The sequence below is a fragment of the Cydia strobilella genome, chromosome 2 (assembly GCF_947568885.1).
Source record: "Cydia strobilella chromosome 2, ilCydStro3.1, whole genome shotgun sequence".
NCBI lineage: Eukaryota > Metazoa > Arthropoda > Insecta > Lepidoptera > Tortricidae > Cydia > Cydia strobilella.
The window spans coordinates 23,241,972-24,395,404 of NC_086042.1; the positions used below are offsets into that span (position 1 = coordinate 23,241,972).

Below are 1,153,433 nucleotides of genomic sequence, written 5' to 3' on the forward strand. Positions count from 1 at the left end.
TTAAGTTTATTTTTCCCCTTTGACTTATGTACACTACTCTCTACAGATGCCCTACTTAGCGTAATATCATTGGTTTACGCAGAACCTTTACAGATCTCGTTTTTGACGCAAAGAGCATTATCGTAAATATGCAGATAATAGGCCAGCATAGGGGTTCGGTATTTTATGACTGCGCCTTTATTCAGTTAAGATATATCTTATCTTATCCTGTATTTATTCCCGTTATAAAGACGAGTGATTGATTTTGGATGTCTCGTTTATAGGATAATTTCGCTGTAGCTATAGCCAATAATATGATTATTGATGCTTTGATTTGCATTTCAGTTTCCCATTTAGCTTGCAAGTATAATTTTTGTATAAACAGAGCGTCGAAGATATACCTAAGATTTGTAGGTACCTAGTCCATGGGTTCTATGTTACTTACATGTTGGAGATTCGAACTCGGGAACTTTCAGGTAAATATTAATATATACCAATTAATTTATCGAAATTTATAACAACATGTACATTGGTTTAAGTATTTTTTTTAATATGCATACGTCTCAATTAAACTGCCAACCAATTTTTAAATCATGCTGACCAAATAATAATTTTGCAGCTCAAATATTTATGAAACAGATGGATATTGGTTATAATGTTGACCATTTGTGAATTATTTGCTGAACAGGAGTTGCAGGTCGATCTGTATTATTGCCGGCAACATATTTGTATGCTGCTCAAATGATTTAATGGCTAATTATTTTTTACAGATCAGTTTTAAAAATGGCTGATCATTTAATTACTTCCCTTAAGTATTTAGCTATTTATCTTTTACATGGACTGTTACTGAAACAGACATGTTAGACAGTTAAAATAGGCACTGTACAAACAACTTAAACTAGTATACATATATGATATTTTTTAAACGTACTTATTGCGCGAGTTAGGTATTAGGTACATATTGATTGAACAAAACAACTTTATAGTTATGGGTACTTATGTTACATAAAACCAAAATTAGTCCTTTATACCTACATAAAATTGCAGTGCTAAACTAATCTTATAACTACGGAAATAGTAAATGATGTTAATTATAATCCATGTTCAAAGTAACCTAATGAACATGAAATCCGTCGAACAGATTCAACGAAATATTAAACTGAGCTTGAAACTACGAGTTCTGTAATTAATAAAGTTTTGCCATTAATCAAATAGTCGCTGTATTGTAGAAAGAGATCTAATGTTATCTGTTTACCTTAATTGGGGCAAGATCAAGCAATAAGCAAACAGGGGGCCTAGTCAAGGTGACAATCGTACATCGGCAAACGCCAAACGAAAAGTCAAATATATCGGGATGACAGATGCTACGAAAAGTCATGTGACTATTTCCATACGTTATATAAGTTTCGATATTCAACGTTTTCATCTTAGCTAAGGCCCCAGTAGTGTAGTTACATAACACTCAGGAGGGTTCTCAAGTGGCAATCACTTATAATAAATAATTAATATTTATTATACTAACATTACCCTTAAGAAACTGTCACTAACATAAATTTTATAGTGAGCATTGCGAAGGCCTCCAATGAGACGGACCGACGATCTGGTCCACCATCCGATCTTTCTGTACCAGGTACATCGAAGTGTTACATGTTAAAGACCACATACACAGCGCAATCAATGTATTTTTAGTCCAAACTACGTCACGCTTCAAAGCTAAAACACACTTGAAACCCAACGCAGTATAGTAGGGAGTAAAGTGTGTGCCGTTATGTGCCTAACATTACGACACACCGGCAATTTCATCCACTCCACATCGCATCGCATCGCGTTTCATTAGTGTGTTTACACCATTTAGACGCCTCCCCCTTAAAGCTCCTTGAATTGTCCACTATATAAGTGCTATATATGTGCGTGTATTTGTAAGCGAAGTGAAAGCTAAACTAACATATTCAAGCTAGCATATTTATCTCGCATCTTCCATGAAAATAAAGCTAGTACATCGAAACCGTGTTACATTGTAGTGAAAAACTAAACACAGCTATAAAAATATACTTCCTTTATTCACTCCAATTAGATCTATTGAGTACATTTTGTTTTAATTAGAACACCCTATTCCGGCTCGATCCGATTGACATCGTGAGATCTAATTAAAATCGAACCACATTTGACATATTTGTTTGTCTTATCTTCGACCCTATGTCTTTGTGTAACATCATCCTCATCTCCTGGAAACTAACTTAGACTTTATCTAACTTACAACGACATATATACCTCGCGTTAATATCTCGGTATAGATTATTGAATTCTTCACCAGATACAGAAGTAAAAATAAACGAAACCTGCATTAAAATTATTCATGTCATAAAACAAACTTTCATACAAACAAAGTTAGGATAGATCGTTTATATTCGAATTTTGCAAATTACCGAAATCGTTAGAGCCGTTTTCGAGAACCGAGTTATAACATACAAATGTAGCAGTATAGGATGTTACTTAGTTCTAAAATATTATTAATATTCTACTATGTTGCAAGCAAAAATTAATGTTTATTACACGATATACCCTAAGTAGCAAAGTGACGTCAGCGACGTCATAATGACACAACAATGTCGTCATTATGACACTATAAAGATGTCCCTGACGTCATAATGACGTATAAATGCTACCTGGGCGTAAAATTTTACGGCCAATTGTAGCTCATAAGGGACTGTAACAATAACATGTATTACAGCGCCAATTTACAAAACTAAACCATACATTAAAAAAAAATATTCTCACATGTTAAGGACCAAAAACATCGCACATCAAAAACTCGACTTCTGGAACGTGTGTTTTTCAATTGGCCTATCTGCTGCATATACTTAGATAATATATTTAATCTGTTAGTCTTAGCCTGTCCGCTATCATAGTTTATGGCTCAGTGACGTCACTGTAACGACTGTACTGTAACTTAATGCCTCGTGGCCTTGGCAGAATTGAGACACCTACGTTTATTACTATACTGCCCGTGTTCTGTTTAATTATTATAATCAAATTGTACGTAGGTATAAAATTCATATTTTATACCTACGTACGCATTTTATGAGTCGTAAAAAGGAGTTATGATGTTCGCGTAGTCGAACTAATCAAAATTACATTTCCGGTATAATTTGACGTTTCTGTAGGTATAAAAGAAAACATGAAATTCCTAAATTATTACAGTTATAGTAAGTATTAATAATAACATTGTTCTAAGAACAAATTAAATTATTTTCTATGAAAATATTTTAATTTGTGTTTTTTCAAGTAGACACACTACTATTTTAGTGTTTTGTATTTCAGTTAATAACATTGTTGGTAACTGGTACTGGTAACTGTTTTTTGTTTCCACGATTAGTACCTATTTAAATTAACAATAATAATATACCTACTTACTCCTATTATTGGTCGGCTAGGTTACTAATGAGATGAGTGACCCAATTTTATTGCTCTAGAGTCTGTGATCAATCTTTTCTTTTTTTAGGAGACTATTACATTATATTGATTTAAACTATACATTATATTAGTAACGACATTAAGAAAATAACATTTTTTCTCAGTAGTTGAATTATTGATACAATACAACCAACATTTTACAATTATTGATGACTAGTTTTTCTCGTACGTTCATCAAACTTTTTATTTACAAGCAGACAACGGCACCAGTAAAATAAAATCCCCCGCCATGCTAGTATTAATGTCATCCCGGGCTCTTGTTAGTGCCAAAGTACCAGCAGTCCTCGAGTCCAGCGGTCTGGCCAGGGATGACGGCAAGAGTCCCGACGGAATGACACTGGTGCCTTGGAGCATGGGTCGGCTGCTAGTTTGGGACTTGATACCCTGGCACCGTCCCACGTTCCAAGCACCAAAGATGCTGCTGGCGGCAGCGCCAGCCGCAGCCGCAGGGCTTCCTCGGCCGAAAGCCTCAAGCACCGCAAATATGCCGCTCTGGGAAGCAGCTACATATTTGCGGCGTTTGGTGTTGAAAATTTGGGGCCATAGGGGCCAAGTGCGCGTCGACTGTAAAAGACTTGTCGGCGCGTCTAATAGAGGCTTCTGGTGACTGGCCACTATTTCGCACAGCGTATTCGTATCACCATACAGCGAGGAAATACGGCCAGCCTTCTGGGCAAGTGGGCACCTTGCCCGTTGACGGCGATCTGGGCCAAAAATTTTATCTGTAGGTTTTTTTTTGCACTTAAATAGTAAGTTTTATTATGTTTGTTTATTTTATTTTTCCTCCAATATGTTTGATTCAGTAACATCAAAATCTTTTAAATTTGGTAGTGTTCCAATCTAGCGCTGTGATTTTTGTTTGTAAAAATATTTCACATTACAACCGTAAAAACTTAAAACATCAGAAATGGTACCTTACGACTCAGATCATAAGGTGTTTATTCGAAGTAGGTTGAATAGTAGGGCTACCGAGATTGTGATTACTTTTCATTTCTTTGTTATTTGTACAGTGATTGAGTTTGAAGTCACGGAACAAATTACACGTAGATATCGTGCTCCGAGTTATATTTTCTGTAACGAAATTACCTGCAGTATAAGCGAAATCCTTACATAAGAAATATGAACCTACTACGCAATAAGCAATGTTAATATCAAAATTCGCTTAAAAAACTTCAGTGTCCATTAAGTCTTTAGTTTAACCCCTTTTTTGAATTGTTTTCATTGTGAAAAGGCTCGAGACTTGATAAGTTCACTCCTTTATCCTCTTTTATCAATTTTAAGATTCTTCTAGTAAGGGTACCTAATGAAAATTGACGTAATAAAAATTCATTTACAAACAGTTCATGGAAAACCAAATTCAAATGAGATGTATTATTATGAATATTAATGAATGTTCATGGATGAGAAATTTATTGGAAATTTGTTATATTATGTCGAAAGAACTGAAGTTTCTAAAGAAGCCCTAAGTCACAGATGTTTAATGCCCAGAATGTAATAAAAAAATATATTATAGGAACATTCTTACACAAATTGACTAAGTCCTACGGTAAGCTCAAGAAGGCTTGTGTTGTGGATACTCAGACAACGATATATATATTATACATAAATACTTAATTAAATATAGTTTGTCAAAGGACTGTCTCATTTCAAACATAGACAGAGAGAATCATATTATCTTTGTCTTACACTAGTACTAGCACCCAAAAGAAAGGGATGAGTATAATTTTCCTGGTTGTTACTGACTGACAAATTGGTTTAACCAACTATACATAGAAAACATCCATGTATCCATCAGGTACAAATATCTTATCAGTGCTCATCACACAAATAAGAAAAATAAACATAAAGTTAAACAAAATAATAAAAATAAACAGAGTCGATTCCTAAAGATGAGGACTCTAAAAGCTCGAGTCTTTGCCAACACTAGCAACAAATCCTCCGAAGGTCTATTCGAAGTTTAAAAATCAAATCAGGTTGGATATGATACTGATTTGACTTTTCTTGTTGTGTACCTCGTTATAGTCGTAATGTATTACTGTAGAAAACGTCAAACTTAATATGTCTTGATAAAATAAAATCACCTTTTTGACGTTTCATACAGCAATGCAGTCGACAGCATTACTGCCGCAGTATTGTGGCTCGAAATTACTGCCGACTGCATTGCTGCGGCAATGTCGAAATCAATGTTTGCGGCAGCAATGAAGCCAGACGGTAGTTTTATAGATTGAATGCAGTCGCAGCATTGCCACAGCAACTGTAGTTTTTTAAGGATTTTCCCGCTGCTTCCTGCGCCAGCCGTCAGAGATAATATTAAAATTCGTCAATATCCAACTAGGGAACAAATCAAATTATTTTTATGAAATATTTTGATTTGTGTAAAGAAAAAGTGACCAAGTCCACCGGTGGCCGAGGCGGGAATCGAACCCGCGTCTTCAGCTTACGCGACTAACATCCTGACCACTAGACCACCCGGCCACGGCGGTACCCGTCCCAAATTCTCTGGTGTATGCTATCTTTGAAAGGCTAGCGCCTTCGACCAACTCTAAGTGCGGAAAGTAGGAAGGTACGTGCTTGCACCTATAATATGAATCCTTTACTGTATACCATAGTATAGCGAGAGAGATAGTTTATTGGTCTATGTCTAGTGGTCAGGACGTTAGCCGCGTAAGCTGAAGACGCGAGTTCGATTCCCGCCTCGGTGGACTTGGTCACTTTTTCTTTAGTGTATGATATCTATTTCAGTTTATAATCCGTCAATATATAAGATTATATATTCTAATGGTGCGCGTGAGATGCAATTTGAGTACCGCCAAATCAAGTTTAACGTTTAAATTTCGAATAGTTCTCTAATTCTGTTTAACTGAGAGCCCACTCGCAACGGGCCATAAACACTAACGCGCGTTAACGTTTTCACGGGACACAAAACCGGCTATTTGCTACGTACCCCGCGGAAATACGGAATAGAAACATGGCGTTTTTCTAGTGAATTATGTTAGTGGTTTAATAAATATTTGTAGTGCAATTAAGGTAAAAGGAGATATCGTGAAATTGCTTAACATTAAGGTCAATTCAAACTTAAATAAATACTTTGATCAAAATGATGTCAGTCGCCCGTGCCAATGCCAATACATGTACGGACAAGTAAAGTTCAAAGTTCAAATATACTTTATTCATGTAGGCCTAGCAACAAGCACTTATGAATGGTAAATAGTATTTACATATATATTTTCTTAAGCTAATTATCAGAGCAATTTATTGATGTTAATATTATTCCGAATTTAATACTAAGAATATTGTCTTCGGTTACCGCGATAGTTACTCATGAAATAAAACTATGAAAACGGATTATATCGCGTATATTGAATTTATAATACATCCCGACGTTTCGAACTCTTTACAGCGTTCGTGGTCAACGGGTGACTGAGGAAAAATTACAAAATGCAAAAATACCCACATACTAAAATAATGAACAATCATAGACTACAAACTTTAAGGCTGGTTGTACATGCAAAATCGGTTCATAAGGCTAGTTTTACACTATAATTATTTTTCAAGTAAAGATATATATATACGCGATAAAAAAAAAAAAAAAAAAAAAAAAAAAAAAAAAAAAACTATGCCGGCTCCAACCCTACACCACGGACCCGAGAAGATTTAATTCCCTCCTAAATTGTAGGAGGGTATCCCAATATGGGACCGGCAACAAACTCGGCGGGACACATCTTTTCAAAACATCAGAATGTCCAGCATCATCCGACACTACGGTCTCACAGTCTATGTCTCGCTTGCTCCTTTATCAGGTGGACTACAGGATCCCAAGCTGGTGGTAGAGAAAAGCCATCTTCCCTATTAAAGTTTGGATATTTCTTAATCTCAATGGCCTCGCGCAGCATTCTGGGTATGTAACGCTTCTCCTTGGCAAGAACCAGAGATTAATACTAAGAATTTCACAAAAGAAAAAAAAAGGAAAAAGTATGAACAAAATGCACGCGTGACTGACATCATTTAGATATCATTTTGATGTCACAATGTAAGTTTTAATTGACCTCATTGTCTACCTTGTCAGATATGTCCGGAAAAAACCGTGATTCTTTGTGTAAAATACCTCTAAACCATTAAATTAACATGAATTATGCGAACTAAAAAGTGAACAGCAGTATTTGTAAATACATTAATTATTTTTTATTTATTTTTAATACGTTGGCGGCAAATAAGCATACCGTCCGCCCGATTTTAAGACCCCGTGAGTTCGTGTTCTTCTGTCACTCACTGAGCGTTAGCGTGAACGAGATGGAAGCGCGTGACGTTTTTGAATTAATTTTTTTGTACATTTTAATAAATAAAAAAGTAATGGATACCTTCCTTCAAACATGCTATATTTTGTTACAAATATTGTGCATAATTTGTTACAAATTTTTAGTGCATTTTAGACCTATGTTCATAATTTTTTTCATCGAGCGAAAGTCAATAATTCAGGATTCGAATCGATACAGTCCGTCGAGAAAGTCAAGATTGGTAATGAGATAGGGGTTTTTACTGCAATGTTCTGCCACCAGAGTGCAGCACTAGCCGCTTTAGTAAACCATAGAGTAACTTATACATACTGTACCTTTTTGTACAGGTTTTTGAGAAGTTTTCAGAGATAATAAAATACCGAGAAACGCGAATCCGAAATTTTGCTATCTGCCTCCTTATCGCTCGAATATGCAAGTGACAGAGATGTTAGATAACGAACTTTCGATTTTCTTGTTTCGCGATAGACCCTCAGATTGTGGTAGTGGCGCCCCCTACGCAGAGTTTCGCGTAATATTCCCTATTTATGGCAGCCGTATTGATCCAAAAAAGCGCTACGACTACGACTTTTTAAAAACCCCGTTTTCTGAACCTACGGTAATTGGTTACCGTGGCTTGTGGACGCCTGCAACTATGGGTATAAAGCATAAAAGACGAAAATTAAATTTTCCTACATTTTATTCCTTGGAAAATAGTTTTCTTTTGGATTTACATGGACAAAGAAAAATACTACTACATTTTTCTTACGAGCACTTTGGTCCTACTAACCTAGGTGGGTTGCCAATATATTTCTGTAATAAAGGGATAAAAGTAATATTAGGCATAGCATTTATTAGTTTAGCTGTATAAATAAAGCCAAAAAGACTAACATCCATTTTTTCTTATAATTATGTAAATAATGTCAGCCTCAGGCTTCGACTTCCTCACGTTACAATCGTCCGTCATGTTGCTCCATACTTCATCATCGGCGAACATGACAAGGACATGCCGTCATCAACTTATCACTTCCATAGCTTACGCTAAAACGGCTAGTGCTTTTTGGTAGAGAACTGCTTGATAGTAAGGTGAGCGATACAAATAGTGATAGTGATTTGTTTATATTATATGTGAAGGGTACACGGAAATAACATGTCTAGTCACTTTAGTAACATTTTGAGTAATCGCGGTTTTAAAATTTGGAACCATGTCAAAATGTATAGTAATTCCGTGACCAGGTCTTTTCTAATTAAAAAAAAAGTTGTGTTACATATATTCATAGAGTAACTTATACTAGAGCGGTACTCTCATAGTAAATTTTGTAACCCCAGTAAATTCACTGCCATCTGTCGACACACTTTAAAACTAAAAATGAAGATTTATAAAAATACGATAAAATGTATTTAAATATAGATAAATGATTTTTTTTATTTGCATTAATTATTTTATGATTTTGACCCATGTTCTTTCACTGATATGCGTTAAAATTGTTAAATAACAAACGAAACCGTCAACGCCATCTATACGACTGTAGACCAAAACTAGTAGCGCCCTCTGATCGAGAATCAAATTTTCTTGATTTTCGAGGCACGTTTTTTCCTTAGACTGTATCCATCTATTACGGAGTTATATCTATCTTTGATATATTATACAGTGGTAGCAAAAGATATACCTAATAGTTCATTAAGAACTGTACATTTTGAGATGAAAATATCATTTTCCAAAAAAAAGTGACTAGACATGTTCTTTCCGTGTACACTTCATGTAGTCTTCGTGATGTGACTATAATACTCTGATATTTTTCCACTTCTTTTTATAACGGACTATATGCCCTGAACCTACTTAGTTTTAAATACATAATATATGTATATCCAATTAATGATTTTATGTTAACTGATTAGTTCAAAATTATAACTGTATATTTATATATTTTTTTCGTGTACCTATAGCTTAAGTAGGTTATGGAATAAATGGGCTTTTTATTTTATTTATTTTATATGACCTAAAGCTAAATAAAAGCGCGTTTATTTTTTCAGAAAAAGCCATACCTAAACATTTTAAGCTGTCCAATCCTGTCAGCTTGTCAACACGTGATAAATTAATTTACGTCCAGTAATTTTTATTGCTATTGTTGTGTGGTTGCCTTTGTTAATTTGTAAACATCATGTTTTATTAATAGCCACTGATAATCACAAGTCCTCTTCTATAGTTACTAAGGGCCACTTGCACCGTTCCATTAACCCGGGGTTAACCGGTTAAACCTGGAGTTACCATGGTTACCAGTACAATTTGACACTGGGTTAACGGTTTAAATTTAAATTTTTCTCGGTATTTCTTGGGACCTGAAATAAATTGCCCTTGTTAAAACCTAGTCCTAGAGCTAGTTTTATCAATGAATTCGACGATTATGTTTATTTTCAAGGTTCCTTAGGTACCCTAGGGATGTCAAAATGAATCTTTTTACTTAGGCGCATTGCACACTGCATCCGATTCGCACGTCGAGGGGGATGTCGCTATACGCGCATAGCGTTGTCTCGCTCAAACATCGGAGCGACTTGCGAATCGGATGCAGTGTGCCATGCGCCTAAAACTCCGCGGTTTGTCTTTCTCAAGAACCCTACCTTAATAATAGCTTAATATCGTGTCTTTTTATGGCCGCTATATGAATTGCGATTTATTCAATCAATCAATCAATCAATCTTTAATGTCAAAAACACATGTTAAAAATTGCAATACAAATCAAATTAAAAATACACAACACACAATATAGTTATATTATATACAAATGTCAAAAATAAAAAACCATTAAAAATCAAAAATACAAATGTCAATAAAATAAAATACACTGGGAATCATTTCATGTTAAACTTAGTATAAAATTCTTTCACTGTGAAATATGCCTTGTCAATTAAAAACGCTTTCAACTTTTTAACAAATAGCTCGTAAGATGCCGCCTCTTTTATTTCACGGCTCAGGCTGTTGTAAATTTTTATGCCAACAACCCCCAACGAGTTGGACGATTTTGCGAGCCTGACCAAGACGGATTTAATATTTGTTTTTATTTTATATTAAAAAAAAAATATAATAGTTAAAAGTTTAACCTCAAATTTATGTGATTATAAAATATAATGTACTGTTTAACGACAAACACGGTATTTCCGGACCGATATAACCTTCAAACCTTCAAGAAAAGAGCGTATTCCCATCTTAAAGGCCGGCAACGCACTTACAACCCCTCTGGTGTTGCGGGTGTCCATAGGCGGCGGTAATCGCTTACCATCAGGTGAACCGTCTGCTCGTTTGCCTCCTATTTCATAAAAAAAAAAACTAAAAACTGGGCACTCGAAATAAAAATAACTACACGAAAATGTGTCGGTAGCTGGTGGTACTGAACCCTCCTAAAAGCGAAAAGTCGAACTCGCACTTAGCCGATGTGTTTAAAACTCTCAATATTGTTTGTAAGTTTAAGACGTACATTTCCAACATATTAAATATATTAATGACGGGTCACTCACGTGTTTTAAGTCGAAAACGCTCGACATCTGCACCGCAGCTCGGCAGTCTGCGCCGGTCCGTCACCGTCGACGCAAGCTCCTGATGACGCTCCTCGGTACGGAGTGAAACATGTCGAGCGTTTTCGACTTAAAACACGTGAGTGACCCGTCATTAATATATTTAATATGTCTATGTCTCACGGAAGTTTTGTTATTAAAATTACATTTCCAACCTTCCTGACCGTACACATCGCCATAAACACGCGTCGTTTGCGTACAATCAAATTGAAATCGTGTTATAAACTACATTAAATGTGGCGGCGCGACGTTACGCTGATGGTTATTGCATATTAAGCTCATGCCTCACCTTTTATTTCACCCCCAAACTGCTGAAATTGGTTCCGTGGTGAGCCAAATAATCGCTTTAGGTCTATATCAGAGTCACAGTGTATTATAAATATTATAATACGAGCACTTGAGTCCGCAGCAAGCTCGGTTTTCCATAACAACGTAGTTACGCTCTCATTTTAAAACGACTAGCTAGATTGCTCTGAAACTTTGTACTTACAATAGGCTAAACTTGAAAAATGTCATATGTAGTTAAAAAATACAGCGAAAACCAAGAAAAAACATTCTTCGCTGCCAAATAGAAAAAAAATATATACGAGTAGTAGTGGAAGAACAAAATTAATGAGTATAATTATACTTCTGTATTTTTTATGCAATTAAGTACAGCGTTCTTCGTTGTCTAAAATGTTGTTCCTCTAACATTTTGGGTTGGCACCGCCTTTAAATACTAAGTAATTACCCAGGTGGTTATTAATTTGCTTATTATTAGGTATTATTTACTTTTTGGCAGAAATTAGCTTTACGACGGGATAGGGACTGGACAAGGATAGGGGTGGGGTAGGGGTTATATAAAAATGTTTTGTGGTTTTCAGCAGATTGGGTTTTTGAAGGCGGTTCCCTTTTTTTTAAGAAATGAAATTAAGTTATTTTGGTTTTGCTTTTTTTTTAAACTAGAAATTTAATAGAACCCAGATCTATTCTGATAAATTGATAAATAATACTGTGTAACCTTGAAATGACTTTTTTTGTATTAAGTAGGCATATCTACATATTATCTACATGTGATCTACCTACAATGCAATTGTTGCGATAGAAAAAATTTGACCGTGATTTTATTAATGTATATAAACATATGTATTCGTGCGTAATTCATTAATTTATTTTAATTTTATTGCACGAACAAAAAAAAACATACAAATGGCGGACTTAATGCCAAAAGGCATTCTCTACCAGTCAACCATTGGGTCAAACGGAGACATATGATTATCTTGGTGCCGGAAAATTCATAACTAACAGGGAATTTTTTTGCTGTGAAGTCAATTATCATAATATGTAAATATAATAAAATATGTACAAAAAAAATATGTTGCTATTTTTGTTTGTTTATTTTATTGTGACTATCAAAATAAGCGAAGAAATATGCGATCGAAGTAAAATCGGCCGTAGTGCCCGTAGTTCATGAAAGCGAACCATTGTCCAACCGCTAAAATATCCTTATTCAACCCCTCTTTCCATATTTCCACTGACCGCCATTTGTTAACCATGCATTATCTTTGCCAATTGAACCCAAACCCGAATATGACTAACCCAAGAACAATCGAAACGAAAAATTAAGTAGGGCCAATTCGGCGAATTTATTTCAGCAGCTATATTTCACTGGGAACGAGCACGCGTCGGGCTTATCGGCATGGCGCTTCCTAACCTCTTATAACTTATGAGGGGACTGGCAAAATCTTTTTTTAAGTGCCAAACTCCTTTCCGGCGTAAGCCGGGGACGATAGCGTTTTCTCTGTTTTAGGCAAAAGTTAGTTGTTAGTTGCTCAAGTAAATAGTTCAAACACTTCATAGAGATATAATTTTTTTACCTATTGACATTTAAAGCGGATTAATTCAAAGATTTATTAACAACTCAAATGAGGTAAAATTTTAATTCCAATTACATTACGGGGCCGTGGGGTCCAAGTCTAATTCTGCTTATAAATGCTTTTTTAGTGTATTTTTTTTAATAGTTTTACAATACCCTAACAGGGTCTCCAGTTGTTGTGCCTTAATTTTGTAAGTTTCGCCTGTATTTGTTTGTACCAACATGAACGCAATAAAGATAATTATGATTATGATGCCGCCCTGGTCCAGTGTGGTTTCAGAATTATTTATTTTAAATGTTTACTTAAAATGTTTCATTAAAATAACTAAACAGTATGCTTTTAACTTGACACGCCACTGTTATCCGCTGCGTCTAACTACGTAGAACAACCAAAGGAACTTTCTTAAGTCTCAGTACAAAAAAATCTCGAAAAGTTTTCGACTTTCCTCGAATTTTAGAAAGGGTTTTATGTTTACTACGAAGTGGTGTGGTTGGAATAATGACAAAGCTGAAATATGAATAAAGTTGGGTACCTTTTTTGTTATTCAAGAATAAGTATGATATAATTTCTTAAGAAATTGTTAAGACTAATTGAGACGAGACGAAAATTGTGCAGTTAATTAAATTACACAGTGAACGAAGTTTTAAGCGCATCCCATGCAGTCTTTGTTTTTTAGGGTTCCGTACCGAAAGGGTAAAAACGGGACCCTATTACTAAGACTCCGCTGTCCGGCTGTCCGTCTGTCTGTCTGTCACCAGGCTGTATCTCATAAACCGTGATAGCTAGAGAGTTGAAATTTTCATAGATGCTGTATTTCTGTTGCCGCTATAAAAACAAATACTAAAAAGTACGGAACCATCGGTGCGCGAGTCCGACTCGCACTTGGCCGGTTTTTTTTGTTCTGCCCTACTAGACTAGCCAAACAGCAAATGGTAATAAGCAGCCATATTGCCTTTCCAACCATTATTGGCATGGTGCGTTGTCAGTGGAGGCAGAAGTGGCGCTGATTGTCACAAACAAACGTACTCGTAATCTTGTTGAATGTTTTATTTAATGCCACCGGCAGCCGTTTCAACTAATTTTACTCCATAAGATTTAACGTAAAAAGGCCCACAAAAGGAGGGCAGCACCAGTCGTGCACCTGGCGAATAGGTAGATTCACGAAAGCTGGCGCGGGTTTTGAACGAGTATTTGACAATTTAGAACAAATTTTCAGCTCCTTTGAATTTACTGCCATTGGTGGCAAGGTGTTCACGGCGTCAGACTCACCCTAAAAGCTAGTGGTAATTCATTTAAGCGGGGCCAAGGTGGTCATATAATAAGATCCTTCAGTCTTCAAGCTCATTTAATCATAAAGCTATTATACCCGGAACCGTATTCACTAATTATTCCGCAGTAATTTTGGTGCTACAGTTGCATAAGGAGTGCATTTATTAAGGTCAGCTTCTAGGATGGAGTTTCTGATAGCTAAAAGGATTTAATCGGATTAGTTTGCTACATTTTGGGCCCAGTTCATAAACTCATGTATATTGTAAACCACTAACACTTAGTTTCATAAGAATATTGTATTACTAACATAATATGGGCTTCATACCTGAATTGAATTGAATAGATTAGGGACGTCAACACATGTTGAGCTTTAAAAGTTCAATAATTGCAGAGGCCGGGCAATGACAATTACAGAGATGAGATTCAATTTTGATGATGCGAAGCCCGACAAAGAAATAGAATTCACGAATTGGTATTTGTTTTATTTTATATTCAACTATAGGTATATATCAAGCGAACAAGTATTTAGTAATGTACCATGCTTTATTACGTTAGGTTTTTGGAGTTAATTTCAATTTGTTGTAATGATAGCTCCTGCACCCGTGAGCAAAAGCGTGAGTAAAAGTGTACGGGATTCTCATAGCACCGTCGAACGAAAACCAGCTTTGAAGTCGCATTTCTAATTAAAGCAAAATAACTGTTTAGAATACCACTTTTTAGGCCCTTCGCCATTTTGCGCAGGTGCACAAAGCGGGTGCAGTGCACGCCCGCGGGTACCATCGTGGGTAAAATCCGTCCCGCGCGTTCGCGCCAGCTACCATTGATCAATGCTCATAATTATACTATTGTTCCTCTACAAACACACATTATGGAAAATAGATTTTTTAGGGTTCCGTACCCAAAGGGCAAAACGGGACCCTATTACTAAGACTCCACTGTCCGTCTGTCTCCGTCTGTCACCAGGCTGTATCTAGACAGTTGAAATTGATCACTAGTCGTGATAGCTAGACTGTTGAAATTTTCACAGAATGATGTATTTCTGTTGCCGCTATAACAACAAATACTAAAAAGTACGGAACCCTCGATGGGCGAGTCCGACTCGCACTTATCCGGTTTTTTAATTATTATTATAAGAGTTAAGAGCGAAAATCAAATCCATACAATTTTTAAAAAACTCCTAACTCTTATAACATTATAAGAAAATCGAAAAAAATTAAACGAGCGGTCATAGAGCTGTGATTAATATACAGTGCTGGACAAAAATAATCATTTACACGAAAAGTATACTTCTTAAACAACTTCTTTTATGATTTTCGCCTCTTGTTGGTATATTAAATAGAAAACAATTATATAGTACATGTAATGAGCTATATTAGTCGAATTTAAACTGTTGTGAGACATACTAACATTAAATAATTTTTACGGTTTAGACTCACTTGTTTTAGTTACTCGCGCGACATGTTTCGGAGAGCCTAGGTCTCCTTTCTCAAGCACTAATAGTGTATAGCTATATTAGTATTAAAACATATTTCACTAATTAGCATAATGTTGTCTTCTAGAGGGTGATTACTTTGATTTTGTCATTTTACCTTGGACAAAATAAATAATACGAATGCTTTACGAGAAATAATAAAATATACAATACAATAACCTGGGTGGAAATAATAACAAATGACTCATTGTATTAGTCTTAACAATTCTCAGTAATTTTCATGTATTTCTTAAACGTGCAAGATGTCAGGAAAACTTTCCATTGATGTTTGCAATCTGGTTAACGTCATAGGCAAAAGAAAATGTCGTCTTAAAAAATTGCTGTAAAATATTCAATGTCGGTTGGAGCTGTACAGTACATTCGAAAAAAAAAACATTAAAAACATTTACTGGGAACTGGCGAACTTGCCTGGAGCCAGTCGCTGGTGATCAACAAATCAATGGGGTAATGCTAGTATTGTTCGATGCGTGCGTGAAATCCAAAAATATCGTCGAGTTGATTTGGAAAATGATAGATCTTAAGGTCAGTTCTTGAACTAGCCCTCGCAGGCTGAGAAAATGGTTTGAAAAATTGTCTAGCATCTAAGCAACCATTTAATAGCAGTACAAACAAAAGAAGCGTCTTACATTTGCGAAGAAACATAGTTGAATTGAACCTTGGAGTACTGGAAAGTCAGTATTACGGATTGATTGAAGTAAAATTTGGACTAAAAAGCCGGTTTAGTGTGTAGCGTAAAGCGTAAGCCTTGCGAAGCGTTGACAGAAAGTAATATATAAACAAAAAACCGGCCAATTGCGAGTCGGACTCGCGCACGAAGGGTTTCGTACCATTACGGAAAAAAAACAGCAAAAAAATCACGTTTGTTATATGGTAGCCCCATTTAAATATTTATATTATTCTGTTTTTAGTATTTGTTGTTATAGGGGCAACAGAAATACATCATCTGTGAAAATTTCAACTGTCTAGCTATCACGGTTCATGAGATACAGCCTGGTGACAGACAGACAGACAAACAGACAGACGGACAGACGGACAGCGGATTCTTAGTAACAGGGTCCCGTTTTTACCCTTTGGATACGGAACCCTAAAAACTGTTAAGGCATGTTATGGTGTGGGGCTCATTTTGCTTGGTCTGGAGTTGGCAGCTTTCCTCGAATTGATGGAATAATGACTTCTGAAGTTTATATTAAGATTTTACAAGAAGAGATTTCACTGCTTAATTTTGGCTTGGAGGATCTGTATTTATTTCGGCAAGATAATGCCCCGTAGCACACAGCTTAAATATCTGCTGCAATATTTAAGGCAAATGGGTTAAAACAGCTTGAATGGCCTCCACAATCACCTGATATTAACCCGATTGAGAACTTGTAGAGATATTTGGGTGGCAAAATTAACAAAACAAATGTCATATTAAACATATTAATGACGGGTCACTCACGTATTTTAAGTCGAAAACGCTCGACATGTTGTTGTTTGATTGTTTTTGACTTAAAATACGTGAGAGACCCGTTATTAATATGTTTAATATGTTTGTGTCTCACGAAAGTTTTGTTATAAAAACAAATGTCACTCACAAGAATTCCTACTTCAGAGAACCTGCCTACCTGGAACACCTAAAATAATTGGTCGAAAGCGTGCCTCGCAGATTAGCAGCAGCGTTGATCGCGAAAGGAGGCCACACAAAATAATAGACTGAGTTTAATCTGCGATTGTGCTTACTGTATGATTTAATTTGTCCAGAGCAAAATGAAGTGCTATATAATTGCATAAGGTATTATAGCGGAATTCATAAAGTAGTACACAATAGAAACTTTCATTTACGTGCAAGTGTATGATTATTTTTGTCCAGCACTGTACATCAAATTGTGTCAAAATATTTTCAATAATGTTAAATCCAGAGAGGAAAATGGGGACTACGTTTTTATGAAAAGGCGGTTTCGGGGCGGCGATTCACAAGGATGTTATTTAAAATGCCGATTAGCACATCAGCAATGTGCCCATCAAATAAATTTTGATGACCAATGAAGTTTCATCGAATAAGCAGCCAGAATTTAACAGCATAATAAAGAATCAAATATTCAGAGAAACATCGCTGGATAGTGTCGACAGATGGCGGGCTAGTGATGGCAGCGATAAAATGCCGATATCGAATTATTTAAAATTAGTGTTTTTACAAAAAATATTGTCTATCTATTTCAGTTTATAATTTGTATAGAGTAGCACATTTTCAAATATATTTTTTTACATTTGTGGTCTTAATTGGGCATTAGTCTAAGTGTTTATTGGGCTTTATTCATTATAAACCTACCTAATTAAAATAACTAAGTATTTGCCAATCCAAGAGGATTGGCAAATACTTAAGATCATTGGTAAGAACCAATGATCTTAGTAAATTGTAAATGAACAGCTTTTAAAGCATTTATTACTTCAAATTTGTTAACAAACAGTTGGCATATTCTGTTATTTATCAATAAACAACAAAGGCTGATCGAAGCAATCTCACAAGATATATCTCTAGTGCCAATTATTAGATTGGAATCGAACTGCTTCACAATGGCAATTTTCTGTTTAACTGCTTGAAAATAAACAAGCTTTTTTGTTGTGCAATACATTTTGTGCGATATACGGCAGTGAAAGGCAATTTAGTCCCTCTCCTTTCGAGTTAATAATGTTAGTTTTTGTGGAACGAAGTCGTTAAAATGGACGGCAGATGGTGGCGTTTTCATTGTCATCGCGATTTATTGAGATAGATTCATTTACTACAACAATGGATATTGATTGTTTGAAATTTAATTTAATGTATAAGAATTCATTCTTTCTCCATTTATTTTCCTATTTATTTTTCATTTATAAATAATTATTGAATCTAGGTACTCAGTATATTTTATTGTTTGTGTTTTCATTTTATTTCTAGATTTAACTTTAGCTTTAATTTTGTAATATTATAATTTAGTTTAATTAGTTTACATTATGTCTAGTCTTTGTACATTATTGCATGTTGTGAAATAAAAGTAATTTTAAAAATGTAAAAACAAAGACGCATTTCACAAAATTAATTGACTGCGCTTCCTTATAATATATCTACGGTCAGAGTGTGAAATTGCATTATTTTCTGTATGTTCGAAATTCGACACCTTGATTAAAATAGTTTGTATGTTTACGCACTTACTTATAGAAGTTTAAGTATTACGACTTTGATTAGGGTTCCGTACCCAAAGGGTAAAAACTATTACTAAGACTCCGCTGTCTGTCTGTCCGTTTGTCACCAGGCTGTATCTCATGAACCGTGATAGCTAGACAGTTGAAATTTTCACAGATGATGTATTTCTGTTGCCGCTATAACAACAAATACTAAAAACAGAATTAAATAAAGATTCGTTTTTTTTTGTATGGGAGGGGCTCCCATCCAACGTGATTTTTTTTTCGTTTTTTGCGTAATGGTACGGAACCCTTCGTTGGCCGTTGTTTTTTAAATGTGTACGAGAATTTAACCGACGCCTGGGAATAATTTACAGCAACGATTACCATCCTCAAGTTTAAACTCTGACACTTTGACGAACTCTTTTTCAAATATTGAATATTTGGAGACAATTTGATATTGCCTAAAACCTACATATTTAAGAAAAAACGTAAATTTTGTGACAGTAGAAAAATAAAAAGTTAACCTATCGATAGATGAAGTATGAAATCTTAATTATTTGATTTAAGTCCAATTGACACTTTATCGATGGTTTTCGACAAAATATGAAATTTGTTCGTTCTGCACTGTTTCGCACCACCCTGAACGTGGGTTTTATTCAAATTTAGAATATTACGTTTGTCCCACTCTGCTACTACCTATCCGTCCAAGTTGAACTTGCAGGAAAATTCTAACGGAAATCCGAAAATTGCAACATGGGAAACCTTCCAATTAAATGGAAATTCATGCGGATAGTTTCTGAATAATCAATAAAAACCTTTGAGATGAAAGTTTGAAATGAATACGCGTCTTTGGATTGAAGGTTTTTAATGGATGATTTATAATGGTCGCACTTAAACTATCGTGAGACATATTTCAAAATATTTATCAGTACGGTTTTTACTCACTGTTATTTTTAATCGCACGACGTACAACCGCCGCGGACACTCGTGCCTGAGGATGGATTCCCAAAGAATCCGAATCATGTCGCCAAAAGCGACTAAAAATAACAGTGAGTAAAAATCCGTACTGATAAATATTTTGATTTATAATGGATGGTATTTAATGGAAACAGTGGCAGGACGGGAAGATGGTCCCTTCCATTACTACTGGAACCAGATGCACATGTTGTCCACCTAGTTTTTTAAGTGTAGGTTTTTTCTTTATGTGTAGATTAGATTTAAGATAGATTTTAAGTTTTAAGTGTACATATATGGAATGTAATTCTGAAATAAAATTTATATTATTATTATTTGGATATTTTTGTTTTCTGCCATAATGATAAAAACAATATGCATGGACTACCTTATGAGCAAGCGGAGATAGGCGCTCACAAAATCAGTTGTTACTCGCGCGTTGTCGATCCTTTTGGTTACTAAGTAACCAAATAAGTCTTATATCATGCATGCATGATGGCATGTAAATGGTTGCAACGCGACGCTGCGCAAGCGCTGCGCCGCGACTCTCCGAAGGGTGCGCGACAGCCGCCACAGTGTCCTGGCCGTCGTGGCAGGGAAATGGAACAGTGCATTAATTAGTCACTGGACCTCCCAACATCTTAGTTTAGGTACTAACATAGTAATTTTAGTATATTTGTAACTAACAAAATAGGGATTGTATCGTCTGAAATAAATGTTTTTTTATTTATATGCACGGATAATTGCTATAGTGGTTAAAGTAGTAACTACTGAACCACCTATATTTTCATGCCAATATGTATTTGACAGTTTGAGCTGCAAGTAGAATCCGCCTAAGCTAAGCCGATTTAAACAGAACAAAGTGAGAGATTGTCATTATACAATTATGACAATGTCATTGCCGCACTTTGTCATTACAGATGCCATGCAGAGTTAGAAATATCAATTAGTGAAACTAATCAATGTAAGCAAAGAAGTTTAATAAATTAAGTGCATCAATTAGCCATCATTCACGCAAAAATAAAAAACATTTTAACATGATGTAAGTATAGAAAAAGCTCCGAGTGCTTAAGAACTGTTAAACAACAAGGAACTCTCGAAGTTTGTAACATTTTTCCGGCATTTTCTTCCTTAATTAACAGAACTTAGATAAGTACCTAAGCGTCCCTTGCGTTGGCTTGCGTTGAGTGATAAAGTTTTAACCACTAGATAAAGATCGTTAGTTTAACCTTACTGCTCTGTTATGAGTGTAACTGCGGACAGAATTTCTAGTATTATCTTTGTTTACATAAGCATCCTATAATACCTAACCCTTTTAACCTAAAGCCCCATTTAGACGGTTCAAGAACTTACATGCAATATTTGATACATACATTTCTAAGAATGTAGTTGATCGACCAAATACAATTTTAATTTACAATTACAATGTAATGAAAAACGCATCCGAGTTCCGTTTAAATTTTTCTTAAAATTAAAGAAGTAATATGTTTAGTTCATTAATTGCCTGGTCCATTACCATGTTTTGAAATAGGTACCTATCATAAGACCAAAAGTAAATTTTGTTAGCATTTTTAACAGTCTTATTCAAACAATAGCAGCGGGTAAGGAATCTATAAGGGTAGGTGCCAAGTTGACTACGGAACCTTAAAAACTAGAAGATACAAAAACACACAGCTCCTTGTAAATAAAACTTTACAAGCCTCATTAAAGTCGCCATCAGATAGATCGGAGCGGCCGAGGTGCTCAAAAATACCTGAACAAGCACTCTAACACCTTGACAATAGAGGCTTGTTCAGATATTTGTGAGCACTCTGGACGCTCCGATATATCTAGTGTACAAGGACAGGTTACGACAAACGATTAATAGATATTGCTAATTGAGGCTTGCAGCGTGTTTATGAATCACGTCATGTTAGTCTATTGCAAAATTTGCGAATGTAACATTACATCTGAGTCAGGTCTCGCTGTTTACCGCTCTAGTTTTCTGTGTCGATTAAGTAATTTGTGTTGAGTCCAACTCATAGCGGAATTCTACTTCCGCCTACTTACCTCTACTACTAACGATTGTTCAGTTGAAGGGGACACGGAAAGAACACGTCTAGTCACTTTAGTAACATTTTGAGTAATGACGTTTTTAAAATTTGAAACCATGTCAAAATATACGGTAATTCCGTGTCTTTTTTAACTAAAAAAAAGTTGTGTAACATATATTATACAGTGGTAGCAAAAGATATGTTTTCCTTCCCCAAAAGTGTTATTGTTTTTATATTCAGAAAAACGTAACACTCGTCATAATAGTGAATCTATGACCTTCAGAGGCTTCAGATTATATTATGTCGCATTTGAAACTCTCAGCTACTAACATTACATTTTATGAGTTTGTATAATTAAGCTAATAACAGAGAAGAATCATAAAATGGATTAGTCGAAATGAGTGCGCCAGCGAAGTTAGCTGTAATGGCCAACCACGAAATCACATTTGCGCGGAACACTGCAGTGGTAAACATAATTTTACTGTTTGACCCCAATGTGTTACAATATCAATTTATTAGAGATCATTAGGGACGGATTATTCGTAACTGCCCCATTGTTTCCGAAAATTAAGAATATTGGATTACCAGAGCTTTTGGCTTTGGATTAAATCTGTACACAAGGTTTAATTTTGAAACTTCACCGTTTCTGGCATAGCTATAGGCGTTTAAAACTTTCACTTTTTGGACACAGGGACTAAATTAAATTTTATCACGGTTCGGTCACTAATAAATTTGTTTAACTTTGATATCGATACGGGATCCATGGACCCGGATAACAGGTAACTGAAACTTAACAAAATGGTTTCATCCGGCGTATATATATAGTGTACTATCATATTAACCAAACTATGGACCCAGAGAGTCTGCAATAAAATGTTTTTTATTGATTTATTAGGCAACAAAAAACTGACAGATTATAAACTGAAATAGATGATATACAAATACTAAATAAAAAGTGACTAAAAGCCCTCCAGTGGCGGAGGCCGGATTCTAACCGGCATCTAAGATGCCGCATCTTTAGCTTATTACGCGGTTAACCTCTGGGCTACCCGGCCACGGTGGTACCAGTTCCAATTTCTCGACGAGTTTATGAAATCTTTGAATTAGTAGCCGCCGCCGTCGTTTAATTTATGCATTACTTCTACTGGTCACAATTACTTAGCACAAATAACTACTATACCTTTTGATTGAACTCACTCTTTAACTCACTGATGATTTAACTCGCTCAGTTACTCGTCTATCTCGATTTCAGAGGTTCGGAAGAATTCGGAGGGTGTCGGGAAAACATGGCGGGATCGTATAGCGTGATTCGCCATCTCGGTCGCACTTATGGCTGTGTACCTATATTTAATTGAAACTCTGAAACTGAAATGAACTGAAATGAGCGAAATGAGTGATAGGTATATATCACCGCGAGCGAAATATATGAATCAATCTCTTCAACTTAGTGAAGCGTTTTGCGCATCTAACATGGTGTTGAGACACTTTATTAGCTGCCATTGCGGGCTTGTTTTTTGTCAACAAGGAGGACATATACGAAGGAACTTGCTTAAACTTCCTTAGCGCGAGAGTCGCGAGACACGTAATAAATGTCACTTTTTTACTGCTATGCTATTAATTTTTCTATGGTTGACTGGTAGAGAATGCCATTTGGCATTAAGTCCGCCATTTGTACATTGTTGTATATATTTTGTGCAATAAAGTTTAAATAAATAAATAATTTTGTTCCTTAGTGCTCAAACTGTCTCTTGTTTTGCTTGCAGTTGAATATTCTAACTCTGTTAACTACATTGAAGCCATAAACTTATAAATAACTGATTTCGCTAATGCGCCATACATAAAATATGTTTGTAGAAGGGTGAAAGATTAATCTAGAGCGCTCTCCACACCTAGACGACCGGTGGCAAATGGAAGGTGGAATACAGTCGAAAAATGTCTAAGCACGTCTCCGAAATTAATGTTCCTTCTAGAACATAATGCTTCGTAAAGAGAAATAATACAAACTTACATTTTGATATCAAATTAAATTTATAATTTTATTATTATTTGCCCGTGCATATCGCTCGCGCTATTGCATATATACGGACAAGTACCTACGTACGAGCGAAATGCACGCATGAATCAACTAAATGACATTCGTTTGATATCAAAATGTACGATCGAATCGGCCTCTAAGTGAAATACCGCTACGCCATAAACCACATTTCATAATTATTTTATAATGGTAAACGGTAATCAAAGTAGGTATGTAAATAATTAAAAGTCAACATAAAACAACAACAAATGTATTATCAACAGCATATAGTCCTCCACATCGATTTCGATGACGGAGATCTCAGCAATCAATTGTTTTTCCTCTTATGAGCTCATGTGGCTGGCCAGGCCAAATAGCACCAGGCCAGCTAGGTCAACAACATACACAATAAATAAATCAACTACAACAATCAAGTTGAAAATGACTTAAAATTAGTTAACAACATTATTATTTACATGGCTTGGTAAACAACACACGCAACATACCATAGTCTTAAAATTCAAGTCAACATCCATTATTATTACACAATATTATTATTTACATGGCTTGGTTAACAACACACGCAACATACTATAACTCTTAAAATTCAAGTCAAGAACCATTCACATTCAATGATAAATTTTTAATAGCTAAATAGATTTAATGGTCTTTATGATGATGAATCGTTTTATAAATGGGAACTTTCACGGGGTAAGGTTGGGGGACATGGACATGTACGGTTTTTTCTACTTTAAATGGAACATGTTTTTCAACCGGGTAGGGAACATGCTTTACAACAGGATAAGGTACCACCTTTTCAATCGGGATGGAAATTTCGGTTTCAACAGGAACGGCCACAGGCTTGTTGACAGGTACCTTCACAGGATACGGTTGGGGGACGCCAACCAAAATTGGCTTTGGTACATTTACGTGAATGAGTTTTTGCACAGGTACAGTTACATGTTTATACAACGGTACTTCAACTGGCTTTTGCTCATCAGTATGCTCACCAACAGTAAACGGTTCAGCATGGTCTAATCCTCCTGCAAATTCTTGAGTATACTGTCCTCCGAAATCGTGTCCTGACAATCCATGAACACCTAAATCATGGACGATCGCACCTTGTCCTCCGTGTCCATATTCGTTGCCACCGTCGTGGAGAATAAACGATTGCGCGGCACCATGTGCTGGAGCGGATACCGGAGAATAACCAGCACTACCGGTTTGACCATAAGATTCATCACTATGTCCATTTGATTCCTCGCCGTCACTGTGACTATTGGAATCACCGTGATCATTACCACCCTGACTGTTCAAATCTCCAGCATATGCATTATAGACACCTTGGTCATGATTTCCAAAATCATGAGCAGCTTGAAGATAAGTATCGCCGGTGAAGTCATGCCCAGATGCTGCGAAAGATGGAAAAGCATTTTGGCTTCCTACATCAAAACTCTTTGATTGTCCCTGATTGCCCGAATCATATCCATGACCAGTATTTTGTCCGAATGCGTGCGCAGGCTGAGACACATCATGTTCAAATGTTTGTCCACCTTCTTGTCCGTGGCTTAAAGCTTGATAGTTTTGACTAAGTCCTGCTAGGAAATGACCATTACCCGCAAGATTTGAATAGTCAAGCGCTGGGGCGTGCCATCCACTGCTGTCCCCATGATCATGCGATCCACTGGATTCTACACCACTAGCTGCGCATGCTGCTACCAAGCCTAATATCTGCACCTGCAAAAGAAATTGAGGTTTGTATATGCTACCTTTTATCTCTTGATTTAATTTTTTATGTATTTAACTAAAAAGCCATAAACTAGATAAGAACATAAAACCTGACGACCTGTCTGGCCTACTAGGTAGTGACCCTGCCTATGAAGCCGATAGTCCCCGGTTCAAATCCTGGTAAGGGCATTCATTCGTGGGATGAACACGGATATCTGTTCCTGAGTCATAGATGTTTTCTATGTATTTAATTATTTATAAATATTTATATATTATATACGAGTATATCGTTGTCTAAGTAACACATAACATAAGCCTTATTGAGCTTAATGTGGGACTTCATCATTCTGTGTAATATGTCCTATAATATTTTTTCCCGCCCCGGCTTCGCACGGGTTACATAAAACCTTCATAAATTATACGCGTAAATGTTCCTCAAGAATCACTCTATTGATAGGTGAAAACTATATGAAAATCTGTTTAGTAGTTTTTGAGTTTATCTCTAACATACTGACAGACAGACAGACGCGGCGGGGACTTTACCCACTCAAAAAAATCCTGCAATTTTATCTCCAATATCGATAAATAGTCGACTAAGAATTTCCAAAACCACTTTCACTTAGCTCAAATAAAATAATTGCAGCACTCATGTCTTTAGTTTTGATTAATATAATTATGTCTCTTTAGAACTACTTTTACTCAACGTTAAAAATAGTCTTTTAAATCAAATACGGTCCGTAGGAAGCTGTCAAGCTTAAAAAATCTTCTAGCTAGTTAGTCAGAGCTCCGTAAACTTCTGTGGGTCAGTTTACAATCTTGCGGTTAACTTTGTCAAACGTGGTAATGTGTTTAATCCCATATAACTCATTAATGGGGTTGACTCGGTCAATACAGAGCGAAATTAGCTACGGAACTTTCATTTAGAAGCAAGTTTTGATACCTAAATATATACAAGTAAATACCTAAAACAACATTCAAAATGTATTTTTAATGTAACTTAATGAGTAAAGGCATTATGCTCGCCTTTTGTATTCGTATTCGTGTATAGTTAAGGGATAGGCCTGATACAACCATGAATCCACATTGATCGAATCGGCAGTCCACCTCGTTGAGAGCCTATTGCACGCTGCAGCTTTGTAGTCGCTCCGAATAATTTATATTTAATCAGTTAACCACACACATTAATTAATATAAACGGAACCTTTAAAAGAAATGTCTAACTTCTAAAATCCCTGCCTCAAATGTTTGACAAAACGATACCCATCGGATTAATTCATAAGGTATTAATATTATACTTCCCTACTTCTTGCCGGGCAATGTGATAAATTCGGTCGCGCCGTGGTGAAAGCAGTTTATTTTTGTGGGGCGTTGCAATTCTAACCTAACCTAACCCTTTTTTCTGTAAGCAGTTCCTTTCTGTGTGGGATTGCAGTTCAAACCTAATCTAAACCTACATTTCTAAAAACAGTTGTTTTCTGTGGGGAGATTAAATTCTAACTTAACTTAAACCTACTTTTCTATAAACAATTGTTTTATGTGGGGGGTTGCAGTTCTTACCTAACCTAAACCTACTTTTCTGTAAGCAGTTCCTTCTATGTGGGATTGCAGTTCTAACCTAACCTAAACCTACTTTTCTAAACAACAGTTCTTTTCTCTGGAGGGTTCCAGTTCTAACCTAACCTAACCTAAACCATCTTTTCTATAAACGATTCATTTCTGTGGGGGTTTGCAGTTCTATCCTAACCTAAACCTACTTTCCTGTATGTAGTTCCTTTCTGTGCGGGGTTGCAGTTCTTACCTAAACTAAACCTACACTACAGTTCATTTGTTTTATTAGATTGCCCAAGGTAGGGTGGTCATTATTCATACTAATCGGTCAAAGTGATTAATCATGCAGTTTTAATTACATTGCCCACTTGATGCGGGCATTATGCATGCAGACCGGTCATAATTCATAGTGACCAGACTTATCAAGTTGCCCGTAACATATATATTTTAAACCTGAGTCAATTACTACTAATTAGGCTCAATTTATAACGGTTCCGCTTGTGCCCAACATGACAAGTAGGTAATAATAATTTTAAAATATAAGCACGGCAATTCATTCTATAAAAATAAGATGTTGGGCCGAAATAATAAGCTTACTGTCCAAATACGTAGGCCTTGCTTCTCAGTAGGATAATACATACAAAACGGAAATTCAAAACGAGAAGCTATACATATTTATTAAGTACATGGACACAAACTTGACGTATTTGAACGTAGTATTGTGACAACCTCATTCAACCGTATCATTCAAATAAAACGAAACATTGACTATTAGTAGTTACAAAAACTTGCCTGGCGCAATGAACTCACTTTTTTTTCTTCAAATATGAACTCTAGTTATCTATTTACAAAGCCGGTTTTACGCTGAAGATAAATGTAAGCCAAATAACATTAGATGAGTTGCATCAATTTTATAAGAAATCACGTAATATAAGTAATCAATTTTTGAGTTAGCTCCAGTGTAACAATACAAAAAGATTCCTAGGAATTAGAGCGTGTCGATGCGAAACAAAACGAGTTATGTTAAACTCTGACATTAATACAAAAAACCGGTCAAGTGCGAGTCGGACTCGCGCAAAGGGTTCAGTAACCATTACGCAAAAAACGGCAAAAAAATCACGTTTGTTGTATGGGAGCCCCACTTAAATTACCTATACTTAAATATTTATTTTATTCTGTTTTTAGTACTTGTTGTTATAGCGGCAACAGAAATACATCATCTGTGAAGATTTAAAATGTTACACATGTGTGTATGTGTTAATGTTATGTGTGTGCTATTACGGTTCATGAGATAAAGCTTGGTGACAAACGGACGGACAGACAGACAGACATACGGACGGACGGACAGCGGAGTCTTAGTAATAGGGTCCCGTTTTTACCCTTAGGGTATGGAACCCTAAAAATCACCGACAACATTAGTTAGATTGATTTAATATTAATGGACTCACATAGGGAAGCATCTTGTTGACCCTGAAAGACAAACTATGGAAGCTACAAAGGAGACTGAGATTAAGATGACCTTTTATGAAACCGAAAGAGATACACCAAAAATTAAATAACCTTAATGAAGAATATAAACCATGACGAAGGGTGTTTAATGAATGTGTGGCTTGGAATTTAAGGTTTTTAAGAAGCAAAGAAAGAAAAACCCAATTTTTATAGTTTCAATGACAATTGACACTACTTATTCCGTGTTTTCTTGGCCAGTGGTCTTGTATATACCTGTGGTTGCCCAACGTAGTTTTATATAACATAACCGTTGAGAAATATTCGGTTTTTTTGTTGTCTGTCTGTCGCCACATTTCGTGAACCAGAAAATAATAATACTGTAACAAACAGTAACATCACTTTTTAGATTACTAAGTAAGTATCTAAATGTTTATAGGTTGTTGTAAATTATAAAATAATTATTGACATTGATTTGCACTTAATTAGGATCTCAGGTAGGTTATTCAGCGTAAAACTTTGAACTTCCCAACTAAATTTTTATTCTCAAGTACCTATACTTAAATATTCGTTTATTTGCATGTACGTACCTAATATTATACGATTTGTAAATTTATCAAATATATAAGACATAATAATTTTATACATTTTGAAATTATAAAGTAATCATCAAACGAAAAAATATCATACAATATTAAATGCTTTCGGACCATACACTTGTGTTTAGGAATATAGGTTTTTTTGTCTTACAGTCCTAGATAAATAATGTAACGACTGATAATAATTATCAATCGTATTTGATAAAAATAATTGCCTTCCTAGTTTGGTTGAACAAATAGATATTTCAACTATCACATTTAACTGCTTGCCAAGTCTCCTCCAACTACCTCCACAGATCGTGTGGTACACTTCTTCATTTGGCTTCTACCCCGTCCTTTGTACTTTCCCGCCAATTCGGATGAAATGCGTTCAAGTCGTCCCACTATCTCTTTTGCGGTTTGGCTGCACCCCAGCCTGCACCACGTGTTCCGGGGTCCCACTTTTTCTATTGTTTTTGAATTTTAGTACTGTACTGCATTTTAATTATTGCCTATAAGTATTACGATCCAGTTGTACGTGTAAGTAGTTGAAGAAGGGTATATTACTCGAATAAATCATTAATATTTAAAAAAAGTAGCTCAGTGCTTTTGCGACAACAATTACAATTATTTAATAAGTACTTCTTAAAATAGTAGGTACACTTTTACTTTCTTCAACGTAGGGAATTAAAAGTATAAGTCTTTCTCTATCTCGGTGGCACCTCTAATTTTCGCATTAATCACTAAAATGGTTGTAATTTTAATAACAAAACTTCCTTGAGACACAGACATATTAAACATATTAAACATATATTAGACATATTAAATACGTGAATGACCCGTTATTAATATGTTTAATATGGTTGTAATTTCACCAGAAGTCATTAAAAAAAGTCAAACTTTCCATCTTATAGTTTTGCTCTTCATATGTTTTTCTTTTCGAATGCTGTGTCGGCGTCAAAGCGTGTGCTTATATTCAATTATAATTAAAATATATTATTATAAAAACTTCAAGTAATTAATACTCACAAAAATGTTCATGTCCGTCGTTTACTCCGGTTTTCGTGCAATGATGCTGTGAACAGATGCCCTAACATTTTATAGAGGACGGAAGTGATGGGAGACAGTCTCGCGCGAGAAAGGCTTTAGGAACATTACGGAGCGGCTACAACGTCGTACTGTTCTATTAACTTGTTGTTTTGTATGTCATGAACTGGTTGGAATATAAATTTAGGATATCTATTGGTTACGATAAAATGTAAGAGTAAAAAAATATAATTTGGTTTCAAAAACTTCTTTATAAGTTCTCACATCCCACGTTGTATCGACTCGTTGTTGTTCTTGTACCAATTTAGCGTAGGTACAAATTAAAAGTTCAATTAAATAATAAAGTAACATACTTAAATTAAATTGTTGCAATTTGTATTGTGTTGTCAATTCGTTGAATGCAATTTGGAATGTTTAATATTAATTTGCTGTTTTTTTATACTACGTCGGTGGCAATGGCAAACAAGCATACGGCCCACCTGATGTTAAGCAGTCTCCTACGTACGCCTGCAACTCCAGAGCAGTTACATGCGCGTTGCCGACCCTAACACTTCGCACTCTCGTTGAGCTCTGGCAACCTTACTCACCGGCAGGAACACTACGAGTAGGGTCTAGTTGGCTACGGTTGTCTGTAAGGTGGAGGTACTTTCCCAGTTGGGCTCTGCTCTAGATCTGGAATGACCTCCGCTGTCCTGTGCCCTACCACACAAAGCGAGATGACATTCACAGTGCCCATACCTCTCTTTTGGACGTAGTTTAAAGATATACCCGGGTCCAAACACAGGATTAAACAATTAAAAGGACACGAATTTCTTAGTGTCTTGCTATCGATATCGCTACATTCGCTACATGAGTGACAACTTTTGTTTTAAAATCTGTGTATGATACATTGTTATCCTATTTACTAACATATATAACAACAATCACCCACTTTCAGTGCATGAGAAATGAAAACATAATATGACTTTACGATTTCCCTCCAACCCGAACATAAAATACAAGCACTCAAGCTTGCTAGTCTACGTGGGACTTACACTAACTTTTCAACTGGTCTTCATTGCTCCTTAATATTTATTAAACAATAATTTTGGTGTGCTTGAATGTGTACTTACCTATAACAGTAAATGAGTACATTGATGTCTTCATTCGTTGACTACAGCAAATAGTGAACACGTAACAATTATTATTAACCTTACTATAGCTTCGATTTGTGATCAGTTAGATCAACAAATTCTTTTAAATAGATTTTCATTTAATTAAATTTAATTTCATAAATTGTTATAAATAACAAAATGCATTGTATGTATATTCTGTGCATCAGAAATAAACGAACGACAAGAAAATAATGACATGAAAAGCGCTAATGATATAACCAGCCAGTCTGCGACATTTTAATTTATACCACGCCCGGGCCAACAAGCATACATCCTACTAAATGATTTGAGGGTACTACCGTGCGTAACCTATGGACCCTTTCAATTCCAGGGATATCAACCATTTGAAAACACGTAGAGTGTACGTGTTTTGAAGAACCCCACATGCACATGATTTTTACAATTGAAGATTCACAATTAATAGCAAACCCTAAATGGCGAAGGAAATTGAATTCGTATTGAACAAAATACTTCGTCAGAGACAACCGGTTCTCGAACAAAATGTAATTTTAAAATTCTAAAATGTTTTGTGACAAGTCATCACGTAGGTATACTAGGTACTAATACCTACAACCCGGTCACAATATCTGTGCACCTCGCTGGAATGTGGCGCCTCTCCCGCTTCCCCTGTCACCTCTCCGCGCACTCCCCGGTGCGACAGTACGGTTAGCATCTTCGTTGCCGCTACACCTCCACATTTCTCGAAAAAACTTTTTTTCACACCGTACCCAGACCGCCGATATGACGTCACGAGGTCAGGTGCACAGATATTGTGACCGGGTTGTAAATGCCGCAAGAATTGTGGAAACGACCGGGAGCGGTTTCATTCTAGTAATAATTTTTAATAACTACTTACCTAGTAATTTTTATCATTTATTATTTCTATTTTTTCTTCAAAATTAAATGCTGTATAGGTAACTATAATATTGTAATTTCCAGACATGTTTTTAGCTAACCTACGCTCAAAGTCAGGTGGAAGGCCAACCGAAGTTCGAAACCAAAGTTACGATAACATTATTACCTAACTTTATAAGTACGAACATAATATTTCTCCTTTTCATAAACGTCTTACTCGTATGTCACATTTATTTTAGTTAAACAAGTTGAATAAAAAAACCGTGCGTGTCGGACTCGCCCACCGAGGGTTCCGTACGTTTTAGTATTTGTTTATAGCGGCAACAGAAATACATACATATGTAAGCTGTGAAAATTTCAACTGTCTAGCTATCACGGTTCATGAGATACAGCCTGGTGACAGACAGACGGACAAACGGACTGACAATGACAGACGGACAGCGAAGTCTTAGTAATAGGGTCCCGTTTTTACTTTTTGGCTACGGAACCCTAAAAAGACTGCGTTAAGGGTCCACAAGGCTTCATTCCGCTATTCTTTACTAGTTATATTAAAATATATTTAAAAAAGAAACAACATTTTATAAATTTTTGCAATCACCATATATCATAAACCTAAAACACCCCGTCCCGTTAAGTTATGAAGTTTTGAAAATGCAACATTTAAAACTTTCGCGGTTTAAACACATATTAAATCACATTTAGAAACGGGTCTATCGCGAATTTATTTTGTTACCTTTATTTGGGGACCAGTGATCCAGAAGTTAAAGCCAAGGGATCTATCTTCGGATGTGTGCGCGGATGTTGTGAGTGTTGTGTGTCGGACTATTGACAATAATTAACTTTTATGTGTAGTGGGTGGTTTGAAAATGTGATGTCTACCTCAAACTTTAAATGCACTTTGCGTGGGGTAGTCACACAAATCTCTGTTTTGACATTTTGCTGGGACGTCAGTTAGCCGCGACCACGACCAGTGAAACCTGTGTCGAAACGTCGGTAAATAAAGGTAACAAAACCTGTGTCGAAACGTCGGTAAATAAAGGTAACAAAATAAATTCGCGATAGACCCGTTTTGAAAATACGTTATGATTTATCAGCCATTTTTTATTAGGTACCTTATTACTTTCACAACTACGTACTTTAGTAGGTGCCTGGTCTATTTAATAATACAAATGTTGAAATCATACGTAGAATGTCGACTAACGTACACAGGGTAATTAGAAACAGTCAGGCAAAAATTGTTATCTTTATCATTTTTTCTGTAAGTAGTACGTTACTGTCATTACTAATTACTTATTTGTGATCATCATTCATTTAGATAGCAATCAATCATACTCGTAACTTAATGCAAAGATAGATATAACTCCGTAATAGATAGATATAGTCTAAGGAAAAAACGTGCCTCGAAAATCACGAAAATTTGATTCTCGATCAGAGGGCGCCACTAGTTTTGGCCTACACTCGTATAGAGGGCGTTCACGGTTTCGTTTGTTATTTGTAATTTTAACGCATATCAGTGAAAGAACATGGGTCAAAATCATAAAAATAATTAATGCAAATAAAAAAAATCATTTATCCATATTTAAATACATTTTAACGTATTTTTATAAATATTCATTTTTAGTTTTAAAGTGTGTCGACAGATGGCAGTGAATTTACTGGGGTTACAAAATTTACTATGACAGTACCGCTCTAGTATAAGTTACTCTATGCTTAATGTTAACCTCGTAAGGCTCTATATACCTACATATTCGTTGCAATCTAATTAGAGCCTTTCATGAACCAAAATAAAGTAGCATTTCTTTTGTTTCATTGCTTTTTTAAACAAACTCAATTCATCTCAATTTACTTACACGACAAGGTTCAAATTAAAAATAGGTTGTTTTTTAATGTGAGCCCTACGAGGTTAATTCAAATTAACATTATAATTATGGTATTCCTAACTGTAAGAAAAGTGCCCTCTAGGTAAATGTTTCGGTACGTCTACCTAACCACAACAAAGACAGCTCGCTCCAAGAACTCTCTACGTAAAACTTTTCATAAGTCTTCATAGATGGCGCTGTCACTTGTTCTTATTTCATTGCAGTTTTGAGTTTGTCAGTAAGTAGGTATGTATGTAGTAAAATATTATCGCTCAAAATAAAGAATCGCTCTAATTACTCATAACTAAAATTAATTTACCTAAACATAGTAAATTAAAGGCTCTAATCTTCTTCTAACAGTGACATCTTAAGAAGGTGTTTAAAACTAACAGAGAAAGACGAGCTAAAGGAGTGTTAGTTCTATATAATCTAAAAAGATGTCCTTAAAGTTGATAACACTAACAGTCCAATACCATTACAACAACCCTTTAGACCTTAAATAAATGTAAATAGCTCCTCATTCATACCTATTAAAAAACCGTGTTTTAAATTCGACGGCGGCTGTTAATCTGGGGGGCACGATTTTTTAGGGTTCCGTAGCAAAAAGGGCAAAATCGAAATCAGTATAATATTTTTATCATGTCCGTCTGTCCGTCACTCCGTTTACACAACCATTTCACTCAGAAACTATTATTTATTCCTAAAAATATAATTTATGTATATCCGAATCATGTAAGTACCTAAATATGTAACACGTAATACATTTTTTTAGGTTCTTAACTAAGTATATGCCATGATCATTTTTATTAACTAATAACAAATGAAGACTAAACTAGCTAAATGAAATATTTATTTAGGTACAAGTTAGGTACAGTCAGAAATACTATTTGCTTACCACCATTGCAAACAAACTTCTATGCATGAGGGGTAACTTTTCTCTGCAGCTGACTGTACATGAGTAGGTACCTCTTTTTAAATTTGTATAAGTAACAATTTTAAGTAAGTGTCACACGCCATTATTTTGTACAATAATATTGAAGTGAATTTGCTATAGGTAGGTATTACGGCCCGGCCACGACATCGCGCGGCGGCGGCAGCGGCGAGCGGCGGCCATAGGTATACGAAAGGTCCGATCGCTGTGTCTCGCTCCAACCTATGGCCGCCGCTCGCCGCTGCCGTCGTGGCCGGGCGGTTAGGTATACGAGTTAGTTCTATCGTATCTTATCAAACGCAGGAATCAGGTAATTTGATCACATACATCTCGAAGTAATATATCCATTTACCTACCTTTATAAACTATGTACCTGATATTCATTATTGATTTGTCATAGCTGTAAGTAGGATTACAAACTCGTACTTGTTGAGCATGATAGTTTATAGTTTCTAGTATTAAGTTCAATGTTTTTGTACGCCGTTTGGTAAAATATAGTGAAACTGTACATAATTATATAAACTGACCACCACTGTAATTGTACCTATATTTACAAGTAAAACACTTACTTACCTACCGATGTACTGAGCCCCAATTAAGGTGATCCCGATAGAAGTAGGTGAACCATGCTTTAGGAATTCGGGACAATACATATTAGAAGTTTTTCTCGAGATCAGATTTGTTAATACCTATTTATTGTGTACACATTTTCTTCTTATAATATGTGTTTTGCATTTGTAACAACAAAAGACAAGCTTGCTCTCTGTTGTAAAAACACACGCTTTGGCAAAGTAAATATTTGGTGACTGTAAATCTGAATCAGCTAGGTACCAATTATTGTTTATTTTACGTTGTGTGATTGTAAGTATTTCATCTTCTTTGTAATGTTCACTAGAACGTACTAACGTATTATATGAATTAAATAAGAAATAAAATTTATCTAATAACACTAAATTGTGCGGCATGGCCTTATAAGTTAAATAAAAAAAAAATAAAAAAAAATAAGTCATCATGATATTTTAGCGCTGGCGCAGGTTAGATCGCGCTGACGCCACCGCAAGGTGGATGCGTTCGGTGATAGATAAGGCCGTGTTGTACGGTTGCGTTCGTGGCCCACAAATATGGTCTCGGTCTCGCTGGAAGACCAGCGCTGACTTTAGGGTTAGCATTATGCTGAGGCGGGACCATTTCGTGGTAAACTATATACTTTTTGTTTTAAATATACTTTTTTTTATATACTTTGGTGGTTTGGTGGTCCTCCAATTGAGGTAGGATTTAAATCTTCTCGAGGCAGAGGTGTAGTAGAGTTAGAGCCGGCGTAGCTTCATATTTTGACGTTCATAAGCACATTGTAATATGTCTACTTGAATAATAAACTTTCCGTATTTTTATAGTATCTTAATATCTCTATTGGTGCTGATCTAAGTACACCTTACATTCACGAGCCGAGCGGATGCTTTTCCGCCAGGGTGAAAGGACTATTGAGACTTTATGCAATCTAAAATGTAAAAGGCTTATTGGGTGAAAGCGATGGAATAAATATTTATTGGGCTATGCGATGAAAAACTAGACGCCTGGCTAACAAAATTGTAGTTATTTTTGTTTTTATTTCCGGCAGACGGTACCTAATTCGCCACCACAAGATGAGACCCAACAAAAAGTGACAACTAGGATGGCCCATGGGCAGCATCGGTGTATAGGGCAGAGGGTACGGTCCCTTTGTTTGACAATAAGTTTTAAGTCATAATGTATTGTTTGACATATTATAATTAGTCCTAAAACTGAAACCGTTATTTTTTCAGAATTTTCGTAAGGTTATCCTATTGATAGGTTAGGTTAGGTTTGTTTTATGGCAATCCTGAAAAGTTACGCGTCTCTGAACCAAACAAATTATGACTGACGAAAATGCAGACAAACAATAACATTATGACTTAAAACTTTATGGGAAACAATAGAGACCGGCTGGGGGTAGATATGAGTCACTGGTAAAGATCAGATTAACGGTGGCTAAAAAAATAAGTGCATTCCCGTTGCCACGGAGGTTTTGGTTTTGGGATTACACTGAGCAACTTTTACTATGGGACCAACCCGGAAATCGCGAAAAATTATTTGGCTGTTTCATACATTTTGGCTGGTCCATTTCCTATGGGAGGGGAAATTTTTTTTTCGCGATTTCATGGTTGGTCCCATAGTAAAAGTTGGTCAGTATAATCCCAAAACCTCCCTGGCAACAGGAATGCACTTATTTTATAGTCACGTGTATATTATAGACTAAATATGATTAAAGATTCATATAGTCAGAGAAAATTCTCCAGGATGGTACACATTTTCCAAGATGGCTGCGATTCCTCGAGGTCCCCAAATGTCAAATAGTGTGAACATGAAAACATGACCTTTAATTAACTTATAATGTAAATGTAAATTTCATAACTATCCAAGAGATTTCGAGGTTAGTCCTAATCCGATTGTGCTATTAAGTAATTTTCAAAATGTCCGTATTTGTTTCTAAAGCTGGTCACAGCCGCTTTTTGCCGCGACGGAATACCCGTGCGACCGCGACAGGCAAGTTAACGTTCGCCCAATTAGTTATTCCCCGTGTCAATGTGTACCGAATTCGCTGCCGGCTAGGTACGGCATTTATTGGACTCGTAGGTGCGTCTCTTTAACATGGTTTAGTGGTTAAGTTATTTGCTTATGTAAAAGAGCTTAATAGCAGTAGGAGAACGAGCATGCTGATTTTATTTAAGGATGCTCTAGCATTGGTTAGTACAAATATTTTTGCACGCGGGTCAATTACATTTCAGAAAAAGATCTCTTCTGGTAGACAATACAATAAAAGATAACGACCCATATTTATGATGTTTTTTTACTTAAATCTCAAATACGAATAAAGTGTATCCCGCCCGTAAAGGTGTAGCGTCAAATTTAGCTTTTGATTTTCTTAAATTTACGGTGTGTACAGGATAGGCGTGAACAAGTTAAGCATGCAATAAAATGTGTATGACCCACACCTTTTTTTAGCTACTCAGGCATTATTGTATCTGTTTAACCTCGAAAAATTCTAGGGAAGCGCCGCTTACTGCACATCAGTCTACACGCTTGACGCTCGAGAGAAACTGTATAAGTTGGTTGTGATTAATTTTTAATTGTTTGTGCTTAATTACATGAATCCCGATTGTCTTCAATCTGTTGCAAATAATACTGCACGTAACCTTTCACTTTAAGTAAATCGATTAGGCGCCCACATACCTAGCTATTTGTTTTAGATTGTATTATTAACATAATATGAGCTTCATGCCGGAAATAAAATAATTGAATTGAATCGAATTGTATTGCGAATATTCCAGTGCGATGACGTAACAATTTTGATTGGAAACCAAATTAAACAACATTTCCGAAATTATTAAGGGCTATTACTAAACTTCGCAGCAAAGTTGTCTTTCACAAGTGATGCTTGGCAGACTGGCAGTAGCTCCAGCTTTTAGCTAGCGAGAGCGAATGACTGAATAATTTAAGCTCAATATCCTGTGAAACTATTACATAATATCGTTACTAGTAGCGGAAACACAGTAAACAATAAACGAATAATGTCAATAGGCTATTAAAAAAATATGGTTGTCTGTAAAGTCGGTTTACGGACGATAATTTTGCGTGATAACGTCATAAGAAAACATTGATGAAAAATTGCGTACTTTTATTTATGAATTTAATTGAGTTATTATCACTAAATGCGGCAGCAGCTGAAGCTCTAAAGGGCGGCAGCAGCTGAAGCTCTAAAGCGCCGCAAATATGCTGGACTATCGAGCAATCACTTATTTGCGGCGTTTGCGGTGGAGACTGGGACCTTGGGGTCAGGAGGCACTAAGTTTATTTAAAGATTTGAAGAAGATGCTCCTGGACACCACCAGAGATCCTAGAGCTGGCTCATTCCTTGGCCAAAGGATCGGAATTGCCATTCAGCGGGGGAATGTAGCCAGCATTATGGGCACCCTTCCGCAGGGATCAGATCTGGGGGACTTTTGTTAGTTCTAATTTAGTTGTAATTTATTTTATAAGGTTTTAGTTTTATTTTAATTTAAGATTAGTTATTGTATTTTAAATGTAATTTGTATGTGATGTAATTGTTTATATAATATATTTCAAAATAAAGATTCTTATCACTAAATTATTATTATTTTGTATAATACAAAGAAGAAGTTAATTGAAACATACAATTTTTTTTTGATAAATTAACATTTATTTGCTTTTGGCCGTAACGTTACCATGGAGATCTGTCCACAACGTTACCATGAAGATCTGTCCACAACGTGACACTTTTTCGTGCATGCTACCGGTGTTCATCGATTTATAAGACGTTATCACGTCAAAAATCGTAGTTGGTATTTTGTAGTTTTTAGGGTTCTGTACCCAAAGGGTAAAAATGGGACCCTATTACTAAGACTCCACTGTCCGTCTGTCCGTCTGTCCGTCTGTCTGTCACCAGGCTGTATCTCACGAACCGTATGATGTATTTCTGTTGCCGCTATAACAACAAATACTAAAAACAGATTAAAATAAATATTTAAGTGGGGCTCCCATACAACAAACGTGATTTTTTTGCCGTTTTTTGCGTAATGGTAAGGAACCCTTCGTGCGCGAGTCCGACTCGCACTTGGCCGGTTTTGTGTTATTTTTATACTTAACTAAAACATAACAAATAACGTGTAAAGGTACAAGGTACCGGCCCAATTTTATCAATGCTTAACGATGTCACATCCATTCGATGCCGATCTGTCAGTGTCAAAAGTGACGTATTTACTAGTTGAAGAAATGTCACAAATATCTAGAGTATATTTAATTCGAAGCAAACGCATTAAAACCCCGTGAAGTTAACACGTTGATGAAAACCGGAATGTTCATTTCGTCAGAATAATAATGTAATTCGAAAAAACGGAGCAAAATGTTATCAGCGCGTGACGATAACTTGGAAGAGGTTAGCGCACACGCTGATCCAGTTGAGATAATGTTTTTTTTATAGCGTAGACACAGAATAAGTAATAGTATTGCGTAGATTAAGAATTTAGCATAACGATAGCAGCACTGTATGTAAGCACTTAGTTCATGCGGAACAAATTAGTCTAAATTTACCCTACAGCAGTACCTGTTACACACCAGCCGCTGTCTACTAAAGTACAGTCGCCAGATATATCGGAGCGGCCGAGGTGCTCAAAAATATCTGAACACGCACTCTAACGCCCTGACAATAGATGCGTGTTCAGATATTTGTGAGCACCTCGGCCGCTCGCCGCATCATTATGTGATCAAACTATAAGCTGATTTTCATAAGCAAAATACTACCAGTATTGCATCAATTTTGCGTAGTTTACCGTCCTACTGTCATTTATATGTTTAATGTGCCGTTTGAGACTGGTACGGTATTGACTTTCGCCTGAGCAAGCATTATGAGAGTAATCAATATTGAAGTTATAGTTCGTAACAGAATCCGCAGGGACTGTAGTTAAAGGATGCGCGTTAAAGTAAATGAACATAGTTTGATGCATTATTTCCTTTACTACTTAATTTTAGTCCTTATGTGGCACAATTAAAATAATAAAAAATATGTTTTCCGAGCCCCGATGCATTGGAGTTCGTCTAGTGAAAAACAAAAACCTATTTTAATGTTTTTACATACCTATATTATGTAGATCAAACAACTTGGAACGAATGGAACCCATAATCCTGTTTTTTAATGTTAAAAAAATATTATTTCGATGGCGTTTCAAAACTGCATGCGACTTTTATTGTAAAAAAAAAATAACTTTTAAGAAACGTTGTCCAAATCATATTAACTTCTCATTAGAGCTCGAAACAATTCGAGTTCGAAGCAAAATTGTCTCCTTATTAAACTATTGGTATATAATATTATAGTCTACTACTCGACAAACAACCTACTCAACAAACTGATGAAAACGATACTACTCCTAAAAATACGTGTGATACCTCACTGGATCCGGAATGATGTATGGAAAAATGTTTTCGAAGCGTTTGTTAGCACACAAAAAAAAAATTAAAAGTTACAGACAAAAAAGGCGGAAAAAAGAAGACATTTATTTTTCGGTAATATCTCAAAAAGTAATAATATGTAAGAAATCTAAATAAAATATTGTTAAAGAAGAGGAAAATTCTAGTAAAAAAGTTCTACTTGCAGAACTATAAGCTGCAGAACTATATCCATTATTTATAATTTTTATCCGACGCTAAACACAGCCCTCCGCGCCTCAATTTCGGGATACGCGCGCTGCGTAAAAAAACATGTACGTAACATTAAATACAATTTTAAGATATTAAATATTAATTTAAAAATATAAAAAAAATATCGTGTATTTTAATCATGTCATAAAATATTTATTTAGAGTATAATTATTTATTTAGACACGACGATACAGTTGAGATGAAGCGCTCGCAACCAAGAGCCATTAGCAGTAATTCGTCCTGGAACTGCGCCGTGCTGCCATCTTAATACTGTGTGCTACTCGTAATTCAATGGGTGACCATGCTATTGGGAAATATTTATTAAATTGCTAAATTTCAGTGGAAAATTTTCAGAAGTATCTTATTGTTTTGTATGGGTAACGAAATTTACAATTTTGAAAATGGAAGTTTGCTTACTTTTTTGTTAAATTGACTTCATCTTTTCCAAATTTTGAAAACTCTGCACTTGGGTGGGGAAAGACAAACTTAATTTCGCACGCGAAGCTATAAGCGGTGAGTTACGTTAAAACGGAAATTCAATTTACGTACGTAAATGACGTGACGAAAATAGATTCTAATTGGCAAAGTAGGCAAGGCTTCCCTTGGCAAGTAAACACCACGGTTATGAAGGTAGGCAATGTAGGCATACATGTTTTTGATAAAGTGATATTTCATGAAACTTGAAGCAATATGTCGTGTCATGGACAGAGCACCAACGATTGGTTCTAATACGAGTAGAAGAATAAGAAAATAATTGATATCAAATCGAAATTTATGAAGAATATTATACTTAATTTGAATTCACCTTCACATTTGTTATAAAGAAAACCCAGGGAATAGGTAACATAATTTTGTGTGCTTGTAACACAAAATTAGGTTACCTATTCCCTATAATTGGCGGTCAAAAATGATAATATGTATACCTTCTAATTACATAGATTTGATGTTTTCAATTATTGATTTATTATTATAATTTGTAATAAATAATAATTACCTACGTACTTATGAAATAAAACTATGAAAACGGATTATATCGCGTATATTGAATTTATAATACGTCCCGACGTTTCGAACTCTTTACAGCACACAAGCTCTTTACAGTATTCAATATACGCGATATAATCCGTTTTCATAGTTTTATTTCATGAGTAACTATCGCGGTAACCGAAAACAATATTACCTACGTACTTGTTAAATTTGGATAGTTGTTGAATTGTATAATTTTAGACTCTTGACGCAATACAGCAAATTAACATAGGGAGTATTAATGCAATATTCTGCCACCAGAGTGCAGCACTAGTTTACGTATGTACCTACACTAGTGCTGTACGTATGTATACCATAGTCACTTATACATACAAGGCCTTAAAGAGTTTTTTGACAAGTTTTCACTATGACATTAATGCATGCATGCGGTTTGTTTACAGGTGGCCTACCGCGAAACGCCAAAATCCAAATTTCGTTATCGGCCTCTATCGATCGAATAAGCAAGTGATAGAGAGACAGAAACTGAACTTTCAATTTTCGTGTTTCGCGGTAGGCCCTGTGATTGTGCTAGTGATGCCCTCTATGTAGAGTTTTGCGTAATATTCCCTATTAGACAAACAGTCTTTTTTTAGTAAAAAATCTACGTCACCCTACTGTCAAAGCACTAGGACTATATGTATATGCACAACTAAGCGGTTTCGTATTAGACAGTAACTAGAACACATCTCGCTGCGGTCTGTGCAAGTTCTCGCATTTAGGCTGCTATTAGCTCACGGGGGACTGAATGAGACTACAACGAAATTCAGCATTTTATTAACTTTAAAATAAAGCACAACCCGAACAACAACAACAACAAACGCTGTACCGTGACGTGTATTTGAATTTGTCGCCTTTACTACATATCTTCAACAGGGCTTCCTAGCAGGTGTTTCAGATTAGCTAAATTAATTTTGCACTAAGCACAGAGACTGCAAGCGATATTACAAATTTTAAAATTAAAGGAGTTGAAAAATCAAACGCTTTGGGCAAGATTCAAACTCACGACCATTTCAAACTCTGGTCCGATCGCTGGACTATAACCGCGAAAATCGAAGTTCGCAAATTGCGGGCATCTTTCTCTGTCACTCTAATTACGCCCTCATTGGAGTAAAAGAGAAAGATCCCCACAAATTGAATTTCGGTTTTCGCGGTAGGCCCTCTGTAACTAACTGAGACATTATCTCGCCCGTGAGATAGACTAGAGTTAGACCAAGACAAGTCTGCAATCAAACGATTTCGATAGCATACGAGGTGCAAGTGTTATTTATATGTCATAATTTTATAAAAGTTCGCCGTTTATAATAACACTTCGGCGGTCGTAACAAACGTTTCCTGAACACATCGTAGAGAATATATTACATAACATTATGTAGCAGTCACATAGACTACTATTCATTTATTCCCAGCATGTATTCCGAAGCCGGTAACTATAAGTAATTAAATTTTATATTCTCTGACATTTAATTCTAAACTTTGTTACAGACCTCGGTTTTCCTGTGTATCTTCTTTTTTAGGGTTCCGTACCCAAAGGGTAAAAAGGGCACCCTATTACTAAGGCTCCGCTGTCTGTCTGTCTGTCGGTCTGTCTGTCTGTCTGTCCGTCTGTCATCAGACTGTATCTCATCAACCGTGATAGCTAGACAGTTGAAATTTTCACAGATGATGTATTTATGTTGCCGGTATAACAACAAATACTAAAAACATCATAAAATAAATATTTAAGTGGGGCTTCCATACAACAAACGTGTTTTTTTTTGCCGTTTGGTACGGAACCCTTCGTGCGCGAGTCAAACTCGCATTTGGCCGGTTTTTAATCAAACTTGTAAGGACATTCCGAGTAGGTAGGTAGCTCATTCTATGCTACACGCACACCATTCGTCATCATCATCATTTTAGCCTTCAGTCGCCCACTGCTGTGCATAGGCCTCTCTTCGTCTTCTTCTTCTCGTGTCGATGGTTTCGTATACATTTCATATTAAGCGGGACCAGAAGGTAGCGACGCTTAACGCCCTGTCTGTTGCGTCCCGTAGATCTTGCTCGGAACATGTGTGCGGGTTCGCTGGGCAGGACAGCATGTGTCTCATCGTTTGGGGAGCCGTGCCACATACGCATAGGGTATCTGCGCCGTTTAGGCCGCCCCACCTTACCAAATTCTCTTTGCTGCGGCCAACTTGGGAACGCAGTCTATTTAAGGCTTTCCAGATCGGCCATGGTTGTTTGTGTCCGGCCGGGAGCGTTTCGGCGGGACGGACGTAGTCATCGGGAGGGGCGCGAGTACTTTGCCAGTGTGCCAGCCGGTTCTCGGGTGGCGGGACACTGATAGCGGTAGTGCACCGCATAAAGCTCTTTCGGCTCTTTAGACGCGACGGTGGTAGCTTGTGGCCGTGGAGAGGGTGTCTTGGGTCTTGCTCCTGCTTGAATTTTTCTATAGCGCAGGCCACCTCCCTGCGGGTCTCCGGGGGCGCTATACCCGCCAGGGGGTAGAGCTTACCGAGCGGCGTGGGTTTCAGACAACCGGTGATCGTGCGGCAGGTGTCGTTGAGTGCTGAAGAAACTTGTCCTGCATGGGGGGAGCGGTGCCACACCGGGCATGCGTATTCACCCGCCGAATAGCAGAGTGCTAGGCCGGTTGTGCGGAGTGTGTGTGCAGAGGCACCCCAGTGCGTAGAAGTAAGTTTCCTCAGCAGGTTATTTCGTGTTGTGACCTTTTGGCGTGTTTTTAGGCAGTGACTCTTAAAAGACAAAGTTCTATCGAGGGAAATTCCCAGGTACCTCGGGTTCGGGCAATGCTCAATGTTAACGCCGTCCCAGATTATGTTGAGCGGTCGATTTGCGTCCCGATTTCGCAGGTGAAATGCGCACGACTGTGTTTTTGTAGGGTTTTGTTTTAGGCAGTTGGCTTTGTAGTACCTCGATTGACCGTCCAAGGCCGTTGACAAAGTTAATTCAGTATCCTGGAAGTTGTTGCTTTGAACCGCTATTGCCAGGTCATCCGCGTACGCGAACCGCCGAGTTCCGGGCGTGTCTGGCTGATCGTTAGTGTATATATTGAACAGGATCGGGGCCAGCACACTTCCCTGAGGGAGTCCGTTTTTTTGTGGACGCCAGCGACTTTTTTCCGATTGCAGGTGAACTTGGAATCGACGATTGTGGAGCAGTTCGCGAAGAATGTTTATGAAGCCCACGTCCTCAGTCATGCCGCCAACCTTCGAAAGCAGTCGTTGTATGTTCACCGTATCATAGGCAGCCGTTAGGTCCACAAAGACTACGCCCGTTATCAAACCGAGCTCGAAACCATCTTCTATGTACTGTGTGAGTTTCAGGGTTTGGCTGGTACAGGACTTTCCCGGCCGGAAGCCTGCCTGCTGTGGAATCAGGAGCGGGTCAATGACGGGAGCAAAGCGATTTAGGAGCAGGCGTTCGAACAACTTATAGGTGTGACACAACAGGGAAATGGGACGGTAACTTTTTGCATCTGATGGATCCTTTCCAGGCTTGAGAAGAGCGATGACTTTGGACTTGCGCCATGCCTTTGGTATTTTGACCGACGACAGGCAGTTGTTATATAAGTCCAGGAGCCAGTTCATGGCTTTCGGCCCAATGTGTTTAATTTGTTCTACAGTCAGGTCGTCGACGCCTGCAGCTTTTCCATTTTTCAAGGTTTTGATTGCGGTCTCGAGCTCGTGGAGAGTAAAAGGCTTACTAAGATCGGTGCAATTCTGTTTCTCAGCGGCTATTGGAGTCAGTTTTGGCATCCGATCAGTAGCTTTTCCGTTGAGCAAGAGTTGGGTTGCTACTTGATTAGCTGTGACTTGGCCTGGGCTCGTTGGTGGCGGTGGTTCACCTGTGAGCTTTCGCAAATTGGACCACGCTTTCTTGCTGTTGTGAGTCATGTCTGTGTTGGTCATTGCTTCGCACCATCTTGCCCTTCGGTCCGTAGCTATTTCCCGCATCAGGTGCTCCCCAGCCAGTACAGTGTCCTCCGAGAACGGGTCGCTGCAGTACAGGGATTCGTATGTCTTGAGGAGTTCAACGGAGGTCGGATTGAGTCCTGGAATGTGACGGGTTCGACATCCTCTTGGTATAAACCGGCATGACACGTTCCTGACGATCTTGATAAAATTGTCGTATTCCGACGCTACTGGTGGTAGACCATCCAGGTTCTTATCCAAGCAGCTAGAGGACTCATTCCAGTCAGCCTTTAGGAAGTTAAAGCGACGGCGGAACGGGACCACAACGGGTTGCACAACCGCTTGGATTCGGCACATTAAGGGTCTGTGTTGCGTTCTCGGGATCGGTTTACAAACTGTTTTAATGCACTGTGAACTTATCCCTTCACTCGTGAAAATTAAATCAGGGTTGTAGCCCCGCTTCCAGCGCCCGCTGTTGAAGGAGGAAGGTAGTTTGGGGTTATGCAGGAGTATCAGCCCATTCGTTTCTGCCCATGCCTCCACTTTTTCACCATCTGGGTTTGAGTCTCGGTAGCCCCACGTAGTACTGTGACTGTTAAAGTCGCCCATGATAATTGTCGGCCGTTTGTCGCCTAATGGGGATACGTCCCAAGGCTGGAAAGTCTGTGAGGGCGGCTTATACACTGAAGTAATCGTACATTGACCAATGTCTAGGGTTATAAGCTCCATAGTTTCCCTCAGGACACAAGAAGAAGAAGTAATCCGGATGTCCGGTCTTGTAAAGATCGCGCTGCCGTGTTTTGCATGCGGAATTTCAGCTGTGAGTATCAGTCCGGGTATATACGGCCGTTGATGGCCTGTGTCACGGTGGGTTTCTTGAATGCATAAAATGTGGCACTGTGTCTCGCGGCACATTTCGGACAGAATTTGTGCTTTGTCATCCGAGAAGCCCTCTATATTTATAGAGACGACAGTCAGGGCAGGCGCTGAAAAGTGCCTATTTTGATTGCATGTATATTTCGCATTAGAACTTGTTGAAACCATCGTGGAGGAAGGATTTGCCGGTCAGCACAAGTGTTGACCGTTGCCCAGGGTGCGCCAGACGCTTAGGTGTATCTTAAATTGCTCGTGTTGCGTCTTGCGGGGAGGCTCCTTCCATGCACCCCTCTTCGTGTACGCCACTTATCCCGGTCCTGGGCTAGTCTCATCCAAAAGTGCCCCGCGATTTTTCGAACGTCATCCACCCAACGATCCAACGGACGTTTTTTTCATCCGAAAGCGGCCACCAATCCGTCAACATTTTGGTCCACCTGCCATCACTCTGCCTGGCAATATGTCCCGCCCAACTCCATTTAAGCTTGGTAATGACCTCCCACATCTCGCACCTTGGTGCGGCATCTCGACACGTAGGTACGCCAACGCCATAAGCTCACGAACCTTCTTTGTTTTGTTACACTACACTGAACTTTAAGAAAAACTACCACTATTGCTTATTAAAGTCCTCAAACTATCATCGTCTGTGCAAGCAGAACTTCAACTATTAAAGTAAATAACTCCTTGCATAGAGAAACACACGGTACTTTTTTCGTTTGTACATACCTCTTAGCGATAGGTAATCTCTTCTTCACTTTTATCAATATTACTTTTTATAAGGTAGCGTATTACAAAATTAGGTACATTTTTTTATATAACTAACACCATAAAAATACAGGATATAATTTGTAATCCATAGCAGAGAAGTTGTAGTGTGTTCGCTACAGCAAAGACATTAAGGGTGAATTGCAAAAAAACATGTGCATAGGAAAAGCACAACCTAATAGTAGGTACAACATGATCAAGCGGTTTCAGAAAGTCAGCAATAGGTACTTACTTCTAGACACTTGAATTGATGTAAACTGTTAAGTTTCAAGCAAAGTATAATTTTAATTTTTTCTGTACCTGCGGTTTTAGAACCCGTGGGGATGGCAAGGGACGACGGCAAGCGTCCTGACGGAGCCACGTTGGTGCCGTGGAAATTAGGAAGGGCCAGGGCCCACACCAGGGTGTGGGACGCAATTTGTGTCGACACCTTTGCACAGTCCCACATTCAGGGGACCCGCATTCGGGCCGGCGCTGCGGCAGACCAGGCCCAAGTACTCAAGCGCCGCAAATACTCAGCGTTGCTTAACGACTATGAGTTTGCGGCGCTCGCGGTTGAGACTTTGGGTCCCTGGTCAGCCGACATGAAAATATTCATGGGAGCACTGTCGGCGCGGCTGGTCGACACCTCAGGGGACCCCAGGGCTGGCGCGTACCTCTTTCAACGTATTTCCCTTGCAATACAGAGAGGTAACGCCGCCAGTGTCATGGGGTCCATGCCGCAGTCCGACTTGTTAGAAGGGGTATTTTCTTTATAATTGCGTTCGTTTTTTTTTTTTTTTTGTAGGTAAGTATATTTTATAGTTTAAAAAATTGTATTTTTTTTATTATGATAATTAACTATATTATGTATTGTGACAATGATGTGTATGCTGTTTCTTATAGAAATTAAATATTTTTGAATACGCGTGCCCCACACTTAGGTCACATAATGTACCTGAGTTTGTCATTGAAACTTTTAAGGACTGAAACTCATACATATAATATTAAAAATATTTTGAAACGGGTGTAATGTTGTTGCTCCGTGAAGAGGATCCTCGTAAATTGGATCGAAACATCCCGAGCTATTCGACTTAATAATACGTGAGTGACCCGTTTTAAAATCATTTTAATATGTTTGAGTCTCACGGGAGTTTTATAGTATGCATATTATAATGTAACTTTTATTACCATTGTCAGAAAGTATATAAAATGAGTTTGTTTTTGTGCCTTTTATTTGTTTCTCTTTATTGACAAATACAGGACTGGACTACTCCTGTATTGTTTGTATACACGTAGGTACTAAATGTGTTTTTTTTTTCTAAAACAAACAAGGTTTTTTTACATGGCGAACGATATTTACAGAATATTTATGCCACAAACCAAGACAAGATCTGTTGGCAGTCGGTTTTCAAAATGCGAGTGTGAATAACTAATAAAATAATAAAACCTTCATCCAGTCTTATTTATATATACGAGTATACTTGATAAGTTACAAATCGATAAGGCTACTTAATTAGGTTAAAATTAATTGGCAAGATTTCATCACATTGTTAGTTTATAAGTAGTTATGTATGTTAAAATACTTCTAAGTAAGTAGATGGTTTAGCAAGTTTCTTCTTGCTTTGGAGTAAAATTAACTAGTTAATAATTCCAGCGCGATTACTTAAAAAAGGCTACTCTAAAAGGAGTACTGACCGGTCAGAGGTAGACGGACATAATTACTTTTGAATTTTTATGAAAGTTTTAACAACTCGCAGCGGCCACTGGCGTGAAGTTAACCCGTAGCATCCCGTAGGTTTTACAGGAAAATACTATAACAAGATTAAAGAGTAAAGCGTAAAATATAAACTGTACATATTAATCTTAAATATAGTAAACAAAAAATGGATTAAGAAAACCACTCTAAACAATGCTAATAATTAAATGATCTCAACGCATAAAAAAAAACTATTACGTATGAATATCTATATTATCTTTTCAATTCTTTTCTATATCACGCTATTTACGCTGTCTCAGTTTTAAACTAAAACTAGTCGCTCTGTGAGCTGTAGATCTCGGGAGCATAACTTAATTCGGAATAAAAGTACCGCTCCGCCATTTTGAAAAATTTCCAAAAACTGAATCGACAAAAAAGTTCTATTGAAATAATCATCGAACCTGCTCACAACATTTTAAGAAAATCGGTTAAGGATTGCGACTTGTAGGTACGAATAGAGGAGAACATCCGGACATACGAAAGCATTTTTGCACAAGCTGAAAGGGAGACCTTCGCTAACGCTCGGTCAATAATAGTGACAATTTTTTTAATACTTTTAATACAGTTAAGGAGTCAATATTTGGTCATGGTCATATCATATCATATCGTTTCGTCAAAAATCTATCAAAGACCAACAATTTTTCTTGCTTCTTCTCCAAGATTTTACCAGCAGAAATGTGGATTTTCCTTCAACTCTGAAAATTGTATAGTATATATAGTATTGTTACAAATGTTATATATTTATTTAAAATACTAGTTTTTGCCCGCGACTTCGTCTGCTTGGAGTTAGTAATTTGGGTAGCTTATTTTTTATACATATTTTTATCGATTTCCCATACAAACTTCCACCCCCCTTTTCACCCCCCTAAAGGGCCCTAAAGGGGTTTCTGGAATAAAAACTACCCTATCCCCGGGACCCCAACGTTCAGCGGTTTAAGCGTGAAGAGGTAACAGACAGACAGACAGACAGAAACACTTTTGCATTTATAATAATGGACTAGCGACCCGCCCCGGCTTTGCACGGGTTACACAAAACCTTAACAAATTATACATCTAAACCTTCCTCAAGAATCACTATTGATAGGTGAAAACCGCATGAAAATCCGTTCAGTAGTTTTTGAGTTTATCGCGAATATACACACAGACAGACACGGCGGGGGACTGTTTTATAAGGTGAAGTGATTTCCTACTAATAAGTTAATAACTCTTATGTTATTTAGCTACATAAATTTGTTTAAAAATGTCTATGTGGGTAAAGATATCTCTGGAAGCAAAGTTCGCTAGTTTGATATATTATATTTGGACGTCACGAATCAGTGGCGATATTGTAACAACATTTCTGTGCGATTAATGACAAGAGGTAAAACTTAGTAAGTACAAAGTAAATTCTTTTACAGTACATATGGTGCTACTTTCTCGCACTAGTGTTATTATAGTAATTCGATTATTATAGTAAATAGGTAATTCGCAACTCTTGTCGATTTAAAACACTCCCAGCGGTCGTGTTTTAATTTATCGCCACTCGTTTCGAATTTCCTCTTTTCCGCACATGTATCGTAAATAACTATTAAACATTAGGAAGAGTCTCGACTTAAATCGTCTAACAGTTGCTATATTGTACCAGCTCCTAAAATAGCGGAGCAGAAGTTGGGCCGTTTTTTCCCGGTGAAGACAGACTGTGCTAACAACTTGCTCGTCCCATTTCCCGCTTCAGCGGACTCGGGCCCATTCACATCCCAAACAGATGCACCCACAAAATGTGTCGACATATTTCATGCATCGGGTGAATCACATTTCCATTCCTGTTAGGTTAATTTTTGATCCGCGTTGATAAAACAAAATTTTATTGCCTCCTTTCTATGTTATTATCCGAATAACGAAAAAGAAAGGTAATGGTTTCTAGAGTGTTGAACGCAAAGTGAAATTGAATAATGATTACGTACTTGTACTTATTTGTTTTCTTAATACGTCCTGGCTTCTAATTAAGTATCGATCATTTTGGGTAGGTAGGTACCAGCTAACTGTTACCTAAGTTTTCTTTATTTAGAGTTTATTCAGACGTGTCAGTCCGTAGGCATGGAGTTAATGTCAAAGCCATATAAAGCACAAAGTGGGTTTTCAATCCGTTTATCTATACTTAAGCGATAATGAACGAATGGGTACTAAACGAGAATTTAATTTTGGCCGTCAGCGTAAAGGTTATATCCTAATAAAATAAAATTCCCCCCGTTCATTGCGAAGAATGTGCTCGTTTCGATGTGTGTGACTAAATAAAGTTTATCATCAAATAGTAAAGTGAAATTTAGAAACAAGTATAGTGGCGGAAAATAATCTATCATATTTTTCAGGTACCTTCATGCGCGCGCTGTCACTGTCAATTTCCTTGATAAAATGAGACGTTCGTAGCCGCATTACTATCTCGATTTGACCATTCAAGCCGTCACTCATTTAATTAAGGAAATTGACAGTGACAGCGCCCGCGTCAAGGTTGCAGCAAATATGCAACAGTAGTGCAGCTGCAGTTGCCTATCCGAACGTCACCTTTAGGTATATATATTTTACTCCCGTAATATTTGAGTTATTGTGTCCTCTCTACCAAGTCACTACTGTATTATGAGAAAAAATAGATACGAAAAAGCATCAAAAACTTTATTCTGTTACGCGTCGGTGTAGCTGCGTACGGTCCAGAAAAATCAGTACACTTCTAATCCTCAGGGAAAACTCTTCATAACTAAACTTATAAATGAATAAGTTTTGATATTGCCGTTGATTGGAGTTCGATTAACTTACCTCGCTGCTTCTGAGTTGGCAAAACAAATAATCAAGTTTGCGCCTCTATCGCCCGCCTTTCAAACTTTGCCGACTTACTCAAGGAACTATTTGATTTGATTTTTAGGTTAGCGTCTTGGGATTACAAAAGGGGTAAAACTTAATGGAATGGCCTAAAAATGTCCCGCAGTGGGGCACTAGCAGACGCCCCGATATTCCTTCGTGGCAGCAGCGGGAGAACAGCATATGTCCAGATATGTACAAAATGGCGTCTGACACACGAAGGGTTAATTCATCAGGTAATCCACTACATGACATTAAGTCTAGGTGTACCAACCACAAACGATGGATAATTTATTTATTCTGCTCTCGGAATCATCAACCTTGTCATATAAAAGTTTTCTGAAAGTTACTATTAGGTTACAATTATATTAAAATAGGGCTTTAGTGACTTCAATTACTTTGGACTTATTGCGCGCTGGGCAAAATAGTGGGCAAAAGCCACGCGGGCAGTTGTCTCGTCGTTACGTTGGTGGGGCCAAATAAAAAAAATGGGCACCGATTTTTAATATTATTATTATTACGAGCCTATTGTGTCCCACTGCTGGGCAAAGGCCTCCCTCCTCTTCTTCCACTCCTCCCGGTTTTGAGCTACATCTGGCCAGTCGCTCAAAAAGGAGTCCAAGTTATCCCGCCATCGCCGACGAGGTCTGCCGGATCCCCGGTTTGACTCATGATTCGTTTCATGATTTTTAATAACCATTCAGAAAAAAAGCTGAAAACCGAATTGAAAGCAGCTTATTAGGAAATGAATAAAGAACTTTAAATAGTTTAAATCACGGCTTTCAGTAATGAAGAAGATGAAGTGTTTAGACAGTAGACGCTATTAAGTTAAGGGTGCCCGGCAAGCTCGGTTCTCCATACAAACGTAGTTACGCTCTCATTTTAAAACGAGTAGCTAGTTTGCTCTGAAACTTTGTACTTACATTAGGATAGGGTATATCTATGTTCGTAATTAGTTTATGTAGCTTCAGATACCATAGTAAAAAAATATACAGCGAATTTAAGTTTTTCATACAAAACTTGTTTTTGTTTTATTTCGTTTGTTTTATAATCTGAAGCTAAAGTATGTCCACGAAAAAAAGTGGTCGTGGATGATCTGGTATATATTTTTACCGAGTGTACATTTACAAGAAGTTTTTTATTTTAATAATTTGTAAGTATATATAATACTATATAACAAAAATAAATTCGTATTTTAATGTATGCGTTTGTGTGAGTTTTCGCCAAATAAATTCCATCATACCATTTATACCTTTCATTGCTTGTACAGCGTTTTTTGACATTCTTCACTCGCTTCCTGCTACAATGTCACAACAGTTTTTATATTTTTACAAGTTGTTTTAGGAACATTAGAATGTCATCTTACCAAAAAATACTTCTCGAAACTCATTTCTATTTTTCTACTGTAAGCACTGAAAGTAGTTTTTATATGGGAGGCATTTTTTCGTCAAAAAGTCAAATTCACCAAAGTTAAAAAAGCCTCAGAACTATCTCAAATTGAATACAATAAAAAAAATGTTTGCTATCATAAAAAGAGGACGTAATAAGGTATAATTTAGGTTATCTAATTTAAAAAAAATTAACAGGAAAACTTGGTACAGACTGCCAGAAGACGATGTTCAAAGGAATATAGGCACGGTGGAGTATATGATGCTGAAAGTCACAGACAACCTAACGTTATATTATGGTTGTATTTTTATGGTGTGGTTTGATATCCACAAATTATTCAAAAAGAGGTGCTGCTTGAAAATCCACATTCATTTAAAAGATTCACCATGTCACGCATGATCGGACTTTTTCGTGTCCACACTTTATATAAACTAATTACAGACCTAGATATACCTCATGTCATTGTATGTGCAAAGTTTCATTACAATCCAACACGTAGTTTTAAAATGAGAGCGAAAGTCCGTTTGTATGGGAAGTTTTAATTCGGCCGAGCTTACCGGGGACTCTTAATAAAAGTTGTGAACAATATGATTCTAAAATTTAATATTAATGGCAATTTCCCATACCCTTCAGTACCAAACTAAACATATTAGATACCTACTAGTAGAATATTTTTTATGCTATGTAATCATAGACTTCCATTAAGTAATGTAAAACGTTATTTTAGGTTTTTTTTATAATATTGAATATGGTAACTAAGCCTAGCTTAAGGGAAAAGCACTTAAGTGGTTAAAATAAACCGTTACTTAACTTGAAAGCATTTAGGCATTTGCGCTCTCTTAATTAATTGGCTACGGTTTTAAATTTATTTTTTCTCCAAACTGGATATTAATGATTCAGTTTTCGTGAAAGTACCATTAAAGCCATTAACTGAGTCCTCCTTTAAACATTCGGTTTTTATTGGAAGGGATGTTGTTCATTTATTGGGTTTATGTATGTATGTATATATGTAAACACTTTATTGTACAGTCAACCTTTACTAATGTAATAAGTTAGATTTAGTTAAGGTAATATGTCCAGCAAAAGCAAAGTAGGTACCCTTCTACTATATCTCCATTATGGGGCTATACAGAATGATTTTGTTATCTCTGACCAAATTCTGAGGGGTAGGTTTTTTCTATGGGGCCAACCCCGAAATCGCTAACAAAAAAAAATTTGGTTTAGTCAGAGATAACATAATCAGAATCAATCTGTAAGTGTTGATAGAAGCCCTGCATAAGAAACTAGTAGTTGTCTAGCCTAGTGCTAAAAAAAGCTTTGAATAGTTTGAAATTAGTTTATCATCATCATTATCTTCCTAGCATTGTCCCGGCATTTTGCTACGGCTCACTTGGTCCACTCAACAACCTAATTCCAAAAGAATTGCTACACCACTAGTTTTTTACAAAAGCGACTGATATTTGAACAAAAAACGGAAAAAAGCGCTAGCGCACATCTAGATGTAATATAATATCGCTTTATATACACGATTGTCTGTACCCCTAGAAAAGTGTGTTAAGTGTCATTTTGTATGGCATTTTTTGTTTCCGAAACGTCCTGCTTGGCGCGCTGTTCAAAATCTCATACAAAAATAGATAACGCAAAAGCGAACGCTCGCTCGTCACGCTATCGAATGAAATTTACACTACTCGTACTTCTGATTAATTTTTTAATCAAAGTCTAATACTTACTAAGAAATAAATACTACTTAGTTACTGTTACTGTAATAAAATGCGTAATACTTATTTAATTGTTTTTCCTAAGCGATTTAATTCCATCATTATAACAGGCTTTATAAAAAAAAGACTCCCTACTGGGGTTATTTAAACATAACCTTAAATTCGGGTTCATTTTCAATTGGAATCCATTACGAATTGAAATCGAGTAAACCCGGCTTCGTTTAAAAGGCTTAAAAGGGTAGATACCTATTGGATAGAATAGATGAATTTCAAATCAGAAAAATTAAAACATTCGATATTTTTTTAAATATATAGGTATTCCTTGTTCAAAAGAGCTGGTTTTTTTAATCACTGTATAATTATCATTTTCCCGGCATTTGTGAAATAAATTAAGTTTATGGCAAAATTTTCATTTTTGGTGCAAGCTTTTATCGCAGACTGCACTTTTCTTTCCACAGGCAACTAATACTCATCGAGACAATTTTAAAAACCTAAACACGATTAGGTTGCTTTGCTTTATCACAGAGTTCCTATGACCACTTCCTGTCTCCATCATCAGGTCAGCTCGATGGTAGCATAATATTGCATTGTTCCTCGACTTACATATGTATCAGCTTAATCGGAAACCGGGAAGTGGGTTAAATTTAATTTGACCCGTACAAACATAGTTACATTGTTCATACATAGGTACTTATTTACATAGGTACAGCATTGCAAGTTAAATAAAAGCTTGTAAAAAGTATTAAAGTGACAGGTATGACATAACAACCATATGCCTAGTTTAATGGAAATAAAAGAAAAATGAACCAATTCCTTCATCACATTTTACTCCATTACTTACCTACTTAAATATGCTACTTACGAGTAAACGTTGTTTCATCGATTTTTCAGAATCAGTAACTAAACATTGAACCGAACATTTACAAATCAAATATTTAAACAAAAATTATAAGAAAATGTTAATTTTTAGAAGTCGATTAATAAGACAAAGAAACAGGTAAAAGGAAATACCATAATGATTTAAAGGAATATCTTAAGCGGCTGTCGCGAGTTAACCTTAACACCCTCGTTTCCAATATTTCACTTACCCCCCCTCGTTGCATAAAGTATGTACTATAGTTGTTTGGAATAGCACACAAGCAAATGCGGTCGGTGTGGCAAACTAAATACAAACCAACCAGAACCATAAATCTAAATCCGTTTTGCCTTTAGACATCGGGCACGGTTGCGGTGAATAAATAGAAAGGAAAGGTTTTGGCAATCCTTTTAAATTTATAGGTACCAGCGGCGGTAGCACGGTCGCATTTGAAGCAGTGAATCAAAGAGAAAGGAAAGGTTTTGGCAATCCTTTTAAATTTATAGGTACCAGCGGCGGTAGCACGGTCGCATTTTTATCGCTTGTCACCATGCCTGTCACGTTCTAACAAGTATGTAAGTGCGAAAGTGACGGGCATAGTGACAGGCGATAAAAATGAAACCATGCTGTGCCCACAGGCCAAAAGTATGGAAACAAGCATATGACAATAAAAAAAAATGTGATTTTGTTGCGAAGGGTTTTTATACTTCATCGACAATTAGAAATCAAAATAGTAAAAACCGGCCAAGTGTGAGTCGGACTCGCGCACGAAGGGTTTTTTCCGTACCATTAGGCAAAAAAACGGCATAACGTTTCACGTTTGTTGTATGGGAGCCCCACTTAAATATTGATTTTATTCTGTTTTTAGTCTTTTTTTTTTTATGTGATATTCAGCAAACGAGCAGACGAGCCGCCTGATGGGAAGCAGTCATCGTCGCCCATGGACGTAAGCAACATCACAGGAGCCACTTAAGCATTGCCGACCCTTAAGAGCCCTAAATACCCGCTTCTTGAAGAATCCCATGTCGTAGCACAAAGGAAATACCTCAGGAGGCAACTCATTCCACATTCTGCACGTTCTGGGAAGAAACGAGCGGGATGCCCGCTTATTCATGGTGTGCCATGTGTCTAAGAAGTGAGGATGAGCTTTGCTCCTTTGGCGGGAGGTGCGGTGATAGAAACGAGACGATGGCACCAGATCAAAAAGTTCTTCGGAACATTCCCCATTGTACAGACGGTAGAACATGCAAAGAGAGCCAACGTCTCTCCGAAGACTAAGAGGTTCTAAGCCGTCAGTAAGTTCGGAATTGCCGACAATACGAACTGCCCGACGTTGGATGGAGTCAAGGGGAAGGAGCTGGTATTGTGGAGCGCCAGACCAGAGATGAGAACAGTACTCCATATGGGGTCGAACCTGCGCTTTATATAACAAAAGTCGGTGACCCGGTGTGAAGTACTGTTTGGCTCTGTTAAGCACCCCAAGCTTTTTGGAGGCCAGTTTCTTCTTTCTCGCGTTATCACGGCATTTTTGCCACGGCTCATGAGAGCCTGGGGTCCGCTTGACAACTAATCCCAAGAATTGGCGTAGGCACTAGTTTTTACGAAAGTCTACATCTGACCTTCCAACCCAGAGGGTAAGTAAACTAGGCCTTTTTGGGATTAGTCCGGTTTCCTCACGATGTTTTCCTTCACCGAAAAGCGAATGGTAAATATCAAACGATATTTCGTACATAAGTTCCGAAAAACTCATTGGTACAAACAAATTGTTGCACAATGTTTAGATAAATACTTAGGTACCTAATACTTGCTCTTTATACCTAAGATGGGCTAATTACCTACCTAACCCTTATAATTAAGAACAGCTGTAAAAAGTAATGAAATAAATTTATTTGTATTCGTACGAGCCGGGGACTCCGCCGGGGTTCCGCGGGGCCGTTCGGTTGGACTCTTGGACTGGAGTGTATCTTAAGTGAGGTGAGGTACAAGATATTTTTTAAATCATTCATAGGAGGAGCTACTCCTTGACCCAGAACCCTGGGTTCAAGTCGGTCGGGTGGCCTTAATAAATTACGAGACAATTTATAAATTATGCCGTTGAGACCGAGGTAGGTATTTGATTCTTGAATAAAACAGTACTATTAGTTATCACTTGTTTTATTCACTCGCGCGACATGTTTCGGAGATCCTAGGTCTCCTTTCTCAAGCACTAATAGTGCGAGGCGTTCAGCGTTTGTGAATGTTAGTATGTCTCACAACAGTTTAAATTCGACTATTAGTTATTCTGTGATAAAACCTAAACGAAACTTTTCATACTACTTCGAAAGACACGGGATTTTGTGCACTGTAATTTTTTTTTTACGTATTTATTTTAGTTACATATTAGAAAAAAACCCTAACAAAAAAATAAAAAAATTCAGATTACGAAATGTTAACTCGCGTTTAGTTTCAAATCCGTTAAAATACAAACCACGTTTGCTTTTTTTCATATATTTTTAGGGTTCCGTACCCAAAGGGTAAAAACGGGACCCTATTACTAAGACTCCGCTGTCTGTCTGTCTGTCTGTCCGTCTGTCACCAGGCCGTATCTCATGAACCATGATAGCTAGACAGTTGAAATTTTCACAGATGATGTATTTCTATTGTATAAAATAAATATTTAAGTGGGGCTCCCATACAACAAACGTGATATTTTCGCTGTTTTTCGCGTATTGGTACGGAACCCTTCGTGCGCGAATCCGATTCGCACTTCGCCGGTTTTTACGTCCCACGTCTGATTTCAGAAACGTCACTTGAGATCAAAATAAATAGTACCCTCGCGAGACGTGAACCTTTCGGGCCTTTTTGCCGATTTCAATAGAGCCTCTTTTATCTTGCTGCAGGGTTGCCACATACAGTTGCAGTTAACCTGTTACAAAGACCAAGACCCTTCCACGAGATTGAACTGTTAAGTATTGTGTCAATCTGTGGTGTCAATAATATTGGTGTTTTATAAGTACCAAAAATATTGTTATAACAAGTTTGTGTCCAAAGTACGTACGTAAATATTAAATATCCGTAAGTAGTCTGGGTGCGACTATACATGAAAATTAACAAAATCTTCAACTAATTATATTTGTTTAATGTTAATGCAGTCATATATTACAATATAGGACGCACAATTATATTTTCTATTAATTTTAGTTTTCATTCGGTTTAGTTTGTTAGATGGATGCCTCGAGCGCATTTCTTATCGGTAGACTTTTTTCCCTAATCGAATTTTGCCACGGTCGTGGCAAACCGTCACCCTTAGGTCTGACTAGGCAATCATCATCATGAGTGCATGAGCTCAAGGATTTGACAACGACATAAATGCTTACCTACGTTGAAATCATCCCCAATCATTTCCCCTGACCTATCGGATTAATGATGAAGACATGAACCGAAACGTTACTCGGAACACGACCAAAGCTAGCTTATCCCACCCGCGATAGACAACCCTATTCTGTCGCACTTACGTAACTCTTATCCGTCCTTATAGCCTTTAAAATAAGGTTTAAAATCATTTACCCTGATGAAATGTTCCGAAAACTATCTCACGCTTTCTTGAGGATTTTATCGCACGCAAAAGGTATTTTATTTAGTGCGATATAGTTCACTACTGCCCAGTATAACTTTGACCGTTCCATTTCGTACTTAGGTCTATTTTACTAATATATTTTATGGCATGGTTATGTAAGGGAGATCTTGCATAACTGGTGGAAATTTGGGAGTATATTTTTATGCGGTCCCTTTTATGATTGAAGTTTCCAATGTTTCTCTCGTGTCGGAATGTGGGCACATAATCTTATCAGTGACGCTTTGTTTCTTATGCTTATGTTGGTATTTTTGTATTCATTTTTCTTATAATCAAATTTTATGGTCCCGCGTGTCTTCACTAATTTGCCATATTTTACGCAATTTGAAGCCTTTATCAACTTTGACAGTTTCGAACAGGAGCAAATTCAAATAACATTGTGACATCAATAATAATATCATATCGAAAACTGATATCAGTGGCCCGTGCGTCACGCTCGCGCCAATTATAGGAACATGTACGGACCCACGGACAGATACGAGAGAAATGCACCCGCGACTGACTTAATTTAGATATCATTGATATATATCTTCATTCAGATAGCTGCCGATGCCGTCACCAAACATGTTATTACTAAGACTCCGCTGTCCGTCTGTCTGTCCGTCTGTCCGTCTGTTTGTCCGTCTGTCATTAGGCTGTATCTCAAGAACCGTGATAGCTAATTCGCCTTAGTACCTAAATACAATAAAAATTACTGGGACCAGCAACAATTCAGTTAATTACAATCGAATCTATAAGCTGCGTCGCAGTCATCTGGCCTAATTGCGCCTTAATTGGAGTAAAAGTAAAAGGTGCCCGCAATTTGCGAAGTTGGGTGTTTGCAGTAGGCCCTCTGGTCCTACCGCAAGCGAGAGTGCACTAAGCCATTGGTTTTGATATATTTCCGCTAGTATCTATACTTACGAGTGATTAAAAAATTCATTCCGCAAATAAAATCATGAATCATGAGTAAGATCACAGTGGATGTGTCAGGAAGGATGGAAGGAAGGAAGGATGTTATCCGCCCATAGATTTATAAGACCATTCTTTTTTTTAAAGAAGCAAGATAATTTGTCTAGTTTGACAGTACATTACTGGCTCATTTTAGAATAGGTAGATGTTGTACTTTCATCTGCCTAAAATATATCTATTGTCGAAAAATTCTATGGTTCCTAAACATAAAAGGCATTGTATTGTAAACCGGAAATGATTATATAGCTTCTAGATGTGGCAATCTAGCTCTTTATTTGATAATTTCTTATAAAAATACTAAATACGTTTCAATTCTAGAATAACGACTACATTGATTTCATTCAATATATTATGTCATTATTAAATTATTAAGTAAGACTTTATGGCACGAAATGTTCTCTCAATAGCGTTTTTACCATTTATCATAATAAGTGTAAAATATTTTAGCCATAGTCAAAATATGATCCTACCTACCACACCACCACCACACCCACACCACCACACACCACCATACCACACCACACCACGTGGTATACCACATATACCGACGTACATACATACTTACTTAAAAATACAATATTTAATCAAAAACTGCACTGCAACAAAATTGCGCAACGCAACGCAAGAATTATAAAATCGCCGCTGAAGAAACTATTATTTCAAAAAACTAAAACTGTACTTATTTAGCAAAATGCACTATTTGCACAGTTCCAGTAAAATTAAAATTATATACATCTACGGAATTTTCAAGATGTTATCTCAAATGCTAGACGGAAATTGTCCGACATTCTCCAATCTGAGACAATAGGTTTTCGTGCGATAGGTACCTACTATCAAAGCAGCTTACGGCATCGCACAATAGCTATTAATGAGATTGCGTTGTATACATTTTGAAGGATTTCCTATAAAAATTATGGTGGAAAGTAATTAAGTATAGCTTGGTTCGTAGCAAATTAAGTTCATGTCAAGCTATTAATGAGATTGCGTTGTATACATTTTGAAAGATTTCCTATAAAAATTATGGTGGAAAGTAATTAAGTATAGCTTGGTTCGTAGCAAATTAAGTTCATGTCATGTAATATTGACAAAGTTAGACCATTACAGCATTAGAGCTTCAATAGTACAAAATCACTGACTATATAGACATAGTAATTGCCAAAGTTGGAATAGGTACCTAAACATAGAAAGGCACTTATTTCTTCTCATTGTCTTCTTTAACCCGTTGCCAACCAATGCTGAGTGTAGCTCTCTTTTAATGCACGCCATCTTTTAATATATTCATGTTAATTTTCGTTCCGCTATTTTGACCAGATTGTTAATCCACCTCACTGGCCTACCCTCGTTTCGGCGACTAGAATATCGAGGCCTCCTCTCGAACATTGCTCTGCCACATCTTTCATCATGTCTACGGTAAGTATATGTAGCATGCCTTCCTCCACTTTCTCCGAGCTATGGTCTTTGTGGTCTATATCCAACATTAAGGTAAGTCAAAGTGCGTTGTGTCTATGAGAGTAGATAGGAGTTGTCATATTATCATTAGTCCTAATTCTGAAACCGTTAACTTTTCTGGATTTTCGTTTCGATTTTCCTGAAAGACCTATGTGAAATCCATATCAGAGGCCAAGATCCACTTCGGGTCGCTGAGCCAGCGAAGGAAGGAGGAGGGGGACAATAAAATTGACCGAGCGAGCGCGAAGCTCCTCCGTAACGTTGTTTCAGCTTAGGCAAAAATGCTTTCGTATTTCCGGCTGTTCTCCTCTACTGGTCCCATTTTTTAACCGATTCTATTGAAATGTTGTAAAGAAGTCAGAAAATCATTTGTTTTTTTGTCGATAAATTTTTTGGATTATTTCAGCGGAGCCATAAGCGTTAACTAGGTTTACAGTTACCAAAATAATATTTATTCAAAACGTTAATATACCTATACCCAACAGAACTTTACTGAAGTTTTGCGGGTGAAGGTTGTAAAAAAAAACACCCAGGATGCAAGCACCCGTAGCCGCGATGCGAAGCTTTTTGTGCCTTCAAAACGTTTCCCTCCGTAAATATTATTTCAACCGATACATTAACGCTAGCAGAATTTAGTGCCGTCAAATGGAAAAAACGGGGGGGTTATTATTGAAAACATTAATATTATGTTGCCTACTCCAATTCTTGGAGGGTGCGCCTAAATAAGGCGCTTAAATGAGAAAAAATAGCATTGGCTATGTTCACTTAGGGCCACTTGCACCATTCACTAACCCGGGGTTAACTGGTTAAACCACACCATGTTTACTAGTACAATTTGACACTGGGTTAATAGTTTAACGGGTTAACCCCGGATTTGTGGGATGGTGCAAGTGGCCCTTTTAGATACTTTGAATAATGATAAAATTAAATAGGTGGTAACAATTTTATTACTACCTAATTTTATAAATGCTGAATTTAGAAATGAAATATCTGGCGAATTATTTGAACGACGACTGAGGAACTTTTTATTGAATAACCCTTTATATTCAGTAGACGAATACATGGAATTAAAACTGAAATAACTGTTTGACATTATAGTTTATGTAAAATGGATTTTATTTGACATTCGCTCTGAACTGTTATTAGTATGACGATCATTACGAGATACCTTTTTTGTTTGACATGTATTCCATTATTTATTTAGTTTTACTTTGACGATAATTTTCAAATACCTTTTTAACTTATAAATTGTTAGTTTTCATAATTTGTATTGTTTTTAATTATCATTGTTGATATTTTATAATTATATGTTTGCATGCCAAATTATTGACGATCATAATATAAATTCATATAGATTAGTGTAAGAATAATTTATAGGTATTGTAATTTATCATTATGAAATAAATAAACTAAACTAAACTATTTATACTCTCTAGTCATTTGTTTCAAATGTCTGTGTCTGTCATATAAATAATTGAGCACGGGCACCAGTTGGGTACCTAGTGCTACCTACCCACGCATTCACGTTATTATGAGAGATTAGGTAACCTTGCAGTTCAATACACAATTTATAAAATCGTAAGTATATTGCGACTTTGCTCTCCGTTTCGTGATAATCGTTTTTTTTTATAGAGGCACCCTTAATCGTATTCCGTTTGGTACGCAGCCCCACGCTCTTATTCTGCTCGATGAGTTTCCAAACAGTCCAGAAAGCTGACGTGTTTGCTGATGCTCGGGGTTCATTATCCAAAAACCGATACGTTCTCACGTATCTACTTAAATTTTCTAGTAATACGTATATACCTAATGATCTGTTTAAATGAAATACCTATAATACCACCGATATTTCTACTTTCGTTTGGCAGTCGAAAACAAGTTGACTTTTTTGACAGTTTGCTTAAACAACAGTTACCTATCTGCAACCCCGACAACCCCAATTAGTAATAAATTTGTACCTAAGGAATACAGCTGTAAAAAGCATACCTACTCGCACTTGATTATGAATGTGACACAATTTCAAGTTATCAACTGAACATAATAAGTAAATTAATTTTCAACACAGTTGGACTTTACTTTTAAGTGATGATTTCGAATGATAAATATTTAATAACGATACATTGAATTTTATTTGTAATGCATTATTGCTTTACCTACTCGCGTTGGCGTGGTGAAAAATTGTTTCAATCGGAAGCGAAGCTTCTTTAAGCACTTTGCCCCCTTGTAAAACAAGTAACTATTTCCCAGACACAGGGATAGGGCCGATTTTAAAACAGTTTAGATTCATAAATAATAATTGCGTGTTTACAATTTACATATTGCAAGGAAAAATGCGATTTATGTGAAGGAAATTGGCCAACATAAATAACTCCTTGTTTTTACGCCACACGGTTCTCGCTTAAGTATATCGTACACACAAATCACTCGACAATTTTATCTCTCACAATTTGTCGCTTGACTTGGAAGATAGCGCCCCGGGCCCGCATTTCATTTCCACTGCCATTAAACAGATTGAGAGTGGAAAAACAAGGAGTAGGACTTCGTTTAATGCACGTCCTGCGGAAATCTGCTTTTAGGATTAATTTGAAGTATGAACAAGTTTTGAATAAAATGTAACTTATATAAGTATTCGTTAGTTAGGAAAACTATCTTTACCTTAGCGCTTTCCTGGTTGATATAGGTCAATGCTGAAGCTTCTCTTCAAAATAATAGGAGACTAATGCGCAATGTGCACTTGATTTGATTAATGTCAGTATTCTTATAATTTACTTATTAGGTAAAATGGCTTTTATGTACCTATGTAATTCCGGATCAAATTATTTTCATATAATTTTTGTATTTGAGCTTAGTGAATAAGAAAGAGAGAGGTAGGTGCAACGAATTCCCAAAGCGTGCAATGAAATCCCGCTTACTAAGTTAAAATAGGAATATTTCCTCCACAAATTCTGAACGTTCCCACAAACAGCATAAGCATTAACGTGTTAGATATTTTCTAAGACTGTTCCTATTAGTAATATAGACTGGTTCAGTTGTAGGCTTGACAGCCTACACTGAGCCTAAAGTAGTAAGGTGAGATAGACATATATAGCTCTCTAACGTTGAGTGTATCTAAAGAGTTTATGGTATTATTGTAATTGAATCTTTTATAAAACATTATCAGCATTGATATAAATATTGTTAATATTTAATAGTTGAATAATACCAGTAAATGTCTAGTATTGTATATTAGCATACCTAAAACTGTTGATTAAAACAAAACGCCATTTATATGAGGAAGAACGAAACGCAAGTGTCAAAAAAGGGATATATAATATAAATGAGAACATTTAGAACGTTTTGTAAAAATAACATTAAACTACATATCATTCAGCAGATAAATGTAGTTTTAATTGGTGAATCCGCCAGTTGTTATTATCAGAAGCGGCATAAAAAATTTACGTCCACAAGATATTCTGATTCGCGAAAAAGCCGTAGTTTACCCGCTCATCCAAATGGACGCCAGCAGTAAGGAATCTATTCTTGGCACTCAACTTTTCGTCAAGAGAGAGAACCTAAGAACTGTTCCGCAGCGGGACAGTGGCAGACGAGCCGATATTCCTTCCTAGCAGCAGCCGGAGAATGGCATATGTCCAGATATGTGCAAAATGGAGTTTGGCACACGAAGGGTTATGAAGGTGTACATAACCTTGGTTAATGGCGTCACTCTTGCTAAATACGAAAAATTATTTGGTATACGACGTATGGTAAGCTAGGTATGATGAAATGATGTTCAAGCCATGTAAGTTATAATTTAATATTTTCTGTAAGCAGTTCAAGAACCAAGTGCCATAGTGTCAAATCTTGAATATTATTGCACAATCAAGGAAAACCTGTTAAGGTTGTGTTGTAGGTTAATATTTCACATATGCAAACACTTTACAGCCTAAAATCTTAGTTTTAATGGCATATACAAGAATATTCATGTCGATAACAATGGACATATATTAATCTTAAAACATGCAAAGAAAGGCAATTGCAAATAACTAATAAATAAAAAAAAACATAATGATTATGACTGCCATCTAAACTAGATATAATATTTATCCTGGAATCTAATTTTATAAAAATCACACATCGGTGACAAGTATAGAAATACTGTGTCGAGATGTTATATCGCTGCTTATCTAAAATAACGTAGTATTTCAAAAATCGTATTTTTTCAGGAGAGCTGTTTGAAAAATAAACAAAATGTATCAAGCCATAACTTTTATTGTAATAAACTAAAATCAATAATTCTTTCTGTTTCCTTCTTGTTTTTTAATAAAGTACAAGGTAAATCAATAATAATGTTATGAATAACAAAAACTATAGTTCAAAATCAAAAATATATGAACATACTTAGCATTGTGACGTGCAATTTTTAAGATATGGTCGAGTTTTTTTGAGCAATATGGACTCAACACAAAATAGTTCACCAAAATGGTTTATTTTTATGTCAAATATGGGCACATTCGTCTTTACCAATAAAAGTAACTATAAGTTTATCAGTAATACCGTAGTATTACGCTTTATATAAAAAAAATGTTTTCTACTTATCAACTATAATGACTTTTCAATGCTTGCGTCGTAAGAATGAATCTACTTTATCACGAATCTTAATAGTATTTAAAGCAATATTTTGTTTCCTAAACATTATTACAAACATAACTGTAATATTGTTTGTGTTAACTCTCTCGATCTCTCTTCATAGCTCTATCCGACATGGTGGTGGGGTCAGCTTTCCTACTGAACCTTCTCCACTTCGCCCTGTCCACGACATCGTCCTCGCATAACCTGCACTCACTCATGTCCTTTAGCACTACATCCTTCCATCTTGTTCTGGTTGTATGTTGGTGTTATATATCTATAAATTAATGCAAAAAAAAATATTCTCTAACAGTAAACAAAATTGAAAAACAATCTTTATTAAACTTGTGAAATGAAAAAAAAAAAACAGTATTATTTACTTAAACATAATTCTATTGTATTGTGTTGTCTTAATTGTATTGTATAGTAATTCGGGCGATTTCCCGCAATAGACGACTGGAGCCTATTTTGCGTGACAGGGGTGGTGGGCTAGTCCTGCCAGCCCAGCTCGTCGAGGAATCTTATTAAACCCTTGATGTTAAGTAGGGTACCTCGGGGTGGTCTCTCGGAGATACGAGATGTTTTGCCCTGTATGGGCCACTACGCTGCATTCAAACACCACGTGAGAGGCTCTCTTCTGTCTCCATGCATTCTCGGCATAGGGGACTGTCTGTAACAGCTGTTATAAAAAGATGTTTGTTAAATAGTCCATGACCTGTTATGACACTGGTTAGTGGTTACCATATACTCAGTCTGACCTTACCTAGTTGAAGGAGCGTCCTTGTGAGTTTTTCGTTGATGCCAGGCATGGCTTATTGTTTGGCCTGTCTGCATCCAGTCTGGTTTAGCCAGTGCTCCGTGTGTAGTTTTCCTGTACTTGCTAGCAGCATTGAGCGTACCTTGCTAAACGGTATCAGGAGAATCGGTGCCGGGCCAGTCGCCCCCGCACTCGTGACTCGACCCTTGCCTGGCAAGCTCGTGCGCAGCATCGTTACCCTGAGATCTACTGTGTTCCTTGATACATTGTAGGGTGATCTTGTTATTATGACATACCTCCGTTAGTCGTTCGGGGCATTCGTGTATAAGTTTGGATGTAACTATATGGCTTTTTAGAGCCTTTAAGACTGCTCTGCTGTCGGAGAGTATGCGGATCGAGGATCCTACTACCTTTCTCACAGTGATGGCACTTGGCAGCCGCCGAATTTATGTTGCCCATTGCACTCAGCTTGGAATACCGAGTTATGGGCTAGCGGAGTACTAACATGTTCAGGTCTACCGAGAACATGAACATAATTATTATAGTACCACTGTGTTCTTATGAGCCCTACTAATTAGTTACTTCTACTAAGTGCCCATATAAAACGAGACATAGTGTAAACTCGCATTATTTGGTGACAAGCCTAATTCGGTGATACAAGTTTTGAAGCATGACACCGAGGAAAGCTAGTACATGGCGGGCATCTACGGCGTTTGTTGTAGACGTTTCTTTACAGCGTCTTTTATAACAAATATTCAGGTTGATGTGAAGATTCTGAAACATCTTGCCTGTTTGCGTGTTCATGTCTGAAAAACAAACGACTTTAATGTTTTGTACACTGAAATAACGTATTGTACCTACACGTAATGCTCCAAACGTGTACCTACAATACGTTCAGAGCTGATCCCGCCCGCCATACATTTAGGCCGCTGACGGACGCAAGCGTAGCGCGGTCTTACACATTTTATAGCCAATAGGTAGGTAAGTATGTGGCGATCGGCGTCAGCGTTTTTAAGCGCGCATGCTCAGAGAATACATCTTGTGGTCGAGTGACATCATTGGAACACAAACACTCCCGGTTACAGGGGTTACACCCACAAATAGGCACAAACAAGAAAAAAATAGAAGTTACAAACGGGCGAGACTAGATAAAAATACTGACATGCAACGTACAAAGAAGAATACACAGGCATGAACACAAAATTATGTTATCAAAGCTTCCATTTAATGCAAAAATACATAAACTATAGAGATATTTATGTTTTCGTCAACCTTCAGCTATGTGTAGATAATAAACAAACCCCACAGCTAAGTTAAAAGTAGTATTATTCATGCAAATGCTAGTTATCACTTTCTTGAATATGTCTTACATCAGGCAACTGAATGTGATTTTGTGAATAACAGTGAACTATCTTATATTAAATAACAATACTTAATTATTTTTATCAAGTAAAGGTGATTATTTTGCTATAGCGACCGTGTCTATATCTATGATTTTAGTAAATACAAGTACATTTGTTTTTACTACAAAATATTTGTACTTACTTTTTCTTGAATAGTGTCCTATCCACTAATGATACACTGTTTCACAAATTTTCTTTACTATTCCGCCAAACGATTTTTGAATACTACACTGTTGCACAAAAAACTCATTAACCACTCGTGTATTATTTCGTGTTGAGCCGTTATTCACCAAACAAACGCAGTAACGACGCGGACAGTCGTGGCACAACTGGTCAAAGGCCGGTCTCGCTCATAAGATGGCGTCACAATCAGACCAATGTCATAACGGCACAAAGCTGCCATCTGGTCATTTTTTAACGTAACTCCACGGGAGTTTTATTCACGATAAACTTTGGCGTATTGCGCGTCTAGCTGTATGCTTAGTTGCAAAATGAACTATTTCACGATAGAGCGTTCTTTTAGATAAGCAGCGATATGGTATATCTATATGTTAGATGTTATATGTTTATTATATGGTAGTTTGTCTTCTGATTTATTGTTGAGTTTATGTTAAACACTAAAGGCTATGGTTGTTATTGGTAAGTTCTAGTATTAACAATAAAAATAATTTGATTAAGTATTTTACATGTTATCAATATAAAAGTTTGGTTATTAATAACTTTTAAAAGTGAGAGAATTTTTCTTGTTAATAATATTTTAAGCATTCTAAGATGAAAAGTAATATAGTTTGAGAGTATGTGGTGTGTGATTATGATTACACTTTGAATATTATTGTCGTGAATGTGATAGAGCACCTGTGCTAATTATGTATGTTTATGCAATTGATGTCATGGTAATAATTGTCATTTCAGATAAAGTTGTTGCTTCATTTATATTTTCACAGAATAAATGTGTTTTCTGCTGGAGGTACCATATTGTTTAACAGATCATGCTTTATGTCTGCATACCCACACAGGCCATGCATAATGATTATACACAAATGAGTAAGTAATACTGCCCTGTGTGAAAGGTTTTGATTGATTGACAAATACAATATTGAACAAGGTAAGACCAAATTACACAAGTTTTTACTGTTATGTGAGCGACGTTCACATAATTTGTAAGTAATAATATAGCATGGTAAAAATTGGACAATTGACAAGTGAGTATTAGGTATTGATCAGATAAAATTGAATTATACAAATGCTTAGCCATTTGTGACGTATGTTCCCGAGGGATTGAAATTGTACACATGATATGATTAAAATTTGTTATATTTGTTAACATGTTGCAAATAAAATAGCCAGCATGGACACTAAAGGCATGTGATGGTTGAAGTGATATGTGCCATGAACAAGGACATACTCTTGACGTTAACCATATGATAACAGACAGTTTGTTCAGAAGTGAATTAATAAAATAAGGACAATAGATATGGTTTTAAATTATGGTACTTGTATATGTGCTAATTTTAATTATTTACTATTCATGATCATATTTTGTTGTCGAATGAAAATTGTGTCCATCTAAATAGGACTATCAATGAAGTCTTGGTTAGTCATGGACATGGAAAACTTAGTCAATATTACTTTTATAATACAAGAATGATTAGAATAATAACTGAATGCCTTGTTAAAGGATAATAATATTTCTGAATGAGTTTGTTCCTAAGTTAAGCTTCATATTACAAAAGTTAATTCTTACAGTGCAATAATTTTATGAGGCATATTGAAAAAAAAAAAAAGTGAGAAGATCACATGTTGCTGTTTGTTAAATGTTGCATGTTGTGTGTTGTTAGAAATGCTCAAATGTCTTCACAAATGGCTACTGCAGCTGGGATGGGAGTCCTCACCGAGCTGGATGGTGCAGGAAGTTCCTTGCAGTGAAGGAAATCTGCGGTGAGAGATGACTGCAGGTAGTATGTCAAGTGTTACTGAGTTGAATGCTGTATGTACCACTAGGAGAGAAGTTAAGTATTCTCAACACAAGATCTTTGTTTTAACAAATTGAAGTATTTGGTTTTTTTTATGCAAGCAAATCTTATACTGTTACATTCCATTTTTGGCATATCATGGAATGATGGCGGTAATTTATAATGGCACTACATATGTGTTATGAAAGATAAAATATAATAGATTATTGATGTATTGACATGAAGGTAATAAACTTGTGCTTATTGGAAGAATTAACATAGAAAGGTGGCTTACTATAAATGGAACAGAATAGAATAAAAACACTGACAAACTGTGTACAGAAGATGACACAGGACAGCCGTAGAATTTCCCCAGTAGATAATTCCATAGGTAAGCAACCGATAGATGTTCCCATGCATTTCTAGTGATTTCTTCTGAGCATGATTCAGATAGTATAGATAAAGTGTAACATTGACTAGATATGCTTTTATTAATTTTATCTATATGGGATTTCCAGTTACATGTGGGATAAATTTTGCTCCCAAAAATTTAATGCTGTCTGTAGTTCAATAGCAACCCTTGCTTCACTAATATTTAATGTCATCGGGATTGAATTGAAACTTCTGAAATGTATAACATATGTTTTGGTTAAATTTAGGGTTAGTTTTCCTAGCCATTCGATTTATTTATTTTTATTAATGTACAATTTATGTTGTTCTCCAAATTGAGACATTTGACTTTGCATTGAAAAGAAAAATCGTTACGTCATCGGCGAATAGTACACAGAGTTTGTAGACAACCTTCGGGAGTTCATTCACGTAAACCGAGAACAAAAGAAGTCTTAGAACGCTACCCTGGGGCACGCCTGTAGTTGCTGTCTCATGTTCCGATTGATATTTTTCAATTGTTTTGGAATTATTACAATATTTTTAAACAACTGTACATTGTTGTCTATTAGAAAGATAGTTTTCAATCAGATTTAAAGCATGACCTCTTACGCCTGTGTTTTGTAATTGCCTGAGTAAAACTTTGTGAATGAGACAGTTGAAAGCCTTGGACATATCGATAATTAAGGCTACACACAATAATTAATTGACATTTATTCTATCCCATATGTCTTTGAAAATAATAGCTCATACAGCAGTATTGACATTATTTAATTCTCATAAAACCAATTTTGAATATGAGAATCTCGATAGATATATACATATGTGACTTGTTATATAAGTGTGTATTGTATTTTGATATATGTTGATGTTGTCGGTGTATTTGATCATCATCATCAGTTTTATCAGATGACGTCCCACTGCTCGGCACAAGCCACCCCCGTTAGATCATGTTCAATTCATTGTGATCAAACATTTTAATAAATTATAAAAAAAAAAAAATAGTAAGCAAGGATAGTTCAACCGTAATTTGAAATGTCGAATCGAAAAATGCTATGTTATGACGAACACAATTATTGCCCTGACTTATGTTTACAGAATGTACTGGCAAAAATTTGCGCGAGTCTGCACATCTGAGCAGCGCGCGCAGCGGTGCGAGTCTCTGCCACTGCGTGGTGGTGCAGTCCTGCACACCTAAGCGTTCTTGTGAGTCTGGTAGGACTAAGCGGCGCACAGTCATCGGATCGGAGACATTGTAGTTGCTGAGCACCAATCAGCTACGTCACAACACAAGTCCCCTGATGTGACTTGGGAAGACGTATGAGGCGCAGAAGTTATGTGTTATGCAAGCAAGAAAACGTGCCAACTTTCAGAGCTAACCTAACTGATAACCGATTATGAATGGCTTGTTCGAATGAAGCCCGATGTTCGATGTCACCTATGTGGTGATAAAACAAGGGAAATGCAAAAGTGTCTAGGTTATTGATTGTATACAGTCATGCATACCTAAAGTATAAGGTTATGATAAATGATATGTGAATGATTCAGGTTCAACAGATTAATTTAAATATTTTTGATTTCTAGATTTCTTCTTCTTATTATATGTTGAATTATCTCAAACAAAGTAACAGATAGCGAGAACAGTGGCAGCCTGTTGTTATCTAGTCTTCGCCTTATATTTCACTTCTTTTCAACTTTATGGTGCATAATATAGTAAGTAAAATATAACTATTTGTTTGAACGAGATATTATTCCACCGAAGTAATTCATGTAATTAGTACAAAAAAAAATGGGGGTCAATGAAAATGATTGTTGTTTATCAAAGTGTCATGTTTATTTGTTAAAAGAAAGTAATGCCAATTTTGCTGTTATTTGTTGATAAATATGTTTGACTTGGTTCTGAGTGATGAGGTTCGCATGGCTGTACTGGTGACTGGTGTGGTACGGAGTGAAATGTCACATTAGGTGAATATTTGCAACAGTAGAGGCTAATGTAGCGAAGGTTGAAATGTCACATAATGTAACTGAGGTTAATGAAACAAAATTCTTGATGATACACTAGAGACTAATGTTTGTTAAGTAAAATGTTACAAAATGCTAGTTCGGAAACAGACAGTGAGAATGATAAGAAGTAATTGTGATTAAATTAATTAACATATTGTCTGAGATCGGCTTTAGTTGCTAGAGTTAATTCAATTGAAACATTGCAAATTATTAGCATTTATTATCAAATGTTATACTTAGATATATCTTTTAATTGTAAAAGGTAATATTATTAGTATAAAAAGTGTTATGACTGTGACAACTGTGTGCTACTTATAACATTCTGGTGAAGACCACGGTGCAGTTAAGGCTGTAAGCGTTGGGTGGCCAGATCAATTGTGAACTGGTGAAGTCCACGGTGCAGCTGGAGCTGGAAGTCGTTGGGTGATCAGATGTAATTGCAAAGTTCTGTTAATGCTTAAAGTTAATAGATGGCTAATGGTTTCTGGTGAAGTCCACGGAGCAGTTAAGGCTGTAAGCGTTGGGTGACCGGATCAATTGTGAACTGGTGAAGTCCACGGTGCAGCTGGGGCTGGAAGTCGTGGGTGGCTAGAACCAGTTGAGAAGCTCATAGTGCGGTATTAGTATTATTAACTTTACGCATAGGATGGGAAATATGACTGACTGCAATGGGTTGGCATATTTCACATCTTAATGAATTCATAGTATGGGAAATATGACTGACTGCAATGGGTTGGCATATTTCACATCTTAATGAATTAGTATTATTAAATTTACGCATAGGATGGGAAATATGACTGACTGCAATGGGTTGGCATATTTCACATCTTAATGAATTCATAGTATGGGAAATATGACTGACTGCAATGGGTTGGCATATTTCACATCTTAATGAATTAGTATTGTTAAATTTACGCATAGGATGGGAAATATGACTGACTGCAATGGGTTGGCATATTTCACATCTTAATGAATTCATAGTATGGGAAATATGACTGACTGCAATGGGTTGGCATATTTCACATCTTAATGAATTAGTATTGTTAAATTTACGCATAGGATGGGAAATATGACTGACTGCAATGGGTTGGCATATTTCACATCTTAATGAATTAAAATTAAAATTAAAAAATCTTTATTGCCACACCTTAGGAAAAAAATATCTAAAATTTATGAAAGGATAGCTTAAAAATACAATATAAACTAAACTTAAACTTAAATATCAACTTAACATAACATAATAACTATTAACTTAAATCTATGGTGAGGCAAAGGGTCCCAATCTCAGCATGTGCGGTGCCAGAGGGCTCCGCGCTGATTTTCAGACTGGTCCCGGGACGGTTGGGGTCGGTCGCTACTATCATAATGTACCCTTCTTAGGTACAGCTCTATATTTATAACTATGTGTATTTGTGTTATTAGTGTGCGTATATGGATATGTGGGGCTGATATGTGGATGTAGTGTAGGTAAGAATGTATTTTGTACTGTGTTTTGTAATTAGTATTATTAACTTTACGCATGGGATGGGAAATATGACTGACTGCAGTGGGTTGGCATATTTCACATCTTAATGAATTCATAGTATGGGAAATATGACTGACTGCAATGGGTTGGCATATTTCACATGTTAATGAATATGAAAATTGTTTCACATTTGTGTAACTAAAATTATTAAGTTTTTTTTTAGTTCATTGTTAGTATTTTGTTTAGGGACAAACAAATGTTTATCAGGAAGGCCGACTGTTAGATATTTTCTAAGACTGTTCCTATTAGTAATATAGACTGGTTCAGTTGTAGGCTTGACAGCCTACACTGAGCCTAAAGTAGTAAAGTGAGATAGACATATATAGCTCTCTGACGTTGAGTGTATCTAAAGAGTTTATGGTATTATTGTAATTGAATCTTTTATAAAACATTATCAACATTGATATAAATATTGTTAATATTTAATAGTTGAATAATACCAGTAAATGTCTAGTATTGTATATTAGCATACCTAAAACTGTTGATTAAAACAAAACGCCATTTATATGAGGAAGAACGAAACGCAAGTGTCAAAAAAGGGATATATAATATAAATGAGAACATTTAGAACGTTTTGTAAAAATAACATTAAACTACATATCATTCAGCAGATAAATGTAGTTTTAATTGGTGAATCCGCCAGTTGTTATTAAACGGTACACGGCATACCACAGTTAACCACATAGATTCTATATGATCTGAGGTTGACAAAACTACTGAATATTACGTACCTAGCGGAATTTTTGAAGTAATGCAAGCACGAAACTTACAACAAAGAGCTTTCAAATTTGAAACTATTTCTCAATTTCGTAATACTCAACAACCACCGACAAGTTTAAACTTGACGGTGGAATGCCTACAGCAAATAATATGAAACAGTAACAGTATTTGACTCATTTGGTTCAATTTCTCGTTATAATTTATGAATCTCTCCTGCACCAACATTATATTATAACATAAATTTTATGTCTCTGTTTGACCTAATGGTTGACTGGTAGAGAATGCCTTTTGGCATTAAGTCCGCCCTTTGTACATTTCTCTTTGTTTGTGCAATAAAGTTTTAATAAATAAATAAATATCAGAGTTGAATTTTATTAATAACTGCACTTAACTAGCAAGCCCTCTTGTGTGGTACCTAGTATAGGTACAGAACTCAGAACTAGTATGGAAATCACAACGTTAAATCAACGAGCTTAAACTTTCATAAAAAAAATGTTGTTGTAATTTCAATATTGTAATTTAATACATTCAGAAACTGCTCACTACATATTGTGTATCTAAGTATTTAGCTTTTTAGCGATAAGACCGCCTTTTGTTGCTTAGTTTTTTTATATTAATTTGTTATATTAAATCATGTTTTCATTGTGCACAATAAATAATATTATTAATGTATCTCCATTTTGGAATTCACGGGCCTACAAAATGATAGGCGTGCGTGGGGCCAAAGCCATTATTATTATCTAGCTCGAATTAGACAATCCAACCGTCGAAGTTATGAACATGATTGTCTACAGTTTCTGTGCACTGTGACACAGTAATGCAGCGTTGGAAACTTAATTGAAGTTCCAAGTTTTCGCTGCAGTCCGTAGTTTTTTCGAGAGCTCCATTTTACGGCCACAGATTGAGGAATAACTAGACGTTTGGGTGTAAAAACAATTTTTGCATCTCGATCGGGCGAATAGATTAGGTTCTTTAGGAGAAATATTACTCTTGATAAGTCACTACCCACCAAAGCTAATATACATTATACCAGTATTCTGACTGGTATGTCTAATGTAATGAAGGGCTAACGAGGCGAGGGAGGGAGCCAATACATTAGATCAGCGGTTCCATATTTAGGTACTTAAAAAATTTATATGATAAAATATTAAACATATTTAGCTTTAGGTTTGTCTTATGACTTGAGTTTTATAAAAACCACCCTATTTTTTATTTTATTTTTTTATAAGTTTAGGATAGTTTTTGCTCGTTATTATTCTTTCTTGCTGTGCATGCTTGCTTTGGATGGCATTCTTATGACTGTAATACCTACCACTTAAGTACTATTTGTAACAATGTTGAATGTTGTCTGTTTAGTGTGCCTTTTAAATAAAAATAAAAAAAATGACACCTAAGCGGTTAACCTCCAATTGACTACACGAGTTCAGAGAAGACAGAATGTCCGTTAAGAGCCCGGTGTCGATTTTAGTCGCAAAAATGTAAAATTGATAGATTTCGTCGATGAAATTGTACACCTTTTGTTACCAAATTGAAATAACAAGTACTGGTTTCTATTAGCACGTCTTCTTATCTTGCCTTTTATCAGATCAATTTTTTTTTAAACAGACTCATTAAATTAGTAATGATTTTTTTTTCTGAAGGACGTTTAGGTAAACGCGCGTAAAGCACTGATTTTGTCGCTCTTATTTATAAATTACGTAAAGTTTGGACTGCTAAAAATGGTAAATTTCTATTATACATATTCTGTACTGGATTTTTATCAGATTACATTTTTGTTATATGACTTAGAGTTCGAGGAAATGAAAGTTAAACGAATTCAATTTTCTCCAGAAATTACTTCAAAACAAGTTACAATTTCTCTGAAAATCGACTTAATTTCAACGTAATTTGGATACTTGAACAATCTACAACATTTGCTGAAACTATTCGTATACATCAATTTGTATAATTTACCACCATAATTTTTTGATGAATTTTTAAAAACTGCCCCTTCTCTTCATATATTACCGGTGATGCACGCTCGCGACCTCATTATTAAAAGGCAAGATGAGAAAACGTGCTAATAGAAACCAATACTTGTTATTTAGATATTACGTAACAAAACGTGTATAATTTCAACGACTAAATCTATCAATTTAAAATTTTTGCTCCAAAATCGACTACGGCCTCTTAAATAAAAGTTGGTGGAATTCATTGCAGGTAATTAAAATTCATTACAAGCTGTCTGTCCGTCTTACTGTCTGTGAACAGACGGCAATTTTTTTAACTTAATGAAGAAAACTCTTCTCAGACTGCTGAGACAGGTGCCCTCGAAATGTAACGTTAACTTTTTCATTTATTTTGTCTTTTAAGGAAATTGCAAAATTAATAATAGGAAAGTACTATTTAATGTAATTAGTTTATGGACTGTTTTTGGTATCGCCGAAGTTTGGTTGTAGATTTATTTTAAAGTAAAAAAAGTAAAAAAACAATGCAATTTCACGAAGCAAAAACTTTAAACGACAAGTGAACACACAGCGTTTTTCCCTAATTAGTTTCTTTTAAAGAATTTCTTTTGTGGATACCTAGATGAGTAATCAAATTCAATTAATTTGACTTATTATTTTTAAAAACCTTTGCTCAAACGCTTTTTTTGTATGATAATTAAAGTGAACCTGTATTTGACTTACGTCAAACATAAGTAATTTCAAGTCCAGTCAATCTTTAAAATAATCCTGAACTTAGTTAAATCACTAATCGTAGCTTCTTCCGAAGTATAAAGCGGGAATAGAAAATAAATCCCAGCACTCAGCCGTTCGCTTATCCAGCCATATCGTTTAAGTATAGACCCCTGACAATCACACGGTAATATGATACTCGTAGACGACGAAGATTTGGGAAGAGATAAAGTTATTAGGTTTTTATAACAGGTTAAAATTGAATGCTTAATCTCCAACTAATGTGACTTCAAAACATAAAGTCGGACATTGAAAATAAATCTCCAGCACTCAGCTTTACGCCCATACCGCCATTTTGTGAAGATCCCTTGATTGTTGCTTGGGATAATATGACATATGACGAGGATGTGGCCTGGGATTACACTATAGTGTTTTATTGTTCGTGGATGACTTGAAAGGTTTCGTTGTTGTAATTTTCCTTATTGGCGGATTAAAATATGTATAAGCGTGTTCAAGATATCTTGTATTCTTTCCATATTAAGTTAGTGTAATATGTTCATCTCTTACATATAACTTATCAGACGTTTGGTGATGAGTTGTGATGACTTGGCTTTATTGATTTAAGATTTTTAGGGTTCCGTACCTCAAAATAAAAAAACGGAACCCTTATAGGATCACTCGTGCGTCTGTCTGTCTGTTTGTCTGTCACAGCCTATTCTCTCCAAAACTACTGAACCAGTTGAAATTTGGTACACATATGTAAGTTTGTAACCCAAAGACATGTAACGTAAACAAAACGGGTTCGGAACCCTAAAAATGCATTTTGTCTAGTGGCATATCGCACTCTTAATTTCAAGGAACTGTCACTTTTGTACTTATGAAATATCAGTTATTGTTTGAACAAAATAGAGTGTAATGTTTTTAAATGCTAAATATGTACGGCAAAAGGGCAGCAATATAAAAATGTTTAAAACTTTATAAAGCTCATTTTCCTACCAATTTCCGATTCAATACTGCCTGTACTAAGTTAGTGCTCATCTGCATCCAAGCCTTTTACATCGCATATTGTACTAACTTAAATTGCCTTTATGCATAGTTCAACATAGACTGGTCCGTCATAAAATAAGTTTCAAACTTATCATCCGGCAGTTCTCCACGACTTTATGAGCCGTTAATCGGTTTTCAAAGAGATAAGGGCATAGCTAAAATGTCTAGCATAGAGTAACTTATACTAGAGCGGTACTGTCATAGTAAATTTTGTAACCCCAGTAAATTCACTGCCATCTGTCGACACACTTTAAACCTAAAAATGAAGATTTATAAAATTACGATAGAATGTATTTAAATATAGATAAATGATTTTTTTTATTTGCATTAATTATTTTTATGATTTTGACCCATGTTCTTTCACTGATATGCGTTAAAATTGTTAAATAACAAACGAAACGGTCCACGCCATCTATACGACTGTAGGCCAAAACTAGTAGCGCCCTCTGAACGAGAATCAAATTTTCTTGATTTTCGAGGCACGTTTTTTCCTTAGACTGTATCCATCTATTACGGAGTTGTATCTATCTTTGTGTCTAGTAAGGTTACAGCGCATTAACCCTTTAAGTGACAGGAACCGCCTCGCGGACAATTAACGTCATTTAAATTTGGAATTTGTTTAATTAAAATAAAATCAAAATTCCTTCAACTCGAAAATGACGTATGCCACTTGAATAAATATAAACTAAATGGTTCTAAAGAGGTGAAATTGTGTAGCGGCCATCTGAAGTGTATCTTTTATTACGAACGAACAGTTTGAATTTTATATTTGTACGGAAGAAATAAGAAATAAATTAACAAAGTTTGAGCTTACGTATGGCCGCATTTCTTCATATTATATTCATATATGTGTTGCACCTATTGCATTTTTTATTGCAGCCATTGTATTTTTTTTTTACTTGCATAACATCACCTAAGAACCTGCACTCGGTTCATGAAGAACTTTAGTTTATTTGTAATATGATATTCCCTCGAGAAAATATCGGCAGGAAAGCCAAGAAGTTAATTGCAAAGCCGGAGAGGTTGCCGTAGTATTGTGGAACCACTGCAGCCCCATTACTGCTTGCGATTTTGTTTCGGAAAAATTTTGCAGTATTTCCTGAAAAGTAGCGTTTAACAGATTCTGTTTTTGATCCTGCGGACGATTGTTATTATGTCTCCATAAAGTAAAAATCACAAAGAAGAAAACAGTATTTTTGCTTAATTGTACCTTCTCAAGCCTTAAAACAGAATAAAACATGTTATAAATTAAACCCAACGTGCAAAGTTAGAGAATGCCTACATACTGCTGTTGAAATCGTCCCCAACACTTCCTCTTTATGGTGAATAAACCCGCGTCGGAACATTTTATACCCTCTAAAAACTATCTTGTTCGCGCACACTCAGCTTTCTGTTAGGGTGCCGTTTTTTAGCGTAAAAATGTATGAAATCCCGTAGTTACAGTAGATATAAATAAATATTATGGAATAAATAAAAATACATATTTTACACAAATCTATATATCTAGTTCCACAGTAAGCTCAATAAAGGTACCGTTCGGATTTAGATTGCATTATCGTTCTTCTTCTTCAGTCGGTCCCTCAATGCTGAGGATCGTGACATCATGTCGTTCTGTTGAAGACCAGGTTCCTCCATAGGCTTCTATTCTTCGCCAAGCGCATGTCCTCGTGCAGTTTTAATTTCATAGGTGCAGTGATTTGAGCTCACCATCTAGTAGGAGGAGGGCCCTGAGGTCTGGTGCCTTTAACTTTACCCGTCATAATAACTCTCTCCAGGCTATCCGAGGAGCGACGTGTCCGAAGTATATGAGTATATTAGGTCCTGGCATATCGTTGATAACCGGCGTTAAATGCGTGGTTCTTCCAATGTGGACTGATTAGTACGCATAGCAGCTGTCCAAGGGTATCCGTAAAAGCCGGCGCTAACATCACATCTCAAACGATCAACGCGTCTCATCATAAAGTTTGCTCGATTAGTCCATGTCTCACAATCATAAAGAAATATTGGGAACACCAGAGAGCGCACAAGGCTAACCTTCGTATGTTTCTGTTATACCGTGATCTTTCCAGATCTTATCTAAACGAGCCATAGGCTCCCTTCGCTATTTGAATCCTCCGGATAATTTCCCCGTCACAGCTACATATCGCGTTATCGTTACTGATGCACTATTGCGTTGCGACATTGCTACCGGCTGCATTGCTACCGAAAATGTCAAAAGTCGGGGCAATAACATTCATTTTGCAGTCTGTATCCCAACGATACCTACCTTACAAGCCTTATTTTACGTTTACTGTCAATAATAGATACTAAGTATATTCTACAATAAAAGGGTTCCGATGAATTTTAATTTACCATTTACTAACTGCAATGCAACGTCAAAGGTCTTTTAAATGCGTTATCGTCGTACCGATAAACGGATTACATCCATTTTTCGTAGTATTGCCATGCTTTCATATTATTATATTCTCGTTGTACCTTTCTTCAACACAATCTGATCTCTTCAATGATGCGTCATGGCTAGATCATCAATTCATCATGATTGTAGAATGAAAATGAAATATATTTATAAGTTGCAGTTTTACAAAAATGCTTGAAATGAAATGAAATATATTTATTTGCATTAAGTGTGGTAACATTCATGGTCATAATATGTAAAATTAGATCACACACTTAGCTAATAATAAGCATGCAAAAACTTTTTTTTTTTTATGCCTTAACTATACAGACTAACAACTATAGGTATTTAAAATATTTACAAACATGCCATGATTTAAAAATTAAGTTAATACAACATTATATTACAAATTTCAAACATATTGTTCATGATAAATGCTAAATAAATAAATAAGGACAACACATTTTATTCATCGTTATAAGATTCTATAAATTCATTCATTGTATAAAAACATTTTTCTTGCAACCATTTAAATAGATGCCGCCTAAAATGGGTTATCGATGGTTGTTGTCTTATTTCGAGAGGTAAATTGTTAAATATTTTTATTGACATAGAGTGACAATTTTTCCTCTGTAGCGCGCTTCTACATCTCGGCATAACTAATTTTGTAGGATCTCTGGGTCTGAGCCTAGGGTGTGTACTAACCGTTGTATATAAATGAGGTTAAATTTTTTAAACAAAGGTCTACATGGTTCCAGACGTCCTTTCCCACTTATGGCTCTTACACATTTCTTTTGGACTAAGAACACTTGCCCTATATAGCTCGCATTACCCCAAATTATTAGACCATACCGTAATTGAGATGCAACATAACCATGGTATGCTGTTAGGGCAACTTTTTCACCAGCTACCCGGTTTAATTGTCTTAAGGCATATGTGAATTTTTCTAATTTGGTGCAAATGTTGTCTATATGGTATCTCCACTTACAATGATTGTCCACCAAAATACCTAAAAATTTGGTGACATAAACCTCATCAATAATTTCATCTTTACAATGAATATCTAACTTTGGAGTTTGTGTTCGTATATTGCAGAACTGAATGTATTTCGTTTTATTTATGTTTACTAACAAATCATTGTCTTCCAGCCAATTACATATAGAGTCAATAGCAAGATTTATATTATTCATAAAAGCATTATCATTAATGTCATTAGAAATTACGATTGAAATGTCATCTGCAAATAAAACTGTCTTATGATTACATACTTTTGGAAGGTCATTTATATATAGTAAAAATAGCAGCGGGCCTAATACACTGCCTTGTTGCACACCTGACTCATTAATTTTATGTGATGACCTGTATTGAATTACTTCATTATTTTCGTCTATTCTGCTTAACTCTACACACTGTTCTCGTCGTGAAAGGTAGCTTTGGAGCCATTCTAAAGCATTTCCTCTTAGTCCATATTTTTCACACTTAGTCAACAAAATATGATGATTCACAAAATCAAACGCTTTGCTCATGTCGAAAAAAACACCTGTTAAATGTTTACCCTTATCTATCTCTTCAGTTATATTTCTTATTAATGAATAGCAAGCTAAAGCAGTTGATTTTCCTTTTTGAAAGCCGTTTTGCTCCTCAGATATAAGTTTATGCCTATTACAAAATTCCGTAATTCTGTGATGCATTGCTTTTTCATAAATTTTGGAAAAGATCGAAATAAGTGTTATAGGCCGATAATTATTCATATTTTCCTTGTTATCTTTTTTATATAACGGTTTTACTATTGACTGTTTTAATTTTGTGGGAAATTTCCCCTGACTAAATGACTCATTTATCATATGTGCTAGTATAGGAGCTATAAGATTTGCACTTAATTTTATGATTTGAGTTGATATGCCATCAAAACCTACGGCTTTTGTATTATTAAGTGATTTTATGTGTTTAATTACTTCATCCGCGGTACAAGGAGCGATGAAAATACTACCGCTTACAGGTGTTATGTTACCTGTATTCGGCTTTTTAGATGATTTACCCGAAGTCACATTCAGAAAATGGTTGTTGAATGCTTCTGCTATTTCTTCTGGGTTATTTATTAATCTATTATTCACGTCAACTGACTCAATACTTTCAAAGGTTGTACAGTCTCTTTTATCCTTGATCATATTCCATGTTGTTTTGCTCTTGTTTTTGGAGTTAAACATAGCTTTATAATTAATGTTTCGTTGTGATTGTGTAATACAAGCTTTAAGTAATGTGCTGTACTTTTTATAATTTAATTTGTGTTCGGAAGTTTTATGTTTATAGTATAAGAATCTGAGATATCTCTTATTTATACATGATTTCTTAATACCCTTTGTGATCCAATTAGGTTTTTTATATTTTGAATTCAATTTTATTCTTCGTACAGGGAAACATAGATCATAAAAAAGACTGAATAATATATAATAATTCGTGAAAGCTTACGGGTAGGTACTAGAGATTCGAACGACCAGAGGTTTAACTTTAATACGACATGGTAAAGTTGCCTATTAAAGCACTAAGATGAAGCACAATTAAAATGTTGGAGTGGAGCAGTCTTAATTGTTGCAAGATTGCCAAAAACGCTCTGAGCGTGACGTAATCGTTATCGCTCCGCGCAGCTCGGCGGAATATTCTCGCATCGTGCGGGAGATTTATCGCAATCGCTGCATAGAGAAGCAAAAGCTAGAAGGAATCTTGTGTTACGCTACTGATTGGCCTTTTAAATTTAGAACCGTTAAGTTCTAGGGCCGATTTTTGAGTTTCGAGCGCTTGAATTTGTCACTCGAAAATCTGTGGAAAACGATGCAATGCTAGTTTTTAAATTCGAGCGATGAAAATTGAAAATCAAGTGGTGTTGACCACTCGTATTTAATTCTATTAGTAGAATGTAAATGACTAGTAGTAGGAATAGTATCGACCCTCCTCTAGTGCTCGAATCTCGAAAATTGGCCCCCTGAACCGATGGGTACTGACATGATGCTATTTTCAGACTCTCGTACCGAATAAAAACCGGAGTACCGAGTAATACAGAGATTTTTGTAGGTCTGGCAATACCTACGATGACAAATAAATAAACGATCACGAAATAACGCCGCACACGCCGCCTCGGTCGTATACTTTCTAGCCGTCATGAATTTAGAACTCGGGGGTCTTTTAAAAGGCAAATGTGGTTAATCTGGAAATGTTAGCCACTTCCAGTAAACATACGGGGAGCGTATCTCCATGGAGATTTAGTAGGGTCGCGGTTACCTTATAAATTCACCCGCACGAAGCGCGTGTTTAGTGGTTTAGTGCTGCGAATGTTTTTATACGCGTCGTGCGAGCGTGCGAGATATATTGAGTGGTTTTAAGATGGGAGCTTTGTAAGAATTTCGGTTTGTAATTTGAAATACGCACTTAGATATAAAGACTCCTTAACCAAGAGCCTAAAAAACAGTGGGCGATGGGTTTCCCGATGACAGCAATTCTGATGCTCATATTACATAAGTATGTGTCTCAATAACACGATATTATAACCATAAAAAGTGGTATGTAGCCAATATAAAATCTAAGCACATGAATACGGATATTAGGTACATGATGTGCCCGCATCCAGTCGTCCTTCTCTACTGACCTTAAACACACGATACTATCTATTCTATACTATACCGCAAACCACACTGACGAACCGGGTCGTGAAATTTCTCATTCTCACTTGCATGGTTGCTGTAAGTTTTTAACTAGTAAATATAATTAATGTTAATGTTATTAGTATAGGTTGTATGTATGTTAGTATGTAGGGTCTTTGTTATATGGGTTTTTGCTTGATTTAAATTATAAATAAAAAATAATATATATTGTATGTTCAGCCTTCCGAATTTGTCAGAGCGATCAAATCCAGTTCTCAAAATACTAGAAGCAATTTGTCGTAAAATTTTACAGGCAAGTATAATTCAGCTTTAACATTTAATTTTATTCGCTCATTTTAGACATAATTACTTAGGAATTTCCTAAATTTCAACCAGGTATATCAAAGGGCTTTGCACTCGTTAAAATTTAACAAAACCCCCTCCAACTGAGGCATGAGGATCGGGTGCCCTTATCAGCCGGTACTTATGTGTTAACTGCTAAATTATAACGTCGGCATGTTGATAGGGATGAATAAATTTCGCGCTCAAATCTATTGAGGCCTAATAATAATGATAAAATACATGTAAGTACTACGTTGATCATAATTTAATTATGTCTTATGAAAAGTACGTAAAATGATGGCGATAAAAAGTGGAGGACGAATTTGTTTACAACAATTTATTTGCGTCATCGTCAGTTATAGCGTTATCGCATATATTGTTTAATAAAAAACTCACATACAATACAAACATGAACTCTGAAAACAATACACTCCTTTTTTGGACAGTCGTGTAAAAAGTAGCTATTCTATTTAACAGGAGTACAGTTGTGCTGAAATTTGAAACTCAAGAAGATATAAATAAAATAAACAACTATATAATAATATCTAATATTTTAATTGTGTTAAAATATTTTCCATATTGTAAATGTCCAGAGAGGAAAATGAGGACTACGTTTGTATACAGAAGCAGTGGAAGCAGTCGTCCACTATCCTGTTAAAATAGTTTTATTCCATGAGCATGAGTAAGGAATGGTGCTCCTAACACACTAGCAGTTAAATAACATCGTGTGACATATAACTGACATATAAGGGGTCGTCCATTAAATACGTCACACAAATTTCTTGGTTTTTTGACCCCTCCTTGTGAAACTTGGTCACATTTGGCAAATCCCTCCCCCCTCTGGTGTGACGTCACATTTTTTCAACGAAATCGGCAAATCGAATTAAGTAGGTATTATTATTATTTTATCAAAATATTTTTGACACAGGAAATTTTAGTAATTTTATAACCCAAAACTGATTAGGAGAGAAAATAAAACAAAAAACCGGCCAAGTGCGAGTCGGACTCGCGCACGAAGGGTTCCGTACCATTACCCATTTACTGTGGTCCCACAGTTCGAAGGCACAGCCCTTACCATGTCAGGGAGTATTGGGATCCTCGGTGTCGACATCTCCAGTGACGTCCAATTCCGTAGCCACCTGGAAGGGAAGGCTGATCTGGCATCCAAAAAGCTCGGTGTGCTCAATAAAGCACGGCGATACTTTACTCCGGGGCAAAGACTGCTGCTATATAAATCGCAAGTCAGACCCCATATGGAGTACTGCTGTCACTTTTGGGCAGGAGCACCTGGATGCCAGCTTGGACCCTTCGACTCAGTCCAAAGGCGCGCTGTACGAATCGTCGACGATCCCAAACTCACAAGCGGTATTGTACCTTTAAGTCTAAGGAGAGACTTCGCCTCCTTATGCGTGTTCTACCGCTTGTACAATAGGCTGTGCTCTGAAGAACTGTTTGACATGATGCCAACGGCCGCTTTCTATCACCGCACCGCTCGCCATCGGCAGGGTGTTCATCCTCACACCCTAGCACCTAAATGGTCGCGTACTGTGCGGTTTAAGAGGAATTTCCTCCCGCGTACGCTTCGGCTGTGGAATGAGCTCCCTGCCGAGGGGCTACAGTATGGGGTTCTTCAAAAAAGGAGTGTACAGGTTTTTAAAGGGTCGGCAACGCGCGTGTAATATCTCCGGTGTTGCAGGCGTCCATAGGCTACGGTAACTGCTTACCATCAGGCGGGCCGTATGCTTGATTGCCACCGACGTGGTATAAAAAAAAAATTACGCAAAAAACGGCAAAAAAACACATTTGTTGTATGGGCCCCACTTAAATATTTATTTTATTCTGTTTTTAGTATTATTTGTTGTAGCGGCAACAGAAATACACCATCTGTGTAAATTTCAACTGTCTAGCTATCACGGTCCAAGAAATACAGCCTGGTGACAGACTGACAGGCAGACAGACAGACAGACAGACAGCGGAGTCTTAGTAATAGGGTCCCGTTTTTACCCTTTGGGTACGGAACCCTAATAAAAACGATTATCGTACTAGAAACTTGTTATTTAACGCGAATAAAATAATTTAAATAAATTTTCGGTTACTGTAGGCCGAGCACATGATTGGCGCGACAGTATCTCGCCGCGAGATAGACTACCCGTCTTTTGCTAACTGTACGAATTAAAGGGGGACGGGTAGTCGCGGCGAGATACTCTCGCGCCAATCATGTGCTAGCCCGGCTGATGAAGTTAAAGTGACGTCACAATGTTTGTGACGTCACCCCCCAACCCCATGTCACAACATGTCACATTTTCTTGACCCCTCACTCCCCCTAAATGTGTGATGTAGTTAAAGGGCCCACTGACTATCAGTCCGCCGGACGATAGTGGCCTGTAAGTTAGAACAAAAATTCGACAGTTCCGAACAATTAACAGGCCGATATTGAATAAATATAGCAATATATATATACAATTTTTAGAACTCCATAGGACTTTGACCCATGTTCTTTTACCGGTTTTTTTTTAAATTGTTAAATATTAAACGGCGTCCATCGCCATCTACACGAGTATAGGCCAAAGGTATGTCGCCATATATTTGAGCACAATTTTTTCTTGATTTTCCGAGGTACGTTTTGTTCATAGACTTTACTTATCTTATACGGAGTTACATATATCTTTGGTCACGGTAATCGAAGACAATATTACGTATAAACAAGTTTCTTTATCAGTTAGTTAGAAATCTTAAATTAGGCGCTAATATTGGGCTGGAAAAGATATTCTACTTTTATTATTATTTATATTCTAGTTTTTCACAGATATCTTAATAAAATAAGTAAATATGGTAACTTGCGCTCAGCATAATTAAATATATAATATGATGCTTTGAAATCATTAGTAAAAAAGAGCCACAATTTTAAATCGCTGCTCGCTGCGAGCAAAATATGCCTCTAATTTTATCGTAAACATTTTTTACAAACAATTTCAGGGGTACCGCATATATCTAACTCAAAGGGAATACCATTTATCATGTAGTGTCCGGCCAGCCTTATTCGGATAAAGGACGCATGAATATGTGTCCACCCAAGATTTAAAGCGTCGCTGCGCTGAGCCTAGTCGCAAAACACGCTAAACGTTTAAGAATTTTGAATGATTCACTAGACTTATATTGACCGGGATATAGACCGTGATTACCTTAACATAAACAATTCAAAAGGTAATCACGGTCTATATCCCGGTCAATATAAGTACGCTAAACGTTTGTTTTATTATCCATGCACTATATTTATACAAGAAATAAAAGACTAATCCAAGCTAAATTGGATTGTAAAGGATATTAAATTATTTGGAACATATTGAATAAATAATATTTTGTTTACAGATGTAATGCATTATATATTTTCCATCGTATTTTCACGGAAACGTACGTGTTTTTTTCTATTTCAGTCAGTCTCGGTACAAGAAGTACTTGAGGTGGACTAAATAAGCATGACAAATACGAACGTTTCCGGGAAAATACGATGGTAAACAATTGTGTCGTTTTCAAAGGTACCACATTGTCGCATGCACTGCATCTGTACAACAATCAACTATGTATTTACATAAATGAGGTTATCGGCTTATGGTGCTACTACATTGGCTGTTACATGACGTAATATACATTGAGTGACAGGGACATCATAATAAAACACTATCAATACTATCAAGTTGTCCCTGTCACACGATGTTACGCTTACGAGTATTAATGCGTTATATAACGGTCAGTGTGGTGGTAGCACCATTACATTACATATAGTAGTTCTCGCATAAAAGTTATGACGTTATTTTTTTATGCTTCGGTGAAAAATAATCCGCCCGATGTCAGTTACCATAGTTTTGAAAGCTAACAAGTTCAGGGTTGCCACATGCGCGTTGTCAATCTTTTGAAACCTCAATAAACTACTTTCTCGAAAAATATACTGTAGCCCCTTTAGGAAACCTCAGTAGTTCATTTACACCCGAACGTTCACGGAAGAGTACAGGGCTTACTTTCTATGGCCGACAACTTAAATAGTTTTATCTTACTGCTGATTGGTAGCCCAGCGGTAAGAGCGTGCCGCTTTCAATCCGGAGGTCGGATTCAAACCCCGGCTCGTACCAATAAGTTTTTCGGAACTTATGTACGAAATGTCACGCGTTTCGGTGAAAGAAACCATCGTGAGGAAACCGGACTAATTCCAACAAGGCCTAGTTTTCCCTCTGGGTTGGAAGGTCAGATGGCAGTCGCTTTCGTAAAAACTAGTGCCTACGCCAATTCTCGGGATTAGTTGCCAAGTAGACCCCAGACTCCCACGAGCCGTGGCAAAATGGCGGGATATATTTCTTTGGTTCCTACTAATACCTACCTAACGAAAAATACAACCAAGCTAGTACTCGTTACTTTGCGGCTTTGTATCGAGCAATTGAATCAATTGCACCTAGTACTTAGGCGGCAATTATCGAAAATCGTATGTGATTTGTTGCAATACCATTGTTGTGCCGTACACTTACTTTTACTACATGCCTTTTCAATAATATTTTTACATAAATATGCCTGAATCAAAAAAATATTCTTCCAAACTTTTGTCAAACATCCTAATATCTCGATAGCAGTACCTACTTATATTTACGTACTTAAATTATGCGTTGTTGCATGTTTAGCGATCAAATAACTAAACGTGAACTGATCTCAAATAGACTGATTTGAGCAAGTGCTATGCAGGACAGCGTGTCCATCTGATGCGAGTGCTCATGAATATGCGAGAACGGAGATATATCGTTGGTTTCCGTGCACCCGATTTATGTGTGCTGAAGGTAGCACACAGAATATAAATTTACGAGCGTAACCTACAATGTATTTAGGTATTGCATTATTTTTAAGAATTTTGCGCTCTTCTGCAAAGTGGGGACATATTTATTTGTATATAGGTACCATACTTACTTGTGTTAAATGTGTCTAATTTGAAATAAGTAAAACCTTGTTTGGCTATAATATTTTCGGCAAATATCTACAATATACGTGTTACTGTGGGTAAAATCATAATGGGAAGAATATTAAGAATATTCTATTTACTATAGACTCACGTTCGAAAGTATTGACAAAATTAGTCCCTGAGAGACAAGTACGGTCGTTCATATTGTTACGTGCTTTCTCACTAATATATATAATCTGTATACTTCGGACTCACGCACGGACGGATGGACAGAATTACGCCGTGACGTCTGCGAGCACGGCCTTAATCGCCGGCGGAATAGCGTGATGTACGGTTATGTATTGCCGGCCCTTTTATATAACGGGGAAAAACATTAAATTTGGAAAAGCAGGTTTTAAAAATGCGGGTACCTAGAGGAGGAAAGCTGGGCTTGCTGGCACCAACCCTCTATACCAACACGGACGTGAGATACGAAAATATTGAAGAGGACTCGTTTCACTTACATACAAAACACATTTATATTCTTTACAATTTGGACCTACTTTTATAAAGTTTAAGCTTTGAAGACAATAATTAATAGAAGAACGTACTTCGTCTCACACAGAAATATTGAATAGTTTCATACCGCTAATCAGTGAAAAAATATACATTTTTCACATACTGCTGATCACTATTTATATATTCTAAGCTTTTTATCGAGATAAATAATAAATAGGTAAATACAAATCTGCCATTGAAATTAAACCGAATTCTTGACTACATTTGCGACTGCCTGAATTCATGGGTACTTACATTAAAACTGCCTGAGAAGCAAGGTTGCTAAAATTACAGACATTACAGCTGACTCTAAATTAAAGGAGGTAAATACTCGTAAACTTAATCCCATATTTTACGAGAACAAATTACGGTCTATTGCGTAGGTACCTACTACTCGTAAACACCACTCCGGAGTATTTCTGTCTGTACAATCGGGGTATTATTATACTGTACAGTAGGTTTATATAGTAGGATTCTTTATGTTAGGTTTAAGATTCTTTATTCTCACTAAGAATTTAACAATTCACTTACATGAAAACTTAAAACTACACAAATACATTTATTTTGCATGAAATTAGCGAAAGAACTAATAACATAGAGGGTATTTAAAAAACATACAGTAAAATAAAATCGGCCGATACACTTTTAACAAAACAAGGTGATTAGTGGTGCATATGGTTAACATTTCGTCTACTTGAGATGTACACAAAACGTTTTGTAGTTGACAGTAAGCTACGGCCCAGTTTAACTTATTTCCGAGATTCATAATAACTGTGCGTCAGCGGGGATCATCCCTGTACTGGTCAGTAGAATAGGTAAGTAGACCGTAGGTGTCGCGAATGTCGGGACTGGTTTTTAGTTGCTATGAGCTTATGTTAATATTTAGTTAATAATGAAAACGTTAAAACAAATAATGAGACAAACGATAGGTTGTAAGAACAGTTTATTAGTTGTTGCTGTTTACGCTAAGCTTCGCCTCCCCATAAAGATAACCAATTTCGATGCATTTTGGATTCCTTATCTTATTTTGCAAATGCCGGCCGTCACAATGAACGGCAATAAACTTTACCTTACTTTTACAGCCAACACCGTCCAGTTCTGATGAAGACAGGAAACCAAATCCCTTTAATGCAATCAATTGCCGAAAATTATACGAGAAATTATTCCATTTGTTTATATTTAAAATAAAAATATGTTTCTCATTCGTATACTTACAAAGCACATACCCAAAATACAATATTATATACATCAGAGGAGTGCCATAGTTGACGTAACACTTGGCATGAAAATTGAAAACTTACGTATCGTACTACGTAGGCAAACAAGACGCGAACGCGAAGCGAAGCGATGCGGCGCGGGGTGAATTAATCCTTTGATAGGTAATAGAAGTGTCCTACGTGGGCGATCTCGTTGCGAACACGAACGCCGTGGACCCGCCTCGCCGCGCCGCGCCGCTTCGCTTACGTACGAGTAAGCCGCAGCGTTTCCGAGTCCATGTAATTTCAATTTTTTAACAGCGCTTATAAAATACAGTTAAACATATAGCTTCCTAGAAATGATTAAAGGTGTTATAAAAAAATTAAAATAATCGGTCGGGATTTAAAAAAACAAACCTACTTAAATTTTGAAATTTCTGTTCCGTTTTATAAATATTACAGATCATCGATGTAAATACCTGAAATCCCGGGACCCAGGTGAATTGGAACAACCCGTGCCCCTCTTTAATTATACCGCCCCGATACCGGACGGATTAATATTGACTTATATTCAACCCGTTTGCAAACTAAGGGTAAGGATTTACTATTTGAATGGGTAAAGGCAAGACTGAAATATGTCAAAGCGCTTAAGAGTCCCTGGCAAGCTCGGTTCTCCATACAAACGTAGTTACGCTCTCATTTTAAAACGCGACTAGCTAGATTGCTCTGAAACTTTGTACTCACAATAGGAAAGGATCTATGCCTGTAATTAGTTTATGTAGCTTTAGATTAGTTAAAAAATACAGCGAATTTAAGTTTTTCCTACAAAACTTGTTTTTGCTCTTTTTCGTTTGTGAGCTATATAAACTAATTACAGCTATAGATATATATATATATATATATATATATATATATATTTTATTTATTTGGAGCATCAACAGCAATACAAAAATTAATACAAATCATAGTGAACAGAAAACATAGCCAATAACAGATGTCCACAAAAGTACAATTAACATGCAATAACTAAGTGGAAACACAAAAAAAGAAGGGAGTAAAAAAGCATTATACAAACTAGATATGGCTTGCATAACATGTGTAGTGTGTGTTTTGAGTGATTGTATGTGCGTGTTCGTGTGTGTGTGTATGTGACTGTGACTGAGTGTGTAATGGAACACGGAAAGATTAACGTGTGTAATCATTTGCCTAGTTAGATTTACCTCAGGTAATTGTATATGTAAAGTTTCATTACAATCCAACACGTAGTTTTAAAATGAGAACGAAACTGCGTTTGAATGGCAAGGTGAATTTCGGCCCAGTTTGCCGGGGACTTAAATTTACATAGCTTAAACTCATATTTTTTACCTACATTTAGTAATTTTTTTTCTGACGGCACTTGAATAACATTCTAATTCCTGGATATTCATTTAAAATATACTTTACAAACTAAGTAACTTTTTTGTTTTTGACCTTGCAAAAATAGCGGAGAAATTATTTAAATAAAAACAAGCTGAGTGAATATTATAATGTAAAAATCTTTAAGCAAACAAATACAAATGTTTAGCGAAGGACGGTCCCTTCCTTTAATAAAAAAGACCTTAAAATAACCAGAGATCGCCATTTTCTGCCGTTAAAAGGGTCGCCGACGTACGATCGTATCAATAACCGCGCATAAAGTGGTTAAATATGACGACGCATTCAAAAGACTATTTTTATAGACGATTTTCGTTTTTTGAACGTAAAAAATAAACGAAAAATAGTAATTGCTTTTAATTTGTCCTCCAAATTTCGTACAAGGGATGTGGGATGTACATAGGTAGGTATACATAATTATAAAAACGGTACCTATTAGTTCTTTTTGTATTATATAGTCGTATTTTCACCAAAAATCCAACCTTCAAATTTCTTTTTCAGTCCCATAAGCATACCAGCTTTAAAAAAATATCATAATTCCGGGGATTCCTCATTTATTTAACTTTCAATATGCAGAATAAAATTATACAGACAGAACGCATACATTATTTTTATCATGGAATTTTTTGAAATTGGAATTGCGAAATCTCGAATTCAAACGATTCGATACATCTGTTCCAGATCGGTTATTTATGACTCAAATTTCGGGTTTCCACTGGCCAGTTACACAGAAAAATTAAATGAAATCGTATTACATTGATTTAAGGTCTGACTTTGAGAAAACTTATTAAGAGTTATGATGGTTTTGGCAATGCCTTTTGATATTGGTGTTCTTATTTACTTTTAATGGTTTACGATTATAGTAGTCAAAAAAAGGAATCATTACAAACTCGATGAGTATCGAGTAGTAATAATTAATATCAAGTGTGGGTGGTTCGAATTTATTTTAGTATCTCTGTCCCAGAGATCGGGACTTTTCGTCGGGTTATGTCCATATATCTGTTTGATATTCCACGACCGTGCTCAGTAAAACCCGTAGATACATACCTCTAGTAGGATTTATAATATGGCTGAAAATTGTACCTAAGATCTTTCGGATCGGAATCCAGATCCAGACCCTTATTTCATACTGAAGTTTGATCCGCAATGCAAATGCTGACACTAATCAAAATATTTGGTAGATATCAGGTTAAAAATATTAGGTATCGTAAAATGGTCCTACTTTGCTCCTTGGTGGTCCTATGCTCCATTAAAATAAAAAGGCCTTAACGTCTAGTATATTCAAACATAATATTTCTATACTATTATTTATATACTCAGATAAACGAAATTGTATATATATTTTGAATTGCTACGTTAGTCATAAAATAAATCTATCTTTTTTGGCGGGGACTATTAATTTGGCGCACAATGGGGTAACTTTGCACCCAACTACACTAACTTTAAACTATAGGTAGATTAGATAGGAGCAAAATACCTTAAACAATGGGTATCTTGTGCTCCTTATTCATAACTTCGTTTTATATAAGACAACATTTCATAAAGTTGATTTACCGATAAAATAGGTTACATAAGATGTTCTTCTTAATACTCAATTCGTCTGTTTAAAAAATATTCAAAATTTCCTTAAAGTGGAGCAGATATTGGAGCAAAGTAGGCCCATTTTACGGTATGTACAAACTGAGGACAGGTCCCTCATTTTACGATTCAGCGAACTGTACTTAACTGATGTGTAGGTTGTAAGTGGTATAAAAAGTTTCATAAACTCATTTCTTTCTTCAAAGTGATAGTACATGTATATTAAACAAGTGTGCTATTCACTACAACTATTATGTCAGCTTCGTGGAGCGTAGACTGTGTATTGCTTGTTGTATTATTCAGTTACATATTGCACTGCTACAATCCAATTCCGTCAAAGGCCAATGAATTCAATGGTACAACACATATATTTGAAGACGCTTCTTGGGAAACATAATAAAATTTGGGATAATAACTTGGTATTATTGTAATGTGCCGTCAAATGGGGTAGGGTAGACTGGGGACAATTCGAACTGTTTTTATGTTTAACCGCCTGTAACTATTTTATTTTTACAGTTAGAAGTGTATGTGCCTGTATTATTAATTGTTATTTATTTAGTTTAAAAATAAATGTGTTTGAAAAGCCTATCGCTAATGACAGGGAATTAAAGAAAATGTCGAAGAGTGGTTCAATTGATCCCATAGGTGTGTTAATTGAAACACTATGTGGGGACGTTTGAAACACCTTAATATATTCCGCGAAATGAAAGATAATTTGTTATTTCTAATCTTTTTTGTATGTTTACTTATGTTTTACTTTAAGGACCAATATTCTTTACAAACAACATCACTTCATCGCTGTTTAATGGCAGTTAAAAGATTCCATAATTCCCATCCAAAACACCAAACGAGTTCAAGTAATAAAAATACTATCGAGTCGCCTTATTAATAGTCATAGTCAATACCTCCAGAGCTGTTGGTCACAACCTCACAACACAGCTTATACGTCACCAATAAGTGCACCAGTATAAGGCTGACATCCGCGTAGCGTAGCATTTTACGCTCGTCCGTATAGTAACTTAATCTCTAGTTTCAAAGCACAAAGTATTTTATGAATACCGGGGCAGAATTTTGATCCTCGTATAGACATTGACTAAGTCGCTTGTTATCCCCTGGGCTTTGAGATAATATTCATAATTAATTTCATTAACGGGTCTAACGCGATTAAATTTTATTATTTTACCTTTTTTCCGACGTTTCAGCTAGGTTGCACTAGTTCTGGTCACGGAAGACTGACGTGACGTCCCGTTACGTTACGTGACGTGACGTTAATGACATTAATTATGTGTACAAAACGCGAGAGCTTAAAGTGTTTTTTTGAGATAATATTCAGTTTTAGTAGCTCGTGACTAAGTTTTGAAAAAATCAGCCTGTATGTTACTTATCAAGTTATTTAAAAGAAAAGAAGTATATAGATTTAGATTTAGATTCATTTATTTCATAATACAGATTACATTATAAATTGCAGGCATGTCAATCTACAAGAAACAACAACATACATACATACGAGCAACAATAATATATTTCATGTCTACAACTCTTCCTAGTAAAGAATGACAGGGAGCCTCCACTTCGTCCCGCCCATATCCCGCTTAGCTAGGAGTATCGAATATTTTAGGCCAAACTTCCCATTTGTTATAAGGCTTATAACTGGCATAGTTTTGCTTATAATATAAGCAAAACTATGCCAGGCGTTCCAAATCACGCCCGCGTACTCAAATTTTAATTACAAGAATTCCTGATTAAGATTCCTGTGGAACCCAACGCTCATAGATGTGTCGATTTCAATTAAAAGGAAGCCAAAGATAACGAGGGTTGGTTACATTGGAGTTGCGATTGCATCAGCGTTGTCACGGGCGATGTCACTGTCAATTATGTATCTATGATAGATTCCTGTAAAATTCAAATTGCTGATTGCGTTCCTGTAAAGTTGTTGTTGCCACGTTATAAAACGTTAACTCTGATTTTGGTAACCCTAATCAACGCTGCAACAGTAACGCTACCTACAACAAAAATGCTGCTGCATTAGCAATCCGAATGTAACTTTAAAGCTGAACTTAAGTTTTATTAGTGACACCTAATCGTTAAGATTTGTAACAAAAACAACCAATATGTTTGCGGCTATGAGGAGTAATTTTACAAATTTATAGTTTTCAGATTTTACTCTGTACTTGTTGTAGTATAAGACGATACTACTTGCCAAAATTTTATAGTTCTAGGTCAACGGAAAGTACCATAAAAATTTTGATACCCTTGAGAGTGTCGAACTATACGTTTTTGGCGGCATAAACGGCCGTATTTTTTTCGTTAACTTAGAAATTTTATTTTTTAGTTTTTATTTCAACTCGATACGGGCGCGACTGACAGACAGACGGACAACGGACAACAAAGTGATTCTATAAGGGTTCCAATGTTTCCTTTTGAGGTATGGAACCCTAAAAACACTCAACTCTCAAACAAACTTACTACACGTAATAAAGTTAAAAGAAAACCATTTACTCGTATTGCAGTTTTACATACAGAAACAAGGTATTTCGTTATGTAGTAAAAAAAAGTTTAAAGTACGTGACGTTTAGTTCATTATGTTTAATTCAAACAAGTTAACACTAATGGCTCCACTGTATAGCTTATGCAAATATGCATACAGCGGTCTACCGACAACGTAGGGAGTATCTTTTCATTGAAAACGTCACAGTCACGTGTAAGGGATAGGTACACGTGCGATTTTAAAGCGTGGGTGTGCCCCCGTTTAATACAGAATTAATTTACTTTGAGATCAAAAATATTAATATTTTTTATTTCCATTTACGGTAATTAATTGCCTGGGCAATCTTTAACGGTTTAAATATTTTTAGAAATACCGTGAGTTCATTTGTTTGTTAAGTTAGTGCACCATGTTTCTAGTTTTCAGTTTAGTTACACCGGTACATAAGAGTGGAGAGACGGATGATGTTAATAATTACAGGCCCATATCGGTCTTACCAGCTATTTCTAAAGTTATTGAGAAATTAATTAACAACCGCCTTATGTCATACCTAAACAAATACAACGTTTTATCGAATCAACAATTTGGTTTTCGCAAATCAAAATCTACGGAAGATGCAATATTAGAACTCACTACACTAATAGCTGATAAGACCGATAAGGGAAACAAGTGTCTTGCTGTTTTCTTAGACCTGCAGAAGGCATTTGACACCGTCTCTCTCCCCACTCTTATTCACAAGATGGAGAGGGCTGGCATAAGAGGTACTCCACTAAATTTGCTAAGTGACTATTTACAGGGGCGAACCCAGAGAGTTAAGATAGGTGACTTTATAAGCCAGGAGGCAGACATAACATTCGGCGTCCCCCAGGGTTCTGTCCTTGGGCCTACATTATTTCTACTCTATTAATATAGATGACCTGACAAACCTCGGAATACAATGTGGGCACATCTTGTCTTACGCCGATGACACTGCCATAGTATTTGAAGGTCCATACTGGGAGTCAGTGTTTGAAAGGGCTGAGATAGGACTTAGTAAAGTGGCTTCTTGGCTAAAAACGAACCTTCTAACTCTTAATGTTAATAAAACAAATTACATATGTTTTACTAAATATATCAGCTCACAACCTAATAATAATCTTAACTTAAAAATTCATACTTGTAATAATTCTAATCTACCTTCATGTAACTATATGGGAATCGATAAAGTAAACTCCACGAAATATCTAGGTGTAATGCTGGACCAGCGCATGTCGTGGTATACTCATACTGAATATGTAAATATGAGAATACGAAAACTGATATGGCTATTCAAAAAGTTAAGACACATTACAACAAAAAATCTATTAAATCAGTTATATATAACTTTAGCTCAATCAGTAATGTCTTACTGCATATCAGTGTGGGGTGGCTCAGCAAAAACCAAGTTTCTGGAAGTTGAAAGGGGGCAACGTTGTTTACTAAAGGTTATGTACTCTAAGCCATACAGATTCCCAACGAAAGACCTCTACCACCTAAGTGACTTACTAACAATGAGGAAGCTGTATGTACTGAGTCTAACAACGAGACTACATAAAACATTACCATTTAACTCACAGCTGCTAAATCGTAGAAGAAAACATAATGTTGCCCCCATATCAACTACAAAATCTGTATTTGCTAAGAGACAATTTGGAGCGCAATCTGCATATGTGTACAATAAAATAAACAAAATACTAAATATATACAATTTACAACTATATAAATGTAAAAAAATATTAACCGAGTGGCTTAAAATACTTAACTACGAGGAGACAGAGTTGATATTAACTTAAACTCTAAAGTACCTACTTATCAGTTTTAATATAATAAGTAAGAAAATATGACATTTTACATTTTACAGTACCTATTGTATAAGAAAATACCTATTGTGTAAGAAAAGTACGATACATAGTTCTATGCTTTACAGTACCTATATATAAGAAGTGCCGATTAGTACATCACCTCACCACCTGCACTCACACGATCTCATACACCTACACACACACATACACACACACACACACGCACGCACGCACGCACGCACGCACGCACGCACGCACGCACGCACGCACGCACGCACGCACGCACGCACGCACGCACGCACGCACTCACGCACGCACGCACGCACGCACGCACGCACGCACGCACGCACGCACGCACGCACGCACGCACGCACGCACGCACGCACGCACGCACGCACGCACGCACGCACGCACGCACGCACGCACGCACGCACGCACGCACGCACGCACGCACGCACGCACGCACGCACACACACACACACACACACACACACACACACACACACATTTAATGTAGATAAAATTGTATTAGCTTAAGTTTTCTTTCTGCTTTTGTTAAACTAAATATACTACCTTGTAATGTAACATTTTATTAATGAAATAAAATATTTTCATTTTTTCATTTTTCATTTTCACCAATGATTTTAGGAAAACTAGTTTAAGCTAGTATAATCGCGTTTTAACCTACGGCGCGATTCGGGAATTGAATAAGAGATTCACTAGATATGAAATAGTAAAGATATGTGACGTCCTACGGGTAAAGGTACCTTATGGCGGCTGGCGCTTACGCTATTATTAACGCCGCTCCATTTAATATTGGATGGTACTTACGTCGCATAGTGCCGCAATAATTTGCGCCAGCTGCCATAAGGTACCTATTGCAGTGGAACGTCACATATCTTTACTATTAAGTAAATTTTGTAACCACAGTAAATTCACTGCCATCTATCGACACACTTTAAAACAAAAATGTAGATTTATAAAAATACGATAAAATGTATTTAAATATGGATAAATGTTTTTATTTTTTATTTGCATTGGGTAATTATTTTTATGATTTTGACCCATGTTCTTTCACTGATATGTGTTAAAATTGTTAAATAACAAACAAAACCGTCAACGCCCTCTATACGAGAGTAGGCCAAAGGTACTGGCGCCATCTGATCGAGAGTCAAATTTTCGTGATTTTCGAGGCACGTTTTTTCCTTAGACTGTATCCATCTATTACGGAGTTATATCTATCTTTGTATCTAGTGAATCTCTAATTCATTTCCCTAATCGCGCCGCTAGTCATTACATAAATGAGTGTTTACAAAATATTGTCTTAGCCGGTAGGTTTAAAATACCTCCTAGGTATAAAATGTCTGACAAATATTACGTACCAAAGCAAACTGGTGACAATCAAATCATTTGAAAGGCGAGTGCCTAATACCCTAATTTATTGATATAAACAAATGTAGCTTCTTCCGAAACGATTTGAATCAATCACCCTGAGGAAGCCATTTAAAGAAAATGATCTTTAGGATGAAATACATGTTATCCATTAATCCTGCCATTATTTCCTTAATCGAATGAATTTAGCAACGATTCATTAGGTATACAAAGACTGATGAGCGAGGGGGTTCTGACTTCTGAGCAGGGGGAGGGTTTGACAATTGTAAATTCTAATTCTAATTTGACTTGAATATTGTGCGTACGGCTCGCAGCTACATGTACGGATCGCAGCTAATGTGATATCTGCGATCGATCAAAAGTTAATATGAAAATTTAACGATATATAGGTACTAAAATATAAAAGAATAGGCATGAAAGTTGGTATAATGTAATGTATACCTATGATATACAATTTATTAATAAACAAAAAAAGGTCTAATGCGTTGTGTATTAAAAAATACTAAAATTTGGCATTAGATTTTTAAAACTTTACAGAATAATACAAACAACGAGTTTGGTTCTTATGAAATTCTGTTAATTGTGTGACAAAAGGTCAGGGCAAAGTTTGTTTTCGTTGATCAAAATTTTGAATCAAAAGTACTCGTTTGTCCGAGCGGGCGATACGTCTCATTTGGCACTTTATAAAGTGATGGATGTCTAAAAGAGATACTAACGCTGAATGATCCTTTTCCCTCTTTCTTACGCTAATGCCCTCTGGCGAGCCTTCGCGCAATCACTCACACTTCACGTCACTTCCAGTGGACGTTTTTTGGCGGAAGTGGACCTTTATCAAGCAGGATTAGAAAAAATGCAAAATAAATGTATCATCATCCTAGCCCGATTTCTCGGGGGCAAAATTTACTGCTAGTGATTAATTAAATATCGACTTAAGTGTTATCGATAACGACAGAAAGAAATTTCCAATATTAAAAGCGTTAGTCCTTTCATTAATCTAGCTTTCATATCCAATTTGCAAACCTCTTTCTTTTATTCTTATTGCAACTGTAAATATCGGACATCTGAGGGTCTGCCGAGATTGCCGTGAACCACGTTCGACGTGTTGCCTCCCTGTCACACTTACGTACGTATTTACAAGTGCGACAGAGAGGCAACCGTCGAATGTGGTTCGCGGTAGGCCCCCTGATTACTCACGTCATTCTGACAATAATTAAAATTAGGTACATCCAACAATAATTCAGTGCATTACATGTAAAAAAAATTATAACATTAGAAAATTACATAACAGTCATAATTTGATCAAACATATAAGTTTCACTTCAGCTGGTAAAAGCTCTCTTGATTGTTCAAAAACTGATAGGAAAGTTGCATTTTACCCACATGTGTAGCAAAGTAATCAAATGCAAATGTTGTTGTTTCCTTATTTTGGCTGGTAGAATTAACTTAAATGATGATTTTGAATAATAAATATTTAATAACATTCATTTTGAATTGATTTGGTTTGATTTTACAGTTAGTAATTGCTTGCGTTGGTGTGGTGAACAAGTTTGTGTTTCACTCGGTGGAAAAATTTGTTTAACCCTCGTGCCTTGAAACTAGGGAATGCAAATATTCCAAACTTTCAGGTATTCGAATATTCGATTTTTTCTGACGATATTCGAATATTCGAACATCATAAAAAATTGGAATCTTTCGCTTGCTCGGGTAAACAAATAACTAAAAACGTATGATGAAAACCCTCGTAGGCCTCGTATTAGCACTCGGGCTCGGTCGAAACTATAAACAGCTATTGAAATAGGTAATTACCTGCTTACTTTTTGCGCGTATAAACTGGTGCCACTGCTTTGTACCATAGTGGGTCCACGGGTATTTTTTTACCCGTTGTTCCACCGTTCTAAACAGGGATCTACTGGTATTTTATTTTAACCATGGTTATGGTTATATTAAGTACCTACATTTCAGGCCAAGTAGAATTCATTGAACTCAGGATTATTGATCTTAACTTTTGAATAACGGCTTAGTACAATTATTTTTTAATGGAAAAACCGACTTAAAAAAAATAGACTATTATTATTAATACTTAACAACCTTACGCAGCTATTTACTATTGCTTTTTTGGGATTTCCTTTTAGTCAAGTAGGTATATTATGTAATTTAGGTATTTTTTAGACCAACGAATATCTATTTGCTACAATCAAATGAAGCGAATATATATTTTTAGATGCAGCTCCCTGTCCACTCCCAGTCTAACTGTCGAAAGCTCGCCAAAGAAAAATGCATACTATTACTCCCAAACTGTTTTACGTTTGCAGGTTATTATTCCTTACGGCTTCTAAAATCCGTCTGCAGATCTGCCCTAATGGAAATACAAACGCCGTACAAATGGCGCGCACCAAATCTCCCGCATTACAGACGTCAGACCAACACCCGGTGACGAATAGACAGCGAACATTCGTAATCACAGCACACTCGCAGAAAGAAAGTTTACATTATACACTGGGTTAATTTTGTACCTACTAAGCAGAGACGCCTGCTAACGTTACCACAATGCTTAGATATAAAGAAAAAAAGCTATCTAGGAGTCGGTATCCCGAAGTCGCGATTTCGAGTCTCTCCCAGGAGAGTGATTTTTTCCATTCGTTTCTTTATTTCTGAGCATAAATAACTGGTTACAATAAAGTTAAAATGGTAAGGTTTCCCGCCTGAGCAACTTATATTACCTGTCCTACCTTAAATCTTAAAATTTGGTTGACGGAGTGACCTTTCACATCAGAGGCAGCCTTATTGCGATTAATTAAGTAGGCAACATAGTATCTAAAGTTGCTTAGGGAGTAATAATGTTTTATTAATAGTCCTCGTGGTTCTAAGTCCCATTTTTCGAGTAACCGTTACCCTTTTTTCTAAAACCCCTCTATACAGCTTATAATTATTGATTGTATAGTCGACGGTTAATTCTACTTTAACCATACCAATGTGATGTCTGAGTGCCGTAGAACTTCGGACTGATGACACCTTTTCCACACATATTTTGTATAGATTGTCACAAAAATGACATACATTTTTGAATGGAAAAATGAACACTTTTTAAAATTAAAAACTGTAATAGATGTCATATATTAAAGAAAAAGTGACAAAGTCCTCCAGTGGTGAACTTTTTAAAATTTATTAGTACTCATAAAATTACAAATTTTTCAACAAAAAGTAAACGGCGCGCTTCTGTAAACCCATACTACTATTTGTATACTTACCTAATACAAAGTCAACGCTGAATTTTACTCTATAACTATGTAGCATTGTGATTTCTATGTGATATTTCTGCGTGATGTTCCTTCGGGCTAATGCAAAACTAACAGTACATAACCTAACCTACCTAATAAGTGTAGCCAAAAGTACTGCAGCAGGCATGAAAACAACCCAAACCGGAGCCACTGCAGACCTTAGTGGCCTAACCCACGATTTAAGACAACTGAGGAGGGCAATACTTGACAGCGCGCCGGTTACGGTGGAAAGGCTCACCAGGGAAGTAACTACCTTTAGAGAAACTGGAAAGTCGGTCCACCGCCTGGCCGGACATCTCAAAATTAACTACGGAGATGGAAGAGCTGAAAAACATATACCAGGAAAGTCTTCTACCTGAAATGAGAAACCAGTCGGAATAGATAAAGGCACTGAAGGCGGAAATTGAGAACCGGAACCGTGGAGGAAATGAAAATGAGCCTCCAACCGCATATCAGGTACCCAATCTTGAGCACGACTTTCGAAGGGAGGTCCGTGAACCACTAAAAGAACTAAGGGGGTGGGCTCCCTCCGTAGTGCAGAACCTTTTGCGGAAATCCGAGAGGAAATTTGCAAATTAAAAGAGATAACGGAGGAAGCCCATGTTCTGGAGAGGGCCCCTGGCCACCGTATAGGAGAGCCAGCAGAGATCAGGGAGGAAATGGTCAAAGTTATTAAAGAAGAGCTGGGAACGATGGGTAAGGATGAGGAGCTGCGGAGGGAAGTGAGGGAAATGCGACAAGAACTAATAACTTACGCCGAAGTTGCGAAGGCCTCCGCACTACCTAGAGCCAAGACGGACCAAAAACCGCAGACAGAGGAGGAAGATGACGAAAGTAACCCCTGGATGAAGGTAGGGTCGAGGAAGAGGGTCAGAAAGGGAAAGAGAAGGACAATGGATGCGGAAAGCTCACAGAGCCCCCCGCCCAAGCCAAAGTTCCCCCTAACCATAGAATCAAAGGACCCCAAAGACACTAGCACCGCTGTCATAGACCGAGTAAAAGACAATGTAGACGTCTCGGCGCTGGGAATAGGGGTAGAACACTTCAGAGGTATAAAGAAACAGAAGGCGGCCATTGGGTTAGCGAGCGAGGAGGACCGCGAGACGCTGAGGGCAGCCATCACCGAAAAGTGCCCAGATCTCAAGACTACTGCACTCAGGCAACCCCTCCTGAGGCTAGTAGGAGTAGTCAAGGGTCTCACGGATGCCCAGATACCAGGGGCCATCACGAGACAAAACTCGGCGCTCTTGGGCGGCATGGAGGGGGCAGAAGCGAGAATGCGGGTACTGAGGAGGATCAGATCTAGGAAACCTGAAGGTGAGGCTGGGATACCAGGTCGTGCCGGCATACGACCAGTCCCCAGTCATACAATGCTATGCCTGTCTCCGCTTTGGGCACTACGCGAGGGACTGCACCCACCCGCAGGCCTGTGGCCATTGTGCGGAACAGTACGACACAAAGGAGTTCCAAAAAGGAAGGAGGCCCCGAGGTGCATGAACTGCGAAAGGCAGGGCAGGAAACCGGAGAAACAGGATCACCCGGCTTATAGCGCTGATTGCCCCGAATGGATGAAATGGGACCGCTTGGTGAGATCCCAAGTTAGATATTGCTGAGGGCGATATGGCAGGACCCAACACGGCGCAGCAGGCTCCACGAAGTAACCTGGGCAGGGGATACGCGGCCACGAAGGAGTGCCTGAGGGAAGCAGAGGCTACGGGAGTAAGCGTGCTGCTGCTGCAGGAGCCATACGTGGGGTCAAAAGGCTCCATGACGACTACACACAGGGTAGTGCAACGGACCCAGGGGGAAGGACCGGTAGCCACAGTGGCGATCAGATATGGCTCCCTATCTGTAGCAGTACTGAGTGTATATTTTGAATGGAATCGCCCGATACAGCCGTACCTAGACCAGTTGAAGGCCATCATAGATGCCTCGGAAGGAACCGGAGTGATAGTCGGTGGTGATGGATGTCAATGCTTCAAGTCACTGATGGGGATGCGGAACCTAGGATGGCAGAGGAGCAGACATCGTTGACTTGTGCTCGGAGTGCAGCTTGAGCATACTAAACAAAGGATCAACACCCACCTTCTACACCCACAGAGGAGGCAGGGAATACTCAAGCATCCTGACGTCACGATGTGCTCAGATCATTGGCTGGACAAGGTAAAAGAGTGGAGAGTGATAGTAGAAGGCACGGGCCTCTCCGATTATAGACGAATAAGGTTTAACTTGTCAATGGAAGAGGGCAGAACGCAAAGATCTGGAAAGACAACAAGGATATACGAAACGACCAAAGCAGAATGGCACGAGTTCTCGGAATCTCTGAAGCGGTAGTTGAAACAAAGAGACATAACTGTGGCAAGAATAGAAACAGTAGAAACACCTGACAACCTTGAAGCCGTAACAGTGGAAATGGTGGAGGCCATCCAGGACGCCTGCATAAACACGATACCCTTGAAGGGTGAGAATAAAAAGGCGAAGAGCACGCCGTGGTGGACCGAAGAGCTGGGAAGCACGAAAACCAGGGTAGAGACACTGAGGAGAAGAGTAGCGAAAGCAAACCCGGCACGGAGGGGGGCTGTTTACGCGGAGTACGCCGAGGCCAGAGAGGAATATAGAAAGAAGATTGAAGAGAGCATAACCTCAAGCTGGAAAAACTTCTGCTCCCAACAAAAGAGCGAAGACCATTGGAAAACATACTACAGGGTTATTAAAAAGTGCATGACAGAAGACACCAGCATTGGAGTGCCTTGAAAACGGAAGCATCCTTGGCGAGCTCCAGTCAGCGCAGCTACTCACGAACACTTTTTTCCCCCCGGACGACCCCACCGTGGACCAGGAATGGCACAAGAAAATCAGAGAGGAAGCAAACGAAATTCAGAGGGCTGCAAGAACCCCCCCGCAGGGTGTTCAACTAGTGCCATTCACTGGAGATGAGGCGGACCAGGTTCTGAAGGGCATGAACCCCAGCAAGGCGCCGGGAACTGATGGACTGACGTTGGACATATGTCATAGGGCATTCCTGACCAGCCCCACGATCCTGGCTCTGTTTAACCAGTGCCTTCGGCTGCTATATTTTCCGAAGTGCTGGAAGGAGACATACATTAGAGTCATCCCAAAACCTTCAAAGGAAGACTACGGGGTACCAAAATCCTAGCGGCCTGCTCGGGAAAAGTCCTCAAAAAAATGATCTTTAATAGACTGACGTGGGAGCTAGCGCAGGGGCAGGCCTAAATCCCAGTCAATACGGCTTCACGGCGCAAAAAAGCACAGAGGACGCGCTGTACGATGTCATAACCTACGCGAAGGAGGAGTTGAATAATAAAATGATGACCGTCATAGTCTCCCTGGATATTAGTGGATATAGAGGGTGCGTTCGACGAAGCTTGGTGTCCCATAATCCTGAGGGAACTAAACACACACTGCGGAGACCAGTGGCTGATGGGCATCGTCTCCAGCTACTTGGAGGACAGCAACGTGACCCTGAGCTATCTCGGGGAGACGGTCAGGCGGAGAACCGAAGGAGGCTGCATCCAAGTTTCGATAGGAGGGCCATTGCTGTGGAACTTGCAGCTGGACCCCCTGCTGCGAGAGGCCGAAGGGGGAAATGCCCAGCTGCAGGCTTTCGCAGACGATATCGTCATTATGGCTAGGGCAAACACCACCGAGGAACTCAACAGAAAGGTCAATGACGCGTTAGAAATGGTTGCAAGATGAGGCATGAAGCATAAGTTCCGGTTTGCCCCACACAAGACACAAGCGATCTTAATAACGCGCAAACTCAAGTACAACACGCCAACATTCCAAATGATGTCGACACAAATCGCCCTGGACAAGAAACTAAAACTTCTAGGCCTCACAATAGACGAAAACCTGGGGTTCGGACTCCACATGGAGAATGTCTCTACAAAGGCATTGAACCTATTTAAAGTGGTAAGTAAAATGGCAAAGACTCGATGGGGACTAAACGCGTACATACTGAAAACCATATACTATACTGTAGTTGAGCCTACAATGCTGTATGCTGCTGGGGCCTGGGGGACCGTAGCTACTAGAGTCTATGCCAGGAAAAAATTAGACAGGATAACCAGAGCGTTCGGTATACAAAATTGCCACAGTCCACCGCACAGTATCCACTGTCTCGGCGGCAATCCTATCACAGATAATACCGCTGGACCTTATTCTGCAGGAGCAAAAGGAGGTCTATGAGGTTAAGAGAGGCAAAACCCTCCCGGAGCTGCCGGAAGGAAAACTGCAGCCTAGGGCACACCCGTCGATACTCCCGCATCCGGCAGTTAGGAAGCGGCTCACCTTCAGCCTCACAAAAACCGAGGAGGACTTGACGGAGGGGCCCTCCTTGGTCCTTCCACCTTACCCAGGTCCTCTCGGGACACGGTTGTTTCGGGAGATACCTGTGTAGGAGGGCGGGACGGGAACCAACGACGCAGTGCCACCACTGCGGCGACGCTGAAGACACAGCGCTACACACGCTGGCTGGATGCCCAGCGTGGGCGGAGCAGCGGGCCGCACTCGTGGCCGCAGTGGGAATAGACCTCTCCTTGCCAGCGGTGGTGAAAGCCATGCTTGGTGGGGAGAGTCTATGGAAGGCGGTGGCCTCTTTCTGTGAGGACGTGATGGTGCAGAAGGAGGCAGCGGAACGCGGCAGGGAGGAAGATCCGACCTCTCAGCCAATGCGCCGCAAGCGCGTGGGGCGGCGGCGGTTGGCATACGACCGCCGGTTACCCCCATAAGGGTCCCTGTGGGCGGCAGGCTCGGGGACGTCTGTCGCCTACACAAAGGTCCCTGCGTGGGCGGGCGCAAACAAGGCGCCCATTGAGGTGAAGGGGTAATTTCCCCAAGAGCCGGGTCCGAGTCCGGACGGCCGCTGGCGAGGTTGCGGAAGAGTACTTCGGCGTTCCTGGGACCTCGCCGTATAGCAGTTAGGCGGCAACAGAGGGGGTTTAGTGGGTAAACCATGGGTCCCATTAGCCTGTATGGGAGTCCCACATAACCATCCCAGGCCCGTCCCTGCGCCTGGGAGGTATGCGTAACGCATTCCCCCTCTATAAAAAAAAAAAAAAAAAAGGGGCCCTCCTTGGTGGACACCTGGAGGTTCTACACAGATGGCAGCAAAATCCAAGGAAAGATAGGCGGCGCGATTACATGGTGGTCGGGAGGGGGGGGGGGAGCAAGACAGTACGAGCTTCAGGCTAGCGGATCACTGTTCGGTGCACCAAGCCGAAATGATGGCGCTCTACTACCCCCCAACCCTACGCTCTACCAAGCCACGAGCATAGCGAAAGACAAGGAGCACCGGACAGTGATCTACAGTGATTCTAGGTCCTCACTCCAGGCAGTTGCCGACCCAAACTCCCTGAACCCTATAGCAGTAAAAATCAGGGAAAACCTGGAGGAGCAACATGGGGCAACCCGATAGAGCTATCTTGGATAAAGGCGCACGCGGGCCTGGAAGGAAATGAGAGGGCGGACCAACTGGCCAAGGCGGCGGCCCTAGACCCGGAATAGACCCCGCTGTATAGCAGATTCCCTCTCTCGTTCGCAAAAAGAACCATAAGAGCCAAAGGTGGAAAAGGAGATACGAGAAGACGGAAAGAGCCTCAGGCACGAAGCTATTCTTCCGGGATGTGCGGGATGCTAAAAGGATCATGGAGGCTGGATAACAAGAACACCATCGCGCAACTACTAACAGGGCATGGGGGATTCAAACAATACCTCCACAGGGTCAAGCTGGGTAACGACCCCCATTGCTTCTGCGACGGACAAACCGTGGAGAAAGTTACTCACATCCTCACAGAATGCCCAAGGTACGGCCCCGAGCGGTACGCCTGTGAGTGCGCAATAGATATGAGGATTACGGAGGGCAACTTCGTGAGGATGCTGGAGGACGACGGAATCAGAAAACACTTCGTGGACTTTGCGGAGGGCGTCATAAGAGCGGCGAGACAAAACGGAGCCACGGCAGTATAGGAGACGTAGAACTCCAGGGCAGGCTAAGGGGCCTACTCGACCCATGGCTGCATCCGCGCCGGTGGCAGGTCAAAAAAAAGCGCAATACCTCACTCACCACTGGCCAGCCATCGACACGGAAAGGGCGGCCATGGGGGAGTGGGCAATCAAGAAGGCTACTTGGGGTACACCACCAAGAAACATGCTCCCAAAATGGCACCACATCTAAGCGTTCCGACGGTGGAGCGGAAAAGGAAAATGCTCCCAAAATGGCACCCCATAAAAGCGCTCCGACGGCGGAGTAAAACCACAACAATGGACAATGCTCCCAAAATGGAGCAGCCAGTCGCCCCGCCAGCGGAGTGTCTTCTAAAAATAGGAAACGTGCGCCCAAATACGCTCCACTCCATTGTGCTCCGTTTTGCTCCCGGGCGCGCCAAATTGCGCCAAATTGCTCCAAGGTGCTCCGGGGTTCGTCAAAACGCTCCAAGGCGCTCCACGTAGCTCTCCTGCGCTCGTTTCTGCTCCTCTTTGCTCCGGGGCGCGGGACTGAGTACCTGCGCGCTCTAAGTACCGCGCGGGTGCTCCATGTTGCGTATCGGCGGGCTAAACTAAAGGCTAAATAAAATCCTTACAGCAAAATGTAAGTACACTCCCGGGCGTAGCGCCTAAAAATGTTCCTATGTATTGTGCACTAATGGTTGGAAAATGGCAATATTATGTAGAATAAATTTGACAAATAAACATGATAACAGTTTTGATAACTGTATTAATTGTATGAATGTGACAATGTAAAATGTAAAAATAAACTGTACAATAAATAAATTTGACAAACAGATATGATAATAATAATAGTGATAATCGAATTAATATGACAATGTAAAAATAAACTGTGTATATTTAGACGCAACGGCTGTAATGTCTGTGTATTAGAATATAGTAGAAGAAATTGACAAAGAAAGGTGACAATAATTATTATAATTGTGTTTAACAATAATGTGACAATGTAAGAATAGACCATGTATATATGATCGCAATGGCTGTAATGTCTGTTGATTAGAATATATTAGAGTAAATTAACAAAGAAATGAGACAATAATTTCTAAAATTGTATTAACTATAATAAGGTGACAAATTGACAATGTAAGAATAAACTGTGTTATATGATTCTAAGAGCTGTAATGTGGGTGTACTATAATATAGTAGAAGAAATAGACAAATAAATGTAATAATATTAGTTACAATTGTATTAACTGTATTAATGTGGCAATGCAAGAGTAAACTGTGTAAATATGATGGAAATGGCTGTAATGTGAGGGCATCAAACTATAAAGTAAAACCCACATCGGGCGTTAATATAAACGATGTAAATACTAAAGGAAGGAACGAAAATTATAATAAGTTAGTTATTTATTAGTGTAAATGTAAGTAGGTACGTAGTCTAAGAAATCATTAGTAAAAGAATGCAATGAAAAGAAAGAAAGAAAAGAAAAGAAACATATAAAAGAATGCAATGAAAAGAAAAGAAACAAATATTGAAAAATAAGCATCAATAATAATATAGAGGAGGGAGGTGGGACACAAAAAAAAAACCTAACCTACCTACTTCGGTCCTTGCTTACTCTACATAATTTCGTACCGTAAAATGGGGTAACATTTATTAATTTTAAAGGATTATAACTTTATAACTTCGACAATTTTAACGCAAAAAATATGACAAAATTGATAGATTCGCGACTTTTTTTTTAATCTTTAAAGATGCACGAGTGAAAAAGCGACAACGGAGAAAACGATGGTTAAAGTTTGGGACGGCAAAAATACGCACTTGTACTTTGAAGTTATGGAGTGGCTTTAGATTTATAGAATTAGCAAAATAGTATCTTAAATATTAACAAAATGTCGCAGTGGCCTAAGCATAAAAATAGAAACCGGCCAAGTGCGAGTCGGACTCGCGCACCGAGGGTTCCGTACATTACACAATTTAAACAATGTATTTTTTATGTGAAACGTGAGTGAAAGGTAAATTGCGGTTTATGATTTATGACGTATTAAAAAAAACTACTTACTAGATCTCGTTCAAACCAATTTTCGGTGGAAGTTAGCATGGTAATGTACATCATAATTTTTTTTTAGTCTTATCACTCTTATTTTAGAAGTTACGGGGGGGGACACATTTTACCACTCTGGAAGTGTCTCTCGCGCAAACTATTCAGTTCAGAAAAAAATAATATTAGAAACCTCAATATCATTTTCTGGACGTAATCGATGACATACTAACAGCGCAGGATAAAGGAGAGGCATCAATCCTTGTCCTCCTGGACTTTTCCAGAGCCTTCGACACTATAAATATTTCGCTATTGTTGTCTAAACTTGCTTACTATGGTTTCGACGTCGGAACCATAAAATGGTTTGATAGCTATCTCTCTGGTCGTTCCCAGAAAGTTGGGCTTCGTAATTATTCTGGACTAACAGATTACTCTTTAAATACATCTATAAATTGCGGAGTCCCTCAGGGATCGATTCTGGGTCCCGTTTTGTTTATTTTGTACGTGGCAGACATTACGAGTTGTATAAAGAACTGTCACTATCACATGTATGCAGATGATCTGCAAATTTATAAAACGTTCCATCCACGGGAGACACAAACTGCTTTGGAGCTGTTGAATCAGGATCTTGATCGTATCGACGTATGGTCTGGACAGTGTGACTTAGTCCTTAACCCCGACAAGTCAAAGTTTCTAGTGCTTGGCACTAAAGGCCAAGTTGACAAAGTAACCAGCTTTGATATTAATGTTATGCTCGGAAGTGATCGCCTCGAGCGAGTCTCTGCAGCCCGGAACCTTGGCCTACACATAGACGAGCGCTTGCGTTTTGAACAACATGTGATCGATGTCGCTAAAAATTGCTACTATAGATTGAAAGTACTATACCAGGTTCGTCAATATCTCAGTGTCGACCTTAGAATAAAATTATGCGACACCTTAATATTATCTAAACTCAACTATGTCGATACTGTGATCAACGGTTGCTTACTGGCTCGTTCAAAGGCACTCCTTCAACGCATCCAGAATGCCTGTGCCCGTTTCTGTTTCCCCATACCTCCACGTACTCATGTCACCCCTTATCTTAACACTGGTAAGATGTTGAAAATGGAAGCACGTCGATCGTTGCATTTTGCGACCTTACTTTTCGGTGTAGTAAATTTTCAACAGCCCCAATACCTTTTTAACAAGTTATCGTACTCCACCCGCCCTATGAGAGATGCTATTCGACTAATCTGTCCGAGACACGGCAGTTCAGCAGCGTTTCGTGGCAGTTTTCGCTACTCTGCTACGAAATGCTGGAACAACATACCCCCTCCAATACGTAACTAAAACTTTATTCACTTTTAAACTTAAATTTAAACGATATATTTTCAGCTTGCAACTGCCGTGTTCCTCGCGTTCCATGCATCTTAGCTAGATTATTCCATAGGTGTCTTACTTATTTGCGTGAGTGATATTGAATATAACGGATATTTTTCTGTTAGTTTAAATCGTCGATCGATGCCTTCTCTAAAAACCTATTTACAACTAACTACCAAGTACTAACTCACAAATATTTATTAGTTATTGTATTTTATAAATTTAATCATTATTTATTTATTCGATTATATATATATGTTTATTTAATATTTTTTGCTCAATACATGATGGTACAATGGCAGATCTAATGCCTTAAGGCATATATGCTCCACTATATATTAAACTAAATACATGCTTGACTTACACCTCTTTATATATATTTTTACATATTCCCAAACCACTCACTTCCACATCCACTTTCAATTTTTTCCTTGTATATTGTTTCTAATTTGTCCTTATTATTAGTTACTGCCTTTACTGTTCTGAGCTATCTTCTTGCCCTGGGCTCCACGGAAGACCAGCGCTGTAGCATATACCTATATGTTAGAGCATATGCTGAGTGGTGTCCATTTGTAGCCTCTATAGCAGCATCAATATTGTAATTATTGCATGTTAGTATAAGCTACTTGTAATTTTACGTGTTAGTGTATAAGATCTTCTTCTTTTTAAATTTGTATGGTGCTGTATGTAGATTTTTACAATAAACGTTTTCTATTCTATTCTATTCTATTCTATTTTTGAAGACCTATCCATAGATAGTTGTGTTTTTGTTTTGTTTTGATGTGTTCCCAAGAAAGTAGTATGTTCTTAGTTGTATACTAAAAGTGAGCCCTTTATTATATTTATTCTGTGCCAAGGACACAAGTAATCTTTGAGAGTGTCCGCTAATGACGGTGTTTTGTCTCTAACTGGCATCTGAAAGGGCGGCGTGATCTTTCGTGTTAATCAGGATTGTTAGAATAATCGAGCCTTAAGATTGTTCCTTTTATTTTTCATTGTTGAGTTGACAGCAATCCTAAGTAAGCTGCCACTTTCAACTGGGAATATTCTAGTAGAATAATTACTTGTAATATTTTTTAATGTATGTGTAGGTAGTTGGTTGGTGGAAGGTAAAGGTTAATTTATTGCAGGGACGTGATAAGTCTCGATAAATGCTTTTAGTGTTTTCTGAGGTTGTTAATCTGGCCGGCCGTTGTTTACGACAACGCACAGGCATGTGTATTCAGCACTGCTGCCGTAGCGTAGCGCATTCAAACGCAGAAACATTTGCTTACGAATATTAAGTAATTTTACATGTTCCTTGTTTCATATGGGTTTTCACATTTAAGCAGCTTCATAACCAAATAATTAGGAGACTAATGAGATCACATCTACGAATACAATCTAACTGTACGAAAATTCAAGTGTTTCCGTGATTAACCCATTGGAGCCTAACAAATAGGGCTGTTACGAGCAGTCAGTGCGAATAGATCCCGGGGGAATTAACGATCGCACATCTATCGACCTTTTTCGTCAACGTCGGGGAACGGCTGTCCTTAAGGCAATATCACAGTAAGAGTTCGAATAGCGAGAGATATATATATTTTTAAATGGAACTTAGATTGTTGTGCGATTCAAGTTCTATTTACAAACATGGAATGAATGACTGTGCGAAAGATTACTATTGCGATAAACTGTTGGTCTCCAGGACGGTTTCGCGACAAACGTAGGCGACAGATTGAAATCGCGGTAATCTCTTGCTCGACAAAACGGTTTTGCATCTAACGCTTAATGTGAAAGATTGATATCGCAATAAACTAGTCGACAAAACGCTTGTGCCAAAAAAACCTTTTTGCGATACACTTCACTTCTGATCATCGATTTTCCGATGAATGCTTGTACAAAACAACTCCCATGTCACTAACTACATTATTATTGGTCGACTTAAAAAATCATGCTACTAACTATCCGTTAGCATCAGCAACATTATTGTTACGATAGCACGGAATGTAAGTACTAAAATATAACGTGTGAGTTTCTGTAAAACAAAATCTGTAAAATAGGACCATGAACAAAATCGCTTCCGTTTGCCACCAGTGGATCGGAAGCACTCCCTGTGATGGATCGGCCACTTTACGTTTTAACGGAAGAACCCGGAAATCGGTTTAAGGTTTCTCCGTATTAAAACTTCTCCGAAGTTGGATTGAGTTCCCGCTATAAATGATGTGTATTCTATCAAATATGTTTGCTCATGTGGTAGAGAGTACATTGAGATAGTGATCCTATCACATAAGTCAATTCGACCAATTCAGAATTCAATTTGTTCTTATAGATTAGTTCATACAACTTTGATGTGTAGTAACATATTAAGTCCCTATTCTATCAAATCAAGCCTAGGTAAACGTACTGTACTTATAGATCCCCTCGAGAATATATCGTAAGTAAAAGTTTAGGCAGGTACATATACGTGATTACTTTTTAGGGTATTATATATCACATGGGTAGTAAGTGTAATAACTTACTTATCGATATAATTTTTCTTTGCTGTTCCTGGTATCATTTTATCTGTCAATCTCATTTCAATTTAGCTCGCCCAATTCTGGAGGCAAGTGTAGTATTTTAACCCTTCATCCTCATTATATGTCAAATTGTAATTGCTACCTTTGTCTTGTATCTATTGTATTTTTGTCATATATTTGAGTTTATTTTCGGAATTAACCGACATCCTGAAGTTAAATTAACCCGAATACAATCATCATATTTATAAAACCTATAGACAGGTTAACAGTTGTTGGATCTCCGAATAATAATAAATAAATAAATACACATGAACACAAAAAAAAAAACGGCAAGCAACCAGTGCGCATTGTACGCTTTCATCTTCAGTTTTGATGGCGTAGATCGCGCAATTAAGTTTGCGCGCAGATGCTGCAACTGCTGCAGTGAAACGGTTACAGTTTCAAGAGCTATTTCTTGACTTTAAATACCCGGTTTCGTCTAAAGAACAATAATTTACGGATTTAAAATTTTCAAGCTATGGTAAAGAGAAATACCTATAGACTGCATACACAACCGTGCAACTTGCCCTCATCTGACAACCCACCCTTCAGCACCTGACTCCCGCTGTGCCGTGTAACAAGACCCTCGGTCCAATTCGAACAATGCTTATTATATATCACAGCGATGCGATACAGATTTGTTTTAAGCGAAGTTTTTGGTTGAAGAAATGTCACTTTTGACACTGACATATCAGTATCGTATCGCTGTGACATTTTATAAGCATGGTTCGAATTGGCCCTCCTGTCATATGCTGTCTTTGTTCGCGCTGTGTATACAGTTTCAAATTGCCATTATACATAAGATAATCCCAGTCCGTAGCGTCACTCAAGAGAAAATTGCATACGTCGTGGCTCTCTAACGCTGTGTCTTACGTCTTACGTAAGCGAAAACTCGCGAACGCGAAGCAAAGCGGCGCGGCGCGGCGCGGCGCGGCGCGGCGGGCCCACGGCGTTCGCGTTCGCAACGAGATCGCCCACGTAGGACACTTCTGTAGGTATCAAAGGATTGAATCACCTCGCGCCGCATCGCTTCGCTTCGCATTTGCGTGTTGTTCGCCTACGTAGTACGCGGCGTCATAAGCACACTGTGCGATCCCTTCTTAACTAAGGACCCTTTTAAACTATACTGAAACCAATTTTATCATAGAAATACTTAACCTCTACGAGTAAAACTAACCTAGAAAGACACGTCTATTCCTATATTTTATTATTACGCAGAAAAGAAAAAAGTGATAATTTTGAAATTTTTCCAAAAACGTTCATATCTCCGTAATGAGCATAAGGATCGTTCTCTCAAAGGCACAATTATCATTACTAAAATCTGCAACATATGGTTGTATTAATTACTAATTGGTAATTTGGCATTCTATTCCATCGGGAATATCGTGATGCACCAAAATTGATAATCGCTCTTATCGATTAATGAAGCTAACAATCCAGTAAATACGCTGTCGAACATTATCCCGAAGGACTTCTGCCCATGTACAATGCTACACATGACGGATCAAACGAAGGTTTATTCCACGTTATATCAAACCGTCAAACGTCATAGTATTTATTTTCATGGTTTCCTTTGATACGAATCAGCCGAAAGACATCCAATGCTACAACCTCTTTTGAGGATTCCTACAATGATTAGTCGTGCGCTGCCCTATTCTTTTAGCTCTTGACCAGATCGGATCGCCTCGATGAGGAATTTCTAAGCCGCATGTTTAAATGCAGGATCACCATTTAAAAAAATACTGTCCTAGCAGCAACTCTATCCATTAGCATTTGTCTTAAACACCTGGCAATTCTGAGCTAAGTCGACTTTTCAATTTATGTTGCCACTGTTTAACCAATTTATATTTGCGTAATAAGGCTACTATTCCATTATTAGAGAAGTTATTGCAGTAACTACAATCCATTCGCGAGCCCCATGGGGACTTGATGTTGACTTTGAGCTGTAACTAGAGAGCACAGTTCACATTGCACAGTGGACGGTGTTGCATTTAATTTGCCTTCACTGTTTATTTGTATAGTGTAAAACTCATTTTTACTCGTAATGTAGTACAGGTAAAATAAGACTTTATATGGCAATTTGGCGGCAAAATATGTACATCAATAAACATTTGTTTACGACGTTTATAGCTCTACTTTAAACTTGAAATATTTTAGTAGAAAGTATAGTTCAAATTAGTTTTCTAAAATGTCTTTGGTTAAAACTAGGTTTTAATGTTATTATTTAAACTAGGTTTTACAAAGCGTTTTAATGAAAACTGAAAGTAACTGTTCAAAAATTAGTTTTAGTTGTCTTAATTTTAGTTAAGAGCTGGAGTTATACTTTAGTAGTCATGAACTATGAATCATTCACACGAAAAGGTGCGATTTTACGGTAACATATATTACAGTAACTATTGAGTTTAAGCTCTTAGTAACAAAACATTTCAGTAGTCATTTATTAATTTCCTGATAACGTCGAATAAATCATCACGCCCGCTTTCTATAAGCTAAATAAACTATTATATCTTTCACTTTCTTATTAGTCTATCCGTGGAGTGTACAAACTTTATATCAAATAAGCTTTTAGCAAACTCTCGGCGGCGGTGTCTTGGGTAAATCAATAGAACGGAACCTTCTCTCGCGGAAGTTGGTAAACTCTTCCGTTCGACTAGTTCGATCACGGTAACTTCCAACTTAACTCATTCTTGTTTAAAATAAGAAAAGTTGACATTCATTCGGTATCTTCTGTAATAGTTTTAAACGGATACGGATATTTACCCGCATGTAATAAACAGTAGTATACATAATATTGTCTTCGGTTACGGATTACATCCCGACGTTTCGAACCCTTTACAGCGTTCGTTGTCAACGGGTGACTGAGAAAAAACTACAAACAAGTAGTTGAAGTAGTATACAATTAAATTAAATTATTTTAAAGTTCTTTGATTTTAGAATTCTGGTAGCTAAGTTTGAAAAGCCCTCTGTAGATCACAGGTTCAAATACTACTGCCCAGGCCTTATAGAAGTTTGTTTATTTTCATAAAAAAAGTAGAAAACTAAGGTAACTGTAGGTATTAACGACCCCCTTAAGGCAATTTTGGAATCGACCATAGTTTTTAAGCATACAGGATGCCCTCAAATATACTTTTCCATTTTTATATGCTAATATTATGTTTATAAAACGTAATTACTAAGTTGCCTATATAGGTACTTAAATAAAGGATTATGATATAAAAAATAATTTTAAAGTTAATGGGTCGATTGTTACTATTACCGACCCATAATAATGGCTGTGAGGGTATTAACGATTTTTAAGCAGCTATTACCGATCCATCGATTATAAGAGAAGGTATGAGCCCAGCCAGTGAGACGTATAATACCTAGGCTGGTGTGGTAAAACAAAATAAAAATGCAAATATTTGCTTACATGTTTATATTCTGTTTTTATTAAAACAAAAAAAAAGTACTTATTTGCTAAATGTTTTACTTTTAAGAAATAATCAACAAATATAACTAAATATTGCACGCACGTTTTTTCCTTAGACTGTATCCATCTATTACGGAGTTATAATTTTGATATGACGAATATTTTATTGTGAGTTATATAAATAAATACATAGGTAACTACTTATATACATAGATGTATTTATCTATATAAGATACATACTTATATATTATCGTTGCCTACTTTCCATAGTACACGCGTGTATTTATAATAATAGTGGGTACCTAACACAAAAGTAACTATGAACAATTAACATTATATTATCTACGATCGGTAATACCTTCTTATGGTTGCTATGACCGATTCCTATGAGTCGGTGTTAAAATATGTAAGTACGAGCATAAAATGTATTACCGACTCATAAAAAAATTAATATTTTTTATTTAATTGACCTTGTGACTAAAAAACACGTTGTAATTATGTGATTTAAAAAAATATAAGCACATACACGCAATTTTAAGTAATAAAAAGTTAATAATGAATCTTGTTGCTACACGACATCAGTCCTCCAAAAATAACATAACTGTGTAATTTTACAACGTTGATAGAAGAAAACTAGATAACAACGTGTATGTCGTTAATAGATTTTTAAAACGAACAATTATTTGGATTTAAAAGGGTCCATTAAAATAATTGTGTTGTTATGATATAATAATATAAAACGAAGAAAATCTAAACCTTACGTTATGGTCATTACCGACCTACGGGTCGTTGATAGCTGCGACCACTAGAAATAATGAAGCTATTACCGTCCAATTTAAATTTAATATTTTATGGTTGTAAATAGCAGCGTTTTACCTGAAATAAAACGCATATTAAAATACTTACCTCACTGGAAGCTTTATAATTAAATGAAAGCTTCCAGTGAGGTAAGTATTTTAATATGCGTTTTATTTCAGGTAAAACGCTGCTATTAAATTACTTTACCGTCACTGGAAGCTTTATAATTGAGAGAGCATATCTGTTTCCGTCGAATTATCACCAGTCTAGTGCTTTATTTGACTCTTGTTTCCGGCAACAGTGGCGACACCTGGCGGACCGCGCCATTTTTACACCAGGTAAAAGATGTCCGGTGAACTGTTTGTCATTGGCTCAATTTCACCAGGCAGAAATTAAATGAAAGCTTCCAGTGAGGTAAGTATTTTAATATGCGTTTTATTTCAGGTAAAACGCTGCTATTAAATTACTTTACCGTCACTGGAAGCTTTATAATTGAGACCTGTTTGTTATCGCCTGGTGTCGCCCCTTATTAGATTAATTTTAATGTATTATAGCGCCAATGTGATTGATTAGTATCTGAATTTATGATGACTGAAATATATGATACTGAAATATCGATTTCAATTATTTTATTCTTCGAACAGATAATTTTACACTTAGTAGTTCAAATGTAATGATTTATAGTTATTCCTTATTATAATTTATTTATGTACTTATTTTAATTGTATAATCTTGCCTGAACGATCAGGTACAATGATTGCAACCAGGCACAGTGCCTGAGAAATCAAATTTACTTTACTATTACTATATTATATAAATCAATGATCGTAATACCTATACAGAATTAAACAATTGTGTGAAATTTGTAGAAGAAATACTTGTTCTTGCTACCTGTCTCCTGTAAAATCGCTGGAAATGTGTTAGCTGATTGCCAGTTTCCACGAGCCATAATGTCATCAAGGGAATGATTTTCCCACCAACTTTTTTGAAGCTGCAGCTGATCTAATACTACCTTGGGCAGCTGCTATGTTCGCTTCTTTAAACAAAGTTTTTATCTAATTAGCAATGATCGTCCGTGAGGCTGGCTGCGGCCGATTCTTGACACTTGTCATGAACAAATTAAATGATTTATTTAGCAGCATTACGTCTGTCATTTACAAGTGATATGGTTCTTTCTATCCAAAAAAAGGAGATTTAGCATACTGTTACTCGTATTTGCTAATAGTTTCCAACCTGACTGCCTGTAATTACTAGTCTATTTTTGAGCCAAACTGTGGCCAAAAAATGATACATTTATCTGATCTTATGCAGTTGTCATGGTCAATCGTAAGCAAGGTTAAATTATGTATGCGCCTACCAGAGCAAAGAAGTAGTAAAGTGGCAGTATGACGCATTATTTGGAAAGCATTGTTAAAGAATTATCAGTTAATCAACATCCCAAAATGGGGGTTTAGTCGTTTTAGGGCACGTTAAGGAAATCGACTTAAGAATATGTTTTATCAGAACATGTGAACTCTAACAACTTGATGTTTCAGTGTTACAAAATGTAGAAACGACTGACTTGTGTAAAAGTATGGTATTATACTGATAATTTATTTATTTGATGTAAATCCGATAAAAATTGTGCTAGTTTATATATATATTTGTACATGCCAAAGAAATCCAACGTTGCCAAGCTCAAGCTTTTTTGTAAGTTCTTAAAGTCATTTTTCTGCAAGAATTGTTAAGCAATGATAATTGATCTGAGCTCCATGACTAGCGCCTCAGAGTATACTTATACAGAGTATACTTCCAAACCTCGAGAATCATTTCCTCGACTTAGGGAGGTGGTAACCCTGTCGACGTGTCGATGAGATTGAGATTCTTCCGCAGGTGTCTCAGAGTAAGCGGCCTTGCTAGCGCTCGAGCTTTGAGATCTGCCCGCCAGAAAATTTTTTCCCTAGCAAGGCATCATTACCAGAAATATCCCAGTCGATTGGTTCAAGTGACTATGGGCATCAGAAAAGGTGGTGGGAATACCCACGCGAGTGGATAGTTCCAAGGAATACTGAATGCGTGGTACATCGCTTGAGGGTCTTTCAGGTCTCGGGATACATAATATTGTGTACCATGTGGGCTGTTGCCGAGGCGAATAGATCCACCACCGGTATTTCCCACTTCGCAAAAACTGTATCCACGCAAGCCGGTAGTAAGTGCCATTCCGGCGGTAGGTGACGACGCGATAATTGATCGGCTTGACAATTGTACTTCCCCGGTAGATAATGTATGCTAAAGTGTATTTGATTTTGATCTAGAAGATCTAAAGTCCGATGGGTTATGTTTACCAGGGCTAACGATTTCGATCCCCCTTCTTTCATTAGACGGGTTACGGCCGTCCTGTTGTCGCATTGTATAGGCATCAAACTGTGATGCAATAGGTGAGCGTAACCTTGAAGAACATGAAGGATAGCTAACATTTCTTTCTGATTGCAATGAAGGTTCCGAAGCTCCCGAAAGAGCTAGGTCGTTCAACTGCGACCCGGACATCGGTTTTAGAAAATTGGTGGGGAGGGTGATGTAGAGTTGTTGACGCCTGACACACTTTGCGGTATTATTTAGGAACGATGTGTTCGATGGGTCTGGCAGGGTGAAATTTACTTACCATCGAGACTTATGAGGGTTCGAATAAAGATTTTGACATGATCTAGTAGTATGGAATTTTGATGGACAATCAGAAAATCGTCTAGATAAACTACAATTCTGACATTCCATTGTTGCCGCAAGGTCTGAGCTACCCAATTTGTCAGTATTGACAACGTTTTTGTCAATTTTGTCAGTATAGAAAATACACTTGGCGTACGTGCGTGAAACGTGAGACTTGTACGTGAAAGTATATTATGATTATTATGGCATATACCTGCACACCCCGTCATTTGGTTGAGGAAGTCGGGTATCCGATGCATGTTTATGTGGTGAAACGGTTCGACCAGTATATAAACCGTTTAGCACTTTCAAGTTGAAAATTGGTCGAGCTGATCCGTCCGATAAAAGGAAAAGAGGAGAAATGAAGCTTGGTGACGGTTAGTGCTACACTTAGAATGCCTTGAGCCTTCATTTTGGGCACGGAGCATCATTGACATCATTAACTATATATTGACGATCGGTCTGCAGTGGGTAGTGACCCTGCCTATGAAGCCGATGGTCCCGGGTTCGAATCCCGGCAAGGGTATTTATTTGTATGATGAACACAGATATTTGTTCCTGAGAATCCTGAATCATGGGTGTTTTCTATGTATATAAGTATGTATATTTCTATATATGTATATATATCGTGGCCTAGTACTTATAGTACAAGCTTTGCTTAGTTTGGTGCTAGGTCAATCTGTGCAAGATTGTCCCCAAATATTTATTTATTTATATAATTCACCACTAACCTCTGACAGGATTGACTCGTTATCAGGGAAAGCAAGTTTTGAGGCAACGTTTGTTTTTAAAACAATTATTATCTTGGCAAAGAGTGTTGACATTGCCAACTGCAATATGCTTGCGAAGCTCACCCATTCACTGATCACTATCCATTTCTTAAAATAGCAATGCAAATAAATAAATATTAATTCTAGTGCACAATTGAAGAAATTTTCTTTTGACACAGGAGTGTGATGAAAGGGGCCTGATTTTAAATTGGGATACACCAGAAGTGGTTATGCAAGGAATGGTATGCGATACCCTCGTATTAACTTTAATGCAATAGCAAATGAGACAATGGGAGCACCAGAAATACTGGTGCTCCCATTTTCTTCCACTGTATGAGGAAGTGCGCTACCGGCCTACTTGAAACGGTTCCGAGTCATGGTTTCTGCCGTTTCTGGTTGCCTTTGTAACCTCTACTGGAATTTCCTCATCCTCTAGTACTTACCTCCACGACCGGGCCGCGAGCCTCAATTTTGAAACTACGCTCTTCCACTTGTGTGGTAAGCAAGGTGGTTTTTTGAAGGTTGACCCAAGGGTAATTTGGTTGTTGACAATTTTGCCAATGACATACACCCCGCGAGGGTGCGTCGGTACAGGTTTGCATATGCGTATTTTGCGAGGAAAAGTACCCTGAGCTCGCATTGCACTGAATTCCACGCGATGGAATTGTAGGTTTTTGTATGCCTTGCCCCCGCGAGGGGCGGCTGTTAGGCTGATTTGCCTTGGTAATATCATTATGTTTAAGAGGCCAAACATGTTTCAAACTCCTCCTGCCTTTTCAAGAGGTGATGTAAAAGAATCAGCATCAAAAATGTTAGTTGCAAGGGGGGATTTTGTTTACTAATGCCTTGACAAGTGGCTTTTTAATTTGGCTTGTAATGGCCTCTCTGCGTATTTCAATAGCTTCGGCGCGGTAACCACAAACTAATTGCAGAAGATCAGAGGAAATCTTTTGTAAATCGAGCTCATCAACTAGTATTTAATTCATAAGAAAAATTTCATACTTTTAGCCCACGATAAAAGACTACGAAATCTATCTTGAATCGCCTGTTTTTGTTTCAAAATGGAGTAGGTAATAGCTGCATATGATTCTATCAGCATAAGCTAGATGGCGTAAAGTATCATACATGTTTACCTCTTCGTTTGTTTCCAGGTCTATGAAACCTGGAGTATGATTGTAAAATTTTTGTATATCAGAGTATCTACCCTCATACCATGCTGCGCTTCCCAAGCGTTGAACGTCAAGAAGCATTTTAAATAAAATACTGGAGTCTTAGGGGCCGAAGGTTCCTTTAATTTCGTTTCAATATCAAAGACAAACAGTTCACCGGACATCTTTTACCTGGTGTAAAAATGGCGCGGTCCGCCAGGTGTCGCCACTGTTGCCGGAAACAAGAGTCAAATAAAGCACTAGACTGGTGATAATTCGACGGAAACAGATATGCTTTCTCAATTATAAAGCTTCCAGTGACGGTAAAGTAATTTAATAGCAGCGTTTTACCTGAAATAAAACGCATATTAAAATACTTACCTCACTGGAAGCTTTCATTTAATTATAAAGCTTCCAGTGACGGTAAAGTAATTTAATGAGTTTTTATTCAATAAATTGTGATACAAAATCAAGAATTTACAGTAAAAAGAATACATTTAGTAATAAAAGGTGAAGTACAGGAGTCAATTATTAAAATAAATGTCTTAAGCAGAAAAGTCACGTACTTACTTGAAGGTACAAGCTCCAGTATGACAAGACCAGCATCCACGCCACCCGCGGATTAATTGTCGTATTTTGTCTTTTTTTCGGACTACCACTCAAACTAACGTAAAAGTACCCGATACTCAAGGAACAAACGCTTGTGGAAGTTTACCTACCTACCTCTGAATTAGTTCAGACAACGAAAAAATATCTAATTACTTCAATAGGTCGGCAATACCTGCACATTTTCGGTGGGTCGTTGATAGCTGCGTTTACCTTATTTATAAACTGGAAATAAGTAATGCATTTTGCCCAGCTATAAACTGACCGCGATTTCGTTGTATTGGGACAAAAATTACGAGTAAGGTTTGTCCTTCAACCCAGTTTATTTTTTGCGTTTAGAGCATTGTTTGGTGCATTCATAATTTAACAGTTGCTACATTTACGAGTCCCCTCAAGCCGAATCGAGCTGGCCAAGTGCGAGTCGAATCAAGCGTTCGTGAGTTCAGTTTGCACTGGGCCGGTTTTTTATTCATGTTATTTATTAGCATTGCTATTCACAAATTAATCGTGAACTTGATAACGGAAATTGATCCATACGAGTTAAATCTTCCTGGATATTAAGGCGAAAGTGGAGGACCCGTACGAAATAGTCTATTTCATACAAACGTAGTCCTCATCTTCCTCTCAGGATATTAAAATGAAAATATTTTGACAGAATTTGTTGTCACGGCCGTCCCCTTTTCTCTTACCTGGTAGCAAACGTATATTAGAAATTAATTATGTTTGACGGCAAATACTAACAATAAACAAATACCACGAAACGATCTAATTTTTGGTTGCATAGAACACAGTGCTCAATTAACTCATTTAATTATTAAGCAATATAATATTTTGTGGATAAAACTTCATAATTGTTTTACTTTATCTAAATTAGGACATACTTCTATTTTGAGGCGGCCCGTTTGTTAGTAGCTACAAATTGATGTCAACGGCCGAACGTAAAATCCGCCAGTTCATGAAATTCTTACGCATATATCATGAAACGCCGCCATTTCATGCCTAAGATTTGTCCTGGAATATCTGCCTTATAAATAACACGACACGATGAGAGTAATGTGTTCGCATGGATGTAAGTCCTACATCTATGTGTGTTTGTCGATATTCCTAGTTATGTTTCTGCGTAAAAAATGTCGGAATCACAAAAAATAATTTAGTACTTACGCAATATGATAAAATTACTGAAGTTTGGATTTCTAATAGATTATAAGTTTCGTTTGTTAATCTTGTTGCAAGGTTTATAAGGTTCAGTAAGGTAAGGTTCTGGACCTAAGTAAGGTTTTACCTGAGAATTTTTTTATTTGCTGAAGCTTTTGACACCCTACTTATACGATATGCCTAAACGTCGCTAGGCAAATCGCCAAACCATGAGATTTTAACGATATGGATGGCGGTCGCTAGTCAGGTCATGAAATAGCGGCGATCGGCGGCCGATATTTACATAGTATATATATATTTGATACCAACCATAGCAAGATCAACATCTTCCTTGCGTTATCCCGGCATTTTGCCACGGCTAATGGGAGCCTGTGTGGGGTCCGCTTGACAACTAGCAAGCATAGCAAGATAACTACAAGAAAAGTTTAAACTTATCTGTATGTGACTGTTTGTTTCCTAAAAAAAAAAAAAAAAGATTTACTGGCGTACCTATCAGAAAAAAACTAAAATAATAAAGCTGTAAACTACGTTTGTTTTAGAAGAAATAGTAAGCAAAAGTCCCCAAATCAAAACAGTATGTTGAGGTGCTTCATTTGATTAACTTGCTTGCCTCACGTATTTAGGTACTAATCAGTCGCTGCGCGTTTAACGCCTCCAATCACGACCAGCTCGCCGCTTACCAGAGGTTTATTCGAGGGCTGGCAATCTCTACTTGATTTGCCTATTGATTCGATACGACACTTAGGGCCACTTGCACCTTTCACTAACCCGAGGTTAACCGGTTCAACCTGGAGTTAGCATGGTTACTAGTCCATTTTGACACTGGATTATAGGTTTAACCGGTTAACCCCGGGTTAGTGGGATGGTGCAAAGTGGCGTAAGACATCTATATGTCCTACCTTCAGGTACCTATGTACCTACAGGTTTTTTTTTGTAACAACGGCAAATAATGCTGGCTTCGTTTAAAACGTCCGAAAAGTTAACCTAAGTTTTTGCATAGTGAATAGGTAGGATAGAGGGGTACAGTAATTTTGTAGTCACAGTAAATTTACTGCCATCTATCAACACACGATTAAAACTAAAAATTAAAATATCAAAAAATGTATAAGTGCTAATAAATAAGTGCATTCCTGTTGCCAGGGAGCTTTTGGAATTATACTGAGCAACTTTTACTATAGGACCTTACCTTTAGCCACCCTGTATATATAATTATGTATGTATGTATGTATGTAAAAACTCTTTATTGTACAAAACACAGAACACAAATATGACATAGAATAGGCAGTACAAAGGCGAATAATATCCCTTTAAGGGATTTCTTTCAGTTAACCTTTGAGTAGATGAAGAACGGTAGACAAATATACTAGAGTGGTCCGAAACAAGACAACGAAAAAAATTTTGACCCATGCGTTATCGTCTGCGTACAATATAGACTAGAGAAAAGTCAATAAATTTATAAAAGAGGTCAAAAATAAATAAAATCTGTTAATTATATATGGATAAATGTTTTTTTTGTATTTATTATTTTTATATGCTTTTGACCAATGTTCTTTCACTGATATGTGTTAAAATTGTTAAATAACAAACGAAACCGTCAACGCCATCTAGCCGAAAATAGGCCAAAGGTTGGTATTGGTGGTAGCGCCATCTGTGCTAGAATCAAATTTTCTTGATTTTTGAGGCACGTTTTTTCCTTACACTGTATTCATCTTATACGGAGTTACATAGGTCTTTGGTTTTTGTAATCAGGCTGAAAACCCGCCCTTGCTAGTTTAAGTACAAAAACTTATAAATTGTCAAAAAATCTAAATCCCGGAGTGACACAGTACATAACTTTAAAGGTGAAGCCGATTTCGATTTACCGGGAACCCAATTGTGCGAGATAACAGACCCGGGGAATAAAACATGAGACACCCTTACATGTTCCCCGATGAATAATTTGGCCCACACGTGGGTCGCGGATGACAACGGATAGGGGAAAAATTGATGGTCTAAGAAATTGCCAATTGTTCACCTGGTTATGGTAACGCTTTGTAGGATTCCGTGGATAAAAAGGAAAATCTGAATCATTATAAGTACTTTGATTACACCCGTCTGTCCGTTCGTATTTCACAGCAATTTTACTTGGACTACAGAATGAGCATTAAATTAACGAATTTCGGAACATAGGTGTATTTTGCAAGCCGCTTATACATAGTTTAGTTATAAAATTTCCGGATTTTTTTAAGGGAGATTATCCATATCCTTTTTCTCGGCAAAGATCAACGTGTGGCATAACATACTCGTAAGATATGTCTTGAAAAATATACACTCTTTTGCTCGTAGGGTATTTTGAGTCCGTACCTTCATACCTACGCACGACGGTACAGTACCCTCCATCATGAGTACACGCACTTAGAATTTTTTTTCCAATTTCTTTTAAACCCTTTTGAAAAGAAGAACTAATTATTTACAAGACAAAGCAAAACTGAAAGTCGATTTCAAATTTAACTTGTTTAATTTAATACTTACAATTTATCAAATTCAAATTATCTTGATCACTTCAATGGGGCTTAGAATGAATTTTTCATACATTCGCTTAAACCAAGAAATATTGACTTGGGTATTATTTTACTAAAAGATCAAGCTCATATGTAATTTAATCATTGATTGTTAACTTTCATAGACTTCCTGAGATACTTCTATTTTTTAGCTACGCAATCATAATATCAAAGTAACAGGCCCGACAAACGATCCGACGCCCCTATGTGGCTTCAGCTGATCCGTAGTTTCTAGGGAATTATTTGAGATGAAAACGATACGAGAAGCCTTACCCGTATTAAATCCACGAGCTGACGTGGTTTACCGGGGCGTCATCTTGGGATAAGTCTTGGTGACGATGCACTAAACCGGGTCGACAAGTTTAAGTATTTGGGTAGCACATTGTCAAACAAGGATGATCTTGACGCGGAGATTCGCAATAAGCTTTGTGCAGCTTCCGCAGCATTTGCCAAATTAGTGCCCAAAATTTTTCGTACTCATGACATCCCTGGTAACGAAGGTTTCGATGTACATGGCCATAGTACTTCCCAATTTATTGTATTCTTTAGAGACGTGAGTATTTTATCGCAGACATATACCTACGCCTACTAGAACGCTCCCACTTAAAGTGTCTCCGCAACATTATGGGCATCCATTGGTCAGATCGTGTGAGGAATACTGAAGAGCTTCGGCGTACTGCCAGTGCTGCTGGAGTTGAAGTTTATCTTATGCGACGGCAGCTGCGGTGGTGTGGCCATGTTTCGAGGATGTCTGAGAGTCGGGTAGCGAAGCGCATTTTCTACCTAGAATTGCAGGACGCCAAGCGGAAACCAGGCGGCCAAATCCTCCGTTAGCAGGATGTTCAGAAATTACACATGTGGCGATGTAATATTGACCCCTTTGACTGGGAAGCGCAAGCGGCGAAGCGTCCAGAGTGGAGACGGTTGGTGCAATCAAAAGTTGATGATTTTGAAGAGCGAAGGAGGGTAGACCTTGACAGTAACCGAGAGCATCTAAAGGCCCGACCACCTACCTTAACCTATCACTACGTTGACGGAGTTCTGACATGCCCTCGGTGTGGACGAGCACTGCAGATGAAGATTGTATACTGCAGTCACATGAGGGCGCACGAGCGGGCGGACCAGCTCAGTTCCCGCTCCCAGGCATATAATGCAGTCGCTGTCGCTGATCAGGAGGAGAGAGAGAGAGAAATGAAACTGAGCGTAGTAGCATTATCTAGTTACATGGGAATTATTTATTTATTATTTTCTTTTCTTTATTAGAGATGCAACAGAAGTAAGTACTTATTTATATATATTATAGTATTACAAATTTTAACGTATGCCGTACATTCGATGTACACCTACATAAGATAGGTAAGGTAGTGCTACAGTAAACTAAACGTAAGGCCTTTGACTTTAAGGCAAATTACAAAAATACGAGTATATCAAGCTATCTAGAATTTCAATCATTTGTTTCTGGAAACGTACTCTGCGTGTGTTGAAAATGTCTGCGGCTGTGAATATTTTGTTGTATGAATTGTAAAGGCGGCGCAAAGGTGCGTGTTTCCCAGTGTTAGTTGAGAAGGACGGTGAACAAGTCAGTAAAGCGGGCGGTACCACATTAATGGACCCTAAAACGAATGCTCTCGAACAGTCGTACTTATCTCGGAGGATATTGTGGAGAATCATCATATTAAAACATCTCCGACTTAAGTCAAGGGAGGGTAGGTAGCTTAAGTATTATAGGTAATGCTTAATTATTATAAGTTGTAGGGCATACGTTAGCCAATTAAGCGTCTCAATATAGACTTATTTAAAGCAAATCCCAATGCGATTAGTACACAAAATGAATTCTTTCCTATTTACCTTTAGGATAGGATTAAAAAATCAAAAATTTTACCGTCGTTAGTGAACCCGATTTATTCCTTTTTGTTTATTCTCAAAAGAGGATTAGTGGTCGAAAGGGCAAGTGGGATGTGGGTTTACATTATATAGGTATGGGTCATAATTATGCTGTTCATTGTATTACATAATAATGTCACATGTAATATACATAATTACCTCAACTACATGTTATGATACTTTTAGAATTATAGAAATTGGTGGCATCTGTAAGTACTCTCACAATATTAAAATATAGTATTTCAGATGTTTACTTTCCGCCACATAATTATGTCAATCTGTTTTAAGACTTATGTTTATGGTATTGAGTCTATTTCAGATTGTAGTGGTAAAACACTAAGGTTATAGGAAAACCTCTAAGCCGCTTTCGTTTTGATACGGACTGGGGCGCAATTCCAGATTGTTTATTGACAGTACGTGACGTTTTATATTACAAAAATTGCCATATGGCAACTTGTTGTGGTATATGTTACCGTTAAACCCCGTTATAAGTGAAAACGAGTTTTCCTCAGTTAAAACTAGTATTCCGTATCGCCTTGGTGAAAAAACCCATTTTTACTAGTTAATGAAAGTAGTTTTCACGAAGTGCCTTTATTACATCTAGTTTTAACTAGGACTTTTATTCAAAAATAGTTCTTGCAAAGTGCCTTGGTGAAACCTAGTTTTCACTAATTATTCAAAATGAGTTTTAGTTAAAACTAGTTTTGACTAGGAATAACGCGTTTTCACTATTCAAAACTAGTTTTCACGATATTCCGCCAGAGTTAAAAAATAGGTGCGATGATGAGCGAAGCGAGGAGGAGCGTGTTAAGTTAACCGTGACCAAACAGCGCACGAAGCCTAGTTTTCACAGAAATAAATTAAATTAAATTATCGAATTTAAACTATCGTGACACATATTAACTTAACTAACTTAGCGGTTTCACTCACGTATTTTTAGTCACTCGCGCGACGTGTTTCGGAGAGTCTAGGTCTCCATTTTCAAGCACTAACAGTGCCTGAGTGAGTAGCGGTCACGACGGGTGGGCGTCACGTACTGCGGCGCGCCTATTACGCCGGAGGTTAAGCATTACGGAGATACCATGCGACTGCGGGAAGTCCTACATAGGGGAAACCGGACGCAACGTGGCCACGAGGCTGTTAGAGCACATACGGAGCGTGAAAAAGATGGACTGCAGTAACTCGGCCGTGGCAGAGCACGCTCTCGAGACAGGCACGTCGCACTATCTCCGATTCGACAAGGCGAGGTTACTGGTACGTGAAAAATGTTACGTACCGCGTAAAATACGTGAAGCGATCGAGATTGGGCGGCGCCCTAATTTCAACCGAGATAGCGGCTGGGCTGTGGCGCCAGTATGGAATCCTGTAATCCAGGGACGAAACTCCGGTGCGTGTTGTGACAGTGCAGTGGACATAGTGAGTTCGTGTTGTCCCGCCCACAACAACATTACAGCGCAAGACCTCCCTCAACCGGTTATATCATACTGCGCCGCAGAACGTGACGCCCACCCGTCGAGACCGCTACTCACTCAGGCACTGTTTGTGCTTGAAAATGGGAGACCTAGGCTCTCCGAAACATGTCGCGCGAGTGACTAAAAATACGTGAGTGAAACCGCTAAGTTAGATAAGTAAATTAAATTAATTTATCAATCGGCAGCAACAGCGTGGATCAATTGCTTAAATGTTGACCTATTACTTTTTTCGATTTGTATTCTTTTGGACCCGTTTTATCATTTCACGATAAAACTATAAAATTTTATCTATGTAATTGCCTATTTTGTAAAATATGCCATACGACTAAATAATAACAGAAATAAATTTTTGAATATTTTTATTTTATTTTATCAATAAATATCAGAATTTGTATCTGAATCTGAACAATTAGTCAAAACTACCAAGGCACTTCGCCAAAAACTAGTTTTAACGAAAAACCCCAGCTAAAACTAGTTTTCACCGAGGCCTTACGTAAAACTAGTTTTAACTTGTGAAAACGCGTTTTCAATGAGGCAATGCGGAAAACTTGTTTTAACAAGGGAAAACGCGTTTTTACTAAAAACGGGTTTTTATGGTTAAATATAATTATACAGTGTTTAGAAATAGGAGATTTAGTCAGTTTGCTTACTCTTCACAAAAGAAGCCATTTGAGCTGCATCAAGAATTTTTGTCATCAAGAATTATCAGATTCATGCGGCTTTATGTTGCCTAGGCGTAGGTATTATGAAGCAGTGCGTTTGCTTGGCATTATATGCATAATTTAATGAATAATTAATGTTGTACTTGAGAGTAGGTAATTTACACAGGTCATTTTGTATGAAAACATCCGTACAAAATGTGTTCTTTCTTCTTTCACATGCGAGCCAAACAAACATTATAAGTACCTATATAGTTTAATAACTAAGCGAGTTTATTGCATTTTTAGAAGTATACAAAAATAAAAAATAAAATTACAGAATTCCTCACAAGCTTATTATATTCTTAGATTAATAGAGACAGAATGTGCATGTGTAAATCCCGGCGGCGGATGCATTCTAAAATGCAAGCAAATGTTTGCATAGTAGAAATGTTTGCGCACAGTTGCGAGCGAGGGATGTTGGTTTGCTTGTTTCACTGGATTCCTCTTTCTAAATGCAGCTGTATGGCAACTTCTATTTAACAGGTAAAAAATACTCGTTGATTCCGAATATGTTTAAGTTATTGAGGGTTATTACCTAGTTGAAAACTTAGAGTAATTAAACATATTTTATGTCGGAGAAAAGTAACTCTTTAAGCGCCACTTGCACCATCCCACTAACCCGGGGCTAATCGGTTAAACCTGGAGTTACCATGGTTTACAGTACAATTTGACACTGGGTTAACGATTTAACCGCTTAACCCCGGGTTAGTGGGATGGTGCAAGTGGCGCTAGGCATATTAAATATATTATCGAGCATGGCATTACTTCATTTAATTTAGTTGCGAACGTGGTTAAGCTTTCATCAGTCAGGCCAATTAGAGCGTACACTGGTATCAGACTGACATCTAACTGATGCCATTCAAATATCGTGCAGTTAGCTCGTACTTGTCCGTGCATGTATTGGCGCGGGTGAGACGCATGATAGCTAAATAAAATAATTCAAATATCATTTTAATGTCAATGTATGTTCGAATTGGCCTGACTGTCAAATGTCATCGAAGTCTTACTAGTCTCTTTACTTGATTTGATACTGGTTATCCATATTATTATTGGTGGTGTCTATTTTGATCTATTTTTTATATTATTTGTAATATCTCGTCTATTATTTCTCCATTTATTTTTATTAACTTTTCTTTGATTTTAGGGACCTTTTATATAGCAAACTTAATATTTGGCCCGTTCTACTTTGTTCTCTTTAGATTCCTGACATATTTTGTATGTTGTTGTTTTAATTTTACATCGGAGCCTTACAGCATTACAACATTGTACCTATCTATATGCTTACCTAGAATATTTACATCTCTTAGTGAGTTTGTATTTTGCAGTTTTGTTAATGCTCTCTCTAAATACTCAAATAATCTCTATATCCTAGGACAAATAAGAGTAGGTACCTATATAATAACGTGTCACTAGTATTTTTACTCGACAATGATTCTTTCCCGTGCTTACTTCCAGTTCGAATTGACGCGCATTTATTTGACTTTCAGTACAATGTTCGTATAGCAAGTTCTACATGATTGGAAATGTTAATCCAGAATTTTTAACGCGATGTTCTATTGATCGACGTTGATTGGTTGTTGGTATAATGATTATAAATTTAATTGTTCGGTGAAACGTTAACTCAATTCAAAAGCGAATTGTGTCTATTTAACACGCGGGAAAGACATTTCGCTTTAAGTATCAATGTAGGTAGGTATATGCCTACTTTGGATCAGTAATACTTTTTTTTAATAATGCCGTAATATAATGGTGATGACAGTGTGATAACAATTGTCCAGAAAAAATATTTTTATACTATTTAGTATCATAAAATTTACAAATTATCCATATGCGATGGATTAACCTAAAACCCTCAAGTTATACCTATCATAGTTAGAATCGTAGCTCTGAATTGTGTCCATTACTAAATCACGTTTGACAGGTTGCAACCTGGCAAACGACTCGTACCATCCTTTTAACAAACACTAAGCTTCCACGAGAGACCTGGCTGAACATGTGTTCCCATTGCGCCTTCGCCATTCACTATTGGTTCTAGGCCGAACCAAAGTAATGTGATCCGCTTCCTTTAAGATGATGAAATCCCGTTAACAACGTTGCAGTACATTGAAAATAAGGGTTGACAAAACTACGTACCCTAAATTCGCCTTTAGTACTTAACTTCGCCTTAGCTGGCATTAAATCATAATTCCAATACAGATTGTACCATAGGCATTTAGTAATTAAACATTTAGGATTTTGAATAAGCTTCAATGTAATTTTCATAATTAAAAGAACTATAAGGTTTTATCAAGGAAATTGACAGTGACAACGCCTGCGGCAATTGCATTTGCAGTTACCATCCGAATGTCACAGTCAGTCGTACAAGTCCTACAAGTATAAAATTTTATATTGGTTCGCCGTAGCTTTTGAGTTGCCCGTGCTCAGTGAGCAATTGTAAAGACACTCCTGAAATCCTTTGCTGTGACGCAATCCATTATCACTTTGGCATCTCCCTTCTTTTCACTATTTACAATTTACAAATAGACATTCGGTAATACGTTTACGGTACCGCCTTAAAGTCGATTTTTATCTAAATGGACTTATTGCTAAGTTTGTAAAGTTATTGATGTGTCATCAATCTTGATGCTTTTATCGTCTTTTGTTATGACACATACGTAGCTGTATTCATAAACGAAAATTCAGTTCGAATGCTCAATTTGCTTTAAATATAGGCAGGTACGACCTTAGCAAGGACCTAGTACCTATCTAAATTTGTATTCAGAACTTGATGAATATTGCTTATGACTTCGTTCCAGATTAAAGAGCTTATTACACTATCCTAATTTAGTGACTAACAAGAGGGACGCCGCTATACGTGAGAAACGATAGGATGTATCTCTTATCGCGTCTGACGTATAGCGGCGTCCCTCTTGTTAGTCACTTTTAGCAAAGTGTAAAATGTCCTTAAATCCTAAAATGCTTACCTACAGTACCAATTTAACTATCTATTTCTGTATCAAATTTCATCCGAATTCGTTCAACTATTTTCACGGTAACGAATCCATATACACTACTTTGAAAAAAACTCGTATCTTGTTCTGTTAATCAAAAGAAAAATGTAGTATCTATGTATATGATGCATAGAGAGTTACTGCCTTTCAACTTTGAGTAGCAGTGTGAGATACGAGATTTTTTCAAAGTACCTATAGTTCCGATATCTTAATATCCAAACATTGTTTGACTTTTATTATGCAGCATTCTGAAATTGATTGCAGGCAGATTCGACTGTCCAATTCAAAAATACTGGGTTGGGCAAGTCAAATCGGTTTGGTAATATGTCAAGTGAAGTGATTTGTTTTTCTTTTTCAATTTATAATTTTAATGTAATTTAATTTAATAAATTAATAATTTTAATGTAATTTAATTCATTTATATTTTTATGTAACTTAATTGATTTATAATTTTAATCTAATTTAATTGAATTGAATTTCATTTATTCATATTTTTAATTTTAATTTAATTTATTTATTTTACAATTTATGTACAAATATATTTTTAAGATCAGTGTAAACTAACAGATCTTAGGTCCACCACCTTGCATTTTCGAGACAAAGCAAAACGTTTGGAACAGTTGTTTCTGGGGAACCGTTTGAAAACTCACAAAACTTCGTAACTTACCATAAAAAGTTAGGTAATAGTAGTTTATGCAACTGATAATAATGAGAGGCCTTAAAACACGTGTGGTTTTAAACGAGCGTTAGCTAGTTTCATTATAAAATCACACGAGTGTTTTAAGGCCTAATTATGTACAGTTGCATACACTACTTTATCTACACACATATCATAAGTACTCTAAGATGGGTTCAGAAGCCGTAGGGAAATGACCTGCATTGCTACTAGTGCTACCTGTAAAATATCTATAGGTAATTAGACAATAGATATTAAAATAATGCAATAAAATAAAGGGTCTAGCAGGCTAAGCGAACAAGAAGTGCCCCCTACGACGGATTTGGTCATTCTTTCAGGTGGTGTACTTGCAGGACCTAAGAACACTACGCTTAATATCAGTCCTCGATCTTTGTAGCCGACGATTGCAGCCACAGGTGGAGAGGAGCTAAATAAGAACACTAGGGATACTTTTTGAGGTAAGTGTTAGAGCGCATGGACATGCGTGTATCGCTCGGCGGCGTATAGGGAACTGACTCATGATTGGTCGATAGCCGAGGCTCGTTGCGCACATATGCATGCTCTCGCGCACACTTTATTCACACATACATAGAATAGAAAACAACAGGGGTAAGTAAGGTGTACCTATATTATTTTTATAATATTAAACTAGAATCTAGAATGTATATTAATTACTAAGTTTTATGTTTCAGGTTATTCATTTTAGGTCCAGTTTATTGCGTCGTCTACAATCTTCTTTTGTTTTCGAGTTATTCAGGATAATGTAAAATAATCATGATTATTTTACATTATCCTGAATAACTCGAAAACAAAAGAAGACCGAGGACTGATATTAAGCGTATAGTGTTCTTAGGTCCTGCCAGTACACCACCTGAAAGAATGACCAAATCCGTCGTTGGGGGCACTTCTTGTTCGCTTAGCCTGCTAGACCCTTTGAACAAAATACAGAAACAAACTACTCATATTTTCAACTTAAATGTAAATTACAAACATATACTGTATACTACATATTTTTTTAACAATTTTATTAACTACCGAGAGAATCGCTATAGGTCTATAATTAGAGTATTCAAACTGAGATCCTTGTTTATATATTGGACGTATTAAAGCTGCTTTTAGAGCAAATCTGTTTTCTTAAGTCCGTCATTACTTTCATTTCCGTTTAAATCAGCAGACATGAAAAATCACTTAGTAAGCAGCAAAAGTATATGGGTCAGAAGTTAATAAATTAACGGGGCAGAAACCGACTAATTAACGCAGGGCCATTTGCGATGGGAAAACATGGATACTCGAACTGAATTCACTTTAATAACCGACGAGTTGTGAGTGAACTGGATATGTTAAGCAGATCATGATTTCGTAAAATTACTTATAAAATGTCAAGCAGTCGCAACTATAGCAAAGCGAAAACTTTACCTGTGAGTTTTTTCATTGATTAAATATAATAATATGAAAAAAGCTTTATATTGCCGAACAATTGAACATTTTCACATCTTTTATTTATCAATATTTGTTAATTCATATTTTTTATTGTAATTCATATTTCAAAATCAATATTATAAAATAATATTTATTTCAAAAGGTATAGTTAGACCCAAGATAAGTCTGATGTAACTATTTTAATAGCACACGCAGTGAAATTGTTATTTATACGTCATAATTTCATAGAAGTTTGACGTTTAAAATAACACTAGCACTGCGGGTGTTACCAAAATCGTTGCAGACTTATCTAGGTCTAACTATATTACGATATTAAATAGTTCGCCTATATTTATTTATTTATTTATTTAAAACAGATAACAGATAAATAAATAAAATATGTTTAATGACAGAAGCAAGTACAAAATAGCTGTTGAAGTCCCTGACTTCTGAGATGTAACTCGGATATCGAACAAAAAGGTTTGAAAGTGTTATTTATTTATTTAATTAATTTCTAAATTATATTCATTGTCGCCACCCACAAATGTCCAAAAGTTTGTGGCTCTTTCTATCATTGTATTTGTTATTGCGATAATCTGTCTGAGCTTTCATAACCAATAGTAACGTTCCAAACCTTTTCTAATTTATTAAGAAAAAGGTCAGCGAAGGCGTTTGGGAATTCCAGGTCTGACTGGAAATTAATTACCCTCCGAAAGTTCTTGCACAACGAGAGATGTCGATTCGTTCGCATGAAAATTCAACCACAAGGTGCATAAGAACACATTGAATAATATTTTATGGAATTTTTGCATTGCTTTAAGTTATAAATTTCAATAATCCTAAATTTATGATTCGTTGTAGCGACAAACATCAAAATTGTAAGTAAGAGTTAGACCGAACGAAGTAGCGATTTTGATAGCCCAGGCTGTGCAATTGTTATTTTAAACGTCAAACTTCTATAAAATTATGACGTTTAAATAACCCTTGCACAGTCTTAGCTTGGTCTAACTCTACAAGTATCATAATATTCATGATCAACAGCTTAGGTGGTAAAAATTCAAACACAGCATAAGTTTATTTATAAATACGTAAAAAAGACAGTGGTGAGTTTTGAAAATATTCGATCCTCCAATCTTCTCTCGCTATTTCCCTGGCTGGACTAAGCAAATTATCCTCATTCAGGCATAACGGGCACAATACTTTCATTGTTGTCCGCTACAGTAATAATTGCGCGTTGCCAGGGGCCTGAATGAGGCACTACGAAATGAAGAATTTTAGCAAAGTCGTAAAAATTTCAAATATGAAAATTGAAAACAGTCATAAGCTGTAGATATAAAGGTGAAATTACAAAATTTTTCAGAATCTTAGGAGAGCATCCGATAGTTGTTTGTCGATTGGCTTCCTTCGACTCAAGAACAAAGGGTACCTACTGGCCTGTGCACTCATTTCGGTTTTACTAGAATAATGAAAGTTAAAGTCTTTAGAAAACGGGGTTTTGTTATGGTTAATTAGCTAGACTGGATTATTATTATTTCAACCATATTAGTTCACTCATAGTAAAGAGCGTAAAACAGGTTTCATACAAATTCTTAAAATCCCCTAACTCAAATAATAAGTAATTAAAAAATGGTAAAAATCAAACGGCCCGACCCTTTGCATAGCTATAAATATTAAAATTTAGTATCCAAGAATATTACTAGACAAGCAAAAGTGAAAAAGAAATGGAAAATCTTTGAATGCAGTTTTGTTTATTTTACAGATATTTGTGTTTGTGGGTTTTTCTATGTATTTAAGTATTTATATATATGTATATTATATATATCGTTGTCTGAGTACCCATAACACAAGGATTTCCCTGGGCTTACCGTGGGACTTAGTCAATCTGTGTAAGAATGTCTTATAATATTTATTTATTTAAAAAGAAATTTTCGAAAAATAAAGAGCCCAGAATATCGGCTTTGTCTTTTGCGTCGTGGCCAATGAATAATTTCCTATGTGCAGGGACGAAAAAATGGCCTGCAGTAATTCCCCTGGATAGATTTAGCTCAGAGGCTATTTGGAATAACGAAATAGTAGAATATTATAAAACATATATATATCATTCTATGTAACCTATTCAGAGTTCCGTAGCTGATCAACGGAATTCTGTTACTTAGGTTACACCGTTCTTGTAAAATAAAATATTATTGTAATGATTTTCATAAAATTTATTTATTTGTACTTGATAATTTTCTAAAACGTACAGGAATATTGTGGATCGTACCACCAATCGTGAAATAAATATGTATTTACGATGCAAGACAAACATTTTATAATCAAAGGTATTTAGGATATATTGTTTCCATTTTCGCACACATTAAACCCTTGTAAGAGGAGAGCCGTATAAAATGAGGCCCCGGAGTTATATATACCCTTGTACTTTTACAGATATGTTCCTACTAGTTGCGCGTAAAAGTAATACAGCGGTTAGATAACCGAGAACTGTATGAATGCTCGTTTTATACAGCTCCCTTCAAACTTAACACAAGCCAGCTGCCTGCTACACGAAAGGGTTATACGAGGTTAAACTGCAATATAACGGCGGTGAACCCGGTGATCACTCCGATGGTCTGCAGCACTAGCTTGAACTGCAGTGGTATGCCACAGATTCGCACGCGGTCGAAACGCGCCCGTTTCAGCCGCAGTGCATTCTTGCACAATCGCCGAAAGTCTTCTGCGAAAATTGTTCAAGTTTAGTTAGTTCTGTTCTGATGCAGATTTAGGTTGCAAAAACAATGTCCAACGATGGTAATTACTCGGCCACCAATGCGACTCATACATTTAGGGTAGTTCATGCGTACAGATGGGTAGGTATGTTATAATTTTATAATTTTTACAAAAATATAAAATTATAACAGACCTACCCATCAAGGAACAGTGGTGTTCCGGGCATTTGGGAGGCGTGCGCAGAGCCGAACGCAACACGAAGAAGCCCTATTGACACTTATTAGACTATTGAGAGTTGATAGAATATACAATAACCTAATCGGTCAATTCGAACAACGTGATAATTACTAGACACGAGAACAATTCGAGATCTAATAGATACGTTATAGTTTAGTTCTCAACTAGTTATCTTTTGCAGTTCGATGAGAATGTCCTATAATATTTATTATTTATTATTGTGACGTTTTGGGATATCCATTACATACCCATTGAATGTCTAATATCTTAAGCAAATCTTAAAGAGAACGTACAAGAGGACATTCGGAATCGCAGAAATGTCAAATTTGACATGACTTTCTTAAATATCTCGTTATCGTTTCTGTTTCATATCTAGTGGATATCTAGATCATTGTTCGAATTGGCCCGTTCGGCTATTGTGTGAAAGCGTTGGTCTAAATACTGGGCTATTTGATAAAAAATAAATAAAAAGTATTATTACCTGGGATTTCAATATTAAGTAACTTATTACAAATTTCATCGGCTTTTTGCATGAGTATGTAGAAACGTTCACAGGCGTAACAAGCGAAAGACAAGAGTAGAACATTTTTAACTAACCATATATAGAGCGATATTTTCTTACGTTGCAGAAGAAACTAAAAAGGAAAAAAAGATTAGAAGAACTTAAAACCTATTCAGACTATATTAGATGGACAGCGTGTATTTATAATACAACCGCAAATTGGATTGAGACGTAGGTTTCGGGGCAATGAAACGATTGTAAGATTTTTTAAATATAGCGTTAACTAACAGAATGCAATAAATTTTTGAAAAAAAATCAATCGGCAATGTATTGCGTACATAATCATCATTTTTGTACAGTCGTGACGTTGCGTCAGTAAGTGCGACGTTTGGGAAACAAAGAAATACATGAAACATTGCGTGCTGCATTATTTAATAAGGAACTTTTAGTAAAACATATGAAAGTTAATTCATTTGGGCCTATACTAACTACTCTAAGAATATGAGGCCGTATCAAATATACACGCTGCATAGCTTTTTATGATACAAAAAAGCATAAACAAAACTTCATACAAGCAAAAGGGGAAACATCCGTGACACTAACATCTTTTAGCTAAGAAGGGATGATTTCCCGAGGAACACAAAAACGGATCAACCCATAATATTTTATAGATATTGATATACTTATTAGGCCTAACTTTCTCAATTTTTCAAATGTAGGTATTATTTTTTTACTTATGTAATTAAAAAGTATGTATGTTGTAAATTATATGTTTGTTAGTCTATATTAGGTATATGTAATATGGCCGTTGTTACCTGAAATAAATCTTAAAATTAAATTTAAAAAAGTTTTTAAAGACCACACTTAGCTTTTAGCTTTCGGCTTTAAGCTTTCGGTCAAATGACAATCGGATTTTAAGTTTTCGAAAATAGCATATTCGTGATTTTCTTCCATCGTGTTTTTAAAAATCGTGATTTTGATATTTCGGACGTATAAAAAATCGGGATTATGAAAATCCGAGAAACATATTTCGGAATATTTGAGTGTTCCCTTACAGACATAGGTATACCTCATGTAATTGTATGTGCAAAGTTTCATTACAATCCAACGTGTAGTTTTAAAATGAGAACTCCGTTTGTATGGGAAGGTGAAATTCGGCCGAGATTGCCGGGGACTCTTAAGTACATTTTTTAAATAAGACAAATTAAAACGACCATCACTCCAAAAGAGATCCAATCTTATTTAACGCCATCAGTCTCCTTTTAATTTTAAATTCGACCAAAAAAAAAAGAATTTTTATGATTTTACAAATTTTAAAATATCGATTAATGTCTATAGATGCTTACCGACAAAACACTTTGATCAGGGTTCTGTTTTTTTATATCTATATTAACTTGTAGGTATAAAAAACCGTTGATAACTAAACTTGATACTTGGGAATAAATCTGTAAATTAATAAGCATAATTAAATCGTTGAAGATGATGTAGGAAAGAGTTGCCTATATCGTACCGCCGGTTAAATCGTATAACCTCTAGTTTTCCCACTAAACAACCTAGATTATATTTACACGTAAGGCACCAAACAGTGCTCTAATAAAATTAAGCTCAATAATCTAATAATACTTGGCACATGACTACAAACGGACGAGTGAAAGAAAACAATATGATTTATCTGACTTTTAATGTGTGTTTATTATACCATAACTTGTGATTTATATCAGTTAAATATAAACTATTTTATTGCGTATGTGCTAAAAATTGGCAAATTTCTATACTTTTGGTTGTATACTAATTATTTAAATAAAAGCCGGCCAAGTGAGAGCCAGACTCGCGCACGAATGGTTCCGTAACATTACGTAAAAAAAACACGTTTGTTGTATCGGAGCCCCACTTAAATATTTATTTTATTCTGTTTTTATTATTAGTTGTTATAGCGGCAACAGAAATACATCATCTGTGAAAATTTCAACTGTCTAGGAATCACGGTTCATGAGCTACAGCCTGGTGACAGACATACAAACAGACGGACACACAGACAGACGGTCACACAGACAGACGGACAGTGGAGTCTTAGTATAGGGTCCCGTATTGGTCATCAATTTAATCATATCGCTTAACCGTATGCAAGACGTTTAAACGACGGACGTTAAAGACATTGCCCCGCTTCTGTAGTGCATCTAAAATGTTTGCGGAGGCACGCACAGACGGGTTTCACGCCATCGTGCGCAAAAGAACTGCCTCGCTAGTCAGTAGGATGCGGAGCAGCTCTAACGGCATCCTAAAAGTGTTAATAACTTAATGATCATGGGTAGTTAATTGTGTAAATTTTAATTTAATTGATTTTATTTATTTATTTGTGAGTTCTAGTTTAATTGATTTTAATAATTTATTGTGAATTTTGATTTTATTAATTTAATTTATTGTAAATTTTTATTTCATTAATTTAATGTATTGTAAATTTTTAAATTAATTTAATTTAATTAGTATTTTAAATATTAACAATAGATTTTAAGTCACCATGTACCTAACCCCAATGGATCCTAGTTATCTAAATAAAGAAATTATATTATTATTATTATTTGTATCTCCTTGTGGATTTCACTGGCCTATAAATCCCGGTCTTTTGATAGGCTTGCGTGGGGGTATAGATCCAACACGTAGAGGCCCCTTGGAGAGTTTTAATGTCATGTAGAACGCCTGCTGGAACCCGTTCACAGGCGCAACAATAAACACCCATGAACCGGTCGCAGCAGGCATTGGCACTATTGTAGAAAAAGTAAACAGTATACCGGTCTATGGATTGAAGTTTGGGTGGACAATGAGACTGGGCTATTGTAAAGACGTCCGGACACCTGCCATAACAATATTTTCACAAGTTATCGAGGCAGGTGGTGACTTGCCCCTGACTAGATGGGCCCCTGAAACTGCCGTCGTAAAGACGACCAGAAGCAACACCGGTGTGAGCGGCTCAGGGGTGTCGAGAGGTGTGCGTCGCTTTCTACCCAGTGACTGATGTTAACAGCCGCTGTGCCAACTCGCGTTTTATGCATCTTTCACTTCCACCCCTGGAGCATATAGCTCTAGCGACTCCTCTCTGGACAGCCAATGAAGGCAAGCCAGAGCTGAGAGTCCTGCGGGTCCCCTTAGGGTCCAGTCCGACCGACGAAGACACGCCGGAGACGGAGACCCTGACCGACTCTCAGGAGCACTCGGGTCCGTGGGGTTGTTACTCCCCAACAGCTCGCCACAAGCTGCCCTGCGGGCTTATTATTATTATTATTTTCCGTCCTTCCATATCACGGGACCATGGGGTCCCGGACCTTTGGGAGGCATGCGTGGGGCCGAAGCCAACAGCGCAGAGGCCCTTTAAGACAATTTATTCTAAAAGCAAGGGATACACGTGGCGGATATCATCCCCGAACGCACAATGTGATATATCCGGAGATGGTCCCCGCCAGGTGCAAAGGCTATTGCAGTGCAGCACTTTTGTGCTGCGATGGGAACTAAGGTCATGGGCTATTGATTTGAATGTTGGATAGACTGGATAATGGGCTATGGGGGGAGACTAGCGGACACCTGCCGTAACAATCAGTCTTAAAATTGTATAAGACAGGTGGTGACTCGCCAACTCATTTAGTGGGCCCTACAACGGCCGCACGCACAGTGCGACAATAGAGCAACACTTCAGAGCGGCTGTGAGGTTGTGGAGAGGTGAGTCTGCGGTAGCCAGTTCCCGGTAAACCGTTCAGCAGGCCGCCGGCGTTATGACATTTTACACTTCCATCCTGGAGCATAGGTCCCGCTCTTGCGACTCCACTCTGGCCGGCCAGTCAAGGCAAGCACAGAGGCGAGGGCCAGATGACTGGGCCCTCTGGACTATTCCAGACTCCTATGGGTCCGCGGTGTCGCCACTCACCGTCAGCTCGCCACAAGCTGCCCCCGCGGGGTTATTATTATTATTAAACGATTTTTGCCCTTAATTGAATGTCCCCGATTGTACGATTTAAACGACCAAGTATTTTTGAATCGTATATAAATATGCTTTTAGATTCAGGTAGTAAATACCTATGTGGTATTTAAACTAAGCTATATACTTGCAAACCGATTCATAGATTTAATTTTGATATGAGTGGTACGATTTAACTCGTCGGGTAAATCGTACCGGTGGCAGTGCTTCCGAAAACATGCACTTTGACTATGTTAATTTAAACCCAGAATGCTCATCTTCATAGTGAATGTAGCCAAAAAACTCAACTTTTATATGCACAGTTATCCTTCCAAAAACAAAACACCCACGTTTAAGTAAAAACTGGTACGATATATCCGACTCTCTCCTATATATATCTATAAACTGAATAGTTAATTATGTACTAAAGAATACGTAAACAATATCAGTAAGTATTAACTTACCGGGACTTTACAGACTTTTTTGTATATGTCATAAGCATTGAAAATAAATCGGTATGTTTCTAATTTTCTATTTCCGCATGGCATGTTCTTATACTCGGCCGATTTAAGGACTATTTCCCGATATTGCTGCATTTCATTTATCCACATTTTTAATTCTTGCTTAATAATCCACATCATACGATATGTGTATATTAAGTGAATATCGAAATACATCAGAGGAAAAAGGTTTAATATCGATGCCATAGTATATGTCTCATAGAAGGTAATAAAGTAATCAATAAAAAAATATAACACAATTAATAGCATTGAAATAGCGTTCCAAATAGTTAACTTTTTTAAGTGAATAGATACGTAACGCAAATTTCTGAAAGCTTTTTGAAGGTTTATAATAAGTGCGGTATTGTCCGTGGTATTTCTGACGTTAGCTAGGAATATAGCGATATACACACAGGAAAAATAAAGATTGTCAATATATACTGTCTTAACGATGAATGGTGTTATTTCAGAATTTCCTGGATTTATTTCTTCAAAGACCACAGAAAACTTGAGGCGATAATATGCAATAATAAGAAAACCAATTGTCGTCAGGAAAAATTTAACTTTGCGCAAACAGCTGATTGGACTCACAAATCCGTCAGAAATTTCGTAATTTGGACACATTAACAAAGTCATAGGCAAATTCAATGGCTTTAGCATGTTTTCAAAGTTTTTATTTAAATAATTGCCTAAAGGTGAATCTTTCCTAAGGAATCCAACCATTTTGTATATCTAGTTACTGTTTCGAATAAAAATACGTCTTGTAAATTTGAAAACAACTCACAGACTAGAAGTTTTATGAGCCTTTGAAGTAGTAATTTGTAGGTAATACTATTAGTAAGTACTTAATGAAGTTGAAAAAAGCTTCGTTGATGATGTAAGCCGTTAAGGTAATAAATTGCTTTGTAAGTGTTGGAAAAGGCTAAATATCAAAACGCTAACCAAATTCGGACATGTAACACAAATGAATTTTAAACATGGGGGCCACTTTTGGGGGTAAATAAGAAAATTAAAAAACGAAGTTTTTCAAACTATATCGTGTTACATATCAAATGAAAAAGCTCATTATGAGAATCTCAAATAAGTATATTTTTTTAATAATTTTAGGATAAACAGTTTAGACGTTATTCAAGAACATAGGCAATAAATCTCTACCCCCCCCCCCTTATCTCCGAAACTACTGGGCCGAAAATTAAAAAAAAACTACACAAAATATATCTTTACCTATAGATCACAGGAAAACCTATTAGAAATGTGCAGTCAAGCGTGAGTCGGACTTAATTACTTAGTTTTGGATCCGACCCCTACGGGTTTTTTAAGACATTTCACATAAAAAATACATTGTTTAAATTGTGTAATGTACGAAACCCGTTAATTATTTATTTCATAGGAAAAGGTTTTCCGGACAATAACAAACACAACAAAAAAGAATTAGCTACATTGGTCGACCCGTTCACGCGTAATACCGTGAAATAGGGATTGATTCGACGCGCAAGTGATCTAATCAGTAAATTCAAATAATGGTCATTTATATGGCATACTTACGATTTATGATAAACACTTGTAAGCGACGTGGTAATAAAGATGTCTCTTCAAGTGGCTGGGAATGTACGTTAATGTATGTACGTAATGGGAATGGACGTTATTAGAGGCGTTAGGCGTTTTTGTAAACTTCTGAACGCGTTCTCCGAATTTGACTGCAATGGTAATAAATTACACGATGGTTTTTGTAAACTCAGTCAGATTGAAGGAGCCAAGAAGGGCACTTTGGGACTGAACGCTATCCAGTGAGCACTAAGCAGTCGGAATAAGGAGATCAATGCATTTATGAGAATAATTATTCTGTATTTACATAAAAATATTGTCAATTTTAGAAAAATTGTGACATTCATAATATAAATACTAGAAATAAACATAAGCTCGCAGTGCTCTTCACTTGGCTCCATAAAATTGAAACATCATCCATGGGTAATTGTGTAAGATTTTATAATAAACTTCCAAACGATATTACTGACTTATCAATTAATAAATTTAAGAATTATGTAAAGCATAAACTTATTTCTAAAGCTTATTATACCACACAAGAACAAGACTACATGAATGATAAAACAACGTGGGATTAATTTAGATTCGAAACGATTAATTATTTATTAGGTTATATTTGATTAATGATGAGGAAATGGACTTTTCGACATTTTGATTTTGACTGTGTTTTAATGAACAAAATATGTGTTCTTGCTCTTTATTGCACTACAACCAAATTTTTATAACAGTTAACACAAAAACCGGCCAAGTGCGAGTCGGATTCGTGCACCGAGGGTTCCGTACATGACATAATTTTAACAATGTACTTTTTATGTGAAACGAGAGTGAAAGGTAAATTGCGGTATACGATTTATGACGTATTAAAAAAAACTACTTACTAGATCTCGTTCAAACCAATTTTCGGTGGAAGTTTGCATGGTAATGTACATCATATATTTTTTTCAGTTTTATCATTCTTTTATTTTAGAAGTTACAGGGGGGGGATACACATTTTACCACTTTGGAAGTGTCTCTCGCGCAAACTATTCAGATTAGAAAAAAATGATATTAGAAACCTCAATATCATTTTTGAAGACCTATCTATAGATACCCCACACGTATGGGTTTGATGAAAAAAATTTTTTTTGAGTTTCAGTTCCAAGTATGGGGAGCTCCAAAATTTATTGTTTTTTTTTTCTATTTTTGTGAGAAAATCTTAATGCGGTTCACAGAATACATCTACTTACTAAGTTTCAACATTATAGTACTTATAGTTTCAGAGAAAAGTGGCTGTGACATACGGACGGACAGACAGACAGACAGACATGACGAATCTATAAGGGTTCCGTTTTTTGCCATTTGGCTACGGAACCCTAAAAAGTGAGGCATGAATGTGTATAAATACCTATTATTCAAGTAATTACGTCAGTAGTCATAGTTTTGGTGATATTATCCTGTTAGCGCTCAATGACCACCTCTCACAAGGTAAGCCCCTTATGACAAGCATTGTGGCATACTTTTGTGTATATTTCACGTCTTGTGTTTGGTGCAGATGCATCCGAAAAAGAATATATAAATTTGGGTAAATCATCATCATCAACCAGCCTGGCAGGAAAAGCGGTAGCGGGGTGAATCAATGCCATAACATGCAATGTCATATAGAATTACATCTTGACTACGTCATGTGCAGCTTATGCATCCAAATTGTAGAGCATTTGTTGTCACATAGCGTATAAAAAATATACTTCATATTGACGCGGATTGCATAGCATTCGACTTTAATTATAATGAGATAGGTGTGATAGGACACGGATACGATTGCTTGCACAACCGAAAGGCTAACAAATGTAAGTAACTGTTAACCGCTGGAATACGTAAACCCTTATAGGTATCTAGGTATGCATATTGATCACAATTTCAATTGGAAAACACACATCAATGTGGTTTGTTCCAAACTACGCTCAGTAATGAGCAAAATGTACTACTTACATACATTAATTAGCAAAAAAACTATGCTTGTAGTGTATTACGCACTCAGTGATAGGTTATGGACTTAATGTATATGGCAGAACCTTCCAAACGTATATCGATGAAATTAAAAAGCTCCAGATAAGGTCACTGAAATACTTATTGGACAGGATAACTAAAAATAAGTTGAAAGGCGACTAAAAAAATAATTTCATGCACTGCGAGTGAGTAACTGTTTAAAGCATTTAATTCAATTATTTTTGTTCACATTACCCCTATTCCTCATAAGAATAAGCAGATTATTGAAGCGCCTGATGAAATGCTACAAGCAAAGTTTCATGAGTGGTATTACTATTATAAAAAGGTAAAGCGGTTATTTTTTACATGTTCAGGCCACTAGCTGACGTTCTTTCCACCGCGATACAACCGGCTGACGATTTTTTTTCTTCACAATAGCATCTAAACTATAATCTGACAAAGCATCAAACGGGAGACGATGACTAAATTTATTTTTTTATTTTACGTATTTAGATGGCTGCCATTCCTTAACCCACCAACGGAGCGGCAGCTGACGTCCACGAGGTTCATCATACATAGCCGTTAACCACTATACGAGTTATCGCCGAGGAGGCGATTGGTCACGGAAATCTGTTCCTGGCTCGCGTAATTAGAGTGTACGGTGTAAAAGGCGTAAATATCAAGGTAGGTACTTTTTTACTAAAGACATTAGTACGTTAAGTGCACACGTGCACAGGATTGATCATTTGTCATGATTGTCACACAAGTAATTTAAGTTGAAAGAAGCTTTCAGGACAATTAAACGCATGTTAGTTGTAAATTACTTTTTTAATGGCTGTAAATGTGAATCCATCCATCTAACCTATTGTTATTTAAGTGCTTTTTCTCAAAAATGGACGGCAAAGTCGACGTTGCCGGTTAAAAAGTAGGTCGCGAAGTGCGTAGTTTATGGTCAGTAAAAAAATTAAAAAGTTAAAAACATTGCAGTCTCGATTTCGGGACTGCAATGTTGCATACAAATTCCATTATTTGTCGAGTTCCAAACTTTTTATAAGTTGAAGTGGCCATATCAAATGAAGGCATAGGTCCATTAAACAGCCAAACAGATGATCAGTACTTATTATTATAATGTTGGTACCGCGACTATTTAGGTGTCTCAAATAGGTTGGCGTATTTTCAGCAGAAAAATACACTTCCATTTTTAATTTAAAAAATAAAACGGCGGCAAAGCAAATCTTGTTAGTTTTTTCTGTGAAAATATATACATAAGAACGTTGCTTCTGTAAAATATTTCTATTATATTTGCATTTATTGCGCCATTTTTGAGAAAAGCACTATATATGACTAGGCTGGAAGGCTACTTGCTGGCTTCGGATTCAATTAAACGGACTCCTAAGGTCGTCCGTTTAAAACGAATCCTCAGCCAGCAAGTAGCTACTTCCGAGCCTCGACAATAATGTACTATTACTTTTTAAGGTTTAGTTAATCATCATATTAACAAATTGGATGTAACATCGACAAAAATATTAACATGGTGAGAAAAGCAATATACTTATTGTTTAAATTTGAATATAAAGAAATAACATACATTTTATTTAGAGTAGGTAGGTACCTGCCTATGAAACTTGCGATTGAAAGCAAAACAACAATTACACAAAAACTATATGCAAAAAAAACGGAGCTGTGGTGGCTAAAAATAAAAATAAAATAAAATTCATTTATTTCGGACAATTCGGAATCCATATATCACATATCAAATATAAAATATTAAAATTAAAATTTAAATTCAATCAACTTTAGAAATTCAAATTAAAATTACAACATTGTTTAAATTACTATTAAAATAGAATTAAAATAAATAATTAAATTAAAACTTTAAACTTAGGACCCCATAGTAAAATACCATATGTGTCATCGTCAATTAAATGGGTAATTATTGTCGGTATTGAGTTATTGCTACCAGCATATAGTCCAAAACATGTTCTTTTAAATGCAAAAAGAATCAGAACTCTGTTTCGTACTTATTTTTCTATGATTTTTTGAATATTCATCATGTAAATGTACAGTTTTGAGATATTCGATGTTCAAGTTTGAAAGTTTAAAAGACCAAGTTCTAGTGCGATCTTATGTTCCTTAATCATTATACTCCTAAACAAATGACATTTTATCTCTAATTTTATACATATAATTGAGATATTGTAAAAAAAGCAAGTAGGGTATAGAGACGTGACATAAAAATAAAACAAAAATTTATGGCTTAAAATCAATAGGCTGTCTTATATTGTTTTTGTACGACTATAACGTAGGGATAATAGTAAAAATCATGAAACAGCTATAATGTCAAAAGTTTTTTTTTACTAAATTAAGACTGTGCCTCTGCTGGCTGTTCAGTAATTTCGCCTATCAATTACCTAAATGCACATGACGCGGCCGCGCCGCGCTGCGCTGTGAATTCAGCCATTACGTTGCAAAGTGCTGCAGCTTTTGCATTGAAGACGATGCATTATACTTACCTAATATCATTGGTCTTGAAATCAAGTAAGTAAACAAATAGAAGTCATGAGATTTAGACTTAATTTTTTGTACAAATGGAAACCATTAAATCTGCCGCCTGAAAATGTAATGAGCACAAATTTAATAATATACGCTAGATGACGTAAATATCACGACTGACGCGCGTGGACTGTTAAGAGCGACAGTCAACCCCGAGGATTTCTCGGGGTTCGTACACGCGAAGTAGATGCATTTGCGTCATCTACGGTATATTTATATCTGTGGTAATGAGTTATTTTATTGCGACCGTAGCGGGCGGTATTATATTCAAAATCAAACATTACATAATAAGTAATAATATATGGTTTACAATTTAACTGTAGAAGCGGCCGCCTAGGAGGAAAACCACTTGAATTAAATAAATGTGTGTTTATTCCGTGAATGCCATATTTATTTGGAGTGTTAGGAACAGTCAGGGATTCAAAATTACGTTGCTATACAAACAACCAGTCAATGCGTAATCTATAATATAGAACATGTAGTTTACATAGGTTACAACAGGCCGTGCCGTCGCAGGTAGAAACTATCGGCCTGATTCGAACTTTAAGATAAGTTCCAATCAGGCCGAATGTATTTTCAGATCCATTTGGTTTCATATTTAATAAAAATATAAATTTTGAATACAAATACAAATGGAGTTCACCGCAAAGTGCCCATGTTAAATTACGTTTTATGTTAAATAAAGATATTTTAATTTAATTTAAATACAACAGTGATAAAATGGGTCGACAGCAACGGAAGTGACCTCTAAGTGCTTACTCAGCGCTAAAGCAAGCTGTTTTTATTTTCAGTCAGTATTTCAGTCGCGTCTACGAAAGAAACAGGGATAACAAATGCTTAGTCATTTTCAACTATGCATATATAATGAATAGTTAAAAGAAAGAAAATATTCCTTTTTTGATAAATTTGTCGTCAAATAGTAACTTATTTATCGATATATATAAATGTAAAGTGAAAGTACAGAAATAATTGTATGGAAAACATGTAATTCTTTGAATAAGAGGTATATAAATGACGTTCCGGATAGGTACACATTTCTCATGAAAAATTTAAAAAAAACCATCTGCCTTTGTGGATATTCAACCTCAAAGGGGGTTAAAAGAGGATAAAACTTTGTACATATGTGGAATAAATCTTATTTTAAGAAAGGAAGTTAACAAAGTTAACACAATCAAGTCATTTTATTTCAAGTTATTAAATTCGGTACATGAAAGGTAATTTCAGCCCTTTTTTAATTCTTCCCTTGTAACATTAAAATAAAAAATAAAAATTTTTGGGTATGAGACTTGAAACTTCGTACAAAGACACAATATTAGATAAGAAAAGTGATATCAGGGTTTTTGAAAACTCATTCTCTAAAGGAGTTAGATAGGGGTTGACATTTTCATGTAGAATCCCAACAACCAAAATGTCAAAATTCATGAGAAGTCGCGAGCGACAGTTAATTTGCTCCATACATCACATATTCGACTATGCAATTCCTAAAATCAATTTTATAGGACGTGACGGAATAGTTATTATGTAGGTGTATTCATACTAATTTCTCCCTTGATGCTCTTTAGGAATTTGACCGTAGTAGGTAATCCATGTCACAGCCACGACATTTATATGATATTAGGATATAATTAACTTTCTCTAACTTAAGGCACGCGTAATACACACTTAAAAAGCGAACATCCTAATCCAAACGGTACAGCCATGACGTTTTTATTTTATTTTTCATTTGTGCAGAATGATGCCCATTAGGTAAATCTGCCGTCTGAAAAATTAATGAGCGTCATTCATTTTTACTGAAATAAATCGGTAGCAGCCAAACAAACTTAATAATGAGTGAAATGTAATATTAATCTTCATTTTGTAATTAAACCATATTGGATATATAGTTACAGTTTCGACTAAATATAGAAGGTATTACGACTAGGTATAAGAATGTTTTACCTTCATTTTGAACTAAGTAGTCTATGTAGCAGACATTCGTACATTAAGAACAAAGGAATGATCATTTGTCTAGTTTGTCACACAAGTAATTTAGGTTAAAAGAAGCATTGATGAACATAAAAAGAATGTTTGTTGTAAATTGCTTTCTTAGTGGCTATTCTAATATTCCATTTCAACCTATTGTTACTTAAGTGCTTATACTTATAAGTAAAGTAAGTACTAATATAAAGAAACGAATGCTATACGAAATAATAGTAGGTGTATCGTATGGAATAGGATACGATATAGTTTATATTATATTCGTTTATGGCCTTGTTTTGGACAATTATAAAAGAAAAAATAATTATTGAAACCAATATGTCGAAATCGCTCCTTTTTGCGAGGGTAAATAACAAAATAACTCATAGTATTTTGATACCGTAATTTATAATCTTTTAGTGGTTTCATTTGGAATCCTCCGCTATTACTTTTTTTTATTAGAAATAAATAAAGACGGTACAGGTAATTTTATATCAGGTAAGGCCCCCACTCCGAGTCGTTCTTTGTGCAAAGGCTGTACACTATAATGACTAGATGTGGTCATCGTAGGCCAATTGCCTGGCTTAATACATTCAAAATACATCAGACTATGCGTACAAAAGCTGTGATATTGATGTTTAAACTAATCCGGAGAACATCCGGATATACGAAAACATCTTTCCAATTCTCAATCCGGTCAATTAGTACATTATTTATCTACTAGTACCTTAAGGAACAGATAAAATTGAAATAGTTCACGGTTAAATTGTGGGGCACTGTGTCGATTTTACAGGTCTCAAGTCAGTAGCCTTTAAAATATTTATTATTAAAATATTGGTTACGTATATAAATCTACGTAACTGGTTTAAGCAGCTTACTAAAATGAAAACACTTATTATAATAAAATTTTACTTGTTACATTAATCGAAATATTGAACCATATAATGTAATCTCCATAAATCCCTGGACCATTACAAACACAAAATACGGCGCAAACACCTATAATCCTCCAAAACGCCTACTCATGTGATCCAGGATGGATCCAGGGGATACTTTATAATTCATGGCAACATTTTAGACAGCTTACGTCATGTGATCTCGCAGAGCGCAGTTAATTATTTAAAGTGCCCCATCTCATTTAGTTCCTATCCTTGTAGGTAGGTAAATGTTAAACGATGAAAATAACATCGAGTCCCATTAGACTAACACGTGTATTACATCATTAGGTATTTTCTGCTAAACTTATACTTGAAAGACAGTGAAGGTTTTTATTTTATAACAAGCATCTGCCCGCGACTTGATCTACGTATTGGTCGTTAGACGCGACCCCGTACAAAAGTTAACTCTCTTCACTTTCTTACGGGTATGCTGTATGCTTGCCTGGTAATCCTGGTTATCCGGGGTCAAGGGTTCCGGAGCTATTTTGCGTGGTTGTGTAGCAAACATGCAAATATTTAGAATAGTAGCAGTAGACCCTTTTTCTCAATTTCTTCTTAGATAAAGTTCGCATCATAACCAGTAATAAAGTATCCACTGGGTAATCATCATCATCTTTCGATTTAAGAGCTGCCGGCCTAGCCAAGGTGACAATCGCTATCGCTTCGACAACGAAACGCTTTGTGTCTCTCTATCACTCTTCCATATTAGTGCGACAGTGACAGTTGCGTTTCGATCGCTACGGAGCGTTAGCGATTGGCGTGTTGGCTACGCGGCCAGGGCTCTTGTCGGTGCAGCGTGATGAAGTTGTCTGTCCTGGTACGACACGGCCCCTTCATGCTCCTTTACTTGGCTACTTTAACTTTTTCTTGATCTTTCCCTTCCTCTCCTCACATTCACTTTCCCTTCTATGATGTTTCTGATGAAGTGGTCGTGTATAGCAGGTGGCCGACCATTTTTCCTCTTCTATTTTTAATAATGCTCATTAAGCTTCTCTTTTCCTTCATTCTATTTAGGACGGCTCCATTGGCATTTTTATTTACTGGGTAATAATTTATTTATTATGAAAACCTATTCGGTACCCACCTAATTAAATTCAGTTAATTAATGAAAAGAATTTAGTACGAAAACTAAGTTTTAAAATTATATCTCTTTACGAAGAGCGCTTTTCATTAAATCTACCACTTTATAGCATAAAAGGTTTGCCGTATAAAATTAAATTAAAATGAAACGATTTTTTTCTTTTCTATTTACTCCAGAGGAGATTTAATAACGAGAAGGACGTTTTCTCGTTTTGCTTCAAGCGCTATGTTGAACAAATTAATGCAGCTTTGTCTTTCTGTCCGACTATATTAAAGTCACATTATTCTTTATTTTAATTGTCTTTAATAGAATTAAAGATAGGTACAAAAGTCGAGCCACTAGCTACAAGCGTAACGAGCGTAGCCGATAACATGGTTTTCCCGTTTGTAGCCAAAATCGCCTACGAACAGCGACACACGAAATGAGATTAAACAAAGTATTGCAAAATATTTAAACATAAATATGCAATCTCACACACACTCTAGCTGTTGCCCACGACTTCGTCCGCGTGGATTTATTTCCCAAAACACACTTTCAACCCCTTTTAACCCTTTTAATCGTAGGGTCTGCATTTTCTATAGCACAAAAATTATTGTTTCCTAGTTTCTAATATTTTCTGTTCCTACTAATTTCAAGTCCCTGCTCAAATCGTTCTCGTTACAAACTTTCAATCCCCTTTTAAACCTATTAGGGGATGAATTTTCAAAAACGCTGAAATTACTTTTTTGTCTTTTTTGAAAATGTCTTATTACGAAGTTTCAAGTCCCTAACTTAATATACAACTTGATCCCCTTACAAATTTTCATCCCCTATTTAACCCCTTTAAAGAATAAACTTCCAAAAACGCTGAAATTACTTATCTTTTATTTTCAAAATCGCTGCTTATTGCTTGTACACTTTATAAATGCAACCTAGTGTGCAAATTTTAACTTTATAGCTTTTGTAGTTTCGGTTCTGCGTTGATGAATCAGTCAGTCAGTCAGTCATTCAGGACACACGCATTTATACAGTGAATCCTAAGTCGTGAACAGAAATATGTGTTTCTTACTGTTTAACTATAGTTTAAACATGTGGACGTGACAACATTAAAGATTACTTTTCTTTTATTTTAATATAATACATTTTTAACCAAGTTTCAAGTTCCTAACTTAAAATAAAACTCAATCCCTAGATACAAATTTTCATCCCCTTTTTAACCCCCTTAGGGGATGGATTTCTAAAAACGCTGAAATTACTTTTCTTTTATTTTCGTCTATTAACTAAGTACCTAATTGCGCCTGAAGCGGCCGCGTTCTAAATTCAGCCATTTATGTTGCAAAGTGCAGGTGCTTGTGCATTGAAGACGATGCATTATATACCACACATATGTACAATATGGCTAGATTACAAAAACTATTCATGGCTGATTATTACATAGCGAATTTCACAAACGGAGGCGAATTATCTCGCTATCAAAAGTGCCATTTCTGATTGAAGGAATGTCACTGTTGGCAGCTAACATATCACATTCTTAACAAATGCAAATCAATCAAAATAAGCGTCTTGCTGTTTAATGACTTATTATATACGTCACCTTCAGTAACAGTGGTGTTACCTTTAACAGTGTACTAATACTGTAAGTCATAATATAGGTATATGATTCTATGTAACTTATTCAGGGTTCCGTAACTGATCAACGGAATTCTGTCACTTAGTTTACACCGTTTTTGTAAAATAAAATATTATTGTAATGAATTTCATACAATTTATTTGTATTTGATAATTTTCTAAAACGTACAGGAATATTGTGCATCGTACCACCATATAAAATCGTGAAATAAATATGTATTTACGATGCAATACAAACATTTTCTAATCAAAGGTATTTCGGATATATTATTTCCATTTTCGCACACATTAAACTTTTGTGAGAGGTGAGCCGTATAAAAGCCCTAATTAAATATACCCCTTGTGCTTTTACAGATGTTCCTAAGTAAGTACTAGTTACGCGTAAAAGTAATACAGCGGTTAGATAACGGAGAACTAACTGTATGAATACTCATTTTATACAGCTTCCCTCTAAACTTAACACAAGCCAGCTGCCTGTAATGCTGTACGAAGAGGTTATACGAGGTTAAACTGCAATATAACGGCGGTGTACACGGTGACCACTCCGATGGTCTGCAGCACCAGCCTGAACTGCAGTGGTATGCCACATACTCGGACGGGGTCGAAACGCGCCCGTTTCAGCCGCGGCACATTCTTGCATAATCGCCGAAAGTCATCTGTGAAAATTTTTCAAGATTGATTTGTTCCGATGCCGATTCACGATGTTAAACAAATCGGCTACCAATGCCACACATAAGCTTAGGGAAGTAGTACATGCGTAGAGAAAGGAATTTTTTGTGGACTTGAAATTGTGTAATTTTTTCAAAAATATATAATTATAATATAATAAAAAAAATATAAATATATAGATTATCTTTACCCATCACAGAACAATGCTGCCGTGTCAGACGTATCTCTGCTATCTCAAAAAACAGTTTTGAGTAAATCGACTTTAAAATTTTAGATGAGCGTCACTCATCTCATCTCATAAACTTATATTTTCGTCAGTAGTGAATCAAGTTATTTTTAATAGGTGCTTTATATTTCAATAAACGTGAGGTGCATTCTGGGATATTCCGTTACTTTTTCTTTTTTAGAAATACATAGCTTTTAAAAAAAAAACGCATAAACATTGGCGTATAACCACTGTTTCATACATTTGGTGGTTACATACACATGAATTTTCTAAAATGATTTTTACGCCTCAGTCAGACCCTAATCTGTTAAACAGAAGCCTTTGTTTATTTTATGGAGAGGCGCCTTTGGCGCGTGCTAGAGCAACCAAGTCGGTACTATAACACTGACGACCGGTCTAGCCTATAGTCTGTATCTTTAGGTAGTTAAATAAATGTAAACATTTACCAACCAAATAGAAAACTATCTGGATCTGTTCCTTCATCGTTCTGGCTTTAACCTATTTCATTTAATCGTGTAATGTTTTCATCTACCCTCAAATGGCTAATATTCGATATAGTTAATCAAATCATCCCGATATTTTCCTATTAACAAAATAGCACAATTATAGCAGCTTCGTTGTTACGTTGAGTAAGTAATATATCGTAGTAGTAGAACTTCTGTAGGTTTTGGCACATCTAGTTAAATTAATTTACTCGAAGAATTTTCTTGCCCAATAAAATACCAAATTGTGGTTTGTTTACATTCTTTTAAATACCTAAATATACAAACTATAGTGGGTAGTGACACTGCCTGTGAAGCCGTTGGTCATGGGTTCGAATCCCGGTAAGGGCATTTATTTGAGTGATGAGCACAGATATTTGTTCCTTAGACATGGATATTTTCTATTGGCGTTATTTATAAACGCGTTACTGGCCTGAATTAGCTATGAATCGTTTGTCTTTATCTGTCATTTTGACTCACGTATTTGTAAGAAAGGGATAAAACATAATTTAACTAAATGAGGCCCGTAAAGTTTTATTAATAAGGCGGTATGTATTTAAGTATTTGTACAGGTATTATATATATTATCGTTGTCTGACACTGACTGGGACGTGGGACTTAGTCAATTTGTGTAAGAATGTCCCTATAATTTTTACTATAAATATTTATAATAATAATAACTCCCACGGCCGATTCGGCCACGGCGACTGCTGTCAACTCCGTTATTGTTGTCTCTGGTGTGCTCGCAAGTGGCTGACGTAGCCGATTTTGTTTCCAAAAGTTCGCGAGCATTGCGGGCATGTGAGCACACCATTTGAGTAATTATAATGTATTGCCGCAGGTGGTCTGGCCTTTATTTCGTCGCGCTTGGAATCCAGCTCTAAGCGCCGTCGCGATTCGAATTCAGCCAACATTTCATCCCGCAGGGCATTTATTGTATCCCGCCATTCTGTTCGAATGTCTGCCCGCTGCCCCCATCGCGAGGGCTCTATACGACACTTTTTCATGTGCCGCTTAAGCACATCTTTGTACCTGAGGAATTGGCCGCCCTGTTTCCGCTTGCCCTCCTCAATACTTACTTATACTTATACTATAAATATGGTAACTTAGTTCGTTGTATGAACGCTCATAATAATACGCGTGGCCAAGACTCGCGGGCTTATTGAGGATTTCGTTTATCTAAAGTTAGAAGACTACGTTGTATCAACTTCTAGTAAAACGTGTAACCAGAGCATGGAGAATATTGCGGCAGTCACGCATAGTACATATATTTATCGCAAGTGGTAAGAGTTCGTTGTATTAGTGTTCCTAGTAAAACGCGTAGCCAGATTACCGCAAGATAATCCATTGTGTAATATTTTAACTTACATTACAAGGAGACCGATTTCCATCAGTCCTAACGTAGGATTCGGATCCAGACCTGGACGTGGACCTGGATCTGAACCTGGACCTGGACCTGGACCTGGACCTGGGCCTGGATCTGGACCTGGGCCTGGGCCTGGACCTGGGAGGCCTGCTGCGAGGAGTTACGCATAATTTTATCTTAACTTGAGTTGAAAGAGATACGCATAACTCAATCTCAAAAAAAAACGAAAACGTTTAAATATCTTAAAATATGGAATATTTCAGTAACTAGACATTTTTTTTAATTTTGTTTAAGTATTATGTTAAGCTTAGTGCCTAAATTCTTTTTGCACTGGTTAGGCGTATCTCTGTTATCTCAAGATAACAGATATACGTTTGACACGGCCGATTGGCGTTCCAGGCATTTGAAAGGCGTGCGCGGAGCGGAACGCAGCCTTAGACACTTTAATTGTTGTTATTGATTTTCAGTTGGTAATAGAAATTGTTAAAAGATCTTATTAATTAATAAAACATTTTGAATAGGCATGATGACAGATTTTGAAAAACTGTCCTATAATGTTAAATATCATAAATTATTTACTATGAATAACATATTTCTGCATTTAATAAAGGTTTAGTAGGAAAAAACTACATTTTAGTTTTTAGATTTTAAATTCGCTCCAAAACGCTTGTAAGTGTCATAGCGTCCCTAGTGACGTCAAGTTCATATAAACAAAAGGCACGTTCTAGGCGTTCCTTAGAAGCTTATTAAATAATTTGTTTATTTCGTATTATTAAATATGAATACCAAAGTGTTTAAATGTTGTGCAGTTTCTCAGTGTAATAATACATCCATTACAACTCCTAATAAGTTATTTATGCATGTTCCACACAATAAAACGACACGAAACAAGTAGCTACACTTGCAAGGCGAGACAACGGCAGTATTGCCAAAGACTCATCTTTATTTTTGCGAAGATCATAATTTCGATGTGAGTATTTAATTTATTTTTCAGTTACTACTTATACCTAACAGTATCTATCTTGTTTGAGGCGTAACTTTAATATAAAAGTTACATGAGAGTAGGTTTTTAAGGTTAGGTTTCAAATTGCACCAGTTTTGTCTTTAATAGATAATGCCAAATTCTAATATTAACCTGCTATGGAATACACATAAAAAGCGATTTTACAGAATTTGGATTTAGTTCATAACTTAAATTAGTATGATTTTTATATAATTATAAATATTGTTTATTATTTACAAGGAACTTTTGAAATTTCTAAATTCTGCTGAACAAAAGTCTTCGTTTGATTGTAAAAACTCGCCAAGCATCATCACATCGATTTTAGGCAAATTAGCACTGTTTGCCTTAGTAAATCTTTGTTCCATGATTCAAGTTATTATTATTAGTTAATATTCGGTTTAAACTACTAAAATTGAATCCATGAATCGTAAATATAATAGCAGGAGAACCATAGGAGAACCAGTACTTTCAGTACTTTGGATATTTGTTGACATGAACTTGACGTCATTCGCTTTGATTGGTGTTCGCCGAATCATGGCGGACTTGGGTATTTTGTAATTTTATTTTAACAAAACATTTACCAATCTCGCTAAATATAAAAAAAAATGCGTTTTTCGTATTCTACGACTAAAGTTTCATTAAATAAATATAATATTTTAGTGACTTTTAATTACTGTCATCATGCCTATTGAACAATTATTACTTACTTTACTTTTTACAATTTAACTGCTTTAATTTAATGATATAGGAAAAAATACCAAAAAATATCTTATACCAAAAAAATCACTCGTTACTTACTTAAAAAAAATTGTTTATTCGGTAAATATTCGGCAATTCGAACCGAACTATTCGGCCAAATAAGAACACTAAAAAATATGCCGATTATGCCGAATATCGAAAAATTACCGAATATTCGGCCCATTTCTAGTTTATATACATAGATTGTTTAAGAGCTTATTTGGTTACTTACGTAATAAAATGACTATTTGGTGAAAGCGATGGACTAAATACTGGGCTATATGATAAAATATTTATTATTGTTACCTGGGATTTCAATATTAAGTAAATTATTACATATTTCATCGGCTTTTTGCATGAGTATGTAGAAACGTTCGCAGGCATAACAAACGAAAGACAAGAGCAGAACATTTTTAAGTAACCATATAATAACCATAAATATTGTTCGTTGCTGAAGAAACTGAAAAGAAAAAAAAGATTAATAACTTCTTCTTCTTCTTTTAAAATTATGGCTTCAGCCCAGTGGGACTATTTCGCCAGTATCAAGGTATTGAGAGGTTTACAAACGACAAAAATTGTACGGTTGTACAAGACAGTGTACGGTGATTTGTTAGCTCTTGTAAATCGATAGCTAGACTTTACAAGAAGCACGTGGACTACCGGCCGTTGACTCCAAGATGATGGTTAAACGCGCTTCAAAATTAATTCTCCATTCACTGCACACTACCACATTAGTTTACTGTATAATAAGCTATCGATATTACACTTTAAACAATATTAATAAGCAAAAAACAAAGTAATTAATCACGATGCTAACTATCAAGATGGCGCTCGAACCGGAAGTCCCGATTAATAACTTAAAGCCTACAGCCTAAGCTACAAAGGTAAAGGCCTACTACGAAACTTTGCGTAGAGTATGAACATAACAAGGGCCTGACACTCTTTGATAGAAAAAGAAAATAGTGCCATGCTTTGTCTTTATCACCTACCGGGCATTGTTTCAGTCGGGTTATGGCATCATAGCAAGGAGGCGATGGCGAAATACCGAAATTTATAAAAGTGAAAGAGAAAAAGGCTTATGCTGCCATACATGAAACTGTCAATACATGAATATGTCTTTCTCTTACCCCAGCCGGGCTAGCACATAATTGGCGCGAGAGTCTCTCGACGCGACATAGACTACCCGTCCCCCTTTAATTCATACAGTTAGTAAAAGATGGGTAGTCTATCTCGCGGCGAGATACTGTCGCGCCAATCATGTGCTCGGCCTACTGGTCGCTCGGTTTCATGTCTATAACTATTTGTATATACTATGTCTATGGAATATAATTATAGAAGCTTTCAAAATGACAAGCAAAAATTTTTTTAAATAATGCGCTATAAAAAGATTACACTTTTTTTAAAAGTTATAAACTAAATCGAAATATGAGGTAATAAAGGCAATTTAATGGTTAGTTAAATGTAGCAGTTAGTTTGGTTCACTATACTTCCTTTAACTGAGTCGTGGCATTTAAAGAACTATAAATCTCGCCTTTAGTCAAATCTTCTAAGACCCATAATTTGTAAAATAGGTTTCCAATTGTAAAAATATTTTGTAGTTGTGTCGAGAACTGAAGCTGGGTCCACACTTGTATCATTTTGCCGATCACGATCATGCGTATCGTGTCGAGCTCGCGTATCCTAAATATGGACGCTCACTTTGGGCATGCCGTATCACTAGCATCGTGGCATGAAAAAATGCGTCCATACTAACCGTAGCGTATCTGCAGCGTATCGTATTATAACGATGGACGCTCACTTTGATATACCGTATCACTAGCATAGTATCGTTACGTAGCACTGTATCATTTTGCATTTATTTTCTGTGATCGTTCGTCTGTACAGTGCTGCGTGCTATTCAAATATGTCGACAGAATATGACAACATAGTATAATTTACCTTTGATGGTCGGGGAAAAACCGACTCGAGATGGATCGCGGCGTATCACGTATCAGATCATATCCGCGTATCATGATACAGTGTCAAAACACGTCCATACTTACAGATCTTAATACGCGTATCCGATCGCGAGTGTGCGGTGCGGCATTTAATCACCGCGTAGCAACATGGATTGCGCGCGATCAGAATCTAATCTGATAATCAGATACGGCGCGTGACATGATCGCGATCCTTTGGCGTCCGACGGAGATACGATACGGTAAAATGATACAAGTGTGGACTCAGCTTTTTTGTAACATACACGAATATAACCGAAATCGGAAACCTCAACCATTTTACCCTGTCCGCTTCACGTGAAATACCCCCAAAAACAAATGAAAACGACCATTGCATCGCTCCAAAAGAGATCCAATCTTATATAACACCACCAGACTCCTTTTAATTTTAAATTCGAACCAAAATAAAATAATTTTCAAGATTTTATTATTTTATAAAATTAATCTTAAAAAAAAAGTAAAACCGACTTCAAAAGGGATAAAATAAAATATTACCTATTTCGTTTTATATGCGCTAGCAAACTGATACGTTTGAAGTCGGTGCCAAGCCAAATCTTAAAAGCGTCAAGTTGCCGTCAAACCAAATGCCAACCCTGGTATAGTTTGATAGGAACAAAAGAACCAGTATTGTAACTATTTAGCTTGGCACCGACTTTAAACGTATCAGTTTGCTATGGCATATAAAACGAGATAATATTCGTCGTTTTAACTTTTTTTTTAAGCTTAATTTTATTTTTCCATTGTTAGTTTTTTTTCATCTGTCTGGCCAAACTCACTAAACATTTTTGCACTTCAGGTAAGTTTCAAGGTCTGGATCTAAGCCATCAAGATTTGAAGAGTTGGACCTAATGGAACCCATCATCAGAACTAGACCTTAACCCTTAACACAAATGTTCCTTCAGAACTTACTTGGGCTTAACAAACATAACGAAGAGGACAAATCGCCAAAATTAAAATATGCGTTGTTAAAGTCCCGTTCTGGTCATCATCCGTAGTTCCACATCATCAAATGGTATTGCTTTGGATGAAAGTGCTTGGTTTGTTGATGAAAATACTAAAATCGATATATGTATGCCTATAAGATTTGAGGCGTTCCCTGGATCCCTAATGGATCCCTTCATCAAAACTGGATTTTTACAAAAACGGGACCAACTAGAGCCTATATACATTCTAACAAAAAAAAAATCCAAATCAGCTCAGAAATTACGGAGTTCTGAGGAATCTGAGGTAACATACATACAAAAAAATAAAAATACGGTCGAATTGATCTCCGTTTGTCCGTCTGTCTGTCCATCTGTCTGTCCATCTGTCTGTCACCAGGCTGTATCTCATTAACCGTTATAGCTAGACAGTTGAAATTTTCACAGGTGACGCATTTCTGTTGCCGCTATAACAACAAATACTAAAAAGTACGGAACCCTCAGTGGGCGAGTCCGACTCGCACTTGTCCGGTTTTTTTGAAGTCGGGTAAAAATATCAATGAATGTCAATAGATGCTTACCGACAAAACACTTTGTTCTGGGAGCTGTTTTTTTATATCTATATTAACTTGTAGATATAAAAGGGAGTGGATAACTAAACTCAATATTTGGCAGTAAATCTGTAAATAAATAAGCATAATTAAATCGTTTGGTGATGATGTCATATCTTTATAAATTGAATCGTTAATTCTGTACTAAAGAATACGTAAACAATATTTATTTATTAATAGTTGCCTGAAAATAAAGATTTTCATTTCAGTATAAGTAAGTATCAACTTACCGGGACTTTAGAGACTTTTTTGTATATTTCAAAAGCATTGAAAATAAATTGGTATGTTTCAAATGTTCTTTTTCCGCATGGCATGTTTCTATACACCGCCAATTTAAGGAAGGTTTCCCGATATTGATGCATTTCATTTATCCACATGTTTAATTCTTCCGTAATAATCCACATCATACGAATTGCGTACATTACGTGAAGATCGAAATACATCATAGGAAAAAGGTTTAATATCGATCCCACAGTATACGCATCATAAAACGCAATAAAGTAAACGATAAAAAAATACAACAAAACTATAAGCATTGAAATAATATTCCAAATAGTTAACTTTTTTAAGTGAATATTTATGTATCGCAAATTTCTTAAAGCTTTTTGAACGTTTATAATAAGTGAGGCATTGTCCATGCTATTTCTGACTTTATCTAGGACTATAGCGATATATGCACAGGAAAAATAAAGATTGTCAATATATAATGACGCAACGATGAATGATATTACTCCTGGATTCACTTCGTTAAGGACCAAAGCAGAGCTGAAACGATAATACATAATAATAAGAAAACCAATTGTCGCTAGGAACAATTTCACTTTCTGCAAACAGCGGGTTGGAGTCACAAATCCGTCACAAATTTCATAATTTGGACACATCAACAAATACATAGTAATATTCAATGGCTTAAGCATTTTTACAAAGTTCTTATTTAAATAATTGCCAAAATGTCTATCTTTCCTAAGGAATCCAACCATTTTGTGTATATATCTAGTTACTGTTTCGAATTAAAATAGGTACGTCTTGTACATTTAAAAGCAACTCATAGACTATATAAGTTTTATGAGCCTTTGAAGTGGTAATTTGTCATAGTTGTAGTTAAGTATAATTAATGAGGTTGAAAAAAGCTTGGCTGACGCTATTGTTATTTAAGTTGTATTGTGATTTAAAAAACTGGCCAAGTGCGAGTCAGACTCGCCCTCCGAGGGTTCCGTACAAACTTTGTTTTTACTTTAAAGTTTTCAGATTTGTCCTTTTACTTGACGAAATTACTTGCCAAATTTCATAGTTGAGTTGTGACAGAGAAGAGTTGTGACATCGTCGATTTTTGGAATCTATTAACTTACTAGCTAACAAACCTGCACTGTTGCGAGCTTGCTAACAAAGCTGTAGACATGAGTTTATGGTTTTAATTTCAACTCGATACCTCCACGCGTTCCCAACATACTCGTAAAGGGTATTGACAGACGGACGGACGGACGGACAACAAAGCGATCCTATAAGGATTCCGTTTTTTTGCTTTTGGGGTACGGAACCCTAAACAGAAATCCGAGCAAAACTCGGTCTCCCAGGTATTACTTATACGTCATATAATGGTATTCAGAAGCATTGATGAACATTAAAAGCATGTTCGCTGTAAATTGCTTTCTTAATGGCTTCAAATATTATTACATAAAACCTATTTGTTATTTAGTGCTTACTTTTTACCGTTCTGTACATATAATAAAGTAACGAATGCTACACGAAATAATCGTAGGTTGTCTTTAGAACTATCTCCTTAACAAATCCAAATTTTCATCTCCAGAAATATTAATTCTACCACGAAAACCGCCTGCTGCTGACAGCCGAGGCTATCCCCTCCTTGGATCCGAAGGCCCTGGCTGGAGCCGAGGCTCCCTCTCTCGAAAGTAGTATGTAGGGCGACACCATATATACACTGGTCCCTCATGACACCCTCCACGCCGGGGGGGAGATTGAAAAACCCCGGGTTCCACCCCCTCAGGCTGCTTTAGCGATTTTTATAGAGGTGGTCATCCTTGTGGCCACCACGCCGGCGTCGGCCAGCAGTGGTGACCCCCCTGGTCATCATCATAGGCCCTTTGCCTAGACAGTTACGGGGACCGCAGTTTTATACAGGTCAGCGCCTTTCCTGTGCCCTAACTAAACTACCTGCATACCATTTAACCTACACCGTGCCTGTGATGGCTAGTAATTCAGCATAACAGTTAAATCAGGCGGGCCGTATGCTTGATTGCCACCGACGTGGTATAAAAAAAAACTGATGTCTCCATTGAATCAAAATATTCCAAATAGTGAAATTCAGGAGTTTTTTTTTATAAATTTTGTGTAACAGCGAGCGTTATAAATATTATATCTAAGTACCTTCTTAATAAATAAATGGCAATTTTTTTAAATTACCGGCACGGCAGATATTCAAATACTGCTCGCGAAACCAACACAAAGTATTAACGAGATGATTTGAGGAATTTAATCTAAAGATACAAACGGCTAGTTCACAACTTTTAACGAACGTCTGCGCTGCACATAGATATTTAATACATTTACGTATCTGCATCGAAGAAAAGCCGACTTTATTCTCTAGGGCTTAAATGCTCAAATACTTTTTACGGCGTTACGGCAAACAAATCGGCAGCAGGCAAAAAGGACTCAATAATGATACAAATAATTGCGCGCTTCTCTCAAACAGTCGTTTGCGAGTGTGTTTTTTTTGACATTCTCTAGATTCACGAGTACCTACATATTTTAATTAACCCTTAACTACCGTCCGATTTCTATAGCATAACCACCTACGAAAGGTCATGTAGACCCACTATTTGAAATGGGTCTAAAATATTTATAAGAATTATGTTAGAGGAACAATTAAATAATATTTACCTATCTAATGGTTTAAGGCATTTATTAACAAATATCGATACAACATTAATCAATAACATATAGCTTGAACTTAACATAAATAACATTTTTTCCCACTTTTAACATAAAAATAATTATAAATCTATTGGAACAAGGGATCACTAAATATTATTTCATGATATATTTTTTTATTAATACATCTTAAAGAACAATAATCAGTCTAGCTTATCAGCTATAGTTTTTATATAAAAACGTATTATTATTATAAAATTGCAAGCTATTCAAATAACCATTTTTCGCCGCAGCCAATACTACACATTTTATTCAATACCTCATGATGTCTGTCCTAGAAAGCTGAAATTACCCATGCAGTATAGGTTTTAGATACCTACGTAGAACAGTAAAACTAATAAATCTGTAACTTTCACCCCCCAACCCCTAAAAAAGGGGGTGCAGTTCTGAATACACAACAAGTAAAACTAGGACACTTCTCGATGTCCTGATGAGCCTAGGCTATGCTATGCTTGCCGTCCTAAAACTGAACCCCGTTATAAAGGGGGTGCAGTTCTAAATACTTATATAGAACTGGTGTACCCAGCACCGGTATCATGGTCGCGTTTTTGTCACTTGTCATATCGTGCGTCACTTTCGCGCTTACGTACTTGTTAGAGTGTGACAGGTATGGTGACAAATGATAGACAGCCGTCCATCTTAGCCCCGCTGGACACTTCCCGATGTCCTAGACAGCTAATAATTATTTGGTATGAAGCCTATATGATTTATATACAAAGATCATAAAAATTATGAAATGTGGAACTTTCACCCTCCATTCCCTATTAGTGGAGTGCAGGCATCACAAAGGCCACCTTAAAATAAGAAACGAGATCCCACTAAAAACAGTTCATATACCTAAAATTTGCGGCCAAGACTCACTAGCTTGATTGCTAAATCAATCCGATTCTCGTGGTGCTAAGTCTGGTTTTAAATCGCTGCCTTCATTTTCCGGCAAGGCATCTTCGTCGGACGACCCTTCTCGTAACCAACTTTCAATGGTTATTTCCCCTGGAAGTTTTTTAACGAAGAAAAAACGAAAAATGCGTGAAATTATTTGAAATTACAAGCTCATAAAAATTTACGTAACCTCCTAGGCAAGGTCGCTGAGACCACCGATGACAGTTTTATGCTCACCAAATTCACAGAGACACACGTCCGAAGGCGTCGATCACATGGCCGGCACTGAGACGGCTGCAGGGAAAGGTATAAGGTCACAGAGGTCCGTGCAATGACCACGTGTTGAGTTATTCACTATTTTGTATTTGCAAAGGTCTGAGAGACCTTTCGTAGGTGGTTAAGAGTTGATAAAAATCTTATAACAGATTTGTCACTACACACAAAACTATAATTATTTTTAGGTCGGTAGTGTATTACAACAACTAGGCCACCTAGCGATAAGAGCGTGCGACTTGCAATCCGGAGGTCGCGGGTTCAAACCCCGGCTCGTACCAATGAGTTTTTCGGAACTTATGTACGAAATATCATTTGATATTTACCAGTCGCTTTTCGGTGAAGGAAAACATCGTGAGGAAACCGGACTAATCCCGACAAGGCCTAGTTTCCCCTCTGGGTTGGACGGTCAGATGGCAGTCGCTTTCGTAAAAACTAGTGCCTACGCCAATTCTTGGGATTAGTTGCCAAGCGGACCCCAGGCTCCCATGGAGCCGTGATGGCAAAATGCCGGGACAACGCGAGGAAGATGAGTGTATTACAACAAAAAACACGGCGCTAACTCCTGTAATCCTCCAAAACGCCTACTCCTGTCATCCAGGGGATACTTTATAATTCATGGCAACATTTTAGACAGCTTACGTCATGTGATCTCGCAGAGCGCAGTTAATTATTTATAGTGCCCCTTCTCATTTAGTTCCTATCCATGTGGGTGGTGGTGGTAGGTACATGTCAAATATTAAACGATAAGAATTACCTCGAGTCCCAAAGACTAACACGTGTATCATTAGGAATGTTTTGTTAAACTTATACGTGAAGGACAGAGAAAGTTTTTATTTTTATCCAAATCCGAAGGGTTCTGGAACTGTTTTTGTGTGGTTGAGTAGAAAACATGCAAATACATAATATATATACTATATATAATAATAACAATACCCCCCCCCCTTTTTTCAAATTCTTCTTAGATAAAGTTCGGATCATAACCGGTAATAAAGTATCGGGTAATATTTAATTATATTTTCCATGAGTACATTTATTTGGGCCAATTAGTCTCCTTCCAGGCGCGTTAGAAAAAAGAGGTCGAAAGACGGATTGAAAACGCCTGGAGGAGCTATGGTCCATGAAACACCCGATGAAAATTAATCTTTCGATGTCACTCAAACAGAAGCTCATGGACATGTGCATACTCCCAGTTCTAACCTACGGTGCACAGACTTGGTCTTAGAACAAAGCTCAGAAGTCCAAACTCGGGGTTTGCCAACGAGCCATGGAGCGTAGCATATTAGGTTTCAAATTGGTGGATCGAGTCCGGAACACCACGCTGCGCTCCAAAACCGAAATCGTCGATGTAGCTCGGAAGGCGGCCAAGCTAACATGGGACTGGGCTGGTCACGTCTGCCGAATGCCAAATGAGTTGTGGGGCAAAATCGCCACAGAGTGGGAGCCCGAAAACTCAAATCGGGGACATGGCAGACCCCGCCGGCGATGGCGGGATGAACTAGACTCCTTCTTGAAGGAGTGGCCAGACACATCACTGGACAGAGATCTGTGGAGAAATTGGGGGGAGGCCTTTGCCCAGCAGTGGGACACGTAAGGCTCCAAATAATAATAATAATGGTTTCGATGCTCGCACGAACGGTTGGCAACACAGTTCCAACAAGCCCTAGAGCTCGGTTCCCTCCCACCTTCCCTAACAACTGGTGTAACCTTCCTGCTCCACAAGTCTGGTAGTACCACGGAAGCGAAGAACTACAGACCCATAACGTGCTTGCCTACACTCTACAAGCTCCTTACATCCATTTTGAGAGCAAAAATTAACGCGCACATTGTCGCTAACAACGTTTTGGCCTCCGCTCAAAATGGATGTAGGGTTGGGTCCCGTGGTACTAAAGAGCTCCGCCTCATAGACATGACCATATGCCAGCAAGTTCGGCGGAACAGGGGGGCCCTCTCGGCCGCCTGGATTGACTATAAGAAGGCCTATGATTCGGTGCCTCACTCATGGCTGAGAAGGGTATTAGAGCTGTATAAACTTGATGCAGCTTTAATATCCTTCCTAAGTGCGTGTATGAGGCAGTGGATCACAGTCCTTCGTCAACCAGGAGGTGGAGATGACCGCCCTGGCCCGCAGGAGTCTATAAGGATCGAGCGAGGTATATTTCAGGGTGACAGTCTGAGTCCCCTGTGGTTCTGCCTAGCTCTGAATCCTCTCAGCACCCTGCTGAAGGATTCAGGGTTGAGTTGCCGGCTTCGGAGAGAGGGTGAAGTCATTTCTCACCTTCTGTACATGGATGACCTCAAGCTATTTGCGCCAAATAACCAAGACTTGATGGTGCTATTGAAAACAACAGAAGTTTTCAGTACCGCCATCAGAATGGAGTTTGGTGTCGATAAGTGTGCGTTTATGCATGTACAGCTGGGGGAGGTTGTAAATTCAACAAATTTACAACTTTCTGAGACAATGTCTTTCAGATCTATCTCTGAATCAGAAACCTATAAATACCTTGGTATGTCACAGTCGTTGGGTATTGAGGGCGAGGGTATTAGACGGTCGGTGAAGGAGCGCTTTTTCAGTCGGCTCACAAAAGTCCTTAACAGTCTTTTGTCAGGAGGCAACAAAGTGCGCGCCTTCAACGCCTGGGTAATGCTCTTACTCATATACTCCTTTGACATACTAAGGTGGACTCAGACCGAGCTGGACGCCCTGGATCGGAGGGTCCGTCTAATGCTCACCACACACCGTATGCTACACCCACGCTCGTCAGTTATGAGATTGTACATCCCACGGAAGTGTGGAGGTCGAGGCTTCCTTAACGCCAAAGATCTCCACAACCGCGAGGTGTGCAATCTCAGGAATTATTAACAACGAGTGTGGGATGCATCGTGATGTGGTGGCAGTGGACAGGAACTTCACGCCGCTCTCCTTGGCAAACGAGAACTGGCACAAACCTGTGGTACAAAGTACTGCGGGCCGCAGGGCGGTATGGGAGAGTAAGGTGCTACATGGGCGGTTCTACAAGGCCCTCATGGGACCCGATGTAAACCTGCTCGCGTCGGTAAACTGGTTACGATTCGGGGACCTCTTCGGAGAAACCGAGGGTTTTGCCTGTGCAATTGCGGACGAAGTTATGATGACGAACAACTATCGGAGATATATCCTGAAGGACGGTACGGTCGACATTTGTCGGGCATGCCGCCGTCCCGGAGAGTCACTCAGGCATATCATTTCCGGTTGGTCTCATCTTGCTAACGGCGAGTACTTGCACAGACATAATCTCGTAGCCAGGATTATTCACCAGCAGCTTGCTCTTCTATACGGCCTTGTAGACCGCGAAGTACCGTACTACAAGTATTTACCTGTGCCAGTTCTGGAGAATGGTCGTGCCACGCTCTATTGGGATCGATCTATCATTACTGACAGGACTATTGTAGCCAATAAGCCTGACATTGTGATAATAGATCGATTGCAGCGCCGGGCCGCGCTCGTCGATATCACCATCCCCCATGATGAGAATCTCGTGAAAGCCGAGAAGGACAAGTCCAGTAAGTACCTAGACTTGACTCACGAGATAACCGCCATGTGGGATGTTGATTCGATGATCACTGTCCCGACGGTCTCATAGCGAAGAGTCTCGACCAACACCTTGAGAGACTCTCGCTAGGTGGTTGGATCAAGCGTCAGATGCAGAAGGCGGTGATCTTGGACACGGCGCCGATAGTCCGCCGGTTCCTCTCTCTGCGGCCCTGACCACCGGCAGCTTGGGCCCTACCCCGCTGCCGGCGGCACCCTAGGTTAGGTTTTTTATAATGTGTTTATATATTTTTTGTAATGTTTTGTAAGTGTTTTTGTATTTTACTTTTATATGCATGTTATAAAACCCTAACCTAAGACCAATGAGGATATAATAAGATAGAGCGGTACTGTCATAGTAAATTTTGTAACCACTGTAAATTCACTGCCATCTATCGACATACTTTAAAACTAAAAATGAAGATTTAAAAAAATACGTTAAAATGTATTTAAATATGGATAAATTATTTTTTTATTTGCATTTATTATTTTTATATGATTTTGACCCATGTTCTTTCACTGGTATGCGTTAAAATTATAAATAACAAACGAAACAGTCAACGCCCTCTATACGAGTGTAGGCCAAAACTAGTGGCGCCATCTGATCGAGAGTCAAATTTTCGTGATTTTCGAGGCACGTTTTTTCCTTAGACTGTATCCATCTATTACGGAGTTATATCTATCTTTGCTAAGACTCAAAATAAATAAAGGAAATAATAATAATAATTTTCCAGCGCTAAAATCGGATATGAAAGCCTATTCGGTACCTAATGAAATATTCCAGTTATTTAATTAAAAGTATTTAGTACTAAAACTAAGTTTTAAAATTATATCTCTACGAAGGACGCTTTTGATTGAATCTTCCATTTTATTGAGCATTAACAAGATGATTTAATAACAAGAAGGACGTTTTCTCGTTTTGCTTCAAGCGCTATGTTGAACAAATTAATGTAGCTTTGTCTTTCTATCTTCGACTATATTAAAGTCACATTATTCTTTATTTTAATTTTCTTTAATAGTATTAAAAATAGGTACGAAAGTACTGACATAATTTAACACATTTACTGAAAGCGCGAGCTACTCGCTACGAACAGCGACACACGAGAAGAGACTAAATTGCAAAACATTTGAAAATAATTATGGAATCCAGCATACATGAATTCCAAAAACTAGTATCAACTGATTTGCCTCTTGAGAGTATAACAAGACATGCATACTTACTTACGCCTCTATTGTCAAGGCGTTAGAGTGCGTGTTCAGATATTTTTGAGCACTTCGGCCGCTCCGATATATCTGATGGCGACTGTACCTAATATTACTTATTGTTTTCACTGATCTGATGGGACGGGACGTCCAGTCATCACATAAATTACCATTATTGCCCTTATTTTACATACAACGCAACGTTTAATTTAAATTTCGATCATCAAACGCAAAAGAAACTTACGGAGCTGCATTGAAAAAAGTAAAAACGGAAGAAAAGAAAAATACGAGAATAAAGGTTCGTTCGATTTATTGTTGAAGTAGCCTGGGAGTAATGAAACTGAATAATGCATGCCGTGAAAATTGCCGTAGACTTAGGGTTGCAGCGTTTTGAAAGTTCAACGTGTATGTAAATATTTAAGAGGACTTGGTGACCTTTTGAAGAACTAATAGGGAATAAAGGCGGGTAATAGGAGAATGAGATATCTACATATGTAACGACTCCTAGTTAGCGGTTGCAGTATATAAATGAATGAATATGATTATGTAAGTATTATTTATTATTTATTTTTATTCATTAACAATATTACAATAAAAATTAATAATAAATAATACTGACATAATTATATTCATTCATTTATATACCGTTCAATCCATGACTCATTTTATCTAGGCAATTGGCGCCCACGACAACACCGCAGTAGTAATATCGCAATAGTAATGCAACTGGAGTTGCCATTCGAAGGTCACATTTACTCTGCAGTAGAAATTTATTTTAGTCCCAGTAGTTTCGGAGATAAAGGGGGGGGGGATGGTCATTTTTTGCCTACATTCTTGAATAACAACTTCTAAACTGTTTATCCTAAAATGATTTTAAAAAAATTTGAGATTCTCACAATGAGCTCTTTCAATTGATACAAGATATAGTTAGAAAAACTTAATTTTTTAATTTTGTCATTTACCCGATTAAAGTGGACCCGATGTTTAAAATTTATTTGTTTACGTTACATGTCCGTCTTTGGGTCACAAACTTACCAAATTTCAACTTAATTGGTCCAGTAGTTTCGAGTAAAATAGGCTGTGACCGACGGACAGACAGACAGATGCACGAGTGATCCTATAAGGGTTCCGTTTTTTCCTTTTGAGTACGGAATCCTAAAAAGTGAACAGTGTACCGGTTTATGGATAGAAGTTTGGCTGGTCAAAAGATTGACTATTGCTGATAGGTCCGGACACCTGCCATAACAATGTCTGTACACGTTATCGAGGCAGGCGGTGACTCTTGCTGACTAGATGGGTCCCTTAAACTGCTGTCGTGAGACCAGGAGCATCATCGGTGATGTGAGGCGCTCAGGGGTGTCAAGAGGTGTGCGCCGCTTTCTACCCAGTGGCTGTTACCAGAGCCTCTGTGCCAAGTGCCAACTCGCGTCTTATGCAAAACGCCGTGATCTATAATGGGTTTCTTTTCTCTATTAAATTAATTTTTTCGGGGTATTTCTCCGTAATAACGCAACATCTAGGACGTAAGAATGGTAAGAACATCAGAAAAAAAAAAAACATTGTATGATATCCATGTATGCCACCCCTGCAAAAGGTGCCTGCGCCGTAAGAGATTCGCGTGTGAACACACAGCGATTAGGTTTTCATGAAGCTTTGACGGCGATGCGCTTTCTGCCCAGAACCGACGAATAACATTACCGAGTGCCCCGATAATGCTTCTGAAACCTTCCACATTTTAAATAAGAACCAAGAAAGATGAATCAAATTACAAAATAATCAGATCTTATTTTGTAATTTGATTACACATGTCCAGGTCTTCCCAAGGTCAACAAGACATAATAGAACACGGCTGCACAAACCTCTTGCTAAGACCCAAATATATAGGCATAATGAGTACCTACTATATGTGTATTCAAGTTTATAATAAGTTACCGAGCAATTTAAGAAACTGTACGCCTTGTAACATAAATAAATGTTTTTACTCCATAAGTGACTTCCTGAACAATGACGAATACGAGTTTGATGAATTGTAATTTTGAAAGGTCTCAGAATAATTTAGCCAGCTTGATTGACTTAATGAATTGTAATTTATTTTATTGTGATATTAATTATTGTTATTTTCATTATTTAATTTTATTGCATGACATGATATATTTGCATGCTCAATTGTGAGTAGAGTACAGTCAAGGGCATAAATATATATACATTCCCAAAGTTTTAAAAATATGTGTACGCTCTTACACCTTAGACAATAAAGCCGTGTTCACATATTTTTGAGCCATTTGTCTGGATCGATATTTTTGCCTTCGACCGTACACTGTACCTTTAATTTTGTCACCATCTACATACCCACTGTATTCTAGCAAAAAAATAATTTTTATTTGTATTTTATTTTATATTTTTGAATTTTAAAACAGAAACCAAAATTTATTATTAGTCATCGATTTGTTACGGAAAGTTTAGTAAGTTGATTCCTCTTAGAATTGGAAATCATTTGTATTCAAATTCAATTGGTGTTATTGTTTTTACCTTTTATAATATGCCTCCTTTCGTTTGTGTGCTAAGTTTGGTTAGTGGTTTCGTGCTTTATTAAATGCTTGGTCAGTATTTATATGTAACATTTGTGTATATTTTCGTTTTTGTTATATCAAAAAAAACATTTAGTCGTATAATTATCATACCCGTTGCGGATTTTTAACTAGACATAGATAGAGTGTGCCTATAAAAATATAAATCCATCGTTCAATAGAAATGGCCAGCAAGAACCATTAAGGTAATCCTCTTACCTCTCAGCCACACCTACTACCTATAAGATAACTAAACTCAAGCTCTTTAAAAAGCGAAACATCCATTGAAGTTACAACTTTATAAAACTTTCTAGCGCTCCAAGAAAGCAAGCAATGTGTATTCTACAATTCGGAAATACGTAAGATTGTAGAATTTTAAAATGATATTATAATACGTTTTAAGTAGATGGAGTTCAGGCAAAAGGTTGATGCTGCATTAAATAATTGGGCCATAATTTTAAGAATTAACATCGTCTATAAGGAGCTTAGGTGCGTCGGCACTCTCCGCTAGCCTTAATGTTTAAAGTAACTTTGTAGTCTAATCACGGACCCAACATAAAGAGCAGGGGAGGATTACTTAATTAAGAGTGTTACTGTTGGCATTTTGTTCCGTTCGGGGCGCCATCGTATAAAATGTTAATAACCTTTTTTTAGGATCCACTATCGCTATTCGCATATGTAACAGCTACATTGCGTTATGGTATCATGTTCTGGGGTAACTCAACTGATCGAAAATTGGTGTTTATGGCTCAAAAGAAGTATCTGCGTTCTGCTTATGGACTAAAGATACCTGACTCATGCAAGCCATATTTTATTAATTTGAAATTTTTAACTGTGCCATGTTTATATATTTATGTATGAAATTGCTATGCATGTCAAATTATTCATTCATATTCATAATAATCTGATTACATGTCACATTATTATTTAAAATAAGTTGTGAAGTCCCACGGGAAAAGGTACCTTATGAGGGTTTCTAGTTTCGGATGTATTAAATGTTTCGTACATCGACAAGATAGTGTAACCACTATATGGTTCAATCGTTCAGACCCTCTCTCCCGGCCCGGCCACGACCTGGCGCGGCGTCAGCAGCGGCGAGCGGCAGCCATAGGTGGAGTGGAAAAGTAAGGTCGGATCGCCGTGTCTAGCTCCAACCTATGGCCACGGGCCGAAAACGCTATACATCAAAAATCACTTGCGTTTTTATGTGTGAACGGCACGTCTGTACACGCGTCATGCGTCATAGTGTGAGTAAGTTGCTTAAAAACCGGCCAAGTGCGAGTCGGACTCGCGCACCGAGGGTTCCGTACTTTTTAGTATTTGTTGTTATAGCGGCAATAGAAATACATCATCTGTGAAAATTTCAACTGTCTAGCTATCACGGTTCATGAAATACGGCCTGGTGACAGACAGACGAACAGACGGACAGCGGAGTCTTAATAATAGGGTCGGGTTTTTACCCTTTGGAAAAGTAAGTAGACATTTTCAATAAAGGTACTTACATCTACTGTTATTATTTTTAGCATAGTTACAAGCTACGTAGGTACTACTAAATTGTTTTAAAGATGTAGGTAATGTTTTTACGACACATTTATACTTAGATATCTACCTAAGACACCTAAGTGCTTGAAAGAAGCGTCGGCAACCCTAGCGTTGTGTCGGCGCGCGCGGTGCGGGGAGCGGCGCGTTGAAGGTCCCTCCATTGTATTTTTGTATAGGTATCAAAACGGTAGGTATTTGAGTTTTCTTTGAGAGATAAGTATCTGTTCGTAAGAACTATTATATAATCTGAGGTAATACTTGATTCATGAGCACATATCGCTTGAAATACAGAGGAGCAACGGTAGCAGCATATTTGGCACATTTTATGTCGAGTACCTACCTCTCGGCCCAGTTTATAGTCATTTTAATTTTAAATATTTTAATTTCTATAAACCCATTCTCTAAACACAATCAATAAAATATTTAAACCATTAAAGCGTCGCCGTCGATACCTGTTATATATACACACATAATAATATAACATTTCAATATTAATTAGGTACTCTGCTAAGTAGTAGCCAATGAGGCATACCGGCAATCTCGACGGGTTGTAAATTAGTAATTGCCATTGAGTGTACCTATCGAAGTCAATAATATATTTACACTTCTGCGCCTTAATCCATTGTAATATGGCGATTACTGTATACATAGTTTTGATGCGGATCGTAGGTACCCGTGGAAGCTATTAGATTTTGACCGAGGTTGATCCCATTGCGGGATTCGGATGATTACTGATACTTAACTGAAATGGGATGGGGCCCCTTGGGGATGATTTAAACAGACGTACCTAAGAAAAATTATATAGTTTACGTGTTTTAAGCCGTGGAACCAATGATAACGTGCGGTTTTTTTATTATAAACTGCACGTACGTGTAGTATTTTTGCAGCTATGTATGTAGAAATGTTGCAAATATACACATGTTATTTATATAGTAAATACATGTGCCAGCATCTCTGATTATGTCATGGTTGAAAAGGTAACTTGAAGAAATAGCTTAAAAGGATAATTTTAACGAAATTGATATTTGATGTATTTCATTTCTCATGCTCTGAAAGAGGGTCATTGTTGTTCTAAAAAGTGTGCAGAAAGTGATACGTTTTTGCACCAGAGCATTTTACTTTCCAAGTACGATTTTATTCATTTTTTACAATAAGCAATTGAAATTTGGTTTTAAATGGATTTGTTATACAATTTCCATTGTGATATTTAACTCCCCATTCCATAACTTAAACGGTACGACATACTTTTACTTAAATGGTTAATTGAAAATACCCTCAAGAAATGTTATAAAATTATACTTTTCTCAGTGTATTCGAGCACCGGACTACCTCGGTAGACATGAGTGCCTTTCATCCCTTGGTTAAAAATCTACCATTGTTGCGCTCTTTTTGCTCAGTAAAGTTTTTTACTATGGTACTTTCGATAGTTAAGTACCTAATCAATAACGTGTTTCTCTCTAATTAACAACTTCCGACAGTTGAGTAAATAATAACGTTTTCACCACACCAGCTGGTAAAGACCCTCTTGATTGTTCAAAAACTAATGTGAAAGTTGCGTTTTATCCACAAGAGTGGCAAGCAAGTAAATCAATGTAAATTTAGAGTTGTTTTCTTATGTTGGCTGGTAGAATTGACTTTTAAAGATGATTTTGAATGATATATATTTAAAAAAAACTTCATTTGTATTTCATTTGGTTTGTTTTTTGTTTTACGATTACATTAAAACACAATACAGAAATACAATGTCAAAAATTATACAAATATTAATAAATACCTAAAATCTTAAAAAAACTACATACAATTTCATCAACAATACCTAATATATCTTAATATCTTATTTTTGTTTGGTATTTTATAGTAAGTATTTTACTCGGGTTGGTGTGGTGAAAAACTTTATGTTTCACTCGGTGGCAAAATTTGTCTAACCCTCGTGCCTTGAAACCCTCGCAACGCTCAAGATTCCATTTTCAATTTTTCGCTTGCTCGCGTATAAATAAATATTAGCACGAGCGGCTAAACAACAACTTGTAAAACAAATAACTATTAATCTACCTATTTCAGATATTTGTTTATTGTATATTTTAATATTTTACTGTAATTTATTATTTTACGTTCTTCGAAAAACCAAAGTTTACATCCGAAAATTGGTTTGAAATTATTTCAATTGAACGAGGGTTTTACTACCGCACAGGATAAAAGAAAGCTATTTATTTAATTAAACAATGTATGCTCGTATTTACTGTTGGCTTCGCAAGTTTCGCAACGTTCGGTTCTTGTGTACACCGCTGTGCACACAGTGCACATAAATCTTGTCAGTGTTTGTGTTACCGCCTAACGAACCTGCTGCGTCTAACTTGCATCTCTAGTGTTGTGAAAGGGGTTTTTTTTTCGTTGAGTAATTATCACAGCGAACTGAACAAACTCACAATGGCCCCAAGTTCCATAGACGCTACCGGGACCAAAATCCCTCATGCCACTCTGTACATGTTCCAAAAAACGAAACGACAGAAAAATTACATCCAACTACGGAACCTGTTCGTAAAATTTCACGGCCATGAAACGCAACCTGTAGAGGAAAACATCCGGACAACCGTTTCGCTTGGGCAAAAATGCTTTCACATATCTGGATGTTTTCCTCTACAAGACGCACCTCTTAACCGATTCTCGCGAAACTTTGCGAGCAGGTTCGGTAGCTAGATTGAACCCTTCCGTCGTTTCATTTTTTGGAACATGCTCAAAGCGGCAGAAACTGGTACAAACGTCCCCTTATATTATATCTAACGGAGGGGCATAGTTGTGGTTAACATATAAATTAAAGTGCGTAAAAATATTTTCTATAGTGTTATAGTATTTTTCAAACAGCTCGGGTACGGTGCCAGATGTCAACTTCATATATTTTATTTTATAACCTTAAAACCACAGCTTAAAACACAAAATCTCTCAAAATTGTATTTAGAACACCTTACTGTCCTTACCTCTTTGAAAAATACTTTCATATCCAAATAGGGAAATGGGATCTAAAATACGTTTGTAAGAAGCGATAACGTGACGTTATCCCCTTTCCTCTCAAGGAAAATAAGCTAACATACGGTACTAAATAATGCAAGGTTTATTGGTTTTAATAGAGCTATTACGGTACAAAAAAAATTCAAATCAAGCGATACCAATTCAGTGACAGCATTATAATATTCTAGAGACACCTATGATTATGACTTCCCACTGCCGTTCACTCCTATAATCCCCTAGATACCTTAGATTGGTATCCCGTGTTGCTTTGGGCTTTGTAGACTGGTTGCCAACTTGCCTGATTCTTCACCCTCATTCACACCACCAACTCACATTGATAAAATTCGTTATTAACGATCCATTTGGTTTATACAAGCATAAAGATACTTATACGAGACTATTTACATCTTTATTTATTTGTTGCCAAATACCGCAGTGTCTTAAGTCAAAAGTCTTTGACCAGTGTGTGTTGCCAGTGATGACATACGGATCTGAGACGTGGATATAACTTTCATTCCTTAGGTTTGAGTAATATCAGGCACAATAATACATTTGAATGAAAATATGACGACACTCTTAGTTCATTTTCAACGACATCAATTCGTGTTAGATCTAACAGGTGACGTAAACTTTTATGCTTCCACTTCCATAACTTATAACGAATATGAAAATTGAGCATCCTTCACTAAAAGCGGACCAGTTAAATATACTCGTAACCACAGTCGGGCTAAATGGATTCTATCGGGAATTTGAAGAGCTCAGTGCAATGTAGCCGAGTGAAATTTTAATGTGATTAAAGGCAAACTTCACAGAATACGTGAGTGGCGCAAGGCGTGAGAAATCGCAGTCAAATAACACTACCGCGTACGAGTACTATTATATAGGTATAATAACTATAGTTCGTTTTTTTTTATAACAATTTTAATAACAAAACTTCCGTGAGACACAGACATATTAAATATATTAATAACGGGTCACGTGTTTTAAGTCGAAAAAAGTTCGGTCTATGTATCTTTAGGTAATAATCTTTTCATAATTATTACTCAATCATATGGGAAGCATATTCTGAGAGTAGGTTCTCTGTGGCAATCGCTCCACGCTTTCACGAAAAATCAACAAAGAAAAATAACAAGTTAGTCCTAATAACACGTCTGTGACTAACAAGCACACAGTCCGCCTGACGGTAAGCGGTCACCGTAGCCTATGGACGCCTGCAATTTCGGCGGTGTTAAATGCGCTTTACCGACGCTTTAAAAACGTATACTCCTTTTTGAAAGCCCAATGTCGTAGTTATCCCCGCTGCCCCATCTAGGGGACATAGGACAACCGTCTACCGACGGCAAACAGTGCGGCTTAGGGGGCCTAGCCAAGATAACAATCGTTCGCAGAGAAACGAAAGAAACGCAATCTGTCTCTATTGCACTAATTTGGAAGAGTGATAGAGAGACAATAGCGTTTCGATTTATTTTCTGCAAACGATTGTCACCTTGGCTAGACCCCAGCCCGTCACATTAGCGGTAGAACACACATAAGGAGGCAAAGTCTCAATTTCGGTAGTTTTTTAGGTCAAAGCCGAACCTTTGCCCGAAACATGGTTTTTATGCAAAACCTGTCGAAACGGAAACCGAAACTTCAGTCGGACACTATACATATGTGATAAATTAACCTCAGTTCGTCGGCCATTTTTTCCATGTCTGTGCTACATAATATTTAATAATGTTTTTCACAATCACTAAAGGTTAAAGATCTAAAAGAGCGTTCTAAAACTATACAAGCTTTGAAACTACATTTTGACCAATGAATTTCAACGAAAAAATAAACACAAACCCAACCTGTAAGTAATTCCCTATTTTATAAAATTATTTTTGTTTATTAGGTGTAGGCCTACATGTAATTCGTATTGTAGTCCGAAAATACAATTGTTATATGTCCCTCGCGTGCTTTATGTCTGGTTTACGAATAAGCTATCAGTCAATAAACTTCAGTCAGTAAACTTTAAGTTTTATATACCTACCCATTATAATTTTAATCCCGACTGAACACCTAATGTGAATTCGAACTGACATAAAATAGCCTGCATATTAAGGTCATGCAAATGTAAAACATTTTATTTTTACTTGGACCAACCGTCGAACAGGAATAGGTAAAATTGAAAACGAGTCGGATGGAAATTTTATTCAATGGGGAATAAATTGTTAGTTTTTTAACTGAAATTTACGATAGGTTTGTTTATTTATGTAGTTTAAGGGATGATGTAGGGCGATGCGGTCGGGCTTACCTTACAGTTCAGATCTAGACTATAACTCTAAACATGTGTGCACAGAAGGCTAAGAAGATTTAATTACAATTTATAGCTGGGGAGGTGAGATGTCATTTCTATACAAGATTATGGCCAAAAAAGTAAAATAGACAGTAGCAAGATTTAGTTTACAAAGTTGCGTTCGCTAGTAATTAAACTACATAAGTCTAAAACTAAATTATACTAAATACTTTTTTTTATGTAAAAAATATTCTATAAATGAAACCGGCCAAGTGCGAGTCGGACTCGCGCACCGACTCACCGAGGGTTCCGCACTTTTTAGTATTTGTTGTTATAGCGGCAACTGAAATACATCACCTGTGCAAATTTCAACTGTTAGCTATCACGGTTCATGAGATATAGCCTGGTGACAGACAGACGGATAGACGGACAGCGGAGTCTTAGTAATAGGGTCCCATTTTTACCCTTTGGGTACGGAACCCTAAAAATGTTACTTTTGTCGAGTCACCGTAGTTATCGTCAACGCTGCAGCATCTGCAGTGCCTGCAGTCGCCGTAGTACAAGGTACAGTAATGGTTAGACATCATTGGCTTAATTCGGGTTTTTCCATCTGCTCTAATGAATCGATCTGAAGCTGTTTTAGTGTACTTAATTATAAAAAATTAAAGGTGTTCCAATAATGAAAATCGAATAACCTACTTCCAAATATCAATAATCTTTTAAACCTTAATTTCATGGTTTATATTTATTCTAAGAGGAGTGAATAAACTAAAAAAAAACATATGGCAGAATTCGAAAATTATGACATTCATTGACTGGGGCGGTACGAAATTCGCAGGGCCGCTACTTCTTATTCCGGGAACTTGGCTTTAGATATCAAGACTTCTAAAATAACCTTTATAAAAATAGGTTGGACTTACCGCTGCCGCCAAACCCCCGTCGTCCGTGGCCTACCACCACCAACCACTACCATGGAATTTGTTACAAGCTTATTTGAGTGTCCCACTGCTGAGCAAAGGGGCATTGATCTCCAGGACGCGTATTTACAAAGGCTATACTGATATGGTTCAGATGCGAACTGAACTAGATTAGCTTTTGTTTGGACAAAACTTAACAAAACCCTAATCTATTATAGTATAGAAATTTACTGAAATCGTATAGACTCTATTAACTAAATTCATACGGATATTGTTACTACAAATGCTAGTCTGTTGCGATCTAAAATTTGAATCATATTTTAGTAACGACTCCGATTGTATTAAATAAATTACCGTTCATGCAAATTACTTAACAATGCCTAAGATTTTTTTTTAGTTTTAGAATTATTTCAGTTCATAGGTACGAGTACTCCCTTTAGTACCGTTTGGTAACCAAAATTTCGTAACCAGCTACAGAATGGGAATCAAGATTCCTAGTTAATTTGAAGCCGGTTACGTATTGGGCCAGCGTGTTACCGCTTGATAACTAAATTTGGTAACTAGCTACAAAACAGGAATTTAAAATTCCTTGTATGTAGCCAGTTACGAATTGGGCCAGAGTGGAATTGTTTGGTAAATAAGTTTTGTAACTGGCTACAAAATGGGAATCCAAAATTACATTAAATCAATAGGTAGGTAGGTTAGGTTCGTTAGGTAGCTTCAAATGCCCGAAGGGCAAACCGCCCAGAAATAGGAGCCCCGCGAAGCGGGGCTCCGTCTAGTTACGTTGTGAAGTAATTTTTTTTTTAAAGAAACAGTCCGACGAACTCCAGCTAACTAGACGGAGCCCCACTTCGCGGGGCTCCTATTTCTGGGCGGTTTGCCCTTCGGGCATTTAAAGCTACCTAACGAACCTAACCTACCTACTGATTTAGTGTAATTTTGGATTCCCATTTTGTAGACAGTTAGGTACAAAAAATTTGCCAACCGTGGCTAGGAATAATCCATTTGAGTAAATAGGTATTATTAAAATTTAGATATCATATAATAACTGACGTTACTAAACTCGACTAGATTTTGTCGTAAATAATATTTGAAAATATGTAAGCAAAAAGCTAATCCATTTAAGTGACTACTATTTACCGAAATGGTATAGATATTGTTAACTAATATGCATAAACAAAAGCTCCCCGATTATAATCTGAGGCGTGACTGAAATAGTTTAGCTTTTGTAAATACGCCTCCAGGACTCCCGATTTAGTGCTTTTATTTGCCAATCATTAAGAAAAGTCGTTTCATTCTCCGCTTAGATCTATCCTTCCCACGCCTATCTTCGTCACCGGCATCCACTTGGTAGCTATTCTAGCTCCATCTATCCACTCAAAAGTACTTTATTGATTAAATGACGTTTAAAAAAAAGGGGATATTAAGTAAGGCAGATTTACGCTTTTGGTTTAGTAGTGGCATTGATATAATTATAATTTTATTATAAATGGAATGGACGGCATTCCACACGTTAATTTCAACTGAATATAGTTTCAATAAGGTATATAAAGTCTTGTCTGTCCTAATGATAAGTCACTTCCACGTAACTAGTGAAGTTTGGATTTACCTTAGATCCATATAAGCGTGATATTTGTTAAATTAGGTACTGATTAAGTTAAACTTTTTTGTAGAATAGCGTTTACAGCTGTTTAATTTCCTTTACTGTAGACAGAATATGTTTAATGTTTATGCAGGCTAAATTACCCAGAGATGGATTATAGACATGCCTTAAAAGAGTACCAAACAGGTACAGCTTCTACACGAACGAATATAGGTAGTACAGTCGCCATCAGATATATCGGAGCGGCCGAGGTGCTCACAAATATCTGAACACACCTCTATTGTCAAGGCGTTAAGTGCGTGTTCAGATATTTTTGAGCACCTCGGCCGCTCCGATATATCTGATGGCGACTGTACCTATCACCTACCATTCTAAAATAAAAATACCTAAAAATAAATAAAGGCGTAGTAACGAGATAGTTTCAATTCGTAGCGTAGATTCAACTAGCATATTGGGATGTATCGGATTGACCCCTTTGGCTCACTTCCAAAATTAAACTATCAAAGAATTTACTTCGTTAGCCGAGTATGCGATTCGTATTTAACTGAAACAAAGCAAAAACTTTTGTAAAGCTTTTTAAATCTCAGCCAAGTTATGCGTTCGAGGTATGTTTGCCCTGTCTATCGCACAAAGGGTCCCCCAATGCCTGGATATGTTTGACATTCAAATCGAATTCTGTTCCGGACCGATGCGACCGCATCAATGAAGCTGCGTTTATGAGGCTACCGGATTAATATGATTTCGGCTCCAATGATTTCTGACTCCAACATGCAGAGGGCTCGCATACTAGGACGAATTATTCAATCTGATTATAGTCTGATTGTGGTCTGGATGGAATAAATGGCGCGAACTAACAGGGGTCTTGTGTGACCCAAAAATGCCAATAAAAACAAAAGGCAAAGTATATATAAAACCGCCCGGACATGTGATGCGTAGACCCGAAAATCACGTTGTGAAGAAGTGCCTATTCATGGCTGCAGCAAAGGGAGGAAGGGGCAGGCCAGTAACTACCTGGTTGACGAATGTCCGGAGAGACATGAAGTAGTTGGGCCTGTCGAGTGACGACGCTTATCAGCGAACAAAGTGGCCCCTCAAAATTAGGAAAGCCGACCCCGCGTAACGGGATAAGGCGAGGACAAAGAAGAAGATTATAGTTCGATTGTTTTGGTTGTGCATAAGTACCATTATAGATCAAGAGAATCACGAGTATTCCAAACCAACCGAGGCCGAACATGAGTGGTTTTATAAAATTTCATTAAACCTACACGTGGGCAACAAAAAGGTAGGCTAAATAAATAAAATACTTATAATTGATACTTGGAACATTTTAATATTATTTCACGTACTTACATTACAAGTCAGTAACAAAACTGCTATTAAAATTACCCGTTCAGAAATACGTAATCAGAAATACACAAAATCATTTTTCTAAAGACAGCTATTATTAATATAATCCACATTTATCGCTGTTGAACTTTATGTTAAAATCATACAATACGGCTGATTTCATGAAATTTTATAATTGGCAGTTTTAATCATAGTTATGTAGGTAAATGGACAATTTCGCGGAAAAATTTGGGTACTTTTTCATACTTGAAACACAGGAAATAGGAATAGGTACAGATTCTGGTAAAGAAATAAACTGTCCTCAATCTTCTTTACAATATCGTAAACGCACAGCATTCGTGTACACGGTTTTAATATCGATCGTATTCCGCCTCCTTTTGAACTTTCTCCCAGTCTTTTTATATCGCAAAAGTATTTTTAGAGGTATTTTATACCCATTGTGTACCCCATTACCGGAGTGTTATCGATTGAATTATTTGCTAGTGCTAGTGTAGAATTTTTCAGCACAAACTTGTATTTTGTTTTACGGTGGTTCCTATGCAACACTAACTGCTCATCTCATCAAAAAACCATTCCATCTTACCCCAACGTTACCTTAAATCAACAAAAAAAATACAGAGACAGACGGCCTGATTCGAATCTATACTTACGTCAAAAATTTGCTAAAGATGTCATACGGTATCTTTAGCAAATTTGTGACGTATCTTGAAGTTCAAATCAGGTCGAGAGCCACAGATTATTTGCTGGAAATCAGGAACGAAACTTAACATTTCGTTCGCATTTTGAACCGTAAACTCGTCTAGAATAAACACAGAAAGAATACCTGGGACTCAATCCGCGACAGGTACAAGTCTAGTCTTACAATAGCTTTTACTGTCCTTAAGTGTAAGTTGCCACAGCTGCACACTTGATCAAAAGCTTGCAACGATCCTGAAATGGGTCCCAGGACTTTGATTATGTAAGTATTTACAGTACAACAATTTGACACAAACGCCTTGGTTTTACCTATCTTATGCTAATTGAAACATCAGTCTTTCAATAAAGATAATTTAAGTAAATATAAACGTCTATATTTTTATAATGGTTGAGATCAACACTATAAATTACTTCTAAACATTAAGTGTTACATTGTCGTGACTGTCGTTTCATTTTTCATTAAAGTATTGGCACATCGTGATCTAGGTACAGTCAGCATTGATTTTGAAGTGGTTTTTCAATTTGTCTAAATGTCTTGGATATCACACAGATACAAAACACTGTCTGTCTGTCTGACAGAGGTACCTATCATGCAAAATTTTGCTATTTAAAGACGTGTATTAGGTATTATTTAGGTCATATAGGGACAGCAAACAAGGGAATTAAGGTTGCGCCCATGATTTCTATGTAAAAGCATCATGTTGATATGTCAGTTTGATTGTTCTAATATTACGTATTTATGTAATACTTAGTACATTTACATTTTTATTGACAGAGCGTTCCTTTGGAAAAGTAGATGATTTTTTGCATATAATTTAATGCTTCAGTTGTTATCTGTGATGCGGTGTGCGGCAGTGTCCTGAAAATAAGGCAAAAAAAGTATTATGAGAAACCATAATGTTATAATATCTCTGTGTATGTCATATTGTTATATATGTGTTTGATTTAAGTATCAGACCGATAATTATAATAGTGAAAATTTAAAAAACAGCAATTTCTGTTCTTACGTCACGTCAAAAAAAATTTGCTGTCTTAATGCCAATATTTCGTGTTAGCAAGGTAGCTCATTAAATTTTACGAGGCAGTCTGGCAGCGCCAACGCCAGCTTCTAGCACTAATGACCGCTAATTGACCTGTTACCCAATTTGGCTCCAACGAGACAGTTGCACAACGTGAGTATACCGAGCGTAATTAATGATAAGGTGAGGTAATAGGCAACACCTATAGGGACTCATTTGACTCGATGAAGGGCAAAAGGCGACTTGGATTAGAGGCGAAGTTTGTCAGATTGCGCAATTACATATGGTGCCTTTGCGTGTCATAAGTAAGTAAGTAAGTAAGTATAGTTATTTGTTATACAAGGGTGCAAAGTTGTATTTTACCCGCGAGTGTGGAATTGAAACACGGGCAAGCGAAAGGATTCTATAGTTGAACCACGAGCGAAATTTATTTATTGTAAACTGTGTAGGTACATAAAGATGTTTATTATATCAAATGGTATCAACAGTTGCTCTTTAGTAGTAAAACTTAGTTAAATATAATTCAATATTCTTATTATTGTATAAATTAAAGTTGCAGCTTTATAATTGGAAGGTAAAATACATGGCGCCAAGTTCTAATCCACATGAAACATTTGCATAATTTGAAGTAGTTTAATGTAATTTTTAATGTAAGGTGCAAATTGATCATGAATTTGGTGGTTAATTAGACGGGTTAAAGTGAATCTTACTTCGCGGAATCGCTGACATAGTAGCTTTCGAAGTGCTGTCACTGTCGTCCGACTCAGAGCGAGCCTGGAAGCTGGTCTCTGTTGACAAAAATAGGATTTGTTACGTCATCTAACATTTTTCAGTTAAGTCATCTAATGTGGATTTTTAAGGTGATAACGCTTCCGATCACGATAGGCTTTGAACAAAATAGGGATTTAACAAAAAATATGTGAATTTTAAAAGATACTTAATAGTCTCAATACTCGTAACGACAGATTTTAGCGACAAATTATTGTTCTAGAGCCTACTTACATGGACAGACAACCTACAGTCCAAACCATTCAAGGTAGGGCTTTTAAATTTGAAACATACCTATCTCGTATTTTTTAAAATGTTGTTGAGCTAAGAAAAAACCCTAAAAAGGTTATAATGGGGTTCATCTATACAGGCAAAAGGCTTTCATTCTATTTTGCAATTAATTATTTAAATTCGGTCGCGGAAATTAAAGTGACCCGTTGACCGATTTGATTTTGAAGCCAAATAAAGTTTTTAGCCACTTATCCCTAATAAACGACATTGGTGACCTAAAGTGGGCAGCCAAAGCTATCTAACAAAAAGGTTAATGGTGCCAACAAAACGATCAATCAATTAACGAGCCCTAGGGATCCCAGGGATCTACGAGACAGATTCATTAAGCCAACCTCCTCTACGAAAAACTTACTTAAATGGAAGAAACAGTCATTAATTTTATCTTTTAATTAATCAAGATTAATAGACAATGAAATTTAAGAGGCTTTGGGAAAATTTATATTAATGTTTAACATTTGTAATTGGCTTTTTGAAGTAATAAAATCATGTAGTTTTTAATGTAATGAATATGGTTTTTAAATATATTTAAGTTCATGAAATATTTTCATACAGAGCGTTATAACCAAAGTTTAAAGGTAAGTCAATAATTTTGTTTTAATTTTACAAAATGTTTTCAATTTCTACCCAGAGCCTTTCTAAGAGTTGAGAGTAAATTTGTGTAAGTAATACTAAAGTGATCATGGAATATACTCCGAAATAGGAAAAAAATGGCTGTCCAAAATAAAATATGGACATCTAACTAATCAGCCAAAATACATGAAAGAGCAACAGTGTTTGCTTTGACATTGTTTACAAATTATTTTATTCACTTTTACACAATTCAGGTAACAATATAAGTCAGTTATTATAATATCAAAGCATGCATTCAATATTTCTCATAATTAAGCATCCTATTGTGCAGTGTTGGCCGAACGTTAATTGCAATTAACCATTAACAAGTACAAATTGAACCGTAAACCGTAACGGACGGTTACAGTGTACGGTTCAATTTGTACTGGTTAATTGCATTAACGTTTCGGCCAACACTGCTATTTAATTGTGTATATAGTGTACACAAGAGAAAAAAAAAACAGTGATCGCCCTCAACTTCTTCAAAGCACATCAATCACATCACATCATATATTATCTAACAATAGCTGCATTAGTATGGATAGGACAGAACGCAAATCAAAGTGATTGGCAGCCTCCGTCTGGCAGTTGCCACCCGCATCCCGATTGGTCGAGCCAGCAACTATAACAATGGACTCCCAAATGCAGCGTTGTGTTGTAACAAATTTTGTGCAGATTGTATGAAAATTGAAGGGACAGTTGGAACTAAGAAAAGCATTCGAATAATAGCAATTTGACTCGCATTCGCATTGGAGACACATTATTTAGTAAGTAAATAAATAATAATAAATAAATAAATATCAGGGGATATCTTACACAGATCAACCTAGTCCCAAACTAATCAAAGCTACGGCTGCTAGGCGACGATATACATACTTACATAGATAAATACATACTTATATACATAGAAAATATCCATGACTCAGGAAGAAATATGTGTTCATCACACTAATAAATGCCCTTACCGGGATTCGAACCCAGTCTCAAAAGTGACATTTATTCCACCAAAACACGTCACTTTTGACACTGACAGGTCGGTATCGTATCGCTGTTACTTCTTAGAAGCATTGTTCGAATCGGGCCGTCAGCCTCGACTACTGTTACTAGCTCTTCTTGAAATATTAGACCAACCGAATTTATCCCCGACATCCAAAATGAAGATGTCTTAATTGAATTTCAGACTTCGCGCCTGGTAATTAAATTCTGAGCTCCTGTGTAAGTAGATTATTATAATATTTCGGGTTGATGAATAAAAGTTTGACGTTGTTGTCCCTGAATCTGTTGACAATGCAAAAGTTTCGGGGGTACCAGAATTAGAGTTTTTGATGACGGTAAATTAATGTAATTGCCGACATTCAAGAATTAAGTAATCACAATCCACAGGCACAATATTTCATAATGATAATTAGTTTTTTTTATAAATATGAATTTTACTACGATCATGCAAGACATCATCTATCTATCTATATATCCTATAAAACAAAGTCCCGCGCCATGTCTGTCTGTATGTATGTATGTTCGAGATAAACCAAAACTACTGAACGGATTTTCATGGGGGTTTCACCTATCAATAGAGTGATTCTTACGGAAGCTTTAGGTGTATAATTTGTTAAGGGTAATCCGTGCGAAGCCGGGCCGGGTCACTAGTTTTAATAAATAATATCACTGAATGTAAAAACAAAGACTCAAGTCAACTTGAAATAATAAAGAGAACCTAATATTCAATGTGCCGCGTACAGCGAGTTGATTAGCGAAGACCTTTAATTTCCTGTTACAGTAAATTGTTTCGTATACCTAAGCGACATTAATATCCTCTTCTAACTATATATATAAATATAAAATATTTGCCAATGCCAGTAAAGCTGAAAATTAAAGTTATGAACACATGTATAATTCCATGTTTAATATATGCAAGTCAAACGTGGAAATTCACCAAAAAAACCCAGAATTTAATAATTACATGCCAAAGAGGTATGGAACGTAGCATGTTAAACTTGAAAAAAATTCAAAAGATACGACCCACGAAGATAAGAACCGCGCTTAAAACTATAGATGCTCTCAACCAAGCTCAAAAGTTGAAATGGCGATGGGCCGGACATGTGGCACGACTTAAAGACCGCAGATGGACGAAAATCGTCACCCTATGGAAAGGCCCTCAAGGCAAGCGACGCAGTGGAAGGCCACACTCACGCTGGGACGAGGACATCATTAAAATAGCTGGACCAAACTGGCATCAAACCGCACTTGACCGATCAAAATGATTCACCTGAGAGGGGTTCCTGTTATATACAAATTATTTAGTAAATATTGGTAAATATTTATAAGCAACTAACAACCAAAAACTAGTATTTAAGCAAAAAAAAAAAAAAAAAAATTTTTTACTAACCATCATAAAGCAAGAAATCGTTAATAATGTATCTGTAATAATTTAGCGGGAAATAAAAGGCTTTTTATTTTATTTATAAGCGACATTAATATCCTCTTCTAACTATATAAATATAATATATTTTATAAATAGACCATATTGTTCTTTCGTCGAATACTTAGCTAATGTATTAAACTAACTTGACATTTTTCTATCCTTGTTTAAATTGTATACTGTAATTTTTGTTCTGTTTGTTTGTTTTATTTGTGTTATTTTATTCAGTTTTATTCTTTGTCTATCTATTGTTGTGATTTATTTATTATAAGTGAATTGAACTGTATTTGCATACATGCAACTGTGCTTACTTATAGCAAATAAATATTTGATTGATTGATTGAACTCTTACCCTACCACGTAGAAATAATAGCCGTAAGGGCCTGTTTACACATTGATTAGGTAGTATTAAGTGCGAAATCATTCAGTTCATACATTTTTAACTTGCGTTTAGTGGCACATGTTCCTACTCGCACTTAACACTAATCAGTATGTAAACAGACCTTAACAGACAATAATAAATTTGGAATTTATTGCGCGAAAATACGGCAATTCAATGAGTTTTCCAATGGCTCTTACGGCTGTTATGCGTAGTGGGAATTTAGACCAAGTTTAGCATACTTTTAAAACAATCTGCACGTTACAATTATATTTAAATTATTTTTTAATTTATTCGCACTCGTATAAGTAATATTCGTGTGAATAATTAATGCAAATAAATTCGTATTTACTAAAAAAATGCTGCTCCTTTTTATACAGTTGGCAGCAACATGCTCAAATGAGGCCATTTCGTGGTACTTTATTTTTTCTACGTTTTTTTATATGTAAATTGTCTCGTTTGTGTTTACGAATAAAAATATTTTCTATTATATTTCTTTTTATCTATTAGTTAAAACTGAGCAGTGTTGCGAAATCTAAATAAGATTCGAATGAACATTTCGACATCTGAAGTTACAGCCACGATCAATTCCGTCCCAGTTACTGCGAGCATTGCTCACTCTGCCGACAGGACAGTCCTGACTGGGCTCTGTGGGATTATTCTAGCAAAAATTGTTTAAAACAGGTAAAGGTCCTTGGTATTATACGCGCCACTAATGAGCGCACGTAGGCTGTTATTCTACTATTTGTTTCAATATTTGTAATGAACCTTGTGTGCTATTTCCACTTTTCGTCAGGAGGCGGCCACTGTCGTCAGTTAGGTACTATGATCATTGCTCACTGCCAGCGAGATAGTACTGACATAGGTATCCCTGCGGAAATATTTTAACTTCAACTGTAACCGAACATTGTTCAGATTTTTTTGTATTTGCTGTACAGTTAAATAATAGGTGTATGCAATGATAAATCGTTTTTATTCGTGAAATTTTATTCTTTATCGGTTTCGTGTCATAGGGTATACCGGTTAATAAGTTCTTTACTTACCAATTTAAATCACTAGCAGAATAAGCATGTTTAAAAGCAACAGAGACATTCAGTGAGATTTATCTCGGCCTGTTTCCTCTCCGAGTTGGCACAGATCTGAACCGGACTTTATGTTAATTAAATGAATTTTTTAAGCAAAATTAAATCTTCTTTCTGCAATTAGAGTTGGACTTCTGAACAGTTTTAATTACTTAAGAATATTTGCCAGTCGGTTTATTTTAGGGAATTTATCTTTACAGAAAATATTATACATTTGAACCTAATAAGCTTTCGCTTGTTTACGAGTAACTATGTTTTTCTACTCCAGCACTTTTAGATTAAATGACTGCCAGTGAGATCGAAATCAACTTCACAAGAAGTGCGGCGCGGCGGGCCCCGGCGCAATGTTCACAATCCTAACAGCAGTGTTCTTAGGAATTTTAATACAATATTATGCAACTGTTTTATATTTTAATCTGACATCTGGGCGAAGATCTACATACAATTATTACTTTGATTTTATTTATAATTTTAGGTGTTTGCCGCTGTTTAAAAGAAAATATTGTGTGCAACGGTACATAATTTGGTCTTAAAATTTTCGGGCCTGTCTCAACAAACCTCAACTTCGTTTCGTTATGTAACATCGGCCCTTGAATTTTAAGAACCCTTATTATGTACCGGTTGCACAAAATACTATTAAGTGATTCCGAGAAGTAGTAGTAGTAAATCATTTTATTGTAAGTACAAAAAAAATTATTGTCTATTCAGATATTTTTGAACACCTTGGCCGCTCCGATATAGTGATGGCGACTGTACCTGTACCTAATAAGTAATAACTAATAGGGATGTTGACATGAATCGCGAATATATAAAATGTTATGTTTTTACCATAGCAGGGAATATAGAATGCTGAAAATCATATTTTATAAGTGTAAATATGCGTAATAAATTACGAGTAATAAAAGAAAATTAAAAGTATTCAAAATAATGCCCAGCATCACGTGACTGCAAACGCAAATCGGAGCGCGACGTCACGGTGTGAGAAACACGCACAGACAAGTTGTCAAACCTGGTGGTCCTCTGGCACTGACAGCAGTTTGTTTATGACATCGTTACGTCATCAAGATCACGTGATAGCTTGGAGCATTTTTGCGCGAAATTTAAACACTAAACTAATTAAAGTCGATTTTTTATTAAAAATTTATGTATAAAATAAAATTTAAAATTTAAAAAATTAAAAATTGTTTATTTCAGACATAGTATATACACCCTCAGCATACTGTTCCTGCTGCCGCGCACCCGCCTTAGCGTCGAGACAATTATTTTCCGCCTAATAGCAAAAAAGTCATCCGCCCGCCAAAAAAATTTTTTTTACATTAATTACGTCTCTATCTTAAAATGAAAACAGTTCTAAAAAATTGTCAACATCCCTTTTGACATTTCAAGGCATTTTAAAATTACACATTTTACCTGTGTCAAATCGTGGTCGCCCAGGCAGCCGGCTTGGCAAGTCTTGATTTTCCACATGATCAAAGGTGCGGAAACCCAGGGCAAATTCGGCGTAGGGACTTATTTCGAACATTTCTGCTTGAAAAGAGAAGAAATCTTTATTACTTATTAAGAACAGTGTTTTTAAAGTTTTGCTCTTATAACCTGCCTAAAGCAGCGAGGTTTATGTTTTGCCACGACATAGCGCGACTGGCTTCGGCTAAGGCGAAAACCATAAGTGGGAACGAAAGGTCCGATCGCTGTTTCTCGCTTTGGTTGTCGCCTTAGCCGAAGCCAGTGGCGCAAATGTCGTGGCCAAGACGTTAGACTAGCAAGAACTTGCATGCAATATTCGTTACATTGCGGTATCTGACCAAACTGGAATGCAGTTTACCTTAAGTAGTCGGCAATGTAGCGTAAATTGCATGCATGTTTTGCTAGTCTAAGCCTCGCTGATATTTATCAGTATAGAATCTGAAATTTTATGGAGGTTAGTTGAAATAAGAATACGAAAATTCATTCATACAAACATAAGCACACAGACTGCATAAATCATAACCCTCTCTTATAATTCGTTTCTAAGAAAATAGTATAATTACAATCAAAAACAAGTTTCTAAATTTCTGTAAATAATTTAATTCGCCATTGTTATGTAAATATTGTACTAATTTAACAAATTCTTACCATTCTTACTGGTTTTCCTGTTATGAACGGGCGACGTGTATATCCGCGGCGTGTGCGCATACCGCTCCTTGTGCTCCGACTGTGACGTCATACTCTCGTTGCGGGACTTCACGTCCTCAGCTATAGAGTGACGGTATTGGGACGAGAAGTTTTGTCTATAAAGAAAACAAGTTTGAGAAATAATATCTTAGAAACAATATGAATGCGAAAGCTGCAGGTGGAATCTTGATAAAATAATAGATGGGCCCAAGTGTCCCATAAATACAGGATTGTAACAAAAATAGTGAGGATCCGTTTTTGTTACACCTTGTATACTGGTTATCACTTATCAGCCAGAACGTTCCTTCTTAGATTTTCGCACTTGGGTAGATCCCAAGAGAATACTTATTTTATAACTTAGGAAATAATACAAGTGTTATTTACGGTTTATATTTAATCGAATAATTTTACATTAATCGACATACCAATCCTCAAAACCGGACAAGTGCGAGTCGGACTCGCCCACCGAGGGTTCCGTACTTTTTAGTATTTGTTGTTGTAGCGGCAACAGAAATACATCATCTGTGAAAATTTCAACTGCCTAGCTATCACGGTTCATGATATACCGCCTGGTGACAGTCAGACGGACAGACAGACAGACAGACGGACAAACGGACAGTGGAGTTGTAGTAATAGGGTCCCGTTTTTACCCTTTGGGTACGGAACCCTAAATGTAGACTGATAGATATGCAGTTGAATAACGTAAATGAACAAATGAGAATTAAAACTCTTAAAATAAACAATTTGAAATTCCTTGCCTTCTCTTGAAGAGGATGCAAATAAAGGCAAAAACGCAGACGATAAGGAGAATGGAGCTGCATATGATGACAAGCATGTTTAGATCAAACATGTCTGACGGGGGCCCAATTTCTTCTGCAAAAAGAATAAAAGATTACCAACGTGATCTCAACGTTTATCTTTGCGATTAAATTGTACCCACACCTACAGAAAATGAACCAGTTTTTTACAACTGATCAAATATGTTCCAGCTTAGTAAAATGTAGGTACTTAGGTATTACTCCTTATGATATTCTAACCATTAGGGCCATGAAACGCACGCTCCTAGCTTACGTCACGTGGCTGATTATTATTTCTAAAATGACCATAGATAAATATAAGGAGATTTAGCCTTAATTTTATTTTAGTGATATTACTGGTCAATCTACGAGATGTCTACAGTTAATTTACATGTACCTATGTATAGTCAGCAGCAACATCATTAGTTGTTAAGAGGTGAGATGACTTTAAGTCCCACAATGCTCGCTTGCCTCGAGTTTAGTTATAAATGAGAATTATTTCAAACCCTTAAGTTAGCAACCGCCGACCCGCATTTTTAATTAGACATCTAGAACGGTTACGTGGTTGTTATGACATTTGTTGTTGAAGTGGCTTGTTGAACAAAACTTTTAATTTAGGTTTGGAATGTCTATTGTTAATGTTAACATAAATATATTTAGAAAAAATTGGCGTATCAAACTACCTTAGCGTTTGATTTATAGACATTCCATATCACTATGTAAGTACACTCATAATATATGTCAGCAGCCAAGGCGTTCACAAATATCTGAATACGCACTCTAATGCCTTGACAATAGAGGCGTTATCATCTCCAATATATCTGATGGCGACTTATTGAGTACAATGGAATACACGACACAAACATACCCAAGTATGTTTTACCTATGTAACATTATAGCTATACTGAGACTGCTAAAATAATAATGCTTCCCGTAATCGGGGAAAAATAGCTCTATTTATTTAAAAATGTAGCAAGCATCGTTATACAGGCGCGCAAGGTCTTAGCTTAGTTAAAGCCCTTAACTAAGTTTTGAACAGAGTAAATAGGATATCGGGGCGCAGGGGATGACGCACCTCGGGACATTAAAGATAATATCTTCACAGAAACCGTCAGGCATCTGAGATTATACTCATTTCATTTTGGATAGCTTATGAGTTTCAAGCAACTTTGAAACTTCAATTTATATGTTACCGTGTGTTTACGGTAGCATATATGTATGTACCATCAGCCGTAAAAGTGCATGGTGACTATTAATGAACTCATATATATACGAGACTGCTAGATGATATTTGTGAAAAGTCTGCGCTTGTCAGATTTCTAATTAAAGTTAAAGCGAAATTATTGGCAAATTCAACTTTGCGAGATAGAATAGGTACTTACCTACCTCGAATGTTTGTGTTCAAAGATTTTGGGGTTGATTTAGGATTCGCAAATATTCAGTAGTTAGGGGCTGTTTGTAGTGTTTGTACGAACTTTAGGGCATATTTAAGAGTTTACATAATCGAGATCCTTCTTCCATAGTTTAGGTAAACGTTGTATTTATTTGTTAGTATATTTGTACACGTGTCAAGAAAGTAAAATATATTGTTAAGTGTATATTGTATACTAATGCTTCAAAAATGTTATCCATCACAACCTACTAACCTCCATCGACATTCTTCGTGGCAAATGTGTAAACGGTGGATGCAACTCCAGCATCATTTGTAGCAGTCACTTTCAGTTGATACCAATTTGCAGAAGAGAGAGGGCCAATTGCAAAAGACGTCGGCATTGCGCGAAGGGGAGGAGCTTGGTACAGGCCTTCGTAGAAACTCCAGCCCATGTTCATATCGACAGGCTGTGAAACATATACTGGATTTTTACTACCCATACAGGTCATAGGCATAGGCATTTTAAAAGTTGTAATATATTTTGCTAAAAGAGAACATAAAAGACTATCTGAGAACAACAACATATAATAATTTAAGATATTGGGTGATATGATAAACTTACAGCTTTATTCTCCGCTCTGTGCCATAGGTTGGAGCCCAGAGGCCGATATTCAACGTCCCATTTTGTGACGTCACAGCCGCCATCATCCCAGCCGCTGAGTTGGATGTAGATGTGAGACGCGTTGCTCCATAACCAGTCGGTGGAAGGAGGGGGGACTGGCGCTATTGAAACACATTTTTGATTAAAGCTTATTATTTACAAGCCAAGTGCAATATACATAGGTACACCTAATTTACATAACTGCAACTTACCTCCTCCTAAGGTCATAACATCGGCTAGAGCAGGAATAGACGTTCCGACGGAATCGGTGGCGGTGACCCTGACTGAATACTTAGTCCCACACTTAAGACCAATCAGAGTATGCTGTTGAACTCCTGGTAGTCGGGACTCTCTAGCCACCGGCCAAGCCTCTTGCCATGGGCCGTCACTTTCCCTCCATGTAAGGTTGTAAGCTGTAAGATGTATTTATTTATAATACTTATGATATTAATTGCATTAATAATTTAAATATTTATTAATGAAACATTCTAAAAACTTGTCGAACGTTTTCGACTTAAAACACGTGAGTGACCCGTTATTAATGTATTTAATATGTTCTAAAAACTTAATTAAGCAAAAAACATTATTTTTGAATTTGAAGAGTTGAAGTTAAATAATATTATGGCAAAGATAAAAAATCTATTCAGGAGAACCAACAATGCAACCAAACATTCAGTTTGTTTCATTAATTTAATAGTAATACTTACTGATACCATAAGCCAGTGACTCGTTGTTATAGACTCTTATTTCGTCCCACTGCACTACAACAGAATCCTTGTAAGGCGTGGCTCTTAAACTTGGGGGGTCAGGCAAGGGCAAAACTTTGACTTGATACACCACGGAGTCAGATCCGTAGAGGTTTTTGGCTAGGCATGTGTAGTTGCCGCTGAGAGCTTGGTCAATACCTAGTAAAAAAGATGTTACTTACAAAAATATTTCAAAACTGTCCTAATTCTATTATACCACATATTAGGATAAAAATTACCATTATAGGCGATTACTGATTAATGTAGATGCACTTACTTTTAATCAGCAAACTATCATCTCTATTTCTGGTGAACCTAGGATGATGTGTGATGATGTTTTGATTGTGGTACCAGACCGTCCTCGGCGGAGGAGCGCCAACACTCTTGCATTCCAAGAGGAGGGAGTTCCTGACTGCAACAGATACCTCTCCACCTAACGATGCCACGCCTGCGACTACTGTTAGGAGAAGAGAGGATTAGAGAACATTATTGGTTGTATTTTTCAAGCTTAACGTTAGTGGAAAATGTTGGTTTATTGCGCTATAAAAAAGACTTGTCAAACCAATTTAGTTGAATTACCTCTTTGAGAAGGGGTGTTGGTAACCCGCCTGCTCTCTGGACCTTCTCCGATAGAAGTACTGGCGGTAACCCAAACATCGTACTGTCTTCCTTCCGTTAGTCCTTTTAGCTCCATGGTCTGAGTTCTTTCGTAAGCATCAGTATTAGGCTGGGTGTCCACGCGGTATGATTGCGGGCCATCATTGCTGTAAATATCTCGACATTAGTATAGTTATTAGTACAACTATATTCAAGCCGTAAAATGTATGTTTTTACCTTGATGCAGGCTTGCAGTAAACGGTATAGTGAAGTAATCTCCCATTGGGTTGGTTTGGTTTTTTCCAACTGACTAGCAATGCGTTGGACGATTGTGATAAAAGTTTGATTTCAGCTGGTGCTTCGGGTACTGAAAATATGAGTTTTAGGTACTTAAAATTTTAGCCATTTATTTTATATAATATTTAATTTTGCTAACAAGTGAGCTCGGTTGGTTTTCTGAATAACCGAGATTTAGATAAAAAGCTTCTACGAAACAAAATATGAAATGAAATTCAAACTACCAAGTTGTACCTGGTTAGTTATTTATGTTAATATCGAATTAATTCATTAATATTATTTAGTGTAGTTTTAATTAAGTACATAGATATGTGTTGATGTTACTCTTCACATTCCCTTTCACTGGGATAAGGTTCTGTCGGAACTTACAGTTACAGAATTTGTGCTTTTTATTCAAGTTATGTTACATAATATTTTAATGTTGATAACATCAATCAAAGTTTTATAAATAGTTAAGAAGTTATTTAAGAAAATAGCCAAAAAAAAGACAATTTTGAAATGATTTGAATCACTTCCCTTTTAGTTACTTTTTAAATATGTATTCAAATGAAGTTTAAAGAAACAATGAGATACACTTATTGTAACTATATTAAATTACACAGTAGTCTCCAAGAATTACCCAGTCAATACTTTGAACAAAGCAAAACTTTGTCAAAGCAATCCCTAAGTTGCTCCCTAAGTCCAGTGTAACTTACCGTCCTGTAGTGTGGCACAAACAATAGGGAATGAGAACGGACCGAGGCCGTAGTTCGAGAAACCCGCTACTTTGATTGTGTAGTTGGTGAACTTGGAGAGGCCTTGGAGTCTAAGCTCCGTGACTAGAGTTGTTGCATTGTGCCACTGGCGACCTGCGAAATAAGAAAATAAGTATTCTAATATCACAATGTTCCGTGAATAAAATGAAAAACTTTCCTTTTCGGCCTTGGAGGATACAACCAACGGAGACGCCTTGTCTGTAACAATTACAGTGTTATTTGCTGTACAAAAAAGTCTGCCAATTTTCAACGTCAAATGTATACGTGACGTCAAAATAGCCATGTCAGATAAACGTCAATCCATTGTGTATGACCATTGGCCGACTATTTTCGACAGAGGGGAACGCCTGTTAATGGCTACTCCGTTTGGTTATATACTCTAAGTTTTCGACCATGGGAATAAATTTACTAAGCATCTCTAATTCTGTACCTAATCACTCTTTCGCATTATAATCAAGCAGGTATTCGGATGTAAAACTAGTACGTTTCAACGAGTACAATACATACCTATGTGTATCAAGTGTAATAGTAAATAATTCAAGGTATTTTTTCTACGTCCAACCATGTTCCGAGCGCTGAATTAAAATATAAAGGTAGAAAACTGTGATCTATTTAGCTAAAACCTGTATTTTATTCTTATCCCTTTTTGCAAATTCAAGGATGATCCCATAGGTGAAAGCTTTGAGTACGACCTACATAAAATAGACTGTAATATATGCGAGAAATATATCTGCAATAACATCTGATATGGAGCAACCGCTATCAAAAGCATCACACGAAGCCGAAAGCAAAGCTTTCAGCAAATGGTCATGCCGTATATTTTCAGCAATTTATCCAACGCATAGGTACTACGCATAGGTACTATTTAGGTAAAATAACTACTATTTCAAACCGGGGATCCGGCAGACCTCGTCGGCGATGGCGGGATAACTTGGACTCCTTTTTGAGTGACTGGCCAGATATAGCTCAAAACTGGGAGGACTGGAAGAAGAGGGGGGAGGCCTTTGCCCAGCAGTGGGACACAGCGGGCTCGTAATAATAACTACTATTTAGGTATACCAACTTATATAAATATATAATATAATTTAGGGTTAAAAATAGACCATTATTTTCTTTAGCCGTGCGGTTAGAAATCGATAGAAAGCTACTTAATTACATTAAAATGTGGTTTAGTTTTCGTGGGTATTTTACACAAACTCTTTATAAATGCCATTATTCAATGATACCTAAACATTCCCGGAAAATAATGCTACCAGTCCAGCGAAATACTCTTGACAAATCCTGCTTAATAATGTTTTCGGAGAAATGTTGTTTGACAGGATTACGTACTTCCACAAAGACTTTTTTTCTCGTAACTAACATTATTGGTAGGTACAATCAGCAGGAGAAGTTGCTAAGCGGGCGAGGTGTTCAAAATTACCTTGACACGCTCTTGTTCTCTTTACAATAAAGTCGCGTCAAGATAATTTTGAACACCTCGTCCGCTTAGCAACTTCTGCTGCTGACTGTACTACATTTTAATGCTATCCAGGCACGTGCCTATTGTTTCGAAAATCGGATCAAAGCCCAATACTGGCACCTTTTTTTTCATATTTCCGGATAGCGAGTAGATTTAATAGTATGTAACTGACAGGCCGATATCGTCCGGCGCGACGGACTGATAGTCAGTGGGCCCCTTTATACCTTGCGTATCAAGTCGACCTCATATCATGTCAACTATTAAGTAAATTTTTGTGTGTCACAAAGATGTTAAATAAACTCTCTCTCTCTCTCTCTCTCTCTCTCTCTCTCTCTCTCTCTCTCTCTCTCTCTCTCATCGCTTTATTACAACATTGTCTTAGGTTTTTGAAAAAAAAAACGAATTCGGAGTTACACTAGAGTCTTCTGTATATAACAGAAAACTAATGTATGGGTTAATTTCACAGAACTAGTAAGAATACATTTTAGGTCTGTGGTTAATTTAAACACATATTTTATAAAAAAAATATAGTAGAGTTTAATAGCACAAGAAACAAGAATCAAAAGTCAACAACAACGTCAATCATATCTGAATGTCATATGCCGTCGGCCAGGATTACAGTAAGAAGGTTTATACTACCAGACAGATATTAAACCTCTTAATCTTGGACGACTTCCATCAAGTCCCGAACAAAAGACTCATGTTTACAATATGGCAATGCCTTGTACAGGTCTATTAAGAATGAAATTGAATCATAACAAACCTTGCGCTGCATATAACACTGTATATCCGATGAGTGCTCCTGCCTGTTTGTGCGGTGGAATGGGCTGCCAGCTCACTCGCAGAGCCGATGATGTCATACCACTACATTCCACTGACGACGGCCCTTCTTCTGGAGCTGTAGGCAACCGAAATATGTGCTATTCTCAATCAAAGGGGTACTTATTGTCGGTTGTCAATCAGACGCTATTTCCATATGGCTTCAATTTGAAATCAACCTTATCGACAACCGAGAATGTGGTACTTTTTGATTGAAAACGTCACATATGTGGAAATAAGGATGGTATTTAATTATGAATAACTAAACACTAGTAAAACATAATAAAAACATTATACCTACGCATAAAAAAAAAATGTTCTAGGTTTTTGTCGCTAGGTGCCCAGAAAGCTGTTCGCATTGCCGCGCTGAATCACAATGCTAATCCGCTGGGCGAGATAGTGGCCAGCGGCTTCTGGTTATCTGAAGCCTCTATAAGGTGGGCTGTTTTATTATGTTAGTGTTTCGGAGCATAAATTGTAAAATCGTGTACAGTCAAGTGTAAAATTATGGGTGTAGACAACTTACTCAAAAATATGTCCCATATAGTTTTTAATTCGCTGACATAATAAGGACATATTTTTGAGTATGATTTGTGCACCCATATTTTTACACTTGACTGTACTTATAATATTAGCCACAGGCATTTTTTTGAAGAACACAAAAATGAAGAAAGAGGTATGTCTGACGGCAGGAGTATCTATCCGCTTAAGATAGGTATGTTCCTAGCAAGGAAGAGTAAATTAAATATCTGAAAAGTATTTTAACTTATGTTTTTCACTATGCATAATTTTTATATTTAAATAAATTCAGTCCGGTTAGTACTTCGGTGTGTGGTAAAACCGCAGCTTTAGAAAAGTTAAACCACATTTGGAACACGTAATCCTCTTTACAATATTCTATAATTACTATTGCTTTTTGCATATATTGATTGATAATCAAGTTTCCAAAACCTACTAACTTGTAATAATCGATTGTCTTCGTTATATGTATAAGATCATATTCTGAGGGCACAAGTAATTAATATGTACGCACTCAATATGTTACGAACCATGGCGATTTTAGTCGACTCTTTTATCCAGTAGGTTTAAAAAGCGATACGTTACTGAATTTCAGGTGATTGAAGAAAATCAACTTAAATAATAGTCCAATAGAACAGGTAAAATCGTTTAAATATTTAGGCAGCATAATTACTAGTGATTCCAGATGTACACAAGATATTACTACTAGAATAGCATGGCTAAAAAAGCTTTTAACACAAAGAAGTGCCTATTTAAAGCCCGGATATCAGACAATATACGCAAAAGGCTCATAGAAGTGTACATCTGGAGCATTGCACTGTACGGAAGCGAAACGTGGACAATGAGGCAACGTGATAGGAAGAGACTGGAGGCTTTTGAGATGTGGTGCTTGCGTCGAATGGCAAAGATCAGTTGGACTGAAAAAAAACCAACGAAGAGGTTTTACGTATAGTAGGAGAAAAGAGGACTTTGTTAAGAACTATAGATAATAGAAGAGGAAAGATGCTTGGGCACCTGATACGACACGACGAATTTATCAAAAACATCATAGAAGGGAAAGTTGAAGCAAAGAGGAAGGAGGGAAGACCAAGGAGAGCGTACATGCATCAAATAAAGGAAAAACTCAACGTCGTGTCGTATCAGGCTGTCAAAGAGAAGGCAGAGGACCGCGAAACATGGAAATTGTTCCACCGACAAGAGACTTACTCTTAAGTATATGATGATGATGAAGAAAATTAATTGATTAGGTATCTACACCGTTACAACTGTTACAAGAAATACAATTCCTGTTTCAAATTGTAAAACAGTAAAAATAAATCTGTCACCAATTTTTATTTACCAAAAAGCTGAATTATCAATATTAACAAACGAGGGGCAAACTGAAAGGTTTTTAGAATGGAGAAACTGTAGTAATTAGGCCGCCATTCTTTATTTGAATAAGTGCTTTTTAACTCTACTGCTGACGTGTCAAATTTTTAGCATATTTAGTATCACCCTGAAACGCACACGGATCATTCTCTTAAAGCCCTCTTTGTACGGCGATTTTGGATCCGCAGAGGCTTTGTAGGAAATTCATGAGATATTTATTGAGATTAACTTTTTTTTGCTCATAAATATTTATGAATTTTTTTACGTGTGTTATAGGAATACTGAGAAATATCAGAATCTGCTGATATGAAACTTTTTTATGTGTTTTTTTATCGCACAAATAATTATTCGTTAAATAATTACGAAATCGATAAAATTTTAAATTCAGTGTAATCAGCTGTAGAAGAACTAAGCTTCGTTACAAAAATAAAACTGAAGCCTAATATTGTAAGATGCAACTCTATCGTTGGCTCTCCCCACAATTAATGCCCATAATATGTGAGAGAAAATCAAATGTCCTAAATTTTTGTAAAAGTACCCTACAATTATAAAACTTGTGTTGCAAATTTAGCTAAGTGTAGAATTAACCGACTCCATAAAACCGAACTTCAGAAGAACGAAGAAATTAACATAGAGATTGGAAAGTTTGCAAGAAATAATAAAACAAAAGTCATTTCATTACACGAGTACAAAGTTCCTGACTAGGCCGTTAACTTAAATGATTTAAATGTCTAAACCAACAGCCTCGGAGGCATGTTTACTTTTTGTTTACAACAATAGCCTAGATTTATCGTACTTGAAACTTCTCAGAAATTTTCAACAAACTTAACGTGCTCACAACAAAAATAAAAGAGAATTTTAAATGATATCTCCAGCTTTTTCAACATTAATTATTCCCAGTTGCAGATTCTGGTAATTAAAACTTGAACAAAACTTTCCCTATAAAGAATGACTCACGTTAGACCGGGCCGTGTCCGGGCCGGAGCTTCCGGCGCTTCGTTTTCTATGGAAAGCATCACGTGATCACCTGTCATGTCATAGAAAAGTAAGCGCCGGAAGCTCCGGCCCGGACATGGCCCGGTCTAACGTGAGTCATCCCTAAGGGATGGTAAAAAATGTAAGATAATGAAGCCAATTTGATTTTAATATCAGTGTGTCACTGATATGATTTTGTAATATGTGTCCGCGGCCGGCAAAACGTCCCACTTTGTCGCTTGCCATAAAGACGCTTTGACATGATGTTCGTAAAAAGATACAAGCTAATCTCGTCCTTAAGCTCGCCGTCGTTCGTCGTCTCGATAAGCGATAAAGTGGGACCTTTGACTAGACTTCGACACATACTCGTATTGTGCATCGTTCATTCTTTAAGTCGTGTTATATGAAAGGTGAACACGTTTTATTAGAAAAAATATATGTGTATTTTTTAAATAAATAAGTTGTATTAAAAAAAACAATCTATTTTACCCTTATATTGGCATTGTAATACCCGTGATACACGTAACACTAAAAAATCTAGCCGGTCCACTTTATTACCTAACAAAATAGTTCCGCTATAAAGATGTCGAGTTACCATCCTATGTTATAGTGAAAAATAATGAACATAGGTTTTATTGTAAGTTAATTAGTAATAATCAACATGGCGCCGCGGAAACAATAGATATCGTTTCGTACTGTAAGTTTTGCATTCATTTCTTAGATTAGTATATATTTTTGCATTATTTTGCATTTTGATGTCTCTTAGTGCAAATATTTTCATAGTGGTCGTATTTAAAAACATTTAATACACAGAATCTTTACATGAAACTGTTATGTATCATATTTGATACATTGTCAAGAACTTCAGAAAAGTACATGTCAAAGGAGTTGTATTACATTTAATACTTTGCCAAGTTGTCGTCAAAATATGTTAACATTTTTTTTGTGGTGTGTGGGGTGGATCTTAACATATTTCAAGTATGTCGTATTAATTATCGATATAATTATGATATTTAATTGTATATTCGCAAACGCTGTAGCCTTATTGCTACGCCGTAGACCGTAGAGCGGAACATTATATTTATGGCAAAAAATGCCATCTGTTTAAAAAAAAAATTACTCTTAATTTGTTATTTGCTTTTCCTATTTTACACAACTATTTATTGACGTGTTTTTTTGAATCTGTACGGAATAAAAAAATCTACCATGTAGTCAGGTATTCGTAGATATAATTTATTTTTACGGGTGTAATAGTCATCTGGATTTTTTTCTCTCTAGTATGCTCAATAGGTGACGAAAAACTAATTTTTAGGGTTCCGTACCCAAAGGGTAAAAACGGGACCCTATTACTAAGACTCCGCTGTCCGTCTGTCCGACCGTCTCCGTCTGTCCGTCTGTCTGTCTGTCACCAGGCTGTATCTCATGAACCGTGATAGCTAGACAGTTGAAATTTTCACAGATGATGTATTTCTGTTGCCGCTATAACAATAAATACTAAAAAGTACGGAACCCTCGGTGCGTGAGTCCGACTCGCACTTGGCCGGTTTTTTATTTTATTTTAAGGTATTTTCAGTCTTGCCCTTGTTAGGACAATTCATCTGTCGCCTCTCTGATTCGATCTGATGATTCTTAAGCTTATTTAAAAAAAGGTTCCGTTAGGTAAATAGACAAATATAACTTGCGGGTACAGAATAATTTTTTTAATGCCTGTATGACTTACAACACAGGTAAAACAATACATTGTATTGGCTGTCTAAAGATAGATAAAACATAATATTTATTTTACCGAATCCGGCTCCAAAAAACGGGCAAGGTGAGAAGCAATTACTTATAAAAACAATAAGAAACTTTTGGGCGGTAATTTTAATGGCGACAATAAAGCTTTACCTACGAGGGGAGTTCACGGCTCTTTGTTAATTCACCCATAACAATTGTTGCGTATTCCAATTGTTACATATTACGACTGTTACAAAGTTTCATGAATACCTTCGAATTTCAGATTAAAGCGGGTCTGCCATAAAACATAACCTCAATGTTATGGGTGACCGTTCAAATGCTTTTGGTAACGTGATATTGTTTCACTAACGCTACAGGAAAGGTCGATTGTGAACCTGTAGTTTTTCAACGACCTTAAATCATAAATGACAAAAAAATTGCTGGTATCGGCTAGTGTGAAATAATCATTAACTGTGCAATAAAATAAATAAATAAAATTACCATTTCATGAGGATAGAAGTCAAGTCTCTGAAACGGATATGCTACTGAAGTGCACACCTATCACTGAATATCGTAAAACAGCTATGAATTGAAATTTCAAAACATCGATAGGTTGCCTTCTATCAGCTTCTCTGGCTTCTCTTTACCAACGTTTTAAAAAAATAATATAATTATCACGTCATGTCTATTTCTGACCAACGGCCCAATTCGAACAATGCTTCTCTTCTAAGAGATCACTGCAGTACGATATCGATCTGTCAGTGTCCAGTGACATTTTTGGTTCAAGAAATGTCACTTTTGCCACTGACAGATCGGTATCGTACCGCAGTGATCTCTTAGAAGCATTGTTCGAATTGGGCCGCAAATTTAGTCTCTAGTTTTAGTCTTTCAAAGTAATAATAAAAATAGCTGAAGTTAAAAGTAGTTTACAATTCCAGATTTCTACATTCCAGACAAAATTTAATGCTTAAATAGGTTATACAAGTTCAAACTACATAAGATAAAGTTTGCATAAACTCACCACCTTCCCTGGTATCTTGAAATAAAGGAATTGAAAACGGCCCAGTACCAGCACTATTAAAGGCCGCAACTGACACAGCATACCTAAACAAGCAAAATATAAACAATAAAGAAAACCCGACAGCGAAGGTAATCAATCATTTAAATTTATTTAAGTGAAAACGGTTAACCAAATTTCAATCAATATTCTAGTAGATAAAAAATGGTCAGTCAATTTGCTAAATTATCAAAAAAACCTACTTAAAGATTTAAAATTATCTTTAAGTAGGTAATCTTTATAAAATGATACTTGACACGCCGATTTTTTATTTTTATTGTATATATATATATTTTATTTTAATTTTTATTGTTATGTCTTCAGTAACAATAGGACAAGTAGGACAAATCGATCGACGTGAGAATCATCAAAATGGTGTTTGGAGCTGATATCGAAATTAGATTATTTTGATATTTTTGTTGTTTTTGTTTACCTGACTCCTTTCAACAGTCCTGTTACTGTGTTTTCTTGTTTTGAGTACAATGAAGCTGTTTTGATGATCTTATCACTTGTCTCTTGGTTTTCTGTTAAATAAATATCATATTTTAACACAATACTGTTCTATTCATTATTATTCAAAAGGAATAATAAATTTTCCAAACATTTACTATAGAGAAAATTTTCTTCATTTTGATATCAAGTTTCAGGCATTTTTGCTTTGTAAAATAATATTCAACTTATTAAGTACCTTTAATTACACCCAATTGTGGCACCGCCCTAAGTCTATAACCAAGTATAAGTCCATTGTGTGCGTCGGCTGGAGGCGGAAGCCACCGCACCCTGATCTCCCCTGGAGACTCGGTCTGTTCCAGCTGAACCGCCAAAGGAGGAGAAGTTGGAGCTACAAAGAAAAAAATATGATTTTTTTATACTACGTCTGTGGCAAACAAGTATACGGCCCGCATGATGGTAAGCAGTCTCCGTAGACTATTAGACCGCAGGCCAGGAGCATATATCGTCAGTCATCGCCTCCCGGCTGATACTTTGTCAGATGATAGTTTAGATGCTATCATGAATTAAAAAATAGTCAGCCAGTTGTATCGCGGTGGAAACACCATCAGTTGATGACAGAACATGTAAAAAAATTTTTTTCAGTCATCGCCTCCTGATTGATATTGTATCAGATGAGTTTAGATGCTATTTTAAATAAATAAAACCCGTCGTTTATTGAAACGCCTGATGAAATGCTACAAGCCTGAGTTTGGCATTACTATTATAAAAAGTTAAAGCGATTCTGTTTTACATGTTCAGGCCACCAGCTGACGTTCTTTCCACCGCGATACAACCGGCTGACGATATTTATTATTCACAATAGCATCTAAATTATCATCTGACAAAGTATCAAACGGGAGGCGATGGCTAAGTTTTTTTTTACGTGTTTCAGTGGCTGCCATTCCTCAACCCACCAACGGAGCGGCAGCTGACGTCCACGACGGTTCATCATACATAGCCACTAACCACTATACGAGTTATCGCCCGGGAAGCGATTGGTCATGGAAATCTGTTCCTGGCTCGCGGCCTATGGACGCTTGCAACTCCAGAGTTGTTACATGCGCGTTGCCGGCCCTAAAACTCCACACGCTCGTTGAGCTCTGGGAACCTTACTCATCGGCAGGAACACAACACTATTAGTAGGGTAGGGTGCTGCCTGCATTGGTAGAAGTTACAGGAATAGTTACCAGCACTCATTTAATTGTATTAAGTATTACCTTCTTCAGTAGTTGTGAGGCGTACTGGCGTTGAAAAGAGGCTTAAATCAGCCTGGTTGCCCCCAGCTACTCTAGCAGTGTATCCTGTTGACGGCTGGAGGTCTTCAATTTCCACAACATGGCGAATTTCATCTGTTCTATTAAACAAAAACAAATATTGGTTAATTTCTACATGGCGGCACAGAATAAGTAATAGTACTAGAGTTTGTGCGGAAAGAGAAGATTCGTGGAATGTATGGGGCCCAATGCATTCCACAACTGTTCTCTTTTCGCACAGACTCTATTTTTTACTAAGGTGTGACAATAAAGAGTATTCTATCTATCTTTACAAACCGCGCTGAGTGGAGGAGCAGCCTTTCAAGGGGTCCCGAAACCCATGATAGGTCCTAGTTTCAAGAATTGGCCCGAAAACGGACAATAAGACACATGCGCGATGAGGATCGCCTTGGTGTGGACCCTCAATGTACTTTTATTTGTCATAAATGTGAACGATTGTGCCGTTCAAGGATCGGGTTATATAGCCACGAGCGACGCTATGGCTAGATAACACAATTCATAGATGCTGCTTAAATCATCTGTAAGGATGCACAAGGCCTAATGATGATGATCTATCCTTATACAGCTAGTAGATTACAATTTTATCTTGAATTATTATTAGTGATCGGTAACAACGTTTTAATTTCATGGCAGCGTTGATGAGTTAAGGGAATCCGTAAAGTAAAATTCAGCTCAAATTATTACTTAAATTTAATAACCTAGTAATGAACCTTAATCGATCGTTTGCTTCAAAATTGTTACTTTACTTTAACTCGACCACGCTGCCAGGGCTGGCAGTTTGTATGGCAGATTTTGGACTTTATTGCTAAGTCAATAAGATTTGTAATAGATGATTTTACTTTATGCTCTACAACAGAATAAGCAACTTTATGTCGTCTACACACGACTTAAAGTCGAACTTTACGAGCATGCGAAGTGAAAAATATATTAAAGAAAAATACCTGGTGACGTTGATTTCCCTTGCAGTACTCCATGACAGTCTTTGACTATTAGTGATCTGTACTGTGTAATATTGTGCCAGAGACCGGGCCATGTCGCGCCACGATAGTTTCACTGACCGACTTTTAATCGAATCTACTGATAAGTCCGTAGGAGGAGATGGCGGTTCTAAAAAAGAATACAAACGACTATAAAAACTGAAAACTGTATAAATTTATAAGTATATAACTATAATAATATATTATCTATATCACCATTTTTTTTATTTGTCGTCTAGTATCCACAACACAAGCCCTACTGATCTTAGTGTGGCTGTGGCTTACCTGAAATGTGGGACTAGGTTGATCTGTGTAACATGGCCCTATAATATTTTCTATTTATTTATGTTAAAAAAAGTTTAACAATGTTGAAACAGAGGGGTTAATGAATATCGATATTTGAAAAGAGTGACTAACACGTTTTGAGTTAACGTTTACCTTAAGTCTGAAACTCATAAGTGTCTAAGTTGTTTACCCAAAATATTGAGATAGACGGTGTAAACGTCAGCGCCGAAGGGGTTGCCCGCCCTGCACTGATACAGAGCGGCATCGCTTGTTTCCGTTTGCAAAAGCTCCAGCACACTCGTTATACCTTCGTCTGTTTTTGCTTCTGATATTTTAACCCTGAAATATTGCCATGTATGAAATATACTTTATTATTTACTCATATCTTCAATCAACTATACAAATATTATGAGAATAGATACCAGTTCTGATGTTTTTTCGCTTCCAATAATCTCAAACGTTGGTGTAAACACTAATATTTACGCACGCAAACGATCAATACATAGGTAGGTATTCATTAGGTTTCCTAACGTACCTTTAATATTCTAACGTAATTCGTAAAAACGTAACGTAAAAAATACCTTACCTTTGTGTCAATGGGTTAATTGGCTTCTCATTCCTAGTCCACATGATCCTTATAGGATCGTCACCTTTTGCTTGGCATTCTAAAGTAACTTGCTGACCGAGTTTTGCTGTCATATTCCTTAGTACGGTATCGAAAGTAACGGGTTCTGTAGAAAAAATGAATTGTATCAAGTATGGGATGTTAATTTATTTTAGTCGTAATACATACGATTACCGACTTAAGATACCATGTAATATCGTGTTTGACTAATAATAATAGAAAATGTTCCATAAAAGTTCATTTGCGTTATTGACGCCGCAAATATTTATATTTTTTCATAGGAAGTTAACTTAACCAGAACAGTGGAAAATAATACATATTTAACTACTTACTGTTAACAGATATCCATATAGTCTTGCTAAGCGCTTCCCCAACTCCATTTTCAACATGGCAAGTGTAAAGTCCAGCGTCTGATAGCGCCACGGTGTCAAACATCAAGGAACCATTCGACAAACTCAAGACCCCACCTCCGGCCACCTCAAGAACTGGACGCCATGTCTCCGATACAACTAAATAATTATAAATAAATAAATACTTACATTAACATGTTTTAATCTAAATATGTAATAAATACGAACTGAGTGAGTCGGTCACAAGTTAATGATAAACACTGTAAGTATACAAATATTATGTTATTATGTAAGTAAGTAAGTATTCTTATATACATTAGTAATAAACCTAATGTTAAAAGTTAATGTTGTTTTAATTAATCCGTTATACTAAGAAAAGTAATGACGCGACAGTGGCGCCCAACGTGGGGCCGTGGGGATTAATTTAGTTTTAGTTTTATTAGTAGTACCTAAATTTCTTAGTTCTTGGGATTTGTAGAGATTGTTTTTTTATGTCCATATAATACATAAGTTATAGTTTTTTTAATGGATTATTATGTTAATTTTAATTTGTAACTTGCTTTAACAAGTAAGTAATTTATTTATTGTAAACTGTGTAGGTACATAAAGATGTTCATTATATCAAATGGTATCAACAGTTGCTCTTTTCGAGCGTACAATTTATAGCCTTAAAAATAATTAAAAACTATATACATGTAACAACTGGTCTTAGCATCTAATACATATCACTTGCCGTTTCCATCGCTTCGAAAAATTCCTTTAAACTATAATATACATTGTCTGTAAGAAACCTTTTTAACTGTACTTAAATTTATTATCATTTATAATTTTAATATAGTTAGGTAGGGCATTAAATACACGTATGGAAGTATAGAAGGCGCTTTGGCAGAACAACGTGTTATTTGCCTTTGGACATATTAGGTTATACTTGTACTTTTCTCTTAGATTGTCTCTTAATGAAGACTTTTTAGGGAAATTAAAAATTATTCTTAACGAAAAGACAGAGTTCAAGTACATAAATACCCGTAAGAGTGAGTATCCGTTTGTCTTTAAATACATTCCGAAGTGATTCCTCGGTATTCATACGGTATATAGTACGTACGCATCTCTTGTAAAAGAAAAGTACTTTACACATCTACAGAATTTCCCCAAAAAATAATTCCGTAGGTCAGCAGGGGAAAAACATTGCCATAGTAAGAGTTTCTAACTATGATTTCGGAGCAAGTGCCCGATAAAATTGACAAAGCATAACATTGGCTAGAAATTAAATTATTAATTCGTGCAATATGCTCTTTCCAGTTAAGGAAAGTATCAATAATAACACCCAGGAAACGTATATTACTAACTTCTTCTATTGTCGTTCCCCCTTCTGTAATATTTAATTGTATGGGAGTTGTTTTATAATTCCTAAACTGGATATATTTAGTTTTATCTAAGTTGACTTTAAGATTTAGTGAGTGAAGCCAATCTATTACTTTTTTAAGGGTTGAGTTAATATTTTGTTCCATATGAGGTATGTTGTATATATCCCCTGAAAATAGTATAGTGGCATCATCCGCGAACAACACGCACAACTCGTCAACAATTTTAGGAAACTCGTTAACATACACTAAGAATAAAAGTAACATATGTAATATATGTAACATTTTATTGTAAGGTTTTATTTATTGCCAACTAAGAGGCGCCTAACTTCGAAATAGGTCCTGTGATGTTACCCTAAGGGACTTATATTAGAATAGAATATCATTTAATTCAGTACTATGAAGTTGTTATCGCATTTGTTAGTACTGCTATATTTTTTACTGTTAGTATTACGTACATCGAAATAAACCTCAGGTATCCACTCTTTAATAAGTATGTTCTTTTGACAACATCAGCGACATTTTCACGCATTCGTGGTTCTAAATGTAACCACATTTTCCGCTCCATAAATAAATTACCACATTCGTTGATCACACGTCAGACTCGTCATACCTAATAACGAACTAAAATTGCGTTGAATCCTGTTCCAGTTCAATGAATTTTATTTTCTCGCTGATGGATTCACAAAGAATTTTATTTACTTTTACAGATTGCTCCCACCAAAGCGATTTATACATGTTTTCTGAAAACCTATTTTGAAGCTTTAAGCAAATACGGAGCGTTCGATGTTTACGCCTCAACCCGTAGAGTAAAAGTTTATCTACGCTAGTTTAGGTTTCATCAAATAGCTAACGCTCTGAAATGTTAACAACACGTTGCTATTTAGCCACGTAATTTAATTAAGATAACAAACATACTTTCAATCATGGTTCTGACAAAAAAAATCAACATCAACATTATGCAAAGTGGAGTGATTTTGTTGTGTCTAATAAAATTTCAATCTTTAAGTTTAAATTTTATGTTCAACATACAATGCGCATGACCAGAGGCCGGAATTCTCGTGGCAATTTGAATTGTCATTAGGGACTTCTCATTTATCGACTTTCGATATACCTATATCTATACAATGTACAACATATTAAAAAGATTAAAAGTAGAGGTAAACAACAAGCGGTCTTATCGCTAAAGAGCGATTACGTCCAGATAACTTTTGAGTAGCTGAAAATGCGAAATAGAGATGTGCAATAAAAACAATGAAAACTTAATAGTTTCACATTTTAAGTTATTACTCAGTTCCGTATTTTTTCAATTTCACGTTCAAAGTCTGTTTTAGTCCTAAGAAATATTCCTCATGTTTTTTTCATATTATCTGCACTTACTCCAGTTACTCCTTTGACAGTCAAATATATATTAACATATTATAACTTAATATTGTCTTCGGTTACCACGATAGTTACTCATAAAAATAAAACTAAGTTACCCGTTGACCACGAACGCTGTAAAGGGTTCGAAACGTCGGGATGTATTATATATACAATATATGCGATATAATCCGTTTTCATAGTTTTATTTCATATTATAACTTTTTTTTTTTGTGTCCTACATTGTATCGATATTTGTGTATACAGGATGTTTCTGACCATGGGGCTTTAAATTCAGGGCTCGATTCTACTCACTAAACTGAGCTACTTTTATTATGGGACTAACCCCGAAATCGCGGAAAAAACTTGGCATTTTCAGACATTTTGGCTGATGTCGACGTTTTCTATGGAAAAGCAAAAAAAAAATCGCGATATTAGTGTTGGTCCCATAATAAAAGTAGCTCAGTTTAGCGAGTAGAATCGAGCCCTGAGTTTAAAGCCCCATGGGCAGAAACATACTGTATAAATAAGAACTCCCTATGACGGTTCAAAAATGCCACAATAATTCCGGTCTCTGCACATGACGGTGACGTAACACTTCATCATCCGTGACACTTCTTAAACATTCGTATTTGTCATGCTACTTCAGTCAACCTCAGTACTTTTTGTACCGAGACTGACTGAAATAGCAAGACACGTTGGTACGTTTCCGTGAAAATACGATGGAAAATAATTATGCACTACATCTGTAGATATAATCACTATGCAACGTCAGTCGAAGGCATTAATAATGAAATCAGCCCAAACACATCACTAATACTGAGGAATTACGAGAACCCAATAATAGTTAAGCCGATTTGGAGTTCTGCGTATGCAAAAGCAGATCTCTAGCGAGCAGGAAAGCGTCCACAATTGTTTTTAAATTTCGGAAGGTTGGTGAGGGCTTAAAATAATGTTAAGTAGTCTATGGATTTGGTCGTTTTGATCCAAACTATATTTTTCTATAACATAATATGACGCTTATTTGTACGCATTTCCTTAATCTGACGACCACAAGTTCGACGCCCGATTTTCGCACTGTAACCGTCAGATTAAGGAAATGCGTACAAATAATCATCAGATTTAGTAATAGCACAATTATAGCATTTATTTGGACTTAACGATTTGTTGAGCCCCCCACCAACCAACTGCTCAACATAGACGGCTAAAAGTGGATGGTAAGAGTAGACTCCACGGGGTAGCAAAATATCACTCATATCTTAATCTGACGCGCTCAAGTAACGACAAAAATCCCCTCTTGAGCTCCCCGACCATGCCCCTATGAACGACACACATATTGATGTCAATATTTAATATTGCATGTTAACTTACCATCTTTCTTAAGCCAGTGAGTCTGAGGCTGAGGATAGCCGTTAGCACTGCAGGAAATGTGACCGCTCCGTCCCAACAGCAATGATGTATTCTGAGGCTCCTCGCTCCACTTAGGGGCAACTGTTACGAACAAAACGAATGACTTTTTATATTAATTACTGTCATTACAATAGTATATGTATGTAAACATATTATGTTTCTTCGCTATTCCAGCAAAGCGACTGGACTGGACTATTTGGATTAAATATGGTTTACAGATTATTTTAGCTTATAATCTAGATCGACATGAAGGATAGTTTTGATCTTAGAAACTGTAGCCGCCGTGCAGGTCAGAATCATGACGACTCAAATAATAAGCTTCGATTTGAAGTAAACTGATATAATCTTCCAAAAGGTACTGGTTTACAAGGGTTCTTGCCAAAGCGGTTAAGTGGAGAAGTGGTGGTTATTGTATGGAGGGTGATGAAAGAGGGATAGCAAAATTTTACAGTAATAAAGGTGGTTTAAATTTCGGGGCCGCGATACAAAATATGTGGAACGCTCCTATTGGTACTTTAAAAAAGCCTCCGAATACTAGCCGAGCCCGACGGCTGCGTTCAGCTAAAGCATAAGGAATATTGTTATACAATAATAAGTTGCATCAGCAACAGAAACCATTACTTAAATGGTTGAAATAGAGAATAAAAGTTAGTCAGGGGTTACTTTTCAACTGGAGAGAGTGTGTGTATCCGTGTGGGAAGAGACAGTAGGTATAAGTAAAATGTATCGCAAAACACACTATACTGCAACGCTACTGAACCAATCCAAATGCGCCTCGACTTTGGATAATTGCAACACTGTATAGTTTTTTTTTTTTTATAATAATAAATAACATTTTCATTATATTACGTTATGTATATAGGATGACTCACGCTACGACGGTCCGGGCCCGGGCCGGGGCGTCTGACACTTCAGTTTTCTATAGAAAGCGTCACGTGATCACCGTTACATGTCATAGAAAAATAAGTGTCGGGCGCCACGGCCCGGGCCCGGACCGTTGAGGCATAAGTCATCCTTATAACTGCTGTATGGAACCGCTATATTGGCTTGATACTCAAAATAACATTTCTAAACCGTTGCTTAAATATTTGGCATGCATTTTGGAAAGTATCTTGGTAAGTTTTAGGTTAAATCAGATATAACGGCCTACGACCTAAAGAGTCAACTCCGTCAAGCCAAGTTTCATCCAATTATGTAATCTCAAATCAAATTATACTTAATTAACAAAAGTTAGAGCGGAATCCAAGATACTTTAAACGATCTGAATCTTATTAGGATAATAAGGATCCATTTAAATAAATTGATCTTGGTTCTGTATTGCTTTTCGCGGTATTAGCATGTTTCAAGATTATTTTTAATATTAATTCTATTCAAAATTGACAACAGTGGCTTTTTTGTGTAAGATTTTCTGGTTAATAATTATGTAAAAATAGCCAGTTTGATTGCGAAACCGTTGTTATTATTTAGGTTTGCCTGAATAATTAATTATTGTCAGAATGTAAAAGAAGCCAAGAGCTGTCATGAAATCCACACTTACTGAAAGGAACTTTAGCAATTTGTCTGGATAAATTTCTAGAAGTAAAAACAAACTACTTTTTTATTTAGGTAAATGTACCTTTTATGTAAAGGTTGACTGTCCGGTTGACTTTGGCCACGTGGTTTGCGGCCACGCAAGTGTACGTGCCGCAGTGGTCCAACGAGACGTTCTTTATTATCAGCACGCTGAACACTTCCAGACTCCTCTCCACTATCTGAAAATGACACATAATTTGTACCAGGTTTCCAAGTAACCACGTACCTCAAGACACAAGCCCCCCAACAGGGTTGACCGACAGTAATTGTGATGATTCTCAGCGATAGGATGACAATGATGATAAACCTATAGAGGCATTGTTAAAATTTATGTACTTAAGTAAAATATTATGTCTCAGATTGTGTTACCTACTGTAATTTGTAATGTCAAAATCCGGTTATATTTGAAAAAAAATGGGTTGGGCACATAAAGACGGATACTTTATAGAACTATGTCTGTTTCTGGATATTACATTTATTTATGTTTATAATTTTGCATATCCACTGATATTGAACTTGGCTCTCATTTACACATTTATTTTTTAACGGGATAATGTTTACAGAAACCACCTAAAAGAGTTAATCATGTATCTGACTGAGTAAATACTGAAATGTAAATCGCATCACTACAAAACATATAAAAATACCCAATATATTATATAATATGGCTACGAGAAGTACATGCAGCATCAAAAACAGTGGATCAGTCTACGCATCAAATGTATCTACGTTATCTAATAGTTCAACAAGAATAGCTATGCCTCTGTTACTATATAGAACAATAAGACTATGGCAGATACTTTTATATGTAAACTGAAGAGATAGGTATATATCTGTCTGGCTGATTCAGCAATTCAGCCCGAATAACTAATTATTGAAATGAGAAATTAACACGTAATACTGCTAAATAAAAGCAGTTTTCAACTCCAATTATCAATAATAACTGTTTGTTTGACTGGGTCATGTTATTTTAACGTTATGCAAATATAGGTCATTATTATCAAGTTTATCAACAAATATTTGTAACAAAATGTGATTTTATCACATAATCAAATCGAACAAAGCGACGAGTGAATCATGATCATTGACATTTAAGTTATATAATGATTTAATATAAATACTAATCCAGCCGAGTAAAATCTCGAGGTACCTATATATATTTATTTATATTATTATTTAAACAATAATACGAGTAATACATAGGTAAAATACAAATTGAAAATTTTAGAGTAGAAAAGGGGCTTCAATCTGTATCTCGAGATTTGCATGAAATGGGCTAGATATTTTTTTCCGAAACTGTACGTACTTAGATCATGTAGATAAAGCGCACTGCGAACGAAATGAACAAATCTGAGTAGGTAATACTATATCATATCAAAATTATATTTTAAAAGTTCGCATACTGGTAGTGATATATACTTGATACTTTATTTGTTGGGTGATTGTGACTTTTGTTACCAAAGAAGCATGAACCCCTGTTACGAGTATTTGACTTTTATCTCTTGGCACCAGAAGTGCGGAATAATGAATAAGTATAAAATTTGTCTGAATCTTTTATTTATATAAAGTTACTCTGGGTGCTACAAAATCTTGGCAAACCTTTCTCTAGTTGTCATAGCTGCACACACACACAATTTGTGTTAAACATAAAAAAGAAAAAACAAGAGGAAATACAGAGAGGTGGTAATCAATTCGATTAACCTATGTTTAAGGAGAGGTTTCTAAATTCGTTTGTATTTATTTGTTCCATTAACATTTGTATCAGTCGAAAAGACAAAATAATTGGTAACCACAATGCGGGTAGCACTACTAATAGGTAATATCTACAGTTTAAATTTGTTATAAAATAATATCACCTTTAGATGATTCGGTATTTTCTTCCCATCCTTCAACCACGAATAATACACAGGAGAATCCCCGCTCTTCAAATTACAATGTATCTGCACTATTTGTCCTTCTTGCAAGTCAGATGCCAGCAAAATCTCTTCCAGCTGAGGTGCTTCCACGACTTGTAATTCAAAAGATCTCTTAGCCATCTCCCCTGAAGGGCTCCTCACGACGCAAGCATAGCTACCACCATTATCATTCTTGTTTACTTTAGCTATGTTTAATACACCATCGCTTGTTACTGTGGCGTCTCTTTTGATTCTTAACTTGGGTTTTCTGCCAAATATTTCTATGCTGGAGGGCACGGAGCGTCGGTAGCGACTGGACTGTGATATGTCGGGCTTGATTTCTTTTCCCTTGTACTCCCACGTGATTTCTCTGGAATTGAAAAGAGCTTTTTCCATTAGAACACAATATTCATAGAACATGATGTTCTTAGTAACATGATTACATTGACTTTGTCATTGAAATATTAACCTTGTGATTTTAAAAATAAATTAATCACATCGTTAAGGTGTAATTTAGAAACGGCCATGAGGCCCAATAAAAAAGGATCTAAGTATGCATATAACAAATTAAAACATTTTTATACTTTTGAACGTTCGACCTTTTTCTCGTTATACATTCTCAAAACCTTTTTCACAAATGAAATACATGATAAAAGGTACCTCACGGGGTAGCCGTAGTAAGGGCACCTGAGAGTGACACTCTGGCCGCTTAGAACCTTGAATGGGGGCAACGTACGGATATACGGGGGACCTGTAACAAATGTGTTTTACAAGTTTTTTTTTAGCGTTCCGTACCCAGAGGGTAAAAACGGGACCCTATTACTAAGACTCCGCTGTCCGTCTGTCCTTCTGTCTGTCTGTCACCAGGCTATATCTCATGAACCGTGATAGCTAGACAGTTGAAATTTTCACAGATGATGTAATTCTGTTGCCGCTATAACAACAAATAATAAAAATTGAATAATATAAATATTTAAATGAGGCTCCCATACAACAAACGTGATTTTTTTGCTGTTTTTTTCGTAATGGTACGGAACCCTTCGTGCGCGAGTCCGACTCGCACTTGGCCGGTTTTTTTTGTGTTCCGTAGCTAACGCACACAACAGGATTCAACAGGTAACAGAGTTTTTCCTTATATATACTATCCGTTGTAGGTCTGTCTGCGGTTTAGTTCCGGTGACCCTGAGCATTAAAAAGGTAATATACATATAATTTGACATGGCTTATATTAATCACGCAACTAACCTACGAATTAATAAATAAGATACATAAATCAGAGGTTCGTTAAAAGACGATACCTAGGTACTTAAACTAGTTGACTCAGAGTGCAGATACGAAATCACACGTAACAGAAGCACAAATTTCTGTGAATGCTATTATTTCAATAATATAGTGTGACTGCGTCATTATCTCTTTATAATAATAGACCATCTACGATAAAACGATTTTGAATATTTTGAACATATCGTAATAGATAATGAATACTATAAGATACCTTTTCGTAAACTAGCGTACTGGCATATTATTCCAAACAAAATATACATAAAAGTATGCGTGCTAAATTTTATCCTCAACAAACAAAGGCATATTTCGCATTCCGCGTCTAAAATATTTAATCTTCAGCGTCACCAGTTGCAATAAAGTAGTATAAAACTGAAGTTTGTACGCTTTAATTTAGACTTTATATCATGATTACAAAGATGATTTTGTGTTGCTTTCCCTATGTTATCGAGAATGATCGATCGTGGCTTGTAGTGCAGTATTTTGATTTATTTATCTTGTGAAGTAAGTTTGCCTGAAAAGAGAAACTCCGTACAATAGTTTATCTACAACTATCTATACATTGTGATAGTTGTGGCTACTGGCTACCAATAGATTTTGAAGTCTGTGAGTCATATTGACGCAAAAATACTTTTCTTGATAGAAAACAACTGCTCTCAGCGACAACATGTCTCACACCAGCTCTGATGGACTTGGGTAGCCATATGAGCCAATCTATGGAAAGCAACATACGTACACAAGCTTTCGTCATACACACATACTTATAAATATGTGACATGTTCAGTTCCAAGAGCAGGCTCATGGTCATGATACCGTCATAGTTGATCAACCGTCTGTAGCTATAGCTCTTCATAATGAGCAGCGCAATGTCGTGGATACTAATATTGATATTCAGTTTCGACGTCACTATGCCGTCGAGGGCCATCGTTCAGAGATAAATACTTTGTTTTAGGTGGAATAGTTTAAGATAAATAAATATACTGACCATATACATTCATCCGGTCATGGTGCGCCAACTGAGTCTCTCCATGGTGAGCAACGCACGCGTACAGGCCTCCATCGTCCACCCGAATATGTGATATGTTAAGTTGCGACGTCACCCCGCCATTGGGAGACAACGTTTGGCTGATGCCGTACCTGTGGATAAAAAAACTTTAAAAAAAGAAAATCGACTTGCTTGCATTTACAAAACAGATCATTTTACTCTCTTTGTACTTTAAAATGCAACAAAAGATCCTATTACCGCTTTTATACATGCATTAAACCTCTTTGCGTGGCACGGCGTATTCTGATTCATGGGCGGTTGCATCTCCGTGGAAATATAATAGGACGCTTTGACATAGGGGACGCAACAAAATTTACCATTACTCACAAGGAAAATGTGATACTGTAGGGCTTTGAGATAAGTGGGTTTATTTATATGTTTTTCGTGTGTAAGAAAGGAAGGAGTCTCGTTATAATACATTGTATACTTTTTGTTTTATTGTACCTTAACCTGATTATGTTAACATTAAAGTTTTACATACATACAATTCGTGTATACTTAAATACAAAGAAAACATCCATGAATCAGGAACAAATATGTGTGTGCTCATCACATAAATAATGCACTTATATACGATATACGATATATATACGAACCCAGAACTATCGGCTTCATAGGCTCGGTCACTACCTATACTAGGCCAAACCATTTCGAGTTGTAATATCATTCATTTATGCTTCCAATGCGTTACAATATTTCGACTTTAATTGAGTTACTGTCAACATCGCATCACATGGCCGTCGCTGTCGGTAGTGTTCATTCTCACACTCTGAGATCTAAATGGTCGCAGTCTGGTCTCAGAGGAATTTCCTTCTAAGAACGTTCCATGAATGACCACCCTGGAGCCGGGGTTTACGAGAGACAACAGTATAGGGTACTTCACAAAAGGAGTATAAAAGATCTTAAAGACACTTTTGGAGAAAAGGAACGCGGGAAATTGGGAACATTTTAACAAATAGAAATGGAAAATACCTCACGGTGAACCGTAGTTACCTATAATCTTCATTATCATGTTAGCTTAAAATCGTATAATATTGTCCTCATAAATTAGGTACCTTTTCTTGTAAGTAAAGTTCTCGATATGTTGTTTTGATGCTACTTAAAATTGGATTCTTTGTAGTCTATAAAGTATCCCAATACCCAGTATGTCTGCTGGGTAAAGCCTTTCCCCAGAGTTCCAATCCTTAAAAGCAACCTAAATCATTACCAGTCGCCAGAATTGCCAGAATTGCCAGAAATAGTTGCTAACGGTAAACATGGATATCAGTGGGTAATTTTACAAGCTAAAAAGTTATGGAGACTATCCCGTTTTTTATCAATTTATCTTTGTCCTTAAATTTGAAAAAATAAAATAAAAAATAAGGTTTTTCATTTTATATTATTTGACATTGTTAATAATTTAGTTAATTAATAATGGTTACTGGTTTTTAAATTGTGTATTGCTTGACATTTGTGTAATTATAATCAATTGTTATTTTCCTACTTGACAATCATAATATAAATTCGTATAGATGTGTAAAATAATTTATATTGTAATTTAATATTATGAAATAAATAAATCTAATTCCAAATCTAAATCTAAACAAACACAAATGTCTCCCATAAATTGTGCCACAACTGGCAGCATTTCGCAGCGCGTCTGAGAGAAAGTACCGAGACTTGCTCGACGCAAGACAAGACTAAATTGCCACTAGAAACAAATGAACATTGGACCGACGGCGGATTAAATAAGAAAAATGAAAAAGTTTCAAATTAACTTCCAGTGCAATTTTCTTTTATTAAATGAACGTCCGGTTGATGTGATTGAGAATTTACGTAATAAAGTTAGTCCTTGCCTTTGGAGCTTCAAAGTTCAAACTTCAAAGTAATGACGCCAAATCATTTAGGCATTCTAGTTCAGCTAGTTAGTGATTATATAGGTTACATATAATGCATCAGGTAAATATTTTTGCCTACCCAGATAGCATAAATAAACTACACTAGGTATACGTATTTTAAAAGATTCATTTGCATGCATTTGCATATAATTGTGCTTAATTCACTGAGCGAAAATTACTTAAGAGGCCGGTGTCGATTTTAGTCGCAAAAATGTAAAATTAATAGATTTTGTCCGTGAAATTTTACACCTTTTGTTACCTAATTGAAATAACAACGACTGGTTTCTATTAGCACGTCTTCTTATCTTACCTTTTATCAGATCAGTTTTTTGAAAACAGACTCACTAAGTTAGTAATGTTTGCTTTTCTGATGGACGTTTAGGTAAACGCGCGTAAAGCACTGATTTTGTCGCTCTTATTTGTAAATTTCGTAAAGTTTGGACGGCTAAACATGGTAATTTTGTATTACACATATCCTGTACTTGACGTTTATCAGACTACATTTTTATTATTATGACTTTGAAGTAGTGTAAATGAAAGTTAGACGAAATCAATTTTCTCCAGAAATTACTTCAAAACAAGTGACAATTTCTCTGAAATTCGACTTAATTTTAACGTAATTTTGATACTTAAACAATCTACAACATTTGCTGAAACTATTCTTATACATCAATTTGTATAATTTACCACCATGATTTTTTGATGATTTTTTAAAAACTGCCCCTTCTCTTCATGCATTACCGGTGACGCACGCTCGCGACCTCATTATTAATAGGCAAGATGAGAAATCGTGCTAATATAAACCAATACTTGTTATTTAGATATTACGTAACAAAACGTGTATAATTTCAACGACTAAATATATCAATTTTACATTTTTGCTCCAAAATCGACTACGGCCTCTTAAATTCTATCTTCTTTTTGTATTCTACGAGTTAAAACCGTTTTAAAGATAACAATTTAAACATATTAGGGAATTAGGGTGATAATATCTTAAATTTCTCAAGGACGCAAAAGTCCAATTTAATTTTTAGGCATCGAAATAGGGTTTTTTTTTAATGTAGTCCTGTACACTTTACATTGAGTTCATTTATAAAGGTTTTAATGCTCATGCAAATTTTACCTCGAATCGGTATTTGACGAGATGAGTATGCCGTCCCTCTCCCAGATGAATTTCCCCGGATGCTGTCCGTTCACGGTGCACTGGAGATGTATCTGCACATAAACATGTTACTATTATTCCCTTTTCATTTGTGTTTATAAATTAATAACAGGTAGTTAACATTCAATATAACATTTATAATTTATACATGAAAGTTTTGTTATTTCGAAATTCATTGAGTAATTTACTATTTTTAGAAGAAATTGTATTATTTATACAATTTTATTATGAATTTAAGTAACCACTGTAATTTTCAAAAAAGAAAAATAAAATTCGTGTTTTTTTTAACATGACAGTATAATTTTTTATAGAATTTCTTGAGGATACTTTCAATTAATCATTTAGGTAAAAGTATGGTTATTTATGGAATGGGAAGTTAAATATCAGAATGGAAATTGTATGACAAATTCATTTAAAACCAAATTTTAATTGCTTATCGTAAAATAAAAAATAAAAAATCGTACTTGGATAGTAAAATGCTCTAGTGCAGAAAAGTATCACGTTCTGCACACTTTTTAGAACAACGATTCTTTCAGAGCATGAGAAATGAAAAAAATATTCCAGGGCCCAAAAAGAAAGGTGATAAATTGGTAATGCCAGCAAATTCTTTTCCCAAATTAAACCCTTCGGGACTTTCACCGTAAATAATTCATGTTGCTTTGAGCCAACAGGCCACTCCTGTTTATATTGTGTCACTTATTTTTTTCTCTGTTCAAGGGCTGTTCTTTATTAGCTAGATCTGGTTTGGGGTTTAACTGTGACCAGAGATGCGCGAGGATGCGTTACGTTACGTTACGTTACGTTACGTTAGAGATGTGTTTGTGAAGAACGAATAGAATGCAGTGATTCTATTGGTTGCTAGCTGTTAGCTGGTCGAAACGCAGAATTAAAGAAAAGAAAGATTAAACCAAAATTGGTCAGACAAAACAGCTAAGACCTCCCCCTAACCCTAGCCACCGCACGATGTAGATAAAAAAACTCATAACAAAGTCCACTTACGTCAGCTCCTGGCATCACGGTTGTTTCACCGAAGTGCTGCGACATCGCCATAGAAATGCTCCTACGGATTCTCATTGTTCTTAACTCTGCGGAAAATTTAGTGAGAAAATACTGCTATAGGTACCGAATAAGTTGATGCAAATTATTGGCGCCCAGAGAGCCTATCGCGAAAATCGATAATCATAATTGCATTAGAGTCAGACCAAGCTAAGGTGGCAGCGATTGTGCAAGTGTTAAGTTAATGTCATAATTTCATAGAAGTCTGTGCTATGCAAAATCGCTGTCAATATAGCTTGGTCTGACTCTCTGCCTCTCTATCGTAGCAAATAACGAAATTTTGATCTCCGGTTTTCGCGGTAGGCACGCAGACACTAATCAGTGACAATGACATGAGTAAGGAATATTGTCGTATATTCATTTTATTCCAAAGCCCTTAAAATATTACTAGACTTGGACCACGTTCACAGTTTGCACTGACTTGGCAGGGACAATACATTCATATCCCATGAGCACCATAACTACTTGACGTATCACTTGGCATGAAAACTTAGCGTGGCTATTTAACACTGTCAACAGTAATTTCATCACTTAAAACTACAAAGTAAGTAAAGAAAGAACCCTTTCAAAGCTTTTTATTATATGACTTACCGACTGTAGATGGGTCAAATAATGATCTGTAACAAAAATATTACATAAAAATGTGATCATGACTTACTCATAAAATAGCATTACACATTCGATTATAGGTAAATTACTTTTCGTCATATCAACTAATTTTACAGTGGTCGAGTGGCTATACTGTTTCCTGTTTATTTAAAAGATCCTTCTAAGCCATATGACACTAGTTATTCTCACAGTAGTTAATCAGATTTAATTATCGTATACAAAAGCATAATCGATTAAATCGCAATGAAACGGGTCAAAGAATTTGTAATTAAACAATACTCGGCTGTAAACGAACAACAAGCGAGTATAACTGCCAAGACTTAATTTATTTTACAGGATCAATTTCATAGAAATTGCGCTTCTCTGAAACATATCCTTCTCTGAACAATTAACGAGGCGTCGTTTGTTACCTTACAAGTAAAATATACCCGACAACACTAATGGGCATTATTCAAATATTTTGAGTAATATATGAATAATAAACCTGCGCATGGTAGTAGGGCGGCGGAACAGGTTTTAGGTTACTTTTCGTTCATGTCATCTTGGATATGGGTGAATGAATGAATATAAATCAATGCATTCAGTTTGATGTCCTGAATACAAATATATGAGATGACAAGCGCGAAAATGCTGGGGGTAGTTACTGTGACGTCATAAAGTCGGCAGTACAAAGTTTTTAACCTTTTTCTTTCAAACATCCCATGTATAACATACTCTAACATTTTCACTACTTGGTCTAACAAATTATTAGAAAACGTTAAAAAAATTCACAATCCAGAGTTCACTTTGAATTACTCTAGATTGAAAATGGCTGAATAGATTATTCCATTTTTTTTACGGAATAACTGTAAATATGCTCTTTATTATGTCTAAAAATAATTAACCAGATATCTCTTCTTTCTCCGTGCCTCTTCCCATTTACTTGGGGTCGGCCCTCTGAATATGTTTTCGCCATTTGGCTCTGTCAAAGTAGGTTGCTGGTATTTTTTGCGATTGCTTCTCTAGGTTTCTCCACCAGGTGGCTTTTGGGCGTCCTGGTGGTTGTTTGCCTGTATCAATTTCGAGAGCAATTTTTACCGGGTGATCTTTTTCTCGACGCATTACATGCCCGTACCATCGGAGTTGGCTTTCATGGAGTTTGTCTGGAATTGGGGTGACTTTGAAACTGCCTCTAACATATTCATTTCTAATTTTATCTAGCCTCGTGACGCCGCCTGCCCATCTGAGCATTTTCATCTCAGCGGCATGAATATTGCCCTCGTGCGCACAAGTTGTTGTCCAACACTGCGCCGTAGAGATAGTACGGGTCTGACACAAGTTTTGTATACTTTTCCCTTGGTTCTAATGGGCATTCTACGATCGCAGAGGACACCTGACAACGATCGCCATTTCATTCAGCCGGCATTTACTCATTTACTCAATAATTAACCAGATATATCCCAAAAAAAGACAAGTACTATCAAGTTGAATAACAGTATAATTTTCTGTTACAGTAGACTACTAAAATACAATTTTTTTAAATGAAAACATACCATGTGGGGTATGAAAAGCAAGAGCTTTGTCAGTAGATCACAAATATATAACACACTATAACATTTTCAATACTTGGTCCAATAAATTTTTAGAAAACGCATTTTTTTTAAACACCCAAGTAGTGGAAATGTTATAGTATGTTATACAGTGTGGAAAGATAAGTCGGGCCCTGGAGGGAAACTACCGTAAAATCCTTAAGCTGGCTCATTTTACTTAAAGGAGACATTCCTTTATTTTTAAAAAGAAATAAAACTGCATTCAAAGATTTTTTAAACTCGCTTGCCTCGCCCGGGACTCGAAACAACTAAAATTAAAGAAACAAACACTCCCTATTTTATTATACTAATCGATAGTATTATTATTCAGGATAAAATTTATCTAATAAACATTTGGTTACTATTCACATTCAACAAGTAAAAGACACGTAATAGTTCTCTTATCTCTCCAACATTCAAAGACTTCGTATGAAGTACACGCTTGCTAATTTATCGGTAAGTACCTTGTTGAAATCTTCGATAAGAAAATCGTTTAATGGTAGTAATACCTCTAAACTTGCTATGAAACCGTTCAAGAGCTAAGGGTTGAGGTAAAAATGTTATTAGGGGCATACACCACAACACTTTGCTGAAGGCTACAAGAAATGAATTTCAACGGCGACTAATTTTGTGTAGCCGGAACGAGGGGGCTCATTTCGAACAATTTATCAGTTAAATAATTTAAGTGTAACAAATTGATAGTAAAATAAAGTTAATGTTAGATTTAACGATCATTTTTATTTTTTAGACCAAATGTTTGTTAGAGAAATTTGTGCCATTTTCAACCAAAAGGGTACTTATTGTCGCTTGTCAGTAAGGCGCTATTTCCATATAGCTTCAATTAGAAATCAACCTTATCGACAAGCGGCAATGTGGTACCTTTTGATTGAAAACGTCACATTTTATCCTGAATAATAATACTATCGATTAGTATAATAAAATAGGGAGTGTTTGTTTTTTTAATTTTAGTTGGTTCGAGTCCCGAGCAAGGCAAGCTAGTTTCAGAAAATCTTTGAATGCAGTTTTGTTTCTTTTTAAAAATAAAGGAATGTCTCCTTTAAGTAAAATGAGCCAGCTTAAGGATTTAAGGTAGTTTCCCTCCAGGGCCCGACTTATCTTTCCACACTGTATATTTGTAATCTAATTATAAGGCGCTTTCATTTAATACCGCACATGGTATGTTTTCAGTGAAAAAAAAAAGTATTTTAGTAGTTTCCTATAACAGAAAATTATACTGTTATTCAAATTGATGTACCTACATAATAGGGTATTTGACTGTATTTAAAATAAATTATTTTACACCATGCATAAAATAAAGCACCAGAAGATTAATAGAGAAACGTAGACAGCAGTTATTTTTAGATACACTTTCTAATTTAAAACCCGTATGAAACTATAAAGAGTAGGTAATTTGATTGTGACATCACATCTTATTGTTTCATATAAATTCCATGGTAGTAAAATCGTTTTGACAGTTCTAAAAAAGAAAATGTTTTGACTGGTAGTCAAATACCCTGTTATGTAACGGTCGTATTTGTCTAATACGTGACAGCTGATTAATGACAGTGTCTGTCTCTTTCAATTTCGTGGTGTTAGAAAGTGACACTTATGTTATAACAGGTTTTTGCCTTTGAAAAAGACTATGAAAAACAACAATATATTTCAAAATATATTTCATCTGTCTTGCAACTTAAATAACCTATTCGCAATATTAAACTAGAACCAAAATAATCTTCAATTGGTATTAAATGCCCTTTCCTAAATAACTTATCGGATATTCAGTGACTCGGCAACTTACTTCGCAGCCTTTGAAGTAAATTCCAAGGATAAAGACAAACGGTAGAAGTATGGAAATAGTCATCAAAGGACCGAGTGAAGCGACAAAATGGAGATTATGAAAGGACTTAGCTGAGGTTTAAAGAACGTTTTTTCAAAGGAATAAGATTTTGGCAAAAATTTGCCCTGAACGGACTGCTAGAACGGAACAGAACTGTCTTTTATACATCCAGCCTTGACTAGGTTTTACTAGTGAAATAACGATAGTGAAGCTAAAACAGTCTTTTCTTTTCATTTTTATACGATTAATTTTAAGTAAAGGTTTCAAAATACAAAAGCAATTTACTTGGATTTTATAAAATTTATATTTGGAAAAAATAACAGAAAATTGACAAAGCAGCATAGATTGCCAATACAAGTAACGCCTGACCAGGAATATATGATCACGCGCCATGTTGCGGAATTTCACTGAAACAATTTTTTTCATACTATACTGAACTGTCACCCTATACATGAGAATAACAGCGCCCTCTTGACAATGATCATATATTTCTGGTTAGTTTAGTAAATGGAACTGATGAATGCGTCAAAAATAAATAATGTTTCTCATCATCTTATCCGGTTAAAAAAAATATATTTTTACTTAATCAATAACGTTTCCGTCATGATTATGATGTTGTCAGTGTACGTTGGCCTTTTAGTTTGTAAAACACAAAACAATCAAATTTTTGCGACAAATGAAAACTTTTTTCACGTGTCACGCAACCTTTTAAATTGAGGGACAAAGAAGAGTCGGCTCCAACTGCCATATCGCTCGATATCCGATATCTATATATGAAGTAACAAAACATGCGAGATTTGTCAAAATTATTTGCAACTGACATTTCATTTCAAATAAAATCTCATCTCGACTGATATACGAATAGAGGTCAAATCAAATTCCTTTGTTTTCAGAGATGTTCGAAATTTGTATGTCATTATTAAATCGATTTCAATATTCAGTGGCGTAAGTAGGGGGGGGGGGGGCTGAGAGGGCAAGTGCCCCGGGCGCCATCCAAGGGGGGGCGCCAAAATGGGCAAAAGGCAGCAGCAGGGAAACTTTTGTCAGTCGTCAGGGGGCGCATACTTGGTGACTGCCCTGGGCGCCATATCCTCTAGCTAGCTAGTTGTCGATGTTATTAATAACATTTTCATAGATAATATTTTTTATCTAACAAAACAATTTATTTTTATAACGCATCATAGAGGGTTTACGATCATATGTGTGTAGATATAGACTTTTATCCTAGGATATTTACTTAGATGCAAAGGTTTGTTCTCAGGTACAAGTAATTCAATTTAAATCTAATTTAACTCGCATCATTATCATTACGCGCCAGTTCCGGCGAGCACATGCAATCCATTAGTTTTCATCTATAGTTGGTCAAGCAGATCTTGTCAGTAGAAAAAGACGGCAAATTTAAAAAAAATTAGGCGCGAAGGGATATCGTCCCATAGAAAATTTTTATTTCGCGCATTTTGCTACAGACAAGATTTGCTTGACCAACTATACTTAATATATATGCATGGTCAATACATACGAGAATCTTGAATTACGACACTAATCTAGCTCAACCTGAAGAACAATGAGCCGTCGTGTAAGAAACAGAGCTTTTGTTCCTAAGTACTCTCGTATAAGCAGATATAGAAGTTACTTCGCAATATTTATGTTGGGAAGAGGTTCACGTGACTTGTTTTATTGTTGTGATAAAACTCCTGTACGTCTGTCGTTATTTTCCAGATACCCTTACCACGAGAAAGGATTGTGAATTAACTGATTTAATCTGAATTACTTTCCACCTAAATTATCCTTGTATTTTTATTACCCGATTGTGGAAGAGCCATAAAAGATGGTTGACTGTTTACACTAACTACATGTAGGTGTCCTATGTTTTTCTCTCAGTAACTAATAGTCTGGCAAGCCAACTATGTTTAATAATTGTATAGCAGATGGATCCTTCGTCGTTAGATTTTTTAGCATCATCACCAAGTACGAACATTTAAAAAATGTAAATAGCTATATTAAAAAATCTTTCTTTTAGGTGTCAAAATGGAGTTTAGCAAGTTCTTTCTTGTAAACGTAGGATATCTATAGAATAGTGTGTCAAAAAGGAGGCTATTTTCCGCCAAAATAAAATAAAATCTTGTTATTCTGATTTTTTTTATTGGGTTCAAAAGTTTAATTTCTTCAAACCCCGTCAAAAATTTCCTTTTAAGTCCCGAACTGTTCCCTACCTGGCCCAAATGTTCCAAATATGCCAGCTGCGTTGCCACGCTGAATGGCTAAGGATATTTGTTGGACCAGGTAAGATCCAGCACGGGGGTCACAGCCTCTGTCCCTCAACCGACGCCCGATCTCCCTGACCAGCTTTTTGGCCTCGGCGCACCATGGCCCAGCCGTTTCGACAGCAACCGGAATGAAGTCATACACTGGTCCAAGGTTGGCGTATTTGCTGTGTTTGACCTTAGCAGCGGCCTCAGCCGCTGCACCTGCCTTTTTAAATGTGTGGCCGACATGAGAGGGAGCAAACGTGCACACACATGTGGCATCCCACAGCAGGCTCCGGCCTTTTGCCCACGGGACCAGTGTAAGACCGTCCGGCCTTTTGCCATCTGTACGGCTTAAGCCAGGAGGCTCTAAAATGCATGGTATGTTCGCCGAGACTAAAGCGCGTCGAAGCAGCTCGTTAATGGCTTGGTGCCTAGGTATTCGCCCTACACATCGGACGCAACTAAGCCCGTGGTGCCCATTAACCTCGACCATTACCCCGCAAGGGCATCTGTGGGGCTCACATACCCTGCTCCCAAGACGTAATGCGACACTCACCCTCACAGTGTCATTGTCCAGCAACGTTCCTAAGTGAGGCGATGGCAACGCGTGCAGCCAAGCTCCTGATTCGGGCTCCGCAACGGCCTTCAAACGGGCTGCATCTGCCCCAAATGCGCCATCCAACAAACTCGCATGTACTTGTTTACAAAGAATGTCGTCCCAAAGCCTCTGTGAAGCAGGATTCTCGGGTTTTAAGCCTTCTGGCGAGCGAGAAGACCACTCAACCAGCGCCTCACGAACAAACGGAACGTAGGTACTGTCACCGTCCAAACACAATATCTTAGCGACAAGTACCGACGACGCGTGAGCCGAGGCAAGAAAAGCGACAACCCCGACATCTTGCATGGCACGGACTCCTACACCCCCATAACGAATAGGAAGCGTTGCCTGCCGCCACTGAACCTCATCAATCTTTTTTTTATTTGTATTATCCAAACATACCTACCCAATAATGTTAAGTTTTTTTTTATATTATTTTATTAAGACGATTCTCGCTGATTTGGCCTTGAGCGTCTCAGCGTCTCTGTACCCGCACCCCGCTCACTGCGATCGTACGTGAATTTCGTCTCGGTGCGGCGACTGCGGCGGAACGAGGTTCAAAGAATAACCTACAGCTATACTAGCCCAGAGGCGCGCGGCATTTGGCGTTTGTGTATCTTTTGCAGATATTTTGTTGTTTGAGTATGAGTAGATCATGCGTGTAAATTATAATAAAAATATATTCCCTTATGCATTATACTTTACAAGCCTCAATTAGTTAATTTGTGTTTTATCTGTTTCTTACAAATAAATACCTAAGTCAAATCGACGGATTAAGATTTATAGCTAAAGCTTGGTATGTACTAAATTGAGGCGTACAGTGCGTTTATTTTATACAGTTTTTTTTATCCGTAATAAATAAATATAAATAATGCCATTAATAGTTAACTTATAAAATTAAAGTACCTACTAGCTTCATATACTACTACAAATGTGTTATTTTTCGAAGTTCGAAGTTTTCTCAATCATTACGTGGGAATATCATCATTATTAGGGTTCCGTACCTCAAAAGGAAAAAACGAAACCCTTATAGGATCACTCGTGCGTCTGTCTGTCTGTCCGTCTGTCACAGCCTATTTTCTCGGAAACGACTGAACCAATTAAGTTGAAATTTGGTGTATATATGTAAGTTTGTGACCCAAAGACGGACATGTAACGTAAACAAATTAATTTTAAACACGGGGGCCACTTTTGGGGGGTAAAAGAGAAAATTAAAAAAAAAGTTTTTCAAACTATATCGTGTTACATATCAAATGAAAGAGCTCATTGTGAGAATCTAAAATGTATATTTTTTTATAATTTTAGGATAAACAGTCAATTCAATTCAATTCGATTCAATTCAATTCAATGTATTCTTTATTCAAATAGGCCTAGCAACAAGCACTTTTAAATTGTTTAGAAGTTATTCACGAAAATAGGCAGAAAATTAGCATTCCCCCCTTTATCTCCGAAACTACTGGGTATAAAATTTTGAAAAAAATACACAAAATAGATCTTTACCTATTATAGATCACAGGAAATCTTATTAGAAATGAGCAGTCAAGCGTGAGTCGGACTTAATTATTTAGTTTTTGATCCAACCCCTACGGGTTTATTAAAGACATTTCACGCACGTTTCACATAAAAAATAAATTGTTTAATTCGAGTAATGTACGGAACCCTTGGAACGCGACTCCGACTCACACTTGGCCGGTTTTTATTACAAGCGCGCCACAACCAAATCAGCGCTTTGCAGTCATTTATTTTTTTAGTGGTTAACGGCTATGTATGATGAACCCCTGTGGACGTCAGCTGCCGCGTCGTTGATGGGTTGAGAAATGGCAGCCACCGAAACACGCAAAAAAAATGTTATCGCCTCCCGCTTGGTACTGTGTCAGATGATAGTTTAGATGCTATTGTGAATTAAAAAAATGGTCAACCGGTTGTATCTCGGTGGACCGTCAGCTGGTCACATGAACATATAAAAAAATCTTTTCAGTCATCGCATCCCATTTCATACTTTGTCAGATGGTAGTTTAGATGATATTGTTAATAAAACAAATCGTCGGCCGGTTGTATCGCGGTGGAAAGACCGTCAGCTATTAAAACATTATTGTTAGTTTAAAAATAATTTTAATTGATTTAGCCGTTTAATAAAAATAACCAAAGTTAGCCGCAAAATGGCCTGTGTTATTATTTTTATTACGGTAAAACTATAAATATCAGGAAATAAGTTTAATTTTATAATTGTTGAACAATAAATGAAGATTCATATATATTTTTTTCATAATTTTTTGTTTACCCATTTAGAAGACATAATACACCAAGTTGACCCCAATGAAATAATTACTGAAATCCAGAAGGAGATACAAATAATAATAAAATAATTAAACGTTTATTAACAGGCAAGAATCACCCATGAAAAATTTACAGACATAACTACAATTACACTATTTAACACTAATTACTACTTAACTAAACCTACAATAAACTTAATAGTAAGTTTTTCCGTAAATAAAAATACGATAGGCCGTTTTGCTAGTTCTTAATCGATTAAAATTATTTTTAAACTACAAAAACAATGTGTTTTAACAGGTACTATTCATACATATAGGTACAACGTAATAGGTAGCTTATGTTAAATCAATTATTTATTGTTTCGAGATGGAATGGAACATTATTCAAAACGTAAAACTTTAATGACATTATAATATGTCGGTTAGAAAACATTTATTTATTTATTTCAAATGAAGTTTTCTCACACATACGTATATTATAGTATAATATATACGGATATTATCATTACATTCATTGTAATAGACCGCAAAATACCATGTTGCGCTCGCTAATGCGCGTCGCAACCAAATCAGCGCTCTGCAGTTATTTATTCTTTGGCCACAATAACTCCGATATTATAGCACTTTGCTTGTGCATAAGCGAACATAGTGCAAGGAAGGCACGGAGCGACGAGCGACACAGCCTCCTCGTCTCAAAGCTGGCACACGACTGCCGGCCACGCCATTTTCAGGCTGCATACGCATGAAATGTGGAAAAACGTTCGATTTCTTAAGAAAATATTTTTTGATTAAGAAAAGCTATGTTGTATTTGTAGAACCTGTTAAAACATTTTTGTTAGTTTAAAAATAATTTTAATCGATTAAGCCGTTTAGAAGTTATAAGCAAAGTTAGCCGCAAAACGGCCTGTCGTGTTATTTTTTTTTCGGTGAAACTACAAATTTCAGGAAAAAAGTCAAATGTTGCGATTGTTGTCCATAGAGTGAAGATGCATATATATTTTTTTCATAATTTTTGGTTGACTCATTTAGAAGTTATAAGCTCTAAAATGTAACAGTTTTTGGCCAAAAACTGCGCGAAGCGCCTTAAAGGCGCAGTCGGCGCAGACAACATTTTTTGAAGAGTAGGTACGTTGTTGAATTTTAGATACCTGCAGAGTTACAATACCTATGTAAATGTTTATAAATAGATTCCACGGTCATAAAGTTTTACCGACGGCCCGTGGTAGGGGTGGAAGTTATTACCCCGGGTAGGTTTGTACTTCCCTTTACGACCGCTTTATTGACTTTCAAGCATGAAGTGTTAGGATTAATCGTGAAACGTCATAATTATAAGCTTATTCACTACATATAATGTGAAACCAGTACCTTACTTTGAAATTGTATGGGAGACATGCGTTTCCAATAATACATAATAATAAGGCATGGCACAATCAATATGGTAAACTGGTCTCCCGCGGTACAGGCCTGGCCTAGTGCGGGGACCTCTGCAATTTCTGTATACGCACTGCTATGAATACCTACTGTTACTTGTATCTCTGTGTAACTTTTCTTTTTGTATGTGCAATAAAAAAACTTTTTTTATCTTTTTGTATTTATATTACCATAATAGAAACCAGCGGAGAGCTGAAGATGCGACGAGCTGAATTTGAAGTATTTTATAGCACTTTATGCCAATAAAGTGATGTACTCTGTAGGCTTTCGTAGCAGGAGCAGAAATTTTACTCGTAACAGTCCTAATCCAGTGGGGGCCTTGTAGGTACTTTTGCTTCATGACCACTTATACCATTGTGAAATACTGATTCAAACTTTCACGATTTTTACTCATTATTATTCACAACGACGGGACGTATTCGCGTAAAATTAAGTTTTATACCATTGTGAGACTAATAATACGGCCTTTATTACTTTTCAAGCATAATAATATCAAAGATAGATATAACTCCGTAATAGATAGATCTGTATATATATTATGTAAATTGGTAAATAACAAACGAAACCGTCAACTCCCTCTATACGAGAGTAGGCCAAAGGTACTGGCGCCATCTGTGCGAGAATAAAATGATCTTGAATTATGAGGCACGTTTTTTCCTTAGACTTTATTCATCTTATACGAGGTCTTTGGTAAGACGCAGCGTTAGCGTCGGGCGTGCGTTCCGTGGTTCTCGCGGGTACCGTTGCAACGTTGACGCGCATTACGTGAATTTCCTTGGTATATTGCATTGATGTCATCGCCGAATTACTGTCGTGATTAAAGATTAAGAGTACTCATTGATTCAATCCGTCACTCATTTTATTAAGGAGTTTGACAGTGACACCGCCCGCGGTCAGTGTCAATACTCCAGCAGTATTATTGCAATAGTACTGCTTTTGCAGTCATCATCCAAATGTCACCTTCAAAGATCATCGTTTTGCTTTCAATGCATATATTTAAATGCTATCCCACTTACAAGCTCATTAGTAGTTCCCAGCCAGGAGGAAGTTTGCAAACTGTCAGCGCCAACGAAATTAGTTTCTACTCAGTCACCAATTTTGCTCTAACTACACCATACTTCAGAAACTATGCTAAATAGTTTACAAGGCTCCCTGCATTGCAACTCAAGTCGTAAATGATCAAAGCCCTGTGATGTAATAACACTCAGTAGAGTATTTGAGGGTTAAGCTAAGTTGATCATTTGATCGCTGCTAAGGATAAAATTAAATGTAATTAAAACTAGTAAATGTACCTAAAGGTAAATACATGATACAAACATGGCATGTTGATTAGAACCTATATACTATACCTCTAAACCAAATAAATAGTCCCTCGCTGCCTCTGTCTGTCTGTATGTTTAAACTCTAAAACTACTGAACGAATTTTCATGCGGTTCTTACCTATCAATAGAGTGCTTCTTGAGGAAGGTTTAAGTAGTTATATAATTTGTTCAGGTTTTGTGTAACCCGCGTTAAGCCGGGGCGGGTTGCTAGTGAATAATAATTTGAAGTATCCAAGTCGTGCTATCTCTTAAGAGGACACGCTAACAATCCATACCGAACCAGAGCGGTTACAATTAAGTAAGTATAACCTGAGTAAAATTATTTCTTAGTGGACTTGAACACGTTGATTTTGAATGAAAAATATTTAAAGGAATTAATTTGGTTTCAATTTATAATGTGAGGTAAAAATGATTTGTTACACTCACTCGGCAGCAAAGCGTGTTTGTATTTCATTCCTTGAAACCCTCGCCATGCTCAATATTTCGCCTACTCAGATCTGAATATAAGCTCGAGAGATAAAAAAAAACACCATGCTCCGTTGTATAATATGTACAAATAACTATAGTTTGTTCATCATACTTACCTCTGAAAAGTAAAGGTTTCCGGATATTCGCTTAGATATGAGTACTTCTTCGTCGAAGAGGTGACATCTGTAACAGAAGGCAATAGGTTGTTTTTATGCAGTTTGATCAAAGTGGAAGAAGGATTTTTAAATAAATAAATGTAGTCCTCGATTATTGGCAATGCCGCTAACGCAGCGTACTACGTAGGCGAACAACACGCGAACGCGAAGCGAAAAGATGCGGCGCGGGGTGAATCAATCCTTTGATACCTATAGAAGTGTTCTACGTGGGCGATCTAGTTGCCAACGCGAACGCCGTGTTCGCTTACGTAAGACGCGTTCGTAGTTATTATTTTCCTCACGGGACAGGCTATGTCTATTACCACGAGGAATATCGTATAGTATGAATTTTCTCAATGATTTTTAGGCCTAAGACCCTAATCTGTTAAACAGAAGCCATTATTTCTTTTCTGTGAGCGGTCGGCCATTGTGTCTGAGCGCAGACACAATGGCCGACCGCTCGCACGAAAGAAACAATGGTTTTTGTTTAGCAGATCAGGGTCTTAGGCGTAAAAATCATTTTCTGGAGAAGATTCATACTATACATTGACCCACCTGTTCTTATCTCTATCGCACACGCGTGATTAAAATGCTGTCCCGCCCATGATGCCGGCGATTAATGACACTGAGCGAGTGGGACATCAATATCATATTGCGCGTGCGATAGAGATAGGAACAGGCGCGTCAGTGACGTCAGTGTACGAAAATTCCTCGTGCTAAGCGTTATTTCTTTAGTGTGGGGGCCAGTATAATAGTATTTTATACAATCGTCATCGAAATCGTAATCGTAATGTTGTATTGTATACAATACTTTTTCTACGAGTCATCTAAAATAATACTTTTTTTTACTATAAAACCTAAATACTTAATTAATGAAAATTGGTAAATATCTCAGTAGACAAAATAGTCGCGCGTTTATGTCTTTTCTATGGGAGCGCGGCGGCACGTGATTGGTCAAATTATTTTATAGTTGACTACAGCGTATCGAAATGAATATTATTGTTGAGTTGGGGGTCCATATATGAAACGTACGCAATTATAATTTGATATACGAAATCTTAATCAATCCTTTTATTGATTAAGATTTCGTACACTGTTTTATTTCATAATTAGCAATTTTATTTTATTTTTGTAAATAGTAATGCACCAAATGGTATGTAGGACTCGTAAACAAGATATATCTTCAACAGACACGGACTCAGAACATCGTTATTTTCACGCTGTATTCACATGACTGCAGGATTGCTCAACGACTCTGTTTTCGATAATACTCGCCTTTTTAATATCGTATACACCTAGAACCAGTTTCTTTAATATTGCGTATTTATTGCGACGAGAATATGTAGGTACCTACTCGTAACACTGAATAACATTTAGTTTAGGACCAATCTCGAAATCGCAAAAAAAACAATTATTAGCTGTTCTATGAAAACCTCGACATCTGATCAGACAAAATTTTGTGTATCCCAAGCTAAGTTGTTCGAGTTAATCTATAGGTACCTGGCATGTATTGTAATACTTTCTCTTGATAACAAAATTATAAAATTAAATAAGGCAGTCTAATCCACATTTTACATAGTATATACATATATTTGTGGACAACTAATTAAAGACATATGTGATGGCAAGATGTGTGAACGTCTAGTTATAACATTTATATAGGTATTCCGAAATCCGATAGTTTTTTGCCTTGATTTATAAAGAATATTGCCAGGATATTAGAAGTGAACAAAAGATGGCGCGCCGCGCGAAACTTTTTTTTATCTCAATTACTCTGAAAATACACAAATTTTTTTTTTGCTCCTCACGTCCCTAGGCTATATCACTAGTGCTGTGCTGTGTTATACATGCAGGGTAGCGATATACATTTTAAATAAAATTAAACTTATAGTATTTTTTTTCTATCGAGCCAACTTTAACCTAGATTTTGGTTGGAGTTTTCCCTTGCAAACATAATTTAGTTTCCCCGTATGATTTTTTTCATGGCGTTTGCCTTTGTATAAATGTGTATCAATTCAAATATAATTTTGCTTTAGCCTGTTCTTAAATGTGTCAAATGAAAATAAAATTACAAAACACATTAAGCACAAGTACTGAGACTGTTTACCATCAGGCGGGCCATATGCTTGTTTGCCACCGACGTAGTATAAAAAGTTTACATAAGAAAATTTATAATATTACTCAACGTAATTGTTATAGATTTAGATTTAGATATTTCTTCTCACAATATAAAATTACAATATAAATAATCATAGACAAATTTATACGAATTACCTACTTCATACCTAATTAAAATAAATTTACGTCCCATCTCTATGTGAATAAGTTTATAAACTCAGCTTACGGAATCAAACATAATAATAAAACTTAGCCTCTTTGCAATGGCGGCCCTAATATGTTACAAGCATATTCAACTCGAGTGGTTTAAGGGGCGAGGGCGCCGCGACGAGTTTCGATTCTACTTATATTTTCAAACTTGGGACCAGAAGCGGTATAATATTGTCAACAATATTATATTAGCGCTATGGACAAATGTTTAACTACTAAATTTTAACAAAAAATTATTTAATCCTAAAAGAAATTCGAAATTATAAAAATTGGTTAGGTGCATGTTATATAGGTATCAGACTTAATGTACCAAAATAATGTACTCAATAAAATAAAACACATTATTTGCAACGGCTTACAATCGAATATGTTCAGTAATATTCAAGCCTTTTATACAGGTGGTATTGTTGTTTATTAAATCAGTATTAATTTTCCGTCATTTCCGTATTTCGGTTCGGTTTAAAATTATTTATTCCCATAAGAATATAATACATATTCATTTAAATGAGAACATACAGGTTTTCTTATTATTGTATATACATTGGTAGCAGCAAATGTCAGCAAGGTTCATTCACATTTCTGATTAAATTTGGGAATAAAATATAAAATTTTGAGACCTAATATTATAAAGCCTAATTCCTGCTAACGCTCTATATTTACCCAAGTCAACAGTTTCCACATCACTAACATCCATGACATGTGACGTTCTTGCCAAGTTGGTAATTGGCCAAGTTTTAATGACGTCACCAAGTTGGCTCAATCGCTTAAACTCGCCTCATTATGGTTCGAGTGCGGCCCTGTTTTATGGCGTATTACGCTTAGTGGCGGTTTTTATATGTCTTCACCCAAGTGCTTGAGTTTATATTACTCGTTTCAGGAAACTTTCAGGGACCTATTATTGAAGATGTTTTATTAGTGAATCATGATCATGATCTGCTGATTTTAGGGAATGACGCAAGCAAATAGGAATATCAGGCGAACTTTGTCACTCCACCAGCCTTTACCCGAAAAGTTCATCTTATATTAGGTTATTGCTTAAACGCTTCGAGCAAAACCGGCTTCCGACACGTGTGTTGCTCGAAGCTTAAACGTCATGTCGTTTTTGTTTGTGACAGATTACCCATGGGTAATATTAGGCACAATAAATGAAATTCCTAGACTTCTACTAGAAATCACAGCATTCACAGCGCATCTTCTTTACCGATACCAGATAAGTGGTAGACCAACTGCATCTGCATTGTGTCATTGCGGTGTACATAAACCTATCCATTCTTTTACATAATATCAGCAGTAACCTATAAAATAGAATACCAAAACACCGTAAATTTCAAAGAAACATCGTCTGAGAAGATTAAAAAAGCTATCTAGGCTACATCTGTCCCGCGGCTATTCAACGCGAATTCAATGGCAGGCGAACTTGTGTGCATGTCTTGGCAGCAGTTTAAGAAACACTGTGCATGCGGCTAGAAATGTTGGACACATTTTGGGATAGAATGTTTAGCAAGTTGTTTGGATTTAAAGTATTGTCGCGAATATAAAACACAGATGTTGTGAATTACAGCCCGATGTATTGAGCGGAAAAAGGACGAAGTCACGTGACCGCTTATTATTATGTTTATTAACTTGAACGTTTTTCGTACTAGGGATATCACCGGATCGACACACAACACTCACGATATTCCATTTTTCAACTTTCGATATTTGTTTCCGCTTACATTTACTAATGACTGGATATAATAACAAGACCAAGTGCGGGTAGTTCGCAATAGTCGAGCGCCTAGATGTTGATGTCAATTTTAGGCGGTCTTCTCCGAGACCACGGGGACAACGCCGTCCTCGAAACGTCAGAGGTAAATTAAAACTTATTTTACGCGATTAAGTCCCGTCGTTGTGAATAATAATGGATAAAAATCGTGAAAGTTTAAACACGTGGCCGCTTCTTCTGGATATTAACATAATAGAAAATATTTTATTACAAAATTTGATGTACTTACATTAATTGTCAGCGACAAAATATTTTCCATATAGTCAATATCCAGGAAGGAAAATAGGGACTACGTTTGTACGGAGAAGTGATCGTCCACTATTGTCTTAAAGAAACAAACGTAACTGAGTATAAAATGATCGATTACGCGCCAGCTCGTGGTTGCACTATCAGACAAAATTGATGGCAAGTCAGATCATCTACCAAGCTACAGTAGCTACCATCGGCCCAGTGTTCCAAAACCTATGAATTTTTTAATAAATAAAATAAATTAACTAGTACGGTGACCTGCTAAGTATATAAATTAAAATATGTTCAAGTAAAAGCAGGATTAATTAAAATGGGTTACTTTGCATATAAATTGTAATACAGTGTGACAAATTTTCATGGCTCTTAGATATGCATTTTCATCCCTCGAACATCCCTCGAATCAATAAGTCGTTGCAAACTAGTTTGCTCCATGAGTGTAAACTTTGCGTCGTGAAAGTTTGTTGCCATGTAGGTAGAATATTAATCTGTTTTTTATGTTTCGACCTACATGTTGCCCAGTTAATAATAATTAGGCGCACATATTGCATTAATTAAATTGCTTTTTGATTAAAAAGCTCAAACAGATTTAATCAAAAATGTGTGCAATAACGCGATGAAGTCACTATTATGTAGGTATATTCTTTTTCTTTTTGGTTGTTCGCCACTTATTCTGTATGGAGATGAAGGAGGATCAAAGGATTAGTAAGGATCAAACTATAGCTCATAGAGCCACTAGTTTATTATGAATGTAAAATATTTACTATATTTTGTACATACTTTAATAAAAATCGAAATTCGGTAAAGCGAAAATTCTTTAAAATCGACAAAGCGGAATTCCTCTTTCAAAAACAATTTTTTTTAACATTTCATTTCAATTTTAATTTTATTTTACAAAGATATACTTATGTCCGTCAATTATTGCACATTATTTCCTTCAAATTATGACATTGTTAATTACTTGACTAATACAATTATCCCATACATCCTTTTCTTCCAAATAATCTGACACTTTATAGTACGATTTTTTCATTAATGTTGACAATTTTCTTAAATTTATAATCTGGAAAATTTATTATATGACTAGGAATTTTGTTGTAGAAATATACTGCAAGTCCAATAAATGATTTTCGAGCTTTAGCAATATTTCGTACAACAAGACGCATAAATTGTAAGAAATGTTATTTTATTTCATCCAGATATATTTTGACGTTCATACGTTGGAAGAGTGCCAGTTCTTTTCGCCCCAGAGACCGTAACGAGGCGTAAACAACCCCATTAGGATATTTACCCCCACTTTGTATATTACGAGCTCATAAAAGAATCAACAAGTTATAAAATATAAAAGAATCGAAAAGTGACACAATATTTAACAAAAAGCTAAAATCGTTACTTGTAGAAAAGGCTTACTACTCGATCGACGAATTCATGCTGTCTATGCGAAATGATCATTGATTCCATATCGTAACTTCCTCTAAACATTTATATCAACTTATTATTGTGAATAATAATTGTATTTTTATTTTATTTTAAGAATTGAGTGACTTGTAAAATGTATTTTATTTTACCAATAAAGATCTGTATATCTGTATAGGTCAAAAACTATAGCCCCTTCAGCAATAATTATTTGGATCACCGATTTGGAGCATTGGTAATAATTGTATAGATTTATCGCATGTTTTACGGACAAAAATAATACGGTAGGAAGAAAATTTGTGCGGTGTTTTTACAAAAATAAAATATCGTAATGTTGGTAATAAAGATACATTAATAAGTATTTATTAAAATTACTTATTACTTGAAAATTCATGAAATTAGACTATGTATGTATATATAAATAAATAAATAATAACCCACTGCACGTGGCAACGTGGGCAACCACTTTAGCACAATGCTGATTGGGGGCTTCAACATCCCAATTAATGTATGTTTTAAAACATATAAAATATTGTATTTCTTATTTAAAAAAAAAACGCTCAAAATGGATGGATTGTTCAGCCGTTAGCCTCTGGTTTAAAAATTAAATTGCATCATTACTTTACAATTTAGTACCCACCGGGCTATCGCGAAAACTCAGGCAAAGTAATTATTTTCAAAATAAACCGTAGCTTAATCGAATTGTCGTTTTCATACGCCCCTATATTGTAAATTTCATCGAAAATCCTTTTTTGATAAATTATTAAAAAATATATGCAAATTTATCTGAAAAAATATGATAGATTATTTGCCGCTACTGTAAATATGGTATTTCGAACCAGCCATCGTTTTTATAAATGGATTGTGTAGCAGGTTTTACGTTTTGATTCGTTACTATCTACATAATGAAAATAAATTAAACTATTTATTAGCTATACCTACCAAATTTGATATGGAACATAAATCAATTTATATGAAACATCTGGATTCCCTCGGTGTCTGTCTATCCGATTAGCTTTTGTTATTTGTGAAACTAAGATTAAGGCATTTGTAAAAACCTTTTTTTTATTTTCCGACAGGGAACCCCCTTCCCTTTATTATGTTACACTTATTATGCTGATAAAATACAGCAAGTTTTGTAACTTTATCTCAACTGTATGAAATCCAAAAAAAAAAAAAAACTTATCAAACACTATTTGAACATGTGATTTATAAGCTTTGAAGTAGAAAAACAGTTTTATTTCTTTTATTTATAATTTTTCATGTTAGATTTTTTAAATTGCACCTAAAAAAATCATACAAAATAAAAATAAAATTACTTAATAATTATATAGTTTGTCAAAGGATTTTCTAATTTCAAACATAGACGAGAGAACCAAATTTGATACTATCTTTGTCTTACACTAGTACTAGCAGACAAAAGAAAAGGATGAGTATAGTTTTTTTTTTGTTCTTATTTACTGACAATTTGGTTTGACCAACTATAAATCACATCCATACTATCCATACTTAATATTATAAATGCGAAAGTGTGTCTGTCTGTCGGTCTGTCTGTTACCACTTTACGTTTAAACCGCTGAACCGATTTAGTTGAAAGGTATACAGATAGTTTGAGTCCCGGGGAAGGACACAGGATACTTTATATCCCAGAATACCCCTCAATGAGGTGAAAAGGGTGGTGGAAATTTGTATGGGGAATCAATAACCGCTGAACCGATTTAGATGAAACTTGGTATGGGGATAGTTTTAGCCGTGGAAAAGGATATAGAATAACTTTTATCCCTGAAATCATCCCTGAAGGGTGTAAAAAATGGGGTTGAAATTTATAGGGTGGACCAATTTGGGGGTGAAAATAGGATGGATTTAAAAGCAGCTTTGTTTAAAAATTAAGGTACCCAAATTACTAATTCCACGAAGACGAAGTCGCGGGCAAAAGCTAGTTTTCAAATAATGTAAATACAGATATATCCGGTCAAATAACTTTGTCAGTAAACCCGGGCGAAATTCAAATCTTTGGGACGATTGCCCTTCGCCCCTACATTTTTTAAATTTGCCGCTTTTTTCTACTAACGCAAATAGCTTGAAAGCCTTTACTTGAATAAAAATCTAAAAAATATATATTTTTTTTTGGATTTCATACAACGTTGAAACATTTCAAACGTGGTTGAGCACCCCCTTGTAGTTGAGATAAGGTACAAAACTTGGCGTGTTTACCAACATAATAAGTGTAATAAAATAAGGGGATGCCGCTTCTTCTAGTTAGAGTTTGAATTTTTCCCATAAAACGTTAACCACCTTACAAAACAAATGTCTGAACCCTAAAAAACAAACGTCTCTTATCTTACGACAAATATCAAAGAACGTGTCAAGACGACGTTGCTTGTATCTTAACACAAAAAGTTAAATTTTCTTTAACTCACCAGTAAACAAAACAAACGAAAACAGAATCCAGAAGCGTACATCCATTTTGTTCAAATTACACCCACGCCCGAACTGTCATAATCATAATATCAAATGACACATAATATTGAGAAAGTTTAAGTTTCACGTCAAGAGAGTTCCCGCGTTTTTGATGAGAGCGCGCGCGCGGTCCCCTTAGCGGTTGGGAGCAAACTGAGGGCACTGAAACCTCTGAAGCTTTCCCACGAGCTTGTTTTTTTAATGTTTGAAAATGGAATTCCGCTTGGTGGCGTGATTTAATTTGGTGGTAACTGCCTTTGCCGCTAATGGTAATTGCTTGTTTCGGTTATGAGATTATTTATTATTACTTCGTTTAACACATTCATTGCCATTCTCTTGCTCGAAAAAAAACGCACCTAACTAGCTTAGCAGTTTTATTTTCATTTGGTGATAGCAATGGCAGTAAGTAGCTTAAATGTTTACCTGAAAGGTGATTGTTATGTGTTTAGGTAAGTAGGTACTTAATAACTAATTAACGGCTTAAAAAGCGTGATAATTTACGTGAGTAAAGTAGGTATACACTTAAGAGCATAGAAAATGGTCACTTTATATTGATTTTTTAGTTGTCTGGGCTTTTGAGCGTAGTACATACACACTACACATATAGGTATACTTATGTGTTGATGATTAAATATTATAGTAAAGTTATTAGTATATTTTTGACTGGTTCTGCGCTTGTAAATCCCTACTAATATTATTAATGCGGAAGTAACCTTATCTGTCTATTACCTCTTCACGCTTAATTAAACCGCTTAATCGATTTATAATTAAATTTGGTATTGAGATAGTTTAAGGCCCGGAGATGGACTGTCGAAGTGTCCATTTTATATAAAACTGTCCTAGATAGTTTTTATCAATCATCAAGCTCCCTATACTACCCTCCCTACTATATCAGAAGCTGATATACTATAGGTACTTACCCTTCCCACGCTCTTAAACTTAATGCAAAGTACCCGCCCGTCATTCAGAGCGCGCTTGGTGAGGTTCCGTTATAAAAATCCATTAATGCAGTTTTTTATCCAAACATGAAGGAACAAATTTTAACTACTCCCTCCTTTTTTCAATCGGATTAAACATGTACACTGTCGGTCGGTCCACTGGTTTAATCAATTCAGCACTAATCACAAACGGTCATGAAGGAATTTCATTAATTGCATATACCTATAATTAGTAATAGCCAACCACGCATAGGTATCAACCGTCAGTTGACATCGGAAAATCAGTTTAGACTTAGAACAGAATGTGGTGAACAATTTGAATGAGTTATATAATGTTACAGTTATTAATGGGTGGTAGAGGTAGGACAGAACAGAAAACAAATGTGGATTTTATTCTTACAAGCAATTTAGCACTAGCGTCGCTGTAGTGAGTTTATTTTTTTAATTTTGCTAGAATTTATGCAAAGGAAAAACGTAGATTACAGCACTTAAGTGAAGAGATCACGTTACGGCTCAAGATGCCATGTTTCTACGGCGACGTCTCAACTGGAGTAGCGCTTTGATGATTAAAAAAATATATTTAGATCCTTAATTGAAAATTGCTCGGACCTTCTTTAATTCAGTTAAGTACGCTTAAATTTAATATTATGTGTATATTTTTGTTTGAATGACGTTCCATTTCACAATTAACAACACACAAGTGACAATTAGGTATTGTACGAGTAAAAAGGCCTATTTGAGTTTCTATTGTTTGTCGGACCTTTATTTTACAACTCGTCGGTGCCAAACAAGCGTACAACCAGCTTGAATCCAAGCGGTTACCGTATCCTATGGACGCTTTCAACTTCAGGGCCCAGAGGTAACACATATTATTTAAAGTTGTCCCCTACACTTTTTTTTAGATGTGAATTTTTATGTTATTTCTACTCAGAATTACGAGCTCTTTATATTTTATATCCTTATAGGAGAAGAAAAGTGTCCCAAGGTTTTTATTTCCATTCCGATACCATTTTTCATATACTTTGTATGGCAGTCACGGAATGGAAAAGAACGAAAAATGTATGAAAATTTTGGGACACTTTTTTTTCTCCCATTAGGATCAAAAGAGCTCGTGATTCTGAGTAGAAATAACATAAAAAAAGGGGACAACTTTACCTAAATAAAATGGCCCACATGCACCATAACCGTTAGCTGTCACTTTAAAGAAGGGATTCCACGAGTGTGCGGCACTGTGCGGCACGGTTGATATTTAGTACACAAATGCTTGTGCCGCACAGTGCCACACACTATTCGAATCCCGCCTTAAGAAGTATCAAATCGCTAAAATCGCACAAGTATTGGTAAAATAGGTAAATAAATTACTTTAGAAATCACTTCCATTCATACTTTCAGAATAGGAAGACAAACAATGGAAATTCAACAGAATGAGAACACAAAAAAAAGAAAACGTGTCTTGCTTATAAGAAAAAATAAGAGATGTCAATCACAAACACTTTTCTCGATAAAAATAGGACCACATTTCTTAGAATTTTCTTAATAAGAGAGATGCCTTGGTTGAAGCGCGTGTGTATTTCTAGAGACACAGTTTGTTACATAAATACCTACTATACAGAGTTTTCTAGAGGAGTCTTCAGAACTACGTCCACGCATTGATACTATAGAGACTAGATAAATACTACTGAAATGTATATTTCAGTCTCAATATCAGAAATACCTACACCGTAAAAATCCTTTGGGGTCAGTCATCAAAGCTACCTGTAGATATAATGTTTTTGAACAGTAATACCGATTGCCATTGTTTTTTTTTTGTTCAATAGTAGGTAGTATAGCGTGTTTCTGCTGTTAGTACTAATATGCTGCTGTTATACATACATAATCTGTAGGAATGGTTTTAAGGTTCTTTCCTAGGGTAATATTTACATCAATTCTCACGCTCTCTACACAAATTCTGCAGGAAATTAATATAAAATTTAATTTCGCTTTCGGTACTTCCACAGCATTACGGAGCTCAATTCAAGTTGATTCAAAACCAGCACGCGATATGGCGACTATAACTTTATAACATCTCATACCTGGTCTCAGGCTCAGTCCTTGCTTCCACGGCCCCCACGGGTTGTTTCTCTTTGTATGTTATCTTTCCATATTTTTGTGTTCATAACACAAATAAATGCCCAGGATCATCGGCTTCACAGGCAGGGTCACTACCCACTAGGCCAGACCGGTCGTTAAATGAAAATTAAAATGAAAAAGCGTTTATTAGTTACAATATTGTTTACAGCAAATTATGGTTGGGATCTCCAACTAAGTAAAATTATACTTGTGGCAGGAGATTCCAATGATTCTTAGGTTCTAATTACTCTGTAATGTGGATAATAAAAGACTGTTTGTTTCTTAAATAAGTATAGGTAAATAAAAAATCACTTACTTTCCGACAACCAAATCTAAATTTTCCACTTCGGACTTTAACAAAATTAATCACTGATCAGAATATTAATACCAACTTTATTAATATTCTTAATTTATATAAAAGGGCAAATAGGGTCATACTTAATAAACATGCGATGTCATACACTTCTATAAATACAAAGCAATATGGAATTTTGCGTCTGCTACAAGTAGTAGGGTATAGGGAGTTTAGCGAGACGCCACGCGTTAGCTAATTCTCGTGTGTTGCAGCAGCTGGTACACCATTACTGTACATCATCTTTGTAATCGCATAGGCGTGGGATAGTATTTTTATCGATACATTTGTAAGATAAATATATCGATAAAACGATAACGTGCGTGATAAAAATTGGGTGATATGTAACTAATTACATATCACACAATTTTTAGATGCCATTTTATCGACATTTACAATATTGTATTTCAAATACTATTGGTCTGTATACATACAAAAACACCTTATTCGATCCGAATGCGATTATTTTACAAGCTGTTATTTAATTTTACTTGTTATTTTATCTGCTTGTATGTTGGTGACAGCAGTGTTATCTTGACAGTTGAATTTGTAACTGGGGTTATTTTGACGACAAGTGTAATTACTTACCTAAGTTATTTTACTGTAACAGATATGGATGTGCATACAAAAAATATATATAAATATTGGTATTAAACCGCTGTGGGTCAAAATTCTTTTCGTTGTCTTGTTTCTGACCACTCTGTCACGCTTTTATTTTTGTTGTTTATCAAATAAATAAATAAATAAAGTTGAGTGCTATTACGTCTTTCTAGCAGTTAATTACTAATTATCTTGAGAAAAATTAAAAACTAAATTTCACCCCATACAAAAAGCTCCACTCCGTCACAATTATTGGGGACAAAAACAAGACGACGAAAAGAATTTTGAGCTGTTTAATAAATAACGCTTGTTTAACTTACAACATAAAAAATGGTTTTGTCTAAAAATCCAACAAAAATCTCTTATAATGATGCTCCTTAATAAAAATAATGATAATAATAAAGCTTTATTACTTTCACACATACTTCAAACATTATGAATATAAAAACAGTAGAGTATAATAATAACTTAACTTAAAATTTAACTTAAAAAATATGTGGGCCCCTTTCGGGTAAAAGCCTCCCCCAAGGAATTCCACTTCTCTCTATCATGGGCTGTCTCTAGCCATTTTGGACCCGTCGTTGCTTCCAGTTCGTCTGACCATCTGCCACGTGGTCGGCCTTGGCCTCTAGAGCCCTGCGGCCCCGACCACTTTACTGTTCGTATGGTCCATCTGTCGTCTCTATATCTGGCAACGTCCTGCCCATTTCCACTTTCTCTCGAGTATGTTAAGGCGTCTGTAATTTTTGTTTTTCTTCTTATATGGTCATTCCTCACTCTATCCTTTAATTTTATGCCTAGTAGGCTTCTCTCCATTCGCCTCATGATGCTCCTTACATGTGTTATAATATATAAAGTTATGAAACATTTGTTGTATAAATAACATTTTATTACAAATTGTAACAAAAGTTACGCATTGTTATCATGTTATGTAATGTTGTTAATTTTTATTACTAGACAAACAAATTGCAACACTGTAACAAATTATAAATTTTGTTGTAAAATGTTTTATTACGTTATGAAACATGTTTTACATGTTAGATGTTATAAGCGCTCCCACTCCCACACTGGCGAAAATTTCTTGCAAATTATTGTTTAACATGGTAACAATTTATAACGGTTGTTACAATTTGTGATAAAGTTATAAAACAATTGTTATTCAACATCTATTTTGTTGTACAGCATAAGCTGTAACAAATGTTATAAAGTGTTAGTTAATGTCATCGTGTGCTATAACGTTTTATTATACTTCATAACATCTATGTGGGAGGACCATAAACGATAAAAGGTCCTTTTGTCTATCGAGCAAAAGCATTTTTCATATTTGTTGGTATGTATTAAAATTATAAGTTAAGTACAAAGTATCGATAAAAAGGCGTGACATCACTATCAAAAGGCTCGCTGTCTAAAAGCTATTAGCAGCTGCGACGGGAGCACCTGCGACTGTCATTTCCCCGCCAAAGTACCGCGGAGTAATGACAGACCTGCCGTGTGACTCAGCTTTACTTTGACAGCCAGTACACTGTCACTCAATGAATCTGCATAAACGAGTATTTTAACGAGACAATATATCGGGTGGAACAGAATGAGAGACTTTTATGCAAACGGAGAATTGTTTAGGCTACCATAGAGTAACTTATACTAGAGCGGTACTGTCATAGTAAGTTTTGTAACCCCAGTAAATTCACTGCCATCTGTCGACACACTTTAAAACTAAAAATGAAGATTTATAAAAATACGATAAAATGTATTTAAATATAGATAAATGATTTTTTTTATTTGCATTAATTATTTTTATGATTTTGACCCATGTTCTTTTACTGATATGCGTTAAAATTGTTAAATAACAAACGAAACCGTCAACGCCATCTATACGACAGTTGGCCAAAGCTAGTAGCGCCCTCTGAACGAGAATCAAATTTTCTTGATTTTCGAGGCACGTTTTTTCCTTAGACTGTATCTATCTATTACGGAGTTATATCTATCTTTGAGGGTACGTACTTTTTTTTTCACTTATTAATCACGTTAATATTTCTAACTGACAGTTACATACATTAGTGCAAAAATCTCTGTATGTTTCAACCATAGCAAGTAGATCCGATGAATGACGTGACATGACATGACATTTTAGTCAATTAAAAATGTTAATAACTTTGTAGGGTTGTCACTGATATAAAAATATTTCATTTTTATGATTTTGTTTTACTTTTAAATCCAGATTTACGATTGTAATAACTCGATTGTAGATCACTTATATAACACTATCCTTACAGCTCAGTCTCTAGAAATGTTCTAGCCTGTATATAAGGGCAATGAAAATGGGTCAACTTATATGAAAACAAAACGTTTTCGTTCTTTTCGAGGTTAGATGTAATTAAATACATATTATTGAATTTTGACACTGAATTGTGCTAGGTAAATTTTTAATTGTGTTTACTTATTTTTATATCGAATAACCACCACCCATGATGTTTTACAGCCAACAAGGGATTTAAGGAGTAGATAGCCGAGATGAAAACACGAATAAATGAAAAATATTACGCACTCATTTCGTTTATTTACTTACTTGAATACCTACAATGCAAAAACAATAGTTATTTGTTAAGGAGGCAATGCTAATATTGATACCCGAGCAAGCGAAAGATTCCAAAATTGAACCACGAGCGTAGTGAGTGGTTTGAAAAATAGAATCTCGAGCGTTGCGAGGGTTTCAAGGCACGAGGGTTAAACAAATTTTGCCACCGAGCTAAACAAAAATTTTCACGACACCAACACTAGGAAAGTACTAACTGTAAAATATCAAACAAAATCAAAGCAAATCGATTCAAAATAAATGTTATTAAATATTTTATCATTCAAAATCATCATTTAAAAGTCAATTCTACCAGCAAACATAAGAAAACAATCCACAATTTGCATTTAATTACTTTGCCTCACATGTGAAATAAAATGCAACTTTCTTATCAGTTTTTGAACAATCAATAGAGCCTTTACCAGCTGGTGTGGTGAAAAATATTTTTCCCCTCACTAACTCGGAAAGTTGTCTTTTATCCTTCAAAACAAGCGGGGAAAAACGCATTTTATCCACTAGTGGGGAAAGTAATTTGACCTTGGATGGAGCGTGTTTAAGTAGCTTGACAGATAACAAACGTAAAACGCTCATGATAATGGTTCGTTCGATATTAATTATCATTAAATAAATGGTTTGAGAATCTAATAAAAAATACCAAATTTGATGATTTTAAGTCATACACCTTAAAATTCCATAAGAAACGTGTTTTTTTAATAATGATGTTAAATATAATTCTGAACGCACAAGTTGAGTCGATGCAATACATTTCATACGTCAGAAATGTCAACATTGTCAACAAATTTTTTACTTAAAAACTTTTTTCACCGACTCGCGTAAAAATACACAACTTCAGAGTTTTCTGTTATAATATCGTAAAAAAATTAGTGATTCCAGTGATGAAGATGATCTAACGCCTGTGGATGTTGCACTTTCCTCGCTATAGTGAGGTGAAAAGTTTTGTGTTACACACGGGTGCAAATGTATTTTACTTCTCGTGTGATGAAACACTCGCGGGTAAAATACAACTTTGCACCCTTGTATAACAAATAACTATTTTTGGGTAGCATGTAGCATAGTGATGAGGGTATTGCTTTTACATTGTCATATTTAGTATTATTAATCATTCGAAGAACCATCAACTATCAAATGCACAATAATTTATGTATAGTTCCTTCCTCCAGTGGGTACAGTCAGCAGCAGAAGTTGCTAAGCGGGCGAGGTGTTCAAAATGATCTTGACGCGACTTTATTGTTCAGAGAATAAGAGCGTGTCAAGGTAATTTTGAACACCTCGCACGCTTAGCACCTTCTGCTGCAACATGGTCGCTCGCCGAAGGTTTGCCAACCAATGTAGTGCAGAATTCTATCATATGAGTCACGAGGACGGATCACATTTGGGACACTACGTTGCGCTCCAAAACAGGCATAGTTGAATTGGGCGCGAAAAGTCTAACTGGGCCGGTTCACGTAATCGCTAAAATTCGGATAGGCTGGTGTAGTGTGTAGTGGCCAAGTGGACTTTGGTGACTCCCGAATCTCCCAATGTTGTGTTTTTTCCGGTACAAAATCGGGAATCAGGAGTCGTGAAGATCATACCCCAGCTAATAAAATTTCAATCTGAAAATTTGTTCGCAATATATTTTAAACCATTTCACTTTTATTTAGTACGTAGATACAGTCGCCAAAATATCTAATGCGTTACAGTACGTGCTCAGATATTTTTGAGCACCGTTTCGATATATCTGATATTTTTGGTGACTGTACTTTACAATCATAAAAATAACCAGAAACTACCGAGATACCGATTTTATCTCAAAATAAAATACTATTTTTTCAATCAGTTCCTCGTTTCAGAATAAAACGAAGTAGTAGGCACAAAGTACAGGTATAGAGACGGAATTGAAAATTGTTTTTAATTCATTTCTTTTACCCACAAGCGTTCTGGGAAATGTTATTTTAGTCTCAACGACGTGCAGGGATGCTATTCAACTTTATCTTTTATCGCTCGCGACATCACAATCTTGTAATATTTTTTTCATGGTATAGGAGGCAAACGAGCAGACGAATCGCCTGATGGTAAGCAATTACGGTTGCACATGGACACCCGCAACATCAGAGGGATTGTAAGTGCGTTGCCGGCCTTCAAGATGGGGATACGTTCTTTTCTTAAAAGTTTAAAGGTCGTAACTCGTAACGGTCCGGAAATACCGCAGGCGAGGCAGGAATTTTCTGAAGAAACGTATGCGCACATTCTCGTGGAACTGAGCTTGGCTATTCAAAAACTTATTTTTATAGGTATTACGACATACATCTTTTCGATACAGACAGATCTATTAGACATACATAAAGTAGATCGTAAGTAGCTGACACACCATCAGACCGAATACACCGCCGCCCTGTTGGACAGAATGTAACACACGAACTAAGGAAATAAACATCTTTCTATTCTATTATACCTATCTACTACATACTATAGACAGATATCTCAGTACGGCTACCATCAGTTTGGCACTGACATAAACGCTAGCGTGAACGTAACTTACTTTCTATGCATCTCGCTCGTACTGACATATTAGTGTGAGCGAGATATATAGAAAGTAAATTACGTAGACTTTAGAGTATATGTCAGTTTTGACACTGTCAGTAACTCATGGTACGGGTACAGGTCTAATAAATAGTTATGCTCTTGTCCGACCCCTATAGGTACATAACTACTATGAATACTAATTATATACACTAAGTATTTTATTCTGTAAACAGGGAAATGTATTAAATTCACCGTGTTTACAGCTGATTTACATACTTATGTCATTATTAGGAAATACTCTTCAAACCTACACTTAGTTAGCAGCAGAAAAATTTAATACTCGTATGGTAGAAATATAAATAAAATATGATTGTTTCTTGAATCATGACAGTCGGATGTTTTTGATCGTACCACCACAGCGTTTAAAATTTAAGAATCGGCCCAAGCTAATTTTGCACCGATTTTGCAGTGACAAATTGTGGGAGTGCCATAAAAATTACATTTTCATATACATTTGACGTTTAAAGTGTAACATCCCAACTTTATCATTGCAAATTCTGTGCAAAATCTTGGGCCTATTCTTAATGTAAAGCCGCGAACTTGTTTTTACAAACGCGAACATTTGCTGAAAGGACGGAAATCTATCAACACAGATTTTCTAGTAACAACATCGTATAACATGGTCTTTTAGATCGTCTGTTTACTTTACCTTTCCAGTCAAATTATAAGCTTAGTGTATTTTAAGAGTTGATTACTTACTTGAGGATATTTTACTGATAATTTAAAAACTAAAATAATGAAACGTGAAAAACTTCGAATCTTTAGTCCATATTCACCGACTGAAACTTTTATTGTGGATAGAATATTGATTAAATGACTATTGTTATTTGCTATCCAATAAAGACTATCTCAAGGCTACTAATGGAGCCCGTATATTTATTAAACTACCTAGCAATGTTCATGTTGTTGGGTTTCGCTTAGTCAATTAAAACTCTGGAGGCACTTAGTCCTCCCCTCCCTTTTACTCATCCCACAAACCTCCCTCTGTGCCTAATGCGGAGACTGGGTATTTGTAATTATTAGGTAGCTATACTACCTTAAATACCGTAGTTTTCTTACGTACTCTAACGTATTATAATTATAAAAAGTTTTTGAAAAAAAAACAAGCTAAAGCTTCAATGAAACCAAATTTGTTTATCTATACTGGTTAGGGTTTGCTCCCGGGACTGAGTTTGTATGGCGAAAACCGGGAATTCCCGGGAATTCCCGGTGCGGAATACTGGTGTAACCATCTTTACCATAAATAAAAACAACCGTCATAATTAGAACTACTTTAACTTAATTATTATTTACAACGACGGGACTTAATCGCGTAAAATAAGTATTAAACCCACCTCCGACGTTTCGAGGACGGCGTTGTCCCCGTGGTCTCGGAGAAGACTGGCTAAAGTTGACATCAACATCTTCTAGGCGCGCGAGTTTTTCGAACTACCCGCACTTGGTCTTGTTTATTAACTTGAACGTTTCCCCGAGTCCCGTCGTTGTAAATAATAATGAGTAAAAATCGTGAAAGTTTAAATCAGTACTTTAACTTAAAACCTATATGTATGCGCTCTTTAAATTTCTGTTTTTGCCTCTCCATTAAAATGTTTAGTTCGCAGATAATCCATGAGTAACTAGACAAATTATGAAACTCGTAATAACTACAGAGAGTACAACGGAGCTAACGAGCCAAATTAATCCGTAGGGACAAATTAGAAACTATAGGATGGAATGTTCGAGCCCCGATGCATATGTTTTCGTCTAACAAGAGTACAAAAATAATGTTGTTAGTAGATCAATAATCAACACTGTTTAAGACGAATAATAATTTAGTTTATTTTGGTTTGGGAATATTTTATTCTACAATAACGAAAAGTTTATACAAGAAATAGCAATTGTACGACAAGAAAAAATAAACCGGCCAAGAGCGAGTCGGACTCGCGTTCCAAGGGTTCCGTACATTACACAACATTTTGTAACAATGTATTTTTAACCGACTTCAAGATTTCAAAGGAGGAGGTTCTCAATTCGGTTGTATGTTTTTTTTTTTAATGTTTGTTACTCCATAACTCCATCATTTCTGGACCGATTTTGAAAATTCTTTTTTTGATTGTAAGTATATACATACACATTGGTCCCGCTTTTGTCAAAAAGCAGTTCTGATGATGGGATCCATGAGGAATCGAGGGAACTCCTCAAATGTTAAAGGCATACATATACTGATTTTAGTATTTTCATCAACAAATCAAGCGCTTACATTTAAAAAAGTGACATTTGATGAAGTGGAACTGCTGATGATGATCAGAACGGAACTCTTCAATGACGCACAGTTCACGTTTGGCGATTTGTCCTCTTCGTTATGTTTGTTAAGCAAGTTAGGTTTTCAAGAAACATTTTTGTCAAGCTCGAGTTCTGATGATGGGATCCATGAGGAATCGAGGGAACTCCTCAAATGTGAAAGGCATACATATAGTGATTTTTGTATTTGTATAAACAAATCCAGCACTTCCATTTTAAAAAGTGACATTTGATGAAGTGGAACTGCTGATGATGATCAGAACGGAACTCTTCAATGACGCATAGTTCACGTTTGGCGATTTGTCCTCTTTGTTATGTTTGTTAAGCAAGTTAGGTTTTCAAGAAACATTTTTGTCAAGCTCGAGTTCTGATGATGGGATCCATGAGGAATCGACGGAACTCCTCAAATGTGAAAGGCATACATATAGTGATTTTTGTATTTTTATAAACAAATCCAGCACTTCCATTTTAAAAAGTGACATTTGATGAAGTGGAACTGCTGATGATGATCAGAACGGAACTCTTCAATGACGCATAGTTCACGTTTGGCGATTTGTCCTCTTCGTTATGTTTGTTAAGCAAGTTAGGTTTTCAAGAAACATTTTTGTCAACATCCATGAGGAATCGAGGGAACTCCTCAAATGTGAAAGGCATACATATAGTGATTTTTGTATTTTTATAAACAAATCCAGCACTTCCATTTTAAAAAGTGACATTTAATGAAGTGGAACTGCTGATGATGATCAGAATGGAACTCTTCAATGACACATAGTTCAAGTTTTGGGCGATTTGTTCTCTTCCTTATGGACCCAGACCTAAACTTGGACCCGGACCCGGGTCTGAACATGGACCCCAACTCGGACCCTGACCCGGACCGAACTCTGACCCAAACATGGACCCGGGCAGCCGGACACGGACCCGAATTCTGATCCTGACCCAGACCCTGACGAGTCCGGGTCCAAGTTTGGGTTTGGGTCCATAAGGAAGAGAACAAATCGCCAAACGTGAACTATGTGTCATTGAATAGTTCCATTCTGATCATCATCAGCAGTTCCACTTCATCAAATGTCACTTTTTTAAATGTAAATGCTGGATTTGTTGATGAAAATACAAAAATCACTATATGTATGCCTTTCACATTTGAGGAGTTCCCTCGGTTCCTCGTGGGTCTCATCATCAGAACTCGAGCTTGACAAAAATATGTCTTAAAAACTTAAGTTGCTTAACAAACATAAAGAAGTGGACAAATCGCCAAACGTAAACTATGCGTCATTAAAGAGTTCCATTCTGATCATCATCAGCAGTTCCACTTCATCAAATGTCACTTTTTAAAATGGAAATGCTGGATTTGTTGATATAAATACAAAAATCGCTATATGTATGCCTTTCACATTTGAGGAGTTCCCTCGATTCCTCATGGATCCCATCATCAGAACTCGAGTTTGACAAAAATGTTTCTTGAAAACCTAACTTGCTTAACAAACATAACGAAGAGGACAAATCGCCAAACGTGAACTATGCGTCATTGAAGAGTTCCGTTCTGATCATCATCAGCAGTTCCACTTCATCAAATGTCACTTTTTAAAATGGAAGTGCTGGATTTGTTTATAAAAATACAAAAATCACTATATGTATGCCTTTCATATTTGAGGAGTTCCCTCGATTCCTCATGGATCCCATCATCAGAACTCGAGCTTGACAAAAATGTTTCTTGAAACCTAACTTGCTTAACAAACATAACGAAGAGGACAAATCGCCAAACGTAAACTATGCGTCATTAAAGAGTTCCATTCTGATCATCATCAGCAGTTCCACTTCATCAAATGTCACTTTTTAAAATGGAAATGCTGGATTTGTTGATATAAATACAAAAATCGCTATATGTATGCCTTTCACATTTGAGGAGTTCCCTCGATTCCTCATGGATCCCATCATCAGAACTCGAGCTTGACAAAAATGTTTCTTGAAAACCTAACTTGCTTAACAAACATAACGAAGAGGGCAAATCGCCAAACGTGAACTATGCGTCATTGAAGAGTTCCGTTCTGATCATCATCAGCAGTTCCACTTCATCAAATGTCACTTTTTAAAATGGAAGTGCTGGATTTGTTTATAAAAATACAAAAATCACTATATGTATGCCTTTCATATTTGAGGAGTTCCCTCGATTCCTCATGGATCCCATCATCAGAACTCGAGCTTGACAAAAATGTTTCTTGAAAACCTAACTTGCTTAAAAAAAAAACATACAACCGAATTGAGAACCTCCTCCTTTGAAATCTTGAAGTCGGTTAAAAAGTGGGTTAGGTGGGTGGTTGGGTTTTGAACTGCGATTCTCACAGAACAGAAATGCTATCAGAAAAGTAGGTTAGGTTAGAGCTGTGACCCTTACAGAAACGAAATGCTATCAGAAAAGTAGGTTAGGTTAGGTTAGAACTGCGACCCTTACAGAAACGAAATGCTACTAGAAAAGTGGGTGGTTTTACCTCCTTTTCTACATTATTAGGCAAAAGATGCTGTCTTTTTCATTTCATTGTCTGGAATCTAAGAGTGTACCATCAACAATAAGTGAACTTTCAGCGGCATCCCCCATTGAAGTCGGTTTTTTTTTCTTAAAAATTATTTTATGTGAAAAAACCCGTAGGGGTCGGATCAAAACTAAGTAATTAAGTCCGACTCACGCTTGACTGCACATTTCTAATAGGTTTTCCTGTCATGTATAGGTAAAGAACTATTTTGTGTATTTTTTCAAAATTTTAGGCGCAGTAGTTTCGGAGATAAAGGGGGAATGGTCATTTTTTGGCTATTTTCTTAAATAACTTCTAAACTATTTATTTTAAAATTACAAAAAAAATATATTTAAGATTCTCGTCATGAGCTCTTTCATTTGATATATAACACGATATAGTTTGAAAAACTTTATTTTTTAATTTTCTCACTTACCCCCCAAAAGTGGGCCCCATGTTTAAAATTCATTTGTTTACGTTATGTCCGTCTTTGGGTCACAAACTTACATATGTGTTCCAAATTTCAATGTAATTGGTCCAGTAGTTTCGGAGAAAATAGGCTGTGACAGACGGGCAGACAGACAGACGCACGAGTGATCCTATAAGGGTTCCGTTGTTTCCTTTTTGAGGTACGGAACCCTAAAAACGCTTTACTTTTTTACATTATTTCGGGTAGGAATTGAACAGATGAAGAAATAGCTATTACTAGGGAAAGCACCATGAATCTGCCAATTACTGACAACCCATCACTGATATGTTCGCTTCGAGCCCATGAATGCAGAAGTGCAATTTACGCCTTAAAATACATGCGTGACTGTAGTAGTTTATATATAATATATACATATATATACACACATATATATATATATATATATATATATATACACATATATAATATATATTATATTGAGTGAGTAAAGGTACTTAAAAAAATCGGTTCAAGTATAAGTATACGAGTTTATTTCTTTCTGTTGAATTACCCAATGAGTTGGACTAATTATTTTTTTCAGCGTACACGAGTAAAAAATATCCAAATTATTATGATTTTTGTTCTCCACTACACCAGGGGTAGGCAAACTTTTGAGAAGGAGAGCCAACTGCAGTAGAAACCATTTAAGGAAGCTTAAAGAGCCGCAAATGTTGTTTTCAGTGGTGTAACTCGTGTAAGAACTCTTTAAGGGTTAATTTTATGGGTCACGTAAAAAACCACAATTGGACCTCCAAAGAGCCGGACTTAATTACTTACTTTTTGATCCGACCCCTACGGGTTTTTAAAGACATTTCACTCACGTTTCACATAAAAAAAATATTGTGTTAAAAATTGTATAATGTACGGAACCCTTGGAACGCGAGTCCGACTCGCACTTGGCCGGTTTTTTAGTATTTGTTGTTATAGCGGCAACAGAAATACATTATCTGTGAAAATTTCAACTGTCTAGCTATCACGGTTCATGAGATAGCCTGGTGGTGGTGGACGGACAGACAGACGGACAGCGGAGTCTTAGTAATAGGGTCCAGTTTTACCCTTTGGGTACGGAACCCTAAAAATTAAGATTCCAAGGAGCTGATATTTCTCTTTATGCAAATATTTTCCCTTATGCGAAACAATAAACCTACTTGATACTACAACAACGCTTAGATATTTTTTATTCATAAATCTGAGTTTGCGATCTCGGCAGATCTCGGATTCTCGGCATCTCCGTTCCTTGAATTTCTTAGACTTAGACGTAAAAGGTCTCAGACGTACTGGAATTTATATGTAATAACGGTACTTTTGCTTTGTTGAAGTTGTTCATGTTTTATTCATTCAGGCTCCTACGTATGACAGTAAGTTTGTAATAACTTTTGCAATTAGATCCATCAGCTGTGCGATTTACATTTTACGAACTTAGGTGTGAAGCACTTGTTGAATTCTCAGTGAAAAGTTCTGCGACATGTATTTGTGTCACTGTCAGTAAAGAGGAACAATACTATAGAGATGACAAGGGGGTAGGGACATGACCGAACGAGATAGTCTTATGGAACTTTCAGTAGGAGTAGCAAAGACAGCGCTATATTGTTTCTCCTTGTCATAGTCTTATAGGTACCTCTACTTTTCATTTCTGCCTACTTCTAAAGTCCTGTGCCACGTGAAAATGGTACACGTATTGTTATTCCCCACGAAAGCTTGGTGGGCAACAATGAACCCGACTAAATCACTTAGGTCGTTTTTGGTATGTAGTCAGGAAAGTTAAAACGTTTTTTGATTTCGTCGCATTGCGTATGTTTTGTCCCTCACGGGCGCATGCTTGTGGCAACTGACAATCTAAAATGAAAATCGAAAGCGCAACATACTGATTACGACAATATCAACAAGAGCTGTCACTGTCACTTAATCTTTACCCGCGCCATGCACTCGGTGCTCAACTAGGACCCACGGGAACGGGTCGTTCTCAGAATCAGATGTCGCGCGAAATTGCTACAACGCTGCACAACATCTCATCTTAAGCGAAGCTACACATATAAATATATATAATAGAATATAAATGATTTATTCATGGCAAACTAATATGGGTAATTAATTTTGTGTAGAAAAAAATGTTCATATTTTAATACAGAATTACGATTATAATTAGAATGTAGACTTAGCACAGAGCACCTAGCCTTTGAATATGGATTAAAATTTCTTCTGCACATTGAAGAGCATATTGGGCTTGAACCCCCCGCTGCTATGAGGGTTCATGGACCTGGTCGCCCCAAGATTCAGACTCATGGCGGAGGTAGGAGTCTGGTGCAGGTTAAACTTGGCGCCGATGTTTTGTTCCGTGTGCTTAAACATCGGCGTATGCGCCATCGAGGCGCTGGCACCGACCGTGTTTCTGTCAAAATAAAATTACTGATTTATAAATTTATTTACTTAAATATATTTTTCATTTATTTTACACTTTTAATTCATTATAAATTTCTTCGGGAAATTTTAAGGCGATTAATATTATTTTCATATTAAATAATATATGTATAACGAATTGACGCCAATTTTGTGATCAATGTGGATCACGTAAATGCAAAACATACTTGTACATATAGTCGACGCCTCCGCCATGGGTGACGAAGCTGGGGTGGTTGTTGGGCATGGTCTTTGTCGCGAAGGCGTGGACATCCATTTTATGGTTATCAGCATGGATCACGTTCATCCGGGCGGCAGCGGAGATCTGATCGGCTTTGGCAGAATGCACCGCGCCGAGTTGACCTCCGAAACCCGACCTACAAGCAGCAAGAATGATATTTTTCTGTACTTTTAAACCTGAGAACTTAAGAGGAAAGTCCGTCCGTCCGTCCAACCCACCGACCGTCGGGCACTATGGTCTTAATGTTTTATTTATAAAAAATACAAAATGATATGTCGGTAATTAAGTGTCAAATAATAACCTCAAGCATGCAAGCAGTTATTTAAAGTCGCTTATACACCACCGTTTGAGCCTGCGGTATGTTTTATTTCATTCAGATACAAAGTATAGGGGTACCGATTTAAAAGTCCTGTTTTCTATAATATATTTAAAAAACCGGCCAAGTGCGAGTCGGACTCGCGCACGAAGGGTTCCGTACCATTACGCAAAAAACGGCAAAATAATAACGTTAGTTTTATGGGAGCCCCACTTAAATATTTATTTTATTCTGTTTTTAGTATTTGTTGTTATAGCGGCAACAGAAATAATAAATAGTAATACGTATGTCCCGTTTTTACCCTTTAGGTACGGAACCCTAAAAAAGGAAACACAAAAACATAGACATAGGTACATCATTACAGCATTTTAAAATAAAAGAAACTCACTTTTCCATAGCCACGTTCCCACCAACGCTCTTGTGAGCACCGGCGTCCGTCAAGGAGTTGACAAACGCGGTACCCTTCAGACAATTACCAGGTTCGCCGTGGGTCGCACTAAGTTCGTAGTTCTTGCTCCTCTGCCTATCGTGGTTTTCGGACATATTACCCTCGACCGACATTGCTATATAACGATTCGAATCTCAAAAACTGCTTTAACGACAAATGAACAACTGACAATCAATTTATGTAAATCAAGTTAATAATTTTCTGATATTTTAAAGTGCGATATTTGTTCTTTTTAGTCTGACTGAAAACGAGTGAGTGAAGGCTAGAAGCATGCAGCTTTATATTATACCCTCCCCTCTTTTGGTCGGGAGTTCCCCTGGATCAGTTGCTGTTAGAATGCGTAGGTAGAAAGACTATATTATAATGAAGTACTAGCCTATATCTACAGAATGTAACAAAAATAGTGGGGATACGTCAACACCCAATGTCCATGAAATTAATGTTACCTACTTAAGAGTTTTTTAAGAAACACTATTTGTTTTAGTAAAGTAAAAAATATATAAGTATATACATTAAACGAAATCGGCTCGTTGGAAAATTGCAAAGATTGATCTTAAAATCACCATCAAACGGCTCTTTATTTTTTTTACTTATGGGTCTGCTATTTAAATCACAATTTCAATCACTTATACCTAAACCGCTAACGAGTGATATTACACAAATAATCCATATTTTTTTTATTTATTTTTTTCAATATATACGGACTTTATACGGCTATCTTTGCCCCGGAATCTTACTTTTTTTTCTGTATATGAGTTCTAGCCAAGTTCTAGCGTGCGCTGTCTCAAAGTATTCAATCAATCAAATCAATCAATGAAATCGATCAATCAAATCATTTATTTATTAATTGACATTCATTAAATAAATAATAATTACAATAATTTGACAAGTTAATTCAATCAGAAATTATTGTATCGGTGCATTGTTGACGTTGCTATTGTTGAAGTTACTAAATTAATTTATGAGACTAACTAATAGGTTACTAAACCACTGATACGCTAATATGTTAATTTTATTATGTTACCTTAATTGCAATGTGTAAATTAGAATTAATAGAATAGAAAAACTGTACTATTGTGTGCCCTTACAGGGTGTCATGAACTGGCTATATAAAATGTAACACCTTATTATGTACATGACAATGCAATATTGAATAAATGACTAAATGACTTTATTTTCAGGCAACTAAGGCCCTTACAAACTACAACTAACAAGATACATATTTTCCTTACAAACGAACATATACCTACCTATACAATAATAAAAAAGGTAAATATAAAACATATTTTACACGTTCATATATTTAAATGGTTTTAAAAATCAAATCACATTTAATTTCATAATATTTAAAACTATCAAAAAAACCATAGCTCTTTATCTAATCATATGATATTGTAATCAAACGTTTCCTGAATATTTCGAGATTCGAAGAAACCAAGCTACTCCTGCGCATGATTCACGACGACACGACACACTTCACTCATGGAAATACGAGTATCCAATTATAAAGTGCACTATGTTACGCAATTGTTTATTGTATTTTCAACCTTAACTAATAAATTTAAGCCTTAAATTTCAATGGTACAACATCCTTGTCATACTAAATTATTAAAGGTTGTTTTATCCAATTTGTTAAATTTAGAATGCCTCGGGGACTCCCTGGCGACGCGACGCTAACTCGCTACGACATGGTTCTATCTGATAAGTAGGGACTTTTTTTATCTGGTTTGAATAAATTATAAATATGTATGTACAAGTGTACATGTATATGTAGATTTTTTTGATTTTTTTATTATTTTTGTTCGTATAGGATGAGACAGGGAAAGTGGGACCATTGTAACATACAACATCTAGGTATACTAGTACCATAGAGTAACTTATACTAGAGTGGTACTGTCATAGTAAATTTTGTAACCCCAGTAAATTCACTGCCATCTGTCGTCACACTTTAAAACTAAAAATGAAGATTTATAAAAATACGATAAAATGTATTTAAATATGGATAAATGATTTTTTTTATTTGCATTAATTATTTTTATGATTTTGACCCATGTTCTTTCACTGATATGCGTTAAAATTGTTAAATAACAAACGAAACCGTCAACGCCATCTATACGACAGTAGGCCAAAGCTAGTAGCGCCCTCTGAACGAGAATCAAATTTTCTTGATTTTCGAGGCACGTTTTTTCCTTAGACTGTATCCATCTATTACGGAGTTATATCTATCTTTGCTAGTACCTATATAAATATGTTTTTATACAGACTTATACGATTCAATTTAGAGATAGGTACCTAAAATGGTCGGGAATTTCATTTAGTGAGTTTGCAAGAGAGACATAAGTTATTATGATATCAGAGAGTTTTTTCATTTATTAAAATTGGTCTGTAGGTAGATAATGTGATATAAATAAAACATAACGCAGAAAAATCCGGGCCCTGATTCTCTTGAGATATTTTTGGAAATTATCTCATTACTTAGTGCAAAATACGAAGTTGCAAAGTTGTTCCAGCTTTTTATTTGCTAAGTCGTTCTTGGCACAAAGTAAACATTTCCTGGACGTAAGACGGAAACAATAGGGATTGTACCTACAAGTATAATAAATTCACCGCTCCCTTACATTTTGGGTCGCCTTTTGTTCCCCGCAAAGTTATGTTGTTGAACTTGTTGATGAAGACTTTAACCTTTAGAATTACTGATTCTAAGAAGTCAAATAATTCCTGTTGGATGAGAGTTTTGTATAGAAAATTTCCAAGGAATAATTAAGAAACTTTTTCTTGTAGGCATAGTAGCATCGTTAAATATAGATAAAATAATACGCGTAATAGTACATGATAAAGCTAAATATATTATGTAGGCTAGAATGCGACGTGAACGCCATCAGGCCCAGCGGTAGGAGATTATGGGGTTCATAAAAAATAAAAAAATTATGTAGGTAACAACTGCAATAACGATAATTTATGCCATTATGCCACAATGATGAATGAGTGCAAAATGAGCAAAACATGAAAAAAGATTTTTTTTACAATGTGAAGGTGCCAAAATTATATGTTCCAAGAGTTTTCTATTGATACTAGTGAGATTTGTGACAAACCTGAAAAGTCGGCGACTTTAAAGCTAAAACCCCTAAATATTATATTGAACTATTACTACGTATAGAACCAGCACAGAGACCCAATATTCTACGCCATGAGTTGATGACGACGACGTTGACGTTCTTTTTTTACATTTAGTTGTGAATGAAACTACGGTGTAGGTAGGTACTTACTTATACTAGCTTCCGATGATTGATAAAAACTATCCTGTGTCCTTCCACGGACCTTAAACTCTCCATACCAAATTTCATCAAAGTCGGTTCAGCGGGTTAAGCGTAGAGGTAACAGACAGAGTAAATTTCTCATTTATACTTGTAATATTAGAAGGGATATTCTCATAGATCACTTAGGTACAATTCGGTCATAGCCACTCAGACATTCGAAAACTAGATTGAACTTGAAATTTATTGAGTGAGAATACGGTAAACGGGTGCAAAAAAATTGTACATAGTTAAGGAGCTGTAATTAGTCTAAAGTTAATTGATTTGATTGTGTTACAACAGTTAAACCATTTCTATTTAAATCATATATATGAAAGTGTGTCAGCGTATGCTATACAGTTATGTGTATGAATTAAGTACAATAAATACGATACAATACAATTTACATGGTTGAATATAGTAACACAATTGAATCAATTAACTTAAAGTTTTGAATGATTCACGGTTAGTTTCACTAGACTCACGGTCACGGTCTATATCCCGGTCAATATAAGTCTAGTGCAATTAACTTAAGACTAATCACAGCTTCTTAACTACGCTTAATTATGTAAAAAAAATTCAATTCACCCAAACAATTAAATTACCATTAAAATTTCAATGTGACACTGTTGTGAGTGTTGTGACGCGTGCTGGGGGCAGAAACTTTATCATTCGTTAGTCAGGTGCAAATCGATTGTTTCTAAACTGAATTTAAATCTACTTGGTCAGGTAAACTGGAATAATTGATAAGTATGAAAGGAAAAGACTGTTAGAGTAGGTCGCTCTAATAATAATCTAGTTTCATGCCAAGCCGTCCTCATGAATATGTAGGATATGTCCGCTCGAACATATTAATTATGCACGGTTTTCGTCCTCCGCTGTTAAGGAGAATGCTGTAGAAAAACGCTGAGCATGCCAATTTTGAACTATTAAAGTAAATGGTAGCGACTAGCGACGCGAGGAAGGTGTTCAAAATTATGCCATTTTGCATCGATATGCCATTGCAAAGTAATACTTAGTAAGTAAAGTAGGAAAAAATGGGAGATAAGAAAACAAGAAGATTACGCTAACTTTATAATCTTCTAAGTCTTCTAACATGTATATCGCTATTATTTAATAAATGTTTAATCTGTAGATAGGGCGAGAGACAGACTTACCTAAGTGAAGGTACATTAAATATTGTAAAAAAGACAAAAGACAAGAAGACGAAGTAAAAATACGGTTTTTAGGGTTACGTACCCAAGGGGTAAAACGGGACTCTATTACTAAGACTCCGCTGTCTGTCTGTCCGTCAGTCACCAGGCTGTATCTCATGAACCGTGATAGTTAGACAATTGAAATTTTCACAGATGATGTATTTCTGTTGCCGCTATAACAACAAATGCTAAAAAATAGAATAAAATAAATATTTAAGGGGGCTCCCATACAACAGACGTGATTTTTTTGCCGCTTTTATAGATAATGGTACGGAACCCTTCGTTCTGGAGTCCGACTCGCACTTGGCCGGTTTTTTAACCACGGACGCAAAAGGAGGGGTTTTACTACATATTTTGTTATTTACGTCACATGTAAATCGTGAATAAAACGACGTGTAACTTAATGAACAATAAATAATGTCATCAATGTTCATACTGGCGTATTCTAATGTTTTATATTTGTAAAAGAAATTAAAGATATCGTTTATATTTTTTAATTGTGGTCATACTTTTCTAAGACTTGTCAGTGTCATGTCATACGTCAAGATTGTGAAGTGAGGTTATGTAGATTGCAATGCCGCTTTAAATAATCGCCGTTATTATTGCTAATTGTTATTGAGAAAGGAGTGACTGAAGCAGGAATTAACTTTAAATGTCGTGTATTTGTTTACAGGTCGGTATTGTTACTAATAGTACATACAATGTAGGTTAAAATTAAACCTTGTAGTATTAAAAATAAATCTTTGTTTACAGAGCAACACATGAAATTATTCTTTGTTCCAATCCATATCAACAAAAGTGAAATCACCTTCAGATTTTAAAATTAGATGGCTTCAGTCCATTGGGACAATTTAGCCAGTGTCAATGTATAAGGAGCTATAATATAGATGAATATTGTACGGTTAGTACAAGACATTGTACGGTAACTAGCTCTTGTAAAGCGATAGCAGGACTATACAAGAGTCGATCCCAGTGCGCCCTCACGAACGGCATAGAGGGTGAAACGCCGGAGTGGGTTTAGTGGGTAGGGCCAATTCTCCCCGGAAAAGAAGCGGCGAGTCCCACACACCGTGCGTAAGTGCATTCTCACTCCGACAAAAAAAACAAAAAAAGGACTATACAAGGGCCACGTGGAGCTATTTGGCGTTGACGCCAGAACGGTGGATAAACTCGTGTCTAGATTAATTCTTCATTATCCGCACAATTCCACATTAGTTTACTGCATAATAAGATATCAGTATTACATACAGTTTACGTTAATGAGCAAAAACAAAAAAAATAATCACGACTCGATATCACCAAGATGGCGGTCGACAAGCAACTCCGAAATAATCTTATAAATTTTTCTTCAACCAAAAACGTCACTTTTGACACTGACAGGATCCGATCCATATCAAATCCAGATCGAATTCATATCCTATGATCAAAATTAGAATACGCCTCTTTATTCAATGTAACTTCAAAAAATCACAGAAATAACGTAAAGCAACTTCTTCTTAACTGCATACGGTTTTATAGTCTGGATTTTAAGCGCTGAAACTTGAGAGCGCTGAGTGGGCAAAAACGAGCAACGTCACAACGAAATATTTTACGGGTTTCATTTTATGTCGTTTTAATATTTAATGCTCTCTCGGTTTGGAAAAAGAAGGAAGAAAACATTTAACTTTCAAAACATGTTTTTCATAAAATTCTGTCTTCCTGTTCGTTTCAACAATGACTTTTGACAGCACATTTACGAGATAACATCAGCTCTCAAAACGGATATCGTAAAACCACCCAACTATAATCCAATACTGCAACCATTTAATGGGCCACAAGTTCAATACGTATCAATACGAATTGTATAAACTGTTCTGGGGTTTCTATTATATTTAAGAGAATATTTTGCCTCAGAACTAAGTAATTCAAATAATACTTACACATAAACTTTTGACGACCTGTCTGGCAAGTCTGGCCTAGTGGGTAGTGACCCTGCCTATGAAGCCGACGGTCCCGGGTTCGAATCCCGGTAAGGCATTTATTTGTGTGCTGAGCATGGATATTTGTTCCTGAGTCACGGGTGTTTTCTATGTATCTAAGTATTCTGAGTATGTATTTATCTATTTAAGTATGTATATCGTCGCCTAGTACCCATAGTACAAGCTTTGCATAATTTGGGGCTAGATCGATCTGTGTAATATTGTCCCCAAGTATTTATTTTATTTAAAATATTTATATTAAATTAGTTAGTTTAGGACCATGTAGTTGGGAGATTACATTTATTTCATACAAATGCACGTTACGCAAAGACGTTTAATCTCACTTTAGGTAGGTTAAAACGGTGTCCTCTCACAGAAGCGTTTTGATGTCAAAGTGGTTAGAAAGCTAGCCAGAATATCTAGCATCCCTTTGACATGAAATAGACGACCGGTGCGCTTGGTATCTGCCTCACACACCGGATTGCGCAATGACTCTAAAACATTGGATCCAAATCAATCCAAGCATATAACTTTATCTTCCATGTCGGGTTTACTAAGAACAAGCTTCCCAGTTGCTCTCAAAAAACCCCGTGTTCTACCTTAACTTGCTCTTAATACCATCAGAACAAAAACTAAAATTGCTTGATAGAATGAAGATGAGCTATAATCGACGGAAAACATAAGTTGGTCTATTACCGATAGCTGTGACAGTATGCCGGGTTATGCTTTTGGAGTCACTGGCCTCGATCATATAAAGCTTTCATGTGGAAATGTACAGGGTACTGGGCAAATTACGTATCCTAACGAAACGCATATTACATTGACTTACTAATACGACGGGAATGACTGTCATGTGTTACATTAAACCCAAGAGGAAAAAATGCGGGTGGTTTTCTGTGGAAGCTTCCATACAAAGTGGCCCGTTTTAATTGAGTCTATTTTTCCGTTGCTTAAATGTACTTAGTTATTATTCAACTGTAGTATAAATACAATATTAGGTTTGCTTCAGCTATTTGGAGCCCGTGGGCTTATAAGAAACTATGGGAAATACAATTACACAGAAAGTTCCACGACGTCCCAATTGATCGTCAAAATATTTTCGATCTACTGAACGGAATTAAATTATTCTTAAATTATAGTAAATATCTTAGAACAGGGCTTTATCTGAAAAAAAAATGAAAATGAAAAAATATTTATTTAAGATAAGTAAGTACTATAAACTTATTGAGTAACCTATATATACAGACTTATTCACTAATTTATTATGTAAGAAACTTATCTTAACGTGCGATGCAAACGCACTAGGCAAGCCTGTATCGCGGAGGCCAGTACTCGGTGTGGTACAGCCGGGCTAGCACATGATTGGCGCGAGAGTATCTCGCCGCAACATAGACTACCCGTCCCTCTTTAATTCATACAGTCAGTAAAAGACGGGTAGTCTATCTCGCGGCGAGATACTGTCGCGCCAATCATGTGCTCGGCCTACAGATAAGGTATGGTCGGTTGACACAACAGTCAAGTGAAAAAAAAAACTAGTATTTTGGAAAACATGTAGGAGAAAAACAAAAATTATAAAACAAATGGAAATAATTAAATGTGGGCTACGAAATAGTTTCTACAAAATACTAAACATGTTACTATTAACTTTTAATTAACTACAAACAAAAGGTTAAAGAAGCATAGGGGAATTAAAATTAAAGTAGATAATTATAACCAAGTTTAGTGAACGCGTGCTAACTCCAATTTAGTGAATTTACTTTAGTAACTCCTCCGTTTCGTCGTACGACAATCCGGTCAGCCAGTTTTTCAAAAGCTGTTTCACCTCATAAACTGAGCTGTCCTTAATTTGACACTTCTTCACGACTCTGTTGTAAATAAAACTTGAGATATATGATCGAATTTAAACTTTTAACTATAAAACTCCCGTGAGACTCAAACATATTAGATTATTTTAAACCGGGTCACTCACGTATTATTAAGTCGAATATCTCGACATACACACGCCGCGCCCTCGACCAGTGAAGACGTGTCGTGTCTCCGTGAAGACGGTCCTCGTAAATTGGACCGAAACATGTCGAGATATTCGACTTAATAATACGTGAGTGACCCGGTTTAAAATAATCTAATACGAATTTAAACTGTTGTGAGACATACTAACATTAAATAATTTCACGGTTTAGACTCACTTAAATTGTTTAGAGAAAGGAGACCTAGGCTCTCCAAAACATGCCGCGCGAGTGACAAGTGAGTCTAAACCGTAAAATTATTTAATGTTGAGATATATGGTTATGGTTCAAAACGACTAGCAAAAACGCTCTCTACAAAAACACACTCTTTTTGGGAGCATAGTATTTAGAAGTCGGTAAAAAATTGTGTTTTCGTATTAATATTTTAAAAATAAAAAGTTGTCGCACTGTGAGTACCTCAGCATCATTTTAAAGGCGTACTGTTGGGTATCTGAATGGTCTCCTTAGCATTGTTTTCAGCACTGCGCGTTGTGCTCTTTCGACATCGATAAGCACAGTCTTTGCAGCACTACCCCAACAAGAGTTGCAGTATGTTAAGATGGACTGACACAACGCGTAATAAACAGTTTTAAGTGTTAGAATATTAGCTGCATTTCGGAGGAGTCGCATAATTTAAATTAACCGTTGCTATAAAAACGGTATAGGAACGAAATTTTCCAAAGAAGTATTAACATTTCCATTACAAAGTGGCAGCCATTTTAAAGTGGATCGCAAATTAAATTACGTACTTTAAAAGGGTCAAAAAGAAACATTTTCCGTGATAATGTCGCAAGGAAATAACTTGCAAATTGGATAAAAATAAAATTGCTACAACGACATTGCAAAGACGACGCGACGGCTTGTTAGTAGCAAAAAACTTGATTTGACTAAGTCAATGTTTTTAACTGAACAGAATTTACTTCGGGACATATCCAAAAAAAATTTAGGGTTCCGTACCTCAAAGGAAAAAAACCGGCCAAGTGCGAGTCGGACTCGCGCACGAAGTGTTCCGTACCAATACGCAAAAGAAGGCAAAATAATCACGTTTGTTGTATGGGAGGCCCACTTAAATATTTATTTTATTCTGTTTTTAGTATTTGTTGTTATAGCGGCAACAGAAATACATACATCATCTGTGAAAATTTCAAGTGAGAGAAACGGTCGGTGGTCTATCACGGTGAGAAACAACCTGGTGACAGACAGATGGACAGACAGACAGACAGATAGACAGGCAGACAGACAGACGGTGACGACGGACGAGTATCGTAAATAAATAAATTTTTAATTTGGCGGCCAAGTTAGTTAGGTAAATGAAAAGATTCAAAGAAAAGATTAGAAAACTAATTGTGTGATAGATCAAATGCCCTTTCATTTGATCTATTATTACACTTGTTTTAGGGAATTTTAGTTTTGAAGTTTTGAGATAATAGGCGAAAATTGAGCTCCACGTAACTGTATCAATTTGAGTTAATTACTAGCAATGTATTTTCATAAGATCCATTTCGAAGGCGATCTAATTCAATTACATCAGTCACAGAATGTAATCATCCCGCAGAGTCCCAACAAAACAGAGCTCCGACGAAACTGGAATATTTCTCTTTTACAATGACAATTCTCGTCCCAAGGGAATTCGTACAATATTTTGTACAAAGCCTAGCATTACTCGAGAGCTGTCCGAGAAATTTTATATGCCCCGAGCGGGACGTGACGCGATAAAAAGGCATTTGGAGTTGGGAGGACTATTGCGGAAGGTCTCCCGAACCTATTCTTTAACAAGCTATAAGGTTAATCTGCATGACGAGTGATGATGTTACTACAGAGATATGGCTCACCTAGGGTTTACAATCATTCGGATCAGCAGTCGTATTATTTACCTACGACTAAATTATATTATCAACTCAATCGAACAACAATATGTGATATTCGGATGGCAGCAGCAGCAGCTTTACTGTTGCGACGTTACAGCTGCGGCGTTGATATTGACGCTGTCATTGTCAATTTTCTTGATAAAATGAGTGACGTTCGTTACCTTATTACTGTCGCGAAGGAAGGTCCATCCATCACTCATTTTGTCGAGGAAAATGACAGTGACAGCGCGCGCGTCAATGCCGCAACAGTATTAGGTAATACAACTCCAGTTGCCTTACGAATGTCACCTTAAGGCGGTTCCCTGAGCCAGACGGCGAAAAATCTCCTTATATGATCATGTTTTTCTAAGACGCGTTGATATTCCTAGACGTGGAAAAAATATATGTAGTTCTTGACTATATTATCATTAATAACATAGCTTCCGATACACGAATTATGACACTTCGCTCGATACAATTAATTCCCAAAGTAACCTCTAACTCGGACTTTTATTCAAACTTTACTCGGTTATTTATTATGTGATACTATAAACAAAAAAAGAAGAAAAAACAATCTTAACTTAAATAGTAATTTCATAGCTTTCGAATTTCGATATTGTAAGCTAACGTTTTTAAAATAAATAAAAATCGACAAAATTCGATCAAAATTGGCTTGGCGCGCATGATCTTTCCCGTTCTTTCTTGCGAAATGTGACAGTGACAGCGGCAAACCGATGGAACGGTCTTAAGAGTAAAGGGGACGGCTGTTTCTCCATACAAACTAAGTCCCCATTTTCCTCTCTGGATATTGACTTATGGAAATACTTATACGTTTGACTTTTTAACATTTTTTGATTATTGTAAAAATTAGCAGCGAAAACCAGATTTTCATACAAATTATTAAATGCTCCTAACTCTTATACTTAGTAATTAAAAAAAAAATTAAACGCGGGCATATGGTTGATATATAAAAAAAAGTGTCAAAATATTTTTAATAATGAGGAAAACGAGGACTACGTTTGTATGAAAAGGCGATTTCGCGCTGGTCCTCCACTTTCGTCTTAAGAAAACTAATGACGACCGTAAGAAAACGGTTACGATTTGAGATTTGTAAGCTTTAATTTTTTATACGAATAATTATCACTATTAGGGATTTTGACGTTCATAATTGTAAAATATTAACTAGGTATTAGTTTTTTGCTATCTACACTTACATACCTAAGTAATACTCGGTATACAAAGTTAACTAAGTTTACTATTTATGCTGATTAAGTGTGTTTCAGACGCCCTTCCGAATAAGGCTTCTCAACTTTTTGTACATTTAAATATCGGGGTACTGTTTTGTAAAGCAGTGCATTTATTGCTTTGCCAGCAGGACTTTAAAGGCTTTGTGACTATGGCTCCATATAAAACAGCACCCCAAATTACAAACAACTGTAAACAATTGTGGGTAGTCACTACCCACAATTGTTTACATATAAAACAGCACCCCAAATTACAAACAACTGTAAACAATTGTGGGTAGTCACTACCCACAATTGTTTACAGTTGTTTGTAATTTGGGGTGCTGTTTTATATGGAGCCATAGTCACAAAGCCTTTAAAGTCCTGCTGGCAAAGCAATAAATGCACTGCTTTACAAAACAGTACCCCGATATTTAAATGTACAAAAAGTTGAGAGTGCGCCAGAAGACAGCAGAGAAGAGTTGTTGTGGATTATAGTGTAAGTACGCGAGGCAGAGGCTGATATACTTAATACAAAATTACATTGTGATTTTATGAAGACGAGTAATAACTACGAGTGGTATTTTTTTAATACATTCACAGATATAATAGATACACTAGATAACGCAAATGCATCTACTTCGCGTGTCCGAACCCCAACCAAGCGTCGAGGTTGGCCGTCGCTACTGACAGTCCACGTGAGTCAGTTGTTGCAGCCGGACGTCCGCGAAAACTTAAAAAATGCCTCGTTGCGTGATAATTAACTTCAACAGCCCAAAAATTACGAGCACCCAAATGCAAGGACATATTTCCTATCACAACTAATTATTATTATTATTCAGAGCCCACTGTGTCCCACTGCTGGGCAAAGGCCTCCCCCCTCTTTTTCCACTCGTCTCTGTTTAGTGCTATATCTGGCCAGCCTCTTAAAAAAGGAGTCCAAGCTATCCCGCCATCGGCGACGAGGTCTGCCGGACCCCGGTTAGACTCGTAGGGTTCCCACTCAGTGTTTAACTTGGCCTACAGGTCGTCCGGCATTCGGCAGACACGACCAGCCCAATCCCATTTCAACTTAGCCGCTTTCCGAAACTCAACTAAGTAATTTTAAAATTATATTATGCGTAAATACATTTATATAGTGTACTCTATCTATATCTGTGCCTACAAAAATAAAGAAATAATAAAAATCTTAAGATTTTCCGTATACCAATGTGTGTTTTTGACCTAAATAATAAGCGGTTTTAGTGTTGGTCCAGACTCGAGTCCTTTGAGCCCTCTGCTTCATGACTCCACTCAGCTTTTCAGACTTTTATAATTCTGTTGAAACTCGAAGTCTTTTCAACTTATTAGAGGCCCGAGTCTTTCAAGTCCTTTTCAGAAAACATTCATATTTTTTGCAAAAAAAATCAAAATGCATTGTCTACATGTAAAATTCATATTAGGTACACAAATCATACGATAGCGCCTAGTTTATTGACCGAAGCGTAGCGAAGGTCTACGGTTTGACTCGCGCATTTTGCTTTTGTATGTCCGGATGTTCTCCTCTACAGGTCGCAATTCTCAACCGATTCTCGTGAAATTTTGTGACCAAATTCTATGACTAAATAGAATTTTTTTGTCGATCCGGTTTTTGGAAATTTTTCAAAATGGCGGAGTCGTGATAGCTCGCGCCTAAACAAATAGTCGTATCGATATCATAACAGTATTTTCTATTTAAGATATGTTTAAAGATTAAATATCGAAAAATGCAGACATTTTGTATTGCTGGCTTTGGCGGTATTTAGATATTTAGTTTTTACTCGAGAATGAGTAGCTGAATTTCATCAGCTTAGGTAAGCACTATCATGGCGTGTTTTGCAAACATTCGCTTTTTTCGTTTGCACCGGGTGGTCCCTGGTTCGATCCCCAGTAATTGTTATGCTGCTACGTAACTTTTTGTATTTTGTTTTTTACACTTAAAGTTAAATTTCGTAATGTTTTTTTATTTGTTTTTTATTTTTCTATATCCAAATTAATTGATCAAGCGCGGGCTTAGCGTATTCGTTTCACTTTTACAAGCTTTTATTTAACTAGAAAAAAGAAGTTTTATTTTTGTTATTTTAATTTTCTAGTGTTTTGAACGGCGGTTCTCTCCTTTTTCCGAATTTCATACAATTTTATTTACAGTTTTTCTTTTAAAATACGTAGGTTTCTTACACCACAAACTTTGAGGTTTATGTAGTATAGATTCGTTTGTCTGAGCGGGTTTATGGAGCCAATTATTCAATAATATTATTGAAAAATTCAATAAAAAATTGAGAAAATATTACTCAACGCCTGTTTGTGTGAGTGACCTTTACACTATACAAGTCAAACAAGTTGTTTAATAATAACTAACAAAGATGTCACTTTAACACAGGTGACCTAACTAAGTAGTACCTAATTTGTTCGACAGGTGGTGACATCGTTAGGTCGAAACGGGCCGATTTTTAGGGTTCCGTACCCAAAGGGTAAAAACGAGACCCTATTACTAAGACTCCTCTGTCCGTCTGTCTGTCACCAGGCTGTATCTAATGAACCGAAATTTTCACAAATGACGTATTTCTGTTGCCGATGCCGCTATAACAACAAATACTAAAACGTAAGGAACCCTCGGTGGGCGAGTCCGACCCGCACTGGTGCGGTTTTTAAAGTTTCGTGCGCTTGATTTCGTGTGGCTCCCTTTGACATATCTCCACTACTAAGCATTTCAATACTTTTAGAAATTCAAAAATCAGCCAGGTATACAGGTTGGTTTAAAAACGGGACCCTATTACTAAGACTCCACTGTCCGTCAGTCTGTCACCGGGCTGTATCTCATGAACCGTGATAGTTGAAATCTTCATAGATTACATACAGGGCGCCTGTGGCGCCCTTTACACTGTAAGGTCGGGCGAAGCCCGACATTCAAGCGCGCGAAGCGCGCTTTTACACACAGGCTTTACACTGTAGGGTCGAGAGAAGCCCGACAATCAAAAGCGCGCCTTACGTAAAGGGGGCCTGCGGCGCCTTTTACACTGTAAAGATTACGTACAGGGCGCCTGCGGCGCCTTTTTCCCTTACCTACAACCTTTTCACTGTAGGTTAGGGTAAAGCCCAACGTTTAAGTCTTATATAAACAGGGCGCCTGCTTTAGGCTATGAGGTCCCTAAGCGGCCCTATGCGGTCTTCGCAATGACTGTTTAGATTAGCTACCCAAAATTTTTGGTTACCAATAGCTTTTGTTCCATTCGCGTTTTTCTCCATTCTGCTTATTAACCAGGCGTTAATTTTTTCAGTAGTTAATTTAATCACACGCGTATGTCCCAGTCACTTTTTTCCCCAAAGATGAATGTTTTCACGATAGTCACACTAAGTCGATAGAGAGGTAGGTTAGGTTCGTTAGGTAGCTTCAGATGCCCGAAGGGCAAACCGCCCAGAAAAAGGAGCCCCGCGTAGCGGGGCTCCGTCGCCGTCGGCTCAGGGTAAGAAGGGCTTGTTCTCGGAAATATTACTCTTTGGGGAAAAAAGCGACTGGGACGTACGCGTGTGATTTTAAATTAACTACTGAAAATATATACGCCTGGTTAAAAAGCAGAATGGGGAAAAACGCGAATGGAACAAAAGCTATTGGGGAACAAAAATTTTGGCTAATTAATCTATACAGTCTTCGCAATAACTTCCACGCCACGTTTCACATCAACCACTGCGGCTGTATCCCTGATACAGCCTATCGAGGAAAACTTTTCCCATACAGTTTGTATGAAAATGAAAACTTTTATTTTTCACATGCTATTTTTATGACAATTATTTTTAAAGCGAAATTTACAAACCTACAATACATTATGCTGAAGCGATCAACATCAAAATCAAAGTGATCTGTTAAGATTTAGTTAGTGGAAACCGTTTTCTGCCGAAATGGAAATTGTATGAAAAAAGTACCTATTGTATGTAGCTATTCTACCCTCTTAAACGTAACAGGACTGATTGGCGAGATAGAAAAATGTGAATAAAATTTCACGTTTTCTGCATAGTAAATGTAAAATTTTGTTACCTACTCAAAAATGTGACTCGCACGCCAACTGCACTAAGCTCTCAATAGAAGCGTTATCGGTAGAAGAATTCGCGACAATTAATTGATAATAAGAATAACATACACTTAACTTGAAAAAGAACGTTAAAATTATTTTAAAAAAATTAGCACCGTCGGGGTTTGAACCATGTAGGTATCTCAGCTATTATCTGATTTTTTTTCAAACAAGAGATTACGGATGCTACGAGCACATGACAATTAATGTCTGAAAATATCAGTGCCTTGTCAAAGTCTCAAACAAGAATTTTAATTTATTTTCTAATCTTTTTTAACAATAAACATTGCATCCGCTATCTAGGTTACTTTACATTACGAATCTACTGATCTTTTGGTGGTTAGTCGGCAGGACAGCTGCTCTACACATCCATCTTATCTTAAGCTATGCTCGCGAGGTCTACAGCTCACAGAGCCACTAGTTTACTGTTATTTAGATAAAACCAATAAAATTGTTGATGGAGTCTTTATTCGGAGACACGGTCGTATCCTTTTGAGTCGACTCGCGTCATCAGGACTCAGAATTTTTTAAGCGCTGAGTCTCGTAAAAGCGAGTCGAGTTATTCACATTTAGACTCAAAAGACTCTAGTTCCTACCGACACCCAGCGGTTTCAACTACATAGGTACCTACCCACTATAATACATAACATAAATATAATTTTGTGTATGCAATTTAAGGATCAGAACGATATCCATCAATGCGTAATTGATAGGCATATAAAAGGCATATTAAATAGTTGCGATAACGAAATCCATGTTCCGACAATAAATATAAACAATAACTAATAACAGTAAATTACCGAGCCCTGAGGACTGCACAGCAGCCCCAACCACGAACTTATTAAGGCCGGAAACTGTAATGCCCTGTGAAGACCTTAGGCGGTGGCCCTATGTGTAAGACTGGGAGCTAACATGACAAAATTATTGCGTGATATTTTTATAAAACTTAATTACAAATGTGTTAATAAAATACAATAGTATAAACACTGCAAGAAATAACAACACTAACAATGCAGTTAAAAAAGTTAGAAACAATTTCAAAGACGGATCACAGAGAATAGGGACCCAAAACGCACGTCACAGAAAAAGATGACATGACGTGGCGTCATGTTGCTGCTCCAGTGACTGAATGTATGGAAAAAAATAATTACTTAATTGCTATTTTGTGTGCATTTAAAAGCAATTATGTACAGTATTATAATCCAATATTTTGCATTATCATACTATACAGATTGCATATTTTGTATTCATTAAACTATAGTTTAATGAATAAAAAATGCGACATAAAATAATAGAAATTAAATTAAATTGAACTAAAAGAAATCCATGTTAAATTGTTGCCAAAGAATTTTAAGTCAAAAATGTGACAGTTACATAGGAAGTGGCGACCTCGATAATTTTCTACAATTTCTTGTCGGACTATACGAACGGACTATTTTACATTATTATAATGAAATGAATAATTTATAATCAAAATTGCATTTGTTTTTCTTATTAATACGATTTCCTCCTTAAACATAAATTGTATGCAAACCAAATATTTCAAATTGGCCAAGTCCTGGGCCCCTTAACATTTTGCCTACTCACAGATAACTTACTTAACTTAAAAGACCCGAGACTGTTGTAGTTAGGAAATTCAAACCTGTGGACCGGATAGTTTGTATCCAGGGAAATCATCTTAGAACATGAAATCATAATGTTGCCACTTAAATTGGTGCTTAGGGTCGGAAAGGGTACGTTTAGAAGCCGGTCGTATAAATGATAAGATTATATGGGGCAATTCAAATAAATACATTACAAAATTTACAAATCATAACATGGTATACAGAGAATCCTTCAGAAATCCAAAAAAATTGTGCCCTCACTATTAGATTAAATACCTACATATATATTATTATTTACTTATAGACAAAACATCGACAATAATAACTTTTTTTGACTAATTTGAGAAAAACATGTTTATTTAATATGGCATAAATTTACTTGAATTCTTAGATCAATTATATTTTTAATTAAGCAACAAATTGAAATACCTACCGTTTTGAAATATGTTCTTAACCTCATTGAATAAAGTTTTAGTTTTCATTATCATCATCCTTTAAAATCTAAATGCTGAATAAACACTTTCAGTGAAAAAGCAGGGAAAGTACCAAGAATTCTCATTTAGATCGTCCGCAAATTATTATACAATAAAGAGCCAAGCTTCGTCCGAAGTAGTAGTGAGTAAAGTTTTAAAAGATCCTAAAAGTTTTCATGAAGATATTGGGTACTTTTAGTTATGGTATTTTCAAGTAAAACGTGGTTCCATAGTTTAATTTTCTTTTAAGATACTCGTAATACTGGTGCTTTGGCAAGCTGGAACTAGTAACTACAGTAAAAATGGCTATGTATAGAAAGTTTTTAACGGATCGTAGCCAAGAAACGGATAATTTACTAGCAGTTACTTCAGTAGCTTACACGGGCGTTTTTATTCAAAAGTGTACCATTTACTTTTCTTCGAAAATCCATCGACTTTTGGGTTATTTCTATTCAGAATCAGGAGGACTATCGATTTAAAAAGAAAAAAAAAATGTGTCCAAATAAATGTCGGTTTTGTAACGCATTTTCACATACATTTTGTATGGACCGTTACAAAACTGACACCCAAAATTTGTATGAAAAACTGGGGACACTTTTTTCTTTGTCTCAATCTTCTTCTTCTCTTCAATAACCCAAAATTGATGGTTTTTCGAAAAAAAGTAAATGGACCAATTTTTCTGAAAACCCCCATATTATGAAGAAGATTTTTAGGCACTTAACAGGTAGATTTTCTTTATTCCATTTACAAATAATCAATAACCTTATAGTGAAAAATATATCAAAGAGCTCACCACACAAGCATTCATTTCGTTCTCAAGTGCGAACACAAAAACTCTTGAAACAATCTTTAAATACGACCCCAATCTATAAGGAATTTGCTTGCGATTCCAAAATAAACCTTACTGCTTCTACATTTAAATCTATTTTCAAATTAAGCTTCATATATTTGAGGTCTCTGAATTGTAAACCCTAAACCCTACAGCTACAGAGTTGGAGTTTCAAAGCTTAAAATGTTGTACGGAGTGACAATCGATTGTTTGGAAATGGATTGAGGACAATGGATGCGTGAGCCCACTTGTGGGCCAGGAGTGGACTTGAATGTGAAACCAGGATTTACATACACGCGGAGAGTGCTAGAATGGGTTGATTCGTAAGTGTTTGGGGATCGAATGTCGCGGGGTGCGTGGCATAATTGAATGCTTGAGGATTTCAGATGCGTTCTGATTCATTTTTAAGACACCTAATATATTTCACCGAAATATTAATGACATACTTGCAATATTTTTATGAATAATCTATTCTATCTATAATAAAGGCAATTATGGCAATAAACTTGTTATTTTATGTATCTAAAAGCAACTGACGACAAGCACTGAACGGTAAAGCACGGACAGACTTATAATTTTTTTGATTTTCATATCACTAAATCTTAAATTAATATGTTAAATATGTAAAACTCGATGTTTACCTACATAAATCGGCCTGCGCTCACCTCGCTTTTCAGATTTCATTACGCGTCTCAATGTCGTTAACTCGTTGCATTTTGCCAATAACCCTTCAGTTTAAATTCAACTCTACTTTAACGGTATGAAAATACTGCCTAAGTTCTGGCTTCGAAGTTACCTTCATCAAAAATCCAGACATGTGTCTTTTCGTGATAGTTCAGCGGGATTACCTTGTCGTAAAATTGAATGTCCAATACAACTTTTATGAAGGAAAGAACTGACACCGTGCTCCGTGACTGACAGTTTGACAGTAATTCAATTTACTCATGAAATTGAAAAGGAAAATACAGACTTTCTCAAAGAAAGAACCCGGGCTAATGAGATAAGCGTATATTCCTGGGACTAATGTTGTTTGCTTGGGTGAGCTTAATTCGATAAGATATTTAAACGTAGGCACAAAATAGGACTGAAGCAATGAGAAAATTTGACGCAAACTGTTTAAAAGTAATAATTTAAAATGCGGTATTTAAATATGATCGCTATTTATAAGCAGAAATTACAGTTTTTAGAATATTCGTCAAAATATTTTGTGGAATGTATGTTTGTTATTTTATGATAATTGTTACTTAAGTATCTACCTATTCGGATTCAGACTACTGCTCCAGCGCTGCGTCTTACGTAAGCGAACAACTCGCGAACGCGAAGCGAAAAGAGATCGCCCACGTAGGACACTTCCATAGGTATCAAAGGATTGATTCATCCCGCGCTGCATCGCTTCGCTTCACGTTCGCGTGTTTTTCGCCTACGTAGTACCTTTTTGTTGATTTTCGAGGCACGTTTTTTCCTTAGACTGTAGGTATCCATCTATTACGGAGTTATATATCTATCTTTGGTAGTATGCTGCGTTACAGCAGTATTGCGCCGCGACATCGCTGCCGACTGTATAGCTGTTTCTGTGAGCGAGCACTTAATTAAAATCCTGCCAAATCATTTTTAGACATAAAGGCACTTCATACTTGAAGCTAAATATAAATTTGATTACCTAATTGAAAAAAAAAGTAATTTTATTTTTTTAAATTACAGGGGCCTTCTCGGGATTTTGAGAAAAATCTGTCTTAGTAAAAGGACAGTCGCAAATATACATCATATGATCCTTTTTTTGTATCGTTAGAGAGTATTCAACCCTGTATTATGCGTGGGCCGACACAAAGTTTGACAATTATAGATTCGATTGTGCCAATAGATATATAATTAGTTTTTAATGTAACTCCACATTTATATAGCATAACGAAAAATTATAAATTTAGTAGACGATACAAACGACATGATATGAAATAAGCAGCTTGATAAGATAAAGACGTAATAATCCGTAAATATGTACAACACAGAAAAAAACGCTATTTATATTTTGATAAACAATTTTCCTTATTACCTACCTCAACAGGGAATATAGCAACTTGCCCTTTTAAGGATCTTCATTTCAAATTACAACATAGTTATGAGTTTATGAGACATTAAATCAAATTAGTTTCCGCCGTCCTCCGTATAACTTTCGAAAGCAATAAGGTAAACGTATACAAGACTAACGTTCCCCCCGTTTTATTTGTATTTTAGAGCAGCAGCCATCAAGTATTTTTATTTATGTTATTATACATTAAAACGGCAATAGCAGCAGAGTTACTGCTGCAGCGCTGCAGCAACGGAAAACGGTCATTTGCGTTGCGGTGGTTGCCGTATTGCTGTGGCGATCAACGAGATATAAGGTAAGGTAGGGTAACGCAGCGTACTACGTAGGCGAATAACACGCGAACGCGAAGCGATGCGGCGCGGGGTGAATTAATCCTTTGATACCTATAGAAGTGTCCTACGTGGGCGATCTCGTTGCGAACGCGAACGTCGTGGGCCCGCCGCGTCGCTCGCTTTGCGTTCGCGAATTGTTCGCTTACGTAAGACGCAGCGTAAGACTAACATAGTTTATTTTGCTCGGGTCAACGGTATGAGGATTCCATACAAGTTACCCCACTTTACCTTACAGTGATATTGCCTGACCGTTTACCCAACTGCGAAAAAGCCAGAAAAGAAGTTATTATTAATTGTATACACCAGAAAACAGATAGATTCGTACTTAACCTCTAGCCGCCCAGAGGCCTATAAAAAGATCTCCTATTTAATTCTAATTTGAATCTTTATCTCAATTATCTTGGCAAGTTTTAATGTGTGGGCGGCTAGAGGTAAAATTTTATTTTCATTGCCCTCACCATTACCTATTTCACTCGTTGTATAACCCTTACTCCAAGATTAAAATATAGATTGGGTCCAGTACAGAAATACAGTGAAACTTCCAGTGACTGTATCAGGAGAATAAAGATAGCCACCGAGCGGGGCATGTTCCGTCCCGACTGCTTTTGTTCGGCTGACTTTATGATATCTTCACTCGTTTCATCTTGCAGCCACGGAGATGGTAAACGGGTGGCGAGGAATCTAGTGAAATAAAGGCAGTAATGAAGCGAAGCAGGTTCTTTATTACATCACTTACTTCAACTCAAAACTCACAAATTTCTGAGGAAAAATTGAGTATTTAGTATAGATATTCTAAGGAAATATCGAGGATTAAATCTTTTCATCAGAATGTTTACCTGTAACGTGTAACCTTTATAGATATCGAAAAATTATAAATCGATAAAATGTGTTTACACCTATGGTGTAGTCAATTTAGCCACTCGAATTCGTTCGGCATTAATCGACCGAGATTAAGTAGGTAACTTACAAAGAAAAATCACCTGTAAATGATTAGTCGAACCGGTAATCGAGCCGTATTACCAAAGTATCGAATATTGAATCCAAATTTAATTTCACGTACTCCAAGATTTTGCTGATAATACTTTATTTTTCTCCTGTATCTTTCCATCGCCGTGGTCGAACGCTCCTTTGTTCGATACATTATTGTTTACTTTTAGATAGAGCCTGGTTCAGATAAAAACCACTTCTGTTTTTTAATCTCGAGGTTTGCATGTTTCAATAAGGTCAAATTATTTACACATTTAATAATAAATAATCTATAATGATTCAATACCTAACACATAAGATCTCAGTTCTTGAAGTAACATTAGAAAAAAAAGTATGTCTGACAGGAGACCAGTCACGCTCTACTTTAAAGTTTGAACTGGTTTATATTTGATCATTAAGAGTGTACTTAACTGCAATTGAGGCATTTCGGTACAGTATTTTAAGTGGTTGAAACAGTAAAACATCGCAACCTGTATAGGTAAGCTATAAAGTTAGTATCGTAAGTAGCCATACAACTTTGTAAATTTTAAGTATGAGAAATTCTTTATACGTTGTAGATTAAGGTAATTTTATAATTTAAAAAAACGTTTTGATTGGTTTGTATGATCTGGTACATGGGGTATTAAACATTGTGATACAAATGTGCTACGTTGGTCATTACGACACACGAGGCGATATTGTGCGCGCGAGCTGCCGATGTGTGTAATGATCAATGCACACGCGTTTCATACGATGTTTTTCAGCACACTTGAAGGAAAAAGAAAGAAACTTTCATATTAATTAAATTGTCCCTTAAATGAGTCCGATAACGTTAAGTGTAAGTACCTATACCAAAATCTGAAAGATACGAGAAAAAAGAACGGTGTGGGCATACATGCTACCATGTACGTAGCTCCTACAGGTTTGTTGGCTCAATTAAGCCCTAGAATGGCACGGCTCGGGTCTGGCGATAGCTAGATTCGCTGACAGATAGACGTCATGGTTTAACTAGGATTTACTCTATCTTGGTTGGAATTTGTTCTACATTTATTTGGCACTTTTATTTCACAGAATAAGTAATAATATTTCATACAGAACAAACACCCTCCACCGCGCCCCGAATGGAATCACCTCATACCGGAATTTCAGATCGATTGGCAACGCGATGACTGAAAGTTTAAAATGTTGGTGCATTGTGCCAACTACGGTGCTTGTTAATTTCAATATAAATACTTTTTCTTGCACCACGTTGCCATGGTCCGCGTGTAAAAGTGTTCAAAATACAAGACTAAGGTACCAAACAACATTACCTATTCTAACCCACTAAAAACATGTGTAGATATCAAGGTTTTACGGGCATACGTATACTAACGGAATGTGTGGTTCCGACTGCGACAGATCAGTTGGCTAGATGAAGCCAATGCTTAGTTGATCATGGCTGACACGCCTGGCACGCGACAGGCTGACTATATATACACGGATCTACAGCGAGGATTTTTTAAACTAGAACTTGTATTTAGGGACTATAGATATGTATGAAGTATTTAAATTCTTGTAGGATTCGTATTTTTAACCACATCTCTACTTATCTTTACTACAGGGTGTCAAACCTTTCCGTGTTTTAATCAACTTTTACCTTTAACCGATTGGAGGTAGCTAAGCTTTGCCGACCGAAAAGCTATATATTTATAACCCGCGCGTATTTCAGTGGTATTATTTTTGACACAACCGTCGTGTTCAGAGGCATCAAAGTAATGTTTTGGAAGCATTCAGTCGGCGTCATGGAGTACGAAGCTTTTTTTTTAAACAATTACTCGCAGTGAACGACTGCTTGCAATTCCGCTAATAGTAGGTTTTTCATATGAACTTTGAATATATTTAAATTGTCTAGATCTTTGTCTAGTAGTACATACCTATTACGTTTTCTTGCTGATATACGATGATGTCTACTTTAGCTACACAGGTATACTTACTATCTATCTTATATTTTATAACTAATATTATATAAGCAGATTAAACAGTTTAAATTAATTAGCTATGGCGGTAGTTTGAGTCATAGGTTAGTTATTATCGCGGAAGTCGTCCCTTTCACTCACAGGGATAAAAAGATTTGGAATTAACTATGAAAGCAATTTTACGCAGACGAAGTCGTGAGCAAAGCTAGTCCCTTAATAAATTTTATAAGCATGCGAAATATAAATCGATCTAGTAAATGTGTGAGACACGTACGAAAGCACATTTTGAGAAAACCAGTGTACTAAATAAAACCGGCAAAGTGCGAGTCGGACTCGCGTTCCAAGGGTTCCGTACATTACACAATTTAAACAATGTATTTTTTTGTGAAATGTAAGTGAAATGTCTATAAAAACCCGTAGGGGTCGGATAAAAAACTAGGTAATTAAGTCCGACTCACGCTTGACTACACATTTCTAATAGGTTTTCCTGTGATCTATAGGTAAAGAACTATTTTGTGTATTTTTTTCAAAATTTTAGACCTAGTAGTTTCGGAGATAAAGGGGGGGAATGGTAATTTTTTTGTATATTTTCTTGAATAACTTCTAAACTGTTTATCCTAAAATTATAAAAAATATATATTTGAGTTTCTTGCAATGAGCTCTTTCATTTGATATGTAACACGATATAGTTTAAAAAACTTTATTTTTTAATTTTCTCATTTACCCCCCAAAAGTGGTCCCCATGTTTAAATTTTATTTGTTTACGTTACATGTCTATCTTTGGGTCACAAACGTACATATGTATACCAAATTTCAACTTAATTGGTTCAGTAGTTTCGGAGAAAATTGGCTGTGACAGACGGACAGACAGACAGACAGATAGACAGACAGACAGACAGACGCACGAGTGATCCTATAAGGGTTCCGTTTTTTTCCTTTTGAGGTACGGAACCCTAAGACAGACAGACAGACGCACGAGTGATCCTATAAGGGTTCCGTTTTTTCCTTTTGAGGTACGGAACCCTAAAAGCAATTTAAGTAAATGTTGTTAAAGATTTTTTCAAACTAAAGGCACATTTTAAACGCATTTAATAAAGTGGACAGCCATTTAAATTCCATTAGACACTGCTATTGCTTTTGCCTTTTTTCGAGGCGCTTCCTTTCCCATAACAGCGAATTTTAGACATTGCGACGCGTTGTGATATGCTAGTCTAACGTGGATAAGCTAATATAAGAAAAATATAGCGTAAATCAACGAAGCGTATGGAATCTAAAAATGAATAAAATGTTGATGGAGTATAATTAAATTACTGAAAACTAATAACTATATTGAGCCAAAATATGCCTCCACTACACGTCCGCAGAGATGCATCCAGAGATGACGTCCGCGGACGCATCTGCGGACGTGTAGTGAAGGCATTAGGTACAGTTTTTTTGCCTTTTGGGTGACTTGAAAAGGCCCCTACTTTTCATACATTCATGAGCAAGTAACAACTCAATTTCCTGTTGACTTTTATTTCCTGTCGCTTAGACTTCTATTTTGATACCTGTCTTTTCAAAATAGTTTGTGTTGAAAACGTTACTTTCTAACTGTTTTTTTAAGCAATTTCCAATCGATACCTGATATAAATAGAACTGGAATCAATGCTGCAAATCTCACAAGCGGCTATATTCATACCTGAATTTATAAGTACATAAGTACATACATAAATGATGTTTCAGCGGCAACAACCAAGTTTTAAGGTTTAAATAGTACATAGTCATATCCATGTTTTGCAAATGTTACCCTTATTTCCGCACTTGTTTTGCGGCCCCGAGCGCGAGACAGTTTGAAATTGAAAAGAAAACTCAGGGAAAATTCGCTTCGAAGAGAAATCGCTGTGTAAGATTGTTATGAGTTGAAGCTATGAATATTTTGATGGGTTCCATACTGATTGAGGCTTACTTGCTACTAAGTCTACCGAAAGTTTTTGTCGTGTTATGGTTGTTTATTTTTCTTACCCTACCGATTTAGGTCGGGTAATATTTTTCAATGTATGTTTTTTTTTTTCGGCGGCCACTACAACCCAAAATGTTTAATGGAATGGAATTGTGTTTTTGTAAATTTAATACAAAATGGTTAAAAACTTGTAATAGTATTATATAGTCATTCCTTTTTTATCAATTATTCCAAACTATAGCCTTCGCTCGCGACGTCATCGCCGTGAAAATCTTATTTTTATGCATTATGAACCTGAATACTTACATTAACTGCAGGGATTATAAATACAGTGATATTATAAATGAAGACTGTGACAAAAACTTATCTATAACCTTTTTTAGGGTTCCGTGCCCAAAGGGTAAAAACGAGACCCTATTACTAAGACTCCTATGTCCGTCTGTCCGTCTGTCTGTCTGTCACCAGGCTGTATCTCATGAACCGTGATAGCTAGACAGTTGAAATTTACACAGATGATGTATTTCTGTTGCCGCTATAACAACAAATACTAAACAGCACGGAATCCTCGGTGGGCGAGTCCGACTTGTCCGATTTTTTTACAAAATGTAAAAAAGCCATCGTCACCGCCTATTGTTTTACAGGAACTGGCTATGAAATCCTTCCAAACAATTTGCTCGAAACTAAACATTTAAACTGAAATAGAGCTGCTGCTACCGTATTTACAACAGGATAGGTAGGTTTAAGCAAATTTTGCGGTTTCACTCACATATGCAAGTAGTCACTATTTTTAGTTAGTATGTCTCACGATAGTTTAAATTCGAGGATAGGTAGACTTACCAATTAGAAACTTGAATCCACAAGAGGGCAAATGTATCGAGGTGTTACACGTTTGGATGGTTGAACCATGTGCGATTTTGACAGTTAGGCCCAAGGATTATTTTATAAAAATTAGTTTCGGTTGGGTTAGGTATCCAATATCTGGCTACAGTACAATCTCACTAATCCGGCACTAATGCTGACACAAGTGAGCCGGATTACTGGAAAATTCGCATTACTGGAAGTTAGAGCAAATCTGCATATTATTGATGCGTTTTTTAGTAATGTCGTAGAAATACATTTTACTAAAATACTAAATTTAAAGAAAATTCTACTCATCTGGAACTTCGCCATTAATAAATAGATTGAAGGGCGCTAGGGCACACATAGTAAATTAGAACATAAAATGATCATTTGTATCCCAATTTTAGTGCCAGATTACTGGGTATACCGGACCATCGAAGTGTCGGATTATCGAGATTTCACTGTATTAGATCATGAAGAAAAACTACATATTAAGTAGTAGATAATGCTACCAATGTAGTACCTCTGTGGTCGATTTCTATGACATCATATTTAACATGCCACTACGCGTCGAAATTAGTTGCGGCGGCGGTGCGACTACGACTTTCCAATTTCTTAAGGTTTATAAAAAAATGTTGCTACCTCAATGCACCTGTTCTTACATCAAATAGAGCACGAACAGGACAATTGCCGCTCAACACCGTTTCCGAATTTCTTCATCTTCTCCAACTTTTTCTATTTCTCTACTTCTCCATCATCATTCGCTTGCCCTTGTCCCATTCACTTGGGGTCGGCGCAGCATGTCTTTTTCTTCCATACATCTCTGTCACCCGTCATCTCATCATTCACTTGCGTTAGTTTCATATCATCTTTCACACAGTCCATCCACCTTTTCCTCGGTTTTCCTCTCCTCGTACTTCCCTCCACATTCATTCTTAATACCTTTCTCGTCACATGACTTTCATCCCTCCGCATCACATGCCCGTACCATGCTAGGCGATTTGCCCTTACTCTACTTCTCCATCTACTACTAATTTCACCCAGACGAGGTCGCGGCAAAAGCTAGTAAATATATATACAAGAATTGCTCGTTTAAATTGAAAATATGTAACAAGTACATGAAATTGTGGAATACCAATTAAATGACGTACCAATATTTTTTCATAATAACACAGTAATGAGAATGGTAAATATGTTTGTATAAATCAACGGCCGTCCACTACCTTTTTACGAAACCCAACATCAACAGTGACAGATGGGTTGTCGCGTATCGCTTTAAATAGGACAAAGCCGTGAATTACGAATACCTGAGCAACTAAGCTGACTATCCTCTAGCACACATCAATGGCAGAACATTACAGGCCAGCGAGGTCACGGGCAATTAGAGACCAAAACGAGGAGGTCGCGTTTTAATGGGGTCTCTATCCGAACACCACGCAGCTACTAACATCACTAGAACTTACAACAGTTCAAATTAATACAAAGTTTGTTCTAGGTTCAATCAATTTTGGGTAACAGTAGGTAAACGAGTCCCAGAAGTAAATTTTACAAATTATATTCTCTCAAGGGAATCAAAATTGATAGGTTACTTTCCGTTGACCTAGAACTGTGAAATTTGGCAAATAATATCGTCTTACACTACAAATACAGGGAAAAATCTAAAAACTGTAAATTTGTAAAAAAAAAATAGTTAAATTTGTATGGATTTGTGGGCGAGTCCGACTCACACCTGGCCGGTTTTTTAAAAATAACAGGTATAGCGTAACAAAACTACAACCTTAGTATTTTTAAAATACACTGACTCACTGAGACTGTTATACCTGGAGTTACCATGGTTACCATGGTTTAACCGCTTAACCCCGGGTTAGTGGGATGGTACAAGTGGGCCTGAGTGTTATAACTACTCAAAATGTGTAATTTTGAAGCAAAGGGTAACTAACTGTCGGCAATCAATAAATAAGGTAGCCATTGTTGAAAATATACAATTAAAAATCTTTCTTATCGAAAACCGACAATACAGATACCCTTTTCTGAAAGCATCACGAATTATCCGTATGTTGCTAGTTCTGTAATTCATAAGCACCATCCAATATTAATTGGAGCGGCATTAATAATAGCGTAAGCGCCAACCGCCATAAGGTACCTTTTGCCGTAGAACGTCACATATCTTTACTATTTCATATCTAGTGAATCTCAAATTCATTTCCCGAATCGCGCCCGGAGTGTGTTTTCGACTGGAGGAGACCACAATCAGTTCCCAACTTTGACTCAAAGAAAACAATCAAATCTGTGGCCTTAGTGAAAAAGGGTACAAGTCGCGGGCAGCGCAGTTGTAAAAGGGTGTAAGTCCCACGTAACACTTATGCCCTTTTACACCTAAGCTGCTCGAGTCTTGTACCCTTTTTCACTAGGGCCACATAAATATACCGCACCGTTCCCATAATGGGGTCAATCTCAGAGGACCCGAGATCTATAGACAAGGTCAAACAATATAATGGAAATAAATTCCTCCAGGAGGCATGAAAAATGAAAAAGTTCGAGAAGGGTCGATCGGCCATTGATGTGGGTTTGCTTGGATGGAATATAGAAATGGTCGGGTTAGCAACAAAAGCTCTTTGGGGAAAGATCAACGTGCCAACGTTGATCGAAATTCTTGTATTTAAGTTGCCGAACCAAAGGCCTGCTTGCAGTAAGCAGACTTAAAAAATATGATACTCTTTTGATAGACCTAACAATGCGGAACAAAGCGGCATGACGAGTATAGGATAAAATGGGGATTTTAGGCCTAATTTTAGTTAAATCTACTAAAGAAACAACGCTTTGCACAAGGAATATCGTGCGCTGACCCGCTTGCGTCTATCTCTATCGCACGCGCATAATTATGTTGCTGCCCCGCCCATGATGCCGGCGGGCTATGGCACTGTGCGAGTTTCTCACCCTCTCATGATAGCATTGCATTTTCAGCTACAATTTCCGGATCTACAATTTACGAAAGTAGTCTACGGTAATATAACTAATATAGGAAACTATGAAAAAATGGAAAATTCTTGATTTGGTTATAATATTTCATGGTGATAATACAGTTTATGGTGCCTCCTAGTACCTAAGCATGTTTATACCTGTGAATCATAAATATCATTTTGAACCAAGTTTCAGATTCAGTTACATATTTTTTTTATTTACATACAAGATATATACAGTGGTACTACGTAAACGAAATTAATAACTAGCTTAAATCTAAAATAGGCCCTTCAGTTTCATTTCAGGGAAATAAATAGGATAAATTGTAAATAGTTTGTATAGGGACAAGTACCTATCTAAAAGTTATAGTTATAAGTTAAAGTTAAGTTTTGAGGTTGTCAGAATAAATGTTAACAAACAATAATAGTATTAAGTAACTATAAAGTACAAAACTCGTCAGTTCGTAGCTCGGAAACGCTCCGTAATTTAAACACCGGCTTGTCTAGTAACGACGAAGTTCTCGGCGAACAGTCGAACACTACACTATTTGTCCTCTAAGCCTGCTTTAAACTACAAACATTTCTCACCTATACGAGTTCTCCCCACTATGCCCAATCTTACGGAAAGAGCCGTTCAAAATTTAAAAAAGATTTTAACAATCAATAAATACTGGTACGGATTACAAGATGACTGATGATGATTGATTTGTCAATTAGATAGGTAATAAAATATCAAATTCTCTTCAAACGGAGAGATCAGGTTTTTAACGCATTTACAGCGTGTACCTGTGTGTCTCCCATGCTTATAATCAGGCGGGTCGAATTATACACAAATTGCCTACGACTCGTTAGGAAATGGTTACTTTCCATCCACATTTGTTTCACAAATAGATGTTTTTACAGCGCTCGACTTTAGCGTTCCCTCTTTAAACGCTCAGTGGCTTGTTATACTGCGTTAGACGCTATTAGCCAATAATCGATATAGAGTAAAACGATTGGCTAATAAAAGCAAATAAGCGGAACCCAACGCTGAAAGGAGGATGTCTGTTGGTGACATCTATTGTACACTGGTGCACAGCGGGCCAAAGAAACATGTAAGTACCTACACTTAAAAGTACTCACGATGCTATATAATACCGTAGTGATATTTAAAAATCATTTAATAGATACGACATGGAGATTAAGTGCTGCGAATAGAAAAATCGATTATACCTTTCTATTCACCTACTTCGTTCTGGAAATATTTCCTGAAAATTTTAGAGAAATATGTTTGTGAAACGACAGCAAAAAAAAATCTAAGTAAGGGTGATTTTTCTAATCCATATATGTACCTACGTAGCACCAATGACTGTGTAATTGTGTTAACAAAAAAAACCGGCCAAGTGCGAGTCGGACTCGCGCACGAAGGGTTCCACTACGCAAGAAAACGGCAAAACGGCGGCCATTTCTCACAAACAATAAAGATTATGATTATGAAAACATCACGTTTGTTGTATGGGAGCCCCACATAAATATTTATTTTATTCTGTTTTTAGTATTTGATGTTATAGCGGCAACAGAAATACAGCATCTGTGAAAATTGTAACTGCCTAGCTATCACGGTTCATGAGAACAGCCTGGTGACAGACAGCCAGACAGACAGACAAACGGACAGAGGAGTCTTAATAATAGGGTCCCGTTTTTACCCTGTGGGTACGGAACCCTAAAAATGAACATCCAAAAAACTTTACAAAATGAAGATTATTTAAAACGCTCCCGGTCGTTCCTGATGCCAACTGTAGTCCAAAAGGTCCCAACTATGGTCCAAAATTAACTCCGTAATTTTCGTTTAGGTATGACTATTATTTAAGTTTTGTAGTAAAGTAAAATATTTTTATAAATAAAAGAAAAAACTCAGACAAACCAGAAAGCACAATGGTATTTTCATACTTAATTACGTATTGAACTTGTCGACGATAATTGTAGTACTGGACTATAGTTCTTTTAGCTTATGTATGAGTGTTTATTTTAATTTGTAAATCTATTTAACCTTACAACTTTAAAAATCAAATAAAAGTTACACCTGAACGAAGATATATGTGGTATTTTCTATAAAAAGGGACCTTATTGTCGATGGCGCTTACGCCATTATACGATGCTCCGATATAAATACAATGCCGCGCGATGCTGTGCAGCGTAAGCGTCATTGACAATAAGGTCCCTTTTCATAGAAAATGCCCCATATGTATAGTTGAATTTGGACCACAGTTGGGAGCTTTTGGACTATAGTTGGGAGGTTTTACGGTACCTTTATTTACACAATAAAATATCTTTTTTAAGAATTTTCTCTATTTATTATAATTTTTATTTACCTTACATTGTCCGCCAGCGCACGTCCTGTTCTTAGTCAATGACAATAAAACGACATTTTAATAAATGTCGTACGCTTTTCTTACAGCTTTATTAGCTTATGGATTATATAAAAAGGGATTTTCATTCTATTTTATGGTTGACTAAATAAATTACAGATGTTAAAGCCAGTGGCTCTTCAAACAAGCTTGTTTTTTTGTCACTTGTACGTTTTTCAATGTGGGAAATTAATAATAGATTTTATTGATTTCATTGTGGTTTTAAAAGAAGTTTCTATGTCTATGGCCCCCTTTGCCTTTATCAGACTAATATCGTAATGTCGCATTCTAACCAAGTTTACATAGGAAGGTACTTTTCTGCGGAATAAGTCAACCAGCGGTGCGGTGCGGTGCGGTGGTCAGTCAGCGGTGCGGGTGATGCCAGCAAGTGATTGAACATTTTTAATTTAGAGAATAAGAGATAGAAAATACATTGTTGCCAACAAAGATTATCAACAAAGTCGCTAGACTCTTATGGATTTCCTCGTTTCTCACAATTGTACATACACAAATATTGACGTGGGACTGACGGTATGCACTAAGGCAGCCATCCTCTGGTCCTGTATAATTTACGATTTTTGTTGTTTTATTCAAAGGGCAGTATTTTAGTTTCAAAAAAATTACATTTGTACAGACGAAATGGCGGAAAATTAGGAAAAGTTGATGATTAGGCGGTTTTTTTGGGGTTTGCAATTATTTTATATTTAAAATCTTTATTATAACTATATTACAAACAGTGTAAATTTCTAATGGTAGTTTGATTTTTTCATATTTTTTACCAATAATTGTAGATTTACATACATAAATTATGATTTTCCCTAAGTATATAGATTCTAACACTGAATTAAGTGTGAAAATAGATGTTTTTTATTTATTTACTATTTCCCAGAATCAGTAAACAATTGTGTAACACATATTAATTTCATTTCAGGCAAAAATAAAAAAAATCATGCATTTAAGGGCTAACGGGCCAATTCGAAGAATGATCTAGATATCCACTAGATATGAAACAGAAACGTTAACGAGATATATGAAAATGAAATGAAAAAAAAATGAAAAAAAAATTAAAAAATGTTTATTGGTTCCTTACAAGTAGTTTACAGCATGGGATGGGATCTTCTTTTAAGCATTAGATATGCTTGTGACAGAAAACCCCGCTCTTCCGAAATCGCTAGTGTATAAACCATTATGTTTGTGTCTTTAAATCTAGTATTTAACACTTAAATCTAAAACTAAATACTTCTTTTATACTAAAAAGTAGTACTAGCATGATGGTTACAATTTTTTTTTTTTTTTTACTATTAATTACTTATTAATTACTTCAGTAACAATTCCTAATTATGTATTTAGAGCCAGAATGGCGCGCGCGTGTGTGTGTGTGTGTGTGTGTGTGTGTGTGTTCGAATTGACCGGTAAGTGTTTATGTTTGTAACATTGCCTCATTATAATCTATAGATTCAGAATCGCTGGTACTAACTCTGTTATTTCTTCGATATAATAAACGAGATAGTAAAATGTCCGATCGGGAGATAATGTTGTCAATGAAGACCGCCCTGTGGGGGTTCGGTGGTGGGACAAGGGGGACGCCAAAGTGCAGAAAAAAGATGAGGAGCTCGTAAGTTGGTGTAGAGTATACAGTATTTATTTAATGAATAGAATAAAATATGATATTTACACAAATTGTCCATAAGGTTCCAGTTTACACTGCACTTAGATTTTGGTCTACAGTTGACGCTGTGCGTTGCATAGAGTGTCACATTGTATAGGAAGATATACACACGTTGACGATGTACGCAGCGATCGGCGTGAATTCTTTATATGCCAATAAATTTTCTAGGTAAATTTATAAAAAAAAACGTAACAAGCCTATCTTTTGAGACAGGAAAATTAAGCTTAGGGCTTTTTACAACTTTCGGCAATGTTAGTAATATCATTGTTTTTGTTATGATTTTCGAAAACGCTTTTCCTCGTACTGAAACCAAACCGCAAGCCGTTCAGCGACCGGTAAAACAAGAGGCCCTATTGTCAAGTCTCCTATCTAGATACGTCCATACAAATTTGCACTAGTTATTCTCAAAGAAAAAACAACCTAAAGACACCTATTTTAAAACTCAAAGCGGGTGAACCGTTAAAATTGTCATCATGCGCAACGAGTAATTGTAAAAGCAGAGATGTAAGTAACAAGTTTGAACCTTAATGCTTTCAGTTAAAGGCGTACTCGGTTGTTTTAACAATTTTGTGCAAGCTCTTAGACGCGATGGTTAAACACTCAATGTACCCTTTATCTAAGATTAAAAAGGGGGGTTTTCCACTAGATAGTCAGGGAAGAGACAGGTGTTGAAAGATGAAATGTGTTTAGCAAAGCATAATTTATTAAAGGAGATATTTTACTTTGAAGCTCGTAAATTATGATGTATATTAAGTCCTAGATATAGCTCAAAGGAAAATGTGAAACGGATAAAGTAATACTATTTACTCAAAGAGTTTATAATAATTTATGAACTGTTTGAGTAAATAGTATGTTATACGTATGTACAGAGGTCTTATTTATGTACTTATAAGCGTTATGTCGGTAGGTACCGTAAAACCTCCCATAACTATAGTCCAATCCCACAAGTCAAGTCCCACAAGTTCAAAAAGATATTAAATGTCAATGTTCCTTATGGTTTACTCCGAGTTTTTTCTACCATATAAACATACTTTGCCTTAGAACTACAAAAAATACAGTAAAAGACGCACCTGAACGAAAAAAATTTACAGTTAATTTTGGACCATAGTTGGGAGTTTTGGAGTCCAAACTAGGAGGTCTTACGGTACTTAATAATTATGTGATCAATTAATTAATTTGTTTAAAAGTGATTCATTTAAATTAAGAATTATTTGTTTAATGCCATTTTTGTATTGACAGACAGTGCTTTCAAGTATTTAGCTTGTCTGATTGCGCTACTTCATAAACTGTATCAAAAAAAGAAAACTATCGCTACTTGAGAAAAGACCTGATTTAAATACTTAACTGCCAGAACTTCTAGCTGGAACTCCGATGTGAATACCAAATGCAGTTTGTAAGGACTTTCAAAAAGAACTCAAATTTAATTTGTGTACAGCATATAAACTTCCGTTTGGCTCACAGTTTGCTGGGTTCAGATACATCATAGTACCAAAAAGGAAAGGAGATATAAAGAGGGGCAGAATTACAGTCTAGTTACTAGTCAAGTGGTCATGTGGGGTATCGTTTGAAAGAGCTCAAATTGTAGAGTTCAAAACTAAAAAATATATATGAAGAAAAATTTAAAAAAAATTTAAGTCCCCCGCCTTATCTCCAAAGTTTACGAATGAAAAATCATGAAATGTTTACATAACATTAACATTATCATAAATATTACCAGAAAAATTTGGAAACTTGTTTTTTATTATCAAAAAACTTTCCGAATTGAATTTAAAATTTTGCCACCTTTGCGAGTGTTTATAATTCAAAGCAAATCGATTCAAAATGAATGTTCTTAAATTTGTATCGTTCAAAATCATCATTTAAAAGTCAATTTTACCAGCAAACAAGAAAACAACTCAAAATCTGCATTTGGTTACTTTGGCTCGCATGTGAACAAAATGTAACTTTCTTATTAGTTTTTTTGAACAATCAAGAGATAATGAATAGAATCAGGAGTTACTTTGCGGAAATCCATATTAATTAATACAAAAATATAACTAATCCCCGAAAAGATAACGTGCTAGTCAGTCAGTGCTAACCCGTTATAAATACTTAAGTACTTTCGTATTTTTAACATGCAATTACCCAACCCCCCGCCGCACAAATAAATACGCAAATAAATATAACAAACCACCTCCAAAAGAACAAAAAAAAACGCAAAAATGTTAGAAATACGCAAGTAAGTATAACGGGTTTAGCAGGGCATATAAATGAGAATAATGCAGCGCCCTCTTTAAAATGATCATATATTCCTGGTCAGGCTTTAATTACTGTGGCTTGGTATCTAGATATGTTTACCGTATCTACTCCATAATATTTACCTAAGTCAACCAAGTGAGTGATTCAACCGTTCCGTAAACATACCGAGGCGAAAAAGTTCTACTGCAAGTCTGCAATAGGAACGAACAGTCAAAAACCAGTTTACTGCTGTGAGTTCTCGACTCCGAGTACATTGAAGTTATTCTAAACTGTAGCAAAGGAAGTTTTTTACGATTAAGGACCAATCTCGAATCTGTCTCTTCTAATATTTAACTAGGCGGCCACGCCATAACATAATATTTACTTTCCGTTACATCTGGTTTTTGATGTGACCCCTACGGGTTTTTAAAGACGTTTCACTCACGTTTCAAGTATTTTTTTTTAATTCAGTTATGTACGGGACCCTTGGAACGCGAGTCCGACTCGCACTTGGCTTTATGACACAAAAATCCTGCCCTTTTTATTTACCTACAACTGATAAGTTTTTATTACATTACATAAAACACTAGTTTAATGTGAACTTCATGTAGGTGAAAAATTGTTTTGTTTTTGTATACTCTTTTAGTACTTAATAAGACTTCAGCATGAATTGTTGTAAATTATTTCTAGTCCTAGTATTCAGTTTACTTTACAATGGACAAGCTGCACGTATACTATCGTTTTTACCAGTGTCTGCAAGAAGTCATGGCATGGTATTTAAACCAATTCATGAAGAACTGCTAAGACGTGGGCATGAAATAGTGGTTGTAACTGCAAGCCCATTGTATAAAAATACACAGACCCCTGAAAATTTGACAGAAATAGATATTCATGACGTTACGTATTCACATGAAAGACAACATGTATTCACTAGTGTTACTAAGAAAGAAATAACAGACCCAATTCAAAACTTAAGACGTTATTTTGAATTAACTGCAGATACATTTGCTAAGCAAATCCAGACGCCAGAAGTACAACAGCTTCTTAAACACGAAAGCCGATACTTTGACCTTTTATTTTTAGATGCAACATCTAGAACATCTATTGTCCTCTCGTACGTGTTCAATGCTCCAGTTATTGCAGTATGTGCAGTAGGTGCAATCGAGAGGCATAACCATATCTTAGGAGTGTCTACGCATCCAATACTGTATCCTCAAATGCATAGACAGAGATTATATGACCTAAATATGTGGGAAAAAATTAAAGAGCTGATTACTGAAATTGTCATCCACAAAGTAACTAAGGATACAGAAGAACATGACAATCGGGTATTAAAACATTTATTTGGACCTAAAACACCAACTATTGCAGAATTGGAAAAAAATATTGATATGCTCTTTTATGGAGATGTACCAATTTGGGAAGACAATCGACCTATACCGCCTAGTGTAATTTATATTGGAGGTATTAATAAGGTCCCTGAAAAACCACTTCCAAAGGTAATTCATATTCAATTCTTTATTGCAGATAGCAAATGATCCATATAACATTAAAAATATTAAAATTATAGAAATTAAATTAAAATAACGTACACAGTTAAAATTACAATAAACAGAGAGACTTAAAAATTATTGAAATATTAAAATTTTAATTTCAGTCTTATACAAATAAAAAGGCAGGTTAAAATTACAAACAATCACAAAAAAAATTAATAATAGTTAAAATTTAGTCAATAAAATTCATTACATGGCAACTATTCCAGTGTCTATGGGGGAGTCTAAACTGTTAGCCGATCACAACCAGAATGCCGTTGTTACTCTCACCCACACGACACATGATGGCGGAGGCGACCGCTTCCGAATAATGGCATGGAAGCCGTATACTCGCGCTTTCGCAAACATGCCTGATGCGCTGCAGTACTGAACATCCTAAGCGTATTATTGTTTTGCACCCTTAAGGCACCGACTGCCCGCTGAGTTCACCCGACTGCACCCACAGGCAGGCTCACCAGTAACAGACAATGACATCATATTATTCGTTTCTGAAATGAACTTTGCATAAAAAAAACGTCGATATGGATATCACAATATTCACAATGCCCTTTTTTGATAAACTAAAATGTGCGTAATGTTGATTCTATAGACTAGAACTAAACAGGAACTAATAATATTGCTTCGTTATTACAGGACATCAAAACATATTTAGATGAATCTCCAGTAGAAGTTATATACGTTAGTTTTGGCAGTAATGTCGACCCACTCGATTTGCCGGCGAAAACATTACAAATAATAACTAAAGTTTTTTCAAATATTCCATACAATATATTCTGGAAATGGGACTCGGACGAATTTCCTGTCAGTTCGTCAAATATCAGGACTTTTAAGTGGCTGCCTCAAGCTGATGTCTTACGTAAGTCAAATAAACTCTTAACTGTTATCTGTTATTAAGTTAACGATTGTTACAACGTGAATTTTATCATACATGGAACGTTTTCTGAAGAACGCGGATAACGATTCTGCAAAGGATTTGTGATACGGTCGAGTTCATAAACATCTTTACAAGCCAACGTTCTGAGAACACGACGTTATTGTCAATTTCTTAGAGGCGTGTAAAACTATTTTTGGAAAGTTGTTTTTTAAAGATAATCATAATCATAATAAGATGTTTGTGAACTCGACTGTACAGTCAGCAAAACTGTTAGTACAGCACCCAGCATAAATTTTTATATGCAAGGGTGCTAAGCTAATAATAGTCTTGCTGACTGTACATGACCAACGCTTCTTAGATAGCTGTTATAACGGGGTGTCGGGGTAAACTGGTAAATTCTTACAAGATTATATTACTAAATTTCCAGGCCACCCAAAAGTAAAACTCTTTATTACTCAGGCTGGTCTCCGGTCCACAGAAGATGCAATTGAAGCCGGGGTACCCTTGATCGGCATACCTTTATTCATTGACCAGTTTTCTAACTCCGAGAAATATGTGCGTCACGGTATTGGCGTCAAATTGTGTAAGGACACACTCACTGAGCATCAGTTGACCGCAGCCATCAACATGATAATGACGAACAAGAGGTAAAATGAGTCCTCGACTCGTGGTTTTACGAAGACATACTGTTTTTTACTGATGTACATTCTACTATTAACCTTAATGTTAATAAAGACACTTTTTTTCCAGTTACGAGCAGAACGTGATCAAGCTCAGAAACATCATCAACGACCAGCCGATGTCTGCGCTGGAGCGCGCGGTGTGGTGGACGGAGCACGTGCTGCGGCACGGCGGCGCGCGCCATCTGCGAGCGCCCGCGGCCGGTATGGGCTGGGTCGAGTACTACGAACTGAATTTACTGCTTACCGTCCTGTTTTGTATTCTCGGTGCTATTGTGCTGGTAATTCTTTGTATTCATGTGTCAATCAAGCTCATATTTAAGAGAAATAAGCCAAAAGAGAAAGTATTTTAAGGTTTGTTATGATGATAAATTATGTTTTCTGTTTTCCAATCTTGAGCATATTTTTTTTTCAAAACCTTATGTTAATAAATAGGTATACAATGTTAATTCATGATATGAAATCTAGGTACATTAAACGTGCTGATGTTAGATACGTAGTATAGTAATGTTGCCTTACTGTGCTCCCCGCTGGGTAATAAAATTAAGCCCTGACATCAACTTTTTGCAACCTAACTTGACTTACGTGACTTGTATGTAGTATAGGTATATATAAGTAATATAATAAAATAACTATGGCCTTTTCGTCCCGGAAACCAATTTAAAAAATGACAGTTGTCATTAACTCTCATTTGAATAACAAAACCAAGGTAGGCATGTCGTAGGAACGTAACTTTGAAAGGGCCTCTGTGTAGTGAAGCTCAAGCGACGCAACTCAAGTGCGTCTGAGCCAAAAGCCTGAACAAAGCAAGACTTATAATAGAATCAAGCACTTTCTAGTTTGAGTACACCTACCCGTACCTACCTACTTGTGTAGGGTATATTTTCATAGCAAAACAAAAAAAAATTTTAGATTTTTTTATATTATGGACTAGGTTCCTAAAGACAATAATTATTAATCCCATCACCAACCGAGCGTATATTTTATCAAACTAAAAGTAGATTGTATACTATTATTACATTCAATTTTAGAGTTTAACCACAAATTATGATAGCGGGCTTGTATGACGAGTTTGGTTTTGTTGCTATGGGAATAGACTACAAATTAAATTTATAAATTTAAAAAATAAAAATTTAAATAAACCCTTAAATTTTTATTTGTTAAAAGTGAACCAATAAATAGAACCATTACAGTACTAGTTAGTTCACTTAATTTTGTCATGATCCTTATTTTCAATTGCCATTGAGGAAACGAAAATTATTGGAATAAATAAAAATGTCAAATTAACCAATTTTTGATCGTAAATTACTAAAAACGGGTAAATGCCAAGTATATAATTTAATCTTCGAAATTTGTAGCAAATTTCAAGGAGTACCTTTATATATTAAACCCATGTATTACTATACTTTTGATTAATATCAAACTTATCCACATGCTATTATTTTGTCAACTTTGCATCTAACTGTATAAGTAAGTGACGAAACCTAAGGTGGTTGAGCTTTCTGTATTTCTGTATTATGATGAAGCCTGCCCTGTGGATCTGCCCTGCACTTTTTTGCTCAATAAATTATGTGACTGTATAAGTAGCTTTGACTAATAAGACTACGAGTATTGTGACGCTGATGCTTGCCTAGACGTAGGTACGTTATGAGTGACGGAGCTTCGGAGTTTTGACTATAATAGGTATACAGACAAGGTAAATGGTTTTTTATAATACATGATAAATCTATTCAGGTAGCTCGCCTTTGGAACAGCATCCCTGTGAAAATTAGACAGTGTCCGAATAGATTTACTTAAAAAAAAAACCTTAAGTGAGTACCTACTTTGCTGGCAGAATGGCAAATTCTTAGCATCTATATTCTGTTAGTTTCATCTTATTTCTTAAGTGTGTGTATGCATATGTATTTTTATATGTTATTTACTTACATATGTATGTATTATACCTATGTATTATTTATTTGTTGTATGAGTTGTGTAAACGTATCCACTTTGTTTTGTAAAATACAACATGATGTTGCACCGTCTACCAGTTATCTGCTTTTCCCGAAGGTTGACTGGTAGAGAATGCCTCGTAGCATTAAGTCCGCCTTTCGTACGTTTGTATTTTTTTTTGTGCAACAATGATTAAATAAATACATAAATAAATCTAGATGAAACGTTAGTATTTTAACTTCGTCTTCTCTTTCCTTAAACAAGTAATGAGATTCATTCATCAACCGCAATATCACTATAAATCCTGTCTATAAGAGAAAATCCCCCGATACATTCGGTATAAAGTGGGTTCCAAGAGACATCAATTACTCCGTGACATCAAGGCTTTGCCCTTAACACTGGCTCCAATCACTTATTATCAAAACTAGCAACGGATGATCGGGTTTGACACGCAACGGATAATCGGGTTTGACACTCGTTACAGTTTAACAGGGTGATCAATCCAAGTAGATAAAGACGAAACGAGTGTCTATACTAAGTTAAAAAGTTGCGTTAATTTTACATACCTACTCGAACAATTAGTAGTACCAGAGAGTAACTAGTATATAAATAAAGATGACCGGCAACTGATGACAAGAATAAAAGTATTTTCTATTCCATATCTATAATAATAGCCTTTTAGTAAGTATGTATAGCTATCGATTAAGTAGGTGTAGGTATGTCTACGCACAAGCCAGTCATTCTCATAAAATCATATATATGTATATTCTTCCCTACTCGCAAAAAGATCTCATATTGTCATAGTAAGGGCTCAGCATGAGTACGGTTTTTATAACTCGGTTGCGTCCCAGCTTCCAAGAATTTAATCTGAAAATTGCTTGCTTAGCAGATTTCCGGCGCGGCATCAAAGCGATATTGCTTTTGCTCTGTTGCCGTTTAATGTCCCGATTGTTCTTCAATTTAAGAACAATGTAAGTGAAGATCGAGGCAACGTTGTTGGTGCACTACGGTAGTTGGAATTGAAAACGTGCGGACGGGTGGGGTATTCGGAGTACTTTGCAGCCTTAACTATTTTCTATATCGTATTTTAAAATTTTGCTACGGATTTTTACGTCACAAATTAACGTCCCCGTCCTTAAAGAGTTGGTTAAAATTGTAGCCTGTCACGTTGGTAATATAGACGAAACGATTAATTGACTGTAGCTTCCGACGCTACGGTAGCACGCGGCATATACACCCAGACTGTTTATAAGTGTCACCAGAAATATTATATAGGTACCTAATTACTAATTAGGTATCATAAGTATCGTAACCGCCTGCTCGTGACCAGATAAAAACAAAATAAAATGCTAATTAGCCCGTTGTATATACAATACAATACAAATACATACTCCTTATTGCACACCTCATTTAAAGTTTGAGGTAGAAATCACATTTTCAAACCACCCACTACACATAAATGTTAATTATTGTCGGACTACTGACAAAATTTTATAACAGGCGTCTTATCACTAAAAAGCGATCTCTTCCAGACAACCTTTAGGTAGCGGAAATTAATAAATTTATGTCATGTCAGTAGGTGTTTCAGATGCAATAAAAGAAATCTAGCACAGAAAAGGCACAAAACAACCATACATGAGCTATTAAGTGGTGGTAAATGCCCTGGTTTATGAATTATGTATAAGACACAAGTTATAAGAAACATGCACCGTTTGTGCCCAAATAAACCTTAAACCATACATATAAAAATAAAATATATTTTTTTATATATAAAGGTAATATATAAACGTAAAAATGTCAGCTATAAGGAAAAGGAAGCAGATAAAAAGTGAAGTTTAACGAGTCCCTTAAAAGAATATGGAGATTGTGCACACCTTAAGTCTACAGGCAGAGAATTCCATAGTCGAGCAGCTTGAAAAGTGAAAGAATTGTTATAGAATTTAGACGAGCATGACGGGACAGAAAGAAGCCAACTCTGGGTGGACCTATAAAACGGAGATAGCTGAAACGATTCTTGAGATAGCGGGGAGTTGCGGAGCCACTTGAGCTGCGACCGGAAGTAAGAGACATGGCCATATTTGCGTAACCCAAATATAAACCGTATACAGATATTTTGGATACCCTCAAGCTCATTAAGTTGCTCCTCAGTGAGATCGAGATAAGCAATTCAGAAAAGGGAGGAAAAGTGTTTGTGCGAGAGCAATTTTGGTAGGAATGGGAAGGAAGTTTCGTAATCTCCTGAGGGATCTGCCGCGAACATCTTCCTGCTGACTTCGCCCAACTGAGGTCCACACGATAAGGTCCTATCCATAATTATGCCAAGGTTTTTTACCTTCTGCGAGTAGGGTAGGGTAGGGTAAATAGGTAAGATGTTGTTAAAGTATATATGTATGTAACTGTACCAAAGTAGGTAAGTAAATTGGATTGGTCTTGTCACTTTGCCGCTTAGCGCGCAAAGCCGCGGTTCGGCCTGGCGTCTGGGAACTTAATTTATTCCCTAACAAAGTTTCGCCGCCAATCAAATTACTTGCTTGTAATTTCCTCGCAAACATAACATTAATCTCTAAATTGTTACGTTCATCGTCTAAAATATGAGCATTTTATAAACGAGCTACAAAGCTGTAAGATAGCCCATTTTAGTGCCTCCGTGCGTTCTAAATTGCCAATTATAGGTAATAAAGTATATGTTTTCTGATCAGATCTAAAGTATGTTTAGGGTTAAATATATCCCGCTTTTAGGGTTCTGTAGCCAAAATGACAAAAATAGAACCATTATAGTTTCGGCCGTCCGTCTGTCCGTATGTCACAGCAATTTTAATCGAAAACTACATATTAGCTATATTTTAATGAAATTTCTAACATAGGTGTATTTTGTGTGCGACTACTTATTTCGGAAAAAAAAGTATTTTTAGAATTGGCACTCCATTTATAAACGTGTGACTAAAAGTGAACAAAATCAGTTTTAAGCAATTAGCAATCAACTTTAGGGTTTCTAAAAATTTTTTTTTTTATTACCTAACTATTAGTACTTTTGAAAATAATCGCTTCGGACGTCCAAAGCAATGTTAATTGCATAAAGGTCGTGGTTCACAGGTGGGTTCATGATATCTAATTTTAACTTTCCTTTCCGTTAGACTAATCTATTTTGTTTCAATTGTCCATTCGTCAAACTTCTGTTAATGTACCTGTTGATGAATGTACCTATAAAATTTTGTAATTAATACATATTAGGGTGTAGAATTGTACTCGTTTTTTTTTTTTGCTGACTACGCTATCTGGGATCTAGATCTATGTTATCTATTGGTTATCTGTGTACCTATTCGTACTCTGAGCTTACTGTTATTGGGTAACTCGACTCGGGAATTTGCGCGAATTTTCTACTTCAGAGAATAGGTATAATGCAAATCCCCACATGCTCCAGCCTTTTATAACACCGTGATGTAAAAGTGATAAGCACAGCCCCATGCGGCCCAAGGCCAAGGTGGTCCAAGGCGGGTTATAGATTTCAAATATTTGATAATTCGATAGAAAAAAATCATATGTTGATATTGTTGATAATTATTAGATAAATTAAGACTTATAGACCAAAAACCTTACCCACTTCTAGATGACCTAGAAACTTGCTATTTGACATGAAGAGACTATTAGGCGTATACCTATATAAAGGAAAGAATGTGAAACTGAACTGCGAGGGTCTCCTTCTCAGTTTGGGCAAAACTGCTTTCATGATGAATACTAGTAATTTCTGTACAAAAAGTAATGATATCTCAACAAAAACATAAATGTGAAATGACAGCCAAGTTCAATATTAAGAATATATGTTGTTGTTGACTCGCCGACAAACAAATTGATATCTATGTGGTCGTCAAGTTCTGTGCTGTGTAGAAAGTCCTGAAATTATAAAGGATTTTACTTGACGACCATATAGATATCAATTTGTTTGTCGGCGAGTCAGCAAAAACATATATTCTTAATATTGAACTTGGCTGCCATTTCACAATTATGTTTTTGTTGGGATATTTGTTAACTGGAATACTGATCGTAAAAACAAAACAGTATTCCGTACATCATCCGAAAACTTATTGGCAACAAATCAATTCAAACCTATTATTAGGTTTTATATTTTGTAGCTGAGCTGGTGTTATGGTAATTAATATTTTTGGGCTTTTATTTCCAAGCAATCCAGTAATTCGAATACCAGAGACGAAAATTGAAATAGTAAAACCATTCGGATTTTTATATTTTTTATGAATATCAACTGTATTGGCATTGCGTTGACGCAAATGGATTTTAATATGCTATAAATAAATGTCTGCGTCTGAGTGCTCTATGAATAAATAAAATACAAATTTAACTTGTCAACAGTTTTAAAATGGCGAACATAAAATTGACGACGCGGAGGAATTTTTTACGACAAATTTACAACTTTTGCCTTCGTGATGGACGATAATACGATAAAGCAACTGTGTCGTTACAAGTTTGGAATAAAATAGATCGACCAAAGATAGAAGAAGAGTCTTCTTCTTTGTCCTACCCTTATCCCAGTTTATCTGGGGTCGCGTGTTCCCGTACATTTGCGCCAAAGATAGAAGATGATTCTTCTTCTTTGTCCTACCCTTATCCCAGTTTATCTGGGGTCGGGTATTCCCGTACATTGCGCCAAAGATAGAAGATGAGTCTTCTTCTTTGTCCTACCCTTATCCCAGTTTATCTGGGGTCGGGTGTTCCCGTACATTTGCGCCAAAGATAGAAGATGAGTCTTCTTCTTTGTCCTACCCTTATCCCAGTTTATCTGGGGTCGGGTGTTCCCGTACATTTGCGCCAAAGATAGAAGATGAGTCTTCTTCTTTGTCCTACCCTTATCCCAGTTTATCTGGGGTCGGGTGTTCCCGTACATTTGCGCCAAAGATAGAAGATGAGTCTTCTTATTTGTCCTACCCTTATCCTAGTTTATCTGGGATCGGGTGTTCCCGTACATTTGCGCCAAAGATAGAAGATGAGTCAAACATTTTTAGAGTCTGTAGAATTTATCACAAAAATCTTTCTAATAGGATTACACTGTGGTTGTTCATTAAGGAACCTGCTGTAGGTATCACAGAAGAAGGTAGGTAATCTAAGTATAGCGATACTTTTAGCAGACATCTAGCTGCCATTTCGTGTTGGTACCAAATTTGTTTTCTTTATTTGCGTCTTTCTGACGTCCACGTGTATAATTCATATTTACTTTTTTTTTTAAACTACATTAAAAATCATGAAATGCTGAAACGAATGCATTTAAAAACACTAAATGAACACGGGTTTAGCATAGAGTAGTCAAGAACAAACTGTAGCATATAAGTACTAATTTATAATATTCTACGATTCTGTCTAAAAAATAATTTTATTTTCACGGGTGAAGCTACCATTTTAGTCACACGTCATAATAATATACACGAGTCTACCCATCACGAAACAATGGCATTCCGGACATTTGGGAGGCGTGCGCGGAGCCGAAGCCAACACGTAGAGGCCACTTTGGCACTTTAATGAGGTACACCGAGTGGATGCTACCCTTGCCTGTGTCATGGGATGCAAGCAGAGGCAGCACCGGCCAGTTATTATTAAACCATACACGAGTTATTATTAAAGAAGCTGATGTTTGCTAATTTTTCCTCCTACCTACTTTAAAGAGCACAATAAGTGATATTTTTGCAAGTTTGTGATCGTAACAAGTACAATAAATTATGTATTGAAATTGCGTACTTTCCTCATTATGAAACTTAGGTCATTACCTAAGTTTCCTATTTTCGTAAACATGTTAAAAATGTTCAAAGGTGACCTTAATAAGCGAGTATTTTAAAAACTCGCAATAAAAATATAAGTTCTAGTGCGCACTTTCAAAGCAGTTGAATTGCTCCAAAAACACTAGAAAATAATTATATCTGCAAACATTTCGCATTGAATTTAGTTATGAGCGAGCGAGGAACAGGCAGTGATAGTTAAGTGCTTAATGTATCCTCGCGGCCGCCAGCCTGGAAATTGAAATTGCTTAAGCAGGAGTTCCTTTCTTGCGATTTAGGGGCAACAACGTTAATCTGGTCGCTTGTGTGGTGGTTCTCCTCGGGGCTGAAGGTCGTGACCTCGTCCGGATGGCAGATTTCCAGTCCTTTCGATCCCTTGTACACCGTATAGTGCAATGCACTAATATATATATATATATAATGCAGCCTTTCATAAAAAGTTAAGTTTCCTTTACATGAGACTAAAACCAATACGTTTTTCTGTCCAAACAAAATCCGTTTTTAGGGTTCCGTACCCACAGGGTAAAAACGGGACCCTATTACTAAGACTCCGCTATCTGTCTGTCTGTCCGTTTGTCACCAGGCTGTATCTCACGAACCATGATAGCTAGACAGTTGAAATTTTCACAGATGATGTATTTATGTTGCCGCTATAACAACAAATACTATAAACAGAATAAAATAGATATTTAAGTGGGGCTCCCATACAACAAACGTGATTTTATTGCCGTTTTTTTGCGTAATGGTATGGAACCCTTCGTGCGCGAGCCCGACTCGCACTTGGCCGGTTTTTATAGATGCTAGGTGGTACAATTAAATATCAACCCTAATATAATATGGATATGTATCCTGAGGTGTATTTGAGTCAAAATTAATATCCAGGTACTTACAAAAACAAGTGTGAAAAGAATGAAATTGTTTCATTTAAAAAAAAATCTTATCCATCCCTATTTAATGTATTGGATTATTAAAAGTAGAATTTGCGTTTTCAGGACGCGATAAAGAAACCAACACTTAAGAAAAGTCCACTTTATGAGAGTTATACAGTTTTAATATTTCGCGAGCGAAATAAGCTCTAATAGTGAACGTTTATGATAAAATCCTTCATTAAAGTTTTATATTATGTGCGTTTTTGAGTAATTACATAGTACGAGTATACCATAAATTTTATTATTAAGTAGTACCTAGTAGTAAAACACTTTATTGTACAAAAATCAAAACAAAACAGAAAAAATAACATTCGCATTAGTACAAAGGCGAACTTATCCCTTTAAGGGATCTCTTCCAGATTATTACCTACTAATATTACAGTACTTTTCGAGAAGTAGTTTAACGCCTTGTAGTAAAATATCTTAACACAAAAAGCCAATGCTGCGCTTTAAAGATTGCGCGAAACGTGACATGGTTGCCACATGGTTGCTCCTCTAAACGATGGGCCATCATACTGGCCCACTGAGATGGGCCAGGATGTAGAGAGGGTAGGTGAGGAGGAGGGGTGGTGTCGGATGGCTTATGGCGCGACAGGATGGCGATGGGATGGCCACGGTGTCGGTTTTTCTTCTTTTTTTTATGAAATAGGAGGCAAACGAGCAGACGGCTCACCTGATGGTAAGGGATTACCGCTGCCCATGGACACCCGCAACACCAGAGGGGTTGTAAGTGCGTTGCCGGCCTTTAAGATGGGAATACGCTCTTTTCTTGAAGGTTTGAAGGTCATATCGGTTATCCGCACATCAAAGGTAGTGGGACAACGATGGCGTGTACGCATCTACACGTGTTCCATTGAATAGTGCGTACACTCGACCATCGCATGGCCATCTCGCTGGCCCAGCACTGTACCATTGTGTAAAAGAGCCATAACATCTCATGCAACCAATGGCAGAAATTGGCCGAATACCGAGACATGTGGCGTCATTCACGATTATCAATCTAAGCACGACGAGCACCTGGGGGAGCATACACCTGCCGCGTGTGTGGACGCGGGATCCTCTCTCGCATAGGACTACACAGCCACGAACGCAAGTGTCGTAACCGGGATGCTGCTTAAAACATCTGAGACAGATAATAACACAGAGATTATAATGAATATATACATTATTTAAATTTATTGGATCGTGGTTTCATTGTTGAAAGTTTTGTTTTTAATGTATTTACTAACACATAGCTATAACGATGGTACTAACAATATTGTATGGAATTTTGAACGTTCCGAAATAAAGATATTTTTTTTAAAATAAAGGTTTATTATTAATAAAATATATCATACAAATTATTGGACCAGGATTGCGTCGCAGTAAATAGTTACCAATTAAGTTACACGAACTTGTTTAACCACTATATACTTAACAAAAGTCTATTAAAAGTACTGCTGTCCTTTATTCGGCAATTGTTCAACAATTATAACATTTGACACTTTATACATTAACATTTAACATGTACAATTTAAACTTATGCTAACAAAACCTAAAACTAAACCTTAAATATAAAAGACTTTACCCAAATCACCCCCTTCCAGCATGGTCGCAAGGACGCTAGCGGCGTTACCCCTCTGCACCGCCAGACTTAGCCTCTGGGCAAAGAAAGCGCCCGCCCTATGATCGCCTGAGACGCCTATCAACCGGACCGACACTTCCTTTACAAAATTCTTAGTGTCGGTCGACCACGGGCCCAATGTCTCTATTGCAAGCGCCGCAAACTCGTACTCATTCGACAAGAACGCGTATTTGCGGCGCTTGATAGTTTGGGCCTGGTCCGCGGCAGTCCCAGGCTTCCGAGCCGACCCTCCAACGTGGGACGGAGCCAGCGTGTCCACGCAGGTGGAGCCAGCGTGTCCACGCACCTAAGTACTTCATATAAATAAATCTGATCTAACTATACATATTACAGTAGCTTTCAAGTGTAGGTTTGAAAGGGAAAGTTTTAACAAGTATGCGCCCTATGTACCTATATTACTGTGGCTGATAAACAGCTAGATAAGTCAAGTACCTAATGATTAGAAATTCGCCGCAGTACCTACGTAAACAATATCTTTTATCGATCTAAAAGCTGGAGCGGTATTTGACATGCGTTAAGTGACGTTTCGTGTTGAACTTCAGTTGAATGGAAGAAATCGTGTGTTGTCGAATAGGTAAATTTGACATTAGCAATACACAGTTAGGTGACAACGAAACCAAACCGAACCACGCCGAGTTCAGAGCTATTTTAAACCGTATAGTAGTAAGAAAACAAAGTTGATTTTTGCTGCATAATTTTTTCAATGAATGAGTTTTGGTTGTACCAAATGATACTTTCCACAGTTGATGAACAAATGATTCATTCCACTGTTGAACTGATGTTGAAGCCGAAACTGACAGTTGTGCATCTCGAATAGGGCCCCTGGTAATCGTCTAAAATTTAATGGACCGGAACGGCTAGGTTGCGTAATTTATTTACAGTCATTGCGATTTTTATCACGTCTGCTGTTGAGAAACTCTCCTTTACAATTTAGTGCCTCTGGATCACCAACGGTTCTGTAGCTCTGTATGGTATAAAAAATCGTTTTCACTTTATAAGTTGATGCTGGCATAGCCACGTGACAATCATTAATAGTTATCGCCAATCGAAAAGTGAAAAATGTATCGAAATGTCAGTTATGTTAGACGAATGTCGTGTCAGTTTTCATACATTATTTACTATTGCATTATTATTAACTATTGCAGATATATCCACAGATTACTTATTTTACAATGTAAAAAGTAAATGGCGCGATGTGTACATTGACATGCTGTCAAATTTGGAATGTTTTACCGCTTGCTGTTGCCAGTAAGGTCATAACTGGAGCTATCAAGTAACAAAATGAAATTACAACCTATTATGAAGCATAATATAATATTTAGCTGTCCCAAAAACGGAAGTATTTAAAATAATGACTGCTTATTAACTCTCTCTACAAACTTCTCTAACAATGAATAATCCAGGACCATTAAGAGAGAAATTGAATTGAAATAATATCAACTCGGGACTTTTAAAATGATTTATTCATTTACGACCTGCCAAAGGATCCCTGAAAAAGGAAGTTACTTAGGTGATTGCGTTATGCTGGAAGATTTATGAATGCCGTCCATTATCATTGATTTCGTGACTTGAGCATCTTCAGGCTTTTACGGTTTAATATTTATGGTTATATGACGGTGTTATTTTTATTGACGTATAAAAGATTATATGTTTTGTGAACCAATTGGTTGGTGTGGTGTACACCATTAAACTTTTATACGTATTTGTTCTCGTTGGGGGGCATGTACAATATTTACATAGGTAATTTTTGACATGATATACTCGTACATAGCTTGCTTGATCGCATTATAAGTTAATGAATACGGGGAATTTGCCAGTGCGAAATCTGACTGATTTTCTAATCAATATTCGCGAATTGTAACCAGACGTGTAATATTTTGAGTATAAGCCATTTCATTAGCTAGTACCGTTTGAATCATATAATTTAGTAAAAACAGCTTTTTCACAGAAATGAGCGAGTCAGCTTAACTGTGGGAAAGGTCAAAAATAAACAAAATCCATTTCCACAAGCTAAGCTAAAAAATAAATACCTAATTGGATTGTGCTGAGTACACTGTTGGTGGAAATAAGATTCTGGGAATTTTATTCGCTACACATCAATATTTCTATAATATTCACCCAGTATGCGCTCCATTTTCAACTGCCCGTTTTCAATTATACATATTTTATTATCTGTATGTATTGCAAAATATGAAAAACCTGAACCTCCATAAAATTAAAATAAAACTATGAAAACGGATTATATCGCGTATATTGAATTTATAATACATCCCGACGTTTCGAACTTTTACAGCGAACGTCGGGATGTATTATAAATTCAATATACGCGATATAATCCGTTTTCATAGTTTTATTTCATGAGTAACTATCGCGGTAACCGAAGACAATATTTCTCCTAATAAATTGTTTTGTGTAGTCTATATATTTTTTTGGTGGCAACACGAATGGGAGAGTAGACTCCCGCTCCTATAAAATGCAAGCAGGTAGGCACTTAAGCTCTGGATGGGAGTACGTACAAAACCTGTCTCATTTCTACATCGATTCGAAACGTTTGTGACAAATAACTACCGTTACGTTACGTAGCCTGTCAGCGCATATTATAAATAAAAGAGTCTAAAGGGCCTTGCCTACACTTAATAAACTAGATATAAATATTTCCATACTCTATTGACTAGTCCCTTGAGAAAACCTTGGCAGGGTGTTAATTCCACAGCCGGAGAAAATTAGCGGAAGGAAATTCTGAAACTAGACTTATTTATACAAATATTATACTATTCATCATCATCTTCCTCGCGTTGTCCCGGATTTTTTGCCACGGCTCATGGGAGCAGGGGGTCCGCTTGACAATTAATCCCAAAAATTGACGTAGGCACTGATTTTTACGATAGTGACTGCCATCTGACCTTCCAACCCAGAGGGTAAACTGGAATTAGTCCGGTTTCTTCACGATGTTTTCCTTCACCGAAAAGCGACTGGTCACATATTTTGATGATTACCAGGAGGATTAACTTGCTATCACAAATCTACTTATACCTATAGCACTATCTAGCTATGCCTAAGTTTAGTCAGAACGAGGCAATCCTAGTGCAATTTGTCTTTAGGAGAACATTGTTTCGTATATAAACCCAATTGCACCTGGATACGGAATATATGTAGATGCTCGAACTAAAGTGCAGTGTGTAATCTGTTAAATTCTCGCGGGCGCAAGACACGTGAACACGGGTAACCCGGATCCGTGCATTTCGGGGCGCGCCGGACGTGTAACACGCTTCAATCACGGCCGCTCAGAGAGCGGTATTTACTCTGTATATAGAGGACGCGTTCCCATTGCACTGTGGTGCGGTTAGTTATCTAGGTTGCGCTTACAGTATTTTCACTACAGCATTTTACGTTTAATAGCTGCAATTTCAGTAGGAAGACAATGTCCCAAACCCGTGTTTGTACCGCGAGCTACAAAATTGCATCGACACAAATACACATGAATGGAATTATTTCATAAACTGTGCATGTACTTTTGCAGCTGGGTGTACAGTATGTATTCATATAGTAATGCAGCCTACTGCAAATATCAAATTCAATTACTGCCTGGGTTTTTGATACTGCAGCAGTAACGCAGGTGTTGTCTGAATCCGAACGGTATCTATAATAATAGGGATGCACGGGGAGTGACACCGCACCAGTGCCGGTACGCATTTACCTACTACCTACTAGGTACCGAATAATTATTTTATAATCATTTTTCTCGATGGTCATCTCTTCCACCCTTTTCCTCACCCTTTCCCTATAAAATACGTCAACTCGCGTTTCGTCAGACAACGAAAACGCGTCACTTCCCGTACAGTGCCTAGTCAACATAATGGATGAGCATTGCATTTGGCCAGCGCCCAAATTTACTGCTACACATAGATATATGTACTGCATGTTACTACCATACAATAAAAGAGGCTTATGCGCAAGGCTTGGATACGTATATGCCACCTTTTAGCAGCGACTGAATTGTGCCGGTGTTCATATTTCGGAGTATTAAGAGCTCAAAGTTATAGTAATAGATTATGTATAGCTTTGGAATTGGAAATGGTTCGAAATATTTAAATAAATAAATATTATAGATTATTCTTACACAAATTGACAGTCCCACAGTAAACTCAAGAAGGCTTCTGTTGTGGGTACTCAGACAACGATACATATAATAAATACAACGTGAAATTCGAAATCAAAACCTTTAATTTCAAATCTCTTTTCATCAGTACATATGAATCTACCGGCTGTACATTTTCCATCGATCAGAAGTCCTAAATAACTGATATGCTAGATTGCCTAGTTACTTGCTTACACTTACACTTTTAATGACCGTGAATGTGGATGTGGATGTGTAACATTTGTTTTTCTTTTAGTTTCCAGTTCTGGTTTTAAAATTTGGCTGCCTATGTACGGAGAACTATGAATTTACGCATAAGCTATTAGATCATCAGACAAATCCTCTGGTAACTAATTGGATTACAAAACTAAAAGTTAACACAAATGGCAAAGTTGTCGAGTTTTCCTAACGACTCTAATGAGGTTTACGTAAGCGATATCTATAACGATATTTCGTGAGGAAACCGGACTAATCCCAACAAGGCCTAGTTTCCCCTCTGGTATGGAAGGTCAGATGGCAGTCGCTTTCGTAAAAACTGGTGCCTACGCCAATTCTTGGGATTAGTTGCCAAGCGGACCCCAGTCTCCCATGAACCATGGCAAAATGCCGGGACAACGCGAGGAAGATGATGAATATCTATTGAAGAATAAAACTATTATTCTTGATTAATCTTGCTTTTTATTATAATAAATGTTTGTTCATCAGAAGAAAACTAACAATCCTCGTTTTACAGTCTTGCCTCCGAAAAGCTATCTGACAGTTCTCTTAAAAAAAGTCATTTGTACCATAGACTACAACCAGAGAGTATAGGCTAGATGCACAAGACATGGTATTACATAAAGCTATGAACAGACTATTACGATATGATGCTTATAGCTCGGCCGTCCTTTATATATATAAGTGAGTCCTCTCACTTTTAGTTATATCTATAAATAATTAAACAATCAAAGGTAACAAATCTAACTTTAACAATAGTACTCTACCACAGGCACATTCAGCCGTGTCCTTATAGGATACAGTTTTAAACAACAATAATCTGTTTTAAACTTCTAAACATAATTGTCTATTAAAGCCTCTCACTCTCTATGCAATTTTAATAACATATCACAAGTTTAGTTTACCTTAGCTAGAGATCAATCTTACTCTCTATGCAATTGTAATAACATATCACAAGTTTAGTTTACCTTAGCTAGAGATCAATCTTACTCTCTAAGCAATTGTAATAACATATCACAAGTTTAGTTTACCTTAGCTAGAGATCAATCTTACTCTCTATGCAATTGTAATAACATATCACAAGTTTAATTTACCTTACTATTAACAAGAGATCAATCTAACATTAACAATATTATATAATTATTTTACAATATTGTACCATTTACATACATCATCATCATCATCATCATCATCATTTATATTACTATCATATTACTTAGGTAGGTCTAATGTTATGGTTTAGTCTGATTACCTGTAATCACCTGAATATTTAGGGCCCCCTCTAGGCAGTCTGCCAAAATGTTTACCTAATCATCTACATTGTTATGGCCTGCTCTAGACATGCTGCCATGATTCATACCTTATCATTATAATAATTTAATTTGTTATGGCCTGCTCTAGACTAGACTAGTCTAGACAGTCTGCCATCACGGCCTGCTCTAGATGACAAGCTGCTATCAAAACTGGTTCTAGACAGTCTGCCTATTCATACCTAATCGATCAAATAATTTAGTTTGTTATGGCCTGCTCTAGACTAGATTAGTCTAGACAGTCTGCCATCATGGCCTGCTCTAGAAGACGGGCTGTTATCAAAGCCTGTTCCAGACAGTCTGCCAATATTCATACCTAATCAATTTAATAATTTAATTTGTTATGGCTTGCTCTAGACTAGACTAGTCTAGACAGTCTGCCATCACGGCCTGCTCTAGAAGGCAGGCTGTCATCAAAGCCTGTTCTAAACAGTCTGCCAAGACTCATACCTAAACATCTAATTTGTAATAGCCTGTTCTGAACAGGCTGCCATCTTGGACCTATATTATCGGTAATCGACTAATCGTATATAACCTACTACCATAACATTGACTATAATCTCAGTTAGCTCAATCTTACAATTAACTGTGACGACATTATTGTCACAACTCTTAGCAAAATCACAACCTTTGTTTGGTACTATCTTAAAATACCATAATTTTTATTTATTTATTTTTATCTCAGTAATTATTATATAATCGAACAAGACCGTGTTATACATTTACATGCAATGATTACTCATCATCACCGCTAGACTTATCGCCGCCACTTATGTCGTTTTCACTGGCCTCACTATCTAAATCTTTAAAATGTAACCAAGGATGAATCTTGTCCACGGCTACGATGTTCTCGTATCGTTTGCTACCCTTTTTTTTAAGTGGGGTATCTTCCACAACAAATCTATCATTAGGCAATATTTTCACTATACGATACGGTCCATGAAATTTTGGTGTTAACTTTTTGGATTTTCCTACAAGATCTTTATCGAACACATTCCTCTCGACCCTAACTAAGTCACCTTCTTTATATTCTGTACTAGTCTTTCTGTTCTTATCGAAAACCTTTTTTGTGGATTCTTGTTGCCTTTGTATAGAATCACCAGCTTCTGATCTCATGGATTGTAGTCGCTCGTCTGTCAGTGGTTCGATTGTATCATTAATTACGTTTCCTAGAATATTTTCCGAAGACGTGACCAATTTAAACCCGAACAAGAGTTCCGAAGGGCTTCTACCCGTTGCCTTGTTCCAAGTAGTATTCATTCCTAATTGTATACTACCTACGTGTTCATCCCAGGAACTATCGCTCTGGTCATGACATTTCGTGCTCAATGCTTCCGTGATTACCCGGTTATACCGTTCCACCTGTCCGTTCGCTCTAGGTGTTGCAACTGCATTTAGTACATGTTTTATGCCTAAACTTTCTGTAAAAGATCTAAATTTAGTACTCGTGAAGCACGACCCTCTATCAGTTATCAGACGGGTGGGCGTACCGAAATAACTGAAATGCTCTTTGAAGACTCGAATGGCAGTTGTCGTCTTTGTATCACGGACAGCTTTGATGTTAATATATTTTGTGAATGCGTCTATTATCACTAAAATATACATGTTGCCTCTCCTTGAACGAACGAACGGCCCTAAATGGTCTGCGTGTAAGGTGTGGAATGGTATTTCCAATTTTGGTATCGGGTGAAGCATACCTTCCTTACATCCTCCAGGTCTCTTATGATGAGCACATTGAAGACAGGCGTCTACGTACTTTTTGACGAAGCGACGCATCTTTGGGAACCAGAATATACCACGGATTCTACTTAGAGTTTTCTCGCACCCAAAGTGCCCCACGTCATCATGGTTCATGCGTAGGACCTGCCACCTCACAGACTTTGGGACTACCCAACGTATTCCGTCTTCAAGAACCTTGTATACATAATTCCCTTTGAGCTGATAGTTCTTATGTATATCAGCAGCACTTTTAGAATTTTTGTCTTGTTATACCTTTCTAATTCTACTTATCTCGTCATCGTTACTTTGAACTGTCGATATCCAGTCTTTTACGTCAACATGTAGAATGTCAATGACATGTGTGTCATCCTCGGGGGCAGGGTCAGTCACAGGACCACGACTGAGAGCATCTACGTGCGCCATTTGGGTACCCGCTCTGTACTCAATCTCGCAGTCGTACTCCTGAAACTGCACCCACCACCGAGAGATTCGAGGAATAAGGTCTCTCTTCGTCAGTGTAGTTCGTAGCGCTCCACAGTCAGTGACTACTTTAAATCGTATGCCTAAGAGATATACACGGAATCTACTCAATGAACTTATAACAGCTAAAGTCTCTAGTTCAAAAGAATGCATTTTCTGTTCGTCTGCTGTCGTCTTACGACTATAGTATGCTACAGGTCTAAGTAATCCATCAGTTCCTCGTTGCATCAAAATTCCAGCTACGCCATATTTGGATGCATCTGTATGTAGTTCTGTCTCTAATGTGGCATCATACAAATCAAGTATAGGTCGCTCTACTAGTTTTTGTTTCAAGGTCTCAAACGCCCTCGCGTGCCCTTCGTCCCATTTCCACTCAAATTTCGCCTTTAGGAGGTCAGTGAGCGGGCACGCAATAAGCGCGAAACCCTCAACAAATCGTCTAAAGAAACTCGTCAAACCAAGGAAACGTCTCAAATCGTGCACATTCTTTGGTGTTGGGAACTTGGATATTGCGTCAGTTTTCTTTGTACCAGGGCGTATACCCTCGCTGTTAACTCGAAATCCTAGAAAGTCAATTTCAGTGTAAAAGAAGTGACATTTTTTTAACTTAAGAGTCAAACCAGCTCTTTGTAGAAGGTCAAGCACTTCTTCTAAACGACTTATACCCTCTTCAAAAGAGTTTGCTGGGATCAAGATATCGTCCATGTATATTAACGCATACTTAAGTTGTGATTTGGTAAGTATTCTGTTCATTGTTCTCTGGAACACGGACGGCGCGTTGGCTAACCCGAAGGGCATGCGCTTAAAATTATATTGTCCGTCAGGTGTCACAAACGAACTTTTATCCTGCGATGTCTCTGCGATAGGTATCTGATAATAACCGGACGCCAAATCCAGCGTTATAAACAACGAGTGCCCTGACAGCATATCTAGCTGATCGTCGATCAATGGTAGTGGATAATGCTCTTTTTTTGTTATTCTGTTTAATGCACGGTAATCCACACATAGTCTATGTTCGCCTGTTTTCTTCTTCACAAGAAGAATAGGACTCGCGTAGGAAGAGTTAGATTCACAAATAATACCTGCATCGAGCATTTCCTGTACCATTGATCGTACGCGTTCCCTTTCCACATACGAAAGTCTGTAAGGACGATACACGACCGGTTTATCGTCTGTCAATTCTATCTCCATCTGCGTTACGTTCGTGAGCCCAAGATCCTTTAAATTATCTGAAAAACAGGATTCATATTTTTTTAATAAATGTTTAAGCTGAGTCAGTTCATCCTTAGTTAATTGTTCACCGTGATTAAAATTATTTTTGAAATCAGTTCCGTCTATATTTATTAAGTTAACATACAAGGCATTATTCACACATAAGGCACGTGTAATCAAGGACCCTGCCTTAAGGACAATATTATTATCTGAAACGTTTAATAGCAATAATCCACCCCGACCCTCCTTAATACTGTATTCACCAGCCATCAAACAGAATTTATAGCTAGGCGACCCCCGTAGCGAACCATGTACATAAACCTTACCAGAATACTTCTGGTCACATGCAACTGGTGCAACAATTGTCTCATTTGGTTGTATCACTATGTCATCAAGTAAAGTTAAATTTTGTTTTGTTTGATAATCGCGTGTGAAAACCAATGAATCAGATGTTTTAATAATTGTAATACCTGGCTTTTCTGTAAAAGTATGTCCGACCAACATAGGATACTTGATAACACTATCTTCAACTATAATTACCTCAGTGCACTCTGAAATTCCCTGTATTTCTAAAGTTAAATTCACTTTCCCGATCGGAAATATAATGTGATCTTCTACACCTTTTAAAATGGGCAGATTATCAATTTCCCATGTTATGCCTAATTTTACTGCATCACTGTAACGCAAAAGTGTACCCTGGCTTCCTAAATCCACATAGGCATTTGTAGCATTTCCATTAATTTTTAACTGTATTTTATATTTATCATCATTCATATTACCTAAATTTATTTGTAAAACAGTCTTTTCAATAATTTTGTTATTATCTTTAGTATTAGACTCATTATTTACTTTGAGACAATTGGTACTAACATGTCCTAGTAAATTACATAGTGAACACTTCAGTAATTTCTTAGTACAGTTATAGCTGAAATGCCCCGGTTCCCTGCAGTTATAGCACGTCTTAACTGTAGTTCCACTGGCTTGTGGTCTAGTCATTTTGTTATTAGATGTCTGATTGGTGCCCGGGACATTAGACCGTCTTTCATGCATACTTTTACCTTGCTCACGTGATTGCTGTCTTATCGATTGGAAATATTCTAGAAGCTTCTCAGGCTCTTCGCATTTAAGCGCTTTTGCCCCGAGTCTAAGAGAACGGTCTTCTATCCCGTGCAACAAACAGGCAACAGCGCGCTTACCAGTAATCTCACAACGGTGCAATAAGTTAATTTTTTCATAGTAATATAATTCGACTGAGTCATTAAACTTAACCTTTTTTGCCAACATTTCGGATAGAAGTTCCGCATAATCATCACTACTGGGAAATGACTGAATTAGCTTTTTTTTCCACTCAGACCATGAAAACGACATTGTAGGGAGAGCCTGATACCAGGTGCGGGCTACCCCTGTCAATTTTGGCAAAGCATAATGAACTATTTGGTCATCCCCCCATTGGTACAACTTAGCACATTCTTCAACTTTGTTTAACCAAATGTGTATTGTTTGCCCTTTTGCCATTGGGTCAAACTCAGGGATAACATTGCCTAAAATTGGAAATTTGTTACCTTCTGGCCGTTTCCTAGCTAATGTTTTAACTAAGTTCGTTAAAATTTTTACCATGTTAGCTTCATCACCATCAGTTAAATGGACCTGCTGGGACATCTCTCTGTTCTCCACTTCTAGGCTCCTCCTCGCCTTACCCGAATGCTGCCTTCGACTGCGTTTCGACTTCTTGCGGTAATTTCGGCGTTCGACGAGGTCTTGCCGTGGATGCTCTTCCGAATCACCACTCCGTGTACTTTCATTAGAACAGTGTCGTCGATAACTACGGCTCCTTTTACGGCTACGTCGTGAATGGTGCCGCCGACGTTCACAGGATCTGCTGCTCCGCCCACCATCACTCGAAGAGACACGTCGACGATGGCTCCTGCTCCTTATACGCCTGCGACGAGAATGATGCCGTTGACGGTCACGGGATCTGCTCTGCCTTCCTTCAACGCCACTCTCACCATCACATTGGGGTAAACTCGGCGTACGTACACTGAAATCGTGGCGACTTCTTCTCTCGGATTTTCTACTTCGCCTTGAATGTCTTCCCTCGCCTCGGTCATTCCGTTGTCTTTTCCGCGATCGTGACTTCCTAGCCGAGGCAATGTTATCGTATTTCGAGTTATTATCCATATTATCTCACCAGTTGGATGTTTTGCGTATTGGCGTCACACGTATCACAATAGCAAATTGTCCTTCGTCCGAGCAATTTGTGGAGTGAATCTCTTGAATCCCTCTTCTGAGTTGAAGAATAAAACTATTATTCTTGATTAATCTTGCTTTTTATTATAATAAATGTTTGTTCATCAGAAGAAAACTAACAATCCTCGTTTTACAGTCTTGCCTCCGAAAAGCTATCTGACAGTTCTCTTAAAAAAAGTCATTTGTACCATAGACTACAACCAGAGAGTATAGGCTAGATGCACAAGACATGGTATTACATAAAGCTATGAACAGACTATTACGATATGATGCTTATACTATAGTCAATCTTAAAGTCACAACTAAATTTGGAGTATATTCATAAATAGAATATTTAAACGCATTAAAACTGTTATTTAGTAAACAAGCGGTTTAATACTTTAGCATGAAACTTGTGAGCAAGTCTAGATCAAAAGATGAGTACGATCACATTTGGTCATTATGACACATTGATTCTATGTACAATTGGGTACCTGGGTGCATCAATAATTTTCTGGGTATTATTCAGTTAGAAAAAATGTTGTAATGTGACAACGCATTTTACTTTTAATGTAATTAACGGTGGTCCCACACTGGCTGTAATATGACAGGGACAACATAATAAAACACTATCAATACTATCATGTTGTCCCTTTCACACAATGTTATACACCATTTTATAACAGCCAGTGTAGGACCACCATAAGACTGCACTGCACGATATGGCCCTTTACTTTAAGGAAAAGACAGTATGTTTCCAACATTGTATAAAACCATGGCTTAAAAGAGTGACGATGTAATTTACTAGGAAAGCAAGCTATAAGGGAAGGAGTTACAGAGTTAATCTGGATGAACCTAAATTAAAAGAGCCGAGAGTGAGCTGTCGTTGCGTATGAGATTTCAACGTAACGTGAGTTACTAAATGTTCGGAAATAGATTTTCATTCCTTATATCTACCGCAGCAGACCTTTGCATACGCTTTTGTCGTCTTGTCATTGTGGCTATCACTTTTTAATAAGAGGTATGTGAGTGAGGAAGAGTAAGTAAGAGCACTCTCTGCGTGATAGACGATAAAAGTGCATCTATGAGATAATATATGTACATGTACAGAAGCCATGGCTTTTAGTAAGTACCGTAAAATGGGCTGAGTAGGGTCCGCGGGGAGAGTTGGGTTATGAATGGGGAGAGAAGGATTCAAAGGGGGGTGAGATGGGTTTTTAAGGCTACTTCTACAAAAATAATTTAAAATTGAGCTATAGTAATACTCATAATAAAAACAAATCGATCCAACAATCTTCCAAAATCACCTTTGTATATAAATCCATCTCACCCCAATTACGAGGGACTACGGGGTGAGGTGGTATTTCCTGTTTATCGTCAAACTCGGCAAATGGTAAAGTCCCTCGCGGTAAAGAACCATTCTTCCTAAGAACTCTGTGAATCACGTCAATGTGCTCGGTCGTTATGTAGTCGGGGTCATTCCCTCTTGTACGATGACGTCATAAGCAAATAATAATGAAACAAAAAAATTATTAATCTTTTTAGACCCATTACATTATACATATTAAATAAAATTGCACAAATTTAATAATTGTGGTCATCGATTTGTCCCCTATCGCTATTTTTGTGATGTCACGGTTGAAATTTGAAATGTCAAATTTTGCAAGACTATTACCGATCTTTTAGTGTGACTTAAAATAGTAGAAATTACATAAAATGGAACTAAAACAGTTCCATACTAAATTGTTGCCATGTTTAAGCATTTTATGACAAAAATATAACAGTTAGATACGTATTAGGAAGTGGCGCCTCAATAATTTTTCGACATTTTTTCGACAATTTCTTGTCGGACTATATATAGCGGGAGTTTTCCGGTTGAATTTCAAAATGCCAAGTCGTCTCGAGGTTCTTTTTTTGGGTATTTGCTCACTAATGGAGAATAATTGTGCCATTCTCAATCAAAAGGGTACTTATTGTCGGTTGTCAATAAGGTGCTATTTCCATATAGAAGTTATATGGAAATCAACCTTATCGACAACCGACAATAAGTACCCATTGATTTGCTATACAGTTTGGCTGTGACATTGCAATGTAGTGATATAGTAACCACATTATAGAGACGTCACCTTAATCTGTAACTTTCTTAAGGCCTATCAGTTGTTCGGAACTGTCAAATTTTTGTTCCAACGTGGGACGTAACAGGCCGAGATCCTCCGGCGGACTGATAGTCAGTGGGCCCCTTTAACTTAAATAGGACCCATATTTTTGTAGTTATCTTACTCTGCAGTGAAGTGCAGTGTTAAAAGTGGCGGGAGACGTAACTAGAGATAACAGTTGACTTATTGTGAAGTTGACATTATTTAACCTTGTTATAAATTGACCGTGAAATAAGTTAATAACAGATGATAGCTGTTTTATCCCTATTCGTTATATTATAAGTATGTACAAAGATAGATATAACTCCGTAATCGATGGATACAGTCTAAGGAAAAAACGTGCCTCGAAAATCAAGAAAATTTGATTCTCGTTCAGAGGGCGCTACTAGTTTTGGCCTACAGTCGTATAGATGGCGTTGACGGTTTCGTTTGTTATTTAACAATTTTAACGCATATCAGTGAAAGAACAAGGGTCAAAATCATAAAAATAATTAATGCAAATAAAAAAAAAACATTTATCTATATTTAAATACATTCTATCGTATTTTTATAAATCTTAAAATTTACTATGACAGTACCGCTCTAGTATAAGTTACTCTATGGTATGTATGTAGTATGTTATATAATTATATAGTACCTATGTCATTAGTTAACGTAACAATATTTTTGGAATGCCGTTACTTTAGATGATCGAGGTCAAAAATCACACAAAAAAATATCCAAAAAAAATCAAGTACCAACCATATATCTTCTTTTTATATTTGGAATGACTATATGTAAAATATCATATGTTACTATACCTATAATATTATTTATTAGGCCGACAACACACTTGTAACCTCTGGTTTTGCAGGTGTCCATGGGCGACGGTAACTGTTTACCACCAGGTGATTTGTCTGCTTGTTTGCCTCCTATTAACTCCTATCTACTTGCCAAGATAAATTTCACTGCGGCTCTAACGAAACTGTAATTCCCCTCGGAGCGAAGGCAGGGAATTTACCATCCCGTATACTTTAGCATATAAACGCCAGAAACTGTCATTTGAACACAGTTGAAAGGAACTTCTCTTACGTTGCGAAGCCTACTATTAGCTAGTAAGTACCTACTATGTTTTAACTGACTGAGAGGTTTTACCACTTGTACCTAACTCGAATGTTATGTAGATACTTCCATAACATGGCGATTTGTGTCAAGAACGATATCGCTAAGCAAATATTTAAAATGACCTACGTTCAGTTTTACAATATCTCGTTTGTGTATAAATTTAAAAATTCAACCTCAGCTCATAAAATCCGTTCTTAAAGTCTATAAAGTTTTTTACGTCTTATAAATAGTGATGTGTATACAACCGGTACTAACCGAAAATAAACTATTGGGAGGTACTTATATTTGTTGATGAAGTGTCTGTAACACAATGAATGGATAATCCTTCCTAACGTGCTAAAAGGGGACAATAGGAGAGGAATTAAAAAGTGTTAAATGGTGTAGGTAAAAATGCCATCATTTTGAGGCATTAAGAAATTTTGTATACACAATATTTATAATGTTTAAAAGCGATTTCATTGTAAGATTAACAGTCACCTCGAAGCAACATATCATATTATAGTTCATAATGCACCAAGTTACTCATCATATTTCTCTACGTTCACTAAGTTTCATTTAAATGACCTAACTTTGTAGAGAAAAGAAGAGAATAGAAGAGAAGAGAAGAGTATGACTTCGGGAATAATAACTATTCTACACCCTTCCCAACAATTACGACTATCTCCATATCCAATTTCATCTAAATCGGTTTTATTGGGTCCCATACAAATTTCCACCCCCCTCTTCACCCCCTTTAGGGGTGAGTTCTGGGAAAAAAAGTATCCTATGTCCTTCTCCGGGACTCAAACTACCCCTATACCAAATTTCAACTAAATCGGTTCAGCTGTTTAAACGTGAAGAGGTAACGGACAGGAAGACACCGAACTGTTTTATAAATTTTCTCTTTAAGTAATAAAATATTTACTCGTAGGTAATTCATATTTTTTTTTTCAGAAATGCAGTATTCCATTCTTGTCGTTATAGCAGCTTTGGTGAGCATGGCTTTAGCTCAAGTGTGGCTCCTACCTGACGGAAGAGATAAGTAAGTACAAATAATAACAACTAATTAGAGGGAAGTCCCCCAGTGACGGACACCTAAGCCGTTTTGGAAAAAAAGTATTTGTAAAAGTATCTTTATTTATGAATTACTTTAGTCAACAAACTTATTTCGAAATCCTAGCACCGGACGGTTTGAAAACATTTGACACTGATCACAAATATAATCTTCTGAACATTCTGGAATGTCAAACACAGGCTTCCTGCGCCCACCTATGGTAACTGGAGCACTTTATCCAGTCTTCGTCATAGTCTAAACATACTACGGGTTGCTCTCACCAATGGCTGCAGTTTTCCCTCCTTTTTTAACTTTGCTCTTCACTTGTTTATTTAATTTCCCCTCAGTTTCACCTTTTTCTTATAATTTTATTGTAAGCTTGCTTTTCGTTATATATCAAATGTTCACTTCTTTCACACCTTCGTTTCCGAATATTATTTTTTCTTCTCTTCCTTTTTTACTTACCCGTTCTTCTATCTGAAACATCGTAGGTACAAAATACCACCGAAAAAAACATATTCACTGTCCGCCATTGCGGGACTACTACTGTGTTCAGTATTGAGGGATAGGAAATCATTATAATTATTTATTGTATACTTTTTTTTATTTTATTATTTCAATTATGTAACAAAACTTTTATAGTACGTAATTTAAGTGATTAGTGAGTTTATTAAAAATAAACACGTCCAGCTTAACACAAAACTAGGCCGAAACATTCACCCGAAACGTATGCGACGCAGCGCCTTCCGTTGCGCGTCCAATGCCATCCCGTTTCTCAACATTGGTACGTCCCCAACGCCACTTTTACTTATCCTTGAATTGCTCGCGTTGTTAGTTGCTGAGATATTACGTTTGTCCGGCACTATATGTCGTCCGTGGTTACGGGACTTCCCCCTACCTTGATTTGAAAATTTTCCCTAAATGCAGTAAGAAGGAATATGAACGGTAAAAATAGTGGCAACGTCGCTATTTACGCCAAACTAAAAAACCATGTAGTGTTAGCCTCAAATCGATTACAAAATTGTTCACTAGTTTACTTTTATAAACAATTTCTACATCATTTGTGTGCTTTATTTGTAATTTCATTTACAGGGACCTATATAGCAATGTCTGGGGAAGGGCACTTCGAAACAGCAATGGCGTTACATGGAACAAACCAATGGGTAACGGCAATGTCTTCGGCACTTTAGGCAGCAACGACCAAGGGCTATTTGTAAGTTCATCATATTTCACTGAGCCCTACTTCTTGTTTAGAGAGTATTCACTATTTTAAATAAGGAAATATCACATAGACTAGCTTTGCTTTGCCGGAAAGCTGAGGGCCTACCGCGAACACCGAAGTTCGCAAATTTGCGAACTTCGGTGTTAGCGGTTATAGCCCTGCTCTGAGCATGTTATAGCACGTAGCAGAGAATCTAAGCGTGACTAACGTTAAGTCGAGAAGAAGATTAGCTACAATTAGTGCAATTCAGCATAGCATCTAATGACGTTTTTTTCGTTTACTGTAATTTGCTCCTTTATAACAATAATTGTCATAATTTGAAGTATAAGAGAAAAATGTTTAAAGATAAGTGCTAATTGTAATCAGTTAGGTTTACCCTGACTGACATGGGACCTCACGGGTTCACGGCTTCGGCGGCTTTGCCGTGAGGCCCATTTAAAAGGCCCTAATTAACTAGCTTTCCTCGGTGTCATGCTTCAAAACTTGTTTAGGCGTGTCACCAAATAATGCGAGTTTACCCTACTCCATGTTGTAACCGGTAGTAATAGTATTAATAAGCTGTATGGCCATCTTTCTAGGGCAAGGCAGGTTACCAAGGCACCATCTTCAATGACGCCCGAGGCAAGATGGACGGGCAGGCCTACGGTACCCGAGTACTGAGCCCAGCTGGGGACACCAGCCACTTCGGGGGCAAGCTGAACTGGGCCAATGACAACGCCAAAGCCTCCGTGGACATCAGCAAGCAGATTCATGGAAAAACCACTGTGAGTCTTCGAAAAGTTTTTATAGTTTGATGCTTAAGACAATTCCTATATAGTGCCAACCCCTATGCATAGAACACTGTTGCTGAAAATAACTGTTGCACTGTTGTTGTATTTCGCTTTGTGCTGAAAAAACTTTACTTATAAACTGAAATAGAAAACACAAATCAAAAATATTTATTTAAATAATTTGATTTGTTACCGAAGTTGTGTAAAAATTTAACTTATTTAATTATTTGAGACCCACATTCTGACTTTTTGTAATACTTTCTAAGCAGTTCAATAGACTAGTTATTAGCACCTAAATGCAGGGATACTATAAACTGGCAATTTTGTCAGTAACAGTTCCTTGGGTTATCTTACTAACATAAGATAGCAGTAACTATGATTCCCTCTGCTTACATTCAACTGACAATCGACTTATCAAACTATATAGTTTTGTTTTATCGTACTTTCATTAGTAAGAAGTTCTTTTCTCGGTGCTAGTTTTATAAAAGAAATAATAACTAGTATTTATTATTTATCATTTGCCATACTGATTGATTGTTATGTTTCACAGGTGGAAGCGAGCGGCGCGGGAGTATGGAAAGTAGATAAGAACACGCAGGTGTCAGCTGGAGGCTCCTTGATCGGCGGCAACGGCAAGCCTGACGTTACTGTCAACGCGCAGATAGAAAGCAAATTTTAAAGCCATGCCAAGTATTGGCCGACGGACACACACCGGCGGCAAGTCAAACATCACCGTCAACGCGCAAATTATAGAACAGTGTCGACGTCATAGTCAATGAGCAGCAAAACGAAAGTTTCAGCTGACGGCGCCGTGTCGTATGTAGGTACAGTCAACCAATGTGATCCATAATGAATCAATTAGTTTATCTTCTACGACAGTATTTATTGAGTGATGTATGGATGGATCTAGTAGTTACAGCTACAAGGTTCTATAGTGGCCCAGGAATCGATTTGGTTGACTGTCAGCTTTCGGCTGACGTGTCGCACGCAAGCCGGCGGCACCGCACAAACAGAGCACAAATTGTAATATGCAGCTTCAGTGTGCTAAGATTTAAAATGTGCAACTTAATTTTGTATCAAGCAGAAACGTCTGCGATCGATGCTATTAAGCTTATAAATAAATTATAAGTGGAAACATTCACTGTCTTGGGTGGGACTTGAACCCACGACCATTGGATCACTAGTACAGTGCTCTACCATCTCAAGTTCAAGTAGGTGGGTTTAAGTCCCGTGTGGGTTTAAGTACAGTGAATTTTTCGACTTTTAATTTATTTCTAGGCTTAATGTGCAACTTGTCTTGCATATACGAATTGTCACCAGACTAGTCCCTGTAGCCATTTAAATATAACTATCCGAAGTTGTAATTTTTTTATGGCCGCAGTGACTAACACTTGTATGTATAGTTTTAGCTTTCCTCCTTGTTTTCTCTGTTTAAGATAAGTTACCAGAAATGACTGAGACTTAATAAATATAAATCGAGTTAGAAAATTCAATATTTCATAATATAAATTTAGATACGTTTTAGAGTATCGTTTACATTAACAATGACCAATTGATCCTAAGCCCTACCTAATGGATTGAAAATAAACTTTATTTCATTAAACTATGTCGTTATTTTGATGTCCGAATTCAGAACAGTGAAGTTTAGGAATATAAATCGTGGCTCGATGTTTAAGCTGGCCCTCACTGCTCTGGTTACTGGAGCTACGTGTTTGCAGCCAGTGAGCTTTTTCCTATTCCCGTCGCCTCCCATCCCAACTAATGTGCGCATCCGGCCTTAGAAATCTTTGAACACTAAAATAAGAGACCTATAGAAGAATACTAGAAAATAGCCTAAGAATATAAGAAATACTAATATAAGGGATCCTAGAGAAACGTTGTGGCTAACAAAAACCTGGTCCTTCTACCTTCAGATTTATCGCAGGACGACTACCCCCTTGCTTTATGAAATACGATACTTACCTGCCTGCTTGATGATTTTAATTTCTTGTTCTGAAACCGATGGATTGGATATGGATTTGATCTGTGCTGTCAACAGTGACATTTCTGGTAAAGAAATCTGGTTATAAAATCAGAGTCAGACTCCTGGAGTCCTGCCTATGATAAATGAGGCCTCCTTAGGTTATGTCCAGTTTTCACACGATGCACGATGGCTGTCTTCACCGAACAGCGCTCGCAAACATCAACTGATATTTCATATTGCTTCAACGATTATTTAACTATATAATGTGTAATTCTTCTGCAAAAAAATACCGCATTTCGAATTTCCATACCAAGTTTTTTGAAGCCTTTTGGAGTAAAATACGTTATTATTCTTCAATATCGGGTCTTTTGTAGGGAAACTGTCCCGAGAGCGGTCCTCAGTAAAATCCCACTAGTACAAAACCGTACTGCCTATGTGATTCCGGAGATTGCATTTAAACTGGTTTATCTAAAACGCATCCTCGCCTATTGCAAGAACAGCCCCGAAACTGGGGCTTACAGTTGGAATGTGGGTCGCTCCTATTTGTTTCCACATAGTTTTTTCAAGCATTAGCGTACAGATCGGGGAACGTGCATTAACAAGTTTCTCCTTAGCTCAGAAATGGTTTCAACAACTCAACTCAACTCTACTTATATAGGTATAATTGCGTTTCTGAACTCTAGCAAATATGCTACCAAATGCAGCAATAAGCGCGAGTGAGATGCACGGCGAGTTGTGTCAAGTTCGTATCTTATCAAAAACCAAAGATAGATATAACTCCGTAATAGATGGATACAGTCTAAGGAAAAAACGTGCCTCGAAAATCAAGAAAATTTGAAAAATTTGATTCTCGTTCAGAGGGCGCTACTAGTTTTGGCCTACAGTCGTATAGATGGCGTTTACGGTTTCGTTTGTTATTTAACAATTTTAACGCATATCAGTGAAAGAACATGGGTCAAAATCATAAAAATAATTAATGCAAATAAAAAAAAATCATTTATCTATATTTAAATACATTCTATCGTATTTTTATAAATCTTCATTTTTAGTTTTAAAGTGTGTCGACAGATGGCAGTGAATTTACTGGGGTTACAAAATTTACTATGACAGTACCGCTCTAGTATAAGTTACTCTATGTCAAAAACAAGGCAAGTTTGAATAAACTTGAGTTCAAGCCGATGGTAATCGAGTTCCGTGGATGCTTCGCCGCATACTTTAGTTACCTGCCAAGTGCGAGTCGGTCTCGCGCACGAAGGGTTCCGTACCATTACGCAAAAAATGACGTTTGTTGTATGGGAGCCCCATTTAAATATTTATATTTTTCTGTTTTTAGTATTTGTTGTTATAGCGGTAAAGACAGACAGACGGACATACGGACAGACGGACGGACAGACGGACAGCGGAGTCTTAGTAATAGGGTCCCGTTTTTACCCTTTGGGTACGGAACCCTAAAAATACCTATTTACAAATTGAATTCGCCATTTGATTTATATAGGTAATCACGCGCCATGTTGCGGAATTTCACTGGAACTAATTTTTTCATACTTTACAGAACTGTCACCCTATGAGAATGAACAGCGCCCTCTTGACAATGATCATATATTACTGGTCAGGCTTTTACCTGTCTAAAGTGTCTAAGTGCAGTTACTGGCAGCATATTGGAAGACTTTTAAAATCACTTTCAGTAACGAGAGTAAAATCTGTATTTTTCAGACCATAACGAATGAACGTAACGATTTTTACTCTATCTTTACGTTGCCTATAACGAACAACATTTTCTGCCAACATTTTGTAACAGAAAAATGCCAGAGAAAAAAACTGTGCATTGAATCTCTTCGCAATATTCGCAAACATCACTTTCGGCACAAACTTTTTAGAACCAAAACCTAGGTGTACGCAACAAAACAACTACGGTGCAATTACTTCTAGTTTGTGCTTGGTTTTTCTCGAATATTGCCGGATCAAGACGGAAAATGGCATTTAGTATTCATTTTCCACTTTACAGATCCGAAAAGCAATGTATTAGCATTTGCCATGATGTCATTTGGTAAGAATAGAGAGAGTCTAATAGGTATATAGCCGTTACGAGAAAAAGTGCACTTTGAGATGGAAGTAAGCGGCTTTGCGAGGTGGTAATAGACTTTGCTAGAGGCTCAAATAAGAGATTTTTTGAGCACTGCAATCCAGTATATTTTTTAATAGAACTCATTTTACCTTGGCTCCTTAGTTTGGAGAGCATCGAAAATAATCATTTATTTGGGTTTCTACCATGCAAAGTAGCTTTTTTCATCACAAATTAAAGATTTTTGACAAAAAAAAACGTCCATAATTAATATGACTAGATGTCGACAAACATTCATCCAGCACAGATATGATTCGTCGTTCTTGTCTACATGTCAGCGTCATAAAACGGCGTCCGTCACTTTTAATCGCCCGGTATTAAAAAGTGACGGTTGTTTTATCATGATAAATCCATCCATAATACGCCTGCTGAAGTATATACGAGTCTTACGTTTGATTGTATTTAAAGCCGCAGCTAAATATCCAAAGGTAACATGTGTATCCAATATCCTACCGGCCTAAATGAACAGCCGCCTAGATCTGATTTAATCCCGGTTCATGCTAATAGGTTTGAACTAGAAGGCAATTCCAGTAAGATGTCTGGCCATTTCGGGGACATTAATTCGAGCATTTCGAGCCGCTAGTCTTAACTAGCTACTTAACTAGCTATTCATCGATTATTACAAACAGTTAATTTTCGAATTTAGAGTAGTGTAACATGTAGATTTTTGAAATTAAGTAGGTATGCAATGAAAAATAATAAGTAGGTACGATATACCCTATTTCCCAATACAAAATGTTCGGCTATTAAAAAAAAGTTGTGATTGGTAATTTAAAGTTTTGATTGGCTAAAATAAAATTCTATATGTCAAACTTCTTGCGCGGTATTATATTAATCTTGATACGTGTTTAACCACCGTTCTGGCTCCAACGCCAAGTAGCCCCACGTGGCCCTTGTAAAGTCCAGCTATCGCCTTACAAGAGCTAATAAAATCACCGTACACTGTCTTGTACTAACCGTACAATTTTAGTCGTTTTTAAAGCTCCTAAGACCTGGCAAAATAGTCCCACTGGACTGAAGCCATAATTTTAAAAGAATGAATGAGTTGCACAGTGGCACAATACGCATGGGGTTATTTATGAACCCTATAGTTAAATTTCTAAAGTTAGTTCGTTGGTTGGTTGATTTCTAAAGTCATCGACAAAAAGACCGTAACCGTGATAGTGGCCTTACAAAAAGATAGCTGTTAATGTCATCTATTGGGCATTAGAATGCCGAGCACTAGGACGTTTATCTTACCTACCGTTGTGTAAATCAGTACAGATATGATGGTTGCACTTTTATCGTCTATCGTGGCATGTTTCACTCTCGCACTTATATAGGCACCAACTTGTTAGAACGCGAATTGCCGACTTATAGCCTACTTATTGGTAAGTGCAAATATGGTATTTGTCTCGCTATCAAATAAAAAATTACCTTTGTACATACATACATATTCTTTATAATAAATTATTCTATACTCGTCCTAATTAAGGTTCCAGAATTTCCAGACTATTGTCGTGTGTAGTTTAAAGTTTCCACCTTGCCTACAGGGGCCATGTTACCTTTGCTTAGTTAAAAATTATATATTTAGGTAAAGTACCTACTCTGTATTTAATTTGCTCTGAAAAACTTTAAATATATCTGTGTATTCAACTTCAATAGTTAGGTAATCATTCACGTACACACCATTCAATCTGTTTCACCAAAAACCACGTTAAAACCGATTATATAGGTACAGAGAGAAATTATTCATTCCAATAGCAAATATGAAAACGCTATTACAAACTAAGAATAGAAGTTACGAAACCGTATCAATCCCATCCCAGCAGCTGGAACATGCAAAGCTAGGCTTAAAATGTTTGGCGTTTCTGCATTTCCGCTTTCCCCCCACACTGGAGCCGAACTCTCAATCCTTGGAAACTCATTTAAACAAACAAAATTCAACCTAGAATGTAACGCAATACGGTTGTTGATTGATTGCCTTGTTATATATCGGAGTCAGGGGTTGTAAATTCGGGCTACATCGGCCATAGTAATTAAGATTGCATGTCAGCCCTAAATTTAGATTTGGACCAACTCTAATTTATTGGTGCGCTTGTGTTCGGAGTTCGCTTAAGGTATTGGTTTGGGAATATACCTTTGATCATGAACGCTCTGAGAATTTGGAACAGATTTCTTACTAACACTACCAGCAGACATAGGTTATACTAAATGAAATATCCTATAACTTGGTACATACCTATACCGGTTATATGCATAATATGAGCCGTTTTCAAGGAAACTTTACTGTCTTATTGATGGTCAATAAACGGCCGTAAAGATAGCCAGACCCGAGTACGAACCTCCTCTTTCTTGGAATTGAAGTCAGTTAAAAAAGAAGGTAAAATCACAATTAGCAAGAAGAGTTTTATACAAGAGAAGCTTATTTTTTTTTTAATGTAGCCTCTTAACACAGGTAATGATTACTATATTGTAAACTGTAAACTACTGTTGATTGAATTATCTAGTTATCTATCACATAGCGATACCACGAAACACAGTTGGGTGCGAGTAACACTAGGAAATGGCAATAAAACCCTTGATCCGGGCCATGATTTATTTTGACAGTTATTATAGACTGCTCTTTGCGCTATAATGCATAATGTTACTATACTAGCCTCTACCCGCGACATCGTCCGCGTAGAACGCGTCACGCTGTATTAGTACTACCTCGTACAAACTTTATCCCTAAATTTATGCTGCCACACAAAAGCAGTAGAATAGATTGGTATATAGATGTAAAAGCTATGGGGGTCTTGTAGGAAGTATATATACATACTTACATACACATCGTAGGCGAGTAACGAAACAGCAGGCATAAGGCAAAAGAGCAATGTGGAATTTAAGATCACCTCAAGCTGATTTTGCGTGTGGAGACTACTTATATGAAATTACTTCCTAAATAATAAATTAAACAATTTGTCACTGGTTACACTTTTACAGGTGTCGAAGTAATTTCCGTTACATCGCATACTTGCATTAACTGACCAAATTTTCCTATAATAAAGAGCATAAAATAAACTGGCCCTCGCTTACGTTTATACATGCAGCGTCCATTCGGACTTAGCGGATTATCCGGATATAAGCCCAGTTTAACATCTGCGCGGTGAAACTACGCAAAACGGGTGACGCAGTAGGTATGCCACTGCAGCGGTTTACAGAATAGGAACACAGGTCCCAGCGATACAATAGTAAGCGACTCCTCATGATCACGAAAATTACGTTAAGAAGTATGTAATATGATAACGAGTAGGTACACTGGACCTTTTGTTTTGCTGCATTCGACAGTCGATTACCTCGTGCTAAAATTATTTCGTGTTTACACATTTCTGGAGCCGAAAGATGAATATCGACAAACGCCTATCGAAAAACAATGTATAGCGATGTCAGAAGCTACGAAAAGTCAGGTGACTAGTTCCATACATTATTTAAGTTATTGTATCTTGACCAGGTACCCTTAGGTGCACCGCATTGGGTTTTCGGTTGGAAGAAATACAAACATATTAAAAACGGGTCACTATATAATATGTTTAATATGTCTGTGTCTCACAGAAGTTTTGTTATTAAAAAGGAAGAAATACAAAGTGATTTAAAGTAGAAATACTGTAAGGCGCTTCGACCTGTGGCTTTCCGGCGTCTGCTAATAGCACTACAGCCATAAATCGGACTCTGCGAAGTTTGTTCGCAAAACATACACAATTTTCATTAAATTTATTACCTTAATTGCTAAGGAAGTTTTTCAATTCCAGCCAGCTTACTTTTTTAACACAAACCACAGTTTTAGGTACTGTGCACAGATAAAGTTAAAAATCTTACTCGAATTAACCACCTGCATTATCACACCCTGTCTTACAGCTTTATTAGGCCTTACGATGATGGTATGGTAATTATCATCATGATTACCATCAATCGATCATCATCATCATATTGTTTACGCGAACAATGTAATGGTGCAAGTGATTAGTTAAATATGTAATAACCGATAACTTTATAAATACATTAGCGTGACAGATTGTGATGATCTCGCGGGCGCAGATGAGGACATAGAGGGCATACGTTTACGTAGACACGAGTAATGTATCACTAGAGAGGATTTACACTGAACCGATTGCCAATTAGCGTTTAAGTTACCTATTGATATATTTTAAAGCTTCCTAATTTGTTTTTATTTTATGTTATCAAATATGATGAAACAAAATATTGTCTTCGGTTACCGCGATAGTTACTCATGAAATAAAACTATGAAAACGGATTATATCGCGTTGACCACGAACGCTGTAAAGAGTTCGAAACGTCGGGATGTATTATAAATTCAATATACGCGATATAATCCGTTTTCATAGTTTTATTTCATGATGAAACAAGTAAAAAAATCTTATTTTATAAAGAAAAAGATGTACATATATGTAGAATCATAATTTACAGACTTTTTGTGATAGTACAGTGAATAAGCTGATATAACATTGGATGGTAAACGTATAATATACTCAGTATTAGGATGTCATTTTGTTTTACCAATGCAGCAATTTTTTATGCAATTTTGTTGAAAGTTTTCTAGCAGCAAAGTTTGATTGTATGACCTACCAAAAGTAATAGGTAATGTTATTATGTAATTACTAATTATATATTCTATATTGAATTAGTAATTACATACAACAAACACTATATTATGATAAGAAGTAATACTGATAAGTAAATATGTATAGGTACATATATGTATAAATAGCACATAACAAACGTATGTATACACAAAATAAAACGTCCGATAACATGCCACGCCAGTCACGGGGATTACTTCTTATCACTAAAGTTCATTCAAACGGGGGAAGTACTTTTAACAGGTCATTTAGGTGCCTATATTATATTTTGCACGCATATTAAGATGAATGCTAAATAAAGGATTCCCCTTTGCGTCTGGACGTTGTATAAATAGGTACGCTTTCGAGACTCTGGTATCATAAATCTACTTGTGTTCTTCGAAGTATCACTGAAGTCATATCAAAATTGGTGAGTTTTAATAATTAAAATATATTTATTTTTTGTTGACTAATGTAGTTGAGTAGTATAAACAAACAAAGTTTCCTTGTAATAATAGGGCAACCACCAAAGGACTAGTTTTTGTAAAATTTAATATGGTATTCTAATCCAGCAGGAAAACTAGACCTTCTTAGATTGGACGGTCTCTGCCGTTGTAAGAGTAGTATTAAAAGCAATGACCTTTTATTAATAATAGACGCGTGACGTTCATAGTTGACAAAACTCAAATGCAGGCAATATTTAGTAGATGATTGTGACAGTCTTGACATATTGGTTTCAGCCGTACGTCTTACTCAATATAGGTTCCGGAACCTATATTTGATGGCTCACGATCGAGCGCCTGGTGCCATATCTACCTCCCTCCCTTTACTTACATCCATGATTAAAAGTAGTTTTTCTTAAGCCGCACAAAGACCTCAAACTAACATTTGCAACAGCTTTAGTTTACTTACTGTTCTTATTCTCAGTCTCACCCTAACGATCCATATGATCCTTCGTACCGAGATACGTTTCTATCGGTTTAACTAACCAGTTTAAACCTGGTAGAAACGTATCTCGACATATACCCTTAAATTACCTTTGTATGAATTTCTGTAATTGCAGTAAACATGAAGCTGCTGTGTATGTTCGCTGCTCTACTGGTGTGCGTATGCGCACAGGAGTGGTACTACGGCGACGAGCAAGCGTTCGTCGACAACAGGTGAGTTCAACGAATAAACACACAGTTTTCTGTGTCTTCCTACAATGACAGCGATAATTATTTTATCAATTTATCACTTAGGGACTAGTGATACTGAACAAACTTTAATATCACCATTTCAATCTGTAGACCAAAAGACCTTATCCGCCACATATCGTGGTTTTTTTTGTTGAGAATTTACCTATATGTGCTGTAATCTTTTACTTCTATCACGTTTAACCCCAGTTTATAATAAGCTCTACAAATCTCTGCCGACTGTTGCAAAAAAAAACAATAGGGGTAACTACAACACTTACCTACGGCAAAAGCATGTTTATTAATTCAGTTCGTAACTATTTTACTTATACACGACTTTGGGAACATATTTTACTATATAGTTTGATTTGTGTTTTTTACGTAGTCACACTACTATATATAAATTATAAACTGATATAGATGTCATATATTAAAGAAAAAATTAGCCCGTTAGCCCGGATTGCTTATAAAGACGCCAGTTCGAATCCGGCCTTCACCACTGGAGGGCTTCGTCACTTTTTCTTCTTTATTGCATTGTATTTATTTATTCATGAACAATATGGCAATTGTATTTGAATATGCTAAGTTCCTTAAATCTAGATCCTTAAATCTAAGAATTATACAATATAACATGCAGAACAATATCAGACGTATTTACCTAAATTAATCTAAATAGGGATGATGACACATGTTGAATTTTATAACTAAATCTAGTAACATAGATAGCAAATGAGTAATTTATCACAATAATGTAGATATTAAAATAATATACAAAATGGAAATAATACAAAAATACAGGACTTGAAAGTTTCAAATTTTAAGTAATTTTTCAACTTGCAAAAAGGAAAAAAGTAAGGGTACCATTCGATTCCTTACATTTTATCCAAAAAAATATTCTACAGCAACTATAAACAAATACGCAATATTTCACCGACAAAAACGCAATTTTCTTATTTTGTCCATACATTCAAAATGGGCTCTTAGTGAACTTGACGTCACGTTCACATATCGTTTTGTTAGAAGCGTTTCGCGAATGAAGTACGACTGTCTGGCTTTGACTATCATTTCTGACTTTTGTATTTCTTTAATGCAATGGGTCGCATATAGACATTTGATCCTAAAAATAAACCTGATCGATTGACACCATTAATGAAAATTTGTCATCTAGCCTAACCAACATTACGTAGACAAATCACTAAATTAGGTCGTGAACTCTATAGAATAGAAGCACTCTTTCAGCAGCAGTGTTTTTAATTTATTTTTAAAGAAAACAAGGCTATCGATGGTCCTCCACTCACTGGTAAGCTTGTTGTAGAGCTGCACACTCTGAAATTCTGCGCAACGAGTGACTATATTAAGTTTAGGTTGCAGTTTACAGTGTAGGTATTTCCTTCTAGTACTTACACGTATCTCCCTCTCTTCATTGGTCTCGTACTCCTTTAGACTTTTGACCAGGTCAGTGAGGAGCAGAAGGATGTACAGACACGGGACAGTTAGTATTTTAAGGTTTATGAAATATTCCTTGCAGGACTCAGTTTGTGGAATACGCACTACAGTCCTCATGGCTCGCTTTTGGATAACAAAGGCTTTATTCATATTATACTCGTAGCTGTTCCCCCAGCACTTGACACTATAACGAAGTTTTGATTCCACCAGTGCATGATATATCATCTTGAGGTATCTTTGCTCCACTATGTTCCGTAAACTTCGCAAGATATAACAAGCCGAGCTAATGGAGTTAACTATGCTTACCAGTTCGTTTTTCCACGTGAGTAAATCGTCTATGTGAGTACCGAGAAACTTTACACTGCTTAAACGTTTTCTATCTTATCGCCACAGAACGACAAATTTAAATGGTCCCTTTGCCTGACTGTAGACCTCAATAGCATAGCGCAAGTTTTACTTGGGTTCACCTTTAGGTAGTTACAGCTGAACAAATTATATGACATCTATTTCAGTTTATATCTTATTTATACTTAACAAAATTAATTAGCAATTTAACAACCACCCGGAGGCTTCGAATATTGGGTTACTCTGATAGCCGATGGACGTAGCTTCACCTCAATTCTGCCTTTTATTCCAATTGTGCACCTACGCAGCATTATTAATATAAAATTCGATAAATCGTGGCAATACGGAACTGAGCTTCGAACAAGGTTCAACTATTTCCCTTCGAGAATTTACGGTTTTTTAAACAAATCGTTGAAGTTCCCAGGGCTATTTAAAGTTAGTCATATAACTAAGCGTTAGAAAATATTGAACAGGTAATTTTATTGTTTCAGCCAGTATCAATACAGATTGGATCAACTGAGGAAGCAACGCGACAGGAGACCCAAACGTGAGGTCACAGGTTCTATCCCGGTCGGAGACAATGGAAAACTTATCGGGTCCCTTGGAGACACAGCCAAGGGAGGACTATACGTTAGTACAATATGATATCACACATGACTCACTATACGTATCTGCCTACCCATACTACCTTTAGTATAATATTTAAGAAGACGGGACGTAGATAATACTTATAAACTAAATAAATAAATATTATAGGACATTCTTACACAGATTGACTAAGTCCTATATCACGGTAAGCCCAAGGAGACTTGTGTTATGGGTACTCAGACAACACTTCACAGGCAGGGTCACTACCCACTAGGCCAGACCGGTCGTCAACGTACTTAAGTAGCTCGATAAGGAAAGTTTTTCCGTAAAAGAAATTGGCAACTTTAGTCGCCTGAAAATTCAAGTGACAATAACATTTTCATCTACGTGAACGCTGTTAACCAACATTAGAGGATTTTCTCTGTCTTTCCTTATTACTAGTCAGCAATTTAAAAACTACTATGCGACTCCCATACGTTTTAACAATTGTGTCGGCTCCTTGATTGATTAGTAACGTGTTGCTGTATCAGGGCACCGGTGCCTACGAGCATACTCTCATCAACAACGATGGCGGGCGGCTGGCGGCGCAGGCGTACGGCACACGGGTGCTGAACCCCAACAAAGACTCCACCTACTACGGCGGCAAGCTCGACTGGAGCGACTCCAACATGCATGCATCCGCGGACGCGCGGCAGCGGATCGGCGGGCGCGCTAGAGTGAGTATTGTCTAATTCCCTGCAATAATTTACACATATTACTGCGAAAAGCTCGGCTTGGGCAAACCAAACATGCAGCTAGCTCTCAAGCGAACTTATTGCTCAACACCCACCGTAACACAAAATATACAATTATGCAGACAAACAACCTATACCTAAAAGGATGGCTAGACTAATTTACCGTTATACCATTAATTGTTATTCGATTCGAATTAGATATTCGGAGTAAAATTTCAAAAACATGTTGACGAGAAAGTGTCGGATCTCCATCTCAGATTTACTTCTTCTGTATCTTACTAGATGTTATTGACTCCAGGTGGATTTGGATGCCGGTGGTAGATGGGAGCCTTTCAAGAACTCCGAAGTGACAGCCGGAGGCTACTACAGCCACCGCGAGGGCAGGCCGTCAGACTATGGTGGCCGCGCCAACTTTAACTATCGTTTCTAAATTGCCAGTTCAATTGAACTTATCATTTAAGAACAATTCATACAGTTATTAGTAAAGGAAAGTGGGTTACAAATGCCTGAACTAGGAGTTCCTGTGTTTCAGGCAGCGAAGGACAAAAAAAATTAAAACGTGATAAATTTTGTCCTTCGCTGCCTGAAACACAGGAACTCCTAGTTCAGTTCATGCATTTGTAACACACTTTCCTCTGCTAATAACTCTTAGCCTTTAAGATGAACCTCTGTAAAATACGTTTTTCAATAAATTATTTGTATTTGTATCTGTGATCGGTGCGGCAAGAAATGCCGATCAGCCATTGGTCTTTACAGTCACCGCAGTCGATGTAGACTGTAGACATCTCCTCAAATACCTCTAGTCGCTGCAACTATCATCTGTAAAGATGCTGTGGCCAATGATGATAGATGATGATTTCAGACATAACTATGTAATATTATTAAATCATTTTACGGTTTAGACACTTGTTTTAGTCACTCGCGCGACATGTTTCGGAGAGCCTAGGTCTCCTTTCTCAAGCACTAATAGTGCGAGCAGCGTTCACGACGACCGTGTATTGCGTACTGCTGCACTATTAGTGCTTGAGAAAGGAGACCTAGGCTCTCCAAAACATGTCGCGCGAGTGACTAAAACAAGTACGTCTAAACCGTAAAATAATTTAATGTTAGTATGTCTCACAACAGTTTAAATTCGATTATCTAATATTAAATAAATATCTGTGATGTGGTATTTCAATGTGCATTTAAATAGTTGGAATTATTAAGTACTTTAACGTTACTGTTAAATAAATATGACAAGAACTACTTTATTATGTTTTGTTTATTTATCATACACATCCCCACCTTTAGTGCTAAAAAAAAAACATTTTTTTATACGCTTAACGTTCACTACAGACAAAAAATATACTACTACTACTAGGCTAAGTCAGATATTTAAATTTGAGTGAAACCGGTACGCGTGCTGTAGGAAAGTATGGATGGTATAGAAAGGATCGCAATCTCTTATGGCAGAATTGTTGTAAAAGTGACCGCGTTAAGCTTTAAATAATAGTTCCTAATCTCTCCAGTGGCGCTAGTTAGGCTCTGGGACATGAGTATAACAGGTTGTTTTTGGTAGTATTTCGGTGTATGGTGGCGCCGCCTAATTACTGTTTTTTAATGGACATAGAGATTTGGCTCCTTTATACAGTCTCCATGTAGGAAAGCACAAAAAATCGTAATTATGTATGTTACTGATTAAAAACCAGTTACTTAACTTACACAAAACAAATACACGCGTGAAAGTATAGCATTTATTTTGAAAATAACATTTATTTTTTTGTGACAATTTTGGCATTTACAAAGACAGTGTGGCGATATTCACTATATAAAAAATTTGACAATTTAGCTCATTTATTATTTATTCTGGAAATAATAGGCATTCATATTTTTTTTTGTCAAAAAAGTAATATTTGTAGCGCGTGGCGGTGACGATTTCCATAATAACTAATACATAATATTAAATATAGGTAGAGTTAGACCAGGATAAGTTTGAAGACGATATTTATACGTCATAATTTCATAGAAGTTAATACAGTTGTTCAAAAAGTGCTACTTTCCTATACGTGCTACTTTCATATACTTTACGTAATAGCTGTTTAGCGTTCGCAACATTCGTTTTTGCGAACTAATGCTTTTATCTTTTCCAGCTTTATAAATTTCATTCTGACCGTAACTCATATATTTTTATTTTACCATTACACATTTGTCACGTACAAAAAGTTATGTTACACGATATATAATACGATATTTCACTAAAAAACTTTTTATATTTGGCTGAATGGAACTATCCACAACTATCATTCCAAGTATAGTGTCGAGTATAGTGTTTAGATTTCAAACAGTCCCCTTACGGCTTATCCTTTATCAATTGTTTAGTGAAACCGCAAGTGCTACTTACTAACATAAAAAAATGGTAGGGCCGTTTTAACCGGTTATTCAATTACCACTCTATTGAGATTGCAGTAAGGTTTAAAATGAACTAATGGGAAAACATATTCCATAGCTGTGTGGTCTTTGCGGTTACTGAGTGCCGGCAAGTCGAACACTACAGAACCAGTCTAAAATGTGTCATCGATATGCGTAACAAAGGCGCGTTATCGGAGAGCGCACTTACACTGGTTTTTTTAGCGTTGGACTAGCCCTCGCTCGGGTGCCATTTAAAATTATGCACGAACCAGGTAAGGGACAAGGACGGATTGCGATTAAAACATTATTAAAATTATTACTAAATTAGCAGTACTGATAATTCCGCTACTTGACGCTAGATGTCGACTACGAAAATAATAGTCATTTTGGTAACAAAACTTATGTATGGAGTGAGCACTCTGTCTACTTAATTCTCTTTGGTAATAATACAAACGACTATCGCGTTCGAGAAAAGAATAAGAGGTTCACTAGATATGAAATAGGAAAAATATGTGACGTCCCACGGTAAAGGTACCTTATGGCGGTTGGCGCTTACGCTATTATTAAAAGCGCCGCAATAATTTGCGGCTTCTTTCTTTGACATCCAAAATGCACATGGTTATGAAACGCTATAATAAGTATAGGTAGCTAGGTACATAATAACAGTAAGATATTGAAAATAAAGAAATTAACCTACAGCAATAAAATAAACGTTATATCAATCTTAAAATAGAACATTGGAGCACCGGGTTCTTCCCCTTCTGTTGTTCTTATGCCAACGAATTTTCGTGATAAGGAATAATTCCTATTTTAATTGCAGAAGTTATCGTTTTCCTTCCCCTTTGTCTTTCTCATTTTCAAAAGAATTCCTTAATTAAGGCTTTTTGTTTAATAATAATGGAAAACGGATTAAATACAATGACCAAATTTCAATAAAATAAAATCTTCATTATCTTCCTAGAGTTGTTTCGGCTTTTTGCCATGAGGCTGGGTTTTGCTCGGTAACCCAGATGGGAAATTAGGCCTTACTGGGATTTTTCCGGTTTCTATGGTAAATATCTCATTAAAATACAACAAGTATTTACCGGAATATCGATTCGGTCGTTTTAAGAGCAGCTGAACTGGCAACGTAAAAACTATAAGAAACCAGCTCACTACTACTTGCTCCATGTACAAAGTGTCATAAGGTTGCCACCAACAGTTTAATTTTGAAACGGTGCTGCAGTCAATAATATCCAGAATGAAACTGATAATTTACGAAGCACCATAATTTTTTAGGGTTCCGTACCTCAAAAGGAAAAACGGAACCCTTATAGGATCACTCGTGCGTCTGTCTGTCTGTCTGTCTGACCGTCTGTCACAGCAGCCTATTTTCTCCGAAACCACTGGACCAATTAAGTTGAAATTCGGTATACATATGTAAGTTTGTGACCCAAAGACGGATATGTAACGTAAACAAATGAATTTTAAAAAGTGCCCCCATACTTTTGGGGGGGTAAATGAGAAAATTAAAAAATAAAGTTTTTCAAACTATATCGTGTTATATATCAAATGAAAGAACTCATTGTGAGAATCTCAAGTATATTTTTTTATAATTTTAGGATAAACAATTTAACCATTCCCCTCCCCCCCCCTTTATCTCCGAAACTAATGGGTCTAAAATTTTGAAAAAATACACAAAATAGATCTTTACCTATAGATTACAGGAAAACTTATTAGAAATTGCAGTCAAGCGTGAGTCGGACTTAATTACTTAGTTTTTGATCCGAGTACGGGTTTTTTAAAGACATTTCACTCACGTTTCACATAAAAAATAGGTACATTGTTTAAATTGTGTTATGTAATGTACGGAAACGGAACCCTTGGAACGCGAGTCCGACTCGGACTTGGCCGGTTTTTTTTTAAATTACCTACCGTGACAAAGTACTCGTTTGTACTTATTACCGCTAAGCAACTTAATTAAAACATGAAAATAACATGAAATCCATTACGAAGTCAGTTCAATTAGGATTAACCTATATACGTACTACAGTTATATACAAACAATTCTGATCGGTGGTGTTTATTCGATCCACCACTAGGTACATCAACATTTGTGTTTAATTTCCGGCGAAGGGTAGGTATGTGTGCCGGATGTGAACGTCGAACGGGGTCAGGCCCTTGCGTACCCACGTAGGTAAGTTATTGAAGCCTACAGTTCGTACAGGCACAGGATTTACACATAATTATATTTCATTACATGCTAGCTTGTGGCGGTTCTCGAACATATGTATATTTATAATTTTATAGGTACCTACTACCTAACATGCTTTACCTCTTGTGTACTTCGATCCCTTAAAGAAATTAATATCGCCTTTATTGTACCATTTAATTTTGTATTTTTCGGTATATTATGTGAGTTTACTTGCTTTGTGCAAAAAATATTTTAAGGCTATAATGGTGGCATTAGAAACTTAAGTCTTCCCTTTGTACATGATAGCAAGTATATCATAGTTTTCTTTTACAAAACCGAAATGATACCTAGACTATATAAGATAGGGAGTAGAGATTTTCAATGGTATGCTCGGCTTACATTACATTTGTGAAGTATGTCAACGTGAGTGAAGGCGAAAAAAATAACACAGGCTCTTAGAGTTTTGAATGATTCACTAGACTTATATTGACCGGGATATAGACCGTGATTACCTTTTGTATTATTTATGAGCTCCCGATATTTCGGCGCAGTTACATATATGCATCATGTTCACGGGTGACTGAAGATAGCGGGTGGGTGTCAAAGTTGTGTAGACAGCGCTCGGTCTACCCTCATTCTCACAGGCTCTAAGTTCAGTTCAAATACTTAAGTAATAGTAAGTAGGTATTACACTTAATTGATCTAAATATAAGTCATAATAATGTAACACAAATACTAACATCTTCAACTCAGCACTTGTGTCATCATGACATGACACCAGTGGGGCGACATCGTCACTCCTCCTTTCGGGCATTCTCGGCTCCGTTCGGCTCAGCATTGCTCCGAGCCATTATTAGGGTTGACGCAACTTGACGTCCCTTTGCGTGCACGATCGTAGATAAAATAAGACTTGAATTTTGACAACCCTAAATAGCCAAAAGGGATAGTGCCATACATAAGAAAGGGAAAACATGATTCGTCCTTGAATCGCTGTCAAACTTTGGTTTTGTAGGTTGCTGCTGAAAGCTGAAATTTATTATGACGGCGAGCTAATCTGATGATGATGATGATGGAGACAGGAGGTGCCCATAGGAACTCTGTGATAAAACAACGAAACCTAATTGTGTTTGGGGTTTTTAGAATTGCCTCGATGAGTATTAGTTACCTGTGGAAAGAAAAGTACAGTCAGCGATAAAAACTTTTACCAAAAACAAAATTTTTGCTAAAAAAAAAGTAGTAGACACAATCCTGCAGGAAAAAGATGTAGACACTATAATAGGCAATAAAAGATTTCTGATTCTGATTGTAAACTAAACCGAATTTCTACGTGCCTAGGGTTGTTGTGATGTTGTCCCAAGATAATTATATTAATGTATGTAAGTACTAAATGTGATTTGGAGTTAGTACGTAATTATATTTGGCCAAAAAAACAATGACTTCTTTTCTTGAACCCTTTATTTCTTACAAACCTTTCTAAACTATATTATGTACAATAGAAACCTTCACACGTGGAGTGTCAAAGAATACAACATAATTAAATTATAAAATAAAGTCATCCAAATAAAACACCGGCACGCGGCGTTTTGGTGAATCATGAGTAGAGGAATGATTTTTGAAAACTGCCGTTTCTTAAAACCATGGACTGTACTAAAAACGCTTTAGAAATAAGTTTTACGTTCACAGATGTGCAAAAATTAAATAGACAGTTTTAAAAAGCCACTCCTGCCTTGTGCCTTTACCAAACACTGGCCACCTAAGCTTAGCGTTAATATTATGTAGGTATATTGAAATTTTAACCCTTAAATGCATGATTTTTTCTCTTTGCCCGAAATTAATATGTGTCACGTAATAAATAAAATTAAAACATCGATTTTCACTGCTAATTCAGTGTTAGAAGTTACATAGGGTAAATCATAATTTTGTAAATATAATATTATTGGTAAAAGATAAGTATATGAAAAATCTTACTACCATCGGAAATTTACACTATTTGTGATATACCTATAATAAAGATTTGAAATATAGAATTATTGCAAACCCCAAACGAAACCGCCTAAATCACATACCTAAGAATCATCAAGTTTTGGCTTTTTCCAAATTTTCCGCCATTTCGTCTTAAAACAAATGTAAATCTTTAATACTAAAATACTGAACTTTGAATAAAAAATCGGAAAACGTATTAATTTACTGTCAAAACAAATGTACAGGAACAAATCGATGTTTTTGTTGTGTAGGCTGCATCCATCGCTATGCATTTAAGGGTTCATTTGTAGAACAGTTTCATACTATGCTTGCGGTGGTCAGAATAAGCTGGTGGATTAGGTATAAGTCAAAGGTAAAACGATTTTAGAGACCATCCATGTTGATATTAACGACTTTAATGAGATAATGAGGTAAAGCTGGCTGCATAGAATAATTATTTAAACAAAATGCATAAATTGGCCTAAAACGTTTTAAGTTGAAATCGTATGTTTGGTGTTGGACATGTTTGGTATGGATATAGCCTAGAAGACATTAAAAAACCTCACAAATAATAGATTAGAAAAAACTATGAACAGTGTTGTTTCCTAGGGGCCTAGCCCCTGGTGCTCTTTGATATTTAATAGTATTTTCACATGACGGTTTATTTATTATTTACATCAGCACTTTTAACTCTATAGTACTCATGAAATAAAACTATGAAAACGGATTATATCGCGTATATTGAACTTATAATACATCCCGACGTTTCGAACCCTTTACAGCGTTCGTGGTCAACGGGTGACTGAGGAAAAATTACAAAGTGCAAAAATACCCACATACTAAAAATAATGAACAAGAACTTTAAGGCTGGTTGTACATGCAAAATCGGTTCATAAGGCTAGTTATACACTACAATTATTTTCGAGTAAATACGTCGGCGTACGTACGTCGGGATGTATTATAAATTCAATATACGCGATATAATCCGTTTTCATAGTTTTATTTCATGAGTAACTATCGCGGTAACCAAAGACAATATTTTCTATAGTACTCGTACAATTCAAATGTACAATAACTTAATGTATGACCTGTACGACTACCACCAGTTTGACACTTGACATATTCGCTAGCGTGTGCGTAACTTTCCTTCTGTGCATCTCACTCGTAGGTACTCGCATATTAGTGCGAGCGAGATGTATAAAACCGGACAAGTGCGAGTCGAACTCGCCCACCGAGGATTCCGTACTTTTAGTATTTGTCGTTATAGCGGCAACAAAAATACATCTGTGAAAATTTCAACTGTCTAGCTATCACGGTTCATGAGATACAGCCTGTGACAGACAGACAGACGAACAGTGGAGTCTTAGTAATAGAGTCCCATTTTTACCCTTTGGGTACGGAACCCTAAAAACCGGCCAAGTGCGAGTCGGACTCGCACCGAGGGTTCCGTACTTTTTAGTATTTGTTGTTATAGCGGCAACAGAAATACATCATCTGTGAAAATTTCAACTGTCTAGCTATCACGGTTCATGAGATACAGCCTGGTGGTGACAGACAGACAGACGGACAGCGGAGTCTTAGTAATAGGATCCCGTTTTTACCCTTTGGGTACGGAACCCTAAAAAGTAAGTTAAGCAGACGTTAGGTAATATGTCAGTTTGACACTGCTAATGCAGTCGTAATAAGGCTACTGGAGTATTTATTTAAGAATATGTATGTATCTTTCATAATTTTCCGAATGCATGTTTTTAATCAATCATAACTTTATTATCTGTTTACTACTTCATACTAGGTATAGAAGTATTTCATTGTGTGATTTCACGCTTACGCATTTTGATAACAGTGGTGTAGCTATATTTTATAATAGAATTAACCCCTCGTATGCTGCCTGTCAAATTTGATCATTGACAAAGTGACCTTGACATTTAAAACAATAGATTAATTCCCACGCACGGATCCGTGTCTAAACATACATACGAGAGATTAATTACCAACAATTATACATGTAGTTACTAAAATCGTTAAATACGCAAGGATTTACATAACGGAATTTATTTTTAAATAACTTAGTAACATCAAATTATATATCTGCTGTAAACTATTCTCGTTTCGTACAATAAAAGTGTTCTTTACTTACTTATTTAATTATGTAAGTATATCATTTAAAAAAAAAAGTTTTCGGTTCAACAATATCTTCAGTTGTCAATGAATAAAAAATAAAATAGCTTTCCTTCGCTGTAAATTTTAAATTCCAAAATAAGCAAAATAACATAATGTTCTTTGAAGAATTAAACTTATATTCTACTACTAAACAAAATCGAAACTAAAATATTACAAAGAAAAACATAAAATAAAGTTACTTTTTATAATTAACGTAATAAAATCGACCATAAATATTGCTTCACTTAAATCACGGTACATTTAGCTTAAGTTAGATACACAAGATTACTTAAATTAAAGATGACACCACAAAAACTTAGACCGAAATTTTAACATAGGTAGGTACTTATACGAACACTAAATAGGAAGATTTAAAAATTGTACAAAACTATTTTTTAAGCACGGAATACAAGCATGTGCACTTTGGTGTCAATAACACCTAAATATATACGGAAAAGGTACAAGTGATATTTATTTTAGTAAAACAATCTATCGCTTGAACCGTCGTTCACAAACACGCAAGTTAAACATTAAATTTCTGAATGATTGTAAAGAATTCCAATATAAATCCAAGTGAATAGTGATATTGTTAAATATCATAATAGTATGTAATAGAAATACTTATCTAACACGATAATCTAAAAGCGTAATGACGTGTTCACACACAAATATTAAAAAAAAGGAACCTTAAAATTATATAAATACTAGAAAATAACTATAGTCAAATGTATTCACATGATAGGAGCTATTAAAGAAGATGTAAGCCTGAATATAAGTTTTATGGAAATGGAAGAACTCTTGACAATTAATCAAAAATAAATAACTACAAAATGGTATCAATAACTTTGATTTAACCTTTGACATAATAAGTGCAGAATCATACAAAAATTATTGACAACTTATCACAAGCACTGTGTTCAATTGAATGTATATTGTATCGTAGTAGTATTAGCATGGTGGATGAAAGTAGAACTTGTAGTTTACATGCACATGCATTCCATTCACCATTTATAAAACGATATCACACGGAAAAAACTCGATGTAAAAAAAATATTTGTGACGATTCTGTTCTCATAAATTGTTATCAAAAGTTGAGGGATCGTGGCTTGAGGGCAGTTTTCTTGAGGTACTGGTGGGCTAGCATGGTCAGTTCCAGTTGGTCATGCGTTTTTCCGCAAGCGTATGTCTTCCACCCGTCGTTCTGAAAAATAACACTATCATAGACGCAATACGTTTGATAAATCATGAAAATTCGTGAAATAACCATTTTTTCACCTCCCAACTACTCCGAGATAGACAGTGCCCGTTCGGTTTTTAGGTTTGGTCTAATCTAACAATCTAAAGTGAATCTTGTAAGAAAAAGCCAGCCTTCCTAAGACAGAGAGAATCATACTATCTTTGTCTGCACTAGTACTAGCAACCAAAAGAAAAGGATGAGTATAGTTTTTTTTGTTCTTATTTACTTTGGTTTGACCAACTATAGGTGAGTTGACCGTTTCATACTCGTATAAATTCCATTTTCCATTCCGTTTATTATTTATTTATTATTATTTATTTGTGTGTATCAGAATTTCTCATATCTAGACTTGTGACTAACTTATATATTTCCTTGGAGTTTTTACTTGATAGATATTTCTATTAGTACCTATCGAGCTATCTAATCATTGGGTGTACGCAATAGGGCTTGTATACTACGCCCATAGTGGTCTATGGGCGTATACGCTTAGGCTGTCCTGCGCGTCCATGATTAACAAGTATGAAATCATTTGGTTATTTATACGCCATAGGTACCTATATACTTGATGGATATTGGTAAAATTGGTAACATATCCATCAAGTAGGTACCTATATGTTGACATTGAAATCAACGGATTCTTTAGCCCTTAATATAACTATTTATCTTTCGAGTAAATTGTTGGAATCATAAAGCGTGTAGCAAGGGTCAGCAAACCGCGGCTCTTTGGAGGTACAATTGCGGCTCTTTACGTCACCCATAAAATTAACTCTTGAGTTCTTACACCACTGAAAACAACATTTGAGGTTCTGTAAACTTCCTTAAACTGGTGATTTCTACTGCAGTTGGCTCTTCTTCTCATAAGTTTGTCGACCCCTGGTGTAGCACACACGATAGAGCTAGCGGTAGTAGGTAGACTTTTCGAGATTGTATTTTCCTTGATCAATCTATACACGTACTTGATCGATACTAACCAGTATGAACTCAACGGGCTCCTCCTTGACATCGGGTTCCTTCTCGAACTTGATGGAGCGCACGGCGGACTTCTTCACCACCACCGGCTCTTCGGACATGCGGCGGACCTACAATACGACCTCTATGCAATCTCTGCCTTCTTATCGACCAATTTGTGTTAAATACTCTAATGCCCCTCGAATATCTTGCGTATAATTATGGTACAGATGCAAGGTCTAACAGTTTGGGATATACCCAGTTTTTGATTTAGGTACCTATTTCATAATTGCCGATGAAATGTGTGGTACAGTCTGCATCTATAGTAGCGGATGTAACAACGCGCCAAAAGTATCTGCCACCCTGGAATAGTCTTCCAAATAGCGATATACAACTACAGTTCGCGTTCAGAAGTATCTGTCTTCTTGTTGTTTTTTTTTTTAAATATATTATAGATAAAGACATCGATTTTTGTTAAGTTATTAGAGAATGATTGATATCTTTGAGGCCTGGTCTGATCCGTTACTTTTGATGCTGACATTTGAGGCCACAATATTCATTACATCTCGCATCTTAGTTTTTCTTTATTTATGCCAAATAATATAAAAAATGCCTCAAAACTTAGTCTCGCAAGAAGTAAATAGGCATTTTCTTTAGTGTGTATAGTGTGCCTATTAGGTATTCGCAATACTGATGAAACTACGAAACAGCCATTAAAATTTTGCTCTGCATACTCGAACATTTTGTAGCAAATTAAATGTCAAATGTCCATCACAATATGCGAAATACTCCTGAATGTAATAAATGGAGTAATATCAGATTGAAACGGAACTACAATCGTCAGTTTCTTTACTTGTTTACTTTAGTTCTTCAATTTAGGGGATATTTATTTTGTGACGAGCACTTGCGTTCCTACCAACCTGATATTAACCCTGCTCAATTGCTCATGTACAGAGAATGGAAGTCATTCATAAAGTGGCCAAGCACTTTTGCAGCTGGGTGTAAAAGCACGGTGTTGCCTCGAAATAAAAGGTTCCATTTAATAAATCAAATTACTCGAATAATTAGAATTTATCACTTCTGAGATAATTTTATTTCATTTAAGAACCTTTTGTTTGCCAGGTCATGAGAGGTATTTTAAAAATAAATCAACAGATTAATGTTCCAAAATACATTTATTGAAATAAAAAATGACATTGGATCTCTTTGGACAATGGAGTGGAAATACAATATACAATATTGACAGTGACATTAAACTACCAAGAAAAAATACGCAAATTAATACAAAATGTTGCCACAATACAGAGGCGCTACGACTATAAAATAAATTAAAACATTTTAGAGAATATAAATAGTAACAAAAAAAAAAACAATTTAACAAGATAAATAAGTTTTTTATAAATAAATAAAAAAACAACACTGGTCTGTCAATATTGTGATGAGGTTGGGTGTGGGCGAGGAGCGGGTATACGGGGTAATGTCATTTGTTTATTTCAAATAAAGTACTCGTTAAGTATAGCTGCCGATTCATATTTAAAATTGTTAGTTTTAACAAAAGATGACAGAAATAAATAGTTTACACAATTCCACAACCAACGCGTCAGTGAGACGATTTTAGTCAAAATATTAGATAAATTAATTGAAAAACGTTAATCAATATTTGTACGCAAAATTACAAAGCAAAATGCTATTAACAAATTCTAAATAAATAAATAAAGGACAGGATAGGGACGCCTAAAGGGATATGTTAGTATTTATACAGTTTTTAACTCGCGAATTATTGAACTTTTTTATTTTATGTTTTTTAGGTTGATTTTTATATCTAATGATTTTTATTAAGTATTTTGAATACTGTGATAACAGCTAATTTGTATGTAGTCCCGAAATTCCACTTTCTACAAAAACAAAGCATTTTAAACCTACTCTTAATACTTAAGATTCTTAACCGAAATAACACTAAAATAATTTGGTGCATGGTAAACTTGAGGTATATTTTTCGTTAATATTACATTATTTTATAATTAATTTTTACAACTAAAGTTTTACCAATATATTAATTTACAACGATTCATCTGATGAAGTTTTCATCTTTGGTTCCTACGTTCTAATCTCGTTAAACGTTGTTTTGGTGCTCTTACAACTAATAAAACCCTAAAACGTACTTAAAATCGACATAATTTAAACTTTTGAATTACGTTAGCTACGCAGTCCATAAAAATAATTAATACGTGAATGTAACTTAAATATAAATTCATTTAAAAGTAAATCCATTTATTGGAGTTAATAAAAATCTTAACGCGAATTTACATGTCGGAGAACACATAATAATCACTAGAAAACATTTCATCAGTTTGACCCGAATCTTTGTTTTCCATTTGCCACCATTGATTTTCTTTTTGCGTATAATCGGCGCCCCTACTCATTATTTTATTGGTTAAAATTTCATCTATCCTCGACGTCGACGGTTTCTGATTGGTCACTTTATAAATATGGTCCGCTAGAGCATTAGCTAGTACCTCTTTGGGAGCTATCAGATTCGAATTATTTTCACATGATAAATCATTTCCCGAAGTGATGGTTCTTAACCTATCTGCGTTTAACCTCGCGAAGGTTCTAGGGGATTCTATATTAGTTACGTTTCTAAAAACGGTAGGGTTGCTTTGTTCAGTAGTTACGTAGTAGTACATGTTAGGGTGTAGGTCGTCAGGTAAAGGATTAGTAGGGACATAGGACCTGTGTTGTACCTTCGTTTTTTCGACCGTTTCAATATCAAGCTCCTCGTATTTGAGGGTTTCGGGGGTGTTTTCGGCGCTCATCAGGCTGTGCAGGCTGGTGGACTCCTCGGCGAGCGAGTTCTTCACGATGGAGGGCGGCGAGAACATCACTGAACTGTCACCGGCAAGTGTTTTACTCTGAAACAATATAACAATGTTCAAATAAAGTTTTTTAGGGCTGGACAATAGGAGGGTTTATAGTAATCCGGGAGCAAATTATTTAAGCCCGAAACAAGTCTATATGCTCCTAGATAAATGTTATACAAAGTAAGATGCGGCATTTCTAATAAAATCGGTGAACAGGTGTTGCTTGTGTGCGCATACAGCATAAATACTTGTTACAGTAAATAAGGTTTTACTAACAACTTACGAATGTAAGTGATGTAGCCGGGGATCAAGTGACAAACGGAAACAGAAATGCCCGTCGTGCATCAGATTTAGTATGAGGTAAACCAGGGTCGACGAGTCAACTTTTTGATCGGATATCACGTCGAGCTTGGGTTTTACCTTTCTACCACTTAATTAAGGCGATCGGTAAAGAAGTCGGGTGTCTGAATTTTGGGACAAACTAGTTTAGTTCAGGAGGACATTGTTACTTATTTATCTGAATCTTAACAATTTATTATCATGCATCCAAGCTTTATAGTCCAGAACTGTCCATAATGACTTCTTAGCAACCACCTCAGTTAAATGGTAGACAGCGACATCGTTATACCGTTTCTTCGAACGAAGTGTCCGACCGAAACCGAGGGTTCGATTTAGCTCTAGTTTCAGTACATCGGTTGGACACGTCGGTGGCAGCAAAGGGGATATAATAAGATAGAGCGATACTGTCATAGTAAATTTTGTAACCACTGTAAATTCACTGCCATCTATCGACATACTTTAAAACTAAAAATGAAGATTTATAAAAATACGTTAAAATGTATTTAAATATGGATAAATGATTTTTTTATTTGCAATAATTATTTTTATATGATTTTGACCCATGCTCTTTCACTGATATGCTTTAAAATTATAAATAACAAACGAAATCGTCAGCGCCCTCTATACGAGAGTAGGCCAAAACTAGTGGCGCCGTCTGAACGAGAATCAAATTTTCGTGATGTTCGAGGCACGTTTTTTCCTTAGACTGTATCCATCTATTACGGAGTTATATCTTTGGTGGCAGGGTGAGACAGGGTGAGGACACTGACCGGCGTCTCGACGATGAAGGCGACGTCGGGCACCCTAGCGGCGCTGGGCGTGGAGGTGGCGGTGCCCCAGGAGTGCGCGTGCGCCAGCGCCTTGCGCGCCTTCTTGTGCGGCGCCGCGCCCGCGCCCGCGCCCGCGCTCGCGCTCGAGCTCGTCGAGCCCGCGCCCGCGCCCGCGCCGCTCCCCACGCTCGGCTGGTTCTCCTTGCCCTGGTCGGACGCGCGCCGCTTCAAGGTGCCGATGCCGGAGTCGTGAGCCTGGAACACGCCAGGGATGTTTAGATTGTGCCTCCGCTCCCCGCCCGCCATACATTTGTGGCGACGACGTTCGCAGCGTGCGTTTCTGACCCTCGGGTTAGGGCCAGTTGCACCGACCACGATTAACAGACTGATTAACGTCAAGCAGCATCTCTGCTGCTCACTATAAAACTTTCCATACGATAAAATTTAGCGAGCAGTTGTCGGTGCTATATACGCGATGCGCATCTATCGTGATCGTAAAATTTAAGATCACTTTTTTCTACAGCCCCTCCACCTGTAGGATTTTGGAACCAAAATAGACCATCCGAGTACTAAAACGTTCCATAACTTTGTTAATAGTGCCCTATTAGAACGCAGATATCACGTCATATGTGTTTCACAGGCTGGACACCGACGTCCTCTAATTGCCTTAAATTATAACAGTCCCCATACCCGTATATACAGATCCCGCGGTCGAGCTGTTATAATTAACTAATCGATTCCTTAGATACCACAGAAATCGGCAAACTTTTGAAACAGAAGAACAAATCCACAACAAAAATCACTAGTTCTAGTTAGGTATCTTTTAATGCTCTAAGTAAGAACATTTACAATATATTTTTTGGGTGGCTTAAAGAGCCGCAAGGCTACCTCCAAAGACCCGCATGCGACTCGCGAGCTGTAGTTTGCCCATATATTAGAAAAAAAAAAACAGTTTAATCATATAGACAATATAGATATACCTGAACAGCCGTCCCGTCTTGATCAGCCGTGGACGACAGCATGGAGTCGTTGAGCTGCACCGTGCTGTCGGACTCCTCCCGTTCGATGATCTCAGTGATGTCCTTCACGAGAACACCCGGACTCGACGGCTCGTAGTTAATACCAGATTTTCTGCTAATCTCCGCCATTGCAATTTTGAAGGGAGTTGGAGTTCTGTAAATTAATAAAATAGTGTTTTAGATATTAATTTAAATTATAGTTGTATTAATCTATCAATAGGCTCCTTTATATTAAGGGGCTCCCCGCGGTTTTCATTGATTATAATTGACAAGTTTTGAGCCGTATCTCCTATATTTCGTTTGGAAGGAGCGGTACCTCCTAACACAAGTCTTGCTGTACTTACCAGGAGGTATCCACTACAATAAAATCCAGCTAGATACCAAATAAATAATTTCGATTTTTTGACATTTGCACTACAGATAGAATTATAAGACAAACGCCTATCGGTTCTTCAATCTTTTATATCCATTCTTGTCAGCCGGATTTTGAAATAAATTAATACTTATTTTTTATGTTTTTTTTTTAAACATTGTCAAAAAAAACTCGTAACTCGATTGCTGTGAAGGACCTTACATATACGAAGTCTACATATTTGGGTTCGTTTTTGACGTCTCTAATAACTGGTCGAGAGATATTAATTTTAAACTAATTAACACAAAAGTTAATTAGTTTAAAATTAATATCTCCGAAAACCAGTTTTTTGGCCTACTTCCCGGTGTCCGACTGAGCAAATTTCGCATACCTAAAAAGTTTCACTGACAAAGTAATTGTATAGTATCATTAAGCGGATCTGATAATAAAAGGTGGCAACTACATCGAGGTCGGGCTAAATTACTGTCTAAAAAATTAATAAAATGTAGAGTTAACTTAAAGTACATCCACGATTGAACTCACTTGGGTGTGTTACTCCTGTGCTTGGTGTGGCTGTTGACGGGCGTGAGGTTGGGGCTGCAGGCCAGCGCGGGCGTGGGCGTGTGCAGCAAGGGACTCGCCAGTGGACCCCAATCCTGAAACACAATACTACCCATTACGACTAATTCTTTCTAGAGAAAGGGTCCCAAGGACAAGAGAAAGGAAAGAAAATGGTGAAGGTTTTTTTATACCACGGCGATGGCAAATAAGCATACGGCCCGCCTGATGGTAAACGATCACCGTAGCCTATGAAACCGGAGGTAATGGAAGTAGTTGGAAACATTGCAAAATAATCGAATGGTAATGGTAAACGCCTGGAAGGAGTTTTGGAACTGATACAATAGTATTTAGTGAACGCATTGTATTGCTAAATACTTTCGACCTAGACATTTGCAAATTAAGCGTTGCAAAAGTAAAATTCTCGAGTGGAGACCGCGTATCGGCAAACGTGGCGACGACGCCCTCAAACTATATGGAGCGATGACCTTCGCAAGGAGGCTGGCAAGATCTGGATCAGAGTAGCCGCAAATCGTGCTCAATGGCGTGCAATAGGAGAGGCCTATGTCCAGCAGTGGGTGAGAGTAGGCTGATGATGATGAAAGTAAAATTATATGACCGGGAGCATGACTGCAAATAGAAACTTTACAGCAACTGCTGTGTAGCGCATTTCATCATGCCTACGTACTGAATTACTTCTTTTGGTCGTTCATCGAAATTGAAAAGCGTATTAAATAGTTACGCTTAGAACGCACTGCGATTAATTTCTTGCGGTTTCAGTCTAGTTTCTTGCGGTTTTAGTCTTGCAAGTGCGTGCGCCTATGAAGCATGCCATAAGCAGTACGTTACACTTTTTGCGCAAATTAATCGCAGTGCGTTCTAAGCCTTAATACGCGCAAGCGACAAACCTTTTGCAATAAAAGAGATAGTATCTCACCTTAGTATGCAGCTGCTGCGAGAGCGAGGAGGGCGTGGCTTCAAACGGAGGGAAAGAGAGAGCGGCGGGCGAGTTGAGGAACTGAGAAGGACTGAACGGCAGCGCCTTGATGGGCGTCGCCCCGGTCGTCTCCATCGCTTTGTTTATGGTCTCTGACCAAGTCTGGAAGGTAAATAAAAACATAGATAAGAACTTATTATTATTGTTATTCAAAGCACACTGTGTCCCACTGCTGGGCAAAGGCCTACCACCTCTTTTTCAACTCGTCTGTTTAGTGCTATATCTGGATAAAAACTGCAAGAAATAAATGGTTTATACAAAGATTTAGGTTCTAATTTCTCTTCGGTTCTCTATATCCTAAACCTTTGGGAAAAGATGAGATAGGGAATGTTTCTGCGTGTGACACACAAATAAACATTAAGACAATTTGACGTAGTTCTATACAATCAGTTGGCCCGAGTATGACGTTACAGATGTAATGCATATTATATCTTTTCCGTCGCATTTTCACGGAAACGTACGAACGTGTCATGCTATTTCAGTAAGTCTCAGTACAAAAAGTACTAAGATTGACTGAAGTAGCATGACAAATACGAACGTTTCCGAAAAAATACGATGGTAGAGGATTATACACTACATCTTGTATATCAGCTTTATTCAATTATTAGACTAGACAGAGCATGATTCTAATACTGAATTTTTTCCAATCTTGCAAAAACGTTATTATATAACACACTACTGCGGTTGAATCTTCCCGAAAGTATACGTCTGTATTATTATAATACATATTTCTTGTTACGAACTTGGATACAAACTTAACAATCTCGTTACAATTTTGGCAGCATTTAAAAATCTTTTTTTTACAACATGGTTATTAGACCGGACGAAACCCAGCCCTATTTTTCTTTACCCTAGAAGCAAACGAGCCACGATTAAAATGAATGATACGATACAATACATGAACTCACGTTACGGTTAGGCGTGTTCATGTTGGGTTTCTTGTTCCTCCGGCGGAGGATGGGCGGCGGGCTGCTGGTGACGGAGGACTTCTTGGGGCTCATGTACACGGACGACGGCACCACGATCTCGCGCGTCGAGTCGGCTTGCACGGCGTATGTTACTGGAATTCATACACTTATTAACATGATATAGACACAAAATCTTGTATTTTCTTGAATGGAAGGCTTAACGCATACACTGCCAGCGCGTTTTTTTTCGCTTTATAGCAGACAGCGGCATGCGGATATTAATCGAGATCTCGAACAAAATTACAAAAATCGAGATTTCCTGCCGACGAGATTGAATCTCGAAAATTCGCTCGAAATCTGCCGAGATGGAGATTGCACTCCCAAGACAGCGTTTACTTACGTACAGAGAATCCGCTTAGCTGGCCGAGTACAGTGAATGTGTTAAATCTCAATGCGAAATAGAGTAAAAATCCAAACAAATAAAAAATTGTGTAAGTAAATATTTTATGATAAATAAATATTAAAGGACATTCTTACACAGATTGACTAAGTCCCACGGTAAAAGCCCAAGGAGGCTTGTGTTATGGGTACTCAGACAACGATATATATAATATATAAATACTTATAAATACATAGAAAACACCCATGACTCAGGAACAAATATCTGTGCTTATCACACAAATAAATGCCCTTACCGGGATTCGAACCCAGGACCATCGGCTTCACACGCAGGGTCAATACCCACCGCCAGACCGGTCGTCTAATACTAATACTTCAGGTAAACCACTCACCGACATTATCTTTGTTAGAAGTACCAGATGCGTTGGAAAGGTAGTTTTTGAGAGGAGAATCCGTGGGTAACGTTTCCAGGTTGATGAATCTGAAAGTAAATTGCTTAGTTAGCGAGATTTGTTTCGTGAGACAATTTATTAGGCAAAAGATCATATTCATTTAACAGTCTAACCTTATGGTACTTTGCATAATCCAATGATTGTCTATCAAGCAAACAATGTTATCGTATAACAATTTCACTTTAAATCTTAAATTCAGACCATACCTGTAAAACTTTTTTACATCTCATTCCATAACTTTTGCATTAATTATTAAATACACTATATAGGTATTTTTAATATATAAGGGCGTCCACTAGCTGGCGCGGTTGCACGGAGCGGGGGAGCGGGTTAACGGAAAATAGTATGAGCGTTGGTAACAGGGATGTTGCGAATATTCGCATCCGCATCGGCAACGGAGTAACTTGGGCATTATTTTCAACACCCGCATCCGCATCCTTATAAAATCGATGCGGAGTTTAATGGGGATGCGGATGTGGAACAGGTAGGTACAGGAACGTCTTAGCGGCGGCGTAAGTGCTAGGTAATTTCGTCATTAGCCAATAGAAATCTCGTTTCGTTTTTGTGATTCGTCGATCGAGCACTTTAGCCTATGACAGACAGCGACAAGAAGTGAAAAGTTTGTATTATTTGGACTTTAGTATAGTAATGCCATAGAGTAACTTATACTAGAGCGGTACTGTCATAGTAAATTTTGTAACCCCAGTAAATTCACTGCCATCTGTCGACACACTTTAAAACTAAAAATGAAGATTTATAAAAATACGATAGAATGTATTTAAATATAGATAAATGATTTTTTTTATTTGCATTAATTATTTTTATGATTTTGACCCATGTTCTTTCACTGATATGCGTTAAAATTGTTAAATAACAAACGAAACCGTCAACGCCATCTATTCGACTGTAGGCCAAAACTAGTAGCGCCCTCTGAACGAGAATCAAATTTTCTTGATTTTCGAGGCACGTTTTTTCCTTATACTGTATCTATCTATTACGGAGTTATATCTATCTTTGGTAATGCGATAGTGGGGCATCTATATTCTTGTTCAAATACTGTTTCTTTTTTTTAAATAAAAATTACTAAAGTGTAATATTTGACGTTTTTTATGTGCCTAATCTCGACATCCGCATCCGCGGATGTGAGCCTTTAAAAGTCCGCATTCGCATCCGCCTCCGCGGATGTCAAAAAATCGGCATCCGCAACATCCCTTGGTAACTGGCGCGGCCGCGTGTGACGGATGTTACCTACAATGGCGCCCGCTCCGTGCAACCGAAATTACGACTGTGCCCGACGACAGCGTTGTAACTAATAGGCCCGTGTTTTGTCAAAACTATTAAGCGAAAAGTAAGTAAATAATTTAAGTAAAAACTACTGAACTGATTTTTATGCGGTTTTCACCTATGTATACATGTATGTAGAGTGATTCTTGATAATAACAATAAACTTACTTGAACGGCGATTCACAGATCTCCACGTCGGCCGCGACCAGGTTCCCGCGGTCGGGCGACTTGACCCGCACCAACGTCTGTTGCTGGATGTTGCTGAGCTGATCCTTCAACAGTTGGCGGAACCGCATCACTTGCTTGGAGGCCGGCTGACTTGAGCCACTTTGGCTCGAGTCGTTGAATGAGTCCCAGTCCTTCAAATATGCAATATTATTAATACAACTACATTGACTACGCAACTCTCAGGAATCTAAATTTACCGGCCAAGAATTATCGACTTAATTTTGTATTTCTTTGCTGACGCCATATCAAGTCCGGGGGAAAACTACTGGGACAACTCCTATAGTACTCATAGGTACAATGTTATTTGCCGGATGTCACTAAAGACGATTTCTAATATTTGCAGCGTCTTAGCATTTATAGTGGTCAAGTAACATTTTTTAAATGGAAATAATAACATTATTAACTGGTAGTAACTGCATTGTCTAGATTCTAGAACTTAACAATCTAGTTACTGCGTTATGTATCGGTCCATACAACTCCGAGTATCTTTTGTCGATGGTATTTTTACAAAGTAATATATAATAAGCGTTTCTGTTCTTGTTATTAGTGCCTACGCCAATTCTTGGGATTAGTTGCCAAGGGGACCCCAGGCTCCCATGAGCCGTGGCAAAATATCGGGATGACGCGAGGAAGATGATGCGTTTCTGTTGCCATACCGCGAGAAATTAAGTTGAAATTGTAACATGGATACGCCAAGTAAGCCCGCGATAATGATCAGACTGTTCGATAAAAATGCTTTTCAAGTATAGGTAATATATTTATAAAATCAATCCATATTAATGATGACATAACTAGATATTCCTAATTAAACGTTAAAAATATGTGACCAAGGTAATACACTTTTATTTCACCCAATAGCGTATTATAAAAAAATGATGATGAAGTAAGTTTAAATTCGAAAGTTATTTATGGATAGAAAAGAAAAACAATCAAGCGAACACATAAATTAAAAAAAAACAAGCACCATGACACAAACCAATGAAATCAGATGAATACATATTCATCCTAATGTGTTTTTTTGTTCTAAAAAAACTACCCATTATTAAAAGGAGACAGCTGAAATTGTTTATCTAGAAGCAATTAGTGTGTCTTCTGTCTTGCTGTCATCTTAGACCATTACAAGAATACAAATAATGTGAAAAAAGTTTGTTACTGTTTAATTCAGAAATGCAACAGTCTTTGATAATATTAGTAATATAAGTTTGTAATACAACTGTTACAACTTAAGCTTTAACCCCCTGTTTTAAATAAATATCAATGCTACGAATATAGTTTCATAAAAAGCCCTGTTAGAAAAAGTTAGTAACAACATAAAGAATGACGTAGGCATTCTGGCATTATCCAGACAGGGCAGTAAAAAGCAAAGTTATGGATCAGAGCACTAATAATGAGAACACCACAACAAAAGTGGAAATGAAAATTAAGATATGGAAGCAAAGAAAAAGAAATAAAAGGTAAATATTGATTGTGTATTTTATTTTACTATTTGGTTCAAAGAAATAAAATACAGAAACAATATTAACCTTCTAAGCTCTGTTTACACCCCTGATACTAAAGTGACAGTCGTCCTACTTTTGTACCAATTTTGTAAAAATTGACAAATTGGGGCGATTGAACTGCTACTTTAGTATTTCTAGGGTATAAAAACAGATTAATGTTATGACATTTTGGAAAAAACTCAATAACAATGGAATGCAAATAGACAAAACTAAAATCTTAATTGGCTCTAGTTCAATTTTGACACGTCTATTTGAGTACTTACTTTTAAAAAAAAAATTTTTTTCCTTATTCACAACTTTTATTTATGAAATAAAACTATGAAAACGGATTATATGGCGTATATTGAATTTATAATACATCCCGACGTTAATCGAACCGCGCGATCGCGGTAACCGAAGACAATTATTAACTTTTATTTAATTTAATTTTACATTTTTTCCTCAACGAGGAAACTGTATTTATTTTTTAAACCAACAACATCCGGAAATTTACCACTGGCGCGTGTTTCGCGAACCATTTGCGAAGGGTACCTACGTAAGGGTCAGATCTGGACGCACCTTAAGAATATGTATGAACTTCACCAAAATGTCATAACCAAGAAACGAAAAACATAAAAAGCGACTAACATCGTTATATACGACTTGCACCGTCACTTGTGTATCACTTTGGTCAGTGTATGGGTTAGGATCGCGCTTTACCCGCCCCCGCCGGCGCAGGCTCTCGAAGCTGTCCAGCAGCTCCGGCTCGAACTTCCTTCGCATCGTCGAGTTCCAGTGGTTCTTTATTGCATTGTCCGTTCTGGAACGTTAACATTGTTGTTATTCATCAACATATGTGTAGTAACGTATACGTCCATTCACAAGAGCTGGCACGAATGAGTGAATGAAAATATCTGTGTGTATCACATTAACCAATAAAATGGTGGCTCTGTCTGTATACCGATACCGGTGTCACTCATACAATGAAAGTTTCGTTCATTCCATTCGTCCCAGCTTTCGTGAATCAACCATTAAGATACGTAAACTAGGAAAAACCGAAATAATAATAAGTGCTAATAATAATATAATAATATGTGCTTAGTACGCGCATGTCGTGAAAATACCATGGCGGTTTTGCGATGGAAATGCTTTGCACGACGAAACTAGTGATGTAGATTTATTTTTTCAAATGGTTGTAGAAAAGTGTAGACGTGTAGATATTGTGTACTATGTATTTAAATTGGATGAGACTAACCCAGGACCGGGATAAATGGCGTACACGAAGAGAGGCTATGCTCAGTGGGCGACTGAAGGCTAAAATGATGATGATGATGATGATGTATTTAAATTAATTTATCTGAGGTTGTTCTGTTTGAGAGTATGCCACCATAAAATCCACTTGACTTACATGAGCCCTTGGCTGGCAGGTCGGATCGATAAATTGCATCGGACAATATTGTTTGTTTTATGTTCTCGTAGGACGATGGACTGGATCAATGTTGTGTTCTCACCTGCCCGGCAATAGTTTGGCAATCTTAGCCCATTGGTTCCCTAGCTGCTTGTGCGCCTGGTATATGACGCGATCTTCGTGCTCCGTCCACGCGGTCTTCTTTATGGAAGGGTTCAAGTGGTTGTGCCATCGCTCTCTGTAATATGACACCATTATTCGGTTACTAAATGTAAAACATTAAATGTGATCTGGAAGGGGGTTTGGAGTGGATTATCGTTAAGGAGTCCAGTGAACTAAGTAATTTTTGTACTCCAGCACTCTTTATACGTAGATTAAATGACTGCCAGTGAGATTGAAATCAACTTCATAAGAAGCGCTACGGGCAGGGCCCCGTCGCAGTGTTCTTAGGAATATTCATACAAAATTCTCGCGGGCCTGTCTTTACAAAACTCAACTTCGTTTCGTTTTGTAACATCGGCCCTTGAATTTTAAGAACCCTTATTATGTACCTGTTGCACAAAATACTATTATAAGCAGAAAATACTATTCAGATTATTTAATTTGACAATGGTATAAGAATTTTAAATGTATTGACGCCAGATTATGCTGCACAGTGTTTTAAATATGCGTAGGTAATTGGTCCTTAATTTATTGAAATGAACAATGTTACTCGTAATGTCAATTTAAGGTATACCAAATTACCAATTTATTATAATTATGAATTTGTGATGCTCTTCTAGTCTTTTGTAGTTAATATATTAAGGTAAATGTATTTATATGTATTTACCTGCATTGTTTACCTATTCTGCCCTTGAGGTGTCGTGCGATGACTGTCCACTTCTTGGGACCATATTTTTGGACTAACTCTACGACCTTTTCATCTTCCTGTAAAAACAAAAAATATTGGATCAGACCATATGTGAAATATATTTTCTAGTTTCAATTATTTGTAAGAACGTTAGAGCGTATTCACATTGTCCGATCCGATATCGGATGTCGGAAGGAAGTAAAATGTAAGATATATGTTTTTCTCTGTATTTGCATTTAATAAATCATTATTACTAAAAAAATATAAATGACGCAAAAAAGGCGGACTTAATACCAATAGCACTCTCCTGCAGCTATTTTTGTCATAGGCGCCTTCCGACATCCGATATCGGAAAGGCACTTCCGATAAATAAATAAGGCATGTCGGGGCCCCCCGTCAACTGCCGGACCGATGATATTTATTTGTGTGCGTATGTGTAGGCATAATGCTTGTTGTTGTGTGCGTGACCGCTAAAGCCGGCGCCCGGGCGCGCCACCGCGGCCCGACTACGCGGATGTAGGATGCTACATCCGATATCTGATCTGACAATGTGAAAACGCTCTTAATGCGGGATTCCACCAGTGTGCGGCACATGTAAATTCAGTATAAAAACCGGCCAAGTGCGAGCCGGACTCGCCCACCGAGGGTTCCGTACTTTTTAGTATTTGTTGTTATAGCGGCAACAGAAATACATCATCTGTGAAAATTTCAACTGTCTAGCTATCACGGTTCATGAGACTGGTGACAGACAGACGGACACACAGACAGCGGAGTGTTAGTAATAGGGTCCAGTTTTTACCCTTTGGGTACGGAACCCTAAAAATGCTTGTGCCGCACACTGGCATGATTTCGCCTTTAAGCTTTAAGTACCTATGCACTTTTGACGCTAAGAGTGGAGAGGAATATTTAACATAAGAGGGTCGGCAACGCGCATGTAACATATCTAGAGTTGCAGGCGTCCATAGGCTACGGTGACTGCTTACCAACAGGCGTGCCATATGCTTGTTTACCACCGACGTGATATTAAAAAAAACTCCTAACTTAGTTTACCACAAATCAGCACACGGAACGGAAGATCCAACACTAATATTCAAAAGGACTACCCTTCTCTTAATCGTATCTTTGCAACGTTACTTAAGATAACAGATAACTACTTAAACCTCATCAATTAAAACTAATACATACTTTGCCCTCCCATCCTTTAAGGATCCTCAATCCAATACAATGGGTGGCAAAAAAGAATGACCAATCTGATTGGAAGCGTGCGAAAATTCGTTACTACACAAGGTGAGCTGGTTGCGTGGGTGGCGTAAAAAATACGAATTTGTATACGTTTAGAGAGCGCGCTATTAGTTTCGAGAGTTCAGTTCCAGATTTTATGATTGCTAAGAAAGGTAATTCCTAGCCTAAAATACTTCGTGGAAGGAATGACTGATAAGTTACAATTAAACTAGTGGCGAGTACGTTCTACGTGCTTGCTATAACAGCAAACTGAAAACAGGAATTATTGTTTTAATCAGTTTAAATAGTTTAAATATGAGATGAGTAAGAAGACCAAGACCCAAATTCATAAAAACTGACAAAATAATTAGACAAATCTGTAATCAGAAAATACCTACGACCAGCCTAAGACCCTTCTGATCATTCCATAACTAGAAAAACAGGAGATCCATTTACTAATGATTTTAAATGCCATAATTCAGCTGATACGGGAAATCCGATATAAACTTGTGGTTTTAGGTACATTAACTGGAAACTACCTAATAAGATAAAGTTAACTAAACCAACGCAAATAAAAAGGTGCGTCATACAAGCGTTATTTAGTTATGAAAATTACATTGTCATATAAAAAATTGCACGAGTTTTTGAAGGTGTAGTCTAAGTTTATGGATACGGAACTATAATACCAGTAAAGCGCGTAATTCAAAACCTAACATTAAAATGTAAAAATATATATATATATATATATATATATATATATATATATATATATATATATATATATATATATATATATAAGAATAGGAATCTTATATCACAATATTGACGAGATTGGACAAACCATGTTTGACAATTTTAATTCGTTTCGTTTTAAAAATTAGTTTTACTTTTACGATAAATTATTTTATGGGAATTACCACATCGCGTGATAGAAATAAACTTAAAATAGACGTTACTTACAAAAACAAGTATAGTCGGCAGCACAAGTAGCTCAGCGGGACAGGTGTACAAAATGATCTCAACACGCTTTGCTCTCATTACAATAAAGTCGAGCTGAGATTGTAAAATCTCGCTGACGTATGATTTTAATTGAAATAAATCGTTTTGAACGGGCCTTTAATTAGAGCAATTATTCAAGTATCGATAAAAAGGACAAAAAAAGCAGTAATTACTTTAATAGCCTTTGAATCCCTTCTCTCCATTTTTTTAGCTACGCGTATTGAATGAAATACCTAAAGTAATAATGAACGGAGTACCTAAGTATACATAACAAATTTAGGCGATGATTACACATGAAGTGGTTAAAAAACAGGAAATAGTTTCCAAGTTTTTTTCTACATTTAAGTAGATCGTTTAATTCAGATTATTTAAGGCACCATTTCCTCAGGCATACTTTAGTCTTTAAGTAGTCACACTACTATATATTATTATAAATTATATTATATTAAATTATAAACGAGAAATTTGACAGTAAAGTACAAATCTCTTATCAGTTCTTATGAATTAATATTCATTAAGTACTACGAGACTACACAAATTAAATAAACATAAAACATTTTTATTTTTTTAGGTAGGTTTAGTTTTAATCGTTTTATTTTATAAGTAGTCTTAATTTTGTTTTATACAATTAATGTAAATTTTATTTATCATCTTTTCAATAAAGCTTATGTTTATAAAACAATAAACTATAAATAATAAGCTTAAAATAATAATACAAACTATAAATAAACTTAAAATAAAGGCCCTATAACCAAGTCACTACCGATGGGCAGTGTGCCCGTACTCAGAAGGCTGGCCGCATCGCAACGTTGAATGGCAATGATAATGCGTTGAGCAAAATACCTGGCCAGCCTTCTGGTCCCTTGTGGCGTCTATAAGGCGCGCCGCTAAGTCCTTGGACACCCGGCTCGCGCTTCGACCCCAAACGCATCAAAAATATAACTACTTGCCAAGGGTAGCATATTTGCGGCGTTTGAGGTCTTCTGCCATGGACGCGGCATGACCAGCATGACTGCTGGTGCCCGGAAGGTGGGACGGCGCGAGGGTGTCAATACTGCAGTCAATGTGGCATCCGGCATCCCAGACTGACCGTCCCATCTTCCAAGGCACCAACGTCATACCGTCGGGCCTTTAGTCTTTTAAACCAAAGTTCACAACGACAAAATCCCGTCATGTAAAAAGCATGTTCCAGAATAATGCATGACCCATAAAGCAACATCTATAACAACAATGAGTGCTCTTAATGTAGAATGTAGATCAAAAAAGTGAATCATTTCATTTCCGATGACATCAAACGTCTCTCACGCCGTCACGCCACTTAAAAATAAAGTCCTTAAAAAAACAGAAACCTTTTAACCAAACAAACACGTGTGGTCACAGACAAACATACAAAAAGCGTTTGACCGAGTCGAGGTCAGAGTCATGGTCTAAATACGCGAGTTAATAATTCATTAAGATAGACTGGTTTGGGCCTAGCTATTCGATAAGCTGCGCCTGTAGTGACGTCATTTTAGATTTATAAATACTTAATACTTAGGCAGAATATCAGCGGTGTCTAAGTTTTAGATGGCTATAAGTATAAACTATGCGAGTACTTTACACAGAAATAATAATTGGGCGAGAATAAAAAAAACTATTTTTGCTCATTTTGTTTACATCCCTACGTATCCTATACTTATTCTTTTGTGATATATTTACATTTTGAGAATTACAAGTAAATATGTTCATATATTTACTAGGATGTTTTAACCGCTCTAGGATTATTTTATATCAATGATATTTTCTCAGGTTAATATTATGTAAATATTAATGCAATTTCTGACAGGTTTGCCTACCTCCACGTTCGTCTAATAAATTTAGATCTCACTTTATGACGTCATTCTAAACACTATTCCTAATGTCAAAAGTCCATAAGAATAATTTATATTCATAAGGTGTTAGGGATCACAATGGTATTATGTCGACCATAATTTATATTCAGCCGTTCCTCGAATTAATGGTTCTTTAGGTCAAGAATGTATGTTACAGCACTCGCGTTTATAGTCTTATAGTGTTGTTATTTTTATATGGAGACATGATTAAAAAGTAAGTAAGTAAGTAAGTAAGTAAGTAAATATTCTTTATTGCACCAAAATTATACATTTTACATACATGTAAAACTACAAAGAAATATTTAAAGAAAAAATAGAACCAGGTAACAACAGGCGGTCTTATCGCTAAAAAGCGATCTCTTCCAGACAACCTTTGGGTAGCAGGAAATGTAGAACTCATACAAAAGTCAACAGGTAGTGCAAAGAGCTTAAATATGGAGACTATTAAACACAAACACACATACTACAATTACTACTTATACATATAGGTATTAAAACGAAACCTAACACACAAATAAATATACAATACAATATATATATATATATATATATATATATATATATATATATATATATATAATATATATTTATACAAGCATATATACAATATATAAAATGGCAACTTAAGGCAGAGATAGAAAGTATAGTTTTAGCTGATTTTTGAATATGGGGAGAGATTTAGCTAATCTTAATTCTACTGGTAAAGCATTCCACAGCCGAACAGCCCGGAAGGTAAAAGAGCTATTATAAAATTTAGAAGTAGATGAGGGAGAAGCAAGAATATGAGTCTGAGAACATCTGATAGAAGAGAGATACTTGAAACGCTCTTTGAGATAAGGTGGTGTAGCGGGGTTAAAGAGAATGCCATAGAGAAGGGCGAGAACATGAGAGTCACGGCGAAGACGAATAGGAAGCCACTTGAGCTGAGAACGGAACTGTGACACATGGTCAAATTTGCGCAGACCAAATATAAACCTTATACCGAGATTCTGGAGGCGCTCGAGCTTATTCAGCTGGTCCTCCGTAAGGTCCAGATAGCAAATGTCGGCATAATCTAATATGGGCAATAAGAGGGATTGAGCTAGCGCAATCTTAGTGGCGTAAGGCAAGAAATTACGGAGTCTGCGGAGTGATGCAGTTGCAGCAAACATTTTCCTGCTAACCTCATTCACCTGAGGTACCCAAGAGAGACTCTGGTCCATCATGACACCGAGATTCTTTACCTGGAGAGAGTAGGGAATCTGAATACCGTCAAACACAATGGCAGGTAGAGAACCTAAATCAATCCGGGCAGTGAGCTAATAATAAAAAGATAATTTAGTTAAGGTAGAATTAAAACTAGGTCTATTTACGTACTATACGTTAATGCCTAATTGCAAGGTATTCAAATTTAAACTACACAAAAAGACAACACAAGAAAATCATTAATTCAAAACAAAATAGAATTCTCTGATCGAAGGAATGAGGAAGGCTGAACCTATTTGCATGCGAAATAGTTGGAGTGAATTCTACAAAACAATCAATGGAAACTAGTAAAATTCTATAAATCAAATGTAGGTATAGATAGCCTTATGAGTCCTTACGTAAGGTTCAAAGTGGAATGAAAACAACTCATAAATGGCTTAAACCGATGGCGTTCACTGCTTAATTATGCAGATATTCAATGCATGTAGGTAACCCGTGAGTCACTCGTAATACGTCCTGTTGCATATCGAATAACTTTCGCAATTACTCTTTCAATTGAACTTAAAAATGAATCACTAATGCATGGTGACATGGTTGCTTTTTAAACAGCAAAAGTGAGAAATATAGGTACGTGTCACAAATGTTACTCTGCTTTAAGACAGATTGGCGATCGATGCCTGGACGTCCATTCATAAAATGTGAATGTGTTTTATTTGTTTATTTATTTGTTTATTAGGATCACCAACAGCAGATACAATTTACATACTAGTATTAACTTACAAAAAGGGCACATTTTTTATTGATCCCCCACTTATAGGCAATCACAGCATGCATTATTATATTAATTTAAACATTTAGTCAAGTCAACAGTAACACCTAGTAACAACTAGTACTTTTACTATGCATAACTCGTTACGAGAATACACGTATTATAAAATAGCAATATTCTAGCGATGGCAGGTATTTGTGGCAAAATAATGTGGCAATAACAAGTAGGTGTGTTGGTAATAAATTCAACTTACATCTTAATCAGTAAGTGCTGCAAGCTGAAGCAAGCGCCAGGAAATGCTAAAAACTGCCATTTTAAAAACTTGGTGAGCGGAGCAGTCCATGGTCGGCAGTGAGGAAGCATCTTAGGCCTTTTCATACCTTGGCGGTATGTAATCAGTACCTGACTGACGTAGATGCGAGGGTGCGTCCGTGCCGACAAGTCACGCAAGGATCTTAAGAAAACAAGAGAGCTCACCTCCTTGGTCCACGGTCCCTTGACTAGCTCGGGGTTGACGACCTTCGTCCAGCGCTGCTGGCACTGAACATCGGACCTGTCTGAAAACTGCGACGCGATCAGCTCCCAGTTCTCGTTATACATCTTCACGTACATCTTGAGCCTTTTGTCCTGTAAATAGGGTTTATGTTTAAGTGATAACGTCGTGTTCTCAGTTTTGATTTTCAAGTACATGACGTTAATATCTGAGTAATGAAATTGTCGAGGTGAAATTGTAAACATTGGGAAAGTGTCAATGCTTGGTGTGAAATTTGGAACGAGTTTCTGTACGTAACCGAGTAAATCCAATTCTGTAGGTAACACAAGACTATTGCACCTACTACCTATGCATATCAGTGGCATATCATAAGGAAGCGTCGTAACGTAACTGCGCTAAAATGATATACCTACCCACTTGAAACATTACAAATTTCAGCCGCCGACATTTTACACTACCATTCATCTACTTTAGTAACATTCCACCTCATATTAATTTTGGGGAGTCGGCCAAATGGGTGCCCAGCGCATGTAAAGACTGTACGACTAAATCTATTGTCAACGCGACAATTTTTCAAAAATAAACAAAAGATGCTTCAACGGGACTGTATATCAATATATAATTATTGATAATATAACGATTGGATCGCACCAAGGTAAATGATGGTTATTAAGTGAACATATCTTACATACATGTTAAGCTACTCCTTACCTCGTCCTTCGTCCATCTCCCCCTGTTGATATTCTTCCTCGACCCAGAGCTTTTGGTTGTAGTCGTGACATCCTCGTAGGCCGCCGCCGAGTCCTCTGAATACTCGCTACTCTCCGACTCATAGCCGCTACGTCTGTTGGCAATGGAAATTTGACGTTAATTCAAGTAAAAAAAAATCTGAAGAAGTTTTGAGCAACCTTAATACAAAATAAGTAACCCTTGTTAAAGGCGGAAAATAGTAAATAACTACTAAAGAGGCTTGGCAGTAGCGCGTGGTAAGAGTTCTGTATTATCAATGTGGGCAGAAAAAGTAGTAAAACTGGATATACTGGATACCTATATCGATCGACTTAATGACCAAAGTAACAAGAAAATAATGGTGTAGTAAAGCACTAAATCTGCATTATTCGTTAACATAGGAGAGTAGGTATGTCAAGATTTATTAAAGACAAATATAGGTACCTACTAGCGTTTACCTGGCCATTAAACACATTTAAGGAATATAAGTTAATATTATTTGGAAAAAGCGCATTTTTTAGGTCATAAAATCGTAACTGAAGAGAGCGCAGAACGGGTTCAAAATCAGTATGGCTATGCCAATGACTAATTTACTATTTAGACATTGACATATAACTAAATATATAATTCGGCTTCCTGATTAAAAACATATGAAGTTGTTAGGGTTCCGTACCCAAAGGGTACCCTTTTACTATGACTCCGCTGTCCGTCTGTCTGTCTGTCTGTCACCAGGCTGTATCTCATGAACCGTGATAGCTAGACAGTTGAAATTTTCACAGATGATGTATTTCTGTTGCCGCTATAACAACAAATACTAAAAAGTACGGAACCCTCGGTGCGCGAGTCCGACTCGCACTTGGCCGGTTTTTTTTTTTAATTTAGCCTAAAATTTGATTTGGTCAGTCAGAACTAGTCAGAAGGTAATACATAACACCATAAAAACAGCCAGGATAGGATGTTAAGATACCTAGGACAAGTACGAGCGAAATGCACGATAACTGAATGACATAAGTTAGATCGAATCGAGTACATTCGAATTGACCTGTTAAGAAAATAATTGAAATGAAAGAGGAAAACAGGTTATAATATAACCCCGACTTTCTCATTAGACTATCCTAAATAATTCATGTAGAAAACAATAAATAGAATCTTAATCAGTTGCTTGCTGCCACGGATGACACGATATCATATATTATGACATGTTCGTTCCCAGCGACATTTAAATTAATATCACCCAGAGATAAATGATAGGTACACGGTACACGTGTATCTTTGATATCAACCGGAATCCTGTTTGTGTCCTGAACGCCATCACGTTCGTTGACGTAATCCTTTATTTTTGATCATATATATACCTATAAAACTAAACTACCAATGCGATTTATAATGCTGGCACCACACTTCGCCTTATTTGGCAAATATTCGTGTTGCATCTCTTTCCTTTGACATACAAAACAAAAGGGATGCAACACGAATATTTGCCAAATACAGCGAAGTGTAGTTAGTGCTGGCATGAGTTGGCTCAGATGTCAAACATCGGAAATCGGTAACAGTCGTACGATTCGCGCTTAACTCTAGGCTGGATAAATAAAACTACATGTCATTGTACACATAGAACGAGTATAGTTACTATAGCCCTGACAATCTTGTTATTTTGGTATATATGTAATATATTTATAAAACCAAGTACGAAAACGTGATACCATTTTAAGTATAAACGAAACCAAGGTCGAAAACAATCGTCAATATGGTTTTTCGTTAAGAAACTGGCGCCAGCTCATTCTTCGATTCGCAGACATGGAGGTACCTAACTACCTCCGGCAAAAAAGAAATCGCTCTTTATCTTTGTACTGCAAAAGATATTAAACCTTATTGCTTGGACTGAAAGTTTAAAACTCAATGAGAGGAGTATTGTGGTATTTATGTGAAATAAATCTGGAAAAAACTGTTTAAATCTTTTGAGACACTTGTTTTTTTTTGCTCTTAACTATAGTAGTTACCAGGAACGACAGGTCTTTATGGCATGTGATAATTGCACTAAAGTGACCCAAGATGAGGTGAAGTAGAAATCATACGGTTTGACTTAGTCTTGATACTCTTGATTCAAAACCATAAAAGATAGAAGTACCCCTTATTTGGTTTTAAAATCACAAATTGAGGTATATTTAGGACGTAAAAGACGGTACCTAAAATGAGTTTTATATAGATACCTTATGAAATGGTTTTTATCCCTCACTGTGGGTGACTGAAAGTATAACTTGATAAACTAAAAATAAACCAGATGGAGTAATACAAAAAAATATTGGAACGATTAATTTATGCATACCAAGAGTCGGCCATCAGCTGATAGCGAAACGTGTTTTTGTTCTCATTCAGTACCTATTGTGAATACTTTATGGTCTCAAACGGGTTTGCTAAGATTATACGCACGAAGACGAATTTTTCCTACTAGTTTCGGTCTACCCACCTCATATACACTTACCTAGGCATAATTTTAACTTTTAAAACCCTAGCACTTTTTCTCCACTATCATACAAAAGAAAATTCACAAAATGTAGGTACTTAGTATAAACTTAAAAGTAAAAATCAAACCTTACTCATATAACATGACGTTAAAAGGATCCATGAAGAAACACGACGACTTAGCACAAATCCAAAATAGGTCTCCATTATTCACTCAACTTCAAATAAACACACATTTTCATCAAACTGCAGTGTTCCATAAACAAATATTTCTATGAACGCACATTTTTATCAAACAGAAAATACATGTTCTATCAACTAATATTTCCCGCCAAAACAACTGAACACCGTCATCCCACGGCCGAAGACTCACTACGTTTAAAAAAAGGAACAAATTAAAGTCCCTGTTCCCACACTCCCATAATGGTTCTGTAATATTCACTAACACACCTACACCATGCGCGTACGCAAGACGTAATAAGGGTGAAGGGAATGCAGGAATAAAGGTGCCTGGAAGGGATGCCACGAAAAGGACAAGGATAGAATTAAAGACATGCAAGAAAGAGACGGGAGGCAAATCATACACTGTGAGAATGTGTGACGCAACACAGGCAAATTTAGGCAGGTGTAAGCTGGTATAGAAAAATGAACAAAGAGAAATCGATTTCATTGTGGTATTGGATAGGTCAGCGTCTAAGCCCTATCAAAATTAATGTAGCGATTAACGATACACATAAACTAGTAAATATGTACCTGATGCTATACGTTTTAAAAATATATATTTAGTACTGACGATTTACATGAACTTAAAATTTTCATATTCCTTGGATTCCAAAACAACCACAAAAAGTCAGTCCCAAAAGGTACCGGTAGAAAATTTTGCAAGCCCACCGAAAAAAAACCGAGGGTTCGGGACCGCATGCGCTACGGATGCCAATCTAATTTCATAACGGGGACTTTTTGCAACTTTCGATCGACGGTCGATATAACGGGATTGAATGCGCTGGAAATGTTTACAAAATCAGCTGATATTGAATCAAAGCATGGATGGAAAGTACCTATGCGAATTTTCAATGTAGATTTAAAAAGATACTTATATATTTCGAATAGAGAAAGAAAACATGCTAAGTATAATAATAATACCCAAACAAGATATATACAATATTTTTTTTTTGTAATTAAAACATTTATTATTATTAAATCAAAATAATTACACGTTACAGGTCAAAAACACAGAAATACAATGTCAAAATATAAAAAAATATACGACTAATAACAAATACCCAAAAACAAAGAAATAAATAAGCAATTAATTCTAAAACATAAACATAATCTATATACAATTTCATTTATATCCACGATCTGTTACAGGTTTGTCAAATAAAATTAAATACACTAATTCCATTACTGTATTTATTTAGGTAATAAGGTATAAGAAATTTAGTGTTACATAATGCTAATTCAAATTTCTTGTATAAACATATTAGAATTATTACATTACCTAAATGTATATGACATCAAGAACATCGTATTTTTCATTTCCTGTAATGTATGATAAGATATTAATTCTATGAATCAAGTAATTTCAGGGCAATGTCAGATACCGACGGATCTCTTGATAAGCTCAACTTTTTCACATCGATATCTAAGTCCCTGTTTTATTATTATTATTTAGCATTCTAAATTCAATCCATAAAATAAGGATAACAGCGAAAAAAATATTCCGTAAAAATCGATTTATTAAACAAGATAAATATTTACTTGAATTTATATTTATCTATCATTTTAGTAGGTAGCAAACAGTCCATTGATACGATAATCATCAACATCGTCATAATCATAACGCAAAATTGACGTTTAATTAATTTAATTTAATCACTTAATGAAAACGTGAGCTCTTGCTAATTCCCAATAAGGAGACATATTTGGCATATAAGGCATAAATATGTTCTGCTTTTTATTTTTAATGGAAGTACATAAATGGCATCTAATTAAAAGGAGGAAGTCGGTCGTTTACCTGTCGTCATTTCCACCTGTCTTCTAGCAATCTCCCATCTTTGAAGGGCTTTTGATTGAAGCCCGATTACAAATGAAATAGGTTTAATAATGGACCGGCTACCGCAACGGACATCTTTTTTTTAATACTGTGCAAGTCAGCTTAAGAGGCACCATATTTATAATTTTATAGTATTATGTGCAAACCTGCGTGCAAGGCCGATCCGTTATACATTTAATGCTAAAATAATAAAATAAACTTCGATAGTACGATTAGTACGTCGCCGTCCACATTTACATGTCACACATTTCAGGGCATACAATGTTGATATTTACTACTAAACAACCCTTTGATTATTTAAATCACAAGCCTGTCCCTAATTATAGGCCAACGTTATAAAGCTGGGCAAATGACAATTTCCTTAGACAAAGCACTGACATTTAAAAAAATGTCCACAAGGGGTTCCTCGAGGAAGCGGCGTGTTAACTCACGCATCGGCCGTACTTCCTGTCTTGTGCCCCTTTATTTTCTTTATTAGCAACTCCAAAGTTCACAAACATAGTCGAATACTATTCAACGAGCCGAATTTTTCAGCATTATCGACTCGCGCATGTATTGAACAATTGATAAGCTGGACGCTAACGAGAAAGAATGGGGTCACGGAATCATATGTGTCGGTGTTTGTTTAGCAACTATGTAATTAAAGTGATGTCATTAGTCGTCTGGATGAGGACCACTGTCATGTAGGTACATAAAAGAATTCTAAAATTAGATCAAAACTATCGATTTATAGATGACTTCACTATTTACATACTATAGTTTTGGTAGACATCATTTTACCCTTGAACGAGAGTAATACATACATATATTAAAAATCATCATTATTTGGTGTATCCGTGCTACAATGCGAATTCCTAGAAGTATCTCAAGTTACACGCGACAGAATTCTAAGCGCGACGCCATTGAGTCGCCACGGCCACGGCTTCAGACGGAGTCAAATGAACAGTGGAGTGGAACTAACGAGACAAATAGCTGGGCTCTAATTTCATTTAACGGGATGCCTTGTTGCCGAAACATAAATGAATAAGTCCTTACTAGATTGAGATGAGGTTAAAGCCAATATTTATTATTTAAGACCATCGTCATCGATCATGATTGATAGAAAATATCTTCGTCCTAACGTATAATATGACACCGGATGGAATGAGCCCGTGTCATGAGAAAAGCCTTAAAAAACACGTCGTGGTTTACTTGGTGGTCTTTCGCGTAATTGTATCCGAATCGATCAGGCGGAATTAATTATTCTCATCCTTGGGTCAGAAAAAAAGGGATTTCTTATATAATGTTTGAATGGAGTACTAATTAGGTATTATTTTTGTTAGCTGCAAGTAATAGAAGCATATTTAATCTTAACAAATACAGGTCTAAAAACCGAACGAATTATTGTCTGCCTTTCAATGCGGTTGGTGACTATAAAGTATTTAGGGCCAACGAGGACAGAGGTTCATCCCTTTATAATGTAAATTTATCGTCCCTTAGCTTTTTAGAATCACCGCCAGGCTGAAATAGTACAAAGTCGATACAGATTATATATAGAAATTTTAAGGGACAATGCGAAGATGTGCCTGCTAACAAAGTTGACGTTGACATATTATAAATAATAATAAAAATTAATAACCACTAGCAAAAGCATACAGCAGCTAGACATTCCAAAGCCCTTCTATCTAAGCTTAGAATAAATAGAGGGTTATCTACGAAACAGGTTTCAACCACGACGTGAGATAAAAGGGCTAAAAAGAATAGAGTAATAGACATCCACTGAAGGGGATAGAAAAGCAAATCTAGTGAATTAAGCCCAGCTATTATTTGAAAGAATATTTCTCACGCGAACAAAAGAAGCTCTGAAATTGAGTCATGTGCAAAACTTTTCACCAGATTAGTTTTTAATATTATTATAGAAGACCAGGGTAATTATTGCATAATAATAGGTATAGGTAGGTAGTCAAAATTAAGCTTAGCTTTGAGGATCAGCGACCATGATGTCTCAGTGCCCGGTTTGCCGCTATCACTGTCACATTTTGCAAGAAAAATCGGGAAAGACCATTCGCGCCAAGTGTCATTTTTGATCGATTTTTGTCGATTTTTATTTATTTTAATAACGTTGCCTTACAATATTGAAATTCGAAAGCTGACAAATTACTATTAAAATTTAAGTTAAGATTGTTTTTTTTTTTGTTTTTTTTGTTTATAGTGTCACATAATAAATAACCGAGTTAAGTTTGATTAAAAGTCTGAGTTAGAGGTTACTTTGGAAATTAATTGTATCGAACGAAGTGTCATAATTCGTGAATCGGAAGCTGTGTTATCAAAGATAATATAATCAAGGACTACATATATTTTATGGCCACGTCTACGAATATCAACGAATTTACCCTAAGGCCCAGTAGGGTGACAAAAAATTTGCTGATGATAACAAGAAATAACTCAAAATGTAGTCAATATGATGGGCGCTGAGAAAGGGGCGGCTACAGGGCCTGCGGCCTAGGACGGCAAAGACTGCAAATCCGCCACTGGGAATTCTTTGAATGAATTAAAACTAAAGTGACCAGCCGATTTATTTGTAGCGACACCTAATTGAATGTCCTTTTTCGAGGTCGTTAGTTATATAAAATTCGCTTGATATAATAAAATCGAAATAAATAAAATTTAATTTGCCTGCGCGTAGATAGCCGCCTTAACTAGGGGCCCCGAACACCATATGGCGTTATTCCGAAAAGATGACACATTTACAAGACATGTGTGAACTTTTTGCTTGTTAGTAAACTCGGACCGTACACTTAGCGGCTCTTTGCCAAATCGTTTCAGTTATCATCAATTTGATAAAAAATAAAAGCTTACTTTTACGCGACATTTGGTAGGTACGCGAAGCATTTAATTAAGAGTTATTAGTCGCTACTGAAACAAAGGCGCATTTTATTAGCAGGTTTTTACATGGATGGCATTATTGAGGGAGCAATGTGTGGGGTGCATAGCGTTAGGCACGAGGAGCAGCTGTTCCCTACAGAAGTGATTAACATTGCGACAGACTTGTCTGGACATGTTTTAAGTTACACTTTGTTATTACACGCAAAGAATACGATTTGCTTTCTTAAATTTTTGATATTGATACCTATTTTTTATTAAAAAAGGTCTTAGGGTATTCACCTGGCCTCCCATCAAGATTAATGTCTTGCGACCTAGCACAAAAGCACCCCCGAGCGCCTGGTCTGACATTTCATAACCCCGTATATATTTTTTCTACTTCCTCCCCTTATTATAGTCTTACAATAATAAGGCAGCACGCGCCCGAAAGGTGTTTAGAGAAAGCGCTAATGAACAAAGACTGTTTACCTTTATTTGTACACGAGAGCTATTATGATTTTTTTAAATTCACTTTTCAGATGTAAGCAGCAAAACAAAGTAGATACATACAACAAGTTTCACAAAATATCTTCGAGATTTAAGCGACTGGATTCTACATTAGGTTATCATCATTCGATTGCCCTTATCCCATTCATTGGGGGTCGGCGCAGCATGTATTTTTCTTATATACCTCTCTCTCGCCCGTCATCCCATCATTCACTCGCGTTCGTTTCATATCATCTCTCACACAAATCCATCCAGCTTTTCCCCGATTTTCCTCTCCCGTTATTACTTCTCCTCCACATTCATTCGTAATACTTTTCTCGTCACATGACATTCGGTTATAAATATAGATAATAAATCGTAGAAAACATTGCTAATAGCTTTTGTTGTGTACTCTACCGTTGTTCTCGAAATAAGCCTCAAACATTCTGCTTCAAACGAGTAGGAACAGTTTGAAACTCAAGACATTTTTGTTGGCAAAAGAATTCACATTCACAGTACAAACGAAGCTTATGTAAAACACACTTGGGTCCGAGGGGCCTCTTGGAAGGAAGACTGTGTTTATAATATGAGGTCATTGTTCCAAACGTCTAGTCTAAATTGCCTCAGCCTCAGTTATGAAGTCGAATTCCTGTTCACAAATCTTAGTAGTTTCTTAATACTTCGGAACTATTTAAACCAACGCATATTTCGTAACTATGTATGTGTAGCTGTCTTCGGAATAAATTAGCAAATAAAATTTAATGTTCTGATTAGTGTTGACATGCTACAATATTAAATAGGTATCTATCCATTCAATCTGTTGCGATAAGACTCCGTGGGGTAGGTATAGTCCGCGCATCATTTCTGTGCATTCGGGGATCGAGGAAGTGGGAGGGTGTGCATCACACCCCCCCCACATTCGCCCGGAACGGAACCAGTGTTGGTGACGATACGAATGAAATTTTTCGAGTCTTGTTGCTTGTCACTTGCCCCAAATCTAGATAGATAGATAGATAAATAATTTATTTGGCAGCTGCAAATGCTGCAATTACACACAATATTAATTTACAAACGAAAATACCATTATAAAAATGAAACAGAAATGGTGTAAAATTATGTACAAACTGTGTGCGTTGCAGCAGGACAAAAGGGTCACGGCTCAGTGATACGCTTCGCTCTTTGGAGCAAAGCACTGATTTTCTGCCGGACGGAACCCAGGTCACAACAGATAATATTATAAATACTATGTACTTACGTAAGCGGAATGAAATGTACTGTGTAAAGTGTGATTATACGAGGGAGTTCAATAAAAAATGAGAATGAGTATGTTATAAACAACTTTCATTAAATGTCATTTTATTTTTCGACATAGTCACCTTTTAGCATAATACACTTAGTGTATCTTTTTTCTAAACTTAAAATTCCATTTTTAAAAAAGGTGTCATCTTGAGTACTTAAAAAATCTTGTACTGCAGCGACTACCGCGTCGTCGTCTTCTAATTTCTGGCCTCTCAGGTATTATTTCAATCTCGGAAATAGATAGAAATCACTGGGGGCGAGATCTGGTGAATACGGAGGATGCTTAAGGATATCGAACTTAGCATCACGAATTGCGGCCATTGCAACGGCAGACTTTTGTGCCGGGGCATTGTCCTGGTGGAACAGCACAACTTTCGAGAGTTTACCTCTCCGTTTTTCGCGGATCTCATTGCGCAATGTTGCTATTTGTTTGGCATATGAAGTGCCCGTAATAGTAGCTCCGAGCTCGAGATACCCAATCATTACTACCCCTTTACCATCCCAAAAAACAGAGCCCATGACCTTACCGGCAGATGGGCCCACCTTGAATTTCTTCGGAGTTGGAGATGATGGCCTTTTCCATGTCATAGACTGCAGTTTCGTTTCAGGGTCATAATAATGGAGCCATGTTTCGTCCATTGTTATAAATCGCGCCTAAAAAAGTTTCCGGTCTTGCTGTATTAGGTCCAAAGCTTCTTGACACATCAAGACTCTATAAGTTTATTTTTACGTACGTTTCTTATAGTTTGTTTTTACGTGTCAGTAAGCATTCTTGGTACCCAACGCGCAGATACCTTTTTCATACTTAAGCGTTCATGTAAGATATTATGCACGCTCCCCGTTGAAATCTACATTTTCAGCAATAAAACGAACCGTGACACGACGATCCGCTTTTACTAAGTTTTCGACTTTTTTCACAATTTCTTCAGTTACTGCTGTAGTAGGGCGTCGTCTTGTCAAATGTTACGATGCGTTACAGGGGTGGGAGGGAGGTATTGGAACAAAGTGTTACGTAACAATGTTTTTTTTTTATAAAATAAAATACAAGGATTTTAAATCTCCTAAAGTTGGCAACTCTTTTCGTTGATGTTTTCCGGGGAATCCTTAAAGAGTTTATTGGTAGAAAAAATCTAAAATAAGAGAATGCATGAGTAGAACAATGAAAAATGATGCTAAAAATGTATGAACGGACAGGGCCAAGTTAGGAAAACGGCGTAATATAAAATTAATAGCAAAAGTTTATTAGGACTGCGCCCATTTTACATATTTAAAACTTATTTAATGAATAGAATCAGGCGTTACTTTGCGGAAATCCATATTAATTAATACCAAAATATTACTTTGCTAATCCGCGAAAAGATAACGTGTTAGTCAATCAGTGCTAACCCGTTATACTTACTTGCGTATTTTTTACATGCAATTAATGTTCCCACCCACAATACAATACGCAAGTAAGTGAAGTAAGTATATACTTACTTAAGCAAATGTTTATTAAACTGTAGTGACGATGTTTTTTTAATAACAATATGTGCCATTTTCAACCAGAAGGGTACTTATTGTTAATAAGGCGCTATTTCCATATAGTTTCAATTCGAAATCAACTTTATCGACAAGCGACAATGTGGTACCTTTTGGTTGAAAACGTCACATATGAATAAATAAACTAAACACTTACCTACACAAGGTATTATTACGAGTTAGAAATCTCTTGCTTTGTTTATTATTTATTATCGAATCGCGATTAACTTGTTTTTTTTTTTAATACTTGTCGATTTTTCATAATTATTTATATCCAAGCCACATTACCTAAAATGCAGTGTGACAACAACTTGAAAATCGAGCATAAAAGTCAATGACCGTGCTTGTGTCGGGAATTTGTTTTTGAAAAAGAATGCGGTCCCGAACGGAGTTCCGCAAAGTCTGGCACTGCAGTCCAGGCAGGTGATGCGCCATCTGGCCTTAAACGCGTGTCAATGGACGATATTATGTACTGCTCCGATCGCGCCGATATCTCAAATTTGATTAAGCAAAAGCATTTCTTATGGGAATTTCGATTTGTTAGTTAAGGGCTTTATCAGTTTTTAATTGGGCTTTCGATTTAGTTAAACAAGGGAAGATTAGCAGTAGTATGTCATGCTGTAGTGATTTAGGAGTTTTAATATTTTGGGCAAATCTCGCGCCCATTGTTGGGAGTGATTGTTGTATGTATGTATGACAGCTTTCCATGATAAACTCGTGAGACACCGTGTTGTTATAAACATAAGAGTTGAAGTCGGTTCTTACAGTAGTACCTAAGTAAACACTTGTCTGAAAAAGATGACGTCACCGGCCCCAGCAGGAGACATCAGGCAATCCTTCGAAGCAATCACTATGTAAACTGATGGACTCATTGGGTTTTTACTTGATATTTTTATAAGAAATAATTTTAATAAACGCAGAATTGCACTTACCAAAACCTGAAATGACCTAACACTATCGATCTACAACAACAAAGTCGGCGGGAGCGCCATCTGCCCCCCACGCACAACGCCGCGTTGATTGCCAGCAGCTGCGCGGGCGCAATGCCATCAGGGGATGCGCGCCCATAACTATGTAAGTGCAAAAGCTTATGAACTAAAAATCTAGTTAATTAAATTGTGCTTTAAACTTTCAATGAGCAAAGAGAGATGTGTTTTTAATATAAGCTCAAAAGAAAAAGCTTCGGGTGTTTAGCAACATTTGGAAGTTAAGATCAAAAATATTTGTGGGAGAGCCGGATCTAGTTAGGGTTTTCGTTTTATTTATGAGCCGTATTAAAAGTTCTAGCTGGCTTAAAATTAGGTAAGCCGGCGGGAATTGAGTTCTATGGGCGCTCCGTCATTGAATAGTTTGACATTAGTAAGTCGACATTTAATTTAATCTAATAATCGTCATTGAATCGATATGGAACATCTCTTGTTCTCAAGCATCCATATCTTAGCTAAACTTTGGTTGGTGCTTACAGCGTGTTTCTTGAATCAAATTATCTGTAGGTATACCTACAAGTTCTGTTTACTACACTTTGACTTAAATATTAAATGACGTAGGCATAAAATACCGGTGGGTAGCTCTTAAATTAATATTCACACATAACAAGAAATTAAAAGAACAAACACTACAAAAGGTATTACACAAAGACCAAGTGTAAATGACCCATTTTAAGGGCATTGCACTAACTGAAATATGTGAATCTTTAACAATACAACCCCTTCATATAAAGTAGGGGTTTGCAGTCAAAATCAGGTTTGAGCACAATTAATTAAAGTTTAATACGTTTATATTGTAATGAGAAAGTGTGCAAACTTATTAGGTAATACCTTTGCATTTATATTAGGGAAATATTCAGAGTAAACAAAGATATCGTGAGACACACTTCAGTCTGGTAAAATAAATTGAAAAGTATTGCATAGAACGAAGATAACCTTCGAGATAGTGTCTTAAAACCTTTTTTAAGATTAAGAATTTGGGAATGTGTGTGATAAGAAATGTCCTTACACAAGTTACACATTATTCAGAGTACGCCGAGTACGTAGGTATATTTTGTTTCTGTAGGAATGGACTGGCTTTTTTTCCATGTAGGGTTCCAAATCCGTTTCGAAAATAAAGAAAAAGGCATTCTAGGATAGATGGCGCCACACCTTTGGCCTATGCTCGGCTAGATGGCTTTGACGACATTTGATATTTAACAATTTTAACACATCAGTAAAAGAACATGGGTCAAAATTATATAAAAATAAAAAATAAAAAACATTTATCCATATATATATATGCATATACATTTATTTTTATTTTTATACATTTTCATTTTTAGTTTTAATCGTGTGTCGATAGATGGCTGTGACCACAAAATTAACTATGACAGTAACCCTCTACACTATCTATGCTATGACCAAGCTATCCGTCTGAAACGTTATTAAATTTTAATTAGAAAGTTTACAGGCATGAAAGTACGGAATTCAACAAGTGTCGCGATACGCATTTTGGCTGTTTGCCTTTTTGATAGCCTGTAAAACCTTAAATAAACAATTTTCAATAATGTAATCATTACATTGTACTAGACGTTACAATAATTGTAATGGAACGTCATTTACTACAACTTAGCAAGTACCCGCTAAATAGTTGAGGAGTGTCTTTTCAAAAGGGTTTATGTCTATGAAAACCATACAAAAAAAGCCGGTTTTTTTTGTATGGTTTTCATCAAGTGCGAGTCGGACTCGCGTTCCAAGGGTTCCGTACATTACACAATTTAAACAATGTATTTTTTATGTGACATGTCTTTAAAAAACCCATAGGGGTCGGATCAAAAACTAAGTAATTAAGTCAGACTCACGCTTGACTGCACATTTCTAATAGGTTTTCCGGTGATCTATATGTAGAGATCTATTTTGTGAATATTTTTCAAAATGTTTGACCTAGTAGTTTCGGAGATAAAGGGGAGAAATGGTCATTTTTTGCCTATTTTCTTGAATAACTTCTAAACTGTTTATCGTAAAATTATAAAAAAAAAATTATTTGAGATTCTCGCAATGAGCTCTTTCATTTAATATGTAACACGATATAGTTTGACAAAGTTTATTTTTTAATTTTCTCATTTACCCCCCAATGTTTAAAAATCATTTGTTTACGTTACATGTCCGTCTTTGGGTCACAAACTTACATATGTATACCAAATTTCAACTTAATTGGTCCAGTAGTTTCGGAGAAAATAGGCTGTGACAGACGCACGAGTGATCCTATAAGGGTTCCGTTTTTTCCTTTTGAGGTACGGAACCCTAATAAGCCTTGTGAAAGACACACAAGGCTTATTTTTGTATGGTTGACTGATGTCAGCCATGTGGCTATCATGAAGAATAAACCTAACAGAGTCCTAGCTAGTGTCCTAGACCTAACCATATGGATCATTATACCCTGGGCACCCTGAAATGCTATGTGTCTAAATCTAAAGCCCCAAGTTTTGCATAAATGATCTACCGATTCACGTCTCTACAAACAGTTAGAATTAAACCACTCTAATCAGCTTATTGTCAATCTTATCTCGGAGACATCTAGATCACAATGCATTGTTATGAGGGGTCAAAGTCGCATGGGAACTGCATTTTCTAAAAAAACACGGACTCATCTCATCTGTACAAATTTGGAATAAAAGATCAGGAGGACATGCACCAATGACTTGCCCCTCTTTCGAGCCCCTTCAAACAACGTGGGAATGTTCTATGGTTACCTGTCCGAGGGTACATACCCTTACATTAATTATAAGTGCAATAAATTACAATCAGTATTTTGATTACGTTCGCGCGTGATTAGGTAATTCGATGCAGGCATTACCATTATAATCAATATATCAAATTTCTTTGTGATTAAACTAGTAAGAAATTATAAAAAATTACTAGTTTTTTCAGTCTAATTTTAGTCTCGCATCGTACCTTACTACATATTTGCTTTCTTACGGAAAATCCTATACCTAGGCCAGGAAATAAATGCTCAAAAAAAGTTGAACACAATTTTTGACTCCGTAACTTTGTTTGGACTAGTTAGGAGGTTCGGTTAGTCACATAACTGTGCTGCGCCTAGTGACCATAAGGTCACTACACTATGTAGTTGTATAAAAATGTAAGCATATATATATATATATGTCTTTTATAATACTGAATAAAGATAATTTTGATTTTGTTTTTTTTTTTTTTTAACATTTCAAAAGTCCCCAGGCCGTAGCCCTTGAGCCAGGGGCCGGGGGAGCCGGGAGCTTGCGGGGGTTTGAAGGTCCCATTTTACGGTTTTTCGATTATATCTCTAAAACTATGCATCTTAGCGACATGGCCACTTAAACAAAATGAAAGTTAATTTAATTTGTTACAAGTTTCATTTAGTCAAGTTTTTCAATATCTTGTATAGTTTTTGAGATATACGCTCTTGAAAGTTTATTTAGGGCTCCCAATTTTATCTTGATATCTTCATTAGTGAAGCTGCTAGGCCGTGTTTGGTATCGTTGTCGTATAAATCGGGGGTGCTGAATCCATTTATGGTATCACATTGACACCATTCCGAAGTAAAAACAAAACTTATAAAAATACTTTTTTAAACTCCTCTTGCCGCTTAAGCCGCTGAACCGATTTCGTTGAAATTTGGTATAGAAATAGTTTGAGTCCCGGGACAAGATGGGGAATCAATAACCGCTGAACCGATTTAGACGAATTTTGGGATAGTTTGAAAATGATACCAAACATGACTTCAAACCTAAACTGAAACAGTATTAACTTCAGGAATTCAGTTTCGCCGAAGACGCTGAATTCCCCTAACACCCCATTTCACACCTTTAAAGGATGATTTATGAAATAAAAACTATCTTGTCCTGTCTCGGGACTCAAAATATATGTATATCAAATTTCAATTAAATCGGTTCAGCGGTTTAAGCCTGAAGAGGAGTTAAAAAAAAAAGGTATTTGTTTAAAGTTTATATGTTTTTACTTCAGAATGGTGTCAATCTCAATGTGATACCATAAATACATTTGGCACTCCCGATTAATACAAAAACGATACCAAACATGGCTTCACTAATGTAGAAGTTGAGATAAAATTGAGTCCCTAATAAACTTCAAGAGAAATATCCTAAAAACTATTCAAGATATCGAAAAACTTGACTATCGAAAAAGTTAAACTTGTAGCAAATTTAATCAGCTTTCGGTAATCATGTCGCTAAGATGCAAAGTTTCCAAGACGTTGTGAAAAACCGAAAAATGGGACCGTCTTACCCCCTCTCTCTCCCCCCAATGACTGAAGTTTAAAGTTGACATGTACTGAGATAGAGACGAGCACTCGGATATCTAGATACCTTAAGCATGAATCCGATGGTTTTGTTCAGCCGAGAGAAAAATTTACAGTATTTGACCGACAATTTTTCTAAACAGATAAAAAAACAAGTTTGGAAACAAATCAAATTATTTTATTAAATATTTTGATTTGTGTTTTTTAAGTAGTCACACTACTATACATATATAAATTATAAACTGTAATAGATGTCATATAGTAATAGTAATAGCCTTTATTTCATGCTTCTTTTTTACAATTACATAAAATTTCATATTGGTTTATTATTTGCATGTCGCTTGTGCGGAAAAGGCCTCCCGGCCTCCCCCAGTTTTTCCCATTCCTTCCTATCCTGTGCTGTTCTCCACCAGTATCTGTCGAAGTTCATTAGCTCGTCTCTCCATCTTTTATTTGGTCTTTTTCGCTTTCTCGCTATTCCTATTGGTGACCATTCTGTGACACGTTTAGTCCACCGGTTATCCGTTGTTCGACATATATTATGGACAGCCCAGGCCCATTTGCTCTTATTTATTGCATATATTATATCTTTTACTCCAGTTTTCTCTCTTATGACTTCGTTTCTGATTCTGTCCTTAATTTTAATTTTTAACATTGACCGTTCCATAGCTCTTTGACAGATTTTCAGTTTATGAATATGTTTCTCAATGGGGCTCCAGGTTTGGGCACCGTAAGTTAAGGTAGGTAGGACAGCAGTATCAAATACCTTTTTCTTTATGGCCATTGACATATCATTTTCAGAATTGATTTTAGAGACCAATATTTTCGCCACGCTCTACTAATCCTGTAGTCTACTTCCTTGTCGAGTCTGTTTTTGAAGGAAACTAGTTGTCCCAGGTATGTGAAGTCTTCAACATATTCCATATTGTTTCTTTCGTGCTTTATTGGTATTTATTTTATCTCCATTAGTAATGATTTTGCATTTTTTTCATGTTCATTGCTAGACCTGCTTCCTTGCATGCTGTGTCGAATTCTGAAATCATTTCTTCTAGTATTTTTGGTTTTTCGGCAACGATTATGACGTCATCCGCAAACCTTAGGTTATTTATGTACTTCCCATTAATATTTATTCCCTTGTTTTCCCATTCTAGTACTCTAAATATGGCCTCCAGGCATGCATTGAACAGTATCGGAGAGATAGGGTCTCCTTGCTTTACGCCTTTTTGCAACCAGAATGATTCGCCGTATTTATCTGTTTTTATTCTCGCCTTGCTATGTTGGTATATCTGTTTTAGTATGTTAACATATTTTACCTCTAGGCCTTGATCATCTAGTGTTTTGAATAAAAATTTATGGTCTATCGAGTCAAAGGCCTTTGTAAAATCTATAAATGCAATGTATATTTCTTTATTTTTGTATTCTGTGCTTTTTTCTATAAGTTGGTTAAGCGTATGTAGATGGTCCATTGTACTGTATTTTGACCGGAATCCAGCTTGTTCCACTGGCTGGTGTTCTTCTAGTGTGTTTTGTATTCTTTTGGTCATCACTGTCATGAACAGTTTATAGACGCAGGATATGATACTAATAGGTCTGATGTCGATGTCATATATTAAAGAAAAAGTGACGAAGCCCCAGTGGTGAAGGCCGGATTCGAACCGAAAAACTTTTTTTTTTCATATTTCCTTTTGCTTTTTTATTTATAAATTCGCAACACTGAATGTAAACAGACACAGTTCTCACCCTCGCCTGATGTCTTATCCATCCGGGTGTGAAATGACTCACGTGCAATATGGTCGTCACGGTAGCTGATACTTAAACGATGGTTAACGGGAAATTAACATTCGTTTAATTAGCTACATTCACATCATTCATCCGATTACATGCTCTAGTGACCTCATGATTTACTACAGACAAAACTACTACGATTTCATTTAATGTATGCGCTTAAGCAATAGGTACATATTAATTTAATTTCGGCTGCATATATATAATTATCATTGTTAATACTTACTTCCTATCCAAAATTGTCTTAAGTACTACCTACCATTCAACAAAATTGGACATCTGTACACCAAATAAGTACATAACTACCAAATAAGTACCTACATCAAAAATAACATGTGATTCTCCCATCACAATCAAATTTTAAATTTTAATAATCCAAAACTTAACAAAATAGGGAACAAAGGCCATAAAATCGATTTCAAATACGATCGCCATATGTCAGTGGAAACATGGTGTAAACCCTCATGCATGGTAATGGTGCCTATATACGTTGTAACGTAGGTACCTTTACTTAAAACAGTATAATCTATGTTTCATAGGGGTCGACCCCCTTGAGAACTTGTTTTTAACATTTTACCCGCATGCGATGCAGGCAAAGGTGCTTAGCTATTTTAATTTTATAGGTACTTTCCTTGTGGTTTTGAAAGGCAGTGTGAATCTTTTAGAGGACTTTGAAACAAAGGCATTCTTCCTGTAATAGTGTATGAAAAATCGGACACAAGAAATATTTACAAAAAATCTGACAAGTGGGAGTCGGACTCGCCCACCGAGGGTTCCTTATTTAGTATTTGTTATTAGAGCGGCAACAGAAAAACATCATCTTTAAAGATTTCAACTGTCTAGCTATAACGGTTCATGAGATACAGCCTGGTGACAGACAGACGGACAGTGGAGTCTTAGTAATAGGGTCCCGTTTTTACCCTTTGGGTACGGAACCCTAAAAACACACGAGGTAACCAACCTATATCAATACCATATAGGCATACAAATATGTTGTGCCTTATATCATATACATATGTGTAACATGTGCCATTATGCCATACGGTGAATATGTCGGGTTTTCCTGTTTAAATAAGGATAACATAAATACTTCATTTAATTCCAATTAGAATCTACCTCCTACTCTACCTACCTTTTAAGTATTCATAAACAAAAACAAATAAGCGCGACGATGACAAGACTTATGATTAAAATAAGTAAAAGGAATGTATTTAAACGCTGCATTTCCGACGAAGAAACTCATTTGAATATAGGAGTACGGGTGCATAAGTAATTTCTTAGAGCATTGTGCGGTGCGCACGCGCCGCGCAGCTGTTGCGGAGATATGAACTCCCACACGACGAATCGATTCATTCATAGTAACAATCGATTTTTTGCAAGATTGTCTACCTCGAGTTGTGAAAGCCGAATCAATAAAGATGTTTGCACAGGTAGAGCTATATTTGTGTTGTGAAACGATTAGATACTTTTTGATCTCGACTTTCTTAAGAATTGATAAAACCTATTTTCGTTTTACTAAGTCTACAACATTCATATTTTATAGACATAGACTTATTAATTATGTATTTAGTAGGTCCCTACCGTAGAGTTTAGGTGATAAATATGTATTCCAGTTAATGTTTTTCAACAATAACATAAAATATTAATAATAAATACATATAGGTACTTATAGTCATGCCGTTAAAAATCTGAACCAAAATCTCTAATGCACTAGTTAACAAATACATATAAGGGTCGTAAAATGTATTTTACCTCAAAACATCTCAAAAAGGTCGTGATGAACTTTGACACCAGAACAAGGCCGAATAGTGTTACAATAATTTACAAAATTCAGGAGCGTAAAAAACATCTGACGCGGGCCATCAACCATTGCGAATAAATGCGAATCTGTCGCGTCTCTAACAAAAGCTAGGCGCGTACCTAAAGCATTTTTATTCGACAGACGGTAAGAAATAATGTTCTCCCCCAATATCTTGAGCTCCCCTCGTAAATGTATACAATATTTCTTCTACCGGGTGTCAAACCAGCTGGTCTATTGAATGTTTTTTTGAAAACATCTTTAAGCTAACTGGGGTTGTTTGCGACCACGTGGTCGGAAATTCGTCCAAAAGTTCAAAGTCCAAACCAGTTCATGTTCAATAGGCGAGACGAAGACTTAATATCGATCTCGAAGTTTTATACCTAGGTCATACACAATACCCTGATTTTGAAAGACCACTATAGCAAAGGTTAATCCCGAAATTAGTCGTTCCATAAATTCATGTCCTGACCAAAATTAGACCTTAGCTACATTTTAACTACAATTCGAGCCATTTTTTTATTTTGCCAAAAAGAGGCACCTAATGTACCTATATACTTATCCGCTTACCGCTAAATTTTATTAGAAATATCTCCACTTCCCCATGCACACGTAAACCTAATCACGAATAGAATACGATTTAGGGGGGTCGAACATATCTTATTTTTTCTTATAAGGGTTTTCATAGTTTTTACGTAAAATCACAGATGCGATTTTTTTTAATTTCTATGAAATTATGACGTTTGAAATCCACAGTAATCCTATCAAACACTATGCTATCAAATACGGTGCAGAGTTAGCTTAAACGGGCTCCAGTACCTTTGTAGGTACAAACAAACATTCCAAAAATGATGTTTTTGCAAAATAAACAGTAAAACAAACACAAACGTGTACTTATTTCTTCTTTAGACTCTTACGTAATATATGTTAATATGGGGGGATGGGGGTCAGCCTATTCTTTCTTATTCTTATTCTTACATATTCTTTTTCTTACATAGGGGAGGGAGGAGGTCAAAAACTGGCAAATCGTCTTACGTAATAAATGAATGGCGCCATAGATATCTTATTTTTTTCTGAGGTAGGTACATATTTATGATAACTTGTACTATTAACTGAAGGTAGGGTAATGAAGTGTTACTAGGCGTAAGAAATGTAAAATAGGGAAAACTCATTTTCAATGAGCAAATGTAATGGTAGCTTCTTCTGAAGAGCTATAATCACTTGACTGTCCTGTAAAAAACTAGGAGTTCCGATTTTTCAAAATGAACCTAGCCCTGAAATAGAAGATTGATGGACGACATAAAAATAACTTATTTCATACTATATTAATTACACTAACGGATTAAAAGCCCTACCATAAACTGTAATTTTAAGGTACCAAATTAACTATGCGGCTTAGTTAAATAATACCTATTAATAAACAATTCATAGTTCGCAACAAAGCCTTAAAAAAAGGTTTCCTGAAATGTCAACTTAGCACGAAGCAAAAAGTTTATTAAAGACATAAAACATTCTTTATTAGAGCCTAGTGCAGTTGCAAGTTGCAATCGTGTGAAAGTTACGTCCTGCACTCACCCCAATTACATCGGCATTCATAGCAAAGCCAAGTTAGATACAGTAGTGATGGGCCTTGGTCATTAGAATCGATATTATCGATTAAGAAATTAGAGATAATGTTTTATTTTATGTATTTAGTCTGCGCAAATATTTATTGCATAACCGAACCGACATAGCAATGGCACCGCAAATTATTTTTGATGAGTAAGTTTCACAAAATATTGTCTTCGGTTACCGCGATAGTTACTCATGAAATAAAACTGTGCGTCCACTGATCCGTTGCGGCCCTGTGGACGTTTACCTAAAGCCAACCCTGCACCGGGCATGGCAGTGCCGCTTTAACCTTTTCGACGTCGTGTCAAACACAAAAGCTGTCACTCGGACGCCGTCACCGAAAACAAAACTAAAATGGAACTTTCTGCACATGCACGTAGGTCTATGTGGTCTGTGACGGATTAATCGGTCTTTGGCGCGTATACGAGTGTGAAGATATCGCTCCGCTCGCGTATCTTAGCTGTAAACGAGTACCTACTTTTGGTTTGTTTACCTATATGCTTCTACTAGTTGAAAGTATTTATTGTCTTGTAGAAAAAGTATTGTATACAATAGTGATATAATCAAGCTTTTCAATCTCGTACCTTACTTAAGCAACTCAGCAAGCTACGTTGCTTAAACACGGTACTCGACTGCTCTCTATTATATCACGATTGTATAAAATACTATTAATTCAATATAATATGATGTCCTTTACCATGTTAATGTCTACTACTTAGGTCATAGTTACTTCCTTATTTTTATCAACCCATCGATAAGGATGCGTTTATGTGTTCATCGACACGAGGCCAGCACTGTCTTGCACCTTGCTTACCATCTGCCGGTAAGCACGTGAAGCAATTAAGCCTCGGGGGTGCCACCCTCCTGGTCGTTTACCTCAGAGGGTGAGTGGTCAGAGCTTGTCATTGCTCATTTTTTAATTCTCACGGTGAGGTAAAGGTTGAGCTAATAGGACTTAGACATGAACTCTGGAGAATGTATAAGGGTAGTAAAAATGGGACACAAATACAGAATACAATTAGATGTTTAGTTTTAAATGGAAATAAGGTCAGTCTAATCTAAGGTACGAGTATGTTACATGCTGGAATTCTGGGATTGTAAGTTAAAATACTTAACCACTAATTAGTAGGATCCAATTGGGTCCTATAAAATCGAATCCAGAGTTTCTGGGGTCGTAGGGGATTATGAGAATAACTTGGTTCACGTCTTCGAGGTAGCAGACCACCAAACCTCGAAAAAAAATCGGAACACATGAAAGAAAATAGTGGTGACCCTCACCTGCAGTAGGTAAATTAAATTAAAACTAAATTAAATAGGCTAAATGAATAAGACCGACCAGCGAAACTTTTACAGAATGTCAAACACTAGCTAAACGTCCATTATGGCTGGACAAAAAACTTCCTACCTTCTCTGGCTACGTTATTTACAAAATTCTTCAAATAGTAGGTGCTAGGTGCCTACTGTGAGCCTGAGCGACCCGATATTTTAATTACATACGCGTTTCGAGGTCATCACCAGGAGAAAAAAAAAACCATGTCGAATTCGGGAATTTACACCAGTCAAATCTTACAAAAAAATCTCCTAAAAAAACAATGCGTAATGTAGTTCTGTATTCTTTGTATGTTGTTTAGAGTCCTTGGAGGAATGTGCAAGCAAAAAAAGTTGTGCCCCTGCGTAATTTGGGTTTTTGGTCAAACCTTGCTTCAAAAAAGGGATTTTTTCTTTGGAATGAAATTTTTAGAATTGGAATGAAACCCAGTTTTATAATGAAACTGCAAAAACTGAAAAAAGTCCGAAATTTTTGCAACTTTTATTTGCTTGCAAAACATAAGTTTCATATTCCTCTAAGGACTACAAACAACATACTAAAAATACATCACGCATTGTTTTTTATTGTAAGATTTGACTGAAGACTAGACAAGTTATATTTTTTAAGAAACGGTGTTTTTTATTTTTGCCAGTCAAGTGGCAAAGTTTACAATCTTTATGTAGGTATGGTAACTTTCTTAAATCTACACCGAATTCAGGCTATTAATACATTTTGGTCTTGCAATTAGAACAAGATTACGCTGTTTAAATTTTAAATGCCTGGTTTGTACGTAGCTTGCTTGCTCTCCTTGGCTTTCGAACATAACAATGTAAGTACGTAAGTAGGTAGATAAATTTACTACAATACCTAATGCGGACTTTTCGCCCATTTAACTGGGAGTTGTAATCGCAAATCTCAATAGTGACTATTCCAGTCTTTGAATGACACCGACGCGCTTCATTCAGCGTAGAGTACAATCACGAAGAAAAATGATTACTTACACACTTTGCGAGTACATATACGATTTTGTACACTGCCTAATGTGGCTTTCATTCATGCGGTCGAATTACCGGTGTGTTACTTAATAAGACGCAACAGCAGACACTGAGACGGCGAATCAAAACATAGTAGAATCTCTTAGAAAGTTTAATAAATGTATTCATTCATTGCACGTCTATATTTTGTACAAGGCACAAACAATAGATAAAAGACCCAACATTTCTTTTGGATATTATTGCCGAGTTCCGGGAATTCCAACTAAGAAGTCATTACAAAGTTTGCTAATTACGACTTACGGAGTAGTAGTAGTTTCTTACCTCAAAAGGAGAAAACGGAATCCTTATAGGATCACTCGTGCGTCTGTCTGTCCGTCCGTCTGTCCGTCTGCCTCAGCCTCTTGGCTCCGAAACTACTGGACCAATTAAGTTGAAATTTGGCACACATATATGTAAGTCTAGCTGTGACCCAAAGACGGACATGTAACGTCTACAAATAAATTTTAAAGCACCACGTGATCACCGATCAGTCGTTATAAAAAATGACGTGTCGGACGCCTCGGTCCGGGCTCGGGCCGCTCTAGCGTAAATTGCATTTTTTTTCGACTTACTGAGGATTACGACTTAACGGGGTTCGAGTTATCGAGATTCCACTGTGCCACGTTAGTAAAAGTCGATTTGGCTCTTTAGCTAAAAGAAATTCAGAAACTCGAAGATTAATGAAAACGGACCTCACAACTCTTTTTATATGGACTTTCCATACAAAAATACCATGTATTTATTGCTATTGAGTGTATTAGAACACGTGGTGGTTGACCTTTCTGTTTTTGCCCTTATAGGACCATTTGTATGTCTCATCAACAGCTTGTGGGTCTCTCCTTGTGTCTACTTTGTACTCTTTGTAGTCGTAGGAAATAATCTAAATAGTTGAAAGAAGAACATTTATGGCCTCGCTAATAATTATCATGAAGATTGCAACGAAAACATTACTAGTATGTCAAAATGTGCGTTTCTCCACTTTCTCCAGACACTTCCTGCCCCGCACAGCTAGACTGTGGAATGAACTGTCGCCTACGGTATTTACGGACCGATACCACAGTGTAAAAAGTAACAGTGGGCCGACGCCTTTGATGTGTACCGAGCTACTAACAATGGCGATGTATGCAGCTCGGGTGCGCGCGGTACACCCCTCGTCCCTCGCACCCCGCACGATGGCCCTGTCTAGACGGCTTAGTCGAATGACTGTATTGTTTTATAGACTGTTCCGATACGATACGACCTTCAAATCTCGAAGAAAAAGGCGTCTATGTAAGTCTCCCATCTAAAAGGCCAGCAACGCACTTCCAACCCCTTTGGTGATGCGGGTGTCCATGGGCGACGGTATATTAAAAAAACCGGCCAAGTGCGAGTCGGACTCGCGCACGGAGGGTTTCGTACTATTACGCAAAAAAAAACGGCAAAAAAATCACGTTTGTTGTATGAGAGCCCCACTACACAATATTTATTTTATTCTGTTTTTAGTATTTGTTGTTATAGCGGCAACAGAAATACATTTGTGAAAATTTCAACTGTCTAGCTATCACGGTTCATGAGATACAACCTGGTGACAGACAGCGGAGTCTTAGTAATACAGTAATAGGGTCCCGTTTTTACCCTTTGGGTACGGAACCCTAAAATAGTACATTTCGATGCTAGTGCGGAAAGTATGTCATTACTTGAGAATGATGACAAGAGAAGAATGACATTTCCGCACGTGTATCGAACGACGTTTTTTAATACAGTTGCGAAAAAATAAGAAAACAACCAGTAAAGAATTCGAAACTTATATTATTAATTCTGTGACACCATTGACATTATGAAGAGGTGTTTTTTTAGCTGGGTGTTATTATTATTGAACCCACTTCAATGAAAGTTTTTTTTTTAAATGCATGTTCTATAAGACAGAAACAATTGTAAATATAAAACATTGTACTATTATTACCCAAATATCGTTAATTACGATTATTTGTGTATCGTACATTTATAAAAACAATATCGAATGTTGCCTTTGGAAACTTAAAGCAGAAAGAAAAAACGCCTCTTCTTTGACAGGCGTTCCGTTCCATTCAGACAACTTATTAAGAACGGTTTTTCAATATTGAATATTTAAAAAAAATTACGTGTTATAATGATGAAGAGGTAAGTAATAAAATATGAAATATGTATATTTTTCGTATTCTTACATTAACAGTAGGTTTTAAAATGTTGATTACGACGTTTAAAGGAAACTAATATTAAAACTCATCGATAAGTAGTCATGAATTGGAACAAGCATAAATTAAAAAAAATTGGAAAATTAAAAAGCACAAGTTCGCGAAAACCAAATTTCCGCACGCTAAACAGCTACGTAAAGTAGCACTTTTTGAGCAACTGTATTAAAAAAAAGATTTAAGACATTTAAGCCTGACTGTACTCGTCCGCCTACATATTTGAAGGCTTTAGGTACCTACGATCTACATACCTCTTGTATGGTCGGGTATAAATTTTTCTCCTTATTCCAAGGCAACAAGATTCATATCTTAGCGGTGGTCTGTGCGTGAGACCTTGTACATGGGCACGTTCCAAGGTCTCTTAAAGCACGCAGGATAATCCAGAAGTTGAAGGTCGAGGGTGTACGCATTCAAATCGGGCATTAGATTATGGTAATACAAAGAATAGGAATGAAGTGTTAGCGGATGTGTTACTAATTGTTAGGGGGGGTAAAATCTGCTGTAGTCTATGTCATCTATAATATTATTTATGTGCAATAATTTATGGAAAAAAACCGGCCAAGTGCGAGTCGGACTCGCGTTCCAAGGGTTCCGTACATTACACAATGAAACGTAGGGTTCTGATCAAAAATTCAGTAATTAAGTCCGACTCACGCTTGACTGCACATTTCTAATAGGTTTTCCTGTCATCTATAGGTAAAGAACTATTCTCTGTTTTTTTTTTTTACTTTAGACCCAGTAGTTTCGGAGATAAAGGGGTGGAATGGTCATTTTTGTCTATTTTCTTTAATAACTTCTAAACTACTTATTTTAAAATGTATTTGAGATTTTCAAAATAAGGTCTTTCATTTGATATATAACGCGATATAGTTTGAAAAACTTTATTTTTTAATTTTCTCATTTACCAAAAGTGGCCACCATGTTTAAAATTTATTTGTTAAACATGATGTCCGTCTTTGGGTCACAAATTTACATATGTGTACCAAATTTTAACTTAATTGGTCCAGTAGTTTTGGAGAAAATGGGCTGTGACAGACGGACAGACAGACAGGCAGACGCACGAGTGATCCTATAAGGGTTACGTTTTTTCCTTTTGAGGTACGGAACCCTAAAAAGTAAATTGTTTGGGTCTAATGGCGTTATTCATTAACATTTGTCAAATCTTACAAACCGTTGATAATTATTTGTCCCTAATTCACAATTAATCCTAATCTTTAGAAAAAGACAAAATTTAACAGAGGCTTGTTTTGTAAGAGGTCGCCAAGTTTTATGAATAAGGGGATTGTAATATCTGTAAAGAAACAAAAGAAAAAGAAGATAGAGCGTTTTAAATGTGGCTTTCCATCAGAGGAGGGTCCTTATGCACATGAAGCATAATGTCCATACCTTCTCTGATGGTAAGCCACAAATGTTTACTGATTGGCAGATTATTTTTTATACTTGATATCCTATAAAATATGCATCTTAATTTACCCCTTATGGGACAAAGCTGGTACCAATATGGATTTAGGCTATAATAGGGAATAATAGCCCCTCTATTTGAATGTTTACACATACAAATAAGTGTTTCCATTTGTCTCCAAAAAGGCATGGCGAATTTGGTTGCTATTTCCTGTAATGGTTCCTAGATAGGTTAACTTAATTCAAATTTACTACTATAACTATGTTATCCAGCTGAATAAATAAACATACTTACATTATCAACACCAAGGGTTCATCCATTAATTACGTCACACGAATTTAGTGGTTTTCTGACCCCTCCCCCCTGGTGTGACGTCACATTTTTTCAATGAAATCAGCAAATCGAATCAAGTATTATTCATATTAAAAGAAATATTAATAATTTCATAACCCAAAACAGGTTAGGAAACAAAATAAAACGATTCAAACCGAATTTCATTCCAAAAACTTGTTATTTAACTGTACAGTGAATAAAATAATTTAAATAAGTTAAAGTGACGTCACAAAGTTTATGACTCCCCCTCCCCCTTGTCACAACATGTCACATTTTCTTGACCCCCTCCCCCCCTAAACGTGTGATGTAATTAAATTAATGGATGACCCCCAAGTGGTTTGTTGAAATTCAGGCATCATACCTACCTATATAAAAGTTGTGTGAATCCATTCTTATGATTCTACAAGTTGATCACCAGAAGATTTGAGTTCATTCGAAACTAAAGTTTAAGCATTTTAAGTTATATGAAGAGGTATAAAAATTCGTAAGTTTCATATACATAGGTATCTACTCTAATATCGTGTAATAACCTTGAAAATGCTGAGGCCACGTACTGAGGTACATGATAATAGATTTCAATGGATAGGTATACTAATCATACCTACAATTTATTGTAAATAAACGAAAGTAATAAACTCACTTTCTTCGGCGACCGCTGCCGGTGTTCGAACTGTTGCTCTCAGCTGGAAAGTTGAAGGATTCACCAAAAATACGATATTGCAGATCGTCATCCTCGTTGCTTTGATATTGCATCGCTTTTCACTAATTACAAAACCGAACCGAACTGAATTAACCACCTTTTTCATTACTTAAGTTTAGTATCATTGTTACGAAACATTAAAAAAATAAATAACTACATTCACTTCTTGTCAGCAAATGATGACATATCGCAAAATTCCCGCCTAAAGGCCCTAAAGGGTCAAAGACAGTGTTTACTTTTTAATTCTGATTTTTTAATTTAATTGAACCCCGACGCGATGAATCTCGGCCGTAACGCGCGCGAAGCCGGACTGACTGAACGACGAACGTGAACGCAGCGGGGTGCGCGGTGGTCGTCACGAGCGCGGGAACCGGCGCTGAGGCCCTCCCTGTCTTGCCCCGGGTTGTTTTTATAATGGCCAAGGCATTTCACATTTCATTGTGGGATGAGACGTGAGATCCTTTTTGAGATGTGTACAGGTAGGTTATTCAGATCAGATAGGATAGGTACTACAAACTACAAACAATTTGAAGAAGTAAGATGCTTTAAGGTACCGTACTAATTTACATAGTGCCTACCCACACAGCTTGAAACTGCTGTTTGAAAGTGCTCTTAGGTATGTACCTACTACTTAAGAAAAAAAATATGATGGTCTATGGGCCATTAAATAAAAGAAATCATGCGGGAATTAAAAATTTAAGACATTTAAGTCAGGAATTCCCGAAATAAATGCAATTATTTTGTCAGTTTTATAAAAATAAACCTCAGATTATGGAATAAGGATGAATGTTAAAGTCCATCTACCTATACATCTTAGATAGTTAATAGATCTTTTTAAAAATCATTTCGCGTTCCTGATGTTGTAGATTACATAAGTCTTTAAAACATAATACTTATGCGGATGCTGTGAAAAATAAAAATATACCACGGCCGACCGGTTCGGCGGTTTACATTCTTTAAAAACGAAGCCAGAGGTCACCGGTTCGATTCTTGTGATGCAAATATACCTGCATCCTGCATTTGCCATAATCTCTTCTCTAGGTACATATTTTAGTCAAATATAATTTTTTCCTGTCACTAAAAACACAACTATTACACGAGACAAGAAACCCAATTAAGCGCATTATTAAGGCATACTTAATTATGTTCGTTTTATAATTTCGAAAATAAAATAACTGCACATCTATTCAGAAAAGAGATTAGTTTCCCCGTTACAATTTTATTATTTTTCTTTTTTGCAGTTCGAAAAATAGTTAAATTTCTAAAATCTTATGGACGGGAATTTTATGGTCTGGATGCTAGCCTAGCTTTCAGGCTACATCTCAAAGAACAAAACTAGACACTGGTAAAACGTATGCATCGTCATCATCTATTTGAATATATTTGTTATTTTGTGTCTTTGAAAGGTTTGTACCTTTGACAGTTGCCAGCCCCATTGAATTTGACGTTTCAAATAATTTTCAAACCCATTGAGGTACTTCAAACCTTTGACCTCCTATTAAATTTACATCTTTGCCTTGACGGCCGGTCTGGCCTAGCGCCTAGCGGGTAGTGAGTGACCCTGCCTATGCAGCCGATGGTCCTGGGTTCGAATCCCGGTAAGGGCTTTTATTTGTGCGATGAGCATAGACATTTTTTCCTAAGTCATGGATGTTTTCTATGTATTTAAGTATTTGTATATTATATATATCGTTGCCTGAGTACCCACAACACAAGCCTTTTTGAGCTTACCGTGGGACAGTCGATGTGTGTAAGAATGTCCTTATAATATTTATTATTATTTATTATGCATAGATTAGCATTTGGTTACAAATTTTCTCAACATCGTAGAAAATGAACCTTTGTAATCACAAAAAACAACTACTTACTGTACTTCTTCTTTAACGATGACATAATCCTCTTCTGCTACAGTGTTAAGCTTCGCCCGCAATACTTGAAGGCGCTCTATCTGCATTTGCAGAGACGCCTTCGACTGGTCATCCTGCATGCTGGAGCTGCTGTAACAACATTGATAAAATATTATTCATATTATAGGTGACGAATGAAAAAATATTGCATGCAGCGGACATGAGAATGTTAAGATGGATGTGTGGCGTGATGATATTGGATAGGATATAGTACATTGTGCAACATGGGGCGTAAGTTAAATATTGCAAACGAGAGTATAGTTAAATCGCGACGGCTTGCCGGAGCAATTTATAGACTCGAGTTTGCAATACTATTACGCCCCTAGTTACACACAATGTTTTTCATCACACTTATACAAAAATGAGGTATAAAGACAAAAAACTGTTAATTATAATACTAGAAACTTCATAACTCCCTAGGGAAAACGCTTTTTCTATAGTTCCGCTAAGCCTGCGTGCAATTCCACATTTACTGAGCGAGTGTGATGAAAAGTAATGAGTATAAGTAAGAGGAAAGCAAAAATTGTATACTAATTGTAGCCTGAAAGTTGCACCCATGACCCTTAGTAGAAAAGGTAAGAACGAATCGCCTATCGTGGTACGGGCATGTATTGCGGAGGGATAAAAGTCATGTAACAAGAAAGTAAAAGTCACAGAAAACCTAACGTTATTTTATTATGATTGTGTTTTTATAATGTAGTTTGATATCCACAAAATATTAAAGAAAGTGCTGCTTAAAAATCCACGTTCATTTAAAAAAATTAGCATATCATGCAGTGTTGGCCGAACGCTAATGCCATTAACCATTAAAAATTAACAATTAAAAAGGTTAATGGCCATTAACCATTAGCCATTGACGGAAAATGAATTAGTAATGGCCATTAACATCAATGGCCATTAATGTTAATTTATTTCAAAAAATTAACAATTAAAACCAACTAATGGTTAATGGTTTACAAACCATTAAAAATTGATTTAATTTTAAAATTAAAAATGTGATTAAAAATTAACAATTAACAAGAAGAAATATCATAATTTTATAAAGGCGTCCAAGGGATCAAAGGTCTGCAAGACTGAACTTGTAAAAGTTTTGAGTATGTATTACTCATCCTCCTTATGAACCCTGGCAGTACCTAGTGGAACATAGGTTTGGTGCAACATAGGCGCACGCTGTTTTGGTCATCCGACTCGTCTTGATGAACACTTGGGAGAGCAGTACTCATGATAGAGCTGATGCTGAACCCTGGCAGTACATAGTGGTGCTCAGGTTTGGTGCAACATAGGCGTACGCTGTTTTGGTAATCCGACTCGTCTTGATGAGCACTTGGGAGAGCAGTACTCATGATAGAGCTGATGCTGAACCCTGGCAGTACATAGTGGAAGTAAGGTTTGGTGCAACATAGGCACGCGCTGTTTTGGTCATCCGACTCGTCTTGATGAGCACTTAGGAGAGCAGTACCCATAATGGAGCTGATGCTGAACCCTGGCAGTACCTAGCGGAACTAAGGATTGGTGCAACATAGGCACACGCTGTTTTAGTCATCCGACTCGTCTTGATGAGAACTTAGGAGAGCAGTACCCATGATAGAGCTGATGCTGAACCCTGGCAGTACCTAGCGGAACTAAGGTTTGGTGCAACATAGGCACACGCTGTTTTAGTCATCCGACTCGTCTTGATGAGCACTTAGGAGAGCGGTACCCATGGTAGAGCTGATGCTGAACCCTTTTTTTTTTTTTTTTTTTTTTTTATAGAGGGGAAAATGCTTTTCGCATACCACCCAGGCGCGGGGACGGGCCTGGGATGGTTATGTGGGACTCCCGTATAGGCTCATGGAACCCACGGTTTACCCACTAAAAACCCCTCTTGACCGCCTCAGGGCTATAAGGCGAGGCCACAGGAACACTGGAGCACTCTTCCGCAGCCTCGCCAGCGGCTGTCCGGACTCCGGACCCAACTCTGGAGGGATTTTTTTATTTTTTATTCCCCCTACCTCCCTAGTAGCGCGCCTTTTTATCAGCGTGCTCGCCATCCCAGGGACCCTTGTGTAGGCGACAGACGTCCCCGAGCCTGTCGCCCACAGGGACCCTTAAGGGGGAAGTCGGCGGTCATATGCCAGCCGCCGCCGCCCCACGCGCTTTCGGCGCATTGGCTGGGAAGCTGGATCGTTTTCCCTGCCGCGCTCTGCCATCTCCTTCTGCACCATGACCGCCTCGCAGAAGTCCAGCACAGCCTGCCACGACCTCTCATATTCCACCATGTTTCGGACCACGGTGGGCAGCGAGAGGTCATGGCCCACCACAGCTGTTAAAGTGCGGCGCTCCTCCTCCCAGGCTTTAAATCGTCTTGATGAGCACTTCGGAGAGCCGTACCCATGATAGAGCTGATGCTGAACCCTGGCAGTACCTAATGGATCTAAGGTTTGGTGCAACATAGGCACACTCTGTTTTAGTCATCCGACTCGTCTTGATGAGCACTTCGGAGAGCCATACCCATGATAGAGCTGATGCTGAACCCTGGCAGTACATAGTGGAACTAAGGTTTGGTGCAACATAGGCACGCGCTGTTTTGGTCATCCGACTCGTCTTGATGAGCACTTAGGAGAGCAGTACCCATGATAGAGCTGATGCTGAACCCTGGCAATACCTAGTGGATCTAAGGTTTGGTGCAATATAGGCACGCGCTGTTTTGGGCATCCGACTCGTCTTGATCAGGTTCAGCATCAGCTCTATCATGGGTACCGCTCTCCTCAGTGCTCATCAAGACGAGTCGGGTGACTAAAACAGCGTGTGCCTATGTTGCACCAAACCTTAGATCCACTAGGTAGTGCCAGGGTTCAGCATCAGCTCTATCATGGGTACTGCTCTCCTAAGTGCTCATCAAGACGAGTCGGATGACTAAAACAGCGTGTGCCTATGTTGCACCAAACCTTAGATCCATTAGGTACTGCCAGGGTTCAGCATCAGGTCTATCATGGGTATGGCTCTCCGAAGTGCTCATCACGACGAGTCGGATGACTAAAACAGCGTGTGCCTATGTTGCACCAAACCTTAGATCCATTAGGTACTGCCAGGGTTCAGCATCAGCTCTATCATGGGTACTGCTCTCCTAAGTGCTCATCAAGACGAGTCGGATGACTAAAACAGCGTGTGCCTATGTTGCACCAAACCTTAGATCCATTAGGTACTGCCAGGGTTCAGCATCAGCTCTATCATGGGTATGGCTCTCCGAAGTGCTCATCAAGACGAGTCGGATGACTAAAACAGCGTGTGCCTACGTTGCACCAAACCTTAGATCCACTAGGTACTGCCAGGGTTCAGCATCAGCTCTATCATGGGTACCGCTCTCCTAAGTGCTTATCAAGACGAGTCGGGTGACTAAAACAGCGTGTCCCTATGATGCACCAAACCTTAGATCCACTAGGTACTGCCAGGGTTCAGCATCAGCTCTATCATGGGTACTGCTCTCCTAAGTGATCATCAAGACGAGTCGGATGACTAAAACAGCGTGTGCCTACGTTGCACCAAACCTTAGATCCACTAGGTACTGCCAGGGTTCAGCATCAGCTCTATCATGGGTACTGCTCTCCTAAGTGCTCATCAAGACGAGTCGGATGACTAAAACAGCGTGTGCCTATGTTGCACCAAACCTTAGATCCATTAGGTACTGCCAGGGTTCAGCATCAGCTCTATCATGGGTACTGCTCTCCTAAGTGCTCATCAAGACGAGTCGGATGACTAAAACAGCGTGTGCCTATGTTGCACCAAACCTTAGATCCATTAGGTACTGCCAGGGTTCAGCATCAGCTCTATCATGGGTATGGCTCTCCGAAGTGCTCATCAAGACGAGTCGGATGACTAAAACAGAGTGTGCCTATGTTGCACCAAACCTTAGATCCATTAGGTACTGCCAGGGTTCAGCATCAGCTCTATCATGGGTACGGCTCTCCGAAGTGCTCATCAAGACGATTTAAATGACCAAAACCGCGTATGTCTGTGTTGCACCAAACCAGAATTCTACTAGGTAGTAGGTAGGTACTGCTACTACTGCCAGGGTTCAGTCAGGGTCATTTTGCTGTCTCATTTTAATATATCACGAATGTAATTTTATTAGACGTTAATGCAATTGAGAGTAATTCTAATTAATTTTTTGAAACTTTAATGGCCATTGAAGTTAATCCGAATTAAAATTAATCCGAATTAACTTCAATGGCCATTAACGTCTCAAAAATTTAATCCGAATTAACTTTAATCCGAATTAACTTTCATGCAATTGGTTAATGGCGGAACTAATGGTTAATAAAATTGATCAATGGTTAATTAAAATTAACAATTACGGCCAACACTATTATCATGCATGACCAGATTTTTTCGTGTCCACTCTTTGTATGAGGTCTCCAAATTCATCTTGCCGTAGCATAAGTTTTTAGAAAGTAAAATTTTTTAAATTGTAGAAAGCAAAAGATCCACAATTTCATGGTTTTTCAAATAATTCGACAACGACCCAGAGACCCTGAGGGCTTTCGAGGTACAAAACTCGGACGTGAGCATTTCGTCACACATGGTCACACACATAGGAGGACTGGAGGGACTGTGAGGTGCAAGCAAAGACGTTGAAGTGTAATAGTACATTTCGATGCTAGTGCGGAAAGTATGTCATTATCCATATCCGTAGGCGAGTGGCAAGACTCGGGACGAGTGGAGAATGACATATCCGCACGTGTATCGAACGACGTTTTTTAATACAGTTGCGAAAAAATAAGAAAAGCAACAAGTCAGGAATGGAATTCGAAACTTTTATATTATTAATTCTGTGACACTGACATCATTGACATTGACATTACGAAGAGGTGTTTTTCTAGCTTTTATTCGACTAGAATAGATTTTGTTATTATTATTGAACCCACTTCAATGAAAGTTTTTTTTTTCAAATGCATGTTCTATAAGACAGAAACAATTGTAAATATTAAAACATTGTACTATTATTACCTAAATATCGTTATTTTCGATTATTTGTGTATCGTATATTTATAAAAACAATATCGAATGTTGCCTTTGGAAACTTAAAACGCAGTAAGAAAATACGCCTCTTCTTTGACAGGCGTTCCGTTAGATTCAGACAACTTATTAAGAACGGTTTTTCAACATTAAAAAATAAAAGTGTTATAATACTTATAATGATGAAGAGGTAAGTAATAAAATATGAAATATGCATATTTTTCGTATTCTTACATTAACAGTAGGTTTTTATGTTGATTACGACGTTTAAAGGAAACTAATATTAACACTCATCAATAAGTAGTCATGAATTGGAACAAAGTAAAAATATAAAAAAATTGGAAAAGTAAAAAGCACTAATTCGCGAAAACCAACTTTCCGCACGCTAAACAGCCACGAAAAGTAGCACTTTTTGAGCAACTGTATTAAAAAAGTTTTTTGCTTCACGTTTGCTTGTATAGGGTGGTCAAATATAGTGAATGCGGGGCTCGAGTATGATCGCGTATGGATTCGCCGATGCAATTAGACACGTATGGTTCACGTCCACGTGATGGTTCGAGGTTAATTCACGTTCTTTGATCGGCACACCTACGTCTTAGAAATAGGACAACCGTGAATGTCATACATATTCGCGTAGCCATTTGTGTGTGTAGACCTAGAATCAAATGAGATCGTGCCTAGCCTTGTAGCGCTTCTGGGTTCTAGGGGCCGTTTTACAAATGCCAGAAATCATCTTCTTAGTGCGTATTTATCTATGTTAGGTATACTCTCTCGATACTCGAGGGCATGTTAGGACTCCGTCAAAACGTAGTAATAAGTTAGGTTAGGTTCACACAGCGTTAATTTTTCCCGTATACCGAATACGGGATTTTATCAAATACCTTAGTGACGGCTAAATTTGTATGGACGGCTTTCCCGCATAGACGCCGTGTAAACGATTTTGAACGTTGCCTACAAATTTTGGTATCACTACGGTATTCGATTAAATCCCGTATAAAAATTAACGCCGTGTGAACCTAGCCTAGGCTGTAGGTTGTCGAGCCTTTAGAGCATCTCGTTTATGTTACCTCTAATGTCTCTTATGGCAGAATTGTTGTAAAAGTGACCGCGTTAAGCTTTAAATAATAGTTCCTAATCTCTCCGGTGGCGCTAGTTAGACTCTGGGACATGAATATAACATGAACCATATAAGGCAACAAATAACCCGACCAAATTACGTAGGTTGTTTATGGTAGTATTTCGGTGTATGGTGGCGCCGCCTAATTACTGTTTTTTGATGGACACTTTTCATACATAGAGATTTGGCTCCTTTATACAGTCTCCATGCTCTAATGGCTCTATTTATGACGTTTCTTTTATTGAGGTGTGCAATAAAGAGTATTGTATTGTATGGGGATTTATCGATCTGAGCCAAAATACCAACACCATGGACTGTGGGTGGAGGTGGAAACTGGTACAGTCTATTAGATATCGGTCTGAACTGAACGTATAGGCGTAGAAACTAGAACTAGGTTCTAAAAGCCTTTAGACGCATAATGCCAAAAACGCAAAACGCCATTAATACGCGAAACGCCAAAGACGTGTATTACCAAATTCTGTTAATGCCAAACACGTGGAATGCCAAAGCTGTATAAAAACCAAACACGCGTAATGCCAAAAGCTAATGACACCCAGCAAATTATTTGATATCATCCAAACCTTGTTTTTGTTTTTGCACGAAACCCCTCGACCCGTTCTAGACGGAGCCCCGCTTCGCGGGGCTCCTATTTCTGGGCGGTTTGCCCTTCGGGTATCTGAAGCTACCTAACGAACCTAACCTACCTACCTATTGATTTAGTGTGACATCCGTGAAAACATTACACCGTGTGGAAAAAAGCGTTAAGTTGCGAAGGCTATGTACTCATACAAAAATTGAAAAATCTTGGAAACAGATTGATCTGAACTCTAACAGTGATCTGGCGTTTTGCGTTTTTGGCATTATGCGTTTTTTGGCATTCTGCGGTTATGGCATAAAGCTTATTTGGCGTTATGCGTATTTTTTTTTTAATTACGCGAAACGACAAAATGGCGTTTTGCGTTTTTGGCATTATGCGTCTTAAGGTCTAAAAGGGCGAGTTAGGCCAGTTAGTGTCGTATCAGAGAACAGAAGTTAGGTACTATGTTTTTTTTATACAACGACGGTGGCAAACAAGCCACTGGCGCTTTTTTAGGCTACCTTTTATACATTTTTTTTTTACCCTTTGGGTAATAGTAGGGTATCGTTGCATAGGTCTTTCAAAACGAATAAGGGTCTTCAACAACCATTTTTGATAGAGAATCGCTCCTAAAGAAAAAATATATCTGCCCCCATTCTAACTTTTGAACCATGGGTCCAAAAAATATGAAAAAAGTCAGTGCAAACTATAGCGAACATGTTCGATCCAGCCGTTTTTGAGTTACTTATTGCAAATTTAAAGTCTTCTCTTCTTAGTAAAAATACGTACAAAGCGCTGCGAAGGTAAGTACTCCCTTATGCTTGTCAAGTTGTAATGTTAACTAAATGTACTTCCTAACATGATAGGTAAGTACTTACTAATAGCCCCCCCCCCCCCCCCCCCCCGTTATAGCCTATTCTAACAGAATGGTAACTACGGAACCCTACACTAAGCATAGCCCAACATGCTCTTGGCCGATTTTTTTAATGAACTACCTACGATGCCTTAGTAGCTTAGTACTGTCCTGGTAATATATATGTATTCTACTTGGTTACCTACCTACTTCCTCATGTGTCGTAACTTATTGACGTTTATTAGATAGGCTAATTAGCATTTTCACTCGCTAGTCGTACTCATGGTTATTTCGTATTGTTGTCCAAGCAGAGTAAGCAGACTGAATACGCCAATTGAGCACTACCCTACACTAAGCATAGCCCAACATGCTCTTGGCCGATTTTTTTAATGAACTACCTACGATGCCTTAGTAGCTTAGTACTGTCCTGGTAATATATATGTATTCTACTTGGTTACCTACCTACTTCCTCATGTGTCGTAACTTATTGACGTTTATTAGATAGGCTAATTAGCATTTTCACTCGCTAGTCGTACTCATGGTTATTTCGTATTGTTGTCCAAGCAGAGTAAGCAGACTGAATACGCCAATTGAGCACTACATTTCGATTTTCAATAATGGCAGGATTGAATTGACAGGTAAGTAGTTGTAGAAAGGTACCTATCTACATAGTACATAGTACCTTAAAATCCTTAAATAGTTAAGTCTGTGTAAGTATCTGAGTAAACGCTCTCGATGCGCTATCTAGACCTCGGAAGAAATCCCATCACCTAGGTAGGTACCTAATACCTAAATCGATTCACTTGACGGCTTTGAAACGAAAATAATAAAGAGACCATTACCATTCTCATAACACATCGCAGTGTCAAGTGACGTCATCTTCGTCATACAGCTAATGATAACAAATACGCGAACGCGACTACACTTCAACGTATTCATGCGAAAATAACCTGCAGCGAAAACGTACTACTTACATTGCATTATTTACAGCAACCGCAGCCAATCTTATCTTATTGGAAGTAACCAATTCGTTTCCTTTATAAATGTTATCGTATAAACCCTTTTGACTAAAATGGCATCGCTTTTCATTGCATAATCATGGACGACATTGAACCAAATACGCGAATAAATGCACGTTTGATAGGAGTGACGCGACATAAACAGCATGATAAGAAAGAAAACAGTTGCTGTAGTATTTATTCAACGTCCTGTGCAATTGCAAAAACACGAAAAACATTCAAAAACAAGAATCCGTTAAATATTTAAAGATCGAATTCGAAGGAAAAACGTTGGAGTTAACGGTATTCCATATTTGAGGCTTAAATTGAAGTAATTAAGCGGATCTGGCATTGTTGTCATTAAATTCGTCGTTAAACCTCGTAAAAGTTACTTTAAAGTCAAAATTTGATGTCCTTCAGTCATAATTTAAGTCAGACAAGTGAAATTTGTGGTTATAACAACTACGGAATGACGACATTATCGATTGTACACATACCTGGAATTTTCATTATACGCCATGTAATCTTCTCGAGACCAATTTAATCATTTAAAAAAGGGTATACATAAAACAGGAAAAAGGGTCACATTATTAATATCCGTTAACACTACAAGTTATTAAAATAAATAAATCTACTTGATGTATAAAATAACCACGATTCGTTAGCATTCGTTACAATCAAAAGTGAACATCATCTATCTCTTACACACTATTCAGAATTGTGTTGCGTCTGAAAGAGATAGCTGATAATGCAACGTAAATAGAATAGAACTACTTCGAGCGCCATCTTAGATAGGAAATGGGTTACGCTTATTGTCTATGATAAATATGTTGCCAGCGTAAAAAATGTTAGCCGAAATCGGAGGGTTTCCTGATATCATCACCGTACAATAACTTAAAAAAAAAAAGATTTGAAATGGTTGCGGGTGATTTATCAAAGCGAAATCCTGATCAGCCGTAACAGACTTGATTTTGATGTTTCGATTCACGACGTTTGGAAATAAAGTATTATTTTTATTTGCAAATCTTGTTCTAGAAAGCAAGGGATTCGCAAACAAACATATTTTTTAAATTACTAAAAAAAACAATGTCATCGGCAGAAGACATCGTGAAACGCAATATTCAAATCAGTGAGCGTGGCCAAGCCGAATTCGACCTCGAAATAACGCAACGAGAAATGGAAGCCAAATTGTTACATGGATTTCTTTATTGATTTACTGACGACTTTCACTCATAATTTATAAAACTGAATCGGGACTTAATTGCGTACACTTACGTATTTTACTTAGCCTGACATTTCGAAAGTGACATTACGTGGTCACAGGCAGTAGAGCTTTTAAATGGCTCGCGGAGTTTTTCTACCTCATCATCATATATTTATGTTAGATTTGTCGGTGGAGCGATTTCTATGCATGTCGGTTCTCTGCCTTCTCCTCGACAGCCTGATACGACGCGACGACGACGTTAAGTTTTTCCTTATTTGTTCTATGTACGTTCTCCTTGTTGTTGTTTTTTTTTTACCTATACATATAGTTATAATTACTAAGGCAGTTTTTAATAAGAGATACATCTTTAAAAAAAATGATATGATTTAAGGGCTTCTGTAAATAATTAATACGCCAAATGATTTTTTAAGTTTTTTTATTATATTTTATCAATACATTAAATCCTTCATACGAATATCATTGTTTCCTACATTTCAACACGGTAAACCGAGTGTTTAATATTACGTAATCTATAAAACTCCCGTGAGACTCAAACATATTAGATTATTTTAAACCGGGTCATTCACGTATTATTACACATTTGACAAACGCAATACGGAGAGTAGAGCCATCCTCGCAATGGTGACGTCGCCGGCACCGCCGACGCCGTCTGTCGTGAGCGGCCGGGCGAGTCGGGCTTTGGCCCGCAGTACACGCCGCGCCCTCGACCAGTGAAGACGTGTCGTGTCTCCGTGAAGACGGTCCTCGTAAATTGGACCGAAACATGTCGACTTAATAATACGTGAGTGACCCGGTTTAAAATAATCTATCATAAGGAAACCATCTATATCTCGATGTATCCAAAACATCTCATTAAAATGTCAAAAGGGCCTCACGTGTTGGCTTAAACTCCGCGCACACCTTACAAATGTCCGGAGCACCTATAGGTTCATGACGGGTAGGCATGTATATGGGCGCAGCGATGTGACGACCCCATCGCCTGCTAATGGCCCAGTAGGCAGTACAATCAGCCAACGCAGGGCAGCTTGTGGAGAGCTGTTGGGGAGAACCATTCCCACGAACTTGACTGCTCCAGGGAAGTTCTGCCACCCGATAGATGAAAAGGGCCCTCTACCTCTATCGTGCTTTAGCCGGCCGTCCGTCCCGTTAAAGTCCACTGACACCTCTGTACTCTCAGCCCCAACACCGGTGTTGCTTTTGAGCCATCATAGATGTTGTTTTTTGTGAGGACCCATTTTGTGAGGGCGAGGTCATCGTCTGCTCATGCTGGCAATAAAATTTTATTTAGGCTCTCAATAGGCCTTACGCCGCGCCGTTCCGGTTGCTGCCTCTGCGTGCGTCCCATGACACGGGCAAAAGCAGCAACCTCTCGTTGTAAGTGTCAAAAAGGCCTCTACGTGTTGGCTTCGGCTCCGCGCAAGCCTCCTAAGTGGCCAGAACCATTGTACGGCGATGGGTGAAAGCATTAATATAATTTAATTTTTTCATGTTTTTTTACCAAGTTCTGCTGTATAATTCACGTTTAGACTGCAGTTTTCTATGCTTCTGTTAAAGGTATCGAGGATCTCATGATGACTGACGCTCCAATAGAATAGTTTTGCTATTTCACGCTCAACAATTATAACGCCTTTAACTTCACATTTATATATCCAACGATTTTGTTTATTATTGTAACCAGGGTGCGTACTTGCGTAGCCCACATAGCCTATCGTTTACGATCCGTAGCGAACGAAACGCAGCTTCACTGTCGCACTAATGAGGGCTAACGCGTATGAATTCGCCGCTAGGGGCGCTAGTGTAGATGGTGGTCTTTTCCATAGTTCGAAATGTCAAATGTCACTTGTCACTTCAATGAATGACAGCTGTTCTTTAGGCTTTTGGACCACCATCAACAGAGGCGCCAACTGGTGAGCAAAAAAACGATAGCCCTCATTAGAGTAATCTATAACTTGTCGTTTTAAAATGAGAGCGAGAGCGTAACAACGTTTGCAATGTATGGAAAACCGAGCTTGCTGCGGACTTTTAAGGTCGCAGCTATAAGTGAGAGCTAAGGAAGAAATATAGTGACCGGACCACGGTCGCTGTCCGGTACGACTGTCTGTTATAGCTTTTACTTTGTGTTTGCCTTTTTCAGGGTGCCGTACCCAAAAGGTGAAAACAGGACCCTATTACTAAGACTCCTCTGTCCGTCTGTCTGTCTGACACCAGGCTGTGTCTCATGAATCGTGATAGCTAATAGCCAGTTGAAATTTTCACAGATGATGTATTTCTGTTCCCGCTATAACATAACAACAAATACTAAAAAGTACGGAACCCTTGGTGGGCGAGTCCGACTCGCACTTGTCCGGTTTTTTACTACTAACGCCATCTGTTAGAAAAATTAAGAATTAACATACGGTACGAAGAACCCGTTAAATAAATAAATAATCTTTATTTACTTGAAACCTAATACATTATGTAAGCCTTAGACTAAATTACAAAATAAAACTTATATTAGGTTTGTAACAGTTTCATTTGGATTCTCTGTTTCCTGAACTAGGACAAAGCCTGTGACTCAGGATTCAGTGATTCATCCGTGAATGCGAGTGTGGAGTGGGAGTCGCAGATCTGCGAAATAGACTCCACACTCGCGTTCACGGCTTCGCGCCGCGGATTCATGCACGAGTGTGGAGGGACCTTTTTATTGTTCATCACAAGTGTGATGAAAAACATTTTTATTGTTTATGGTATTATTGGGGGGATTTACTCTTTTTAATATGGCAGCTGCCAACAAATGTCATTGAAAATGCATTGCTTTCGTGCTTTCGTGTTTACCGTGCAGTCTTTTGGCGCCAAAGTAAATAAAAACAACAGTAGAGCTGTCTGCATTTATTTAACTTTAAATATTGGATTTTACTTATAGTTGACGTGTAAGAAAAATGAAGTTTCGAGCAGTGATGGTAGATGCTGGTCCAATGCGAGAATTTACAAGTAAACATGTGTCCATGTTTGAATTTACCGATGTTTGATTAGTGTAATCAGTGTTTTGATATCCACTAAGGTTTACTCATTTTTCAGATATAGTTAGCACAATATCAAAGCTTTCTAAGGAATGTGTTGCGAGAATAGCCGATGATCAACTTTATTTCATCGTCAGCGATGAAAATAGTGGCCCCGCGCCACCGATATTATGGTGTGAAATTCCACAAGCTATGTTTTTTTCTGAATACCAAATGGTGGGTTTAGATGAAGATCACAAGGATATATACTTAGAATTTACTTCTGGTAAATATTCAAAGCTAAATAGCTAAGTAGTTATTCTGACTTAATCTATCAGTGTAGATAATCAAGAGAAAAAATATTTTGTGCTTTGGTAGCTTGTTTTTATGTAACAGATGATTTGTTTCCAGCGAATTTAGCAAGGTCTCTGCTAACCTTAAAAAGTGCAAAGAGTTTAAAAATGAAACTGACAAAGAAGCAATGCCCATGCCTTACATTAGAAATTGAAGTGGTATGTATAAGGTTAGCACCAATAAATATTTCTGGTTGGTTTAGGCAAAATATTATTACCGCTTACAAGTTAGTGTGATTTACTACATAGTATAAAACAAAGTCGCTTTCCGCTGTCTGTCCGTCCCGTCTGTCCCTATGTATGCTTAGGTCTTTAAAACTACGGTTACGGTTTTTTTAATAGAGTGATTCAAGAGAAAGGTTTATATGTATAATTTGTAAAGGTTTTGTGTAAATTAATTGAACTATCCATGCGGAGCCGTGGCGGGTCGTATAATTTTATAAATGTGAAAGTAACTGTCTACGCATTAGCTTTTCACGCTTAAACAGCTGAACAGATTTAGACAACATTTTGTATGGAGAGACAAGAAGAGCCGGTTTCCGAAATACGGCCCATGAGCCTGCCAATTCTGCCCACGAAAAAGTATCTTAATTTCATAAAATCCATCCCTTGAAAAGAAAGTGGGAGCTGGCTGTGGCTCTTAGGTCAAAAAACTTGGGAGACCCCTGTATTACACTATCATAGTATACCATTCTAAATTTATTTAAAACTACTCTTAATTAAAAAACATCTAAATAAGGCTCCCGCGGCATTGTGCCAAAGATGCTGGCAGCATTCCCTCGCTGAATGGCAATACTTATGCGCTGTGAGAGAAAGCTCTCTGGTCACCGGTTGCGTCGACGAGCTTTTTGCTTAGTTCTTTAAAAAGAACTTGTGCGCTTGGACCCCACAACCCCAATGTCTCGACACTAAATGCCACAAAGTGGTATTGTGGGCCCGAGGTCTCGGTACTTTGCGAACGTTAATTCTGAATTTATATTTTAGTCATCATCAACATCACAGCAGACGCGCCAAGTCACACACGACATACCTGTCAAGGTTATCCCAAGGAACTCGTGGTCAGATTTCCAAGAACCAAAGATACCCAAACCAGATGTAAGTTGGCATTGGCACTTTACCTACTCTTAGTAAACTTGATTGTATCTATCAGGAGCGAAGTCCATTCCTTAGCAGTTTGTACAGTCGCTATCAGATATATCGGAGGCTAAGATGCTTACAGATATCTGAACATGCCTCTAAGGTGTTAGCTCCGATATAGGTGTATGTACTAGGAATGGATGTTTCACTCATTCATTTCATTTCCTTTTCATTTTAGAATTTGATAATATGCTACTTATTTGTATGATTTGATGTACATATATATTTTTAAAACAAATTTCTATAAAGCAAAGTACCACCTGTATGTAATTACATAAATTATATAGTAATTAAAATTGTATTTTTTCTTATTTAAGCGTAATGCATGTTAATTATAAGATGTAATGTTTTGAAAAGATGTTTCCCGCCGAGTTTGTTGCGGTACCATATTGGGATACCCTCCTCCGATTGAGGGGGGATTTAAATCTTCTCGAGGCAGAGGTGTAGGGTTAGAGCCGGCGTAGCTTTATTTGACGTTCATAAGCGCATTGTAATACGCCTACATGAATAATAAACTATCTTTATCTTAAACTTATCTGTTGCCAAACTTCAGTTCACGAATTCTTTCAGATATCAATAGAACTGCCAGCACTCAAGCAGCTACGAACCACGATAGACCGCATGAGGACTATGGCTGCTGAAGTGATGATCCGAGCCTCCGCTGAGGGACAACTAACATTGCAGATTAAGACAGATACTAGCAAAGTGTCCACTAGATTCAAGGACTTGAGGGTGGAGGTGTTTGAGGGTTTGTATTACAGTAGCCAAAGTGGCAATAGTTATTTGTTTTACAAGGGGGCCAAGTTTTTGTTTAACCTCTCGTGCTAAGATTGATACCCGAAAGATTCTAAAAGTGGAATCTTGAGCATTGCAAGGACTGGACAAACTGCTCCAAAGTGAAACACCATACCAACACGAAGAAAATACTTTTTTTTTTTTTTATGAAATAGGAGGCAAACGAGCAGACGGATCACCTGATGGTAAGCGATTACCGCCGCCCATGGACACCCGCAACACCAGAGGGGTTGTAAGTGCGTTGCCGGCCTTTAAGATGGGAATACGCTCTTTTCTTGAAGGTTTGAAGGTCATATTGGTCCGGAAATACTTTAATTCATTCATTACAAATGAAATCCTTGAATGAATGTTATAAAATATTTATCATTCAAAATTATCATTTATTTAAAAAATTATTTTACCAGCCAACATGAGGAAACAACTTAAAATTTGCATCAGGTTACTTTGCTACAATTTTGGATGAAATTAAAATGTATGTCAGTGCAAGTCAGTGTAAGGAAATGAATGAAAATAGTATGTAGGTATTTTTTTCTATTTTAGGTCCCATAGAGCACTCCGACTCTGAAACAGAAACGCAGGCAAACGAAGACATGTCCCACATCTGCTTTTGCCGTGTAGATGCTAAGAAATTATCCATGTTCCTGAGTGCCGATCAAATCTCACATAACAGGACCGTGTGCAGTATAGTCCATAAGAGATTAGTAATTTTATGTTTGCAGACAGAAGAAAATGTCAAGTTGCAGTGCTTTATTACTGGTATTGTATTCTAATAGGTTAAACTTTTGACCTGACTGAAAAAAGGTAATGTTTTAAACAACGCGACTGGCCGTGGGACCCTTACTAAATGTTTGTTATTATTCTAAAATAAAACATCAAGACATTGCAAATTCTTTTATTTTTGTATAACAATGATGGACAATTTTCTTGCATTTTCAGTAATACAATTATGAATCTCCCGTTCTCCAATATGCAGAAAAGATTTTAATTTGAAATGCACTGGTTGTCGTTTCCAGAAAAAAAAAGGATAATGGCAGATGTTGTACTGATAGTTACAACAAACTGCAGGAATCGGTTCTGACTGATTGCAAAATAACGTTTTGTTGCAGTCAACTGCATCACATCTGTATTTGCAGTTTGCATCGATTATATTTGCTAGGTACGCTCCATACTACATTTAAAATACGCTCGTTATTTTTGTCTTTTTTTTGTCAGTACTAAACTTAAGTTTTTATTTTAATAGAAAGCCTAACAACAAAGCATTAATTAATTTAGTTATAAGCTAGATGAAACGATCTTTCGTTGTCCCGCCTCAGTGTGTCGTGAGTGGCTTTCAGCTGGTCCAGTTTTGTCGATATCTGAGCGATAGAGTTGTCTATCCATTGCATTGACGACATGTGTGCGTTTAGAATGCGCCCTATTTGACCGATCTGAAATCAAACAATTGATGGTTAATTATCTCTTCAGCAGACCAATGTTACATATTTTAGTTGCTTGATAGGTAATGTCTTGCCTTGTTGGTGTGAAATGCCTCGTGGCTGAAGGTAAATTAATCGATCATACAGGCGCGGATCCACCGTTGTGGGCAAGATGGGCATGCCCACAACCTTTTTTACACTTTCACGGTATATTGAGATCGATAGGCCTTCATAAAATAAAAAATAAAAACAATGAATCGTGCGTGATTCGGAACGCAGCAAAGAGCCATAGACAAAAATGGTGATACTTTTTGTCACATTTTTACAACATATTATCTGTTTCTTTTTGGCGCATGAATATGTATTAGAAAAAAAGAGATGACTACTGGTTGGAAGCGCGCACTCGCGCAGACCATAGACAATAGACAGATCTACTAATTTAAAAGCAAGAGTGTATTGAGTTGTATGCATGCACATGTAGATTCCCGCCAAAATGCCAAAAGTTCCGAGGCAAGCCGCCATTCTTGAAAAGTTTTTTGTTAATGTCAGTCAGGGTAAAATAGCTGTGATAGTGTGATTGTTGTTTCGACACAATGGTAAGTTATTTTAATGAAATTATTGCTATTTTACCGCTCTAATGCAATGCCCTACTCTATATATCATTTGTAACTTTATTTTAACTTTGTTTTTTGGTCATTTCGGCCAGGGTTTACCTAAACAATCAGAGCAATTTATCGCTCTGATTGAAATATGTATATTACTTTTATAATAAAACAAAGTTACAAATTATCCAATAAAATATTCATTACCTACATTGTTTATCGATTTATTATTTGTACCTATGATATTTCGTGTTGTGTGTGATTTGTTTTCTTGAGGGGGTTTTTTGGCGTCTTCTAGTCAATGACTAAGTAAATATCTTGAAAATTAAATCCTACAACTACTCACGCAGCTGTGCAATAGGTATATATTTATGGGGCATATCATGCTATCTCGACTGAACATTTAGATTTAAAAATTTTAATTGGGTAGATTCTTTATGTACCTAGTCAAATATAAAATAATTTACCTACATATTTAGTGGTCGATTGAGTAGTAATGGAATACCTCATACTATAGGGAAATAAGTCAGCTAAGCGTAACTACGTTTACTAAGTATTAGGTTCAAGGGAGTTTAAAAATGATTCATAATACATATGTATTATTAGTAATTTTCAAACTTTACCATACTATATATTAAGTAAGGAAACTGGTATATGTAGTACTCTATGCTTACTTATTTCTCTAAGATTTGTACCCTAACATCAAAATGTTTTTACAAATATTAGCAACTCTCCCGGTTAGCGTTGCTACCGCAGAGAGATCTTTTTCTACTCTTCGCAGAGTAAAATCTTGGTTGCGGGCCTCAATGGCAGAGGAAAGGTTATCCGGGCTAGCTCTCCTGAATATACATAAAGATACGAACCTAGATATAGATCAAATAATCAACGTTTTCGCAAAAAAGAAACGTAAGCTTGAATTTGTAATTTAAGTATATACTTAAATAGCAAAATCAAACTTACGTTTGGGTGCTCCCACAGTTATACCTCGTTACCTCGCGCGTCCAATGATGATGCCTATGACAGTTCATTTTTGTATGGAACAGCTGTCAAGTAAAATGTTCGTACACTTTTTTGGAAGTATAGCACATTCGTTTATTTAGAAATGTACTAATTAACTAATAAAAATACGGTATAAACATAAAATATTTCTTATCTTAAGTTCTTAAGCCTATTCAAATTTGACTTTGGAAAGTAGGTCTTTACCTAAAACTGAGTCAAAGTGTAAGAATGTCCTATAATATTTAGTCATTTATTTACTTACGCAAAAGGCTAAAATGTAAAATTCTTACTTTTTCATAACCTCGATACGAATGACTCCCTGTACTACATAAGTATATAACAGATTGGCTCAAATAATTTTTTGCAAAAAATTATTGTAAACAAAGAGAGTGGTGCAAAACTGAATCATTGCAAATAAATATGTATGAAGCAGACCACTGATTAATTTTTGCACGTAGTATTTATTTCTGCAATAATTACTAGATTTAAGATTTGAGAGAATTGCTGTTTATTATAAGACGCGTTACAATAACAAAACAAATTAATAATAAAATTTTATAGGAATGTAAATAGGTATAGTGTTGTAGCACTATACCTATTTACATAAAAAAATCCTATATTTTTTTTTAAAGTTCCTACTTAAACCAACTTGTCTGAATTATATTGGTTAAAAAGGAGTAGTTATATTACTAATCATCAGTCATGATCATTATCTTTAATTTCTATTTAAGTAAAAAAATAAATAAACTAATTATCTATTTTTAGTTCATGTACGTATAATAACTTGATGGATGTCAAAGGATATTTATGAAGATCTTAGAAGGTTTGTTATGAAAAAAAAATTGACTAACCGACTACCCGCCAATCATACCTCTATGATTGGTGCAAAACATGGTAATAACTTTTTAAAGATAAAATTCAACATCCTATTTTCAAATTACTCAAAATGAGAAATAATTTACAGCAAACATAATTGCTTACCAAATTCGTATACCTACATTTAAGATTCATTTCAAAGTAGAGTAGAATGCGGTTCGGTTTAGCATCTAACTGTAAATAAAGTTATTTAATGTAAAATGTATACTAGCGTTTAATTTAATTTGATATCATTTGAAGTAGCCGAAATTTCATCAAATCGGTTCAGTAGTTGTAAATTAAGTCTCGCCTGGTGCATGTCACTTGCTGGTCACACTACAATTTCCGAGACACCGTCAAGACACCGCCCAGTTTAGTGTCCCTATTGGCTTACTAGCTGTGGCTAGTATAGGAAACAAAAAAAAAGATTGATTGAAATTGATTTGGAATTTAATCAAAACTGACTATTTAATTGGACGAAATCAGCTCAGAATTAATTCAAAGCCAAAGTCCTGATGCGCAGGAAAAAGGAAATAGGTAATCAAATTCAAAAGTCATTCATGACTCATAATTGCTTTATGAGCGAACTTAGAGTCGCACTTGGCCGATTTTCGGTTTTCGGGTGGCTGTGACCACAACCTTTTTTGAGGGCTGGATCCGCGCCTGCGATCATAGCGCATTTTAAAATTTTTGTACATTTACATTTTGCACAGTACTATTTTTTCCACATTTTCCTTCCTAAATCAATTTAAAAAAAAAAAAAAAAATTGTTTTGGGATGTTTAATTTGAGCTCTTTCAAACGATCCCACTTCACCTCGTAAATAGACTTTGAAATTTGCCCCCTTTTTATATTGGTCATTATTCTTTAATTAATAAAAAAAAAATACTTGAAGTGTTTGGGTTAGCGTTGTTCATGACTATTTCAAGTTGATAGCTTAAGTAGTTCTTGAGATATTTAGCGATGTGACAGACGTGCGGGCAGAGTCGCACCATAAGGGGTCCCTTTTTCCTTTTGTACCTTTTTGGTACGGAACCCTAAAAATGGAAAATTCAGGTCACTTTCCGTGAAAATGTGCTCAAATATGAACATTACACGGGGCATGTCATGACTTTGCATCGGTCTTAAGTATCTTAAGAGCTCGAGGGAGAGGAGTGTTAGGGTCGGCAATGCGCATGTAACTCCTCTGGAGTTGCAGGCGTACATAGGCTATTGAGACTACTTAACATCAGGCGGGCCGTATGCTTGTTTGCCACCGACGTAGTATAAAAAAAAATATTTTTGGCCTCAATGGCGCTAGGCTCCACAGTAGTGCTCATAGCCAAAAGACATTAAAGGCCTTTAAAATGGCCTGTGAGATGACTGAACTGAACTTATGTTACTTACTGGATCATTACTATCTTGGCTTCTATTGGTCTCGTTGAGGTGTTCAATAACTTCCTTCAAGTCTTGCGACATTGTCTTCAGCTGCGAGTCTAGGTTTTCGGCTAAGTTGTACCTGTAAAAATGATTTATAATAAGTTTGGTCTTGCAGGTAATATCCAAATCGATTTAACTATCAAGGGTAGGCAAGCTCGTATAAAATTTTACGTAATAGACATAAGTACATATCGTATCCCTACTAATATTATAAATGCGGAAGTCTGCTTGTTGCCACTTCACGCTTAAACCGTTGAACCGATGATTTTGAGGCCCGGGAAGGACATAGGATAGCCTTCATCAATTACTATCATTATTCCACTTAGACCAAGTCGCGGGCAGAAGCTAGTATAATTTATAAAGCCATTCTTGAGCTGTCTAAGATTGCTAGTGGAGTCTACAGCAAACTGCCGAACTGCCTTTTTTTTCTTAGTCTAATAGTGGTACACTGCTGTGCAAAGGCCTCTCCCCTTAATCTCCACAACTCCCGTTGTTGTGATTTTTCCAGTCAGTTATCGAGGAAGGAAGTTAGCGTTAAAGATGATTCCTGATTCCTCAAATGGAATTGTAGTTAGTAATTCGGCTGTTAGATTACAAAGTAATTTGGGAATCGGTAATTCGATTCCAAAAGTAATTTAGAGTAATCATGGAATCAATTACGAAATGCCCATCTCTGCCGTCTAAGCCGTCCCACCATTCCGTGTATTGTGAAAAAACTGGGCAAATGCGAGTCGTACTCGCGCACGAAGGGTTCCCGTACCAGTATCTATAAAAACGGCAAAAAAATCAAGTTTGTTGTATGGGAGCCCCCCTGAAATATTTATTTTATTCTGTTTTTAGTATTTGTTGTTATAGCGGCAACAGAAATACATCATCTGTGAAAATTTCAACTCTAGCTATCACGGTTCATGAGATACAGCCTGGTGACCAACGGACAGACAGACAGCAGAGTCTTAGTTATAGGGTCCCGTTTTTACCCTTTGGGTACGGAACCCTAAAAAGGCAGTATTTTCTCATACGCTTAGAATTAAAAAGATGCTAAGAAGATGACACTCTCAAAACGTTGGAAACAATGGAAACCTTCTGCATTTAAATGTTTACTCACATCTGCTCCCTCTCAGGATCTCGCGCCCTGTCTCCGGACTCGAGCAGCTGTTTCTCGAGCGGCGCGAGCAAGTCCTCGAGCTCCTTCTGTTGCGCCAGCACGAAGTCGAGCTCCAACTCGAGACTTTGCTGCTCGTTCTTCACGGCTTGCACTGTGTCGTTTACTTCTACTATCTGTTACGTAACGTAAAAAAATAATAAAGCTCTGGTTTCATAGGAATGCGGTGTCATATAGCGGACGCAAAAAGACGGCCGTCTGTACGGTGACGACATGTGAAAAGTTCCACGGCGTCATAACACACCGTCAGCCACCAACGTCAAACGAAACGCACCCAGGAGAGAAAATGGACGACCTTGATTTAGTTTTAATAATTTACTTGGAGGATGAACGAGGAAAATAATCGTAGTGCGGAAGATCATTTATTCAAATCTCGTGGTACAGAAGGTCTCGTGGTGCATTTGAGATTTTAGTACAAATGGCTTCACCGCTATCAAATAAAATGTTCACGAAACTATCGACACCGTCAAGACGGCCGGCCGTCATGCAAATGGCGGCACCACTTTTTGACGTTACGGTGTCAACAACGGCCTCTAGGACACCGCGCCATTTGGTTTATATAGACAAGACAACGTTCTAGTTCAACGTACTTGTTGTTGATCAGCCGTGGCAATAAGCCTGGACAAAGCTAAAGGGACACATAAAACGTACCTTTTCTCCATTAGCAATAAGTAGCCGGTCCCACGCGTTGATCTGCGTGGCCTGGTTGATGAACGTCTTCTCCTGTTCCTCAAGTTCTAACGTCCACTTGTTGATGTTCTCTTCGAGCTGCGCGAAGGTGATCGAGGTGATTGGCTGAGGCGGCGCGGCTGCTGTGGTCCTGGGAAGTAAATAATAATGTAATATATTTTGGCAGATTAGTCCCACTGTTGGGTAAAGGTTTCCCCTCCTTTTAAAACGACCCTACAAATTTTCGTTCTCTGCCAAGTGCCAGTCGCTTTCGCAAAGGGCATATGACTAGAGGCTCTGTGAGCTGTAGACCTCGCGAACCCCCATGGCTCCGCCATTTTGAAAAAAATCCAATAACTGAATCGACAAATAAATTCTATATAATTATCGAATCTGCTCAACAAATTTCACCAGAATCGGTTGACAAATGCGACATGTAGAGAACATCCGGACATACGAAATAATTTTTTACGCTCTCGCTCGGTCAATACTCATTCAGTTGATTTCTGTTTCCCTTTTGTAAAATATATTACACGAAAGCCATGAGAAATCACATTATTGTCAGCTGTGAAATGATCCACAAGTCATTGGTTCATTTTACCTACACAAAAGCAATCTTTAAAGCCCATACAGCGGAATTTGGTATAAGAATAGCTGTTAGGTATACGGAACTTTCCTAGTATGTTTCTTTTCAAATATGTTACTTATAACCAAAGAGGATATAATACTCGTAAGATAGACCGGTACTGTCATAGTAAATTTTGTAACCACTGTAAATTCACTGCCATCTATCGAAATACTTTAAAACTAAAACTGAAGATTTATAAAAATATGTTAAAATGTATTTAAATATGGATGATTTTTTTATTTGCATTAATTATTTTTATATGATTTTGACCCATATTCTTTAACGAATATGCGTTAAAATTATAAATAACAAACGAAACCGTCAACGCCCTCTATACGAGAGTAGGCCAAAGCTAGTGGCGCCATCTGATCGAGAATCAAATTTTCGTGATTTTCGAGGCACGTTTTTTCCTTAGACTGTATCTATCTATTACGGAGTTATATCTATCTTTGCTTATAACTTACGTTACAGGGAGTAGAGACGGCATGGTGGTGGCCGCGGTGGTTTTTCCTAAAGCTGTTATGCCGGACGGTGCTGTCGTGGATGCTAAAAATAAACAGAAAATACATATAAATATGGCTAATAAAATTAAAGTATAGTTACCTTGGCGTAGCAAATGTGCTGTATCTACTTAAGTGTCTATGTTTTTAGGGTTCCGTACCTTAAAAGGAAAAAACGGAACCCTTATAGGATCACTCGTGCGCCTGTCTCTCCGTCTGTCACAGCCTATTTTCTCCGAAACTACTGGACCAATTAAGTTGAAGTTTGGTATACATATGTATTTTAGTAACCCAAAGACGGACATGTAACGTAAACAAATGAATTTTAAACATGGGGGCCACTTTTGGGGGGTAAATGAGAAAATTAAAAAATAAAGTTTTTCAAACTATATCTCGTTATATATCAAATGAAAGAGCTCATTGTGAGAATCTCAAAAATATTTTTTTTATAATTTTAGGATAAACAATTTAGAAGTTATTCAAGAAAATAGGCAAAAAATGACATTCCCCCTTTATCTCCGAAACTACTGGGACTAAAATTTAAAATAAAATACACAAAATAGATCTTTACCTATAGATTACAGGAAAACTTATTAGAAATTGCAGTCAAGCGTGAGTCGGACTTAATTACTTAGTTTTTGATACGACCCGTACGGGTTTTTTAAAGACATATCCTCACGTTTCACATAAAAAATACATTGTGTAAATTGTGTAATGTACGGAACCCTTGGAACGCGAGTCCGACTCGCACTTGGCCGGTTTTTTTAGGGTTCCGTACCCAAAGGGTAAAAACGGGACCCTATTATTGTCCGTCTGTCTGTCACCAGGCTGTATCTCATGAACCGTGATAGCTAGACAGTTGAAATTTTCACAGATGAAGTATTTCTGTTGCCGCTATAACAAATACTAAAATGTACGGAATCCTCGGTGGGCGAGTCCGACTCGCACTTGTCCGGTTTTACTTGTTAATAATTAGTGTAGGAATAGAAATTTTATATAGGTAAAAAAATACTTGTAGACAAGGGATCAATCACAAAATTAGGCTTTATCGCCCGTTACTTTGGGTATGTCCAGAGATGTGAACCTAATTGTTGTGTATGATGCTAGTAAGCATTGTGTAATTTACATTATAAATTAATAACAATTTTATACAGACCCGAACTTTGAATGTCAGACGTGCGAAAAGATTTATTCGGTGTTATATTCAACTAGAATTTTGTAACATTTTTTACGATTTATCTATAAATTTTCATACGAAATTTCAAGTATTTGTCATCCCTGACAAGGTTTTTTTCTTAATTTTATTAGGACACTTGCCAGTTTGTTAGTACATACCCGCGGACGAAGGTTGTGTGCTGACTGCCGAGGTGAGACTGAATCCGCCAGCACTGGTTGTGGCTGGTTTGCCGAGCTGGAAGCTTGCTGGAAGCATTATGTTCATGTTACCCTTTGACCGCCAAAGACGTCAATTGACGCGCGCAGCTTACAGCCCAATAACAACTTCGTTCATGAATTAAAAACAAGACGATTTTTGATAAATATCACTAAACTCTTAACATCAAATTTGGAAAAAATAATGATATGTGAATAAATAAAATTTAAAGCCCAAATTTCTCATTTTGTTGACATATGCCTACAATTTATTCAAACAGAGTACATAGGTAAACGAAACGGAGCGTACGATAATGAGATTATGTTTAGTCAAAAATATTTTAATGGAACAAAATGTGGCTTTCCATTACAGAAGGGTCCTTATGCTTCAAGTGCAATAAGGAACTTTTTATCTGAAATTCTGATAGAATGGTCGTTATTGCACATGAAGCATAAGGACCCTTCTCTGATGGAAAGCCACAAATACTCACAAGCGGCAGTAGTCGCAGCAGTACTAGCAGGAGTTTTCCCAAAACCGAGTGCACTACTTGTAGCAGTCCCAAAACTGAGCCCAGTCGCTGCTGAAGTGGCCGCGGTCGACGTCGTCCCAAAACTGAGCCCGGCCGTCGTCGCGGCAGTCGGAGTCGCTCCAAAACCGAGGCTTGCCGTCGTTTGTGCTGTAGATGTCGCTCCAAAACTAAGCCCTGTTCCACTTGAGGCAGGCGTTGTTCCAAAACTTAGCCCCGTACCGGTCGAAGCCGGCGCTCCAAAACTAAGCCCAGTCGCTGGTGTAGAAGCTGGAGTTGCACCAAAACTGAGTCCAGTTCCTTGTGTCGATGCTGGTGTTGTTCCAAAACTGAGCCCAGTTCCTTGGGTAGAGGCAGTAGTCGTTCCAAAACTAAGCCCAGTGCCTGTTGACGCGGGTGTTGTTCCAAAACCAAGCCCAGTTGCTTGAGTAGGTGCTGGTGCGGCTCCAAAACTCAGTCCAGTTCCTTGAGTTGAAGGTGCTGCTCCGAAACTAAGGCCCGTTGCAGGAGTTGTAGCTGGGGTTGTACCGAAACCGAGGCTCGAAGCTTGGGTGGCTTGTGGCGCAGAGAAACCTGTTGATAAAGTGAAGAAGTGCAAGGTGCGGATTTGGATACTTGACAATTTAGTTCCAGAAGTTTGAAATTTGTACTAATGGTACTTACTATAAAATTACATACTTACTTTTGGTTATGACTTGTAGGTACAGGTCGGTTTACCGAGCTGGGTTGCGTTTTATAAAGCTAAAAGTTCGCTTTTGTTTCTGTTTCTAAGTTGTACACCCTATTCTTAGAGCCCCCGGCCAGCTCGGCCGAATTTCACTTTCGCATACAAACGGTATTTCGTTCTCATTTTAAAACTACGCGTTGGATTGTAATGAAACATTGCACATACAATGACATTAGGTATATCTAGGTCTGTAATTAGTTTATATAGCTCTAGTATATGTATAAAACAAACTAAATAGAGCAAAAACTAATTTTGTATGCAAAACCAAAAATTGCTGCATTTTTTTAACTATTGTATCTGAAGCTACATAAACTAATTACAGACCTAGATATACCTTATCCTATTGTAAGTACAAAGTTTCAGAGCAATCAAGCTAGTCGTTTTAAAATGAGAGCGTAACTACGTTTGTATGGAGAACTGAGCATGCCGGGTTGGCCACCAACCAAGCTATGGTGGGGAACAACAAGACATCTACTTTTTTGACGTGAATTTTTAGAAGTCGGCAGAAATAAAGTACGTTTAAAACAAGGGAACAAACTATAATAGCACTTTCTCTACTACTCCTACCGAAAGTTCCGACATTAAAACCATTATCATTTCTATAGTGTACTTGCTTTTAGAACGAGTAGGCTGGTAACAATTATTACACGACTCACCTAAACCGGTTCCAGGTTGTGTCGCAGCGGGTTTCCCGAAGCTGGACCCGAAGCTCAACCCCGTGGCCGCCCCCGATGCAGGCTGGGTCAGGTTGAGACCCTGCGCCGGAGTCGAGGTTTGGCCAAAGCCGAACCCAGGGGCAGTGGCTGGCTGTGGTGCTGTGAAAATATAATTTATGTAAATCATGTTTACAGATTGATGGTGTCATGAAAATATACACAAACATAGGAAGGTCAGTATCAAACATATTTTTGCGCTCAAATCGCAGCATTTCGTAATGTCAGATTTAATTATATTACATAATGAAATTTGACAAGTTAGCCTATCGAAGACGCTCTATCTAAGGTGTGTGGTTTCCAAATAGTGATGAAACAATAGTTAGAATTTTAATAAGAACCTACCAGTGTAATTAGACTTTTTTAGGATGTCCGAAAGTTAGGTATGAACTACTCTTGGGTAACATTCTGGCACTAAAAAAACTGACCATACCCGTTTAGGGTTTAGTTAGCTATTAGCATTAGGTATAGTACGAAAATATGATAGTATTACCGGCAGTAGTGGCAGCGAAGCCGCCGAAGCCACCGGCCGTCGTCGCGGCGCCGAAACTCGAAACCTGCGCAGTTGTCGCCTTTAACAAACAGAACATAAGTTTAAGATGGATTACAGTTTAAACATTACGTACAATGTATGCTTTTTCTCCCCTCTGGCCCTGTTTCATCGTCTGGCGACTGTCTTGGATCTTCTTAATTGTCGCTTCTAGTTATAGCTGAGGATTAAATAAATAAATATTATAGCACATTCTTACACAGATTGACTAAGTCCCACGGTAAGCCTAAGGAGGCTTGTGTTATGGGTACTCAGGCAACGATATATATAATATATAAATACTTAAATACATAGAAAACACCCATGACTCAGGAACAAATATCTGTGCTCATCACACAAATAAATGCCCTTACCGGGATTCGAACCCAGGACCATCGGCTTCACAGGCAGGGTCACTACCCACTAGGCCAAACCGGTCGTCAGGATTGGAATCATATATCTGAAAATCGCCGACCTGCTGGGCCGATGATACATATGCCTGTCATGGATCAATACATTCACCTTTCCAAAAGACGAAAAATCGTCCGGATCGGAGAGACGGCGTACAAAGATCATCTTCATAAAACGGACCGAGCTCGGTATTTGATCGATAGTTTGAGTTCATTGTACTATCGGGGACATTCGCGGTGAACCAGTTCAGATTTTTTTTACCTAGATCCTTACGAGCGAGCTAAACTCCGCCTCCCATAGAGATTACGATCCTCCCAATTACGACGCATTTAGGATTCTTTATCATAATAATGAAAAGGGTAAAATAAGGTAATGAGACAAACAATAGGTAGTAAGGACAGTTTATTAGTTGTTATTGTTTAGGCTAAGCTTCGCCTCCCCATAAAGATAATCAATTAGAATGCATTTTTGATTCCTTATTTTAGTTTGCAAATGCCGGCCGTCACACAGACAATGGACGGCAATAAATTTTACCTGAGCTAACCTTTTTTCAACACCCACATTTTAAGTGCCATGCTATTGGTCATCACTTTTATTTAATCGCATTCACCGCGAATGTCCCCGATTGTACGCCGGTGGTCAGTATGGTAATGAAACGCACCGTTTTACCATAGAGTAACTTATACTAGAGCGGTACTGTCATAGTAAATTTTGTAACCCCAGTAAATTCACTGCCATCTGTCGACACACTTTAAAACTAAAAATAAATATTTATAAAAATACGATAAAATGTATTTAAATATGGATAAATGTTTTTTTTTATTTGCATTAATTATTTTTATGATTTTGACCCATGTTCTTTCACTGATATGCGTTAAAATTGTTAAATAACAAACGAAACCGTCAACGCCATCTATACGGCAGTAAGCCAAAGCTAGTAACGCCCTCTGAACGAGAATCAAATTTTCTTGATTTACGAGGCACGTTTTTTCCTTAGACTGTATACATCTATTACGGAGTTATATCTATCTTTGGTTTTACTTTACAAGCAATGAATACTTACGGCGGGCTGAGGCGCGGAGAAGCCTGACGGGGGCGTAGCGAAGGCGAAGGCACTAGCAGGCTTGTTTGCGCTCGCCGGCGAGCCGAATGTTAACCCTGAATTCACAAACATACACGTCACCGTATTTTTCATTGAAATTGTAAACAAAAACGAAGGGCGGAGTTAAGTGGTTCAATTTTTTTTAGATTTATAATTGAGTCCAAACCACACTACTGAAACGATTTTGATGACATTTGGTATGTAGAAAGCTTAAGCTTCATAAATAGACTTAGGTACTTACAAATCCCCTTCAAAGTTAATATGTCTAGTATTCAGATTTAGGTCACGGAACAAATCTTAATCTAAACACCCATCTAAACTTTCACGATTTCTACACATTATTAAATTGTAAAACGGGACTTAATCGCGTATCTTTTCCGAGACCACGGGGACAACGCCGTCCTCGAAACGTCGGAGGTAAATGTTAAAACTTAAATAAGCGATTAAGTCCTGTTTTACAATTTAATAAAATCTAAATCTAAATAAATAAAAAACACAATGTCATATTTGGATAATCAACGACTATCATAGTATTCTTAGAGTAGGCTAAAAAAACCCACAAAAGACACGTATCTGGACCTTTCAGAATAGGCAGGAAATGGTTATTATTACCTTGGGGTTGCGCAGCTTGTCCTAAAGCGGGTGTCTGCGTGGCACCGCCGAACGGTGAACTTTGTGCTCCAGTCTGAATTATAAGAAAAAATACATGAACACCAATTGATCCTATCAGATGACCCCAAAGGGAATATTTCATGAATTTTAATCTTAAATAACATATTTTAAAATATTTAAATAACAACGGTTACACTCACGTGAATTATTTGTCGCTATTGGTGACATGTTTCAGTTCGGACCCATCGGGGGTCCTTCTTCAGGCTTGAGTGCTCGCGACGGCTGCACTCCTTGCACTGCGCCTAGAGCCTGACGAAGGACCCCCGATGGGTCCGAAACATGTCGCCAATAGCGACAAATAATTTACGTGAGTGTAACCGTCGTTATTTAAATATTTTTATATAACATGACATTAAAAAGCGATTTTGGAGAAACATATAAGTGAAATGGCAATTTCACTTATGGCAAAAAGTGAAAGAAAACAATCATAAATAAAATAAAAATATTTACACAAGAGACCGCTGCTATATGCAAATCCATGTTAACAATCTGAATGACAGGCATGGATGCTTAATTTCAGCAAAATACTCATCTGTTTTTGCATCTGTTAGACTAATTTTCCTCTTTGTTAAATTCGGTTAAAATTAAGATACGTGCCTGTGCAGGTTGGCCAAAGCCAGGGCTCCCAACAGTTTGGTTCGGCGGGGAAGAGAACCCACCAAAGCCTCCAAGAGGCTTGCTTGCTCCGAAGGCGGGTGCTGCGGTTGTTGTACTAGGAGAACCAACTGTAAACAAGAAATATTGTCACTTACAGCCTACACAAACGGTTTACTTGTTCCTTTTTCCTAAGAATATTAAAGTGTAAAACTCCTCATAGCCACAGAATCAATAATAGTACTACCGTACAGAAAGGAAACTTCCTACAAAACCGGACAGCACATATGGCACTATCCCTTTCGGCTATTTAGGGTTGTCAAAATTCAAGTCATTACCTTATCTGTGGTCATGCACGCAAAGGGACGTCAAATTGTGCTAATACTAGTTGTGCTAATGGTGTAATTACTCGGAGCAAAGAGGATATAATAATTACGGAGTTATATCTATCTTTGCTCGGAGCAATGCTGACCCGAAAGGAGCCGAGTATGGCCGAAGCGAGGAGTTTCGCACCCCTGTCGTAGCTCAATAAAAGTTAAGCTAAAATAAGTGACACATACAACAATATTGAGTCGGAATAAAAAAATTAAAGTTTATCTGCTGATGGCTAAAATATCCTAAAATGATATTTAAAATGATTAAAATGTGGTATGTGGAATGAGCTTACATAATGATGAAGTGGGAGCGGTAGTTTTAGCTGCTGATCCAAATGAAAATGAAGAGCTGGCCCCAAATGCTGGTGCATTGCTGGTCGGACTGTTGAAGCTGAATGCTGGTTTATTCTCTGAAATACAATTTACACAATACAACAATGATACAATAAGGATACAGGAGGACGGAATTAGCTGGCTAAATCCTCAGCCCGGCATACACACCAAAAGTATGGAAACAAAGCTTTGTTTACTACTCAATTAAGTTAATACAATATGACTGTAATGTAAATAAAAATTATATTTTTACTTCTCATGCTTGTAAAGTTCGCATTTGTCATGCGTAGACGACATAAAGTTGCTTATTATGTTCTAGAGCATAAAGTAAAATCATCTATTTCGACCCTTATTTGACTTAGCAATAAAGACCAAAATTTGCCAGACCTTCTGCCAGCCGGGGGCATGCAGCCCAGTGCCCCCGACCCGCCCGATTACAATTTTCTTTAGTCTTGAATAAATACGGTAAAATAACCTACAATATTGCATAGGTATTTTTGTATATTTTACTTACAATCGAAGTGAAAAGTAGAGTGTATAACTTAGGCATAATATCCGTTTTTATCCTCGAGTATCCTGGGATAAAAATGGATCCCTTTATGCCCTTGTACAATCTACTATTTTCATCTTTTTAGGGTTCCATACCCAAGGGGTAAAAACGGGACCCTATTACTAAGACTCCGTTGTCCGTCTGTCTGTCTGTCACCAGGCTGTATCTCATGAACCGTGATAGCTAGACAGTTGAAATTTTTACAGATGATGTATTTCTGTTGCCGCTATAACAACAAATACTAAAAAGTACGGAACCCTCGGTGAGCGAGTCCGACTCGCACTTGGCCGGTTTTTTTAAACTTATGGTGTACTTTTAATCTTTCGAGGTTGCATAATGTAAGTTTTTGGTTATCAATATAAAATATTAATAATAGAAAGTAGAAGCCTGAGATTTTAAGGCATGCAAACATGGTTTCCATACTTTTGGGTGTACATACATGCCATGCACAAAGGCTAATACTAATATAATAATACAGATATCTGTAACAAATGTGTGGTTCTTGGCAAAAAAGAAAGTTTGTCAAATGCCCTTATCATTTAAGGATAAGGAATCACTGAATTAGACCACAAAGTTTTGGTGTAACTTAATGTTAATGAGACTAGACTAGGACAAACATGTTGTACAGACTGCTCCATATAATAATATCCATTATATCCATTATAAGGACAATCTTACACAAATCAACCTAGTCACACAGTAAGCTCAGTGAGGCTTGTGTTGTGTTGACGATATATAAAACATGGGTGTATATAAATACTTATATACATAGAAACATCCATGCTTTCTAGCCAGGGGTGCTACCAACAAAAATGGGAGCCATAAAAAAATGTATATTGATTACAATGGATGATCCAACTAAAATATTGAATATGGTACTACACACACGCACTAAAAATAAAATGCACTAGTAGAAACTTGAATAATAACATGGTGGCGTTACCAGTAGTTGCTGCCACTCCAAAAGTGGGCTTTGCTGCATCACCACTACCAAAAGAAAAGCCTGCAACATTTCAATGTATAAACTGAAATAGATATCATACACTAAAAAAAAGCAAGTCCACTGGTGACCGAGGCGGGAATCGAACCCATGTCTTCAGCTTACGCGGCTAACATCCTGAACACTACACCACCCGGCCACGGCGGTACCCATCCCAAATTCTCTGGTGTATGCTAACTTTTAAGGGTATTTCATAAAAATAATTGTATTTGTTCCCTAATTTTAATGTATGTTTGAAATTACTGTGCTAATATTAATTTTACTTTCTAGACCTAAAAAATTAAAAGCATATTTGTCTTGGCAGGTTTTGGTTTGTGAGCAGCTTAAGGAAAAGATCTTCTATGTTTGCAAAAAATATCTGTGTCAAATTGGCAATTTTGTCTCTGGACGCTAAAAGTAAATTAATTGTAATATTGATACTTATGATTTATGAACATCTTATGATGTTCTGGTCTGTTGGCACAGAATAAATAATAGTACTGTGCAGAAAGGAAACCTACAAAACCGAAGTTTGACAGGGCTTCAGGGTCAAATCATGCTGTCCCTTTCGACTATTTAGGGTTGTCAAACTTTGAGTCATTATTTTATCTGTGGTCATGCATGCAAAGGGATGTCAAGTTGTGCCAACCCTAATAATTGCTCGGAACAATGCTGAACCAAACGGAGCCGAGTTTGCAAGAAGCGAGGAGTTTCGCACCCCTGCTATAATGGCTTATAATGGGAGAGCCTGACCTTTTTGTGTAAAATGTTTAATATAGGTGGCCAAGGAAATTGTAAAAGTATAACAAACCTGTGTTTGCTGATCCAAATACTGATTTGTTATCACTTGTTCCGCCAAACGAAAAACCTGAAAGCAACTTTGCATTAGATGATATTTGTTTTTTTATCACTTAAATACATAGAAAACATTAATAACTAAGGAATAAATCATTGTCATAAAGACACAAATCAATGCTGTTACTAGGATTCAAGCCCAGGGCCTCCTCATCCTGCTTCATAGGCCGGGGCCCAGTTCACTACCAACTAGATTAGTGAGTTGCTATTAGATGAATTTCATTAGCTCCAAGCATTAGGTATCTTGTAATCCCATTATACAAATTACCATTTCTTGAATTCTTTTTTGGACTTATTTTAATAGTAATAATTAAGAACAAACATTTAAGAACTGTACACTTTTATATTTTGATCTCGATCTAAGGCCGGATTATCAGGCTTAACTGTTTTAGGAAATAAAATGGTTTATTAGGTGTTTGGTGACAACACATTTAAGGTTATGTTCAAATGTTTGTGTATGGATTATTTCTGACAAAACACATTATTTACTAATGAAATGATAAATTGTATAATTTTGATCATTTGTTTTCACCTGTAGAAGGCGTAGCAGTGCCGAAGGTTCCTGCGGAAGTCGTGGTTGGTGATCCAAACAATGACATGATTTCGAACCGAGTTTAAATTTTAACACGAATATTTGATACGCGTTGTAATTAACAGTATATTTTCAATTAAGCTGTAGTGATTTTTGAGTATTACTTTAAAATATGCAAAAAACAGTCAAATTATTTTATTTCACAACTCTGTTTCTGTTAAAATAGTCAACGAATTCAGCGATACAGCGATTCTGGCGGTTGGTCAATTTGACAGTTGAGACAGTTGACTTGACGCATTCCTTTTTTTCGCTAAACCTTTTTTGAATAATGATTGATTGATTCTAGGTTATTGGCCAATTATAAATTGATGTAGATATTTGGTAGATATATAGTTGGCGAAACCAAATTGGCAGTAAATAAGAACAAAAAAAAAAACTATACTCATCCTTTTCTTTTGGGTTCTAGTACTAGTGTAAGACAAACATAGTATGATTCTCTCTGTCTATGCTTGAAATGAGACAGTACTTTGACAAACTATAGTAAAGCCTATAATACACAGTACTGATTTCGGTTTTGCAAGAGTCGCATTAGCAAATAATTGCATGTTTACATAGATTAGTATATGTTATTACTGTAATAGATAAGAAACTCTCGGACATTTCACGTTCACGTCTCTACTAGTGCTGCCTCTAGCGGTCCTGCTCTCAACTAATGAGACTATAGTAGAAAACACGCACACATGTACACACTACACACACACCCACACACACATGCGCATACTCGTGGGCTCTTTACCTGCAGGTAAGGTGAAGGGGGCGGAGTGCGCCTGCCGTGTAAGTGCGCCTACCCCTATATATCTATATAGACTATATAGATAGGCACACTTACACGGCAGGCGCACTTCGCCCCCTTCACCTTAACAATTTTATTATTGGAAACTGATTTATGTAGTAATCTTTGTCGTCCGTTGCACAGAAAATTACACAAATCAGTTTTAATTTTCAACAAATGAAAGAAAACTGACATTAGTTCAAGTATAATATATTATACAATATAAGTGATTATTTACACACGTTCCCAGTCACTAAGGCAGCGCATACTGTGTATACTATATTACTTTGCTAATCCTCGAAAAGTTAACGTGCTAGTCAATCAGTGGTCACCCGTTATACTTGCGCATTTTTACATGCAATTAATGTTCCCACCGCAAAAATAAGTACGCAAATAAATATTTTTGTATTAATTAATATGGATTTTCACAAAGTAACGCCTGATTCTATTCATTAAGGGGCTACTCGAGGTTTTCATCGATATTTGACAACTTTTGAATCATATCTCCTTCTACTTTTGGTTCTTCAATCTTTTATCTCCATTTTTGCCTACCGGACTTTGAAAGAAATGAATACTTATTTATTTATGATTTTTTTAAACATTGTCTAAAAAAACACTATTCTTCTAGTCTTTGACGTCCCTAAAAATTTGTCTAAGGATTTTAAAATAATTAACACTAAAATTGTTCTTTGATGCCAAATAGCTCGAAAACAACGAATTTTGAAGTAATTATATTGCTTAAAGCCGTTACTGTTAATATGATAAGCTACAAAAGACATTAGAAAACTAAGGGATTTCGATCAAAGGTCATTGGGGCATGGGATCCCCTTTATCTATCTCCTGACTTTGTGTTTTAAATAATATTCATAGGCGGTCTTTTTCATCTCGTCCTCCTGGTCCCAAAATGTGGTTTTGCCCATTAAAATCTCATTTATTTCTCTGCACCAATTATTGATAAAAAATATGATGCTTCGTTTTAACATAAACTTCGTCAACTCCTCGCCATGTTTTTCACATGTCAAAAAGGAAAAATCTAAATGTATTGCTGCGATTAATTCTATGTATTCGGTGAGCCTTCTTATGTGGCAAGAGACCTTTAAAACTTTAAGAGTAATATTCTCCATTTGGCAAAAAATATCGAAAATCGGTCTCGTTGGATATAAAAGCCAAGTTTTGTCATGCCTGTATTCTCTTATTTTGATGTATTCGTGAAATACTTGTAAGTTGTCGCTTTCTAAGTCGCACTTGCATTTGGGGCAATTTTTGTATATTTTCTTTTTTGATAATTTTATTAGCCATCCGCTACAATATGCCACTGCTGCAGATTTCTCTTTTTGAGTTTTAATTAAATTTTCTGTGTCTATAATCTCAATCATTAAATGAGCATTGTCTACAGTCAATTCATCTAAGTCAGGAACTGCTATTTTCTCAGTTAAGAAAAATCTTAAAGACTGAAGACAATAATTATCGTCTTCCTCACAATTGGACCCGATGGAATGAGGTGAGGTCAAATTATTAATCATTAGGGCTTTATATGAGTTTATAAACGTGTACACACTTGGTTTAGTGTTTCTTAAACCATGAGCCCTAATTGCACCAAAAAAGTTTTCTATGGGATCCTGATTAAAGTTTCGCAGCAGCAATGAATTCAAGCCAAGTGAGTGCAAGTATTTTGTGATGGCTTGAAAAGCTTCGATAGTTTTGATCCAACTTGATATTGATGGAACTACTGATTTCGACCCATTTTTGGTGACATATTTCATGGTTTTAAGGACTTTCAGGCTCTTTATCCACAATTTTCGGTGCGGTGACCTGGGTTTCACAGCGCATCGGTATATCTTTCCTTTTTTAGGCTCACTAAAATTACCATTGACAGAGTCAAACAGCTTGTCGAAGAAGAGCAGGATATCTGCCGTGTCGCAGCTTTCTTTCGGCAGTTGTTTAACACCTGAAAATGTTATCTACAATTAAGATCTTGTCGAATTACAAAAAGTTTTTTTTTTATATAGAGGAAAAGGAAGAAAATATGCCAATTTGTCTAATTTTATGTTTACCTAAAAATCTGTACCTATATAAATATATATGTTTTTAATATATATTTATATCGGGTTAAAGATATTTATTTGTCTCAAAAGAAAAATTACATTTTACTTATTGAGATAGGTCGGTACATTTGAGGACACTATAACTAAAATCATTTTTTAATTAGCGCCATTTCAATATACTTAAGCATATAAATATTTTACAATTTATTCAATACATTAAACGGGTCACTGTCAACTTTGTCTGACCGAGATTTAGTCAACGCGTGTGGAAGCGTCATCGTTGAAGAAAATGAACGAAAGTACGTGAGTGACCCGTATTAACATTTTAAGAGTCCCCGGCAAGCTCGGCCGAATTTCACCTTCCCATACAAACGGAGTTTCGTTCTCATTTTAAAACTACGTGTTGGATTGTAATGAAACCTTGCACATACAATGACATGAGGTATATCTAGGTCTGTAATTAGTTTATATAGCTCCAGCCGGGCTAGCACATGATTGGCGCGAGAGTATCTCGCCGCGACATAGACTACCCGTCCCCCTTTAATTCATACAGTTAGTAAAAGAGGGGTAGTCTATCTCGCGGCGAGATACTGTCGCGCCAATCATGTGCTCAGTCTACAGTTTATGAAACAATCGAAAAAGAGCAAAAACAAGTTTTGTGTGAAAAACTTAAATTCGCTCTATTTTTTTAACTATTGTATCTGAAATTACATAAACTAATTAAAGACCTAGATATACCTTATCCTATTGTTAGTACAAAGTTTCAGAGCAATCTAGCTAGTCGTTTTAAAATGAGAGCGTAACTACGTTTGTACAATGGAGAACCGAGCTTACCGGGGACTTAAGTTTCGTTATTAACATTTTACAAACCTGCCATGTATCCCATGGTGGCCCCTACGTTTTCACTGAATACTTGCGTACAGAATTTAACCTTCATCTTTGGTATACGATTTGATGTAACGTGTTCTGCAGTCAATTTACTAGCCAGTCGTACTCCTTTATAACTTGGGCCTCGTCTATACAGTGCCTCCAAGTGTGCCCATTTGGCTCTTTTAATTTTTTTGTCCTGAACATACTCTAAGTCTTTAGTCAGCAAATTATTGCGTATTCCTTTCATTAAATGAGGTGGGTCATAAATCGGGTAAATTTTCCTGCCACTTATCTCGAAAAATCCTCCTTTATATTCTTCATTACGCGCCAAATATGTCTCTTGCGTTTCCTTTATCAGTAGATTTATCGCAGCCATGTTGGTCGCACCTTGATCGCATATGGTGCCTATGACGTTAAGACCAGATTCTAGAACCTTTTTTGTTACTTCTTCAATTTGTCTTTTAAGGTCATTCGTCTTGGTTGTGTTTGAACAGAAAGTAAATGCAACCGGCTGCTTATATTTTTTGATAACACCTCGTACCATGAACACCAACACATGGTTGGAAAATATTTTTTCCCTTTTTACTCCGTTATCTAAAAATCCATAAATTTGGTCTTTGGTTTTGTCAAAACATATATGAGGTGTTAATGCCATCTCGTCAAAAACTAATGTGCAAAATCTATGATGATGAGGCATTTTTCGTACTCTTTTTTTTAAATTTTCAAAAATGATTTCATTTACTCCCGGGAATAACTGCACTTTTTGTAAAATTTTCTCTAAAGTTCTTCGTTTCGGTAAGATGCAAATTTTTTCAAGCAATCTGTAAGCTTTTGGACAAGGCTTGAATACCGAGAGGGCAAATATTTTTTCTTCCAAAGTAAATCTTCGACCTCTTGCTTTTTTTCCAAACTGGCTGATCTGCATTTTAAAAAATGTTTTTGCAGCAGGGGACATTTGGCTCTCCACCACCTGGAAAGCCTCGGTCTTCATTACTTTGTTTGCCAACATTAATCGAGTCTTAAACGTGTTCTTTGATTTATTGCATCTCCTTAAAGTGGCTTTAGTTGTTGCCAAGGTATCTCTTAATTCACGTTCCATTGTTGACATTGTGGAAGGACATTTTGATCTTATAGGTGTTGATCCTGAAACATAATTTAGTTACGTTTAATGAACATCACCGCACAATAATTATAAAAGACTCAGACTAACGAGTATTATAAATTATAGATCTAATATGCCATATCAAACGTGCACCTGACACCAACACGATATCTGAATAATGTACCTACTGCCATCATTATAAAGTTTAGTTATCATTCGCGCGTGCATCTCGATCGCGCTAATACATGTATAGACAAGTCCGAGCGAAATGAACGCGCAAATGATAACTAACTGAGATAATTTTGTTATCGTTTTATACATACATATGTCAGGTGCACGTCTGTAGATATATTTACCCTAACTAATTAACAGAGGGCCTACCGCTAACCACGTTGATGTGTTGCCTCCCTGTCACACTTATGTTACGTACGTTACGAATTTACAAGTGCGACAGAGAGGCAACACGTCGAACGTCGATCGCGGTAGGCCCTCAGTAACGAGAATTACACAATTAGTTATAGAAAATATGTTTAAAACGGCGATACAATTTAACGCTTAATATTGTTTGTGGCGTTTGTAGGAATAACTTAATGTTCCTTATTTTAGCAGGTTGCAGGTCGATTTATTAAAGGAAAGAGACTTTGTCTATATGTATAGGGCAGAGACAATATTCAATAAATAAACCTACCATGTGTAGCAGCTTTAGAGTTAGACTGTGGTGTTGCAGCTTCAACAGTTGTAGGTGAAGTATGCCCTTGTACGTCTGGAATACTTGGACGCGAAGCAGCAGCATGCACGCCTAAAGTAATGGTACAGTCAAAGAAATGCAATACACCATCAAACATTTGTAGCGAGAGGCGTACTGAAATCTGCCTCGGCTATTACCTACATGTTGATTTTGGAGTTCAGAGAAGAACATACCTACAATTTAAGATACAACCTGTTAAAGATGGAGAGAAGAAACGGTAGTGGAGATTTCAACAGGGTTCTATTTGAGTTTTATAATAAACATGTACAGTCGACGTCAAAGATATGTTTACACTTTTGCATCTTACTCCTTTGTAATACGGCGAAAAATGTAAACATATTTTTGACGTCGACTGTACCTACTTAAGATTGTTCAGTACAGGCCATAAAGCTTTAAATAGGGTCGAAGTAAGCAACTTAAACGAGCTTAAAATGGATAACATAATGACCACTACTTACTTAAGACTCAGAAAAAATTTGCCGCTAACTTAAAACCTAAGTTACGTTCATATTTTAAAGTAGCGAGTAGAAGTAATACCTGCAAAACTTCTACTCGCTCAATTTTTTTTGTATGACAATTTATATTTTATAACAACGAAAATGTAATGTAACATACCTAGGTGTTAGACCAACATAAGTCTGCAGGGATTTGATAGACTGTGCAAGTGTTATGTAAAACTTCTATGAAATTATGACGTTTGAAATAACACTTGCACAGTCTGAGCTATCAAAATCGCACCAGACTTATGTTGGTCTAATTCTACTTTAATGTCCATGTCAACTTTTATGTTATTTCAACATGTTATTGTTTTAAAATGAGATCGTAATAACTTTTTTTTGTATGACGGCGTCTTATTGTTTACTACGATGTATTAGTTAGACGTATAATTACCAGGTATATTCAGAGATGGAATTGCCAATTTTGTAAGTCTCTGATTGGGAAAGGTATGTCTTTCTTCAAAATGCCGATGGCATACGCGACGATTGTTGAAGATATCTTCATTTTTTTCGCCAACGATGGTGCCACCGATTTTCATAACCCACGTGCGAAACCTTTCGATTTCATCGGGCTTACCAGGGTTCGGAAACCCATGCAAAGGTAATCCTAGAAGCATAAAACAGGTATGTATACATTTCAATAAGTTTCAGTAACGTCTGTCATATTACAAGCGTCTGTCAAACCTAAGTCTAGTCTTATTTTCAAATGGTATTTTCATAATGTATTGAGCAATATATCCAACTAGCTTCTACCCGCGACTTCGTCTGCGTGGAACGACGACGATACTGGTCGATAAAAACTGTTTTGTCCTTCCTTGGGCCCTAAACTATCTGCATTCATTTCATCTAATTCGGTTTAGCAGTTTAAGCTTGAAGAGGTACGTAACAGACAGACAGAGTTGCTTTCCCATTTATAAAATTATATTATATGACATGAAAATTACATGAAATGTAATGAAAAAGCAAAGCAATTTGTATTACTATCCATTGAGCCATAAAAGTAGCAGAAAAAGTTTAATATTAAGAGAATGGCATTTAGTATTAAGTCCGCCAGTTGTATAATTTTTCTTTGTTTTTAGTATTTTAAATCTATTATTATTATCCCAATCTACCTTACACAAAGGGAAATAAGCACTAGTCCTAGCTGCTCATAATTTTGAAGTATTACAATTACAACTTACAATATAAATACCTACCACCGCCAACAATGTATAAATACATATTGTGCTTTGCCCGAAGCTACTGGTACCTAGAGAATGCTCCTATCAAAGCTGCCTTTTGCAGCCTGTATTTTTTATGCGACAAATATTAAATAATAAATAGATGTTCAGGAGCACCACGATAAAGTAATTACTTGAAACTTTACTTACCTTGTCCTTGTACCGATGTACAAGAAGGCACACAGCATCGGCGCGGTGCCATTTCTTTTCTTTCGGCTTGCCGGCGTTTTTTTATTCGTATGAGTAAAAGCTTGGCTTTATCACATATAAAGAAATATTGGGAATAATATTAATTTTGAAAATTCCCGTCAAACCAAACGTCAATTGGTTTTTTTATTCGTCAAAATACGTCAATCTGTCATTTTACGGTATTTGCACTATATATTAAAAAACCTACTTACGTTTCAAATTTAATTTGTTTCCTAGTTCATTTGCAACGTAAGGTTAGTAACACTATCAAAACATTTCTTATTAAAATATATTCATCTAGATTTAATTACATACGATTAAGTTAACTGCTTAAATATTTGTTTGGTATATTTTGTTTTCTACCATCTACATACAAGAATTATACCTAGCCACACTCAGCCCTCCTTATGCTAAAAGGCATTATCTCAAAAACGAATGAACTGGAAATGGAACTTTATGCTTAAAATTTAAGGTACTTATTTGCATTCAATTTTCAATTGAGATACCGCATTTTAGCAAAGCAGGGCACCACGGTTGAGGAATATATGTCAAGCATAACCCAAAGATGGCATTATTATCAGCATTACATTACTCTTCTTCAGAGATACTATACCAATGTTTATGGCGTTTGCACAATAGAGTATTTGACTGTATTTAAAATATAGCTGGTCAAGCAAATCTTGTCAGTAGAAAAAGGCGGCAAATTTGAAAAATGTAGGCGCGAAGGGATATCGCCCCATAGAAAATTTGAATTTCGCGCCTTTTTCTACTGACAAGATTTGCTTGACTAACTATAAATTATTTTATACCATGCAAGAAATAGAGCATCTGAAGATTTTCAAACGTCAAACTTCAAATATCTTTATTGCCAAAATATTACATTTACATGGAATATAGACCCTGTAAGGGCACAGGGATTTATAGAGAAACGTAGACAGTAGTTATTTTTAGACACAATTTCTATTTTAAAACCCGTATAAAACTATAAAAAATAGGTAATTTGACTACTAGTCAAATCAGTTTCTTTTTTCGAATTGTCAAAACGATTTTGCTACTAAGCATGGAGACTATATAAAGGGAGCCAAATATCTATGTATGAAAAGTGTCTATCAAAAAACAGTAATTAGGCGGCGCCACCATACACCGAAATACTACCAAAAACAACCTACGTAATTTGGTCGGGTTATTTGTTGCCGTATATGGTTCAATGGGTTCATGTTATACTTATGTCCCAGAGCCTAACTAGCGCCACCGGAGATATTAGGAACTATTATTTACAGCTGAAAGCTGGTCACTTTTGCAATAGTTCTGCCATAAGAGATTGTCCTTTCTATACCGTCCATACTACTAAGGAATTTAGATGAAACACTAGCATGTGACGTCACAATCAAATTACCTACTCTTTATAGTTTTGTACGGGTTTTAAAATAGAAACTGTGTCTAAATATAACTGCTGTCTACGTTACTCCATTAATCATCTGGTGCTTTATTTCATGCATGTTGTAAAATAATTTATTTTAAATACAGTCAAATACCCTATTGTGTCAAAAATGCCTAGAAAGCTATAGTATGGATGGTATAGAAAGGATGCCCATCTCTTATGGCAGAATTGTTGCAAAAGTGACCGCTTTCAGCTTTAAATAATAGTTCCTAATCTCTCCGGTGGCGCTAGTTAGGCTCTGGGACATGAGTATAACATGAACCATATAAGGCAACAAATATCCCGACCAAATTACGTAGGTTGTTTTTGGTAGTATTTCAGTGTATGGTGGCGCCGCCTAATTACTGTTTTTTGATCGACACTTTTCATACATAGAGATTTGGCTCCTTTATATAGTCTCCATGAGCTAGTTTACTTTTATTGTTATAGATGCATGTAAAATATTTTTAATTATTAAAAAAATAGGTATAGTTTGTCAAAGGACTGTCTCATTTCAAACATAGACAGAGAGAATCATACTATCTTTGTCTTACACTAGTACTAGCACCCAAAAGAAAAGGGTGAGTATAATTTTTTTAGTTCTTATTTACTGCCAATTTGGTTTGACCAACTATAGTAAGTACAGTCAACAACCTTTATTGTACGTAAACCTTATAGTGCGTTATTTTTTAGGGTTCGGTACCCAAAGGGTAAAAACCGGACCCTATTAAGTACTAAGACTCCACTGTCCGTCCGTCCGTCTGTCACCATCTTCAACGTTTCGACTTGGGTCACGTGATGTGTGTCAAAAGATATTTTAAATTCAATTTGTATAAAAATATCTCAGAATAATGACTAAAGCAAAGAAGCCGGGCAAAAATAAAAGCTTGGTAAAAGATATCGTATTCACAACACGTTATTACTTTTTGTCTATGAGTGAGTGAGACAACAATCCGCAAGTTCTTTCGTTTTTTTCAGTATTGTCATAAGATAAACTGAGGGAAATGTCAAATGGTCCTATGTGGTTCTATAATATAATCCAGCCAAATAAAATATAAGTTCGTTATTTCACAGGTAGGTGTCAACTGTAACAACTTGACATAGTCGTATTATTTTAGTTGAAATATTTCGGGATGTTTCAGCGGTCATCTTGGTTTATTTTAATTATATTTTTGCTATTCCTGAAAGATTGTTGGAAAACGTGCTGAGTTTTTATTTGTAATGGTTTGAAGTTCCCTTTGTGATAATGTCTTGTGTGATCGAGGGCTGTAAATCGCATACAGGAAGAAAAGAAAATACGCATGAACCGATAACCTTTAATCGGTGAGTTTTGTTCAATTTTGAAGAAATTTATTTATAGGACCTGACCCTAAACATAGAAATCGATATGTTGTTTATGTAATTATTACTTGCATTCAAGTCTATATAGATTTTTGCATATATTTTCGAACTTTTCTGCTAAGTATGAAAGGTTATATTTTTGGCATAGTGATGTATCGACCTCAGATCAATAACCTATCGACATTTACAGCTTTCTTATAGTTTGGCCCAGGACTGTCTCATTTTAATTGATGAGTACAGTCAAGGGCATAAATATATATACATTCCCAAAGTCTCAAAAATATGTGTACGCTTAGACAATAAAATCGTGTTCACATATTTTTAAGCCATTTGTCTGGATCGATATTTTTGCCTTCGACTGTACCTATAGTTTTCTTTGTTCTTACTTACTGACAGATTGTGTTTGCCAGACTATAGTTTAATACTAAAAACCGGTCAAGTGCGGGTCGGACGTGCGCACCAAGGGGACCGTACTTTTTAGTATTTGTTGTTATAGCGGCAGCAGAAATACATCATCTGTGAAAATTTCAACTGTCTAGCTATCACGGTTCATGAGATACAGCCTGGTGACAGACAGACGGACAGCGAAGTATTAGTAATAGGGTCCCGTTTTTACCCTTTGGGTACGGAACCCTAATAAAAAAGACATTAATGATCATTGATGAATGTTCCTTTAATTAATATTGTTGGTTTACCTATCTCACAAAACTCAACTTTTTATTTCAGATTTCCAAAGGACGAGGAATAGGGGATATTACTGCAATGTTCTGCCACCAGAGTGCAGTACTAGCTTTTTTAGTGCACCGTAGAGTAACTTATTTATACTGTACCTTTAACAGGTTTTTGACAAGTTTTCAGGGGACCTACCGGAAAACTCGAATCCGAAATTTCGTTATCTAGCTGCCTCTTTATCGCTCGAATACGCAAGAGTGACAGAGATGTTAGATAACGAAAGTTCGATTTTCTTGTTTCGCGATAGACCCTCAGATTGTGATAGTGGCGCCACCTACGCCGAGTTTCGCGTAATATTCCCTATTATTAAATAAAAAAAATATATTACACGAACGTTTTTTTTTTCATTTCCTATTTGGTACAGTCAGCTGCAGAGAAAAGGTACCCCACGTCCATACTAATTTACAGAACTTTGTATGCAGGGGGGGGGTGCCTTTTCTCTGCAGCTGACTGTACATGACTAGAAACTATACTTAGTCTTTTAGCATTAGAAAAAACGGTAAACCATTTCCATGTGTCTTTTTATTGACAAGTTTTTTTATAAATATAGCAATATTTTACTTATGAAAGCAAAAGTATGTAAATTATCGTATATTATATTTGTTGTGACTTATTTTTAAAGTGTTTTTCGATAAAACGACACGTTAAGATCGCTCGCCTTCTTTCTAATGATAAAAAAACGAGAGGTATAGTTAGACGGTTCTGAGTGGTAGACTGCAGATGAGATAAAAGCTATATTAGGTACATGCATTAATCCTCATATCAGGCGGCTCTTTGATTCCAAGGATTGCATAATTTTTATACTTTTTAATGATTTTTAGAATATGAAAATTATAAAAAGTATAAAAGTTATGCAATCCTTGTATTCAACGAGCCGCCTGCTACAGATTTCTTGAAATTGCCGCGTTTTTTCAGGTTCAACTTTCATTAGCCAGACTATTATCAATTTGCCAACTTCGTGATTATTCTTTTACACGGCACATAAACTTATGCAAAATTTATCGATATAAAAAGTCGACTCAGTTACATCCCTAACAAATTATCAAACTTATGACACCGTACGTAAATGAGAAATAACAAGCATATATGCATCTCTTTTCGACACATTATCTAATTCGTAAGGAAGTAAAGTACGGGTATACATATTTGCGAAGCATTTTTGCCCTACTTCTATGCTTTAGTCATTATTCTGAGAAAAATATGGTCATTAGAGGTCCACTAAAGGTAGTTTAACATGTTCTTATAATCCACAAGAATTGGGATACAATTCTGCCGTAAGATGTGTAGATGGAAACAACCCTATTACCGTAAAATACCTTACTACTTTAGATATTCACATTGGGTACTCATTCAAGTTACTGCATGTAAATTCAGTTAAATCTCTAATATATTATCCTTCCACAAAATTCAATAGGATCCGGGCTGAATGAATGACAAAAGCTTCCACTAAAATTTTACCTAGCCAGTTGGACGCAGGAGTAGTAAGAATAAAACTAGCAGACGCGTAACGTATGTGTTGATTACCCCCCTCATGTCGCATTTACATATGAGACGAGTCATCACAAGTCCCTAGGTGAATTGGTACAGTCTGGCAAAAAAGAGTAGAAATTAAAAAGTGGCAACACTGTAGTGTCGTCCCTTTCAAATCAATCTAAGAAAAACGGGACGACACTACAGTGTGGCCACTTTTTAATTTCTACTCTTTTTTGCCAGACTAGCGAACGCGAATATGTGGACGCAGGAAAAATGATGTTTGTATCGTTATTCGCTTCGCCACATGCATTATCACGGTTATGATGCGAAATCGCACGTCGCGTCGCGCATGTTTGTATCTCAGCGGGCGCAGCAATTTCATTTTTTATCGCCTGTCACTATGCCCGTCACTTTCGCACTTACATACTTGTTAGAACGTGACAGGCATAAAAATGCGACCGTGCTACCGCCGCTGAATTCTAGGGGGCAAGCGGAAAGGTGTGCGCTGCGATTGGCTATTTGGCGTGGTGGCGTTGGGACATAATTCGCTTCCTCGGTTCTCGTGTTTAACTGCAGAGCTCTTTTAATCTATTGCAGCCTGGGTCCACCCAGGTCCCAGAAATCGGATCCTAAGAATTAAAGACCCATTTAGGAAAACCACTGCCATATGTTAACTGACCTTCCCATCTCGCATGTTGCCTATTAGTCCTTATTGAGATTAGCCAAGATTCCTCAAGATGTTTTCCCTTGCCGTGGAGTTACTGGTAAATGCTTGTGTGCTGCCATCACTTGAAGGAATTCAATTTTATCTACGCTTAGTCTTTTACCGTCGCGGTTAAAAAAAGTAATAAAAAAAATTGATGCAAAATCAAAGATCCAGTTCTGCATTTTTATTCTTTACCCAGAATGTAGGTCTGGCGGGTTGCCAGCGGCGGAAGCGATGGCAGCAAATTATCCCCAATGCCTATCCTATGTTAACGACGTGTAAACAAGCCAAGCAGTCATACTTTGGATTTTTATACCTATAACATTTTGCCCATTTTGCTTGTACATCCACTAAATTCACTTTTTTGGAGATTGTAAAACTATACTTACATCTGGACTTGTCTCGATAATGCTCGTTTCAGGGTTAGCCAACTAACTCGGAGTTAACCGTTTAAAATATAGGTACTTTTAAGGCTGAGCACGCACTGCGATTATTTTTTTGCTGTTTCAGAACCGCAAAAAGTGTAACGCACGCACTTAAAAGACTGAAACCGTAAGAATTAATCGCAGTGCGTTCTAAGCCTAACTCCGAGTTTAAACGGTTAACTCCTAATTGGCTAACCCTGGAACGTGCAAGTTGCCTTAAGAAAGGTATTTTCTTGACACGTTTAAAGTCCACTTATGAAGTAATATAAAAAGCTTTAGGTACACCGGGTTTTGTCTAAATACTTACATACATATATGCAAGTTGCGGAAAGTTTAATAAAGTTGCAAACAACCTCGGAAAATTCTGGATGTTTTTACACAACATGAAGGAATCTTCCATTTAGAAACGGGAATGCATAACAACCAAGTATATGAGAAGTTTCCAAATGTTTTTCACTTGGAAAGTTTCGCTTGTTGGAAACTCCGCTTTAGCGTCTTATTTATTTATGACATCGAACCGTAGTATCATAGTCCGGCAAGAGCTGGATTAGGTTGTCCTGACGGTTAGCATCTGTTTTTATCCGGGGGTTTACTGCGAAATCAGATATCTTACTTTCATCTATTTCCATCTCTTTCTTTCTTACTAAATTTGAGTACCTACTAAATCGATATACGTGAATCTTCCACTAGGAATAAATAGGGCTTTACTCTGCACTTCGGCGGGTAGACGTTGGTCTTTTTAGGGTTCCGTACCCAAAGGGTAAAAACGGGACCCTATTACTAAGACTCCGCTGTCCGTCTGTCCGTCTGTCTGTCTGTCTCATGAACCGTGATAGCTAGACAGTTGAAATTTTCACAGATGATGTATTTCTGTTGCCGCTATAACAACCAATACTAAAAACAGAATAATATAAATATTTAAATGGGGCTCCCATACAACAAACGTGATTTTTTTGCTGTTTTTTTCCGTAATGGCACGGAACCCTTCGTGCGCGAGTCCGACTCGCACTTGGCCGGTTTTTAAGTTACATGAAATCGGAAACAGGGGTTAAAACGCCCTTTATGATACGAAAAAGCTTCCATGTTTCCGGCTTACGCTTTTAACATATTAATTCACATTTTAAATCGGGTCTATCGCGAATTTATTTTGTTACCTTTATTTACCGACGTTTCGACACACGTGACACCGGTCAAACTAAACTTGCCAAGTTTGCCATGTTCCTTTTTCGGATAAGTACGAACTAAATTATTGTTCTTAAAATTCTGCATAAAAAATAGCATTTTTAGGGTTCCGTAGCCAAAGGGTAAAAACGGTACCCTATTACTAACTCCGCTGTCCGTCCGCCTGTCACCAGGCTGTATCTCATGAACCGTGATAGCTAGACAGTTGAAATTTTCACAGATGTATTTCTGTTGCCGCTATAACAACAAATACTAAAAACAGAATAAAATATTATATTTAAGTGGGGCTTCCATACAACAAACGTGATATTTTTGCCCTTTGCGTAATGGTACGGGAACCCTTCGTGCGCGAGTCCGACTCGCACTTGGCCGGTTTTTTAAACAAAGAAAAAGCAAGGGAAAGTTATCGCCGCAAGCGAGATTCGAACTCGCAACTCTGGCAACTTGAGGATTAGTGCCTCAATGAGCACAGAGGGGTACTTACGTACGAAGTTACAAGTGCGACAGAGAGCCAACACGTCGAACGTGGTTCGGGGTAGACCCTCAGAACGCACTTAATGTGGTAGAATGAGATAAATGTATTGTGCCCTGATGGATGTTTGTTGTTTGTCACTGTCTTGGAGGCCGATTTTGATTTTACCAATTTGTTATGATTTTAATCTTGATTTTGATCTTGTCGAGTCGGGCCAAGCTTACTCTTCATGGATTTGTAATGACAAATGTCGAATTTCTATGAACAATGACGTATGAGTCATACATCGTGGTTTTCGGTGCGGAAATGATTTGAGTGAGAGTAGATATAATCTAACAGGTTAGTCTGAGAAAACATCATAGGTATTAATATTATGCCTAATGAATAACGACCTCTCTGCGGATTGTATACACACAATGATACAATTTTATTTTCACCTCAGCAGCTCGAACAAGCCTACTTTCGTCACTCCCTGGAGTGAGCAAAGTGCGACTTTCCTCACTCCAGGGAGTGAAACAATGTAGCTTTTTAATTTAGTGAAGGCCATGAACTTCATACTTTTATTACATTTTTTTAATGGTATGATACGGTACGGTACGGTACGGTACGGTCCGGTACGGTCCGGTACGGTACGGTCCGGTCCGGTCCGGTCCCGACCCGTATCGTATCGTACATATTATAATACTTTTTTTTTCTGTTTATTCTGTGTAATTTGAAATACCTTTAACCTTTAATACCTTAATTTTAACCTTTAATATGTTCTCACTACTGAGGTGAAAAATTATGTGTGCAACACGAGAGCAAAGTTATTTTACATCTCGTGTTTTTGAGTCCCTCGCTACGCTCAAGATTCTACCTTAGAATCACTCGCTTCGCTCGTGATTCAATTATAGAATCTTTCGCTTTCTCGGGACTCAAAATAAACACTCGCAAGGAAAAACCAACTTTCCTCTCTTGTTGCACAAATAACTATTTCACCACACTAGCGGTTGACTGGTAGAGAATGCCTTAAGGCATTAAGTCCGCCTTTTGTACAATTTTTATATCGTGCAATAAAGTTTAAATAAATAAATAAAAACGGAAGAGAAAATTGCATATTATCCACAAGAGTGACGAAGTAATTTGATGCAAATTTTGAGTTAATTTCTGATGTCGGTGAGTAGAATTGATTTTAAAATGATGATTTTGAATGATATGTAATTAAAAAAACTTGATTTGATTTGTAATATTTTACAGTAAGTATTTTCCTAGGGTTGGTGTGGTGAAGAAAATTGTGTTTCGCTTGTTAGCAAAGTTTGTTAATATAAAATCTTTTGTTAAATCATTATTAATTAGGTACAAACCTGCTAGAGTACATTCTGTTTTCAAGTCAATACCTACTCTTTGGCTAATGTCAAGCTCATGTATGACACACCCTCACTTTTCTCCTCCTCACTCACTTCACTTCCACTCCTGACACTCACTTCACTTTGTCCTGTTCAAGTCGGTGCGAAGTTTTACACGGACTCTAATGAAACGACGAACAGTGCATCTCACACGCACCAATAAGCGTGAGCGAGATGACAAATGACACGATGTTGCTCGCACTAATCAGCGTGAGCTATCGTCGAGGTCGTGTCAAAACACGATAGAAACCGTAACTAATTGTTAAATTAGAATCGGCCTCGCGTTAATGCAGCATTAACCCCGACTTGTTTCCTGCTGACTTACAAAGAAGTTATTGTATAATACGTTATCACTGAAAACCATTAAATAATTGAAGCCCGGAGTGGAAATAGTCGCAGTTCAGTTAAATTGTTTCAAGTTGAAACATAAAGACCGAAATTCCGAGTTTCGTGATGTGTGTAGAAACTTTTTCAAGGATAAGAACTTCGGCATACTTGCAAAGAGGGTCAGGATACACGAGTTCGCAATACAGTTATTATATCCAGAGCATTAACTTGTTGAATTTGGTTTAAGAGTCCCCGGCAAGCTCGGTTCTCCATACAAACGTAGTTACGCTCTTATTTTAAAACGACTATCTAGATTGCTCTGAAACTGTACTTACAATAGGATAAGGTATATCTAGTCCTGTAATTAGTTTATGTAGCTTCAGATATCATAGTTAAAAATATACAGCGAATTTAAGTTTTTCATACAGACATACATACTTACATTGTTTTTGCTCTATTTAGTTTTTTTTTATAAACTGGAGCTATATATTTATAAACTAATTATAGGACTAGATATACCTCATGTATGTACAAAGTTTCATTACAATCCAACACGTAGTTGTAAAATGAGAACGAAACATCGTTTGTATGGGAAGGTGAAATTCGGCCGAGCTTGCTGGGGACTCTTAACACTGAATAAATAGATGTGAAGCTTTTTGGAGCGCACCCGTACTGGGAATTCTTGAATACTAAACCAACTAAAACCGCACCTCACCGATCTAAACCTCACCATCCTCTGTAACTCGCCAATTGTCTGGAAACTTGTCCGCAACCCCATTAAATGCTACCTAATTGGATGTGCAAGCTGTGTACCTATATTGCCTTCAGTAGTGGAAGCCGTACGAGCCCAATTTCAAAGAAAAACCGCAAATCGATTCGATGTACAAGTTTAGCCATTTGGCACACGCAACAAGAGGTCAAAACAAAATTTTTGTCCGCAGTTCCAAAAAAAATAAATAGGTTTGCTGTCATGTTTTTTGTATGGGAATGAAATTATTTTAATAATTGCTTTCTTATGGTTAGATATAAGGGTATCACGTATCATTTGTGGTAGGAAACATAGGTATTGTACAAAAAAAATCAGCCATATCGTATCGGAGGAGCCCAAACTTGGTATGTTTTGAAATTTATTTTTGTTTTAATTAAAAACAAAAATGACTGAAATGTAATAATGTGGTATATTTTTAGAATCGCCTTAAAAAAAACCATATTATGATCCATCAGGATAGGTTTCTTAAAAAAATTTTTTTGGCCATACAAAAAAATTTGACTCAGCAACTACTTTTACTGCTAAGGGATTTTTTTTTAGGAACTGCGGATCAAAAATTTCATTTCGACTTCTAGTATGCGTGTGCCAAACGGTTAAACTGTACATCGATTTGAGTTTTTTTGGCATACACCTTACACTACAGTTGTTGGAGTTTCCATGCTAACCACATGTACTTAACGCACTGCGAACGTTACGTATGTAACCTGCACACAGCGTTATGCACGTATATAGCGCTGTCCCTCTCGCACGCCGATACGCGTTCAATGTGAAGACCACTTCGAGATCCATAATATGTACCTATGCGTAATAATCGGAGAGCGTATTAATTCTAAAGAAAAATATATTAGGCTGTGTTATGTGTAGGTAGTTGGTAATAGAAAAACTTACGTAAAAAATATTAGTTTTTTTTGTATTAACTAATTTGCGCCCGTTGTACTCGTTTGGGGACAATTTACGGTAACTTAGCGTTAAGTAAGTGCACTAATCCGGAGGATGGCAGACCCATGGGGCATGGCGTTAAAATATAAAATAAAAAAATAAGGAAAAAATGGGCTTACCGCGAAACCAGAAAAACGAAATTTTGTTATCTGCCTCTTTATCACTTAAGAGAAGTAGATAACGTAATTTCGATTTTCTTGTTTCGCGGTAGGTCCTCAGATTGTGCTTAGTGGCGCCTCCTACGCAAAGTTTTGCGTTATATTCCTTTTCCCTATTATAAATTTTCACTGACGCAGGTCGTTGAGGGTACCAATCGCTTTAACTGCAAACTCGCACTCGCTAACCGATTAAACCTATAACATTTTTATAAGCTTCAAAATATACTGATAAAAGTACCAGGGTAATTGTTAAATTTAATATTACGAAGTTAAATTACTGTTGCGATAACATCTGCGATTCTTCAGAATATATCACTTGTAAAGTACACGGATAAGTTTAAAGGATTGCGAGCAAAAGTAAAATAAACACACAACCAACATTCTATCCTCCCGATTTGTACATACTGCCATGGTTGTAAATGTAGCTAAGAATTGACTGCCTACGCTCGGAGGAATTAATAACTACCTACGAGTACTGAGTAGGTCAGTTTAGTGTTGTTATTGTTACTGCAGCGAAAAATTCGACTTCTTAACACTTTCAGTGCCACACACAATTTCCAATTCCAATACAAAATGAACCGTCGTTGAATGTGTTAAATATTACCTACCTATTTTTTTCTTATCTAGAAACCAGAAATAATGCCAAGGAGGAAAATCTATCGATTTTCTTTCTCACCATTCAGATGCGGTGGTGTGGAATAATTTTAAATGAAATTGTTAAAAAATAAAGGCTCATATAAAACTCGTTGCGAAACTACCAAAATAATGCAAGTGGCTCTTTCAAGATCTCCTTCATGCCACCTCCTCTTATATCTAGGGACCCAATGCATATATTATTATTAAAACTATAAAGTATCAATTGAAATAATGAATATTTCAAGTATTGATATTGATAATATGACACATCGTAAACTGCAATCAACATTGCATTGAGTAAACACGAACAACAAACAGCTATACCGTTTAATCAAATTAAACATTACAATGACAGCTGTAACAAGCATTATAACAAGCCCTAGATATTAATAATGAGCCGAATAAAATAAAATTAAACGGACATGCTTACACTATAATGTTGTATTGCGGTATATGCGCCATTTTGGACATTTAAGTGAAAATAATTGGACCGAATAATGTATCTTATACCTAAAAATATATACTCGCGCACGAAGGGTTCCTTACCATTACGCAAAAAACGGCAAAAAAATTACGTTTTTTGTATGGGAGTATCAAATATTTATTTTATTCTGTTTTTAGTATTTGTTGTTATAGCGGCAACAGAAATAAATTATCTGTGAAAACTTCAACTGTCTATATTACGGTTCATGAGCCTGGTGACAGACGGAAAGACGGACAGACAGACAGACAGACAGACGGACGGACGGGCATCGGAGTAAATTAGGATGCCGTTTTTACCCTTTGGGTACGGCACCCTAATAAGGCCTGAGGTTAAAGCAGCATTAGAGCTCTAATGATTTAAGATTCATTGCCAGCGAGCAGCGACCCGCTAGGCGGGTAGGTGCTATTCGTAGGCGCTTTTCGCTACAGACGGGAAAAACTTGTAAAATAAAACATTATATCAAATGTAACATTACGTCTAATAAAGCATTCAAAAGTTCCACACAACTAACGGCGGCTTCACACTATATTGTTGTACGGCCTCGGCACGAAGGGCACCGGGTCGGCGTCGGCGGCCAGCAGCAGGCGCACGTGCACGTTAGCACGCCGCCAGCGACTCCACAACACGTAGTGGTCCTTGCACAGCAGGTACACCGTCACAGAGTACCCGCACAACACTATCGCCATGAAGAAGTCCATTGCGGTCTCGGTTATGCGGTGCGATATGCCTGGGGATATAACGGTTAAATAGACTTGTGAAAGAGATTTCATTTGTGGTTGCAACGTTGCAATCATCTATGCACATTTAGGTAGTGACGTCACTGGGACGATTTCGTACAATACCGGCCGCAGACCGCACTACTGATGTGGTGGTGATCCGTGTACGGTCCGAGTTTTACACGAAACGAAAGTAACTGGTTATTTTATTGGAAGAAAGTTGCAAAATTAACTCGCTTTCTTCTTAAGAGACGCGTCTCGCAGAATTCGCCCGGTAGATAAAACTGTTTTTAAAGTTTTTCCGTTTTATTTGCAAAGTTACCAACGCAATTTACTATACGAAACTAGTTAAGCTGAATGCGGCCAAATCCATGTGCGGGAAATTCCGTACATGAGGGTGTTTCTTCTTTTTTTTAAACGTAATAGGCAATAACACAACACACCTGCTTTTGACTGCTGAAACTAAAAGCACTCGCTGTTTTGTCGATCAAGATGAAATATAAATCGCTAGGTAGGTACTATTGTTAAAAAAAAGCGTTCATGTACGGGGGACTATTGTTAAAAAAAGCGTTCATATACGGAATTCCCCACAGACGGATTTGGCCTCATTGAAGTAATTTAAAAAAAGCTTACAAAATAATTCCTAACTGTAAAAAATAATCCGTTACTCTTATTTTCAATTTGAGAGCTTAGCGTTATGTCGAATAGCATAAATATTTATATAATGTAATAAAGGAATATCGCAAATACTTTAATTAAAACATTCTAGATTGTTCGGTGCACTGCAGAAAGTTCGCACTAAAAGCGTTGATGAATGTGCCCATTGCAGCCACAAACTTATACGAAGAGCATTGAAACAATTTCAAAAGTAGCACAATATAGTACAGAAAATTTACGAAACTTGTTTATAGAACAGTATTTTAAGGAACTTTTATTTGTAGGGCTTGATCACCTTTTATTTTATAGAGGCGGAATGCATTACGTATAAAACCCAGGCTCGGGGATAGGCCTGGGATGGATATGTGGGACTCCCATATACGCTAATGAGACCCATGGTTTACCCACTAAACTCCCTCTTTGCCGCCTCAGGGCTTTATGGCGAGGCCACAGGAACGCCGAAGTACTCTTCCGCAATCTTGCCAGCGGCTGTCCGAACTCCGGACCCGACTGGCCCCCGGGGGCCTAGTCAGGATGGAAATCGTACATTGACAAACGCCAAACGAAAAGAAAAAAAAAATGTATCGGGATGACAGGTCCTACGACGAAATCACGTGATTATTTCCATACATTATTTGTTTAGTTTGGATTAGGTACTGTGCAGAGCATAAAATTTTGTTGAGTATGCAAGACTAAACAGTGTAGCAGGGAATTTATTTGCCCCTGGGACACGCCGCGATTTTATGAGAGTAAAATGTAGCGTTTATAACTGTTCCTGTTTTACTAATTGCTGCTCCAGCTACAATCAGTTTATGAAGACCGCGAAATCTCCACACATTAAGCGCTCTTTGACTGTGTAATATTTAACACATCGCTATTAGCCATACCGCTTAGTTGCATTTTACAATCATTACATACAAGTCAAGAAGATACGATACGGGTGGATTGTTAAAAAAAATTACATTAGTTGAGGACCTGTAAGTTATATGCATGAAAGTGTGTTAGCGTGGTGTTAGCGTATGCTATATGCACTATGTGTGTATATTAGTGATCGTTAAATTTAGGTACCTTACTAGGGCCACTTGCACCATACACTAACCCAGGATTAACCGGTTAAACCTAAAGGTTAAAATTGGATACTGGGTTAACGGTTTAACCAGTTCACTCCGGGTTAGTGGCCCTAAGAGGTTAGCACAACTGACAGGCTTTCGTTCACGCTTTTCGTTTTTTTCTATCACACAGTAATGATTAGAAAGAGGTTGGTAGTTCATGCGCGCAATTCGACTCTCCCGGTCAGTAGTGCTAAACCTTTGCTATTAATACAGAAAAAAGAAATAAAAAACAAAAACACACCTTCCTCTTTCCGGGCAATTCCGTGTATCTTACCAAATTTGTTGCCCTCAATGACGAAGTACTGCGTGCCAACGATGCAGACGGCGAGCAGGCCCGCGGTCACGGTGGACAGCAGCCAGAATATTAAGCAGTCGGACTGGAACAAAAAGATTATATGAATCCCGTTTTTATTCCATGGTCTGGTTTTAAAAAACTACAACAGTTTCAACAATGATATATGTTCTCGTTTCGTGTTTTTTAAAGTGAAGTACCTATCTTTAAAAAAAGTATACTACATAAAACATAGATCTAAATGTTTGACATTTTCTACCTATTATCGTTTCAGTTTCAGTCTTGCATACAATTGTGTTATATTTATTCACAAGTAACAACTATTACGTGCTACATATTTTAAATTATTGAAACATTTTAGAAAAGCTCATTACATATGTTTAATTTTCTCTAGAATGCCTCTAGAATCTGTAGATTAAATCTGTGTCGAAAAATCCTAAATACCTATGCATTACGTATTTTATTGAATTTTTACAAAATCACACATCTTGTTACAACGCGGAAGTATGTTGGGACTACTTGGGACAAAAAGATAAAATGAGGTACCTATGTCTACAATTAATTTTGATAATTAATGATTAAATCCTAAAGCTAACCTATAGGTGTTAATCGTGCCCGCTCCAATTCATTAAATAAACCTAATCGTGCCCCGCTCCAATTAATTCAATAAAGCAACGAGTGAAAATAACGTCACAAAATGAACAGGAAGTAATATTCCCGGTAAAGGGAATTACATTTTATTAATTTTGTTACTTCCATAATAACGGGGCCATGTTTCACCGTGCCTCAATAAGTGACAGAAATCCAATATGCTCGTGTCTTGTCAACGCAAGACGCTAACGGTGACGCTTGCGGTTAGGGCATCGGCAAGGGATTGACTGGATTGCCGATCTCTTAACTTGCCTCCAGAATCAGGCGAACTAAATTGACATGAGATTGACAGATAAAATGATACGACCGTGTTGCATAATAAACTACAACTAATAAATTACAAGCGGAACTCCTACTCTAATAAGTGAAATTAGAAAAGGAGTTCCGCTTGTAATATTATAATATAACTATAATATAATATAATATAACTATAGTTGCAGTTTATTATGCAACACGGTCCTAATGTTAAATTATGTTTGTAATTTTATTATGTAGTTTGATAACTACAAAAATTATTAAAAAACCGGTCAAGTGCGAGTCGGACTCGCGCACGAAGGGTTCCGTACCATTACGCAAAAAAAACCGGACAAGTGCGAATCGGACTCGCCCAGCGAGTTACGTACTTTTTAGTATTTGTATAGGGGCAGCAGAAATACATTATTTGTGAAAATTTCAACTGTCTAGCTATCATGGTTCATGAGATACAGCCTGGTGACAGACAGACGGTCAGAGGAGTCTTAGTAATAGGGTCCCGTTTTTACCCTTTGGGTACGGAACCCTAAAAACTGGCCAAGAGCATGTCGGGCCATGCTCAGTGTAGAGTTCCGTAGTTAATCTTCCGTTACGTCACAATTCACAATAGGCTAAACGGGAGCTAATAGTATTAATAATAGTAGACTGTTAACCAAGGGATGAATTTCAAATTTCCCCCGAGTTAAACACTATTTTTCATATGAAAAGCGAGGAATACAAATAACGCATGCGGAGTGAAATCTAAACAAAGTTTTGAACATGTAAAAAGTAAACAAAAAATTAAACTATAATTATATCTAACTGCCAATTTAAAGTCTATATATCTGTCAATGAATCCGGTAAGTTTCATGGGCACTGGATTCTTTCTCTTGAAATTGTGGTCAATCTAGAAGAACACCATTGCGAAACTGTATGTAATTTCTCCAGTACTATTTTCCTATGGCCGAAAGCGAAGATAGTGGAACATTTTGTGGGAGCGGGTTAGGGGTGAAGGTATGTTTATAATGTTTTTACATCCTTTTTCTTAAAAAAAGTCTGATTCAGGTAATCATTCCAGCATTAGCCACTTTCCTGGGAGGAATCGATTGAAGAAAATGACGGCCCGCTGAGTCACAAAATCTTATAGAGAGGTCATGAGATTGTCAAATGTGGCAGTAAAACTGTTTAAAAATATCTTGAAGATATGGGCATCAGCAAACATTCAAGAAAAGTCAAGGTCTCCGAAAATAAACTGTCTGCAAAAATAAAAAAATAACTGAAAATTTGGGTACGTCATACCGAGAAAAATGTACAAAAACTGTGCGTAATGGGTCTTATGGGGGACTAATCATATGTCAATTAAAATGGAAATTTATGGCAAGGTAACTATTATTTTAAGAACACCAATGGTCTAACGGACGAGAATGAAAAGTATGTCGAGCATACGAAGTTTCCTAAAAAAAGTTTTCCTAAGGAAGATAAAATTTTAACTTTAAAAAATGCCAACATGTGTGTTTTCGACACCGATGGCTTTAAAGTATTTCAACTTCCGTTAAAAAATCTCGCATTTGAGTAAACTTTATCTTCCATTTAACGTTGTTAAATACATTATTAAAATACATGAAAATTTATGAAAAATAACCATGTTGTTTTTATTTAATACGACAAGTTGTTTATTTCGAGAGTTCGGTTGTCGCCATAAATCTAAAATTGGTGATTTAATTTTGTAGATGTGGCCGGTAGATGAGATTGATGCATATTTAAATCCAGTTTAGGGACTGGCGTTTACAATCGAAGCAATGTACATCAGAAATTAATCAGGCTGGCCTTATTTGTATTTTGAGCCAAAACCTTTATTTAATTAGTTATATTTATCCAATCCAAGACTAACAATACAATATTCAGAACGTGTTGTGTTGTAGGGTCATATGCTAGGGTCAAAGCTGTATGAGGATGACTATTATTGGGTTTACTAATGTATTGCCAAAAATCGTTTCCCAAAGTATTACTTCCCGAACTATTTTACGCAAATTATCATTTGGCAAAATTTCATTTCGCAAATTTTCATAATCCAACCTAACCTAACCCAACCTAGTACCGCTAGTATGTCATTTTCATTTCGCAAGTATGGGGTTGGGAAATGAAATGGTTGCGAAGTAAAAAACTTGCTAAAATTTCATTTGGGAAATGAAACTGATGCTATAAGTTTGTTGGGAAGTGAAATTTGGCGAAAAATATTTTGGTTAAACGGCGGTATTCCCTATTATTGCTTTCAACAAGTCAGTGCCCCGTCTCACAAAGCTAAATGTATACAAAACTGGTGTCGAACAAATTTGACAGATGTATACCGTGGCAAGAATGGCCTGCATCTTCACCAGACTTGAATCCGTTGCTTTTCTATATGGGGATCCATGCTCAGCAGGATTGGGAGCACACAGGGAATGAATTTAAATTCATTCAAGCACATCCGTTGGTCAATATATGGGACGATATAACAGATGAGGAAGTACGTGCCGCGTGCAACTCATTCTATGGTAAGAATGCGTAAAGTTATACAGGTTAAAGGAGATCGATTTGAGCTAATGAATTAATTTTGTAAATATAGAGTATCCTTAAAATAAAAACAAGCTTAATATTTTGAAGTTGAGTTAAGTTTATGGCTATTTTAAACTAGGACACTTAATCTGCCCAACCCTGATGTAGTTTTACACTCTCATTTTAAAACGACTAGCTAGATTGCTCTAAAACTTTGTACTTACAATAGGATAAGGCATATCTAGTCCTGTAATTAGTTTATGTAGTTTCAGATACCATATAGTTAAAAAAATACAGCGAATTATTCATACAGTCATTCAAAGTTCTTAATCAAAAAATTTCATTAACTTCATCGTCATGCAACATCAGTCATCATTGCAACATATATGCAAAAAGATATCTAACGAGACATAAATTAAATTAAATTAAATAATTATTTATTTCAGAAATACAATTTCCATAATATATTAGTAACATTATTATAACTCTTAACCTATGTTAGCGACAATGTCTATGTATGTAATCTATGTATATAATTTAACTACTTATCATAAACATGTAGGCTACTCCAGTACTTCCAGAAAGCGCCATCTATCCTGTCTGCGACTGTGGCTAGGATGCTCGACACCACCCGCTTGCGCATGATGGCGTGGAAGCCTCGATGCGCGCATAAAAGAGACTGAAAACTCTCGAAATATCAATTATCTCTTTCCTAACGAGCAACTTTTAGTACAGAACCTTGACTATCCTACAAAAGTGCCAAAGGCAGCAGCATCTTGCGGTCAGTGCCGCCGCTGAAATATCGTCGCGTCGCAGCTCGAACAACTGAGGAGTGTCTCTTCAAAAGGGCTTATTTCTCTATGAAAACCATACAAAAATAAGCCCTTTTGAAAAGACACTTCTCAACTGATTGAATTTTGGCCACATTCCGTGTTTCAAGCAATATTTGTCATTGACAAAGACCTATGTAACTACGTACACGTAACTACCTACCTAATACCTACCTACGTATAAGATGAATAAGTCTAAGGAGAAAACGTGCCTCGGAAATCAAGAAAAAAATATTCTCGCTTGGATGGCGCTACCACCTTTGGCCTATTCTCGGCTAAATGGCGTTGACGGTTTCGCTTGTTATTTAACAATTTTAACACATATCAGTGAAAGAACATGGGTCAAAATCATATAAATTTAAAAGCAAATAAAAAAAACATCCATCAGGTGATCCGTCTGCTCGTTTGCCTCCTATTTCATAAAAAAAAAATATTTATGCATATAATATATGTATAATTTTTTTGGTATTTTATACATTTACATTTTTAGTTTTAATCGTGTGGCACTAAATTTACTGTGACTACAAAATTTACTATGACAGTAACCCTCTATCCTATATATTCTCTTTGTCATTGACAAACCTTGCAGATGTTGAACTATTGATATTAGATCGAAAATGTACCTATTGGTAGCATGCACTCGCTCACTTTACGATATAATTAATAGCATATAACTTCTGCGCGCAACTTCGTCTAGCGGAGAGTACTTTCATGACCCACTTCCATATATTTCACATCCTTTTTCGCCACCTTAACATATGATTTCCGTGATGAAATCTATCCTATGTCCTTTCCCGGGAAGCCAATCCTATCTAAATCAGTTCATTGGTTTAAGCGTGAAGAGTTAACATACAGACAGACAGACAGAGTTACTTTCTTAATTACAAAAGATGGTTGTGATTTGTTTTTTTATTTTTTTATTAGTCAATTATTACACTAAACGTGTATCGACGAACGACGGCCTAGCGGCGCCGGAAGTTTCAAAATACGGAAATAGCTTTACAATGCATGTGCTCGAAAAGTGCGTTTCCTACGGAGCCATATCATGCGGAAAGTACTTCTTTTCCGCACTAGTGCTTTTTGTTTTCAATTTTTTTTAACAGTACATTTGGTGCTACTTTCTCGCACTAGTGAAGAAAAGAGCACTTTTCCGCACTAGTGCTTTTTGTTTTCAATTTTTTAATAATTAAACTTATTTGCCATTATATGTTTTTTTTTATTTACTCGCACAATGCATAGTAAAACATTGTATGATACACGTGCGTAAAGATGATTTCCGCACTTGTTGCATATAGCTATAGGTACTTTGGGTGTAAGAAAGATCTACGAAGTACTCTACCAAGCACCTAAAACAATCAAGGAACCGCAACCGTATCGTTATAAAGTCTGTAGAATTTTTATTACACTGAATTAGTCATCATTTTAAACTGCTACATATGCACCTACAGGAATGCAAAAGTGGCAGTTTCACCCATTAGCATTACTCAAGAGCCTGGACAGTGGCATTACTGGCACCTAGTGACACATGTTAAGATTAATTCTCGACTAATGGTCGGGTCGTATCTGGAGACACGGCAGTGCCCCCGCCAAGTCGAGCAAAACAAACAAAGAAGGCAGAGCCGTGCCAGTTTCTCGAAGCTACTTACGGCATTTTCGACCACGACTAGGTAAATTAGCCTAAGCCTCCTTACAGTGGTGACCCTGTGTGAGGTCCCCACGGGGATCGACGTGCACGGTTGGTCGGTTGCCACTCTTCGCTATAGTAGTACCTATATAATCCCTCGAATGGAACACGCATCATTTGTAAGATTTTGTCAAAAGCGACAACCCTAACACTTTTGAAAATGCTGCATGCTACTTGTATGAGAAAGGGCAAAAACGGCTAGGAAACATTGCCCACCTATATTGTACCTACAGAAGTTTACATATTTTCCCCTTGAAGTGACCCTTGTTTCATCGTCTTACGAGCTGTTTATTCATACGAAATCGACATGGGTAACGTTCCAAAAACTTAACATAACTTTACCCGCCATTAAATTTTTTTTCGGTTCCGGTACCAGAGTAGGAGTTAGAAGACTGTTGAGGGCAAGTTTGAGATAAGAGCAAACGTTATGACAAATCGCAAATAATCAGGCAATTGACAATTCACCGTATATTGCTGGTTCAACAATTAAACTTTGACGCTAAAGTGCCGTCATTATCTACAGTCCTAAATATGTACAGGAAATTGACATTGATGAAAAAAGATTCGACGAAAGAAGACGTCACGCTGCATACCGTGGCATAATATAGAATCTTTGAATTCTAATAACTTCTGGCATAAGGTTCGAATGTCAAAACTAGCATTTTGGCTCAGAACGGCGTCTGCCAACGACGCGGTAGGTGTACGCATCGTTAGCTCCGCCAACACGATACCGCGGGTCGGGAAATTGGATAAAACTTTTTACACTTTGAGCCACGGAACGGTTAACATTAACATGATAACAACATTTAACCCATTAATTGTTAATATTACTCAAAATGTTATAGAAGTAGGTGACCTACTTACAATTGACTGAAATTAAATTAACGACATAAATTTACCTAAGCTACTTTAAAAGTATGTAAAACAAATGCCGTTGTTACCGGTAAATATTACATGATTTTGGAGTAACTCCAATGAGTTGCTACAAGCCAGAGTGGCTGACCTCTAGTTTGGAAGTTACACTCCTTAAATAGCTGCGCTTATTACTCTTATTAGCGTACTTAGAAAGTTAGGAATCAACTGACAATCGAAAATATGTACCTACATCTAGACCTGTTTCAACATAAAATACATGTAATGTCATGGGTAATTAGGTATGACCTTCTAAGGTACTGTGGCAGATCGAAAAACGAAGTCGTGCAAACTTTACACGGGTCTTTTCATCTTACGCCAACGTTAAAAACACAAAAAGACCCAGTAATTTATTACATTTTATACAAAACACGCATAACGGAAAGGGCTGCATTTACTCGTAGACTTCAGGCAAAAGGTCCTTCAAAAGGAAAGGCGACAAATTTGTAAGAAAGAAATCAAAATGAAGGAAAATTCACATATTCGACACTCAATTTCACGTGGCTCATTCGAATTTTGTTTGAGTGTTTTTCCGTTTCCCTCATTATTTTATGTTATAACATTTATAACGTTTTTCAGGGAAAATACATATGTTTTAGCTTCTAACGCTATGTAACGTAGATACATATTATCCTTTCTAACCGATATCACCTATCCCACCAGTTTCGCCCTTGTCGTCTCATATATTAGTCTTCAAGACATCATACTGAATGCATTGATTGAATATACCCATATCCGAGATGACATGAGCGAAAATCGATTTCTAGAAAACTTCTAGACAAAATACCGAAGACAGAATAGAAAACATGCTCAACTTCAAAATTAATTTATTGACTAAAAAACAAGAATTCTACCTCTACCTGTAGTAAATAGGTACCTAATTAACACTTGAGCAATACAGATATTGCTAGAAAATGTTAACTTCTTTGAACAATACAGCGGAAAAGTTTTGCAAAAGTTAACAATAAACTGAGACCAGTACGAGAGTAATAAACAAGCAGTTACGACCCAAATGGCCCTTTAAAAGCGTGCACCGATTTTGAATCGTCGAAAAACGCGCAAAAAAGTTTGAAAATCGCGGCAAAAATGTGAAGACGAATCGCCTGACGGTCCGCTGGACCTAAATGGCCGCGCCAAATGGATAGCGATGTAGGGAAGGGGATGATATTATGACGAGAGGAAGTTACAATTAGTCAAGTTTTCCATGTGTGTTACCTATCATGCCTTGGCTCACCTGCAATAGTACCTGCACTGTGTACTGTGTAGCGTGGCGTACCGTTGCGTTGGTCGGGTAAAAATGTTGCCTTGTATTTTACTACAATATGTTTTAATCCGGAAGAGAACTAAGGTTGTTGATATAGATCAGAGTTGCTAGACTAAAATGATAGTGGGATAGAACCTTTCCGCCCCATCAGTAGGACCGAAGGCTGATGGGGCGGAAAGGTTCTTGAGTGGCGAGTGTGGCGACCGCGAACCGGAAAACGCAGCAGTAAAACCTACAAATGGCTCCTGTTTCGAAGGTCGCCGAACCACATTCGCAGGACCTGTAGCACTATGTAGCGTAGCGTACCGTTGGTCGGGTAAAAATATTACCTAGTATTGTACCAAGTATTTTTACCTAATTTTTTTATAAGTGGCTCCTTAATGGCTTCTGTTCTGCGAGTTGCCGAACCACAGTAGTAGGGCTTGCAGCAGCCGTGTAGCGCGGCGTGCGGATGGTCGAATAAAAATATTAACTAGTATTTTACCAAGTATTTTTACTTAATATTTTAAGTAAAAATAGCCCATGCCTTATGCCTCTCACCTGCAAATGGCTCCTGTTTCGCGGGTTGCCGAACCACAGGCGTAGGGCTTGCAGCACAGTGTAGCGAGGCGTGCGGATGGCCGGGTAGCTACGGAACATTTAAGTGTCACATACATGTACAGACTAGACTACAGATATACCTACGAGCAGCTGTCGCCAGTGCAGGTTACAGTTGCAAGTAACAATAGAATATGAATATTTTATTTTGAAATCACATTACCTATCGCTGCCTTAACATGCCTTTAATTATGATTGTATAGGTATATTGTATATGTATGATGTATATGTGTATACTTATTGTATTATTTTAGTCTATGAATGTTTGTGTCTTCAGTTTGTTGAATTATATGTATACCTGCACTGTCCGTTTAATATTGTAAGTTCTTAATATCTCCTCAATCTCCTGCTAGGTACCCAAAGGATGTCTGGAAGATTGGTTTTTAGACCGCCTGTTGTTACCTAGTTTTTAAATATATATTTCATTTCCTGCGTATTTTTAACAGTATGTGCACAATACAGAATTTATTTACCTATAGATAGGAATAAATACTGTGTACGATACACTAAAAAGAATTTAAATTGAATTCTATACCCGGTACGTTACGCAATTCGAGAATATGAAACGCGAAATTGTTAAATGAATTCATAAATCGCAATGAATGGGTGTTTCATATTTTTATTGTGAAAGATTTTGTGTCAGTAATTTCTTTATTTGATTACATGAAAATTCAAATTTGAATTTTTTGGATTTTTATTCAGGTGTGAACGGGGGATATCCGAGTGTGGATTATGTTGAAATTAACGAATTTACGATTTTTGCACTTCGTTTCACTGTTTTACTCTATGGTTTTTCATTGTTAAATGAATGAATGAATGAACAGTTAGTACCTATGTAGGCTTACTTACGCCTACATACTAACTGTTTTTTAACTACATAAACAAAAAATATATAAGATAAATGAAAGGCAAATGAGCAGATCTTAGCCAGTTCAGTCTTAGTCTATTTCTTTATCAACTCGCTCACAAGGCAATTTGTTTCATATAGAAGTCTATACGACACAAGTTTAATAAAAACATAACGGCTCATAGCCCACAGGTGTCGCCGCTGTCTTCATTTCGGCGATTTGCATACTTGCATATATTAAGGTTGTATGTGGCGTGATTCGAAAACACCGCATACGCCACCGAGCCTACATTGAGCTAACGAGCTATCGCCTTATTTATAACCAATGTAATAGGGATCTCTATTTAAGAACAGTTGGTAACGGTCTTGAAATCACACTCAAAATGGTTCGAGTTGAGGCTATCGCTCGCCTGCGCTCGGTTACGGATGGTACAATATGCGAGATGCGAGTCTATTTCTCAAACCAACCAGTAGAAGTGTACTCTCTAATTTCGCATCGCTGTTAAGATTGTTAAGTTCTCACTACACTGGTAAACCCGGCCGTTCGGCTTGATTTTGGTACAGGACCAGGCTACGTGAATAAGTCCTTTTAGTTTGGCGAGAGAAAGGATCGTAACAACTTTACCAAAACGTGCATTGCTACGCGAAATTGCATATTGGTGATTTAGCATTTTAGTTTGAGACGTGGTTCTGTTAATTTATTTAAGGGTATTGGAACATGTGAAAATAATTGTATACTTAGTATGTATGTATATACAATAATACAACCATTCTGTAAAATAATTGTATAGTGTTTTATGTATGAAAAACAATCTATGAAAATGACTGAAATAGATAAAACGCTTTGAAATCAAAAATTCTTCGTATTTTATCTTTGACGAATTTCAGCAAATAACTAGTCGAAAAAAAGTCTTTTCCCCTCACTAGCTCGGAAAGCCGTCTTTTATCCTTTAAAACAAGCGGGGAAAAACGCATTTTATCCACTAGTGGGGAAAGTAATTTGACCTTGGATGGAGCGTGTTTAAGTAGCTTGACAGATAACAAAACGTAAAACGCTCATAATAATGGTTTCGTTCGATATTAATTATCATTAAATAAATGGTTTGAGAATCTAATAAAAAATATCAAATTTAGCTTTATTTAATAATTTTCATAAACCTTAAAATTCCATAAGAAACGTTAGATTTTTATGATTTTAAATATAATTCTGAACGCACAAGTTGAGTCGATGCAATTTCAAAACGCATGGTTGACATTTCATACGTCAGAACAGAAATGTCAACATTGTCAACAAAATTTTTACTTAAAAACACTTCTCATCGACTCACGTAAAAATCAGAATTTCCAGTGTTTGCTGTTATAATATCGTTAAAAAAAAGTGATTCCAGTGATGAAGATGATCTAACGTCTGTGGATGTTGCACTTTCCTCGCTATAGTGAGGGGAAAAGTTTTGTGTTTCACACGGGTGCAAATGTATTTTACTTCTCGTGTGTTTAAGCACTCGCTCCGCTCAGGATTCTATTTTAGAACCACTCGCTTTGGTTCAACTATAGAATCCTTTCGCTTGCTCGTGTTTCAATTCCACACTCGCGGGTAAAATACAACTTTGCACCCTTGTATAACAAATAACTATTAATTTTGCGTCAGTCACGAGCAAATCTAGTTCAGTTTTATTATACCTGCCGGGCTAGCACATGATTGGCGCGAGAGTATCTCGCCGCGACATAGACTACCCGTCCCTCTTTAATTCATATAGTTAGTAAAAGGCGTAGTCTATCTCGCGGCGAGATACTGTCGCGCCAATCATGTGCTCGGCCTACTGAAAGTACCTAATTTGTAAAGCTTTGAGACGAAATGTATAAAATACTATTTTCTACTCCAAGCACTCTTATTTGTAGATGAATGACTACCAGTGAGATTGAAATCAACTTCATAAGAAGCGCGACGCGCGGGGCCCCAGCGCAGTGTTCTTAGGATCCTAACAGCCACTGTTCTTAGGAATATGCATTAGTAGTTTATACAATCGTGATATAATGGAGAGCTTTTCAGTCGAGTACCGTGTTAAGGCCACAAAGCTTGCTGAGTGGCATTATTGGGTACCAGATTGAGAAGCTTGATTATATCACTATAATTGTATTATACAATACTTTTTCTACGAGTAAACAATAGTTATTTGTGCAACAAGAGAGGAAAGTTGGTTTTTCTTGCGAGTGTTGATTTTGAGTTCCGAGAAAGCGAAAGATTCTAAGTTAGAATCTTGAGCGTAGCGAGGGACTTAAAAACACGAGATGTAAAATAACTTTGCTCTCGTGTGACACATATAATTTTTCACCTCAGTAGTGAGAACATATTAAAGGTTAAAATGTATTTCGAATTTGTAATAGACCCCGAAGTATGAAGTGGCAGTTCATGACCTTCACTAAATTAAGCTAAGTACTTTGTTTCACTCCCTGGAGTGAGGAAAGTCGCAATTCTCGATTTTGGCCACCGTAGCCTATGGAGACTAACAAGCAACGCTAAGCGGTTTTCGTAGTCTATGGATGTTGCTATATTGTGGGTGTCACATGCGCGTTTCTGACTTATGAAGCGATTGTTTCAACTATGATACAACCTAAAATAAATCGTTCGTTTCTATCTATCGTTTTGTTTCTACCCCTTGGCCGTGGCGAGCTGGGATAAATTGACCAATCACAGCAATTCTGACTTCTAAGCAAAGATCTATAAACTTTGATTTTCAAACTCAATTTCGTTTCGTTTTGTAACATCGGCCCTTGAATTTTAAGAACCCTTATTATGTACCTGTTGCACAAAATACTATAAGGGCAATATAAAAGTGGCATGTTTTGTATTGTAAGTTGTACTTATTACTCCGAACTTCTTTTGATTTTGATTTAATTTTCAATATGCATGAAAATTGAGTGCTGGAGTGCTCGCGTATCTGTAGCTGTATACTTTAGGTTTGTTTACCTATATGATTATATTAGTTTAAATTATTATTTTTTCACCTCAGCAGCTCGAACAAGCCTACTTGCTTAGTTGAGGTTTTCCCGAGGGGCTACAGTATGGGGTTCTTCAAAAAAGGAGTGTACAGGTTTTTAAAGGGTCGGCAACGCGCGTGTAATATCTCCGGTGTTGTAGGCGTCCATAGGCCACGGTAACTGCTTACCATCAGGCGGGCCGTATGCTTGATTGCCACCGACGTGGTATAAAAAAAAATTGGGTGAGGTGCAAGAAGGTACCCATATTATTATATATACGCTTACACATCGAATGCCTAAATAAATTTTGACTTTTCTTAAGGGATTTTTTAGTAACTTAAGGATACAGGACAGGTACGGATATTAAGCGGAAAGTCAGACGAGGCATTATAAACCTTTGACACCTATGGAAGTGTCCTGCGTGGGCGATCTCGTTGCGAAAGCGAACGCTGTGGGCCCGCCGCGCCGCGCCGCTTCGCTTCGCGCTCGCGAGTTGTTCGCTTATGTAAGACGCTGCGACTCTGCAAAGACTTTTCCGTGACAGTGGCAGTTTCTAGTATGACACTTCAAAATCGTTGCAGAGTTAGATTAGACGGAGTCAAGCATAAGATGTCATACCTAAATCCACAAAGTTCACAATGGTTCCTCCCGACTTGGTTCAGCCATCGCTCCAGGCAAGTCAAATGCACGTTTGCCAAGGACCCTTTGCAGTTGCACGGTGATATCAATCTGGAATCAAATATCACAATAATTTACATTTTGGCTTGGCCAATGCCGCAGATGTACTTTGAAGTTCAAGCAGCGAGGAGAAGTAAAATGCTTTTCATCACACTTGCTTAGTAAGCTAGTATAAGTTCAAGGCATAGGTAATGAAGGACTTTGGGCATAATTCTTATTTAATGGCGCCATCTAGTGTTAGCATTTTATTAACCTTCAATAAAATATCACTAGATGGCGTCCTTATATAAAAATGTACCTAAATTGCTTTCGTTATGCTTTAATTGTACAGCGAGCTGCAAATATGCATAGACACATTATGAATGGAATTCAGTGCGCAGCGGCCAGGCAAGTCGGATTTTAAGTTAGGACTCATAAATAGGAGTAGGTGACATATTTAATACGCATAAGGCTTAGTGAAAAAACATTAAAAAGGGCCACCTACAACATTTGCACATGGGGAACGCTGTGTTATATATATATATGTATATATATATGTTTTTTTTTTTTTTTCAAAAAAGTATAACACATTTTAAACTTATACAAGTTTCGCCAAACTTGCGTTTAACGGCGAAAATATGGAAGTTGTCCGTCTTGATTATTTACTAGTCTTTGGTAAACATACGATTACATAGGAGAAACTTTCATTTTATTTTATTTTCTTTATTGGGGAAAAAAACAGATACAGACCAATAAGATTTACAGACAAAGTTAAAACAGTACAAATAGCCTACATCCTAAGACAATTCCCACTAGGAGGTCCGACAGTAGTTTTAGGATAGCATTGTGATCGGAACTAAATACACAGACATACACTATATACTTAAACTAAAGTACATAAGCACAAGCATAGGTCATAGGCATGTCGTCAAAACATTTTACTTACTATTGTATTTGCGCTTATTGGCAGTGAGACTTTCGTTTCCGGTATTAATTAAGGTAGATAGATAGATTTTGTAGTAGGTATCAGTTTATTGACGTCTTTTCCGAATCTGGCGGTTGGTACTAGTCAGAGTAAGTTTTTTGCTTTAATCGTGAATGGTTTTAATTCATTCCACTAGCTAGTTTAACCACAAGCGCTGAAGGAAGCGCTGGTGGCTTAGCGGTAAGAGCGTGCGACTTTCAATCCGGAGGTCGCGGGTTCAAACCCCGGCTCGTACCATTGAGTTTTTCGGAACTTATGTACGAAATATCATTTGATATTATTTTACCAGTCGCTTTTCGGTGAAGGAAAACATCGTGAGGAAACCGGACTAATCCTAACAAGCCATAGTTCCCTCTCTGGGTTGGAAGGTCATATGGCAGTCGCTTTCGTAAAAACTAGTGCTTACGTCAATTCTTAGGATTAGTTGTCAAGCGGACCCCAGGCTCCCATGAGCCGTGGCAAAATGCCGGGATAAAGCGAGGAAGAAGAAGAAGAAGCTAGTTTATCCAAGCAACTAACCTTTCCCTGCCTCGAGTCATACAAATTCTGCAAACGTTTGATCCAATACTTGACAACGAGTCCCTTTGCACAACTGCAAAGCCAGACCTCTCAGACAGAGTTCCCGAAGTTTTTTTCTTGTTCTCCGAACCAGACTTCGATAAGTTTGGATCTGGTGCTGGCTGGTTGGTCACTATCACATTCGCAGGTGCAGACGATTTGTCTTCCGTCTGAGCGGCCGTGACACAATTGGTATCATCTTGCATACCCGATACAGTACTCAATGCTGTGTTCTGGACTTCACTTATAGCAACCTGATTCTCTCTATCGACTCTAAAATACGATGCCATGAATTTTTTTATGTCAACTAACATGGAATCGTTTTTATTTGTTTCATCCCCGTTTAAATCTTTAGTATTGGCTATGTTTACATCGCGTACTTGTGGCCCGAAGCTTATAGAGGTTAGGTCAAGTGGTGCTCCATCTTTATGTGTGTATATTTGTCTAAAGCTTTGCTCGGACTTAGACAGCTTCAGCGGGTGGTTTGCTTTAAAAGGTATTGCTCCAGGTAGATCGTTTGTTTGTGAAGGTCCAGCGTCGTCTTCGAGCACTAGTTTGATTTTCCTTTCTGCTTCATCTTGTTGTTGTTTGACAGTATCTTCTTTTTCTGGAGAATGTGACACGTCCTGATTTTCCATTAAAACATGTGAAACATTTGTGTTTTTACTTAAAGTACAATTTTTGTTAGTATAGAAATAATTACGATTTGTGTTGGAAAATAAGCTTGATTTGTATTTATTGTTATGACAATTTCAAAATGACATTTCATGTTTCATTTACCCAGTGAATAAAATAATCAGATCAATGCAATAGTTAGGTTGTATAGCACATCACGCATTTTGTACGGTAGGGCACCTAGTGTATTAGTAATTTATGGACATAGAGCATAATTAAATGGGATTGCGGGTAAATCTCTTTCACGAATCAACTTTATTGCATTTCAATAACGTCCATACAAGCGTCCATATTGCACTGGTGAAATAAATGTGTATTAAAGGCTGGCTATATTAGAGTAAATATAGAGGTAAAACATTTCCATTTACAACTTGTTAACTGAACTGCTACAATTAGAATAGTTGTTTGAGAGCTACAAATAAATAACGCGAGTTCTACGTTAATTCGAGCCGCGGTCTGCGGGATTGCCATTCCAATTGCACGAGTTTGGGTGAGTCAATAATCCGACATACTAAACGTCCACCGCGAATATATAAATCTGTCTCCATCACTATCGTTCCAGCATTATTGGAGTGTTGGGGACACAAATCAGGGGCATAGTGCGACTATCATGCGATGCGGCTGAAGTGGGACACATTGCTTTTAAAGTGGACGGTTGCTGGAGCAATAAGGTTCTTGAGTGGTGGTCTTCATCAAGTTTAGTGTCTATTATCTACCCACAACCTTGTAAAGATCGCAGGATTCGCAGGTAACCGGCGGACATGGGTAACCTGAGAACGGACGTAGAGATCCTTGGGGGTGGGCTTTTTGTCTATTAGAGGAAGACTTGCGGTTAATATGACGATGCCTCGAGGCCTCTTTACATTGGTTCCTCGAATAACTATGCCTGCATTCGCCAACCATGTGAACTTATACACAGCCAGTTCTAAGTAATCCCACTGCACTAGAATCTTGGTCTATCCTATCCGTAGTGCGGTCAACCGTAGAGTGGTCTAATCGTAGTCCTTGCGGACCGGATTCCCGCGATTTTGAGATCGCATTGCATTCGTAGAAACTTCGAACCTGCAGCGTAATTGTGTAGTTTGCGAGAATTTGCGTCAGTCGGTTTGAGGATTTAAAGATGATTTAAAGTATTATAATAGTACCTAAATCGAACAATGATAACATACTCATATCTCATTTTACAGACTAAAACGAGAGATGATTTAAGTCGAAAGCAAAATGCATTCCAGTATAACATTTTTAAACTGGAGTTATACATAGGTAAACTGCTTTTTAGCATTTTTGAGAAATTTTACAGGAATATTGTATTACTTGTATTGTAATTTTAGGTCCAGTTTTAGCTAGGCAGCCTATATGCAATTTCTCATAGTATTCTATAGGTATTTATTATCTAATATATTATGGTCCCGGTTTTATTTCATTTAAACAAATGTAGTGCAATGGGATTAGATAAGAAACGGGCATCCTCGTCACTCGAACTATCGCTAAATTAAAGGACTTAAAATCCCATACACTATTAAATGTAACTATAATTTCGCTCGTAGTTACGAGTATCTAAGATGCCTCTGAATGTAAGCTAAGTTACAAGTCTAATTGTTTGGTAACAAAGTTACCTCAAGTAATTAGTGTTCCAATTGTTGTTACAACAATGTTAAATACGGTCCTACTATTCGTGTACAATGTAAAGTAATAAGTTAAGCTCGGAGTACAATAAATATGTTTCTGTTTGACTAAATAGGTAGGTAATGGTTGACTGGTAGAGAATGTCAATGTCAATACGTAGGTACCAAGGGCCTGACACTTTGATAGGGAAAGATAGTATTATTGCGATTCCTATAAGAGGAAAGAGAAAATAGTGCCATGCTTTGTCCTTATCACCGACCGAGTTTTTTTTTCATGGTCGGGTTTTCCAAAAAGGATTTCTGAAAATTCATCTCTAAGCGGGTCGAAACTTGGGTTGAATAAATTTTAACGACTTCTGCTCATACAAAAACGCGAAAACATAAATTTTATCTGGCGAATACATCAACCAAATAAATACCAACTTTTTCGAAAGTTGGTTCAAAATGAGAAAAACTAAGTCTTTAGTTATTCTGTGGTCTTATTTTAATTTTACTCGTTTCCCTACTTATACTTTACTCGTTTACTTCTCTGAAAATTAGTATAATTTCATGGCGGAATTTTCGCAAACTGTCGTATTCAAAATACCTACAGGCCAATTAATAGCATCAACTATTCAACGCCGTGTGTAAACAGTGTTGCTTTCATAAAATTCCACCCAACATCCATTTGCGTCCAATATCCACCTAAAAACTGTAGTCATAAAGCCTTAAACAGCTAACAATAAAGACTATATTTCTTTGTTATAGCAATAGGAAACCGTTTTAGAATTGTAAAAAGTTTCTCGATTTCCCGTTGCGCTAGAGTTGTCCCGTTAAAAACGAATCATTAATGAAATTAACGTTAAAAGTTACGCTTTATGACCTAAATAGTTGGATACAATGTTTCTTTATAGCTAGCGTAAACGTTTGCTAGACTCGTGATGTTTTTTGTATTCTTACGACGTAGCCTTTTTATTATTTTGTTGACAGCTCTTAGCATGTTTTATTTGCCGGTTTATTACCTACGTATTTTATGCGTGGGATTAAAAGGGCTTTTAGGTAAATGAATTCACATCTCTCGTAGTCAAGAAGGGCGCAGACATTAATGTAGGTACACCGTACACCTATAGGGCTATTCTCGAATGAATATTTAATTCTAGAGTATGCGCGGAAAGAGAAGAAGAGTTATGGATTGTATGAGAACCTGGAACCACAACAAACTAAATATGACTTCTCTTTCCGCACAGATTAACTTATCGTTATTGCATTGAAATCGTATTAGACGGAGAGATAGCCCCGGACAATGGCATTTATGTACATGATAATGAGGGCAACGAAACTTGACTGTTAGTTTGCTATACTATATCCTTATTACTGGATCAATCACACGTCTTCTGGCAGCTGTTCATCGGTGGAGGTCAGAGAATGCCGGCTACTTGAAGAATGTGAGTTTAAGAATTCTGGGTTTAGTGTAGTACATAATATTATTAAGGAGAATTAGGTATTTAATTTCAATATAATATTGTCTAACGACTGTTAGACTAACGCTTTTCATTGTCATCGTCTGCGGTTTTTGTTTCCGCAATAATGCTTTATGTCATTTATTCTTATGATAAAATATTGACCTAGCGGCGGCGGTAGGATAGGGGGCGTATTCTGAATGTAATAACAAATCCGGATTGGAGTACCTAGTTTATTGGGCTCGGGTCAAGACAAGAAAAACCGTATGAGGAAAGTCCTTCTACGTATGTATTTTGAAGTGATAACGTCTTATAAATCGATGAACACCGGTAGATATAGATAACCGGTAGCATGTGCACGAAAAAGTGTCACGTTGTGGACAGATCTCCATTGTAACGTTGTGGACATATCTCCATGGTAACGTTACGCATACAAAATAATGATAATTCAGTGATAATAATTCAAATCAATTCATAAATAAAAGTATGCAATTTTTCATCAATGTCATAAGAAATTATGACGTTATCACGCAAAATTATTGTCTGTAAACCGACTTTACAGACAACCATAATTTTATATATGCATTCGTTTTATTTATAGTATTATCTTTTACCTAATTTCGTTTTTAATATCTTTAAGTACCTCTAACTGTTGATTTTTGCTACAAGTGTTTGTCTTGCCCCATAGTTTCTATTACCCCACCTAACCTTATTACAACCAGAATACGCCGCTAGGTTGGGGGTGCCTATCGAATATCCGAGCAAAATAATTCGCACCCCGAAGTAGGCCACAGGAAGCAATAATATCCATAACATCATGTTATCGGTACTTTAATTAAGTAGACGAAGCAGCAAATTAATATTCATAGGTTTCTAAATTATTCTATGTTGTTGTAATATAATATAGCCAATTTGAAAACCTCGCCGCTCGCTTTTGATCTTGCAGTTTGTTGCATATAGGGAATATTACGCAAAACTTTGCGTAGAGGGCGTCACTAGCACAATCACAGGGCCTACCTCGAAACACGATAATCTAAATGTTTTTTTTTTTTTTGTACATTTTCCTTCAAAAATCTATTTTTTTGTTTCAGTACCTAAGTATGACTAAAAAAACCTAAAGCTGTTTTGAAAAGCACAATTTGAGCTCTTTCAAATTATACCCCACTAGACCTAATAAGTGACTAGACTTTGAAATTTTGCCCTCTCTTCATATGGGGCATTTTTCACATTTAAGTAAAAAAAATAACACAATGTGTCTGGGTTAGCGTTGTTTCTGACTTTTCCAAATTTTAAATCGATAGCTTTAGTAGTTCTCGAGATATTTAGCGATGTGTGATGTGACAGACAGACGAACGGGTAGTTGCACCATAAGGGTTCCTTTTGAACCTTTTTGGTACGGAACCCTAAAATGGTTAAAGCTCGACAAATAATGGAATTTGCGTAAAGTAAACCAAGCCTTTTATATTTTAATCGAACCCCTTGTGTAATGAGTAAAATGAAACTTAACCCTTAAATGCATGTTTTTTTATTTTTGGCGTTTGGTTTAAAGGTGCGTTCAAAAACTTAAGCTTTTTTCTGTTGAATCTATGAGCTGTCCAAGGTTTTGTATACATGTGGCTTTGGCAACAATATGCATTTTAAGGGTTAACGCAAACGCGTATGACGGCACGCTGTCGAATGAAATTTACACTAGGGGTCGTGGTAGTGACCATTTAAACTGTTCGTTCGTTTAGCTCCATTTTTAACTTTCAGAGCGATAGTCGAACATGTTTGAAGAAAATAGAAACCCTACCTACCAACGGAACTGTGCAGGTACTTATATTTCCTTTGTTTTATTGGCAAGTGCTGGCCAATTATCGGTAAGACAATGGTGGACAGAATGCGATAAGAAATGTTGAGCGTCCTCTTGTTAGCTTGGCTGCGTTCCAAACTTACCTCTAAGTTTACCTCAATTTCTGTCTGTTCTAAAAAGACGTGTTTTTAACAAATTTAATATTACAATGAGATCTTCAAATGAAGAATATAAACAAGTACTTAAATACAATTCAAGCAATAGATCCAGGGAATCGTACAGGGGCTCCATATGCCCCTTATGCGCCCAAGCGCGATGGACGCACCTCAGACCTGCTGCTCGAATTGTTTGTATATTTGATTATATCATTACATACTATCGCTCACGGAACTCGTCCAAAATCTTGTAATGACTGTAATGAGCCGATTTGTGTTCGGACGACTATCTGACGACCTCCACTTCTGCCCATATCGGACGTTGCCGGTCCTGCTGTGCAGGCTTGACTGTGCAGCGTAAGAGAACACGCGTTAAAATATCGGAAATTTCTATGGAGATCTGGCGAGTACTGGCGCAAGATTTTGGCAATAGAGGGTGTTCAGTAATTTGTGAGCACCTTGGCCACTCCTGTATATCTGATAACAACTACACGAGTAGGCGACTAAGCGTACCTACCTAATATTTGGCCGCGAGCCATTTTCTCGGAAAATCTTATCTCCAGGTAATTACTAAGAATACCTATAGTAGTATTTCTTCGTTGGAATTGATAACTTAGAATGATCTATAACAATGGCTATTGTAACTATAGGAGTATTTAGTGTTCATTTATTTTATAATAAAATTCAACTGCGGGAAGATCCGTACATGAGCGCGTTTTTCTAATAATCTACATTATTTTTAACTTCATCGATAGAATAGGTTCAAGTGAGGTAATTATAAGACACGGAAATAAGGCTACGTTTTTAACATTCAAAAACTTATTATATTTCATTCCTATTCCATTTGAAAAGGAACCTTGTGTGTAGACTTCTGTTTAAATGGAATAGGAATGAAATATAATAAGTTTTTGAGTATTAAAAACTTTGGCTTATTTTTACCCGTGTCTTATCTTATATTTACCCTACCTGACCCTACATTTTTAAATTCATTATATAATGAAGGAAATAAATTCATTTAATACCTAGTTTACTCAGAATCTGATTAGATCTTGGAGTTACTGCACTATTTTATGTCATGTGATACATGCCCGTGCTTTTATATCCGGATCACGCTAAGTTTTCATGCCCAGCGCTACGTCAAGTACCTATGGAGCATATAGGTACTTATGCACTCTTAATGCCAAGATTGTGCAAAGTTAGCGTAGTCAGTCAGTCTAATAGCTATGGTTTGGCTAACATGCTCGTAGTTTCAAAGGCTAGTGCGATTTTTACATTCCACTTTCACTTTACAAATACAAGAGGAAGAATGTAGGCAGGTAGGTATCCAATAGTAACAAAATGTACCTTTAAACAACACATATTGAAATATACTATTATCAGAGCTAACATATTTTAATATTCTTATCTACTCACTTGTATTACCTGTGTGTTTAATCCATTGATATTACTATGAAATCTAAGAATTCTGCTTGACATCACGAAATACATATGGAACAAGGTAGGGTTCGAAATTAATTTCGAGTCCCCATGGCACACATGTAGCTTTACCGTAAATTATCCGAAGCGTAATTCCTTTGAAAAATATTTCCCATATTTCTTAATCTCCTTCTAATTGGTGTCCGCCATTTTATTTTAATCCCCCCCGATTGGCGGGACTTATCGCTGCGCTGGCACTTCGCAATCCTGCGTTCGCGATCCGACAGCTCTTTTCTCGAATGCTCGTTAATGAAGTCCAGCTAGCTGCAACCATTGGTACATTCTGGAACATTCTGGTTTCAGTTGGCTGATACCGTAACACGCCTTTACTAGGCTAGGATTTTGATTTTTGTAGTAATTTTTAGCCAGCTTCAAAAGAAATATAAACGGCCGAAGTAGTCAAAGTAGTAGGGGCTTACGCGGCGTACTACGTAGGCGAACAACACGCGAACGCGAAGCGAAGCGATGCGGCGTGGGGTGAATAAATCCTTTGATACCTAGAAGTGTCCTACGTGGGCACTTCTAGGTATAATTACACACGTTAGTAGAATAACATACCTACACATAAGCAAAGGAGTAATGACTTTCACTATATGATAAAATTGATAAATGAATTATTACAAGGTACCTATACCATTTTATTATTCCGTAATAAACCTTTATTTATACTATAACGCAGTGAACAAACCACGAACAAACAATAAGCTTTTAAAGCTGTTTTAATACAAGGACCTTACGGACTAATACGAAGACCACTTAATATCGAAGATTATGACTGGAACACATTTCATCCTAATAACTCCGAAGTAACTACATTTTCTTTATGGCCCAATTACCAGGGCCTATTTTAACGAAAATAAAATGGCAACGTGTACGTCTAAGGGTTGCCAGAAGCACCTAGTTGGCACCCGAGAGCCCACTGCTGTAATTACAAAATATACAAATTAGTGAGCCCCTGCCCGCCAGTCAAAAATGCAGCGGCGTGAAAAGTGGATGACGGTATGCATTAAGTAAAATAGCAATTTAAAAAATAAGGCACCCAAAATTGATTTTCCAAAATTAACTGAAATAACCACAACACATACTAGATATATTCGTAGGTACATACACAGAAAAAAAGGTTGACATACCAAGAAAATTTGACGGAAGACCGAAATAATCTTGAACCAAGAAAAAAGTTCTTAGCTCGCGATTTTTTTTCTTAGACCAAGAACTTTTTTTTTGGTTCAAGATAATTTCGGTCTTCCTTTAAATTTTCTTGATTTAAGAATTTATTTCAACTTTTACTTCAAGTCAACATTTTTTTCTGTGTATGGTTTTATATTAACGAAATTAATGCCTTTTGGCATTAAGTCCGCCATTTGTACATAATTGTATATGTTTTCGTGCAATAAAGTTTAAATAAAGAAATAAATTTAAAGTCTCACGATACATTGCCATAAACAAATATAGCATGCTAAATTTATACAATATTACACATCTACATACAATATATACAACTTACACGTATGTAGGTATATGGAAATATCCATGGAGGTATCTATGTAAATGGAAATGATACAAGTTTTTCGCTGTTAAAAATGAAATTAATAATTAAATCAAATCGTGAAATTTCTGAAATGTGGAACTAAATTTAATTCCAGTTTCAATATTCAACTCAAATCGATGGACAAAAGCTCTACAAGTTTCTTCATAGTAAATCCTCTCTGAAAACTAACTGCAGAATTCTGCTGCTTACACAAAGAGGCAGATTCGACATTTTACAAGCGGTTTATCGTGATTATCAAGCGACATTTTGGCGTATAAACGTTCTTAGAATTTTATCATTCTCATTGATCTCAGTCCATCAAAACAGAACCTTTTGTTTTGAACGTTTTGAATAACTAATCGTTTTATTTGATACGTTGCGATTTCAACGGTTTCAGCTCGGTAAAGAAATCTTTTCTACTCTGATTCTAGTAATCGAATATAAAAATTATATATTATTATTATAGGATTTTAATACAAAAAGTGACTAAGTCCCGCAGTAACCTCAATAAGGCCTGTTTTGTGGATACTTATACAACGATATATATAATACTAGCTGTTGCGCGACTTCGTACGCGTGGATTTGTATGTTGATGGTTACATAAAACTTGGCGAAGAAATCTTTTCTACTTTGATTCTAGTAATCGAACATAAAAATTATATATTATTATTATAGGATTTTAATATACACAAAGTGACTAAGTCCCGCAGTAACCTCAATAAGGCTTGTTTTGTGGATACTTAGACAACGATGTATAACTTCGTACGCGTGGATTTGTATGTTAGTGGTTATGTATTCTACATGTGAGCATAGAACATTATGCAGTAAAGGATAGCAGTAGGGACGGTTAATCATTTGTTAATAATTATACAAAGTATGAGATCTGTCTGTCACACACAATCTACGAAGTTTCAAGCCCCTTAGAAGATTTTCTCCTTTTTAACCCTTTTAAGGGATGAATTTTTAAAAACATTACCATTCGTTTTCTTTTATTCTTATATTGCCTTTATACAAAGATTCAAATTCCGCGCTCAAAAAAAATGTTTGATCTTCGTACAAACTCTCAACCCCCTTTTTCACCACCTAAGGGGATGACATTTTAAAAACGCTGAAATTCGTTTTCTTGTTTTTTATTAAAATATACATTTTTACAGTTTCAAATTCCTAGCCTAAAATAAAACTTGAACCCCATACAAACTGTCAACCCCTTTTTAACCTACTAATACATAGGGGTTAAATTTTCAATCACGTTGAATTAACTTTTTTGTAATCTTAGGTATATTATGCCTTTCTAAGAACAGGGGGTGTTTGGGGAGTCTGAGGTTGGGGGTTGAGGGGTTAGGGTTTGATGAGTCAGGGTTTCCGAGGTAAGAGGGTTGAGGAGGCGGTGAGTCTGAGACTGAGGGGTTGGGAGTTGAGGGATCGGGGGTTAGATTAGGTTAAAACTAAAAATGGAAGAAGAAAACTTGTTACAAAAAAAAAAGAAAACCGACTTCAAAAAGGATAAAATAAAATATTATCCTTTATTAAGTATATTGCGTTACCAACTGATATGTTTGAAGTCGGTGCCAAGCCAAATAGAAACAATACCGGTTAAAAATAATCAGCTTTATATCTATAAATCACATTTACTAATATTATAAACGTGAAAGTAATTCTGTCTGTCTCTTTACTTGTCACCTTTTCACGGCTAAACAACTGAACCGATTTAGGAGAAATTTGGCATGAAGGTAAAAAGTTTAAGCCCTGTAGATGGCCCTTGAATTGTTTTATATTTAAATATGAAGTTATACGGATAAGGAACCTACTGGAAATAACTCAGTCCCAATTCCACACTTGCATGATATGGACAGTTCAAAAATTAGTAAAAATAGCTCTTTAAAAAATACGACGGCAAATAAACGCATTGGGTTTATACTAATGTACACCGTTAAACGTGGTACACAACAGACTGTGCTAAGAAGGTTTGACCGTGTGTTCTTAGGTACCTACAGAAAGTATGTTTATTGCCGCCGTGTAAGGCAATCCAACGTACATACGTATATAGCCCCATTCCATCCTTATCGAACCGCACCAAAATCATGGTATGCTTCAAAATTTGGCTTAGCACTGACTTCAAATGTATCAGTTGGTAACGCATGTACTTAACAAAGGATAATATTATATTTTATCCTTTTTGAAGTCGGTTTTCTTTTTTCGTAAAAAGTTTTTATGTTCTTTATATTCTTTTTCGGGTGTCCACATATAGTTTTTTTCCTTTTTTGGTTGATCTGCCGGTGCTTGGATTTATCCAGATAAAACTGATTTAGCTCATAGTTGATTGTCAATGTTTTAAGGCCTGAGTTCATTAAAAAAAACTTCTGATCAATTGATAGTTATATACTTATTACCAGCATCGAATATGGATGCATTTTATGACAAACGTAATATTATTCAATATAAAATTATGGAATATAAAAATAATGACATATATTATGAGATTAATGCAAATAAATTAAAATAAAATAAAATTATGGATTCCATTCATTAGTTATCCACACAAGTCAGTCGTAGTAAAGATAATAAGAACTAATAAGTAAATTCAGTGAAATCATTCCATCATTAAAACATTTTGCATCTTGAATAGGGTCTCCGATCGCCTCTTAGTAGTACAATGCCACAGTAAAGTCATTTACAGCGAAGCGAAGACAGAACTAACGGCGTTAAATTGCACAAGGATGCATCCGGATAAATGCAAATTGAGCTTCAATCATTAGGATTCAAATCTTAAAAGTTGGGTTTTATGTTATGGCTGGGGGGGCGGCGATGCTAGTTGTATAGAGTTACTCGAGCGTCTTAGAGACCTAGAGACCTTATATTGAAATCGAAAGATGAGATAGGAAGAAAAAAAGGTGATATAATATTTTCTTTTTTAGCGAGCAGGAAAGCGTCTACATATTTGAAAAATGTAAAAAACCACCATGTGGAGTTACTCGAGCGCGTCAGATAATTGGTAATGTCAGTAGCGCAACATGTCTCTGATAACAAGGGTATGTTAATCTGCCGGTTTACATGGGCAAGGGTGGTTCATGGTCATACGGAAGGGTAGAAAATTTAGAAAAAAATTATTTACTCGAGCGCGTCAGATATGCAAAGGGTTCCCTACAAAAGTGTCTATTTCAATAATCTGACGATTTCAGCGATCCGTAAATAAATGGTAGTCACAAAGTTGCAAAAAAAAAACCCGCCATCTTGAAATGCTCGAGCGTGTCAGATTATTATACAGACAGGTTCAGATTGATGTCCTAGTTATGTGAAATCTTAATCTGTCGATAATGTGGAGCAGTATCCTTGTTCTGACGATTTAAAAAAAAATGATTTTTTTTTTTCAAGATAATTTTAAAAATTTCCGTCGTTTATATATATATATATTTATGTATTTTTTATTTGTAAACTTTTTTGTGCATAAAAAACTATTTAGAATGCCGCGAAGTAGACCAAAATTGACCAACGAGTTCAAGAGATATCACAGTTTGAAGATTTCTCAATAAATGTTGGTTAACATCGAATTTCTTAAAGGTCAAGTTACTTCAAATTTATCATCTTGGGCTTTCCTGTTATTAACAAATTTAACAATTGTTTAATTATTTCGTTAATAGCGTATTATTAAAATAATGTCAACGATAGGAGTCAGAGATAGCGAAAAAGTTAAAAGGAAAAAGAGCTGAGCGCACTAAAGTTCATAAACGATTTTTACACTCCGGCTTGCACAAATCGGCAGATTTTTTTATTTAGTTATTCTTGCATCATTCCTTTTAAAATAAAATAAAAATTGAACGCGCTCGAGTAAGTCAAGGTCGCGATTTTTTTTGCCACTTTGTCACCCTGCCACTCGCCTACGTATCGCTAAATCGTCAGATTATTGAAATAGGCACTATTTACAAGTAATTAATGCACCATATCTTAATCAGACGCGCTCGAGTAACTCCAAACATCAACACACACACTTGGGCCTCCCCAACCATTAATAAAACTCATCAAGTAGAGAAAGTATTAACGTTCTGAACAGCACAATCTGCGCATAATTTCTTCCTTTGCGAAAATCTCAGTTAAAGAATAGTATTTATCACTTAAAAAACCGGACAAGTGCGAGTCGGACTCGCCCACCGAGGGTTCCGTACTGTTTAGTTTTTGTTGTTATAGCGGCAACAGAAATACATCATCTGTAATAGTACATTTCGATGCTAGTGCGGAAAGTATGTCATTACTTAATGAGTACCGAGATATCGTACTCGGGACGAGTGAAGAATGACATTTCCGCACGTGTATAGAACGACGTTTTTTAATACAGTTGAGAAAAAATAAGAAAAGCAACGAGTAAGGAATGGAATTCGGAACTTTTATATTATTAATTCTGTGACATCATTGCCATTGACATTATGAAGAGGTGCTTTTCTTCTAGCTTTTATTCGACTAGAATAGATTTTGTTATTATTATTGAACCCACTTCAATGAGTTTTTTTTCAAATGCATGTTCTATAAGACAGAAACATTAAAACATTAAATATTAAAACATTGTACTATTATTACCTAAATATCGTTATTTACGATTATTTGTGTATCGTATATTTATAAAAACAATATCTAATGTTGCCTTTGGAAACTTAAAACATTCTTGCAGTAAGAAAATACGCCTCTTCTTTGACAGGCGTTCCGTTCTATTCAGACAACTTATTAAGAACGGTTTTTCAATATTAAAAAATAAACGTGTTATAATACTTATAATGATGAAGAGGTAAGTAATAAAATATGAAATATGCATATTTTTCGTATTCTTACATTAACAGTAACTTTTTATGTTGATTACGACGTTTAAAGGAAACTAATATTAACACTCATCAATAAGTAGTCATGAATTGGAACAAGTAAAAATTTAAAAAAATTGGAAAAGTAAAAAGCACTAGTTCGCGAAAACCAACTTTCCGCCCGCTAAACAGCCACGGAAAGTAGCACTTTTTGAGCAACTGTATTAAAAAAACGGTCTAGCTATCACGGTTCATGAGATACAGCCTGGTGACAGACAGACGGACAGACGGACAGTGGAGTCTTAGTAATAGGGTCCCGTTTTTACCCTTTGGGTACGGACGGAACCCTAAAAACGAAGCCCCCGCCGACGCCGTGGCTGTTTTTTTGTGTGTATATATGTTCGCGATGAACTCAAAAACTACTGAACGGTTTTTTATGCGGTTTTCACCTATCAATAGAGACAATAGAGTGATTCTTGAGGAAGGTTTAGGTGTATTATTTGTTAAGGTTTTGTGAAATCCGTGTGAAGCTGGGGCGGGTCGCTAGTAATATTAATAGTATATAGGTAGGACAATCTCAGTCCTACTTGATTATTGATTTGCACTAACGGTTTAACTCACGTATTATACGAGTGTTAGAAATGTTAGAATGACTCACGACGGTCATGCAATTATTAATTTGGTTCGCTAAAACGATTTTGTATTAAATTATTTTCGTCTATGTCTAATCTACTCTTTATTTAAATTATTTTCATTCATATTATAAATCTTTACAATCATCTGTCTCTTCACGTTATAAAAATTAAATAAGTTAGGTATATATACATGTTTAACACTTCACCAAACACCAATCTCGACTTAAAGTGTTTAATCAATCTCAAATAAATCGTTTAAAAAAAATAAGTAAATTAGTTCGAATATTTATTCGCATGTTTTTGAATTTATGTAAGCAAAATGAGTCCTGGGAATATCGAATATACCTGTAATCACAGATCGCTATTTACTTACTACTAGATGCAGCATTATAGGCTCCGTCAGCGTCACACACGCGCGTTTTGCGGGCGGAGCGAGAGCGGACGCTGGCGCGACGGGAGCGCTCTCATCGCGCTCCGCTCACGCTCCGCCCGCAAAACGCGCGTGTGTGACGGAGCCTTATAAGTCAACTCGGTCGGTTTATTTTGGTAGAGTAGTCAGTCATGTTCATGGACTTCATGGTGGACTTTGATAATTTTATACCAGTGAGAACTGGTATGACTGACTGTTGTAATCTCGCGATTAACCATATGATAATCGAGGGATTTCATTACAATGGACCTCTATCTTATCGGCTTATAGTATTTTTCAAACTCGATGTCAGGACGGTGTCATCTTCATATAATTTATAACCTAAAAACGCCAAATCTCTAAAAATTGTATTGAGATGACATCTGGCAGCGTACCCATCAAGTTTGAAAAATACTATAGCTACCCTTCTATTTTTTACTTTGAACTATTACTTGCTTAGCATCCCATAAAGATATTTCATTTCATTTTATTTCAAAGACGCTGCAAAACAGCGAGACAGACGCCGATATACGTTAGAAACGATAGGATGTTTCTTTTATTGCGTCTTACGTGTAGCGGCGTCCCTCTTGTTAGTCACTAAATTTAGCAAAGTGTAATAAGCCCTTAAGTTAAGATACCTATGACTATCGGGGCGCTAGTTAGGTATCATGATTCATGCGTGATGTTGTGAGATGAATCTGTGTCTGCGCCTTTTTTACCTCTTTTAATATAGGTATGTTTTATAAAAATGTTAGGCAATCTGACGCACTTTCATACACCTTTCTCGCCTTCTTTGTCCTTGGATGCGCATCATACTCGTAATCTGTAAGATTTTGTATTTCATAGTGAAGCCTTTCGACAGACTATTAGGCGATTGTTTTATTAATAATATGATAAACAGTTTTTTACAAGCATTTGATAAGTAGATTAGCCCCGAAATAAAATCACGGAAGGAAAAACATAAGTATATTAAAATAACAAGGTCTTTTTATAACGTTTTATCAGATTCTGAGCAGAAAAGTTTTCTAATTTTGTAGGATTCTTTCAAGATACTCTCTTAATAAATTGGAAGCTGATTAAAATTAAAACAGGTTATTTTTGTATTTTAGGCGCTTTTAGCCCTTGATAACTTTATGAAAAATGGTCATCTTCGACTCAACCGTTTCTAGACCTTGATAAATAATTTGTGTCTCTACGTAAAATCTTCGTATTGGAATTGAAATAGTTGAAATAATATTTGGCTTTCCAATCTGTTACTATTATTAAGTATGTTTCATTTAAATGTTAAAGAAAGTAAATTGAATAGGTCAAATTGATTAACAAAAAGGCCATACCCCTTTGGTATTGAGACTTGAACTTGAGACGTGTGTCACGTGTGCGTTGCCGGTCGATTGTCGTGGTCCGTAGTGCATGCAATGGACGTCAGCTGACAGCACGAATAGGTATATAGTATATACATATATACCAAGATTACCAAGCGAACACAACAGACGGTAGAAACAGTAGAAACAACTGTACGTTGGCTTGGCGCTATAGGTATCTGTAAACCGACCGAAAACTGGCAGTAGGCCGAGCACATGATTGGCGCGACAGTATCTCGCCGCGAGATAGACTACCCGTCTTTAACTAACTGTATGAATTAAAGAGGGACGGCTAGTCTATGTCGCGGCGAGATACTCTCGCGCCAATCACGTGCTAGCCCGGCTGATACTGGTGTCGGATTTGCAACGGTATACCGTAAATCATCCTCGAAATAACGCTTCCTCATCGGCTTTTCGGTTCAGACCCTTAAACCCGGCACCTTAGAACTGATTTAATTAACCGTATGAAGGGTCACTCGGTCAAGTATAACGCCACCCTTAAGATTTTCGCTCCAAGGCATCTGTAATCGACTGAACTAAATCTAATATAAGGTCTAAATTGTAACTCGTGCCTATATTAGAGAATTTTGTTCATTACCGCTGAACGCCGTCCACACACGACCGGACTAACTAATTAAAACATTACGCCTAAAGAAAACCCTAACGAGGCACAACTTTATTATTATATATGAAATACTTACACAACGTTGTATAAATCTACATATTGGAAGGCAAATTGAGCTCTATTTCCTAAAAGCCCAAGATAGTTTTTCATAAAACGTATGTATACGAGATATCTCCATACTGAACTACTGAAATTTTGGGAGCCGATATTTCTTTACAATAATTATAGTACTGGAAACCTTTCCGATGATCAAGGTGGAATAAAATAATTAACGTTAATTTATGGTGTTGTTTGAAAATGCGGAATATTATTGCAAGGGAGCAAGTATGGGGTTAAGCGTGTTAAGGGTTTTTTTGGCAAAAATTAAATGGTGCCGTTTGCGGTTTTAGGGATAAACTCGGGATAAATAAGTAGTAGGTAAAATATATTATTTTGGGTTTTTGTGAAGCAACTTTACTTTACATTTGTATTTACCGTATACAACAAATTTTCGTTTCTCTAGCAAAACATTTTGAGCATACCGAGAAAGCGTGCCTAAAGGATGACTCACGTTAGACCGGGCCGTGTCCGGGCCGGAGCTTCCGGCGCTTCGTTTTCTATGCAAAGCATCACGTGATCACCTGTCATGTCATAGAAAAGTAAGCGCCGGAAGCTCCGGCCCGGACACGGCCCGGTCTAACGTGAGTCATCCTTAATACGAAACTTTTCCAAATGGCCCAAGCGGTGAGTAGGTATCAATAATGTCTTTCGGTCCAAAATTTCTTTGAAGGGGCAGTTAGGAAATTTATAAAACATCAAACAATCCAAGTATACATACGTACACAACTATTAATATACTTTGTAGATGTTACATAAATATTTATTAGGGTCCTTCTCCTCCGGAAGACCCGTCATTGATAGGGTGACTGCGTTTTCTGAGACGGCGGGACTTTCCGGGCCGGAATGGGACCGTCCTATCTGTGACAGTCCATTTATATGCCATATATGATGTGACTTCCCCTAGTTCCTTGTAGGAACGTTATTTGTTATAGGAATATCTAAATTTTTTTCTCGGTTAGGCCTATCCTATATTTAAATATAATTCTTGAGCTGATAAACCAATAAGAAATATCGATATTGGATTTGTCCTCCCGTCCCTATACTTGATCTTGCATCTACTATCTTCGGACCAGCTTATCGTCAAGGTTTCAAGGAGGTTATTTCACTAGCCAAAGGGGTGGCATAAGGGGTTGACGACCGGTCTGACCTAGTGGGCCTAGTGTGTAGTTATAGTGACCCTGCCTGCGAAGCCGATGGTCCTGGGTTCGAGTCCCGGTAAGGGCATTTATTTGTGTGAGGAGCACATATACTTGTTACTGAGTCATGGGTGTTTTCTATGTATTTAAGTATTTATATATTATATATATCGTTGTCAGAGTACTTACTATACCTACAAGCCTCCTTGGGGTTACCGTGGGACTTAGTCAATCTGTGTAAGAATGTCCTATAATATTTATTTATTTAAATAGGCTTGCTGGATAACCTCAGATAGCTTAACTGTGTCCCAGGTGTGTGTTATATGTGTCCCAGGAACAAGATTAATTTAGGGATAGTAATTGAATACCACTCAAACTATCATACCTTTGGATTCAGTTGAACGCTGGCTAGCAGATTCATTTTAATATGTAACATAAAATATTCAATATCAATACATTATTTGACGCGGCTACCTCCTATAACTTGCAGAAAGCGTCAAAATTCAAAAATGTCGTAATATTAGCAAAAATCATAAAAATACATAATTCTAAAACTACTTAAATGAAGACGTGTAACTTGTGCATGATACATTCAGCATCTGTCGGAGCACGCAGTCACTGATTTACAGTGAGTTTCAACTTACGAAATAAAATAAAAATTAATCATTCTATCTTCAACAGTAAAATATTAACGTCGATTACATTTTGACGATGTATTTAACAAAGACTGCTGATTTTGCAAATCTGGACGAAGCTAAAGTGATCATTTCTTGCCACCAAAATGAAAACTCATGGTCTCTCGTAGGTCCATATCCAGAGGGGCGCATAAAACGGAATCGCCTGAATTGGCTGCGCAACGCGTGTAGTTTTCTGATCGGCCCAACTTCCATGCACAACGCATGTTTCAACTACTTACTTTCAACCCTCTACGAGTTTTGGGAGTTTGTTGCCGATTAGGTATGTCCGTTCGATCGCCATGGCCTCGAAGAAAATACCTACTTGTATTGACTTAGTTTAGAATTATGTTTAGATATGAAAAGTACCTATGATACATTTTAATGTCAGCAGAGGGATTATAGTAATATATACATAAATTAAGAATTAACATATATAGCTGAAAAACTGATTAAATGTATGGCTCCGCCGTTTAGGAGAATTTAGAAAGACTAAATAGACAAAAAAAACGAACCTGTACTCACAAAATTTCACGGAAATACGATCCGTAGAGTATGGACCGCGAGTCAGGCGCAAATTTCGTCAGTCATCGCCTCCCGGGCGAAAACTCGTATAGCGGTTAACGGTTATGTATGATGAACCCTCATGAACGTCAGCTGCCGCTCCGTTGGTGGGTTGAGGAATGGCAGCCACCGAAACGCGTAACACGGTCTTTCCACCGCGATACAACCGGCTGACGATTTGTTTTATTAACAATAGCATCTAAACTATCATCTGACAAAGAATCAAACGGGAGGCGATGACGTCGATGACTGAAAATAATCTCTTTTTTACATGTTCAGGTGACCAGCTGACGGTCTTTCCACAGCAATACAATTGACTGACGATTTTGTTTATTCACAATAGCATCTAAACTATCATCTGACAAAGTATCAAGCGGGAGGCGATGTCAAAAAAAATTTATAGACTTTATTTGCTGCCATTCCTCAACCCACCAACGGAGCGGCAGCTGACGTTCACGAGGGTTCATAATACATAGCCGTTAACCACTATACGAGTTTTCGCCCGGGAGGCGATTGGTCATGGAAATCTGTTCCTGGCCTGCGGTCTAGTAGAAAAGATGGACATAAGAAACAATGTTTGCCTAACAGGCCAATTCGAACGTATTCTGATGTCATTGACATCTAAATGATGTCATTCAGTTATCGTCCATTTCGCTCGTACTCCGTACTTACATGTAGTGGCGCAACCGAGACGCACGTTAACTAAATAACAGGATTCATATAGGTATCATTTGTGCATTTTGATGTAAGTGTACGTTCGAAAATCGGAGTTTCGAAATAAGGAGTTTCATAGTCTTAATTTTAGCGGGGTGATCCAAATTAAAAGAATAGGGCGCGACGTATAAGCAACCTACAGCAAGTTACCCAAGGGCGACCACTACCCTACTCGTAAGCAATGTAAAGATAACGTTCGGATTCGGAAAAAAAATAACTGAAACACATCTTCGCACTCGCTTGAACAATCAACGGTACGAAATTTAAATGCAAAATGAATTCACTGTTCGGGGTTTGAACCCGGAACCTCGCCATTACAAAGCGAGTGTATTCCAACTGAGCCACGAAAGGATATATGTAATATGGTGAAATTAGGCTACTTATTCTCTAGTAAAAACCCAAATATCATAATACCCCCTAAACCAGCGTTCTAAAATATCTGAAATCTTTGCAAAGCACTGTAAATATGTCTCACAAGGAAGAAACTCTTATGATATCGATACGGCTGTTTGTTTAGTTGCGACGTACCACGACTGCGCCAGTTTGAAAAAATCCAAAAACTGGATCGACAAAAGAATTCTATTCCTTCACAGAATATAGTCACAAAATTTCACGCGAATTGGTTGAGAATTGCGACCTGTAGAGGAGAACATTCGGCCGGACATACGAAAGCAGATTGCCCAAGTCAAAACGTAGACCTTTGCTACGCTTCGGTCAAAAAAGTAGCAGTCATATAATGCTTACATGACATTACAGTTGAACCAATGCATCACGAAACTTAAGACTAAAAGCAATAAAAATACATATAACAGCAACAATTATAACAACAATAATAGCACATTAAATTAAATTAAATAACACATGGTCCATAACCGTAACCATGATTGAATAGTGATACTAAATAAAGCTTACTCGTACCTAACTTACTTACAAGGAAAGCTTTAATTTAGTTAGGTAACGTACCTACATACCTAGCGCGCAATCGTTTGTGTACTTTAGATTGCCTTAAGGTTCCTTCCTTGAATTCCCACAAACGAAGAGGACAAAAGTCAGTTTTAAATCTAAACTAGCGACTATTTTCTCTCTCATTGCTTTTCAATTTGTACCTCAATGCAGTTGCTAAGTCAAAGGTTATTTCGTTCACTGTATTTGTCCGTATTGAAACATACTAAGCTTTATTCCTTTGTGTAGGGATGTACTTATTCGGGATATTCATATCGATTGCTATAAATTCCGATTACCTTTTTATTTATCAAGGTTTTAGCTTTTAACTAACTACTATTAAATCATTTTACGGTTTAGACTCACTTGTTTTAGTCACTCGCGCGACATGTTTCGGAGAGCCTAATATTAGTATGTCTCACAACAGTTTAAATTCGATTAACTAACTACGTTACATATTTATATATTTGACTCAATGTGACCTTAATACTTAGGAAATCGATTTCTAGATCGAAAAATCGTAGTATTTAAAAAAAAAATACGGTCAGAAATACGTATCATTATAATTATTTCTGTTATTCTACTACAACTTATACAATTAATGGGTTCTACAAGGAAGGTTTCTTTTTATTAGTAGGAACATTTGCTGTCTAAAAAAAATCTGTTCGGTAGGAATACAATTAATAAAAGTATTTAAAAATATCGCAATTGGTTGATGACTATTAGTTATTTCAAACCAAACATGAATACAATGAATCAATAATGCTGTGTTTCTGACCACAAACTATAGCATCCTCATTTTTGTCATTTGAAATAAATACGTAAGCTCATAAATACGTTGATAAAGATTTTTTTTTAAATATTTTTCTTATTTGTACGTCTTTTACGAAATGTCATTAAAAATAAATACTTAAATCATTTAACTAATCCAGAACGTATTAGCTTCAAAATATTCGTCTTTAGCTTTGATACACAGACTCAATGTATCGACACTGCATTCGTGGAATCCACGACGTGGATACATTCTACATTTAAACAATGTTGTGGTACATAGGATAAACACAAATTATATACTTACAAATGAGATTACTTAATTAAAGGAAATAAAATTATCGGCGGGTAAAACTAAATAGCTCCTAGTTTGTAAAATTTATTAACAATGCCACAGTAAAAAAATAATTGTTGATATATTTTTGAGCCACCCTGTACTGTATATTGTATTAGACGTTAAGGATTTCTCGAACGATCTTTTAGTTTTTTTTATGTTTGTCAAGTGACAGATAGTTTTACCGCGGTTTTATGAAAAGTGACATTGACATTAAGATTACGACAGAGGAAAAAAATCAAGTCGTTGATTAAGAGATTTGTTTTGTTTTATTTATAGAAAACTCAAATTAAATAAACTTGTAAACTAATTCAGTATTTTAGTATGTCTTTTTATAATAATACTTATCAAATAGTTTCACTTTATTCACGCTTATTATAAAAATTAAATATCGATAAATTCATCCCGTCCCTATTCAATAATATAGTAGAAAAACAGAGAAAGAAGCAGCAAGCTGCCGTGTCGCAGACTGAATTGTTTACTTTTCATGTTCCCGATATATTGACTTCGTCTTCAGGACCGATTCTGATTAAACAATTTGTTAAGGTTTTAATCTTATGGTATGACCTTGACAAGACTGACAGTGCATCTCACGCGCAACAATAAGTACAAGTCTGCCCGCGTCTGAACGCCCGCGATTTCGTCTGCGTGGGCGTTGTTAAAAATTGTCATCCCCATTTTCACCCTCTTAGAGGTTGAATTTGTAATAAAATATTTTAGGGCTCTACAATAGATAGATATTCGAAGAATATTAGGTTCAAATTGCAAGCTCCTACCTTCGTCAACAGCTTAGGCTGTTTATCTGTCAGTCTAAATATCGGAGCTGTTTTATATTATTTATTCAGAAGATATCTTTTTTTGTCTATTGGATATCATAATTTTATTGGCAAGTTGGATATCATAATTTTATTGGCAAGTGTACTAACGGTCCAAATTATAGCATACATATTTAAGTATTATCTGGATGAATATTGCGTCACAATGTTACCTACATATTCCACCCTTCCTACAAAAAATTAAGTCAACTAATGTATATTCAAAAACTTAGTATAATTTGGCCGTCCGTACATGTTTTACGGCATAAATATTAATGGCGGAGCCGTCTCAACTCTCAAATAACATATTCGCGACGTGTCGCGGTCACGTGACAACTGTCACAGAAGTCTCCATGTCGAAAAAATTACAAGCTGCCGCCTTTTCTCGGAAAGTGAAAATCGAGGCTGATGAGTGAAGCTTACATCATTTTTCGTTATTAGGGTTGATTTGATTGAGGTTTTGTCCGGGCTTCGTAATGCTAGTATAGTTCCAGATAAATCCATCTACGCTATTAAAGCCTGACCAGTAATATATGATCATTGTCAAGAGGGCGCTGTTATTCTCATGTATAGGGTGACAGTTCAGTATAGTATGAAAAAATTAGTTCCAGGGAAATTCCACAACATGGTGCGTGATCATATATTCCTGGTCAGGCTTTAACATTACTAATATTTCATACTACATGTCATAATTGGATTTACATAATATTATTATATTCAATTCATTCATATAATCATTAGTTAAAGTAAAATAAAACAATATAAAAATAATCAACATTTCAATATCATTTCAATATACCTATAATAAGGACTTATATGTTTAAGGGCGGTTTCAGACTAGCTGCCTAATGTAGCGAAATATAGCGCGCGCGTAAGCGCGCGCAGAAACCGCCCCTAAGTTCTTAGTTTTACGTGGTTCTAGTCTAACGTACATACATACGTATACATAAACTGCTAAAATTCCCTTCCCCTAACTGTTTAATTTTCTATGTTAGTTTGCTGTAGCCTAGGGTTCGATTTTAATTGAATGCCTTTATCTGGTCACCGTAATCAAAGGAGACAGAATTATGATTAGAGATGATTCATTAATTAGTTGGTCTTAGAACATATCCATTGCAAATCGCTAACAGCCTTCGCGATTAATATGGACTGTGATAGCGACCGCGTACACTGCTCACTGAGCTTAAGTAGGTACCAGTTGTCCTAAAACGTAGTACTTACGCGACTAAGTTCCGTCGTTGTGAATAAAAATAATAAGTAAGTTTATATATACCGTGGCCTCGAACTTAAATGATCGCGTTTTTACAGGAATGTTCCACCGTGTTCCACCCTCGAACAGCTAGGTAAATCTCTGCCGAGGTTTTGTTTGTTTAAAGCAACTGGACCTAACTTCTGGTGTTCTAAAGTTGTTTTTTACATCTTCAATCATGTTATCAAAAAAATGTTGTTAATTCTATTCCGCAAAGGTATGCAGTGTACACCGAATCACGGCAGTAGATTAGTAGGGGTATAAATTTAACTCACTACTCGGCTGGCGGCGGCAACATTAATAACCCGGCCATCTTGGATCGAGATTGCCAGCAAAATAATTTGTTTGCGTTTAATTGACTCATAGATTTTCACGATCGGATTTACGCTTGAAATAAGATTTCCTCGCGGCTAATTTGCGCGGTTTATTGAATTTGAGATATTTTATTTTTCTCTTTGTGATCGGGATTCTTTCATCTATAAAGGAAGGACTATTAAGGTTCACGTAATGTATTTATACGCTTTAGTAATTGAGTAGGTAGAACAGATAGAAATTTTCAGATCAAAGAATATTCAGTAAATAATCCATTGAAGAAGATAAGTTGAAACAAAATGATTGTATTATTAAAGAAGCGCACAGTTAACATTAAAGAGTATTTACTTTTTGGTTTTGAACGGAAGAAGGATGGTTTTTATTGACAGGGAACAATGTAGTGCCTAATTGAATTAGAATCCCAAGAAAACTAGTCTTGATTTTGAGTGGAATGAAACCTAGAAATACTTAAGTCTTACATATTATTAGAATTTTAACTATTATACAAAGTATTTACGAAGTAGGTCAAGTAAACCAAAAATGAATCTAATGGAAAAAGTTGTTGTTAAAACGATTTCAGCACTTCATTTGCTTTAATTCCCAGTTGCTAGTACGTTGCTGTTTTTACTTCAGACATCAACATATCTGTGGCTTGGCATGAATAACCTGTTTTCGCCTAAGTTATGTTAATGTTTGCTCTATGCACGGCTTAGTTGCACTTAGTTGAATACGAATGGGATAATTCTGCAGTGATACTTTGTCGGCATTTGGAACGTATATACCTGTGTTTGTTGTATACATTTCGCGATTTCGTGGTTGGTCCCATAGTAAAAGTTGCTCAGTATACCTAATCCCAAAACCTCCCTGCCAACGGGAATGCACTTATTTTTTAGCCACCGTGTATATCGCAGATTAGTAATATAAAGGCAGATAGGTCAATGAAAAGTACCTATCACGCCAATTCGAACGTCCACCTGACATTAAAACGATAATCGATATTTGAATCCCCATATCCCTTAGCCCATATAATCTTAAAAATATAAGATTGGAGCTAGGAATGTTGTAATTCTTGTTCTTTATAAAAATAAACAGTTAAATTTTTTTTTTTTTTTTTTAATCATATTGGAATCATATCAGTTAGCTGTCATGCGCGCATTCATTACGCTCGGACTTGTCCGTACAAGCATAGAGTAACATATACTAGAGCGGTACTGTCATAGTAAATTTTGTAACCCCAGTAAATTCACTGCCATCTGTCGACACACTTTAAAACTAAAAATTAAGATTTATAAAAATACGATAAAATGTATTTAAATATAGATAAATGATTTTTTTTAAATGCATTAATTATTTTTATGATTTTGACCCATGTTCTTTCACTGATATGCGTTAAAATTGTTAAATAACAAACGAAACAGTCAACGCCATCTATACGACAGTGGGCCAAAACCAGTGGCGCCCTCTGAACGAGAATCAAATTTTCTTTATTTTCGAGGCACGTTTTTTCCTTAGACTGTAAACATCTATTACGGAGTTATATCTATCTTTGGTACAAGTATTAAAAATGCCCACTTGCATAAAGAACAGCAAGTCCAGTGTCTACAAAGTTTAATCAGTAAAGTGTGTAGGTATATGTACAATATGTGCGCGAATACATGCTGTGTATAATGCTAAGATGTATGTAGTCATGCAGTCTTTTATATTCGAATTAACCATTAACCAGAACAAATTGAACCGTAAACCGTAACGGGCGGTTACAGTTTACGGTTCAATAGGCTAGATGACAAATTTTCATTAAAGATATCAATCGATCAGGTTTATTTTTAGGATGAAATGTCTATTTGGGACCCATTGCATTAAAGCAATACAAAAGTCAGAAATTATAGTCAAAGTCCGACAGTCTTACTTCACTCGCGAAACGCGCCTAACAACACGATAAGTGAAGGTGACGTCAAGTTCACTGAGAGCCCATCTTGAATGTACGAGTATGGACAAAACAACAATATTGCGTTTTTGTGGGTGAAATATTGCGTTTATGTATATAGTTGCCATACAATCTTGTTTTGGATGAAATGTAAGGAATCGAATGGTACCCTTATTTTTTCCTTTTTCTAACTTAAAAAAAAACAAACTTCTGTATTTTTGTATTATTTCCATATATTATAATAATATCTACATTATTGTGATAAATTGCTCATTGGCTATCCATGTTACTAGATTTTGTTATAAAATTCAACATGTGTCATCATCCTTATTTGTACTGGTTAATGGTTAACTGCATTAACGTTTTGACCAACAATGTTTGTGAGCACCTTGGCCGAGGAATGATAATGATGATGATTGTCGTAAAGGGCAACGTTATGGAATAAAGATTAAAGATAGATAGATAGATAGATCATTTATTGATAAAAATATAAAAAGATTTACATGTCAATTTTGCTTATTCCTATTCTATATTATACATTATTATTAGGTACATTAGGTAATTAATATCACAGATTCAATAATTTTGTGGGTGGGTCAGTGACTTGTAGCAGGGAACGAATTCGTCGACACTATAGCACGCCATGTCCAACAATATTTGTTTAAGATTTTTCTCGAACATCGAGTCTGAAGTAGCTTTTAACTGCTCGTCTAGAGCATTGTAAAGTTTAATGCCTACTATGTGTAAGGATTTCCGAGACTTAGCTAGACGTCGCGGGGGCACGTATAGGAGGTTGCGTCTACGCGTTACGGTCTGTAGTTTTTGGAAATTAGAGGGGATCCGTTCGAGATTGCGTCGTATGTACTTGCATGCTTCGAGTACATAGACAGAAGGTAACGTCAAAATTTTTAGCTGCTTAAACAACTCCTTAGCATGATAGTCAGAGGGTTTTTTAGCCATGATACGGATTGCACGCTTTTGTAGTTTAAACACTTTTTCGCGTTCCGCACATGTTGCCCATAGGTCCACACCATAGACTAAGATTGAATGAAAGTACCCAAAGTATGCTGTTTTAAGGTTGTCCTGGGAGACGCTGTGGGCAAGTCTGGACAAGGCGAAACATGCTGAAGAGAGTTTTTTGCAGATTGCTTCTATGTGGGGAGACTATGTTAGACCATCATCAATTTTGAACCCTAGGTATTTAACCTCACTTACTTGAGGTACTGGTGTGTCATTTATTGTGATATCGAATCGCTCTTATGAGTTCTTTTTGAGTTGAAAGTACATTATGTTTGTTTTTTCGACATTAAGGAGCATGCCATTTGCTGTAAACCAGTCCGAGATATTCTGCATGGTTTGCGAGAGTTTTGATTCTAAATTACTAGAATTTTCTGCAGTGACTATTATGCAAGTGTCGTCAGCAAACATAATGTACTCCGCATCGTCCGAGGCGGAGGTTATGTCGTTGACAAGAATTAGGAATAAAGAATAATTTATGCGGCGTATCTGCTAAAATATTATGCATTCTGTGTTTTACTCCCGTTTATTGCAACTAATATTCATTTAGATTACATTGTTGCAGTGCATTAATACTAAATCATGATTTATTAGTATTGACATAAATAATGGTAATCCCTAGTGATCCTGTATCCTGCATGATTTAACCGATTAGAACTAAATCTACTAAATCATAATTAAAATACATTTAATATGTATAAAACTAATTCATAATATTGCATTTAGGTATTTCCGGAAGTTAATTAAGTTATTTTTTTGTAGGGAACTACAGGTAACCTAATTTCATGATTTGAATATAATGTATATTAAATGTATATCGAACTTAACTACATACATAATGTGAACGAGTACCTAGTGTCTTAAAGTACCTGGTAAGTAAAGGTATATGAAGGTAACTTCTTTTTTGGCAAACTTGTAAATTCAGATACAGCCTTTAACAGAAAAAAAACAATATCTACGACTACGACACGCCTGTGCCAACTTCTTGAATTGAATTTATGATGATAGTTTTTTTTTACCACACTAGCTTATAAAGGCTCTTTTTATTCTACAAAAACTGATGGGAAAGTTGCATTTTATCCACAAGAGTGGCAAAGTAATTAGATCAAAACTAACCCAGTGTCAAATTGTACTGGTAACCATGGTAACTCCAGGTTTAACCGGTTGACCTCGGGTTAGTGGGACGGTGCAAGTGGCCCGAGTATTATATTAATGTGCATCGCCATTGAGTAGGAATTTGGACAACAAGCTGTATATAGACCGCAACGTATGAAAAGGTGGGATAATTTGCTCAAAATGCGGACTCGTTAAGCCATCTAGCTATAAATACAATTTAAGCCAAAACAAATGGTCATCATTTATCAATTTCGTTACCAAAGGGCAAAGAAGGCACCTAATAGTGTTGAGTATTTTTACTGATACGATCAATTTAAGATTTTATGGAACACAAATTTCATTTTATTTAGGATCATTATTTCGGAGGCTTAAAAAGTTTCCTACATAATGAAACGTGCATGAAATTAATAATTTAACGAAACGTTTGTCTACAAAACGACAAGGCCCATTGTGTAATATTTAACGGCCTTACTTACAAGTTGCTTATCTACAACTTTACTAGTAAACAACTGTTTATATAAAATATCTAAAGTCCTAAGCTGGAGCTAATCTCGCTTTATTGCGTACTTTAGAATGTTGTGTTTTACAGAATTATAATTTAAACATTGCAAACCTATGTTGCATTATAGTTTTGTACTTACTCTACATTTATTTTTTATTTCTAGCTGTAGGTAGGGTAGAACGGGGACAATTGAAACACGTTATGATTGATACAAGCCAAATTTCTTGAAAACTACAACACCTATGTATGAGACGCAGTAGTCAGTCTATGCGGTCGGTCATTCTTAAATCCTTGACCAATAGCGCCCGAGCGCGCGAGCAACTCGGTATTAGTGTTCAGGGCCCGTTCAAAATTTTGCTGTATTTTGATTACTTGAATTCGTTTAGTGTTTTGGACGGGAATAATGGAATCTTTTAACTGCCATTAAACAAAGATGAAGTGTTGTTTGTAAATAATATTATTTGACCTTGAAACAAAAACTTACAACTTAAAACTTGCGATACAGGGACGCTAGAAACAACGCACTTGGGGACGATTCAATCGTCCCCACGACATATAACAGACTGAATGTATGGTAGCATTTGTATCCTGTAGTATTTGTTGTGGTTATGATTGAAACACTGTTATAATTGAAACACACTTTAGTATGAAACACAAGTATGCGTTTCTGTTAAAATTCTTTATCGTAATATCGTAGTGTTGCATTAAAACTAGTTTGATTAAGCTCTATGTATAAGGTAATCGCAACAAAGAAGTTTAGAAGTCTCACAATTTTGTTTTCGTATACATTCATTAATCATGATTTTCAGATGCTGATAAATTGTATCTTTTAATTAATAACGTTTACAAACTTTATTTGATCTCGTGGTATACAGTGAGCGTTATTAAAAATATATTAGAGAAAAAAAAAAAAATCAATTTGCCGAAAATATGATGGTGTTTCAAACGTCTTCACACAGTGTATCAATAAACACTCCCCACATTCTCTTGGATTCACTATCATTATATAACCATGGGCGGTAGGGCTTTCAAACAAATTTTATTTAAGATCTAAATAAATAGGGTTTAGAATAAATAAATAGGTGCATACTTTTTTAACTGTAAAAATGAAATAGTGTAGCTATTTAACATAAATTATTTCAATTGTCCCCATCTTAACCCATACATAAATAATATACATGTATTTACCAATATAGTCGATTTTTATCCGGTTCGCACAAATATCAACGATTGATATAACTGGTTAGAATTGTATGTTTGTTTTAGAGAAACGAGAAGAAGAATGACAATAACAAAAAAACCGGCCAAGTGCGAGTCGGACTCACGCACCGAGGGTTCCGTACTTTTTAGTATTTGTTATTATAGCGGCAACAGAAATACATCATCTGTGAAAATTTCAACTGTCTAGCTGTCACGGCTGATGAGATACAGCCTGGTGACAGACAGAAAGACGGACAGCGGAGTCTTAGTAATAGGGTCCCGTTTTTACCCTTTGGGTACGGAACCCTGAAAATTACTAAAAATAAAAATAAAACTAACTATATAAAGTAAAAATAGTTCAAAAACGGTGCGTCGCCCACATATTATGTTTCCACAACAAGCAAGCTACTTATTCTAAGAAGCTAAGTAGCCTGTCTATAAAAAGGACTAGACTAGATGTTTATAATTTATCTTATACCAAATTTGCCATCGTCTTGAACATGCTGGCAGCATTTCTTCGCTGAAACGCAATATGGATTGAGCAAGCAAGCTTCCAGCTCTTTAATGCCCAGTAGCGTGTACTAGCCCTTTAAAAGATACCTAGAGACGATGTGCTAATGGCGACTTTGAGGCGCCGGCGAGACGACAAAAGACAACAAAGTAGTGTTGAGATTATTACCTTTTTCTAAAATAATATAGTGAATTACGTCCCTTATGAAGTATGAAGAGCGCAAGAAATCCCATTTTTATGGATCAAGTGGTGTGCTCTAGTGCTATGATGGATATATACCTATAACGGAGTAGCCACAGATGAAGAAGTTTTAAATAAGTCACTTCTTCAATATTCTTAAATAGGTAGTTAATTTCTGTAAATTGTATGAATCAAATTGGTACATTTTTTTTATACCACGTCGGTGGCAATCAAGCATACGGCCCGCCTGATGGTAAGCAGTTACCGTAGCCTATGGACGCCTGCAACACCGGAGATATTACACGCGCGTTGCCGACCCTTTAAAAACCTGTACACTCCTTTTTTGAAGAACCCCATACTGTAACCCCTCGGGAAAACCTCGGCAGGGAGCATTTTATTGCAAGTGTGCAAAGTATGTCGTCATTATGTACGTCCCGTAATGTGATAATGATATTGTTAGTTCATCACTGTATAATAAATATATGATAAATACATTGTAAAAATAAATAACTTATTTTATACAAAAACATTCACAAAGTTGAAATTTCAGATGAATTATTTCTTCTTGTAAGGCACGTACATAATCAAAACAGGATGTCCTTTAATCTGAGTATTCTTTACATTTTTACTCTAGCACACCCTTTAAGTGAGGTAAGGGTTTGTTTTATGTAAATTTCTCACAACTCCGTAAGGGCCTCTGAGATGACTTCCTAGAAAGGATCCTATTTGATGTCAGTTACGTCTTGAAATAATCTAGTTGAAATGAGACACATTTAAATGTTCTGAAGGCTCGTTTGTGGTAAAAAGGTTTGTTTTGTTTTACGCTAGCTCGAAGAATATAATACTCACGCTAGCTAGTCCAAGTTATATGTATAGGCTTCTGAGGATCAGAAAGTCCAATGACTCAGAGCCTTTATACATATATCAGAGATAGCAAACGTTTCTCACAGTGACCGTGAGCCCGTTCTGATTTTAACATGAATCTAGTATTAACTCTGGATCGGTCATGAGGGGTGGGGCGAAATGACCGAACGGGATAGTCTTATGTATCTTTCAGTAGTAGTGACAGAGAGCAATATATTACTTTTTGTCTTTGTCATAGTTTCACTTTTCCACCGCTGCCACAACCGAAATTGTGGCAAACAAATAAGTACGTGACATGTCATGCTTGTTCGTTGCTTGTTTAATTATTGTTGTTTTCTATGAAATTGTGCTTTCTCTTATAAAACATAGTGATGGTTAGCGTTTTGAATTGATAAAATAATGGTAAATTATTCTGTAATCGGCTGTAATAGCCGCTCTGAGCAAAAATATGAGAACATAACCTTTCACACGTAAGTACGGTATTTTACACCTTCCTCTTAACGCAATATGTGAGAATAACATCGTAAAATTACGTTACACTCAAAGCAATGTAGAATCAAACGATTTCAATAAAAATATCACAATTATTTACGCAAATTAACAAAACATTATTTGTAAAATTATCCGCCCAAATTACGTAGGTTGTTTGTAGTAATCTGTCAGCTACTCAGACGAGTCTGAGGTCAGCCGTTTTTAATCTTCTTCTTAATTTAGCTGCATAACAATCATGCTAGGGATACCAGATGAAAATATCATAATTTTATGGGTAATTTTGACCTCTAAGCTTTTTCGTATTTATAATTCCAAAAAAAAAACAAATGTTGTGAAGATTAAATGTGGTGTACAATTAATTGGTGTGAATAATGTGATTGTGATTTGTGATTTCATAAAATTAAAACTCATAATACATTTTATTTTACGTTTTATTTACTAAACATGTTTAAGTAGGTATACTTAAGTAGGTAGTTCTTTTTTAGTTTCTAAATACGGCAATTAGCGCCACTTGCACCATCCCACTAACCCGGGGTTCACGGGTTCCCCCTGCCCCTGGGTTAGTGGGATGGGGCAAGTAACGTTTGGTCAAAAGTGTAACTGGGGTACATAAGTGTTTAATATTGTACATATCTTATGTACTCTGTTGGTGTCCCGTGTAACAAATAAAATAAAATAATAACGTCATTACAGAAATTGTTACGTTATAGCAAAATAGCAAGATTTGAAGCCCTTTTGTGTCTGAAGTTCGATATAATATCGAGTGGGCTGGATTGCCGGAGTCAATTAGCCGGTACAATTAATCTCTTGGGCGATACATCACATTGTTGACTCGCGATCAGTCTCCTTAATCGAAGGATTATCGATTTGATTTTAGTTGTGCGTGATGTTGTTGGATAAATCGTGGTTTCTAGGCTGTAAGGCGGATCTAGTAACGTAAAATATTGACATATTTATGTTAAGTACCTACTTTTATGACATTCGGTAATTTTAAGAAGGAAACAATTTGACATTGCTCAGGCTCCCATGAGCCGTGGCAAAAAGTTGGGACAACACTAGGAAAACAATACATAGTACTCATAGAAATAAGGATAATTATGTTCCAATATATTCGCCACTTTAGCCGTCACTATCTTTTTGATGCTGACTGTACCTGCTGTTATCTTGTTATCTGTGACCTATTATAGCGTGTCTGTATCGGACAGCGAAAAAAATGTATTCTAGTTATACGATTGCAAACGTTTAGAATTAAATAGTTGGAATGTATACGTGCGGTAAGGAAGTTGTCGTCAAGCTCACTATATTTATTAACCTATTGAATGAGCTGATGCCTTTACTGATACTGAAAAGTGATATGTAAACTTACTAATGTCATGATTTTGTAGTAATTATATCAAAAAGTGCAAGGAAATATGAATTTTACTTGGCAACATTCTTAAAATATCTGAATTTAATATTAGGGTGATGGGTAATGTTTAATGACTTACCTGGCAACACTAAGCGGGAGTTAAAGAGACGGTGGTTCAGACCCGTCCACTTGGATTGGGGAAGTCAAGGAGACAACATCTTGATGGTAACGGGTGGGCAAAGTTAAAGTAACGAGGTACCTCAACACGAGCAATCATAGAGATATGTGTTACATACCTATACGAGGCCTGGACGTTAGTGAGATGACGATAACTCATTGCTGGTATCCTACTTTATTATAAAAAAAATATAATAAATGGTATTTATACCTACATATAACATGAGTTTCATATGATTATCCATCTGGTTTCTTGAGCTTAAATAGTCGCCTCCATCCTCCCCTTATAGCGACCCCATTCCGCACACTAAGTTTACCTTAAGTTCATACCTATGATGAGTGGTTACACTTTCTCGTAACTACAATGTGTTCTATAATTCTATATTACTAATATCTTCGGACGAAACCCTTCGTATAATTATGATTGAACTTCACTTACAGTAGCCATCAACAATTCTCTCGGATCACTGTTCACACTGAATACTGATATCACAATAAATGTTAGTCACAATCTACAAGACACCTCATTATTCTAATAACACCATAAGAAAGTCCTTGAATAGATCCAAAAGCAAATATAATTCTTCCCGTAGCTTTGTTCGCACACAACCTCCTTTTCTTACTATCGTTCAGGCGTATACCCTTATTTCTTGTCTTACCCTCAAAAATCACCACAACCTAGAAGCGGTTATTTAACTTAAACGTGATTACGAGCGCCATCTACTCCATGACGTTGGCAGCTATTAGCCGATTCGCGATATTCGCGACAGAAGTTGCATATTTTGTCTTGCACCAGCATTTTTAAAAGGTTTCGAAAGTTTTGAATTTATATATATGTTTGTTATGTTTATAGGTGTGAGTTTTTTTTACCGGTGTGCAGTGAATGTCTCTTATAATAATAATAAAAGCCTTTATTAACAATCTAACTTACATACATATTTCTAGTACCTAAACTTATGTTTACTTACATATTTATTTATTTATTTTATAATATTTCTTCTTTTTATTCTATTTTTTCTTTTGGCACCGGTTATGTCGTTTCTGTAGATTGTCTTGCTTTGCAGCATAGGCCTCTCCAAGATTTCTCCATGCTAATCGGTCTCTTGCTATTCTCATCCATGTTGTTCATGGTGTTTTCTTTATGTCGTCCTCCCATCTACAGTATTGACCTCCTTCTTCTCTTATACTTAGATTTAAATATGCAAATTCAGGCAACCTTTAACATTCCAAAGGTTCTCTCACAAGGTTCAAAAGTACGTAAGTAAGTACGTCCCAGAGTTTTGAATGGGTAAAGTTGACATAAGACGTCCAAGTGCGTACACCTGCAGCCTTTTTTCGGAGTTATCTGTAACTACGATAGTAGTTTGACGACCAAAAACCTCATTTAAAGTAGGTACCCGAACACGCCCCGGCGAAGTTCGGAACAAATTACACCACGTAATCCTTCGTGCCATTGCAGCCATTGTATCGACTTCGCCCGAATATCGATTCGGAGCTTTTAGCTGTTGGGGTTCAGTATAAATTACTTAAGAATTGGGTAAGTAGACGGATTACAGGGCAGTGTTGTATAGGAACAGAACAGATAAAACCACAGAATAAATAAATACTTACTTGAATATTATAGGACATTTTTTTTTATCGCGTTTATATATATCTTTACTTAAAACATAATTGTAGTGTATAACTAGCCTTATGAACCGATTTTGCATGTACAACCAGCCTTAAAGTTTATAGTCTATGATGGTTCATTATTTTTAGTATGTGGGTATTTTTGCATTTTGTGCATGGAGATTATATAAAGGAGCCAAATCTCTATGCATGAAAAGTGTCCATCAAAAAACAGTAATTAGGCGGCGCCACCATACACCGAAATACTACCAAAAACAACCTACGTAATTTGGTCGGGTTATTTGTTGCCTTGTATGGTTCATGTTATACTCATGTCCCAGAGCCTAACTAGCGCCACCGGAGAGATTAGGAACTATTATTTAAAGCTGAAAGCGGTCACTTTTGCAACAATTCTGCCATAAGAGATTGGCATCCTTTCTATACCATCCATAATTTTGTGGTTTTTCCTCAGTCACCCGTTGACCACGAACGCTGTAAAAAGTTCGAAACGTCGGGATGTATTATAAATTCAATATACGCGATATAATCCGTTTTCATAGTTTTATTTCAGGACATTATCACACAAATTGACAGTTCTCAATAAGGCTCAATAAGGCTTGTGTTGTGTTGTGGGTATTCAGACAATGCTATATATATGTACCTAATATATAAATATGACTCAGGAACAAATATATGTGCTCATGACACAAATACAGGGTGGCCCAAAAATACGTTGCCAAAGTTTCTAATTATTTTATTGTGCTTACGTAACTGTACAAAAGTTAAAAATTCAAACTACAGTCTTTTTTATGCAACAAAAATTAATTGTCTTCAAAATAGCATCCTTTCGCTTTGATACACAAACGCAAACGTTTGTTAAAATTTTCAACGATATGCCGCAGCTCCTCCAAGGATATTTTTTCCTATTCTTTGGTAAGTGTTGCTTTCAGAGCGTTTACACTTTTTTGTTTAGTAATATAGTCCAGGCAGGCAGGTCTCTAAGATTGACCAGAAACTATAATCCATTGCATTTAGATCAGGCGAGTAGGGTGGCCACTCTTTTGGACTTATGAATTCGGGAAAATTATCTTTGCACCACTGCTGCACACTACTGCAAAAATACCACCCAAACCACAACTAAATGCGGCTTTTGGCGGCTTCTCCAAGGCGACTAGAAGAGTATATTCTGTTATTTTGGTAATTACGGGCCTGTTCAATATAAAAAAGTTTTTCATTAGTAAAAAGTAAATTTAGCCGACTAGAAAGTGTCTACGCTACGAAAAGCAGCATTCAGAAGATAATATATGGAGTGTGGTTATATCTCGAAATACGCCGTTACGTATGAAGGTACATACTTCCAATTATACTTGACATTATTCTGATCCGATTCGAGCTTCTGATCTTTGACAAGCAATCTTGTAGGTACCTACGTACCTACGTTCTAGATATGTGGATTAGCAAGGATTTCTTTGATGGATTGTCTGAGAGACTATATTTCACTGAAAATTATTATTATTAGATTTAGGGTATTAAAATCCCGTTTTTAGTCTTAACTTTATCAATAATTATCCTCTTTAAAATTATCTTACAAAAGCTCGCCCAACGCCAGTGTAATTCAGCTACTTAACACGGAATGGCGCTGTAATTACAAGTCGAGGCGAGTCAAGGACTAAAGAAACCGGTATTAGTAAGCTCTCCGATTACGCCTAGGTTGTTAAGGATCTCACGGTCACGTTACACTGGGGTTTCCGAGATGTCTACACGCTTGTGAGTAGCCAACCATTGGGAATTGTTTGACGGAATCGTGACGTCCGTGACGTTCGAAAACAAAAAATCGTATGTGACTGTAAACTTCCTATTATGATATGACTATTTGCTGACTAATTGCCATTTACCGTAGAATTTGACAGATGACGTATAACATTCATCGTTGGTATAAGGTTAATAAGGTCTACTGTTACTGTTTTGTATAAAATTACAAGCAAATATTATGCTTACTTCAAAGACTATGAACTCTTAAGTACTAGAAATAAAGTAGATTTTTTACTAAATGCTGTAATTCTGTAATGCGATATGCTAAAGACGGACCAAAAAATTCGAGGCGATAGAATAAAAGTATCACTTTAAAAAAACAAATCTACTAGGTAGTAAAACTAACGGAACCCAGGCGTCACGATAATGTCTTCCCAACCCGCCTGCCGTGCAAACTTTACTTTTATACCCGTAAAAACGCTATCGATCTATTCTTTCTTTTTATTATTGAGCATCGGCAAGTCAGTGTGCCGTGCCAGCTAGTATTTGCCGGTGTTTTGGCGGTTTGATAGTTCTTTGTTCGATTTTTAAATCACAGGATACATTAATGTAAGTAGAGTTTTACATTTTCAGGAACCTTTTAATATTTTTTTTTATTTTTAACATTGCATATTTTTCAAGTGTTATTAAAATTAGATTAGTGGTTGCCAAATATAATAATTTAGATTCTTAAACAAGTTCTTCACCTAGTAGACTAGAATCTCTAGTGTTTTAACTTGTTCAACAACTTAACTTACCTCTTAAGTTGTTATTTCTCTGTAAAATTATATTTGTCTTTTTACTTGAAATGACCAACGGTAGAATAATTTAATCAAGAATTGGCCCGACAGTCAGTTTGCATAGCAATCAACGCATTTCGTCTCCAATTCTCGGATGTCCACACATTATGTATTGGTGGTAAGGAACTTTAAATGAACTTTATAAGAAAATATCACCCCCATGCCACAGCTAAGAAAATATTAATATCACGAAAAATATTAACTTATTAACGATAAAAATATTAACGATTGTTGTAGATACATCTAAAATAAACGAGGAAAATGGGTCACTGTAAATGATTTGTTCCGAAATGCTAACTAAATATTAATACAAGTATTGTTTTGAATTAACTTGATACATAGATTTTGCATTAATATCGGTGAAAGAAACAACGAAAGTTAATAAGAATAAAAGAAAGTGGTGTATTGAGCTTAGAAACATATTAAAAGTTCCACCCAATACAGTGGATTTTTCCACTTTAAATTTGTTTCTAAGCTTAATACCATCGTCCGCAGACGTTTCTACTTGATACAAAATTAATGTGGTGTATTGAGTTAATATAGAGTCCAATTAACGGTTAAAACTTAACCATTTAAAATGTTTTACTTTCTCTCAGTCTTTAGAAGTTAGAGCGAATCGAAAACGGAAATCGGACTTTTTCTCCTGTGTTTCGCAAATGGCGTGACGGAAGTGAGTGCTTCCGCCGGCGAATTAAAACTTTTGCGGTTAGTAAAGACTTAATAAAAAGATTGCGTTAAATTACCTCGTTCAGTTAGTTCATGAAAATGGCTTCTTAACTTGAAGAACAGAATCAATTTTCGTTTTTACCTGCAAATTTATATTTACTGCTTCTCAAAATAATATACTTTATCAAACTTGTTGGTTGAAATTAGTGTTTATTGTGGCGATGAAAATAATAATTTACAATATGGGTTTTTAGAAGTTAAGCATTGGCAAGTTGACATATCTCCATCACTGTCCGTTTTTATACTCTTGCGAAGGAAATGAGGATAGCCGAGCTTCGGAAAATTCATTTCACGGTTATTGACCTCACTATCAAACCGCCTACGCATTTTAGGCCCTTGAAACATGAAATATGTAACTATAAGTACCTATTTAAAAAAGTATGAAATTTGAAAAAAAAAAAAATTATTCCTTTCGCCTCGAAGTAAAAAAAATATTTTACTCCTTTAGACTTCGAGCAACACGGAAGGGAGACAGCGGCATTCGTACTATTTCCCCTCTGCCGAAGCATAGGCACAACCGTGCCTATGGCGGTGCGTCTGGTGACTCGTCCGGACACAAAAAGAGATCTAGGTGTGCAAGATTTATCTTTGACGTGTGTCATTTTCTATGTATTTGTGTCGACATTACAGATTGGATTTTGTATATAGTGAGTGACAAGTGCGCCTGTGTGCACGTCTCTTCCCGCTAAAAATGGCAGAATAATTTGTACGGTAATATATCGCTTGGGCTCCTACCTTCCGACTTCCGACGTGTCAGAAGTCGGTGTTGCTCCAAGCCTATTAACCTTTGTCATGGTGTTAACCCTGTCTTATCATTGCTTCCACCTATGCATTTATCTGGTTCATAAACGTTGTCAAATCTAACACATCGTTGATAATCGTGTGTCCCTATCCGTTATTTTGACATTTCTTTTGCTAGAAAGAGACAAAATTTAACAGGGCTGAACTTTACTTAACACTGTGAGTTGTTAATATAGTCCGCTAATATCTCGAAGCATGGCCACCGAGCCGGAAGTAGCGCCGGAACCGGCAGGTGTTTTCTGATTAAACTCCGAACTAGGTAGCCATTGTTCACGTTTACATAAGCGATCTTAGGCGATGTGACACATTAATTTAAACGCATTGAATGTTCTGGTTACGCTGGAGGATATCAATGTTAAAACAGCTTAATAAAAATAATTTTATTATAGTCCAGATAGCTGAGTTCTGTAGTAGTTTTATAGTTATTTACGATACAAGCGCGAATTACCTATTCGCACGTGTATCGTACAACGTTTTACAGTATATTATGGCCCTTTAAATTTTCGACGTAGTGAAGAAATGTGCTTATTATATGCACATGATGTCTTAACGGAGCACCAGATGTATTGTAAAATATTTTCGTTCTTAGCTAAATACTTAAAAAAAACATGCTTTGTCTAGGAAAGAACAATCCATATAACATTACCGCTGTGTATCTATAGATGCGACTGGCTTTACTGGGACAAAACGTTACATACCGACACAACGGTTCCTAACTTTTATTATGGCTAAAGGGGCCCACTGACTATCAGTCCGCCGGACGATATCGGCCTGTCAGTTGTTCGAAATTAACTGTCAAATTTTTGTTCTAACTGACAGGCCGATATCGTCCGGCGGACTGATAGTCAGTGGGCCCCTTAAGACCACTTGTAAGGTTAAACTAATATTCCTGAAAACATACCAAAAACAACCTACGTAATTTAGTCAGAATTTAGTCGGCTTCATCATTGCCCATCAAGCTGTGGTGGGGATCAACAATATGTCAAACACAAAACCTTTAGTAATTTTTTTATTTCCGATGGCTTAAGATCACTAAATCTGGTTCAGATGAAACCGGTTCGCTACACTCGATAATTAGCACCGTGCTTGATTATGCTTGTTAGTCCAGTCCAAATTCCGATCATTACCTGCTCCTATCTTGATTTGGACGTACTTCATTTAATATCGACATATCGGCCAAAAGACGTGCAGGTACTCCGCAATCAACATCAAGTACTTGACAATATAGACCCGGGGGCCTAACCAAGATGATACTCGTAGGTACATCGATAAACGCTTAAAAACAGTAAAAAAATATAATCTGTCATAGATGCTACAAAAAGTCACATGACCATTTCCATACATAATTTAAGTATTTCAGGCTAGGCCCCCAGGTTGATGAGAGCCTTTTTATCTGACTTCAAGATTTCCTGAAGATTTTGAAGAAGATTCTCAATTCGTCAGCAGTATATTTCACAGATGGCACTGTTGTCAGGAACACAGGGTCTGATAAGTGATGATCGCCCTGGAGATATTAAGGAAATTCTTCAAATATTATAGGTATGCTTATAGTTATTTCAGTAAGCGCTAAAGGTCTTTTCCATGAGTTGAACACATTAACTTGTAAAATATGTTAGTACCTACGACATTTAAAACCTTTATGTACGGTTTACGTTCCAAACTCGTAATGACATTGATTTGTCAATTGGCATAGACTAACGTTATGTCACCGTTAAATGCCACGTCGACTCATCCAAGTTTTGTGATTAAATATAATTTTGTTATTTTATTTACAGTAATTTGCTAGTAATATATTGTAATTAAATTCTTAATTATTTGTATAGTATCTGTGAGTGTATACGGAGCGATTTCAGTTCAATTTTAGATTGATCGTGTTATTGACAAAGGTAGGTGACTAGCAAATATATTTTTTTAGGGTTCAGTACCCAAAGGAAACAAACGGGACCCTATTACTAAGGCTCATCTGTCCGTCTGTCACCAGACTGCATCTCATGAACCGTGATAGCGGTTGGACTAAAGCAAAGGGGGTGCCGACACTTAGCAAATTTTTCATTGGAGTGATGTTATTATGACACCAATTTTTTATTATGTTATCGTAGAGAATACGGTAAAAGAAGCATGTTTTGTAAGAAAAACTTTTCTCTAAAAATCAAAAATGGCCGAGATATTTGACCCGCAAGTTCAAACCACTACTTGACAAATTAAAATCAATCATTTGGAACAGTAAATTTAAGTAACAGAGACAAGATAGGTGCGACGACGAGCGAACCGAGGAGCAGTGTGTTAGGTTGACCGCGATGATCGCGATCACAGACATGTTATTGTACCTACTAAAAAAGGTTCTGTCTTTTTTTTGCACCCCCTTTGCTTTAGGCTAACCGTGATAGCTAGAGAGTTGAAATTTTCACAGATGATGTATTTCTGTTGCCGCTATAACAACAAATACTAAAAAGTACGGAACCCTCGGTGGGCGAGTCCGACTCGCACTTGTGCGGTTTTATTTCTATTTGGCACCAAATAATGTTTTTGTTGGTTTGGCACCGCCTTCAAATATTAAGTAATTACCCGGATGGATTTTAATTTGCTTATTAGAAGGTATTTACTTTTTGGCAGAAATTTTCTTTACGACGGGACCTAGGGACTGGATGAGGATAGGGGTGGGGTATATAAAAATTATTTTGTGCTTTTCCGTGGGTTGGTTTTTTGAAGGCGGTTTCCTTTTTTACAAAATATATGAAATTTTCAAGTTACTTTGTTTTTCTTTTTATTTTTTTTGTTACTAGTTAATAATTTGAAATTATGGGCCTATCCTAATGAGGCCCATGGTTAGCAGTGAGCGATAAAAGATTGATATGATGAATTTGACTTCAACACCACATTTCTTGCTGCACATGACACTGATGGGCTTAGTGTAGGTACTGTGCTGTGAGAGATGTATTGTCAGTTTGTATTCAGGTATAAGACCTGACTCAGGACTCTGAGGAGACAAACCTGGGAAATCGCCTTTGTAAGTACTTCCAGCCTAGATTCGCATTAACTGGCGGTGATAGTTATTACATCAACTATTGATAATTCTTCGTACTGCATGATTACGGTTATAGTGCTAAATGCCCGACGTTAGAGTTCCTCTGCCATATTCAATTTATTGCTTTAAGTAGGTACAAACGGTTTAACCTATTGCCAACGGCAACGTCAATGTAACCGTACTAGCACCGGTTAACCGTATCGCAGTCACTGATCCCGAATATGTGCGGTTGCCCGGACCGGTATGCCCGTATAGTTCTCCGGAGCCAACTGCACCGATCAGCCGTAAAGCAATGCTATTGACAAATTAATCGCCTGGCTTTTGTGGGAAAATATTTGAACAGTGCTGTATGGCAAAATATACATGAACGTGATTATGCAGATGTGATTCTAATTTAGAATACTATTTAGAGCACACGTGGTTAATATCAGAATAGCCTTACACATACACTCTCCATTGTGTACTTTCTTAATTTCAGGCTTTTATTTGACAGAGGTATAGGTATCTTACGTCATGCTCTCCAGTAACCCCACATTACATTCTGGAATTTTTATTATATGATGATTTAGTACACAATTGGTACTGCATTTGTACTTACTTGAAAAAAATTGTATCTCTATAGTTTAGGAGTACAAGCCAAATTAAGTTGGGGCTGCTGTAGATTATCTCTTCAGCAACCCCTACTGAATTCCTTATGCTATTTATATCTGTTTTAATATCCGTCTAAGAAAAACGCGATCCTGTACGATTTCAAATTAAGTCATCATCTTCCTAGCATTGTCTCGGCATTTTGCCACATCTTAAATTATGATTAAGAATACAGATACAGATAGTTTATTCATAACGCCAAGTTACATGTCATCAGGTACATAGTCAATAGTTACATATTCAATTTAACTGTTACACATTTAACACATTTTAATTGGTAATAACCTTGGATTAAGTTTCAATTTGACATCGGTGGGATGAGCTTAGGTGTACTTTTCTTTCGCGTGTTCCTGTTGTGTTACATTACGGTTTGTGGTTGGTTACGAAAAAATCCATAGGTAGTCAGTTATTATTTTTAAAATTTTGTTACCTACGCACATATCACAAACCTTCTATGACGCGTTCAAAAACAGCAATTTACGACTAGCTTAAAGATAAAATGTTTTATTAGAACAAATTTCTTATCTGTAAAAATGTTATTTTTGCATAATTATAACATCATTATCGATATTATAATTCCATTAAATTTCAAACCACTCTACAAAACAAAGCAATTTGATTTGATGCCTATTCTAATATCAGTCGAGATGTTTTCATTTAGTTACCTCCATTTTGACGTTCAATTTATCTGTTTTGCGTTTTGAGTTACTTTTGAGAGATTTACGGGCCAATTCTAACAATGATCTAGATATCCACTAGATATGAAACAGAAACGATAACGAGATATTTAAGAAAGTCATGTCAAATTTGACATTTCCGCGATTCCGAATGTCCATCCAATGGATATCTAATGTATATCCCAAAACGTCACAATAATTGTAGCGTGAAATGACAATATTGGTTTCTCGAATCGAACTGCAAAAGATAACTAGTTGAGAACGAAACTATAACGTATCTATTAGATCTCGTATTGTTCTCGTATCTAGTTATTATCACGTTGTTCGAATTGACCGGCTACTCACTCTCATTTATTTTAAATTTTTAATGCTTTTCATTATGTAGCAGTCACATAATAGTATTTTTCTCAAAAATGGACGGCAAAGTCGACGTTGCCGGTTAAAAAGTAAGTCGCGAAGTGCGTAGTTTATGGTCAGTCAAAAAATTAAAAAGTTTAAAACATTGCAGTCTCGATTTCGGGACTGCAATGTTGCATACAAATTCTTGTCGAGTTCCAAACTTTTTAAAAGTTGAAGTGGCCATATCAAATGAAGGCAGAGGTCCATTAAACAGCCAAACAGATGATCAGTACTTATTATTATAATGTTGGTACCGCGACTGTTTAGGTGTCTCAAATAGGTTGGCGTATTTTCAGCAGAAAAATACACTTCTATTTTTAATTAAAAAAATAAAAAGGCGTCAAAGCAAATCTTTTTACTTTTTCCTGTGAAAATGTATACATAAGAACGTTGCTTCTGTAAAATATTTCTACTATATTTGTATTTATTGCGCCATTTTTGAGAAAAGGGGGATTTTTGAAACTCGGTTGGAAGGCTACTTGCTGGCTTCGGATTCAATTAAACGGACTCCCAAGGTCGTCCGTTTAAAACGAAACCTCAGCCAGCAAGTAGCTACTTCCGAGCCTCGACAATAATGTACTATTGTGCAACAGGTACATAATAAGGGTTCATAAAATTCAAAAGCCGATGACAAAACGAAACGAAGTTGAGTTTTGTAGAGACAGGCCAGAGAATTTTAAGACCAATGCCAATGCAATATGTACCTACCGTTGCCGTTGCACACAATATTTTTTCCAAGACATCGGCAAACACCTAAAATTATAAATAAAATCAAAGTAAATAATTGTTTGTAGATCTTTGTTATTTTTTTACCAATTTACAGTTTTCTGATTTTTCCTAGTAGGTATGTGTACTGTAAGACGATATTACTTGCCAGATTTCATAGTCCTAGGTCAACGGGAAGTATTTACCTTATAAATTTTAATTCCTTTGAAACTCTTGAAAGTGTCGATATATGTATACGTTTTTTGAGGCATAAATGGCCGTATCTTTTTTTTACGCTAACTTAGAAATTTGGTTTTTTCACAGCTTTAAGGGACCGTAGACCTGAGTACATGGTTTAAATTTCAACTCAATACCACGCGTTCCCGAGATGAAGAGTCTTGACAGACAGACGGACGGACAACAAATGTGATCTTATAAGGGTTCAATTTTTTTTCCTTTTGAGGTACGGAACCCTGAAAACAACCGTTGCATAATATTGTATGAATACTCCTAAGAACACTGCTGTTAGGATTCCAAGAACACTGCGCCGGCGCCGGGGCCCACCGGGCCGCACTTCTTATGAAGTTGATTTCAGTCTCACTGGCAGTCATTTAATCTACAAATAAGAGATCTGCTGGAGTAGAGAAAGTACTTACCTAATACAACTTGGATTTGTTTTTTATTCATGTATTACAAAAAAAATCTAATTGAATCTAATCTCAATATTATCCCTAGCTTAACCATGGCGAAGATGACAGAAGCCGAGATCCTGGCCAAGATGAAGGTGCTGGAGGATCGAATCAAAGCACCCTCCATATGGGGCCGCGTGCCGTGCGGCGTCCGCTTCGAAGACCTCCAGGACAAATACTACGAGGACGCTGTGAGGCTGTTGAAGAAACATTACTTGTCCGAGGAAGTAAGTTATCCTAATTATTAAAATAATAATTCAGCCTATATACGTCCCACTTCTAGGCACAGGTCTCTTCTCACGCTCAAGGGCTATAGTCCCCATGCTGGCCTAATGCGAGTTGGGGACTTCACATACACCTTTGAATTTCTTCGCGGATATACACAAGTTACATCATGGTGTTTGCCATTCTCCGAACAACTAGTGGTAAATATCAAATTATATTCCATATATAAGACCTCTGGATTGAAAGTCGGACGCCAGATCCACTCATACCACGTCTCATACACTTGACGGCGGTGGTAGTCTTTTCTGCACTTAAGCGCTGCATCTTGTGTGCACTAACAACGGCCATGGCTGCTACTAAAGTATCTCTCTGAGGTGCATCGTCGACTTTCTTTATTGCTAGATTGCTACTGCGGTGCTGATTTTCTTTTCATATTTTATATTCCACGGAAAGTCATTGACTTTCCGTGAAAACTGCCTTTTTACAAAAGATAAATAATATGACTACAGGGGTTTGCACAACTTAAGATATTTTTTATTCATGCGATGCTGATTTGATATAAAGGATAAGATGGAATTGGTTTTTGATGAGGTGTTGCATTGGATCCATCGTAAAACAAAATACAAAAGTGTTGAAAATTTTGAGAAATTGTACATTGGGTGAGCGCGGTGAGCAAATAAATAGACTTTCCTTCTACCTTTTAAAAATACTTTCTGAAAAATAAAACCGAGGGATGTCATTGATGATCGGCAATAGAGAGTTTTTAGAATATTAAAAAGTCAACATTGACTCTCGTGTGAACCTCTGTTAAGGTAAAGGAGAAAAAAAAGATTTAGCTAAATACAAATTTGCTACGAGCACTTCAAGTGGGGATTGCCCACTGAGCGACGGGGCACAAGTAAATAGCAGTTGGAACAATGTTGCCAGCATGTTTTCAACTTACCCCAATGCACCTTATTTCAATGTATTCGTTGTTCAATTTGCTCCATTCACGACTATCTGATCAAGTTATGGATACACTTTATGGATCACTGGTCCAATTTGTAATCCTTTACAAAAACAGTATTTATTGCTGATAGCTAACGGTGGACTGTATAATGAGAATGAGATGATAGAAACACGTGTTATAAGTAAATTGTTTTAATAAAATACTAAGAAGTAAATACAGCACAATATTTTAACAGTGTCAAAGGCAGACTGACAATTAGTACTTGACATAGAACAAGAATGAAGAGTAATAAGATTTTACAAAATAACATCTACGAAAGAGGTCGAATGCCAGCCAGTCGCCAACAATTGCAGTAATCAAACCCTTATTGATCTAATTTTCTTTGAGTTTTTTCCATAAGCATCTCATGCCAGCTCAACACAAGCTTCAAAGGAACAAAGAATTTTCATTTCCCTCCCGTTTCACGAGCACAAAAACTCTTGCATCTGCTTTAGACATTGAGCACTTAATTAGTAAACTGACAGAGAGGGAAGATGAATTTTTAAATTCTAATTTAGTTAATTAAGATATTTTGCGCGGAGGGAAACTGACCGGAAAGCAATCGCGTTGAGCTGCAGTTCACGGGTCTACTGTAAGCGATTTTTTAGTTTTTTTGAGTAATTTGAATTTATTTAGGTATATTTCTACCTTGAAAAATCGAATACTATACAAAAAAAAATACAGTCGTCCCAGAACTCCAGTCCACATCGTTCCTGCCTGCCTAGGATATGTCGATATCACTTGAAAATCTTTGGTGTTTAATTATTGGAACCTGAATTTGAATTGAGTACACCTACGAAATTTTATTTCTTATTAAAAACACGTTTATTTTAAATTATACGCCAGTTAATTTACATTAGGGATATTAATGTTCGTGCTACCTTTATCAGTAAGTAAATTGTGATATTATTATTGACTAAGTGCGCGACGGTTGTGCTATGGTAGCTAAAAATGAGCTATACACCGTGTCCAATAAGTCCGAAGACTCATCGTTTTACCTTGGCTCCAAAGACATACGGATTACAGGCCATCAAATTCTTATTTTAATAATTATAAAACCGAGGTTTTGGAGGAGATTGTTGCCCTAAATTTAAAATGTATGTTTGGGAATGAATAAGTATTATGTGTTCCAACAAGACGGAGCTCCTTCACACACGGCAAATGCTCTTCAAGCTTGGTGTCAGGATAATTTTGACAGTTTGCCGAAACATAAATGGCCACTAGTTCTCCAGACTTGAACTTATTAGTTTATTTTGTATGGTCGTATATGCTTTCAAAACTACATGATTATAAAATCATAAACCCGGATCATTTCAAAAAGGTTATCAAGCGTATTTGGGGCGAAATGCCAATGGAAATGGTGCATGCTGCGTGTGATTCATTCGAGAAGCGTTTGAGGCTGGTAAAAAAAGTTGAAGGTGGAGTTATTCCGAAACATTTGTTGTAAATAAAATATAATTTTAATTGTAGTAACTATTCGTACATTTATTTTATTCAATATTTGTACTGTATTCGGACTTATTGGTCATCGTGTAAGTTAGTTGCTATAGTGTAAGTCAACGGTAAAATAGCTATTTGACCGTTGACAATAGCATTGGTCAACAAAATAATGCTATTTATTTTATGGGCTTAGTTCAAAGGTTAACTGGCAGAGAAAGTTCTTTAGCAGTAAGTCCATCTTCTGTAGATCAGATTTTTTTGTGCAATATGAATGAAATATAATAATATAATAATTTTATACCCTCGACACATGTCCACCTAACATAAGCAAGAACCGCCTTTAAAATCGTTTCATTTGGAAGAAAAATAGGACCTGTGATAGTTGTCATTTTTTGTCACAGCGCAAAGCAATCAGTGCGTTTAGTTTACCACCACACGCTTCGAATATAACCATTAGATGTTCTCAAGATCCGCTGCAAGACGCCCGCACCCCACTCTAGAGCACTCAAGAATTCTTTGGGATTCTTTTTTTAATAAACCTCTTTTGGAGTTTATCCAAGAGACATAGCTTTTCAATTCGCCTCCAATTCCCCAAGTTTCGTTTCACTCGGGTAATTAGATTAATTTATCAAAATTGCGTTTTCGTACAATGAAGAAATTTGAGGTGCGGTCATCGTTTCTGTGGATACAGTAATATAATAATCAGTATCTTGACTTCTTACAAAACTGTAATGTAATAAAATATGACTGGTATCATCATCATCATTTGACTTTTTGATACGACAAGATCCCTACTTTTTCTTTCACTTGTTCTTAAAAGCTGCGGCTGCCATACCTACAGCTATGTTGTGCAAGTTGCGGAAAGTTTCCAACAACGGAAAAGTTATCGGATATTTTGGAAAATTTCAGAAGATATAAAGGAAGTTTTCAAAATATCCGAGAACTTTTCTCTGCACATCTGTCGCTTTCTCCTGCTACTTTGCATCGAGGGAGGCTAATTTTTTCAGTTTATAATCCGCTTGTTATTCTGGGTTTCTTGTCAATTATGTTGAAATGACACATAATATGACCACACAAAACCATACCATTTGATGTGACTAGTATGTAAGCGCTTTGGTATAACACTGTAATGCTTATATATGCTAAATAAATGAAATGAAATATTATGAAAACAACAAGTACATTCTGTCATATTCTTAACAATCTGTCGGTGACATTGATAATAACACAACCTATTAAATATATTAATAACGGGTCACTCACGTATTGTAAGTCGAAAAAGGCTCGACGTTTCACTCCGTACCGAGGAGTGTCATCAGTGACCCGTTATTAATATATTTAATATGTCTGTGTCTCACGGAAGTTTTGTTATTAAAATAACACAACCTATGTTTAAAATGATTAAATAAATGGCTGTTTTACACAGTTACTTAACTTTTTGCAACAAGAATTGTTGTTTAAGTCAAATTGTTGGCAGTTCTATTACTGTTATTGATGGATATTTGTAAGATATCTGAGAGTTAAATAAAGCGGGAACAAAAAACAAAAACGTATTTCATATATTGTTGTAAGGCCAGGATTACACTCGTAAGTTTTACTTACGTAAGTAGGGACAAAGCTATTTGCTAGAATGAGATAACGATATTCATATCTTATACTGTAGTATAGCTGTGTCCCTACTTACGTAAGTAAAACTTACGAGTGTAATCCTGGCCTAAGTCAAGAAGTGCATGACAACACATGTCAGTAAGAACAGAAAAATAAAACCTATCTAATGAGGTTGCGTTCTTAATCTCCAACAGTTATTATAGTTACCAGAAAAATTAGCTATGACTATGAGTGCGGGGTTTTCCATTAAAACGATGTTCGCGCACTCTCGTTCTATTAAAAATAAAATCGTATCAAACAAAACATAGGTAATTCGGAGTATGATTCCAGATAATAGTCAGCAAAACATCATCAGCGTATGACGAGAACTAAATATAAGTTAGAGACTTAGCGCATACGCTGATCTAGTTATCATAATGCCTGTATCGCCGTAGGTTAACAATGTAGTAGGTATTAAATCTACTCACCAAAGGTAGCTTTTACTCACCAAGCCATTGCCAATAAACATCATTTTGATCACCATATTCGTTTCTACTTCTTCTGCTGACTGAATACAAAAACCCGCCCGAGTACCTATAAGTATAGCCTATCGAATTTACCTATAATTTCTGAATATTTGCCATTTATTTTCAATCTAAGAATTTCCAAATAAAATCGTTTTCACTCAAAATACCTACAACGAGACGTCGCTTGTCGTGGCTTGAGTAACTATTTAACAAATACGATCCAACTGAACTAAAATATCAGTTTTTCACCTAGCAGTGAACACAAAATTAAATTGCCTTATATTGTTATTTAACTTTAGATTTTATTAGACTAGTCAGACAAAGCACTATTCGTTTTCAAAACGTCATCTGCTCGCACAAATTATGTCTATTGTCTAATATGTTATCGTTTTGAAGGACCCTGACACTCACAACACGGGTTAACTTTACACTCTTAACTATTTCGCAATTATCAAGTTTAGTAATATTTAGCTTATTTTTAAAGGAAAAAATTACTTTATTATCGTGTAACCTTCTTTTTTAGCTGACGTATAGATCGGTAAAGATAAGCGAGGACAAAGAGGGCGTGGACGAGTTCACGCACAACTTGCGGATATGGATGAAGGACAAGATGTCCATCGCGGCGGTGAAGGAGGGCACGGAGAAACTCGTTGGCTGTCTCATCATGCGGATACAAGAAAAAAGTGAGTTAGGTACATAAAGTCATTCTGGGCGTTTATTTACTTACTTCCCGCTTAATAGTTGTGACAAAATACGTGCCTATAGTTGCAACCGCTGTGTGGCGCTGTCGTCGTGCACGGTCCCAAGTAACGTCAGGCGTGGCTCACTCCGCGATTTCGTCGCGTCGCTACAAGTACATGCGGCCCACACCAATTTTAGTGTCTAGCCACAGAAGTTGCCGTGCACCGCTATGGAATGGACGCCCGCTCGCGCTTGTGCTGCCGCCTTGCGGTCATATCTGTCGTAATAGACGTGTTTTGTTAGAGAGTGAACTTTCTGTACCTAGTACTATTATTTTTATTCTGTGGTAATGTAATGGAAAATCGATAGTGGTAGGAATACTTAGGACACTCTTTCTCCTAGTAGAATCAATAGTACTTGTGATTCTGAGTAGGAATGACCTAAAAGTTTTGTAAATCCTAGAATGTGTGAACTTACAATTTTATTACAACAATAAAATAATGCCCTTGCTCAACACTCGTGGCCGGGAGAAAGACTGGTAAAGCAGATACGCTTTCCACATATATTTTCGTACATTGACCCGCCTGTTGGTATCTCTATTGCTCGCAAATAATGGTATTGCTGTCCCACCCATGTTGTCGGTTGTCAATATCACTGTGTGAGCTTGACATCAATAAAATTATACGCGTGCAAGGAGATAGCAATAGGTGGGTCAATGTACGAAAATATATGTGGAAAGCGTCTCTTCTTTAGACGTCAACATCTTCTAAATAGTTACCCGCGCTTAGTCTTATTTATCATCTAGAACTTCTCGCACAGTAGGGGCAGGCCTATGGAACTCTCCGCGCGAGCTCGGATTTATACCTACGAATCGCCTCCCGTTCACGGTAGACAAGCAAGCTAGTTGGTTGTCACACGCGCTCACGAACGCACGTCACCGTGCGCCGCACTGGCAATTTTTACGATAGTTATAAGCTACGTAAGTACTATTTCTTTAATTAAACATGTAGTATTTATTTCGAACAATTTATAGTTAGATATCTATTTGAAATAGATAGCAAACTTAAGTTATTTTGGTAAATGTTTATTTTAACGACAGTAAGTTCTTAACTTTACATCGGAAAGTACCTACTCATTTATACTCTGGTTATAATTAATTACCTGTATTCATGGGTTCTCTATTTATTTTATTTTATTGTGTAACATTAATCTCTATCTGGTTTAAAAATAATTCTTGCTGGGTTCATTGCGCGGTTTATAAAACGCCGTAAACACTGCGGTTACTGCAGGGACATTATACCTATTAAAATGACTATTTCGCAAACACTGACGTATAAACGAAATATTATAATTATTGGAACTTAACTTGCTTATTATGTAGGTATTATAATCACTCAGAGAATTAAAAAAATCATACATTACATAAAGGAATAACAGTTTTAAATAAATGATTAAAATACATAATTTAAGATCAGATTTTATTTTATTTCACTCCGCTGTAAGTAGGTGTATCATTTCTAAGCGTCGGCAACCCTAGCGTTGTGCCGGTGCGCGCGGTGCGGGGAGCGGCGCGTTGAAGGTCACTCCATTGTATTTTTGTGTAGGTATCAAAACGGTCGGGGAGCGCCATGGTAGAGTGTACTCGATCCCATGGCGCCCCCACAAACGGCAGAGGGGATACGAAACGCCTAAGTGGGTTTAGTGGGTAGGGCCAGGTTCTCCCTCCCTTCTCGCCAGTTAAGAGGGGGACAGGAGCGGCGAGTCCCACACACCCCCCCATCAATGGCCTTCTCGCGGCCTGGGGGACGGTGCGTAACAGCATTCGCCCACTCCGTTAACAAAAAAAAAGGTATCAAAACGGTAGGTATTTGCGTTTTCTTTGAGAGATAAGTATCTGTTCGTAAGAACTGTTATATAATCTGTGGTAGGGGTGTCACTCGGTTGATACGTAACTGGCATAACACTCATAATGTCCAGTTTTACAACCTGTATTAAAGTCCATGTGGATGAGATCCTAAAACCATCGGGCATCATACCGATTTGCTCGTCGTCTCGAATAATGTTTTTGAATAAATAGCTTTTTTACAATAGGTATAACCGACGATCCGGGTTTCAGGATTATGAAACTTTTTCAGTGGTTTGTTTCTGATTCTGTAAAGTTAAAAAAATAACAAAAGCAAAATCAAAAATGATCAGTAAAGGCGGATTTGCGTCTCGTTATTGCTAGTAAGTATTTGTAAACAAACGTCATTATGTACAATTTCAATTATGTACATACATAGTAAATGTTTTAAAATTCTACCGTTTTTAACGGTGCCTAATCCTTTCCTCGTTCCCAAAGTCTATCTTAACCTAAATCCTATTCAAGCAAATTCCTCTTCTACCATATTTCTTTAGGTACAATTTTTTTAGATAATTGCCATGGGCAATAAATGTAATTAATTTGAGCAAATACAAAATTAATCATTCTAGTTTTTTGGCAACCAATCATAACCACGGTTAGTGAAAAAGATAAACCGTGCATTTTATTTTAAATTTTATAGTTTATAGGAATTGCTGTATCTGAGAATAAGCGGACTAGTCGGCCTTTTTATCCATATATGCGTCAAAGCCCCGGAGCGAGCGTTAGCAAACATGAAACTGCAGGATTGACGTGAACCAGTTCTCGGGTATAACTAACACCGCTATTCACTTCAGTTAGTTTGAAATCCGTATCCAGCTTAATTGAAATTATTTTGATGAGTTTTTCTAACATTTTTCATCCAGATTGCAAACCGATCGAATGCTGACCTGGGGTCAGCAAGCAATGAGAATATCGCCCAAGCTGTTATTACAACCGCTTGCGATTGCCGGCAAATTGATTACTCGGCAAACCAGTGTCAGGGCACTCGCGCTTTTCGCATAAGGTACATATGTTTCTTACGAATCTGGAGGTCAAGGTACTCTGGAACTCTATTCATGCTCGTGCAACCACTAAGGATACAAGGTCTGGCCTCGGAACAGATAAATCAATCGCGATTCGTGCCAGCTGTTTGTTCGCACAATGCGCTGGACTTTGTGCGATGTAGGTCAACCCTTAATCGCTTATTTTCTCGCTACTCTCCCTTTTTAAGGTTCCGTAGTGCAACTAGGAATTAACCTTTTGATTTATTGGTCGGTCCATCGGAGAAAGTCGAATATAATGAGCTTAATATTTAACCCTTAAATGCATGATTTTTTGTATAACTTTTTAATAAATTGAAATAGATGTGTCATGCTGTATAAAAGTAATAAATGTGATTTTGGATAGCTGCATATTGAGCCACGGACCATCAAATATACGATGCATATATACATCATTATGCATTTAAGGGTTAAGAAAGTTTGAAATCAAGGGTAGAAAATATGGATTTAAGTCAATGGCTTGCCGTAACTTGCTTATATGCTGGTCATTTTTCAGTTCACAATAATATTTGCTAACCGTTTAAATCACCGACCACATGGTTTAAATGATACATAGTTTATGAAGATGATGATGATGACTCATTGGACATTTCCAGCATCTAGGACAGAACTAGAATGCTGCCCTATGACTTGAATTAGAAGATATATATTCCGTTTGATTTTCCGTTGTGGACGAAGCCACATTGGTTCTAAAGCCCGATTATGATGAAAGAATTCGTTATGGGTTTGATCTTGTTTTGATACGACCTTGAAGATTTGAGAAATGATACAACCTGATCGAATTCAAATATATACAAATGTAAATGTTAATAAAATGCAAATCATATTTTTTTATAAAATATACTCAATCGATGAACAATGAATAAATTAAGATTTTAAATAACATATTATAATGAAATTATTAATTATTATATATAAATTGAATTATTTTATTGTCGACGTTAAATTTAACCAACTACTTTGTAACCTAGTTACAATGAAAAATATGTACTTTTAATAATTTTTAAATTTCTTTATAGTTTTCACTACCAAGACGTATTAAAAAAAAAGTTTAAATTTAAATGTTGAAATATTATTTTAATAATTGCTTTAGTATTAAGTTTTAGTTAATAAGTACATTGATATACCCTAACAGGGTTCATGTGAACTAGCTGTAAAATGCTCATTGTAAGACCTTATGTAACACATGAATTATAAATGCAATAAATGAATCATGAATTACGAATTATGATAAGACTTTCACTGCATTTCGTTTCGAACGCTTCAATAGGTGTGTGATCTTAAAGGTCGTATCAAAACGATATCAAAACCGTAACAAATTGGTAAATCAGGGATGACAAATCGCATCTAACTCCTCGAAGAGACGGATACTGTCTAGAATCTTTCCCTAACTGCAACTACCCGAACTGAGAATGCTTTTCCAAAGTTTGGTGTTCAACCCCGTAACTCTCCACTAACAATAACACAGTTCTAAGGGGATCTGTAGCTTCACATTTCGCTTTTATTGCATAGACGTCGTCAGATATATTTATATGTCGGATCCGATAGTTCTACGAAGGCATCAGGGGACCAGGCATCTGCTCCATAGTGGGCGGAAACAGTGGGTATATCACGCACACAAGACCAATACAATGTTAATGCAATAAACCCACTGACACTAGGACACGCATGTCACTAGTACATAAAACAAGGTCACAAGGTCGGTATGTCACTAAATAACAATGACAATTAAGTTCCAAATCACACCAAGTCCATCAAGCTTTTACACCACACAGTTATCAAAACGGATACGAATCCGTGGGTCAAGTGGTACAAGTAGGTACTTAAAGCACACACGAAATCTCACGGCACGGTTACGGGACTGCTCGCGTCCTTTTTTTTTTACATCAGGAATGCTTTTATGCATACCGCCGGGCCTGGACGGTTATGTGGGACTCAGGGCTGCACTACCCACTATACCCCATGGTGTCCTCTCGCCGCTGTGGTTGCGGGGTTACGGGGAAGCTCACGCAATGCGTCCGCGACCCCACTGCGGCTATCCTGACTAGGATCCATACCCTTTTTTATTCCCCTGACCTACCCAGTGGAAGCGCTTCCGGAACACTAGGTCGCGCTTACCATCTCGGGAGCCAGCGTCGTGGGCGGGGACGCCCCCGTGTCCACCGCCCGCTGGCTCTCATCAGGGCGGCAGGTTCCGCTTATGAGCGGCACGTCCGCGGCCTATGCGGCGGCGGCGCATCGGGTCAGCCTCGGCCTGGACTTCCCCTTCGCGCTCGGCCGCCTCCTTATCTCTCATGACGTGCTCGCAGAACGTGAGCACAGTCTCCCACGCACTTTCGCTGCCCAGCATGGCCTGAACTACGGCTGGCAGCGAAAGGTCTAGCCCTACTTGGGCGACCAACTCCTCCCGTTCCTCGCCAAAAACTGGGCACTCAGCCAATGTGTGTTGGGCCGAGTCTACGCCGGCTCCGCATTGGTGACACTCCGGTGTCGGTTCCCGCTGGGCAACCTTGTGCAGGTATCTGCCGAAACAGCCATGCCCGACAGTACCTGCGTTAGTCTGAAGGTAAGGATACCGGAGCGTCTTTCAACCCAGTCACGGAGGACTGGTCGTACCGCCTCTATAGTATGGGAGCCAGCCCTCGGCCGCTCTAGCCGTTGCACCCACATCTCCGTCACGTCTTCTAGCAGCTCAGTGTGCCGCTTCGCCACTTCCTGAGGTGCTTTCGGGTCACCTCGGGCTCGCGCCTCCCCGCGCCACTGGTACAGCGCCGCGAGGACCCTCGCGTCCAGGTCCCAGGGCAGAGAACCGGCGAGCACGCACGCGGCCGCCGCGCTCACTGTGCGGTATCCTCTGATTACCCTCAGCGCCATTGCCCTCTGCGGTCGTCCCAGTTGGGCAATGTTGTGGCTGCTCGCGTCCTAACTCAACCATGGCCTCTAATGGCATTCAAAGCTAAGCTCAGAACAAAGAACTAATATCAAATTTTATTCAAGTACTAGACTTACGGCTACGTTCAGCAGTGTTTACAATTAAATAACTGCCCCGCTTCAAGGAACAACGAGCTCTGTGACAATCACGCCTAATACAGTTAATGAATATATTTGACCAGGAATGCGGACCACCTTCGCGGGCCTCAGCCATTATAAGAATATACAGGTGCCTTGCGCCGACATATTCTACTTAAAGGAAAAAATCGTTTGTTTTTAAAAAGAAACAGAACTGCTTTCAAAGTTTTTTTTTCAATTTTGCTTGTCTAAAAATATTCTTGAGTACTAAATATTCGATTTTATGGATATTTTGTAAGACAGACGAGTGTAAGACCTTATGTTATCAATTATCATTAACATTAACTGTATCGACTAGTAGAACAAGTGTTTATTTTTTGGAATTTTTAGTCGGTTCGATTCCCGGGCGAAACAAGCGAATTTAAAAAAATCTTTGATTGCAGTTTTGTTTCTTTTAAAAAATAAAAAATGTTTCCTTTAAGTAAAATGAGCTAACTTAAGGTTTTAAGGTTTCCTTTCAGGGCCCATAAAAAAAATTCACACTGTATATTATTATACGTAGACGCGATAATTTACAGATTGTAATAATGTGGTACGACCCACAATAATAAAGGAAAACTATATTAACATTTAAGTTAACTACGCCACAATAATTACGGTTGTGATCACAGATTTGCAGTTGAATGAAATAACAATAACCAAGTGAAATATGGAAACTTTATATACGGATCCCGTCCGAAGTCAGGTTCGTATTTCAAAAGAGGTTGATTCAATTGGAAATCAGATATACAGGAAGGCGAGGAATGAAACGTGGCACAGGCCCCGACCTCCATTCTGCGACAAAAAATACCTGCTTATAAGGTGCTGCTGCATCACTTTTATTTTTTATTTTTACGAGCCTATTATGGTATCCCACTGCTGGGCAAAGGCCTCTCCCCTTGTCTTCCACGACTCCCGATATAGTGCCTCCTCCGGCCAGTTGTTGAGAAAGGTGTCTAGGTCGTCCCGCCATCTCCGCCTGGGCCTGCCGCGTTCGCGCCCCTCTTCTGGCATCCACTTCGTAGCTACGCTAGCCCATCTGTCTGGATGCATGCGGCTAACGTGGTCCGGCCCAGTCCCATTTGAGCCTAGCAGTCTTCTCGCCGACGTCAGCAATGCGGGTTTTTGCGCGCAGCGTGGTGTTCCGGATACGATCGGTCCTCTTCACACCTAAAATGCACGATTTTTTTACGTACTTTATCAGTTTTTCCTTTTTTTTTTACCCAGCGAATATACGCGAAATCCAGATGGATCGTGACCGGCCTCTTGGGGCTAATTTGTGAGCAACGAGCATTGTTTCTTTGACAATTGCCTCTCTGTGACGTAATATTGTATGCTGCGTTTTACGTAATATGTGCCTCCTGTACCGTTAATTTTGCCCTGCACGAGACAGCGCAGATGGTAGGTATATAGCGTCACAAACAATGTCTCCACCAATATTGAGAAAATGAGGCAGAAACAGCGAGACGAGGCGGTGTTACGAGGCTAATATCCCTTTTTCACGCATCTTTAGTGTAGTAAGTAATTTATATTTCAAGACGAATTGCTTCGCTCCGCAGATGTGCCCGACTTAATTCACTTTTCGATTGAAAGAAATTTCATTTCGTACAAATTGTTGGGAAATTATTTTAAATTTATGTAAATTATTCAGCAACTTGGTTTATATTACGAAGGGCGATATTTATGAATAGCTTGGAATTACCCTCATTATCACCAAACCCCCACATTAAAGCCCCTTATTCTGTTGTATGTGAAATAAAATGGGTGTATGCTTTTTCATGCTCCTATACTCGAGCTTTATGCACAAATGATCCATTGGGATGTTATCGATAGCTCGAAATAGTGACCCACTGCTCATTAGGTTTTCATTGGTTTTTGTAAGTAGGTTATTTTTAAATTGATATAGGTATTAATTTTTGGTATGAAATAAAAATACGTCGATAACCAAAATACCCCCTGATTAATTGTTAGGATTTTTTTTAATGAAATAAATTTCTCAGCAAGTACTCGTGACATGTTATTTTTAACCTTATCTTTAAACAAGTTTTGTTCCCATTGCAGTAAGAAATTTACAATGTTTTGTACTTTTTACATTTTTGTTACACTTAAATAAAAAGTTCTCGGAAAAATTCATGTGTCGTATTAACGCAAAATTAATAATACTCATTATATATTTACTTTGAATTACGCAATAAATACGTAAGCGGCCACACCCTCGCAAAAACTTCTAAATTTGCGAAGACTCGTGAATGCTCGATGAATCTAAGTCTAAATTATCTCGAATAACGCTAAAGAAGAAGTACAAGGTCCCTAAGTGGGTTCCCTCACCTCTCGGCTCCTTACTCGTATTGACGAAGCATCACGGCGCTCTACCGGCGTTATCCGAAGCGCACTACTTGGAATCCAATTTACGTACGGGATCGGCTGTTCTAAGTATTGAAATCTTGGCGAGTTAAGAAACTTGTGAGATTTCGGACAATAGAACCGACGTGCTAAAGACTTCGTTTGTTTTCGGCCTATGCACGATGTCGGGTCGTGGGGTCCGAGTCGATTGAATGGACCTCGAGCCAGGCGCAAATTTCGTCAGTCATCGCCTCCCGGGCGAAAATTCGTATAGCGGTTAACGGCTATGTATGATCAACCCTCGTGAACGTCAGCTGCCGATGCCGCTCTATTGGTGGGTTGAGGATGGCAGCCACCGAAACGCGTAACACGGTCTTTCCACCGCGATACAACCGGGTGACGATTTGTTTTATTAACAATAGCATCTAAACTATCATCTGACAAAGTATCAAACGGGAGGCGATGACGGCGATGACTGAAAAGAATTTTCTTTTTTACATGTTCATGTGACCAGCTGACGATCTTTCCACAGCGATACAATCGGCTGACGATTTTATTTATTCACAATAGCATCTAAACTATCATCTGACAAAGGATCAAGCGGGAGGCGATGACAATTTTTTATAGACTTTATTTGCTGCCATTCCTCAATCCACCAACGGAGCGGCAGCTGACGTTCACGAGGGTTCATCATACATAGCCGTTAACCACTATACGAGTTTTTGATTGGTCATGGAAATCTGTTCCTGGCCCGGGGTCTAGAAGGATCCATAAGTCGATTATTCGTCGGGAAATGTAAACATCCTAATACTAAACAGTTTATGTCTAATCTCTCGTACCGAATCTAGTTTGCGGCTGTTTTATTTTTAGAACTGGTTGCACCATACAATAATTAATTTAAATAAAAATTCAAATGCAATAGATAATGTCAAACATTCCGTACAAGAAATTTTAGCTAATTTTAACTTCCTGTAATCCTATATAATAGCAACCGGTTCGGGCCGCAGTGCGCTGGATGGATACCATGTATATGGGATGCCAGTTACTCGTAAAAGTGTGTCAAAATACTCTGAATTAGGATTGTTCATTTTTTTTAAATGTTCTATTTCGAAAACCATTTCGAGATATTAGGTTTTTAAACAGTTTCCGACATTTGCTGCGATATAATAATCGAGGATTGAAGATATTTCAACAAATATACTGATGACCTTAGTTTGACCTTCTCGCGAGGCTGAATATAATAATGTCATCGTATAGTAAAAGTTATCGAACCATAGTAAATAAATCCGTCACTCACGTAATTGTCAAAGATGTCATTGTCATCAATTGTCATAATAAAAAAATTCAGTTAAACCGCTAGTTTCTTACGATTTGATTTATAATTTTTAATACCTAAACAGTAGATTTTGATTGCTTAATATATCAAAAACCTTGTTTCCACTTGTGGGAATGATTTACAAAAATTATAGTCCGCGAAGACCTACGTGAAAGACGGTGTTGTCGTGAAGTAAATGTGGAATGGAATACTTCAAGTGTTACACACAATATTGCTGTGAGGATCACGTCGATGTAAGTATAAAATTAATATTATTTTACTACGAATATTTAAAAGTCCATTTTGGTGGTCGGGTCACTATTACCTATTTATTTTCTGTGATGATGTGGCCAGAATATCTAAAGACAAACCGTTTAACACAGCTTGTCCGCTACTAGCTCCGTTTTACTGATTTGAAGTTAAATTCAACAAACAGACATACATATATGTAACTTATAACCATCTTGCAAGCAATAAATCATATACATACAAAAATACATAGTTATACTCAAAATACAACATGAAACTGAAAAGATAATTTCTAATTTCCAGGTACCTACAAGTTGCAGTTCAAGGCTCAAGCTGCTGATATCACGATCATGGCGGACAAAACTAAAGTTAATAAAGAGTTGTGAAAAATAAAACATGTCTTTTTTTTTACTTTTTTATTAATTTAGGAAAAACCTGTTTCCCAAAAAAGTGTATACATTATATGTTCAACATGTTCTGCACGTGAGGTTGACATTGAGGGCTTTTATTTAGTAGCATTCAGTTGAAGTTGATTTAGGTTCTACTCTTGTTGATCCAGAAAATAATTGTATAGTTTATTATTAAATCTATGCCCACGCCCAGGCACTATTCTTGCTATAACTTTACATTCTCCGCCTTCTCTAGAGATTTGTACATTATATACATCCAATAAAACTAAGGTATATAACTTAAGGCAGATTTGTGGAGTCAGCTTTCACAAATTTAGCGTATTTTGAGATTATTGATTTAGGGATTCAAATAATACGACGATATTATTTATAGAAAAGCGTTATACTAACATTAATGACATTAATGACAGATGACAATTGCAATCAATTGACAACATAGAAGGTAGGATCCTGTAGAAGTGACAATAATAACGCTTTCTCTGCTACTCCTTCTGAAAGATACATAAGACTATCCCGTTCTGACAGTTCCCCCCACCACTCATGCCTATTCCAGATCTATACTAGATTCATGATTGACAATGACAACTACATATTTTTTAATGCTTGTTGTTGCTTGTGCTTTATCAACAGCCACGACATGTAATTTACGAGAAGTCGTATCTCATATTTTCAATAAATTATAAATATTCAACCGAGCCATGAATTACTAAATCATTCAAATTGGTATCTTAAATGAACCTATATTTTCAGAAAATAAAATAAAAATGGGGGGTTAAAAAAAATGAACAATGCTAATTAGCCGACTTACTTCTGTCTTTACACTCTTTACTGCTTAATACTGTCCAAGCCAGTAGCTAATCATGCCCTACTTTTTATAGTTCTTTCCCTTTTATTAAATAGAAATTCTGTAAAAAAATACCTAACTGCGGTTTACGTTTTTCTAATAAAGTTTTTTATAGAAAATTCTAGTGCTTCATTTTGTGCATGGTGTGAAATAATTTATTTTAAATACAATCAATATCCGAATCGTTGATGGTCTTTGAATTGAATTTTGTCAATGAATCCCTTATCACTCTGAAGAGTTAAAAATCACTGGCAATCACTACAAGGGGAAAATTAAACAGTATTTGATTATTCCGAGGTTAACAACTAAAAAGAAGTAAGTAGATACAAAGTACTGTGTAAAGTATCTGTTAAAAATATCTGCCCACGCCTTTTTCTTTTTTTTTAATCGCTCCGATATTGGACCATCAACCAAATCCTAAAGCTGAATCGGAATTCTTTTTACGGTGTGCACTAAAAATTTAGGCTCGAAGCATTCACGGGATCCCCCCCTAATGTTACTACCATCGATACAGCCCAAATCGAGTTTTACTCGGATCCGTACTGTACGCAAATAGATTCCGAATAGTGAGATTTGCTGATCGATTGTCGAAACGAGCGAAATATTTACACGGGCCTTTGGCAGTTTAGGAGATTGTTTTAAATTTCGTTTGGCGTCATTTCTACGTTAACTACGTTTACGGCTCTGGTAAGGTGTACGACGTGCTCAAGTTTTTGAGGTCATTATTTTTAATTTTCCTAGTGGTTCTAAAATACTCTTTAGTTTACACCAACTGTTACAGTTGTAGAAGTTTAATTGGGGGTAGAGAATTATAAACTGAAATCTACTACTCTACTGGAAAAATCACAAATTAAAATATTTTCATAGAAAATAATTTAATTTGTTCTTAGGGTAGAGAATTAGTCTCCAAATTAGCGTAGGGAGCTTACTCCCTTTTAGGTATATATATATTTATTTAATTATTTTTTATTTTATTTATTTGGGGCATCAACAGCAATACAAAAATTAATACAAATCATAGTGAACAGAAAACATAGCCAATAACAGATGTCCACAAAAGTACAATTAACATGCAATAACTAAGTGGAAACACAAAAAAAAAGAAGGGAGTAAAAAAGCATTCTATACAAACTAGATATGGCTTGCATAATATGTGTACGTGTGTGTTTTGAGTGATTGTGTGTGCGTGTTCGTGTGTGTGTGTATGTGACTGTGACTGAGTGTGTAATGGAAGACGGAAAGATTAAGGTGTGTAATTATTTACCTAGTTAGATTTCGTCAATTGTCGTTATTTTTAGATTTCAGTAGCAGTGACTGAACTCGTTTTTTTAAAGTTGATTTTGTGCAGTCGAACAAGTCGATACTACTAAATTGTTTATTATAAAGTTTTAGAATACGATTTATGGGCGAATTTTGAGCATAGTTGGTAGACTCTGGGTAGACTAAACAAGCAGCGCTCGGAATTACGCGTTCTAATAGATGCCACTGAGAAATTGATCTCCGACAGCAAAGAAGGACTGTCAATGCGACCTGAGAGTATATCATATAGTGCAGTGATGTCTAATAATACTCTTCTATTCTGGAGACTCAAAAAGCGGTGACGAATACATCTGGACTCGTAGTCGGTATCCCATTGCCTAATACGGAAGCCTAGGTGGCGCAAGAAGGAGCGCTGAATTTTTTCTATTTTTTCTTTATGAATTATATACTGGGGAGACCAAACGCAGCTAGCGTATTCAAGGACGCGGATTTATAGCCTTTTTCTTCCATATTCTTTCTTTTTGTTTAGGTTATGCATTTTTGAACAAGTTATTTTATTTGTCTATATGGATCCCTCTCTAGGTGAAGGCCTCCTCCAGTTTTTACCAACTTTCTCTATCCTCTGTCTCCGTCCAGTGTTTTCCGGCTATTTGGGTAATGTCTTCAGACCAGCGTTTCTTCGTCCTGCCTGGGTCCGTGCGGTCCCTTCCATTTTGTGGTTTGTATGGTCCATCTTTTGTCTGTCATGCGGGCTACGTGGCCAGCCCAGTTCCACTTAAGTTTGAGAGCATGGGTAAGAGCGTCGGTTACCTTGGTTTTTTTCTCTGATTCTTGCGTGTCTTATTTTGTATATTTTCCGCAGCCCCATCATACTTCTCTCCATAGCTCTCTGCGTAGTTCTCCTTCACTTTGTTGGTGTATATGTTTGTGAGCCATAGACTAGATATGGCAGGAGACAGGTGTCACTCACCACTTTTTTTAATGTCATGCTGTAGTCTCCCTTCAGAACTTCTTTCAGGGACCAGTACTGCTTCCAGGTTATAGTTGATCTTCTGTTGACCTCTTCTTCGTTGCTGGTTTTCGAGAATGACACCTGTTTACCTAAATTTATAGTTATTTACATACTCTATTGTCTTGTTACCAATGATTATAGGCTTTTCATAACTGTTAGTCATCAGTCAGGTATTCACTTGGGGCCTAATATCACAAAATAACCCTTTCTTTCATGCGCAGCCATATTTTGCCGAAATACAACGGCCATGTGTGTAGCAGGGGTTCGCGCGGAGTTAACCGACGCGACTTTGTTTTGCTGTTCTAAAGCTATTCAAGCGGTAATTGGCTGTTTGATATATTAAAAAGATTATCATGTTAATGGGCCGGTAGTTCGCGTACGAATATATAAAGAAAACGAATTGAAACCTCGCTTGCCCCCCCACCCCGTGTCCGGCAGCAGCACACATTACCTATTGCTTCCTCAGTCCCTGTGTCCACAGCCGTGCATTTTCGAACTGTCAGTCCCAAGTCCAAACCCTGATAAATTACACACACAGTACACGTACAGTTCGGACTGCAAGCAGAAAGAAAACACATGATTTATTTAAAACCTATTTCCACAGTTTTTACATTTATTTGTATTGTTCCTTTCAGATGCATATTCCCGGACATTCAGCCGCGTGAAGCTAACATATAACCCGCTTTACAGCACCGTTATGAAGTTTTACAACGATGTTGAGAAGCCTGTAAATTTATTTGAGAAGCTTGGCGTGAGAAAATATCTGAAGGTGTACATCATGGCTTTGAAGCACAGATACCGACATAGAGGTAGGTTTGCATTTTAACTGTCAATTTTGTCGACGCATCCTTGTTATTCGAAACGACGTCACGACGCATATAATATGTTGCTTTATAGATTAATAACCTCATTTATCTTGACCACATTGAGTATATCGCCTGGGCACATGAAATCTAGGATGAAAATAGTTTCCGTCGGTTTAAGACACAGAACACACGACAAAAAATAGTTGTGTGGCATCTTACAAATTTTCTCCGCGCCTCCTCGCGACCGACCGTTCCTCAGGTAGAAAGCTGGAAGGTTTGCCTATTTACTTATACGGTAGTGGTTCGACGCGTTTTACCGCGTATATATAAGGTCTTAAGACATTAAGGTGTGGGTACCCACTCGTAACACACGGTAACGCCATTCTGATATAATTTAAATCTTGGTATATGTTATGTATGACGATATGTAGGTACAGTTGGCATCACTATTAGTGGCGGATGAAACAACGCGCTAAAAGTATCTACCACATGAATACTATTCCGAGTAGGTAGATATACGTATATATATATCAAAAGTCAACAGACATCAACAGTTTAATGTGGTAAAAAAAATACAATTTATTATATAAATAAATGGTCAGCGAACTCGGCGCCGTCGACTGGACAGAAACGGTTTTGGACAGAGTAGCATGGCGGTCTTTGGTGTCGGAGGCCAAGATCCACTTCGGGTCGTCGCGCCACAGCAGTAAGTCAGTAAGTATTTAATGGCCAAAACAAAAGCTAAAAACCGGCCAAGTGCGAGTCGGACTCGCGCACGTAGGGTTCCGTACCATTACGGAAAAAAACAGCAAAAAAATCACGTTTGTTGTATGGGAGCCCCATTTAAATATTTCGTAGTAGTAGCGTAGTCTGATCCGCTACTTTTATGCTTTACTGTCCACTTAAAAATTAAACCCCATCTGGTAAAACAAAACATAGACAGGAATTTTATAATCAAGGGAATCAAAAATCTTAAGTATATTGTTTCTGATAAAAGGTAAATTATAAGAATTTAATTTACAAGAACACACAGGCCTTTTCATATACCTATCTATCAAAAACCAATTTAATTTGTCTAAATCAGCTTCAAAAATCCTTTTCTTTTGTTAAATACTGCCTCTTTCTTTCAGGCGTGACCTAACTCCTGTTCGCTCGACAGACTTCGATAAGATTTAGAGTATAATAATTTAAGGTATTTTCACAGACAATTTTTCGGTTTGATTTTCTTTTTACCCGCATCACTTGTTCCAAATTTACGCCTCTGGTGAAATATTTTATTTACACCATTGAACACATATAATTTATAATATCATGTGCGATATGGTGTTCGTTTTTACTCTAAAAAAAACCGGCCAAGTGCGAGTCGGACTCGCGCACCGAGGGTTCCGTACATTACATAATTTTAACAATGTATTTTTTATGTGAAACGTGAGTGAATGAAAGGTAAATTGCGGTTTACGATATATGACGTATTAAAAAAAATCTACTTACTAAATCTCGTTCAAACCAATTTTCGGTGGATGTTTGCATGGTAATGTACATCATATATTTTTTTCAGTTTTATCATTCTCTTATTTTAGAAGTTACGGGGGGGGGGAACACATTTTATCACTTTGGAAGTGTCTCTCGCGCAAACTGTTTAGAAAAAAATTATATTAGAAACCTCAATATCATTTTTGAAGACCTATCCATAGATACCCCACACGTGTGGGTTTGATGAAAATTTTTTTTGAGTTTCAGTTCCAAGTATGGAGAACCCCCAAAATTTATAGTTTTTTTTTTCTATTTTTGTGTGAAAATCTTAATGCGGTTCACAGAATACGTCTACTTACCAAGTTTCAACAGCTTATAGTTTCAGAGAAAAGTGGCTGTGACATACGGACGGACGGACAGACAGATAGACATGATGAATCTATAAGGGTTCCGTTTTTTGCCATTAAATTGGCTACGGAACCCTTTTGCGATACAAAAATGAAGTATAAAGACAAAAAACTGTTAATTATAATACTAGAAACTTCATAGCTCCCTAGGGAAAAAGCTTTTTTTTATACCACGTCAGTGGCAATCAAGCATACGGCCCGCCTGATGGTGAGCAGTTACCGTAGCCTATGGACGCCTGCAACACCGGAGATATTACACGCGCGATATTTTCTATAGTTCCCGCTAAGCCTGCGTGCAATTATTTATTAGATTGGTTAGGTAGATATTTTCCGGTCATAATTATCATATTGACATTGGTGCCTAAGCCTGCCTGAAAGTATTCGCAGACGATACTAACAAACAATATCGGCCCAATTCGAACAATGCTTATAAGATATCACAGCGATTCGTCAGTTGACAAGTGATAATCTTGGTTGCAGAAATGTCACTTTTGACACTGATAGATCGGTATCGTATCGCTGTGACATTTTATAAGCATTGTTCGAATTGGGCCGAATGTTTATGTAAAGCAATGAAATTTATTTCTATGAAGTTTATTGGGGAACATTTACTGATTATAAAAATCTGAATTAGGTATACTTTATATTTCTACATAGACACTATTTGACTTATTTAATAACATATTCTACAGTGACATTGATATTACTAAATTGATACCTACACTAATAAAATTAGATAAGGTAGATTGCATACATTACCAATAAATTAATATGGCCGATCAGCATTATTGTTATCATTAGGTAAGTAATTAATATAATTGAGCAATCAACAGAAATTAACATGAACGAAAATGGATCTACATTCGACCCAATTTCTGAATAAACTATTATTTGAATATTAAATTAATACGTCAATATGGCGATAGATTATTAATCACTCACAGTTCTAAATACCTCTATATCACTTAACTTAGGCCGTTGATAAAGTAGTTCAGCTAATATTTTCTACTCAAAGGGGGCTTAGTTTCGGATTAAGCCGCCGTGAGTTCAGAGGGCCTACCGCGAACCACGTTCGACGTGTTGCCTGCCTGTCACACTTACGTACGAATTAACAAGTGCGACAGAGAGGCAACACGTCAAACGTGGTTCGCGGTAGGCCCTCAGGTTCTACTTTTACTCTTAGTGAGCGTAAGCGTTATGCGTAGTGTGCGTGCCAGAGATCGCGAATAATACTCGTAATACTCGTAGTCTCACTCGTCAGACTCGTCATTGTGTTGAATTGATTTTGTTAGTTTTAACAAAACAAAAATCGACAAGTACGATCAAAAATAATTGCAAATATTGTTACAAATTTTTAATGATGCGTTTTAGACCTGTACATATTTATTCGTGATTTTTTTCTATTATATCGAGCGAAAGTTGTTTAATCAGGTTTCGAATAAATGAAGCTATTAGAGAAAGGCTTAGAGATTGCTATTCATATTTTTTGGCAATATTATGATCTAAAAAGCGCTACAATTTTTGAAAAACTCTGCTTATTACTTAAACTTAATAAAAATAAGTCGCACGTATCCCAGACTTCTACCAGTATGTAGAATCACAATAATAACTTATTTCCAACTATCTCAAATAAGTGATATATGTTTCATACTAATTTAAGTAGGTACTTATGAATGTATATACACGGTGTATCCTGTAACAGGAGCAATAAATTAAACTGGAGGCTGTACGTCTCAAACTGACCAACATTTTTTCAGCAACTTTCTAAAATTATGAAATTTTTAGATTATACCTTTTTCATACTAATTATATATTATATTCAATGTACGCTGCCATGTGTGTTTGACGTTGCTTGTCACCCTTTAAACAACAAATTTTGCAATACATTGCGTCTTAATTAAACTTTAAAGTGTAATGAAAATCAAAACACAAGTTATTTTTAAAAGTTGCTGAACAAATTTTGGTCAGTTTGAGGAGTACAGCCTTCAGCTTAATTTAATGCTCCTGTTACAGAAAACACCCGGTACATTTGATAATTATATGAGGATGAAAATAAAAATTATGTAAAATTAAAAAGAAATTGCGAAGAAAGCGTTAAAGTATAAAAAAGGTAATATGAACGAGGTCAGTTGTGTGTGTTGGCTTAAATACATTGGTATCTAAAGAGAAGTCGATCAAATACTGCGGCGATGTCTTTCTTTCTGTTAGTTATAAGCGTATACGTTTAGTGTGAAACACACTCATGCTGTGGAGGCTAGGGACTTTGTGAGGGATTTGGGTCGGCGGCTGAGGGACAGGGGGTGCGACCCTCGGTCCGGATCGTACCTGGTCCAACAGATCTCGTTGGCCATTCAGCGCGGTAACGCTGCCAGCGTAATGGGGACATTTGAACCAGGTGCGATTCGTGACGGTTATTTTATTTAAAAAAAAAAGTGACGAAGCCTGTTGCGGATATCATCATTGGTATTTTTGGGACGAAGCATGTTGCTGATTTGCATTTGTAGCCACCTGACGAAGCCTGCGTTGCGGATTTTTTACATGTAACTAAATATTATTATTTTTTAAGATTTTCTTTATAAATAAAATTTCTAACTATATTAAAAAAAAAAAATAATAATAATAAAGTATAAAGTATTAAAACACACTCATTCTCTTTGTCAAAATCCCAACATACCGCAGAGTAATTCTTAGCTTATAGTCCAATCCTCTCTGTATTCGGCGATCATAATATTCAGGCTATACTCGTAAGCGTTGTCGGACGCTTCTTTATGTTTGACCATTCATTTCTATTGCCTCTCTTTGCATACATCGATTCCCTTTCTGCCATAAAACTAGCATAATATTATGCCTTTGTTTTATTTATCGTGGGTTTCGTTGATTCTTCAGTTTTCTATAAACATAAGTGTAAAGATATCTAGTTTATTTGCTGCGCGTAGTGACTTTAAGTTGATGGCTGATGAAATATTTCAGGGACAGAATTGTCAGTATTCAGTGTTTTCATTGTCACTACACATAGTTTTTGTTTGCCTCTAACTTCAGTTAGGTACATCGATTAACGACTATCATGATTGTCGCACCAATAAACTGGACTTAATCCCGTACCTTTAATTTTTTTATAGAGACATTCTTACACAAATTGACTAAGTCCCACCGTAAGCTCAAGAAGGCTTGTTGTGGATACTCAGACAAATGTAAATGTAAATACATAGAAAACATCCATGACTCAGGAACAAAAGTCTGTCCTCATCACACATATAAATGCCCCTACCGGGATTCGAACCCAGGACCATCGGCTTCATACTCAGGGTCACTGTCACTACCCACTAGGCCAGACCGATCGTAATTACATATGTTGAGCTGTTGTAAAATTCTGCCGACTTGTTTTCTCATTTATCCTTTTCCAACCTTCCTATTCCTCTAAGCTCCTAAACCTTTTCAGGTATAGGAGCCGAGCTGCTCAAAGCTGCGTTCCCTTTAGCGGCCAGTGGCTTCATACCAGCTGTAACCGGTATTATTTCAACCGGACACATGCAGAAGGAGGCAGAAAAGCTGGGCTTTCAAAAATTTAATGAGATATATTATGTTAGGTATCTTATTGATGATGAGGTAAGCCTGAATTTATTATTTTATTCATACGTAGATATACACGGTGTTACTTGAGCCACTGAAAACCTGAGACACCCCAACAGATTTTTTTTAATTTTAAACTCATCTTGAGTATTTATTTTTTAATCCGATAAATATTTAAAAATATCGTTGTTTAGTTTTCTTAGGTAATTCTACACAAGATACTTCGTCGTTTTAGTTACATCCAACAATAATTGCTAGTTACCATCGTAAACACTGTTAACTGACCATTTGTATACCTTACTGCAACGAGATAAGGTTTACCAATGGCAAGTTAAGGGTGTTGCTCATTGACAATTTAAAACTACCTCTAGTCAATAATAAAACTTACGATAAAAGCACATATATTACTGCCATTCGCGTTTTTAATCAGCTTCCAGATGAATTGAAAATGTTAGATGGCATAGAATTTATGCGTAGTTTAAAAAAATGGCTTATTAAGAATGAATTCTATTCACTAAAGGATTTCTTTGAATTATATTCTTTATGATACTGTGTCCCCTGTATTGATAGCTATGCTATGTACGTGTATAATAGTTAAGTGTTTCTTAGTTTTAATTTAGTTTTAAGTGTCCATTGTATACCCGAATTGGGTTACCGTTGAAACTCACATGTATCACACCACATAACACCTCTGTAACACGGTTGTACAATAAAGAAATATCTTATCTTATCTTATAGACTCTAGTATACTGGTGGTATTAGAATACGGTGTACTAGGTAACACTGTGCTAGTAACATATGAAATCCATTAGTAACTATTTACAATTTTGATTAAAATTACTTGAATGGTTTCATTTTTTATCCAATCTTAAATTAGGGATACTAACGAAATAAAACGAAGTTTAAAATAGGCTATAGACATATAGATATTAAAATCTTCAACAATAGAATAAACCTAAAAAAAAAGGTTTTTAGTCGTATTAAACCTCTGTAATAATGCGAACTGCAATAAATCTGGATTAGCTCTAGCCCTCTGTATTCGCTGATAAATACGATCGCTTTGATACAAGAGTAAAAGCTTAGTTAATTAAGCAATTAATGGCTCAGTTAATTACACATTTGTCCCTCACGTTTAGGGGTTAATCGTTGGTCAGTGTATAAAAATACTGTACAGTTTCCTTTCGTTTCTCATAGATTGTGTTCTGGGACACGGGCCTTGGTAACTACGGCGCTGCCCTGATGGGTTATCGTCTGCCGGACGTCGAGGAGATACCCGAGCTGCAGCCGGCGCGCTCTTCCAGATTCCAAGTTATCAAACCAGAAGACGACGACGATTCATGACCCAAGATGGGTTGCTAACCATGCTTAGAAAAATATTGGGACTATTTGTACACTATTTACTCAAAACCTTGTAAAAAAATAACTGGTAAATAAAATTTACAAATGGTTAACATTCATCTTATTTGGTACAAATAACCTTTGTTTTGGCTAAGCTATGACGATTTTACCTAAGGGCCGGTACAGACGGAGTGTAACCCGACTGCAACTTGTATGGGAACTGCGCGCCGACGTTGCAGTTGGCGTGCAGTCGGTGTGCAGTTCCCATACAAATTGCAGTCCGTTTGCAGTCGGTTTGCAGTCCGTCTGTATCGGCTCTAAAGTGCAGTGATTTTACCTATTCACTGCAGTAGTAGGTCGGCTGGTTTTCAAGTTCTTCGATGCTGTGTCTACTGATCAATATAATATGTGAAATAATCTCAACAATAACCATTATTTACAGCCAGTTTCATTGGTTGGTCAAACAAAGAATAGGTACATTCGTTACACATCTTATGTAATGAATTTTGTACGATTATAATATAATTATTACATAATAGCTACCAACTAAAGAGCTCTTCAACAACACAGGAGTATTTTTGGTCGTGACTGTAATAATACCTAGGTAAATAAGTGCTAGTATATCAGTAATCTCTATCGCAATACTCTGCAAAGTGAGCTCAAACTAACCAAGTTTGAGCTCAGAACTCTGCCCGCTGCGGATACCGACTGGTAGGTATAATAAATCTGTGTAAAAGTTCAGCGGACCACCTACGAACGTACACGTATATGAAAAATGGTATTTAGAAAGGTTAAGTACTTAAATATTATCAAAAATGACAAAAACCACACACCCCACACCTTGTCCACATATTCTCATGTTTGTTTCGTCGTAAGTAAAGAAGACTGGCTTTGAGGTTTCGTTTTTGTTGTAAGTCTTGTTAAAGTAACTGAAATTAAACGATTTGGTGCCTATAGTAATTAGGTTGTTTTTTGCTGTAACAGTGGACTTTATTGTTCGAAGAAACGGCAATGTATTCTCAGAAAGTGCCATAGTGTATACCGTGGACTTACGAGTAGGTACCTACATCCTGGGAATTGTAGTACATATTAGAACAATTACCTGAAAGTTCCAGGTTTTTAAAATTAGGTTACTGATAGGAACTTGTTTAACAAATTAAAATCAAAACTGAACTGTGCAAAACGCGTTATTTTCACTTTAAGCTAGGACTTGGATTCTGTAAAATGAGCTTGGATGGTGTAGTAACTAATTGATTGTTTGTGGCTTAAGATCCTGCATCTTATTTACCCTCAGGGTTAATGAAAGAGATGCTGACAGCGGCTGTAGCTTTATGCGTGAACGCCCACATTCCCGCCATCACCGGCATCTTCACCACTAGCCGTTTGCACCAGGTCGCTGAGGAAATGGGTTTTCACAAGTACCAAGAGATATACTACAAGGACTATAAAGTAGATGATAAGGTGAGTGCGTCAATAAAGTAAATACAGTGAAACTTGGTTAAGTGGGACCTGGATAAGTGGGAAACCTCTATAGCTGGGACTCATGGTGCGGTTCCGACACTTTAGCATTATATAAATTTACCCCTTTTACTGAGACTATATTTGAAAGAATACTTTTGCCCAATTGTTTTTTTAGAATGTTATGGAACTGACCTCTGTATCTAAGATAACGTCAATCTATGACAAGTTGGACTTTATTGCAGATCAATTTTAATTTTTTTACTAATTCTTAGTCTGCCCTCAGATTCCGCATTTGGTTGGCTAACTGAAACCCTGGGTAAATGGAATACCTCTTTAAGTGAGACATATTTACTCGCCCCTTGATGTCCCACTTGTCCAGGTTTCACGTATTTGTTTATTGATTAGTCACACCCGTTGTTCTTTGACAGGAAACGACGCGTGACGTATGATGATTGATGACACGCTTAACTCTGCATAACTTTCTTGTTTTAGACAATGCTCGTAGAGGTTGTAAATATTCTTACCTCTTAATGTAGGAAGATCCTTTTCTTATATCTCGGCTACGAAAAAAATGCCAGTGACTATCTCATATTCGAGCTTTATTTCAAGCAAGTAAAAATAATCTATGAATTGTATATACAGATGTCAATCACAATGAAAAAATCAACGATGATCAACTCTGGTCAACGTGGGACTCGAACCCACATCCTTGGATTGCCGGTCCAATGCGTTACCAATTGCCAGCTGACCATCCGTCAATCAACGCGAATTTAATCATTGCAACTATGACGACGTCACTAGCGTCATCTATATATTAAGGTTCACAACCTAACGCATACGCAACGCATTGGTAACGCATTGGACCAGCAATCCAAGGATGTGGGTTCGAGTCCCACGTTGACCAGAGTTGATCATCGTTGATTTTTTCATTGTGATTGACATCTGTATATACAATTTATAGATTGTAATAATGTGATACGTCCCACAATAATTTATCCTTAAATAATTTGTCCTTAGTTTAAGTTCAAATAAATTGTAATGTACATATGTACTTATATAATTATGAATATTATGATGTTTGACAATAATTATTTCAAATACGTATAAGTTTGTGATACAAATTTGTATTGTGTTTTTATAATGAATTCTATTCTATTCTATTCAATAAAAAAGGAAAAAAATTATTAACATTTAAGTAAAAATAAGTTTATATTTACCTTGTTAAAAAAAACTGGCCAAATGCGAGTCGTACTCGCGCACGAAGGGTTCCGTATCATTACGAAAAAAAAGGCAAAAAAAACACGTTTGTTGTATGGCAGCCCAACATATTTAAATATTTATTTTATTCTGTTTTTAGTATTTGTTGTTATAGCGGCAACAGAAATACATCATCTGTGAAAATTTCAACTGTCTAGCTATCACGGTTCATAAGATACAGCTTGGCGACAGACGGACGGACCGCGGAGTCTTAGTAATAGGGTCCCGTTTTTACCCTTTGGGTACGGAACCCTAAAAATTAAGATTGTTTCTTCTTTCGGCATTATTAGGTAAAGTAGGCCTTTAAAAACCAGTGATTTTGCTGTTTTCCTTTGTCAATTTAATGTATGATGTAGATATTTTATTTCATTGTATTTTTTTAATATATTAATATACTTAGATACAATTTATCGTTCTATTAGGTAGCATTCGAAGACGTTGGCATTGGCAACCATGGGTCAGCATTAATGGCATATCGCATCCCTGAGGTGGAGGAACTACAAGAGGTGGAGGTGCAGCACTCGTCGCGCTTCAATATCCAGTCCCTCGACGAGGGGTCCGAACCCACGCCAACGCTTCAAATGGTTGTCTGAAATTAGATCAATAGTCTATTCTGCCTACTCTATCTAGTCCATCATGCCTTAATTGACCGCTGCGGACTTAGGTATGGGCGGTCAAACCCGATAAGTCGTGCAAATGGGTTTTTGAAATAAAAACTATATGTGACGTGCGTAGAGTTCTTATTTAAGTAACAAAATATCTCCACTTATCGGGTTTGACCGCCCATCCCTCGATAACATAAAATTGTGCAGTAATGTAATACTTCTAGTAGAAGTGTTAAAAAAAGGTATTATAATTTGTCGTAACATCATTTTTGTAACGGTGTTGACGACGTGATGAAATGACCACTGTCTTGCAACTTAGAATACACAGGCAACGTTAGAAGCCATCGAAAGTCGAAACCATGGGAAAGTATTAGGGCGGCTTTCAAGGTATATCACATCTCAAAGGGCGAAAAATACGTACAAGATCTAGAATAATATGGATAATATGCAAGTTGTGCAAATCTCGTTTCCCATAGGAAATTGAGTGTCCTAGATTTGGCATTGTGTAAACGTTTCGCATTTTTAGAAATGATAATAAATAGACTTTTGACCTAACTTTATACAATAAATCTATATACTTCTAGATTGTTCAAAGTTTGGTTACAGGTTTTGCCTTGTGCTTTAGATTCTAATGGTTTTGAAATAATATCTTACTGAAATATGCAGGTATATTGTTTTACAGTACATATGGTGCTACTTTACCGCACTAGTGCGATAATAAGCTCATCACGCAACTATGTCGAAAACTTAAAGGGCCATATGTACTGTAAAACTTTGTACGATACATGTGCTAATAGGTAATTCGCAACTCTTGTCGACTTAAAACACTCTCTTCGGTCGTGTTTTAATTTATCGCCACTCGTTGCGAGTTTCAAATTTTTCGCACTTGTATCGTAATGTACTATTATGGTGTTATGATAAAAATTGTTATGCGAGACGCGTTGTTTGGCTTTGATTGTTTGTTTAATTGGAATAACAAACGCTTTTCTGGCACTCGTCGCGCGTACACAAAATACGGAATATTCTCGTTTCATGTTAAATTATATCCGGTATTTATTTTGGTAAGTTTTTGAATAAACATGAATGAAAGTGGCGTGGCATTTTGTCGTTTTACTGATCGACCTATAAACCAGTTTTGTTCATATTTTCAGTAGCTATACCTATTGAGGAGAAAGGTCTTCATATCCTACTACTCTTTTCGTATCGATATAGAGAAAAACCTCTTCACAGCAAGTATGAAAACTTTTCATGGAGACGAATTATGAATTTATAAGATAATCCCACTTTACGATCTTTGCTTAAAATATCGCGAGGAAACCTTACTCGCAATAAGGCCTGGTTTCCCTTTTGTGTTAGAAGGACGGATGGCAGCCATTTTCGTCAAGTGCCTGTGCCAATTCTTGGGGATTAGGTTTTCGAGCGGATCTCTTGGACTATGTGAGCTGTGGAAAAAATGTTAGGACAGTGCTAGAACGATGGAGTATTATAGCTTACGATCGATCCTCGGAGAATGTACCTATTGTATTGGTAGATTGGAAAAACCTCCCGAAGCTGGCAGGCGGTGGAAGGCTCCAATCTCTCAGGTGTACCACTGCCCCTGTTTGTCCTAAACTTTCGCTCCGTAACTTTGTTTAACATCGAATTAGACCTTTTTTATTGCTAAAAATGTTACGACCCAACTGGACAACTCGCGTATCCTTAAAAAGTATTTTACGATATGACAGTAAAACTGTAATCGTAGGACGTCGAATGGTAGCAATTTGGATCGTTCTATCTTCGGTAGTTAAACGCTACAGGTGTTGCGAGTTGGCAGGGAATTAAATTTTAAATTGCTAATTTGGGTGGCTATCGCTTTGCTCTGTAATTTGGTTCGTGCATTGAGTTAGTGAAAAGGTGTTTCGTATCGCGAGGTTTCTAACGTTTGACGGGTTTAGTATTAGATTGGTAGAAAAGCAACTGGCCCCAGTTCAGGCGTATTCTGATACCTAATATAAGGTTACGAATCGGATCTGGATTTGTTTTGCGAATCGGGTATGATATGTCAATATCAAAAGTGATGTTTCAGGTTGACGAAATGTCATTTTTGATACTGACAGATGATATCTATAAAGGGGCCCACTGACTATCAGTCCGCCGGACGATATCGGCCTGTCAGTTGTTCGGAACTGTCAATTTTTTGTTCTAACCGACAGGCCGATATCGTACGGCGGACTGATAGTCAGTGGGCCCCTTTACAAATCTAGGTCAAATTCATAACCTGTTACACTTATATTATCTTTAATTTATAAGCTTCCGATACACGAATCGCCCATCATACTTCGCTCGCTCGCTCGATACAATTAATTCCCAAAATAACTAACTATCAGTTTAAATCCAACTTTACTCGGTTATTTATTATGTGACACTATAAACAAAACAAAAGAAGAAAAAACAATCTTAACTTAAATAGTAATTTTTCCGCTTTCGAATTTCGATATTGTAAGGTTAAGGCAACGTTCTTAAAATAAATAAAAATCGTCAAAATTCGATCAAAATTGACACTTGGCGCGCATGGTCTTTCCCGTTCTTTCTTGCGAAATGTGACAGTGATAGCGGCAAACCGATGGAACGGCCTTAACAGTTTTTTGACAAGTTTTCAGATAATAAAATATGAAATTGATGCATCAAGGCGGTTTGTTTACAGAGGACCTACGGGAAACGCGAATCCGAAATATCGCTATCTGCCTCTTTATCGCTCGAATATGCAAGAGTGGCAGAGATGTTAGATAACGAAATTTAGATGCGTCCCCTGCGCAGTTTCGCGTAATATTTCCTATTAGGTACAAAGTTGAGGTATTACATTAAAACTCCTAAAGATAGTAGCGTCTTAAATTGAAAAGCCTATCGTTGCACCGGCAACTTACTATTAAGTACCCTTTTGCGATAGGCGCAGCGCGTTGTAACAAAGTTTTTTAATGAAGCCTCAAAGTTCCTTTCATAAAAATAACTTATTAAGTTTAACTTTGGCGTTGATTCGTATCTGGACGTTACTACAATTACTGCTAAGGCAATAAAATTGGCACTTTGAACAGCATCTCATTATCACCATCGACATCAATGGGAATTGTGTGAAATTTGATAAAGTTAGACCAAGATAAGTCTGCAACGATTTTGATAGGACACGCAGTGCAAGTGTTATTTTAAACGTCAAACTTCTATGGAATTATGACGTATAAATAACGCACTGCGTGTGCTATCAATATCGTTGTAATCTTATTGTTTGCGCAAGTACCAGCGAAGACCAGTTGATGACACATGACGTCACACACATACGTCACGGCTCCCCGTTCCGCGTACAGTCGCCATCAGATATATCGGAGAGGCCAAGGTGCTCACAAATATCTCTACACGCCTCTATTGTCAAGGCGCTAGGTGCGTGTTCAGATATGTTTGAGCACCTCGGCCGCTCCGATATATCTGATGGCGACTGTACCTACATTTAGAGTGCACCGTACAGCCCAAGCGGCTACACATATGATTTATTTTATATAGATATATTGATTACCTAAACATTACTTGTACCTATTAGTTATTAAGTAATTTATTTATTTTATTTTATTTAATTTATTTGGGGCACCAACAGCAATACAATAGAATAATTAAAAGAAGATTAGTACTATCCTGGAGTTCCTTCATTCTTCATCAGAAGAGCTTAATTGAGGACATCGAACACTTCTTCTTGGTCTTCTAACTCTAGTCACTATGTGTAAATTTTTGTTATTTCAACTGATGCAGCTTCGCTCATGATAATTTTGTTAATGTACTAGTATAAGGGTTTACTTATTGCCATTTGAAAAGAAAAAGATTCATTTGGATATGTAGTTCAGCTTATTATCCTTTCATATGTGTGTGGTAGTCAAACATCGTGGGATCTGAAAAAATCGACCTCGGAAAAAATGCAAAAATATGACTAAATATTCGGTCAGGATCCTTAATATCCTTATTATACACAGACAAGAGGTTAAACTGCCTTATCCAGCATTGGAATCCGTAAGTGATATTCAAAAAATTCCTGCCCTTACGTTTGTTATAGTGTGGTATATACATTTACATTCCAATAAACCACAACATAATAACTTTAATCACAATGTTTAACCAACATTTGACGAACGTGTATTTAAGTAACATGGTAAAATATTAAAGTTAAACCTAAAACTTTTAATGTTGGTATTCGTGACGAAGGTCGGACAGGGTTGAACAAAGCGAATAAACAATTAACTCAGCCCTAACAAATGGAGTGACACTTAACAAAGTAAATAAGTACTCAATCGAAGAGTCGTCAAAGTGGTTGCGGCTGCTTCGAAAAGTAGCAACTTGAAGTTAGGGTTGGCAAATTATTAATTATGATATGTGATTGATGATGATTTACGTTGAAATCATGAGTAAGTAAATGTAGTAAATTTTAAGTCATTCATGTCAGGGTCGAATCCATAAATCTATATGAAACCGCGTCCCAATCATGATTACCTAATTAATTTCGATGAAATCAAAATGTATATAAAACTGTAAAATCGAAAAAGCCGGTTTTATCAAAGTTAAAACCCGGTTTTTGCAATTGGCTGTAAACTCGGGTTTTCCGGTTTTTTCGATCTCGGTAAAACCGGCTTTGTGACCCCTATATACGAGGGAGGGGCGTTCAATAAATTCTCGATATTGATATCTTACAACCTTTTTGAGTATTTCTTTTGTTACTGGCCACTAAGAGTCATTCATAGACTAAAAATAAAAAGATACATAGAAGTAAAATTCAAACCGATATGTTCTTGTTTTTCTGCAATTGCCGAACAAACGTGAGCACCATGAGCGATTTAACAATGTTAATTAAATTAGAGCATCGAGCCGTAATAAAATTCTTGACCAAACAGGGTAAAAATCAAAAAACTATAAAAGAGGAAATGGATTGTGTTTACCGTGAGTCTGCTCCTTCTTTATCTACCATTCAAAAGTGGTCAAGTGAATTTAAACGTGGGAGAGAGAGTATTGAAGATGATCCTAGACCTGGCCGGCCTGTAGTAGTTACTTCACAAGAAAATATTATCAAAGTGGAAAAACTTATATTGGAAGATGGCCGAGTGAAGGTAAAATCAATAGCTCAAATAACCGGTCTTTCTGTTGGTACCATACATGATATTATACATTACCATCTTAATATGTCAAAAGTAAGTGCGAGATGGGTTCCGCGAATGCTGACACCGGTTCAAAAAGATATGCGAGTAGCTTGTTGTTCCGATTTTGTTGACCTGTGCGGTGAAAATCCTGATGAGGTGCTGCAAAAGGTAGTTACTGGAGATGAAACCTGGGTTCATTATTATGACCCAGAAAGTAAAGTGGAGCTGTAGCTCATCCCAAGAAGTTCAAGGTCATCCCTTCAGCTGGCAAGGTCATGGCCACAATATTTTGTGATTGTGAAGGAATATTACTGATCGATTACAAACAAAAGGGTGTAAATATCACAGGACAGTACTACGCTAACATTCTACGTCAATTAAGGGGTGCAATCAAAGACAAGAGGCGAGGAAAATTAACCAAAAGTGTTCTGCTTCTGCATGACAACCCCCCTGTGCATACTGCTCATATTGGCAAGGCGGCTATTCTTGAATCTGGGTTTGAAACTATTACTCACCCACCGTATAGTCCGGACTTAGTGACTTCTTTTTGTTCCCCAATCTTAAAAAGGATCTGCGTGGAAATCGATTTTCTGACGATGAAGCGTTGAAGGCAGCAGCGGAGGAGCATTTTGACACCAAAGATAAAAATTATTTTTATGAGAGATTAAAAAAATAATAGATCGATCTTTTAAGTGTATCAACATAGGGGGGAGTATATTGAAAAATAAAAATATTAAACTTATCGTATTTGTTTGTTTTCATTCACATACCGAGAATTTATTGAACGCCCCTCGTATGTATAGCTTACGTATTACTTTGGATCTCTTTTTGGGATGACTGATTTTCTTCATAAAATATTTACTGAAATTTTTGATGAATAATATAAGTACAAAATTATTATATGGGCGAATCAACTATTTATTGTATCCAATCAACTTTTTTTTACAAAAAAATTGGATATTGATTTTTGCTAACAATTTCATTGAATATGGATAAATAGCATTACATACATTGTATACATTATAAAACTGCAACATTCATAAAGCTTTTCGGATCATGTTGCCAGTATACTTCAGTGTAGTAAGCGTACCTACTCCTACCTATTCAATAAAATAATCCTGATATGGCGCCGAACGCAACGCAACGCATAATCCAAATGTATAATAAACCTGAAATTCGACCTATTCAAATAGACTTAAGCAAATTTGATTAAGGTTGATACGATTATATGTATATAGAGTTGCGCTCATTTCGATGCATTTCGCTTATCGTGGCATACACGAGCGCGACAAGTGCTAACGCCATCATGCGAAGTGAGGATGTGAGATAGGTTACGTTGGCAGGGTAAGTAAGTAAATACACTTTATTGCACCACAAAGAAAAGTCAATAACATAATCATTGAAAACATAACAACACAATTAACATCATTGAAAAGGGCTTTTAAATATTAATTTTGAATTTTTGGATACCATCATAATTTTAGTTTAAAACACACACACACAATTACAATACACAACACAACACACACACACACACACACACACACACAATTACACAGTTACACAATTTTCCTATGATAGAGATAAAGTGATTAGATATACTTATGCAGTGACAAAAATTGACAGAGGCTCGAACCGAATCGAATCGGCAGTGGCAATGGAATAAGGCCAAACGAAATTATTAACACTAGCAAAAACCAACAAACACACAAAGCTTCAAGCGTGTTATTTCTAGCTAGGGCCAGGCCGTACATGAGCATTCATCGCCGTTGAAAACGGCGATAGCTACATTGACTAACCACTATCTCTCCACACCAGTGAGCACGAGGTAATTGGTTCGGAATTATAACGTCATCCGATACTGCCTGCATCGCTGTCACAGCAGGGGCCTATTTCGCGAACGGTATTAGGCTAAATTATACGATTCGACAGTTCGTGAACTAATAATATTAGTCTAATGCCGCCGGAGAAATGGGCCTCAGGTCATGAGTAGCGGCTCTATTTTGACATTCAAATAGCGACATCACGGTTGTAATATTGCTATAAATATTGCCATAATTATATAAATTCTCAACAATACCCAGCAATATTTAGGATGGAGTTGAGTCCTACACCGATTCGTACTTACAAATTGATGTATATTTGGTCTCATATTGATATCATTCGCTCGTATATTTCGCTGGTTCGTGTAAATCTGCTGCGACGGTAGCTGGATATTATATGATCAAACTTTCGAATTCCAAAAAAAAACCGGCCAAGTGCGAGTCGGACTCGCGTACCGAGGGTTCCGTACTTTTTAGTATTTATTGTTATAGCGGCAACAGAAATACATCATCTGTGAAAATTTCAACTGTCTAGCTATCACGGTTAATGAAATACAGCCTGGTGACAGACAGACAGACGGACAGACGGACAGGCGGACAGACGGACAGCGGAGCCTTAGTAATAGGGTCCCGTTTTTACCCTTTGGGTACGGAACCCTAAAAATGAACCGTATTCCATTGTTTACTAGTCGATCGAGTTTATTGAGAATTTTGATCCATGTTCGTTGTACACACATCAGCATAATCAATGAAAAGGGAGGATGATTGCTTGAACGAGCAATTTCTTTGTTCATACCGGAAGGAAGTTTTTGAAACGGTAGACTGTATGTACCAGGCACTTAAAAATATATGTCATTTAGCTAAGTTTAGTCTGTCTTCTTTGCATGCTTTGTTAAGCAGAATGTATTGGACATCTTTATATTGTAAGAACTTGTTTTGTGTACTACATTCTTGCAAATGAATAAATGATTTAATTTAATGTAAATAAGGTACAGGCCACTTAGCCAACATGCTAATCGCTTACGCTCCGCGCTCCGTAGCGATCGAAATTTTCTGTCGCACTAATATGGAAGAAAAAGACACAAAGCGTTTGGTTGTCGAGGCGATAGCGATTGTCACCTTGGCTAGGCCGGCATGTGACCCGTCCCATGAGAGATGCCTGTCAATGATTAAACCTCGGTCCTTCACTTGACTCGAAATTGGGATGACAGAGCCGTCAAAAATTATCGGTGCAACAGAAACCGCATCTAACTTCAAGAGTTGCCTTCGACTACCCAGAATGATGGCCTGGTACATGGAGACTGTATAAAGGAGCCAAATCTCTATGTATGAAAAGTGTCCATCAAAGAACAGTAATTAGGCGGCGCCACCATACACCGAAATACTACCAAAAACAACCTACGTAATTTGGTTGGTTTATTTGTTGCCTTATATGGTTCATGTTATACTCATGTCAGTCATGTCCCAGAGCCTAACTAGCGCCACCGGAGAGATTAGGAACTATTATTTAAAGCTTAACGCGGTCACTTTTGCAACAATTCTGCCATAAGAGATTGCGATCCTTTCTATAGCATCCATAGCCTGGTACTTAGAGAGGTTGACAAAAATGCCAAAAGAACTATACCAGCCACTTATGTGATCCAGGTCATCATTGAGTAATAATGATAATAAAACAAATCTATTCGAGAGCCACTCACGGTTTAATTAATTAAATGGAATTTCACGTTAATTCTAGATTGGCTCTTAAAATATTAAATTAATACGACTAAGTGTGCTTTTTGTGATGTGTTGGTTAAATTTACCAAATTTCTATTTCAGATGTAGGTATTGTAAAGGTGTATACTACATGTTTTGTACAATTATATTTTACAGTGGTATCCAGGCTAAGCCGAATTGAACAATACAGATCAATACAACACAATACAATATTAATCGGAGAATAAAATCTCATTATAATGAAGAAACTCTTTAGACAAGTAAGCGTTTTACGGCCGGCGTAAGAAACAAATAAAACCTCCAAGTTGTTTCGACTCGATCCGGAAAACTTGGATACTACTTATTGCCTTTAGTTTATATGGAAAGTTCCTTTGTTTATCGTCGGAGAGTTATATGGCGAGTACGACCAGTGTTAGGTGAGCTTTTGGGTCATTTTACGCTAAGGCGTGAAATTGCTGTTTTAGGGCTTAGTAACGTAATTCTTTTGAGTAAATAATACAAACCTCCTTTCGGAAGCCCAATTAAACAGGTGTAAAATTTTTACATTTAACTATACAATATGACCTTTCACTTGTTCTATGTTGAGTTAAACTAAACTTAACTATGTGTTTGTACGTTTAACGTTGGTCTACATGCCAAAAAGAGGGGAGAAAAAACAACTCCCACCCTTAATTTATAGTCTGTAGGCCAAGGTTTTCTTATTTTCGTATAATTTAAGGACAATGAATATTTTTGTTTGGCTTAAATCCGTCTTAATCCGAAACTGGCCTATGTAGGTATATTGTTACATAGGGATACCTAGCATAATATTTTAAATAACCGTAGGTAAAGATAGATGTGTCATACGTGTAGTGTGTTTTTAGTCTGGTTTATAAAAATACCTCCGATTGGATTAAACATTATAAGCTAATCGTAGATCTTAGAAGTGATTACCAATGCCATTGCAACGGATTATCCTAAGTAAATAAAAAGTTTTTTATTTAGTCCTGGATTAGTGAAAAGCCTACTTTCACTGCGTCTGAGATATGATAATGATAAGTTAAAAGAACATTAGGATAAACAAATCCACTTGCGCAAAAAGACGGCCATTATTTTGATCAATATCTAAAAACAGATAGATCTAAAGATACTCTAAAGAGTATTACGGTATCGGAGCGAGACATTCTTGGAATTATTTTGTAAAAAAAATACAAGTAAGAGTTATTTCTGTGATTGGATTTAAAAGCTTACTTAAGAAATCAGAATATTCAGTCGATTGGCTTGAATTCTGAAAATTCATTTTAACGAACAGTTTTTAAGTTAAATCGTGTCATTATTGGCATAATACATGTATGTACACACCTTGAGTTCTAAAAATGATAATCGGGCTTTACTTTTGGCGATTTGTCCTCTTCGTTATGTTTGTTAAGCAAGTAAGTTCTTAAGGAACTTTGTATTAAGATCTAATTCTGATGATGGGTTTAATGAGGTCCGACTCTTCAAATCTTGATACCTTCAGATCCAGAACTTGAACATCGATACGTACCCGAAGCGCGAAAATGTTTAGTGACATGACAGTTTTGCCAGACAGAAACGAGTTCAGTCCAGTTTTAAAATATTTAGGTATAAAATCATAGTACAAGTTTGTCCTTAAGACCCCTTCCATAACAAATTCAAAGCCATATTAATCGCTGTCTCAGAAGCGACAGCAGAAAAGTGTCAAGACGCCGTCAAATTAATGTTACTGCTCCCTTTATTGGTCGAGTTAGACGCGTGACGATGGGGAAAATAGGCTTTGTTACGTTACTACATTAATACCAATATGGAACGCTTGAACTTAATAACATTTTTCTTACATGCTTTTAATGTAACCTATTTATGGAAGCTGTTCGAAACGCAGCATGTAGAAGCCGAGATCTATTTATTTCAATCGTATTATTTCCGAGGAAGAAATAAAATAAATCATAATCAGTAGGTATTTTTCAAAACGCTTCAAAAGCCCTTGTTCTTGCCGGGATTCGAACCCAGGTCCGCCTGTTTCTTAGGTAGGGTCGCTGCCATCTAGGCTCTTGCCATTCATTAGGCCTGTCCCGTTAAGTCTTTTTACAATAACTGATGCTGACTTTGGTAGGTATTTCTGGTTTATTTACTTTCATATTTTAATATTTTATGTGGTATACTCTTAAGCCTTTATTTACAACATTTATCAATTATTTTATTGTGTAATGTGAGCAGGAGCAATATTTTTCCTTTAAGTCCCATATAAAATCTTGCGAGAACTATGTTCGGATATATTTGCACCTGACGCACATATATTATTTTTATTTCACTAGTTAATTATTCCGTAAATTCAAGAATGTCATTAAATTTCGCTTCTGATAATGCTAAACTTTGTAAAAGTTTCGCAAAATTATATGCGTTTGAATACTTTCATACCTATCATGCTATTTCGATTTTGTATGAAAACAGGAGCCATTTTATTTCTCTTTTTATCTATATATTTTGATGATATTCTGTCGCCAATTTGAGGTCTTAGCAATGATTTTAGCCTTCTTCTTTGGAATCTTGGACCTTGTTATGACTTTGTGATATATTTTTACTAATAATTATCTCGCGAATACAAAATATTAGTGGCAAATCGATCGAAAGTTTCGCAAATAACAATTTCTTAATTTATGCACTAGGGTGCAGTATGTGTATTATATGTGTGTATCAAAATGGTTTATTTTGAAATTAATCACTAGTCTAGCGCTATAGTATAATTATAGTTATTTAAATAACATAGTAACAGATAAAATATTTTAGTTCATCAGAAAGTTTTATCTTAATGTGTTCATGTAAAAAAACTTGCTTAAAGGTCCCTTTTTATTTTTTCGTAAATAACTCGAAAACGGTAGCCCATAGTAAAACATAATCTGTATAAAATTTCCTACAAAATAGATATACAGGCTGTCCCAAAAATAGCACGTCTTCGTTAATTTTGCCCTTTTTTAGGGTTCCGTACCCAAAGGGTAAACACGGGAACCTATTACTAAGACTCCGCTGTCCGTCTAACTGTCCGTTTGTCACCAGGCTGTATCTCATGAACCGTGATAGATAGACAGTTAAAATTTTCACAGATGATGTATTTCTGTTGCCGGTATAACAACAAAATTAAATACTAAAAAGTACGGAACCCTCGGTGGGCGGTTTTTGTCACTGACGATTGAGTGACGGTGCCGGTATTCACTCAGTTAATTTGAGTTAACATTCACGAGGCATGCAGGCTGTTTTTTCATTTAATTTTTACTACTAGGGTGTCCTACCTCCAGTGTCAGTTTAACGTGGTATTTTTGGGACACTGTATATCTATTTTATACAAATTATTTAAATATGTACGTAAATGACAATTTTTTGATATGGGCTACCGTTTACGAGTTATTTACAAAAAAACTAAAAATAACGATCTTAGGATTGATTATAAGTAAGTAACTTTCCCGCTTTATCTAAGCTAAATCTTTTTAAATATGGGTCAGCAGAAAGTGTACATAATCTTTTATGAAGATAACTTTATGTAGATTATGTATGTATGTAAAATAACATTTTTGCTACGGGCCACCGTTTATGAGTTATTAACGAAAAAGTATAAAAAGGGACCTATAAACCTGAGAAATGCTAATGTCTCTGTCTCATGCACTTATATGAAAGAGTGATAGAGACATTACAGTTTCGTCCACTACAGTGCAAAAGATTGGCATATTGGCTAGGCCCTCTGAGCACGTCACGAGTGCGTAGTCAGCCAAACGCGTAACGAGCTTTGAACGCGGAATAGCGATCGCATATTCACTGTTGGAAATGTACGTTTGAACTCGTTGCGATCTCAAAGATGTGACTCGACTGGTTCTTGAGAACCATCATATACACTCGGCCCAATTCGAATTATGCTTATAAGATATCACAGCCATATTATACCGATTTGTAATAAAGTGTCAAAAGTGACGTTTTTGGTTAAAGAAATGTCACTGACAGATCAGTATCATATTGGAAACAGATCTAATAACTAAAACTCGAATTGGCCTGTTATATTTTGTAAGTAACAATAATAAGTATTAAATATGTAATTTAAGCTCGATGTTGGTAATGGGACTGGAATAAAATATATTTTCTGTAGGTCGTATATCTATCCGCCAGAATTATAGAGAATTAAGTATTGATATTGATGATTCTTATGTAATATGTATGATTTAGTTTAAGTAGGTACATAATCTATTTTTTTAAAGATATAATTTTATCTTGAAGTAGGGTAAACTCGCATAATTTGGTGACACGCCTAATTCGGTGATACAAGTTTTGAAGCATGACACCCAGGAAAGCTAGTGAATTAGGGCCTTTTAAATGGGCCTCAAGGCAAAGCCGCCGAAGCCGTGAAGCCGTGAGGTCCCATTTAAAAGGCCCTAATTCACTAGCTTTCCTGGGTGTCATGCTTCAAAACTTGTATCACCGAATTAGGCGTGTCACCAAATAATGCGAGTTTACCCTAGTTACTAATATTTTAATAATTATAGTAAAGTAAGGAAAACTTGGCAAATATATTTTGGGAAAAAGACATGCTAGCTACCCTTTTCTTAATATCTAAGAAGATAGCAATGTTTGAATTATATCAGAAAAATTTCATTTACATAAACTCATTTTTAGAAATACATAACAGTATCTAAAAATGTAGTAGCGAATGCAAAAGAGCAACTTAAATATTGAAAACATTACACACTCTTTTTTGGGCAGTCGTGTAACAAAGTTTTATTTAGAATTCCAAGGAAAAGAAATTGCTTATTTCCCTTTATAAAATACAGTTCTCATTTAGACATCGTTAGCGTAATTTATATTTTAATTGTATACGGTATAAGGAGGTCAATTGGAGCATACATTTAGACATCAAAATGATATGTTGTTTATGCAGATTTTTTTTATGTACCATTCGTGCGTGTATTTTGTCCGTACATGTATTATCGCGTTTTGTACACATGATGTATGTCATTACCGGGTCTAACGCGATTAATTTTCATTATTTTACCCGTTTTCCGACGTTTTAACTAGGTTGCACTAGCTGATGCTAGCTGTGGTCACGGAAGACTGACGTCCCAGCAAATGTCAATTGAGATATTGGTAAACAACACTAAACTACCCGACATTAGTTTATATAAATATTCGGGGTAGACAAATAAATTTTATCTACCCGTTTCTGTTTAATGTTTATTGTCCACGGCACGACACACACAACACACACGGGACGTACATGTATTGCCACGAGCGAGACGCACGGGCAAATAATACCAAAATAACATCATTTAGATTTCAAAATATAAGTTTTAATTGGCCTTTACGATAGCTGGCTCTTATTTACCTTCTATTAAAACAGAAAAGGGAACCAGATTTTTTTAGACAAAGACAGTATCATAATTATCACTGTCAGTATGTACGTTAAGATTGATCGGAATGATAATGTAAGGTGTAAGTATTCCAACAATTGCGCGTTTTACAATTTAGGTTATTTCTAGTTACTCAGAATCGCAAGCACTATTAATTCGGTTAGAAGTAAAAAGTGTCTTAATTTATACCAACTAATTTCCCAAGAGTGGAAGAGACCCATGCACCTGAGTGTACGCCACCAGTGTGCCTATTTCGAGTAAGTCTAGTATCGTTAGCTATCGTCCGGGAAAACTACACCAACGACAATGCATATGGAAAACATGGAAAATGAAATACACGTTGGTATAAAAACGCACGACTTTTTGCCTTTTATTGGAAAGATTATGTCTACGCCTTGCTAGTATGCCTTGAATTTAAGCCAGATTCGTTTTTAATGTAAAATAAATCAACTGAAAAATTTGGTACAAGAACGAAATATTACGAATAGAAGAATTCATCGTGATTATAATGAATGAATATTAAAAATACAGGAATTCTAGGACTGCGTTGAGTGCAACGTTTCCTCATTTCGTTTTGTCGAGAGACCGTTCTACAAAGACGAGTCTATTTGATATTTCCTTTCATAACATTGGCTGAATTTCATACTGCGCTTCTCACATAATTTGTTTAATTTTTGTTTGAATTGTGCACGCTTATTAGAAATAAAATACACTAAGAAAATAACAGCTGTTTCATAAATCATACAGACATAGATTTTTTTTATTCCCAAAAGTTACAGATACTTAGCCTTTATTTCTGGTTGACGTGGCCTGTACAAAAATGGTGAGTTAATTTATCAAACGTAATTATTACACCCGAACCGAGATTTCTTTATGTCTCTTATACTTAGGGAATGAGTGTATCAAAAAACCTAAATGCTCTCCTGAATATCATGTCAACAACTTACCCTCGATAAAGTTCATTACTCAAACTCAACTCTAAGACAGACTGAATAAATATTTGGCAAACACGTAGGCCAATAAACAGGGCACAATACAAACTCTTCTAGTTAGATCCCCTATTGTCAGAGCTTTGTTCGGTTAAGTTGGTTAACAAATATTTGTCAAAGAACGGAATCACCTCACCTGTTCCGTTTCTTTGATTCATTATCAACCTTAGATGTATTATTATTTAAGTACATTTCTGCGTGTATCTGTCTTGATCACTCTGACGATGCTCATTATTGTTGAGCTGGTGCTTACCCTCGCATTTTGTTTATCGAGGATGGGTTCAATGTATCCCTATCGGTATAAGATGACATTTAATGTTTTTTCGATTGCTAGAGAAGATTTTGTCGTGTGTCGCACGTGCGATGGTTTAATTTAGTGTCACTGCCCTGAAACAGGGCAATAGTCGACAGAGAAAGAGGGCAACTAATAAAATATTATTTTATGTTATTTTGCGAATGAGCAATCCAGATAAGGGTCAGTACCGCCGCAGACGAGCACCTACGTACTCGGTACTAAGTCTGACCTTGAACAAATAAGAAACTGCGTAGTGCCCCATCTGTAATGGAAAATAACCAATTTTTATTATTGGTTAACGATATTACTACTGCGTGTGGGGACTCTTGAGCGTGTAAATCGTGTAATGTTCGCGGATGACACCTGCCTTATAGTAAACGCTGATGACATAGACGGATTAAGATTTAAGTTAGGGCATGTATGTGCCAAATGACTAAATGGTTTTCGGCAAACGCGACGCTACACTAATATCATACATTTTAGGTTAAGGAAAATTAATATTCTACTGAATATAGTGACCAACAATACTCCCGTTCCGCAAGTTGACGTCACCAGGTACCTGGGCTTCGTGATCGACTTCGGGCTGACGTGGTCTTCGCACATCAACTATGCGCGTGACAGGCTGTTCTCGGCGTGCTATGCCCTCTCGAGACTGGCACCAACGTTAACAAGTGAAAACTTAAAGAAAGCCTACTAAAGCTTACTAGTTATGGCTATTTTCACTTTGACATAAAGGTGTCGATCTCTGGGCGGCGTCAGCTGGCCGAGACAGACTGTTCAAATTGCAAAAAAGAGCGCTGCGCATCATTGACCGAAAGCCAACCAATCACCCGGCTCAGGACCTGTTTAGGAAACATCGAGTCCTGACTTTGCCCTGTGTCTTTATCTTAACTGCCTGTAAACATGTTCGGTCTAACCTACACAATTATAAAACTTACGGCAACAAGACAACACCTTCTAGTACCACCTCGCCGAAGACTGGCAAAGGCCCGCGCGATGCTCGACGTTGTCGGACCTAACCTATACAAACGTGTCCCTATGGACCTGTGGATCTAAAACCTGTGGACGCCTTCAATTCAAGGTACTTATTTCTTGAGATGTTCATGTGTACATTTAAGTGTGGTGCTTTATGCGCATTTCTTTTAATATTCTGGTTTAAGGCATGCAAGTTTCTAAAAAAAAAACAGAAGAAAACGTATATTTTTCAAATACAAAATTCTAATAGCAAGACGGCCAGTACGTTTTTATGTCTAGTCTTACTTAGACAAAGATAATACGTATAGAAAATGTGAAATATAAGTATCTCATATATACTTTCACCCAATTTGGACTGCTCTCTTCTTTAACATTGTATGTAACGAAGAAACTTTATTTGCTGACTGTACCTCGGAATAAAAACTTCCTATTACCGCAACCCGTTCGTGCGTTAACAGTAGCCGTCTGTTGCAGGCTCCTTGTTAACTTGCTGACCCTACGCGGTTGCGATGTATTATATGTAGGTGTATATCTATTAGCAGGGTTTCTTAAACTTTTTGCAGTCACGGACCATTCTCACAATTTAAACAATTCCACGGACCCCGGTCAAAAACTATTTAAGGAAAATAATAAACAATCTATTTATATTTTAAAATTTACTTAATAGTTTCAATAGATTCCTACAAGTTACTATAAGTATGTTTACAGTAGGTAACTGACCTACTCCGGACCCCTGATAAACATGCTACAGACCCCTAAGGGATCCTTGGACCCCACTTTAAGAAACCCTGGTCTATAGACTATTGGATGTTATTTGATGTTATGTAGACTCAATTCACGACTTATATCGTGTATTTATTAATTAAGGAAAAAAACGTGAAGAAAATCACAGTTCACGGAAATAGGGGGCGATTTAAATGTTACTTATTGAATATATTTTTACTAGGTATAAATATAATAAATATTATAGGACAATTTGACACAAATCGACCTAGTCCCACAAGTGACAGTAAGATGAGTAAGGCTTGTGTTGTGGGTTCTAGACGACGATATATTATGGTAGGTATATAGTTATATCAAAGAGAATAATTTACTGTGACTACAAAATTTACTTTACTGTCATAGTAAATTTCGTAGTCACAGTAAATTTACGGCCATCTATCGATACACAATTAAAACTTAAAAAACAAGGTATAAAATTAAAAAAAAAATGTGCGTGTCCGTTATGTATGGATAAATGGTTTTTTATTTCTATTTATTATTTTTATATGATTTTGACCCAGGCATGTTCTTTCACTGATATGTGTTAAAATTGTTAAATATCAAACGGTGTCGTCAACGCCATCTAGCCGAGCATAGGCCAAAGGTGTGGCGCCATCTAACCGAGAATGATTTTTGCTGGATTTCCGATGCACGTTTTTTCCCATGACTTTATTCATCTTATACGGAGTTACATATATGTCTTAGGTTATATATAAGTATTTGAGCTGTTTCATAAATCCAAATGCATAGAAACAACTTATATATATAGAAAAAATGCACAACTCAGGAACAAATATTTGTGATAAACACACAAATAAATGCCCTTACAAGATGGGCAGGACGGACTCGGGACCTCCTTCTTGGTAGGCAGGGCTCTATTACCGACTATAGGCTGGGAGGCCGTCAACACGTTTTTAAAAGGTACTTTGACAAAATTTCATTTGGCAGATACAGTTATTTGTGCAATAAAGTCGGATATTTTTTCGAGTGCTTATTTTCAGTCCCGTGCAAGCGAAAGCTTCAATAATATTATTTATTCTATAAATTTTAAGGCAGTCAAAAGCACGCGATGTAAATATCTTTGAGCTCGTGTTGAACTTATAACTTTTCATCTCAGTGGTGAGAACTGTTTAGAGGAAAAAAAAACAGACAAGCGTGAGTCGGACTCGCCCACCGAGGGTTCCGTACTTTTTAGTATTTGTGGTTATAGCGGCAACAGAAAAACATCATCTGTGAAAATTTCAACTGTCTAGCTATCACGGTTCATGAGATACAGCCTGGTGACAGCAGACGGACGGACGGACAGACGGACAGTGGAGTCTTAGTAATAGGGTCCCGTTTTTACTCTCACGGTCTCACTGCGTTCGAGCGCCAAAGTAACTCAACAGGAATGGGTGGCTATCAACCCTATACTAAGGTTCCGTCGCAATAATTCACTGCTTGGTCGACGTGGCAGTCAGTCCCACAACACCCCAATAATAAATAAGGTAATAGGAAACAGCTTATTGAAATATCTACAGTACCTACATACCTACATGAACACTTCCTCAATAGGTGCCTTATTCTTACCGCGCTGGCAGTGGATGTAGAAACTTCTTTATCGAAAGCCACGGCAATGCTGAAAAATCAGACGGCTTCTGCAAGTAAGGCTTATGTGACACACAGACCGATGTCGTAACAAATAAATTAATATTAGTTCAATTCAAAGCCATTGCCTTGTTTCAAATGTAGTTAAGTTGCAAAAATACAAAACGTAAATATTTTAATAGGCAGGAGACGTTTTATTCTAATTTCAGTCCGTGAAAGAATGATAATCGGGTTTCGGTTAGAATTTGACGTAATTATGTAATAGAAAATGACAATTACAAAATTAATTTTTGATTTATTTGAATTATTTGTCAGAAACTGACAGAAACAATAAATGAAGGTGTGACATTCTCTATTTAAATTATAGCCAGAGGAATTGAATAGTTATGAAAATAAAGCCAAATTGCGTTAAATAAATTATTAAACATAATAGCAGAAAGTTAGTCTTCGGTTACCGCGATAGTTACTCATGAAATAAAACTTCGAACTCTTTACAGCGTTCGTGGTCACCCGTTGACCACGAACGCTGTAAAGAGTTCGAAACGTCGGGATGTATTATAAATTCAATATACGCGATATAATCCGTTTTCATAGTTTTATTTCAGCAGAAAGTTAGGTTTAAGGTAAAAGAAATATATTTTATGGTAAGTTAAAAAAACGTGTTTTAAGAAAACCGATACCGACCTACCCGAAGTATCTTTTTACAGCCTGAATGTCCTAAGGCTCACGGACTTTACCAGGTTTGATTTCGATGTATACCTATAAATATATATAATAGTTTAGTGTATGTACTTCGAAACGTATTTTTCAAGAATGTATATCCAAAATTGATAAAATAAGAGTAGGTGCTGCATAATAGTTTAATCAAAAATATTAGTGAAACAAAAGCAAGCAGTGTTGCTGCTAACATGTTAATACTGCAGACTGCATTGCTAGCATTGCTGCTGAGAACTTAAAATTTTATATAAATGTCTGACTAAAACAATTTTTTAGTCGTTGCAGCACTGCATTTCTGTATAGCATTGTTATTTCTGTATAGCAACGAAGTCGGCATCAATGCTGCACAGCAACGCATCAGCAGTATTGCTGGTCCAGTCTCAATACCAACGCAATCTTAAAACAGAAGTACTTCACTACTCAAACTTCAGAGCTAAACCGATCCGAAGTGCTCCCTAAAAACAAGTCGAAGTTACTTCACAAACTCAGTGACCATGATTCGATCGGTAGGATTTCCTCCGGGATACCTAACTCCCGGCGCCGGCTGCGGATCGAACCGAAATGTTGTAGAACGGTTACATTGTATAGTAATTTATTGGCTTCCTTTTTAAGGGAATGCGCGATAAGTGGGTAAAAGTGGGATAACTAGACGCATTCCAGAGTTTTATGTGACTAGATACTTTTTTCTACGAATTAGTTAACATTTAATGGTTGTTATATAATAATTAAATATTTATACCCTATCTACGACATGTAAACATAATGTGGTCATAGTGACGTATCATATCAGTTGGAAAACAATATTAGGATATTAGGTATCGCAATATTGTTATTATGTGTTTAACTGTGTACTATAAGTATAATATTAAAATTTGTATCTCCTTGGATATCACGGGCCTATAAATCCCGGTCTTTTGATAGGCTTGCGTGGGGGTATAGATCCAACACGTAGAGGCCCCTTGGAGAGCTTTAATGTCATGTAGAACGCCTGCTGGAACCCGTTCACAGGCGCAACAATAGACACCCATGAACCGGTCGCAGCAGGAATTGGGACTATTGTAGAAAAAGTGAACAGTATACCGGTCTATGGATTGAAGTTTGGGTGGACAATGAGACTGGGCTATTGTAAAGAAGACCGGACACCTACCATAACAATGTTAAAACACGTTATCGAGGCAGGTGGTAACTTACCGCTGACTAGATGGGCCCCTGAAACTGCCGTCGTGAAGACGACCAGGAGCAACACCGGTGTGAGCGGCTCAGGGGTGTCGAGAGGTGTGCGCCGCTTTTTACCCAGTGACTGTTAACAGCCACTGTGCCACTCGCGTCTTATGCATCTTTCACTTCCATCCCTGGAGCTTATATCTCGTACGACTCCCCTCTGGACGGCCAATCAAGGCAACCCAGAGCTGAGAGTCCTATAATTAGTAATTTATTGTTTTGGAATTAATTGTTTATTTATTTTTTAGTGTTTAGGTATTTATTTTAAACTTTATTGCACATAAAAATGAGTACAACAGGCGCACTTAATGCCATTATAGGCATTCTTTACCAGTCAACCATAGGGCTAAACAGAAAAGCGTCAAGGTGGGTGCGGTGAGAAAAAAACAAAAAAAAACCGGCCAAGTGCGAGTCGGACTCGCGTTCCAAGGGTTCCGTACATTACACAAATTTTAACAATGTATTTTTTATGTGAAACTGTGACACGTAAGTGAAATGTCTTAAAAAAATCCGTACCCGTCGGATCAAAAACTAAGTAATTAAGACCAACTCACGCTTGACTGCACATTTCTAATAGATTTTCCTGTAATCTATAGGTAAAGAACTATTTTGTGTAAATTTTTCAAAATTTTAAATCCAGTAGTTTCGGAGGTTAAGGGGGGGGGGGTGTCAAATGGTCATTTTTGTTTATTTCTTTAATAACTTCTAAACTGTTAAATTCCAAAAAATTGTCATCGTTCTCTTCTATGAAAACCAATCGAAGTAGATAGGTAGGCAAATTATGTCTATGACATATTTTTTAAGACATAACTTACCTTAACAACTGATATGGTACAGTGGATTTCGGATATGACGACGATAAAGGGACCACCGAAATTTCGTCGTTATATCCGGAAGTCGTTATAGGCAAAGGTAAAGAGATAAGTACATTTATGTATAAATTTAAACCGAAAGGTTTCGAACGAGTCTTCACGCTATACCATACTACCTATAATATAAGTCGCTATATCCACATGAATCTTGTACTAAAATATGCTTTAAATTCATGGGACTTGGATTTTACGTAGCTATATAGCCGAATGGTCGCTACAACCAAGGTAATAAATGAAATCCACTGTATTTTCATATAATTAACAATTTCTATTTTTCTTACTCAATTACTTAAGGATGGCTGAACGGATTTAATTTAAGACAGTATCATGAATTTAATATAATATTCGTTATTTTTTATTCTGGAAAGTATGTCTACACCACTCTATATAAAAAGGAGGTTAATATTAGTAAAATGGAATGTACCTTATTCGCGAATTTAACGAGGATGAAATCATGGGCAATTCCGAGGGATAAATAAATATTTATGTACCATCAGCCGCAAAAGTGCATGGCGGCTTTATCAATGAATTCATTCATAATTTCTCCATGCAATTTCGCAGTTCACTGTACAGTCACTATGCTGTTCAAATGTATAATACTTGTAGAAGCTCTCATTATTTTCTGCCTCCGAATCAATAGAGAGGTAAAGTCTAAGAAAAAACCTGCCCCTTAGTTTGACATCCAAAACAGATGGCGCTGTACTACGCCATATGTTTTACGGTCAATGATTTGTCAAACGTCAACTTCTGATATTCAGTTACCGCAAAATGTATGGAGCTGTACAGCGCCATCTCGTTTACCTGTCGAATTCAAAGCACGAAATTGTCTTAGATTTCACGCATCTTACTCAATCAATGTATCTTTGCGCCGAATTCTTTCTCAATCTGCTCCACAGTCTTCCCTTTTGTCTCTGGCATTGTTATATACACCAAACCAGCTCCTATAAAATTAACGCAGGCAAAACCGAAGAATAAAGTATGCCTCCCGAAGTATTCGGATATCGGCGTGAACAGGATAGCCTGTAACGCGCAGAACAACCAACCGGATGTCACGATAACACCAAGCACTTTTGTTCTCAGCTGAAACAAGAATACATTATCAACTCGGAGCACTACTTATTAGAGCGGTACAAATTGTAAAATCTGAATACCGACAGAAGCTTATCTCATGAACCGCATCTGAGGGGGCATAAAGTCAGGAAAGTAGAAAGCAAACTAAAGGTATGGTGCGCCGAGCGAAACTTGCGACGGAAGATTTGGCAATGGCACGGGTTTTAATTTTAATGTTTTACCTCAATAACTACGATGTACCCCTTGCGTTTGAGACTACTGGGTGCTGGGGGTCTGAGGCTATTGCCTTTATTAGGGACGTAGAATTAGGGAGAGGGGGTCTGACGCCCGCGCGGGTTCGTACCTGGTGCAAAGGTTGTCCATCGCCATTCAACGTGGTAATGCGGCTAGTGTGATGGGTACCTTTGCGCCAGGGACGGCTCGAGGGGGACTGTTTGACTAGGCTTAAGCTATGTAGTCTTAAGCTATAATTTTGTTGTTATTTATATTGTATTGACATGATTTTATTTGATATAAACAAAAAAAACTACGAGTTTAATTCTGTTTTTTAATTTTGCTACTGAAATCCCTCGGCTATATCACTAGCTATTTAATACTAAAATTTTGTAGTTATGGTATGTAGGGTTACGATGTACTCGTACAATTGAAAAAAAATAAAAAATAAATTTGTTTCGTGTTTTTCATTTTCCATCGATTCAACTTTAACCTTAAGTTTTGGTTGGTCTGGCCCTGCAATAAAATTATAGTCTAGTTTCTGTGTAATTTTTTTCATGGCATTTACCTTTATATAAAGGCGTGTAATAAAATAATCCAATATAAAAACTACAATTTTGCATTAGCCCCCCTCTTAAGTTATGTGCATGTTTTATATTCATACGAGATCTAATCAGTTATGTGCCTTATGGTACCTAATGATATCTTTAATGTCAAAAGATTACCTGTGTAGTAAAATAATATTAACATAATTACCTCTATGCTGAATATTTCCGACATGACCACGTATGGTATCGGATATAGCAGTCCGCTCGCATACAAGCATGCGCTTATACAAACTACTGATAACCACGATGGAAATGAACCTCCATTCTGTTGTATGAGAAGCAGTGCTCCTAATATCGCCAAAGGTACTCCAATTAGAATTGCACTTGTTATCATTAAAGGCTGAAAAAAAAAACTTCGATCATGCACAAAAAGGTTTTGTTAAGCCAAATAAGATTAATTAAGGTGATGAGATAACTTAAGGTGATATTCGGGTGTCAACTGCAACAGCTGTCAGCATTACTGCTCGTTAGCTTATTAGTGACGTTCGTATAGTCGCATTAATGCCGCCATTAGAACGTTCAATCCGTCATTCATTTTATCAAGGAAATTGTCAGTGTCAGCGCTTACGGCAAAATCGTAGCAGTAACACCACAACAATAATGCAGCTGCATTTGACATACGAATATCGCCAATAGATGATGCGTAAATCAAAATAATACCTTTCTTCCAAATTTTTCCACGGTGAAAACAGATAACAAACACCCTAGTGCCAAAAGGGCAGGAAAAGACAATGCTTGCAATTCTGGAGAAATTGTCACTCCGGAGTCTTTAAGTATTACTGAAGCATAAACGAGGATCGCGTAATTTCCTCCCAAGTCCAGCAATGTGAGTGCAAGAAAAGATAAACATAGAGCTCTTCTGGATATCTTGTTTGATACTGCAACATACAAAAATTAAACTTAGATCGATAACAAAATATTTATTTATATATGATTAAATAAAGTGAAAACATAGTTTTACAACATTCAATACTTAAAAATAACCACAAATATACTTAACTAATACTAAACCTAAACTAACCCTTAAAAACTAGTCGAACAACCCACCCCGCATCGCTCCCGACGCAAAGATTGATTAAATAGGTTTATGTACAGAGACCAAACATTTATTATTGAATAAACCAAGGAACTTATATTAGTTATTTACATAGTTATGATGTAATTACGTTTTAACTATGTAGGAAAGTACTTATTGTAAAAACTATGTTGATAAAATTTAAGAAAGTGTTAACCAGATATATCACAGTTTATTTGAAACATTCCTTTTGGATTTCATAACGTTTTAATTAAGGATCATTCGAAAATTTGACATGTAATTAACACTTTATTTAAAGAAAAAACTTTAATGTAAGAACCTAATTGTCATATTAGCACATCCCATCACAAAATGTTTGTTATGACTATACTTAATAAAGTTCAACTAGGGAACGAATCAAACAATTTTTATGAAATATTTTGATTTGTGTTTTTAAGTAGTCACACTACTATATATAAATTATAAACTAAAATAGATATCATACACTAAAGAAAAAGTTGGTTTAATTGTTAGAACCGGTCTGGCCTAGTCGGTAGTGACCCTGCCTGTGAAGCCGATGGTCCTGGATTCGAATCCCGGTAAGGGCATTTATTTGTTTGATGTACACACATATTTGTTCCCGAGTCATGGGTGTTGTCTATGTATATAAGTATGTATTAATCTATATAATGAAAAAGCTTTGCTTAGTTTAGGGCTAGGGTGATTTGTGTAAGATGTCCCCTAATAATTATTTATTTATTCAGTGCTTTTATTTTTCTTAACAATTTAGGAACTGATTACATCAATAATTCTCCAAGGATAACATTGCAATTTTTCTTCGCGTCTTGTTGTTTCTGATCACGTCTGATTATCACAAATCAACCTTTTGGATATATCCGTTAGATTAAATAATGAATATTTACTAATAGTCTTCCATGATACTGCTGGTAAGTTTTCGTATGTTGCTATTTCATTTTTGGCAATTAAAATGTCCCTCTCCACTTCTTTGTCATTTTCTTCCACTCCTCTCAGCCACGCCATCACTTTAGTGGCTTCCTTTGAAAAAAAAAAAGTTATGAACAGCTGTGTAATGAGCTCCCTGCCAAGGTTCTCCCGAGGGTCTACAGCATGGGGTTCTTGAAAAAAGGAGTGTACCTACTGGTTTTAAAGGGTCGGCAACGCGCATGTAACACCTCTAGAGTTGCAGGCGTCCATAGGCTACGGTGACTATTTAACATCAGGCGGGTCATATGCTTGTTTTCCACCAATGTGGTATAGAAAAATATCATTATGGCCGGACATGTAAGTATTTATATTGGGGTATACACATAAGTTTATGTCAAAAATGTTATTATGATGGGGGTTTTACGAGTATAAGCGACCGTACTTTTCTTCAGACGGTCATCTACTAAACAAGCTCAAGTTCACTTAAATTGTGTTGTTTTATGTACTTTCTTGCTCGCATGTGCAAGGAGAAATCACATTTTAATAAATTTATTTATTAATTTATTATATCTATTAATTAATTAATTATTTATTTAAAAGTAATTTATAATACTGAAATTCCTCAGCATCTATTGGAGCATTACCTCTACTTTTCCTTTTTTTATTAGGAAAGCTGGTGATTCGGGTATTTTAAATAGCGAGACTAAATTTAGAATAGGTAGCCACACTACTATCCAGAGTACTGTGTAATAGCTCATGTATCCTCCCATTGCATACATTATCAGTTGACCGAGAATCTGAAAAAATCAAGAAAGTAAAGGATTCGTCCAGCGCTTCGTTTTCTATGGAAAGTATTACGTGGTCACTGGTTACCCGTCATGTGTCATAGAAAAGCGCCGGAAGCTCCGGCCGGACCCGGCCCGGTCTAACGTGAGTCATCTTTTAACGTGTTTTACCATAAAACGGAATAAAATTACTTACCTACTTCAAAGAGAATTAAGTAGACATAGAGTGTTCACTCCATACCTACATCAGTTTTGTTACCGAAAAGTCGATGTCGCGACGAACGGAAAGTCTAATGCTCAACGATTTTCAGCTAATTAATACTATAACCGGAACTTTATTTTAAACTTTTTCTGCTTATAATATTAGTTGTACTTAAATTGTTGAGCAATACACTTCTCGTCAGTCGCGACACAAGTGACATCTAGTGTCGAGTAGTAGTACTGATAATCCCGCTATTTAGCGCTAGATGTCGACTACGAAAATAATAGTCTTTTTGTTAACAAAACTCTATGTCTACTTAATTCTCTTTGCCTACTATTTAGAGCAAAGTAGCAATGAATTTTAACATTAAATATTATCATTAGCTGGCGAAACTGATATCATAGAGTAACTTATACTAGAGCGGTACTGTCATAGTAAATTTTGTAACCACAGTAAATTCACTGCCATCTATCGACACATGATTAAAACTAAAAATGAAGATTTATAAAAATACGATAAAATGTATTTAAACATGGATAAATGATTTTTTTATTTGCATTAATTATTTTTATATGATTTTGACCCATGTTCTTTCACTGATATGCGTTAAAATTATAAATAACAAACGAAAATGTCAACGCCCTCTATACGAGAGTAGGCCAAAACTAGTGGCGCCATCTGATCAAAAATCAAATTTTCGTGATTTTCGAGGCACGTTTTTTCCTTAGACTGTATCCATCTATTACGGAGTTATATCTATCTTTGCTGATATTAACAATGCGTTCTCCTCAATAAAAGTTTATTTATAGCATATAGGTACAGGCTGTGTTTTCAAATGGTGTGGGGCAACTAGCAGAACCCCAGCTCCTAGGCGAAAATTATTTGACAAAATCTTCCATCGCTTAGAAAAACAAAATCTGTTTACTGATGTTTATCAAACTTATGACTTCTGTGAAGAAAACTTAACAGCTTGTGCACATATATGAACATAAGTAATGATTTACATACTTTTAATTTAAAAAAATGCCTTTTTTTACCATTTTGGGTATGTCCACAAGAGATATATCCAAGTCAAAAGTATGAATATTTTTGCAGTTCAATACAATGGAAGATACAAGGTAAAAGAAATTCCGGATGAAAAAGAATAGGTATCTTGGCTTAGAAATCTGCGTCAATGGTTCCAAAATAGCATTAAGAATGTCACTTTTCAGAGCTGCTGTGTTAAAGGTTGAAATAGCTTTAACTATTGCCAAATTGCGATAGTCGAATATATAGGTATATAATTATGTGATCCTAATCAATGTGTATGAACCTTTTATAATTTATAAGTAAATATACCCCTAAAAACATTCCGGAGGATCCCAGAATGCCTCTCAAGGAGTCCTGTGCGATTTCCTTAATGTATATAGGAGCGACAGTGAACACGCCTCCACCGGCGACTCCCGCCAGAGCCTGGGACACCATGAGGCATATAGGGTGAGCTGACACTAGCTTTAATGCAAAACATAACTGGAAAAAATTGGCAAATTAAGAGACACGAACCCGCCGCCTATTAGCCGCTCCCATACAATCGATTATACGCTCTCATTTCAAAACGACATGCTTAAACTAGTAGGTCGCCCCTAACTCGCAATTTGCCAGAAACGTGCAATTGAAAGTATTAATACCACAGAATTGTAGGTATGTATAACTAGCTTTTGCCCGCGAGCTCTTACGCGTGGATTTTTCTGTGGGTTGCTGTATATTCTACGGGAAAATTGAACATTGTGCAAACCTACATCAAAATATAGCAGTAGGGTTAATAATTTAACAACACGTGACACTGTCTATCTATCACAATGTCGTTCAGTAAAACAAAACATATTTCTCAATGTAAAGCAATAAAGTTTTCTATGTAAAGCTTCTATTTGCTCTAAATTCTTTGTTTTACAATTTCTAGCAACGAAAACTATTATCATACATATGTTACTTGAATGTTTATGTCACATGTTATTTCAGGATGTAGCTTTAAAACGAGAACGTAACTTTGATTGTGTGGCGGCGCGGCGACTAAAGGATGACTCACGTTAGACCGGGCCGTGTCCGGACCGGAGCTTCCGGCGCTTACTTTTCTATGACATGACAGGTAATCACGTGGTGCTTTCCATAGAAAACGAAGCGCCGAAAGCTCCGGGCGGACACGGCCCGGTCTAACGTGAGTCATTCTTAAGTTCGATATAAGTGGTTAACTACTTCTTTTCAATTCACTATGGATTAAATATTCTAAAGAATAGTAGATTGTGTCACAAGGGAGCAAAATGACATATTTACGGCGAGGGCGTACAATTGAATCCTAAACGAAGCGAAGGATTCTATAATAGAATCCTGAGCGTAGCGAGGGATTCTATCATAGAATCCTGAGCGTAGTGAGGGATTCAAGTGTTAACGCCCAAGGTGAAAATAATTTTGCTACCATGTGACACATACTGCTTTTCACATCACCTATGAGGAAATTACATACTAACATTAGGTTTCAAAACATTATTATTTTAAGCAAAGATCGATACGGACAAAGTGCCAAAAATATGTGTACACGACCTTAGTATAGGTACATACTTCTGGCACTTTGTCCGTATCGATATTTTCAGACGTGACTGTAGTGACAAATTAAAAGTACTTACCTACAGCTCATAATTATGTACCTAATATCTTTTCAAAAACAGCAGCAAACAACAAAAATGATACAATGAAAATCAAGTACATTATTTTTGTAGATTTTTCTGATAACAAATTAGCTCTTACCCCTTTGAACCAAATCTTCGGAAGAACACTATGAAGACTGATATCACTTATATTTATTATTATTAGTGTCGTTACCGGGATGCTGCTTAAAACATCTGACACAGATGAAAAGGCCTATTATTATTGATTTAAACTAAGTATTTACAAATTTATACAGAATACAGAACCGCATAATGCTTTGTGAAATATTTGTACAATTTTTTTAAATATAAACTTTTTAAATTGCATAGACAAGTATGGCTGCGTTTAAGGAGACCTAAAATGTCAAAATGAAAATTAAATTATTAAACTAAAGTTTTTTTACGTTTCTTTGAAAATATTACGCTAATTAATTAATTTACTTAATTTAAATATGATATTAATTAATTTAAAATACGTTAATTACATAATTACATTTTTTGTTTACAATTACAACAAAATATTATTTAAGTTAGAAAAATTGTATGCACGTAATCGATTATAAAGAAATTGTAATCGATTATCTGCATACTAATTTCATATGTCTTTGTGTCAATATTTCATACTGGCAACAAAATGTCCTTGAACAGAAAAGTGCCACTTTGATCCCTCCTAGCAGGGAAGAAAAGTTCCCTTTTCGAATAGGTGATGTGAAAAGAAATATAACAAGAGTGCGACCACTCTCTGTTTGCACTGGCTTGGCAGTGACAACACATAATGTATATTATGAAATATTATAATACTTGACGTAGCATTTGACGTGAAAACGTAATGATCTAATGACTAGGATTGTAACATTTAAAATATTCGATACTATAATAAACGGTGGGTAATATGTATCGGATATTGAGTTGACCTCTATCAAACTGTACTTAATTTTGAATGTAGTTGTTTATGTGTGGAAATTTAAAGTTATCATGGCTAAGTTAGGTATGATCATAAAAGTGTACTTACAATCTGTGGAATGACTATAACGATCAATGTCCAGCGTCGACCAATACAGTCCGATATGTATCCGTATATTACCGCTGTGAATGTGGCTAGGACACTAATGCCACTAGCGATTAAAGAGATGTCGTAGTCGGACAAGGGGTAGCCAGCCGGGCTGGTCTCTGACTGCAATACGGTGATGGCAGGCGACACCCAGCCGCTTTGCATCCCGTATGTTAGCATGGTTGTCGTTGCTGGAGGCGATTATACAACGTGGTGTTATTAAAAGAGTAAACTAATGTTCAGTTATTTGTTTTAAATATATTTTATAACCTTGCGTTATAGAAATGATTAGTTTACGGTGCATGCAAGTTATCCTTCAGATATATCTCCATAACGGTTTATTGGGATGGTCGCGCTCCTGGTAGTTACACCACAGATAATATTTATGTTGTTATTAAAAACAAAAAAACACTTCAGCCTTCGGTAGCTGAGGTTGGATTTAAACCAAAGTCTTTCGCTCTCTTTCTCTATGTCAGCATGAACAAGATAAGTTGTGGGGACTAATTTTCTAGCGCTAAGTTTAGTTACGATGGGCAAGGATAACATAGTTAATTAATCTATTTTTAAATTAAATGAAAAGTTCAATAACTTTTTTGCTTAAGTGCAATTGGACCGGTGTTCTAAAAACGGTGTCGCTAGTTCGAATCTAGCCCGAAAAGATTTTATTTTATTTTTTTTACCTTAATTTCAAAATTAGTTATCCGAAACTTACCAATAAAACCGACAATCCATTGCTTATACACAGAAACCTTTTTGGAACTATTATCGTTAGCTGTCATTTTGATAATATAAAATTCAGTTTTCACTTTCTAAAAAAACTATTATAACAAGTTATCATGAAAATATTATTTATTTATATTTATTACACTTCCCGCGTCATTGTGCTAAGTGCTTAGTATACACTGTATACTGAGTATATAGAAGGCGACAGGTTGTTATTGTGTGTAGCCAACAGAACAGACAAACACTTGCAGAGCTGTTTGATCCGGTTATTAAATTATCGATATCTTTCTAACTACTTGATTCATTAAAATGAAATTATTAGAAAATATTGATAATGACTTATGACTTCTGATTAAGGCGACATTTTTCGACGGAATGATTTGTAACGGTACAAATGTAATGTGTTGAAACTATTTTTAGCCTAGATACTGTTATTTGTCGTCACCTTCAAGGTGTCAGTAACTATGTTTAATTATTTGATTTAAATGTAATGATAAGGATCACAACCAAACAATATACCTGACGCAATAAGGGGATTTGCATTCGTAATGGAAGATACTCATGTTTGACCTTTTGTATCTAAGGCATCTACATTAGGAGGTAGGTATACTACACGTATAGATAATACAGGTATCTCTTACTTCGTCGATTTAAATGTAAGGATCAATGTATCTTCAAACGCAAATTTGGGCGTTAGAAATCCAATGGATATCATCATTAATATTAATGCCCATAATTAATGCCAATGCCTATACTTATCAGGCCGAAACTTTAACCGTTTGAGTTGTTGGCGTGTGTGTGACATTTTTTGATTTGACAAATGGCGGTACACAATTTAACCAGGTAAACTAATCGGTCTAGGAGAAATTTATTTCTCTAATACCATTCTGAAGGGGAAAAACGTTCGCCATTATTGTTTTTACGTATTCAGACCGCTAAACGAGCGAACATCAATCGAAATGAGTGCTTGTGTATTCTGCGGTGAATTGGAGTTTGGTTATAGGACATCGGTAATACGTATTATGTTTAGATTGCGTTTGCAACAGCATTGATGCAGTAATAAAATAAATAATAATAAATATTTAAATATTATTAATATTATAGGACATTCTTACACAAATTTACTAAGCCCAAGCTAAAGAAAGTAAAGCTCAAGAAGGCTTGTTGCGTTGTGGGTACTTAGACAAAGATATATACAGGGTGATCAATCCAAATGGGTCAGTATGGAGAAGTCAGAAATTATGAGAGATAGCGAAAACTGTTCTTAGGAACCATGGCGTCGATTTTAGATTTAATAATAAAGACATTTAAACTTTTTTTTAACTCTCATACATAACCGGGAATCGAACCTGGTCAATATTCTTTATGTAATCGCGTGTAGTACCTATTTGTTTTATATAATTGGAAATTATAAAAAATGTAATGACATCATCATCTTCCTCGCGTTGTCCCGGCATTTTGTCTCGGCTCATGGAAGCCTGGGGTCTGTTTGGCAACCAATCCCCAGAATTGACGTGGGCACTAGTTTTTACGAAAGCGACAGCCATCTGACCATTCAACCCAGAGGGGAAACTAGGCCTTATTGGGATTAGTCCGGTTTCCTCACGATGTTTTCCTTCACCGAAAAACGACTGGTAAATATCAAAGATATTTCATACATAATTTTCGAAAAACTCATTGACGAAGCCGGGGTTTGAACCCGCGACCGCACCGCGATTGCAAGCCGCACGCCCTTACTGCTAGGCCATCAGCGCTTTGCAAAAAAAACTGAATGCCATTATTATTAAATCTAAAATCGAAGCCATGGTTCCTAACAACAGATGTCTCTATCTCTCATAGTTTCTGACTTCTCCCTATGACGCATTTGGATTGATCACCCTGTATAATATACAAATACTTTAATACATAGAAAACACCCATGACTCGGGAACAAATACCTGTGCTTATCACACAAATAAATGCCCTTACCGGGATTCGAACCTACGACCATCGGCTTCATAGGCAGGGTAAACGAGGTCATTAAATAAACGTTTTTTTTTTTTTTTTTTTTTTTTTTTTCAATTTATTTAGGTAAACAAACAATCACTACAAGGGAAACTTAAATATAGTAGTTTTAACACTATTTACAGTATGTGTGACCAACACCGTTCACCACTTAATAAATACAGAAATTTTGATTATTCGGAGCTTATATACAACTGGAGCTTAAGGCTCCGGGAGACATTGATAAAAGAAAATATAAGTATTATTAATACATTATAAATTCATGAAGAAGATAAGAAAAAAAAAACCTGAAAAAAATGTTAAGTAAATGCCAATTATCCAGGGGCCTTAGAATGGTCGCGGTTTTATTGTCTGTCACCATGCCTGTCACTTATACTAGAGCGGTACTGTCATAGTAAATTTTGTAACCCCAGTAAATTCACTGCCATCTGTCGACACACTTTAAAACTAAAAATGAAGATTTATAAAAATATGGATAAATGATTTTTTTTATTTGCATTAATTATTTTTATGATTTTGACCCATGTTCTTTCACTGATATGCGTTAAAATTGTTAAATAACAAACGAAACCGTCAACGCCATCTATACGACAGTAGGCCAAAGCTAGTAGCGCCCTCTGAACGAGAATCAAATTTTCTTGATTTTCGAGGCACGTTTTTTCCTTAGACTGTATCCATCTATTACGGAGTTATATCTATCTTTGCTAGTTCTAACTAGTATGTGCAAGTGCAAAAGGGACAGGTGATAAAAACGCGACCATGCTGCCGCCCCAGGACGTCGACGTCGCTCTTGACATTTCTTGCAGCAATACAGTAGTAATCCTAGTGCTGTCTAAATCCGAATGTTATCTTTATAAAATGTGTTTTTTACTGACTTCAAAATTCCAGAAGCAGAAATATAATATATTTTTATACGGTGTATAATCATTTGTGAATTGCCATGATTTAACTTAAACTTATTGATGTTGAAATTTGGAATTGTATATGTAACAGGATTCAAATATAATAAATATAAAAACGTCTCTATACTCAACTGGGATAAAATTACGCATTTGCCTACAAATAATAATGTACCTTTTCCATTTGCTATTTCTAAGTTGAAATTTATTTAGGTAATAAAAATATACTAGAGACCATTCGATTAATAGAAAGAACTTGTTGCTTTTCTTGGCTGTCATAATATTAGCATTTCTGATTGAAGATGGAAGAAAATTTCCAAAGTGTTCTATTGGATTTGACGAAAGTATTAAATTTGATGAAATTTTTTAATTGATTTATTAATTTCGTTCTATAAGTTAAGCTTTATTAAAAAAAAGTCGGCCAAGTGCGAGTCGGACTCGCGCACTAAGGGTTCCGAGCTTTTAGTATTTGTTGAAAAAAAGCGGCAACAGAAATACATCATCTGTGAAAATTTCAACTGTCTAGCTATCACGGTTCATGAGATACAGCCTGGTGACAGACGGACAGATGGACAGACGGACAGCGGAGTCTGATTAATAGGGTCCCGTTTTTACCCTTTGGGTACGGAACCCTAAAAAACGCCTTGGCTCCATTAAGATTTAGTAGGTACTATCAAGTACTATGTATATATCTGTACCTAGTGTATTGCTCTTACAATATCTATTACTTTTAATTTTATACGAAATTAATTTAAGTTAGTGTACTTCGTATTAGACCGCACAACTTCACAAAATTCGAATGACAAAGTCGGCCAAGCTCACCCACATCATGAATTGAGGCCCGCCGTCTACAACAACCTGCCCGACAGCTGATATGAGGCTGCAGCGAGCGCCCAGAGCTGAGCAGCAGTTTGAAATGTAGCCTCAAACGTTGACTTGTTTAGCAGCCGTTTTATGATTATCACGAGTACCTAAACTTTCAGAACAAAGATGTCATGTAATCGATATTATTATATTATTATAAATAATTGTTACGATTTATTTAAAATTGATGTATATAACGTGTAAATTGGCTTTATGAAAAAATTAGGTACTCATGACTTATCATTCCTCTCAGCCAGGCTGATCGTCCGGGTTATTTTATGGGAAAACTAGAGGTGGTAGGACTTGACGGGCGGTACGATTACGATATAGCATAGCCGACTCTCCCCTAATTGGGTGTTTTAGTGGACCTATCTACCTACACGTAAAACGAATTTGCAGCTCTCCAACATCAATCTTACCTTTAAACGAGCTATTCTTGTATATATATATATAATAGTTATTTACGACACAAGTGCGAAAAAGAGGAAATTCGAAAAGAGTGTCGAAAATATAAAACACGACCGAAGGGAGTGTTTTAAATCGACACGAGTTGCGAATTACCTATTCGCACGTGTATCGTACAACGTTTTACAGTACATATGGCAGTTAAATTTTTTGACATAGTTACGAAATGTGCTAATTTACGCACTAGTGCGGAAAAGTAGCACCGTATGTACTGTAAATATATATTTCATTCATTTATTCCTTTATAAAACATAGTTTTACATGTCAAATACAGTATTTCATATTTACGGTGATCTCGGAAACGGCTCTAACGATTTCGATGAAATTTGCTATATGGAGGGTTTTCGGCGGCGAAAAATCGATCTAGCTAGGTCTTATCCCTGCGACAACGCGCATATTTGAGTTTTTATATGTTTTCCGAGCAAAGCTCGGTCTCCCAGATATTTATTAACTAGACTGAAATAATATTTTTTTGAAAGATGGCTGGCAGATTCTGGTAGTCTTCTTAGTAAGAATTTAAGTCAGTGTCAACAAAATTGGTCACTTAAGTTTCAATTGTTTTCTCAATTCAACGGCCACACTAATATGTAATTCTTTAGCCCGAGACGAGCATAAAAATTCAAATGGCTTGTAAATTTTACTTTAGAGATCGAAGTAAATGGTTGAACTGTTCCACCTTATTTGATTTATAGTACTTTAGAGCAGGTTCATAAATTATTTTTATGAGAACGAACACTCAGGACCAAACGAACTGGATGGAACTGGCTTCAAATTATGAAAATAGGTTACAAATTTTAAGGCGCTTTTGCACTTTACCCTCCCAATGCAGTAGATATGCGCTATATTTGGTGCTTTATTTGTGAAAAATGCTTTTCATATCCATTTATGTTTCTTTTATTCTTTGATGCCCAAAGCAAGACTGAAGAGATGTTTTCCACATTAACTATCTCCTTTCGCCTCTTAAAGAACAAACCTCCTTACAGTAGCACATGTACACGGATAATGACTTTACAAAATGTCATTTGTGTGGGTAATTTTGAAGGATAACGACTAGTAATGTAGTAATCTGCAGATCCTAAACGGCCACAGATGGTACGGCGCTCCTGAACGTACACATCACGGCCACACCGATTTTTAAAATAACCGGTCTTTTGCATTTACTCACGTTAAGATTCGTGTAAGAAAATATAAAAAAATACGTTTTCATAAAATGCCATGCCGAATGTTAATTTTAAAATTTATAGTTAGTATCATTCTGTTTTCCACTGCGGACAGCAACCGCACGATCCGTAAAGTAAAAGGCTCAAAACGACCCAACCGCACGGCGACAGTGCATATAACATTACTACTACTTAATATGTTCCCGTGAAAACCCGTTCTTAGTAAAAAAGTTTTTTCCTGGTCAAGTTAAACTAGTAGCTTGGAACGCCTTGGTAAAAACTAGTTTTAACTGAGATTTTTAAGTCTGAACTAGTTTTCGCAATATGATTAATAATAACGGTTTTTGGAGCTCCGTACAAAACCATGTTCACTGAGTTCTTATGGTATCACTTCGGTCTTAGAAAGCGGTAAAATGTGTTAGTTATTATTAGCTAATACCAAAGCTAGTTTTCACAATTGTTCAAAAAACTACGCGTATTGTACGCGCATTCTGTAATAGTATTATGCAATAAAGCGGTTCAGAACCGACCCTGCATTATTCAACCCTCGTGGGCAACACACATTACTTTAATAGCGCCTTTATAACACCCATATGATATAAAAACATTTAAAGCACATAATATTTGCAATAACGCGAAAGTCTTAATTATGAAGGTCGGTTGGAAAGATACCGGATATTTGTGCTAGATAAATAAAATCATGATTGGTTATGTTTTGTGTTGTCGAGTTTATTGACGTTTGCCGCTTTTACAAGTTTTAAAACTAAAACATTCCTTTCTTGTTGTTTGAATATTTTATTACTTTTAACTAAAAGTAATAAAATATCCAAACAACGTGTAACTACACGTCGTATATTTTGCTGGATACATAATAGTGTATATGGTGTGGTGAGATGTTGAGAATATTGTCAAAACGGAGACTGCTTGGTACGAGTAATCTCAAATATTCTGCAGTTAGCTTGTAAACATGCCGGGACCATTAACAGGATGAGACGCATTGTCGCGTGACTGGAAATACATTTTCTTGATCTAAACTTTTCCGAAGCAGGGTAAACATATTTACGCGAGATCATGTCAATGACATTGTCTTATCGTCTAACGACATGATGCAGACAGTGTTCTAACTGGAGCCACTATGACAGCCACGCAGTGGCCGCGGAAAAGAAACCTTTGCGTTGTTTGGCAAAATTAAAGGTACTTACGCCAAGTGTATAAATATGGTGCATACAACTAATTAAAAAATATGTCCCATCGTTCTTAATTCGCTGACATAAGAGCTATGGGACATACTTTTGAGTATGATGAGTGCACCCATGTTTTTACACTTGACTGTATACCTCACCTTGAGTGTAGACTCTCTACACTCCAACAAAATCAAGTCAAATATACAACAAATTCAGAGTACTGTAAAGATCAATAATGGTTCTCATTAATTTGGCTTTATTGTTCTTTAGAGTAAAATCAAGATTTCGTAATTGAAGCGAAGTTTTGTTTTCATTCATATTAACGTTATATCTATCTTTGATATTAATTACTATAGGTTCGCCTATTTGTAGCATGGGTTCCTTTACACGTGGATTCTATATTTCGTAGATCGCTGGACAAAGACGCTTACAGGATTCACAATAACAAACTGCATAGGTACATGTCATGAATATGAGATAAAGGGCACACAGTAACAAGAAACCCCTGCATATTTATAGCCTATCGTCTCCCGTGCGTTGGCGTCGAGTCAACGCTATGGTTGCTATGGCTTTGCTGCATGCATCTACCAAATTTTTACAGGCCTATATCATTAGTTATTAATACTGATCGTCTCAAAAGTTTTTTTGCGTTTATTGAGTAATTAAGAGGATAATGCACCACCTCACTGCTAATAACATATTGAATGAACGACAAAATGCCTCAAGGTGCACGCGGCGTGCGACAGGCCACAAGTTGCAGCGATATTCTGCGACGCGTTGCGACTTGCGTGCATTCGAAATGGTTGACCACTCACTGCTCATAAGAAAATTGGCGCGCTACGGTGTTAAAGGCAGTCTTGTGCAAACAATAGTATCGTTTCTATGTAAACGAATGCAATGTACTTATGTGCTTAATTCCAGATCCGGCATTGAATCATAGATGTGATATACCTAGATAAAATATAATTCTATATACGTAGTCATAATATATATTTTTGTACCTGACATGTAAAATGCTTTTATCACTAAATTTCTGATTCTGATTCTGCGACATTACCTACGCCAACGTTGCGTTTTATAGAGCTGACTGGATGCTGACGCCCGAGAGACATGCTGATGTGGGGATCACTTAAAGTACACTGTAATTTGAATCTACTTTTTATCTCTTTTAAACATAAAATTGTGATGAGTTCAACTTCATATAAAGTGTATGTAGTAATTAGTAATACAACTTGAATCTCAATCGTCTCAATTTTTATCTAATAAGTGATAGGTAATATTGTTTTTTTTTTTAATCTCGTATATATATATATATTTTTAATCTCGTATATATATATATATCTTTACTTGAAAATAATTGTAGTGTATAACTAGCCTTATGAACCTTATGAACCGATTTTGCATGTACAACCAGCCCTAAAGTTTATAGTCTATGATGGTTCATTATTTTTATTTTGTGGGTATTTTTGCACTTTGTAATTTTTCCTCAGTCACCCGTTGAACACGAACGCTGTAAAGAGTTCGAAACGTCGGGATGTATTATAAATTCAATATATGCGATATAATCCGTTTTCATAGTTTTATTTCATAAGTGATAGGTATTTAAATGAAAGTGTTAGTTTTCTACTGTACAAATTCAAGTATCCAATAAAGTCTTCCCTCGCAGATGCAGGTAGCGAGTGACACACTTTCAAACTTGCATTAATATGGAACAAAATTAAAATATTTTCCCTAGTGAATTTGGCAGTCAATAAATCAGGAGACCCAGTCGCCACCTGTCGCTTGCGGCATTTATTAAAAAAGTTCCTATTGTTCTGAAAGGAATTTAATTCGCGAATTTTGACCTTGCGTTAAAAATTAATCTCAACTCATTAATTCAGGGCTCCAGTCCATAATGACTCATTTGAAGAGACTTCAGAAGGCGGTTTGTAAATTTGCTTTTTGAAGCACAGACGTGCCCGTTTACAGTTTTTGATGTGACGCAGTTGTTTTAAAGTGAAATGCTTTGCTCGAGGAATGTAGTTACTTGACGTTAAACAATCCTTTGCTTGTTTTTGCGGCAAGGGTATGGAACTAGTAATTTACTTATTCTGTTCGGTTATTTTTCTTCATTCGTGAAATAAAATTAACTAATTGTTCGTATTTCATATCGAGTAAAATTTTAATAGAAATTTTGCTGTGACCTCACTGCCGTGTCAGACGTATCTCTGCTATCTTTAGATAGTAGAGATACGCCTAACCAGTGCAAAATAAAACTAGACACTATGCTTTACATGATACTTAAACAAAATTTCAAAAAATGTCTTTAGTTACTGAGATATTTCATGTTTTAAGATAGACGTTTTCGAATTTTTGGATATTGAGTTATGCGTATCTCTTCTAACTCATGTTAGAATAATTATGCGTAACTCTTCGCAGTTTTTTTACGGCAAACTGGATATCTACTATTTCGAGTTATCATAGTTTCGCGTAACCACACGCAGGTAGTACGGCGATAGGCAGCTCGCGGTGAGGCGGGGCGCGGAGGGAGCGGCTCGTCGCTCCTTGCCACGTGTAGGTATTTGTTTATTTATGTCGTTTTCAAGCAAAAGGTATCACTTTGTCGCTTATCATAAGGACATTCTAACAGGTTTTTCGTATAAAGATACAAGCAATTTTCGTCCTTATGGTAAGCGACAATGTGGTACCTTTTGATTGAAAACGTCACATTTACATTTCATTACGTACGTAATATTGACCCGGTAAGGTTGTGCGACTAATTATCTTAGCTAATCTCACTTTGTAATCATTGCTGAAAACCCTGTGAAAAACTAAACTATTTCGTTTTTTTTTTTAATATTAAGATAACCTACATAGGTACTGAACTGTTTATCGTCTTCCGCTGTCTGTCATGAACTAGTCGTCAACTGGTCTTGTGATTGTCATGTCTAATTTTGAATTTAAATGTCGGTCGTTCCAAATGTTCCAATATTCCAAATATGTATGTCAGTCAGCCAGTCAGTCAGTCGGTCTATGTCAGGTCGCCACGGAGGTTAGAAGCCCCGACAGGTACCTACTTACAAAAATCTTAACGTAAATTAAAAATAAAAAGTGACAAACACAAAATTAATTGAATGATAGTTATACCTGACAATATAATATAAGTAATGAACGAGTACTATCTTGTTACATACTTCTGTAGTAGTTTCTTTCTTCTGTAGAAGATAACTAATAAATGCATAAAAAGTAAGTAAAATTATGAACATAATTTATAAAACATATTTTTTTTACTCTTCTTTTTATTTTTATTACTAAAAGCAATAAAAAGTTTCAAACAGTGTCAGTAGAGGCAAAATATTAGTTTAAACATATATTTGGATCGCTGGAGTGTGTTATTTTCAAATACATAGAAACATATAGTTAATGATTCTGATTCTGAATAAAATTTTTGGAGTAACTGACCTTAATATTTTTACTATGTATCTTCTAATACCCACAATAAATTAACACCAAACCTGAACCAAAACCTGAGTTCCACTAGGTACAGCCGGGGTTCATCATCAGCTCTATCTTGGGTACTGCTCTCCCAAGTGCTCATCAAGGCGAGTCGGAGGACCAAAACAGCGTTTGCCTACGTTGCACCAAACCTGAGTTCCACTAGGTACTACCAGGGTTCAGCATCAGCTTTATCTTGGGTACTGCTCTCCCAAGTGCTCATTAAGACGTGTTGGATGACCAAAACAGCGTGTGCCTATGTTACACCAAACGTGAGTTCCACTAGGTACAGCCGGGGTTCAGCATCAGCTCTATCTTGGGTACTGCTCTCCCAAGTGCTCATCAAGGCGTGTCGGATGACCAAAACAGCATTTGCCTACGTTGCACCAAACCTGAGTTCCACTATTAGGTACAGCTCTCCCAAGTGCTCATCAAGGCGTGTCGGATGACCAAAACAGCGTTTGCCTATGTTACACCAAACCTGAGTTCCAATAGGTACAGCCGGGGTTCAGCATCAGCTCTATCTTGGGTACTGCTCTCCCAAGTGCTCATCAAGGCGTGTCGGATGACCAAAACAGCGTTTGCCTACGTTGCACCAAACCTGAGTTCCACTAGATACAGCCAGGGTTCAGCATCAGCTCTATCTTGGGTACTGCTCTCCCAATTGCTCATTAAGACGTGTTAGATGACCAAAACAGCGTGTGCCTATGTTACACCAAACCTGAGTTCCACTAGGTACAGCCGGGGTTCAGAATCAGCTCTATCTTGGGTACTGCTCTCCCAAGTGCTCATCAAGGCGTGTCGGATGACCAAAACAGCGTTTGCCTACGTTGCACCAAACCTGAGTTCCACTAGGTACAGCCAGGGTTCAGCATCAGCTCAGATCTATGTATACTAAAACCTTCTCCAGAAAGTAACAAACACATTTCTGAAAACCGCATCAAACTCGGTTCAGCCAAACGCGAGATAGTCTCGGACAAACATACGGGTCAAACTGAGCACCTTTTTTTTTAATGCGGTTAAATTTTTTGGAGTAACTGACCTTCTGCCGTTAATTCCGCCTTTTACACTTACTGGGATTAAATATTAAATAAAGTACATACAAACAAACAAACACACACACACACACACACACACACACACACACACACACACACACACACACACACACACACACACACACACACACACACACACACACGCGTACATACATACATACATACATACATACATACACACATACATACATACATGCAATACTATTAAACATAAGGCTCTTTCCACCAATCGATTGATCTACTTTATAACCAATGATGTAAGGACTGATGGAAATCGGGCTCCTTGTATGTAATGTGAGTTAGCACATTATAAAATGGATTATCTTGTGTAGTCTGGTTACGCGTTTTACTAAGAGCACTAATACAACGAACTCTTACAACTTAAGATAAAAGAACTACGCGTGACCACCTCAATATTCCCCATGCCCTGGTTACACGTTTTACTAGAAGTTGATACAATGTAGTCTTCTAACTTTAGATAAACGAAAACCTCAATAAGCCCGCGAGCCGTGGCCACGCGAAATATTATGAGCGCTCATACAACGAACTCGTCTAACTTTAAGTTAACATAGTTACGCGCAACCACCAAATGTATGAAACAGTGGTTACGCCAAACTATGTTTATGCGTTTATTTCAAAAACTATGCACTTTTACAAAAAAAAAGTAAAGAAATATTATTCTTCACGTCTATTGAAACACAAAACACATATTAAAAATGACTTAACTCAATAAACTCACGAAATATATGAGTTTATTAGTTTTCACGCTCACCAAAAACTTTAAAGTCGATTTACTCAAAACTATGTTTTTTGAGATAGCAGAGATACGTCTGACACGGCAGCTCATTTATCTACGTTTACGTAGGTACTTATAATCTTTCAAAATTTTTAGATAAATCCTGAAATCCGAAAATTGTACTTTAACTACCTAAGGGTACTTCTGCGAGCAATATTGTGAACATTTTCTATGAAAGAGTAAAGATTATTTCTAAATTCGGCTGCAAGAATAATTGCCGCGCGCCAATATTTATGTATTAAAAAAATTTGCAATTCATATGTGACGCATCAAAAAAATTATGAGGGATAGATAGAGATTGAGTTATTTTTGTTCTTCAACGTGCAACAACTGACGTGCACCAAAGGCGAAATGCGGTTGCATCTGATTTGGAAGCCTGTGTGTGCCAGCGACTTTCAAACGTATCCTAACGAGTGTGTTTTGGGTTGTGAGAATCGGCGCCGCGTTCACGCTGGTCTACCAGCACTGCAACCCAGTATGGGTAATGTGGCTGCAATTGTAATTCCAACTTCAAGCTCGAAGTCTGCGGCTCTGACAGACGCACATACCTACTTTAACGGCTGCTGGGTCAACTGCGCCAATTTCTATCTTATTCGCAACGGCAAGCCAGTTATCACCATTCTTAAGAATGGCCCTTGCTAAATGTTATTAGGTCACTAAAAAAATAATTATTTTGAGTTTTAGGCTATTTTTGTTACAAACAGTAGGTAAAATAAAGATATTTCTAAATTGAGAATGATTCTTTCATTTTTAATATTAACGCCTAGGATGCCTGTGAACGCGCTAAGCTAATTATTTGTGTAATACATAAATCGCTCTAAAATATGCTTCTGCAATTTTATTATTGCTCAAGTCCTTCTCTGTTTCAAAGGTTTTTATATTTAAATTATTTATAAATGTAAAAGTTTAATAACTGTAAGTACCTATCAAAGCTTTTAGAAATTATCACAAGTCCTTTTTAACGATAACTGATTAAATATTTATTGAATTTGTACGTTATAAAAGACTAATAAAGCGTGTATTCTAGTCGTACGTGTACTACAACTCAATTACTATAATAAATAACCAAAAGCCCTTTCATCCCTTTATTACATAAAGAGGGACTAAGTAAAATTTAGTAGCTAAGCAGTTCATAAGAAATGGAACTAACTTATCCCCACTAACTTACACCGTATTATATTTATGATTGTCGCTACGTGAAACCGCAGTATTTCTTTGCTAACAGTAGGCAAAAGCTTTATTTATCACCTCAGCAGCTCGAACAAGGGTACTTTGCCTTTCCTTTTGCTATGCTCATGATTCTGAATTAGAAGCACTGGCTCCGTTTTGGGCGTAGATAGTGCACCGTGAGTGAGTAGTTTGTCTTATTGTAATGTCTCAAAAAAGTAAAAAAAAACAAACCAAGATCATATTGTCAGGCAACAAAAGTACATAGGTACCTTACAGATTAACATACATAAAAAAATCTTAAGTATTAAAAATCATTTTGGCAACACAACAGTATAAAGTTTGATTTTAAATTCGGAAGTTCGTACTATTCAATCAATTATCTTTCGATTCATATAAGAATATCCCAATGTTTATTCCAAAAATGCCGAGGATAGTCTGGCCAGAAAAAAGGTAGCTGGCACGTACTCGTACTCTTTATAATCTGTCATGTGTGCCTACAACCGTGTAACATATCGTCGTAAAAAGTATTTCGTCGACCGCTCGTAATTTCCCTGGATATAAAAGTTGGGTATCGTGATATGTGGGTAAGGGTATGATTGAGGAGCTGATCATGATCATCATTTCGACGGATACTCTCAAGAGGGTACCTTTAAGTGGTCATTCTAATAGAACGAGCGTGATGTCAAAAGATTTTAGGAATGGTAAGCTTTTACGAGGAAGAGAGTGCTTCGATGTCATGAGAACCGATCTGGTTTTAGAGTCAATGAAACTCGACTTTACTCGTCTTAAATAATTTATAGGGATATAATAATTATAATATGAATGAAATACGGTCGTGATACTCTGTATAAGAAAGAACTTTTCCTGTCTTGTTTTAATTTAGTTATGATACGACCTTGATAGGATTTCCTTTCTACACAGCGTGTGATCGTAGATTTCATATCATAACAAGATCAAAACCTCATCAAAATGTTAATTCTGAATAACGCTCCTAATTAACAATTTTATTTCAAACCGGAAGATTGTGACGTAGGCACCTAATAAAGGGGAAAACCGCAGCCATTACAAATCAGACAAAGACCGTGAGCTCTGCACTGAATTTTTAAATTGACTAATAACAAAACAATGCAGAATATGCTAACAAAGATAATCCTTTTTGTAGAGAGAACAAAGGATACAACTGAACAAAACTCAACTTGTATTGCATACTGCTGGCCACAACCCACAACACCATTAAAGATAACGGGTTTGCCGAAAAATATTAGTGAGAACAGAAATAAAAGCATGACGACCGGTCTGGCCTAGTGGATAGTGACCCTGCCTATGAAGCCGATGGTCCTGGGTTCGAATCCCGGTAAGGGCATTTATTTGTGTGATGAGCACAGATATTTGTCCCTGAGTCATGGGTGTTTTCTATGTATTTAAGTATTTGTATATTATATATATCGTTGTCCGAGTACCCACAACACAAGCCTTCCTGTGCTTACTGTGGGCCTTAGTCAATTTGTGTAATAATGTCATATAATATTTATTTATTTATTAAGCAGCCTGTGGTTCAACTGCACTCAGAAGGCGCTCAGTGCCCTGAGGGTTCAATATAATAACGGCTTTCGGGCGTTGTTGAAGCTGCCCCGCTTCTGCAGTGCTTCTAAAATGTTTGCGGAGGCACGCACAGATGGGTTTCACGCCATAGTGCGTAAAAGAACTGCCTCGCTAGTTAGTAGGATGCGGAGCAGCTCTAACGGCATCCTAAAAATGTTTGTAGAAAAGCCTGACTCTCCCATGCACAAACATCTTAACAATTTAATGGTCATGGGTAGCTGATTTTGTCAAATTTAAGTTTATATTTTTAATTTAATTATTTTAATTTAATGTACTTGTTATTAATTTTTTACAAACATTAACAATAGATTTTAAGTAATTATGTACTCTAACCAATGGATCATAGAAATCTGAATAAAGAAATTATATTATTATTATTAAGAGCAAGTTAGCATGTATGCCTTTGTGGGTTTAGTGCAGCAGTGCAGCTATAAACCGCTTCATAAAACGGTTCTAGTTGTTTTACGTTTGAGTCAAATTGAGCACTTATGCACGGCTAGCACGTCCAGCCGGGCTATGATGCTTTGTCACCATTTCATTTATCATTGTATAAGTGAAAAGACGGCATATCTGATAAGTGATTTAATTCGGTATAAAGTCGCGAGGATAACGTATAAGTGACAAATGATAGCGATGAGGTTTTGAAAAATGAATTTTAAGCTCGATGACTTAAGGTGTATTTTAAAGAATAGATTGTTAAATCACATTCTACCACTTATCCATGTATAAATGACATAGACAGTTATAAATTATCCATGGTTTGAGCTTTTGAAAAATCAATTCTAAACAAGTTTACTTAAAGTGTATTTTAATGAATATTTGGCTAAATGACATCCTATCACTTATCTATGTACATGTGATATTGATAGTTAAAATTATCCATGGTGTAAGCTTTTGAAAAATAAACTCTAATTGAGTTTATTTAAGGCGTTTATTAAAGTAAAACTTTTATACCGTCGCCTCAAATTTAACCGTCTTTAGCATGTCGCATTACAGCAGTAGTAAAATTCTACTTTAATCATATAATATATATGTAAAAATGTTCTTTTAAAATGGAAATATGCAATGTAAGAATTTTATGCTACGGTTTGAAATTGTGTTACGATTACGACCCTATCGAATTCATTGTTTACCGATGTCCCCGAAGGCGCCTGTAAAAAATTAGGCCTACCCATTGGAGTGCCGGCTTTCGCCTGCCGTAAGGACCCTTTCGTTTCGACGCCCCGTCTGAGGCCTAGCGCTCCGTCTCCGACCAAGTCCCCGCTGCCGCCGCTAGTCGCGACGGTGCACCGTGCACCACACATCGAGAGAGTATCGACTCTGCAGTATCGTGCCAGACGTTAATTGTGAATTGTTTAGTTATACGTAATTATATACTGTGGTTTGTGTTTGTTATTTGATATAAGTTTCTCATTTACTATGTTACTATTTTATGGTGTTAGATGCAATGAGTTCTCTGTCTGAGTCGTCGTGCCCCTTACTGTCTTGACTCGTCGCGAGTGTTCACATCCCGAGGTCTTAAGTCGCATATTACTCGTAAACACAAAGATGTTCCCCACCTTATGCCTCCGCAACCCGCCGGCGAGGCCTCTGTAAGCTTTAATATCACACCACCAGCTCCAGCTTCACAAACACATAGCTGTAGCCTGGACCAACTTGTTTCATTAAGGGTCAGTGCGAGTTTTTCCTAACATTCCAAATGGAGCGAGGAGTATCGCCGCTAGTAACTGATGTAGTATCATTGATAATTGCATTACAATTAATGGATTGAACGAATGGTTCGCCCTCCTATCTTTTTCCTACAGAGCCCTACGAACGCCTGTATCAGAAGAAGCAGGATTTCTTACCGCCATGCCATTTTAAATGCGTCTATCTTTCTCAAACATGCATGAATTAGGTATTTTATTTAGTAACTAGGTTTTACATGTGACTCTGGTCCTATTAGCACATGCTTTTAGGGGTAAAAGCTATCCTATATGTTCATCTTATGAATGATACTTTTTGTTCCGCCATGTAAACAGTAATCTTCATTTAAGAGTCCCGGGCAAGCTCGGCCGAATTTCACCTTCCCATACAAGCGGAGTTTCGTTCTCATTTTAAAACTAAGTGTTGGATTTTAATCAAACCTTGCATATTCGATAACATGAGGTATATCTAGGTCTGTAATTAGTTTATATAGCTCTCGTAAACGTAAACGAAATAGAGCAAAAACAAGTTTTCTATAAAAAACTTATATTCGCTGTATTTTTTTTACTATGGTATCTGAAGCTACATAAACTAATTACAGCCGGGCTAGCACATGTTTGGCGCGAGAGTATCTCGTCACGGCATAGAATACCCGACCCCCTTTAATTCATACAGAAAGACGGGTAGTCTATATATATATATATCTATGCGAGATACTGTCGCGTCAATCATTAGGTAAAGGAAATTAGCTAAAATTACGGCATAATTAATGGAAGACTTTTTTAAATTGGGATATATACGTTATGAACCGAAGTTATTTTTCATCAACCCTCCCCATCCCTCCCCCCTCTGCGTCACCCCCCCCCCCCCCCCCCCCGGCCCGGGCCCGAAACCCGGTTTTTCTCAATTTTTAAGGAAACCGTTCAAGATACAGAAAAAGTGTGTAGAAACGAAGTGATCCTTAATAAATTTGCTATTAATCTTTTATACACACCACAGTGCTATCACTTATAGTTTTTGTGCAATCTGTCACCAAAGATGCAAATTTTTTAGCATTTAACGTTTTTTTTCTTTTTTAAGATAACTTTTCTCAAAAAATACTCACGATATCGCCCAATTTTGTTTTATTTAAGTAAATAGTTAATATGTTCTTTAAAACGAAGTATTATTTATTATTAAACTCCTTCATTTGACGATTTTATGCCATTTTGAAAATACATCCTCGTCAAACATATTCAAAGTCAGCGAATATCCTTATTAACCACTTGTCTGTATGAAACGGACCCTAACCGAAATTCATACCTAAAGCACAACCCGAGGGTGAACACACGATTTTCGACCACCACATACATATGAAAAGTAATGAGCGAAAGAGATAAAGATAGTTGGATTTTGCTGTTAGGACACTCTTTACGAATGGGAAACGTAAACATTTCAAAAGTTCCCTACGTGTGTCCAATGTATATGGTTCCGTGGTTACTTTTTAGGTTTCCGTACCCAAAGTGTAAAAACGGGACTCTATTACTAAGAATCTACTGTCCGTCTGTCTGTCACCAGGCTGTATCTCATAAACCATGATGACAACACGTGCGCTTGTTTTTTAAGAAATTCAGCACCTGAATAGATATTCAGGTCAATTTGGTATAAATTCAGATATTCTTTGTCAAATAAACTGGTCGGAATGTCTATCCTACCTATTCATAAACTTTGTCTTAAACTGAAACTGAAAAGTCCAGACTCAAGGTTTGTCAGAGAGCAATGGAACGCAGCATGCTGGATGTTCGTAGAACCGACCAACCGAGCATATTACATATAAACACCGCACTGCGATCCAAAACCGGTATTGTGGATGTGGGCATGAAGGTCGCAAAGCTATAAGTGGGCTAAATGGGGCTGGGCAGGGCACGTTGGCCGAATTAACGAACTAGCCACATATTGGATCCCACAGGATGGACCTCGGAGCAGAGGAAGACCAAAATAGAGATGGCAGGACACTTATTTAGAAAAGAAGTGGGAGTGTGCATTGGACAATTTGGATAGGACTAAATAGGGGTGAGAGGGAAGGCCTTTGCCGAGCAGTGGAACACTCTTATATATGTATAGGCTAGTAAAAAAACACACAAAATAGGTGACATAGACAATAAAACAATTCCGATTGGTCTAAATTAATTCCGTGACCATAAGTGCTGAATATCTGAAAAAAAGGCATAGAGCATGTCGGGCCATGCTCATTGTAGGGCTCCGTAGTTACCCGTCCGTCACAATAGGCTGCCTTGAATGGAGCCTATTAGTAAGTAACAACATAACATAACAGGCAAAAGGGAGTAGGTGCATACCTTCGTAACGCTTTGTACATAGGTACGTCTTTTTACTAAGAAGGGAAGTTTTAGCGATAAGTCAAAAACGACCTTTCATTGAATGTCTTTCTACAGCTCTACATTCACGATATTTTTTTTTGTTTTGAACCCATGGTTCAAATGATACATAAGTCTAGATGTTTAACTCCAAAAACTGGTATATTTCACAATTTTATATTCCACAAGTCTTTTTCGCTAATCTTAGCAGAACAAACGAAAGATGTACTATCCTCACAAAAAGACCTTAAACCAAACTTCACGGTAGAATATGATGGAACTTGCATTAATTCTAACTTAAGATCACATCAATGTTCATATTCTGACAAATAAATACTTTTCATTTCATTTCATTTCAAATCCCCTTCTAGTATTCAAGTCCATGTGTTTCCACTTATCGTGCCCAGTGAGCACTACGATAAATTAATCAAAGGCTAGCCGTCAAAAATCGACTATATGTCTAATTATCCAACAATCGTAGCCATTTACCGGCTATTGCTGTCAAAGTGGACAAAAGTGTATAAAAATGTATAAATCTGGACAAGTGTCATATATATCATTTAACTTATCCACTTATCATCAAATTTTAAGGTGGAAATTTAGACAAATGACATATTATCCAACGACCATGTTATGCAGTATATCATTTACCGGCTATCGTTGTCAAAAGTGGATAAGACGTCAAAACTGGATAAAATGTCAGTTTTATCATCATTTATACAGCTATATCATTTATACAGTCGAGCATCATAGCCCGGCTGAACGATATATGAAATAGTATTGGTTGTGTCAAGATATGCTAGCCTTACGTAAGCTATTATTTATAATATGGTTACTGTTCGTTTATTACATCTACCTATTGCTGCTTTAAGCAAAATACTTACTTCTATCATCATCATCATATTACCCGAAAGACCTACCTAAGAACTTACACCTGGACATAAGTCTACCCTACCCCAGGGATCTCTATTATAGAAGTCGTGCTCGACTCTTATTTAAGATTCCGTAATCGGTATACGGGTATATTGTTTCCAGATTGTCGATCTTGTTTGTATTGTGCCCAGGGATCGAAAACCGGTATTTTTTGTATGGTAACGAAAACGGTATTTTTTCGTTCTTTGCTAATTATTTCATTTCTAATTGGGCAATCTAATAATGCGATGTCGTTACCTAAAAACACAACTGAGACACAAAATATTTCTAAATATATGTTTATTTTGATGTTTTTGTAAAAAAACCGGTTCCGATTCCTGAGTGTGCCCTTCCCTTGCTTTGTTCTCCTGCTAGATGGAAAAGTCGAGTTCTGATGCTAGGTATTATTTACCTGGTCCATGTTATGATTTCGCTTTACATTTCAGATTAACGAACATGTGAGCGACGTGAGTTATTGTAGCAGAGTTTTTTGATATTTTACCGCAGGATCCCGATTGGCTATCCCATCGGAACTTTTTCCACCGCCGACCAGGCTCCGCTCCGAATAGTGACTGGTCAGAAAGTTTAATCATGTGAGGACGTATTCTGGAGATGATACTAAATCGCTAACGAGATAGATCACCTTAAATATTTACTTTGTACTGAATAGCTGTTACTTGAACGAACACTAAGTACGTACCTACTTACCTAATTTATGTATCAAATATGTACAAATGAGTAAATTGTACAGCCCCGCTTGGAACGAAAACGGTTTACGTACTAAATAGCATAGTATTCTAACCCAACTACACATAACTTACTTACTTTACTTATTACTTAGTTTATTGTGTAGTACTCTATATTTTAACTGTTAATAATTATAACTGTACCTGGTTCCCCGCGATACAGGCGTAGCGGAGACCCCTAACGTTTTCTGTTATGTGTTTCATTGATAATAAAATTTATTCTTATAACACGTAACAACTGAATGTGATAGAGGAAAAGTCTCAATTGTATTCTTGCGGACAAAAGTACACATTTGAACTTCGTGGATAACTTTTTAACATTTACATATTTGTTTGTAAGTAGTAGGTACAGGGCAAAAGATTATGCATTTCGAAAAGATTATTTATCCGCAAGTTATTGTCTCAATGACTCTATCTTGCTGAACAGTAAATACATTATCGAATTCACAACGATCAGAATCAGCCTCCCTCCTATCGAAGCAGTCGGTGCATGACTTGCGAATCCCCCCCTTTAGATACCATTATCTTATGTATTGTATGTATTTCGTGTTCGTTCGTTTGGCGATCATCGCCATTCAGCCCGTTGGATTTTTTCTCTTGAAAATATATTGTTGAGAAAAAAATTAAGCTTAGTTGTAGAATATTAGCCTACAATACGTATTACATTACAGCATTTGTAGTTAAACGTTTTCAAAGAACAGGGCTCTCCATCTCAGTCTTAGTAAACTAAGTAGTACTCGTAGTAGTCGGTTAGTAGAGCAACAATATACCTACTCTTAGTTCATGGATTCAACTCAGATGCATACCACGGACGGAGCGCAAAGTAATATTTTAAGAAATGAACTATTATAATTACTATGCGGACTAGTTTCACAATTTTATGTTGCCAATTGTATTGAAATTATATCGTCTTCGGTTACTGAGATTACTGCTGCTGCTGATAACATAACTTTGCGATAACACTTTCAACTTGTCAAAATGAGCATAGGCTGTGTCAGTTTCAGCCATTTTATTCCACATGCACCGCAGTTGACACATTTTATGACACATAACGTTTTTCGAGTCACACTAAAGTGACCAAGCTGTCAATAAAATGTTGTAAAACTGTTTTATCTGTCATAAGCTGCGGGTTAACTGAATTCTCGCTGTTCGGAATTTAAATGTCGATTTTAAATGATTGTGCCATTGAGAGTTTTCATGTCGTGTTTGCCTTTTTATACAAAGTCCTTTGACTACAAAAATTTAATATTCAATTTAATTTACTTATATGTTATTTCGTTCCATTTAAACTTAAACGAGGTATTTTACAAAAATTATTTGTGAAAAAACTTTTACACTTCACAACATTTGCTCCGTGCATAACTGTGATGTCGCCCCTTAGAGGATATAACCAAACGGAGTAGCTATTAACAGGCGTTCCCCTCTGTCGAAAATAGTCGGCCAATGGTCATACACAATGTATGGACTGACGTTTATCTGACATATGGCTATTTTGACGTTACTACATTTGACGTTCCCCTCCCCCGCAAAAATTGGCAGACTTTTTTGTACAGCAAATTACAGACAAGGCGTCTCCGTTGGTTATATCCTCCAAGTGTCGCCCTGACGGGTACCGAACACAACACAGCCGTTAAATAGTTACGAAGACTTTGTCCCTTGAAGTTGACGTTTTTTGCTATAATATATACACACGCCGTGTATTGTTGTCGCTTGTATTTTTCCAAATCGCACTTCGCATGTAGCCAATAACCATTATTCGCTTCATAGTTTGACTAAAATATGAAAAGCGGACGAACAAATGAATAGACTAGAGATTTTGCAATTTCAGTATATATCGTTACTGTAACGAATACACAGAAGACTTATGGTAATTGGCAAGCTTTGGTAGCTAAGAGGAGGCAATTGAGCTCTGGCACTTAATACAATTTAAAAGTAGTTACCGATTGCCAACGAGCCATGGGGCGTAGCATATTAGGTGTCAAATTGGTGGATCTCCAAGATCCAAATCGTCTATGTAGTTCGGAAGGCGGCCAAGCTAAAATGGGACTGGGCTGGTCACGTCTGCCGAATGCCGAATGAGTTTTGGGGCAAAATCACTTCATAGTGGGAGTCCGAAAACTCAAATCGGGGATCTGGCAGACCCTGCCGGCTATGGCGGGATGAACTAGACTCCTTCTAAAGGAGTGGCCAGACATAGCACTGGACAGAGATCTGTGGAGAAATTGGGGGAGGCCTTTGCCCAGCAGTGGGACCCAGGGGCTCCAAATAATAATGATACCGATTGTAAAATGAACTGAATTAAAGGTGTCAAGATAGACTTCGTACTGAATTTACAAGAGTACCTACAGTGTGTCGAGCAAACAAAAGCCCGAGTCGATACCGTTAAGCGACGACTAATCGCGAAATTATCGATCCTAACAGTTATGTACGTTATATAATGATTGAAGTACAATTGGTGCGATTTTCTATCGATCCGTCAGTTTCTGGGTTTCAATTCATTACTTCGTACTGAATTTACAAGAGTACCTACAGTGTGTCGAGCAAACAAAAGCCCGAGTCGATACCGTTAAGCGACGACTAATCGCGAAATTATCGATCCTAACAGTTATGTACGTTATATAATGATTGAAGTACAATTGGTGCGATTTTCTATCGATCCGTCAGTTTCTGGGTTTCAATTCATTACTTCGATCCAGTAAAATTGAGGATAGACAAAATATTAATCCGACCCGATTGTTCTTAAGATCCGAAAACTCACTAGGCTACCAACGCTTCCTTAGCTTTATGAGTACCACTTTATAATTAAAAGATATACTAACATAGGTACCCCGAATATGTTTAAACGTGTACAGAATATGTTACTTTCATTATGGCTCTTTCTCAAACCCATTTATTTACTTTAATGTTGATAAAATTCAAGAGAGATACAAAGTCTAACATCATTCAGATCCACTCCACGTTGGTCAATTAAGTACGTGCCCTCGTACGCACTGCTTTGATTTATCGAAAGGCAGGGCTGAAATAGCGGGTTCATTATGGAAGTTAGTAACTGCAGACTTGCCTGTTTTCTAAGATCAGCTGAAATATGTGCCGCTTTGCTCTACTTGTGTCAAGTATTAAAATATGGCTAATAATTGTCTCGAGTAGGTATTGTATGCGACACGTTTGAAATAAAAGTATTAAAATTTACATAATTTTAATATAATTATAACAAACACAAAAATCTATAGTTTGTGTAATTTTGATTTATATTTTTTTTTAATGTTTGCCCACGTTAAATTAGATTCTGATAATTATAGATCTTAACCTCATGCTTTTAAATGCGATTTTCTGGGAATATATTAATAAAACTCATCTATGTCCATAATTCGAAGACCACTAGTCTTCGAATTATGGACATAGATAAAAATTTATACCCTTTATAATTATACGTAAAATGAAATTACTAAAAACTTAATACTTCGAACAAGGATAATAGTTATTTTAATCAATTATTCACTTGGTGCGCTAGCAAACCCAGATAAAAAAAATTGAATGTAGGCAAATTTTCTGGGTGTTACTTAAATTATGGAATTTATATTCATTAGATATACTCCTATTACTAAAACTCTATTGTTTACAGCCTATTAATATTAATCTGCCCCCGCCAAGACGAGCAAAGCGAAGGGCAAGGCCTACCTACCTACCTTTTCTCGAAGCGCTTCGTCGTTTTTTTAACCCTCATAACTTGGGTTTGGAATACACCAGATAAATAACATTCTCGGGGTATGATGCCAATAGTGGACTTATTAAGCATAAAAATTTTCAATTGCATAGCTCTTATACTTTAGATTTTATTCATATCTAAAAAACCCCGATTTCGTCACTCACTCACTCCCGAACTCACTCACTCATCAAAACCTTTAGGGTACTTCCTGAAGATCTAGGAAGCTGAAATTTCTTATGTAACATAGTCTTAGTACACAAACGACAAAAAATTCAAATAATTGATATTTTTAGCCCCTAAGGGGGTGAAAAGGGGGGTGGAATTTTGTATGGAAAATCAATAACCGCTGTACCGATATAGTTAAAATTTGGTATGTAGATAGTTTTTGTTATGGGGAATGATATAGAATAGTTTTCAACCCCAAAATCACCCTGTAAGGGTGAAAAGGGGGTGGAAAAGGGCGTAATCAGTAAAAAGCAGATTGTATAAAAGATGCCCCCAGATACGAAATCTCAGGATTTTTAATAGTAAATTACCCCCAACCCTTTAAATTAGGGGATGGAAGATTGTCATAAGCAACTTACAGAAAGAAGTGAAATCCCACCAAAAACATTTCATGTAAAATGTTGCCAAGACAAAACCATATGGCTCGCACTGTCACATATTTCGACTAAGGTGTAGAGTTTGTGAAGTCAGGGCCTGTAGAGTTAGAAGCTTGGCTCTACAAAAGATCTGATAACTTTTTGACAGTGCGAGCCATATGATTTCGTCTTGGCAACATTTTACATGAAATGTTGGTGGGATATAACTATTATTGAAACTTTAAAAAAACCCCTACGTCCAAAAATAAAATCCATTTTATGCCAAAAATGCCTAACATAATTTTGGATAAAAACTGATACTCTTCAAACAGCTAGATCGGTTTCTATGGAACATAACTAGCTAAGAACCACTGCAAGTAACTCACTTTCACGTAAAAAAAACCGCATCGAAATCGGACTATCCGTTGGAGAGCTACGCTCCTACGCTGCCACAGACAGACAGACGTTAGCTTCTAACATATAACACACGTTTTGCCTCTGGGGTTTAAAAATAAGGGTGCCATTTAGGTTTCAAGCGCCAAGCAGCACACACTTGTCGCAAACTAGGAGAAAGTTGTGGAGTCGTTAGCGCACTAGTATTGCTTATCTGGCGGTGGCACGTTCTTTGATACGCGTTGTCGGCATAATTACCGCTTTATTAACACACTAGCTTTTGCCCGCGACTTCGTCTGCGTGGACTCAGTAACCGCAGCTAGAGTAAGAATAGCGCCTGGGTAAAGTGTAATAGCTATCATGCAATAAAACTATGAAAACGGATTATATCGCGTATATTGAATTTATAATACATCCCGACGTTTCGAACCCTTTATTTCATGAGTAACTATCGCGGTAACCGAAGACAATATTATAGCAATCATGCAAATTGAGCATTGCTTAATATGTACACAAATTATCAGGCACTTCATTATTTCAATTCCACCCCGTTTTCGACCCTCTTAATCCCTGATTTTCGGGATAAAAACTCTCCTGTCCTTTTCCGAGACTCAAACTACCCCTATGCCAAATTTCAACTGAATCGGTTCAGCGGTTTAATCGTGAAGAGGTAACACACAGACAGACAGAATATGAAGTTTATTTGGTTTATCATACGATGCATATAGCATTACACAATTAGGAGATATACGAGCCATAGAAAAGTATTAATTTATTTGATAAAAGCCAAACTTCTATTCATATCGCTTATCGAGGGCAAGCGAGCTTTAGTTTAAGCTAGGTAACCAGTATAAATGTAATCTTCAAATTGTAGGTTATGATTCTTGAAGTAAAACTAAGAAGCCCTAAAATACGACAAATTTTAATTATTTGTTACCGTATTTGCCTAAGTAAAACATGTTATTTGGGGCATTGCATTCAGAAAACTCTTGGCATGTTAAATCCATGTAACTACACATTGTAGGTACACCACAAATACTATCTACTAGGCTCTGTTTCCCACGACTTCGTTCTCGTGAATTTTTAAATTGGATGTTGTAGTTCTACATGAACTTTGTGCAGCTAAAAAGCAGTTGAAAGTACTTGATAATTGTGTTACAATATCTTCTTCCAGTTTCAAATCTTCTCAATACAAACTGTCAATCTCCTTTCAACCCCCTTACAGATATTTTTTTCCAAAACTTGCTCGAAAACATTTTCGTTCTCCATACAAAGTTTCAACACCTTTTTCATATGAAATAGATTAATTTTCAAAAACACTGAAATTAGTTCTTTTGTTTTATTACGGTTCTTCGGAAGTTTCAAGTCCCTCACTCACAAAAACCTTCGTTCACTACCCTGAGGGGGATGATTTTTCAAAAACGCTGACATTACTTTTCTTGTATTTTATTAAAATGCCTTTTTCCGAAGTCAAGTTCCTAGCTTAAAATAAGACTTCAATCCCATACAAACTTTCATCCCCCTTTTTAACCCTCTTTGAGGCTGAATTTCTAGAGATCGCTTCTTATTTCTTGTCCAAATTTCAACTTTCTAGTCTCTTACCAACTCAAGTCGTTCCCGTAACAAACTTTCAACCCCCTTTTAGCCCGTGTTCAAAGGACAATGTGAATCACAGCCCAGGTTTGCATTAATCAAAGAGAGAATTAAAAAGTTTGACAGTTCTATCCCATTGATCCGGTGTCGAGATTGTATGGGCGCGAGATAAATGACTAGAATTAGAGGATTGAATTGTCACTTAATTACCTTTGTAAAGGTATTACACCTACCCACTTTGATGTTGATTGTTAAAACGAATTTAGATGACACGGCACGTAGTATGGAGAACCGATCGTCCACTATGCTCTTAACAGTTATGATGCAAAACACTTATTTTTTGAGTTTTTTTTTTAATTTACATATATAATGAACAAGTTTCGAAACAAATCAAATTATTTTATTAAATATTTTGATGTTTTTTTTTAAGTAGTCACATGTATAAATTATAAACTGTAACAGATGTCATATATTAAAGAAAAAGTGACGAAGCCAGTGGTGAAGGCCGGATTCGAACCGTCGTCTTTAGCTATCGCGGCTAACGCCATGAACCCCTAGGCCACCTCGCCACCAGGCCCCGCCAGGGGGCACCAGGGGGAGGGAAAGTGGCGAGGTGGCCATGGCCTAGGGGTTCATGGCGTTAGCCGCGATAGCTAAATACGCCGGTTCGAATCCGGCCTTCACCACTGGAGGGCTTCGTCACTTTTTCTTTAATACATATGACATCTGTTACAGTTTATACTTCATATTATATGATGTCATTGTAAATGTAGTATTGACTTGTAAAAGAGCCATTGAGGCCCACTTACAGAATAAGTACTTACATTTTGAATTTTTTCATTTTTAAATTTTGATTGAAGTGGTTTCCCCTGTAGAATCCATCTTACAAACAAAAAGTAGGTATAACATTTAAAACTTTCGCGGTTTAAACACATATTAAATCACATTTAGAAACGGGTCTATCGCGAATTTATTTTGTTACCTTTATTTACCGACGTTTCGACACAGGTTTCACTGGTCGTGGTCGCGGCTAACTGACGTCCCAGCAAAATGTCAAAACAGAGATTTGTGTGACTACCCCACGAAAAGTGCATTTAAAGTTCGAGGTAGACATCACATTTTCAAACCACCCACTACACATAAAAGTTAATTATTGTCAATAGTCCGACACACAACACTCACAACATCCGCGCACACATCCGAAGATAGATCCCTTGGCTTTAACTTCTAGATCACTGGTCCCCAAGTTGCCGATAAGTTAAAACCATCTTCCCTATTAAAATTTCTGGGGTGCTTGAAATCAAGAAGCACCCCAGAAATTTTGTGTCGACACGTCGGTAAATAAAGGTAACAAAATAAATTCGCGATAGACCCGTTTCTAAATGTGATTTAAAAAGTAGGTACTTAATCTTAAAGGAAAAATCTAGATGTATATAAAGAGGTGGATTATTCAAAAACTAGTGGTTAGATTGTTTGGGTATAATCCTGTGACTCTCTAGTGAAAATATCTTGTGTAGGTGCGAAAGGGTAAAAGTTCCATACCTATAACACTTTATATTCGAATTGCAAGCCCAAGCTGTAATGCAACTTAGTGAAACTAGTGGTTTATTTGTGTCGGGTCACGCACTTATAAGTAATATATTTCTCATCATATCCTACACGAACATGGCTCTGCAAAGTTTCGTTTTTTCCATCTTTATTACTTCTAACAGTAACTAACACTAGCCATAGAGGCGATTATTAAATTAAAATAAATAATTTTCAATTTCCGGAGTTCGTTTCTAAGGTTACTTTAAATTAAATTTGAATTTGAATTTAAACTGTCTTGAGACATAATATTGTCTTCGGTTACCGCGATAGTTACTCATGAAATAAAACTATGAAAACGGATTATATCGCGTATTATATTGTCTTGAGACATACTAATATTTAAAAAAAAAACAAAAAAGGTGCTTGAGAAAGACCTAGGCTCTCGAAACATGTCGCGCGAGTGAATAGAGACACGTGAGTCTAAACCGTAATAATTACTTTAAATTACGTTGGGTTATTTTAAGATTATCAAGCCTAAGGTCAAGGGATTAATTATATAAATTAAACCCTGTTGTGTGAAAAGGCCAATTAAACTTACTTACTTAAATCTACCATCTTAATGCCTACACTACCTTATGGGATCACTTCGGTCTTGCAAATCAGTTAAATGCGTTTTTCTCAGAGACCGTTTGACGTAGATACCTAAAATTTGAAATAGTTATAGCAATTACCACCACTAATATTGTAAATAAGTCAAAACCGCTTATTTCTTATTTTAGGGGGTTGAGAGGGGTTACCTGATTTTTTATTTCATTTGTAAGAATCGTGTGGGGTACCATTAGAAAGCTTGCAAAAAATTGAGTCGATGGACTGATTTTGACTTAATTTTAGACTGCAGTAGTTTCGATAAAAAATGCATTTAAAGTTGCAAGTTTTCATACAAAAATATTCGCCTCTGTCCTGGGGATTTTCGCAAAAACTATAGCTAACAGCCAGCTAACCAGACAATAACCTACTAAAACGAGCATGAAGACGGCGGGAAGATTATCAGGATAACGTAACCTTTACTCGTTTTTTGACTGCAGCTTGATCTTAGGTTACTTAGGGAATCAGTACTTGGTAATTCTGTACTTTACAATGGTTGCCCTATACCTTAAAAAAACAACCTTATTGGAATAGAAATAAGTTTAAATTTGGAACGGGATTTTTCACATACTTAAGTCATTTAGTTAATTTGTTTGTGGAATTTATATGTGCATAGAGTTACTAAATCGTAGATAGCTAGATAAATTAATTTAATATTTATTTAATAGTGTTGATGATTTCTAATCTACGACTTTTGACTACTACGACGTTCAGTATCTGATTAGTCAAATTACTGTCGAGTTAAGTAAACCTGGATAAGGGTTGTGTGATGGACAGATATGATTTAGGAACCTAGCACATATTACAAATTATTGGTCATTTATACAATATAGTACAACACAGGTTCATGTCAATAATGTACCTATGTAAATAAATAAATAATTATTCCAAATTGATTGCAGTTAAAACTAGTTTTGACTTTTCAGGAAAACGCATTTTCACTAGGTGAAACTAGTTTTCACTGTAGGTATTCTGCCAGAGTTAAAGGATAGGTGCGACGATGAGCAGGTTTCATGTCCTATTCTTTCTCTATTCAGGCAGCTCGCCTTTGGAATAGTCTCCCTGTTAAAATTAGACAGTGTCCGAATAGATTTGCATTTAAAAAATCCTTACGTGAGTACTTTGCTGGCAGAACGATGAATTCTTAGTGTTTCTGTTTTGAAAATTTCATCTGATATCTTATGTATTTGTATGTATGTATATTGTATGTATTTATATGAATATTATATATACAGATATACGCCTATGCCTATCCATTTTTTAACTATACTTGTATATATGTAATCACTATGTTGCACCGCCTACAAATTATCTGCTTTGCCCGAAGGTTGACTGGTAGAGAATGCCTCATATCATTAAGTCCGCCTTTTGTACGATTGTATTTTCTTTTGTGCAATAAAGATTAAATAAATAAATGAGCAAAGCGAGAAGGAGTATGTTAGGCTGATTGGTCACGGTTAGCCTAACGCTAACCGTGACCAATCAACGCGAATTCGAGAGAATGGTGGTAAATTAAATGTCGCATAATTTAATACTGAAACGGGATTTAATAGAAAGCACTTACTTTTATCATTTTGGCCTGACGTTTTGAACGTCACATTACGTCCGCGGCGACAGGCAAACTCAAATCAATATTATAATGTATTTTTTCTTATTGCTACTTTCATATACCTTTGATTAAAAATTTCGGTATTTGTAAGAAACGAACAAGAGACAAAAACTGACTTTTCATTTTGAGTCGTGTCCAGTCTATAAGTTTTATATGTATAATAACATGAGGTCATAATAACACCTACTTACTGTTTTTGACGTATTTAGTTTTTTACATACGAAGTTGTCATTTTTATTGTCAACTTTGACGTATATTGTTGTTATTATGGTGTTTGGTAAATAAAGATATTAAGAGGGACTTCCGGTTCGAGCGCCATCTTGATAGTTAGCATCGTGATTAATTACTTTGTTTTTTGCTTATTAATATTGTTTAAAGTTTAATATCGATAGCTTATTATACAGTAAACTAATGTGGTAGTGTGCAGTGAATGGAGAATTAATTTTGAAGCGCGTTTAACCACCATCTTGGAGTCAACGGCCGGTAGTCCACGTGCTTCTTGTAAAGACTAGCTATCGATTTACAAGAGCTAACAAATCACCGTACACTGTCTTGTACAACCGTACAATTTTTGTCGTTTGTAAACCTCTCAATACCTTGATACTGGCGAAATAGTCCCACTGGGCTGAAGCCATAATTTTAAAAGAAGAAGAAGAAGATATTAAGAGAGATTTTATGCTACTGGACGTGAGATATAAGCGGGACAGTCGGTGTCTACGACACAGATATCAAATGACGCCTCCCTCTGTGCATCCTAGACGCCGCGGCACCGGCGGCGGCGCCGTCCACCGTCGCCTTCGTTGATGATGGGTTCTTTGACCACGTTCCTCCAGATTATATTATATTATTATAAGAGTTAGGGGCGAAAACCAGGTTTCATACAATTTTAAAAAAAATCCTAAATAGCTACGATTAAAATATACCAAATTGTGTAAAAATATTTTTCAATATCTAGGGAGGGAAAGTGAGGACTACGTTTGTGCGCAGAATCGATTGTTCCCTATCCTCTTAATGTATGCTAGAGACCTCATACCTACTATTGTCACTGTGACAAGATACAAAATGGGTCATAAATTAAGCCTGTTCGAAATACCTTAAGCAATGATAAAAGCTTTATCTATTTAATAAGCTTTATCATTTCATAGTGTTTGAGATATGCCTAAACTTTAATGCGTCATAACGATGCGTACATCACTTGCAATAATATGTTACTCTTCAAATGACGCAAAAATATGAGACACGCTCAGGCTCTACAAATAAGACCATGTCAGATATTTTTGCGGCCTTCGAAGAGTAACATATTATTGTAGATGACTGTTAGATAGTAGATAGATTACCTACTCACGAAACACTTTGCTGCCGCAGTTGTGTCTGCGGGCTTGGCCAAATTATTTTTATTAGATTTTGGAGTATTTAGGAGTTCCTTGGCTTCATTAGTATATCTTTTGCGTTAAAAACGGGTGTCCAGGAGCGAATGAACTTTCAACATTCCCACCAACCGATAGTTCCCCCTATCCTACCTTAATACTCGTAGTTAAAATTTGAAACGAAAGTTAAAAATTTTGTTCAGTTGTACTTACAGCATGCGATTTAACTTTGTTCTCTACTACGAATTTTGTACATACCATTCCAGTCGTACTTACCTGGTCACAGCAATAATTTACTTTATTTTTAAAGTCACAAACGCAACCGCAGTTTCTTTCCTTCCACCTTTCCCGAAGTACCTATATAGTCGGGATTCCACAAAGCCTGAAATACCAACCGAGCCCCAGCCCCAAGTACGCAAAGTATTAGCTGTGAGAAAAAGCGTTTGAATATTTATATCTTGCTCCAGAGGCTAATTTCCAAGATATTAATCCAGACGAAGATTAAAGAAACTATTAAACCGGCATTATTTTGTATTCATTGCGCGTTGTTAAAAATTGTGGATTAATACGGTGGGGGAAAAGATGAACACGGGATAGGAGTATAATGGTTGTTGTTTGTCCGCTTCTCTAGGTGACACCAAAAATATACAACTAGCAAACCAATGCGTTATCTTTTTTAAACAAAAAACATATATACCTAGGCTCGCAGAAACGAAATCTTCCTTAGAGGTAATACATTTAGTATACTCAGTTTTTTTTTATATAATCAGAATCAGGATGCATTTATTCGTTATAAGTGGTACTTGCATTGTATTGGTCTTATAAATAAAGAATATTGCGAACACTATGTTTTGCCGCTAGGCGTACGAATTTGTTTACCTATACACGGTGGCTAAAAAATAAGTGCATTCCCGTTGCCAGGGAGGGTTTGGGATTATACTCAGCAACTTTTACTATGGGACTAACCCCGAAATCGCAAAAAAAAATTTGGCTGTTTCATAAATTTTGGCTGGTCCGTTTTCTATGGGAGGGTACTTTTTTTTTCGCGATTTCGTTTTTGATCTCATAGTAAAAGTTACTCAGTATTATCCCAAAACCTCACTGGCAAAGGGAAAGCACACCAGCTTGTATATAAACTAAATTAAGCATGCACAAGTCTTAGGTATTCATGCTTATATATAAACTAAATTTTATGCAAATTTCATAGGTTTATAAGTCACTAAGGCCCGCTTGCAACATCCCACTAACCCGGGGTTTAGCAGTTAAACCTTTAACCCAGTGTCTAATAGTACTGGTACCTATGGTAACTCCAGGTTTAACCGGTTAATCCCGGGTTAGTAGAACTTTGCAAGTGGGCCTAATAGTCAAACAACCACACCTATTTACGCACTTTTTCTATTTTTGTTTACGAGAACAGTTGTAAAGTGACCGCTTCCAATCAGTGCCGCACGCATAAATATAGTAGCTGATATGTGCTGAATTGCTGATATTATATTTTTCGCTTTTGATATGCGCGTAGCAAAAAAGACTGCAGCGCGTGCTTGCGCTGCATTATTTTGTTCTACACTCCTTGATAACTTTACCTAACAGACGCTACAGCATGCATGACGCACGTGAAAAGTAGAAATAATTTGTCGTTAAAAACATAATGCCATGTCGTCAATAAGAGGACTCGTTTTAAATCTTAATCTGTTAAGTTATTAGTAAACTGAATGAGCAAACAGCGCGCAAAAATTTTCAATCCAAACTTGCCAAGCATTTAAATGTAACTACATAATATCAAAGATAGATATAACTCCGTAATAGATGGATACAGTCTAAGGAAAAAACGTGCCTCGAAAATCACGAAAATTTGATTCTCGATCAGATGGCGCCACTAGTTTTGGCCTACACTCGTATAGAGGGCGTTGACTGTTTCGTTTGTTATTTATAATTTTAACGCATACCAGTGAAAGAACATGGGTCAAAATCATATAAAAATAATTAATGCTAATAAAAAAATCATTTATCCATATTTAAATACATTTTATCGTATTTTTATAAATATTTATTTTTAGTTTTAAAGTGTGTCGACAGATGGCAGTGAATTTACTGGGGTTACAAAATTTACTATGACAGTACCGCTCTAGTATAAGTTACTCTATGATAATATAAATATATCACAGCGAGATCAGCACAACTTCTCGTTTTCTCCGTTCTCAAGAGTAAACAGTTTTCATAAACGTCAAGTTCCTCAGAAATTTAAAATAAAATCACCTTTTTCAGTAAGAAGGATTTTGAAACCCGGCGATTTTCTGCGAAGTATCTTGAATTCAGTAGAATAGATTCAAAGACAACTTTAACTCGCCTGGGAAAGTTTGCTTCAAAACTAGTGATGCGAGGGGTTCGATGTGTCCACAATTGATATTTATGTAAAAAAGAGAAAAAATGGATATCTCTTCGTAATACCTAATTCATGGTTCTGATTTGCTAAGTTTTTATTAGTCTCAACATTATTTTGTTTATATCACGAAAATTCTGAAGTCGACATCATTAAATAAGAGATTGTATTAAAATAAATTAACAAAACCAGATACATAATTCGAGCTGATAGCAAAAGTTTTAATTAAAAAAATTGCAAGAATCTTTTAGCTGTTTTGGTTTCTGTTTCTCCAATAAGTAATAACATAGAGTAACTTATACTAGAGCGGTACTGTCATAGTAAATTTTGTAACCCCAGTAAATTCTCTGCCATCTGTCGACACACTTTCAAACTAAAAATGAAGATTTATAAAAATACGATAGAATGTATTTAAATATAGATAAATGATTTTTTTTATTTGCATTAATTATTTTTATGATTTTGAACCATGTTCTTTCACTGATATGCGTTAAAATTGTTAAATAACAAACGAAACCGTCAACGCCATCTATACGACTGTAGGCCAAAACTAGTAGCGCCCTCTGAACGAGAATCAAATTTTCTTGATTTTCGAGGCACGTTTTTTCCTTAGACTGTATCCATCTATTACGGAGTTATATCTATCTTTGGTAATAAGCAGTGGAAGTGTTTAGGACGACAGTGCCGCCGAAGTAAAATAAATATCGAGGAAGTTTTTTTTAAATTAATTTAACATTATTTATTGTACATCAGACACTATCATTAAGCACTACCAGCACTGCCAGTAGTAATTCCATAACATTAATGCTTTTTACTGAATGTGTCTGGTAGGAACGCATTAAAACTTAAAATAATGTTACAGTAATAAAAAGTAACTTCATCGATACGAGCACATCCCTGTGATCAACTGTACGAGAAAAAGATAACAAAGAATAGTGCCGCAGACATCTTAATGGAATTCCTTCTTTTAGAATCATGTTGAGTGTTTATTTTAGGTGTTGAGCAATGCTTTCGCTGTCATACTGCTACTTAAACCTATGCAGTAATTATCTAAACCCAGGACGAGGCGTAAGCTTGTGAAAGCCCTCTGTACCATGTACTTCGGGTTACCATCGAAACAACAATGGTAATCAAATACGTACATATTAATATTACACGTGTATGTCATGTGTAACATTAACTAACACGACTTACACGACATTCCATCAAAATGGCGATATTTCTCTTTAATCCGGAAGTTAAAACTGCTTATAAAAAAGAAATCATGCTAAGAAAAAAGGTAGGACCAAAGTTTTGGGAGCATTCAAGGCAATAGGAAGTTCGATAAAAAAAAAACCGGCCAAGTGCGAGGCGGACTTGCCCACCAAGGGTTCCGTACTTTTTAGTATTTGTTGTTATAGCGGCAACAGAAATACATCATCTGTGAAAATTTCAACTGTCTAGCTATCACGGTTCATGAGATACAGCCTGGTGACAGACGGACAGACGGACAGCTAAGTCTTAGTAATAGGGTCCCGTTTTTACCTTTTGGGTACGGAGATATTTAAAATTAGAGTTAGTAAAGTTATGAATTCCTCATATTTAACCTACAATTTTAAGAAAACATACAAGGCAAAACAATAAAAAAGAGCAGTCATTGAAAAAGTAAAATATTGTCACACTTTAAAGCGATCTCCACAAAGAAGGTACTTAAAACAAAACTTGCATATTCATGAGAGGGCAACGAAGACTCATTTGCAAAATTAATCCTTAAGCCTAAGAAATTCCTTATTGTTCAGCCAGATTTGTTTCTCGCCGTTTACCGGGTTTTAGACTACGAGAGCTGCCTTATTAAATTTGAGAAAGCGAGTTCCAAACTAATATAATAAATTAAATTTGGGCACATTGTTGAATAAGGTTATGAATATACACAGCTTTTGATTTAGGCACCGATTTAAAAGATTCAATTCTATTGTTTCGTTATAAATGACGTTATGAGTGTACAGTAAGCATCAAAACTAGCGGTTCATACTAAACTATCTACCAATATTTTATCATTTTCTCTTTATGTAGAACAATTAAATAGCTACAGATACTTTTGAACGCAAACTATAGAGATACTTCTATTTGGGAACGTATTCTAGAGTGGCAAATACCTAGGTACTTTTGGCGCGTTTCACCCGCCATTATTAATGTTATACGCGAATAGTAGTTACCTAGTGTTTCTTATTTCAAATAACACAGGTACAATAAAATAATTTGATTTGTTCATATTTTTAATAATTTTGTCCGTTATTTTTGTAGAAGCTATGCTGTGCTCGCAATTCTTATTTACTTGACATTTAGTGAATTAACACAGTGCACAAAACAGGCAGGACGAAGTTGTATATGTTTAAGATAAGTTTTGGAGACGCGAACTTTCAAGCAATTTGGCAGTAAGTCGAGAACGTGCGACGTAGTGGGTTCTACCATATCCTAAAGAATAAGTAGCAAGTCACAGAAGGTTGCGCTTATAAGTACAATTGCATCAGTTAAAAAATAATGTTTTACTGACCTAGCAAAGCCAAACTTCTCCGTTTCAGCTTTTCAGGCAAAAATACTTTTCACCACACTAGCCGGTAAAGGCTCTCTTGATTATTCAAAAACTAATGAGTTATTCGTTATTCAAAAAGTAATCGAGTTGTTTGTTTTATGTTGGCTGGTAGAATTGACTTTTAAATGATGAATTTGAATGATAAATGTTTAATAACGTCTATTTGGATTTGATTTTGTTTGATATTTTACAGTAAGTATTTTCCTCGCGTTGGTGTGGTGAAAAATTTTGTGTTTCACTCGGTGGCAAAATTTGATTAACCCTCGCAACGCTCAAGATTCCACTTTATAAACCACTATAGTTACGCTAGAACTGCTATAGCTACGCTCGTGGTTCAATTTTGGAATTTTTCTTTTGCTCGGGTATCAATAACTAAATTAGCACGAGCGGTTAAACAACTACGTGCCTGTCAACCAAATTTTAACTATTGTCCGGCTGTTCTCCTCTACAGCCTTTACGTATTTATATTCGCTACAAGAAGGATTTATGAAAACCTGTATAGGTATTCCTGTCTGGTAGGTAAAGTGTTATAAGCAGTGATTAGAATTTTTGGAGTACCTTAATTTTTACTTACTTAATATGTGAAAAAAAAAAAACATTTTTGTTAGGTTTATAGAACTTTATTTTCTCAAAGAAGTTATACATCTCACTTCAGAGAAACTTAACTACAGCAGAACTAAATATAAATAATCAGTAAGTATAGCGAGTGCATGCGTACTCACTTACAAAGCTCTTAACTAACTAAAATTTAAAAATAAATAAATACTAAAATTTATGTTTGGTAACTACAAACTTAACTACTTGATACTTGAACCACTTCCTGTTTTGTACGTACGTATAATATTTCTTCACATGTAAACTTTCTTGAGACATTATTATTATATAATTTTACTGTTTTAAGGGGCCCACTGATTACCAGTCCGCCGGACGATGTCGGCCTGTCTATCTGTCTGCCTAATTTTTGTTCTAACTGACAGGCTGATATCGTCCGGCGGACTGATAATCAGTGGGCCCCTTTAGATACCTACTTATAAGTATAATAATATAGTTAAAACGCGCATAATGTGTCATAGACCCATGTTTCCATTTTAAAAATTGAGACTGGGTTTCGTAAAAAGTGCGCAGCTAACTGATTTTAATTTTAATTTCAATCATTCTTTATGCCACTTCACAATGTAGTACCTAAGTAGAAAAAAGTAAACAAAAGGTAAAAAGCTTTGTCAACTTTAAATAGTAATAAAACTGACTAATGCATATTGGCTCACCTTATGTTTTTTTAGTTAAACATATGAAAGCAACTACAATTCATGACAGACCTGTAAGCGGTGATCGTGCTCGACGTGTCATAAATGTGGACATTCTTAGGCACAAACATCAAACTATTTTATTGTATAGATATGTGACATGCTTGCGCCCATGAGAGATATATTATAGCATTGTGTATATTAAATAAAGTCCCGTTCTTCCTTAGTATTATTATGACGTCATACTTAGTTTAAGGCCCAAACTTTCATATCTTTGATGTCTGTGAACTAAAAACAAATATTTTACTTGACTTTTATCAGAAGCAAATTCCATTTACTTTTTGATAAAGTCTTAGGGACAAATACCTTAAATGCATGATATAGTAGGTATATTACATAATATAGGTACTTGCAAGTAAATACAGCATAAACCTTGTAACTCAAACCTTCTGTAATCAGACAGCAACTAGTATTAGACAAGTTAATATTTGCACCAGCTTAACCTAAGGCCTGTTTAAAAAATTGACTATTATACATATAAGTAACTATGTACATATTAACGTCTAAGCCACATTTTTTGTCTTAAATTGTGCGATAATATAATGCTGTAATAAACTGAGATTTAGTTTCTTACAATAATAATCTTCTACAATTAATTTCTAGATATTAACCAGACTAAACTAAAATGATTTAAACGATTAATATGTATGAAAGTTAGAGCTTCCAAAAGTTTAAATCTGTTTCTGCATTGTTTCATGTACACCTCCTATTATTCAAGTTAGGGTCATGGCACACTGCGTCCGATTCACAACTCCTCGTCGTCGTTATCTCGCTCAAACTTCGGAGCGACGTACGATTCGGACGCAGTGGGCCACGCCCCTAAGGCATGCATACCGGAATTCCAGAATCTCGAAATACCGGAATATCGGACCGATATTTACGAAAATGAAGATGGCCAATATAGAAATTTGATATTTCTGGTATGTTAACTTTTTGGTTTCGTTTTATAAAATATGATGGTAGGTACGACGAAAACTACCATTGTTACGACGAAGAAATACTTTTGGTGTTCATATCTATATCTATCTATATATATAAACGTAAAAGTCCTGACTGACTGACTAACTTAAATCAATGCCCAGCCCAAACCGTTGCCCCTAGAGAGCTGAATTTTTCACATTAGGTAGCTTTTATGATGATAGTATCCACTAAGAAGGGGTTTTTCAAAATTCACCCCCTAAGGTGGTGAAAAAGGGGTTGAAAGTTTGTATGTAGATCAAAATTTTTATCAAATGCGGGACTTAAAACTTTGTATATGGGCATATTATTAGAATACAGGAAAAGTAATTTCAGCGTTTTTTAAAATTCATCCCCTAAAAGGGTTAAAAAGGGGTTGAGAAGTTTGAAACCATTACAAATGCTTTGAAATTTCTTAGAAAGGCATAATAGCCGCTTCCAAAAAAAATATTCGACGTATTTGGATATTTAACCCCTACGGGGGTTGAAAAGGGGATGAAAGTTTGTCTTGGGTTTCAAATTTTATTATAAGCTAGGAACTTAAAACTTTGCATAAAGGTATTATATTAAAAAACAAGAAAACTAATTTCAGCGTTTTTAAAAATTCATCCCCCAAGGTGGTGAAAAGGGGGGTTGAAAGTTTGAATGGAAATCAAACATTTTATTGACTGCGGGACTTGAATCTTTGTATAAAGGTATATTATTAGAATAGAAGAAAAGTAATTTCAGCGATTTTAAAAATTCACCCCTTAAAGGGATGTGTGAAAGTTTGTATAGGGTTCAAATTTAATTTTAAGCTAGAAATTAGAAACTTCGTAAAAAGGTATATCATTAAAAGAGTAGAAATTGATTTTAGCGTTTTTGAAAATTCATCCCCCAAGGTGGTGAAAAGGGGTTGAAAGTTTGTCTAGAGATCAAACATTTCTTTGAGTGCGGGACTTGAATCTTTGTATAAAGGCATATTATTAGAATACAATAAAAGTTATTTCAGCGTTTTTAAAAATTCATCCCGTAAATAACCACTTTACGGGATGAATTTTAAAGGGGTTTAAAATTTGTAGTCCTAATTTTATTTTAAGCTAGGTACTTTAAACTTCGTAGAAAGATATTCAATTAAAAGGGAAGAAAACTTATTTCAGCATTTTTGAAAATTCATCCCCCAAGGTGGTAAAAAAGAGGTTGAAAGTTTGTATGGAAATCAAATCTTTTTTTGAGTATAGAACTTCAGTCTTTGTATAAAGGCATATTATTAGAATACAAGAATAATAATTTTAAATATATAAGCGTTTTTAAATATTCATCCCCTAAAAGGGTTAAAAAGGGGTTGAAAGTTTTAATCCATTACAAATGCTTTGAAACTTCTTAGAAAGGCATTGTATAATATTACAAAAAAAAGTTATTTAACGTTTTTAATAATTCAACCCCTAAGGGGGTTAAAAAGGGGATGTAAGTTTATATGTATTACAAGTTTACGTTTAAGTTAGGAACGGGCATTATCTTAAATTAAAATAGACGAAAACTGATTTGTGTGTTCGTGTTTGAAAAGTTTGTATTAATAAAGTTTGCATCGGGAGCGAACATTTAAAAAAAAATATGGACTTGAAAATCTAAGTGTTGAGAGGGATTATATCGAGAAGAATTTTTTTCAGTTAGGGGCTTAAAACTTCGTACTTTGTGAAAGACAAATTTCATGCGTTGTTGTAACAAATGATCAACCATCCCTAATACTGATATCTTTTGCTGCATAATGTTCTATGCTCATGTAAAATATTTAACCACCAACATACAAATCCACGCGTACGAAGTCGCGGGCAACAGCTAGTTTAATATAATTCCGGAATTTTGGTATTGTGCACCAATATCGGATTTTCAATAGCAGTATTGAGAATCGACCGATATTGGTTGCCCTTTATTCAAATCTGTAAGAATTCCGTCAACCATGCATCAACATTCAAAATTGCAAATTTTACCTACTTGAATTTTGACTGCTGGTTCAATTTCTAATTTGGATGAAACAGCGAATTCGACCGATTTTCTCTTTATTTCATTGCTGAACTGTTCCGCTTGCGTTTGCAGAAAAAGAAAAAAATAATCTAGTTTGAACTGACATAATATGAGAACTGTCTGCAATATGACAAAGAAAAATATGCGCAAATAAGTTGTGCTCCAGGAACCTAGTGCTATATGTATGGACGAGAAAATAGTGATTTGCTACCTATTATGGAACTATTCAGCAGCCTCCAGTGCAAAGGTAAGTAAGGCGAACATTATTTCCATAAAGCATAAAATCTGCCATTGCGACAGCTGGTGTATGGTTTTCCATAGAGTTACAGTTTTCCTCACATCAACACGAGCTGTTAAAAAGTAACGTGAAACTGCGTGCGATTCTGTCTGCTCTTATGACACAAGCTTGAACTATGTATGTGCAGATAAATCTCGTAACAATCCCGTTTTTATACAATTCCGGGGAGATAACAACGAACACCGATAGCGGAACACACCTCATGCTTTTAGTATTGTTTGTGGAAATAAAAATAAAACTACAATAGCGGAGAGGGCTTGACACGGAGATAAAATAACGCGGTTCCGTGGAAAATGAGCGAAGTGGCGGACCATTAAGGTGTCTGCCGCGGCGTGAAGTAGGGATGGGAAACAAGAATATCGATATTTTTTTCAACACTATAGTGGTAATTAATGCTCTGTAGACTTAAAGTATGTTCTGTTCCTAGTTGAAATTCTTTTCAAGTAAGCGTTTTTGCAAACTATGAAAACGCTCGCTTATCACGTTTGTGGTAAAATGAAAAACAAAGTTGGCGCTGATTTTGGCTTTATATTTACAATTATTGTTTTTTAGTTGATGTAAGAATTTGTTGCTTTATGAAAAACTAAAAAAAAACATACCTACACATATTACACATTCTACCTACAGTGAAATATGGTACCTACTTAGAACCATTTTCAGGTCGTTCGAACTGCGTAATATTAAGAAAACTTTTTTGCAAATGTATTACAAAAATTACATAATTTATGTGAAAAGAAAATATTAGAATCTGCATTATAATGAAAATTAACCGTCCTGGCCGTAAATGTGATAATCGATTTATTCGACTACGGTTGACGAATCTATGCAATGAAAATATGACGAAAATATAAATAGACAAGTGAAAAAATTAGAGTATAATTTATATCGTAAAACGAGAACACGATCCCTTCCCTAACTACTTCTATGCAGTTGAGCGGGGGACAATGGTCTCTAGTATAGTAAGAGGCAAATTGGTGCACTAAGAGAAGCTCTAAATAACCCAGGGTCTGAGGCATTATTTAAACGTATTGTATTTATTATTACAGACAATGTATAGTAATTGCATAATTTATTTTTTACAAAATGTTATTATGTATTAGTAGGAATTGTATTGTAATGTTCTGGGCTTTTGCAAATAGACTACTAGCGCCTATCTTGCATGTGGTACAGTCAGCTGCACAGAAAAGGTACCCCGCCTGCATAGAAGCTTGTATGCAAAGGTGCTAAGCGAATAGTATTGCTGACTGTACCTAATTATATGTTTTATTTTATTTAGTTACAACAACCCGTTGGTTGTAATGAATTGGTTGTGATGATGATTATAGTATATGAGTAATTTATTTATTTATTTTATACTCAATTACAAATTATGTCAAAAATTACAAAATGAAGTTCCAAAATAATAACCTAATTAATAACCTAACAGATAAAATGAACAGCGAAACATTATAAACTAAAATCTACATAATTATTACAAAAATCTTAACCTAAATTAAAATAAATCCTAAACTAACTATATTCACAAAATACGCCTCGCGCCCCTACAGATGCAAAGGAGCCCATCACGCTCGCCGCCGTTATCACGTTGAACAGCGATGGACAACCTTTGCATAAGTTATTAATATATTTTAGATTTAATTTGTACGTATTTATTTATTTATTAATAATACAGAGGGCGCTCAGGTCAGCTGGTGTTCCATCCGTGCTTGAGCCTCCGGGTCTAAGTCGCACGGATGGCAAGCGGCCTGATGGCCTAACTTTAGTGCCGTGGGAGAGAGGACGGTGCTTGGTCTGGGATGCTACGTGCGACAGCACCTTCGCCGCCTCTCACATCAGTCGCACAGCACGCGCGGCCGGGGCGGCGGCCGAATCTCAGGCGGCGGTGAAGCGCCAAAAGTATGCTCCATTGGGCTCGGGGTACATTTTTGTCCCTTTTGCGATGGAAACGGCGGGCTGCTGGGGTGCTGACGCGAAACAATTTGTGCGTGACCTATGTCACCGCCTTGCCGTCGACTTAGGCAAAAGGGAGAGGACCCCCGCTCCGAATCGTTTCTGGTGCAGAGGGTGTCCATAGCCATCCAGCGGGGTAATGCCGTGAGCATTATGGGCACTTTTGCTAAATTTGGTTTGACTAAATTACCTCGTGTAATTATATAATTATTTGTAAGGTATAAGTTGTGACATGTAAATTATTTGTACGTATACTTAGGTTTAATTTGTATGTTATCTTGCATTTGCTTTCATTTAATTCACAAATGTTTTCATAATTTTTCTTTGTATAACGTTTCTCTATTGCTTTTTTACTGCTGTCTCTTTTGTCACTAGTGGTTGATCATACCGTGAGTATGCGCGCGCACCACGCGCGCACTGCTAGGTCCCGGCAGAATACCAGCGCTGCGGCAGCAATGCTGCAGCACATGCTGAGTCGGCGCCTTTTCGCGACTACACAGTCGTGACAAAAAAAACCTAGTAGTTAGTAAGTAATTAGTTTAATATAGTACTTAGACCTAAGTTTTAGTTTTATTATAAGTACATATTTTTTTGTCACGATAATGTTTAGCATTAAAGTTCTTCTAAGAACAAATTAAATTATTTTATATGAAAATATTTTAATTTGTGTTTTTTCAAGTAGACACACTACTATTCAAACTATAAACTGAAATAAATGTCATATACGAAGGAAAAAATGACCCAAGCTTCCAGTAAACGGGGGACGCTGGTTCGATTCCAGCTCTGGACACTCATTGACGGGGTCATTTTTTCCTTCGTGTATTATGACATTTATTTCAGTTAATAAAGTTCTTATCTATCTATCTATCTATCATAAGAAACGACCGATAAGTATAATAGGATTTATTTGGACGCGGGTAGTTACGATTATGAGTAAGTATCTCCATTAATGTTTTAAATATTAATATCCAATCCGGTTTAATCTCCTAGAGATAATATCGCAAATGAATATTATACTAGCAAATGATACATGATTACTAATAACAGATTCAGTAATATTTTTCATTAGTTGATATTCGATATCAACGATCAGTTTTAGAAATGCGTACCTATTGTGGTTTGATATTATCGATAATCCATTACTTTTATACAAGCCTGTTTACAAATAAATTGTTGCTATAATATAAATATCCGATCCCATTCATTTTATTATTATGTACCGGGTATTCTTGTTTTTAGCTGCAAAGACGCGGCTGAACTTGGTCTTGGGCTTGTCTATTTACGACTCTTGTCACTCGAATATTGCAAGAGCGATAGATGTCAATATTTTTGGAATTTAGATTTTCACGCCATTCAGTATCACATATTTTAGAGGCCCGTTGCTAGACAACCATCCGTAGGCGAAGTACGCTGCTGTTTAAAGTTGTATAAGCCTATTGTCAGCTGTACCAACGTGAGCCGGATATAGGGATAGGGTGTTCAAGGTTGAGAGCTACCTTTTTGTCATAATTATATTTGGCGTCGTGTACTTATCCAAACGTCCTGCAAAATTACGTCTTATTAGGATATATCTGCCAGTGTTGTCGAAACACCAATGGCAAATAAATTACCCCAATAGCGGTACACATTTAGCAATCTTGCAATTATTCAGGAAACTAGGACGGCCTTGCGCTCCTGTAGCAGTGCCGCCACTGGGCTGATCTCGGAAATTGTCCATACACATCGTAATTAACTAATTAAGGGTCGAATTCCCAAATAGGCGATATAAGCAATCATTCCCACGAAACGACCACTTGGGCTTTGTATTTATGTCCATCTCGGAATCGGAAGAAGAAAATCTCAAACATCAAGCCAGTGTCGCGTTCTGGAACGTTCTAGCCTTCTTAATGTTCCGTTAGGTATGGGAAATTATAAATGAGTAGGCAGAAGAACGGTCAAAATAAATTATTTATTCTATGATCAGCTTTTTTTTTATTTATTTACACAAAGGGTACATGCTTACAAACAAAATTTATGCATCGCCAAACTGTAACCAGTTCAGCTCAGTTGGTAAAAACGGGTTAAATGTCGTGGTTCGCGGTAATACTTTATAAGGATCGGATTCCGCTAAACGTTTGCAGCCACGGTGCCGAGGTGGTAGGCGCTGGTTTTCTGATCAGTTCAGCGCAGCTCGCAACTGCGAGGCGCTGAGTCGGGGTAAGGGCCAGAAGCACGCCAGTAGCAAAAAGGCAAGCGGCGCGGCGGCAAGCAGGAAGCCAACAAAAGTCACTTTGAACTTTAGACCATCAAGCCTCAATCTCAATAACACCTTGTTCAACAGTGTTGATGAAGTGAAGGTGATGATGACACTTGATTGACATCGAGTTCGCACCTACGCGTTCAAACAAGTTGAATGCCCGGTTGTGATCGATTTATGACTAAAGGGCATCCCTCAAGACTTATTAGTTATAGAGAGGTATATTTGTTATTTATTTATCTGATTTTATATTATTATGTATATGACACCATAAGATAGGTTAGGTTATTTTGTAATCTTCTTACCGTCAGTTTATAATTTAACTAGCGAGATTATAAACTGACGAGTGTTTACAATTTTACGGTGACATCTAGGTATAAGAACTTAAATACATTATAAAATATTCATAACTCACGAACAAGAAGGTATTCCTTATAAACACGAAATTAAATACCCTTACCTGGATTCGAACCCAGGCCCTCCAACTTCGTACATTATTATTTATTTATTATTGTGTTATTGTGGGCCCTTTGAGTGACCAAGCAGTGATCTATTATGACGCTTCGTACATAACTAGGGTGACTGCCGATTAAGCTAGGCTACGAAGGCGTTAAAACCCTACACTTTCTACATTTGTTAAGTAAATATATTCCTGTATAGGTAAAGGTGCCATACGGATGGGGGCCCACTGAGTATCAGTCCGCGGGACGATATCAGCCTGTCAGTTAGAACAAAAATTTGACAGTTCCGAACAACCGACAGGCCGATATCGTCCGGCGGACTGGTAATCAGTTGGCCCCTTTACTATGGCAGCATTACCGCTGAATTTCCATGACAAAATGAGTGACGTTCGTCGCCGCATTACTTTCACGATTCGTACGTTCAATCCGTCACTCATTTTATTTAGGCAATAGACAGTGACAGTCGCGGGTACTGTCAAGGCCGCAGCAGTAATACCGCAACAGTAATGTAGCTGCAGTTGCTATCCGAATGTCACCTTAACGTTGCATTCATAATTACCTAATTAGTGTAGACACTAATTACAACAATTTTAATGATAGTGTTTGCGTTTGAATGATTAATCTGATTTGCATTCACATTTTGCTCTGTTGTAGCTGTAAATTAATTATTATCATATTACAATTGGGGTCTATTTTTGAAATTATACCTATGGTTAAAAAATGACGTGTATTGATGAAAAGCAGACGTGATAGGTTATTAAGGTAGTAGTTTACCAATATATTCATTGACATTTTGCTGGGACGTCAGTCTTCCGTGACCACAGTTAGTGCAACCTGGCTGAAACGTCGAAAAAAAGGTAAAATAATGAAGTTTAATCGCGTTAGACCCGTTAGTAACATTAATTATCGTTAATTCTCTTGTCGAAGCAGGCAAACCTCTAAAAGCACTAAGCCAATTACCATGCAAAAGTATTCTGAAAAGAAAGCCACTTTTCCTTAATACAAGCACAAAGTTTGACAGTATGCAGGCGGATGCAACTTTGATGTAAAATTTAAATGAGTAGCCCAGGTACTCTAATTTTCTTTGCAAACTTTCCAGGATTTTCCAACTGGAATTAATTCCCATAATGATCTATTTGAATTTTAAAATTCATTCGATTTAAAGCAACGCGATTCTAGAGTTTTAGTGCTCTTGTCGTATTGGATTTTACTCAGTCTCTGTAAAGGAATATTTTGTTACAACAATTGAGATTTATTAAAGAGTACCCAGAACAGAATTAGAACATTTTTCATAATGTGTAATAATATAAATGCGTAGTTTGTTTTCTAGTTAGTGACTTGCCCGTTTCCACAGAATGTTTCCTAATTTGTGTAGGAGATTGTCACCTCATAAAACACCTCAGGTGTTTTTCTTTTAACAAATGTATAATAGTAGTTTATGTGACTGCTACATAATGAAAGGCAAATACGAGTATGGGTTTATTAAAAGGAAGGAAGGAAGTTTCGTAAAAGGATCATACGAGTATTTTAATGCCTAATTATGTACAGTTATATACACTGCTTTATCTGTATCGTTTCAATATCGTAAGCTTCAACAAAATAAAGTAATTTTATACTTATAAAAAAATTAAACTTCAAATGGCGGTAATGTAAACTTTTTCGCGCATGTCACGCATTCGTTTTTTTTTTAAATTGAAACTAGTCGGGGCCGACTGTCATATCGTTCAATATTAAGTAACATTCGAAACATTGTCAAAATTGTTTGCAACTGACACTTCATTTCGAATAAAATGTCATCTCGACTGATATTAGAATAAAGGCCAAATCAAATTTCTTTGATTTTCCGAGATGTTCTAAATTTTAATGTAATTAAGGTATCGGTTATCGATAATGTAAAGTTAAAATTAAGGTGCACCTACAGATAGGTTTATTAATAATATAGGCCGTTAGCTTTTCGTTTCTGAATATATTGTAGGGAGGTTATGATATAGAAGTAATAAATACCAATCATCTTATTTTAACCCACTCAGCGCTAAACATGACAAGTTGTTGTTTTAGCTACATTGCGGGAAACCCATGTTATCGGATACGACTGTAGTTCCGCGGTGAATGTGTTAAGGCGAGATACTCCCAGGTCGATTTTTACCAGCTGTTTTCGATTCTATTTTCTATCAAGCAAACTTTTTTAATGACAGAACTAGATTTATGGGAACTCGCAATCTCATTGCCTTCAATACTACCTACTTGTGTAAAGTATCAAGTCATGCATATATTGGTTCGTCAAAAAATACTATCACAATAAACAGTAAAACAATATAAACTTAATTTTACTGTTCATACAGACCTGGTTAAAGTGCTAAAATGTATCAAGCAAATGAGGGAATATGGATAATAACTTAACGCAGTTATCCGAGTTTACTCCTGAAACAGAACTAATTTACTGGTCTCTAGCTGTCACTGTCGCTCCCACTGTATTGGTAAGAGAGCTCCGAATTAAGCCGTAAATAAGCTATTTCATTTGATATCGAGTTGTCGCTGCGCTGCGTGTCGGAAGTTCGCTTTGCACTCAATAATGGCGTAATTTGAATTGCCCGAGTTACGTAATGAACGTTACGCGAATACATTCCATTATTTTCAGCAATTATACCAACATTCTTTAAAAAGAAGACAATGCTGTAATAGGGCAGGCCTAAAAGTAGTATATATTTTTTACCCAGCTTAAATTTCGTAGGGGTTTTCAAGAAAAAAAATCTAGGTTTAGACTGCTTGTCTATCAGTTAAATTGTACATGTCGCTGGTTCATAATGCTGGTATTTAATAACGCAGTCAAGTTTAGTATCTATAGGGTTTTTTACTGACATCCTACATGTTAGTTATTCAATTCAATTCAATACTTTATTCATAAAATACAATTTTACAAGTCAGGTAGGTAGGTGCATGCCAAATACTTAGTGCTAAGTCTTATATACTTATTTTGTTATTTACATAGTTTAGGAGGCAAGGCTGAGTGAGCGAACCAGTTGCTTTTTTTTAAATATATATTTTTCAATAATAATAAGTTTTACCCACTTAGTACAGTGCTAGGTCTCGTAAAAGGCATCGATTGTGTAGTATGCATCAGACGCCAATTTAGATTTAAGTTTTTTGTAAAAACATAGGTTTTGATAGTCTTTTTAGCGATAAGACCACAATTATTAATTATTTTTTCTGTATTGTTTTCTTGTAATGAGGTGTGAAAAAAGGAGTATTCCATCTGTCTAACATCATGATACTTACGGCCGTTTTTAGGGTTCCGTACCCAAAGGGTAAAAACGGGACCCTATTACTAAGACTCCGCTGTCCGTCTGTCCGTCCGTCCGTCCGTCTGTCCGTCTGTCTGTCTGTCTGTCTGTCTGTCTGTCTGTCACCAGGCTGTATCTCATGAACCATAGTTAGACAGTTGAAATTTTCACAGATGATGTATTTCTGTTGCCGCTATAACAACAAATACTAAAAACAGAATAATATAAATATTTAAATGGGGCTCCTATACAACAAACGTGATTTTTTGCTGTTTTTTCCGTAATGGTACGGAACCCTTCGTGCGCGAGTCCGACTCTGGAACCTAAAACGGTCGCATACTGTGTGGTTTTAAACGAGTTTACTTCTGGGACATCCTAGCGTTTTCAAGAAATCGGGCGACATAAAATCCCAACTCTTTTACTTGGCTCAGGTATGTGATTCTAGGCTTTCCACTGCCTCTCGTCACGAGCAAATCAAAAGACTGGCTCAGGAAAGAAAGGACTGGCAATTACTCCACCGACAAGAGCAAAGCTCTTAAGTGATGATGATGATGAAAATCCCAACTAATTGAGAACCATCTCATTCAAGATTTTCAAGTCGGTTAAAACATGCAGCCATCTAGGTAGTTTCACGTAAAGCCCAGTTATGTTGTAGGCCGAGTGAGTAGAAACAAGAAAGTTACGAACAAAGACCAACAAAATATCTCGCGCTGACTCATCTGCAAGAAAATCTTCGGGCCACGAAAATAATATCGGAAGAAAGGAATATCTACAGGTTTTTAAAGGGTTATTAACGCGCATGTCACATTCCAGGCACCAGGTATCACAGGCACTCGGTAAGGCTATTGTAACCGCCACCGTACGCTTCTTTGCCACCAATTTAATATAAAAAAGATGAGGTAGGTAGGTACTTCCTCAAAATTAATATTTTATTATATTTCCAAAAATCGCGAGTTGGATTAGACTAAAATAATGAGTAAACTGGCGTGCTTTTGTATTGTGTTGGAAGCCAAGTCTCATTTTGGGTCATCTCGCCTGCCAAATAAGTAAGTAGTAAAATAATGATGTCTTATACATGGTTTACCGATTACCCTTTTGTATTTTTTTTATAATTTTTAATGTAGTTAACAGGTGCGATGCGTTGACAAGTGTTGTATAAAATTTCTGCCGGATAGGGATTAAAATAGTATTCGCGCACTTTGTGGCCTCACTCAAGACCCATCTGCTGTTGCTGCACCCCCATTATCTGCCTCCATAAACCGCGTACAATTCCAAGCTTCTGAAATCATCACCATTTTAAACTGGCCTTCCTTCCCCCGTCCAAATTAAGAATCCCCACATCCTCTACGGTATACGAGAAGTGATGGGCAGATCAAAATAAAATGGTCGTTTATTTTATAGTACGGAGCTTCATCAAAGAACTATAAATAATGGCTGATTGTTATGTGTTTAGTGTTTTAATGCTGGTTAAAACTAAAGTTTCTTCCTTGTCGTAAACGTTAATGTGTGTAAGAGCTTAATTAGCTACTTAATTTAGTGATATAGACGTCAGCAAGAGAGTTGGGCGAATAATTACACATTACACACACCACACACAGCACCGAATATCGTCGGCCTAAATCGCAAACCTCGTAACTCAATTTGACCAAATTTTACAGGAGGCACAAAAAACTTCATTACCAAAAATTTTGCATGAAGACTTACTCAGTATTTTTTTTAGATAATGTTAAATTAAATTTACCCATCAGATTGTTAAAACCTATTTTTTTTAAATCACCTGAACCTGGAAAATTTGGAGTTACTAGTTTTTCTTCAAAATTTCTAGAAAGCTAATCGGGAGTTAAGAGTTTTGCTATAAAAATCCGTAAAAATAGAGGATAATCTTTTGATCTCAACAAGGTAATTGTGGATTTAAAAAAAATAACTTGCAAATTAAAAAATGTTTATTAAACTTAAAAACAGAAAAGCCTCCTCTGGCTTCCCAAGTTAAAGTGGGAGCACAGAATTGCAGCGAGTCGGTAGTAGGATCCCATGGTTTGGGTAGCCAGAATCATAGGGGGCAAATTTAATGCTTGTCAACTTCCACGAGAGAGGGGCTTTTCTTGATGAATTCGTTCTTCAACCATTCTAGGGCATTTATTTGTGTGATGAGCACAGAATAGATATTAAATTTGTTCCTGAGTCATGGGTGTTTTCTATGTATTTAAGTATTTATATATTATATATATCGTTGTCTGAGTACCCATAACACAAGCCTCCTTGGGCTTACCGTGGGACTTTGTCAATCTGTGTAAGATTGTCCTATAATATTTATTTATTTATTCAAGAAATAGCCCCAAAGGAACATGGAAGTGGACGTGATGGAGCCCAGATACTATGACAAAAAATGAGATCACAAAAAGCATATATATTCAGAGACGTCTCAGTAATCAACAGGTTCAACACCGGTAGTGATCACCGACTTGTTAGAGGCTCTCTGAATACAACCATAAGATCGAACGTGTCCGTTTGATAAGTCCAGGCTCCGACTTCTGACCTAGGCTACTCCAAACCATGGTAGGATCTAAAGCATTTCAGTCGAACCTGGAGAACCGATTCGCTGCCGTGGAAAGCACAAATGCCGTTGACATAAACCAGACCCTCAAAAATGTGGTTGGAATCCTCAGGAAAGAAGGTATGAGATCTTGCGAAGTACAGCGTAAAGCCGGGAGGTCGAAGCTTTCAGAGGAAACCCTCAACCTCATAATGGAACGATGGGAAAGACCCACCTGCCAAGTTGCAGAAGAAGAAGGAAGGGAGGGAAGGTGGAAGAAGTCTTCACAGCGACGGGCTCTAAACAAGAAGATCGGCAACTAGTACGACGTGACTTCCGGTGCTCCATTACACGCTTCATTGAGCAAGCAATCGGGGGTCAAAAGTTTTTGTCCAGTCCCTTGGAAGAAGCCACCTGACGAAGCTGACCACAACTGATGGGGCTGTTGTATCCTCCCGGTCGGGGATTCTCTCTGAAATCAAATCCTTCTATAGCCTACGCTTCGCACGCATCTCAGTCAGATCCCGAAATGAGGATTCTAGAGCCACATTGATCCACACACATTTTATGCGGCAAAGCTTCTGGTTTATGATGAGCGGTTCTCATCACGATGAGCCGATTTCGTGGCTTGAAAAGCGATTTTTTTGTGTCCACAAGGTGCCTCCAGAGGCAAGCTCTTGAAACTAGTTACCAGCAGAAAACCACGTAACTAATCTTCATGAGTAAAGATCCAGGCGAAGCAAACCTCGTATGTCCATGGCACGCAACCAAAGGACATTTTCAATAGTCTAATGTGTTTAAATATGATAAATATCTATCAAGAATAAACAATCAGTAAAATCGTAGAACCTTATACACATACCTGTTATTCAGCACCCGTTTTCTTCCTAAATATTTACGCAAAACTGACGAGCAGTCACAACGCCATCGCAAACTGTACTGATGGGAGTGGCGGCGGGGGAGATACGAGGTATTTCTTTTACAAAAATGGTGGTCGGGAGTTGCGAGGTTTTCTATTTTGCTTTTTAAACGTAAACGGTTTATTTTTGGTATTTAAGAGTTTTGCCGTTAGATGCGTTCAGAATAGTACTATCTAAAAGTGTCAAAACATGATTTTCAAAAAAAAATGGAGTTACGAGGTATGCGATTTAGGCCGACGTTATTTGAATCTGAATTTTTGAAAATTTGTGCTGGGAAAACAAAAAAAAAAATTTGCAGTTCGTATTACTTGAAATTACTATCGGCACAAAACAATAATTTCAAAATCCCGTCTCTGGAGCTGATACCTATATTTCATAAATAAATAGACTTATAACTTCCTAATACGGTAATCATTAGTAAAAGTAACATCGTTTGTCATTAATAATTATTTTGTATTTAAGATGTAATAGGTAAAGAAAATAAGCCAAACAAAATATCATGAGCTAATTAACGTGTCCTACATACTAAGTACAATCATCAAAAATGACCAATAACCTAATAATATAATTCATAAATTTTCTTAGTGCGAAAAAATTGTCCAATTTTTTTTATACTTATTTCTATATTTTCAATAATTTGTATAGAATCTCTGCTCTTGAATATAAATGTTCAGACGACCAATGATATAAGCTTATAAGCTTCATTAAGAAACTTGCTATATCGGCACACAACAGAAATTCTTCGTCACCAATTACGTAAGGCCTTTTATGTTAAAAACAGATAAACCACTCAATTATGTTTCTTAAGATAATACTCATAAGATACTTTCCGCTTGCGTAAGATCTAGAAGAAGAAGGAAATTCGCGCACGACTCCTAACAAGATAAAACAAAATACAATCGCACACGGCACCGTGCACGCTCTAATTGTATATCTCTTGTTAAAGTCTCTCTTTCCAGATATGTTTCCTAGAAACGGCTTGCAGTTAAGAAAAGTTTGAAACGTTGATGTACTCATTGCATAGAAATAAGACGTTCGATATAAATGCACTCAAATCAGTTTGTTGTATTGCAAATATAATCGCCATCATTTTTTCCAGTTCAGCCTTTGGGGCTCATAACTTTGGGCAATTTGTTTCATTTCAAATGGGCCCACTGTGCACTGCTTAAATTTGGTTATTGACTGTTTCTTTAATCTTAATCTTAATTCATTTACGTATCGACGCGTCAGTTCATACTACAGACAAATTGTAGTTAATTAATAGTTAATCTTGCTAAATTAAACTAAAAGTGTGATATTCGGACTTCGGAAGTAACAATTCTTCGGACAAATTGTTATTCCATAAAAAAATTGTGCAATTTTAGAGAAATCAGTGCCCGCAACGTACCTACCAGAAACTTAACCTCAAAATTTTGAATTATTTTGTGTTTTTTTGTGTGGAAAGCGTAAAAACTTACTATGTCGGTCGATAATAACTCAGATCACGGATAAATAATAACGTTTCAACCAACACAATGAAAAACAACGACATGAATATGCAAAATCCTCATGAACAAACCGCACCAAACCATGCAAACAAAACACTTGTTCAACAAGTATTTCACAAAGGAATGTTCAATACCTCTCCTAGACCAAAAAATAATTCGACCGGAGATGATAATAAAGCTATCGCAAGTGACACAGTCGAAATTAATAGTGATCAAATGATGACGCCGCAACATGAAGCACAAACTTCAATCAAACCTACCCTGCCTGAAAACAGTGTAACTACAATTAAAACTACACCAAACCAAGCAAAGCAACCTGGTGCTCCAGCCCCAGTACCCTGGCAAAGGGTTCCTGTCAATTATAACAAAAGGATCCGTTCCCCAGAGGAAAACCAAACTACCCGCAAGTCTCAAAAAAGAAATGAAGAGAGACAAGACCTATTCAACAAGAACCGACCAATACAGGAAAGTATTCCAATAAAAACTAGTAACAGATTTTCGGACCTCCCTGAAGAGGTAAGCTCAAAAAGTGATGATACCACACCAGCTAAACCAAACCCAAACCAAACCAAACCAAAGCCGATCTCAAAACCACCCCCAATTAAGTTGGATGGCATTCAGGATGTAGAACAACTAACACGTTTTATTCGTGAAGTGATAAGTGGCAATGACTTCTCATATAAAGTGTTATCGAATAATGCCGTCATAATCTCTACTAAAAATGTTGATATTTACAAGACACTAATCGACCACATTAGACTGAAAGGGTTGATTGGACATACCTTTACTAGAAAAGATAAACGGAGTCAAAAGTTTGTTATTAAAAACTTACACCATACAACCCCCAAAGAGGCTATTATACAAGCCATTGAAGCAACTGGAAATAAAGTCAACGGTGAGATAGTAAATGCCCGTGAAAAAACCTCAAAAGCACCATTTAATATATTCTTTGTAAATGTGGAACCTAGTGATAACCTCTCACTTGTTAAAAAAATTGAATATATCTATCACCAAAGAGTTAAAATTGAAGACCCTAGAAAATCTAACATTATAGTTCAATGCACAAGGTGCCAGCAATACGGCCACACGAAAAATAACTGCATGAGGCCATACAGGTGTGTAAAATGTGCTGGCGCTCATGACTCAACAGTATGCAAAAAAGATAAGAACACTCCAGCTACATGTGCACTCTGTCTAGGCAATCATCCTGGAAACTATAAAGGCTGCCAAGTGTACCGTGAAATGTACGCAAGGTTTAAAAAGAATAAACACAGAGATGAAACAAAAACACAGCAAGAAACCCAGAAGACTAACAACAATCCGAATACAGAGAAGTCTAAGCCTCCAGGCGAAGAATCAAATCAGTATCCACCACCAAATGCTGAAGTACCACAACTGAGTCCACCAGCAACTATAAACCAAACTCATCTCTACAGTAATACACTTCAAAGGCAACACAATGCAAGTCCTAAATTCTTTGACGTCCAGAACACTACTGGCACACAAAACTGTCCATCAACATATTCAGCTCCGACTGATAGCCAAACCAGTAACGACTTTGCAACTACGCTATTAGCTATAATAAACAGACAAGCACAAAAAATAGATTTACTAGTTACACAAATGGGGACACTTATGAACCTCATCACAACATTAATAACAAAATCAAAATAACATCTATACGCATAGGAGCATGGAACGCAAACGGACTAGCTCCTATAAAAAATGAACTTCAAGTCATACTCGAGAGCAACAAAATTGATATTATGCTAATACACACCTTAATGACAGAAAAACCTTTCAAATTCAGAATTATGCTGTCTACTGCACTAACCATCCAGATGGCAGCTCCCATGGTGGGACCGCTGTGTTGATAAAGAAACATTTCAAACATCACATATACCATCAGTTCAGAGAGGATTACCTACAAGCCACAACAATCACAGTAGAAGACAAAAATGGATCCATTAATCTTAGTGCTGTTTATTGTCCGCCGAGACACCGAATATCTCATGAAATGTTTAAAAATTACTTTCAAACCCTTGGAGACAGATACATATGTGGAGGAGACTGGAACAGTAAACACACACATTGGGGATCACGGCTAATTACAACACGAGGAAGAGAACTAAAAAAATGCGTAGATAATCTAAAGTTAAAAGTAATGTCAACAGGAGAACCAACTTATTGGCCAACTGACGGAAACAAAATTCCTGACCTGATAGACTTTTTTGTCATTAAGGGACTTGCAGAAACATATCTTGATGTTGAAAGCTGCCTGGACTCGACATCTGATCACTCACCAATAATATGCACATTAAGTAGAACGGTAATTTACAGAGAGCCATATTCAACCTTGTACAATCATAAAACGGACTGGATAGCTTTTGCTGAATTCCTGGAGAAAAAAACAAATCTGCAAGTTAAGCTTAAAACTGAGAGTGATATTGATGATGCAACATTTTATATAACTAATTTGATACAGGAAGCAGCATGGCGTTGTACACCGTATCTACAAACAACGAGTAGACGTGTGGTAAACATTCCTCTTTGCATACGAGAAAAACTTGCAGAGAAAAGAAGACTTAGAAGAGTCTGGCAACTTAGTAGACATCTGGAGGACAGGCGGCTGTTTCAAAAAACTGCTCGGGAACTAAAAGTGATGATTGCCGAAAATGAAAACTACACATTTCAACAACAACTTTTGTCACTATCGGCGAAGAAGTGTGATGAGTACTCCTTGTGGAAACTTACAAAACAATTCAAAAGGCCTTAACAAGCTGTTCCGCCACTGAAATCTCAGTCGGGTTCATGGGTTAAAAGTCCCAAAGAAAAAGCCGAACTCTTCGCGCAACACCTTAGCAAAGTTTTTATGCCCAATACTAGCTCAATGACAGACTTCGAACATGAGGTGAAGGCGTACCTGGAAAGCGATCAACAACTATCACTGCCTATCCATGCTATTACTCCAAGAGAACTACAAAAGGCAATAAAAATGCTAAGCAATAAGAAGGCACCTAGTTTCGACTTAATAACGGCAGAAGTCTTGAAACACATACCTAAAAAATCTATTGTCTATGTGACTATGCTTTTTAATGCCATAATGCGAATACATTATTATCCCAGACTATGGACAGTTTCTCAAATCTGTATGATACCCAAACCAGGAAAAACGCCTACAGACCCAAGTTCCTATAGACCAATTAGTCTTCTGCCAATAATGTCAAAACTCTTCGAAAAGCTTTTCCTGCGGAGACTCAAGCCAATCCTAGAAAAAGAAGCTATCATACCCAACCACCAGTTTGGATTTCGAGAACAACATTCAACAGTAGAACAAGTACATCGTGTGGTAAACAAGATAAAACAATCATTGGAACAAAAGGAATACTGTGCCGCTGTGTTTCTGGATATCCAGCAAGCATTTGATAGAGTCTGGCACGATGGACTATTGCATAAACTGAAAATGTTATTACCAAACTCATTTTATATGGTTTTAAGATCTTACATACAAGACAGAAAGTTTCAGGTCAAGTTTGGCGATGAAGTATCCCAGTTGTACAACATCAAAGCCTCTGTCCCGCAAGGCTCGGTACTTGGTCCTGTTCTTTACTCAATTTTTACGGCTGACCTACCATGTAGTGAAGAAGTAGTAACGGCAACATATGCAGACGATACAGCCTGTCTTGCAAGCCACGTAAACCCAACCATAGCAGCTGAAAAATTACAAACTCATTTACGCAAGATAGAAGAATGGCTTGAAACGTGGAGAATAAAGCCAAATGTTAATAAATCAGTACAAATAACATTCACACTACGAAGAGAGAGCTGTCCAGCCGTGAACCTGAGAGGAGAACAGCTACCCCAGGAAACTTGTGTAAGATACCTTGGTCTTCACCTGGATAGGAGACTAACATGGGCCAACCATATTAAAACAAAGAGAAAAGAAGCAGACCTTCGTTACAAGCGCCTGTACTGGCTGATCGGCCGACAATCACCTCTGACACTATCTAATAAAATGCTAGTGTATAAAAGCATTATAAAACCCATATGGACATACGGGATTGAACTCTGGGGAACGGCCAGTAACTCAAACCTCGAGATTCTACAAAGGTTTCAGAATAATGTCCTAAGGGCTGTAACATGTGCACCATGGTTTGCAAAGAATACAGAGATACATGAATACCTAAATATTCCAACAATCAAAGAGGAGGTTAACAGATATTGTGTTAAGTACAAAGAACGACTAAAAAAACATACAAACGAACTTGCAAGGGACTTGGTTAACATCAATGACAATCCGAGTAGGCTGAAAAGGTGGCAAATACTGCGGCTAGACCAGAGGCACTAGAAGATAAATTATATTTTATAAAAGTCAAGAGAGAGTATTTAATGGAAGACCTCTCAAAACCCTTAAAAAGACAGAACATCTGATTATGGCTAGAACGGCCGATTGCAGATAAAATGAGAGAAAAAAAAAAAAAAAAATTGACTGTTTGGGGTATTTAACTGTCGATTAACATAATTAAAAATAGATTGGTAGACTATCTTGCATGTGAGATATCGTCGCGGCGCACCTGTGCTAGGGTGCTAGGAGAGAAGGTTAAATAATTTCAAGCTTGAGAATTGTCAAATAATTTAATTACAGTAACACTTCCTGTTTGTCATATTACGCGTTCTTGTAGTCCACTACACCAGCTGGTAGCTAGTCTCAAGCCTGTGATTTATGTTAGAAATCTGGACTAGAAAGTACACTAGTAACCTATTCCTTAAACTATCTCAAATGGCAACTTGCACTAAAATACCTCCTCTTTTAACGAAAACTTTAACGTCGGTTCAGTGGACGAACGGCTTTTAATAATCGTATTTGAAACAAAATCGTAATCTGTATCGTATCTGTAAGCGAAAGAGGTATGTCAGGATCGTAGCAAGTGGAAATCCGTGGTCTCTGCCTACCCCTCCGGGAAATAGGCGTGATTATATGTATGTATGTATGAATATTTCTGAAACATTATTTTTTTAACAATATTCCTCCTTGATTAAGTCAGCGGCCTTTTCAGCGATCATTATCGCAGGGGCATTTAAGTTTCCTCTAATAATCTGCGGCATAATTGAACAATCTACCACCCTTAACTTATTAATGCCATACACTCTTAGCCTTGCGTCAACTACAGCCTCGGTATCCGTGCTTGGGCCCATTTTACAAGTGCCAGCCGGGTGAAATATAGTAGTCGTATAGTGTGTCAATAAGCAAGAGAAATATTCATTAGTGCCCCAATTAGAATTTTCACACCCTGATATAGGTACCTTTACAAAATAAGCACCATTTTGTATAAACGCTGGGGTATCTTCTAGAGAGGTAGCGTATTTTATCCCAGATATTAAAACCTCTAAGTCTCCTCGTTCAGTAAAGAATCTAGGATAAATTAGCGGAGGACCATGAACAGGGTCAGTGTGGTTAAGAATTATGTACCCTCTACTTTTAGGAACCAATAACAAAGGTTTCACTGACAAGCCAGTATAATAAGCCAAAGGGAATATATTACTAGCTATGGATGACGGAGGATCAGCATATAATTCTTCGATATTTCTCCCATCAAAGTGAAACTGAATATCAGGTAAATCGTGTGTTGATAAATTTGTTTTAATAAAGGCGACTGCGTTTAGAGTACTTGTAGAAGCCAAAGAACCATTCTTTTGAGGTGGTTGATTATAATAATCATAAATGTTATTCAGTAAATGCGGGCCATCAACCGCAGTGTTGTTGGTAAAAGCAATAAGCAACGCGTTAGTCGTGACATGGTCTTGTAGGTTACGGCCAACTGAAATATTTGATAAAACTGTTATATTATGTTTCGATAAATGCTCTATGGGTCCTACACCAGATAACATCAGTAACTTTGGAGAATTTATCGCACCTGCACTTGATATAACTTCTTTAGAAGCATATGCAGTTAACACCGCTCCATCTTTGATGTACTCTACTCCAACAGCAGTTTTAGTAACCGGATTTATAATAGTTTTGGTTACATACGCTTTTGTTACTATTTTTAAATTAGACCTAATATGGCGTATTGGCCTGATATAGGCCGCATTTACGGACAGTCTTTGTCCATGCAGTGAAGTCGACTGAGCTATACCTGTTCCAAGTTGGTTTTCTCCATTGAAATCTGTGACCGGTAGACCTCTTTCGCTGAATGCTTGGACTAACATTAAAACGTTATTGTCTATATATGGAAACCTTTCTACATTCAGGGGTCCCCCTTCAGAATGATACTTTTTGTCGTATGCTTCAAGATTTCTATTGTTCTCTGCTTTCTTGAAATACGGCAACACCTGAGGTAAATAAATATTGGTTAATTTTATTAAGTATATTGAATTCTAAATTAAAAAAAGAGACGAAGAAGTTGCCGTTTGCTAACTTAAATCGAGTTTCGCTGCATTTCGTAGATGCAGGGTCATATTTGTTTAGTCTTAGTAATTAAAACATAGTGATAAATTGGTAGTTCTAAGTGCGTTACTTTTGTCTTCTTTACTTTCTACCCATTATATGTATATTAAGTAAACTTCAATACTCATATGTTTTTGTACAAAGTTATTACTAATTAAATATCTTCATTTTCAATGCCTGTAGGTATGACCGGTTTGATGTCAGCTAACTATTAAGATTTAAACAAAAATACCTCTCGATAGCTCCAGCCGGGGTTGCCAGCGGTTGCCCATCCATCGTAGTCTCCTTTGTTGCCCCTCATGTACACCATGTAGTTTACCGCACTAGAGCCGCCCAAGGTTTTCCCTCTGAAATTTGTTAACTATTTTTAAAACATTCGGTATATTAAAATGCATAGAAAGTTAAATTAACTTAACGGGGGTAAGCGGTAAAAATATATTCAGTCAGCAACAACAGCCGCTTAAAGACCTCCCTAACATAAAAGTACGAAACGGAGCAACACCGTGAAGTCGCCAAAATCAAATTGGTTCGTAGGGTAGATGAGGCGAATCTAATCACTCAAACAAATCTAGCATTTCAGCCAAGTTCTTAAGAAGATTGTGGCTCTAGCTAGGGATTGTGCCACTAGTTTAATAGCCAAACAGCATCATTTTGATGTACTTCAAGTTCTAAAGTAAGTACGAGGGATTCAAAGCTTTAAGGTACGGTAAGGTAGATTATCTACATATTTGCTTTTACAGCATAAAAATAATACCTACTAAATAATACACAATAGACAACATAGGAGTAGATACGCGTACCTAGTCCAGTGGCATGTGTGTCCCTTTAGCCCCCGACATGAAAGCTGATCTGGTTGCGTATTGTAGCCCCAATCGATACTGGAAGATGTCAGAACCGGTGAAAGCGCTGGAACGCTAGTTACATTCGGTTCTTCGGGGCCCGCTTCCAGGAGGAGAATCTAGGAACAAATAAACAACGTTTTGGGGACAAATCCATACAGATCAACCTTGACATCATAGCATAGGTATGCATAAATATAATTATGTTCATCTATAAATAGGTAACTTATAGGAACATGCTCTTATTTTCCGAGGATTAGCCTTTTGCGGATTGAATTGAACCTTTGCGGACAAAGTCATTACTATTTAAACTTGGTCGTATAAATGAATTTAGTACTGTTGGTAATACAGACCAGACAGTATCAATAAGAATGGAATTACCCTAACCTAAAGTAATTTCCTACATTAATAATTGGCAGTGATGTGATTGGAATACTTGCAACGTAATGAAATAAATTTCATTCATACTGATACTATAGCAGAAAACTCTTACATTTTTAAATAAGTATAATGTATCAATATTTCTTAAATCAACCTAGTCTCACCATAAGATCAATAAGGCTCTATAATTACTTTTAAGTCTAATCGAATACGATTACGATGAAACTAGGACTCAAAAATAAAATAAAAAAATGGATTACCTTCCAACTTTTAATTTCGGACAAGCGGTTAGCTAGTACGCACCCTGCCGAGCCAGCACCAACTATGATAAAGTCATATTCTCCTGGTGGTGATGGTGGGTCTTCTGGTACCACAACCAGTTGTGGTCTTTTTTTCCTTATTTTCTTTTTTCCTTTTTCAACCGCCATATTCACGTGAATCGCATGTCTAACGCAAGTTTTGGCTTTACTGTTTTTCAAGACAGGGTCTAAAGGAGGTGGTGAAATTATTGCATTCAAATCCAACAACTTTGACTTTAATGGCTCTTCTGTAGATTCTGATGAACTGGTTTCAATGTCGGAAAGTGAAATATCATCATACGGGTCCCTTCCAGAGTACGGTTTATCATCTACTGAATGGCCGTACAGTTGAGCAAGGAGTGTCAAATAAAGAACACCTGTTTCTGAACACTGGGACAATGGTGCAGTTGCTCTAGCGCAAATTTGGCTGATGTCGTGCGATATCCACTGAGAGGCCATCGTCACATCAATGCATTAACTGAAACACTGAGTCCCATTTACATATCGTCGGCATATTTAGCTACGCACGTCCGCGCGATTAAGCATTAGTATAAAACAAGTGCCATTCTATATCTTTCGGCTTTTATGGCAGTAGTGTGGACCTTATCTTCATGCTTCAGTGGCGTCTTTATAATGGTGATGATAAAAACTGGTACTGTTACGCTATATAGGATAAAAAAGAACTTACTTTTGATTATTTGTGAATTATGTACCTACTTATTTTTTAATAGCGTTTTATAAGCATTTGGTGACTTTCCGAATTGATGCCCTATGATAAAAAAATATTGATTTGATACCAACCGTTCGCTATCTGGCGCAGTTCACGGAGCAGGCGCACGCACGCGGGTGCCATTTCATTTTATGTAAAAGCTAGCGGACAAAAGCACTTTTAATTACTTACACTAAAAGGGCTTGTACAGTATGACTTTGAATTTAATGGTAATATCGACTTCATAGCTCACTATAATCTGCCCGTGGGATGAAAACTCCGATGCTTAAACATTATACTCAATCCCAAACATATCCCAATATCCTCCATATTCCGAAACTTATGAACTACCAATCATATTACATTTAAATATATTTATATAAGTAGTCGTATACATGTTAAATACTTTTTAATGCATAAATACAATAAAATTGAAACGCTCGTCATTATAAAACTTATGTAATTCTTCGTTTTGTACATGGTTCGTCTATTGTATAATTCTAATAATTTAAATAAGTTAAAATGAAATATAATCTTCCTTAATCATATCAGAAGTTTTTTCTGCAATCATTACTGTAGGTGCATTTAAATTACCTCTAATAATCTGAGGCATAATTGAAGAATCTATGACCCTTAACCTCTTTATACCATACACTCTCAGTTTATTGTCAACTACAGCCTCGGTATCCCAACTAGGACCCATTTTACAAGTACCAGCAGGGTGATATATGGTAGATGTATAGTGTGTTAGCAAACAAGTAAAATACTCATTAGATCCCCACAAGAAACCTTCACATCCGGGAACGGGAATCTTTACAAAAGAAGCGCCGCTTTGTTTAAACGCGGGAGTATCTTCTAAAGATACAGCAAACCTCATACTAGATACTAACGTATCTATGTCAAGCCGATGAGTAAAGAATCTGGGATATATAAGTGGTGAACCGAAAAGAGGATCAGTATAGTTAAGGGTTATGTATCCTCTACTTTTTGGTACTAAGAGTAAGGGCCTCGCTGCCAATCCATTATAAAATGCTAAAGGAAAGATGTTACTTGCTAACGATGATGGCGGATCGGCATAAAATTCTTCCACGATTCTGCCATCAAAGTGAAACTGAATGTCAGGCAAGCCTTGTTCAGAAAATTCTGTCTTAATAAATGCCACAGCATTTAACGTACTGCTAGATGATAACGGCCCGTGTTTATGTGAATGCTGTCTAGAATAATCATAATGCTCATTCAGTAATTGCTGACCATCCACTAGCGTTGAAGTTTTGTTTGAAAGAGAAATTACTAACGCATCCGTCGTAACGTGATCTTGCAGATTATAACCTACTCTTAGATTAGATAATACTGGTATACCATGATGTGCTAACTGCTCTTTAGGCCCTACGCCGGAAAGCATCAGTAACTTTGGGGAATTGACTGGACCGGAACTTACAATAACTTCTTTACCGGCATATGCAGTGAATACTGCGTGATGTTTGATATACTCTACTCCGATAGCGGTTTTGGTTACCGGGTTAATAATAATTTTAGTGACATACGCCTGACTTTCTATTTTCAAATTTGGTCTAATGTGTCGTATAGGTCTGATGTAGGCCGCATTTACAGAAAATCTTCTACCATGGAGTGACGTTGATTGAGCTACATCTGTTCCTAATTGGTGTTCTCCGTTAAAATCAGTCACCGGTAGACCTCTTTCTCTGAATGCCTCCACTAACATTAAAACATTGTTATCTATATATGGATATCGTTCTACATTAAGCGGACCGCCGACAGAATGGTAGTATGTGTTGTGTGACTCGATATCCTGATTATTCTCCGCTTTCTTGAAATAAGGTAGCACCTGAAATTAAAGTATATAAGTTAATACATTAATTAATCGATTGGTTAAAACATTATGTAAATAAATTGAAAAGGTGCAACTAATAAAAAAAAAAACGTTTTTTGTCAAGGTTATACACAGTTTAGTATGTCTGAGTTGTAGTTAAATGAATTTTTGTTTTCTTGCATAAATCTAATATCATAAAATATTATAATTTTATCTAACCTCTCGATAGCTCCAACCCGGGTTGCCAGCGGCGGCCCATCCGTCATAGTCAGCTTTGTTGCCTCTCATGTAGACCATGTAGTTTACCGCACTCGAGCCGCCCATAGTTTTTCCCCTGGAAACATGACAACATAATCAATAAAGTGATCAAAACATTAATGCTTACAGATTGAAATTGCTCTAATGAGAATAATTTAAACAAAAAGTGAGAGTAACGAGAAATTCCAGAATTGCGACATATTTTTTTAGAGCAATGTCCAACCTGGTCAACACAATACGAGTATTAATCTAACTACTATGATTAAAGTTAATAACTATCTATGTACTACGTAAGTACTGATAAAATGTACCTGAACGTATATGTATGTAGGTATATGTTTTAGCCCGCAGACCGACCAATACATATTTGCCTTCTAGCAGCCGAGGGGGTTGACCTGAATCACTATTTTTGTTTATAAAATCTGCTTGCTCTTGGAATACTTCTGAAAATGTGTGAATATTGGTTTGATGCTATTTGACGTCTTGGACTAAAAATGAAACAGTGTCAAACCAAAACGGTTTGTCAGTTCAATAAAAAAATAACTTTAGTAAGCAATCTCTGAAGTAGTGCTCCATTTATAAATTTTCATTTTTTGTGAAGAAATTATTATCTTTGCAAGGTTGCTATGCTCTTACACTTCTTGTAATATTCATTTTCGTAGCATGTTTAAAATGCAGACGCCTTTTAAAAATATCTTAATCAAATAATCTAGTTTTGCTTTTTAGGCTCCGACCACGCTAAGTTTGCACCGACTTGGTACTTGGCAGTAACCTTGTTTGATTGGGCTATTAATACTTCACTTAAAACTTGGCGGGAAACTTAGCGTGGACAGATTCTAGCTTGTTTATCTAGCCGAGAAAAACTGTTTTAATTAACAACATAAAGGTATCAATATAAAGCCTAACATTTTTTATAAATATATTTTACAGTTATTAGTTAAATAAAATGAAGTAAATGTAAGCATTTACTACAGTAAGCTGTATGAATAATATATTGTGTGTGCGTGTATAAGAATTTTATCTACTGTGTAACACATGGATTTTATCTAGTGTCTTACTAATAGTGCAAACGGGGTATTAATTCTTCTACTTTATAATTCAATCGGTACTTACAGTCGATTCACTAGTTTAAAAAAAAGTAAGAAAGGATGCATAACCTAATAAGAAAAAAGAAGGCGGCATTATGTAAATACGTAATAATTTTTATTTGTAAATAAAGTAGTTATAAAATGGCAAATTGAAATTGTAGATAGTTCTAAGATTGGCCTCTCCATTCGTCTTTAATAATTTCCGCAGCTTTTTCTCCAATCATAATTACAGGAGCGTTTGTATTTCCACGAACTATATTTGGCATTATTGATGCGTCAGCCACTCTTAAACGTTTTACTCCATATACTTTTAGTCTCGGATCAACTACTGCATATTCATCGTATTTTGGGCCCATTTTGCATGTTCCTGAAGGGTGATAAATAGTTCCAGTATATCTTGTAAATAAACATGAAAAATAATCATCAGTCCCCCAATTGAACTCATTGCACGCTAATACCGGTTTTTTTATGAATTTAGTACCGGAGTCTCTGAATGGTGCAGTTTCCTCTAATTGCACGGCAAACCTTAATGCTGCTACTAATGTTTTCAAATCTTCTTCTTCAGTGAAGAACCTTGGATATATTAACGGCTGACCGAATACAGGATTTGTCTTGTTCAATGTTAGGTAACCTCTACTTTTGGGTGATAGAAGTATTGGCCTAACATTGAGACTATCATAGAAAGCAAACGGTAAAGTATTCGTTTCCAGGTAAGTAGTCGGGTCTGAATAAAATTCTTCTTTATTTCTACCGTCAAAGTGGAACTGTATATCAGGGACTGTTTTATCTTCTGTTGCATATTTAGTTTGAATAAAAGCAGTTGCATGAAGAGGCCCAGTAGCTGCTAATGGTCCATTATTTTGGTATGAACTGTTATAATTATTTATTTCTTTTATCAGTTTCGTACCGCTCACCAGCGTTGAGGTTGCACTCGTGAGCTCCATCAACATGGCATTAGTAGTTACGTGGTCTTGCAAGTTATATCCCACTTTTAAGTCCTTGATAATTGGTATTTTTAGAAATTTCAATTCATCAAGTGGTCCAATTCCCGAAAGCATTAAAATTTTAGGAGAATTTAATGCGCCTGCGCTGAGTATAACCTCTTTTGTAGCATGAGCTGTTTTCCATGTATTATTTTCAATGTAATTCACGCCATAGGCAATTTTTCTTGCAGGTTCTATGAGAACTCGAGTAACTTGAACATTCGTTTTTACTGTCAGGTTTCGTCGATAATTTCTTATTGGCCTTATAAAAGCTTTATTTGTTGATACTCTTTTCCCATCTCGAGATGTTGTCTGGGTTATCATTGTGCCTATTTGTCCTTGACCATTAAAATCTACGAAAGGCAGTCCAGTTTCGTGAAATGCTTTTACGAGCATTACGACATTTGGGTCCACGAAAGTAAATCGTTCAACATTCAAAGGTCCATCTACACCATGATATGTCTTGTCTTTGGCTTCTATATCTTGATTGCTTTCAGATTTTTTGAAGAACGGAAGTACCTGGAAAAGTTTTGTGCCATTTTTAATAATTAAGTAACTCCTAAGATGCTTATTTACTTTTTTTTAAATGACTTATTGAAATGGTGCGAGACCTACTTCTTTGTAGCTCCAGCCAATATTTCCTAAAGCTGCCCATCCATCGTAGTCCTTTCTGTTGCCTCTCATGTATACTAGATAGTTAATTGAGCTCGAACCACCCATCACTTTACCACTGTAAAATAAAAATTATTGGGGACCGCAGAGACTGAGATTGTTCGAACTAAATAACTCACTATAATTAAATATGAAATAATTTCATTACTTTTATTTATTAATAAATAATAAAATCAGGTAGGTAGTGTTTTGTTAAGTTTGTGTTGTGTGAGGTTGTGCTCTTACATTTCGACAATAATACGATAAAAAACACTAATGAGCAATATCAACTTATCCACGTTTAAAAATATAATAAAAAGAAATAAACCATAGTTGTATTTAGAACATGCGCATTTTAGCAAAAAAATTAGGATTTAAATAATCTCATACACCAGTGTACATCTTCACCGGCTTATGAAAATCCCACTATCTAATAACCCCACCTACGATCTTAGCGATATGAACTACTAAGTATAAGTACTTAGCTAGGCAAGTGTCAGTTAACAGAGGTGTATTCTTATTCTTATTCTTTGAATTTGATCTGGAGTTGATCTGTTGGTATCAAAACTGACATTTCTGGTCGAGTAAATGTCAATTTTGATAGATCATATCCTTAACAAATCCAGATCAAATTATTACCTACAATCAGAATACGCCTTACGGTTTCCTCACAAATGTTTCCATTCCCACGCGCGCACGTTGTTGCGTTCCGAGAAATACATTGGCACAGGGCAGGATCAACCCATGACCTAGTATTTGAAAGTCGCACGCCTGCATAGACTTTCCGTATCCGAAAGAGTCAGGCATGCGGCTTGTTATTTACTATTTGACATTTGCTTCCAGCCACACCTGAGGGCTTATCGCAGACTAACTACATACTTTGTTCGTTTGTTCGACCATTTGCTTCTCTTTCGTTCGAATATACGAGAGCGATAGACAGACAGAGAACAAAATTTATTGATTTTCGCGGTAGACCTGTCTTATAAATAAGATGTTGGATAACGTACGCACCTAGTCCAAGAACAAGTGCGACCTCTTTGAGCCAGGCAAGTCAACTCTTCCGGTTGCGTTCGGTAGCCCCAGTCAATACTGGAGGTGGCTAAAACCGGCGCCAGCGCAGGCACGCTGGTTACCTCCGGTTCCTCGGGACCCGCTTCTAGGAGGAGTATCTGAAAAGAGAATAAGTGCTTTTTATATTTTGGTTCAATTTGATGTATCGTTGCCCCCTTTCAAATAGCTAGTATCACATATTATATGAAGTATATAAACGTATAGAAACCACGAATCCACGAATGCCTCTTAAACTTAAGGGGAAAATTTACAGGACGATCGTGAGACCTGTTGTAATGTATGGATCAGAATGCTGGGCGACGAAAGTGACGGATGAAAGAAGAGTGCACGCAGCGGAAATGAGAATGTTGAGATGGATGTGTGGAGTGACGAGGAAGGATCGGATTAAAAATGAATATATTAGGGGAAGTTTGAAAGTAGCACCAGTAACGGAGAAGATAAGACGTAGTAAGTTAGCGTGGTATGGGCATGTGATGAGGAGGGATGAATGCCATATAGGCAAAAGAATGTTAGGGATGAATGTTGATGGACGGAGAGCGTATGGTAGACCCAAAAAGCGATGGATGGATTGTGTGAAAGAGGATATGAGAAAGAAAGGAGTGAGTGCTGAGGTGACGAAAGATAGAGGAGAATGGAAGAGAAAAACATGTTGTGCCGACCCCACATAACGTGGGATAAGGGTAGGAAGAAGAAGATAAACGTATAGAAACATATATTATCGTAATCCGTTATAGGTAAGTAAGTAGTATAATGTAGGTAGGTATTGATGATGTATTTGTATAAAAACGGTAAGCGTATGCTAAATATTTTGCAATAAAGTATACCTAAAATTGTATAGCTTGCAATAATAATGCTAAGGAGAGAGAGCATATTACCAATTGGTTTAAAATAGATATATTTACGTAGGTACAATTTATTGAGAAAATACTAGATTAGATGATTAGGTTAGATGATTTATTAAATGAAAGACAATTACATAATAAGTTTACATTGATATCAAAAATATAAGAATTTCTATCATGTTCGTCAAAATAAAATAAAAATGAAAATAATAACATACTAATTAAATAAAATTATAGCACCAATAAGGATTATCTACTAAATAAATATTTAACTTTTTAAATCCCATGCCGAAATTTATTAGAATTAGTAATTAAATAGTAATAAGTAACAATAGGTACGTATCTACAGGAAGATTAATTTATGTAGATTGTCGCACTTATCGGGCAGTACACGACAATTTTTCATCACTTTCTACTTATCATGCCTTGTTTGTTTTATTCGTAAGAGTATTACATTATATATAGGTTATAATTGCCAATACAATCACTTACTAATAAAATTACAATTTTACACGTCGTAATAATTACAATACATTACTATTCTAAATTACATTATTTTTCATATACATACACTTAATTATTAAAATTACAATGCATTGTTATAAATTCGGTACACTATTGTTAACCTAATGTATAATGCAGCACTCATGTGCCAAAACGCCGCCATATTACCTATGCTTGCAATCTAATTGACAATGAACCAATTATAATTTCAAACGCTACTTCCAATACACAGCCCTGGTTGCGACAGACACTACTAGTATTTATTGTATGTACTCACCATCGGCGAACGTAGCCATTATGCATTTATTACGATCCAAGTTTCAAGCTAGTTGCTTAAACTAGTTTTAACGTCAGAATTCTGCAGCCATTGTGATTATTTAGCTATTATCTCTTCATTAATATTATGTCCTTTTCATTTTATTACTTCCTCGGCTTCATGGTTGCCACACAAATTTTGAGAAACTCATTCTCTTGAACGAGAGGGGATTCAAGCCCACGACTTCCGATTACTAAGCTGCTAAAAAACTATTTTGATCTCATTTTGCACTGAACACGTTTGGAGTCTAAGAGTACCTATTCAGTAGATTCACCTGAAAACACATCAGCTCGATTTAATGTCATGACGAATATAAAAGATATTTTTTATGCCACAAAAGGAGTAACGTAAAATTTCATAGCCGAATATCCCATTTAATAGCTTAATACATCCTGTAAGTGAATACCGATGCTAGCGCACAACGGAGCTTTGCGGAGCTTGTGTCAGGTTCCAAATTACTCTAGCTTTGCAAGTTAAACTGCAGCATATTCAAAGCAATATTGGTCGCTTATTTACTTTTTAACTAATATTCGAGCAGTTAGAGTTTCAAACGCCGGTGCAACTCAATTTTCCAGCGCCAATTTGCGAGACAAACTTGTATCAGCGTTTGAGTTACTCTGCTGTGATTTTCATCGAATGAGAAAGCTATTTCATTCTACGTTATTTTTGAGAGTATGATAACCTGAAAGGTAACCCTTACCCAATAGACTTTATTATATGTACCTAGGGCGGTTTTGTTCTGTTTTGATTCGATTTCTCGCGCTTATTGGTACGCGCAAGATGCAATGCAAGTAACACAACAAACGAAAATTGAAATATGAATACTGCACCCACTTATTATTGGTACTCGTAATTTCAATAATTATTTTACTAATTACAGCAGTTAAAACCTCTTTTGCGGTTAATCAAAAATCTTGACTTATGGGTATTATAAGAAACGGTAGGTACTTAAACCCAATGCTTATTAGCTTACAATTACAAAGTGAAGTCACATGACGTTAATACGGATATTTTATAATTCGGTTACAGTTCTGAGTGCCATTACGTTAAATTTACCACCGCTCTGTCCTTTATTTGCATTAGATGCGCAAGCGCTGGGGAGTCGATTTCTAATTGAAACCATTGTAAAGCGACCTCGAGAACCATAAATTAAGTCTAGTCGTAGAACACACTTAATCCGGCTGAACCTAGACATCGACTCACTCACTCTTGGTCCGCGATTCGAATGATACCCCCTGCAAGCGCGACAAACTTGCAGAATCAGTGTCCAAGTTCCAACGCCTATGCTTTAAAGGGGTCTATTTTACGTTTATTGCGATACTGTACCGATGCGGTACCAAAGTTAACCAGCTGATTGCAATAGTTCTACCGCTAGCTCCGGAGTTCGAATAATTAACTTTCTGACCACTCTGACGTATTGAATAAAGGATCCAAGCGATGAGGAATAATATGGAATAGACAATATCTGAATTTATTACGTGCCATGTCTGATAATTTCAGAGCATGTGTGGTGCGCTTATGGCATTAAGAGGCCGTAGTCGATTTTGGAGCCAAAATTTTAAATTGATAGATTTAGTCGTTGAAATTACACACGTTTTGTTACGTAATATCTAAATAACAAGTATTGGTTTCTATTAGCACGTTTTCTCATCTTGCCTTTTAATAATGAGGTCGCGAGCGTGCGTCACCAGTAATATATGAAAAGAAGGGTTAGTTTTTAAAAATTCATCAAAAAATTATGGTGGTATATTATACAAATTGATGTATAAGAATAGTTTCAGCAAATGTTGTAGATTGTTTAAGTATCAAAATTACGTTGAAATTAAGTCGATTTTCAGAGAAATTGTCACTTGTTTTGAAGTAATTTCTGGAGAAAATTTAATTCGTTTAACTTTCATTTCCTCGAAATCTAAGTCATATAACAAAAATGTAATCTGATAAAGGTCAAGTACAGAATATGCATAATACAAATTTACCACTTTTAGCAGTCCAAACTTTACGAAATTTATAAATAAGAGCGACAAAATCAGTGCTTTACGCGCGTTTGCCTAAACGTCCTTCAGAAAAAAAAAACATTACTAATTTAGTGAGTCCGTTTTCAAAAAATTGATCTGATAAAAGGCAAGATAAGAAGACGTGCTAATAGAAACCAGTACTTGTTATTTCAATTTGGTAACAAAAGGTGTACAATTTCATCGACTAAATCTATCAATTTTACATTTTTGCGACTAAAATCGATACTGGCCTCTTAACGTAACTTGCTAATTAACTAAAACATGTACAAGTAGTTCCTTTTCTTCAAAGTAACATTTAGGTTTAACATAACAAATATCATAATTCACAACATTGTATGATCGCACCAAACTCCCCAGCTCCGGGCAGCATTTTCTCGCGGTGTCAATCGGCCCGATTCGAACAATGCTTATAAGAAGTCACAGCGGTACGATTACGATCTGTCAGTGTCAAAAGTGATATTTCTTCAACCAAAAAACGTCACTTTTGACACCGACATACCTTTTGTAACCGACGGCTAAACGAAAAGTTGCATATTTTGTTAAACTTATTAGTAGTTCGTTTTGTAAAACGTTCCATTTCTTTCAAAATAGTTCCACAATTACATGCCTTGTAAAAACCAAATTCCTCTCTCCCTTCGATGTGTCTCCTTCGATTTCGTTTAACATATATCGACTATATTTGTGTGTTAGAGCGTTTTTCACATTGTCCGATCCGATATCGGATGTCGGAACGTAGTAATATGTAAGATTATATGTGTTTCTCTGTATTTATTTTGCATTTAATAAATCATTATTACTAAAAAACGATAAATAACGCAAAAAAGGCAAACTTAATGCAAATAGCACTCTCCTGCAGCTGTTTTTGTCATAGGCGCCTTTCGACATGCGATATCGAAAAGTCGCTTCCGATAAATTCAGCCATGTCGGAGCCCACCGTCAGCTGTCGGACCGATGATATTTGTTTGTGTGCGTATGTGTAGGCAATAATGCTTGTTGTAGTGTGCGTGACCGCTAAATCCGGCGTCCGGGCGCGCCCCCGCGGCCTGACCACCCGGATGTAGGATCCTACATCCGATATCGGATCGGAAAATATGAAACGCTCTTAAGTACCTATCACCGAAAATATTTCGCGCTTAGTGATTTGCGATATTTAAAAGTATCTTCGGGTACGTATTGACAGTTATAGGAGCTAATTTAATAATAAAAAACGGCCATGAGCATGTCGAGCCATGAGCGCATGTCCGTAGTTACCCTTCCGTCACAATAGGCTAAACTGGATCAATTAGTATAGAATATTGTTAACAAAGGGATGAAATAATGCTTGATGCCTTTTACTTGAGTTAAAAAATCTACTTTTCATATCGAATACGAGGAAACCAGAAAGACAATCAAATTTGCATAATCACTAATTAAAATAAAATTAAAGTAATATAATGATCTTTTTTTTTCCTTAGATTCTAAGTTCTAAGGCTTAGAACTTACCTTCAATCGGAGACTTTGCATGTCTAGTCATAATAATCCATAGCGAAAATCATTAAATTGCAATATTTATGAAAAAAACATATATTTTAGGTAACTGCAGTACGTATTTCTAAAGTGATTTGTTAATTAAAGTATGAAAATCAGCGATTTGCCTCTTACTTTTTAATTTTTTACTTTTTTATTCTAAAATTGCCAATCGGCAACGGCATTACTCATTCAGCCAATGAAACTGTTTTAGTGAAATTAAATATTATAGTTTGTCAAAGGACTGTCTCATTTTAAAAGTAGACAGAGAGAATCATACTAGCTTTGTCTTACACTAGTACTAGCACCCAAAAGAAAAGAAAGAGTATATAGTTTTTTTTGTTCTTATTTACTGCCAATTTGGTTTAACCCACTATAAATAACAATATAATGAGCAAAATAAGCAATTTTTATCTTACATTTTACTTTATTTGTATAAAAACCTTTGTTAACGTCTTTTTACTACGAAGAGGAGACTTTTTGCGATAACTCAAAAACGGCTAAACTGATCATGTTCGCTATAGTTTTCTTTTAATATCTTTTTTAAGGTCTATTACTATAATGTTGTTCATAATTTTTGGACCCATGGTTCAAAAGTTAGAGGGCAACACAATTTTTTTTTCTTTTGGAGCGATTATTTGCGAAATTACTCACTTTATCAAACAATTAAAGACTATTTCCTTCTGAAAGACCTATCCAATGATACCCCACACTGTAGGGTGAAAGCGAAAAAAAAATACACGCCCACTTTACGTGTAGGGGAGGTACCCTAAAAAAGTTTTTTTTAGATTTTATTCTACGACCAAATACGACGGCGAGGATTTTATTGATTTATATATCCATGTCAAATTGCAGCTTCCTAGCACTAACGATCACGGCGCAAAGCCTCGGACAGACGGACATAGCGAAACTATAAGGGTTACGAGTTGACTACGGAACCTAATTTAAATCATAATTTAAAAAAAAAACGCCATACACGGTATTTCACACATTGGTTTCTTTCCGTCTGATGCACGTGATGGATTCACGGTGGCACGACCGCTTCCATAAAATAAACAACTATGCATAAAAAATCCAACTCAATAATAAACAAGCTCGTATTCTGGAAACTATACTGAAAGCAATTAATTTAATTTTGATAGTTTACACTCAATAGAAGTTTCATCATCGTCAGATGAGTTTGTTAAACTTTCAGTTAATTGCCACTCTGACGCGGTTAGTTTAAAAAACTCGTTCAGGGAGGTGTTTAAGTATGAAAATGAGTATGCTACTCCATTTACTATTTTCTCTATAACAGTGGTATTTGTTTGTTATACCTATGTATTAATACCTACTGATATTATAAATGTGAAAGTAACTCTGTCTGTCTGTCTGTTAATCTCCTCTTCACGCTTAAACCGCTAAGCCGATTTAGATAAAATTTAGTATGGAGAAAGTTTAAGGCCCGGGGAAGGACAAGGGGTAATTTTTAATAATAATAATCATCATTATTTCATGCAGACGAAGTCGCGGGCAGAAACTCGGAACTCAAACAATCTCCTCACCAAATTTCATTTAAATCGGTTCAGCGGTTTAAGCGTCAAGAGATAACAGACAGACATACAAAGTTACTTTCGCATTTATAATAAGTATTAGTAGGGATTAAAACATACCGACATCATACGTTATTCTGTCCTTCCACGGCCAAGATGAATTGATAAAAAAAAGTCGTAGTAAAGTCAGCCTCATGCTGTAATAAAATTATCTTAATGATAAAGTTGTGTTCAGATCATCTTGGACACCTCGCAAGCTTAGCTACTGTTGCTGACTTTAAAAATACTTCGTTTACTTGCCTTGTACTGTTTATTGTACAGGCGAAAGGTGTTGCAATAGGAACTTGTCTTTGACCTGGTCCAAGTACAAAGGCTGTTGCGTTCACTGTAGCCCTGACCGTGGATAAATAACAAAAGAACCGTTGTTTTTTTGCAACGTTTGTTAGCAGAAAATCCGTTTTCAGGGTTCTCCTTTTTCCGTAGTGAAAATAGCAGAATCAGATCTATTCGTCCGTTCATATTTCACACAGAACCTACTTAGTTAGATAAAAAAAAAAATTATTACTCCTTACATGCCATTGAAAATCAAACAAATCAAATAGGGACATACATAAACCTTTCTAAAATAACTTGAAATTTTTGTAATAATTGTTCCGAGGAAAAATTAACCCCCACCCCCTCCCCCCAATTTTTAAACCGGCTATCCATAAAATATAACTTTAATTTTATTTATTTCATTAAAAAAATATGTGATTGTATGGAAGCCTCGGGGCGCGAGTCCGACTCGCACTTGACCGGATTTTTAATTTTGTAGCACCACGAGTAAATAGGTAGGTACCTTACATGGGGTCCCTTTGTTTGACATAATTATTAAAAGTCATAATGTAATGATTGTCATATTATAATTAGTCATAATTCTGAAACCGTTAACTTTTCAGAGTTTTCCTCTGGTTATCCTATAGATAGGTTAAGTTAGGTTTGTTTTATGGCAATCCTGAAAAGTTACGCGTTTCTGAGAAAAACCAAATTATGACTAATGATAATATGACAATCATTACATTATGACTTTCAATAATTATGTCAAACAATAGAGACCTATAGGTACGTGGTGGTGTACAACAATAGTATTGTCAAATCAATTTCATAATTAACAAGTTGTCTAAAACTTTTTGTTTCCGACCAGATCAATAGTGTCAATACTAATAGATATAATATACTTAAGAAATAACATTTAATTAAATGTATATGTAGTGAACTGTTTCTAAAGAATGACACCACGAACCATGACCATGACACTTTGTTTTTGCTTGCCCTTGTTTGCTGTCAATATTGATTTAGTAACAATAATAAAGGGCGAAATGTCCGATAGTGACAAAAAACTGTCATTGGAGAGACCGTGACCAAATATAGTACAAGCTTTTCTGGCTTTTCTGTTTCCGTAAGTGTCGTCAATAATAATCATTGAGGTTTTGAAAGTATGATTGATTAAAAAATTGCCACATAATGTATGCATGGGAAATTATGTTACAGATTCCTAAAGGTTACATTCTAATTACGACATAATCGAAGTGCGATAGCTGCAAAATGTAGCAATTACTTCTAACTGATGCGATCAGACAAAAACGCGCGGTCATAATGCCGGAGCCACACTAACGGGAAACGCCGCGAAACGCCGTTGATTATCGCGATAATCCCAGTGTGACCGTATTAAAAACGACCAATTAACGCGATAATTTTCCGTAAGTGTGGCCCCGGCATAAAGGGGCCCACTGACTTTCAGTCCGCCGGACGATATCGGCCTGTCAGTTAGAACAAAAATTTGACAGTTCTGAACAACTGACAGGCCGATATCGTCCGGCGGACTGATAGTTAGTGGGCCCCTTTACACGACACAGCCGAGCATTTGTTTTCTTTTAATATGTTTTTTCTTGTGCTGGGGCCACACCAAACGGAAAACGCCGTTGGTTATCGCGTTGATGGACGTTTTCATACGGCCACACTGGGATCATCGGGATAATCAAAGGCATTTCCTGTTAGTGTGGCCCAGGCATTACGATAACGTTGTCGATGTATGCTAATGAAAATGAAAAAATGAAATATATGAATGAAATGTATGTTACTGAAATTATGTTTATAACCTTACAAATATTAAGTCGAAAAGTTTTAACAATATAACACAGTTACTACATTGATTGATTTGACTTTCCCCAGCAGGTTCGTTGCACCAGACCAAAGAAAGGTGTCACCTTCTTTCTTTAGCGTCAAAGACTCGTCAATGTCGCAAAGTTGTTGTTGTTTTGCCTTATTGCCTACGCGTATTAGTTGAAAGAAATGGAATATACCTAAGCATAAAACAAGACGCTAATAACACTGTAATAGACACTTTAAAATATTACTAGGTTAAAATAATATTTTAACAGATTTTTATTGTTCTTCAAAATTGGCTTCGGCGACGATAACTTAAAATAGAATTTGTGAAAGGCTAATGTGAAGTTGTTCTGACAGTTTGCGTTTTAACAAAAGTCGCTTCAATGATTAAATATGAGAGTCCGTCTAAGCTAACTCTGCGCCGATTTTGATACAACATAGTGTCACTTGTCTCCACAATCATGTCATTATACCTAAACGTACTATTTTCATGGTTTGACTTTATTATTACATTCCCGCATTTTGCCATTACAAATGCCATGCAGCGTTTGCTTGGTCTGACTCTATTGATTTTTGAACGTGATTTACAATACTTTTTTAGATACGCAGAAGACCAAAGTACTATTAGTACCTACATTAAATCTATTAAAATAATTAAAAAATACTATGAAAGCAGCAAAATTGTTGCAAACCTATTTAGCTTACACTGTAGGTGTATCTACAACTATTAAGTACCTAAGCTTGTAGAGAAAGAGAATACAGTTCAGACAAAACTCACAAACTGCAATTGTACAAGTTTTTCGCTTTGAGACCAACTCTCATTGTTTTAGTTTTACTGTGGAAGAGGCGTTGTGCTGGAAGCGACACCAAGAACAACAACGATGTTTATAGAAGTGGCAAGATTTTTTAAAGGGATGCTGGCACTTCATTTATTATCCTAATACTCCCAGAAACCTTAGTAGACCATTTTAATACATTTACCTATAATTCTTATAAACATGATTTACGAGTATCCTCTTCGATTTAATCTTACTCGTATGGCTTTGTACGAGCGAAATGTTTTGCAAGTAATGCCAAAGAAATATCAAATCAAGATCAGATTTTTACAGTACGAATGCCGCTCCAGGAGATTTTTGGAAACGTTTTCAAAGAGCTGAAGGTCTGTCTGTGTGTTTAGGGTAGTTTAACGACTACGTAATAGTCGTGGGCAGAGTCTAGGTTACTACTAAACGTTCCATCCACATCCAGTTGAACTATTTCCGTAAGGCCAACTTTAGTACGGACATACTAATTTAAAGACGATCTGAGTAAACGATATCGTCAGTGAGAATAATAGTTTTTCTTTTCAGGAACGCAGTTTCTTATTTCTTTACGGGTTTTCTCGGCGTGTCTTCTGAATTTCCTTAAGCATTCATGTTAAATGGTTTGAGATCCTTTTTTTAAGGTACGATAAAAGATTCCAAGTCGAAATGTTCTTATTAAAAACTTACACTCTCAATGTAATTATCTTTATTTCAATTACAAAACTACGAACTACGTTTTATCATACAATTAAGTACCTACCTACGTTAAAATCAACCTTCCTTTCTTCCTTTTATTTCCATTAAAAAAATAAAATAAAATGACACACGATGATTTATTTTTACAACAATGTCCATAAATGTTTTAGTTACACTTTCTTAAAACTCGACCCTTCGACCTTTTATAATATCATACCTTTTTCTAAACACGGAACGATATAAAAGGTTCTAAATACTTACATGATGTATCATGACACGATTGTGTAGGTATAAAAAAACCGCCCAAGTGCGAGTCGGACTCGCGCACGAAGGGTTCCGTACCATTATCTATAAAAACGGCAAGAAAATCACGTCCCCCTTAATTATAAAAAACAAACAGGCCCCCTTAAATATTTATTTTATTCTATTTTTTAGTATTTGTTGCTATAGCGGCAACAGAAATACATCAACTGTGAAAATTTCAACTGTCTATCACGGTTCATGAGATACCGCCTGGTGACAGACAGACAGCGGAGTCTTAGTAATAGTGTCCCGTTTTACCCCTTGGGTACGGAACCCTAAAAATACGAGTACACAAGGTGTCACAAAAATGCTGTTGATCCGCTTTAGGTCATATCAGTAGTAAATTTTTACAACACATTTTATTAGGAACTCCTACATTTATTTACACTTTTAAGAATAAGAATAAGAATAAGAATATTTTTTATTGACAATAGAAAACAATTTGCAGACACATGGATACAGTGGATCCCAAACTAGGCTATGCCTGTGACTTGGGGTCCTAGAATGCAGTTGACATTAAAGAATATTACACCTATTTTATTTAAATTTGAATAATTAAGACTAACTATACTACTATAAAAGGAAAAGTTTATTTAAGAAGAGATTAATTAAAATAAGAGGAAAATTACAGCTAATAACGACTAATAAATTTACAAATTAAAGTCGGTGAGTGAGGTGTGTGAGAGAGCGTATGTGTGGGTGTGTTTGTATATAAGGGTGTGAAAGAGAGAGGGAGGATGGGAGGAGAGGATGGGAGGAGAGGATGGGAGTATCAAATATAATATAAAATTTTACTCAAACTATTAGATATTTAGGTTTCGTAGGTTCCTATTAATTTTACTATCAATATCATACTGCCGTCTCTTACGAAACCTGGTAAAACCGACTGGGGCCAGACATTTCATAAAATTCTCTTACGAGTAGGTATATCTACATATGTATTTAACGCATTCACTGCCAGGGGGCTTGGCCTAGGAACAAACTTGTATGACGGTGAACGCACATCTGCGTTGGAGGCAGTCAATGTGTTAACAATAACTTTATTGACAGGTGAATAACACAATAAAATCATTATATATGTATTGTTTAATCATTATGTCGCAACGCAGTCTCCCACAGCATAGCATAAAAAAGTGGGGCATTGTTGCATGACAATGCACTGTTCCTAGTTTACTTTTACTCTTCTACATACTTGTAGATGCTTATTGAATATTTGTCAAAATAGGACGTTGTATACGTAACGTGATTTTCATCGGACTGGCAAAAAGTAGGATCGTCCCCGCCGTACACATACACACATTACATAGGACGTTACATAGGAGAGCTGCTCGGAAACTTGTTAGCTGTTCCGGCTCTACACATGCGATTGCAATATTATTTATACCATTGTGATGAGGGATATTTCTATGCTAATTATGGCCATGATTAAGTAATGGAAATACTTCTTTGATCATATATTTTAACGATAAAAAAGGCAATTCTGACCAGTCGACAGTCTATAAAATTAAGTTGCACGTGGAAGTGAATCTTTCTTAGTGCATATATGTGTCCATTTCGTAAACCCCACAATTTTTACCAGAACCAAGTCTAGGGTCTAGTGGCAACTTTATGTATAAACTAACTGTTAATTAATTGTGTTTTGTCTTTATTCTATGTATGATTTCCCAATAACCGTTCATTTTGATTGTATTTTGTCTTTATTCTATGATTGTCAAATTGATTCTCGACTTTATAATGCACCAAAATATGCAAATTAATATGTATATTTTCACAAAAATAATAAAATCATAGCCTTACCGAAAAAAACCTTGAAGGTTTTATGAAAATTCAATGCACAATGCTAAGCATTGTCTCTTTTCAATGAAATTGTTTAATGTCATGAGTGTGATGACTTAGGCAATTTTGCTGCTAGTTTTTAAATAAACAGGATACGTTTTCTTTAACTTTTTCTCTAAAACGCGAAATAACCTGTTGATAAAAGTTTTAATATGGGTTAAAAACTTTTTAGTATAAGTTAAGGTTACGGGTCTTTCCTGTGGACATCATTTTAATAAATTGGATTTAAACCCAAATTATAATCATGATCTATTTCTTAAAAGCAATATGTAAAAAGCATCACTAAAATGTAAAAATATACCTAAATCGTTCCTGAAATGTACCTAAACCACAGATAACGTACTTACCCTAATTATAACAAATGACTTAATAATTCTATTCTTTGTATTGAGATTGATTGCGCCGCAATTTAGGATATAGATTTTTCTTAATACAACAGTAGGTACTTTAAATCTATTTTTATACGTAAATTTTCAAATAGATTGAGTTTTACAAAATCGATTTATGGCCAGCTGAGTTATTTAATTTTCCTCTCTAAATAGTGTAGTCAACAAATAATTTTATAATTAGTTAATTGTGCAAATATAGAAATAACATACCTTCCACTTCTTAACTTCAGATAAACGATTTGCGAGAACACACCCCGCCGATCCGGCACCGACTATGATGAAGTCATATTCTTCTGGCACCTGTCTTTTCTTTCTGCGTTTCGTTGTTTTCTTCTCCACAGCCACCGGTATTTTCTTAGAGTCAGCTATATCCGCATCAAAATATCTGTTTTCATTAAATCCAAACTCAAACGGTTTATCAAACTTCGAATACGGATGCTCGAATTTCCTCCCAAATTCAAATTTAGGCTCCTGTTTATCCGGTTTCAAATAGAACGTTTGCATGATATAACTTTTACCATCCGGTGATTTGTACTGATTGATTGTAGAGCTTGGCAAGAGAGGGCCTAAGGGAGTCGCGTTAATTTCCGGGTTTAATTTTAAAGGTGCCGGTCCTAATGGAACTTGCCTTAGAAAACTTGTTTCAAAACTTGACCCGATCGAGCTAGGAGCATTCAAATATGGGTTTCTTCTAGGGTAAGCGTCGTCATCTATTGAGCGTCCGAATAGTTGGGCAAGGAGGGTTAAATAGAGGAACCCTGTTTGGGAACATTGAGTCAACGGCGCGGTTGCTTCAGCGCATATTTGGCTTATATCGGGCGGGATCCACTGAGAGGCCATCGTCACTGAGTTTACCGAGTTTATTAAGGCACTACAACAGTCGGCAACTCTGGCAAGTGCTGTTTCACCGTGAGCGCGCGTTCAACTACATTCGCCTTAGCGGTAAGCGGGTGGCGATGGCGTGTCCTTAGTCTTAGGTTATTCATAAACGTGCGAAAGATCTAACGGCGGCTAATTGCAAAATCTTATCTTTTCAATTCAGTGGAGCCTTTCGATGGTTAAGTTATGCCTTTCATTACGACGCGCTAACAACAATGTATGTGCATTGATGCATTTAATTAATTTTAGCTGCAATATCTCCTATTCATCTGTAACCATAAAAGACAGACTGTATTGCAAATATTTTTTTCACTTAGTAGAGTATAAATAAGCGCTTAAAATATAACAAAACACAGTGTTTCAAAACTTCTTCTTTAGATTGAATATCTAAAGAAAAAAAATTGCTACATGAAAACCTCTCCTGGCAACATTATAGTTGCCACAATCAATCACCCTGTAAATTCGGAACAGTTATTTTAAAAAACATATTGTACCTAAGCTAACAAATCATTATACATATTAAAAATTAAAGATATCTAATATTGATACGGTTTTAACACCCCCTGGCACTGACTAAAATAACCGACTCGGTATCAGCGCATTACATCTCAAAACTTTTTTGAAGTAGAAGAATTTTTGATGGGATCCCTATTTACCCGGCCCATAGTTTCAAATGTATTAGGTAATAGGTAGATATGTACGAGTATAATGTTCCTTAAATTCCCAATTCCAATGCCATACTCGGAAATATTATTAAGTATTTATACAATGAAATCACATTCATCCTTGTAAATAATAATTTTGATATTTTAGCTATGAAATCCAACCACTCTCGAGGGAAATCTGAGGCTAACTTCCGACTAAATTAATTACGTTAAGAAATGGCAAAGTAATTTAATTTAAAGAAATATGCCACTTGAATCATGGTTACTGACGCTAGCCCGTATTGGGTACTTTATCATCATCATCATGCCAGCCGATAGACGTCCACTGCTGCACATTGCACACATGCATTGGGTACTTAGTCAACTTTAATTATAAGGCCTTTTTTTACATAGCACCTCTCATAGTCCTGTAACTGAAACAAAACGAATTTGTTACTAGTTATAAAAAATATCAGAATTGTGAAATTTTGGATAGGATCGTTTTTTTTTCCGCGCCCGATCTGTTTTTATTTCATGATTAAAAAATATGTATAGTAAAATTTCCAACATACTATATTGAAATAAAACCAATTTATTAAAATATAAAAGGAGCAAAAACACCCATAAAAGGATGCACATGATTAAACCTTATGATTTTTTCTATCGAAGCAATTTAATAAAATTTTAAACGAGTCCCAAGGAATTATAGAAAATAACTATCTTGAAGTAACATGAAAAGGGAATAAATTCATAATTGTAGATTTCATGAATTGTATTTGATATTTCCAAGTAGTAATTTAATTTAACCTTACTCTGAACTGAACCTGAAATAAGTTACCTTAAGAGGTAGGTGTTTACAACTTTGGGAACAAATCAAATTATTTATTAAATATTTTGATTTGTGTTTTTAAGTAGTCACACTACTATATATAAATTATAAACTGTAACTTGGACTTGGACTGAACTGGATGTCATATATTTAAGAAAAGGTTACGAAGCCCTCCAGTTTTTCTTTAATATATGACATCTATTACAGTTTGTAGGTAGGTATTTAATTGGAAGTAAATACTCAAAGGGTATCTATCACGTGTTCGCTTGTGTGCTATACATATGCGAGCGCTTACCTAACCCCATTAAATTGAATGCAGTAGGGATATCATTATTTGTTGTTGAATTCAGTCCATTCTATTAGTTCTACAATAAATATTATTGCCTGCATACTAAATACACATTGGTATTTATGAAAATCGCATTTATGAAATGTATAAAAATATACACGAAACAAATCCCATTTCGTTCCATCTGTATTTTATTATTAAAAGGGGAGAAATGGAGCATCTCTATTCATGCAGTGTTCAGTAAGTTGTTATTTCCATCTTGTTTACAGTCTGATATTTTCGAGTTTTCTCTAACACCGCTGCTCCGTAATGAAGTGGTACTACGCGAAAGAAATGTCAACTTATATTTTTTGACGCTTATTCTACAAGAGCACCTGAAATATTATATTTTGTTAATTATGTCACTAAATCTACGTACCTTAATTACCCCTTCTAGCATACTCCCGAAAAACTATGAAACGATATTAACTTCCAATAAATTTATTTAATAGCTGAGAAACAAGAAGTTTGCTTCACTGGTAGTAAACACAATCTTTTCACTTTGCAGAAATGTAGGTAGATGAATCAGCGATAAACTCAACAGGTAACAAAGTGATGTGGTCGAGCTCTGAGATTGGATCCCGACGTGGCTGACATTGTTTTACTAGGTAGTATATAGATATATAACCGATTCAAATTAGTAAAACGTTACATAGTTAAAGCAAGACTCAAAATTTTATACTTAGTATTGTGCAATTTTTTTGGATTATACATATTTCTTGCCTTGTTTCCTGTTCCTCCAAAATCTGACTTGAGATTTTTTTTATATGAGATCGAATTTCGTTTTTCCCTGGAATAACCATTTTATTTAAAGCGAGAATAACGTACATTAGCACCAGACTTTTTATTTCTTAGGTATGTACACATCAAAGCACGGCAGAGTGGTCAGAAACATGACAACGAAAAGAATGCTTGATCTTTTGACTAGAAAAGATTCAGAATGCATTACTTTTCCTTTATTTTCTTTTATACTTATCATTTCTTTGAGTTAATAAAATAAAAGAAATACACAGACATAATTATCATAAATAATTTTGACTGGCATTCCGACGCCATTCCAAAATATCTGTAAATTTATTCCACATATAAATTCAACAAAAGTTGGGGCTTACCCAATAGTTATTTGTTTTACAGCGAGCGAGCGAAAGATTCCAAAATTGAACCACGGGCGTAGCGAGTGGTTCGAAAAGTAGAATCTTGAGCGTTGCGAGGGTTTCAAGGCACGAGGGGTAAAACAAATTTCGCCACCGAGTGAAACACAAAGTTTTTCACCGAATCAAATACAAAGGAAAATACTGACTGTAAAATATCAAACAAAAACAAACCAAATCAATTCAAAATGTATGTAATTAAATATATATCATTCAAAATCATAATTTAAAAGTCAATTCTACTAGCCAACATAAGGAAACAACTCAATATTTGCATTTGATTACTTTGCCACACATGTGGATAAAATCCAACTTCTCCCTCATCAGTTTTTGATCAATCAAGAGAGCGATTGAGCAAAATTTGAAGTGCCAGCTGGTGTTGTGAAAAATCCTTTATTTTTTCTTAAATAATATTGGTAAGTACCTACTCCCAATTTTTCACACGTAAGTAGAACAATCGACTAAACCTCCAGCGGTAACGCTTTGAGCCCAGCATTATGTTTTTTCGCAACATTTGAGCCGCCATAACAATATTGGCGCAGCCGCAGCGGGGAATTCACCTGTTTTATGTTCCACAAGGCAGGTATGAGAACTGTTATGGCCGCTTTATAGTGCAAGCCTGAATTTTTGATGGCGTTCGCCTCAACTCGGGCTTTGTAAATGTGTTGATATACGTACGTATACGACTGCGGCGACATAGATGCCGAGAATTGCAGCATTGGGACTTGTAGAGCTTGTTATCTATTATATAATTCTATAGGTAGTTGTATGTAGACTGTTTTTCAAATCAGCTACAAATATATACGGAGAAATACGATTGTTTTTGCGATTAAACTTTATTGGCATAATATATAATAGTGTTTTAGTCAGATAAACTATCTTAGTCATGCCCATTTCTTAACTGATCATTTCAATCACTTTGTAGCCTTAGGCCAGTCACGAGAGCGGTAAATACTTAGTAAATAAACAGTGTCTATACAACCTGTTATACCTACACAGTGTTTTCATCGAATTTTGTTAACTTCGGAGTATGATTAAGTACATTTTAAGAAAACCAAATGGTGTAGATAATTTTCGTTTTTCTTTTTCTAATAAAGTTTCTAACGAAGTAAGAGGGGGTTAAAAATGACGAAATGGTTTGTTTGCTTTCTCGTCTTGGCAGACAGAATTTGTCAAAGTTGCGACCACGCAGTATTCATCTGGCCACACATGGAAATAATTTAAAATTTGTTACGGATAAGTTACATATAAAAAATCTAGTATCCACTGAAAGGACTTAAGGTATTAATAGGTATTAAATATTTATAGGTAGGTACCTAACCTTTAGCAGGTACTATGAAAGAAAAATAAAAACTAATTAATAATAAAAAAAATGCTTAATAATTTCATTTCTGGTGTCCCGGGAGGCAGTTTAATGCACGTCGCAATTACATTTCTACATTTTTTTTATTTTACAGAAAGTTTTGCAAAATATTCGTTCATTTGAGAACAATGTGCATCTTTCACATGAGGCGACGCAACTGACGTGTAATTTAAGTTTTTGCAGCGTTTCCAGTGTAGCGGCAATGTTGGTGGAACGAAAATGTTATACCTAGTCTGAAACTTGGCAGTAACTATCAAAATTATGTTGGCTGTTAAATAATATGTATGAAACAAATTAATATAAAATAATTATGGATATATATATATATAATTATAACACTGATTATTTATTTCAATAAACAGGTTAGATATTTACGTTAGCATCAGTTTATTTCCTGTTTTTGTTTGCATTCAGAATTTGTGTCAAAATATAGGCATTCCTAAATAATATCCTTAAGCCTTTAACTCTCTTATTTCCTTTTACCTAAAACATTTTAACAAAACTTATTTAATTTTAACTGTTTACCGTAATTTCGTGTGTATGGTTATGGCTGTTACGCTTGGTATAGTTCAGAAACTTCAGAATGGCACTTACATCTATTACAGTCAAGAGCAAAAAAAAAACGTGTCAATTTGTTATGTATTTCCTATAAAAACTGACTGATTCACTGCTCTTGTGTGTATGATGGTATGTCTGTAAATGATAATATTTAAAAGATATTATATAATATTGTCTTCGGTTACCGCGATAGTTACTCATGAAATAAAACTATGAAAACGGATTATATCGCGTATATTGAATTTATAATACATCCCGACGTTCCTCAGTCACCCATTGACCACGAACGCTGTAAAGGGTTCGAAACGTCGGGATGTATTATAAATTCAATATACGCGATATAATCCGATTTCATAGTTTTATTTCAAGATATTATATAGTATGTCATGTAAAACCTAAATATTTGTCGTATCCAAATTTACCAAAAAAATGTTGAAAATTTTGTCGTTAACCTTTTGAATGCTTTACATCATAAACAAAAAACGCATTTAACTGATTTGCAAGACCAAAGTGATCCCATGTGCTCCGTTTGTCAAATCAAAATTTTGCACGGAACACTAAACACGTCACTGTCACGCCAAGGTAACAGGCGCGAGCGAGCGAATGTAAATTTTACTTGAAAGTGTCAAGGTTACTTTGACAGCGTCCGCCATAACACCAACCTATAGTGGTCCTTGGCGCTGTGGGCACTACTAGTAACGACCACTTTAGGGGTTCTTGGCGTTTAAAGGGTTAAAAAGTGAAACATGTACTTACTCTGTACATTTGTATATTTTCAAATTTTATTACAGAGAAAAACAATTCCTTAGTTAATTTATGGCTCAGCTTTTATCCCAGACGTAACATTCGCCAATGCAGAATTTATACGTCCATTTAAATATAGTATTGTAGCAGTTGGAAGTTTTTGCAGTAAGTTACCCGAACAATACCGGTCGGAAATAATGTAGCAGTACATTTGCGAACACTGACATTTCCTACACTTAACCTTTACTTTTGTAACTCGATATCGAAATCTAAGTGAAATCAATGAGAGTTGTATGATACTGCAATGTAACTACTAAATAAATTATGTAGGTACTACTCACCCAACTTGATTATTGGTTGGTTCAAACTAACAAAAGAAATTTGGTTCATTAAAACAAACTTCAGAGGCCACTTGAATGAGAAGCTCTTGATGTGAGAAGCTCTTTTTTTGGAAGCCGATTAAGACAAAAATATTTGAATTAGTATCAAAAAATTTATATTACTAAATAATTTGCCTTACATACTCGTAATATACTTTAGTCTTATACAATGATTACATCCATGGCAATTTATACCTTATATTACTCGTACTTAAAAAAATTCTCAGTATGAAGAGAACAGCTTTTAAGAGTAATCTGCAACGACCTTAATCGAATGGTAAAGGCATATCTTAGTTTGTGATCATCCAGTGCTGCTACAGTTGGTAATTTTCAGATCATAAACGAATCAACATAGGTGAGTTAGGCGACATGTAAAACGAATACAATATTTTAACGTCAAGACAGTAATTTATTGAATCAGACGTAAATTTGCGGAAGTCCATTAATTAAAATAATAATATTGCTTTTCTCACACATGCAATGAAATATTGATGTTATGATCTTCATATTAGGCTGGGAAGTATCACGTCTCAGGCGCGGCTAGACGAGAGGTCTGTAATGAAATTTTATACAAAGGCTCTTAAGGTACGGACAAGTAAATGCACGCGGGACTGACGTGTAAGTTTAAATTTGTTTATTTGGCTTTGTAGTTTGACTGTGTCCAATAAAGACTCGTAGTGACGCGCTTACTCCTGTGGGAAACAACACGGTGTTCAATAAAGTGGTTTGCTCCATTTCTAGTTGCTTTGAATGCAATTTTGTTGTGTCGTGTAGTACCCAGTTATAATGCTACAATTTCCTGCAAAATACAAGATATCGCCGCTATACTTACTCAACCTCGTATCCGCAACACTCATTTGATGACAAAAACACCCGTATTCCGAATGAAAGAAAAGCGACATTTCCATCAAATGATTGTTGCAGATATGAGGTTGAGTAAGTATAGCGACGATATAGTGATGGTGGTCCAAATTATTTTCGTTGTAGTGTTTTTTGTCCCCGAACGTGTGACGGAGTGGAGCTTTTTGTATGGGGAAAAATATAGTTTTTAATTATTTTCAAGATAATTATAATCTACCGCTAGAGAGACATGCAATATAGCACTCAACTTTTTTATTTACTTGATAAAAGACAAAAATAGAAGCGTGACAGAGTGGTCAGAAACAAAACAACAAAAATAATTTTTCTCAAAAATGGACGGCAAAGTCGACGTTGCCGGTTAAAAAGTAAGTCGCGAAGTGCGTTGTTTATGCTAACATTGCAGTCTCGATTTCGGGACTGCAATGTTGCATACAAATTCCATTATTTGTCGAGTTCCAAACTTATTAAAAGTTGAAGTGGCCATATCAAATGTAGGCATAGGTCCATTAAACAGCCAAACAGATGATCAGTACTTATTATTATAATGTTGGTACCGCGACTATTTAGGTGTCTCAAATAGGTTGGCGTATTTTCAGCAGAAAAATACACTTCTATTTTTAATTTAAAAAAAACGACGGCAAAGCAAATCTTATTACTTTTTTCTGTGAAAATATATACATAAGAACGTTGCTTCTGTAAAATATTTCTATTATATTTGTATTTATTGCGCCATTTTTGAGAAAAGCGCTATATATGACTCGGCTGGAAGGCTACTTGCTGGCTTCGGATTCAATTAAACGGACTCCCAAGGTCGTCCGCTTAAAACGAATCCTCAGCCAGCAAGTAGCTACTTCCGAGCCTCAACAATAATGTACTATTGACCCATGGACTGATGGAGACAGTTACGTTCAGTGTTACGTTATATGTTCAGCGCCTTTGAAGATTCCAGATGTTTTACACAGCATGAGGCAAAGTGGTTAGTAATATACTATTTAAGGCAGCTCGTGCAACAGGCGATTATTTCAACTGGCTGGGAGATATAAAATAAACTAATAAAAAATAGAAAAAATTCAAATAATACCTTCATTAAGTAAGTAAAGCTGCACTTAAATCCTGTCATGAAGTCATGATCATTAACATATAATTTCCCTTCTGAAAAATCGTAAGCGTAATCAAGGATATATAATTAAGAAAGTCAAGTACACACCAGTATATTTTCAAACATGCCAATTAATAATGATTTTAGCATCAAAAGATTTCAGCCGTTAAGTCAAGAAAGCGTAACTCATGCACTGACCTTAATGTTATACAAAAACAAGTGTTAATTTACTATCTACCGTTAATGAATTGTTAATTATATGTTCTGCCAAGAACTGCACTAAGTGATTTACACCTTAATTAGTAAGCCGTTAAACGTAAACATTCCCAAATAAATAGCAATATACTTAATAGATATAGGCCTCATCATCATCATCATCATGTCAGGCGATAGACGTCCACTGCTGGACATAGGCCTCCCCCAAGGCTCGCCACTCCGACCGATCCTGTGCCGCTCGCGTCCACCGAATTCCCGCGACCTTCACCAGGTCGTCGCTCCATCTCGTTGGAGGCCTACCGGCAGTTCGTCTTCCGGTACGCGGACGCCACTCCAGAACCTTCCGGCCCCACCGGCCATCAGTTCTGCGAGCAATGTAGGTCTAAAAATATGAAATTGTTACTGTTTTATTTATCGTTATCGTTTACCTTAATACAAACAATTATCATTTGAGTTTGATTAAAGTAAACAAAATATAAAAAAAGCGCTGGCAAGCGGTAAAAACTCTAACAATTCTTGGGATTAGTTGCCAAGCGGAACCCAGGCTCCCATGAGCCGTGGCAAAATGCCGGGATAACGTGAGGAAGAAGAAAGGGAATACTTCTACGTCAAAACAATGGCACCATGGACCCTCCCATCACTGGAATTCTTCTTAAACATATACAAGAAAATAATACAAAACTAGATCATCAGCTCTACATTTTCTAGTACTTACCATCTTATGTCTATTGTCCATCTCTTATTTCTTCTTATATGCTTCCTAACTGTCAAAACTGTCGCCTTTCCCGCTCTCTTGTTATAATGTCCTGTGATGTCCATAACAATAAATGTTTTTTGTTTGGTACCCAACACAATTCTTTTTACCAAATCAAAATACCTCATATACATCAAACATTCTTACCGTGCGAGGTACGTCTTGAAACGTCATTGGCAAAATCCCTCCTGCCAAAACACACAAGAGGGGAAACCCATAATAAAAAAAATAAAAAAAACAATGGCACAACTCAAAACCATCAAGAACACCATAAAACCTGTCATAAAGTACAAAGTCGCAATTTAGACTTTACATCCATAAATCGTGAAGAGATATATAGGTAGAATATTGAATTCCGGATCATAAAGAACGAAAGTACGGTGTTGGGTAAACTTGTAAAGATTGTATACATCTCGTTGCCTACCGCAGGTTACTCGCGGTTACGGTCTTGTCATTCGATTCTCATTGTTTTATTTATCAATTCGTCGTTTCATGATTGTGTATAATAAAGTGACACATAATCCATAATAAACGTGTAGAATGACGTCAGTTGACAGGTACTTCAAACTCTAATGACGGTAAAGGTGACATTCAGAGGGCGACTTCAGTTGCATTACTGTTGCAACATTACTGCTGTGTAGTGTGACCTTGACGTGGGCGCTATATCTCAATTTCCTTAATGAAATGAGTGACGGATTGAATGTCATAACCGCAGAAGTAATGCAGCCGCGAACGTCACTTATCCTTTAAACACATATCCTAATAAGAAAACACACTTAAACAAAATCAATAATTTTGAATAGCATTTTAAATCCACACTCGAAAGTACCGTCAGCAATGCAAATCCTAAACTAATAAAACTCGAGCACATAACATTTTTACTTGTCGCTGCCAACTCTATGAGTTCATGTTGCGCTGTAAAATACCTCATCCGTTCTTTTTGAATTCTTTCACTGGATTTTTATATTTAAAGAATTGTTCTTTTTATAGAACCATTCTTTTGTGTACACGGCAACAGGAATGTGCTGGAAAGCGCCTCTAATAAAAGCTGTGAATAAATTTCAGTCATGATTTAAGATTTTTCAGAAGAATTTTAACAAAAAATGTACATCTGGGTATTTTTTGTTTTAAAACTAAGAGTTGTTGTAAAAATCTAATTTGTCATTATTCCTATAAGGTAAGGCATTCATGTTCCAAACCCGATATCGTGGGATCTAAGGCGGTTATCACACTGGATGCGATGCGTACCTCTCCTCCGATGTCCGAGCGAGATAAATAAATAAATAAATACATTTTTATAGGACATTCTTACACTAAGTCCCACGGTAAGCCCAAGGAGGCTTGTGTTATGGGTACTCAGACAACGATATATATAATATATAAATACTTAAATACATAGAAAACATCCATGACTCAGGAACAAATATCTGTGCTCATCACACAAAATAAATGCCCTTACCGGGATTCGAACCCAGGACCATCGGCTTCACAGGCAGGGTCACTACCCACTAGGCCAGACCGGTCGTCAATGATGATCAGAGATGTCGCTATAATACGCGCATAGCGTTGTCTCACTCAAACATCGTGCGAATCACATCCAGTGTGATAACCACCTAACACCGAGCAACTGTTGATACGATTTGATATAATGAACATCTTTATGTACCTACACAGTTTACAATAAATGAATTACTTACTTACTAATACTGACTCGTACCAATTTAAATTTTTTTGGAGTATTGACTACTGTGGAGGGAAATGTGGCGAGAAAGTTGGTTTATTCCCAACGGATTGATAGGTCACACGTTGTGCTGTAAGAAACAGTGCCTGCGCTAGTTCTTTAGTTCTTTGTCGCCAAAAGCGGAACTCGGGCTCCGTTAGGATGCGATTGGGAAAGCACTTAGATAAAGAGAAGGAGAATTTTGTGGATACCTTTGTGATTTTACGTACAAAATCACTAATAGTATTAGCTTGTATTTTATTATGCAATAGGCTCCAGGAGTTGTACAAACAAACTTCTATGCAGGGGGGGTCACCTCTCTCTGCAGCTGACTCGTAACAGAATCATACTAATTTAGCAAACGTTACATTATCTCTACTAAAATCGTTCCTAAAATGACTAGTAAATATAACAAACAAAGCGTAATGCAGTATAATACGAAATTTATGAGCAGTTCTTCCCTTGGGAATTACCTATATCTAAATGACCTACTCTAGCCTTAGGAATTATTTGTTCGCAGATAACGATGCAATCGGTACGAGTATGTACCTACCAAGTAAATAGTATAGGTATATTTTATATGTAACTACCTGGAATTAAATTTGTGAGGTTAACAGATCTGTAAAAGCCAAACTGGCCTCCAAAAAGCTTGGGGTGCTTAACAGAGCCAGACAGTACTTTACACCGGATCACCGACTTTTGTTATATAAAGCGCAGGTTCGACCCCATATGGAGTACTGTTCTCATCTCTGGTCTGGCGCTCCACAATACCAGCTCCTTCCCCTTGACTCCATCCAACGGCGGGCAGTTCGTATTGTCGGCAATCCCAAACTTACTGACGGCTTAGAACCTCTTAGTCTTCGGAGAGACGTTGGCTCTCTTTGCATGTTCTACCGTCTGTACAATGGGGAATGTTTCGAGGAACTGTTTGATCTGGTGCCATCGTCTCGTTTCTATCACCGCACCTCCCGTCAAAGGAGCAAAGCTCATCCTCACTTCTTAGTCACATGGCATACCAAGAATAAGCGGGCATCTCACTCGTTTCTTCCCAGAACGTGCAGAATGTGGAATGAGTTGCCTCCTGATGTATTTTCTTTGTGCTACGACATGGGATTCTTCAAGAAGCGGGTATTTAGGGTTGTCAAGGGTCGGCAATGCTTAAGTGGCTCCTGTGATGTTGCTTATGTCCATGGGCGACGATGACTGCTTCCCATCAGGCGGCTCGTCTGCTCGTTTGCTGACTATCACATTAAAAAAAACTATGAAATACATTAATTGTAAAACTTACAAACCAGTTATTTTAGTATAGTGTCGCAGCAGCTTTGCGGTCAGATTGCATTTGCGCTACTGCTGTTCATAAAAAAATTAATGCATAGAAAAATATTATAATATATATTATTCACACACAATAAACTATTTAAGTGCTCAGTGGTCTGTAACAGGACGCTTTTGAACATTATGCCAATTGTTCACGTTCGACACACATATTTTACGTGAACGATCATTTACGTTCCATTGTTTAATTCTGGCGTAATCTGGCCATAACCTATCGCTTAACAATACTAATTACCTGATACCGTACCTATACCGGCTGGGAATCGGTTTTATAAATTGAATTTTCACATGTAAATTAAAATGCCTTTTACAAATAAAATGTATTTTGCTAGTTGAGTAAGAGGAATTCCATCTTTTGTTAATATAATATAACCATACATTAAAATTAGAATTAAAAAAATAGAAAAAAAAACATTTAATTTAAAGAAACTTACTCCGTCCATGTGAAAAAGAGGGTTTACGAGTAAGGTTTTGTTCTCGACATTTTCCATCAAAGAAAAAAAGGGTAAGGGTTGTTTGTACACAATTTCATTTCTTTGACTATGCATATTTTACTGAATAAGTACTTAAGATGCTGGACCACAACTACCATTGGCCACCAAGTCATTGACAATGCCACAGATAGAGGGAGTCCAAAGAAAAAAAAAACTTAATTCAAATCTCGAAAGTATTAAAGGCACATTAAGGCAAGTTTAATGCGGACACCGTGTGTGTCGTAATGCGAGCTCATTTTTCATTTTTACGAGCGGACCGCGACGTTCGCGGGTGCTTACACGGCTTCACTTGATAATGTTTGTTACATGCAGAATTACAGATTTTTGATACTTATGTAAGTGTTATTAGGCTGTAGGTTTTACAAAAAATACTGCTGTCCGACCTTTTAACTTTACTAGGAAACATGCAGGAGTAGAGAAGACGGGGACTGGTGGAGGAATATGAGAGAGGCCTATGCCAAGAGCAACCAGAGAGTATGTGAAGAAAGGCTAGCAGTAAGCAGTAAGGAAACGTGCCCCAGTGCTGGTATAAATATTATGTCCTGGACCCTATCAGCCGAAACTGATCCGGTTAATATGAAATGATATTTCGTACATAAGATACGATTAAAACATTAAACAGTTTTTGATTTCTTTTATTTAATAAAATCTATGGTTTGATACACAAGGCACATTGGCCCATAATAATTATAGCTATCATTTAGTATTGTTTACAATATGGTGAATTGTGAGTGTCGAAACGAGCGGAGTAAACACAACAATCGCTATTCATGCAACCTAGCACACCTTGGGACTAAGAAGAAGGGCAGGAAATAGAGATTACTAGAAAATTTAAAAAAATATAATAATAATAAAAATATTACATAACAGCAAACTTCTCCAAAGGGCCTCTACGTGTTGGATCTGTATCCCCACCCACGCCTATCAAATGACCGGGATGTACGAGTATATACCCGTGAGTTTAAACGAGATACAAATAAAAATGTTATGTTAAGATAATAATAATAGTAAAAAATCACTATGCTGCCTAAGATATGAATTTCAGTTATCCCAAAATAACTCGAGCCAAATTTGTGTCATGTAAATAAGAATTGAATCGTAGAGCCATTATTTCTTTTGTGTGAGCGCGTGGCGTTTGTGCCTGAGGCTCACACACAATGGCCACGCGCTCAGGCACAAACGCCACGCGCTCACACAAAAGAAATAATGGCTTTTGTTTAACAGAATGCCATTGTTAGTACAGGTAAGTGCACGAGCTCAGTAGAGATAGCGTTAACTATACCTACTTAAATGTTTGTTGTTAATTGCTCTAGATCAAAAATATACCTTTTAATATAAAACTAATACACATCAACATTAAAGAATATGTAAATCTAAACTATACAACGTTGAAACCTAACCAAACTTTCGCGATAGATAACCTAAGCCGCTGCATCTGAAATGAACCGAAACGAGGTTTACAACCTCCCCTTAAGTCTAAATTAGATAAATGATTTATTTTTATCGGCTTTGTTTTCTTACGTATAAACTCTTAAGTAGGTAAGTTTACGTCTTATCTTCAAGTGTGACTGTGCTGTAACAACTTATTTTTAGCACTAAAAACGAATAAAATGTTTCCAAGCGCATGACATTTGTTGTATATATTATGTTCTCCGTTAGTAATTCTATGTGAATACTTAATGTCATCTCCGTCTGATACATCTAGAGAAATCGTATATCTGTGCATATTCATGATGCAGATTTAGTGGCACCATCTGATCGCTAAACATGATCAAATGGACCCGAGCGCGCTAAACCACATAGTGAGGGTTTATGAGAAGATAATGTACATGTAATGTACACTATCATCCTGTCAAACCTCGCGCTGTAACATAGGTACCTATACAGTTACTAATATAAATAATATATTAAATCACATTTAAAATCGGGTCTATCGCGAATGCATTTATGTGTAGTGGGTGGTTTGAAAATGTGATGTCTACCCCAAACTTTAAATACACTTTTCATCGGGTAGTCACACAAATCTCTGTTTTGACATTTTGCTGGGACATCAACATCAGTTAGCCGCGACCACGACCAGTGAAACCTGTGTCTAAACGTCGGTAAATAAAGGTAAAAAATAAATACGCGATAGACCCGAATTTAAATGTGATTTAATATGTGTTCAAAACGCGAAAATTTAAATGTTATAATATATTAAATGTCTCATGATAGCAGCTATCTTGGTTACAAGAATAGATAGCATCTGAAACAACAGTGACAGTGCATCTTGATCTTGACGTCATTCCGTTTTTAGACGCCTTTTGCATTTGATAAGTTAGGTTAATGTACACCGTGTCCAATAAGTCCGAATACAGTACAAATATTGAATAAAATAAATGTACGATTAGTTACTACAATTAAAATTATATTTTATTAATATGTTCCAAAATCTTTTGCTATTGTGTTACATCATACAAAGTGTAATACGAGTATAGCGGTGAATATAGTAAATTTTGACATAATTTTGCTAGTGATAAGGGCTCAATATAACGTATTTTAATGGCAGCTAAATGGTTATTTTTTATGAAACTTGGAAACCACCGAAGACTTGGTAAATATGATATTCTGATGCTACGAATATATACAATAAACAACCAATTTCATGAACCTACTTGTATCAGCCATGTCACGAATTGTGAAAAACAACGTGAGAATGGGCCTGGGGTTATGCAATCTACAGAATGTAATTCATCATCGTTTCAACATCGAAATTCGAATCAGAGCGCTTGGATGATAAATAGACATAAACAGCAAAATGTTTGTATCAGTGGTCAGATGCAATAAAAATGCCTGAATTACATACGCTAAAAAGTTTCTTACGTTAAATGAGGCACAGCTAATCTATTTTTGACATTAAAGTTATGCTAATTTACGATTATACTTATACAATTGACTCATAGTTTCGCACCTTATTAGAAACTAGCTTAGCTTAGTTTTTTTGGAAAAGCAGTCTTAGAAAATGACAGCGTACAACCGGTTGTATACCTAAATACAGAAGACATATTTAAAGTTATTTCATCGTACAACTAAAGTCCCAATCAAATTATATTTAGTAAACATTTTGATTTGTATTTTTAAGTACTAAGACGCCTAGCCTTTTAATGATTGCATGTATATATTCGAGAATTTGGGACGGGCACCGCCGTAGCCGAGTGGCATAGCGCAAACCACGTGATGCGACGTGTTGCCTCCCTGTGACACTTACGTACGAATTTACAAGTGCGACAGAGAGGCAACACGTCGAACGTGGTTCGCGGTAGGCCTCCAGGGCGTTAGCCGCGTAAGCTGAAGACGCCGGTTCAATTCCGGCTCGGCCACTCAAGGGCTTGGTCACTTCTTTTTTAGTTTATGACGTTTATCTACAGTTTATTATTTCAACATATTTTTATTTATATGTAGACTAAAAATCAGGCCCGGCGTGAGCAACAATAAGCGCAAGCGAGATGCACTGCGAGTCGTGTTCGTATCATATCAACAACAAATCAAGTTGAGATATTTAAAATCTGGATGCCACTCCAAGTTTAAAAAGAAGATTTACGTTTTGCCCTATTTAGCATAAAAACCCTTTTCACACTCATCCCTTAAGCTTGACTTTACGAACATCAAACAGGGGGCAGTTCAGAGCACCAATCATTTTGCCTTCTCTCGTTCAGTAAATAGCTCCATTTCCTAGAAACTGGTCTTAACGAGAACTGTAAATACAAACGTCCTCGAGGTTAACTAGAAATTAGCTTTCAACGTGCCAATGAACGAAACATGATACATTTTACGTTGGGAAACTCCCGAGGAAATAGAAAAGTTAAATTAGGTTTTGCTATTTAGTTTTCCCGGTACCATGGACGTACATACAATGGTAATAGGCTTGTTACCCTTAAGCATTACTCTGTCTTCATGGTTTTTGCATGATTTTAACAAATCGGGAATTAATTTCGCACATGTTCATAAATATACTTTCCCTGATATTTTGAACGTGGTTATATTTTTGAGCGCGAATATAAGTACTTGATTACAATACCAAATTATGGTTAGGTACATTCTGATTGCGACTACAGCATTGTAGCAACGAGATACGGACGTCGTCACGACATTATCAATTTGATTGATAAAATGAGTGACGGAACCAACACAACACCAGCAACGTTGCAACATTAACGCTGCTTAAGATCCAATCCGATAATCCGTTAATCACCTTTTGCGCTCAACTAATATGATTTGCTTAATGCACGACCCCATCGCAAGATTTGTTCTATCCTATGCGATACATTGTTACACACGTAAATAGATCGTGAATATGCATGCCGGCTGTCCGGATGTCCGCTGATTGCCTGGGTTTACATTTTAGGTTCCACTTTGATGAATGACGCAAAAGCAATTCTACAAAGCTTTGAAGATTAGATCGTTTCACAATTATTGCTTTATGAGTGCCTACACATTATTTATCAGAAAAACATTGTATATATAAAACATTGTATAGGGTATGATGGTACATAGTAAAACTTAAAATTATTTTATTTTGTAAAAAGGTGACCCTTCAAAGTATCTCTTGAGGCAAATTTTATGACAGAATAAAATATACAAAGTACTGATGAAATAAAACTATGAAAACGGATTACATCGCGTATATTAAATTTATATTACATCCCCACGTTTCCCGACGACGACGTGTCCCGTTGACCACGAACGCTGTAAAGGGTTCGAAACGTCGGGATGTATTATAAATTCAATATAGGCGATACAATCCGTTTTCATAGTTATATTTCATGAGTAACTATCGCGGCGGTCTCACTGCGTTCGAGCGCCAAAATACCTCGGCAGAAATGAGTGCCTTTCATCCCTTGGTTAACAATATACTATTTCACTGGACAAGTTAACATTTAGACAGCAAAATGGTGTCACTACTTGCAACTTTGAGTGGCATTAAATTTACAATTTTGCTGAAATATTTTGCACCATTTTACCTAACCAAATATCCTTATTTAATATTGAATTATCGTGGCTAGTGACGTTTTGAAAGGCTGTTATGTCGTGCATTTCACATCATTGCAATAGCGGATACAGGTGTAAATTAAGGCGTATGTACATAGCCGCGACATATTTGGTCTAAGGTAGTTTAGCTAAAATTTCCAAAAAATGATTCGTAAGGTTTTCACTAGTTTTTTCAAAGTATTGAACAACCCCCAAGCCAGAAAAAAAATTAGACCTATATTGTTCTCATTACGTGGAGTTTTTTGAGGAACGGGAACGACGTGACCTTTGCACCTATTAGTTATACTTATTTATTTATTTATTGAATCAAGTTATGTAACATGAAGTTACAAGTTATGTAAGAATGCATGACCTTGAGAGATAATAAATACCTGTAATGTACTTTTACTCCTAGTCCCCTTAAGTACGAGTCCTCGGTTCTACATACAAACGTAGTTACGCTCTCATTTTAAAACGACTAGCTACATAGATTGCTCTGAAACTTTGTACTTACAATAGGATAAGGTATATCTAGGTCTGAAATTAGTTTATGTAGCTTCAGATACCATAGTTAAAAAAATACAGCGAATTTAAGTGTTTCATACAAAACTTGTTTTTGCTCTATTTCATTTGTTTTATATACTAGAGCTATATAAACTAATTACAAAACTAGATATACCTAATGTCAATGTGCAAAGTTTCATTACAATCCAACACGTAGTTTTAAAATGAGAACGAAACTCCGTTTGTATGGCAAGGTTAAATTCGGCCGAGCTTGCTAGGGACTCTTAACGCGATTTAATTTAAACGATAACGAGGTTGAATTGCATTATCGTGTGCTGTATTAAGTCAAGGTCCAAGTATTTCCTGCTGGGTAACAATACAGTTCTGAATACCTATCGATAGAAATGAGCATGAACCGCTCATTTATTTAATTCAATGCCATTGGTTATCAGTTACAATATAATTGCAGCCGATTGCGACACTTGTGATTATGATCATACTTCAGCACGTGATTTAGCATACTCCTCTGTTTTTGACGATTCTTAGAAGAAGAACAACAGAACAACAACAAGTTCATATGTTTAGAATCATTTAGAATAATAAAGTAAAAGTCTGTATCATTCTTAATCCATACATTACAGTATCGCTAGTCCAATCGATTATTGTTTATGAAACTAGGTTTTTAGGCTTAAAATTCGAAGCTTAAGCTACTTTCAATGTGAGCAGCGCCTTCAGATGGTTAGAATCTACGAAGGCCTCAATAGAATGTAAAGGGACTTACGATGGCCACAGAAATTATAACCTAGTAGGGAAGGTTTGTAAATAAAATCTTGCTAAAGACAAAGCTTGCGTAGATTCCGGAACACCGTCCGCAAAACACCTGGTCCACTGAAATTGCTCCCTAATTTCCTTACAAAGCGTGTTGTGCGGTAGTCGAGAAACAATGTGTAGATACAACAGAGTGCCACGTTTGGCGGTGAGGTTGCCCCAAATATACATTAAACAGACAAAGTAGCTAACGTTGTGACCTTAATTATTTAATTTTCTCTCAGCGTGCAAAATAAACCTGAGAAGCGTTAAAAAAATGATTAAAGGAATTTTTAATTATAATACAGTCGCCCTTGACTTCATAACAAAATGTAGAAAATTTAAAACGTATTTACGAAGCTTTTTCTGGGCTAATTGGTTCCGCGTAACATAAAAATTATCTAAACGATATCTCAAGCTAATACCTATAAATTTACACAAAAAGCACTTAATTAGTAACCAGCGGTGTCAGCATGGTTGCATTTTTATCACCTGTCACTATGCCTGTCACTCGCACGTACCTACTTGTTAGAACGTGACAGGCGATAAAAATGCTACCGTGCTAAGCCCGCAGATAGGATAGAGGGTTAGGTACTGCCTTAATAAATTTTGTAGTCACAGTAAATTCTAACTCACGACTAAAGCTAAAATATATAAAGATGCATATATATATATGCATTTTTATATATATGAATATACTGGTTTTTTTTTTGTATTTTAATAAATAAAATAATTTATATGATTTTGACCCATGTTCATTCACTGATGTGTGAAAATTGTTAAATATCAAACGGGGTCGTCAACGCCATTTAGCCGAGAATAGGCCAAAGATTTTTCCGAAAGAAATTTCCGAGACACGTTTTTTCCTTAGACTGTATTCATCTTATACGGAGTTACATAGGTCATTGTTACTAAGCCTAAACCAACCTACTGGGATCTAAACTACCAGTTATCAGCAGGTATTTATATTTAACGCTCAATCCATTAGCATAAACAATGAAGCACGGAACTCATTCTGTAATCTCACTGCGCATTTCTCTCATTTTCTGGGGCAAAAAATGTACCAGTTTTTCCCCTTTCTCCGCTGCGATTAATTGTCACTTTTTCATGTAAGCTTGTATGGGAACAATGACTAGTGTTTCAATGCAAACTTGTTATTTCCCGAACAATAGTGCATTCGACTAATGGAAGCATAACCGGACGATTGCTTTTGGTACAAGGATTGGGAGGCGAGCGGGTGAAGGTTTTGCACGTTTAGAGGATTCTGTGTTTGTATTAGCAGGAGTGGGCTTCCCTCAACTTAACCTACAATCTAGGTATGCACCAACATGCAACATTGCAACTGTGTCCAACATGCCCCGTAAAGAAGCGTGTAAGGAGAGAGCAAAGAGGGCGTGAAATAATTTGTGTTGATTTTTATTCACAAAAAAAGAGGACTATATAAATATAACTAGATAACTACTACTAACAAAAACCGGTTTATATGGCAAAATTACCTGCATATTGCTGTCATCTCAATAACAACTATAGGAAGACCCACAAATCGATAGTCGAAATTGTTATTTTTTTTATTTTTTTTTGTGTTTCTAAATTAAAAAACATCGTAACAATATGTCTCCAACAGGCATACCTATGCAGTGATATATAGTTAGGTATACTTAAGTAGTAATACTGAAATATCAAATACATCGCTTAAGCTTATGACTTGCGATAATCACTTTATGCACCACGAAGCACCTGCACCACGTTCGCGGTGTAATTGAGGCTGCGACAACGTGCCGTTTCAAAATGTATTATCTACGTTCGAGAACCAATTGCACATACGACGTTTTTAATATATACGCTTGGATACGAGCCCCAGTTACTGGACGTTTACGAAATCGCCATTTTAATAGTTTTTCATGCAGAGTTCAATATAGCAGGTAATTGTTGAGAAAATTGCTTAATAAGGTTGTAATTTTGTACAAAGAGCATCGTCGTTAATAGTTAGTTTTTTATTATTAAGTAGATCTTTAAGAGAACTCCGCTAAACATTGTAAGCGTCTTTCTTTTTTCAGATAATAGCCTTGTACAAAAAAGGAGAAATAAGGTCTCAAAACTGAAAGGCTACTACGAGTAAGAGGTACTTACCTACTACTTAAAATAGATTGCTTATAGGCATCGAATTACGGTAAATATTTGCGTCACGTTTGTTATACTATGAGTAAATACGTATGTACATATTAAAACATCAAAGTAAAAATATTATGGAATAGCTTTTTTACTGTTACTGTCACATTTATCCGGTATTTTTTTCAACCCTCAGGCAAATTTTTCTAGGTGAATATAGGTCATACCGATCAACCACAACCCCTAAATTATTAGTAAGTCACCAGGGGCCCATTTCTCGAACGATATTAGACTAATCGTAGGGGTGTCCATGACAACACATTAATAATATTAGTCCAATATCGTTCGACTTAGTACTGGTACATATTTAGCTACTATAAAAAAAAATGTTTTACCAATGTTAAGGTTCCACGTGTGTTCCATTTTAAGTACTAACCTATTTTAGACAAAATGCGAAAAACATGTACATACCTACATAAAAAACGAACTATTATCTCCACCAATCTATTGCGCAATTGTTACTTACATTTTTATAACGAATATCTGGTGTTCAATGGAATAACCTTGAACTGGCAACGATCAACAGTGATGTTTTTGCATCTTGCAAAATCAAAGAAATCTACAAATAGAAAAGTATCAATGCCAAATCCGCTCGCGTGAAAAGAACAGTGTCTTATAAAATTATAACATAAAGCACGTGTGTCATATTTGTCATATTTCGCGTTTGTGTTATGTTATTTTTCGCTTATCAATTGAGAACAGAGCGTATAATTTACCGTCCACCACAAGTTTTGTCAAAAACACGAAACTAACTTTAAAAGAAAAAATATTGATAAGGTAGATGACCGCAGTAGATACATATCATCTTTAAACTTACGTCGTTAGCAAAGCAATAGATGAAGTGACAGCCAGGGACCGGACAACCCTTTCCGCGATAAAACCCTTTCAATGGGCGACACTTAAACACGGCTCACACATTGAAAGACTTTCCCTTTTGAACTGCAAGCCCATTCATACCCCTACCTTTGACTAACCCTTACCGAAAAGCTAACCAAAAATAAGACTAGCCCTTAATAAGGGTTACCATTATCTTTAAGCGCTTTTTATAAAGGTTTCCCTTTGCGTGAAAGAGACAGGATTAGTATATATCTACGGTAGTGTATGAAAAGAAAAGAAAATACGTGGCTAGTCAAAGAACGCCGCCGTCGCCGCCGACGATCGCTCGGATTCGAAGTAATGTGTGCTTTATGAACAACGTAGACGACTTAAATTAGCACGCTTATATGCTAAAAGGGAAGCCCTTTATAAGGCTAACCCTTATAAGCAATATGCAAGGTGTTGGTGAGCGGATGATAAGGGTTTTGTAAGGGTATTTGGGCTACTGATTACTCAAATGTGGTAGCTTTATATAAGGGTTTTTAAAAGCAAAACAAAGGGTTTCGTCTAGCAAAGGGTATGGTGAGTTAAGCCTTATGAAATACCCTTATAAAACCCCGATAAGGGATAGCGGGCCGGTCCCTGGTGACAGCAGGGTGTAACTATTTGGCATTCGATTGTCGTGTAGGTACTGATACGTTAACCTTAATAGTCTAAAAACATAACGACAAATTTCTAAACCAAAATAAATGCGTTTAATTACCTTTTCGTAACAATTAAATAAAGTAGAATATATTACTAACCGAAACGGAGCTTCTAGCTGACCATGCAGGGTAGCGACGATCAAATCGATACGCGATTATGCCGTAGATTCGATTTAATTAATGCACTACCGATTTCCCAGTCCGATGCGGCGGGACACCGCATCTAATGCCCACAATAGTGATATACTGCCGCTGCTTGTTTCACTATGTATAGGTATTACAAACACTAGTACTTTCAAGCCTTTTTTGAATGGGCTAAATTCAAAAGGTATTGAAGAAATATTCTATTACCGCATTTTTATTAAAAGTTAATTCTTTTCAAAATGATTGTATGTCGTTCGTCCGTTATAACTTCCGCTATAGATGAAGTATGTTGGCATTGATTTATCATAATATATTAATTTTGTCTACCAGATCCGTGCTTCTTAATTTGATTTCACAATAAGTGGCTTTTAAAAATACTGATGAGCTCCGCAGAATATCCGTTTGCTTAACAATCCTTACAAATACCAATTTCTTTTTTACTTATTTGATTTTAAAACAAGATGGATTACTAGTCGAATTTTGAAAAGTCACGGCGAATTGTACAAACGCTGTTTTGAGTTGTGTTATGTAGTTATGTTGTCAATCAGTCCAAGCGTCAGTTCTCTCTGTTTTTGTATCTTTTAATATAATTGGACTGGAATAACGAACTAAGCGACAAAATCGAAAAAATGTTATGAATGCAGATCGAATCTGCGTATGAAAATCTATGTACTCGACTATTTCTGTGTTCAAGAATCATGCCAACAGCCTTAATAAAAGGGTTAGAACTCATGAGAAGCGACACATCAAAATATGTGGCCTATGCACTTACTCGTTATAAACATAGATTTTAAATTGCAAACGAATTAAGTAAACGCCTAAAATCTGTCGTGATTTGTTAAACGCAAAATCGATTGAACCTCCACTTGTGTCGTTTAATTCGTTATTACATTATCTCAAATCGCAATATCTTTCGCTTGGTTGAGAACTACATAAGTGCCAATTTTATGCCATGTTTGATGATAACGTTTTTCGTTTAATTCTCGAAAGGATTTTTTTGCTTTTTATAAATAATGTTATTATACTTAATACTAAACCAAATTGTTATCAGTTATTAGGTATTCTAACAATTGTCGTGGCTCAAAACTGTATAACTATTTGAGTTATTTAATCTTATTATTATTTATTTTATTTATTTCACCTCAAACAAATTGCTTTAAAGAATCAAGCGACAAATATGTCGCATAGTACGTTACTACAAAATAAATTACTATCATCGTAGATTTAGTGAAAAAAAGGATTAAGCGGAAAAACCCTAATCATTTTAAAACTTTAATGTTATTGTGTTTTTTTTAACTTATGTATACAATTATTAAACACTTTTATAGATTCACAGTAAAAATTGAACTTTTTACTTTAAAAATGCACTTAAAACAACCAATTCAAATTTCAAATCTCTCGAGCTCATTTTCTCGATTTCAACTGATTGTCGCTTGATCGCTTATTCCATAACGCAGTCCAATTATGTAGACATCCACAATTTCCTCAATCAAAGGTCACTGGTTATTTTATGGAGATGCGACTTGTAAGCGTATGATAAACAGGCCCAACTACGTCAAATGTGGAAACAACGAAGTAGATTTTTATATGATAGCGGACAGGGTTGACTGTCCCTACTTGTCGCACTGTGAGGAATTGCATTCCCCCATCAGTGTTGCTTTGTTTCAAATTTAAGTTACCTAGTTACCCCTAAGTTTGTAAGTTCTACTAATAAAAATATGTGTCCATGTGTTGAAATAAAAATATTCATTCATTCATTCATATGCGATATGGCGACAACAATATGCCCTACCTAATTTTCCATTATTTTTACAAGATTTATATCAAATATATGTACAAAACATACGTGGCGGATCTGAACAACTACAGAATTGAATTACCTACTAACTTATACTCGTACTTATAGACTTTCAAAAGTCGGAAAGGAAAATGTGAATAATGTTAAAACCCGACAATGTTGCTTGCAAACATCTTGGGAATTAAATAGTTTAAAAGTCAGACAAACTGCTTATGTAAGCGTAAACGTTCCCGATTTCAATTTTCCGCTGCAATAAATATAATGGGTAGAAATGTGCGAGCCGACGACCGAAGTGGCGACTTTACTGGATATAGGAACAGTAGTTTTGTCGTAAATAACTTAATATAGCGGATCAATTGAAATTAACTAGTAGTACCTATGTCGTAATTGTAATTAGTTATTTCGTCTTACCAACATAAGCTCACAACTCACAATATTTGTAGACCTACGTAATTTTGGTGATAAATAGTGATTTTGAGTATTAAGTATGATGAAGAACGAAAGTCCCATAGGGTCGGGTCTGTAATAAAACAAACGAGTCTTAAATGACTACTTGTCTAAAGAAGAACAATAAAGTGTTTTATTATTACTAATATACTCGTAAGTTTATTCACGAAAGCTGGAGCGGATTTTGTATGAAAATTTTAATATTTCAGTATGAATCTCGCCATCTCTTACGAATTCATCTATACTACTACAATAGTAGTAGTAAAATACTTTCTGTCTGTCAAATCTAACAAGCCGTTATTTTTTTTTGTCCCTGCCCTTCACTTTCACCCTTTATTTTGTTTGAAAGAGACCAAATGTAACAGAGACTTGCCAAGTTTTATGAATAAAGAGTAATTAAAGTGTGGACACGAAAAAATTAATGTCGTTTTATATTTTCCACCGTGCCTATATTCTTTTTCGCTTCCTGCTACAATGCCACAATTGTATTTCTATTTTTACAAGCTGTTTTATGCACATTAGAATATTATATTAATAAAAAAATATTTTTTTTTCAACTTTTCTTTTTTAGCAGTCAAGAAGACTTCTACTCCAAGCGCTGAAAATTGTGTTTGTATGAGAGGTATTTTTTTGTCGAAAAGAAAAAATTACCAAAGTTAAAAAAGCCTCAGAACTATCTCAAATTGAATAAAAAAAAAATGTTTGCTATCATGAAAAGAGGACGTAATAAGGTATAATTTAGGTTATCTAATAAAAAATAAAATAAAATATTTTAAACAGTAAAACTTGGTAAAGACTGCCAGAAGATGATGTTCAAAGGAATATAGGCACGGTGGAGCATATGATGCTGAAAGTCACAGACAACCTAACGTTATATTTATTGTCCTGTGGGCTATTTATTGTCCACAAGCTAGCTTAATGCGGATTGGGAGCTTATCTTTGAATATCTACCTACTTCTGCCTTACTGAGGTAATTATATTTATGCAGGTTTCCTCACGATTTTTGATACAAGAGCGCACATTTATAATACCTAACACATTAGTCACTAAACCTGTTAAGATTACATTTGCAAACGAAGGCGCGAATATATCGTTATATTATCGGTAAAGATATGTTTGGGCATACCTACTCATGACATCATTTAATGCAAAAAAAAAGGTTATATACGAACCTCGGACCTACTGTTGATACTTGATAATTTCAGCCATTCCAGTGGCCTCTGTTTACGTCGTTCCCACTTGACATAAAACCAATTTAAACGTTTTATTTTTATTGACAATCACCGGACCTCTGCTCCTGAAGCCGTCGCGATATGCCATTTACTGAGCTCTTTGGTCATTTCAATGTCGAAGATTAAACAAGGAGCTATGTTCGATGTTGCTTTTTGCATCGTTTGATGTGGTTTTGATATGGGTACTAGGATACCCACAATATAAGCGTTATTGAGCTTACTCTGATAGCCTCTGTTTGCCTTGTTGCCTATAAAAAGGCGTTACTCATTTAGCACCACCCAGGGGACACGTGCAGGGTAGTGGTGGGTACTTCCTGCGGACGCAAGTAACAATTGTCCCCATTGAGCTATGTTGGGCTAGGTCGGTTTGTGTAACATTGTCCTATATTTATCTATGATTATACACACTAGCGTAAATGATAGCGTATAATTCTTTTAATTTGTCACCAGGTCACCACACCACCACATGTACCGATTGTCGTCTAATTCCTATATAAGTCACCAGCTCGTTCGACAACTTAGACGGGAAGTATACGCATAAAGACACCACACATTTCCATTTCAGTCATATTTCTGAAAAAAACTTAGTAAGTTCGAGATCACTTTACATGGCTTCGAGTATTAGATCGGAAAGTTCTCACAGCAATCTCTAAATATGTCGAAACTTCGTCGATCCTTGCCAAAGTTTGAATCTTCAATTTCTGCGATCAGGTTGGAATCCCAACACAGCGCCAGAACTAGTACTCTCTAGGCGATGTCAAGCAAGCAAGCAGTCAGATTGATATTTGTCAGAAACCATATTACTCGTACTGACTGAAACATAAACCGTATATTATTAATGCTTGCCAAACTTTGTATGTAGGATGTTGGATTCAGTTCGAGTTAGTTGCATGTATTCAAGAAGTAAATTCGAGGGAAACGAGAATTACAACCGTAGGTAGTGTAAATAACGGCACAGATCTGATTTAATTGAGCTAGAATTGATGATGAATTGAATAGATTTTTAGTAGAAAACCAGGGGATGGTAATAATTACTCCAAATCTAACAACCCAATTTAATAGGATATAAATCGCTACTCAATCCGTACTCAAGCTTCAAAATTGCGGTATTACGAGAAAGGGGCCCACTGATTATCAGGCCGCCGGACGATATCAGTCTGTCTGTTGTAACAAAAATTTGGCAGTTTCGAACAACAGACAGGCCGATACGGCGAACTGGTAGTCAGTGGGCCCCTTCAGGTATTTGTTAGTTTACAGTCGGGAAAATTAACCAATATACGAAGGTAACTAACTCATCATAATCACTTATCGACAAATCTAAATTGCTCATATATTTCCTATACGCCCAAAAACTATGAGTTATTAAGTTTCAACGTATCTGCTGACATAAATCCTTTCTCATTTCGCGCCCCTTGAAATATAGCAGCGCGTGAGAGGAAAAATGTTTGATAATGGGCATTAATAACACAGGCACTGCTCAGCTCAGGACTCGTTCGAGGAACAGCACGTTTCTGATAAATCGGCAGTCTTTTGATAAATAATTTGTTTGAATCGTGATCTTTTAATGTTTTAAATGTGAACTCTTCTTCCTCGTCGTAGCGTTCTTCTGGTTTAATCGACTAGGGTCCCGTCTAAGGCCCATCCTGTGGTCCGTGTCGCTTAAGTTAGGGCCTGAAAATTAAGTAATTCTAATCCGAACCTTGAGGCTATGTAACAAGTGTTTATCACCATCATCATCATGTCATCATATGGAACAATCTTAAACAAATTGACTTATCCCCACGAATGACCCGATGGACAGTGAATGCATTAGTGTCGTGGTTTCTAAACCACTCTATAGGTGTGCGTATTAAAATATGTACGTATTACGTAATAAGATGCTTATAATATGAAACGTTACATCAAAATCAAAGATTCTAACAGGTGTTATCCAAATCCCATTTAACTATGAGTCAATTCTGGAAAGAGGAAATTACGAACTCCAAAACGCGGCTGCTTTGGGTTGTTTTATGTAGCTAAAATCGACTAAGCGGAAGTTGTCCCACTTATACGCTATCTAATTGAAAGCCTCATGTTAAAAATAAAATAAAAATGTTCGGGGTTCCCTATCCTCTTGATAGGTTTCACACTTGACGCTACATAGATAGTATCAAAGGCTCAGCGTTATTAATTATCTAGAGATGGTTGGCGCGATTACCGGTTATCTATCAATTGCGGCGGAATGTCGCAGCAATATCCGCATTTAGTGCGATTGATGATAGATTACGATCCCTAATTGGCTCTTGGGTCATCTTGGATCACGTCACAGTTACGTCATGTTTCATTCGGGGTCATGAGTATACAAAGAAAAATCTAAAATAATAATATCTCTCTTTTAAATGATATTTTGAAATCGTGAAGGTTTAAAACATATTTTAAACATATGTTTAAAGCATTTTATTTTACATTTGCTTGTAATTTTATTATGTACATACTTAGGTACTATTTTAAACCACTGGCTAACAATGCGAATTTAATTTTCATTTTTTTTAGTTAAACAGCCAAGCCAGGGTCACTACCCTGCCTAAGAAGCAGGTGGTCCAGGGCAGGCCTATGGAACTCCCCGCGCGAGCTCTGATTTATGCCTACGAATCTCGTCCCGCCGGCGGGTCAAAAGTCAGCTATAGTTGGTTGCCACACGCGCTCACACACGCCCGTCACTGCGCGTTATGCTAAAGAAATGTCTTCGTCACGAACAAATAACACAGCTTGTAGTGTAACACAACAAGTAAAAATGTTAAAAACTGTAATAGATGTCATATATTAAAGAAAAAGTGACGAAGCCCTCCAGTGGTGAAGGCCGGACGGAGTGGTGGTAAGTAAAAATGTTATTTTTTCCTCTTTTGACAGATGAGAAGTAAGTAGGCATTCTCAATATAGGTACTTACACCTACTGTTTTTATTTTTACGATAGTTACAAGCAACGTAGGTACTATTAAATTGTTTTAAAGATGTACCTAAGTAATGTTTTTACGACACATTTACAGTTAGTTATCTACCTACGACACCTAAGTATTAGAAAGAAGTGTGGGCAACCCTAGCGTTGTGTCGGCGCGCGCGGTGCGGGGAGCGGCGCGTTGAAGGTAACTCCATTGTAAATATACAAATATGTTTAGGTGTAAAAATGGTAGGTATTTACGTTTTCATTGAGAGATGTGTCTGTTCGTAAGAACTATTGTATAATCTCTGTCCAGGGTTCGAATCCTGGTAAAGGCATTTATTTGTGTGCTTATCATTATCACAAGTGTTTATTCCGGATCTACAAGCCTTATTGAGCTTGCTATGCGACTAGGTCGGTTTGTGTAAGCTTGACCTTTAATATTTATTTATTTAATTATATGTCTTGTAGATGCCGAGTGAAATAGCTGTGCCATATGGGCAGACAAATAAACATACGCACACAGCATAATGATTCATTTTTTATAATTTCAAAAGATACGGAATACCGATAAAGTTCTATCGAAGAGATACGCTACTTTTTTCCTCATTAATGTTTTATGCAAAGTTACATAAGTACTCAGCTTTAGTCAGGGGAATAAAAAAGACTAGAAACAATTTGTTACTCTATATTATTCGTCGACACTTCTGCATTTACTTTTTCTTACAAAAGCTTCGTTTAAATCTTATGGTTTTTTCAAGTGGGAAATTGGTAAATAACGGTGAATGAAAGTCTAAATACAGCGTGGTTCGTTAATTAAGAGTAAATCCCATCGTGTGCGTGTCGGCAACGTACTGTGAGTGACAGTGATTGGAACGCGGCATTCCCAATTAGGCCTTTCCAAACAGGTCTCCGCGGAAAATGCTCGCCTAATTTAGTATAAGGATCACTGCATAGTGTAACGATTTATGGACTAGTTCAGGATAGCAGCCGGATAGGGAGTAAGCCATAGATTACGGATTAGATAAGGATGTCTGAGGACCGAGAAGTGTGGCGATATAAAGAAGAAATACTAAGAGTGTAGTAGTATTAGTATTATTTTAAACCAGCCTTCATGTGGATGGATATAAGCCGGGCTACTATACTGCTTCAATGGTGACTAGATTACTTTAAGTGAATACCTAAGTCCACTTGAGAGAGGTGGAAACTACATATTAAAGAAAGACTCCAACCATTATTTATATAGATATACTTAAATTGGATTCCATTATGCAAAAAAAAAGCTAAAGCGCAGTTAATTTTGCATTGTGCAAAATTAACTGCACAAGTTATTTCAAATCTTATGTTACTCTTCTTTCTATGTTATATTCTCTTATGTAGGTAATCTTTTGTAATACTCCATCAAGAGAAACAAACTCATCCATGAAATAAAACTATGAAAACGGATTATTACGGGTAAACGGGTTAGTTTTGTTTCATGAGTAACTATCGCGGTAACCGAAAACAATATTATAAACTCATCAATATTATAAAATTCACGCCTATGCGAGAACACGTCCTTACTTAGCGCTGAAAGTCAATAATCAATAACGAAGTGTGCCTGAAGAGAATTCTGTCAATCTACTAATCACAGGGAAAATCAGCAAGGACAACTTGTGGCAAGGCGACCACTTATAGACAATACGTCAGAATAACTACGTTTTACCGCGTTCGAGCGGAATTACATACCTCACCGTGCCTCACCCCACGGCGGCAGTGACCAAAAATTGGCCGAATCTCAGTATAATTGGCAACACGATGATACAAAATACTTGTCAATTTTAATAATTGAAAGGGATTGAAACATTAAAAGTGCGTACTTTTTTTTTTCAGAACATTGATGCATATATGTAGGTACGTACACATATTATTTGAGAATGACCGTTTGTAAGCCAAGCATTCAATAACATTTTCATCCTGAAGTGTAGTCGTGCAAAAAGGTAAATTTTGAAAAAAGCGTAGCCGCTGAAGTAGACGTAATTCATTTTTAAGCTATTTCATAACTGGGTCTTTGAATCTTCCACACACTACGGAGTTACCTAAAGGAAAAACAGTCCCACTTTACGTGATATTTCTGAATTGAATTTTAACAGTTTTTTAAAGTAACATGCGTTTAAAGGCTGCAAACCCATTCCTAGTTTTTTGAATTTTTTAGGAAGGCCCTAAAGAAAAAAAAAACAAGTAGTAAAAACTACTTTACGTATTCAGCTTAAGTATAGTTCCGGAGTTTTCGCAAGAAACCCAGACATAGGTAATGATAGCTGAGACGGACCATACGCGGCGAAGCAAATTGCTTTCAGATGACATGTATATGTAGCATTAGTGAGAGCATGTGGATGGTACAGAATATTAGAAACAACGTAGATAAGTTACTACGTGGAAAAAGGAGTGCAGAATAAGTTCTAGATAGTATTAAATTTTGTTTAGAAACTTTTATTCTCTGTTTGTTTAAATAATCACTTTGCAGAAACTCACTAGTTAACATTAACCCAACATGCTTATACATACCAGTACCATTTATAATAAGTGACATACACTTTTAGCGTTCCGTACCTCAAAAAGGAAAAAAGGAACCCTTATAGGATGACTCGTGCGTCTGTCTGTCTGTCTGTCCGTCTGTCACAGCCTTTTTTCTCCAAAGCTACTGGACCAATTCAGTTGAAATTTGGTACACATATGTAAGTTTGTAACCCGAAGCCGGATATGTAACGTAAACAAACGAATTATTTTATTAATTCAAAAAATTTACACAGCATTACAGCGAACTAATACACTGAGAAATTTATAATAGAAAGTATTTAACATAGGTTAGAAGTTATTTAAGAAAATAGCAAAAAAATGACCATTCCCCCCTTTATCTCCGAAAGTTCCGAAACTACTGGGTCTAAAAGTTTGAAAAAAAAAAACCGGCCAAGTGCTTGAGATCAATAGAAATAGAGCTGCAATTATTAGCATTGCTTTGTGACGCGTCTTTTTCTTTTATCGCTAAGAACCCCTTGTGTAAATTTTATTCGATAGCGTGACGAGCGTTCGCGTTTGCGTTATGTCTATTTTTGTTTGGGATTTTGAACAGCGCGCCAAACGGGATGTTTTTAAAACTCAAAATCCCATACAAAATGACACCTCACGTCACGCTTATGATATTTACACTAGGGTTACAGTTAGGTCAACGACCATTACATCCATTACTAACACGATTATTTATGATTTCCAAGATAACGCATATCTAAAATATTTTCTTCTAATATTGTCTTCGGTTACCGCGATAGTTACTCATGAAATAAAACTATGAAAACGGATTATATCGTGTATATTGAATTTATAATACATCCCGACGTTTCAAACCCTTTACAGCGTTCGTGGACCCACCCACCCAGCCTCACTCAGTCACCCGTTGACCACGAACGCTGTAAAGGGATGTATTATAAATTCAATATACGCGATATAATCCGTTTTCATAGTTTTATTTTCTTCTATTTAATATATTATTCACCTCACCAGCAAGTAAAAACTGATGAGAAAGTTGTATTTTATTCACAATAGTAGCAAAGTAATTGATGCAAATTTTTAGTTGTGTCCTCGTGCTGGCCGAGAAAGTGGTTTGAATGACAAATATTTAAAAGCGTTCTTTTGGATTTGATTTGTAATGTTTTACATTTAGTATTTTCCTCGCATTGGTATGGTGAAATTTTTTGTGTTTCACTCGGTAGCAAAGTTTGTTTCAACCTCGTGCCTTGAAACACGCTACGCTTAATTATGGCTAAATTTTTTAATTTTCTTAATTTTTTATTTTTTTTGTTAAACAACAACTTTGCTCCTTTGCAAAACAAATATCTATTCTAGTTCACTACAAGCTCTTTGCTTGGTTACTAAGCGTTGTGTGAGTTGAGTACAGTGTACTTATGTATGTACAGAAAATTTAAAGCGTTTTCACACAGGTGCCAACTTTTGTACCGTCACCAGAACGATTGTTAGGAATTGAAGATGACAATACATAGTCACACAACTGTGATACGAGAAAAAATCTAATAAAGCTTCCGAATACCCATATGAAAAACGAGACACTGCAAGTGGCAGTCCCATTCGACCTCTTCCCATTCGTGTGAGCGAAATTGTACCTACCTCGCCGTACAACGAGAATTTAGAATTTTAGTTACATTCAACCGGAATGCATGGAGAAAACCGTGAAAAAGAAATTCTATTCACGGCCAAAAAGCGAGGAATATTAGAGAACGGCAGAGTAAACAGCGCGACGAGCATTCGATTGAAAAATAAATCTCAAAAACGTCGATTTTTACTGCCAATACTAAAATAGAATAAAAACGAGTAAGTGCGTGTCGCATCACGCATTATGGAGGATTCTTATCACACGAAATAAGGATTTTTTTTTGTAGAAAATTTAAAAACAGCTTAACCTGTCACATGTACACCTAACTTTTGGACTATCTTAGCAATCATTTATAAAATTACCCACTGGCCTGAAGAATAAATGGCCCACACTTTTAGATATACTTACAGACAATCCTGGATGATTGAAAACTCAAGGGACCGGCAATTTTATGTTAATTTAAGCAGTTCGTACCAAATATCCAGGTTCAAAAAAAAGGTTCACAATCTTATACTCTGCTCTTCTTGTACATTATTTAACTTGCAATTTTATACTACATTATTTACAAGTTTTTTTTATTGTACCTAATCGTTTGGGTTTTAAAATTTTTCGCGTGAATTATATAATAAAGATTTATTGAAATGTAAAATATATATATATATATATATAATTAATTAGACTTGAATAGTTTTAAAACAGGGAAAATTATTGCAATGAAAAACATTTTTCCTGCTAGCCCCAGTATTCCGATTAAAGAGGTAATAAATATGACCCGTTTCAATAGTAGAGGTAAAAAAAGGGACCAAAATAATGAAAGAGTAAATAGAGGTTTTGGATGCAATGCAATGTGTTCAGTTACAGAGGCAAAAAAAAAACTAAAATCTGAATTGCATTTTAGGGCCGTAACCAAAGGGTAAAAACAGGACCCTATTACTAAGACTCCACTGTCCGTCTATCTGTCACCAGGCTGTATCTCATGAACCGTGATAGCTAGACAGTTGTAATGAATTGAACTATTGAATACTTCGACATGTAACAAAAAAATTGTTATTAATAATATATTTCATTTCATTTCAGTTGAAATTTTCACAGATTCTATGATGTAGTTCTGTTGCCGCTATAACAACAAATACTAAAAAAGTACGAAACCATCGGTGGGTGAGTCCTACTCGCATTTGTCGGTTTTTTTAATATAAATATAATTTCTAATTTTGAGTGCCAAGGGACCGGGACTGGGCCTTTGGTTGCAGTTATTGAGGTTTTCCGTTTATCCAGGTCCCAATTAACCAGGTTTTACTGTATATATGTATCGTTCTACCTATTTTTTTCATTCATTACAAATCTACTTCGTGGTTTACAAAGGAATTCCATTATTTTCATGGTTATTGAAACAGAGATGAAAGTATAAAGGTTCTGTTTTTACTATAATGTCTACGGAACTCTATCAAAAATTTGATTCCACCATTAAACGTCGGGCAATTTTCAGCAGTTTTCTAAAAATCACATTGGTATTATGAAACGTGCTGGTAGAATTCAAGTACCATTTTGTGTTCTTTGTAGTTTTAGTTTCACACAGTATTCGATTCGTCTTTTACCTACCAAAATATACCTACCCATTTCCTTGGAAACCTTAAAACTTATACATATACTTGCAATTTCTGAAATAACTGCTCCAGTCTTTAGCTCATTCCGTTACATTACATTGCATTTGAATCACTCAAATTTAAAGCTTTTGAACTTAAACGGTGCTTCAAGAGAACATTAAGAACCTTTTATTTTTATTATCTGTGCGCTCTGCGTAATTTAAATCGCTTGTTAGAGATTAAGTATAATAGATTCAGATGACATACATATAATATAAAGGGTGACCTTAGCCATTAGATAAACCCTGAAATCCCACGTAGGGTTACTTCTCAGGACAGCTCTAACGTTAGTATTTTTTTAATAAAAACAAAATATAAAAAAAAAAATTTCAAACAAAAGTTATTTCCAATAATCGACAACAAAAAGAAATATACTGTATTAATCATTGGCAGTGCTTTTGACAATTTGTTCGAAAATATGCGGCAAATGATGACATTTGTCAAAAGTCAAAATCTTATTAGTGTCATAAATAAAAAAGATAAACAAAAAGGTTAAAGAAGGTTTAATACTATTTTCAACACACTTGCTCAAAACGACGTTTTTATTCCACCGAATTTTGGCTCATAATCCTAGATATTAAACACGCGTGCAGCGCGTGCTCTTTCAGTGTATTATTCCACTCGTGCTTTTTCATTATATTATCCGACTGAGTTAAGAAGCTAACTGATTGCTAATAATATGCATGGAAAGGGAGCTTCTTTAATTGGTCGGACTGGCGGGCACGGGCGCGCCCGACCGCCTGCGCAGCACGAGTATGACAGATGAAACACACAATACTGTTATAACTATTAAAATTTGATTAATATGAGTTTCTTTTTTTTCTCGCAAGTGTGTTGAAAAAGTCGTATGAAACGCGTGTGCATTGGTCATTACACACATCGGCTTTCTTATTGCGCGCTCGCTTACAGCTCGCCTATCGCCTCGTGTGTAATGACCAACTTAGCACACTTGTATCATAATGTACTATTATGACTTCAGGAGCTACTAACACATACATGCTGCTCCAAAGTAAAAAATCGTAATTTGTTTATTTCTTCGTAACCGCTATACCGATTGTTATGATACTTTGTATACTGGTTCTAAATACCCTAAATATTTACATTTCGGCTTTGTCCAATGGCTAGGGACATCATGTATAAGCACTCTTTGAAAGACAAAGTGCGGAAAGTAGGAAATTCGCAACGAGCGGCGATAATTTAACACACTACCGAAGGGAGTGTTTTAAATCGACACGAGTCGCGAATTACCCATTCGCACGTGTATCGTACAACGTTTAACAGTACATTATGGCCTTTAAACTTTCGACATAGGCACGGAGTGCTCATTCCCGCACTAGTGCGGGAAAGTAGCAATATGTACCTACTGTAAATTTTTGCCACAGCTCTCGTATCCTGTATGGGGCCCGCTTGGAAACCTTTTCCGAGAAATTGACATGAGAATTAGTTAGGAAATCTTTCTTACGAGTTACATAATAACCTAACACCAAGATAAATTTTATAAAAACTTGCAAATACCTATATAAGTAGTACGAATTGCTTTCATTAACTACTTTTCATGTTGTATTTTATACCTGATTAAAAAGCTTATATTATAGGGGCTGTTGAGCGTAGACTGTTTTTCGTTGAAGCTCGTACGCCGAAGACTGGAACGCGCTGGCCGAAGTGAAGCTGCCGCTGCCAATTACCTCAGAAATACCACCACCATGTTACCGGGTTAGTGTGAGGGTTAGTAAGAACACTTATTTTAGGGTTAATAAGTTGTTAAGTGTAGACTAGTTGTTGATGGACTGACGAGGCTCTTTTTTTTTTTTTTTTTGAACCTGACTTGGGCTCTATTGCAGGGGGGGCAAGTAGAGCGGTAGGACTGTGTGGGGGGATGGTAGCCTGGGGAAAATCCAGGACCCTTCCGCATCACACGAGACGGTTTTTGCTACGCTGGAATACTCCTAAAGAGTTTTCGCTCCAGCGCAGATCGGTTGAGCGGTCTCAACCTGATCTGAGGGTGTAAAGGGAATCGAGCTAATGGGAGTTTTGTCGCTGGTTCGCTACAACCTAGCCTAGCCGAGAAGACTCCAGCAAGTAACTCAGCTAGGCCCGACGACTGTCGGAATGATGCTAACCGGTACGCGGCGGTACCGGGTTGATAACGGACTGAATGTGTCGATGTGGTCGCGTGGTGGACGTCCCCGCCGGCGGGCAAGCCTTTGTGTACGCGTTGTGTCCGCGATGGACGCCGCACGCTCAGCGGCCATCCTAGCGATGGACGCTGAGATTGCGTCGTCCGGATCCGTGAGTGTGTGCCTGGGACGACGGACCGAGCGTCCCCTAATCAGTGTGGATCGGGTTACTTCAGAGGGGGGAGGTGGAGGAGTGGGAACGTAGTTTGCAGCCTTCCTAACTAACGGATTTCTATGGTGCGGAGCGTTATCAAAGTAACGCCGCGAAGTCTGCTTAAAGAAACCGTAAATGGAGTTAAGCCCCGAGTCACGGTGCAAACTGAGGTTCGTCTGGTACCACGGGGCACCAGTCGCCCTACGGAGGAAACGATTTTGAACGACCTGAAGCGGCTTGAGACTTGACATACTCACGTGTGAGAATGCCACACTTGAGTATGTCATGATTGGACGAACACAAGTCTTGTAAAGGGTCAGCTTATTTCTAAGTGACATTTTACTAAACTTGTTAATCATCGACCCGAGCCTTCCTAATACGAACAGCGCTCTGTTACGTACCCTACGGATGTGGTTTCGGAAAGTCAGCCGACGGTCGAGTGTGACGCCGAGATATTTGACCTCGTTCACCCACGGGATGGGTTGGTCAAATAGCCGTACCGGTTCCACCTTCCTTTCGACCGGCGCGGTGAAAGTAGGGTGGAATATGATAGCCGCGCTCTTATCCGGATTGACTTCAATACGCCAAAGACGAAACCATTGACCGAGGTCGATGATTGCCTCTTGGAGGTATTTCCGGATAAGGTCGCGACGAACGTGAGACGTGAAAAGCGCGGTGTCATCAGCAAACAGACCAAGTTGCACCATCGGGTGTCTTGGAATGTCATTTGTGAACAACGAATAAAGCGTAGGAGAAAGGACGGAGCCTTGCGGGACTCCTGCCCTAATGGGGTGTGGGGCTGATAGCGTTCCCTCCAATCTGTAGCAAAAGCTTCTGTCCGTAAGGAAATCTCGTATTATGAGTACGAGTCTGTCCGGCATTCCGATCTGATATAACTTGTATATCAGCCCGTTATGCCAGACCTTGTCGAAGGCTTTTGCTACGTCAAGAAAGATCGCACCAGTCTTTACCCCACTTAGCCGTGAGAAGCCGTCTAAGATGTGCTCCGTGAGGCGGTGCACCTGCTGGACACACGAGTGCCCTGCGCGGAACCCGAACTGTTCGTCAATGACGATTGAATTTGCGACCGTGAAGTTAAGAATCCTAGTAAGAAGGATTCGCTCGAATAGCTTCGCGACGGAACTAAGTAAGCTAATCGGCCTGTAAGAGGACGCAGACGTACGGGGTTTACCCGGTTTCGGAATTCCGATGACCGTTGCACGTTTCCACGCGGCTGGAAAGTGACAATTGGCCAGGGCGGCATTGAAGATGCCGAACAAAACGAGCAGTAGATGCGCGGGCAAAAGTCTCAGCATGCGGTTGGAAATGCCATCCGCACCCGGAGACTTCCGAACACGCAGATACCTTACGCGGGAGCTGACTTCCTCAACCGACACCGGAACGAAAGGTGAAGTTACTGGGAGACGCGATCTCCTGTCCACCTCGGAATTCACCCTCTCGACGTGGGCTTCATCGGCAGGCAGGAGGCTGGGCGTACATTGGGACTCTAAGCTACTCGCAAGGCATTCGGCTTTCTCGTCGTCCTCGAACGCGGGGGTCGGGTGATCCGGGCGATCCAAGGGGGGAGTAGACCAAACGGCATCTGATTTGAGAGATCTAGCTAGTTTCCAGTACGCCAGATGACTAGGCTTTATCTCACCCATCAGATCCCTGAACGAGTTCTCCCGAAATTCGGCAATTCGCTGCTTGGACTCGCGGCACAAGTCCTTCAGGATTTGACGGTTTTCGGGGGAAGGCCAGTTAGAGTAAGTCCTGATAGCACGATTTTTCCTAGTCACCAACTCTCTCAGCTCCCTAGGCAGAGGGCGGCGTTGGATGTCCTCGGCCGACACCTCCCTTGAGGCCTCGCTTTTTACAGCGTTGAGGTAGTTGGTGAAAAGGTCGATCGCTTCGTCTGTCTGTTGCGTTGTGGTAATGTTGTCGGGGATGGCTCTTAATAGGGGAGAATCTGTCTTTAGGAGACCACGCGCTACCTGATCCCAGTCCACAACTGTCCTGGTAGGAGGTGCATGATTGGGGTGCGGCCCGAGTCTCAAAAGGACCGGCCTGTGATCCGAGGCTTTTTTTATTTTTTTTTTAATGTTAAACTGAGTTGGAAGATTCCTTCCGTTACTACTGCTATGACGCCGGGGGGTCCCGGAGGGACACCCCGGGGAAAAAGGGGGTTGCCTGTGGCCAGAGGGGACACAGGTCTTAGAGAAAGTTAATTATGTCGGTAAGTAAGTAAGTCAGTCGTAAAAACTGTTTTTAAACGGAGATTGTAAAGTCTGTAGGTCAGTTAGTTACTATGATGGATCAGTTGAAGAGAACATCATCCAGGGTCATGCGGCAGAACCGGGGATGACCGAATATCGGGTCCCAGGCTCCTCCCCACTCTCCTTTTGGTAATATTTGGCCGATACCTACAAGACGGAGCAGACAAGGCAGCACCCATGTCTTTTAGTTGATTTAGTAAAGCATCAAATTCTTCTTCAGTTGCGTTAGTGATATCAATTGTGGGACCAACTGGGAAGCGCTTAGGCGGATTAAAAGTACCCTTATTAATGGCGGCAGTGAGGGTATCTTCCGGGTCATGAAGGACATGTTTGGGGCGTCTATTTAGGGGATTAGAGACAGGATAAGGCGTGTAACTTACCAACTCTCTAATGGGGGGGTCAAAGTACCGTCTTGAGCAGGTATTCATAAAATGGGCTACGGATGTTATGCGAAGATCCCTGTGGAGATCAGCAACTCTGATATAAATTGGAGCACCGACTGCACTCCTCAGGAATCTGTTTTGAAGTATTTGAAACCTCTCAAGGCGTCTCTTTGATGTGTGTGCAAATACCACACTGGCATAGGTAAGAATGGGTCTTATACAAGTTTTAAAAATGGTTAATTTATGTCTGGTGGCCATTTTGTTTGAATTAATCATTGGATGGAGACGTCCCATTACAAAAGCTGCCCTATCCCTTACAGTTTTTATGTGGGATTTAAAGTTTAAATGTCTGTCTAGTATGACTCCTAAATATTTTGTTTTGTCGGTCCAATTTATAGGCCTGCCGTAAAGTTTGATTGGAGGGTGTGCCTCCAGCTGTTTTGGGTAGTTTTGTTTTTTCCTTGAAAAGAGCACAGCAGCGCTCTTATCTGGATTGACCTCTATTCTCCATCGATCAAACCAACTCCCGAGAGAGTCGATAGCCCGCTGGAGAAGCGAGGTCAATCTTGAAGGGATGTGGGATGAGGCATAAATAGCAGTATCATCAGCGAATAGGGAATAGTGAACTCCTGGAATCTTAGGCAGGTCGTTGATGTAAAGAGCAAATACGGTGGGTGAGAGGACCGAGCCTTGGGGGACGCCCGCTCTCACTGGGTGACGCTCCGAAAGGGTTCCCTCGACTCTATAGCTAAAGCTTCTATTCGACAAGAAGTCTCGTATGATAAGAACGAGATTGTCTGGCACTTGAAGTTCAAGCAGCTTGTACAGCAAGCCGTCGTGCCAGACCTTGTCAAAAGCTTTAGCTACGTCCAGGAATATAGCTCCTGTTGGGACTCCCTTCCAGTTCGTCAACCAGTAAAGTATGTGCTCAGTAAGGCGATGCACTTGATGTACGCAAGAATGTTGGGCTCTAAACCCGAATTGCTCTTGAATTATAAGATCCCTGGAGTTCACCACCTCCATTAATCTGATATGAATGATTTTTTCATAAAGTTTGCCTAGGGTGTTCAAAAGAGAAATGGGTCTGTAGTTGGCAGGCTCATTTCTAGGTTTACCAATTTTAGGAATTCCAATGACAACTGCCACTTTCCATGCGGCTGGAAAGTGACAGTTGGTCAAGGCAGCGTTGAAGATGTTTACCAGTAGAACGATCAGGTTATCAGGGAGTAAACGTAGCAACCTGTTCGGAATCGCATCCTCACCCGGGGCTTTTTTGACTTTTAATTTATTTATAAGTCGTTTGACCTCAGTGAATGAAGTGGGCCTAGGAGGAGGATCTGATGGAGCTGTGGAGAGTTTGTCTACCACCATCTCCTCCACCAGTGGAATATGGTCAGGGTCGCAGGGCTCTTTACCTGGAGAGCATTGCGATTCCAAACAGATTGCTAAAGATTCCGCTTTTTCGTCGTCCGTAAAGGCTGGGGTCGGGAGATCAGGTCGGACCAGTGGCGGCATAGACACAACAGTGTCTGCCCTGAGGGTTCTCGCCAGCCTCCAATACGCTTGGTGACTGGGTGACAACTCCTCAAGGAAACCATTCCACTTTTCCTCTCTGAACTCCTTCACCCTCTCCTTTACTTGTCTGCGGAGCCTATTTAATAAGTTTTTATTTTCATGAGATGGAAACCTGTCATACTCTCTTGTAGCATAATTTTTATTTTTAATAAGTTCTCTGATGTCGGCTGGTAAACGCCATTTGTGATCGTCTTCAACTGGAACTTCTTTGGAACACTTGTCAATAATTGCACGGATACCGTTTGTGAGGGAAGATACTGCCGCATCTATGTCTTTCGTGGAGGAGATTGGGAGCTGGGAAATATCTTTGAGTGGGCATTCCTCTTTGTTAAGTTCAACTCCCACATTAACCCAGTTAGTGACCTTTTTAAGCACTGGTGAATCACTAGGGGAAGATCCAAGGCGGAGGATTACAGGACGATGGTCTGAGTCGGCCGCGTGAATGACCTCAATGGAGCTCACTCTTAGGGAAATTCCCTTCAGAAGAGCCACATCAAGGACATCAGGCCTATGATTAAGCTGGTGAGGAAAATGAGTTGGCTCAAGCGGGGCTAGCATATCTATATTGGGAGTGGATAATAGGAATTTGTGAAGGTTTCTTCCATTAGTATTAGTGGAGTTGCAATTCCACTGGCTGTGCTTGGCGTTAAGATCACCTGCCAATATGACAGCTTCGTCAACGCCAAACACCGCCTCTAGGTCTGAATCTAGTATTGCTTTATCAGGTGGTAGATAGGCGGAAATTATAGTGATTGGGATATGGCCATTAAGGGAAATCCGACACGCGGTTGCCTCTAGGTTAGTGAGAGATGGTAGATCAACCGGACAGCAATGTAAAACGCGGCGATAGTAAATGAGGGTGCCTCCTCCTCTGGAGGTCAGTCTGTCAGTTCTTGTGGATGAGTAGTTGGCTATTCTAGGGGTTCTACGACTAGGTTTAAGGAATGATTCTTGGATCAGTAACAAATCTAATTTGTTTTCATTCAGTAAACAAGATAAATCATCTTTTTTGCCATTTATACCATTAATGTTCAAGAAACTTAAGTTCACCGATTTGGGTTTCAGTCTTTGATTGGGTGTACTATCCATTATGGACTGGCCGGGGAACACAACCTCCTTACTGTTCTTATTATATTCGCATGTTGCGCCATTATTAGCTATTGTTGACCAGGGGAGGCCGCGCTTCTTAGCCTTGATGCCAATAAGCAAACCTCATCTATATCTAAAGCGTTGGCTAGATCCATTACTAATTGAAGATCGGCTGTAGGGTCACCCATCGGCGGGTTTTTGGGATAAGACGAAGCATTAACTGCTGTTATGTGATGATTGTGATTGGGTATTTGGGTTTGGGTAGGATATGGAATTGCGTGCTGTGAGGCAGTGCCTCTCACTCTTGGAGGATTAGGTGTATTAGGGGTCGGGGCCCCTCCATTATTTACAGTATTACTAAAGTGATTTTCATGCATTTGCTTAGATAACGCTGATCTTGGGGTTCGGAGGGGTGGGTAGCTGGTGTTGGATTGCGGGTTTGGGTGGTGGGTTAGGCCTTGATGGAATTGTGACTGAGCTTGATGGGAAATCGTGTGGGCTTGGGTAAGGGGCTGATTAACGGCATGGGGTAGCTGAGGGGGGAGTGGGTGTGGTTGGTTAAGGGAGATGCTCGTGGCAGTTTGCGTGTTGATTGTAGGGAGTTGCCAAGCGTTCACTACCTCTGTGTGGTTTGGTTTGGGATCGAACACCCTTCTAGATTTGGGTTGCTTGGGAGGAGGAGCCTTAGGGCATTGCGTAAAGCTAGCAACATGATCGAGTTTGCAATTGCAACATTTAATTGGGTCTTTTTTCCGATCACATTGATCAGTGGGGTGAGAATTGCCACATTTAACACACCTCGGGGAGAGATGGCAGTGCTTGTGAGTGTGGCCCCACCTTTGACAATTGTAGCATTGTGGGGGGCGGAGGCTACGATGAGGTGGCTCGATCTTAAGGCCACTTAGACCGCAGATCGCTTTTAAGTTGAAGGCCTTCCGCCCCTCTGGGGTGCGTTCTGATACCACTCGAACAGCGTTAAAAGGCTCACGTTTTGGGCCTTTAAGCATACGATGGACCTCAAGGACTGGGAGACCTTGACTCCTCAGGTCTTCCAGGATGTCGTTGAGCTCCATCGAGACAGGAAGGCCCAGTATCACTGTTTGCAGCTTCTTCTCCTCCTCTGGTGGGTAGGAGAAGAAACCGTCAACTAGGAGGCGCCTCCAAGCCCAGTACTGTGCTGGGGTCTGAGTTTGGATAAAAAGAAATGTTTCTTCAGTATCTTTATCTTTACCTATGCTGGCATAAAGGTATCCTAGGTTAGTTCTTTGCGCCTCTTGGGAGAGCTTTTTCCATCTGCTTGGGTCTTCTATTCCAAGCAATGGTGGTTTTTTGGTTTTGGGCGGTGTCTCCTTCGTAGGGGAGGTCTCGGTAGCTGAGTTGGGTTTGCGGGGGTCGCGGTCGTCTGCGATATCATTGTTGATAATCGGGAATTTATCTTGGGGTAGTATAGTAAAACTATTCTGGGTTGAAGTTGTGTTACTGTTATTAAGGTATACACTGTGACAAGTTGACTTACTGATTTTAGAACGTTCACTGTGATTTGGTCGAGTCGTGTTTGTTGAGGGGTATGATTGAGTGAGAAGGCCTGATCTGCGTCTACGTCTTTCCTTCCTACCCTCTACTAAGGTGAAATCGTCATCTGAATTAATAGATTCGTATTCCATGTCGGAATAATATTTTGACTTGTCATTGTCCGAGGTCAGTTCGATTGAGTCTTTTTGTGTGAAGTCTCCTTGAGACTTTTGACTATAATCAGTTTGGGATTGGGAATTGGGTGGTATTTGGGGCGTAAAGGGGGTGGGGGGGCGGGGGTCACGAAGATATTTTGGTCGTTAGATAAGGAATTTGGATAATTACTGTGGATGTTGTTATTTACTGTGAAGTGGTCTGTTTCAACCTCTGTTTGGGGAGAGCGCGATCGGGAACGCGTGACTGGAGCACTGCGGCCACTGCGGGCGCTTGAGTTAGATGGGGAGCGCTCTTGCGAGCGAGTATAAGGGTGAGAGCGGGAAGACACACTCGCGCGCCGCCGCGCGTGCGAGGGGGACAGCGTGCGTACGCCGTCAACTGAATGAGAATCGGAGTTACCGGATACTCTTTTAACCTTTTTCCGCCTAAGCGCTTTTATACGAATGATTTCATCATTATTGACATTCATATCTTTAATGGGTGCTGCCTTACCTGCCTCATCCCGGTCAGGTTGCTGCGATGGTGGAGTCTGCGACAATAATGGGGGAACCGCCATTTCGGCGGCGGGCGGCACAGCGGGGGCCGCCTGTTTTTTGAGTTGATGTTCCTTCCACTGATCAATTAAGTGAGGGTAATAATATCGGACAAAATCTTCAAAGGAGGGCATGTTGGCAATTGAACGTAAGAGTCACTGTCTCTGGATTAAAACACACGGCAAGGTGGCACTGCACTAGGCACTAGAGTAAGAGTCACTATCTCTGATAATTTTTTAATGTAGCACTGCAATCCTTAAGCACAAACACAGGCACACGGAGCGAGGCTCAACGTGGCAGGGCGCAGGTGGCGGTACGTAATCGAACTGGTACGAGCATCTCGCGGAGCGCACGCGTGCGCTCAACGCGGCGGTCGGAGGCGGACACTCCTACCAGGCGGACACTCCTACCACTGATCCGAGGCTCGGTTGGGCGGTCATATTTATATGAGAGCGCGACCGCGCCCCGCCCACTGTGTCACGTGGGTGAGTTGTGCAGAGTCAGTTTCCATTTATTGGCCAATCAGCTTACGCTATTTTACAAAGTTAGGGAATAGGTAATATTTATTGTGGGACATTGATTCTTAATAATAAACATTGATTGACTTATAACTATGCACGAAATATAGAAATAAAAACATAAACACACAATGATTAAAAGACATAGAAAATTACACAACAATAAAACACAAAATACAAAACAGAATATCTACCTATTTACACGTCAACTTATACCTATTCGCGACAGGGGCTTTTGTCTATTGCTCGAGACTCGAGATCATCTAAGGACCTTTAAAACCCTTAAGGCTTCGCTTTGAACTTTTAAAGACTCAATTTAAATAATTGAAACCCCACCTTGTTGCGTTTCGCCTTTCAGAGACCCTGTTATAATTGTGTGTTCCATTTATGTAGTTCAATGATGACCTATTTAATAAATGACTTCAGAATTATGCACAATACGTAGACTTCATTATGAAAATGGATGTTATATAACTGGCAAATGATTTATTTTGTAATGACGTCATAAATGATTCTGTCTGTTAGCATGACTTTTTTTGCGGTCTGAAGAATTAGGTGTAAATATTTATTTAGAATGCGTCGTCATGAACTTAATTTTCTATTAAGTTTTTCTCATTATATGCCATGTGAGAAAAACTATTGAGAAGAGACTTACTTTTTACTGATAGAATTTTTTTTGTTGAGATTTATTAAATTTGACGACCTTTTTGTAAAATTCTGAGTATGGATTCTGGAATAATATTAACATCAATAAATTGCTTTGATAATTAGCTTAAGATGATACCTATATATGTACATAATACCTGTACATATTCATAAGTGCTTGTTGCTAGGCCTACAACATGTATAAAGTATATTTGAACTGAACTGAACCTATTAGTAGACATGTAAATACTTGTATGTAATCAATAATCATTTTCGTACACTGATACGCTAACACCGTTAACAGGAAATTACAACTAAAATGTATGTAATTCGAAATTTCCGTGTATTCCGTACTTTCAATGAATGAAATCAAAAAGTCTTTCATGTCAATACAGTTGAAATTTGCCCGACTGTTTTCGTGGATTTGACGGAGAGCAGTTGAGCGTGGATAATTGTAACTTGTAACTCGTTTATTTTCTAACGCCTGTTAATTTAAATATGCAAATTTTAAACTAAATTTGCACATATCACCTGAAGCGGAATTAAGGGTTGGTAACGCTTATAGATTAAATTCCATTAAACTCATAAATGAAATTAAATAAACTTCTGTCGCAGCCGTAATCTTTACTGTATATTTTTGAACAGCAGGACAAGTAAAACATAATTATTTCATCGGTTATTAATAAAATGTTGGTAGATTCAGTGTTTAAAAAACAATGTTATCCTATCTAATATGATTTTTAAGTGTTAAACCTAAGTATTGTGTTTGTACTTTTCAATACGCGCAAACGGGGTCAAACGTCAAACCCGACCGACTTGAATAACTTTGTACCTGATAGTAAAATAAATAAAATAAAAAAAATAAAAAAGCCTTTTATTCTAAGCACTGAGTTTTCCTAGTTACATATACTCGTATTGTATAAAGAAAACATTTTTATTTGAAATTTGTTTTAGGTTTTTTATATATTCTTGTTTTGTGCGTTAGACCCCTTCTGGGTGAAGGCCTCCTCCATCGATTTCCACTTGTCTCTGTCTTGAGCCATTCGGATCCAGTTTTTTCCAGACGTTTTTTTGATGTCTTCGTCCCATCTTGTACATGGTTTGCCGCTACGTCGTTTGCCTAGAGGGCCACCCCATTTTGTGATCTCAGATGTCCATGTGTCATCTTCGAGTCGTGCCACATGACCTGCCCATCGAAATTTCAATTTTTTTGCATAGCACAAAGCATCTATAGTTTTTGTTACACTTCTTATTTTAGTGTGCCGAACTTTCTCAATTTTTTTAATTTTTAGGATGCTGCGTTCCATGGCTCTTTGGCATGTAGTGATTTTGTTTGAGACCTTTTTTGTAAATTTCCAAGTCTGGCAGCCATATGTTAGGCACGGAAGTATGCAGGAGTCCATTATTTTTCTTTTTAATTCAATTGACATATTGCTTTTTAATATTTCTTTGTAGCTCCAGAACTTATTCCAGCTTTGTCGTGATCTTCTTTCTATCTCGAGCTCGTTGTTGTTGCTTTCAAATCCGATTTGCTTGCCGAGATAGATATACTGTTCAACATACTGTACTGGTTCATTTTCCAAGGTGATATTTTTCTTTATGCTGTTTGTCATAATTTTGGTTTTTGATAGGTTGATCTCCAGGCCTACTTTTTTACTAGCTGCTTGGAGTGTTTCCATCATGTATTGTAAATTTGCACTTGTTTCAGCTAATAGGACCAGATCGTCTGCAAATCTTAGGTGTGTAAGGCATCTTCCTCTGACTTTTAAGCCATAATTTTTCCAGTCTAGTGGGCTTATAACTGATTCCAGTACAGAAATAAATAATTTTGGCGATAATGGATCCCCCTGCCTAACTCCTCTTTTTATGGGAAAGCTGCAGCCTGCTGTCTCTAGTTTGATTTTACTTGTGCTTTGTTTATATATGTGTTTTATTATTGCTATATATTCTCTTTCTACTCCTTGGCTTTTCAGTGCTTGCCAGATACTGGAATGTGAGATTGTATCAAATGCTTTTTGGTAATCAATGTAAGCTATGTATAAGGATCTTCGTTTTTCTTGGTACTTTTCGATAACAAGTTCGAGTGTGTGTATATGATCTATTGTAGAGAAGCCTTTTCGGAATCCCGCTTGCTCTACAGGTTGTGTTTCTTCTAGTTGTTTGCTTATTCTGCGGTCTATAATAGATGTGAAGATTTTGTATAAGGTTGATAAGAGGCTTATAGGCCTGTAGTTGCCCATGTCGTTAGGGTCTCCTTTTTTATATAATAATATAATCTCAGATTCTGACCACTGCGAGGGAGTTTCTGCTGTCTCTAGTATTAAGTTGAATAAAAATGCGAGTGGAGTAGCTAATATTTCAATTCCTAATTTTATATCTTCGTTTCTTATGTTGTCACAGCCGGGGCTTTTTTCAGATTTTAGTTTTTTTACAACTTGAATGATCTCATCCTCATCAATTTGTTGTATCTGATTTACTTGATTTAAGCATGATTCCGTTTCAACATTATTGTTTTCTGTGTCTTGAGTAGCACTGTATAGCTTTTTGTAGAAGTTGGTAGCAATAGTAATAATATCTGTGCGGTTTTGTGTTGTTTCACCTGACTGTTTTAAGCCTTCTATCCAGGTTTTATTTGTTTGCAGCTTTTTGTATGCCTTTTTTAAACCCTTGCCTTGATCAAGATAGGATTGGAATGTCTTCAATCTGTAGTTCTTATAATCCGATTTTATATATTTACTGGTGAGTTTATATAGAGCACTGAGTTCATTCTTTTCCGATCTAGATTTTCCTGAAATTTTTTGTAGTTGCTGTCTTCTCTGTATCAGTGCCAAAGTTCTTTCTGTTAAGATGTTATGTTTTGTAGTGGATTTTTTTGGCGATTTTGCTTGTTTTAGACTGTCCTTGATGATGTGTATTAATTTATTATAGTGGGTTTGAACAGACCTGATAGTATTTATTACAAAATTACGAATAACTTTTTGCTTATGATTAGTCCATTGCGTATTCGTATCGTAAAGAGTATTTTATTTATTTATGTAGTTTATCAACATGGATAACGTTGGGCACTGGAGGCATTGGTCACTTTTTCTTAGTAAGTATATGATATTTATTTTAGTTTATAGTTAATGTTTATTTACTTTGTGTAAATGGCGCCTTAGTTCACTCTATTGTTTATTTTGTAACAAAAAATACGTCGTAAACTAATCTAATTATTTTTGACAATTTGTTGTTTCCAATAAAGCATTTAAAGTGTTTCACGTGATCTCTTCTGACCCTCTTATTCCTATGTAAATCAATATAATGCGACTTGGAACAAATAAAAAATTACTTTACTTGCGTCTTTTCACCTAGAAATCCTAGAACACTTTAAATAATGTTATTATAATATTACCGTGTATTAATATTTATTTTAATTGGCATTGTCTAAAACATTTACAACCAGTTTCCATAAACTCCCAGAGACGACCAGTAAAACTGACATACGCTGAATTCTGTGGCAACACTGCGTTATAAAGCAGTTACATTTGATTATGACAACACTGTTCATCTCTACAATGTTAGGCTAATGAACGGAACTGAAGCTTCCGGTTTATGCATCGGTCAGTTTTGGATATTACGGATCAATGGTATGGTATACTCGACGATTTATTGCAACATCGGATACAATGGAATTGATACGGATATTGAATGTTTCGGTATATTAAGATCTCAATTTTGTAAATAGATCATTTGCCCGCATTCAAAGGGTGTGATAAATACTGATAAATAATGTTTCATTTGGTAAATAATAAACAAATTTAGTCGAAATTAAACTATCGTGAGAGTGCACGGAGTACAGCCGCCGCGGACACTCGTGCCTGAGGAAGGATTCCCGACAAATCCGAAATATGTCGCCAAAAGCGCCTTAAAATAATAGTGAGTGAAACCGTACTGACCTAAACAAAGTTAGTATTGTAAACCAGCGTTGGACTATAGTATTAGTAAAGTCAGCTGAGTTTTTATTCTTAATCAGGAAAAAATAATACATTTTTTTTATAAATTTGGGTAGCTAAATTAAGGACGCTAAGGACGAAAAATATCGTACAAACACCCGCCTGTTCTCGCACAGTGGCATTGACCACCGGCATCACAGACGGGACAGCAATATAATCACGCGCGTGTGATAGAGATAGGAACAGGCGGGTCAGTGTTACGATAATCATCATGATTAGCGTCCTTACTTTATCGTTCATAATTCACCAACGGATAGACAGTTGAAATTCACAATACCTACATCTTTTCTTACCTATTTAGAAGTGATAGTTCGGAAAGAAATATCTAAAAAATAAATCTTCGAAATTTTGTTCCTAATAGGCCGAATCTGGGTAGTTAGTCCTACCTTAAAATTCTAAAATATTTTTCATTTATGTACACCAAATCCTAAGGCGTGTATATGTTGTAATAAACGACTTTTAGCTTGTCACCTGGTCTAGTCAGGTACATATGTACCTACCTAATATTGTTACATTAAGGTGCATAAAAGTATTGGAGCAGCACCGATGATATAAGACTGGGTTTCCACAGCAGCCTCGCATCCGTAAAACGTAAAGTTTAATATCCTGGTTTGACTTGCCACGCCTAAATCTGGGGGATATAAAATATTTAACAATCGCGCCCGCAGAGGCGTAAACGTTGTATTTGGTCCTCGCTCCGCAATGCGACGCCACGGTATGCATGGGTCTTGGATTTCCTATTAGAATAGAGGAGCCTCTCCCAAAACGGACAATACTTCTTTAATTTCAAAAAACTTTCAGTTTACTAAGTTTTAAAGAAGTTTACTAACGTTTGTTCCCATGCATTAATTTTATCCCGTTAATATTATTATTATTTGTGTCTCATATAAACTCATGGATATATACATCCCGGTCATTTGATAGGCGTGCGTGGGGATACAGATCCAACACGTAGAGGCCCTTTGGAGAAGTTTGCTGTTATGTAATACACATGCTAGAACCCATTCACGGGTACCAACCCGGGGGAGGTACGGGTAGATACCCGTAAATCGGTCCCAACAGGCGTAGGGACTATTATAAACACAGTGGAAAAGAGTGCCGGTTATGGTGTTGAGGTTTGGCTGGTCAAAAGATTGGGCTATTGCTGAGAGGTCCGGACACCTGCCATAACAATTGAATTGAAAAACTTTATTTCAGACACATTAGGTATCCATAAACATTGGTTAGTACTTAACAAATAATAAAACAAAAACAAAACAAGGATAAGGTCTGTACACGTTATCGTTATTATTATTATTATTATTTCTGTCTAATCTAGCCTAAACACATATAAAAAAACATTAAAACTACATATAAACTAAACAAATTAAAACTAAACTAACATTAAAATAAAACTACTTAAAATTTTAAATAATATAGAAAAATACCCACCTATACCCTAGTTTACTAACTAAGCGTTCCATTTTAATTATTACAATCGGAACCTAAGCTGACCTAATGTTTAAGTCTTTCGGGTAATTGAATTCCACAGTTTATAAAAACAGACAGACGAACGCTCTACATTGGGTTTCTTAATGCCGTTCAAACGTATTTGGCTAAAAAGAGTCACGTATGAAATCTCTCCTAGGTTATAATTTTATAACACGTCTTCCCTAGTTAGCACTCATTTATTTACACAATATACAAATAAATAAATAATAACAACTTACATACTAAGGAAAGTTAGACAACAGGTGGCCGTATCACTTAAAAAGCGAGCAATAATACCCCGTATATGTTATTGCTCGCTTGGGCAGATTAAGTGTCCTAGTTTAAAATAGCCATAAAATTAAAACAAAACTTCATATTTCAATATTAAACTTGTGTTTATTTTAAGCATACTCCATATTTACAAAATTAATTCATTAACTCAAATCGCTCTCCTTTAACTTGTATGACTTTACCCATTCTACCATAGAATGAGTTGCACGCGGCACGCACTACCTCATCTGGTATATCGTCCCATATCTTCACCAACCGATGCTTGAATGAATTTAAATTTATTCCCTGTGTGCTCCCAATCCGGCTGAGCATTTATCCCCATATAGAAAAGTCCAACGGATTTAAGTCTGGTGAAGATGTAGGCCATTCTTGCCATGTGGTAGCTTGTCCCTAAGTAGGTGATATGGCACCCCATACTATGACAGCCGACGCACTTTGAAACCGCTATACGGCTGATTTGTCTACTGGAATATCCCTCAATGAAAAACCGTTAACACGATCATTTTGTTGATTACCATTATCTTGCAATTGAAACATAATTTCTTCGGAAAAAATAATTTCATCAACCTCATACCCAGCTAGCAAGTCCCTGCATTTTTTCAGTCTTACTTTTTCTGGGCATCAGGTATTTCATGAATTTTTTGCTTTTTAGGCCTTCAATCCAAGATCATGTCGTAATAAACGACTCATTGATCGTCAGGATAATTTCATATCTTTAGCGAGTTTACTTGCACTTTGGGCTGGATTTCGCCGAATACGCTCACAAACGCCTTTAATTATATTTTTGTCACGAACAGATAGTTTTCATTTAGGTTTGGGCCTGATTCTTGAAAATCATGTTTTTTTTAAATCGCTTAACAGTACGGGATATGAACCCTACATTAATATCTAAATGTTTTAGCTTCTTAAATATCTCGCACGGTCGGAATTTTTGCTTGTATAAATTTACAACGAGCTGGCGTTTCGCGTTAATGTTGAAAACAATATAAAAAAAAACCGGCAAAGTGCGAGTCGGACTCGCGCACCGAGGGTTCCATACTTTTTAGTATTTGTTGTTATTGCGGCAACAGAAATATATCATCTGTGAAAATTTCAACTGTCTAGCTATCACGGTTCATGAGATACAGCCTGGTGACAGACGGACAGACGGACGGACAGACGGACAGACGGACGGCGGAGTCTTAGTAATGGCAAAGATTGATATAACTCCGTAATAGATGGATACAGTCTAAGGAAAAAACGTGCCTCGAAAATCACGAAAATTTGATTCTCGATCAGATGGCGCCACTAGTTTTGGCCTACACTCGTATAGAGGGCGTTGACTGTTTCGTTTGTTATTTATAATTTTAACGCAAACCAGTGAAAGAACATGGGTCAAAATCATATAAAAATAATTAATGCAAATAAAAAAATCATTTATCCATATTTAAATACATTTTATCGTATTTTTATAAATATTTATTTTTAGTTTTAAAGTGTGTCGACAGATGGCAGTGAATTTACTGGGGTTACAAAATTTACTATGACAGTACCGCTCTAGTATAAGTTACTCTATGGTAATGGGGTCCCGTTTTTACTCTTTGAGTACGGAACCCTAACAATATATATCAAGCTCACGTCTAGAAATCATAGGGAAATCATTTTCGATTAATAAAAAATAATATAATAAAAATAGTTCCGCTATATTTAAGTAAAATGGCAGTACAAAACTAGGGTACTTAATCTGCCCAACCCTGTATATTACACACGGTGAGAAGACAGCAATAAAAGAAGGATGTCATGGCTTGTATGTCCATTTTTAGAATAAAATATTCGTAGGGCATTGCCCACAATGTCCGCAGGACTTGTTTAAAAGAAACATATATAGCATTGGGGTTGTTGGAGCCACTTTAGAGCGGTATTATTTCGGAGTTGGGGGTCACTATCCCGTCATTGAAGTGTTAGGAATTTTTCTGAACTTTATATGACAGGGTTCATGTAACAGATAATTCAGATATCCCGTGAGGGCCGTGAGTTCAAGTCTCACCCAAGGCAGTAATTTTTCCACTTTTAAATTTATTCTAAGCTTAATAGCATCGATCGCAGACGTTTCTGCTTGTTAAAAATTAATTCAGATATCGTTTGTACAGAAGGGTAATTCTGTTGTTAAGTACCTATTTGTAACCCTTAGTAAAATTTATGAATCCATATTTAGTTATTTTTGTGTTTTTATGTAATATCATATTAATTTTATCATGAACAATCACTAAATACATAAAGTGTCCAATAATATATGTATAATTATATGTCCAATAATATAATCTAACACGCCTTTAAATCTAAATTTAATTTAAAAAAATCCAACATATAACAAAGAGTTATTATACTATTTTATAAAGCTGTACAAAATATTTCGCATGAAGGAAATCTTTAACTTTAAAGAACTAACCAACTTTCCATAAGTTGAGCGGATGAACTAACAATAAACAATACTTTGCTACCTCGAAGTCTTGGCGGCGAAACTCATACGGCAAGATATACTTTTTAAAAGCTGACTGAAAGATATCGATACTATAGCTATTGTCTGTGTAGATTGACATATGTGCGATAACCTTTATATGTCGTAAAGACGCAGTCACGGTTTTAGAAGTTATATACCTATTCAGGTATCTAGTGATAAAACTGAGAAGGTATGCTAAGATGGTTCGTATGTAAATAAATGTAGGCTTACTAATACAAGGAAGTTGGCATGTATTATTTATTTGTTATCTCATTTTGAGGATCATAATATGTATTCATGAAAATTTACATAGCTTAGAAATTTATAATGCAATGCTATTATGAAAGAAAATAAAATTAAATCTAATTTATCCGATCAAATTCCTCCTAAAGGGGCAGTCCACAAGAATGTCACTCACGAAATGCTTTGCCTTGTAGTATGGCACCCACCTCAATGAAATGCGTAAAGCTCGAAAATATACTGCCAATTTATTCTGTGCCTCGGTGAAAACTAGTTTTAACTGGAATTTTTCAGTCAAATTTAGTTTTCGTAGTGCCGTGGTGAAAACTAGTTTTGAGTAATGGTTCAAAGATGTATTTCAGTAAAAATTAGTTTTCCTTTCAAAATTTACTTAAAAAAATACATAAACCATATTTGTACGTGATTGGTAAAAATGGAGAGTTTCAAGTTGTTCATAACACCGAACATTGTTGTAAGTTAACAATGTACAACACAACAGTATCAGAGATATTGAAGTATCCATAGCTTTACACTTCAGCGCGTTCGGTGAGAGTCAATCGTAGATCCAAGGAAGCTGTATTTTCAATTTTAAAAGGAATTTTTATTCGCTTCTCCATGTAATTCAAGTAATTCGATGTAGGAACGGCATTGCAGTGTAGTCGTGTACACCGTGACCAGAATACAGGTTAAAGTAAAATAAAGTTGAATGTATACCTACACACGTTAAGTATGTAGGATTCTGTTCTGTTAGATAAAATATTAATGACTTTTTTAAAGCATTTTTTTGGATTTTCAAGACGATTTTTTACAAGCATTAGTATGTATAAAAATAAACCTTTCGTTTTAAGCGCCACTAGCACCATCCATCCCACTAACACGATACCTACCAGTACAATTTGACACTGGGTTAAACCGTTAACCCAGTGTCTAATTGTACTGGTAGCCATGCCATGGTAACTCCAGGTTTAACCGGTTAATCCCGGGTTATTGAAAGGTGCAAGTGACCCTAGCATGTATATTAACCCATTTAGACCCAAATACAAACGAGTCATGCAATTTTTATAATAACTTTATTTTTACAACAATTAGGGGCTAATAAATCACGTTATTAGAAAAAACCTCAAAAAACATTCAGGTGTCTGAAAAAAACACCCGTCCTGAATTGGGGCCAATGGGCTCACACCGTGTGGTATTTTTCAAAACATCCCTTCTCGATGCACAATGTTTTAGTTCATTTTTTACATTACCAACGTGCTTTCATGCATCGTAGTTGGCTCGGTAGCTTCTGGGGGAAGTGTCCAACGTTCAACACCATCTTGACTTAAATTTGGCACCACTGAAGAAGGTTTATGGCGCCTTCCGTCGGGTTTTTCAGTGCCTACACTCTGACCTGAAAACTTTGTCCCGATAACAGTATTGAACAGGAAGACAGTATAACGGAATGATGCAAAAATCACCATTTTCCCATGGCCGTTCCGCCGACAGCTGAACAATAAAACAACTGCACCATAATGACCTACTACAATAAGCGTAAATATTTTATGGTCAAAAATGGTCGCCTGTACCATATGTATTCTGTCTCTACATTTTGATCCTGTCAAGTTGTCCTAATAATACTTTCATGAGAAACAGTATCGAATGTTTTTTGGTAATCGATAAACGCAATATATTTATAGTGGTCGTCGAAATTCTTGGTATTTCTCAATGATTTGTTCTAAGGTGTGTATGTGATCTATGGTCGAGAAACCCTTTCTGAAGCCGGCTTGTTCGATAGGTTGTTTCTTTTCCAGTGTGACTCTTAATCTTTAATTAATGATCGCAGAGAAGAGTTTGTATGTTGCTGATAGTAGACTTATGGGTCTGTAATTGCTGATGTATTTGTGGTCTTATTTTTAGGAAGTATCAGATTCTGACCATTGTGACGGCGTTTTACATGTCTTGAGTATTTTGCTAAATAGACTTACTAGTGGTACCGCTAAAATATCTTTGGCTGCCTTTATAATGTTTTTTGTCTTTATCTCTTCTTATCTAATGTCTTTTTGACCTCTGGTGTTCCTCACTCAATATCCATATTGTTTTGTTACAAGAGATTCATTTGTTTCGGGTTGACCAATTTTTGCATTAAAATCTCCGATTAGTATGAAATCCTTATGCGCAGTGTTGACCGCTTCGTTTATGGTATTATAAAAAGAGTTGACCTCTTCTGCGGTTTGCACATTGCACATTAAATAACTTGAATTTTGTTTTTGTTGTTGCTGTGCTGGATAAAAACCGGAAGTTATTACACTTCAACTATAGAGAAATTAATACTTTCCACGTGCACATGAACCCAATAGACCGATCGGTATCGAAGTGTACTTCCAAACTCTAAGTCCCACGTCGACGTTCGCTCATTCTCAAAAGGGTAAGTTGACGGGTTTTATCGATTACCTGAAATGTATCGAACCCTGGGGCAAAACTGGTTATGTAGCCAAAATCAGAGCATATGCATATATAGTTATTGTAAGTATTATACCATCAAATATTAATAGTTATGCAACATCAACTTCAGAAAACCAATCCATTATAAATATATTAATTAATAGAAAAGACATTATTAAGTTTCATAATTTTACCCAAGGTATAACTGGAAAGATATTATTTATGCACATACATGTAAATTAAATCACACCAATAAAAAAGATACATAATAAAAATAATATAAAAAATAATAAGTTCGTCTTATATCGATTCTGAGAACTTTTCAGTAAGAAAGTTGTACTCTTACGTCGTACTATTGCCAGAAGTAATGATATCGTAATAATCTTGTAATACCTTTCCTATCAGAATGGGGTTGGCAACTGTCAAAGGTTTGCAGAGATGGCGCCATCATAGCTTGCCCCTTTTTCTATGAGATTTGGCTTAAAGGGCTGGCATCCAGGGCATTAAAAAAACAAAAATTTGACACAATTCTAAGGATTGACAGGGCAAGCTATGCTGGCGCCATCTGCTAAACACTTTGACCGGCCAACCCCATTGTATATGTATACCTAATTCAATGTTTTAACACGACCAAAAAGCAAATCATTATCATCTATCAAAAAAAATTACTTTCTTAACAATTATTACTTATTCGTTAATAAGTACCTAATTTTAGGTCATATTCGGTCAAAAGTTTTCAACACATTTTTTTTGGGAATCCATATGTGCCAACTGATACTTTACAATAATAAATGGGCTATAAATTCTACTTGATAAGGCTAACGAAATATGTATAGGTCTAAAAAAAGCAATTGAATCGGGTATCCGGTGTGATCTTTGAATTTACAGTCAGCAATATTTACGGACTCATTTAGATAACTAAATAGCTAGACAGGTTAGACTATAAACACGTCTAAAAGCTTAAACATAAATTTAAAATTTGATTTGAAATTTAAACTTGTTAACATCAAATCATAATGCATAAATATTCGCGCCGTATCGCCGCATAATGTTAAAAATTGGATAAATGTTGATTACAATGGCATTGCCATTCATACTTAATGGCGACATAATTTACGTTGACTCGGCATAAATGAGCCGGCATAAAAATACAGCGCACTCGAATGTTTCCCGAATAAATTGTCACCCAGCTCCACCGCAGACCAAGCTCGAAATTTGTTAATTCAACTCAATTCGAGTCATTGTCAACCGCGGTCGTTGTGACGTATTTTATCGATACCTATGATAATCTTATTCTCCTCCAATTCAGTAATGCGCTTTTCCATTAGGCCGATTGGGCTGATTATAATTGAATATCTGGACGAGCCGCTGTGCTTTGCACCGATTCTGATTGTTAACAATATATGACCGTACAATTCAACTTAACTTTTTGTGTAAAAGTAAATTTTATTTTAAGAACGTAATTTGGCTACATCCATTTTAAAAATTTTTTTCTTTGAACCTATATATATATATTGTAAACGAATTACTTAAACTGATGAAATTGAAACTCATTTAAACTATTTTCAGCTACTAAATTTAAAAGTAACTTATAGGTAGTATAGCAGGAACTATTTCCTATAGGTACAGTACAGACCCACAACAAATGCGAAATTTAACAGCTCACTGCAGTACTCACACGACATTGTGAAACATATAACCTACACCGTCTCATTATTGTCGTACAGAATACAATATCGCTACTATAATCGAGGGAAAAAACCTTTGACTTTTTTGTAAATAATAAATCTACGCTTTCAGAACATATTTATGATGTAGAAACAATTGTATTTCACAATAGATGAAAGCTGACGTAAAATGGGCGTTTAGACTTTATCCTAATTGTTCTGTTAAGGTTATATGTATAAATTGAATATACAATAGTAATATCCAACAAGTGAGTATAATATCTAAGCTACAAACTGTATGACTTACTTACTTGACTTAATGAATGAATGAATGAAATTATTTAATCCAGATTTTTTTTTTCCATATGAATTTAAAACATTTAAAACTAATTACATAATGATATATGATTAAATTAAATTAGATTAAGACATACACAAACACAAAAACAAATACACAAAAATCTTTAAATAAGGACCTGCGTCTCGGGTCACCCCGACCCCGATTCAACAGGCTTGTGGTAGGCCCTCCAGCGCTCGTGTCCTGTGTCCCCTAGATAGGGCAGAGGGCGTCCACAGGCGCCGCCATCTGGATCGTTCTTGAGCTTCGTGCTTGACTTCGATCCAAGTCTTCCCCTGTATGCCTGCCAAATTTTATAATTTTATCTATTAGTGTGATAATAAATCATTAAGTGATTAATAATAATAATAAAATAATTAATAATCAAACGTTCACAAAACTGCCTAATCTAAATTGAAGTCATGATTAACTAAATGAAAATTGATTAAAATCTATTCAAACCGGAAAGTTTTATATTCATTTTATTGCGGTTACATTAAGTAGGTTTTCCTGGTAAATAGATGCAAAAAACAAACAAACAAATAACTCAACAAACAAACCAAATCAAATAACAAACGTCTCTTTTTGGCCCAGTGGTTGACTGGTAGAGAATGCCTTTAGGCATTAAGTCCACCATTTGTACTTATTTTATGTGCAATAAAGTATAAATAAATAAATAAATAACTCACGAGAAATCCAAAATTTTAAAAAATGTGTAATAAAAACCTAGTTAATGAATTTCATTTTTTTAAACAGTATAATGTATAAATTGTTTATTCGTAAATGTGAATTCTCAATAATCACACACTTATACAAATTAAAACTAAACTAAACCTATCTTAACCTATTCATGAGGTCTAAATTATATCTACAACAAAATATATCCCGTACGCCGCTGCATTTCATCACTACACTTGGAGGACTTAGTAAAGGAGACGCCTTCATGTCGTTTCCCTCTGCTAAAAACACCGGTGCAATGTTAAGACCATTTTTAACCGAATTCCAGAAAAAAATGGAAGTTCTCAGTTTGACCCGTATGTTTGTATGTACGTATATATGTATGTATGTACATACATATATATGTATGTATGTTTGTCCGCGATTATCTCGCGTTTGGCTGAACCGATTTAGATACGGTTTTCATAAAAGTGTGTGTGTTACATCCTGGAGAAGGTTTTAGTATACACAGAGCTGAGTTGATGCTAAACCATGGCTGTATCTAGTGGAACTCAGGTTTGGTGCAACATAGGCACACACTGTTTTGGTCATCCAATACGTCTTTATGAGCACTGGGGAGACCAGTACCCAAGATATAATTCATGCTGAACCCTGGCTGTACCTAGTGGAACTCAGGTTCGGTGCCACATAAGCACACTCTGTTTTGGTCATCCGACACGCCTTGATGAGCACTTGGGAGAGCCATTTCGTGGCACTTTTTCTTTTTTATGTTTCTCTGTTTTGTATAATTTTCTGTTTGTGTGTGCTAACGAATAAATTATTTCTATTCTATTCTATTCAGTACCCAAAATAGAGCTGATGCTGAACCCTGACTGTACCTAGTGGAACTCAGGTTTGGTAACCGACTCGTCGTCGTGTGCCTATGTTGCAGAGTTCCACTAGGTGCGTTGATCAACTTTTTAACCGCCTTCAAAAATAAGGAGGTTCTCAGTTTGACCCGTATGTTTGTATGTATGTTTGCTTGTTCGCGATTATCTCGCGTTTGGCTGAACCGATTTTGATGCAGATTCCAGAAAAGTGTTTGTGTAGGTAGGTATTTTGTAATACATGGATGGTTTGAAAAACCAATTGGACTGTAGGTGGCGCTGCTATCGGTATACCTACCGTCAAATAACTACTGTTGAACTAGGTCGATTTGTGTAACATTGTTCCATAATATTTATTTATTATAAATAAGTAAAATTTTAGGTTAATAAATAAATCATAATAAATTTTGGACATTCTTACAAAAATTGACTAAGCCCCACAGTGAGCTCAAGAAGGATTATTTATAATGTACCTACAATACAATTTAGATTGCAAATTGAATTGACATAAGCATAAATCTGACCTGGTTCTATGTAGAAAGCAAACATAATTATTGGAAAATACCAAAAACATTGCACGTGAAACCACAATGAAATGATAATTCGAAAATTAAACCAATAAATTGTTTAATTACTTGCATCGATTTGACGTTCACCGGTACAAAGTGGCTATGTATTTGATTTTTAAAGAAGAGCGTATGTCCTAGGTATGTTTTGGTAATTTATGTCTTTTTATGCACAAAAAGCTGAACAATGCCCGTTGGTAGCCCGCACGGATGGAAATGTCAGCGAACATGGTGAATAAGCAATGCCGTTTATCCGAATGCCTTTTAAAAAGTAATATGATTGACGTATCAGTAAACGTTGCGAATAACGTAAATAAACCAAAATTTTAAGCCTGCATTTTGTGGCGGGGATTCAGACGTGAATTCTAAATGGTATAAGGCCGGGCGGGGTGGCTGTTCTATATGAAACGTCTCTATAATCTGACGCGTCCTGCAGCGGTATCATGATCGTGTTTTTATCACCATCACCTGTCATGTCATGCGTCACTTTCGCACTTACATACTTCTTAGAACGTGACAGGTGATCTTGTCTACGAATGATGTGTTTGCCACTTGCCACTCTGATACGTAACCTGGTGCACTAAAAAGGTTTACGAAAAACTAGTATAGTATTTTATTAAAGAATACTAAACAGTAAATACCTGTCTTTAAACATTAAATTTGTAGTTAGTTTAGTATACTAAATACGCAAAATGCTTACATACAAACTAAAATTTAAAACAACGAAAAAAATCTAACTAATCAGTAAAACGGTTCAAACCATACAACTAATAAGCTGGATCAAAGTCAATCATCAGAGCGGTCTCCATGAGAATTAGAGGAATGAGAAGTAGAATAGAAAAATTTGGTTGCGAAGACGGTTGTGGAATACCCACCATTCCCCTTCTTTTTATGATATTGTTTTATATATTTTGTATTATTTAACGTAATAAAGTTTATTTCACACAACTATTACTGATTGTAATGCAATCGTGTGAAAAATTGTTTACCTATATGTTTTTTTGTTACACTTGGTAAAACTCTTGGTGGCTTAATGGGCTGCTCACGTGTTAATCGTGCCCTGAGGGCCTACCGTGAACCACGTTCGACTTGTGGCCTGCCTATCACACTTAACGTACGAATTTACAAGTGCGACAGAGAGGCAATACGTCGAACGTGGTTTCAGGCCTTTAGAATCCTCAGATGCCATAACGACCCTTTTACACGATGACACAAACTCAAGCTTGTTAAAGCATTTTTTTATTTTAGGACATTCTTACACAGATTGACTAAGTCCCACAGTAAGATCAACATACATAGATAACACCCAAGACTCAGGAACAAATACTTGTGTTCATCACACAAATAAATGCCCTTACCAGGATTCGAACCCAGGACCATCGGCTTCCCAGGCAGGGTCACTACCCACTAGGCCCGACCGGTCGTCAAATTGATTCCCTTTAGGTATAAAATTAGTTTGAATTTACTGTCGCGTGGCTATCTTGGAACTGGTCCTGGGTATATTATTAAGAAATAAAGGAGTCACATACATTGTGACCGAAAATTCGTGTCTTGTCTAATGTTAGGTACGAAATATTCGGAACCAATGCACTTGACGTGTACAACGAGGTTAGGTCAAATTAGGTACGTGAAACCGAAATCATTTTTTATGGCAGCGGTTCCTATATCGCCTCAGGAACCCGAAATATTTCGCCTCAGGAACCCGAAAAGCCGATAGTTTGGCAAACTTTCATTCCGCACACAGGCGCAATCAGTTTAAATTTCCGCTTCGGATATGAAATCCTACATTTTGGACGTTGCACTTTTCAAACGATAAATTCCTGGCGCTCTGGCGAATTTCTTATTTACACTCCTGTTTGGATAGGTAAGGTACATTCGTAATTTTTTTTATAGAACTTAACTATAAACAATGTGTTTTTTAGACCTCATTAGACAGGCCGTCGGTAAGAGCAAGTGCTGCCGATGGACTCAAAATGCTTATTCATTACTTAAACTGCAAGTTATACTTATTTACAATCGGGTCTATCGCGAATTTACCAACTCGCAACTTGGGGACCAGTGATCCAGATCTATCTTCGGATGTGTGCGCGGATGTAGTGAGTGTTGCGTGTCGGACTATTGACAATAACTAACATTTATGTGTAGTGGGTGGTTTGAAAATGTGATGTCTACCCCAAATGCACTTTGCGTGGGGTAGTCACACAAATCTCTGTTTTGACATTTTGCTGGGACGTCAGTTAGCCGCGACCACGACCAGTGAAACCTGTGTCGAAACGGCGGTAAATAAAGTAACATAATAAATTCGCGATAGACCCGATTGTAAATGTGATGTTCAAAACGCGAAAGTTTTAAATCTTATATACTTTTAACTCTTCTAAGCGCTTAAAATAAACAAGGTACTAAACTGTCTTAATGATTTTTGTTAAGAATATTTAAAAAAAAAAAAAAGTAGACTACAACAATTTTGTTAAAAACTTGACCTAATTTTACATTTTGTGTTTTTGTTGGGTTTAAGTACGTATAGGTACCTAAATGAAGTGCGTGATAAAGCTCGATTTAATGTAATTAGAGCAACCCCATTTCAATTTATGTAATTAAACAATAGAGCTTTGATTTCAAATACAATTATGTTTGTAGATCCTCATGCGTAAAATAGGTACCTCCGTGTTAACTACTGTCGACCAAAATGGTAAGTTTATTTAGAATTTTTTCAACACAATTTTAAGGTTGCGATTGATTTAAATATTCAGTTGTAGATTTGATTTAAAAGCCTGGAGTGGCCAAGTGAAATGTCAATTTTATTAAGTAATAAGAGCCGTAAAACGAAGATTATAATGTTTTTAAAACTGGAAGGGTACGATGATAGATGTCATCTCCATAGAATTTATAACCTAAAAATGCCAAATGTCGCAAAATTCGTACCCTTCCAGTTTGAAAATTATTATATAGTCATAACAAGTAAAAACCAAATGCAAGCGCGAATGACGTCATTTAGTAAATTTTCCTAAATGGCATATGGTTTTCCCCCACATAAGACCGAGGTAGATTCGAGACAGGAATGGCATTCTTTAAAGTGCTAAAAATAAACAAGATACCAACTAAATTGTCTTAATAATTTTGTGTAAGAAAAATATGCAAAAAGACAGTCTTATGTTATTTCTGATCTACATTATGTAAGATTATTCAATTAAATGTCAATGGGTTAACTACACACCATAACACTAACTGCTTTGCCATAGTGACAAAGCCAAGATAAGCCACGGACGTGAATCATTGTCTCATACATAAACATGTATGTTAACACCGGGATATCTGACCTTATCGACGGTACTTAGCCGAATTAAGTCCGTGGGCCGTCCTTTCTTCATCTTACGGTATTGGGTACTTAGGGTTGCCAAGCAGACGGACAATCTTTATCCTTTCTCGTTTTAAAAGATGCATTTATCAACCGTTCCATTACATGCTCAAAAAAAATGTTAACAAAAAATCTGCAGCACCATGAATTTATATGAATTTCATGTTATCAATTTTTTTTGTACAATAAAGTGATTTACTACTACTACTACTACTACTGCTATAGGCAGGCATTTGATGTATATGGAAATTTAATCGAGAGTGAAAGACATTTATGTAGCCAAATACTAAAACCGCGACGTAAACCGCATATAGGTACACCTAACTCACTTTTAACCTCATTTTCTTTTCTTCTTAAAGGACTCATTTTTACCATGTTAATCATTCAGATTCATAATATCAGACGGTCGTAACGTAACATTTATTTTACGGCAATGGTAAAATTTAATTAGCCCCAAAGCATACTTACCTACATAAATACAACACCAATTCGCATAGGTTATTCAAATAGCACTAAGCGAGCAGAAGCTTATTTGATTAGGTGCGCATAGCTTAACACCTACTTCGTCGGCAGCCCTGCTAAACCTAACGGGCCATTCAAAATAATATAGAAAAGGGAGGGGGCGAAAAAAGCAATCTACTTTCTCATTTATACAAACTGCCTTCATTCCACTTTGGTATTTAGAAATATAATTCTAATCTCCCCAATTTACATGGCATTTTGGAAAATTTAAATTGAGTAACCACACTTTGATGACCAACATATTGGATAAACTATCCTAATGTGGGCTATCTAACTATCCTAATCCTAACTACCCTACAATGATTGGCTTCTGCAACATTATTTATGGGCAACTACCTTTCTTCCAAAAATACGGACCAATGACTGTAAAATAAAAAATATATGTGACTGTATAATAGGGCCAATTATTTGATAGTGTGTTGGTTGCCATCAACATAAACTGAGTGGCATCTCCATTTTAAACTTACCGCAATATACCAACTGGCGACCGAGATCATAATCTATCAGACCAAGTCTAGCATCTCCTTTACCTACCCTTCTTAAGACCAACCAAGAGTGAAAGAGTGGCATTAAGACCTCAGTCGCCAGTTGGTATTGCGGTAAGTATAGTAGGTATTCTGTACTTTAGAGCGTTGAAAATCTCCTGAGTGGCTTCGAGAAAAGGATGGTACAGCCGTGCTTCTTTGTTTTGCTCGACTTGGCGGGGGCACTGCCGTGCCCCCAGATACTTAACAAGATTAATGGGCATTCATAATATACCTACATATTCCACTTACTGAGCAGTTTTCTTGAGAATCTAACAGTAATAAGTTGTGACATTATCAATAAAAAGGGACCTTATTGTTGAAGGCGCTTACGCCATTAACTGCGATGACTACAACAGTAGGTTTAAATTTTGGATTCTGGCCCACCTCGTTTCGCTCGGTTTGATTCCCAATTTAGCAATTAAGTTTCTGTGAATAAGTGAACATTCAATCTTGCTGTCTAGTGTCTATTCACCCTGGCAGTACCATATTCAACAGCCAGGGTTCGGCATCAGTTCTATCTTGGGTACTGCTCTACCAAGTGCTCATCAAGACGAGTCGGATGACCAAAACAGCGTGTACGTATGTTGCACCAAACCCGAGTTTCTTAATAGAAACTCAGGTTTGGTGCAATACCTAATGGTATTGTCAGGGTTCACCTTCAGCTCTATCTTGGGTACTGCTCTCCCAAGTGCTCATAAAGACGAGTTGGATGACTAAAACAGCGTATGCCTATGTTGCACCAAACCTGAGTTCCACTAGGTACTGCCAGGGTGAATAGACAGCAATATTGAATGTTCACTTATTCACAGAAACTTAACTGCTAAATCGGGAATCAATCCGAACGAAGCGAGGTGAGCCAGAATCCAAAATTTTGGATCTATATTCTATATCGGAATCCCTAAAAATTTTTATCCTATTTTTTCATTCTCTAATATTGTTTGTCATAATGATCATTAAATTTGTCCTAACACTCATATGCCCTAATTTTGGTTTCCCTAACATTTTACGGATGTTTTTTTTTTGCCCTAATATAACGGTGTCAGTTCTAACTTAACCTAACCTACTTTTTTGGCAGCGGTTCGTTTTTGCGAGGGTCACAGTTCTAACCTAACCTAACCTAATTTTCTGGCAGCGGTTCGTTTACGCAAGTTGATTGTTAGGACAAACACCCATTAGGACAAAAAAAGTTAGGGCAAGTGATATGAGGACAAACGATGTTAGCGACTGCGAGGATTATGGAAAAAATCATTAGGAATATTGATTATTATGCTAAAAATAGTAAAAATGCTTAGGACAGATGAGTTTTAGGACAACCATTACATTATGTAAAACAATTGTTATGACAATAAAATTGATCGTTAGGGCTAGTGCCCATTAGGACAAAACAGTTAGGGCAAGTGACTTTAGGACAAACGTTAGAGATTCCGAAGGAGACCCAGAATTTTAACCTACTATAGTATTCATCGTAGTTAATGGCGTAAGCGCCATCGACATTAAGGTCCCTTTTTATGGATTATGTCACAATTTGTTTTCGTGTTGGATTTTGTCTGCCATCGTGTTATCAATGAGTTAAAAATATACCTTGCAGACAGCCCAGAGACAGACAACATTATATGTATTTTTTATTATCAACCCTTCTCAATCTCAAATTAGTTGAAAATTTATTTTACTTTATAAACAATAATTTCGCTCGTTAGTTAGAATAAGCGTATGTTGCTCAATGCATGAAAACAAAGTGCAATAAATGATTATGACTTAATTTAGGACAAAATATTTTTGTCTTTGTTTTACATTTAGGTTTTAGAGTGAGGGCGGTTTCCGACACAGTCCAAATTTCTTAACACTGGACCACGTCTAGGTTTATCATCCTTTTCAAGCAAATTCTTTCATCATAGTTCTTCAGAAAAACAAATTTCCTAGTAATGATTTGATTAAAAAAGTCTGAGAAAGAAAATGAGACCACGAAAGTATACGAAGTAAATCAGAGTTGGGTAGTTTTTCCATTACAAGTTGTGCACGCAACTCAAGGATTAGCTCTTCCATTAGCAGAGCAAAGAACAAAGCGTGGCAAACGGCATTTTGTAACAAATCTGTTTATTTATTAGACACCTGAGGCTAGATTGTGTTGTGTTTAACTTTGCCTGACTTTGACGCCGGTAAATGGGAACGATGAAAATATAGATAACGTATTTTACCCAACCCTCTGACACATTTGGAGTAGAAAAGGTTACATTTTGTTAGAGATAGTGCTGTCGGTAATGTCGTCTGGTAACACCTTTTGCTAAAAATGATACGGTGGTCACCTAGGTCGTTCTATAATAAATTTGAATATTCGTTTTTTATAAACATTTTTAAGAATATTTTCATTTTGCTTCTGAAAACTAAATCTCGTAGGGCGCTATCTAGCCGTTTTATATTATAAAAATTCTTTAAAGAATAAACTCTTAATGGTATGGATTTCTGTTAGGTACGTATACCTAAACAAAGAAAATCTTGTATAGGTAAATATACAAAAACCTTTCTTTGATTTTGCTTCGTTAGTCATTTGTTTCTGACTTTTCCCTAATGTAGGTACATTAATATATTTATTCTCTGTTTCGCTAACAAAAAATACTAACATTATTTACGTAGTCGCGGAGAAAGGGCTCTCGCTGAATCTATTGTAGTATTTTTGGGACGCGATAATTCCCTGTCGCCTATTGTGGCCGGTGAAAGGGTGTATTGTGCTGGATGCACAGAGGAACCAACCTTTTGAATGAATAAGTTCGGCGTTTCGAAGGGTAATCTATATTAATATTTGTTATTAAATCTCAGGTAACTGTTTGACGAATTTTTGGGACAGACTTAACCTTTTAAGGTGGCTGGATGTCGTTATTAGCAGTGAACTATTTATATTGAGTGAAATATTTCGCTCATAACTCAGGCGGTTGATAAGAATTTAGTAGTTATTAAATTATTTACTATTGATATGCGATTGAATTATATTACCTATAATTATTGCTCAAATAGGGCTAGTACCTAGACGTTCTTACATTAAGGAGTTCCGTTGACCATGATATTTATGATTTTCGTGATTGATCATTAAATATAGATATAAAATAAAGTTCAAATATTTGAAAATCTCCCCCTTTTAATATTGAAAACAAAGAGAGATAAAAAAGACACACATTTGAACCAAACATGTTACTTATTGTTATCTAAATGTAAAAAAGTTATTATTTCAGTAATCTAATTTAACTATTCTTTCATATACTAAATTCTACATCAACTAACACTATTTTTTCATAGTGTAACTATGTCTAAACATTCTACTGAGTTAATTAATACCTTATAATACAGCTAATAAATAAATGCTTATGACTGACTGACGGCATACCAGTAAAACCGAAATTCGCAAATTGCGGGGATCTTTCTCTGTTACTTCATTTAAGGCGTAATCGGAGTGACAAAAAAAGATGCCCGCAATTTGCGAACTTCCATTTTCATTTTCAGGTATGCCCTTTTAGCGCCGCGATCCTCCTCCATTCTCAAAACGTGGCCGAGCCAGCGGAGACAGTGAGTTTTGTCTCGCCTATAGTATTGGGTGCAGCCACAAGATCTTCAATCGACGTTTTTTCGGAGTCTAAAGTCGAGTCCGCAAATAAATGCTCATAGCCGTTAATAATAATATTACTTCAGTTAATAACTACAATAGGATAAAAATAAAAAGTTAATAACAAAGGGTAAAAACCGGACCATATTACTAAAGACTCCGCTGTCCGTCTGTCTGTCTGTCTGTCACCTGGCTGTATCTCATGAACCGTGATAGTTCAACTGTCTAGTTGAAATATTCACAGATGATGTATTTCTGTTTTCGCTATTAACAACAAATACTAAAAAGTACGGAACCCTCGGTGGGCGAGTCCGACTCGCACTTGTCCGGTTTTTATTATTATCCAAGCGCAGTCATGTAATGTGCTACCACAATGTGCATTAAAATGATTAAGTAAATAAATCTTTTCATCTCTTTGAAGGTTTATTTTTGTTTTCGTCTACCGCGATTTTTCAATGTCACATACAGTATAAGCACTTCATTAAGGCGTCTGCGAGTTGAACTGTGTTTGTCGTTTTACGACTCTCGTATTAGGCAACGGATTTATTTAGAAACGTTATAGCAATTTTATTGCCTGCTTTTTATTTTTACTTAATTGCATACCTATACGAGTACAATTAAAAAAACCGGCCAAGTGCGAGTCAGACTCGCGCACCGAGGGTTCCGTACTTTTTAGTGTTTGTTGTTATAGCGGCAACAGAAATACATCATCTGTGAAAATTTCAACTGCCTAGCTATCACGGTTCATGAGATACAACCTGGTGACAGACAGACGGACAGGCGGCTAGACGGACAGACGAGACGGACAGACGGACAGCGGAGTCTTAATAATAGGGTCCCGTTTTTACCCTTTGGGTACGGAACCCTAAAAACGTGGTATTATGTTGCCAGTATATACATATTAGGTACAGTCCGTTAACTCTCAGAATGACATTCGTTTTTTGGGTAAAATCAGACATAATCGCGTAATAGAAAATGACAGTGTCTCACTGATTTAGTTACAATCCAACAACCAAAGACTGCAGCCTTAAACTATATAGAGTAGTTAATACCACCATAACTAGTAGGTAAATATTTAATTTCATATTTTTCGGCAATTAATTTAATGGGGACTCAACTCAAAAAGGGTATTTCTGTAAATGGTCAATCACGAGAAATCATATAAAGTATATACATTTTTTTATTAAAGAAGCAGATAACTTTAAAAAAGTGAATTGTAAATATTTTAATAAAATTCAAGACCGGGTGATAGAAGTAACAGGAATTCCAAAAAGCACATTAAGAAAAATAAAGATTCAAGGTCTCCCGAATTCGAAAAATTGTATAATTTTACTAAGTATACGAATGAAATAAGTGACTGGTATTAACAACTCTATATATAGTTTCCGCCAGAAGTAGTAAATGACGGTGTGACGTTCTGTTTTCAAATGACCTCCGAACGAATTTCAAATTCTGATTCCATTTTATTTAGATTATAATAAAAGGTCATTCGCAATGTAGTCATTAACCGAATATTAAGCATAATGTCATTAGATTAGGGCTTATTTTACATTGAGACAATAGGTATCCTTAACTTTTTGCGGTAAGTTTAAAACTTTTTGTGTTAATAAGAAAGCAGAATAGCAGTATCACCTTCACGTGTTACCGCCGATACCCAATGTATCTTTCTAATATCCGAAGGTCATATTCAGAGTTAACGTACTTGTATTGTATTTGTATTTTTATACTCATACGGTATTGTTTTCAATGCATCGTAATGTGTTAAATTTAGTTAATACATATGTTTTAAAACTTGAGAAAATAGGTGAAATCCAATAACGGGGCATCCGTATAACTAGATTCCCACCGGTTTGTCTCTAGGTATTTTGCGACAAATTGAGCATCTACCTATAATTCTACGTGCCTCATAAAAAATAACAAGTCTAATAAGCTCCGACCACTAAGTTACTATCTCAAATCAAGTTGAAGTTTTCATATCTCGAATACTACTACTTTTTTAATATTATGACATGTTCCTATGGTATGTGACACCTTGACAACTTGACACAACACTTTCAGTGCCAAGCGCCCCATTTCTAAATAAAATAAATAAATAAAATAAATTTCCAATACAAAGTGAACCCTCCTAGCGGGTTCGGGGCAGTAAATGTGTTAATAATAATAATAAGCCCGCAGGGCAGCTTGTGGCGAGCTGTTGGGGAGTGACGACCCCACGGACCCGAGTGCAGAGAGTCGGTCAGGGTCTCCGTCTCCGGCGTGTCTTCTTCGGTCGGAGTGGACTTCGTAGTCGTGTCAGCGAACGGTCTCATAGCGAAGAGTCTCGACCAACACCTAGAGAGACCCTCGCTGGGTGGCTGAATCAAGGGTCAGAAGGCAATTTTTGATATGTAAATGATGTAATTTTGTTTTCTTTCGCGCATGCATTTCGCTCGTACTTTCTCGACATGCGCGAGCAAGGCGCACCGGCAAATGATAACTAAAATGACATTATTTTGATGTCAAAATGTAAGTTCGAATTAGCCTCTCGATAGGCAATCGATGAATGATATTACGTGTATTATGAAATGAAATTTATTTAAGCAAAAATTCAGAAGTCTACTGTCGATATTTGGATTTCAGTATTTTTATCCTTGAATATTTTTATTCTTAGAATATATTTACATGAATAAATCCATTCGATAAGACATGTCTGCTAAAATTCGATAATATTAGGCACAGCCTAGTTAGGTATCCCGAAATAGGTATTATTATCCTATCGAACGTTGTTAGGTAAGTTTGTGGTTGAAAGAGATGAGCCAGGGATTTATCATACCTACAAGGTGTAACAAAAATAGTGCGGATCCGTTTAAGGTCATATTCGGTATCGTATTATAGTCTGATTAGGAAAAAGTAAAAATAAAAATATTTTTTGAGACGAAAATTTTTTTTTTATTGGGCAGGTCGTCCAAGTTGGCCAACCCACCATACAAAGACCAAAAATTTTTCGCGTTAAAGAAATGTTTCCTCTGTATTTTGTAATCAGAACACGATACCGAATATGATGATGATGATGTATCCCTGTTATCCTTCATTAGGGACATAGGGCTCGCAGAAGAATCCTCCATTTGTCACGATCTTGAGCGGCTACTTCCAGCTCTTTCCAGTTGATACCGAATATATGCCCTTAAAAGGATCCCCACTATTTTTGTTACACCTTGTATATTCTGCTCGTGACTACGTGATTTCGTCTCTGTATAATGATTATTGCCGCATTAAAACTATATCGCCAATCTATTCCCCGGGACTCAAACTATCTTCAGTTATCCATAGGTACCAAATTTCATATTGATGGGTTCAGCAAGCGGGTTTAATATAAAAGATTTACAGACGAGTTACTTTCACATTTATAATATTAGTAGGGATGATATGTCAAATAATATATTTAGTTTTTACCAGATTACCTAGCATCGTACCAGTATATTTTGGTTTATAAATAAACATTTTGGGACCAATGGAGGTACAAAAACCACACAGCTTTTAAGATAAAATTAAATTATTGATATTTTTATGAAGTACTTCAAACAAATGTAAGAGTAGGTTCTTGGTAGCTTAATCAATTTCATATTAATTTTAAAAGAGTAAAATAGTGTACGTTGGCATCACGCCCCAGACTAGATATTAATTACAGTTGACAGCACTTCCAACGGTTGTGGGTGACAGTTTCTGATGAAGGGATTAATTTGCTACAACACACTAACATTTAATATGAGACAGACCAGTATAAGTATTAAGAAAATAAGAATTGTGACAATATTTTTCATGATTTTAAGGAATGCATTCTTTTTTCATAAATTAATCAGTAAGAAACGATATGATGTCAGTTTCAAAGTGTAAGTAGATGCACACATCTATAATTAAGTTTTCAAACCTGAGCCTGGATGTTTCTTAATTTATCAGTGACAGGGGTGGCGTGGGTACCATATGGCTGGTGAAGAAAATTTTTACTCAACACCTTCACTGCTACACTTTCGATTTATAGCAACAATCTCAACACCATAATATAATGTCGAAATATCATATAAACATTCACATACATAATTTTCATAATTCATCATTGCTGTCGTTTTGTGGAAGATTTACCAGCAAAAACCACAAATTATCAGGATGAAACCAAAACCTCAAGTCAGGTAACTTAGTAAGTCCGATACGAAATTGATTAAAGTACCTACCTATTAGTTAAGTGGCGAGAGTAAGGAGTAGCCACCAACGTGATTGATCGTATTTGGCCAATTGAACGGACCCTCGCTTGTTTTCGCCACAAAGTCATGAGTAGTCATGACGATAACAAATATATATGTAGATACATACAGTCAAGGAATTGGAACCTTAGGAGGTAAACCATCTTATAATGTAATTGGCAAGATGGCTTAATGTGATATTCGGGTGTCAACTGCTGTATTGCATTGTTGCGACATTACTGCGATATCAATGCCGCTCTATCTCTCAATATACTGGATAAAATGAGGGAAATTGACAGAGACAGTGTCCACGTTAAGGCCGCAGCAGTATTGTCACAAAAGCAGCGGCAATTAGCTCCATGCATGAATTTATTTTTATTTTTGGATTCATAATTTATATCGTTGGAACACCGGAAATGATAAAAATACTTACCTTACCTTAACATTATTTTATTAAAAAATATTTAAAATGTTGAAAATTTTTGAGCGGTTGAAACGCTCATAATTTTTGGCGCGAATTCGACAGAGCGTGATGACGTCACACGTTGGGCGGCCCAACTGACGTTTGCTACTAATGACACTAATCTGTCGAACGTGTGACGTCACGTGGCGTTTCGAGCGTTTCGCTCACTAGCTTTTCGCGGGCAAATTTTTGTACTTTTTATTTATAATTTTAAGTAATTAAATGGTAATTTAAAAACGGAAATGCATTTGTAACATGATATAACGGTAACAAACATCCGAATAAAACATATTTCGTTCAAATATAAACTTCATGCATGAGGCTAATTGCCATCCGAACGACACCTGAGTATACAATTTTATTTTATTTAATAAAACGTCACTTTGGCCTAGGGCAATAAAACGAACAGTAGTTATTTATTTATTTATTTTAAATTTTTATTCTGACAACAAGGCCCATATTACATATACCTTATAAACTAACATACTCGTACATATAAATTTCATAAACTTAAAAACTAAACATTTTGTCGACAGAACGGCGTGGCTCCGCTGAATCATCTGCTCTTGTGTCGGATTCGGCAGTTATAAGCTGTGCTTGGAACCTCCTAGTAAAACTAAAGCACTGTACGCTGGCAAACATAGGTACGAGTATTGTATCTAGAGTATCTTATTATTACGGAGATGGAAACTTAAGAAACGCGTACATTACTTTATATATACTACTACTATTACTTTGCCCGGAAAATTGTAATTGAATCTAAAACCTAATTTCAAACGTTGCTTTGATACTCTGTAGGAGAATAATTATTGTTCCCTATGGAGTATCCAGGTTATACCTACCTACTCCACTTATAGCAAATATAATTAGTAGGAATAACTATTTATTCAGTGTGTGAACCACAATAAGTAGGTACAAAGTTCAATATTTTCAATATTTCATAATATCTGTACCCTCTGCTTCATATATTATTTAATACCAACCAGGTATTAAAAAGCTATTATTTTGAGGATTACATTATCCATTCTTTAGAATAGGTACCTACTGTTTCATGAATCCTAAATTTAGGAATTAAATAGGCATTCGCGAGTTTAATGAGTATTTTGAAGGAAAAAGAAACCTCGAAGTGTAAGGTTTATAGAAGCGAAGTTTACAAAGGTGGTCGCTTATCGGCATTGATTGGGCGCAATCGGCGCTTAACTCCGAGTAGCGATTGCCTGGAATTTATCACACAAATGGCCGTTCTTACCACCGGTGGACGATAACCTTTATATACCTTGGAAAAGTTTATTGTAGTCTTTATCATAGCGTAAAGGAATACAGAGGCCAAATGATTTAATTAGGTAGGTAACGCTAACTATGGACTCCACCGAATAATACAATTATAGGTATAAACAGTTTTATTTCCTAATTAAATGAACGATTCTGAAATATCCTGGCAAACTCACTCTTATTAGTCAAACAACGTACCTTACGTACCCCTTAGGCTTAAAACGCTGTGTAGCTTTTGAACGAAATCGATAAAAAAAAATTAGCATTTAAAAATATTTATAAAGGTTTCAATATCACTTTTGAATTTAAAGTACAGATTTCAATTACTTTACAGCCTCAATCAGACTGCAGTGAAAGAGAAATAATTTCCATTCTATAAGAATACCAGGACAGCGCTAGACCGCACCTTCAATTAACTATAAACACAATACTGTTTCTAAGGCTCCGTCTGGGACAGAGCGAAAAATGTACGCGAATGTTTATTTGTTGTATAAAATGTAACATTTGAGTGACTTGATAAAGTAATGAAACTATTAAATAAAGTCCCTTACCCTTAGCTTATGTATATCCTTATGTCACAATATTAATTTGATGTCCCACAAATGAAAATTAAAATACAACCATATTTTGGTAAAAACAAGTACATATTTAATTTCAAATGTTGATTTAAACAATTATATGGATAAAATAAGGAATATTTAACTAATTAACGATCTTAATAAATGATGGCTTCACATAAAAAAGCTAGTTACCTACCTACCTATTTAAAACATTCAATATCTGGTAGACATTATGGTCATTTTTTTCCTGTTAGAGCCCGTGGGTATTATTTGAATTAGGTACCTATGTTAATTGTATTATAAACATGTAATAGCGTCATTTAATCTTAAGTATCCTAAGCACTAGCCTCGCTTACGATGACTATCCTTTAATATTAATTGACCGAGCAAAACAAAATACTCTATTTCAGCTTGGGCAAAAACCCATTCGTATATTCGGGTGTTCTCCTCTACAGGTCGCATTTTCCAACCAATTTCTTGTAATATTTTGTGAATAGAATCGAAATTTATATAGATTTTTTATCAATTGCATTATTTTTCGATTCAGTTCATAGTCACAAAGATAAAAAGGTTTCCCTAGGTATTTGGTGCAAAACTATGTAGGATTCTTGAAAATTGTACAGCTAAATATTACAAAAACAGAAGTAACTACTATACACCATAATACATGTTACTCAGCATAAAATAAACAAACTAACCAGTCTGTAAAACCTGTCTTTATCACAGTCTCTAATAGAATTACACGAACGTTTCAATTACTTAGACAATTTCGAGGCAATGCATGCTAGGGTTGCAACCTCAATACCGATGTCACGGCATGTTTTTACTAAAATAAAGGACTGCATGATGCAGAACATGATTATTAGGTACCTAATGACAATTCTGGAGTAAAATGTTTCATTGATGATGATTGATGAGATTTTGTAATTTTCTAACTAACCTAAAAATCAAGACGCTTGTACCTACCAAGGGACTACAAAATTGCAAAATTATAGTCAAATAAATATACCAACTGAATCATGTTTTCTGATAAGAAAACTAAATTACCTACCTATTTCCGTAAACCATCAGATATGTAGGTACGTAGTTTTCCAAAGACTTTAAAGTTGTAATTCTACAATCACAAAGAATCACACGCTTTGTAGAACAACTGTATTTGATTCAGATTTTTTACAGCAGCAGCTGCAATTTCCTTTTACTGTAGAACAAAACAAATTGAAATGATTTTACTTCACGACGAAGTACGAGTATTTACAATGAAATGCTTCAACACTCTTTAATTGTTTTTGTTCTTTTCTTACGGTTGAGAAAATAAGAAATGTAATGTATGTAGGTATTATTAATTTAATACTATGACACATTAAATAATACTAGGCACTTTTTATTTGATAGTTTACCGTTTTCGTGTATGGTCAATACGCATAAGTGTGACTGCGTGATAAGTATGGCTGGCCTTTACATCAAAGCCTGTTTATATATTGAAACACCGAAGGTAGTCCACCACTAACTATTCAAAGAAGCTTTCGTCCTTAGCGTCCGGCGGTTGTTCCTGTTGCGCCTCACCATCCATGTCCTACACAGTAGGACCTGGAATTCGCCTCAGCATTGCACATTGAAATGTGCAAAACTGTTTTTACAGACAAACTGTGAAAACAGTTTTGCAGAACACTGTGTAACATAATGTATAACTTTTGAATAATAAATCTCTCTATCTATCTATTGGTACTAAGAAAAGTCTACAAAACTCCTACAGTTAGTGTAAATACAGCGGTTGCGAAGAGATTCCATGCATTTCTTATTCCGCATGTATACAAGAAAATGGTAAAAATCTGTGATATAAGGAACTGTAACATAACCGAGGCGTAAAAGGCGTATACCCAGTCTGCAATTATGTCCTGGAGTTACGATGAGTCAGAATACATTCTGCACCCATAGCCAAACTTTTGTTATCGTAGTGGACGACGGCCCTGGGCTGTCATCCGATCCCAAGAGTATAACTCCTCGTAGTGCTACCTTCATTGACCTTCATAGTCTTTCATGATCCGGTCACACGTTTTTGCTCGCAAACACCTGCTCTCACTCACACTAATGCACTATTAACCCTAAACTCCATATCGTATCTACTAGATACGATATGGAGATGATAGACTTTTTGAAAGGCAAACTGTTCTTATTTTTCGTGTAGCATGTACCTAGCATTATCGTCACTTTATTCTTCTCGTAAAAATACGAAAGTATTTGTATTTTTGTATAGGTCCTACATTATTTATGACGACATTGACAAGCCACTAACGAACGCTGTTGCGACACTTGCGACTGCACGCCGCAACAGCCGCAGTCGCCGCTACAGCACGCTGCTGCAGTAGTGCTACACCGGTAACGGCGCAACAACAGTGCAGCTGCAGTCCGAAATGGACTGTCACCTTTAACCTTAGCCACACTTGCCCGTTTTGACCGTAACGGTGTAAACATAAAATCTGTTTTATAAGATATATGAGCATATTTGATTTAAATTCAATTGGAATGATGGCTGTCAGCCAGCTTTCAGACCTGGTTGAGTTAACTAATGTTATTATTTACAGGTATATGTTTCACGTGAAATTCAATAGGCACTTCGGCTCGGCGGGTCGAGTTTCAAAGAGTTCTATTTAGTAGTAGTACTAGTAATAGTAGTAGTAATCACTTTATTGTACACAACACAGGTTTACAAAAATAAATTATAGTAATGGAAGTACAAATGCGAACTTATCCCTATAAGGGATCTCTTCCAGCTAACCTTCGAGTAGATGAGTGGAAAACTATAGCCAGGTCAGATAGACAAACTTACAGGATGTACAAATTAATATTTAAAAAAAGAAATAACACTAAAGATTAAAATACATAAAATACATACTAGCATACATACATACAATACTAAATATATATTATAATATATATAAATATCACAAGTGTAAGAAAATAAAAATAAAGGTTAGTACTTAACCAGATCACGCTGATTGGAAAGCCAAAGCTTCTTCAGATTAGCCTTGAGTGACGCTACAGACTGGGACTGTTTGAGCGACAGGGGCAACTCGTTCCACAACTTCACAGCGCGAACCGTGAAAGAATTTGCATACGATCGCGTCTTATTAGGAGGAATAGCAAGCGTGAGATTAGAACTCGATCGTAAGCGGTGATCACTGCCTTCAGCCAGATATCTTTCCGTTAGGTAAGATGAGGAACGGGGGTCGAAGAGTATATTGAACAGCAACGACACGACATGCACATCTCTGCGTTGGCGGGTCGGTAACCACTCGAGCTGGGAGCGGAATTTGGAGACGTGATCATATTTCCGGAGGCCAAATATATACTTAATACAAACATTATGTAAACGCTCAAGTTTATTTAGCAATTCCTCATTACAATTCAGAAACGCAATGTCCCCATAGTCCAGAAGAGGGAGCAAGAGAGAACGGGCAAGAGTCAGTTTAGGATGAAGAGGGAGAAAATTCTGCAGCCGTCGAAGAGAGTAAAGGGATCCAAAAATGTTTTTACTCACCTCAGCAACATGGGGAGCCCAAGAAAGCGTCTGATCCATGGTGATACCCAAACTTCGGACAGTAGAGGAGAAAGGGATATTAGTCCCATCGAACAAAATGTCAGGTACCACCATGTCTGAGAGCTTGTCTACGTAGTAAGGACTGCCAATGACTATCGCCTGTGACTTCTGAGCATTAATTTTTAGACCAAATTTGCACGCCCAATCCCGTATGGACTCTAAATCATAATTAATCTGAGCAATTAATGAGGGGAGATCGTCTATGCCAGCCGCTGCATAAATCTGCAGGTCATCTGCGTATAGATGGTATGATGACGTAAGTGATTTGGTGATACCATTAATAAAAATAGAGAACAGGAGTGGAGAGAGCACCCCTCCCTGTGGGACGCCAGCGGTGAGCTCACACCAGTCGGACAGTTTGTCATCTACTCTAACACGCTGGCGTCTGCCAGAAAGGTAACTACGGAACCAAGATAGTGAAATTTGGGAAATGTTCAGTGTGTTGAGTGTGCCTAAAAGGATCTCAAGAGTTCTATTCACATGTATATTACTAGCTTTTGCCCGCGACTTCGCCTGCGTGGAGTTCGTAATTTGGGGAGCTTATTGTTTATCTAATCTGCTATTACACCCCCTTAAAGAATGATTTCTGGGATAAAAACTACCCTATGTAAGGACATAGTCCCGGGTAAGGACCCGGGACTCAAACTATCTCTATACCAAATTTCAACTAAATCGGTTCAGCGGTATAAGCGTGAAGAGGTAACAGACAGACAGACACATTTTCGCATTTATAATATTAGTAGGGATAGTAGTGTGACTACTTAAAACACAAATCAAAATATTTAATAAAATAATCTTGGTATGTTCCCTAGTTGCCTACTATTTTAGCTTACATAAAAATATTTAGCTCATTTACAAAATAAACACAGCCCGTAATTACGCCTGAACTTTAAAATAAATCGAAACATAAGTCAATTAACTACAAATTACTAAATGCTTCATTTTTTTTTGTATTATACTTAAGTAGTACTTGCACTGAAAGTTCCTATAATCTCAAAAACTTTGGTAAAAATGTTATTTTTTTACGATAATCCTTCCTAAAAAATGCACGGCCCATCTTTGCTCAGGCACTTTTTGTATGAGGGCCCCTCAGTAATTTTGTATACACAAATATGGTTTGCGATAGTAAAGTACTTAACCTAATTTAAGTATTTTGGAAAACTACATCTAGGTACCTATTCGGAGACAATTTGGGGTTTATTTGTGCAAAATGAAATTCCGTCAAGCTTTATATCGAAATGTAAACTCGTTGCTAAGCTTTAATAATATCTACTCGTAGAAATCTAAGACTAATATATAATAATGTTATAAACCTTGAATAGAGTTTAATGTAATCTGCAACAAACACTGTAATCAGAGTGTGCAAGCGCTAATATCTTCCACCTCCAACTCAATAGCGTGGTATTAGAAACAGCTATGTTCGTGAAATATGTCTGCGCTGCTACGTGAGCCACACTTGCTACCTGCATTGATAGCGGGTCGGCTGCAAGTTTAAATTTGCAGCGTATACAGTCGCCATCAGATATATCGGAGCGCCCAAAGTGATCACAAATATCTGAACACGCATCTATTGTCAAGGCGTTAGAGTGCGTGTTCAGATATTTTTGAGCACCTCGGCCGCTCCGATATATCTGATGACGACTGTACTGTAATCACAAAGTTTTTGGTTTTCATGAAGTTTTTTAGACTGAAATAAAACTATGAAAACGGATTATATCGCGTATATTGAATTTATAATACATCCCGACGTTTCGAACCCTTTACAGCGTTCGTGGTCAACGGGTGACTGAGGAAAAATTACAAAGTGCAAAAATACCCACATACTAAAATAGTGAACAATCATAGACTACAAACTTTAAGGCTGGTTGTACATGCAAAATCGGTTCATAAGGCTAGTTATACACTACAATTATTTTCAAGTAAAGATATATATATACGCGATAAAAAAAACTGACTTTTTTAGACTGATTTATCTGTTGATAATATTGTCTTCGGTTACCGCGATAGTTACTCATGAAATAAAACTATGAAAACGGATTATATCGCGTATATTGAATTTATAATACATCCCGACGTTTCGAACTCTTTACAGCGTTCGTGGTCAACGGGTGACCCGTGGGATTATAAATTCAATATACGCGATATAATCCGTTTTCATAGTTTTATTTATCTGTTGATGTTAACAAATTCGCTGCTTATGGGAAGCATTTGACCTATTTGACTCTCCGCCGGTGTGGCAGCTGGCTGTGCTGGCCTTACTCTCGGTGCGTAGGTACCGGTAGGTAGGTAGGTAGTTTTCTATATTCCCGCAAAAATCAAGAAATAAATAATTAAGTTCACGATATTCTTGATTCAGGTTTAGGCAACAACACTGTCGTCACTAGATTTTTCATTATAAAAATTAATTATTTATGCTCCTAGTCAAGACAAAAATAAAATTGTAGATTTGGCTCATAGCAGTGCAGTGTAGTCGAGATAAAATTTGTGATTATATAAAAAACACGCTGTAGGAAACAACTTACGAAGTTAAATTTTCCTTAAGACGTCCAAGTTTGAACGTGTAATTAGAGTAAGAGCAGAAAGAACAAACGTTTTTATTTCATTCAATTAACCAGATGAGTGATCCAAGCACCTATCGACCTTAAGGGTTTCTAGCTAATAAATAACCTCTCCCCTCGTCCATTCTTGCATGGAAGCCTCTGCAAATTTTATCCAAGACGCATTTTTTCACTCAATGCAACCCCTCACGATATGACTTTTCTTTAGGTGTGTCTAATCAAATGTGGCGCGTAGCACGTGCCAAGGCAATTGTTACATTAGAGGGCGAGGGAATGATTCCAATAAATTCCTAATTATTATTGGAAGATTATTATGAACTATTGTTTGTTACATAAAAGTATTATTAACTTCGTTTAGAAATTAGTAGTTTTACATGGAGGTATCTAATACAAAAAAACTGCTTAATTAGTGAGCAATCACCTATTACAATCACAGAACGAACATTACGGGCACGAATGAAGAAAGGTTAAATTTTTACTCATATACTGTGCATAGCCTGTCTCTTGACAGCTATAGCTTTACAGCTTTTCTTGCTTAAAAGGTGTCTTCTAGTCGCCCATATAATTCTGTCATAAAGTGATTTCTATCAATCTGCCATACGGCAGAGTACAAAGATGCCTAAGAGGCATATAGCAAGTTAAAAAAGAACTATTCTTTTTTATATTATAACATCCATATGCTCGTTGCTTGCACCACAAGCCACAGCGGATTCCAGTCACATACATGTTCGATACAGAAAATTGAGTTGCACACTCAAACCCACCGCTCGATGAAATATTTTCGTCAAGCCCCGGTCGGTTGTAACGCTTGTAACCTTGGGGCGAGCATTACAAATTACGCACTAGTGAAGAATTCTTGATGCGATATGATCGACAAAAAATATTATAAGGCTCGCTTCTGAACAGGTTGAGTCGATTCACTCGTTAATTTAATAAGGAAATTGGTAAATTGGCCCTTAAGAAATTTTAGCAAAGATGATGAAAGGAAAAACTCAAGGTTGAAAATATTATATAGTTTTTAACAATCATATTATATTATTTTTCTACTCGTCGAGTATAATCTGTGTATTTACAACTTCATTATGCAACACTACAACCTTACTCTTTTCAACGTTGTATAGTCTATGGCACTTCCGACTCAAGCATAAGAATTTTATCGATACGGTTTAGTCAAATATAAAAATTTTGAAAATAGAACTTCATACATTTAGATAAAATATTTCTTGTTTAAGGAGACTCGATTCAATGCAAATGCGTCGCATCTGCTTTGTGACCAATCACACCAACTAACACACCAACAAAAACATTTTATTTTATGTTGTAGTAGAAACAATAGCTTCATAAGTCAGAAACGCGCATGTGACACCCTTCATATAGCAACAACCATACCCTACAAAAACAGCTTAGCGTTGCTTGTTAGTCTCCATAGGCTACGGTGGCCAAAATCGAGAAAACTGTCTTAAAATTGAATTTAGCAAGGAGTAAGTACCAGGGCCTCATGAGTTACGAGGAGGCGTCGTTGACCAACCCGCCGGGGGCGCCGGGCCCGCGGCGGCCGGGAAGCGTACGAGTATGAAGGTATCGCAGGCTGCGGCAGCTCGCGTATCTTAGCTGTATACTTTTGGTTTGTTTACCTATATGATTCTACTAGTTGAAAGTATTATTTTTTTGTCTCGTAGAAAAAGTATTGTATACAATAGTGATATAATCAAGCTTTTCAATCTCGTACCTTAACTTAAACACGGTACTCGACTGAAAAGCTCTCTATTATATCACGATTGTATAAAATACTATTCCACTTCGTGCTCCACTTTATCTTCAGGCAAAATTAAAATATCAAATAAGTCAGTTCCTAAAAACTAATAGCTTTATTCCAATGTATTTTAATAAATATTTAACATGAAACTAAGTAATCAATATCCTGAGGTATGTATGACAAAGCTTTGATACTTATTTCCCTAATAATGCAATATGCAAAATTAAATCTGGTGGTGCATTCGGAAAGTGGTCAACTCCTCGAAAACACGCAATCAAGTCGAGTTTGAGTTCGTCATACATAATATATCCAGAGAAGTAACTGATAAAAAAAATATTATTTAACTACTTAATGTACTTCTCGTTCACATTACGTTACAAAAATATGAAAAAAAAAAGTTAGCTTGCTTGTAAAAAGTACGCACCTACATACCTAGTTTTTATGATACGTTAAATATTAAGATCATCAAATTCAAACTGACCTATCACTACATCTTATAAAACAAAGTCCTCCGATCTGTTTGTATGTCTGTATGTTCGCGGCAAATTAAAAAAACTGCTAACGGATTTTCATGCGGTTTTCACCGACCAACAGTGATTTTTGAGGAAGGTTTAGGTGTATAATTATACAAAAGTATAATTTGTTATGTTCTTGTGTAACCCGTGCGACGCTGGGGCGGGTCACTAGCTAGGTACAAATTTGTCCATATTGACAAACTTTATCTGGATAACGTAACTTTAATGATAATGTGACGTTTCACGTTTAATATAACGTTCTGTGCTAGAAAATCGCTGCAGAGTTGTAATGGTTAACTCTATCTAGTATGAACAGTACAAATAAATTTGTTACTCCTACAGTGTGGAAAAAAATAATGGACCCTGGAGGAAAAATGCCTTAAAACGTTAAGTTAGCTAATTTTACTTAATGGAAACATTCTTTTATATTCAAAAACAAACAAAACAGCATTCAGTTTTTTTTATATTTGCTTGTTTCGCCTGTGTATCGAGTTAGCAAAAAAAACGTTGAATGCAGTTTTGTTTCTTTTTTTTAATAAAATAATGTTTCCTTTAAGCAAAATGGGCTAACTTAAGGTTTTAAGGTACTTTCCCTCCAGGGCCCATTATTTTATTGCACTGTATATTTAGTTATATCATTTAGTATAATTGTATTGTTCAACTAAAACATGATGGAAAGATGTAGCTTTCAAGACATCATGATCTTTAAAACCAAAACCGAAACATATTTCCAATACTGCACTGGTATTTATATTCACGAAGACGTTTCGACATTAGGGATTCCGGGCAACGTCGTTCGTGCTAGAATTGAGTCTACTAGCCTCCGGCGACTGCGGATAAGAGTGACGTAAGTGAAAATTCTGGGCGGTTGGGTACGATCTTTAGAGGCGAGCGACATTTTTATAGGATTAGGCTCCATGAATGTAAATAGAGAGGCAGCTTTGCAAGGGACAGTGCTGCAACATCGAAGCGAAAACCTGAAAAGTGGAATCGAAGACAATTTTGTCTAGCCTTAAGGCGGAAATCCAACTGGGAGACGTCCGGTCGGAAGGCCTAGGTACCGGTGGATCGATGAGGTCCAGAAAGACCTATGTGACATCCAAGCGGATGAATGGCGTCGGATCGCACATGATAGGAAAGAATGGCGAAATCTAGTATCGGAGGCCAAGATCCACTTCGGGTCGCTGAGCCAGCGAAGTAAGTTAGTAAGGCGGAAATGCATAATAAAATGTCATAAAATATTTATTTATTAGCAGAGGGTGATTCATACGGTTTTATTCTCTTTTACTCTTAATTTTACATTTTTTAAATTTGTTCGTAGGGTGTGCCAAATTTTCGGGAGAATGAATAACAATTATTCTATACTTTAATCTTTCAATATATTTTTTCACCTAACCAGCTGGTGATTTTGAGTAGTTTTCTTTATTTGCTGGTAGAATTGACTTTTAAAATGATGATTTTGAATGATAAATATTTAATAACATTCATTTTGAATCGATTTAGTTTGATTTTGTTTGATATTTGACAGTTATTATTTTCCTTGTGTTGGTGTGGTGAAAATTGTTGTGTTTCACTCGGTGGCAAAATTTGTTTAACCCTCGTGCCTTGAAACCCTCGCAACGCTCACAATTCCAATTTTCGAACCACTCGCTATGCTTTTGGTTAAATTTTGGAATCTTTCGCTTGCTCGGGTATCAATATTAGCACGAGAGGTTAAACATCAACTTAAATTTTAGTTCTTTTTAAACATCCAAAAAGGAAAAAATATGGTAAGATTAGCAAAAAAAAAAAATATCGTATGGCAACAATACACACAAACGCAATGTTACACACACACACACACACATACACACACACACACACACACACACACACACACACACACACACACACACACACACACACACACACACACGCGCGCGCGCGCGCGCGCGCGCACACACCACGATAGCACGATGTATTGCCATTTTGTTAGGAGCGTTACGTCATTAAAGTGCGGGTGCCACACTTTGACCAACATTTGTGACTTTTGTATTGCTTTAAGACAATGGGTCCCATACAGACATTTGATCCTCAAAACAAACCTGATCGACTGATACTGGTATCATTAATAAAAAAATGTCAAATACCCTACTACCGACGTCTGCTCGTCGTCTAATGACGATTAGGAAATAGTAGTTAATTTTGAGAAAGAGAGAGAGAGAAGATTGCCTTGGCTCTACTGGAGCGGGTGTACGGCTCAGTCTTATCTGTTAGTGACGTTTCTGGTTGAAGAAAACTCATAATTGTAATAACAATCAGAAATACGCCTCCTGCTTCGTCTGCAAAAATCTTTTTAACACATGTAGCGCTATTTTAAAACCGTGTGAATTCAGACACAATGTTTGCAAGACTTAGGACCTGCAATCTTCTTAGTGCACCCAGTTCTTAGCATGACAAATGGTACATGTGGAGTAAATCCTGTATATACGAGGTACCTATTTGAAGTTCGTTTTTCCTCAACATCTATGAACTTTTATGTTGCGACACAGCGCGCACATACATACCTACAGTTTTAGAGCGTTTTCACATTGGCTATCCAATATCGGATGTAGGATACTACATCCGCGCCGTCTTTAGCGGTCACGCACACTACAAGCATTATACCTACACATACGCACACAAAAAATATTATCGGTCCGACAGCTGACGGGAGGCTCCGACATGGCTGAAATTATCGGAAGCGCCCTTCCGATATCGAATGTCGGAAGGCGCTACATGCTGCAGGAGCCATTTGGCATCAAGTCCGCCTTTTATGCGTTGTGTTTCGTTTTTTAGTAGTAATGGTTTAATAAATCTATAAATAAATACAGAGAAATAAATATTCCTTACATTTTACTTACTTCCGACATCCGATATCGGATCGGAAAATGTGAAAACGCTCTTACACGTGCTTAGTTCGGGATACGTTAGAAAAAAGTTAATAAAAACTATTTTTTTACTATACTACTTATTACTACATATTTGCTTCTACCACATTATGACATGTATCACACGCGCCGCACATTTGTAGATAATAGCTTACATGCATGAACTGATTTTTGGGCAAAAATATATATAATATTAAAGATATAATATTAATTATTTGAAATAATAGAAACGGGGTATTTTTAGGGTTCCGTACCTCAAAAGGAAAAAACGGAACCCTTATAGGATCACTCGTGCGTCTGTCTGTCTGTCTGTCCGTCTGCCACAGCCTATTTTCTCCGAAACTACTGGACCAATTAAGTTGAAATTTGGTACACATATGTAAGTTTGTGACCCAAAGACGGACATGTAACGTAAACAAATTAATTTTAAACATAGGGGGCCACTTTTAATCAGAAAATTTAAATTTTCAAACTATATCGTGTTATATATCAAATGAAAGAGCTCATTGTGAAAATCTCAAATATATATTTTTTATAATTTTAGGATAAACAATTTAGAAGAATTCAAGAAAATAAGCAAAAAATGACCATTCCCCCTTTATCTCCGAAACTACTAGTTCTAAAGTTTTGAAAAAAATACACAAAATAGATCTTTACTTATAGATTACAGGAAAACCTATTAGAAATTGCAGTCAAGCGTGAGTCGGGCTTAATTACTAAGTTTTTGATCCGACCGGGTTTTTTAAAGACATTTCACTCACGTTTCACATAGAAAATACATTGTTTAAATTGTGTACTTAATGTACGGAACCCTTGCACCGCGAGTCCGACTCGCACTTGGCCGGTTTTTTCCTATTTATGTGTATGAGTGGATGTGTAGATTTGATGCATATAATATCATATGTAAATGTCTTATTAGAATGATATTTAAATATAATCAGGCTATTATAATAATATTTTGCTCAAACGTATCTTGGGTGGGTTCGAAAATTTTACCAATCTGTCTAGGCTTACCGTACTACTATTAAATTCTTGAGACTATTTTACAAAGACAATATAACACAAGCGATTAAAAAAGAAAGCTGCAAATCTAGTAAACTGGTTCGGAATAAATCGGCGCGAGTGACGGCGGCCAATTATTGAGATGGATCGTCGCCCTGGGGCCGGAGATTTGCCTTCAGGAGGCACTATGCGTGGAACTTTGGAAACCTTTATCTACTATAAGGAAGGCCCATTTGACATGTTTTTTGTATTTCCCGCTGGTGGTTAACAAGCTCACTTCAATCTCTTATCTGGTTTAGGCACATATGCAGATCGTCCACACAAACATTTTCCTCCCTGGATATTGAATTTATCGAAAATATTATACTATTTATGACATATGTATTAACCATAGCTATTCCCCTTCGTTTAACTTTGTTTTTATTTTTTGATTAGGTATTATAACAGATAGAAGCGAAAAACTAATACCATACAATTTTTTCACAGCATTACTCTTATAACTCTTAACTTTCTTGATACATTGCGTTTTTGTCGTTACCGCATTGTTGTCGCGATTAGGATGTTTAATCAGCAACTATTAAAATATGGCGAAGGCTGCTGCTGCATTCGTCATCCGAATCTGATCTGTCTTCGGGAGCTCTGGCATTATTCCAACCTTTCAGGAATGTGATACTCTCTTCTTGATCGTTCCCTCACTGCTGAGGATCTTGACTCCTTATGATCGAGTTGACCAGTTGTCGCCATCGGTTACGTTCAGTCGCCTGGTGTAGTGCAGTGCTGACGGTCATATTCAGCTGTTGGGGTATCTGGTCTGACCATGGAATGGGACTGCGGCCTCGAGGTCTTTTTCCCTCGATCTTACCTGTGACCATAAGTTTTTCAAGGTTTTCCGCGCCCCTGCGCGCAACATGGCCGAAATATCTCACAACGCGCTGCAAGCAGGCAGAAGACAGACTAGGCATGGTTTCCAATTTGAGCTCTTTTAGAACCGAGCTGTTTGTGCGATGGGCTGTCAACGGTATCCTCAGTAGGCGACGCCAGCACCACATTTCAAATGCATCAATGCGTTGCCTATCCGCGGCTTTGAGCGTCCATGTCAATGCCAATGTGATACTAGAAGCTGCAAAATTTCATGGACACATCATGAATGAATTTAGTAAAAAAGTGATCAAGCAATTTTTTGACTGGGTGTTATGTAGTGCTTAAGAAAAAATAATCGTTTTTAGGGTTCCATGCCTCAAAAGGAACCCTTATAGGATCACTCGTGCGTCTGTCTGTCTGTCTGTCCGTCTGTCACAGCCTATTTTTTCCGAAACTACTGGACCAATTAAGTTGAAATTTGGTATACATACTCGTATGTAAGTTTGTGACCCAAAGACGGACATGTAACTTAAACAAATGAAATTTAAACACGGGGGCCACTTTTGGGGGATCACTAAATGTGCAAATTAAAAAATAAAGTTTTTCAAACTATATCATGTTACATATCAAACGAAAGAGCTCATTGTGAGAATTTCAAATATTTTTTTTTTATAATTTTAGGAGAAACAGTTATGAAGTTATTCAAGAAAATAGGGAAAAAAGGACCATTCCCCCTTTATCTCTGAAACTACTGAGTCTAAAATTTTGAAAAAAATACACAAAATAGATCTTTACCTATAGATTACAGGAAAACCTATTAGAAATGCGCAGTCAAGCGTGAGTCGGACTTAATTACTTAGTTTTTGATCTGACCCCTACGGGTTTTCTAAAGACATTTCACTCACGTTTCACATAAAAAATACAAATTTGTTTAAATTGTGTAATGTACGGAACCCTTGGAACGCGAGTCCGACTCGCACTTGGCCGGTTTTCTTATGGATGCGGTCTCCTGTAAGCTGGAGACGGAAACATAAGTACAAACTTTCCCAAGTGGGCTTCTTTAGGTTCGAGCGAGATGACATTTATTTGTTCCCGACCTCTCTCAACGAGAGGTGATACGGCGTGAAAAGGTCACGACAATTTAATTGACAGTTTAATACGTGTGTGTTTGTATGTATAGCTTCTGCTGCAAAATTTTATACACCAGAACATAGAAACATCCCCTTTATTGAATTTGAAATTGTATATTTTTAGGTTATTATTAGATGTCCTTGCGAATAAATGTTACGCAACCAAGCAATATGGCTTAACAAATGTGACAGGTTTTTTTCTTAAAATCACCCCTAAGAGGGCAAATGCAGGCAAAAAAAGGGATTGCATTTAGTGACTTTTAAAAGCAAACGAAGTCGCAGGCCAGTGCTAGTAAAGGTTTAAAACAATAGTGAAAACTGTGTCAAATATTTTTATGGCTATGAATCTGATTACTAGCTGCCCAAAAACATTGACCAATCCTGCAGATGTAAGTATTATGCATTGGATGGCTTTAATATCCACGTGATAAAATATGTGTCACTTTTTAATACAAGAGACTGTCATCATCACGCTATCACCCTGACGCTGACCCTTTCTGACGCTGGTCAGAAATGAAGTAACAGATTCGTAGTTATTCTGGTCAAAGCAGTTTCAACATTTCATAATTAGCAACGCCTGTTCATTTAAAAGTCATATTTTATTTGTTTGTGTTTTATCATCACAGAACACAATATGCAAGTTAATTGTGAATGCATAATGATGATTGCCGCAGTGTAATTTTGTACTGGTTTAAACAAAATTTCGGCCGAGTCAGGAGTTCATCAAACTGTCGTTAAGCGAAATGAGAAAAGTCAAAGTAAAACTAATTTAGCTTGATTTTGAGTGTAATTGAATTATTTACTTTATTCTTACAATCCTGGTGACTATTTAATTTCGAAAACAACGAAGAAAAACTTTATTATTATAATGGTCTTTTGAGATTATTAAATTGTAAATAAATAATTGTTTATTTGTCTAGATCCACGTATAGAATGAGGGCTACCGCGTTTAATTTCGCCGCTAAGGGCGCTAGTGTAGATGGAGGTCTTTTAAAATTTTTAATCGGGAATTTTCACTCCTTATTCATGGTTGTGGTAAATCTTTGGCCATCTTTGATTAATCATGATTCATGGTAATCATGGTAAACAATAGATACTCGTATAGCTCAATAAATGTTAGTGTTTAAAAAAAACCGGCCAAGTGCGAGTCGGACTCGCGCACCGAGGGTTCCGTACTTTTTAGTATTTGTTGTTATAGCGGCTACAGAAATACATCATCTGTGAAAATTTCAACTGTCTAGCTATCACGGTTCATGAGATACAGCCTGGTGACAGACAGACAGACGGACAGACGGACAGACGGACAGACGGACAGACGGATAGACGGACAGCGGAGTCTTAGTAATAGGGTCCCGTTTTTACCCTTTGGGTACTACGGAACCCTAAAAAGTGCCAACTAATATATACCTATATATGACAAATTAAACAGCATGATAAAATGGCACATTTAGACGTTAAAATACCTTTGTGTATATTAGAATGTATTGATTTTATAAAAATAAGCATAGAAGAATTTTGAGATCTGTTTTTCTGGACCGACATCTCTACAGTGGCGCCAACTGGTGAGCACAAAAACGGTAGCCCTCATTCAGTTTATGTGCGTAGCTTGTTTTTAGGGTTCCGTACCTCAAAGGGAAAAAACGGAACCCTTATAGGATCACTCGTGCGTCTGTCTGTCCGTCTGTCACAGCCTATTTACTCCGAAACTACTGGACCAATTAAGTTGAAATTTGGTACACATATGTAAGTTTCTAACCCAAAGAAGGATATGTAACGTAAACAAATGAATTTTAAACACGGGGCCACTTTTGTGGGGTAAATGAGAAAATTAAAAAATAAAGTTTTTAAACTATATCGTGTTACATATCAAATGAAAAAGCTCATTATGAGAATCTCAAATATATATTTTTTATAAATTTAGGATAAACAGTTTAGAAGTTATTCAAGAAAATAGGCAAAAAATGACCGCCCCCCCCCTTATCTCCGAAACTAATGGGTCAAAAATTTCGAAAAAAAATACACAAAATAGATCTTTACCTATAGATCACAGGAAAACCTATTAGAAATGTGCAGTCAAGCGTGAGTCGGACTTAATTACTTAGTTTTTGATCCGACCGCTACGGGTTTTTTAAAGACATTTCACTCACGTTTCACATAAAAATACATTGTTTAAATTGTGTAATGTACGGAACCCTTGGAACGCGAGTCCGACTCGCACTTGGCCGGTTTTTTTTTTCAGGTCGCATAATTTAAATTCAGTTAAAGGAATCAGATATGGGATCTCGTATTAATCGATTAATGTAATGACTCGTTAAATTGTGCGCACCATACACTCATATCAATTGAATTATGCGGCACGGTTTAATTGTGTTAGGTATGCTCCTATTCTACTGTGCTGATTGTAGGTAATCACTCAGAGCCTGCTTAAACCATAAAACATGTAATTGATCGCTTCTCCTTTTCAGCTTGGGTAAAAATACTTTCGTATGTCCGGCGGTTTAGAAGAACAACTTGAGGAAAGTGAGCTGTATAGGATGGTTACATTTTTCAATCGATTCACTTGAAATTTTGTGATCAGGTTTAGTAATTATATGTATTATGTGGATTTTTGTAATGCGGTAGATTTGGACTTGTGAGGTCTACAACTCACAGAGCCACTGGTTGTTCCTTGATAATTAACTTTCATACACATGCTTAGAGGATATACCCAAACGAAGACGACATGTCTGTAATTTTCTGTACAAAACAGTCTGCCGATTTTTGCGGGGGAGGGGCACGACAAATGTATACGTAACGTAAAAATAGCCATGTCAGATAAACGTCAGTCCATACATTGTGTATGACCATTGGTCGTCTATGTTCGATCGGCTTCTCCGTTTGGTTATGTCCTCTAAGTACACTTAAGTTAAACGAAAACGATTTGCAAATAGTTAAAAATCCAACTTAAGAAAATCGGCGTCGACACGCCCCGCATTTAAGAGCATGGCACATAAAGGAAGCACTCAATCGCCGCGAGAATGCAGAGTGCAACTTTGGTGTAGCTCAACTACGCATTTGCTAGGCCAGGAGACCGCAGGTGAATCTTTACCTTTACCTATTCCGCCCCAAGAAATATCAGGAGTCTATTGTGTAACTCTGATTTACGTATAATTTTCATGGCTGTAAGGATAGTATAATGTACAGTTTCTTGATCCAATGTGTATTTGCGTCTTATATTTTGCTCAATGAGAGAGTGAGACGCAATTTGGACCAAGAAATTGGACAGTTGGAATTCCACCCTTAGATGTGTTCGAGAAATTACGAAATGAAAACACTAAAAAAGAGGCGGATAATTCCGAAAAGGGACTCTTAATTACAACGGATTATGAATGATTTATAAACGATTTTCGGGATTACCCTCTTTTGGAAATTACCCAAATACTCCTTATGTATTTTTTATTTACCTGAAATTCAGTTTAGTTTGAGAGTATCATTTCGTTCCATTTGGAGTTGAAACTCTAGGTCCATGGGGTCCCAGCGCGCATAAGTTGTTTGCAGAAATCGCGAAGCGTCTGGTTGACGTAACTGGTGACCGAAGACCTGGCGGCTTTCTCGCACAACGTATCATCATTGCGATACAGCGGGGAAATGCCGCCAGCATCCTTTGTACAATGCCTCAAGGGCCTATTTTAGATTTAAGCTAGTTATTAATTTCGTTTACGTAGTACCACTGTATATATCTTGTTAATAAATAGTTTCGTTACTAGTTAACTTACTTTATTTACTTACAATACAACGATAAAACAACATAATGCTAAATGACGCCTCATCTGTGTAACTGGAGAAGGTATTAACTTTATATTGTTTCGAAAGAAACAGTTATGTTACTTTAATCAAATAATTCAAGAAGACTTAATTTAAAATATATTATTATTATGCATGCCAGACACAATTGTAAGCTTTATTCATTGGCACATGCTTTGTTTATATACCATTTCTAAAACCAAAATAAGAAAAAATCCAGTTTTTGTCTTGTAAAGATCAAGCGTACGTTATTATACAAGTTGATATTTTCCCAGCCAGCCCTCGTACTAGTATCAGCTTCATTCACCGAGCATTTACCCGCTACTGTAATTACTCGCAAGGCAACTGCACTGAAATGCATGCAATCGTGCTTCTATGTACATGTTATTCGCGGGCTTTTGCGAGCAATTTGGTTAAAGATTGTGAACGAGAACACGACCTGTATACATGCAGGATTATTTTGATGTGCCTGATAAAATTTGTAAAATATAGTAATCAGTGAAGAAATGTTTAAGTACCTATTTAATACTTATTACTTTCCATACCGGTCTGGCCTGACGACCGATCTGGCCTGACGACCGATCTGGCCTAGTGAGTAAAACATTTATAAATACTTACATAGAAAACACCCACGGCTCAGGATCAAATATCTGTTCTCATCACACAAATAAATTGTATGTCCTTACCAGGATTAGAACCCGGGACTGTCGGATTCAAAGGCAGGGTCACTACCCACTAGGCCAGATAGGTCGTCTATGGATATGCACTGTGAAAATAGTGTCGACAGTAAATACTGCAGAATTTCGCTTACACATTTGACATAAGCCTGGACACTTCTTCCGAGCTTCTTCCTTAACGTCAGTTTAAACTCAACAGATTTAAAGCTGTATACCGCATTTAGCAAACAGAAAAATATAATGCCTACTCTATTATCGCCTCCCATTATCTCAATGCAACGTAAAACTTGTGGCGCAGGAATTGAGTTTAAAATTGAACCAAATCCGATTCCTATTCCCGCTGAGAACAATACGTTACCTGCGAACCTAGCTTTTCCCGGCTTTAATATTTTCCGCAAACTCCTTAGAGATTTCCTTTAAAATTTATAACACTAGCCCTCACGTGTGGGTATGTTCTCGTTGCTCATACTGAAAATGCAAAGGCGTTTTATTTGTAGCTTTTATCCCGATAAGCTTATAAAGGCTTTTGTTAAAGTTGAAATGTTTGCCTTTGTTGTTCCAAAAATAATACCTAATTCTTATTATTTACAAAAAGTTACATTTTTTTTTATACCATGTCGTTGGCAAACAAGCATACCCCCCGCCTGATGGTAAGCGGTCACCGTAGCCTATGGACGCCTGCAACACCAAAGATATTACATGCGCGTTGCCGACCCATTAAAAACCTGTAAACTTCTTTTTTTGAAGAAACCCATACCACAGAATAAGTAATAGTATGATCACAGAACAGCCACGCACCGCCCCGCCCAGAGTCTCGACTCGAATTACCTCGCCCCGCGACAAAAATATTGCGGTGCTCTCAGTACTATTTTTAAGCAACTTACACACTATGACGCATGACGCGTGTACGAACGTGCCGTTCACACATAAAAACGCGAGTGATTTTTGATGTATAGCGTGTTCTGTCGGCGCTGTAGCCCCTCGGGAAAACCATGGCAGGGAGCTCATTTCATATTTCAGTGAGACCTAGGACCACTCCACACTAGCGACTCCCGAGCGTCGGCGTGTAGTCAACTCTATGGCTGCTGCTCGGCTCGACGCAACGTTGGCGCAACTGCGCAGCGACGCCATTTTCCAGAGCGCCGACTATATAGACGGCGACGCTCAAAAGAAGCTAGTGTGTCCACGGCACAGAAAGTAACATAATATTATTACTATTCGTTTCTATGTCTATGCATAAACACTTTCGTAGGAGATGTATTATAATTAAGTATTATAACGTAGGCACTGTGTAAATTGTTGTATTTATAAAGCGGCGTCTTTTTTCGTTAATTTAATGTTACCTACAATCAAATTGTTGTAGATTGTATGTACAACAGCATACCATCAAAGAGTGCTCTGTAATGCAATGCAAAGTGCTTTGAATTTAATTTATAATGTGAGCATACTGTCATGACTGTATACATTTTTACAGTACCTATATTTAGATATCAAATCAGCTATAAGTATACCATTATTATATACATTTACAAGTTTCTTCTTTTCATTTGTTTTAGTTTTTAATAGCACACTCAATTCTACTCACATAGTAATATAGGTAATATTAGTGTGTAGATTAGGAATATTTAATTGTAAATCGGAACAATTATTTGTCGTAAATGAGTTATTTTAAGGTATATTATTATTATCAATGATCAAATGTTTTGATGTTTAATTTTATTGTTTTTGCTAAATAAAATATATCTTCGTCTTGGTGTGGATACAGAACATAGAATAGGTAGTATCTTAAGTAAATTTATGCAATCACAGAGGTCAAACCAGACAACTCAATGCCTGGGGCACTAGTTGAACTTTACCTAAACTTAAACTTCATTGTATAATCACCATTAAAACTTACTACTTAGGTGTCTACGGATCCTTCCTCAGCCAGTTTAATTGTGACTGAAACAGATTTGCCTGAAACTTTGTGATACAGAATAAGTAATTACATTTTATAAATAAAATGACGTTATCCTACAAACGAGTCTTTTGTTCATGTAAATTATGATTTTATAAAAAAGACAAACAATTTTTTTCTTTTTAAAGAATTTAGCAAAAAGCTCGTCGACGCAACCGGTGACCAGAGAGCTGGCGGCTTTCTCTCGCAGCGCATAAGTATTGCCATTCAGCGAGGGAATGCTGCCAGCATCTTTGGCACAATGCCGCGGGGGCCTTATTTAGATGTATTTTAATTAAGAGTAGTTTTGTTTTTTAATTTTTATTATTTATAACTTGTTTTTCTTAGTTAGTTTTACTTTTAATTGAATAATAATATGTTGTACAAGTTGTAAAAAAAGATTCCTAATATTAAAGATAACAAGGTAACAAATTTTAATACAAAGATATTTTTTTACTATAACAGCATATAAATTAAATCTCTAATAAAATTATTATATAATATATGTGGTTTTTAATTTTGTATAGAGCCTGTAACAGTAGATTGTAATGTAATGTCAATAGGAGAAATCGACTTTGAATTATTTCCTGAAGACCGCAATTCACAACCAGAAGATTTGGCGACAAAATAAATCCTTCAATCGACTGGGAACTATTTCAATAGATCCATTGTAGAGACATCAAAGATAGGGCGCGATTGGGTCAAGTTTGAGCAGTGCCCAGTTTTCAATTTCCGTCGCTCCCCGAACAGAAAGTTGCTACTTATGGTAGTATGTCGCAAGGTATAGACTTACTTGATTATTACATTTAAAAAAAGAAACATGAAATATCAAAAAGTTTGCAGGGTTTAAATATAACGTGAAACCGACGCATAAAGATTTAAACTAAGTAATTATTAGTACGACGAATTTCTGGAGACGGTCACTTATTAAAAACTATTAGAAGGAAATAAAACTGAAGTAAAACTAAAAAAATATAAAGTACTTACATGTTGAAAACATGGAGTAGCTGGCAACATGAAAATACTACATAATTATTCAGCCAGTAGGTACCTATCTAAAATTTAGTACAAAAACATACAAAAAATCCTTTATCATTATTACATTGTTTATGAATGAATCTCTTTATTTTAAGGTAACTATGGCCCATAGATAAATACCTTAAAACTAGCATACATATTATTATAAAATATATCTTAAAAGTAAAACTAAAAACACACAATTATGGCTGCGATGCCTGCGATGCAGTTCGCAACCCCGCAGTGTCAGGAAGCCAATCGCGGAATTGCCGTTACTTGACACTCTTCGGCCAGAACTCCTCCTTAGTGAAGGTTTATAAATTTCATAATACTCGCATGTATGTAGTTTGTCTCTGTTTTTAACTCACTTTGAATTTAAATTTTTGGTTCCATCAAAAAATCGGAAGAAAATAATGAATTAAAAAGTCGCTACAGCTTGTTAACTCAGACCCCAGCTAAAAGATCGGCAAGTTTATCTAGACCGAACCGCGGGGACCACCGGTATAACTTTGTTTATAAAGATCCTGCTTTACAGCTGTCGATCGTTTTATATGTCTCCCGACCGTAGGGCTATCAGTTAATGGAAGATATTGACGCTGTGATATTAAAGATCTGTTTAAGATATTTGTTTGAGTTAAAGATATCTGCATTAGAATTTGTTACACAAATTTTTCTCTAATCTAGAACCAAAGTTTGTTATAAATTACAACGATTGCCAATTGTATGTTTTATAGATACAATATTTAATATAATGAAATAATATGAATATGATATGATTATAATGAATAGCAACATGACGGTCCGGGGTGGCACCATAGCCTAGTTTAATTTAGTGGTTAAGATTGACAAAGTCTGTTGCGGATTACATTATTTGTAAGTAGATGCCGAAGCCTGTTGCTGATTTGCTTTTGTGTCCACTTGACGAAGCCTGCGTTGCCGATCACGATCTATGCATGGACTTTCTATTTACTGTTTTATTTATTGTGACGTGAAAATAAATATCATCAATTTAGACAGTAATTGAGATAGGATAAAATATCTTCAGACTTATTATTAGTACTAAATAGAAGTGCTCAGACGACAAATTATTTTTATAATAAATACGTTATTCAGATTTTAAAAAAAAATAGCAACATTCGCTAACAAATATACATATCGAAAACCTACTCAACATAATAATAGATAAGTAAGGCATTTACAGTAGACAGCTTATCTCAACATCTCAATAATAATAAAAAGTAATTGTGCGGTTTTATGAAACCACAATGCAAGTGAAACTTTTTTCGGATTGTAGGAATTTAACTAAAAAATTGCGGAAAATAAAATCACGTTTTTAACCTTAACTTAATAAATATCCTCTTTAAAATTATCTTACAAAAGCTCGCCCAACGCCAAATTAATGCAGAGCTACTCAACACGGAATGACGCTGTTATTCATTTGCGCCATTGCCTATCAATTTTATCATACGCGAGTCAAGGACTAAAGAAACCAGTATATCAGTAGGTCATGTTACACTGGCGTTTTCGAGATGTCTACATTGTCTACACGCTGGCCTCATCCCAAATACAACTTAGGTACGTAGGTTCCTAATAATTTAGTCGGATTCATTATTGCCCACCAATCGCTGTTGGGTAACGACAATACGTTTACCGTTTTGACGTGGCATTACGGAATTTTTAGAAGAAGGCAGAAATAAAAAATTAGACTGACAAGGAAAAACAAATAGCGCTTTCCCTGCTACTCTTACTGAAAGCTAGATAAGATTATCACGTTCGGTCATCTCCCTCCCCCCCTTTGTCGCTTTTGTAATATTGTTGCTCTGAGCTAAATTCTAATCGAATAGTCTGTGCATATTGTATTGGTTTCCTTATATTCCACGACTCTTTTCTTCCCGCACAGACCCTACGTACAAGTATGCCACTTAACAAGTCCCAGTAGTCAAAATAATATTTATTCATGGTCGAATTTATAAAATAAATTGAATCGGCAAAAAATATAAATGTCGATTGCAGCCCTGTTACCTGAAAGTTTTTTACGACTATTCGAAGCTGTTTTCCATTAAATGATCGGTGTTATGTATAATTTAAACGTTGGTGTTTTTAAATTGACTGTTAGTTTATGGGGTTTATGGGGGATTAAATAAATAAAGTAGTACGACGAAAAACATTTTTACATTTTAAAATAAATTTTAAAATATTACCAGCGGAATATAATTTATTTTAAATGAGTTCCTTGTAGTCAAAGCTTACAACGAAATATCTTAATATGTAAAACACTGATGTAAAATTTATACCGTTCTGTACATTTAAGACGAAAGGGGACGGCCGTTTTTCCATACAAACGTAGTTCCAATTTTCCTCCCTGGATATTGACATTATCGAAAAAAAAGAAATATTTGATGTATATTAACTATAGCTATGCCACTTCGTTTGACTTATTTCGAATTTTTGATTATTGTAGAAATTAGGAGAGTAAAACATATTTTATACAAATTTTAAAATGCTCACTCTTGTAATAATTAAAAATTCGAAAAAAAGTCATAGCTATAGTTGATATACAACAAATTGTGTCAAAATATCTTCAATAATGTTCATATCCAGAGAGGAAAATGAGGACTACGTTTGTATGAAAAGGCGATTCGCACGGGTCCTCCACTGTGTCGTCTTAAGTTATATTATGTATTATATTTAAAAAGTTACCATTTTAGCTGGAGTGCACACCACTACCGCTGCTATTGAGTCTGTCATTGTATAGTATAGGCCATAAACAATTTACACATTTTGTCCGTATTACAATGACAAGGAACAGCATCTCAATTCAGAACAATTATAAAAAAAAAAAGTAATACTCGTAAAATAAAACTATGAAAACGGATTATATCGCGTATATTGAAAATACATCCCGACGTTTCGAACTCTTTACAGCGTTCGTGGTCAACGGGTGACTGACGAAAAATTACAAAGTGCAAAAATACCCACATACTAAAATAATAAACAATCATAGACTACAAACTTTAAGGCTGGTTGTACATGCAAAATCGGTTCATAAGGCTAGTTATACACTATAATTATTTTTCAAGTAAAGATATATATATATATATATACGCGATAAAAACTATGCCGGCTCCAACCCTACACCACGGACCCGAGAAGATTTAATTCCCTCCTAAATTGTAGGAGGGTATCCCAATATGGGACCGGCAACAAACTCGGCGGGACACATCTTTTCAAAACATCAGAATGTCCAGCATCATCCAACACTAAGGTCTCACAGTCTATGTCTCGCTTGCTCCTTTATCAGATGGACTACAGGATCCCAAGCTGGTGGTAGAGAAAAGCCATCTTCCCTATTAAAGTTTGGATATTTCTTAATCTCAATGGCCTCGCGCAGCATTAATACTCGTACTTTACATAACACCACAACCTGAAACAATGTAGAGGAGGTTACTTAGACAAGAATAAAAAATAATAAAAATCATTTCGTATGTAGGTACCTATCATATTTTTGACCTTGAATTTATAACAAACCTTTTGTTTTCATCGATAATTCCTCTTTTTTAAAATCTTTAATTTTAACACATTTACTGAGAAGTAAGATACTAAGAAGTAAACCTCGTATTATTTATTACGTATTCTTTGTAAACTTTTTTATTAAGATAGATTCAAACTTCGTATAATTATTATCGCTCCTATTCCAAGAATCGAAGCGTTCCACTGTAACACAGTAAGTAAAATAAAACAGTAGATCCGTAAATAGGTACTCATATTTATGTAGATTTGGGGTATTTTATGGCTGGGTCCGAACGGCCGTTGATTTTTTCTAGTTTACGACAAGCGTAGTAACAATAAAATTGTATTCAGGTACATTATAATATTGCTGAAAAATTCTGTTTTCCACTAGGTATAGTAAGTATCCTCTTAAAGGTTAGTACTTTACGCTAGGTAGCTGTTTTTACAGAAAAGGAATCGTACGGCGCCATCTAGTCACGAAGGCTTAAAGTGATTTGCCTGATGACTGAGTCAGTCGTAAAAACGGCAGCTCTTACTCGTAGTTATTTACACATCAGACACCTAAATGTAAATGACGCGCTTTAATTAAAAATAAACAAATTGAATATACTTTAATAATAAAAAAAAGATCTTTCGTGCAAAAGTCATCAGTAAATTATTATTCCCTACCTACCAATCAATCTGTGTAATGCGGGGAAGTTCAGTTGAGTCGTAATCCTCTGGGATTTGTAAGTTCATTACAGCCAGTAAAAGTTCTCGGGAATTAAAACGCAGATAAAAACTTGGCAAGAGGGTGAGATGATCGAGCATTTTTGCTAAGTACGACTCAATGGTTTGTGAGAATTTGTCCATAGCGCACGGAACGTAATCGCGACACGCTTTTCAACAACTTACGTACACGAGTAAATATTTACCATCAGCCGCAAAAGTGTATGGCGACATTATCATTTTTCACCGTGCAATATCGCAGCTCACTGTTCGTAAAAAAGCCATGAATGTCAAATACAAATGTCAAAAGGACTTGACATGTACAATAGTTTTTCAAATGCATAGATAATAAAATAAGTCACGCGTATCCTCTTGCACCATCCCACTAACCCAAGTGTCAAGTGTCAAATTGTACTGGTAACCATGGTAACCCCAGGTTTAACCGGTTAACCGCGGGTTAGTTAATGGTGATAGTGGCCCTAACATGATGTTGTGGATCAATATAGTATAGAAGTTGGTCATGCGGAACTCCTTAACTCGAATAAAATGAAAACTATTCTAAATTAAACTAAAAAAATATTTAAAGCCCCTATTCTGTGACCATATTTCCTACATCTACATATATTATATAATAAAAATTAATTACGATGAATCGTCAAAGATAACAGCATTTAAATCATTAAAACTTTAAACCTAATTATCTCGAAACTAATGTTTTAAAGTTTAAAGGTCCCTTTTTATAGTTTCTCGTAAATAACTCGTAAACGGTGGCCTGGCAAACAATGTTCTGTTACATACATAATCTACATAAAATTGTCTACATAAAAGTTTTGATACACTTTCTGCTAGGAAACTTACTTGTAATCGCTCCTAAGATCGTTTGTTTTTAGTTTTTCGTAAATAACTCGCAAACGATAGCCCATAGCAAAAAATAGTCTTTTACGTAAATAATTTTTATTAAATTTCCTACAAAATAGATATCCTACAAAGAAGATAGGATGTCCCAAAGATATCACGTCAAACTGACACTGGAGGTAGGACACCCCAAAAGGATCATCCAAACCAGCTTAACATGACCATTATTTGCCTTCATTTGTCAAGAAACTACTATTGCGAAGAAATTAAAACAAATGCTTGTAACAAAAACCTACTATTCTGTAAATGAATATTTATACGACCAACTCTAAAATGTAATTTTTTGTACAATAAGTTAGTTACAGTTGTTACCTTGTGTATAAAAAACATTAGTTTAAGTTAGCTTAAGTTACTTTTAAGAATTGCCGTGCCCTAACGGGGCTCATGTTTGATACTTTTATCTTATAAGAACCTATGTACAACAACATGAAAGCAAATAAACTACTTGAATACTTGAATAAATGGGACAGTCAAACCTACACGCAAACAGTCCCAGGATGCTGTTGCTGCTGCTTCGAACGTGACTGAGTAGGGAGGCTAATACTTTCTTGTGGATGATGGCGTCGAACCCATCCGTGTAATAATATAATTATATTTTTTCTGGTTTCTTTTATTAAATGTTTTTTGTATATACTAAATTGTACTGTTTTGTATTACTTTTAAGTACTCATGTATTGAATAGAAAAGTTGAAACTAAAAGCAAAAAAATTGTGTTTCTCATATTTTGACTCAAAAACGTATTAATAATAAAAAAAACAATGTATTTAAGGATCGTTTGTAATTTAATACAGATAAGGAAAAAAACACCTTTTGTCTCTAAATGTCACGATGATACCTAAAAGTTACATGACGTAGGAAAACCTACTAGGTATAAAAGTCCATGTATTTCAGTGAATAAACAGGCAGTAACATACCTTCTATCGTAATTGGTACAGTCAGCATCAGAAGTTGCTAAGCGGGTGAGGTGTTTAAAATGGTCTTGACGCGACTTTATTGCTAAGAGAATAAGAGCGTGTCAAGGTAATTTTGAACACCTCGCCCGCTTAGCAACTTCTGCTGCTGACTGTATTTCACCCTCCAAAACCACACAATTCACTTGAATTATCTAACACATTCTTCGTCCTATAAAAACTTTCAAATATAAATATATTTTGTCAAACAGTTATTTCCTGTTATATACAAATGTATCGAGTACGAGCATAGTAAGTTTTTATATAAATTTTCCATACAGCTTTTTACAACTTGTTCATAACCAAATAACAGACATTATGTTTAAAAGGTTTTTGAAAGGGATAGGTACGGTTGTTGTGCATTTAAATAAAATTCAAGTTAACATAAAATTTCTGAGTCAGATCTAAATTATAGTTAGCTTTCAGGGTAGACCGCATTCAGGAGAGGGCAGTGCAGCAGTGGAAAATGCGACAACTGTAGAGATTTATACGTTTATTAAAACGTGGACAGGATCATATTATCCTCTGCGGTCTTCGGAGGAGCGCCCTTGCTCTGTCTTTTAGGCGCTCTGCCCATATCGGCGGCCCATATAGCGCCATACTTCGCACCACCATTGCGAAAAGGCGCCGGCATAGGGCTTTGGGTCCTCCAACGCCAAGTAAGTTCCTATATTTACTACATTATTATGCAGAATGAGTTTTATTATTCTTGCGTGTTCATTACTGTTCATTAACTACCCATTTGAAGGAACTAAGAATCTTGAGCGATTGAAATACGCAAACACAAAACATAATGTTCACCTTTTGATTCTCACGTTTTGACGAGGGTTCCACCAGCCATGGTGGCGGAAAACTTTGCATGGTTGTTAAAAAAGAAAAGACCTCGTTTATTGTAGGTATAAGAAATATTTTGGAACATATTTTATTTCCTATTTTTTACCATTGAGTTAAATGAAGCTTTCTTCATGTATATTGTATAAATGATTTTATAATAAAAACATTCCCGCCATATACGTCATAAACGAGACGTTTCACTCAAATAATCATAAACCCACTATATCGATATCTCAAGTGGAAGCAAATCGCTGTTTGTACCGAGTTTCTGGCAAACCGTGAAATTGAATATGTCCACTGGATTTATACGGAAAAGGGAATAACATAACATGCCATTTTGACATAGAATTATGGAAGAGTACCTATTTGGTTTTCTTGATACTATTTGACACTTCGTTGTAAAATTAAGCTTTAGCATCTGCACGTACGTTAAAGTAATTAGTAATAAGAAGGACACAGATCCTAGCTTCGCGTACTTATCACAACTTAGTTGTTAACTAAGTAGTCAGCCAATATCAAACTAGGTATTGTAATAACGAGCGCCGGCTTCCGAACAGGAGGTACATTCGAACCGGCGTCGGCAAAAGGGACATAGCGAGGAACTATTTCCGGACTCATCACAGGCTAGGCTTATTAGATTCCTCTGTTCTGTGGGTTGGAGAGTCAGATGTCAATTGCTGTCATCAGAACCAGTTCCTGCGCCAAGTCCTTGGATTAAATTGCCGCGGGCATTTTGGCCCAAAGAATAATTAATTAAGTAGCGAGCGGGCGAAATGGTATGGTATGTCCACCGATCAATGGTTATAATTGTATTACTATTTTGGTTTTTATTATTATGACATTTATGACCGTACACGTAATATAGGTTGTGATATGGGCCTCACTGCCTGATTCAAATTATAAAATTAATAAATAAGTTTGGCTATAACTACATAGCTATAATAACCACAATATATAGTTATCTACCTTGGAATTTACATAAAAGTTTCGGAATTAAGAAGACATCAACAAATAGAAGCAAAATAACGGAAAGTGGCCTATCTAGTATATTCCGGTAGGTCTAGCTCTTTGGCACCGAGATAAACCGTCTGCCATTCCTCATTCATCATTTTGCTTTCCTTTTTCACAAAGCGTAGGTATGTAACCCTTTGCAACATTAAGGGAGTTTTGTATTTGCAAAGTGGACAATATTATCATGTAGGTATTCTGTATAAACGTAAGTGCTATTGAGCAAGTGCACTTTGTTTCAATTAATCAAGTTGTGATCAGAAAGTAGTATCAGGATCAGAAATTGGACAAAATATAAGTTTACTTTAGTGTTTGCTATAATATTTGAAGAACTAAGGGAAGTGTATTGTTTTTAAATTTTATATTATTAAACTCATCTAAAAAAGTATAGGGATAAAATTCTGTAAATTGTATGTTGTTATGTTATTTGATGTCACCGCTGTGTCACAATTTAGATAAAATGAGTGACTGATTGAACGTCATAATCACGGTAGTAATGCGGCGACGAACGTCACTATAAATAATATAATAATCTCACGTCACGTTTGTTTGGCTGAAAATTAGTCTTGCCAATGATTTTACTTACCTATTACGTACTGGTAGAACTTTCGAAAGCAAAAGTAATACGATTATAGAAACTTATTTTTATTACGTACTATTGTTATAGTAATACCTATTTAAATAACCTACTTAACCTACCTGAATACTAGAAATATTTGGTATTGCCTTTGAATTACAAATTAATCCACCAATCATAGATAAGTATATAATTATGAGTATCATTATTTGATTCTGCTTACACTCACACAAAGAGTGGAAAACTAAGTAAATTTTTCGTTAACAACAAACTGAATAGCTAAATCAAAACGAATACCTTACCACCAATATGAATCTATGTGGCCCATTACATCCAACACATGCAACCCCATTTGGCCACACAATAACATTAGGACAATAATTCACGCAGTTTCACGTTCACTTGCCCATAGCGGACACGCAAAACGATAAATACCAATAAATTCATGCCCAAAAATCCGGTTCACGTTTGTCATATGGATATATCGGGTACTATATTAATATAGGCGTGGGGCACATATGTGTTCGAGTGCTGCTTGGTGATTGTGCTGGATAGCAGCGAGTTATGAATGGTAAAACTTCAACTATGTGATTTTCTCTGTTCGGGTATTTTTGTAAATTTGGACATTTGCCGACTTTGAGGCAGTCTAATGATGATAATATTAGTAAAAGAAAATCATAGCTTACCAAAGTGCGGTTATTGGCAACTGCTTACCAAAATACTGTAACAATCACTGTTCCTGTTGCATCTACTAACAGATGTAGGCGATATTTTACAGGTCATAAGTAGTACAAGTACGGGTCATAAGTACGTGGTCATCTTTCGCCCGGTAGTAGGTAAATTTCAGTCAGACATTAACCATGACTAATTGACTATTTGAAGAATTTAAACTAACACGATTAAATTACATACGGCACTTACACGCCACTTAATAGTATGCACTTACTTTTATTTAGGGTTCCGTACCTCAAAAAGAAAAAACGGAACCCTTATAGGATCACTCGTGCGTCTGTCTGTCTGTCCGTCTGTTACAGCCTATTTTCTCCGAAACTACTGGACCAATTAAGTTGAGAGGTACACATATGTAAGTTTGTGACCCAAAGACGGACATGTAACGTAAACAAATGAATTTTAAACACGGGGGCCACTTTTGGGGTGTATATGAGAAAATTTAAAATTAAAGTTTTTCAAACTATATTGTGTTACATATCAAATGAAAGAGCTCATTGTGAGAATCTCAAATATTTTTTTTGTTATTTTAAATATATAGTTTAGAAAATATTTAAGAAAATACCCAAAAAATTACCCCCCCCCCCCCCCCCGTTTATCTCCGAAACTACTGGCTCTAAAATTTTGAAAAAAATACACAAATTAGTTCTTTACCTATAGATGACAGGAAAACCTTTTAGAAATGTGCAGTCAAGCGTGAGTCGGACTTAATTACTTAGTTTTTGATCCGACCCCTGACGGGTTTTTTTATAAGACATTTAACTCACGTTTCACATAGAAAAAAACATTGTTTAAATTGTGTAATGTACGGAACCCCTGGAACGCGAGTCCGACTCGCACTTGGCCGGTTTTATTATTTGGCCTGTCCCCTACAACCCTATTGTACAAGTGAATAATCAAGACCAAGTGAGGGTAGTTCGCAAAACCTGCGCAGCTAGAAGAAAAAATAAACTTCCATGTGAGATGCCGGTGAAAGATTATTGTTGATAGTGCACGATTCCATACAATGAAGTGATAAAGACAGCATCTTTTGCCTAATTATGTAGAAAAGGAGGTAAAACCTCCCACTTTTCTAGTAGCATTTCGTTTCTGTGAGGATCGCAGTTCTAACCTAACCCAATTTTTTTTTGATAACAGTTCAGTTCTGTGTGCATCGCAGTTCAAACCTAACCTAACCCACTTTTCTAGTAGCATTTCCGGGTCCGGGTCCGGGTCTGGGTTCGGGTCCGGGTCCTGAATCGGGTACGGGTCAAAGTCCGGGTTCAGGTTCAGGTTCAGGTCCAGGACCAAGTCCAGATCCGGGTCCGGGTCCAAGTTTGGGTCCGAGTCGGAGTCGGGGTCTGGGTTCGAGTCCGGGTTTGGGTCTGGGGCTGGTTCCAGATCTAGGGACTAGGACAGGTCCATGTCCAGATCCAGGTCCGAGTCCGGGTCCAAGTTTGAGTCCGGGTCCGTAACGAAGTATTAAAAATGAAAATATTTATTGGTAACGAAGAGGCCAAATCGCCAAATGTGAACTATGTGTCGTTGAAGAGTTCCATTCTGATCATCATCAGCAGTTTCACTTCGTCAAATGTCACTTTTTTAAGTGTAAATGCTTGATTTGTTGATGAAAATACTAAAATCACTATATGTATGCCTTTAACATTTGAGGATTTTCCTCGATTCCTCATGGATCCCATCATCAGAACTGCGTTTTGACAAAAACGGGACCAATCTGTATCCTTACAATCAAAAATAGAATTTTCATAATCGGTCCAGAAATGACGGAGATATGGAGTAACAAACATTAAAAAAATTAGATTTGGGAGACGGTTAAAAATGCTCTTACTGCAATGTCAATGAAAGACCATTATGATACTAAGAACTATAGCGATTAAAGATTAATGCTTCCGTCATTGAAAGGTACTAAAAACATTTTCAGTTAACAACTTCTACGGTCCGAATATCTCGCAAACAATTCACACAAGATTGAAACGGATTGCCCGTTCTGTAAAGTTTCCCAACTCTATTTGCCGATCAGGAATTACATGCCAAACGATACAAGGACTAATGGTGTCAGATATAGGTACTCATTTGGGTTTGTCAGGTGCAAATAGAAGATGGTCAACGGGTATTGAGTGATTGATCACCATGCGTTGCGTAGTTTGAAATATTGGTATGCATTTATGCTGACCTGAGAAGTTGGAACAAAATAGTTGCGTATTTTCGTCTCGTTAGTGAACAAACCGGTGCGTAATGATGTTTGCTCCAGTTTCGTGAACATTATTCCAGATAAAGTTGGCTAAATGATGCAAGGAAGAAATGTTTTCGTCGTTAAATAAAAAAAGGTTTTTCGCTTTTTATGCCTTGGAGAAATGATAATGACAACAGCAAACATAAAGGGTTCAAGACAAATTTTCTTTAAAATACGTGTGTCAGTGTGTCCGATTACATTTCCTACTTTTCAATAATTCAAGCCATACTATAGTTATAATTGGATATATTTATTATAGTATTTTTCCTCTTCAAACGATCAGCATTCAGTAGATTTTAACTGGCATTGTTTACCAGTACCTACTGAAAATAATAATAACTTGCGTGCTTTTACATGTTCTTTTTATTTACGTAAGTATTAACAATGTACACTTTCGTATAGGTAACTAATATCATAATAAATGTGATTCGTTCAACATATTAATACTGCATAAATGAAATCTAGAATAAGCTACGGGGTCTCCTAATATAAGTTATAAAATAAAATAAAAAAACAATTCAATTGAATAAATATCACATAGTATTTTGAGGTATAAAACCAATCAATGCAGCAACAGAAAAAGCGAATAGATTTCTTATCATGGAATCACCGGATATTGCGACTCTGTACCAGTCGGTACTGTAAATAACTTGACGCTTTTTTGTTCCCTTTACGAATATTGAAATCTTGTAGGTGCAATCAGCGTCAAATAGATAGTGACGGGCTGACGGCCAAAGGCAGACACATTCTTCTTTATTCTGGTAACAAAGGTGTGATATTTGGCCACTTTAGATAAAGATAAAAGATATTTACTTTGGATATCATGATCTGTTTGATGTTGACTGTATTATAGAAATGAATATAAAAAAGTGAATATAGGTAAGTATATTATATATGTACTGCCGTCTCAAGGAAAAAAACCATAACTGACAAAAAGTAAGTTTCGAGAAAAAGCCAAAAAACTTTGCGCTCCTGTTCAAATAGGTTAAATTCTAAGTACAAAGTTAAAACTTTTGTTAATGAACAAAGTAATAGTGTAGAATTTTTATGCATTATAAATTATTCGATTATCTATTTATTTAAATAAGTTATTTAGAAAAAATAGTTACTACCTCGTAAAACAAATAGAATAAAAATATCTTTACTAAGATTAAATGACATAAGTGCGTACTTATGTTTTTTGTGTTAGTTTTGCACTACGATGTCTAAGAAATAAAAGCACAAGTACACAGTTGTGCTTATGTTACTAATCGATCTAGAAGCTGAAAAAGCACAATTGGGTACTTTGTGGTTTTTTGCTTAGTTAAAGTAATCAAATTATGGTTTATCTCGTTAAAGGAATTCATAAAAATACGATGAGGAATCAAAATTATTTATTAAAAGAAAACAAATAAGATACTTTTAGACATCTTTGAGTAATAATGTAACACAAATCTAAAATTAACCACAATTTGATTGCACTAAGTAATTACTAATTCTTTGAGATACCCGTAATAATATTAATAATGTAATACAAAACTTAAATTTATTACAATTAGATTCCACTAAGTACAGATGCTTTTAGTGATATTTAGGTAATAATGTAATGAAAATGAGGTACAATCTAAAGATCGATAATGTCACTACTAGAGGAATTTAAAATAAAAATTAACAATTAACAAAGGATACATTATCGCAACTCATAAAACAATTACGATCATCGCCAGGCTCAAATCCGAGTATCGTCGACTTACGAAAATTGCTTCCAGAATAAGAAAAAACCAAAAACATTAAGATGTCACACCAGTCATGCTCCCTGTTACGATTTTAGAATTTTTTTTTGGTGGAAGTTGGAGGAGTTACGAGGAACAACTGAATTGTTATAATTACAAGTTATTACATGACATTTCGGAAGAAAAAAAGGTCTCTCTCTTGATAACAAAATTAAATAGTAACGTTTATGACACATTGCCATTAGGTGCTCCAAATATACCCAACCCAAATTTCGTATTCTAGACAAGCTAAGGGGCTTGAATAAATGTGCCAATTTTCATATGTGCAGGTTATATAAAGGTTTCAAGTTATGAAGGGGTCAAAAGTAGCTCGAAATGGTTCGTGTTCGTGTATTACACACGGTTGCTGCTTTTTCTTTTAACTTGGCTGCACACGCTGCCGCGTGTCTAGATGTTCCAACTAAACAGCTGGGCGTATCTAGAGAAAATAAAAAAAAGAGCTCTTTTGTATTTGAACCAGGCTGGGGTAGTTTTAAAAAGGCAAATATAACCCTGAAACTGAAACCAAATGCCAAGCCAAAATTTTTACCTGCAAAAATGTCCTTTTGTATTAAAATCTAAGGTTGAAACAGAATGCGGTACACCAATACACGTTAACACTTCTCATGTTTTTCAAAATAAGCACGAGTTTAATACGTGCGTACTGCGTCGTACTCGCAACCTCTTCCAAAGGAAAAAAACCGATCACGCCGCGCGCGCCAAGTGAACCGCCCGAAATCTGTCTTTGAGGAGACCGGAGGGGGACTACCTACTAGCCTGATAAAGCATAACTGACAACAATGTTTAAGAAATAAACCACAAGTTCACTGTTTTTGAAACCGACACTAAGCAGAAAAAGCATAAGGAAGAGTCATACGAGACAGAAAAAACATAACGTGCAACTTATGTTTTTTTAGGTTCCAAGAGTTATGACTAATAATATTTTTTTACTAACAAAAATGATCATTTTTGTCAACTTAAGGGTTTTTTACATAGAAATTTTATGTAATACTAAACTATGGTTTTTCTTCTTATGAAATAGATGTTGGGCTTAAATTCAACACAAAAGGAAAATAAAACACAAGTCGTCACTTTAGTACTTTTCTGTCTATGAATATATACTTATGCTTTTTCTTTCTCAAAAATGAACTAACTTTACCAAAATGGCGTGTAGTTATGCTTGTCTAAATCTTGACCTGTAAGAGATAAAGAAATAACTGCTAGATAGAAAAATCACATTTTTCTTCCTGATTTCGAGGGTGTCAATAACTCAATTTTGCAAAAATTGTCACTTATGGTTTTTCTCCTTAAGGCGGCAGTGGTATGAAGGTATATTTTATTTGACACAATGTATATTTAGCCCAAACTGCTGGTTCGTTTTTACGTGTGTGTTGTCGTTAGATTCATCTTGATTATAATAAAGACTAATGGTTGTAGAAATAGTAGTAAATAAAAGTTATCAATAATTTTGGTACAAACAATACCTTCTATTTGGCAGTGTATAATAATTAAGCTATGTTATTATATACTTACTTACCTACCCAAGTGGACAACCAGATGCTAACGTATATTTACACAGTTTGGTAGCCTATATATAAACGTAAACCAACACATAACAACACACACTTATTGCACATAACAATATTCACGTTCAACGTTGTTTAACATTTTTAATTTTATACATTTGGTAACATGTTAAGTATTAAACCTTTACCTATGTAAAAATTTTTTTTATTGTTAAGTGTGTATTATCAATACACTCAAGTGTGGAATGAAAAACCTTTACCTATGTAAAAATATTTTATTTCATCTCTATATTATAATCTCTTGTTAATGTTGTTATTAACTGTCTCTGCTTAGCCCAATGGTTGACTGGTAGAGACATCCTCAAGGCGTTAGGTCCGCCATTTGTACTCTTTTTGTGTAAATTTGTGAAAAGTGAATATAGGTAAGTATATTATATATGTAGTAGGTATGAAGGTATATTTTATTTGACACGATGTATATTTAGCCCAAACGGCTGCTTCGTTTTTACGTGTGTGTTGTTGTTAGATTCATCTTGATTATAATAAAGACTAATGGTTGTAGAAATAGTAGTAAATAAAAGTTATCAATAATTTTGGTACAAACAATACCTTCTATTTGGCAGTGTATATAGGTAATAATGCTATGTTATTATATACTTACTTACCTACCCAAGTGGACAACCAGATGCTAACGTATATTTACACAGTTTGGTAGCCTATATATAAACGTAAACCAACACATAACAACACACACATATTGCACATAACAATATTCACGTTCAACGTTGTTTAACATTTTTAATTTTATACATTTGGTAACATGTTAAGTATTAAACCTTTACCTATGTAAAAAAAATTTCTATTGTTAAGTGTGTATTATCAATACACTCAAGTGTGGAATGAAAAACCTTTACCTATGTAAAAATATTTTATTTCATCTCTATATTATAATCTCTTGTTAATGTTGTTATTAACTGTCTCTGCTTAGCCCAATGGTTGACTGGTAGAGACATCCTCAAGGCGTTAGGTCCGCCATTTGTACTCTTTTTGTGTAAATTTGTGCAATAAAGTTTAAATAAATAAATAAAAATTAAACACGCCTTAGATTTTTCCTATATAACCTACAGCAACAAACGAAACCAAACACAAAGTTGTAATATAAAGATAAGAGGATAAAATATCTAACCTAAGATATTGAGAGCATTCACCCATCACCTTTGGCAGATTGCCTTTATATCGCCTTCAAGCGCTAGAAATACAAATATATCAGCCAAGGAAGTGTGGAGTGTGTGTGTGTGTGTGTGTGTGTATTTAATAAGGAAGTGTACCATCTATTAGGTACCTATATGGTTACCGTACCACAGTACAAAGCTTCTTTCTAAAAAGTTAGTGTGACTTTAATTACGGTACTTTTACCACTTTGATTTTTCGGCACGGTAAATTCGGCATGAATACCTACGAGGTTTCGCACTCAACTGTTTCCTCCTCCAAAACAACCAAATATAACGAAATTTTGAGATCTAAATGGTAAAACCTACCACCTGGTGGTACCTTCAAGAAAAGAGCGTACTCCCATCTTAAAGGCCGGCAACGCACTTACAACCCCTCTGGTGTTGCGGGTGTTCATGGGCGGCGGTAATCGCTTACCATCAGGTGATCCGTCTGCTCGTTTGCCTCCTATTTCATAAAAAAAAAAAAAAAAAAATTATCTGTGTGGAACTGTTTTGCTTTTTAGGCTAATTATGTCAGTTTTGAATACCATGCTCCTCTTTGCGGTCTAAATTAGGCCGTTTTTGCGTATATTTGAAGTGCTCTAGCGCCTTAAAAAACAAAAAATATAAAAACGTCCCGACACAGATATTAATAATAATAATCTGTAATTTCTAAGCCTGTGTAATTTATTTTTAAGCTTAATAGCATCGTTCGCAGACCTTTCTGCTTAACACAAAATTAAAAATAATAAGATTCTTTGTTAAAAAAAAATCATTGCTCTTTAACAGTCGAGTACGTTTTTATGGAGAAATGACCACTCCTGTTGCCTCTTAACATAGTTTAAAATCCTATAAACTTGTTTTGCCTGCTTAACAAGGACTCGTAGTTCAAGAACCTACTACAACATCATATGATTGAAATATGATTATTTTCTTACTATGCTTATAAAGCCACTAAATCATGAACTATCAATTATAATGCCAATTGTAAATAATAAATAAATAAATAAATATTATAGGACATTTTTACACAAATTGACTAACCCCACATTAAGCTCAAGAAGGCTTGTGTAGTGGTTACTCAGACAACGCTATATATAATATATAAATACTTAAATACATAAAAACCAACCATGACTCAGGAACAAATATCTGTGTCATCACACAAATATATGCCCTTACCGGGATGCGAACCCGGGACCATCGGCTTCATAGGCAGGGTCACTACCCACTAGGCCGGACTCGTCGTCATTTTCCCAACGTTTCCATTGGTCACCTAACCATTGCCCTAACGGCCTGTGGTTTTTCATTTTATTGTAGTTTAAAATCACCGTACTTGCTCTAGTCAATAGTAAGTTAATATTCGTATTAATCCTGAAATTATGGCAATTACTTCTAAACTAAGCTGTTGTCATTTAAAAGTTTGATGGCAGTTATCTTGGAAATCCATTGTTTTACGAATAAAACTAAGTTTTTAACACTAAAAAAAGCCTTGTGTGTAGACTTCTTTTTACCCGACTACGGCATCGCAAAAGGAGGGTTAGGGTTTTGACCGGTATGTATGTATGTATGTAAAATGGAATAGGAATGAAATGGAATGTTTTTGAGTGTTAAAAAGTTAGTCTTATTTTTAGTATTTTACCCGTGTTATATATTATTTACCCCACCTGACAATACACAATAATATTCGAAAGCCAATTTTGAGCAGCGTCCTCGATAGAAACTTGAGAAACTTTACATCTTAGGTTTCAAATTATAACTGTTAAGTATTTGTTTATTGTTCAAATGTATGTCTGTTCAAAGTTTGATTCAAATACTTGTTGAACAGAAAAGTAAGAATTTAAGTGGCAAGAAGTAATCTTATTTTCGGTTTCACAACCGTAATATTTACTTACTTATTTTTAATAAAGTTATGAATAATTGTATGCTCTTAACAATTTGTAAATGTCAGCCAATTAATAATTAAAATGCCAATTGGGTTTTCATTCACATGATGAACATCAACTGCTGAAATAAAAGTAGTTCCATACATTATTTATAAAAACTCATAAGCGCTGTATAGCTTAAACTTTTACTGCAATTCAGACAGAAAACTAGTCATTGTACTTTAGAAACCTTTAAACGTATCCTTGTCAAGCTAAATTAGACCGTGCACGATAAAAAATAGGGGCGCTAAAGTGGCCCGTCGAGGATAGTCAGCGTGCATTCACTCAGTGCCTTTATAAGAGTGTCCTTTCAACTCACTCCTTTTTAACCCGAGGCGCAATTATAGCTGACGTGCCCTGGGGGTACTTTTCAGGGTTCCTCAGACGATAAATAAATCTTTAATATAAACTTAGAAAGAAAGTTAGTTATATACATATAATAAACATAAATACTCATGAGGAGTATAACACGTGTTTTTTTTGTTTCATTACGGAGCATACCTATTCGCACCTATTTTACGAGTATATTACCTATTCGCACGTGTATCGTACAACGTTTTACAGGACATATATAGCTCTTTAAATTTTCGACGTAGTTACGTAATGTGCTTATGTAATGTAGCACCAGATTTACTGTAAACTTTTTTATTCAATCATGCCCAATTCACATTTTTTTTTAAGTAAAACTGTGAGCATTATCAGTAGTCGACTGTTATTAGTAAAATCTATCTTTAAACCGAAAAGGCAGAGCGGAAATCTATAAGTTAATAAAAACTATCATACTGAACCATATAAAGATAAACAGTCTAGTCCATTCGATATTTTTCTAACTTTTGTGGTACACCCCGTAAAGACTGCGTTATCCAGTTTTTGTTGACGGAAAACCGTCTTTTCTCTATTAAGTCTTTTTTTATACTGCATACAGGGAATACATTTTTACGATGTTGTCTTAAACCCGGTACTTTGGCTTTTGAAAAGAAAAGTTGGAACAAGTACAATTTAGTCGTATAGCCTATAGGTATTTATAGCGGTAATGTAACATCTACGTAAGTTACTTAATCGGGCTTACATACCGCATATTTAGCAAGCTTGTACTTATATACAACATATATACACAAAGATCTAGGTACTTTTTAATGAATTGAGTATCCTTGGTACAATGCCTCAAGGGCCTATTTTAGATTTAAGCTAGTTATTAATTTCGTTTACGTAGTACCACTGTATATGTATGTAAATAAAGAAAATTTATTAAGTAACTAGCTTTTGCCCGCGACTTCGTCTGCGTGGACTTAGTAACCCCAGCTAGAGTAAGAATAGCGCCTGGAGAAAGTCTTATAGCAATTATTCAATTTGAGCATATTATGCACACAAATTAGCAGACACTTCATTATTTATCTCAATTCCACCCCGCTTTTTACTTTCTTAAGGGATGATTTTGGGATAAAAACTATCATATGTCCTTCTCAGGGACTCAACCTATCTCTATGCCAAATTTCATCTAAATCGATTCAGCGGTTTAAGCGTGAAGAGGGAACACACAGACAGACACACAGACAGACAGACAGACTTTTGCATTTATAATATTAGTATGGATAGTATGGATATGTAGGTAATGTAAGTAGGTAGTGTAAGTATGTAGGTAAGTAAAAACAGACTTAGTAGTCTAGTGATTTAGTCAGGGTACTTACATGCCAGACAAGATTTAGGAACTTAGATCTGAAAGGAAATCTTCAACCCCAAATAGATCAATGACTACATTAGATCTCAATCTCTTTAATATTAACACAAGAGCGATATAAATCAAGCGTTATGGCGGCACCGATCCAGAACATGGAGTATAAATTTATTGAACCCACCCTAAGTTATATGTGGGTGCGAATCTAATCCAAGTTATTGCATTTATGTGTTTCAGTTGAGTTCGGGACGCGCCTGGAATTTCAAGCGAGGATCGATTTATGTTACACTTGGCCGTTATGGCTTCTGTTTTCAATTAGTTTTAAGTGATATGGCTGCTTGCTTTGGGCTCGGTAAGCAAACATGGTCCCGAGAGGATTGAAGGCGATGTACTCGATTTAGCTGGTACATTTTGTTTAATTTCTGAACCCTTAAACTTTTGGAGTGCTCTTGTAATGGGCGCAACTAAACAAAACTGAGGTTATTGTTAAATGTTTCAACACACTGAACAAATAATAACATAAAAATGCAGATAAGTATACGCACAGATATTGTCGCGTTCTAGAGTGTTCTGACCTACTAATTGTCCCGATAGGTATGGGAAATTGTAAATGAGTAGGCAGAAGAACGTTCAATATATTTATTTCCACAACTAGCTCAGTTAGTAAAACGGGTAAATGTCGTGGTTCGCGCTAATACTGTCAAGATCGGATTCTGCTAGTCGTTTGCAGCCGAAGTACTCCCCTGACGGTGCCGAGGTGGTAGGCGCAGGTTTTTCGGGTCGGCGCTGAGTTCAGCGCAACTCGGAACTGTGTGGCGCTGAGTCGGGGAAAGGGCCAGAAGCACGCCAGTAGCAGAACGGCAAGCGGGCCGTAAGCAGAAAGCCAATAAAAGTCACTCTGGACTTTGGACCTCAATTCGGGGTACACTTTAAAACATAATTAAACACCACAGTGATTTTATAATCGTTGAGGGACGCGTAGGGACGAAGTTAAAATTCGATTACTGATTCGTTATTTCAAACCGTAGCAGAGATCGATAATAAGCGACGTGCGTTCCACTCAACTTCAGTGATAGAATGAACGAGCGAGCGGCTACGTGCGATTACACAGCGCACCGATAAGTGCATTCATTCATGCGCTCGCGAATGTGAACATTATTGTGAATGAATGTTATATGGTAGGTTTTTAAAGGGTCGGCAACGCGCGTGTATTATCTCCGGTGTTGCAGGCGTCCATAGGCTACGGTAACTGCTTACAATCAGGCGGGCCGTATGCTTGATTGCCACCGACGTGGTATAAAAAAAAACTATGGCGCGACATATTTGAATTAATCAGCGTGATGATGATTTTATAATCGTAAATATATTTTTAATTTGGTAAGTAGTAGTTCTTAAGGTCTATTTATATGAAACATGTAACGTATTACGTTACAATATCCAGGTAAAATTGTGTTACGACCTTCACGAGTTATTTATCAAATTTATTTCAGATTTTTGGCGCATTGGAAAATCAAGTTACTGTTATTGCTTGAAATCAATTTTCTAACAAAATGTCTGTAAACTAAAAAAATACAATTTAACGGAGATGAAAATACATGAAGCATTTTTAAAGTAAATTCTATTTTTGTTTGGTCGGATTGACTACTCGACTTACATTGCCTACCGTACATAAACATGTAATATACCTACGTGTGGCTTCTACATCTTGGCTCAATACAACCTTACAATTTTTCTCCCACCACCAGCTTATCTGGGTCCTTATTGAAAGTAAAGCGGTCCCAGCGGCCAGCAGGGGATGAAAAATGGCGGCCCATGCCCGTATTCACAACACGTATTTAGCGCAGGCTAGCGTTCCACCAACGTAAACCAGTGTAACGATGGGCATAAAATCCGTAAAATCTATTCGTTATCAAAGACCACAGTCATTATTGGTTTATTACGACGAATGCTTGAAAAGCGATTGGAATATTAGACCAGTAACGTGGGGATAGCGAGATTATGGAGTGAGGAATAAGGCAATTATTACTAGTTATTACAGAGGTAAGGGGCGTTTTGAGAGGAAATTATCGACAATGTTGTTAGTGTCGGTTATTTAACATTGTGTAGGGCGTTTGTTTATAAACTCTTCTTTAAAAGGGTTGCACTCGGCAAAATAAATTTAAATGTATTGCTATATAGTCTGCATCTTCTCAAATGATTTTTGTCGCCCAAGACCCTAATCTGTTAAACAAAAGCCTTTGTTCCTTTTATGTGTGCGCGTGCCCATTGTTGGTGAGCGCGTGCCCATTGTTGGTGAGCGCGTGGCCATTGTCGGTGAGCGCATGTCACTCGCTGATACACAATGGTCACGCGCTCAACAACAATGGGCACGCGCTCGCATAAAAGGAACAAAGGCTTTTGTTTAACCGATTAGGGTCTTTGGCGAAACAACCAAGAAAATTGCATAAAAGAATGTTGGTCAACAGAGCGAACTCCAGATATTAAATGGTTTTTTATAAAATTTGTAAAGCGATTATCTCTTTTTTAAGCGCTTATATGTAGACATACTATGTAAAACGTTAAGTAGACAATAATTGAATAAAAGTACACTGACTAAATAAATCGACAAAGTGTATTTTTGATAAATCCGGTTTTTAATAAAATATCACACGATTTTGTGCCTTAAAAACGTAATATATTTACTTACTCAACATAGCTTGAAAACTTTACAAAAGCAGCAAATGGGAAAAATCGTGAGAGTTCAAACATTCATGAAGTTGCATTTCATCCTGTTACTTATTTGATTTTAAATTCACAAAACGGGCATCGTATCGTACGAGTACATTTGGTTCTGTAAGCAGTTTCCCGAGAATTTTTAGAGGAAGTTACGTCACATTATTCCGGGCAACGTTCTTTGTAGGGAGTTCGGTAAACGCTGTGTCCGTCGTCACAGAACTTTAACCCCTAAGTAAAGTTAGTGAGACTAAATGACCCGCTATTTGTGCAGCAGCGACATAGACAAAATCAATAAAACTCCCGTGAGACTCAAACATATTAGATTATTTTAAATCGAGTCACTCACTCAGTGTGGTCCGGCCTTTAGCAAGTGACTCAGTGAGTGTTGTGTGCGATCCGACATTTGACAAACGCAATACGGAGGGTAGAGCACACCGACGCCGTCTGTCGTGAGCGGCCGGGCGAGTCGGGCTTTGGCCCGCAGTACACGCCGCACCCTCGACCAGTGAAGACGTGTCGTGTCTCCGTGAAGACAGTCCTCGTAAATTGGACCGAAACATGTCGAGCTATTCGACTTAATAATACGTGAGTGACCCGGTTTAAAATAATCTAATAGACAAAATCGTGAAAATTGCGGCGTGAGAGTCGGAAACATAGTCGTGTACCTTACGTGCATACCGAGACTGTTGGAACTGAAGCGATCCGGCAATTTTCGTACGTGTACGTGTCGACTTAGACATTTAGTTCCGTTTTCAAACAACTTTATTTGACTAACTACTACAATAAATTGGTAACGCGTATGAAATAAATTGGAAACGCGCATGAAAAAAAAGAAACGCAAGGACATTGTCTTGCCCTTTTATACTACTACAAACTATTTTATTTAATAGTTTCTAATAATGATACTAAAAAAAAAACATTTATTTCAGGTCTTACAAACCCATATTTTACCACATTACAAAAATTACAAAAACAAAAATAGAAAATAAAAATGAAAAATATAAAATAACATTGATAAAAATTCAAAATTAAAATTATACAATATTAACCCTATTATTATTAACCCTACAAACATGTTTTTTATATATATGTACATTAATTAATTACTTACTAAATAAATTACGAATCGACACTAGGTAAAATTCATCAGTTTGTTTGGCATTTGTTTGGTTTTAAACGCCATGCACGAATAAGTTGGATAAATAAACTGAATAGTTGCCTTTCGTAATTCGCTATATTTATTTATATTTTTTACACGTGATTGTATGCTACCGATTTGTGTAAGTAATATTTCTATAATATTGCATTCCTTTCCATTTTGGATGTATATGGTTAAAAAAAAAGTACGGCTATGAGACTTAAGTCCATACGTATCCTAATAAGCTTTAATTTTGTTTCACAATAGTTTTTATATCGAATCCAATATTCATTCAATGGTTTAATTAAGATACGACACGACACGATAGAAAATAAATAGAAAACAGAAGCTATTATGTACCTATAATAACGCTGCAACAGTCTTTGCCGCTGCGCAAGCCTTTTATTAGAGGGTATTTTTTTTGTACTCACCTTATCATTTCAGGAAAAGCTGTAGAGGCACAATGATGCAATGTCACTACTATTGTATGTACATTATTTACAAACATACGTTTTTGTATTGGCCCTGACTACTGGCATAGACGGGTTTTGGTACACACTTAAAACACCAGCACCGTTTTAATCTGGCGGATCGGGTAGAAATCGGGTGCCGTGTGGTGTCTTTTCGGATGTTCGTTATTGTGAATCTCTTCATAGACCATGGACAGTTTCGAATTAATTTGATTTAATTTATCGAAAACTGTTGAATTCGTGATTTAAGTTTACAATAACGGCATCCCAAACACGCCCAGATTTCTCAATAAATCTACCAGTCCTCTCTAGCATGAAAAACTGTCAATGTATGGCGAGAAACGAGCATTAACAAGCATAACTCTTGGCATACGTTGACAGATTTTTCTCTAGATATAATTTTCAGATAGATTTAAGCTATACGTAAAAACCACGGCATATACTGTAAGAACAACTAATTTGAAGTAAGCCCTGACCCCCAGAGTTCTAATAGCGTGGAACAAGCGCCTAAGTGGCGGCCACATTTCATTCACGGGTTGTGAATCTCTACGTGAAACACATTTTTCCAGGAGCCCATTATGTAAACAAAGTTTTTGAATCTTATTTCTACTTATAGAAAACTGTTTTTTCATACCTACAGAGTAAGGTATTGGTCAGAATATTGTCATTGTGATAACATGCGCAATGGCGGACTGAAATATAATTAATTATATTGCAGCTATATTATACCACGTTTTACTGATAAAAATAATAATATAATGCTGTGTCGAAATATACATCATTTCTGTTAGGGTGCGGTATGGAATGCAATATCGGCTGGCATTCAAAAATGGTCACACTGCTGCACGGTTTGTATCGAATGCTTTTGTGCGGCGTTGCGTGCATTGTCGACAATCCAATCTTTAAAGGAATTTCTCGTTATGTATCAACAAAAGGTATTTCTCAAAAGTAAAAGGATTTGCTTTGTATTTGTATGTGAAGAAATTTGTATTTGTATATGTTTGCAGAGGAAATGCGTTTCAAATACATAATGCAATAAATGTGTTGTAACGAGGATAGCAGCAGTTTTTCTATCGATAAAATGATAGAAGCAGCATAATGGGTACAATCATAGTATAGGTATAAAGGTGTTTAATTATGTATCGGGTCAGTTGCACGATACATAAAAACTAACTGTTGTTTTATTTGACCATGAGTGGGAAATTTGTATTTAGCATATACGCTTTAATCATGAAATCATTAGTCAAACAAAACCGGTCAAGTGCGAGTTCGTTTAACTCGCGCACCGAGAGTTCCGTACAAACTTTAAATTTTCTCATGTAACTATAATGACGAAAGACTTGACCAGAAGCACAATTGTAATGGCTAAGCATAATTGTTTACGGCGCCATCTATCGGCAACTTGGTTAACTAATTTGCGCGACCTGTATGTATGTTGGTTTTTCAGGGATAATTCTTTATCATGTGAACCGATTTCAACAATTTTTGATATATTAATCTAAAAGAAATTTCAATTATAATAGATACCCGCAAATTAGTAAATGTTTATTGATCATTTAAAAAATGCTTTCTAGATATAAGTGTGATTATATTTTTCCTGTAATATTTATAATAATGTTATTATTATGTAAAAATTTCGTAATTTTTCGTTGGTAAACTTCGGAGATAAAGGGGGGGGGGGATGGTATTTTCCTTCATAACTCAATTTTTTTTCCTACGAAAAAAAAATGCTTTGTAATGTTCAATTTGAGCTTTTTCAAATGATATCCCACTTGACCTGGTAAATAGAGTTTGAAATTTTGCCCCCTCTTTAAATTGGGTATTTTCCATAATTTATTTAAAAAAAATTTTTAAATACGCTTCCAAGATGTCTGGGTTAGCGTTGTTCAGTCAAGGGCATAATTATATATACATTTCCAAATAAATATGTGTACACCTTAGACAATAAAGTCGTGTTCACATATTTTTGAGCCATTTGTCCGGATCGATATTTTTGCCTTCGACTGTTCATAAACTATTCCAAATTTCAAATCGATAGCGTAAGCGTAAGTAGTTCTCGAGATATTTAGCAATGTGACAGACAGATGGACGGACAGAGTCGCACCATAAGGGTTCCTTTTGTACCTTATTATTAAGGAAAAAAAACAGAAAATAATTACCTTATTGATGCGGTAAAATATGTCAAAGGAAATAAAAGTCAGAGGTATTTTTAGAAACTCGTCCAATGCAATCAGGTTGAGGAATTATTTGTAAAAAGCACATAAAGAACTCTGTTTGTAAGGACAGGATATTGTAATTAACTTCAAATTATTCCGTCATTATTACATTCCAAATCGAAAACTTATAATATTAATCCAATAAAATTAATCCACGGGATCCTTGAGATACAATTCTGTAAAAAGAAAATAAATTTTAACTTTCACTTGCAAGTTTAGAGATGACAGCGATATTCATAATATTGTGTTACTTATTGTAAAAGTGTACAGTCGGCAGTAAAAGTAGCTAAGCGATTGACCTTCATACATCTTATTCTCTAAACAATATGTTCGGGTGTGTAATATTTAACATAATTATTAATAAAACTATCATACACTTGCCTGCCACTTGATGTATCATTACATTTTAAAGTATTATTTTTATTATACATCGCTTTTGTTACGTTTTTGTTGTATTATGATTTAATCTATACCGTAATGGATATAATGCCTATTTTTATATAATTTTTAATTAGTATTAATACAAACCTGCGCCTCTCGTTCGATTACAGTAATTGCGAAATCCTCTTCGGAATTAGATTTTCGATTTCGTATCATCCGAAACCTCCCGAATAGTTCCTAGAATTTATACAATTCCAATATCTTGATAACTTTCCAATTAGTATATGTATATGGTAAGCCCAATAGTAGGTAGGTTAAATTTAGTTTGCACTAGGTATTTGCTAAAAAAAATCCCAGAATTTTGCAATTTGTCATTTAGACTGATAATTAATTTAAGACAAAGCGATCCAAAGACGTACTGGAAACGTTTGGACGAGGTAGGTATTTTAATAACAAAACTTCAGTGAGGCTCCTCGGTACGGAGTGAAACATGTCGAGCGTTTTCGACTTGAAACACGTGAGGTAGGTATTGGTAAAAGAAATGTCTCCTGTAGGGCAACCTACCTACCTCCTACCTAAGGAAATTGACAGTGTTACCGCTCGCATCAGTCGCATCAACAGTAATGTTGCAATCTAAACAAATTTGCCTTAAAAGTATTTTTTTTCTATAATTTTATCGGTTTCGGTATAATACTTCTTTAACAAAAAAATTCTGCACAAACCCTTACATTTTCAATACAATAATAGCTTATTTCTTTCAGGGCTAACATTGTAACCTTCAACACATGAATTGAAAAACAGTAGGTACAGACGATTCTGATCTCCAGAGTTACAGACCAATCCGCACATTTTCTTCGAAACTCGTAAGTCACACAAGCACGTTTATCGCTTGCTCCTTCTGACCTTTACGTTAAATTAGATATCCTTTGAAATGGCGCGTAAATGTAATATCCTGCGTGTGTCATGTATTGATAGATAGAATGTGTTACTTTTTTAGATGCCTGGTTGCCACGTGGATGTATAAGTACTTGACATGACTTTATTGCCGAGTTTTCATTAAAATAAAAAAATGTGTATATAATTACATAATTCTTGACACAATCCTATTTTTTAATACTACGTCGGTGGCAAACAAGCATACGGCCCGCCTGATGTACTTCCACGATAAAACCAAAGAGGATATAATATTATAGAGCGGTACTGTCATAGTAAATTTTGTAACCACAGTAAATTCACTGCCATCTATCGACACACTTTAAAACTAAAAATGAAGTTATAAAAATACGATAAAATGTATTTAAATATGGATAAATGATTTTTTTATTTGCATTAATTATTTTTATTATTTTGACCCATGTTCTGTCACTGATATGCGTTAAAATTGTTAAATAACAAACGAAACCGTCAACGCCTTCTATACGAGAGTAGGCCAAAGGTAGTAGCGACATCTGATCGAAAATCAAATTTTCGTGATTTTCGAGGCACGTTTTTTCCTTAGACTGTACCCATCTATTACGGAGTTATATCTATCTTTGATAAAACCAACAACGCGCACACTTTGCATTGAATTTCGTTATGATAATAATATTATTAGAAAAATGTTTCCACCTCTAACCCATTTCTGCATACTTGGCTTTCTGTCTTTTGCAGTGTGCAAAACAAATTGTTTCGTGTCTGGGTATGCAATATCTTGCATATGGTGCATTCAGACGCGCACGCTAGTAGCCGCTTTATGAATGTTTAGTTAAAAGGCTTACCGTCGCTGTGTAAAGCTGAAGTTAATCTATTTTGTGTACGTTTTATTATTTTGTAACAGTGTTTTTGTAAAGCGGGCTGTTTTTGTAATATATTAAAGTTGAAGCCCATAAGTATTGAAAACCAAACGCTCGCTAAAAACTTAATGAGATTTTATCAAATCAAATATCTTTGATTATTTCGCAATATTCTTTAGCTAGTATTTATGCAATTGCTGCTATGCTGTATGCTTTATGCTGATATTAATACAATAAAATTATAGAATATACATTTGTTTTCGAAATCCATCATTTATTTACGTAAAAAATAATCCAAATTACATACAATATCAATACTTAACAGTCTCAATACTGCTTATTTATAGTTTTTTTTTATTAATTTTTAATGTAGTAAAATCTTTACAATACAATACTCTTTATTGCACCTTTCAATAAAAAAAAAACGATACAAATCACAATATTAAACACACACAGTTGGAGGTTTTATCACTAAAGAGCGTTCTCTGCCAGACAACTTTTGGGTAGTGAATTAACTGCAAAATTATATCCATATGAGTAGGAATCTTTATATTGCAATAAGTACAGCCAAATAATTTAATTTCTGACCCATTTTGTACCTTGTCACAGTGACAATGTACGAGGTCTCTATCGACTTTCATATTGATTGTCACTGTGACAAGGTACGAAATGGGTCAGAAATTAAATTCTTTGTACACACTCATATAAAAAAATACCATAGTAAATCGTCATTTTCAGGACATGTATGTGTGACTAGTCTCTAAGCTCAAACCACCTTCTTAAGGCAACAGCGGCCTCAAACGCCGTGAGAATGTTCTGAATTGTTTTCTAGAGGATTCTCAACGTAAATGCTTGGAATTTTGCGCTGATAACAACCAAATGTTTGTAAACTACGGATGCAAACTATGTATCAAGTAAAATAGTTAATCCATTGTCAAAGTATAGGAAGGATTGCTTATAAACTTTGCAATTAATATGCTTGAAACAAAGACTTTTTAATTAACATTAATTTAATTTCATGTGTTCAATATAATTCTAAAACCAATAAGCTGATGTCAATATATATGTTTATAAAGGGTGGCAAAAAAATAGGGAGGTTTTGGGATTATACTGAGCAACTTTTACTATGGGACCAACCACGAAATCGCGAAAAAAACATTACCCCCATAGAAAATGGACCAGCCAAAATGTATGAAACAGCCATTTCTTTTCGCGATTTCGGGGTTGGTCTCATAGTAAAAGTTGCTCAGTATAATCTCAAAACCTATATACCTGGCAACGGGAATGCACTTTTTGAGCCACCGCGTACATGTTCCGATATATTTGTCCACTTTGGCCGTCACTATCTATTTGACGTTGACTGTACCTAAACTATAGGTCGACTTGTAGCTGTAGCATCGCTTAACAAACACGATGTAATGAGCACTTACAAAAGAGCCCGCCAGAGGCGTCAGTCAACAGGGGCTTGGGATAATTGCGCCCCCAGGGCTCACTACAAAGGGATCGTATTTAAATGTTTAGCACCAAAACGCAGATTTTATAGGTTGTTTTTATCACTATTTCGTTCTATCTGAAGATTGTAAGTAATGATTTAAGTTAGAGGTATTCGTAGTATCTTATAGCCATCACCATGTATCACGTGGACGTGGTTTTATCTGTGTTACCAATACGGAACGTTACCTAGAGTAATCTAACACTTTAAATTTTAGAGGCAGGTGATTTTTTCATAATGGCGAGGAACTTGCTATTTAATCTGCAAAGATGAGCTTATCCATATTCGGCTAGAAGTTTGACAACGTGCATACATTCCTGAAGTTACAAGCGTTCGTAGTCTATATGGTGTACAACGGGTACTTACCGTAAGTTCGGTCGTGTAATTGATATTTACCATATCATGCCACCACCATACCATACTAAAGTGATTACCTACCAATTGTGATGACTTACATATACTCATTATGACAAAAAAAAATTGAACATAGCTTTTTTTCACTCTGAAGGTACAATTAATTCATATTGTTTGGTAAAAAACGCACAAGCTGTTTTAGAATTCAGTGGTAGCCATTTTGTCTGTCCTGCACACGATTTATGGACCTATATATATCTTACAACATCTGTGGCGATGTCTATCAATATCGGACAGCTTATGGACAAAAAATTGGCCTACGTTGTCTCCTGTTTACTCATTTTCAGTTACCAATATTAGCCTTACCACGAGTTTAACACTGACTTATTTGCCAGCGTGTGCGTACTGCGTAACTTACTTTCTATGTATCTCGCTCATACTGGCATATTAGTGCGAGCAAGATAGAGCGAGAGTGGGTTACGCATACGTTAGCGAATATGTCAGTGGCAAACTCGCGGTAAGGCTACTGATGCTAAATATTGGGAAACTATTAAAATAGGGTACCTAGCCCATAAGTATAAGACGAAATAGTCTACAGCCAACAGCAATGAAAATGGGCAATGCCCGTCGGACAATGGATTGTATTGGTTTGTGAGCGCCTTCTTCCGCTGACGTGACACTATTGTCTAAAACGAGTACTCTGAGGAGGGAACAGAGTTTAACCTTCATAGCAACCTACACGAGCAGCGGAATTGCGTTACAGACATTTAGTTACATCCGTATCCGTATAGTGACTGCGCCAGCCAGCAGTACTGCTGCAAGGACGCAGAAGCGTTGGTCACACAAGAGAGGGAGGGATGGATAGGCTCATCGAGTTTGCTCAAATGCACGTGCTGGTACGATCTAGGCCGTTAGAGGCGTAGGCTACAGTACGCTAACAACCTCCGTCCAGACAGACCCGTTCCGAGCTATGATGTATCCGGGCCTACTCGTGTACATCTTCCATCATCTGCCGCCCCGGCATGCTCAACTGACCCTCCTGCCCGAGACACCGGTGAGCCAATAATACAGGCGAGGAGTGTGGGGCGTGTGCAGTCGAGGATAGGAGTTGACGGGAGTAGAAAAACCAGACCGAATACCAGATAGTGTATTCAGACATTTAGTTACATAAATATTGAGATTGATGATTCTTCGTAGGGCATACTTTTTAAATATGATCAATTAATGTTAAACAACATATTGGTCGCCATCGGCAACCAGTCCTCACATGTTCCAGCTAGAATACGTACTACAATCCGTTTGTATTTTTTTAATGCCGTTATGAAAGTAATTTAGTTTTAGATTTATTTCTTTCATAATATTAAATTACAATATCATCATCTTCCTCGCGTTTTTCCGGCATTTTGCAACGGCTCATGGGAGCTTGGGGTCCGCTTGGCATCTAATCCTAAGAACTGGCTTAGGCAAAAATAATAGTTTTAAATTACAATATAATAGTAGCTTATGTGACTGCTACATAATGAAAGGCATTAAAATACGAGTGTGGGTTTATGGAACGAATAAAATGAGTTTCATAATAGGAGCACACAAGTATTTTAATGAATTATTATGTACAGTTCCATACACTGCTTTATCTACATCCATATCATAAGCTTCACCAAAAAAAAAATTCACAAAACGTCAAATGGCGGTAAATGAAAACTTTTTCACGCATCCGTTTTTTTTAAATTTAGAGACAAACTAGAGTCGGGGTCGACTGTAATATCGTTCGATATCAAGCAACATGCGAGATATGTCAAAATTGTTTGCAACTGACATTTCATTTCGAATAAAACGTCATCTCGACTGATATTAGAATAGAAGTCAAAACAAATTCCTTTGTTTCTCAGAGGTGTTCTAAATTTGAATCTAATTAAATAATCGGCTATCGATAACGTAAAGTAAAAATTATGATTCAACTACATACGAAGGTTTGTTAATAATATAGGTCATTAAGTTTATCGCTTCTGAACATATTATAGGGAAGTTATGATATGGAAGTAGATAAATTGTTTTAAGCTAATCTACGTGAATTTATATTATGATCGTAAACTATTTATTATATACCTACATATTATGTCAATACAAATAAAAATCATTACCAAATTCGGCTATTAAATGTATGAGCCACTCAAATACCAACAATGGCACTCGTTGCGCTAGCTAAGCACCAAATACTGTTAAGCTATCTACGCAACCGATCCATGTTGTTTTATTATTAATCAAAGGACAAGTTACAGTGACAGCCTGCCAGATGTTTTTTCAACTGTCGCTAAATCGCTGGCCCAATATTACAGGGTTCTATGTTTCACTTTAATCGAACTGAAATTTGAACATTATCATAGTGACATTAAGTCGATTTTCAACTATCTGGAAAATGTAACATATAACCTTGTAATATTGAGCCAGCGAAACAACATCGCGTTTTCAGTTTGTCGCAGCCTGACATGCTCACGATGACATGTTCATAAACACACACATAATATATGACAGAATTTTCAAGGAATTTTCAGTGCTTGCTTTATTACATCATTGAAGTTTGTAGCTAAATCCTTTATTTAAATAGGTAGTGAGACTAGTGACGTCTAAGTGCAACAACAAAAAGTTTTTAATGCTTATAGGTAACAATATGGTTCAATAAAACTTAAGCGCTTAAGGTACAAACTACTTTGCTTGTATTAGGTGAATACCTACCTATTGCATAATCCCGCACTTAAAAAATTAACATGGTGCTATGATGTACCATACACTACCTCACCTAATTACAAGGTAGTAGGTTGGGACTTCCTTTTAAGTATATTATACCTGTATCAGGAAGCCCCGCTCCTCCGTAGCAACAAATAGTTTTTAGTTTAACAAAAGCAGAAAGAAAACTTAAGCTAATACAAATTTTATCTACATTAAATGTGTATGAGATCGTGTGAGTGCAGGTGGGTGTATCTTAGTAAAATTCATTTGATTTAAACATGAGGTTACTACACTTCACACTTTATATACAATCAGACATATATTTGTTTACTCCATGATTCGACAAAACGAGATAGTAAATCGCGTTTCGACGTTTGAATAATGTGTATCAACCTAATGTAAATCCCACACTAGCGTACAAAGCAAACCTAAACGATGGGGCCAACTTTAATGGCTTTATTTAATACGAGTTCGATTATTGTTCGACCCGAAAGCGAAAACTGGCGAAAACCCGGTTATGTGACACAGCGCTTCAGATTTCGTGTAATATGTTTATTGCGATTAGATTTGAGCATAATAAAACAAACGGCCTTATTCGGATACCTACGTCAAATATTAGTAGGTAATATCTTGCAAGTCGACTTCAATCTACTTTAAACAGTCGTATCGATAATAAAACTTTCCAAGCATAGTGTATAAGCCAGATAACAATATAATAATTTATTACCATCGGTAACTGCAAGGTCGTCAAACTTGGGCTGATAATGTTGTTTTGATGAGCCGATTTCTGAATTCTTTGGAAGCATGAAGAACAGTCGGCAGTAAATATGAAATTTTTGACATAAACTTATTAATGACCGAAAGTGTGAGTTGCTCCCTGCAAGAATTTTCAGCTTCTTCGTCTTCAGATACAATTAAACATCAGGTTTATTCTTAAGGCATTGGATTCAGTCACAAGCCGAAATAATTTTCTGGACTACTACTTATTACAATGAAATCTAGTTAGACCAAGAAAAGTCTGCAGCGATTTTGATGGCACACGCGGTACAAATGTTATTTTAAACGTCAATCTTCTATGAAATTATGACGTATAAATAACACTTGCATTGCGTGTGCTATCAAAGTCGTTGCAGACTTGTCTGACTCTACCTATACTCGTATTATTCTATCCCAAAACAACATAAACAAATGCAATTCGTTATAGTATTACTATCTCAAGACGTCGGCACTGCGCACTGCACAAACAGCTTTCAGACAGACAAGCACGTTAGACCAGGCTACTGTGTAAATTGATTCGATTTGGTGCTTTGGTACTGCTTAATTGCCAATGACGTGTTCTGCAAATCCAAATTAAACGATGAAGGTTACACTCGAATTACGCCCGCAGCAGCTTTACTACTGCCGCATTCTTCCGGGCGATGTTACTGTCAATTTCCTCAATTAATTGCGATGCTTTCGTTACAGCTTCAGCGTTGAAACACAAAAAAAGGTAAATATACCCTAACTATTACTACTGTCGCGATTGGAAAGTGATATCCGTCACTCGATTTATTTAGGGAGACTGACAGTGACATCGCCCACGCTAATGCCGCAGCAGTGACGTGGTGACAGATGCTGCTGCAGTCGCCGTAAGAACGTCACTTTAAAACAAAACGACATTTTTTTCTGCCAAAATTTGCCTGTAACAATTTTATGTAGAATTTACGTTTGAGATTTACCTACGTCACTTTTATGTCTCATTTGGTGATGGCTTTGATTTAAAAAAATAACACGGTAATCACAATATAGCTGTTTATGCTGTGATCAGCAATAGTGATGGCATTGGAGTCAAGGGTTCAATCTTAAGTCGTACCTGTAATATAATCAAAAGAAAGCCGTCGCTATAACAAATAATGTTGTTTTATTCGCCCTGTTTACGTTCTGTGTGTCCCAAATGTAAAAGGCACCCGATTAATGAAAAGCGCCAGGACCCAAACTCTTCTATTTAACACCTCAACTCGCTTATTCGATTTATAGAACAACTTTCCTTCAGAAATGAAGAGTTCCTTCTTACCGCGTATTATGGACGGAACAATACATTTAAAACTTGGCTCTTAAACAATTATTTAAGTTCACAGGAATTAAATTTGAGTGGAAATTTGAATAATTTTAGGGATTAGGGATAAACAAAATTAAGACAAATACAAAAATACAAAAGCTAAAGTTCATAAGGTTATAATATACGTATAGTGAGTAGTAGGTAGCTATAATATAGAGGTATCCAATCAGTACTTAAAAAAGTACCTAGTTAGGATTTGAGAGTCTATTTACCTATCTACCAAGAAAGATATCAAGGCTGTGTTTTAGCGCATTCGAGTTTTATTTGATTTTTAGTTTAATAGGTTGGTACTATCAATATCTTTGTAAATATTAAGGCTACGCCACTTGTTTACATGACTATTAGTCTTAGATAAATACTTAAGATTATTTCCCTATGGTTAAATGCAACTAGTACATTTGCAGCTGAAAAGAGACACGCAAAAACGAAAACACTCACTATAATATAGTGTTTTTACATAGTATTTTTATTTCATCAGAATTTGAAACGTGTTCTATCCATCCGCAGGATGTAAAGCAACCTTTTCTCCTCCGTGACATTTACCGCACTTTACCCACTACAGTTGCTAACGATGCTTTACAAATGACCATTTAACACTTCCATAATGAGACAGCAAGAGTCGGTCGTTATTCAAAGTTCGCGACTTTGCCTGAAGTTCTAACTGCAGTAAATCACGACGACGTGCGATGCAAGCACAATAAGTGCGCGGTTGACGCTGACATGGATCTTTTGATTTATTAGCGTTTTTTGTAGGAAAATACATAGGTAGTGAAAAGAAATAGTGTTATTATATTTATATTTTATTTTTGTTATGTTAAAGGAATGAGCATAGTTTTGGAAACAAAGAGAGAGAGTGAGAGAGAGAGAGAGAGAGTTAATTTTAAAGATAATTATACAAGTACAAAATTTGTGTGATGAGACTGATGATAAAATAATAATCAAATCATATGATGGACGACAGAGAGGTGTGAATGAATAAAAAATTGGATAAACTAACTAATTTGATAGCGACAAGCGGTTGGTAGTGGAGGCGTAGCGACATGAAAAAGTTATGCCCGCAGGGCACAGTCCGAATAAAAATATGCGAAGTGGGAACCCAAATCGTGCTGCGATTTTTCCGAATCGTGCGCCACTAGTTTTGGCCTACTCTCGTATAGAGGGCGTTGACGGTTTCATTTGTTATTTATAATTTTAACGCATATCAGTGAAAGAACATGGGTCGAAATCATATAAAAATAATTAATGCAAATAAAAAAATAATTTATCCATATTTAAATACATTTTAACTTATTTTTATAAATCTTCATTTTTAGTTATAAAGTATGTCGATAGATGGCAGTGAATTTACAGTGGGGACAAAATTTACTATGACAGTACCGCTCTATCTTATTATATCCTCTTTGGTTTAACTGACTGTGAAGTTGCATCTTTTATTATTATAATTATTTATACAGGAAAACAAAACAAAACTTTCTTGTTATTTTTTTTATTATTGTTTGATTTGTAGCAACAATAGATATTAGGGTTTGCTCCCGGTACACTCCCGGTTCACCGGTACACTCAGTACCGGGAGCAAACTCTAATAGATATATACACAGTGGGGTAAATTTTAACTACCTATACATATCTACCTTTTTACACGTTATAGAGAGCTTACTATAGATTGTAAATTAATACCGCAAATCACAGTTTTTGAATGAGCCCCATTTATTATTATATTTGTAATTTGCTGCTGTAGTAGGTATTAGCAAAGATAGATATAACTCCGTAATAGATGGATACAGTCTAAGGAAAAAACGTGCCTCGAAAATCAAGAAAATTTGATTCTCGTTCAGAGGGCGCTACTAGTTTTGGCCTACAGTCGTATAGATGGCGTTGACGGTTTCGTTTGTTATTTAACAATTTTAACGCATATCAGTGAAAGAACATGGGTCAAAATCATAAAAATAATAAATGCAAATAAAAAAAATCATTTATCTATATTTAAATACATTCTATCGTATTTTTATAAATATTCATTTTTAGTTTTTAAGTGTGTCGACAGATGGCAGTGAATTTACTGGGGTTACAAAATTTACTATGACAGTACCGCTCTAGTATAAGTTACTCTATGGTATTAGACAAACTCACTGTGTAAAATAACACACATATTTGTATAGGGTTCCGGTCATCACACCCTTCAGGTAACATTAAAAAATCGATTTTTATGTATAAAATAAACCTAACCAAAAATTTACGAATAGCGGATACATGTTATTTGCTGATGAAAATTTACTCGTAAAGAAAGTTACACCGAATTAAAAAGTTTTTCATGGTTCAAGTATTTCATTTTTTATAGAACAGATTTTATAAACCAAGTAATTTGACTTCTTTAAAGTTCATTAATAAAATTCTAACAAATTACTCTGGCTAGCTGAAAAAAACCGGACAAGTGCGAGTCGGACTCGCCCACCGAGGGTTCCGTACTTTTTAGTATTTGTTGTTGTAGCGGCAACAGAAATACATCATCTGTGAGAATTTCAACTGTCTAGCTATCACGGTTCATGAGATAGAGCCTGATGACAGACAGACGGACAGACGGACAGCGGAGTCTTAGTAATTGGGTCCCGTTTTTGCCCTTTGGGTACGGAACCCTAAAAATAGAAAATTTAAACCTGCACTGCACAGTAAATTATTGATTTTTGTTATAAGAGATTTGGCCTAGTAAGGTTTTTGTAAAAGAAAAATTATACATCACTGATTGGGATCAACCTTATGGATACCTTTTGTCTCCATTATGACACAAGCTCGACATCACCGTCATAATATACCTAGAATTGTCACCGGTCTTTCGTAAGTAGGTGTATCCATTAGCATTGTAACACTTTTTATCTCGCGTTTTGTACACATATTTTATGATATTAACGGGTTTACCTCACTATCCGACATTTCTGCTGGGTTGCACCAGCTGTGGTCTGGGCACGGAAGACTGATATGCCAGCAAATTTCAATAATAAATGTTGATAAATAGTTTGTTCTGGGAAGACAAATAAATTCAAGCTCCGTTTTTGTTTAGATAATGTATGTTGTCTACGGCACGACACAACACTAACAATATCCGCGCACTGGTCCGAAGATAAGTAGATCCTCTGGTTTCAACATTTGAATCACTGTTCCCCAAGTTGACGATAATTTGTATCCTCCTCTCACTGTTGAAATTTTGAGGGTATTTTTAAATTTCTATCGCCTCGTACGATCCGAGGGCAATAGTGACCGAGTGTCACTATTTATTAGCTTCCAAGATATGGCCCAAAATAACATACATACTAACTAACACAGCAAGTTCAATAAAAGGTTGTAAAAATAAAAAAAAACAGAAATGTATGATGTTAAAATAAGGTATCTAGGGAAACGAGTTCACCGTGACAAGTAGCCCAATCAAGACTGCTGCAGCACACTGCGCACTGGCTCGATTTTCGCCCGATATTTGTACGATATTGCCGTCACCGGATACGCCGACAGCGTCCGGTACGATTGCTTTCCAAATTCAAGTTTTCAACTAAAATTCGAATTTGAAGTTGGATGAAAACGATATTTTAAATTAGAACAAAGTAATCTATTAGTAGTAAATCTAAACCTACCTATGAAATTAAACAAAATAAATTATTGCGTAATATAATAATTTTATATAATTATGTAACATGAAAATACATCTCGGCGTTTAAAGCCCTTTTCAGAACTCGGGGATATGACGACGGCGTACATAGTCAAAGCACCCCGAAAAAAATTGGGTACTTACCTTTAACGCCTCAAATCAGTAATTTTACTTTTTATATTCCTACTTATATTCTTACTTCCTAGTATCAGCACAATAAAGGCATATCATTAATTAAAATCAGTTCAGTTTTGAGAAGCTTCGAGAGAATTCACAATTGGACAGATAGACAACATAGAGTTATAGGCATAGACATCCTTATTGCACCCCGTTTCGTAAAACCCACACTTTCACTAATTGACTCAGAATTAGCACTTGTCCCGTATGCTCCCGTGTTCCATCATGCAGCTCCTCACACTGGATAGTGGATATGTCAAATAAAAAGCCAATAGGTACCCGATTCTGGGTAAAATTGCAACGAACGATGTTCTTTTCTGTACCCAAAGTCAGTAATTTTCTAGCTTTTAGGTTTTACTTATTGATCTCTTTTTTTATTTAAACTTTATTGCACAATATAACAAATAAAGTACAAATGGCGGACTTAATGCCTAAGGGCATATCTTATATAATGAAAATACTTTGTCTTGTTACTAATTACAATTAGTAATAATTATTAGGTACTTAGTTTATATTTACATGCTACTGATTAAGTACACCTATTTAATTTTCTGAAGCGACAACGTGGCAACATTTCTTGGAACAATAATTTACGTAATTACATAAATAAAAATACAGAAGTGGATGTCTTATACGATCACTCATGTCACAGTTGAGTTCGTTGGAGTTGCGTCAGCGTTAACTACGATATAGTACAATAGAATATAAAGACTAAGATTAAAATTGTTGGTACCAAAAGTAATATAATTGCCATAAAATGACCTAATTTATATTCATTTACTTACTTAAGTGTGTTCATTTCTGAACTACCCAAGAACTTGTTAAAACTGCTTTAAAATTTTCAGTCAGGCTTTAGAGCTACCATTCGACCTCATTTTGCATTCAACACCCATAAATTATCATCAGATCGGATTCCGACTACAGCGTTCCGGAATTAGCGCAATTCGCACTCTATGCCTAGCTCGCATCAAATTCACAATTCGGCGAGCTATTCTTCGTAGCTGCTCTAGATTGTATTTTGAATTAGGTACCTACGTGACATAAAACACCTGCCGTTGAATTAGTAAAGGTCTCGTACACGTCTCTAGGATAGAACATGTAAACGGATCGTCATTTATTGAATTAAAATGTTAATTATTAGAATTCGAAACATCAAATAAAAATTATTATTTTGAACCTTTTTTTTCTCACCGTCATAATTAATTAAAACATTTGGAAAGTGAAACATCCTTAGGGTAGAACAAGCGATTTGGAACCCGGCTATCTACATTCATAAGTACCTACATAAATATTATGAAACGAGAACTTTCCGAGCGATGGAAATTAAAATATTCTTATTTGCTACAAAAAGTAAAATAACGATGTTGTGTTGCACAATGGTACTTTATTAGTCACCTACACGACTTGGATACTATAAAGTAACCTAATAGTATCGTTATAGTTACCAATTAAATTGGTACCTACTCGTATTATGTTTATTATTTCTGTCTATCAAGGTGATATTTTCATCGACCTGAACCTTGTAGTGAAGCATTCTAGCAAATTGCGATAGGTAATGTATCGCCATAACATGAACATTCCCAATATTCCTGCAACATACCTACTTATAGGTTCGTGTGTTTCGTTGCCCTGACGCTTTCCACAGAGTGTTCAAACCTAACCATTCCAAAACAGAAACACATCGTTCTAAAATTAGCACATTTTGCACCCCTATTCCAGATCGTCGCCATCGCCAATAATTGCTAGCTCCGTATTCGAGCAAGTGAGTCAGCAGTAGGGAGAACTGTCGCGAATAGGTATAAGTAAGTCTAGGCATAAAATAACGTGTAAATAATTGACGATTCTGTTTTATATTCTGTTTGTGTGATAACTGTTTTATTTCCATTTCGTGTGTTTATGTTTTTACTTTTATATGTTTTACTTCTTTTTTGTGCATAGTTATAAGCCAATCAATGTTTAAATATTAAGAATCAATGTCCCACAATAAATATTACCTATTCCCTAACTCTGTAAAATAGCGTAAGCTGATTGGCCAATAAATGGAAACTGACTCTGCACAACTCACCCACGTGACACAGTGGGCGGGGCGCGGTCGCGCTCTCATATAAATATGACTGCCCAACCTAGCCTCGTCAGTCCATCAACAACTAGTCTACACTTAACAACTTTAACCCTGAAATAAGTGTTCTTACTAACCCTCACACTAACCCGGTAACATGGTGGTGGTATTTCTGAGGTAATTGGCAGCGGTAGCTTCACTTCGGCCAGCGCGTTCCAGTCTTCGGCGTACGAGCTTCAAGAAAAACAGTCTACGCTCAACAATGGTACTTTATTAGTCACCTACACGACTTGGATAATATAAAGTAACCTAATAGTATCGTTATAGTTACCAATTATAATTGGTACCTACTCGTATTATGTTTATTATTTCTGTCTATCGAAGGTGATATTTTCATCAACCTGAACCTTGTAGTGAAGCATTCTAGCAAATTGCGATAGGTAATGTATCGCCATAACATGAACATTCCCAATATTCCTGCAACATACCTACTTATAGGTTCGTGTGTTTCGTTGCCCTGACGCTTTCCACAGTGTTCAAACCTAACCATTCCAAAACAGAAACACATCGTTCTAAAATTAGCACATTTTGCACCCCTATTCCAGATCGTCGCCATCGCCAATAATTGCTAGCTCCGTATTCGAGCAAGTGAGTCAGCAGTAGGTATTGATTGGGACGTTCGATTCGATTGGTCCTGAATAGGTTGGATTACAGGGCGTCAACACAGGAAGTAATCAAGTGACCGACGTCTGATGACGCGACGGTTTCAATTCCAGAATAGAGGTGTGGATACTTTTTAGGTGGCAGAGTTTTGAGAGTGGCAATTTCGTAGCGAATTCAAGAGTTGAATTTGATTGTTTACGGTGCTTTAAAATAATCATGGATAAAGTTTGATAACATATACCTTCTTATATGTAATATATCTTTAGCGACGAAAGACACACCACGACACATTTCAGCTCGGATAGAATGGTTGCTCCTACATACTTGTAAGAATCTGACACCCACAATGACTAGAGTGGCCAACCTATTAAATACATATACGGATGAACTCAAGCAAGAAATATACATATTTTTAAAAGAACAGTTAATATTATTTAAATTACACTTAATTTGCATGCTTGATGAAGAACACTCGGACTCGTAACTTGGAGGGTAAGAATATTGCAAACTCGGGTCTTTAATACCCTTCAGCTTGCGGCTGTCGGAAATTATCACCCTCGTCTCCAATATTTCACCTACCCCCAGTCCAACGTTGGGTAAGTGTCCAATGTACTATTTTCTTTGATAATGCAATTAGTAATGGCTCAATAAAAACCGGTCAAGTGCGAGTCGGACTCGCGTTCCAAGGGTTCCGTATATTACACAATTTAAAACAATTTATTTTTTATGTGAAACGCGAGTGAAATGTCTTGAAAAAACCCGTAGGGGTCGGATCAAAAACTAAGTAATTAAGTCCGACTCACGCTTGACTGCAATTTCTAATAGGTTTTCCTGTAATCTATAGGTAAAGATTTATTTTGTATATTTTTTTCAATATTTTAGACCCAGTAGTTTCGGAGATAAAGGGGGGGAATGGTCATTTTTTGCCTATTTTCTTGAATAACTTCTAAATTGTTTATCCTAAAATTAGAAAAAGAATATATTTGAGATTCTCACAATGAGCTCTTTCATTTGATATATAACACGATATAGTTTGAAAAACTTTATTTTTTAATTTTCACATTTAAAATTTCACAAAAGTGGCCCCCATGTTTAAAATTCATTTGTTTGCATTACATGTACGTCTTTGGGTCACAAACTTACATATGTATACCAAATTTCAACTTAATTGGTCCAGTAGTTTTGGAGAAAATAGGCTGTGACAGACGGACAGACAGACAGACAGACGCACGAGTGATCCTATAAGGGTTCCGTTTTTTTTCCTTTTGAGGTACGGAACCCTGAAAATGGCAGTAATAATTACGAGTAACGCAAATATTTACATAGTGTTTTAAGGTGCAATATTTAATTCCTGTCTCCTCTATATTCTCTTATGTTTGTAAGTGAGACCTAACTTTGTTACTGACTTAATAATCTCTTTAACGAGATCCCTAAGCTGTATTGCAATTCAATTAATTAATTTTAAATTAATTATTTCAGAAACAAACTTGGCTCTAAAGGACAATGCCTATACTTTTCTCTGCATTTGAAATTTAATTATAGTCGTTGTGTCGCGGGGGAACAATTTGTTACTAAACGGATTCTTAATTGAATAATTATTTTGTCAAACGCTGACAGTTTTCTAAGAATACTAGCATCCAACAGAGACTTTATTGGTATAAAATACCGGCCAAGTGCGAGTCGGACTAGCGTTCCTAGGGTTCCGTATATTACACAATTTAAACAATGTATTTTTTATGTGAAACGTGAGTGAAATGTCTTTAAAAAACGCTTAGGGGTCGGATCAAAAACTAAGTAATTAAGTCCGACTCACGCTTGACTGCGATTTCTAATAGGTTTTCCTGTAATCTATAAGTAAATATCTATTTTGTTTATTTTTTTTACCAAAATTTTAGACCCAGTAGTTTCGGAGATAAAGGGGGAGGAATGGTCACTTTTTGCCTATTTTCTTGAATAACTTCTAAATTATTTATCCTAAAATTATAAAAAAAATATATTTGAGATTCTCAACCCCCCCCCCAAAAGTGGCCCCCATGTTTAAAATTCATTTGTTAGCGTTACATGTCCGTCTTTGGGTCACAAACGTACATATGTATACCAAATTTTAACTTAATTGGTCCATTAGTTTCGGAGAAAATAGGCTGTGACGGACAGACAGACAGACAGACAGACATACAGACGCACGAGTGATACTATAAGGGTTCCGTTTTTTCCTTTTGAGGTACGAAACTCTAAAAATGGACCAGGTATACGCAAATGTCGCTAAACGACCTACGCGTCCAATACAACAATGCATTCAGGCCGCTGTTGCGGTTGCTTCGCTGGTGCAGCGCGTCTGGGATATTCTACACACATGAGGGATACACGTGAGTGTATGTAGTTATTATTAGTAGTGTTTATGCCTGGCTCCTGCCAAATAGATATACTGTAAATTAAAATTAATAACAATAATTTTTTTCAGTTGTTTAAGATAGTATTAATTACTAACACGTATGGACCATTTATGAAGAAGTTTAGTCTAAAATAAATGAATTTTATTTAAATTTTTATTTAGTATTTATAATGTTAAATGACTTGTACTAATTTTAATTTAATAAAAAAAAAAATGGTATTACACTAGAATGTTACCGTTCATTATTAGTATACCTTCAACACACTAAATTATATAATTCTCTATATGAAGGTATGACCTCCCTTTAAATAACGTACTTTTTTATTACATTCAGCCTTTAAAATCACAGAATTTTGCTGGCAATTAAAATACGTACAGCTACCTAACTGGTTAACCAACGAGAACAAGTGGAACATTTATAGAAATAAACTTCGGTTCAAACGTGTAGACGGAAAAGCTGTTTCTTTTAATTAACATGGAATGAGCTGGCATGGAAATATTTTAAAAATATTTTAATAAGATTGAGTTTGTTGACAACCATTTTTTTCATTTCAAATGTTATTTATTAAATTTCATCAACATTTCAGCCGAATTTTTTTGCAAGACCAATATTATACCTTGGCACTGGGAACTAGAAGAATGGTTTTGCCAATCCCTGCCCTATCCCTGCCCCTGTCTATTCTGATAGTAGGTACTCGTAATTATCTTGTTATCAGACGATTATGAATATGATCTTTCCGTTAACAGATCACATCCAAAACCGTTTGAAAACTGGAAATCACTATCTGAATAGGCCTCCAGACTCCATATTGTAAATTGTAATGTTTCTCTAGCATGTTGGAGAACACCTCACGCTGCCATTTCCGGTACTCAACAAACGTGACCCCATGTATGTAAGTAAAGGGAGGTAGATATGGCACCAGGCGCTCGATCGTGAGCCATCAAATATAGGTCCCGGAACCTATATTGAGTAAGACGTACGGCTGACGCCAATGTGTCAAGATTGTCAAAATCATCTACTAAATATTGCCTGCATTTTAGTTTTGTCAAGTATGAACGTCACGCGTCTATTATTAATAAAAGGTCATTGTGTGACCCACCCGCTTATGACGGGAAACTGTCGACTGACGTGATTGTGTGACTTACGACGACTTTGTTCCACGTGGTGATCTTCTCTTGTGAACTAGACATTTGTATATATTCGCGTGCTGATAAGATCAGTGAAACGGGGTTCAATATGTATTTTAAGATGACATTCTCCTTACGTCTGCAGCAGCGTTGGGTACTTTGATGTAGCATTACTGTGCAGCATTGCTAACGACTGCATTTCCGCAGGTAATGTACATTTAAATATTAAACAGTTTATTTTCAGACTTTGTTTCATAAATAAACGTTGACCCGCCCCCTTCCCTCCCAAAATAATTTGGGATGTCGACAATGATTTTTACATTTTCTGCAGCAATACTGCACAGTAACGTCGCAGCAGTCGTTATTCGAATGTAACCTTTAATTTTTCCAGGTTTATGCATTAAAGGTTAATGACCGATAAATAAGAACTCGCCACATTCTGTTATCGTGTTTGGTGACACTTAATATCCAGGCTTTCTGAGACGGGCAGTTTGACCTCATTCATCTATTCTATTAATAAATGTATCTGAAGCGAAGGGTAAATAGCTAACGAATAGACTCAGAATAATATATGTTTCAATGTAAATGACCTTTTGGTTATTTACCTTTTGATGGCCATCGTCTGATATGATTATATATTTTGAGACCGCGTATATCACATTTTCATGAAAAATCAACATAAAATATATAATATGCAAACATATTTACTGGCAGGTGGCAAGAAAACCTAATATTTTTGAACTTAGGTTCACATTAAATCGAAGACGAGCGAAATTTTCAGCTTCTATGATTATGTATATGTCTATTGAATGCATTGAATACTAGATTCATGTAAACATCCTACTGACCCACTTTATCCCTCACATCAAGACGATGTCTTAGAAGAGTCAAAATTACCATACGCATTCTCAAGATTTATAGGTACAGCACCTACTTACGGTACCTTTTCCCCGCATTATCGACAGTCCAACCCTTTTCAGCTGTCAGGAGGCTATTCTTGAGTACATTTTGAGATTTCAACTCTTTGTTGGGATTTAAAAGCACTGGAACCTTGCATTTAATAAAAAAACCGGCCAAGTGCTAGTCGGACTTGCGCACGTACCATTACGGAAAAAAACAGCAAAAAATCACGTTTGTTGTATGGGGGCCTTATTTAAATATTTATATTATTCTGTTTTTAATATTTGTTGTTATAGCGGCAACAGAAATACATCATCTGTGAAAATTTCAACTGTCTAGCTATCACGGTTCATGAGATACAGCCTAGTGACAGACAGACGGACAGACGGACGGACAGACGGACAGACGGACGGCGGAATCTTAGTAATAGGGTCCCGTTTTTACCCTTTGGGTACGGAACCCTAAAAATGGAGATTCAGAAAATGGGTTTGAATGAAGTTATAGACCGCAGGCCAGGAACAGATTTCCATGACCAATCGCCTCCCGGGCGAAAACTCGTATAGTGGTTAACGGCTATTTATGATGAACCCTCGTGAACGTCAGCTGCCGCTCCGTTGGTGGGTTGAAGTATGGCAGCAAATAAAATCTATAAAAAAAGTTTAGTCATCGCCTCACACTTGATACTTTGGCAGATGATAGTTTAGATGCTATGTGAATAAACAAAATCGTCAGCCGATTGTATCGCTGTGGAAAGACCGTCAGCTGGTCACGTGAACATGTAAAAAAGAAAATTCTTTTCAGTCATCGGCGTCATCGCCTCCCGATTGATACTTTGTCAGATGATAGTTTAGATGCTATTGTTAATAAAACAAATCATCAGCCGGTTAGTGCCGGCCGTTGGAAAGACCGTGTTACGCGTTTCGGTGGCTGCCATTCCTCGACCCACCAACGGAGCGGCAGCTGACGTTCACGAGGGTTCATCATACATAGCCGTTAACCGCTTTACGGGTTTTCGCCTGGGAGGCGATGACTGACAAAATTTGCGCTTGGCTCGCGGTCTATTAGTTATTACAATGTAGGTAATTGTAATAACTGTTTAATGTTGCACTAAGGTCCTGAATAGGGAAGTAAGAAACAAACAGAGTTTAATCATTAACAAACGTTTGTTTAAACTAGCTCTTCTTTAAACAAATCCATGTCTAAAACACGCCGGCTCTGACCAGGGCGATAGGGAGTATCAAGGGTGCCTACGCGTCTAAAACACGCCGGCTCTGACCAAGATACAGGGTAGGACAGGTTACGTAATCCAGGTGCCTACGCGTCTGAAAACACGCCGGCTCTGACTGGGCTACGGGAATCAGGAAGGGTCGGAGGGGAACCGGGTGCCTACGCGTCTGAAAACACGCCGGCTCGACCGGGAGATCAGCTGTCCTCACTGCGGAAGGCCGTGAGCCCAACTGACGCTGTTGTATGGGCGCGCGCCGCTTTTATACGCTCGGCCCGGCGCGCGACGGGTGGGGCGAGTGGGCTGGCACTCGATCGGTGGCCGCGGCTCGATAGGTAGCTCCGCTGTCTGTCACGTGGCGGCGGCGTGGTGTTGTAATGCGCGGCTGTGTGCGCCATTACAGTCCCGTCACCCGTCTGGAGATTTTTACCTATGGGGAAAAATCACCGTTAGAATATGCTGGCTGAAAGGCGTTACACTTTTTTTTTTTATTTTTTTTTTTTGTATTTTTTTTTTATTATTTACTGGATGCTAAATGTTTATCTCTCCTTTTTGTATTTATTCTAAGTATTCGTTTTCCTATTTGCAACACGTTTATTTATTTTGAGCTTACGTTCTCTGTTTGACCCCACGTCGTTTGTTTATTTATGCTTATTTTAAGTATCTATTGCGGTTTAACTGGTCCCATTTTTGATTACACTTATTCTTTCTTTAATAACTATATTTTATGTAAACAATACGGTTTTTTTCTATACACTTTTTTTTTAATGCTTTTTTTTGTACTTTAATCTATTAACGGTTTTTTTTGATACTACAGTATATTACGTTTTTTTTTTTATTATTACGGTACTTGAATGTAATCACTATTATATTTTTATATTATTTAACTACCCTATTATTTTACTATTTATTTATTCTTGTTTCCCCCCTTTTTCCTTTCCGGTGACGTTCGTAGGGCGGGTGCACCTGCCGCGTTCGCGGCCTCCTCGTATGGCCGTGTTGTTGGCCGCCGTTCCTCTTTCTGCCCGCCCTGCGCGTCCTTTTCTTGTTTCCGCCCTCCGTGTCTGGTCTCGAGGACGGTGCCGGTGCCAGGGGGCTGGCGATCTGTAACTTACTTTTTGTTATCCCTCCGATATCTATTTTTCTTTTATTAAATTTACGTTTATGTTCCATTTCTGAAGTCGGTTCGTGTCCGCGCTGCGTGGTTTGTGTTTTTCGAATTTTCTTCTTCCGGTTGTATTTTATCGCTGGACTCTGTGTGTGTTGTGTAAGGTTCGCTTTTGCTCGGCGGTGCGGGACTCGGTTTGTTGTGTATTTACCTTTTTCGGATATCTGGTCAATGTTCCTGGTATGTGGTAAATCTACCTGTGGTAGCGGGTACGCATCCTTTTCGGATATCTGGTTATTCTCACGGTAATCTACACGGAATCGGTACTGACCTGACGGTTTTTCCACTGTTACGACGGGGAAACTATGTGGGCTGTGTGACCTCTCGATCATGCCCTGTTGAAGCATGTCACTCACGTGTTTGTCGGTTATTTCTTGCTGTTTCGGATTTCGCGGATTGTATCTCTGTTTTACGGGTCCTGTGTGCTTTAGTTCTATTCTGTGATGTACCTTTGTGAACGGTGTGGTTGACTGCTGTTGACTGGATTCGGCGGTTATGCTATTCTGGTTTTCTTCTGGCGTGTCTATTTTTTTGCTCTGGGTATCTTTGTCATCGGGGTCTTCTTCGTCTTGGCTCTCTCCTGGCCATTTTATTGACATTCCAAGTCGTTTCAGGACGTCCATTCCTATTATAATGTCCGTCGCTGACGGCAGCACCCTCAGCCAGTGTCTGATTTTTACCTCTTTGACTTCTATGTCGACCAACAAGTTGTTGTGGGTTTTTGTCCTGGTCCCATTCGCTAGTATTACTTCTCTTGTTTTTAGCTTATTCTGGTACGCGATGTTCTTACATTCATTATATACTTGCTGGTTGATGTACGAGTTGGTCGATCCTGTGTCTATTACGTCTCGGTAGTTTCTTCCCATTATGTGCAAATCGGTGTATATGCGGTTGTCGCTCGCCTGTGGGTTGTCGGCTGCTCCTAACTTCTCCTGCCCTTTCCAGGTTGTTTTCTTGCAGCAGTTCCTGCTTAGCACTCCCAGCTTCCCACACTGGCTGCAAAACACTTGGCGTCTGCCCCTGCAGGCGTCTGCGTTATGTCCCGGTTTCCCACAGGACCAGCAGCTGGTCTTGGGGTCATACCTCGGATGCACTGTGTGGCTCGTACTCTGTCTCGGCTCGGGTTTCGGTTTCTGGTTGTCGCTGCGTCGGTCGTCCCTACCTTGGGTCGTTTGTTCGCTACTTGCTTGTTTGTCCTCCCTCCATTTGCTGTCGTCGCTGGCGTCTCGCCACGCTCCTGACGACGTCGTTGCACCGTACGTGGGTGTCCTTATATTTTCATACTCGGTTCCTAATTTCAATAGTTCTGGTAAGGTCTTATAGTCTTGCCTTTTGATGTATAGCTTGTAGCTATGTAACATATTCTCGTGGATGCGGTGTAACTTCGCTGCTTCGTCGAGACTTCCGTACCTACGCATCAGCGTCAGAATGTCTGTGACGTAGTCGGTAAACCTCTCCTGGTCTCCTTGTTTTCTAGTGACAATTTTGGCTATGAGATCCTCTTCATAATTGGCCGGGTAGTAGTACAGCTTAAATGTTTGCAGGAATTGATTCCAATCGGTCCATGAGTCTACGTAATTTCTGTACCACAGGAGCGCTCTGCCCTGCAGGATGCGTGGTAGTGCGGGCAGTATGTCCTCTTTTCCGACCTTGCTGGCGTCGATGAGCTCTTCCAATCTTTCGATTAACTCGACGGCGTTGTCTGTAGTTTTAAACGAGAGGTTCCATTCTTTTATTAATTTTGTGATCACCTTTGCATTGTTTTCCGCCATTTTATCGGCTTCTTCCTCTTTCAGGATCTCCACCAAGCCCTTGCGTATCTCCTCTACGGTTAAGTCTTCAGTCGGTACGCCACGTGCCGTGGCTTCTTGTATTAATTCGGGTTTTTTCAGTCGGTATATCCAACTTGTGTGTACTTGGTGTGGTGATGCTACGTGTAGCGGCTGTATCGAATATATGAGTACATGGGGCGGTATATGTTAAATATTTATTTATTTATTTATTCTGTCCTCTCTCGAGCAATGGTTCCTTCCAGGATACCGTATGGACTCCTACGTGAGTTTTTTTGTTGGGCGCCAGATGTGATGGGGTCACGTTCGCCGGGGCGGGCGCGGCCTCATACACCTCCCTTGTTCCAGACGGGAGCAAGGGTTTCCTAGTTAGCTCAGAGGAGAGAGAGGGTGCAGAGTGAGACAAGGAAACACAGGTTTCATGCTGTAGTATAGATCGGCGGGCTTTTATGCCGGTTTATTATAAATCAAGATTCCTTAGGTCTAGGTATCCTAAACTAGGTACGACGCGGGGTGGCTTCTACTTATCGCAACGGTACGGCGCGGACCCTAAGCTACTCGCGGATTCGGTAACGGTATCCCCTAAGAGTGAAGGGGATGGCGAGACGGGAAGGATATGCGAATCGGGGGGGAGCGCCTAGGGTGCCTACGCGTCTAAAACACGCCGGCTCTGACCAGGGCGATAGGGAGTATCAAGGGTGCCTACGCGTCTAAAACACGCCGGCTCTGACCAAGATACAGGGTAGGACAGGTTACCTGGACAGCTGTCCTCACTGCGGAAGGCCGTGAGCCCAACTGACGCTGTTGTATGGGCGCGCGCCGCTTTTATACGCTCGGCCCGGCGCGCGACGGGTGGGGCGAGTGGGCTGGCACTCGATCGGTGGCCGCGGCTCGATAGGTAGCTCCGCTGTCTGTCACGTGGCGGCGGCGTGGTGTTGTAATGCGCGGCTGTGCGCGCCATTACAGATTTTTCGGTGAACTTTCTCGCGGATATTCGCCGGTAATAACAGCGCCATTTACCGGGATATTAGATATACCAAATCCGTAAGCGTTTGTACAAAAACAAAGTTTAAAATATTGTTTTGTTTTCTATGTTTATTATCCATTTAAAAGCAGCAGAACCCCAGATTAGAAGCGCTGGAAGGTAAATAGCTATCAAGTATTATAATTGTACTAAAACTCTATTATTATCTAGTTTAGTCTCAAATTTATACTTATTGTAAATATAAACGCACCATGTCACCACTGCAAGTAGATGTTTTATGAGTTTTATATAACAAGTTTATTTTACATAGAATACAAAAAAGTGCAAGTATCTTGAATTAAGATCAGTAACAGTTACATGCCGCTTTAATTAAAATTATTCTAACCATTTCTGCAAATCAAAGCAGTCACGACCATCTTGACACTTTATAAACATTGTCACATAAAAACTTGAATGATTGGCTTCGGCCCGAGCCAGCAATCCAACTTTTTAAATTAAGCCCAACAAGAAAATTCCAATTTTTTTCCGGAATGAAAGAAACAGGCGAGTTTATGTCCATTATATGAATTCGTAAGTTATTGCTTATTTTGTGCACAGTAACACCAAAATATCCAAAAAAGTCTGAAACATTATTTTCTTGCAGCATCTATTAATTATCCCTAAGGTCAGTTAATTATTATAGCTAATAAAGACAATTTTGTGACAAGTTTTCCGTGTATTTCTTCACTTTTTTGTGATGCCTTTGAGTACCTAAATACGAGTATGTGATGAATTATATCAAAAAATAAATAAAACTAAATTTACACAATCAAAAAATAAATAAAACAAATTAAGAAATAATGTAAAACTATATAGTTATTAATTTTACGTGAAATAAGAATTGAGACGCCATTTGCAACACAATTAAATTATTATATTTAAACAAGTATACATGTTAACACGGTAAAGACTATTAAAAAACCGGCCAAGTATGAGTTGGACTCGCGCACGAAGGGTTCCGTACCATTACGCAAAAAACGGCAAAAAATCACGTTTGTTGTAAGGGAGCCCCACTTAAATATTTATATTATTCTGTTTCTAGTATTTGTTGTTATAGCGGCAACAGAAATACATCATCTAACTGTAAATTTTAAACGGCTGTAATTTTCCTTCCAAGCAAGATGACGACAGCTTTCTAACCGCGGTTAAAAGTCCTATTATTTAAATAAATTATATATTCTAATATAAATAATTCTGATTTTACGCCATGCGACGTTACACCGGTGAACAGAAGAGATCACTGAAATTTAATCTTTTCCAAATGGCAAGAAAATTTTCTACATCCTCCATGCTTGCTTTCGATACACTTAAAATTACCTCGAAGTTTCGTGCATTTCATAATATAAATAAATAATTTTGTACGTTGTCTCCTGAACAGAGGTCTCGAAGCGGCGGACCTAGGGAACAAGTGACCCTAGGACCATAAGAAAGATTGTTAGGTAATATAATTTGCGCCCGCCCCCGCATGCCGTCATATTTATCGTGAAAAATTGGGGTACATATATGCGGCTTAAGTGAAACGAACTATAAAGAAACATAGTGTATAGATTCGCACAAAAGTAAGGATAGCTAAAGTAATCGAAAATTAGCGTTATTAATTTCCTTCGTACAAAAAGTCGCATTTTGTAATAGACGATGAGCAAAGTAAGACCGCCATACTAAGGTAATTTCATATAAGGAAGTCGTTTTAGCGAGAAAGATCTTTACTTAAAACTTTGGCATTGAAATTAATGACTTACGTGTGTGACACAAAGTTTAATTCAACTTGCTTATTTTTGTGGGTTATTTAATTTTTTTGTAATAGTCTACTAAACGAATGAGAGAAAAAAAGATCTACAAAATACAACCTTGTTATAATACAAATAAGCTTAAATTTTGAACGGGCTTTCCAACCAATGGACTATCTCAATGTCGCCGCTATACTTACTCAACCTCGTATCTGCAACACTCATTTGATGACAAAAACACCCGTATTCCGAATGAAAGAAAAGCGACATTTCCATCAAATGATTGTTGCAGATATGAAGTTGAGTAAGTATACCGACGATGTGATCAGTAAGAATCATATTTATTGTTGGAGTAAACTTTAAATTTTTAAATTAAGAATTCCGTTCTTTACTGTCATTTTTTTTTTACACAATAAAGCATATAGAGTTAGTAAGACGTATAGAGATAACAAAGTCATTTAATATTTATTAGAGAGTATCTAATTCGTCGAAACAATATACTCAATATCCCTTTGCATTAAGTACGACGACATTTGTGTATAATTGTATACAGTATTTATGTATATTTTTGAAAGAATCGGTGAAAGCAGCAACCAGATCCCGTTCTGTTACGAGAAAATAATCTTGGAAGACCTGTATATGACAGTTAAAAAAATTATTCTAGTTTTTGGAAACAGGTAAAGTTGACGAAATTGAGCCGATGTTGTTCAAACTTGTTTGAGAGATCGGCTCACTTTATCGGCCCGATTCGAACTTTAAGATACGTCAAATTTAATATTACGATTATAATACGATACGTTTTTGTTTGAACAAACTTAACTTTTGACACTGACATATCTAATCCATATCGTATCTAGTCGAAATATTTGACGTATCTTAAAGTTCAAATCGGGCAGTATATTTCGTCAACCTTAGAGCCAGCGACAAAAATATCAGTTAAGATTTGGTACTCATGAACCCAAGTTCTACTAAAATATTTTGATTCTTTTAAAAACAATAATGGAAAAGATTTTCTTTTTTAAATTCTTTGAAAAACACGATAATATTATATATTTATCCTCGTCCTAAATTCAAGACGTGCAGAAAATATAAATAACTTACTCATAACTTATACTTTTTTGACAGCTTAAGTAATAACATTAATGCGGTTTATATTGTTATAAAAACATTTTAAAAACTTGACTGAATTCAGTATCAAACTGAACGTAGTTTAGCGAAAAGGAGTCATCCATAAAATATGACATTTAAATTATTTGATTTTCTGTTTGAAGGAAACATATTTTTTTTAACAAATCGTTTGTCTCACTCTTACACTACTTACTTACACTCTCTCACTTTGTTAGCTTAGACGAACTCTACATTTTTAGCAGTTCTAAATAATATTAAAGTCTATATATATTTAAGGCATGGAACTAAAAACAAAATCAAATCAAAATAATAAGTTATAAATTTAATTCAAATTGAAGCAGTATAGAATACCGAGCTATAATTGTGAACCATAAAATACTAATGATGATGACTTGTTAGATAATTTTCACAAAAGCATTTTTTCTGAGTAGCGAATTTTCAATTCGCGGTTTTTACGATTGCAAATTTATTTATTCGTCTTTTTTCATGTAGCGATTTTTCATGGAGCGTTTTACAATGTTCACCTTTATTTGTTTCGCTCATTTTACCAGTAGATTATTTAATTATTCGCAACTATTATCAGTATAATATAGTGCGGTTTGTTAGATATTTTACTCGAAATAATTATTCTAACAAATCGTTACCCCTTAGTGTCCACTGTCAACGTTATTACACATTAATAGGTAGGTAGGTTAGGTTTGTTAGGTATCTTCAGATGCCCGAAGGGCAGACCGCCTAGAAATAGGAGCCCCGCGAAGCGGAGCTTCGTCGAAATAAGGCGTGGGTTGCCTAATACTGCGGAAAATATATGCGACTGATAAAATAATCTAGGGTAAAATAAGCGAAAAAAATAAACGCGAACATTTTAAAACGCTTCATGAAAAATCGCTACATGAAGAAAGACGAATAAAGAAATTTGCGATCGTGAAAAACCGCAATGTGAAAATTCGCTACTCAGAAAAAATGCGTTTGTGAAAATTATCTAATAAATCATGCGCACGGAACACTAAATGCCTCGAGCTTTGACTCGGGCTTGGCCAATTATTTTTTTCATTTAAAGTTTATAGTTTTTTTTCGGTACACCCCGATTTTATATGGATAAATATAAATATAAATTATATATGGATAAATATTCTTTTATAAACTTTTTCAGTTTTTATTATTTTTAGAACGCCATATGAGTTTGACCCATGTTCTTTCAGTTCTTAAATATCAAACGGTGTCACCATCTACCCGAGTATAGGCCAAAGGTGGCGCCATCTATTCAAGAATACATTTTTATTGATTTTCCGAGGCAGGTTTATTCCTTAGATTTTACTTATCTTATACGGAGTTAAATATCTTTCGTATCCTACATTATTGCTACAAATATGAAATCAAAAGTCCACCAATCTTAATTGCTTTCTTACAATAAAAAACTTTCTTAATAAAACCTAATTTCTTACCGGTAAAGCAAAAAACACTCGAATGCCAGTGAAAAATGGAATATACCATACAAATAGTATATATAAACATACTTAATCGTATATAAATATTTTCGGACCAAAATTAAATGCCTCTTCCGCAATCGTGGCTCCCAATATGCGGATAAAGATTGTTCGCCTTGAGCCATCTCAGATTAATAAGGAGTAGCCCATTCAGGTTATCACAGAAATTGCGGAAAAATGTCTTATAAATTGAGACACAGAGCTACGTTGAATGGTAAACAGTCCTCAACTGTGCGTTTCTCCAGAATCTTCCTGCCTCGCACAGCTAAACTGTGGAATGAACTGTCGCCTGCGGTATTTCCGGACCGATACGACCTTCAAACCTTCAAAAAAAGAGCGTACCCCCATCTTAAAGGCCGGCAACGTACTTAAACCCCTCTGGTGTTGCGGGTGTCCAGGGGCGGCGGTAATCTCTAACCATCAGGTAAAAAAAAGTTCATAAAAAAAAACAAGAAATTTAGTTAATAAAAATAAATTAGTTACCTAACTTACATAAACAAGTGATCAAAGAAAGACAAGAGTAAGTATAATATAAAGGTACGTACTTTTTGTAGTTTATCATTAAGGATGACTCAAGCTAGAACGGTCCGGGTCCGGGTAAATGCTTTCTATAGAAAACGAAGTGTCTAATGCCTCGACGTTTTAACGTGAGTCATCCTTTGCGCTCCAAAAAGTTATTGCAATAAAAATTATTATTTTTCCAAAACGCACTGAAAATTTAATGATGGACTTTCAATGAAATTGTGTATCCAAGTTTCAAGAAATTTATTGGTCAGTTCTCGTCATTAAAATTTTAACATGTACTCTCACAGATTTGTGAGGAAATCTGTAAAACCGTTCAAATATGTGCATAAGTTGTGCGACGACCAGATGTTCCCGATTTCTCACAATCATACAATCCGACCACGCTAATATTGCACTGACTTGGCCGTGCCAATGCAAAGATGTCCCATAGTAGGAGGAATACAGAGCCATACTTGACGTACGTAGCACTTGGCATGAAAACTTACCGTGGCCGAACAATAGGATCCATACATCTAAGCAGGTGGTGACGTGGATGAAAATATAGGAAGGTAGTTTCACTTACACATAGCCATATTTATTTTGAGCGTGATAGCTGGCTGCGTATGACAGGCGTCAGCTCATTGAGTAGCACATATTTGAGAGACTGATATTATTCTTCTCAGACAGAATTGTTCATAAATGACACAATGATTAGGTTCCCGACTATTGTTGCAAGAAAGACGAATTCACTTGTTACAGAAATGCTAGGAATTATGCTTTATGAATCTGAATCAGAATCACAATGGATAGGATTATAAGCTTTCTATTGGTGTGAAGTTCATTCTTTAGAAGTGTCTTGTTTCTGATGATATTATTTTCCAGCTATCTTTTTGTGTCTCTATTTGAATTTGGAGAACTTACTCGGTTTGAATATGTGCCCTTTCAAATTTGAACTCAGGAGAACAAGTTTTGCATTCAGTCATTATAGTCATCAGATATTGGTTATGTGCAGTTAAAGCCAGGGACACTTAGGATACCGAAGCCAAAAATTATTTATACATCACGATATCCGTTCATCTATCTTGCCGTAAGTACCTTCTCGAAAGGAATTTTAACTGCCGCGACAACGCGCAACGGCTTACTGGTATGTAGCGGAATGAATAATGTAAAGGGTTATCTATAATATGTCGCTCAATGGTTACTTCTTTCGCGCATAAGTGTGCAATATAGCTACGCCTATGTTTATTGGAATAATAAAATAAAAAAAACGGACTTCAATGGGGGATGCCGTTGAAATGTTACTTATTGTTGATGGTGCACTTAGATTCCAGACAATGAAATGAAAAAGACAGCATCTTTTGCCTAATTATGTAGAGAAGGAGGTAAAACCACCCACTTTTCTAGTAGCATTTCGTTTCTGTAAGGGTCACAGTTCTAACCTAACCTAACCCACTTTTCTGATAGCAGTTCGGTTCTGTGAGGATCGCAGTTCAAAGCCACCCACCCACCTAACCCACTTTTCTAGTAGCATTTCCGGGTCCGGGTCTTAGTCCGGGTCCAGGTTCAGGTTCAGGTTCAAGACGATGTCCAGATCCGAGTCCGGGTCCGTGTCCGGCTGTCCGGGTCCAAGTCCACACTCATGTAATAGGTAGTTAGTATCAAAATTGAAAACTTAATGCTTGTTGCTGTAATGGACCCGGGTATGTCCTTAAACTGCGTCCGGACCCGGATATGTCCTTAAACTACGTCCACAAGAGAGGTATGGGCACTGTGAATGACATCTCGCTTTGTGTGGTAGGGCACAGGACAGCGGATGTCATTCCAGATCTAGAGCAGAGCCCAACTGGGGAAGTACCTCCACCTTACAGAAAACCGCAGCCAAATAACACTAGACCCTACTCATAGTGTTGTGTTCCTGCAGGTAAGTAAGGTTGCCAGAGCTCGAGGGAGAGGAGTGTTAGGGTCGGCAACGCGCGTGTAATATCTTCGGTGTTGCAGGCGTCCATAGGCTACGGTAACTGCTTACCATCAGGCGGGCCGTATGCTTGATTGCCACCGACGTGGTATAAAAAAAAAAAAAAAAAAAAAATGTATGAAGTCCGCAAACAAGCCAAGGTTACATATCCCTTACCAGGTGACTTCAATATATTCCAAACAAGCCGTGCTACTACATATAAAGATCCCTTGCCCTTCTAAGATTTATGGCAACCGCAACCTTTCGCTGCAATATGTACGATATTGCATTTCTTACGGTGACGCGTGTGAAATTGCGTGATTTGTGACTTGAGCACCTGAATTTTGGGGGCGTTTTGATATTAAAGTTTTCGGTCGAATGAATAATGTTATTGTTATGGTTTTAAGTTTATGTGGGTATCTGGCGTAACGGTCGTTACGTTGGGATAAATAAATATGCGACCTATATACGTTCACACACTCCCTAAATATACCCGCAAAAGGTAGGTTGTGATACTTACATTTTATTTAAGAAATTCGTGTTTTCCAGTAACGAAATATTTTAGTATGTTGCGCTGTTTATCACAAAATAACCGTCTAGACATTTATTGGTGAAAATACTAAATTCTTGATCAGGAGGTATTTATTTTTGTTATCAAAACCAGAGAATAAGGATCTCCTAATGACTAACTTCAAACAAATCTCACTTATATTATGGCTTTGACTAAATTAATTACTTAACTAAATTAATTAGTCCAGTCTGAAAATATACAAATACTTTGATCTTAAAATTGCCAGACTGTAAGAGACGTTGTTTAAAAATCAAACCTTATCGAATTCGCCTAGACACCACCAGCACCAACTAAGTACTCATTAAACTTGAAATGTTTCTGTGTAATACTCTTGGTTCTTCGAGTATTAAGTTAATTAAGTCCCAATAAATAACATGATTGATTATAGACTATTACGAGCGATTTCTAGAACAACAAACCCTGTCTAGTAAATTTTTGCTATACTATTTATTCTTATTACTAGATACAAGCGACTAGCATTGCTGCATTGTCGCCATGCCAAAAATAGTAGATTGTGTAACAAGAGAGCAAAATGACATATTTACGGCGAGGGCGTACATTGAATCCTGAACGAAGCGAAGGATTCTATAATTAAATCCTGAGCGTAGTGAGGGATTCAAGTGTTAACGCCCAGGGTGGAAATAATTTTGCTACCATGTGACACAATATACTGTTTTTCACATCCCCTATGAGGAAATTGTTATGTTCCAAAATATTATAAATTAACCTAAAAAAATGTACGCAAAAGAAAAAAAACTCATGTCCTGCAACAGAAAAGTGCCACTTTGATCCCTCTTAGCAGGGAAGAAAAGTGCCATTTTGATCCCTCCTAGCGGGAAACAAAAGGCCTTTTTTCGAATAGGTGATGTGAAAAGGTTGTTTATATAATGCTTTTACATCAAATGTATAAATTAATCAACTCATCATGATATAGTGTAGCAAAATTTGGTAGTACAATGTGTGAATGTTAATAGATAAATGTTAGTTATTTTATTTTACTTTATCACATTTTAAAATAACATTTAAACCATAATTATTTAGTAATTTAAGTTTAAAGTTGGTCAGAAAATAATTGACAATAAAACTTATCTGGAAGCACTACGTATCCTAATTATTAATTCCATTTATCCTAATTTATTAGCTTTTATTCCATTTTTCTTCAAAATTTGTTCTACAAATTCTAAATGATCCCAACTAATATTAGGGAGACTTTGAATGTAAATCAAGTACTCTAATGAGTTTCTCTTCCCATAAATCTCTTTGACACTCATTAAGTTGTCCCGAAATTCAGACTTTTGACACAGACTAATAAAAACAGACTTAGTACCCTACTTAGGAAATTTTAGTCCGCATTAAGGTTCATATTAAGGTCAATGTGAGGAATATAAAATGTATTGCAGGGAAGACCGTCATAGGGCAAAAACTCGTATTTATTTATTTTAAACTTTATTGAACATAAAAAGTGTACAATAGGCGGACTTAATGCCATTATAGGCATTCTCTATCAGTCAACCATAGGGCTAAACAGAAAAGCGTAAGGTGGGTGTACTGAGAAAAAAACAAAAAAAACGTAACTTTACACACGTAACGCATTTGTATGTAGATCACTCAGACACAGTCAGAAAGGAAGAGCTTCACTCCTTCTACTCTACCGATCTTCTGTAAGTGGAGTATGTGTGCAAACACAAGAGTTAATAGCGACGAAGAGCTTGTAGACTATTTTTCCTTATAGACGGTCTTCACCACATCTTATACCTTTAAACGAGCAATTCTTGTAGATATATTATCATCGTCATATATATCGGGGATATCGGAAACGGCTCTAACGATTTCGATGAAATTTGCTATATGGAGGTTTTCGGGGCGAAAAATCGATCTACCTAGAGGTCTTATCTCTGGGAAAACGCGCATTTTTGAGTTATTATATGTTTTCCGAGCAAAACTCGGTCTCTCAGATATTTTACCTTAATTGCATATGGCAGTGTGGTCCAGACGCAAAAATAACTTTCATCATCTTATTTTACAAAGGAGCGTTGTTTAACTTTAGATGTTAAAAAGCAATTCAAACAACATTGTTGGTTGCGTTATATCCGTTATCTCAAGTATTTGCCTCTCTTTTATTTAATTGGCTCCGATTAGGTACTTAGGGCCAAGATTAAACTATTTTACATAGACTAGTGTTCTCACGATTTACAACAAAAAAAAATCCAATTACCTGGAACACTAACAACACTATTGGGCTATTGTTTACTTTTTTACTTTTTTTTTTTATACCACGTCGGTGGCAATCAAGCATACGGCCCGCCTGATGGTAAGCAGTTACCGTAGCCTATGAACGCCTGCAACACCAGAGATATTACACGCGCGTTGCCGACCCTTTATTACATTGCTGACCCTGCGCCAAATATAATAGTTCGCCGCTGACTGTAACAAAAACGAATGCAAAAGTATCCTAGGGCGAACATCAAACAATGTTTGATATCGACCATATAAAAGCCAAAACATATCCGTATCACCAAGTATTCCTTTGTCACAAAGAGGTACCTAATAAATAAGAATGTTAAGATTTTCTGTATGTTGGTACGAGTACCATTATGTTATCTCAGATATTTTATTGTCATTCTAGCACACACGGCAACTCACTTTATACATAAAACGTAAATTATCTTGAGATATTTTCAAAGACGCTTTATCTCTACATTTGTGATGGTGAGTTGCCAGGAACACCGTGTGCCTACACAGTGAGAACCAACATTTCTCTCTATCTATTATCATTTGTATATGTACATAATTATTAGGTTCGGAAACATGCTCGCGATATTTACAAATTACTTAAAGGATATCAAAATTGTATTCTGAATATAGTACTAAAATAGTATAAGAAGGTAACTCATTTTAGCATTGACAACATTTTCCACTTTTTCTATCTCAAGCAAGGGCCTGACACTCTTTGATAGAGAAATATAGTCTTATTGCGATTCCTATAAGAGGAAAGTGAAAATAGTGCCATGCTTTGTCCTTATCACCGATCGGGTGGCATCATAGGTAGGAGGCGATGGCGAAATACCGAAATTTATAAGAGTGAATGAGAAAAAATCCTATGCTGCCCAAATTTTATATGAATATTCTTTCTCTTACCCCCGGTCGCTTGGTGACTGGTGGTGTATGACTTGAGATCATAGACATAGTATATACCTGCAAGTAGTTATAGACGCGCCACCGAGAGACCGGGGGTAAGAGAAAGAATATTCGTATAAAATGTATACTACGCAATTTATCCGGTTTGCGTGTCCAATGTCTTTTCTCTTTTACTCTTATAAATTTCGGTATTTCGACATAGCCTCCTTGCTATGATGCCCGCATGATGCCATAACCCGACCATGATAAAATGCCTGGTCGGTGATAAAGACAAAGCATGGCACTCTTTTCTCTTTCCTCTTATAGGAATCGCAATAAGACTATCTTTCTCTATCAAAGAGTGTCAGGCCCTTGATCTCAAGTGGACCGTTTTCTCTGGTCTGGTACAAACACCTATCTGGCTCGGTGATAAGGTTCAATTTAGTATGACAAAAGAAGTGATAGCGCTCTTCACTTTAAATAAAGCTTCACGCTTCCTCCTTTTTAAAGTGGACTTTCTGCTCCGACCACGATGCGATCTCGTAATGTTCTTCATTAGAAAAAAACGGCTCGATGTCGTCTTGATACATTTTAAATGCTTTTTTAAGGGCGAGATAGCGAGGCGTGTTTTAGTGCCTATAAAAAGTTTGATTTGCCTCGATATTGAGGCTTGACGCAGAATATTTAAGTATGGCAAGCAAATTTAACTTTTGTCAGTGGGGTGACACTGGACCTTTCGGGCGCTCTCGGCTCCGTTCGGCTCAGCGTTGCAACGAGCAATTTAGGGTTGGCAAAACTTGACGTTACTTTGCGTCACAACCACAGATAAAATAATGTGTGTCGTTTGGTCTTATATTACATAGTCTGTGGCGTTGCTTGACGTTGGCAGCGCGCAAACTTGACAACCCTAAATAGCCGATAGGGAAAGTGCCATACATTAGAATGGGACAACATGATTCGTCCTTGAATCGCTGTCAGACTTTGGTTTTGTAGGAAGTGTCATTTCTGTGCGGTAGTACAGTCGCCATCAGATATATCGGAGCGCCCGAGGTGCTCAAAAATATCTGAACACGCACTCTAGCTCCATGTAAATAGAGGCGTGTTCAAATTATTGTGTTGTGTATTTGTGAGCACCATGGCCGCTGCGATATATCTGATGGCGACTGTACTATTATTTATTATGTGCTTTTGTTCTTTTATTCACTACGTTATCAAGTAATATGAAATATGAATGAAGCAAAATATTAATAAAACTTTTATTCATTTGGTTTGGTTGAGCCATGCGACTTCCAATCCGAAGGTAATGGATTTTTATCCTGGCATGTAAGTGCATAGTAGGTAATATTATATGGTAATATTGGTAATCCATATGAAGCAATTCGAGAAATTTAGCTGACCGGTCTGGCCTTGTGGGCAGTGACCCTGCCTGTGAAGCCAATGGTCCTGGGTTCGAATCCCGGTAAGGGTATTTATTTGTGTGATGAACACAAATATTTATTCCTGAGTCATGGGTGTTTTCTGTGTATATAAGCATGTGTTATCTATAAAAGTATATTATATCATCGCCTAGCAGCAATAGCACAAGCTTTGCTTAGTTTGTGTAAGATGTCCCCTGATTTATTTTATTGTGCGGTTTTAATACACGTAACATAAGGTATTATGTATGGACAGTTTCCACTGATGTATTACGCTATTACAACTTAAGCCTCGTGTTATTTTATGTGTCATTAAAATGGAAATAGACGCATTGATCAGGGAATTTTAAAAATAAAACAGGCAGCATTTTCGAAGAAGTCGATAAAACTTTTTTCCCCTCACTAACTCGGAAAGTTGTCGTTTATCCTTCAATACAAGCGGGGAAAAACGCGTTTTATCCACTAGTGGGGAAAGTAATTTGACCTTGGATGGAGCGTGTTTAAGTAGCTTGATAGATAACAAAACGTAAAACGCTCATGATAATGGTTCGTTCGATATTAATTATCATTAAATAAATGGTTTGAGAATCTAATAAAAATACCAAATTTAGCTTTATTTAATGACTTTAAGTCATAAACCTTAAAATTCCATAAGAAACGTTTGTTTTTTTATAATGATGTTAAATATAATTCTGAACGCACAAGTTGAGTCGATGCAATTTCAAAACGCATCGTTGACATTTCATACATCAGAAATGTCAACATTGTCAACAAATTTTTTACTTAAAACCTTTTCTCACCGACTCGCGTAAAAATACACAACTTCCAGAGTTTTCTGTTATAATATCGTAAAGAAATGAGTGATTCCAGTGATGAAGATGATCTAACGCCTGTGGATGTTGCACTTTCCTCGCTATAGTGAGGTGAAAAGTTTTGTGTTACACACGGGCGCAAATGTATTTTACTTCTCGTGTGTTGAAACACTCGCTACGCTCAGGATTCTATTTTAGAACCACTCGCTTCGCTCGTGGTTCACCTATAGAATCCTTTCGCTTGCTCGTCTTTCAATTCTACACTCGCGGGTAAAATACAACTTTGCACCCTTGTATAACATGCGTAGTAATAAAATATATAAGTAATAAAATGCAAATTTTGAGTTGTTTTCTTGTTTGCTTACCAAACGCTTACGCTCGTGGTTCAATTTTGGAATCTTTTGCTTGCTCGGGTTACCCGCTCGGGTATCAATATTGGCACGAGAGGTTAAACAAAAACTTTGCCCCCTTGTAAAACAAATAGCCGTCCGTCTGTCTGTCTGTCTGTCTGTCTGTCTGTCTGTTCGTCTGTCCGTCTGTCTGTCTGTCCGTCTGTCCGTCTGTCCATCCGTCTGTCCGTCCGTCCGTCCGTCCGTCCGTCCGTCCGTCCGTTATTTTACGCGATTAAGTCCCGTCGTTGTGAATAATAAAGGAAAGTAATATTACAATGGATAAGAAATATACTGTCATTTGTCATTATTATCATTGTTATGTTTTATTTGTAGATCTTATATATTGTTGAATAATAATATCAATTATATTAAAGTCGATTTTTTTATATGTCTAAGTATATAATTTAAAATTATGTTTAAACTTGGTCATATCATATCATACTTAACAACGAAATAGAACTTTTAATAAACAAAATTTACTAGGTAGGTACCCATCTAAATAATGTGAGGATAATAACGCATTTGTGTGTCAGAGGACATACACCCGCTTTGTGATATTGTATCCAAGGGTATTTTATTTCCAAAACAGCATTGTTATTTACTTGAGAGTGTTTTCGCAAATACGTGGATGTGGGCGGATTATTTTAGGTACAAAATTAGTAGGTAGGTACGTACATTTTTGATTTCAGTAAATAAATTCACAATTGTCTTCGTTTAATTTTGTTCTCTGCGCCAACGTTCTCTTAAGTTCAAATTTTATTGGCAACGTACATGTAGCTCCAAATGCTAGGGTTACTATGAAACCGACGTTACCCCAGAAGTAACCAAGTGTCTCATTAATATACCCAAATGTTAAGGTTGTCGCAAAAGTGAATAGTAAAGACATCATGTTCATAATAGTTCCGATAATAAGTTCTGACTCAGGGTACGTCAGTTCGGTTGCAACGTCGAAGCTTACGGCAGTAAATCCACAGAGAAATGTTCTGAAAAATAAATGTTATATCCTCATTTATATTTCGTAAGTTTCTTATTATAATAAATAGCACACAAAACACTATCTATAAAGCAAGTGTCAAGCTGATCGTATTTTACAAGATATACAGGTTGGCTAAAAAATAAGTTCATTCCCATTGCCAGGGAGGTTTTGGGATTATACTGAGCAACTTTTGCTATGGGACCAACCTCGAAATCGCGCAAAAAAAATTCCCTCCCATAGAAAATGGACCAGCCAAAATGTATGAAATAGCCCAATTTTTTTCACGATTTCAGGGTTGGTCCCATACATTAGTATAAGTTGCTCAGTATAATCCCAAAACCTCCCTGGCAACGGGAATGCACTTATGTTTCAGCCACCGTGTATATTAAATACAATATTTAGGACTGCTGAGTATTTGTGTTCAATATCTAAGTAACCTAATAACTAAAAACGTATCAAAATTTGAAATTTCCAAAAGAGGGACCTCATTTAAAGTTAAACGTTTGTTAAAGTTCCAGTTTCACCTCTATCATCCTTAAAACACTTACCCAACAACAGCTGCCCCAGCGAACATAACCCACACCACCTTACAGTAAACCAAAAGAGCAGTCAACACCGCCATAGCAACAGCAGACATGTAGTAAATAAATGTAAGCAGAAACTTGAATTTCTTCGTTTTGTCAAGTATGAAGCCATATGTCACAGATGCCGTCATACCGAAGACTATCATAGTCACGCCTATGTTACCGGCGGTTTCTTCTTGACCCTCAAATCAAATAAAAGTACGTAATAAATTATAAAGAAATGTTATATTATATTTATTAAATAATTCTGGGGCCCATTTCTCGAACGGTAACTATTAAACTAATATTATTAGTCCACGAACTGTCAAGTCGTATGGGTTACCATGGCAACACACTAATTATATTGGACTAATACCGTTCGATAAATGGGGCCCTGATGTTACAAATAATAATTAGGAGATAGCTGCCTAAAAGTTGCCTCCAGAATCAGGCGAATTAAATTGACAAGTTCACAAATGATACCACAGTTTGGCCAGTGCTGTTCATATCGATATTTTCAAAAAAGTTTGAAATAGAGAATATAGTGAGAATTTACCGCTAGGCGGCGCTACTGTTACGCGGTCAGTTCAAATGTAACTGAGTATTTTTTTTGTTATTTTACAAATGCTCGTTGGTATTTCGAAAATTGTGCAAATTTATAGTAATAGAAACAAATATATTGGATAAATATATTGTTTTTAAATACATATTTTGGCTCGAAATATAATTAAGGCCAGCCCAGACGGGCCAATTTTTCGTACAATCTGATTAATTGACATTTACATTGTGTGGTGTGGACGCAAAAAATCCCCAAACTCCCCACAAGTCTCCAAACTAGACATTCAAGTTGACAATTAGGTCAGAAATTTAAATATGCATTAATCTCATATACCGGCCACATGTACAAAACTAAATCACCAATTTTAAATTTATGGCGACAACCGAACTCTCGAAATAAACAACTTGCCCCCAAACCTGCATACTTAGGCTACGGAGACTGCTTAACATCAGGCGGGCCGTATGCTTGTTTGCCACCGACGTAGTATAAAAAAATACTTACATCGAAATTTAGCATTTTCGCTTCCGCAACTCCTGATTTGATCGGTAACGTCAAAATCTTACAATCGAATCAACCACTTTTCTCGTCAAATTTATACATATAAATGGGTGGTAATTGCAATATCTTATTTTTCGATATAATGTTATCGACATATACTCGTGACTATTTTTTCTTTGCTCTTCCTGGTATCATTTTATCTGTCAATCTCATGTCAATTTAGTTCGCCCAATTCTGGAGGCAAGTTTAGAGGCGTATTCGACTTATAATAATATATTATGAATTTGATCTGGATCTGTTATAGATATAATCTGTCAGTGTCAAAAGTGATATTTCTTCTACTAAACCTTCACTTTTGATACTGACATATCATACCAATAACAAATCCAGATATTCATTACCTGTTACTGTCATCATTATCACAATCATGCTATCCGTATCTAACAAAATTTTATCAAGGTACCAAAAGTTTTGTGAAAAAGTTCAGATTTGGACAAACATAATGAAAACAATAGTTGGCACGTAATTATATTGCTAAAGTAAGACTTTCAAAGTAAGTAAGTACTTAAGTAATATATTTTCACAAAACTTTCTGACTTACATTCACTATCTAATTTTATAAGAGCAAAAGCTAGTAACAAACTTACCGGAAAATAATTCACGAATATCTGGCTTAACAAAGTGGAGAGGCCATTAAAACATCCATTATTGATGCCCGTCGTAATAAAAAGTGCTACCAAACTACGTTGAGAAAAGATTCTTTTAAGAGTTCTCATGTACAAGCTCAAGTTACTTTTGGTTGCCAATCTCGCTCTCGCTTGGCTTAGGGTTGGTGGTAAAGGTGGTTCGGCCTGAAAAGCTGAAACATAGAATTGGCATCTACAGTAGGTATACCTAAATTAATTTTCACCACAAACAGAAAACGGTTCTTCAAAAACGGTTTCAAATGTGGAGCAAATTTGTAATGTGTAGGTAGTACCTAAACCAAATAATCTTTAATATTAAAAAACCGGCCAAGCGCGAGTTGGACTCGCGCACGAAAGGTTCCGTACCATTACGCAAAAAACTGCAAAAAAATCACGTTTGTTGTATGGGAGCCCCACCTAAATATTTATTTTATTCTGTTTTTAGTATTTGTTGTTATAGCGGCAACAGAAAAACATCATCAGATCTGTGAAAATTTCAACTGTCTAGCTATCACTGCCTGGTGACAGACGGCGACAGACAGACAGACAGCGAAGTCTTAGTAATAGGGTCCCGTTTTTACCCTTTGGGTGCGGAACCCTAAAAAAGACCACGAAGTAGTTTGAAATGCCATTAAAATTCTTTACGGCCATAGTTCATCTCCAAACAATAAAGATTAGCCCCAAGAAGTAAAATACTTGTCGTGGAAGAGTTCTATTCTTGTCTTCATCAGCAATGACATTTCACCAAATTTCACTGTTTATTCAAATTCTTGGGTTTTATATAACAATAAATGTAAATAATTTGGGGAATTACCTCGAATATAGAGAACTGGATTTTGACAAAAATGGGACCAATCTGTAAGTATTACTTTCTAACAAAAATATTTTTCTATTTTTTTTTATTTTTAAGTCGGTTAAAAAGAAAATCATATATAAATTTCAATATTTCAGTCATTTACGTGATGATGACATAAGTGTGATTTTTTATGATTAACAAACAACGATAGGTATATATTTTTGAATTATCAACAAAATAAAAGAAAAATGCAACCCGGTATAAAAATGACAACTGCCATCTATGTGTGTGAATCTGTGAATTAATATTAATATACTATGCAAATAAAACACTTACTGAAAATAACTAGAGCTGCTACTAAACTAGACGTTGCTGCAAAATAAGCAAACATTTTAAATAAATCATCTCCAATCTGGTTTGGGTCATCGTGGTCTGAGACTAATATTGGAGGCAAGAAAAATCCCACAACTAGACCGAATTGGAAACCAAAGACTCCAATACTGCAAGCCGATGATACCTGAAAAAGGAATCGAAAGTGAATTTTTACGAACATTTAATCATACTACATATTATTAAAGTTTGTTGTCTTGGTTTATAAATCACATTATTACTGTTCCTAAGATTAGGAACTTTTTTTAAATATTAAAATACTCTTTATTTACATACAAGATATATACAGTAGTACTACGTAAACGAAATTAATAACTAGCTTAAATCTAAAACTGGCCCTTGAGGCATTGTACCAAGGATGCTGGCGGCAGTTCCTCGCTGTATCGCAATGCTGATACGTTGTGCGAGGAAGCTCATTAAGCTTCGTTGCTTATTCACGGTACTCGACTGAAAAGCTCTCTATTATATCACGATTGTATAATAGTATTTTATGCAATCGTAATATAATAGAGAGCTTTTCAGTCGAGTACCGTGTTTAAGCAACGAAGCTTGCTGAGTTGCTTAAGTTAAGGTACAAGATTGAAAAGCTTGATTATATCACTATTGTATACAATACTTTTTCTACGAGACAAAAAAATAATACTTTCAACTAGTAATCATATAGGTAAACAAACCAAAAGTATACAGCTAAGATACGCGAGCTGCCGCAGCCCGCGATATACGCGCCCCGGCCGCCGGGCCCGGCGCCCCCGGCGGGTTGGTCAACGACACCTCCTCGTAACTCATGAGGCCCTGGTACTTGCTCCTTGCTAAATTCAATTTTAAAACAGTTTTTTTTCTCGATTTTGGCCACCGTGGCCTATGGAGACTAACAAGCAACGCTAAGCGGTTTTCGTAGGGTATGGATGTTGCTAAATGAAGGGTGTCACATGCGCGTTTCTGACTTACGAAGCAATTGTTTCTACTACAACATAAAATAAAATGTTTTTGTTGGCCGACCAATCACAAAGCAGATGCGACGCAGCAGCGTGTTTAAGTAGGCTAATTTGCATTGAATCGAGTCTCCTTAAACAAGAAATATTTTATCGAAATGTATGAAGTTCTATTTTCAAAAATTGTATAATTGACTAAACCGTATCGATCAAATTCTTATGCTTGAGTCAGAAGTGCCATAGACTATCCAACGTTGAAAAGAGTAAGGTTTTAGTGTGCATATGAAGTTGTAATACACAGATTATACTCGACGAGTAGAAAAAATACTATTTCAGTGACGTTCGACTGAGCACGCACGTATGACGCACGAATGATTATAATGCAATTTATATCACCTGTCAAATTGCGATTACCAATAATAAAATAAAAATTCTAACAAATGTCGAACTCGAACAAATATTCAAGTTATTTATGAATGTGATAAACAAAATAAGGTGCACATTTGAGGATTAGTTCAATTTGCATTTTAGGCCTCAAAGAGCATTTAAGTGTTTTTACGCTCCTCAGTTAACAGTAAATATAAAACTACGGAATAAGTAAATTTATATGAGTTTTGCTTAATAGTTTTGTCTATTATTAAATGTAACGTAACATGCAACAGTTGAACTACAAAATAAGTTCCTTCGGAAGCTGCAGCAATTCAGTTCGTATCGGGAATTATGCACCAGTTAGTTCCTGTAATCAATTGGGAAAGTAATTTTCACCACCATTAGCTGCACAATTATCGCTCCGGGACAGCTGAGCTGATCGACTCGAGACGTCTTAAGTGCTGGTTGAGGGTTGGCGAGTGGTTATCGATAGTTTCTGTGTGATAATATTTTAATCAGACATTTAAATTATCTGCTAAACAGTGTTTCGTTTAATAGTGCATGGTGCGGTTTTAGGCGAAGGTTATTTTTAGCTAAGTCCTTATGATTACATAATTTATCATCTTCTTCTTTGTCGCTACACTCTTCACGCACGACAAGGTGTTCTATGGAGTCATTTCCGCGCCTATTCACATGACCTAAACAAGTAAGAATCCACCTTTGCACAATTATCTATACTAGACAGATGTCTGTGATACCCCAGACCCCAAACATTTTCCTCCAGCAAATCTCTAGTGCGTCTTGTTTTTTTTGATAAGGTTTACCTGAAGGTCCATGTCTCTACACTCTGTACCGTACAATAATAATGATCTTGAGAGCCCAATCTACGTTGCCTTCTTAAGTCCCGATTTCTCCAAATTTTTTATTAGATTATTAGAGATGTTTATCTAACACAATTTTGAACTAGGTTTTCCGATACAGTTATTAAGGTTAGGTTAGGTTGAATATCAAGGGAAATTATAAACTAAAATTGATGTCATAATTATGTCATAAAGAAAAAGTGACCAAGCCCTCCAGTGGCGGAGGCCGGATTCGGACTTTTTAGAGTTGCGTACCCAAAGGTAGACAGTTCCACAGATGATTTATTTTATTTCTGTTGCCGCTATAACAAAAAATGTGGGCGAGTCCGACTCACACTTATCCGGTTTTTTCTTTGATATCTGACATCTATTTGAGATTTTAATTTTTGTATAGTAGTGTAACTTATTAAACACAAATAAATAATATATAATATTGTCTTCGGTTACCGCGATAGTTACTCATGAATAAAACCCTCCTACAATTTTATTTAGGAGGGAATTAAATCTTCTCGGGTCAGAGGTGTAGGGTTGGAGCCGGCGTAGCTTTATCGCGTATATATAATATATCTTTACTTGAAAATAGTTGTATTGTACAACTAGCCTTATGAACCGATTTCGCATGTACAACCAGCCTTAAAGTTTATAGTTTATGATAGTTCATTATTAATGTATGTGGCTAATTTTGGCACTTTGTAGCTTTTCCTCAGTCACCCGTTGACCAAAAACGCTGTAAAGGTTCGAAACGTCGGGATGTGTTATAAATTCAATATACGCGACATAATTCGTTTTCATAGTTTTATTTCACAAATAAATATCTATAATAAAATAATTTAATTCGTTTTCTAAGTTGTATGTTTAATATCGATATGCACACTATCGACAGAATCATGTACGTTACTTTACCGACTCGATTATCGAACTTAATCAAAGATGCAAGGGAACAGTTCAATTTACGGCTCGCTTTGTAACACCACTGCGTTCAAGAATGTTCCTTCATTTAACCTACGTACGTACGTTTGCAATGGGGAGTAAACATTCTGTTACTTCTTTATGGTTGACATTTTAATCCTGCAACTTCCCACTATCCCAAGGAGCGCTTTTATCCTTTCTTTTTTAAGGTGTGCCAAATTTGTTCTTCTCTCTGTTCCTTTGTCAAGCTTTACATAAATTATTTTACGTTCCAAGCCTAAATTTATGAAATTCTCTACCTGACAACAAACGCTCAAAATCCTCGCACATTTTCAAACAAACGAAAATCATACCTATTGTAGGTAATTTAATATATCCTGTGACTAGACTAAAACGACATTTGAACATTAATTAGGGCCACTTGCGCCATCCCAGTAACCCGAGGTTAACCGGTTAAATCGTCAACTCCAGGTTAACCCCGGGTTAGTGAATGGTGCAAATGGCTCTAAGTGAATTAAAAAGTTATATTAAATTGTAGTAAATGTAATTGGTTTAGCATTAGGTACTGGAATACCTACAATAATTGCTTGCACCAATCATAAGTAAACGTAGGAACGAGCGAGATACACTGCGAGTATTAAGATATTATACGCACGGGAGGAGAAGCGCTTGCGCACAGCCGTCGCGTCGGCGAGAGCGACGCGCGGCACACAGTACTTCACCGGCAACGGACGAATACCGAATTAGTTTTTATAATTGTTTGGCCGGGATTTTCTCTGTAATTAAGGCGGGAAAAACCAGCCTGTACCTGTATTAAAATAGTTTAATACAGTCCGCGATATTATTTCTACGTCCTCCCAGTAGGACCCTACAGCGAGCGACTTAAAATAAATATCAAATAAGGATCAGATGTTTAAATTACGCTTTTTCTTTGCCATAACATGATAATATTACATTTATGTTACGCAAACAACGCTCTCAAATTGTGATATAATAGAATATGATATTTGATTAAGGCTAATTATATTCAGATGAATATAATTAGTCTTAATTCATCTTACATTTCAAAGGTAATTAATACTAGCAAACCGACTCATGCTAATTAAGCGGTCGTATAATTGTGTATACACCACAATGAAACATATTTTGCTTTATTACATCTCGACGAAACATTCTACACGGCATAGTTTTGTCGCGAGCTGTAGGTAAATATCGTTCAGGTATATTTTCATCCACTTACATTCATTTTGATGACGTGACGTTGAAATAAAACGTATTTATTAAGCGTGGTCTTTAAAAAAATCTTATTTTATTTATATTCGTAACACTATTACCACTCGGCACTCATGATATAGTTGAAGTATGGCTCGCTGAAAACATCTAAGTTATTTGTTTTACAAGGGTGCAAAGTTATGCATTGAAACCCTCGCGACACTCAAGACTCCAGTTTTCGAACCACTCGCTAAGCTCGTAGTTAAATTTTGGAGTCTTTCGTTTGCTCGGATGTCAATATTAGCACGAGGAGTTAAACAAACTTTGCTCCCGAGTGAAACACAAAAATTTTCACCATACAAACGCGAGTAATTTAAATTTATTCTAATTATTAAAAAAACATTATTTTACGAATGAGCGTATATTCAAATTGTTGAACTTGGCATTTAAAATGAATTGCTAAAAAAACTACAGCATTTAGTGGTTTTGTTTAATTTATTTCGGAAAACTTACCTAAAAAATAAAACCCTTAAAATCTAGTGTGATTACGCATTAAAAATACCTAATTCGATTAGCATTAGTATTTATCTTTTGAAAAATGCAACAATTAATAGATTTGTGCACTAAATTCGTAAAATTACTTATTATAAACACAGTTTTTTGCAGCACTTACCTTCAGAGCGCTTCTGGTAAAACAGAACTAATGGAATGAGATTTCCGCAATAATGAGTTAACCTCTCTTAATACATTATTGACATTTTAGTATGCGTTCTGCCCATTACTGCAATAAGTTAAGGTACTAGACGCATTAATGCAAAACAGATAACACGTGTTAACGGATTTGTGTTAACCTTTCTTCCTTCTTTTGGAATAGTTATAAATTTCAAATCACTAAGGTCATTTTTGCAAAATAAAGTAGAGCGGACAAGCTACAATATGGCATTTTAAAATCAATTTTTTAATACCTATTAGTTTTAATATTTAGATGTAATAAAATTATACATTCCTTGAAAATTTCACAATTGGTCTAAGTATCGAAACACGACTATCGACTTTGTTCAGCTAAAAGACGAGAAACTATGAGGCCATTCTAATCCTTCGTTATTGCATTACATATGTAATAGGTCTAGGAATTTAATCATAGTGAGAGAGACCACACACACAAGAATATCCATGTTTAATGTCTTTAAAACTGCCAGCGTCATTTAAAATTTAAAATTGTCATGTTCAATTCTTTTATCTGATCTTTTTATTATTATTGATTAACAAGAACGGTTAAAACTAAGTATACTTGTAATTATTTAGTCATTTTCTCCATTCGTTTCTTTGTAAATTACAAGACCTGTATCAATGAGAACACTAGCCCCGATAGGCAGGTATCACATGAGTATCCTACACTATGCATGTTTGCGGGGCGGCACGACCAAAGGCTTATTCCACTGAAGCCAATCGCCGGCCGTCTATTCTCTGACGTGTGTGATTTGGAATGTACAGAAATCGAAATTGGTTTCGAATAGTCGACTTTGAAACTAAGTGACTACGCCAAAAAATTGGATTAGCGAAAAATAACGGCACGTGTAAAACCTTTAAAACAAATTATGTTCCTACTAATCCTACGTAAACTAAAGTAACTTTTGTACATTTAGCACAAAGTATTATTATTTATTAGGAGATACGTTATAAAATATACCCTCATCTGTTATTTATTTATGATAAGAAATTAATGATACATATATAATAAGTATTCACATTGACACATTGGAAATAAGTTGCCTTAGTTAAATTGCGTACGGACAGTTTTTTTTTTTGTTATTTAATCGTAGGTATATTATATCAAATGAAAGCTAACTTTATATATAATCTAACTATAATAGGTTGCCTTATTAAAATTGGATTTTCAAACATCACTGTTTTTGTTTGATCTTTATCCTCAATAATGATCTTTGCATTTTTCTAACTGATAGGTTGCCTTATTAAAAAGTTGGTCCAGTCCCTGGTTTCCTAGATTTTGAAAAAATGAAAATGAAAAATGAAAATGAAAATGAAATGAAATGAAATGAATGAATGAAATGAATGAATTTTATATGTATATTTTTGAAATCGGTTAATCTAGGCAACCATGGACTGGACCAACTATAATAAGGCAACCTATCAGTTAGAAAAATGCAAACATCATAATTTGAGGATGCAGATCAAACAAAAACAGTTATGTTTGAAAATCCACTGGAGCTACAGAATCAGTTCCATTTGTGGTAGACAAAATTCACAATGCGTTTCCGTGATTGAGATTGATCCTGTCACGTGAGCGCGGTTGCAAAATAAATGAACCAATTTTTCATTCGCAAAAAATATCTTTCGTGGAAGATAAAAGCCAACCTACTTTTGCAGGAAATGAATTCTCTCCACCAAAAGATAACAAGGGTAACCATTACAAATACATTACACGTGGCACATCCTCGTTAAGCGGAAACAACATGACTAAGTACTTGTAAGTACCTTTATTTACATGTTTCATACGTTTGCTTCTTGGGAATTGTAATCTTTAGGGGTTATTACCACCGCAATTCTTACTTATTTTATAAATGCGAAAGTAACTCTCTGTCTGTCTGTCTGTAACCTCTTCGCGCTTAAACCGCTCAACAGATTTAAATTATATTTGGTATGGAAATGGATTGAAGGCCGAGAAATCATCATCATCACACCACGCAAACGAAGTTTACAATAGTGGCATACTGGCAAAAGTTGTATGAATATTTAAAGTGAATAAATAAATTAAAAAAAAAAAAAAAAAAAAGTCGAGGGCAGAAGCTAGTAAAAATATATTTTTCCTAACTATTTATAGGGGAGACCGAGGTGAGTTGTGACAGAGGAGAGTTGTGACGTCGATTTTTTGGAATCTATTAACTACCTAATAACTAGTCTCATAGGTGCAAAAAAATCGTTTTGATTTTTTTATGCCGTGCTATTTAATTTACTCGTTTCGCTTCAGTCAGAGCATAACAGTCGTAAATGAAGCGTGATAACCAGAGGGCGGAATTGCTCATGTCAAAAATCAAACGTTAAAAGAGTTGGAACGTTGAATTTTATCGACTCTTTCAGCTATCGATAAGTTCAGTCACCTTAAAAATTCCGGAAATGTGGATTATTAATTTTTTTCATGGAATGTTGCAACAAACGAGAAATATTATCAAATCTAGATAAAAACTGTTATCGTTCTTTACCTCTTTAAACTCAGGTGAATGTGTTTTGCTCGTTATGTGAGTTTCAACGCAATATTTTTTAGTTTCTTTAAGTGAACCTTACATTTAGAGCAGTATATTGTTGAGTTGTTTTCGTTATAAGTAAGACAAGGATACTTCTTTATCAATTTGTTAATTGTTTTTCTTTTTGGATTAACAATTTTTTACAAACGTGAATTAGTTGCAAAAAGACTAGTGGCAGAAATGACAGTTAACTGCCATGCAATTTACTTTCAATCTAATCAAAGAGGTCAAATGGTCAACTAGCTAATCAAAGAGGTTAATGTTAAAGTCAGAAATGTGACTGGACTTATCGATAGCTGAAAAAGTCGATAAAATTCAACGTTCCAACTCTATTAACGTTTGATTTTTGCCATGAGCAATTCCGCCCTCTGGTGATAACAATTGATTTATTAAAAAAACATTGGTTATTTTATTTAACTTGTTTTTACCGTAGTTAGACAGATATTTTCATTAAACTTACCTCACGTTCTCCAAACCAAATACTCGATAATTTCTGCGGTACGCTCAGCATTAAGACTTGGGCGACGGCTACCACAGCTTGGCCGGTCAGAGTTACATAGAACCCGCCAGGAGTAGCGGAGAACACCTTGATACAGGAACCAAGTGCAGTTCCTGATGAGCCAAGAATCGCTATCCACCTGAGGCTCTAGAATAGATTGTTGGCATTGTTGAACATGTTTAGTTGTGCTTTACGTTATCACATCGTGAAACCATTTACTAACGTCATTGTCACTAATGTCCCAGAATAGTGATTTAGTGGGTACTACTGGTCACATGTTTCAATATTTTTTATTTAACAATATATCGAACCAAAAGTCCATATAGGCCGATATCGCCTTAATGGCGAAATACACTTTTAAAACGCTAAGTCAATTTTAACTAAAAACAACGTACTTTTTAAAATGATAACATTATGAAATCTATAAACCGAAATAACTACTTGAAATAACACAAATTGAAATACTTTCATAGAAAGTTAAGAGTATTATAAAATCTAGTTTTTAAATAAGTACCCAGGCATGTTTATATGTTTAAGTTAATAAACAAGTAGTAAAAATCCGCGCACGCGACGACGCAACTTATAGAAGGCGCCAGATTTATCTCCGATAATTAATATCGAACAATAGCGACTTACAATCCGGTCCATAAAACTTGCTGCGGGCAATGCTAATGGCAAGTAACATCCCATCATCACAAGCGATGTCAAATTGACGTGCCAGTTAGTGACTCCATAAAATTTCATCACGGCGTTTGGAATAATAGAGTACTGAAGCCATTGCGATGAATTGCATATCATATACACCACGTACAAAGCAAGTATGTACCATCTTTGGGGATACACTTTGAGTGATTCTTTCCTTTCAGACTGATTATTTTTATTTAGTACATTTTGGTCAACTTCAACCGCTCTCGATTCCTCTTTCCCAAGGTTTAACGGTTGATTTTCGCTTTCCATTGGCTCTTCCAATTTTGTAACCTCTTAAAGTATAAAGTTTTTCTAATAGGACGGTATGCCGAAGAAGACTCCATAAGCTTTTTATTGGACTCCACAAAAAATTTAAAGTAATCAAGTATCTGGAAACAAATCAGTAAATTAAACAAAATCAGAATAAACGAAACTGCTGACGCAAAAAACACATATGATACGAATAACTCTGTTGTAGACAATACGAATATAAATAACAAAAATGGCGGGTCGGCTATCTTATCTAGTATTTACAGTTATAAACTCGTGCATTGTTAGACACATTATTCAGATAGACTACTCGTTCTTTGTGTATAATATAGTTAACAAATAAAAACTTTCTAGATTGTTTTTAACCCGGCCATTAAATTTCAGGTACCAGTTTATGAAAACGTTCACTAAAATGTAAATAAAAGTTTGCGTATCAAGCGTGAATCATTTATTTAAATAGTGTCTGGAATCCAGATGAGTTTGGCAATATGTCGCGCGAATTCTGTATGAATTTATTTGTATTATAACGAATACGAATACATTCTTAAGTTATTCAGCTATGAAGATTTGAATATCGAGGGCTGGGAGGTCAAACCGACGGTCGACTTTGAAAGTTTAGAGGTCGACAAATATGTTTGCTTAGGTGATCACATCATGAATGTATATCATATGAAAATACCTGTTATTAACATATATTTTTGAGAGTAACAAAGATTATTAAATTTTTGTGGTCCTGTTTTATTTCAGATTTACTGTCGACAGGGAATTACTTATTGGATTTTTCATTTAAATAATAGTAAAGTTTAGGAGGAATTATATGGCTTAATTCAGAATTAAATTAAAATTTTCATTTGAAAATAGTTATATCCGTGGCTTTAGCCGCGTGAACTTCGGCAGTTGGTTGCTTTTCTTTCTATACTCTCCAGTCCAGTTCTAAAATTAACGCTTTCTACGCTTTTCAGCTTTCGTTTTAAATCTTAACATTGCATGGATGTTTTACAGGAGAACACATTAATTTATAGTTACAGGTTTTTATCATGTATAAAATATATTCTATTCTATGTGTGTGTGATATTTTAATAATCGTTCTTTACTTAAATTAAAAAGTCAATATGAAGATGTAAACTATGATTTATAGTTACAGGTTTTTATCATGAACGTATGTATAAAATATATTATATTCTATTCTGTTCTGTTCCGTTCCGTTCCGTTCCGTTCCGTTCCGTTTCGTTCCGTTTCGTTCCTTTCCGTTCCGTTCCGTTCCGTTCCGTTCCGTTCCGTTCCGTTCCGTTCCGTTCCGTTCCGTTCCATTCCATTCCGTTCCATTCCATTCCATTCCATTCTATTCTATTCTATTCTATTCTATTCTATTCTATTCTATTCTATTCTATTCTATTCTATTCTATTCTATTCTATTCTATTCTATTCTATTCTATTCTATTCTATTCTATTCTATTCTATTCTATTCTATTCTATTCTATTCTATTCTATTCTATTCTATTCTATGTGTGTGTGTGATATTTTAATAATTGTTCGTTACTTAAATTAAAAAGTCAACATGAAGATGTAAACTATTGTGGTCAATTCCTATACACGCAGGTATTATTATCAAGTTTTTGCTCTTGAAGTTTTATAAAAGAGGCCTTTATCGCTCCTTACATGATTTTATTGTAAGTGCCCTCTAAACATATTTAGTATTTATTGGGTTTCCGCAGGACTAAAAACATAAATGCGGGCTTAAATCACAATATCTGTTTCGACCACTAAAACGAGATTGAAAGTAGTGTATGAAAACGTTATTAACTCAATTTCGAAAAAAATTCGACATCTGGTTTGACCTCCCAGCCCTCGATATCATATAAACTCAACTTTCACTCATATTATCTAAAGGGTGCCAGTATTTCTATGCATGTTAAGTTAGATCAAAACAATATAAATTGACTGCCAGAAATGTTTTTCCTTTACGCGGAGTGTCTATTATCTTGCTTGATAAGCACTTGTGTTTGCTGTTACTCCGAGGAATAAGCTCCTAATCCTTTCGCAATATTTTATCCTCACGAGGTGTTTTATCACTTCTGACGTAAAATTTATTAGAATAAGTGCCTTGTTTGGTGAACATTAAATTTGATTCATAAATAATTGAGCTGGCGACTTAATATGTACATAATATGTTGATAAGTTATTTTATAACGATTGTTAGTTCAAACGACAATAAAATAATGTTATACAAAGTACTATAATTAGGTTTTTAGTAGGTACTTAATGTTGCTACAAATACATTTTACTCATATAATTGTTACGTACCTTGAAGGCTTACTCCGGTTTAGTTATTTTTGTAGTCCTTTTCTTTTTCAGACGTATTTCGTGTTGTTATAAATTTTAATAAAATAATTTACTTTAATCTCTACTAAATTATTTCCTAATCTGATAAAATTCAAAACAAGCGGAGCATTTGCAGAAAATACACCGATGTACACTGTTAGCAAAACTAGCAACGAAAAGGATGTCGTCAATCTTGTACTTTACACATTGACGTAGGGAGGGAGAACTGACGGCCGATTCAATTTTCACAATTTAATAGGGTTTCATCTCAGTTTGATCGGACCTAGAGCCAGCGTGTACCACTGCACTAATCAGCGTGAGCCGTTAACGCTGATTGGTTTTTTGTTGACATGCAATCAAAGGTCGTTTCAAAACGCATCTCTCTCGTACTTATTCGTGCGCGTGAGATGCCTGATGATACGACTCAAGGTCTTATCAAAATAAGATGAATCAATGAATCATTTTTGTTTAAATAGAATCGGCCTCCTGAACTGCCGTGTATGTGGTACCTACATCATTTGGCGTTAATATGAAAATTACATGAGTTGTTTCAATTGGCATTCCGGATATAGTAAGGTTTATTATGATCCACTTGAGAAATACGTAACTATAAATAAAGACGAATTAATAACGCATACAAGTATTAAACATGGCTTTATTAGCTTGTACATATTTTTCTTAATATGCACTACAAATATACAGTGTTTTCAGTTTCGTTAATTTCGAAGGTGCACTCCTGAACTTAAATTTAGTAACTTTCTCAAAGACACCGGTGTTCTAATTAACTCCATTTCGGAGATAATCTATAATTTAATTCGCGTTCGCGTTCTGGACTATATACAGGTTTTGGTATGGTGTTCTTTTGGATTGAAAGTCGGATACCTGAATCATTAATAATAAATATAGTTTTAATTTATTTAATTCGGCCTGTCCATTTAGTATTTTAGAATAGCTACGTCTACTTTGTTTTTGTTGTTTTAATCCAAATTACACCACAAAAAGTTTTCCAAAAACCCTGCTTGTTCATCTGAAAATAGAACTAAAACTAGGGTTAAAAGGGATGGTTGTATTGCAGAGAAGCATTAACAACTGTAGGATCTTTCGGCCCTTTTGCCAAACTACGTTGTTTTGCCCAATATAACGCCCTAACGGAATTAATTAACGTTCATTTCGAGGGTCAAACGTCGCAAACTTACATTTTAAATATTCGCGTCTAAATGACATTTTGGAACTTTAATTCATGTTAACAAGGTTGGATTTAGAACCATGTAATATGTATATACGAGTTCGTGGAAATTATATAGATTGGTAGGTATAAGACTAAAAACTATATACCTTAACTTGATATCCCATTTCTGACAGCAAGTAGCAACTGAACTTTATAAAGATATTTACTAGTATTTACTTTATTTATTGTGTTTAACCATTGATGGACTTATACTAATATTATAATAAAATGTATTAAACTGGAATGCCTTGGAATTGACTTTTAAAATGTTGGGAACTGTATTCTGTTAAAGTCGGTTATGCGAATAACCATGGCTCTCGAGTATTAAGCAGAATATTACATTAGCATCATTACATAACTACTACATGAGAATAACCTCTCATCTTTGATGCGTCCATTCATTCACATTCCAGACACGTACAAAAAAAGGTCCAAGATGAAGAATCGAATCGAATCGCCCAACGCGAGGAATTCATATAATCGCATACCGATTATTATTATGCATCGAGCACCAGTCGAATAATTCGAATAGAACTTGCGCGCGAGACGTGCAAATGGTTTTTGATAGTTCGTATCTGTTTTATTGGCGAATGTGTTTAATTTAAAGCGGATTGTGCCATTCCGCTGTTTTTTTTTAAATGGTATCACTTTCTTTTGTTTCGTGATCGTACCGTATCGTACCATTTTATATGATTGTTGTAACTAATTTTCCCGTAAAATTGGCCATTAGCATTTTTTTAAATATAATTAAAATGATGTCATTCAATCCTGGTTTTTGTACGGAAAAAGGTATAAGTTAATTGTAAAGAAAATGGTATATCAGATAACACCGATTACAAGCTCTTTAATCGCTTCTTAGCTTCTTACTCTTCCATTCTGACTGTGTCTGTGCGAAGTGGTTTACTGATGTTTCGGCGAAAATTACTTGACAAACTTTCAGTTCCCAAACTATTTATCCCATATTTTTAGTTGGGCGAAATTTCATTCCGTAAATTTACATAATCCAACCTAACCTAACCCAACCGAGTACGTCATTTTCATTTCGCAAGTATGGGGTTGGGAAATGAAATGGTTGCGAAGTATGGTTATGCCAACGATTGGGTTGTCAAATGAAACTTTGGCGAAAAGTTGGTTGCCAAGTGAAATTTGGCGAAATAAATTTCGCCAAAAAGGAAGTACACCGTTTTGGTTAATTTTTCTATATAAATATTTTTTTGTAACTAATTATTTGCAGTTTCAAAAATGCACAATGCAAATAACATATTTAATAGATGTATACCTACATTATATACGCCACTTGAATTTACTGCTTGGAAAAAATCGAAAAAATCAAAAGCTGTTACAACTTCGACGACAGAACTGTCAGAAACAGGTGACAAGTGGAGATATTGAATTTATTGCAACACAACACAAAAATGTGGTGGGCCATTTTTTTACCATGTTCATTGGCTAAGTGTATCCTTAAAGCTCAATTGTATATATATATATATATGTAATCAATATATATATATATATATACAGGATGACCTTAGCATTAGACAAACCCTGAAATCCCACGTAGGGTTACTTGTCAGGAATGCTCTAACGTTAATATTTTTTTAATTAGAACAAGAGATAAAAAAAAATTTGTTCAAACAAAAATTAATTCCAATGATCGACTACAAAAAGAAACATACTGTATTAATCATTGGCAGTGTTTTTGACAACTTGTTCGAAAATGTGCGGCAATGATGACATTTTTCAGAAGTCAGTATCTTATTAATGTCATAAATAAAATAGATCATCAATAAGGTCGAAGAAAGTTTCATACTATTTATTACCTCAGGAGCTATTAACACATACAGGCTGCTCCAAAGTAAAAAATCGTAATCGCTACACCGGTTGTTATGATACTTGGTAATACTTATTCTAAATACCCTAATGCATATGTACATTACGGCTTTGTCCAATTGGCTAAGGACAACCTGTATATAACTAATATTTAAAATAAGTGGGTATTCATTAATAAATATTTTATTGTTGTCTAAGCAATTTATTTATTAATTATAACACTTAAATCAGCCTACATTGACAAAGTAGCCTGTTAATAACAAGTCAAACTTTGTAACGATTCTGCACTATCGACGGATCTGAAAATTCCACTTCTTTATTATGAATTTTATATTACTATCATCTTTGCTGCAAGAGTGACTTGCTTTTATAAACGTCCGTCGATTTCAATGTTTAGCAAAATTAATGAGCCGACCTTTTTACCCATACTATTTTGTATTGTTTTAGTAAAACATGACTTTTCAATATGTCGTGTATTTATTAGTTTTCTCTTTTACCGAGTAGAAAATCAACAAAATGCATACAAAAACAGCCAATAATTTGTTTGTTGTACTTTAATCTTGTCGTTAGAAAAAACTTGAAACCCGGAAGTTTTAAAACTCAAGCACAGTTATTTGACTTGTTGCTTAGCCAAGATTTCGAAAATTATATATTTAAAACGCCAGTGACCCGTTTTCACCCAACTACGACAAAACCAAAACGAAGTTATGAATACATAATATGGATAGGATTTTTAGACACTGATTCTAATTCTATCTCTGAAGCCACATGATATACACATCAACACTGTCTTTTACACTATTTAACATTTGTTTGAAATAAAACCCACGCAACTTATATAAACTTTAGCAATACAATTGTGCTTATTGAATTTAGCCTTTGAAAGCGATATGGAAAGTTGGACAAAATTCTGTTTCCCAGCCATTAGTGAAGAACGACCAATTAAACTTTAACTCGGATGAATGAAACGTAAACTGACTAGCGAATCAGCCACAGTAGGTCAGGAGCAGCTCTTGAACTTTGAAGAGTGCTAACAGGGGCCCTCTTACTAAATTTACACCATCCCGTCCGTCTATCCACCTGACCTCTGAAAGTGATTTTGGTAACTATACAACATGTTTAATTATAAGAACAAATGATTGTACCTATGTTTTACGAATAAATGATTTCTTATTTCTGATTTCTAATGGTAATGGCATTCCCATTACCAAATGGACTGGATGATAATTTTGCCATAATCGTGATTTAATTCCGAAAAAAAAAAATGAAAAAATAATAATAATAATAAAGGTGTCCGGCGCCTACAGGTTTTGGTTATGAATTTGTTCCAGTCTTTACAATCAGAATAATCCACCTGTACATTACTGTTTTTAACATTAAACGACTTACTAACACGAGGCACACCGTGCGCTTAATTGCCTTTACCAGAGTCGAAAACAAATTACCTATGCACAATCACAATGTATTTACATAGTGACCCTTGTCTTTTCTGTCCTTCTGTACTTCTTGTATCAACTGAAACTCAAATTTCAGCAACCCAAGCGGATGGTAGAAACATAACTGACTTAAGTAACAGTTAGCAGTTAATTTGGTATCTTATCTACCGGCTCACTTTGCAGTCGAGAACGCACGGATCTGTTTAGTTTCTACTATCTGCCTGTTCTCTGAAACTATGAATTACCATATTTCACCCCGACTTTGAATTATATTCACATATAAATTCATGTATGACTTATGAAAATGGACTGAACTTTTTAAAATGTATAAAGTGACATTCTTAGACAGATTGACTAAGCCCAAGAAGGCTTTGTGTTGTGAGCACTGATATGTATAGACAAGCGGTCGAGAACAACTTCTGTCCGCGAGGTGTCCGCCATTTTCTGCGTTTGACGTCTAAGCTAAGCTAAAGAATAAGCGCAGCTAGCCAGAGGTGAAACTGTTATGACAACTGTTCATATTCTGCCTACATACGCATTGTAAAGAATCGTGATTAATTGTTATTTACTTATTTTCAACTGTGACAGAAAATGTTTTTCTTATGTAACACGGGCGATATAAAAATTATGTAAAAATAGTCATAACAACCTTTCTTTGACTCGTAACAATTTCGATCTAATCGCACTTAAAGAACAAAGACTCTTTGAGTAAAATAAAAAAGTAAAAACACTACAAAAACAGCAAGATAATAGTAGTTTATGTGACTGCTACATAATGAAAGGCATTAAAAGTCGAGTGTGGGTTTATGAAACGAACGTAGTGAGTTTCATAATAGAATCACACGAGTGTTTTAATGCCTAATTATGTACAGTTACATACACTGCTTAATCTACACACATATTATAAACTTTCTATGATATATTCACTAACCTCATATTACAGCCGACATTGGGGCATAGTTGCTCTCTGGCGGAATTCGCGGATATGAGGTGGCGTCTCCGAAATATCTTTATCGCACATTTTACACGAAACTTCACTAGAGTTACTTTAAAAACAACAAAACAAATTATTTTTTATTTACAAACTAATTAAAAGATAAACTGCACGTCAAATGGCGGCAAAGAAAACTTTTTTCACGCATGTCACGCATCCGTAGTTTTTTTTTAATTCAGAGACAAACTAGAGTGGGGGTCGATTGCCATATCGTTCGATACCAACTAACATGCGAGATTTGTCAAATTTGTATGTCGAATAAAACGTCATCTCGACTGATATTAGAATAGAGGTCAAATCAAATTTCTTTGTTTTTCAGAGATGTTCGAAATTTAAATAAAATAATGTTATCGAAATCGATGTTATTATTTAGCAATAATAACATTTTCACAGATAAAAAATTTGCTGTAACAAAACAGTTTATCTTAATGTTGGCCATTATTTACGGATTTTGAAGGCATCATAGAGGGTTTATGATATGTATGTAGATAAAGAATTATATGTCAATACTTTGCATTATGTTATGTGAACAATAACCTACCTACGTGTTACGTCTGCGAAATGGTAATCTATGCGTCAAAGTAAAATGGCGTCAGGTCGCGAGCGATTTTAAGTGAAATTTCAAAATAATCTAAATGAGCTTAAATAAAACAGTTTTGTGCTGTGGAATGTTATATTGCTTTTATTAGGTTTATAGATATTATTAGTATAAAATTAAATTATCATTACGCACAAAGGCATTTTTAATATTTATTTTAAATTTTCGTCGGATGTGTGGCTTCTCGCCAGCAGTCGGAGGCGGACTAAACGCAATGAAGTGCATACACTTCATTGAAGTGCGGACACATTTTCTTCGAGAGGCCGAATCTAGTGTACCTATACATAATACCTCAATGGTTGTGGGTACTCAGACAATGATATATATAATATACAAATACTTAAATACTTACATCGAAAATACCCATGACTCAGGAACAAATATGCTCATATGCTGTGTTCATCACACAAATAAATGCCCTTATCAGGATTCGAACCCAGGACCATCGGCTTCATAGGCAGGATCACTTCCCACTTTATGTGTTACGTGCTACGTTGTAGCGCTGCCCCTGCGAACGCTGCTCAGTTGTATACTCTTTTTAGGTTTCCGTACTCAAAGAGTAAAAACGGGACCCTATTAATTACTAAGACTCCGCTGTCCTGACCAACATTTTGCTCAGCAACTTTTTTAAATTATGAAATTTTTAGATTATACTTTTTCATACCAATTAAATATTATTTTCAATGTACGAGTACACTGCCATTTGTGTGTTTGACGTTGCTTGTCACCCTTTAAACATAACAAATTTTGAAATACATTGCGTCTCAGAATAAACTTTAAAGTGTAATGAAAATCAAAACACAAGTTATTTTTAAGTGGCTGAACAAATGTTGGTCAGTTTGAAGAGTACAGCCTACAGCTTAATTTATTGCTTCTGTTACAGGAAACACCCGGTATAAGCTCGCGGCTTTTTGTCTTCGGCCCTCGCCATCCCGCACTATAGTGGCGCCCAACGTGGGGCCAGTCTGCGTGACGTCATCGTGGTGCTACGGGACTCGCTACGTCATCATGCTACAAGAAGTGACGTCATCGGCGTGCTACGACATTCGTAGCATCATCGTCGCACTACACGCTACGCTACGCAAGACGACCTATTTTAATGAGCGGAAGAGGCGAACTGCGAAGTTGAAGAGCACAACTTTTGTTGTTACGCGCGCCGGACTTACGTTACCAGCTTTAAAAGAACACACGCCAAGATGCTGTCGCCGGAACGGAAAGAATACCTGTGGCAGCGCAACCTAACCGGGGTTCCTTCATCACTTGCAAATATTCGTTTACCAGTGAAAATAATCTGTCGGCCATCAACATTTATAAACGCTCGGCGGATATCGGCGATGTGACTGCATTAAGCGAACTCCCTATTATACTAAAAGGCGAAGCAGGAGTTTGGTGGTTAGTTGTGCAGAATGACGTAAATACGTGGCCCGATTTTGAAGCTCGACTTCGGGAATACTTTGCGCCTGCCCGCGAACCTTATCAAATAATTTATACCTGGGCATAACGCAGGAAAAGCAAGTCAAAGGAACTACTACTGATGATTTTGTCAGGCATAAGCAGATGCTGTTCTCTCAGCTGCCTAGCCCAGGTCACAGTGATAAGAATAATAATTATGCATCCAGAAACTAGATATGATTTAGGGCTTGCTGCTTCTAGACATCCGAGATAAGGCTAACATCGTTCTGAAGGCTAATCTTCAGAACTACGATGAAGAATGTGACCTAGATGGTATTGATGACACGCTTTTTCCATCAATATCGATTTCATCGATCGATGTCACGGTACTGGATGACTTCTTGGATAGAAATCAAGACGTCTTTACACGACATGTGATCGAGACAGGGGAGCAACCGCCGACGAGTGCGCCAAGCGAGTCAAGCCTGAAGGAGTAACCAGAACCAGTGGCAGACCACGCACCCAGACCAAAATTAGAGATTACCTATTAATGTCTTACTTGTCGGGACGACTGCGTGGACAAAGGGGGAGAGTTGTAACGCCCCTACCACTACACGTCAACAGATGTCGCTAGTAGTACTGCATCTTGCAGCAAACAAGATGTAAGTCGACCTCTGCACCAATGCAACTACGCTTCGATGCTAGCCGTCTACCAATAGATGGATAGATAGATCTCTCTAACGTTTGTTCAACGTAGAAACATGACCTTCAGACCACGGCCGAGGGTTATTTGAGGAGAGTCGCAGTAGGGTCTGCCTCAGCGCACGCTTATGTCTATTTATAAAGCAGGTATTTACTTACCTTAGATTAGTTAATAAAAACACAATGCTCGTTGTTTATTACGCGTTAGTGGACTCAATCATTGGTTACGGTCTTAGTGTTTATGGTCGAACTTTTCATACTTATTTAGATGAAATTAGAAAACTACAGTTAAGATCTATGAAATACCTAGTTCATAAAAAAATTAAAAATATGCTTAAAGGAAATTACGACAAATTGTATAAGATATGTAAAATACTTCCTATACATCAAAAGGTGCAATATAGGATAGCAGTAGAAAATTGTTTTGATGGTAAATTTAAGGTGCTGAAACAAAGTAGATATAGAACAAAGAGCATAAGGCTTAAAAAAGTTGTACAAAACACTGCTAAAAACTATTATGGCAAAAGGACTAATTTGTTTTTGATACCAAAATTGTATAACGAAATTAACTACCTAAGGGAAGAAAATAAATGTAGTATGGCTAAATTTAAAAATGAGTTAAAAAAAACGTTATTGGAAAAGATACCCTAATATTAAAACTGTTAACTATATTTGAATATACCTTAATTAGTTGTTAAAATAGTTTAAAAGGTGTAGTGACAATTAAACAAAAAGATAAAATAATATATCTTTTTTTTAATAGTCATCATAAACTATCGCCATGCATGTTCGCTTTTCGGATAGTATCTAAGTTTAAGTTTAGTTTAAGTTTAGTTTTTTTTAAGTGCATAAATGCTTAAAATGTAAAAATGAGCGCTATCTCGCCAACAAACTGCAATCGCAGTTTGGCGAGGAATATAATTATAAGAAAATTGTTGTGATGTACATTGAGATAAAAAAAAAAAAAAAAAAACCTAAGTCGTTAAAATAAGTAAACATACCGCTGCTAGCGTAATTAAAAGCGTTACATGGAGTTGATTAGGACCAAATTAATTATAAATTTTATTCTTAGCAAGCAAATATTCAAAAAGCTTACGTCACTTAATTAAGCATTGTATGTATTAGTGACTTTCCTATTTTACAATAAAATTAAACTAAAGCTGAACATGAGGTATACATAGATTCACAATCTCAAACTATGACCGTCTGAGATTTAATTACGCAAGCCGGATGTGCTCGCGACACAGGGGACGGATGTCTTTGTTCTGGACCCCTGCGGAGACTCCATCTAAAGAAAGTAGGTACACTGTGAACTAAGCAACGCGGCGTTGTAGGTAGGTACTCCGGAGGTGACACTTCTCTGGGGCGCACTAGCACCGGGAACGAAACGGCAAAGAGAGCGGTAAACCCGGCAGGTACCAGAGTTTTTCGAAATGGTGGTGAAACATGAATAATCGACGCATTCTACATTTTGCCACGCTTCTCTTTGGTATCTGTAACAGTAAAAGGCCGGTGTACTTATTTGAGAAATTGACCATCTATCAGGCGCGTAACACATCAGGCGTGGTCCCAGACTACTATGCCCAAGGCACAGAACCGCTGCATTCCGTGGCAGCTTTCGTTACGCTACCACGAAGTTCTGGAATAATCTTCCGCCACCAATCCGACAGAGCAGAACTATTGGTTCCTTTAAATCAAGACTCAAAAATTTTGCTGCCTGCAGCGGATTTAAAAAAAATCCGGATCCCGTCACCGTCATTATTACCTATTTTGTGCTTTAGTTACTCACCAGTTAAGTTATGTATATATATTATATGTATATATAAACTCGATGTATATATTTATATTATTAGTACTCAATATTATTATGTCACGTCGTCCACAACGTCTCCCGTCCCGCACTATGCTGTCCCGCACTACGTTGACCACGCTAGTCGTGCCAGCTGCATTGCTGAGTGGAGACCATTTCGGCTTCACATCTCTATTTCTACTGTTATGTTCATCTTTGTCTTGTATTTGCTATATATGTGTTGTATTGATGTGTTGTCTGAATAAATGATTTCTATTCTAATTTATTCTAAAAAAAATTTTTTTTTGCGCTAATGAGGAAAAAGGGGGTACAGTTTTTCTTGTAATCCATTATCATAATGATGTTTTATTATCTCCATAGATAGTGATTTCAGTGATATCAAAATTTTCATCCTGGAATCCCTCACTACATTCAAGATTATATGTTAAAATCCGTCATTCTGTTCAAAATTAAGTCTAGTCGTACGCCCTCACGGTAAATATATAATTCTGTAACTTTGTGCATATGCATGCATGTGCATGTGACTTACAACATCGCATCATACAGATTCTATTTCAATTCCAATTTCAATCGGCGAGGAGTAGCGCAGAACCGAGAAAAGTGGCGCTTTCTTGTGTCAAGGGACCCACTGACTATTAGTCCGCTGGACGATATCGGCCTGTCAGTTAGAACAAAAATTTTATAGTTCTGAACAACCTGACAGGCCGATAACGTCCGGCGGACTGATAGTCAGTGGGCCCCTTCAGAGGCCAGATCTCATTTTGGGTCACTGAGCCAACGAAATTACTTACTACACTTTGCTACTCCAATTAAGTTCGCCTTTGTACACATTTAGGTAATGTATTCTCTCTGTGTTATGTACTTGTTTTGTGCAATAAAGTGTTTACTACTACTACTACTTACTGTACAGTAAGTAAGTTCATCAAAATTAATTAGCACTAAAAATGTAATTTAAAAAGTGTAAGTGGGTTCAAAATACTTATTGATGACAGGGCGTTATGTATGGAACGGGTTACTTTTTTTTCAATTTGCTCTACATTCGTTCAGGCGCTCAACAACGAACGGCAACAAAATAGGTTTATCGAAATATTAAATATTTTATCCATCGTCTTTAGCGTCATTGGAAGTGACTTTTATTCTGACAAAGTAAGGGTGTAAGTTTTTTCTGTGTGCTTGCAAAAAGGGTGTACGTTTTTCTTCTGTATTAATGCTTCTGTGTGCTTGCTTCCAGGAAAATTATTTTGAATATGTTTGGTTGAGCCATTAAGAACGTCAATGCCGCGCGCCGTACCGCGAAGGTACGCCCTTTTGCTTGTATGGCTTTTTCATATCATGTGAAGGTACGGAACCCTTCATCATACCATCAGAAATGTATTTTTGTCACAAGCCGGTTTTGTCAGTATATCTTTGACTTGTCTAGCAGCCTTTGGCTTTAGTACTTTGGATTGTGTCATAAATTGAAGAAGAAACTATTTGTAAAGCAATATGTAACAATAGTTATTTAGTTGAAATAAAAAATATTTTAGTTAACATTTTAGCGCGCTTGGCTTACATATGTGTCAAAGTCTAGCAAAAGGTCCCACTTTGTCGCTTGCCATAAGGACGATATTTGCTGGTATCTTTATACGAATAACCTGTCAAAGCGTTCTTGTGGCAAGCCGGCAAGCGAAAGTGGGACTTTTTGCATGGAAATGACACATACAGTTATCCAAATATGTGAATAATAGCCAACTGTCGATTTAAATATGCAAACTAAATACTAAAATAAAAAAAAACTTTCTTATTTTAGTACTTAAATAATGTCTATTAAAATTATTTTGAGGCAAAATTGCGACGAAAAAATTAATTCTATGAGCCCGTCCTTCCGTTATTTATGTGAGAAACATGAGCTCATTAACCTTTATTACATGACTGTGCACCTAATGAGATTGTACTTTTAAAGAACAGGAAAAGGAGTGGTTATGCATCGAAATACCTTCTACCTAATTTGGAGGTACAATCTACTGAAAACCCCATTACTAATGGCCGCGAATTCATGTCAAGGAAATTTCCTAGTTATTATATATTCAGAACTGCGCCCCTTTCCTGCGCGGGAGGATGAAAGTTTGTACATAAATATTAGGCTCCATGCCCAATTTTAGCTTTTTATTTAGGACATCGAGAAGTACCCTAGCGGTTTGTTTCAGTGAGTGAGTGAGTGATTGTAAAGTATTTCATATGTTCCCTAACTACATCATTATCCTGTGAATTTGAGCTCTCTGGTTTTATCTGCGAACTATGAGGGTTTTAAAATAAGACGAAACTGTTCGGGAAAATGTAGGTAGCACCAAAGAAAGGGCTATAAAATTAATATTTATAAAAGTCATAAATATTAATATTAGTCATAATATTTGTCTAACCTTTTGCAAGTATATTTTATTAGCATTTACGTTTACGCAATAATATTAGGCTAATAAATTATATTAAGAAGCTGAGTGTTTTAATTGTTGAGTGCTTCATTCAACATGAGCAAACGGTCCTAATAAGACACATTACGGTTTGGATTCAAATTTGAAGAGTAAGGACATTTGCAAAGTCAATACTTACTTTATCTCTAATTAAAATGTAAACTAGGTTTAATTAAAATAGTATTATTGTATTATTAATTTCTAGGTATGTACGTAAATACCAGAGTTAGCAATTATTACACTCTATATGTTTTTAAAACGGTTTTATATTTTTGAGAAAAAGAAAAACTTTATACGCAAGGTGATATTAAAGATGCGCTTAAGTATAATATGAAATAGGTAGTCTGTGCATGTAATGACGGAGAATATTACAAATAAACTCATATTTATATCATATTTTAATTTAACGTAGGTATAATCATTACTATAAATTTTATAACATAAATAACTAGCGACCCGCCCCGGCTTCGCACGGGTAGTTCAACTAATTTACACAAAACCTTTACAAATTATACATATAAACCTTTCTCTTGAATTACTCTATCTATTTAAAAAAACTGCATGAAAATCCGTTGCCTAGTTTTAAAGATCTAAACATACATAGGGACAGATATACATTATTAAGCGGAAATTAAGCGACTTTGTTTTATACTATGTGTTTTATTCAAATTAAACAAAAATTCTCTAATATTGGTTTGGAATTAAATTTTGACAAGTGCGAATTATACATACCCGATCATGTGAATACGCACTCCCTAATTATACAAAATTTTAATAACGTTGCTCAAAATATTAAAATAGTCCCTAAAGACAGTCTGCACCTGCTCGGCTCTCCCATCTTCGATGAGGCAATCCCCCTCCTTTTAAATAAATCAACCACAAAATTTAGCAATTATTCGGACCGCCTTGTCAAAATTAGTAGTCACTCCGCTTTATTTATTTTAAAATTTTGTTTATTTGTTCCCAAATTTACTTACCTGCTCCGCTGCTGTTCAATCTGGAAATTCCCCCATTTGATCCAACCTATTGATAACCTTATGAAATCCCACATTGAATCTATTTTGAACATACACTTAAGCGAGCAGGCATGGGCCCAAGCAGCTTTACCAATACGGCACGGCGGCTTGGGGACCCGCAAAATTTCGAGCATCGCTTTGCCGGCCTTCCTGTCCTCCATCCACAGCACGTCAGATCTGGCAGGTAAAATACGAAAACCACCACGCCACGAATGCCTGGCTAGCTGGACCGAGTCCAAATTTTCCAAGTAGACCAAAAAGGCAAAGGGCCTGGGACACTTTGACCTCCATCGCCACGCTTAAATCACTCACAGAGACATCATCAGGCAGGGATATGGCTAGGTTATTGGCAGTGTCTGAGCCCGAGTCTGGGCACTGGCTACATGCCTACCCCTTGCCCCATTTAGGAACATTCATAGACCCCGAAACCCTCCGGATAGCTGTCGGTCTCCGGCTCGGAGCTGGGATTTGCACAGGCCACAGGTGCGCCTCTTGTGGAGCCCCTGTAGATCGACTCGGCCACCACGGCCTCTCATGCTCCTCGGGCGCCGGCCGTCTCTCCCGCCACGCCGCTCTTAACGACATCCTCCGAAGGGCGCTCGTCAGTGCCAACGTCCCCGCAGCTCTGGAACCCCAGATTGTGCGGGGCGACGGTAAGCGCCCTGACGGGATGTCTTTGATTCCATGGAGGATGGGCCGCGCGCTGGTATGGGACGCCACTTGCACCGACACGCTGGCGGCGTCCTACCTCCCAGCAACCACCAAACGAGCGGGAGCCGCGGCGGACGCCCGGGAACGCCTCAAGGTCACTAAATATAGTTGTCTCGGCGCCCAATACTTTTTCTCACCATTTGGCGTCGAGACACTTGGACCTTGGGGCAAGGGTGCACTCGAGCTCCACAAGGAGCTCAGTAAACGCCTGAGGGAGGCAACGGGCGACCCTCGCGCGGGCAGCTTTCTCGCACAAAGGATTGCCATTGCAATACAGCGCGGGAATGCTGCCTGCGTGTTGGGAACCCTGCCCAAGGGTCCCGGTTTAGTTGTAAGTTTTTAGTTTTTAGTATTTATTTTTAAGTTAGGTTTTTTAGTTTTAGTTAGTTTATTTTAATGGTAGTTTTAGTTTGATATATATTATTAGTTTATAATTATTATGTTATTTAAGTTTTTATAATATTGTATAATTATATTGTTTTTATTATGAATAAATGATGTAGTGATTAAATTTTTGCCTAATTTCCAAAGAGCAAGACAGTGCATTTTAAAAATTTGTACTCGTTTTATATCGTTTATAACATACAAACTTGACACGACAGGTTGCGTATCTATTATGTCTTGAGCTTTTTGGGGTGTGCAAAATTCACTGCGAGCCGTATCAACGTCGCATCATATTAATAACTAATCAGCACACGACAGGTATATTACTAAAATTAATCGTACCTACCTGTAAAGGCAAAATTACCGCTCAAATGTTAGACGACGTCAAAAATCTAGAACTACATCAAGGTACAAACCTGAACTTTTCCAAATAGTAATAAAGATAGTGCCGACTATACAAAGCAAACGGGAAAGCTATGAATCAAGCTTTAAAGAGTCAAATAAACTCGACTCAACTGTTAGTCAGTGTTAACAGTTTGTGCTACTTTTTCGCTTTAATGGATACAAGTTTGAAAACTTCGAGCATAAGATTGAGACGTTAATAAGAACGTTATATATTACTGCATTAAAATGCACAAGGAAACTGCATTTTATTCCAAGAAATCTCCCTATGCATTCCTAGAATACTACAAAGAACAAGCTCTTCGTAGGAATCGTAGGTAATTTGTTGTATAATTTGCTTTTATGGAGAGTTGAAAGTTATAAATGGTTTAAAATTCAGACAACGACAAGTTGTTATGGATGTCCACTCGTAGGTCGTTAGGGGCACGATATTGCAGTGTTCAGTTGGTGACACCGCGACATGCTTCAGCAGCTTTTCGTGGGAGCTTTCGATACATGGCCAGCCGCTGTTGGAACAATATACCTCCCCCCCTCAGGAACCTACAAAGTATCATCAGTTTTAAAGCCAAACTTAAACTATGTATACTTCAACACCAGCGGTAGCAGGAAGTTTTTAGAAATGACACAAGTTTCATCTAGTGTAATATAATTTTAGTCAAATAGTTATGTGCTTACTATATTGTTGTCATGATTTCCACTTCGTTTATTGTTTGTTTTACGTTGTATGCTTGTATTGTAAGTCATCATGACATTTTAGCGCAGGCTCAGGGACGTCACCGCAAAGTGGATGCGTTCGGTGATAGATAAGGCCGTGTTGTACGGTTGCGTTCGTGGCCCACAAATGGTCTAGCCGGAAGACCAGCGCTGACTTTAAGGTTAGCATTATGCTGAGGCGGGACCATTTCGTGTTAAACTAGGTACAGTCCGTTAACTCTGAGAATGACCTTCGGATTTTAGAAAGATACATCGGGTATCGGCGGTAACATGCGAAGGTGATACTGCTGTTCTGCTTTCTTATTAACTCACAATAAGTTTTAACTTACCGCAAAAAGTTAAGGATACCTATTGCCTCAATGTAAAATGAGCCCTTATTTAATGACATTGTGCTTAGCATTCGCTTGGTGACTTTCGGATATTGCGATTTGACTTTTTGTCATAATCTAAATGAAATAGAATCAGAATTTGAAATTCATCCGGAGTTAATTTGAAAACAGAACGTCACACCGTCATTTACTTCTGGCGGAAATTATATAGAGTTGTTAAAACCAGTCACATATTTCAAATCATATGGTAAAATTAGTTTTGAATGATTCACGGTTAGTTTTACTAGACTTATACAAGACAGGAGTATTGCGTTTCTGGATGTGAGACTGAATGTTACAGGTTGTGGCATGCTGGGACACTCAGTCTATAGGAAACCGACTCACACGGACCGCTATTTACACGCGAGCTCGCACCATCATCCCAGACAGTTAAACTCGGTTGTGGCATCACTGACTAATCGAGCACACGCTCTGTGTGACTCGCTACATCTAAATCAGGAGCTGAACCATGTTCAGAGTGTCCTGAGGATGAATGGCTACAGAGTTAACATTGACAAGCGGGACACAAAAACCAAGCGCCTCACTCATCGCGTTGAGACACAGCCAGCGTTTATGCCGTACGTCAAGGTTGTGACAGACAAGATATCAAAATACTAAATAACTACTCTGTAAAAACTATCTTCACCCCGCACAGGAAAATTGCACAATTTCTGCGGTCGCCTAAAGACAATTTTCCCCTGGAAAAACCTGGTATATACAAAGTTGAGTGCAGCTGTGGTAGTTCGTACATTGGGCAGACCAAACGCACTATTGCCTGCAGAATTAAAGAACACATTGCTGCGGTCAAGAACAATGACGTTCGCAAGTCAGCTATTGCTCAGCATCTCCTTGAGTCGGGTACAAATCACTGATCGAGTTGCATAGTCCCAAGGTCATTTCGACAGAACGCCACTATATACCAAGATAAGAAGAATATGCCGTTGAAATTCACAAATACAAAAATCTCAATCGTGAAGATGGGTTTAAACTGTCAAATGTGTGGAATCCTGTGATTTGTTTGTGTAAAAAACCAGTAATATCCGAATCAAACACGCGTAGTGACACCGTAAGTGTAGTGTGTTTGGACAGACCAACGAGTGAGAACGCGACTGGACTAACAAGTGTGAATGCGACCGTTGGCAACGTTGAAAGTCAACGCTGCCGACGCGCAAGAATGAGGGTAGACAGAGCGCTGTCTACACAACTTTGACACCCACCCGCTATCTTCAGTCACCCGTGAACATGATGCATGTAACTGCGTCGAAACATCGGGAGCTCACAAATAATACAAAAGGTAATCACGGTCTATATCCCGGTCAATATAAGTCTATATGGTAAAATTATACAATTTTTCAAATTCAGGAGATCTTTGAATCTTAATATTTTTATTAATGTATTTTTTGAAATTTCTGTTACTTTTATCACCCGGTCTTGAATTTTATTAAAATATTTACAATTATCACTTTTCTTAAAAGTTTCCGCTTCTTTTCAAAAATATTTATATACATTATTTCAATTTCTCGTGATTGATTTTTGAGATGAGTCCCCATTAAATTAATTGCCAAAAAATATGCAATTAAATATTTACCTACTAGTTATGGTGGTATTAACTGCAGTCTTTGGGTGTTGGATTGCAACTAAATCAGTAAGACACTGTCATTTTCTATTACGCGATTACGTCCGATTTTACCCAAAAAACTAATGTCATTCTAAGAGTTAACGGACTGTATATACCTACTTTTTTGTTTTAATTATACTTTTTCTTTGTAATACGTTTGTATGAAATGTAGTTTACCATGAATAAATGAATTCTATTCTATTCTATTCTAAAATTGTTTTTTTTCTTATACCCCAAGGGTGCCAAATAACCATGTGGCCCGCCTGATAGTAAGCGGTGTATGAATGCTTTCTACACCAGCAGTGAACCATTCACTGTGCTGACAATACATATTTATAAATTGACCTTTTCCTGTTGGCCGCAGCCAAAAAATCGAACACAATAATATATAGGTTGAATGCCAAGAAGGTTATTGTTATTGTGAAACAGACCGTGAAGGCTACACCCAGCTCCAATTTTTAGAGCTTTACCTAGAATAATATTTTTATTGATTTATCAATCTAACCGTTAATGTTGAAATGAGAAACTTATCGTACAAAAGGCAGACATGCGTGTCAAATCACATTAACTATAAGCATTATTAGCCTTTTTTCCATCGTAACATTTTTTGATAGTAAATAGGATGACAAGAAATTGATGGAGGAAGTTGAGTTTTTGTGCAACTATAACGAAAGATCAGAATTCAGAACCCTTTAAGTATGTTAACGCGATTAACAGGCCAATTCGAACGTACACTGATATCAGAATGACACCTAAATAATGTCACTCAGTTCTTCAGTAGCGAGACGCACTATAACTAAATTACATCATTCATTCATTCAGATATAAGTAATTTTGATATTTAGTGTACGTTCGAATTGGTCTGGATGTCCTGCTTGGTTGAAATATTTTGCGACGTCTCTAGCATTGATCTTAGTTATAAAGTTTAAATCTTACCCAATGTAGAACCTAACTCAAAATATAATATCTAAGCTTAATGTTAGTTTTGCAACTAGTGTAAGATTGATTATCGCCGTACACCTAGTAGGCCTAATTGATTAAGCCCCTAAGCTTTACTCTGGGGTATCGTAACGTAACGGCAAACTTGCTTGAAGCCGTCAATAGGACCATGTTAGGCCCGTTTTGGTTGTCCCTTTAATTACTTGTAGGTTAAAGGATGTAACGCAACACCCAAAGGATCTTAAGAATCCCCATCAAGCTCGGCCGAATTTCACCATCCCATACCATTAAAGTGCAAGTAGCTACTACATTGATTAATTGAGTAAAGGCTTATTACATATCATGTGTCAGGATTTTCACAATGTGATTTTTCTCAAATATGCTCAGAAAAGCCTGTTTCGTCCGTGAATCAAACACAAGAAGTGACCAATTTTTATCATTTCAAATTTAAAATGTAACGAGTAGTTCGCCCTGAGCTTTACTCGCGATTCTAAAAAAATGTGCAGTTTATACCTAAAGCTATGCTTTTAACCACATAATTATGTAGAGTAGATATCTCATCATTGGCCACAGCATCTTAATAGGTATTAAGGGACCTTTCGGATCCTCAGATATCAATTTTCAACATGATCATGATTATTTTAGTGTTGTGTTTCTGCTGGTGAATAACGTTGCCAGAGCTCAATGAGGGTGCGGAGTGTCAGGGTCGGCAACGCGCATGACACAGCTTTCGAGATGCAGGCGCCCATAGGCTACGGAGACTGCTTACTATCAGGCGGACCGGGATATAGACCGTGATTGCCTTTTGTATTGTTTTTGAGCTCCCGATATTTCGACGCAGTTATATGCATCTTGTTCACGGGTAAACAAAAGCAAAAGCAAAAAAAAAGCAAAAGGCAAAAGCAAAAGGTAATCACGGTCTATATCCCGGTCAATATAAGTCTAGTGAAACTAACCGTGAATCTCCGTATGCTTGTTTGCCACCGACGTAGTATTAAAAAACACTGAATAATGAAATCATTTAACTAAAACTTTAACCACTTTTCTATTTTTGTGTCCATTGTGTGTCTTTCTGCGTCCATTGAGTTGAAAAGTTAAGTGATCTTCTGTAAGTAGCCAAAGGAATTTCTCGATAGAAATACTCAAACACATTGAGTTCAGGATCATTATGAGAAAGGTCTAAAGGAGTATTTCATTGATATAATATAATGTATCCTGCCCGTCCTAACCTACGGTGCTCAAACATGGTCACTCACAGAGAGTCAGAAGTCCAAGTTGAAGGTTTGCCAACGGGCTATTGAGCGCAGCATTTTAGGTATGAAGAGGACCGATCGTATCCGGAACACCACGCTGCTACCATGCTGCACGAAAGACTGCTGGGCTCAAATGGGATTGGGCCAGTCACGTCTGCCGCATGCATCCAGACAGATGGGCTAGCATAGCTACCAAATGGATGCCAGAAGAGGGGCGCGGACCCGGCAGGCCCAGACGGAGATAGCGGGACGACCTAGACACCTTTCTCAACAACTGGCCGGAGGAGGCACTATATCGGGAGCAGTGGAAGACAAGGGGAGAGGCCTTTCCCCAGCAATGGGACACCATAATAGGCTAGTAAAAAAAAAATGTAAAGACAAAAGAAAAAGCTACAGTCAGCAATAAAAGTACAATAAAAAAACCAGTACCTAACTTCTAACCTAATCGCCTTGTTTACACACATTAAGAAGAAAGGGAAGAAGTTACGTGACCGCTTCTCCATACAAACGTGGTCATTTTCCTCTCTCGATATCAACATTATATAAATCAATTTAACATCATATATATTAATTTATAATATCAACCACAGCAGCTATGCCCCTTGGTTAGATTTATTTTTTATTATTGTAAACTCTTAAAATAAATAAGAAAGCTTAGGAGCTTTTAAAAAATTGTATGGATTTTTTTCGCACCTTACGCAAGGTTATATGTATGGTTAATATACAAAAAAATGTGTTTTAAAAACATTTACCATAAAGTCAATATCCGGGGCAGAAAATTGGGACTTGTAATTTGTTTGGAGAAGCGGTCGCTCCATTATCGTCTTAACATTGCATTGCACAATTCTAAATGAGTGCCACTTGAGTTTCAATCAAGTAAACATACTTGCTGTGTCCTTTCATAAAGCAAAGTCAGTATAATTAGCTGGTATCAAAAGCTGCGAATGGCGTTTCATTAACGGCTGAAAATGCTGCTAGAATTATGGTACAAGTTAAAAGATTGTGGAGTACGGAGTTTTTGATCTATTTAAGTTACAGTTGCAAATACTGATTTCTAAACAATGAAATATACGTTCTGGTTAAAAAAAAATAACGTGTCAGTCTCATTCAAAGGACTATGCGTCAAAATGGCCCCAAAACTAACAAAATTGAGAGTTAGGTCATTAGATAGGTATTTATATATTATGTACTTAATTTTGTTCTATGGAGACCAAGCGGAATTCCATTGCAGAACTGAGATATTTGTATTTTAGTCAAAATGTCGACATCCTTAATAACTAACCAATAGAGACTACCGTCGGGCAAGCGCGGCAAACCATTCGCCGTGGTGCTCGCCCGGCGGTGCGCGAACATCTACCCTGCCGGGCTAGCACATGATTGGCGCGAGAGTATCTCGCCGCGACATATAGACTACCCGTCCCTCTTTTATTCATACAGTTAGTAAAAGACGGGTAGTCTATCTCGCGGCGAGATACTGTCGCGCCAATCATGTGCTTGGCCTAGATTGGCGCGAGAGTATCTCGCCGCGACATATAGACTACCCGTCCCTCTTTTATTCATACAGTTAGTAAAAGACGGGTAGTCTATCTCGCGGCGAGATACTGTCGCGCCAATCATGTGCTTGGCCTACTGCAGCAATTAACTCTCAACTCTGTTGGTTATGGGACCAGGCTCCATACAGTTGTTGCATGTTTTTTTTTGGCCGAAATTAATATATGTGTCATGTAATTGAGTTTATTCTGGGAAAAATAATAAATAAAATTAAAACATCTACATAGATGTTCATAGAAAATTCACAGCTAAATCAGTGTTAGAATTTACATAGCGTAAATCATAATTTATTAAATATAAACAAACGTAATTTTTTTTTACTAAAATACTGCTCAAATTTTTACTTTCGGAGCAACCAAACCAACTAGACCAGAGAGAGATGGGCATAATTCTATGACACGTGATATTCCATACGTATTCTGGCAAATAAAGAAATTCTATTCTATTCTAATAAAGGCCTTAGCTCTAGTGACATGGACTGGGTTCGAAACGCTAAAGCCTGATGAATACTTCATTACTACGGAAATAGGGCGAAGGTTACCTTCCAAAATGCTTTGTACATTTTTTATTTTGTTTTGAATCATTTTATTAATCTAATTAGTGTGTACCGGCTTTGATGTTTACCTAATCATTCAATTATAGACGTAAAGTATCTTTTTAGTGTTATTTTATTATTAAAGAAATAAGTACCTAATTAAGTAGGGAGAGTCCGGGAAATTTGCCCAAGTGGAAAAATTTTACGAGTTCTAAAAATTGCCCAAATCAACGTATTTATTTTTTGTTATGCCCGAAGAGGTATAGATAAAATTAAGTTTGAAAAAAAAGTGCCAATTTTTTAAAAATGATTCAAGTCACAGACTCCCCCTATAGTATAGTATCTGGCCTATACTAAAAAGTAGTTCAAACTATGAACTTCTTATTAGTATAGACCTTATACTATACTATAGGGGCTGTCTGTGACTTGAATCATTTAAAAAAAAATCAAACTTGGGTCTTATTTGTTTATTTTAATTTCAATATCGTAAATCGCCGAAGTTTATTTATTCATAGGTATAAAATTATGGATTACCTTTTTTAGGGTTTCGTACCCAAAGGGTAAAAACAGGACCCTATTACTAAGACTTCGCTGTCCGTCTGTCACCAGGCTGTATCTCGTGATCTGTGATAGCTACACAGCTGAAATTTTCATAGATGATGTATTTCGGTTGCCGCTATAACGACAAATACTAAAAACAGAATAAAATAGAGATTTAAGTGGGGCTCCCATACAACAAACGTGATTTTTGACCGAAGTTAAGCAACGTCGGGTGGGGTCAGTACTTGGATGGGTGACCGTTTTTATAGAAGATAATGGTATGGAACCCTTCGTGTGCGAGTCCGACTCGCACTTGGCCGGTTTTTTCTTTATGCAATGTAATTTTACTATTTTTTTTTCTTGAACTTAACTTCATAGTAACAAATCTGGGCAGTCTGTGACTTGAATCATTTAAAAAAAATTCAAACTTGGGTCTTATTTGTTTATTTTAATTTCAATATCGTAAATCGCCGAAGTTTATTTATTCATATGTATAAAATTATGGATTGCCTTTTTTTCTTTATGCAATGTAACTTTACTATTTTTTTTCTTGAACTTAACTTCATAGTAACAAATCTTTTGTTGTTTCATAAAGAGTATCTGATTTAAATGACATATACCTACTATTCTTGCCTAAAAAAACTTTTATTCTGCCTTGAGTGTAGTATGACTTTCTTAAACATCGGTAGTTTTGATACATTGTTACAAAGACCGTGTACTCCATAATTGTTGATTCTTAAGACGATATTATATGAACATATTTGTTGTCTGCGGGTTGTACGCTAATATAATAATAATTATGATTCAAATATCTCTATTAATGTTGTTTGAACCCTTGTCTTAATAAATGGTTGCTGCAAAACCCTAATATAACGTTTACATATAGTGGTAACAAACTTTCAATTGTAGAAGTTTTAAGCACTTCCGGTTTTGCGGAAACCACGCGTTGAAACTAATAAAAAAGAAATAGTTTTTAAAATCGCTGCCCAAAATACCAAAGCTCGAACACCTGGCCCTGAGCACTTAAACTCGGCGACGTACTGTATTTTAGTAGCGAATTTTCACTTGAAAATTTATCGTAGTGACCATGAAGTGAAATGGCCAATAGCGCTTTATGAAGTGAGCAGATGTCTTGAATGCTAGGTGCAAAAATGAAATCGTTGAAAGTGACTGTTATTCAATTTAGTTGTGAATTGATATCAACACAAGTCTTGTATAAATCAGAAAAAGGGTTCTTCAGTGAGTTGAATAACTACTGATTTTTTATAATATGGTTTCCACGTGAAAAAACACGAACTTTACTTAATGTAGATACTTATTATATATTGCTGACTATTAGTTTATATCTAGCATTTTTTTCAAAAGAGTCGAATCGAAACTCGTTCACGTGTACTCTGAATATTTTAATCTTTTTGTGCCGGTGCGTTAAATAGTACGTGAGGCATCGCTACTGAAATCGGACGCTATTTTAGTTTTTTCGTCAAATATTTAAAAGGCAATGTCTGCGTCGCCTTTCATTTGATTTCGCATTTCAATTTTAAAACTTTATCAGTTGAAACGTATTGTCTTTAAAAAGAACCGATGTTTTGAGCTTGAGTTAATAAAGCGTTTTATTTTATTTTAGAGTGATAAAAATATATTTTAGCCCAAACTACTAGAAGCTCGCCTTTAAGATTTATCTGGTAAACAGTGAGTTATTTCTGTCAAGTACTTTGTTTTGCAACAATTGTTGCTTTTGTGATTCATCTCTTTATTGCTATCATGTTCATCAGAGTACAGGTGTTACAATAAATACATTTGTAGGTACATAACACCCTGTTAGGGCACTGCAACATTCTTAAATGTAGGTACATTTTTACATTTCTAGTACTAATCATAATATGTACATATTTAAAATTAATATCATTAACATAAATTGAATAAAAATCTAATTGTGAAATATGCATCAAAATATTTGCTTACAATATTTATGGTTCACGAAGCATTCAAATTAGTTAGATTGATTCCCTGTCATTCGCGCGGGCGGGGATACTTGTGGGGACTGACGTGACGTGATTCTGAGCGAAATAAACGCACGAATGACAGCTAACATATCCTACGAGTATCTAATACAACTGTTGAAACAAATAACTACAAATATTGTCTTCGGTTACCGCGATAGTTACTCATGAAATAAAACTATGAAAACGGATTATATCGCGTATATTGAATTTATAATACATCCCGACGTTTCGAACTCTTGACAGCGTTCGTGGTCAACGGGTGACTGGACAACGAAAAAGTAAAATTGGAATATTGTTTCGGAAAACTTGTTAAAACTCCACATTTTAGATGTTTAACCTTTAAACAGGCCTAAAGTTTTTTTTTTTACTTTTGATTATTGATTCGGGTAGATAATAGCGTTAAAAGAAAAGTAAATTCTTGTTTTTATTTTTATTATCTGTAATAAAATAAAATAAAAAAACAATATATGGCCACTACCCGTTACCAATGGTGCTACGTGGTACATATATGGCCACTGCCTTGTTATTCATACAGAGTAGTTTATAAGTCACGTGCACGTCACATTTACACTTGCGTCACAAAATGCAGTAACTGGCCAGCTCTTGCTTGGGTAGCGGATGTCGTGGCTCGTAAGATTAACCGATTAATAAATATTTAATTTAAAAATCAAAGTAAAATATATTATTATTACTTTTGTATTATGAGAGTTTATTCATAGTAATTAATCTTACCCTTAAATTTCATGTAAACTACCTGCAGGGCACTGGCCACTTAGATACCACTTGAACGTGCCCCAACCGGGCAGAGGGTTCATAAGAACCACAAACTTATTAAATATTTTATCAGAAAACAATAACTAAGACAAATTATGGCTTAAGTAACAAATACTTTATCTAATAATCTACCAAAAAAATACAACACAAAATACTTAGTATTTTTTGGCGTAGCGAACTTTTGTGCGAAATTTACAAAAACTGCCATTTGAACTTAACAACTAAAATGTCGAAGAAATTTGTTTTGACACCTCCCATTTTTTTACGTTCGGAAATCACCCACTTTAGACTTTACGGCAAAGACATTTTGTGGTCGTTGTATTTACTCTGCTCGTCAAAAAAAATCATTTGTTAAGTGGTACCTATTGATACACTATATACCTGGTTAAGGGTTAAGAATCACAAAACACTTTGTTATAATTGTATGTAGCTATGTTTTTCTTAATCAAATTAAATAAAAGTTATCTCAAAAATATAAAAAAAAATATTCAAATTAGGGTATTCTATTATAAAGTGGTGGTGGCCGAGTAGATTTGAGGTCCGAGTTTAAGTCCAGAGTGTTTGTGGCGAATATCGCGAATCGTTTAATAGTTGCCAACGTCATGGAGTAGATGGCGCTCGTAGTCACGTTTAAGTTAAATAACCGCTTCTAAGTGGTTGTGATTTTTTGAGTGGAGACAAGAGGGTAGACGCCCGAACGTCAGTATGAAGAGTAGGTTGTGTGCGAACAAATCAACGGGAAGAGTGATATTTGATTTTGGATCAATTCAAGAACTTTATGGTGTTATTAGAATTATGAGATTCTAATAACACCATAAAGTCCTTGTAGATTGTGACTAACGTATATCAGTATATAGAGTGTGAAGTGTGATCCGAGGGAATTGTTGATGGCTAATGTATAGGTAAGTGAAGTTCAATCATAATTATACGAAGGGTTTCATCCTAAGATATTGGTAATTTAGAATTATAGAACACATTGTAGTTACGCAAAAGTGTAACCACTCATCATATGAACTTAAGGTAAACTTAGTGTGCGGAATGGGGTCGCTATAAGGGGAGGTTGGAGGCGACTATTAGCTCAAGAAACCAGATGGATAATCATGTGAAACTCATGTTATACCTATGAAGATAATAAAGTAGGACACCAGCAATAAGTTATCGTCATCTCACTAACGTCCAGGCCTCGTATAGGTATGTAGTATGATTACATATCGCTTTCCAGTATCAGTAAAGGCTATGGTAAAGGTATCAGCTCATTCAATAGGTTCATAAGTATAGTGAGCTTGACGACAGGGTTCGCGGGTTCAAATCCTTGCTCATACCTATGCGTTTATCGGAACCACTAGTTCTTCGGTCGAGGAAAACATAATGAGAAAACCTGCATACAACCGCGAAGAAATTCAGAGGTGTATGTGAACCTGTGCCCAGTACGTATATAGGCAGAATTTTTGTAATTATTTTAAAGTATGTAATTTATTTAAGTGGTTTATGGTGGTGAATGGTTTTAGCTTAAGTTTAAAATATGATTAAAGTTCACTTCCTTCACTTTCATAAAATTCTTCACACACGCTCGCTGGTTTAGGGTGTTCTTGACCTGGCCTTTCTTCAGGATTTTCCCGATCTGATCAGAAAAAGTCCGCCGAGGTCTACCCCTTCCAACTCCCGCTTCTACTTCTACCTTATAATATGATAAGGTAGAAGTAGAAGCTCTTTGAAAGTATGTCAGGATCGTAGCAAGTGGAAAACCGTGGTCTCTGCCTACCTCTCCGGGAAACAGGCGTGATTATATGTATGTATGATTAAAGATCATTAATGGCTATTTCAAACGATTCATTTGCTAACTCAACTTAAATGTGAACAGTTTGGCGCTAAGTAACTAGTAATAGTACAATAAGAAGTGGTACTTAAAGTGACAATGCAGTCTTTACAAACCTATTTTAAGACGAAAGGGATGACCCGCGCGATATCGCCTTATCATACAAACGTAGTCCTCATATTCCTCTCTGGTTATGAACATTATTGAAAATATTTTTCGAATTTTAAATTATTTTTCTCAAACATGCTATGTAATATTGATATTACGTTCTTTATATTAGGCTGGGAAGTATCACGACTCCGGCGCGGCTAGACGAGGGGCCTGTAATGAAATTTCATACAAAGTTGCAGGCCTAGGCCGGGAAGTGGCTCTTTTTTAATTTCCATTTCACATATATTTGTGACACAGCATCATGGCATTCAGCCAAAAAAAAACTATAACCAATATTTGCTTATGGTTCCGAATGACATTCTGCCAATACCCCTTAAAAAAAAAACAATAAACGATAATTAATATATTTTGCAGTTTTATTTGTAAAAAAAATTATAAATTAAAAATTATTTACAAAAAATATATAAATAAAACATTATTAACAAATTCCAATAATATTGAATTGCAAATTTACCTTCAAATACAGATTTAAAATATAGTTGGTCAAACCAGTTTGTCAGTAAATAAGAACAAAAAAACTATACTCATCCTTTTCTTTTGGGTGCTAGTACCAATGTAAGACAAAGTGTTGGGTTTCGTGATTATTTTAATATATTTGTGGTAACTATAATAAAACGCGCGAATTTAATTTTAATACTGGCAACATTGGACATGCCGAGAGGTGGCGTGACCGAGCGGCGGTTTTTAGAAAGTTACGAACAGTTGGCTGGCGGGTCATTCTTGGCTTGACTTCGAGAGTGTGAACAACGAGTTGTCTGATTATATCTAAAAGTGTGTATACCTAAGTGTAAATGCAAGTTTAAGTGGTAGTTGAATAAATTGTAGTTCAAGTGATTGAGTTGTTTTACTGATCATCGGGTGGTGGTCATACAACAATTCAGAAATTGGGATAACCAACGCTAAATTGCGTAAGTACATGTCCATATCTTATACTTTTATTTCGTTTTCGAGTTATTTCGTTTTAAATTCCGTTTGTGCCATCAAGCGATAACGTAAGAAAAGCGAATTATTAAAATACATTCTTGTTTAAATTAATATTTGAATAAGGAGGTAGCATTGGACAAGGCCGCTCCGTGGTAATGCTATGGGAACGATTACCGACGAACTATATAGGGTAATTTTAAATAATAAACGTCATGTTACACTTTTTCGGAGGGTTTGGTTCGGCCAGGGATCGGCAAACGTTAAACGCAGCAAGAACCGTTGACGAGTAAAGAGATTAATTTATTCCGTATTAATTGTGCTTATATACAGTTCAGTAATCAGAATTCTACATCTTTAATCTACGTTGTACAAACATTATCTGACTTGGATCAGCGCGTGAGGTTACGAATATCGAACCATCGTCACACGCTGATATTATTTTGCTGACCGCCATAATAGATATGTAGCAAAAGCCACAAGTGTTGTTTCTAAGTGGTCTAAGAAGGTATGTACTAATTATAAGAAGGTGTTATTTTTGTATGGCTTAACCGCAACCGCAATTGTACTGTACCTTCTAAAGGTTCGCCGACCCCTGATGATGATGATGATGATGATGATGACGATGACGATGACGATGACCATGACGATGACGATGACGATGCCGATGACGATGACGATGCCGATGATGATGATGATGATGATGATGATGACGATGATGATGATGACGATGATGATGATGATGATGATAATGATGATGATGATGATGATGATTTCATTTTTATTAATCGTTTACGTCGCGTTATTAACATTATCACCTTGTGTTGGTTTAACCACTGTTGTGTCCTACCTAATGCTTATTATTATTTTGTTTGAGGTTTAAATCATGAGTGACATTGGCGGTGGAGAACCAAGCCACAAAAGGAGACGCTTGAAAACGCCAAACAGTCTTAATGATGCTTCTCGTCGGACGTCTCCAGCGCGATCTCCACGTCGGGAGCGCACCCCCAGCCGTCTAGAACGAAGAAGCCGCAGCCGTTCCCGTCGTCGAAGTGGCACAGTACGTACCCGAAATAGTAGGTCGCACGGACGTGAACGTGAGTTGCTACATTTACGCGCTCAATTGGATACTTTGCAACGCGAGTTACAAAAGGATCGCGATAGTAGGGCGCGATCGCGGCTGTCGGAGGACATACGACGCTCATCTCGTAGATCTCGCAGTCCTCACAATGGCACCAAGTGCACTGATACTGATATCGTGAGGGCTAGTGCTAGTCGTGATGGCGAGCAACAGCAACGAAGGTCAAGGAGTCACAACTTCTCTACCGATGATGTAGCACAAATAGTTAGTTCTATTAGAAATAGTCTATCATCTCAACCGCATACATTAAACAAAAGCATAGACCATAAAAACATTCTCCCGAATTTTGATCCCTCTTCTAAAAGTCAACGTATTGTGGTATGGCTGAAAAAGGTCAATGAATGTGCGGCTGTATACGGATGGGATGATAAGACTACGATACATTTTTCCATGCAAAAGCTCCAAGGTTTGGCCAAACTGTGGTACGAAAGTTTAGATACTATATTGTACTCATGGCCTGAATGGCAAGAGAAATTGATCAAAGCATTTCCGTGTGAGGAAAACTATGGCCAAATCTTGGAGGAAATGCTGAAGCGGAAGAGCAAATTTAACGAAGCTATAGAGGTTTACTATTATGAAAAATTGGCTCTCCTGCATCAGTGCGGCCTTAGTGGCAAGAAGGCTGTAGATTGTATAATTCACGGTATAACCGACAGAACAACAAAATCGAGCGCTGTGGCCGTGCGATGTTCTGATCCAGAACAACTATTGCAATTTTTGATGAGTAATAAAGAGTTAAGTAACTCAGATCGAGGACATATGAGAAACAAAAGTTGGTCTGACAATTCTAATGCTAATAATCAAGGTTCTAAGAATGAGGCACAGCCACAGGGCCCATTTTGTTTTAACTGTAAAGAGAAAGGTCATCACTTCTTACAATGCCCGAAACCACTACTTAAATGCCATCATTGTAACAAGGTCGGTCATAATCCTGAGGACTGTTTTAGTAGAAAGTCTGACAACAAGTCTACTAAAACCCCAGAGGTCAGGTCATTGTGTGCATCAGAGAAAGGTAACGCTAAATATTATAAAAATGCCCATATAAACGGTAAAGCGATGGAAGTTTTTATTGACTTTGGCAGTGAACTTACCATTGCTAAACAATCTCTTGTTTCTTCTTCGGGTATTGTATATGATCAGGTAGAGTCTATAATGAAAGGGTTTGGAAACGTATTGGTGAAATCCATTGGTGAAATACGGCTCGATATCGACATTGATGGTGTTAAAGCTAACGTCCCTTGCAAAGTAGTGGAGGATAGTCTCCTTGACAGACCTGTTCTGGTTGGGCAGTCGTTTACCGAGTTGCCTCAAATCATAGTTATCAAAGATTGTAAGAACTTACGTTTCATAGATATTGGAAATGAAATGCCACAGCCAGAACCAAATCGTTCTTCTATAGCCAAAATTTCGATTGCCAATGATATTAAACTGTACGGTCCTGCGTCAATTAAAGCTGTCACGGAAGACGAATTTAGTGGAAGCATCGTGGTTAGGAAAAGTATAATAGGCAAACCCGGACAGCAATTCTTTTTAACTGGGGGCCTTTATACTGTAAAGAAAGGTTTTGTTCATGTAGTCGTAACCCCGTGTTGCTGCCCCTGTTTGATGATGGAAAATTTCACTGTATGTCGTGTCGAAAGAGTAGCATTGGTGAACCGAATTACTGCGCAGTCCCCTACAATACTTGAGTGTGTAGAATCCAATCATATAACAGAGTCTCAACTTCGTATAGGTAACGATGTTGCTGAAGAGCACAGACATAAGCTTTTACAGTTAATAAACAAATATAAACATTGCTTTGCGTCTAGTTTAGAAGAGTTAGGATGCACAAATGTTACTCAAATGACTATTGAATTAAATGATCAACGTCCTATAGCATCTCGACCATATAGGCTGTCCCACCATGAAAGAGAGCAAGTTCGTAACATGGTTAATGAAATGCTGGCAGCTGGCATAATCCGAGAATCGGTATCGGGATATGCCAGTCCCATCATTCTTGTACGGAAACCCGAGGAAAAGAGTTACCATTCATACGAATTGGAAACTTTAGCCGTTGTCTGTTCCTTAAAGAAGTTTCGTGTATATTTGGTCGGAAAGGACTTCAAAATCATGACTGACTGTAGCGCGTTGCGTTCCACATTCTAATGCGAGATTTAATACCACGTATTGCTCGTTGGTGGCTCATGCTACAAGAGTACAATTGTTCCATAGAGTACAGGGCTGGAATGAAAATGTCACATGTCGATGCACTCTCCCGTAACCCAGCTGCTGATCCTGTCACTAATTTTGAGCCCTTCCCGTCGTTATTGAATATAAACAATAATTATGAATATGTTTTAGTCACTCGCGCGACATGTTATGTTATGTTAGTATGTCTCACAACAGTTTAAATTCGATCTGCAACATATTAGGGATAATTATGTCGTCAAAGACAACAAATTGTTTAGGTACCTTAAAGGTGACAGAAATGACCTTGGGCCCTCTATAAAATCAAAGAGGGGAAATTCTTACATGTTAGTAGTTGTCGACGCCTTTACCAAATTTACATTCGTACGACCTGTGAGAAATACCAAGACCTTGAACGTCATTAGGGTTTGAATGATATATTTTATACTTTCAAAGTTCCGGTTCGCATGACAGATCGGGGTAGTTACTTCACTTCCCATTCCTTCCAACGGTATTGCGTTGAGAAGGGAATTAAACATATACTAAATTGCAATAGCTAGTCCACAGTCAAATGAACAAGTGGAGCGCTACAATCGCACCATTTTAAATTCCTTAACAGCGCTAAACCTAAACCAGCATGAGAAGGATAGTAAAAGTAAGAAATTACTACCTGCATATAGCCATAGCCATTTCGGGTATCAAAAGTGCTAGGAAATGACCGCTATAAAATAACGTCAGTACCGGGGTTCAGCAACATGAAAAGGGATATGATTCATATGATTCCACTGTAGCCGCTGAACGTATGAAGCCCTGGGTTCATGTTGCTGCCCTTGAAATCCATGACGATACTGATACTGAAGAGGATACAGATACTCATTGATGAATTGTTGAGTTGATATAATTTTGTACTATAAGAGACTATTTTGGACTAATGAATAAGTATAATTATAAAGTTTATTAACCAGAACGTATGATTAAAATGAGTTTTAATAAATCCTTAATGTTTTATAATAAGCTTATTTTGTTAAATGGTTGTATTCTAACTATACCTAAAGAGTATATTTATATTTTTCTTCTACAGTGAGAACAGTTTTGCTCACTGGAGTAAATAAGAAAGTGAGAACAGGTTAGCTCACTCTAAATAAGTAAGGTAAATAAGAAAGTGAGAACAGTTTAGCTCACTATATGTACAAAATATGAAAATAACTGATTATTTAGTGTGTTGGGTATAACGAGACCAGATTTGCTCATATATCAACACATAAAGTTAATGTCAAATGCACTGTGGGATCAGATTTGCTCACATAATTATAATTTATTTTAATATTTATCGTTCAAAAATACTTAGATGAATCAAGTTTTTTTTTGTCTTAGTTGTAGCAAAATAAATTATGTACTTTATTTAAATCCTGTCAGCCGATTGTTGGGTTTCACATGATGCGTGCATGGGGACATGCACGTTATCAGGATGGACGATTGTTGGGTTTCGTGATTATTTTAATATATTTGTGGTAACTATAATAAAACGCGCGAATTTAATTTTAATACTGGCAACATTGGACATGCCGAGAGGTGGCGTGACCGAGCGGCGGTTTTTAGAAAGTTACGAACAGTTGGCTGGCGGGTCATTCTTGGCTTGACTTCGAGAGTGTGAACAACGAGTTGTCTGATTATATCTAAAAGTGTGTATACCTAAGTGTAAATGCAAGTTTAAGTGGTAGTTGAATAAATTGTAGTTCAAGTGATTGAGTTGTTTTACTGATCATCGGGTGGTGGTCATACAACAAAAGATAGTATGATTATCTCTGTCTATGTTTGAAATGAGACAGTCCTTTGACAAACTATATTTCATTTAAATATTACCGGTAAAAATGTCTACTCAAACACGCGTAGGTATTTTTTTAATCGTTTTGGAGGTAAAGTTGAACATTTGTCATTCTATAATTCTATTTTATTGGATTTATTGTGCGTTGTTGATTGTGTTATTTAATATGAGTTCCGACGAAAATATTAAATGAATACCTGTTAATTATACTCCATGTTTAAGGCAACGATGTATGTGAAGCATAATATCAACATAAAAAACGATGTAATCTTAGTTATGTGGCTAAAACTACAGTCAGAAGGATGAAAGGCGAAAAATCAAAGATACATAAATATACCTTTGAACATTTGTGTAATAAATTGATTAACTGCATGTTTAAAATATACGACACGTGTGATAAAGATAGGTACAGGTGGTAGTTATATTTTGTGCCTAGTTTACTTGTAGTTTCTTTAGAATTAAAACTTTGATTTCGTGGAGATTTCTTTATTTATTTCATTGCATGTTTGAGAAAAGCACTATACATACATCGGCGTGAAAAGGGGTTGTCGGCCTCATAACTATCCGGCCTCACTACGTTCGGCCGTATATATGCATTCGGCCGGCATCCCCTTACTTCCCGGCCTCTGTAGTAATGTACTAATAAGTTAGGAGCATTTAAAAATTTGTATGTTTGTTTTTCGATCCTAATTTTAACAATAAACAAAAAATATAAAAAGCTAACGTAGGAGCATGGTTAATATACATCAAGTTATGTAAAAATATTTTTCATAATGTTAATATCCAGAGAGAGAAATGGGGGCAACGTTTGTATGGAGAAGCGACCGTTCCCTTTTCTCAACTATTAATATAACATTGTCTAGTCCTATTGATATCATTGAGTTTTGGTTCTAACTAGTGTTCATTTCGGGCTCTTAAATTAGGATGTCATCACATATATTCCTCGCCAGAGATAAAAACGATGTAATAAATTAATAAAATATCACTTTTATTTTTTTGCAACTTTTTCAATATTTATTGTACGCCATTCTTTTATTTGAAAGGCACAGACATTCAAGACGTCGTTAGATGTCTCAAGATAGACAGGAGACAGGAGTGACAACCTTCGCATTCATATTTAGTGTTTTTTTTATTGTTTTTTAAAATATTCGTCTGATATGACAGTTATAATAAAGATGACGATGCTGTTAACTTTGCAGAAATATATTTTACTTTTCTTTTAGGTACTTAAAAAAAGACACAAAATCAAGCGAGTTACGTATTTTAGCCCAGTCTTTTAACGGACCGCTGGTAATGAATTAGTATGAAAAAATATTTAATAAGTAACAGATTATTTATTGCACAGGATATATCATGAACTCGTAGTTTGATATTCAAATTTGTATCAAACAACGTACAAAATTATGTATGCACATATTACAACCTTTTTTAAGTAGAAATAAAATAAAATAAATTAGATCGTTTAATAATCATATAAACAAAGTGCTTGATACTGCCTATTTGGAGTTGTTCCCATAAAATTAAATAACCGAGCTATACATTTCTGGATGTTATTACTTTTAGTTCTATATATTGTTTTTTAAATTCGCTTTTTTCTAAAACAAAAATGTCATTATAGTTTCAAATAAAAATAAAATGTTCAAAACAATTTTATTTTTATTTTACATCTGATGACTAAAAAAAGGCCACTGTGTTGGTGAAAGCTACTTTAACGTTAGTATGTAAAAAGAACCTCATCATCGTCATCATCATATGAGCCAGAGGACGTCCACTGCTGGACATAGGCCTCCCTCAAAGAGTGCAGTGGCACTCTTTGGGGGAGGCCTATGTCCATATGTGTCATAGTGTGTGTCATAGTGATGACCGGTGTTGCGCCACCCGCATCCAGCGGACTCCCGCGACCTTTACCAGGTCATCAGTCCACCTTGTGGGAGTCTACCCACGCTGCGCATACCCAGGTTGTATTCCCTACGGCGTTGGCTAGTCTCAGACCGCGATGGCACTGGAGGCGAACGCGGGCAGCTTACTTGCTAACAACTCGTTGTTGCACTATTGTGCTACCTTCAGTAACACGTAATAACGTATGGGCGTACGCATCATGTTAGACGTATTGAGTCTTCACACCGGCTGGCCGGTGTGTTTCTACAAATGTTACTCCTGTTAACGAAAGGTACTCGTAGTGATTCGAAACATATCGAGTGTCGAGAGTCGATATATTACATGAGTGTTATAGATACTGGTTACAAGACCTTGCCCGAAAACGAGTAAAGAGGCACAATTCACCAGAAGCAGCCGACATGGCTCGTTACTTCAGCTGCCACAATATATGCGGTCGCAAATGCCGGTCCCGTATTGGCTTATACAGCCACTAGAGACGTTGTCCCTCACATACAGGCGCTGCTTAAATCATCTGTCAAGATGTTAAGGGCCTCATGATTATAAATACTTACATAAATATGTTTCAGTCTCACGGGAGTGTCCTAGGTTAAAAATTACCTACTCTACTCCTTAAAACGAAAATACTTAAAAGTAAAACGGATATTTGTAAGAAGTTTGACAACCCCTGGTAAAATGCCCTAGTATTTTTCCAGTGAGGGGCCAGAATATATCTACATGATTATATAATATACATAATCATGTAGAAACAATAAATGTGGAAAAAGTACGAAGTGTTTCTTGTTTAATAGAAATTTAAAAAGAGGTATCAAATTAACAAAATTTTCAAGGTTATCTCAACGCACCTTACGTACATATATAAGTAGATACAAAAAGCGTTTTCAGTCGAAAATGGGTCCAGCTTAAGTGCCAGCCAACAGTCATCGATCAAGGAGTTACAAACTAAGTTAGGAGTTTGCACAATGGAGTGGATATATTTTTCATTATTTGTTGGGTGTTTTTGCAGTGGTTCAAAGTCTTGGCTCATTTGTAAAAGTTATTAAATTCCAATCCTTTTTCAGATTGGTTGTAACCGCAGTTCACACAAAAATGTTAATTTGTAATATTAGTAATTAATTTTTCGAACGATAACAGAAAAACAATTCATATGCAAAACTGAGGAACCTACAATTTGTAATCAGCAACAGGGTTCGTCAATATTATAAATATCTAATAAATATTTACCAAAATGGGTTTAAATATACCTTGTTTTATATGGCATAGGTAATGCAGTTTGTATTACATGTTGCAGTTTCTTGACACACGGCATTGTGTCAGAAAAGTTCGCAACGCAAAAAAGGCGACATTGGCCGTGGGCTATATAATATTACTATTTCTTCTTCTTTCCGTGACTCTTCCCATTATTTGGGGTCGGCCCTCCTCGTTCTCAAAGGCCAGGTCGGTCGATCCTGGGTTGTCAACTGGGTCTGTTTCAAATCCATTGATACGGTGGACCACCACGTAGCAGGCGGGCGGCCTGTGCCTCTCTTATTATCCGATAGTGCAAGGGCTTTCCTCACGACATGGTCTTCGTCACGTCTCATGATATGTCCGTACCATCTCAATCGAGATTCTTGAATCTTGTCGGTGATGGGGGCGACCTTGTAGCTTCCTCTGATGTGTTCGTTACGTACTCTATCGAGTCTCGTCACACCTGCCGCCCAACTCAACATCTTCATCTAATTGACATGGAGTTTTTGTTCATGCGCTTGTTTAATCGTCCAGCATTCTACATCATACGCCATAGTCTTTATCGGTACACGGAGGTCACAGAGCACCCCCGAGAGCGCCCTCCACCTCATCCAAGCTACATTTACTATTTATTTATATATTTATTTATAATTGGCGCCAAATATCTTCATACATTCTGGTACCGATTAATGAAAGGACCCGAATTTTGCCCAACTGTAATCCGTTTAACACCTCAACTTAGCGCTCATCGCAAACTTCGAACCGTCGGGAACAAATTCCTAACTGATTATGCTTATTTATTCAATGAGATAAGTATGTTTGTTTGCAAGCATTTCATTAATATTTTTGATAGACGGAGAATGTTACTTTTCATCAAAACAAATTTTGTTTAATTTATTTATTGTTTTAATTCAGGCTTAAAAAACATCCCATCAGAGCGCTAACCATGATCCCATCACTATTTGAGGCTTCCAACTGTGAAATATGTGTTTATGAGCGCTCTAGAATATCGTTGTTATATTTTGAGTATTAAATAATTGCTGAGAGTTATCCAAGTTGTGACATGACGGGATAAGCGGTCTGCGCCCGGCCGAGAGCAGAGTCCATGATAGTCAAGATGATCTACGGGGGCCCCACAACGGGCGCAGCTGCTGTATTCCACACATATATCAGCCCCGACTCGGAGACCGATGGCTACACGCACGGGTCAATAAATTTGTCATATTAGGTGATGGATATGCACGGAGCCAGTATCCAGACTTTGGTGTCCGGTCGAGTCGATCCTATGTTTGTTTCTTATTCAGATTTAAATTTTATATCTGATTTATAATGTATAAGCATACCTATACATTTTCTCAGGCATAAGGTTAATGTAATTATACTATAATTATATTACACTTACAAACTAAGTGCAGCATGTCTCTCTTCAAGTATTCCTCTCATCCCAGCTCTGCGCTAGTCTTATCCAGTGCCCAGTGCCCAATGTATGGGTACAAATATTATCATTAAATAAATTTCAAATATATGCATAAACATACATAAATAGCCCTATATCAGAGAGTTCTCAAATTTAAAGGGATATTAATATAGCAAACCAAACTTTCAGGATTAATTCGACTGAACATTTTTAGCAACCGGAAACCATAGTAAAGCTCGTGTTTGCTCGCGGCGGCGGCAGCCACTCCCGCTTACTTCCGCCCGCCATCTTTACTAAAAGGAAGTTTGCTTAGTAGAAGAACACATTGTTCCCAAAGTTGCCGAAGTGGCTCTCAGCCAAGACTCAGGTTCGGATTTGTCTCTAAGCCTTCGTAATTTTAAGCATCTGAGATTGTAAAGGATAGGAGTTCAGAACTTCGTGAAGTTATGCAAATATTTCTATTAAGACTACCCAGCTAGAATGGAATAATGATTCTTGTACAATTGATTGGTTTTGGTTTGTGTTTTTGCAAGCTGATGTTTGTATTCGTGTAATAATCATGGAAAGGGCTAAAATTTAAATTTAAATTGTCAATGCACGTGCCTCAAGTGCTCCCACTGGAAAGCAAATAAATGGGACCTACGAGACACTCGTCTTCGTATTTACAAATGCTGAAACTTATGAAGAAAAGTCGTGTTCAAGGATGGGGCAGCATTGAATTTCATTGTTATTTGCTGATCGAGAACTGCTAAACGTAAAAAGTGTTAGACTAGGATAACTCTAAAGCTCGCACTTAAACTATCGTGAGACATATTTCAAAATATTTATCAGTACGGTTTTTACTCAGTGCACGACGAACAACCGCCGCGGACACTCGTGCCTGAGGATGGATTCCCAAAGAATCCGAAACATGTCGCCAAAAGCGACTAAAAATAATAGTGAGTAAAAACCGTACTGATAAATATTTTGAACTCTAAAGCTGTTTCAGTTTAACGTAAATTATTTCGAAATCACTGTAACAATTTACTTTAGGTCAAACCGATTATTGCAGTACGGGCGGGAACCGTATGATCTACTACGTAATCTGATACAAGCCACATGGCACACCAGTCTCATGTCTCATCTTTGTATCAGATGACGTAAATTTCACTTTTTTGTAACCGGAAGTGGTACTTTTTTTTCGTGCTTTCGGCCAATTTTTTTTTTTACTATTTTTTCCAAACTTAGCTTCACTTTTATGAACGTGTGCCATGGGGCTTATCCTTGTATCAGATGATGCAGTAGATCATACTGTCCCCACCCGTACTATTGGAAAAGTTCAAAGTTCAATTCAACAAAGGCTGTTTAGAAGTAAAGTTGGAATAATAACAAATCCAATGAGGCCAGATTTTAATATCTGGGCATTATTAAATTAATTAGGTGCCCTTATGAATTCATTATATGTTTAAATTGTACGAGGCGTTGTCGTTAAATATGTTATTTCGAAATAAAATCGCTTACATATTTACTAAAAATCACCTAATTGAAAAAAATCATTACCTTAAATAAATTTCAATTATATATATAGTATATGTAGGTACATTAAGTCTTGTGAATATTTGAACTCAATATTGATAAAATGTTAAGTTTTTTACCACAGTATACACAAGTAGGAAGGCGAATAACCGCATTAAAATAATCATAAAAATCATAATTAGCGTCTAATACGTCCCAAAACACTAATTACCGAAACTCGCTAAAATACTAAGCATTATCGGACCAGAAAATACCAGGTGCATCGTTTTACGGGCGGGTATAATGCGGCCCGTCAATTTCACTTTATGACTGCGTTGCGCACCGCCGCGTTGGGGTGGCCATCCGAGCGGGGCCACCTGCGGGGCGCTTGTGACAGCGGGGTTAACTCGACTCTACTCACTCGACCTCTATTTAGTTTTAGACTTCTGTATTGACATATTATAACGAAAAGGCGAAAGCAACGAGATGAAAATGTCATCTTAGGTTAAGGTAGTCTGCGTGAAGAGTATGTCATTTATACCACAGTGGTTACCTGCGAAATATATAACCATCTACCTACTTACTCGTACAAAAACAAAATGATAAATACCTTTAGATTCATATATTTATTGTATAGGTAACAGACCATCTGATGGTATTCGTTTTCTTGAGGACTGGTTTTATACTGGCAAAGTAGAAAAAAGTGGACTGTAATTTAAAGATCTTTAAATATAGGACAAAATATGTAATAGTCAAAAAGAAGAGATCAGTATGGTGACAAATAATAATACTAGGCCAAGCAATAAGAAGGTATAGAGGGAAATGCTAGGAACATTCTCTCTATACCTTTTTTTGGGCATTTATTTCCTAGCCTATACCTAATATCATAGTTTTTATATATAAAAAGAACATTATTAGAATGTAATATTTTTAATGTAGCTAACAAACATGAAATATTGTAATGAAATCAATTAAACTATTGAAAGGCAAGGACTATGTATATATAGGTTTAATATTCATCTTGATATTTGCACAAAAGGTGGTAAAAATGCTAATAATGATTTACAAAAAAAGGCATCATCTAATCATTGACTGCCGCCCTCAATCGCAATGCAACTCAAACAAAGTTTCAAAACCACATTTTCATAACAACATCCTTGCATTTTTTTCTTGCGCACAATAAAACCGAATGAAATGCTTACAACACTAAGTCGAAATTCAATTAACATTTTACGAGGCAGCGGTCACAAAAACATGAAGTGCAGTAATGAAGTGGCCATAAAAACTGGAGGAGTTTTTCGGGCCCATAAAAAGAATGAAACTCTGAAACGATTTTACGCTATATTAACTAAATAATAAAGTCGAGTTTAATGATTTAAGATAACTCCTGAGCTAGAAAGGCTTTTAACGTCACCTTAAACAAACGACTATCGCTCTATAAAGTTCAAGAATATCTTAATTTTCCTTTCAAGGAAGTTAACATGCAGGAATTTGGTACCCAAGAATATTTTATATCACAATCTTTCACAGATCATTTTCGTCCCAAACTAAGCAAAGCTTGCTGTACTATTAGGTGCTAGGCCAATACATTAAATAAAACTATGGAAGAGGATAATTTATTTATCTCACAATATACAATTGCACTTAAAATTACACATGGTAAATAGCGTATAATTAATTTAAAATACATCCCGACGTTTGGAACCCTTTAAACTTTAAAGCGTTGGTGGTCAACCATAGTTCCATAGTTTTATTTCATGAGTAACTGTCACGGTAACCGAAGACAATATAAGTAACGATACATTAACTTAAAGAGGTAAATAGTTACAGTATATAACTAAGTACATATTTAGATACCTGGGTATGAGTCCTAGATCTGAGGTCACAATTCGATAAAAAACTATTTTGATCAACTAGTTATATATCACAATATGTATTGTAATACAAAAAACAACTATGCATTCGGAGTGACTGTAATAACTTCAAAACAGATAGTTACTTATACGTTGACAGGGGTCGGAAACCGGTATTTGCTCCATACAAAAATACCGGTATTATTAAGTTCTTTTTCGTTCTTTTGTTTATAATTTCATTTTTAATGGGACGTTTTAATAATGCAAAATTGTTTCCTAAATACATGATTCAGTCCTACGTAATGAGCATAAAAAAATCAAAATATTGGGCTATTTCGGGGTTTTTAAAAAATACCGGTTCCGAGCCCTGTACGTTGAACACTTTGTTATATGTACCATGGTGGTTATATTAACATTTATTTACAAACATATAAGTACGTTAATGGTTGGTTTAGTTACAATATTATAACCTACCATAACTCTTTCGAGATGATCTAACATGAAATGAAAGATCTCAACGCCTTCTTAAATTTCTCGTAATTTTACACATAGGTACACCCACAATTATAGTAGCTTTGCACAAACAAGCAAATTTAAGCAACGAAAAGTGTATTTGCATCCCAGCATGTTTGGGAATTAGATAATTTAATTAACAAGTATTTACAGTGTTATTAAGTTACAAACAATATTGTTAAAACAAGTTTGCGACTGTAATTAACAGAGCTCAGGCTGAAATCCATTTAGAATATACTGGCCAGCAAGTTAAGCGAAGTTTCCTAATCAAGGCAGTTTTTATTCCTACAGGAATTAACTCGGATTATTAGAAGAATCAATTAGCAAAGTCCTAACTTAGACATATAATGTACATTACATTATAATGTACCTAATAACACAAATAACGGGAAATCGACATTATCAATGGTTTAATACCAGTGATGAAAAATAATGAAACTGTACATAACAGCTAAATATTTAGTTTGTCCTTAGGGACCATGAGGACTTCTTTAGAATGAGAAAAATGGCATCAAACATTTAAAAAAAAAACCGAACAAGTGCGAGTCGGATTCGTACTTTTTAGTATTTGTTGTTATAGCGGCAACAGAAATACATCATCTGTAAAAATTTCAACTGTCTAGCTATCACGGTTCATGAGATACAGCCTGGTGACAGACAGACGGACAGATGGACAATGGAGTCTTAGTAATAATGTCCCGTTTTTGCCCTACGGGTACGGAACTCTAAACAACGAGTTTTAATGAAATAAAACTATGAAAACGGATTATATCGCGTATATTGAATTTATAATACATCCCGACGTTTCGAACTCTTTACAGCGTTCGTGGTCAACGGGTGACTGAGGAAAAATTACAAAATGCAAAAATACCCACATACTAAAATAATGAACAATCATAGACTACAAACTTTAAGGCTGGTTGTACATGCAAAATCGGTTCATAAGGCTAGTTATACACTATAATTATTTTTCAAGTAAAGATATATATATATATACGCGATAAAAATAAACTATGCCGGCTCCAACCCTACACCACGGACCCGAGAAGATTTAATTCCCTCCTAAATTGTAGGAGGGTATCCCAATATGGGACCGGCAACAAACTCGGCGGGACACATCTTTTCAAAACATCAGAATGTCCAGCATCATCCAACACTACGGTCTCACAGTCTATGTCTCGCTTGCTCCTTTATCAGGTGGACTACAGGATCCCAAGCTGGTGGTAGAGAAAAGCCATCTTCCCTATTAAAGTTTGGATATTTCTTAATCTCAATGGCCTCGCGCAGCATTCTGGGTATGTAACGCTTCTCCTTGGCAAGAACCAGAGGCTTATCAAACTTGATTGAGTGATTGGCTTTATCCATGACATGCTCACAGACAGCAGACCTAGGTCGACGGTGCTTGACATCAGCTATGTGTTCCTTCACCCGAGTGGAAATGCTCCGTTTCGTCTGCCCGACATATGATAGGCCACACTCACAGTCCAGCCTGTACACTCCTGCAGTTTGTAGAGGGGTATTGCATTTTACAGGCCTCAGGAATTGTGACATCTTCTTCATTGGCTTGAAATATGTTTTTATAGAAGCACGCTTCAAGATGTGGCTGATCCTGTCCGTGACCCCCCTGACAAAAGGCAGAATGGCAGGCCTGCGCTCGACTGTGGGGATCTTAATGTGGGACCTCTGGTTGACCCGCGGTATCCTGAGCTCGTTTGCCTGGAGCGCGCGCCTGGCATGCTGGAGCTCCGCGGCTAGATGCTGGTCATCACATATCCTCTGGGCTCTCTGAAACAAAGATTTGCCTACTGTAACAAGTTGACTGGGATGGTGATGCGATTTGCCATTTAAGTACCTATCAGTATGAGTAGGTTTCCTATACACAGTGCGACCTAGGGTGTTATCAGGATTTCTTTTTACCAATACATCTAAGAATCATTGGCTCCTGTGCGACCGAAGATATTTAAAAGATACGTAGATGACACTTTTACTATACTTCCAAAAAGTAGTGTTTCAACTTTCTTGGATCACCTAAATTCCATCCATAGCAAAATAAAATTTACTATGGAGTTGGAAAAAGACTGTTCTCTCCCCTTCTTAGATGTATTGGTAAAAAGAAATCCTGATAACACCCTAGGTCGCACTGTGTATAGGAAACCTACTCATACTGATAGGTACTTAAATGGCAAATCGCATCACCATCCCAGTCAACTTGTTACAGTAGGCAAATCTTTGTTTCAGAGAGCCCAGAGGATATGTGATGACCAGCATCTGGCCGCGGAGCTCCAGCATGCCAGGCGCGCGCTCCAGGCAAACGAGCTCAGGATACCGCGGGTCAACCAGAGGTCCCACATTAAGATCCCCACAGTCGAGCGCAGGCCTGCCATTCTGCCTTTTGTCAGGGGGGTCACGGACAGGATCAGCCACATCTTGAAGCGTGCTTCTATAAAAACATATTTCAAGCCAATGAAGAAGATGTCACAATTCCTGAGGCCTGTAAAATGCAATACCCCTCTACAAACTGCAGGAGTGTACAGGCTGGACTGTGAGTGTGGCCTATCATATGTCGGGCAGACGAAACGGAGCATTTCCACTCGGGTGAAGGAACACATAGCTGATGTCAAGCACCGTCGACCTAGGTCTGCTGTCTGTGAGCATGTCATGGATAAAGCCAATCACTCAATCAAGTTTGATAAGCCTCTGGTTCTTGCCAAGGAGAAGCGTTACATACCCAGAATGCTGCGCGAGGCCATTGAGATTAAGAAATATCCAAACTTTAATAGGGAAGATGGCTTTTCTCTACCACCAGCTTGGGATCCTGTAGTCCACCTGATAAAGGAGCAAGCGAGACATAGACTGTGAGACCGTAGTGTTGGATGATGCTGGACATTCTGATGTTTTGAAAAGATGTGTCCCGCCGAGTTTGTTGCCGGTCCCATATTGGGATACCCTCCTACAATTTAGGAGGGAATTAAATCTTCTCGGGTCCGTGGTGTAGGGTTGGAGCCGGCATAGTTTATTTTTATCGCGTATATATATATATCTTTACTTGAAAAATAATTATAGTGTATAACTAGCCTTATGAACCGATTTTGCATGTACAACCAGCCTTAAAGTTTGTAGTCTATGATTGTTCATTATTTTAGTATGTGGGTATTTTTGCATTTTGTAATTTTTCCTCAGTCACCCGTTGACCACGAACGCTGTAAAGAGTTCGAAACGTCGGGATGTATTATAAATTCAATATACGCGATATAATCCGTTTTCATAGTTTTATTTCATGAGTAACTATCGCGGTAACCGAAGACAATATTATTAACGAGTTTTAAGTTAACAGCATCTCTAGTACCTATTAATATATCGAAAATGCGAAACAGTCTACCTATCTGTTACCTATTCACGCTGTTTAATCGGCTAGAGACGCTTGGTATAAATATAGTTTATAAGTCCCTAGAAAGGGTATAGGATAGTTTTCATTACGGAAATAATTCCTTGAAGAGGTGAACGAGGGTGAGATTACCTAATGAAGTGGGAAATGAAAGTAATAATTGAACGCAGACGACATTGCGGCCAGATGCTAGTTGTTTATACTGTATTGTTAGTTCCTTAATAGGTAATTATGAAACTTGTCAGGTATAATCCGAGCCCTATTTTGAACTAACCCGAAAGTTAAACCTCCTAGCCCCCCGCCAAACAATTATTCCGTTCAATTTTCATATCGACTCAACTAAAACAACTCAAGTAAAAGAATATTATTTATCACTTCCGTAATGTTTTTTTTTTTATGCCCGGTTTCTGTTTCCTTTAAGTTGTTGTTGGCCGCATTTTGTTTTTTTTTTAAATATATATTCGTAAATGTGTTATATATGATATGTATTTATGTATGGTAGTGTACATATGTAGCTTATACTATTTATTTGCCATTTATGTAGTATGTGTATCATTAGGTATTTTGATTTCTCATCTTCTATCACTCACTGCATCACCTACTTACACTACTTGTTTTTTTGCCTTGTCTCTACTACCCTAAGGCACAGTATAACAAATATTGTAATACTGTGCCTAAGGTTGTCTGGAAGAGCGATCTCTTTAGCCATAAGACCGTCTGTTGTCTACCTTTGTATGTCACGTTATTTTTCATATTGGTGAGCAATAAATAATATTCGTATTGTATTGTATTGACATACACATACACAGTAGAAACCCATATAATGCAAAAAAACACGGCATTGTCTGATTATCAACCAGATTTGTCCGGATTCGTGCGGATTTGGTTTAAGCAGGTTTAATGACCGGCAATCAAATCCGATTTTAAGCTAGTCTGTAGTGATAGGTCAAGCAGGACTAGTAGGTAAGCCTAGAAGGTCACGTTTAATGAGTCCTTTTTTATTTATCACCGTATTTATTGTAAGAGACACGTCAAATCCTATTTGAAAAGGGTAGCCTTTTTTATTCAAAATTAAAGCAAAATTGAACGTTCTATCTATTCTTTTATATAGGTAATGCGGGGTTTGACTATTTTTTTCTATTTTCTTGCTTTATGGCAAGACAAAACGAAGTCGGTCCAAGAGTCCAAGCTACCTACAGTAGCGGAGAAAAAAACTATCATACTGCTAATTTTTTGCAGGCATTCATTCGAAAATTCGTGAAATTAGATTTTTTAAATTAATTTTTAACAAGCAGAAACGTCTGCGATCGATGCTATTAAGCTTAGAATAAATTTAAAAGTGGAAAAATTACTGCCTTGGGTGAGACTTGAACTCACGGCCTCTGGATCACCCAAGGCAGTAATTTTTCCACTTTTAAATTTATTCTAAGCTTATTAGATTTTTTATCATGTAAACAATGACTGTATCATTATCACGACCATATAATACTTACGTCCCATTCACTGCACGTAGCAATATAGGCACACGTTAGCACAATGCGGATTGGGGACTTCACACACACTAATTAATGTATTTTATAAATATTGAATTTCTTATTTGAAAACATTCAAAAACAAATCTTACCAACAATAAAACCTAGATGGATCGATTTTTGGCTCTCGTTAGCCTCTGGTTTGAAAATTAGATCGAATCAGTACTTAATATCCACCGGTGCACCGCTAAAACTCGGACAAAATAATTAATTTTAAAATGTACCCTAGTTTGATAGAATTGTTCTTTTTCATATGCCCTTATATTGTAAATTTCATCGAAATCGCTTGAGCCGTTTCTGAGAAATCAACAAAAATATTATGCAAATGTACCTGAAAAAAAAAATGATAGATTATTTTCCGCTACTGTATGTATCTTATCTTATGGTTTTCGGGGGCCCTTGCGGATACACTTCGACCCATAGGGATCTTTTGTGCATTTACCCCCTAGGAAAGATCCGTCCGCTACTCAAGAGCTTTTCCCACCATCTCCATATGATGGAGCTTATGGGTAGCGTTTTAAATTCCTTTGGTTCCAGATAGCCGGTTCCAAATTCCTTCATTCTTTGTCTGGCGAGGGCGTGACATTCACACATAAGGTGTTCCATTGTCTCTTCCTCTTCGCCGCACATACGACAATCGGTGTTGTCAGCCTATCCCATCTTGGCCAGGATTCCCTTGACCCCGTAATGGCCAGTAAACACCCCTGTTATTATTTGGAGTTGTCGTTATACGTTAATATATTCTTTATTCAAATAGGCCTAGCAACAAGCACTTTTAAATTGTCAAGTTTTAAATATTACCTTAATTTAAATATCAGAGCAATTTATTGATGCAGTTATTATTATTCTTAACAACATTGAATTATTATAGATATGTCAAACTTAATAATAAGAATTCACAAAAGGATCGTCAAACACCAAATCACCACACACCATCTGCAGTTTCATTGCCTATGAGTCCCTCCTGCCCTGGGATCCATACCAGTTGCACTTTGTTTTGCCTTCCAAGCTTGTTCAGAGCTTGGATGCCATTGTATACCAGTCTAGGGTCCACTCTGGGAGCCTTAAGCGCTTTGAGTGCAGCCTGACTGTCGCTGAGTATATAGATATTCTTCCCTTGGGTTTGCCTAACTATATTCTCATGCACACATGCAATTATGATGTATGTCTCGGCTTGGAAGACAGTTGCGTAATTGCCCATGCTTATGCTACCACTAATTAAAGTCATTTGTATAAATGCCTGCCCCTGTACCAGATTCTGTCTAGGACCCAATCTGTGTACCATATGACGTCATTTTCATTAGAAATTGGTGCTTCAAGACCTTCGGTCCATTCAGCCCTTGTTGGAACTTACGGAACACAAACTTGGGTTGCATCTTATCACAGCCCATATTCGTAATCCTTTTCATGAAATTGTCACATTGTTCCGCTACTGTAACTCCGTATGACATTTACAATGACACGTTGTGCAATTGCATCATTAATGCAAATTATTACCAATTATTACGGACTCTGTTTATATATACCGTAGGTTTACGCAAGCTAATAAAAAAAAACTTTCATAAAAATATGTCTTTTTAACGTCACATAAAGTCACATCATGACTCTTCCCTCTGTAAAAAAAAACTAAAATAAAAACAAGTGCGAGTCAGACTCGCCCACCGAGGGACCGACGGTTCCGTACTTTTTAGTATTTGTTGTTATAGCGACAACAGAACTACATCATCTGTGAAAATTTAAACTGTCTAGCTATCACGGTTCATGAAATACAGCCTGGTGACAGACAGGCAGACGGACGGACAGACGGACAGTCGGGCAGACGGACAGTGGGGTCTTAGTAATAGGGTCCCGTTTTTACCCTTTGGGCACGGAACCCTAAAAATTAAAAACCTGACATGTTTATATAAAATAACACTGAAAACCTGTCCCGTTAAATCTTATAAAAAATGGAAACCAGTCCCACTATATTTGTTGTAATTTACAATATGGCCCATGAAAGCATTGATTGAGTGCAGGTATAATCACAAGTTTAATTAGAAACTCCAATACACCACATAGGTAATAACGTTAGATCATAATTTAAATTAATGACACGGTTTGCCTACTTATGATTAATTTTCGTGTCGAACTCCCATTATTACCTACGCCGGCCGCCAAAATGAGACATTTTCGTCAGTCGACAAAATTGCCTAGGGTCAAATCTAACAGGTTTAGTTTATTGGGTGTGCCAATAAAAGCTTGGGTTCGTTATAATATCCGAGTTACGGGCAGTTATCACGCTACCTGCGCGCCCAGATATTGAAATAGGGGAGAATAGAATGCATGGATAAGGCATACCTTATCCATGCATTCATAAATATAAATATGACAATTTAAAAGTGCTTGTTGCTAGGCCTATTTGAATAAAGAATATTTTGAGTTTAACTTTGAGTTTGAAATAAATTACCACTTTTCATATTTAGTTAACGGTAGAAACTACACGTGTAAGTTTACAGGCCTTACAGCAAAACATAAAAAATATGCAAACAAACAATCAAACATGTTATTTATAAAATAAAACTATGAAATCGGATTATATCGCGTATATTGAACCCTAAAAAGCAAACTTCAAAGTTTCCTATTTCTTATCGTTGAAGACACACTAACCGTGTAATTTTGTTAATATCTTAGGATTCCGTAACCATAGAGTAAAATCGGGACCCTATTACGAAGACTCCACTGTCCGCCTGTCTGTCTGTCTGTCACCAGGCTGTATCTCATGAACCGTGATAGAATTTTCACAGATAATGTATTTCTGTTGCCGCTAAAACAACAAATACTAAAAAGTACGGAACCCTCGGTGGGCGAGTCCAACTCGCACTTTTCCGGTTTACTGATCATGGAAGATTTACAGTCCAAACTTTGAAGGATAATTTTACGATGATATGGGCTTGAGCCAATATAACAAAACACGTACTTACGTACGTTACGCACGTAATGTTTTCATATTCTTGAACATTTATAATCAAACTATGTAGTAACAAACTTTATAATGTTCGTTTTACCTAAGTACCTATATAAAAAAAAAAATCACGTAAAAGCCCACCTGTTGTTTTGCCTCTTCTTAATTTTCTGTATTCTTTCTATTGTTTTCTGTATTGAGGTGTACAATAAATAGTATTTGTATTGCATTGTATTGTACACATACACATAGGTAATTAAAAGCTATGAAATAAGAAATGTATATAACTGGCCTATATCTTGAAAACAGGATGGTAAGAGTTTAGGGTCATTTAATATATAATTCAGAAATTATGATTTGTATTAGTGTTAATGTAGAATAAGGTCACGATGATGCTTGTGCGGATTGTGTTTGTGTTTTGACGAAGCATATGACGGATTACCTTTTTGTATGATTTGATTATGTTTGAATGAAATAGAATAAAGATCTTGAAAATTCAGAAATTGTTAGTCTTTTCAAGAAAAGTTCTGATGACCGTACAGTACCGTACATTTTCAGGACAATATTTCAAGACTTGGTTAAAGGACGACAAGCTCGATCGTTCCGGGTCCGGGCAGAGGCGTTCGACACATATTTTTTTATAAAAACCGTACGCAAAAAACGGCAAAAAAATCATGTTTGTTGTATGGGAGCCCCACTTAAATATTTATTTTATTCTGTTTTTAGTATTTGTTGTTATAGCGGCAACAGAAATACATCATCTGTGAAAATTTCAACTGTCTAGCTTTCACGGTTCATTAGATACAGCCTGGTGACAGACAGACGGACAGACGGACAGACGGAAAGCGGAGTCTTAGTAATAGGGTCCCGTTTTTACCCTTTGGGTACGGAACCCTAAAAAGTATGACGTGATCACCGAGAGTCCGTCATACAAAACGAAGTGTCGGACAATAAGTAGTCATCCTTTATGATGTCAAGCTATTTAACCGTTTATCAAAATGTTAATAAGAGATCAACTGCAACAAATGATACTATAAAGAAAGTCATAATTAAAGATAGAAAGGAGAGTCAAAATCCGAAATGCATTTGCATCAGTATGTTGCATTTTTGCTTTCCGAACTTAGATCCATGTGTATCGGATATAGCAGCAATTATAGGTAATTATAATTACATTAAATGTGTACTTGACTTACCTACTCTGGAATTTAGGCCGTTTTCGCATTGTTTGTAATACGAGTGAACAATAACATAATAATGCAGAAAGTTCAAAAGTAAATTCAGTTTTTACGCTGACTGTACACCAGTTCTGTTTCACTAAAACCACGAACTATTGAAGCACTAACCTGAATCCATGATGCTAATTGCGTAGTTGCCAAACGAAAGAATCGTTCGTATTTCAACCAATTGAAAATTCATAGTTCTAGAGCGAAGTTGCACAAATAAAATGACGAGTCACGGAGCATGGTTCCGTATGAATTTAGATTTGCTTGAAGATTGTCCGGGTTGCTGCCATATTTTGAAACAAAGTAATTGGTTTTATATTTGACAAACCTTAATTAGCGTTAAGGTCATAAGTGAATTATCATTATGGGCAAAAAACTGCTAAAAAAAATATATATCTTTATTTCAGAACATTTAAAATTCCATACAATATTGTTAGTACCATCGTTATACCTATGTGTTAGTAAATACATTAAAAATAAAAACAAAACTTTTAACAATAAAATCAAAATCCAATAAATTTAAATAATTAATATGTCAGATTCAAAATAATATAGACTAGAATAATAATTAGAATGTCAAAAATTTACCATTTTCTCTTAATTTAAATTCATATAAATAATGATTTCATGTCAAAAGAGCAACAGATACACGCATAACAAATGTCGATATATGTATTCTACTTAATAGTTTTGACCCATGCACACAGGATGGAACTATCAGGTCTATCGGCGGTGACCTTCAGTATCCCGTTGTCGCTGCGTCGGATGCGATTTAGGATAGATGCGACCCGCTTTCGCCTGATCGCATAAAAGTCGTGCTAAGTATTAAACCTAAAATTTGGAGAAACAGTAGTATATTCGTAATAACGGCAAAGATAAACATTGGACAGTGATTTTAAATTATATTGAAGGTGCCTTTAAATGCTGTCTTATGTTTGATAATAAAATACAGTTTAACCTTTTAATTACCACGTCGGTCCTCGATGGAAAACAAGCATACCACCAGTGGAGTTAGCAATACGCCTAAAACAACGCCAAGATGATAGTCGTTTATCAACGATCCCACATCCTGTGTATGCAAATTTTCAGCTTCATTGGAAGCCGGGAAGTGGGTAAAATTTAACTTGCAAGATTTGACCCGTACAAACATAGTTACATAAGTACATACATAGAACATTTAAAACTTTCGCGTTCTGAACACATATTAAATCACATTTACAATCGCGAGCACAATAAAGATAAACAAGACACAAAACAAATAAAACACAATACAATAAAATAAATTCGCAACAACAAAACAAGGTAACAAAATAAATTCGCGGTAGATCCGATTGTAAATGTGATTTAATAATACATACATACCTACCTACATTTTACGTTAATAAAAAGCTTGTAAAATGTTCAGAACAGAAAGGTCACGGGATCAGATCAATTCCATAAAGTGAATATAATTATAACCCATTATAACAGCAGTAGAATGCACATAATATGGAATTAATACGAAGTTACTGACTCAGACTTGCAGGTTCACTTGTATGTTGGTGCAGGTTATCCCCTCGAAACTAAAACTACATTCAAAAAGTCCTAACTCGATGGCAATAAAAATATTCAATAAAATTAGTAACGAAATAAAAAACACCAAGTTCGACAATGAATTCTTTAAAAAATTAGCAGAACACCTGATTAAAAAAGCCTTTATACATTAAATGAATTTTTTCACGACCAATAATTATAATTAATAAAGTACCCATTATATAACCTTGTACAAAAACCTCGTTCTCCTCTTGAATAAACTGTTTGCTGTGCCCTACAGGGTGTCATGTTGTACACAATTATATGTTAAGTATAGGTTAAGATACAATGTGATATGCAATAAAGATTATGAGTATGAGTATGAGTATGTAGGTAAGTTTAGGATCATCTTTTAATTCATAACTAAAATCGATCGGTTTCAATTTGGCAGGACCAGGACCCATATTTATAAACGAAAGCCATACTATTTGTAACAGCAATAATTAAGTTCCTATTGGTTTAATTTAAAAAAGTGTCTTTGTCTTTATTCGGTCGATTTTAATAGGTTGCAGTGAATATAAATATGTAATGTTTTTTTAAATTAAAGTACATGCCATTTTATTTTATTATATCAGGCGTTTCATCAAGCGTTCGCGGAACCCAAAGACAAGACAAAACACAGGTAACGTATCCACATTTTTTCTCTCCAGCCACAATTCCCCGGGGTAGCTCGCATACCGAATAGAAATGTGTTGATTATTTACAAATAGCGTGATTGCACGATTTCTAGTCTAATATCGTCTATTCTGATGAGATTCAGACTTTTATTGGATGTAGTGCAAGGTTTCAATTCGATTTGGTTTACAAATAGAGTAATTAGAGTGCTTTTGATTTGTTAAAAGCCGGTGAGTTCTGAGGGAGCAAACGTTTAATACGCTTTTGTTTTGTTTTGTCAATGTATTTTGGTTAAGGTTTAGCTTTTTTAGATATTTGCAATACCTGTAGCTATGTAGTTGGAAAAGGAATTATTATTTGTTTTGTATATTTTTTTTTTATTTTTTTTTATTAGTTAGTAATTACAAGTTATAACACACATGTCATACAAAATAAAACATTACAAAGATCTTAACCTAAACTAAAACCTAACAAACACAGAAACTATTCACAAAATGCGCCCCGCGCCCCTCCAGATGCAAAGGAGCCCATCACGCTCGCCGCGTTTTGTATATTGGTTTAAGCTCTCATGATTTTAATACATTGTTTTCATTTAGAGTTTATGTATTCCAGGTAAGACTTAAAAACTAAATAAATGTCGCGCCACGATATGATCCGACCGCACCGGTACATGTTCGATCGGTTGATCCGTGTAATTTTATTCTACTTAATGTTATGTTCTTATGCCGTCATATTGTATCTCTTTTTTGTGTTAGTTTGTGTAAACTGTGTGTAATTTATTTTTCGCCATATTTTATGTTTCTTTCCTTTATGTTGCTTTCTTTTTGTCTGTTACCTTCCGTGATTTTCACTTGATGGTCTCATCGGAAGATCAGCGCTGGAAGTCGCCAGCAGCATGCTGAGATGGGGCCATTTCGTGACACTTTATTTTCACTATGTTCTTTTAATATATATGTCTATTGTCTGTGTGTTTACGAATAAAAGCTATTATATTCTATTCTGTTCCAAATATTGGAATACAGTAGGATTTTTTTTTCAAGTTAGGTGTTGTCTACATTTTTCTGAAACTCCATTGAAGCCATGGAGCAGTATTTGATTTATTATTGGTGTGAAAATAATATGACGTTGACACGACTCGTATGCATCTCACGCTCAATCAATAAATAAGTATCGCATCATAATATCAATTACCAGAATGCAGTTATGATTTTTAAATTTCATGACCGCTCATAGACGTTTCAAATGACGGAAAGAAATCACGACCATTTAAAATAATTAGAGCTTTGTTTCAGCATAACAAAATAATAGGTATATTTTCTTCCTCCCTTCTAAAGTAGAGGTATTTCTAGAATATCATACTATTCACTTTAAGGGAATAATAAGTGAATAGTATGATATTCTAGAAATATGTTGAATATTAAATCTGATCTCATGTATTGAATCTGATGTGCCCCAAGGGAGAATATTGGGGCCAATCTTGTTTCTTTTGTACGTAAATTACTTACAACGGCGATTATCCAACAAAATAATTATATTTGCTGATGACATTTCCATGTTATTTAAATTTAAGAAAAATGAAACTGAAGGCCTTAACAATTTAATTACAAATAACTTGTCTACTGTTGTAAATTGGTTAAGTATGCTCAATCTTAACAAACAAATCTTGATAAACAGTAAAAAAACTAAATGTATGCACCTTAGAAACATAAGAACTGGAAGTGTTAGGCTAGACATAATTTCAAATAACTTGTATGTTCTGGCTGTAAATGAAACTAAATTTCAGGCTATCTATGTGGATGAGAATATTGAGAACTAAAATTGGAAAAAAACATGTTGACTTTCTCTGCAACAAATTTAGTAGTTTCACTTTTGCTCTGAAAGGATTGAAAAATATTTTTACACCAAAAGCGGCTTTGCAGGCGTATCATGCGTTTTCCAATCACACGTCCTCTGTGGATATTAGCCATATGGGGTAGTTGTACCGAAGTCCATCGTCTATTTATACTACAAAAGAGATGTGTACGTTTCTTAGTTGGCAGCAAATCCAACCGAGAGTCGTGCAGTGCCTCTTTAAAAAAAAAAACAGGTTTGCCAACTCTTTCTGCACTGTATATATTATTCGTAATAGAGCTCGGCAGACTAGTTCGCCGGCATGTAATTAAATTTCCTGCAAAAAATTACTTTAATAGCAACAGACTAAACTCAAATAGGACTCCTCCAATCGTGGGGCGATTTAAATCTTCTCGAGGCAGAGGTGTAGGGTTAGAGCCGGCGTAGCTTTATTTGACGTTCATAAGCGCATTGTAATACGCCTACTTGAATAATAAACTATCTTTATCTTTTTTTTATTTTTTATTTTTTTATTTTTTTTGTGATAGTCAGCAAACGAGCAGACGAGCCGCCTGATGGGAAGCAGTCATCGTCGCCCATGGACGTAAGCAACATCACAGGAGCCACTTAAGCATTGCCGACCCTTGAGAACCCTAAATACCCGCTTCTTGAAGAATCCCATGTCGTAGCACAAAGGAAATACCTCAGGAGGCAACTCATTCCACATTCTGCACGTTCTGGGAAGAAACGAGCGGGATGCCCGCTTATTCATGGTGTGCCATGTGTTTATACTACGTCGGTGGCAAACAAGCATACGGCCCGCCTGATGTTAAGCAGTCTCCGTAGCCTATGTACGCCTGCAACTCCAGAGGAGCTATCATGCGCGTTTCCGACCCTAACACTCCTCTCCCTCGTTGAGCTTTTGCTCACGGCATCCGGGCTCTTGCTGCTACAACACCAATCTACCAGCGTAGCACTATCTATGTTGCTACTAAAGTATTTAATACGTTGCCCGTAAGTCACTCAATGACCTGAACATTTTGACAGCACTTAAAATAAACTGGCTAAGCCCGCAGTCATAACTGCGGTAAGTGTCCCGTGCGTAATAGGTAATCTATCTACAATCACCTATGATTACACACCTATGATTATGACTTCCCACTGCCGTTCACTCCTATAATCACTACACCTGATAAAACAAAGGGTCTTAAATGCCCCTTCTTGTCTTAAATGTCTTATGTCCCTACAGCATAAGTGAATATTTCCACACATACAATTATCATTACATGATTAACCCAATATTATAATATAACCTGTTAGTTAATAAGTCATATGTAAATATGTAGCCTACACCCACTGGGTAAAATTGTATTGATTAAATTCTCACTGTATTGTCTAATATCAACATGTGCAAATACAATCTATGGCTTATGATTCTTATGTATAAATAAATAAAAAACGCCTGAAAAGTAAATGTAAGTACCTTCCTAAATAATACAGTACCTGTGTTTTGTTTTTGTGAGTTTTAACGATTCATAAATATATCCCAATGATCGATGAATATTAAGTGCAACATAACAAATCGTCTGCAAGTAAGCGGTTAACAAGACCCACCAACCAAAGCAATTATGGAAGCGAAAGCACAGAATAAGTAATAGTAAGTAATAGTATTATCATACAGAACGGCCACGCACCGCCCCGCCCTGACTCGAATTACCTCGCCCCGCGACACCAGATTGACGGCCGTTTGCCGACCGCTCAGTACTATTTTTGAGCAACTTGCAGTATTAACTATTATTCTGGATCCAGAGGCCGTGAGTTCAAGTCTCACCCAAGGCAGTAATTTTTCCACTTTTAAATTTATTCTAAGCTTAATAGCATCGATCGCAGACGTTTCTGCTTGTTAAAAAATTACCTTGCACTATGACGCATGACACGTGTAAAGACGTGCCGTTCACACGAAAAAAACGCAAGTGATTTTTGATGTATAGCGTGTCCGCCCTGTGGCGAAAGCGTGTTCCAGAAGAGATCAACTCAACGTTTACGTTTAATTTTGCTCATGCCTACCAAGCTTCTTAATTGTTGTTATAGGCCGCGTTTGATATAATTATAATTACCATGAATGAATAACAGGTTACACCTTTGATTAAATTATCAAGAGATCTTGACTATCTTCCTGTTGATATCTGAATTAGTTAGCAGCAGAATGAGCTAAGCGGGTGCAGTGTACTTACCTACTTTCTTGTGAGCAATAGTAGCTGCTTTTGCTTCTGAATGTAGAGACATTTACTCCTATGTAGGTAAATAAGACAGTATTTTTTTAGGAGCCTCACACTAAAAAAAAAACGATTTGCGAACGAGCTAGTGCTTAAAACAAAAAAAGGGAGTGATAATAACATACTTACAAATTAAATTCATTTATTACATTGTTTCATAAAATAAGTTTGAGAATTTCGCGTAGACGAGAGCGCCAGTGTCGCAAAAAATTCATTTTTTTTATTCGTCACAGTCGGACGTGTTATACCGGCAATGCGGTTATTAGGCGTGTTTGTAAATTGTTCAATATAAGAAACTCAGAAACATGGCTTCATAGGACATATAAGTAAAACTACTTCACTGAAAACAGCTTAGATTGCTATTTGTGACCTCTGTTTGCTATTTGTGATTAAATTTTATCTTAACTTTGTAAATTAAAATAAAACTATGAAAACGGATTATACCGCGTATATTGAATTTATAACACATCCCGACGTTTCGAACCCTTTACAGCGTTCAGCGTTGTTTTTTTTTTATAGCAATCGCGTGTAACGTTATGTGGACAAGCTTGAAAATGTTATAGGTACGATTTTTTTTAATGTGCATTAGCTACGTATTTGAATATGTGAATTAAAGAAATCATTTTCTGCTGCTTTATCGTCTGTTTAATGTTGGTTCATGAATGACTGTTTGTTTCTCGATGAATGAAATATACCGGGTGCCGCCTATAACAGGAACAAATCATTAAAACATAGATTGTACTCCTCAAACGGTGAAACAAGTCTTTAAATTTCCTATTTTTCATACAAATTAAATATTATCTTCAATGTACGCCATTATCATTGTGATTGACGTTGCTTGTCACGCCTTAAAGATGACAAAATTCGCAATATATTGCGCCTTAGGATAAACTTTAAAGTGTACTAAAATGCAAAACACAAGTTATTTTTAAAAGTCGTTGAACTAATCTTGGTCAGTATGAGGAGTACAGCCTACAGTTTAATTTTTTGATCGTATTACAGGCCACACCCGGTATATGTATATGTTAATATATATATAAGATTGTCCCATTAGAAATTAAATAATAAACCAAAGAGCGTAAAAGAACGTAATAATACCGGTATTATTTGTATGAAGAAAAAACAGGTTCCAAGTCTATGCATTTAGGTAAGGGTTAAGTCTGTAAGCCGAAGGAACTCAAAGCTTTTTAATTTTTTCCTAAATCGAGTTATTTCTTTTAAATGCACAACAGCAACACGTCAACAAGATACTTACATGTGGTACCTATACTCGTAACTTAACTACTTAAGTACCAAATATTCCTAATCATAATTTACCGCCAGCGCACTGAACTGTTATTATCTCTATGAGCATTGTATTTTTTATCGCATTGTTATCAAGAACGAATGATTAATAAATTAAACCCTATGATTGTTGCCGCATTAAGGTCATTACTTTTATCTTTTCATGCGGGCAGTGGACATGAATGTTTTGTAAAATAATGACTTTTTTATGTGTTTTCTTTTAATTTTGTTATAGGTCTATATTACAACAAGTTAAATTATTTCTTTTTGGTGCGTTGTTCTTTCTGATAGTAAACTGTAGCTGGCTGTACATATACTCAACACCTCTATGTAACATACATACCGACCTAGGAAAAATATTTCAGTAGCTAGCTGGCTATGAAAAGCAGTATTTTTCTGTACATAAAGTATACATTCTTAACAATCTTGATTGGATTACCGTTGTTAACTATACCAACAGCCATTCTATTCCGCCAAATATTATCAAAGTTATTTAATCTTAAAGGACCTTTATTTTTATGTACATGTTTTGCGGGAGGCTTCTTCCCACGTAAACAATAGCTCCGAAGCAGGCCTTACGTTGGCTTCGAAACTACAGATAAACAGATCGATCTACATCAAATATCAGTGCGAGTCATAAGCGAAACGATAAAACGAACTATCGAAATATAGTTCCAAGAAAATAAGTTGTCAGAAAATTTTAATATTCCAGTTTTCTAATTCTGTAAGCCACTGCGGAAGAACGATTATCATATTCTTATGTATTCAGATGCACATCTCACACTAGAGAATGTCGACAGCCAGCTTTAGCTCCGTATATTTCATACTAGCTTTTGCCCGCGACTTCGTCTGCGTGGGTAGATTAGTAATTTGGGTAGATAGCCTATTTTTACAGCAACCACCACTACATATGGTCGAACTACATAAATAAAAACTTCTGTAGCTATCTGCTAAAATATTTCAACATTACAATATTAAACAGACGTTCCCCCATAGTAAATTATGCCTAATAATAAGTTTTTGACAAAAATTTCATTTTGGTACAAGCTTTTATCGCTGACTGTATTTTTTTTCCACAGGCAACTAATACTCATCGAGACAATTCTAAAAACCCCAAACACAATTAGGTTGCGTTGTTTTATCACAGAGTTCCTATAACCACCTCCTGTCTTCATCATCAGATCAGCTCGATGGTACCATAATATTGCATCGTCACCCGACTGACATGCGTATGCAAATTTTCAGCTTCATCGGAAACCGGGAAGATGGTTAAATTAGTTACCTTAGATTCCATTACATAGTTCAGAGTTCCTATGACCACCTCCTGTCTTCTTCATCAGATCAGCTCGATGGTACCATAATATTGCATTGTCACCCGACTTACATGCTTAAGCAAATTTTCAGCTTCATCGGAAACCGGGAATATGGTTAAATTAGTTACCTTAGATTCCATTACATAGTTAGTTACATACAGGTCGATCTAATAAAAGCGTGTTAAAAATAAGAGTAGTTAGTGTTTATTAATTTATCCGCTCCTTCTCGTACTCTGCACTTCGCTCCTTCCCAGCCCAGAATTCAAGATCATACCTAGCCTACTCGCAACTTTCAAGGGATTTTTATCTTTAGATAGCTCTGCTCTCGAAGCGCGATGAGGTTCGATTTAACCTTTAATACAAACCTGTTTAACTCTAGGATAAGAGTGATATTGATTGATACAGATTATAATTGTAATTTCTGCTTGTCTTTATTTCGTTGTGAGCTTTTTTCATGCATCAAAGAAAGCCATGTCAGCCATGTGTGTTGCCGGGATAAGAATAAACGAACTCAGCATATTTCTTGCTTAGAATAAAGGCTTAGTCTTCCCTGCCGCCAGTGGAGGAAGCATTATTTCCGACATCAGTAATTGAAACCGAGACAAAAAATATTTAATAAAAAAAAAGTATTATTTTGCATGGCATGATTTTTTTGTACTAGTTGTTTCCATTTAGTCACTACTCACTAGCAGTTTTAATCTTGCTACTAAAAAACGTTCCACGTTTCTTATGAACAATTCAATTTACAATTTGTCACACCCTTAATACCTACTTAATGGACTTACATTTTTATTTTTTAATGAAATGGACTAAATTTGTCACATAACACTTTTCTTATATCTGGATAGAAAAAAACCGTTAGAATTTTCTTTGAGTATCCAGATCTGTCATAATACGCAGATAAACTCATTTATTAGATAATAAGTGTTACAAAATGAGTATAAAACTAAAACTAACTACAATTATAATAACTAAAAATTAAAAATACCTATCAAAATTTTGAGCCCTTGGTAGGGTGCCCATCACGCAGGCAGCGTTCCCGCGCTGGAATGCTATGGCCAATCTTTGCGCGAGAAAGCCGCCCGCGCGAGGGTCACCTGTGGCCTCCCTTAGGCGTTTGCTGTCATAATATTATGTTTTTGCTAATTCACGATATCCTGTAGGCGACATCATGTACTAGTAATGTGATAAAACTAATGCTGAATAATTAGCCTTATTTATGGAGCCTCAAGAACGTGTCATATCCTTTGGCCCGCAAGTTGTGCAAAATATTAATTACACGTGACTGTACCTATGCGCACTGAGACGGTTTGAAAGTGAGAAATAAATTTAAATGCATTAATATTAAGCAGCAAGTGGGCATTAGGTTGGCAGATGAGAGTAGGTAAGTTAATGGATAACATAAAATTATGAAGCTGTTTATGATATATTTAATATGGAATACCTATACTTTATTCGTATGTTTAATTTTAAATACCTATTATGCTGGAAATTGAAAGGGCTCAACGCTCTGTTTTAAAAGTGATGCTTAAAAAACCCTTTCGATTTCCATCCATAGATCTCTATGCCGAAGCAAAGGTCTTGACCGTACGTCAGTTATTTTTAATGAAAATCTCTTTACACACACATACATTCTCAAAATTGTTGCCTTGCTATAGTTCTCTAATCAAAAAACGCACCTTTAACTTACCAATTTCAGAAGTCCGTTCCGCCTTTGGGAAACGTTTCGGGCAAAGAATCCGAGTGACCACTTACAACGCTTTGCTTAAACATTGTAACCTTAAAGACTGCACCATTGTAGAAGCTAAGATACTCTTATTTAAATTTTTACATTCACTTTCTTATGCCGAGGCAGAACATATTATAACTAAAATATTTTAGTTTAGTTTTCAATATTGTATAATTTTTTTTTTCTTTTTTCGTACTTTCAAGTACTTCATTTAAGTTTGTTTTTCAATACCTACTTTGTTGTGTAGTACTCTATATTTTAACTATTAATAATTTTAATTGTACCTGGTTCCCCGCGATACAGGCGTAGCCTAGTGCGGAGACCCCTGACATTCTCTGTTATATATTTCATTGATAATAAATTTATTCTTATTCTTATACGTACCCGTTGTACCTAAAACACCTAGTAAATTACCACCTATCTATTCTATAAAACTTGATGGCCGATTGGTTGAATCACTTTCAAAAGTAAAATAGTTTCTGCCTGTAATAAGATGTTATGTTAATTATTTTATCTGCTAATATCATAATCACTACAATACAAACCGTAGTTTAAAGAAAACTACAAACTTTTATTAAGAACATTCACTTATTCGTCGCATATTCACTGCGCAATATACAAATAGAGCGCCAAATGGATATATTTTTCAAGATTTTCGGTCATGCGCGAGCTGCCCGGGTACCAATACACGTTTCGTTGTGATCGGGTACACACATTCATAATCGCCGACTATCAGTACTTGGAAAATCACGGACACAGGCAAAGAAAATCACGCACACTTCCACCCAATCTCTGTTGTACACTGTGTAAGTATGGGGGTTTCACGCACACTAGCACAGCGTCAACCCTGCGATGCTGTATACATTAGTCTCCTTCTGGGTACCGTGTCGCAGGGACGTGTATTTGATCACCATTGTATGACGTTCGGGAGTGTAACGATGTGAACTTGGTATCATAAGAGTTAACTCGAGTGTTAAGCCTTTCACAAGTTTGTATGGATAGTGGATGTTTCAAACTTTTTCAGTGTATTTATGTGGAGTGTTGATACAGCTGTGTGAAATTTTAAAGGAAATGAAATCGCCATTCTGTGGATAAATTAGTAGGTAAGAAAAGGAAGCGTTTAATAATTTTTTTAACACGATGATTATTTCCTGCAATCAGAAAAAAAAATATTTTTTTTAAATTGTCTTTTGTTATTTACCTACTTGAAGTAGGTATATTAAGATATATCAATTGAATAAAAAGTAACCTACCCCACAAGAATGGTCGGTTGCTTTTAGGCCCTGGCTCTACTCTTGCAGTACTTAGTATTTAACTGATTTTACGCGTTTTACCTGACATAAGTCTTGTTTCGCTTACATTTTAAGTGTCCAACATGATACTAAACGATAGGTAATTATCACGATATTTATCGTTATTATTTACGTAGTAATTATTGCGATATTTATCAAGAAGTATTAATTATTTATCATGGTAATTTCGAGCCCTGGTGCGCAAATGTTTTCAAACTATGTAGTTTATATTTTGAAATGTTAAAAAGCTCGTGGTTATTTTTAGAGAGAATCGATATTTTAAAAACAAAACTTCCGTAAGACACAGATATTAAATATTATGTTAAAACGTCACTCATGTATTTTAAGTCGTAAATTCTGCGTCGCTTCGCCAACGCGTACTCCCGATGATGCTACTCGGTATGGAGTGAAAAATGTCGAGCAATTTTCGACTTACAATGTGAATAAAAAATCATTTTTCTTACAACGCTAAGTAAAAATAGTTTATTTGGATATTTTTTTTTTCTTTTTGAGCAAGAATATTTTTATTTGTAAGAAAAAAATACTATATGTAACAAAAACCTTTTTGTCTCACAATGCAAAAAGTACACATGTCATGTATTTACATTTTACAATATGAACATAACAATTGAATTGTTGTGTTTTTAATTTATGTACAAATGTACCAACAGTAACAGTAACGATTTTCCGGAACAGTGTATTTGTTACAAGAAGCACTTAAAAAATTGTATCCGCGTCGTTAGGCACGTTCAAAACGAACACTCACTCATTAAGTATAGGTAGCCACATGTTTTTAATTACCTACCTATAAAATAAAGTAATATTAGAAAAAGAAAAACCGGCCAAGTGCGAGTCGGACTCGCGTACGAAGGGTTCCGTACCATTACGCAAAAAACGGCAAAAAAATCACGTTTATTGTATGGGAGCCCCACTTAGATGTTTTAGATATTTAATTTATTCTGTTTTTAGGGTTCCGTACCCAAAGGGTAAAAACGGGACCCTATTACTAAGACTCTGCTGTCCGTCTGTCCGTCTGTCTGTCTGTCTGTCACCAGGCTGTATCTCGTGATCTGTGATAGCTAGACAGCTGAAATTTTCACAGATGATGTATTGTATTGTATTGTAGTTCGGGCGATTTTCCGCAACTCGACGACTGGCGCCTATTTTGCGTGACATGGGGGTGGGCTAGTCCTGCCAGCCTAGCTCCTCGAGGAAACCTATCAAACCTTTGATGTTGAGTAGGACCTCGGGGAGGTCTCTCGGGGATCCGAGATGTTTTGCCCTGTATGGGGCCACTCCGCTGCACTCCAGCACCACGTGAGAGGCTGTTTCTTCTGTCTCCATGCATCCTCTGCATAGGGGACTGTCTGTGACACCTGTTATAAAAAGATGTTTGTTAAATAGTCCATGCCCTGTTATGACACTGGTTACCATGCTCAGTCGGGTCTTTCCTAATTGAAGGAGCACCCATGCCAGGCATGGCTTGTTTGGCCTGTCTGCATCCAGTCTGGTTTAGCCAATGTTCTGTGTGTAGTTTCCCTGTACGTGCCAGCAGCATTGAGCGTACCTTGCTAAACGGTATCGGGAGGATCGGTTCTGGGCCAATCGCTCCCGCACTCGATCCTTGCCTGGCAAGCTCGTCCGCAGCATCGTTACCCCTGGATCCGCTGTCCTTTGATCCATTGTAGGGTGATCTTATTGTTATGAGATACCTCCATTAGTCGTTCGTGGTATTCGTGTATAAGTTTGGATGTGACTATATGGCTTTTTAGAGCAGATGATGTATTTCGGTTGCCGCTATAACAACAAATACTAAAAACATAATAAAATAGAGATTTTAAGTGGGGCTCTCATACAACAAACATGATTTTTGACCAAAGTTAAGCAACGTCGGGTAGGGTCAGTACTTGGATGGGTGACCGTTTTTATAGTTAATGGTACGGAACCCTTCGTGTGTGAGTCCGACTCGCACTTGGCCGGTTTTTAGTATTTGTTTTTATAGCAGTTATAGCGACAACAGAAATACATCATCTGTGAAAATTTAAACTGTCTAGATATCACGGTTCATGAAATACAGCCTGGTGACAGACAGACAGACGGACGGACAGACGGACAGTCGGGCAGACGGACAGTGGAGTCTTAGTAATAGGGTCCCGTTTTTACCCTTTAGGTACGGAACCCTAAAAATTAAAAACCTGAAATGTTCATGGTTCATGCGATACCTACAGCCTGGTGACAGACATACAGACAGACGGACAGTGGAGTCTTAGTAATAGGATCCCTTTTTCACTCTTTGGGTACGCAACCCTAAAAACGCAACAGTGGGGTATCCCAGAAGTAAAGAGACTTTATTTTCAAAATATTGAATATAAACTAAGCATTGAAAGTAATAATTTCGGTTTAAAGTTAATCAAAAAAACAAACAACAGAATGGAAAAATTAATCAAATTTTTAAGTTAATATACAATTTGCGCCCCCAACAACTTCAAACGCATTTTTTTGTTTGATTGTTCGCGGCCCGCCGGCCCCGCCGCATTACGGCTGTTTGAGATTTTGTACCCACTTCTTTGGCCATATCATAGAGTAACTTATACTAGAGCGGTACTGTCATAGTAAATTTTGTAACCCCAGTAAATTCACTGCCATCTTTCGACACATTTTAAAACTAAAAATGAAGATTTATAAAAATACGATAGAATGTATTTAAATATAGATAAATGATTTTTTTTATTTGCATTTATTATTATTATGATTTTGACCCATGTTCTTTCACTGATATGCGTTAAAATTGTTAAATAACTAACGAAACCGTCAACGCCATCTATACGACTGTAGGCCAAAACTAGTAGCGCCCTCTGAACGAGAATCAAATTTTCTTGATTTTCGAGGCACGTTTATTCCTTAGACTGTATCCATCTATTACGGAGTTATATCTATCTTTGGCCATACTAAATATTTTGTGAAAAATTTGGCTTTACGTCCAAATTTTTGGTCGTAATTCACAAATACAGCCAACGTTATACAAGATAGAATTAGGAGCAGTGTGATAAGGGAAAAGTGTGGACTGAGCGAAGATGTAGTGACAAAAATTGAGAAAGGTATGTTGAGATGGTTTGGACACGTGGAAAGAATGAGTGAAAGAAGGCTAACAAAGAGAGTGTATAAGGGAGAGGTAGAAACGGGAGTTGGAAGGGGCAGACCTCGGCAGACTTTCTCTGATCAGATCGGGGAAATCCTGAAGAAAGGCCAGGTCAAGAGCACCCTAAACCGGCGACCGTGTATGAGGAATGTTATGAAAGTGAAGGAAGCGAAAGAGGTATGTCAGGATCGTAGTAAGTGGAAATCCGTGGTCTCTGCCTACCCCTCCGGGAAATAGGCGTGATTATATGTATGTATGTATGTATGTATGTATTTATTCATTGGTATTTAAGGTCTAGTTCCGTCCTATGTAATACATATTTATTATTCCCTGTAACGGCTGGATTCCTATTTATATTGAGATTTTACGCTTCGTTGGGAATCAAAACAAACTGCCAAGGCGGGCTAATCCGCTAGACTCCCAAGGGTTAAGATGAATGCTCTAAGATCTCGGCCACCTAGAAACCTCACTTAAAAATGAGTCGTTTTTAATGTCCACCATTAGTTATTTCAGGCAGTATTAGCTAGGCTTTAAAGTAGAATCTTGGGGTAAAATATGTTTGTACAGTCGACGTCAGAGATGTATATTTACACTTTACCACTTAACTCCTTTGTAATAAGGCAAAAACTGTAAACATATGACGTGGACTGTACATACAGTTGTGTGCTATATAATAGCAGTCAATAAGAATATGAAAATTAAGGGAAAACTATAACTTTAGATCAATCAAATGACATTGTTTCAGAATTAACTGTAACCTTTACTTAAATAATATTGGAAGTAAAAAATATATATTGAAAACCGTCTTTTTTACTGACTCGTGGAAATTCTTATAAAAATGTAGAACCCTATGAAAGAAATCCAGTTTTTTTTTACTTCCAAAGTAGTCAAGTAAATAAAATTCTACTTGTGCACGTAAGTATACGAGTACGTCAATAAACGACTTTAAATATAGTATATTTTCATACAAAAAGTGCCTGAGGAAAAATGGACGGTTGTACTTTTCATATTGATCATATCGTAAAGAAAATTTGTACGCAATGTCGGTGTTTAGAAAACCGATTATAAAACAAAATGTTGCATATCTACTACAGTGTTTGGGATTATACGAATTTTTAGTATGACCTAAGTACAGTAAGCTGCATAGATAACTGACCCCCTGCAAACGAATTTATATGCAGGGGGTCAGTTACCTATGTAGCTTACTGTACCTACACCGGTTACTTTTATAACTAAAACAATTTTATTTTATTAATTTTGACACAAGTCGTATACCTAATATTTAATTTGGTATAGTCAATATAGGTTGTCTGGAAGAGATCGTTTTAGCGATAAGACCGTTGTATTGTCAATATACCAGTTAATCGATTACAACAAATTATATTCATGTGAACTAGTGTTTCTTTCATAAACCTAACTGCCCGTTTTAATACTCTCATTGTCTGTTTTTGTCTTTAACGTACAATAGGCGTCGGCGTCCCGAATTGAGGAGTTTGGAAATTCATTATCAAAGTCCTTGCTCAAGCGAAGTACAAAGGGATGGTTAAAAAGCCTGATATGACGGAATTTGATGATTGATAGGGCACGATTTCATTGGGTTTAGTGGGGCAAATGTTGGCGTGACAAAATAAAAATTTTGATCGACCTAAGGCATAGTAAGTTCGTGTGGTATTCTCTCACTCTCACTGAGCGCAAACGTGAGCGAGATGGAAGTGCGTGCCCGGGTGGGCGGATAACATGTTTTTTAATTTATTTTTTGTACGTTTAAATAAAATAAAAAAGTAATCAATACTTTCCCTCAAACTATATATTGTCGATTTTAAGAAGGAATATTCATATTTTTAGGTTTTGTGCATAATATGTTACAAAGTGTATTTTAGACCTATGTTCGTGATTTTATTATATCGAGCGAAAGTCAAAAATTCAGGATTCTAATCGATACAGTCCCTCGAGAAAGGCCTCAAGATAACTAATTAAATTTATGGCAGCCGTATTGTGATCCAAAAAAACTCCATTCATCTGAACCTACTCCACCATAAAATTATTTTAAATATGTCCGTTAATACTTTTAAGGTGGCGTAGGTTCAAATGAACGGAGTTTTTAAAAAGTCGTAACGCTTTTTTGGATCATACAAAAATCGACCTATAGGCCAATTAGAACGTACACTGACATCTAAATGATGTTATTCAGTTATCGTGCATTTCCAACCAATACATGTACCGACAAGTACAAACTGGTCGGTACATGTATTGGTGCGACCGAGACGCACTATAACTAATTGAGATCATTCGATGTAATTCTCATATCAGTGTACGTTCGAAATGTTGTGGGTAATTTGCGACTATGGTATATAATATATTCTATGAACTTTCTCTTTCCGCACAGATTATAGCTGTTTTTTTTTTCTTTGCCACGCACACAATAATAGTTATCAAAATAATTAACATCTTACTAACGTGTTATACAAAGCGCTTACCTATTGATAATTAAGTCGCAGGTGTCACTGGCAATTTTCTCTAACAAAGCGCGATCAAGTATCTCAATAATAAATCTGCTTATGAATTGCTGAATTACCGGTTCTATCGACATGAATGGAAAAAGGTCACGCGGTCCTTATCCTTTTAATTAAAAAGTTAAACCTTCCATATACTTGGAACCCTGGTTTGAAAAATTAAAATTGAATAATGGGCGAATATTAAATATAAAAGTGAGATAAACACGTTATTCGGAAATTTGACGATCAATATTGGCTGTAAGCGACCAAAGATTTTAAGAGTAAAAGCTTTAGTTGGTTTTAAAAATTTATTTTTTGTAAAAATATTTCAGGCAATATATTAATAGACAATGCGCGAAGGATAAATTATTTTGATTTGTAAAATTATCAATTTTATTTGTAGAATTGTGTCGCCCGATCATTGTCTTACACTTACCCGTCTATCGTAAATCGTAGCACGAATTCAGTAGTAAAAATGGAGCTGGTCACATTGTGACAGCCAATTAATTTTATTGCCATTCTACTGAAAATATTTGATGATTGTGTTGCAAGTGCCATATTAAATAATAATATGTATTATCGCTTTATCGCTACGCGGTTTTGGGCTTACATAGTTACTTAATGAAATACGTAAAACTTGCTATTTAATTAATTTAATTACCTAGCCTAGCCATAAATTCTGTTACAAAGTTAATTGTATCTAGAGACTATAATTTTAAGTTTTTTAATAAAATTGTCGGCGATAACTATCATGAAATAAAACTATGAAAACTATGGAAACGTCGGGATGTATTATAAATTCAATATACGCGATATAATCCGTTTTCATAGTTTTATTTTTTAATAAAGTTTTATATACCTAATAAAGGGACTGCAGATAACGAATAAAAAATGCCTAATAATTATTCCATGTTGCCAGCCCTCACCGTAATAAAGTCATGCCTTTAAAGGAGCAAGTGAAGAGGGCCTAATTTACGCACAATTTTTTTGCGGAAATATGACATTCCTGTTTTCAAAATAATATTCAGGTGATCAAATTTTTTACAATATTCAATGTATTTCTTGCCTGAATACAGATCTAAGAAAGCGGCAGATGTAGTTAACAAAGTGCTGCGAGACAATCATCTCGTGTATTTTATAGTTTTGTGAGCAGGCCCAGATAAAAGGGTCACTAAGCCCAATTTTTGCGAAAAATTGATCCATATTAGTGAATACACGTGCACGAGTGTAACAAAATACCGTAATAGACGCTTAAGTTTACCTATTTGAAACACCGTATTCCATGATAAAATATTGACATTTTATTGTCTTCGGTTACCGCGATAGTTACTCATGAAATAAAACTATGAAAACGGATTATATCGCGTATATTGAATTTATAATACATCCCGACGTTTCGAACCCTTTACAGCGTTCGTGGTCAACGGGTGACTGAGGAAAAATTACTAAGTGCAAAAATACCCACATACTAAAATAATGAACAATCATAGACTACAAACTTTAAGGCTGGTTGTACATGCAAAATCGGTTCATAAGGCTAGTTATACACTACAATTATTTTCAAGTAAAGATATATATATACGCGATAAAAACTACTATATTGACATTTTGTTTAAGGGCATACCTAAAACACGTAACTCCTACTTCCCAAACCTGAATATTAATTAATTTACCAAGGTTATTGAGGCAACTTACTGACTCTCGGCCAGTCAATGTTTGATCCACTGAATATAAAAAAAAAATCATGTATCTTAGAGAGCAAGGCCTGCTCTATGCGATACAGAATTTGTTACAGAAAAAAATTAAAGCTGGGGTCGAAATTCCCGACGGAGGTGGTGAAAAAGACGTGCGTATTTTTGAGGTACTTCGCTGCTTCATTAAAAAGCACGTAAATATGCAAGAGATAACAAAATCTAATAATCATTATATTTTTAAATACGTCATTAGTTTGTCTGTTTCATGTACATATAAAATTTGTTTCAATAACTTTTAATTTATAGTTGTTGAAATTATTTTAATTTATTTTATATTTTTTAGTACGTAATGTTTGACGATCATGATAAGAAGATAAGCATAATTTTGACATTGATGCAAATTTATAGTGTAATTTTTATCCTGAAATAAATATTTAAATATAAATCTAAATCTATGTGTAATTTACGTTATAATGGAATTAATGGCTAGACTAGGTAGCTGTTTAATCAATTAACCGGTGTCTTCATTATTTATTTCAGGGTTTAATCAGTAAAGGGAACGAGATGTAGATCCTTAGATACTCGTATTTATCGAGGTCATGTCCATAATGTATGCAGTCGAGAACTTTGTCGCTTTAAGAAAACGTGTATAAGCAAGAGTTAATGTCGTGGAAAGTTACAACGGTGTAAAAGTTTACTGACGGTAGATTTAACAAACAGTTTGTAACACTAACTTTTAGCTATTTTAGTTCACATTACCGAAGCGATGTTGAAGTTATTAATTGTGTCGTATTTTAAAAATTATCGATCGTTTCTTCTTATTTGTATGTCTCAATGGTCTCAGTTGATATTGGTAATTTGTGATGGCGGCATTGACTCCTTTAACCTGCTTAGATAAGCTAATAACCCTCTTACCATCTTGTAAATGGATAGACAGACGGATAGATATCAAAGTGATTACATTATGAGACAAGTGCTAGATTTGCAAAAAATGCCGATAAATTAAAACACGACCGCACAAACACGGCACGTAACAAACACGGCTTTCAACAAAGACACGTAAAGTATGTACTGTAAACTAAATTTACATAATACAGGATACAAGACGTTTATTGATAAAAGTTAATTCAGCTCATCAGATAACTAGAATCCAAGGAATATACGTTATGCTTTACAATGTCTGCAGCTTGGGCTCTTTCCTCGATCACTAACTTGGTACTTATCAGAGAATGTAGAGCGGATGTTCCTAATGTTTACATTTCTAGGAATCCGGAAGAAAGCCGGGCAAAAATGCTTTGCAAATATGTATACCCGTCCTTTACGAATTAGATAATGTGTCGAACAGAGATGCATATATGCTTGTTATTCCTCATTTGTGTAGGGTGTCACAAGTTTGATAATTTGCTAGGGATGTAATTGTGTCGACTTTTTATATCGATAAATTATGCATAAGATTATGTGCCGTGTAAAAAAATAATCACGAAATTTGCAAATTGATAATAGTCTGACTAATGAAAGTTGAACCTGAAAAAACGCGGCAATTTCAAGAAATCTGTAGCAGGCGGCTCGTTGAATACAAGGATTGCATAACTTTTATACTTTTTATAATTTTCATTTTCTAAAAATCATAAAAAGTATAAAAATTATGCAATCCTTGTAATCAAAGAGCCGCCTGATATGAGGATTAATGCATATACCTAATATAGCTTTTATCTCATTTGCAGTCTACCACTCCAAACCGTCTAACTATACTTCTCGTTTTTTTTTATCATCTCGTCTAGTCTCAAGGCGAGCGATCTTAACGTGTCGTTTTATCGAAAAACACTTTGAAAATAAGTCGCAACAAATATAATATACGATCATTTACATAGTTTTGCTTTCATAAGTCAAATATTGCTATATTTATAAAAAAAACTTGTCAATAAAAAGACACGTGGAAATGGTTTACCTTTTTTCCAATGCTAAAAGACTAAGTACTTATAGTTTCTAGTCATGTACCAAATAGGAAATGAAAAAAAAAAAAAAAAAAAGTTTGTGTAGTATATTTATTTTATTTAATAATAGGGAATATTACGCGAAACTCGGCATAGGTGGCGCCACTATCACAATCTGAGGGTCTATCGCGAAACAAGAAAATCGAACTTTCGTTATCTAACATCTCTGTCACTCTTGCGTATTCGAGCGATAAAGAGGCAGCTAGATAACGAAATTCGAGTTTTCCGGTAGGTCCCCTGAAAACTTGTCAAAAACCTGTTAAAGGTACAGTATGAATAAGTTACTCTACGGTGCACTAAAAAAGCTAGTGCTGCACTCTGGTGGCAGAACATTGCAGTAATATCCCCTATTCCTCGTCCTTTGGAAATCTGAAATAAAAAGTTGAGTTTTGTGAGATAGGTAAACCAACAATATTAATAAAAGGAACATTCATCAATGATCATTAATGTCTTTTTTATTAGGGTTCCGTACCCAAAGGGTAAAAACGGGACCCTATTACTAAAACTTCGCTGTCCGTCTGTCTGTCACCAGGCTGTATCTCATCAACCCCGATAGCTAGACAGTTTAAATTTTCACATATGATGTATTTCTGTTGCCGCTATAACAACAAATACTAAAATCTATACAGACTTGAATGCAAGTAATAATTACATAAACAACATATCGATTTCAATGTTTAGGGTCACGTCCTATAAATTAATTTCTTCAAAACTGAACAAAACTCACCGATTAAAGGTTACCGGTTCGTGCGTATTTTCTTTTCTTCCTGTATGCGATTTACAGCCCTCGATCACACAAGACATAATCACATAGGGAACTTCAAACCATTACAAATAAAAACTCAGCACGTTTTCCAACAATCTTTCAGGAATAGCAACAATATAATAAACCAAGATGACCGCTGAAATTCCCGAAATAATTTAACTAAAATAATACGACTATGTCAAGTTGTTACAGTTGACACCTACCTGTGAAATAACGAACATATATTTTATTTGGTTGGATTATATTAGAACCAATTAGAACCATTTGACATTTTCCTCAGTTCATCTTATGACAATACTGAAAAAACGAAAGAACTTGCGGATTGTTGTCTCACTCACTCATAGACAAAAAGTGATAGCGTGTTGTGAATACGATACCTTTTACCAAGCTTTTATTTTTGCCCGGCTTCTATGTTTCAGTTATTATTCTGAGCCCTAGTGTGCCAAATTAGTCTAGGTTGTTCCGCTGTGAATTTAGTAAATTGTGCATTTTGTATGGAGCCTGGGCAATTTTATATGGAGCCTGGTCCAAAAAACCAACATAGATGAGAGTTAGGTCATTAAATATAGATAGGTATTTCTATGTACTTCATTTCGTTATATGAGCACCATGCGGAATTACATAGAAGAACTGAGATATTGATATTTAAGTCAAAATGTTGTTACCCTTATTACCTAGGCAATATTATAAGGTCCAAATAAGTAAATTAATTGCTGCAGGGCAGATTGCACTGTTAGCAATTCGTATTTGAGGAGGCATACAGATATAATTTATTAGGTGAGTCAAATCTGGAATAACTTTTATTATTAAAAGAAAATTAATTCAGGCTCTGACAGCAGTGACAATAACTAGTTCATTATATGTATTAATTTGTTGTTAAAAATTACGTAGTTATAAAAAAATATAATTATTAACAAAATACTAACACAAAATGTTACATATAAAAGCAAACTTCTCAGATTGGTTCAAATTTGAACGAATACTTGGAAATATAAAGGAAAACTAAGACAAAAATGTACAATGTAAGCCATGATGGCCCATTCGGTATGGAACCGTCGTAATTTCATTGTATTGTTCTCTGTTTGCCATATTGTCTGCTATTAAAATAAAATTGTGCTCCCTTTCATATCAACGTGCCAACAAATTTAATACATGGCATCAATTTACAAGGTTTGGATGTTATTGTCTGGTTTTCATTTTTATTTAATTATTTTCAGAAGGTCGCCTTTGATAACAATTTTACAGTTGTTTATGTATACTTTATTTATTCAATTATTATTTAATACTTTAATTATTAGTTGTAAAATGTGTTTTTTTTTGTACAAATGGCTATTATATTAATCAGATGTATTATATAAATGTCATAAGAATTATTAGATTAATTACATAAAATTATTACATAAATTACGCGACAACATATAACTATAACCTTATAGAATAAATTACAACTAAATTAAAACTAAAATATGAATTATATGCATTTTGTTTTAAAAAGTAAAGGGGCCCACTGACTATCAGTCCGCCGGACGATATCGGCCTGTCAGTTGTTCGGAACTGTCAAATTCTTGTTCTTGTTCTTTATGTAAATGCACCGCACTGGTGTGGGCGACACATAAAGTTACAAACAAGTATAACACAACCTATTAAGCTTTGTTTGTAACTTTATGTGTCGCCCACACCAGTGCGGTGCATTTACATAAAGAGGTGCCTTTATAAAAAAATAGAAAAACCCTTTATTTAAAAAATGTTTTAAGATAAGATAATTATTTTTTTGCTTTGACATAATCGGTATAAGAATGCAGAATCACATGTTTAGCCAAGGGCAGCATGCAAATATTGATCATAAAATTAAACTATTTACATTATGTATATTAACAATCAATTATTTACATTACATCCATTTTCCATTACAACTATCAATTAAATTTATAAAATTTACCTTATATTAATCTTAAGTTACATGAACAGCGAAATCTCCGAAAAAAATCAAGCTACACGACAACGAGAAATTACATTGCGTCAAGAAGAAACTACACTGCTGACACCTTCCTTTACATCTACGTATTGGTAGGTACACATACTGAAATAAAAGCCTCGCACCGGACTACTTTTACACCCGCTGTCGTCACACGTAAAGGCATAATCACCGAGCATTAGCACCCCATTCACGACACTGTTAATTAAGAAGGGTGTTTACTGATTAAACAGATTGAAGGCGTCATAGTTATACATAACTACGCAAGCTTCCTGAGGGAAATTAGAATGTACGCGGGTTTTTGATTTACGATTCAAATGGGAAATGATTGCTGGGATTGGCTATCTACTAACCATTACAAAGTCATTTATTAATATAGTGCTGGATGACGCTTTTGCAATCAGGTTCTTGCGTTGTTGTTGATTGCTTGCATATATAAATAAATCACAAACAAACATAAAAATGTTCCGAATATTCTTTATCGATAATATATCGCGAATTTTGGTATATTGTTTAAAGTGTGACAAGTAAGTCAATCACAATGATGTCAGCGTTGAATTGAAGACAATATTTATTTCGTATGAAAAATAGGAAGACTAAAGGATTCATAATTTTTAAAAGTTGTTAAATGAAAGTTTTATCTTTTGAGAAGTACAATATATGTTTTAATTATTAGGCCACACCCGGTATATTAACAAAAGCTATAAGTACATGTAAGTGCTTTGCATCGTTTTATTTGATTGCAAACGGGACTGAAATGTATAAAAAATCAATAGTAATTTAAATAGTCAACCGTCCATTTGTCACTTCTGTGTGGCAACTAACTAATGGAGCGATGTTAAGCACTTGGACATTTATGTTAATGCAAAGTTATTAGCTCTTATTGGAATCCGAAACCCGAAGAGTTAAACATTACGTTACTAGGGATTTCTTTCGTGCCTTGTTGATATAAAATAATAAAAAGCTTTTGGTTTTTTTTTCTGCTACTGTCTGCTAGCTTTAAAATACTAGATTGCAGATTTCACAAAAAAAAATTAAATCAAAAAGCTACAAAAATCTTCGAGTAAATTGCGTTGATGGCCCTTCAAAGACAGGAGACAAATATTAGAAACGAGCGCCAAAAGGAATGGAAATACCTTTTGAAATGAAATGTCTTCTTGAGGAAGGTGATTTATTCAAAAATGTATATAGAACAGAAGACAACTACTTACTTTGGAATATTGTCAAATTGATTTAAACGTCATGGCTACTGTTTCAATTTAGTCTGGGGTTCTGTAGAGTTTAGAGTTAGTTATAAATAAACTTTTAGTACCTTTTTGAACCCTATTAATTTAAGATGTCCGAGGAACTCAATTTAATTATTACAAATAAGTAATCGAATGAGCGAGCGAAGCGAAGTATTTACATTCAATTTTGAACAAATGGCCCAGGGCCCGTCGCAAGTTTTTGATTTTCAATAGTTTATTCCGGGATGTCTTTAGTAAATGTGTTCTAATTTAAATGAAATCAAATATTGTCTTCGGTTACCGCGGTAGTTACTCATAAAATAAAACTATGAAAACGGATTATATAGCGTATATTGAATTTATAACACATCCCGACGTTTCGAACCCTTTACAGCGTTCGTGGTCAACGGGTGACTGAGGAAAAATTACAAAGTGCAAAAATACCCACATAGTAAAATAATGAACAATCATAGACTATAAACTTTAAGGCTGGTTGTACATGCAAAATCGGTTCATAAGGCTAGTTATACACTACAATTATTTTCAAGTAAAGATATATATATATATACGCGATAAAAACTACGCCGGCTCCACTCTGAGTATAATATGTTTTGAAAAGATGTGTCCTGCCGAGTTTGTTGCCGGTCCCATATTGGGATACCCTCCTACAATTTAGGAGGGAATGAAATCTTCTCGGGTCCGTGGTGTAGGGTTGGAGCCGGCGTAGTTTTTATCGCGTATATATATATATATATATATATATCTTTACTTGAAAATAATTGTAGTGTATAACTAGCCTTATGAACCGATTTTGCATGTACAACCAGCCTTAAAGTTTATAGTCTATGATTGTTCATTATTTTAGTATGTGGGTATTTTTGCACTTTGTAATTTTTCCTCAGTCACCCGTTGACCACGAATGCTGTAAAGGGTTCGGAACGTCGGGATATGTTATAAATTCAATATACGCGATATAATCCGTTTTCATAGTTTTATTTCATGAAATCAAATACTTATATCTAAGCGTTAATAAGGATAGTATATTTTTTAAGTTTTAACAACAGCAGGATCGGTCAAGGGATTATGGTACTAGAAGGCCCAAAGCTATTTGACGAGGGGTCTTGCTACACTAGGGTAGTCAAAATGACAATCGATGATAGAAAACGCCAATCGAAACTTAAATAATGTATGGAAATAGTCACGGGACTTTTCGTAACATCTGTCATCACCATGGTATAATAATATACTCCGCCTGGTACTCTCTTCCGAGACTCGCGAACCCCGTGACTGACACAAGCCTAATACGTTATATTAGGTAGATGTAAGAGATTAAATACAACCTACATTATGTAGCGAAAATTCATACTTAAATATAATCTTTATACACTGTATAAAATGTGACATGTAATTTATATTATTAATAAATATTATGATTATGATTATGATTATGATTATCATGAACCTGTGAACAGCATGATGACGTAGACGTGTCAGTCACGTGGTTCGAGAGTCTCGGAAGAGAGTACCAGGCGGACTATATTATTATACCTTGGTCATCACGATACATTTATTCTTTTCATTTGGCGATTGTCGATGTACGATTGTGACCTTGGCTAGGCCCAATAGTCAACTCGTTTGCAAGAAAGTATTTAGAAATTTTATTTCACAACGGATGTCACGGCCGCTAAATATGGATCCGTAGTCAATATTGGAGCAAACGGCCGCCATATTCAACTTCTTCATTTTTGGACTGATCATGTTGAAAGTGGATATATGTATAAGAATCCAAAAAGCTTCTTTATATGAATCTGTATTCAAAATTCGATAAAACGGCCGCCATTTTAAATTTTGTTTCTTTTTGGCACAGATTTAATATTATACATACGCTGGATGACGCAAATGCCACGATTTGTATTGAAACCATGCGTGCCGACTTTTTCATACAAAATTTACGCATAATATAATTTTAAAATTACTTCTGTGATAGGAAATATGATCTTGCCTTTGGGTGCTCGCAATGTTTGGGCTGTTGCAGTTAAGCATTTTTTAAGTTTTCGCGGACGTACGGCTGCAACAACTGACGCGCGTGGACTGTAACTAAATAACGACAGTCAACCTCGACGCTTGGTCGGGGTTCGGACACGCGACGTAGATGCATTTGCGTCTTCTATGGTATATTTATTTCTGTGATTTTTGGTCTGAGTATGTTGAAAATTGGTATCTGAGGATTCGAAAGCCTCCTGAATATGAAACCGTAGTGGAAATTATAGAAACTGGCCGTTATCTCGAATTTAGTTATTTTTATCCCGATCATAAAGAAAATAGAGATCTAAAGATCCGTAGACGAAATTGTAAAAAATGGCAAACATCTTGAATTTCTACGCTTTTTATACAATGTCGTCGAAAATTAAATTGGTACGAAATTACGAATATTTTTTTTCACCTCAGCAGCTCGAACAAGCCTACTTTCGTCACTCCCTGGAGTGAGGAAAGTGCGACTTTCCTCGCTCCAGGGAGTGAAACAATGTAGCTTTTTAATTTAGTGAAGGCCATGAACTTTCATACTTTTATTACATTTTTTTTTATGGTACGGTACGGTACGGTACGGTACGGTCCGGTCCGGTCCGGTCCGGTCCGGTCCGGTCTCGTATCGTATCGTATCTTATCGTATCGTACATATTATAATACTTTTTTTCTGTTTATTCTGTGTAATTCGAAATACATTTTAACCTTTAATATGTTCTCACTACTGAGGTGAAAAATTATGTGTGCAACACGAGAGCAAAGTTATTTTACATCTCGTGTTTTTGAGTCCCTCGCTACGCTCAAGATTCTACCTTAGAATCACTCGCTTCGCTCGTGATTCAATTATAGAATCTTTCGCTGTCTCGGGACTCAAAATAAACACTTGCAAGAAAAACCAACTTTCCTCTCTTGTTGCACAAATAACTATTATTGACCCACTCTATGTTTAAAATTCTGTGGTCAAAAGAATTTTTCAATTGTTCTTTTATGGTAGGGAATAAATAAATAAATATAATAATACATAGAAAATAATAAAATTATTTAGGTTACAGTTGTATTGGCATAATTTCCTTTCCTACTCATGAATTAATCATACTTGGCTCACATAAATATAAGACAACCAAATAAGAGTCGCGTACTATGTCTTAAGCGTGGTGTAAAGCCAGGAAATTAGAAGAAACAAAACTTGCGACAGAAGATATTGAAGTTGCGCGGGTTTTTACCTTTAATCTCAATAACTGAAAATAATATAAATAAATAAATAGATAAAGTAACCCCTTGGAAAAGTATATCACTAGCTTTTATACTAAAATAATACTGATATGTTATGCAGAATAGCAATATTCAACTGAAAGCAAATAAAAAATCTTTATCTTTAAAGCAAATGAACATTATACATGTTTTTGCGTTTTTTGACCTTTTATGGATTTGGTTAAATACCGCCCTTGCAAATCATGTAGTCTAGTATCCGTATACATTTTTTTATGGTACCTACTTTGCTTTTATAATTATGCTCCTTAAATGCGGTAGTCGACTAAAAAGCTGTGTATTTGTAAAAATACTATATATCAGTATCATTTTACCTTGGGACTTAGTCAATCTGTGTTAGAATGTCCTATAATATTTATTTTTTTATTTTATCAGTATGAAATAATCAATCTTTTGCAACTACTTTAATTTTCCTATTTATGTTGTCCGGCTTAAGGAAAGGTAAAATGTCGACAAGCAAAGTTGAAGATTGGCCCCTAAATATGTATATGTCTTAGAATTCCTTCCATCGCTACCTTCCTTAATCCAATTATTTAGGGATCGGCATTACATTTAAGGGACGCTAAAGAATTTACCTGAATTCAGATTTTGTCTTGAAAGTCCTTGTAAGGGCTGAGGGTGACTTACCTTATTTCAATGAAGTGTACCCTTAGAAACAATTAAAAATAAAGTGTTACACATGGTCTTGGGCTTTCAATTATTAATTTAAAAAATATATTTTATACTCTCTCTCTTTCCCCCAGCCCTCGCCCTCCCTCTCTCCGTAAGTGTGAAAGGAAGGCAAAACGTGGTTCGCGGTAGGCCCTCTGGGTGCGTTTTTCGACTTTTTGCTGCCACTTCGCGCGCATGTCAAACCTTTTAAATAGTATAACCCTCAAAATGTTGTATGTGTAGATTATGGTATCGTATGAGTCATCGCCAACCATGTCAAATTTGGAGTTTTTATAAAGGCCGTCGTTACGTAAAACTGTAAATAATAATATAAATAACATAATTTGATTTCCGCTAGCAATTAAAACTCAACTAGTTACCCCAACAAAAGAAATATTTTTTCAACAAGAATCATAATATCTCACCTAACGTATTATATTGAATAAAGGTAGGTATATATCTCGATTCAAGACATAATATCTGGGAGACCGAGCTTTGCTCGGAAAACATGTAATAACTCAAAATGCGCGTTTTCCTAGAGATTTTTCGCCCCCAAAAACCCCCATATAGCAAGTTTCATCGAAATCGTTAGAGCCATTTCCAAGATCCCCGAAATATATAAATAAATAAAATATATAGATAGATAGATATATACAAGAATTGCTCGTTTTAAAGGTATATAAGATTATATACACCTTGGAATAAAATAATCTAATTTACGTTTCAAGAATTTTAAATTATTAAAATTCAAGATTGAAAGTCTTGTGACCAAAATAGAACTTTAGTAATTGGGTCAAGATATACATATTGAATAAATAAAACTAACCTTTTTTTATTTCTTATTAGGTACAAGAAAGTAATTTATGGCCCAAGATCTATAAACCAGACATTTTATTTCTTTGACGAAGACATTTTCGGGTTTCCTTATAAGTCGAAATCTTAAGTAAGATCTTTTTTATACCTGTCAGAATTTCCTCGCTGGATGGATGCGTTGAGCGAGAAATCTGCCAGCTATTTGGGTCTCCTGTGGAGTGTCTTAGTCTATTCGAAAGATCTTTGAAGATACTTAGAGCTCCAGGGCCTCAACGCCGAATATAATTTTATTATTTTATTAATTAATTCGGCCCCTGTATTTTTATACCCTTGCGTTTTCCGTCGCCTCTACCGCCGCCGCTTTAAACTTAACTGCTAAATTTGTAAGATGACCTTCCAGAACCCTAAAAATAAATGCCACTGTCCCATTTTCTCACAAGTGTTTGCCGGTTGGGATTCGGCTGATTTCCATTTCACTAGCATGTTTGTGTAATGCGGTCCATCTGTTTATGTTTTCCTTTTATGCTAATACAACTTAAGTTTATTGAACGTTTATTTATTCAGTACCTAACACTTTTTCTAAAATCTACATTATGTAGGTATTTTCAATAGTTCCGTTAGGTATGTACCTACTTAGATATTGATAGACGACAACACTATATAGGTACACCTTTGAAGGACAGGTAGGAAATTTAAAAAAACGTAGGTACTTATAATTATTTTAATTATTAGATACTCCGAGCGCCGAAGTAGGGATTCGGAATTGTAATGGTTTGGGCAATCAAAATACACCCCAATGTGTTGTGCTGATTTATGTTTGTTTATTTTTGTTTTCAGTTTTATTATTAATCTAATCTATGTGGTACTTTCCTTTCAAAACAGTAGGTAAATATGAAATACACTTTTAATGTCTGTTTTTTTTTCATCTCATAGTGATCATTATTTGATAATAAATACTTCTTTTGAGGTAGCAACCTAATCACACTTAAGTTCGTTTAAAAGCGTCAGAGCACCAAGAAATCCCAAGGTACATAAAAATATAAGTACCTAAGTGAACAGGCGCTGGTCTCCGCTTAAAGCAATAAGGGTATTATCTTTTAGTTCCTTTGCATTTTCCTTCTTAATCACTAACAGTGCGTTTTGCTCTGGGAATTAGAGTGCGGATTATGAAATATAAATCGTATTAGGTTGCTTTTGCTCATGCTGTCGTTTGACCTCGTTTATGGGTACACTAAGCCATTAGTTTTAGCCGGATTTTTTCCAATGCAAGTCAATTTCTTTTTATTACTTATAAGTGTTATCTTTGAAATATAGGACTTCTCAATAAACATAGTTACGATAGTAGGTAGGTACCTAAAATTAAATGATACGAATCGATATCAAATTAGTTAATAAAGTTCACATGAAATATTAAAATTTATTAAAATCAGACGATCATCGTCGAAGAAGACATTTGACAAGTACTCTACTCATTCTCATTGAAAACAACTTTATCCACAAAAAAATGAAACAGTCACGGTAACGCTTCACATCTTCGCCTAACATGCAGTGGCTGCCAACTCCATATACTGAATGTACCGATCAAAATTTATTTCCGATCACTTTTAGGCATTTTGATCTTTGCACTTGCCAAATAATTTTCGGGCATTAATAATATACTAAAATATATTATATTATAATAATAATAAAATATATTAAAATTAATATTGACACAAAAATTATGATGTACCCTAGATAAGTAAGTAATATTTTATTCAAAATATAATAAAATGCTATTCCCATTAGCTGTAAATATTGTATTGACATGTAAAATATTTACTTGTATTTTATCAATAAATGATTGATTGATTGATAGATTGAATACTTAAAAGATTTTTGCGAATACTTTAAATCTTTTGTCACAAACAAAATGTATCTTCGAATGATAAAATGCTACTTTACAATTATTCACTGAGACAATCATTTGATGTAACAAAAAATCTAAAAAAGGTATACCTGAGTGATTCTCAAAATAGTGGCATCGACAGGTTAAAGTGAAACCTTTTTTTTTATTTTTACTTTTTTCACATTTTAAGGATGGAAAAATATTATTAAAGTATCACTTTTAGCATTTTTACTAAAGGCCACGAAAAAATCATACAAATGTAAAAGTTATAGCCTGTTAAAGATTTGAAGGTACAGGTGAGAGTGACATTAGACAGGTTAAAGAGAGTTGTATGGAAAATAAAATAAAAGTGTTATCAATTAATCAATATATTTTTGAAATATTTTTACAACCAACGTTTTGATCGTAGCTAAGCCGAATCTGAAAGTGCTCTGATTTTAATTAGTTTATACCAAAAATATGTGCGGTCGAGTTATGGTAACAATACCAATTATGTTTAAGAAATTTGTTAATTTTTATTATGCTTATTTCTACGAACAATAACTAAATGGCAGTAACTATATATTTCACAACCTCAGTATAATCATTCACAATCACCATGGACATAGAAAAATAAGTAAGCTTATAGAGTCCTCACTCCATACATTAGTTTCCTTACTTAATAAGTAATATTAAGTTGTTTGGTTTGGGAGGTATGATAAAAAGTTTTATTAATAAGTTCAAAACTCGCTTAAAACTTAATAGCAAAGTACTTATTATCAACTCTAAAAGTGTTACAAATATAATAAAACTATGAAAACGGATTATATTGCGTATAATCGGTATATTGAATTTATAATACATCCCGACGTTTCGAACTCTTTACAGCGTTCGTGGTCAACGGGTGACTGAGGAAAAACTACAAAGTGCAAAAATACCCACATACTAAAAATAATGAACCATCATAGATCATAAACTTTAAGGCTGGTTGTACATGCAAAATCGGTTCATAAGACTAGTTATAAAACACAACCATTTTCAAGTAAAGATATATATATAGGTATACGCGATAAAAACTACGCAGAGTTTTGAATGATTCACGGTTAGTTTCACTAGACTTATATTGATCCCGGTCTATATCCCGGTCAATATAAGTCTAGGAAAACTACGTTGGCTCCAACCCTACACCTCGAACCCGAGAATATTTAATTCCCTCCTAAATTGTAGGAGGGTATCCCAATATGAGTATAATATGTTTTGAAAAGATGTGTCCCGCCGAGTTTGTTGCCGATCCCATATTGGCATATTTCAAATGACTACAATTTAGGAGGGAATTAAATCTTCTCGGGTCCGAGGTGTAGGGTTGGAGCCGGCGTAGTTTTGAAGTTATATATATATTATTTAATTTTGCCCTCTATTTAACATATCAAATTTATACAAATTTATACATAACACACTCAAATCCAAACAAAATAAACAAAGAAAAGCACTCATATTCATCGTGTTCGAAATTCAAATGACTTTTGCACGCTAGCGGATAAAATAGACTTTTGCACGCAGATTTCGCACTATAAACTGAGATTTTCCGAGCGAGTGAGGTGAAAAAATATTTTTCCCCTGGCAAGCGTCCCATTAACATCCATCCATTGTACATGGGGCTCTTTAACCTGTCTATGATCACTTTAACTTTTACATTGATTACAGGTTAAAGTTACACAGGTTAGAGTGAAAAGTGTTGTTTATTTATTTTATCTCTAAAACCGTTAATCATACGCATTGCTCATTTTTAGTATCAATCAGTATTACTTATTACAACATTAAAATGGTATAAGCAAAAAAGGCTCCATACCAAAATGATAAAATAAATTAAGGTAAGTTAAAGTCAACATACCTGTTACAAACTCCGGATTCTTTCCTTCAATTAGTTTTATCCACAAAACTACGACACCTCAGGCACGAAAGTTTACTACGACGGGTAGTTCGATACTGGCGGCATGTTTTGCAGGGATTATGATCTTAATATGTTTTTCTATCTGTGAGTCAGATGCATAACCACGGATGTACAGGTTACAGTGAAAATATCGCTGGACAAACTTCGTGCGCAAATATTGTTGTATAAAAAATATATAAAAGACCAGTGCTATAAAAAAAACTAAAGGTATTATTCTTGTTGTTATATAGCATGATATTTTTGTGACATTAATTGGTGCTTATAAAATCTAAAGAACTAAAACTAGAACAGCGATGCGTTTGGACAAGACAGGTTACAGTGAAAACTGGTACTCTTTATTTTTTTTAAATATAAGTATTAAATAAAAATAAAAATAAAGACTTGGCCTCGATAAACATTGTTTTTGTTTATCTATACATATTTTTGTTTCATATGAAAAAGAGAAAATAAGCATACATTCCATTCAAAAACTCGATGACAGGTTAAGATGCCACTATTTTGAGAATCATCTCAAGACAGTGGTAATGGCATTTTAATTAATATTAAATACATTCTGTAAGTGTCTGAAATATATTTCTAGCGTGACATGTTTTATCTCTTTCATGCTATTTTAATATTTGTAAGTAGGTACTAAAGTTAGGACAAGTATACGTAGAAGAAAGGTAAGGTAGACAGTAATTGTGTAACAAATTGAGTGTATTATTTGCCAAAATTTTGTTACTAAGTGAACAGAACACGATAGAAGTTCGAATAACAATAGTTCGAATGCTCTTTGATTTGTCAAGAAAGTACTTGTCCAATCAAACGCAATCTCAGTCGAAGACGGAGTGTGTTTTATAGGCAATAAATCAACTTATAAAACACAAGCCAATATGAAATGATATCCCTTCTAGTTGTAACATGTCCTTTATTACTCAACGTATTTGGTCGTAAAAAAATAAATGAGATCTTTTGTCTCTAAGGAAGAAATCCTCTTTACCGCGATGGAATCGCAGACCATTCAATTTTGCGAGGACTCCATCGATCAATACCCCGTGGGATGATATATGGTTGATAGAACGTGTCACAACCTCACCGATGAAATTATATTGGCTCGCTACTTCAACTTGGGCTTATTCGATAAATCTTCTTCGGATTACATTTAATTAATATAATATGATAAACGCACGGTCTTATCATTTTAATTCAAATTATTATTTAATATATTCTTGACTCCTGTTGTGTGACCACAAAAGTTATTATACGAGTATGTCGCTATTATTTACGCACATAGGTAGGTAGATAGTTTTTCGATAAAATTTCCGCAGTAATTATCAAGCACCTTAACAATTACATATATTAAAATTAATTGTTTGGATAGATCTACAATGTGATTTGTTATGATGAGGATATTATATTTTAAATTGATTATTTTATCTAATAAATCATGTAATTAAGATGTTTGAACCGTACTCGATTAGTTACTAGAAGCAACAACCCACTGTATGTAAATATTCTGACTGGGGCAAAAACATGCTGGTAAGTCAGACTTTATTTCTGAGGAATAACAGGAATACTTTCGGGATAGCAGGATAACATTGAAATTACGTGCTTCTATAAATAAATTAAAACTAACAGAAATAAATTAGACTATGAAAAAAACTAAACTAAACTAAAAGTAGGTACCTAAAACGTAACAGCCACGAACGAAGTGTCGTAACCGGAATGCTGCTTAAAACATCTGACCTAGATGATAAAGGCCTATTAATGTCCCCGGTGACCTCGCAGATTTTTCTAGCCAGCTGCCGAAATAATTTGTGATTGCTTGGGCACCACGGTCCAAGAGTCTCGACTGCAAATGCCGCAAATATATGCCGGTCAGTGAGAGCCATATATTTGTGGCATTTTGCCGCCTCAGCCGCCGCCTTAAATAAGTTATTGTGTAAAAGCAAAAATATTGTATATGGTTCAAAGTATGGCATTACCTATAGTTACCCACCTTCTTCTGTGTCATTTCACTCTTGACAGAGTACCTAACTATGTAATAATACTCTAAAGTTAAACGTCTGTTTCATGACGTATTTAAGTAATAAATAAATAACAACCATATAGCACCACAACCGTCTTTTTAGTCAATTATGATTTCCTTAACTTTAATAAAATTGAACTCTGTACAATTGCTCTTTTCAACGGCCGTTGGGAACACAAATGTACCAAATTACAACTTCTGATTTTGCGTCTATTTAAATACCGCTTCGTGTCAAAGCGTACCCATGTAAATGAACTGGAACTCCAGACGCCGCACAGAGAATTGCTTACAAGCCCTTTAGAATCAAATTTATTTTGAACTTGGGTAAAAGGTTCGTCTGATTTAATTTATGTATGCTGTTACAATGATTTTGATCACTTACTTAGATACATTACTTAATTTGGAGATAGAAGTGTGCTTTCATATGTGTTAGCTGGTTTACATTTTGGCTAATCTTTTTAACAAGACTTATCCGCGGAATAATAGCTCTTGTTTTAAATTATTAAATAACAAGGTAAAAATATTAATACAGGTTGGCCCAAAAATACGTTGACAAAGTTTTTTCTAATTATGTTATTAAGTTCTTACCTACGTAACTAGTACAATAGTAAATTGTGTCACAAGGGAGAAAAATGACATATTTACGGCGAGGGCATACATTGGATCCTGAACGAAGTGAAGGATTTAATTGTTAACGCCCAAGGTGAAAATAATTTTGCTACAATGTGACACATACTGCTTTTCACATCACCTATGAGGAAATTATTATGTTCCAAAATATTATTGAACCAAAAAAAAAAGTATGCAAAAAAGAAAAAAAAATGGTGTCCTTGAACAGAAAAATGCCACTTTGATCCCTCTTAGCAGGGAAGAAAAGTGCCACTTTGATCCCTCCTAGCGGGGAAGAAAAAGCCCTTTTTCGAATAGGTGATGTGAAAAATAAGTTAAAAATTAAAACTTCAGTCTTTTTTATGCAACAAAAATTAATTGTCTTCAAAATAGCCTCCTTTCGCTCTAATACATAAACGCAAACGTTTGTTATATTTTCAACGATATACCGCAGCTCCTCCAAGGATATTTTTTCCCAATCTTTACTAAGTGTTGCTTTTAGAGCGTTTTGTGTTTAGTAGCACAGACCCTTGTCTCTAAGATTGACCACAAACTACATATAATCCATTGAATTTAGATCAGGCGAGTAGGGTGGCCATTCTTTTGAACCTAAAATGAATCCGGGAAAATTATCTTTGCACCACTGCTGCACACTACTGCAAATACCACCCCAAACCATAACTGTATGCGGCTTTTGGGGATGATGAATGACTGCGGCTTCTCCAAGGCGACTAGAAGAGTTCATTCTGTCATTTTGGTGATTATGGGCCTGTTCAATACAAAAAAGTTTTTCATCAGTAAAAAGTACATTTTCCCACTTTTTCAGTAGCGGCACGTTGCTTAATCAATCGACATCTCTCCAAGCGAACTTTTTTATCTTTATCCTCAAGGAGTTGTGCTTTACGTAGCTTGTATGCTTTCAAAAATACTGTAGTTTTAATTTATAACTTATTTTGTACTAGTTACGTAAGTACTTATTAAAATAATTAGAAAAAACTTTGTCAACCTATATTTGGGCCACCCTGTAAAGTAAAAGATGGTAAACATTTTTTTCTTCATAAAATTAAATTCCCAAACCCATTAGGTATGCATTGTAAATCTACCTTAAGAAACCACACTAAAATATGTAGTTAAATTTTAAATAAGGAAAAAAGACTCCGAGTGATATCTTCTTTTTCCTTAACAAACCTAAAAATGGGTATTTTTGGGCGTATTATGAACAAAACATCAATACCAAAGACCGGTAATGAAATAAATCCCGATCCGTCAGTTAGAAAGCTTAATGTTTTCTCCCTATAATTTATCAATATTTTTCTTATTTTCACTTTCGCTGCGGTGTCATGCCGCATTGTACCGCTTCTGTCACGACCTCATACGAAATGAGATATAAATCTCTTTACAGACCTGCCAGTTAAGCTTGAGCTATGACAGGTCCGAGGTTTCCTCTGCTTTTGTGCCAATTTCAAAGCTATAGATGAAGAGGGGGTATCAACAGAATTGGTCTTTTCGTATCAGTGACATACGTTTCTAAGATGCTCAGTATCGCGTGGCTGCCTTCGATTTCTATATTTTCTCGGCCTATTGTAAGAAGGAGTAGGGTTTATTAGGTTACTTTGGGTTAGATTCTGAAAGCGTTACACGTTTTAGGGCCCGCTGAGCATTTGGCTCTTTGAGACAATGCAAGTGAAGGTTAAAATTAATCAGTTTTTGCACTCATATCATATAATACATTTGAAATAAAAATACTAACATTTACTTTTAACTTTTACCTACGATAGGTATAAATGAAATTCGTTTAATATTTAAAATATTTTTCGAGTAAAAATAATTTTCTAATGAAATTTCTTTTCGATTTGAACAATATTCGACGATATGTCAGTTTTACAAACTTTATCCACAAAACAGTAAAGTTGTACAGTATTATTGTACCTTTAGGTGACAAATTCCAGTGCAAATATGTGACCAGAAGGGTGCGTATCCCTTAATTATTGATTTACTTGCGGTTTTCCCTCTCGTCGACCAGCGGCCTGGAATTTGTACACAAAAAGCAATTACTTATAGAGGGACAGAATTTGGGATTTGCTTCCGGTTTGGTTGTTGTTTAGATTTACTACATCGTTGACATATATATGTTTAGGTACGTCCCAAAGGATAATGTTTAACTAACACTTACTAAGTTAACAATAATGTTTATTAGAATGTATATGAAATTAACAGCAAATATTATTATGCTTACGAAAGTTAAAAAGGTTTTTGTTTATGGTATACCAGTACTATTTATTATTTATAATTACAGAATTCGAAGGCTTCGTATTAGTTTCACGGAATTTGGTTTAACGTTTGAAATAAACTGAATACGACAGGCTAAATGCTCCAGGAGCGGCATCCAAAGTTTAATACCTGTTCTTAATTTTATATTGATTTGCAATTATTTGCACTTCGTCTCACTCGCACCTATATTATAAGCATAAGCTTACAGAGCGAATAAAAAATAAAAAAGTCAAATCAGAAACATATTTTTAATTTCAAATGCCTCTTCAGATTCAGAATAAAGTTTCTTAATACTAAATAGGAAGCAAAGCTACTGGGTACATGTGCTTGCAAATGGAACTTGCACGGAATTACTCGTTACGTTCGTGGTTAGATCTATACCTGGGATCTGGAAAGTTTCCGACGACAAATAAGTCATTATTGTCTTTCGAAATATAATATATACTCGTATATACACTGGATGTGTATGTAGATTGTACCTACATCTGGTTGCGGAATTGCATGGAAATTATGAATGAGATCCATTGCTAAAGTCCCCGTCAATTTTGTTTTTGTTTTTTTCTGTGCACATATATATCTATATATAAAGACGAATAACAAATATTTTTCACCACAGTAGCTGGATGCTCGGGGTTCTATTTTGTATTCTTTCGCTTGCTCGGGTATTAATATTTACGAGAGGTTAAACAACAACTATGCCCCCTTGTAAAACAAATAACTATTTAAGTTTTATTTATAGCTTTTATTACCTATATTTTAATTCAATTAATTACTTGACATAAAATATCGACGCATATTACAGCGCTGCGCTATTAACAGCGATTTTTGTCACTTCACAAACAATACATTTTGACACTACGAGTAACATACTGACATGGTCGATTGCCATAGACAAAGGTGCTATCTGCAATTCTGTAACACTAAAAAGATTGGGGTTCTGTGTATGTACACTTGTACAGGATTTACAACCTCCTGTCCTGGGCTGCAAGTAAATAAAGGTAGTTTAGGTACGTAAAATACGGTTTGTATTTACAATTTTCTTGGTTCATCTATTTCTAAAATGTTAAATGTTTCCAAGAAATATCACAATCAAAATAATTTATTCTTCACTAATTGCTGTTTTATCTGTTGCAGGTGTGCTTGCCTTTAACAAAGTCAGGCTTTAATTCCTGAATAAGTAAGTACTCGCAATGACAAATCGTAGTTTTTTTTCATTCTAGTATTTAAATAAGATAATATTTTTTAATAAGATAATATTTATTCATTTAAAACTTATGCTAATTGGATTTTCCTATGGTAATTATACACTTTATACTTAAATACTAGTACATTGTGAGTACATTAATAGATTCAACTTAAAATAAGTACAGGTCAAGTTAAAAACTAAAATATCGAACAAATTTCTATTTTCTGTCGCTAATGTAAAGATAACAATTTAAACTAAGTAAACATTTACTTGTATCTTAGGTATTACACTTTTAGTAGGTCAATGTATCAATGGGGTAATGCTTACCGGACAGAATGATTATTTATAACAACAATAAACTAAATGACTATGACTATCTTCTACTCTCTAGAATGTTAATTGGTGACATAACTAAACAATTTGTTTGTACAGTATATAAATCTCTCCTACTTTTCTTAACTTCTATGTAGCTACTTCTAGTTGCATTTCTGTGTCCTCGTACGTCTTGCTAATGAGCAATGTTTGTACAGCTTTTATGTAGACTACTGGGCATTGGGTAAATATAGTGCGGCCGTTTTTGGTCTAGAAGTCTTCTGGAAATCGATTTTCGCTCATGGTTGTCGCAGACATGGACATATTTGGTATCAGTGCATTCAGTGTGACGTCCTGAACACAAATATATGAGACGACAAGCGCGAAAGTGGTGGGGGTAGTTGCTGTGACGTCAAAAAGTAGGCATTACAAAGTTTTTTACTTTTTTTCTTTAATCATACCATGTGGGATATCAAATGAAAGGGCTTTGTGAGTAGATCACAAATATATAACATACTGTAACATTTTTACTACTTCGTCTAACAAATTATTAGAAAACGTTCAAAAATTTCACAATCCAGTTGACTTTGAACTGCTCTAAATTGAAAATGACTGAATGGAACATTCCAAAATACCTACAAAGTGACTGTGAATATTCTCTATATAATGTTAAAAAATAATTAACCAGATATAATCAAAAATAAGAAAAGTACATTGTTGAAAAAAAGTATAATTTTCTATTACATTAAACTGCAACTATTATTAAAACAAACAAAAAAACAGACTGTTTACATTTTACATATATTTTTGAAATGGTCTTTTCACTAGCTTTCATTTGGTACCCATATTGCTATAGTAAGAAAAATAAAGCCCCTACCCACCCCTCCCTTTTTTCATTAGCGGGGGCCATTTTCAAAATATATATATAGCCCATATGAGATGTGGTTGAATTAATCAGAATTGTGTTAGTGACATAGGCTATACATATAAATTTTGAAAATGGCGCCCGCTAATGAAAAAGGGTGGGGGGAATTGTTTTTTTTTTTCTTACTATAGCAATATGGGTACCAAATGAAAGCTAGTGAATAGACCATTTCAAAAATATATGTATATAGTCTGGTTTTAGTAATGAGCTTGAGCTTCGTAGGTAAAAATCAATTTTATAGAAAACAAGAAAATTTATATCAGGGTATTTTAAAAATTCATCCCTTAACGGGGTTAAAAATGGTTGAAAGTTTGCGTCGGGTACAATTTTTTTTTGAGTGGGGTGTACTTGAAACTCTGTAGAAAGACATTGATGACAGACAAATGTCTGTTGTCAAATTATTAACCCAACTGCTATTTTTCTATGCACAATGTTCATGAAGAATTACAAGGATCAACATAAAAACTCACGCGAAAGAAGTGGCGGGCAACAGCTAGTTGTAATATAAATTTTATTCGTAGATAAACCATTACTCAAGCTACCGATACCGATCCCATGTCATGCGATTAACGTACGTTACGCCGATTAAATTCAAATGAGCGTATGCACACTACATCCCCGTTACACTTTAGTCACTTTACACTATCGTGCTCAGGATTAATCTCTTGAATAATTCCTCCTTCAAATGCGGACTTAATACACAATCCTGTGTAGGCGTGAAATCATCTTAGCTTTAACATGATGTACCTACTTAACAGAAACTAAAATTATGTATCACTTTGAAAGGAATTTAACAGTAAACGAGTTGTGAAATAAAACGATGAAAACGGATTAACTATCACTTCACTTTCATGAGTAACTATCGCGGTAACCGAAGACAATATTAAGTAAACGAGTTGTGTTAAAGTTACACGTATAATGGCTCCTCTACACGATGGGCCATCATAGTGGGCCACTAAGATGGGCCAGCGTGTAGAGAGGGTAGTGGTGTCGGTTGGCTTGTGACGCGGCGGGATGGCGATGGGATGGCCGCGGTGTCGGTTTTTCGTCCGCACATCAAAGGTATAGTGGGCCAGCGATGGCAGTACGCATGTACAAGTGGCCCTTTCCACAGAACGTGCTCGAACGTGGTTGAGTGTGGACGTTTGTGTTGTGTATCAATTTCGAATTTTTTTGATTAAAAATGACGAGTTCGTGGCCTCATCATGAAGTTAATTAGAGGTATAGGAAAATTACACATACATTACGCAGACAGTACATTTACAATTTAAATAAATATATATACCAATAGTAAAATAAATAAATATTAGATACATATCTAAATATACATATATACACAGCGGCACATTAAGGAAGAGACAAGTAATGATTTTTCAGTAGAGTTTTACAGCTTTGAAGTTTTTGCACAAATTTATATTGAGGTACTTGGTTCTATTGCGATGGATATATATCATCCACCATCTTTTACGCGGGTGCGTCTTATAATATATACCAACATTTAATATAATCTAATTTTAATATCATTCCCAACATATAACACAGGTTAGGGATACGGGAACGAAATTGTTTAACGGTTGTTATTAAGGGAATTTTCGAGTGGTTGAAATAAAAAAAATAAAAAATATAGTATTTATGTTCTTAGACCTGCTAACTGATGATATGGTTTTTGACCGTTCGACTATATAATTTTTATGAAATTTAACTTTTATACAACATGTAATTGTCTATATTGAATGTTAGTTAAAAACAAAGTACACATTTTGACAATACAATTCAGGTTTTATAAATTTCAAATCTGAAGATTATTTAAAATTATACCAAGTGAGCGTATATCTATATACTATGTTAACGATAAGTGAAGATAAATACTGGACTTTTAAAATAGGTACTTTATTAAATCAAGTTGATGACAAAATACGTAATAGTGTACAATTCAAGTAACCCTAACGAAAGTCGCCGCAACAAGAGAGCTCTGAAGGTCGTGCAGCCCCTTTTATCGGTTCAGTATCCCCACCGAAGTCGGCCGGTAGACGGGGCGGCGGCCACCTGGGCCTATGACGCAGCTCTCCGATAGATGGCGCTGTAGCGGCTCCTCGTAGTGTCTTCGTGAGCCGCTAGGTGGCGCGTTCAGCGCTTGGCGCCATGGTTGCCAACACGGCCCTCCTGCAAGGGGCCCGCCTCGGGCACCTCACGAGTTAAGATGAAATGCTGTAACACACACAAATCATAATTAGCATATATTGTACATTTATTTGACGGAAAACATCTTGGCTTGCAAAGTTTCTTCATTACTCCGTTCAAGTCCCGAATTCCAGGCACCGACTAAAGGGCTGTAGCCGCACTTAGTTTTTTGGCCTTTGTACATCGGAATAACTTGCACTTAAAGGGCATTTCGCCGCACTTAAGATTTTCAAGCTTAACTTGGATGGCAGTTATGATAGAAATATTTGCAAGTCGTAATGATCCCGTAAACAATGCATTTTATCTTGACTCGCCCTATCATATATTATTGTAAGTAAAAATGTATAATATATTGTAGAAATAAAGTTTCTATTTATTTTACTACAGGCGTTTTATTTTCCTTGCCAACACGGCAACTCAAAAACTATAGGCATGCAAAAAAAAAATGAACTACAGTTAATTTCGTATCTTGGAATAATTGGGTTAATAAAATATTGTAAATCTTACAAGCAAAACTAAACTTCAAAAATGTTTATATCTACAATATATATAAAAGACAATAAATGACCGTAATACATACTTTTGATTTGATTAAGATAGGTCCCATTCGTCAATTTTTATCCATGGTTTTATATTCTCTGCCGACGTAATGCCAGTATACTTTTTAGCGGTTCTCTCACTACCTTTTACATCCGTCACCTCATATCTATCGTTACCCAATACTTTCTTAACTTGAAATGGACCTTTGAATGTAGGTAACAGCTTTCTACTTTTGCCGTCATTATTTTGACTTTGGATTCTGATTAAAACTAAATCACCCTCAGTATACTTCCGTGCTTTGATTCTTGATCGATCGAATCTCTGCTTTTGTGCTTCAGCGTCAGCTCTAATATTTTCATCAACTTCCTCGCGCAACTTTGTCACGTCTAATAATTGTTGAGAGTCATCATCCGGGGCTAAACTATCACTATCCATACGCAATCGGTAACCGAAAAATACCTCACTCGGGACCGCTTTAATTGTCTTATGGAATGTAGTGTTTAAGCCCTGCTGTAAAGGTTTGATATACTGGTCCCACCTATCATCTGACGTATCCGCGCCGATTGTTTTTAAAGCCTCTAAAATTGTTTTATTGAAACGTTCCACTTGTCCGTTTGAACGTGGCATCCCTGTTGCTATAGTATGCAAATGGATGTTTTTACTTACACAATATTCAACGAATTCGTTCGAAGTAAAACATGACCCAGCATCCGTTATTATTCTCTTAGGGTTACCGAACGATTTTGAAATATTTTCTAACTCGTTTATTGCACAAGATGATTTTGTTGATTTCACCGCCGAAATAAAAACAAATTTTGTAAATGCGTCAACGACTACCAGTAAATACTCATTTTTAGTTTTGGTTTTCACAAAAGGGCCTAGGTGGTCTAGGTGTAGTGTGTGGAACGGTTGAGCGTATTTGGGGAGTGGATATAATTCTCCTTCTTTAGGTCCGCCTTTGTTTTTATAATATATGCAGTTTAAACAATTTTTTATGTATTTTTTTACAACGTGTCTCATTCTTGCAAACCAATATTGACAACCTATTCGCTCAACCGTTTTGTCTAGAGAGAAATGCCCCAGGTCGTCGTGATTACACTTAATTATTTGCCATATACATTTTTTTGGCACAACCCAGCGACGACCGTGGGCAGTTCTTCTGTACACTTTTCCACCTAGTAATTCATATTGGGAAAAAATAGTTTTGTTGCTAGCCAAGTCACCCGATTCAATAATGCTTTTAATTCTTTGTAATTCTGGGTCCTGTAATTGTACCGAAAGCAACCAATCAGATTCCGTTATTGACATAATGACCTCGGTTTCCGATTTTTCTCCGGATGGCACGGGGTTGCGACTTAATGCATCCACGTGCTGCATCCGAGTGCCTTCGCGATGCACAATATCAAATGAAAATTCTTGCGTGGATAGCACCCAACGGGCAATCCGGGGAATTATCTCTTTTTTGGATAGGGCAAATCTAACTGCATTGCAATCGGTGACAATTTTAAAGGTTGACCCCAATAGGTATAGCCGGAACTTTTGCAGGGAACAAACGATTGCCAATAGCTCCAATTCGAAAGAATGGAATTTTTTTTCATCTAAAGTAGTCTGTCTACTATAGAAATGTACAGGCTTTTCGCCTTCGCTTGTAACCTGCATTAATATTCCGGCGATGCCATCTCTACTCGCGTCTGTATATAACACGTTTTCTTTGTTAGGATCAAACATTGCTAAAACGCTATCTGACGTTAATTTATTTTTAAGCAACTGAAACGTCTCATCATGAACTGGCTTCCATTCCCAAGTCGTGTCATTTTTCAATAATTTAGTTAATGGGGCCGAAATTAAGGCACAGTCTTTAATGAATTTCCTGAAATAATTTATCAAACCGAGAAATTGCCGCAGTTGATGGACGGTTTTAGGAACGGCAAATTTGTGTACAGCTTCTAACTTCTTCTCATTCGGCATAACGCAATCGGGTTTAATTTTATATCCGAGAAAATCAATCTCTTTTTTGAAAAAGTGACACTTCTTTAGGTTTAAAGTCAGTCCGTTTTCCTTAAATATTTTTAGAACCTCTTCTAGAAGTTTCAAGTTCTCCTCAACTGTTTCAGTTACTAGATAAACGTCATCTAAGTAAAGAATAACATTTCCAAACCGTAAATTCCCCAAAACCTTATTCATCATGCTTTGAAAACAGCTAGGTCCATTGGCTAACCCGAACGGGACACGTAAAAACTCCCAATGCCCGTCTTCTGTGACGAACGCGCTTTTAGGTATTGATTCCTCACTCATCGCGATTTGATAATATCCGCTTTTCAGATCTAAACTTGTAAAACATTTATGGCCTTGAAGTCTGTCTATCAGTTCCTCAATCCGTGGCATGGGATACTTATCCTTAACTGTAATTTTATTTAAAGCCCGATAGTCAATGCAGAGCCTTTTTTCACCGTTTTTCTTGTTAACAAGTAAAGCTGGACTGGCATACGGTGATTTGCTTTCACGAATAATGTTATTTTCTAAAAGTTCATTTACCATCTCCCGAATTTTTTTTCGGTCTGGAATAGAGGCTCTAAAAGGTCTGCATTGAACTGGTTGAGGACTGGTTAGGTCAATTGTCATTTCATGCCCGTTGACTTTACCTAGATCTTTAATATTTGACGAGATACAACCGTCATACTTTCTGAAAAGCGCTATCAATTCGTTCTGGTGAGAATCAGCATCTAACTCAAGATCGGTCACTGTATTACAGAATTCTTTGAATGAAGACGCATAGTCAAACTTCAGTGAATTCCCTACTCGTGAATACATTAAATCATCGCGTTCGGTCACGTTCCTGCCAATCAGTATGTCGTAATCCGCTAAATCGTCCATAACGTAAAAATCTATTCCTGTCAAACAAACCGCATCGATTTTCAGATCAACTGTTATCTTGTGCGTAACTGTATCTGTGTTTTGTTTTTTAAAGCTATGCAATGTTACAGGCAAGGGCAGCCTAATTTTCTTTATTTCCTGTTTCTTAACCAAATCTGCAGAAATGAGTGAACAGCTACTACCCGGGTCGACAAAAGCTTCATGTTCAAAATTGTTAATATTAATATTCTTTATAAATTTGTTTCGCGGATTGTGGGTAGACACGAATTTTGTTTCATGTTTCTCCATTTTAACTGCATTCTTTTTATGGTAACATTCATTTTCTAAATGCCCCTGCTTGTTACAGTAACTGCATTGCTTTTTATTTGCAATTTTATTAACAACAACATCACAATTTGCTTTTGTATGGTTACCGCCACAATTATAACATTTGATCTGTTTTCGTTGGTGCGTATTATTATTACGTGCGGTGGTGGGTCGTTCAGATACGTTAGGTGAAACTGAAGACCCAGACGAAGAAACGTTTTGACTTGTCGACGGTTGTGTTTCAGTTTTCGACGGAACGTCTCGAGAAATCGCGCCTACATTTTTCGCGTTTTTAGATGGTTTATATACGCGACCATGTAAAAAACTTGCTAAATTGTCACTGGTTCCGAAATTAGTAGCTTCGATAGCTGCTCCTATACCGCAATCTCCTATATTACCCACAATAATAGAAATTATATCTTGTTCCGAAAAACCCAACGATAACCTATCAATTTTGCATTTCTGTTCGAAAAAGAACTCATAAAGAGATTGATTATCGTTAGGTTTATTCTCGACAATTTCCTTTAATAGTTCAAACATGTTTCTACGCCGTTGAAAACTAGATGTTAACTTTCTATTCCAATCCTCCCATTTCCACGAGGGCCAAGAACAATCGGTGCGCAAGAGAGAGTCGTACCATACTTTAGCGGGACCTTTTAATTTGTTTAAAGCCTGATACCGGATCATTTCGTCAGTCCATGAAAAGGTTCGCGCGTAGTTCATGATTATATTGAGCCAAGCACATACGTCATCATTTAGTGGATTAAACTCTGGTATCATATTATTTAAGGTAGGAACATTATTTGTACTCACTGTTTGGGTATCAGTTCTATGTGATACCTTATTTCTCTTTGGTGGTGGAGGTGACGGAGTTCTCCCTGTAGACACGCTAATGGCGCTGGATGAACTCGAACTTGACCGTTGCCGCTTCCGTTTAGCTTTCGAGCGTTTACTACGTTTACCCATTTGGACGAAGGTAAGAACACTTCTGATGTTAACGATAAGTGAAGATAAATACTGGACTTTTAAAATAGGTACTTTATTAAATCAAGTTGATGACAAAATACGTAATAGTGTACAATTCAAGTAACCCTAACGAAAGTCGCCGCAACAAGAGAGCTCTGAAGGTCGTGCAGCCCCTTTTATCGGTTCAGTATCCCCACCGAAGTCGGCCGGTAGACGGGGCGGCGGCCACCTGGGCCTATGACGCAGCTCTCCGATAGATGGCGCTGTAGCGGCTCCTCGTAGTGTCTTCGTTACTTAATATATATTACTTAATATTTTGTCTAATACCAAATTAAATTGTTTATTTGACAAACAGGTTTATTGGCACATAAATTAAAGGCGCTCAGCAATTTTATGGCAAGTACATATAAAAATACGATAGATGTCGTAAAAAGAGATTGATTTGACGAATTGGTTGCGCTGTTGGGTGTCATCGATAGCTTCGATCGCCTATAGCTATACGAGTGCTTTTCCTCCGCCAAGGTGAGGTGAGGATGAGCGGGATAGGTATTTTATAACGACGAGATATGAAATAGTATGACAAATGTCGCTTTTCTCCGTGTTGCCGGTAGAGAGAGACGCATCATAAATTTATGTCATTTGAAGTTAGAGTAACAATGTTGAACACACAAATACATAAAAACAACATTTTTGTTATTATTAGTCCCCTCGGGAGTAAATTGAACATGATTTTGTACCAATATAGTTTGTTTTTAAATTAATAAGCAACGTTTTGATGCTATTTCCATGAAATACTTTAAAGTTTAAAGACATTATATTGTCTTCGACATTAAAAGATATTTAAAAAGACAAAGACAAAGACAAAGACATTATTATTTATTTATCGTATTACTTCTTAAATTAAACTTAACATCAAAATTTACAATTCCGCAGATACAAACTCGCAAAACACACTAACACAATTAAACATCATTAAACATCATGCATTAAACTCGCAAAGATATTATTTAGATAAACGTATAATTTATAAATTCTGCAACGTTTCCATTCTAGTTTTAGTCCACTTAACTGTCAAAGACTAAACTAACCATCAATTCAAAGAACCAAGTTTAGCAATTCGCGTTCAAGTCGGGGCCAGGACGAAATGTTCTTACTCGTAGCTGTAATTATCTCAAATCCGCTCTGACCACCCGGGAAAGTTTAAAACACTAGATATAGATTTGAGAAGTTTAATCTTCGGAGATTGTAAAAGTTTATGGAAAGTTGATTCAGATAAAGTATTAAATTTGCTCTTCAAGGAGGTTCATTGAGGATTTTATTAAAAAGAGATCCAAATTGCATCTTTCGCTTGGTCGGATTTTTCGAAGTTATAGAATATTTTTGTGCTTAGTGCGTTGCTTCGTAGCTACAAGTTAGATTGTAAATTTTTGAAATGCTCAAATAGTTGGATATGGCTTGACTTAGACTTTTAAAGTCAACTTAATGCTAATTCGTAATTCATTCGGGAAATATAAATACAATTTGTTGATTTATGCTAAACGTATACTCTGCGCGTTGTTGCGTAGGTATACAGGTACCTAAAAGCTGGCCGTCACTTCCTTTGAAATCAAGTGCCATTCTACGCCATTCTCTTTGTCATAGTTATGTTGTGAAAGCTACCTTTCTCATCCATATTACTTTGTGACGTTCGATATATCCATAGCTAGGCGGCCGTATTTTCGTTAGTCAAGTACAGACTACTAATATAAATAAAGCTAAACGTAAACCTTATCAGTCATTTTCGTAAGATATTGTTATAGTGTTTTTTTTCTCATTATTTGTTTACTATAATGTAACCATAGTTTGATGCTTATCAGCTGATGAACTGACGATTTAAGTAAAGTAATAAAACATGTATTTGTATAAGTACATGAAACGCGCAGCAATTTCAAATTTTTCGTGATCTGAAAATGATTTGAAAATAATAACGAGCATTCCCAAATCATGTAAAAAGTATACACTTAACATGCATTTCCAAATGGGCCAAAGATTGTTACGTGCTACTAGATAAGGTTTTCATATTTTGCATGTTAAAATTAAAAAGGTATTAATATCTCTTCTCTCTAATCTAATTAGATAATAAATCTAATCTCTAATTTCATAGTTTTATTACTTAACAGTTGAATTCTACCGTGATATTGAAGAAAATAAATTACCGCCAAAAATCCAGTAATGTGCTTATAAAATATATTCGGAGGCCGATTGTCTTTAGATCTTATTTTGATGATGATGATGATGATGATGATCCTTCCGGCCGATTTCGACCATGGCGACCACTTCGACTCCTAGTAACTAAGAGCTAACTGTTACAGTTAGCACGGCGCTCGTGCGCCCGAATATGGCTGACGTAGCCGATCTTCGAGGCGAACCCCCGCGCACATTGAGACTTATTTTGATACGACCTTGTCGTGTCATCAAGCATCTCACGCGTAAGGACTAATCAGTGGTATTTGCGGCTCATACACACACACATAGTGGTACAGCGGCATACGCTGACTACACAGGTCATAATTATCAAAGTAAGATGAAAACCATACCAAATTGTTATCGGCCTCATACTTTTTTTTATTAATACATAATTTGTCTTCACCAAGATTTTAACACGACATCGCTTGCTTTAGCTCAACTTTACTAACTTAGGCTATACAGTATTACATATAGTGTATCACTAGTAAATATAATTATTTAATACCAAAATCATGTCGATAAGCAACAACTGGTATAACAAGTTCACTACGACAACCAATTCTTTTTACTGACTTCTAGCCAGTTTTCATGTTTACTCCACTGGCCAGATAAATCTTTCCTATTTTCGTCACGACCTACTTTCTTCATTATGGTAATCATTCATCTCTCTTTGTTCTGTGATATATAGCGATGTTTAAATCAGAGATATCTAACCTTGCCAGCAAAGCTACGTTAATGCCGCCCAAGAAATCATTTTCCTGTTTGCATGTTGGTATTAATTATTTTCTTTGATTCCTTTCCTTGTTTGAGATGGAAGATTAAGTAAATTATTTTATCGTTTAGTAAACTCGTTGGTTGCCAGATTCACTTAGTATTCTTGTTTTGTTGTTAGTCAGAAAAGAAAACGTTAAGTAAGCTCGTGTTAAACACAAGTATGCACAAAACGGCTTTAGGTTACAATTGAATTCGAGGGTGGCTGTGTTATTTTAACTTGAGTAGATATTAAATATTACTTTGCTAATCCGCGAAAAGATAACGTGCTAGTCAATCAGTGCTAACCCGTTATACTTACATGCGTATTTTTTACTTGCAAATTATGTTCCCACCCTCCCACAGCAAAAATAAATACGCAAATAAATATAACAAACCACCACCAAAAGAACAATACTCGACAAGTGTTTCGCCTCTCTACGAGGCATCCTCTGGGAGATGTTGACGGTCTGACGCCCGGCATACAAAAGCTAACTAGTTAGCATTTACTTACGATCACTTCTGCTGCTCGCTTTAACACAGGTACAGTCACAAAATAACAGATCCACTCAGCAGAACTACTGTCATAGAATATGGATATTTCAAAACGGCTAGTTCATATTATATTATTAAGGTTCGTAAAGTGCAGCTGTACTCAACTTGCCACTCAACCTATTGAATTCGGACCGCTTAACTAGTTTTAAGTGGCTTACTTGTCAGTCTTCGCATTGATACATTGGAACACTATTTTGCTACCTACTTAGGTCCATAAAAAAGTTACATTTCCTTTTCCATTCCAGCACAAGTTCCCTTAGCTTGTAAGGAATCTGTAGATCTCGTGAAAAACATATGTATAAGTAGCTAAGTAGTAACGTTAAATACAATAACAACGTTTGAAAACTATTTAACTTCAGAGTAACATTTTGTTTGAAAAGATTTCTATCACATACTACTACTACTTGATACTTGTGATACTTGAGCCACTGAAAACCTGAGACACCCCAACAGTATTTTTTTATTTTGAACTCATCTTGATTATTTATTCTTTAATATGGTAAATATAAAAAAAAAAATAGTTTTCTTAACATTTCTATTCGACTGGTAATTCTATTCGTTTTAGTGACATCGAACAGTTACCATCGTAAACACTGTTAACAGATCATTTGCATACCTTACTGCAACGAGATAAGGTTTACCAATGGCCAGTTAAGGGTGTTGCTCAATGACAAATAACGTGTCAAATGCTAGTTATTGATATTGTTGCATTACAAACCTGTAGAATGGGCATGTAAAAAGAAAAAAATAAATAAAAAAATGTACCCCCATTAAAACATAGCGCGATCGATTCTCCTATCGATTCTGAATAGTTTTTAGGTTTTCAGTGGGTTATGAAACATGCAATATTGCGTAGTGCCTATGAATTTTTTAACCAGACGTTAAAAACTACACTGATTTTAAGCACTGTAAAGTTTCTAAAGCATCCTATTACCACAAGGATAGTGTCAGCAGAAGTAGAGACAAGTAACCTGTAAAACCTGTTATCTTTGAATTTACCAAAATCACACTGCAAGCCTTTGTACGTCTCGCTCGCCACTATATTTGAATTTAAATGACCACAGCCACAAAAGCCCTCGGGGAATCGATGAGCTGAAACAATCATATACATATTTATGGGCGTGTGAATGAATAGACAAGTTTAGTTTGTATACAGAACGAAGTATTTGTAAGATATCTTAGTATATTAAGTTGTTCCGGCTTGGGATTATTATCTAATGCTTTGTTTTCAGTTTTCTACCGAGAATGATTCGTTTGAAGTAGGGATTAATGGCAATGTGGGTTGTACCGGGGTAAACAAGAAGTTACAAATATAGGTACCTATGTGATTTCAGATTTCTAGTTTCTTAATTATTTTAGTTCAATTAGAATATTTTGCTAATTTATGTATTTTATTATTTTTATTATATAATAGTTTTTAGTCGATAACATTATTCTCCACTAATTACTACTCAGAGTCGCAACGCATTTAATGAAAATTAGTCGTTTTACGTACATTTTTATGACGTTGGCATGTCACAAAAATGTATATATGACACTTCTATATAGGTAGTAGGTATCAAAGGATTGATTCACCCCGCGCCGTATCGCTTCACTTCGCGTTCGCGTGTTGTTCGCCTACGTAGTACGCTGCGTTATCGTCTTTTTTTTTCTTTTCTTGATGGACTTGAGGGCGGTGTTGCCCGTAGCCAATGTCACGTAAAAGGGTAGGAACAAAATAAATGCTCTTAGAGCACGACGCTGTTCGGTGGTTGTTGTAGTTGTCTCGTAAAACCGATAGCTGGATTTTACGAGAAGCACGTGGACTACCGGCCGTTGACTCCAAAATGGTGGTTAAACACGCTTTGAGATTAATTCTCCATTCACTGCACACTACCACATTAGATTATTGTATAATAAAGCTATCGATATTACACTTTAAACAATATTAATGAGCAAAAAACAAAGGAATTAATCACGAGGCTACTATCAAGATGGCGTTCGAACCGGAAGTCTTGTCTTGTTTTCTGCGTTATCGTCGTTTACTGTACAGAAGCTTCAAGCATAGTTTTTAGGGTTCCGTACCCAAAGGCTAAAACTGGACCCTATTACTAAGAATCCGCTGTCCGTCCGTCTGACACCAGGCTGTATCTCATGAACCATGATAGTTAGATAGTTGACACAGATGATATTATTATATTTCTGTTGCCGCTATAACAATAAATACTAAAAACAGAATAAAATAAATATTTAAGTGCTAGGGGGGAGAGGGGGGTTTAAAGGTTCCATTTTTATGTTTTTCGATTATATCTCGGGGCTCCCATACAACAAACGTGATTTGTTTGTCGTTTTTTGCGTAATGGTACGGAACCCTTTATGCGGGGGTCCTACTCGCACTTTGCCGGTTTTTACATTTATAAATATACCATTATTTTAATCTGCAGTTCGTTCTCTACACAAGGTGAATATTCATAATTTATCTATAATATCGTCTGTAACTCTTCCAAGTCTACAACCAATGAGGTACAAAATAGGGTATTGGACTGTATTTAAAATAATTTTTTTCTACTCGTCGAGTATAATCTGTGTATTACAACTTCATATGCAACACTGTATTTACTCTTTTCAACGTTGGATAGTCTATGACACTTCCGACTCAAGCATAAGAATTTTATCGATACGGTTTAGTCAAGTATAAAAATTTTGAAAATAGAACTTCATACATTTCGATAAAATATTTCTTAACACTGATTTAAACTTTCACGATTTTTACTCATTATTATTTACGCGATTAAGTCCCGTCGTTGTAAATAATAATAACAATATTTCTTGTTTAAGGAGACTCGGTTCGATGCAAATTAGCCAGATTAGCCTACTTAAACACGCTGCGTCGCATCTGCTTTGTGATTGGTTGGCCAACAAACACATTTTATTTTATGTTGGAGTAGAAACAATTGCTTCATAAGTCAGAAACGCGCATGTGACACCCTTCATATTATAGCAACATTCATACCCTACGAAAACCGCTTAGCGTTTCTTGTTAGTCTCCATAGGCTACGGTGGCCAAAATCGAGAAAAAAACTGTCTTAAAATTGAATTTAGCAAGAAGCAGGTACCAGGGCCTCATGAGTTACGAGGGGGTGTCGTTGACCAACCCGCCGGGGGCGCTAGGCCCGGCGGCCGGGGCGCGTACGAGTATGAAGGTATCGCGGGCTGCGGCAGCTTGCGTATCTTAGCTGTATACTTTTGGTTTGTTTACCTATATGATTCAACTAGTTGAAAGTATTATTTTTTTGTCTCGTAGAAAAAGTATTGTAGACAATAGTGATATAATCAAGTTTTTTAATCTCGTACCAACTTAAGCAACTCAGCAAGCTTCGTTGCTTAAACACGGTACTCGACTGAAAAGCTCTCTATTATATCACGATTGTATAAAATACTAATTTCACACCACGCATAAAATAAAGCATCTGATAATTATTAGGAAAACATAGATAGCAGTTATTTTGAACGAAAGTTCTATTTAATAAATCAGATAGAAATATAAAATGTAGGTGAGTTGACCGTGGCGTTATTGTGTAATGTTTCATATAAAATCCATATTAGCAAATCGTTTTGACAGTTCTAAAAAAGAAACTAATTTGACTAGTAGGAGAATAGGTACCCTATTATCCAATAGAGTATACGTCCTCAAGTGTCGCTAGAAACTAAGCGACCGGCGTCCAAAATCGAGACAGTTAGGAGATAAATAGATTATCAAGCTGGCGTCACCCTTAATTCTATTAGATACTGTGTTGTTGACCGTACGTAAGTGAACTAAGGATATTCACAAAGCTTATTGAGCGCATCGCATAGTGAAACCAGTAAATTATTATACAATAATTAACTAACTATACAGTTAGGTAGTATTTTATTCCTGTCTGGGCGAACGAAAGTGGTCGAAGCAGGAAAGATAAAGCAGTCACGGTCAAATTTGAAAAGATGAATTCGTTAGTTGATCGCGGACACCATGTTTTTGAACTGACCAATAAATAGTAACCGAGAAATAATTTTAACATTATGTGCTTTTGTGCAAAAATTGTCACAAAATCAGGTTTCGAAACAATGAAGTTACTAGATAATTACCTGAAGATTGCTAGTCATATTTTTTGGAAACGTATTATGCTTAAAATAAATTAAAATGGGAAAAAATACAGTTTTTCCTGTGTTGTTTTTTGTTGTTGTTTTTGTTTTTTTTTTTTCACTTTTAATTTATTTCTAAGCTTAACATCATCGTTCGCAGAGTACGTTTCTGCTTGATACAAAATTAACCGTATTATGGTCTAAAAAAGCCCTACTATATAAATAAAACTGTTGGCTGAACATATGGCACCATAAATTCTGTATTTGATTCCGAGTTAATTAGCTTATCAATTCCTTAAATTAAAATTGTATTTAGTTTTGGTCAGTTTTTAATTCCGATTTAATAAATAAAAAAAATACCTGGACTGTGACATACCTAACCACATATTTTTTTAGAGGCCAAGTTATATAGGGAATTAGATCTCCGTCGAGACGTTCTGTGAACTAGATAGCATCATGGGCGCGTGGCGTAGGAGTGATCGATGACCTCTGTGGCTGCGGTTGTGATTGGCCACAATTTGCGGGCCTATGACTCGCGTTTATAGCCATTGATAAAGCATCCATCTCTTTCTGACAGGGAACATTTGGAGGAGTGACGGATGCCTACTATAATTAGATTCTATACTTGCTTATTATTCTCGAGTTCTTATGACCAAGGAATTATAATTGTAAAAATTACTCGATTACTTTCTATTAAAAGTGTTGACTTTAATAATAATAGATTTATATAATTGAATTATTGCCTACGACGCCGGCGTACGACTTTGTTCCGGTCGCGGTGGAGACGGCTGGGCCGTGGTGTTTGGAAGCGAAGAAGTTGGTAAGGGACTTGGGGCGGCGTTTGCGTGATAGAGGTTGCGGTCCCCGTTCAGGCTCCTACTTGGTCCAACAAATATCGCTTGCTATCCAGCGCGGCAATGCCGCAAGTATATTTGGCGCGTTTGGACAGGGTGGGGGTCGGAATGGGGTTTATGTTTAGTATAGATAATGTGTATTTTCTAGTTAGTTTTAGTGTTTTTGTTTAGTTTTATTATGTAGTGTTAAGTTACTTTGTTCATAAGTTTTTGTTTTTGTAAGTATTACTCTGTTGGCTAGGAGCGCTGTAAAAATGTAAGTGTTATTAATAAAAAACATACAATAACATTATTGCCTTGTATCTTTTTGGTTTTAAACTGATATGTAATGTGATTTCGCTTACTATGTAAGGATTATTTATTTTCAGTATTTTTTTTTAAATGGTATCCAGACTGACATGTAATAAGCTTTACCAATAAAATGATTATGATTATGATTATTATAAATGTGGTATAATGGTGGACCCGGGTATATCCCTAAACTACGTCCAAAAGAGAGGTATGGGCATTGTGAATGTCATCTCACACTTTGTGTGGTAGGGCACAGGACAGCGGATGTCATTCCAGATTTAGAGCAGAGCCCAACTGGGGAAGTACGTCCACCTAACAGGAAACCGCAGCCAAATAACTAGACCCTACTCATAGTGTTGTGTTCATGCCGGTGAGTAAGGTTGCCAGAGCTCAGTGAGGGTGTTAGGGTCGGCAACGCGCATGTAGCTCCTCTGGAGTTGCAGGCGTACATAGGCTACGGTGACTGCTTAACATCAGGCGGGTCGTATGCTTGTTTGCCACCGACGTAGTATAAATTAAACTGTCATTTTCCAGCTTTGGTACTTCAGCTTCACGACTTCCTCGGAAAAATTCGTGTGTAAAACGTAAAAACAAGTCCTTATTTGAAGACACTTATTGTATTTGTCAGGGACAAAGCGACTGAAGAGAATTCAACTTCTTAGCAGGTCTCTATTAAATTAAGTGAAGTAATCTAGCAAATCGAAAAGATGCGGCTTTGCCTACGTCTTAGACATTTCAAGAAAATCTTGGTATTTCGTGGCACATTTCTGTCTCTTACCATAAAATAAATTTACTTGATGTGTATGTGAGCTTTACTCTTTGGATATTGAATTTGATTCGTCTAAAGATAGTGATGTACGTTAGAGAAATATATCGATATACTTACTTTTTTCATGTACCTTAATATAACAAGAACAAATATTACGTTTTGTGAAATGGAAATAATCGTTGTTCTTAATTTGACATTACTTCACTGAAACTCGCTTACACTGACATAAAACAGTCAACGTGAGTTTCACTACAACCAATGTCAGATCAATACCAGATATATACGGAACGAATTTGACAGGTCGGCACATTTAAACTCCAGAGAGAAAGTCTAATACCGGTATCATAAGTTTAAATTTTTAAACTTCGAATATGCTGCTACTGTGAGACATAGACATATTAAATATACTAATAACGGGTCACTCACGTGTTTTAAGTCAAAACGCAAGCTCCTGATGACGCTCCTCGGTACGGAGTGAAACATGTCGAGCGTTTTCGACTTAAAACACGTGAGTGACCCGTTATTAATATATTTAATATGCTGCTACTGCTATATATTCGTCCGTTTATCCCAAAGGAATCAGGACATGAGAGCAAGGCCAATAATCTTTTGATCCAGGGAATACAAATTTGGAGCCAGGTCGATGCTTTGCCGTTGGAGGGAGGGTTCCTTTTATTTTTAAAATTTAAAAGTATGGCTGTATTAATTTTTATAACGTACATATTTATTTAACAAATACTAGAAAACGAAGAAAAATTATTTTAACAAATACATCTTACTATTCTTACCAAACTAGCTGCGATTGTAAGTACCTAGTTCTTGTGCATTTGCAAAAATAAAATGTACCATTTCAAAATGGAACACACAGTTGACTCTCGCTGGGCACTTAAAAAGGAGCTGAGGATGCTTAAGGGGAAAACTTAAAGTAATGCGCTAAAATAGTTAATATTTAATTAAAAAATCGGACACGATCTATCGGGTGTGCTATGCGACAGCAGAATGCCGGTGCGTGTGAAGGGGAAGGTGTACAAGTCCGCAATCAGACCGGCACTCATCTACGGCGCTGAATGTTGGGCTTTGAAGAAGGTCCATATCACAAAACTACACACAACCGACATGAAGATATTGAGGTGGGCAGGAGGTTTCACTCGACTCGACAGGGTGAGAAACGAGCCCATCCGCGGCAGCTTTAAGATCCGGCCAATAGAAGATAAGCTAAAAACTGTAATAGATGTCATATATTAAAGAAAAAGTGACGAAGCCCTCCAGTGGTGAAGGCCGGATTCGAACCGACAAAGACGCCTAGTCTTACTTACATGGCATATAGTCGAGAAATTCGGACGGGCACCGCCGTGGCGGGGTGGCCTCCCTAGGTAGGAACCCCTGTTCATGGCGTTAGCCGCGATAGCTAAAGACGCCGGTTCGAATCCGGCCTTCACCACTGGAGGGCTTCGTCACTTTTTCTTTAATATATGACATCTATTACAGTTTTTAATTTATATATATAGTAGTGTGACTACTTTAAAAAACACAAATCAAAATATTTAATAAAATAATTTGATTTGTTCTCAAACTTGTTCAGAAGATAAGCTCTCCGAATCGCGCTTAAAGTGGTATGGTCATGTCATGAGGAGGCCAGAAGATCACATGACTATACAAGTCCTTAACATCAACATCGGCTCCAAAAGATCGGGCAGAGGTAGACCCCTTACGACCTGGATGTCCGTCATAAATAAAGACCTTAATAATAATAATAAAACGTTTATTTATTTAGATAACAAGATCCACTTTGTTAGTATTCTAACTATGTTGTAACTCACTAATGACAACGTATTTTTAATTAAGTGTTGCATTATTGAGCACTACTTCCTTACAGCTAGCTATTGTCTTCAGGAGGCTGTTCGGGCTGTCACGTATTTTGTTCAGAAGCGATGCCATCTTTTTCCGCAGCACAACATTGAAACTGTCTACGCGTGCTTCCGCGAACATGGTCGATGCACTGCAGAAACGTTAAGAAAGCCCAAGTAGATGTCTCGACGACCCAGAACAGATACGCCTGGCCCTGACCCCAAATTAATGATATGGGAAAAGGCTAGGCGAAGAAGACAATATTTTTCTTGCGATGTTACTACAGATTTACGGTTTTCGGGCTTTTTATTTTACGTTACTTGTGCTACATAGTATTGCATTTTGCCAAATTTCATGATTGTAGGTTAAAGGGAAGTCCCCTATAAATTTGATTCCCTTGCGACTGCGAGTGTCATATGTTAAATAATATATATATATATATATATATTCAGTAGCCGTACCGTACCATTGTTAATGTAATATTTGTGTACGTACATAATAGTTGTAAACGTATTATATTTCCCTTCTGGGAATAGGCCTTAAGAATATAGATTTCCATTTTTCTGAAACATAATGCATTTGACATCAAATCTAAAAAAAAACCAAACCTTTCACAAACTTAATTAAAGTTCCTCTCACAAAAGTTTTTCGTGTACCTATTTTATAAGGTTTCGCCTAGCTTCCTGATACTTCGCGGTGCAAGTTAGAGGTGGACTGATTAATGTTATGAAGCGAAGTTTTAATTGAAATAGTCCAATACCTTAGTTTCGCAGCAAGCTAAACATAGCAGACGAGACACGTTGGCACAGGTGGATAGTTAGCCCTTGCCTTTTGATTAAAACCTTGAAACCTGATACTTTCACAGTAAGTACCTAACTGGTAGTTCATAAAAATAGGAGCAAAGAGCACAGTGCATACAGCGAAAAAAGGAACTGCTCACTTACAATAATCTTTTTGTTACGTCAATCATATATTAATTTTACACTACTCTAATTATTTACCTTACTATAGTAAGCTCCAGTAAAATAACTTAGATAACACGCAATTACGTGATAAATCACAAACTGATTATTATCATCGATTATGTATTATAGTATATTTGGAGTGGAAAGTAGGAAATTATATTGTTGACTTAAATATTCTGCCTGAAGAAGCGGCTGCTTATCTTAGTTAGGACCAAATTTTAGTTTTAAGGTGTTACTATAATATATTCTCTAAAATTTTGCATCCAGTGACATGTAACGAAGCCATACGATAAATAAATAATAATTGTTGACGATTGACCTCATTCGGGTAGTTTTTGAATGAATTTATAATGTTTTATTTTACCAATTAAACAACAAAGTTGCATAAAATTAATCTGTGGTTACAGCTTCTCTGATAGCCATCGAATCGAGACGTTTCCGCAGGTTTGCGGTCGTTCAGTTAAATGTTATTGTTAATTATTATTGACTGTAAAATACGGATCATTACTATAAAACTATGGTTCCGATGAGCGTTCCAATATGATGATATGGGTACTTCACTGGATTTATGATTTTATAAAAAAAAATATTGGATGGTGTGCAAAGAACATTGTTTTTTACATAGTCAAACAAACATCAAACATTTATTCAGCAAATAGGCCACAGGGGCACTTTTACATGTCAAATTAATAAAAATAACCAAAAATTACAAAAATCAATTACAAATATGGAATCAATGAAATTATAGATACTTTGTTAGAGATGTATCCAGTCTGTAAATGTCGAAATACACGAAAAAAACTACAATAAAAAAATATACAAACAACAGACAACAGTCGCGTAACAAAGATAGCTGATAGGGCCCGAAAAGGGACAGATAAAGGTACCTATTAATAATTATTCATTAAAAATTATCTTCTTTCAATAATATCAAATGGGGGAAATTGTAATTGCCTATAGACGACCACGTAGTCAAGGTAGCTCTGAAATTTTTAAAGTTAGACCCAAAGATGGCACTAAATCGTGCAGTGGAAAAAAAGGACAGGGAAAGTCAGCCCCAAGTAAATGAGATAAAGACAGAAGAACAAGAAGGAGGAAATTGTAATAAGGCTCTTACGTGCCCTATTAAATCATGACTTTACTTAAGTTCATACAATTTCGTTGACACAGTTAACTGACGATTTTTGAATGTATTTGCCACGAGATGATGTCCAATATCTGATGATTGCAGCATAACAGTTTTATATTTCACAGCTTTTTACAATTGGTCTCTTTCAACGTTTCGTCTATTGCCTCCGTTTGCTGCTCCAAGACGGAAAATAACTCGTATTTGCGCGACAAATGTATGATGATAATATGATGTATTCCACGAGCGTCGGAGAACACACGTAACGTACCGGGCACGGTATGGGTAAAGTGAGTCATATAGCACTGATATGCACGTTCTGGTACCTAACTTGCACCACACAAATAAACAGTACCTACAGCTGAAATGATTTGGCAACAAGCCAAATGCCTGGTATGTTTCTTACAAGCTGAGCATTTATCATGGCGATGAAGTAAACACGTTTTAATAAGCCTTTTTATTCTGAAGTTTTTCTACGATACTTCAAAGTTGAATCTTGCAGTTTTAAATTATACCTACATGAGCCCCTCCAGTGTAGGTCCGGTTTTATTTTGGTTTATTATTATCTGGACAGTTTGAATATAGGTACCTAATGTTACGTGAAGTTATATTTTTTGGGCAAAATTGCTTACCTAGTAGCTACTATATGTATGTATGTATGTATAAACTCTTTATTGTACAACAAAACACAGAACACAAATATGGCACAGAAATAGGCAGTACAAAGGCGAACTTATCCCTTTGTTTTCTTCTTCTTAATCAAAGTTGATTGAGCCTGTCGGGCTTTCCACAGCTTAGGGGCTATAATATTCCATGCTATATGCTATGCAATATGCTTAGGGGCTATGACATATGTAAAATTAAAAATTGCTTGCCCCCCGGGCCCGTTCACAGCTGAGGGCATAGTTAAGTACTGAAACCTTCAGCTATAGTTTCTGTAAGCTACAAATAATATATTTGAAAAATAAATTAGACAGATATATATTTGGGTCATTACTAGTACAAAAAAAAAACAGTTAAAATCTACTGCCACTTTTATAAAAACGTATTCACAAAAGTGATTTTAGCCAAACGTCGTTAGATATTAAATCCAAAAGAGTATGGATTGAATTAGGTTAATATAAAATCGATCACGTTCAATATCTCAAAGTACTTACGTCCGATTTACTTTATTGCTTTTCAGTACGAGTATCTCGTCTTAGCTACATGCATTGCAATACGCAGTATGCGATACTCTTAGCTATATAGCTATGTCAGTCCTGAATGTTGTAATACGAGGTAGATACTACTTAGAAAATAATGTTGTACGTAAGGAAAATTAAATTAAATGAGGGTAAATACTACTTACAGTTAATCTTATAAAAAATCTTGTGACATGGCTCAGCTCCTATTTATGACTACTGTAATGGCAAAATTTGACAGAGCGCCATATTTAGGTATATTCATTTTATACATTTATAAAACCGTCGCCATGACACTGAGTCATTATCATTATCCTTTCATATTCCGGAACGCGGATCCTCGTTAGTTGGTATTGAACTCTAATTTAAATTACAGATAATGTTACCGCATAAATAGGAGAGGTTAAAAGTACTTTAATACATCTTCAAGGAAAAAAAGATTCATTATTTAAGCAGTGAGGCTTAAAACGAAACTTAGCAAAAAGCCTTAATCCCCAATTTCGCAAGACAGTCTTAATTTTGGCGTGAAACTCAGCTCCATAAAAACCGCTAGTTTGATCTTTATTCTTAAAGCGTTGGATACAAGGACATATAAAATATAGTGTAAAAACTCCGTAATGTCAGCTGCTGCGCTCAAAGTTGGCTGAGGCTTCGACCCACTTGGCAACTCTCATAGATACATGCCTCAGTTTTATATTTACTATCTGGGTAAACATCGCCTTGGCTTTGAACAGTGGCCATTAAAAAGATACATGCCAAGCGTGTCAAGCGATTTAATTTGGGATAAAAAAAACCTTAAACCCCTCTCTCTAAAAATCCTTATCCCTATCCTTTATTTATCTTTATCAATAGTTCTATGGACGCCCGACACTAGTAGGTAATTTATTGTAACCAATGCGAGGTGATCGCTCGTCTACATTCTGTATGCATTAAACATAAATGGCCAGGAAGGGCCTCATCTTACCAATTTCATTAACGAGAAGACCTCTGCCGATCTGTGTTGAATGGCACAACTCAGTAAACTACGGAATAGAATCGCAAACAGTACAGCCAAAACTTCATTATCTCGGTACTGTCGGCCCGTAAAACTATTTCCATTTGCCTCGACCTCACTTAGCGTAATCAACTCAGTATCGTTAAGCGGTGATCAAACGGTGATCATTCATAATAGCATCAACTGATAGATTCATAAATAAACACAGGTCAGTCAATTATTTAAAGTGAGTAACTTAAAAAAGAAACTTGCTGGTATTTTACAACAGATGGACAGGTAGGTACATCGATACTAAAACACATTAAAAGAAAACTGCACACAGAGAAAATACACAAGTGCAAACATCAACCCAATATTTACATTTTAACGCGCTAATTGTCTCTTGCTATCACAATAAACTTAGGTACAATAACCCAATCACATAGCATGCTTACCTTAAGAACGTTCCTCTTTCCAGAGGGCCTAGTTAAAATATCAATCGTTTGCGCCGTAGCGAACGATAATCTCTCTCTATCACTCTTCCATATTAGCGCGACATAGACATTAAGAGCCCGTAGTCGATTTGAAAACGCGCGAAGATACGACTTTTACACAGTAACCGAACGCCGGCCGCTGCTTGAAATAACGCGACCGCCTAAACAATATTGATACTTTCGCAACATTATGCGTCACTTTATAACTTTAATTAGGTTAAAATAAAACTTTCGGTAAATTTGATATAATCGTTTATTACTCTTAACAATTTACCTATGTATTCATATAATACATACAAAGTATATAGCATGATGATAATGATTTGCACTAAGGCAATATCTTATATATATATAATAATCTTACTCGCGTTATCCCAGCCTTTTTGCCACGGCTCATGGAAGTCTGCTGGGGTCCGCTTGGCAACTAATCCCAAGAATTGGCGTAGGCACTAGTTTTTACGAAAGCGACTGCCATCTGACTTTCCAACGTTCCAACCCAGAGGGGAAACTAGCCTTTTGTTGAAATTTGGTATACAGATAGTTTGAATCCCGGGGAAGGACATAGAATACTTTTTATTCAAGAACTCACCCTTTAAGGGGGTGGAAATTTGTATGGGGAATCAATAAACGCTGAACCGATTAAGATGAAAAGTCATCCTCTTCTCTTCTCCACTCTTCTAACACTCGCTCAACGTGTTGTTGGTTGTACGATGAATACTGCTCAAGACCTGGAACACCTGGAGTGCTTCTGGGTGCAAAGGGTCAGGGGTAACACTCGCTCAACGTGCCGCTGGTAGAGTATGATGGGGAAAACTCAAGACCTGGAACACCTGAAGTGCTGCTGGGTGCAAAGGGTCAGGGGTAACACTCGCTCAACATGCCGCTGGTAGTGTGTAGTGTACGATGGATACAGCTCAAGACCTGGAACACCTGGAATGCTTCTGGGTGCAAAGAGTCAGGGGTAACACTCGCTCAACGTGCTGCTGGTAGTGTATGATAGGGAAAGCTCCAGACCTGGAACACCTGGAGTGCTGCTGGGTACAAAGGGTCAGGGGTAACGGGTAACACTCGCTCAACGTGCCGCTGGTAGTGTATGATGGGGAAAGCTCCAGATCTGAAACACCTGGAGTGCTGCTGAGTGCAAAGGGTCAAGGGCAAAGGGTGGGTAACACTCGCTCAACGTGTTGTGGGTAGTGTATGACGGAGACAGCTCAAAACCTGGAACACCTGGAGTGCTGCTGGACGCATCGGATAAGGGGTAAAACTCTTTTAATCTGAAGTTGGTAGAGTATGCTGTAGGCAGGTTAAGTTCTTCAAGACCGGGAACACCTGGAGGGATGCCAGATGAAGCAGGCACCTGACCAGAGCTACCACACGTTTAACATGCAGTAGGTACTGGGGGTTAAAAGGGGGTGGAAGTTCTGATAACAATAAATGAACCTGAGTTCCACTAAGTACAGCCAGGGTTCATCATCAGCTCTATCTTGGGTACTGCTCTCCCATTTGCTCATCAAGACGTGTCAGAAGACCGAAACAGCGTGTGCCTATATTGCACCAAACCTGAGTTCCACTAGGTACATCCAGGGTTCAGCATCAGCTCTATCTTGGGTACTGCTCTCCCAAGTGTTCATCAAGACGTGTCGGAGTACCAAAACAGCGTGTGCCTATGTTGCACGAAACCTGAGTTCCACTAGGTACAGCCAGGGTTCAGCACCAGCTCCATCTTGGGTACTGCTCTCCTAATTGCTCATCAAGACGTGTCGGAAGACCAAAACAGCGTGTGCCTATGTTGCACGAAACCTGAGTTCCACTAGGTACAGCCAGGGTTCAGCATCAGCTCCATCTTGGGTACTGCTCTCCTAATTGCTCATCAAGACGTGTCGGAAGACCAAAACAGCGTGTGCCTATGTTGCACCAAACCTGCGTTCCACTAGGTACAGCCAGGGTTCAGCATCAGCTCCATCTTGGGTACTGCTCTCCTAATTGCTCATCAAGACGTGTCGAATAACCAAAACAGCGTGTGCCTATGTTGCACGAAACCTGAGTTCCACTAAGTACAGCCAGGGTTCATCATCAGCTCTATCTTGGGTACTGCTCTCCCATTTGCTCATCAAGACGTGTCAGAAGACCAAAACAGCGTGTGCCTATATTGCACCAAACCTGAGTTTCACTAGGTACATCCAGGGTTCAGCATCAGCTCTATCTTGGGTACTGCTCTCCCAAGTGTTCATCAAGACGTGTCGGAGTACCAAAACAGCGTGTGCCTATGTTGCACGAAACCTGAGTTCCACTAGGTACAGCCAGGGTTCAGCATCAGCTCCATCTTGGGTACTGCTCTCCTAATTGCTCATCAAGACGTGTCGAATAACCAAAACAGCGTGTGCCTATGTTGCACGAAACCTGATTTCCACTAGGTACAGCCAGGGTTCAGCATCAGCTCCATCTTGGGTACTGCTCTCCTAATTGCTCATCAAGACGTGTCGGAAGACCAAAATAGCGTGTGCCTATGTTGCACCAAACCTGCGTTCCACTAGGTACAGCCAGGGTTCAGCATCAGCTCCATCTTGGGTACTGCTCTCCTAATTGCTCATCAAGACGTGTCGAATAACCAAAACAGCGTGTGCCTATGTTGCACGAAACCTGATTTCCACTAGGTACAGACAGGGTTCAGCATCAGCTCCATCTTGGGTACTGCTCTCCTAATTGCTCATCAAGACGTGTCGGAAGACCAAAACAGCGTGTGCCTATGTTGCACCAAACCTGCGTTCCATTAGGTACAGCCAGGGTTCAGCATCAGCTCTATCTTGGGTACTGCTCTCCCAAGTGCTCATCAAGACGTGTCGGAAGACCAAAACAGCGTGTGCCTATGTTGCACGAAACCTGATTTCCACTAGGTACAGCCAGGGTTCAGCATCAGCTCCATCTTGGGTACTGCTCTCCTAATTGCTCATCAAGACAGACCAAAACAGCGTGTGCCTATGTTGCACTAAACCTGCGTTCCACTAGGTACAGCCAGGGTTCAGCATCAGCTCAGCTCTATGTATACTAAAACCTTCTCCAGAATGTAACAAACACTTTTCTAAAAACCCCATCAAAATCGGTTCAGCCAAATGCGAGATAATCGCGAACAAACATACATACATACATACATACATACATATACATACAAACATACGGATCAAACTGAGAACCTCCTTTTTTTTGAAGGCGGTTAATAAACAAGTACTTACAACCCAAGGATTAAAGTTTCTGGTCGCAGTTTACACGCACACAGTACAGCCAAACACGCAAACAAATATAACTTTTTAGACGGCGAGCGACGCACACAATGATAAATAACTTCGTCGTCGTCGATGCAACGTGCGGAGCCGATCGACAAACGTCCTGCCTCTACCAGCTCCCGCGCGGGAATGAGGCCGCGAGCGCGTGTCACCGATAAAAGGGGAAGTTTTTAAAAAATCGTCAGAAAATAAAAGTTGCAATTTAAATAAAATGAAGTAAAGCAACAGTTTAAGTAAACATTGCAGATTATTTGAGTATGCAATCTACGTCGAAAATAAGTAGATTTTCGGAGAAATTGTCACTTGTTTTGAGGTCATTTCTGGAGAAAATTGAATTCGTTTAACTTTCATTTCCTCGAACTCTAAGTCATATAACAACAATGTAATCTGATAAACCTAGAGTACAGAATATGTGTAATACAAATTTAGCATTTTTAGCAGTCCAAACTTTACGAAATTTACAAATAAGAGCATCAAAATCAGTGCTTTACACGCGTTTACCTAAACGTCCATCAGAAAAAAATTCATTACTAATTTAGTAAGCCTTTTTTCAAAAAATTGATCTGATAAACCTAGAGATAAGAAGTCGTGCTAATAGAAACCAGTACTTGTTATTTCAATTAGGTAACAAAAGGTGTACAATTTCACAGAAGAAATCTATCAACTTTACATTTTTGCGACTAAAATCGTAACCGGGCTCTTAAGCATTTCGCAAACTCTTGGCGTCTTGACTAGACCTCCTGAACAGCTCCGCCCACATTCTAAATAAATGGTTTTTTTTTTAATACCACGACGGTGGCAAACAAGCATACGGCCCGCCTGATGGTAAGCAGTCGCCGTAGCCTATGGACGCTTGCAACACGAGATATATTACATGCGTTTATTATGACCGCAAGGTACAAAAATTTGGCAATAAAACAGACTTTTATTCTCTGCGTACCGTACGTGCGATTTACTTTACACAACTTTTAAACTTAGTAATGGCTCAAAATAGTTATTTGTTATACAGGGGTGCAAAGTTGTATTTTACCCGCGCGTGTGGAATTGAGACACGAGCAAGCGAAAGGATTCTATAGTTGAACCACGAGCGAAGCGAGTGGTTCTAAAATATAATCCTGAGCGTAGCGAGTGTTTCAACACACGAGAAGTAAAATACATTTGCACCAGTGTGTAACAAAAAACTTCATTTCATCTCATTTCATTTCAAAAAAACAGCTCATAAGAAAATAAGTCTTTATTTCTACACATTATAATAATGATCAGGTTATTTTTTTTCTCTTAATGTAATACTTAAAGGATAAAAGACGGTTTTCCGAGCTAGTGAGGGGAAAATAATTTGTTATATTCCAAATTTCATTTAAATATACATTATAGATTTTGATATGTTGAGGGACAGACAGACATGATGAAACTATACCTATGGGTTGCGTTATTGCCATTTTGGTTCAGAAATTCTAAAAAAGCGATGGGGGGTCGCGCAGTTCAAAAATGTTTTATATACAGGAATTATTTGTTGTTTGAGAATGATTTAATCTCTGCCATTTCTACAATTTGTTACCCCTACTCTCCAGAATATGGTTTAATTGAATGATTTCTACGTGGCTTTATGCAGTGGGTAATAATAATAAACTGATGAAGCGTACGGGTGTGTGGGTTTGTGCATGTTCTAAAAGTCCTAACACTTAGTAAAGTTAACCCTTTAGTACGGAAAGCCTATAAGGACTCCTTAGTAAAGTTATGTAGTGTCATTAATTTAGAGACGCCAACCCTTTTCAGTAATCAATACATTTATGCGTAGGACGCTTTCTAGTTCCTAGTATAAGAAAGTAAGGATCTTATTCCAACCTTGACTTTTATATTTAGATTTGATGAACTTATAGTTCTAAAACCTAACTAGTAGGCATTTTAGTTATGTCTCCTTAAAAGTAATAACAACATTTTTAGCAATTTTTCTAGATACATAAGTCCTTTTTAGCCTTAAGCCATACGACGGCAGTAAGTTTGTTTAGGGCTGTCCATCGTAACTGGACCCGAATCAATGTAATTATATAATTCAAGTGCAACCCTTCTGGAAGCTGTGCCAATCAAATAAAGGCGGGATCTCAAACCGAACACCTTTCTTAGCGGACGGGATTTTCCACTTAGTTTCGAGGGGACAACTTCAGGCTGAGATGATATAGTTATGTACTAAGTTACGTCCTTATATTGATTTAAATTTACGTTTATATGGTTAAGTTTTAATAATTAATCTTATTTTTATCGAACAGATACAAATACCAATTTTTAACTTTTTCCTTTATTATAAAATGTTTACCTAATATTTATTAAGTTACGTACACGGTATACTGTGAATTTATTCAATTATTACTAAAATGTTGTGTTTTGTTCCTCAAATAATGAATACCAATAAATAGGTATAACAACTACGGATATGTGATGAAATAATAAATCAAAGCCGTGCCAATAAAAATCCCAGCCCAATAGGTAGATAATGCTCTTGGTAGCATTAAAGTGCGCACTAAAGACGATACCTATTGAGAATTTAGATTATAAAAAAAATATAATTAATAAGTATGTAATAAAATTATAATGACGACCGGTCTCTAGCCTAGTCGGTAGTAACACTGCCTGTGAGGCCGATGGTCCTGGGTTCGAATCCCGGTAAGAGCATTTATTTGTGTGATGAACACAAATATTAGTTCCTGAATCATGGGTGTTTTCTATGTATATAAAGTATGTATTTATCTACATAAGTATGTATATCGTCGCCTAGCACCCGTAGTACAAGCTTTGCTTAGTTTGGGGCAAGGTTGATCTGTGTTAGATGTCCCCTAATATTTATTTATTATTATTATTTATTAATACTGCGCTACTAAGCAAAATAATGTAATTTGGCTAGTCGGTAGATATAAATGAACACTTTTTTAAATGACATTAAACAACTTAAATCTGTGGGATACCTACCTATATTTTTATACTGTTTACTAAGTAAATGAACAAGAAATTCTCTTGTTAGTAAACCCGATACATCTCAGGATAAGGGATGACATTGATAAGGGTGGTCCATGCATGCAATATGCTCTTTGCATGTCAATGCTTTACTTTTTGGCCCAGGGTTTGAATATATTAAACACTAGTTCAAACGTGGCCTGTATTCTATTTTCAAACTAGCTTCAATAATAATAACAAAGACGATCAAAGCCTTTGATGAAGTAGTTTGTCGTAGTAAGACATCGTCTTAATGATAATTACAAAGGTTTCAGTAATTATAATCTACATATATGCCCTATATCAACCTTCACGATTTTCACGAAATTTTGAACATTAAGATTTTTTTATAGCTAGGAATTGCCAGGTTTTATTAAATTTTATTTTATTTTCCAGACACCCATATATACAACTATTTTAACTAACATGCAAACATCAAAAATTATGCCGAAATACATTTTTTATAAAAATAATGTCAAATGATTCATAATAATTACATGGGACCTGTCCCGGATCCCAGTATTTCTTGTGGAGCGACTCTTTACATATTTATTCTAAGTTTTGGAAAACAGCTCATTTTAAAAGTTATTTTAGGTTTGTAAAGCTAAACAATAGTGCAAAGGATTCTAACTAAGCCGCAATATTTTTCAACTGAAACAAACTTCCTTTCTGCCTCTGATTCATTTCAACCAGCATTAACTCTGAGTTTAAAGACAAACGTTCTTCTCATTACAATAATTACACGAATTTCTCACTCGAAGCCACGTATTTGCTAACATTAATCCCTGTTATTTAGAGTCCCATGATACATTCGACCAAAGTTTTGCCGCTACTGCCTTATTACACACATATAAGTAAGACTTGTGCGTGTGAGGTAAGTTCACCATTTTGTGTGATAAACAAACGAGTGCTAAACAAAATTATGATCCTATCCTTTCATTTTAGATTTTATTTAGAAATTCTACTTGTTGTTAGGTATCATTTTTTAATAATAAATATCAAAGATAGATATAACTCCGTAATAGATGGATACAGTCTAAGGAAAAACGTGCCTCGAAAATCACGAAAATTTGATTCTCGATCAGATGTCGCTACTACCTTTGGCCTACTCTCGTATAGAGGGCGTTGACGGTTTCGTTTGTTATTTAACAATTTTAACACATATCAGTGAAAGAACATGGGTCAAAATAATAAAAATAATTAATGCAAATAAAAAAAAACATTTATCCATATTTAAATACATTTTGTCGTATTTTTATAAATCTTCATTTTTAGTTTTAAAGTGTGTCGATAGATGGCAGTAAATTTACTGTGGTTACAAAATTTACTATGACAGTACCGCTCTATAATATTATATCCTCTTTGGTAAATATAGAAAACAACTTGTAAAAAACAGACGGATGAAGAATAAATGTCACAATAATAGCTGTAGCACACAATACAACATTCAACTTTATTAAATAGAATAAGTTCAATATCTTTTTAGCATTAAACTATAGAAACTTTTAGAATTTTCCTACTATCACGCGTTAAATCCGCTCGAACGTAGTAGATACAAAGGACGTCGCGCCGCGCCGCGCCGCACCACCGCACTGCTTCGCGTTCGCATCAAGATCGCTCACCACAAACTCCGCCCTTAACCGCTTTAGAACCGGAATTGGTAACTGTGCACACCACTGGCACAAATGGGGCTGGAGCGCCTCGCCTGCCTGCGATTGTGGATACCCAGACCAGACCATCGAACACATAGTGCTGGAATGTCCCCTCACAAAATACACGGGCCATGTGAGTGACTTCAATATCCTGGCTGAAGAAGCGGCTGCTTACCTGAGCAGGGCGAAATTTTAATTTTAAGTTTATTTTTGTATCCAGTGACATATAACGAAGCCATACGATAAATAAATAAATACCACAAACTCCATGTGGCGCCATATTGAAAAGTGTTTATGCTCAAATCTGCTTATTCATAAAACTTCATTGAATATTTACCTTCATCTACACAGGTATTTAAGTAGGTAAATAGTATGTATTAAATTTGTTAAATAATATGGATTCACATCAACTCTGAAATTAGGTTGGGAAACTTGGGAATGAATTAACAATAATCCTTATCCTAACCTTACATGAGTTCGGATTCTAAGACCTCTATCTGAACGTGAGCACGCATACACTTAGCACATTGAATGTTAGTAAACTTGCGAAGTTTGAGGACTGTTGTTTGATGATTATATTGATTATACAAGTAGGATTTAATAACGTACCTATTTATTAGGTTGATTTGGAGTTAAATTTCGGTATACATTTTAGCAGCCATTCTCAAAGTGTGCTCCGCGGACCCCTAGGGGTCCGCAAAGCCTCTGTTGGGGCTCCGCGATAAGGATACTGGTAATAAGACAAAAAAAACGGACAAGTGCGAATCGGACTCGCCAACCGAGGGTTCCGTACTTTTTAGTATTTGTTGTTATAGCGGCAGCAGAAATACATCATCTGTGAAAATTTCAACTGTCTAGCTATCACGGTTTATGAGATACAGCTTGGTGACAGACAGACGGACAGACGGACAGAGGAGTCTTAGTAATAGGGTCCCGTTTTTACCCTTTGGGTACGGAACTCTAAAATCCAGTTCTTCTATCGGTATATCTGGATCACAGTGATAAACGAAATTGTTTAATTTTGGGTCTCCGCCAAATATTTCGTTTTCCAAAAGGGTTTCGTCAGCAAAAAAGTTTGAGAACCGCTGGTATAGAGCAAACAAATAAGTACAGTCTCTTAAACAAGCACCACGATTTTCGATAGTTCGATATACTTTACCCAATCAGACGTATCCCTCGTCACAATAAGATACGTAGAACTCTAATAAACTCTTTCAACTTCCAGGTTTGTCGTAAATCAACTCGTTAAGTATAAAGAAACAAATCTAACTTCGTTCGACCGTAGTTCTGCGTACGAGAACAAAACTGGATGCCTTCGTTTCTTCGCAAACCAATTCGTGTACTGACTTCCAAATAAATACGGTTACCTAATAAATGTATGTACTATTGAAATAAGGTTTTATCTTTATTCACTTGTAAATAAGTAAAATCATAAATGATTAATTTCTTTACAAACAACCCATTGAAGAGTTTTATTAGATTGGGTACTCATATTATTAATTTGCTGTGGAAATTTTGTGTGGAGTTAGCACGTATTTTAACAATCAGATGCTTGATTTGTTTAGCGAATTGTAAGACCACCACCAAGTGGGTGTGCACCGGATTAGAATTAGATGTATTTCAAAATAGGATTTTACTTGTAATCTGGAATGCATACGGACAGAGCAGACTTCAACGCGAATAAGGTTACTATTACCATATTATAATATAACCACGACCTAGATTATGAAGTCCGTTTGATTCATTCCAGATTACAAGTAAAATCCTATTTTTTTTAACCCGGGGGGGGGAAAATAAATGAATAAATAAATATTATAGGACATTCTTACACACATTGACTAAAAGGGTAGTATAAATGCTCTTATCGGGATTCGAACCCAGGACCATCGGCTTCACAGGCAGGGTCACTACCCACTAGGCCAGACCGGTCGGAACGGTCGGTGGTCGGTTCATTACATAATTTAAATGTTTAATTGTCTTTTACAGGTAAGCTAGGAGTCGTCATACTATGTAAATTCGTGCGTGAAGGTGCGTATTCGTAAGGATTGCTGATCTGATCGAGAAGTGAATTTAAATTGACACATTTTTTTCTAACAAAACTGTTTTTAACAAAATTAACTTACTAACGGCATACATTCAATGGCATTATTAGAAAACCGCAGTTATTTTGCTTTACTTTTATAAAGTGTGAAATGAGATGCTCAATTGGCAAATAGTTAGAATTATCGTTGTTTTAAAGCCCTTATTATATAACGTTTGCTACAATAGCCGACCCATTTACCTATAAGCCAACCGTTCTGACCACATTTTATAATATTGGTTTCTTTCCAAAGAGGAACTGAAAATAATAATTTTCTCGAAGTAATATTCAAGTTTGTCAGCAAACAATGTAAATCAATGAAAACAAAGCTAAATGTTTTAACGAAATACCTGTTGTTTTCACCTGTTTCTCGTTGGGTTTGGGTTAAATATTTTACGGTTGAGAAAAAATATAGAGCTGATTGTCTGGATTCCGGGCTCGGAGGGCAATTTAAGAATATTGTACCTATATAGGTGGATAACAAAGGTTGACCGAACAGAAATATTTGTATAGGCTTTTGGGCATATTATAACTAGGGATTGGGGGAATAAAATGCATGTAACTTGAGTAATAAGATGCTTTATATTCTTTAACCGATAGATTATATATTATTGTAAGAATTGAACAATGTCGCTTTCAAGCTTTTATATACCTAAGTCCGATACATATTTGTTTAGTCCCTTAAGACTAGTAGCCAAGTCTATGTGTGCTCCTATAATAAAATTGTACTGTAGATGTTAGTGATGAAATATTGAATTGAAGGATGCTTTTATTCAAAATGTGTATTTTATATTCCTACTTCATTCAGTTTGATTTTAATAAAAAATCTTTCAATAAATTTTAAACCATCAAATGCTTCATTTAATGTAACATTATTGAAATTGAAAATTAAAATTCATTTATTCCAGCAACATTTCCATATACATGTACAATTAAAATAATCTTTAATAGGAAACAAAACGGACTTCACAAAACAATTTGAAATACCATTTAATTATTTAAAACCATAGTGCATCTCATAAAAATTAAAATTAGACTTAAAAATCGTAAAGGGGTTCCATTCTGATCTTCATGAGCAGTTCACTATTCTATGAACAGTTCTATTTCACTTAATAGCACTATTTAAATGCAAATGCTTGTTTGTTTTCAAATAAGAACTAAAAACTCGCTATAAGTATTATAACAGTTCAGGAATTCATTAAATTACTCATAGTATTTACATCATCAGAACTAGAGCTTGACAAAAATGTGACTTGAAAACCTAACTTGCTTCATACAGTCAATTCATAACGAAGAAAACAAATCGCTAAACGTGATCTATGCGTCGTTGAAGAGTTCCGTTCTATTTTTGTTTTATAATACAGTCTTCCTCCTTCTGGGCCGAATTGCATAATAAAGTACAAGCTATTATTATTAGTGGTTTTACATACAAAATCACAAATAAATAGTACTTATTAGCTTGTATGTTATAATGCAATAGGCCCCTCGCCTACTTGTTAGCTATTAGCTAAAGCATTGGACTAGGTAATTAGATACGTGATTTAGCTTATTAAGTGCGAAAGTTACCTTAACGGGTAAACCTACCAAAACCCTTTCAAATTCAGCCAAAATTGCAGAAAACTCGACATACTTAAAATTATAGATATAAATAACTGAGTCCAACAAAATATGAGGGCTTACTCGTACATTGTCAGTGCCAAACGGGTGAACATTAAAATGCAATTTTTGTATCAGGCAATGGAAAACGACTTTTATTGCGATGGATCTGAAAATAAATGCAACTTTAATGGTCTTGGAAATTATTTCGTGGATTACGGCACCATTTTCCTACAGGTTTATTTCGTGAATTAAGTACTTACATATTATAATAAAATTCACTTACTTATGACGAGCATTTACGCCGAAATTTATACTTTTTTTTTATCTAAACATATCATAAACCCTATGATGCTTTCAAAATCCGTAAATAATGGCCGACATTAAGATGTTTTGTTACAGCAAATTTCTTATCTGTGAAAATGTAGCTTCATTATTATATCAAAATCGATTTGGTAATGACATTCAAATATCGAACATCTCTGAAAAAAAGCAATTTGATTTGACCCCTATTTAATTCTAATACCTATCATTCGAGATGACGTTTAATTCGAAATGAAATGTCAATTGCATATAATTTTGACAAATCTCGCATGTTAAATGGTACCGAACGATATGGTAATCGATCCCGACTAGTTTGTCTCTGAAAAATAAATTCGTATTTGCTAAGAAAATATATTGATTCGTTGGTTGACATTAAATTTTTCAATTTAAATATAATATATCATACCATACCCTCTTGCTACTCTAGCGCTACTCTGGAGAGATTTGGAACTGTTATTTATAGCTTACAGCTGGACACTTTCAACGTTTCCCTCATATGAGAGTGCTCTCCTTTACTCTCCATAGGCTTATATTTCATTTCATTTCATTTATTTCGTTGTAAAGTCATGTACATAGTAAATCAAGCTGTTATTGAATAAAATACAAGTCAGACCATGACACCCTGTAAGGGCAAACAACATTAATTTAAAAACTAAACTATACAAGTCTTCCCATTTCTAAATAACAATTAATAATATATTACAAAAAAAAATGTTATAAACTATCATCATTAAGAATATTCTTAACCGAATTTTCCATTGAGCCAATATTATGGTCCGTAGAGTGACATAGACCTTATAGTACTCGCCACTAAATCAGCAGAAGATATGCAAAGGGAGCTTACGTCTTGGGTTAAGCCATTGGAACAAAATGATCTTCGCCTTAGCAGGAGCAAAACCGAATATATGCCCTGCTTTGCTTCTAATGCCCAAACTGACAAAAATGTATACATCGGCGACCTACCTTGTACCGAAGGTCAAACGGTTTAAATACTTGGGATCAGTTATAACATCTGACGCAGATATACATGCAGACGTCTGTCATAGAACTCAAGCAGCGTGGCTTAAGTGGCGAAACCTGTCCGGGGTCCGATGTGACAACCATATGCCCATAAAAACAAAAGGAAAAGTTTACAAAACTGCAGTGAGTTCAGCCTATTTGTATGGGTCGGAATGCTGGGCTGTAAATAAATCTCATGAGCAATTCCTGCATGTCAATGAGATGAAGATGCTTCGCTGGGCAGGACGAGACTAGACCGGATAAGGAACGAATACGTCCACGGAAGCTTCAAAGTAGCCCAATTAGAGATAAACTCCTTGAAACCCGAATGAGATGGTACGACCACATACAAAGAAGAGGAAAAGACCATGTCGTCAATATTGCACCGAACCTTCCGGAACAACCGAGAGGAAGAGGAAGACCAAAATCCACATGGTGGTCCAATATTAGAACGAACCTGAACATTAGCAGAAACCCAGAATCGACTACTCTGGCGAGTCTGGCGCAAAATGACAAGGAGACCAGACCCCACGCAGGTGGGATAAGGGAAGGAAGAAGAAGAAGAAGAGTGACATAGACCTTCATTCTATTATGTCATTTCATGCGCGGCTCTCTAGGTTCAAGCAAAATGTCATGGCCATGGTAAGATGCTAGAATAGATAATTCAAATAAAATCAAACTAATTTAAGTTTCAGTACCTATGACTATTGTCATAACAAAAAGAAAAACCGAACAAAACGTTATACGTTAAAAAAGAGAAGTATTTTCTTTATTTACGACAATTCAGACAAAAGCTCGAACATCGCCAATGTTTTTCATAATCCAAAACAAACAACGGCTCAAAGTGTACCAAAAGAACTTGTCAAAACAAAGTGCTATTTTTCCCACTAGAATGTTCTTGTTTTCGAGAAAACGTCATTTGGACGGATGTTAGTTTGTTTTGTGCGGCGACCGAATTGGGTAATGACCAGGAGGTGAAATATTGCGAGTACTTGAGATTCGGCGATAATAGCCTGAAAAGGATGTTTTTTGCAAAGGTCAGACGTAAACAAAGTAAAATTTAATGACCTGATAAGAAGGGGATTAAGATTTCATACGATGCTAGATAAAGTTTTTGTTCTTCTTAGATTATACGATCAAGCTATAATTTATAGTAATTAGTAAACTTTTTCACAAACACTTGCTATTTAACAAATAGAAATAAACACTGGTGATTTTGATAATTCTGCGAGCTTTTTTTGATTAAAGTTTGGACATCTATACTATTTTTTCATACTCTCAGCACTCTGCTTATGTAAAATATTTAAAATGAAATATAACTATTTAAACATATATCGCGTGTAATGAATTTAAAATACATCCCGATGTATCGAACTCTTTACAGCGTTCGTAGTCAATGGGAGACTGATGAAAAACACTTAGAGTTAGACCACGATAAGTCTGCAAAGATTTTGATAACACACGCAGTGCAAGCGTTATTTGTACGTCATAATTTCATAGAAGTTTGGCGTTTAAAATAACACTTGCACTGTGTGTGTGTGTGTGCTCTCAAAATAGTTACAGACTTATCTTGGTCTAACTCTATATATTAACCTCTGGCAAAACTACAATGTGCATAACTACCCACTATCCACTAAAAAATTAACAAAACCAAAGGTAAATATATTTCTCACCACACCACACGGTAAAGGCTCTCTTGATTATTCGAAAACTGATGAGAACATTGCTTTTTATCCAGATGTGGGGCAAAGTAACCTGATGAAAATGTTGAGTTGTTTACTTATAATATGTTGGCTGGTAGAATTAACTCTTAAATGAATGAATTAACTTTCAAATAACGTTCATTTGGATTTGATTTGGTTTGATTTTGTTTTTATATTTTAGTTAGTATTTTTTTCTCGCGTTGGTACGAGTATGGTGAAATATTTTGTTTCACTCGGTAGCAAAATTAGTGTAACCCTCGTACCTTGAAATCTCGCCACGCTCAAAATTCCACTTTTCGAACCACTCGCTACGCTCGTAGTAATTTTGGAATCTTTCGCTTGCTCGGGTATCAATTTTAGCACGAGCGGTTAAAAAACAAGTTTACCCCCTTGTAAAACAAATACATGGTAACTATTTCCTTAGTCTCTCGTTGACCACGAACGCTGTATAGGGTTTGCAACGTCGGGTTGTATTTAAAATTAATTATGCGACATAATCCGGTTAAATAGTTTAATTTCATAAGTAATTATCTCGGTAATCGAGGACAATATTATGGAAAATACTCTCCCCTCTCTTGGTTATATTTTTTGTGAAAACTCAAGTTTAAAGTTCCACTTAAAACGGCATTATGGTCAGAGAACGGTCGCGCCGATCCCTTTATCAACGGGCTTTAATAGCAGTTATGCCTCAACGCTTCGCTGGCTGAAACACGCAAAATGTTAATTTAATTTATTTAATTTGTCGAGCGAAATAATTGAAAATTATATCCTGTCAGTACAATGGGGAATACTCTGAAGAACTTTTTGAATTGGTGCCATGGTATCGCTTTTATCACCATACCTCCCGCCGGAGCAAAGCTCATTCTTACTTTTAAGACATGTCATACCAAGAAAAAGCGGGCATCTCGCTCGTTTCCTCACAGAACGTGCAATATGTGGAATGAATTACCTCCTGAGGTATTTCCTTTGCGCTACAATATGGGGTTTTTCAAAAATCGTGTATTCAGGGTTCTCAAGGGCCGGTAGGTGGCTCCTACGATGTTGTCATGGGCGAAGGTTACCGCATTCCATTAGGCGGCTCGTCTGCTCATTTGCTGAACATTTATCATATATTATTTTGTGAAAATTTAAACCATCTACAGTAACTATAGGGTATTCTCCTAATAGTCAAATCAGTTTATTTTGTAGAACTGTCAAAACAATTTGCTAATATGAAATTTATATGAAACATTACACAATGACGTCACGGTCAACTCACCTACTTTTATATTTCTATCCGATTTATTAAATAGAACTTGTCTTTAAAAATAACTGCTATCTATGTTTTTATAATAATTATCTAGTGCTTTGTTTTATGCATTCTGTGAAATAATTTATTTTAAATACAGTCAAATACCATATTTAGTCATACTTGTTATGGCCATTTTTTGCCCGGATGCTGCACTTCATGATAAAAGCAAGCCGCTTTGCACAGTGATAGAAGGGACCAAACTGAGTGATTTGACCCGCAGCAGCGCAAGTTTCACCCCTTAAGAACAGAGATGGCGCCACTTCTTTAAAAAATATTTCAAAAAATTCTACAAGCTAAACCAATGAACCGATTTAAATGTTTAATATCTCAAATGAAAGCTTATTATATACGTTACTTTTAAAAAAATACTCAAAAAATATATACTGAATACTTTTGACAAGAAACGGCATCTTAAGTTTTTTTTTTACTCGATTGATAGTTTTTACTTGATTTCTCAAAAAAATGCATGGAACATGAATAGTTTAATACATGTGCATATTACTGAATAAACAACAAGTATAATACAAAAAACTCGACACCGATACCTCTCATACTTCACGAAATATGAAAGTTTGAATGTGAGTGTAAATTTCTTCAAAATATATTTCAAAAAATTCTACAAGCTAAACTATTTAACCGATTTCAATTTTAAATATCTAAAATTAAAGCTCATTATATACATTACTTATAAAAAAATACTCAAAAAACATACACAGAATACTTTTGGAAAAAACGGCATCTTAAGTTTTTTTTCTTACTCGATTGATAGTTTTTACTTGATTTCTTAAAAAAATAATATGGAACATGAATAGTTTAATACATGTATATATTACTTTATAAATAATAAGTATTATAAAAAAAACCCGACACCGATACCTTTTATTCTTCACGAAATATTTAAGTTCAATTATGCACGCAAATGCAAATTTATTTAAAAGAAATCTTCAACCGCAGTAAGTGCACTGATTTTAATATGGAATGTGTCATATGAAATGAAATCACCCAATTTATTTTAATAAATAAAAAATAAATAAATAAAAACTAAATAAAGTTTTTTCCGGGTGCTGAATTACAAAAAAATATAACAAAATAGAAATTATTTTTATTTAAAGTGACTACATTTGTAAACGAAAAACTTAAATGTCCTCTTCGGTAGATGTAGAACTGAAAAAGAAAAGTCGTTTTGAAGCACTCGTACCATTTCAATACTACAAAATCACCGATCATACATGAACTGGTTGCTGTAGATTACTGTTGAATTTTTATTTTTATTTTCTATTAAAACAATAAAGTGAGCTAATAACATAATGACCTAAACTAAAAAACTTACAAATAAAAAATCTGACCTAGGTCTTGGTCGTGTGGTAGGGTGCCTAGAAGGCTGGCCTCATTTCCGCGCTGTATAGCTATGCTGATGCGCTGCGCGAAATAGTGACCAGCCCTCTGGTCACAAAGGGCTTCTGTTGAATTATATTTGTGCCTAGCTGATTACCATTAAACCTATAATTTTGTGCCAGACCTATAATCAGTGGTCAGCATGCAAAATAACCCTGGATTGAGAACTACATTAACTTACTTATGATTTGTACAAACCACCTTTGCATGATTTACACTGGGCTGTGCATGGTAAGCTGACGCGACGATACCCACAACGCATAGTTTCGCAGCCAGATTTACAGCCACAATGGTCCAAGAGGCTTAATTGCGACCAAATCGCTGTAACTGCCGACCATTCTGGAGTCCTGCATTCTGTAGTCTCTTTTTCCTTAGTCCATCCCCAAGAAGATGGACATGGTATGGAAACTTCTGGTTTCAGAGCGTTTCCCCATATATGGCCCGCTTGGTAAGCTGCTCGAAGTGCATGATGTAGGTGGCAGGGTAGGCAGGTTCCAATTTCTCGGCCAAATCATCTGCTTTGAAATTGGCCGAGAGATTTGTTCCCTGAACGAAGCCCTCCATTGACTGACAACGAAGGTGGACAAATTTGGTTTTCGTACTGGAAGAATTCGTTCAGATCAAGCTGCCTTTCTCTGGCCACTATAACAAGACGGGAAAATAGGAGTACGTCAACTTTTATAAGTTTTTTATTTTGTCAGTTGTTAGGTGTATACCTAAATATTTTAATTTTAGTATAAAGTAACCCTAGATTTATGTTATTGCTTTGCTATAGTTACAATTTCAAAAAACAAGCTTGTGACAAGCCTGCCACCTACATCAGCTGCTCTCTATAAACATGCACTTCGAGCAGCTTACCAAGCGGGCCATATATGGGGAAACGCTCCTCTGGAACCAGAAGTTTCCATACCATGTACATCTTCTTAGGGATGGACTAAGGAAAAAGAGAGTTGCACTGCAGAATTGTCGGCAGTTACAGCGATTTGGTCGCAATTAAGCCTCTTGGACCATCTGGCTGCGAAACTATGCGTTGTGGGTGTCGACTGTCGTCGCGTCAGCTTAACATGCACAGCCCAGTGTAAATCATGCAAAGGTGGCTGTACAAATCAAAATTAAGTTAATGTAATTTTCAATCCAGGGTTATTTTGCATGCTGAGTTGCTGACCACTGATTATAGGTTTGGCACAAAATTATAGGTTTAATGGTAATCAGCTAGGCACAAAAATAATTCAGCAGTAATCTACAGGCACAAAAATAATTCAACAGTAATCTACAGCAACCAGTTCATGTATGATCGGTGATTTTGTAGTATTGGAATGGTACGAGTCCTTCAAAACGACTTTTCTTTTTCAGTTCTACATCTACCGGTGAACCCGAAAAGGACATTTAAGTTTTTTGTTTACGAATGTAGTCACTTTAAATAAAAATAATTTCTATTTTGTTATATTTTTTTTTGTAATTCAGCACCAGGAGAAAACTTTATTCAGGTTTTATTTATTTATTTTTTATTTATTAAACTAAATTGGGTGATTTCTTTTCATATGACACATTTCATATTAAAATCAGTGCACTTACTGCGGTTGAAGATTTCTTTTAAATAAATTTATTTGTAAGAGCGTGCATAATTGAACTTAAATATTTCGTGAAGAATAAAAGGTATCGGTGTCGGGTTTTTTTAATAAAACTTGTTATTTATTCAGTAATATATACATGTATTAAACTATTCATGTTCCATATTTTTTTTTTAAGAAATCAAGTAAAAACTATCAATCGAGTAAGAAAAAAAAACTTAAGATGCCGTTTTTTGCCAAAAGTATTCAGTATATGTTTTTTTAGTATTTTTTTATAAGTAATGTATATAATGAGCTTTTATTTTAGATATTAAACATTGAAATCGGTCAAAAAGTTTAGCTTGTAGAATTTTTTGAAATATATTTTGAAGAAATTTACACTCACATTCAAACTTTCATATTTCGTGAAGTATGAGAGGTATCGGTGTCGGGTTTTTTTATAATACTTGTTATTTATTCAGTAATATATACATGTATTAAACTATTCATGTTCCATACATTTTTTTTGAGAAATCAAGTAAAAACTATCAATCGAAAAAAAAATAACTTAAGATGCCGTTTTTTGTCAAAAGTATTCAGTATATATTTTTGAGTATTTTTTTTAAAAGTAACGTATATTTGCTTTCATTTGAGATATTAAACATTTAAATCGGTTCATTGGTTTAGCTTGTAGAATTTTTTGAAATATTTTTTAAAGAAGTGGCGCCATCTCTGTTCCTAAGGGGTGAAACTGCCGCTGCTGCGGGTCAAATCGCTCAGTTTGGTCCCTACTATCACTGTGCAAAGCGGCTTGCTTTTATCATGAAGTGCAGCATTTTGTTCATAACAAGTATGACTAATTTTAGAGGTCGCAAAGACGGATAGGAGGTGTAAGCTCGGTATTTTTTTCGTGGCAATAAATGTTTTCTGATTCTGATTCTGATTCTGATTTTATACTAAGTGCCCCGTTAGCACTTCACGGGTACGGAGCCCTATGGCTGGTTTTAGTATCGCTGACTATCAGCGCTGATAGGCCAATATATGTCATAATGTCTAGAGAGCGTTCTAGATTGAATAATTATGTGACCTACTCCTATTGACATACATCTCTAACGCAGTCCATTAAAAATGCGATTTGGGATTTCACGAACAGAAGACTTTCTGCACTAACATTTTTTGTCGACCAACCTATTTTGTTGCACCCGTGATCCTAAATATACAACAAAAACAACACTTCGATCGAGCCGCTCCTTGAGATTGAAATTGCACACGATACTCTACTCAAACACAATATCGAAGTCCTGAATAATTCCCCCCGAGCGGCACGTAATCAACTTACTAAATCAATGTTGACGCAAGTATTAAGTCACGCCAGAGATTTCACTTACTGAATCCGTAGGGCTTCATGCTGTATATATTCAGTTTGGTGCATTGTTTTGACATAATTACTGTTGATTGAACTGGGGTATTGAATTTGCAATATGTAGGTTCGAGTTTGATTAAAATATTTCTAGAGAAAAGCATAACAGTTTTTATTTTATTTTTTATAATGTCAGGTATGTTTGTTAAAAAATACTAGAGGTATTTATTTTACCTAATTAGATTACATGTAGGCCAAAGTGATGTATTTTTAAGAAATATTACTAAGTGTTTAAAATGGTATCAGTTGAAGGTATATACTTTTCAATTAGACCGAAGGCGGTGGCAACATTAAGCTAAAACTTCCCTTGTTACGACACGTCGACTTAAGTAAAAAACGTGATTTTTGTTAGAGCCGACCATTAATTAGCTGCCCCTAACACGCGAGCCTGTCATTTCAGTGGACAGAGAGCACGCGCAGTGATCGTATTCGAAGCGGCTTGATTGTAGTTTACTCGTTTTCTTCGGAAATACTCATGTAGCTTACAAAAATTTTGTAAGGTGGGCCAGGTACAAAGATTGACACTAAATCAAACAAAAAATCCTATACTGTAACTGGATAGGTATGTACAGCTATTTCTACCGAGGAGAGTCAAATAAATAAGCTAGAGTTCGTTTTATAATTGATGTTAGTTACTTACGATTTCTTATTTCGATTTAAACTAAATATCATCCGGTGATATCTATCCAATTATTTTAGTTGTGGTAAATTGGTTCAGATATAAAAAAAAATATGTTTAATATTAAGAGCGGTGGTGGCCGAGTGGATATGACGTCCAACTTTCAATCCGGAGGTCGCGGATTCAAATCCTGGCTCGTACCAATGAGTTTTTCGGAACTTATGCACGAAATATCATTTGATATTTTACCACTAGCTTTTCGGTGAAGGAAAATATCGTGAGGAAACCTGCATACATCTGTGAAGAAATTCAAATATGTATGTAAAGTCCCCAATCCGCATTGGGCTAGCGTGGGGACTACATATAGCCCAAGCCCTCTCACGCATGACAGGAGGCCTGTGCCCAGCAGTGGGACTTATATAGGCTGAATTTTTATTATTATTGTTTTATATAACGAGAAAGCTCCAAAATTGTATATCTAAGGCTTTTATTGCCTAGTGACCTTCATATTTATGGATGTTCGCACAGCGTTTTCTGATTTATAGCAGGACCAAGATGGCCGGAACGCCGGAAATCGAGAATACAAATCTCTTACGTAAGGGTATGTGGACATACAGAATATATGTAGTACTATCACTTTGAATATCCATACCGTCATAAATATATGAATAGACGACCAAACTCAACTTAATAGTTTTTATTGTTTTCTACATAACCTCGTTTTTGTAACCTCGTGTTAACATTTTCTCGTGAATATAGAAAGAAGCTAACCTAAGTCGTTTATCCTGGCTGGCTCCTAGCTGACAGAAAAAGCGAGATATAGCAAATTCCAGCAGGTTAACCCTTAACCAGGTTGTGATCTCATAGCTACTACATAGAAAATCCATTTTTTTGACGAGCAGAGTGACTCCAAGGACTACTAATGTATATCATTTACGTATAGGCTATAGAGTAACCGAGAGCGCTGGTGGCCGGTAAGAGCGTGCGACTTGCAATCCGGAGGTTGCGGGTTCAAACCACGGCTCGTATCATTTGATATTTACCAGTCGCTTTTCGGTGAAGGAAAACATCGTGAGGAACACCGGACTAATCCCAACTAGGCCTAGTTTTTCCCCTATGGGTTGGAAGGTCAGATGGCAGTCTGTTTCGTAAAAACTAGTGCCTACGCCAATTCTTGGGATTAGTTGCCAAGTGGACCCCAGGCTCCCATGAGCCGTGGCAAAATGTCGGGACAACGCGAGGAAGATGATGAGCTTACTTTACAGGTTTTATGTATCGTTATATTTCTAATGGATTTATATTAAGGTTGCCAGAAGTCTTACTTTATTCTTTCACCTCTTAAGTTGCACAATTTCATATCCGATGATGTTTGCTTACCATTACACGGGCTATACGCTTGATTGTCACTATCGTAGAGTAAAAACTAATTGTTCAAGATAATCCCTGGCCGCCTGGTTGCCGCTTTCGTGACAATAAAAAAACATGTCAAAAATTCAGGATAGACCAAGGTTTGTCTGTAAAATGGTCTTGTACAACTTGTTGTACAAGACCATTTTAAATCATGTACCTAATTTATGATCATAGTTTTTTTACATGTAAGCAAAAAGCATAGCTTAGAAGGCAATGATGATGTATCTCAGTTGCCGCTATTACAACAAATACTAAAAAGTACGGAACCCTCGGTGCGCGAGTCCGACTCGCACTTGGCCGGTTTTTTATTCTAACTACACTGCATTTTCCTCAGTATTTGCCTCGCTATTTGAAATGGTAAGCAAAGCGTGTAAACATTGTGACTGTGTTTGTTTTCTGTCTTTTACGTACCTATAGCTTGTTTTCAAAGTTCGTTTGTAAATTGTATAAACAAAGTTTCTCTGTAATCGGGTTTGACTTTAAGCCGTTGTAGTATTCATTGCTAGACCGCGTTTCGTTTTCACATGATGTTAATTTTACTCCTTACATTATAGGATTTATAAGTTTCGTAGGAATTAAAAAAGTATGAATAAAAATATAAATTTTAACACACTCAGTGCCAGCGCGTGCTACGCGCTACGAGCGTAGCCGATAAAATGCAATATCCGTACATAAAGAACAGCGGCTATGAACAGAGAACCCGATACCGGGTCACTGGCACTGAACGTTTTACTAGTTATATAACTAGATTTACTACTACAAAGTATAGAATATTTATTATTAATTATAATAACTAGTATTTGTTAATGTGAAAAGAGTAAAAAATTGAGAGTTCTGTTTTCGAAACGAGGCTCTGAAAGATAAGTATACCGTTTAAATTTACAGGTAAGTGAAACCAATGTTAGATGTAGAACGTATTTTCTTTTTCGGTCGATATAAATTATTTAAAACGTATAGGAATTTTTGTTCAACCTTTATAACTAAATAAAAGATACATGAAATCTCTTCAACATTTCCATCAAAACCCGGTAATGAAACATCACTCAGAAACATTAGCGTCCACAAAGGTGAACATGAACATGTGAAATATTATCAGCCAATGCGACTGACACCTATCTCTTATCCGTTGGCGTCGGAGCGATTTACATAGGACGAGGAGGCGTATTCTGTTTGTAATAATATGTTATGAATTTGATTTTCTTCAACCAGAAACGTAGAGAACCATTGATGTAGGTACACCATGGTGAAAAATGAGGAATATTCTAATAGGCGGTAATGAAATTATACGTTTGTGTCATGTTACGCCGCTTAACGTAATTGTTCTTTAAGTTTAGGTCAAACTAGGTTCATCTAGTCAGACTACCACTAGTGAGACTAGCCACTCAATCAAAATTTGATTTAGCTTATGACTAGGTGTCCCTTAAAAAGAGGGGGATAATAGATTCGCGGTACAGCCCATACGCTCTATTTCTACCTAACTGTAGCTACTGGATTAATTTTAGTAGGTATAGTTCTATTATTCTATAAATTACCTTGTAGTATGAAATTACTGTAAATATTATTATTTATTTATTAATCTTTATTATATGTATTTATTAACTTCAGCTACTTATGTCTATATTGTGATTATTGACCATTGTGATTCAAGACTTTTCTAACATTTTAATAGAATTTAAATTTTGGTATGTATTTGGTAAGATATTCCTTTCAGTATGTGTTTTGATACTTTTAATTCATCCAATGTGCATTTATTTAAGATACTTCTTGCGTTGAGATAAAATATATTCAAGGATGACTTGTTTGTACTTATATCTTCATAACAAGCTATCAGTTGGAATTCATTTTTTTTGTGTCTAATACATTTTCTGTGGTGTATACCCCCAGGTGTTTCAAGTTTTGGGTCCTCTTTAATGATTCTAAGGCAACCCTTTATAAATTTTATTGACATATATTGCTTTCTCCGCTGTCCTGGCGTCGCTTTAACTCACTTCTCAGATCTTTGAGGAGCTCGTTCTGGGCGCGTGTTTGGTATGAATGTATTTTGATATGCTCATCGCACTTAGATCTATTTCGCAATATGTGTTTTACCGTTGCCGTTGCTTCAAAAGACACTTTTAAAGGGCGATTTTTCTCAGCGGCATATTTTCCAAATCTGGATACTTTCAGCGGCTCCGGACCACGCTTTACTTCATACGTTTTAGTGATAATCTTTGACACTTGTTCCCTGTCCATTTTGTATCGTTTCGCCCTAGTGTTTCCGGTAGCTTCTTTTTTATACTTAAATACATATAAAACATCCATGACTCAGGCACAAATATCTGTGCTCATCACACAAATAAATGCCCTTACCGGAATTCGAACCCAGAACCATCGGCTTCATAGGCAAGGTCAACCCACTAGTTAGGCCAGACCGGTTATAGTTACGGCCAGAGTGGGCAAACATATCGTACCAGATCTTTGTTACCATAGAAATAAGGATATTGTCCCGATATATTTCGCTACTTTAGCTCTCATTATCTATTTGATGCTATTATTTGATGCCTTATTCACTATGAAACTTTCACTGACAACAGTGACATGAATACAGGGTCCCTATGCGAGTTTATGTAGGTTCGAGGTTCATATTATATGTCGTATATTGTAGTTTTTGAAGTAGGTTAGGTTTACAATAAATCTATTAAGTGCAAATATCAGACAGAAACTGTTAATTCAACTTAGTTAACGAGTAAGTATTAGAGATTCACTAAATAATACCTAGCTAATCATAAATATCAGATTCAATCTACGCTAATACTGAGCTTAGCCATTAAGCTCAACCCAGTATTACCTAATAATGTAGGTACTTAAATCAACAGCAAATTGGGAACTATGCAGTCTAAATATTAGTAATTCTGATCTGCAAATATTGGTTATATCCAATGTTATGTAAATATTTTTTTCTTTGTGACTGTTTAGATATTCATATATAAGGTATAAAAACATGTCGAAAACAATAATAGGTATATAAAAACAACTTAAAATTGCAATAAATCTAAACTATTTTGTATTATGTAGTACCTATAGGTAGAGTACAGGTTAATTTCAATACATAGTTCTGTCTTCATTTTATAAGTATTAAAATGTCCTTGCAGGATTTATTTAGGCATGTGTAAAACTATAAAAATTGGATATTCTATTTCATAATAAATATATGTACAGTCGAGGGCATAAATATATATACATTCCCAAAGTTTCAAAAATATGTGTATGCTCTTACCTTACCTTACCTTAGACAATAAAATCGTGTTCACATATTTTTGAGCAATTTGTCTGGATCGATATTTTTTCCTTCGACTGTACCTAATAAAAAATGAAATCTTTTTTAAGCTCATAGAGGCAATAAATCCCAGTGCAGTAGAGGTTAAAATATTATCGGCAAGGCCTACGCTGCCTATGCTTCAGAATCATAATGTCCCGTTAACTCTTGGCTTCACACCGGGCCAGTTGGCTCGGCTCCATTCCGCTCTTGTTCAATGAAACATGAGAGTATTAGCCTCGATGACGTCATGCTGGTAATTCTTCCTATAATTGGATTTATACTGGAATTACTGGGCTGTTTCAGGATTTATTACATTTGTCAAGCATGAATAAACTACATATACAGACTTTTTATAAAAAAATGATTCACTGATAATATCAAAAATTGCGTTAAGAGGAAAGTGGACGAAACTGGAGCTTCCAAAATATGTTCGGAATTTTGTTTTATTACGCTCTCCTAACTCTTATATTCTTAAAAACCGGCCAAGTGCGAGTCGGACTCGCGCACGAAGGGTTCCGTACCATTATCTATAAAAACGGAAAAAAAACACGTTTGTTGTATGGAAGCCCACCTAAAATATTTATTTTATTCTGTTTTTAGTAGCTATAGCGGCAACAGGAATACAATATCTGTGAAAATTTCAACTGTCTAGCTATCACGGTTTATGAGATACAGCCTGGTGACAGATGGACAGACAGACAGCGAAGTCTTAGCATTAATAGGGTCCCTTTGGGTACGGAGCCCTAAAAAATGGACAATTAGACACAAGAGTGGTCCTATTAGGGTTCCGGTTTTTTCCTTTTGAGAAACAAAACCCTAAAAATAAAAACAAACACCTCTTGGTTTAATTTTTTTCATAATGTCATTATCCAAAGGGAATAATGAGGTCTAGTTTATCAGAGAAGCGACCTCAACGCCTCGAATGGAGCGCGCATCTAGATATTAGATGACATGAATGTTTGTAGCAACGCAACGACACCAACTCAATTTATCGGCGAAATTGACAGGTACAATGGCGATGGTCAATTGAGTCACAATAATAATGTAAACTTAAGACTAACCCATAAACAATCTTCGGATGCATGATTAATTAATTAGTGCAATAATATCTCTTAAAACTCACCAACAATACCAATTATCCATTGTTTATAAATCGTGCCCTTTTTAGAATTTACCAAAGCTGTCATTTTATTTCTCTTAGTCGTGATCAAATATCCTCAGTACCTTGGTACTGAATAATACTTGTATCAGACAGATTATACATTTATTTAAAAATACTCACAAAAACTACGTAAACACATTTAACTTATAGCCACGTTTTGCTGGAACGAGTGCAAGTAATAGTTTAACAAAGTCAATTAATACGTTTATTTATATTTAAGCATACCTAAATATATGCAGACAAAATATTCATTTTCTCCTTTATAGTATCAGTAGAGATAAGTAAAAGTCTTGTGTGACGAAGATTCGAATTTTTATTATATCTGCACATCCAAAAATATTAAAGGTGAGATATTAAAGAAACATAGGTAACGTAAACAACATTTGGTAAATATGTTGTGTTACTAGAAAGGACGACAAATATCAGTGTCTTTGTATGCTATATATTAAATATTAAGTAGGTTGGTATTTTATGAAATCCTATCTTTAAGATTTGGTAAATATGTATATTTTTTCAATAAGCTTCTGTATTCGTTTTCGTAGGAATAAGTTAATAAATTGTTTACCTTTTGAATTGACCAATTTCAAATAAAAAAATTAACCACAGTGTAAAAATATAAAATGAATGCACGCATTGTACCCAAATTGGTTATGTAATCGCATGTATTGTGTGCCCAATGTGTCCAGTATGAGATTCAATAACTGTCAGGATACAGACAATTACCAATTAAGTCACTGCAATTTTACCTCATTGCGCATCGTAATTCAATCGCATCCTTATCACAAGGCAGACAGCTGTCGTCGGTGGTTTTATTCATCCACCACGTTTAAGGGTAACGACCTACAAGGTTTTTTGTAGCATTATATAAATATTGGTTTTTCCCAATAAATTAACAATATTCTTATTGACACAACAAAAAAAAAAGTAAGTAAAACATAATATAAACAAATAAGGTGTAGTGATAAGAATAAGCTTAAGTTGACATGAGAAAATAGTGGACCTTTTCCAAAGTAAAAGAAAAGCCATTTAACTACTTTAGTCCTTATCCTACGAGATAATCTGGAACTAATAAAGTCTCTGAAAGGAAGTCTGACGTACCTCTACGGTGACAAAGTTCTATAGACCAATGGCCCCTAAGTGGTCTTATATAAAATAATAACACTTTTTCCATAATAAAATCACGTTACTGTAATATTTCAACTTGAATCTAACTATTTTACACAATGAAATAAACGATAGCGCCCTTCTTGGGCCTTGGCCATTGGCGTGGAAAAAAGGAAGATTTCATAACGTTCAATGCACTTGTCAATAACAGTATTGTAACATTACCATAATAGGATTTTTCACCGCCAGTGATATTTAGGGTATAAATGAGTTTTGCTGAAGTTTATATTATTATAGTACTTATTTTGTTTTGTGAACAGGTACAACATACAATCATATATAAACCATTCCTAGCCACGTCCGTGTCAAGACATAAAAACTATTGAAGTAGGTATCATGCTTAATTTAAAGTTTCGCAAATTCATGAAGCCTTTAGAACAATTTGTTTTGAAATGTATTCGAGTTTGTAAAGACCTAGGGTTATTTTCTACTTATTTTATATTCTTTTGAAAGTAGTAAAAGCTTTTAGTCTGAAACTACGTGGTGAGGCTATTCAACATGCATAGTTTCAAAGTCACGTCTATTGTGTCCTTTGCATTTTATAAGCTCTTTCCAAGCGTTACTTTTTCAATCTCAAAGAAGTCATTGTAATAATTTTGTTAGTAAATCCTGTTTTAAATAAACAAACAAATATTATAGGACATTATTACACAAATGGTATAATTATTTTATTTCCAACAAAACAATAGTCTAACTGAACTTACGTCAAATAATGGTCTGTAGCACCCGAAACGAAAGCAGCCGAGAGTTGCCGAAAATGGCCGATCGTCGTAAAATGAGGATTATTATGAAAATTTCTTCTCTTATTGTAAACTAAATACGCAGCGAAAGCGATAGTTTTTATACTCTAGTTCTATTCTCATATTTAGATAATAGATTTGAACAGTTTTTTCTTATCATACGTGCGTCGTATTCGAGAAAAGTGTCAAAAACTTTTTTAGAAATTTGTAAGGCGCCATCTCGCTTCTTCCCTAGTTTTTTATCCCGTTCTGGTTTTTCAATTATATATATATATATATATATATATATAGGTACGAAATTTACTTTTGCAAATAAATTTATCATCTTTAGCAAGCACTTTTTGTTCAAAATTTTTAATTCATCTGACTGGCGAGAGCTTTTTTTCTATTAAAAATGGTGTTTTCACAAAGTTCCTCGAACGCCTGTCTGTCACAGAGCTGTAACTTTCAGACCGTTTCGCTCAGACAAATACCATCGCGTTGAATTTTTTATTTCTAGATTTAACTTTATGGCTTTTTAATTGTAAATTTCTCGTTACGTACTCGAGCGCTTTTTACTCGCTTTGTTTCTATTTTGACACATGGTGACATTCGTGACACACATAATCATGGTTTGATTTTGTGTGATAAATATTTCATTGTATTTTGAGTTGAGACGACATCATGCAGAACGATCTTGCAGTAATAGTATTCAATTGCACGAAACTACTAGCTACGAGTAGACAAATAGGTACATGATAGTTAAAGAAAAAGGTAAAATTATTAATTACAATGGCAAAAATCAGCCCTTGTCTTCTCATTGTTTGCAAAATTATGCCGAACTTGCCGAAGCAGGAAAATGCCGAACACCCAAAAAATGCCAAAACCAACCGACACTATTTAAGCAAATGCATAAAATAATTGCATACATGGCAAAGTTGAAATGCTATTAAATCACCAATCAGATAACTGTGTCGCTATTAATTATCATTTTTAATTAAACGACTTCACGAATTGGGAATGGACATATATTTACCTACTTAAATTGATAGAATTTGACGTGCCTACATCGTGATTATCACCGTATCGCCGATATCAGTAATAAGCAGCTGATTACCTATCTTATTATTAATTGATTGGGCCAAAAATGCTTAGGTTTGTAGGTTTGAATGCTAGCAAGAACCGGGATATTAAGTTGATTTCAAATCATCGGATTTTCTTAAATAATAGCAAAGTTATATACGCCGCCGTAGTTTAAATTTAGAAACAATTTGTATTATTTATATCGGATATACGGATACATTTTATATCAAGCCAACTTGTATATTAAACGATATCATTATTTAAGTAAAGCTTATATAAATAAATAAATAAACAGGCCAAGTGCGAGTCGGACTCGCGCACGAAGGGCTCCGTACCATTACGCGAAAAAACGGCAAAAAAATCACGTTTGTTGTATGGGAGCCCCACTTAAATATTTATATTATTCTGGTTTTTAGTATTTGTTGTTATAGCGTCAACAGAAATACAATATCATCTGTGAAAATTTCAACTGTCTAGCTACCACAGTTCATGAGATACAGCCTGGTGACAGACGGACGGACGGACAGACAGACAGACAGACAGCGGAGTCTTAGTAATAGGGTCCCGTTTTTGGGTACGTAACCCTAGAAATGAATCTATTGGCTATGTTTTTTGTCTCTCATTTTTGTTGCTGACAAGGTGACCGGAAATGAGTTAGAGTTAGACCAATAAAAGACTCCAACGGTTTTGATAGCTGAGCATACGCAGTGGGCAAGTGTTATTTATACTAGAGATGCCACGAATATTCTGCAACTGCTCGGTGTTCGGCCTAATCGGCCACTTTGCCGAATATTCACTATTCGGCCAAATGTTGCCTTCTATTCGGCCGAATATCGAATGTCTGTTACAACTACCTAAAAAGAAAAATTGCCCAATAAAAATAACCACAAAACTATATTCAATACCTAAGGGCCTACACACAATTAGACGTTACGACGACGTGCCGTGGCACGTTGCGGCGTCGTGTAACGTTGCGACGTCGTGACGTGCAAATCTACGGCGTGTAACGTAAAAAATCACGTCACGGCGTCGTGCCGTGGCACGTTGCCGCAACGTGCGACGTCACGACGTCGTGTCGCAGGCCGTCGATACGTGGCCGTCGAAATTTGAAAAATATGCCGCAGTTGATCAAGAGCCATGGACCGCACCAGACTTGTCTTCATCCTGCTGCTATTAAGAAGTCGCCTAAAGAAGAGGCAGAAACACAGACAATACTGGGTCCATCCATTTCTTTCTATCATGAATGATGGAAATCACTTTAAGAGAAAGTATAGTGCCCTAAAAAGGGATGACAAAAAGTTTTATGAATTCTTTAGAATAAGTATACCAAATTTTGAAGAATTGCTGGCACGGATAACACCATCTATACGAAAACAGCATACCGCAGGATTATAGCGTGTTTTAACGTCACGACATCGTGACGTCGCACGTTGTGGCAACGTGCCACGGCACGACGCCGTGACGTGTTTTTTTACGTTACTCTCCGTAGATTTACACGTCATGACGTCGCAACATTACACGACGCCGCAACGTGCCACGGCACGTCGTCGTAACGTCTAATTGTGTGTAGGCCCTAAAATGTATTATTCGAAAGTCGTAAAAAACGGAGACCCTTTTTTGAGCATATGATGATTACTAATAATTTTATTTTTGTCATGGGTCTGATTTGATTGACTGTTAACTATGTACATTCACTAGTTCTGAGCAACAAAACTTCAATCTTAGCAAACGTTGTGCTTTGTTGGCACACAGTTTTCATAATTAATGTGACTAACAATGCTCGCATGTTATGCCGAATATTCGGTGCTTCTGCCGAGAGAGGGGCCGAATATTCGGTATTCGGCCAAAACCACTATTCGAGGCATCTCTAATTTATACGTCATAATTTAATAGACTGAAGTTTAACGTTAAAAACCACACTTGCAATACGCGTGCTATCAAAATCATTGCAGACTTATCTTGGTCTAACTCTAGGTTTTCTATCTGTGGGCAGGGCAGTGCCCCCACCAGATCGATCAAAATGACATGTGTCTATCTATTTTTTTATCTCATAGAGTATCATGTCTGAAAGGAAGTAATACAAATGCTGATTATGTAAACGTTGATATTTCATTAACCATTTGAGCTGTATTTATTTTTCATATTATGTTTTAAATATATTAATGGGTTAAACTAAACGTCGCTCCAAATAGTACGTGTAAATAATACACGGAAGCTGGTCGTAAGTAACTTTCCTTTTTCAAAGTATTTTGTTATATATTTGCAGGTGATAAAATATCAACTCGACAATTCTTCAAAACTTCTTAAATTGACGTTGAAAAATCGCCCGCGATCGAATGATTGATGGCAACAGTATTTGCGTTAAAAAACAATTCGGACGCTTAATTTTTCTGTCGTCAGATGCCGCTGGTGGCGAGTGATAGATTGGGAGGATAGAATCGCGAACAGTTTAGACGCGCTATACAATGCGTGGCATGTTAAAACTAAAGTACCCCAATGTATTACTGAATACTTTGTCAACGGCATTACTCATACAGCCAACATAATGAAACTATTTTAGAGAATTTAAATATGAAATAACAATTATTTATTGAGTAAAATAAGCAATTTCTGTCTTATATTTTATTATATTTATATGAATAGTGCAAAATAACTTTAAATTCCATTTAATGGCGTAAAAATTTTTGTGTGGCTGTATAAGATTCCGCCTTAGCTCACTTGCGCAAGTGTAAGATTTAAAAAAATATTTTTGGTGTTTTCCTTTTGGTTCCGGCCTTATGAAATCGATGTACCTAAATACAATGCAACAAAAGAAATCGAAAATAATTTATTTGAACAATTTACTCACATCATTTTACAAACACAACCTGTAAAATCTTCGCTGGTCTCAGGTGTTGTAAAGGTGGTGAAATAATAAGTGGACTGTAGTTAAAACGCTGGTTTACTTTCAAAATTACAAAAATACAAAAAGTGGCAAAGTGAATAGTCGTTGGGAATCGAGATAAAAATGCTTTTGAAAGAGCTCTAACTGTCAAAGCTTCAAATATATAATTGCCACAGTTAAATTTGAAACATAGACACATTGAATTATTATTGGATTATTTTAATTAAGAAATAAACAATTTGAATGAAATTAATAAAAAAAAAATATTTTATTACATGAAATTAAAATAATTTAGAAAAATTATGGAGCGCGTTTTTAATTGCAAACATTAATAATTTAACCTAACGAATACAGGATCAAAAATTTGTCCATTTTTGAACGATTCATAACACAAGCCTTATTAAGTTTACTGTGGGAGTTGTGGGACTTTATACAAATTGACTAAGTCACACAACTCCCAATAAAAATAAAAATCCAATGCAAGGTTAGTAAATTTAGAACTAATTACTAATTTTTCCAAGCGGGGAAAAAAGGCAATATTTTTCCATTTAGGTAGTTGCTCGTGGCACGGGCACACAGAGGAGTACACCACTTTACTGCCCACTTCTCCACTTTCTGCCACTTTTTTTTCGACGACCGGTCTGTTCAAGTCGGTAGTGACCCTGCCTAGAATCCCATGGGTTCGAATTCCGGTAAGGGCATTTATTTGTGGGATGAACACAGATATTTGTTCCTGAGTCATGGTTGTTTACTATGTGTTTAAATATTTATATATTATATATATCGTTGTCTATTTACCCACAACACAAGCCTTCTTGTGTAAAAATGTCCTATAATATTTATATTACTAGAGCGGAAACGTATCACTTTCTGCGTACTTTACAGATCAAAAATGGCCTATTTTCAGAGCATGTGAAAAAGCATGATGCGCATATGAAAAATTATGAACATAGGAACTTCAGTTAAGTAAGTACTCCATTACGTTTACACTGTTTACCAGACGATTTATTTCCAGACCAAGAGCTTATAAAACCGTCCCACGGGCCTTATAAAAGGAAACTGACGATACACCGTCGTTTTCACGCCAAGTTTTCACACTTATCGCCTCCAGCCTCCCAGTTTCAGCCATAATTCCAAATAAGTGTAGGTGAGCCAAAAATGGCCAAGCACAATTTTAATATTTTTCACATAACGTAAAAATTCGCTAGTAAAATATGCCACGTCGTAAATATAACAATATGAAACCCCAAAACCTATTTGGAATGGTTCCAAATATTAATATAGCTGCAAAATATGGTAAACAATGTGTTATTATTACGTTAGGTCTGTACATCATGTCAACGGAATGGTTTCAAGAAAAATATTAAGTTTTAAATACCGTTGAGTATGAAATTGTATCGCCTTTTATAAATCTCATTATGCTGCTAAGTTATCCTGGGTAGTACTACAAGGGCAACTTAGCAGCAAAAAGAGTATTTAACAGGTGAAAAAATTCATACTTAACTGCTCGTAGAATAGCTTTGAGAAATGCAGATTCTGATTTACCAATTTGTTAAGATTTTGTTCTTGTTAAAATACGACCTTACGGAGCGCTCAACGCTGATTGGTTTACGCGAAATTTACTGTGAAGCCGCGATATTGGGCATCGATCGTACTCATTAATAACAATTGTATCATAACAACATCAACATATTTACATTTTGCTTAAATTAGAATAAGCCTCCTGATATGTATCGTGTTGTGTGTTGCCTAAAGGCGTAACATAATAAATATGAGGGAGCGACATTTTAAAGTCGATGAAGAAACTACCACTAAAAATATACGTATAGGAGTACGATAATAGTATCGTTTAACTATTATAACAATAAGGGCCACTTGCACCATTCCACTAACCCGGGGTTAACCGATTAAACCTGGAGTTACCATCGGAACCAGTACAATTAGACACTGGGTTAACGGTTTAAACGGTTAGTGGGATGGTGCAAGTGGCGCTAATAGTAACGATAAAAACCCATGTATTCATAAACGTAACTATTATTTACGTTTAAGTGTTTCCAGTATTAGTAAAAATTACGATAAAGTTGCGTTGACTTAGGTATTAAACAAATCGTATCGGAGGTAGGTAAGCCATGGAACTTAAAGCTGACAGGTCTTGAATTTACGGCATCCGCTTTAGCTGAGCTCTTTTAAATATTAAATGATTAAAATTTTGCTGCTAAAAGTAGTAGGAATGGGGTTAAAACAGCACCAGGGGCAAGGATGTGAATATATTATAAATTATACATAAGTTATTTGCTTTGGTGCATTAAATAAAGCTAACTTAGTTTATATTTCACGTCTATAAAATTATCCAAACTATAATATCTTTGAAATTAATCGTAAATCATTCAAAACTCTTAAAATAACTTTGTAGATGAAAGTGACGGGTAAAGACAAACGAACTTAAAAACTTATTATAAGTTAAATAAGTTTGACAACAGAATAAATGTTTAACAATTGCCAAGAAATAAACATGAATACAATCGTGAGTTTAGTTTAATGGTTATTTGTTTTACAAGTCGTTTTCACTGTTATTAATTAATTTAAAATAGTCTACATTCAAGAGTATTAAATGTTCAATATTATACTTACTAAATGCTTTTAACGTTAAGTCCGTTACCTATAAATATATTATTATATATAATTTTATATCTTACATAATCTCAAATGATGTATATTTTGTAAATACTAACAATGAAATCCTCTAATTTATTTTACAAAACATAGTTCATGATCAGCAACGCAGGCTTCGTCAAGTGCTTACAACAATAAATCAGCTACAGGCTTCGTCAATCTTAAACACTAAATTAAACTAGGCCAAGTCCCCACTTCGGACCGTAGCCGGTTCAAAAGTCCCCATGACACTGGCAGCGTTGCCCCGTTGAATTGCCAAGGAGATCTGTTGGACCAGATACGATCCGGTAATTTTATTCATGTTATGAATAACAGTTATAGTAGTAGTACCTAGTATAGTAGTGTAACTACTTAAAACCCCGAATCAATGGACGAGCAATGGTTATTCTAACACTTAAGGGTGCTACAGTGTATAGCGATATTTAGGCGACTGATCCACTGCTTGCGTTGAGCCACTCTTTCCGCCCCGATCCTACATATTATTAATATTGTTGGTTGTATTTATTTACTTTTTTTCTGTTTGTACGAGTACATTCATGTCGGATTGCGTTCGCATTAGTCTTATGATGCCTTACAACTGGCATTGTCACGCAATGGATTATTAGGTACATTGGTAGCTTTGATAAAGGCGAACAACACGCGAACGCGAAGCGAACCGATGCGGCGCGGGATGAATCGGTCCTTTGATACCTATAGAAGTTTCCTACGTGGGCGAACGCGAACGCCGTGTGCGCGGCGCGCCGCGCCTCTTCGCTTCGCGTTCGCGAGTTGTTCGCTTACGTAATACGCAGTGTAAGTTTTACATCAATATTAGGTAGGTGTGTTGATTCTGTATGCACTTATTTTTTTTAAAGTCTGCAAATCTTAAAATAAAAACATTCGTACCAAAAACTATTGTATTGTGACAAGCTATTGTAAGTAAATAATTTAATATAAAGGGTATAGATTTCGAATACACCTTAAATTGTGGATTGTGTAAAGAGCTCTGGCGGTGAAGCACTGGATGCAACTTCATGTTAGAGAGCCTATCCAGTCTAGAATGTAATTGTAATTTTATGTTGTGTAACTTTATTGATGTTTTGTTTTTTTATTTATATATTTTTGTTTTGTTTTGTGTCCTATGTAATACCTATGTTACATGTAAATATCAATTGTACCTGTACTAACCCACTATGGACCACGGTCTGCAATAAATATTTCAATTTTAATAAACCGTGAAATTATTTTCAAAATGTTTAAAAATTAAAAACCGATTGTTTTTATTTGCTATAACTATTTGGTATTTGAACATAATAATTCGTTTTCACATCACCTATACGGAAAGGCTTTTTCTTTCCTGGTAGGAGGGATCAAAGTGGCACCTTTCTTCCCTGCTAGGAGGGATCAACGTGGTACTTTTCTGTTCTAGGACACAATTTTTTTCCTTTTCGTCGCTGCGCGTACAAAAGTCGCCATGTGTTTTTAACCTACTTTACAGGAGACACAAAAAATTGTTTATTTCGATAATTATTGGAAATAAATGAATCAATATTTTTGTGACAAAAGTATTTGCACTTTAACATACATTAAGGAATTACATGAAAAAATATTTCAGTTTTAATAATATGAAAAAAAAACTTTTTCATAAATATGTCACATAGCGAGTTTTGTTTGGGTCATAAATAACCTCTAAGTGTCTTACCATTACATGGTTAGATTTAATTGTTAAGGACCCTATACATTTTTTGTTCTTTATCGTCACATGGCTATTTAATAATATGATGTGAGCGTTCAATAAAACAGAAAAAAGTGCTATGTAAGTCAATATAATTGAATTTTAATCGTGAATTAATAATCTACGTACTTTTTTATTATAACTATTACTTTATGATCAATTTGTTTCAGTCAATATCTTTGAACTAAATATGTTTACCTAGGTAATTCATTTAAATTGGTTTGATAATTATTTGCCAGCCCAATAAGTAATCAAATAATATACATATATACGAAGCAAGGAGAAAAATGATAAAAAACAATTTTTTCTTTTTTTCTAGTTTTGTAATCAAAATGTTGCCTTTAAAATCTTGAAATGTAAAAAGTCTCATCTCTTTAAGGACTCTCTTCTTCCTGCCCTTATCCCACGTTATGTGGTGTCGGCACAACAAGTTTTTCTCTTCCATTCTCCTCTATCTTTGGTCACCTCAGCACTCACTCCTTTCTTTCTCATATCCTCTTTCACACAATCCATCCATCGTTTTTTGGGTCTACCATCCGCTCTCCGTCCATCGGCATTCATCCCTAACATTGTTTTGCCTATGTGATATTCATCTTTCCTCATTACATGCCCATACCACGGCGCGAACCTATATACTACTCCTCATCTTCTCCGTTACCGGTGCTACTTTCAAACTTCCCCTTATATACTTATTCAACAGTCAAATATCAGATGACAGTCTTATAATGGACTGTCATTGGTTTTCACCTGCATTGCTTTATTAAGTAAGTAATCACAGTGAAGTTAGGTTGTTTTCATGATTCAAGTTGTCACAAAATGGGTGATAATTAGAGGCTCTGGTACTCGCCGATGCGCACAGGGAGAGGGTCAGGTGCAGGGCCCTAAATGAATTCCCTGCACCCGAAGAACTGCCGAGGACGCGTCAACAAGGGCACGAGCGGATGCAGCAAAGCTAGAAGGACGACCTGGAGGACTTTCGCTATGGATCTCATACCATAGAGGCACACTGCAGTCACGAAAGCAATCGTTGGGCCGTAGAGTGTCGCACCATGACGGCGGCTCTTGGATTAGGGAACGTTTCGCTGCGCAACGTATTAATGACTATGTTGGGCAGCGAAAGGAAATGGAACGCAGTTGCCTTCTTCTGCTACACCGTCATTTCAAGGAAGGAGGCCGCGGAAACGGAGCGTGAGAGTAGGGGCTGAAGACGCGCACCTGAACCGGCGCAGACGGCGGTGAAGAAGATGGGCACAATTTGCTGTCCGCCTAAACCCCTAGCAGGGCCAGCGGGCTGTGGGGGTCCGCACTACACGGCGCTACACGATTGGCAGTGGGTCAAGCGTCAATGACTCTCCTTTCCAGCGGTGTGGGTACTCCGGAGTAAGATAAGCCAGGGCCGCTGGAAGGAGTAGAATCTCAGGCATCCCGCACCTCCTTGAAAACGGCCAGAAGGGTGAGCGCCGGAGTGGCTTTTAGTGGGTATATCTCCTTTTCTCCTCTTACTAGGAGAGGATGGTTGCAGGAGGGAGTCCCACATATCCAAATGCCTCCCCAAGCCGGAGGGCCTTTGTCAACAAAAAAAAAAGATTATTAAGGAATTTCAAAAAGTTGAGTTTTAAATAATTTCCGAAATAAACCTGCAATCAATTAAAAGTCGGACTTTTGAAAATATAGGCAAAAAATATTAAGGTAAACTCTTCTTCCTCGCGTTGGCATTTTGCCACGGTTCATGGGACCCTGGGGTCTGCTTGACAACAGAACTAATCCCTAGTTTTTACGAAAGCGACTGCCATCTGACCTTCCAACCCAGAGGGGAAACTAGGCCTTATTGGGATTAGTCCGGTTTCCTCACTATGTTTTCCTTCACCGAAAAGCGACTGGTACATATCAAATGATATTTCGTACATAAGTTCCGAAAAACTCATTGGTACGAGCGTGGGTTTGAACCCGCGACCTCCGGATTGAAAGTCGCACGCTCTTACAGCTAGGCCACTAGCACTTCACATGAAATAATCATGTTTAGTAGGGACCTGTATACAACTTGAGGGTAGATAATAGTTTAATATACGGTAGACTCGATTGTTATAAGAAAATCCCGCTATGTATAGTAAAATGCACAGTCTAGAAACATAACATCGACTGCAACTAGGATAAAAATATCGCTATATGCGAGAAACTACATATCGGGAGCAAGCGCATCTAATCATTTTTAAATAAACTTGTAGAAAATATCGCTATGTGTCAAGCATCACATAGCGAGCACACGTCTGTAATTGCTGTTCAAATAAGCTAATGTAGTTATGTGATTTATTCCAGTTAGCGATTATAGGAAGAGCATTCATTGTATGGGCGTCACATACCTACATTTGATAAATCCTTAAATATTGAAATAAGCGCCACGCTGTTTTTGGAGCATATGCGTATAGAAATAAGGTTCAAAATGGCATTAAAACCGAAAAATCGTTAAAAATCACATAGCGACTTTTGTACGCGCAGCGACGTTTTGCATATTTTTATAGCTTAAATAATGTTTTGAAACATGATAATTTCCTCATAGGTGATCTCACATCAATAGCAGCAGTATATGTCACACGGTAGCAAAATTATTTCCACCTTGGGCGTTAACACTTAACAATTTCTGAATATAGCGAGTCCTAAACTAACACCAACTTACAGTAAACTGAGAAAAAACATTGTAATCTACCTACATAAACAAGGAACAGGTTTCATTTACCAACCTTTGTGAATTTACTTATGTATAGGTACTCAAGGTATACCTACTTTAGAAAGTGGCTATGGTCGAATGCACTTGTTCTAAACATGCCCAGTAGGGTAATGTGCACTATGTGCAACTGTGCACTGCAAAATTTATTAATAATACATATAACTATGGATTGCAGTTGGTTTCAGCCTTATTTTTGAATATGCATAAGTTTCTTGATTAATTACAAATTAATTGTTTTAAAATTTGTTACCAAGTGCATTAATCTCGTACTATAGTTACCATGAACAATATCGACTGGAATTTATATTCGTGACTTGGAGCAATTTGTGAAATGTACACTGAATTCGAAAACATGACGAATGGGTTTATAAACATTTCAAAATAACTGCTGACGAATAATGTACCTAGGTAGGTAGCAATGTTAGGCAAACCAATTTTATCAGTAGCGGTAAAGAATAAGGTTTTAAAAAAATTATATTCGTCCCTTTTTTTGAGTGATGATACTACAAGAAAAAGATGTATCTCTGTCTATGCTCCAGTAACAAACTACCCTTGCTAAAGTATAAAAGGACATTCGCATGGAAACCCGGGTTAAGGTTTTACCGAACATCTATCAAGGAGGTAAAACTCAACGATAGTTTTTTTTTTTCTTATTACAATCCAAATTCAAACAACACAGGACACGTTGGGTTTATATAAGTGCCAGACATTTTTTTTTATCACATACCTTATAACGCGCATACATTTTATGATTTAAAAGATAGATAGGTTACGAATTTTTCAACACACTTGCTTTTTGACGTTTTTATTCCACCGATTTTCTGCTCATAATCCTAGATATTAAACACGCGTGCTTTTCCAGTATACAGGGTGGGCCAGTGTAATTTCAAAATTTACAAGCAAGACTGGAAGAGTGCCGCAACCGCTACGGACGACAACTTGATGATTTAATTTTTAAAACGTAAAATTTATTACTTAATCCCAAATTCTAATTATATTTTTTATTTAAAAACATAAAAATTGTTTTTTTTTTTTTAATGCATTTATCACTGGCCCACCCTGTATTATAACACTCGTGCTATTTCATTATATTATCTGACTGAGTTCAGAAGGTAACTGATTGCTAATAATATGCATGGAAACGGAGCCTTCTTTAATTGGTCGGACTGGCGGGCACCGGCGCGCCCGACCGCCTGCCGCGGCCCGGCCGGCCTGCCCGCCGCCCGCGGCCGGTGCGAGGGGCGGCCGGCAGTATGACAGATTTTAGACTTTTACAAACTGTTTTAACAATTAAAATTAGATTAATATGAAAGTTTCTTTTTTTTCCTCGCAAGTGTGTTGAAAAACGTCGTATGAAACGCGTGTGCATTGGTCATTACACACATCGGTTTTCTTATTGCGGCTTAAAGCTCGCGCGCACAATATCGCCTCGTGTGTAATGACCAACTTAGCACACTTGTATCACAATGTACTATAAAGGTTCAGTACCTACTCTTCTTGTAGGTACTGAACCTTTATAGGTACATAATTCGTAGGTACATAATTCTATAACGGGATATCAGAACACAATTCTAGTCTAACAGACAGCCGCCTGGGGCCAGTTCACTTGCACGGTGCAATGCAGTACAGCAAACTAAAAACAAGAGCCAAGTACGAACCTGTCAGTCTTGTATGTAGGTATTCTTCAAGCCATGAGCGGCCAGTATTGACACGCTAAATAAAATTATTATCTCTGAAAGTTATACTACAACCCTTTCAGACCTAAAACAGGTGCATGTAGAACCAATATTTGAATACAAAATGCATAACAATCCCATGAATAATGTATGCGAACGATTCGGTGTAAATATCGGCAGCACAAAAGAGGGTTCGTGAATCGCCTTGGTCCATGTCCATCAGGGAAAAAATATTTTTCCGGGGATTTAGGGGGATACATCATGAATAAATTCCCGAAAAAGGCTTGGAGTCTCCCGTTTTAGGAGCCGTTTGGAGCTAGCGCCTTAGCCTAAATGGATTCAGATAGCTATAACGCTCCTTAACGTCCGTAATTTATTTTTATGCAGATTTAATTGACACTGCTTTATTTTTTCGTTTCATGCCTTATGTTATGTCATTATGTTTACTTATAATTATAAACATAATTATTGACGGATTTATGGCGAATAGATTTCGTTTACCTTTATTTCTGATATGACGTTTTAACACAGGATATACTAATACTGACGTGTCGGCAAAATGTCAAAACACAGATTTATGTAACAATGTTATAGGTACCTACAGTTCATTCTAAAAGTTTATGGCAGAGGCTAGTATACATATAATAACCCTTGGAAGGAATGAAAGAAGCAGTTGTTAGAACCTGTAGGTATAGTTATATTTAAGTGACTTTCAAGGAAAAAAATCACCACATTACATACATGAAAATAAATAAAAATAATGCAAAGTAATTTTATGAATCAAACTGATTCAAGCGGTTTCAGTACTTACTATGTGCTTAAACATGACGATAAAAAACAATAAAAAAAATTGCTGAACAGTTTGGAACAAAATCGCTCCTCTCTCGCTCTCGAATCCACAAAGGTCATGCGGTACAAAATATTCGTTTTCCTATAAATCCAAATTAATTCCAAAGCCCTCTAGCCCTCCATGGTTTAAATTAATACAAAATAATAATATTGACTCTCACGTCTACGCCACCACGGGGATCGTTTGTGATATTCTGTTTAAAATACTTATTTTAAGCATATACTTTTATTCTGATTACCTCGTCAAGCAGCTACGTACGGAGAACTGAGAAACCACTTACAATGCAAATCCACGTATTTGTATGTAAAAGTTTACATTTGCATGGGTCCCGTAAAAAATTGTGTGTGTCACGGCTTACCATTGGGACTTGAATTTTTAGGGACCTAGGTGAATACGGAATTTAGTTTTGTATACATTCTCCGACTAACCAAACGTGCTGCGCTTAAATAACTAATCTCAGGTCATGTCGTGTGCATGCTTTATTTAGAAACTAAGTAATTTAATGGTTTTTCGCTTTAAAGTGGCAGATTTGAAAACTGTGTAAGGGGAAAATTAAATTCTCCAATATGCTCCAAAAAGTAAGCCTTATTATAACTAGGTGCACTTTTCCGAATTTTGGCTGGAGCAAAATAAAAATAGTGTTGGAAAAAATACAAACTCAAATTAAAATCATTATTTTACTTGAAGTTGTATGAAAATGCATTAGTGTGTATTATATACCCAATACTTTAATTTAACTTTTTTAAATTGTATGCAGCCGTAGACAATGCTACCGCGCGACGCATAAGTTTTTCAGTAGTTAATAGTTAACCATATTATATTCATTTGTAACAGAATCCAAATTCAAACTGGTTTTCCAATGTAAGTATGCTAGGTCTGTAAAGGCGGGATTCCAGTTCCACCAGTGTGCGGCACTGTGCAGCACAAGCATATTCAATACAAAAATGATTGTGCTGCACCGTGCCGCATAATGGTGGAATCCCGCCTTTATGCATCGTGGAGCAGTGCACGCACACCTATAAAATTACCTCTTCAAAACATACAATAATCTTGGTAAGAGGACCCGGAATTAAAATGATGTATTAGGGAACAAGCTTACTTTCCCGAAAGTGACTCCCCGAAAAGGTGAGGTGGTTACTCCAGAAACGCGCCGCAAAGAGTGCCTTTGCATAATATGTTAGCCTACCCTGGGGACGATTTTTCTTTTAGTATGAAGACGAATGTGAAATGGTAGACGTGCGAATGAGTAAATTCGAGCAGGTTTTTGCAGAATTAAGTTCTTATTCATGTTGTATTTATAGAACATCGACAACGTAAAATAATCTTAGATGACATTACATATTTGTCATAGGATTAACTAGTTTATTGCCCAGACGCAAAAGGATTTTTTTATTGACTGATCTTTTTAATACCTTCTCCCCGGCAATTATTCTCTAAGGGAGTAAAATGTGGGGATATAAATTAGGGTCGGTTATACCAAACTGTTGTCGTTAAAACGTTCGCAAAATTTTAGTGTATGGGAAATTCCATAGTTCATTGCTGAGTAGCAGCAGAGCAATGATCAGTTTGACAAATATGATTATAATGGTTGACTGGTAGAGAATGCCTCACGGCGTTAAGTCCGCCATTTGTACTCTTTTTATGTAAATTTGTGCAATAAAGTTTAAATAGATAAATAAATATGGTGGATACCCACAACTGGTCCATTTTCAATAACTGTCGGTGAGATATTACTTACGCAATAAAACGGGAAGCGGATGTATCTGGCTAGCTCTAAAATGATGCCACTTAGGGCCACTTGCACAATTCACTAACCCGGGGTTAACCGGTTAAACTTGGAGTTACCATGATTACCAGTACAATTTGACAGTGGGTTAACGGTTTAACCGCTTAACCCCGGGTTAGTGAGATGGTGCAAGTGGCGCTTAGATTTTAATGGGGCGAATGATGCTCCAATTAAAATTATCCCTATCACAATAATTATACCGTGGTGCCTGTGGTCGTCCCAACGGCGTCCCGTATTCCAGCCGATCGGCTTACCCGTATACAAATGAAGTCAATAATTTGGTTAAATATCCTATTTCTAAATTGGTCATTTTAGAGTTTGTTAACTCAACGATAAAAAACTACTTCTTAAATTACTTATCCAGTTTAGTTATGTTGATAAATTTTGTCTAATAAAAACGTTAACAATTCAAAGGAAAATTATTATGTAGTTAAATCTGCTAAACTGTGTGGTTTTCATCATAGTTTCATAAATATTAGTCTTACAGTGATATCACATTGCTGCCCCTCAAAAATACCGGTCATCTGTTCAACCATTTTTATTATTATTTGTAGTTGGAGTTGGAGCCAACTTAAAGATATTTGATCTTATTTCATATAATCAACTGGGTTCACACTTCTTGGCTTGACGTCAAAGATCCCGTTAGCAGAAGTTGCATAATCCGTGCTCCATATAACCAAGATTGTAAGTTTCGAACTAGTGAGCAATAAAATAAAGTGTGCTAAGTTCCGGCTGAGATACTGACGGGAAGCTTAAGTTAGGAAATAATTTCTCTAGCGTCTCTGCACTGAATTGTTTTTGAACTTCTGACATACTTTAAATGTGGTTGTCATGCATATTCAGCAGTTCTGTTTTAATATGTTTTTTTTTTTAAGGTTTAGTTAGTTAATTTTCTTCAATAAGTAATTGCATTGCGACTGCAAAACACACTAATTTAACAGTCCAATAGAATAAACTTATAAATATAAATATAAAACAACAATGTAAGTATTAAACAAAAAATAATTGTGTGCGCGTACGAGTATACTCGTATACTATACAACTTTTTTTACTTTTGACCTTTTCGCTTTTATAACAGTCATATTAATTTCAACGAGATTTAAGCAGAATTAAAATTGCAACATGATTCTGACGTGATTACAATGTAAAAGCGTTATTACCAGTAAAATATCAATTAGCAAAATGAAATTAATGAGAGACTAAGAATTTATTACCAGAGGCATGTTGAATTTTCTCAAATATTAAACTAGGAGGCCAATTCGAACATTCACCGACATCAGTGTCATTGTTAGTATTTGAATCAGTCCGGTTTCCTTACCCAATGATTTCATTTCCCGAAGATCAACTGGTAAATATCGAATTACACAAATTCCAAAAAACTCATTGGCTTCATGTCGAACAACTCGTTCTCGTGCCGGTGACACGCCTTTGGAGCAGACTTCTCCTTAATTATATATATCTAAGGGCCACTTGCACCATCCCACTAACCCGAGGTTAAGCCGTTAAACCGTTAACCCAGTGTCAAATTGTACTGGTAACCATGGTAACTCCAGGTTTAACCGGTTAACCCCGGGAAAGTGAAATGGTTCAAGTGTCCCTTAATGTGTTTTATATATGTATATATTTCAATATTCTTGCATATGTACCTAATAAGTATGTGAAATTTTAAATTATAAATTTTGATTTGTGTTTTTAGGGTTCCGTACCCAAAGGGTAAATACGGGACCCTATTACTAAGACTCCGCTGTCCGTCTGTCTGCCAGGCTGTATCTCATGAACCGTAATAGCTAGACAGTTGAAATTTTCACAGATGATGTATTTCTGTTGCCGCTATAACAACCAATACTAAAAGTACCGAACCCTCGGTGCGCGAGTCCGACTCGCACGTGGCCGGTTTTTTTTGTTAGTAGTAGCAGAGTAGCACCGCCCACAATCTCTCTGCTTTGCCTTAAAGTTGGCTGGTAAAGAATGCCTTTTGGCATTAAATCCGCCTTTTGTACGATTTTTTTTTCTTTTGTATAAAGATAAAATAAATACATTGGTACGAGGCGCAGCTTGGTCCCACATCCTCTTAAAGCCGTACATCTTACTGCTTCGCTAGGTCATCATCATTGCGAGCCTTCAGGGCGCGCAGCCAACGTGCCAATCATTAACGCTCCGTAGCGTATCGTAGTCATTTCTCTCTATCACTCTTCCCCACTGGTGCGACAGTGACAGCGTTTCGTTCGCTACGGAGCGTTAACGATTGCACGTTGGCTACGCACCCAGGTTAACTAAAGGGTGTTTTTTGGTTTATATATCAATATTACATGTATTCCTTCTTTGAAATTAATTACTTTTTTCACTGAAAGAAAATAAAGTTTAGTGTATCAAATATAAACACCACCAAAAAAATTTTGCACAAGGAACTATTTAATTGGCCAGTTTGCGCCTACTGGATATTTTATTGGAGTTGCCTCCCGCACTGTACCTAAGTCATTTTTTCTACTCGTGCGTTACCAGGCGAGCTTTTTGCGAGATAAAGTACCACATGCTATGAAATACTCGTAATTTAAGTGTAATTTCTCTCCAGGGAACAGAAAAATGCACACATATTTACGTGCTTTAGTGCACACATATTATCATTTTTATCATTGCTCATTTAATGCTTATATTTTCGTAACAATATTAAGATTAGAAACAACAAAAAAACGATTATGTTATGGGTGTCTACTATGTCTGCATATACGGGTGTTTCCTGTAACAGGAGCAATAAATTAGGCTGTAAGCTGTACTCCTCAAACTGACCAACATTTGTTCAGCAACTTTTAAAATTAGCTTGTCTTTTGACTTTCATTACACTTTAAAGTTTATTCTAAGACGCAATGTATTGCAAAATTTGTTATGTTTAAAGGATGACAAAAAACGTCAAACACACAGATGGCAGCGTATATTGAAAATAAAATTTAATTAGTATGAAAAAGGTATAATCTAAAAAAAATCATATTTTTAAAAAGTTGCTGCACAAATGTTGATCAGTTTGAGGCGTACAGCCTCCAGTTTCATTTATTGCTCCTGTTACAGGAAACACCGTGTATAAGCGGACATAGTAGATAGTAATCAAACTGAGTTTGAAATAATGGATTAGAGATAAAAATAAGTATGCTCATCTGGACAACTTTCTAATCATCATTTTGACGATCATAATCAAAGCGGACGTTTAAAGATCTCGTCAGCAATATTGTACAAGGACTTAGCATAACGTATTAAAATGTCTTTTTTACCCAATTTAAAAAAAAGTGATTGATGTATTCATCTGGACAACTTTCTCCTCATCATTTTGACGATCTTAATCAAAGCTGACGTTTAAAGATCGTGTCAGCAATATTGTACAAGGACTGAGCATAACTTATTAAAACGTCTTTTTTACCCAATTTAAAAAAGTGATTGGTGTAATCACATATCTACTAGGTACACTTAAGAATATAATAATATTAGTAAGTACCTGTTTTTAGGTAATAATTTTATTTTGGATTTGTCCTGTTAGCAGTACTTGCGTATCATTATGTAATTTTGGTTTTACTAGGATTTACTATCACAGTTTCACGGAGATGCGGTATTTGGTTAAAAATGATTGAGCAAAAATATATCGGACGCCACTGGATCTGCTTATACGCCTGTTTTTTATTGGCTCACCCAACCGTGGCATTAACACAAAGAAAATGTTCACTCCAAGACATTAAAAGTTGCACGTTAGGCTACTCTCGGGTGATTCAAAAAGACGCTTTAATGGCCTGAGGAAGTTTCTTAACTTTCTTTGTAAGCGGTAAACTCACTAATTGAGAAGTTTTTGGTTGATAGCATGGGCACGGGAGGGTAGAACCTCTCCAGAAATAATTCTGAAAAATGATTCGTGCATAGTGAAAGCATCCTTAAAATTTATTTTAGCGAGTTTGTTCTTCGTTGAGCTTGACTTGAAGCATTTAGCTGAAGTTAACATTTTTAAATAAAGGGAAGCGATGGATAATTCTGTTTACCCCTTGTATTTGTTCAAATAAACTTGAGTTTATGAATTATTGATTTGATCAGGAAGTGCCGAATATATTTAGCGTGGTACCTATGCTTATATTGGTAAACATTTTTAATGAAACTTGAACTGTGCAGCGGTACCTACAACACAAATATTTCAGTAAGAAATATTGTTTTTACTATATTATCCAGTTATATTCATTTGGCATTAATTGACATAGAAAAGGTACTTTTATGGAACGCTGTTTTGGCACCCGCTACAACAATAACGGTAGACAACAAAGACCCTTAATTATCGCTAATAAGAAAATTATTACATATAAGAGTATTTATTTTAATTTCCGGGTTCAAAAGGGCACTTATTCGTGAGTTTGTCACAGTTATTTTCTTTCTTTCCTGAGTTATGGATGTTTTCTATTTATGGTATAAGTACGGTATTTATCTATTACCGCCTGGTACTCACAAACCACTCCTTATTGAGCTTACTGAGATTCATGTAAGATAGTTGCATAATATTTATTTATATTTAATCGGCACTCGCATCATATCGCATATTATTTATTTATATTTAATCGGGAACTGAGTCGGCGGCTGAGAGATAGGGGAGCGATCCCCGATCTGGGTCTTGGCTTGTCCAACAAGTCTCCATCGCCATACAGCGCGGCAATGCTGCGAGTGTGATGGGGACTTTTGGACCAGGCATGCCACAGAACGGGTTAGATAGTTTTAAGTTTGTGTTTGTATGTTTTTTGTAGTAATATGTAGTAATTTGTAAGAGGTTGTTTAAGATGATTTTTGTTATTATTAAGGATAATTATAGAATAGTATTTTTTAATATTTATATATTGAAGTTATTTATGCAACACGTTCACGTTTGCCTGTTTTGTTCCAGAGAATGCACCCAAAACGCGATAGGCACGGCATCGAAGTCGGACACAACAAATGGAGGATGAGTTGAGCCATGGGTGCTATGTGGCGGACGTTGGAAATGCCGGTCTGGCGCGTCAGCTACAGGCTCGAGATTGGACTCGTAGTCATAGTCATCATGGTGCTTGGATTCTTTAATGAAAGTCAAGGTTAGTACTAACTAAAGTAGTGTATTTTCTTCAGTTACACCGGGGATAGGTACTTGTTATATTTTGACCTTATAAATTATATTTATTAAATTCGATGCCTCTCTTCAAAAAGGAAAGTTTTAAAATACATATTAAATCATAATTTTAATCGGTCTTTCGCAAATGTACTTTTGCTTTTTAGGGTTCCGTACCCAAAGGGTAAAAACGGAACCCTATTACTAAGACTCTGCTGTCCGTCTGTTCGTCTGTTCGTCTGCCCGTCTGTTTGTCACCAGGCTGTATCTCATGAATCGTGATAGCTAGACAGTTGACATTTTCACTGATGATGTATTTCTGTTGCCGCTACAGCAACAAATACTAAAAAGTACGGAACCCTCGGTGGGCGAGTCCGACTCGTACTTGTCCGGTTTTTTTTCCATTTACACGTCATGACCTCATGACATTTTGGCGCAGGTAACACTCAGTCATCCGCGAATAAAGTCATTGAAAACGTGCGTCGAAACGTCGGAAATAGATTGTATATTAAATTACACAATTTCGACGTTGGGATGGCAACTGTACAGCTGCATTACTGTTGCGATATAATTGCTGTCTTTGACGCCGGCGCTATCGAAAATGTCACCTTAATTCGGAAAGCCCCTGCTGTAGTACAAAAACAATTATAAAAGATGTTAGTTATACAAAGAATGCATATTAAATCACATTTACAATCGGGTGTATCGCGAATTTATTTTGTTATTTTTATTTACCGACATTTCGATGTGATTTAATGTGTTTAAAGCTCGTAATGTTATATACAAAGAGTGAACAATCACATAAGAAGTGGGCGTTTAAAAAAACCGGCCAATTGCGAGTCGGACTCGCGCACTGAGGGTTCCGTACTTTTTAGTATTTGTTGTTTATAGCGGCAACAGAAATACATCATCTGTGAAAATTTCAACTGTCTAGCTATAACGGTTCATGGGATACAACCTGGTGACAGACAGACAGACGGACAGCGGAGTCTTAGTAATAGGGTCCCGTTTTTACCCTTTGGGTACGGAACCCTAAAATCAAAGCCAATCAAAACTATAATGTTGACTGAAATTTGTTTAAAATTTAACTACGCCCAGCATACAATATTCATATGTGGCTTTCCATCATGAGAAAGGTCCTTATACTTCATATGCATAAGGAGTATAAGGACCCTTTTCTGATCACCAAAAAACAAATGACAACCGAATAACAAATTTAAAATGTCTCCCTCAAATTATAACTATGTAGGTAATGATAAGGACTTATTTTATCAAAAATTAAATGTCCTTTTTTCCAACTGAACCGTTCACAAAACTATCCATAGAAACTATAGTAGTCGATGGAACACCTCATATATTTTCACAATATCACCTTCTCGTAATATTCCATCATGAAATAAAGTGATGATCATTTGACAACGTGATTGGTAAACCCATGTTATAACACTAGATTGATTATTTTCTCGGCTGAGTGCCGAAGGGAATCCTCGAGAATGCTCCAAATTGTGAATCGTTAAGCGTAATGACTTAACGTTTTGTCGCTCCAGTACAGTAAACGGCGCTCAGTTAAAGTTAAATGTTCAAGACTGCTGGGAGATATGATGACTATCTACTGAGTCTTGTAGAAAATGTGGCGTCCTTAACCTTTTTAAAGCGATTCATGTCCATGGAAGTCTTTGATATTAAGCCCAGGTAGCAAAATGACGTCAGCGACGTCTTAATGACGGCATTATTACGTCATAATGACGTCGCTGACGTCATAATGACGTATAAATGCTACTGGAGAAGAGGACCAGATTAAAATTCAATTAAATAGTAAGCTTGTGTAGGTACTTCCATGTTCTTTTCCGTTCTGCAATATATTGCATTCAGTAAAATAAATGTGTTAAAATTTTAATTAATATTATTTGCAACGTTTTTACATGTCGCAAATAGTAAATTTCGATAAAACTCCTTTAGGCACTTAAAACGACAGCTATTATCTGATTATTAGTTTACCCTACACATCATACGCCTTACATACATTGCTTCCGTTTGAAGCAATAGAACTTCACCATAGCAAATCTCCCCATTATCAAATATCTATCCGTTGAGATCCACAATACTTGTATGTTTGTCCAAATCCCGACAAATGTTTGAACAACTAATGTGATTATTTTGTGTAAATAAGTAGATTGTGCTCGCGCGATAGTTTGGAATATTTTACCAGTGATAGTGTTGATTTTGTACGTTGTTGTGGAAATTGGATTGCTTGTATCTTACCCGAGTTGCTCGTTGTCGAATTATTGAAATGGTTTTATTAGAATTCAATTGGATCGACGATAGTTCTGAAGCTTATCCATTTAAAATAAGGGCCATTCGAACTTTATAATCTCGTTATGAAACGGTAATGGATATGATCTTTCAGCTGATTACAGTACTATTCTGCTTGATTCTTATGGTTCCGTACCCAAAGGGTAAAAACGGGACCCTATTACTAAGACTCCGCAGTCCGTCTGTCCGTCTGTCTGTCGCCAAGCTGTATCTCATGAACCGTGATAGCTAGACAGTTGAAATTTTCACAGATGATGTATTAAATTTGCTGTTGCCGCTATAACAACAAATACTAAAAACAGAATAATATAAATATTTAAATGGGGCTCCCATACAACAAACGTGATTTTTTTGCTATTTTTTTCCGTAATGGTACGGAACCCTTCGTGCGCGAGTCCGACTCGCACTTGGCCGGTTTTTTATTTATTACTAGTGACAGCTGACAGAATCCTATTTATAACAATTTCATAACAAGATTATAAAGTGTGAATCGCCCTCCATGTACAGTCAGCAGTACTATTCGCCCAGCACCTTACCTACTTCAAATATGTATAAGCAATTTTGGTTACAAAACTTGAAGGGCGCCGCAAAATTTAATAATAATAAAAAAACCTTTTTCATATTGAAAGTTTGTCACAAATTTGAAATTAGTTGAATGTTAGCTAACGATAGCTTTAATTAGCAAACTTCATAATAATATCGAGGCTAAATTTCGTGACTAAGATTAACGGTTCGTTTTTAATCAAAGCTAAAATATTACAATAATCTGAAATTTCAATATGGAGTCATATTGTAAAGTTTTTTGACTTGCAACCTAACTTTTAAAAATGCTGAAATGTAAAAAAAAAAAAACAAAGTATCGAGTTGCAATGATATCGGTTTTCAAAACGTTTCTAAATTAAAAAACCAATTAGTCTACAAATATTCTTATTAAAATGTTTTTATATTATGAACAAAGATATTGAAATTAACATGGCTCATCAAAATTAGATTTTAATTTATTTTAAGGATCACCTAACTCAATGCACAATTTTAAACAAAATATTTATCTGAATTACTAGTTTCGTTTACAATTAACTTAATTTCTAGTGATTAATTATATTGTTCATCTAATATCAGACTACAATCAATTATACTTGAACAAAAGTTTCATGTGCCTTTATTGGTTATTTATTACTGATGTAGCTGCTTAATTAGGTAATGCAAAATATCTGGGAGACCGAGCTTTTCTCGGAAAACATTGCTCCACGGTTAACTGGAAGAGATCCCTTAAAGGGATAAGTTTGCCTTTGTACTAATGACGCATGTTATTTTTCCTGTTTTATTTTGATTTTTGTACAATAAAGTGTTTACTGCTACGCTAAAAATGCGCGTTTTCCCAGAGATAAGATCTAGCTAGATTGATTTTTCGTCCCCGAAAACCCCCATATGAACAATGACCCCTATATAGCAATTGTCTCCGAATTATATAAATATATATACAAGCATTGCTCGTTTAAAGGTATAAGATTAATATGGCTTCTAAGAGTTATATTTAGTTGTTATTGGTTTGTTGGGAAACTGGGAATACCCTTATTTATAAATAAGTACCAAATTATCTATTAAATCTTAATCAATCTTAAATGTCAAAGCAAGATATAGATGCTTCGGAGAGTTTAACATTACGGTCCGGTTACCGGGGTCGACTGAACCACTTTTGAAATCACCGCTTACTAATCTTGGATAAGGCTAAGAGATTCTAAGTAAATTCACTTGAAAATTGAGTCCTATGTGAAGTTGTTTGTTTTTTTAATTTTTATATCGATTCCTTCTGTTACAATTGACAGCTATCCAGGGTCAGGAAAAATAATCACTGCATTAATAGATAATAAATTATTTTTAATACCTTCAAATTTATCAGCCTGTTGAACACATCACTCCTCAAGGGTACTATTTACTATTTTGTGCCGGCAGCAAAAATATTTTCATCGTAATAAAGATAAGGAAAAAATAAACATATACCTGATCAGATAGCCTAATACGCCTAAAGACAAGATTCATTAACGTTATCTAAGTTTAGGAAATAATTGACCTTCCGTTAATTATGTGTTATGTATTTATGTTCATGACTTTAATTAATATTGTTGGTATTGAGCGTGGGTATATATTATGTGTGTGAAATTGTAAATCTGATTACTTATAGTAAATAAGTAGGAACTCTTTCTTCATGGACAGTCAGTATGGACGTCTGTTTTTCAAGTCTGCAACTTTACATAAACACCATCAATCATTTTAATTCGAATTTTTTTAAAACAGAAAAAATATTATTTTAATAATGTACCGATGATGACGATGACGATGATCTTTTCGGCCGATTTCGGCCATGGCGACCACTTTGACTCCTAGTTTGCTCGGCGCTCGTGCGCGCGAAGATGGCTGGCGTAGCTGCCGGCCCAGCCGAGGTGACAATCGCTATCGCTTCGACAGCGAAACGCTTTATGTCTCTCTATCGCTCTTCCATATTAGTGTGATAGTGACAGTTGCGTTTCGATCGCTACGGGGCGTAAGCGATTGGTATGTTGGCTACGCAGCCTGACCTTTAAGGTTAATCTAAATCGCCATCTGCGTAGTAACAAGAACGCGGGCTGCCTCTCATCTGTGCCATATAAGTTAGCGAAAAGTGGACGATCAGCCTATGTACTTGGCCCACGTATATACAACCACCTACCGAAAAGTATCAAGGATGCACCTTCCTTCCATAATTTTAAAAGTAGATTAAAACACTGGTTACTAAAATCACCATTTTATGACATAGATGAATATTAATGTACTTATAATAAAAATGTACTTATAATTGTGACATACAAATTGAATGTGTAATATACTTATAGGTATATGTATACTGTATATATTGATACTGTACGAATTTTCAAATTTTATACATCCCTGACCTGTAACCTAATGTTACTAATAAATTTTCATTTTCATTGAGGGCACTTGAGGACACCAGCCACGTAGTGGTAGTGAATGCGAGCAGGCTGGCGTGCTTTCAGTTCGTCGCGTTGTGCGTCGAGGTCAACTTTACGTTGCTCCTCGAAATCGCGCACCGTGTCCTGCACCAGCCTGCGTAGGACGCTGTGCTGCCAAACCTTCCCACTGAGAGGGCTCGATGTTGCACCTTTTCATGTGTCGCCGTCAATAATGTACTAAATTTGAAATAATAATAATGTTACTCAATCGTACACGCTCGACTCGCGTACCCTCTAATAAATTTCTAGTACAGATAACTTTTTATTTATTTATTTTATTTTATTAAAGACAACAAAATGGTCCAAAGAGTGTTAGTTGATCCTAGCCTACGTTAGTACTTAATAATAAACACAGATTTTGTCCTTTGACACAATTTCCACATCAAAGGACAATCAAGCTTATTAGCTATCATGTTTAAGATGCTATTACTGCTCCCACGTATCCTACTTAAGAGCGAGGACGTTTTCTTACGCCAGATAGCGTCGAAGCTATCAGTCCGCGCCTCAGCAAACATAGTCGACGCGCTGCAGTATCGTGGAAGCCGTAGTAGCACCCTAAATGCGTTGTAATACTGTACACGCAGAGCATTGTAAGCCCGCTGCGTGTAATTGACCCACAGACTTGACGAGTACAGTGATGTGCAGTATGCCTTAAATAAGGTTATTTTGACAGAATTTGTACATCGTGCAAATCTGCGGGCCAGCATGTTCGCACGGACTGACAACGCTCTGCGCTCCCTCTCCATATCGGCATCGTCCCTCAGGTCGTCTGTCAGCAAATGTCCTAAGTATTTAAATTTAGTAACCCGCGTAAGTGGAACACCATTAAGTACAATGGGAGGAAAAAAGAAAGGACATTTGCTGCCAGCTTTAAAGACCATGTACTCGGTCTTTTTAACATTATATGAGAGACCGTGCGAGGCCGCATATGTCTCACAGACAGCAATTAGCCGGCGCAATGCAGTGACCGAGGGGGCCAACAGGACCATGTCGTCTGCGTAACTTAAATTATTGACGCAGACACCGTCCACAAAACATCCGACATACATGCTGCTGAGCTCCTCGATCAATGCATTGACATATAGGCTGAAGAGCAGAGGCGAGCTCAACCCCCCCTGCCTTACTCCGCACTCCAGTCTCTGGGGATTCGACAACTCACCCGCCCACCTAACCGTATTCTCCTGGTTCAGGTACCAGTATCTAAACAGTGAGATCAGCTCTGGTGGAAGCCCTATATCACCCATCTTACGCCAGAGAATGTCGTAGGAAATCGTGTCGAAGGCTTTCGACAGATCCATAAAACATGCATAGACAGGTGTTTGCCTGTCCGTGTAATACTTGACAGTGTGTTTCAAACTCAAGATGGCGGCTTCCGTCGACATTCCGACATCCGTTTATGTTGTTCGTAGTTTTTCAATAGCAAAATTTATAAAATTCACTTTATTATTTTATTACCAAAGCTGTATATTTAAAACTTAGAGGTTTATACATACGATACGTTTATTGTATGAAACTTTTTTTTATTTACGGAAAATGAGCCAGCTAGCTTAATGTGTTAAAAGTTCTATTCGTCTTTATTCATTTAAATACATATTAACACAGTCCAAGTTTTCTGTACACATTAAGTCCGTCACAGACGGAGCGATAATATATCGGCAGATACCGTAAAATACCGACAGATACCGACAGATATCTTAGAGTATTACTAAGCACCACACACGCCAACGATATCAAAATATATATCGCTCTCTGTCTAGCACCTACATTGTGAGACGAAATATACCAAAATATATCGCAAGATACCAAAATAGGTATATATATGGTGCGCAAAAAAGACGGTGACAATAAAATATACTACATCAAAAATGAAAAAGACATCGAGCGAGTGGGTAAGGAATTGCAAAAAACATAGGTACGTACCGAAGTGCCTACTACTATTATTATCTCGTACTTATCCAACATTTTAAGTCAACCTGTCAAAATTTAATTAATGTGCGTAAAATGCATACAGTTGACCTAAATAAAGTAGAAACATCCCACGACTCATGGTCAGATTTTATGCAAAACATATCAGACGCGCAAAATAAACTGATTTTATTGCACGTCAACATAAGATCAACAATTAAAAACCACTCTCAACTAGAGTACATCGCCGCCAGTAGTCCAAGATTAATACATTTAATAATATTAACGGAAGCTAACATCACAGAAACAACTGCAAGTTTGTTTACGATTGACGACTATGTTATGTACACAGAGCTGCGAACCCAACGAAAAGGAGGCGGCATTATTATCTACGCGCATAAAAGTATTTCTTTCATCAAGATCCCCGTAAAGACAATGTTCTTCGAGTGTTTATATGGCGAAGTGGAAATATTTCAGGGCAATAAAGTAAACTTGTGTTCAATTTATAGACCGCCGAATCTAAGTAAGTCTGCTTTTATTAGTGAATTGTCGCATTTGCTATCAAAGTATCCTAGTCAATCGGACTGTATACTGATAGGTGATATGAACATTGACATTTCGTGCACAGACACTACTGTAAAGTCGTACATAAACAGCTTAAATGAACTGGGATTTGATTGTTGTATTTCACAGTTTACGAGAGTCGAGTCGAACATAAATGGAACATCCAAATCATGTATTGATCATTTGTTCATTCGTGACGCATGCAAGCGAGGTGCATTTAGGTATTCTGCGCGCTCAGCTGTTGTTCGAGAAGCGCCGGCCGACCATTACATAATAGGACTCGCTCTTATCAGCGAGGCCAGAGTAATTAACAATAAAACTGTAAACAAGTTAAATAATGAAAAACTTAAACTAGAATTAAGTCAAATAGATTGGAGCCCGGCATTTCGTTGTAGCGACCCGAATGAAATAATTGATTTCATTATTGGCAAATTCCAGACAATTTATAAAAACTGTACCTATAAGACAAAAATACATGTTAATAAAAGACAACAAAGTAGCTGGATGACTGATAAATTATTGAGCATGTGTGATAAAAAGAAAGAACTGTTAAAAATATATTTAAAGGACATTACAAATAAACAAAATGAGTTAGTATATAAAAATATAGAAACAGGACGAATAGAGTGATATGTAACGCCAAAAATAATTGTATAAAGAAGGAAATATGTAATAACTTTAAAAATCCAAAAAAAATGTGGGGAATAATAAACAGATTGACTGGTAGAATTGTTAAAGCTATCGATGATGTGATACTTAAGTCCTTTAGATTAAGAGCAACACAATTATGTAACAAATTTGCTATCGACTTCGATAGTAATGTCAACAACATTAAAATAAACTGTAATACGCCGTTACTTGATGAGAAAAATTATATAAATTCTCCATTGGTGTCAATGCGATTAAAAAAAATCAATGAAGAAATTTTACATAAAATCATATTACAAATGGATGACAAAAAAAGCCCAGGATATGACAAGATAAGAGCTAAAGACATAAAGTACATCTCCGGACAAATTACGCCTGTTCTGACTCACTTAATTAATTTATGCATAGCAAAATCTACATATCCTGATAAGTTAAAAGTGGGAATTGTAAGACCCATACATAAAAAAGGTAGTTACACAGATACTAATAATTATAGGCCGATAACAATTTTATCGGTCATAGATAAAATTATAGAAAAATACCTAGGTAACTCGATAAGTACATTCCTATCAAGTAACGGCATAATACACGAAAAGCAATTTGGTTTCCAGCGGAATAAAAGTACGTCGCAACTTCTGTCCTTATTCACTGATGAAATCAATGACTACCTAGATAAAAAACACCATGTACTCGCCATAATGATCGACTTTTCTAAGGCATTTGACACTTTATGTCACAGTACACTTTATGAAAAACTAAAACAAAATGGTATACAAGGACCCATGCTGGATGTCATAAAAAATTATCATAGTAACAGACACAACGCGGTTAGCATCGCAGGCGAACAAAGCGACCTAATTCCGACCTTATGCGGCACCGCACAAGGCTCAATTTTAGCTCCGACGGAATATTTATTATACGTTAATGATATGTATCATATATTCCAACATGGATCCGTATATCAGTTCGCAGACGACACATGTATAATTGTAGCCCACGAGGACTTGGAGACTGCACAGGACATGATGCACTGTGCAAATGGGCCCACGATCTAGGTTTATCGCTAAATTACTCTAAAACGAAACTTATGTATATACACTCACCTTATAAAAATGTAACCATAACGCCAAAAATCGTGGCCCACGAACATAAATGTATGCACATGCCCCGTGCGGCCTGTAACTGTGCTCACCTGGAGATTGTACAGGAACACACCTACCTTGGACTAAAAATAGACCAGAAATTCAACTGGAATCCACATGTTAATCATTTTTGTAACAAACTTAGAGCTATTAAGCTTCTGTACCGTTATTTGAAGCCTATATTATAATATTTGAGAGAGCGATGCAGTTTGTCAGTGACGAGCGGTTCCGGTTCATGATTGTGCTGACATCTACCGGCATGTTTCCACTTTACCAATTTCAGTTTTAACCCCTTCCAACTTCACCAGCGACCGTGGCGTGCGGCCTCGGATTTAGTTCATTGGCGTTCTGTTTGTCGGAACGTTCGGTTCACTACAAAAAATTCATAGAAATTCTTAAATTCTTAGAATTTTTTGTAAGTACTAATTAAAAGTATTTTTTTTTTTTTAAACGGTGTTACCGTTCGATTATTAATATAATTTAAATTTAAAACATTTGACGGACAGCTCGGGTTCGTTAAGTGTTTAGAGAAGCTGACACGTGATCGATTCACATCGCGAGCGCAGCGCAGCGGTCGCCGTAAGTAAGCGACTTTTATTTTATTTTGTTTACCGTGAATCGATTCGTCTTAAGGCACGGAACAGGCCCTTGAAAAAGTGAAAATGGCAATTTATAGGCCTCCGTTTTAGTGTCCTCCGAAAGGGAGGTTATAACGGTTTCTATTTCAAAATAGAACTGCCTAATTTCAAAGGTCTTAAACAGACGCGCTCTATGACGTCGTAATTTATGCTAAGTAATCACTGTGTGTTTGCATTTAGTATTTTTAGGCTAAAGTAATTACAGTGTTAATGATAGTGAGGATATACCTATGACCTGATATTTTCCGTGCATTTCCACATTTTCTGTTACTGTGCTGCTGTAATAAAAATTATTTTCCTTTGCATTGAAATCGAAATATCACAAAAATAAAGAAATGCCATATTTGGTATTGGCACCATTAAACAGTTACTCTAGTCGCTTCCAAACTAGGGTCCTATCTGCCTTAAAGTCGACGAAGCCCAGCTATCGCTGGGCTTCTATTTCCGCTCTGAAGAGCGAAAGGTAACTAACAAACCTACATCGAAAACCTCCCTTTTCGATCTTTGTGTCTATAGTCTTTGGAAAGTTTTCTCTTAAGTATTGCCAACTTTGGTTGCACGGTAGTCACGGTACCGTCAGCACCTTTGAATTTTATTTTCAATTAAGGGTTTTGTACCTAACAATAAATACTTAGCTGTTAAAAGCTGCCTGCTAGTTCAAGCAAGGGATTGGAAAGTGAAACTCTTGTATGTAAAACTGAGGTATCTCTATCCAGTTTGTGTTGTTATGAATTGTGGTTAATAAGTATTTTTATACATACAAAATGTTGATTTCGTATATATATGTATATGTATAACAGCATACAGGAGGGGCACTATTTTACCCTTTGCTATAACAATAACTCTTGTGAAAAAACTGAGTAACGTAATTGAGGCTGGGAGGTCTGGTGGTTACGGAGCCGCTGCCTGCACAAGGCATACATTCCTGCTGCATAAGCAGAGTAGTACAATGGTGCATTATGTTCTGTTGACTTAGCATACTCTAAGATTTCCCACCTGCGCAAGGTGTGGAGAAATTTACCACCATAACGTAACTTATATAATGGATATCCGCCAAGCCCTAAATACTACAGCAATTACCCACTGCGCAAGCGGGTATTGCCGGAAAGTTTATTAAAATATGTGCTGATAAGCTATGCTGTGCTATGCTTTAGAATTCAAATAACATACTTAAAATTGCCTGCCTGCGTAAGGCGTGTGAATATTATTATTTAGCCAGCTGAAGACCCGTCGCCTGCGCAAGGCGTGCGAGTTTCATTATCATGAGAAGCTAGTAGATGAAGCAAAATACTATAACACTGGTATAATACAATCAACATGGCTCCAAACGCCAAGACCTTTTATTACCGCCCGCGTAAGGCGTGTAAAAATGATTAGTCATTGGGCGAAAAGCTAATAGTTGGACATTGTTCTGGAACTGTTGTTACTGGGTTTTTAGTAGTTACAGTTACACTAAAACTGTTTAAGCTAGGTATATTAATATCATACAACATGCCTGCGCAAGGCGTGCAATATACATTAGCCTGCTGTGCAAGCGCGTAGCAATTAGTTCAGGAGTTTATTAACCAAATATTGCTACTACAAAGCAAATATGATACAAGTATACATGTTTTTCAATGTGTAAAAAATGATTCGCCTCCATGTAAATCTCTGCCTACGCAAGGCATTTGAAAAATTATTTACACTTTCGTTTTGCTGCAAAAACACACCTCACTAATAAACATTAAATTCTCCCGGGGAGACCCTAAGTCTTAATATTATAAGACCCTAAAAAGATAAAATAAGTAACACACTCACTGCCAGCGACCCGCTAGGCGGGTTCCCTTTCGTAGACGCTTTTCGCTACATACTGTTTTTCTCGTGTCTCGCTAGCAACGCGTAGTTCGCTCTGGCATTGAGTGGGTTAACTGGCTTTTAGGGCAGTAAGATTAGAAATCACCATAAGCACCATGAACCCCGTTTTTAACAAACCAATCGATTAGGTTAGAAGTGGGTTCAGACGCGGTTCATTCAATCAAGCAAATAATTGTGTAATTCCTATGCCAGGGCCAAGGTCACGATTTTATAAAGTTCATGATACTAATCGTTGAACTAAAATTTTAAAATTTAATTTTGTTTGCCATAACCAGCGGGCCGCCCCGGCGCCACATATGATGCAAGTCATTGCGATTGCAAGTTAATGGGCCACTAGTGCCTAAAGTTGTTAATTTTTTCATTCATTTTCAGTTTATTCATTCATTAAAAGGTAGAAATACATTACTCTTGACTGGCTCAGGCCAAAAATTCATCATTTAAATGATGGGATTAATCCCATGTGGGTCAAAACATTAAGAGAAAGGTTCCTTCTCTGCATATAATTATAAATGTTTGATACAATGTATCCCACCTGCAAGGGTGCATTGTAAGAACTTTAGATTCCCTTAACTTTGCATTGTCTTCAGGAAAGACGTGAACGAGGTAAGCAAATTACTATATGTATAAAATGTGTATGACTCTCACATTGCAACTCATCTACTCAGAGTATCAATCCAAATGAAACAAAGCCATTTTGTTTATCAATCCAGATGAATAACACACGTTAATGATATAAATGTCCTAGATTCCCTAGACAACTTCAGGTTAACAACAGAGCCCTCGCAGACTCGCACGTTTTTAAGGAATGGGGACAAAGGTCATTTTCTGGAAAACTGATCCAATCCCTTAAGTTAATAAGCTGAAAGAATTTACATACATGTATCAATGGGTTAAAATCCAACAATATAAAAAACGGTCAGTTTGTTTCTAAATATCAAAAGCTAAAAATTACTCAGGAAGCAGTAATAAGGTAATCTCGATGGTTATTACTGTACTAATGCTCATTAATGGTGTCCGGTGAAATTCCTCCCATATTTATTGTTTTTGGTAACAATATTTTAAAAACAGTATTAGCTTTGTGAGAATGGTACAAATACATGCGCGAATCAGTAAGCTCACTCAGATAACTATTATTTAAATCATCCTAATATAGAGGGTTGATAAGATTTAAAGCTAGGTGCCTGCGCCATAGCCCAGGCGGCAGGTTGAATTGGTGCTCAAATCACGTTTGACACTTTAAGGCACTTCATTTGAAAGCTACATCACTATTTTTCTTTCGTTTCTCTTCAAAAACATAAAAAGAAGAAGGGTGCTTAATGCCAAATGATTGAAGGCTGATCATTTTACACGCGAAGGTCATTGACCTTACCTACCTAACCCGCCAGATAATAACATCAGTTAAATCTATAATCTATATATAAATATATCTTGCTCTTTCTTGAGCTTGCACTACGGGTAGTACAAGTAATCCCGAAATAAGGTGCTGTTGTAGACAAAACACCCTAGCTTTGTAGCCGTCTTCCGGGTAGCATGGCTGTTATAGGTTTAAATTATGCGAATGCAAATATTTGTTTTGAAACACTACGCAGATCTGTCGTCTATGCACGGGCCAAACCTTGGCTAAACAGAAACGAAAACAAAGTACCTAATGTGTAAAATATCAAACGGCACAAAGAACCAAAGGGAAGAGCAATTCTCTGGACAGAGCTTAGATTCAGTTGTTGTAGCTGGTTAACCGGAATTTACGGGGTTTTTATTACCAATAATACAGCACTTGCTTATGACTTTGATCAGATACGGTCACTACGTGTTTAATCTAAAACCAAAGGCCAAGTTAAGTTATATATGTCGTACGCCCTAATATACTAATATTATATACATCTTGCAGGATGTTACATATTTTCACAAATAGTAATGAGAGGAACATCTTACTGTTATTCTTGCGGTAATACAGCTCTCGGATTAATATTATACTTACCATACCGGCTCTAATTATTGCTCGTGTAATAAAATAAAACCACATAATAGGTTGGTTAGTATGGGCTTAGGCCCGAGAATATTTTGGAATATTCTGTGGAGTTAGGCTTTACCAACATAGCGACTATCATAGAAAAGTTTAGTTTTATACAAAATGTATATACCTATAACAAGGGCATTCACATTATGAATAGCTGAGACTCAGCTGCTGAGCACTGTACCTACACAACGACAGAGAGTTCATGTTGGGTACCTGGCTGAGGTAACTTCTTCAGATGGGCAACAGAAAGTTGTTATAGCCCTACCGAAATTAACTTGTCAACATAATATCATTCACGATCTAATTGTTATTCAAGATTGTACCATAGCTAGAAAATAATGGTAGCTAATGAGTTAATCCTTTAATTGATTGACCGAAAGCCCTGATCACGTTTACACTGTGGTGACAAGTGCACTTTACATGTTAATTACCTGCCTCAAATACTAAGACTTTTAAAAAGAAACAAGTGAGGCTCGGAGGAATGTATTGAAAACTCGTTTTTGGGTGCCTGTAAAATAAATTGTATCCTGCCTTATCATTACTAATGTCGGGTATTATTACATGGGTAAATGACACTTAAAATTTTCAACAATCAAGGTTTATTTTCCTCGTTGCAAGGTAAATACGTTGAATACAATAATAAATATTGAAAAAGAATACAAACACAAATTATGGCCTGAATACATTTGTGGGATGGATGAAATAAAATATAATAAGGTTGTCAGAAATAATTTTTAATAAACATACTGATATCTATATACATTCAGTTTTTGACAACCCTAATTACCCACCTATAAATAATTAGGTGTAGTAAAATATGTCACTACACACTTAGCCCATTAGTCTATTTCACATTCATCCATGTACCCGGATTGTTAAGTGCACTTGTACTAGTTGTTTCCACCAGTTTCACTTATGAGTATAAATGAGTCACATAAGTCACATTGGCGTTTTCTGACCACCAGGCGATCACAGACACGTCTCAAATATTATAATATAGGCTTCAAATAACGGTACAGAAGCTTAATAGCAGCGTTTTACCTTACAATAAAACGCTTATTAAGCGAAATACCTTATTTGAAGCCTATATTTTTAACTTCGCCTGTGGCTACAACACTCAGTTGCAATAAACCACATCACTTTTATTTTATTATGCCCGTTGAGGGTACTTTTGGCACGCTGCATTTTAACCTATACCATGCAATATGCAAATCGCAACATCTACTGTCTTTACAGTTCAATGCCAGTGCATACCAGTGATACCAGTGTATGTCTTTGTTTTATTACACATCGGAATAATAAATGAACTCAACCCTTTGGTAAGTGGTATATTGCAACTTTGTTTTATTATGGTATATTTTGAGACCCAATGAACTAAATCCGAGGCCGCACGCCACGGTCGCTGGTGAAGTTGGAAGGGGTTAAAACTGAAATTGGTAAAGTGGAAACATGCCGGTAGATGTCAGCACAATCATGAACCGGAACCGCTCGTCACTGACAAACTGCATCGCTCTCTCAAATATTATAATATAGGCTTCAAATAAGGTATTTCGCTTAATAAGCGTTTTATTGTAAGGTAAAACGCTGCTATTCTGTCAAAACTATTTATACTTAAAAACAAAGTTCCCTACACTACATTAAGACTTTTGTACATGGCAATGGCCGATTCCCTCATAAGTTACGGTTTAGAAAGTTATGGAAGAACATACAAAACATATCTAAACGACATTTATAACTTACAATTACGTCTACTTAAAACGATTGTACCTACAAAAATCAAATATAAATTCAAAAATAACTATGAAAATCTATTCAAATACTGCAAAGTGCTAACGGTGTTTGAAAAGGTTGATTTAGCCATTATAACCCAATACTATAACCATATAACAGAATTAAGGAAAAAAACACGACCCGCGCGATTACGTAACCTAGCGAACCTTCCGACATTTGAAGTTGAAAAAACAAACAATGTATACGGGCAAAGAGTGTGGAAGTACATCTTACCGAGTACCTTGAATAGATTTTCAGAGGAATTATTAACATTTATAGAAGGACGAACGAGTAAACAAGCAAGAAATATTATTAAAAAATACTTAATTAAAATAAGAGGCCAGTCTACCGAAATCGCTTAATTTAATATATGACCTATGTACCTAGAAAAAAATTATATGTATAAATATTGAATATAAGATAAGACTCCTTAACTCAAAAAATCTTTTTAATTTAAGATTAGTAGTTAAGTTAAATATTACATGTTTTTTTTTATAAAAATAAAGTTTAAATTTTTTTTTTTTTTTTTATTACAGCTTCGTGTGTGGACTCTGACAAATAGTACGTAAAATATATCGTATGATGCCGTATCTTACGGTATCTTCCGATATACCTATATTATCGCTCTGTCTGTGACGGGCTTTAAACTTGACAATCGTAATAACTAGTGCTTACGCTAGTTCCTGCGATAAGTTGCCAAGCGGACCCTCAGGGCCTACCGCGAACCACGTTCGATATGTTGCCTCTCTGTCACACTTGTAAATTCGTACGTAAGTGTGACAGGGAGGTAACACTCTCAGGCTCCCATGAGCCGTAGCAAAAAAAACCGGGACAACGTTATGACTATAATTAAACATGATAATAATAATAAATATAACAAACTAAATTATACCTAATTGAGTAAAATATACCTTAATTATTTATTTGTAATTTTGTCGTTGGATAAAATAGGAAATGTAACGAAGAGACGAACAATTCTTGACTCGCATATGAAACAAAAGACGTTTTATTGTGCACAGATGTATTTGATGTTATAACTAAAACTAAGTTATACCTAATTAAGTAAAATATACCTTAGTTATTTATTTGTAATATTGTTGTTGGATAAAATAGGAAATGTAACGAAGAGACGAACAATTCTTGACTCGCATATGAAACAAAAGACGTTTTAGTGTGCACAGATGTTATTAATGCGTTTCATTAGAGCAGAGTACGGAATCAGGAAAGCTGGAGGCGGCGACCTTTTAGCAACTCGTTGCTTAAACAACGGCATTTATATTGGCTATGTGCGAGGGCGAGGAAATACCAGAGACGATACAAGGCGTGAAAGATGTAAACTTACTACCTTTTGGCAGATCAGTTAGTCAACTCAACTCATATTCATATTTATTAATAATATACACATACATTATTACACGTCAAAATACAAAACACAATTACAATTAGTGGAATAACAATTAAAATTTCTATTTATTTCAACATCGAAACAATAAAAGTAAAATTATTCACACATGTTCAAAAATGTAATTACAAAATTAAATACTAGCATATTATATTATATTTTACATTTGCAATAGATCTTGTAAGTCATAAAAGGCGTTGTCAATTAGGCATTTCTTCAATTTACTATTAAATACATTATCATGTGATATCACAGTTATTTTTTCAGGGATAGAATTATATATTTTTGGGCCCATAGCATAGGTCGTTTTGGCAGATTTGGTCAGTCTGAAGCTGGTAGTTTCGAGCATCCCTCTGTTCCTGTTTCGTAAACATCTTAGGTTACCCGCCCTAAGAGGAAACAAGTTGAAGTTGGTTCTTACGAACTTCACGATGTTGAAAATAATAGGAATATTATTATACATATTAAGAATAATAGGAATTTTACACAAAAGTAAACAAGTTTTTTTAATTTATAGGAGAAAAAAAAAACATTATACCTATGCCACTACTGCTACTACAAACATCGCTAAGATTAATTATCCTTCCCTTATTCAACACCTGAATTTAAAAAGGAATCACTTCATTATAATTATATTATTTTGGTGTTGAAACAAGTGTTAAGTTGCATGTAAATTAGAATGCTCATTTTGAAATTAATTTTAATTAAAATTACACAGAGTAAGTATGTCAGGAAGCGATTTATATAAAAGATGCTTATTTAATTATATTCCAATCCCAATTAATATCATAAATGAGATAGTAACACTGTCTCTGTCTGTCTGTCTATCTGTCTGTCTGCCCCTTCACGCTTAAAAAACCGCTGAAACGAGTTAAATGAAATTTTATCTAGAGATAGTTTGAGGCCCGGGGAAGGTTAAGGATAGTTTTTATCGCTAAATTATACGTAGGCGATTTCGGGAGTAGAAACCGAATTAGTTTGTAATATTATTACTATAGTAACATTTGGATTGCACTGTCAATTTCGTAAAATGAGCGTATTGAACATTCTAATCGCGTCAGCAATGTAGCAACGACAACTCAATTTATCAAAGAAAAACACTCGCCATCACAATGTAACGCAGCATACTACGTAGGTGAACAACACGCGAACGCGAAGCGATGCGGCGCGGCGCGGAGCGGATTCAATCAATCCTTTGATACCTATAGAAGTGTCCTACGTGGGCGATCTCGCTGCGAACGCGAACGCGAACGCCTTGGACCAGTTGGGCCCGTCACGACGCGCCGCGCCGCTTCGCTTCGCGTTCGCGAGTGTTCGCCTTCGTACTATTACGTAAGACGCAGCGTAACTTTTATTTGAATAACAACCGACGACTGCGGCAATACCATATAATTATGTCAATGGTGTTCTTGTACGGCAGCAATAATCGCGTTAATTTGTCAATAAGATTGGCTAAGTCAACCACATGCGAGCACACAGATAACATCGAAGTTAACTGCAGTCGCCGTGTCCCAAAACCGACCTCGGAGCTATTATTTGATTTCCCCACCAAAACGCTGACGTCATCACTCTAATTCATCATTGATTAAAAATTGCCACAGCTACTGGGATATTCCTGAAGAAGGTACTTGCGTAAAATACTCAACACCTAAAACTTTATTTTTATTACCGTGAATAACCTCCTTCACGCTGCTTGAGAAATTTCCCCAGCCGCTTCAACTTAACGACTGGTAGTTAATGTTGCCATATATTAATAAAAGGGTAATAATTCGACAAAGGAAATCTTAAGAGATACCGTTTCACCGTTATGATAAAATTAAGGTAAAACGGCAGTTAAAGCCTGCAGTTTTAAGTAAGGGATAATAAAACCTGATTTCCTGTTTCAATAACATTGTCTTGTTCCGAATTTGGTTGCTAGGTAATTTTAATAATATACTCGTATTTATAACATAAGTTTGGCACCTAAGTAGCAAATAGTACATTACTACAGAGGCCGTGAAGTAAGGGGTTGCCGGCCGAATAGAAATTACAAATCGAAAAGTTATGAGGCCGGCAACCCCTTTTCACGCCTAGGTACATATTATGTATAGTGCTTTTCTCAAACATGCAATGAATTATAAATAAAAAAAACCCCAGTTTTATTTTTAGAAAAACTAAAAGTAAACTACACACAAAATATAACTAGCACGTAAATCTTTATCACCGTATCTTTTACACGTGTCTTGTATTTTTATTACCCGTATACCTATTTTCATACAAGTATCTTGATTTTTCGCCTTGTATCCGTCTGACTATCGTTTTCGCCACATAACTAAGTTTACATTTCATGTTGATATCATGTTTCACATATGTACATCTTTGCCTTAACCATGGAGTATAATTCTTACAGTATTGACGGTTTTATAGTTACTTTCAGTTCTTTAAAATATGCCACAAAACTGTTTCTGGTAAACTGTAGGCAATTTTCTAAGTTTCTCAAATAATATGAAATTGCCATAAGCCATACTATCATATACTTCGCCTTTGACTTGGCGGCAGCAAGTTATCTAAAGCCAATTCTGCTTAAGCTGCCAATTCCAACTCCTACGATTACAATTAATATAAATTAAATTTTTTCGTCGGTATTTTCGTCGGAACTCACATTAAAATAAATAACAAATCAACAAAGTGCAATAAATCCAATAAAACAGAATTACAGAATGAAACATTTTGAACTTTGCCTCCATAACAATTTTAAAAAATACCTACGCGTGTTTGAGTACACATTTTAAATATGTAATTTTAAAATATTTAATTGTGTTCGTAATGTCTTATTTTTATTTATTATATAGGCATTTTCACTTAGAAGTGTACCATTTACGTTTTTTTGAAAATCCATTAACTTTTGGGTTATTTCTACTCAGAATCACGAGGACTATCGATTTAAAAAAAATGGCCTTTAAAAAAACAGTTTTGTAACTCATTTTTCACATACATTTTGTATGGACCGTTACAAAACTGACACCCAGAATTTGTATGAAAAACTGGGGACACTTTATTTTCTTTGTCTCAATCAGTACTGGTGACTGGGTCTAAAAAACCCAAAGGTTGATGGTTTTTCGAAAAAGAGTATATCGTACCATTTTTTGTAAATAAAAAACCCCGTACTATTTATTCATGTCGATTTTATATAAATAAAACTACAAAATATAGCAAACATCATTTATTGTTTTTTTTATGAGCGTAGTGGCAGAATGTCATTACTAACCATAAAGCTAATACTGCCTTTAGTTTTTTTAATGGCTGAATGCCATGATGCTGTGTCACAAATATCTGTGAAATGGCAATTAAAAAAGAGCACTTTGCTGGCCTAGGCCTGCAATTTCGTATGAAATTTTATTAAATACCTCCAGTCTAGCCTGAAACGTGACACTTAGCAGTCTATTTTAAGGTACATTTTAATTGCATGTTTGAGAAATATATACCTATTTAACAAAGAATAATAATAATTAACCTATTTAACCTATTTAACAAAGAATAATAATAATCTGCAGTAAAACTAAAGCCAGTAAAACTAAAATAGTTCGCACACTAAGAACACAATTGGTACCATGACCAGTATAATTTTTGTTTAATTTTTTACGTTTTACGAGACAGCTTCGTAACAATATTAATTATAACTTTTTATAAAGCACTGAAAGTTGCGTAAAAATTACAACGCTATATAAAAAGCTGTAAGTTATTACAAAAGTTACATGTTCATTGTTTTTTAAAGTACTTACCGTAAGTTTTGACTACCGCTAGCATAATTCCTAAGTACAGTACAATAAAAAATTCTGCAATAAAAATTAAAATTACAACCTACCATTACAATGTTTTGTATAGTAACAATATTTTAGGTACCATTCAATAGCGTAAACGAAAACAAACCTTGTTAAACTAACGAGAAACATTACGTTTCGGTGTTATATACGTTCTTTATGAGGCCTGTAATGATCATTGCATATTCCCGGCACGGAGTCGGTATAACGCCCGGATCTTCATTGCAAAAGAAAGTTAAAGGTGCCGGCGAAAAAAGGGTGTTGGTATTCAAAGAAGAGACCGCCAAACCGCAGCTTTCACTTTGGCGGGGTAAAAACGTTACCACCTGAGTGAGATGAGCGTTAAAAGTTTTTTGTGTGAAATATAGGAGTGCTTGCTCATGCGTTTATATTAGATTGGTGAGTATTCCGCGAATTTTCATACTCTAATTTCTTTTGGAGGATGTACAAAGTGCGCTCTATAAAAATGTGTAGCAAAAATATCCCATAAATGGGGGTTTGCATCTACATAGTTATAAATTATAGTTGTAAGTCTTATAACTTAACTCAGCCTTATAAACTCAATTCAACTATTGAAACATTGGTACCTAAGTATGGCGAGTTTTTATACTATAACTAAATATGACACCTTTATTCGTGTTTTACTAATAATACCTATCTCTCAGAGTATGCGTTACCGAAATAGCATTTGCATACTTAACTTAAAGTGCGATATACATTTATTATCTTATGTCACGCCTAAAATTACTATAAAAGTGTTAGTTAAGAGCTAATTTGCTCCCTTTCCACTTTCACAAAAATGACTGTATACGAAGTGAAGTGTATGAGGCTTACCTTAATACAAATAAGAATATCTTTCCTCACGGACAAAATAATCGGGCAAATTCTCTAACAGGGAATCACCTAAGATAAGTGTGCAATTACTCAATAAAACCCCAACGTAATTTAGGCACGATCAGGCCCAGCGTTTGATGTTCGCAAACTTCCTCTATCAGACTTTTTTCCTCATCGAATCAACATCGCTACGAGGCGGAATAAATAATTTTCTATATATTTCTTCTTTAAGCCTGCTATTTCTTTATTTTTCTTTTGTAGTCTGTGATTATCTTGCTCAGAACTTTATATTCTGAAGAAACTTCTGAATGTTTCTCTCTAATGTTTTGAAAATACATAACAACCCATTGCTATGTAACGCTTTGAGTTAAAATAAAGGTTTTTCTTTGGGCAACTCACAATATATTATTAGGTTAATTATTATCTTTACGTTGAGTTTTCTGGAAAGCAGTAGCACGATTTAGTAGGTGCTGAGCTGACTGCTGAGTTAGTCAAGGCGGTTCAAATCTAAAAGAAAGTGTATTTACGTGTTATTCTATGATTAAAAGAGAGATTATGCTTAGAATTAGTTATTGTTGTGAAAACAAAAGATAAAACCAATGCAGTGTTTAATTTTATTAAGGTCATCCATTGTGTTAATAATAACATTTGACCGGAGCGGTCAAAACGCTCGTACGTTGGTTCGGCAGCCAGTTCAATCAAAATCCAATTTTGATCCAGTTTAATTAACAGTACGGATGACGAGTCTTGTTGTTGTATTCGAGTTTGGTTACGCGTGTATGTGTAAATAGAAGCGCTTAGTGTAGAGTTATACGCGACAAAACTCTATATTACTGTTAAATAATTCGTCTGTCTGAAAACGCAATGCAATATTTATTCGAAAAGTAAATAAAAGTAAATATAGTTTGTTTCGAAAAGTAAATATAGTTTTACGATATAAAATTTATAAAGGAGAAAATATATTTCGACCCGAGTTGACGAAGCTCTAATACTAAAAGGATACAACTTAAATTATCGTGACACTACTTCGTATGTACTACGTATTCTACTTTTATGTTAGATAGAATAGATAGATAAATAGATAGATATATTGTATTTATTTCTAATTGGAAATTACATGTTATTTTCAATTAAAAATATCACAAATTCACAAAAAGATCGTCAAATATATACCAAAAATAATAATAAGCAACAAAATAAAAAATAAGATAATCATACAAACCAATAATAGGAACAAAAAAAAATTATAAATAAAATGGTCAAATTCTAAATTGAAGTAACCTAAATTTACTTAATTTAAATATGTAATTTTAATGTTGTATATAGTACTAGGGCTTCCTAGTTAATATAATGTAAAAAGGTAAAAAACAATGTCAATATATCAATACAATAATATAAAAGCCAAAATATACAATTTCATATCAAACAAAAATAAGATATTAATATTTGTATTTTTCACTGTACTCTTTAACAGATTACAGCGATTTAAGTCGGCAATCACACATGTCTTCAGAGGATTCATTCCTAATAATGGTAGGTAGACGTTCATACAGCGACGGACCTATTACTCGCGGGTTCTTGTCGAGCAGCGCTAGCCGCCGCGGCACGGGCAGTCATCGCCCCATTTGATGGGTTATTCCGCCAAGCATATTCAACCGTTTGAAATTATCATTATTTTTTCGTAAACATTATAATTTCATACAAGTAAAGCGAGTCAATTAATTAAATTTTTGAAGAGTTCTCTACGCGAGTACCTCGAATTCACATCTGCATCAGTGAGAAGAAATACGCGTGGTATTTATATTTGTATCAAAGCGTCATTTGAGACAATAGAGTTATTAATATATACACTGATTGCACTTTGTATCTTTTAATTATTTTGAACCAATAGTCAAGGATCCCAGAAAATCACCTTCTAATTTATGAAGCGTGTGTAAAAACATGCACCTACCTAGTTACTTTATAACAGCCTCTAGTTCGATTCGGCTTCAGACAGCCAATATGGCTAATTCTAAAATAAACCTAGTTTTCTGTCCTTAACTATTCATCACCCGGCTCATTGCCACCCGGCACCATTTGGGACAACGCCCGCTCGATGTCCTGACCTTACCGTTTCTGAACTTTCTACTCAATTGCCCAGTATAAGTAAGACCTCGGTATCAATAACAGCTAAACGTAATCGGGTTACGATATTTACAATGGTTCGGCTCAAAATAGTATTCGTCTCCGGTTAAGAATAATCGTCCTGATTAAATCTTGCCCTTATTCCAAACGATTGGCACAAGCAGCAGGATAATTAGGTTACTTTGAAAGCAGATGAGTTTTGGTCCAGTTACCGACAAATCTCATTAGTTAACTGACATTTTAAAGGACCTTTTAAATGGATTAACATGTCAACATGTAGCGTCTAGATGTACAGGAGAATCAATACAATAAAAGTCCTCTTTATTGAACAACCTATAAATAAAATTGACAAAGAAACATACAATTATATATAAAGAAGGAGGTAAAGAAAAAGAAGGCCTTATCGCTAAGGAGCGAGCTTTAGTTTTCGTAAGTTATTTTTTAAGGCGGTTATCACATTGCCGTCGCATATCGTTGTTATGTGCGAAGCGACGAATTCGCGTGCGGCTACGAAGGTACGATGGTGTGATTTTCTCCGTATCTTCGTCCGAAGCTGCGATGCGCGACGAATCGCTTTTCATTGCGCACTTTTCGGTGCGCACCGCATCTCCGTACGAAAGCGCGAATCGCCGTACGATTCACACGGAGCCAACATGCGGTTTTTGCATACAAATCGAGATTCTACACTACAAAGTAAAAAATTGCAGCCCCGGACGTCGCTTCGAAGTGCGAAGCAGTGTAATAACCACCTAATTATAAAAAAAAAAAAATGAAATTTGCATGCAACATTTTAGCTAAACTACCATCGAGATAAAAATGACCGGAGCATGTATAGAAAGTAAAATATGCTACTAAATTGTTTGTCAAAATCATTTTGATTGACGACTTCGTATTTTCAGTCAATGAAAAATTAACAAGGTTGCTAGATACTTTCGGCGCGATTCGAGAAATGAATTAGAGATTCACTAGATATGAAATAGTAAAGATATGTGACAAAATGTACCTTATGGCGGCTGGCGCTTACGTCGCATAGCGTCGCAAATGATTGCGGCATTTGCGGCGCTATGCGACGGAAGCGCCATCGAATATTAATTGGAGCGGCGTTAATAATAGCGTAACTCCAACCGCCATAAGGTACCTTTACCCGTGGGACGTCACATATCTTTACTATTTCATATCTAGTGAATCTCTAATCATTTCCCGAATCGCGCCGTTTGATACAAATAACATTTTGGTATCTCAAAGCCACGAAACTGCCTGCAAATGAATTCATATAATTTTAAACGACATTAATTAATTTGTAAAGCATTCACGTACACACACAAGGTTGCTTTGAAACTTTACGGCTTTGCTGCGGCGTCTCAAAGCTTTTTCTCTAAGTGCTGGCCAGTACCAAAGTCCTATGCAGTTAGATTTTATGTTTCTAAATAAAATATTCACAGCATTCCCTTTAAAACACTTTATATAAGTATGGTTTCGTGTTGTTGCTGCATTTTAATACAATTTACTTAAATAAATGTAGTATTAAACCTTCTTCAACCTTTTTAATTATCTTTTTTATTTATGTCACTAATAAGTTTCTGACTTTTGACAAATGTTATCTTTGCCGCACATTTTCGAACAAGTTGTAAAAAACACTGCCAATGATTAATACAGTCTGTTTCATTTTGTTGTCGATCATTGGAATTAATTTTTGTTTGAAAATAAAAAAAAAATATCTTGTTCTAATTCAAAAAAATATTAACGTTAGAGCATTCCTGAGAAGTAACCCTACGTGGGATTTCAGGGTTTGTCCAATGGCTAAGGTCACCCTGTATGTAAAATATTTAGCCTACATTAACGTTCCGCTATTCAAATATTTTGTAATGTAATGTAATCATTTATTGCAGACAAATAGTCCATATTATAATTCGTAGAACAGCACATACCAGGTAAAATAAATACTTATATAATTTTAATCAAAAAGGGAGGTTTTAATATTAACAATAGAAGGACAAACCGTTCGTATTTTGGTGGCTCAAATTTGGTCTTGATAGATAAGAAGAAGAAGGTATGCGAAGAGGAAAGGAATAAAATAATGGTTAAAACTGAATTACACTTAGTTTTTTTTATTATAATTTCACAACTAACCCTCTCTTTACGCAGGCAGGACGTTAAAGCTAAGAGGCTTAGACTAAAGGCATTAGGTCAAGTGGTCTGGCTTCTTTCGTTAAGCCAGTTACAGTAGTAACGAGGTTGGCTCAAAGAGATCTCGCGTGATGTTTTAGGTGCTTATGCTTATAAACATATAGGCATAACGCAAGAAGATTTTAAAAGATGTTATTAATGTGTAAAATACTCATTTACTCGTGACATCAGTGACTGAGAAAAAATTCACCTCATCGTCTTCCTCGCGTTGTCGCGGCTTTTTGACACAGCTTATGGGAGCCTGGAGTCCGCTCAGCAACTAATCCCAGGTATTGGCGTAGGCACTAGTTTTTACGAAAGCGACTGCGATCTGACATCTGAACTTCCAACTTCGATTGGTCCGGGTTAGTCCGGTTTCCTCGCGATATTTTTCTTTACCGAAAAGCGACTTGTAAATATCAAATAATATATCGTATATAAGTTCCATAAAACTCATTGGTGCGAGCCGGACTTTGAGACCCAAACCTCCGAATAAAAAGGCGCACGCTCTTTGATAGGCTCTTAATTACCACTTAACTACCAGCGCTTCCGGGCAAAATATAATTATTAAGACTAAAACTTCTTCAAAACAACATCACATGTCAAAGCGCGTTTTCTTGTATGTTCCTGCATTTTTTTTACTAGCCTATTATGGTGTCCCACTGCTGGGCAAAGGCCTCTCACCTTGTCTTCCAAGACTCCCGATATAGTGCCTCCTCCGACCAGTTGTTGAGAAAGGTGTCTAGGTCGTCCCGCCATCTCCGTCAGGGCCTGCCGGGTGCGCGCCCCTCTTCTGGCATCCATTTGCATTACTGCATTTAGCATAAGAAATCTCGTAGCTATTCGGCAGATGTATTTTTTTTATGAAGCACTATTTTTGGCAAAATTATGAAATTCTTTTTTGGTACTATTGTATCCTCTTGCCAAATAAAAATTTTGATTTGTCAAAGTAAAGATTCAAAATAGAATATGAGGAGACCTTTTTAAAGGCCTCTGGGCGGCTAGAGAATAATAGTATTTTGTGCAACACGTAATAACAAGGCTGCATAATAAGGCTGGAAGGACTGCACTTTAGCTGACGCGGAATTCGAGCCCCCCTCTTGGGGGGCTTCGCCCCCCCGACCCTTTTCTTTGTCACTCTTCTTGTCCTTGTCCTAAACTGCGTAGGAACGTATTCATCAGTTTTGACAACTGAATGCGCCAGAGCCGTGTTAAAGGAAATTTGTATGGGAACTTTAACATTTTTTTTTCTCCAAAACTATGGGGTTCCGCGCCATACGACTTGGTGGGGAGATTGCTTATGATGAGTACTTTCTATAAAAAAAATATGAGCCCTAAACTCCGCGTCAGCTAAAGTGCAGTTGAGCCGTAGCGCTTCTTAAAATTCAAGGGCCGAAGTTACAAAATGAAACGAAGTTGAGTTTTGTAAAGACAGGCCCGAGAATTTTGAGACCTACCTAATTATGTACCGTTGCACACAATATGTTTTCTAAGACTGCAGCAAACACCTAAAATTATAAATAAAATCAAAGTAAATAATTGTTTGTAGATCTTATAAAAACAAACAACAACAGTTGCATAATATTGTATGAATATTCCTTAGAACACTGCTGTTAGAATCCTAAGAACACTGTGCCGCGGCCCCGCGCGCCGCACTGCTTATGAAGTTGATTTCAATCTCACTGGCAGTCATTTAATCTACAAGTAAGAGTGCTGGAGTAGAAAAAACATTATTTTCTCAAACATGCTATGTAATATTGATATTACGTTCTTTATATTAGGCTAGGAAGTATCACGTCTCAGGCGCGGCTAGACGAGAGGTCTGTAATGAAATTTCATACAAAGTTGCAGGCCTAGGCCGGGAAGTGGCTTTTTTTTAATTTCCATTTCACATATATTTCTGACACAGCATCATGGCATACAGCCATAAAAAAAAATATAACCAATATTTGCTTTCTGGTTCGGAATGACATTCTGCCAATACTAAAAAAAAATATTAATAATATTAGAAAAAAAAAACAATAAACGATTTTTGATATATTTTGCAGTTTTATTTGTATAGAATTGCCAAAAAAATCATAAATAAAACATTATTAACAAATTCCAATAATATTGAATTGCAAATTTATAGTTGGTCAAACCAAATTGGCAATAAATAAGAACAAAAAAAACTATACTCATCCTTTTCTTTCGGGTGCTAGTACTAGTGTAAGACAAAGATAGTATGATTCTCTCTGTCTATGTTTGAAATAAGACAGTCCTTTGACAAACTATAATTACAAATACAGATTTAAAATATTTCATTTAAATATTAGCGTTAAAAATGTCTACTCAAACACGCGTAGGTATATTTTTAATCGTTTTGGAGGTAAAGTTTAACATTTTTCATTCTGTAATTCTATTTTATTGGATTTATTGTGCGTTGTTGATTGTGTTATTTAATATGAGTTTTGACGAAAATATTAAATGAATACCTGTTAATTATATTTCATGTTTAAGGCAACGATGTATGTGAAGCATAATATCAACATATAAAACTATGTAATCTTAGTTATGTGGCTAAAACTACAGTCAGACGGATGCAAGGCGAAAAAATCAAAGATACATAAATATATCTTGAAAATTTGTGTAATAAATTGATAAACTACATGTGTAAAATATACGACACGTGTGATAAAGATACGTATAGGTGGTAGTTATATTTCGTGCCTCGTTTACTTTTAGTTTCTTTAGAAATAAAACTTTAATTTCGTGGAAATTTCTTTATTTATTTCATTGCATGTTTGAGAAAAGCACTATACATACATCGACGTGGAAAGGGGTTGTCGGCCTCAACTATCCGGCCTCACTACGTTCGGCCGTATAATAATATATGCATTCGGCCGGCAACCCCTTACTTCCCAGCCTCTGTAGTAATGTACTATTATTATAGATCAAAATCTGAATACCTACATAAAATGTCTAAAAACATATCCACATGCTTACAGTTATACTTAAAAAGTTTTTTTCTTATACAAAAATTTACACATTTCGCTTAAAAAATTACTTGCCAATTTGCCTTAAACTACACCACGTTCTTAAACAATGCCATAATGTAACCATTATGTACTTTGCAAATAACAATATCATTAGAAGTGAAACGAAAATCAACCTTAAGCAGAAAAAAATAAAGACGACTTTATGTGTGGTTAGTAGTCTTTCAAAAACATGCTGTAGAGCCATAAAAAGGAAGTAAATGGAACGTGAACCGCCCGATTAGTCTGGTAATTTGGCTAAATGGCGGTAGGTAAGCTCTTGAAGGGTTAAGTGTGAGCAATATGCAATGGATGCGGTCATGTTTTCTATTCACGATACCTTCTCTAAAAAAACCGAGTCATAATCTTATAGTTTCATGAAACTGATATATACGTACTAACTAACAACTGACATATCGTTCTAGGTATAGTAAAAATAAAAATAAACTATGAAAACGGATTATATCGCGTATATTGAATTTATAATACATCCCGACGTTTCGAACCCTTTACAGCGTTCGTGGTCAACGGGTGACTGAGGAAAAATTACAAAGTGCAAAAATACCCACATACTAAAATAATGAACAATCATAGACTACAAACTTTAAGGCTGGTTGTACATGCAAAATCGGTTCATAAGGCTAGGCATAGTTTTATTTCATGAGTAACTATCGCGGTAACCGAAGACAATATTAGAAATAAACTAGTTTTAGTACTAAGCTACTAAGTACAAGGTTCGAATGTCTATATTAGGTTTTATAGTAAAATAACACTTGAGTAAAAAACAACGATTACGTTATTGGCTTTGTTGAAAAATAAAACTAAAAACTTTAATCATGTTTGGGAATCTGTCAGTAGTATTCATTGAACACTTTTAAGTCTTGTTGTAAATATTCCTAAGATCTAGTATATCGTATCCAGTTTGTGTCTAAATCATAACTATCTGTAGTATCTGTTAGAAATGTTTACTGTGTTTAATTAGAAACAAGCGACGACTAGACAATGGGTAGAAAAGCGAGTGTGATACCGATTTATTAGGTAGTGTATACAAATTTTAAATAAAATATATTTTTAATAAAAATATATATCTGAAGGCCGTCGTATATAGACTTTATAAAAACTATTTATTAATGGTTACCTATCTTAAATTAATGGTTAAATCTGCTTGTGATAAATTCGACGACCACCCTAAACTTCCTGCAAATATATTCCCAGTCCACTATAACTTGGATCTTTTTAAATCAAGAGTGAATAGACATCTTTTAGGTAAGCATGATCCATCCTAGACTGCATCGGCACTTACCATCAGGTGAGATTGCGGTCGTGCTTGCCTTTTTGTAATAAAAAAAAAAAAAAAAAAACAACCGCATCCACTTTTTCCATGACAGCGAGTAAAAAAGGGTTTTACAAACCCCAAAATTAAACCCACTCACCTGCGCCGCATTAAGGCTCTCAGATGTTTTAGCCTCACAAAATGTTTTAATCAACATTAATTATCATTACCTATTTTATACGTCTAGGAGGCCAAATTCGAATGTACACTTGACATCAAAATGATTAATAATGATGTAATTTTGATAAATTATGTCATTTAGTGATCAAATGGGTCAGCCGCATTCGAGGGAAGCCAGTACTGTCAAACTGGTTTATTTTGGCAGACATTCAGACGTACTCTATGAGTTGCTATGAGTAACCACAGTTGAAATGAAACCGTACACAATCGAGCGTGAATTTCGCTCGCACTTGTCCGTACATGTATTTCCGCGAGTGAGATGCACGGGCTGATGAGAACAAAATGACATCATTTAGATATCTATTTTATGGCAAATGTAAGTTTGAATTGGCCTCTATAATCTGTACCTATTGGTTTGGTACGTACAGTACAAAAAATAAAAATAATACAAAATAAGGACCACCCGAATTAAGAAACTATAGCAGAAAGACACCTTTTAAACAAAATATTAAGACTGAATAACAAAGGAGACCATGAGTTTTATGCCCACTTAGAACTAAACGCGTTCACTCTTCATACTATTTTGTAAACTATCTAAAAAAACCGGACAAGTTCGAGTCGAACTCGCCCACCGAGGGTTATTACGATCCTAATCTAGATTATAAGAATTCATATGAGGAATTCATATGTGTTTAATATATATATTAAATGTAAACGTTCGATTTCATGGGGGGGCCCAATCGCTTAACAAAATCGATGATCTCCTCCTCAGATTCTATTTCATGTTTAATCATTGAGTGTCATTGAGTACCTCAATTGATCAAGATTTTACCTAGGCTTGATTGACGGTGGCTTAGGCCTATTACCGTTCAAATGAGTCAGCTGGTTTTCCAGCAGATAATTCAAGCGGGATGTGAACAGTGTCCTAATATTTCGATTCCATCTTTGTAAATAAGTTTACAAAGGTATACGTATATACTGAACTATACTGAACCCCAGGGATATTGTCAACCGCATGAGGCATTAAACTACCATTACCTTAATCCATTAATTAAAGGATAATAAAATTACCTTACGCCACGGGTACTTAATAACCTCAGTAAGGAAGTTTCTATTCGTTAACCGGGGGTCCATAAGAATATTATTAACTATTAAAATACGTTGTGGACCGACAGAACTTCTTGAAAGTAGGACGCACGTAAGGACAGTAAACCTGTAGATTAATGGATACTCGGAATCAAGACACCTGTTTGGAGAACTTGTGTGTAATCACTGCAGTGTGGCAGGCCATGTAAGACCGTCTATAGGTTTACATGTTATGAGATCTTTTAAAAATATGGATGGTCCGAGCCGTCAAAAGGTTGGTTTTTTGTTGATGGTGATTTTATTTAAAAAAATATTTATCATTAAACACACTATTATGTTACTTCTTTTGAATATACCGATAAGTTGTTAATGTAACTTGTAACCAAATGATAAGTGCAGTTCACATTTGTAGGCACAGACAAATAGATTTTTAGACAAATGTATTCCACCACTTAAGAAAAATACCAATAGTTACAGACCAATGTAATCTTATCACTAAAAAGCGATGTCTTCCAAATTTAATAACCTTTGGAAAAAATATTCAAAGCACGTTAATCTGAGAAAGCCTAGACATATGTAGGTACCTATGTTGTATAATGAAATACCGTATGACAAAAGGAAATGTAAATCACTTAGTATGTTTAAAGTTAAAATGAAAATGTTTCATTTAAACAAAATTAAATTGAAGTTACCACCATAAGTAGAAAGATGTATATACCCTCTGCCAACAAACTGTCCTGCTATTTAGCAGAAGAATAAATTGTAAAAAAAGGGCTTATTTCGCCAGAATAAAGGATTTATTTATTTATTTTATAAAATAAAACTATGAAAACGGATTAAATATATCGCGTATATTCACTCGTCACGGTTCGAAACTTGGGGATGTATAAATTCAATATACGCGATATAATCCGTTTTCATAGTTTTATTTCATGAGTAACTATCGCGGTAACCGAAAACAATATTATATTTATTTTATATTTTTATACTAAAATTTTATCACAAGTAATACAAACCTGTGAGTAATAATGTCACCGAGCAACATTCAAAGACATATTTTTGCTTCCTAGTTAGTTAAGTATCTTAAAGTCCCTATGTACTAACTAGATTGTTTAAAGAAGTTTCACTTAATCACGTTTCCCTTCCAGGAACAGCGCACTACGGCGAGGACAGCGTGGGCTCGTTCCCGTACTTCGAGTATAACGTGCCACGCAACGTCACTACCGTGGTCGGGCAAACTGCCTTCTTGCACTGCAGGGTGGAGCAGCTTGGAGATAAGGCGGTAAGTACAATAAAACGTGTTAATTCTTTGTAAAAGGCCCTCTTGGACCTTGGACCTAGACAAATGACTGTGTCATGCAATAACGCGCACTAATGATTTTGAGTCAGGAGAGGTAGTTAAAAATAATAGTGCTAAAAATCGGAACTTGGTAGCATAAAAATCATAATATGAGAAGGATGATACATTATTATAGCAATGGCAACTTAAGGTTAGAAAGATTTATTACAAAAGACTACACAACCATTCGTTCCAAATTCGAACCACCTTTACAATTAATTCGTTCGGTATTAAAGTTTTTAACTTGACCTATTTTGAGTTGAATCTATGAATGTACTAGTATTTAAGTATAAATTGTATATTTACCATTGTATAAAACCAATTAGCATAAGTTTAAAATGAATAAATATTATCTTATCTTATTGAGACTATGAATCATTTCTCAAACTTAAAAATATATATCTAGTCTATGGTATACGCCACCACGTAAAAAACCTAATACTAGTAAAAAACTTTCCGAAACTTATTTACGACCGCACCGTATCGCATTTAAAGTTTAAAGACTACAATTATTCTCCAAAGTTCGGCAAAGTTGTTGAAATAAATTCTGTACACCTCTATTATGCTCGAGTAGACGTTCAAATCAAATTCGGGTAAAGTGCGCGATATAATTTACAAAGAGGAGCCTAAAAGGTTCGATTTGTTCGCGAAATTCGAGCCTCAATCCATTGTTGTTGCCAAGCGTAATGTTGTTAGGTTTCGGTTTAACTTATTATAAACTTAATTTTTACGTACATGGAACACCATGTAAAAATTTAAGGCGTGAAAAACTTAAGCAAAAATTTATATTTGTGGTTTATCTTATGTTGCAATCATTGCCGTTTCCCATTTATCGAGGACCTTCATAACCACGTTTCAGTATAGTTAGTAAAAAAGTCGTCATTTTAATTTATCTTTTTTTCGATAGTGAACCAACAATTTTTATAAAAATTTCGCTACGCAACCACCGGCGTTCCAATAAAACTAGTTATGCAAAATGGCACATTGCGATTTTAAATCTAATTTGTAGCGGTAGGCGGCTGGAAATTGTGTAAAAATTTGCCTTTATAATGTATCCTTACGTCTCTGTTCGGAAAATGTGAAAGTATCAACAGTAAGTTTTTGAACAGTTTCAATTTGAATAGTTTAAAAAATTTGTGATTTGGAAAGAAGGTATTTTATTTTAATAACCGTCACCAGCCTATATCGATTCCTTCTACCAGTCCTACCTAAGTGTACTGAGGCAAGTGCAAAATCCGTATTTTAAAGGAGAGCAGTCTAAACGTACAATAACACGTTAGTTGCTTATGTTGTTCCATACAATTTTCTTATATTAGGTCTACATAAATGGAATTCTAAAATTAATGTTTGTTTAAAATACTTGTATAGGTACTGGCGTATATTATACTCTTATATTTTAGCTGACACAACAACCACGTGATCCAGCATACCTACGTCAAAATTTGACAATTATTTGGAGAAAATTAGATTAAAAGTAGCATTTCATGTTGCCTTATTATGAAAACAATTAAAGTTCATCATGCAATTATAATTGAACTTGTTATATAACATTTTTTCTGAGTCGCCCCCTCTAGTTGTTTCAGTAAATCACACTTTTTATTTACCCCCCCTCCCCCCGTGTGAACTGTACCGCGTACTGTGGTGCAAGTTACTTACCCCAGTAAGGTATACAATTTTCCCGTTTACAAAACGATGCTAGTTGCATACATATAAGTCACTTAATTTTTAAAACGAATATATTTCAGCATGTTATTTCAGTGAAACGTAATTATCGGTATTTTAATCATAAATATAAAAAAAAAACGTAAAATTGTCACTTGCCTTCAGTATACTTAGTAGGTATCGATATGTAGTAATATAGATACGCCCACTGCTGGACATAGATTTCCTCTCTTATTTACAAGAGGGCGTAGGCTACCAGTACCTACGACAAGGCGTGCTGCAAATCAAAATACTCTAAAATTTGTTAAATAAAGTACATAGAACATAACTAGCCAACTACTAATGTAGTCTCGCCGTACGGTAGAGCCCTAGTTGAGCTAAAATTGTATAATCAATAGCGAACGAACAGCCTTTGTATCATCTCCCTGCTTCTAATAAAAGACTGGCTGTCTGAGCCAGAGGCTTGCTGAAATGCCTCCTAAACACCGGGTGCCTGTGATAGCATGACAAGTCATCCGATGCTGTGTATTTTAATTCATACTTTTGCGTGTACTTTCATTCCAATAATGTTTTGTTTTTCGTCGATGGCTCGAGCTTTGCAATTAAAATATCCATGAAGAGACTAGGTAAAATAGCTTAAATAGAAATATAATAAGCGAGATTTTTGTAGAATGCCTCAAAACTTTTTCAGTGTTGTCCATTCAACATATTAGCTAAAATACGTATACTTAATAATAAAATATGTATGAAGATTCTATATCGTTACTTTTATTTTTAGATACAATATGTATGATATGTGTGTATTTCTGAATTGTTTATCATTTACCTTGTCTGTAAAAAATCCACAAATAAAATAAAAAAACAAATTTACAATTATAATCCTAGTCATGAATATCCATCGAACTGAGACATCCATTGCTAGTTTCAACCCATTGAATGGCTTAAGTGCTTTTGTGTCTTTATTCGAATCAAATTTTATGTAAGTCGTCCAGAGCAGTAAATTCTGTTATTACTTTTTCCTACGGTAGCGAATTTACACTGTTTTTCTCGTTTTCATTGGGTTTTATTTGCGACGACAAATATTTTTCCACGAGTATCCGGAGTTCATGATTTACGCCCGTGGAGAGTTATAACGCATTTTATGACACCGAAATTCACAGAGAAGTGGAAATGAAAACTTCTTTAGCACCACTCGTAATGTGAAGATGTGTCATGCCAGTTGCGGGACAGTTCTCTTCAATGAATTTTACGAATACTTACCTACCTTTTTATTGAAACAATTACCTACCGTATCATTTTTAAAGTCAAATACATAATAATCATGTTAGGTAAAGTATGCGATCTATTTCATAAGTTACTTTAATAAACTGTATATCCACTTAAATTATTAAGTGTATTAATACTAAATATGCATTACAGCAGGTTGAAATTTGAAATAGAACAAAACTAGTTCAGAAAATTCGCTTTAGGACCGATAAATAAAAGTCCCGAATTGGGTTATCTAATTTTGTTTTTAGTTATACTTTCATTCGCAGTCCAACTTAAGTTATCACAATAGTCCTCTGGGGAATACAAGATTTGACACAAACTCGAATTATTCATTGCATTAAGAGAAATAGGCCTCGTGGGAGAGATTGAGGATCTAAGAGCAGCCAGTAGCCAACAAAGAACGGTCGAGGATTCTTGTGGTTTGACATTCTCATCGCTTAAAGATTGCCCTGAGGTAAAATTTTAATTTGATACTATCTCAGTGCATCCTGCTTACACTTATTTATTTACTTATCTCTAGACAAAGCACACAACAGTACATTAATAAAGTTTATTTATGAATAAGTGTTGCACTATTTACATGTTTACCATTATAAAAGTATTTAAATTTCAATGAAATCGTCGTTTTCCTATCAACAATAAATTAAAAATAATCAGATTTTTTGTGATCAGAGGGTGCAAAGTAACATCGGTACAGTCAGCATCAAATAGACAGTGACGGCAAAAGTGGTCAAATATATCGTAAACACACCTTTGTTACCATAGATATAAGGATGTGTTCCACTGGCCACTTTGACCGTCACTGTCTATTCGATGCTGACTGTACCTACATCAGAATGTCAACTAGTGTAGTTAAGCGCCTTTGCCCACTTGCGCGGTGTAACGATTGGCTATGTACATATGTACTCGTAGATATAAAGTTCTGAGTACGAAAGATACAGTCAAAGTATTTGATTTCTGTACCACTTCATATCTTATAATAGTGACAATCATTACCCTACATTACCCTACGAGAACCTAGGGGATCTCATATTATTGTCAATATGACAGACCACGAAGTCAAATTCCCATAGGTGATGCGCATTAAGTAGCATTTAAAAATTTAAAGATAAGCGGGGTTTATAACACTTTAAATTCTCGCGTTATGTACACATAATTAATTTTTAACGCGAAATCCCGGTGTCTTCTACAATATAGAATGCAGTTGTGGAAGTGACTAAGCGTAGCGTTCAAGATAGGGTGAAGGAATACATGGCGGCTGTTAAAAATCGCCAAGTACACAAATCCGCAATAGCTGAGCACTTGCTGACAACTGAAACTAATCACTGGATTGAGCTACACAAACCCAAAGTCCTCTCCACCGAGCGCCACTATTATTATTATTATTATTTTTTTTTTTATTCAGAAACAAACAGTCATACATAGTTTATGAACTTAGTTTAAAGACAAGAAAATCAGACCTATAGTTTCATAAAAACCTCCTAACTCTAACTATTATCCTCGGATCGTAAGAGAAGCGATCTAAATTTTTCTTAAAACCCGAAAATTTTCAACAGGGATGACTGACACATATTATCGTCAACTTCGGGACCAGTGATTCAGATGTTGAAACCAATGGATCTATCTTCAGATCAGTGTGCGGATATTGTTAGTGTGCGTGTCGTGCCTTGGACAATAAACATTAAACAAAAACAGGTAGATTAGTTTATTTGTCTACCCCGAATATTTATATAAACTAATGTCGGGTAGTTTAGTACCTATATTGTTTACCAATATCCAAATTGTCATATTGATGGGTCGTCAATCTTCCGTGACCACAGCTAGTGGAACCTGGCTGAAATGTCGGAAAAAAGGTAAAATAATGAAAAATCGCGTTAGACCTGTTAATTACATTAATTAAACGGGGTTATTAAATAACCGGCGACATGCAGTCTTAAATAATGGCATTAATGACTTCAAAGTCACCCGTAAACGCAGAATAATTATGAGGACGTGCGCTGAGTGCTCAAACTTGGTGGGTGGGCATGCTCGTGATGTTCGAATTCAATCTATTTAGTTACGTCATGTGTCATAGGCTAAAGGAAACAAAAAGTTCATAAAATTTCACTTCGTCGGTATCTTAGCTACGTAAAGTGTAACCCCTAACTTACTAGTACCTAAATTTGTAGGTTGATAGATACACCTATTTTAGAAGAAGCTCAAAAACATTGCCTTATGTACAGGATATTCACTTTTCTCATTTTATACCAATCTCAGTGCATCTATCGCACTAATTATTTGGAGAGAGAGACTCACGACTAAGGACTTGCACAAAACTGTTTGTCATCGATAAGGAGGTTCGCTAAATTTTATTAGGAAAGTTTCATAGTAAACCGCCGCTGTGCGCCGGGTGACGTTGTCCTGTCAAGTTAGTGCGGGTGGTGCATTTGGCACTAAGACGAGTAGAAAGATATCATATGGTATGGAGTAATTCCATAACTATTTAGAGTATTTAAAAACCGGTATCACCGGCGATCCCTAGGGATCGTTCCTAAAACGAAGAAGACCAGACCAACCCACAGGCGTGCGTGGGACAGCGATATGACACTGCTGTCAAAGCGGAAACGTGGGCACATCCTAGAATAGGTACCACCAGAAATGGGGCATCGAAAAATATCTATTTATCATCCACGGTTTTTTTTATTATTAATGACGCAACCATTAACAGCAGTGACATATTTTATTCATCCAGAAATGTCTAGCCATGCCTTATTATATTAGTTATTAATTTTATTTTATTATTAAGGATCACCAACAGTGGCAATAACGTTTAAAAGCTACCTACTTAATACATTTAAAATACACGCACTTCAGGCTCACATTGGTCGGTTGCGGAATTTAAGCTCGATACGTTTTTGTTACAGGTATCATGGATAAGAAAAAGAGACCTCCATATACTTACAGCTGGGATATTAACGTACACATCAGACCAGAGGTTTCAAGTAAGTTTAGTATTATAAAAATATTGTAAGTAAATATAAATAATAGTTAATATAGAAATGTGCTATAATTAGGTACATCATAACTGAAAACTCGATTTTCTAAAATATTTCCTTGAAGTATCTCAAGGAATTGGTATTTCTCAAATATTGAAATATACATACCTACTCGTATAATTAAAGGTCATTTTATTAAAAAAATTAGATAATATAAAAGATAATTAACGTATAAATGTGCTCGAAATGTATATCACAACAACCGAAGAGAGTAAACTCGATTCCTAAAATATTTTCTTGAAGTATCTCAAGGAATTGGTAATTCTCAAATATTCAAATATTTAGGTATACAATATACGTACATACTCGTATAAATAATCGATCGTTCGTAAAATATTACCTAATATAGTCTTGCATTGTTGCGTGAGACGTGTCGTGTCGTGTGATGAATTAAATGACGAAAGAATGATGATATTAATGCTACTCATAAATCTGCAGGTGATAAGACCGGACAAATCCGAGAACTGGACGCTACAGATCAAGTTCCCGCAGGAGCGGGACGCGGGCATTTATGAATGCCAGGTCAACACGGAGCCTAAGATGTCACTGGCTTTTCAGCTCAATGTTGTAGGTGAGTCAGTTTGAGATATACAATAACTAATTCAGTTTTAAGGGTAATAAAATAAGGTAAACGTCTTAGCGCTTGACATGCTAATGCCCAATAGATCTCACCGTGTTATCACCTCTATTTACAATGACTTCAGTTTTTAAATGAAATGTGCTAGGACAGTGACGAACACTACTTGGACATATGGACATTATACCTTATATCTTTTTTTAAATTTCTCGCTTTGGATGTGATTGATTTAATTTATTTGGTTGTTTACTAATATCACTTACGGTTATTATGCGTGGTATGTTATCCATTAAATTGAAGATATCTTGTAAAAATCTAGTAGACCAGGTTATAAAAGAAAGTGCTAGCTAAGGCAGCACCAGCGGTATTTTATGATTTATCGGTGACGATAAACAGGCGATTTTAATGCAGTATCTTTTTTATGGAGTTTTGATTACGAAGTGTTATTGGAAAGGTTTTGCCATAAAAATAAAATAAATAAATAAACTTGGATTAACCATGTCAGTCCTGAGATAGGAACACAAAGGTGCCTACATAATGTTTCCACGTAAAAATATATTTAGTAAGTAATAGTTTTGTGTTAAGTGATGGAATTGAATGTATGTACTAGTTTTTAAGGTTTAGTAAGTGTTATACAGGATGGCCAAAAAATTAGTGCATTCCCGTTGCCAGGGAGGTTTTGGGATTATACTGAGCAACTTTTACTATGGGACTAGTAACCACGAAATCGCGAAAAAAAATTCACCCTCCCATAGAAAATGGAACAGCCATAATGTATGAATAGATACGGTTTTCGTCCGTAGCGTGGACAGCGTGGGTCGTAGTGGGGCTTTACCTGCCACGCGCGCTAGCGTGTGCGTGGGGGACACTTCGGAACAGGCCACGCGTGTAACATCAGTGACGTCATTCTGTGCGTAGCGCTACATTTTGATACGTAGCGGTTTTGTTCTCACGTGTGTAACTCGACCGTGCGCATCAGTAGGGTTCTGGCTTAGTTCATAATTTATATCACATACCTATTTTATACCTACCTAAATAGGGCGCTTATTTCACGTCTAGTTTTTTTCTTACGTAACCTCTTGTGGAAACAAGGTCTTCTTAATTACACGTCTATCAGGACACTAACACTATGTAGCCGACCCTAATAGCGTTATTCAAAAAGGCGCAACAAGCCCTTAATTGAGTTATTAATCCCTAATCTGTCATTTTGAGTTATGTCTTTGTAAGAAAGGGATAAAACAAAAATAACTAATTGAGGCTTGCAAAGTTTTATGAATAATAGGGTGATTTCTGGGTCGTGATCTAAAACCACTTTTTCTGACTTTGTAATTGTTCCACATTATCATATGGTAGTATTTTATTCAAAGATAATTAGTTTAATTTTCCTTTTTTTTTCAAGTAGAATTAATCTTATATTTACGTAGTAAACATGGACACCCTATGAATTTTCACATGTACGCTGTATGGAAAGCGACAATACGTCTCATTGAGTAGGTTGATAAATTGTATGCAAAAATGTTTTTTTCTGTCTGTCATCTGAAAAATAATCATCATTATTGGTGATAAACAATAGTTAACAACATCATTAGGCTCATCTTTGAATTCTGTAGCTTGTAAGTTATATTTCCGACATGATTGTAAAATTGTTATGGAATAAATTATCTTATCTTATCTTATCTGTATGAACTATGATGTCTTGTTATCTTGCTACACGACCCCGAAATCACCCTGTATAACATTGTGTCACTGGAACAACGTAATAAAAAAACATTAATGTTCTCCTACCCTGCCACACGATGTTATATAACGGCCAGTGTGGGAGCGCCATTAATTACAATCAAATCATCATAACATTTACGAATAAGTACACAGAGATTATTTCAGATGAAACTTTACTAAAGTCTTACAAAGGCAATCACGGCGGACATCTAAATATTTATAAGGACGTATAATTGCAGAGTTGTTGCTAAGTAAAACTCGTAAGTCTCCTTAACATAAGTTGTATAAGATGTCCAAGAAGGGAAACTTGACAAAGGTCAACAAACTGTCCGGATGTCACAATTACTTTCTTGGCTGTTGACCTTGTCTTCAATATTTGAGATATATTTCCGAGTTTATATACTTGCTAGGAATTTAAAAGTAAATATATTATGCAATTTTACCAATTAGCGACCAAAGCAAATTAAAATTACTAATTACATATTTATCTTCCTCAGCCTACGTTACCTTAAATTAATGAGTTTATTTTGACACATAGTTTCTTTAATTCCAATGAATGCATAGGTAAATAAAATTTCTCATTACATATCTTACAACTCCTAATGGCGTTAGGGACGGGGAGATTGGTCGGCACTTCCTCGGAGTAAATAGGGCGCATTCACTTAATGGACACACCGCATTTACCTTACCTACTTCTTTCACAATCCATTTAAAAAAGTTCTCACTTAAAACTTTGGACTGAATAGTTAAGGTGCTAATAAACTTGGTCGGTTGGGATTATAAATTTGTAACTGTGCTAATAACGGTGGAAGATCATATTTTAAATTCTGTTTTTCTTGGTTTTTCTTGTAATTTTTGTTACTTATAAATGTTTTATCACGGTTAATTTTAATATTTCTGTGAATAATTGTTGAGGATTAATATACAACCGCAACCGGAACTCATAGAAGTTTAAAACAAAGATAATTATTTGACCAAGAAAAAGGATCACAAAAATTGATCAAAAATGAAGTATCAATTTTGTTTCTCATTTAAAATCGGTACGTAAAAAAATATTTATAATTGCTAACGTTTATAGTTTTGCTAATAATGCATTAGGGTTAAAAACGTCCATGAAAAGGGGTGTCCTTCCTATGAACAATAAATATACCTACAAGTTAATAACGACTTGGGTCATTCATCATGAACATTAAGCTCTTAAAATCCAGTTATTGTATGATGTTCACAGGAAAGACGAATGACGTCATCTGTAATTTAAATAAAATAGGGCCACTTCGGTTTTCTTAGGAAGCAAAGTGAAATTTATACTTAAAAGATTTTTCTAAGAAAACATCCTTTATTCAATTACTCCCAGGGAGCGAAGTTCCCAGTATTGCGGGATAAACAAGGAAGCAATAAAGTTGATTGTTTGCAGGATATATTTTACGCAATGAAAGTATCATAATATTTGCTTTTACTGCATTGACGACAAACAAAGAAAATACAATATAGGGTAAACCGGTGAGGTAGGGGTCAAATTTAAACAGGTAATATGCAGTTAACATCTAACGGTCCCATTATTCTAATGTTCTCCGATACGGAAACATCATCAATTAAAATTACGATATCTACTAGTAAATAATGCAATTTTATATTACAATTTCATGTCTAGTCACTGATTCAATAACATATTCATTGCTCATTGGGCGTATTGTTTCGGAAGTCAATTTAATTTTTGTATTCACGTTTTCCTAGAATGAACGAGTAGGTATCTACTCATATAATATATTTTTTTGTTTTCAAATTTTTTTTTTCATATTACTGAAATACAATAACGTAAAAACAGTTTTTTGGTAAAAACATTTTTATAGCTACTTTATTATTAATACTTTTGTAGCTGTCTAGGTAAATAGACAGTGGTTTTCAAAAAGTTTATAACAATAACCTACCCTATTCATATACGTTAGAGGTAACATAATAAATGTACCTATGTAACCGAGTAAAATACATCGTGTTTGGAAATCCCTACATAACATAAAATTAAGTATTCCGTTTTTACCAACTTCGATAAGAAACGCTTAAAACTGTAAAAAAATTGTTTTAAGAGGGGGCTCGCGCAAAGTTGTGGTTTTTACACTGAATATAGGTTTTAATTAACGCCAAATGCTATGAAAAACATTCACACGGAAACCGGACTATATTTACAGACCTACATATATCCAACCAAAACCTTAAAAGGTTAAAGTTGCTCTCAGTACAAAATTTGTTCTAGTACCTACGCGATATGCTAATGCCCAATTAGAGATGGGCAGTGAGTAAAAACTCACGGGTAAATACCGAGTATTAGATTAGATTAGATGGATGGATTGGTGGGTATAAACTATTTAGTGCTGAAAGGGGCATATAAATTTGAAATAGAGGTGTATTTTGTAAGTCGCTATACTGGATTAAGTATTCAAAGTCGTAAGAAATGTATTTTTAAGAGGGGTACTCCATTGTATGCACCTAATTGTCACAAATAAAAATCAGAAACCACACCACAGGTTTTTTAAAAATAACTTGAATGTTTTCATTTTTTTTTTTTTGATAAATTTAATACTTTTGGAAAAAACCTTTCTAAAGGCCGAAATAATGTTTATCCCTCTATAAATTTCGAACCAACGTTCAAAAAATATCGGGAGATTAGCCGTAGAATACACCACTCAAAAAAAATACTTTGAATATGTTCGATTGAGCCATTTTTCAGTTATCTTTAAAAATCCTTAATAAAGTATCGTAAGTGCCGCGTAAACACGAACTTTTGTGCGACATGCATTTAAGTACTTATCTAAAATATCGATTCAACTTAAGTCCCATATTTTAAAGTAAATTACTTCTTATTTAAAATAAAATTGCTAACCATGCATTGTCACAAATTGCCTCTCAGATAATTACCTTCTTTTTTGAAAAAATAAGCGTCCAATACTGTCCAACCTCTGTGTGTATCTCTTAGTTTTATTTGCAAACAGTTAATTTAGTTGTCAAATTGCCTGCTAGATGTCGCTGTACCATGTGCTGAAAATCCTAGTTCGCGGTGTTAAGATTTTTTCGAGAAACATGACGTCTGGCCGGTACCAATTATGTCAAGCTTTTAAACCAGTGGAATAAAGTACATTATTGTTAAACCACAAGTGCTTCATTTTTGGGCCCTTTTACAAATATGCTTTTCATTATATCCTCGTGAGTCTAAATGTACATATTCGTTGCAATCTAATTTGAACCTTTTATGAAACAAATAAAGTAGCATTTCTATTGTTTCATTGCGTTGTAAAACAAACGAAATTCGTTCCAATTTACTTATAGAACAAGGTTCAAATAAAAAATTGGAAAACTTTATATGGTGGGTCTTACGAGGATAATATTATATTCACAGAGGATAATGTTATTACACGTTAAAACGTGTCTTCAATAAAACGCAATTTATTTCTTAAATCGCACTTTTTTATTATTTTCTTAGCAATAGTTCTTACCCACCGAAAGGAGTAAGTGCGGGTATTTATCGGGTGCTTTGATTAAATACCGAATAAATACTCACTATTTACCCACCCCTAGTCATCTCTAGTCTGTGCCCAATAGATAACACCCTCCCGTCTCCTCGATTGACAATGACTTAAGTTTAAAGGTGATATCGAACGGGACCTTATACATAAATTTAGGTATAGGTATATTGTAATGCAAATTATCTAACACAGTGTGAATATATTATGTCATGCGAACTCAGAATATATTCATTATTTCCAAAATTAATATCAACACCACAACAACGACATGCTTTTTAACAGTACCTAATTCCTTCTTTAACGCTGCTTGTTACTTAGACTGACTGTGAATCTGATTATAATTCATGTTATAGTTAGGTACCCTTTTACATTTCATACATCGGTGATCCACGCTTGTCTATACAGACTTAATTACTTTGGGTTCAGTGTTACATAAAATAAATTATATAATTTATCTTCCGACTTCTTATCTTTTTTTCACCCATTAGAACTAGAACTTTTTTAATAATAACATCTTTCTGATCGACAAAGTTTTCATAGAGCCTCAAGCCTGATTGACTTTCAGACGAGTATATCAGGGCCAAGCGATCGAAACTTCAGGAACTTTCAACTTTACAAAATATTGCTTTATTTTGCCGCTCCGCTGGATTGGGGAAGCAACCTCTTTTTATAAGTTTATAAAATATTACCTATTTACCTTAAGAGTAAGATGAATATGATATCTATTAAAAATTTTCGAATTTCGGTAATTATGTTTCCAGAAAATGCAAAGTTTATGGCATGGTTAAACTGGGTAAGCAAATGACAGTTATTTTACGAGATTAATTATTATTATAGCACAGCATTTTCCTAAACAGGAATAACAATTTTTGCCAAGGGCCTTTTTACCATAATTACAGTTAAACCTTTTACCCCTTGTTTAACGCAGGTATTTCGTATTTAATAGTTATTTGTTTTAAAAGGGGGCAAAGTTGTAGGTTAAACCTCTCATGCTAATATTGATACCCGAGCAAGCGAATGATTCCAAAATTCAACCACGAGCGTAGCGAGTCGTTCGAAAAATTGAATTTTGAGCGTTGCGAGGGTTTCAAGGCACGAGGGATAAACAAATTTTGCAACCGAGTGAAACACAAAAAATTTCACCACACCGACACATGGAAAATACTAATTGTAAATGTTAATCAAAAGCTATGAATGAAATATTGAATGTTATTAAATATGTATCATTCAAAATCATCATTTAAAATTCAATTCTACCAGCCAATAAGGAAACAACTCAACATTTGCATTTGATTACTTTGCCCCACATGTGGATAAAATGCAACTTTTTCATCAGTTTTTAAACAATCAAGGGAACATTTACCATCTGGTGTGGTGAAAATTTAGTTACCATTATATTATATACACATTATATTATATTACATATTTCTGAATCCGGGTGGATTACGAACTTTAGTAAACCTTAAAATTTTAAGTACCTAAAAGTAAGTAAAGTAGGTAAGGACCTATTTACGCCTTTGATATTTGATAGATCTTTTGAATTCTGTGGTATCTGTAGTAAATCACGTTCAGTGAATATTTTATTCTAAAGACATGAAATTTTTATTAAATATATTTGAGTTACTATTAAAAGTTACATAAAATGTTCTCGCCTTTTTACTTTAATTTTTTATGAGAAACCAGTCAAATTATAAATCTAGTTCAATTTTCTAGCTTGGTGCTTAATATTAATCTATTCTCTAAGATCTAAGTGTGACATTTAAACTCAATCATGACTGCTCAATTGATAGCTCGCTTTATATCGAGTTTGTCATTTACTCTACAACACTCGGGTAAACTGTATAAAGCAAACCGAAGTTAAACACTTAGGTAGCTTTAAGTTAAACAAAATCAAGTGAAATAAGCATGCAAGGCACAATGCAAGTACTTAAGTAGCTAAATGTAGGTATTATTTAAGCCAAGATTTATCATAAACATTATGAAACATATTTACTTCATTCAACGAAATTTTCTCTTCAATGAACACAAAAATAATCTGTGATAGGTACTGACTGAGATATTAATATGATGAGATTCAGTAGGTAAATATTCGAACACCGTTTCAAAACACTTAATAAATCAATATAAATATTTTAGCGTAATGTTGTGGCAAAACAGAACTTGATTAGCTTAGCTACACAAAAACAATTGATCACCGTTTCTTTTAAGGTTTATATAAAATTAAAGCTATGTCTGCCTATCAGGCCAGTTCAAACGTATACTGACATTTGAATCCTGATATTCAGTTGTCGTGCGTCTTACTCGCGCCAATACATGTAATGACATGTACGAGCGAAATGCACAATCTTAATGACATCTGTTAGATGTCATTCTGATATCAGTGTACGTTCAAATTGGCCTATATGTCTAACGCTTTGCTGTTTTGTACTGTGTCACAAGATATGAAATGAAATGAATCTTTATTTTCAGGCAACTATTGGCCCATAGATAAATACCTTAAGACCAGCATACATATTATTATAAAATATATCTTAAAACTAAAAACTAAAATCACACAATTATGGGTTCGCAACCCCGCAGTATCAGGGAGCCGACCGCCGGTACTCCGCCGGCACTCTTCGGCCAGTACTCCTCCTTGGTGAAGGTCGATACATGTTCAGTCGGAACGCTCGCTACAAAAGAACTAAAATTCACACTGTGTGTGTGTGTGTGAGAGAGAGAGATATATAGTGTGTGTATTTGTTCCACAGAAGCCAAGGCTCGCGTGCTGGGTCCGGCCGACCTGTACGTGAAGACGGGCAGCTCGCTCAAGCTGACCTGCGTCTTGAGTCAGGGTCCGCATGACCTCGGCACCATATTTTGGTATAAGGGTGAGTGTTTTAATTATTATTGGGAAACATTTTAACCTAATCGACCTATGAAAATTAGTTAAATAAGCAAAACTTCTACTTTATTCTTAGGTACATAAAAACAGCCAAAATCTGCAGACACAATATTCGAGTTCAGCATACCTAAAAATATTATAATAAGCTCAAGGGCATAAGCTCATAAACAAGGTCAATATCCACTAAACTTGGAGCTTTGGCTGAGAGCTTTATTTATTCACCAGACATACTATTTAGTTTAGTTTTATTATAAAATTGGTTTAGAATAACGAGTAAAATTAAAAACCTTTTGCTTATGCTACCACAATTTTATTAAACTAGGTTACGTATATTTACAAGAACTAAGTAGAAAATCTTTTTCGCAATCTTCAAGATTATCAGAGACCTACTACTACCATGGGATGTCCAGAACGATTGACTCGTATCTGTTATTTTTACTTTTTACTGCTCCACGTTTCTTTGATCTCTATATAACAAGTTTTTAACTCCTTAAGTATTACAGTAAATTATTAATAACCATTTCAATGTTATCAAGATAATGATAATTTTATTACCCACTGCCACATTGAAAAATAAAAACCCTTGATAACATAGGTTGCTTAGAATTGAAACGAATTTTATCTTTAAAGCTTATCATGAACAATGAATTAATTAAACTTGCTGATGTTTATTCATGGTAAATAACTGTTCGTGGCTTGCATTGCATTATTCGTTGTAACTTTTTGCACATTCATTTAACATTTTATTCTTGTGAATGTGTAACATTTAGACGTGTGCAAACACATACAAACATAAATTTTATTGATATAGAAATATAGAAATTAGTCAGGTTTAATTTAATCATTATAGTCAAGTTTAATCTTAGAAAATTAAAAAAAAGCCTAGCTTTCGCCTGATAGAGCAAAAATACTCAGAATAAATTTAAAAGTGATAATTTTACTGGCTTGGGTGAGACTTGAACTCACGACACTGGAACGCTAGCCTATCGCTCTGCTATCTGAGCTACCAAGACTGAGGACAGCAAATATTTACACCATAATTATGGGCCTTTAGGAAGGCACCCATCGCACCAATAGCATCGTATGTGTTAAAATTGTCAAATAACAAACGAAACTGTCAACGCTATTTAGCCGAGAATAGGCCAAAGGTTGGTATTGATGGTAGCGCCATCTGTGCGAGAATCAAATTTACTTGATTTCCGAGGTCCGTTTTTTCCTAACTTTATTCATCTTATACGGAGTTATATAGGTCTTTGGTCCTGGATAAAACTTTTTCAACCAGTTCATCTCACTTTACGCTAAAACACGCGCCGCGGCCTTTATTTTTACAACTATTACTCTTCTACTCCTGAATAATCCGTGACGAATGAACCGTCCGTCTCTAACAATTACGCTTATAGTTTTACGTCAGCCTTCAGGCACTAACAGGCGAAGTCAAACTCGACATAAATCCACCCAAATTGCGTAGGCTAAAAGTACACAAATGACCCTCGTAAATTACGACTCATAATTTGACACTCCGAATTCAGCCGGTTTATAGAATTAGGCTGCGTTGCCAACATGCCAACCGTTAACGCGCCGTAGGGAACGAACGCAACTGTCACTGTCGCACTAATTTGGAAGAGTGATAGAGAGAGAGATGACTACGCTACGCCACGGAGCGATAACGATTGGCACGTTGTCTAAGGACCCTGTTCCACTTAATCTAAAAATCAGAGCTAAAGCCACTCGCGCGTTTCCTATGTATATTTTAGTATTGTTAAACGCTGGTTTGCGTGTTGAAGTGGTAGTTTTCATAGAGTGATTCAGAATTACTGTTTTGCGTTCGGAATCTGATTTGGCTATTTGTTGAACAAAACCATTAAAGGTAGTTGACAGCATTCTTGGAAAATTGTTTTGGCTTGTTGTCCTTAATGGCCTTTCATCGCTATAGTTTTGTTGTACATGTCGTTAGGGAACTGATAAATATAAGTATGTATACAGATAGGCAATCTCACAATATTTTTTTATGTGTTAACTAATTGGTACACGGAATTCAAGATAAAATTTTCCCTGGAGTCTTTTCTAAAATAACATGGCCAGGTCAGGATCACGACGACGTTATAATCTTTCAAAAGGCTGGTTACAAGGGTTCTTGTCAAAACAGTAAGGTGCAGAAGTGGTGTGTTGATAGTATGGAGGCTGATGAAAGAGTGATCTAACTAAATTGAACATTAAAAAAGGTTGTTTAAATTTAGGTCCCTCTAATTGGCCGCGATACAGATTATGTGGAATTGTGGAGCCCTCCTATTGGTGCTTTAGAAAAGCCTCCGAATACAGCCGAGCCCGACAGCTGGGTTTAGTTACTGCATAAAGAATATTTTTATATAAATAAACAGTTGCATTCGCAACACCACACATCTAGACTAAATCTTTCACTGCTGTTAGCTAATGCCTTGCTTATTTCCAGGATCAAAACTAATAGAGTTTAAGGAAGTAGAAGCGAACGAAATCATAGAAGAGCCGCGAGTCCGGTTGAAGACCGAGTGGACGGAGCAACTGACGTCTCGGCTGATAATTGAGAAGCTGTTACCGGGCGACAGCGGGAACTACAGCTGTGTGCCGACGATGGCTGAGGCGGCTTCAGTTAATGTTCATGTCATTAATGGTAAGAATAAGCAAATCTAGGGTAGCTATAGCTGTTGTACCTAGTCAGAACATCTGACCTTGTAGAGAAATGTCGAGTGCCATTACTGAATTTCATACAGCTCAAACAATACCAACTCCCAACTGGGGTTGGGTGACAAACTGTCTTGCAGTTTGGCAGAATAATTCAATGAAAAAATAGGGTTTATTTCACCATAAATGGCAAATAAAATCACGTTTATTGTATGGGAGTCCCATTTAAATATTTATTTTATTCTGTTTTTAGTATTTGCTGTTATAGCGGCAACAGAAATACATCATCTATGAAAATTCCAACTGTCTAGCTATCACGGTTCATGAGATACAGCCTGGTGACAGACAGACAGACGGACAGACAGACAGATAGACAGCGGAGTCTTAGTAATAGGGTCCCGTTTTTACCCTTTGGGTACGGAACTTTAAAAAGGACATTATTTATAGAGTGATTCAACCTCATCAAATATTCAGATTTCTTTCAAGGATACCTAAGCTTTCAGCGACTGACGACAACAGAATTAGTTTGAGTTAGCAAGATGTTGACATATTTATATTTAGAAGTTAATTGAAAACACAAGTTGTTTTATTATTAATATTCTTTCCAGGCTGTGTTACTTTACTGTCAGCATTATTTACCATTATTTTATTAAGGCTTTTGCTTTATAGAAATAAGTAATTGTGTGTTGTGTAACAAAGTTGCTATTAAATAACGCTGCATTATTTTCCCGAACACCTTTTATAAAAACCTAATGAGAAACGGATCGATGGAGCATCGTTAGAGCTAATTATTCGCAAATGAGCATGCTCGTTACCCTAGTGGTGTTGGTGTTACGTAGAAAAAGAGGTTTTATGTCATGGTAACGTGGCATAAAATAAATATTGACTAGGTAGATTGGAGTAGATTTTACAGGATCTTGCATGTATGAAACTTGGCACAAGGTACATTGAAACTATGTCAAAGACGTAAATTGTATAAAAACCGGCCAAGTGCTAGTCGGGCTCGCGCACGAAGGGTTCCGTACCATTGCGCAAAAAAACGGGAAAAAAATCACGTTTGTTGTATGGGGGGCTTAAATATTTATTATATTCTGTTTTTAGTATTTGTTGTTATAGCGGCAACAGAAATACATCATCTGTGAAAATTTCAACTGTCTAGCTATCACGGTTCATAAGATACAGCCTGGTGACAGACAGACAGACGGACAGACGGACAGCGGAGTCTTAGTAATAGGGTTCCGATTTTACCCTTTGGGTACGGAACCCTAATGAAGCATTACTACGTGCGTAGTCCTGATAAGAATTTGTATATTTCGCATTTGTGCTTAACTAAAATTCGTGTGTTTGTTTGTTGACAGGAGAACACCCAGCTGCAATGCAACACGGGAACGCCAATACAGCATCACCTTGTGCTCTGTCAGTAAACCTCCTCATCTCACTGTACTGCACTCTGGCCACCCTGTACACCAACACAGTGGAGGGCTTCAGGTGAAAATTAGAACAGCTTAAACAAATGTTTGAGCAAATGTTTGAACAATTTGTAAATGTACTAAATTTTATGGATTGAATTTTATGTCTTGATAGTTGTAAAAAATTAATGGTGTAAATGTAAAGTAGAATTTTATTGTATAAAGCTTTATAATATGAATTGGTACATATGTTTTCTGACGTACAATATCTCACTTAATATCAGTTTACAATAATTGTTTCATAATAGAATTTAACAAACTTTTCCAAGGTTGAAGATTTTTACATAATTTTGATATTTTAAAGCATAAAGCAAGCCTATAAAAGATGTTAGAAAAGTAATTAAATAATAATGACATGAGTACCTACCCTTTTTACACTAAAGCTTTAGTTTCTTTAGCATTCATTAAAATTGCGTAAGTGCTCATTCAACCGTTTTATGTGAGGAACGTCAGTTTGTCTACCTAAATTATCACAAAGTTGTTTTGATACTAAACACTGATGTTTTTTTCTCATAATATACCGATAATGTATACTGGCCAAAGAGCGATTGACTTAAATAATAGTGTTTGAAAAAATACCGAGTAAGCAATCGTAGGTTGGTTAATGGTTTTAAAAGAGTGTAAAGTCGTTACTGATTTATTAAGTACAAATAAATTTTGTACGTATTTTAGTTACACTAATTTAACTATCATCATCTTCCATCATCTCATCTTTTTCCAAGCACACTATATTCAATTATGATCGTAATTATTGTATTACACCTGAGTTGTTATAAGCCGTTTTGAATTACTAATTATCGTTACACACCACTTTTTACTACTAAAACATGTAGACACAGTTCTTCACTTATCGACACTACTAGCAGCAGCAATAAACACGACTAAAGTACATACTTTAAATTAAATAAATAAGGATATCTCACGCACGAAAGTTGACTAGCACATTTGGAAAATACTGTAAGATTTGAAAATCAGTCTAATTACTTTGTTCTAAAGTTTTAAATGGTTTGACATCGTAATGTGCATTTAAAACGAAGCTGAAAACGATTTCAGCTCTTTGTAAACGAAGTAGGGTGATAAAAGGGCCTTCTTATTAAAATGTAAATAGACTAATAATTTTACGGTTAGATAATTTTTTTAATGTTTCATGTTTTGAGTGTTATAAGAAATAATATGTTAAAATATAGTAAAATTAAATATCTTATGTTTTTGCTTCTGAATGAGGGGTCTGACCTCATTTTACAGCTTTGAAAAAGATTAATACACTTATTTTATATACCTACCTACATATCTAAATTCCAATCGATGTTATAATGTATTTTCCAACTGCAGTAGTACTTATAAAGAGCCTCTCCAAACATAGCCTACTTTAAGTGCAGGCACATCATATATCTTATTACTTCATTAAAACAAATTGTTACTACAACATAGCCTACTTTAGGTGCAGGCACATCAACAAAACTGTACCCCAATTTTGTTTCTTAGATACTGCAAAGATATGCTTTAATTGTATGTTATGTAAGAGCCATATGTTTTAAATTTGAAGGGTAAAAAACGGAACATAGCTGAGATCTATTATATATCTTGATGATTTTAAGACCTAATCATGTGACATTTCACACAGTACTTTATCATAGACAGCAGAATAACTTATTTTAATAAAAAAATGGTAGCAATACCGGGCATTAATGCCTCTCTTATTGAGTTTTCGAAATCAAGTTCCAGATTTAATAGTAAATTTTGTTATCAAGTGATGCTGATGTAACATGGTGTTCGTTTGAATATACATTGAGAATTATTTAATAAAATTTTTAGTTTAATATATTTTAGAAAAATGTTTTAGGTTAAAAGGTAATATACAAATATTTGTACATGTATGTAAATAATAATCTGTAAATAGTTATTTTAAATATACGTTTTACGGATCAATTAAAAACATACTTTTTTGTTTAATATTTGTTATATCTGTAGAGTTTATAAATACTAAAAAATATTGGGTTTTTGGTAGTTACGAAACTAGAAACAGATGAAAATGTTTATATAACACAATAGAGCTAAGAAGAAATTTGACAAATAAAGATAGCTACTAACTGAGCCTTTCATTTAAATATCCATTTTACTGATAACTTGTATTAATTAGGTACTTACTTACTTACTTATAACCGACTACTATTTCTGCATTGTGAGATCGTTATAAAAAAATAAAGCGACGAGATTTAATTCCTCTAACTGTTTCCTGGATAAATAAAGTCTGTATCTTTAGCTATTTAAAAGAATGTGAACAAACCACAATTAGGTATTTTATTGGGCAAGAAAATTCTTCAAGTCAATTAAAATTTAACTCTATGTGCCAAAACTTACAATGAGGTACACTTAAAATAGAACAAAAACAAGTTTTTTTTATGAAATACATAAATTAGCTGTATTTTTTAACTTATATCTGAACCAATATAAATATTGTAAGTACGAAGTTTCAGAGCAGAGAGAGAGTCGTTTTAAAATGAGAGCGTAACTACGAACTTGCCAGGGACTCTTAAATGGGTGCACTAAATTTTTATCCTCGTAAGACCCACCATATAAAGTTTTTCAATATTTAATTTGAACCTTATTCTATAAGTAAATTGGAACGAATTTCGTTTGTTTTACAACGCAGTGAAACAAAAGAATAGCTACTCTATTTGTTTCATCACAAGGTTCAAATTAGATTGCAATGAATATGTATATTTTAATGTACATTTAGACTCACGAGGTTATAATTTTTCATATAATATATTATTATAGTTTGATATATCGTTGTTTTGAATACCAAAACCCGTTAAATCTTACAAAGAAGCAACACCCAAAATACGCTGGCACAAACTTATCTCAGCGGAAGGTGACCACCTGATTGAGAACATCAAGATCTATCTAGCAGAAAGACCACCAACAGATGACACCGCAGATGTTATGTGGAACGGATTCCATGCTTATTGCAAACAACAGGCATCTGAACTGCTAGGGATCTCCAAAGGCCCATTAAAAAACAACAAAGCTGCTAAGTGCTGGCAATCAGAGGTCAAAGAAAAAGTAAATATAAAAAAACGTCTCTTCAAAACCTGGCAGTTAAGTGGGAGCGATGAAGATCACGAAAACTACAGGACAGCAAAGAAAGAGGCAAAGCGGGAAGTTGCGTGTGCCAGGGCTCGGGGTGACGAAGATCTGTATGCAAGACTTGAAAAGGCTAAAGACGACAGAGAGCTGTTCCGAATAGCAAGGCAGAGGCACGCAAACTGCATGGATGTTGGAGTCACTAAATATATTAAAAACAGTAACGGTCGACTACTAACCTCCAACAACGACATAAAAGAGAGATGGCGTGAATACTACGCCCAGCTTCTTAATGAAACCTACCCGTTTGAAGAGCCAGCTCCGTTACATGCCACAGAGGGACCTATTCTGGCTATCAGGCAAGAAGAAGTACATAATGCTATAAGGAAGATGGCTAATAACAAAGCGACTGGACCAGATGACATCCCAACGGAACTTTGGAAGCATCTTGGAGAAAGTGGAGTGATCTTCCTTACTAAACTCTTCAACAGAATACTGCTTGATGGGATACCTAATGGTTGGAGAAAGAGCTATTTAATCCCATTCTTCAAAAACAAAGGTGATATCAGGCTCTGTGAAAACTACCGCGCAATTAAACTCCTATCACACACATTTAAAATATGGGAGAGAGTCATCAACAGCCGACTTTTAAAAATAACCACAGTGTCGGAAAACCAGTGTGGTTTCGTAGCTGGAAAATCAACAACTGATGCGCTGCACAGCCTGAGGATCTTGTTGGAGAAGAGAAGACAAATAAAAAAAGACGTTCATCTGGCATTCATAGACCTCGAAAAAGCATTCGACAGGGTACCACGGGAATTAATATGGCAATCACTACGGTCACAAAACGTGCCAGAATACTACGTAAAAATCGTAACTGACATGTACAGCAACGCCACCACCAAAGTACGATGCCCGGCCGGAATAAGCGATGAATTTGAGGTAGCAGTAGGTGTACACCAAGGGTCAGCGTTGAGCCCACTGCTTTTCAATCTCGTAATGGAGCACCTCACAGCAAAAATTCAGAAGGAGCCACCCTGGGACCTACTTTATGCGGACGATGTGGTCCTAATAAGAGATGGCAACGTTGAACTCGAGGAATCGCTTGAACGCTGGAGAACTGCACTAGAATCCGCTGGACTTAAAATTAGTCGAAACAAAACCGAGTACATGCAGTGCTCCTATTCGGTAGCCAACCAACACCAAACTGTCAGTTTACAGGACCAGCCACTAAGCAAAGTCGACCATTTTAAATACCTGGGATCTGTTGTTTCAAACGACGGAACAATCGACGCTGATATAACCCACCGAATTAACACTGGCTGGATGAAGTGGCGAGAATTATCGAGCGTACTATGTGACAACAGAATGCCAGTGCGCATAAAGGGAAAAATATATAAAACGGCTGTGCGCCCCGCCCTTACATACGGTGCTGAATGCTGGCCAGTGAAAAAAGTCCATACCACTAAAGTGCATACGACGGAGATGAAGATGCTGAGATGGGCGGGAGGTGTCACCTTGTTAGACAGGGTCAAAAATGAGTTCATCCGTGGCAGTTTTAAAGTCAGACCCATTGAGGAGAAACTCGCTGAAACCCGTCTAAGGTGGTATGGACACGTAATGAGGAGACCCGAGGATCATATGACCAGAAAGGTCCTCAGTATAAACACCGGTCCGAAGAATCCCGGTAGACCCCATCAAACTTGGATGTCTGTCATCAACAATGACCTAAAGAAAGCCCAAATCAACGACACGACGACCCAGAACCGAAGAGTGTGGCGAAGATTGACGAGGAGAGCCGACCCCAAATGAAATGGGACGTGGCTAGGCAAAGAGAGAGAGATATATCGTTGTTTTGAATAACGTAATAAATGGCACTACCTTAATACCTAATTAACGGTATACATAATGTTAATTGGTACAATGGTCATAATTAAGGTATATATTTACACTTCGTCTAATATAAATTGCCATAATTATTACATACTCTAAAGCGTATTATTTGTTCTAATAAGTAACATCACTTAATTATTTGTGTGGCATAATAGTTGCATGACATAAATGGTTTAGGTTAGGTTTGGAACTGCGACTCCGCACAAACGAATAACCACCTACCTAGCAAAAGGTGAGTTAACACTTTCGCGGACGCGGATTGCATAGCATCCGTTTTAGTAGTACTCCTGGTGACGCGGATGCTATTGAATCCGTTTTGCGGTTTAAATTTCTGGGTTGATATGCTTACCAATCCGCTTTGTCACAGTATAATATTATTCACCAACATTTCCTCTAACAGTCACCAGAGTCACAGAAGGCATACTGTCATATTACATAGTTTTATCGCAGTTAAAAATTATGCTGTGACGTCTGCAATTGTGCCCCCCTTTTCGTGACGCGGATGCTATAGCATTCGCATAGGATGCTATAGCATTCGCCTTTGTATGGGATTCTCTTAGAAGCCCAGCAGGTGCGTCTGGGAGTGGACACGTGCAATTTGGGCGAATTTCGCGTGCGATCGCTATTTTGATAGATTTTTGTTATATCGTAATTAATGTTTTTCTTACAATTTCTTCAAGTTTTTGATTGTGTTTAATGAACAAACATGTGTACTTGCTCGTTATTGCACTACAACCAAATTTTGATACCGGTTAACATAAAAAAGTGAGGCATGAATGTGTATACCTATTATTCGAATAATTACGTTAGTAGTCATAGTTTTGATAATTGTATTGTTGTATTGTGGTTGTAGTGATAATTGTGAAAATATAACCTGTTCGCGCTCGATGACCACCTCTCACAAGGTAAGCCCCTTATGGCAAGCATAATGGCATACTTTTGTGTATATTTCACGTCTTGTGTTTGGTGCAGATGCATCCGAAAAAGAATATAAATTCGGGTAAATCATCATCATCACTCAGCATGGCAGGAAAAGCGGTAGACACTTTAATTCCAGGACTTAACGTGGCGATGCCGCACAGAGGACTCAAAAAGTGAAATGATTAGATTAGATTAGATATATTTATTTCTTAAAGAAAAAGGCACAGTATTTTACAAAAAGGGATAAAACAAAGGCTTTCACTAAAAGATTGTCAACTTAAGATTAGAACAGAAATCAAATAATAGAATATAAAATAAATAAATAAAACAAATGTCACAAAAAAAGAGATGTCAATGTATACATAGCTAGGTTTTGTCAAATGTCAAGAACAAGAAAAAAACAACAGTTTATATCAAAATATTGTCTTCGGTTACCGCGATAGTTACTCATGAAATAAAACTACATTTTGCATGTACAACCAGCCTTAAAGTTTGTAGTCTATGATTGTTCATTATTTTAGTATGTGGGTATTTTTGCATTTTGTAATTTTTCCTCAGTCACCCGTTGACCACGAACGCTGTAAAGAGTTCGAAACGTCGGGATGTATTATAAATTCAATATACGCGATATAATCCGTTTTCATAGTTTTATTTCATGAGTTTATATCAAAATAAAAATATATTAAATGTCAGCGATCTTAATAGCTAGAATATTAATGACAATGTCAATTCATATCAAATTAAATTGAATGTCACAATAATAAAATAGGTATAAAATCAATATAAAATTATAACATAATAAATTATTTCTGCCTATATTCTTTAACTGAATATAGCGACATTTCTATTAAAAGTTCTTTCAGTTCGTGTGCAAACTTGTCATTGGAAGTTTCGTTTCTGAGCAATGTGGCAAAGATTGACGCTTTCGAGAAGTTGGGTTGGCGTAAAATGCTGCGTATACCTTGGACAGCTAAAAGAACAAACTTCCTCATACTAAGAGAGCTCAACATTGCAACTCGGCTCTCCACGGCATGCCATGAGCAGACCCTTTGATTCTTTAGATATATTATGCGGTCTCCAACGCATGATGTTGTGGAATCGCATAAGTTTAAGTCGAATGACGTCGAAGGTATTTGGAATGGCGCACGTATGAGATGGACACATTTTTACGATGATATGCAATGAGGGAACAAGAAAGAAAGTATAAAAGTGTTTGTAGGAGTAAGCAATGAGTCTTTAGAGCAATAATCTCGCCTCTAGAAGTCAAAAGTATCAGCCGTTGAGCACAATTAATGAATGCTATAACATGCGGTGTCACATAGAATTACATCTTGACTACGTCATGTGACAGACATGCTTATGCATCCGAATTGTATAGCATTTGTTGTCACAGCATATAAAAAATATACTTCATATTGACGCGGATTGCATAGCATTCGACTTGCATAGAATAACGCGTCATATAGCAACCTAATTGATATGTCTGTCTGTAGTGACGGGTCTGTCTGTAATGACGGGTAACAGTCCCAAAATCTCCATACAAATATTAGGTGTCCAACAGGTGTGTTGTTAAGTTAGGTTAGAAGGTTAAAATAAAATAGCTAGCACAAGAAGTAGGATAGCACACATAACCAAAAACGAAATACACTATGATAATCTGTACTTTAATTATATGGCCTGCGTACTGGTTATAAAAATTATATAAAACTTTACATTATCATTATATGAAATACGACAAAAGATGTTATACAATGTATGTATACTTGATAAAATTGTATAAAGTATTACGTTATACAAAAATATAATATAACAAATGTCATTATAAAACATGTCTATATATTATTTAAAAATTATATTACAATAGGCATTATATCAATGACAGTTGTTTAGATGTAATCACAATATAACAAGGGAAACGTATAATAAAATTTACATTATAACATATAATACTATATATATCAAATGGCGTTATAACAAACATATGATAGTTTTTTATAATTATATTAAGCATTACACATCCCTCTTAACCGTTCATCTGCGGCTTGTCAAAGATGTACTATTTAAATAGTGACCTTGAAGTTCAAATTTTGAATTTAAAATTGCCGCAAAAATTGATGCCTGATGATTCGGGTCTCCCACTGATAAAAGGTTAAATGCATATATAAATACAGAGAGACATATATATCTTACGTTTTACTTGCTTCCGACATTCGATATCGGATCGGACAATGTGAAAACGCTCTTACGCTTCAATCTGTTTCGAGGATCGCGACAGCTTTGCGGTGAAATAAGCGGGCAGCCGTCTGTGAAGGTACTTAGTTAAATAATAATCTATTTTATTATATCACACGTGAGTCATTCATATAATTTAAACGTATTTTTTATTATCTCCCAGTCTCACGGAAGTTTATTCTTCAAAATATATTCGCCCGTAATGCTAATTCGCACAATTGCAGGGAATTATTATATTCAGTGTGATATTTCCTGTACTTTTGAAACAACAAACATGCATTCTATCGAATTTGGAGTATATTCTTATCATCGCAAGTAAGCTTAAATAGTCTCTTGAAAGATATTGCATTCAATCTTACTTAGGTACCTACATACATATATACAATTCATTTTTCATTTAGTCTGAGTTGGGCGTTACTCACAGGAAATAAATTCAGATTGCATCATTAATGAATTGGAAGTTGCAATATTATTCCACGGTGCAAACGTAAAATGTTACTATGTTGCTTGAGTAAGTACATTACTCAGGTGCTTTTGTTGAAAATGGACTGAATTTTATACACCTGAATTTAAACCATTAAATTATTATTCAGAAGTTGATTGCTTGAGAAGGATTAATTGACAAACTTATTCTGTGATTAAAATTCTGAAGCGGGACTCCTACACTGAGGTACTTTTGCTCATTATAAAGGGCAATGACTTTTGTAAAAATGTGCCTACTTTTAACAAGTTTCCTAAAATAGTCTCTTTTTAGGGTTCCGTATCTCAAAAGGAAAAAACGGAACCCTTATAGGATCACTCGTGCGTCTGTCTGTCTGTCTGTCTGTCCGTCTGTCACAGCCTATTTTCTCCGAAACTACTGGACCAATTAAGTTGAAATTTGGTATACCTACATATGTAAGTTTGTGACCCAAAGATGGACATGTAACGTACCTAAACAAATAAAATTTAAACATGGGGACCACTTTTGGGGGGTAAATGAGAAAATTAAAAAATAAAGTTTTTCAAACTATATTGTGTTACATATCAAATGAAGTAGCTCATTGTGAGAAACTCAAATATATTTTTTTTATAATTTTAGGATAAATAGTTTAGAAGTTATTCAAGAAAATATACAAAAAATGACCACCCCCCCCCCCTCTATCTCCGAAACTACTGAGTATAAAATTTTGAAAAAAATACACAAAATAGTTCTTTACCTATAGATCACAGGAAAATCTATTAGAAATGTGTAGTCAAGCGTGAGTCGGACTTAATTACTTAGTTTTTGATCCCACCCCTACGGGTTTTTTGAAGACAGTTCACATAAAAAATACATTGTTTAAATTGTGTAATGAACCCTTGGAACGCTAGTCCGACTCGCACTTGGCCGGTTTTTTCCTATTATGATAAATGGGAAATTTCAACAGACAAGAGCTAATTGAGTTACAGTCCAAATTTATCGCCTAGAGACCGCCCAGGAGCAAAGAAACGAAATGGAGTAACAGCTTTAGGTATACAACCATGTTGTTAGATTAGGTTCACAATATAACAAGTGTGCGTGACGGGGTCCTTTTGTTTGACATACTTATTGAAAGTCATAATGTAATAATTGTCAGATTATAGTTAGTCATAATTCTGAAACCGTTAACTTTTCAGGATTTTCGTAAGGTTATCATATAAATAGGTTAGGTTTGTTTTATGGCAATCCTGAAACGTTTCTGTCTCGTTTCTGAGAAAAACCAAATTATGACTAACGATAATGTGGACAAAAAATATATACAATTCAATTCAATTTATTTATTTAACACAACACTGGCCTATAATGGTTAGTAACAATTAAGATTAAAAAGTGTTAGTGGAACAAAAAACAGAAAGCGATATACATAATGACTTAAAACTTTATGGGAAACAAAAGACTCGGGCGCGATACTCCACAGATACTGAAAGCCCTACTACAAGCGCAAGTGTATAGGTATGGCCTGATTTTAATTTTTAAACGTAAAAAATTTGATCCCGATTCGACATGGATCGGATCTGTCAGTGTCAAAAGTGACGTTTTTGTTTGAAGAAAATCAATTAGAATCAGGCCGATAGTTATCGATTCGACTATCTTAGGTACAACGATGTCCGGAGTAGAACAGTAAATTTCCCCTAAATACTCTCAGCACCTCTCGTCTTCAGACACGCTCACGAAGTAGACGGCAGAAGTAACAACTGGCACGGTTGTATGAAGATGTTCCTTCATTACGTTTCTTTACTCCTCTGTTGGAATTTTTGATGGCCGTCTAATTAAGACGCTCCTTTCAGACGTTCTGGGTGCAAAATGCCACCCTCTTGTTTTTAGAAATTATACCTACTACTCGAATTTATCTAAACGCTACGCAACCCGGTTTAAATTTATATCGTACAGGGTTATTAAAATGGCTTCATTTGGCGCCTTAAAATTTATACCTTCAATTTCAAGCTTGCCTTTGTACTTTCTGTACCTATTAGATATAGAATCTTCTGTCAAATATAGTTGAATATTATTTAAATATTTTGGGAACTTTTGAGATACATTAATAATAAAAAACCGGCCAAGTGCGAGTCGGACTCGCGTTTCAAGGGTTCCGTAAGTACATCACACAATTATTAACAATGTTTTGTTTTTACGTGAAACGTCTTACAAACGGAAGATGTAACGGAAAGTGTTAACTATTATAAGTTTAGAAAAGAAGCCATTACATACTTAGAATTGAATGTACCGCTGACAGAGATGGCGCTCATGTTGCTAAAATAACCCTTTATGCGCGGTATTTACTTAATGATCAAAAAACAAAAATAACTGTCAGCTGTCAAGTTTAAATTTTTCACATCAAATTTATAAATAATATTTACTATTTCGTTTTACACCAATATGTTCTGTATATTTTCTAAATTCATAGTGAAGTGTACATAATTAACTTAGCATATAAGCGACAACAAGATGAACTCCCAAAACGACGTCCCACTAGACCAGAACATTTAAGAAGAAAGGAATACAGCGGCACATCCACTCTGCCCACACTGATCACCCTCCCCCACCCGCAACAATCCAGGCTGAACGCAAAACAAAACTTGAAGAAGCATTCGGATCTCCCTACCTTAACGGGAGAGGACTAATGACCGATATATGGCACAAACGTTGGAACAAGGTGTGCGGCCTGCACGGCAAACTTTATGACCTCCCCTCGAACACTGTAAGTAGAAGATTTATTCACAAGCTAGCTGACGAAATGCAGCTACTAACAAGTTCAGACTCTCCATCCGAACGCCTCTTGGTTTTTGTTGCCGCCATACAAACCAAGAGATAGAAATGCCAAACAAGCAAAAGATATCACAAGATTAATCAATCGACGCCAAAAACTATGGAATGATGAACAATTTGACATATTAATAACCGAAGCCACGAAAACTGACCATTCCCTTCGAAATTTCTATAATAGAAAAAATGACAATAATAATGACCATATCACAAAGATTTTCAGGCGCCTTGTACTTCGAGGAAAAACTCGAGAAGCCTGAAATTCTTAAACCTGAAGATGAAATCGACACAACTGGTAAAACTGTCATGGACGCTTTGCTCGAAAAACATCCCCACGCAGTCAATGCCGACCCCAACCTGTTTACAACACAAGATGGCCTCTCCGAATTGCCCCCGCTACTAGAAGTAGACATTACATGCGAACACGTGGAATCAGTCGCCAGAAAACTACATGGCGGAGGTGGCCCAATCGGCAGCGCAGCCGAAAATTGGAAAGACTTCCTATTATGATTCGGTGAGGCAAGCCAGCATTTGAGGACTGCCGTAGCACAACTAACTATGAGACATTATAACAGTATTGTACCATGGAATCAAATACAAGCTCTAATGGCAAGCCGACTTGTGGCTCTAGACAAATCCCCTGGGGTGAGACCGATTGGCATCGGCGAATGCCTACGCAGGATCCTTTCGAAGTGCATGATCTTGGCCTCCGGCTCTAAAGTTACCGAAGCCTGCGCACAATCGCAACTCTGTAGCGGGCTAAGCTGTGGTATCGAAGGCGCCATACATGCTATGAATACTCTGTTCGAAAAAGAATGTCAACCCGGCTCTAATTGGGGTATGTTGCTCGTTGACGCAAACAACGCCTTTAACTCCGTAAACCGACAACTCGCTCTCTCTGGCAAGCTAGAATACACTAGCAACACTGCGCCCGCTTCTTATACAATACATACAACGGACACGCAGAACTTACAATCCGTGACTCAAATATGAGTTTTTTCAGCGAAGAAGGAGTAACTCAAGGTGATCCACTTGCCATGCCGTTATATGCCCTAGCAACACTACCCATAATAAATCAACTAAAATCAGAATTCACAATTACCCAATGCTGGTACGCGGATGACTCCTCTGCTCAAGGAAACTTTAAAAGCTTAAGACAATGGTGGGACAAAATTAGCCAAATAGGCCCTGCATATGGCTACTTCCCTCAAGCCAAAAAGTCCTACCTAATCGTAAACGAGAATGACAAACAATATGCGCAGCAGATATTCAAAGGTATTAACGTAACCATATCAACTGGATCACGCTTCCTCGGTAGCTTCATTGGTGAGGGAAAAGAAAACTTTGTTAACAATAGTATTGGAAATTGAACCTCTACAATAGAAAAGCTCTCAGATATATGCAAAGATTCACCTCAAGCCGCCTACACCGTTCTCACTAAAGTAGCCCAATTCAAATGGTCATTCCTATTAAGAGTTTTAGAAAACGCTAATCAATTATTTGAACCTCTTACAAACAGACTACGCACCAGCTTTCTACCAAACCTACTAGGAGGCGAAGTATCATCGCTAGAAGCCGATTTATTCTCATTACCAGTTCACAAAGGCCATCCCTGCACTTTCTAAAATGACTAACTTAAGTTACGAAAACTCCAAGATGGGCTGTACAATCCTATCATCCGCCTTAATTGAAAATAAATGTCTCGACCTCACTCAACATCACACTTCCCTCAGAGACGCAAGAAAGGAATGTTGGAGAAAGAAGGATTCTCAAGACGATGTTCTAATGGAATCTATTCTGGATAAACTTTCTCACACGAAAAAACGAGCAATCGAGCGTTCAATTTTCACGAAAACTAAAACAAAATCCTCCATTTGGCTCTCAGTGATACCGACAAGGAAAGACCATTTTGACTTATCGCCACTAGAATTTAAAGACGCACTGGCACTGCGATACCACAGAACACCTGTCTCCATGCCCAAATCATGTGATGGCTGCGGCAATGATGACTTCAACGTTGACCACGCCCTTTGCTGCAAAACGGGTGGTTTAATAACACGACGCCACAACGAACTAGAGATCTTTTTTGTGAGTTATGCCAGCACGCTTGGGGGAACGTGGTCAAAGAACCCATCATCACCGAAGGCGACGGTGGACTTCGCGGGGATCTCTGCTGCCGTGGCGTCTGGGATGCACAGAGGGAGGCGTTATTTGATATCCGTGTCGTAGACACCGACGCTCCCTCTTATATCTTACATCCGGTAGCATCCGTCCTAAAATCCGCCGAAGAAGAGAAAAAAAGTAAATACACGAACGCCTGCGAAAAGCGTCAGGCAACTTTCACTTCCCTCGTCACATCCGTCGATGGAGTCTTCGCTCCGCAAATGTCCACCTTCATCAAACATCTCGGTGAAGCCATCGCTGACCGGTGGAACAGATCCCTTAGTGTAGTAATGGGCTGGCTAAGATCCAAAATTATGATTTCGATAATCCGAGCCACCAGCATGTGTATCCGTGGGACACGGCACAGATTCAAATCCATCCAACATTTCTTCGGTTTCAATGACGGTGCAACCCTACCCAACCCGTCTACCTCTAACCTGTCCTAGCGTCGTTTTCTTGTCGTTACTCATTTCTGTTTTTTTATAATTTTACATTTTTGATCAATAAATGTTACCTAAGCTAATTTACTTAATGATCTCATCAGTCCATAGACGTATTTAGAAAAAACTCGTCCTTTCACTGAAATATTGCATTCGTATCCGTGGCAAGAGTTAATGGAAAGCGCGAAATCGCCTTTTCATACAAACGTAGTCCTCATTTTCCTCTCTGGATATGAAAATTAATGAAAATATTTTAACACAATTGGGTGTATATCAAATTGCCCCTATGTTTGATTCTCTCTTTCATTTAAAAAATTGTATGATATCAGTTCTTCGCTTCTAAATAATTTTGACATAGCTATGTCAGAGATCGGCATTATTTGAATATTTTTTTTATCAGAATAATCATTCGAATAAACAATAATTGTCGATTTTTTTATTTACTAATGATGTATTCGCGCTTTTCAAATGACGAATGATTTATTCGTTATTTCATTCGAATAAATCCAGGAAAAATATTTAAGTCTTTTGACTTATTCCATTCAAATAAACAACACGCATAATATGAAATAAAACTATGAAAACGGATTATATCGCGTATATTGAATTTATAATACATCCCGAGGTTTCGAACCCTTTACAGCGTTCGTGGTCAACGGGTGACAGAGGAAAAACTACAAAGTTCAAAAATACCTACATACTAAAAATAATGAACCATCACAGACTATAAACTTTAAGGCTGGTTGTACATGCAAAATCGGTTCATAAGGCTAGTTATACAATACAACTATTTTCAAGTAAAGATATATAATTATAGGTATATATATACGCAATAAAAGCTACGCCGAGCACGAATAATAACGTTCGTTTTTAGGGTTCCGTACCCAAAGGGTAAAAACGGGACCCTATTACTAAGAATCCGCTGTCCGTCTGTCCGTCTATCTGTCACCAGGCTGTATCTCATGAACCGCGATAGCTAGACAGTCTAAATTTTCACAGATGATGTATTTCTGTTGCCGCTAAAACAACAAACACTAAAAAGTACGGAACCCTCGGTGCGCGAGTCCGACTCGCACTTGGCCGGTTTTTTACTGTATAACACACATATTAAAGATTGTTAAGGGTTAAAGGATAATTCCAGGTAGTATAATAAACTAAGGATAAGCGTGAAAAATGAACACTATAACATACTCAAACAGAAAGTTAGTAACTTTCAGCCTGGCCTAGAGAGAGATAGCTATATACAGCGAAAGAGTGAAAAAAACAAAGTTTCTTATCAGTTGTTTGTTTCAGAGCGAATCTCACAAGTACTCACAACGCATAATTTATATTTATCAGTAACTATTTAGTTGCAGTGCACATTACATTTCGCTTATTTTCATTCGCCAAATCGTTCTAAACCGAGAAAAGTTAATATGGTATTCCAAGAAACAATTATTCGTGGCAATTCATTCGACGAATAAATTATTCGCGAATAAATTATTCCACGAATAATTTATTCAAATAAAATAATCATCCCACAATTTTATTCGTCATTTGCGAACAATTTTGTTACTCTTATTCGTTATTCGTCATTCGAATAAATTTTGCCCAGGATAGTAACATTAATTGTATGAATAAAATAAAGCACTAAGTGATTAGCAAGTCATTATATCGTGGAGTAGCAAACCAATATTATTTTAATTAATAAGGATTTCTGCAAAGTACCTAACGCCTGATTTAATAAATACTATTTCATATATATTAAATATACTTAAGTTCCGGGAAACTCATACGTGCTAATCCCAATATATCTACATATTTAATTATAATCATTTGGTAGAGTTCACTCACCTAAACATTCAAATTAACCTGTCCAAAGCCAAATTATTTGTAGGTAGGTGTGAAACTAACTGACGGTTCCCTGCTGAGAATGCCAGTTTAACTGGAATTCAGGCCTAATTGAGTTCTGAAGTGTTGCTCCAGGATGACAACTTAACAGGTTTGATGTGCGCCATACGAGTTGATATCGTCAGACACGACTGAATAAATACTACTTGTCATTGTATTTTTAACCGACTTCAAAAAAGGATATTTTTATTTTGTATATATGTTACCTCAGAACTCCGTCATTTCTGAATCGATTTGTTTTTTTAATGTTTGAATGTATATAGTCCCTAGTTGGTCCCGTTTTTGTCAAAACTCAGTTCTGATGATGGGAACCATGAGGAATCCAGGGAAGTCTTATAAGCATACATAGCATACATATAGCGATTTTAGTATTTTCATCGACAAACCAAGCATTTTCATACAAAACAGTGCCATTTGATGAAGTGGAACTGCTGATGATGACCAGAATGGAACTGTTTAACAACGCATACGCATAACGCATACGCATATTTATTTTTGGCGATTTGTCCTCTTTGTTATGTTTATTAAGTTTTGAAGGAACATTTGTGTTAAGGTCTAGTTCTGATAATGGGTTCCATGAGGTCCAACTCCTAAAATCTTGATGCCTTCAGATCCAGACCTTGAAACTTGGAACGCACCCAAAGCGTAAAAATGTTTAGTGACATAACAGTCTGGCCAGACAGGAACGAGTCATGCAGAATTATGCATCACTCGTAAGAAAAACTAAAAATTGAAATATAAAATTAATCTTTTCAAAATTAATCTTTTCATTTGGGTGCTAGTAGTGTAAGAAAAAGATAGTATGATTATCTCTGTCTATGTTTGAAATGAGACAGTCCTTATTATAATTTATATCGACTCCTTTTTCCATAGTACAATACACGTTTCAGTTTAATCATCAAACTACAGACCCTACCTATACATGTAATTTTTTTTTTGTGTTATTATAAATGATTAAATTAAATACATCAAAATACATAACAAACCAAAGCGTGGAACAGGTAAACAGTAAAAGTACATTTTAATTTCGCTTTTCCCAAAAAAGTAATATTGACAAAACGATCGTGTACCTCTCCAATTTGGAAGAGTAATTTCGTCTTTCAAAACGTCTCTTTTATACTTTTCCCATTGTTAAGGACGTCCAAAGATTTATTCCTCGAATACCTATTGAATAAGTGGTTCTTTGAAGATATGAATATCGGCGTTTTAATTTATTAGTTTGGTCAGCCGTGTTACTTTGAGGCAAATTAGGACTGTAGCCTTCATAATTAGATACAATATAAAAGGTGGCTATTTAGGTTTTTGAAGTTTTTTTTATTTGTTAATGATTCGTAAGTTATTATATGTGTCTAGACATATGTGACTGTGCTTTCATAACCGACTTCTATACTTTTTTACATCAATTATGTTTTAAACTTTACACTACTATAAACATTGTATTGTATATTTGCATATGGTGAACTAAAAATCGTGATGTTTTTACATCGTATTTTTTTATACGTTTTAAAGTGGAATACATCACTTTTTAGTGCTATCTAGGAACGATACGATGAGAACTATATATGTAATATCAAATACAAAAATAACTGATAACAAGATCCGGTCTTAGGAATTGTACCTATTAGCACTTGCGTTTACGTGCAAAGGGTTTTCTAATTCTCGAACTTTTTCTAATCCAAAGTAAGTTTATTTTGCATCTCCGACAATTCACTTTAATTTTGGTCATCTAATTTTTAGACTACACACCTCGTAACTACCTGCACATCATGTCCAATTTATAAAACACCTTATTTATCAGGTACTTAGAATAAAAATTAAGATTAAATATCACCAGACGCCAAGTTTAGTCTTAAATATGAATAATTCAAATAGATTTGTCAGTCGCAAAGATAATTTTATCCAGAATCACGAAGGAAAATCCAATTAATCATATTTTATCGTGTAGAAAAATTAAAATTAAGTATTCGAAAGCGCTTCTCAAACTTTTGGGGACTTGATGAAATCAAAACTTAGCATTCCATGGTATTTGCATCATAAAAGTGACATAATAGTATTTCACCTTACAGAGAAAAAAAGTTTCCTTAACGTATTTTCTTCATCTACATTTTATTAAGTCAGGACATTTTTCGGGAAAGTTTAAGGCACGGTGATTGAATATTTTTTTATTAAAAAGTTCCCAAGGCAACTCGTTTTCGCGTTTTATTTTTTTCTTTATGTAGGATAGACTAAAATCCTTTGCAGTTAGCCTGCTTATTGAAAACGTAAGCGAGTTAAACATACCTATTGAAATGGGCTCGAATTACACAAAAACTGGAATTTACAACGCGAGATAAAATTAACTTAGGCAGCGTAGTAACGTCAAATATTAGTCTTAACTATTTAGATTCACTGTCTATCAATTCTCGGGATAGAGTTTCATTAATTAATAAACCCAATATCTAATCAACACCATCAAATAACGCATAAACAAACTAAGCTTTCAATAATAATAATTCAATAAAAAAATAAACATTTATTTCGGACCACAGAAATCCATAACATGCAGGAACTTAAAACTATGTTAGATGCCATTAATTATTACAAAATAATAAAAATAAAAAACAACATAAAAGACACTACACAAAAAAATAAAAGACAAAATAACTTAGATATATATAAAAAAATAAGCTTATTTATTGAGTCACCTGCAAGGATTTGGGTTCATTGGCATTTAACATTTAAGAACAAGAGCATCCAAAATCTTTATTCGTACTTTGTGTGGTTTAATATCTTTTGTGGAAAAAGCTTAGTATTTTTCCAGGTTTGTAATTTATTAAATAAGAAAAACAAATTGGAGGAAATCTATTCGCGACGAGGTCGTTTGTAGACGGACGTTAACCGTTGAGCCGTAAAATGTGCTTTAAATTCAATTAGTTAAATTTAACGGCACACTAACTCGTGGCTTAGCATAAACGCAACCGGCCGCAGCAGCAAAAGTTGCTAATTAAAATTTCAATGGAACAATGGGAGGTTTTCCTAGCACCTGCTTAATTTCAGACAAATATTTTAATGAAATATTTTGTAAAAATTCTAGAGTATTTTATTTATGAATGCGGTGGCAAGATGGATAAACAGGATTTATTTCCATTTTGTTACTGGTCACCTAATTTCAAACGATTTCATGGCCGGATGCTAAAATTAAACAAAAGTAAATATACAAATGGTACAACAAAATAGTGTGTGACCGTTACGCATACGATAGTTTATGTGAAGCCATCCATACGAGATAGATATTAGAAAAGAAGCAGTAGATCTATGTTTTCAGTGTATCGAATCGCATGGAAGGACAAGATGTTTTTCATCATATTCTACGTGCAGACAGGAATATGTTTGTAAAACGTTAATTAAAGCAATTAACGTTCATTGCTTCGTAAAAAATTCAACAAACATATGTAATACTTGTACAGAATCGAAGTTTTACTAGGTACATGAATATACTTACCTACAGCTCTTTGTTTAAATATAATAAGATAATAACTTTAAATTAACATGGATTGATATATCTATAATCGCCTACGTATCTTACCCACTCAGCCAAGTCCTACTAATTCGGTTTTCATTGAGCCATACAAATCCTCAGTGTCATATATCATGACAAATACATAAGTTACATCTGCACGGTCGGTTAACCGTCTCATTAGTGCGCATTACTATCGGCATTATGATTCCTACATGGATAATTTAGTTATGGAAGCGATTACAGTAGTCATTACAACCAGAGCTTTTGGTTAGGACAAATTATACCTCTTTCGTTCGATCTCATAGTCGGGTTTTAAAATAATGGTTTTGGCGCTTTTATGTAGTAAGTATAGACACGACACGACTGAATGATACTTAAGTGTTTTCTGAAGAAGCTTTTATATTAATTTGCTTATATATATGTCGCAGGCAAATTGTAAGATTCGGCATTTTACAAACGGCGTCTTCATTTTACAAACGTTTTCACGTTTGCAAATTGCCGAAGGGAAATTGCTAGTGCGCTCAATAGTGTTACGTTAGTTAACGATGGTTATCTGAGGGTGACCATCAGTGACCATAGTTGCTGTTTTATCAATTTATATTAACTTTTATACCACACCACCATCCTCACGGCCACCAAAATTTCATGGTCACCCTAAACCGAATCAGAACAGCCCACTATCCACGTGGTCTTGTCTGTCCTACCCCTAGAGAGCAATTACGAAATCGGAGGCGCGATGGGAGAGCAGCCCTCGCTCGCTGTGATTGAGCGCGGGAACGGGAAGGCGACCAACAAACCGAAGCTGCGAAGCCAAGTGTAGTGACCGTGCTTCGTCACGCGAGGGCGGGAGGACTGCTGCTCTTCCGCAGCGCCGGAGCCACCCAGATACAAATGCCTCCCCCGTCCCACGCGCCCCTAATAAGTCCAACGAATTCCAGATTTGATGGACACCCCAGCGTTTTTCATAGTTTTGATCAGCAGCGCCACGCGTGGTAAATTAAAGAACTATTTTGACCAAAATGCCGCGGCAAATTTCAAACAGCGCTGTCAAGGTATTTTACAAAATGCAGGCTTTTTACAATTTGCCTTCGGCCATTTTACAAGCGGCGGATGCTTACAATTTACCTGCGGCACACTATACATATTTATATAGGTATAATTTAAGGATCAACGGTTTTACTGTCAACATAATATAAATATACAGGCTGATTCATGCGACGTGAGTACTGTGAGCAGGACTAACCCTGCACACTCAGTAGGTAACTGTTAATTGATCGGTTACCATCGTACTTACGTGAAACAATCACACTTTTTTCCTATTTTTTTACTTTTTGGTGAGGATAAACTTAATACGTTACAATCATGGTCATCGTAAAACGCTAAATAAATAAACATTAAAACCTCTTTAAGCGTTATGACAGCCCTTTTTTTATCTTATTTATTTTATAAGCCATACATCTTATGATTAAGTCGGCTAGTTATGACAGCACTTTGATTATGAAAAAAATAAACTGTCATACTTGAGTGGGATACGAGTTTTCAAAAGTAACCAGACTTTGATAACATGATGACATTCAATTTGCCACTTGTCACAAGAGTGTCAGTTTGACGGATGTCTTCTAATTGTAGGGTGACCATGCATGTGGTAAATAAATTAAAACTTTTATTAACACGACAAAAAAAACGTTAATCTCACTAATACTATTGCGAAACAGTTGCTTATAAATTTTACTAAATGCGCAATGTTAATCCTGCTTACGTCTCCTGAATCATCCTGTATATAAGCAAATATGTTCCGCATATATGCTTAATATGCAAATTTTAAATCACTACACAGTATAAAACAAAATCGCTTTCCGCTGTCTGTCCGTCTGTCCCTATGTATGCTTAGATCTTTAAAACTACGCAACGGAGTTTGATGCGGTTTTTTTTTAATAGATATAATGATTCAAGAGGAAGGATTATATGTATAATTTGTAAAGGTTTTGTGTAAATTAGTTGTACTACCCATGCAAAGCCGGGGCGGGTTGCTAGTTATATATATTATAAGCAGACATGCAAATTTTATATTATATTAAATTGTAAATATGTATCGCATTGCTTTCTTTTCATCAATATAACATATTGGAAGTAATGTTTGTTAAACAAAAATCATTACAGTTAGGTATAAATCGGTCTACTTATTACTTACTACACCTTTTTTACATGTATAGAACAAATATCCTTCTTTAGTCCCAGAATAACTACTTAGAAGAACCGTTGATCAATTCCGAGTGCTCACCAATTGATAAACTACTGTGGACTTATCGGGGCAAACTTACGAACAACTGAATAATATATATCACTTACATACTTAAGTTCCGAGACAGTTATTATTACCATACCACCCTTGATTTAGGGTCAATAGGGTACTGTTAGGGGTAACCCTAATAGCGGTCCGGTCCTCAGGGTCAGACGGATGATAAGCCATAGTTCATCTGATAATCAATCATAATTATTATCAATTCGTGCCTCAAGCTTTGAATCGTATCCATCAAGTAATTTATATACCTAAATAATGTAATAATTGTCAGATTATAGTTAGTCATAATTCTGAAACCGTTAACTTTTCAGGATTTTCGTAAGGTTATCATATAAATAGGTTAGGTTTGTTTTATGGCAATCCTGAAACGTTTCTGTCTCGTTTCTGAGAAAAACCAAATTATGACTAACGATAATGTGGACAAAAAATATATACAATTCAATTCAATTTATTTATTTAACACAACACTGGCCTATAATGGTTAGTAACAATTAAGATTAAAAAGTGTTAGTGGAACAAAAAACAGAAAGCGATATACATAATGACTTAAAACTTTATGGGAAACAAAAGACTCGGGCGCGATACTCCACAGATACTGAAAGCCCTACTACAAGCGCAAGTGTATAGGTATGGCCTGATTTTAATTTTTAAACGTAAAAAATTTGATCCCGATTCGACATGGATCGGATCTGTCAGTGTCAAAAGTGACGTTTTTGTTTGAAGAAAATCAATTAGAATCAGGCCGATAGTTATCGATTCGACTATCTTAGGTACAACGATGTCCGGAGTAGAACAGTAAATTTCCCCTAAATACTCTCAGCACCTCTCGTCTTCAGACACGCTCACGAAGTAGACGGCAGAAGTAACAACTGGCACGGTTGTATGAAGATGTTCCTTCATTACGTTTCTTTACTCCTCTGTTGGAATTTTTGATGGCCGTCTAATTAAGACGCTCCTTTCAGACGTTCTGGGTGCAAAATGCCACCCTCTTGTTTTTAGAAATTATACCTACTACTCGAATTTATCTAAACGCTACGCAACCCGGTTTAAATTTATATCGTACAGGGTTATTAAAATGGCTTCATTTGGCGCCTTAAAATTTATACCTTCAATTTCAAGCTTGCCTTTGTACTTTCTGTACCTATTAGATATAGAATCTTCTGTCAAATATAGTTGAATATTATTTAAATATTTTGGGAACTTTTGAGATACATTAATAATAAAAAACCGGCCAAGTGCGAGTCGGACTCGCGTTTCAAGGGTTCCGTAAGTACATCACACAATTATTAACAATGTTTTGTTTTTACGTGAAACGTCTTACAAACGGAAGATGTAACGGAAAGTGTTAACTATTATAAGTTTAGAAAAGAAGCCATTACATACTTAGAATTGAATGTACCGCTGACAGAGATGGCGCTCATGTTGCTAAAATAACCCTTTATGCGCGGTATTTACTTAATGATCAAAAAACAAAAATAACTGTCAGCTGTCAAGTTTAAATTTTTCACATCAAATTTATAAATAATATTTACTATTTCGTTTTACACCAATATGTTCTGTATATTTTCTAAATTCATAGTGAAGTGTACATAATTAACTTAGCATATAAGCGACAACAAGATGAACTCCCAAAACGACGTCCCACTAGACCAGAACATTTAAGAAGAAAGGAATACAGCGGCACATCCACTCTGCCCACACTGATCACCCTCCCCCACCCGCAACAATCCAGGCTGAACGCAAAACAAAACTTGAAGAAGCATTCGGATCTCCCTACCTTAACGGGAGAGGACTAATGACCGATATATGGCACAAACGTTGGAACAAGGTGTGCGGCCTGCACGGCAAACTTTATGACCTCCCCTCGAACACTGTAAGTAGAAGATTTATTCACAAGCTAGCTGACGAAATGCAGCTACTAACAAGTTCAGACTCTCCATCCGAACGCCTCTTGGTTTTTGTTGCCGCCATACAAACCAAGAGATAGAAATGCCAAACAAGCAAAAGATATCACAAGATTAATCAATCGACGCCAAAAACTATGGAATGATGAACAATTTGACATATTAATAACCGAAGCCACGAAAACTGACCATTCCCTTCGAAATTTCTATAATAGAAAAAATGACAATAATAATGACCATATCACAAAGATTTTCAGGCGCCTTGTACTTCGAGGAAAAACTCGAGAAGCCTGAAATTCTTAAACCTGAAGATGAAATCGACACAACTGGTAAAACTGTCATGGACGCTTTGCTCGAAAAACATCCCCACGCAGTCAATGCCGACCCCAACCTGTTTACAACACAAGATGGCCTCTCCGAATTGCCCCCGCTACTAGAAGTAGACATTACATGCGAACACGTGGAATCAGTCGCCAGAAAACTACATGGCGGAGGTGGCCCAATCGGCAGCGCAGCCGAAAATTGGAAAGACTTCCTATTATGATTCGGTGAGGCAAGCCAGCATTTGAGGACTGCCGTAGCACAACTAACTATGAGACATTATAACAGTATTGTACCATGGAATCAAATACAAGCTCTAATGGCAAGCCGACTTGTGGCTCTAGACAAATCCCCTGGGGTGAGACCGATTGGCATCGGCGAATGCCTACGCAGGATCCTTTCGAAGTGCATGATCTTGGCCTCCGGCTCTAAAGTTACCGAAGCCTGCGCACAATCGCAACTCTGTAGCGGGCTAAGCTGTGGTATCGAAGGCGCCATACATGCTATGAATACTCTGTTCGAAAAAGAATGTCAACCCGGCTCTAATTGGGGTATGTTGCTCGTTGACGCAAACAACGCCTTTAACTCCGTAAACCGACAACTCGCTCTCTCTGGCAAGCTAGAATACACTAGCAACACTGCGCCCGCTTCTTATACAATACATACAACGGACACGCAGAACTTACAATCCGTGACTCAAATATGAGTTTTTTCAGCGAAGAAGGAGTAACTCAAGGTGATCCACTTGCCATGCCGTTATATGCCCTAGCAACACTACCCATAATAAATCAACTAAAATCAGAATTCACAATTACCCAATGCTGGTACGCGGATGACTCCTCTGCTCAAGGAAACTTTAAAAGCTTAAGACAATGGTGGGACAAAATTAGCCAAATAGGCCCTGCATATGGCTACTTCCCTCAAGCCAAAAAGTCCTACCTAATCGTAAACGAGAATGACAAACAATATGCGCAGCAGATATTCAAAGGTATTAACGTAACCATATCAACTGGATCACGCTTCCTCGGTAGCTTCATTGGTGAGGGAAAAGAAAACTTTGTTAACAATAGTATTGGAAATTGAACCTCTACAATAGAAAAGCTCTCAGATATATGCAAAGATTCACCTCAAGCCGCCTACACCGTTCTCACTAAAGTAGCCCAATTCAAATGGTCATTCCTATTAAGAGTTTTAGAAAACGCTAATCAATTATTTGAACCTCTTACAAACAGACTACGCACCAGCTTTCTACCAAACCTACTAGGAGGCGAAGTATCATCGCTAGAAGCCGATTTATTCTCATTACCAGTTCACAAAGGCCATCCCTGCACTTTCTAAAATGACTAACTTAAGTTACGAAAACTCCAAGATGGGCTGTACAATCCTATCATCCGCCTTAATTGAAAATAAATGTCTCGACCTCACTCAACATCACACTTCCCTCAGAGACGCAAGAAAGGAATGTTGGAGAAAGAAGGATTCTCAAGACGATGTTCTAATGGAATCTATTCTGGATAAACTTTCTCACACGAAAAAACGAGCAATCGAGCGTTCAATTTTCACGAAAACTAAAACAAAATCCTCCATTTGGCTCTCAGTGATACCGACAAGGAAAGACCATTTTGACTTATCGCCACTAGAATTTAAAGACGCACTGGCACTGCGATACCACAGAACACCTGTCTCCATGCCCAAATCATGTGATGGCTGCGGCAATGATGACTTCAACGTTGACCACGCCCTTTGCTGCAAAACGGGTGGTTTAATAACACGACGCCACAACGAACTAGAGATCTTTTTTGTGAGTTATGCCAGCACGCTTGGGGGAACGTGGTCAAAGAACCCATCATCACCGAAGGCGACGGTGGACTTCGCGGGGATCTCTGCTGCCGTGGCGTCTGGGATGCACAGAGGGAGGCGTTATTTGATATCCGTGTCGTAGACACCGACGCTCCCTCTTATATCTTACATCCGGTAGCATCCGTCCTAAAATCCGCCGAAGAAGAGAAAAAAAGTAAATACACGAACGCCTGCGAAAAGCGTCAGGCAACTTTCACTTCCCTCGTCACATCCGTCGATGGAGTCTTCGCTCCGCAAATGTCCACCTTCATCAAACATCTCGGTGAAGCCATCGCTGACCGGTGGAACAGATCCCTTAGTGTAGTAATGGGCTGGCTAAGATCCAAAATTATGATTTCGATAATCCGAGCCACCAGCATGTGTATCCGTGGGACACGGCACAGATTCAAATCCATCCAACATTTCTTCGGTTTCAATGACGGTGCAACCCTACCCAACCCGTCTACCTCTAACCTGTCCTAGCGTCGTTTTCTTGTCGTTACTCATTTCTGTTTTTTTATAATTTTACATTTTTGATCAATAAATGTTACCTAAGCTAATTTACTTAATGATCTCATCAGTCCATAGACGTATTTAGAAAAAACTCGTCCTTTCACTGAAATATTGCATTCGTATCCGTGGCAAGAGTTAATGGAAAGCGCGAAATCGCCTTTTCATACAAACGTAGTCCTCATTTTCCTCTCTGGATATGAAAATTAATGAAAATATTTTAACACAATTGGGTGTATATCAAATTGCCCCTATGTTTGATTCTCTCTTTCATTTAAAAAATTGTATGATATCAGTTCTTCGCTTCTAAATAATTTTGACATAGCTATGTCAGAGATCGGCATTATTTGAATATTTTTTTTATCAGAATAATCATTCGAATAAACAATAATTGTCGATTTTTTTATTTACTAATGATGTATTCGCGCTTTTCAAATGACGAATGATTTATTCGTTATTTCATTCGAATAAATCCAGGAAAAATATTTAAGTCTTTTGACTTATTCCATTCAAATAAACAACACGCATAATATGAAATAAAACTATGAAAACGGATTATATCGCGTATATTGAATTTATAATACATCCCGAGGTTTCGAACCCTTTACAGCGTTCGTGGTCAACGGGTGACAGAGGAAAAACTACAAAGTTCAAAAATACCTACATACTAAAAATAATGAACCATCACAGACTATAAACTTTAAGGCTGGTTGTACATGCAAAATCGGTTCATAAGGCTAGTTATACAATACAACTATTTTCAAGTAAAGATATATAATTATAGGTATATATATACGCAATAAAAGCTACGCCGAGCACGAATAATAACGTTCGTTTTTAGGGTTCCGTACCCAAAGGGTAAAAACGGGACCCTATTACTAAGAATCCGCTGTCCGTCTGTCCGTCTATCTGTCACCAGGCTGTATCTCATGAACCGCGATAGCTAGACAGTCTAAATTTTCACAGATGATGTATTTCTGTTGCCGCTAAAACAACAAACACTAAAAAGTACGGAACCCTCGGTGCGCGAGTCCGACTCGCACTTGGCCGGTTTTTTACTGTATAACACACATATTAAAGATTGTTAAGGGTTAAAGGATAATTCCAGGTAGTATAATAAACTAAGGATAAGCGTGAAAAATGAACACTATAACATACTCAAACAGAAAGTTAGTAACTTTCAGCCTGGCCTAGAGAGAGATAGCTATATACAGCGAAAGAGTGAAAAAAACAAAGTTTCTTATCAGTTGTTTGTTTCAGAGCGAATCTCACAAGTACTCACAACGCATAATTTATATTTATCAGTAACTATTTAGTTGCAGTGCACATTACATTTCGCTTATTTTCATTCGCCAAATCGTTCTAAACCGAGAAAAGTTAATATGGTATTCCAAGAAACAATTATTCGTGGCAATTCATTCGACGAATAAATTATTCGCGAATAAATTATTCCACGAATAATTTATTCAAATAAAATAATCATCCCACAATTTTATTCGTCATTTGCGAACAATTTTGTTACTCTTATTCGTTATTCGTCATTCGAATAAATTTTGCCCAGGATAGTAACATTAATTGTATGAATAAAATAAAGCACTAAGTGATTAGCAAGTCATTATATCGTGGAGTAGCAAACCAATATTATTTTAATTAATAAGGATTTCTGCAAAGTACCTAACGCCTGATTTAATAAATACTATTTCATATATATTAAATATACTTAAGTTCCGGGAAACTCATACGTGCTAATCCCAATATATCTACATATTTAATTATAATCATTTGGTAGAGTTCACTCACCTAAACATTCAAATTAACCTGTCCAAAGCCAAATTATTTGTAGGTAGGTGTGAAACTAACTGACGGTTCCCTGCTGAGAATGCCAGTTTAACTGGAATTCAGGCCTAATTGAGTTCTGAAGTGTTGCTCCAGGATGACAACTTAACAGGTTTGATGTGCGCCATACGAGTTGATATCGTCAGACACGACTGAATAAATACTACTTGTCATTGTATTTTTAACCGACTTCAAAAAAGGATATTTTTATTTTGTATATATGTTACCTCAGAACTCCGTCATTTCTGAATCGATTTGTTTTTTTAATGTTTGAATGTATATAGTCCCTAGTTGGTCCCGTTTTTGTCAAAACTCAGTTCTGATGATGGGAACCATGAGGAATCCAGGGAAGTCTTATAAGCATACATAGCATACATATAGCGATTTTAGTATTTTCATCGACAAACCAAGCATTTTCATACAAAACAGTGCCATTTGATGAAGTGGAACTGCTGATGATGACCAGAATGGAACTGTTTAACAACGCATACGCATAACGCATACGCATATTTATTTTTGGCGATTTGTCCTCTTTGTTATGTTTATTAAGTTTTGAAGGAACATTTGTGTTAAGGTCTAGTTCTGATAATGGGTTCCATGAGGTCCAACTCCTAAAATCTTGATGCCTTCAGATCCAGACCTTGAAACTTGGAACGCACCCAAAGCGTAAAAATGTTTAGTGACATAACAGTCTGGCCAGACAGGAACGAGTCATGCAGAATTATGCATCACTCGTAAGAAAAACTAAAAATTGAAATATAAAATTAATCTTTTCAAAATTAATCTTTTCATTTGGGTGCTAGTAGTGTAAGAAAAAGATAGTATGATTATCTCTGTCTATGTTTGAAATGAGACAGTCCTTATTATAATTTATATCGACTCCTTTTTCCATAGTACAATACACGTTTCAGTTTAATCATCAAACTACAGACCCTACCTATACATGTAATTTTTTTTTTGTGTTATTATAAATGATTAAATTAAATACATCAAAATACATAACAAACCAAAGCGTGGAACAGGTAAACAGTAAAAGTACATTTTAATTTCGCTTTTCCCAAAAAAGTAATATTGACAAAACGATCGTGTACCTCTCCAATTTGGAAGAGTAATTTCGTCTTTCAAAACGTCTCTTTTATACTTTTCCCATTGTTAAGGACGTCCAAAGATTTATTCCTCGAATACCTATTGAATAAGTGGTTCTTTGAAGATATGAATATCGGCGTTTTAATTTATTAGTTTGGTCAGCCGTGTTACTTTGAGGCAAATTAGGACTGTAGCCTTCATAATTAGATACAATATAAAAGGTGGCTATTTAGGTTTTTGAAGTTTTTTTTATTTGTTAATGATTCGTAAGTTATTATATGTGTCTAGACATATGTGACTGTGCTTTCATAACCGACTTCTATACTTTTTTACATCAATTATGTTTTAAACTTTACACTACTATAAACATTGTATTGTATATTTGCATATGGTGAACTAAAAATCGTGATGTTTTTACATCGTATTTTTTTATACGTTTTAAAGTGGAATACATCACTTTTTAGTGCTATCTAGGAACGATACGATGAGAACTATATATGTAATATCAAATACAAAAATAACTGATAACAAGATCCGGTCTTAGGAATTGTACCTATTAGCACTTGCGTTTACGTGCAAAGGGTTTTCTAATTCTCGAACTTTTTCTAATCCAAAGTAAGTTTATTTTGCATCTCCGACAATTCACTTTAATTTTGGTCATCTAATTTTTAGACTACACACCTCGTAACTACCTGCACATCATGTCCAATTTATAAAACACCTTATTTATCAGGTACTTAGAATAAAAATTAAGATTAAATATCACCAGACGCCAAGTTTAGTCTTAAATATGAATAATTCAAATAGATTTGTCAGTCGCAAAGATAATTTTATCCAGAATCACGAAGGAAAATCCAATTAATCATATTTTATCGTGTAGAAAAATTAAAATTAAGTATTCGAAAGCGCTTCTCAAACTTTTGGGGACTTGATGAAATCAAAACTTAGCATTCCATGGTATTTGCATCATAAAAGTGACATAATAGTATTTCACCTTACAGAGAAAAAAAGTTTCCTTAACGTATTTTCTTCATCTACATTTTATTAAGTCAGGACATTTTTCGGGAAAGTTTAAGGCACGGTGATTGAATATTTTTTTATTAAAAAGTTCCCAAGGCAACTCGTTTTCGCGTTTTATTTTTTTCTTTATGTAGGATAGACTAAAATCCTTTGCAGTTAGCCTGCTTATTGAAAACGTAAGCGAGTTAAACATACCTATTGAAATGGGCTCGAATTACACAAAAACTGGAATTTACAACGCGAGATAAAATTAACTTAGGCAGCGTAGTAACGTCAAATATTAGTCTTAACTATTTAGATTCACTGTCTATCAATTCTCGGGATAGAGTTTCATTAATTAATAAACCCAATATCTAATCAACACCATCAAATAACGCATAAACAAACTAAGCTTTCAATAATAATAATTCAATAAAAAAATAAACATTTATTTCGGACCACAGAAATCCATAACATGCAGGAACTTAAAACTATGTTAGATGCCATTAATTATTACAAAATAATAAAAATAAAAAACAACATAAAAGACACTACACAAAAAAATAAAAGACAAAATAACTTAGATATATATAAAAAAATAAGCTTATTTATTGAGTCACCTGCAAGGATTTGGGTTCATTGGCATTTAACATTTAAGAACAAGAGCATCCAAAATCTTTATTCGTACTTTGTGTGGTTTAATATCTTTTGTGGAAAAAGCTTAGTATTTTTCCAGGTTTGTAATTTATTAAATAAGAAAAACAAATTGGAGGAAATCTATTCGCGACGAGGTCGTTTGTAGACGGACGTTAACCGTTGAGCCGTAAAATGTGCTTTAAATTCAATTAGTTAAATTTAACGGCACACTAACTCGTGGCTTAGCATAAACGCAACCGGCCGCAGCAGCAAAAGTTGCTAATTAAAATTTCAATGGAACAATGGGAGGTTTTCCTAGCACCTGCTTAATTTCAGACAAATATTTTAATGAAATATTTTGTAAAAATTCTAGAGTATTTTATTTATGAATGCGGTGGCAAGATGGATAAACAGGATTTATTTCCATTTTGTTACTGGTCACCTAATTTCAAACGATTTCATGGCCGGATGCTAAAATTAAACAAAAGTAAATATACAAATGGTACAACAAAATAGTGTGTGACCGTTACGCATACGATAGTTTATGTGAAGCCATCCATACGAGATAGATATTAGAAAAGAAGCAGTAGATCTATGTTTTCAGTGTATCGAATCGCATGGAAGGACAAGATGTTTTTCATCATATTCTACGTGCAGACAGGAATATGTTTGTAAAACGTTAATTAAAGCAATTAACGTTCATTGCTTCGTAAAAAATTCAACAAACATATGTAATACTTGTACAGAATCGAAGTTTTACTAGGTACATGAATATACTTACCTACAGCTCTTTGTTTAAATATAATAAGATAATAACTTTAAATTAACATGGATTGATATATCTATAATCGCCTACGTATCTTACCCACTCAGCCAAGTCCTACTAATTCGGTTTTCATTGAGCCATACAAATCCTCAGTGTCATATATCATGACAAATACATAAGTTACATCTGCACGGTCGGTTAACCGTCTCATTAGTGCGCATTACTATCGGCATTATGATTCCTACATGGATAATTTAGTTATGGAAGCGATTACAGTAGTCATTACAACCAGAGCTTTTGGTTAGGACAAATTATACCTCTTTCGTTCGATCTCATAGTCGGGTTTTAAAATAATGGTTTTGGCGCTTTTATGTAGTAAGTATAGACACGACACGACTGAATGATACTTAAGTGTTTTCTGAAGAAGCTTTTATATTAATTTGCTTATATATATGTCGCAGGCAAATTGTAAGATTCGGCATTTTACAAACGGCGTCTTCATTTTACAAACGTTTTCACGTTTGCAAATTGCCGAAGGGAAATTGCTAGTGCGCTCAATAGTGTTACGTTAGTTAACGATGGTTATCTGAGGGTGACCATCAGTGACCATAGTTGCTGTTTTATCAATTTATATTAACTTTTATACCACACCACCATCCTCACGGCCACCAAAATTTCATGGTCACCCTAAACCGAATCAGAACAGCCCACTATCCACGTGGTCTTGTCTGTCCTACCCCTAGAGAGCAATTACGAAATCGGAGGCGCGATGGGAGAGCAGCCCTCGCTCGCTGTGATTGAGCGCGGGAACGGGAAGGCGACCAACAAACCGAAGCTGCGAAGCCAAGTGTAGTGACCGTGCTTCGTCACGCGAGGGCGGGAGGACTGCTGCTCTTCCGCAGCGCCGGAGCCACCCAGATACAAATGCCTCCCCCGTCCCACGCGCCCCTAATAAGTCCAACGAATTCCAGATTTGATGGACACCCCAGCGTTTTTCATAGTTTTGATCAGCAGCGCCACGCGTGGTAAATTAAAGAACTATTTTGACCAAAATGCCGCGGCAAATTTCAAACAGCGCTGTCAAGGTATTTTACAAAATGCAGGCTTTTTACAATTTGCCTTCGGCCATTTTACAAGCGGCGGATGCTTACAATTTACCTGCGGCACACTATACATATTTATATAGGTATAATTTAAGGATCAACGGTTTTACTGTCAACATAATATAAATATACAGGCTGATTCATGCGACGTGAGTACTGTGAGCAGGACTAACCCTGCACACTCAGTAGGTAACTGTTAATTGATCGGTTACCATCGTACTTACGTGAAACAATCACACTTTTTTCCTATTTTTTTACTTTTTGGTGAGGATAAACTTAATACGTTACAATCATGGTCATCGTAAAACGCTAAATAAATAAACATTAAAACCTCTTTAAGCGTTATGACAGCCCTTTTTTTATCTTATTTATTTTATAAGCCATACATCTTATGATTAAGTCGGCTAGTTATGACAGCACTTTGATTATGAAAAAAATAAACTGTCATACTTGAGTGGGATACGAGTTTTCAAAAGTAACCAGACTTTGATAACATGATGACATTCAATTTGCCACTTGTCACAAGAGTGTCAGTTTGACGGATGTCTTCTAATTGTAGGGTGACCATGCATGTGGTAAATAAATTAAAACTTTTATTAACACGACAAAAAAAACGTTAATCTCACTAATACTATTGCGAAACAGTTGCTTATAAATTTTACTAAATGCGCAATGTTAATCCTGCTTACGTCTCCTGAATCATCCTGTATATAAGCAAATATGTTCCGCATATATGCTTAATATGCAAATTTTAAATCACTACACAGTATAAAACAAAATCGCTTTCCGCTGTCTGTCCGTCTGTCCCTATGTATGCTTAGATCTTTAAAACTACGCAACGGAGTTTGATGCGGTTTTTTTTTAATAGATATAATGATTCAAGAGGAAGGATTATATGTATAATTTGTAAAGGTTTTGTGTAAATTAGTTGTACTACCCATGCAAAGCCGGGGCGGGTTGCTAGTTATATATATTATAAGCAGACATGCAAATTTTATATTATATTAAATTGTAAATATGTATCGCATTGCTTTCTTTTCATCAATATAACATATTGGAAGTAATGTTTGTTAAACAAAAATCATTACAGTTAGGTATAAATCGGTCTACTTATTACTTACTACACCTTTTTTACATGTATAGAACAAATATCCTTCTTTAGTCCCAGAATAACTACTTAGAAGAACCGTTGATCAATTCCGAGTGCTCACCAATTGATAAACTACTGTGGACTTATCGGGGCAAACTTACGAACAACTGAATAATATATATCACTTACATACTTAAGTTCCGAGACAGTTATTATTACCATACCACCCTTGATTTAGGGTCAATAGGGTACTGTTAGGGGTAACCCTAATAGCGGTCCGGTCCTCAGGGTCAGACGGATGATAAGCCATAGTTCATCTGATAATCAATCATAATTATTATCAATTCGTGCCTCAAGCTTTGAATCGTATCCATCAAGTAATTTATATACCTAATCACGATTACGATATTTCATTCCAGATACTGAGAATAATTTATCTGCCAACGAATTCTTTGAAATAAGTAGATGTTTAAAACAAAAATTAATATTTTTTTCAGCATTCTGGTTCGCATGCTGGAAACTTTTATATGGAATGGATTAACATTTATAGCACGAAACCGTTAGTTATTAGTTAATATAAATAGTTCTTACGACATATTAAATATATTAATAACGGGTCACTCACGTGATTTAAGTCGAAAACGCTCGACATGTTTCACTCCGTACCGAGGAGCGTCATCAGGAGCTTGCGTCGACGGTGACGGACCGGCGCAGACTGCGGGCCGCAGCCCTCCGCGCCCGATGACTCGGCGCGGGCGCCGTTGGCGGCAGGGGGGGCGAGAAACTACCCTCGTTTACGGCATTATTGTCAAATGATGGGTTGCACACAACACTCACTACGTCATTCGCTAATGGTTCGTCCACACTGTCCACCGACGTAGTACCCAAAACAGTTTTCCAGCTCGGAGGCACTGACCAACCACAATCACGGTTAAAATTCGGATGACGACCAATTTCGATAGCCTCCCGTACTTTTCGCTGAATCACAAATCGATAAGGTAACTGTGCTGGCGAAAGAAAAGTTTGAGGAGGAAGAGGACGCGGAGGATAGTTTCATACATTAAATAATATTGTGATATTTTTAGGCAAAAGAAGATTAATTGCCAAATAGGCCATGCCTGGCATCAACGTAAAACTCACAAAGTCGCTCCTCCAGCTCGGTAAGGTACTATTGAGGATGGTAACCAATGTCGTAACAGGTCATAGACAATATAAGGTAACTGCAGGTATTAACGACCCCCTTAAGGCAATTTTAGAATCGACCATAGTTTTTAAGCATACAGGATGCCCTCAAATATACCTTTCCATTTTTATATGCTAATATTATGTTTATAAAAGGTAATTACTAAGTTACCTGTACATACTGAGTCGATTGTTGCTATTGCCGACTCATAATAATGGCTGTGAAGTTATTAACGATTTTTAAGCAGCTATTACCGATCGCGATAAGAGAAGGTACGTGCCCAGCAGTGAGACGTATATACCTAAGCTGGTGTGGTAACAGTTTCCAAAGTGGATTAATTTGAAAATTTCTACCATTTTTATAGGGAGATTGAAATTTTCTATTTCCAATATGAATGAAAATTTTCCAGAATTTTCTAGGATCTTTCACGCTTTGCTTAGTTTGGAGCGATTGATCTGGGTCAGTTTGAGTGTGTGTATTTATAATAATAGGTACCTGTCATATCACAAATGTAAGTATGAAATGAAATTACCTATATATCTACGATCGGTAATAGCTTCTTATGGTTGCTATTACCGATTTCTATGAGTCGGTGATAAAATATGTAAGTACGATCATAAAATTCATTACCAACTCATAAAAATATATTATTTTTATTTAATTGACCTTGTAACTACAAACCAGTTTGTAATTATGTAACATAAAAAAATATAAGCATATGTACGCAGTTTTAAGTAATAAAAAGTTTCACATGAATTTTACAACGCTAAAATTAGAAAACTAGATAATAATGTGTATGTCGGTAATAAATTTTTAAAAAGACTTATTGTTTGAGTTTAAACGGGTCCATAAAAATACTTGTGTTGGTATGTTATAATAATATAAAATAATGAAAAACTAAACATTCTGTTGTGGCCGTTACCGACTTACGGATCGTTGATAGCTGCTGCGAATAAAAGTGGTGAAGCTATCACCGTCCTACTTTAATTTAAAGTTTTATGGTTTTTAGTCTTTTTTTAGATAAATTGTGATGTAAAAACAAGAATTTACAATTGAATGAATACATTTAGCAATAAAAAGTAAAGTACAGTAGTCAATTATTTTAATAAATGTTTTAAACAGAAAAGTCACGTTCTTACTTAAAAGTACAAGCGCCAGTATGACAAACCCTGCGTACATGCTACCCGAGTCGTGTTTTGAATATTTTATCTTTTTTTCGAACTACCACTCAAAATAACGTTAAACTACCCGATACCCAAGGAACAACCGCTTGTGAAAGTTTATCTACCTACCGCTGAAATGGTTCTGGCAACGAAAACATATCTAATTACTTAAATAGATCGGTAATACCTGCAGATTTCCGATGGGTCTTTGATAGCTGCGTTTACCTTATTTAACAAACATCTCTATAAGTTACTTTCGGGTGATACAGACAGCCCCCAGACTGCATAGAGATTTGGAGACAGAAGAGACAGCCATCTCTTATCTTAGAGAGTTCTCCCCGAGGTCCTACCCAACATCAAATATTTGAAAAGGTTCCTTAAAGGGTTAGACTGGTTGGAATAACCTTGGTATCACTTCCAGTCAAGTTACTGTATCTGTATGAGAATTGGCTCAGAATTAGCGGAACGCGTTGCGCATGCCATGCTTTGAGTAATGATATATTAAAGTTTATTTTACATCGCTGTTTAGCAACTGTCCCGCAAATATAAACACACTGCTATGCCTTCACAAAAGATGAAGGGTTTTTTTTACTCACGGGTCTTATTACAAAAAAATTACAAACTTTCAACCCCTTTTTCACCACCTTAGGGAATGAATTTTCAATAACGCTGAAATTAGTTTTCTTGTTTTTTAATAAAATACTTTTTTACAAAGTTTCAAATTCCAAGCATAAAACAAAACTTGAACCCCATACAACATTTCATATCCGTTTTAACCCCCTTAGGGGTCGAATTTCTCAAAATCGCTTCTTATCTCTTGTACACTTTATAAATGCAACCTGGTGTGCAAGTTTCAACTTTCTATCGTTTGTAGTTTCGGCTATGCGTTGATGAATCAGTCAGTCAGTCAGGACACGTGCATTTATATATATGGATAAGTATATATAGGTACATATTATATAATATATTGTGTATTTATTTATTTATTTGGTATCGTTTTAAATATATAAGTATGTGTGTTTAGCTCCTTGCACTACCTGTAGACTTTTGTATTTCTACCTACATTTCCCGCTACCAAAAGGTTGTCTAGATGAGATCGCTTTTTAGCGATAAGATCGCCTGTTGTTACCTAGTTAGGTATATTTTCATTTAAAATATATTTTTAGATTTACGTGTAAAATTAATTAAATCAATTCCCTTAACGATATTCTCCAGGCACAACCTACATAAGTAATAGTACAGAGTTCAAATAAATAGTAAAAAATGCTTCCAAGCTAAACTATGCTTTGCTTCGGTATATTTATTAAATATTATATTAAGGCAACATAATAAAACGTACACTGCCCTTTGTTAAAGCACCTGGCTGCTTTTATTTTACAACTTCGGGTTGATTCACAGTAAAAACTTAAACAGTACTCGCCGATAAATTTTGCACATCGGTTTTTTGGAACAGAGGCAATTGGCTTTTTGCGATGATAGTTTTATCACCACACCTTATAAAACAAAGTCCCGCGCCACGTCTGTCTGTTTGTGTGTATGTATGTTCGCGATAAACTCAAAAAGTACCCAACGGATTTTCATGCGGTTTTCACCTATCCATAGCGTGATTCTTGAGAAAGGTTTAGGTGTATAATTTATTAAGATTTTGTATAACCCGTGCGAAGCCGGGGCGGGTCGCTAGTATCAAATAAATACTGGACGTTATGGACCTTATTAGTTTATGTCAAATCCATGACATGTCATGTAAACTTTAAACATTACATCTTTCTTAAATTAAACGTCACATAGGTAGGTAGGTCGTTGACTTCTGCATGGTAATTTAAAAAAAAATATTCATGTTAACTATATTTAAATCTAATAATGTTTTTTTTTAGTTTAAAAATGTTATGAAATATGTAATTCATTATATTAACGAACATATGTACATATATTTTTTTATAAATGTAAAATGTAGCCTGTAAAATTTGCTTTTACCAATAAAGTTCTGTATTCTGTATTCTGTAGTGTGTGACATCGCTCTACCAAACGAAACCGAAATTAGCCTTGTGTATTTCCAAGGACCGATGTGCAGTATTTATCGCCGGGTACGATACAAAAGTCTTTACAAGACTGTGTTTCAAAAATATACTTCTACTAATTATTGTCAGTATTTTAGACGTGTAAATATATTTTTAGAAAGTTGGCTGGTAAAGATGTTTGTGAACTCAACGTACCTACTGTAGGTACGTTGATTTTCTGACAGGATACATTTACTGTTAATTGTTTAAGCAGTACTTAACCTTATTCGATTTTTACCTTCTAGTGCAGCTCAGTATAGCAAAACAGCGAGCCTACTACCATGGCTACACTTTTAACGATAGAAATGGAAAGATAATAACAAAATGACATCATTTTGATATCAAATTGTAAGTTTTCCTTGGCTTCAGGGCCATTATCTCCAGGTAATGATTTTACGCTTACTCTCGCTTGCGACAGAAAGCCAGAATCACTCTGCCAGCGGTCTTGTGCAGCTCAGTATAGTAAAACAGCGAGCCTACTACCATGGTCGCGCTTTTAACGATTGAAATGGAAAGATAATAACAAAATGACATCATTAAATATATTAATAACGGGTCACTCACGTGTTTTAAGTCGAAAACGCTCGACATGTTTCACTCCGTACCGAGGAGCGTCATCAGGAGCTTGCGTCGACGGTGACGGACCGGCGCAGACTGCGGGCCGCAGCTCTCCGCGCCCGATGACTCGGCGCGGGCGCCGGTGGCGGCAGGGGAGCGAGAAACTACCCTCGTTTACCCTCGTCTGTGTCTCACGGAAGTTTTGTTATTAAAATGACATCATTTTGATATCAAATTGTAAGTTTTCATTGGCTTCAGGGCCATTGACTGCAGGTAACGATTTTACGCTTACTCTAGCTTGCGACAGAAAGCCAGAATCACTGCCAGCGGTCTTCAACGGTAACCAACGATTTGGTTCCCACAGTTTCCGGATCTAAGGTGACTTCGCCTACAAATATCACTTTAGTTTTAACTTCATAATTTTATTCCAATTGATCCAACTTTCTTGCTGAACCGGCCCTAAATTTCACTTTCTCTTTCGCCTCTTTTCTCGCTAATACAGTCTACCTTCGCTTTCTAACAGTATTTATTATTTAATATGCTTACTGTGGCAGAATCTGTGTTTTACTAAAATACTAAGAAGCATCTTCATTTACGACGATATTGCTCGCAGCTACTTACTCTCACATGGAATATAATTTATACGGTTTATATTGTAACGGTAGAAATGCAGTTACGGATCGAAAGGTAGACTATTAAGTTTTATTGCATGTGTAAGTATAGCAAAAAAAATGTTCATAAACTTAAAGCCGACTATACATATAAACCTTTGACTATACATATAAAACTTAAAGCGGACTATACATATAAACGGGTTTGAGTTTTTCGTGTTTGAGAAAAAAGCTATAGTTACCGTCATGCTCGTATGGCTATACTGTAATATTTATATAGTATCAGATATTTCTGCGCGCTTCGTTATGACTGTATGTACGTGCCTATAATATTATTGTCACGGGAGCCAAGCGAGTCGGAATTTCGCCGAGCCTACTGGATATGGTAGAGGACCATCTAGTGCCGAGCTAGCCACCCTTTTTTAACCTGAAATTATTTTAATGTAGATAATGTTTTCTTAATTTAGTGTTATTTTGGTTTTTGTATTTTTATGCTTATTTTTAATTGACTGGTATTTATTGTAATCAGTGGGGCTTTTTTTGATTACCTACAGCGACGTTAATTCCACGTAGATATCTGTTTAAAATCCTAATACTGTAAAACACAATAATATGTTTATTGTTAAAAAGTTAAGCACCGCGATTAATATAAAAATGTAAAGAACATTTTCACAATTTGATTACAAATATGTACGTGCGTGGGCCGTAATTATAGGAGGAAGTATAATGGACAATGAAATATTTATCCTCTGTATTTATCGTCTGTTTAAACTGAAATATATATTTCGAATGAAAATTGTGAACTACGAAATATTAACAAAATATGAATTCAGTAAAAGGCAATTTGCCAACGAAACGTTGTTTGGTAAATGAAGAGAGAGAGATTCTTTACTTGTGAAAACACAGGTACAATGATTGATTTTATATTGGTTTCGTAGTCTCACCATGCTCTGCCAAAAGTGGCGTACAAATACTATAAGTACATATAACATAAGACAAAACATAAGACATGCAAATTTACAATTTGTAAATTAAATATTAATCATAAAGCGAGGTTTAGACTAGCAAGTACTTGCATGCAATTTACGTTACATTGCCGACTACTAATTTAAACTGTATTCAAAATGTTTATCAGATACCGCAATGTAATGAAAATTGCATGCAAGTTCTTGCTAGTCTAAACCTCGCTTTAGAACATAGTCACAAAATAGAACAGTGGCATGGAATTATTATTACTTCTTAGCAAGAAAACTCACTGTACGTTCTTTTTAGTTTTAAGATTTTATAATATTTATATTCAATATCATTTGTATCGTGAAATGGAATACTGTTCGTTTGATGGATATCTTATAAAATATCGCATTGCTCTACGAAATTATATGACAACAGAACACTGCGCAGCACTCGCGTTAGCAGTGTTGGAGCGCCCCGCCCATAACAAAGGATTATGACTCTCCACTTTGCTTGTAAGATAAGCTGTTAGGTAGGACCGGACCTAACTTCACTAAAGTCAGTTTGAAACCTGTTGCTTTTATAAAACTAATGGGAACTACTTTTTAATCCTCTCGAATGGGATCAAAACAAACCCGGGAACCCGAAAAACAAGTCGTATTAGTTTTTTACGGCTTTTGTTATACGGAAACATTGGTCGTAAAACGTACAGTCTACGCAGTTTTGTCATAAGCTCACACATTGGCAAAGCGTAAAATATTAGGTACGCTGTAGAAATGATGTATAAGAAATTATTTTATAATGTTTACTAAATTATTATAGGCAGCAATGAGCTGACCATGATAGTTAAGCGTAAAACGGATTACAATTTTCGGCCAGGCGGTAAACGTAGATTTTAGTAAAAACCCGATTCTGAAAAGTCGAGGTCAAAATGGGATTTTTCAATTGTGCCGGTTTGTGTTTTCGTAGCATTCAAAATTACGAAACATGGTGGTATAATATTACCAAAAATCATATAAAAATAATGACGGTACCTCATTTACAATCCATACCTAGGTACATATAGGTAGGTACTGGGGAGGCGTCGTGGTTAGAATGCTAGCGATCACATGGCGCCTCCTGTCAACGGCAGGTGACGGAAACGCCGCAGGGGATGTTAGTGGGTATTCTCCTGACTAGCAGAGGGAGCCTTGGGAGGAGCGAGTCCCACATACCACCCCCCAATGGACTTCCCCATTGCCCGGGGGGCGATGCGTAAATGCATCTACCCCTGCGCCAAAAAAAAGGTACATATTAGGTAACCAGAGCGTGGTCCCTTTGTTTGACATAATTGTTGAAAGTCATAATGTAATGATTATCATTAGTCATAATTCTGAAACCGTTAACTTTTCAGGATTTTCGTAAGGTTATCATATAGACAGGTTAGGTTAGGTTAGATTTGTTTTATGGCAATCCTAAAAAGTTACGCGTTTCTGAGAAAAACCAAATTATTACTAACGAAATTGTGAACAAGACTACATTATGACTTATCGGAAACAATAGAGAACTAGCGCACATAATTAACTTCGTCTGCGTAGAATTAGTATTTCCATATACCACATAGTCATGACCACCACCCTCCCCCCTTTACTCCTTTTTACCTCCTTAAGGGATGATTTTCGAGATAAAAACTCAAATGACCTCCATACCGAATTTCATCTAAATCGATTCAGTGGTTAAAGCGTAACCAACAGACAGACATACACTTTCGCATTTATAGTATTGGATTTATATTGATACAATACTGATATTTGAGGAAGTTATTATTGAATAATGATTTCTGAAATACTATACTGAGTATAGTATTTCAGAAGTCATTATTCAATAATGACTTCCTGAAATACCACTGGCTGAAAATAAATGAAATTACCATTAGCGACATTCCTGCAACCGAAATCTGTCGCAATTGCAAATAAAATTCTCTTTACCCTTAATTTGGGTGGTCATTGTAGCACAAATCAAACTTGACCCTAATTACCTACGTGACTTGGAAACGAATACCTCAATCTACGTGATTACAGCGATGATTGCCGTCGTGTCAAATATTCATTCACGTGAATGTTAAATGTCATGAAAGGGTAAAGGGAGCAGAGCATAGGGTGACAAACGTTAATCATTTGCGTCAATCGAAATGTAAACAATGTATAGAAACTAGGAGGATATACCCAAACGGAGCCGCCACGTCTGTAATTTGCTGTACAAAAAAGTCTGCCAATTTTTGCGGGGGAGGGGAACGTCAAATGTATAGATACGTTACGTGATACGTCAAAATAGCCATGTCAGATAAACGTCAGTCCATACATTTTGTATGACCATTGGCCGACTATTTTCGACAGAGGGGAATGCCTGTTAACGCCTACTCCGTTTGGTTATATCCTCCTAGTATAGAAATGATCACGTGACTTTGCGTTTGCATCTTGCCATTCTGATATAGGGAAGAGCGGGGACAAACGTAACATTTTGTACTTTTACCTTATTTTCTGGTTAACCGTTATTATTTTGAAGTCATATATAAATTCGGTTTATATTCTGTTAGTGTCTTGATTTACCTTATTATTGAGTGTTTTGTATGTATCAGTGATTTTACAAACTCATCCTCTTCTGTTACTTCTGACCCCGTTGGCGGGTCGAAAGTAACACGTTGTGGGTCGAAAGTAACAAGACAAAAAGGTTTATAAGGATCATAATATGACATATTAAACCAAAAAATATACTGATTATGTAATTATGTAATGAAAACAAATCAACAAAAACTCCTCGTTAGAATAAATTATTTTTCAAGTAATTTGATTAATTATTACTTTCAACCAAAGATACTCCGTAATAGATGGATACAGTCTAAGGAAAAAACGTGCCTCGAAAATTTGTCCTACTCTCGTATAGATGACGTTGACGGTTTCGTTTGTTATTTAACAATTTTAACGCATAGCAGTGAAATAACATGGGTCAAAATCATATAAAAAAATTAATACGATAAAAAAAATCATTTATAAATACATTTTTGATATTTTTATTTTTATTTTTAATCGTGTGTCGATAGATGGCAGTGAATTTACTGTGGCTACAAAATTTACTATGACAGTACCGCTCTATCCTATTATAACCTCTTTGCTTTCAACCCACCGTCGCGTTTGTCCCCGCTCTCCCCTATTTCATTTTTGGAATGGTTTTTGCCACGAATTATTATTGTCACATTAACTACGCGCCCAAGTAAAAAAAAAATATTATTAATCAACAATGCGAAAAAGATGTGCCTCCCTGGTGCGCAGGGTGAGGGCCAGCACCAACAGTATACTGAAAATGATCTCAAGCAGACTGGACTGTCCGTACATGAATCGGTGCGGTACAGTCTCAAGTGGAAGTGTTCACCGGTGATCCATGAATAGACAATAATGTAATTTAACTTAACTTATTATGTAATTTAATTTAATTTGCAATTTATTTTAATTTTATTTTAATATAAACCTACTAACCTTAGTTATAAGTAAAACATAAAATATGTAACTAACAATATGTGGATCCTGGTTATCTAAATAAATAATAAATAATAATTATTATTATAATCATTGTAAATTTTAATTATTGAATAGATTAGTCGAGCCTAATTTGATTGGAGTACTACTTAAAGCAGGACTACAATTGAAAAGGGCTACCTGGGCATAGGCAACGAACGAAACGTACCTAGAAAACGAAATACCTACCCAACAATAAAAGTGACTAGAGCTCAAAAATGACCCCACGGGAATTGTACCGCGAGCGACTCAACCTGTACAATTCGCTTGTTGGCCACGCCAAATAATGCGATGCCCCGCAAGAGGTTTGACATATATAATTTTATTGTAGCAAATCAAAAGTTTTATTGAATTTTTTTATGTGCCTTTTTATTTGTTTTAAGACTGAAATTTTAATTTAATATAATGTTAATATTTTTTTAAATGTACCTATTTTAATAGTGCACGTGTTTTTAATATAATATGGATCTCGTTATCTGCAATAAAGATTAATTAATTGATTGGCCAATCCCATTTTATTAGGGTTCCGTACCCAAAGGGTAAAAATGGGACCCTATTACTAAGACTCCGCTGTCCGTCTGTCTGTCTGTCCGTCCGTCTATACGTCTGTCACCACGCTGTATCTCATGAACCGTGATAGCTAGACAGTTGAAATTTTCACAGATAATGTATTTCTGTTGCCGCTCGCTATAACAACAAATACTAAAAACAGAAAAAAAAATTGAGTTAGGCTCCCATACAACAAACGTGATATTCTTTGCCGTTTTTTGCGTAATGGTACGGAACCCATCGTGCGCGAGTGCGACTCGCACTTGGCCGGTTATCTTTTAATAGCTGAAAATTGTGTAGGTACTGGGTAAAATTCAAAGCAATGGGCAGAATTAAAATTTATGGAGGAGGGATAACTTTTAGTGATACATTTCAGATAAGTGTCAGTCATATCGAACATTTTTCGAAGTCAATTAATATACAGGGTGGAAAAAATTAGGGCCCTGGAAGGAAAGTGCCTTAAAATATTAAGTTAGCTCATTTTATTTAAAGGAAACATTCTATTATTTTTAAAATGAAACAAAACTGCATTCAAAGATTTTTCAAGTGTATACGAAGTTTGAAATGTTATTTGATACGGGATTGGCACCTGTAATTCCACGAACAATCCGAAAACAAAGAATAGAATGTTGTCAACAACAAAACAAAATCATACTTATATCGCACTTCAAAACAACCTTATGTTCCCCAACTTATAACAATATTGCCAACGTATTACCTTCAAGTACATTAAGACGAAAGGGGAGGACCACCTCGAAAACGGTTTTCCATACAAACGTGTTCCGCATTTTCCTCTCTGCTGGATATTAACATTATTGAAAATATTTTTACACAATTTGAGGTATTTTAATCATAGCTATGCCCCACCGTTTGATTGTTTTCGATTGTTTTATTATTATAAGAGTAAGGAGTAATAATCCGGTTTCAAACACTTGTTTAAAAGCTCCTATCTCTTAATAATAAAGTAAAAATCGAAAAAAAAAACAAACGGATGCCCGACCGCCTGAAGCTTACATTAAAATACATCAAATTATGTAAAAATATTTTCCATAACATCATTATCCAGAGAGGAAAATGAGGACTACGTTTGTATGGAGAAGCGGCCGTCCCCTTACCTCTTAACTCTCCACTGCGTTCCCCACTCAGACCCACGTCAGCAGCAGTAATCCACTCAGCAATGCTAGTGTTAAAATTATAGGTGCGGGAGTTTTGTAAGCGATGCGAGCCGCGTGGGAAGTCCATGTCGTTTTAAAGAAGGTAATAACCATTTAAAAAAACCGGCCAAGTGCGAGTCGGACTCGCGTTTCAAGGGTTCCGTACATCACACAATTTAAACAATGTATGTTTTATGTGAAACGTGAGTGAAATGTCTTTAAAAAACCCGTAGGGGTCGAATCAAAAACTATGTAATTAAGTCCGACTCACGCTTGACTGCACATTTCTAATAGGTTTTCCTGTAATCTAAAGATCTATAACTCTTAAGATCTATTTTGTGTATTTTTTTTTTTCAACATTTTAGACCCAGTCGTTTCGGAGATAAAGGAGGAATGGTCATTTTTTGCTTATTTTCTTAAATAACTTCTAAATTGTTTATCCTAAAATTAAGAAAAAAATATATTTGAGATTCAAATAATGAGATCTTTCATTTGATATATAACACGATATATTTTGAGATACTTTATTTTTTAATTTTCTCATTTACCCCCCAAAAGTGGCCCCCGTGTTAAAAATTCATTTATTTACGTTACATGTCCGTCTTTGGGTCACAAACTTACGTATGTATACCAAATTTTAACTTAATTGGTTCAGTAGTTTCGGAGAAAATAGGCTGTGACAGACGGAAACACAGACAGACAGACACACGAGTGATCCTATAAGGGTTCCGTTTTTTCCTTTTGAGGTACGGAACCCTAAAAACATATACATAGAACGTTTTAGGTATAGTGACTAAACCATGTTCATGGTTGCGTGTAATTCAAATATTTATACGGGAAATTGTCCCTCAAGTTTCTTGAAGAAACGTCCTAAAATTGAGTTGGAAAAGCGTTGGAGAGAATATTATGATTTAATCAGTCGGTATATTATAACACAATATTAGGTGTTAGCATTAGTCCCTAGAATATTTAAATTTGTCCTACTAACAATACTAGAATCATTTACATTATATACTTAAATTAGAATTAGTTCTAGATCAATTAGCTAAAGTAACCGGAGTCACTCAAGCAAATGCATCCTAATACTATAATTTATTCATATTCTTTAAGCAAAACTTGCACCGAAATGCCAGTCTACCCCAATTATTTCCTATTACCACTAATTGCTTTCTAAACACTAATTACAGCAAAATACAATCTAGTAAAGTATCCTTCAGTTTCTTTGTGAATATTTAACTCATGCCAGGCAACATGACATTTATACGACGAGAGAAATGCGTAAATAATAACATCTTTATATTTTGCTGTTAATCTCTAGAGTAAATTTTGATCATTCATTTAAGAGGAAAATCAGAACTCAGACGATGAATGTGCCTACTTAATAAAGATCTAACCTGACTTAATTAACTTGAGCTACCTTACATTAGATTATTATTTTCTCTTAGGCTAGGTTATTTGACGATTTGGTTTAGGTTCGACGACCGGTCTGGCCTAGTGGGTAGTGACCCTACCTATGAAGTCGATGGTCCTGGGTTCGAATCCCGGTAAGGGCATTTATTTGTGGGATGAGATATTTTTTCCTGAGTCATGGATGTTTTCTATGTATTTAAGTATTTGTATATTATCAAAGAGGGATATAATAAGATAGAGCGGTACTGTCATAGTAAATTTTGTAACCACAGAAAATTCACTGCCATCTATCGATACACTTTAAAACTAAAAATGAAAATTTATAAAAATACGATAATATGTATTTAAATATGGATAAATGATTTTTTTTATTTGTATTAATTATTTTTATGATTTTGACCCATATTCTTTCACTGGTATGCGTTAAAATTATAAATAACAAACGAAACAGTCAACGCCCTCTATACGAGAGTAGGCCAAAACTAGTGGCGCCATCTGATCGAGTATCAAATTTTCGTGATTTTAGAGGCACGTTTTTTCCTTAGACTGTATCCATCTATTACGGAGTTATATCTATCTTTGATATTATATATATCGTTGTCTGAGTACCCACATCACAAGCCTTATTGAGCTTACTGTGGGACTTAGTCAATTTGTGTAAGAATGTCCCTATAATATGTATTTATCCAACTGGGGAACAAATCAAATTATTTTATGAAATATTTTTTGATTAAGCCGCGTAAGCTGAAGACAAGGGTTCGATTCCCGCCTCGGCCACCGGTGGACTTGGTCACTTTTTCTTTAGTGTATGTTAACTATTTCAGTTTATAGGTTATTTATAATACGAGTATAAAAGCAGATACATAAACATTACTAAATACATATATAAAGACAATATAAAAAAGAGGACTTACCAATACCATGTTATTAACCAATTTAAAACTAGCCTATATGGCATCTAGGGTCACGATACGATAGTACTGACGCCAAGACGTATAAAAAGGTAATGCTTATTTTTATTTTTTTTCGATATATGCATTTTTTTTTTAATTATTATTGGTTGAGTTATGTATGTCTTCATTTTTTGTATTACTTTTTGATGTCTGTTCTTCTTCTGTGTACCGCTGGCGTACAGTACCGGCCAATAATATATCACCTCCATGTTTTTACTGAATAACTTTTTTTATATATTTGTAAGTGATTTCCACCTCACTGCTATAGGTAGTCTAGTATTATTCCTTTGTACGGGCAATGAGAAAAATTGGCCCCATATAACATGTCGCCTACATCCACATCATAAGCTTCAAGAAAACAAACTAATTTTCTACTTACAAACTAATTAAAAGATCAACTAAATGTCAAAATTGCGGTAAATGAAAACTTTTTCACGCACCGCACGTTACGCATTTGCAGTTAGATTTGTCAAAATTGTTTGCAACTGACACTTCGTTTCGAATAAAACGTCATCTCGACTGATATTAGACTTAACCCTTAATAGGGCACCGGTCATATACTTACCACTTTGTTCTGTCAGGCACAGATTAAATACAATTTGACTTATGTGGTGGTTTGATAGGTTTATGAACGCATACATAACCTGTCATTCATAAAAAAATATGTTGGCAACACTGTGAAGTGTCAAACGTAGGTTCTGTACTGGCTAAGCAGAAAATTTGAAAGTCGAACAATTTTTATGGTGTTTAGCGAATATTTGTTATCAAAGTGTTCTAACAAGATTCCGGTAAGTGGTTTTTGTTACTTTTATGTAGTAATTTGTTATTTTATCTGGATAATTACGTGCTATCCACCCTAAAATACATATTCCCACGGTTTCGGAAGATAGCAAGTAGTTGGTGGTAAATATTTTACCAAAGCCCGTTACGGTCATAAAAGTACGGATCAGTTTTAAAATTATATTTTTTATTTTCTTGCTTTCAGTAAATATGTCTAGAAAAAAGAAGTTAACCGACAAAGATATTCAAGAAATACTTGAAAATGATCTTTCCGGCCTTGAAAGTGACTCAGATGATGACATGGGATACATTTCTAATTTCGTTAATGAGTATAATTACTACAACCAAGTTATGCGAGGGTTATCAAAAATTTTGAGTTCAGAGGTTGCCGAAGAGCATTGTGTTGACAGCAGAGATGATTATCTAGAGGTAGACGATATGGCAATAAGCGAAACTACCCCAAAAAATGCTTTAGATACTGGTGAACATGAGAAGAAAACATGTGATGGGGCCCTTGATCGGTCTTCCGAAGATATTTTGGAATTAGTTGACTACGTAACGATGTGACGTATGCAAAGTGGCTTTATGCGCCACGCCGTGCTTTAAAAGCATTCATTGTGCATCCACAGACGGCATGTCCATGCTTCACCAGTCTGAGGACAGTATTGCCTCATGCAGCACGAACGGGCAACGGTAAAATACTTACCACTTCCTAAAAACCATTAAGAGGTAACGGGCATATAGTTACCACCATGTTTTTCATGAAAACTGATTTCCTGAAAAAAAATTTTTTACTATCATCTTGATTGTGGCTACAATAAATATCTAAATCACTTAGTCAAGTTGTTTTATTTCGAAATTCATATCTCTGCCCTATTAAGGGTTAAATAGAGGTGATATCAAATGTCTTTGTTTCTCAGATGTTCTAAAATTGAATGTAATTTAATTGCAGTATCGGTTATCGATCCCGTAGAGTAAAAATTACGATGCAACCACAGAATGAAATCAGGGAAGGCTGCAGGGTATGATGGAGTTGCTGTCGAGATGCTGAAAGCTGGACAAGGCATTGTAGCAAGTCAGTTGTACCGCCTCTTCAATATGTGCTTCAGAACCGGTCAAGTGCCCAGGGACTGGTGCAAGGCCGTCATTGTACCTCTTTACAAAGGAAAGGGATCACAACTGGATTGCAAAAACTACAGAGGCATTAGCTTACTCAGCGTCGTCGGCAAATTGTATGCAAAGATATTGATTGAAAGAGTAGTAAAAGAAACCGATGAGAAAGTATGGGATGCACAAGCGGGATTCCGAAAGGGTATGGGATGTACGGATCAAGTCTTTTCCTTGCGATGCATAGCCGAAAAGTATTTGGCCAAAGGTCAGAAGGTCTATTGCGCTTTCGTGGATTTAGAAAAGGCTTATGACAGAGTGGTGAGGAATGAACTATGGTCGGTACTGTCGGTGTATTGATTGAGCGGCCGTCTCATTCAGGCACTGAAATCGCTCTATGAGGATTCCAGTGCTTGTGTGAGAGTAAACGGGTCGTACACTGAGTGGTTTAGCATCGAAAAGGGTGTTAGGCAGGGATGTGTAGCGTCACCGTGGCTGTTTAATCTGTTCATGGACAGTAGTTTGCATGATTTGAGAAATGATGAATGTGGGCTGAGAATGAGTGGGTTACCCGTCAAATGTCTTCTTTACGCTGATGACCTGGTATTGCTAGCGTCATCGGGTGAAGAGTTGCAGGAGATGGTAACTAGAATGCATGGATCTTTTGAAAGGAAAGGAATGAAAATAAATGTAAGTAAGACGAAAGTTATGGTAATTGAAAAGGAGGAATATATGACAAACTGTAAAATTTTGATTGGTCAAGAAAGAGTAGTACAAGTGAAAGAGTTTGTGTATCTGGGAACATTATTCACTAGGGACGGTAAGCATGATAAAGATATTGAAAGGAGAGTGAGTGCTGGAAATCGCGTGAATGGGGCACTTAACGCTTTTATGAGCAGTCAGAAGGTGTCGCAAAAGGCACGGTTGGCTGTGCATAGAGGAGTGCTGGTGCCTACACTTATGTATGGTAGTGAAAGTTGGGTATGGCAGAAGAGGCATCAGAGCCAAGTGAATGCAGTGGAAATGAGAGCGTTGAGAAGTGTGTGTGGTGTGAGATTACAAGATAGAATTAGGAACAGTGTGATAAGGGAAAAGTGTGGACTGAGCGAAGATGTAGTGACAAAAATTGAGAAAGGTATGTTGAGATGGTTTGGACACGTGGAAAGAATGAGTGAAAGAAGGCTAACAAAGAGTGTATAAGGGAGAGGTAGAAACGGGAGTTGGAAGGGGCAGACCTCGGCGGACTTTCGCTGATCAGATCGGGGAAATCCTGAAGAAAGGCCAGGTCAAGAGCACCCTAAACCGGCGAGCGTGTATGAGGAATGTTATGAAAGTGAAGGAAGCGAAAGAGGTATGTCAGGATCGTAGCAAGTGGAAATCCGTGGTCTCTGCCTACCCCTCCGGGAAATAGGCGTGATTATATGTATGTATGTATGTATGCAACCACAGATCCAGGTTTTTTAATACCTATATCCTATAGGTCATTACCTTATCGTTTCTGAACGCTTGTAGGGAAATTATAATATGGATGCAGATAAAAATATTTTAGCTAAAAGCTAGACGAAACATTATGATATTTTTTTCTTTGCACCTATATTAATCCCAATGCATAATGTGACTGCTATTACCAAGACACAAGGTCTCGTTTTGATAAAAAAAAATATTGAACATGAACATATCTACGATCAACTATAGTTGACACCCGTACTGCAGCGGTGTTGCCTTACTGGCAACTCTGGTTGACACCCGTAGGTAAAGGGTTAATAACGGAACATGCGTAGGTAATCGAATCATATTGCAGCGCGACATTACTGCAAGAAACGTCACGTGTTTTTTTTTCCAAGGTACCGATGGAATTTGCAACTTTTGTACAATACACATGATTATTTTAAGTGTCTAGAGACTGTTTCTGAACAAAACAAAATTTTGACGATTTCAACTTGATTTACAAAATCATTGATATCAATCCAGAATCCATAAGCGACAATGTGGTACCTTTTGATTGAGAATGACACATGTGTGTTTACTTTAGTACCACATGCCCTTTTCATTCAATAAAACGGCATTGCATCGTAAATTAACAAAGTATCTGGTTTATTTTACAAAGTAAACGCCCGCTTTACGAAGGGAAATGTTTCGTCTGCATCCGCAATAGCGTAAGTATATTTCACCTAATAGCCCTTGCGACCTGCTTCATGGTTGCAATAATGCAAAACCTACAAAAGAACGGTAGCAGTCTACTTTCCGTGATTTAACATTTCCGCTTTTTAAGGGTTGGGGAGTTTTCGGTTTGCAGTCTCTACGCAGAAATTAATTTTGTAGATTGGAGAGTTAAAGGGTTATTATTTGTTCAATTCAAAAAGAGAAAGTAGGCTTAATAAGAACAAGATTGAATTAAACATAAACTGAAATATATTATTTGAAATCACTGAGGATATTAACTACAGAGCTCACAATGCCCCTGTTAGCTAAATGATGGCAACACTCGCTTCATAGGTTTAATTCAGACATATTTAAGAATACAGTTACTAGTTTTGAAAGTGGTTGTAAAAGTGTTTTTATTAAAGACAGAATACCAATACATTTTATATATGTAGACAAAAAATGTGATTCCATTAATTTTAAGGTATTATTTTATATTTATTCCACTAAGCGCCACTTGCACCATTCCACTCACCCGGGGTTAACCCGTTAAACCGTTAACCCCGGTTTATTGGAATGGTGCAAGTGGCCCTAAGTAATAAGTAATAATAAGTACTAGTAAGTAATAATACGTAATAGATATTGAACAAAAATGTGAAAATCCCTATTGGTATTTACATATATTTTCCTACTTATTTCCATATGTTTACGATATAAGAATATATCGACTATATTTATAGTTACTAAGCGTCATTTGTACCATCCCACTAACCCGGGGTTAAACGATTAAACCGTTAACCCAGTGTCAAATTGTACTAGTTACCATGGTAACTCCACATTTAACCGGTTAATCCCGGGTTAGTGGAATGGTGCAAGTGGCGCTGAGTAAGTAACACAATCAGGTACTGGGTACCAATTGCTGATTGTTATTCTGTACACAAGTTGGGAATTTGCAGTTCAGGTTGTGAGTGTACGGTCAAAAAGGGAACAGTGACTCGGAAAAAAATTGCCGAGTACAGTGGCTCACTCAACCTAATAGTAGTCGGGTAGTCTATGTCGCGGCGAGATACTCTCTCGCCAATCATGTGCTAGCCCGGCTGCTAATAAAACTGAAACATTTAGTAATCGAATAAATTCAAATGGACTGGAATGGTAAGGGTGCGACTGAGCCACTGTTTGCGTTGAGCTACTGTTCCCCCGTTGACCGTACCCATAAATTATAGTCTCAATATCATGCCTCGCAAATCGCAATACCTAGGCATTATTGACGCGGGTAGCTCGTGGCAATGCATCATGAACACACACACACATGCTTCTCATTTACATTACACTCATACGACACTATTCCTGGTAGAGACAACAACCAGCCCTAGTATTTTTTTGACGACGTGATAGTCTACTACAAATTAACTAAGGCAGGTACATAAGGATAAGACATCCCATAAATTTATTATTAAAATATTTAGTATAAACTTATGTTATTAAAAGGAATTTACCAAAATAAAATTAAAAAAATATATGTCAACGGGAATAACGTGTAAACAGGGAGAGTTTTGTGCTTCGAAACAATTTCCACGAAGCACCGGTTTAAATCCGAAATATAATTTAAAGCACATAATATAATTGATAGGTAGCTTACCGTCAACAAATCCGATGGTCGAGTATAGTAAGTTCGTACTTAAATAATAATAAATATGCCTGCTGAAATCGGTTTACGGGTTTGTATTTCTGTACCCGTGAATGGGTTCCAGCAGGCGTTCTACATGAAATCAAAGCTCTCCAAACGGCCTATAATACGTGTTGGATCTATATCCCCCAGGCACGCCTTATAAATGACCGGGCTTGAAAACCCGAGTTTGTAACGGAGATACAAATAATAAATAAATATTATTTATAGCACCACAAAGAAAACAAATTTACAAACAGAGTTAGTAAAAAATAAATGTAGCAACAGGCGGTTATGGACTAAAATAATAATAATAATTTGACGGACGGACGGGCGTTCGGACGGGCACCGCCGTGGCGGGGTGGCCTAGGGGTTCATGGCGTTAGCCATGATAGCTAAAGACGCCGGTTCGAATCCGGCCTTTACCACTGGAGGGCTTCGTCACTTTTTCTTTAATATATGACATCTATTTCAGTTTTTAATTTATATAGTGTGATTACTTAAAAAAACACAAATCAAAATATTTAATAAAATAATTAAATTTGTTCTCAAACTTGTTCAATAATAATTTGATTAATCAAATTATATGTTAAATAAATTGGATATGCGCAGTACACGCACCTACTAAAGAAAACGGTTACACGGTCGCGACTAGAACCATGTTGATACCATGTTAAATTTTAAGTTTCTGAACAAAGCTTAAGCGGAGTGCGAGCAAACAAATCCGTATGGGACCTTGTAACTTTACGCGGGGGTGCAAACAGGGATCGATTAACCCGTTCCTGGCCATTAGTGGAGCAAACATATTTGTGTCCCCGCCAAATGACGGTTTAAGGCGACTCTAGCGGAAAGTCGATTAAAATATAGAAAATATATTCCGTGTATTTAAAAATAAAATGTATGTAAAATGTATTACATAACTGCAGGCGAATTTATAGCCAAGATATTAAAATGTTAAAATATTAAATAATGTAGTAATGTATTTTGACTTACTTAAATCATTTAGCACATTTTAATAATAATAATGAGTACAAATTACATTGAAAATTCTATATGCACTATTCCAGTTAACAATGTAACGTTTTATACCACGTCGGTGGAAGACAAGCATACGGCCCGCCTGATGGTAAGCAGTCACCGTAGCCTATGGACGCCTGCAACACCAGAGATATCCGACTATCACTACTGTACGGTCTACATACCGCACATTGCCATCTCAGCGAAATTACTTACAATCGCGTAAAGCAATAAAATACGAGTCACTACACGTTCATCATTATAACCTCATTAGCAATATTATTCATAATATCGCGCTTTTATAGTTAAAAGTATTTTAGTAGCAATAAAGTGTTTATTTTCGGCAATATTGTGAGTTATCATTATGTCAAGCAAACAACAGAATACAATTGGTGTATGTGACACTAGCAGCCCATATAATTACAATTTATAAAACAAAGTCCCCCGCCGCGTCTGTCTGTTTGTGTGTTTGTATGTTTGAGATAAACTCAAAAACTCCTAAACGGATTTTAATGAGGTTTTCACCTATCGATAAAGTGATTCTTCAGGACGATTTAGGTGCATAATTTGTTAAGGTTTTGTGTAAATTTGTTGAAATATGACGATGTCTGTTAATGATGTCGGAAAAAAATCACATTGTCTAGGAGCTTTAATCGAAAACTCTGCCTAATCCGTTTGAGATATAACAACACAATGTATGGTGGGATTGCCTCTCTTTTATTGGTCTACAAAAATGTTCGCGATGGTTTATGTCTATCTTTTGGCCAATTTACTATACCCATTATTAACTTCTAAACAAAATCATTCTGAATAAAGAGAGAAAGAAGACGTCGTGGCAAACAAGCATACAGCTCGCCTACAAGGCGCACGATTCTCATCTCACCCGCTCTCTCACCTTAAATGCTACAAAATAGCGTAAGTAATTTCTATTTGTACTTCACTTTTTCACAGTTAGCATCAACAATAGCGGACTACCAACGCCTACGCGCCAAACGTATAAATTTGCCATTGTCTGATAGCTCAACAAAAAGAGAAATGTCTCTATACTTACTTATTACTTCACAATAGTTTTACCAAACAATGCTTTTATTACTGTTAAGTAACATTTTTGGCATGCGTTGTTTTAACAAATAATGGGAGTTATTAATTTATGAATTTTATTGTTCTCCAGTTAATTTTATAAAATTACTTTTTGTCAGTAAAATATTTTGTTAAATAAACAATATTTTATGAAAAGTCGTAAATAGGAATGATAATTTTGTCAAACGTTGTTTGTAAAATAATAATGAATGTTTATGAAATGTGTTTGTTAAAATTATCTTCCATTCCATCTCCATTAAATCCGACATAGTGCCGCTATGCCGCTGAAAGTCCGCTTTTCTGAGGAAAATAGTGGCAGTGAGCATGCATGACTGTTCCTCTTGGGTCAAAATTAGCTGATATAAAGAAAGCGAGAAAGGACTCCCCCCTGCGGGCTAGTCTCCACTCAATTTTTGAATTAATGTCTTTCGATAATAGTTTAAACTTAGGTTGACCGAAGGAACAATATGCAGGACACAAAACAGGACAAAAGTGCAGGGTCCATACATCATAGCTGCCACTATTCCCCCAGTACTCTGTTGTCTCGCTGCAAAACTTCAGCAGTATATTATTCCTTCCCGACTGGCCGATCTCTATTAGACGGTATACGCTTTGTCGATAAATGGCTGACTTAGTTCTGAAGCTATTTATTTATAGGTCGAACTTACTATTGATGTGAACACACCTGTAGTTTGTTCTAGTTTAAGAGAAGTTTGAATAAACGACGCGGATGATTTTTCGCCCTATCCGCCAAATAAAACCTGGATGTTTTAAGCCATATATGTCTCATAATAACCGAACACCTTGACAGCTGTTGTTGAAGCAGGAACCTCTACTTGTAGATTTTATATTCTCGGTTGTGGAAATGATAAAAGTATACCAGAACATTTTTGCATTGAGTGGCTTTTTAGGTTTCCGTAGTCAATTAGGAACCCTTACACTCCTTATAGTTTCGTCATGTCCGTCTGTCTGTCCGTCTGTCCATCCGAGACTTATTTGTTCCGTGATCGTTAGTGCTAGAAAACTTTGGCATGGATATATGAAGCGTTATGCCAAATTAAGGCAACCTATTGTGACGGACACCCGTCCGTCACAATAGTAACTAATACGGAACCCTACACTGAGTATTGCTCGACATGCCTTTGGCTGTTTTTAGGGTTCCGTACCCAAAGGGTAAAAACGGGACCCTATTACTAAGACTCCGCTGTCCGTCTGTCTGTCTGTCACCAGGCTGTATCTCATGATCCGTGATTGAAATTTTCACAGATGATGTATTTCTGTTGCCGCTATAACAACAAATACTAAAAAGCACGGAACCCTCGGTGCGCGAGTCCGACTCGCACTTGGCCGGTTTTTTTATTTATATGAATTTAAAATAAAACCACGCTATAGATGTAAGAGTACGTACGAGTATAAATTTATTTTCAAGAATATAGTTAAGTACAGGCATATTCAGCCTAAAATCCAAATGCATACCTGCTCACCTGAAACTTATAATTATTATATTCAAAAATTACCGTAAGATTTACACGAGCCGTTAGGTTATTTACCCTTCTTCTTTATCCCTTAACAAAAACAACACTAATTAGATGACCTTGGTTGTTGATTGAGCTAATATTTTACGAGGATATTATTACAAGACGAGCCGATGAAGTCGGATTTACGAGCTTTCAGCAATCCCGCTTTATTATGTATAACGTATCGATAAGTTTATAAAAGGGAAGATAGTCACGTTTTTGCTCTCCATCGTTGTGAATGAAACATTCACGTGAATTAATGTCATTAACGGGTCTAACGCGATTAAATTTCATTATTTTACCTTTTTCCCGACGTTTCAGCAGGCTAGTGCAACCTACAAAACGCGAGAGTTTAAAGTGCTATATAACATTCACGTTCTTTCAATTTATATTAGGATGATGTACTCTCATTCTTGGCCATAAACGAAGTGAACGCGACCGTCATAGGCCATTTTGGTCATTACGCCGGGCATCAACCCCCTTTGTAGGATGGCATGTTCAACATCCGACAAGTCTAAGGACGGGGTTTATATTTTGAGGGTCATGTCTACATATTGCTAAAGAGCAACGGAAATATTTTCAATTTACTGATTCGTAAATTTTTGATATTTTGGCACCTGCTCATAATAAACCGACTAGTTAAAAAGTTAAATTTACTCTTGAATAATATAAATTGATTCGCTCAGTTCTATCCTTATTAATATTATATCATGCGTAATTTGCACACTTAGGTAGCACTGCGTTAGGTAAGTGATAGGCCCACAACAAGCGGTTGGATGCAGCTAATGACGTAGTGGTTTTTCGATGAGAACGCGCCCTTAGCAAATTACTTTAAATTTTTTTAAATTAGGTATATAGACATCAAACATCAAACATTTATTCAGCAAATAGGCCACTGAGGCACTTTTACATGTCAACTTTTACAAGCAATAAAAATAACCAAAAATTACAAAAAACAATTACAAATATGGAATCAATGAAATATTAGATACTTTGTTAGATATGTATCCACTGTATCCAGTCTCTAAATGTCGAATAACACAAAAAAAACTACATTAAAAATATACAAACAACAGACAAGTACTAAAATTGAAATAAAACTATGAAAACGGATTATATCGCGTATATTGAAGTTATACTACATCCCGACGTTTCGAACCCTTTACTGTTTAGTTCGAAACGTCGGAATGTATTATAAATTAAATATACGCGATATAATCCGTTTTCATAGTTTTATTTCATGAGTAACTATCGCGGTAACCGAAGACAGTACTAAAATTGTTGTACAGATGCAAAAGTCTCTAGGTGTCAGAGATAAAATATAGAGTGTTGAGTACATGACATTTGAAAATAAATAATGTCGTAGATTGATGAGAAAAATGCTCAAACTCAAACTCAAAAATATTTGCTATGAATGCACGTACATAATAGATATTATCATACATATTAATATTGGTATCAGCGCATTCAGCCAGAAGGCATGCAAATCACAAAATACACAATAAATGCCTGTTTCTAGTTTCTAATCTTCCATTCCGCCCCTGCTTCCGTCTGCGCCGATCAGTGTGCAAACATATCTTAAACACATAGACTTCGTCGAGTACCCGATTTGACCAACAGATCAAAACTTAGTAAAATAATAAAAATCTTGAAATATATTCGACATTAATACATTTTATAATATGGCATCACTTCCATTTGAAAAAAGTATTAGGTAATCTCAAACTAGACAAGTAAGCTATGCTACTAAGATGAACGACGAATAAAATTAATGGAAATTTATTTTATTAGAGTTCCATGGGATCGTAGAATAAGATTGGAAGGCGCCAGCGGATGCCATTACGATCGGTCCGGTACCTATTCCGGGCAGTGAATGGTTCAAAGAACCACAAAGAAGAATAATTTGCTTCTCTTAAAATGTGCAGTTTCAGGAAGATTTGTGTGTCAGTTTCATAGTGCATTTTTTAAATATATGTATAACGCTTTTAATAATAAACGCTCAAATCCCTTAAAACGATAAAAATATTACATCGTATTCTTGCTCTATGAAACATTTTTATTCCATTCTTTTGAAGTTAGGCAAACTAAAAATTCAAAAATAGATCGCATTCGTCACCTCGCGACCAATCGGAATAAAAGAACGATACCTACTCGAATTCATTCGGCCGTTCACTCACGGATAACTTGTTCACTGAACGTATCAGACAGCCTGCTAGCAATTCGTCGGAAAATAGAAAAAAAAATTACCCGTTAAAAACTTTTCTGATGTAGTGTGCTACTAACATTATTCTCTTTAATAATACTTTTAATAGCTTGGAAAAAGCAGGATCTAAGAATTGACACTTAATTGTGATCTTGATACGTTTTAATGTTTTAGTAACGAAACGAGTATTCTTCTAAATAACTTTTTGAATTGAGGCCAATTTTTCGGCAAGGTTAGCTCTGCTTTCTATGACTGTCATAATTTGCCAACCTGCTCACGGATGTAGTACGCACATACGTAATAATAAACTCATATTCGTTTTGTTAAGTACGGTACGGTAACCATAAAGTGCAGTTACACTACTAACCTAGAAGGAACTTCACACTCCAGCTCCAACTCAGCGATTAACCTTATAACCTGACTTAACCCTCAGTTAACCCAAAATTAATTAACAGTCCTACTGAAAGCGCGAACACATCAGTTAAGACTGTAACTGCGAATTCGTTAAACTATTTTCCTACTCTGATCCTCAAATTTAAATTCTATGCAAATAACAATAAGGCTTAAGTTTAAACAGTAAGCACTGTAAAGAGAACAAGGCCGGTATAATACGATGTAATATCTCCTTATATTTATTAGAGGGACGCCATACTTGGTCCCCGGTCTCATATCCACAAGTTTCCTTCAAAATTACTTGCTTATCTCACCTGGTTAAGGATTAAGGGTGAAAAAAGGTTCCATACTTTTGGGTTTAGTTAGTTAGCTTAGTTTTGATCCGCTAATAATAGTGTATTGTTGTGGTATAAAGGTGAGAAAAGAGCTTGTAGGGGTCATGCCACACAGTTCTGATTCAAGTTTATTGCAGTCTTCTTTCACTGCATGGAATCAGGTACGTGCACCTGCCAAGGTGCATTTTGTCTTCATTGCATCTCAAACTAATAGCTTAATTCTGCATTATTAAATTATCCGCAAACTAATTTATCATTCGCTAATCACGAGTTTAACGCGGGCTTAAACAATCCTTCGAGTAAATCTTCCTGTTGAGCCAAAGTTGCTTCCTTGTTACCTAGCTGAAATCTGCCGGCAAAACTATTTTAATTAAAAACTGTAACAACTTGAGACACGGCAAAGATAGATATAACTCCGTAATAGATGGATACAGTCTAAGGAAAAAACGTTCCTCGAAAATCACGAAAATTTGATTCTCGATCAGATGGCGCCACTAGTTTTGGCCTACTCTCGTATAGAGGGCGTTGGTGGTTTCGTTTGTTATTTATAATTTTAACGCATATCAGTAAAAGAACATGGGACTAAATAATATAAAAATAACTAATGCAAATCAAAAAATCGTTTATCCATATTTAAATACATTTTAACGTATTTTTATAAATCTTCATTTTTAGTTTTAAAGTATGTCGATAGATGGCAGTGAATTTACAGTGGTTACAAAATTTACTATGACAGTACCGCTCTATCTTATTATATCCTCTTTGGACACGGTGTATGTTTTATGTTATGAGCTCTCTCTTGCCAGGTTTCTTTTCAACTTTTTCATTTAACACGTTCATACCTAATTAATATTTTGTTTTCCTCAGGAAAAGTTAAAGAGGTTAGACCATTGCATTGTTGAGTAATAATTTTGAGTAATATTGCTGTTAATCTCATTAATATTATAAGTTATAGTTATTTATTAAATTACGCACTAACGCATGAATTCAAGGGGCATTAGGTACCTACCTACATTAAGGAGTAAATTAACTTTGGTCACAGCTTAGCTTACGTATAGACAAGTTACACGTTTCCCATTAAGATTATTTTACATAGAAGTATTGAATGAAACTAGGTGCTTTAAACACTGTTTGGCTAGAATCAAACTATTTGTACGCCACCCCAAAACGTGAATACATAAGGGAAGGAATGGAAATATTTACGAGGTTCTAATAGGCTTTCGTAGCTCAATTGGTTGAGAACAATGCACGGATTGCAGAGGTTGCGGGTTCAAGTCCTGCCGAAGCGTATTTTTAGGGTTCCGTAGCCAAATGGCAAAAAACGGAACCCTTATAGATTCGTCATGTCTGTCTGTCTGTCTGTCTGTCTGTCCGTCCGTATGTCACAGCCACTTTTCTCTGAAACTATAAGAACTGTACTGTTGAAACTTGGTAGGTAGATGTATTCTGTGAACCGTATTAAGATTTTTACACAAAAATAGAAAAAAAAAATTTGGGGGTACTTGTAATTGAAACTCAAAATAAATGTTTTCATCTAACCCATACGTGTGGGGTATCTATGGATAGGTCTTCAAAAATGATATTGCGGTTTCTAATATCATTTTTTTCTAAACTGAATAGTTTGCGCGAGAGACACTTCCGAAGTGGTAAAATGTGTGTCCACCCCCCTGTAACTTCTAAAATAAGAGAATGATAAAACTGAAAAAAATATATGATGTACATTACCATGCAAACTTCCACCGAAAATTGATTTGAACGAGATCTAGTAAGTAAGTAGTTTTTTTTTAATACGTCATAAATCGTAAACCTCAATTTACCAATTCGGTAATGTGCTATGGTCTAGAATTCTGGGGCACCGCAGCGGAATGGCAGCGTGTATTCATTTTACAAAAACGTGCAGTACGCATTATATCATATGCCCCACACGGAACCCCCGCTAGACAACTCTTCATAGATAGTAACATAATGACACTCACATCACAATACCTATTTTACATAATTAAATATATTAGAATGAACATACACCTATTCCCAATAAAGACATTTAAAAGTTCACGTATCACACAAAAACACAAAAATAAGTTGGACTCGACATGTTGCCGACTTGCGAAATCCTCCAAAACGATAACTAATGCAGGGCCGGGTATCTACAATAAACTACCTGATAGCATTAAAAATATTGAAAATAACCTGACATTCTATAATCAGTTAAAAAAATGGTTGACCACAAAAGCTTTTTATGACATGTCAGAATATATTAATAATGATTTAATCTTAATTTAATTTTATATTTTGTATTTTTATTAATTATTGGTAATTTGAAATGTGTTGATTATTTTTATATTGTATAATTTTACTTTAATTTAATTAATGATTATTTGAATGAATTGAATATATTATGTAAATCCAATTATGACGTGTAATATGAAATATTATTATAAATAAATGAGTATGAGTACCTTTCATTCACGTTTCACATAAAAAATACATTGTTAAAATTATGTAATGTACGGAACCCTCGGTGCGCGAGTCCGACTCGCACTTGGTCGGTTTTTTATTTTTTTTCCTTTAATATAAAACTTAGTAAATAACTAGATGTTCGCCCATTACCTATAGTTACCTACATACCGTTAGTAATACCTATACATGTGTATAAGCTTGATCATTACTTTCTGTGCCTTACTTGTCTGTATTTGAATAATGTAATTAAATATTTGAAGTTGCCGTCCGTCTACCTCTCTGCAAACCTCGGTTCTATGTTTATCGCAAAATACAAGGCGCCTTCTCCTTTATTCTCTAGATGAATAAAAGTTTTACAATCTAGGTACACATTTCAGGCCTTATTTAAAAACCCTAATTTAATTTAAGAAATTGTGATCTACTTAGGTGTTATAATTTTCAGTACGTGTTCATTGTATGAGGGAATCATTCAAAATTTAGTACGAAATAATATTTAAATAAGAAGGTTGTTAGGGATTTTTGACTAGCTGGTAAAGCATGTGAAAATACGGGAGTTCATGTTTAACCAGTATTTCTTTAATGATGTATTCGCAAGAAAGCTACATTCCATGATTTTTATACATCGGCTGAATATAGCCGATAAACCACTTTGGTATACAGGATGTCCCTATCCATTGGACAAAGCCGAAATATACATAATAATATGCATTAGGGTATTTAGAACCACAAAAGTATACAAAGTATCCATAACAACTGGTGTTGCGGTTACGAAGGAATTAACAACTTACGATTTTTTACTTTGGAGCAGCCTGTATGTGTTAATAGCTCCTGAGGTAATAAATAGTATAAAACCTTCTTCGACCTCTTTGATTTTCTTTTTTATTTATGACTAATAAAATTCTGACTTTTGACAATTGTCATCGTTGCCGCATATTTTCTAACAAGTTGTCAAAAGCTCTGCCAATGATTAATACAGTGTATTTCTTTTGGTTGTCAATTTTTGGAGATATTTTTTGTTAGATTTTTTTTTTATATTTTGTTGTTATTAAAAAAATATTAACGTTATCTTAGAGCATTCCTGAGAAGTAACCCTACGTGGAATTTCAGGGTTTGTCCAATGGCTAAGGTCACCCTGTATATGTAGCTACCTAGTAGTTAATTACTTGTGGTCGCGATCAAAGCAAAGGTCGCACACACCCAATGCTTGAACATACGAATATATTTTGTAAAAATATTTAGGTAAGTACTGGTTAGGGACTTGAAAAACCTCTATTGCATATGTACTCTAGTACATTATTGCAGGAGCCGGGAAAGGGCAATTCCTGGATGAGTTTCGATTTTGTCGGACGACGCGAAGCGGAGTGACAAAGAAGACGAATCCACGAATTGCTATTCCGGCCGAGGCATATATAGTGCTTTTCTACAAACATGCAAGGAAATAAGGTAAAATAATCATTATGTAAGAATATGGCATCACTCAAATCGAACCTTCACATCAAAAACGCCAAAAACAATCACGTTCCAAACATAACTTTTTTTTAAATTTACAATTTTATTAAAATATCGTATTCATTTGGGCGTTTTCAAAAAAAAATATTTGGGTTAAATATGACTGTCTCACGACTTTGGTGTACTTTTTTACCGTCAAATATTATACTTGTACTACATATATACAAAAATTGTAAAGTGACTTATTATCTGAATATGTATGGTAAAAAAACTGATTAATCGGTACATTAATGAAAAGAAAATGTACAAAAACTTAAGAAAATTAGCTGATTTCCAAAATCCCATACACACTTTTCAGGCCAGAACCTGGTTGTTATGTGATAAGATCGTATCAGCCAAAATCAATTTAAAACCTTATTTTTTAGCACCTAAATTAAAAATATGCACAAAAGTTTAACTTTTTGTTGTCCTTCAATATCGACGTAGTGGATTTTTCCACCCACGTCACGGAGTTTTTACCAACTTAGAAGCAAAAATCTACTAATATCATACGCGTTTTTACATGATCGTAACATAATGATATTGACATATAATGAACATCTTCCCGTACTAGTTTTAATACAATAAGGCGAACATTTCCGAGCATATTGGAGAAAAGGTTATTATCTTACTGCTACTTATCTTATATCTTACCCTTATCTGACGCGAATTTTAATAAAAATAGCCAAATGGCGGTCATATCAGCTGCCATATAACCATTCAAATACCGAGTGCATTTCAAAAGACGATGAATGCAGTCATTCGAAGCGGTAAATACATTTCTTCAAAAGAAATAATACGCCAACAATAACTGAAGCATTCCAGCTTTCAAGTTGGTATCATAAAAACTCAACTCTTTCCTTTGGAGGTTTAACGGCCTTATTGGGTATTCCGGAGGCTTTCCCTGTAAAAATTGGCATTACTTCACACTTAGAAGGTCTTTAAAATTCCACTCGTGCCACGTTTTTGCATTCAAAGTGGCCATTACCTGACTTTTGGCCCAGCATGTGTGTTGATGTGGATACTGAATTAGAACGTTTGTACATATCTAAGTAGATACGTTTTATATTAAATATATTAATAACGGGTCACTCACGTGTTTTAAGTCGAAAACGCTCGACATGTTTCACTCCGTCACCGTCGACGCAAGCTCCTGATGACGCTCCTCGGTACGGAGTGAAACGTTTTAGATACGTTTTGTTATTTTATTTTCCTATTAAACTATGTTAGAAGCTAAAGTTGTTACGGGCCAGCGAGAATAGGTAGTTGAACAAACAAACAAACCTTTCTCTTGCATATTAACATTACAGCGATCTCAGCTCGCCGCCGTTTTATAAAATGGTGCACTTGATTGTAAGCGGATAACGTAGCCTATAGAAGCTTGCAACTCCAGTTGTACAACCTGAGCCTTGCCGGTCCTTTATTAGTATACAAGGAAAGATAGTATACTGGTTAAATGGCAAATGCAGGTTCCTGCTATACATCTTAATATCTAGGTTTCTGACAATCTTAAGCATTTATTATCAGGAGATAAACGCTACAGTTACAGTGTCCTAAAAATCCATGAAATACAATTTTGAAACAACTTGTTTTCATTTTAATTTGACATAGGTAACAAACAACTCACAAAACGTCTGCCTCTAGTACGTACCAATATATTAATTATATTAGCGAAATGCCCTGCCAGTAATATAAAATCTAGTTCACATTTTTAAAATAAATTCGAATGCCGTTTCGAGTAGGTACATTGTATATTTAGTACTAAACTGTAAACATTTTGAAGCTTAGGTAGTCAATTAAGAATTCAGGCCGTGAAAAGTTTCAATCGTAGCAATTTAATCTCAGTAATGGAATTGCTAACGGCACAAATGAAAAAAAAACAAGATATTTTTCTTACAAATATATAAAAAGAGCCCAATAATTTAACTACCTAATTGATGAGCTTTTTCGAGAAAATTCGGGTAAGGTTAGGTTAGATTTAAAGTACGGACGCCCTGCACGAATAATTTAGTACAAATATCGTACCAGCCTGTTCCTATCTCTATCGCACGCGGATATTTATATTACTGTCCCGCCCATGATGCCGGCGGTAAACGCCGCTGTGCGAGCGAGACAGCTATATAATTATGCGCGTGCTATATAGACATTAACAGGCTGGTCAATATATAATTTTTTTCGCGCTTAGCATCCTTACTTTAGAGTATAAATACTTAAATTTATGATAAAAGTTATAAACCGGCCAAGTGCGAGTCGGACTCGCGCAGAAAGGGTTCCATACCATTATCAATAAAAACGGCAAAAAATCACGTTTGTTGTATGGGAGCCCCCTTAAACATTTATTTTATTCTGTTTTTTTAGTATTTTTTGTTATAGCGGCAGCATACTTAAATACAAAATCTGTAAAAAAATTCAACAGAACTGTCTAACTATCACGGTTCACGAGATACAGCATGGTGACAGACGGACAGACAGACAGACGGTACTTGGGTACGGAACCCTAAAAATGGAAGCACAGTAGGTATGCAGCCCGACCTCTGTTGTTTTAGATAAAAAAATCTTTCATCTCGAACTTTTCACTCAAGCGAACTCTTTCAAATCGAAAAAAAACTCAATATCACCTAAAATTGATGATGTCCGTTTTAAAAAAGAATGGTAAAATACATATAACTGTTTAAAAATAAATTTCTTCCTCAGTGAGAAACCGTCTCGGCAATTAAGCGTCTTACACTTTGTTTACTTCGTAGATGACAAATATTTTCAGCCTGAAAAACAATCTTAGATATCATGACATGAATTGTAAATAAGCGTTCCCTTATTTAGTTAAGGAAAATAATTTGGATTATAATTTGTAATACAGTTTATTGTTCGAGTAATAACAACCCGCCCGTCTGCCCGCGACTTCATCCGTATAGACGTTATTAAACTCAAGAACCTACCTATAAAACAAACATCTAAGAAACCAAGCAACCTGTACCAAGCAAGCCCAAACATGATGGCTATTCAGATATTATAACAAGCTCTCAGATAAAATAAAGAACGAAACATCTGAAAATCTATTCATACATAAACAATTTCTAATAAATAAAAACTACTATAGCATAGCCTTCAAGAATTTATTGATGATACCGAAGAAAAATAACAAATAAATATAACGTCGGTCTGCCTCTATTCACAGCAATGTAATGCCCCTCCGGCCCTACGCCTAAAAAATTCCAATAATACATTATATTAATATTTTATGGCTAAGTATGTAGTAATGTTATGATTATGACGCTGATGAAATTAGGATTTAAAATTGCAATTTGACAACTTTTTACCATTAGCCTATTATTATAACCTACGCAATAACAAACGACATCAATAAATTATAATTATTATTATTAATAATAAATTAACAAATCAATTTAATTAACCATTTACCAATAGATTTTTGACGTTATAATCTTAGATTTCGTTTTAAGATTTGCCCTCATTTTTTTTATTTTAATTTTAATTGATTATTAATAATAAGTATATGTTAACTTATAGACTAACCTAGAATAGAATAATAATACTATTGTGTGCCCCTACAGGGTGCCATGATCTAACTTTATATAATGTAACACCTATTGTGTATATGACAATACAATTAATAAATGATAAATGACAATAGTTATTTGTTATACAAGGGTGCAAAGTTGTATTTTACCCGCGAGTGTGGAATGAAACACGAGCAAGCGAAAGGATTCTATAGTTGAACCACGAGCGAAGCGAGTGGTTTTAAAATAGAATGCTGAGCGTAGCGAGTGGTTTCAACACACGAGAAGTAAAATACATTTGCACCCGTGAGTAACACAAAACTTTTCCCCTCACTATAGCGAGGAAAGTGCAACATCCACACGCGTTAGATCATCTTCATCAATGGACTCACAATTTTTTTTACGATAGTACGATATTATAGCAGAAAACTCTGGAAGTTGTGTATTTTTACGTGTCGGAGTCGGCGAGAAAATTTTTGTTGACAATGTTGACATTTCTGACAATGCGTTTTGAAATTGCATCGACTCAACTTGTGCGTTCAGAATTACATTCAACATCATTTAAAAAAACAAATGTTTCTTATGGAATTTAAGGTTTATGACTTAAAATAAAATAAATAAAGCTAAATTTGGTATTTTTATTAAATTCTCAAACCATTTATTTAATGATAATTAATATCAAACGAACCATTATTATGAGCGTTTTACGTTTTGTTATCTGTCAAAAGCTACTTAAACACGCTGCATCTAAGGTCAAATTACTTTCCCCACTAGTGGGTAAAATGCGTTTTTCCCCGCTTATTTTAAAGGATAAAAGACGGCTTTCCGAGCTAGTCAGGGGAAAAGGAAATATCTTAACATCCCAGATCCAAACATAGACCAGGTGCAAAGTTCGACATTTATGACATTAAATGTAGGTGAACAATAGAGAGGACCTTGCCGAAAGACAATTGATTACCTATACAAAACGCCATTCAATAATGAATAAGCGGCAAACAACTAGCAACTTTTTCTGTATTTGTGCCTTTTGTCGTTGCTGGTGTTTCTGAAGTGCCACCTATAAAAATCCGACAACCATGCGTTGAAGTAGGTAACGGCAGTCTAAAATCCTAGCAACACCACGCTCGCTTGAGCTAAAATAAGACGTCCCACGCGAGCGCGATGACGTTTTTGTAGTGTGTCCCAGGTAATAGACATTCGACAAAATCTCGTGTAACTTACATAACAAAGTTTGACTTTAATTTTTGTATAATTATTTGTACCCATATAATTACACTTAATTATTTAACGACCGAAACATACATTTCTTTGCAATCATTTAGCCAATTTTATCAATTGTTACCGGCGATCTGTCAAATTTAGCTATTCGGGGATAAAGACCTACGAATAGTTAAAATTTAAAAACTGGCCAAGTGCGAGTCGGACTTGCGTAAGGATTCCGTACCATTACGCAAAAAACGGCAAAAAAATCACGTTTGTTGTATGGGAGCCCCCCTTAAATATTTATTTTATTCTGTTTTATTGTTTGTTGTTATAGCGGCAACAGAAATACAGCATCTGTAAAAATTTCAACTGTCTAGCTATCACGGTTCATGAGATACAGCCTGGTGACAGACAGACAGACAGATAGACAGACAGACGGACAGACAGACAGACAGAAAGGTACCCATACAAAGAAACAATTGGGTAAAGTAATAGGGTCCCGTTTTACCCTTTGGGTACGGAACCCTAAAAACGATTATAATATAGACATTAAAATTGAATTGATTGAGCATAATACCATTGATCAAATTTAGATTAAAAATAACTCTAAAATAAAAATTACAAAATTGATAGTCATTATGAGATTAGATACAATTAGATTATTTACAAAAGAATTTTTCTATAAATGATAATTAAATAATGGGATAATTAACCTTTCATATATGCGTGGGGGTCAAAAATCTTGGGTTCAAACCACGGTCGTGCCGAATAGAGCAGAGCGAAATACACAAAAAGGTGACTAATAATCTGGTTAGGAACCTTATGATACAGAAACGAGAGGTTAAATAAGGGTCGGCTGCTTAATTTATATATCAATAGTTACAAAATGATCTTGCTAATTCAAGTATCTGACCTTGACAATTGTCAAATACCTGAAAAACCATAACATTTTCGGATCTTTTTTCTACTAAATTTCACCGGAACAACCGATTTTATAGGTCTTTCTCCTGACTCGCACTTATTTTATCTTACCAAATGTGATACTAAAAGAATGGGTCCAACTTAAATCGCTATCAGCTATTGTTTTGCATCCTTCAGGCGCATTCAGCCCGCGTGACAGACCTGTCTACTCTACACTCTTAAAGAAAAATGTGACGCTAACGTGTCGCTTCGAGGCTAAATTTAAAATTCAACTTTTTAGTAGCAACTTGGGGACGCGGCATACATTTCGCATAATATTGAAATTTCAACATTGGCATGTCTCCTTCTTGTTGAGCTTAAACATATTTGCTGCATTTAATATTTAACTTACCTCTAATCGTGAACAGTATGTTATCATGATACGTTTTTTTGTTAGGGCTATCTCGAACAATCTCTCTTTTGGCAGTATATATGTAAGTATATTTGTCTTGGCATACCTAATGATCTTATGTATCTTTCTCGAATATCTTTACAAACTCATTGAATCCAAACTTGTAATAATCCAAAACTGCAATAGTTAACCCTGTGTAGAACCCATACAAAGAAACAATTGGGTAGACTACTTAAAGCCCGAGTCGTCTTCGATTGTTAAAAGGAAGACACACATTGTTTGAAACACACTCACGCCGCAGTGAAGCGTAGACAGAAGCTCTCGAGTTACGATAAAGACCGTGTTTTGTTTTCGTCGTACCGTCAAATATAAATGGGGCACGGGCTCAATACGTAGGTATTGGTAATATTGGTATGTTAGGTACGTGAAGTCAGTATTTGAGGATTTTCTAAAGGTATCGTTTGATTTACAGAATTCGGCTTCAGAATCTTAAAAACATGTATTGTTTAATGTTTATATTTGTGTAATATACCTACATAAAGGCACAGTGTAGTTTTAGATGCTGTACACGCAGACATAAAGTAAACGACGTATTGTCTTTTCGTTTTCTTTTGTGTTCCGGAGTGGGAAGACAACATCTGTTAAATTATTTATTAACATACAAGCTTTTAAATATTTTTAAAAGGCCAAGCTGTCAGGGGTCAGATAGTCAGATCTACCTTTGTAGAAATCGAAACCCACTTCGATACCTGGGATCAAACGAGAATACATAAAACTCTACTTACGCCAAAATAAAAGATATGTTTTATCCTTAAAATGTCTGTGAAATAACTGGAAAAACTGTAATAACAGTTTATAAATTTGATCGGCATTTATTATAGGTATGATCTGTCAGTGTCATTTCTGGTTGAAGAAATGTCACTTTTGATACCCTGCCAAATCATTTCCATTACAAATCCAGATCAAATTCATAAGCTGTTATTGCAATCAGAATACACCTCAAGGTCGATTTCTGCGTTAGGTAGGTTAGGTAGTTAGGTTTTATAAATACATAGGTGGTTATTTTTTTAATCGAGTTCATTTTAGATATTACTTGAATTAAGTTTTTGATTTAATTTACTGAAGAAAATAATGACTGTCAAATTAGTTTGATCGCAGCAAAAACCTTATAAAATTTAAAACCAGTCCTCATCTATCTCTTTGCATTAAAACGTGTATTATTCGGTTCTCACAAAAGTAACTTTTTTCTCGGGAATCAAATGAGAATTGGCAGTTTCGCTGCAATAGCAACGCTGCCCTCCAGTAAGGAAGCAGCCGCACGCCTTGCGGCTCGGCTTCTAGTGCGTAATATTGCTTTATTAATTGGTCACATATATATTGGGCTCTTTTATATTTTATCGTGGTCTTCCACGGTAACGACACGATTTAACCCCATGATAAAGTAGGGGACCAAGATGTAAGAGATGAGACTGTATGGAGTCGCTTTTATAGTAACGTAACCGCCCGCGATAGAGTTACATCCGATGTCATACCTACATTTATGTCCCCTGCTATGTCATGACGATTAAAATCGTGTCGTTACCATGGACCACCACGACACAGTATAAAAGCGCCCATTGTGCAAGATTATTGTAAAACTCCAATCCAGTTGCAGATTTAAGTTAGTTTTTCTAAAGCACTATAGGGATATTAACTACTGCGTCAACATTATTGTGCCCGCCTCAACCGAAACCCTGAGGAAAATGTAGCAAGCTGACCCTGGGGCAATTTTTCGCACTATTTCACCTGTCCGCAGCAACACTACGTACTTTTTATCCGCTGTCGCGGATATATAGATGCTGGACGAATCAGTCACTGATAAAAAATGGATTATAGGCAATTATAGGTATATATCGTTTAACTGAAGCGGTTGGTAAGAAGTTATTATGGTTAGCAAAGGATTGGTCCCTTGGCTGCATGAAACTGATTTGTATTTTGTTAAGTAAGGAAGAATGTAACATATAAACTAGTTTATAACCGATTTAAAAAAAAGTAGGAGATTGACCATTATACCGTTTTTTTTTAAATTAATTTTAGTCCTAAAACTCGGCTATCTTCAACGAGAATTTTTTTTTTGACACAGCTAAAATACTCAGCTAAAGTATATAGGTAAGTAGTGCAACCGACGACTACGCAACGAAAACGTTTTAGCAAAAATGTTTTTCATGGGACAAATTTTTTGTACTATTGGACAGACGTCAATTGTCAGAATGTCCGTTGTGCCCCGTACCATACACGCCAGAGCGGCGCTACTATCACGTACAAAATGAATAAGGATTAACATAATTTCATCAGTAGTTGTCCTAGTTATAATATAATATCACAGTAGGTAGTACCGTTTAGATTTGATACCATTGTTATTTAAGTACCTCAATCTTGTTCAATCAACGAAGAATAAAGCGATTAAAATGGTGTAGCTGAAGTACCATCATATGGTTGGGGTCGACACAAAAGAACCTCTCGGCACGAGTGTTTCCTGATGGCAACGTGCTGTGGTTTCAATCTCTTCGGTCAATCAAAGAGAGTGTCAATCAATATTTTCGAGTGTCGTTGAGAATGAATCAAAATTCGAAAGGGGTTACATTATTGTGAAGCGTAAATTTAATATCCGATTTCGATTAATCTTGAAGGTGAGCTATTTTTGTTTTTGTGACTTGCCTTGCTCGTAAGAAGTGACGAGTACCTGAAATGATTAACTGTACAGTCGCCATCAGAGATATCGGAGCGGCCGAGGTGCTCAAAAATATCTGAACACGCATCCTAGCGCCATGACAATAGAGGCGTGTTCAGATATTTCTGAGCACCTTGGCCGCTCCGATATATTTGATGGCCACTGTACAAACACAAATTTTATTTGAACGAAAACTTAACACATAACATTCACTGCCAGCGCTGCGAGCGTAACTAGCCGATATGTCCGATAACACGTTTTTTCCCCGTTTGTATCAAAAAGCGCGTACGAACAGAGAACTGAACCTGCTGCTGAAAGCTAGCAGTGAATTTGTTAACATCCATCAATTTAATATAGTGTACTAAATTATGATAAAAAGTAAATATACAAAAAGGAAAATAATTAATAGCCATAGGATTATTAATACCAGTATATGTATGAGTAATATGAGTATTCTCCTTTGCTGGGCTGTTTTTAATGAATTCAATGTTATTCATTATTCATCAAACAGCTTCGTCGTTTAATCTGTGATAAGTACTCTGGAACTTCACCTAACATCAAACATGAAACATTTATTCAGCAAATAGACCACACTTTTACAAGTCAAATTTTTACAAGCAATAAAAATAACCAAAAATTACAAAAAAAAAATACAAATATGGAATCAAGGAAATATTAGATACTTTGTTAGATTATATCCAGTTTCTAAAAGTCGAATTACACAAAAAAACTATAGTAAAAAAATATACAAACAACAGACAAGTACTACAATTGTTTAGAGATGTAAAAGTCTCTAGGTGTCAGAGATAAAATATATATATTTAAGAATAAAAAACGATCATCAAATTATCCTTAGAGATGTAAAGGGTCTCCAAGACTTCAATTGTTATATAATTAATAAAAAGACAAGAGATTAAATCAGACAAACAAACAAGAACCGAATGAAGTGTCTCACGTTAATGCCACTGAAAAGTAAAATTTCATAGGTACTTATAACATAACATGAAGCCCGTGTAAACTTAAACAGACCGGTCTCCACTAATCATAATTCACTTTCCTTTTATAACTTTTGTATTGTATTGTGTTGTATTAGCACGGGCAGGATTCCGCAACACGACCACTGGCGCCTATTTTGTGTTTTTTTTTCTGATATAGGAGGAGGTGTCTGATTGTAAGCGATTACCGTCGGCCCATGGACATCCGCGACACCAGAGTGGTTATAAGTTATAAGTGCGTTACTTTTATGTTTTTTTAAGTTAATGTCATAATCAAACAGTACATTGTTAACCATGGGATGAAAGGCATCCATTTCTGAAGAGATATTTATGCGCTCTTACGGAGTGCGAACCAAATTGTACAGCAAGTGTTCCTTCTCGTGTAACAATTTTGTACTTATAAAGAACTATAAGTAGAAACTGGACAAATAATAGAGTTTGTGTTGAGTCGAGTAATAGAATATTATTTTTATAAATTCGTTACTCCATAAATAATGCTTTTCTTCTCTAATTTTGAACTAAGAAAACCAAATGTTTAAGAACAATATTCTTTATAAATTCTTAAAAAAATGTGTAAACATCTATAATTTTATTTATCTGCCCTAAACTTATCAAACCAGATTCACAAGGAATGGTTTGAAACGGCTCCTTCGTATAAGCTAATTCTTCGTCTTCTAAGAAAAGTACAACTATTCGGGGCCGGGTCAAGATAATTCTGTAGTGTGCCAAATGTTTAGTAAATAGGTAGGTATATCATAAGTGTATCTTAAAATTATTGATGGTGTAAACTTTAACTAAGTGACTTTTAATACTGTTTTACCGAGACATTTGAAAATTGTTTTTATTTCGACTTTCATTTCGTTATGAGATTCCACTCAGTACCGGCCGATAATATATCACCTTTGAGTGTTTTTGTATGAGTTTGTTTAGAGTAAACAATATAGGTTAGTTTGTAGATTTTTTTTATTTTTTATTGAATACATCTTTATTTTTTACATTAACATTTAACATGTACAATTTAAACTTATGCTAACAAAACCTAAAACTAAACCTTAAATATAAAAGACTTCCCCCAAATCACCCCATCCCGGCGTGGTCGCAAGGACGCTAGCGGCGTTACCCCTCTGCACCGCCAGACTTAGTCTCTGGGCAAAGAAAGCGCCCGCCCTATGATCGCCTGAGACGCCTATCAACCGGACCGACACTTCCTTTACAAAATTCTTGGTGTCGGTCGACCACGGGCCCAATGTCTCCATTGCAAGCGCCGCAAACTCGTACTCATTCGACAAGAACGCGTATTTGCGGCGCTTGATAGTTTAAAAAAAAAAACAAAAATAAATTGATTGATTGATTGATTGGTTTGAACCTGGTCCGCGGCAGTCCCAAGCTTCCGAGTCGACCCTTCCACGTGGGACGGAGCCAGCGTGTCCACGCAGGTGGCGTCCCACGCCAAAGGGCGACCCAGGCTCCAGGGCACGAGCGTGCAGCCATCAGGTCTCTTCCCGTCAGCTGCGCAGAGACCTGACGGCTCCAAAGTTGCTGGGAGAGAGCTGCCGTGTCAGACGTATCTCTGCTATCTCAAAAAACACAGTTTTGAGTAAATCGACTTTAAAGTTTTTGGTGAGCGTGAAAACTAATAAACTCGTATATTTCGTGAGTTTATTGAGTTAAGTAATTTTTAATATGTGTTTTGTGTTTCAATAGACGTGAAGAATAATATTTCTTTACTTTTTTTTTGTAAAAGTACATAGTTTTTGAAATAAACGCATAAACATAGTTTGGCGTAACCACTGTTTCATACATTTGGTGGTTGCGCGTAACTATGTTAACTTAAAGTTAGACGAGTTCGTTGTATGAGCGCTCATACTATTTCGCGTGGCCACGGCTCGCGGGCTTATTGAGGTTTTCGTTTATCTAAAGTTAGAAGACTACATTGTATCAACTTCTAGTAAAACGTGTAACCAGGGCATGGGGAATATTGAGGTGGTCACGCGTAGTTCTTTTATCTTAAGTTGTAAGAGTTCGTTGTATTAGCGCTCCTAGTAAAACGCGTAACCAGACTACATAAGATAATCCATTTTATAATGTGCTAACTCACATTACATACAAGGAGCCCGAGATCCATCAGTCCTTACATCATTGGTTATAAAGTAGATCAATCGATTGGTGGAAAGAGCCTTATGTTTAATAGCGTATGCATGTTTTGCGTGTATGTATGTATGTATGTATGTATGTATGTATGTGTGTATGTATATATTGTATGTATGTATGTATGTATGTGTGTGTTTGTTTGTATGTACTTTATTTAATATTGAATTCCAGTAAGTGTAAAAGGCGGAATTAACGGCAGAAGGTCAGTTACTCCAAAAATTTTAACCGCCTTAAAAAAAAGGTTCTCAGTTTGACCCGTATGTTTGTCCGCGATTATCTCGCGTTTGGCTGAACCGATTTTGATGCGGTTTTCAGAAAAGTGTTTGTTTCATTCTGGAGAAGGTTTTAGTATACATAGAGCTGAGCTGATGCTGAACTCTGGCTGTACCTAGTGGAACTCAGGTTTGGTGCAACATAGGCACACGCTGTTTTGGTCATCCAACACGTCTTAATGAGCACTTGGGGGAGCAGTACCCAAGATAAAGCTGATGCTGAACCCTGGCTGTACCTAGTGGAACTCAGGTTTGGTACAACATAGGCAAACGCTGTTTTGGTAATTCGACACGCCTTGATGAGCACTTGGGAGAACAGTACCCAAGATAGAGCTGATGCTGAACCCCGGCTGTACCTAGTGGAACTCAGGTTTGGTGTAACATAGGCACACGCTGTTTTGGTCATCCAACACGTCTTAATGAGCACTTGGGAGAGCAGTACCCAAGATAGAGCTGATGCTGAACCCTGGCTGTACCTAGTGGAACTCAGGTTTGGTGCAACGTAGGCAAACGCTGTTTTGGTCATCCGACACACCTTGATGAGCACTTGGGAGAGCACTACCCAAGATAGAGCTGATGCTGAACCCCGGCTGTACCTATTGGAACTCAGGTTTGGTGCAACGTAGGCAAACGCTGTTTTGGTCATCCGACACGCCTTGATGAGCACTTGGGAGAGCAGTACCCAGGATAGAGCTGATGCTGAACCCCGGCTGTACCTTGTGGAACTCAGGTTTAGGTTCAGGTTTGGTGTAAATTTATTGTGGGCATTAGAAGATACCTAGTAAAAATATTAAGGTCAGTTACTCCAAAAATTTTATTCAGAATCAGAATCATTAACTATACGTTTCTATGTATTTGAAAATAACACACTCCAGCAACCAAATATATGTTTAAACTAATATTTTGCCTCTACTGACACGGTTTGAAACTTTTTCTTGCTTTTAGTAATAAAAATAAAAAGAAGAGTAAAAAAAAATATGTTTTATAAATTATGTTCATAATTTTACTTACTTTTTAAGCATTTATTAGTTATCTTCTACAAAAGAAAGAAACTACTACAGAAGTATGTAACAAGATAGTACTCGTGCATTACTTATATTATATTGTCAGGTATAACTATCATTCAATTATTTTTGTGTTTGTCACTTTTTATTTTTTCAGAAATCAGAAATCAGAAACATTTATTGTTCAAACTGTGTAGGTACAAGAAGTATAGCGTAGAAGTGTACTTTTATTTACGTTAAGATTTTTGTAAGTAGGTACCTGTCGGGGCCTCTAAACTCCGTGGCGACCTGAAATAGACCGACTGACTGACTAGCTAGTGACTGACATACATATTTGGAATATTGGAACATTTGGAACGACCGACATTTAAATTCAAAATTAGACATGACAATCACAAGACCAGTTGACGACTAGTTCATGACAGACAGCGGACGACGATAAACAGTGTAGGTTATCTTAAGATTAAAAAAAATAAACGAAATAGTTTAGTTTTTCACAGGGTTTTCAGCAATGATTACAAAGTGAGATTAGCTAAGATAATTAGTCGCACAGCCTTTGTTTTCTACGACATTTCTATCACTACACTTTCGTAACAAGGCTTTACTTCGTAAAGAACTCATTTTAAAGACTAATTTATCATATTTTGAACAAACAACATAAAAAAACACCGGAACGCTAACTTAACCGGGTCAATATTACGTACGTAATGAAATGTAAATGTGACGTTTTCAATCAAAAGGTACCACATTGTCGCTTACCATAAGGACGAAAATTGCTTGTATCTTTATACGAAAAACCTGTCAGAATGTCCTTATGTTAAGCGACAATGTGGTACCTTTTGCTTGAAAACGACACAAATAAACAAATACACGTGGCAAGGAGCGACGAGCCGCTTTCTCCGCGCCCCGCCTTACCGCGAGCCGCCTATCGCCGTACTACCTGCGTGTGGTTACGCGAAACTATGATAACTCGAGATAGTAGATATCCAGTTTGCCGTAAAAAAACTGCGAAGAGTTACGCATAATTATTCTAACTTGAGTTAGAAGAGATACGCATAACTCAATGTCCAAAAATTCGAAAACGTCTATCTTAAAACATGAAATATCTCAGTAACTAAAGACATTTTTTGAAATTTTGTTTAAGTATTATGTAAAGCATAGTGTCTAGTTTCATTTTGCACTGGTTAGGCGTATCTCTGCTATCTAAAGATAGCAGAGATACGTCTGACACGGCAGAGAGGCAGTGCTGAGGGCGCGGCGGATTAAGTCATTTAAGGTGGCATGCCTGTAAAGCCTGCCAGCGCTCAATCTGCAGTGCAGGCCATGCCGCCCCAGTGTCCAGCGGCAGGGCGCACCGACTGCAAGAGTGGGATTCGCAAATTGGCAGACCCAGGCGAAGGCAAACCGCGATTCGCAGAGCTGATGGTTCTAGAGCGGAGCCCAAGTTTCGTGAAGGGAGCGCGTGCAGCCAATAACCCGATTCTTTTTCCGCCACAGCCATGAGCCTGGCTCGTTCATGGGGGTCCGCGGAATTTTGTAAAATAATTTGGTGGTTCCTCTTAACATTAAAAACGTCCCATGCCGCTTGGCTTGATTTCTCTCTCGGTGCTTGATCGACGGAACGGTCCGCCTCCCAAGCCATTTCCGCGTCCGCCAGGCACGACACCAACACGTTAGCGGTTGCAGGATTTCGAAGAATACCGCCAACGAGGGTGAATGTACTGTAAGCAGACGACAAAAACGCCGGGAGGGCTAGATCTCCCGTCAAACGGATACCGAGTCCACCAAATTTAATCGGGAGGGTAGCCTGAGTCCAACTTGATGGTGTAAAATTGACGTTTAGGATCCTACTAACCGTTTCCCTCAGAATCTTATCGACGTTTGACGTAATTAAGGGAAATTTCCAGACTGGGGCACAGCGGAGAATATACATGAACCTTGGTGAAAAAAGGCAAAGCCGCAGAATGTAGATCGCCATGTGTGGGTTAATGTCAATTTGTGGGTCAATTTAAAACTTATTTGCACAAACTAAAGGCCAATTGTTAATTTTAAAATAATGTATCAACATTTTCATAATTTTAAATTCGTTAAACATTTCTATCAAAAATTTATAATATGCAGTTTGTTAATTAACTTATATTTGCGATTTTCTAGCTACTTTATATATGTAATGTAATGTAACTTTAGTTATTAAATTTACTGCTTATAATGGAAGCAAGAATTGGTTTGTAAACTACTTAGTTTAAGATTTATGAAAGCAATTACTTTCATATGCATGTTGTGTTTGCCTGTTAATGAGTGAATACTCGAGCAATTTGTTTCTATTGTCATGTTTTCAATAAGATTAAATAATGTATTACACCTGTAACATGTATTAACCTTATTAATTACATCTTTTCTTGTTAGGAAAAATCTGTTGAATATTATGTAATTAATAAAATAAAATCTTTATTTTTAAAAATACTTATAGGAAAATACATTTTTAATATTACGCAAAAATAAAGCCAGATAATCATTTTGAGACCATAAATCTAAATAATATTATATTTCAATTATTTTGTGCTAATATTTTGTTTGGGGACGTTTGGGCCGGGTACTTACCGGATTAGGGTTTAGGTTTGCTCTTTTATGTTATTATTATTGTACTCATAATTTTTTCTTTGTTTTTTATCAATGTTAACGATGCGTGTTGCAGATAACTTACGTGTAAACGAACGTTCTGTTTTGACGAAACCTGAGGTGGATGAGCTTATTGTAATGTGACGAAGCCTGCGCTGTGGTTTTATAAATCCAAGCACAGACAAATGAAAGGCACCTACTGCTGTCGAGGTAGTTTGGCGCTCGAACGCAGTGAGATAGTCCGAGCCTGAAATGGTGCCTTTCACCCAAGTTAAACACCTATTCATTTCGAATACGAAGAAAGTAAAATACACGTGCATTTAACAATTTCATCACTTTCCATTAACAATTTAGGCAAAAGTATCTTTATTTATGGAATGGGGAGTTAATTATGAGAATGGAAATTGTACAACAAATCCATTAAAACCAAATTTTAATTGCTTATCGTAGAAAAAAACGTACTTGGAAAGTAAAATGCTACAGTGTAGAAACGTATCATTTTCACACTTTTTAGAACATATTTTTTAAGAAAAAAAAACCTACTTCAATGGGGGATGCCGCTGAAAGTTCACTTATTATTGATGGTGCACTCTTAGATTCCAGACAATGAAATAAAAAAGGCAGCATCTTTTGCCTAATAATGTAGAAAAGGAGGTAAAACCACCCACTTTTCTAGTAGCATTTCGTTTCTGTAAGGGTCGCAGTTCTAACCAGGGACCGGCCCGCTATCCCTTATCGGGGTTTTATAAGGGTATTGCATAAGGCTTAACTCACCATACCCTTTGCCAGACGAAACCCTTTGTTTTGGTTTTAAAAACCCTTATATAAAGCTACCACATTTGAGTAATCGGTAGCCCAAATACCCTTACAAAACCCTTATCATCCGCTCACCAACACCTTGCATATTGCTTATAAGGGTTAGCCTTATAAAGGGCTTCCCTTTTAGCATATAAGCGTGCTAATTTAAGTCGTCTACCTTGTTCATAAAGCACACATTACTTCGAATCCGGGCGATCGTCGGCGGCGACGGCGGCGTTCTTTGACTAGACACGTATTTTCTTTCCTTTTCATACACTACCGTAGATATATACTAATCCTGTCTCTTTCACGCAAAGGGAAACCTTTATAAAAAGCGCTAAGATAAGATAAGGGTAACCCTTATTAAGAGCTAGCCTTATTTTTGGTTAGCTCTTCGGTAAGGGTTAGTCAAAGGTAAGGGTATGAATGGGCTTGCAGTTCAATAGGGAAAGTCTTTCAATGTGTTAGCCGTGTTTAAGTGTCGCCCATTGAAAGGGTTTTATCGCGGAAAGGGTTGTCCGGTCCCTGGTTCTAACCTAACCTAACCTACTTTTCTGATAGCATTTCGTTTTTGTAAGGGTCACAGCTCTAACCTAACCTACTTTTCTGATAGCAGTTCTGTTCTGTGAGAATCGCAGTTCAAAACCCAACCACCCACCTTACCCACTTTTCTAGTAGCATTTCCGGGTCCGGATCAGAGTCCGGGTCCGTGTCCGGCTGTCCGGGTCCAAGTTTAGGTCAGAGTTCGGTCCGGGTCCGGGTCCGAGTTGGGGTCCATGTTCAGACCCGGGTCCGGGTCCGGGCCCGGGTCCAAGTTTAGGTCTGGGTCCATAAGGAAGAGAACAAATCGCCAAACGTGAACTATGTGTCATTGAAGAGTTCCATTCTGATCATTATCAGCAGTTTCCATTTCATCAAATGTCACTTTTTTTAATGTAAATGCTGGATTTGTTGATAAAAAAACAAAAATCACTATAAGTATGCCTTTCACATTTGAGGAGTTCCCTCGGTTCCTCGTGGGTCTCATCATCAGAACTCGAGCTTGACAAAAATATGTCTTAAAAACTTAAGTTGCTTAACAAACATAAAGAAGAGGACAAATCGCCAAACGTAAACTATGCGTCATTAAAGAGTTCCATTCTGATCATCATCAGCAGTTCCACTTCATCAAATGTCACTTTTTAAAATGGAAGTGCTGGATTTGTTTATAAAAATACAAAAATCACTATATGTATGCCTTTCACATTTGAGGAGTTCCCTCGATTCCTCATGGATCCCATCATCAGATCTCGAGCTTCACAAAAATGTTTCTTGAAAACCTAACATGCTTAACAAACATAACGAAGAGGACAAATCGCCAAACGTGAACTATGCGTCATTGAAGAGTTCCGTTCTGATCATCATCAGCAGTTCCACTTCATCAAATGGCACTTTTTTAAATGTAAGTGCTTTATTTGTTAATGAAAATACTAAAATCACTATATGTATGCCTTTAACATTTGAGGAGTTCCCTCGATTCCTCATGGATCCCATCATCAGAACTGCTTTTTGACAAAAACGGGACCAATCTGTATGTATGTACTTACAATCAAAAAAAGAATTTTCAAAATCGGTCCAGAAATGACGGAGTTATGGAGTAACAAACATTTAAAAAAAAAAAACAACCGAATTGAGAACCTCCTCCTTTGAAATCTTGAAGTCGGTTAAAAAACGACCCACTTTCATAGTACTTATGAGAAATGAAAAATAACTAATATTATCTCCTGTCTTATTTTATTTCGTCAAATGTTTATCCTACCAGTTAATATTTATACAAAGTCAGTGACGGAAATTGACATTCCGAAGAGCCGCAAGGGACTTGTGCTCGTTCCATTTTGTGAACTTTCTCTTTTACTCGTAATCTGTCATTTTCACTTTATTAGAAACTGTGGATAACCTTCAGTTTAATTAGAATCACGAAGTATTAGGCCACCGTTAATATAATAACTTTTGCTTCAATTATTTTTAACAATTGTACTTCTATTTTTATTTCTTTGTTTATGCTTATTTTCTGTTTTATTTATGTATTGATTTCAGAACTTTGTAACACCACTAAACTACACACTTTTGACAGTACCGTATACTTATCACTGTCATATTTACCCAACTGTAACGTGATCTGGGTTCCGGCAGAATCAGTGCTTTGCTCAATAGAGTGGAGCGTATAGCTGAGTCGGAACCCTTTTGTTGTTCCTGCAATGCACACAGCGTACAGCTAATTACTAAAAACTAATTTTTCGCGTTTAAGTTAATTTTTTTGTTAATTTAATTTAGTACATAAGTATTTTAGATTTGTTCTGATTGCAATGTACCTACCTATTTATAAAATTGTGTGTGTTTTGCAGCATCCAAATAAACGTTTTATCTATCTATCTATCTATTCATCTAATTTGGTATGGCTGATTGGACTAAATTTGTATCTATAACTGGTTTACTAAGCCATACGATTAAATAAATTGGATAATTATTTTGGTTAACTCGTATAGTGCTCGACATGCCCAATTAATAGACGGTCTCATCTAATTACAGTGACTTAAGTTTAAAAATGACATCTGCTGGCACAGTGACGACAGCACTCGGACTTTGCCGTAGGTACTTTATACATCGATTTTTAATATTTTTGCTACAGATAATGGTAAACCAGTTTGACTTCGATCTTACTGTGCAAAATTGCCATAGTTGACCATACATATACTTTTTTGTCAATTTTACGGCGTAACAATATTGTACCTAAGTATGTAAGATGCAAAAGCTAAATTTAGTAACAGAGTACTAAATCGCAAGTACATAACAAATACTTCAGGCTCAGTAATAAAGACCGATAAAAAGGTTTCTAGCCTACGTTATCCCGGTAAAGGAAAGTTATGGAAATTGCTGCTTGCACTTAATATACATAATAAGCTTGGTACGCGTCTCAGGAATGATAAATCATCAGTGTTTTATTCATGGACGTTTTAGTGTAAATCCCTTGTCTAGCAAGATACATTGAGTTTTGGCGATTAAGGTTAATATTTTTACGAATAATCTACAGGCAGACTATTTACTTACAACTTTAAACTCTGTAGGTATAACATTAAGTAGAGCATTATTCACATAGCTTGGGTACGGTGACAGCTGTCATCTACATACAATTGATAACCTACAACGCAAAATATGTATTTCAGATGACAGCTGTCACCGTACCCAAGCTATGTGAAAAGTACTATATTATTGGTACATATAAGAATTATTGGTTTAAAAATTTAAAAATAAGTTTAAGGCCAATTATTAATGTTATTACCAAACAAATGTTAAATAATGTAAATGAACTTTATATTAAGAAGCTAGAAGTTTATATTAAAATTAAATTTTTATTTAAATGTATCAAGCCATGCACCTGGGCGCCTCCCGGACTGCCCTTAAATAATGTATAATGACGACGTGACTTTTAGGCCGCATTTATTTAGTTATCATCAATTGTCAATTTGGCTAAGCCTGCAGATCCTTCCAGAAGTCACAGGTCACAGGGGTCAACTACCGCTAAAAAATAATAATATCAACGACAGAATAACAACTCATATTAGGTAAATAAACTATTTTTACGTGGGCGGTAACTAAAAGCAAAAATAAATACGTTGGATATCATGTTTCTGGCTTAGCTCCAAGAATTTGACTAAGTAGAAGAAATTACATAGGATCAATGGAATTTTTGTTTATGGTTTATGCCATATTATTTTGTCTGTAAAATATTTTTAGATTTTATGACTTGATTGACGTTATTCTTTCATCCGAGACGGGGACCTTTTCACCGTTCATCACCCAATTTATTTAGATAGAACGTTTATAAGTATACTTATATTTTTTTAACACACAACTGATTTTTATTAAATTGTTGTTTTGCAGTACATCAATTTTTGGGAGCATACATATATGTTTTAGAAGTGTATCTGTAGAGCTCGTTTGTTTCAACCGCTTTCAATTTTATTCAGTATTTTTTGTTATAACTTTACTGTGGTACTAACTACACACTAACTGGTATGTCTATAACAACTGGCTAAATATGACGGTTTAAGAGGTTAGTATTTAGTTACGATATGATTCGTGTTTGTGCCTTGCTTAAATAAATACTGCTTCATTTAAAGTTACGTCCGCTGTTACGACAATTAAAGTACAACTGAAGGATAATGGACAATGTACGGTACCCACTCTGTTTCTACCGTATATTTAAGTTCGTAAACCTCTCCTACTAGACATAAGGTACCAGCATTAAGAGGATAGTTGACGACCGCCGCTCCATACAAACGTGGCCTACGTTTTCCTTTTTACCATTTTCCTTCCTGAATATTTACATTATGGAAAATATTTCTACACAGTTTTCTGTATATTGACCAAAGCTATCATTTTTCTTATGACATCTATGTTTTGATAATTTTAAAATATATGAGCGAAAAACAAATGCTCCCCATTTAGTTTTAAGTCATAATACTCATAATGTATTGTTTGTCCACATTTTCGTTAGTCATAATTTTGTTTTTTCTCAGAAACGTGTAACTTTTCAGGATTGCCATAAAACAAACCTAACCTAACCTATCTGTAGGAAAACCTGAGGAAAATCCTGAAAACTTAACGGAATTATTTAGAATTATGACTAATGTTAGTATGACAATCATTACACTAAGTATTTCAATAATTATGTCAAACAAAGGGACCACCTTTGGTTAATGCCAGCAAATCGCGTAAAAATATTTTCTATAATGTTAATACCCAGAGAGGTAAATGGAAGCTACGTTTGTATGAAGAAGCGGCTGTCCCCTTTCGTCTTAATAGAACTTAGACGTACGGTAATTGGAGTTACGTCCCGAGGCATTTTAGTCGCTTAGAGAGAGAACTTTCTATTGTTTTGTCGTCCAACACAATTTATATACACGTCTAACTCCGGGCTGTTTCAGGTCTTGAACTTTTCAATTGTACAAGTCGCGACAAAATGGAACCGTGGTCTACATGCTGCCCCAGGCAACATCACTGCAGCAAATGTCAAATTAGATGTTGCTGGCCGGATTTTTGACATTTGCAGCAGCAATTTAGTTGGCAGTAATGTCGCGCTGCAATACTGCTGCAGTAATGCTGGTGTAGCCTGAATCCGAAAGGTAACTCAGTCGTTGAAATATCAGTCTATATTTTGAATTTCTTGTAAGATGTAATGTAAACAGTTGAATGAGTCACGATGTCAATGACTGTTACGGCTGACAGAACAATCAGCTGAAAAAACTATAATTTAGCAATGGACGTATCAATGGAATAAAAAACGGCCAAGTGTGAGTCGGACTCGCGCACCGAGGGTTCCGTACATTACATAATTTTAACAATGTATTGTGTGAAAGGTAAATTACGGTTTACGATTTATGACGTATTAAAAAAAACTACTTACTAGATCTCGTTCAAACTAATTTTCGGTGGAAGTTTGCATGGTAATGTACATCATATATTATTTTCAGTTTTATCATTCTCTTATTTTAGAAGTTACAGGGGGGACACACATTTTACCACTTTGGAAGTGTCTCTCGCCCAAACTATTCAGTTTAGAAAAAAATGATATTAGAAACCTCAATATCATTTTTAAAGACCTATCCAAAGATACCCCACACGTATGGGTTTGATGTAAAAAAAAAATTGAGTTTTAGTTCCAAGTATTAAATATTTAAAAATAAAAATATTTTCTATAATGTTAATACCCAGATTAAATTAAATTGTTGTTAATTAAATATTATTGGGAACCCCCCAAAATTTATTGTTTTATTTTTATTTTTGTGTGAAAGTCTTAATGCGGTTCACAGAATACATCTACTTACCAAGTTTCAACAGTATAGTTCTTATAGTTTCAGAGAAGCTGGTGGCTGAGCGGCTGTGACATACGGACGGACGGACAGACAGACAGACATGACGAATCTATAGGGTTCCGTGTTTTGCCATTTGGCTACGGAACCCTAAAAAGATAGTACGCGATTTTACAAATATTTTTCTTTACTTGGTGTTACTCTTTACAAACATTTATGATATACATGAATTATGTAAAATATCTTAATTTCCTAATAAAATACCTGACGTCATGGCTGCCAAATTGCATTGACAAATTGCCTCAAACATTTTCTGTATCCCAGACGTAATGGCGCCTCCAATGAGGAAAAATCGTCAAAACACTTCCAAACAAATACACCTCTAATCAATAAATGGATGCGATGAAGAACGCCCCAAATATTACCTCTCATCGAAACAAGAAAATTGATTAAGTGCTTTATTTGATTATCTATATTAATGAAATAATTAGTTTACTTTTCTGCTACAATCAAAACCACATTTGAATCACAATCAAGATCAGAATTGTACCTCCTAACATTTTAAGTCAGCCTGAAAATTTGGCTTGTAATATGTTATATTTTTAAAGAACCGAACATAGCCGAAAAAACCTTTAAAAGGCGATTCATTAAAGCAGCGACATGTGACATGGACAATTGGACATGTCACCTCCGGACTTGAATGTTTTCACAAATTGGTTATATTTAGGTATTTACTTATGTAGAGGTACAGTGTCATAGAAATAAGTCAAATAACACTTAGTAACCACGGTTGATCGTCTCTATATTTATGACCACTATGTTGAAATAAATGAACCCCAGGTTTTTTAGGGTTCCGTACCCAAAGGGTGAAAACGGGACTCATTACTAAGACTCCGCTGTCTGTCTGTCTGTCTGTTACCAGGCATTGATAGCTAGAGAGTTGAAATTTTTACAGATGATGTATTTCTGTTGCCGCTATAAAACAACAAATACTAAAACCAGAATAAAATTAATATTTAAGGGGGACTCCTATACAACAAACGTGATTTTTTTGCCGTTTTTTGCGTAATGGTACGTAACCCTTCGTGCGCGAGTCCGACTCGCACTTGGCTGGTTTTTTAACAAGTTCACTATAATTTTTGAACGAGGCGAAAGTAATTTTTTTGGCTCTCCAAAATTTTTATGTGATAAATGTCAATTTCATCAAATAATCTACGAAAAACTTCCATAACGTTTTCGGGCATAATAGACCCACGTCAGCTGTTATCCGCATCAGATAACTTTGAGCAGCGGGGGTTAGGCAGGCTTTTCGCGTCCAACGGGTTGAATCAATGGCATTAACGTTGCCATGGAATATGATTTGACGTAAAATGATGATTTTAGAGGAAACTAGGATCAGTAAGATATACTGGTATCTTACTAGTGGATCGTATGTACAATCAGGGACATTCGCGGTGAACCACCTTACGAGTAAGGGCGAGAATCATTTAAACGTCTTGCAGGCGGTCAGGCGATAACATGAAAGTGATAACCAATAGCATGGCACTTAAAAATATGGGTGTTGAAAAAAAAGGTTAGCTCAGGTAAAGTGCAGGAATCCAAAATGCATCCTAATTGGTTATCTTTATGGGTAGGTGAAGTTTAGCCTAACTAAACAACAACAACTAATAAACTGTCCTTATTACCTATTGTTTATCTCATTACCTGCTTTTACCCTTTTCATTAATATAATAATAAAAAAATGCGAATGTCCCCGATAGTACCTAGTATGAAAATTCAAATTCATAATTCAAAAGTTTATTCTGCATGTAAGCCTCAAGAGATATTTTACAAGTCAACACAACATTCACAGTGACATCATGTAGTGACATAAAAATACATAGCAACATTTATTAATACAACAGCTAATTATATTTTATTAAAGTAATCTTTAAATTAATTACTACTACAAGTGCCGCAGGTGGACCTGCTAGATGGGGTATTATTTTTATGATTGTTTTTTTTTTATAGGTAAGTTTACTTTTAGTGTTAGTTTTTATTTATTGGTAGTTTTAGGTTTTCAATTAATTTTACGTTATTACTTTGTTTCATGTTAATCCTTTAATCATTTCATCGCGTTTTACCACCGCCCAGACAGCTGCCTAAAAACACGTAACTGCGTATACGCTGCGTCAAATTTTGCTGTATTCAGCCCTTAATGGCCACTTCATATAATAACGAGTATTACCCTATTCATCCCATAAGAGACCTGCGACATAATAATAACAATTTGACTTCACTTGCCTTCCACAAACAATGAAACACGGTCATATCCAGCCGTTGTCAAATAAATTCACACAAAGGGTCCACATACCCGGGGTCAGAAATGCCAGAACATACCCAGTTTGCTTAATTGAATGGGAGGGACGAAGGTGTGTCAGGTCACATGTATTTTTTTGTAATTGCAGGTTTTTGTTGTTATTTTGGGAAAGCTTCGTTTTAAATCCGTGTGGTGAATTGAAGATTTAAAAAGAAAAGCGTAACATTCTAATGAACCTAATATACGAGGGCTGGTCCGAAAGTTGTTAGCTGCTCCGGCTGCTCATGGGATTACAGTATTATTTATACCATTGTGAGGAATCTTTCAGTACTTATTGGGGTGGTAGGTATACATCTAGACACGCGGTAGCGTGTCCAGCCAAGTTTAAAGAAAAAGGAACTGGCGACGTAGCAACCGTGTGTAATATAACCGGAGCATACGAACCATTTCGAGCTTACTTTTGACCACTTCACAACTTGAAATCACATTTATTCAAACCCATTAAAGATTAGAGCTTGTGTAGAATACAAAATTTCATAAATGTAGCTCAAACAGTTGTTGATAAATTAACGGCAACTAGCCAAGGCAAATCCTGTATAATTTCATATATAGATCTCAATTCTTTTATCGGCGAGTCAACAAAGGCACATGTTTTTTATTGAATTTGGCTTCCATTTCACATTTATGTTTTTGTTGAGATTTATATTTACTTCGACGTGTCTAAGCCCAACCAACAACAGTCATGATGAATGATGATAGCACACATGCAGTCTCAAGTACTGATCATTACTGATTAAAAAAGAATGTTCAATGATATATATAATGACACATACGAGTATATTTAGTATCAGAAACCGAACAAATAATCTGGGCTTCTTCGGGTTAAAGATGTTAGTTTTTCAAAAAATTCAATACGAAGTTCGTTTAATACCTAGTGCCGCATATATTGCCGTTTTTAGCTTAAAACTAAACTCCGCTCCGGCATTTTTTTTTCCAGAAACCAAATCTACAATACTAATATATTTCAATCGGCTGAGAATCACCACCTGTAACAGCCGGACAGACATATTATTATGAAAGCATGTTTAGCTGAAACAAAAACGTTTTGCGCTCGCTCGCTCGATTAACTAACCTAAGTAGACATACCTATTTACATAGAAATCCTAATGCAGTGCAGTTAATAGAAATTGAATCATGCAGAAACAAACACAATGTGTTCAAAGCGTATATTAAATAAACCTTTTGCCATTTCAAACTTATTACGTACACTACACGCTATAAAACATATCGGAGAAGATAGCTTTTATGCATTTTAGTGCAAATAAAAGTATGCAAAACATTTCTATTTTGTATTTTTATCTCGGTCCTTGAATGCGGGCGAGATTTTAAAATTGAAATTTATGTACCTCCAGGAGCAGTTAAAATGTATCACAGGAGTGCTGTGTTACTTTTCTAGGTTATGACATGTATTTCTATTGTACAATGTTGGTATTATCATTTAGTTTCCTACTTTATTTGGCCAGATGTTTATTGCAGTTTGTGTTGCATTTCATGTTTGTTATTGTTTTATTATCAAGAAAAAAAAAAAAAAAACAAAGAAGAAATAACTGTACCTTAAATATAAGGTACAGTCATTTGTTAGTAGTGTAGCGTTTTATTTGAATTTATAACATTTATATTAAACAGATGTTTAAACTTTTAAAAATATAGTAGACGGCAATGACTTTATATAAACGTAGTTCCCTCATTCGTTTATTTTCAAACACTTATTCAATTATTTATATTTTACCATACATTATTAATACCCAAAATTAAACTTATATTGACCAGGAGATATATATATCTTTTGTATATAAAAGGTAATCACGGTCCATATCCCGGTCAATATAAGTCTAGTGTAACTAAACGTAAATCATTCAAAACTGTTACCTAAAATTAAATTTGATCAGCTTATAAGATCTATGATAATATTTAGTGTAATTAATGTAGGTGGTAGGAGTGGAAGATTACTGGGAAAATGGTGAGACCAAAACTTCTCCACTCTCGACACTAAGCTATACTGTACATGATGTAGCGTACATAAAGATAAAAGATAAAAGACATTTATTCGTGACGATCACAACACAAGTACGAACATGTACAGACAACAACAGCAAGAAAAGAAGAGATCATCAAGTGTGCATCACGAAATGGACCCAACTCAGCATAATGCTAGCTATAAAGCCAGCGCTGGTCTTCCGTAGGGCCCATTCGGTGATGCCACGACAGATAGATACATGATGTTCTTCATGGAGCCAAGGACAGACACAGAATAGAGGAGCATCATCAATAAGAAATTGATCACCCATCGGGGAATCACGACCCTTATTACTCGTAGCAATGAGGAATACGATACGAGGAGGAGGAGTGAATAGCATTGTATGCACGTAAAATGTGCTTGCGCTGTAAACATTTAAATAGGTACCAAAATCATCAAAACAGTGTTTAAAATGTAAACTTGTCCAATATATTTTATAAAGTATTATACAGCCTGGTGAGTAGGCAAAAAGAAGATAAGATTTAATTTATGGATTGATTTACGAATATTGGCGCGGGTTTTATACGAGAATGACAGGTATTATAAACTAATCTCACGCCAGTTGTTATGGTTGATTCATACCTATATATAATAATAACTACTAATATAATAATATAAACTGGAGGCAATATTTTTAAAAGAATAAGGTTCAATATTGTTTACATATAATTGGGCGCAACTAGGAGTTTATGCGGTCATTACTGGTTATCGCCGCTCAGTCGTGGCACGCTTGTATATTGCCATGTTTTTTACACTTGCCTCCCTAATGGT

The 1,153,433-nt window shown here is 36.4% G+C and overlaps 16 protein-coding genes, 1 non-coding gene and 2 pseudogenes across 27 annotated transcripts; 9 read left to right on the forward strand and 10 right to left on the reverse strand.

Annotated features, from left to right (window-relative positions):
- Positions 1-24,446: 24,446 nt before the first annotated feature.
- Positions 24,447-30,470, reverse strand: LOC134755479 (filaggrin-2-like). The gene is made up of 2 exons (XM_063692034.1): positions 30,383-30,470; positions 24,447-25,790 (listed from the first exon to the last, which is right to left on the reverse strand). The coding sequence occupies exons 1-2, from the start codon at positions 30,392-30,394 to the stop codon at positions 24,714-24,716; spliced, it is 1,089 nt and encodes a 362-aa protein (XP_063548104.1). The 5' UTR covers positions 30,395-30,470; the 3' UTR covers positions 24,447-24,713.
- A 76,557-nt stretch (positions 30,471-107,027) lies between these two features.
- Positions 107,028-108,332, forward strand: LOC134750216 (uncharacterized). The gene is made up of 3 exons (XM_063685356.1): positions 107,028-107,216; positions 107,344-107,757; positions 107,958-108,332. Exons 1-3 carry the CDS (start codon positions 107,028-107,030, stop codon positions 108,330-108,332), a joined length of 978 nt encoding a protein of 325 aa, XP_063541426.1.
- Positions 108,333-189,362: 81,030 nt separating this feature from the next.
- On the reverse strand, positions 189,363-250,083 carry LOC134754441 (cell adhesion molecule Dscam2-like). The gene is made up of 32 exons (XM_063690774.1): positions 249,704-250,083; positions 241,490-241,556; positions 229,607-229,632; positions 228,959-229,044; positions 227,921-228,012; positions 224,861-225,012; positions 223,255-223,345; positions 222,556-222,964; positions 220,743-220,878; positions 219,089-219,208; positions 214,977-215,153; positions 214,606-214,750; positions 214,210-214,358; positions 213,699-213,864; positions 212,701-212,837; positions 211,680-211,832; positions 211,425-211,515; positions 210,956-211,038; positions 205,301-205,435; positions 203,019-203,171; positions 202,264-202,393; positions 202,009-202,193; positions 201,707-201,886; positions 201,391-201,588; positions 200,896-201,096; positions 200,645-200,805; positions 200,297-200,489; positions 198,612-198,726; positions 197,815-197,969; positions 197,113-197,226; positions 190,865-190,942; positions 189,363-189,994 (listed from the first exon to the last, which is right to left on the reverse strand). The coding sequence occupies exons 1-32, from the start codon at positions 249,747-249,749 to the stop codon at positions 189,966-189,968; spliced, it is 4,353 nt and encodes a 1,450-aa protein (XP_063546844.1). The 5' UTR covers positions 249,750-250,083; the 3' UTR covers positions 189,363-189,965.
- A 16,238-nt stretch (positions 250,084-266,321) lies between these two features.
- Positions 266,322-267,791, reverse strand: LOC134755480 (defense protein 3-like). The gene is made up of 3 exons (XM_063692035.1): positions 267,499-267,791; positions 266,742-266,930; positions 266,322-266,545 (listed from the first exon to the last, which is right to left on the reverse strand). Exons 1-3 carry the CDS (start codon positions 267,669-267,671, stop codon positions 266,344-266,346), a joined length of 564 nt encoding a protein of 187 aa, XP_063548105.1. The 5' UTR covers positions 267,672-267,791; the 3' UTR covers positions 266,322-266,343.
- A 36,291-nt stretch (positions 267,792-304,082) lies between these two features.
- Positions 304,083-306,923, forward strand: LOC134755481 (UDP-glycosyltransferase UGT4-like). Its single transcript, XM_063692036.1, has 4 exons — positions 304,083-304,922; positions 305,610-305,832; positions 306,278-306,497; positions 306,601-306,923. The coding sequence occupies exons 1-4, from the start codon at positions 304,089-304,091 to the stop codon at positions 306,881-306,883; spliced, it is 1,560 nt and encodes a 519-aa protein (XP_063548106.1). The 5' UTR covers positions 304,083-304,088; the 3' UTR covers positions 306,884-306,923.
- A 24,297-nt stretch (positions 306,924-331,220) lies between these two features.
- On the forward strand, positions 331,221-335,874 carry LOC134755482 (gloverin-like). The gene is made up of 5 exons (XM_063692037.1): positions 331,221-331,346; positions 332,290-332,377; positions 333,482-333,602; positions 334,190-334,375; positions 334,932-335,874. Exons 2-5 carry the CDS (start codon positions 332,292-332,294, stop codon positions 335,058-335,060), a joined length of 522 nt encoding a protein of 173 aa, XP_063548107.1. The 5' UTR covers positions 331,221-331,346; positions 332,290-332,291; the 3' UTR covers positions 335,061-335,874.
- A 7,510-nt stretch (positions 335,875-343,384) lies between these two features.
- On the forward strand, positions 343,385-347,808 carry LOC134754374 (gloverin-like). Its single transcript, XM_063690679.1, has 5 exons — positions 343,385-343,494; positions 344,128-344,224; positions 346,522-346,660; positions 347,149-347,334; positions 347,651-347,808. Exons 2-5 carry the CDS (start codon positions 344,133-344,135, stop codon positions 347,780-347,782), a joined length of 549 nt encoding a protein of 182 aa, XP_063546749.1. The 5' UTR covers positions 343,385-343,494; positions 344,128-344,132; the 3' UTR covers positions 347,783-347,808.
- Positions 347,809-353,350: 5,542 nt separating this feature from the next.
- On the reverse strand, positions 353,351-418,624 carry LOC134753785 (transcriptional activator Myb). 6 transcript variants are annotated; one of them, XM_063689763.1, is made up of 17 exons: positions 418,442-418,623; positions 409,366-409,494; positions 379,373-379,505; positions 378,646-378,795; positions 372,103-372,200; positions 371,377-371,511; positions 370,514-370,685; positions 368,328-368,518; positions 366,816-366,904; positions 366,025-366,176; positions 365,057-365,218; positions 364,105-364,217; positions 363,171-363,363; positions 362,191-362,445; positions 360,965-361,132; positions 358,244-358,351; positions 353,351-357,236 (listed from the first exon to the last, which is right to left on the reverse strand). In XM_063689763.1, exons 1-17 carry the CDS (start codon positions 418,462-418,464, stop codon positions 357,120-357,122), a joined length of 2,388 nt encoding a protein of 795 aa, XP_063545833.1. In that variant the 5' UTR covers positions 418,465-418,623; the 3' UTR covers positions 353,351-357,119. The 6 variants fall into 6 exon arrangements, with proteins under 6 accessions (XP_063545833.1, XP_063545807.1, XP_063545820.1 ...); XM_063689737.1 differs by lacking the exons at positions 353,351-357,236; positions 358,244-358,351 and having other exon boundaries at positions 359,377-361,132; positions 409,366-409,491; positions 418,442-418,624; XM_063689750.1 differs by lacking the exons at positions 353,351-357,236; positions 358,244-358,351 and having other exon boundaries at positions 359,377-361,132; positions 370,586-370,685; positions 418,442-418,624.
- A 3,329-nt stretch (positions 418,625-421,953) lies between these two features.
- LOC134754253 (checkpoint protein HUS1) lies at positions 421,954-425,313 on the forward strand. 2 transcript variants are annotated; one of them, XM_063690457.1, is made up of 6 exons: positions 421,955-422,139; positions 422,227-422,433; positions 422,559-422,659; positions 423,485-423,595; positions 424,208-424,385; positions 424,973-425,313. In XM_063690457.1, exons 1-6 carry the CDS (start codon positions 422,088-422,090, stop codon positions 425,200-425,202), a joined length of 879 nt encoding a protein of 292 aa, XP_063546527.1. In that variant the 5' UTR covers positions 421,955-422,087; the 3' UTR covers positions 425,203-425,313. The 2 variants fall into 2 exon arrangements, with proteins under 2 accessions (XP_063546536.1, XP_063546527.1); XM_063690466.1 differs by lacking the exon at positions 422,559-422,659 and having other exon boundaries at positions 421,954-422,139; positions 422,227-422,384.
- Positions 425,310-443,211, reverse strand: LOC134753865 (nuclear pore glycoprotein p62). Of its 3 annotated transcripts, XR_010128850.1 has the most exons (17): positions 442,950-443,211; positions 442,374-442,430; positions 441,527-441,586; positions 439,994-440,110; positions 439,330-439,457; positions 438,673-438,745; positions 438,022-438,116; positions 436,512-436,590; positions 435,962-436,120; positions 434,543-435,151; positions 434,016-434,102; positions 432,645-432,726; positions 431,535-431,703; positions 430,827-430,999; positions 429,689-429,800; positions 425,527-425,859; positions 425,310-425,474 (listed from the first exon to the last, which is right to left on the reverse strand). XR_010128850.1 is itself a non-coding variant. In XM_063689824.1 (16 exons), exons 1-16 carry the CDS (start codon positions 443,014-443,016, stop codon positions 425,701-425,703), a joined length of 2,226 nt encoding a protein of 741 aa, XP_063545894.1. In that variant the 5' UTR covers positions 443,017-443,211; the 3' UTR covers positions 425,310-425,700. The 3 variants fall into 3 exon arrangements, 2 of the variants coding, with proteins under 2 accessions (XP_063545894.1, XP_063545903.1); XM_063689824.1 differs by having other exon boundaries at positions 425,310-425,859; XM_063689833.1 differs by lacking the exon at positions 441,527-441,586 and having other exon boundaries at positions 425,310-425,859.
- A 7,897-nt stretch (positions 443,212-451,108) lies between these two features.
- On the reverse strand, positions 451,109-843,749 carry LOC134754051 (heme transporter FLVCR2-like). Its single transcript, XM_063690113.1, has 7 exons — positions 843,239-843,749; positions 842,564-842,749; positions 834,505-834,685; positions 833,334-833,545; positions 831,615-831,832; positions 830,762-831,073; positions 451,109-451,243 (listed from the first exon to the last, which is right to left on the reverse strand). Exons 1-6 carry the CDS (start codon positions 843,557-843,559, stop codon positions 830,776-830,778), a joined length of 1,416 nt encoding a protein of 471 aa, XP_063546183.1. The 5' UTR covers positions 843,560-843,749; the 3' UTR covers positions 451,109-451,243; positions 830,762-830,775.
- Positions 463,356-481,140, reverse strand: LOC134754114 (uncharacterized). 2 transcript variants are annotated; one of them, XM_063690200.1, is made up of 5 exons: positions 480,370-481,140; positions 478,827-478,937; positions 474,326-474,413; positions 465,661-465,763; positions 463,356-463,628 (listed from the first exon to the last, which is right to left on the reverse strand). In XM_063690200.1, exons 1-5 carry the CDS (start codon positions 481,044-481,046, stop codon positions 463,420-463,422), a joined length of 1,188 nt encoding a protein of 395 aa, XP_063546270.1. In that variant the 5' UTR covers positions 481,047-481,140; the 3' UTR covers positions 463,356-463,419. The 2 variants fall into 2 exon arrangements, with proteins under 2 accessions (XP_063546270.1, XP_063546264.1); XM_063690194.1 differs by having other exon boundaries at positions 465,628-465,763.
- On the forward strand, positions 521,342-555,499 carry LOC134750358 (uncharacterized). The gene is made up of 6 exons (XM_063685521.1): positions 521,342-521,465; positions 525,769-525,949; positions 531,013-531,172; positions 545,230-545,403; positions 553,483-553,649; positions 555,329-555,499. Exons 2-6 carry the CDS (start codon positions 525,776-525,778, stop codon positions 555,497-555,499), a joined length of 846 nt encoding a protein of 281 aa, XP_063541591.1. The 5' UTR covers positions 521,342-521,465; positions 525,769-525,775.
- Positions 577,579-586,431, reverse strand: LOC134753455 (facilitated trehalose transporter Tret1-like). The gene is made up of 8 exons (XM_063689332.1): positions 586,283-586,431; positions 585,532-585,761; positions 583,177-583,347; positions 581,496-581,648; positions 580,830-580,962; positions 579,552-579,769; positions 579,040-579,231; positions 577,579-578,079 (listed from the first exon to the last, which is right to left on the reverse strand). Exons 1-8 carry the CDS (start codon positions 586,347-586,349, stop codon positions 577,852-577,854), a joined length of 1,392 nt encoding a protein of 463 aa, XP_063545402.1. The 5' UTR covers positions 586,350-586,431; the 3' UTR covers positions 577,579-577,851.
- LOC134750367 (uncharacterized) lies at positions 627,493-638,748 on the forward strand (annotated as a pseudogene).
- On the reverse strand, positions 643,842-648,899 carry LOC134750391 (glucose dehydrogenase [FAD, quinone]-like; annotated as a pseudogene).
- On the reverse strand, positions 649,603-669,076 carry LOC134753466 (glucose dehydrogenase [FAD, quinone]-like). Of its 2 annotated transcripts, none has more exons than XM_063689348.1 (4): positions 668,133-669,072; positions 654,973-655,130; positions 651,201-651,315; positions 649,603-650,996 (listed from the first exon to the last, which is right to left on the reverse strand). In XM_063689348.1, the coding sequence occupies exons 1-4, from the start codon at positions 668,760-668,762 to the stop codon at positions 649,668-649,670; spliced, it is 2,232 nt and encodes a 743-aa protein (XP_063545418.1). In that variant the 5' UTR covers positions 668,763-669,072; the 3' UTR covers positions 649,603-649,667. The 2 variants fall into 2 exon arrangements, with proteins under 2 accessions (XP_063545418.1, XP_063545413.1); XM_063689343.1 differs by lacking the exons at positions 649,603-650,996; positions 651,201-651,315 and adding exons at positions 652,348-653,829; positions 653,926-654,040 and having other exon boundaries at positions 668,133-669,076.
- A 64,134-nt stretch (positions 843,750-907,883) lies between the features above and the next one.
- Positions 907,884-1,063,557, forward strand: LOC134754245 (zwei Ig domain protein zig-8-like). Its single transcript, XM_063690446.1, has 8 exons — positions 907,884-908,372; positions 1,009,677-1,009,860; positions 1,042,761-1,042,894; positions 1,048,786-1,048,863; positions 1,049,356-1,049,488; positions 1,057,482-1,057,601; positions 1,060,065-1,060,262; positions 1,061,632-1,063,557. The coding sequence occupies exons 2-8, from the start codon at positions 1,009,746-1,009,748 to the stop codon at positions 1,061,763-1,061,765; spliced, it is 912 nt and encodes a 303-aa protein (XP_063546516.1). The 5' UTR covers positions 907,884-908,372; positions 1,009,677-1,009,745; the 3' UTR covers positions 1,061,766-1,063,557.
- Positions 1,063,558-1,115,714: 52,157 nt separating this feature from the next.
- On the forward strand, positions 1,115,715-1,115,787 carry Trnas-uga (transfer RNA serine (anticodon UGA)). Its single transcript has one exon. It is a non-coding gene; the product is annotated as a tRNA-Ser (tRNA).
- Positions 1,115,788-1,153,433: the final 37,646 nt, after the last annotated feature.

Bases quoted from the DNA above. Each gene is read 5' to 3' on its own strand.
- LOC134753455 (XM_063689332.1), bottom strand. From the start codon at position 586,349: ATGACAGCTAACGATAATAGTTCCAAAAAGGTTTCTGTGTATAAGCAA. The intron at 585,762-586,282 runs GTAAGTTTCGGA...AATCGCCTCCAG, and splicing joins ATGGATTGTCGGTTTTATTG to CAACGACAACCATGCTAACA. The intron at 579,770-580,829 runs GTAAATATTCAT...TGTATGTTGCAG, and splicing joins AGTATCATGGAAGACTATTA to TATCAAACAAGATATCCAGA.
- LOC134754374 (XM_063690679.1), top strand. From the start codon at position 344,133: ATGAAGCTGCTGTGTATGTTCGCTGCTCTACTGGTGTGCGTATGCGCA. The intron at 344,225-346,521 runs GTGAGTTCAACG...TTATTGTTTCAG, and splicing joins CAAGCGTTCGTCGACAACAG to CCAGTATCAATACAGATTGG. The intron at 347,335-347,650 runs GTGAGTATTGTC...TATTGACTCCAG, and splicing joins GGATCGGCGGGCGCGCTAGA to GTGGATTTGGATGCCGGTGG.
- LOC134754114 (XM_063690194.1), bottom strand. From the start codon at position 481,046: ATGGAAAATCAGGACGTGTCACATTCTCCAGAAAAAGAAGATACTGTC. The intron at 474,414-478,826 runs GTATGACATCTT...AATGTTCCGTAG, and splicing joins TGTGAACTTTGTGGATTTAG to CTACCCGGCCATCCGCACGC. The intron at 463,629-465,627 runs GTGTGTTTTTGT...TTATATCCCCAG, and splicing joins AATTGCCCGGAAAGAGGAAG to GCATATCGCACCGCATAACC.
- LOC134755482 (XM_063692037.1), top strand. From the start codon at position 332,292: ATGCAGTATTCCATTCTTGTCGTTATAGCAGCTTTGGTGAGCATGGCT. The intron at 332,378-333,481 runs GTAAGTACAAAT...TTTCATTTACAG, and splicing joins CTACCTGACGGAAGAGATAA to GGACCTATATAGCAATGTCT. The intron at 334,376-334,931 runs GTGAGTCTTCGA...TATGTTTCACAG, and splicing joins AGATTCATGGAAAAACCACT to GTGGAAGCGAGCGGCGCGGG.
- LOC134750358 (XM_063685521.1), top strand. From the start codon at position 525,776: ATGGCGAAGATGACAGAAGCCGAGATCCTGGCCAAGATGAAGGTGCTG. The intron at 531,173-545,229 runs GTGAGTTAGGTA...TGTTCCTTTCAG, and splicing joins CATGCGGATACAAGAAAAAA to ATGCATATTCCCGGACATTC. The intron at 545,404-553,482 runs GTAGGTTTGCAT...ATTTACCCTCAG, and splicing joins GCACAGATACCGACATAGAG to GGTTAATGAAAGAGATGCTG.
- LOC134754245 (XM_063690446.1), top strand. From the start codon at position 1,009,746: ATGGGTGCTATGTGGCGGACGTTGGAAATGCCGGTCTGGCGCGTCAGC. The intron at 1,042,895-1,048,785 runs GTAAGTACAATA...TTTTTGTTACAG, and splicing joins AGCAGCTTGGAGATAAGGCG to GTATCATGGATAAGAAAAAG. The intron at 1,048,864-1,049,355 runs GTAAGTTTAGTA...ATAAATCTGCAG, and splicing joins CATCAGACCAGAGGTTTCAA to GTGATAAGACCGGACAAATC.
- LOC134753865 (XM_063689824.1), bottom strand. From the start codon at position 443,016: ATGTCATTGTTTGGATCACCAACCACGACTTCCGCAGGAACCTTCGGC. The intron at 439,458-439,993 runs GTAAGCTCATTC...TCTTGTTTACAG, and splicing joins CGCTCCCACTTCATCATTAT to TTGGTTCTCCTAGTACAACA. The intron at 438,746-439,329 runs GCACGTATCTTA...CTTATAATTCAG, and splicing joins GCTTTGGCCAACCTGCACAG to ACTGGAGCACAAAGTTCACC.
- LOC134755480 (XM_063692035.1), bottom strand. From the start codon at position 267,671: ATGTCGGTCGAGGGTAATATGTCCGAAAACCACGATAGGCAGAGGAGC. The intron at 266,931-267,498 runs GTGAGTTTCTTT...TGCTGCTTGTAG, and splicing joins GGGAACGTGGCTATGGAAAA to GTCGGGTTTCGGAGGTCAAC. The intron at 266,546-266,741 runs GTATGTTTTGCA...TTATTTTGACAG, and splicing joins GGCGTCGACTATATGTACAA to AAACACGGTCGGTGCCAGCG.
- LOC134754441 (XM_063690774.1), bottom strand. From the start codon at position 249,749: ATGGATGTACGCTTCTGGATTCTGTTTTCGTTTGTTTTGTTTACTG. The intron at 225,013-227,920 runs GTAAAATTTGCA...TTTTATCCACAG, and splicing joins TCGTCAAATACCGATTCGAG to GTACGGCATCAGCCAAACGT. The intron at 202,394-203,018 runs GTAAGTTACACT...TCATATTTTCAG, and splicing joins TTGTGCCACACTACAGGACG to TACCCGAAGCACCAGCTGAA.
- LOC134754253 (XM_063690457.1), top strand. From the start codon at position 422,088: ATGAAGTTTCGAGCAGTGATGGTAGATGCTGGTCCAATGCGAGAATTT. The intron at 422,140-422,226 runs GTAAACATGTGT...CTCATTTTTCAG, and splicing joins TCCAATGCGAGAATTTACAA to ATATAGTTAGCACAATATCA. The intron at 423,596-424,207 runs GTAAGTTGGCAT...GAATTCTTTCAG, and splicing joins CAAAGATACCCAAACCAGAT to ATATCAATAGAACTGCCAGC.
- LOC134755481 (XM_063692036.1), top strand. From the start codon at position 304,089: ATGAATTGTTGTAAATTATTTCTAGTCCTAGTATTCAGTTTACTTTAC. The intron at 305,833-306,277 runs GTAAGTCAAATA...CTAAATTTCCAG, and splicing joins GCCTCAAGCTGATGTCTTAC to GCCACCCAAAAGTAAAACTC. The intron at 306,498-306,600 runs GTAAAATGAGTC...CTTTTTTTCCAG, and splicing joins ATGATAATGACGAACAAGAG to TTACGAGCAGAACGTGATCA.
- LOC134754051 (XM_063690113.1), bottom strand. From the start codon at position 843,559: ATGGAAAGCGAAAATCAACCGTTAAACCTTGGGAAAGAGGAATCGAGA. The intron at 834,686-842,563 runs GTAAGTTTAATG...TTCCTTTTTCAG, and splicing joins TTTGGTTTGGAGAACGTGAG to GTATCATCGGCTTGCAGTAT. The intron at 831,833-833,333 runs GTAAGTTTGTTA...ATTTGATTTGAG, and splicing joins TATTCGTGAATTATTTTCCG to GGTCAAGAAGAAACCGCCGG.
- LOC134750216 (XM_063685356.1), top strand. From the start codon at position 107,028: ATGGTGGAGGCCATCCAGGACGCCTGCATAAACACGATACCCTTGAAG. The intron at 107,217-107,343 runs GCCAGAGAGGAA...AGTGCATGACAG, and splicing joins TTTACGCGGAGTACGCCGAG to AAGACACCAGCATTGGAGTG. The intron at 107,758-107,957 runs GTACCAAAATCC...TGACCGTCATAG, and splicing joins CTTCAAAGGAAGACTACGGG to TCTCCCTGGATATTAGTGGA.
- LOC134753466 (XM_063689343.1), bottom strand. From the start codon at position 668,762: ATGGCCTCTCAGTGGATCCCGCCCGATATAAGCCAAATATGCGCTGAA. The intron at 655,131-668,132 runs GTATGTTATTTC...TTCTCTTTTCAG, and splicing joins CTGAAGTTAAGAAGTGGAAG to ATACTCCTCCTAGAAGCGGG. The intron at 653,830-653,925 runs GTAGGTCTCGCA...AAACTTTTCCAG, and splicing joins TTGGCTGGAGCTACAAAGAA to GTACTTCCGTTCTTCAAAAA.
- LOC134753785 (XM_063689728.1), bottom strand. From the start codon at position 418,464: ATGGCGTATAATGAAAATTCCAG. The intron at 366,905-368,327 runs GTAAGTTTATTG...ATTTACTTTCAG, and splicing joins ATCTGTGAATCGCCGTTCAA to ATTCATCAACCTGGAAACGT. The intron at 364,218-365,056 runs GTGAGATACTAT...ATTGTGTTTCAG, and splicing joins CGCAGCAGCTGCATACTAAG to GATTGGGGTCCACTGGCGAG.